Genomic DNA, 898,582 nt, shown 5'->3' on the forward strand with positions numbered 1-898,582 from the left:
AATCGATGGGCCGAATGGCCTAATTTCTGCTCCTATGTCTTATGGTCTTGTAGCAGTTGTGTGCAGAGGTAAAAAGAGATGTGGAGGGTGTGGAGGAGCTCATGATTATGGAAAATTTGGGGAAGGAATGAAGGTTAAGTGTTATAACTGTGAGGGTAAACACAGTGTTGCTTATCAAAACAAAAACAGAATTACCTGGAAAAACTCAGCAGGTCTGGCAGCATCGGCGGAGAAGAAAAGAGTTGATGTTTTGAGTCCTCATGACCCTTCAACAGAACTAGGTGAATCCCAGGAAGGGTTGAAATATAAGCTGGTTTAAGGTGGTGGGGAGGGGGGTTGGGGGGTGGGGGTTGTTGGGTTGGGGGGGTGGTGGGAGAGGTTGGGGGGCGTTGGGTGGGGGGAGAGAAGTGGAGGGGGGTGGTGTGGTTGTAGGCAAAAGCAGTGATAGAAGCAGATCATCAAAAGATGTCACAGACGGCAGAACAAAAGAACACATAGGTGTCGAAGTTGGTAATATTATCTAAACGAATGTGCTAATTAAGAATGGATGGTAGGGCACTCAAGGTATAGCTCTAGTGGGGGTGGGGGGAGCATAAAAGATTTTAAAATATTTAAAAATAATGGAAATAGGAGGGAAAAAGAAAAATCTATATAATTTATTGGAAAAAAACAAAAGGAAGGGGGAAGAAACAGAAGGGGGGTGGGGATGGAGGAGGGAGGTCACGACCTAAAGTTGTTGAATTCAGTATTCAGTCCGGAAGGCTGTAAAGTGCCTAGTCAGAAGATGAGGTGTTGTTCCTCCAGCTTGCGTTGGGCTTCACTGGAACAATGCAGCAAGCCAAGGACAGACATGTGGGCAAGAGAGCAGGGTGGGGTGTTGAAATGGCAAGCGACAGGGAGGTTTGGGTCATTCTTGCGGACAGACCGCAGGTGTTCTGCAAAGCGGTCGCCCAGCTTACGTTTGGTCTCTCCAATGTAGAGGAAACCGCATTGGGAGCAAAGAATGCAGTAGACTAGGTTGAGGGAAATGCAAGTGAAATGTTGCTTCACTTGAAAGGAGTGTTTGGGCCCTTGGACGGTGAGGAGAGAGGAAATGAAGGGACAGGTGTTAAATCTTTTGCGTGTTACACCTGTTACATCTTCCTCTCTCCTCACCGTCCAAGGGCCCAAACACTTCTTTCAAGTGAAGCAACATTTCACTTGCATTTCCCCCAACTTAGTCTACTGCATTCGTTGCTCCCAATGTGGTTTCCTCTACATTGGAGAGACCAAAGGTAAACTGGGTGACCGCTTTGCAGAACACCTGCGGTCTGTCCGCAAGAATGACCCAAACCTCCCTGTCGCTTGCCATTTCAACACTCCACCCTGCTCTCTTGCCCACATGTCTGTCCTTAGCTTGCTGCATTGTTCCAGTGAAGCCCAACGCAAACTGGAGGAACAGCACCTCATCTTCTGACTAGGCACTTTACAGCCTTCCGGACTGAATATTGAATTCAACAACTTTAGGTCTTGACCTCCCTCCTCCATCCCCACCCCCCTTCTGTTTCTTCCCCCTTCCTTTTGTTTTTTTCCAATAAATTATATAGATTTTTCTTTTTCCCTCCTATTTCCATTATTTTTAAATACTTTAAAATCTTTTATGCTCCCCCCACCCCCACTGGAGCTAAACTTTGAGTGCCCTACCATCCATTCTTAATTAGCACATTCGTTTAGATAATATCACCAACTTCGACACCTATGTGTTCTTTTGTTCTGCCATCTGTGACATCTTTTGATGATCTGCTTCTATCACTGCTTTTGTCTACAACCACACCAACCCCTCCACTTCTCTCCCCCCACCCAACCCCCCCCACACCCCCACCCCCACCCCCCACCCTCCCCCCACCATCTTAAACCAGCTTATACTTCAACCCTTCCTGGGATTCACCTAGTTCTGTCGAAGGGTCATGAGGACTCGAAACGTCAACTCTTTTCTTCTCTGCCAATGCTGCCAGACCTGCTGAGTTTTTCCAGGTAATTCTGTTTTTGTTTTGGATTTCCAGCATCCGCAGTTTTTTGTTTTTATCACAGTGTTGCTTATGGTGGGTGTGAGGAAAATATGCGCAGGTAGTACAGAAATTGAGTATGGAGAGTAAAATTACTTATGCAGCGGCAATGAGAACTATGAGGGGGGGGTGGTAGGAGAGACAGGTATTTCAAGAGATATGGGACTGAATGCGATGGATCCTTTGATTGTGACTCAGAATAAGGTTTCAAGATCATCTGATCTTTCGGTGGTCAGTAAAGTTAATATCTTGGCCTTTGTTACTGAATTGTACTGCATGAACTCAAAGCAGAACAGAGAAAATGAAGATTATTGTTAAGGCAGCTGAGAAGTACCTGGATGATCATGGTATGTCCCTTGAGAAAATAAGTTGAGCACTCCTGCTAGGTAATACAATGCGACCATCTCAATCTTCTCAGGCTAGTTGATTTTGTGATGGGTTTTTCAATATTACAATGGAGTTCCAGAAGTTTGATTGCAAATGCTCAAGAGTTTAAACATTTTTTAACTAATTTAATTGAAAAGCTAGATATCATATGTATTCAAGAAACTTAGTTAAAACTGTGCTTAGATTTTGTGATCCAGGGATATGTGACAGTTCAGAAGGATGGGACAATGGGTGATGGAAGGGGATGTGCTCTTTTTCTTAGAAATTCAATAAATTATAGAATTATTAATTTAGATACTCATTTAGAATGCAATGTTGTTGAAATTTGGTGTCATTCTGATCGTTTTCTTTTAATTAATTTTATAAACCTTGTAAAGATCTTATCATTGAAGTCTTAATATCAGGTATCAAAAACCTATTACGTGGTTCCGGGAATTTTATGCACATAGTCCGATGTGGGGTAGTGGTCATATAGATAGAAATGGGAGGGTGGTGGAAGACTTATTTGATCATTGTAAACTGGTGTGCTTGAATGATGAAAGGGGTACTAGAGTAAATGTTGGTAAAAAAATACTTTATCATGCCTGGATCTAATGCTGATTTACAATGCTTTGGCAGGAAGATGTGAATGGGATGTTTATGAAGATTCTACTGTTGGAAGTAATCATTTTCCTATATGGGTGTATTGACTCTCTGGAGCAGACTGGTTTCATCAAAAAACAGTTAAACTTTATTACAGAGATATTTTCAGTGCTTGCATGCTCGACCAGATCTCTCATCAGAAAAGCCCCATCAAACGGATTGCCCGCACTAAGAGCTCACTGGTTAGAGACCCCACAGTACATTACATGACACATGATTGGCAGGAGGGAATGCCTATATATCCAGTTACCACATTTCCTCCCCCTTTAGTTTTTTACAACTGCTCTTTACAGAAAAGCATTTAAACAATCCAACAAACATATTTACAATTTCAGGTGATAATAAATCGAAGTCTCTGAGGTGCTCTTCTTATACGGCTAGAATGGCATCGCTCTACCACTGGAGCTTCCTAAACCGAATCAACCGGATCTGGAGTTGACTATGAGACACGTCATCGAATGTGTCAGTTCAGGATTTGGCAACTCTTTTGAAACATCTGGAATGTCTATTCTAGGTCAATCACAGACCTCAGAAGTCAATGATCTGTTAATTGGAATGTCTCTCTGGCACAGATGTGATCTACATGCTTACAGACGATTCTATCTCCCACTTGTACTTGGAAAGATAATGGGCCAGTCTCTGAAACAATGGCTCCCGGAGCCCAGCAGGGTCCATTGCCGAAATCTTTGCACGTATACTGTGTCACCTACACTGTGTGAGCTTTACTGTGTATGTCATGGTTAAAATTCTGATTACTCTGGTTCTGCAAGACCTTCCCCTCTAAATTTGAAAACATCAAGTGTAAACATGTACGCAGTTGGCGTTCCATTAATAACTTTGACCGTGTTGAAAAGTAGTTGAATATGGCGTTGTACGATAACTGAAGAGAAACTGAGAAAGCCGAGGGACAGAATTTTCTGTTGCTGGGGGGGAGAGCAGGCGCGGGTGCATGTGAGGGTGCAGGCGGGTGCGGACCTGATCGGCACCCGTGATCAGGTCCACGCCGCCATTTTACATGGGCGGTGACAATTAAGGCCTGCCCAGCGTATTTGCCGACTCCCATGGATAGCGGGAGTGTGCGGACGGCAGCGGGCATGCACAGACTGCCGGGTCCAATGGCAACCCAGCAGTCTGTTTAAAAGAAGGCCTGGCAGCCTCCTGTAGGCTGGTGACAAAGGCTAATTCAAGGGCACACCACAGGGGGTCAGCTGAGCAGGCCAGGCTGGAGGGGAGGGCAGAGGAGCAAACCAGGCTACAGGGTCTGCCACAGGAGCAAGGCAGGCTGCAGGGTAGACCAGCAGGGGGACAATGCGCCCCTTGCTTTTCAGATGATTGCCTTGCTGCCCTCCTCGAGGAGGTGGCAGCACAGTTGGAGGTGCTGGTCCCCCAGGATGGGAGGAGGAGGCCCCACCACATGACTAAATGTGCATGGGAGGAGGTGGCAGAGGTGGTGAGCTCCAGTGACATGGTGGGCGCACCTGGATCCAGAGCCATAAACACTTCAACGATTTGTTGCGCTCTGGCAGGGTGAGTACCATGTTGACATTGGGCATTTAACCCAGCAAGTAACCTTAGCCTTTGAGGCACCCCCCCAAGTCTTACTGTTGTGACTGCATTGAATCATGTAGGGCATTTTTCCTACGCTGGATGGGCAAGCAGATAGTGCCCATGCTTAGGTCAGCCTGAGTGGTTCATGAGGAGCTGAGTTCTCCCCCGCGCCATGTGATGCTCTTAGTCGCACGTGACTAGTCTGGGGGCAACCCGCAGGAGATGCAGCTAGGCGCATACTCAGAACTCCAGCACATGTCCTATTCAGGTGTCGTGGTCTCAAGGTGTCGTGGCCAAGAACCATCTGCTGCCCTCGACGCTGCACGTAGCTGCACTTCCTTGCTATGGGAGCAAAGACCTTATGGTTCCTAAAGTGATGTACACAGCATGTGTCCAACGTGGCCGTTGGGGGGTTGGGAGCAGGCATACTATCTTTGTATGAATGATCAGCAGTAGTGGGGAGAGGAGGCACTGGAGGCCTGATATGGTCCACTGTGGTTGGGGTGCGGCATGCACGTGCAGAGTCGATGTGCAATTTGCCGTAATGAATGGTGTTCTCTCTTTCTCAGGAGAAGAATGCTCATAATGCCTCGGAGCGTGGAGGACTGCAGGCACAACTCCTCATGTTAAGCCGCTTCGAGCAGGAGGCGCTTGAGCTTGAGAGGCGCCACGCACCCAGATCAACTACTGGTGTTGGTGAGGCTGGGGTGGAACGGCCAGGTATTTGAGGCCAACAGTGAGATCCGCAATGTCCTCCCAACATCCATAGCACTGATGATTGATGATTGTTAAATTTATTAGTGTTGCAACATTGCTCGGTCATAGAGTGATTGAGTCAGAGGTGTGGAGCACAGAAAAAGGCCCGTCGGCCCTTCAAGGAGGCCCGGGTCAAACACGTACCTAAATCTTCAAATCCCATTCTCCAGCGCTATGCCCATAGCCTTGTGTGCAATGGCATTGCAAGTGCACATCCAAATATTTATTACATGTTAGGAGGGTTTCTGCATCTATCACCCTTTCAGGCAGTGCATTCCACATTCCCAACACTCTCGGTGTGCAAAAGTTGGTCATCACATCCCCTGTAAACCCCATGCCCCTTACTTTAAATCTATGCCACCTGGGTACTTATCCCTCTACCAAGGAGAAAAATTCCTTTCTGGCGACCCTATCTATGCCCTCATACGTTTATACACCTCAATCATGTCACCCCTCAATCTCCTCTGCTCCAGGGGAAATAACCCCAGTCTATACTATCTATCCTCATAAGTGAAACTCTCCAGGTCAGCCAACATCCTGGAAAACGTCCTCTGCATTCTCTCCACTGCAATCACATCCCTCCCATAAAGCGCATTTCAGAACTGCATGCAGAACTATAGCTGTGGCCTAAGCAGCGTTTTCTGCAGTTGGAACATTACCTCCCTGCTACTATATTCTATGCCTCAGCTAATAAAGGCAAGTATGGCATATGCCTTCTTAAACACCTTATGTACCTGTCCCGTTACCTTAAGGAACCAGTCAACATGCACACCAAGGTCCCTCTGATCCTTGTTACTTCCCACGGCCCTACCATTCATTGTGTATTCCCGTGCCTTGTTTGTCCTGCCCAAGTGCATCACCTCACACTTATCCACATTAAATTCCATTTGGCACTCATCAGCCCATCTGTATCATCCTGTAATATAAGGCTATAATCCTCCTCACTATTTACCACCCCACAAATGTTCATGTCCATTGGTTCTGGAATGTTGAGCACATAATGAGCCAGGGAGAAAGGGATGAAGTTTGTCACTGTGTGCACGCTAACTGATCCATTGTCCTTGTTGTTCATTTCAGCATCATCAGAGCATGGCCGGCAGGAGGAGCTGCAGATGCCCCCTCTCACACCTGAGGGCCCTCAAGTGTCACCTGCATCACAGCATTTCTGTGAGGCAGGCACCAGCGCAGATACTAGCATCTCGGTGGGTATTGGAACATCGGCTAGTGTCCAGGGGCACAGTGGAGAAGACACTTCACATTCACTGGAGGGACTGGCAGAGACAGAGAGTGCCAATGGTGCCAGCAGTCGGAGGACTGCAGGGGACCAGACACATGCTGAGTCGGGGGGCGATGATGTGCCTCTGGGGTCGTCCATGACGCAGCAACTGCAGGAAATATGGCCAGGTGTGCAGGAGCATCTGGGTGTAATACACGAGGCTATTCTTCACTTGGTGTCTGTGGTGGAGGAATCCACATGGAGCATCACTGATGCAAAAGGCCTCATGGCAGAGCGTCATGCTTCCTCCATGGAGAGAGTGGCAATTCATGTGGAGAGGTGCCTCCAGGAGAACAAGCAGGTCCTCCTGGGGTTACGCTCGGACCTGCGAGCCCTCACAGCGGCATTGGCCACAGCTGGTCAGTGCCAATGTGGGAGATGATGTGGGCTTCAAGCTGCCCAGCTCAATGCCCATCCATCCATGATGAACAGGGAGGTCCAAGGCGACCTCACTTCGGCACAGCAGCTGCCTGTCGTATCTGCAGGCTCCTCTCAGGACGCTCCGGATAAGGGCGCCAGCTGCTCCGTCCCTCTCCCAGTGACCATTTCATCAGGTGAGGCTGCGATGACTGGGGAGGTGCCAGCTGTGCAACTGGCAGCTCCCTCCCAGGCAGGCCCAGCACAGGCTCCATGGGCCACAGGACAACCGCCTAGGTCATCGAGGCCAACAGGACAGAAGAGTCAGCAGGCTGTCTCAGATGCCACTCCAAGCGATGGGGCAGCACCAAGACGTAGCACCCGCAAACGGAAACGTAAGGCACATTAGGCACATCACGGGTTTCTCACTGGGGCTTTTGTGTTGGCCCGAGATTAGGTCCTTATAATTTATTTTTGCTAGTTTACAGCATTGTTTTGCAATTGGGAGAACATCTGATGTTAAAATTAAAATTCAGATGTGTTACCATGGCTGAGGGTGGCTCATTTGTTCTGCATGTGTGTGTTTAAGAAAATATCATGAGTGTTTGTTTGGACATTCAAGTCCAAGGTCCTTGGTTCCTGCTGATGACCTGGCAGATTTTTCATTTAGGTGCCAAGAATGGATGGCTGATCCATTGTGTGTTGTGCTAGTTGAAGGTTTGTTGGATTAAAGCCTCCCAGGTGTCCCTGCCTCCTTGGTGTAGTCCCAGGTCAGTGTCTACCTAGTCAGCATGCCCCTGTGCATGCTCATCCTCAGAATCAGTGCTGGACTCATCGTGTGCAGTCGCAGAAACTGCGTCGACGTCTTCATCGTCCACTGCTTCCCCCCTTTCCAGCACAAGATTGTATAGAGCGCAGCATGCAACCACTATCACCGACACACGATCTGGGGGTACTGGAGTGCACCCCCTGAGCAGTCCAGGCATCGGAAGCGCATCTTGAGAAGACCGATGGCTCTCTCCACTACAGCCCTTGTGAAGGCGTGGCTCCTATTGTACCACTGCTCAGCTTCTGTTCTTGGATGGCGGAGAGGCGTCATGTGCCACCTTCTGAGGGGATAGCCCTTGTCATCCAGCAGCCATCCATCCAGCCGGGCTGGAGCACTGAAGAGCCCCGGCACCTGGGAGTGTCTGAGGATGTAGGTGTCATGAGAGCTGCCTGGGTATCTTGCACAGACTTGCAGAATCAGCATCCTGCGATCACACACTATCTGCACACTCATGGAGTGGAAGCCCTTCCTGTTGACGAAGGCACCGGGCTCACCTGCTGGCGCCTTGATGGCCACATGTGTGCAGTCTATTGCACCCTGGATGCGGGGGATGCCAGCAATGGCCACGAAGCCTCTGGCTCGCTGTGCCTGGCTTGCTTGGTCCCAGCAGAAGTGGATGAAGGTCAATGCATGCCTGAACAGAGTGCCTGTGACCTGCTTGACACAAGTGTGGACAGCTGATTGGGAGACACCACAAAGATCACCCACCGTGCCCTGGAAGGAGCCAGAGGTGTCAAAGTTGAGGGCAGCTGTGACCTTCAGAGCCACTGGCATGGGGTACATGTTCACACAGTTATGGAAGATCTCAGGGCCAATCATCTGACAGATGTAATTAACTGTCTCCTTTGTCAAACGGCGCCTCCTTCGTCACTGCCCCTCAGACATATTGAGGTAGCTGCTTTGCTGCCTGTAGGGTAGTGGCGTCTTCTGCAGCCCCTTCCACCTTGGACTACCTCTTGGCCCTGCTCCTCTTGTGCCTGTGCCTGTACTCCCAAAGGTGGCTCCCTTGGAGTCTGAATGTACACTCCTTCTCCTTCTAGCCCTCCCTTCCTCCTCAGGGGCGCTGTCTCCAGTGGACATGTCAGATTCCATACCCAGGCTAAGGGGAGGCTTCTGGAAAGCTGCAGGCCCGATAAAGATTCCTGATGCTGAGTGCTGACCTGAAGGTTCAAAGTACACTGAAAGCTGCTGGAATGCGTTCTGAACTGCTACAGATCGCACAGGCAAGTTTAATGCACTTTCTTCAATAAATACTCCACAAAGCAGATTGACAACCCAATTGAGCCCTCTTATCCCGCCGGGGATGAGGTTCATTGAAAAGTCTCCTACCTGCTTGACATAGTTTCTTGATAGTTGCTTTCCACATTGGTGATTTGACTTTGTTCACATCCATCCATTTTGAAGGTACAGCCAAGTGGTTATGGTACTGGGTTTGTAACCCCAAGATCAAGAGTTCAAATCTCACAATGGCAAACTATGAAACAATGTAACTTCATTTGAAACAGATGGAAACGTGTTTGTACTCAAAAGAGTTACAATTAGCAAGAATGTGGTACCTGAGAATGGGACCTACAAAATCGATATGTAGTTGAATCCAGGGTCGACCAGGCCACTCCCACGGATGCAGGGGAGCTGAAATAGGCAGTTCTGTTGTTGCAGACAGTGGAGATAGTGTTTGACTATGCTTTCAATGTCACTTTCAATGCTGGGCCACCATACATAGCTTTGTGCAAGCATTTTCATCTTTGATATGCCTGGATGTGCACTGTGGTGCTCTGTCAAGAGTGGCTCTCTACCTTGTGATGGTATGACAACTCTTGTACTCCACAACACAGTTCCGTCTTGACAGCTTAATTCCGTGTTTCTGACATGGAATGCTTTCAATTCTTCAGATATGGGTGAGTTCGACCTTGCAAAACAAAGTCTCTGACTTTCAACAATATTGGATCTCTGTTCATCTAATTTGTTTCGCACACACAGGCGAAGAATCTAAGAAATTCAACAAAAGCACTAATTCTTGTGGAACAGGAGTATTTAAAAACCCAACCTGGTAACAGGAGACAACTGAGTGCATCTGCATTTTCAATGTGTAGGCCAGGGCAGTACATAAAAGTTAACTCATATGTAGATAATGTCAGAGACCAGCATTGTATTCTTGCTGAAGCTCTTGGCGGTATGGCCTTATCCTCGCTGAATAATCCCGTTAATGGTTTATGGTCCGACACAATGGTAAAACGTCATTCATGTAGGTGCTGGTGAAACTTTTTTACACCGAATACTACTGATAATCCTTCTTTTTCTCACTTAGAATAGCATTTCTCGGCTTGGGAAAGGGTTCTTGAGACATAACCAATGGGCCTTTCTGATCCACTTTCCATGTTATGTGATAACATGGCTCCTACACCAGAAGGAAAGGCATCACATGATAATACCAGCGCTTTCGATGGGTCGTAGTGTACCAATAAACATGATGAATGCAGCAATTTCTTTGCTCTCACAAAGTCTACTTTCTGTTGTGAACCTCATGACCAACGGTGGTTCTTTTTTAGCAGCGAGTGTAATGATGCCAAAACAGTTGACAGGTTGGGTAAGAAGCGGCTATAGTAGCTGATCATACCCAGATTGGACTTGAATTCCGTTGCATTGGATGGTGATGGTGCATCTTTTATTGCCTGAATTTTAACTTCTACTGATGCAATCCCATGGCGTCCACCCTGTGACCTAGATCAATGACTTCTGGTGCTTGAAACGTGCATTTTGCCTTCTTTAACTGTATGCCGGCTTCCATGAACCATTTTAGCACCTCCTGCAGGTTGACACAGTGATGACAACATTGTCCAAATATACTACCACTTGCAAAAGACTCTCTATTGTTCTCTGGAAATTAGCACATGCTGACGACACTCCAAAGGGTAGACGAGTGTACTGATAAAGACCATTGTGTGTGTTAATAGTCACGTATTCTCTCGACGTGCTACCCAGTTCTAATTGTTGGTAGGCATGGCTCATATCCAATTTCGTTTAGGACTTGCCTCCAGCCAGCTTGATATACAAGTCAACTATCCTAAGAATAGGGTAATTATTTAGTTTTGCTGCCTTATTTATAGTTTCCACAGATGTGTATGGTGTGGTCAGGCTTAACCACTGGAACTATGAATGTGGCCCACTCAGAGAATTGGACAGGTTGGATGAAGATCAGCTTTTCTAACCTACACAGCTCCGTATCCACATTTTCTTTCAGTGTATAAGGCACAGGCCTGGCCTTAAAGAAAGATGGTGTCATCTGAGGATCAATATGTATCTTGCAGTGCATGCCTTTTAACTTCCCTAATTCATCGCAAAGGGCCATGTTGTATTTCTTTAGAAGGTCTTGCATTCCATCTGATTTTAGGTGAAATATCTCAGACCTGTCAAGTTTGATATTTTGTAGCCAATCCCAACCTAAAAGACTGGGTCCCTCTCCTTTCACTGTTATTACAGGCAGTTGGGCTATCTGTTGCTTGTAAGAGACTGGGACAGTAGTGATGTCTTTTACTTGAATAGGTTTTCCCGTGTAAGTTCGTAATTTAGCAGTTGTCTGCTCCAAGTTTATTGGCTGTCTTCCTTCATTAAGGTACCTGAAAGTGTGCTCTCTTACCACCGTAGTTGAGGCACAAGTATCCATTTCTATTGTTAGTGGCTTGTACTGTCACTGTAATAGGCTCAGTCTTCACAGCAGTCACATTGTATCAGGAGTAAATGTTGGGAGCAGCAGCTTCAGCCTTTGCTGTACCCATTATTTCTATCATGTCTGTTTGCTGTATTGCAGACTGCTTCAACTTTATCCAGCATTGCGTAACCACATGACCCTTCTTATGACAGTAATGGCATTCTGCCTCTTTGAACTTACAGGTATCTGTGCCATGGTCACCTCCACATCTATAGCAATTTTGTCTTGAAACCGATGATGAAGCATTTCTGTTCAGCTTCTTAATGTTTCTCACAGTGGCCATTGAATTGCAATTTAATTCTGCTGGTCTGGTTTTCAGGCCACTCTCTGTGGCAGGTTCCCGCCCAACATGAAGTACAGTGCCATTATCCATGTGTTGCAAAGCCTGCAAGTCTCTCGCAGCACTTTCTATGGAAAGGGAGATTTCTAGAGCGCGTTTAAAATCAATATTGACCTTAGCAAGCAATTTAGCACTGAATGGCGTCATCCTTGACTCCACATACCAATCGGTCCCTCAGCATATAATTTAAAACATCTCCGATGTCGCAGTATTCTATTAACTGCTTGAGGTTTGCTACATGCATTGCAATGGATTCTCCCAGGGCCTGAATTCTTGAATTGAATTTAAAGCACTGCATTATCACGTATGGCTTCGGCCGGAAGTGTATTTTCACTAGGTCCACTAATTTACTTTATGACTTGGAATTGGGCACGCTCGGGTCAGCCAGGTTATATCAGTTTAAATCAGGTTATATGTTTTACTGCCGTATACACTTAAGAGAAACACTTTCCAATTTTCTTCAACGGTTATTTCATTTGCGCTCAACACACTGGCTCCAATATTCAATATTAGCATCATGTGGGTCAATTTTTCCAAACAGCGGCATGACTGGTGAGTAGATTTTTAAAATTCTATGCACTTATAATAACAGGGTGAGGTGCAGAATCGAAGTTGATTTTACCTTCATTGCCAAATGTGATGACTCTATGGAGCAGACAGGTTTCGTCAAGAAACCGTTAAACTTTATTACAGAGATATTTTCAGTGTTTGCATGCTTGACCAGATTTCCCATCGGATAAGTTCCACCCCACAGATTGCCCATGCTAAGACCTCATTGGTCAGAACCCCCACAGTATATCACATGACCCGTGATTGGCAGGAGAGTGACTATACATCCAGTTACCACAATGGGGAAGAGCAGGGTTGTGTTTGAATGAAGAAATAACTAAGGTGAGTTCACACAGTAAAGCACAGTGGATGGTTTTTTGGAAGCTGTGTGTATGGATAGCATTAAAGGTCTGGGATTTACAGAAAATGTGGATAATTTAAATATTGACTTATGTGATATAGTATTGGGTGCTGCACAAGTGTCCAGTCCATTAAAGAAAGAAATATGGAAGAAAAGAATTGTACCTTGGTGGAATGCGGTTTGTGATTTGGCGATAAAGGAGAGGAACAAAGCTTATATGTTTGAAGCAATATTGGATTATAGGAAGAAAGCCATAACTAGTCAAGTTATTAGGTGTGAGAAAAAGAAGTATTGGAGGAGTTACTCTGATAGTATAGGGAGAGATACATTGATAGATGATGTTTGGGAGAAGATTAGGAGGATTAATGGAACTTGTAAGATCAAAACTATTCCAGTATTGGTAGATGGAGATGATGTTGCTGAAACCAATCTGGAAAAGGCAAATATGTTGTCAAAGGCTTTTGCTAAGGTACAAGGAGTGATAATTTAGATCCTGAATATTCTAGTATCTGCAAATCTTTTCTTGAAAAAAATCAGGATATTCTCAGGAGTAGTGAGAATAATGGCAACCCTGTAAATGATTGGTTTATTTTAGATGAGCTGAAACAGGCAATTAGCAATAGTAAAAATACAGCTCCTGGGAGGGATCTAATGTGCTATGAAATGTTTCACAACATGGGGGATCAGATTTTAGAAGTATTTCTTGAGATTTTTAATTTAGTTTGGGAGAAGGGCACTTTTCCTAAGAGTTGGAAGCACGCCATTATAGTGCCGATTGGAAAGCCAGGAAAAGATCTATCTCATCCATCGTATCAGCCCATAGCTTTGATGCCCATTATTTGTAAAATAATGGAGGTCATGATTACCAGTCACATTATTTAGAGAGCAAGTAGCTTCTTACGCCGTATCAAACTGGATTTAGGAAGTTTCGTTCCACACTGGATCAAGTGATGAGGTTAGATAGTGATATCAAGAAAGTTTTATATAATCAAGAAAGCCTTATAGCAGTCTTCATTGATGTTGTAAAAGCATATGATATGCTGTGGAAAGAAGGGCTTTTATTTAAGTTAAAAGGTTTTGGTATAGAAGGGAGCATGTGTAATTGGATGCAGGATTTCTCAGTAGATTGTATAATTTGGGTGAGAGTGGGCATGGTGTTGTCAGATACAGCGGTGGTAGAGAATGGTACCCCACAGGGAAGTGTGATTAGTGCATTCTTTTTAATATTATGCTTAATAATATATATGATAACGTGTTTAAGGATATGGACAGCCATATGCAGATGATGGTGAATTTTAAAAAGGAGGCAAAAAAGTTAAGTATGTACTGCATAAAGTTCAAGAAGCCTTAAGGACATTGGAGCACTGGTCCAAGCAATGGGGTTTAAAATTTCAAATTCAAAAACTCAGGCAGTTTTCTTTACAAAGAAAAATCTGGATGGCAATGTTTTATATCTATATTGTAAACCAATTGAGGTGGTAAAAGTGATGTAAAGTAAAAGTGGTAAAGGTAAAAGTTGAAGGGTCATGAGGACTTGAAACGTCAACTTTGCTCTTCTCCACCGATGCTGCCAGACCTGCTGAGTTTTTCCAGGTAATTCTGTTTTTGTTGAGGTGGTAAAAGTGTTTAAGTTTTTAGGGATTTGGTTTGGTTGCACTCTGAAATGGAAAATACATGTTGAAACAATAGACATTAAGTGTGAGAAAGTGATTGAATAATGAGATGTATTGCTGGATATGATTGGGGGGAGACTATATCAAGCAATGATACGATCAGTGATTGACTATGGATGCCAAGCGTATGGATCAGCGGCAAAAACCTTATTGTATTTATTGGATGTAATTCAGTCTCAAGCATTGAGATCATTTGTTCTGGTGCTTTTATTTTTTCTCCAAGAATAGCTCTCCAGGTGGAGAGTGGAGAAATGCCTCTTGAATTAAGGAGAAGATGGATGGATTTGAATTATTGGGTGAACTTGGTACAGCAGAAAGACAACCATTTAAACAAATGTGTCCTTCAAGATAGTTGGGAGAACGGATTGCAAATAAAGGGGAAATTTTAGGGGGGAAAGAGTAAGTGATTTTGTGGAAGAGTTGGGCCTGCAAGTTTTTAATATAAGCATACATGAATGCTTGTCAGTAATTCCACTCTGCTACTTTCAATATCCAGAGATTGATTTTACAATACTGGACAATCTTAAAGGAATTAGTATAGGTTTTAATTTGTCTAGTTCTGTAAAAGAATATACAGATAAGAATTGATTTGTGTTGTAATCTGATATGTAATATATCTTTAAGAGAAGTGTTGTAATGTAAGATCACATGATCTTAATACCCAATAGAAGAGTAGCACGGGCTACCTCTGTGGGAGAGTCTTGAGTTAGACACTGAAGAGTGAAGACAGAGTTTTGAGTTGTGAGCGCACAAGTGTAGCTGCTGAGTTTAGTTTGAAAATAAACAGCATGTGTTTGTTCTAACAATGATCTATTGATGTTCTCTGTCTCTGTGCCAACTCAGTCACTCTGAAACAAGCATGCAACTCAGATCATTTAGCGCCAACAAACCAAAGGGCACTGGATCCAACAAATTGGTGACGTGAGTAAAAGCACGAAAAGCCACAGAAAAAATGAGATAAAAAAGCAAGGAAGAACGAAGGAAATCAGAAGATCTGAAATTGGGACGTACCTTGCACAGTAGTTGTAAGTAAAAGAAAATTTCCTTCTTGATCATTGAAATAATCCCCTCAGAGCATGTCACAGTTTGGAAGAGTGAGCCTTTCGACCCAACCTCGGACAACTGGTCTCACTATGTTGAACCTGTTCTTCCAGGCAAACGACATTGACGGGGAGGAGAAGAGGCATGTGATCCTTCTGTCTACATGTGGGAATAAAACATACAAATTAATTAGAAATCTGTTGGCACCCATTGCCCCAGACTCAAAGTTTTAATGACTTGGTGAACCACGTAAAGAATCATTACCAGCCCAAGCCATTGGTGATGATGCAATGGTTTTAATTTAACTCAAGAATTAGAGCTGCGGGAGAGACAGTTGCTGGTTATGTGGCAAGCCTGAAGCAATTAACTGAATATTGCGAGTTTGGTACATCTATCAATGATGTGCTTAGAGATCGTTTGGTTTGCGTTATAAACCAAAATGCAATTCAAAAGAGATTATTGGCTGAAACAAATTTAGATTTTCAGAAGAAAATCACGCTGGCAATGAAAGTGGCAGTGCGAGACTCAGAAGCCATGAGGAGCACAAAATAGCACTGTTCTCCAAATTGGGCAAGGTGCCTTAACCAAAAAGACTGCGCAAGTGCAGAGCTTTACTCAGAAGTGGGTAGCAGCCACCACTAGCAGCCAAATTAAAAGGGCTAACTTAGCAGCAAAAACATGGTATAATAGTAACAGAGATAGAAGCAGACAACTCTATAATGAACCACAGTTTAAAAAGATTGAATGTTTCTTCTGCTATTGATATGGACACCTCATGGGGCATTGTAAAGATAGAATCAGGCAGACTTGCAGACAAAAGCAAAAACACAATGAGATAAACAGCATTGAAAAGCCTGGCTTAATAGATGCTGATATCTATTCGCTATATAATTTAAAGGTAGGAGAAACAGAGCCTATCTATGTAACCATGAGAACAAATGAGAAGCCTATCAGAATAGAGGCGGATACTGGAGCAGCCACTATGGTGATCGATGAGCATATTTTTAAATACCTGAATCATGGAGAATGTTAGCTGAATTTAGAAGAAACTGATAACAAACTAAAAACTTACACAGGAGAAGACTTACAAGTCAAGGGTGTATGTAAAGTTACAGTACATTACGGAGCTCAACCAGTGAGATTATCCTTGATGGTAGTAGCAAGCTACCAAGAAGTAGTCTCCTCAGATGGAACTGGCTGAAAGAAATTAAATTGGAATGGATTGAAATCTGCCAACTAAGAACTAATGGGCTTTCAGGCCTATAATAAAAATATGCCTCAGTTTTCAAGGAAGAACTTGGAAAAATTGAGGGGCTGCAAGCAAAAATTCATGTAGATCCAGAGGCGTCACCAAGATTCATGAAAGCAAGACTAGTACCGTATGCAATGCGGGATAAGGTAGATGCCGAACTGGACAGATTAGAAAAACTGGAAGTGATACAACCTGTACAATTTTCAGAGTGGGCAGCACCAATTGTACCTGTTCTCAAACCTGACCAAAGCATTAGAATGTGTGGGAACTATAAATTAACAGTTAACAAATTTGCAAAATTGGATAGACACCCCATCCCTAAAACTGAATATTTATATGCTAAATTGGCAGGTGGAACAGCTTACACAAAGTTAGATTTGAGTCATGCCTACCAACAATTAGAATTAGAGAAGGCATCCCAGAAGTTTGTCACCATAAATACAAACAAAGGCTTGTACCAATACACCTGTTTACCTTTTAGCGTATCTTCTGCTTGTGCCGTATTCCAAAGAACCATGGAAAATTTACTACAGGGATTGCCTCATGTTGTAGTTTATTTGGATAATATTCTCGTGACTGGACTCACTGAAAAGGAATATTTGATGAACTTTGAAGAAGTTCTGAAATGTTTTTCGCAGGTGGGAGTGAGATTGAAAAAGGAAAAGTGCACATTCCAAGCAAAAGAGGTAATTTACCAGGTCACAAGGTAGATTCACGAGGCCCACACACAGTTGAAGAAAATGTGATAGAAATTAAGGAAGCCCCAGAGCCAAAGTATACATCCGAACTGAAATCATTCTTAGGGATGATCAATTACTATGGATGCTTCTTGCCTAATTTGTCAACAGAACTGGCACCACTGTATTGCTTGCTCAAATAAAACCAGAGAAGATCACGGCAAATACCACAATAAGAAGCTTTCACAAAAGTGAAACAGTTGTTACAATCATCTACACTTCTAGTACATTCTGACCCAAAAATTGAATTGATATTAACATGTGATGCATCACCCTATGGAGTGGGAGCAGTGCTTTCCCATCAAATGAATGATGGATCAGAACGACCTATAGCATATGTGTCGAGAACACTCAGTACTGCAGAGTAAAAGTACTCTCAAATTGAAAAAGAAAGCCTGCCAATCATTTTCGGTGTTAAGAAGTTTCACCAATATGTACAGGGTCCGTCATTCTACGATCATAATGGACCACAAGCCATTATTGGACTATTGAGGGAAGACAAGTCTATACCTACATAGCATCAGCAAGAGTACAAAGATGGGCGTTGATCTTGGCAGCACACGAGTATACTTCTATTCATAGACCCGGAAGGCAAATTGCAAATGTAGACCTGCTCAGTCATTTACCCTTGCAAAAGATGGAATTCCTCAGGAATTTGTTTTGTTATTAAACTTCCTGGACTCACCACCAATATGTGCAAGACAAATTAAAGATTGGACAAACCGGGACCCAGTCTTAGCCAAAGCGAGAAATCAAGTTCTTCATGGTTGGTCACAAAAACAAGAATATGATTAAATTAAACCGTATATCCAGAGAAGGCATGAAATAACCAGCCAAGAAGGTATTTTATTGTGGGGACATTGAGTGGTTGTTCCTCCAAAAGGACGAAAGCCATTGTTATCCGAATTTCACAGTGTACAACTTGGAATTTCCAAAATGAAGGCAATAGCTATATGTGGTCACCAGAAATAGATGGAGAAATAGAAATTAATGGACTACGTGAAGTGCTAGTATCAGATAATAGAACAGTATTCACAAGTGCTGAATTTAACCGATTTACAAGCCTCAATGGTATTGTTCATGTGAAAACATCACCATAACACCCTTCTTCAAATGGACTTGCCGAGAGAGCAGTTCCGACATTCAAATCTGGTATGAAGAAATTGTCTGGAGATTTGACAGCGACTAAATTAGCACATTTTCTTTCCCATTATAGAACCACCCCTCATTCGACAACAAGTGTCACACCTGCCAAATTATTGATGAAGTGCCATCCCTGATCAAGGCTGAGCATAATTATGCCAAACTTGGGCAGGAAGGTAGAAAGAAGGCAACAAAATCAGAAAATTGGACATGATTGTCACAGTCAGGACAGAACATTTAATGTAGGAGAGAAAGTATTTGCGAGAAAATTTAGAGAAGGACCAGTGTGGTTGTTCAGTGAAATAAGTGCAGTAACCAGACCTCTTTCCTACCATGTGAAAGTTGAAGATCGAGTAATTAGGAGACACATGGATCACATAAGAAGAGGGGAAACCAAATACCCAGAAATTATTCCACTAGTGTTCGAGATTGAATCCACATCACCTATTGAAAGAACTCAAATGCGTTTGAAGGGCCAGCTGTACCTGAAAGGGTCGAAGAGCCAGATGCTCAGATGGCTCCAGTAAAGGAGATTCCAAATCAAACTTCAGAAGCTGTAGGGCTGAGATGTTCTACATGCATAAGGAAACCCCCAGAGAGACTGACTTGGTAAATAATTGATCCGCGTAAATAACTTGATTCATTGAAAAAATTGTAAAATGTATTTTTCAGTAATGGGAGGGGGATGTAGTAATCTGATATGTAATGTACCTTTAAGACAAGGGTTGTAATGTAAGATCACATGATCTTAATACCCAATAGCAGAGTAGAGTGGGCTACCTCTGTGAGAGAGTCTTGAGTTTGACACTGAAGAGTGAAGACAGAGTTTTGAGTTGTGAGCACACAAGTATAGCTGCCAAGTTTAGTTTGTAAATAAACAGCATGTGTTTATTCTAACAATAATCTGATGTTCTCTCTCTGTACCAACTTGGTCACTCTGAAACAGGTGTGCAACTCGGATTCTATAGCCCCGACAAACCAAAGGGCTCTGGATCCAACAAGTTGCTTATATTCAACTTTATACTGATGGTTCTAAGAATCATGGGATGGGAAGGATAGGTTCAGCAGTTTTTATTCCTGAAATTAATGTTAATAATGTGAAAAGGCTGTCTGATAGTTTATCGATATTTTCAGGTGAGTTGATGACAATTATGTTGGCTTCAGAGTGGTAGTGGAGATCAAGCCATTGAGAGTCATCATTTGTTCAGATTCATCGTCAGCATTGGCTCTATGCAGTCTTGTTTTTCTGAATCCAGACAGGATTTTACTTTTGAATTTTTCATTTATTGTGTAACATACAACAATTGGGTATTGTGGTGGGTTTTTTATGGATGCCAGCACATAAAGGTGTGGCAGGGAATGAGGCAGCAGATTTGTTGGCTAAAAGTTCTATAAATCACTTGATTCCAGGTATTGAGATTTCATTAGGGAAGACAGAAATCTATTATTAGGGGTAAACTATATGCATTATGGCGACAATAGTGAGATATGGATGAGAAAGGAGGACATTTATATCAGATTCAAAAGAATGTGAAGTTATCTAGTCAATTCACTGAGAAGTGTAGAAGGGAAGGGGTAGTTATGAAATAGGATTTGTTACTGTGGGTTAAATAAGTCTCTGTATTTAATAGGGAAACATGTTGATGGTTTGTGTCCAGAGCGTGGGGAAGGATTCCTGCAATTGCTGGAGCATGTTTTATTACATTGTACTAAGTTTACAGCTGAAAGGGGAACTATGCAGTCTAACCTACATCAGAAGGATTTACAGTGTGATATGATGGCTAGTATTTTAGCAGTTGGATTTGAGTATTGGGATATTTATGAAGTCGTGTTGTCTTTTTATATTTCACAGGATTAGCACATAGAATTTAGGTTTTCTTTTTGCATTGCACTTCTTCCTCCGATACAGAAGGTGGCAGTAATACACCAAAGAGGTGTGAATTTGCCAGAAATCAAAAGAAGAAAAAAAATCTGCACAGAGGGTCCTACAGGCATGAGATCACACCTGTATGAGACTGAGTGAGTAGTTGGGAATTTGGTTCAGGTGGTAATTTGCAGAGGGGCAAAGAGGTCTTCTACTATTTTACAGTCTCCAGCAGTTGGTGAGTTTCCTTCCTTGTCTCCAAGCTAGGAGAGTGCAACTTTCTATTATTTTATCTGTGTAAGTTATTAACTAATTGACTAATTAAATAAGTAAGGGTGGACAGATATGGCAGGGCTGGTGGTGTGCTGTGACTGCAGCATGTGGGAATCTGCAAAATGCACTGCAGTCCTGGACAACTACATCTACAGAAAGTGTCTGTAGCTAAGGCAAATCCGGCTCTTAAGTTGCTGAGCTGGAGTCTGAGTTGCAGACGTTAAGGGCATTAGGGAGGGGGGGGGAGTTATGTGAATATTTTGTCCCGGAAGGCAGTCCCTCTCCTTAGGTTAGTCAGAACTTTAGAGTTTGGTCAATGGTCAGGGATAAGAGGATGTGACTGAGAGTCAGGCAGGTCAGGAGAACCCACATGTAATAATGGAGGAGTCCCTGACATTGTCCAACAGGTATGAGTTGCTTGCGTGGATGAGGAGAAGGATTGCAAGGTGGATAAGCGGACTGATCATGGCACCGTGGTGAAGGATACCATTCAAGTGGGCGGGAGGGGGGAGGGTTAGTGTAGAGGAATGTGGTAGTGATAGGAGACAGTATGGTCAGGGGGATAGATACTGTTCTTTGCAGTTGAGAGAGTGAGTCCAGACGGCTATGTTGCCTGCCCGGTGCCAGGGTTAAGGACACCTGCTCTGGGCTGGAGAGGAACTTGCAGTGGAAGAGGGAGGATCCAGTGGTCATGATCCACATTGGTACCAATGACATAGGTAGCACTAAGAAAGGGGTTGGATTGGAGACTATGAGCAACTAGGGGCTAAATTAAAAAGTATTACATCAAAGGTAATCTTGGATTATTACCTGAGCCATGAGCAAACTGGCGTAGGTCAAATAAGATTAGATAAACATGTGGCTTAAAAATTGGTGTTGGAGAAATGGGTTTCGATTCCTGGGGCAATGGCATCAGTATTGGGGAAAGTGAGAGCTGTACTACAAGGTTTGGCATCACCTCAATCATGCTGGGACTAGTATCCTGACATGTTGTTTAATGAGGGCAGTAGAGAGGGCTTTAAACTAAATAGTAGGAGTGAGGGAAGTTATGTGACAAACTAAACAGAGAGGAGAAGGTAAGAGAGCAGGATGGCAATAAGGCAAATGGTTATCACTGTGTCAGGAAGGGACAAATTGGATAAACATAAGAGTGCACCAGCAGTTAAGGCTATAGATTGCGAAAATAATAAGTCAAAATTAAAGGTGCTCTTCCTGAATGTATGCAACAAGGTAGATCAATTGATGGCACAAATAGAAGTAAACAGAGATGTGGCTGCAGGGTGACCAAGGCCGGGAACTGAAAGTCTAAGGGTATTCAGCATTTAGGAAGGATAGGAAAAAAGAAAAAGGAGGTGGGGTCACACTGTTAATAAAGGATGGGATCAGTACATCTATGAGAGAGGATCTTAAATCAGAAGATCAAGGTGTAGAATCAGTTTGGGTGGAGCTAAGAAACAGTAAGAGGCAGCAAACTTCGGTCGCAGTTGTTTATAAGCTATCAAATAGCGGTAGTAATGTGGGACATGGTATAAATCAGGAAATTAGAGGTGCATGTGGCAATGGTAATATGTGGGGACTTTAATCTGAATATTGACTGGCTAAACCTAATTAGTATTAATACTGAGGAGGGTGTATTCTTGGAACATATATGCTCTGGTTTTCTCGAACAGCATGTTGAGGAACCAACTAGTGAATAGGCTATTTTAGATCTAGTATTGCGCAATGCGAGAAGGCTAATTAATAATCTGGTTGTAAATGATCCTTTAGGGAAGAGTAACCATAATATGACAGAATTTTACATGAAGTTTGAAAGTGATGTAGTTCGGTCCAAAACTAGGGTCTTTAATCTAAATGAAGGAAACTATGAAGGTATGACGGGCAAGTTGGCTGAGGTAGATTGAGGAACTGCATTTGCATTTTTTGAATAGAGCATGCAAGAAGTGGGGTGAAATCTGGCAGCTACCTAGCAGAGACCAAGCAATATGTTTATATTACTAATAAAATTGGTACTATAAAATGGGTTTCATTGGTAGAAGAGGTGGAGTTCAAAGAAGCTGGTGATACAATGACAATTTACATTCAATGAGATATGCTAGGTATATCAGAGGGCAGTTTTGTGTGTGCAGACAGAGGATCAGTGCAGACAGTGTAAGATCAAAGCAGCTGTAAGCCTCTAACTGTCTCCAGAGAAACCAAAGTAAAAAGAACCTCATTTTGAATTTGTAAGGTGAAAAATGCTTTGCTGGTGTCTGATTAAGTCTATGGGTGCTGTTGCCTTAATGGATATTTGTTTGAGAATTTGTTAAAGGTTATGATAGTAGTAACTTATAGTCATGTGGGTGTGTGTGTATATATAACTTGTATAATGTAATAAAATGTTTAGTTTAGTTTAATATAAAACTACTCGAACTAGTGGCCTGTTTCCTGAATTTAGAGTTGCAACTCAAACATACTACTTAAAAATATAGGTTATTAAATTTGTTTAAAGTTTCCCTCTGGGATTTTTAAAGAACTCAGCTTTTACCAACTGCTGGATCAAAATAACTGGGGGCTCTGACAGGATAAAAATATTTCTAATTCCTTTATTGGTTTGGAATTGGTGAATCTTAAAGTTACAAGTGGACTATATCAGTTTAAAGTCACTCTATTTGCTGTGAAGAATGTACCTGAGACATTTCAAAGACTGACAAACAAAGTAATTGCATGTCTAAGCAATTGTGCTTTTACTATTGATGATCTACTCATTTTCAGTCAGACATGGGAGGAGCATTTACAGCACCTGGAAGAATTATTTACTCGACTACAAGAAGCTAATTTGGTGATGAACTTGGCTAAAAGTGAATTTGCAAAAGCGCAAGTTACATATCTAGGCCATATCATTAGACGTGGTAAGGTGGATCCGAGAGATGTGAAAGTCAAGGCTATTGTGGGTTTCCCAAAGCCTATAACAAAATGAGAAGTTTTGAGATTTTTGGGCATTATTAGGTTTTACTGAAAATTTGTACCAAATTTTAGCCAAGTGGTTGCTCCACTGATTGAACTATTAAAAAGGAACAAAAAGTTTCAATGGACACTGGAGTGTTAGAAGTCATTTGATTGTTTGAAAACTGTACTAACTATGAGACCACTTTTTGGCAGTACCCAATTATGCCAAGCAATTTATGTTGGCCATTGTTGCAAGTGATATAAGCATTGGGGCTGTACTGTTACAATAAAATGACACTGAAATTGAAAACCCAATAGGGTATTTTTCACAGAAGCTGAATGTACAAAGATATTCAATGATCAAAAAAGAGACTTTGAGTTTGTTGTTAGTATTGCAGCATTCTGACATTTATGTTGCAAACAATTCATCAGAAACAATTGTTTATACAGACCATAATCCTTTGACGTTTTTGGACAAATTTCAAGACAAAAGTACAAGGCTTTTCAGATGGAGTCTATTATTACAGCCATTTAGTCTTCGGATTATAAATATTGCTGGAAGAGAAAATCTGTTCGCAGATGGATTATCAAGATTTTGAAGCTGAAAGGAAAATGGGACATTTTTTAAAAAAAAACCCAGACAGTGAACTGGAGTCATTTCTGTTGGTACCAAGGGCTTGTGTGTATATATAAGTACTATGTTAATACATGCGTCTGGTAATGTAATAGTGTGAGATGGGTTATTAAAATGAAGCTGTCTTTTAGAATTATGACAGTTCATTTTTCGATAGGGAGAGGGATGTCATGAAGTTTGGTTTGTGGCTGTGTCTTAATTAGATTAAAGCCAGCTAGTCTGGGTGCTTTGTTGTGTATTAGTTTTGAGATATAAGAGAGGTAGAGTATTGTTGCAGTTTTTTGAATAGAGCGTTCAAGAAGTGGGGTGAAATCTAGCATCTAGCTAGCAGAGACCAAGCAATATGTTTGTATTACTAATAAAATTGGTATTATGAAATGGGTTTTATTGTTAGAGGTGGAGTTCAAAGAGGCTGGTGATACAATGACAATTTACATTCAATGAGATATGCTAAGTATATCAGAGGGCAGTTTTGTGTGTGCAGGCAGAGGCAGTGTAAGATCAAAGCAGCTGTAAACCTCCAACTGCCTCCACAGGAACCAAAGTGAAAAGACCCTCATTTTGAATTTGTAAGGTGAAAAATGCTTTGCTGGTGTCTGATTAAGTCTGAGTGCTGTTGCCTTAATGGAGATTAGTTTGGGAATTTGTTAAAGGTTATGATAGTAATTTATTGTTTCAGTTAGTTTAATATAAAACCTCACGAGAACCGGTGGTCGGATTCCTGAATTTAGAGTTGCACCTCAACCAAACCACTTAAAAATATAGGTTGTTTAAAGTTTCCCTCTGGGATTTTTAAAGAACTCAGCTTTACCAACTGCTGGGTTATAACATACCCTAGCTATTCACAATCTATATCAATGATTTGGATGTGGGGGCCAAATGTAATATTTTCAAGTTTGCTGATGATGCAAAACTTGGTGGGAATGTGAGTTGTGAGGGGAATGCAAAGAGGCATCAAGGAAATTTAGACAGACTAAATGAATGGACAAAAACATGGCAGGTGAAATATAATGTGGAAAAATTTGATGTTTTCCACTTTGGTAGGAAAAACAGAAATGCAGAGTAGTTCTTAAATGGGGAGAGGTTGGGAAATGTTGATGTCCAAAGAGACCTGGGTGTTCTTGTTCATAAGTCACTAAAAGCGAACATGCAGGTGCAACAAGCAATAATGGAGGCAAATTGTATGTTAGCCTTTATTGCAAGGGGATTTGAGTACAGAATAAGGAAGTCTTGCTGCAGCTGTATGGAACCTTGGTGAGATCACACCTGGAATATTGTGTGCAGTTTTGGTCTCCTTATCCGATAGCCGGTGTATCCTTCATGGAGTGCAACTAAGGTTCACCAGACTAATCCCAGGGATGGTGGAATTGTCCTATGAGGAAAGGTTGAGGAGACTGGGCCTGTATTCTCTAGAGTTTAGAAAAATGAGAGGCAATCTCTTTGAACTGTACAAAATTCTTACAGGTCTCAATGGGGTAGATGCAGGAAGGAAGTTTGCACTAGTTGAGGTTCTAGAACCAGGGGACAGCCTCAGAATAAGAGGTAGGCCATTTATGACCGTGATGAGGAGGAATTTCTTCAGGCATAGGGTGGTAAATCTTGGAATTTCTACCCCAGAGGTCTGTGGAGGCTCAGTCATTGAGTATGTTCAAAGTAGAGGTTGATCAATTTCTAGATACTAATGGTATTAAGGGATTCAGGGATCGTGTGGGAAGATGGCGTTGAGGTAGAAGATCAACCATGATCTAGTAAAATGACGGATCAGGCTAGAGGGGCCAAATGGCCTACTCCTGCTCCTATGTTATAACCACAACTGGTGTTAATTGCTGTGCAACCCAAATCCCAGAGGAAAACTTGGCTGAAACAGAGAAGAAGACATACCAATCTCAGCAGTAAGAGGTCCAGCAACACTTTTGGGGTTTCACAAATTAAAAGTAAAAGTTTATTAACAAAAATAAAAGATAACTTAAGCAAACAAGATTATGATTACACAATTAAGGTTAGTCTTATCAAACCCACAAGTATACACCTTCCAGACAACACTTCCTTATAGGTGTTAACTATGAAATCCAGTAACATTACACAATGCAAATTGCTGTAGCTTCAATAAAGGTTCAATAAACATGACCTTTACCCTTTTCCACTCTGCGGTGGAATTCACTTCAGAATAAAACTGCTTGCTGCAGCCCAAGACCTTTCTAGCTTGACTGGATGGGTGATTCAATCTGCATCCTTCTCCAGCTCAGTGCTCTCGCCATCTCAACAGCTCAAACAGCTCCAGCTGTCTGCAGCCATCTCTAGCTCTCTCTCCAGCTCAACAGCTATCCACAGTACCTCTAATATACCCTTTTCCCCTTTCATCTTTGTTCCATTATTCTCAAACACCTCTTTGATACTCAAACCCTTGATTTTCATTTTTTCATCTTGTCTTTGCTTTTGGGTCAATAAAATATCATATCCCCACTACTTGTTTACCTATGAACTCCTGCAAGATGCAAACATTTTCATTATTACCTCTGACTCCCCTTTGATATTCAAACAAACTCTTAACTTATCTAAAAATGCAAATGTTAGATCTAACCTATTTACTTGTACCTCAACTGAACACCTCTATCCTTTTCATGTTTACAAACTCCCAGACAACCTGACTCCTATCAAACTCTTGCCCCGCCTAATTAAATGATACAGACACCCAGCCTTCTTTGCAGAATAACACAATATTCACCAAAATTAAAAAAAATCAACTCTCACACATATGTTCATAAGCCATTTGGCCCAACAGGTCTATGCAAGTGTGTTTGCTCCACATGAGCTTCTTGCCACCCTTCTTCATCTAACAAAGACAACTTACTTATACAACGACTTTAAAGTATTAAAACATCCCAAGTTGCTTCACAGGACATTATGAAACAAAGTATGACACTGAGCCACATAAGGAGATACTAAGACAGATGAGCAAAAGTTTGGCCAAAGGGGCAGGTTTTAAAAAATGCCTTGAAGGATGAAAGCAAAATAGAGGAGTGTAGAGAGGGTGTCCCAGAACCTAGGGCCTGGCAACTGAAGTCCCAGTCATCAATGGTGAAGCAATTAAAATCAGGATGCTCAAAAGGCCAGAATCATAATATTAATGAATTCTACGTTCAGTTTAAGGGAGAGAAAAGTGGGTCCAGGAATAGTATTTTGGACTTAAATAAGGACAACTATGAGCGCATGAAAGCTGAGCTAGCTAGAGTGAACTGACAAATGAGGTTAAGGGATAGGTCCTTGGAGATGCAGTAGCAAACTTTTGAAGGGCTATTTCAGAATACGCAGAATAGATAAATTCCAATGAGAAAAGAAAAATTTCAAGCGAGAACCCAACATCCTGCGGATAACTAAAAACGTTAAAGACATTATCAAACTTAAAGAAAAAGCATATAATTGCACAAAGATAGGTGGCTGGCCAGAAGATTGGACAGAATATAAAGAACAGCAAAGAATGAGAAAAAGATTAATAAAGAGGTAAATATTAGAGTATGAGAGAAAACTAGCTGGAATTATAAAGACGGATAGTAAGACTTTCTAAAGATATTTAAATAAGAAAAGTTTTAAAAAGTGAGCGTTGGTCCTATAGAAAGTGTGTCTGAGGAATTAATAATGGAAAGTAAGGAGATGGCAGATGAATTGAACAGGTATTTTGCATCAGTTTACACTATAGAGAATACGAGTAACATCCTAAAAAAAGCTGTAAATCAGGAAATGGAAGGGAGGGAGGAACCCAGAAAAATTACAGTTACCAATGAAGTGATATTGAGCAAATTGTTGGAGCTGTGGGCTGAAAAATCTCCAGATCCTGGTGGACTTCATTTTAGGGCCTTGAAAGGAGTGACTAATGAAATAGTTGATGCATTGGTTTTAATTTTCCAAAGTTACCTAGATTCAGGGAAGGTTCTATTAGATTGTAAAATGGTAAATGTAACTCTTTTATTCAAAAAGGGAAGGAGACAGAAAGCCGGAAAGTAGAGGCCAGTTAGCTTAACATCTGTCATAGAGAAAATGTTGGAAGCTATTATTAAAGATGTTATAGCAGGACACTTCGAAAGGTTGAGGCATTCAGACAGAGGCAACATGGTTTTGTGAAAGGAAAATCATGTTTAACCAATTTTTTGGAGTTTTTTGAAAGAGTCACATGTGCTGTGGATAAAGGGGAACCGATACTGTACTTAGGTTTCCAGAAGGCATTTGATAGGTGCCACATCAAAGGTTATTTGTAGAAGATAAAAGTTCATATTGTAAGAGGTAATATATTGGCATGGTTAGAAGATTGGCTAGCTAACAGGAAACAGAAGGTAGCCATAAATGGGTCATTTTCTGGTTGGTGGAATATAACGAGTGGTATGTCACAGGGATCAGTGCTGGGACCTCAGCATTTTACAATTTATATAAGTAACTTGAATGAAGGGACAGATGGTATGGTTGCTAAATTTGCTGATGACACAGGTAGAAAAGTAAGTTATGAGGAGGACGTAAGGAGGCTACAAAGTGACATAGGTTAAGTGAGTGGGTAAAGACCTGGCAAATGTGGGCAAATGTGAAATTGTCTATTTTGGCAAGAAGGATAAAAAAGAAGCATATTATCTAAATAGTGAGAGATGCAGAGCTCAGATTCAGAGGGATGTGGGTCTCCTAGTGTATGAATCACAAAAGGCTAGTATGTGGGTACAGCAATAATTAGGAAAGCTAATAAAATGTTATGATTCATTGTGATGGGATTTGAATACAAAAATAGGAAGGTTATGCTTCACTTGTACAGGGCACTGGTGAGGCCACATCTGGAGTACTGTGTACAGTATTGGTCTCCTTATTTAAAGAAAGATGTAAATGCATTAGAAGCAGTTCAGAAAAGGTTTATGAGGCTAACACCAGGAATGGGCAGGCTGCCTTATGAGGAAAGGTTTAACAGGTTAGGCTTGTATCCGCTGGAGTTTAGCAGAGTAAGAGGACTTGATCTTAAAAATCCTGAGGGGTCTTCACAGTATGGATGTGAAGAATTTGTTTCATCTTGTGGGAGAATCTAGAACTAGGAGTCACTATTTAAAAATAAGGGGTCACTTATTCAAGACAGATGATGAGAAATTTTTTCTGAGGGTCATGAGTCTTTGGAACTCTCTTCCTCAAACGGCAGTAGAAGCAAGGTCTTTGAATATTTTTAAGGCAGAGCAAGATAGATTCTTGATTAACAATCGAGTGAAAGGTTATTGGGGGTAGGTGGGAGGTTACTATCAGATCAGCCATGATCTTATTGAATGGTGGAACAGGCTTGAAGGGCTGAGTGTCCCACTCCTGTTCCTAGTTTGTATGTTCATAATTCGAAGAACTGAGGTATATTGGAGGGTTATGGACTTGGAGGAGATTACAAAGATAGGGAGCAGCAAGGCTATGGAGGGAATTGAAAATAAGGATGACTATTTTAAAATCAACACATTGTTTGACTTGGAACCTGTTGTTGTAAGACATGTATAGTTCGGTAGATCTTATGAAGAGGTTCTTAGTCTTGTGTAGTTTATTAATGTTTATTAACTACTTGTAATTATATACATATATGCAGTATAAGGTCTAAGGTAGGAGCTGTCTCCCTGCATGCCTCTACACACGTCTTTGTCTAGTGCAAGACTGTCCTCTAGACTCAGATCATGTGGTCCTTTACATCACACTGTGGGCAGTACTGTACCCAATCCCACATTAACTCTTTTCTATTCCAGACCCATATACTACATCATTGTAGATCAGTGAGCACGGGGTTGATAGAGGAACAGGACTTGGTACGAGTTAAGACATGGGTAGCAGGATTTTGGACAATCTTAGGGGATAGAAAGTAGGAGACTGGCCAGAGTGCATTAGAATAGTCAAGATTAGAGGTAACAAAGGCATGAATGAGGGTTCAATTTCTCTCTAACGTATAGTGGGAGGATCACTGTGAGAGATGAGGAGAAGGCCCCTCCTGACCATACCTTCCAGAGTACTGACAAGGTATGACCATGGCTTGTAATTGTCTTTTTGGACAATAGCACCCTCTTTCTCAAGGTCTTTAATCCAAACTCTGTCGTCCTTGTGTAAATGTGGCAGGAGTCTGATGCGGTTGTAGGCGAAAGCCCTCTGTCTGTAGGACTGCTTACTGCCCTGGATGTTTTGGTAATCTTTGTCTGCCAACCCTGGTATTAGTTTCTTTCGCAGGATTGGGAGCTATGTGCAGAGTTTTCTTCCCATCTGGAGTTCAGATGGGGCTAAACCGCATAGTTGTGGGGTGGACCTATAGATTAACAGTGCTGTAGGGAAGTAGTCATTCTTCCTCAGGAGAGCTTTTGTGGTGCGGACCCCTCTTTCTGCCTCCCCACTCAATTGTGGGTATCTTGGGGAGCAGTATGGTGTTGGGAGCCATAAGTGATGGCAAATTGGGGAAAGTAATCATTTGCAAATTTGGACCGTTATATGACTATCTGGTCCAGGATGCAATGGCTTGTGAACATCTCCTTCAACGCTCTCAGCACCACTTCCATGAGTTATCATGTACAATTGCTTCACCTCAATCCATTGGGAGAAGTAGTCCACCACAATGAGGAAGGATCTGCCATTGAAGATGAATAAATCAATGCCCGACTGCTCCCATGGCCTGGTTGGGAACTGTTTGGGAATAAGGGGCTTCCTCTAGTCCTGCTTGTGTAGTGCAGGTCACTACCGTGTCCTCAATTTCTCTTGAAATACCTGCCCACTACACTGTGGATTGGGCCTGTGCCCTGCATTTGATAAAGCCCAGGTGTACTTTTTGGAGGATCTCTGGCCAAAGGGAGGCTGGAATACCAACCCTCTTGTTGTTTACAAGCAGATCGTCAATGATAGTAAAGTGCTTCTCCTGTTCAAACCAAGTCTTCATGGTACGACAGCTCGGTCTCTGCTGTGGCCACCCTTGTTGACAGTAATGTTGCATTAAGGCACACTCCTCATCTTGCATTTGTTTCTGTCAGCTTTGCTAGAGTTTCCCTCTGATAGCCAGCAGGTATCTCCTTACCAATTCGAGCTCCTTGATCAGGTTGACATCATGTTTCATTGGAAGATACACTGTGGCCCTAGAAAGTATCTGCCATTATTTGGTTTTCCCCTGAACATATACCATCTTGTATGCGAACCTTGAGGCGTAGTTGGAATCTCTGGATTCTGGGGGATATCTTTGCCAGGTCCTCCTCATCTAGCAGTGAGACCAGTGGTATATGCTCTGTTTCAATGGCAATAATGTAGTCCAAAAACTTCTCACATGCCCATGTGACTACAAGAGCTTCTTTTTTGATTCTCTGGATGTGTAATACACTGGCTAGCAACATCCGTCCAGTTGTTCTTGAAATAAGGCTGCTCCAAGGCATGTGGACGAAGCATCTGTTGCTATGGTGGTGGACAGGGATGGGTCATAATGGGTCAGGTTGTCAGTTGAGAGCAGCATGGCTTTGATGCAACCCAATGTTTACTCTTGATGCATGTCCCAGCAGCTTGTCTGGTCTTTCTTGAAAAGGTGCCACAGGGGTTCTTTAACCTGTGCCAGATTGGGAAAAATTTTGACAACTGGTTCACCATACCCAGGAATCTCTGTGGGCCAGAATCAAGGATGGGGTTGGGAACTCACTGAAAGCCTTTGTTTTCTGTGCATCCACCGTGATACCTTTGTTGCTGATGATGTGTCCTAAGAACCAAATAGAGGTCTTGGCGAACTGACATTTCTTCAATGTCAACCCTGCTTCCTGTAAGCATTCCAGGATCGCAGTGAGCCTTTTGACACAGCGTGGCAGTGGAAGAAAACATCGTCCATATGGCAGATGACGCACTCTAGGCCTCACAAAATGGCCAACATCATGCACTGAAAGGCTTCCAGTGCGGAGGTGATCCTGAACGGTAAGCAGTTGAAGCAAAATCTGCCAAATCGGGTGATGAGTATGGTCAGCAATCTGGACATTTAATTTCATGGAAGTTTCCAAAAGCCACTGTTAGTGTCAAGATTTGAAAACACTGCTTTTAGAGAGTTTAGTCAGATGGTCATCCAGGTGGCCTTCTCTTACCACAGCTTTATTGAACTGTGTCAAGTCGATGCCGATACTGATGGGCGTGTTCAGCTTTGGGACAGGGACCATCCTGGAACACCATTCGGTTGGCTGAGTGACGGGGGAGATGACACCCATTTTTATCATCTTGTCCAGCAGTTGCTGCACTTGCTTCAGGGTTGGTTGGGTGTAGTAACTGTAGCTTTAAGGTATATAGTGACTGTAGCTTTAAGACTTATTGTACAGTCATGTGGCAGTGTGACCAAACCAGCCCTAAGTGCAGGGAACCTTAGGGGTGGAGTTTATGTCTAGTTGTGGTTCTTGATGGAAGCATGTAACTGCTGCTGAAACCCTGTAAATAAAGTTCACTGTTTCTCATGAGAAACCTGTCTGGAAAATTAAGTCCATAAAAACTGGTGGCAAGGATAAATTGATTCTGGCCCTGCTCCTTTCCCAGTCAATATGAGTATCTTGTTTTAAACAGAAGAAAAGAAAAATATACTGACCAGGTATGCCACTTTTTCGAAGGATCAACCCCTTCGACTCATCCACAGTGGATGAGTTTCTTTTTCCAAGCAAGCAAAATAACGTTGGAGGAAAAAAGGAAAGCAGTTGCCCTAAGCGTCTGTGGGAGTAAAACTCATAATTTAATCCAAAATTTGATGGTCCCGAATGCTCCCGATTCAAAGACTTCAGCAAATTGGTAGATCTCGTAAAGGGACATTTTCAACTGTTATGATCCCCAGCTGAGATTACCCCCGGTCAAGCCCCCTGATTCCAGAGTGGAACCTGGCGTGATAGATCCTAACTTTTATTTGTTTGTCAGATACTTGGAGAGATGCTACTGAACACAGTCACAGGAGTCAACTGATGAACTTTCAACAAAAGAATAAAACATTTATTCAACAAGAAAAGATGAACTATATTACAATACTCCACCCACAGCTATACCTTTTACAGATATATACAGATTTGTAAGGATAACACAAGTTACAAAAGCTATCTTATACTCTATTGTCCACAGTAAGTACACAGTCCGTGTACCAATAGGCACCCTGTTTTCAGACACACTACACTCTGAAACCAAGTGATAGATGCCACCTTAACCAGATGCTGTGGATCACTCCTCAACCCCTCCACCCCCACCCCGCCAATGCTTGTCACACCATGAGCCAACCAGTCTCACTGAACTCAGCCTTTCACATGAGGGTTTCCAATCTCCACTCTTCAAGAACTCACCTTGGAATCTTCTCCACAAACCGATGCTTTCTCTCAAACGCCTTCCACAAGGGTTTACCTCCAGGGTTTCAAACTCTCCTTCTGATGTTCCACTTACCTCAGTCACCACACGCTTTCAAGCTGTCTTCCACGTACTCTCTCTCTCATTGACTCAGCCGTCAACATTACCACTACTTCACATGTCCATAGTAAATAGATACAGACCTTAGGTTGTCTTTTTGGACCTTCTCCTCTTGCAAGCTGTCCTCACTTTAAATCTGTTTTCTGCAGCTTTTCTCTTTTTAAATCTAAAGCTTGGAGCCTTTCTCTCTGCCCCTCATTCTTAACTTCTTTAACAGGACCTTTTCCAGGCTCCTGTTCTTCCTTTGACTAGAAAGGTCTGCTTGGAACTTTCCCCTGTTTCTGTCTCACTCTTTTGGCCCTGGAACCTTTTGGGAAATCTGCGGCTCCCTCTCCCAGTGTCCAGCGTCTCTGGGGTCTTGGCTTCAAATTGAACTTAAAACTGCCGTTTCTTTAGTTTTTGTGTAAGTGTCTATGGGTGGGGCCTACCTCTCTGGACCCCCGTTGGTAGGCAACAGCCCGATTCTTCTTCTCTTGTTTGTTTAACCTAGCTGCAACAGTCATAAAAAAATTTGGTAGAAATGCAAGCACCTTTTTAAAGTGAAACTAAAATTCAATTTGACCTTTCTTAACACGCAGATACAGAAATACAAATCAAACTTAAACTTTTAAAGCTAAAACTCATTCCTAATACCTACAAATACCAATATAACTTACTTAAAATATCTCTATTTCCTAACACAACCCAAACCCTCCAATAATCATGCAGGGATTCAAATTTAATTCGAGAGTAAGAGCCCCGGTGAGACCACAGCAACATACGTAGCGAAGTTGAAACAGCTAACTAAATGATACGTTATGGGATTGTTTTGTCTGTGGTGCGCACAATGATGCCATTTAATAATATTAGCTGAAGTAAATATCGATTTTTAAAAGAGAATTGGAAATAGTGCTTTTGATGTTTTCCAGTTGGGGTGGGAACAGACCATTGGGCATGGTGCGAAAACCAAGGAGTCAACCATGAAGTGGGAGATAGTCCCTGCTACCTGAAAATTTTCAAAATATACAGGAAACAGCACCACAGCAAATCTGAAGATAAATTGTTACCGATATGGAAGTAACCATATTCGTGAAACATGCCGTTTTAAAGAGGTAGAGTGCCATTATTGTCATAAAAGAGGACACATACTGAAGCAATGTAATGCAAGATTGAGACAGATTCCAGGCAGCAAACTAAACTGATCAAAGTACATAATGTGGAAGAACCAAAAATCACTAATTCTAATGTTTATTCTCTGCTTAATGTGAAAGTGGGGAAAACAGAACCAATCACTGTTACTCTGCAGGTCAATGGAAATCCTTTGATTATGGAAGTGGATACTGGTGCATCAACCACTGTATTGGGGGAGCACACGTTCAGATATTTAAACAAGGGTACTCAACAATTGAATATGGAGCAGACTTCACTTAAACTGAAAATGTATACTGATGAAGCCATACAAGTGAATGGTATTATCACTGTACCTGTTTATTACAAACACCAGATAGCGCAGCTCCCTGTGATTGTCATGTAAGGTGAAGGACCGAACCTTCTAGGTCATGATTGGTTAAAAGAAATTAAACTAAATTGGTCTGAAATTTTCCAGCCAAGAGCTGGAGGACTGCCTGAGCTGGTAAAGAAATATGACAAGTTCTTTTGAGAGGAACTGGGGAAAATCAAAGGCCTTGACTCTGAAACAACTCCTCATTTTTTTTTTAAAGCCAGGCCTGTGCCTTATGCCCTGAAAGAGAAGGTTGACATCAAATTAAACCATTTAGAGAAGCTGGGTATTATTCAGTCGGTTCAACTTTTGGAATTTTCGGTTCATAGTCCCTGTCCTGAAACCGGATCAGGCCATCTGTATCTGTGAGGATTACAAGTTAACAGTAAACAAGGCTGCCAAGTTGGACAAGTACCCTATCCTCAGGATCGAGGATATCTATGCCAAATTAGCAAGAGAGAGAACTTACACTAAATTAGATATGAGTCACGCACATCAGCAGCTGGAACTGGATGATACATCAATGTGTAACCATAAACACTTACAAAAGATTGTATCAATACTGGCACCTGCCTTTCAGTGTTCCTTTAGCCTGTGCAGTTTTCCAGAGGATGATGGAGAGCTTGCTGCAAGGACTACCTCAAGTCATAGTCTACCTAGGCGATGTCCTAATAATTGGGTTAACAGAAGCAGAACACTTGGCTAACTTGGACGAAGTCTTAAAATGTTTCTTGGAAGCAGGGGTGCACTTAAAAAAGGAAAAGTATACCTTTCAGGCAAGTGAAGTCATTTACTTGGGCCACGGGTGGATGCCCAAGGGTTACACCAGGTAGAAGAAGTTGTTAAAGCTATTAAGGAGGCACCCACGCCTGCAAATGTCCCAGAGCTCAAGTCACTCTTGGGTATGGTAAATTATCATATTCAACTCCTACCCAACTCAGAAATGTACCTATCCCGTTCACACTCATTATTTAAAAAAAAACAACATTGGTCTTAGAAGTCACCTCAAGAAGAAGCCTTCACAAAAGTTAAACAGCTGTTGCACCCTTCGAACTTGTTAGTATACTATGACCTGGCCAAAAGAATTGTTGCTAACTTGCGATGTATCCCCCATGGCATGAGAGTGGTACTATCTCACAAGTTGGATGACAGTTCAGAAAGGCCAATAGGCTATATATCCAGAACCCTCTCTACAGTCAAGAAGGATTATTCACAAAACAAGAAAGAAGGATTATCGATTATTTCTGGAGTTAAATTCCATCAGTGTGTACATGGCTGACACTTTACTATAGTATCTGATCACAAACCGTTTTTGGGTCTGTTTAGTAAAGAGAAAGCTATCCCTCCTAAAGCTTCTGCAAGAATTCAAAGTAGGGCTTTGAATTTATCAGTATATGAGTATACTTTTATGCACAGATCAGGGGTGCATATAGCCAAAGCAAAAGCCCTAATTTGCCTTCCTTTGCAGGAGAGCATTGAACATGCTCCAACTCCCTAAGAGATCATATTAGCGATGAATTTCCTGGGTTGTTTGCCAGTCTGCACAAGACAAATAAGAAACTGGATAAATCATGATCCAGTCTTGTCTAGAGTACGAGAACAGGCATTGAAAGGATGGTCCCAGGAACCAGTCCCTGAAGAATTGAAGCCACTCTTCACTCAAAGTAGTCAGGATGGTATCCTGTTACGGGGCGCATGAGTTATCGTTCCTTCCCAAGGAAGGGAACCACTCTTAACTGTGTTGCATAGCGGACATCCTGGAATTTCCAAAATGAAAATGCTTGCAAGGAGCTACATCTGGTGGCCAGGTATAGACAGTGATGTAGAAAAAAATGGTTAAACACTGTCTCCAGTGCCAGCAACTACAGAGGTTGCCTGTTGCAGCCCCACTGCACCCGTGGGAATGGCCTGCTCGACCCTGGGTGAGAGTGCATGCAGATTATGTAGGTCCACTTCTAGGTGCCATGTTTCTGCCAATAATTGATGCACATTCCAAATGGTTAGACGTATATGAAGTTAGATCACCAACATCAGGTGTTACTATATAAAGGTTACAGCAAAGATTTCCTATACATGGATTGCCAGAAGTCATTGTCTCAGACAGTGGTACTGCATTTTTTTTTATTATTCATTCACTGGATGTGGGCTTCCTTGGCTGGGCCAGCATTTAATCCCCATCCCTAGTTCCCCACGGGAAGGTGGTGGTAAGCTGCCTTCTTGAACCGCTGCAGTCCATATGATGTAGGTACACCTACAGTGCTGTTAGGAAGTGAGTTCCAGAATTTTGACCCAGCAACAGTGAAGGAATGGTGATCCATTTCCAAGTCAGGATGGTGAGTAACTTGGAGGGGAATTTCCAGGTGCTGGTGTTCCCATCTATCTGCTGCCCTTGTCTTTCTAGATGGTTTTGGTCCTGGGTTTGGAAGGTGCTGTCCAAGGAACCTTGGTAAATTTCTGCAGTGCATCTTGTAGATGGTACACACTGCTGCTACTGTGCATCAATGGTGGAGGGAGTGAATGTTTGTGGATGTGGTGCCAATCAAGCAGGCTGTTTTGTCCTGGGCGGTGTCAAGCTTTTTGGATGTTGTGGGAGAGGCACTCATCCAGGCAAATGGGGAGTATTCCATCACGCTCCTGACTTGTGCCTTGTAGATGGTGGACATGTTTTGGGGAGTCAGGAGGTGAGTTACTCATCGCAGGATTCCTAGCCTCTACCCTGCTCTTGTGGCCACAGTATTTATATGGCTAGTCCAGTTCAGTTTCTGTTCAATAGTAACCCCCAGGGTGTTGATAGTGGGGGTATAGTGATGGTAAAGCCATTGAACATCAAGGGGCAATGGTTATATTCTCTCTTGTTGGAGATGGCCATTGCCTGGCACTTATATGGCATGAAGATTATTTGCCACTTTTCTGTCCAACATGGTCTTGCTGCATTTGGACATGGGCTGCATTTGGACATGGGCTGCTTCAGTTTCTGAGGAGTTGCAAATAGTGCTGAACATTGTGCAATCATCAGTGAACATCCCCGCTTCTGACCTTATGATGGAAGGAAGGTCATTGATTGAAGCAGCTGAAGATGGTTGGGCCGAGCACACTACCCCGAGGAACTCCTGCAGCGATGTCCTGGAGCTGAGATTACTGACCTCCAACAATTACTATCATCTTCCTTTGTGCTAGGTATGAGTTCAACCAGTGGAGAGTTTTCCTTCTGTTTCCCATTGACTGAAGTTTTGCTAGGGCTCCTTGATGCCACACTCGGTCAAACGTGGCCTGGATGTCAAGGGCAGTCACTCTCACCTCATCTCAGGAGTTCAGCTGTTTTGTCCATGTTTGAACCAAGGCTGTAATGAGATCGGGAGCTGAGTGGCCCTAGCGGAACCCAGACTGGGCATCAATGAGCAGTTATTGCTAAGCAAGTGCCGCTTGATAGCACTGTTGATGACCCCTTCCATTACTTTACTAATGATCAAGAGTAGACTGATGGAGTGGTAATTGGCTGGGTTGGATTTGTCCTGCTTTTTGTGTACAGGACATACCTAGGAAATTTTCTTCTTAGTCGGGTACATGCCAGTATTATAGCCATACTGAAACAGTTTGGCTAGGGGCGTGGCAAGTTCCGGAGCACAAATCTTCAGTACTATTGCTAGAATTTTATCAGGCCGCATTGCCTTTGCACTATCCTGTGCCTTCAGCTGTTTCTTGATATCACATAGAGTGAATCGAATTGGCTTAAGACTGGCATCTGTGATACTGGGGACCTCCGGAGGAGGCCGACATGGATCATCCACTCGGCATTTCTGGCTGATGATTTTTGCAAATGCTTCAGCCTTATCTTTTGCACTGATGTGCTGGGCTTCTCCATCATTGAGGAAGGGGATATTTGTGGAGCCACCTCCTCCAGTGAGTTGGTTAATTGTCCACCACCACTCACAACTGGATGTGGCAGGACTGCTGAGCTTAGATCTGATCCGTTGTTTGTGGGATCACTTAGCTCTCTCTCTATCACTTGCTGCTTATGCTGTTTGGCATGCAAATAGCCCTGTGTTATAGCTTCACAAGATTAACACCTCATTTTTGGGTATGCCTGGTGCTACTCCTGGCATGCCCTCCTGCACTCTTCATTGAACCAGGGTTGATCCCTTGGCTTGATTGTAATGGTAGAGTAGGGGATATGCCGGGCCATGAGGTTACAGATTGTGTTCGAGTACAACTCTGCTGTTGCTGATGGCCCACAGCACCTCATGGATGCTAGATCTATTTGAAATCTATCCCATTTAGCACGGTGGTAGTGCCACACAACACAGTGGAAGGTATCCTCATTGTGAAGGCGTGACTTCATCTCCACAATGACTGTGAGGTGGTCACTCCTACCGATACTATTATGGACAGATGCATCTGCGGCAGGCAGGTTGGTGAGGATGAGGTTAAATATGTTTTTCCTTCTTGTTGGTTGCTTCGCTACTTGCCGCAGACTCAGTCTAGCAGCTATGTCCTTTAGGACTCGGCCAGCTCAGTCAGTAGTGGTGCTACCAAGCCACTCTTGTTGATGGACATTGAAGTCCCCCACCCAGAGAACATTCTGTGCCCTTGCCACCCTCAGTGCTTCCTCCAAATTGTGTTCAGCATGGAAGAGCACTAATTCATCAGCTGTGGGAAAGCAGTACATGGTAGGAGGTTTCCTTGCCCAGTTTGACCTGATGCCATGAGACTTCATGGTGTTCAGAGTCGATGTTGAGGACTCCCAGGGCAACTCCCTCCTGGCTGTTGAGGACTCCCAGGGCAACTCCCTGCCAACTGTATATCACTGTGCTGACACCTCTGCTAGGTCTGTCTTGTTGGTGTGATAGGACATACCCAGGGATGCTGATGGTGGTGTCTGGGACATTATCTGTAAGATATGGTTCTGTGAGGATGACTATGTTAGGCTGTTGCTTGACTAGTCTGTGAGACAGCTCTCCCAATTTTGACATAAGTCCCCAGGTGTTAGTAATGAGGACTTTGTAGGGTCAACAGGGTTGAATTTGCCATTGTCATTTCTGGTGCCTAGGTAGATGCCAGGTGGTCTATCCGGTTTCATTCCTTGAGGTTTTGTAGCAGTTTGGTCGAACTGAATTGTTTGCTAGGCCATTTCAGAGGGCATTTAAAAGTCAACCACAGTGCTGTGGGTCTGGAGTCACATGTAGGCCAGATGAGGTAAGGACGGCTTATTTCCTTCCCTAAAGGGCTTTAGGAAACCAGATGGGTTTTTACAAGAATGGTTTCATGGTCATCATTAGACTAGTATTTGTACAAAAATTCAGTGGTGGATCGAGTTAGTTACCTGGTGTAATTGTTTCTGTAACCGGACTGTTGTCGTACCATGTAGAAGTGGAGGGCCAGATCACCCGAAAACACATGGATCATTTGAGAACAAGGGAGATACCCCGACAAACCGATGTTCCACCTGTAACAATTGTAGTCCCCATTGTGATTGATCAGCCAAGGATAGACATACCAGATGTCTCTTTCGGAGTGGATAACACTGAACTGCCTATGCCTAGGAAGGTACTTAATGTTGCTCTGCTTCGAGAAAATGAAGCTTCTGTAAGAGATTCTAAAGTCATGGAGCTATGATGTTCCATCCAGATCAGGAAACCCCCTGAGAGACTGAACTTACATTTTCATAACTCGTGTATATATTTGTAATGTTATGAATTTAATTGTTCTTGTGAATACAAATTATAAAGAGAAAATAAATTTAAAGGGGGAAGAATGTAGTCACTGTAGCTTTAAGACTTATTGTACTGTGTAGTATCACGTGACAGTGTGAATGAAGCAGCCCGAAACACGGGGAGCCTTCGGAGTTGAGTTTATGTCCAGTTGTGGTTCTTGATGGAAGCATGTAACTGCTGCTGGAACCCTGTAAATAAAGTTCACTGTTTCATATGACAAACCTGTCTGGAAGATCAAGTCCAAAACAGTGGGGTATTTTTTGTGGTGTGAACAGGCACACGGGCTTAGCATCCTCCCTCAGTATAATCCTGTATGCGGTCCTCAGTTGCCCAAACTGGTAAAGAGATTCGGTAACTCCTTTTTAAATTTGGAACCAAGTCCTTGCTGGTTGACCTCATCAATTTTTTGTTAGTGGTTGAGATTGACACAGGTTTTTTGGCTTAAAAGGGAACATTCTTGGTTGTGAACAACAAACAGTTGTCTTTGTACCTGAGTGTCGCCTGCAGAGTACTTTTCACCAGGAGTTTTATGCTGCTGTGTCGTGGGTGGCGTCAGCCATTGGGTCACCAGCCATGGTTCCTTGTCCGAGAGGACCGTAACACCTGTGTCCTATTTAAAGCTTTGGCTCCTGTGTCCAATTTAAAGTTTCAGAGATGACCATTGACCAAGTGTTTGCGTCCCAGAATGAAAATCCCTGATCTTTGACCTCACCTAAGAAGCATGGTTGTGTTTCCTCATGGTGATGTACCTCAACCTCATGAATTGTCTTGGAATCAGCCATGCCTCTAGTTGTTTCAGCATTGCACAGCTTTCTGAAATGTCCTATGCAGTTGTAATTAAAGCACTGTGCTAAGACTGCTGGACATAGATCACACCTGTGGGGCTGCTTGGCTCCATGGTGTTGGCATGGTCACCCACCCACTAGTGGTCTGTTAGGGTGTTGTTTTCCTTAGCTTGGCATGCCCCTGCTCCCCTGCTGTTTTACTAGCTGGACTGTGGGAGTTGCTCTGTACCATAGCTTGCTTTCACCTCTTAAGATGGATCTTTGCTGCAATTGGATTTCGAATTGCCTAACAATCTGAAAGGTCTTTTCCAGACTTAAATCTTCTTTAGCTTAAAACATGTCCGCCATTCCTACAACAATCCTGTCCTTGATTAGCTCTGATTTCAGGTCACCATAGTCCCAGCCTTCAGCCATTCTGTACAGCTCATTAATGAAAGAGTCAACTGGTTCTCCTGGCTATTGGACACATTTGTTAAACTTTATTCTTTCAAGTATCTTGTTACTGTTCAGATTAATGTGTCAAATGATTTTAAAACTTCATCAAATTTTGCTGAGGATTCATTGATGCCTTGTCCAGCTATTATATTCTCAGCTATTTGACCTATTGAATAAACCAGTATGCTAAACCTGTTCAGCTTCTCTCTTCTTGTCTAAACCTAAAGCAATCATGTATCTAAGGAAAAAAAAATCCCTCAACCATGTCCGGCCCAGCTCCTGCGCATCCGCTCTCCCACCTTCTTCTCCCTTGCAGAAACATGATAGGGTCCCCCTTGTCCTCATTTATCACCCCACCAGCCTCTACATTCAAAGGATCATCCTCTGCCATTTCTGCCAACTCCAGCATGATGCCACCACCAAACACATCTTCCCTTCTGCCCCCTGGCGGCATTCCACAGGGATCGTTCCCTCCGGGACACCCTGGTCCACTCCTCCATCACCCCCTACACCTCAACCCCCTCCCACGGCACCTTCCCATGCAACCGCAGAAGGTGCAACACCTGCCCCTTTACTTCCCCTCTCCTCACCGTCCAAGGGCCTAAACATTCCTTTCAAGTGAAGCAGCGTTTCACTTGCACTTCCCTCAATTTAGTCTACTGCATTCGTTACTCCCAATGCAGTTTCCTCTAAATTGGAGAGACCAAACGCAGACTGGGTGACCGCTTTGCAGAACACCTTCGGTCTGTCCGCAAGCATTACCCGGACTTCCCTGTCGCTTGTCATTTCAACACTCCACCCTGTACACATGCCCATATGTCCATCCTTGGCTTGCTGTATTGTTCCAGTGAAGCTCAACGCAAACTGGAGGAACAGCACCTCATCTTCCGACTAGGCACTTTACAGCCTTCCGGACTGAATATTGAGTTCAATAATTTTAGATCATGAACTCTCTCCTCCAGCCCCAGCCCCTTTCTGATTCTCCCCCTTTTTTTATTTTTTTTTGTTTTCCAATAATTTATATAGATTTTTCATTTCCCACCTACTTCCATTATTTTTAAATGTATTTCTATCCATTGTTTTATCTCTACCTTTTAGCCTTTTTTGATTCCTTCACCACCCCCCCCCCCACCCCCCCCACTAGGAGTATCTGTACCTTGCTTGTCCTGCTTTCTACCCTTAATTAGCACATTCCTTAGATAATATCACCACCTTCAACACCTCTTTGTCCTTTTGTCTGTGACATCTTTTGGTTATCTCCACCTATCACTGGCCCTCTATCCAGCTCTACTTATCCCACCTCCCTTAAACCAGCTTATATTTCACCTCTCTTCTATTTTTACTTAGTTCTGTTGAAAGGTCATTCGCACTCGAAACGTTAACTGTGTCCCTCTCCACAGATGCCGCCAGACCTGCTGAGTTTTTCCAGGTATTTTTGTTTTTGTCATGTATCTAAGGAGTCTCTTTCCCCAGTGTCCCCAATTTTGTGACTGGTCTGAGTTTTGGATGAGTCCCAACATGTCTGGCAAGGTAGATTTTTGATGCACGGTCATTTAAAATTAAAAGTGTATAGCTTTAAATGCTGTTGGGAAATCCAAGATAGCACTGCCGTACACTTCTTCTTAATGAGATTTCCCGCACTTGTCTGTTCGGTGGGCTCCCGCAGTAATGAGGGCCACAATTTCTGTGTTTTAAATTTTTAGCAGCAACTCCCTAGATCGACCTTCTGAGTCTTCCCCGCAGTATCTAAGTGCTTTTGTTGGGGTTTAAAATGCTGAATTTTTTTATTTAAATTTTTTTTCTCTCAGCCAGAGTGAACCAGGCCACCACATGTTCAGGCGCCAGCTCAGGACTAGGTCTGTTTGCACTGCATTTTAAAATAGCAATTCTGCAATAGCAATAGCAAAATAGCTGACTTAAAAGAATTTTAAAACTCGTTCTGGCCAAGAACTTAAGTTTTTTAGCTTACCCCTGCTAATCTGATTTTGCAGTCTCTGGGTATTGAAGCTGGACTTCCACAGAATTCAGTGGAGTCTTCTGCTGCAGCGTGGAGTTTTATTTCTGTCTTCTGCTCCCAATCCTGCTTCGGAGCTTCTCTCAGGTACTCTGCGTCTTCGCTTCTGATGCTTTCAGTCAGATCAGAATGCTGTCTTGTCAATCTTTTCAGGTTTTAAATTTCTTCTCCAGCATCTGAGGTTTTGGGTTGTTCTGATAGCTGCCACCATGTTGTAAGATGTGTGTAGTTCAGTAGGTCCCACGAAAAGGTTCTGAGTCTTGTATAGTTTAACAGTAAGTGTTATTAACTACTAGTAACTATATACATATATATAGTATAAGGTCTAAGCTAGAAGCTGTCTCCATGCTTGCCTCTACATACATCTCTGCCCAGCACAAGACTGCCCTTGAGACTCAGGTCATGTGTTCCTTTAATCATACTGTGGGCAGTACTGTACCGCATCTTATGTTAAGCTTTTCTATGCCAGACCCTTATACTACACCAATGTAGATCAGCAAGCACAGGGCTGTTAGGGGAACAGGACTTGTTATGAGATAAGACACAGGCAGCAAAGTTTTGGATGACCTCTGAGGGCATAATGTAGGAGACCGGCCAAGGTGCATTGGAATAGTCAAGATTAGAGATAACAAAGGCATGAATGAGGGTTTCAACAGCAGGTAAGCTGAGACGGGAAAAGTTGTGATGTTATGGAGATGGAAGTAGTGATGGTATGAACATTAGGTTGAAAGCTCATCATGGGGTCATTGGAACCTCCAATGTAAGCATTTCCCATGGGAATAACAATGTTAAAATTCAATACTTATGTGTGTATGTTGCCAGTAATACCATTGGGTGGCATTAACATGGCAATTCCATTGTAGCATTACAACGTAGTACTGTAGCACATAGAAAAACGTAAACTTGCTGGCAACAATTCATCTCAAATCCCAGTCTATGACAGGATTACAATCTCAATGAGATCTTATGTGAGTGTTGCCTCCTTAGGCTAGATCCAGTGTGTTATGGCTTTCTGCAGGGAGTTGCTACACAGCCTGCGTAGCTCAACCAGTACAAAATGCACTCTTAATCCCAAGGTCATCATTGCAAGTTCCATGTTGGGTAATTTTTCTTAAATATTTTAGTTAAAATTCTACTTTCTAGTTGATTTTACAAACTAAAAGTGCCCTTAAACTAAATATCACAATCAATTCTGCATATTGAAAGTTGAGAATCTCACTTATTGAAATTTCCTGATTATATATCTTCTTAATTTGCTGGATTGTCAGAAACATGATTTACAGGGGGAACAGTTGCTAAATAATATGTGGACTAAATACAAGAACTTGCAATTGATTAAAGACTGCACAGACCTGAAAATAAGTAACTTGAACTTTATTTTTAGTCTGTGTCAAGCCAATGTGTTTGTTTTGATGATGCCAGCGGACACGGAGACTGCAACTAAGCATGTGCAGGAACCATTCCCCCTAGTGTTGCCACATAAATAAACAGGGCCAATCTTTCTATTTGACTGGGGATAGCGTGGTGATGATGAGTAGTGCCAAATTTCACAATCATTCATAGTTTTTGCCATTGTGAGATTTGAACTCTTGATCTTGGGGTTACAAACCCAGTACCATAACCACTTGGCTATTTAGGCCAAGCTTTCACAATCATTCATTGTTTCATAGTTTGCCATTGTGAGATTTGAACTCTTGATAATCTTTTAAATGAAAACCAAATAAACAAAATTGGGATAAATCAGGCACAGCCCCTAATTCAGGTCAGCTGTAAAACCAAGGACAAAAATTTAAAGGAACCTTACAAACTTTAAATCAAAATTTGATTAAAGGGGTCAACAAAACACCCCAGTCCCCGTGGTGCCCACCAAGCACGGAAGGCCTCGAGAGTGCCAGCAGACACCGCGTGCTCCTTCTCCAGGGACATCCGGCAGCGAACGTAGCCACGGAAGAGGGACAAACAATCGGGCGGGACTCCCCCGTCGATCACCCGCTGCCTGGACCTGTTAATGGCCGACTTGGCCAGGCCCAGGAGCAGGTTCACGAGGAGGTCCTCCTCCTTCCCGACCCCCTTCCGCACCGGGTGCCCATAGATCAGGAGCGTGGGGCTGAAGTGCAAACAAAACATCAATAAAAGGTTTTTCAAATAACTAAAAAGGGAGTGCAGCCTACAACACCCTATGTATACATGGTCCACGGACTCCACAAGACCGCAAAAAGGGCACGTGTCCTGAGAGTCCGTGAACCTATGCATCCTCTTATTATAGGGGACTGCTGCATGCAACACCCTCCAATCCAGGTCCCCGATAGAAAGGGGGAGGACACCTCCGTAGAGGGCCTCCCATTGGGGGCCTCCGCCGCCGGACGGCAACAAGGCATGCCAGGGCGTGTCCGGTCGACGGACAAGGGCGAGAAAATGGAAGGTGTGCAGCAGCAGTCCGTACAAAAAGCCCCTCTTTGCCGTGCCAAAAGGCACGGAGGGCATGTCCCCGAGGCGGCTCATATTGCGGGGCACCAGCACCCGAGGGAGGGTTCGGGGCTTGGGGCCAATGTGGAATTCCGTCCGAACAGGGGAACGTTCAGATGGAAGACCACCGCGCACCTGGGCCACCTCAAGACCCAAAATAACGTCGGGTCCAAGCACGACCGTTCTCAGGTCTTGGATGGCATTGGCTGCGACCTGGACACTCACAGACGCGCGTCGCGCCAACTCCTGCGGGAGCACCCAGCCCAGTCCTCCGCCACCCAGCACGTCCCCGATCCTGGTCACCCCTGCGGCCACAGCCCTCCTCTCCGCCAACCACTGAAAAGGACCGAGGGGCGGATTCCTGAGCAGCGGCTCTCTGACGATAGCCACTACTCCTGACGGGGGAGAGCTGCGTCGCGAGGCAACCACTTTCCAGACTTTGATCAGGTCCTGGTAAAAGACGGGCAACGCCTGCAAGGAGCCACCGAGGCCCATCTGTTCTATAAACAGGAGCTGCACGTCATAATTCAGGCCGTGCACCTGACGGAAGAAATACGTCATCAGGGCACACCATCTAGGAGGAGGCTCGACGTAGAGGTATCGCTGCAGGGTCTGAAGGCGGAAAGTCGCCACCTGTGTGCGTATGCACACTAGCGCCTGACCACCCTCCCTAAGCGGGAGACTCAGTACCTCGGCAGCGACCCAGTGCAATCTTTTGTCCCAGAAGAAGTCGACTAACAATCTCTGGATTCTTGTGACAAAGTCCGGGGGAGGGGTCAAAGTGACCAGCCAATACTACAACATGGCGGCGATCAGCTGGTTTATGACCAGAACTCGACCTCGGTAAGATAGCACTCGGAGCAGTCCTGTCCAGCGCCTCAGGCGAGCGGTGACTTTCGTCTCCAGTTCCTGCCAGCCAGGAATAAGATTTGAACTCTTGATAATCTTTTAAATCTTTTAAATCAACCATCAGCGCTTGCTGCAAGGACAGTGATTCACTGTAACTCTTTCGAGTACAAACCCGTTTCCATCTGTTTCAGATGAAGTTACATTGTTTTATAGTTTGCCATTGTGAGATTTGTACTCTTGATCTTGGGGTTACAAACCCAGTACCGTAACCACTTGACTATTTAGGCCAAGTTTTCACAATCATTCATCTGTTTCAAATGAAGTTACATTGTTTCATAGTTTTGCCATTGTGAGATTTGAACTCTTGATCTTAGGGTTACAAACCCAGTACCATAACAACTTGGCTATTTAGGCCAAGTTCAGATGTAACTCTTTTGAGTACAAACCCGTTTCCATCTGTTTCAGATGAAGTTACATTGTTTCATAGTTTGCCATTGTGAGATTTGAATTCTTGATCTTGGGGTTACAAGCCCAGTACCATAACCACTTGGCTATTTAGGCCAAGCTCAAAGGTAAACTGTAACTCTTTCGAGTACAAACATGTTTCCATCTGTTCCTATTCAGATGAAGTTACATTGTTTGCCATTGTGAGATTTGAACTCTTGATAATCTTTTAAATGAAAACCAAATCAACAAAATTGGGACAAATCAGGCACAGCCCCTAATTCAGGTCAGCTGTAAAACCAAGAACAAAGTTTAAAGGAAACTTACAAACTTTAAATCAAAATGTGATTAAAGGGGTCAACAAAACACCCCAGTCCCCGCGGTGCCCACCGAGCACGGAAGGCCTCGAGAGTGCCAGCAGACACCGCGTGCTCCTTCTCCAGGGACATCCGGCAGCGAACGTAGCCACGCAAGAGGGACAAACAATCGGGCGGGACTCCCCCGTCGATCGCCCGCTGCCTGGACCTGTTAATTGCCAACTTGGCCAGGCCCAGGAGCAGGTTCACGAGGAGGTCCTCCTCCTTCCCGACCCCCTTCCGCACCGGGTGCCCATAGATCAGGAGCGTGGGGCTGAAGTGCAAACAAAACATCAATAAAAGGTTTTTCAAATAACTAAAAAGGGAGTGCAGCCTACAACACCCTATGTATACATGGTCCACGGACTCCACAAGACCGCAAAAAGGGCACGTGTCCTGAGAGTCCGTGAACCTATGCATCCTCTTAGTATAAGGGACTGCTGCATGCAACACCCTCCAACCCAGGTCCCCGATAGAAAGGGGGAGGACACCTCCATAGAGGGCCTCCCATCGGGGGCCTCCGCCGCCGGACAGCAACAAGGCACGCCAGGGCGTGTCCGGTCGACGGACAAGGGCGAGAAAATGGAAGGTGTGCAGCAGCAGTCCGTACAAAAAGCCCCTCTTTGCCGTGCCAAAAGGCACAGAGGGCATGTCCCCGAGGCGGCTCATATTGCGGGGCACCAGCACCCGAGGGAGGGTTCGGGGCTTGGGGCCAATGTGGAATTCCATCCGAACAGGGGAACGTTCAGACGGAAGACCACCGTGCACCTGGGCCACCTCAAGACCCAAAATAACATCGGGTCTGAGCACGACCGTTCTCAGGTCTTGGATGGCATTGGCTGCGACCTGGACACTGACAGACGCGTGTCGCGCTAACTCCTGCGGGAGTTATCCAGCCCAGTCCTCCGCCACCCAGCACGTTCCCGATCCTGGTCACCCCTGCGGCCACAGCCCTCCTCTCCGCCAACCACTGAAAAGGACGGAGGGGCGGATTCCTGAGCAGCGGCTCTCTGACGATAGCCGCTACTCCTGACGGGGGAGAGCTGCGTCGCGAGGCGACCACTTTCCAGACTTTGATCAGGTCCTGGTAAAAGACGGGCAACGCCTGCAAGGAGCCACCGAGGCCCAGCTGTTCTATAAACAGGAGCTGCACGTCATAATTCAGGCAGTGCACCTGACGGAAGAAATACGTCATCAGGGCACACCATCTAGGAGGAGGCTCAACGTAGAGGTATCGCTGCAGGGTCTGAAGGCGGAAAGTCGCCACCTGTGTGCGTAGGCACACTAGCGCCTGACCACCCTCCCTAAGCGGGAGACTCAGAACCTCGGCAGCGACCCAGTGCAATCTTTTGTCCCAGAAGAAGTCGACTAACAATCTCTGGATTCTTGTGACAAAGTCCGGGGGAGGGGTCAAAGTAACCAGCCGATACCACAACATGGCGGCGATCAGCTGGTTTATGACCAGAACTCGACCTCGGTAAGATAGCACTCGGAGCAGTCCTGTCCAGCGCCGCAGGCGAGCGGTGACTTTCGTCTCCAGTTCGCCGGCCAGGATTCCTCAGCGGGGCAGAGATGGACCCCCAGGTAGAGGAGGCCAAAGTAACTCTTTCGAGTACAAACCCGTTTCCATCTGTTTCAGATGAAATTACATTGTTTCATAGTTTGCCATTGTGAGATTTGAACTCTTGAGCTTAGGGTTACAAACCCAGTACCATAACCACTTGGCTATTTAGGCCAAGCAAAATTGGGATACTTCATAGTTTTGCCCTTGTGAGATTTGAACTCTTGATAACTCGCTTGAGTACAAACACATTTCCATCTGTTCCTATTCAGATGAAGTTACATTGTTTCATAGTTTGCCATGGTGAGATTTTTGAACTCTTGATCTTGGGGTTATAAGCCCAGTACCATAACCACTTGGCTATTTAGGCCAAGCCTAAAGTTACATTGTTTCATAGTTTGCTATTGTGAGATTTGAACTCTTGATACTCTTTTGAGTAAACCTGTTTCCATCTGTTTCAGATGAAGTTACATTGTTTCATAGTTTGCCATTGTGAGATTTGAACTCTTGATACTCTTTTGAGTAAACCTGTTTCCATCTGTTTCAGATGAAGTTACATTGTTTCATAGTTTGCCATTGTGAGATTTGATCTCTTGATGAAGTTACATTGTTGCATAGTTTACCATTGTGAGATTTGAACTCTTGATCTTAGGGTTACAAACCCAGTACCATAACCACTTGGCTATTTAGGCCAAGTTTTCACAATCATTCATAGTTTTGCCATTGTGAGATTTGAACTCTTGATCTTAGGGTTACAAACCCAGTACCATAACCACTTGGCTATTTAGGCCAGGTTTTCACAATCATTCATGAAGTGTCTGAATTCTTCACTTGTTAATTGAAGGCCATTGTCACTCATCACAATGTCAGGAGCGCCATGATGATTCTGTGCTTTCAGGTGTTCTACAATCTCACTGGTAGTCATTGATGTCAGCTGGGCTAACTTCCAGTAGTCTGAATAGTAATTGACTGTGATGAGATAATGAGTCCCAGTAAGAGTGAAGGTGTCAACTCCAAGCTTCATCCATGTTCTGTCAGGAATGTCGTGAGCAACTCTTCTGCTTGCTTAGCTTAATGTTTCTGAGAAAATGCTACATGTTGTTACTCCTGCTTGGGGATTCTGGGACAAAGGGGTGCAGTTGCAGGATAAGTGCCAATAATTTAGGACCAAGATGAGGTGAAATTTCTTCATTCAAAAGGTTGTATCATTAGAATTCTCTGCCCCAGAGGGTTGTGGATGCACCATCATTGAATATAGTTAAGACTGCGATAGGTAGATTTTTGCTCTCTCAGGGAATTGTGGCATATGGGGAGCAGGTGCATCTCAATATCTAACCTGTCAAGTCACTTCATAAGCTCAAATGTTTTAATTAGATTGCTCCTTATTCCACTGAGCCCCAGGGCATACAGAACCAATTCACTCCGTTTCACATCATAGGACAATCTTTGCATCCCACGGACCAATCTAGTGAATCTTCGCTGTACTGCCTCCAACACATGTACATTCTTCCTTAAATATGGAGACCAAAATTGCACACATTATTCCAGCTGTGGTCTCACCAAATCCCCCTATAATTGTAGCAAGACTTCTTTATTCTCGTGCTCCAATTCCCTTGCAATAAAAGCCAACATGCCATTCGCCTTCCTAATTGCCTGTTGTACCTACATTTTAATTTCTTGTGTTCCTTTTACAAGTACACCCAAGTGTCTTTGAACAGCAATTTACAAGTTACATGCCTATTCCTGAACTTAGAGCTGCAACTCAAAACATACCAATTGAAAATATAAGTTATGGCTGTTCTTTAGTTTCCACTGGGATTGTAAATAACAGCCTTTACCAACTGCTGTGTCATAACAATTGGGGCCTCTTGGTTGGATAGAAATTATAAGTCTTTGATTGGTTTGGAATTGGTGAATCTTAAGGTTACGAGTACGAGAAGCACTTTGAATTCAGGAGTTGGTGAGGTATTTTAGAAATGGTGAGACTGCAAGTTGTCTTTGGCAATCGTTAAGACTTGTCCAGGAGTAGAAGATATAAGTCTGATTGGGTTGGAAAAAATAACCAGAAGTTAAGTTGATGATGAGTGTTGATGAGGAATGTGTTCACAGTTTAAGCAAGAATTCTGAGGAGCGGGTTGCAGAAATGTTTAAAGATTTTGTATGTGAAGGGAAAGTTTTTCCATGTGTACAGGATGGAATAGGTAAAGATGTTAAAATTTTAAGAGACACAGGGGCTAGTCAATCCTTAATGTTGTGAGATAGTGATATTTATTGTTCAAAGGGAGTATTGCAGAAGAAGGTAATAATAAGTGAGGTTCATTGAGATGTTAAATCTATTCCATTGTGGAAGGTAAATTTAAAGAGCAAATGGAAGAATGGTGAAGCTATAGTTGGAGTGATGGAAAAACTGCCCATTGCAGGGGTTCAATTTATTCTGGGTAATAATAGAGCTGGACTGCAAATGTGGGTGATGCCTATGATGGTTGAGCAGCCTATAGAAGTGTTCTCAACAGAGGTGTTACAGAAGGAACACCCTGTATTGTTTCCTGTTTGTGTTGTAATGATATCAAAGGCTCATAGGGAAGAACAAGATAAACAAGAAAGGAAGGCAGTTCAAAGGTAAGAAGAAGGTATCGAAATCTAGTTATCTGGCACTGTGTTTAATAACACTTCAGGAGGAAAAATTACAGCCAATTCAGCTGAAGTGTTTAACTCCAAGAGGTTAGTGTTGTTACAGAAAAATGTTTTGCAATTAGAGCAGTTATATCAGAAAGCTTATTCAGAAACAGAAGCAAAATGCATTCCAGTATCTTATTACCCTTGGGTCAATATTTCAATGAGAAAGTAGAGGTCGGATCATGTCTCGGCAAATGAAATCCGGAGGGAGGTGCATCAGGATGCTATCCCATTATGGTATAGAAATTAGATTCTGAGGATGGCTCATGGAATTCCAATGGAGGGCATTTATAGAGTCATAGAGGTCTGCAGCACAGAAAAAGGCCCTTTGGCCCATCAAGTCTGCGCCAATGAAACACGTACCTAACTATTCTAATCCCATTTTCCAGCACTAGGCCCATAGCCTTGTATGCCATGGCATCACAAATACACGTTCAAATGCTTCTTAAATTTTATGAGGATTTCTGCCTCAACCACCCTTTCAGGCAGTGAGTTCCAGATTCCCACCACCCTCTGGGTGAAAAAATTCTTCCTCACATCCCCTTTAAACCTCCAGCCCCTTACCTTAAATCTATGCCCCCTGGTTATTGATCCCTCCACTAAGGGGAATAGTTCCTACCTGTCTACCCTTTCTTTGCCCCTAATAATTTTACACACCTTAACCATGTCCCCCCTCAATCTCCTCTGCTCCAGGGAAAACAACCCCAGTCTATCCAATCTCTCCTCATAACTAAAACTCTCCCGCCCAGGCAACATCCTGGTAAAGCTCCTCTGCACTCTCTCCAGTGCAATCACATCCTTCCTATAATGCGGATTCCAGAGCTGCACACAATACTCTAGCTGTAGCCTAACCAGCGTTTTATACAGTTCCAGCAAAACCTCCCTGTTCTTATATTCCATGCCTCGGCTAATAAAGGCAAGTATCCCATATGCCTTCTGAACCACCTTATCTACCTGTCCTGCTACCTTAAGGGATCGGTGGACATGCACACCAAGGTCCCTCTGATCCTCAGTACTTCCCAGGGTCCTATCATTCATCATTCATTCCTGTGCATTGTTTGTCCTGCCCAAGTGCATCACCTCACACTTATCCGGATTAAATTCCATTTGCCACTGATCAGCCCGTCTAAATCCTCCTGTAATCTAAGGCTATCCTCCTCACTAATTACCATATCACCAGTTTTCGTGTCATCTGCGAACTTACTAATCAACCCTCCTACATTCAAATCTAAATCATTTATATATACCACAAACAGCAAGGGACCCAACACCGATCCCTGTGGAACCCCATTGGACACAGGCATCCAGTCACAAAAACACCCCTTGACCATCACCCTCTGCTTCTTGCCACTCAGCCAATTGTGGATCCAATTAGCCAAACTGCCTTGGATCCCATGGGCTCTTACCTTCATTATCAGTCTCCCATGTGGGACCTTATCAAAAGCTTTGCTGAAGTGCAAGTAGACTACGTCAAATACATTGCCCTCATCTACACACCTGGTCACTTCTTCAAAAAATTCAAACAAATTGGTCAGACATGACCTCCCCTTAACAAAACCATGCTGACTTTCCTTGATTAATCCCTGCCTGTTCAAGTGTAGATTAATTCTCTCCCTCAGAATTGCTTCCAATAGTTTCCCCACCACTGAGGTTAGACTGACTGGCCTGTAGTTCCCTGGTTTATCCCTTTCTCCCTTCTTGAGTAACGGTACCATATTGACTGTCCTCCAGTCCCCTGGCACCTCCCCTGTGGCCAGAGAGGTATTGAAAATTATTGCCAGCGCCTCTACTATCTCCCCCCTTGCCTCACTCAACAGCCTGGAATACATTTCATCCGGGCCTGGAGATTTATCTACTTTTAAGCCTGCCAGACCACTTAGAACCTCCTCCCTTTCTATGCTAATTTCTTTAATTATATCACAGTCCTTCTGCCTGATTTCCATACCCACATTGTCCCTCTCATTTGTGAACACTGACACAAAGTATTCATTTAGAACCCTACCTATGTCTTCTGGCTCCACGCACAAATTACCACCAAGGCCCTTAATGGGCCCTACTCTTTCCCTAGTTATCCTCTTACTCTTAATGTACTTGTAAAATAACTTTGGATTTTCCTCTTATTTTACTTGCCAATGTTTTTCATGCCCCCTTTTTGCTCTCCTAATTTCCATTTTAAGTTTCCCCCCTACACATTCTATACTCTTCTCGGGCTTCCACTGTTTTGAGCCCTGGGTATCTGCCGTAAGCCTCCCTTCTCTTTATCCAATCCTGCATATCCCTCGACATCCAGGGTTCCCTGGATTTGTTGGTCCCACCCTTTATCTTTACTGGAATATGTTGGCCCTGTACTCTCCCTATTTCCTTCTTGAATGAATCCCACTGCTCTGATTCAGATTTCCCTAAAAGTAAAGGTTCCCAGTACATTCTGGCCACACCATATCTGATCTTATTAAAATCGGCCTTCCCCTAATCTTGAACTCTGATTTCTGGGCCATCCTTGTCTTTTTCCATAACAACCTTGAATCTAATGAAGTTATTATCACAACCTACAAAATGCTGCCCCACTGATACCTCTACCACTTGCCCAGCTTCATTCCCTAAAATTAAGTCCAAGACCACCCCCTCTCTTGTAGGACCTTCTTTGTACTGCCTTAGAAAGCTCTCCTGGGGTTGCATCTTCCGGCCGGCAAGAGGGGGGTGGGTCCCACTCGCCGACGCATAAAATGACACGGGGTGACGTTGGGTGGGCATCCTGATGTCACCCCGCGTCATATACATTTTCAGGTTGGCGTGCGCGGAGCCGAGTCGGCTGCATGCCTGCTGACCTGTCAATGGCCACTTAAGGCCATTAATAAAGTAATTGAGGTAATTAATGGACCTGCCCGTCCAACCTTAAGCTTGGCGGGCAGGCCGGGAGCCCAGGCAGGCTTCTGAAAATACATGAAACCTCATCCACAGGCAGGATGAGGTTTCATGAGGGATTTTAAATGTTTACAAAATGTTGAAACAAAAGTAATTGACAGCGTCACATGAGGGAACTTGTCAGCAGTTTTTTTTTCACACTTCTAAAATTTTTTGAAACTTCCAGCGATCTCCCTGAGGCGGCACTTTGCCTCAGGGAGATCTTGTGCGCTCTTTCGTGCACACTCGTAAAAGAGCACACTCCCAGCTCGGGGAATCCCCCCTGCCCGCACAGGGAGCGCTTCCAAGTGCACATCCCCAACTGGGGGCGCCGATCAGGAACCCGCCTGCCCACTCCTGCACATCACTCCCCCGACAGGGAAAATGTTGCCCCTAGATGCATTTCAAGAATTCTGCTCCCTCTAAACCTATCACACTATGACTAACCTAGTTAATGTTGGGGAAGTTGAAATCCCCCACTATGACTACCCTATTATTTTTACACTTCTCTGAAATTTGCCTACATATCTGCTCTTTCATTTCTGACTGTTTGGAGCCTATAGTACACTCCCAGCAATGTGATTGCTCCTTTTTTGTTTTTCAGTTCTACCCATATGTCTTCATTTGAGCAGCCTTCTAAAATGTCATCCCTCCTTACTGCTGGAATTGATTCCTTGATTGATATTGCGGTACCCCCTCCTCTTGTACCTCCTTTCCTGTCTTGCCTGAAGACCCTATATCCTGGAATATTGAGCTGCCTATCCTGCTCTTCTTTCAACCATGTCTCTGTGACAGCAACGTCATACTTCCATGAGTTAATTTGTGCCCTCAACTCATCTGCCTTATTTGTCAGACTCCTCGCATTAAAATAAATACCATCCAACCTTGCCAAACTCCCTTGTGCCTTAACACGCCTATAATTTCTATATCTTCCAGACTCACATGCTCTCTCTTTTAATTTTAGCTCTACATCTTCCCGTGCTGAACCTCCTCTCAGGATCCCATTCCCCCTGCCAAGTTAGTTTAAACCCTCCCCTACAGCACTGGCAAACCTCCCCACAAGAATGTTGGTCCCATTCTGGTTCAGGTGCAACCCGTCTGCCTTGTACAGGTCCCACCACCCCCAGAAACAGTCTCAATGTCCCAAAAATCTAAAGCCCTCCCTCCTGCACCTTCTCTCCAGCCATGCGTTAATCTGGATTAATCTCCTATTTCTATATTCACTAGCGTGTGACACTGGAAGTAATCCAGAGATTACCTTTTGAGGGCCTGTTTTTTCATCTGTTTCCTAGCTCTCTAAATTCTGCTTGCAATACCTCATCCCTCTTTCTACCTGTCATTGGTAACAATATGTACCACGATTTCTGCCTGTTTGCCCTCCCCCTTTAGAATGCCCTGTGGCATTCTTGACCCTGGCATCAGGGAGGCAACATACTATCCTGGAGTCACATCTACGGCTTCAGAAACACCTGTCTGTTCCCCTTACTATCGAGTCTCATACCACTATTGCTCTTCCCCTCTTTTCATCCCCCGCTGTGCAGCTGAGCCACTCACAGTGCCATGAGCATGGCTGCACTCCCCAGAGAAACTGTCACTCTCACCGTTTTGCAACGCAGAAAAATGGTTCTCAAGCGAGATACACCCTGGGGATTTCCTGATTACCTGACTGATGGAATTAGGAAAACACAGGAAAAAATACAGAGGTATTTTTTTGGCCTGGATTGCTTGGGGATGTAGTCAAATTCTGTAGAACGTGTTATACATGTTAAATAACAGGAAAATCACAAGCAGTGATTAAGCTGGCATCTTTAATCCCAAGACCAGCATTTGAAGAACCTCTTACGAGGGTCATGATCGATTATATAGGACCCTAAGACTAAAAGTGGAAATCAGTATTTACTGACAATAATGTGTCTTCATGATCTGTCTACCAGGTTTCCTGAAGTGATACCTTTAAGAAATATTACAACTAAGAAGATTGTGGAGGAGTTAATTAATTTTTTTTACAAGATATGGTTTACCTAAAGAAATACAACTGGATCAAGGGTCAAATTTCATGTCACAGCTGTTTGAGGAAGTAATAAACAGTTTGGGGATAAAATAGTTTAAGTCCACAGTTTATCATCTGGAGTCACAAGAAGTTTTGGAAAGATGGCATCAAACTTTAAAAACTATGAGGAGAGCATACTGTCAGGAATATCCCTTGGATTGGGATCCAGGCTTGGTGGCGCTCCCACAGACCGAGCTGGCCAAGACCTAAAGGACGTAACTGCTAGACTAGGTCTTTGGCAGTTGATGAGGGAATCAAGAGGGAAAAAAAACCTATTTGACTTCATTCTCACCAATTTACCTGTTGCAGATGTATCTGTCCATGACAGTATTGCTGGGAGTGACAATCGCACAGTCCTTGTCGAGAAAAAATCCCACCTTAGGAAAAGTTGTACCTCGTTATCTCTGAGAAGCCACTAACAACCACCTGTGGACTGTATAGCCCAACTTCAAAGGCCATCTGTAGTTAAGAACCCAGGCTGACCAGAAGTAGATGCTAAGATAAAGGCCCCACAACCTTCCTTTCAATTCCTAATGACTGAGACATTTAACAGTCTTTGGAATCCAGATGATGGATACACATGCTTTGTCAAAGACATGGTGGAGAAGGAGAAATCAAGTTACATGGTCCTCTGGCTTGTGGAACAAGTATTATTGCCTTGCAGAGCTGCATAGCTCAGATTGCTATTTACCATATAACTAGCAACCTCACAGACAAGGAGCTCTGCCCATAGGGAATTTTTGGCTCCCATCTACACTGCTTCTGTTGAAAATTCTGTACCATCACCTACAAGACTGTTTTATCTCTACATGCCTATCTCATCTTATGAAGTCCACACCACTGGAAAAGTGAATTCTACATTGGTTTTCAGCCCACTGACCTCTGTGAAGGAATACTTCATTGGACTTTGATTCTGGATTCTGGACCTGATGTGAACCAATATTTATTTTCTCTGTGGTCTCTGTAATGTAAAACCTTCTTTTCTCTGTCCCCCTCTACTGTCTGAGTTATTTAAGGTGACATTGCGACCCTCCTTTCACATTTTAAATTTGTGCAATAAACTAACTCTTTTTTTAGTTCATTGTATCTTGAGTTTGCTGTGGGGCTAATAGAAAATTGGATCACACCAAAACTGAAGGGTTGGGAAATACCTGTAAAGAAGGAAACAAATCAAAACATCTTTCTGTTTACAGACGGGTGGTGAGAGGAGAAATTAGTGCTGTTTCAATTAACCCCCCCCACCCCCCCACCACCCACCCTCCCCCCACCCCCCCCCCCCCCCCCCCCCCACCCCGCCCCCGTCCTGTCCTAATACTTTAATGTCAGCAAACCCAGAGACATTGCTCTTTGTCTCTTCATCTAAGTCATTAATATAGATTGTAAACAGTTGAAACCCAGCACTGATCCCTGTTTTCTCCCTCTCTCCTTTCTTGAATAGCAATGTTACATTTGCTAACTGCAAATCTGCTGGAAGTGTTCCAAAGTCTACAGAATTTTGGAAAATCATAGCTAGCATCCACTATTGCTGCAGCTACTTATTTTAGAATCCTTGGATGTAGAGCAATAGGTCCTAGGGATCTGTCAGATTTTAGTCCCTTGAGTTTGTCTAGTACTTTTTCTTTGCTGATATTAGTTGCCTTAATTTCCTCACTCTTATTAGCCCCTAGGTTACCCTCTATTTTTACTATGTGACTTGTCTTTTGCTGTGAAGGCAAAAACCAACGTGTTGGTTTAGTGTCTCTGTCATTTTCTCATTTCCCATGATAATTTCTCCTGTCTGTTTCAAGAGAACAATGTTTACTTTAGCTACTATCCTTCCTTTTATATACTAGTAAAAGCTCTTAGTTTCTGCTTTTATATTCCTGGTTAGTTCACTCATTCTACGTTTTTCCATTTTTATCAGCTTTTTAGTGGACCTTGCTGGTTTCTAAAAAATCTTCCAATCCTCAGTCTTCCTTTTGCTTTTTGCAACATCATAATTCACTTCTTTTAATCTAATACTATCCTTACCCTCTTTATTAAGCCATAAATGAATCTTTCTTACTGAGTTTTGTTCTTCAATGAAATGTATTTTTGCTGAACAGCTTGAATTGTGTCTTTAAATGTTTCCCACTGTTTATTTATGGCCATATGTTTTAGCCTATTACCCAAAGAACCTTAGCCAGCTCTCCCCTCATCCCTATGTAATTGGCTTTGTTTAACTTTAAGATTCTTGTTTGTGATTGGAGTATGTAGTTTTCAAACTTAATATGGAATTCAATTGTATTATGATCACTATTTCCCAGCAGATCTTTTATTATGATACTAATTAACTGCATCATTGCACAACACTACATCTAAAATAGCTTTATCTCTAGTTGGTCCCACAACATACTGGTCAGGAAGCAGTCACAAAAGCATTCTGCAAACTTATCTTCCAGAATACCTTTGCCAATTTGATTGAGCCAATCTATATGAAGATTAAAGTCACCCACAACAATTGCACTGCTTGTCATTAGTGTCTATAATGTTATTGGAAAGTATTTTTAAAATTAAGTTTAGTGGTTGCTGTGTCTATGTGTGTGTGTCTTAATTGAATTAAAGCCAGCAAGTTTGGGTGCTTTGATGTATAGAAAAAAGTAGGTTTGAAATGTTAATTAGATAAACATGGGGAAGTTTAGAAACTTAGGTGTCAAGGGGGCAATTTGCATTTTAAATAAAGCATTCAAAAGAATGGGTGATATCTTGCACCTAGCTAGGAGATGCCAAGCAATGTGTTTATTTCTTTCAGCTTACTAATAAAATTGGTGGAATCAAAGGATATTATTTTTAGAAGAGGTAAAATTAAAAACCTAGTAATACAATGGGAAATTTATATTCAAGGGAAAAGCTATGTAAAAACAGAAAGGAGTTTGTGTGTGTGTAGGCCGAGGCATTTAAGATCTAACCAGCCTGTACACTTGCAACTGTGCCTGCAAGGAGTCTCATTTTGAATTTGTAAGGTCAAATGTGCTTTGCCTGGGGTCTTTTAAATCTATGAGTTTTAGTGCTGCCTTAACGGGGGTGTAACTGAGAGTCAAATTAATTAGGGGATCTTTGTAGTTATTATAGTAATTTTGTAGACATATGTATGTGCTTGCAATTTTTCTTATATTAATATGTTTTATTTAGTTTTATAAAAAACTTCAAGACTCAGTGGTCTTATTACTACTGAATTCAAAGCCTGTATCTCAAAACATATAAATTGTACCCTTGACACCTTAAGGTTGGATGGGCAGGCCCATTAATCACTTTAATTACTTTTTAATGGCCTTAATAGGCCATTGACAGGTTGGTGGGCGCGCAGCCAACTCAGCTGCGCGCCCACCGAACTGAAAATCTAAATGAAGCGGGGTGACATTGGGATGCACGCCCAACGTCACCGTGTGTCATTTTACATGTCAGCAAGCAGGCCCCGCCCTTGCTCACCGATCGGAAAATGCTGCCCTTTGGACACCTTGGTCTTTTTAAAAAAAACTCACAGGCAGAGAGAAGGTATGTGGGGGTGCCTTAGAAGCAGGCTGCAAGAAAAGACTCTATGCCCTACCTTCGTGTTAAACTTTCCTCAGAAACGTCTCAAGTCTCATAGGAATAAATCATCTGTTTTTTTGAGAGTTTGCAAAGTTGTGATAAGTAAGGGTCATAAAGGACAGTTTTACCAAACAATCCATTGAAAGAGCTTCCAGATCTATTGTGACCAAAATTCTGTTAGATCAACAGTGTCAAGATGTCTTCAAAATTTATCCTTTTAAAGAAACGTTCCCACACTCCAGCCTCTGTTTTTCCTGCTTTGTGTTTGTGTGAGAGTGTGTGTGGATTTGAATATCGGTTTTAAAAAGGGGTAAAATCATTACACTTCTAAACTATAACTTGTATATTAACTAGCTTTATAACTGGTTTTAAAAAAAGTAGTTTGATTTATAATCAATATTTTTGCGTTTACTGAAAAAAGTCTGGTTAGAGTCTTTTTATGCTAGGAGTAACAGTATCAAAGGGTAACAATTGATCATTTTAGTGGACAAGTTAAACATTCAAACTATTGTTACAACCTGTGTAGAAGTGGGGCTAGAATTAACTGCGCACTCCTCCTATCTCGATATGTAACATTGACACTGGTACCCATGTGCACTACAACAACTGAATCCTCCTACCACTTCCAAGTTCTTCTTCAGCTCATCAGGCAGGCAATGCAGTCTTCGGGTCTCATACTCTTGCCTGCAGAGAAGAATATCTATTCCTCACTACAATACATTCCTTTTTACTCTCCCACTTGAATGGCTCCCTGTACCATGGTGTCAGTTTACTCATTCACCTGCTGAGGGACAAATTAATGTGATAAATAAAGGGCTAATATGATTTGAGTTATAAAGTGAGTTATACTTATGAAAACTGTTCTTTTCGCTGTATTTTTCTATTACTCTTAGCTTACATATGTAGCCTGTTTTTCTAGATGTGTTTCGCTAGAAATTCTGTAGCTTGAATCTTTTCCTTGCAAGCTAGAGATAAAGATTTCCTAACTTTAACCAACTTCGGACTTAGGAACGCGCAAGAGTTTCACGCTCCTGTTTTCCCTTACTGATGGTTCTTGACTTTAGGATTTTGTAAGGACAAACTCACAGACACAGGGCTAGGCTCAACCACAAACTTGTTTATTAAAAACACTCCTAATGCCCAGATACTAGAGCTCTGAACTATTGTAAATGACACTAGACAATACTTAATTGGTTAGCCTGATTTAAATCACTCCACAATTTAACCTCTGCCTCCCATAAACACATCAAAAAGAAACCCACAGCCTATTAAAAAGCCTCTACAGAAAACCCACAGGCAAAACCCCACGTTTTTGCCCAAAACCTTCCTCAATTCAACCCAACCCCTCAGGATTTGGTTGTTATCCTTAAACTACTTTTTAAAGCTCAGCCCCAATGCTCTTGGATTTGGCTGATAACTTACAGCTCCCCACACAGTTGGTCCATCCAGCAAAGGTTGTAGGTCTGCGAGTCAGGTTGACTGTTCCTGACCCTCCTTCTTGACTGCAGTGCTGGACCCTTCGATTTTGCCCTTTTATGGCGATCCTTGTCGAAAATGTCAAAATACATCTCCTCAAGGCACTCTGCTGAACTATGAGCATATTTCCTGAAGTCATCCTGCCGAATGGTCAGTGCTTAGCACCCTTTAATCTCTTTAGTCTGTTACAAGCCTTGGTCCAGACGGACTCATTCATTGCTGATGTTGCTTCCACAACTGAAACAATGGACCCCATTCAGGTGAGGTATCTCTGGCTCCCGGACTGATATGCATGTAACAGGTTCATTTCCTTCTTGGCTGTTGTTGATGTTTGTATGATAGCTGTTGATTGGGGCCATTTGTTACACTGGTCTTCCAAGCTTCTTAATCTAGTTATCTGATGGCAGCTATCTTATGTCACTGTTGCGATAATGCCCCGGTGTCCTCTCATAGTAAAAACAAAAACAGAATTATCTGGAAAAACTCAGCAGGTCTGGCAGCATCGGCGGAGAAGAAAAGAGTTGACGTTTCGAGTCCTCATGACCCTTCGACAGAACTTGAGTTCGAGTCCAAGAAAGAGTTGAAATATAAGCTGGTTTAAGGTGTGTGTGTGGGGGGCGGAGAGAGAGAGAGAGAGAGAGGTGGAGTGGGGGTGTGGTTGTAGGGACAAACAAGCAGTGATAGAAGCAGATCATCAAAAGATGTCAACAACAGTAATACAAAAGAACACATAGGTGTTAAAGTTGGTGATATTATCTAAACGAATGTGCTAATTAAGAATGGATGGTAGGGCACTCAAGGTATAGCTCTAATGGGGGTGGGGAGAGCATAAAAGATGTTAAAAATAAAATAAATAAATAAATAATTTTTTTTTTTCTTTTTCTCTTTTTATAATGGAAATAGGTGGGAAAAGGAAAATCTATATAATTTATTGGAAAAAAAAGAGAAAAGGAAGGGGGAAACAGAAAGGGGGTGGGGATGGGGGAGGGAGCTCACGACCTAAAGTTGTTGAATTCAATATTCAGTCCGGATGGCTGTAAAGTGCCTAGTCAGAAGATGAAGTGTTGTTTCTCCAGTTTGCGTTGGGCTTCACTGGAACAATGCAGCAAGCCAAGGACAGACATGTGGGCAAGAGAGCAGGGTGGAGTGTTAAAATGGCAAGCGACAGGGAGGTTTGGGTCATTCTTGCGGACAGACCGCAGGTGTTCTGCAAAGCAGTCGCCCAGTTTACGTTTGGTCTCTCCAATGTAGAGTAGACCACATTGGGAGCAACGAATGCAGTAGACTAAGTTGGGGGAAATGCAAGTGAAATACTGCTTCACTTGAAAGGAGTGTTTGGGTCCTTGGACGGTGAGGAGAGAGGAAGTGAAGGGGCAGGTGTTGCATCTTTTGCGTGGGCATGGGGTGGTGCCATAGGAGGGGGTTGAGGAGTAGGGGGTGATGGAGGAGTGGACCAGGGTGTCCCGGAGGGAGCGATCCCTACGGAATGCCGATAGGGGGGGTGAAGGGAAGATGTGTTTGGTGGTGGCATCATGCTGGAGTTGGCGGAAATGGCGGAGGATGATCCTTTGAATGCGGAGGCTGATAAGTGAGGACAAGGGGGACCCTATCATGTTTCTGGGAGGGAGGAGAAGGTGTGAGGGCGGATGCGCGGGAGATGGGCCGGACACGGTTGAGGGCCCTCTCATAGTATCTGTTTTGCTTTGATATTAGAATGTTTTAAAAAATAACCCCTGGCAATGTAGCCTGCCTGTGTTTTCATGTTGAGGTTTGGCCTGTTTTATTTGCAGCACTTGTGTACGTGGGTTTTGGGGTTTTTATATTTCATAAACTCCGGTTGGAAGGGATTCCGATCTTGCAAGTGGCATTTGTCCCACAACAACTTGGCGTCACGAACAGGATCCACTGACAGCTCCAATTACAGGAAAGTCCCCGCAGACAGCAGACACCAGGATGATTACTTTTTATTTTATACCATCTGTGGTTAGTTAGGTCTGACTGACCACTGAGGCCTCCTCGGAATGGTCACAAACATTTGAATGGAGACAGAGTGGCTGAAAATGAGAGGGAAAATACAAAGATTAAATAAAAGGGAGGAAACAACATTCTGTAGGGTATTGCAAATAGCGGGGGAAGGAGGATTAACACGTGCTCCTCTGAGATGAAGAGTTCCACAAATATATTAGACACCTTGACCCAGGGATGGGCTGGTGGGAATACTTAGCGGGTGTTCCCAAAGGGGAAGAGCCTTGTGCATAGGTTCAGAGACACAGAAGAGACCAGATTAGGCGAGAGCAGATCATGCTACCGAACATAACCTGAAAGTATGGCAGGGAAGGAGGTGAACAGTCAGGAGCTCATCACAGAACATCTGCTATGCAAAAATAATGAACAACATGATAAAGGATGGTTGGAACCCTAAGTGGATCTCAGCCTAAAAGCAAACAAAGAAAAAGACCAACAAAAGGAAAAACTTGCATTTAAGTTGCTATTTAGGTACTTGTGATTTTCTTGTGTCTGCATGTCATGTCAAGTGTCTACAAATCTCTGCACTAAAGGTTGCTTAACCTTGTGTGTGTGTTCTGGTCTAGCATATTGTTGTTTAAGTGGCTGTATTTTAAATTGGTGCAAGTGAAGGAGAATGGATGTTTCATTCGGCGTATGTTTTGAGAATGCAAAAGTTTGTGAAGATTTACTTTTCCTGTTTGTTTTAATTAGTCTTAGTGAAGAAAGAAGAATCACTGACGTAATTTATTTCCTTTGTTTTCTTTTAGATATTGGGTTGTTAAGACAGATGTCGCATGAATGGAGAATGGAAGATGTGTATTAAAGAATGTGTTGGATAACGTGTGTGTGTGTGTGTGTGTGTGTGTGTGAGAGAGCTTTAATGTGTTTTCTTTCCTAAACTGTAATTTTGCATAGGAGTAGCAGCACTGAGTTAAATTTAAATTCACAGAGGATTATGAGTTGGATTAAAGGGAAGTGTAATTGAACAAACCAATGTTTTAAGTTATAAGGTTCGAGTTGAGATTTCTGGCCAAAAATCACAACTCGAAAGTGTGTTGATAAACATGTGGGACTTTTAATCTGGATACAAATTCACATATGGCACAGGATTTTCAGGTCGTCAGGTGGGCATGGTGCTGGGCCTGGGAAACGGGCCGCTACCTGCGATCGGCCCTGACCACAATTTCATGCTGGCTAACCAATTAACGGCCAGCCAGTATGAAACACGCGCCGAGAAACTCAGTGCTGCCATGATGGGGGCAGGAGGAGGGGGATCATGCAGTGAAAGCTTCCTGAAAGCAGAGAGCTGCCTTGGGGTGCTGAACAATTTTAAAAACAAAAATAAAGATTATGAAATGCAGCAAAATATGTCCCCACATAGGCCTCACTCACCTAAACTCATAGATAAAAATTCTGTCAAAACATTTTTTTCTAAATTAATCCCAGAAACCTCATCCCACCTGTAGATGAGGTTTCCTCAAAAATCCAAAGGCCGCCTGGCCTATTTGCCCACCTGCAGCAAAAAATCGCCCTTAATTCATACATTAATAGCCTTAATAGGCCTCTTGATTGTCGGTGGGCACTCTGCCAACTCTTGTGCACCTGCCGACTGAAATATCGCGTGAGTGCACGATGACATTGGGACGCTTGCCCGATGTCATCATGTGCTACTTTACACCTGATCAGGTCAGGCACCCGCCCACCCACAGGGTGTAAAATTTTGCCCATGAGAACAGAGTAGTTGTAATGTTCGATAGTGTAAACTGGAATTTTAAAATAATTGATCCCAAGTTGGATTGACCTCAGGTTAGAAACTTCTTACAAAGTTTAAAGATTTGAGGTTTTGTTCCTGAAAGTTATCAAAAGAGAAAAGGGAATTTTTAAATGTTTGGAAACAATTTACATGAATTCAAAATTGCACTTTTCTGTGCTGAAAGTGTTTGAAATGTACTTGCACGGTCTGTTCCCAAAATATAAAGATCAGCCTGAAGTTGGCAGAAATCCAATTTGAACTTTTCAAAACAATTTAGCAGAAGGACTGCCAAAATTCAGATTAAAGACATGCTTTACTGACTACTTCTTTCAAGTTTGGTTAAATAGTGAATATCAGAGCTTGAAAATTATTTTAAAGGAAGAAAAGATTAATTTTTTTTAAAAAGCTTAAAATTTTTTTGATAGGAAGTTTTTTTTAAAATTTACATAAAGTGATGCAATTGCATGCCAAGTTTTCTCCACCTCCCACTACCACCACTACCGCGCCCCCCCCCCCCCCCCACCCCACCCTGCCAACAAGCAGCAGAGTTAACTCTTTCTACTAACAGCGGCTTGTTTTTTAAAAATTCATCACAACCTTCGGATTACTGGGCATTATTAGATTTTAATTTTCTAAAATTTACAGATATAGTTGGACATCTTAATCCATTGGGTTCTTGGCCAGAGCCACAATGGATTGTTTTCCATACTTTTCAAAAAAAACAAACAGGTAATGATGGTTTCCAGCTCAGAGTGAACCCAGCAGTTTGAGAATTAAAGCACAGAATAAAGGCTTTGCCTTTCAGAGACTTGACCAAAATCATTCAGGCCATTTGTTATCTTTCCAGACAAGGCGCAGGTTGATCAGTGACAGTTAACATGGTTTTGTTAGGGGAAGATCATGTCTTACTAACTTAATAGAAATTTTTGCGTAAGTAACAAGGACGATTGATGAGGATAGTACGGTGGATGTTGTCTACATTGATTTTAGTAAGGCATTTGACAAAGCACCACATGGTAGACTGGTCAGAAAAGTGATATCCTGTGGGATACAGGGGAAGGTGGCAAGTTGGATTCAAAATTGGCTCAGCAACAGGAAACAAAGGGTAATGGACAATGGATGTTTTTGCGAAAGGAAAACGGTTCCCAGTGATGTTCCACAAGGGCTCAAGTGTTGGTGCCCTTGCTGTTTGTTGTATATATTAATGATTTGGACATAAGTGTGGGAAGTATGATTGAGAAATTTGCAGATGACAAAAACTGGCTATGTAGTTGATAGTGAAGAGGACAGCTGTTGTCTCCAGGATGATGTCAATGGTTTGGTTGAGTGGGCAGAAAAGTGGCAAAATTTGAGTTGATGCATTTGGGGAGGGCAAACTAAGCAAGGGAATACTCAATAAATGGGAGGATATTGAGAGGGGTTGAGGAAGTGAGAGACCTTGGAGTGCATGTTCACAGGTCCCTGAAGGTGGCACAACAGGTGGATAAGGTGGTAAAGAAAGCATATGTAATGCTTTCCTTTATTGGATGAGGTATTGAATACAAAAGCAGGGATGTAATGATGGAATTGTATAAAACACTGGTTAGATCACAGCTGGAATTTACAAGAATGCTGCCAAAGCTTGAAAATTGTACCATGAGGAAAGATTTGGATAGGTTAGCGTTGTTTTCCTTAGGACAGAAGAGGCTGAGGGGTGACCTAATTGAGGTGTAAAAAATTATGAAGGACCTAGATAGTAAAGACTTGTTTCCCCTAGCTGAGGGGTCAATTACCAGGGGGCATTGATTTAAGATGATTGGTAGAAGGATTAGAGGGGACGAGGAAAAAATTTTTCCCCCAGAGAATGGTTGAGGCTGAAATGCTCAACTTATTTAAAATGTACTCGGATCTGCATCTGAAGTGCTGTAACCTGCAAGGAAAATGGGATTAAAATGAGAGGCTAGTTTCTTTTTCATCTTTTTCTGGCCGGCACAGACATGAGCTGAATAGCCTCTTTCTGCGCTGTAACTTTTCTGTGGTTCTATGGGTGGGGTTTTCTGGCTCCAGCCACCTCTGGGATCGTCCAGTCCCACTGAAAGTCAGTTAAGTTTTGGCTGGGCTGCCGAATCTCCCACAGCAGGTCCTGCCATGGTGGGGCTGGAAAATCCTGGCCAAAGTGTTTGAGTAGGGGAGATATGGAAGTCACCTCTAAGCTTATTGAAAATGTTTTTGTCTCTGATGCAAAACCACCAAGCCTAGGCATATTCTTTGTGAAATTGGAATTGATAAAATGACTTGACATGAGTTGCTATTTCAAGCAAAGGGAAATTTTCCTGATGTCTAAGGAGATAAATAAATTCTAATTTCCAAAAAAAAGGAAACGCTAATGGAAAAATAATCTGGGTGGTTTCTTGGTGCCAAAAGAAATAAATAAAGTTTGTTTTTGGAAGAAATAAATTGAACACTATCAAAAGCTGTCAGCCCAACAACACTGCTATTTAAACTTGGGATAATTTTGAAATGAAAAAAGTCAGGCTCAAGTGGAATGTGTAATTTCTGTTTTAAAGATATTATCAAAACATGTTATTGGACTGCCAAGTTTCTCCAGGGCTCATGAACAAGCTAAGATGGTTACTATTGCACGTGCAAAATGACGATATGATTAAGGGTAGGAGATAGAGTTAGGGGAAAAGGAGAACACCAAAGGGGAAATGGAATAACTCACTTTGGGTGTAGTTGAATTGAATGTATCAGTCCGGTATTGATGTACATTCTAGCAAAAGGAATGGTGTCATAAATATATTTCACTTTATAACTCAAAGCTTTCTTATTGATGCTTTACTTACCACATCAACCCTACAGTCTGTGGTCTTCACAGTTTCTTTACAGTGCAGAAGGGGGCCATTTGGCCCATCGAGTCTGCACTGGCTTTCTGCAAGAGCATTCCACCTAGTCTCACTCCCCTTCATTATCTCCATAAGCTTGCACATTCTTTTTTCAGGTAGCAATCCAATTCCCTTTTGAATACCTCGAATGAACCTGCTTCCACCACCCTTTTAGGAAGTTTGCTCTAGACTCCAACAACCGTCTGGATGAAAAAATATTTCCTCACATCACGTTTATTCCTTTTACCAATTATTTTGCGTCTATGTCCTAAAGTTATTGGCGCTCTCTTCAGTGGGAAGAGTTTCTCTTTATTTATCCTGTACATACTCCTCAGGATCTTGAATACCTCTATCAAGTCTCCTCTCAGCCTCTTTTCGTAAATCCCAGGCCTCTCCAATCTATCGTCATAGCTACAGATCTTCATCCTGGGAATCATTCTTGTGAATCTCCTCTGTACTCTCTCCAATGCCTTCACATCCTTCCTCAAGTATGGTGCCCAGAACTGGATGCAGTGCTCCAGATGATGCCTAATGAGTGTCTTATACAAGTTCAACATGACCTCCTTACTCTTGTACTCAATGCCCCTATTAATAAAGCCCAAGATACTATTTGCTTTATGAACTGCTCTCTCAACGTGCCCTGCCATTTTTAATGACCTGTGTACGTATACACCGAGGTCCCTCAGTTCCTGGACCTCCTTTAGAGATGCCTCCTTTATCTTATATTGTCTTGCCATATCTTTCCTGCCGAAACAAATCACCACACACTTCTCTGCATTGAGCTTCATCTGCCATTTGTCTGCCCAATCCACCAACAAGTCTATGTGCTTTTGAAGTTCAAGACTGTCCCCATCATAGTTGACAACATTTCCAATCTTTGTATCATCTGCAAATTTTGAAATCATGCCCTGCACACCACAGTAGAGGTCAATATATATCAGGAAGAGCAAGGGTCCCAACACAGACCCGAGGAACTCCACTGGAAACCTTCCTCAAATCTGAAAAACTACTATTTATTCAGGACTCTGCGAGTATTCGGGTTTGGGACACATTTTGTTGCCTGGATCCTACTTCTGTACCCTGCTGCAATGTCCAATTCAGGTTAACGGGTCCCTGACCCCTTCACTTTGGGAGAGGAGTGGGTCAGGGTTGTCCCCTGTCCGGTCAATTGTATTCTATCTGCGTGGATCTGAAGTGCAAATAAAACAAAAGTTGCAGGGCTGGGTCCTCAGGCTGACCAAGACGTGCCTCCAGGTTGAGCACCTTCTCCAATTCCTCAACCCTGGATTTCCGCCTCTTTGTCAACCTCCTCGTATACTCCTGATAGAAGATATGGACATGAGTCCTGCCTGTGTCCCACCATAGCCCCAAGGAGGGGAGACCTCCCCACTTCCTTCTCCAGCCGGCCCAGAAAGGACAGAATAAGTCCAGGAGCCACTCATCCCCCAGCAGCAGTTTATTAAAGTGCCAGGATGAGGACCCCATCCGAGCGTAGAATGGAAATTAGTTCCACCCAGACCAGACAGTGGTCTGTGCACGGCACCTGCTGCACCAAGGACGATGTAACACAGGGCACGTATGCCTTCGAAACGTAAAGGCGGGTGAGTTATGGACACTGTGACCCCAGGGGACACGAAAGTGAACATCCTGGAGTCAGGATGGAGATATCGCCAGACGTCCACTTGGTCGAAGGACACACAAGGTCCCTCAACCTACTCACACAGAGCATGTGAGGCTGGGTACTGAGTCGGTCCCTTACCCTGAGGGTACAGTTAAAATCCACCCACCTCACCCCCCAAAGAGGATAATGCACTCGCCTGCGTCGATGGAACTATGATGAGCAGACACTTCATCAAAGAATCTCACTTGCTGCTGTGCGCCCAGGGGAACGTACACATTCATAAAGTGAAGCGCCGCATCCCCACAGTAAGTTTCAGCAACCGGCCTGCAACCGGCTCCTTAACCCTCAAGATCTCCAGCTGAAAATGTGGGGCCAACAAGGTAGCCAACCCGCCAGAATTGGAGGCTAGGTGGCTCATGTAGACTCCTCCCCCCTCACCGTTCCAGGAGATGAAGCTTTCTGGTTCCTGGAGTGGATTGGATTCCCTGCAGGAAGCAGACTGCATTCTTCCCATCCAAAAACAGAATTGCCTGGAAAAACTCAGATCTGGCAGCATCGGCGGAGAAGAAAAGAGTTGACGAAAAATTCTTCTCCGCCGATGCTGCCAGACCTGCTGAGTTTTTCCAGATAATTCTGTTTTTGTTTTGGATTTCCAGCATCCGCAGTTTTTTTGTTTTTATGCATACTTCCCATCCCTGAGGGCCGAGAAGTTCTGGAACCTGCGCTGGGCGTCCCTGCTGCCGTTGATGTTGAGGCTAGCTATAGCTGTCTTCATTGTCAGAACTGCTGCAACCTGTCATGAATATCTCTTTAGTGCAGGGAGGAGAGGAGTAGTAAGCCTTCCTCTCCTTCAAGAGCCCAGTGAGAAGCATATTGTAGTAATTAGGGTTTTATTTAGTGAGTAAGAATACTGTTTGTTGGGCAAAATCACATGATCTGTTGTAACCAATAGAAAAGTAGTGCAGGCTACCTCAGCAGTGTCGAGATAGAGTTGGAGTTGAAAGCACGTGTAGTTGCTGCTGAGTGTATTGTAAATAAAAGTAACGTTTCCACCCAAGAAGTATCTGCAGATGAACTCGATCAGTTTGTTGTAGAGTGGCCGAGTTGTATTATTAATGATAGAGTTGATCAAATATACTTGTGATCTTGCCTAACAACTAATATTCTTAAAGGTATATCATACACTAAACAAAACTAAAATTAGTATATACTCATACGGACCCTCCGCTTAACATTCTGGTCCAACCCAGGGGCCTTTAGGGCCATGCAGGCAGACCAGAACACTAGCGGAAAAGAATGCCACTGTTCCAAGGCCAACTGGACCCTCAGTCTCAGCAACTGCAATTACTCACTAAAGAAATCCTGGCAATCCCATACAGGAATGAATCGATAGGTGGCATCAGGTGATCTCGCCTGACAATGATTTAAGTTGTTGCCTGCACTCTGACACCCCGTCCTCCTCAAGGTCGTCACTGCCAACTTCCCAGCCCTCTCTGGTATAGTATATGGGACCGATTTGGAGCTGCCAGTCGGCTCTGCCTGCACCTCAATTCTACCCCCAGGATTAAGGGCAGAGGGGACCTCTCTGGTCTTTAGTTGTGGTTCTGGGCCAGGGCCACAGGATGGCGGCACCTCAGAACCCCACTCTGTCCCAGGCGCAGGTCACCCAGCAAGTCCAGAAAGAGTTCTGGGCCTAAGACCATGGCGCCCGGTGCCAAAGGCTGCTACAGAGCGGGGAGGCCCTCCTTGCCACCGCCGCACAATGACCCAGCATCTGGGGCAGTTAAAGGGTGACCGCAGTCTGCTGGCAGGCCAGATGGCATCTCAGGGGTGCAAGGGCAATACCCTCACCAACTCCCAAGGGGGCCTGCTCAGGGGCCCGCAGCAAGGCATCAGGGTCTTGAGCCTTACCCAGAGGGCAGAGCAAGGACTTGTGCAGTGGAAATGACATTGTCCCCTCATCGGGGGAAGAATCACATTTGACCTCATGAGGGGTGGCGCATCTTCCAAGGTATGCTTGGGGCCGGGGAGACCTCCATCTGTGAGGCCTTCCATCCCTCCGGGCGTTCTGCCCTCTGGGGTTTTGGCTAGTCAATCCTTTCAGGACGACCACTGACTCGAGGTCACGCGCCTCATTGCTGCCAGATCTGGGACCTCGCAGAGCGATGATGCCAGACCCAGCACTTGGCGCTGAGGTACCACGGGCCCAGGATCACATGCTGCCATACTGCTGGGCCTGGATCTTTCTTCTACCACTGAACCAGTATTTTGGGGGGTAAAAGCATCAGGGTGGGGTTCAAATTGGATCTGGGGGGCCGTCTCCCGATGCTTAGTCTTCTTCCTCACCCTCTTCCAGCACAAGTTCTCTTCCCCCACCTCGCCGGCAGCCGAGATGATACTGGTCACCAGCGTCACTTCCCCTTGTGGGAAAGTAGATAGAGTGCTGGCAGAGGGAGGTTCAGCGGTACCAGCTGCAACCTCCCAAGTAGTGTTGGTGGCCATGGAGGTGGGGCAGTTCTTTCGCACTTGCCCCACCTCCTTACAAGCATGGCACTGCATGCCATCCTCCGACCACAAGATGTGGTAGGGCATCAAACTGGTCCTCAGTGCACTCCTCCCTGGCCAGGCGAACAAAAACCTAGCACCTGAAGGACTACACGTGGTGGAGACTGGGCTCCCCGAGGCCGAGTGAGACTGGCACTATCCTGGACCTGTCCTCCTTCAGTTGATGAAGGTGAGGAGGAAGGAGCTCACCGGGGATCAAGGGCAGAAGAATCCAATCCGCAGTCACCTCCAATGAGTCCACTACCAAGTACGTCCCACCCAAGGTGAGCCCCTTAGCCAGGGCCAGGTGCACCATCCACTCTAACCTCAAGAAGAACACTGCCTTCCCATACATACGTGAAGCTGCAAAAATGGCTGAGGGACCGACAACCCCAGCCAGAGACTTCACACATGCCTCAATCGTCATCTCAGGGTGGATGTAGCTCTATCCTCTGATGTTTTTTGTGAGGAGGTGAAATGGAGATGCGGCCGTAGGATCAGCAGGGACCACAGAAGCAGCTGCTCCCACATAGAGTTTTTTGGGGCGCCCTGCCTCCGGTGATGACGCTGCCTCCGCAGACCTTCGGGAAGGCCTAACCACTAGTGACAATGTGTCAGCCATTGGGTATGAGCTACACCCACCCCGTGCTTTTGTTGATTTCGTAAACAAGTATTCTCACTAGGGGGAGAGGCGACAAGAATGAGATAGCCTCTCCCTACTAATGGCAGTCTAAGGGAAAGAGGAAAGGGAGAAGGAAGGGGACAGGGAGGCACTGGAGTGAAAGAGATAGGATGTAGGGTGGGTGGATGTCACTGGATGGGGTGGGGTGGGTTTGCTTTTTTTCCAGTTGAGCGGGAGGAGGATGTCTTCACCAGGCAGCTGGCACACTATTTAACAAGTGAAGCATTGTTGATATAGTCTCTCTTCACCAGGCAGCACCAGCCACCTGGACTTCACACACGGAGGAAGACAGGAAGGTGTTGGTGGAGGGGTTCCATGATTTTGACCCAGTGACAGTGAAGGAATGGTGATATGTTTCCAAGTCAGGGTGGTGACTGGCTTGGAGGGGAACTTCCAGGTGGTGCTCCCAGATGTCTGCTGCCTTTGTCCTTCTGGATGGTAGTGTTTGTGGGTTTGGAAGATGCTGTCCAAGGAGCCTTGGTGAGTTCGTGCAGTGCATCTTGAAGATGGTACACACTGCTGCTTCTGTGCATCGGTGGTGAAGGGAGTGAATGTTTGTGGATCAGGTGCAAAACAAGCAGGCTGCTTTATCCTGGATGGTTTCGAGCTTCTTGTGTTGTTAGAGCTGCACTCATCCAGGCAAGTGGACAGTATTCCATCATGCTCCTGAATTGTGCCTTGTAAATGGTGGATAGACTTTGGGGAGTCAGGAGGTGAGTTACTTGCTGCAGGATTCCTAGCCTCTGACCTGCTCTTAAAGCAGCAGTATTTATATGGCTAGTCCAGTTCAGTTTCTGGTCAATAGTAATTCCCCCAGGATGTTGATAGCGGAGGATTCAGTGATGGTAATGCCACTGAATGTCAATGGGCAATGGTTAGATTCTGTTTTGTTGGAGATGGTCATTGTCTGGCACTTGTTTGACACGAATGTTATTTGCCAATTGTTAGTCCAAACCTGCATATTGTCCAGGTCTTGCTGCATTTGGACATGGGCTGCTTCATTATCTGAGGACACGCGAATGTTGCTGAACATTGTGCAATCATCAGCAAACATCCCCACTTCTGACCTTGTGATGGAAGGAAGGTCATTGATGAAGCAGCTGAAGATGGTTGGGCCAAGGACACTACCCTGAGGAACTCCTGCAGTGATGTCCTGGAACTGAGGTGACTGACCTCCAACAACTACAACCACAAACATCTTTCTTTGTGCTAGTTATGACTCCAAACAAGGGAGAGTTTCCCCCCTGATTGACTCCAGTTTTGGTGGAGCTTCTTGATGCCACACTCTGTCAAATGCTGCCTTGATGTCAAGGGCAGTCACTCTCACCTCACCTCTGGAGTTCAACTCTTTTGTCCCTCTTTGAACCAAGGCTGTAATGAGGTCAGAAGCTGAGTGGCCCTGGCGGAACCCAAACTGAGCATCAGTGAGCAGGTTATTGCTAAGCAAGTGCCACTTGGTAACCCAGTTGATGTCCCCTTCCAGCACTATACTGATGATGGAGAGTGGACTGATGGGGCAGTAATTAGCCGGGTTGGATTTGAGCTGCTTTTTGTGTACAGGACACATCTGGGCAATTTTCCACATTGCCAAGTAGATGGCAGGTTGTAGCTGTACTGGAATAGCTTGGCGAGGGTCGTGGCAAGTTCTGTAGCACACATCTTCGGTACTACTGCTGGAATGTTATTAGGCCCCATAGCCTTTGAGTATCCAGTGCCATTAGCCATTTCTTTATTTTATGTGGAGTGAATCGAATTAGCTTAAGACTGGCATCTGTGATACTGGGGTCCTCCGGAAGAGGCCGAGATGGATCATCCATCCGGCAACTCTGGCTGAAGACTGTTACAAGTGCTTCAGCCTTATCCTTTGCACTGATGTTGTGGGCTCCCCCATCATTGAGGATGGCATATTTGTGGAGCCGCCTCCTCCAGTGAGTTGTTTAATTATCCACCACCATTCACAACTGGATGTGGCTGCACTGTGTATCACTTGCTGCTTATGTTGTTTAGCATGCAGGTAGTCCTGTGTTATAGCTTCACCAGGTTAACACCTCATTTTAAGGTCTGCCTAGTGCTACTCCTGGCATGCCCTCCTGCACTCTTCATTGAACCAGGGTTGATTCCCTGGCTTGATAGTAATGGTAAAGTGGGGGATATACCAAGTCATGAGGTTACAGATTGTGGTTGAGTACAATTCTACTGCTGCTGATGGCCTACAGCGCCTCATGGATGTCCAGTCTTGTGTTGCTGGATCTGTTCAAAATCTATCTCAATTAGCATGGTATTACTGCCACAAAACACAATGGAGGGTATCCTCAATGTGAAGGTGGGACTTTGTCTCCACAAGAACTGTGCGGTCCTACCGATACTGTCATGGACAGATGCATCTGCGGCAGGCAGGTTGGTGAGGATGAGGTCAAATATATTTTTTCCTCTTGTTTGTTCCCTCACCACCTGCCACATGCCCAGTCTATATCCTTTAGGACTCGACCAGCTCGGTCAGTGGTGCAACCAACCAACTCTTGGTGATGGACATTAAATTCCTCACCCAGAGTACATTCTGCACGCCTGCCACCCTCAGTGCTTCCTCCAAGTGGTGTTCAACATGGAAGACACTGATTCATCAGCTGAGGGAGGGCGGTACATGGTAATCAGCAGGAGTTTTCCTTGCCCACGTTTGACTTGATGCCATGAGACTTCATGGAGTCCGGATTTGATGTTTTGGACTCCCAGGGCAATTCCCACCCGACTATATACCAGTGTGCTGCCATCTATGCTGGGTCTGTCATGCCAGTGGGACAGGACATATGCAGGGATGGTGATGGCTGGGACACTGTCTGTAAGGTACGATTTTGTGAGTATGACTATGTAAAGCTTTTGCTTGACTAGTCTGTGAGACAGCTCTCCCAATTTTGGCACTGGCCCCCAGGTGAAGGACTTTGCAGGGTCATCAGGGCTGAGTTTGCCATTGTCGTTTCCGGTACCTAGGTCGATGTGGGTTGGTTTGTCCAGTTCCATTCCTTTTAGACTTTTTAGTGGACTGATACAACTGAGTGGCTTGCTAGGTCATTTCAGAGGGTAGTTAAAAGTCAACCATGTTGCTGTGGATCTGGAGTCACATGTCAGCCAGGCCAGGTGAGGACGGCAGATTTCCTTCCCTAAAGGACATTAGTGAACCAGGTAGGTTTTTACAACAATCAACAATGGTTTCATGGTCATCATTAGACTTTTAATTCCATGTTTTATTGAATTCAAATGTCACCATCTGCTGTGGTGGGATGTGAACCCAGGTCCCTGGAGCATTATCATGGGTTTCTGGACTACTAGTTCAACCACTATACCACTATGCCACTGGCTGCCCCCGCAAACAACTATATTAAGTAGTTTAACTTATTAAGCTACACACTTAATACAACACTTATGTCTCCCCAGTACTGGTTTAGACCATGCCCCTGTTTACAGAGAGAAAATTTTAAAGCCCCTCAACCAATCGCCCACTTGCTCAGCTAATTAATGCCTTTGAATACTCACCAGCTACTGTAGACTGACTAAAGGTGTAAAAAGCAGCACATCCTTCCCCCCTCTATATCAAATTCCCAACTGCACCAAATTCCCAAGTAAACACTCATTCCCCATCACTTTTTAACTAGCTTGCTGTTTTAAAGTTCTAAGTCAGCGTCTGACTGTTAATCTAAGTTATAGCTTGAGAAAAACTTAGCATAGATAGCACACCTGCACCAAATTCTCAAGTTAACATTCGTTCCTCGTTGCACTCAGTCCTCATCATTTCCACTCTATGTCCCTACCCTATGCGGTTGCAAAACCTGTTTTTATAATGAGCTGGTGACTCAAATCAAGTTGCAACTGCAAATTCAGCTTCCTGCTTCAGTAATTAACCCCTGTTCAGACAACCATTCTCAACTGATTGACAGTTAATTGTACCCGCCAGACAGTTTCTGTTAAAGTAGGCTTTTTAACTAGCTTGCAGCTTTAAATTCTAAATCAGAGACTGATTGTTAAGCTGAATTATACCTTGAGAAATACTTACCAGAGATATCTCATCACCAAATTCCCAAGTTTGCACTCGTTCCTCGTTGCACTCAGTGCCCATCATCTCCACTCTGTGGTCACAAAACTGTTTTGATGGAGGGCTAGTGACTCACTCCCAAGTTGCAACTGCTAAGTCAGCTTCCTACTACAGTAATTAACACCTCTTCAGACAACCTCTTTCAATTGATTGACAGATAACTGCTGCTGCCAGGCAGTTTCTGTTAAACTAGGCTTTTTAGCTAGTTTAAAGTTTTAAAGCTCTAAATCAGAGTCTGACTCTTAATCTAAATTATAGCTTGAGAAAAACTTACCAGAGGTGTCCCACCCCATCAAATTCCCAAGTTAGCACTTGCTCCTTATCGTACTCAGTCCTTGTTGTCTCCACTCTGTGCTCTCATTTTCTTTTCCTGAAAGGAATGAAAGCAGAGCGTGATGAATATGAGAAATGGACTGTATGGGAAGGATGAAACGACAACATTGGTCGAGGAGGTCTGTGACAGTTTGATGTGAGATGGCAATAAGATGAGGGTGAGTGTCGTCTGCAGGATTTCAAAATTAGCTGTCCACAAAAGTATCTTGAAGATCACCAGTGCCATGTTGGCTGGGGCTGCCATTGCTGCCCACTTTGCTACTGATGAGGTCAGAACCAGAGGGCTCTTGCTTTTACTACATTTAGTTTGCATTTTACTACCTTTATCGGTCTTGAAAAAGCTTGAATGAATTCTGGGAGTTGTAGTTCAGAGGCCTTGAAGAGTCACACAGGTGTATTTAGGAGTTATACTCTGATACCTCACTCATTATTTCATTGGACATAGTTGGTCCAATATTGGCTGGAGGAATCCCCATGAACTCAAGTTTTAGGTGTTTGGCCTTCAGGAGAAATACTCAATAAAGAGTAGAATATTTAGAAGGGTTGAGGAAGTGAGTGCATGTCTCTGAAGGTGGCAGAACAGGTGGATAAGGTGGTAAAGAAAGCAAACGGAATTCTTTCCTTTATTAGGAGAGGTATTGAATACAAAAGCAGGGGTGTAATGCTGGAACTGTATAAAATGCTGGTTAGGCCACAGCTGGAATTTTGTTCTGGTTACCATATTACAGAAAGTACATAATTGCGCTGGAGAGAATACAGAGGAGATTTACAAGAATGTTGCCAGGGCTTGAAAATTGTAGCCATGAGGAAAGATTGGATAGGCTAGGGTTGTTTTCCTTAGAATTGAGGAGGCTGAGGGATGACCTAATTAGGTGTACAAAATTATGAGGGGCCTAGATAGGGTAGACAGGAAAGATCTGTTTCCCCAAGCTGAGGGTCAATTACCAGGGAGAATAGATTTAAAGTGTTTGATAAAAAGATTAGAAGGGACAAGAGGAAAAACTTCTTCACCCAGAAGGTAGTGGGCATCTAGAATTCATGGCCTAAATTGGTAGTTGAGGCTGAAATGCTCAATGCATTTAAAAGGTACCTGGATCTGTACCCAAAGTGTTATGGACCAAGTGCTAGAAAGTGGGATTAAAAATGAATGGCTGGTTTATTTTTTTTCTCTTTTTGGCCGGAGTAGACACAATGGGCTGAATGGCCTTTTTCTGTGCTATAACTTTTCTATGGTTCTAAATACTATCATACAGATTTAAATAGCCAAACATCAGCTGTATGGGAAAGTTTAATGATTTTGTTGTCTGCCTCAGGGAACCGAAGAATTTAAAACCATCCAATAAAGATTTTAAAATGCAGAAAAAAATCTCCACACATCGGACTCAATCACCTAAAGATATAGATTATAAAAATTCTGCTCAAACATTTTTTTAAATTAATATCGGAAACCTAATCCCGCCTTTGGATGAGTTTTCCTCAAAAGTCCAAAGGCCACCTGGCTGATTCGCCCAACCACCAACCCTAACACTGGACAGGCAGTGAAAAATCCAGGTTAATTAATACATTAATGGCCTTAATGAACCTCTTGATTGTCAGCAGGTGCGCTGCCAACTCTCGTGTGCGCCCGCCGACCAAAATATTGCGCGAGTGCGTGATGTCGTGAACCTTGCCCGTCGTCACCGCACGCTATTTTACACTCGGGCGTATCAGGTGGGCACCTACACGCCGAGCGAAAAATCTTGTCCCGTATAATTATTGGTTACTGAAATGTACTATCATTGGTGAATGTTGGTTTTCATACAAACTTTCAAAACTGTATCCTTGGGTAATTTCAGGCATTCAAAATATTGGAAACACTTGGAAAAACAATTAGTCGAGTCTTTCAATCACCATATTAACTTTTGTCCTATTTGACTTAATAAACTGTGATCTTTAATTCAGCTCTCTAGTTTGTTCTAAAATCTGAGTTTTAAGAAAAAAGTTAAAAAATACAGATATTAATGTTTTGTTCAACTAGTTAGTCTGTTGTTATTTAATTTTGCTACCACACAGCATTTCAAACTGAAAATATTCCTATATGAATAAAGCAGCAGGTTATGACTATTAACAATAGTCTACTACTGGCACTGCACAGTTTGCTCCCTCATCAATTACCCCATATGCATATTATTTATTGAAACTGTCTCTATTCCTACTGGAGATGGTAAAAATTGAACATTACTATTCCACCCAGATTTTAGCTCACAACATGAAAGCTTCTGATTTTGAAATTAGCACTTACCAGTGCTAGTTAGTATCTGCATTTGCTTGTAATAATAATGATGATGAATTGGGTCACTTTTAATACTGCCGTGTAATATTTACACCTGCAACTTGCACTCTAGTTTGTCTAACTTTGCTAACTGAATAGATATACTAAGGACAATGAATGTAGTTCACCGTAATACAGAAGCTACCTTCTTAAGCCATTATGAAATACTGAACAGAGGACATTACTGAATTCATAATCTAACAGTAAGTGCGTGTAATATTTACAGTGTGTTACTAATACAGAACATTATTAAGATGGTAAGCATGTATGACTTCAAAGGGACCTTAAGTGGACAAAATTCTGCTGGCTAAGCTGACAATTAATATTAAAGTCCACCTTGTATATGTGATGGAAAGGTAATCATTTGTTAAATATGGGTGGATATCATAGTCATGAAACCTAACATTAATAGTTCTATACAAAGGCAAAATACTGCAGATGTTGGAAATCTAGATAAAAACAGAGAATGCTGGAAATACTCAGACATTTGGTAACAGCTGTGGAGAGAGAAACAGAGTTAATAGAGCAGAATCTTCTCACCTTAGTCCCCACCAGAACGGCGGGACCATTTTCAGGTCGGGAACACCCGACTCTCTGATTTGCACGCCTGCTGTTGCTCTTTCCAGGAATAAACTAATTATCATCCCGCCTTCAGGTCCCCAGCCAATCTGGGTGGGTGGGTGACTGGGATGATGCATCCATTCTGTCAAGGATTTTTAACTAAAGGGTCCATGGTATGAGTTACAAGGCTCCCCAGCAATGTGGTCTTTTGAGGCTGCAGCAACAATTGGAATGGAAAAGAGACTTGGGAAGACTACTTAGGTCTCCTACTCTTACCTGGGTCAAAATCCTGGAATTCCCTTCCTAACAGCACTGTGAGTATATCTACACCACATGGACAGCAGCAGTTGAAGAAGCTGGCTTACTGCCACCTTCTTAAGGCCAATTGGGAGTGGGCAACAAATGCTGGCCTTGCCAGCGATGTCCATCTCCCATGAATGAATAAAGCTGTGGGCTGTGAAGGGCTGCAGTGAGCTAAGTGCTCCCAAGGATGGGAGGAAGAGATCACCTCTCCAACCAAGGAGGCGTGGATGGAAGTGGCCGAGGAAGTAAGCAGAAGGGGTGTGGTCACTCCAAACTGGAGACGGTGCACCAAAAGGATTCAGGACCTCAGGAGTGTGGTAAAGGTAAGTGGCATAACACTTCCAGGTGCCAAGGCCCACACTCTGACTTACCCAGCATTGTCCTGCACAGCACGCCTCAGCTGTAAACACCTATCAGCTCCAATCATTCCTCTCTCTGCAGGCATCTCACATCTCCATCTGAACAGCCAACACTCACCCTGAACTTGCTGGCCAATTGTGTATTAATAATGGCATGCTTCAGTAACAAATCATAATTTTCCCAGCAAGATATAGCCCATTAAACATGTATAGATCAGCTGGATCAAATGACCTGTTTCAGTGTTGTAGTTTCAGGGGGTTATTTTGGTGCCAGGATAAAAATGGGCACCAGATGCGTACTGTGCAAATAAGGCAGGCCTGTTTGAAAGTCTGGTTTTAGCTTGCGATTTTGGCCTTAGTTGCTGACTGCCATCATTTGACTGGGGGCACTGAGTACCTCACTGGCAGATTTAGCAATCAAGTATTGATTAAAAGCAATTTTTGTGGAACAGTATGGGTAGGATTTTCCCCTTGGTGATTTGGGGGCGGGGCCCACTCGCCAAGGGGAAAATGATCCAGGATGAGGTTGGGAGGAATTCCTGACATCATCCCGGTCCCTTTAAATTTTTAGGAAGGAGGGCGGACAGCAAAATTAGCTGTCTGCCTGCTGACCTGTCAGTGGCCAATTGAGGCTATTGGCAAGCTCATTAAGATAATTAAAGACCTGCCTGTCCAAGCTTAAGGCTGGCGGGCAGGCGAGGAGTCCCAGCGGGCTCCAGGTTATTCATGAAACTTCATCCACTGGCGGGATGAAGTTTCATGTCCGTTTTTTAAACATTTAATAAATTTTATGTGTTCATTATTAACATGTCCCATCTTGTGTGACATTGTCACATGAGGGGGATATGTTAATAATTTCAATATTTATCTATTTTTAGACTATACTTACCTGTCACGAATCTCCCTGAGACAGCACTTTGCCTCAGGGAGCAGTGCGCTCTTTCGCACGCATGCACGAAAGAGCGCATTTTGACAGATGGTGAACCCTCCCAACAGTTCTGTTGAAGAGTCATACGGACTCGAAACATTAACTGTGTTCCTCTCTGCAGGTGCTATCAGACCTGCTGAGTTTTTCCAGGTATTTTTATTACATTTTACTGTTCACTTGCTGCTGGAAGTTTGAAGAGGACTTTTGAATTACATCGGGAGACTTTCTGGGGCACATTATCAGTATCTCACCAACACTCTATCAATGTTTATTCCAGGAATTTGTGACATAGAGTAAGTGTTGTGCTACTCTACCTTATTGGACACCTTATAGGACTCACCAAGGGAAAGGGAGCACTTGGCTATGGGCATCTTGCTAGGGGTCCCCTTGTTCTGCAGAGGAATTGGCAGAAGGAAAGGAAGCCAGGTACACCAGCACCACCTGCTGCAGGAGAGAGGACAGGAAGATGAGAAGGGACATGATGTTGAGTTGGATTCCTTTACCTGCAGGTCATCCCTCCTCCTCTCTACACTCTACACCAGGTACAGCGGGTACATTTGTATATTGGTAATATTACTAGACTAGTAATCCTGAGATCTAGACTAATGATCCGGAGATAAGAATTCAAATCCCAATAAGGCAGCAGGTGAACTTAAATTCAGTTAATTAAATAAATCTGAAATAAAAAGCTAATATCAGGAATGGTGACTATGAAACTGCCAGATTGTTCTTTAAAACCCATCTTAATCACTTAGGAAAATAAATATGATGTTCTTACCTGTTCTGATGTATTAATGACCCCTGACACACAGCAATGTAGTTGACTCTTAATTGTCCTCTGAAATGTCATAGCAAATTGTCTCAAAGGCAATTAGGCATGGGCAATAGATGTTGGCTTTGCCATCATCCAATGGATAAAAGAAGACCTTCAGTGCCATATCCAAAACCTGTGCATCTTCTCACTCAGTCCCTGAGTCATCATGAAATGTGCCATGTATCATCCATGGAATGTTTTTCTGATCTTGACCACTCATGTGAGATCATTAAACTTCTTGCATCCGGTCCACAGGGCTCGACTGGTGGCATTGCTTTCCAGTGAGTGGTGGGTAGCCGGGGATGGCGAGGCATAATGTCGGGTGGGATTGTATCCATCACCTTCCTACTGTTGTTGACATTTATCACTGGCGGAGAAGGTGACGGACAGCCCACCCGTTCAGGTCAATTGAGGCTCTTTAGTGACCAATTAAGGGCCACTTAATAACTCATTCACGCTGGTATTTTACCAGTGACGGCAGATGTGAAATTTGCTACATGGCGAATCTGCTAGATATATCCTGGCAACTTCTCTGCAGGCTTGGGGGTGAAGAGTGAGGGTCCTCTAATCAGGCACGCTATGGCTACCCCCATTGAAAGACCTCCCCCCACCCTCAGGACCAGCCCCTTCCCCACCACCATCCACCACCAGGGCCTGGCTGATTGGCCTGGTGAGCCTGACCTGACTTACCTACTTTCTGCGGCCTCCCCCATGGTGGCTGGTCCGGGACCAGTTGTCACCACTCTCAGTGGCGCTGCTGGGACTGAAGAGCTGCTAGCCCTCTGGACAGCAGCTCTTAGGGGCAGAACATCCTATCTTAGAAGGGTGGAAGTCACCTCTGCAGGCAATTCCCTGCCTGATCACTGTAAAATTCAATCAAGCTTACATCATCGGTGGAGGCGGGGTTATCAACATCATCCCATAAAATCCCTGCCACTGTCTCAACTTTTATGCAGTGTCATAGATTCCTAATGTATGAGGAGCACAACACAGTTGGATCAGAAGGCAGGTGTTAGCTCAATGTACAAAGGGAGAGTAGGCAGTACCATCGTTATGATTGATTTATTTTGCACTTGTGGGTCAGGTTTAGTGGCTTTTTCAGAAGTGAGTACTTTTTATTCTTAGCACCCACAAGAGGGATCAACAGGGAAGTTTGCCATTAGAATTTGACCAGCGCATCGGGAAGTTTGCCATTAGAATTTGACCAGCCCACCTCAGAGCAACCCAATACAACACAATATTCAAAACAATAATGACTTGCATTTATAAAGCATCTTTAACATAGTAAATCATCTCAAAGCTCATCATAGGACGCTGAGCCACATAAGGAGATGCTAGGACAGGTAGTCAAAAGCTTGGTCAAAGAGCTAGATTTTAAGACGCATCTTAAAGGACAAGTAAGGAAGCAGGGCTTTAGGTGTGGCATTTCAGAGTTTGCAGCCTAGACAGTTGAATTTCAGGAGTGTAGTGCTATATTGGCATCCTTGTGCTTCCTTCCACATTTCACCAGTACCATTCTCCATGAAAACAATGGGATTCATCTGAACCAAGTAAGTTAATAAATTTATATTTGTTAAAGCTTCACATGGGTTGTCTGATCTGAGAATATCAGAATCCCTGTCCTGCCCCCAACAGGGCACATCCCATTAAAACCTAAGCATCAACAGATCTGAGCACACAGCACTGTCCACCATATCTGTTCCCACCAAGCCCAATTTTAAGAAGATGCCAATATAGCACTACACTCCTGAAATTCAACTGTCTAGGCTGCAAACTCTGGAATTCCACACCTAAACCTCTGCTTCCTTACCTTTCCTTTAAGATGCTTCTTAAAATCTACCTCTTTGACCAAGCTTTTGACTACCTGTCCTAGCATCTCCTTATGTCCTTATGTGGCTCGTGTCCTATGATGAGCTTTGACATGATTTACGATTTTTAAGAAGGTTTATAATCCTTCACAGTTACAATGGAAGTTTCTTATATCCCTGTATTTAATGCAGTGATGAGAGGCAAAAGAAAATGAAAAATGACAGTAGACAGACTTGGAATCAAAAACTTAGATATTTTAGCTAGTTCCCGTGAACTGGAATGTTTGTTCAAAAATATTGATGATATAAAATTGACTTGAAATATAACACACTATATGAGAAAACATATTCAGTTAGATACTGGACCAAAACTTACAAATGTACAGTTCCTAATAAGCAAAGACTTGAATAGAAGTGCCTAAATCACTTCCAATGCACTAAATAGTGACTATCTGATTCTTACAATTTGCTCTGAATCCACGTTAATCACAATAATTACCAACTCAGCTTTTGAATTGGCCACATAGCCATGGGAAGCTGATCAATTGATCCTAGAGTTTTCGATATGGGAGGTTCTAATTCTGCAGCGTAAAGTACAGTACCTACAAAATTTCATTATCCACTCTCATGGAACTCCATCTTTCACATTAGGGTTTCCAATCTCCACTCTCCAAGAACTCACTTTGGAATCTTCTCCCAAACCGACACTTTCTTTCAGACACCTTTACTCCCAGGGTTTCAAGCTCTCCTTCTGATGTTCCTCTCCCCTGGGTCACCAAATGCATTCAAGCTTTCTTCCACGCACCCGCTCATTAACTCAGCTGTCAACAGTACACTACTGCTTCACATGCCCATAGCAAAGAATTACAGACCTCCATCCATCTCTTTGGACCTTCTAGCCTCTCGCTTTAAATCTGTTTTCTGTCAGCTTGAAGTTTGAAGCCTTCCTTTCTGTTCTTTACTCTTAACTTCACTTAACAGTTCCTGTCCTTTTATCTAGAAGGTCTGCTTGGTTCATTCTTCTGTTCCACTCCCCTGAATTTTGGGACTTTTCTTTAGCTTGGGACTGGCTATCTTTCCCCTTTACTCCAGTCTTTCCTGGCAGCTACTTTCAAAACCAACTGAAATCATACAGCTTCCAAATCAAACTGCTGTTTCTAGATTCTTCAGGGTGTGTCTGTGGGAGGGATCTGCCTCTCTGGACCTCTGTTGCTAGACAACAGCCCAGTTTCTCTACTTGTGGTTGTTTAATTTAGCTGCAACGTCGTAAAACTCTCATTAGAAATGCAGGCACCTTTTAAAGTGAAACTAAAACTCAATTTGACCTTTTAACCTTCACAAATATAGAAATACAAATCAAACTTAAACATTAAAGCTAAAACTCATTCCTAGCACCCAGACATACAAATATAACTTACTTAAACTATCTCCTAAAACTGTTTCCTAATAAGACTATCAAAGATTTATTAATATTATTGCATGTAAAAACAAATGGTTAATTTGACCCAATGCTCTTTGTGCTGGAAATGTAATTCTATACAATAATAATTTAAGATTTTTATATCCAGAAAAAGACTGTTGTAAAAAATGTCAGCAAAAATATGAAGCCTGAAAATAATTGAATATTTGTGTTATATTGATTTAATCTATCTTAAGATGAGGGAATTATGTGAAGTAGATCTGAATGTCATATATTTCCATATTTTAGGATTTTTCTAACATGACATCCTTATTAAACCTCCCACTGAGACATTTATTATAATTGTCAGGCTGCTTCATTTATCATTACTAACACATACTTACTGACAACAACTTAGACTGAAGAGAGCGTTTTATGAAAGGGTGCAGATTAACTGATTATACTTATTCAGCAAATATTGCAGTATCAGTCTGCGCGTCTAAGGTCACACCTTTGGAACCAAGAATCATATACATCATTGTTAAAATTATAGCAAAACTTCAGCACAGGCTGGAAAAAATAGAACAAAGACAGTGCTTGCAGTCAGTTTTAAAATGAACCAGGTGTGATTCATCCATTTCATTGTTTCATTCAAAAAATATAAAAACAGTCATTAAGAAGTTCATAAGATGTAATTTTTTTCTGATAACGCATGGAATATGAGTATCAGTTTGTGTGCCTTAATTCAAACCATAGTAACTGAGAATCATAGGGAAGAGTCATCCCAGATTGCACTAAGTGCGGTAGCAGGCGGGAAAAAGAACGTTTTATCCATCGGCCGCAATGGCAGCTATTCATGCTGTATTGTCCCAATCCCGCCTCATTAATAATGCATTCCCAGGAAACACATCGTTTTGATGGCAGTCAGGCTCTCAGTTGTCACCTTGTTGCTTCCTCATGCCAGGTGCCATATCCAAAGTGCAGCCATGCACACACCTCTCAGTGCTTTCTGCCCAGGACAGCTGCATAGAAGATATGGCCCCGAAAGGCAAGAAGACTGCAGCCCCAATTCAGTCCCTGGTATGCCTTTTGGATGCCATGAAGGCCCATCATGATGTCCTCTACCCCAGCTCTGGGTGCAGAAGGGGCAGCAACATTACCAATTCAGCTTGGGAGGCAGTGGCAGTGGTGATCAGAGCCAACACCCTGCAGAAGAAGACAGTCACCCACTGCCGAAAGAGGATGAATGATCTCCTCCTCTCCGCCAAGGTAGGTGACTCTTCTCATCACTCTCAACTCACAAACCATCACATGCCCACAGGGATCTCAATTACTGCCACTTCAAAGGTTACTAAACTGCCAAGGATGTCTCCTTGCCTATGGTTTCCTGTTCTGATGAGCAGTGTTCATGTAGTTCAGATGTGAAACCTTGTTTCCTGCAGAAGAGAAAGGCAGGTATCTCAGTCAAGGGCTTCTTCCCTGTGCAGTGTTGTAACCTTCAGACCAAAGTGATGGCCCAGCTTCACACTCACTGGACACATTAGCGATACCTGCACCTCGATGGTGCTTGTCATTGCTGCCAGAATGTCACGTGCAGGCGTCACAGAGTTCCATCATTCTCGGTGTGCTCTCAGCACCTTTGAGGTGGGGACTGGCCCCCCCATCTCTTCAGCATCTGTGACCGACGATGCTGTGCTCCAGAAGGGGTCAGGTGCTGAAGGCTGACAAAGGATCAGGTGCATTTAAAGCTTCACAGCTGCATCTTCTTGATAAGACCCTGATCACAGAACACAAGTGAGCTGCCCTCAGCCAGACAGGAATCAGACAGTCACAAAAATGTGAAGAACTATGGAGTGTCCTCACTGCGTCATCATCCTCCTGGAATCTAGTGACTATTAGGGCCTAAGCTGCATCTCCATGACAGGGGCCTTATCATATGGGGTAAGAGTGCTGCCATCAGCCAGACTGGAATCAAACGTTCACAGGTGCAATATGAGGATCTATGGTGTCCCCTCACTGCCAGTCAACATCATCCAGCAGCTATGAGGGCCTCCCGAGTGCACTTGCCTCATCTGGACAGTGCGATGATCTCATTGCTGGTATCGTCGCCATAGAGGACCTCCTCACCTCATCCCTGTTGACATCCTCCTCATTGGAGGAGACGCACAGCTCCTCCATCTCCTCCTCAGCCAGCTCCGCTCCCTGTTGCAGTGCTAGGTTGGAAAGGGCACAGCAGACAACTTCGATGCATGACACCCTCTGTGGGCTGTATTGCAGTGCTCCACCAGAGCGGTCCAGGCACCGGAGCCTCATTTTCAACATTCTGATTGTTTGCTCCACCAAGATGCGAGTTGCACCGTGAGCATTGTTGTACCTTCTCTCTGCTGCATTCTGAGGCCGCCTCACAGGTATCATCAGCCACATCCTCTGTGGGTAGCCCTTGCCCCCCCCACCCTACATCCCCCCAACCCACCTTAACCGCAGGGCAGCCCTTGCCCCCACACCACACTGTCAGCCAGCTGGGTAAAAGAGTCCTGCCTGTGCCCTTGTCTGAATGCGTGGTGCCTCAATCTTGAGGTCCAACAGATGACCCTTGTGAAAGCTGCGCAATGTTACTATGCATTCACCTTCGAGTTCACCTCAAAGTGCAGCTTGATAGCTGCACACCTTATAAATGCTGTTGAGAAACATGCCAGCGCGCAATCACATCAACGAGCTCGGATGACCCAGCATGGGGGGAAGATTCCAGCGAGCTGGGCTTGTAATGAGATGTAGATATATTACAATGAATTTCCCAATGTTCGGTGGTGGGAAACATGGCCCGCCATTGACGGGAGGAGCAGATGGTTGCAAACATGTTTCACAATGGCATGAAACCAATTTTTGGCCTTCCCGCCATATTGTCTGCTTACTTCTGCCATGACGCCCAACGCCACCGGGCATGGAAAGTTTCCCCCACAGACATCATAGCTATGATTGTGAGCGCCTTTGCATAACTTTATATGTCCAGCTTTTTTTTTAAAAAAATTACCCAGTTCTTAATTTCACTTCTTCCTATTCTTAGACTTAGCTAAGTCATGTACCATTCCAGAACTAAGCAGGCAAGCAGCTCCTAAACTTTTAACTTGTCTAAGCTGCTCTTTATAGGAGGTATGGGAAATTGACCAAGTGATTCATCCTTCAGTTTCTCTTCCATCCCTGCTGTTCAGCACCTCTTGCCAACAACATTGCTGAGATTGGGAAGTAACTGTGTGGCCCTGTGGCATGAGCCTTTGCCCAACCCCCACAGCACTGTGCAGCTGGAGCACTGTGAAACCATTCTGCCAGGTTGTCTTGTTCTATCAAAAAACAACTTTGATATTGTCAAAAATAATTTTATCTAAAAAGTTACGAAAGTTTTCCACATAAAGAGGAGAAGGGGAAGGGTGAGTTAGATGGAGCTGCCCCTTCAATAATATCATGTTTTAGGGGTTATATTATCCATTAATTTTGTTCCTTCCCAAAATTTTAGAATCCAGTCTTGTATTATTTTATAGCAAACAAGGAAATCACAAGAATAGCATATAAAGGAATCACAAGAATCTCAGTGTCAATATGAAAAGAATTTGAAAAGCATTCTATTAAAGTTGATGGGAGTTTTACTGATGGAACACAATTTGTACCTGTGATTTCTTACATGCTAAGTGTCAAATCTCAAGCATATTGTTCTAGCAAGATGTTGAGCAGATATCAACTGCTTCTTCACAGGGAAGGAGAGCAATTAGACCGCGAGCTGTCCTGGCATGTTCTTGCAAAACTTCCAAGTGACTGGGTTAGGAACAATATTAGCAGTGGGTTTTCTGCCTGGCCTGTCATCCAGAGGATAGCATGTGGTCTTAGATGACAAAAGAGACAGACAACAATAGGCAATACAAAAAAGGGCCAAGTATTCACTGCAGCCAAGTCCATGACCTAGAAGTAGCTGTTTTCAATATTAGTAGATAAATGCTGAACAAAGTCATGTAACATTCTTTTGTCCATTATTTTTTGGGGTGTTAACCCATTTAAATACATATTAAAACAGAAAATGTTGGAAAAACTCAGGTTTTTTCAGTATTTTGTGTTTTTATTTTGGATTTCCAGCATCCACAGTATTTTGCGTTTAATAAAATACACATGGTGGCTTCTGTGTCAAGACAATAGACAAAGGAAGGTCCTATAAATGTACTAAACATCTTTTAACTTCGTAAGCGGTATTTTTTAGACTCAAAGTAGAAAATTATTGATTAAATATTGCATTATTTAGTTAGAATATGTCTTAATGTCCGAAACCAAATACTTAGGACATTACTTTTGATATTATTTCTATAGCCAAATGCAAAATGGTTTAGCTTGCATTGAAAAATCCAGTCAATATTTGTTTTTTAAAAAAACAGTGAATAATGCTAAACACTTTGAAATTGGATGTTGGTGGTTCAACAGGTAAAGACCAAAATAATAGGCTCAGTGTCAACCCTGGCTGCTGCCACAACATGTGGTAGACATAATAGAAAAAAAGTCCATTACAATTCAGCAAATCTCATTTAATGGCATGTCTATGCTTTTCCCAAAATCTTGTTGGTTTCCACAATTCTCATTGACACCGGCATTCATTTTATTGCTCTTCTTTTCTGATATTTTTCATCCATCTTACATTTATTTCACATTTCAAAAACAAATAATTTCTTTTATTTATTTATTTAATTCGTCCTCTTGCTTCATTGTATATTCCCAGTTAAATTTGTTTTTCTAAAGGAATAAATAGAGATAACAGTAGGTTACTACCTAAGGTCATATACTGTAATAAGCTTGTGAATAAAGTTACAATTGTCTAAAGAAAGTTTTTGAGGGTCATTTTATGCATACTGGACCGTGATAATGTTGAACTTGTTACCATTGATCTGTAGCCAGTCTAATCATGTGATCATTTGGAAAAAGACACACAATATAAAAAGCTGACCACCTGTAAGGAATCACTAAATAAAGACAACCCCTTCTGTGGAAATGACAAATGTGTAAAATACAAATGTCAGGAATTTCTGTGCTCATTCTCTGGTGTGACATGGCCAGAACCTCCAGAGAAACAGACAGCTAGAAACACAGTTATGTCATTTCTCATGGGGTTCTGCTGATCCCCTGCTGAAATTGCAACAGGAGGTTAAGAGAATCCTATGGAAATTCAGATCCAATACAAATAAATAATTTAAGGTTTGCAATCCATAATTTGAATACAAGAGTTTAATACTGTTATGCAGGGCTTAGGAGTATTTCATTTGATCACACAGCACTCTAATTCATTATGATACAATATAATCAAAATCTAAAATTTGATGCTTTCTAAATTCAAAACATTTTCATGTTTTTGGTTATATTTTAAAATTACTTCATTATTACTGTCCTTCACATGTGTCTGGACAATACTTATGCTGACAATAGGAAAGGCTTGTTCCTAACAGCACACTTACAGTCAAACTGCAAGCACAGTACAAACTTTGTACAAATTGTATCCATTGATAATATTAATGGAGTTTTTTTTTACAAGTTGTTGTAAGACATAACCTGCTGCCACTGAGAAGGTGATTTTCCTGGCCCTCCCACTGTCCTGCTCTGGATAGATTCAGGTTACTCAGTGTTTTTGTATATTCCCAAGTCATTAACATGTCCTTATTGCATCCCCTGATAGAGCATTGCATCAGGCAGTGGGGATGGAAAGAGGAGCATAGCTACAAGCCTGGCTGTCGGCCTCATGACCATCAGGTTACTGAAGAACAACAGCGGTCAGGTGGTTCAAAGTCCTGAAATTTTCTATAGCATACCAAAAATAAAAGGTTCCCACTTACCTTCTAGCTTTTTAGCATTTGCCAGTCAAAACTTTGTTTAGACAATTGTAACTTTATTCATAAGCTTATTACAGTATATGACCTTAGGTACTAATCTATCATATATCACTCACTCAAACTGAACAACAACAGTAATAAGTCAATGATTGTTACTCACAATTTAAAGCTCAAGATTCACTGATACTGGTCAATTCTTGTTTTGTCCTTTTGTTTTACATCATTTTCATTGTTTAGCTGTTTTGCTATTGTTGCTCCATTTATCACCTTTTATTTGTCACTGCTGTTACTTGGCCAGTCCCTTGCAATCTGAGAGTGATCCAATTACAAGGTCCTAAGTCCTTCTTGGGTACCCCAGTGACAGGTCCCTGAGGCAGGAGAATGAGAATGCTTCCTTCCACCTCATTTACACTGGTCTATTGCAGGCACAGGCACTGTTCTGACCCATGAGAGAAACCCCAGAAATGCTGGGGCAATGAAAAGGAGCAGATATTTAGTGCACTGAATCTCTATATCTCTTTTTTTCTTTGCACTTTTCAATCCCTGGAGCAATGATGATCAGCCCCTGAAGGACCTACATGTAAATGTATCTTCAAGCACTATCTTTACATTGTTATCTTTGTCCAATTTTTGGCATTTCAGAACTAATCCACAGTAGATTAATACTATTAGGTTCTAACTATTATGTAAGACCTGAAAATATAATCCAAAACCAAACAAAGATAAATAACAATATAAATTGCAAAAGAGAATATTACGAATATTCAAAACAGTTGGAAGAAGAACAAAATAAGCTATAACTGGGGCAGTGACAAAAATTATCAGGCTTCAGATGTACTGCACATCTGTTTTGAAACTGGTTTAAGCACAGCTAACAAGACCCAAGTTATACCGTTGGCTGTGACCCACACTTATCTTGCCAGGAAGATGATCTGCCCATCGGTACTCGCATGCAAGTTCTAGGGTTTTCATCACTGGTGGTTATTTTTGACATCAACAGTGAGCATCCACTTTAAAAAGACTAATGATAAAGCTTATGAAGTCCGTGAAAAACTTTGGAACCGAAGTTGACTATTCACTTCCATGGTCTGTTCCGCCAGCCCATTAGATCATGACAGATCTGTAACTCTCAGCTCTAATTAACCACCTTTCCTACAAATCCCAATATCCTTATCTATCAAAAATCTATCAATCTCAGTCTTGAAAATTTCAGTTATCGCAGCATCTAGAAGCCCAAACTGGCCATCCATGAAGTGCAGTGGGCCTTCAGCAGCAGCAGAATGATATTCCACCATAATCTGTAACCTCATGTCCCAGCATATCCCTCATTATACATTACCATCAAGCCAAGAGACCAACCCTGGTTCAATGAGGAGTGTAAGACAGCATGCCAGAACCAGCAGACATGTGTAAAAATAAGGTGAAACTACAACACAGAACCACAAATGTACTACACAGCAGAAACAGCATGCTATAAACAGAGCTAAGTGATCCCACGCCAACTGATCAGATCTAAGCTCTGCAGTCCTGCCACATCCAGTCATGAATGATGGTGGACAATTAAACAGCTAACTGGAGGATGATGCTCCAAAAATCTCCCCAACCTCAATGATGGGGGAGCACAGCACATCAGTGCAAAAATAAGGTTGAAGCATTTACAACTATTTTGAGTCATAAGTGCCAAGTAGATGATCTATCTCGGCATCCTCCTGAAGTTCACAGCATCATAAACGCCAGTCTTCAGCCAATTTGATTCATTCCACTGGATACAGAAAAGGCTATGGGCCCCAAAAGCATTTCTATTGCAATGCTGAAGACATATATTCCAGAACTAGCCATGTCCCTAGCCAAGCCATTCCAGAACAGTTTCAACATTGGCATCTACCCAACAATGTAAAAAGTTACCTAACTTTTTGTCCACAAAAAGCATAACAAATTCAATCTGACCAACTACTGTCCCATCAATCCACTCTCAATGATCAGCACAGCAATGGAAACTGCTGTTGACAGTGCTATAAAGTGGCACATATTCACCAATAACCCACCCACCAGCGCTCAGTTTGTGTTTTGCTAGGATCAGTGGGCTCCAGAACATTACAGCCTTGGTCCAAATGTGGACAAAAGAGCTGAAGACCAACGGAAAGGAAGACCCAGATGCAATCAGCATCAGATGGAAAAGCTGACTAAGACCCTTGAGTCCTTCGAGAAGAGTAAAACTCCCAGAAGCGACGGCTTACCGGCTGAGTTGCATTCGGCTCCGTGGGACTGGATCGGCCCAGATCTGCTAGAGGTGTACGAGGGTATGCTCCTGGCCGGCAGCATGTCAGAATTCATGAGGAAAGGCATCATCACCCTCATCTATACACAGAAGGGAGAAAGGGGGGAAATTAGAAATTGGCAACCCATTTCACTGTTGAATGCGGACTATAAAATTCTGTCCAGTGTCATCGCCAATCGCCAAGTCTGCTCTGGAGTTGGCGATCCACCCTGACCAGACTTGCTCTCCCGGCAGGAAGATCTCTGACAGCCCCGTACTACTCAGGGATACAATTGCCTATGTACAGGATAGGGGAGTGGACACCTGCCTCATCAGCCTGGACCAGGAGAAGGCCTTTGATAGAGTATTGCACACCTACATGGTAGATGTGCGCTCCAAAATGCAGTTGGGAGATGGAATCCGCAACTGGAACCAACTGCTCTATACAAACATCTGTAGCACAGTTTCAATCAATGGGTGGGAACCAGAAAGCTTTCCAATTAAATCTGGAGTCAGGGAGGGTTCCCCTATCTTTCCTGTCCTGTTCATGTGTTGCATAGAACCCTTTGCTGAGTCCATCAGGAAGGATCCGGGCATAAGAGGAGTGATAATCCCAGACAATGGAGACACTCAGTTCAAAGCCTCCCCATACATGGATGATGTCATGGTCTTCTATTTGGATCCGCTGTCGGTACGCAGACTGATTAACACCTGCGACCAGTTCGAATTGGCCTCGAGTGCCAAGGTAAATTGTGCAAAAGCGAAGCAATGTTCTTTGGGAACTAGGCTACCTGATCCTTTGTCCCTTTCACCATCAGGTCAGATTGCCTGAAGGTGTAGGTTCGTAGGGTCCACGGCACGCATTAGAAACTGGAAGGAGCAAGTGGATACTGCAAAGGCTATGGGCCCTGACAATATTGTGGCAATTTTACTGAAGACTTGTGCTCCAGAACTTGCCACGCTCCAAGCCAACCTGTTCCAGTACAGCTAAACACTGGCATCTAGCCGGCTATGTGCAAAATCGTGCAGGTATTTCCTATACACAAAAAGCTGGACAAATCCAACCCGGCCAATTACTGCCCCATCAATCTACTCTTGATCATCAGTAAAGTAATGGAAGGAATCATCAGCAGTGCTATTAAGCGGCATTTGCTTAGCAACAACCTGTTCACTGATGTTCAGTTTGGGTTCCGCCAGGGCCGCTCAGCTCCTGACCTCATTGCAGCCTTGGTTCAAAAATGAACAAACGAGCTGAATCCAGAGATGAGGTGAGAGTGACTGCCCTTGACTTCAAGGCTGCATTTGACCGAGTGTGGCATCAAGGAGTCATAGCAAAACTGGAGTCAATGGGAATCAGAGAGAAAGCTCTCCGTTGGTTCCATTCGTATCGAGCATAAAGGAAGACAGTTGTGGTTGTTGCAGATAAGTCATCTCAGCTCCAGGACATCGCTGCAGGAGTTCTTTATGTTAGTGTCCTAGGCTCAACCATCTTCAGCTGCTTTGTAAATGACCTTCCTTCCATTGTAAGGTCAGAAGTGTGGATATTCGCTGATGATTGCACAATGTTCACCATTCACAACTCCTGAGATACTGAAACAGTCCATATCCAAATGCAGCAAGACCTGGACATTATACAGGCCTGAGTTGCCAAGTGGCAAGTAACATTCGTGCCACACGAGTGTCAGGTAATGACCATCTCCAACAAAAGAGAATCCAACCATCGCCCCTTGATGTTCAATGGCATTATCATCACTGAATCCTCACTATCAACATCCTGGGGGTTACCATTGACCAGAAACTGAACTAGACTGGCCAAATAAATACTGTGGCTACAAGAGCAGGGCAGAGGCTGGGAATCCTGCAGTGAGTAACTCACCTCCTGACTCCCCAAAGCCTTCCACTATCTACAAGGCACAATTCAGGGGTGTGATGGAATACTCAGTCAGGAGATGGTCCAATCAAGTGGGCTGGATGAGTGCAGCTCCCACAACACTCAAGAAGCTTGATTGGCACCACCTTCACTCCCTCCACCTCTGACGCACAGTAGCAGCAGTGTGTGCCATCTACAAGATACACCATGAATTCACCAAGGCTCCTTAGACAGCACCTTCCAAACCTATGACCACTACCATCTAGAAGGACTAGGGCAGCAGATAGGTGGGAACCCCACCATCTGGAAGTTTCCCTCTAAGTCACTCACCATCCTTACTTGAAAATAAATCACAGTTCTTTCACTGTCGCTGGGTCAGAATCCTGGAACTCCCTTCCTAACAGCACTGTGGGTGTACCAACACCACATGGACTTCATTGGTTCAAAGAAGGCTGCTCACCACCACTTTCGCAAGGGAAACTAGGGATTGGCAATAACTGCTGGCCCAGCCAGTGAAGCCCACATTCTATGAATGAATAAAAAAAGGGTCTGGCCCATTCCTCACTCCTGCATTGTGGCGATCACCCGCTTTGTTGGGAGGTCGAAAATGAACCAAGTTCACAGCGGCATGATATACAAATCTCTAGATAAAGGGGGAAAAAACGTGCCCAACATCACCCTCATCCTGATGACCACCTTTGTGTGTCATTACACCAAGCTGTGCATAGACCCTCGGTACACAAATACCAAGTGTCACTACGTGCTGAGGTTCTACTGTCCTCGGTGTTGCGAAGGATGGGTGTTGCCACACTGCCGTGGAACGCTCCAAGTAGTTGGGCCGTATGGTACCACCTGTCCACCGTGGAACGATTTATGAAGAGATACGCCTTTGACCACAAGTCCATCACGCAGTGGTCAGCACGTAACATCCTAGAGGCCCTGCAGGAAAAGGACATGGCGGATCCTGTCAGATGGTTCTCTGGGCAGACAGTCAAAGTCATTTGGCAGAATGCCTTATCGCCAGAACTTTTCAACAAGCATCAACACATAGCTTATCTGGTGGTGAGAAAGGCCCTCCCCATCAGATCCTTCCCACACGCCCTATGCATGTTGTCCTTGAGGTGGCTGTGGTGGGGAAGAGGCCGTTGTCCACCTCCTTGTGGAATGTGCCTTTGCAAAGAAGGTCTAGAGAGAGATGCAGTGGTTTTTGTCGAGGTCCATCCGGAGCAGTTCCATGGCACAGGACTCTGTGCTCCATGGGCTGTTCCCAGGGGCACATACCGAGATAAACATCAACTGCAGTTGGAGGATCATCAACTTGGTGAAAAATGCTCTTTGGTCTGCCCGAATCTTGTTGGTCTTCCAGTGCAAAGAGTTGTCCCTGACCGACACATTCCAAGGTCCAGGACTATGTGCTGAGGGACACACTAAAACTTGGGGCAGCCACTGCAAAGGCACAATGGGGAAAAGTTATGGTGTAAGGCCTTTCAGCCATTGAGCACCAAGGGGCTGGGAATTCTATAGACCCCTTGGGCTGTATGACTCACACTGAATGTATGCAATGAATATTACGTGTAGCACAATTGTATTGAAGCACTTCAGAGCGCAACATGATTTATGCAGACAACTTAAATACCATTGCACTATCTGACTGTCTGTTATGGCCATTTTGAAATGTCTGTAATGTTCCTCGATTGTATTGACACACCTCAGGGTGCAACATGATCTATGTGGAAAACCTGAATATGATTGCACTTTATGTAATGGCCATTTTGAAATGTTTTGTAATGTTCTTTCAGATATTTTATGAATAAAGTGTATTTTTGCAAAAAATAAATCAGTTAGAGTAGCTGTCCAGTCTGTGTCCCCTAGTGCACCCGCCTTCTGACAGAAACCAAAGTGTGACATCACAGCAAAGCAGTTAAGTGATTGGTTGGTGGATATTTTGCTTGTTTATCTTTAAAACTCATCCTTTGACTCAACTTCAGGGAGCAGATAAAATCAGATCTGCTGGAGACTCCTCAATTGAGGGGGTAGATAAAAGGGTGAGGCACTTACTTCCGGTGAGCAGAGAGAACCAAACCTGCAAGAGACAACTCTACTTGGCAGCAGATAAAAGAGTGAGGCTTGGGGCCTTTGTTTACCTTGGGGAAGCAGAGAGAAACAGACCTGGCCTATTAAGGAGCTGGCTAAGTTTCAAAATAAAAATCAGAGTGACATTTCAGGAAAACTGTAAGTTTATTGATTGGTGAGAAATTGCTGTTAGGGAGCATCTTTGAGTAGCTGAAAATGAGAAAAAACATTATTTTCCAAGAAATAGTTACTTAGATTTAAGTAAGAAACACAAGCAAGAGGGAAGTACAGTTAAGTCAAGGCCAAGTAATATAAGTAAACCAAACTTAATTCAAGTGAAGTAAAGTTTAAGCATGGCAGGACAGCTTGGTCATGTGGAATGTGCATCATGTAATATATGGGAAGTCATGGACGCTACTGGTGACCTAGATGATCACATGTGCAGGAAGTGTCATCAGCTGCAGAAACTTGAGCTTTGGGTTTCAGAGATTGAGCGACAGCTGGAGTCACAGTGGCGCATTCGCGAGGCAGACAGGATAGCATGCTCAGAGAGGTAGTCATACTGCAGCTTAGGAGCATGAAGACAGAAAGGGCATGGGTCACCACTAGGCGTCCAGAAGAACCAAGCAGATAGTGCAGGAGACCCTGGGGTCCCATTCGCTAATCGGTTTTCTATTTTGGATACTGGTGAGTGCGTTGGTTCCTCAGAGGAGTGCAGTCAGATCCAAGTTCGTGGCACTGCAGGCGGCTCAGCTGTACAGGAGGGAAGAAAGAAGAAAGGAAGAGCTGTAGTGATAGGGGATCTGTTAGGGGAATAGACAAATGTTTCTGTGGCCATAGACATGATCCCAGGATGGTGTGTTGCCTCCATGGTGCCAGGTTCAAGGATGTCATGGAACGGCTGCAGGACATTCTTCTGGGGAGTGTGAACAGCCAGAGATCATGGACTACATTGGTACCTTGACTTAGGTAGGAAAGGGATGAGGTTCTGAAAGCAGATTTTAGGAAGGAGATTGAAAAGCAGGACCTCTAAAGCAGTAATCTCAGGGTTACTCCCAATCCCATGTGCCAGTAAGCAGAAATAGGAAAATAGTGATTGAACACATGACTGGAAAGTTGGTATAGGAGGGAAGGCATCAGATTTCTGATGCATTGGGACCAGATCTGGGGAAGGTGAGGTCTGTACAACCCAGACAGTCTACACCTGCACAGGATTGGGACGAATATCCTCACGGGGAGGTTTGTTAGTGCTGTTGGGGGGGTGGGAGGTTAAATTAGATTGGCAGGGGGATGGGAAACTGAGGGCAGATTCAGATAGGACAAATTTAGAACAGGAAACGGGAGGCAGAAAATTAGCGAGTGACTCTGAAAAACAGAAGAAGCAAAGATTTAAAAGTGTACAACACAGGAATTTGACCGTGTTATATATGTAAATATAAGGAATATAGCAAAAAGGTGTGATAAGCTAAGGGCACAGATAGACACATGGCAACGTGATATCATTGCTATAACGAAAACTTGGCTTAAAGAGGGGCAATGAAGCAGTCCATGTCCAAATGCAGCAAGACCTGAACAATATCCAGGCTTAGGCTGACAAGTGGCAAGTAACATTCGCACCACGCAGGTGCCAGGACAATGATCATCTCCAACAAGAGAGAATTTAAACATCGCCCCTTGACATACAGTGGCATTACCCTTGCTGAATTCCCCACTTTCAACATCCTGGGGTTTACCATTGACCAGAAACTGAACTGGTTTTGTCATATAAATACTGTGGCTACAAGAGCAAGCCAGAGTCTAGGAATCCTGCAGCGAGTAACTCACCTCCTGTGAGTGACTCCCCAAAGCCTGTCCGCCATCTACAAGGCACAGGTCAGGAGTGTGGTGGAGTACTCTCTGCTTGCCTGGATGAGCGCAGCTCCAACAGTACTTAAGAAGTTTGACATCATTCAAGATGAAGCAGCCCGCTTGATTGGCACCCCATCCACAAACATTCACTCCCTCCACTACCTATGCACAGTGGCAGCAGTGTGTACCATCTACAAGATGCACTGGAGGAACTCACCAAACTTCTTTAGTCTGCACCTTCCAAACCCACGACCAATACCATTTAGAAGGACAAGAGAAGTAGATAGATGGGAATACCACCAAATGGAAGTTCCTCTCCAAGCCACACACCATCCTGGGCTGGAAATATATTGCCATTCCTTCACTGTCATTGGGTCAGAATCCTGGAACTCCCTCCCAAATAGCACTGTGGGTGTACTTACATCACATGGACTGCAGCAGTTCAAGAATGCAGCTCACCACCACCTTCTCAAGAGAAATTAAGGATGGGCAATAAATGCTGGCCTAGCTAGTGACACCCACTGTCCATGAACAAATAAAAAAAATGGCAGCTCAACATCCCTGGATAGAGTTTTCAGGCAGGATAGAGAGGAGGATAAAAAAAGGTGGGGGTGTCCATTATTAGTTAAGGAATCAGTTACAGCTGTGAGGAGGAATGATATACTAAATTAATCATCAAATGAGGCCATATGTGTTGAGCTCAGAAATAAAAAAGGGGCAGCCACACGACTCGAAGAGTACTATAGACCCCCAAATAGTAAGAAGGAAATAGAAGACAAATATGTAGGCAAATTTCTGAGTGCAAGAACAATAGGGCAATAACAATTGGGGACTTCAACTACCCTAATATTAACTAGGATACGAACCCTGTGAAAGGCACAGAGGGCACAAAATTCTTGAACTGCATTCAAGAGAACTTTTTCAGGCAGCACGTAACAAGCTCAATAAGAGGGATTACAATTTTAGATTTAGTCTTAGGAAATGAAGCAGGGCAAGTAGATGAAGTGGCAGTGGGTGACCATTTTGGAGATAGTGACTATAAAACAGTTAGATTTAGCATTATTATGGAAAAGGACAAAGATAGAACAGGAGTAAATGTTATAAATTGGGGGAAGATAAATTTTACGAAGCTGGCAAAAGTAGACTGGATACAGCTACTTGAAGGAAAATCAGTGGGAAGCATTCAACAGCAAGATTCTACTGGCGCAGTGTAGACATGTCTGCAGAAAGAAGATTGGTGGCACTGCCAAATCTAGAGCCCCTTGGTTATCCAGAAGCATACAGAAAAAGAAAGCTTATGACAGTCACAAGAAACTTAATACTGTAGAAAGCCTAGAGGAGTATAGAAAATACAGGGGTGAAGTAAAAAAGGAAATTAGGAAAGCTAAGAGAGGATATGAAAAAATATTGGCAGGTAAAATAAAGGAAAAGCCAAAGATGTTTTCTCAGTACATTAAGAGCAAGAGGATAACTAAGGAAAGAGTACAGCCTATCAGAGATGCAGAAGGTGTGGGCAAGGTTCTTAATGAATACTTTGCAGCTGTCTTCACAAAGGAGAGGGATGATGCAGACATTCTAGCTAAAGAGGAGGATTGTGAAATATTAGATACAATAAACATAATGAGAAAGGAAGTATTGGAGGGACTGTCATCCTTGAAGATGGATACATCACCAGGGCCTCATGGATTGTATCCCAGGCTGTTAAAGGAAGCCAGGGAGGGAAAAGCAATGCTCCAAGGATTATTTTCTAATCTTTACTAGATACAGGTGAGGTACCAGAGGATTAGAGGTCTGAGAATGTTGTACCATTATTTAAAAAAGGTGCGAGAGCTAGACCAAATAATTGTAGGCTGGTCAGTCTGACTTCAGTGGTGGGCAAATTATTAGAATCAATTCTGAGAGACAGGATAAACTGTCACTTGGAAAGGAATGGATTAATCAAGGATAATCAGAATGGTTTTGTTAGGGGAAGGCCATGTCTTACTAATTTAATTGATTTTTTTGAGGAAGTAACAAAGAGGATTGATGAGGGTAGTGCAGTGGATGTTGTCTACACGGATTTTAGTAAGGCATTTGACAAGATACCATTGTCATGGCAGACTGATCAGAAAAGTAAAAGGCTCATAGAACACAGGCGAATGTGATGAGTTGGATCCAAAATTGACTCAGCAACAGAAAACAAAGGGTAATGGTCAATGGATGCTTTTGCAAATGGAAAGTGGTTTCCAGCGATGTTCCACAGGGCTCAGTGTTGGGTCCCTTGCTGTTTGTTGTATATATTAATGATTTGGACTTAAGGAGGCATGATTGGGAAATTTGCAGATGACACAAAAATTGGCCATGTAGTTGATTGTGAAGAGGATAGCTGTCGACTCCAGAATGATATCAATGGTTTTGTTGAGTGGGCAGAAAAGTGGCAAATGGAATTCAGTCCAGAGAAGTGTAAGGTAATGCATTTGGGGAGGGCAAACAAAGCTACGGAATACACAATGAACAGGAGGATATCGAGAGCGATAGGGGAAATGAGAGATCTTAGAGTACATGTCCTCAGGTCCCTAAAGGTGGCAGGACAGATGGGTAAGGTGGTAAAGAAAGCATATGGTATGCTTTCCTTTATTGGGTGTATAGGAAGGACGTAATTGCTTTGAAGAGAATACAGAGGAGATTTACAAGAATGTTAGCAGGACTTGAAAATTGTAGCTATGAGGAAAAAGGCAATAAGCTAGTGTTGTTTTCCTTAGAACAGAGGAGGCCGAGGGGTGACTTAACTGAGGTGTACAAGATTATGAAGGGCCCAGATAGAAAAAACAGGAAAGACCTGTTTCCCCTGGTGGAGAGGTCAATTATCAGGGGGCACAGATTTAAGGTAATTGGTAGAAGGATTAGAGGGGACATGGGGAAAAAACTTCTTCATCTAGAGGGAGGTAGGAATCCGCTACCTGGTTTGGTGGTGGAGGCAGAAACCCTCAACTTATTTAAAAGGTACCTGGATCTGTACCTGAAGTGCTGTAACCTGCAAGGCTACAGACCAGGTGCTGGAAGGTGGGATTAGAATGGGCAGCTAGTTTTTTTATTTTTTAATTTTTGGCTGGCGCAGGCGTAATGGACTGAATCTTCTCTTCCTGTGCCATAACTTTTCTGTGGTTCTCTGGTTGAGTTCCAGCGGTGAGATGAGAGTGACTATCCTTTAAAGGCAGTATTTGACCAAGTGTCACATCAAGGAGCCCCAATAAAATTTGTCAATAGGAATCTGGGGTGAAACTGTCCACTGGCTTGAGTCATACCTGGCACAAAGGAAGATGCCTGTGTTGTAGGAGGCTAATTATATTGCCCCAGGATATTGCTGCAGTAATTCCTCAGGCTGATGTCCTAGGTCCAACTAAGGTGTTTCATCAATGAACTTCCCTACATCACAAGTCAAAAGTTGGAATGTTCACTGATGATTGTATAATGTTCAGTTCTATTTGTAATTCCTTGGATAATGATGTAGTCCAGGCCAGCATCAAACCTGGGCAGCATCCTGGTTTGGGTTGATAAGTGGCAAGAGGCCAGGCGATGACCATCTCCAACAAGAGAAAATCTAACTACCTCCCCTTCAAATTTAACAGCATTATTATCACTGAATCCTCCACCATCAACATCCTGGAGGGTTACTACTGATCAGAAGCCTAACTGGAACAGCCATAGAAATACTGTGGTTGCAAAAGCAGGTTAGTAGCTGGGAATGCTGCAACACACCTGACTTCTAAAGCCTGTCCACAAGGCACAAGTCAGGAGTGTGATGGAGTACTCACCACATGCCTGAATGAGTGCAGCCCCAATGGCACTCAAGAAGCTTATCACCATCCAGGACAAAGCAGCCACCTAATTGACATGCTCCATAACGTTAAATATTCACTCTCTCCATCAACGGCGCACAGTTGCAGCACTGTGTACCATCTACAGGATGCACTGTGGCAACTTGCCAAGGCTCTTTTGACATCACCTTCCAAACCTGGTCCCTAAACCACCTAGAAGGACAAGGGCTGCAGTTGCATGGGAACACCATCACCTACAAAATCCCCTCCGAGTCACATACCATACTAACTTGGAAATATATCTCCATTCCTTTATTATCGCTGAGTCAAAATTCAGTAATTTCTTTCCCATCAGCACTATGGGTGTGCCTATACCACATGGACTACTGCGGTTCAAGAATATGATTCAGCACCATCTGCTCAAGAGCAATTAGGAATGGACAATAACTGCTGGCCTTGCCAGCAACACCCACATTCCATGAATGAATAATAAAAAATCCACAGCCTTTTGGGGGAGAGTGATTAAGATTTCCTCTGCCCTTTGTGTGAAAAATACTTCCCAACTGCCTAACTCTGATTTTAAGATTATGCCAGAGTACTTTTTAAAATCATCTTCATATCATTTTATGGCTATACTCCACTCAAAATGTTAATTCCTAGCAGTATGGGATGGACTTTGAATGAGATGGCAACATGCACGCACAATTGAAACCATTTATTATTAATATGACAATAGTAGTATAACTCCAAGTATAAAAAAAAATTCAAAAATTAAAGAGCATTATTTTTTGATAGGCATTGACTCATGTTCAATGTGTTCCTCAATAAACTGCTTTCCTGTTTCACATCTTGAATAGTCTCTATTCACTGCTGACATTTGTGACTGGTTTGTTCACTGGCCTTAATTAGCAAGCAGTAAGCAAACATTCACATACAAATAACTCTTTAGCCAATCACATTTCTATCCAAGTTTTGCTAAACCATATTGAATTAAATTGTTCCATTCAAATAAAAATTTTGGATTTAATATTTTTGATTACGCTGAAAAATATAAAAGTTTATTTGTGTTTATCAATGTAAGGAATGTTAGTTCCAGGAGACAACTTTCCATTTTTGGAATCCAATGTCAATATTAAATAGTTCTAGCTTATGTTTTTGCACAGCTAGCTGCAAAGTAAAGCCCTGCTACTCTGTCTCCCCAACCTCAGAAATGTAGATTGATTGCATAAGTGCAAATTTTTCTGGTCCCATATCCTTTGAGTGAGACTGGTTGTTACATTCTGTTCTGTAGGATTCCTTTAATTAAGCATTTTTATGTTATGCTTGTCATAATATTGCATGACATACTAACATTAGGGCCGGATGCTCACTTGGCTAGATGGTGAACCTGTGGTTTCCAGTCATGCCAACAGTGCAGATTTGATTCCTGTTCTGGCTAAGATAGACTTGGGGCCTGCCTTCTTGCCCTACCCCTGAGAGTGGAAGGCGAATGCAAATCATCACTGACAAAAGTTGCCAAGAATATGGCTCAGAATGAAACAGCCAATGAGTCATGGACCTGGCTTTGGGTAGAGCACATATGACGTGCTAACATGAGTGATAGATTTTCTAAGGAAATCCTGCAACTCATCATGTCTGATTTTAGAAAAAATGTGGTGAGGTCCAAACCATATTTGGTCTACAAAAGCTATTAGGAATTCCCCTTCCATGCGAGCTTCCAGATCATATCATTCCTTTGATGGCTCAGAGATAGTTCTTATGAAGGGAACTGAGGAGGTGAAGAAAGAATTTTTTTCTACATTGCAAAGTGACTCTGAACAAGACACAAACTTAAAAGACCAGATTAACTTCAGAGAATTGCTCTTCATTGGATATCACAAAGTGCTGCTCTTAAACTTATCTGCTACACTGATACAATGACTGAGGGTCAGGTATACCAATGTGCGCCTGTGGTGTGGCATCACAGGCCTTTTGGGTTGTCTCAAATCTTAATGCACAGAAGGACATTTGCAATCACATGAGTGGCTGGTCCTGTATCTTGATCCATTCATGAATAAGCATCCAAGGAGGTTTGCTAGAAAGGTCACATAAGCAGTCACCAAGAGAGAAGATGGCAGCATGAACCATACAGGTTCCCATAAGTGCCCAGTGAAGCCTTGATCTTAATTTGGGTGGAATTACATTCTGAGTGGCACAGGTAGGTGAGCAAGGGAGACCCAGCCAGATGGGAAGCTAATTCTAACCTGTGCATCTGTACATCTTGGGAGAAGATGGACTGTGCCCAGGATGTATGTTATTTCTGCATTGAATATTGTCGGTTGTGGCTGTTGAGGCCGATACATGAATGGCAACCCCTTCTGCAGCAGATGAATAATGTTGGCCCATGGTTAACTGATGTATTTTCCTTCCATCCAGCTCTCCTTTCCACGATATGGTTGTTTCCTTTGTCTTCTGATTTTTCCACACCTTTCCTGGCTGTTTGTCTCCAGGGACTCTGGTCAGCAGTAAGGACTTCCTATGCATTGACTCTGACCCCGGTCAAATTGAGGTCTCGCTTGTTGACATCCTTGTATTGCAGACGTCGGCAATCTGTTGGTCTCGTGCCTATAGCAAGCTCATCATAGAGTATGTCTTTGGGGATGTGGCCATTATCCATTTAGCTCACATGACCTAGCCAATGGAGTCACCACAGACAGATGAGGGCAAACATGCTGAGGATCCCTGCACTGTGTACTACCAGATTTGGCAATCTGTGCTGCCAGGAGATGCCCAATATTTGTCTGAGGCAGTGGAGGTGGAAGCTGTTCAGCCGCTTTTCTTGGCTTGCATAAGTTGTCCATGCTTCGCTACTGTAAAGGAGGATGCTGAGAACACAAACCTGGGTACACGCAGACCTTTGTATTTTCAGTTGTTTGCTGCTGGTCCACACTTGACTTCTCAACTTTGACATGACATCTGTGGCCTTGAAAAAATTTTGTGCTGATTTTGGCATCAAGGCACAGGTTGTTGGTGATTGTTGGTCCAAGGTATGTGAGCTTCATAATCCAGAGTGAGGTTGTTGATGTTGATGGAAGGTGGAGTCTCTACATCCTGGCCCATAACTTTGGTTTTCTTGATGTTGATTGTCAGTCCAAATTCTTTGCAGGCTGGGGATAACCGATCTACAAGTTGTTGCAATTCAACTCAGTATGGGATGCCAGTGCAGCATCATCAGCAAACAGTAACTCATGGACTAGGACATTACACACTTTGGTCTTGGCGTGCAGTCTGGCATGCAGGTGGACACCCTTATTTGAGTTACCGAAAGCAGACAATAGCAGTATGGAGAAAAATATGCCAGAGTTGGTGCCAACTCTTTACCCCACTGCTGATCTTGATGTTGCTCCATTGTTACTGACACATTCTCATGGAAGGAAGAAATTATGTTCAGGAGACGAGGAGGCGGCCTATTTTTTTGCAACAGTTTGAAGAGTCCGTCTCTGCTGATGAAGTTAAAGGCCTTGATGAGGTCTATGAAGGCACTGCTTGAACTGAGCTATTTGGGGCACTTCTCCTATAACTGCCGAAATGAGAAAATCATTTTGACTGTCAACCTACAAATTTTGAAGCCACACTGAGACTCAGGGTAGATGCATGATGCCATCTGGTCAGAGCAACGCGAGCAAAAATCTTCTCCACAATACCTAGCAAGAAGATGCCTCAGTAATTGTTGTAATCAATGCAAAGCCCTTTGTTTTTGTATAAGGTAATTATATTTGCATCACGCATGTATTATGGCACAAATCTTTCCTTCCAACAGAGTCACTAAAGTTCATGGAGATGCTACCTGAACTTCAGGTGCTGAAATCAGTGCAGCCTATGCAAAATATTCAGAAATTTAAGCAAAAATCAACCGATGTTTCTGCTGTCTTTTGTGTTAAAAGTCAGACCTATCTCAAACCTGGCTTCATCACTACCCTCCAGCCCCCACCAGGATGAATCAATCACCATTAGGAGGTTTCGCTAATTGCATTTGTTGCAGGCCTTTGAAGATATTCTAAAGATTAAGCTGGTTCTTTTGGGTGCAGGAGCACGATATGCACAATTTAAATATTTTTGAATGTATTTTTCTTTTTAATTTACTTGCTCAACCAAGCAAGAAAGGCAGTCCCGGCTATCAGAAAAAAACAGGGCTTGGTTAGGTGAGGGCTGGAAGCTTGCAATAACAAGGGAGGGCAAAATATTGGGGGTTGGAGGGATGGTCGGCTGATCGTGGGAACAGTCTGGAGATCAGTCTGTGTGGGTCGGCTCATCATGGCAGCAAGGATAGGAGGCCAAAGGCTTGCTTGAGAAGCTAGGAGAGCTCTTCTACTTTTATTCATTCTTGGGATATATGTATTGCGGGAAAGGCAAATATTTATTACCCATCCTTAATTTCTCCTGAAACTGAGTGGGCAACTGGCATTTCAGAGGGAAGTTAATAGTCAATGACATTGGTGTGGGCCTGGAGTCACATGAAGGCCAGAATGGATAAGGACAGATTTCCTTTCCTGAAGGATATTACCGAATAGAATGGATTTTTACAACAATCTGGTAGTTGCATTATAATTATTAATAAAACTAGCATTTTACTCCAGATTTATTAATTAATTGAATTTAAATTCCCCTAGCTGCCTTACTGGAATTTGAACTAATGTCCTTGAAGCATGAGTCCAGTCCTCTGGACCACTAGTCTAGTAACTTTACCATTACTTTACCATTGTCCTCGTGATACTCATTTGACTGAAAGGTAAATATTATTAACTTAAAAAGTGGCTTTTCTGTGAGATAATTAATATATTCACTGTTTGATTTTAAGCATAAAAAAGGATAGCTGCTGTCTCACTGTCTCTGAAGAATATTTAAGCAACTCAGTTCAGCAGTAAAATAGTTAAAACATAAAGAATTCCTGAAAAGAAAATAGTCATTTTGTTCTACAGTTGTGTTTCATGATCATTTGGAAGGAAAAAAGTTAAAAATCCTGTCACAGGACAATCCTGTCACAGGACAAACCTCAAGAGAGAATATCCTATTGTCACGTGCCCTTCCACATCTAATCTCTTAAAAATACAGGATTCCCCTGAAGGTAACAAACTGAGAATCTAAATTGCCAGGCCAGATCTTGAGAGAGGCTTTAGCCTTCACATAAAATCATTAATGCGACTATTTCAAACATATAAAGCCAACTTTATAAGTAAGTTTAATCATGTTATTGTGTTAGGAACTAGAGATAGTTTAAAATAAGTTATATGTGTTTTTTTTAATTCATGTGGATGTGGGCTTCGTTGGCTGGGCCAGCATTTATTGCCCATCCCTAGTTGCCCTTGAGAAGGTGGTGGTGAGCTGCTTTCCTGAGCCACTGCAGTCCATGTGGTGTAGGTACACCCACAGTGGCGTTAGGAATGGAGTTCCAGGATTTTGGCCCAGCAACAGTGAAGGAACAGCTATATATTTTTAAGTCAGGATGGTGAGTTAGGGGGGAACCTCCAGGTGGTGGTGTTCCCATCTATCTGCTGCCCTTGTCCTTCTAGGTGGTAGTAGTCGTGGGTTTGGAAGGTGCTAAGAGTCTTGGTGAATTTCTGCAGTGCATCTTGTAGGTGGTACACGCTGCTGCTACTGTGCATTGGTGGCGGAGGGAGTGAATGTTTGTGGATGTGGTGCCAATCAAGTGGGCTATCAGTGTGGTGGGAGCTGCATTCATCCAGGCAAGTAGGAGTATTCCATCACACTCCTGATTTGTGCTTTGTAGATGGTGGACAGGCTTTGGGGAGTCAGGAGATGAGTTACTCGTCGCACGATTCCTAGCCTCTGGCCTGCTCTTGTAGCCACAGTATTTATATGGCTAGTCTTCACTGGTGGCACCTTCTCTGAGAAGGGAGAGGGTGTCAGGTGTCCCTATGCAGCTTCCAGGGGAGCAACCTGTGGGAGGAGAGGCACAGGCACAAAGGGGGCAGGGCCAGCAGGTAGTGCAAGGCGGAAGGGGCCACAGAACACGCCACTATCCTGCTGCCAGAGTTTACAGGCGGCTATGCACTACCTCAACATGTCCGAGGTGCAATGTCAAAGGAGGCTTTGCCTCTCGAGGGAGACTTGTGATCTCCATTTGTCAGATGATTGGGCCTGAGATCACCTCCAACTGTGTGGATGAACAGCCCATGCCAGTGGCTTTGAAGGTCACAGTGGTACTCAACTTCTATGCCTCCTGCTCTTTCCATGGGTCAGTGGGTGATCTGTGTGGAGTGTCCCAATCAGCTGTCTACAGTTGCGTCAAGCTGGTGACAGAAGCTCTGTTCAGGTGTGTAATGACATTTATTCATTTCCATACAGACGAGGCCAGACAGGCTGAGCAAGCCAGAGGTGTGCAGCGATTGCTGGATTCCCCCGCATCCAGTGTACAATCAACTGCACACTTGTGACCATCAAGGCGCCAGTGGGTCAGTCAACAGGAATAGATTCCACTCCATGAACGTGCAGATAGTTTATGACCACAAAGATGCATATTCTGCAAGTCTGTGCAAGGTACCCTGGCAGCTCCCATGACGCTTACATCGTCAGATACTCCCAGGTGCCACAGCTCTTCAGTGCTCCAGCTTGGCTGGATGGATGGCTGCTGGGTAACAAGAACTATCTGTTGAAAAGGTGGCTTATGACACCTCTCCACCACTCAAGAACAGAGGCAAAGTAGCGTTATAATAGGAGTCGTGCCTCCACAAGGGCGGGGATAGAGGGGACCATAGGTCTTCTGAATATGCGCTTCCGATGCCTGGACCATTCAGGGGCAGCATGACGATACCCCCCCAGTAAGTTTCACTGATCTTGGTTGCAAAATCTGGCTGTGGCAAGGGGGGACCCACTGAAGGAAGAGGATCTTGAGGCAGCTGCACAGGCCACAGTGGATGAATCAAGTAGTGAGTCAGAAAAGGAGCACTGTGAGAAGGGCGTGGAGGCACACCTCTGTAACCCTCAAGGAGGCAGGGAGACCAGGCACACCTTGATCCAAAATAGAAACAAAAATTGCTGGAAAAACTCAGCAGGTCTGACAGCATCTGTGGAGAGAAAGACAAGAGTTGACGTTTTGGGTCCGTATGACTCTTCATATGGACTCTAAACATTTACTCTGTCTTTCTTTGCACAGATGCTGTCAGACCTGCTGAGTTTTTCCAGCAATTTTTGTTTTTGTTTCAGATTTCCAGCATCCGCAGTATTTTGTTTTTATCTTACACCTTGATCCAAAGCTCTTTCAGCTAGGCTGCCAAATATCCACTCCCACCTCATGCCAGGGCTGCTGCCTCCATCCAGGATGTCCGAAATGCCCCTATCATGTGAATCCAAAGTCCACTCATTGCCTGTGTAAAAAGTTTACAGCCACTCAGGTCCAGCATTACACACTGGCATACCTGTACCAAAAATAAAAGGTGAAGCATACTCAGGCCATCACAACAAAAGCAAATTTTATGTTATTGTCACATTCAACTCACATTGACATGACCATTACTGGTGTTGATGTCCATATCAGTAGACATATAAACCAAAGGAAACTGAACAGAAGATCACCCATGAACAGGCCCTCTTGTGCTCATGGTACCTTAAACTTACGTTTGTGAGTGCTGTATCTTGGTGCTCCCTTCCCCCTTGCTGGCAGCGGTATTGGAGACAGCCTGCTGACTCTCATGTCTTGTTGGCATGGATGGTTGTCCTCCGGCCAGTGGAGCCTGTGCAGGCCCCGCCTGGCAGGGAGTGGCCAGTGCCACGCCTGGCATCTCATCAGTCATCACAGCCTCATCAGATGTCAATGGCAGAGGGGCAGAGGAGCTGCTGCCATCATCAGGAGCGCCCTGCAAGGATCCCAGAGAGATGTTAGCGCTAACATGAGGTCGTTCTAGACCTCCGTGCTCACCATTGATGGACTGGCACCTGGGTGAGGGCTTGCAGGTCCGAGCGCAACTCTAGGAACCCCTGATTCTGTCCCTTGAGCTGCCTCTCCATAAGAGTCGCCACTCTCTCAATGGAGGAGGCAGTGCGCTCGGCCATAAGGGTCAGTGCAGCGCTTATGCTTCACATGGACTCCTCCACAACAGAGACCATGGCATGCATACCCTCATGGATTTCTGCCAGATCCTCCCACACATCCCGCTGGACGTCCAGCATCTACTGCCTAATGGATGACTCCAGGGGCTCATCATCTGCCTTCAACCCAGCATTGTCCTGGTCTCCAGCAGTCCCCTGACTGCCGGCGCCCTGGACATTCTCTGCCTCTGCCTGCACCTCAAGCGAGTGTGAAATGCCCTCACCAATGTGCACCGACAATGTAGCCAACGATCTAATGCCCACCAAGGTGCTGATATCTGCACTGGTGCCTGGGTCAGTGTGCAGGTGTGCCACAGGTGCAGATGAAGCCCAGCGGCCCTCTGGCATCAGGGGTGGCCCTTCTGGATCCTGAGAATGTGTGTGTGCTGGCAAATCTAAGAGAGAACAAGGACATGTCATTAAAGTCATCACTCTGTCACTGTGCATGCCAGGCACCCTGGTGAGACAATGGAGATCTGTATCATGGTGCCATCATCTTTCAATCATCAATGGGAACTCCAGGTTTGAGGCTCCCATCAGTTAAGATTCTACACTAGAATGGCTGCACAAGCCGAAACTCTCACCCTTGTGCACTGTGCTCTTATCTTCGTCTGACACCCATGCCTCTCCACAACCGATTGCACAGGGAGCATGCTGGCTCTTCAGCTCGAACCTGGTCAGCAGCAGCAGGTTGGGTGAGCCTCCACCTGTCCGTAACCTCTCCAATTGGTTCTGGCTTGCCTTCTCCTGAAAGATCAGAGGAGCATTGATTAGTCCACTCTCTACCTGCAGCGCCATTGCAGCCTAGCTGACCCCACCTGAGGAATACCTTGCGTGGCACATCCAAATCATGGCCCTCGAGCCGCAAGGCAATCAGTCCAAGCTGCCAAAGCTCACCCCCTGGGCCAGATCCAACGTCATTGACAGTTGACACTGAAACTCTAATACCCCTGAGCTTCACAGGAGTGTGGCCAGCCCTTAACACTTCTGCACACTGGTCCATGCCAATATGGTACTCACCCTTACTGAGCGCAGCATTGAACCTCTTGTGGCACTGCACCCATGTGCGTCGAGGCTGCTGACCTGCTCTGCCACCTCCTCCCAAGCTCTTTTTGTTAGGTGTGGTGGTCTCCTCATTCCGTCCCTTGGTACAAGGATGTCCCTCCTGGCAGCTACCCCTCCAGGAGGATCGCAAGGCATGTCTGAAAAGCAAGGGGGGGTTGCTGAGTGCCCACCTGACCTGCCCTCCCACCTGGCGTCTCCAACCGCTTCTGAGGCCATAGGGATCGACTCCGCAATGCAGACTGTAGCTTCTTCACTGACGGCCTTCAAGGGCCCGCCTGTGCAGTTTTTAAACTGGCTGCTGGGTTGCCAGTGGCTGACAGGCCCCCGTCTGGCCCTTCCTGACCAATGGGAAGCCGCATTTCATGCTGGGCAGGCCTTAATTTACCAGTCAGTGTGAAATTGTGGTCGTGGGCCTATCGCGTTGAGGGCCTGTTTCTCAGCCGCTCCTGGGCCTGCCAATCGCACCCGCCCGAACTGAAAATTCAGCCCTTGGTTTCACTTTAAAAGATGCCTCCAATTTAATGAGGTTTTCCAACTCTTGAAAGGGAGTGAAAACAAACACAAGGTAGAAAAACAGCTGTTGTCTAGCAACAGGAGGTCCACAGATACAGGGAGAATCAGAGCAGTTTTTTAGTTCAGTTGAAACCAGTAGCCGGGAGAAGCTGGACACAGGAGAGGGAACTGCAGGAAGCAGGTTCCAAAGAATGAAAGAGAATCCCCAAACCAGGGAGTGGAACAGTTGAAAGCTCCCAGGAATGCAGTGAAGTCAAGGGAGAAGAACAGGAATCTGAACCAAGATCCTGTTCAATGGAAGTGAAAGTAAGGAGCAGAGAGGAAGGCTCCAAGCTTAAAGGGAGAAAGCTGTAGGACACAGACCTAAAGCAAAATAGGCTTGCAAGAAGTCAGAAGATCCAAGGAGACAGCCAAAGGTTAGTAACTCCTTACTATGGGCATGTGAAGTAGTAGTATTCGGTTGGCACGGCTGAGTATCCACACGAGAGAGAGAGGGTGCATGGAAGGTAGCTTGAATGCACGTGGTGATGATCCAGGGGAGAGGGACATCAGAAAGAGGGATTGAAACTCTGGAGGTGCACCCTTGTGGAAGGCGTCCAATAGAAAGCATTGTATGGGAGGAGATTCCAAAGCGAGTTTTTCGAGAGTGGAGATTGGAACCCCTCGTGTGAAAGACTGAGTTCACTAAGATTAATTGGCTCATGGTGTCGGGGTGGTGGTGGTGGCGGGGTGGGGGGGTGGGAGTTGATGAGGGAATCAAAGCATATGTTTGGGGTGCAACTGTCACTTGGTTTCAGAGTGTGGTTTGCCTGACCACAGGTCACCTTTTGGTTTACATGGACTGTGTACTTTACTGTGAACATGAAAGTATAAGACAGCTTTTGTAACTTGTGTTATCCTTACGGATCTGTATATATTTGTAAAGGTATAGTTGTAGGTGAAGGAGTATTGCAAAATAGTTCTTTTCTTGTTTAATAAATGTTTTATTCTTTTGTTAAACCTTCATTAGCAGACTCCTGTGATTCTGTTCAGTAGCCACCCTCCACGTTTCCACACAAAAAATAAGTTAGGATCTATCAAGCCTGGTTCCACCCTGAGATCTGGCTTGTCCAGTGGTAACATCAGCTGGGATCATAACAATTGTTAAATATATAATTTACACTTAAAAATTTGTCATAAAATATAATAATTCTCATAATACTATTGAGATTTATTGTAAAAGTAGGTTAATAGTAGGGTTTGTATAGTTTCTGTGTGTATGTATGTGGAGGGGTGGTTTAATTGAATTGGACAGAGCTGGTGTGGAGGTTTTGGTTACTCAAAACAAGCTAGGTTTGAAGTGCTAAATATGTAAACATGACTGAAGTGTTAGAATAAGGTGCAGAGAATTTGCATTTTTAGATAAATCAGGGCAGTTTGAATTTCAAAGAGATGGTAGGATGTTTACACCTAGCCAGTGAAGCTGGGCTAAGCAGTGTATTTATTTTTCCTAAAGGTTACTGACAATATTAACACCATGGAAAGATTTATATTTTCAAAAAGGTAAAATTCCAAAGACATATGGGAACAATGGAATTTACATTAAAAGGGAGAAACATGTATAAAGGAGAATGAGGCTGTGTGTCAGGGAAGGCATTGTAAGATCTATCAGAGGTGTGAGAAGCCTCCTGTATTTGTGCATTAAGCCCACTGTCTACAGAAACCGAAGCTGGGAAAAACCACTTTATATTCTACTGTCCAGGGTATTGTGTTAACTTACTGGATCTGTTTGAAATCTTTTTTTTTAAATCGTTGCCTTAACGGGGGTGTAACTGGAAGCCAGACTAATTGGGGGTTTTAGGAGTTATTATAGTCGTAATTTTTAGACCTATGTACATGCTTTTGTTAATAAATATTTAATTTAGTTTTTAAAAAAATCTCTGAAGTCTTGGTGGACTAATTACCTCTGAAATCAGGGCACACATCTCAAAATAAATACAAATTGCAAAACCGTTGTGGTAGCGTGATCAAGCTTCCCTCGTGGATTTGATCTGCCTGGCACACATCATCTGCCATGTCATCACAAATTTTAGTTAATTAGAAAAATGGTGGAAAAAAGTATTTTGGAAGTTTGCTTTAACTGATATCATTTACTCGGCCAGTCTTCTACTCTTGCAAGTTGAAATACAATGAATCAATGCATAGATCATCTATCATTTATACCATATTAATGAATTTCAGTACATTTAACTGCTTAAGTGTAATACAGAAGTTTTATGCAAAAGTATTGCACAAAAACTCATAAGAAGTGTCAGAAGAAGGGTGTGATGGGGAAGTTATGCACAATAATTTGAACAATATTATGGATAGGTTAAACAATTTTCTGTTGTAATTTAAAAGTCAACAGGCCCAATTTTAACCCAAAAATCAAATAGTTTCAGGATGAAACAAACCCCAACCTTCCATCCACCCTACCCAAGCCTGGTCTTGGCAGCATGAGGCATGGTTGATTTTAATTCCTGTACCTTGTCTGCATTCTCCTAGACAATTGTTCATCTGAAATAGGCAAGGAGCAGCAGCAGGGTATCAGGAAGCAGCAGAATGTTGGGCAACAGGAGGTCACAAACTGGAATCAAAGGAACGGACCTCGTCATTGGAAAGGACATTCAGGAAGCTCTTGCAGTCAGGAAATTTTCATTTTACACATTATTGCCATAGATGACCTATTCTTAATTCAAGATAATTGTGTGTGATAGGTCTAAGATGAAATAAACACAAAATATTTCTGCTGCTAGGGGTCATTCCTCAGATAGTCTTAATGTTTTACCGGTACTTTTTATAGACCACATCAGGTTTCAAGATATTTACCCTAAAGTCCTTTGCGAAGCCCACACTTCATTAAGTTTATCCTTATGATTTGAGGCAGCCACATTAGAGATGGAAAAACCTGAAAAAGTTTGTTTGTCCAAAGATTCCAAAACCAACATTGAGGGTCCAGGAATATCTAGCTGCATAAAATACAGTCTTAGCGTAGGCCATTGCTGAAATGTTTCTTGAAAGAAATCATCTTTTGGGTGTGCCACCTAGAGTTATTTACAAAGCAATGCTACAGACTTCCCAGTACCAACAGAACTTTCATACTATCTTTTATATCGTGAATACTGAAGGGAACAATCCCAACTCTATTATGATAGATTCTGTAATGTGGCTTGAATAAAGTCAGAACCAATCAGTCCTACCAGCAAATGAATCACAGAATGTAGATAATTAACACTGACTGTTCAAAATGAACTTTTTGAGAACTCTCATTTCTGCAAGAATCAGCAACTGCCAATGGGCTTACATGACTCTCAGGTGTGGTGGCATATTTGATCTTGAATAACATTAATGGAACTAATCCTGGCAGGTAAGAGCAAAGAACTCAAGTATGTCTGACAGAAATTCATATTGTAATTGGTGGACAGGCACCAAAGGCAGCTGTCATGGGTGTCAGCCACAGTAAACAACCATGCATTCTTAGTGCAATGCTTACTCCTTAATGACATGCTGCAGCTCAATGCCACAAGCATGTAGTTTGATTATTTTAAAAACAAGAAAATGTAGTTCTTATAACATGTCTATGCATTGAAAAGTAGCAAATTACAAGCAAATTGGATTCTCAGTTACATGGCCCATAGGGGTTTCACTGCCCAGAACTGGGTAGGGTAGGCAAATGCATATCAGCCCAGGGAAGAAAGTGTAATACATGCATTATCTCAATGTCATAATGTCATACTATTTTAAAGTCAATTTTGCTTTTCCAAGTTGTTAACATGGACAACTCCAGTGGTGTGTGGTGGAATGAAACACAGTTATATTTGCTAAACAGTATATGGCACATAGAGAAAAAATTGTTCAGTTTTAGTGACTCTTACATAGCAAAACTCACTATGGAAGTAAATAATCATTGTGCAATATTAGAAGATCTTTATTAGTTATTCTTGAATTTTGTGATCATGAAATATAACATGAAAATTCATTGAAATTTAATTACAGACACAATTTGGCCCTACAAAAAGTTGTAATAGATCTATCTGAATATAAGCTAAAATTCTACCAAAGAATTGGTACAGTTCAAAATGTATTTATATTGTTGACAACCCAAGAGTTCCTCCATAGTGTACCGTGGTAATAAAATTGGAGCTCAGTGTTTCTTAGAAATACCACAGGAGATGGTGAAATTGCGTTGTCACTAAAATAGTAATAGTAATCCAGAGACCCAGGCTAATCCTTTGGGGGCATGGGTTCAAAATCCCACCACAGCAGCAAGTGGAATTTAAAATTGAATTAATTGATAAAAATCTGGAATTGAAAGTTAATTTCAGAAATAGTCAATTGTAAGAACACAACTGGTTCACCAATACCCTTTAGGGAAGAAAATCTGCTGCCCTTACTTGGTCTGGCCTACATGTGACTCCAGACCCACAGAAAGGTGGTTCATTCTTAAATGCCCTCTGAAATGGCCTAGGAAACCACTCAGTTATACCAAGCCGTAACAGAAAAGTCAGAAAGGAATAAAACCGGGCGGACCACCTGGCATCGACCTAGGCACTGGAAACAACAACAACAAGCCCAGTCCTGTTGATCCTGCAAAGTCTTGCTTACTAACATCGGCTGGCTTGTGCCAAAATTGGAGAGCTGTCCCACAGACTAGGCAGAACCTTGAGCCAGGCAATCAGGATCACCTAGGCAAGAGTGCAAGAGGAGGACCCCAGGACAGGCAGTCAGCAGCACCGAGAGGAGAATGCAAGAGGAGGACCCTGGGGGACACAGTCAACAAGCCTAGAGAAGAGTGTGAACAGCAATTAATGCATAATTAAAACGAATTAAGAACCAATGCAGATCTGGTGGTGCTCTCAAGCGTGTGTATTGGAAAGATTTTTTCGACTAAATGAGAAAATTGAATAAATTCAGATATTATTTAACTAATTAATTTATTTCTATTTTTCAGTGCAGGTTGCTGAGTGCATTTGATAGCTTTGAGCGCCTTTTGCTTTTGATCACATTTGATGTCAAAGATGACAAAACACTGCTGACTGCATGAAAAACTCATTCCAAATTAGAACATTTGATGTCAAATGATCACTAATCGTTGTTGAGCACATTTGAATGCAAAAATGATGTCAACATTTTCTGCTAGGAGGAGGTGTTTGTGGCTGTTGGAGTCCAATCATCTCAGTTCCAGGAAATTGCTGCAGAAGTTCCTCAGAGTGGTGTCCTAGGCCCAAACATCTTCAGTTGCTTCATCAATGACCTTCCTTCCATCATAAGGTCAGAAGTGGGAATGTTTGCTGATGAACGCACGATGCTCAGTACTTTTCACAACTCCTCAGATACTGAAGCACTCCATTTGCATCAAGCCTTCGACAACATTCAGCCTAAGTGGCAAGTAAAACTCATCCCACACAAGTGCTAATGACCATCTTCAACAAGAGAAAATCTAACCATCTCCCCTTGGCATTACCATCGCTGAATTACCCCACCAGCAACATTCTGGAGAGTTATCATGGACCAGAAACTGAACTGAACTAGCCATATAAATACTCTGGCTACTAGAGCAGTTCAGAGGCTGGAAATTATGCGGTAAGTAACTCACCTCCTGACTCCCCAACGCTTGTTCACCATCTACAAGGCGCAAGTCAGGAGTGTGATGGAATTCTCTCCACTTTCCTGGATGAATGCAGCTCCAACAACACTCAAGAAACTCAACACCATTCAGGACAAAGCAGCCCACTTGATAAGTACAGCATCCACCAATTTGAGCATTCACTCCCTTCCCCACCGGTGCGCAGTGGCAGCAGCATGTACCACATACAAGATGCACTGCAGCAACTCACCAAGCTTCCCTGAACAGCACCTTGCAAACCCACATCCCTGGCCACCTAGCACAGGGGTAGCAAAGGCATAGGAGCATCACCATATACAAGTTCCCCTCCGAGCTGCACACCATCCTGACTTGAAACTATATTGCTGTTCATTCACAGTTGCTGGATCAAAATCCTGGCACACTCTTCGTAATAGCACTGAGGGTGTACCTGTACCAAATGGACTGTAGCAGTTCAAGAAAACAGCTTACCACCACCTTTTCAATGATAATTAGGATTGGGAAACAAATGCTGGCATTGCCAGTGATGCCCACATCTTCTGAAGGAAAAAAAGTCAATATTTAATAAATAACTCACATATCTGATTGTGGCATGCGAATCATTCAAATAGTACACATATTTTAAGTTGGGCTTAGCAATTATAAAGATTTGTGTGTTATGCTATTAAGGTGATATTGTTTCTTAGAGATGAAACATTTTGAATGCGACTATTTTTTAAAGTAATTACCTAAAATGGGAAGTTTTGTCTTCAAGTCCTTTTTTTAAAAAAGTTGCAATGAAATAAGGTAAGTACCGTGTAATTTTATTCCTTCCATTTCTCTCTTTTTAATTAAATGCTTTAATTGTGACTGCCACTAGCATCATTGGGGTTGATGCTTGCCGTGAAAGGTATCACTGATGCTGAAGGCACAGTTATAAAGGGATCATTCAGGGTCATATAAGGTTTTTTAAAATCAATTTCTTTGTGTTGCTGAGACTCAGCAATTCTTTCAACCTAGTACTTTGTCTTATTAGTAATCATTACTTAGTCAAAACATTTTTTAAAATGCCAGTTAACATAAAAATACTTCTTATAATAAAAACACAATACTGGAAATACTCAGCAGGCTAGGCAACATCTGTGGAAAGAAGCAAACGGGGTTAACATTTTGAGTCTTAAAATCCTTCTCAGACCTCTCTTCCACCTCCTCCATCCTCACCTCCAACAATAAGTGCAAGGAGCTCATGAGCAACTTTGTCATTAAGATTGAGACCATCCGATGCCTATTTCATTTCCTTCCTTTACCCTAACTAATCAGATCAAACTTACTTTAAAATTCCCCACGGCCCTTGCACTGAAGTCACATATTTCTCTTTCTCTCTTCTCTTCCCTCATGCTCTCTCCAAGTTCATCTTGTCTGCTCTAACCGTCTACTCTCTCTATTGACTATCTAACTTTCCTGGCTCCAAAACAAAAACAGAATTACCTGGAAAAACTCAGCAGGTCTGGCAGCATTGGCGGAGAAGAAGAGTTGACGTTTCGAGTCCTCATGACCCTTCGACAGAACTAGGTGAATCCCAGGAAGGGTTGAAATATAAGCTGGTTTAAGGTGGTGGTGGTGGTGGGGGTGGGGGTTGGGTGGGGGGAGAGAAGTGGAGGGGGATGGTGTGGTTGTAGGCAAAAGCAGTGATAGAAGTAGATCATCAAAAGATGTCACACACGGCAGAACAAAAGAACACATAGGTGTCGAAGTTGGTGATATTATCTAAACAAATGTGCTAATTAAGAATGGATGGTAGGGCACTCAAGGTATAGCTCTAGTGGGGGTGGGGGGAGCATAAAAGATTTAAAAATAATGGAAATAGGAAGGAAAAAGAAAAATCTATATAATTCATTGGAAAAAAACAAAAGGGGGAAGAAACAGAGGGGGGGAGCGGGGCGGTGGGGTGGGGATGGAGGAGGGAGGTCAAGACCTAAAGTTGTTGAATTCAATATTCAGTCCGGAAGGCTGTAAAGTGCCTAGTCGGAAGATGAGGTGCTGTTCCTCTAGTTTGCGTTGGGCTTCACTGGAACAATGCAGCAGGCCAAGGACAGACATGTGGGCAAGAGAGCAGGGTGGAGTGTTGAAATGGCAAGCGACAGGAAGGTTTGGGTCATTCTTGCGGACAGACCGCAGGTGTTCTGCAAAGCGGTCACCCAGTTTACGTTTGGTCTCTCCAATGTGGAGGAGACCGCATTGGGAGCAACGAATGCAGTAGACTAAGTTGGGGGAAATGCAAGTGAAATGTTGCTTCACTTGAAAGGAGTGTTTGGGCCCTTGGATGGTGAGGAGAGAGGAAGTGAAGGGGCAGGTGTTACCTCTTTTGCGTGGGCATGGGGTGGTGCCATAGGTGGGGGTTGGGGAGTAGGGGGTGATGGAGGAGTGGACCAGGGTGTCCCGGAGGGAACAATCCCTACGGAATGCCGACAGTGGGGGTGAAGGGAAGATGTGTTTGGTAGTGGCATCATGCTGGAGTTGGCGGAAATGGCAGAGGATGATCCTTTGAATGCGGAGGCTGGTGGGGTGATAATTGAGGACAAGGGGGACCCTATCATGTTTCTGGCAGGGAGGAGAAGACGAGAGGGCGGATGCGCGGGAGATAGGCCGGACACGGTTGAGGGCCCTGTCAACGATCGTGGGTGGAAAACCTCGGTTAAGGAAGAAGGACATGGCAGAGGAACTGTTTTTGAAGGTAGCATCATCGGAACAGATGCGACGGAGGCGAAGGAACTGAGAGAATGGGATGGTGTCCTTACAGGAAGCGGGGTGTGAGGAGCTGTAGTCAAGGTAGCTGTGGGAGTCGGTAGGCTTGTAATGGATATTGGTGGACAGTCTATCACCAGGGATTGAGACAGCGAGGTCAAGGAAGGGAAGGGAAGTGTCAGAGATGGACCACGTGAAAATGATGGAGGGGTGGAGATTGGAAGCAAAATTAATAAATTTTTCCAAGTCCCGACGAGAGCACGAAGCAGAACCAAGTAATCATCGATGTACCGGAGAAAGAGTTGTGGAAGGGGGCCGGAATAGGATTGGAATAAGAAATGTTTCACATACCCCATAAAGAGACAGGCATAGCTGGGGCCCGTGCGGGTACCCATAGCCACACCTTTTAATTGGAGGAAGTGAGAGGAGTTGAAGGAGAAATTGTTCAGTGTGAGAACAAGTTCAGCCAGATGGAGGAGAGTAGTGGTGGATGGGGATTGTTCGGGCCACTGTTCAAGGAAGAAGCTAAGGGCCCTCAGACCATCCTGGTGGGGGATGGAGGTGTAGAGGGATTGGACGTCCATGGTGAAGAGGAAGCGGTTGGGGCCAGGGAACTGGAAATTGTTGATGTGACGTAAGGTGTCAGAGGAATCACGGATGTAGGTGGGAAGGGACTGGACAAGGGGAGAGAGAAGGGAGTCAAGATAACGAGAAATGAGTTCTGTGGGGCAGGAGCAAGCTGAGACAATCGGACTTCCAGCATCCGCAGTTTTTTGTTTTTATTTCCTGGCTCCATGTTAGCTAATAATGTTAATGGTTCTCCTTCCTCAGATACTGTTCCCATCTCCTTTAAAATCTGCCGTCATCACCAGTCTCTGTCCTTGTAAACAACCGTCCCATCTCCAAACTCCCCTTCCTCTTCAAAATCCTTGAAAAGTCCTAACACCCCCCCAAAATCCATGCCCTCTTTCTCAGAACCTGATGTTTGAATCCCTCCCTTGCCAGGATACCAAAAAAGCTATTATGAAAGTCACAAATAATATTTTATGAATGTGGCACAGGCAAACTATCTATTCCTACCCTTCTTGATTTGTCTGCAGCCTTCACCCAGTTGAACGCATCTTCCTCCGCCGCCCCTCCACCTTAGCTAACCAATTGTACCTTGTTCCCACATCATTACCTTTGAAGTCTCCAAAGGATCTATCCTTTGTGCCCTATTTCTGATCTTCAGGCTGATCCTTGGAGACATCAACCAAAAACATAGCATTTGTTTTCATATGTACGCTGATGGCACCAAACTCTACCTTCTAGCAATACAAGTTACCAATTCAAAACTATGCACTACACCTTAGTGATGCCCACATAAGACTGACAGTCTAATTTCCGTTATTAGGCGCGGGTTCACATAGCTCGGGTTTGGCGCGGAGATGGCTCAGTCACCCTGTGCCACCCCGCAGAACATTCTGGTAGGTTTCCGGCCCACGTAGCCGCTTTTTTTTCAATCAGGCACGGAGAAGTCCTGAAAAGGTTGAGGGCGAATGTTTAAATTTATGTGCTGATGTCGCGCTTGCGACAGGGATAGACGACTCTGTGCGCGCACATTATAGCCAATGCCGGTAACGGCAGGGACGGTTTGAGAAGCGGGCGGTGGGTATTTTTAAACGGAGCTTGATTGGCGCGGGCCCAGTAGACGTGCGGGACCTGCGCGCGCAGCTGTAGCCCTGCCCTGCGCAGCCCCGGCTCGGCCCGTCCCGCCCCGCCTCGCGCTCCCTGTGTTGGTACCGAGCGGAGAGGATGCACACGGCACTCGAGTGAGGTATTTAAACACCCATTTGTTTCCCTTCTCACAAACCCAGTCGTTGAGTGCTGCACGAGGGTGTGTTGCTAAGCGCATGTGGACAAGCGCTTAATCGCGGCGCTTCCGCTTAATATTAATTTTATATTTACTTCTAACGTATATGCAGGAGGAAAAGAGAGCGTTAAAAGGAAGGAAGGGAGGGAGGGGAAGGGAAGGAGAGACGGGTCTCGCTGAGCTCGAGCCGGGTTCGGCGTCACGTGTCGCGATTTTTCAGAGGTTGAGTATTTTTTAAAAAAGGAATAAAATATATTTCAAAGTAACAATGGCGGAATGACCATTTTTTTGGGGGGGGCCTAGAACGACGAAACGTTGGGAGGAATATTTGAGTCGGCTCGATAGCGAGCGTGGTGCGTGTGTGTGTCTTTGTTCGGTGTGTGTGAGGTGGAGGGTTTATTAGCGACTGATTTAATGTTGCGCTTGTGGAACCGCCAGTGCGGCAGGAGCTCAGCGCAAACCCCGTGTTAAATTTTTGCTGCGCTGCTGGAGAGGAAAGGCAGGCTCGCCCTTGTAACACCCGAGGAGCGGCCCGCTCTCCTATTAAACCGCTGGCTGTTTACGGGGTTTAAACATTGAGCTGCTTTTCACTTAAAATCGTGTTTCATGCCCTTCCGGAGATTTAAAAGAAAATGATGCAATTTTGGGTCCTCGGTTTGGCGCTTTTCTTAATACAACGTAAAAGAAATGCCCCCTCCGGACAAAGTGGATGTGAACGTATCCGATTTGAAAAATTAAAAAGAGAACTTTCACGTGTTTGCTTTGTGATCAGCAGAATTAAATAATGAACTAAATACAGAACAAGAAGTTTCGTACGGTTGAACCACAAATGCTGAAAATTAAGGGAGATTGGCTCGTAAATATGTTGCAATTTGAAAGGCCATCGTTAACGCATCGCTCCAAAGCGGACCAGGCAAACTGATGCTGATTGTGGTTAACACATTCTCTCTCTGAATGTTAAGGCTTTGTTGGAAAATTGTAGATTGGAGTTGCTAATGAAATGACGATTTCCTGCATCATTCCAATAACGGTTATTAAATCTTGTTAAAGTATGATTAAATTTGTAATGCCATCAAATTACTGTCCATGGTTTTTGTAGTTAAACATGGCGTTTTGTGTAACAGTGATATGTTTAAAAACCCGAAACATTGCTGTTACTCATTATCAACTGCAACTTGAATTTCAATGTTTCAACAAAGGTCTTTGTATTTTGCAGGCTGAATTGTATGCCCAGATTGCAGATGCTTTCACTGTTAATGAATGCACTTTCAAAGTTGAACTTGATGTAACCGGATCACAATACTATCTTAAAATACGGAATTGCTTATGCTATAGATGACATGTTAGAAATAATAAATACTTAACACACACAGTTTTCTAAACCTAAAGTAATTAAAATATTTTCCATGTGACTGGTCATCAGTGCAAAAGCAATTAGCTTTCCAGTGGATCCTCAGTATGTTGCTCAAATGTAATTGGAATATACAGTTACGAAACCAGGTCCAATTTTTAACGTTTTGGTCTCACCATGCTTATTTTCAGAGAGGAAGACTCAGTTGGGAATAATATACAGACAAAGCTAACTGTGTTGGGTTTAAAAGAACATAACTTCGGTCCTTTAGACAGTAGTGATAGCAATGATGAGTGTAATGGCTGCCTGACTTTGTAACATGGGCACTGTTTGCATAAACGATAGCCCCATCTGGTTAGTACTGACAAGTCCGAATCCCACTAATTTTGCAGATGGCCAAACCAATTATTTGCCCAGTTTTTTGCTGACAAAATCGAAGTAGAATGCAGTAGCCTATAAAACTTTGTATTGAGTTCTGATCTGACATACAAGTGCACATAGCTTGGAGGTACTATCTGCTGCTTGGATTTTATACTGGATCTACGAATCTTGTAAACTTTTTCAACTCGGCATGTGCACCCATACTTTACTAAATTCTGTGCAAGTGCCAACCAGCAGAATAACTATTCCCTGGCTTGGCTGTTAGTATGTACAGATATATAGAGTCTGTAGCACAACAATCCATTCAGCCCAACTGGTTTAGGCTAGTGTTTAAGCTCCATACAAGCGTCATCTTTCTCTGCTTCATCCAACCCTATCGGTATCTCCTATTCCTTTTTCATGCTTATCTAGCGTTTGCCTCAAATATGTCTGCTGTTTGTCTCAGCAACTACTTGTGGTAGAATGTTACACATTCTTGCCACACTTTGGGCAGAGACATTTCTCTTGAGTTCCTTATTGGATTTATTAGTGACTATCTTGTATTTATGACCTCTAGTTTTGCACATTCCCTAGTGGAAACCTTTATCTACTCTAGGAAATATTGGTATCTATGATGACAGCCTTGCTAAATGCTGATCTTTAGAATTTGTGGTTTATGAATGAATGGCTTACGATTGAAACTACGCATTTTATTGCAAAGTTTGTTACAATTTGTGAAATTTTAACTAGTAGCAAGGTTACTTATTGCCTCTTTTTGGAATAATAGAATATTTACAAAATCAATGAAAAATGTTCTGTATTTTGTTAAAAGCAGTTATAAATGTAGAAAATACACTTCCAACCCTTATATTGTATACATAAGTTCATTTTGGTATCATTTCTTGCACCTAGATCAAAGATTTGTCCTAGTATAGAAGATTATTTGGGTTGGTAAGATCACTGTTTTGAATATATTCCTCCTGGCCACACCTTTTGAGGAACCTATCTGTTGGGTATTGGAACTGTCTCAGTGGTTCACTTTATCATGATGGTATATTAACTAAATGTATTGAAGGAACTGAGTCACTTTTGTATTTACATTTGATCATAACTGGCGTAAAGGATTTTTGTTATGTACTTGCAACGTACGATTTGAGCTATTGGTGCCACTACAAACTGAGTAGCCTATCTCTGTTGGAAACTATTCTATTGCTGAAATGGTTTTCAAAGAATTTGTATGGTTGCCATAACACTAGCTTCCAAATTTGCATCCATTAGCACTAATTAGGTGCAGTGCTGAGATGCTGAATTGAGGATGTTGATTTATCATTGAAATAGCTTGTGTGAACCTGTCATTCTGTAATTACACCCCCTCACTTTAGGATTCTTGTTGAGAATAGTGGTATGTAATATAAAATAGCTAGGCAATAATGTAGTTCGTTGCAGCAATGAAAAGAATGACAATGACTGCAGTTGATTCATAAATGGGAATGCTGATGTCAATTTTCATTTTAAATGCAACAAATCATCTTGTAACTTACATAGTAAATAAAAACATGATTTTATAAATACTTTATTGCATATGGAGGTATACAGGCTGTTAATGAGGAAAGTCCAACGACTTATTAACTGTGACCACTTTTATTCCACCGATATGTCGGCTTAGATTAGAATATTTAATGAAGATGCAGTATCCTTTACATCGTCTATGCAGTTACATTTCTTAGAGTAGACAAGTGCATCTACTGAAGAGGAACTTTCCTAGTGTTAATATTTAAAGTATAGTCCTCACTAACTCAATTGTTACATTTTTATTGCAAAAAATAAAGTTAAATATAAATATGTCTGGAATAAAGGTAGTGAGAGAAACACCAATGCAGGAAAATTTGAGAGAGAGACTAAAGACTTGATCAACGATACAGATTTTTAAGAAACTTGAAGACTGAGAGAAATTGCAATGCAAAGTGATTTTTAAGGAGAATTCCAGTGCCTTGTGGTGGCATATAGGGAAGTAGGAAATCTACTGGGGTGCAATCAAGAATTTATCTATAAAAATTCTTTGAATGCATAGGACAAGATTGAAAATAAGAATTTTGGAAATTGACTGCAGAGGTGCAGATAGCTGGTGAGGTTGTTGAGGACCAATAAGTGTATAAGTGGTAGTGGAAGAAAAAATCCCAGTGTTTCTGCGCACAGCTTAAAAACATAATTGGGGTAAGTGATAGAAGTAAAGATATCTAAATATTTCAATGCTATGAGTTTACATTGAATATATGAATCTTATAAAATTTTTACATGCACCCAAAGACACTCACTGCTTTGTTACCAAACTCAGTGCATGATGCCATTTCCAGTGACACCAGCAGCTGAGGAATAACTCATCTTTAAGTACAGGTTCTAGATTATTCACTGAGCTCCACAAATACTCATCGTTTGGACCCCATTCTTGCTAATTCTCCCCGTTCCTGTCTTCAGAAATCTTCAAATTGTCTGTCTTATGCTTTCAATCGTGGATTAATTTACAACTCCGATATGTATTTTTCCTCAACCAAAGATTCACCCCCCCCTCTCCCCGGAGCCCTTGACCATGTCTGATCCATTTCCTGCACTTCTGCTTTCACCCCTTCCACTCCCCCCTACAACCACAATAGGGGTCTCCTTGCCACCCCACCAGCCTCCATGTTTAACAAATCATCCTCTGCCAAATCTCCAGTGTGATGCTACCAACAAACATATCTGCTTTCAGTATTCCAAAGAGACTGTCCCTCCGTGACACCGTGGTCCACTCTAGCATCCCCAGTGCCCCATTACATCTTTTCATGTAATTGCAGGAGATGTAACACCTCCCCTTTTACCTTCTCTCTCTCTCTCCTCACTGTCCAAGGCTCCAAATGCACCTTGCACGTGAAGTAGCGATTTACATGTATTTTCAATCTAGTACATACTGCGTTTGCTCACTATGTGGCCTCTACATTGGGGAGACCAAACGCAGATTCGGTGACTGCAGAGCACCTCTGGTCAGTCTGCAAGCATGACCCTGAGCTTCTGATGACTTGTCATTTTAACTTTCCACTTTGCTCTTGCTTGGATATCTCTGCCCTTGCCCTGCTGCAATGCTCCAGTGAAGCTCAGTGCAAGCTTGAGGAACGGTATTTCATCTTTCGATTAGGTACTTTGCAGCTTTCTGGATGCAACATTTAAGTTCAATTGCAGACCATCATCTCTGCCCCCCACCATTTTGACTCATTTCTCATTTTCTTTGCATGTTGGTCCTAACCTTGTTTTCTCAATTTTTTTGGATGTTCACTATTCTGCCATTTACCCCTCCACCTTTATCTTGTCCCATTACAATTCCCTTTTGACCTGTCCCACAAAGTCTCATCATTTTCTGCTTCCCATCTCTCCACCCTGCTGTATCAAAGACCCTTTTTTCCCACCCCCATTTTACCACTACAGAAGCTATTGCATTTTTAACTTTACCCAGTTCTCAAAGTCTAGACATGAAATGTTAACTCTGTTTCTCTCTCCACAGATGCTTTCAGACCTGTTTTTATTTGAGAATGCGTGGCTTTGAAACATGCAATTTTCTTCAGTGCAGTTTTGTTAAAAGAATGCATTCTCCAATTTATAGTTAAAGTACTTAACCTCCTTAGCCCAAGTAAAAGTATGAAAAAAAATCTTAAATCAGTTCGGATGAATTCTGATTATTTGAATGATGAAACTTTCCCATCAAGCACTTTGATTATTCACAGGTGTGAACGTGTTTGAAAGATTTTATACCTCATTTTTGTTAAATCGTATATTGATATAGCTGAAACATGTAGCAAATAATAACCTGTCTCATTTAACGTAATTTGATTTTTTTTTTTGTGGAAATTGCCTATGGGTCCAATTACTGCAAAGCAGTGCAGATTTACCAGATTGGAAATTTGACCAAGTTGGGCCTGAAAAGTATGTAATGCATTAAGGAACTCTCAGTTCCTGATGGTATTGCAAATTTATCCATGGAATAGTTTAATACAACCTGGGCCCTTCTTGGACTGTTCAATAACCAGATACTGAGCTAGCTGATCAGTAGGCTGTTACAAAAGGTCTTAATGTCTTAGGTTCGAGATGGGAAAATTAGCCAGGATTTATGCTTTCAGTTGCTGTTGAATGACCCTGTTTCCTAATCGTGTCCTTACTAGATGTGCAATCAGGCTCTGCTGTCATGTGCTCCATGGTCAACACTCATTGTTATGGTTCACAGTTAAAAGAGAACTCTATGCAACTGTCCCCAGTAGTGTGTTTGGTGGTGGGGAATGGGAGGTGGTGGTTGGTGATAGTTTTTCAAATAAAGGGAGGATCAACATGACTCTGAAACTGAAACAGTTATCTACAGCACTAATATGTAAATTTGCTTTGCAGTGAATTGGATTTAAAATTTATAATTTTGGGTTTAACATCGCCTTATAAAAAATTAAACTGTAATACTTTAGGTAATTTATACCCCTTGTAATTGAAAATATACACTTACCATTTACAACTCTGACTGTGGAATGAGTGAAGTTCAGTCTCCTGTAGCTGCTGATGTATGGCACAAAATGGATATGATTTTTTTACTGTTCTTGCCGCATCATAGAAAAGTTGCAGCATAGATGGAGGCTGTGCAGCTGGTCGAGTCCACGTCTGCTCTGAGAATTTGGCTATTTTCACTCCCCTGCCCTTTCCTTACATCCCTGCATTTTTTTTCCTCTTCAGATGCTGGTCTAATTCCAGACTCTAATCGCTTGCTTTATAAGAATCTTTTCCTCATGTTGCCATTGCTTCATTTTGCCAATCAGTTTAAATCTGCCCTTTGCTTCTCTGGGACATGGTGTAAAAATAAATTTAAGACCGATGAGAATTTTTTTTCTCTCCTGAGGGCCTGAGCCTCTGGAACACTCTTGCCCAGAGAGCAGTGGAGGCAGGGCCATTGAATATTTTTAAGGCAGAGGTAGATAGACTCTCGACTAATGGGGGATCATAGGGTAGGCAGGATAGTGATGAGACCGCAATCAGATCAGCCCTAACCTTATTGAATGTTGGAGCAGGCTCAAGGGGTCGAATGGCCTTCCAACTTGTATGCCAATGGGAACAATTCTTTTGTCTAGACCCCTAATGATTTTGAACATTTATCAAATCTCCTGATTTCTTGAGTGTTCTTCTGTAAAGCCATTGACTTGAAACATGAACTCTGTTTCTCACCACTGCCTTACCTGCTGAGTATTTCTAGAATTCTTTTGTTTTTATTTCAGGTTTTCAGCATCTGCAGTATTTTGCTTTTGAAATCTCATCTTTCTTTGAGGAGAACAGCCCCAATTTCTCCAAACTGCTGTGTAACTGAAGTCTCTCATCCCAGGAACCATTTTCATAATTCTTTTCTGAACCCTCTCTAAAGCCTTCACATCTTTTCTAAAATGCAGTGCCCAGAATTGAGCACAATTCTCCGGTTGAGGCCAAACCAGTGTTTTATAAAGCTTCTTCATAATATGCTTTTATATTCTACACCTCTATTTATAAAGCCGAGGATTTCATCTGCCTTTTTACCACTTTCTCAACCTATTCCTGCATCTTCAATGATTTGTGCACCTATATCAGTAGGTGTCTCTGTTCCTGTATCCTTTTTTTTTAGAACTGTAAAGTTCTAGTTCAGTTTATCTTGCCTGTCCTCATTCTTCACATTTTTCTGCATTAAATTTCAGCTGCCACATGTTCACTCATTGCACCAGCCTATGTCCTCTTGAAGTCTTCCCATTCTCCTTGCAGGTTTCATCACCTGCAATTTTTAATATTGTGCCTTATTTCAATATCGCCATGAATATTATGAAGAAAAACAATGGTCCTGGTACCAACCCCACGGTAGCATTACTATATGCCTTTGTCCAAGCCAGGAAAAAAACTATTCAAACTCTTCAATCTCTTGCCACTCAACCAACTTTATCCATGCTGCTACTATCTTTTTATTCCATGCACTTCAACTTTGCAAGCAAGCCTATTATGTAGGACTTTATCAAATGCATTTTGGAAGTCCATGTACACCATATCAACTGCACTCAAGTTTCAGACTATTACAGTTGCAGCAATGTCTATTTTAGTGAACTTATGGTTTCCATTTTAGAGTTGGCCTGTTATATTTCCTCTCCCTGGTTCTCCACAGCACCACCTTGTACAGAAAAATGAATTTTTTTATGATTTAGAATAAGCTCAAAACTGTACAGTTACCAACGACAGTCTTGAGTAAAGTGGGCAAGTGTTTTCCTGTTGTCTTTCTGTATCAATGATTTCCACTCCCAATGTTTTCCAACAAAGGTAATATTCTTCTCCCCACCACAGTTTTTACCAGAATAAAAATAACATACATTTCCAATTATTTTTGTTCAAAATGTAAACAAAAGTGATGGCTTGCATACATTCATACATTCAGAAGATAATTTCTGCATTTCTTTTCTCTGTTTTTGGCCCATTGCATGTAAAATTATATACTGCCCCCTGGAAAACTGTATTGTGCTGACATTCAATTCTCAAAGAACTCTTCGAATTGATCCACAGATTTTAAAGCACCTTCTGAGCTTAACTTGCTCATACAAATGACCTGGATTAAAGTATAGTCTATTTAAAAAGAAGTATTTTGCTTGTGCTGTGTTTGCATAGTATAGTAAGGTCATTTACATTCAGCAATGTTTTCCATCAGTGTAAAACTAAAGGCAGATTGTGATTATGGAGGTGATGAGATGCCCCTGAGTGCTATAGAGCCATTCAGTGCCACAGGAAAGGCAGGTAAAAGTTGTTTCGTATTTAACAACAACTTGCATTTATGTAGTACTGGGGTGGGCAAACCTTTGTGCTGGAGCGCCACATCTGGGTATGGCAATTGTATGCTATAAATGCTCAAGAAACAAATTATTACTAAAAGAAACATTTTGGTACAAATAAGCATACAATCTTTATAGTGTTAATCATCCCATTGTAATGATACATAGAATAATGAAACCAAACCTAGTCTCCTTTCACGCCTTCTGGTTTAAGAACCATGCAGTTGGTCACCCCTCCATATCTTTACAATGACATCAAAAGCCTGGTGTCACACTTTCTCTCCACAGATGCTGCTGGCTGAGTACTTGCAGCATTTTCTGTTTTTTCTGATTTCCAGTATCTGCAGTATTTTGCTTTTGTCTTGCCAATATAAATGTTGCTTTTACTGTGATTTACAATATGGTGTTGCATGAACCACCAAGGGAAAGCAGCAAAGAAAGAGAAAATGTGGAAAGATCTAAAAGCCACAATAGAGGCAGTCACCCCATCCTACGGTGAGTACAGTGATCTGTATCCTCTATTTACCTCTCATTCCTGGAGCTGGGATTTAATAATTTGGTGGCACATCTTGATGCTCCCAAGTAAATCTGTAATCTGTTCCACACCTGTTGAGAATTTTCCCTTTTCGCAAAACCCAAACCTAAAAGTGCACATTCTTCACTTTCTATTGTAATCATCACCCTTCTAAAAATCTAAAATTTAGCTGTGCTTCTTCAGGAACAGAACATATTAGAACTAGAGCTTGCAGTTTAAAAATATGGGGTCTCCTATTTAAAACAGAGATGAAAATAAATTTTTTGAGGGTTGTGAATCTTTGGAACTCTTTCCCTGGAGACTGGTGGAGGTGAGACCATTGAATAATTTTAAGGAAGAGATAGACTCCTAACCTTTGACTCCCTTGTTAGTCAGCAGGGGTAGGCAGAATGTGGAGTTAAGGCCACGTGATCTTACTGAATAGTAGAGCGGGGCCGAGAGGCTGAATGGCCTACTCCTAATTCAGAGATAAAAACAAAAAACTGCGGATACTGGAAATCCAAAACAAAAACAGAATTACCTGGAAAAACTCAGCAGGTCTGGCAGCATCGGCGGAGAAGAAAAGAGTTGACGTTCCGAGTCCTTATGACCCTTCAGCAGAACTGCAACAGTTCTGTTGAAGGGTCATGAGGACTCGAAACGTCAACTTTTTTTTTTCTCCGCCGATGCTGCCAGACCTGCTGAGATTTTCCAGGTAATTCTACTCCTAATTCATATGTTAATACGTACTTCTTCAACTCTGATTTTCGGAAGTACGTGAACAATTAATCTCTGATGTCCATCAAAGTGTTAAAACTGGATTGCTTGTGGAAACCTTCAGTCATGCATAATTTGGGACTTGTTACAGATTGGAGCATTTATGCTTTGATATCTCAATCCCTTGTGGATCAGCAGAATTTTAGATGGTCTCCAAATCTGCTACCCTTTGTTTCTTTTGCCAATTACCTTAAATTTGTGTTCTTTGGTTACCGAGCCTTCTGCCACCTGAGACAGTTTCTCATTAATTAATACCCCTTGTGATTCAGAATACCTCTATTAAATATGCCCTTAACTTTCTATGGTCTAAGGAAAACAGCCCTAGCTTTCCTCTTCTCCACACTTAACTGAAGTCCTACATCCTTGGTGCCATTATAAACCCCTGTAGCCTTATTTATAATGTAGTTGTTTGGTAGTACAGAACTTGAGTATTGCTGAAAAGACATTTTGTCAATAGTTTGTCTTGCACTCATCAGGACAATCACAAGAGTACCAATGTCAGGGGAAGCAAAAACTTTATATTGTATGAGAAGAGAGCGCTGGTAGAGACGTTGCCATGGAGAACGCACCAGTTAATGGTAATTAATGGTTAACTGCCAACCATTGTTTGAAATTTACATCAGTTTGAATCTGGTCAAGGCATTGCCCTGAGGAATGAACCAGGGAATGGCTATCACTTTTATTTTGTTTAGCTGAAACAGGTGCAATGTGTGTACATATTCTTTCTGTCTGCAAAGAACAGAGCCCTGTGTGTTAGCATATATGTAGCTTCCAGTATGTGCAAATGTGTCACACTGCGAGCCTGAATGACTATCTTAAATTTGTTGTCAGCTTAATTTTTAGCACATTGAGGATTCTTTAGCAAATGAGTACAGCCTGTACCTTGTCCATCAAAGGCTAGTGGACAGGTACAAAAAAAAGACCAATGGACGGTCGGCCTGTATGTCAAGAAGGTTGGAGTACAAAGGGGCACAAGTTATACTACGTATAACTGGTAAAAGCCCATCTAATATACTATATGCAGGTCTGGTCACTGTACCGCAGTAAGAATATATTGGCTTTGGCGGGCAGGGTACAGCTCATATTCACTTGAATATAGAAGATTAAGAAGGTCTAATAGAGGTGTTTAAAATGATTAAAAAATTTTATAGGGTAGGTAGTGTGAAACTATTTCTACTCGTGGAAGGGTCCAAAACAAGGGCCATAACCTGAAAATTAGAGTTAGGCCACTCAGGGTTTATATCAGGAAACACTTCTTCACACAAAGAGGAGTGGAAATCTGGAACTTCTCATCTAAAACGTGTTGAGATTAGCTCCACTGAAAATTTCTAAACTGCAAGATGTCACCAAACATCTTCCCGTCTCCGCTAAGCCTTCAGAAGTGACCATTCCCTGGCCTGCTCCTCGATTATCCGATACTCCCCGACACTTTCCCCTGCAACCTGCCCCGTTTGCCTCCATTCTCTGACCATCCGAGGCTCCGAAGCACTCCTTCCTGGTGATACAGTAATTTATTTGTACTTTTAACTTGGTATGTTGTATTCGTTGCTCACAACGTGGTTTCCTCTACACTGGGGACCAAACACAGCTTGGATGATGGCTTTGTGGAACACCTTCGTTCAGTGCACAAGCATGACCCTGAGCTTCCAGTACCTGTCATTTTAATTCTCCTCTCCCTTCCCACTCTGACCTTCCTGTGCCTGGCCTCCTACACTCTTCTAATGAAGTTCAGCGTAAGCTCAAAGAACGGCATTTCATCTTCCAATTGGGCACTTTCCAGCCTTCCCAAATCAAACTGAGTTCAGTGATTTCAGATCATAACCTCTGCCCCGTTGATTTTTGGATGGCAGCTGTTGGTGATGATTTTGCTTTCCAATTTACTAATCCTCCAAATATATTTTCTTTCTTTACTTGTCCCATTAGTAACTCATTTTGCCTTTCATTATCAACCTGCCCTCTCCATCACAAAGCTTCCCATTTGTTTTTACCTCCCCTCAACCCTTTTCCCTCCCTTGTTCCGGTACAGCTACAACACTGGCATCTACCAGAGCATGGAAATTGTTCCGATATGTTGGTCCACAAAAAGCAGGTTGAATCCAACCTGGCCAATTACTGCCCCGTCAGCTTCCTCGCGATCATCAGTAAAGTGATGAAAGTTGTCAATGATAATGCTGTCAAACGGCACTTATACAGCAATAGCCTCGCTGCTCATTTTGGGTTCCATCAGAGCCACTCGGCTCCTGGCCTCAATACAACCTTGGTCCAAACGTGAACAAAAGAGTTGAACTCAAGGTGCAGGTGACTGCCCTTGACATCAAGGCAGCATTTGACTGAGAGTAGCATCAAGGAGCTAGCAAAATCGAAGTTAGTGGGAATTAGGGGAATTGCTGGAATTGTACAGAGCACAAAGTAAGTTGGTTGTGGCTGTTGGCAGCCAATCATTTTATTTCTGAGACATTGCTGCAGTAGTTCCTTAGGTAGTGTCCTAGGCCCAACTATCTTCAGCTGGTTCCTCAATGATCTTCCCTTCAACATAAGGTCAGAAACGTGGATGTTTGCTGATGATTGCACAATGTTCACCGTTCATGGACTATCAGGTACTGAAGCAGTCCAAGTCCATATGAAGCAATACTTGGACATCCAGGCTTTGGCTGAAAAGTAGCAAGTAACATTAATGCCATGCGAGTGCCAGTCAATAACCATCTGCAAGAAGAGAAAATCTTACATTGCTGAACCCACAGCATCAACACCCTTGAGTTACCTTGACCAAAAATCGAACCAGCCCAGCCATATAAATGGCGGCTACAAGAGCAGGTCAGCGACTGGGAATTCTTGAGGCGAGTAATTCACCCCCGACTCCCTAATGTTATGACTTGGCAGGCGATGTGTGCTAGGTGGACAAAATCCACAAGGGAAAGTTGGCCACGCTATCACAACGGTTTTGCAATTTGTATTTATTACAAAATTTGTGCACTGAAATCAGACCTAATGAGTCTACTAACACCTTTAGAGATTTTAAAAACTAAAAACATTTATTAACAAAAGAGATTTCAAGCACATGCACCAGATTGCAGTTACTTCCTAATTAACCTAACTCCCAAAATACACACCCACTTTAAGGCAACAGTCCAAAATAGATTTTAAATTTAAATTGCAAGCCAGCAAGTTTACCACAACAACCACTCGACAGTGGAATTCCAAAGGTTTTCCTCCGCCTTTAGTTACTGGACACAGCAGACTTCCGTAAACGTGACTGGAGGCTTCCCCAAGGCTGTTTTACACGATCCTTTTAGATCTTACATGGCCCTCAAAACACAGCCTTCCATTCCTCTTTATATATGCTTCTCTTCAATCTGTAAATTCCATTGTTCCATGTGTCTTTGGAAATGTACTTTTCCCATAATGTGAAAATCTCCCATGTTGCCTTTATGGTCAGCACTTTGGGAAAAATAAACACACTGCTTGGTCTTGCTGTCTTGTTAGTTGTAAACATCCTATCATCCCTTTGAAACCCAAACAACCACTTCACTTATCTAAAAATGCAAATTTCCTTCACACCGTACATGCTAAGACTGCATGTTTACTCATTCGTATTTCAAATGCCTTTTACCCCCTTTTTTTTTGATAATTTCAAGCTTGTGGTCTATCTGACTCTTAATTCCATTCAATCAGCTACACAGACAACCATCCACACTTACACCCATAAACGTACTTTACAATAAATGGCAATCATGAAAAAAAAAATGTTAGTTTCATGACACTAAACCCTGTCCAGCATCTACAAGGTATAAGTCAGGAGTGAGATGGAGAATACTCCACTTTCCTGGATGAGTGTGACTCCAAGACTTAAGAGATTCAACACCAGCTAGGACAAAGCAGTCCAATTGATTGGCACTCCATCCACCATGATGCACATTGACAGCAGTGTGTACCATTTACAAAGTGCAGTGCAGCAACTCACCAATGCATAATTGAGTATTTGCATGCTACAAGTACCGTATATTATGTCATAAAATGACATGTATAAAATGATTTTCCTATACCCTTCAAAGTACTCTCTTACAAGGTGAGCGAACATTCTAAAGCTATTGTATGGTAAAATTCATACCTTCATGTCAGCTGCTGTCCCCTAATATATTTTCTCTCTTCTTTCTCATTTCAGTCACTGTCCAGACATATTGTGATATAGTCCTGACTGCTGCTCTTGACTTTAAATCTATTTCCTATCATGTAGTGCTGTCTCCAGTTTTAGATTAACAGTAAAATCTGAGACTGAGGTCAGAAGAAAAAGGAGCTATTTAAATATAAGTTTCTGAGCACAGCAACTACATTGGGTCCACCATCTTTGGTAAAGTTGCTATCCCAGGATGAAAATCTGAAGGAGGAGATGAGCCATGTGTATTACCAACCCTTTCCTGACACTCCTGCACTTTAGTTCTAAATGAGGATAAACATTTGTAGTATTTTACAGGATTATATACATTATTTGGCAATTTCATGGATTCCATAATAGTTTTAATGAAATTGGAATGATGCAATTGACAGTTGAGATCGGCATATTTATAATGCATGTTTATTTTGCACTTCCAACTTTTAACTGCATCATCATCACTATCTCTTGTAATATTATCTGCCACTAAAGCCCTCATTTGTGCCATCAAAGCTTCCCGGTTCAAACTCACCAAGGTAAGTCTACTGAGCTCTGCTCCACACATTCTGACTCATGTAGAACTCTTTAGCTCAAATCATATACTGTACTAATTCATGCATGCCTTTCACCAACCAACATTGGTTATTAATTCTGTTCTTTCCAAAATCCCTTCAGTATTTCCAAATCTTTATGCAATTCATCATCATTGCAACATCTTCAGAAGATTCTTCAAATTCCATCTCTTTGACTAACTTCAGATCAGTATATTAAAAATACTTCTAACCCCTCTCTGTATTTAATTCTTTCTTGAGAAATATGTGGGGACATTTTGCAATGTTTAATGCTATATAATTGCTAAAAGCAGAGTAGTTTTTCGTGGGACCACAAATTGGCTGCCTCATTTTCTACATTACAACGGTCACCATACTTCAGAAAGAACTTTATTTGCTGTTAAGCACTTTGGGATGCCTAAGGTCATAAAAGGCACTGAATAATTGCAAGCCATTTTTTAGTTATTGTCTCTGCCCCATTTTAGATTTGTGGCTGGCAAGAGGTTGTAATTCATGTCTGAAGCACTTGCATTAAGAATGGAAACAAAAAAAGGAAAGTCAGATTTCTGTAAATTTGTTACATCTAAATGTTAATCTGTCAAGTCCATTTCACATTATAAAGCCATGTGTGGGCTGAACAGACTGAAAATAAAATGTGAAAAACATGGTATTCCGCAAATACTAGTCACAAATAGGATTAGTGATGTTTCATTGTGTTGCTTGCAATGAAAATTGTCAGGGTTTAGTAATTGCACCTGAAACAGTTTCTCCCATGTTCCCATAACAAAACAAACAACAACAACTTGCATTTATATAAGTGCTTTTAATGTAGGTTCACATCCCAAGGTACGTCACAGGATCATTATGAAACACAATTTGACACTGAGTCACTAAAGGTGATATTGGGACATGTAATGAAAAATTTGATCAAAGTTTCATCAAAAGAAACATCTTAAAGGAGGAGAGAAAGAGAGACCGAGAGGTCCGGCGGGGGGTGAAAGTTCCAGAGTTTTCAGCTTGGGACAGATGAAGACATGGTTGTTGTGGAACAGTGACATCTTGGAGGGTTGGAGGAGGTTACATAGATAAGGAGGGGATATGTCATGGAGTGGTTTGAAAATTAGAAGTTTAAAATCAAGAAGCTAGTGGATCAGGAGCCAATATTAGTCAATGAGGAGAGGGGTGATGGGTGAAAAGGACTTGGTGCAAGTTAGGATATAAGCAGCAGAGTTTTGGATGAACTCAAGTTTACAGAAGGTGCAAAGTCAGAGGTCAGCTCGGAAGTTATTGGAATAGTCAAGTAAAAAGGTAACAAACACTGATATAGTCAGCAGACTGAAAGGGAAAAAAAAAGCCAAATTCAAGAATGAGATGAAAGTGATTGTCTTTGACATCAAGGCAGCATTTGATCTAGTGTGGCATCAAGGAGCCCTACCAAAATTGAAGTCAATGCAAATTAGGGGGAAAACTTAATAATGTTGGAGTTATGCCAGCACAAAGGAGATGGTTGTGGTTGTTGGAGGCCAATCATCTCATTCCAGTGACATTGCTGCAGGAGTTTCTCAAGGTAGGCCCAACCATCTTCAGCTGCTTCATTAATGACCTTGTTCCACCATAAGGTCAGAATTGGGGATGTTTGCTGATAATTGTACTATGTTCGGTACCATTTGTAACTCCTCAGATAATAAAGCAGTCCATGTCCATATGCAGTTATACCTGGACTGCATTCAGTCTTGGGTTCATGAGTGGCAAGTAACATTTGCACCACATAATTGCCAGGAAATGACCATCTCCATTAAGAGAGAATCTAATCACCTCTCCTTGACATTCAACAGCATTACCATCACTGAAACCCCCCACCATCAAAACTCTACCACCTAGAAGGACAGGGGCAGCAGATACATGGGAGCACCACCATCTGTAAGTTCCCACTCCAAGTCTTACCCTATCCTTAGAACTATATCGCTATTCCTTCACGGTCATGGGGTCAAATATCTGGAACTCCCTAATTGCACTAGGTGTACTTGCATGATGTGGACTGCAACAGTCAAGAAGAGGCCCATCACCATCTTCTAAGGGCAGTTAGGATGGGCACTAACTGCTGGCTTTGCCAGCTACATTGGCATTCCATGAAAGAATAGTTAAATAATTAGCTTTGGCAGGGGTAAATGTTAAGGAGATGAAAGTAGCCAATCTTGATGATGGAGAGGTATGTTTTGGAAGCATTGACCATCCCCTGCCCTCCCTCACTGAATCATATAGAGTTCAGTCCATGTTGCTGAGCTCTTGTATCTCTTTCACCTGTTTGATGTTAGGAAAGAGCCTGAACCATGGGGAATTTTGCATCGTCGTTCTCTCAGTTGCATCACGAATAAAGCACTGCAGATAGTGAAGTGTGTACTTGCAAATAATGACCAGGTTAGCAGTAGAGCCATCCTGGTGCTTCCATGGACCCTAGCTGCATACCTCATTCAAACTGTGGCAGCTCTGTTAGTAGCATGTCTAATCCGCATATTGCAACATTTTGTTTTTTGAAAAATAACAAAATTAACCTTCACCTGTCTTTTAAGGTTATTTTTGCTCTTTCTTATTTTCCCACTCTTCATTGAGCCTTTTGTGTTTGCTCCCTTTTCTCCTGTCTACTGTTTTCCGCATGTACTTTATATTTTTTTTCTGTTGCTGCATTTTGTTATGCTCCATTTGCATTTATGTTTCTGTTAGCGTTGCTAATTCTGAGTGAATCTATTGCAGGAGATTTTTTTCTCTGAACATGATGTCATTCATTGTGCATTGGTTGAACTGACAGGGTAATGAAGCCATCATTCTTTTATAATATGCGAATGAGGGGTATAAGGACTGTCCTTATTTTTCCATTCTCCAATGTCTATATTTTAATGTAAAATAAAAGGGGAAGCAGAAGCACACCTGATTTTATTCCATTCACGAGTTATTCTGCAAGTTATCAAACATACAGAGCTTCAGCCACAGAGCTCCCCCACTCTATAGCTGCGCTGCTCCTACTATTAATTTGCTTAGTGCATCACATACTTTATAGCGAAACAGTGTCTGGATACTTATCTCTTTTTCTCCCTGTTGGGCTTCAGCTGGAGAAGCTGGTTTAAGATTAAAAAGATGTGCATACTTCCAGTATAAAAATAGCAAGTTGCCTCTGTCATAAATTTGCCTCCACAAACTATTTTTACATCCTTAATTCCTTTGGCTTTATACAATTTCCCAAATCTGTAGAAAAGTCCCAATATCACTTTGTTTTACAGAAGGATTGGGTAGCCGAAGACTATTATATGCTCATTGTGTTCTGGCTGTCAGTGCAGGGAAATAGAACATTTTTTACTTTTGACCTCAACGCTAACTTCGCATTCTTAGGCTAGATATAACCTCGGCCAGATTCAATGTAAATCTTCAACTCTGCTGCAAGGGTGCACAATCCACCCCATTGCTGGTGATGTCCCAAGTGACTGCCTGCATCAAAAATGGTGCAGATCAACTCAGGAAAAGAATTACACCTTGAACTAGAAACTGCAAACAATGCTTCATTTTTTTTAATAAAAATGATAATATTTATGCACATTGTGTATAAGATAATTATTGCATGAAGTTGCAGCAGTTCCTAAGATAACCCTTTCAAGATGTGACTGGTAATGCTCCAAGCAAAGTTTTTCTAATCTGATGGGAGATTGGCAGGTATTTTGACAATTTAAATATACAGTGTGCTACTTTAGTCTGTATCTAACCCATGTTGTACAGTATCTTTCCATGTAGTACAGTATCTTTCCTGGGGAGTGTGAAATAGAACAATGTATAGGGCAGTTTTCCTCTGTGTCTAACCAATGCTGTAAGTGCAGGAGAGGGGCAGTGACCAGGAGAGAGCAGGAACTCAGGATAGGGGTGATAAGCAGGAGGCAGTGAGGGCTTGGGAGATGGGCTGCGACTGGGAGGGAGGGGCAGGAAGTGAGGGCTCAGGAGAGGGGCAGTTGGAGAGAGAGGGGGCTTGGGAGGGAGGCTGCGAGCAGGAGGCAGTGAGGGTTCAAAAGGGGCAGCACACGAGAGGCAATGTGCTCTCGAGAGAGGGGCAACGAGCAGGAGGCAGCAAGGACTTGAGCCAGCAGCAGACAGTGGCACGGGCATAGACCAATATTGTCACCAGCTGAGGGATGCACAACCATGATAATGATTATAGAAACCACACATGCGCTGGCTGATGCAGTGCACGTGTGCAGCTGTTCCTGTTTAGGGCTAGGAGTTTGTGTTTGTTGAATTGTGGAGCTGTCAGCAGATTAAGCCATCCTCTTATTGTAGTCATAGAAGACTATGTGATAGCATGAGTTTTTTTTTGCTTGGAAATACCTTCAAGTAGAAGTACTGGATACCAGTAGAAGGGTTGTGCGATTAAATTTTAACCACAGCTATCAAACCTTTTACTAAAAGTAGCATATAGTGTTTAACTCTTTTAACAAGTTTCATATCCCATACATGTGAAGTCTCTTAATATCAGATACCCAATAAACAAATTGTCCAAATACAAAAACAGTAACAATGGGCAGAATTTTACAGCCCTGTTGGGGCAGGGACAAGGCTGTAAAATAAAGTGAACCATTCAAAAGTCCCTTGACTTTGGCAGGACCGTAAAACCCCGCTGGCATAAAATTCCACCCAATGTTGTATTTGTAATTATTTATAGCTGAAATTGAAGGCCCAGATTTTTGTTACAACAGAGCCCCTCCATTGTGGTAAAAATGGCAGAATTGGCCGAAAATAGTAAGGCTCGCCCCTGAACACAACCACTAATTTCCGCTGAGGCAGGAATGGGAGAGGGGCTCATTTTGCGCATGCGCAGTTTACGGAGGCAGCTGGCTATTAAGTCATCATTTGCCTCCATTGAATTGGGATTTTGGTAGGCTGGGAGGGTGAAATGCAACATATGCAGATTGGACCAGTTGACAGCAGGTCTGAACTTTGTGGATTAGTTTGATAGTCAGGGTACCCCTTTGGGTCTGGTCCTGGGCCACCTTTTGGAGAGGTAAGGTGACCTTTGGAAGTGTTAAAAGTAAGCATAAGTGTGCATGAAAAGTACATAAACTCATTACTGTCAAGCACATTGGAACTGACAATAGACCTGTCAAAAACAATTGTCCAGAAACACCTGTCAAAGGGACCTGTCAAGGCATTTAAAGTCGAGCCCTTTAAATCTTTGGGGGGAAAAATTGTCTCCAGTGTTTTTTTTAAAAAAAATTGCTTGCTATTTCATTCTGTTGACACAAGCCTGAGGGTTTCCATTACTGGATTAGTGCTGCATGACTGATTTTAGAACCATCCATTATAACAGTGTGGGGGCCTACTGTTTCTACGTTTCTCAGTTTGACAGCTGCAAGTGGTTATAGATTCTTTGATGTGAAACTATGAATTCCAGTGCTTGTTGTTATAAAGAATTGTGTGCTTGAATTGAATGTTTGTTGTTATAAGGCTTTATTTAGTTAAGGGAATGTAAATGTAGTAAATGGGTTTTTGCAAATGAGTTTTTTTTTTCAATGAAGTCAGTGTGGGGGTGAGGACTGGAGGAATGTTTCATATTCTAATCTTTATCTTTAAATTCTCCTGGCCAACCTATCTCTGCATCCGAGGGTCACCCGCTCAGATTCTAATCCAGTCCACCCCTCTCCCGTCCCCGCAACCAAAAATCCAACGGCCAGGGAGCCATTTTTAAAGATCAAGTTCGCGGAGGTGGGAATTCTCCTATCTCTGCACACTTAACCCAGGAGCGAAAATCTGGGCCAAGTGTCATGGAAATTATCATGTTTTTCATTATATTGTGGGATACTTTAAAGCGGTTTTGTGTGAGTGGTTGATTTAATTGGGTTGGAGATGGGTAGACTGCAAGGTTTAAATGATCAAAGAAGTGAGGTGCAAAACAGGCATTTGAAATGAAGATGAGTAGAGCTAGGCTGAAGTCAGCAGATACAGTGTGAATGAAATTTGCATTTTGCATTTTTAGATGTGGTGTTTGATTTTCAAAGGGACAGGGAAAATGTTTACAACTGGCAAGATAAATAAGGCAAAGTTATTATATTGATTTTTTCCAAAAGTGCTGGTCATAATGATAACATGAAAGATTTTTACATTCTGGGAAAAGTGACTTCTAAAGACAAGTGGAAACAATGGGATTTGCAAATCATAAGGGATAAATATATTTAAAGAAGGCTGGAGGATGGCTGTGTAAGATGTGGCCATGTGAGATCTTGAAAGGTGACTGTGTGAAACTGACCTGAGGAAAAAGCCTTTAGCCACCCTGCAGAAGTTTGGTGTTCCAGTAACCAAAGTTGTGTTGAAAGCCTTTGGAAATCCATTGTCCAGTGGGTGTTTGTGGTAAAATTGCTGGATGACTTTATAAATTTGGACTGTTGCCTTAAAGTAGGTGTGCAGTTAGGAGTCTGGTTAAGTAGGAATTTTAGGAACTGTTATAACTGTGTAACTGTAATCTTGTGTGTTTAAGTTTTTTTTTCTTTTGTTAATAAGTGCTTTAATTTAACCTTTAAAGCATCTAAAGATAGTGGACTCATTAATTCACAGTGCACCACACTTTTCGTAATTAATACAAATTGCAAAATCATTGTGATAATACGGCCAAGTTTCCCTTGTGGATTTGGTCACCCTAGCAAATACCACCTGCCATATCATAACACAAAGGATTGGATTTTGAGCAACAGCTGCTACAGAAATTGCACTGCATAGAGGCATTTGTTCAATTTTGCTTTCTGTCTGCTTATCTCGATCAGTTGAAGAGTTAATGTATGTTTCAATAAGCTGTGATGTACAACTGAGATAGAAAAAACAGGCATCACATTCCGATGCCCCTTCCTATGTTGGCGTTGAAGCTTGTGCAAATGTTGAATTCCTTAGCTTTAATACAATCATAAATATTATCTGGGGCTTTTTTTGGTATGGTTATCCCAAATTAAATGGTTTGGAAGCCAGATTTATTGTATTCCTAATTTGATATAAATTGATTTTAGGTTATACAGTTGTAGTTCCATATTTCTGCAGAAAGGGTAGAATTATCAGCAGCTTGGTGAGCAACTATTCAGAGGTGTATTTTATATTGCTGCACATTTACCATTGTACAAATGGTGTAAAATGGAAGACTGCCTGATTGACTTATTTGTTGGTGCTTTGGTTTTGTTTTATTTGAATCAAAAACAGATACTTTCTTTGTGAATAGTTATTTTGTTTCACCTAGCTTTGGATTTTAAAAAGGCTTACATTTATAGAGCACTTTTCAAGACCACTGGATGTCTCAAAGCGCTTTACAACCGATAAAGTATTTTTGAAGTGTAGTCACTATTGTAATGCAAGAAATGCAGAAACCGATTTGCACACCGCAATCTCCCACAAACAGCTGCTAATAACTAGATTATCTGCTCTTTGTGATACTGATTGGGGGGATAAATATTGGCTAGGACACTGAGGATAACTCTGCTCTTCTTCAAAATAGTGCTTTGGAATCTTTTACATCCAATGAGCAGGCAGGTAATGCCCCAGTTAACATCTTGTCCAAAACACAGCACCTCTGACAGTGCAGTGGTCCCTCAGTACTGCACTGGACTGTCAGCCTTGATTTTTGTGCTGAAGCCCTGGAGTGGGACTTGAATGAATCTCAAATATCTGCCGATGTACCAATTGAGTCATAGTAACATAATTGCCACAGTAAAGCCATACTTATCCTGGGGTAAGTCTCTGCATCGTTGGATTTGGAGACTTGACTGGCACAGGAAGATTGTTGACAATCCCTCTGGCCCCTGGCTTTTGTCTGTACCTGCTGTTTGCTGGGATCTATTGCTTGGGTATCAGTGCCACCCAGTTCCTCTTTCCCAATGACAGAAACAACAGTGATATACCAATGGGAGCGGAAAACACTGCAAAACTGTCTGGAGAGAAATAGTCGATCCGCAGGCTCCGGCTCACAATGAGAATGAGTGAGAGCAGTTCCAGGTCTATGTACAGCTCATGAAACTGATCCCTTATTTGTATTGCAAAAGCAGAAGAAAATACTTTTCTAAGAATTGCATAGGAACCATCATAATACATCTGAATGTATAGACTGCCTGATGAATTTATATTATTGCGTAAAACAAAAAAGCAGTATGTTGCTTTCATAATTTAATAGTGTGAATCTCCTGAGTAGGTCCTGTACTTAATATCAGCTCGGAGAAAATAGGCATGAAAATCAAAGTAACTGGTGGGTAATCAGCCTAAATTCCTGAATTACAAGTCCCTGACACTTTACAAAGCAGCCCAGTGGGACAATCAGTGCGCACTACTCTGGAGCCCATTGAGATGCAATGCAACTTTTGAGATTTTAGCACAAATGCAATTGCTGGAAGTTGTGGTATTGGTGCAGCCCTCAATGGCAGCAAACATCTGTGGCCTGGATGGCGGCAAACTTCTCTGCACTCACTACTATTGGGAGAGGTAAATCTGGACCAATATGTTGGGATAAATATTTCCTCTGCAATGAAGAATCAGAGTGAGTTACGAACATACGAATTAGGAGCAGGATTAGTCCATTTGGCTCCTTGAGCCTGCTCTGCCATTCAATAAGATCTGATTGTGGCCTCAACTCCAACATTCCACCTACCCCCAATAACCTTTGACTCCCCTGTTAATCAAGAATCTATTTCTGCCTTAAAAATATTCAATAATCCACCTCTCTCTGGGGAAGAGAGTTCCCTCAGAGAAAAACAAATTCTCATCTGTCTTAAATGGGAGACCCCTTATTTTTAAACCATGTCCCTTTGTTCAGTTACAGAAGTATAATAATTTTCTTAATATTTTCCCAGTTTGTTGTATAATAGGTTTATGGGTGTGAATATATGGTTCTGTCTATGTGATTTAATTACATTTGGAGTCAGGTAGACTGCAAGCTTGAAATTACCAAAAAAAGCTAGGTATAGAAATGTACTTGAAATGCTAATGAGTAAACATGAATGCTGTCTTAGCATGTAAGATGTGAAAGGAATTTGTATTTTTAGATAAGTGAAGGGATTTTTTTGATTTCAGAGAGACGTTAGTCTTTTTACAACTAGCCAGATAAACAAGGCTAAGGAGTGTGTTTATTTTTCCCAAAGGTTCCTGACAAAATTGGCAACATAAAAATTTTTATATTATCGGAGAGATACAGTTCCAAAGGCATATGGAACACTGGAAGTTACATACTAAAGAGAGAGAAACATATATAAAGGCGAATGAAAGGCTATGCTGGGTGCCATGTAAGACCTAACAAGAGCATGTGAAACAGCCTTGCAGAAGCCTCCAGTCTTTTGTGCATAAGTCTGTTGTGTCCAGTAACTGAAATTGGAGAAAACCCATTTGGAAAATTCCGTTGTCAAGAGGGTACTGTTTTAACTTGCTGTTTTTTTTACATCTAAAATCTATTTTGGACTGTTGTATTAAAGGGTGTGTGACCGGGAGTCAAGTTAATTAGGAATTTTAGGAGTTATAGTATGAAGTAATTGTAGTCTTATGTATGTGCTTGAAATCTTTTATTTTAATAAATATTTTAATTTTTAAAAAATCTCTAAAGGTCTTAGTGGACTCATTACTTCTGAATTCACTGCACAAACCTTCTTGTAATAAATTCAAATTACAGAACAGTTGTGATTGTGTGACTGAGTTTCGCTTGTGGATTGGTCCACCTGGCGCACACCACCTGCGACGTCATTACAGTTCTAGTCTCCCCCACAAGGGGAAACGTCCTTTCAGCATCCACCCTGTCAAATCCCCATATGATCTTGTATGTATCAATAAAGTCACCTCTCATTCTTCTAAACTCCAATGGATATAGGCCCAGACTGTCCAACCTTTCCTCACAAGAGAGCCCCCATGGATCAGTCGAGTGAACCACCTCATAAATGTGTTAGAAGCAGTTCAATCCGTTCTTAAATAAGGAGACCAAAACTGTACACAGTACTCTAGAAGTGGTCTCACCACCATCCTGTTCAACTCCAGCAAAACATCCTTACTTTTATATTCCATTCCATTTGCCATCCTAACCACTTGCTGTACCTGCATATTATTAATTTTTTGTGATTCATGTAGCAGGATACCCAGATCCCTCGGTACCACAAAGCTCTGCAATTTGTCTCTATTTAAATAATATACTGATTTACTATTCTTCCTGCCAAAGTGGAAAAGTTCACTTTTTCCCACATTCTACTCCATCTGCCAAATTTTTACCCAGTCGCTTAAGGAGCCTGAGACTCCTTATGTCCTCTTCACAACTTACTTTCCTACCTATCTTTGTGTCATCAGCAAATTTAGCGACCATATATTCGGTCCTTTCATCTAAGTCAATAATATAAATTGTAAATAGTTAAGGCTCCAGCACTGATCCTTCTGGCACTCCACTTGTCACATCTTGCCGACCCGAACTACTCTCTTGCTTCCTGTTAGCTAATCAATCCTCTATACATACTAATATGTTACCCCCTACACCATGAGGTCTTACTTTGCACAGTAACCTTGGTGTGGCACCCTATCAAATGCAAGTACACCTTATCTACAGGTTCCCTTTTATCTGCCAGCTTGCATTGAGATTTTCAAAGTGCCCTGCTTTAACCTCCTTTATAATGGATCCCAGCAATTTCCCTATGATGTATGTTAAGCTAACTGACTTGTACTTTCCTGCTTTCTGTCTCTCCCTTTCTTGAGTAGAGGAGTCACATTCATTATTTCCCAATCTGATGGGATCTTTCTAGAATCGAGGGAATTTTGGAAAATTAATACCAATGCATCCTCTAACTCAGCCACTTCTTTTAAGACTCTAGGATGAAGTCCATCAGGACCTGGGGACTTGCCAGCCTTTAGTTCTAATAATTTTCTTAGTACCCTTTCCCTGGTGGTTGTAATTGTTTTAAGTTCCTCCCTCCGTTTCACCTCCTGATTTACAATTATTTCTGGGATGTTATTTATATCCTCTACGTTGAAGATAGACGAAAAATGTTTGTTCATTTCACCCAACATTTCCTTATTTTCCATTAATTTCTCAGACTCATTCTCTAGAGAACCAATGCTCACTTTACTTTCCTTTTTTAAATACTTATAGAAACTTATTCTGTTTTTATATTTCTAGCTATATTTCTCTTGTACTTTTTAATTTTTCCCTCATTAATCTTTTTGACGTTCTTTACTGCTCTTTATACTCTGTCTAATCTTCTGAACAGCCACACTTTGTGGAATTATACACTTTTTCTTTCAATTTGATACTATCTTTAACTTCCTTAGTTAGCCACAGATGGTGCATCCTTCCCTTAGAATCTTTCTTTCTCATTCTTTGCTAAGTATTCCGAAATATCTCCTTAACTGTCTGCCACTGCATCTCGACTGACCTATCGTTTAATCTAATTTCCCAGTTCACTTTAGACAGCTCTGTCTTCATGCCCTCATAATTGCCCTTATTTAAATTTAAAATGCAAGTCTTAAATCCACTTTTCTCTCCCTCAAACTGAATGTATAATTCAGTCATACGATCACTGCTACCTAGGGGCACCTTCACTATGATTCATTAATTAATCCTGTTTCATTACACATTACCAGATCTAGTATAGCCCGCTCTTTAGTTAGTGCAAGAACGTGCTGCTCTAAGAAACTGTCCTGAAAATACTCTATGAACTCCTCATCTAGGCTACCTTTGCCAATCTGATTTGTCCAATCTATGTGGATTAAATATACCCATGACTATCGCAATACCTTTCTCACAGCCCCCATTATTTCTTCCTGTATAACCCCTCCGACAGTGTGGTTATTGTTGGGAGGGGGTGGAACTATAAACCACATCCCCACAAAAGACTTCTTACCTTTACTAGTTCTCATCTCTAACCAAATTGGTTCTACGTCTTCATTGTTAGAACCAAGGTCATCTCTCTCTATTGCACTAATGTCATCCTTAATTAACAAAGCTACCCCTCCGCCTTTTCCTACATTCCTGTCCTTCCTAAGTGTCATATACCCTTGAATATTCAGGTCTCAATTTTTGTCATCCTGCAGCCATATCTCTGTAATGGCTATAAGTTCATACATATTTATTTCTTTTTGTGCTGTCAGTTCATCTGTTTTCTTACAAATGCTATGTGCATTCAGTTACAGAGCCTTTAGTTTCTATCCTTTTACTTTTTTTGAACCTCTAGCTTTATTTGCTGGTGCACTCTTAGGTTTGTACATTTCTGTCCCTTCCTGCCACACTGAGATCATCATTTTCCTTATTCCTACCTTGCTGTTTTGCCTTGTCTTCACTATTTAATTATCACAACTTACAAAATTTGACCCCTCGCGCCACCCCCCCCCCCCCCCCCCCCCCCCCTTTATAGCCACCTCTACTGCCCTAGGTATATGACTCGCCAGGACACTCATCTCAGCGCAGTTCAGTTGAAGACCGTTCTAACGGTTCAGCTCCCACTTTCCCCAGTACTGGTTACCAGTACCCCGCGAATTTAAACCCAGTTCTCCCACACCGATCTTTGAGCCATATATTTAACTCTATAATCTGATTTACCCTATGCCAAATAGCTTGTGGCTGAGGTGGTCATCCAGAGATTATTACCTTTTGAGTTTCTGACTTTTAATTTATCCCCTAGCTGCTTATAATTCCATCAGCAGAACCTCTTTCCTAGTTCTACCTATGTTGTTGGTACCAAGTGGACCACAACCACCGGATCCTGCCCCTCTCACTGCAAGTTCCTCTCCAGCCCTGAATAGATGCCCCAAGTCCTGGCACCAGGCATGCAACACAGCCATCTGGATTCCTGCTCTCGGCTGCAAATAATTTTGTATATCCCCCTGACTATACTGCCCCCTACTATCACTACATTCCTATTAACTTCTCCTGCTTGAATGGCTTCCTATAACATGTTGCCATGGTCAGTTTGCTCATCCTTCCCACTGCCACTGCTTTCATCCGTATAGGTTGTAAGAACCTGAACCTGATGGACAATTGCAAAGGCTAAGGCTCCTCCACTTCTGGTTCCCCATTCCTGCCTCACTTGTAGTCACACCCTCTTGTCCTGATCACTGACCAAATCACAAGACCCTATCGTAAGGGGTGTGATTGCCTCCTGGTACAAAGTATCTAAGTAATTATCCCCCTCCCTGAAGCATTGCAATGTCTGCAGTTCGGCCTCCAGCTCAATAATTCTGAGCCAAAACTCCTCAAGCTGCAGACACTTTACTGCAGATGTGTTTGCCGTGGATCACACAAGTGCCCAGGAGCATTCTGCAGTTGCAACACACGACCTGCTTGACCATCTTTATTATGTGTTAATTTATTTTTCTTAACTGTAAATTAATTAATAAACAAATACCACTACTCCCAATAACCTTTTACTTCTGTTAGTAAACCTTATTACAAATAATAAAACTTTACAATTAAGAATAAATTGCACAAATTTAAGATACTTGAGCAAAATATTCATCAACCGATCACTTATCTGTTTTCCTGTGATATCACACTTTGATTCCTCTCAAGATGCAGTCGCTCTGCTCTGGAGCCACAAACTGGACTGAATTGGATAGCTTTTCTAGGTGCTATTGTCTGCCTCCAGGTTCTCCTCTTGCCTGCTCTTCTAGGTGCTGCTGACTGTCTTCGGGTCTTCTCTTCACTCTCCAGTGTTGGGAGGTGATACCTAGAAGACGGGGTAGAGTTGCTTGGGTCCAAAATGGTAGTCGAAGTACACAGAGGATTTCAATAGCAGAAATTTGAATGATGATACGCAGAGATTGGGGAAGGTGACAAGACATGCATTCTTGGCAAATGGAGCCTCCAAGCCCTCAAGGTCATGGTGGTATTTAGAGTGCAGACCAAGATAATTGTTTCAAGAGGGGCAAGTCTGATGATAGTGGTGTTTCTGGGCCTGGTAAGCCGACAGTGATGAATGGTGGTCTCAATGCTGTTCAGTAGTTCAAGAAGTCAGTAGTTGGTCAACATTCCAGGATAATCCAACTGTGGTAACTTGGAGCAATAGTGATTGAACTACAGCTGTTTTCTCTCCCAGTCATTGGACCTTTTAGTTGTTTTTAAAGTTAACACTTGGAACATAGAAATAGATAGGGGTCCTGAAAATACTTGCCTTCAGGCAATAACAGATGGCAAAGCTGGCAAGAAACACTTCCCAAAATGAGAGATTTAAGAAAAAAATGCTCAGAACTTCCTCGACTGCTGGAGTGATACTCTGCAATCTTTAACGATCCATTTGTTGGGCTCCTAGGCTGACCATCATGTGTTGGGCATAAATCATTTTGTAACATTGCCATTATTTTTCAATTTAATAATCTGTGGTATAAATTATAGTATAAATCCAGCAAATTAGCGATCCTCATTCACTACAATCGTGGCCTGAGTACTGCGAACAGAATTTTATTGGCTTTGGCGACAAATGTACCAGCAAACTATGGTGCAACTTAAGTCATTGCATAACTCACTGCATTATTTCAGAGAACTTTTACATATTAACAGTGACACACCACAATTGGTATGGTGCAATATATGGTAATTCAAATCTGATGACTGCCTGGGGCATTATTATAAAGTAGTGTAAGGAGTGAAGGTCACATGGTTCCTGTGTGAAACCCCTTGATTAAAGCAATCCATTTTTATTTTTTTTTAAATAATATAGTTTTTTTTTTTTGCAAAGATATGCTTTATTCATAAATCTTCAAAAACATTTCAAAACTTTTTAAATCACCATTACAAAAATACAAAGGTTCAACTTTTACAAACTGAAAACACAAGGTGTATCAGAAAAATCAATGAATATTTCAATCATTGGCAGACATACATTTTAATCTGTACAGACTGAGGGGCTCTCTACAGTTCCCAGCCCCCCAGTGCACTGTGGCAGAAAGGTCTTAGGCAGCGACCCTTCCCCATTGCGCCTTTGCGGCGGCTGCCCCAAGCTTAACTGTGTCCCTCAGCACGTAGTCCTGGACCTTGGAAAGTGCTAGTCTGCTACACTCGGTCGGGGACAACTCTTTGCGCTGGAAAACCAACAAGTTTCGGACAGACCAAAGAGCGTCTTTCACCGAGTTGATGATCCTCCAGCTGCAGTTGATGTTTGTCTCGGTGTGTGTCCCTGGGAACAGCCCGTAGAGCACAGAGTTCTCTGTCACAGAACTGCTCGGGATGAACCTCGACAGCAACCACTGCATCCCTCTCCAGACCTTCTTTGCAAAGACACAATCTACAAGGAGGTGAACAACGGTCTCTTCCCCACCACAGCCACCTCGAGGGCAACGTGCAGAGGGGGTGAGACTCCTGGCGTGTAGGAAGGATCTTACAGGGAGGGCCTTTCTCACCACCAGCCAAGCTACATCTTGGTGTTTGTTGGAAAGTTCTGGTGATGAGGCATTCTGCCAAATTACTTTGTCAGTCTGCTCAGGGAACCATCCCACAGGATCCACCCTCTCCTTTTCCCTCAGGGCCTTTAAAATGTTACGTGCCGACCACTGCCTGACAGACTTGTGGTCGAAGGTGTTTCTCTGCATAAATTTTCCAACGAGGGACAGGTGGTACGGCACGGTCCAACTACTTGGAGCGTTCCGCGGCATCGTGGCAAGACCCATCCTTCGCAACACCGGGGACAGGTAAAACCTCAGCATGTAGTGACACTTGGTGTTTGCATACTGAGGGTCTACGCACCGCTTGATGCAGCCGCACACAACGGTGGCCATCAGTATGAGGGCGATGTTGGGCACGTTTTTTCCCCCTTTATCTAGAGGCTTGTACATCGTGTCCCTGCGGACACGATCCATTTTCGACCTCCAGGTAAAGCGGAAGATGGCTCGGGTGATCGCCACCACACAGGAGTGTGGAATGGGCCAGACCTGCGCCACGTACAACAACAGCGAGAGTGCCTCACACCTGATGACCAGGTTCTTACCCGCAATGGAGCGGGAGCGTTGCTCCCACATGCCCAGTTTCCTTTTTACCTTGGACACTCGCTCCTTCCAGTTTCTAACACATGCCCTGGTCCCTCCGAACCATATTCCCAGCACCTTCAGGCCATCAGCCCTGACAGTGAAGGGGACAAAGGATCGGTCAGCCCAGTTCCCAAAGAACATGGCCTCTCTCTTCCCACGATTTACCTTGGCTCCCGAGGCCAGTTCGAACTGGTCGCAGATGTGGATAAGTCTGTGCACCGACAGCGGATCAGAGCAGAAGATGGCGACATCGTCCATGTACAGGGAGACTTTGATCTGAGTGCCTCCACTACCTGGGATCGTCACTCCTCTTATGCCCGGATCCTTCCTGATGGACTCAGCAAAGGGTTCTATGCAACACACGAAAAGAACAGGCGAGAGAGGGCAGCCCTGCCTGACTCCAGATTTAATAGGAAAGCTATCTGATTCCCACCCATTGATTGAGACTGTGCTACCGATGTTAGTGTAGAGCAGTTGGATCCAATTGCGAATTCCCTCCCCAAACCCCATTTTGGAGAGCACATCCACCATGTAGGTGTGCGATATTCTGTCAAAGGCCTTCTCCTGATCCAGGCTGATGAGGCAGGTATCCACACCTCTGTCCTGTACATAGGCAATCGTACCCCTGAGCAGCACGAGGCTGTCAGAGATCTTCCTGCCCGGCACAGTGCAGGTCTGGTCAGGGTGGATCACCAATTCCAGAGCGGATTTGACCCGATTGGCAATGACCTTGGACATACATAGTTGCACAGAACATCTAGAGTACAGTCACATGGTTATTTTACTTCTGTGACAATTTCATACAACAGTGACGCAAAAATGATAACTTCAAGGTCAGGCCACAATCTGGGTGAAGTGCCGAGTAATGCAAAATCCTCTCATCTGAATTGATTCACAGTCCTTACGTTTGACACTATAGTGGATGTAGTGCGAATGAGGTGATGATGAAAAGAGACATATTGATGTGAATAGTGGACTGAAATAAACTTATGCATGTTTTGTCCGGGGTGGCTTTTCATCCTGAAGGAAGGCTGCCTGAAATATCTTCACCGTCCCTTGGAATTACCCAGTCAGCTGTGGTTCAGTCGGTAGCACGCTCTCCTCTGAGTTACAAGTTTCTGGATTCAAGTCCCACTCTGGGGCTTGAGCACAAAAATCAAGGCTTACACTTCCAGGACAGTACTGAGGGAGGGAGTAGCACACTGTCGAAGGTTCCATCTTTTGGATGAGGTGTTAAACCGTGGCCCCATCTGCTGGCTTGTAAAAGATCTAATGGCACTATTTCGAAGGAGAATAGGAAGTTATCCCCAGTGTCCTGGCCAATATTTATCCCTCAATGAACATCACAAACAGATATTCTTTATCAGGTAAATTCATTTTTCTCTGTGCAGTCAATGGCGAACACCACTGCTTCACAGCTGACTGCAAAATCCGGCCATTATTACTGGCTGGCTCTTCAACTGATCCTGATCTTGTTTTTAATATTATTTATATTTTTCTAACTCAAATGTTTGACTTTCTCAAAATTTTATTACAATCTTCCTCAATTTACTATGGAGAATTCAATATATCTTTCCCTTTGTTCTTCTAGTGATGATCCAGAGATTGTATCTTTTTATTAAGGATTTCCAAAACAATAGAAATAAGTCTTTTGCTCTTTCACCCTCTCAAAACGTTTTATAATTTTGACTATCTCTATCAGATTCCCCTTTATCCCAGCAAATAAAAACCCTAATTTTTGAGCCTTGCATTTACAATTCCTTCTTATAATGGGATAGCCATATTGGCAGACAGTACTGCAACAGTGCTTTAATCCATGCCTCATACAAATTCAAAATATGTTACCTTCTTGCCACTCCCATCTGCAACATGACCCTGTCAGCTTCTTGCTCACCTTGATACAATTTTTTGTACCTGCCCCAGGCCTATAACCCACTTGGACATGCCCACAGCTTGCTCTTATTTAGTGCTTGGGTGACTGTAGATAGTAATAAAGGGAAATGGATGATAACAAGAGGAAAAGGGGTGGGGTCAGCAGCTGGGAACAGTGTTTTGGGGAGAAGCTGAAAGTGGTGCTTTGGTGAGTTAACTAGAGTAGGTCCGGTGCCTTTATGAATTCTGTGCTATGGGAGGAAAGAACACCAGTAACTGAGTTAGAAGAGGAAGAGTATCAGGGTGAGTTCACAAGGGAGAGGCCTTAGTTGTTGAGAATGAGGAAGAAGATTGCCAGTATGAGGGTTAGAGGAGTTAAATGATGTTTCTCTGAAAGATTGTGAAGTTGGATGGGATGCAGTGTCTGCAAATTGGGTCTGGAAGTTTTGAAGTACTTCTTGTGAACCAGCGTGATAGGGGTTCGATGTAGGAATGTGAATTTTGAGCTGTTAATTGCTGATTTTACAGAGTTCCAAATCTCACTTTTTTGGATTAACATCTTGACTATAAAGCAAACGCTTAGGTTGAGTCAGAATGCATTCAGTTTTTCTCAGGAAAGTCTTGTCTACAGATTCCCTTAAAGTTGACTACCAATTTTGTGCCTTCAACATTTGTTCCCCACACCACTATCATCTCATCCCTGCCACCCACCCCCAGCCTTTTGCAAGCTTTCTTGTTTCACAAAAAGCCTGCATTTATATAGCACATTTTGGTTAAAATTTTCACAAAAGTCTTTATAGGGGCATGAAGAAAAGAATGGACACTGAGCCAAAAAAAGACATAAGGACAGGTGTCCTGAAGCTTTGTGAAAGGGCTATGTTTTTAAGAGGAGAGGTGTAGAGATTTAGGAAGGGATTTCCAAAGCATGAAGCGGAGGACTAGGCAACCTAAGACACACCCACCAATGATAGGGCAGTGGGAAGGAGTTGCACCCCTAACATCAGTCTGAGAACTGGAAAAATAGTGGATTGGGAGGGGAAAAGGGCGATGATGGTGGGAGAATTGTGATATTCAAGGAGCGTACAGAATTAGGGAGGAGAAAGGCCATATATTTAGGAACTTTCCTCCAATAAATGTAAAGAAATAAAAGTCTGATTAATAAACCGAAGCTTGTGGAATGGGAGATTGAGTGTCAGCTTGGATAAAAAAAAATTGGTTTAAGGATAGAAAATAGTGAATCATGGTAAATAGTTGCTTTTCAAACTGGAGGGTTGTAGACAGTGTTAGTGCTAGGATCACTTTATATATATATATATATATATATATAAATAAACATAAGTACCTGGATATTGGAAAATTTCAAAATTTGCAAACAGTGAAGATGATACCAATCGACTGCTATCGGACATAGGCCAGCAGAATGGGCAGAAAAGTAGCAGATAGAATTTAATACAGAGAACCGTGAGCTGACGCATTTTGGCAGAAGTGATAGGGAGAGAAAATATAGACTTAATGGAACAGCTCTGAATAGAGTACAGAGACACAAGGACCTGGGGTTTCATGTGCAAAGATCTGACAGGACATATTGAGAGTAATTAGCAAAGCATGTATGATCTTGAGCTTCATAAATAGAGGTATTAAGTACAAAAGCCAAAAAGTTACGCTGAACCTTTTATAAAGCTATGGTTAGGCTTGAACTATAGTATTGCATCCAGTTCTGGTCACCATATGTATGAGGGAAGTGAGGGTCCTTGAGAAGTGCAGAGATTTAACAGAATGGTTCCGGGGTGAGGGTTTTTAGCTACAGCATTAAATTAGAGAAGCAGGAGTTGATCTCCTTGGAACAAAGGAGGTTGAGGAGAGCTGATGAAGGTGTACAAAATCATGACAGGTTTAGATAAGGTTGACAAAGAAAAGCTGTTCCTATTAGTTAATGGTACAAGGATCAGAGGGGACAGATTTAAGACTTTAGGCAAGCATTGCAGGGAGTTGTGTGGAAGAACTTTTTTTAAATGCAGCAATTAGTAATGACCAGGAACTCGCTGCCTTCAGGGGTGGTGGAAGCAGAGACAATCAATGATTTCAAAACAAAATTGGATGGGCACTTGAGGGAAATAAATTAGCAGGGCCATGAGGCTGGAACAGGTATGTGGAACTGAATCGATTTGCTCCACAGAGTCGGTTTGGATGCTGGGCTGAATGGCCTCTTATGCCATAATGACTCCATGTCTAAAATTGACATTAGAAACCACAGTATCTTTTAAAACCAAACATGTTCATGCATGTCAATTTTTAATTAAAATTCTGTTTGGCAGAGAAGCCTCGTATGAAGTTCTGTGTTTTTACAATGACTGCTGTATTCCTTGACTAAGTGATTTAATTATGTTGAAACGTGAATGAGATTTTTTTCTTGTCATGAGCACCTTTAAAATTCGCCTTGGTAAGGCAATAACATTTTGTTACAAGATGAGAACAGTTGATTTAGCACACTTTCCTGAAACTATTTTCTTTTATTTCAGGTGCAGTATATCCGCCATGAAGGTACATCTACATACAAAATTTTGTTTCATTTGCTTGCTCACTTTTCTGTTTCACCATTGCAACCACTGTCATGATGACCATGACCATGAACATAATCATGATCATAACCATGCTCCTGAGGAGAACCATATACATAAGCACAATTATTACCAGATCTCTGAGGAGTCGTATCTTCAAAATAATCCCAGCAAGAGCTCTCTACATCATGCAGAAAATAAGCAAATGTACTACATTCAAAAACTGTTCAGTCGTTACGGTGAGAATGGGAAGTTGACCTTTCACGGTTTAGAGAAACTCTTATCAAATTTAGGTCTTGGAGAAGTTAAAGTTGTAGAGATCGAACATGAGCACGATGATCATGATCATGTTTCACACCTAGACTTTTTAGAGCTACTCAAACATAAGCATGTACACTCCCATTCACACACTAATCACACAGCACATGAGCAAACTGTACCAGTTCCAAAGGTGAAAGTCAGGCATTGCAAAAACGCTGACAGCCAGAATACACATACCACTTTGACCACACCCATTGCTTACCATCAACCTCGGCGGCATCACCACAACCATCATCGAGGTGCTGCCCATTCTGCAGGCTCACCAATTCATAAAGAGGGAGACCAACTCCCTGACCCATCAGATGTTAATACATTACAGCAGCAACCCAAAAAAAGCTCAAAAAAACGCAAAAAATACAGAGGTATAACAAAACAACCAGAAGTGACATTAACTACATCTCCTGAGGAATCCTTCAATATTATACCCAAGAATGAACATGATGGAGATGAGCATCTTCATGCTCCTGAGGACGAAGCAGCTTCTCAGCACAGAACAAGGAAAGATTTAAGTTCTTCAAAATTGAATCATGAAGATCGCCTAGAATCTGAGTTTGTGAATGATGAGGTGAGACTGGCTGAACCAAATTAATTAACGTTTAAATATGTTACATTTTATATATACTATAAATGACGACTAAGTGATTTCAGAATGATTCCCCACATTGATCAAAGCAGAACTGTTAAATATAAGCTTTCCCTTTTTAATTAATTGCTTAAGCTTAATTTGTAATCTGTTTTTCTGTGTAATAATATGAAATTCAGCTAATTTATCATTTTGGGGAAAAAAAAGTTTCAAACCTTTTTAATTATTTTGTTTCTCCTTCCCCTTCACCATCTTCCCCACCGCTACCACTTAGAACTCACAAGCCTTTGTACCTGTTACTGTTTATTTTTTCTGGCTCCAGGTCTCTTTACTTGACACCACAGGATTTAGAGAACCTTCAAGCTGCCATGTTAAGAGGAAGAATAAAGCCTGCAGAGTGATCTCAGGCTGTCCTATAGGTGATTGGTGCCCTCCTGCTGGCATCTGCAACTTCAGAGACAAATAACATCCTTTGCTTTAAAATTGACCTGCATGCAACTTTATCCTATAATTATTGCATAATCCCTGGATCTGTTTGAGTTGACACTTGGAGCCGTAAATAATTGAGTAAATGAGCTTAGACCAGTTAGTTATATACTATTTGCACTTGTTATTGAGGCAGATATTAAGGCAGAGCGAACCAAAATAGATCCAATTTAATACCGGAAAGCAAAAATTTCCCCAATATTTTCAGGTTTAAGATGGGAAAATTCATGCTCAAAAGTGCACTTCTGAACATTTGTTGACTGTGATGCCTCAATGGTAAAATAGCTTATGAAGAAGTACAGAAAAAGTGGTCAGGTGCCCAGAAGTCATACCAATGTGAGAGAAGAGGGGAGAAAATTCAATAAAAATAACAAATATTTATGCTGTAGCTAACTGATATAACATTTTTGGTATTCATCTTTAAGTGTTTTTTTTTATTCTTACATAGTTTCTTTCATGATTTCATGATGTCCCAGACTTTATCACTGCTAATGAATTTCATTTGAAGTGCAGTCACTGTTAGAATGTAGAGAAACCCACAGCTAATCTGTATGCAGCAAGTCCCACAAACAACAAAATGATAAGTAACCAAATCAGGTTATCTCTCATCCAAAAAAAAAATCTCCAGGATCATGGTGAGCTCACCTGCTTTGTTTTGAATTAGTGGCATGAGGTATTTTATATCCAACTGAGAGGACAGATTGGGCCTTGATCTCATTTGTAAAGTAGTAGCAAGGCCCATAACTTTTTCAAGATTAACGATTAACACTGTTGTCTGGTCTGATGAGTATTTTTTATTTCAGATTTCCAGCATCTGCAGTATTTTGCTTTTGCATTACTTTCTCATGTTCCATGTTCATTAAGTTCTTGGTTTAAATTTAAAGAACTTCAGTGAAGTTACATTGAATGAATTCTGAACTGATTTCTAGTTTACATGGAGCCTCTCTGGTGTAAGACGCCATTTGTAGCACTTCAGACTTGAGCAGGCACAATGGCTGGATTTTGTGGAGGAGACAGGAAGGTTGAGTCAGGAAACTTTCAACTCAGCAGATTTGTCTCCTTTAAAATGCCCCATGTGCTGCCTTTTTGCTCCGGGGAGGTGGGGGCAGGATGAAGTTAGACCCTCCAGAGGCGGGCCCGAGGTGGTAACAGGCAGGCGAGCGGTGATGCTGGCATGCTACAACACCTGCCTCTGTTTATTGGTACATCAGCCCAGTTGTAGTGATGAATATTAGGCCTTCAAGCTACACACACCCCTCCTGCCAACCAGGCCTGTGTATTCTCCATAGCCACTCATCCAGTATCCACCATAGGCAAATTTCAGAAGCCATCCTTTTGAAATGGACATTAAAAAAAAATTAACAATCTAATAGAGCTGTCATTCAAACACCTCATACTGAAAAAAAAACTCATTGGAAGAAAATGTCAATCCCTTCCAGTTGTCGATCTGCTACAAAAACATTTATTCACCAACCACATCAATGACACACAATCCGTTGATAACTTTTTAAAACTGTCAGTCAACCTTTCTACATAGCCCACTGCTGAGATAAGTGGTTCTGTAGGTTTTGAAACTCAACCAAGCAGTCCTAATGGGTTCAGCTATCATAGCAAACCATTACAGCTCCCAAACAATGAAGCCTATTGAAATTGCAAAACAGATGGTAATTGTTTTCTTTTAAGCTATACCAGATGGCCTGTCAATCAATGCGGTCCAGGAGCAGGTGTCTTTTTCTTTTTCCGAAGGATAGCTGCAGCACCGTTTTTTTAATTTTAAAAGGTTGTGAACATTTAAATAATTTATTATCACGATACTTAGATCCCAAGCACTGTTTTCTTAATTTTTTTAATGTATAATAGCACTTTTTCCATGGAAAAAAATACTCTAATCCATCTCTACATTTACACAATGCTGATCAACTTATCTTGTAGGATATAGCCCTTTAATTAATCACTGCAGTAACAATACATCTAACCTGCAATACAGCATCCAACTATTTAGACTGAAAGATCAGATTTTTTTGTCTTTCAAAGTGTGTCACTGAAAGAATTCCAGGAGTAGGTGACTCTTTTGGTTCTCCACTTGGGACTGGGGTTTCCACCATGGTTCATATCTCCTCCTGAGAAGCTGTGGACCACATATTCTTACATAAGGGTCACAGCTCCACAAAAATTGTGGGGGTTGAAGTGGGGAGTTTGGTTGGAGTGTCCATCCCTGCAATAAATCCAGTAAGGGCAGGAGTGCTGTATACAGGCAAGCTAACTTCACTCTTATCGTGCACTGATTTAAAAATTGCCAGAAACGGGAATGGTTCTACCTGCCATTTCTGGAGGTCTCCCGAGTTGCCCCAACTCAGCGAAATCCAGGCTAATGCATTTCACTTTATAGACTTGCAAAGAAAAATGAAAATTCTAGAAATCTGCATTATAAAATATGGAAATGCATAGCAGATCAATCATTATCTAAAAGGGAAAGATAGCTTAGTTTAAAATTTTGACTATGGACCATCATTACTACATATCCAACTTTTCACCAATATTTTTGAAAACCTTTTTGTAGTTTTTTTTCTAATTTTTCTGGAGCAAATTGCTAACACCAAATATTATGTCACTTTTATTCATATATTATATACTTAATGCCAATTATAAAAGTATATTCTGTCTTTTGCAAAGCAGATAAGGTTTTAACTGTATTTTCAGTGTAATATATTTGAAAATTGTGCAATAGAAACAATTAGTCATTTTCTAATGTTAAACTAACCTGAACAGTTAAAGAACTTGTTGTTTACAAGTTATGTTCGCTTACATGCTTGTTTAAATATTCCAAAATTCTCATCAAATATGTTCTTCCTAGTGCTTGAATGTGTCACAGCTGCTGCAGCACTACGGTCTTAGCACAAATTCTGGGATTTCTACAGTGGAGTTCACTTACCTATGCCCTGCCTTGCTGTACCAAATTGATAGCAGGGTTTGCATCCAGTATCATAAGTTGAGTATGGAGCCAGTGGACAACCAAGAATCTGTATTACCAGGTGAGGCATAAAAAATGTTCTAAAGTAAAACTGAAATTTGTTTTTATTGTTACCAAGTGGCTAAAAGCTTAAGTGAGCTTCCATGGATTTTCAGAATCTATATTTTTTTTAATATAGTGGGAGACTCATTCTGGACTTTAAAAGTTGCTTCAAGCTGTCGGCTGTTCAGTTTCAGTTTACTCTTATTTTTCTTAATTATCTGTCCTTAGGATTTGAAACCTGGCAAGGCCAGCATTTATTGCAAATCCTAATTGCCCTTGAGAAGGTGGGAGTGAACCACCTTTTTGAACTGCTGAAATCCGTGGGGTGTAGTTATACCCACAGTGCTGTTAGGGACCCAACGGCAAAGAAGGAACGACACTATAGTTCCAAGTCAGTATGGCGTTTGCCTTGGAGGGAAACTTACAGACGGTTTTGTCTTTGTACATCTACTTTCCTTATTCTTCTAGGTGGTATAACAGGTGCTGTTGAAGGAGCAATGCCCAGTTGCTGCATTGCATCTTGTGGATGGTACACATTGTTTCCATTGTGTGCCGGTGATTGTGGGAATTAATGTTTAAGGCGGTGGATGGGTGCTGATAAAGCATCCGCTTGGTCTTGGATGGTGTTGAGCTTGATTGTTGTTTGAGTTGCACTCATCAAGGCAATTGGAAAATATTCCATCACCCACCTCTCTTGGAGATTTTGTCCCAGCAGTAGGGAACGACCAGTGATATTGGCTGGAATTTTTCAAAAAGGTACCAGTAAGTAATTCCTGCTGTTGGAACCGAAAGCAGGATCTGATCTCACCTGGGCAGATGGTGGGACTCTAGGGGGGGAATTTTACTGGTGGTGGCCAATTAATAGACTGCTACCAGGACCGCATCCAATTGAGTATGGTGGCCCGCCTCCCAAAGCTGCAACCCGATTGAGATGGCCGCTGCTGTGGCTACAGAAGGAACAAGAGGGTGCCTCCTTGCTGAAGTGCCCTTGAATGCGAGGTACGTTTGTTTTTAAATAGAACTGGGGCCAGGCAGGCCGGCCCCAGGGGTGCACCCTGCAGTGGTGATGCAGGGGCTGCCATTGCCACCAAAGGACTCCTCTGTGGACCATGGAGCGACCATAAAGGCCCAAACCACACCTTACCTGCTCCCTGCTGATCAGTTTCTATGAGGCCACTAGGGTTTACCTGGCGATCTTCTCACATGCCTGTGACCCCTTCTAATGCTAGTAAAATGCAGGCAAGGGGACTGGTCATGGCAGGGGAGGGGGAAGATTTGGCTGTTGTTTGGCAGGTGGCGGTGGCACTGAGGTTCTTGATTTTGGCATCCCATGATGGTGAAATGACAACAGGCTCTCTTCCCAAAGCCTTCTGCTGCTATTTTCAGTCCGCACCTTCCATCCCTTCTCTAGAGGGCTGGTGAAAACCAGCTCATAGTTCGGAGTCAAATTGATGTGTGACTTGAAGGCAAACTTGCAGGTTGCATGTTCCCATGAGGCTGCTTTCTTCTCGGTGCAGCATTTGAAAGGTGCTGCTGAAGGAGATTTGGTGAGTTGCTGCAGTGTAGTGGTATACACTGCTGCAACTGTGCATCAGTGGTGGAGGGAGTGAATATTTAAGTTAATGACTGAGGTGACAATCAAGCGGACTGCTTTTTAGTGGATCATGTTGAGCTTCTTGAGTATTTTAAGAGCTACGCTCAGCCAGGCAAGGAGAGTATTTCATCACTCTCCTGACTAGTCTTGTAGATGCTGGAGAAGCTTTGGGGAATCTGGAGGGGAGTTACTTGCAACAGGATTCCTAGTCTCTAACTTGTATTTGTAGCCATACTATTTATATGGCCAGTCCATTTAAGCTTTTGGTTAATGCTTACCCCCAGGCTGATGATGGTGGGGTATTAACTGCTGAACGAGATCCACTTTTTTGAGATGATCATTGCCTGACACTTGTGTTACACAAATGTAACTTGCCACTTATCAGCTCAAGTTTGAATGTTGTCCCAGTCTTGCTGCATGCAGGCACAGACTGCTTCATTATCTGGGGAGTTACACTAAACACTGCAATCATCAGTGAACATCCTCTTTTCTGACCTTTATGATGGAGGAAGGTCATTCATAAAGCAGCTGAAAATGGTTGGGCCTGCAATACCAACCTGAGGAACTTCTGCAGTGATTTCCTAGGGCTGTGCTGATTGGGTTCCAATAATCAAAACCATCTCCCTTCATGCTAGGTATGACAATAGCAAGTAGGGAGTTTTTTCTGTGACTCCCATTGACTTCAGTTTTACTAGGGTCCCTTGATGTCACACTCAGCTAACCCCTGTCTTTGTGTCATGTCACTTGCACCTCACTCTGGAATTCTGCTCTTTTGTTCATGATCATGGATCAAGGCTATAATGAGACCTGGAGCTGATGGTCTGAGTGGAATCCAAACTGGATAGAGTAAATTCCACTTGAAAGCACTGTCGAAGACTCTTTCCCATCACTTGTTGATGATTGAGAATAGGCTGAAAGGGTGGTAATTACCAGATTGGATTTGTTCAGCCTTTTGTTGACAGAGCATATGTGTGTAATTTTCAATTTTGTCAAGTACATGCCAGTGTTGTAGTTTTACTGGCACAGCTTGACTAGAGGCCACTTTTTTGCAGTTAATCTCTACCGCATTAGACACTCCTGATAGGATTACACTAGCCAGACTATGTTAGGTAGATGACAGCACTTGTGTAAAAATAAAATCAAACAGTTGCTTGTACCGGCAGCTACAAACGTTTTTAATTACAGCTTAAGAACTTTACACACACAAAAACTTTTACCAATCTCTCACAGCACTGCATGGCACAACTGCAAGTGAAAGGGAATAGTTTGTTAGTGAGTTAAGGAAAGCTACAGAATAGAAACACTCAAATAGTATATATCTTTGTGCAATGAAGGCCTCTATGTTCAGAAGATGATGAATTTTCTACAGTGCATTTTTACTTTTTAAATCATAGGAACATCAGACTTAGCGAGTGTAGGCAATTCGGCCCTTTGAGTGACCATTCAATAAGAGCATGGCTGATCTGGTTGTGGCCTCAACTCCACTTTCATGTCTACCCCCTATAATCCTTGACTCCCCTGTACATCAAAAGTCTGTGTAACTCTGCCTTGAATAAATTCAATAACCCAACCTCCGCCGCTCTCTGGGGAAGAGGATTCTACATACTGACAGCCTTCTGAGAGAAAATATTTCTCCTGTCCCAAAAGGGAGACCTCTTACTCTTAAACTGTGTCCCTTAGTTTAGTCGCCCCCACAAGTGGAAACCTCTTCAGTATCAACCTGTCAAATCCGCTCAGGATCTTATGTTTCAATAAGATCATCTCTCATTCATCTAAGTTCAGTGTGTATAGGCCTAACCTTTTCAACCTTTCTTTATAAAATAAGCCCCTCATCCCAGGAATGAGTCAAGTGAACTTCTCTGTATTACTCCTTACACAATTATGCCTTTTTCAAGTAAGGAGACCAAAACTGTGCATAGCATTCCAGATGTGGTCTCACCAATGCATCTTTACAGCTGTAGTAAAACTTCCCTACTTTTATATTCCATTCCCCTTGCAATAAATGCCACCATTCCATCTGCCTTCCTAATCACTTGCTGTATGTGCATAATAACTTTTTGTGATTCATGTACCAGAACACCCATACCTCTGTACCACCGAGTTCTGCAATCTCTCTCCATTTAAGTAATATACTGCTTTTCCCTTCTTCCTACCAAAGTGGACAAGTTCATATTTTCCCACATTATACTCCATATGTCAATTTTTTGCCCACTCACTTAACTTGTCTTTATCCCTTTGCAGACTCTGTACTTCTACTTGACATCTTCCTTTTCTTCCTATCTTGGTGTTGTCAGCAAATTAGCTATCATACGTTCGGTCCCTTCATTCAAATCATTGAAGTAGATTGTAAATAGTTAGCCCCAGCACTGATCTCTGTGGCAGTCCATTAGCTACAACTTGCCAACATGAAAAGGACCCATTTTCCCTACTCTGCCTCCTATTTTTAACCAATCCTTTATCGGTGCTTATATGTTACCCCGCACACTCTTATCTTGTATAGTAATCTTTGATTTGGCACCTGATAAAATGCCTTTTGGAAAGCCAAGTACACCACATTTACAGGTTCACCTATATCCACCTTGCTTTGTTACTTCTTCAAAAAGCACGAATAAATTAGTTAAGCATGATTTTCCTTTCACAAAGCCATGTTGATTCTGCTTGATAACATTATGATTTTTTAAGCATCCTGCTGTAACCTCCTTAATAGTAGCAATTTCCCTGTGACAAATGTTTGGCTAACTAGCCTGTAATTTTCTGCTTTCTGTATCTCTCCTTTATGGAGTAAAAAAACTATTTTCTGATCCACTGGAACCCTTCCAGAATCTAGGGAATTTTGGAAGATTATAACCAATGTATCTACTATCTCTGCGGCCACTTCTTTTAAAACCCTCGGATACAAGCCATCTAGTCCTGGGGACTCTCAGCCTTTAGGTCTAATTTTTTTTCCCAGCACCTTTTTCCCTCATGATAGTGGTTTTTGTTAAATTCCTCCCTCCTATTCACTTTTTGATTTTCAAGTATCTTTTGGAAGTTTTCTAAGTCTTCTACAGTGAGGACAGACATAAAATTCCTGTTCAAAGCCTCTGCCATTTTCTTGTTTTCCATTATCAACTCCCCAGACTCTGTCTCTAGAGGACCAACACTATCTTTTAGTCACTTTTTTCCTATTTAAATACTTGTAGAAACTCTTATCTGTTTTTTCTCCTATTCCATTTTCTCCTTCTATCGTTTTTTAGTCATTCTTTGCTGGTTTTTAAAATTTGACCAATCTTCTGACCTAGCACTAATCTGTGGAATTGTAGTGTTTCTTTCAATTTTATATCCTTAACTTCTTCATTCAGCCACGGATGATGCATCTTTCATAAAGAGTATTTCTTTCTTATTGGGATAAATCCTTGCCAAAAGTTATTAAATATTTCCTTAAAAGTTTGCCACTGCATCGCTACTGTCCTACTCTGCAAACTAGTTTCCCAGTTCATTTTAGCTAACTCTGCTTTCCTTCCCTTTTAATTGCCTTTATTCAGGTATAAAACACTAGTCTTAGACCCACATTTCACCCCTTCAAACTGAACATGAAATTCTATCATGTTATGATTGTTATCACCCAAAGTCTCCTTTATCATAAAGTTATTGATTACTCCTGTCTCATTGTTCATTACCAGGTCTAGAATAACCTACTCCCTTGTTGGCTCTGGAACACACTGCTTTAAGAAATTGTCCCATATAGGCTCAATGAACTCACTTTCGAGGCTACCTTTGCCCAATCTGATACATTAAATTTACATGTAGGTTAAAGTTACATATGATTATTGCATGCCACATTTATTTTTTCTTGTATTCTTTGTCCCACAGCATAACAGCTGTTAGGGGGAGCTATAAACAACTCCCACAGGTCACTTATTTCTTATCTCCAGTACATCTTGCTTGTTTGAGCTAAGGTCATCCCTCACTACTGTACTAATGACATCCTTAATTAACAGAGCTACCCCACCACCATTTCCTACCTTCCTATCTTTTCAAAATGTCAAATATCCTTCAACATTCAGTTTTCAGCCAAGGTCACCCTGCAAGCAGGTCTCTGTAATAGTTATCAGATCACACATATTTATTTCTATCTGTCCTAACAATTCATCCATTTTATTACAAATACTGCACGCATTCAGATACAGGGTTTTTAAACCGTCTTTTTAAAATTTTCGCAATCTCTGGCCTTATCAACTAGTGCACTTGTACTCTCTGTCCCTTCCTGCCACACTCTGGGTTATCTTCACCCAAATTGCTACCCTGCTCTAGTACCTAATTTTTACCCATTGATTTACTACATCTCGTCTTGCACGGTCCCTTACCTCCACTATTTAGTTTAAACCCCTCATCACCACCCTATTTATATGACTTGCCAGAACACTGGTCCCAGTGCAGTTCAGGTGAAACCCATCCCATGCATACAAACATTTGAATTATGAGCAGGAGGCCACTCGGCCCCTCGAGCCTGCTCCATCATTCAATAACATCATGGCTGACAGTTGTTTGGTAGCACAGAACTTGAGTATTATTGAAAATTGAAAAAGGAGACGTTTTTGTCTTGCACTCATCAGGACAACTCACAAGAAAATACCAATGTCGGGAAGATTTATACTCTATGAGAAGAGAGTGCTGTTTGGTTGGCAGTTGGACTCTGGTAGAGGCATTGTCATGGAGAATGCACAAGATGATGACTGACAGTTAACTGCCAAACATTGTTTAAAATTTAAACCAGGCAGCTTGACTCTGGTCAAGGCATTGACCCGAAGAATGACCCAGCGAATCGCTGTCACTTATTTTGTTTAACTGAAACAGGTGCAATGTGTGTACATGTTCTTTCTATCTGCGAAGAACAGGGCCCTGTATATTAATATATGTAGTTTCCAGTACATGTAAATGCACCACACTGCATGCCCAATTGACAATCTTAAATTATCAGTCTAATTCTTAGCACACTGAGGATTATTTAGCAAATGCTGTCCAATTACAGAATCATATCTAATGTTGGACGCTGTGTTTTGAGTTTTGCAAGCATTGGCTGGTTGGGTACGGTCTGCACCATGCTCGTTGCAAACAACAGAAGGGATATGCTGTTTGATACAATCCACCAGTCTTTGGGAGTTATGGCCTCATACCTAGCATCACACTGGCACTGAAATTCATATACCACATTGCTCATTTGAGTAACTGGTGAAGCTAGCTGTTTCACGCTGCTACTATGTAGTAGCAGCACAAGTGGTATCCACCACTAATAGGATGCTGCTGTCAAGCTAATAAGACATTTTGCCTATCACAAGAGAGTAATGTGGTGTATGAATTTCAGTGCCAGTGTGATATGTCATGGAAGTATAATAATTTTCATAATATTTTTCTGATATATGGGGCTATGTATAGTTGGGTCTGTCTGTGTATGATTTAATTACATTTGTAGTCAAGCAGACTGCAAGCTTTAACTCATCTAAAGAAGCTAGGTGTTTGACATGCTAATGAGTAAACATGGATGCTGGCTTAGCATGTAAGTTGTGAAGGGAATTGCATTTTTAGATGACTGAAGGGATATTTAGATTTCAAAGGGATCTCAGTCTGTTCACAACTAGTCAGATAAGCAAGGCTAAGGAATGTGTTTATTTTTCCCAAAGGTTACTGGCAATTTTGGCACCATCAAAGTTTTTATATTATGAGGGAGATACAGTTTTAAAGACGTATGGAGCAATATAATTTACACTTTTAAAAAAAGAGAAACATATGTAAAGGAGAATGAAAGGCTGTGTGTCAGGAGAAGGCCATGTAAGATCTAACAGGAGTGTGTGAAAAGCCTTAATGAAGCCTCCAGCCTTTGTGCATAAGTCTGCTATCTAATGGAACTGAAGCTGGAGAAAAGCCATTTGGAATTCCACTCTCCAGGGTATTGTGTTAACTTGTCGAGTCTGTTTTAGATCTGAAAACTATTTCAGACTGTTGCCTTAAAAGGGAGTGTAACTGGGGATCGGGTTAATTAGGAATTTTAGGAGTTGCATTATACAAATAATTGTAGTCTTGTATATGTGCTCAACATCTTTTATTTTGTTAATAAATGTTTTAATTTAACTTTTAAAAAAATCTCTAAAGATCTTGGTGGACTTATTACCTCTGAACTCAGTGCACGCATCTCGTAATAAATATAAATTGCAAAACAGTTGTGATAGTGCGGCCAAGTTTTCCTCATGGATTTGGTCCACCTGGCATCTAATCTGCCATGTTATAACAGATACTAGGTATGTATTTGTAGGCCATAAGTCCCAAAGACTGGTGGATTGTATCAAACAACATGTCCCTCCCACTGTTGGGCAAGGTACAGACCCAGCCAGCCCATGCTTGCAAAACTCAAAACACAATGTCCAACATTAGATGTCTTCTGCGATTGGACAACATTTGCTAAATAATCTTCAGTGTGCTAACAATTGTACTGACAAGCAAGTTAAGACTGCCAGTCAGGCTCGCAGTGTGGCATGTTTACATGTGCTGAAAGCTACATATATTAATACACAGGGCCCTGTTCTTTGTAGACAGAAAGAGCATGTACATACATTGCACCTTTTTCAGGTGAACAAAATAAGTGAAAGCCATTCACTGGTTCACTCCCTAGGGCAATATCTTAATCAATCAGAGTCAAGCTGCCTGGTTTAAATTTCAAACAATGCTTGGCAGTTTTTCCAGGTAATTCTGTTTTTGTTTTTGTTTTGGATTTCCAGCATCCGCAGTTTTTTTTTTGTTTTTATTATTATTATTATTAATGCTTGGCAGTTAACTGTTAGTTGCCATCAATTGGTGTATTTTCCATGGCAACGCCTCTACCAGAGTCCACTTGTCAACCAAGCAGCACTAAATATGTTGTTTCCCCTGATATTGGTATTTTCTTGCAAATTGAGCTGATGAGTGTAAGATGAAAAGCTTTGGCAAAAAACTTTTTTTTTCTGTAATTATCATGGCTGATCCAATTATATAACCTTAACTCACATTCCCACCTACTCCCAATAACCCTTCACCACCACCAACCACCACCCCCCCCCCCCACCCCCGCCTTGCTTAGCAAGAATCTATCTAGATCTACCTTTAAAAATATTCAAAGACTTCGCTTCCTTTTGGGGAAGAGTTCCAAAGATTTGCCACCATCTGAGAGAAATAATTTCTCCTTATCTCTGTCTTAAATGGGCGATCCCTTATTTTTAAGCTGTGACACCTAGTTCTAGATTTTTCCACAAGAGGAAACATCCTTTCCATATCCACCCTTTAAAGACCCCTCAGGATTTTATATGTTTTGATCAAGTTACCTCATACTGTTCTAAGTTCCAGTGGATACAAGCCTAGCCTGTCCAACTGCCCCAACAGTACAGTTCCCACTTTCCTCTGTAATGGTGCCAGTGCACCATAAATCAAAACCCATTTCTCCCACAACAGTCTTTGAGCCACACATTCATCTCTTTAATCTTGTTTACCCTATGCCAAATTTCATCGTGACCCAGGTAATAATCTAGAGATTGTTACCTTTTGAGGTTCTGCTTTTAATTTAGCCCCTAGCTGCTCATAATTCCTAAGCAGAACCTCTTTCTATTCCATCTATGTCGTTGTTACCTATGTGGACCATGACAACTGGTTCCACTCCTCCCACAGCAGGTTCCTCCCCAGCCCCAAGCAGATATTCCGAATCCTGGCATCGTCAGGCAATACAGCCATGTGGACGATTGCTCTTGACTGCAAGGATCTGTGTCAATCCCCCTGACCATACTGTAGCCTACTACCTCTACATTCCTGTTAACTCACCTCACTTGAATGGATTCCTGTACCACAGTGCCATGGTCTGTTCACTCATTCACCCTGCAGCCCCAACTTTCATCCCCACAAGATGTAAGAACTTCAGACCTGTTGGACGATTACAAAAGCTGCAATTTCTCCACTTCCACCTTCTTGTTGTAGGAGACAGAAGGTGATAACAGAAGGATGCTTTAGTGACTGGAAGCCAGTGTCCACTGGTGTACCAGAGGGATCCGTTTCGGTCCCCTATTGTCATTTATATAAACGACATAGATGACTATGCAGGGAGTAGGATTGGTAAGTTTGCGGATGACACAAAGATTAGCTGGGTGGTTAACAGTGAGGTTGAGTGTCTTGTGCTACAGGAAGATGTAGATGGGATGGTCAAATGGACAGATGAGTGGTAGATGGAATTTAACCCTGAAAAGTGTGAGGTGCTACACTTTGGAAGGAGTAATTTGACAAGGAAGTATTCAATGAATGGCATGACACTAGGATGTTCTAAGAACAAAAAGGACCTTGGGGTGTGCGTCCATAGATCTCTGAAGACGGAAGGGCATGTCAGTGGGGTGGTGAAAAAGGCATATGGGACACTTGACTTTATCAATCGAGGCACAGATTTACAAAAGTAGGGAGATCATGTTGGAGTTGTATAGAACCTTAGTGAGGCCACAGCTGGAGTACGGTGTGCAGTTCTGGTCGCTACATTATAGGAAGGATGTGATTGCATTAGAGGGGGTGCAGAGGAGATTCACCAGGATGTTGCCTGGGATGAAACATTTAAGTTATGAAGAGACGTTGGATACACATGGGTTGTTTTCGTTGGAGCAGAAATAACTGAGGGGTGACCTGATCGAGGTGTACAAGATTATGAGGGCCATGGACTGGGTGGATAGGGAGCAGCTGTTCCCCTTAGTTCAAGAGTCAGTCACAAAGAGGCTTAAGTTCAACGTGAGGGGCAGGAGGTTTAGGGGGGGATTTGAGGAAAAACCTTTTTACCCAGAGGGGAGTGACGGTCTGGAATGCACTGCCTGGGAGGGTGGTGGAGGCGGGTTGCCTCACGTCCTTTAAGAAGTACCTGGATGAGCACTTGGCACGTCATAACATTCAAGGCTATGGGCCAAATGCTGGTAAATGGGATTAGGTCGATAGGTCAGGTGTTTCTCACATGTCGGCGCAGATTCAATGTGCCAAAGGGCCTCTTCTGCACTGTGAGATTCTGATTCTTGTGATTCTCAGCCTCCTTACCTGCCTCATTGTTGGTCACATCCTCCTGTCGTTGACCACTGGCCAAATGAGAAGACCCTAACATGAGAGGTGTGACAGCCTCCTGGAACAATGTCCAGGTAACTTTCCCCCTCCCTGATACAGTGCAGTGTCTGGAACTCAGCCTCCAGTTCAGTGACTCAGAGCCAAGGCTCCTCAAGCTGCTGACGCTACAGACCCATTTGCCCTGGATCACATAGGTGTCCAGGAATTCTCGCATTGATTAATTTATTATTATTTTCTTAATTAATGAACCCCACTACTCCCAGTGAGTTTTACTGCTGCTAGTAAACGTTGCTACTATGAATAAAACTTTTCAATTACTGCTGGTTTACCCAAGGCTTGGAAGATAAATGAGCAAAATACTCACCAAGTAGTCACTTACCTACTTCCCTCACTGCACTAAATTTCTGTTCCCATCTAGTTCCCAAGTTCACACTCTGACAAGCTACACTCTGATGAGCTGCTGTCTTCACGCTGGCTTACTTTGTGCACTTAGCAAGACCACCTATACTAGCTGATATTCTACAGAGATCAGCACTGCTGGCTAGAGAAACTAGAGAAACCTAATTAATTAACTGCAGCTGCACCTCCTGTAGGGAACTTGTTTATCCATGACTAAGGCTGGAAGAAACTTAACTTTAACAGGAAATTGTAACTAAATTCTAAATGCAAACTAGACTAGATTTAGAAAGAAACTAACCCTTAAATTTAACCTGAAAATTCCTTTACTCACCAAATTCCCAAGTTAACATTCACTGCTGCACTCGGTGATGAGCTCTGTCTTTGTGCTAGATTACTTGATGAACTTACTCGATTGCTTAATGAAGTTAAACATCAGGGGCAATCAGATATTTCTTTGATTTAGTCCAATTAGCTTTCCAGAATGGTGATTAATGGTGATATTGTTGTAAAAAATGAAAATTCTTTTGGTTATATGACCTTTGAGTTCCAAGTAACTTTGGTTTAACTGTCCTTGAAATACCTACAACATAGCTTTTTAAATTCCTCCTGAAATCCATAGGAGTGCACAGCTGCTATATTATTTTTTTAAGATCAACTCATCATTAAGAAAGGTAGACTCATTCTGACCATTACTCCCACACTGATTGTATTGCTGTAATAGCTCATTAACTCAGTAGAAAGACTATAATAAAGAAGCTAGTTATCAGCTCTTTGCAGCAGAAGATAGTGTAGTTTGTGGGCGGAGCTAAATTTCTGCCTTAAAACTGACCGCTGCTGTAATTATCAAGGGATTTTTTTAAGGCTGCTAAGTATTTCCTTCTAATTAAAATGCTTAAATAGCGCAGAAAACTGCTCTTGTGAACGCCTTGAGCCACAATAATTAGAAAAGTTGCATATTTTTTTAATCTAAAGAGCACTTTTTATGAATAACAGCTTAGGAAGTGGATAAGTGTACTAAAGACATCTGAAGATTGGAAAGGGTCCGATTTAAATGGCACAGATTGTTCTGGCAAGTCAGGAAATGCCAACATGTTGCTGAAGGAGATCCAGGTGATTTTAATGCCCAGTCTCCCAGCTTGGCTGATCAGGACAGAGCCCGTCATGAAAAGAAAACTGCTTACCTCTCGAGCAGTTATACCAGGATTGAACGGCTTACCAGGAAGTTTCGGCACTCTAGCTGAAAGCACAGGTTGTCCACATCCAATCTTGCAGGGGTCATGTGGCAGATAATTTAAAAATGAAAAACTGAATGTAATTAATGACTAGTTATTTAAAGATGGTAAATAAATTCATGCACGATATCTCAGATAATGTATCCATTGTTGCGTGAAATAGCAATGTAGGTCAATACTTGCTCACTTCACTTTCAGGTGTATTGATTTTGTTTTTGTCATTTAGAGGAGGGATGATGAGAGATCTTTGTTTCTCCTTCTTCATTTCTGTACACTTTCTTTGTTCTGCATTTAATATAATACCAAATTAACCCAGTGCATATGCTGACTGTGACAGTGTGCCATATAGTTTGAAAAAGCAGATTGTCTGGAAAAAAAATTGAAATTATGTACACAAAAATTTATAAGTTAAATATTAAGAGACACACCATCACATGATCATTAAACTCAAAGATTTGGTGGATATATCTTGACTTGAAATAATGCCAACGTAGGCTATCAGACTGCTTTTAGTCGGCACAGCCAAAAAAAGGTCATTTTTGTCTGATCAACAATTGTTTTTCATTTTAAAATAGACAGTGCCATCTACTAAACATTTACTAAATTTTAAGTCAAAGTATAAAGAATTGATACAAGCTCATTTTGAAACCATTGGAAACTGTTAGGATGCATGCAGAATACACCATAATTGGACCAAAGTTGGAAAAGCCTATTTTGGAAACTTTTTAAGAGCTGGTACTGGGAAACTCATGATTATATGTGATCCAAAATTAATGAATTAAATTCTGAGTGTTCTGAAAAAAATACAACAAGCTTAAACAAATACATTTGTTTAAATACATTTAAAAACATTTTTATATGGTAAACCTTTCTGCTGTTACTCTGAAGTGTATTGCGAAAACCTTAATTTTAATATCCATTGGGTTGCTGAAGGAATTAGAGCCTGAACCAGAGGCCACATTTCAAATCCAAGATTGGAAGCCAAGCATGTGAGACCAGAATGAATTATTGTGCACAATCTTTGCATTGTGATTGTCACAATAGTCTAGCTGATGAACCTGTATCCTCGGCAGCATTCTTATTTTGCAGAACTAAATACTTAAAACGTTATTAAAGTCACTAATAATTTTGAAAACAACACTAAAACATTTTCGGGTTATTATTGGATGTCCCAGACAAATGGAAAAGCATCTACTTCTTCACATTGTGGCGTGATCAAGTTACAGAAGGGAAGCTGATTAGTAATGTATTTTTTTGGGCTGCCACCTGAGTTTCAATGTCAATTTCAGTATTTCTTGGCCCTTTTAGCATTGAGCCAAAGCTGATACCTTAAAACTTGGATGCTGTTCGAATAGGGTACAGTCATTCGGGTGCTCCAATCTAAGGAAGCAATTAGAGGATGCATAATGAATTTGGAGATTATTTATTTCCTACAAGAAGGCCAATCTGATGAACATCAGTGGCATTGAAATCTCAAACAATCAGTAACAGAAGTAGAATACAGATCATATCCTAAGATATTTCATACATTGTTATAGCACATTTCAGATATTTTAAAATAAAATAATTTCTGATATGACTTGGTTGGAATGATGTGTAATGGAACAGAAAATCTTGATATTATCGAGGCTATTATTCTACTTGATGTGAATGGAAACTTGGAAAACTGAACAAGCAGTACAAAACTGAATATCTAAATTTGTTACTGCTTCCCCATGTGAATGAAACTGCAAGAATAGAATTATGACAATTTAATTATATAAAGATTCTTAAGCGTATCATTGTCAACTGTCTTAATCTTATTTTGATGGTTTTGTGGTAACCGAATATATTCTTCTGAATCAGTTGTTTCTTACACAGTTTGGATTTGGGGACTGCTCTCAATTACCATTATAAGCTTGTTGTCAGTTCTGGGTGTCGTCCTTGTACCTATCATCAATCAAGTGTGCTTCAAGTATCTTCTAACATTCCTAGTGGCTCTGGCAGTGGGGACACTCAGTGGTGATGCATTACTGCATCTTATGCCACATGTAAGTATAATTTGATTTAATGAGAATATAGTTTGTGCTGTGGGTCCTGTTGCTCTGGCATTGAGATTTTTTTTTGAATGATCATAGTATTCCATTCACCAAGTAGCTTTTGAGGATTGTTTTTAATGCAGTTTATCTTCACCGCAGTTTATTTTCACCTCACTTTATACATTCTTTGACTTTATTCAAAGCAGATTTTCCTTCTCCAATTGGAAGCACAGGTCATTTTTTTAGCATTCCTGCTGCTAAACAAACTGGATTGGATTTGGGGCTTTCTTGGTGTGTTTTACTGAATTGATTGGATAAACTTGCCTAACCCCTGGGAGCTGATCACTATATTAGTAACATCCAAGAAAGTCTCCTCTTTGAAGGCAAGCTGACAATGCCAAGTAGAAGTGCTTCATTCACTGGTGCTGAGGTCATAATTTCAACCCACTGGGATATCATGCTCCATCGTATTTACAAATGACACTGAATCAGAGATGCTTTGAAATCATGTCATTTCTTCTGCCTTTCATTCCCCTGTATAGGAACACCTGAAGTTTTCAAGTACATGAAGGATTCTAGAAAATGCAACACTTTAGTTTTGCGATTTGAATTTGGTTTTGACCAATTTGGTCTGACTCCTTTTGATTCTTGTAAAGCTCAAAAGAATTTTGTTGCTGTTCATTTTAGAGTAAAAAATTAATGAAATGCATCTATTGGTGGCAGTAATGCCTCATCTTTTTTAACACAGATGGAGCAGTCTTATTTCCTACATTCATTTTTTTTTTGCCAACCTCTACCTCAGTTTTGTTTCTCTGAGAAATTGCAGTGCTGTCGTTTTTTTCCCTTTGCTTTGTGTTTCTTATGCTGAAGCATGTAGATCATGAGCTTCTTATTTTGATTGGTCAGTAGGTAACCTTACATCCACAATTCCTTTATAAACATGACCAAAATTTGAAAGATTTTGTGATGTGATTTTAAAAATCATTCCAATACCAGTCATTGGAAAATTTGAGACATTGATCCATTTTATTATACTTTATTTTTGTACTAATATGTAACAAAAGCAGTTTGTGTTAGATTATGGTTAATGCTTATGTTCATGTGTTTGAATTGTTCCAGATCTATTGGAACTAAAGTCTGAAATGTGTGCTTTATTACTATTTATCTTTTTTTGCAAAAATAGTCACAAGGTAACCATGATCATAGTCATCATGACCATAACCACGATCATCACCATGATCATGACCATAATCATACTCATGGAAATCATGAAATCTCTGAAGATCTCCTTACAGTCTATAACGGATTGTGGAAAGGACTTACAGCTCTGGGTGGTATCTACCTTCTTTTCATCATTGAGCACTGTATTGGCATATTCCGAGACCACAGAGCCAGAACGGTGAGTTCAAAATATGTGCACCATTGCCAGCAATTCAATGTTTTCTTTCCAATCCTTAAATTCTAGAGTTGTCTTAAATTTCAGTAGGGCTGTATGAAACAGATCATGCTGGAGTATTACTTCCAGCTGATCTTGCAGCTAAAAGGAATTACCTTACCCGAAGTAACCAATTCAGAAACTAAACTGTGATTTGGTTATAACCATGTTAATGTAAATTGTAGTTGATACCTGTTATACAGTATGATATTCCATGTTAAGTTTGAAAGTGATATACTCTAATCACAAAAAAGAACCTTCAATTTAAACAAAGCCAATTACATAGGTATGAGGGGAGAACTGGCTAAGGTTGATTGGGTAAATAGACAAAAAGGTATGGTCATAAATAAACAGCGGGAAACATTTAAAGAAACAATTCAAAATGTTCAACAAAAATACATTCCATTGAAGAACAAAACCTCAGCAAGGACGATCCATCCCTGGCTTGCTCGGGAAATTAAGGATAGTATTAGATTAAAAGAAGGGCCTATAAGGTTGCAAAAAATAGTAGCAAGTCTGAGGATTGTGAATATTTTAGAAACCAGAAAAAGCCCACCAAAATGTTGATAAAAAGGGAAAAAGTAGAATGAGTGCAAACTAGCTAGGGATATAAAAGATTGTAAGAGCTCTTACAAGTATATAAAAAGGAAGAGAGTGGCTAAAGTAAATGTTGGCCCCTTAGAAGCAGAGACAGGTAAAATTATAATGGGGAATGAGGAAATAGCAGAGAAATTGAACAAATATTTTCTGTCTTTACAGTAAAAGATACAAGTTGTCTAACTGAAGTAGAGGGTAATCTAGGTGCTAAAAAGAACAAATAAATTAATATCAGCAGAGAAACAGTACTGGAGAAACTTGAGGGACTAATATCTGACAAATCTCCGGGACCTGAAAGGGATGCAACCAGGAGTCATAGTTCATGTTTGAAGCAATGATGGCAGATGGGACAGAATTGATGTCCTGCTAATGGAGTTTCTGAAATTAGGAGATCGAGAAGAGGACTTCAAAGTTGAGTAATGTTGGCAACTGAGAAAGACTGATGGATTCCTAAATCTTCACAATTAGATAAATTTTCCACTTATATATTTCCTGCATAGGGCTTCACACAACAGTAGCATATATTGAAAAATAATGCACAAACAGACCATGATTTTCCATCCAGTCATAATTCTTTATGCATGCATTATAACGTTGTAAATCTTTAGTGGTTGAATTTCTCATGTGGAAATTTAGCTGACTTGCACCCAAAGGTAAGAATGTAGTTAGTTGAAATGAAAATGTACGTGGAGCCATGTCTACCAATGCAATTAAAGGAAGCAAATAGAATGAACACTTACAGATTTCTTCAACATGTTAAAACTTTCTGCGTGTGTTAGATGACCTCCTGACATTTAAAACTGTGTTCACCTACACTATCACCAGATTTCTAGGTTTGTCCCTCTGACCCAAAAGTGGGAACATTTCTTTGTTGCACCTCCCTCACCATTACCTCTGTGACTCTCTCTGCAAAGAGAGTTACCATACTTGCTGCCTCTTTATCTCTTTATCTCTGCCACCTGTGCTACACACCAAATTCCAATTCTGTTGTGTATTTTGAAACAGTACAAAATACAGTTGTCACCTTTAAGGCATGACTGAAACTCTTTAAGTCTCCTGCTGTGCTTGATAAGTCTCGCAAGTCCCCATTTTCCCAGCACATGGTCTAATCTGCACTTGGAGTGATGAATAATTATCAACAGGAGATCGGTTGTGAAAGTCTTCCCCACATGCCAATAACATGAGATGTGTTCATGAACCATGAATGTACTGCTTCTGTACTGTTGTTTGTAGCAGTCTCTGTCCATATGCAACAAAACCCGGACAACATTCAGGCTTTGACTGAAAAGTGGTAAATATTCACACCATAAAATATAAACAACTTTCCCTTGACATTCAACAGCATTGCCATCACTGAATCCCCCACCATCTACATCCTAGGGGTTACCATTGACCAGAAACTTGACTGGATAGTCGTATAAATATTGTAGTTACAAAAGCAGGTCAGAAGCTGGGAGTTCTGCAGTGAGTAACTCACGTCCTGACTCACCAAAGCCTGTCCATTATCTACAAGGCACAAGTCAGGAGTATGATGGAATACTTTGGATTAGTGTGGTTCCAACATCATGTAAGGAGCTTGTCACAATCCAGGACAAAGCAGCCCACTTGATCGCATTACATCCACTACCATAAACATTCACTCCATCCACCACTTGGCAACAGTCTGTATGATATACAAGATGCACTTGAAGCAACTCACCAAAGTTTCTTTGATAGCACTTTCCAAACCTGCAACCTCCTCTATCTAGGAACACAAAGGCAGTGGACACATGGGAACATCACCACTTGCAAGTTTGTCTACCAGTGACATGCCATCTTAACTTTTTACTGTCATGGGGTTAAAATCCTGGAGCTCCCTTCGTGACAACACTGTAGGTGTACCTATACCAAATGGACTGATGCGGTTTAAGAAGGCGGCTCACCACCAGGGATGAGCACCAGCCGCTCATCACCAGGGATGAGCAACAAATGTTATTCTCACTAGTGACACTCGCATTCCATGAAAGAATAAAAATAATTATAGACAATCAGCTTTTAGGTTCCTCATGTAGTTACCAGGTGCTAGTTACTAATGAGAAGGCAGTTAATTACTAATGCTGATTTGTAATTACTTGCTGAAATATAAGCACTAACAACTAGAGCTAACTTGTCCTCCCAAGCCTTCGTTCTCCATTCCCTCCCTGCATCAATTCCAATATCCAAATACATTATGTTGGGCAGCTAACTAATTTCACTTGTCATTTTCATACTAACCAGAGTACTCTGGGGAGGATGGGGAAAATATACATCCAATATTTTATCTGCATTTTTCTTCAGTGCTATATTGGTGGAGCTAAAAAAAGGATGACACAAGGGAAAATATAACCATTATAGATGATGTTTGATTGTTGTGACATTTCAAAGAATCGATGATTGTGTAAAAAATTTATTTACTTACAAGGGATAGTTTAATAGGAAGAAAGTATGGAGTTAATTTTGAGGCGTCCTGCCTGTTAGAAATAGGTCATTATTGGCACCCTGAAAGTAGTAGGGAAAGACCGCCTTTTTGTCATCTGTACAGTCAGTGCCATTATCTAAGGGTCTTCACCTTCGACTGCCACCCACAGTGGGGCCACTAATGTTTGCAAATTGGGATCCTATAATTCTTATTGGACCTGAAAACGGCAGTTGAGAGCCTGGCTTAAAGGACCAAGTGCCTGTAGTACTTTTTCTGAAAATCCTAGTTGATTTATGTGGAACTTTCTGTAACTTCAGTATTGAATGTAATAGACTAGTTATCTGCAAATTATTGCCAGAATTTATTCTTTGCCTTCAGGAGGGTAAGTGCTCAGATGCATAGGAATAATTCTTGCAACCCAATCGTGGGCTGAGACAGAGGAAAAGGAGTAAGAAATACATAATCATTGAGGAGAACATGCTGGAGCTGAAACACACAATATCAGAAGAAGAGTTTATCCACAGACTCCACTTTGAGAATTTATTTATCCAGAAACAATTACAAGAATCTCACTGAGAGCAATGCGTTTTCTCCCGGCATTAGCAGACAATAGCAGACTGATGCATCATCCTGGAGGAGAACATTCAGGCTTCTCATCCAGTTTCTCATGTCAGTGACAGTCAAAGCTGCCCTTTTTTTTTACTTGAGAGTTTTTCAAGTTGCAACAGGGGACAAAACACGTGTTAGCCAGTGAGCTGCACGTAGCAATATGTTCCAAAATTCTTAAAAAGCTGGTTGAGACGCAGGATTACAAAGCTTAAATGGCACCAGCCCAAGCTTTGCTGAAAGTTGCCGGAGTTGGTGACAGAGATTCTTGTGCAGTGGTGCTGACCATCTTTATCTGAACTGCAGTACATTTACAAGCTGTAACTATACACTATTTAGCAAAGGGTTTAAAATACACTAAAGGTAATTGAATACTAATCAGGTACTTATGCTTTTTCTGACTGACTGCGACTTCAGTGGAATGCTGAAAGTTTGGTGAGTTGAGAGAATTAACCGAGGAGGGGAGGCAGGTGGCCCTTCACTTTTTCTAATCTTTTCACCCTGTAAGAATTGGTTCTTGCTCTATTTTGGGGAAGAAGCTAGCTGTTTGGTGAATATCTGGTGAGTGGGTAAGGTCTATTCTCTTGCCAAGGTTTAAAATGCTACAGAAATTTATGGTAAGGTTCAATTATTTATCTTATAAATGTATTCTATTAATGAAATAATTAAGTAGTTAATGAAAGCACAAGGATGGCAGGACAGGTGATGTGTCATGGTTGCAGTATGCGGGAGCTCCTGGATACCGGTGTGCTCCAGGGCAAACACTTCTGTAGTAAGTGTCTGCCGCTTGAGGAGCTTTGGCTCAGAGTCATTGAACTGGTGGCAGAGCTGCAGGCATTGCGACATATCCGGGAGGGGGAAAGTTACCTGGATGCTTTGTACCAGGAGGCAGTCACACCCCTTAGGATAGGATCTTCTGATTTGGAAGGCGGTAACAGACAGACAGGTGTGACTGCAGCTGAGGGAGGTGAGGGGACACAGAGGGCAGGAGTGTGAATTTCTGCAATTGTCCAATGGCTTTGAGGTTCTTTCAGATTGTTCGGATGGGGGGAGGTGGGGTGGTGCTGCAGGGTGGATGAGCTGACTGACCATCACGCTGTGGTGCAGGAAGCCATTCAAGTGGGGGGAGCAAAAAGAAATGTTGTGATAGTAGGTGCTCTAGCAAGCCACATAAATAGGGAAGTAAAGAGGGTTTAAAACTAAATAGTGGGAGCAAGGGATCAGATTTGGGAAGCTGTGGTAAACCAAAAGAGCGGAGAGAAAGGTACCAGTATGAGAAATGATAAACAGACTGCGATTTGAAGGGACAGAGAATACACATCTAAGAGTAAATCAGCAGATAAGGCTAGACAATACAATAATAAAAGGACAAAACTAAAGGCACATAGCATTTGAAACAAAACAGATGAACTAATAGTGCAAATGGAAATAAATAAGTATGATCTGATTATCATTACAGAGAAATGGCTATAGGATGACATAGATTGGGATCTGAATATTGATGGGTGACATTTAGGAAGGACAGGAAGCTAGGAAAAGGTGTTGGTGGCTCTGTTAATTAATGATGCTTTTAGCCCATTAAAGGGGGATCACCTAAGTTCAGGAAACCAGGATGTAGAAGCGCTTTGGGTTGAGATGAGAAATGATAAAAGCAAGAAGTCACTTGTGGGATTGGTGTACAGGCCTCAAAATGATAACTACACGGTAGGACAGTATAAAGGAAGAGATAATGGGTGCTTGTCAGAAAGGTACATCAATAATCATGGGGTATTTTAAACTACATTAAATCAGACAGGTAAAGGTAGTGTAGATGGGTTTAAAGAAGGTTTTAGGAATAATTTCTTAGAACAGCACATTCTGGAGGCAGCTAGAGAGCAGGTTATACTAGACTTGGTCCTGTGCAACGAGATACGATTAACTTATAACCTCATTGTGAAAGTACCCCTAGGTAACAGTGATCATAATATGATTGAATGTTACATTCAGTATGAGGGAGCGAAGAGTTCAAGACTAGTATTTTAAACTTAAATTAGGGCAATTATGAGTAGATGTACTGTACTTAGATTTCTGGAAGGCATTTGATAAGGTGCCACATCAAAGGTTATTGCAGAATATTACAGCTCATGATGTAGAGGTAACATATTGGCATGGATAGGAGATTGGCTAGCTAAAAGGAAACAGTAGGTCTAAATGTCTTTTTCTGGTTGGCAGGAAGTAACGAGTGGTGTGCCACAGGGATCAGTGTTGGGGCCTCAACTTTTTACAATTTATATAAATGACTTGGATGAAGGGACTGAAGGTATGGTTGCTTAATATGCTGATGACAGAAAGTTAGGTAAGAAAGTAAGTTGTGAAGAGGACCTTAGGAGGCTGCAAAGGGACATAGGTTAAGTGAGTGGACGAAAACCTGGTAATGGAGTGTAATGTGGGCAAATGTGAAATCATCCATCATGGTAGGAAGAATAAAAATAAGCATATTTACTAAAAGGTGAGAGATTGCAGAGCTCTGAGATAGAGGGATCTGGGTCTCTAGCAGATGAATCACAAAAGGCTAGTTTGCAGGTATGGCAAATAATTAGGAAAGCTACTAGAATGTTATTGTTTATTGCGAGGGGAATTGAATACAAAAGTAGGGAGGTTATCCTTCAGCTGTACAAGGCACTGATGAGACCACATCTGAAGTACTGGTTGTGCAGTATTGGCCTCCTTATTTAAGGAAGGATGTAAATGTGTTGGAAGCAGTTCAGAGAAGGCTTACTAGACTACTACCAGGATTGGGTTGGTTGCCTTATGAAGATAGGTTGGACAAGCTAGGTTTATATCCACAGGTGTTTAGAAGAGTAAGAGGTGACTTGATAGAAACATATAAGATCCTGAGGGGCCTTGACAGGGTGGATGTGGAGAGGATGGTTCCTCTTGTGAAAGAATCTAAAACTAGCGGTCACTGTTTAAAAATGTGTCGCTCATTTAAGACCGAGATGAGGAGAAACTTTTCTGAGGGGGGGTCTTTGAAACTCTTCTCAAAAGTTGGTGGAAGCAAAGTCTTTGAATATTTTTAAGGCAGAGCTAGACAGATTCTTGATAGGCTAAGGGGTGAAAGGTTATTGTGGGTATGCAGGAGGTTACAACCAGATCAGCCGTGAACTTATTGAATGGCAGAGCAGGCTCGAGGGGCAGAGTGGCTTACTGCTGCTCCTTATTCATATATACTCGTATGTTCTAGCATTCGGTGCAAAATAAATAAGCACAGCTAGTGAGCACTGCTGTCGCTATTACAAAACAGAGAACCTAAGACGTTCTAACAGGCAACTTTGAAATTGACTATGCCAATAAATAATGGTTGTCACATTTTTTGCTGCCGTAATCAACTACTGTTTCAAGTATGGAGGTTTCAAGTGGTGAAGACTGTACTCTCTTAAGTCTGTGTTTAGGTGCTATTCCTGTTCTCTGAGGTACCTTTTTAAGAACTTTATTAATTTAAGGAATAAATTATAAAACAAAACCCCTTTTCTAATACAACGATTGGTTAAAATTCAGAATGGAACAGTTCCACACTCGAGTGTTTGCATTTATATAGTGTTGTTAATGGAGTAAAATGCCCCAAGGAACTTCGCAGGAACATTATCAGAAAAAATTTAACACCAAGCTATAGAAGGAAATACTAGACCGTTTCTAGATTTTGCGAAGTGTCTTAAAGCAGGTTCACCTTTTATACTCGACGTATAAGTCAACCCCATTTTTGGAAGAATTTTTAAAGGTAGACTTTGATGTCAACATCTACAGTATATATACCCAGATCTCTGTTCCTGCACCGTCTTTGGAATCATGCCCTTTAATTTATATAGCCTCTCCTTGTTCTTCCTTCCAAAATATATCTTTCCACACTTCCCTGCATTCAGTTTTATCTGCTATGTGTCTATCTATTACACCAAACTGTCATTGTCCTTCTAAAGTCGATCACTATTCTCTTCACAATTCTTCAAAGTTTTGTGTCATCTGCAAATTTTGAAAGTGCACTCTGTACTTCCAAGCCTAGGTCATTAATATATATCAAGAGAAGCAGTAGTCCTAATACCAACCCCCGGGGAACCCACTCTAGTCTAAAATACAGCCATTTACAATGATTCCTGAGCTGAATTTTAAGGAGTGCCCTAGGCCCCAACCCATCCCTCTGTGGCTTAAAAGTCGAACAACTGCCCAGCAGCAATTTAATGCTGGGAGCAATGTTGATTGCCTTAAGGCAAGCCTTCCGCCCTTTTCTCAGGAGGAAGTACTGCCTTAGAGCTGCCAACCAATTGGATTCACCAGCAGTTCTGTAGTTCCAGAAGAGTCACGGGAGTGCTGGTCACATCTGGGACTGCAGGCAATCCCCAATGGTGAGGAGCACAGGTAAGTTGGGGGTCTCAGCGGCGGGGGGGATGTTGGTGGCTAGGTTCAGGAGACCAAGGGGAAAGGTTAAAGGGGGCACTGACCTTTGGTGGGGAGGGTGGGGTGCATCCAATGGACCTAGGGGGCCCTGAAATAAGGTAATTCCTGCCACACCACCTTGCTCAACACCAGCTCGAGCAGCCATAGCTGCTAGGCTTCTCTCATGGTATGAGCCTCTGTACCACTGCCTGTAAAATAGCAGCGATGGAATGAGGCCCTTTAATGACCACCTATGGGCCTCAATAGGTCCAACAGCAGGTGAGCCCCCAGCACCCCCATAAAATTGCAGACAGGTCAGGATGGGCGAGTTGATGGCAAGAAGGTCACCTGCTGGATCTTACGAACCTCCTCCTCTCCGTTGTCTACCCCTCCTCCCTGCCCCCCCCGGCCTTCAAACACATCTGCGGAGTAGCTTAAAATGCAGCCCAATTTGTTTCCTGTCATTTAGCCAACTTTCGTATCCATACTGGTACTATCCTGTTTTATTCCTTGGGCATTAACATGGCTGGCAATATTTGTCACCACTACAGACTATTAGTTGTGTTCAGTTGCCTAGACCCCAAACTGTCAAGTTCCCATCCTAAACTGCTCACTAACCACTTAAGATATTCCTTAAAACCATCCTCTTAGTTAAGCTATAGGTCAGCGTCTCCCTATGTCAAAGTTTGGCTATCACTTCATCAAATGCCTTTTGTAAGTCCATAGTCACCATAACCCACATTACCCTTAGCAAATAAACTCAGACAAGTTTAGTTAAATACAATTTGCCTTTAACCTATCCATGCTGGCTTTCCTATGACAACCTCACACCGTTCTGTGTTTCAATGCTAAGTGTCTCAGCAAGAAATTGTTCTAACAGTGCTTCTGGAGAATAGGACTTCAGACAGCTATTTCCTAGTTTCTGTGTTTAACTGTGCATTTGCAGATGGTACATGTTACAGCCCAAGTTGCACTTTAATAACAGTGAGCGCTGATAACCTTATTACTTCTATTGCCAAATTGGGCTATAATACTTTCCCTATACCATTTGTATTTATGATCAATGTTTTCACCAGTGCTATTAAGTTATCAATTTTCAAAAATGAAAATATTACAAAATATAAGGAACCTTAATTGTATTTGGCTTGTAAAGCTTCCACTTCTGTTTCATGCAATATTTACATAACATGGCGATCCTTAATTGATTTAATGTGTTATCAGAAGTTCTCATGAACAGCCAACTCCCTTTATTTCAGTCACTTAATTTGTCTTATTGGCTAGCTCAATTATTTGTCATGCAAAAATTATCAACGGTAAACTTTTAATTCTATTTAGCTGTTACTGAATAGAAGATGAGAGTTTAGTATTTTGAAAAACCTTTTGCAATGTGTTATATGTAAAATTGAATTACCAGGGCAAGAAGAAGTGGCTCAAGCAGAAAGTTCTGAGCGGAGAGGCAGCAGTGGGACGAAAATTATCAGACCACCAATTGAACCGTAGATCAGAGGGTGAATGGCTTGACCTTAAGACCATGTCTGGTAAGTATAGCTATATGCTCAGTACAATGATAGGTGAAGCTTTTGAGATGTATAATAACCTCACAATGTGTTTTCAGCTAATACACAAATACGTTTCTTAATGAAACGTAAGATGTAGAAGTGTGATACCTATTTGTAAAATGAAGATGTTAGTAATCCATTTTTGTTTGTTTTCCTTTGCTGCTTGAAAGCTGATGGTCAAGACGATGTATAACGATCTATAGTAGATGTCAAGCATGGAACACCTGATAAACGGATTTTTTGTGATAAAGATACAAGTTTATCACCGTGGGGGGGAGCTCCTGAACCCTGTACTTCAGACTCCTCAATTGTATCAGGCCCCCATCCCCCCACACAGGACAGAATTTTACAGACTCCCACCGGCGAGTTTGCTGGCGGGGGGGTGTCATAAAGTTCCCCAGGTGGATTTTCCGCTTGACCCTGACCTGTCCACAATCTTAAGGAGGTGCAGGCGAGGCCTAGAGTGGCTCACCCATTCACACCCCAATTGAGGTGCTGAAGTGGCAAATTATTGACTCTTAAGGGGCATTTTTCAGCCGGCAGAAGAAGTTCCGGGATGAGTAAGAAGCCTGGCAGATTACACTACTCTGGCCTTGGGTGGGAAAGGAGGGGGGTGGTGGCGTCTCCATTACTTGGTCCCCTTTAGAGATCAGAAGCCCCTCACCCCGGATGCTTCCTCTCCGCCTGGCCTCGCCAACACGATCCCCACCGACCTGGGCCTCCCCTCTCGTCCTTACTACGAGATCCATATACTTATTGGGCTCCAGGATTTAGAATCTGGAGACTGCTGTAGTCCCAGAAGTGGCCACTGCTTCTGATAGCATGCTGGGACCTTGGAGCTGCCGGCAGCTGTCTCTGAGGTGGAACTTTGCCCCATGAGGGGCAGAAATCCTGCCTCCAGCCAATTAACGTTTACCGGAGAGTTAAATGGCTACAGGGCAGCAGGCATTGGCTGGAATTTGTTCCCCACCAACTCATCAGGTGACGGGGTAGGAAATCCTACTATTCAGAAAATTCTGCCCACAGGTATTTACTAACACCTGGCTCAAGATTTGACACTGCTGTGACTTATACAGGTCTCCATTCTGCATCTTACCCCAACAGAGGCCTTTGATGCCTTATGGTGGTTAATTGTTGTCACAGTAAAGATGCACACTTTCATCCGTTTCTATTCATGTCACGATGGATTGTCAATCCAGGAAAGGTATCTAAAATTGTACTCAGTCATAACAAACACCCTGAACTCAGACAATCAATCACTTGTACAAGTGTACAAAAGTGACAGAAAGGAAAGGACCTGCTGATCCATCTAGCCTCTCCCATATAGTTGTGATGTCAAGTGTATCACAATAAAGAGAGTCAGTATTCAGTCAGAGCTATGTAATTTCCTGGGAGAGGTGAAGACCTAGGCCAACTCACTGACTGTTTTAGGCCATCAAAAACTAGTCTGAAAGATCACATGGATCATCATTTATATTTAAATTATGCACTGAGGTGATTTCCATCCCAGCCAGAAGCAGGTCCAACTCTCTCTTAACGGAATGCAATAAATCAGCAGTCACTGCAGAAGCTGGCAATCTGTTCCACAGCTCCAATGTTCTCTGGGAAAAGAACATCCAAAATAGTTCTGCCCTTTGTAACTTATAAGCATTTTCCCTGATCCTTCTTAACCTATTCCCTTGAATATCACAAGGCTGAAACGTGAAGATCGTATTCTAATTGGGGATTAACCAAGGTCTTCTACAAGGACAAAATGGAGTGCTTTATTTTAGTGAATTGCCTTATGAATATAACCTAGAATCCTGCTTGCTTTAGCTGTAGCTTTGGGGCATTGCTCATTGGAGAATCTTGCACCAAAATACCCAGATCTCTTTCTTTAACCATTTAACTTTTGTTCAGTTCGTGTAGGGTGTAAGTTTGTTTGGCATTCAATCTACCCACTTTATCTTGCCAAGTTAAGTATCATTTTCCTAACATGGACGCATTCTTCCACAACATCAATATCTGCTTACAGTAGTCAAGCATCTTCTCCAATCTCAGCACGCTCATACCTCTTGGTATCATTCCCAAACCCGTGGATCATTCCCCCAACAAGTTTGTCCAAATTATTAATACAAATGGTAAATAGCAAGAGTCTTAATACCAATCCCTGTGGGACAGTACTGGTAACAGGTATCCAAATTCATTGACTACAGCTTTCTCCCTGTGGGCACTGAATAGTGCAAAGACTATGGACCCTGACAATATTCCAGCAATAGTACTGAAGACTTGTGCTCCAGAACTTGCCGTGCCCCTAGTCGAGCTATTCCAGTACAGCTACAACACTGGCTTCTACCCAGTAATGTGAAAAATTGCCCAGGTACTCCCTGTGCATGAAAAGCAGGACAAATCAAATGCAGCCAATTACCGCCCCATCAGCCTATTCTCGATCATCAGTAAAGTAATGGAACAAGTTTTCAACAATGCTAACAAGCGGCACTTGCTTAGCAATAACCTGCTCACTGATGCCCAGTTTGGGTTCTGCCAGGGCCACTCAACTCCTGACCTCATTATACCCTCGGTTCAAACATGGACAAAAGAGCTGACCTCCCAAGGTGAGAGTGACTGTCCTTGACATCAAGGCCACGTTTGACCGAGTGTGGCATCAAGGAGCCCTAGCAAAACAGGAATCGATGGGAAACAGTGGGAAAACTCTCCACTGGTTAGAGTCATACTTAGCACAAAGGAAGATGGTTATGGTTGTTGGAGATCAGTCATCTCAGCTCCAGGACATCACTGCAGGAGTTCCTCAGGGTAGTGTCCTGGGCCCAACCATCTTCAGCTGTTTCATCAATGACCTTCCTTCATAAGGTCAGGATTGGGGATGTTTGCTGATGATTGCACAATGTTCAGCACCATTCGCGACTCCTCCGATACTAAAGCAGTCCATGTCCAAATGCAGCAAGACCTGGATATTATCCAGGTTTCGGCTGACGAGTAACATGTAACATGTAACATTTGCTCCACACAAGTGCCAGGCAACGACCATCACCAACAAGACAGAATCTAACTATCGCCTCTTGACGTTCAATGGCATTACCATCACTGAATCCTTCACTATCAACATCCTGGGGGTTACCATTGACCAGAAACTGAACTGGACTAGCCATATAAATACTGTGGCTACAAGAGCATGTCAGAGGCTAGGAATCCTGCGATGAGTAACTCACCTCCTGACTCCCCAAAACCTGTCTACCATCTACAAGGCACAAGTCAGGATTATGATGGAATACTCCCCTCTTGTCTAGATGGTGCAGCTCCCACAACACTCAAGAAGCTTGATACCATCCAGGACAAAGCAGCCCACTTGATTGGCACCACATCCACGAACATTCACTCCCTCCACCATTGACTCACGGTCGCAGCAGCATGTACCATTTACAAGATGCACTGCAGGAATTCACCAAGGCTCCTTAGATAGCACCTTCCACAACCACTGCCATCTAGAAAGGCAAGGGCAGCAGGTACACGGGAACATACCACCTGCAAGTTCTCCTCCAAGCCACTCACCAACCTGACATGGAAATATATTGTCGTTCCTTCACTGTCACTGGGTCAAAATCCTGGAGCTCCCTTCCTAACAGCACTGTGGATGCACCTACACCATATGGACTGCAGCAGTTCAAGAAGGCAGCTCACCACCACTTTCTCAAGAGCAACTAGGAATGGGCAATAAATGCTGGCCCAGCCAGCGAAGGTCACATCCCCTGAATTAATAAAACAAATTCGGCTGACCACTAATCCCGATAAATTCTATCTTGTCAAGGAACCTATTATGACGTAACTTTAATAAAGGCTTTCTGAAAGTCCAAGTAGACAAAAGTCTACATAGTTACTCTCCTCTACAACCTGCTAACCTCTTTAAAGAAATTATAATCAAATTCAAGCATACAAATCCAAAATGGTGAATGATCTGAAGTCCCAAAGAACTGCAAATGTAGTTGGTGCTATAAACATAGTGTTATGTGACCAGTTGATTACACTACTAAGGGCTCTTTGACTACCTATAACAGAACCAAAAAAATCAAACCTATAATCTTTAATAAAAACAGAAAATATTCAGATTGTCAGCATCTGTGCAAAGAACAACAGAGTTAATGTTTCAGGTACTGATTAAAAGTAACAGACCTATCATTCTCTTTGGTAAGCATTTCCATTCTCCAGTGAATAACATCCAAGCACCTACCCTTCCTCTCTCCACATTTGTCAATAAAAATCTCTGCTATAATTCCACACTCCATTCATGTGTAATGAATTGCCTTAGGAATGCACTTAACCACTTTTTTTTAATCCCTACTGAGAAGGATTTTGACCTGTAACATTGTAAACCCATTGCGGAACCCTATAATCCTTCCCACAACCCCCATGAGCAAAATCTCCATCTATCACCTGACTATATTTCCCATTCACAGGACTTACTCTCCCAAATTGGCTGTATTTCTCCTGCCACAATCAGTGATCAATCCCTCAATCCCATTTACTCTGCTAATTTGAATTTCTCTTAATTAGCTCTCTTATTCTCTTGCCCTCTCCCCTCTTCCATCACCTTACTTTATCTTGCTCTTTCACCATCTTATACCTCTCCACTCCTTTTCCCTTTTCTTGATTTTTCAAGCCCTAGGAGGTGTATCCCCTCAAACAATTTTGGTCCTTAGGGGAGGAAATATTTAGTTCATCACAACCTCCCTCTTTCCTCCACCCCTATTCCCAAAAAGCTGGGATATCCCTCCCTATTAAGGTAGTTTCCATGACTTTGCTTCTTGTACTCATCCTCTTTTATGTTCACCTCATACCTTCCTTCTCCCAGTTTTCTGGCTCTTACTTCCCCAAAGCAGGACCTATCCCCTCTTTCCCTTTCCCGCCAGTGTTTTTTTCTTAACTTTGATCCACATTTCTCCCAACTTCTAATCCCACTTGACCTGAATACTGAATTTGCTGTTGTCTTCATGTAAACAACACCACCATCGCAAGCTCTTACAATTTTTCATGCTCAATCCTTTTCCATTTGTGTGCTGAAGTCTTATTCTCCTCTGTACTCTGCTCTTTTTGCCTTGCTGTTGCAACCTCTCCCTAGTCAGCACCAGGATTATTGGAAGTTCTGTCTCCTGAGTTCTTGTAATAGGGAATCAGATGAGCATGATTTAAAACTGGCACTGAGCATCTCAGTCACTTCTTTAAAATTGTCAGCGGGCATTATTGTACAAAACAAATATATATCTAATGAAATCAAACAGGAAAATGCTGGAAATGTTCAGCAGGTCTTGCAGCATATGTGAAGAGAGGAACAAAGTTAATTTTCAGACGATGACCCCTCATTAGAAAATGTGGAAAATTTTATTGATGTAATAAGTTTTAAGCAAGTACATAGATGGGAGAAGAACAAAAGGGAAGGTTTGTTTTAAGGTTGAAAGCAGGAGAGATTAAATAACAAAAGGGGATGATGGTACAAGGCAAAAGGGAATGTTAGTAGGAACAGTAAAGATGCAGAAGGTGTGTCTGGAGGAGGTGTAAATGGTAAAAGCAGAAATCATCACCAACTACTGCTGTCCAAGGACAAAATAACAGCAAACGTGGAAAAGGGGGCAAAAGTTATGATCTGAAGCTTTTGAACTCGGTGCGACAAGAAGACCTCAAAGTGCCTAGTCAGAAGATGAAATGTTAAGAATAATTAGAATGGTGCAAGGAGTCAAAGACAGAAAGGTCAGAATGAGAGTGGAGTGGTGAATCAAAGTGACGGGTGACCAAAAGCTCAGGGTCAAACTTGCAGACAGGTCACCCAGTCTGCTTTTGGTCCCACCAGTTGAGGAGACCACATTGTGAGCGGCGATTACTATTTATGAAATGGAACAAAGTGTGAGTAAATCGCTGTTTCAAAGAAGTGTTTGGAACCTTGGACGATGAGTAGGGAGGGAGTAAGAGGGCATGTGTTGGATCTCCTGCACTTGCATGGGAAGTTACTGTGGGAAGAGGAGAGTGTGTTGGGATATTTGAGTGGACCAGGGTGCTGCAGAGGAAAACGGCCCATCCCTTTGGAAGGCTGAAAGTGGAGAGGAAGTGAAGATATGTTTGGCAATGGTATCAAGCTGGAGGTGGCGGAATGGTGGAGCATAATACATTGAATACAAAAGTTGATGGGTTGGAAAGTGAAGATAAGTGTAAATCCTCTTCAAGGGGTATTCTGAGAAAAATTTGCCCTTGGAATGCTATGTGGATAACCATTCTCTTTGGGGTAGAGTATCACTGAGAAAAAAGGTGAGTATTGACCTTGCTAGTATAAAGGAAGTGTTGGAAAGAAAAGAAATTCCTAAAATATAATGGGTTGGCACAAGTCACCAATTATCAGACCATTTTACAAAGAGAAATGCTTTCTCCAAGAAATTATTGGATTTCCTAAAAGAAAGGAGGCAGTGGCGTAGTAGTAATGTCACTGTACTGGTAATCCAGAGACCCAGAGTAATTCTATGAGAACCCAGGTTCTAATCCCATCATGGCAGATGGTGGAATTTGAATTCAATAAAAATCTGGAATTAAAAGTTGATTGATGACCATGAAACCATTGTCGATTGTCATAAAAACCCACCTGGTTCACTAATGTCCTTTAAGAAAGGAAATCTGCCATCCTTACCTGGTCTGGCCTACATATGATTGACTCGTAAATGCCCTCTGAAATGGCCTAGCAAGCTACTCGGTTGTATCAAACCACTACAAAGTCAATAAAAAGGAATGAAACCGGACGGATCAGCCGGCATCGACCTAGGCATCGGAAACGACAATAGCAAACCCAGCCCTGTCGACCTTGCAAAGTCCTCCTTACTAACACCTGGAGGCTTGTGACAAAATTGGGAGAGTTGTCTCATGCACTAGTCAAGCAACACAGAATCACACCTGACAAGATCATGTCTCAGACACCATCATTGCCATCCCTGGGTATATCCTGTCCCACCAGCAGGACAGACCCAGCAGTGTCACAGGGCACAGTGGTATACAGTCGGGAGGGAGTCGCTCTGAGAGTCCTCAACATCAACTCTAACCCCCATGAAGTCTCATGGCATCAGCTTAACATGGGTAAGGAACTCTCCTGCTGATTACCACATACCAACCCCCTCAGTACTCTATGCTGAACACAACGTGGAGGAAGCACTAAAGGTGACAAAGATGAGAATGTACTCTGGGCAGGGGACTTCAATGTCCATCACCAAGAGTGGCACGGTAGCACCACCACAGACCGAGCTAGCCAAGTCCTAAAGGACTGCTAGACTGGGTGGTGCAGCAGGTGGTGAGGGAACCAACAAGAGGGAAAAACATACTTGACCTCATCCTCACCAACCTGCCTACCGCTGATGCATCTGTCCATGTATCAGCGGGAGTGACCACCGCACTGTCCTTGTGGAGGCAAAGTTCTATCTTCACATTGTGGATACTCTCCATCATGTTGTGTGGCACTACCACCGTACTAAATGGGATAGATTTCAAACAGTTCTAGCAACTCAAGACTGGGCATCCATGAGGCATTGTGGGCCATCAGCAGCAGCAGCAGAATTGTACTTAACCACAACTGTAACCTCATAGCCTGGCATATCCCCCACTCTACTGTTACCACCAAGCTAGGGGATCAATCCTGGTTCAATGAAGAGTGCAGGAGGGAATGTCAGGAGCAGCACCAGGCACACCTAAAAATGAGCTGTCTACCTGGTGAAGCTACAACACAGGACTACTTGCTGCTTATGTTGTTTGGCATGCAAGTGATAGACAAAGCTAAGTGATTCCACAACCAACGGATCTGATCATAAATGATGGTGGACAATTAAACAACTCGCTGAAGGAGGAGGAAGCTCCACAGATATTCCCATCCTTGATGATGGAGGAGCCCAGCAAACCAGTGCAGACAATAAGGCTGCAGTATTTGCTATGATCTTCAGCCATAGGTGCCAGGTGGATCATCCATCTTGGCCTCACCCAGAGGTCCCCAGCATCACAGATGCCAGCCTTCAATCAATTAGGTTCACGCCACGTGATATCAAGAAACAGCTAAAGGCACTTAATACTGCAAAGGCTTTGGACCCTGACAATATTCCAGCAATACTATTGAAGACTTGTGCTCCAGAACTTGTCCCATCCCTAGCCAAGTGTTCTAATACAGCTGCAAAACTGGCATCTACCCAGCAATGTGTAAAATTGCCCAGCTTTGTACTGTACACAAAAAGCAGGACAAATCCAACCCGGCCAATTACGCCCCATCAGTCTACTCTCAATCATCAGTAATGATGGAAAAGGTCATCAACAGCACTATCAAACGGCACCTGCTAAGCAATAACCTGCTCACTGATGCTCAGTTTGGGTTCCGCCAGGGTCACTCAGCTTCTGATCTCATTACAGCCTTGGTTCAAACGTAGACAAAATCCAGAGGTGAGGTGAGAGTGACTGCCCTTGACATCAAGGCAGCAATTGACCGAGTTTGGCATCAAGGAGCCCGAGCAAAACTGGAGTCAATGGAAATCAGACAGAAAACTCTCTGCTGGTTGGAGTCATACCTAGCACAAAGGAAGATGGTTGTGGTTGAGGAGGTCATTCATCTCAGTTCTAGGATATCACCACTGCAGGAGTTCCTCAGGGTGGTGTCCCAAGCCCAACCATCTTCAGCTGCTTCATCAATGACCTTCCTTCCATCATAAGGTTAGAAGTGGGGATAAAAGCAAAATACTGTGGATGCTGGAAATCTGAAACAAAAACAAAAATTGCTGGAAAAACTCAGCAGGTCTGACAGCATCTGTGGAGAGAAAGACAGAGTTAATGTTTTGAGTCTGTATGACTGTCCTCCAGAACTAAGGAGAAGTCAAATGTGGTGAAATATATACTGTTTAAGGGGGGTGGGACAGGTGAAGCTTGGTAGAAGGCCAGCGATAGGTGGAGGCAAAGGAGAGATTGCGAAAGATGTCATAAACAAAAGGTCGAAGGGGTGTTGATACTGGCTAAAGGAGGTGCTAATGGTGACATTAAAAGTAGAAAGTAGGATAAGCAAGTGGGGGTGGGGTGGTGGGAGGGGATGGTGTGGTAGAAAAGATCAAAATAAGCTAAAAGGTGGGGATAAAACAATGAATGGAAATAAATTTTAAAAATAATAGAAATAGGTGGGAAAAAATATATATATAAATGGAAAAATATTTGAAAAAAGAGTGAGGATGGAGGAGAGAGTTCATGATCTGAAGGTGTTGAACTCGGTGTTAAGTCTGAAAGGCTGTAAAGTGCCTAATCAGAAGATGAGGTGTTATTCCTCCAGTTTGCGTTGAGCTTCACTAGAACATTGCAGCAGGGCAAGGATGGACATGTCATGAGAGAAGGGTGGTGTATTGAAATGGCAAGTGACAGGAAGGTCTGGGTCACGCTTGCGGACAGATGCTGGGAGGATGTTTCCCTAATGGGGAGACTAGAACCAGGGGGCACAGTTTAAAAATGAGGGGTCTCCCATTTAAGATTGAGATAAAGAGAAATTTTTTCTAAGGGTCGTTAGTCTGTGGAATTCTCATCCCCGGAGAGCAGTGAGATAGGGTAATTGAATATATTCAAGGCTAAGAAAGTTGGCCCTTTGATCAGCGAGAGAGTCAAGAGTTATTGAAGGTGGGGGGTTGGGGGGGTGGTGGTGTACAGACAGGAAAGGGGCATTGAGGCCACAATTAGGTCAGCCATGATCTTATTGAATGGCAAAACTGGCTTGAAGGGCCAAATGGCCTACTCCTTGCAATTCTTATGCTTTTGTGTTGAGTTGTATTGTGGTTGTGGGAGGAGTGGGGAGAAGAGGTGAGAGAGAAGTGCAGAAGATGGAACAGACAGCGTAAAGAGGCCTGTCAATCACTTGGTGTGGGGGGAAGCTTTGAGAAAAAAAGAAGGCATATTGGCAGAGCCAATATGGTAGGTGGCATTGTCAAAATAGATGCAATGGAGATGGAGAAACTTGAAGAATGGAATAGAGTCCATAATAAAGGTTATTTCGGAAAATAAAAGCTCATGGTGTAGGTGGTAAAATATATTGGCATGGATAGAAGATTGGCTAACTAACAAGAAACTAATGGTAGCCACAAATAGGTATTTTTCTGGTTGATGGGATGTAACTAATAGTGAGCCACAGGGATCAGTGCTGGGCCTCCCAACTTTTTGCAATTTATATAAATGACTTGGATGAAGGGATTGAAGCTATTCTTCTAAATTTGTTGATGATACAAAGATAGGTAGAGAAGTAAGTTGTGAAGAGGACATCGGTTAACTAAGTGGGCAAAGATCTGGCAAATGGAGTTATAATGTGGGCAAATTTGAAATTGTCCATTTTGGCAGGAAGAATAAAAAAGAAGTATATCTAAATGGTGAGAAATTGCAGAGCTGTGAGGTTCAGAGGGATCTGGGTGTCCTAGTGCATGAATCGCAAAAGACTAGGCTGCAGGTACAGCAAGTAATTAGGAAAGCTAATGGAATGTTATCATTTATTGTGAGGGGAATTGAATACAAAAGTAGGGAAGTTATGCTTCAGTTGTACAGGATACTGATGAGACCACACCTGGAATACTGTGTACAGTATTGGTCTTCTTATTTAAGGAAGGGTGTAAATGCAGTAGAAGCAGTTCAGAGAAGGTTTACTAAACTAATACCAGGAATGGGCAGGTTATTTTATGAGAAAGATTGAGCAGGTTAGGCTTGTATCCACTGAAGATTAGAAGAGTAAGAGGTGACTTGATTGAAACCTTTAAGATCCTGAGGGGTCTTGACAGGTTTGATGTGGAAAGGAAGTTTGCACTTGTGGGAGAATCTAGAACTAGGGGTCGGTGTTTAAAAATGTGTCGCCCATTTAAGACAGAGATGAGAAGAATTTTTCTCTGAGGGTAGTGAGCCTTTGGAACTTTGCTTCCACTGCCTTTTAGGAAGAGGGTCTTTGCTTTCAAGGCAGAGGTAGATATATTCTTGATGAGCAAGGGGGTGAAGGGTTTAATGGGGGCACGCAGAAGGTTACAATCAGATCAGCCATGATCTTATTGAATGGCGGATGAGGTTCGAAGGGCAGGGTGGCCTACTCCTGCTCCTAGTTCTTATAGGTAGCGAGGTCTCAGGAAGTGTAGTCAAGAAAGCTGTGGGAGTCAGTGGACTTATAGTGAATTGAAATGGAGAAGTTGAGGAAAGGAAGAGTTGGATCGCATAAAGGCAAGGGAAGTTCAGGTCTAGAACAGGAAATGGCATCAATACAATCATCAGTGTACCAGAAAAAGAGGTGAGGAAGGAGCCTGACTAGGACCGGAATGGAGAACATCCACATGTCCCATGAAAAGACAGACACACAGGTTCCCTTAGCAAAGCCATTTATTTGGAGTAAGTGATTTTAGTTAAAGGAAAATTATTCAATGTGTGAGAACAAATTAAGCCAGACAGAGAACTGTGGTGGACTGGTGGTGAATGGGAATTAGTCCTCTGTTTGAGGAAGATGCAGAGAGCCCTCAGACTGTCCTGGTGGGGGCTGAAAATGGTGGAGAGATTAGACATTCATGGTGCAAAGAAGATAATTAGGGCCAGGAAACCGATGGAAGGCATCGTCACATTCACAGATAATATTGAAAAACTTTGTGAAAGAAGCTTTGTATGGAACTATTTATGAATAAAATAATGATTTAATCATTTAGGTAGCAACAAGTTCAAATTCTCAATTGCACTGCAATAATAAATTATTTCTGGTTTCAGGAACAGACCAACAGGATGGTTTTGGTGAACAACATGACATAACCCAGGTTACTGACCTTGATGGCACCCTAGGATCCCCATCAAAGATATCTGTTGCCCCTGATTTAAAGTCTGTTTACATTCATGACTCACATAGTGAAATTGATTATTGTGCTGAAAACTATGAAGTTAAAACCATACCTAAAAAGCATCATTCAAACCATTCGCATCATTCTCATGGTCACTGCCATTCTAATAAAGAGATGCAAGATGCTGGAATAGCGAATATTGCTTGGATGGTTATCATGGGAGATGGCATGCATAACTTCAGTGATGGCCTGGCGATAGGTAAGAAAATAAAACCAGTTCCAATGTACAAAAACACGTGATTGCTTTAGCGGTGTCCTAGAAGTTGTGCACTTAACAAAACTTGCTCCTTTAATCATTAAATGTGAACATTAGATATTTGAATTACGATTGACTGAAACTTGCAATTCTTTATAGATTGTTTGTTTGTAGTGACGTTCTTAAATTCTAATCTGGATACTTGGGAAATGTTATTCTAAAAATATTAGGTTATTTGGTAACAAAATTTTGGATACTGAATTCCTTTGTTGGCTTTGCAGATATATGTTCTATTTCAAAACCTGTTTTTAATATAAAATTAAACCCCTTCTCTTTGAGAACCTGCTTACAAGCAAAATGGTGCAATATTCTGACCTGCGGATAACTGTTGCCACAACACTGTATTTGCATAGCAAGCTTATCTTTGGGAGACAGGACCAGATTTCTTACTGGGCTCAACTTCCAAACTGCTGAAACTCTCTAATGAGGGTAGGCAAATTTGAATATATAAACTAGGATAAATTTGACTTGAAAGCCAATTATATGTACCTGAAGTTACCAGAATATAAACATTTCCACTATATTTTGAATGACATATGTATTGCATAAAAGAGCCTGGGAGATGTGTGGAACTTTAAATCATTTCCCGCATATATTATCTGAGTTACCAAAGAAACTAATTTTAAAAACCCCTTGCTAAAGAACAACATAATCTTTCTGCTGCAGTATAGTAGGTTTATGGAAGTTTGATCAAAAGTGTTGCATTTTGTAAAATGGGGTGGTGTTATGAAGTATATATAAATGTATGTGTGGATGAGCAATATTATCTTTTGAACAATCCCTTTACATTGCACAAATTGCATGCCTTGCAGGTCAGAATTAATCTTAAAATCTCAAAATGACACTGATAATTGCAGCAATACTTCTTACTGTACTGTAAATTTCAAACTAAAATAGAAAAATTTGAATTTCATACAGCACTTTTCACAACCTCCAGAGGTCCTAAAGCACTTTACAGCCAATAAAGTTGCGAAAGCAAGTTGATTTTACACTTCAGAAATGTTAATATATTTTTGTATTGTATTTTGTATTGTAACTATAATTTCTCTAATTCTGGCTGGCATATGCAGATTGCTGTAACAAACTCTTTTTTTCCTTTTTAGGAGCTTCTTTCAGTGCTTCCCTCACAGGGGGGCTGAGCACTTCCATTGCTGTGTTTTGCCATGAACTTCCTCATGAGCTAGGTATGTTTTTTGTGATTTCCATTAGAATGAATTGTAAAAACTAGGATTAAGCACTTCAGTGACCTTTTCGGATGGAGAAACCATTTTAGCTGCCAAAATTTACATATCTAATATCAATAGAAGGACCAGAAGAAACAAAGTTTGAGATCGCTAGAAATGTAAGGCGGCAATTTTGAGTGTCCTGTTATGGGAAGGACATTAAAACTGTAGAGATCACACATTAGATTCACAAGAATGTTGCCATGGATAGGAAAATATAGTTAAGACTAGAAAATAGGATTATTCAAGAGGTTGTTTAATAGAGGTTTTTAAAATTACCAAGGGCTTTTATAGTGAATTGGTAAGTACTGTTTTCTTTGATGAGGAATCAGTGACAAGCAGGTCATTAATTTAAAATCATAAAATTTCCTTTTATGCAAATTGTAGTTGGAGCATGGAATCCTATGCCACAAGGATTGTGAAGCAGCAGCCATTGCAATGTATAAGAGAGAATTGAATAGATACTTGAAACAGATGCTGATGGGGCTAGTGTGGAGAAGTGTGATTTAGTTTTTGATGTCTCTGACAAAGAGCAAGCAAAGACACAATGAGATGAATAGCCTCCTTATGTTGTAAATATATAATTCATAGCAATTGTTGAATTTTCTTTTGAGATTTATGTTCATTATTGAATTTAGAAAGTTCTCCCACTTTCAAACCGGTGCCAATTTTAGTAGTAACTCATTCCCTTAATAAACTCATTTTAGACTACTCTCACCTTGGCTCGTAATAGGTGGCAGCTGCTTTTATTGCTACTTTTGGCTGAGGCACTTAGATGTGGCCGATCTCATTGTTTGGGGTTTTGTCATTCGTAACAGATTGGAAAAGTATCTTTTAGATACACTAAAGCCTACATGGGGATGAATTTTAGGCTTCCTCGCACTTAAGTTTTAAGGTGTGATTTATTTTTGGAGCTGTTGATTTTCTCCTGGATTTTTTTTTCCATGTGCCACATCTACCATTCATTTAGTTTGGAAGATCAACTTCATCTAAGATGTCATGTTAATTCCTTTCTTAGACTATGTGCAATTTGCTGTTTTATGGATTTTAGCAAAGTTAATTTACTTTCTTGAGGGAAGGCTTTCCTGATCGCTCCACCAACATAATCAAGTGAATCAACTCTCTGTGTTGAATCTTCATCCTGCAGCTTTCAATTCTTCACCAGCTGTGTTCCATGGTAGAAGATTTCTATGATTCCAAAATAATATGGAGCAAGAAATTGTCACAGCATTTTATCCATCCTCTCTCAACTTAGAACTTAATTTTGTTTCCAGTGTGTAGTCTGGAACCCAGCAAAGGAGAGTTTTGTTTATCTTGGCTCTTGATTCTAGGACTCTTAGATAAACTGGATGATTGTTCCATCCTACGCTGCTACCGCCCTTGCAGAGAGGGACTTTAATCTGTCACACAGCTGCCTCGTGAGCTTTTTGAAGTCCTAGGCAAAACTGCCACATGGAGCAATAGTCAACATTTGCCATAGATCACAATGTAGATTGAACTAGAGCACATAGCCAAACCCTTGGTAGATCAGTCCTGACATCAGATGTCATAACTCATGTGCAAATCTCTACCCTGGCTCCCAGAACTTGTACTAGTTTGTCAGGTTGTTATAGTGCACTGATAGATCATTAAGTAAAAAAAAAAGATAAATCATCTACCTTGGCTGGTGTTCCTTATTCCTTGATTGGCTACATAATAAGATAAAGCCCATGGTGTTGGGGGTAGTATATTAACATGGATAGAGGATTGGCTAACTAATAGATGATAGAGATTTGGGATAAGCAGGGTATTTCCTGGGTGGCAATCTGTAACTAGTGGAGTGCCACAGGGGTCAGTGCTGGGACCACAATTATTTACAATATATATTAATGACTTGGATGAGGGAAATGAATGTACTATCAGCAAGTTTGCGGATGACACAAAAATAGGTGGGAAGGCAAGTGCTGAGGATGACACAAAGAGTCTATAGACAGGTTGAGTGAGTGGGCAAAAATTTGGCAGATGGAATATAATGTGGGAAAATGTGAGATTGTATACTTTGGCAGGAAGAATAAAGGAGCTGAATATTTAAATGGAGAAAGACTGCAGAAAGCTGCAGCACAGAGGGATTTGGGGATCCTCATGCATGAATCACAAAAAGCTAGCATACAAGTTCAGCAGGTAATAGGGAAGGCAAATGGAATGTTGGCCTTTATTTCAAAGGGACTGAAGAATAAAAATAAGGAAGTCTTGCTAAAACTATACAAGACACTAGTTAGACCACACATAGAATACTGTGAAAAGTTTGGTCCCCTTATCTGGCATTGCAGGCAGTCCAGAGAAGGTTCACTAGGTTGATCCCGGGTATGGAGCGATTTTCATATGAGGAGGGGTTGAGTATGTTGGGCCTGTACTCATTGGAGTTTAGAAAAATGAAAGGTGACCTTATTGAAACATATAAGATTCTTAGGGGCTTGACAGGGTAGATGCTGAGAGGTTGTTTCCCCTTGTGGGAGAGTCTAGGACCAGAGGGCATAATCTCAGAGTAAGAGGGTGCCCATTTAATATGAAAATAAGGAAGAATTTCTTCTCTCAGAGGGTAGTGAATCTGTGGTGTTCTTTACCGCAGAGGGCTGTAGAGGCTGGGTCGTTAAATATATCAAGGCTGAGATAGACATTTTTAATTAGCAAGGAAATCAAGGGTAATGGAGAAAAGGCAGGAAAGTGGAGTTGAGGATAATCAAATCAGCCATGATCTCATTAGATGGTAGGGCAGACTCAATGGGCTGAATGGCCTACTTCTGCTCCGATGCCTTATGGTCTAAACAAAAGCTTAGCAGTTAATTGCTCCCTGGTGCATTCTCTATGGCAACAGCTCTACCAATCAACAGTCCACTTGCCAACCAATCAGCACCTCTTCTCAATTGTTGTTCCCTTTAGAATTGGTATTCTTGCAAATTGTCCTGATAAGTGCAAGACGAAAACCTTCAACAGCATGTCTGTCTTTTCAGCAATACTCAAGTTCTGTACTACCAAATGTCTATTTTCCCCTTTTGTTACAACTTTAGTTTAAACTTTGAACTCAATCTGCCAAAGTTTTGCCTACTTTATCTTTGCTCCTTTGTACGTTTCTGTTCCTTTCTATATTATTTACCTTACGGTGAAGGGTATAGTTGGTGCAAAAGGCAATTGCTGTTAATCTGTCTTAGTTCAGCTTTAGGTCAAACCAAGTCGATGGATATCATGGGGTTTAGTACAATGTAGCTTTAGTAGACCATGTAGGTTCCACAAATCACTAGTGGTATGGCAACAGTTTTATGTGTCTTCCAGCCAGTGTTAGTGTAGGTGTTGGTATGTCCTGTACATATAACCAAAAAAAAGACTGTTTTTGCCCTCCTTTGGTTAACCTTGTGTCACTTCTGTAGCTGAACTTATGTATTCATGTGTACCATTAGTGACCTTTTCAGTCCTGCATTTCTTTTGGGACCCAGTTTTCCTCCACTGCCATCTTGATTTAAACAATTTTAAATCATTTCCTCTTTTTTGCATTATTCCTGCTTTATACAGGTGTAACTATTTCTCCTGTAGTATCCCTTCTCTTCCTCTCCTGAGAGCATTTCTTATTTGTGGAAGTGACGTCATTTTTGAGATTAGCAGCTACTTGAGGGAGAACTTCTTTCTTTTGTGCACGTGACCAATTAATCTGCTTCTGATGGTGTTAGTTGAAGGATGACCAATGCCAGGGAGAGCATACTGCGCTACTTCAAGGGATTTTTAATCATGCCATGGTATTTTAAATATAGGCTTTGATTCAAACCAGCATCATAAGCTAATGGGCGGAATTTTCTGTGCCTGTTGTTATTGGGCGTGTTCAGTGTCCTGAGCGAGAAGGCCAAAAATCAGTTTGCGATCATCTGCTCAACCCGTCGATGGCAGAATGTATTTCCCGCCATCGGGCGTTGGGAACCTCGTTGGAATACATATACATACCATTATAAGGCCAGTCCGCCGGAATCATCCCCCACCCCCCCATGCTAGATCGTCCGTGGAAAACACGCCGGTGTGGAACATGTCTTGACAAGTGGGATGTGCAGAAGCCAGGTGTTAATGCCAGGATCTTGCTCGCATCAAGGAAGATGTATGGGGGGGGTGGGAGAGGAAGGTCTAAGATCAACTGGGAGAGGAGGAGGTATCGGGGGGGGGGGGTTAACGTTGGGAGGGAGTAGCAAAGGTTTCAGGGGTGGTGAGGTTGGGATGGGGTGGGGACAAAGGTGTGCAGGAGGGCTGAGGTTCAGAGGAGGGATCGCGATCAAAGGTATCGGTAGGGGTGAGGTTGGTTGGAGGAAGCAAAGTTATCAGGGGGGTGAGGTTTGGAGGAGGAGAGGGTAACGGGGAGAAGACAGCAACTGGGGAGGAAGGTGTAAGGGAAGAAAGTCGGAGAGGGGAAGGAGTACAAAGCGGGGAGGGAGTCCGGGGGGAGTGCTGTGGTTGGGGGGGAAGGAGTTTGGAGAGGGGAGGGAGTCCAGGGGGAGGAAGGAGTGCACGGGGTAGGAAAGATTGGGGGAGGAAGGGATTCCAAGGGGGGTAAGGAGTCCGGGAGGGAGGATGCAGGTGAACGTACAAGGGCTCTGATAAGTCCAAGGCTGCCTCCTGGGGAGCGAACTGAGGGTAAGCATGGAATGAGGGAATGGTGAGAATGACCAAGGGCAGAGTAAGGTGGTAGGGTGGGAGGGTGAGGGTTTGACGGTATCAATAGAAGGGATGGTGAGGGTGGTTGGTGGGAACTCGAAGGCAGACACGGATCCTGGGGGTGGGAAGGAAGAGGTCGGGGAGGTTAATGTGGATGGGGTTGGGATTTTCGGGAGGGAAGGAAATGTGCACATTCACCTGGACATCCCCGAAAGAAAAGGGTTGTGGCTGGTAGGTCACGGAGGGGAGGTGGAAGATGATGCCAGGGGGTTGACATTGATTGGGGTAAAGCAAATGAGTGATTGGGGGAGGGGAAAGGACAGGGGAATGAAAAAAAACTGTATTACTACCATGTGGCTAAATGAAAGTATAACGAGTGTTGTGGTGAGTGTGATCAGTGGTTGGGCAGAAATGCACGTCAGCTCAGATTGTCAACTGAAAGTGAACCCAGCAGGCAGCATTGAAAATGCTCAGGACGTTGAGATGAGTGTGATACAGGAACAATCTACGTGTGTGGAAGAGTACTTGCATGAGGTGCCAAGAGGCCCTACCACACACACTCACTTCTCCCTCCAAAATCACTCGTGGGCTGGCTGCATGCAGCTGAACTGCTAGTAGCTGAGAGGGTGCAGTGGGAGGACTTGTGAAGCTTGTCAGTGAAGCTGAAAGACATCATTACACATTATTCAGTGAAAGTGTATATATTTCCAGATTGTAAAGTGACAAAATGTGTTCACCCGTGCAAACAACTGATCAGAATTTCTTAACTTTTCAATGCCTTAGACTTCTAGTTGTTGCCCTGACATCCGCAGCAGGGGTGGAGACAGCCTGTGCAATGGTTGGCCCTGTTGCACCTGAAATGTGGGAACCCCGGCTTGCTTTGCCTGTCCTCCTGTGGGCCAGCTGCTCCCTCTTCAATGACAGAGGATGAGATTGAGGGGATCACAGGCAGAGGGGATTTGGAGGGAGAGGAGAGCCTCTCAGATTCCTGAGTGGACGACCAAGACGTGTTCAGCTGCCACTCCCCATTTCGGGTGCCTGGGCGTCCCGGCCTGACTCATGGAGGGGAAGGAGGACCTTGCGGGGACATCATGGTGTCCTGTTTCCCTTTTGCACCACCACTGCAAGAACTTACCCATGGCTCCCACGTTGGACAGCGGGTCTGCAGACATCTCAACGTTCTCTTGGACCAGTGTCTCCATGGCATCTGCAATCCTCCCCCTGGAGACCTCCATATACGCACATGTGGGCACCACTTCATCAGAGAGCAGGTGGACGCACCCCTCTTACTCGCTTGCCACACTGTTGAGAGCTTCCAACAGCTCTGCGTGATGTTCCCACAGCTTCTGCTGACTCTCCAGGATGAATCGGAAGGCCAAATCCAGAGGTTCGTCATCTGACTCGGACCTCACAGATGCCTCTTCCCCAGTTGTCCTCTGAGTGCCAGAGAGCTCGGCCGTACCTGCCTCCTCCTGCTGTGGACACATGCCCATACGATGACCAGATTGTGAACCTGAGCCTGCTCTAGATCTAGGTCCCATTGAGGTGTGTATCTTTCCGCTGTCGGAGGGTGTCGGTAAGCGCTGTGACGGGTCTTCCAGGCTGCTTATTTCCAGCTCTTCGATGGAGGAGGAGTCCTCTTGACTGGAGCTGAGGGACTGGCTGGATGATGGTATCAGTTGCTTGGCAGAGCTCCCTGTGAAACAAAGTAGAGATAATTAGTGCATGGCAGCAGAGTCAAAAGCAGGAGAGACGTCTCACATTTGCATTGAGGGGGATGATGTGCACAATCCTCATGAAGGTGTTCACCACCAACCTCACTGTCACTGCAGGTACGGTCCACATCCTCACTAGTCAGCGTGGTGGCAAGCTCCTCAAAGTGGATGAGGGGTCTAATGTGGGCCACTCCACCCCCGGTCTGGGGCCTCTCCCTGCTGTCGTGAGCAGGCTTCTGCATGAAGAAGAGTGTGAGCAAAACACGTGGCACTGCATGGAATGTTTGTGTGGTGAGCAGAGACATGGACGCGATGAGCATGTGAGCTCCAGAGGATATGAGCCTGAGGAAGATATGAGGGTGTGTGTGTGAGAGTTAGTAGTGTTGTCCCTTGAGGTGTGAGATCCCTGTGGATGTGTGATGGGTTTGTGTGTGCGTGAGTTGAGAATGATGAGAAGAGTGACTTACCCTGGCAGAACAGAGGAAATCATTCATCCTGTGGCGGCACTGGGTGATGTCCTCTTTTGCAGGCAGTGGCACTGACCGTCACTGCCACCACCTCCCAAGCCGAGTTGGTGATGTTGCTCTCCATTCTACGGCCAGAGCGGGGGGGTAGAGGACATCATGGCAGGCCTCCATTGCATCAAAAAGGTGTTCAAGAGGCACTTCATTAAACTTCTGGCCTGCAGTCTTTTTACCTTTTGGGACCATGTCGTGGGCTGGAAACAGTTGTGTGCACATGGCTGCACTTTAAATATAGTGCCCAGTGTGAGCAAGCAGCAAAGTGATGGCGTGGTGGGCGAATGAGAGCCTGCCTGTCATCAAAATGCCATGTTTCCCAGGAATGCATAATTCATTTGGTGGGATTGAGACAATATGGTGCGAGAAGCCACCATTGCATTGCGGTCAGCGGATAAAAAGTCGTTTTTTTCCCACCTGCTACCACACTTAGCACAAATCTGGGACAATTCTGCCCAATGACAGTGCTAAAAATAAACTTCAAAAAATTAAGAACATTAAAAAAGTTTAAAAAATGTTGGTGTGGTCTTTCTGGATGATTCAATACTTCCTTGCATTATAAATCTTGTGGCTGCAGTGTTTGCATCCCCTTTTTGAAGTTCAGAAATCACGTCAGCAAAGCGTATTTTTGTGTATTTTCAGTTTTCCTGCAATACCCGTGATGGGAATGTTTGGTAATGTTTCACATTGCTTTGCGAGTTTATGTCACTACTTGTTTTTGTTACATTTGGCCTACACACAGGAATTTTTTGGAGTTGTCAGTTTTTTGCGGGTTGTCAGGTATTTTAGGTGGACAAGTTGTTTCTGCAAAAATTTTGAACATTTTAAACCATTGACTAAATTCAGTGAGTTAGTAGAAAGTAATTGGAGAGAGAATTGTTATATGTATATGACTTGAAAATATCTGTTTCACTGCTACTTTTAAACAAAATATAAGGGATTTGTATGCACTTTCAAAAAAGTTAGTTGTTGAAAATTCTGCTTTGATCTCTGGAATTTGCTTATTTTGTTCTCTCTTAGCAGTATTGGTAGAATAATCAAGGAGAAAACTAGATTGCCCACCACATATTTTGAGCGAAGAACAGGCAGTTAAGGGCTTGATATGTGCTGGGGCCTTCCAGTGGCAGCCTGACTGCCATCATATTGGGCCACACTGCTTTCAAGCATCCTTAGATGCCTAGGATCAGTGTTGGATCATTTAAAAGAATGGTTCTGTGCCTATTGCAAGACCCTTCTGCCATATTGGGCAAAAACCTGTCAGTGCTTGAACTGCACTAGCTCCAACGAATTTTTGTTTCTACAACAGCCTAAATAGTGGTTATAAAGGGGACTGCTGAAGGTTATGGAAGGAAAAAAAGATTTTCACAATCCAAGTGAATGTGGGACAGGAGTGCTCCTTTTAGTTCCACATTAAATCTGGATCACTGCCATCTAGGGCTCACCTCCTCCTTCCTGCCAGGACTTAACTAGGTCCCTTGATTGGCAACACAAAAACAGAAATACCTGGAAAAACTCAGCAGGTCTGGCAGCATTGGCGGAGAAGAGCAAAGTTGACGTTTCGAGTCCTCATGACCCTTCAACAGAACTAAGTAAAAATAGGGAAGGGGGTGATATATAAGCTGGTTTAAGGGGGGAGTGGTGTTGTTGGGACAAGCAAGCAGTGATAGGAGGAGATAACCAAAAGCTGTCACAGACAAAAGAACAAAGAGGTGTTGAAGGTGGTGGTATTATCTAAAAGAATGTGCTAATTAAGAGTGGAGAGCAGGACAAGCAAGGTAGCTCTAGTGGGGTTAGGGTGAAATAAACGATGGGTGGAATACATTTAAAAATAATGGAAATAGGTGGGAAAAGAAAAATCTATATAAATTATTGGAAAAAACAAAAAAAGAGGGGGAAGAAACGGAAAGGGGTTGGGGATGGAGGAGGGAGTTCAAGATCTAAAGTTGTTGAACTCAATATTCAGTCCGGAAGGCTGTAAACTGCCTAGTCGGAAGATGAGGTGTTGTTATCCAGTTTGCGTTGAGCTTCACTGGAACAATGCAGCAAGCCAAGGACAGACATGTGGGCAAGAGAGCAGGGTGGATTGTTAAAATGGCAAGCGACGGAGGTCTAGGTAATGCTTGCGGACAGCCCGAAGGTGTTCTGCAAAGCAGTCACCCAGTCTGCATTTTTTGTTTTTGTTTTTTCCAATAATTTATATAGATTTTTCTTTTCCCACCTATTTCCATTATTTTTAAATGTATTCCACCCATCGTTTATTTCACCCTATCCCCACTAGAGCTATCTTGCTTGTCCTACTCTCCACTCTTAATTAGCACATTCTTTTAGATAATATCACCACCTTCAACACCTCTTTGTTCTTTTGTCTGTGACATCTTTTGGTTATCTCCTCTTATCACTGCTTGCTTGTCCCAACAACACTCTCCCCCCAACCCTCCCTTAAACCAGCTTATATTTCACCCCCTTCCCTATTTTTACTTAGTTCTGTTGAAGGGTCATGAGGACTTGAAACGTCAACTTTGGTCTTCTCCGCCGATGCTGCCAGACCTACTGAGTTTTTCCAGGTAATTCTGTTTTTGTATTGGATTTCCAGCATTCGCAGTTTTTTGTTTTTATCCCTTGATTGGCATCCCAGCCAGCTGATTTAGCTCTTTGCTATAGATGGTAAACTTCCTTTCAGTGCATGACTCGTGTTAGCAGTGTGCCAGTGGTTTCCTAATAATGCAAGAGGAGCCATCCGTTTCGGTGTGGAGGTCATTGCTATTGCTTGGTTTGCGCTCAGCAAGGGACATCAATAAATTTGCAGATCACACAGTTGTTATGCTTCAAATGCTCCCAGCTGAGGGCATGAATTGATACTAGAAGAGTGCTAATGTGATGCCATGCTAATCTTTATCAAAAGCTTTTATCCCTCCTATTACATTATGCTATTTTGGCTGATAGCACCTTGCTATTTGGCTTCCCAAAGTTTCTGGGATATTTCACTGCTTCCCCCTCGTTCACTTATGGAATGTTAATGTTAAAAATGCTGGTCTAGCATATCCTTCTCCTGTCATGGATAATGCTGAAATGTCTATGCAGTATGTTTGATGAATAAAACTGCAGTAGAGGCGATAGGATTTGTTTAAGAAAACGAGTTTCCTTTTCTTCTTCCGCTCTTAATGGGTGAGGGGGAATGAAATGATTTAGTGGTTCCATCATGGTAATATTCCAAATATGATGTGACTCTTTGTAGTTAGGCTAATAAACTGGATTTTGCATCAATAAAAAGGGCCATGTTCATTTGAAACGAAAGATCTGGCAATCAATTAAAATTCTCATAGGAATCTATGGAAAATTAGATGTAAGGATTTGTCGTCTTCAATTACAGGTGTTACAATGAGAGTTTGTAATGTAGAGGCTCTAATTGCTTAGCCAAGCCATTTTGCAGAGGAGACATTAATGATGGCTTTATTATACATAAAATATCTTTCTTATTGTCTTTGAGAAATTTGTAGTATGTATCCCAAAATAAATACTTTCATAGCTATATATTAACCCGAGCAATTTGAGGACTTCAAAGCTGCTGTTAAATATATTTGCTTTTTGTATGGTGAACTATTGTTTAGAAAATATGAATATTAATTTAGTTTGGTTCAAGTGCACTGAAATGAATGTATTAGTCCATCCAATCTTAAGGACAGTTTGAGAGCATGAAAACTTTAGATTTACATGACACAACTGGAAAGTCACACTGCACTATTGAAGTCTGTTAAGAGATTAGTGTCATATTTAAAATGTTTCTTTTTAAACAATGTCTTTGCATTTTTGTACTCAACAATGAAAGAAACAATAACGGTAGGATTAGTGTTTTTCATTTTCTCAGCCAGTTGCTATAGGCCGGATGTTTGCTGAGGAGATGGGTCTCAGGGGTCGGGTAGGTTCCTGACTCCACAAACCTCTGTTAAGGAGGCCCTGTTCACCATATTTTCATTCTGGAGAAGCAGGGTGGGGTGGAGCCCGGAGATGGGCCTGAGGAAGCAACAAAGAGGAGAGAAGGCAAGGCTAGCAATCTGAAAGGCCTGCCCCTGTTTACTGGGACATTGGCCCAGCTTTGTTCATTACTTCTAGGCCCTCAAGCCCTCAACACCTACCCACCATGCCCCTCCATATCACCCATGATCCCCCTCCCCATGCATCCCCCATATCCACTCTCCTACTATCCATTATGTAGAGAACCAGTGAGCCAGTGGCAAAGTCTGACCTCTGAAACTGACACAATATAAAAAGAAGCTATGAAAATATCCTCTCTTTAAAAAAACCTGCTTCTTACAACCTCTTAAAAGCTGTCAATCAGTCACAGCCATTCATAGTATCAATGACAGAAGCTTCTATCCACGTCGTGCCTTTTAATTTTGTGTAAATAAGCATTTAGTCATTGAAAAACCATGTCAAAGATCAGGATATTACAAGGTAATAAATATGTCAGTCAAACAAAGCGTAACACTTCCCTGCATGATATATCAAATTGTCTGTTGAGAGCTAAATGCCATTCTTGGAGATCAGACATGCGTTCATAATGAGGCCATCTAGAAGAATCTAACTGCTTCTGTTAATACAGTTGCCAACATGGGGGTTATGCAGTGACATGGAGAGGGTATGAGGTGGCATGGGGGTGTGGGTAGGATTTGAAGGCTCGAGAGCCTAACAGCCTTTTATAAAACTGGGCCATAGTCCAGAGAGCTGAGGCGGGCCTTTAAACCAGCTTGCCTCCTTGGATCCCTCCAAACTACCTCTGGATTCTAACATCTCCCTGGAGCAAAAATTGTGTGTGACTTACATATCAAGGGGTTCAAGATATGATTTAATAAGGCAGCTGTTTCGTGTATGTACAGCAATGAGGCATTAAAAGCATAGTGAGTTGAGTTGAGTGACTTTTTCCGAATTGGTTGAGTAGCTAACAAAACTAAATAAACATGTAAAACAATTAAAACCAGAGGGCATTTTGCAACTTTGTTCACTAGTAATTTTTTCCTCCCACCAGGCGATTTTGCTGTCCTGATTAATGCCGGAATGTCTGTGAAACAAGCCATTGTTTACAACCTCTTGTCAGCTCTGCTTGCATATGTTGGTGTAGTAATAGGTATAGCCGTGGGACAGTATACTTATAATTTAACCCAATGGATCTTTGCTATCACTGCGGGCATGTTCCTATATGTGGCATTGGTGGATATGGTGAGTAATATCTTGGAAATTATTCTTTGGATTTTAAAAATTTCTGATCTGAACTAATTAAATTGACCTTAGTTTTAAATTGGCTTGGAGGATTTTTTTTTTGCTGTGTCTCTTCAAAAAGTAAACCTTTTAATATATTGGTGTACTTAAACGCATCCATGGGAATGATTTAAACATTAGTTTGCTGATATTTATTTATTCTGGAACAAGTTAAAAACCTCAGTAGGAAGTTTCTATTGTGTTACCTAAATGTGAGTTAAGATATCAATTAAATGACTGTGTTATTAGCAATACATATATAAGTTTAAAAAAAAACAAATGTTCACAAAGAATAAAGTGTCCCATTGCAATTAGCTTCAAGATCTGGTTGTGTGTAATAATGAAGACAAAGAACGGGTTTGGTTCCTCATCTAAAACTCATCACTACTTCATCAGTGTGCTTCCTTTTTTGACTGCCTGAAATGATCAACTTTATTTTGTTTTTCAAAGTTCCTTTTCTTTAAATGTGAATTTACTATTTTGATTGGAAATGCATTGGAAATTTCAGAGGACGATTGAAGCCTTATGAATGCTTGTATTCAAATGAGATAACAATTCTTTCTCTATCACTAACCAATTATTCATAATGTGCAAATTGACTTACATTAAAAAAAACACTGCAGGGAGATAGCTTTAAACATCTATTTTCATCAGGCAAAACCATTGTACTAATTTTCAATGAAGTCAAACCTAAAATGAAAGTTCTTCAAAACAAAAGAATGCTCATGTTATGGATATGTTATTTTTCCTTAAGTATTACTTATGAATTTTCCTCTCAGTACTAGTAGAGTAGGCCACTGGCCACCCATTCGCCAACCTACCAGTTGTAAAAGATGGGATGCTGGGGAAGTGAGGAGTGGTGGTGGAAGGCAGATCCCAAGCAGTGCAGCTGATTACCCCTGGCTTCCACAGTCCACTCCTGGAACCTCCAGGGGGGGAAGAGTTCCGATAGTTTCTGGGGCAGTAGCAGAATATTTACTGCCCCTTTCGGAGAGCGATAACAGTAAGCAACTCTCCCCCTTATCAGGCTCCAAGCACTGACTTTTGTGAGACTAAGTAAGCAACATTGAAACTGCAGCCAGAGCTTGAAGGTGTTTCTCCCCTTTTAAATTTGGCCTCTACTTCCTCTTGTGCAATGGAGACAGTACCACCATCGCATTTTCCTTCCTGTTGTTGGTTGGGATACTGTATGAATAAACAACCGCAAACTAGGAAAGTAGGTTGTGGTTGGGATGCTAGATGGAAGACGCCCCTCCACAATCCTGGCTGCCTCCAAGAGGCAGAGGGAACTCTATCCCCACAAACCTATTGCTCAATGAGCTTGACCTTTTGTTGCAATAGAGGTCGCTTTTGGAAGGAGAATCTTGTAGGGCATCTTCATTGCTTTTTTTTCAAAAGCTTTGCTTTCCAAGGGAAGATATTGTCAAAACAAATAATATTTGAATAGGTAAATAACCCTGAAGTGCGCAGTTCATTAATAACAGCTAGATATAAGGTTTGAGGGCTATTATAGAATTCAGATAGCAAAATATATATTGACTACTGGACCAAAATAATATCTTCTGGAAAAAAAATTAAATTTACCAGTAAATTTTGATCTTTGTTTTCTTAACATACATTTCTAATTTCATGTACTGATTTGCAGTTTGATGAATTTCTATTGGAAAAATACATGTCTACTACTGTGCTTAGACTTCTCATTTTACTGTTCCAAGAGTTGCAATAAAACCAATAAATTCTGTACCCTCTTCAGTTTATTCAAACCACTAAAGGGTGAGATCATTGAGCCCATGACCAATGCATACCTGAACTTGGGATCAAAGGAATTGTTTCTAGAATCATCTTCCATTTAGCACGAACTACTGGTACTGATTACACTTCCAGAGGCAGTTTGCTCAAGCAAAGGGAGTAACCCCCACCACCCCGGTCTCTGGTAACTCCTTGTGAGCAAGATCATAGGACTCTGGAGAGGTGGGTGGCAGTTGCTATTCATATAGCGGAGCACAACACAAGAATTTTTTTTTAAGTAACAAAATAATTGTCACCTTGTCCATTGGCTGCTGCATGGATCCAAAGAATCCTGAAAAAGGTACTTGCCCTGCTTATTACCTTTAAGATATTTTTATTGAGTCCTTCGACAGGCAGTGGGCCCCTTAACAGCCTGTTCCAGGCATCTGCTCTGATTAACCACCCTAAAACAAAAGCCGCCACCCCCTTCCCCAAATTTAGCAATGTGACCGGCAGAGAACTGAGTCTGTTTTGCACCTGAAAAATTGCCACAGTGCATTGGAATTTAGACTCAAAGAACCAATATGTTTGTTATACTATTTGCAGTTTTCTCCTGTCCAGTGCACTTTGACATTTGCAGGGCATTTTTGAGTCAGCCAAAAGATTTCCCACCTTTTAAGAGTTTGGACTGCAACCAAGTTTCAGTTTACAGCACTGATGAGCTACATCTTTTGCAGAAATTTGTCAGCTTAATTTTCTCTGCAGAAGAAAAATTAAGGATGAAAAGCTAAGTTCTGTGATTTCAGTTATTGTGTATCAAGGTGGAATTAATTGAAGGACCAGGTGTGATAGTTTATCTATTAAATATAAATTCCACACACTCCTGGCATGCCTTACACAATCTCCCCTCTGTAAACTTTCAATCATCCAAAACTCTGCTGCCTGCATCATTACTTGTATCAAGTCCTGAACATCTATTCACTCCTGTACTTGCCCAATTAAGCAATGCCCCATTTTTAAATTCTCATCCATGTTTTCAAATCCCTCTACAACCTTGCCTTTCCCAATCTCTATTCTCTCCTCCAGCCCCACAACTCTGAGACATCTGTCTCCTCCATTTCTGGCTTCCTGAGTATCCCTGATTTTAATCATTCCACCACTTGTGACCCAGCCTTCAGCTGCCTGCACCTTAAGACCTGGAATTCCCTCTTTGTTTATCTTCCTCTCTGTTCTCCTTTAAGATGCTCCTTAAAACCCATCCTTTGACCTAGCTTGTGGTCATCTGTCCTCATATTTCCATCTGTAGTTCAGTATCAAATTTTGTTAAAGTTCCTGTGAAGTGCCTTGGAACGTTTCACTACTTTAAAGGCACAACTCAAGTTGATGTTTTAAAAATCTATACACCATGTATAAAATGTGAACTATCAGCATAACTAGTTTCCATTTTGAACCAAATTCTGTTCTGTTATGTACTGTATGTTTAGCTTGCCGTACTTTGCAAGCCAGTGCATTATGGAATCGCAGAATCCATTTTGTTTGTTAGTTCAGTTGCTGAAGTAAAATAAAATGGAAGCTGCAGTATTCAATCACCTCTGTACCTACGTGTGTATTGATTAATCTTTGAAAAGTTATCACCAGTACTTGTTTTAAAACATAACAAATTGGCGACAAGGACAATGGACCTGGTGGAGTGGCAGTAATGCCACTCAGTGAAAGTAAAGTGAAAGAGCTAGTAGAAGGAAATTACTAGTAAAAAAACTGAAGTGACAGTAAACAAAAAATAACTGACAAAGAGAAAATAAAAATGTGGAAAAATGACAACACTTACCTGAACTATGGGACATTTTGATGAGACTGTTGAACAGTGGAGCTCCTACACTGAATGCTTTTGAGTTTTTTGTCCTTGCAAATGAAATTGAAAATGATAGAAAGGTGGCAACTTTCTTAACTGTGATGGGGCTAAAACCTTTGGCTTATTAAGAAGCTTGGTTAAGCCTGACAAACTTGGCACCAAATCTTATGATGATATTGTAAAAATCCCAGAGATGCATTTTTACCCTAAGCCACATGTTATAGCAGAAAGATTTAGGTTTCACAAAAGAAACCAAGAGGTGGAAACGATTGCGCAGAATGTTGCAGTACTTAAAAAGCTCACTGAGCATTGAATTCATAAAGAAGTACTGAATGATACCCTCCGCGACAGGTCGGTCTGTGGCCTTCATGGTGAAGTAATCCAGAACATCACCTGACAGAGGCTAACCTCGCTTTGCAGAAAGCTATGCAGTCTCCATAGAGCTGGCTGCAAAAGAAGCACAGTGGCTGAGTGCATCAACTCGAGTGCACAACGTGACAGCTGAGTGAGCAGCCAAGAATGTTACCATTGTGGAAAGCTTGGTCACCATCCATCTGAATGTTGGTGCAAAGACCTTGAATGCCATCAGTATAACAAGAAGGGACACATTGAGTGTGCCTGTAAAAACAAAAAAGCATCAGTGAATTAGCAAAGGAAACCAGAGAAAAAGAAACATGCAGTCTGGTGTAACAGAAAGAAAAGTCTGCATGTCATACAGCAGGAATGGGAAGACCAGAGTGACACTGAGTCCAAAGAAGAAGTGCCCCTCCACAACAGTAATATTCTCGGCTGCTTGCTATCTTGTGTGCACACTCAGCTGGCACGTTATGCACTCAATGCACTCAGCTGCTGTGCTTCTTTTGCAGCCAGCTCTATGGAGATTGTAATTTCTATGGCCACATCTTGTCAGTGGCAGGTGTTCACAGGGCTACTGGGTAACCCCACTGCTGGAGGGCCAACCAATACGTATGGAACTGGATATAAGGGCTGCTGTTTCTCTGGTCCCAGATGCTGTGTATAAGGAGAAGCTTAAACATCTTCCCTTGACGTCTGCAAAAATCATTCTGAAAACATATACATGGGAATCTGTACATCTACGGAAGTTAAAGTGGAACTAAATGGACAGACTGCTAAGCTACTACTGTTTGTGGTGAAATGCAACTACTCAGCTTTAGTTGAAGGGTCATGGCTTTAGAAGATCTGGTTAAACTAGGCAGAAGTACACAGCATTGCAAAAGAAGGAACTGCTCTGACAGCTGTTTTTTAAAAAAAATAAGTGCTGTTGTTTTCAAAGGAGATTTGGGAAGCACGAAGGGAATTACTGTAAAATTGAATTACAAAGCTGACTCTCAACCAAAATTTCTGAAGGCCAGAACTGTGCCTTATGCCATATGACCAAGCTGACCTGGAGCATCTGGTCAAGTACCTATCTCCCATAGCAAATAGATAACACCCATTGTCTCAGTGCTCAAGAAAGATTGCTCCAAATGCATCTGTGAAGATTTCAAGGTTATTGTTAACCCCATGTTGTGTGCTGAACAATATCCACCTCACCATATTGAGGACCTTTTTGCTGGCCTGACTGGTGGACAGAAATTCAGCAAATTAGATCTATTCCAGGCCTACTTATAAATGCACATTCATGAGAAGTCACAAGAATATTTTACCATCACAACACACAAGGAACTGTACATATATTGCTGTTTGCCTTTTGGAATAACATCAACTCCAGCCTTGTTTCAGAGGGCTGTGGACCAGATCCTGAATGGCTTGTCTGGAGTTCAGTGCTACCTAGACGACATCTTGGTAATGGGCAGGACTAATGAGGATCATCTCAAGAACTAGGATGCCACCCTACAAAGGCTAGAGGAGTATGGCCTATGGGTTTGCAAAGACAAATATGAGTTTTTTCAGTCCTCCGTAGAATATTTGGGGCACATCATTGATGCTGCTGGGCTTCACGAAGCACCCTCCAAGGGCAAGGCTGTTTTTTTTTCATTCATTCATGGGATGTGGGCTTTGCTGGCTGGACCAGTATTTATTGTCCATTCCTAGTTGCCCTTGAGAAGATGGTGGTGAGCTGCCTTTTTGAACCGCTGCAGTCCTTGTGTAGGTACACCACAGTGCTGTTAGGAAGGGAGTTCAGGATTTTGACTCAGCGACAGTGAAGGAACAGCGATATATTTCCAAGTCAGGATGGTGAGTGACTTGGAGGGGAACTTCCAGGTGGTGGTGCTCACATCTAGCTGCTGCCCTTGTCCTTCTTGTGGATGCTCCAGCTCCTCAAAATATCAGTCAGCTTCACTTGTTCTTCAGGCTGCGGAATTATTACGGGAGATTTATTTCACAGCTGGCAACCCTGCTGAACCACCTGCGTGAGCTTCTGTGTCAGGACAAAGCCTGGAAATGGACAGAAGCCTGTGATGCTGTGTTCAAGAAGGCTAAAGCAAAGCTGAAAGGTTCTGAGGTACTGACGCACTTTGACCACTTCTTACCCCCTAAAACTTGGCTGTGATGCATCACCTTATGGACTTGGAACCGTTATTTCACACATAATGCCCTCAAGTATGGAGAGACCCGTAGCAATCGTTTCACAGACTTTAAGCAAAGCCCAGAGCCAATACTCTCAAATCGAATGCTGAGTACTGGGAATCATTTTTGGAATCTGGAAATTTCACAAGTACTTGCTGGGATGGAAATTCACGCTGCTGACTGATCATCGACCACTCACCTCAATATTCAGTCCACACGCAGGCATCCCTTCCTTAGCTGCAAGCAGGAGGCAGCATTGGGCATTGATGTTAGTGCTTACACATATGACATCAAATATCGAAAATCTACTTTGTATGGCAATGCAGATGGTCTTTCGAGGCTGCCCTTACCAATCAGCCATGTGGACACTACTCAGGCACTTTCTACTTTGCACACGTGGAGAACACACCCGTCACTTCAGTCTAAATCAAGAAGGCCACTCGCGTGGACCCAACATTGTCCAAAGTCATGGACCTTGTGATGTATGGCAACTCTTCCCCGAACTTCCAAGCCTCATCTGACCTTAACCTCATCCTCCTGGAAATGCAAGGGTGATCAGTCACTTCAGGATGTTTACTTTGGGGCATGAGGGTTATTATTCCACTAATATTGAGGAAACCCGTGTTGGACCCACTACATTCTGGACACTATGAAATGAAAGAGATTGCAAGAAGCTACTTTTGGTGCCCTGGCCTGGACCAATACATTGAAGTCAAGGCAAGATCTTGTTCCTTATGTCAGAGTGTGAAAAACATGTCTCAATTTGCACCCCTCCATCCATGGGATTGGCTGGAAAACCCTCGGCAGCACATCCACGATGATTTCGCTGGTCCATTTGAGGAAGCAGTGCTCATGGTGGCTGTGGATGCTCATTCCAAATGGCCAGAACTGAGAGTACAGTTCAATCGTTACGGGTTACTAGAACAACTTGTGACTGATATTGGACCTCAGTTTGTCTCGCAGGAGTTTGAGAATTTTTTGGAAGGAACGGAATTCACCACATCACCTCAGCACCATGCCACCCCTCCACCAGTGGATTAGAAGAGAGATTTATTCAAACCATGAAACGTGCTTAAGATTGGCATGAGGATATTCCTCCATTCAAAAGTATCTGGACACGTTTCCGCTGACATACTGCAATTGCACACTTGCTTTGATCTGCTTAAAGCAACAAAAACACGGCAAGTTGTGCAAGATTATCAACATGGCCAAGTGGAGAGAAGAGCACAAAGATCAAAGCCAAGAAATTTTCTGTCCTGGACAAGAAGTTCTAGCTTGTAATTATGCTACTGGAGCTAAATGGGTTCCTGCTACTGTGATTGCTCAGATAGGACCTGTTTTGTACACAGTCCAAACTGTGGTGGAGACATAAAAACAAAAAAACTGCGGATGCTGGAAATCCAAAACAAAAACAGAATTACCTGGAAAAACTCAGCAGGTCTGGCAGCATCGGCGGAGAAGAAAAGAGTTGACGTTTCGAGTCCTCATGACCCTTCGACAGAACTTGAGTTCGAGTCCAGGAAAGAGCTGAAATATAAGCTGGTTTAAGGTGTGTGTGTGGGGGGCGGAGAGATAGAGAGACAGAGAGGTGGAGGGGGTTGGTGTGGTTGTAGGGACAAACAAGCAGTGATAGAAGCAGATCATCAAAAGATGTCAACGACAATAGTACAATAGAACACATAGGTGTTAAAGTTAAAGTTGGTGATATTATCTAAACGAATGTGCTAATTAAGAATGGATGGTAGGGCACTCAAGGTATAGCTCTAGTGGGTTTTTTTTTAATAATGGAAATAGGTGGGAAAAGGAAAATCTTTATAATTTATTGGAAAAAAAAAAGAAGGGGGAAACAGAAAGGGGGTGGGGATGGGGGAGGGAGCTCACGACCTAAAGTTGTTGAATTCAATATTCAGTCCGGAAGGCTGTAAAGTCCCTAGTCGGAAGATGAGGTGTTGTTCCTCCAGTTTGCGTTGGGCTTCACTGGAACAATGCAGCAAGCCAAGGACAGACATGTGGGCAAGAGAGCAGGGTGGAGTGTTAAAATGGCAAGCGACAGGGAGGTTTGGGTCATTCTTGCGGACAGACCGCAGGTGTTCTGCAAAGCGGTCGCCCAGCTTACGATTGGTCTCTCCAATGTAGAGGAGACCACATTGGGAGCAACGAATGCAGTAGACTAAGTTGGGGGAAATGCAAGTGAAATGCTGCTTCACTTGAAAGGAGTGTTTGGGTCCTTGGACGGTGAGGAGAGAGGAAGTGAAGGGGCAGGTGTTGCATCTTTTGCGTGGGCATGGGGTTGTGCCATAGGAGGGGGTTGAGGAGTAGGGGGTGATGGAGGAGTGGACCAGGGTGTCCCGGAGGGAGCAGTCCCTACGGAATGCCGATAAGGGGGGTGAAGGGAAGATGTGTTTGGTGGTGGCATCATGCTGGAGTTGGCGGAAATGGCGGAGGATGATCCTTTGAATGCGGAGGCTGGTGGGGTGATAAGTGAGGACAAGGGGGACCCTATCATGTTTCTGGGAGGGAGGAGAAGGAGTGAGGGCGGATGCGCGGGAGATGGGCCGGACACGGTTGAGGGCCCTGTCAACGACCGTGGGTGGAAAACCTCGGTTAAGGAAGAAGGAGGACATGTCAGAGGAACTGTTTTTGAATGTAGCATCATCGGAACAGGTGCGACGGAGGCGAAGGAACTGAGAGAATGGGATGGAGTCGGCCCCCTTCCACAACTCTTTCTCCGGTACATCGATGATTATTTCGGTGCCGCTTCATGCTCTCGTCAGGACTTGGAAAAATTTATTAATTTTGCTTCCAATCTCCACCCCTCCATCATTTTCACGTGGTCCATCTCTGACACTTCCCTTCCCTTCCTTGACCTCTCTGTCTCAATCTCTGGTGATAGACTGTCCACCAATATCCATTACAAACCCACCGACTCCCACAGCTATCTCGACTACAGCTCCTCACACCCCACTTCCTGTAAGGACTCCATCCCATTCTCTCAGTTCCTTCGCCTCCGTCGCATCTGTTCCGATGATGCTACATTCAAAACCAGTTCCTCTGACATGTCCTCCTTCTTCCTTAACCGAGGTTTTCCACCCACGGTCGTTGACAGGGCCCTCAACCGTGTCCGGCCCATCTCCCGCGCATCCGCCCTCACTCCTTCTCCTCCCTCCCAGAAACATGATAGGGTCCCCCTTGTCCTCACTTATCACCCCACCAGCCTCCGCATTCAAAGGATCATCCTCCGCCATTTCCGCCAACTCCAGCATGATGCCACCACCAAACACATCTTCCCTTCACCCCCCTTATCGGCATTTCGTAGGGATCGCTCCCTCCGGGACACCCTGGTCCGCTCCTCCATCACCCCCTACTCCTCAACCCCCTCCTATGGCACAACCCCATGCCCACGCAAAAGATGCAACACCTGCCCCTTCACTTCCTCTCTCCTCACCGTCCAAGGACCCAAACACTCCTTTCAAGTGAAGCAGCATTTCACTTGCATTTCCCCCAACTTAGTCTACTGCATTTGTTGCTCCCAATGTGGTCTCCTCTACATTGGAGAGACCAAACGTAAGCTGGGCGACCGCTTTGCAGAACACCTGCGGTCTGTCCGCAAGAATGACCCAAACCTCCCTGTCGCTTGCCATTTTAACACTCCACCCTGCTCTCTTGCCCACATGTCTGTCCTTGGCTTGCTGCATTGTTCCAGTGAAGCCCAACGCAAACTGGAGGAACAACACCTCATCTTCCGACTAGGGACTTTACAGCCTTCCGGACTGAATATTGAATTCAACAACTTTAGGTCGTGAGCTCCCTCCCCCATCCCCACCCCCTTTCTGTTTCCCCCTTCTTTTTTTTTCCAATAAATTATAAAGATTTTCCTTTTCCCACCTATTTCCATTATTAAAAAAAAACCCACTACAGCTATACCTTGAGTGCCCTACCATCCATTCTTAATTAGCACATTCGTTTAGATAATATCACCAACTTTAACTTTAACACCTATGTGTTCTATTGTACTATTGTGGTGGAGACATGTTGACCAACTGGTGCCAAGTCAAGCGCCATCTAAGGATATACCTCTTATGGCAGAGCCTGATTTCACCACTTTGAGTCAGACATCTCCAAATCAAGGAATACTAACTCCAGTCTCACCTCAGTCTAGCTAAACTAAAGTTGAAGTCGTCTCACCTTCACCTGCATTAGGCACAACTCCAGATTCTAAATTGTCATCAATCCCCAAAGAACATTACTCTATAAAAGCACCAGAAGTCCACCGTAACCCACACCAGGAGAGAAGACCTCCTGAGTGTCTGAGTTACAGATAAGGTGAACCCATGTGTTTTTTTGGGGAGGTGCTAAATAGCCCCCAGGGTTTAAATGGGAATAGAGGCAGCCTACCCTCTTTCCCTAGTTCAGAAAATGTTTTGTTAAACTGGCATTTCCAATAAGGGGGGGGGGGGTGGGGAATATGCTATCTGCTGTATGCCTTGTTTAGCTTGCCATATTTTGCAAGCCAGTACATTATGGGATTGTAGAATCCATTTTGTTTGTTAGTTTGGTTGTTGAAGTAAAATAAAATAGAAGTTGCCAAGTTCATTCACTTCCACGCCTATGTGTGTATTGATTAACCTTTGAAAAGTTATCAGCAGTACCAGTATTAAAACGGAACATGTTCATCAGTCGCCATTTAATTTCCTCTGAATGGGCATGTCTTAAACACCCACCCATCTTCTTGGCAGCACGGCTCTAATGCCTGCTTGATCCCATGCACCTACTGATAAGGCAAGTTTAACCCTAAACATATGTTTCTGAGCTGAAAAATTAAGGTTGACTCCTAATGCGAGTATAGCTCTAAACATACACTTATTAGCTGAAAAATTGAGGAATCGACTTGTAATTTAAAAACAAGTCTTATATGCCAGGTTGACTTATCAGCAATCTACAGTAAGCTTTAAATTGATTTATGGTGGAAGGGCAGGTACCTGAAACTGTTGTTTGCAGATTAGGCCTTAATTAAGACTTTTTTTTCCCCTTGCAGTTACCAGAGATGCTACACCGTCCAACAGATAACCATGCTCAGGCTAGGTTTGGACACTTTGCGCTGCAGAATGCTGGGATGCTCTGTGGGTTTGCCATCATGCTGCTAATTGCCATTTTTGAGGATCAAATTGTAATCCATTTCTAACAGTTTTGATAGTGTATGGTTTTGTTGCCTTATATGTAACAATTCAGTGGCACATAGGCTTTGCAAGACAAATTGTGACATATTTGTTAGTACAGTAAATGACTTTTCACAGCAACTGCTGATTTGTTGGTTGGTTTGATGCACGGTTACTTCCGTGGTTCAGTAGGGAAACTTAAATAATCAACTTTTTAAAATGTCCATGGAGAAGGTAAAATCAATGTTTGAATAAATATTTAGCACAGTTAGATCAGGGTAAGTGATGTATTTGTAACAGCTGTTTAGAATACTTCCTTTCGCATGCATTGTGGTAGGTGTTTGTTTATGGATGGCAGTCACCAACTGTAATGCCACCAGGATTCATGGTGCTGATTTTATGAGCTCATATCTTCAGTGTCACAAATAGACAAATTAGCAGATTCCAATTTAGCTTTTAAAATGGTGTGTGTTATAACTTGATTGTAGACATTGTCCATTAAATTCATTTATTATTCACTTTTATCATTCCTCCTTCCATTGTAATACCTCAGAACCATGTTTGCTGTTCTAAGTGATCAGCTAGATTGCTTGCTTGTATGTATTAGTTTGGAGTTAATTTTTGTAAGCCCCTATTAGCCTGTCACTGTGTGACATTTCCCTTTCTGTCACTGTATAAATCAATGTAATAGATCATATGTGATCAAGTGCAACTGGCCAAAATATGATAAATGTAAGTTAGTGGAGCCGTGATTCTTGTGGGTGTTGATCAATGTGATAGTTCATTGTTAAAGCCAAAGATTATGGAACCTAACCAGTTAATTTTGAAATTTATATGAAAAGTTTCAGTGTTAAGGTACCATAGACTTTGAGTTTGTCACAAGTGAAATTAAAAAGCATTTTGTTTATCACTTAAAAACAAGTTTTGATTGTTACAAGCCTGTATTATACTAATGTATGAATGAAACTGGCTCTTTCAAGTTTTACTTAATAAAGTCCTGACAATGCAAAACCATGGTTTTATTGTATTGATGTTGCAATAATCTTTGTTTCATCGTATCTATAATGATAGGTGATATACAGGCACACAAAATTTTAATTTTTTAAAATTTCTGCAGGAATGGTACCAACAAAATTGATTAATCAGAAATGTGGGGTTGAAAAATAGAAGTGAGTAATTTCCTAAAATCCTAATTGTTTCACATTTGAGGCAAACATTTTAAGAAAATTTTCACCAGCAACACTTCTGCCAAATACAAAGTGAGGTTTGAGCACTGAACTCACAAGTAAACTTCAAGCTGTAGTGAAGTGCACCAAAATCATTATTTAAGAATTAAGCTGACAGAGTAGAGCAACACCACGGCCAATCCAGTGTTTAGAAGGCTGGTCAGTAGGGATACGCATAGCAATCACAAAGTTAGTGGAATGTCCAGTTGTGGATAATGTACCCCTTCTCTCGCTGGTCTTGTAAACTGGAGCAATGTAAGCAGGCTGTGGAGAAATTTCTGACTTTTTACAAGGCTTTAGCCACATCTGTCAAAGGGAAACAAAAAGAACATAAATTATAATATTTATTGAATGCTAGTGTTATTGTTGATTAAATCATTTTCAGTAACAAGATGTCTTATGGCCGCACCCATGTCGGCTCTATTAAATTTAACAAAACCTGGCTCATCGCTTATGATCAAGTTCAACATTGTGTTTGAAAAGGGGAATAATAGATCAAGATAAGGCTGATTTAAATGGGATGAAACAGAGACTGTCCATGTTAAACTATGCAATTTTGTTAATGGACAAATTGACAGATCAGTGGAGATGTTCAATAAATAACATAATGTGACCACACTATCAGTTTATACCCCTAACTTGCATCACATTGTTAACCCCAAAGAAATTACAGAATGTGGGGCTAAAGAGTTGGGTTATAATCAGCCATTGCCTCATTGAATGGCCAAATAAGCTTGAGGGGCTAAATCACTGCTTCCCAAACTTTTTCCCATGGTAACCCCCCACCCCCCCCAGTTGAGGCTTGAGAATTGCCATAACCCCAGAGTGAGAGTCAGGTAGGGGTTAGAGCAGTGTCAGCAGGGGCACGATTGGAGGTGGGGGGGGGAGGGCGGGTGGGGAGGAGAGGTGGGGAAGAACTGTGAGGACAAGGCTGGGGGGTGGGGCTGATGGTTAAACTGATGGATTTTTAAAACAAAATCACCTACATTTTCACTGGCTTTTTGGAGCAAGAATCAGCTCTCTCTATTGGAAACACACCCAGTATTGAAAAAAAGCAATGGCATATAAAGGGGCTTTGCAGCTGTTAGCACTGTGTCTCCACTCCACAGCAGCCATAGCTGCCTTGTTGCTTGCAACTCCAAAATCTCTACTCGGGGGTCTCAACCCACAGTTTGTGAAACCCTGGGCTAAATGGTCTATTCTTGTTCCTATGTGATTCAACAACCTTGTAACGCAGGGGTGGTTAATCTAACATAATTCATTTGTAACTTATTGAGATGTGGGGAATCAGTACTAAAGAACAAAATCCTGGTGGTCTTGAATTGCTTCTGTACGTAAATACAGGCTATGGCTCCCTTGATGCCAGCTTCTAGATTCCTACCTCTTCTAACCATGAAGTATCAGGTTAGTGTTGAATATAGTTGAACTCGGCAAGAGAACCAAGGTTGTACATGCTCCTGCTCTTTTGTCTCCGAGGTACTATTCAATCTAGAATACCCCCCACCCCATGTATTTCAAAATATGTTTGTGTGAAACAAACCATCGACACCTTGTGTAAAACTACTTAAGTCTTCCATTTTTTAAAAAAGTTTTGCATAATTTTGTTAACCTATTGATAATATTATTACACAAATGTAAAATGTGTTTCAATTCATTCTAACCTCTCGTGTGAAATGCATTTTGGAAGAAAAATGAGGATGCGTAATGTAAGTTAAATTATGAGGGGCATGGACAGGGTGGATAGGGAGGAGCTGTTCCCCTTATTTGAAGGGTCAGTCACAAGGGAGCATAAGTTCAAGGTGAGGGGCAGGAGGTTTAGGGGGGATATGAGGAAAAACTTTTTTACCCAGAGGGTGGTGACGATTTGGAATGCACTGCCTGGGAGGGTGGTGGAGGCGGGTTGTCTCACATCCTTTAAAAAGTACCTGAATGAGCACTTGGCACGTCATAACATTCAAGGCTATGGGCCAAGTGCTGGTAAATGGGATTAGGTAGGTAGGTCAGGTGTTTCTCACATGTCGATGGGCTGAAGGGCCTCTTCTACACTGTGTGATTCTGTGAAATGTTCAATTTTAGAGGGTGCAGGAATGGAGGGACATATCCTTGAAGGTGGTAGGACAAGTTGATAAAGCTGTTTTAAAATACACATATGGGATCCTTGGTTTTATAAAGAGGCATAAAGTACCATAGCAAAAAAATGGTAAACCTTATAAAACACTGGTCAGGCCTCAACTAGAGTATTGTGTTCATTTCTAGCCACCACACTTTAGGAAGAATGGCAAGGCAATGAAGAGGGTATAAAGGATATTTACCAGGATTGTACCAGGGATGAGAGACTTCAGTTATGAGGAGAAACTAGGATTATACTCCTTAGAGCAGAAACCAGGTAAGGAGAGATTTAATGTGTTCAAAAATTGAGAGGTTTTGACAGAGAAGATCAGGATAAACTTTTCATTGGCAGAATCAATAACCAGGGTACACAGGTTTAAGCTAACTGGCAAAAATCCAGGGTAAAGGAATTATTTTTTAAATGCAGTGAATTATTATGAATTATAAAACTACCTGAAAAGGTTTTGATATCAGATAGAATAGTAATGTTAAAAATGGAGTTGGATATAGACTTTGAGAAATTTGCAGGGCTGGAGGAAAAGGGAAAGGGAGTTGAACTAATTGAATAGCCCTTTCAAAGAACCTGAAACAGTCTGTTTTATGATTTTAACCCCTCTCATAAACTGACTCAATAAGGAAGCAAAAATAAATCTAAGGTGGTGTAAGCAAACAAAATATTTGAAATCTTACAAAGGACTGATTTACAATTAAAATATCAAAGGTGTAAGGACAATAGAAAGGCAAGATAATAAGAACCCAAAGAAATAGTTTACCTATATATGTAGAAAATAAGCAGGTATTATTTCTAAGGGCCTAAGTAGGGTAGAAGTGTAGAGAATCATAAAATGGCAATGGTTTTCAATATTCTTAACATTTTGTACAATGAAATCTCAAGTTTATTCATTACAATAAATATATACTTTTAATAAAACCAATGCTACTTACAACAGGCATTGTATCATAGAGGATTTTGGGATATGATTCCGCCAGTTTTTTAAGATTCCTATCCCACCGTGCTCCATCTATAAAGAGGCCTCGTACATAGACACCTATATATAAAATATTAATATTAGTTAATATGGAGTTAACAGTTTCCTCTCCTTAGTCCCTGTCCCTTTCCCCTTTTAATCTGTAGTCATGACCCCTCTCCTTAAAAAAAATCCTTGCAAACTCCAACCTCCTTTTCCTCTCCAAAGTTCTTGAATGGATTGTACCACCCAAATCCCATTTTCCCTGCAACTCCCTATTTGAATCCCTTCAATCAGATTTCTGCTGCTAGCCCAGTACTGAAAGGCCCTTATCTAGGTCACAAATGGCATCCTAGGCGAGTGTGACCATTACAAACTATCCTTCATCAATCTTTTATCTTTCATCTCTCAGAAGGTTGACTACACCATCTTCCTCCAGTGCCTCTCCCTCTGTTGTCCAACTGTACTCTTGTGGATCCATTCTTATTTTTCCAGTTATACCCGGAGAATCACCTGAAATGGTTTCTCTTCCCAATTCTTTACCATTGGGTGGAATTTTATGGAGCTCGCAAGAGCAAGAAATGTGGCTTCGTTAGGCAGGATTTGAAATCTCGATTTTGCAATGGCAGGTTGAGATGCAGAGATAAAGTTAGCACCATATTGATGGCTTGTCCAGCTTCGCGCTGTATTATACTTTCATGCCTTGAATACTCATCAGCATAAAACTTTTAAAAATTACGTCCCACCATCAAGGTAAACTCAGCGGTGCACAAACATCTTGTGACACCCGGTTCACATTGGTTTAAAGGTGATGTGCTTTGTGCAGTTGTATGTAAGATCAGTGGTTCTACTTGAACTCTATGGCACAAGGGAGAGGAGCAGGAGAATGGCAGCTTGCATAGAGGCTCAAGACCAGCAAGGGTGAATCAGTGGTCAGGGGAGGGGGCTTGGGCAGTATGGAGTGGGGTCAGGGGCATGTAGGAGATGAAGTAGCAAGGTGCTGGCATCCTAGGAACGGTGCTGGGAGGGGTGGTAGTGGTAGGAACAGTCAATCATAGTAAGAAAATGAGGGCCCCAAAGGGCAGTGTCAGTATTGTCCATATGTATAAAAACAAAAAAACTGCGGATGCTGGAAGCCAAAACAAAAACAGAATTACCTGGAAAAATTCAGCAGGTCTGGCAGCATCGGCGGAGAAGAAAAGAGTTGATGTTTCGAGTCCTCATGACCCTTCGACAGAACTTGAGTTCGAGTCCAAGAAAGAGTTGAAATATAAAATAAAAACAGAATTACCTGGAAAAACTCAGCAGGTCTGGCAAGTTTTTGTTTTGTCCATATGTATGTCCATCTCAGGGTGTGGCAGAGTCCTTACAGGGCTTTGAGTTCACATTTCAGTTATCCCTGCTGACTGTGATCTCGGATAATGTATTTTACAATGCATAGAAGGGAAAGCCAGCTAAGCCTACAAGTTCAGCCACATACCACATAGTGGCAAATACAATACTGGGCACTACCATGAGCATTCAATAAAGAGTGATCTCGAAAACACAACAATGTTTCTTCCACAATAAAGGAAATGTCCCTAACTCCCCTCTAAGCATTAATGTGTGCCAACCATGAGGCATGCCAGTACATTTAGCTCTCTGATTAAGCTAGTCTCAACAAATAACCATGGCCTGAATCCTCTGGTCGGCGTGCAGGGGTGGGCCCCGCTCACCGACACGTAAAATGATGCACGGTGACTTCGGGCAAGCGTCCTGACCTCACTGCGCATCATTCCGATCCTCAGTTCAGTGGGCATGCAGCAGAGTCGGCTGCGCACCCACCAAACTGTCAAAGGCCGATTAAGGCCATTAATAGCTAATTAAACGGCTTCTCAGGGCTGCCCATCCAACATTAAGGTTGGTGGGCAGGCGAAGAGCCCAGGCTGACTTCACATTTCTCATGGAACCTCATCCATGGGTGGGATGAGGTTTCATGAAGGCTTTATATCTTTAATTAAAAAATTTAATAAAATTCATAGACATGTCCCAGCTCATGTGACACTATCACATGAGGAGTTATGTCCGATTAATTTTTTCAAATCTTATCAGGTTTTCACAATGAAATAAATCTCCCTGAGGCAGCTCCATGCCTCAGGGAGATTTCTGCACAGGCCCTGACTCTCCCTCCCCACCCTGCCTGCACAGGAAGCACTCAGCGCTTCTGGGTGGGCATCACACTGGGTGCGCCTTAATTGGCCTGCCCACGTAAAATGCCAGGGGGCAGCCGATTATGGACAGTGATCAGCTGCGCACCTGCCCACACCCGCTCCCGCCCAGCCTGCCCATCGGGGAGAAAATTCTTCCCCATGATTCACAGATGAATAAAGTGAAATCAATGGAATTTAAATTTGAAAAAACACCCATGCTACTTTTGTGCTCTCTATAAGCCTTATGTTCATGGCAATGGAATTGGACAGGAAGGTTTTCGCCATCAAGTAGAGCCTCCCTGTTTGACCAGGAATCTCTTTTATAGCCCACCCATAACTGCAGTATTTTCAGCTAATGGAAGGGTTCACCACTGAAAAGACAAACTGCCACACTTAGCTCTCGTGCACACTGCCAGCGCTTTGAATTTTTATTATAATTGTGTGGATAAAAGGAAAATGCAAGAAAGCAGAAATGACGCCCACTTCCGGTTCTGCCAACAGGAGGAACACGCCGTTGACAAAATTTCCCCCTCCATTATCTCTGGAGTCTACTTATCTACTTGCTGCCTTTGGGCTACATCATCGAAAAACGTAATGCCAGGTCCCACATGAACACTGATGGCACCCAGCTCAACCACTGGTGTCCTGTAGGATCAGTGTTGGGACCATTAAGCTTTACTTTTTTTTTAATGACCTCGGAACCAGTGTTTGAGGCATGATCTACAAATTTGCAGATGGATACTAAGATCTGTACGAGAGTTAGGATTGTAAACAATGCTTGTTTGCTTCAGGCGGATCTTGATGTGTTGCAAATTGTCTCATGACTGGCAAGTGATGTTAAACTTGAATAAGTGTAATGTTATGCATATGTACAGAACAAACACTCAACATTCATGCACCTTTTAGGGAAAGGCATTAAAGGTAGAGGAAGAAAGAGATCCCTGCATCCTAATACATCAATTTCTAAAGGTACATCAGCAAATGCCGTGAACTGATATTGAAGCAACATGTTTGAGACTAAACCTGACCTAATCCAGCAAACTTGATGTCATATTTAAACCCGAGATCAACTATTGACTGCATAGCTGTGCCAATACCAAGACCACCGATTTCCACCTCCATAACATCACACAATTCCAACCCTGCCACAGATCATCTGCTGCTGAAACCTTAATTTATATCTTTGTTACCTCTAGACTTGACTATTCCAACGTAGCCCAGGCTGGCTGCCCACAGTCTACCCTCCAAAAACTTGAGGTCATCCAAAATTCGGATGCCTGTGTCCTTACTCACAACAAAGCCCATTCACCCATCACCTCTGTTGTGTTTTTATAATGATATAAAGGCACCTATCGCTCATAAGGGATTTTGTAAACACATTGTGGGTTCATTTATTGAGACTAGACACATGGTATCATTTATGTAGAAACATAAAGCTTGATGATATCACAGCTGCAGAGCTGTCTGTATGTGCTCTGCTGAAAGCAAAAGTGAAACCAAACTGGATCACATGACACACTTCCTTTCTAGTGATGTCATGTTCCTATCGCTAAAATGCATATTACAACATCTCCCTTTATTTTTAAAGATATTTTCCCTCCTTCCAAAGAAGTATAACTATTTATAACACATGTTCATGTTTAGTTACTATTAAGTAAGTGTATAGAACAGATGAATCTATAAGTCTCTAAAGAGTAAAGGTAAACTGCTGGCACATTCAGATCTTGTAATGGTAACCTTGTCTGGAGGTGTCTTTTCTCATAGTTATCAATGGGATTGTCACTCTTGGATGTTGTTCCTGGTTTCATTTGGGATTTTGTCCTCAATGTAATAGGACTTCATGGCTGGAATGGATCTGATTTGTCCTCAGTTAGGTCTCAGTGTTGTGCCTTTGTGTGTAATGATGCCTTGGACCTTGGTTCTGAACAAATCTTTGTCAGCTGGTTGTCATGTACTTTCTATGGGATCCTGGATGCAAACTTGTTGTCCCAACTCTAACCTTGCACGTCTTTAAAAATGACTCCCTGAGAGATGTCTAGCTCTTCCAGGTAAGGCCAAGATGGTTTCAAGTGTTCGTGGACATGCTGAGTCAAATCAGGCCATCCTACAATGATGGTTTTCCACAGCTTCTGTAGTGTGGAGTCTTTTGCCATTTCTTCTTGTAGCTGCCAGCCTTTGCATCGGCAAATTGTACCAAATATGAATCAGATTGCGTTCTCAAGCAAGTGGAGTATTGCAGCTCCCTTGAAACTGCCAATTTTGTCAAAACATTCCGGAAATTTTGATGAACTGAGGAGACAGGAGTACTTTCTGATGTTGATCTGCCATATGATGCATGACTAATTCCATGGATTATGACTAGTGCAAGATCACAGCATACCGGTAGACTTTCAATCACTGGGCCTTTAGTCTCTACAATGCAGAACATCTATGGCACCCAGGTGGATTGATTGTATTTGCACTCCAGGAATATGAATCCTGTGCATAGAATTAGTGGACAGTTGTGGTTGAAAGCTGTGCAATAGTAGGTTTCACGATGTCCTTCTATGTCTGTGTCCTTCTATGGCCGTTAACATGACTCCAGGATGGTGTGTTGCCTCCCTGGTGCCAGCGTTCGGGAAGCCACTGAACAGCTGCAGGGCATCCTGAAGGGGAAAGGTGATAAGGCAGAGGTCATGGTACATGTTGGTACCAATGACATAGGTAGAAAGAGGGATGAGGTCTTGCATCAAGATTTCAGGGAGTTAGGCAGTAGACTGAAAGGCAGGACCTCTCGGGTTATAATCTCTGGATTTCTCCCAGTGCCACGTGCTAGCGAGCACAAAATTAGGAAAATAGCGCAGATGGATACATGGCTCATCTGTTGGTGCAGGATGGAGGGTTTTAGATTCCTGGATCACTGGGACCGTTTCTGGGGAAGGTGGGACCTGTACAAGCGGGACGGTCTACATCTGAACCAGAGCGGAACTAACGTCCTTGTGGGCGGGTTTGCTAGTGCTGTTGGGAGGCGTTTAAACTAATTCGGCATGGGGAGGGTACACAGAATGTTAGCAGAATAGGGACACATTAAAAATTAAAAATTACAGTAAAACAATCAAGTCAGAGGGAGTACAGCTGCATCAAGTTTCAGGGGAGTAAGGCAAGACTGGATGGCCTCTACCTTAATGCCAGGAGTATTACAGGAAAAACGGATGAGCTAAGGGTGAGGATTAACATGTGGAATTGGGATATAGTAGACATCACAGAGACGTGGTTGAGGGAGGGACAGGATTGGCAGCTCACCATTCCGGGATATAAAATCTTCAAGTGAGGCAGGGGAGGGGGTAAAAGAGGAGGAGGCATTGCATTATGAGTTAAGGAGTCAGTTACTGCAATAAGGAGAGATGATATCTTGGAGGGAGCATTGAATGAAGCTTTGTGGGTAGAGCTTAGGAATAAAAAAGGGACAGCCACATTGTTAGGTGTTTATTATAGGCTCCCAAATAGTCAGCGGGAAATTGAGGAGCAAATATGTGCACAATTTGCAGAGCTGTGTAAAAACATAACAATAGGGTAATTATATTAGGTGATTTCAACTTTCCCAACACTAATTGAGATAGATATAGTGTTAAGGGCTTGGATGGAGTGGATTTCTTGAAATGTGTACAGGAGAACTTTTTAGGTTAATATGTAGAGGGTCCAACAAGGGACGGCACAGTACTGGACCTAATTCTGGGGAATGAAGCCTGAGATGGTGGAGGGGGAGCATTTTAGTGATAGCGACCACAACATGGTACAGTTTAAGTTTGTTATGGACAAAGAAATAGACAAGTTGCAAAAAAACTGTTTTGGATTGGGGGAGAGCGGATTTTAGTAAAATAAAGACCAATGTAGACTGGGAACAGCTACTTGTGGGGAAACCTACAGAAAAGCAGTGGGGGGTGTTCAAAAAGGAAATGGGGAGGGTACAGGCTCAACATGTTCCCTCTAGGGTGATAGGAAGGAGTAACAAGCCTAGAGAACCATGGATGACCAGAGATATTCAGGATCCGATGAGAAGGAAATGAGAGGCTTTTAGTATGTACAAGGGGAGCAAATCAGCGGAGGCATTAGTGGAGTACAGAAAGTGCAGGGTGGAGCTTAAGAAAGCAATCAGGAGAGCAAAGAAGGGATATGAGAAAGCTCTGGCTGGTAAAAGTAGGGAAAATCCCAAGATATTCTATAAGTATATCAATGGGAAGAGGAAAACCAGGGAAAGAGTGGGACCCATTAGGGACCAAGGTGGCAATCTATGGGTGGAGCCAGAGGACATCGGTAGAGCGTTGAACGAATACTTCACCCAAGAGAATGAGGATGAAGGTACGGAACCTCTGCGAGGTTCTTGAGAAAATTGATATAGGGAGTGACAAGGTATTGGAGGTTTTGGCAGGCTTAAAAGTGAACAAATCTCCAGGTCCAGATGATTTGTGACTCAGACTACTGAGGAAGGCAAGGAAGGAGATCGCAGGGGCTCTGACCCAAATTTTTAATCCTCCCTGGCCATGGGGGAGGTGTCAGAGGGCTGGAGAACAGCTAATGTGGTTCCGCTATATCAGAAGAGTTGTAGAGATAAGCCAGGGAACTACAGTCTCATGTCAGTGGTAGGGAAACTATTGGAGAAAATTCTGAAGGAGAGAATCTATCTCCACTTAGAGAGGCAAGGTTTGATCAGGGATAGTCAACATGGCTTTGTCAGAGGGAGGTCACGCCTAACAAATTTGATTGAATTTTTTGAGGAGGTGACCAGGTGTGTAGAAGAGGGTAGTGCCGTTGATGTAGTTTATATGGATTTCAGCAAAGCTTTTGATAAGGTCCCACATGGGAGACTTATAAAGAAGGCAAATGCACATGGGATACAGAGTAATTTTATAAGGTGGGTTCAAAATTGGCTTAGTTGTAGGAGACAGAGGGTGATGACAGAAGGCTACTTTAGTGACTGGAAGCCCATGTCCAGTGTCATACCACAGGGATCTGTGCTGGGTCCCCTATTATTCGTCATTTATATAATACTGTGTGCAGTTTTGGTCGCCACATTATAGTAAGGATGTGATTGCATCTGTGTTGGGTCCCCGATTATTCGTCATGTATATAATACTATGTGCGGTTCTGGTCGCCACATTATAGGAAGGATGTGATTGCACTAGAGGGGATGCAGAGGAGATTCACCAGGATGTTGCCTGGGATGAAACATTTAAGTTATGAAGAGAGGTTGAATAGACTTGCGTTGTTTTTGTTGGAGCAGAGAAGACTGAGGGGTGACCTGCTTGAGGTGTACAAGATTATGAGGGCCATGGACAGCGTGGATATAAGTTCCTCACTCTTATTGACCCCTCAGTTACCCTCTATTTCTGGTATGTAATTTTTGTCTTCTATTCTGAAGACAGACACAAAATATTTGTTCAAACTCTCTGCCACTTGTTCACTCCCCATGATGATCTCTACTGGCCAGGATTTTCCCCTTGGCGATGTGGGGGTGGGGCCCGCTCACTGACGGGAAAATGACGCAGGATAATATCGGGAGGAAGCCCCGACGTCATTCCGGTCCCTTTAAATATTCACGAAGGCGGGCGGACAACATAATCAGCTGTCCGCCCGCCGACCTGTCAATGGCCAATTAAGGCCATTGACAGGCTAATTAACATTATTAAACACCCTGCCCATTCAAGCTTAAGGCTGACGGGCAGGCCAGGAGCCCCTGCGGGCTGCACATTATTAATGAAACTTCATCCACTGGCATGATGAAGTTTCATGTACGTTTTTTAAAAATTTAATAAATTTTGTGTGTTTATTATTAACATGTCCCATCTCGTGTGACATTGTCACCTGAGGGGGACATGTTAATAATTTTAATATTTCTCTATTTTGAGAGTTTACTTACCTTTCACTAAACTCCCTGAGACAGGACTTTGCCTCTTCGCGTACATGTGTGAAAGAGTGCACTTTGACAGATGGGGATTCCCTCCCCCCACCCCGCACAGGAAACGCATAGCGCTTCCCGTCGGGGATGCCGCTGGGCGGGCCTTAATTGGCGCGCACATTCAAAATGGCTGCGGGCCCCATTTCGGCAGCGGGGTTCAGCTGCCCACCCACCACCAAGCCGGTGAGGCCCGCCCGCCAGCCAAGGGTTAAATTCTGCCCACTGTCTCTGCTTCTAAGGAACCAACATTTACTTTAACTAATCTCCTTTTTATATTGTTGCAAAAGCTCTTACAATCTGTTTTATATTGTTGGCTAGTTTACTCATGTATTTTTTTTAACCTTTATCAATTTTTTGGCCTCGCATTGCTGGTTTCTAAAACTCCCCCAACTCCCACATTTACTACTGCTCTTTGCAGCCTTGTAAGCGTCTTCCTTTCAACTATTATCCTTAACTTCGCTAGTAAGTCCTTGTTTATTAATGGAACGTATTATTATTGCAAATTTTGAATTATTTATTTAAATTTTTCCCATTATCTATTGACTGCCATACCTTTTAATTTATTATCCCAATCAACCTTAGCCATCTCTTCCCTCATACCTATGGGCTGCATCTTCCAGTTGGTGAGTGGGGTGCAGGGTCCACTCGCCGACGCGTAAAATTACGCGGGGTGACGTAGGTCGGGCGTCCCAACACCACCCTGCGTCATTTACATTTTCAGGTCGGGGGGCACAGAGCCAAGTCAGCTGTGCGCCCGCCAACCTGTCAACCACCACTTAAGGCCATTAATAAAGTAATTGAGGTAATCAATGGACCTGCCGGTCCAACCTTAAGGTTGGCAGGTAGGCCTGGAGCACAGGCAGGCTTCTGAAAATACATGAAACCTCACCTATGGGCGGGATGAGGTTTGATGAGGGTATTAAAATTTGTCTGAAATGTATCAATAAAAGAAACTGACATGTCCCAGTTCATGTGACAGTGGCACATGAGGGGACATTTCAGTAATTTTTTTTCTGATCTTCATTCAACCTTTCAAACCTGAGCCGTTCTCCCTGAGGCAGCACTTAGCCTTAGGGAGATCTGTGCGCTCTTTCGTGCGCATGCACGAAAGAGCGCACTTCAGGTTCAGGGGATCGCCCCGTCTGCACAGGGAGCATATAGCGCTTCCTGGTGGACGTCACGCTGGGCAAGCCTTTATTGACCTGCCCACGTAAAATGGCGGCACGCCCCAACCGGGGGTGCCAACCGGGAACCCACCCACTCGCGCCCGCTCCCGCACAACCCCCGCAACGGGGGGAAGATCCTGCCCTATGAAATCGGCTTTGTTTACATTTATGATTCTTGTTTTAGAGTCAAGTATGTCACTCTCAAGATTAATATGGGCCTGAATTTTCAGCTCGGTGGGCAGGCGCGATCTGGAAATGGACTACCAACCGCGATTGACCCCCGAGCCCGATTTCACGCTGGCTGGCTAATTAACAGCCAGCCAGCATGAAGCGCGCACTGATATGACTTGGGGTCGGGGGTGGGAGGGGAAGGTGGGCGCTGAAGTCAGCACAGGCACAGAGGAGCACTCACAGAAAGCTCTCTGAAGGCAAGAGCTGCCTCAGGGAGCTGAAGAATTTAAATGCAAAAATAAACATTTTAAAAACTGGGAAAAAATGCCCACGCATCAGAATCAGTCACCAGAACATGTACCATATGAAAATTCTGTGCAAACATTTTTTTTTTTAAATTAATATCGGAAACCTCATCCCACCCTTTGATGAGGTTTCCTGAAAAATGCAAAGGCCACTTGGCCAATTTGCCCACCCACCAACCACGTTGGACGGACAGCGAAAAATCCCAGTTAGTTGCGCCATTAATGGGCTTAATAGCTCTCTTAATTGTCGGCGGGTATGCTTCCGAGTTTAGCGGATGCCTGCCAACCAAAATATCATGCGAGTGCACGAGATGTCAGGACGCTCGCCCGACATCATCGTGTGCAATTTTACACTTGAACTTGTCGAGCGAGGGCCCGCACACCAGGTGAAAAATTCTGCCCATGAAATTCAATTATATTATGATCACTTTTTCCCTCAGAGGATCTTTTGTGAGATTACTAATTAAACCTGTCTCATTATATAATACTAGATCTAAAATAGCTTTATCCCTAGTTGAATCCGCAACACATTGTTCTCGGAAACTGTCATGAAAGCATTCTACAAACTCATCTTCTATACCCCCTTTGTCCAGTCTATATGAAGATTGAAGTCGCCCATGATTATTACATTGCCTTTTTTTAATTTATTCTTTTCATGGGATGTGGATGTTACTGGCAAGGCCAGCATTTGTTGCCCATCCCCAATTTCCTTTGAACTGAATGGCTGGTTAAGCCATTTTAGAAGGCAGTTAAGAGTCAAACACATTACTGTGGGCCCAGAGTCACATGTAGGCCAGACCAGGTAAGGAAGGCAGATTTCCTTCCCTGAAGGACATTAGTGAACCAGATGGGGTTCTACAACAATTGACGATAGTTCAATGGTCACCATTCCTGAGACAAGCTTTCAATTCTGTTTTATTTTATTAATTGACTTCAAATTCCACCACTGCCATGGTGGGATTTGAACCCATATCCCCAGAACATTAGCCTAGGCCTCTGGTCCAGTGACATTACCACTACCCCATCATTTTCCCCATGCCTTTGTCACAAGCTCCAATTATTTCTTGCTTAACAGTGAAACTACTTTGAAGGGGCCTATAATTACTCCCACTAATATTTTCTGTCCCTTGTTATTCCTAATCCCCATCCATGCTGAATCTACCTTCCTGAACTTCTGAGCCAAAATCCTTTCCTATTACTGTCCTTAGGTATTCCTTTATTATCAGAGCTATTCCTCTTTCTTTTTCATTCTGCCTATCAGGACAAAGGTACCACCTCCAAGAGCTACTAGCTTACCAGAGGCTGGCCATTCTTCAGATCCAGCAGTGGTGGCCATCACTGGTATTGCAGGAGGCTTGGGATGAAGAAAAGCAATGGAGACCCTCAGGCAGAGGTAAGTGAAGCAGCCAAGCTGGAGCCAGTCAGGCAGGCCCTGGCAAGGGGGCCTTTCCAAAAGGGGCAGATCTTGCCGCCAGTGGGACCTGCCATTGGCCACAGGATTACTGAACAGAAGTGACACCCACCAGCCCATAAGCAGGCTGCCAGGGCATACCTGGTGACCTCCCCACCACCCTCTCCCCTTAAGTGGCCACTTAATGACCTCACATGGACCAAGACAGGAAAGCTGACTTTCACATTCGCCACCCCTTACTTAATCAGGTAAGGTTGGAAAGGCAACGGACTCTCCACCACACACTTTTCTAACCAATTAAATGCCCCCACTGCTTCCCAGCCCACTCCAAGGAGGGTTGTGGGGGTATTAAATTCCACACATGAGGATTTATTTCCCAGTGACATACATTTGGCTGGCATTAATAATAATATACAAACGTTTGCATTTCTCATCCATTACATTCTGCTCAATTCAAGATCACACTTGTGCAGAAACAACAGATGTTGATTCAATTATAGTATAGGCTTATTCTGTCAAATATACTGTTCTACTGAAAACCCAGTCCAAAATGTTAATCTATCTTTATTCTTTCAGTTGCCAGTTGACTTGCCATACATTTCCACCATTTTCTATTTTTAAATCTGTCAACAGCATTGCTGTCAAGCTCAAAGGTTTCATCCTGACTTGAGCTTTAAAGCCCATGGGACTTTAGCAATACTTCTGTAAAAAAAATACAAGACCGGTTTATTCTTTTCTGTGAAAGGACTAATTCTCTTGAGTGCATTTTAAAGGGAAATTTGTTTAGTAGAAACAGCATTGGGTATATTTGAAAATAAAATAACCCTATATCTCGTTGGCTAAAATCAAGGGGGAAAAAACTATGCAGTATTAAGTTAATTGTTTACCTCTACAAATGGTAAAATTATATTTTCATTAAACATACAAACCTATGACTGTCTGCTAATATTAACAGATTATCATTTGGTGGACATACATGGTGATGGATTTAAAACAATAAAAGAATGAATGACATCAGGCTATGTATTTCACAGAAGTCAGCAGTCCGTCACCACCTGATAGGTCATAACCGAGGAGTATCTCATTGTCTATTCTGTTTATACTTTGCTTGGTTTCAGTTTTAGGTGACCATGCAGAAAAAAAATGCTAGTGCAATTCTTGCAAGTTTGCATGATGCCCATCAGTAACAGACAGAAATTATTACTGGAAAGAGATATAATGCCTAGAAATCTATTGTGCCCCAATTTTACAAGGATAAAGCAGCATCTAAGCATCCAATATGGTGGGGGGGGGGGGGCGCTGGTGGTGTTAAAACAATGGGTTTTAACAAGAGGCTTTGTTAGCTGAATAACTTGACCTGAAACCACCCTGTCACATGAATGAGACTTAAGCTGTTTGAATTGCTTTAATTATACATCTTTTGGATTCCATCTTCAGTCTGCTATTTAACATCTGATAGACAGGCCATACAGAAGCAAGCCCTGGCCAGGTTGGACAACTGGCCCTCATCTAATCTGACTCTGCTGGGAAGATTTTGTACTTTCGCTTACAGAACTGATTCAATCTTTGCATGACTACTTCATCTTGGGACATCAAAACCATCGGAAAAGCACCACCAGTCTTCAGCCAGCCAAACTCTGTGAAGGAATTCCTCATTGGACTTTGATTCTGGACCCTGGACTCACATGAAACTATAATTTTTATTTTTATCGTAGTCACTGCCCTGAGCCCCTTTCTTAGGGTGTGTGTGTGTATAAAATAAATCAACCCTCTTATTTTACCCTTTCTTGGCTTCACTGTGGGGTTATTAAAAATCAAAAACACCTTTCTATTTATGGATAGGTAGTGAGTGAAGAAATCAGAGCTGTTCTAAATTAAATCTCCACCTGTCCGTAACATATGGATGCAAGAGATTGATCTCAGAGACTGCAAACTAGTGTGATATTCTTCAGCCAACCTACTTTTTAAGTAAGCCATAGTACACTGAGGGGTTGGAAAATTTATAGAACCCTTCAAGCTGTATGCCTGATATGGAATGTATATTGTGAATATCAAGCGTATTGAAATTGTATTGAGGCACCCAAGAGTGAAACAATACTGTATGGAGACAAGTTGAATCTTTATGCATTTTCTGTAATTCTCAAGTTGAAATGTTTTGTAATGTACTTTTATAAATTTTATGAATAAATTATATTTTGGGAAAATAAACTACTTTACAAGTAAGTAAGTAGACCATGTTTTCTGGGTGTCAGTTTGGCTCAGTATTAGTGCTCTCTCCTCTCTGTCAGAGGGTTGTGAGTTCATAGTTCCACTCCAGAGACCAGGCTGACACTCCTGTGCAGTACCGATGATGTGCTGCACTGTCAAAGGCACTATCTTCTAGATAACATGTTAAACCAAGACATCAGCTGCTCTCTCAGGTGAACTTCAGTAAGACTTTTGACAAGGTCCTGCATGGGAGACTGGTCAAGAAGGTAAGAGCCCATGGGATCCAGGGCAATTTGGCAAATTGGATCCAAAATTGGCTCAGTGGCAGGAGGCAGAGGGTGATGGTTGAAGGTTGTTTTTGTGATTGGAAGCCTGGAACAAGTGGTGAACCACAAGGATCGGTGCTGGGACCCTTGCTGTTTGATTTAGACGTGGATATAGGAGGTATGATCAGTAAGTTCGCAGATGGCATGAAAATTGGTGGTGTCATAAATAGTGAGGAGGAAAGCCTTAGATTACAGAACAATATAGATGGGCAGAGCAATGGCAAATGGAATTTAATCCTGAGAAGTGTGAGGTGATGCATTTTGGAAGGATTAATACTGCAAGGGAATACACAATGAATGGTAGCACCCTAGGAAGTACAGAGGATCAGAGGGACCTTGATGTACATGCCCATAGATCCCCGAAGGCAGCAGCACAGGTAGATAAGGTGGTTAAAAGGGCATATGGGATACTTGCCTTTATTAGCCAAGGCATAGAATATAAGAGCAGGGAGGTTATGTTGGAGCTGTATAAAATGCTAGTTAGGCCACAGCTGGAGTACTGTGTGCAGTTCTGGTCGCCACACTATAGGAAGGATATGATTGCACTGGAGAGGGTGCAGATGAGGTTCACCAGGATGTTGTCTGGGCTGGAGCATTTCAGCTATGAAGGGAGACTGGATAGGCTAGGGTTGTTTTCCTTAGAGCAGGGAATGCTGAGGGGGGCTCTGATAGAGGTACACAAAATTATGAGGGGCATAGATACGGTAGATAAGAAGAAACTTTTTCCCTTAGTAGAGATGTTAATAACCAGCGGGCATAGGTTTAAGGTTTAGAGGGGATTTGAGGAAAAATTATTTTCACCCAGAGGGTGGTTAGAATCTGGAACATACTGCCTTGGGGGTGATAGAGGCAGGAACCCTCACAACTTTTGAGAAGTATTTAGGTGAGTACTTGAAATGCCATAACATACAGGGCTATAGGCCAAGTGCTGGAAAATAGGTGCTTGATGGCCAGCACAGACATGATGGGCTGAAGGGCCTGTTTCTGTGCTGTACAGCTCTATGACTATGGTGCTATAAAAGATTCCCTAGGTTGTTTTTGAGGACTTTCTGGCATAAACTGGCTGCCACCTACCCTACATTACAACATTGACTGCACTTCAAAATACCTCATTGGCTAAAGTGCTGTAGCATATCTTGAGGTCACGAAAGCCACTTTAAAAATGCAAGCCTTTCTTTTTCTTTTGGATCACATGACTCTAAAGTCACAGGCAACCTTATTAGCTTCTAATACTACTATTTCATGGTACACTTGGCACATCCTCACTAACATGATCTAGTTCTCTCCAGGTGAAAATATGTCTCCCTCCTCAATTGTATTTTAATTGAGGAGGTTTTGTAGGCTTAGTTCATTAGAGTTATGAGCTCTCTTTAATTTCATTCCTCTGTGTTACCCCCTGTCCTTTTTCTGGTTCCTTCAGTGAGATGCTCCCGCAGTAGGTGTTCTTGAAAAGTGACCAAAAACACTCATGAGACATTCAGAAAAGGAACCTGACAATGAACTGAGTGAACCAAACACTTTGTTAGTTACCTGCTGCTCTTCCAATCCGTTGCTTCAATATTCAGTTAGAACTGGCTCCTAAAAGATTGCCTTCTTATTTCCAACCAGCTCAACATAGTACTTCCATTTGACAAAATACTTGTGGTAATAAGGCCTTCGACACATACGCAAATGAGCTGATCCACAAAATCGCTCTTCCAATCACTGGTGGGTGCAACACGTGTCTCATTAGTCCAAATGTGGTATAACTCACTCAGTAGAATTTCAGAGTCAGCATTCTGAAATTCATCAAACAGCCTGTTTGGCCCATTGCACTGTGCCAACTCTCTGAAACAGCTGTCTGCTTATTCACATATATCCTTTTAAATTTCTCTTCTTCAAACACTCAGCCATTTCCCTTCTACTATACTGCTTCCACTGCTGTTTCTGGTGAGATATACCCCTGTACAACCTCTCCCTTCATTGTTTTGCTATGATCTATTTCAAAGCTATACCCTCAAGTTACTGACTCAGTAGCCAGGAAAATATCAAAATCCTTCATGATTTTTGAAGAAGTCTCTCAGAATCCCTATTAATTTTCTCTGTTCTAATGAGAAAGGTCTCAGTTTCCCATCATAACGAAAAGAAAATAAGGAAGACTTGCATTTATATGGCACTTTTCACAACTCCAGGACATCTCAAAACACCTTACAGCCAATGAAGTACTTTTGAAGTGTAGTCACTGTTGCAATGTAGGAAATGCAACATCAATTTACACAAGGTCCCACAAACAGCAATATGATAATGATGAGGTAATCTGTTTTTGGTAATGGCCAATATTGATCTTTCCACGAACAAGACATCAGGGAGGACTCCCCTGCTCTTCTTCAAAATAGTGCCATGGGATTTTTACATCCACCTTAGAGAGCATATAGGGCTAAGGTTTGACATCTCATCAGAAAGACATCGGGCGGAATCATTCCAAAGTTGCACTAAGTGCAGTAGCGGTAGGGAAAAAGAACGTTTTACCCGCCAGCCGCAATGTCGGCTTTTCACACCGTATCATTCCAATTCCACCTCATTAATCATGTATTCCCAACAAACATGCTGGATGGCTGGCAGGGCTTCCTCTTATTCACCTACCCCGCCATCACCTCAGGCCTTCAGTAAACCGGGTGCCATATTTAAAGGCCGCCCCTTCACAGAGCTAGCACTCTTCAAGGGATAGGAAGCTGCTGCAAAGTCATGGCTGCCAAAGTGAGGAAACATGCTGCCCTCAAATTTAGTGACACCTCCCTCAAGCACCTACTGGATGCAGTGGAAGCCTACCACGAAGTCCTCGACCACTGCTCTGGGCGAAGGCCAGCAAGCAAGATCAGCATGGGAGGCAGTGGCAGCAGTGGTCAGCGCCAACGCCCTGCAAAAGAGGGCAGCTACAAAGTGCTAAAAGAGAATGAATGGTCTCATCTGTTACACCAGTATAAGCACTCTTCTCATCACTCTCAACTCACACTTACAAACCCATCACACATCCACAGGGATTTCACACCACTAACTCTCTCACATACCCTCACATCTCCATCAGGCACATATTCTCTTGAGCTTGTGTCTTCATTCTGTCCATGGCTCTGCACCTCTTGCTCACACCCTCTCCTTCTATTTCATGCAGGATAAGCTGGCTGACAACACCAGGGAGAGGTCCCAGACTGGTGGGTGGAGAGACCCACATTAGGCCCCTCACTTACTTTGAGAAACATGCGAGGACCTGGACCATACCTGCAGCAATGGTGAGGTCAGTGGCGAACACCCACGTGAAGATCCTGCACCACATTATCCCTCTCTCATCGCAACCTGAGTGCTCTCTCTCCTGTTTTTGACTCTGCTGCCATGCACTAATTATCTCTGCTTTGGTTCACAGGGAGCTCCGCCAAGCGATCGACACCCTCAGCCATCCAGTCCCTCAACTCCATCTAGGTCCTCACCTCCAGGTGTCCTCCTCCATTGAAGTGCTGGAAATAAGCAGCCTAGAAGATCCATCACAGCGCTTACCTACACCCTCCACCAGCCCAGAAACACACCTTGGATTCACAATCTGGTGGTCACCGCATGGACACGTGTCCACAGCAGCAGGTGACAAGTTCAGCCGAGCCCCCAGGCATTCGGAGAACTGCTGGGGAAGAGGCATCAGAGAGGTCCAAGTCAAATGACGAGCCTTTGGAATCGGCCTTTCAACTCATCCTGGACAGTCAGCAGAAGGTGGGGAAACATCACACAGAGCTGTTGGAAGCTCTCAGCAGAGTAGCATGTGAGTCAGAGGAGTGCGTCTGCATGCACTCTGATGAAGTGGTGCCCACATGTGCGTGCACAGAGGTCCCCATGGGAAGGGTGGCGGACGCCATGGAAATCCTGGTCCAGCAGAATGCAGAGATGCCAGCACTGACAATGTGAGGGGGAAACAGGGCACTGCGACGCCCCTCCGGGTACTCCTTCCCCACAAGGAGTCAGGCTGGGGCCCTTGGAGCAGAAACTGGACACCCCTGGGTCATCCACTCAGGAATCTCAGAGGCTGTCCTCTCCCTGCAAGTTCCTTTTGCCTGTGACTCCCTAAACCTAGTCCTCTGTCACCGCAGAGGGAGCAGCTGGCTCATAGGAGGGCAGCCAAAGCGAGCTGGGGCTCTCAAAGCCTCAGCTTTGAGAGGACCCACACTGAAGTCATCAGAGGCAACAGGGCCAACTATTGCACAGGCTGTCTTCACCCCTGCTATGGATGCCAAGGCAGCACCTAGAAGTATTAGGCCTGGAAAAGTTAAGAAATTCTGATCACAAGTGGTTGCACAGGTGAAGTCATTTTTTCACTTTATAATCTGAAAACCTATTCACTTTCACTGAATAATGTGTAATGGTGTCTTTCAGCTTCATTGACAGGCTACGCGAGTTCTCCCCTGCATTCCACTACCGTTCCCCCCGTACTAACAGTGCAGCTGCACGTAGTCAGCCCACGAGTGATTCTGGAGGGAGATGTGTGTGTGTGTGTCTGTGTGCGTGTGGCAGGGCCTTTCGGAGCCTCGTGCAAGCACTCTACCATACACACAGATCCTTCCTCTATCACACTCATCTCACTGTCCTGAGCATTTTGAATGCTGCCTGCTGGGGGTTTCTTTCAGTTGTCCATCTGAGCTGAGCTGCATCTCCACTCACCCACTGATTACACTCCATCAACACCTGTTCCCGCCCAACACGAGTCTCCTTTCACTTCCAGGTTTAGAAGCACGTTGCTGGTAAAATTTGTCTTTAGCTTCTTTCCCCTCCCCCAGTCACCCATGTCCTTTCCCCCATCACTATTGACCCCACCCTGGCATCACCTTCCACCTCCCCACCATCACCTACCTGTCTTTGGGGATGTCCAAGTGAACTTGCATGTTCCCTACCTTCCTGAGAATCCCACCCCATTCACCCCAAGGGTCCCTAGCTGCCTCCAAGTTCCCCACCAACTACCCTCGCCATCCCTTCTACTAATGCCGTCACACCGTCACCATCCCCTTCTCTCATTCTCACCATTTTCTCATACTCATCCTTGGAGAGGCGATGGCATAGTGGTATTGTCGCTGAGCTAATAATCCAGAGACCCAGGGTAATGCTCTGGGGGCCTGCATTTGAATCCCGGGTGGTGGATGGTGGAATTTGAATTCAATAAAAAGCTGGAATTAGAAGTCTAATGATGACCATGAAACCGTGGTTGATTGTTCATTGGTTCACTAATACCCTTTAGGAAAGGGAATCTGCCGTTGTTACCTGGTCTGGCATACATGTAACTCCAGGCCCCACAGCAAAGTGGTTGACTCTTAAATGCAAGCCACTCACTCGGTTGTGTCAAACCACTACAAAGCCACAAAAAAGGAATGAAACCGGACAGACCACCTGGCATTGACCTAGGCACAGGAAACGACAATAGCAAACCCAATCCTACAAAGCCCTCCTTGCTAACAACTGGGGGCGTGTGCCAAAATTGGGAGAGCTGTCTCACAGCCTAGTCGAGCAACAGCCTGATCTAGTCATCCTCACGGAATCAGACCTTATAGATACTGTCCTGGACAGCACCATCACCATCCCTAGGTATGGTGATTCCATCCCTCCGCAGGACAGACCCAGTAGAGGTGGTGGCACAGTGGTATACAGTTGGGAGGGAGTTGCCCTGGGAGTCCTCAACATCGACTCAGAACCCTATGAAAGCATCAGGTCAAACATGGGCAAGCAAACCTCCCTTAGCTGAAGATTCAGTGCTCCTCCATGTTGAACAACACTTGCAAGGGTGCAGAATGTACTCTAGGTGGGGGAACTTCAATGTCCACCACCAAGAGTGGCTCGGTAGCATCAAAACTGACCGAGCTGGCTGAGTCCTAAATGACATAGCTGCAAGACTGGGTCTGCAGCAGATGGTGAGCCATATAAACACTGTGGCCACAAGAACAGGTCAGAGGCTAGGAATCGTACTATGAGTAACTCACCCCCTGACTCCCCAAAGCCTGTCCACCATCTACAAAGTACAAGTCAGGAGTGTGATGAAATACTCCTCACTTGCTTGGATGAGTGCAGTTCCCACAACACTCAAGAAGCTTGACACCATCCAGGAGAAAGCAGCCCGCTTGATTGGCACCAGATCCACAAACATTCACTCCCTCCATCACCAATACACAGTAGCAGCAGTGTGTACCATCTACAAGATTCACTGCAGGAATTCACCAAGACTCCTTCGACATCACCTTCCAAACTCATGACCACTACCATTTAGAAGGACAAGGGCAGCAGATAGGTGGGAACACCACCACCTGGAAGTTCCCCTCCAAGTCACTCACCATCCTGACTTGGAAATACATTGCCGTTCCTTCACTGTCGCTGGATCAAAATCCTGAATCTTTCTAACAGCGCTGTAGGCACACCACATGGACTGCAGCGGTTCAAGAAGGCAGCTCATCACCACCTTCTCAAAGGCAACTAGGGATAGGCAATAAATGCTGGCCCAGCCAGCAAAGCCCACATCCTGTGGACGAATAAAAAAAAACCACATCCATCCTCATTTCACGCCCTAGGAGCCAGTCATCGACTCCACAGACCCCTCCCATGCATGTTCACCTGGACATCCCCCCCATCTTACTGCTTCCTCCACCTTTACCCCTTCCCCCACTCACTCTTTCCTCCACCCTTACTTCTTCCTCCCTCCGGATTCCTTCCTCCCCCCGGGACTCCTTTCTACTCCCAGGACTCTTTCCTCCTCCCAGATATCCTTTCTCCCCTCAGGACTCCTTTCTACCCCTAGGACTCCTTTCTTCCCCCAGGACTCCTTTCCCCCCTCAGAACTCCTTTCTCCATGAGAAATCCTTCCCCCCACCCCCTGAACTCCTTCCTCCCTCCAAAGTCCTGCATCCTTCCGAACTCCTTCCTCCACCTGAAGTCCTGCCCTCTCCAAACTTCTTTCTCCACCCAAAGCCCTGCCCCCCTCCGAACTCCTTTCCCCACCCAAAATCCTTCCCCTTGCCAAACTCCTTCTTCCCAAACTCCTTCCCTTACACCTTCCTCGCCCCTTATACCTACATCTTCAGTTGCCGTATTCTCCCTCATTACACCCTCCCCCCTGTACTCCCTCCCCACTCCCAACCTCATCCCCACCCCCCGACAACATTGTTTCCCCCCTCCCAACTTCACCCCCCCACTGACACAACTTCCTCTCCCAGTCCAACCTACACCTTCCTCTCCACCTCCTCGACAATCAACTGTTACAGACCATGGCCAAGACAATGATGTCCCGATGCAGACCCTCAACTCTGAACTTCCATGAGATGCTTTGCGGTGGAGCCATGTCCATGAGAATCCACCCAGGATGCGATGCATGTTTCTCCAGGGTCCTGTTGCTGTAGGGCCCCAGCATTTAATAAGTTTAATAAGCTAACCGCCGCTTGCAAGTGGATAACCATTCCAGCCCTGAAATGGCCAACAGTAAAATGGTTTGGGTGCAGAATGGTGCCTGCAAACTGGCATGTGACCAGAGGCAAGAAATTAAATGTCAACCTATCTCCATCAAGGTGAAGATCCTGCTCTGTGTCAACTTAAATAGTAAGTCAAACCAGGGAAATACAGATAAAACAGATCAATGGAAGGAACCACTATGAAGGAAGTACATCTCTGTTTTGTTCTGATTTTGCAGCACTTTAAACTGCTGTTAGGTTTCTTGGCTGAATGTGAAGAGTGTATTTCAATACATTAATTTGTGGAATGTAGAAATCGAAACAAGATCATCAGCCATGATCTTATTGAATGGCGGAGCAGGCTTGAGAGGTCTACTTCTGTTCCTATCTCTTATATTCTTATGCATTTCAAAACATTAATTTGTGGTCATGTTTATGTATAGAAATGCAAAGGGAGCACATGTCCTGCAACCCATGCCTCCCTCTGCCACCACTCAACCTAAGATGCACACTTTTATTATGTGAGATGGGAGCACAGTGGTAATGTTACTGGCCTAGTAACCAGAGGATCAGAATAATGCTCTGGCAACATGGGGCAGGATTTTATAGGTCACATGGTCCCTGCCCCCCAGCTGAAAAGTCATGCAATTCCACCATGCCAAGGAGCCCAGTTATGTCTAGGGTCAGGTGTCTCAGCATGAGGGGTGAAGGGGGTGGGGTGGGGTGGGTTAATGAGGCCCGCCGGAGGGTTAAAGGGTAGGGGAATGATCTTCAGGGGAGGGAGGGTGCTTTTGATGGGCCCAGGGGGTCTGCAAAGGAAATCCTCCAGTTTAAACCCACACCAGTCCACCCAGCGAAAGCTGCCATACTTCCCATATGGCGTTGGCCTCCCCATGCCATGGATAAATTACTGACAAAATAGCCTGGCAAGACATTCAGTTGTAGGTGGCTCATCATCACTTGCTCAAGGGCAATTAAGGATGGGTAATAAATATTGTCTTTGCCAGCCATGCACAAATCCCAGGAACAAATAAAAGCTATAATATGAGAAATGGATATAAAATGGATCATGTGGTTAAAAATTTGAAAGGTAAATATTTTACAGAGTAATTCCATTGGGTTCCATAGATAGCAATGTCACTCAAAATTCAAACTCCTTTCCAGGAATTGAGCACATATTCCAGGGTGATATTAGCGTTGCACTGATGGCTGTGTTTCCTTTAGTTAAGATGCTGAATTAGGGTCCTATCAGGCTATTTAGGTGGATATTAAAGATTCCATGGCACTATTAGAAGGCAGTTCTCCTGGTGTCTCTTCATCACTATCACAAGTAAGTTTAACTGGTTGTTCAACCCATTGCCAATTGGGGGAACATGCAAAGTAGCTGCCATACCCACATAACTAGAATCAGTGCATTTAGAGCAATTATGTGTATGTGAAATGCTTCAAAATATTACAAGGCACTGCATTAATGCTTTTCTGTTCTTTCTGAAACATATTAAGGGTGCACTTATAAAGCATGTTTAGTCCATGTGCAAAGGGGAAATCTCTTCATATTGACACTGATCTTGCAGTGCACATCCGGAGTGCAAAACCACAGAGTGAAACAGATTCTTCAATAGGATAGTCTCATACAACTCAGTGTCACCCCAATAAGTGTAGATCATGTGCAGTGTCAAACCTGTTTTACAAAATGTACTGGGATTCCTGCATATTTTTTAAACCTACCTGACCTCAATTAACTCTGTAGAAAGAAGTGATTTTTCCATCCCAAATTTTTAGATTTCTATGGAAAAACTGCTTTACAATTCTGCCAAGCCAAGCATAAGTCGAACAGGACAAATAAAGTTCCAGCCAGAGAGACACCAAGGCGGGCTCTTCAGCTTGAGCCTGAACTGCAGCTAACAGTGTCAGACCAGTAATTATAGTGTGCATGCAATTTGGGTTATGGCATATAAAGAGGGATTGCCATGAGATAGTAGGTCTTAACATTTGATGCAACACATGGAGGACAGTCAGTCTCTGCTTTGCTTCAGCAGCTGTAGATCAAAAGTGCCTAGCCCAGGAGATAGGAGGTGGAGCTTTTGTGATCAAAGACCAATTTACAGTGATCACACACAGGAACTGGCTTTCAGCCAAGGGAATCCTGCCCAGGAAGGCAGTAACATGCTGGCTGAAATTAAACAATTTAAGGTAGAAACAGACAAGGACCAAGAAAGAGTGATAATTTTTGATCCCCTGCTGCCTTTTTTCCTGAATCCTTAACATGTTGTCCATGCTAAGCCACCAGGAGTTAATTTGCTCCCTAATAGCCAAATTAACTATTTGAAGGTGAGTATTGCTGAAAAAGAGATATTTTTATTGAAGCTTTTCATCTTGCACTCATCTGGACAATTCACAAGAATACCAAATATAAAGGGAATAACAATTTAGACTGTATGAGAAGAGAATGCTGATTGATTGGCAAGTGGCCTCTGATTGTCAGAGGCATTGCCATGGAGAATGCACCAGTTGATGGTGACTGGCAGTTAAGCCAAGCATTGTTTGAAATTTAAACCAGGCAGCTTGACTCTGACTGATCATGGCATTGCATGGAGGAATGAACCAGCGAATGGCTGTCACTTATTATGTTTAGCTAAAACAGGTGCAATTTGTGTCCATGTTCTTTCAGTCTGAAAAGAACAGGGCCCTGTGTATTAATATATGTAGCTTCCAGTACACACAAATGCACCACACTGTGAGCCTGACTGACAATCTTAAACTGGTTGTCAGTGTAATTCTAAGCACACTGCGGGTTATTTAGCAAATGTTGTCTAATCGCGGAATCACATCTAATGTTGGACAGTGTGTTTTGAGTTTTGCAAGCATGGGCTGGTTGGGTACGGTCTGTGCATTGCCCATTGTTAACAGCAGAAGCGACATGCTGTTTGATACGGTCCACCAGTCTTTGGGACGCTACATACCTGATACTGAACTTCATATGCCAATTACTCATGCATGAAATCATGGTCCAGCCCTGATCGTGGGCGGCAGTTGGCTTCCCAACCTCCCCCACCCGCCCCTGCTGAGCCTGCTCAACGAGAGCACAATTCTGCCCTACGTGCTTCAATAAGATCACCACATCATGGTATTCTCTAATGAATTTGAAAGGATAGGCAGAACATCTTTTTGGCTTGGTGGTGAATATTATTTGTGTTGCTACTGCATAGCTAGCTTCACTTGTTGCTCAAATTTTTGAGATACCTTGTCCTTCCATGGCAACACCTTTACCAATCAAAGTCCACTTGCCAACCAATCAGCAGTCTCTTTTCATACAGTATAAATTGCTGTTTCCTTCACATTTGGTATTTTTGCGCATTGTCTTGATGAGTGCAAGACGAAAAGCTTCAACAAAAAAATCTCTTTTTCAGCAGTACTCAAGTTCTGCACTACCGAATGACTAATTCAAAGGTGCGAAATCGAGCAAACCACATGCAGAAGTGTTGTAAATTGTTGAACCGCTACCACGTAAGGCATCTTCACTAAGGCTTTTGTAAATGGAACTTTCAAGCATGATCAAATTATGTGGCAGTGCACTGATCCACTATTTGACAAAAGCATAGAATAAAAGTATAAACAGACTTTTCGTGCTTTATAATTTATAATAGTATCATGTCATGCTGTAATAATATTATGCAAAGTGCAACCTGTCTTGCCTAACTCACATCATACGAACAAATGCACAAGCATACAAACTTATGAATTAGGAGCAGGAGTAGGCATTCAGCTCCTCAAACCTACTCTGCCATTTGATAAGATCATGGTTGATCTGATTATGGTCTCTGCTTATTGTCAACCCCCAATAGCCTTTGACTCCCTTGTCAGTCAAGAATCTACCTAACACTGCCTTAAAAATATTCAATGATCCTGCCTCCACCACTCTCTGGGGAAGAGAATTCCACAGACTAATGACCTTCTGTGAGAAAAAAAGACCTCCCCAGTTCTGTTTTAAATGGGGGACTCATTTTTAAACTGTTTCCCCTAGTTCTAGTCTCTCCCACAAGGAGAAACATCCTTTCAACAATCGCTCTGTTAAGCCCCCATAGGCCAGGATTTTTCACTGAGCGCACCCAACCCACTCAAGTGTAAGATGATGCATGATGACGTCGGGCAAGCATCCCGACATCATCATGCACTATTAAGGCCTTTTGATTGATTAATCCAATTGATCAAAATTTTTCGCTGTCCGTCCAACCTTATGGCTTCTAATTCTAACAAGTTCTTGTTATGTGACAGAAACACATGACAGGACATTTTTTTTAACACCTCAAAATTCTTTATTTTTTATTTTGATCTGTGCCTCAGGGAGCTTTTCCAGCACATGCCCACGCGCATGCGCGAAGTTCGCACTCGCCCTCCTCCTCCCTCTACATAGGTAGCGCTGAGCACTGCAGCACGTGATTCATGCTGGGCAGGCCTTAATTGGCCCGCCAATGTGATATCGCGGTCTGGCCCTGATCGCGGGCGGCAGCCAGCTTCCCAAACCCCCCCATCCACCCCGCCCGACGAGGGCACAATTCTGCCCCATGTGCTTCAATAAGATCACCACATCATGGTATTCTCTATTGAATTTGAAAGGATAACAGTGATGCAATTAAAAACAGGCATGCTTGGGTTTGTATAAAACACTAATTAGGTTGCTCTCAGATCAATTTCTTCTATTCCGAAATTTCTAGCGAGTGCGTTTTCCAAAATATAAACCTGTTTCATAATGGAAGGCATGAAGTTTTGAATCCAGGTGAAGTTGCACCACAGCTTTTACATTTATAAATAGGAGACAAATAAAGATGCCACACTAATAAGCCAATTCTGAATCAACGTACACACAATATTCACCAGTATCATAATTTATCTAGCCATTCAGTACTGGAACGTTATGGATGTGTGTATTTAAAATTTTTTATGGGCAGTTTTAATGTTTACACTATATGAAACATAGGAAATATATTGCCTCTCTTGACTGAGTTCTCTCTTATGTTGCCTCTCTTGATGGAGTTCTCCCCTATGCTGCCTCTCTTATCTGAGTTCTCTCCTTTATTGTCTCTCTTGACTGAGTTTTTTCCTATTCTTAGTAACTGTGGACCATATATGGACCATATATTTCTTCAGTTGAGATGGTCCTGCTTTCAGACTAACATAGGATTTAGGAGCAGGAGTAGGTCATTTGGCCCTTCGAGCATGAGAGCATGAGTTCATGAGATCATGGCTGATCTGGTTGTGGCCTCAGCTCCACTTTCCTGTCTGTCTCCCATAACCCTTGACTCCTTTGTCAAAAAATCTATCTAACTCAGCCTTTAATAAATTCAGTGACCCAGCCTCTACTGCTTTCTGGGGAAGCGAATACCTTAGACAAACGACCTTCTGAGAGAAAAAAATTCTCATCTCCGCATTAAAAGGGGTCTCTTATTCTTAACCTGTGCCCCCTAGTTCTAGTCTCCCCCACAAGAGGAAACACCCTCTCAGTATGCAACCTATCAAGTCCCCATAGGATCTTATATATTTCAATAAGATCATTTCTCACGCTTCTAACTTGTTGCCCACTATGAGAAGATTCACAAGAACTGTCTGGTGAAATGTCTGGTGATGATTTAAGTCTAATTTTCTCCCTGCTCCCCTTTGATGGGAGATACCTAGCTGCTGCTTGGAGCCAGTGCGCAGGATCATACCAATCTCACACTATTTTGACTAACTGCACTGTAAAGCATGTTGGGCCTTATAGAGAGGATAGCAAGTGGTCCAAAATGTTCAAATGTTACTCACTTCTGGGTTTAACTACAGAATATGACTCACTAAATAGGCTGCCTTCAGATTGGAGCTATGCACAAATGTTGCAAATGTTCAAAGGAGTAAGATTACAGTAAATTAAAAGGCATTAACAATTTAATAATTACACAATAGGATTGACTATGAGGAGGTGGTGGTATAGTCATAATGTCACTAGACTATTAGCCAGACACCCAATTTAATACCTTGGGGACACAGTTCAAATCCTACCATGGCAGCTGTTGGAATTTACATTCAATTAAACTGGATTTTTTAAAAAAAAACTAGTCTCAGTAATAGTGACAAGGAAACCATTGTTGATTGTTGTAAAAACCCATCTGGTTCACTAATATCTTTCAGGAGGGAGGTCTGCCATCTTAAATGCCCTCTGAAATGGCCCAGTAAGCCACTCAGTTGCATCAAACCGCCAAGATTCTGAAAAGGAATGAAACCGATAGACATAGGGACCAAAATAACAATGGAAAAAGCAGCCCTGTTAACTCTGCCAAGTCTTCCTTACTAATATCTGTGGGCTTGTGCCAAAATTGGGAAAGCTGAGCCACAGTCTAGTCAAGCCTGACATAGTCATACTCACCGAATCATTATCTTACAGCCAATGTCCCAGACAACACCATCACCATCTACATGTCCTGTCCCACTGGCAGGATGGACCCACTAGAGATGGTGGTACAATGGTATGCAGTTGGTGTCAGGGCTAGTTGCCCTAAGAGTGCTCAGCATTGACTTTGGGCCCCATGAAGTTACATGGCATTAAGTCAGAGATGGACCTGCCGCCTACTGCCACACACCTCCATTCCCCCCAGCAAAGCTGATGAATCAGTACTCCTCTATGTTGAACACCAATTAGAAGATGCATTGAGGGTAGCAAGGACACAGAGTGATTTCTGGGTGGGGCGCTTCAATGTTCATCACCAAGACTGACTCGGTAGCAACAGTACTAAGAACATAAGAAATAGGAGCAGGAGTATACCATTCAGTCTCTCAAGCCTGCCCCGTCATTCAATAAGATCATGGCTGATCTGCCCCAGGCCTCAACTCCACTTTCGTGCAGGCTCCTCATCGCCCTGAACTCCCCGATATTTCAAAAATCTATCCACCTCCTCTTTAAATATTTTGTGATCTAGCCTCCACAACTCCCTGGGGTAGAGAATTCCAGATGTTCAATACCCTCTGAGAGAAGAAATTCCTTTGCATCTCAGTTTTAAATGAGCGTCCCCTTATTCTGTAATTATGTCCCCTAGTTCGAGATTCCCCCACTAGTGCAAACATCTTCTCAGTCAAGCCCCCTCAGAATCTTGTACATTTCAATAAGAACACCCATCATTCTTCTAAACTCAAATGAATAAACACCTAAGGTGTTTAGCTGTTCTTGATAAGTTAACCCCTTCATCCCAGGGATCAGTCTAGTGAATCTCTTTTGAACTGCCTCCAATTCCAGTATATCCTTTCTGAAATACAGGGACCAAAACTGTACACAACATCCTGTAGAATTGTAACAAGATGTCCCTATTTTTAAAATTCAACCCCCCTAGCAATACAGGCCAAAATTCAATTTGCCTTCTTGTAACTTACTGCATCAGCATGCTAACATTTTGTGTTTTCAAGAACACCCAAATCCCTCTGTGATGCACTTTTTTGGAGTCTCTCTCTCCATTTAAGTAATAGCCCACCTTTTGATTCTTCCTAGCAAAGTGCATGACCTCACACTTTCCTACATTAAACTCCGTCTGCCAAGCTTTTGCCACTCACTCAACCTATCTATATCCCCTTGCAGATTCCTTATGTCCTCATCACAACATGCCCTCCCACCTATTTTTGTATCATCAGCAAATCTGGATACATTACACTCTACCCCCTCCCCCAAATCATTAATATAGATAGTGAATAATTGAGGCCCTAGGGCTGATCCTTCTGGCACTCCACTAGTTATGTCTTTCCAACTTGAAAAAGATCCATTAATTTTGACTCTCTGTCTGCTGTGTGTTAACCAATCCTCAATCCATGCTAATACATTACCACCCCCATTACCGTGAGCTCCAGTCTTGAACAATGACCTTTTATGTGGCACCTTATTGAATGCCTTCTGGAAATCCAAATACACTACGGGGAGAATTTTCTGGTTGGCAAGTGGAGTCGGGGCATAAAATGATGCTCAGTGACATCGGGCAGGCGTCCCAACGTCATTACACGTCGTTTAGATTTTCGACTCAGCAGGCGCGCAGCCGTGTTGGCTGCGCACTCGCTGAACTATCAAAGGCTTATTAAAGCCTGTTTAAAACTAATTAAATCAATTAAGTGACCTGCCCGTCCAACCTTAAGGTTGGTGGGCAGGCGAAAAGCCCAGGCAACATTCGCATTTTTCATGAAATCTCATCCACAAGCGGGATGAGGTTTCATAAAGTGTTTATAAATTAAATACATTTTTAAATTAATGTTTCTTGACATGTCCTAGCTCATTTTACACTGTAGCATGAGGGGACATGTCTTAAAATATTTTCAATTCTTTATTTAAATTTTTGAACCTTAAACAAATCTCCCTGAGGCACCTCTATGTCTTAGGGAGATTTCTGCATTCTTTCGCGCACGAAAGAGCACAGGCCCGGACTCAGGGAATCACACAGGGTTCTGGGCAAGCATCAGGCTGGGCAGGCCTTAATTGGCCTGCCCAAGTAGAATGGTAGCGCACACCTGAGCAGGGGCGCTGATTGGGTTCACGCTCGCTCCCACCTGCCTCCGCACAATCCCCCACCGACGGGGGGAAAATTCAGCCCTACATCTATCAGTCCCCCTTTATCAACTCTGCTTGTTATATCCTCAAAGAACTCTAGCAAATTTGTCAAACGTGATTTCCCTTTCACAAAACCATGTTGACGCTGATTGCATTAAGCTTTTCTAAATGTCCTGCTATTTCTTACTTAATGATGGACTCTAGCATTTTCCCAATGACAGATGTTAGGCTGAGTGGCCTATAGTTTCCTGCTTTTTGTCTCCCCCACTTCTTGAACAGGGGCGTCACATTTGTGGTTTTCCAATCCGCTGGGACCCTCCCGGAATCCAGAGAGTTCTGGAATATTTCAACCAATGCCTCCACCATCTCATCAGCTACTCCCTTTAAAACTCTTGGATGCAGGCCATCAGGTCCTGGCAGCTTGTCTGCTTTTAGTCCCTTTAGTTTGTCAAATAATTTGTCTCTCGTGATGGAGACTGTTACAAAATCTTTCCTCCCATTAGTTCCTTGCTTATCTGATATCTTTGCGATGTTTATAGTATCCTCCACCATGAAGACCGAGGCAAAATATTGGTTTAAATTATCTGCCATTTCCCTGTTCCCCATTATCAATTTACATCCTCCATCTTGCTCCTCCTCACTTTAGCTACTCTCTTCTTATATACCCGTAGAAGCTCTTGCTGTTTGTTTTTATCTTTCTTGCTAATTTACTTTCATAATCAATTTTCTCCTTCTTTATTGGCTTTTTAGTCATCCGCTGCTGGTTCCTAAAAAATTCCCAATCTTCTGGCCTGCCACTAGTTTTCACCGCTTTATATGCCTTCACTTTTGATTGGATATTCTCCCTGACCATCTTTGTTAACCGCAAGTGGTTCATCCTTCTCATCTTAGTCCTTCTTTTTGACAGGGATAATTTTTTGCAGAGCGTTATGAAATATCTGCTTAAATGTCTGCCACTGCTCAACAACTGATCTTAACCTATTTTCCCAGACCACGTTAGACAACTCTTTCTTCACGCCCCTGTAATTGCCCTCATTTAGGCTGAGGACATTGGTTTGAGACCAAAGTTGCTTGTCCTCAAACTCAGTTTGAAATTCTACCATGTTGTGATCGCTACCCCCTAGAGGATCCTTAATTATGATATCTCTTATTAATCCCACCTGGTTACACATTACTAGATCTAAAATGGCCTGTTCCCAGATTGGTTCTGCAACATATTGCTCTAAGAAACAATCTCTGATACACTCAATAAATTCATTTTCCATGTTACCCCTGCCAATCTGATTTGTCCAGTCAATATGCAGATTAAAATCACTCATGACAATTATAGCACTGTTCTTACATGCCTCCATTATTTCCTGATTTATACTTTGTCCCACAGCGAGGCAACTCTTTGGGGGCCTATAGATGACTCCCACCCGTGACTTTTTCTCCTTGTTATTCCTTATTTCCACCCAAACTGATTCCTCATCATGATCTATTGCACCTATATCACTACTCACCACCGCACTGATACCTTCCTTTATTAACAAAGCTACCCCACCACCTTTTCCTTTTTGCCTATTTTTCTGGAATGTCAAATACCCTTGAACGTTGAATTTCCAGTCTTGGTCACCCTGCAACCATGTATCTGTAATAGCTATCAAGTCATATTAATTTATTTCTATTTGTGTCGTCAACTCATCTCTCTTGTTACAAATGCATTCAGATAAAAAGCCTTAAGCTTTGACTTTTTACCATTATTACTCATTCTCTAATTTTTGCTGCACTCTTCTGCTCATATTTTCCACCCCTTCCTGTCACACTTTGATTATCGTTCGCCTCTTCACTACCCTGCACCACTGTCCTCTTGTTTCATTTTGATTTTTTGAACTTCCATTCAACTGAGCCCTCCACCCGACTAATTAGCTTAAGGTCCTAACTACAACCCTAGTTATACGATTCGCCAGTGCACTGGTCCCAGCATGGCTCAAATGAAACCCGTCCCAATGGGACAGCTCTCTCCTTCCCAGTACTGGTGCCAGTACCCCATGAATTGGAACACATTTCTCCCACACCAATCTTTGAGCCAAGCATCTACCTCTCTAATCTATTTAACCCTACACCAATTTCTACATGGCTCAGGTAGTGATCGGGAGGTTATTATCTTTGTGGATCTGCTTTTTAATTTAGCCCTGAGCTGCTCATAGTCCCTCAGCAAAACCTCCTTCCTAGTCCTACCTATGTCGTTGGTACCTACGTGGGCCACAACAACTGGATCCTTCACCTCCCACTCCAAGTTCGTTTCCAGCCCAGAAGAGATGTCCTTAACCTTGGTACCAGGTAGGCAACACAGCCTTCGGGACTCTCTGAGTCCTAAAGCACATAGCTGCTAGGCTGGGCCTGCGGTGGGTAGTGTGGGAACCAGCAACCTACTTGACTTTATCCTCACCAATCTACCTGCTGCAGATGCATCTGTCCATGACAGTATTGGTAGGAGTGACCGCTGCACAGTCATTGTGGAGATGAAGTCCCGTCTTCACATTGAGGATACCCTCCATCATATTGTGTAACACTACCCCCATGCTAAATGTGATAGATTTCAAACAGATCTAGAAATTCAAGACTGGGCATTCATGGGGCACTGTGGGCTATCAGCATCAGCAGAATTGAATTCCACCACAATCTCTAACCTCATGGTTCGGCATATCCCCCACTCTACTAATACTATCAAGCTGAGGGATGAACCCTGGTTCAATGAAGAGTGTAGGAAGGCATGCCAGGAGCAGTACCAGGCACACCTAAAAATAAGATGTCTACCTGGTGAAGCTACAACGCAGGACTATTTGCATGCCAAACAGCAGAAACCGCAAGCGATAGACAGGACTAGGAGTTCCTACAACAGATCAGATCTAAGCTCTGCAGTCCTGCCACACTCAGTTGTGAATGATGGTGGACGATTAAACAACTGACTGAATGAGGCAGTTCCATGAATATCCCCATCATCAATGGTGGAGGAGCCCAGCACATCAATGCATAAGAGAAGGCTGAAACACTTGCAACCATCTTCAACCAGAAGTGTCGCGTAGATGATCCTTCTCGGGCTCCCCCTGAGGTCCCCAGCATCACAGATGCCAGTCTTCAGTCAATTTGATTCACTCCATGATACCAAGAAATGGCTGAAGGCATTGGAAAGTGCAAAGGCTATGGGCTGTGACAACATTTCAGTAATAGCGCTGAAGACATGTGCTTCAGAGCCAGCTGTGTGCCTAGCCAAGCTGTTCCAGTAAAGCTGCAACACTGGCAGCTACCCGGCAATGTGGAAAATTGCCCAGATGTGTCCTGTCCACAAAAAGCAAGGCAAATCTAATTAGTGCCCCATCAATCTACTGTCAACCATCAGCAAAGTGACAGAAAGGGTCAACAGTACTTACAACAGCAATAACTTGCTCACTGATGCTCAGTTCGAGTTCCACCAGGGTCACTCAGCTCTTGACCTCATTATAGCCTTGGTACAAAATGACAAAAAAGCTGTACTCAGGAGGTGAGCTGAGAATGACTTCTCTTGACATCAAGGCAACATTTGATCAAGTTTGGCATTAAAGAGCCCTAGCAAAATTGAAGTCAGTGGGAATCAGAGGAAAAGTCTCCACCGGTTGGATTCATACCCAGCACAACGGAAGATAGTTGTGGTTGTTGGAGGTCAATCACCTCAATCCCAGGACATTGCTGCAGGAGCTCCTCAGAGTAGTGTCCTAGGCCCAATCATCTTCTACTGCTTCATCAATGACCTTCCCTCCATCATAACATCAGAAGTGGGGGTGTTCGCCGATGATTGCACAATGTTCAGCACCATTCGCGAACCCTCAGACACTGAAGAATCTATGTGTGCTTATGCATGCAGCAAGACCTGATAACATTCAGGCTTGGGCTGCTAAGGGACAAATAATATTTGTGCCAGACAAGTGCCAGGCAATGACCACCTCCAACAAGAGAACATCTCACCTTTATCCCTTGACATTCAATGGCATTACCATCGCTGAATCCCCCACTATCAACATCCTGGGAATTACCATCGACTAGAAACTGAACTGGACCAGCCATATAAATACTGTGTCTACAAGAGCAGATCAGAGGCTGGGAATTTTGCGGTGAATATCTTACCTTCTGACTCCCCAAAGCTTGTCCACCATCTACAAGGCATAAATCAGGAATGTGATGGAATACTCTCTGCTTGCCTGGGTGAGTGCAGCTCCAACAACACAAGAAGCTCAACATCAACCAGGGCAAAGCAGCCTGCTTGAATGGCACCCCATTCACCAACTTAAATATTCAATCCCTCCACCACCAACGTACATTGGCATCAGTGTTTACTATCTATAAGATGTATTGCAACAACTCACCAAGGCTCCTTTCACAGCACCTTCCAAACCCATGACCTCTTACACCTAGAAGGACAAGGGCAGCAAATACATGGAAACACCACTAACTGCAAAATCCCCTCCAAGCCTCACAATATCCTGATTTAGAACTATATCACTCATCCTTCACTGCTGCTGGGTCAAAATCCTGGAAATCCTTTCATAACAGCACTGCGGGTGTACTTACACTACATGGGCTATAGCAGTTCAAAACGGTGGTTCACCACCACCTTCTCAAGGGCAGTTAAGGATGGGCAATAAATGTTGGCCTAACTAGCAACACCTAAATCCCATAAACAAATAAATAAAAAAATAAATAAGCAAAATCCTTAATGGATGGAAAATTTTGGGGATTGCACCTGTGATTACTGAATGTGCACTTCCAGCAGGCAAGGCTTCCACTCTGAGGCCAGGATTTTCTGACCCCGTCACAGGTGGGACCCGCCGCAGGCGAGGAGGCGCCCCAGCCAGAAGTCCATTGACTTGCAGAGGGACCGGAAGATCCCAGTGGCAGGCGGGTGCGGAAAATCCTGCTGTGAGTGTGCATTCATAAAATTGTTCCCAATGACTTTGTTTGCAAAGCAATAGTTGCTATAGCAATTGCAACAAGATTGCTGTCTTCTCAGTAATAACTAAACTAACTATAGTGTATCAACAATAAACTGAATGTACTTCCGTATTATGTATTCTTACAGGTTTCAGGAAAGTTTACAATTATAAAATTTGGAGAAAAATTAATCTTAATACAAGTGTCTTGCTTTTGAATGGCGCTCAATGCAACACTGCTTGGTAGCACTCAAGACCAACCATTGCAAAATCACATGACTGTTATGTGTTCAAGTTGTGATCACTTACCGTCTTCTGGGGGAACGTTGTAATTCTTGTCCTCCAGTACTTCATAGTCAAATGTGAGCAGGTCAATGGGAATGGTGTATTTTCTGGCATAATTTTGCTGCCCCCCTGTCAGAAAAGCTTGAGTAAAGAAAAACCCAGACAACCAGAAGACAGGAGGAGCTCCATCTTCAAACCAGTCCTGGCATATTGAAAAGACATTACAATCACAGTGAGTTTATGCATCTCAACAAAGTCCATATTCATGTGCAAAAGAATCAATTTATGCTCTGATTACATAATTATCTATCTTTAGAATTCTATGACATAGGCCTGGAATTTTCAGTCAGCGACAAAGTGAAGGCACTTGCCATTGACCTCAAAGAAAACTGCCTGTAAAGGTCCAGCAAGCTGTGAGGCATGGAAGTCAATTTTCCCAATGTTAATTTCATTCTGGTGTCTGCTATAAGAAATCTATGGCGCCCAGTGACAACAATATCATCAAGCAGACTAAACAGCCAATCGTACTGTAGAGCTCTCAGAGACAGCAAGCCAGGAAAGAGCAAGCAGGTTTTATCATTCACTTTTTATAATTTTACAGAAAATAAAATTAATATTGGGATGCACATATGGGAAGTAAGTAAAAGGTGAAATATAATAAATTCTCAAAAATAATGGGCCGTAATTCCAAGCTCCCCAGTGTTGGATTGGGGGAGGTACACCAATGATGCACTGGGGAATCCCATGGAACTTCACAGGTAAGGGTTTGCCCTGCATTTTGAACCATTCGAAATAGTGGCTTAAATTACAAACTTTGGATGGTTCCAACTGTGTTACACAAATATTTACCCAGAAAAGGTTAAAAGAGTTAAAACCCCTTCTAACTTCTGGGTAACTATTGTAAAGACCCATAGCGATCCCCCTATGGGACTGTCCCACACTTCCGAGCCCCCTGGGGACACCCCACCTCCTGACTAACGAACCCCCATGGTATTCCTCACCTCCACAACCCCTCATGGCACTCCCAACACTAGCACGGGACTCCCTCCACCACCCCTAACACCCTCCCCCACCCGCCCCGACCCAATGCGACCCTCCCACCCACAGGCCCAACCCGACCCGATACCCCCATAGGCTCGACACTCCCCCACCCGACCTGACCCGACCCCACCCCTGCAGACCTAACACTCCCCCAAACCAACCCAATCCCCTCACCCCGAGGTCTGACACCCCCCAACCCACTGAGGTCCAACCCCACCCTCCAATCCACCCCTGACCTCCAGTTCTGCCCCGCCACCACCGCCCCCCGCCCCCCCCCCCCCACCCCATCCCAAAATCCTATCCACTTAACTTAGGTACTTAAACTTCTCCCAGGTCTGACAATTTTAATGGGACCTTTAACTTAGATGGTTTATGGCAGCTGGTGCCATAAAAAGGGGTGTGTGCCCTTCTTCAATCTGACTCTGTTGGACTGCGACACTGGGTTTTGAGGACTGCTGTGCTGACTGTATCTTGCCTGGCCTGAGTCAGAAGGTTGGGGAAGACAGGCATGGAAGAAGTTTAATGTAAGCAATTGGGCACGGAGTGGCATTCTGACACCGATTGCCACTGCGAGTAAGTTACAGCCCATTAAGTGTTTGCAACTCAGGGATGGGGAGGGGCTGTGGGTATCTGTCAGTGAGTGGGAAATTCAGAAATGCTAAGAAGGCTGTGGACCTGCAACATTTAATGGCAGGACCAATTAAACTGTTTTTATTGCCTTTCCCATCGAACCCGATTGAAGACAAGTACAGAAGAAAATTGCGAGGGACTAATGGGGACTGGCGCTTGTTTTTTTTTTTACCTTTAAAGGGCTCTGAGCATTTAAATCACCTCACACTAGGTCATTACATCCCTGAAGTGGAGCCAGCAAGGGAGTGAGTGCTGCATGCAGGCTGGCTACCTAAATTCTTATTTTGCGCCACTGAAAATAGCCAGAAACAGGAATGGGGTGGGTATCCCAGGACCGCATCCCACCCACCATTTTAAAGGGTTCCAGAGTCATCCCAACTCAGTGAAAACCTGGGCCAATATTTCCTCCAGCTGGCTGTTTTTTTGCCCCATATGCAAAGCTGATACATTGACCGCCTGCTATAGATTTGCTCATATCTGGGCTTCAGTATTTTGAGGAATCAAATTGAAAACTGATTTGCAAGTTACTCTGTGTGGAGAAAAACAGAGTTAACGGGCAGGATTTTCCTCGTCGTCATCAGGAGCTCGACATCAAGGTCAAATGGAGATCAGAAGCTCATCCCTTTGGAGGCCAATAGGCCTTTGTCATGAAGAGATATTAATGTGTATGATATGATTGGAAATTATTTTTAAATTGGAATTGTAGTGGGATCTGTATCTATGTGTGTGCCTGTGTGTGTCTTAATTGAAGTAAAGCCAGCTAGTCTGGGTGCTTTGATGTATAGATAAACGTAAGGAGTGGAAGGTAAAGGGCAATTTGCATTTTTAAATAGACCATTCAAAAGAATGGATGAAATCTTGCACCTTGCTGGGAGTCACCAAGCAACGTATTTACATTACTAATAAAATTGGTGGAATGAAAGCATTATTGTTAGGAGAGGTAAAATTAAAAGCCTAGGATACAATGGAAAATTTACATTCAAAGGGAAAGCCAAGTATAAACGGAAAGGAGTTTTGTGCGTGCTCGACAGAGGCATGTAAGATCTAACCAGCTTGTAGGCCTACAACTGTGCAAAGAAAGCAAATTGAAAGGAACATCATCGTTAGGTCAAAAGTGCTTTGCCTTGTGTCTGTTTAAAGTCTATGAGTTATTGTTGCCTTGGTGAAGATTACCTGGGTGTGATTAATTTAGGGATTTATTTAAAAGTTATTGTGGTAGTAATTTGTAGATGTGAATGTGTTTAATTTGTTGTTAAATTAATAAATGTTTAATTTTGTTTTATATAAAAACCTTTTGAGGTTTGGCGGTTTTATTCCTAAACTCAGAGCTGCATTTCAAACATACCAATTTAAAATATAGGTTATGACAGTCATTCAAGTTTCCCTCTAGGATTTAAACAACTCAGCCTTTACCAACTTCTGTGTCATAACAGTCTTAAAACAGGTTTAATTGGCTGCCCGGCATTTGTGGAAGGGTAATTCTGTTGCATCCTCATTCTCATGTCCGGGAAAATAACTCAGGAGTGGGATGGTGCTGGGGAGCTAGCATGCCATCAGTGCAATATTCCACATCCATCCAACCACCCCAATGGGGTCTAAAAATTCAGTTCAACTCTGAACCCTAATGAAAAGTCAACAAGCTGAAATGTTAACTCTAGCCAAAATTTACCAGCTCTTTGACGAGGGGCTGGGTGGCAGTAAGGTTGGAAAAATGGTGGAGGGAAGTGTGGTCGATGTCTTCCCGCCGCCATTCTTTTTGACAGCATAGGAAAGCTGGCAGGCATGTTGCCCACCTGGAATACAAATGAGCCACTTTAAGTGTCTAAGTAAGGGCCTCTTCTTAACCACACGGGCATTTTGCTTTGAAGGGCCTGCCGCCACAAGGGGAGATGGGCAGGTGAAACCTGGAGGCTCCAGCACTGAGGTGGGGGGAGGTTGGTGGCTTTCCATGACCCACATAAACAATAGGGCCCCTGGCCACAATGGTTCACCCATGGCAATGGCAGCACCTGCCCTCTGTGACATCAACCCCACCACCCAGATTGCCTGGTCCTGCCTGCCTGACTCCACATCCCCAGATCTCACTTACTACTCTTCAAGGGTGCATGGTCATGCAGGGCCATTGATGCACCCTCATCCTGCAGCTGCAGCCTCATCATTAGCCATCACTAGTAGTGGCACTTTTGAGGTTGCTGAGCCAGCGGCCCTCTAATTGGGGCAGCAATATGCAAGGGTGGGCTGCCATCCTTAATAAAGACAGCAACTCTGGCAGAAGCCACTTAATTAACTACTGCCAGGAACAAACATCCCTGTCTCCCACCGCCAGCTGAAGTGGGGTCACTTCCATGATATAATTCGGCCCTTAATTTCTGTCACCTGACGTGATTATTTCCAGCATTTCCTTTATTTATTTTAGATTTCCAGCAGCTGCAGTATTTTGCTTTCGCAAAATATACTCTTGTAGTCACATTATTCCATGCAACACAGAAGCTGCGAAATAAAATTACAAATTATTTTTGTATACTTTTATCTAGTTTTTACATCAAATATATCTGCAGGTTTATTCTTATATATCTGATGCTTTCCAAATTATCTCCGCAAAGGCACACAGGCAGCCGTAAACAAAAGGACACATGCTACATTTGAACAGGAAGCTGTCCATTAACAGTCAATAAATAACATAGCTATCCTTGGTGAGAGAAATAAAACAGCTATCATCCCTTTATCTCCATCTTTAATAAGGTGTAAAATGAAGAACACACTCAGCAAGTCGGGTAGCACTTTTGGAGAAAGGAAAACAGTTAGGCTAGCCTTTCAGATCTACAACCCTCCATTAAAATTCCAGCTTAAATTCCACCCAGCCTATTTTGGATCCACCTGCCTATGGTATTCAGCATTACTCCAATCACTACTCTCTCTGCTTCATGAGATCCACTCACTCTACCATGCACAGCCACATATTCTCAACATTTGTCTTCAGCAGCACTGACCCAGCCACTTTATTTCAAAATTGTCCTGATCTTCAATTTTATTTTGTTCTTTCAACCACATTTAATAGAACCTTTTTTCTTCTTTCCAAGTAGCAGTGAAAGCATTTGAAAGGGCTCTCCTCAAAGATCAAAGACTTGAATGTTATTCTAACCTTTCTCTATTTGTTACAGATACTGGTTTTCCTGCTAAGCGATTCCAGCATTAGATGCTTTGATTTTAAATATCTGGCATCTGCGGTATTTGCTTTTCTTTCCTGATAAAACATTCCCCCCTTAAGCAGTCAACATCATTTCCTAAAATATGATCTCCCTTTGACTCTGTCTTTAAGTGTTTAAGGAATTTTTCTCCTCCATATATTAGTCATTTAGCTTTATCCAAATCATAAAACACTCTCCTGAGAAAATAATTAACTAAAACTCACAGCTAAAAAAGGGCACTGTGATTTAATTTAAGAATATGATAAAGCAGCCTCTCACAACAAGCTATGATAATTATTTAATCATTTACTGAACAGTTAAGTCAATTTTAAAAGCTCTCATCAACTCCTTAAATTTATTCTCTTAACTTCAACTCAGCTCCACAGAACATTTAACTCATCACAGTAACCAACTAAATGCAATTCCGAATCTATTCAACTTTCCTGGGACGGTCAAGTATTTTTGGTTACTTTAGCGTGGTGTTTCTCAAAGTAGGATCCACTGACTGCTGGGTCCGTAAAGACTTTTTAGGGGGTCTGCAAAATAGCTGAGCAGCACGAAACTGAGCAGCAGCCAGAGATGGGAGTGGTGCAGCACATGGAGAGCGGACCTGCATGAGAAGGCAGCGATGGCAGGAGATAAGCCCCTTCAGGCTGTTTATACCTGCCAGAACAGAAGTGTGACGTCAAGGGCAAACAGGTAGGTGATTGTCTCTTTTGATTGGCCAAGTGGTTTAAATCAGGAGACGTTATTATAGCTGAAGAGTATAGTTAAGAAATTCATTTTTAGAAAATTTAACATTCAAATTCATCAATTAAATAGAATAGAGATGGCTGGGCAGGCGATGTGTTGCAGATGTAGTATGTAGGAGCTGGTGGACGCCGGTGCAATCCATGGTGAGTGGATGGCTGCTCGAGGAGATTCAGCTTGGAGGTCATGAGCTGGAGTCCAAGCTGTGGACACTGCGACACATCAGGGAGGGGGAGAGTTACCTGGACAGTGTGTTTCAGGAGACAGTCACGCCCGTTAGATTAATTACATTAAATTTGGACCATGGTCAGGGACAGGAGGGTGTGACTGCAAGTGAGACAGGTATGGGGATCCAGAATTTAGCTTTGGAGGAGCCTCAGCCAGTGCCCTTGTCCAAAGGTACGAGGTTCTTGCTCCCGGTATGGATGAGGGAAAAGATGTAGGGAGAATGAGCCAACTGACCATAGCACAGTGGTACATAGCGCCATTCAAGTGGGGGAGGAGTGGGGGGGGGTAGAGAAAACAGAAATGTAGTTGTAATAGGGTATGGCACAGTTGGGGGAATAGATCCTGTTCTCTGGCAACAAAGACAGAGCATCCCGAAGGCTGTGTTGCCTACCTGGTGCCAAAGTTAAGGACATCTCTTCAGGGCTGGAGAGGAACTTGGAGTGGGAGGGGAAGGATCCAGTTGCTGTGGTCCACAGAAGCACAAACAACATAGGTAGGACTAGGAAAGAGGTTCTGCTGAGGGACTATGAGCAACTCGGGGCTAAGTTCAAAAGCAGAAACTGTGAGAGCTGTTGCATTGGGATGGGCTTCATTTGAGCTATGCTGGGACTAGTGTCTTGATGTATCATATAACTGGGGTTGTAGATAGGACTTTAAACTAATTAGTGGGGCAGGGGGTTCAATTGAAGGGAAGTTTAAAATATCAAAAAGAAATGAGAGAGCAGAGGTGCAGCATAGTGAAGAGGCAAACGATAATCAAAGTGCGACAGAAAGGGGCAGAAAATATAAGCAGAAGAATGCAGCAGAAATTAGAACCAGAATGAGTAATTGTAAAAAGTCAAAGCTTAAGACTCTTTATCTAAATGCATGTAGCATCTGTAACAAGATAGATGAGTTAACAGCCCCATAGAAATAAATTAATATGACTTGACATGGTTGCAGGGTGACTAAGGCTGGGAAATCAATGTTCAACATTCTGGAAAAATAGACAAAAAGGAAAAGGAGGAAGGGTACCATTGTTAATAAAGTAAGGTATCAATGTGGTGGTGAGTAGTGACATAGGTGCAATAGGTCATGATGTGGAACCAGTTTGGGTGGGAATAAGGAATAGCATGGGAGGGAGTCATGGCTGGGAGTTGTCTATAGGCCGCCGATGAGTTGCCTCACTGTAGGACAAAGTATAAATTGGGAAATAACGGAGGCTTGTAAGAAGGGCGCTACAATTGTCATGGGTGACTTTAACCTATATTTAGATTATAATTATAATAATTATATTGACTGGACAAATCAGATTGGCAGGGGTAACATGGAAGATTAATTTGTAGAGTGCATCAGGGATTGTTTCTTAGAGTAATACATTGCAGAACCTCCCTGGGAACAGGCTATTTTAGATTTAGTAATGTCTAATGAGGTGGGATTAATAAGAGATATCATCATTGAGGATCCTCTAGGGAATAGCGATCACAACATGGTAGAATTTCAAATTCAGTTTGAGGGCAAGCAACTCGGGTCTCAAACCAACTTAAATCATGGCAATTACAGAGTTATGAAGAAAGAGTTGTCTAAAGTGGGCTGGGAAAATAGACCAAGGGTAAGGTCAGTGGTTGAGCAAAGGCAGACATTTAATCAGATATTTCATAATGCTCTGCAAAAATTTATCCCTGTCAAAAAAAGGACTTGGTGAGAAGGATGAACTACCCGTGATTAACAAAGATGGTCAAGGAGAATAACCAATCAAAAACTAGGGCGTACAAAGCAGCAAAAAGTAGTGGTAGGCTACAGAATTGGGAATTTTTTAGGAACCAGCAGCAGATGACTAAAAGCTAATAAAGAGAGAGAAAATTGATTATGAAATTAAATTGGCAAAAAATATAAAAACAAACTGCAAGAGCTTCTCCAGGTATATGAAAAAACATGAGTGACTAAAGTAAGCGTGGGACCCTTGGAGGATGTGACTGGAGAATTGATAACAGGGAACAGGGAAACAGCAAATAATTTAAACCAATATTTTGCATTGGTCTTTACGGTGGAGGACACTATAATCATCTCAAAGATATCAGATAAGCAAGGAGCTAATAGGAAGAAAGATCTTGTAATGGTTTCTATCACAAGGGACAAAGTATTTGACAAACTAATGGGACTAAAGGCAGAAAGGTTGCCAGGATCAGATGGCCTGCATCCAAAGGTTTTAAAGGAAGTGGCTGCAGAGATAGTGGAGGCATTGGTCGAAATATTCCAGAACTCACTGGATTCCAGGGGGTCTCAGTGATTGGAAAACTGCTAATGTGACGCCCCTGTTCAAGAAGGGAGGGAGACAAAAAGCAGGAAACTATAGGCCACTCAGCCTAACATCTGTCATTGGGAAAATGCTAGAGGCCATCGTTAAGGAAGAAATAGAAAATTTAGGAAAGCTTAACGCAATCAGAGTCAACATGGTTTTGTGAAAGGGAAATCATGTTTGACAAATTTGCTAGAGTTTTTTGAGAACATAACAAAGAGTTGATAAAGGGGAATTGGTAGATGTAGTGTATTTGGATTTCCAGAAGGCATTTGATAAGGTATCACATAAAAGGTTATTGCACAAGATAGGAACTCACGGTATTGGGGGTAATGTTTTAGCATGGACTGAGGATTGGTTAACACAGAAAAGAAAGAGAGTCAGGATTAATGGGTGTTTTTCAGGTTGGAAAGGCGTAACTAGTGGAGTGCCACAAGGGTCAGTCCTAGGGCCTCAATTATTTACTCTCTATATTAATGACTTGGAGGAGAGGGCAGAGTGCAATATGTCCAAATTTGCTGATGTTTCAGAAATAGGTGGGAAGGCATGCTGTGTTGAGGACATAAGGAATCTGCAAAGGGATATAGTTAGGTTGAGTGAGAGGGTGAAAACTTGGCAGATGTATTTTAATGTAAGGAAGTGTGAGGTCATGCACTTTAGTAGGAAGAATCAAAAGGCAGACTATTATTAAAATGGAGAGAGACTCCAAAAAAGTAAAACACAGAGGAACTTGGGTGTTCTTGTGCATGAAACACAAAAAGTTAGCATGGAGGCACAGCAAGTAATAAGAAAGCAAATGGAATTTTGGCCTGTATTGCTAGTGGGTTGGAGTTTAAAAATAGGGAAGTCTTGTTAAAACTGTACAGAGTGTTGGAGAGGCCACACCTAGAGTACTGTGTACAGTTTGGGTCCCCGTATTTAAGAAAGGACATACTGGCATTGGAGGAAGTTCAAAAGAGATTCACTAGACTGATTCCTGGGATGAAGGGGTTGACTTATCAAGAACAGCTAAACAAATTAGGCCTTTATTTATTAGAGTTTAGAAGAATGAGGAGTGATCTTGTTGAAACGTACAAGATTCCGAGGGGGCTTGACAGGGTTGATGTTGAGAGGATGTTTCCACTAGTGGGGGAATCTCAAATTAAGGGACATAGTTAGTGAATAAGGGGACACTCATTTAAAACTGAGAAGCGAAGAAATTTCTTCTCTCATAGGGTAGTGAATGTCTGGAATTCTCTACCCCAGAGAGTTGTGGAGGCTAGTTCACTGGAAGTATTTAGAGAAGAAGTAGATAGATTCTTGAAATATTGGGGAGTTGAGGGCTATGAAGTGCTGGCACGAAAGAGGGGCGGAGGCCTGGGGCAGTTCAACCATGATCTTATTAAATTGTTAGGGCAGGCTTGAGGGGCCGAATGGTCTAGTCCTGCTCCTATTTCTTATGCTCTTATGTTTTTATGGTGCGAGCTTGGAGGTGGGAGTGGAGTATGACCATCAATATATACAGGGCAGAGAGGGCTTACTATCTCACCTAGGAGGTGAATGGGCATGGAGGAGCATTCAAAATGACAGGAAGATCATCAGATAGACTTGCAGCTATCAACATTAATGGTGGACAACAGGTGAGTTCAAGAGAAGAGATTTTTAAATATTTAAGTGCTACAGAAAGGAAGTGTCCCAAAATATGAGTTTGCCCAGGTATTATGAGTATTATATATTATTGTAATTTAGGGTGCCCACGATTACTAATCCATTCTATGAGAGGACCTTCAACCAAAACATTTTGAGAACCACTGCTCTAATAGTTTAATTGGGTGGAATTTTCCATGGCCACTGGCAGCGGGTGTGTTAAGTGGCGTGCGCAGACAACATGGCGTGATCGGTTTCACGATGGCAGGAAAGCAGGTTGCGATCTTCCGCTCAGCCCGCTGTTCCCACCAACGGTCGACAGGGAGCTCACTGTAATACATCAGTATATAATTAAAAGGCCATCCCACCAGGCTCTTGGACCACCACCGGATTGTCCATGCACGTTGGCAGGAAAGCACATCAACGTGTTTCACAACGGCAACATGCACTTGGTAGCCTTTACTTTGGGGGAACTGAGGGTGAGTGAACATTATCGTTCTGCAGAGCTTGCCAGGGTTGCCTGTTGCTTTGAAGTTTCAAGGGCGCCGGGGGGCCTGGGTGAAATGCCGCCCTGCCTCAGAGGCGACTGTTTTCGTGGAGGGGTGATGCCTGGAGGCAACTGCTGCCCAACCCCAGAGGCAACTGTTGCTGTTGTCGGCGGAGGCGGGTGGGGGGGGTCCGACTGCTGCCCTGGTGTTGGATCCCTCGCACAGAAAAGCGAGGTGGGGGGCAGGGTAGACAAGGGAAATGGCTAAGCAGGAAGGACATCTGTATAAAGTGACCATTCCTCTGCAACTGAGAAAGTTCAGACGCAGCCACAGTGATAGGATTGGAGTTGGGCTCCTAATCTGCCTGCCCACGCAAGAAACGCAGAGACACCAAAGTGCCACCAAGCACTCCAGACCTTACCAGCCCAGCCCTCCTACTGCCCTGCCAGCACAGACTGATTTGTACTGGTTTTGATATGTACAAGAGATAGCGTGCATTTGCATTTTTGGAATAGAGCATTCAAGAAGTGAGATGAAAACTGACAGCTATCTAGCAGCTGTCAAGCAATATGTTTATATTACTAATAAAATTGATACTATGAAATGGATTTTACTGTTAGAGGGGTTTAGTTCAGAGGTTGCTGAGACAATGAGAACTAACATCCATGGGCAGTGGTAGGTACAATTTTAGCAGTTTTTGGGCGTGCAGAGCAGAAGCAATGCAAGACCAACAGCAGCAGCAAGCCTCCAACCATCTCCACAGTAACCAAAGTTGAAAGAACCTTATTTTGAATTCGTAAGGTGAAAATGCTTTGCCTGGTGTTTGGTTAGGTCTAAGGGTTGCCATTGCCTTAATGGAGATTAGTTTGGGAACTTGTTAAAAGTTATGATAGTAGTAATTTTAACCCATGTGTATATGTATTTTAACCTGTGTAAGTTAATAAAATGTTTCATTTAATTTAATGTAAAGCTCCGAGAACTGGTGCTCTGATTCCTGAATTTAGAGTCGCATCTCAAACATAACACTTAAAACTATAGGTTATTTAAAGTTTCCCTCTGGGATTTTTAAAATAACTCTGCTTTACCAACTGCATCGGTCATAACAGCCGGTTACTCCTAGGGTCACCTGGGTGAATGGGCCCGGAATGTGCACCTATTGATCCTCCTCCCTATGGGCCCCTGGCTGGCTGAGGGGAAGGGATAGCTGGAGTGAGACTGAGCTGCCCCGCACCCCTCTCATGTACACACTGTGGTAGGCCAACTATGGCATCAGCGATGGAGTTGAGCCTACACAGCAATGCAGAAGTGATGTCCTGGACCAAGGTCTGCATGGCAGCTGCCATCCTACCAGTGTTGACCTCAGTGCATTGGCATACCGGCACTATCACCTCAGCCTGAAGGCGGATGGACTCCTCCATCGTGCCTTGCAATCTGAGGAGTGCAGCGGATACCCCTTCTTGGTGTTCCCGAGCTTGCCGTTGCAGCTCCAGTAACAATGACATGACCAAGTCCAGAGGCTCGTCATCTGAATTGGACTCAGCAAATTTCTGGCCTCCAGCAGTCCTCCGAGTGCCAGAGTCTTGGGAAGTCCCTGCCGTTGCGTGCTGTGGATCAGATAATGCGATGTGCTCACCAGATTGTGATCCCATGTCTATTCTAAAGTTAGGTCCCACCGAGGTGTGTGTCTCTGTGCTGGTGGAAGGTGTGGGTGAGCACGGTGATGGAACTTCGAGGAGGATGCTTTCAGATTCCCCTTCGGTGGATTCTTCGGGGTTTGATTGGAGATCCTGGGTCATGGACTCTATCTGCTGTTTGGTAGACGTGCCTGTGAAAGCAAGGAGAGATAATTAGTGCATGGCAGTGGCCTGTGAAAGAAGACACATCACTCTTGGCATGGTTGTTTGTTGGATGTTGCACTGCTGGATCCTCACTTGGTAGAGCAGCGCCAACCTCACTGTCAGCACAGGGCCAGTCTAGATTCTTGCCGGCCAGCTGGATAGCTCTGTTTTCAAAGTCCATGAGGACTTTGATTTCGGGCATTCCACCACCGGTCTGTGACCTCTCTCTCTTGTTATGAGCCAGCTTGTCCTGCATGAATAGAGATGAAGGAAGTGTAAACAGGACGCCTGCCAGGCCAGATGATAAATGTGCTTGGCCTGTGCGGGTAGTGAGTGGTCCCATGAACGGGATGAGGGCAATGAAGTGTGTGTGAGAGAGTGAATGGTGATGTCCCTTGAACTGGCAGTAAGTGAGGGCCCTATGGATGTGTGCTGAGTTTGTGAGTGTGTGAGTAGAGACTGATAAAAAGAGTGGCTTACCCTGGTGGAATGGAGGAGATCATTAATCCTTTTGCGGCACTGGGTGGCTGTCTTCTTCTGAAGGGCATTGGTGCTGACCACCACTGTCACCGCCTCCCTAGCCGGATTGGTCACGTTGCTGCCCATCCTGTGGCCAAAGCTGGGGTACAGGACATTTTGGCAGGCCTCCACGGCATCCAGCAGTCACTCGAAGGACCTGTCCTTAAACTAGGGCGGGGGGGGGCTGTGCTCTTTTTTCCTTTGCTGGCCATGTCTCCCAGGCAGTGGTGGTGAGTTGGTAGCGTGCTGGCAGCTGCCTTTTAAACATGGCGGCCGGTGTGATGCAATAGCGGGGTGATGGTAGGAGGGCAAATGAGAGCCTGCCCACCATAGAAGTGGCATGTTTCCTGGGAATACATAAATAATGAGGCAGGTTTGGGACAATAGGGTGTGAAAATCCGCCATTGCAGTCAGCGGGTAAACATCGTTTTACCCGCCCGCTATCACACTTAGTGCAAATCTGGGAAAATTCCTCCCATTAAAACTGACTTTGATACACCAGCTGTGTATCCAGTTTAGGAATTCTCTGATTTAAAGTTCAGGAGTTATTAATCACAAAAACCTACTTCAGAGATATTAGCAGAGTAAATTTGAGTCAGCTTATCATGATGCATTTCTTCTAACAGGCTAGTTTTAGTATTACCATTCCACAAAGATAATTGGGTTCTGGTTCTCTTCTTCTTTCAGGAAATGAAAAATCTTTCATGTGTTGCAGTAATTTTGATCATTGTGTGTTTTGACTTTTCTTTTTATAAATCCTAAAACCAGGCTGAATTTGTTTTCAAGGTCAGTCAGGAGCTAAGCTCCAGTGTAAAAATATACAGTAATGCTCTACACGCTTTTTAGTACTGCCACAAACACCTCTCTTTTAAACTCTTCAAACTTCTCAAATTAAAATTAAAAACTTATGGGTCCTTACTATTACCCTCCAATTTTACAGGAGTATTTGGCTTTAATGTGTTTTTTGTCTTTCCCCACACTATCTAGCTAATCTCAAATATTTGACGGATTTTCCTTTCCTGGAATTGTGGAATAAATAATTTATCAAAGTAAAATACCAGTTCACAGCTATGTATGTTTCAGCCCAACTTGTGTTTTTATGATGCTGCTTAAAGTCCTGCAAAATATTTCCAAATTGTAACTGCACATGTTTAATTGCTCAGTGTCACAAGCTTGTGTTCATTTAGTATGGAATTTGTACATATGCTCTTGTACACCATTCTACCAAGGAAACGGTAGCAGACTGGCAGGAATGTGTAAGTTGTCCATGCTGATTGAGTAAATAGCACCAACTTGCTCTTTCGTTATTTTCTTTTAAGTGAATTGTTTAGAATTATTAACATTGAAATTTATTTTGTGAATATAATCAATATTTGAATGGCTGCACTATATGATGGATCTACTCCTTAAAAATCCACCTTAGCAGGATAGCTTGTTTAATAGTTTATCATTGCAGATATGTGGAATATAATGCGAAATAGGTACAGCCAAGTTTAATGGGTTGTGAACAACACCAGTCTTTCAATGCAGCCCACATATAACATTAACAGTGTAGAAAATGACGAGCATCAAAGGTTCTGAAGGACAGTTTAATTTCTTTAAACATTTATCCAGGATTTATTAGCAATACATTTTAAAAATAGACCTAACAGAATTCTTCAGAATGAGTACGAACTATGGCACAAAAAGAACCCGCATTTGATGAATTGCTAAGTGACCATTTTGTGGCTACTTACTGTACTGTAAGTCAGATCACTAATTATTTGAAAACGATAAAACAAGACAAAGGGTGGAATCTTCCCCTCCTTCCATAAGTTCCATGGCGAGATGAGCAAGTCGGAGTGATTCCCGCTGTGGGGCAGGGCAGCCTTTTACATGAGATTGTACGCTCCCTGCCTCGTTAGTCATGCATGCACGCATTCTGCATTGAATCTTATGGTGAGACGTACATAAAGACAGGTTGTCATGTCCGGGCATTATATTTAAAAAAACACCTGGGCAGGCCTTCACTATCGGGAAGAAGGATGAGCAAGGAAAGGCAGCAAGCTGCAGCTCCCTACTTCAGTGGTGCATCCCTCAAGCATCTCCTGGAGACAGTTCAAGAAAGGCTTCCTTTTCCCCAGGGATGCCTGCAGGAGGCAAACTGACCACTGCAGCTTGGGAGTAGGTAGCCAAGGCAGTCAGCGCCTGTGGGGTGCAGTGTAGCAAATGGGTCAACGATCTGTGCCACTAGGGTAAGTGAGCCTTCCATCCTTCCAACCCACCTCACCATTCAGTGAAGTCACAGCCATGGGGTGGAGTGCAGGGTAACTTGTAGGTGCTGCTACTTCCCCACGCATCTGCTGCCCTTGTCCTCCTCGCTGATAGAGCTTGCAGGGTTGAAGATTGCTGTTCAAGGAGCCTTGGTGACTTACTGCAATGCATCTTGTACATGGCACACACTGCTGCAACTCTGTTGGTGGTGAGGGACTGAATGCTGAGGTTGCTGGATGAAGTCTCAATTAAGCGGTCTGCTTTGTCCTGGATGTTGTCCATATTCCTGGGTGTTCTCGGAGCTGCACTATCCAGGCAACTAGATACTATTTCATCTCACGCCTCACTTGTGCCATGCACATGGTGGTCGGTTTTTGGGGAATCACGAGGTCAGTTACAGATTTAGCAGGCTGAGACCTGATCATCGATCATATGTGCTCACAATCCATCCCTCTGTCTTTATGCAGGAGAAGACTGTCCACAACAGGAGGGAGAGTGATAAAACGAGAGAGGGGGATACCTGAGTTCAGGCCCCTCATTGCATCCGGACAGCAACCGCAGAGCTGGCAGGGGAGGGCAGTGACCGTGCCTGTGCCGACAGCGAATGTCGGCCTCCCCCAGCATCTGGTGCATAACCCAGACAACCTTGGAAAATCAAGGTGATTGATGAGTGCCAAGTTTGTGCCAACCTAGGCAGCCACATAATCTGTCCTCTCTCCATTCTAGGTGCCAGCAGGAAGAGCCCAGCCCCCGCCCCTGAGCCCACAGACCACAGGAGACCTCGGAAAAGGATGAGGATGACTTCACACCACTACAGCCATCACAGCATTCAGCTACACTCTCCACCAGCCCAGACACACATTCCTCGATGGGTCATATATCAAGTTTAGGCTTGGGGTCACAATCTAGTAGTTGCCGTACAGACTTGTGCCCCCAGCAGGAGGCGGCACTGACAGCCAGGGTCTCTGGCAGCTGGAGGACTGCTGGAAAAGAGGCCTCTGCTAAGACTGAGTCAGATGATGAGCCTCTGGAAGTGGCCCTGGAGAAGATGCTGGAGTATCAGAAAGTCGAAGGGAAACATCAGACAGCGGTGTCAGAGGCCTGCAACAGAGTGGCATGCCAGGCAGAGGAGTGCATCCATGTGCTCTCTGATGTAGTTGTTCCAAAATGCAAGCACATCGAAGTCTCAACGGGGAGGATGGCGGATGCTATGGAGAACATGGTCCAGCAGAACACCCAGTTGCACGCCTTCTGCTGTAGCCATGGGTGAGCTTTTGCAGTGGCTATGCGAGATGGGGGCAGGGCACCTCGGCCTCCCTCCAGGTGCCCCTTCTCCTCAAGGAGTCAGGGCAGGGGCCTCAGGCACTCAAAGGGAGGAGGAGCATCAGGCAGACACCATGGGGGCATCCACCCTGGAATCTCCATGAGCATCCAAGTATTCCCAATCGCCTCTGCTTGTACCCCCATCAGCTTCAGCTGCTGAGGCCGAGAAGGGTGCACCTGTCCCTGAGCAGGAAACCCAAAATAATCCGGGGCCTTCCAGGCCTTGGACCTCCAGAGGATGATCACTGAAGTCATCACCGACAACAAGGCAGGGTAGTCAGCAGGCTGCCTCCACCTCAGCTGCGGATGTCAGTATGCACCTAGACATAGGATAAATTAAGGAAAATTAAGAAGTATTGAATTAGCACTGGTGGTACAGGTTTTTAATCATTGTATACAGTTTTTGCACTCCCAAATATATGTTATCTTGCACTGACTGGAGGTCTCCTGGATTCATTCTTGCTGCTATTAGTTTTAATGGCTATGTGCATTCCACCCTTTCCAGTGGGGACCAAGGATGAGTTTTCCTCCCTCTAATACATGGCTGTGCATGGAGACATCACTCTTTGGCAAGGGTGATAACTGTCATCTGTGAGAGTTCTTTCACTCCACTGCCCTCAAGACTCTATGGCTTGACCTGGTCACAGTGAAAAGACTAATCACATGAGCCCTTGTCAGGCAGGTTCATTCCCCCAAGAGGTTGGAAGTTTTGCAGTCACAACTTGGTTGCCATTCATCCGCATGCTCCTTGTAAGAACGCTGCTCCCTCCCTCCCCCAACCTTCTTCCCTAACTCTGCCTGGAGCCGATGGCAAATGGCTCAGAGTGAACAGCAACTTTGCACCTTGCTGGCATCTTGTTGTTGTGAGAAATCTCTGGGCCAGATCTGCTGCCATGTGGCCTTCATCAAATAGTGAAGATTAGCAAATCAAAAACTTGCCATGAACTTCGGGAAGAGAAGATCCCAACCTGGTTTCCTGACGTCCGGAAACCGATCTTTTGCTCCCCCCCCATGTCTTCCACACCCAACTGCCATGGATCCTGCTAATGGTGAGAGGGGAAAATTCCATCCCAAAGTTCTCACACAATTAGAAATTGTTAGCTCCTTAAATTATTAAACTATCATAACAATTGATTAATAACCATGACATCAAACCTGAGTTTTATCTTACCGTTAAAAAGTCATTTACTTACCTAACTTGGTAGCATAAGTATTCACCAGCTTCCAATTTATATATAGTGTGTATATATTGTTATTTAATACAAGTACCTTGTTTTATAGGCTGGTTAATTTAGATTTTATGGATAGTGTTTAGCCAGGGAGCAACTGTATTTTAATTAGCACATCTTTCAAACCTGAAACTGAAAACAACTGCACAGAATAGATCTTATGATACCTGTAAGTGTTCCCAGATATTAAGATACTTGTCAGCTGAAGAGGTGATGGCAGTTAATGTTAAAAGGCAAACATGCCAGTCTACACATAAGCTAAGTTTCTCATTTCATTTGATTCTTGTTCTAAGCTACACTGTACAATGAACTTTGGGATTGAAGTTGCAGAAAGGAAGACAAGACTGGAGCTATCCTGCCTGGTCAACATATTGCAAAGTTAGGGCTGCAAAGTGAGGTTTCAGTCAGGGAATATATCATCTGTTCGCCATCCCTGTAGCATAGACATGAACCCAATGAATTTTGGGTTGAAAATGCCCAAGGTAAATTACAATTCAAAAACTAATGCACACACGGTCTAATTGATAAGGGCTTCTTAAAACTGATTTACTGTTGTCCTTACATGGAGGTATAAATTGCCTCAAATGAAAATTCGAGCAGGTGTTTGGAATCCAAGGACTGTATGCTTTGTAAAAATTGGAAGAACGTTGAATTTTGGACATTCTCCTGAGTTTTATTTTTAAAGGCTACAAGTTCGCTTTGGCCTGTGAGCAAGTTGCTTTTTCCAAGAAATCACATGACTTCAACGAGATAACCAGCAAGACACCTGGTGTGATAAGAGTAATTTTGCTTACTTGACTTAATGCAAAAAACTGCTGTTGCCAGGTCCTAGGCTCCTGCTGATTGGCTGAAAACACCTCGCCTGGGAGAAGTTCTCTCTGAACGTTTTATTTAGAATTCAGTGTGTGCCAGGTGAGCAAACTGTAGACTGTCTCTCTCTCTCTCTGCCCTGTATTATCTGTAGTCCAGGCTGAAGTGTTCATGGTCAGCCACAAAAATCTCACCTCAGTATAACTCATATAGTGTTCCCTTAAGCCAACCTCTGCAGAGGCTTTATTTGTCTTGTCCTTTGTTTAGTAATTGTGTGTGTATGTGTATGTGTGTCAGGGTTTTATTAAAGGGGTAAATCATTACACTTCCGGATTACAAATTGTATGTTAACCAGTTTTGCAACTTGTTTTAAAAAAAGGAGTTTTGTTTCATTATAAATCAATTATTCTGAGTTTATTGAAAGAAGCCTGGGGCTGAACTTTCCCCGTTGGTGGGGGGTTGTGCGGGGGTGGGTGGGAGCGAGCAAAACCGAATCGGCACCCCCGATTGGGTGCACGCCGCCATTTTATGTGGGCGGGCCAATTAAGGCCCGCCCAGTGTGACACGCACCCGGAAGCGCTGTGCGTTCCCTGTGCAGGCGGGGGGATTCCCTGAGTCGGGGCCTGTGCTCTTCTGCACATGTGTGCGAAAGAACACAGAAAGCTCCCTGAGGCACCTCTGTGCTTCAGGGAGATTAGTTTGAGTTCTGGAAAATTTACTAAAGGTGAAAAAAAAATTTAAGGACATGTCCCCTCATATGAAACTGTCACATGAGCTGGGACATGTCCAGTAATTTTTTCAAAATTTTTAATTTAATTAATAAACTCTTCATGAAACCTCATTCTGTGTGTGGATGAGGTTTAATGAAAAATGCGAAGGCCGCTTGGGATCTTCACCTACCCGCCAATCTTAAGCTTGGATGGGCAGCATCCTTAACAATTTTAAATACTTTCTTAATGGCTTTAATAGGCTTTTGACAGTTTGGCGGGCACGCAGCCAACATGGCTGCGTGCCCGTCAAACTCACAATCTAAATGACATCTTACGCATCAGCGAGCAGGCCCTGCCCCCAGCTCGCCGACAGGAAAATTCTTCCCCTGGTTAAAGTTGCTTTCATTCTGTGTCTAGCAGTAGTGAAGGCAAACAATTGGCCATTTTGTTGAGTAAATTAAAAATTTACACTTATGCTGCGACCTGTAGAGCAGTAGGGATGGAGAAACTGCGCACACCTCCAATCCCGGTCATAACACAGGCTTTAAGTATAGGAGAGGAATTACAGAATAAAGTTTCCCTTTCTAATAGCACAGACAAAAATCAAAAGCAGTGAAACACCATTGGAAATTTACATTTCTGGCATCATCAAAATTCCAGGAATAATTTCCCATCTTAAATATTGGCAGGTTGTGACAATATTTCATTGTGTCCTCCCACAATTCATAAATTAAACATCTAGGGCTAAAAATTCATCTGCGCCATTTTTTGGGTAGACAAATTTTGTGTCATACTAGCCTTGATATGAATGGGAATCGAGTTCTCATGACCTGAAATGCTAACTCTGTTTCTCTCTCCACAGATGCTGCCAGGCCTGCTGAGTATTTCCAGCATTTTCCGTTTTGATTTCAATCTGAATGAGTATGGGGAAGCTGCAAATCGTGGCCCCGCATCCAAAAATCATGGTGATTTTATTTCATGTTCCAAATATTTCATTAACTTTAGAATTAAAAGTGTCAATTGCTGTTCAATACTGCACAGATAATGAAGATCTTCAATATCAAAATATATAAATTGCAGGTAAAGTAGGTATGGAAATATTTTCCTACATAGCAATGGTTCTTACTGAGACTGTACAGAGGGTCACAACTAAGCCTTCCGGAGTGCCCATTTTATTTTTTTTTTAGCAATTTCAGGATTTGGACCCATCTCTAGTTGTCCTTTAGATGGTATCATGATCCCTGTGGTGAAGGTGTTCCAAAAATGCTGTTATGTATGCAGTTCCATGATTTTGATCCAGCCACAATGAAGGAATGGCAATATTGATATCTGTCCATGTCAGGATGGCTTGTGATTTAAAAGTCAACTTGAAGGTGATGGTGGTCCTATACCTCAACTACTCTTGTAACACCAGGTGTGGGTGTCATAGGTTTGGCAGATGCTGACAAAAAAGTCTGAGCGAGTTGCTGCAACGCATCCAGTAGGTGGTACACACTGCTCCTTCTTACACTGGTGATGGAATAGTTGGATATTTAAGCTAGTACATGAGGTGCCAATCAAGTTATTGCTTTGTCCTGGATGTCGCCAAACTTCTTGGATGTTGTTGCAGCTATATCCAACCAAGCCAGTAGAGAGTACATCATCTCACCTATGACGTGTGCCTTTTAGGTGGTGGAGAGACTTTGGTGAAGTCAGGAAGTGAGTCTCAGAATACTCAGCCTCTGACCTGCTCTAGGAAATGTAGTATTTATATGTTTGGTCCAGTTTAGTTCTGGTCAATGGTCAAAACCCCCACCCTCTACCCACAGACAGCTGATGGCGGGTGTCTCAGTGATGGTAATGCCATTGAATGTCAAAGAGAGGTGATTAGGCACTCTCTTATTAAAGATGGTCATTACCTATCAATTAAGTTGCATGAATGCTACTCGTCACTTCTTAGCCCAAGCCTAGATGTTTTCCAGGACTTGCTGCTGACATGAACTGCTTCAATAGCTGAGGAATTATCAATGCAGCTGAACATGGTGCAATCATCAGTGAACAGTTCCACTTGTGATATTATGATGGAGGGAAGAGGGAAGGTCAATGATGAAGAAGCTGAACATAGCTGGGCCTAGAATGTCCAGGTCTTAACTTCTCTGGTCCTTTCATAGCCCACACATAGCTCTATAGGTTATCCCAAATTATCTTTAGGTTCCCTCAGACCAACTCAAGTTAGTTATAGGAACCTTCGTAAAACTGAAGGCAGTCTCCCTAGAACCTTTAAGAGATGCGGCAACAGGCAGGACAGGTTTCTGTTTTGCATATTGATAATAAACTAGTTTGGCAATAAACAATAGATATGCAATGTTGTAAATGCTCATTGGTATTTGGAGGAGTGCTTGAAATGAAGTCATAACTGAATTCTGATGTACTAAGGAGTAAAGATGTATTTTTTTGCCAATACCTTTAAAAAAGTTTGAATTTTTGTGCTTATTTGTAGATTTTCCAGCTATTGTCTTCATTTGCATATTTTGAATCCTTTTGATTGAGCTTTATTTTGAAGATTTTCATTTGGCCAATATGTCTTCCATCTTATAGATCTCAACAGGATGTGTGTTCATATTCATGATGCACCATCTGTCTAATGTAAATTAAACTGAAATGTGCCAAGTTGACACACATGGTTGTGTTGTGAGAGCTGCCTCAATTGTACATTGTGTGCATTACTGAGCAAATTACTATGCATAACAGATGCACAAATGAACTGATTATGCCCTTACATCTATTATCTAAAATTAAGCCAATAAAAGCTAATAATTTTTATTGTGATGTTAATTTTCAAATGATTAGTATCACAAGAGATTGGATGATGGATGGCAGGTTACTAAAACCATGTCATTAGAAAGCAAAAGCACTCACCTGTAAGAATTTCAGTCTGTGTAAGAAGTCATGCATGTAGCTGCCAAGTGGCTTGAGACTAGGGTACGATTTATTCATCCACATTCCTGGGATCTTTCCTGTCAGCATACTCTTCACCACCTCTTCCAGTTCAGCAGACATCACCACCAGTCCCTAAAAAATTGCCCATATATAAAATGTCAAATTAATAAGATTTTGCAGCAACATTTAACAGAAGGGAAGACAGCACTTAATCTCTGAGGTTTAGAAGAATGAGAGCTGATCTCATTGAAACAGACAAGATTTTGAAGCAGCTTGACACATTGAAAACTTGTTTCTCCTGGTTGGAGAATCTTGAACACTGACACCCAGCCTCAAGATAAAGGGTCAATCATTTAGGACTGAGATAAGGAAACATTTCTTCACTCAGAGGGCTGTGAGTCTTTGGAATTCTCTATCTCAGGGGATTTTAGATGCTCCATCATTAAATATATTCAGGGTAGAGAGAGATAGATAGATTTTGTGTCTCTCAGGGAATCAAGGGACATGGGGAGCAGGGGTAAAGGTGGAGTTGAGGCAGTAGTTCAGCCATGATCTTACTGAATGGCAGGTCTGGCTCAAAGGGCCATATGGTCTGCTCCTTATTTCTTATTTTGTAGATAGTCACATAAAGTTTCCATTCATTGTAAATAGTAAAGCAGGAACATAAGAACTTGGCCATTCAGCCACTCAAGCCTGTTTCACCATTTAATTAGATCATGGCTGATCTGAATCTTAACTCCATCAATCCACCTTGGTTCAGTTATCCTTAATAATCTTGCAACAAAAATCTACCAAATTCAATTTTGATTGATTTCAGACATCACCAAATGAAAAAAGATAATATCCAAAAGTAAAATACATCGGTATCAAACAGCTGGCAAGCAAACCAGTATCAAACGTAACACTCTGCATCCCTTTAGAACCAACTGGGGAGGTCAAGAGGGGGATCCTAAGCAGCCCAGGCTCTTCATAAATTTTGCTCTGATTTGAGCCCTGGAGAGGGTACTCCAGTTTGACTGAACACAGAGTTGGTCACCAAGTTGCAACCCATTGTTCATGAGATGGATCACTGCCAGAGATAAAGCTGAAATCACTGCAATGGAACAATCTCTGGCCGATGGTTTCATGTTTAGGACAAAGGAAAAATATTCCAAATATCACTTGCTATGATAGGTAGGAAACCATGTGCAACATTTGCTGGGATGTTGCTTAATAAACACAATTCCAACACATAGTACTACTTCTGCCACAACTAATATTTTAAGTAATAATGTGAGAAATAAGGGAGACATTCAAGCACTGGGGCAGTGCAGTGAAGAGCCATGAATTTGATTCAGAGATTTGGGTTATAAGGAGAAACTGGAGAGCTTTAGGTTCATCAATCTGAAAAGGATACATCTGAGAAGTGATCTCATAGTGTATAAGACAATAAATGGTATGGAAAAGGTTATTCTGGAATATTACCTCAAAACAAACAATGTGAGTAGGACAGTAAGATAAGCAGACAGAGGTTCAAACTACTGAAAGGTAACTTTGGGTCGATGTCAGGTTCTTCATGCAGAGAATAATCAATACTTAGGAAGTCTTCTTCTAGGCAGAGTGATATGATGAAAACTAGGAATAATTTAGAAAAAAACAGCTAGAAACAGCAATGCTCTTGTAGTCACAGTATTTATATGGCTGGTCCAGTTTAGTTTCTGGTCAGTGGTAACCCCCAGGACTTTGATAGTGAGGGATGCAGTGATGGTAATGACATTGAATGTCAAGGGGAGATAGTTACATTCTTTCTTGTTGAAGATGCTTATTGCTTGGCACTTGTATGGCATGAATGTTACTTGTCACTTATTAGCCCAAGCCTGATTGTTGTCCAGGTCTTGCTGCTTATGGACATGGACTACTTCAGTATCTGAGGAATCACGAACAGTGCAGAATATTATGCAATCATCAGCGAACATCCTCATTCCTGACTTTATGATGGAGGGAAGGTCAATGATGAAGCAGCTGGAGATTGTTGGGCATTGGACACTACCCTGAAGAACTCCTGCAGTGATGTCCTGTGACTGAGATGATTGACCTCCAACAACCACAGCGGCCTTCCTTTATGCTAGGTATGACTCCAACGAGTGGAGAATTTTCCCTGATTCCTATTGATTTCAGTTTTGCTAGGGCTCCTTGATGCCACGCTTGGTCAAATTATGCCTTAATGTCAAGGGCAGTCACTCTCACCTCACCCCTGGAGTTCAGCTCTTTCATCCATACTTAGACCAAGGGTATAATGAGATCAGGAGCTCAATGGCCCTGGTGAACCAAACTGAGCATCAGTGAGCAGATTATTGCTGAGTAAATAAGCACTGCTTGAGAGCACTGTCACCGATCCCGTCCATCACTTTGCTGATGTCCTCTATCACGGAGGTCTTAGACGACAGGACATGAGAGAGCCTGGACAAACCACTAACTCCTGACGAACTGACTAAGGCCCTTGAGTCCTTCAAGAAGTGTAAAACTCCCGGAAGCCACAGCTTACTGGCTGACTTGTATTCAGCTCTGCGGGACTGGATTGATCCAGACCTGCTAGAAATGTACGAGAGTATGCTCCTGGCTGGCAGCATGTCAGAAGGAAAGGCATCTTCACCCTCATCTACAAGCAGAAGGGGGAAAGGGAAGAAATTAGAAATTGGTGATCTATTTCACTGTTGAATGTGGACTATAAGATTCAGTCCAAGGTAATCGCCAATCAGGTCAAGTCTGCTCTGGAGTTGGCGATCCACCCTGACCAGACCTGCGCTGTACCTGGCAGGAAGATCTCTGACAGCCTTGCGCTACGCAGGGATATGATTCCCTATGTGCAGGACAGAGGTGTGGACACCTGCCTCATCAGCCTGGATCAGGAGAAGGCCTTTGACAGAATATCACACACCTACATGGTGGATGTGCTCTCCAAAATGGGGTTTGGGGAGGGAATCCACAACTGGATCCAACTGCTCTACACTAACATCAGGAGCGCAGTTTCAATCAATAGGTGGGAATCAGAAAGCTTTCCAATTAAATCTGGAGTCAGCAGGGCTGCCCTTTCTCCCCTATCCTATTTGTGCATTGCATAGAACCCTTTGCTGAGTCCATCAGGAAGGATTTGAGCATAAGAGGAGTGATGATCCCAGGCAGTGGAAGCACTCAGATCAAAGCCTCCCTATACATGGACGATGTTGCCGTCTTCTGCTCTGTTGGTGAGCAGACTGATCGCGTCCAGTTCAAACTGGCCTCGGGAACCAAGGTAAATCGTGGCAAGAGCGAGGCCATGTTCTTTGAGATCTGGGCTAACTGATCCTTTGTCCCCTTCACCATTAGGTCAGATGGCCTGAAGATGCTGGGGATATGGTTCGGAGGGACAGTGTGTGTTAGAAATTGGAAGGAGTGAGTGGCTATGGTGGGAAGGAAACTAGGCATGTGAGAGCGACGGTCCCTCTCCCTTGTAGGTAATAACCTAGTCATCAGGTGTGAGGCCTTCTTGCTGTTGCTGTATGTGGCGCAGGTCTGGACCATTCCTCACTGCTATGCGATGGCGATCACCCGAGCCATCTTTCACTTTATCTGGAGGTCAAAAGTGGATTGTGTTCACAGGGATGCGATCACAAGCCTCTAGATAAAAGGGGAAAAAATGGGCCCCAATATTGCCCTCATCCTGATGGCCATCTTTGTGTGCGGTTGCATCAAGCTGTGCATACCCTAGGTATGCAAACACCAAGTGTCACTACGTGCTGAGGTTCTACCTGTCCCCAGTGTTGCAAAGGATGGGTCTGGCCACACTGCCAGGGAACGCTCCAAGTAGTTGGACCTTGCCGCGCCACCTGTCCCTTGTGGAAAAATTTATGCAGAGAAACACCTTTGACCACAAGTCCATCAGGCAGTGGTTGGCACGTAATGTCCTAGAGGTCCTGCAGGAAAAGAAGATGGTGGACCCTGTCGGATGGATCCCTGAGCAGACTGTCAAAGGCATTTGGCAGAATGCCTCATCGCCAGAACTTTCCAACAAGCACCAAGATGTAGCTTGGCTTGTGGTGAGAAAGGCCCTCCCTATCAGAGCCTTCCTACATGCCAGGAGTCTCACCCCTTCTCCACGTTGCCCTCGAGGTGGCTGAGGTGGGGAAGAGACCGTTGGTCACTTCCTTGTGGAATGTGCCTTTGCAAAGAAGGTCTGGAGAGAGATGCAGTGGTTTTTGTCAAGGTTCATCCCGAACAGTTCTGTGACACAGGACCCTGTGCTCTATGGGTTGTTCCCGGGGACACCCACTGAGACAAACATCAACTGCAGCTCGAGGATCATCAACTCGGTGAAAGGCGCTCTTTGGTCTGCCCAAAAGTTGTTGGTCTTCCAGTGCAAAGAATTGTCCCCGACCGAGTATTGCAAACTGGCACATTCCAAGGTCCAGGATTACATGCTGAAGGGCACACTAAAGCTTGGGGCAATCACTGCAAAGGCGCAATGGGGAAGGGTCGCAGTCTGAGACATTTCTGCCATAGTGCACTGAGGGGCGAGGAATTATATAGACCCCTCGGGCTATACGACTCACAATGAATGTATGTAGTGAATACTAAATGTATTATTTTTGTACTGAAGCACCTCAGAGTGCAACATGATGTATGTCGATAACTCCAATAACATTGCACCGTCTGAATGTAATAACGTAATGAAATGACTGCAATATTCATTGATTGTATTGAAGCACCTTGTGATCCATGTGTAAAAGTTGAACATGATTGCACTTTTTGTGATGGCCATTTAGAAATGTTTTGCAATACTCTTTCAGATATTTTATGAATAAAATTTATTTTTCCAAAAAAAAATGATTAAGAGTTGATTGATGGGAATTGGTCAAGTTGAAATTGTCCTGTTTTTTTGTGAACTGGACATACCTGGGCAATTTTCCACATTGCTGGGTAGATGCCAGTGTTGCAGTTGTACTGGAACAGGTTGGCTAGGGATGGGGCTGGTTCTGGAACACAAGTCTTCCGTACTGTTACCAGAATATTGTCAGGGCCCATAGCCTTTGCAGTATCTAGTATTCAGCCTTTTCTAGATGTCACATGGAGTGAATCGAATTGGCTGAAGGCTGTGTTGCTGGGGACCTCTGGAGGAGGCCAAGATGGATCAGCCACTCATCATTTCTGGCTATAGATTGTTGCAAATGCTTTAGCCTTGTCTTTTGCACTGATGTGCTTGACTCCCCATCACTGAGAATGGGGATACTTGTGGATCCTCCTCTTCCAGTCAGTTGTTTAATTGTTCACTATCACTCACAACGTGATGTGGCAGAGCAGCAGAGCTTAGGTCTGATCCTTTGGCTTTGCTATCGTTTAACTCTGTCTTTCACATGCTGCTTCAATTGTTTGGCATGCAAGTAGTCCCGTGTTGTAGCTTCACAAGTTGACACCTTTTTAGGTATGTCCGGTGCTGCCCCTGTCATACCCTCCTGCACTCTTCATTGAACTAGGGTTGATCCTGGCTTGATGATAATGGTATAGTGGGGGATATACCGGGCCATGAGGTTACAGATTGTGGTTGAATAAGCTGCTGCTTATAATCCACAGTGCCTCACGGGTGTCCAGTTTTGAGTTGCTAGATCTCTTTGAAATCTATCCCATTTAACACGATGGTAGTGCCACACATGATGGAGAGTATCCTCAATATGAAGACAGGACTTCGTCTCCACAAGGACTGTGCTGTGTCACTCCTACCAATCCTGTCATGGACAGATGCATCTGCGACAGGTAGATTAGTGAGCATGAGGTCAAGTAGGCTTTTCCCCTCTCGTTGGTACCCTCTCAGCACTGTGTGCCCTCAGGCTTATCAGCTCATAATTGTGCTGATGGGTCCACAACTAGAGGTCTATCATCTGGGTATAACATTGCACTTCCCCTTGCCAGACCTCAGAATTTAATTGAAACACTTCTTGCACTGTACCCATGGCCTGCTGACCACATTCCGGATGCTTGCCTCCTGAGCCACTTTCATTCATGCCTGTTTTGTCTGGCTGATTGGCCTCTTTCTGCCACTGTACGGAAACAGGATGCTCCTCTGGGTCACCACTGCCTATAATAGCACCTCCAGGGAACTATAGGTAAATCATGGGGCCACGAATTCACGGGTGCATGCCATGCTGCTGCTCCACTGCGTTCCAGCCTTTGACATTGGCCAGCATGCTTGCATTCAGAATCATGGCAGCTGGGTGCTCGCCATGTCAACGTGCTAGCTCCTCAAAGTGTCCGTCACGCCTAACTGGATGTCGGTCGTGCCAGTCGGCAACTAATTGGTTGTATTCTTCAAAATAGCATTTTATGTCCAGCAGCAACGTGGAGCAAGGTCGAGACCCAGAAACGGGGTCAAGGTCCTAACCCTGGAATGAAAATTTAGCCCAATGATTCAAAGAAATACAGCAGGTCACACATTTCCAATCTTGTACTGATCCCAGTTTTAACTTACCCTCTAAGGTATGTGAATTGCCTATAACTGAGCTGTTGGCTGTGAGTGTCAGAGCATAAGATGGGGCCTTTTCATTGGTGCTGTGCTGTTTCTCTCATTCCTCCTACTGGGGCTCCTGTTGCTGGGGCATCTGCAGTTTCTGGGTGTCTGAAAGCAAGAACTCAGAAAAGGGAGGTTGGAGTGAAGAAAGGTAGGGGGCGGGGGTCAATAGAAAGCAAGAAGTCCACCATACCAAACAGCAGGAAGATGTTGTCCTCCTCAATGTTCTGAGCAATGCTGGATGCCATGCCACCTCTTCCATTAGGTTCAGGGGATGTGGGTGTCCTTGATCCACACCGGTTCTGCTCGCTCCCTTCTATTGAGTGCTAGCTTAAGCTGTAAGACAGAGCTGATGTGCATGCCACACTTGAATAGCTGGAGGCATGTGAAGCCAGCAAGAATTGGGTGTGAGGCTGGCAGCATTGATAAGAGGGTGAGGATGAGGTATCGTATCTGGATATTAGGTGTGAATCTGAATATGTGGGAGTTCTACTGGGTAAGTTATCAGGGTGTAGTGTATTGAGCAGTGTGAGGGCTTGGTGGTGCGGTGGATATAAGGCATCATGTGGAGATGCATTTGCTGACAAAAGAAAACTAGATGAGCACTTGAGAGAAATAAACTTGCAAGGCTACAGGGATACAGCAGAGGAATGGGAGTGATTGGATTGCTCTATAGTCAACAGGCATTGACTCAATAGGCCAAATGGCCTTCTTTTGTGCTGTAATGACTCAGTGGCCTTGACCATCCACATGAGGTCATTAAACTTCTGCGGCACTGTTGTCAAGTCCTTCGGTCCTGACTCTGAGCATTAATCCCTCCGAGTATCTGCTTCTGGGTATGGTCCCTGAGGGCCTCCTGGCATTTTGCAGTATCATAGTGTCTCTTCTTCTGTCCATTTCCACCAGTAATACCTTTAGCATCACATTCATCACTCTGGAATCCTCTGTCTGCCTTGGCGCTCACTTTGCAGCAATATTTTTGTGCAGCTTTCCTTTAAGGTACAGCCTGCCTCTACCACATGGTTGACAAACAACACAGCTGGGGCCCCCTGTTGGAAGCTTGGAGGAGCATACAGCAGCACAGGAGGACTCAAGTAAAAACAACAATCACGCAGATAAGGTGGACTCAGAAAAGTTGCCAGTTACGAATCATGATCGCAGTACCTAAAAACCAGGGCATTACAATTTTTAGCCTTGGAAACTCATTCTCAATAAGGCTGGAGAATCTGACTCAATCTAAACTTTCAAGACATGGGCCAGGATTTTACAGCTCTGTTGTGGCAGACTTGCCACAGGAGAATCAGCGGCTCAACCAAAAGTCCATTGACTATCGGCGGGACCAGATGATCCCAGCAGCAGGCAGGGGCAGAAAATCCCACCCTCAGATAGATAAGATTTTTGTTAGTTAACAGTATTAAGCAATGTAGAGCACTGCAGATAAACAGATAGATAGATTGATGGGTGGATGAAAAAAAATGTATGTATCTTCTATGATGTAAGGTTTAGAGAAATAATGAAATATATTTTTGAGTAATTTTATTCCATTATCTTATTGCCCGAATAATAAAAAATATGCAAGAAATTTGAAAATGCAAAACTATTTTTCAATCTAGCACATGCAAAGGTACACACAAGCAGAGATCCATAAATATACATTTTGCCAATGAATAGGTTTTGTCTATGAATAGGATTTACAAAGGACAAGCATCAGCATATTTCCAAAAATCAAAGAGTAAGTGAACCAGTTCTCCAGGCGACTAATCAGATTGGCAATTTTGCTGAATTATACCTATTGCTGTCAAAAGCATTAGTTCCATCATTTCAGAAATTGGTTAAAAATATTTTTGAGTTTGAAATTTCTCTACTACAAAATAAATTTGGGAAATATATTTTCTAGCATTGCAATTCATTAAAAATCTATTAAAAGACTTATGTCAAAGTGAATGACCAATGTAAAGCTTAGTTTGATTTTTTTTTTCACATTATCTACTGTTAAATGTTGAAATCTTTTGTTCCTGATCTTCTGTCTTCTAACCACTGTGGCTCTAGAAAGCTTAATTAAAACTTTTGGACTCATACCTTTGAAACCAAAAGTATGAAACCACTGTTTCAGGAGATCAATTGTGTACTCAAAGATCATTCTGGTGGCTCTAGTTGTACTTCAGCTCTGTGGACTTGCTGGAGTTACGGAGAGAGTCAGACACCATTTGTGGAGGGGATAGATCTTGAGCTCCTTAACATGACAGGTAGAATAGAGGGTGGATAGTTGGCTGGCACAGAATGAATGCATAATATCATTTACTGGAAATGTGGCAAAGTTCTGTTTTATTCTGTGGCACTGATTACTAATCAGTTGAGCACCAATTGTTCTCTGTTAAACCATTTTTTGCAAAGGATGAAAAGTTCAACATCAACTCAAGTTCAAAATTCATTTCAGGTGAAGACATGAGGTGAAGAAGCTGAGGTCTTTGATGAGGAAGGATCGAAGAAAAGTGAGATTGGAAGTTGGGATAGGGTCAGAAGTAAGTGAAGAGAAGAGAGATCATGAGAGGCATTAGATTCTAAGAGTCATTGAAACATGGGGCAGAATTTATGGGTGCGATGGAGATCTTGCTCACAAGTTGGAGAACTGGTGGGAACTTTGTGTCACTTCTCCCTGGGAGGTCTGACGCAATTACCCAGTAGCCAGGCACTTATCTTAGCTGGGCGCAGAGTACCTGTGAATAAGGGACCCTCCCCCACAGCCTGCAAGGCTACTGGCAAATCTCCTATCAATCACTGGCAGAATGAGAACCTTAAGTGGCTACTTAAGAGCCTCAACTGGCCCCCAAGTGGGAAGGCTGCCCTACACCCTTCCTGCCCGGAGCTTGATTGGAGGGAGTCAGGAAAGTGGTGGAGTCCTCATCCTACACATTCCTGCCCAATCAAATGCCGGCCCTTGCCTCTGAAGTCGCCTTGGTTGGGGGGCAGGGGCAGGCATTAAATTCTGCCCTTGCATTACTGCCATCTGAAAGGAAGTTTTCTGTTAAAGCAATTAATGAGACAATAATAAAATGGAACTGAAGACAAGGACATGTGCTGCTGACAAGAAAGGCTGAGAATATACATGTGGCTATGCATGGTGGAGACAATGGATCTCATGAAGTGAAAAGAGCAGTGATTAGAGTAATTCTGAATATCTCAATCATGGGTGGATGAGAAACAGACAGAATGTAATTCAAGCTGGAATCTAAATAAATTAGTCAGATCTGGGTCTATCTGAAAATGTTCACTGTGTCAGCTTCTCCACTCTTCTCATTAACACAAATCTAACTCCTCAAGGGTAGAGCCAGAATGAAAAGCTACTGTCTTTTAAAAAAAGATACCCATTTCAACTAGTGACATTGAATAAGTCCATCACATGGAAAGTACCAGACAGAAATCTTTTGGCCAGAGTTTATAACCCAGTCTTATGACCATGAACACCAACCTTAATAGCTTTTTGTATGTTGATGCAGGACTCCCTAATTGTTCTGAGCAGGATATTAAAACGACCCATCTCTTGCACCAGCACAGTGTTCATGCTCTGGTTGTATGTAGTTGGATACTTCCTCATAGCAGCCTCAATATCAAAGTCTGCTGGCACTCTACTGAGGATATCAGTTGACACCTCAAAAACAATTTCATCAGTTGATTTTCCAGCCCCACCAGTGGATCGAGACTATAAAAACAAACAAATTATGGGTCATCAAATATTGCTCATCTTGTGAATGATGATAGAAGGCATATAGTGGTAGATAATCCTGGAAAGCATCACAAAATTTTATTCAATCAAATAAATTAGATACCTTATAAAACTACCAAAGCAAAGCTTGAGCAGTTTAACTTTCTCTGAATTGCACGGTGCATCTTTTAACTGAATCCCCAATGATTTAAAAAGTTAACTTTGACATGCTTCCTGTAGGAGTAACTTCAGCAACATAAGTTTATACGGACAGTATCCATTATAACTTAATAACTGTGGAGAAAAGCATTCATTATGGAAATATAAAAAGGGCTTCACATATGACTTTGAAATGGGGCAGAAGTATATCAACCTGCACTGACCCAGTGATGCCGCGGCTCTCTAATCGTGATTCACCTGAACTCTGAACTTGTCCTTAACTCCCTATGTGCAACTACACACACACTTCCTGTCCACAAATCTTGTTTTCTGTTATGATTTTTGTTCATGCTTTTCAGTCACGTTTACCATCATAAATGACAATGCCAAAATTTCTCAAATTTGCCAGACTAACTCTCACAATGTAGCTACAGGCACTAGTTTTATAAGTAGAATGAGCCTCTGAAGTGTGAATCCCAACTCTGCTGCCAACACTTATCAAGAAAAAATTGATCAAATCTGACTGTGGACAATGCCATGAGAAATTTCCTAGCAGTTAAATATTTTACTATTATTAGAAACTTCAGTATCTTTCACATTTTCAGAAGCATTTTAGTTTCAGTGTAGGTTGTAACCATTTTCTAATGTCACCATGGCAGACTTTTAATAAATTATTACTTGATATACACCTGAACATTAAGTTACAGCATTAACTCCGTTACAATGCTCTGACCTTCCAAACTTTTGGTTCACTGTCAGCCACATGGTATAATGTAGAATATGCCCAGTTGCTGTCGAGCACAGTGTTATAATCAAAGTAGTCTTTGTATTCCATCAAACAATTTTGCTAATTTCAGAGTTAACACAAATGGCAAGATACCAAAATAGTCTGTATTTTTTTAACTACTGTGTAGTACAGGCTATTCATCCACACATTGTTTTGAAGCCAGAAGATAATTTTGGTTTTCATTGTAGGTGAACAATAATCAATAATTTGTTTGCTGACCATGCTGCCTTAAAAGCAAGAGATTCTATTATGATTTGCAAAAAATCTCGCAATTAATAAACAAACATGAATCTGTTTCAATCAATAGCTCCCCCTTTTACCTATTCTGCTTTATAGTATTTAATGTAGGATCGATGAGGACAACCTAATTTCTCTGGCTCTCCTGCCATGTGAAATGCCACAACAGAAAAGTTTCATGTTTCAAAGAACTATGATTGTTCAGCTTGCAGTCATTCAATGTTTATTGAGGGATAACTATTTTAACAGAAATTAACAGTCAGTGCCTATATTTGTTATTTTGTAACCAGCCAAAATTTCACAGAAAGTGTGATTAGACATTACAATACATTGTATCCACAGATGTAAAAACAGATAAAAGTACATATGTACACTATAATACAATGTACACATAGATGCACATATCTTACAAATACAATTGTATATGTGAGATGTACATTTCTCAAATAGGTGTCCAAGTTCATTGAAAGTAAATTACACATCAACACTTGTATGTGACAAATTAAAACATATATGCACATGGAAGTTTCCAGTGTTGGTATCCTTTCCAATGATTTTGCCTGCTACAACCATCTGAAATGATCCGAAATATTGTATTGTCAGTTCAAACATACGTCACTAGCAACAATAACAATGTTGATATATGCATAGTGCATATACACTATGTACAAATACATAGTGCAAATAGAGCTTTTTAGCTACTGCAGAAAGATTCTTGGAGAATTCAAAACACTTAGTAATAAAGGTACAAAAATTATTAGGCCATTCAATTACTATTCAGTTATAGCAATTGATACATTGTTTCATATACATGCAGAACTAACCATCACAAAGCACTTTTATTTTACTGTAAAATGGATAACAATTACAAACAGTGTTGCAATCTGATTCAGCCATCTGTTTCTCTTATACTTTTTAATGAAGAAATAATGAGACATTTGACCCATTTTGGAAAATAAGTCACAGTCAGAGGCCTGTTAATTCTCGTTCCTTTATTGCTAGATTATAAAATATAAACTTTCACTTGTGTTATACAATATTCTTTTTAGGTGCAGATTTGTGTACATGAACTCATTCTTTTAACCCAATAAGGAGAAAATTATTGTTCCTATTTTGTTGTAGAAGATACCCATTATAGTCGTAATGAGAAAAGCACTCTGACTTCCATCAAATTCATAGATTCTGGCTGACGTGCAGATAGTGTAGCCCGCACTATCACGATATTTCGGTGTGCAGGCGCGATCAGTTCGCCGGCCATTAATTGAAGGGCTCGTTAAGCCTCTTAACTTGCCAATTGTGTACGATTCTGAGGGGTCCGTGCGAACTTCGGGTTGGCGCACGGGCCCAACGGGAAGGCGGGTAGGAGATTATTGAAGAAAGCTTTTGCAATGTCGGGATATGTGGACTCAGAGGGGTTGTTCATGTTTTTTACGAAGTTATAATTTATGAAAGTGTTTAAAATATACCTGTGTGATTGTTAGTAGTTCTCATCGATGTCCAAGAGGTTTTTGTGTAAAGTGAAAGCATTCTGCAGACAGCATTCTTTTTCGGCCTTGCAGATTTCCAGAGGCCTCCATTTAGCCTGGGGCTATGGGTTCTGATCTCGCCAGTGGAGGCAACTCCCCTGAAGAGAAAGGGAGGGATAGAATCAGGAGGAGGCCAGAACCGGACAATCAGCCTCCAAGGGAGGCACCTTTGAGTGTCCAAGTGCAGGCACAAGGGGCACAGGGCCAAGAGGTTGTCCAAGGTGCAAGGGGCCGCAGACGGCGCCACTATCCTGCTGCCAGGGTATACAGGCGGCGAAGCAGGTACCTCAATATGTCTGAGGTGCAGGGCCAAAGGAGGCTCAGACTCCAAGGGAGACAGTCAACTATATCTGTTAGATGATTGGCCCTGAGATCTCCCCTAACTATGTGGGAGGACACCCCATGCCAGCGGCTCTGAAGCTCACGGTTGCCCTCCACTTCTATGCCTCTGGCTCCTTCCAGAGCTCGGTGGATGATCTTTGCGGTGTCTCCCAATCAGCTGTCCACACTTGTGTCAAGCAGGTTACAGACGCTCTGTTCAGACAGGTATTCACCTTTATCGACTTCCACTGCGACCACGCAAGTCAGGCACAGCGAACCAGAGGCTTCGCAGCCATTGCTGGCTTCCCCAGTGTTCAGGGTGCTATAGACTGCACACATGTTGCCATCAAGTCACCAGCAGGTGAGCCCAGTGCCTTCATCAACAGGAAGGGCTTCCACTCCATGAACGTGCAGATAGTGTGTGATCACAGGATGCTGATTCTACAAGTCTGTGCAAGATTCCCAGGGAGCTCCCATGACGCCTACATCCTCAGACACTCTCAGGTGCTGGGGCTCTTCAGTGCTCCGGCTCGGCTAGATGGTTGGCTGCTGGGTGACAAGGGCTATCCCCTGCAAAGGTGGCTCATGATGCCAGTACGCCGTCCAAGAACAGAAGCTGAGCAGCGCTACAGGAGGAGCCATGCCTCCACAAGGGCTGTGGTGGAGAGAGCCATTGGTCTTCTCAAGATGCGCTTCCGTTGCCTGCACCGCTCAGGGGGCACACTCCAGTAACCCCCCAGATCGTGTCTCTCTGATCATGGTAGTCTGCTGCGCCCTGCACAATCTTATGCTGGAAAGGGAGGATGCAATTGACGATGAAGACCTTGACGCCCTGGATGAGGCTGCACATGATGAATCCAGCAGTGCCTAAGAGGATGAGGAAGCACAGGGTGATGATGAGAGCCACAACAACGACCCACGTTTACACCAAGGAGGCAGGGACACCCGGGACAATTTAATCCAAAGAACCTTCAGCTAGCTCCACACACATGGATCAGCAGGAGCAGCTTTGCCTGGAACTTCCACACGTGACATTTAGGTGCTACCTCTTCCACCTGATCAGCTGCAAATAAGGCCTTAGTACAGAAACATCAATCTCCACTCTAACACTCATGATAATTATGTGAAAATGAAAAAAGCACCACAATGAAAAGATGCTCAGCCATGGTAACAAAGGTGGACTTTATTCTGTCCACAATTAAAGCCCACATGTTATTCGACAATGTTACAAAAAGGGGTCCCTATTCTAAGGCCAACACAAAATCACCAGTGACATACCTGGGGAGTGCCTAAGGTGCCTTATGTTTTGCTTTCTGGGTGCTACATCTAGGTGCCGCCCCATCGCTCGGAGTGGCATCTGAGACAGCCTGCTGACTCTGCTGTCCTATTGGCCTGGATGACCTTGGCGGGCGTCCTCTGGCCCATGGAGCCTGTGATGGCCCCTCCTGGGAAGGAGTGGCTAGCTCCTGAATTGGCACCTACCCGGTTGTCACAGCCACAATAGAAGCTACTTTGACTGGAAGAGGGGCAGAGGAGCTGCTGCCCTCATCCGGAGCACCATGAGAGGAGCTCGCAGCGAGGACAGGCAGCTGCTGCACCGAAGTGAGGTCCAAATCTACCTCCCTGCTCAGCGCAGATGCATGGGCACTGAGTGCCAGCGCTTGGTGTCCACAATCTCTCCCACAATGGAAAACACCACCTGCCAGAACCTCACGGCACTCAACTTAGATGATTGCAACCAAGTTACTCATCCCTGCTCTAAGGGATGCCTTCTGGCCACCCAGTCTATGCCCCTTCTTACAGAATGAAGGGCAATAATATGACTTCTCAATCTCCCAAGTTCGGCGGAAAATGATACAACTGTTTGATATGTTTCTTCAGCTATGCAACTATCCAGGCAACAATGCATCCACATCAGATACCTCTGCACTCTCCCCACTCCTCTGGTTCTTTACAAGCCATGTGCCAATCATGAGGCCATCTAACCAGCCTGTTTGCATGTGCGTTTAATGCTTGGGGCCCGTCTTGACTCACTTGGACCTCACCAATGTTCTTCTTTTAAGGGTCTTTAAGGGTGAGTTAAAATGAGGATGGGGGGGAAAGGGTGCGCCCACCACCAGTCCTCAGGTGCTCCCGGGCATTGTGGTTACTTTTTGCCTGCAAAACACATAAGAGGATTTATTGGGGCAGGTCGCTCATGTACTCTGCAGACACATGCCGCACCCCAACCACAGTGGGCCATCTGAGGCCTCCAGAGGCTCCTGTTCACACTACTAGTGATGAGTCCCCAGACAGCTGGTCCCAAACCCCACCCACAATGGTCCCCTTGGACACATTCGATGTCCATCACTTTGAATATCACATGGGTCCTAGCGCCCATGGAAAGGAGGATCAAATAGGTGTGGCGCCGATGCCAGCAGATGGGACTTGCCCAAAAGACCTTGAGGCACCCCTTGAACCATGTCATTACCAACAATATGACATGTGTTGGAGTTCTGAGTATGCGTCTACTGGCCTCCACTGCAGCTTACCCCCAAACTATTCAAATGCCACAGAAACCAACATATGCTGCGCAGAAAGCCCTTCTTCTCCTCAACCACTAAGGTTGATGTAAGCATTGTCAGTACCCATTTGCCCACCCAGCATGCGACAGATGCCCTATACAGTAACAACAGCCATACATGGTGGTGGGGGGGCAAAGGCTAAGGCTGCCTTCAGCCTCAAATAGCCCAGAGAGACATGGTACTTACCCATCCGGAGCGCAACAAATCATTGAATCTTTTCCTGCTCTGTGTGCCAGTGCGTCTGACGTAATCATGGGCACTTACAGCCTCGCCCACCTCCTCCCATGCCTGACTGGTAACATGGGGGGCCCTCCTCCTCCCATCCTCTGGATACAGAACATCACAACGCTGGCCCACTTCTTCCAGAAGGACAGCAAGGCATGCATCCGAGAATCTGGGTGCACAGTGGCCCCCCCACTGGCCTCTCCTGCACCCTGCCCCCCTCCTCCTCCACCTCCTCCTCCTCCTCTGTCCTCCTTGGAGCATTTCCACCTCTCTGAGTGGCCATGGTGCACTGCTTCAAGCAGGCTGCCTGGCCACTCTTTAAATAGGCTGCCAGTTCCCCATTGGAACGAGCAGTCAGAGGCCGCCCACTCCCGCCTGTGGAAAACGGCGGCGCGGCCCATTTCACTAGCGGCAATCGGCCGCCCAACTGGCAAACCGAAAATTCTGCCCATAATTTCATTCACAACCTTTTAAACGGTAATCAGTTGAAGAGGAGATTCTAGTTTCATAACAAAGTAACAACTTTTACAATGTTTATAGATAATACTCAGTGAAACTTGGGCATTTTGGAATAAAATAATTCACATGCAATGAAAATTAAACAACAACACAAAGTTAAAAAGACTTAACTAACCAACACAGCAATTGCCTCAAATTTCTAAACTGACCTGAAATTCTATAACTGTATTTATTAAGTTTCAGCCCTGGCTCAGTTGTAACACTCTTGCCTCTGAATCAGAGGTTGTAAATTCAAGTCCTACTCCGGAGACTAGAACACAAAATTAAGGCGAATGCTTCAGTGCAGCACTAAGTGCTACACCAACAGATATGCCATTTTTCAGATGAGATGTTAAACTGAGGTCTTATTTGACTTCTCAGGTAGCTGTGAAAGATTCAAGTAAATTACATAAAAATTGCTACATGGGCCTGAATTTTTCGGATGGTGGGATCTTGCTTCCCGCCATCCAAGAGTCAGTGAGAAGCACATCCCCGACATCTCCAAGTGCCCCACAACCATTTCACACTTGAAAGAATGTTAATTGGCTGCAGGCGGGACTTCCGCTGCTCACCCAGGAGGAAGTCCTGCCTTAGAGAGTTGATGGCAATCTGATTGGCCTGCAGCTCTCCAGTCCCTGCAGCAGTGCAGCAGTGGACAGAAGAAGAATTGCAGGAGGATGCTGGAAACTAAGTCCAGGCACCAGAGGCCCAGGTAGGTTCAAGACGTTCCAGGGCAGGGAGGGTAGGGAAGACCTGGGGGGACACAAAGGGGTCTTTTGGGGTCTCGGGGAAAGGTCAGGGTGGGGAGAGGGAGGTCCAGAGACCACTGAACTTTAATGAGGGGCACCCGACTTCAGAAAGGGGCTTCTGATGGAGGCGCCCCCACCCCACTTCCCACTCTGCTCTTTCTCGTGTTTCCCCCACAGCAGTTCAAAAGGGCCTCAATTGGCAAGGGCGAGCTTCCTGTCCAAGACCTTGCCCGCCCCAGTGTAAAAACGCTGTGTGGTTGTGGTAGGCGGGAACCTAGAGGGGATTCCATCCTTTCAATTTCACATTCCTCACCCACCTACCTAAAAACCCACCAGTGGGCGAACATAAAATTCTGGCCATTGAAACAGGCTGTTTGGCCCAACTAGTCTGTATTGGTATTGGTACTCATTTCATTTTTTGCCTCATTCAGCACTTAAAGAAAAAATTACATCTTCCTTTCAGATGTGAAGGACTGCAAGCTTAACCAATTCATATGTTCCAATGCACCTTCATCCCCTACCCTTCCCTTTGACTCATTCTCTTCAAATCTCATCCATTGCTCATTCACGATATCTTTTAGGCTTCCCCTTTCTGACACTAAATGATCTGTCCTCAGCTAAGGCCTCAGCTTCATTCCCGTTTGCTCCCACCAATGAACTTTGAGCTCTCAGGGATCCTGAGCTCTTCTCCCATCGCCTCCACTTCTTACACTCACTTCTTTGGCAAGGGGTCTTCCTCCTGCTTAGAGGATCCTTTTACCCATTTCTAATTGTCCCCCTCCACCTGGACAGGCCCTCTGGCTGCTTACCCTCTCTAGATCTTTACATTGAGAACTGCTGACATGCCATTGGCCATCTTGCTTTCTCTGACCTCCTCACTCACTCCAACCTATCTCCTTCTGAATTTGAAGCACTCCAAACTCTCAGGTCCAACCCTAACATCATCATCAAACTTGCTGACAAAGGTGGAGCCATTGTGTCTGGCCTATATCTAGCACAGGCCAAATATCAACTTACCAACACTACCTCCTACCTCCCATCTTTGACCATGACCCCACTACTGCCTATTCAGGACTGTCACTGAACTCAACTCCACTGGAGACCTTCTTTCCACAGCCTCCAGCCTCAGACTCCCAACCTCAAACAGCCCATTTCTACCTCCTTCCCAAAATCCATAAAGAGGGTTGCCTTGGTTGACCTATTGTTTTAGCCTGTTCATGGCCCACTGGATTGATTATTTTGACTATTCTTTTTTCCTCTTGTCCAGCTCTTCCTACAAACAGATGTGGCTCTTTCAATGCCCTACGTCATTTCATGGATGTCTGGCAGATGTCCAATCCCTCTGCACCTCTATCCCCCATAGGGGCAGTCTGAGATCTTTCCGCTTTTTCCTCGAACAGAGACCCAACCAGTCCCCATGCACCATCAGCCTCCTCAGCTTGGCTGTACTTGGTTTCACCTTGAATAACTTCGCCTTTAACTCCAATCCCTTCCCCCAAATAAAAGGTGCTGTTATGGGTACCACATGGATCCTAGCTATACCTGCCTTTTTGAGGGATATGTGGAAGATTCCTTATTCCAGTCCTACCTGGGTCCCCTCCCTCATCTGTTTTTCTTGTACGTTGATGACTATATCAATGTCACTTCCTGCTCTTGTCATGAACTGGAAAACATCAGGACTTCGCCTCCAATTTCAACCCTCCTCTCAACTTCACCTTTTCCATCTCTTCCCTTTCCTTCCCTTCCTTGACTTCTCTGACTCCACTTCTGGAGATAAGCTATCAACGCGTATTCACTACAGGCCCACAGACTCCCACAGCTAACTTGACTACACTTCCTCACATCCTGCTTCCTGTAAGAATGCCATTCCTTTCCCCCAGTTTCTCTGGCTCCATTGCATAAGTTCAAATGATGCAACCATGCATACCAACAATTCTGTCTTCCTATTTCCCCAACTGAGCGTTCCCTCCAGGAGGGTCCTCCACCATGTCTGACTTATTGCATGCACTTCTACTCTCAACCCTTACCCTCCCTCCCAGAACCATGATAGGGTTCCCTTGTTCTCACTTTCCACTCCACCAGCCTTGTATCCAACAGATCACCTCTACCATGATTTTCTTTTATTTATTTTCTTTTAACTACCTACTTAATCTATCCTTAAATGTTGGCATGATCTCTGCTCTAGTATTCCTCAGCCTCACAACACTCTATGTTAAGAATCATCTTCCCTTTACTGAAATCCCTTATGTTTAATGTGATGTCTACGTCCTCTTGTTCTAGACCCCTTAACTACTGGAAACAGTTCGTTTCTATCTATGCTGTGTCATTCCTTCATTATTTGAAACAATAATGTTTATTGCCTATCAAATCACCCCAAAATCTCCTCAGTATTTACAAAAACAGCCCAATTTTTCATGTCTTACCCCCTTTTGTAACAAATAATAACAATCAGAGCAATTTATTTTGTGGTCTAGATTTTTCAATAATCTATAAAACATATTCTCCTAGTTTCCTGAAAAGTTACATTGCAAGTGAAAGCTTTTCTTTTGAACAATAAAGCACATTGGGCAGGATTTATCCAAAGGTGGGGTTTCCCGCCTTGCCACTGAAAAAGTAGACATCCCCATGAAGTGTTAATTGGCCGGATAAGAGACTTCCACCCCTCACTCAGGAGGAAATCCTGACCAGCTAGCAACTCTGTAGTCCCATCAGGAGAAGGACTACTCTGGGTTTACAGTCAACCTTCAGATTCTAAGTGCCAGTAGGCCCGAGGGTCTTGCGGCATGGACAGGAGGGGACACTGGGGAGCTGGGGATGGAGGGAGGAGCAACTTCAGAGGGGTGCCCCAATTGGGAATTTGGGCCAGTGATCGAGGTCTCCCTTCCCTTCCCGCCCAAGTCTGAGCAGTCTTACTTGCTGGCCACTTAAGGGCCACAGCTGTGCTGAGGGAGTGGGCAGGTTGCACTAGGTCTCGCCCCTTTCTCTGTAAAATTTCTGATCAGTCATTGGCGGGCAGGTAGATGATGGGAAGGCTACCCAGATAATTTTACAGCAACTCCCATCTTTATAACTAAAGAATCATCAACATTTCCAATTATGTGACAAATTAAACTTATAGGTACTGTCAGCCAGGTTAATGTGTGATTATGAGTTTGTCTATGCTATTACATCCATCTATTTTCCAGACTGAAGAAGGCTGCAACTTCTCAGTTACATGTTTCGCAGATGAAAGTTTCCAGTTTCAAGTTGCAGAGAAATCTGAATACTTGTACTACTTAAGGTAATTATTTTTCCCTTTTCTGACTGAAACCTTGGGCAGGATTTTCACCCTTACATGGATACAAGAACAGAGACAGGCAGGTGCATAATTTTGCGGGGCCGACCACAGTATCAGTCTGCTGGCATGAGCCACCCACTAAGCCATTTTGCTCGAGATTGATGCAGGGGTAACAGCTACTGGAATGTTTCAGTTAACCTGCAACCATTTTGGCATCAGGAGCACAGCAGCTGCCTGGAGGTGCCAGGTCAGGGGCCAGTGATCCAGGATGCCTTTGAGGGTCCCTCCTGCCTCCTACATATGCGGGTCACCTTGTGGAGAGTTCATTTTAAATTTGTTAATGCTGAGAGGGCAACTCAAAATGGAGGCACTTTCTCTTTCTTTCTCGTTTACCTGCAAAGGCAGCCTGCAAATGCTGCAAATGCAAATTCAAATCCAATTTTTTTAAGAAATTCATATAATAATGCATACAAAATGAAACACATTACCTTTGTGCATTCCCTCAGTGCCTGTCTTCTGTGTGCCTATGCCCTTCCTAGTCCTCCTATGAGGTGTTCTCTGAGTGGCTACAGCAGGAGATGGAAACCTGCTGACCTTTAGCTGAAGAGATTAGAGATGGTCATGAAGGATTACCTCAAGCAGCTTTGGGCCTAAGCGGGCCATGTTTCAAACTGAATCATCTCAGCCTGGCCTGCAGCAATTTGTACTGGGGAAGAGGATTGGGTTTGAGGATACCATAACCTTCTATGCTTTCAGCCCTGTCACTGGCCACAGCTTCAGCAGTGGCCAGTCCTATGATGGAGAGCAGCATCTCCTTCATAACTGTGAGGACATGCAGCCATGCCTGTCCCATGCCGGTCAGGTGGTGTTGCCTTGAATTATGCACTAACTTGTCCTGCAAGAGAGAAGGAATTGTGTCAGTGAGTGTGGCAGAATCTGTCCCTTCAGTCTTCAGCAGAGGTGCACCAAATGAAGACTCCCATCTGAAAAGGACTGTTTTCTGCATATCCATCATCTTTTGTAGATGGATGTGGTGCATTGAGCAGTGTGTAATCTGGTGGTGTGGTTGGTGGGATTGGCAGCTGAAGATTCATTCACTGACCTTGATCACTAGTGTGATGTCATTGCATCTCTCCTTTAAGAGGTGCAGGCTGAGTTTAAGTAATGCAGAGTCAATTTAACATTTAGCTTTAGCTTGGGTTATCTTCTCATGATTCTGCACCCCCTGCTCAGGCTGCAGCTGGCCAACAGCATGTCTAGTGCTGGCTACACAGTGCAATTATTTAAATTAACAGGCAGCAAATTTTGTCTGTTACCTGCATTGGAATAACGCTCTGCCATTTTTCAGGCCCTGTCCAGTTTTGTTCCCCCAAAAATTCTAATATATCTAGTTCAATTGTGTAATTGGCTATTTAAAAATATATATCGTACATTGTGAAAAGATTTCCTCTGAGAAGAAAAGAGTTGACGTTTCGAGTCCTCATGACCCTTCAACAGAACTGTTCTGTTGAAGGGACATGAGGACTCGAAACGCCAACTCTTTTCTTCTCAGCCGATGCTGCCAGACCTGCTGAGTTTTTCCAGGTAATTCTGTTTTTGTTTTGGATTTCCAGCATCCGCAGTTTTTTGTTTTTAAAAGATTTCCTCTGATGAATAAGCTATAATTGGAAGTTGTGGGCATAGAAGATAAGCAGCTATGCCTGATAGTTGAGGGCTTCTCAACAAACTACTAATGAAATTGAAAGATTGCCATATCTCAAGTTAGATACTCATTCCCCTGCCAAGTGACAAATAGGTATTCTCAAGGCCTCGGTGGCACTCCAGCCAATGCTTATGATGTTCTGATGTCAATGTATTCATGAATTATCTATCCCAGGAGCAGAATTATTCTAGCTTGACACTTTGTCAACATACATGCCTAATATTTTGATCATGAAAATGTTGATATATAATGACATTCTGTAAATAGCTATCAAGCTATTTGCATTATATGGTAATTCATCAAAGTTGCCTCTATTTAAGTATATTAAGCAATTTAAGCAATGTTGATGGACCGTGGGTCAGGATGGATGGATAATTTAATTTAACTCAGACATAAAAGTATAGATCTTTGGATTTCTTGTGCTTTTCAATGCATGCACTGGAAAACCACATATAGTAAACTTGCATTTCTCTAATGTATAATTGCGATATATGTGGTCCCTTGCTGTGGATGAAAATTTACACTACATTGCAACATATTCTTCTAGATTGGAGATGAGTAAATTGAGGTTAGATGATGGTGAAGGGTCTTAAATGGAAATTCCTATGATTTTGCTGGTGCCAGTAATGAATTGTTCAAAGCAACATGGCAGTATCTAATCAATATATATCTCCTGAACTATGCCAGCTTATATTGCAATACTGACAAAGAATACAAAATGCTAAATGTATTGATATATAAATAAAAAAGGCAATTATGAAATATGAAATGTTTAGGAATGTTGAATGACCTGTAGCAGTCATGTGAGTGGCAGAATTATTGCTGTGTAGAATATCATTTTGAAAAACCATGAAAAGGGAAACTGTTCCAGGGTGAACAAAAAGCTAACAACAGTTTTTCAGTATTACATCATAACGGATTATTGAAACAAAAGTAAATTTCAGTTTAGCATTTGGAAATAGGGGGAAGAATTTTTCCCACCAACCAGCAAAATCCAGGCAGGAGGGATAGAAGGAGAAATTTTAGCTATCTATGTGGTTGCAAAGTGACCATGATTGGGAATTAAATATTCCAGGATACATAACTTTTAGAAGACATAGGTGAAGGGGTAGCCTGATAATAAAGGATGGGACAAAGACAGTGGAGAGAAAGGACCTTAGCTCATAAAATCAAGGAGTAGAATCAGTTTGGGTGCAACTAAGAAACAGCAAGTGGCAGAAGTTGGTTGCAGTTGTTTACAGGCTTCCAATCAGTAGTTGTAGCATAAGGCAGAACATAAGGCAAGAAATTAGAGGCACGTGCAATAAGGTATTACAGTAACCACGGAGGACTTTAATTTTCATGCAGACTAGGAAAACTAAATTTGTGCTAACAATATGGAAGATGAATTCATGGAATGTATATAAGATAGTTTTCTACATCAGTGGGTAGAGGAAACAGCTAGGATTAGGTTATTTTAGAGCTAGCATTGTGCAATGAGAAAGTGTTGATTAATAACCTTGTAGTAAAAGGACCTCTAGGGAAGAATATCCAATATGATAGAATGTTATGTTCAGTTTGAAAGTGATTTTGTTACATATGAAACTAGGGTGTTAAATCTGAACAAAGCAACTATGTAGATATGAAGTAAACTGGGCGACCGCTTTGCAGAACACCTGTGGTCTGTCTGCAAGAATGACCCAAACCTCCTTGTCGCTTGCCATTTTAACACTCCACCCTGCTCTCTTGCCCACATGTCTGTCCTTGGCTTGCTGCATTGTTCCAGTGAAGCCCAACGTAAACTGGAGGAACAGCACCTCATCTTCCGACTAGGCACTTTACAGCCTTCCGGACTGAATATTGAATTCAACAACTTTAGGTCTTGAGCTCCCTCCTCCATCCCCACCCCTTTTCTGTTTCTTCCCCCTTCCTTTTGTTTTTTTCCAATAATTTATATAGATTTTTCTTTTCCCACCTATTTTCATTATTTTTAAATCTTTTATGGCCCCCCACCCCCACTAGAGCTATACCTTGAGTGCCCTACCATCCATTCTTAATTAGCACATTCGTTTAGATAATATCACCAACTTCAACACCTGTGTTCTTTTGTTCTGCCGTGTGACATCTTTTGATGATCTGCTCCTATCACTGCTTGCTTATCCCTACAACAACAACCCCCCTTCCACTTCTCTCCACCCGCCCCCCCCCCAACCTTAAACCAGCTTATATTTCACCCCTCTCATTGTAAAGAAAAATCCGTTCTGTTGAAGGGTCATGAGGACTCAAAACGCCAACTCTTTTCTTCTCCGCTGATGCTGCCAGACCTGCTGAGTTTTTCCAGGTAATTCTGTTTTTGTTTTGGATTTCTAGCATCCGCAGTTTTTTGTTTTTATCTCTGTGTTTAATTGACTGCCACTGATCTTCAAGAAATGCCTACCTTGAAGAAGTTTTGTTCGTCCCTGCGACAAGATTTCGATATCTCTCTTTTGCCTTGTTCACCTTCATTGCTTTCCATTTCTCTCCTGGTGTTTGACAAAGTGTTTACTAAAACCCGCTTTCACAGCCATATCTCCTTTCTCAGTGACTGTCTCCGTCTCCGACTTACCCCACGTGGATTTCAACTGAAATTCCACCCCTCATGTTTCGAACCCACCCAGGATTACAGGTATCTCCGGGACATAAAACGTTTCTCGGACTACTGTTCCCGTCACATTCTGAGATCCACATTTAGTGCCAGGCGCCGCCATATGAACACATTCGACCTCTCCCTCCAGCAGCACCGCCATACCCTTTTTCAAAGCTGCGCGTGCCCCCAGTTTCATTTTATTCTTCGTCTCATCCGACGCCTCATCAAGAAACTTTTTCTCTTTTTCTCAAGTGCAAGCTCCAACAACTCATCGACACCAACACCCATCTAGGACCCTCCACCCCTGCCTGTCCCTCTGTCCCCAGCCCATCTTCCAATCCCAGCCTCAGCCGTGTATTCACTATACCCCCTGACCTTCCCCTCTCCAACGCTGAATGTTCAGTGCTTAGCAAAGGACTTAGTTTCATACCCTTACGCCCTCATCTCAATGAATTTCGGGCTCGGCATGATGCTGAACTCTTCTTCCGCCGTCTTCGTCTCCGCGCTCACTTCTTTGGGCAGGAGTCCTCTCCCCGTTCAACGGATCCTTTTACCAACCTCCAATATTCTCCCTCCTGGACCCCTCCCTCTGGATTCTTACCTTCTCTTGATCTTTTCATTGAGAACTGTCGGCGCGACATTAGTCATCTCAATTTCTCTGCACCTCTCACCCATTCTAATCTCTCTATCTCTGAACTTACTGCACTCCGTTCTCTCAGGTCCAACCCTGACATTGTTATCAAACCCACTAACAAGGTTGGTGCTGTTGTTGTCTGGTGCACTGACCTCTACCTCGCGGAGGCTGAGAGTCAACTCGCAGACACTTCCTCCTACCTCTCCCTGGACCATGACCCCACCACTGAACATCAAGCCATTGTTTCCAGGACTGTCATTGACCTCATATCCTCTGGGGATCTTCCTCCCACAGCTTCCAACCTGATATTCGCCCAACCTCAGACGGCCCGCTTCTACCTCCTACCCAAAATCCACAAACAGAACTGTCCCGGTAGACCAATCATGTCAGCTTGCTCCTGCCCCATGGAACTCATTTCTCGTTATCTTGACTCCCTTCTCTCTCCCCTTGTCCAGTCCCTTCCCACCTACATCCGTGATTCCTCTGACACCTTACGTCACATCAGCAATTTCCAGTTCCCTGGCCCCAACCACTTCCTCTTCACCATGGACGTCCAATCCCTCTACACCTCCATCCCCCACCAGGATGGTCTGAGGGCCCTTAGCTTCTTCCTCGAACAGAGGCCCGAACAATCCCCATCCACCACTACTCTCCTCCGTCTGGCTGAACTTGTTCTCACACTGAACAATTTCTCCTTCAACTCCTCTCACTTCCTCCAAGTAAAAGGTGTGGCTATGGGTACCCGCATGGGGCCCAGCTATGCCTGTCTCTTTATGGGGTATGTGGAACATTCCTTGTTCCAGTCCTACTCCGGCCCCCTTCCACAACTCTTTCTCCATTACATCAATGATTACTTCGGTGCTGCTTCATGCTCTCATCGGGACTTGGAAAAATTTATTAATTTTGCTTCCAATCTTCACCCCTCCATCATTTTCACATGGTCCATCTCTGACACTTCCCTTCCCTTTCTTGACCTCTCTGTCTCAATCTCTGGTCCACCAATATCCATTACAAGCCTACCGACTCCCATAGCTACCTCGACTACAGCTCCTCACACCCCGCTTCCTGTAAGGACTCCATCCCATTCTCTCAGTTCCTTCACCTCCGTCACATCTGTTCCGGTGATGCCAACTTCAAAAACAGTTCCTCTGACATGTCCTCCTTCTTCCTTAACCGAGGTTTTCCACCCACGGTCATTGAGAGGGCCCTCAACCGTGTCCGGCCCATCTCCCGCGCATCCGCCTTCACGCCTTCTCCTCCCTCCCAGAAACATGATAGGGTCCCCCTTGTCCTCACTTATCACCCCACCAGCCTCTGCATTCAAAGGATCATCCTTCGCCATTTCCACCAACTCCAGCATGATGCCACCACCAAACACATCATCCCTTCACCCCCCCGTCAGCATTCCATAGGGATCGTTCCCTCCGGGACACCCTGGTCCACTCCTCCATCACCCACTACTCCTTAACCCCCACCTATGGCACCTCCCCATGCCCACGCAAAAGATGTAACACCTGCCCCTTCACTTCTTCTCTCCTCACCATCTAAGGGCCCAAACACTCCTTTCAAGTGAAGCAGCATTTCACTTGCATTTCCCCCAACTTAGTCTACTGTATTCGTTGCTCCCAATGCAGTCTCCTCTACATTGGAGAGGCCAAACATAAACTGGGTGATTGCTTTGCAGAAAACCTGTGGTCTGTCCGCAAGAATGACCCAAACCTCCCTGTCACTTGCCATTTTAACACTCCACCCTGCTCTCTTGCCCACATGTCTGTCCTTGGCCTGCTGCATTGTTCCAGTGAAGCCCAACGTAAACTGGAGGAACAGCACCTCATCTTCCGACTAGGCACTTTACAGCCTTCCGGACTGAATATTGAATTCAACAACTTTAGGTCTTGAGCTCCCTCCTCCATCCCCACCCCTTTTCTGTTTCTTCCCCCTTCCTTTTGTGTTTTTTTTTCAATAATTTATATAGATTTTTCTTTTCCCACCTATTTTCATTATTTTTAAATCTTTTATGCCCCTCTATCCCCACTAGAGCTATAACTTGATTGCTCAACCATCCATTCTTAATTAGCACATTCGTTTAGATAACTTCAACACCTCTGTGTTCTTTTGTTCCTTTTTCTGTGACATCTTTTGATGATCTGCTCCTATCACTGCTTGCTTGTCCCTACAACAACACCACCCCCCTCCACTTCTCTTCCCCCCCACCACCTTAAACCAGCTTATATTTCACCCCTCTCATTGTAAAGAAAAATCAGTTCTGTTGAAGGGTCATGAGGACTCGAAACGTCAACTCTTTTCTTCTCCGCTGATGCTGCCAGACCTGCTGAGTTTTTCCAGGTAATTCTGTTTTTGTTTTGGATTTCCAGCATCTGCAGTTTTTTGTTTTTATCTATGTAGATATGAAGGTGTGTTGGTGAAGGTAAATTGGGAAACTGCATTAAAAGATCTCATGGTGGACAAACAATGACTAGCAGTTAAAGAATTAAGACATAATTTACAACAAATACACATTTCTTTAAGGCACAAAAACCCCACAGAAAAGTGATCCAAGCATGGCTAACAAGAGGAGTTAAAGATAGTATTAGATCAAAGGAAGAGGCTTATACTCTAACCAAAAGATGAGTTAGTCTGAAGATTGGGATGGTTTTAGAATTTTAGCAGATCAAAAAACTGATAAGGAAAGAGAAATGAGAATATGAGAGTAGACTAGCAAGCGACATAAAAACAGATTGTAAATGTTGCTCTAGGTCTGTAAATAGGAAGAGATTAATGAGAGTAGATGTGGACTTACTAGAAGCCGAAGGTGAATCAGGAAATAGCAGAGACATGAAACAAAAACGTTGTTTCTGTCTTCATGATGGACACAAAAAAAATCCAGAAATAATGGGGAACCAAGGGTCTAGCAAGAATGAGGAAATTAAAGAAATCAGTATGAGTAAAGAAATAGTACTGGAGAAATTAATGGAACTAATCAGTAACAAATCCCCTGGACCTGACAACCTGCATCCAAGGGTTTTAAAAGAGAGTTTCAGAAATAGAGGATGCTTTGGTTTTGATCTTCCAGAATTCCCTAGATTCTGGAACAGTTCCCAAGGATTGGAAGCTAGCAAACATTACCTTGGTATTCAAAAAAGAGAGAAAACATGGCACAATAGGCCAACTGGCCCATCAGTAGTAGGCAAAATGCTTGAATCTATTGTTAAGGATGTGGTGACAGGGCATTTATAAAATCATAATAATATTAAGCAAAGTCAACACAGATTTATGAAAGGGAAATTGTGTTTGACAAATCTGTTTGACTCTTTTTGGATAAAAACAGAAAATGTCAGAAATGTTCAGCAGGTCTGGCAGCATCTATTGAGGCAAACAGAGTTAATGTTTCAGGTCGATGAACTTTCGTCAGAGCTTCTTAAGGATGTAACTAGTAAGATGGATAAGGGGGAGCCAGAGGATGTAGTGAATTCGTATTAGTTTCTTTATCTAAGGAAGGATATATATGCCACTGAGGGAGTGCAAAGGACTAATGCGATCAGACTAACCCCTGGGATGATGGGATTGTTTTATAAGGAGAGATTGAGGAAACTGGGCCTGTATTCTCTAGAGTTTCAAAGAACGAGAAGGAATCTCACTGAAACACTTAAAATTCTTACAAGGCATGTCAGGGTAGATGTTTCTCCTGGCTGATGAGTCTGGAACAAGGAGACACAGTCTCAGAATAAGGGGCAGGCCATTTAAGACTGTGATGAGGAGGACGTTCTTCACTCAGAGAATAGTGAATCTTTGGAATTCTCTACCCCAGAGGGCTGTGGAAGCTAATGACAACAAGGGATATGGGGATAGTGGGGGAAAATGGCGCAGAGGTAGATGATCAGTGATGATCTGTTTGAATTGCAGAGCAGAATAGCAGGCTGAATGATCTGTTCCTGCTCCTATGTTCTTATGTGCTTGGAGCCTCCTTCGAGCTGCAGTTCTCTGTCCATTCCTTCTATCATGTGGAGCAGCATGTAGTGATGGAGAAGGCAGCTGCTGTTGGTTTTTTGCTGTTGCAGCTTTGGTTTTTCTTCTAGTGCTGCTGCTGATGTGGCTGTTCCTACTGCTCCAGAGGTCAGGGCTACTGCTGCATAAGTTGCTCCCATGCTGCACTGAGGCTGGCAGCAAGGAAGTTGAGATCAAGGCAGTTGAAAGTACCACCAAAAAAATTGAAATTGACCCTTAGAGTTGTGATTTCAGTACTACCACTGCAAACACAAGCCTTTCACTGTAGCTGGACACAAACTTTGCAATTTCACTCTTTACAGGCTTCCTGGCACATTAATTTCATTAAACAATCACTCCCTGTTGTGGCCTTGTCTCATCGACCCTGGTGAAATGCTGAGAGCTAAGGAAACCCATGTGCTGGCTGTTAAATCCAGAATAGAGGATTAAATTCAAGGTTAATTACCTGTTTGCATATCATAATGCCTTTCCTGACATCTGCACAGGCGTTCCCTGCTCATCTGAAAACCTGGAAATGGACAGGAGCCTGACCACTTTTCAGGGACATAACCGCGCACCAGCATCCAAGGCCTATTTCTCTTGGCAGTTATAACTCGGTCCGTTGTGTTGAAATTAGCAGGATCGCTTTTAAGTTCTGGTGGGCAACAGGTGGATTGCTTGGTGGCCTGCTCATTCTAAGGATAATCAGGCTGGATAAATTTTGACTCCTGTGCCTCGCTTAAATGGAATCAGCAAGCTGAGGGCGCCACATAGAAGTCCCAGTATTGATTGTGCGATTAGGTTTAACTCAATGGGCAGTTGCAAGCTAAATCTGGGGGAGTTTCACAATCATGAGGGGGAGGGAAGGAGAGCCTGGGCCAGCAATGTTAAAATTATTTTTGTAGGTCCCAGGGGAGTACTTATGCTCCTCCTGGCCTCACAATAAACAATTGAAAATTTACCTTCCCAGGGCTCCTTTGGCTCTATCACCAGCGAAACTGGCTCGAGAGTGCTTGGCACACCCTCCAACTAGTTAAAACCTAAAATTGGAAATCAGGCTCTTTATGTACCTCATGGGAGTCCTTTCTGGGGACAAAAAGGAGGAAGGCTGCGGGTAGACATTTTGGTTGCCCAGTAGTGGATCCTTCTAAAAGTGGCAGGTGTCTGGTTGTTTGTGTCAACGGGACAGTAAGTCTACCAAATGTATTCTGAGGAGATTGCACCCCATTATCAACAATTCAGACAAGTTAAAGTCAATCCCTGTTTTTCTGAAAACCCTAAATTTTCTTTTGCGTCTTGATATGTCTTCACACTAATGTGATATAAAACTTATTTTACATTATATAACAGCTAACGTTTGAAATGATGATTAGCTCTTGCGTGCTGATTTCATGCATGTCTAAAATTATATTTTTATTCATACTGAAGTTCATCTATATACTATAATGACTTAAAGATTGAGAAAGAAAAATTATTCCAATTTGTATCTTCTGATCAGCCCAACATAATTTTATAAATCAAACATTGAATCCAATTTTATTCAAACTTTAACAACCATTTGACATACCTGAGTAAGTAGGATGCTGTCAAACAGGTTCTGGGTCTCCGACTGATCCTTTGTGATATCTGCATTAGCATGCATCCCAAAGATTTCTGGAGTCGGGTTCAAAGGGAGGCTCTTAGTATAGTTTACGTAGCTGATGTACTGCAAGGGGATTAACAGGTTTATCAGATAATTACATGATACTTGTATTTTCACTGCAATTTATGTTGTTTCTACTGTCCTTAATCTTGAAAATTAACAATTCAAAACATGTCCAAAACCTGTCTAAGCAGCCAACAGATATGATTTTTTTTTTTGTCTAACCAATGTTTGAAGCATTATATCCGTCAAGAAGATCCAACAAAAATAAGATTTTTCTTACATCTCCTTCTGGTGGGGCATAATAAATGCCACTCAAGTCAAATGTGTAGGCTTCATTTGACGTAATTTCTTTATTATAGAATTTATTTAGAATTGACCGAAGTGTGCGCCGGTCCCAGTCATCCGTCACTCTACCACCATAGTTGCATTCACCAGTCATATATCGAATAGCATCAAGTGGCACCTCCTGAATAAATGGACATATATAGCCAATGTCAATGAAAGAAAACTGATTACAATGAGCCAATATTGGAGGATTTTTAACGTCCTCCCTTTTCAATTACGTATATTTTCCTTTCGTTCCTAAGCTGATATTCATTGTGAATAACCTCATAGATCGAAGGATTACCTATCATAGTAGCCCATGAAAAGCAATAAAATCCTTTTACACTACACATTTTGTAATGCCATGGTTCAGGTGAGTAGTTCAACTTCAGCCAAACTGGTGGCAGCTTGGCATTTTGCAGAAGGCTTGAAAGTCCTGCAAAAGGATTTTCAATAATTCAGTAGTTTTCACTAAAGGAGGAATAAGATAAAACAGAGTGTATCCTCTCAATGGGAGGGTAACCAGCATTGAACATAACAAAAATTGTGCATTGTTGCTTATTTTAACTTTATCCAATGAATCAAATCCTGGTCTTTACATAGAGAAGTGTTCAATTAAGCAATGTATGTACTTTGGAGGCATAGAAACATGAGGTAGCCTACAGCCTTTGGAATTTAATTCATTGGAAAAATAGGCAACAATCCCTCTTTTTCCCTTGATGGTACATGGTGTAGAAAATTTGAGAAGGAAATAGCAAAATGTATCATTGTGTTAGCAGTCTGTCACTTTATCAGGTTGCTGTGAGGAGGTTTTGAGTACAAAATGAATGAAAATTGGAGGTGAAAATTTCTCAAAAGTTTAGAAGTGTATATGATGCAAATCTGAGAGCAGATGGCTCTGCTGTTACCTTTGGTAAATGGTCAGGAATGGCTTACCTCAACAATGTAAAAGTAAAATACTGTGGAAGCTGGAGATCTGAAATAAAAACAGAAAGTGCTGGAAAAACTCAGCAGGTCTGGTAGCATCTGTGGCAAGAGAAACGGAGTGAACATTTCGAGTCCAATATGACTCTTCTTTGGAACTGTATGGCTTACCTCGTACTGGTTGAGGAACATGTGGAGCTGCTGTACACTTATCCGCAGATCTGTTTCATTAAACTCATAAGGGATATTCCATCCTAGTGGTCCAAATTTCCGTCTTTCCTGAACCAATGCATGAAAGAAGCATAGACCATATAGGAGTTTTTTAAATGCAGCCTGTTGAAAAAAAAATACAATATCCATCCCAGTCATTATGTACGTACCATCAAGGTAGCTCAGAACTTAATGTACCCCAACAGAAAACAAATGTTATACTTATTTTGACCTAATTTTAAAATATATTTTCAAGCAATATTACTGTGAACACTACAAATGTTTTCTCTCATTGCAACAGTGGACATTTCAAAAAGTACTTCATTTGTTGTAAAGTGCTTTGAGGTATCCAGTGGCCGGGGAAAGCACTATGTAAATGCCAGTCTTTCTTTCTTTCTTTCAATATATGCCAGCATTATTTTTAAATGGCAAAGCAATAAAGTTATTGAATGTCTCTATGTATCAATAATTTTGTTCTCATTAGGTTTGTTGATCAACAAACTTCACAAATAGTCAATTTTAAGATTTTCTTCACATTCGAAACAATCATTTTTTCTCAGCCCAGACCCAAATAAAATGCCAATTATACATTTAAGGCTAAATATTGGTTTGCCCTATTTTGCCTGAGGTGGTTCCAGAAGAGCTAGCAGCGTGCAAAGTTGGTACTGCCACCTCATTTAGCTTATAGTAGCGTAGGACCATAGATCTCTTCCCACAGATGCTACATGCTGCCGGATGTCTCTGTGCTCAGCACATAATGAAGGCAGCTTTATCTTCTTAAGGGCGTTCTATCCCACTTTAGGGGGAATATAATTGAATTAAAGGAGGCTGCTTCTAAATGCTATTGCTGGAATTCTTAACAAAGAAAACAGAACGCCAAAGCAGAAAGCGGGTTCCGGGGTAAGGGGTACAACACTAGAGGCAATAAAAGTTTCAGATCAGTTGGAATGAATGTGTGACATCACAATCTGCCGAGGTTGAGAGCTTCTTTCGCGCTCATGGCTGTGCGGGCTGTGCCAAGTTGCCAGAAAAGCAAGGTATGCTATTTTCAGAGTTCGGTGCTTCGATAGTGACGGCACCAATGGCATTATGGAGCCCTATTTTGTGGCCATGATCTATAAATTAAAATCATAGGGAGTGTAACACATCTATCCTCGCATCAAGTCCTGAAAACAATGGGCTGGAATTTACGGCTCTCTGCCGGGCATGCTTTTGCGGGGGCAGTGAGGGGGGGGGGGGGGGTTGCATAAAATACGAGGGGTGCCAAGCTCACCACATTCTCGCCTACACCCGAGCTGTTCCCCATAATACAGAAGGTAGGCGGGTGCTAAAATTGGCAAACCACTATTTTTAAGTAAATAATTAAGGGTCAATTGAGGTTGTTAACAAGCCAGCTGGCCCACACTGTCTTTGCCATACAACAGCTGGTTGCTTGGCCTAAATAGCCAAGTGGTTATGGTACTGGGTTTGTAACCCCAAGATCAAGAGTTCAAATCTCACAATGGCAAACTATGGAACAATGTGACTTCATCTGAAACAGATGGAAACAGGTTTGTACTCGAAAGAGTATCAAGAGTTCAAATCTCACAATGGCAAACTATGAAACAATGTAACTTCATCTGAATAGGAACAGATGGAAACGTGTTTGTACTTGAAAGAGTTACAACAGTTGGTGTGAGCAGACGGGTGGGAGTGGGTAGGCCTTTTGAAAAAAAAAATTGTAAAGGCAGAAAGCAAGTGGGCACAGCATTCAGGGGTGCCCTTTGTGCATTGGGGGCACCCCCACCAAGGTGTTACATCTCTGCTTTGGTCTCCCCACCTGGCTTCCAATGCACCCTCCTACCCCCTTTCCCTAGGCTGCCTGATCGCTCCATCAAAAACCGTTCACTTGCCTGGGCCCGGACACCATGGCCACCTTCTTGCGGCCCTCCTTGCAGTCCCAGCAGCACACAGTACTCAATTCTGGCACAATCAGATTGGCCGACAGCTCTTGAGGGTGGAACTTCCTCCCACTGAGGGGTGGAAGCCGCACTCTCAGTCTGTTTAGTCCATTGGCAACACGTTGTGGCTGCAGGGCGGGCTTCTTTTAGGTGCCAGCTGCCGGCCAACTCATGCGACAGGAGTACAAGCAATACACCTCCACCTCCGCACCACCACCAACAACCCCCCCAACCCCCCACCACCCGCAACCTGTGAAATCTAACCCAATTTGTTAATTCTAAATTATTTGAAATTGGACTGGTACTTACTTGCTTCTTGCAGCTACCAAAGAACTCTGGATCAGAAATGGGATCCATGAGGTAGGATCGGATAATATTAGATCGAAGACCCTTCGGTGCTTCATTTGTCATTTTCACGCCGTTCTGTAGGACAGAAACTGGGAAATTTGGAGATGGGTAGCTTGTGAGCCACAGTCTGAAGTCAGGGTGTGTAGTCTCTGGATTCAGTTCCTGCAATATAATGCCACAGATGAAACAATATTCACTCTAAGGGGGAAAAATAAGCTTTATTGTCTTAAATAAAACACCATGGTAAATTTTTATTTTTAATTAACTTGTAGTGACTCCAAGATAAATGAGACATAATTAACAACATTATAATGTACAAGGATAATACTAATGTTCTTAAGATTAATATTTGATACCTTTCTGATATCGTGATTCCTGGTAACAACAGTGAAGGCAATCTAAGTTCTTCAATCAAAATGTAATAATTGAAGCGTGTGTACTTTCTTGCACATTTTCCAATACTTCTGTATACAAATATTTTCCCTGCTTGTAATTTTTAAATTTGTTTCAATGGTGTGGTTATGGTACAGATGATGACATTTAAATCCACAAGTTAGCCAAGAACAATATTATCAATGCCAACAAAACCTGAGGCAATTGATAGTATTATATCAAAAGATGAAATGGCTTAATTGTAAAGTTTATACAAGTCTTGGGACCATTTCTTAACCCAAGCCCTGGAATTATCAATTACTGCATAGCGTTGCTGAATCAAAAGCAACTGCAACTGGGCCAGTTTTCCACAGTGAGTGAAAACAATGTCCTTTCACCCATAAGACAAATTCAACATAAATTGATGGGCCAAAACTCGTCTCTCTGATAGCTATAAGAATTGTAAATTAAATTAATTATATTGATAAAATCCTTACCACAAAACAGCCCAAGTTGTAATATTTCTCCAAATTGGTGGCTTCAATTAAAGGGACTAAAAGGATACAGGTGTGGAGAAGGGAAATGTTCACACTGATATAGTAGGGCTGGACTTCTGAGATTCTGGTCAAGGCACAATGTTGGACTCAGCAGAAAGAAAACAGCTAAGTATTAGAGTATGTTTTTCTATTCCAAACTTGCACGAACATTTTCACTAACATCAATGGGGATGAACGTCTGCTCCCGTTGGCGGTGGGCATCATGGCAAGCATGAGGGGACAATTTGGTGAGAAGGCCAAAAATTTGTCTTACGGCATCATGAACCCAGTTTTCGATCAATGGAAGGCCATGTTTCTACCATCAATCATGGGGAACTGAAGGCAGAATTTTTCCATTGGCATACAGGGGGTGGGACCCACACACCGATGCATAAGATGATTTGCGGTGATGTCGGGCGCACGTCCCAATATCACCGCACACAATTGCGATATTTCACTGGGTGGGCTTGCGACAACATTCATTGCACGCCGCTAATACTTACCAGGCCAATTAAGGTAGCTGAGGTTCCGATTGTCGTGGATTTTAAGGCGCCTGTGCAACATTCAGCTCATCGCATGGGCGCAACGGGCAGGCAGCTATCCGAAACATTAATGAAGCTCATCCTTGGGCGGGAAAGAGGGACCATTGTTTTTGCAAATCCAGACATTTAACAGTTAGTGCTCAGAAGTTATTGAAAGTTGTGAGTGTGAGGTGGAGAAGTGTCAAACACATAGCAGCTGCTTGGACTCCACTCAGCCTTCAGGTCAGCACTTTTCAGTGAGGATTTGTTTTGGGGCCTGTAGTTTTCAGCAAGCCTTCCTGAGCCTGGGAATGGGAGGTGATCTCTCCACTGGAAGTACTTCACCTGAGGAGGAAGGGAGGGCTAGAAGGGAGAGGAGACCAGGAGTGTACATTCAGCCTCCCAGGGAGCCACGTTTGGGAGGACAGGCGAGGGCACAAGGGGTGCAGGGCCACGAGGTAGTCCAAGTGCAAGGGGCCGCAGAAGACACCACTATCCTGGGTATACCAGGGTATACTGAGTGTGAAGCACCTACCTGAATATGTCTAAGGTGCAATGCCAAAAGAGGTTCTGTCTGTCAGGGGAGACAGTCAACACTCTCTGTCAGATGACTGGTCCAGAGATCTCAACTAACTGTGTAGGCGGACACCCCATGCCTGTGGCTCTAAAGGTCACAACTGTCCTCAACTTCTATGCCTCCAGCTCTTTCCAGGGCTCAGTGGGTGATCTCTGCATTGTGTCCCAATCGGCTGTCCACACTTGTGTCAAGCAGATCACAAACGTTCTGTTCAGGCGTGCACTGACCTTCATCCACTACTGCTGGGACAAGACCAGCCAGACAGAGCAAGCCAGAGGCTTCACGGCGATTTCTGGCTTTCCCCGCGTCCAGGGTGCAATAGACTGCACACATGTGGCCATCAAGGCGCCAGCAGGTGAGCCCGGTGCCTTCGTCAACAGGAAGGGCTTCCAATCCATGAACATGAAGATAATGTGTGATCACAGGATGCTGATTCTACAAGTCTGTGCAAGGTACCCAGGCAGCTCCCACGATGCCTACATCCTCAGACACTTCCAGGTGCTGGGGCTCTTCAGTGCTCCAGCCCGGCTGGCTGGATGGCTGCAGAGAGCCAAGGGCTATCCCCTCAGAAGGTGGCTCATGACGCCTCACCGCCATCCAAGAACAGAAGCTGAGCAGCGGTATAATAGAAATCACGCCCCCACAAGGGCTGTGGTGGAGGGAGCCATCGGTCTTCTCAAAATGCGCTTGATGCCTGGACAGTTCTGTGGTCGCACTCCAGTACCCCCCAGATCGAGTGTCGCTGATAGTGGTTGCATGCTGCACTCTGCACAATCTAGCTCTGCAAATGGGGGATGCTGTGGATGAAGAAGATGTAGATGGAGTGGCTGGGGCTGAACACAATGAGTCCAGCAGTGAGTCCGAGGATGAGCATGCACAGGGAAATGATGAGGGGGCAAGACTGATCTGGGCATGCTCCAGGGAGGCAGGGCCACCCGGGACGCTCTAATCCAAGGAACCTTTAGCTAGCACAGCACATATGGATCTGCAACACAAGCCTGGCATGTATCCTCCATCCTGGAGACCTCATCTGTCTGGATAGAAGAACTGGCAATAGACACCATCAATAAATGTAAAAGACACGCAAATCATTCATCAAATCTCAGGAATTCATGCACCTTCCCAAAATAAAGAGGCTCCCACAGCCATTTGAGACGACATAAATTTAATACTGTAAACAAAGTCTCTTCACATAACAGAAATAAAATGGGCACTTTGCAGTCCTCCAGACTTAATATTGAGTTCAACAATTTCAGATCATGAACTCTCTCCTCCATCCCCACCCACTTTCCAATCCCCCCTTTTTCCAATAATTTATGATCTTTTTACAACTATATTTTTTTCTTTTCTCTCCTATTTTTAAATTTATTTTGATCTATTGTTTCATCTCCATCTTTTAGCCCATTTTGATCCCTTCCCTCCACCCCACCCGCAATAGGGCCATCTGCCACTAGCTTGCTTCCCTTAATATCCCCATTAGCACATCCTTAGATAATATTAACACCCCTTTGTCCTTTTGTCTTGGCCTCCACCTGTCACTGGCCCCCTATCAAGCTCTCCTGTCCCACCCCCTTCTACCAGCTTATATTTCATCTCATTTCTATATGTCTTAGTTCTGACGAAGGGTCATACGGACTCGAAATGTCAACTGTATCCCTCTCCACACATGCTGTCAGATCTGCTGAGTTTTTCCAGGTATTTTTGTTTTTGTTCCAGAAATAAAATGGTGTTGCACTTCACACAAAGCTCGATTCAACCCATGGTGAGGGCCAACAGGAAAGCATCAGTGATGAACCCGGTGTGAGCATAAGGTGCCTTCATCTTTTGTTTGCGGTTGCTATGTCTTTGTGGTGCCTCGTCACTGGCGCTGGCATCTGAGACAGCCTGCTCTCTCTAATGTCCTATTGGCCTCGATGACCTTGGCGGACATCCTCTGGCCCATCGAGCCTGTGATGGACCCGCCTAGAGGGAGCTCCCAGTTCCACAGCTGGCATCTCCCCAGTGGTCGCAGCCTCATTGGGTGCCGTGGTCACTGGCAGAGGGGCGGAGGAGCTGCCCCCCTCATTCGGACCACCCTGAGAGGCACCAACAGAGACGACAGACAGCTGCTCCACCATCGTGAGGTCCGTTCAGTCCTATCTGCTCACCATAGATGGATAGGCACCAAGGTGGGATACCTGGTAGCCAAACCACCGCCAACACAGGCACTGACCAGGTGAGGTCAATGTCCCTGTGAGGGCATGCAGGTCCAAACGGAACCCCAGGAACCCCTGATCCTGTCCCTGGAGCTGCCTACCATGTGAGTCACCAATCTCTCCATGGAGGAAACTTGGTGCTCAGCCATGATGCTCAATGCATTGGCCATGGCCCATGTAGACTCCTCCACCACTGACACCAAGCCAAGCAGAGCCTCATGTATCTCCACCAAATGTTCCCAAACACCTGGCCATATGTCAGCACTTGGCTGCACTACCCATGACTCCAGAGGCTCATCATCTGCCATGGACTGAGCATGTGCCTGGGCCCCTTCAGTCCTCTGGTTGCTGGCACCATCGTCACTCTCTGTCTCCGCCAGCTACTCCAGTGACTGTGAAGTGCCCTCACCGCTGTGAACCGGGACACTAGTTGAAGAAATGATGCTTACCGAGGTGCCAGTACCTGCCTGGCAGAGATCGTGTGATGCTTCTAAAGGTGCATCTTCATGCCCCTCAGGTGTCAGAGGAGGCCCCTGCTGCTCTGACTCCTGGCCGTGCTCTGATGATGCTGAAAGGAGGAATAAGGAAATTCGATCAGTTAGCCTGCAGGCAATGTCAATGTCCATGCCTGTCTCCCAGCTCATGCGCTCATCATTCCACACGCAATGGGCAAGCCATGGTGGTAACGTCACTCACTGAATAGTCAGCAATGGCATGGATGTTGGGATGCTATTGGTGACGTGAGTGCTGGCCATACATATCTGCCAGTGGAACCCCAACCTCTCAGGCTCCAGTGGACCTGGGTGCATGCCACCTCTCCAGGTCGAGGGTCTCCTGCTCAAAGTGGCTCAGCATCAAAACCTGGCCTGGCCCACCATCAGTCCTCAGTTGCTTGGTGTTGCAATGAGAATTCTTCTCCAATAAATGAAAAAATTGCATTGATAAGTGATACTTGTACTGTCAATCTCCTCGCGGCCAGCCCACCCCAAGCCCAGTTGGCCAATGCAGGGCTGCAGTGCATCCTCCCCCGCTAGTGGCTGGCACTCACACAAATATGCCTGGTGTGTCCTTTCCACCCACCTCCCCCCCCTCCACCCACATGCTGCCTTTATCACAGTTCGGAGCACACAGTTGTACCTGCTGTTGCAAGGCAGCACAATGACGTGGAGCGCAGAGGGCAGCAGATCCATCTGTGCCACGCCGCTTTGAACATCCCGTCCCAAAGTGTCATCACCCTGACTTCGACATGTCATGGAATTCGCCCAGCACACCTGGGTGTAGCTCCTTCAGGTTGCCCCCACCACAGTCATGTGGGTGTCACTCCACCACATGCTGCGGCTGCAGAACCCATCTCTTCATAACCTTCTCATGCTGACGAATGCAGGCAATATCTGGTGGCCCACCCAGCTGAGGACACATGCTGTCACTCACTCATTGCACTCAGGCCACTCAGACATGGGTGATCCGCCAGTGGTGGAGAAGGTTTTATGATGGGTGCAGTGAATGATGCCAACATGCTACTCACCTTTCCCGTACACAGCCAGTCACTGAAGCGCTTGCGGCACTGGGTCCATGAGCACCGCACCACGTTGTGGGAACTCACAACATCCGCAACCTCCTCCCACGCACACTTCATCAAGTGGGATGGCCTCCTCCTTCCCTCCTCGGGGACTAGCACATCTCGCCGTGCTGCCATCTCCTCAAGGAGGGCAGCAAGGCACTCATCAGAAAACCTGGGCACACAGTGGCCACCCGCCCTACCCTCCTGCATGGCTGTATTAGATGTGCCTTGTCCCCAAATTCTGGCTATGTACAGCAGCCTTGGTGCGGCTGCAGCTTAGCCTTTAAACAGGCCGCCAGGTCGCCATTGGACCCAGCGGCAATTGCCGTTCCACCTGCACCCGCCCACTCCTGCCATTCCCAGGAGTCAGCAAACATGTTGGGTCCGCACAAAATGGCAGTGCAGTCCCGATCCCAACTGCCAGCGCCCACTCCTGCATGCCTCGCCCAATATGGGGAAATTTCTCTCCTTAATTTTAATACATTTGCATCTCATCATTGTGGCAGCACTGGAATCATCCCCCTATGTCAAATTTACCGTCTATGTCAATGTGACTTGAGAACAGCATGAGTTAGGACTGCCTTAAAAAGCCCTGTGGAGTGGGAGGGTATTCCATGCCAGTGACTTTAAAGGTGACCACCGTGCTCAATTTCTTTGTCTGCCAGTCATTCCAGGGATCCACAGGGGACCTGTGTGGCATCTCACAGTCCGCAACACGTACATGCATAAAGGAGGTCACAGGTACCCTCTACAGCAAGGCAATCACTATGTGAGCTTTACATTCGATGAAGATTGACAGGCTGCAAGATTCAATCGATTTGCAGCTGTCTCAGGCTTGCCAAGAGTGTAGGGTGCAATCAGCTGCACCCACGTGGCTTTAAGGGCTCCAATGGCAGCAGCCTCTAATGTTCATCAACCATAAAGACTTTCATTCCTTCAATGTTCAACTGGTGTATGATCATTGGAAGCACACAATGCTTCAATTTGTGTACTGTACCTTGGGAGTTGCCATAACTCATGCATCCTGTGTCACTCCCAGTGCCTCAGACTTTCAAAGGGCCTGGGCATCTACAGGGATGGCTGCTTGGTGATAAGGGGTACATTGCTGAAATGCTGGCTCATGCATTGGCCTCAGAATGTTTCGGAGGAGAGGTACAACTCAGCACAGAGTTCCACATGGTCCCTAATCGAGCAGACAATTGGCAGTCTGAAGATGCACTTCCGATGTTTGGACTGCTCAGATGGGGCACTGCAGCACACTCCAGATAGGGTATCCCACATCATCGCTATGTGTTGCATCTTTCACAACCTGAGGTTGCAAAGGGGTGATTCCTTCCCAGAGGGAGAAATGGAGGAGGATGAGAGCTCCTCAGCGGATGGAGAGCAGGGGGGGCCAGGAACCTGAAGAGGGTAATGAGGGTCAGCCTCCACGGGACAACGCCACTGAGGAAGCACCATGTGGAAGACGTGCCTGTGCCACTTTAATTGTTACCAGATTCCAGGAGGAGTAAAGTGAAGGCAATAGGAGGTGGCCACATTTCCCCTGTCCCTTAATGTCATTACATTGCATTGAAAGGGATGTCCAACCAGTCACATCGAGAGCAAGTTCAGCATTCAGACTTGCACCTTCCACCCTCATGATTCATCAGGTCATGATCTCTTAGAAGGTCAATGGCGCACTCACTCTGGGAAGTGAAAGTTGACAACAGCAAGAACACTGCGACAAGTTATTGGATGCAGTCGTTAATGAGAAATTACAGTGGCCAGTGAGATGAGGACATGGTTGGGGATATCATCCTCCTGTCCAGGTCTTGTCCTTTGGCACTACCACTGAGGAGACACAACTGCTGCTAATCCCTTCAGGCTGCTGAGCTGCTCTCACACAATGGTGTGTCGTAAGGAAAAAGAGTTACAAGCGCATTAAGCACACACTTCCAATAACTCTAGCACAGATGCATACAAGGCAACCCTCGAGTGGAGAAACACTGACTGACAGCATGGTCCAAAGTCCAAAGACTAAATGTCACACTGCAGACAAACTACTCTTCCATTAGCAAAACAGCTACTGGAGCCAGATGCAGTGATAGGCATGAGTGAAAAAGATCAAGGTGAAATGACAGAAAGCCAAATTTCATTTTAACAGGACTGCCAAACCATTTCCAGAGTTGCGCATTGGAGAGCCAGTCAGTGTACAAACCTTCAATGCTCTCAAAAGGAGACAGCCTATGGCACCTTGGGACATACGTAGAGCACTTGTCACCTCGACCTTACGCAGTGGAAGTGAACGACCAAATAACTGGCGCAACCACAGGCATATACAAACAACTACAGAAGCTGTTCCTTCACTGCAGATGGTCAATAGGAAGATGGGATCTCACCAGCTGCACAGAGTACAGAACAACCATCGCTCCCACAGGTCCATTGGTACACAACAATGGAAATGGAACAACAACAACAAGTTATCATGGCACCAACAAGTGCCATGGGAATGACACTCCCCAGAGAAGGAACATCATGCAGATGAACAGCCAATGACAACACGCACGCATACCATTAAGAGACCTTCATAATTTAATGACTATGTATGCAACGCATTTTCAGAAACTAATGAGAATAAAAAACAGTTTGTTAGTGCATAAGAACAGTTGTGGTGTGGTGGGTAACTTGGGTAACTCTCAGTCACACGTGATAATGCATGCAAAGTTGTCTCTTGTTCGTTATGGAAGAGGGGATGTTCGGCTTTTGACATGCAATCATTACTACATGTCCTACTTGGCTTGTCATAGTCATGTGACCTCTGCCATGAAGGAATATCTAGGACCAGCCATGATACGTTTGGTTCAATAAAGACACTAGACTAGACACACTGTAGCCTTTGAGCTCATAATAACATGTACAGCAGAAAAAGAACCAAAAAGAAATGTAATTACTTTTGTTTGGGGGAGAAGTAAGAGTACTGGGTAAGTTGGCCTCCAGGTTGTTTGAAATTGGCCAGATCTAGTGAACTCAACAGCAGCATGGTAATGAGGCTCAACTCTCAGATTAGACCAGGCCTCCAACTAGCAGTTTCAGGCAGCTGGGCAGCCAGCTAATAGTTAAAATCTCTTCCATCATTTCAGATCTTTACTTATACCCCAAAACCATTCTAGGAACTTCTATGGTAGGGAACATGTTTGAAGGCTTTTTAAAGAAGTTATCAATGATCAACGAAAAGGCATAAATATCATAAGTAGCAGTTAAATATAGACAATAGACCCGCTAAAATTTTTTGAAGAGGGAACTAGGCTTGTATTATTGGAAATCATTTTAGATCAATTAAACCTATGGGCTCAGAAATGGCAGTTAGATTTTATTACAGACAAACATAAAGTAATGCACATAGGAAGAATGTGCATTAGCATAGAAGGATGGTGAAAAGAATCATTGATCTTTCTGTAAAATTTTGCTGGCAATTTTGCACCTGTGTAAAATAATCTTGCCAAAAATGAGATATTGTTTAATATTACAACATGGTTAGGTTGGATATATATTTGAAAAAGTGAAATTTGAAGGATTTAGGAAACAGTGCAGAGGAGTAGGACATTGGATAGCTCTTTCAAAGGGCCAGCACAGACACACCTGGCCCAATGGCCTCCTTCGGTGGTGTATGATTCTATGTAACCAGTGTGAAGTACTTGTGAATAAGGAACATTGGGGGCCTTCTGAGGCATAAGATTACAATTAGAACAGGTGAGATTGAGTACATGTCATCAGTGAGGCCAATGCCAGACAGTGAGTGCTGATAATGCTCAAACAGTGGAAGAGCTCAAAAAAAGAACAAGGCTTATTTAAGGTCTTCGGGAACAAAGTTTTGAGTAAAGCTTCAAGCAATGATTTTTTTCTGGAGAAAATGATCTAAGAGACAAGACAGCCTAGAAATTGATGCTTCGTGCAATTTATAGGCATAAAACAGACACGAAAGCTCCAATATGGTGAGTGAAATGCACACACACATTTAGCACTGAAAATGCACCACACATCGTCTTAGTAAAGGCAGAAAACAAGATGCCTGGATCTGTGCCTAAACAGTCTCTTTGCATATGTCCCATTTAAATAAGCCCTGAGGATGTGCCTCAAGCCTACCCTGCTAATGTGAATCAATTTCTAGACCAAAATATCATTGTAATAATTAATGGAACAAACAAGGTAATGGTAAGGGGATTTTGTTTAGACAATGAGCTGTAGGACACAATTATACAATTCACAAAAGCTTCATACAGGGTTAGAGATCGAGAAAAACATATGTGATTCCTGTTTTCAAAAATGAAGTAAGGCACAAGTAGGAAGTGGGCCCTGTGCCTGTTGTTTCATGCAGTGTTAAAATTCAACCCTCTGATAATACTGCTGAATTGGCGAGCAACCACTGCCATCCAAAAGCTGGAGGGTAGATATTTTGGTTGGCAAGCAGAGAATAAATCAGCCCAAACCTGAAAAGGAAGAGTGGCAAGGATCATTGTTGATCCTAATTCGTTCCTATGTTTGCTGAAAAACCTCCGATCATTGGGCACCTGACTACCTGTGGTCTGGCTAGAACACGGGAACTTAGGACTTAGGAGCAAGGGTAGGCCATACGGCCCTTCAAGCCCACTCCGCCATTCGATGAGATCATGGCTGATCTGATTGTGGTCTTAACTCCACTTTGCTGACTGGCCCGGATAACCCTTGACTCCTTGTCTATCAAAAATCTATCCCAACTCAGCCTTGAATAAATTCAATGACCCAGCCTCCAATGCCTTCTTAGGAACAGAATGCACAAACTAACAACCCGCTGAGAGAAAAAAAGTATTCTCATCTCCACCTTAAAAGGGAAATCTCTTATTTTCAAACTGTGCCCCCTAGTTCTAGTCTCCCCATTAGTCCTCTCTTTTGTGTTCATGTTAGCTCACATATAGTTTTTATTAGAAATGGATTCACAATGTATTCCTGTATTAGTATGCAGGGGATGGAATCAATGAAATTAACTGAGGAAGAAGCTAACTTTTATGGCCGTCAACTGTTATACAGTTTCAGGATGATAAATCAAGATGATGAGCTGAAGGTGAACAAGTAAAACCATAAGATACAAATAAAAAGTTTCTTTTTAAATTCAGCTTTTGTAATTTCTAACACAATGAAGCTGGATTGTACATTTATATCCAATTCGCTAAATAAAAAATGACCTCTTACAATTTGAGTAACAGATTTGAATGTAAATTATGGGTGGGAGGCTTTCAGTTCAGATTTACATTGGCTGCTGGTGGTTGAGGCACTAGCTTCGCCTGCCTGATGTGGCCACTGGGAGGGAAGGACCAATCAATCTTCACAGATGTGCCACATAAATATTTAATGAGTGAGCTGCCAAGTGCTAGCTACACTTCACTGGGACAGTGCGCTGATTGGAGGGACAAAAAATCTGATGGATCTATAGAAACATCTTAACAGGAAACAGCAGAAAGATTAAGAATGAAAGGCAGCAGCACTTTATAGTGGGGAGCCAGAGGTGAAACACCTCAAGCAGCAAGAAGATCAGAGTAGCAAGGAGATCACATACTAGAAGCCTTTTAAAGATTAGCAAGTGCAATCAACTGTAATAAAAATGAGTGCTTACATCTTTTCCTAACTGTAGCTATGATTCTCTTTGCAGTGCTGGAAATGATTGCCCCTGACCTGTATCATCCATGGTTTGTGAGCAGTTTGAGGAACCTATGGTAACAATGCAGGTAGGGAACAAATGGTGCTGGAGTCTAAACTGCATCATCCAACCTTGATTTGTGCAGATTAATGAATCAGGCCCCTCGCCTATTTCCAGCAGGCTGCTGAAATCGAGGCCTGCACAAAAATCATTCGTAGGTATAAATGGAAAATAGTGATACAAAAATTGGTTGCCTGCTTTAAAAGTTCCTATTCTTTCTGAATATTTGATAATAAACTAGAACACAAATTCTTACCGCACAGACTCTTTCTAATGTCGGCATCCATGATGTTGCCAGATGGCAATTTTGCAATACCACCCATGAACCTTGCTTCACAGCCTTCTCAATCATGTTCATGGCTATTGGTCCTTGGCCCTGTCCAAGGGACAGTGAGCTTAGCTTAGATCCTCCAAATCCCTGTACAGAAAGGAGATGTTAGTTAACATTTTTAACTGCGATCTGTGCACGTATTGGCCAGAATTTTCTCAGCCCCATGGAGCTGGCTTGGATCAGGGCAGGATGAAAAATCAGACTGAGGTGAGTCGGGTTGGCTCCGCAACATGTTGCCGTCTTCAGGAGATTTTCCCGGAGGTGGGTTCCCAGTCGCTGTGGCTGCCCAGCTGGCTGCAGCGGGTAGCAAGTCAATGTATTTAAAAGGACAATTTACCCTTAATTGTGCACAGCAATAACATTTTATGGAAGGCACACAAGCCCATACTATGTCAGGACCACAGAACACTTCGGAGGCAACTTCACGGCAGGGTGTCAGAATCCCATTTTGCACATTCATGTATGAAAGGGAAGAGAAGTTAAAAAGGCGCTTCCACTGTCAGATGCATGTTCATCTGAAGATTTTTGCCCTGAAAACTGATAGATGCCACTGGCAGTTCTGATCTTTAGTGTTTGCAAGTCATCTGGATTATTAGGTATGGGCCTCCATCTTGCAGCACCCTCTCTCTCTGCCTGAGCAGTCCCCACCTTCCCCAGTGGGGTTGCTAGCTATCCCTCCCTTGGGGCCCTCTGATTGGATCTCCAGTGTGTGCCTGCTGCCCGCCATCTCTAATTGGAGGACAGTTGCAGAAGTGGCCTGTTAATTTGCTACATCAGTAAGATTATGCGATACATTGCACCTCTGACATAAGTGGGGTTGAAACTTTCTGATGGTCCCATCGGTTGAAAATTTTTGAAGTGCAGAAAATTTTGGCCATTATTTCCACTTTAAAACACAATTGAGGCTGTATAATGTTAACTGAAGGTTTATTTTTCTGTGCAATGAACTATTCAATGTAAAGAGAGCAAAGCTTTTTTAAAAGAAGCATTTAGATATAATCCTATGAGGATGTTTTTATATTGATTCTCTTATCTAACCCTGAGTGGTTCTAGTGAGGGTAATAACAAGTAATACTGGTACATTCGCAGAATGGGAAAATGCAAGCTGCGAAAATGCAAGTTTAAACCCCAATGTCCACACTTTAAGTGTCCAATTTCAGTTAGGTGCCATTTAGAATCTAATACTGCAATTATGTTACACCATAGCTTCCATCAGCGACACTGCAATCAGATGGTGTAGTAGGGCTGAATTTCCAATTGTACATCTTGGCACAAGCCTTTCCAATGGGAGAATATGGAGATTTCTGAAAGTGCATAGAGCAGTGGGAAGGCAAGGGAAAGCAAGCAGGGAGTTTCAAAAGCACAACCACAAATGAAAAATTGGGGGAGTGGTGGCGGAGTTGGGGCGGGGCAACAAGAATAAGAAACAGTCCAATGGTGAAACAGCAGGGGTACATTGAGATCCAGAATGCTTAAGGAAATTACTAATCAGGGTGGATCATGACCATGGAAGAATTGAAAGTGAGAACAGGGATTTTGAATGTAACTTCTTAGGGATATAGGATATGGGATATGAATCCTGGAGAGAATGGGAGTTTGTGATTTTGTGAAGGTCAACTCACAGAAGCAGCACAGAATAATAAAACATGGATCAAAGTTGCTTTCTCTAATCTGTTTAGTTCAGTTTATCACCTATCAGCTGAACTATCAGGGGAGCCGACATAGTTTAATCATTATTTTGCATCAGAAAAATAGGAAGCTAAAATCACTAAGCTGCCTTAATGTACAAAGATGGTTAACAATAACTCACATCAGTTAAATCACGCTTGAGAGTGTATCCAGAATGTGCTATGTTTTCATGATGTGGGTAGGATTGTTTACACATCAGTTTTGATCACTTTGCCCCATGAAGGGAAAGACTACATTTATGTATCTTGCTCAAATCATTCAAGGTAAATAAGTTGGATATTTGATCAGGACTCATTTGATGGAAGAACCTGCCAGTTTCAAGGACCAAACTTACTCTGGTTAATTGGGTAAATACTTGCTTAATAGCATATCTTTGTATACTGTTCCATAATAAAATGTTCCCATCAGTCCAAGCTCCACCATTTACTGGGGCAAAGTTTTGTAGCTGGGAAGGTGGAGGAGTTATGGAGTTGAATTTCCTTTAATAGCATAGGCAGATTTGACACTTGGAAGCAAGCCTGACTGACAGGCTGGGCTGCCTGTTCAAAGGGAAACATTTCAGAAGTAACTGCAGTCCAGGAGTAGTTAAGTTTAATTGTTGTTGGGGTAGAGGTAGTGGCGGAAGGGAGGGAGGAGTGGAATTGTGACAGTGGTTGGTAGGGTGTAGCTGGGACAGTCAGGGTGATCGCAAGGGAAGTGTCAAAGATCATGGGGACTCAGGGTGAGATTGGAGGGGTTCAGAGATCACTGAGATCAGGGACAGAAATGAGGTGGTGCTTGGGGAGAGTTGGAGATCAGAAGACTGGGGAGCAATCAGAACTGGGTGTATGACAGGGTGGCTGGTGATGGGGGAGTGCTGAGGTGTGATCATGGAGAGAGGGATTGTTTACAGGTTTGCTTTTTAGGCCTGGAGAAAACACTCCTGCTTTTCCGGGCCCACCAGCAATGCTGTAAAGACCCTTACCTGACAGATGCAGCCCTTCATGTTGTGATATCTTTACAGGACAAAAAAGAGACTTTATGCAGCATGTGGAGTTCAAAAGTACCTAACTGAAAACAAATTTATTCTGGTTTGACTATTTATACATACATACACAAATGGCCAGGAGAGGGAACTATTGCACTCCTTTCTCTTCAATCAAAAAGTTACGCAAAAGTTCAAATTTCATACAACTTATATACATTTCTTGTTTTTCATTTATTTACAAATCCAACTTAACCACTGGGTTCCTATCCCTAAAAGGATACTTCTTTCTTGACCCAAACTTCCAGAACCTGGTGAAGGATCTTGACCCCATTTGGCCTGAGTCTCCAACAAAGACTCACTTTGCCCTTGACCTTCAATTGAATTTTCCACTTCATCAGACATGCCTGTCTGACTCTGATTCATATCTGAACTGGTTTCAGGCACAACTTGTGTTGGTACTCAACTCTACAAGCTATCCGATTCATCAGGCTCATTCGATTCTTTCCAACTTCCTTCTTCTTCATGAACCTGTGCAGCATTCACTAGGCTCAAAAAAGATCTGGGGCAGAATTCTCCCTTTGGCGAGTAGGGGTGGGGCCCGCTCTCCGACGCGTAAAATGACGCATGGTGACGTCAGGCAGGTGTCCCGACGTCACCGCGCGTCATTTAGATTTTCAGTTTGGCGGGAGCGCAGCCGACAGAGTGCACTCCCAGCTCAGGGAATCCCCCCACCCTAACTGCACAGGGAGCGCATAGCGCCTTAATTGGCCCACCCACGTAAAATGGCGGCACACCCCAACCGGGGGCTCAATCCCCCGCGAAGGGGCAAAATGCTGCCCCTGAGCTCAGAGATATTATGAAGATATGGCACATTTCTTATTGCTTGAACCTTACTCTTGGTAGAATGTAACCTATCTTTGTCTAACCTGTGACCCAAATACTCTACAGAGTTTCAAAACATTTCACATCTGTGTGCCTTCGGGGAAGTAGGTGGCATAGTGGTATTGTCACTGGAGCAGTATTCCAGAGATCCAGGGTAATGCTCTGGGGACCTGGGTTTGAATCCCACCACGGCAAATGGTGGAATTTGAATTCAGTACAAATCTGGATTTAAAAGTTTGATGATGACCATGAAACCATTGCTAATTGAATCGATCTGGTTCACTAATGTCCTTTGGGGAAGGAAATCTGCCATTCTTACCTGGTCTGGCCTGCATGTGACTCCAGACCCACAGCAATGTGGTTGACTCTAAAATGCCCTCTGAACAAAGGCAATTAGGGATGGTCAATAAATGCTGGCCTAGCCAGCCATGCCCATGAATAAAAAAAAGAAAAAATAGACCAAGACTGAAAAGACTTGAGACTGAGGATATTATCTCTTCAGCAGAATAGCATGATTGGGTTACTCCCATAGTGGTGGTACCAAAGTCAGATGGTAGTGTGAGGATTATAAGGTATCTGTAAATCAGGTACTGGAATGTAATCCACCCGATACTTTGCCAAATGTGGAGGATCTGTTCATAATGTTGTCAGGAGACCAGGATTTTTTCAGTTAGATCTGACAAAAAAACCTATCTGCAACTTGGAGTTAGATGATGAGTCCAAGTCATATTTGACTATTAATGCGCACATGAGGCAGGATTTTACGTTCGTTGGCCAGCTAATTGGGCGTAAAATCACACGTGATGACTTTGGGCGAGCGTCCTGAAGTCATCGTGTGCACTCACAATTAAGAGGCCTATTAAGACCCTTAAGCAATTAATTAATTTATATTTTTCACTGCCCATTCAACCACTCAGTTGGTAGGCAGGCGAATAGGCCAGGCAGCCTTTGCATTTTTAATGAAACCTCATCCACATGTGGGATGAGGCTTCCAGCTGTAAATAAAAACCCATGAAATATTTTTCGCCATCATTTTAAACATGTCCCACTTCATGTGACGGAGTCACATATGGGGACATGTTTATATCATATTTAAAAATTTTATTTTTGTTTCTCCAATTCTTCAGCTCCCTGAGGAGCTCTGTGCCTTCAGGGAACTTTCAGCATGTGCTCCCCCACACATGCACAGACTTCCACACTCACCCTCCTCCTGCCCACACCCCGGCAGCGCTGAGCATTTCAGTGCACCTTTTACGCTGGCTGGCCAATTAATGGCCAGCCAGCATGAATTCGTGGTCGGGGACCAATCGTGGGCGGCAGATCTTTTCCTGGCCACTCCCAGGCCCGCTCACTGCGCACACCCGATAAATGGAAAGTCCTGCCCATGGGTCTTTTTCAGTTTCATAGTCTGCCATTTGGTGTTTCTTCAGCCCTCAGAATTTTCCAAGGGGTGATCCACCAAATTTTTGCAAGAAATTCAGGGAATAGTGCACTTTTTGGGGTGACAGGTTTATTTCAGCTCCAAACATGAAGGCTGGCTGAAAAAGGGCCCAACATTTGGAAAAGCATGGGAATGGTGGCGGTGGACGGGTGGGCAGGTGCCGAAATTGACAGCCCACCCACCGTATTTAAATGGATAATTAAGGGTCAATTGACCCTTATTGACACTGATAATACACTGCCCATGCCATAAAACATTTGATGTAGGCAGCAGGACAAGAGTGGGAAGCCCAGTTTTTTAAAGTTAAATGTTTCAAGGGCGGGAGGTTGCTTTTCAGGAGCTGCTCTTTGCTGATGGTAAGGCTGCCCCCCCCTTAGGTCCAACCCCTCCTTCTTTCCTACCCGCTTCCTCCCCTAAACCCTTCCTCTAACCCCACCTCACCCGTCTCCCTTACCTACCCAAATCCTCCAGGCCCAAACCTTGGACCGACCTGCTCCGGGATCATGGGCCTTGAACTTATTTTCCTTTTGCAGCCTTCCTGGTGCTGCCGGGACTGATGGAGCTGCCAGAGAATCTGATAAGCTGGCAGCTCCAGAGGGCATGACATCTGCCCCAATCAGAGATGGAATTCTCACTCGGCCCTCATTAGTCCACTCCGCAGCACTTTATGGCTGCAGGGCAGGTCGGAATGAAACGTGTTGGTTCCACATCAATTTTCTTTCTGGATAGAGAGGGGTGGTGACATTTGCACCCCCTCCCAACCCCAGCCCCGAACTCTCAACCCGTAATATTCAGCCCACAGTTTCAACAGAGGTCACTGAATAGCAATCAGAAGCGGGAACCCTGAAAATGTTTTTTTTATTTTCAACCTAATGCACTAAAGCTAAATAATACATCTCTACCATCATCCCAGATGATATGATCTAAATCAGCATAGAATAGGTAGTAATCCAGGACTTTCTGGTCCCTGTGGCTCACCTGCTCACTGACTTAACAAGCTGAGCCATCAAGAACAAAATACTCAAATACAATTAACACAGGTACCAAAAATATACTTTCCTTTAATACTTTCATCTTTTATTTAAATGGTTCTACGTTATTTTATTGTTTTGTTATTATTTTTAGCAAATAGCTTTGGACAATTTTATCATATTGAAAAACTTACAAATTTAAATCAGTAGTTCTAACTGATTCAGCAAAATAGTTAGTACATTTAGACATACCTGATCGTCAGCAAACTTGAGGAGGGCGGCCATTGGATCAGCACCAGGTGACAGGATAAATATAAGAGGTGCAATGCAGTGACTGTCAGAAAAAGCACTGCCCAGATCAAATGGAGGAGGCTCAATGAATTGTCGGCCAAGCTTAACAGTCACATATTCCTGAGTCATTGGAATAAACTGAAGAAGAAAAGTTGCCTTTTTAACATATGAACTGGCAGCTTCATAAAAAAATGTTACTACTGATCAATCATACCGTAAATCATGCTCAGACAGGAGTGTCAGCTTTAATAACTGATCCAGCGTTTCCTTACTGACAAATTTTAAATTGCAATATTTATATATTCACAAATATAGTATTTTTAAACATTGAACAAATCTGTACTCGGTTAAATTTTAACAGAAGCACTTTTGCCAAATGGGAGTCATAGCATCAGGCATCTCTGTTTGTAGGATCTTACGCCGAAAGCCAGGATATAAGAATTAGGAGATGGATGTTGGGAAGGGCAGTGGGGGAGCGGGTGGTTTGGTGCATTCCCAAAATGTTTCACATTAAATATATGATTTGGTGTTTTAAAGCATTGGGAGTACAACTTGGTCCCTTGGATTTCTGTTTTTGTGGGACTACTTGTGAATCATTTCATTCTAATCAATTGGAAAAGTGAATCTGCAGTTAGCATCCAATAACACAGAATGCCTTTATGTGCCAAAAGTAACGATAATTGTGTTGGCTGCAGTAATTCCTAAAGTACTCCCACAGGTCCCCATGGGCAACCTCACCATTTGGACAAAATCAACTTATGCCAAAGCTGCTTTCTCAAAAGCATCCCATAATCAGTAAACGTTTATCTATTGATACCATTTCATCAATAAAATGAGTTCAAAGATCCAGCTTTGAAAAAATGTGAAATGGCTTTTGCTTTTCCCTGAAAATATTTGCTGATATCTCTCGTCTATGTAAATTCAATTCTTCAGTGACTTTAATTCTCATTTTTTATCTTGTCTAGGTCATTTCACATCTAATGGTTTCTGTTGATAGATTGTAGATATTGTTTCAAAGGTCTGGGACAACTTTTTTTGATGAGCTATTAATCCATGTACTTAAGTGATACACATTGACTTTTAAACCTTGTCAGGCCTCAGGCAGCGAATTACAAGCATCCTCTGGAAACTTCTGAGCATTTCTCCCCACCGACCAGGAAATTCCTCACGATGTGGCTCCTGAAAAACAGCATGGAAATTTGAAAAGCCATTAAAAGATATACACATGCACACACACACGTGAAAAAAGGGTAGTGCTGTTAGTGCTTTGTATTGAGAACTGTAAAAGGTCAGATTTTCACCATAATATATTTGTAACCATTGATTTTAATAAAATAAATTGATTTTAATGCCCTTGAGTTAAACCCCTATTTTCTGCCATCTCAGCTGTTCCCCAGTATGGTTTTTCTCCTCAGACACTGCTTCTTCCCAATCAAACCTGCTGTTACATCATCAATTCTTCTGTCCTTGTAAATTACTGGCTCCACCTTCAATCTCCCTTTCCTCTTCAAAGTCCTTGAATATGCTGTTACTTTCCAAATTCACACCCATTGCTCCCACCATTTCTGTTTGGATTACGCCAAACAAATCATTGTCTCTGTGAATGTAATGCATTAAATTGCCTTGCTCTTGAGGTTTACAGTTGATTATATTATTCATCCCCAATGCCTCTCCTCCATATCCAGCTTAGTAAGATAGCCCTCATTTGTTTCACTCAGATCTTTTTGATCGTAGCAAAGTACTTCCAGCACTGGTTTCCTCCTCTTCTTCCTTCTCCTCCTGAAGTGACCTCTGGATCCCAGAGGTAGTGGCTGGGCTCTCATAACTGTGAGGTTATGGAGGACACAGCAGACAGCCACAAACATGGAGACCCTTGCATTCCATTGTACATTGGTGGAGTGGTAAAGCACGTTGAGTGACTATGGGCACAGGCACATAACTCATCTCCATACGCCACACCAGACGACTCATGTTCCAGGGAACATGCAGAAAGTAGCTAGCGGGGCCTGCTGTGCTGCATATCTGTAGGCAGGCCTGCGTAGCAGCACTTGAAAACAGAAGCAGCACCATATGAATGAATTTTGCTCTCTGCATACCTCAGTGAGGAATCTTCAATTGATTGATTGAAGAGATGAGTGTATATTCTCTCTTGAAGAGGTCTAGAGACTTGCATGGTTGAACAATAACTGTTCATTAATAACACATAACTACATACATATTTGCAGGATTCAGTTCTGACCAGGTGCTATCTTCATGCCGTCTTCTACCTGACTCACTACTATATTCTGCTACTCCCATGTGATTCTCTATATCATAATGTGGATGGTATTGCTCCCCCAGTTCCACATTAACTCTTACACTCATGAATACCCTGATACTATACCTCACCCAAATCTTTATCCAAATGTACTTACAATAATATTTACATGCTACCCAAGTCTCTGACTTTACAAATTTAGATGGTCTGGAGGCTTTATGGCTCTTCCAGATCTCGTTCTTTTCAAATTTGGAGGAATGGTGGTTTCAACTACTTTGGGCTGACTTTGTTGGACTAGAGATTAAGTTGTAGTACTTGGTGTTACAATGATTTGGGTTTCTACAGCTGGTTCACTCAAATATATGATAGGAGGATCATCATGAGGAATGAGGAGAAGACTTCTCCTGTTCCGTCTGATTGTGCTTTCTGGGGTATGTATCAAGTAAGACCGTCGTTGATCTTCATCCCTCGGGACAAAGATGCCTTCTCTGTCAAGGTTCCTGATCCAAACTTTGTCACTTCTGTTTAGCCTGTGCAGGTTTCTAATAAAGTACCTCCTATTGTAAGTGGAAGCTTATCACTGTCTATAGGACTGCTCTAGGTCCTGAACCTCCTGATAATCCCCGACTGCCAATCCTGGGATTAATTTCTCCGGTAGCATGGGAACTTGAATGCGGAGTTTTCTGCCCATCAGCAACGCTGAAGGGGCTAATCCACATTGCAGTGGAGTGGATCAATATGTCAAAAGCGCCGTTGGAACATCGTCATTTTTCTTAGAGGGTTTTAATAATGCAGATAACCCTTTCTTAGATTGTGGATATGTTAGGGAGCTAGTGAGGTGTTGAAATTCATAACTCCTGGTAAAATAAGTAAAGCATTCATTAGCAAATTGTGGGCCATTGCCAGGCACCATGTGTTCCTGAATGGCATGGATCTCAAAGATTTCTTTCAAACGACCTAATGACTGAATCTGTGATCATTTTGTGTAAATGCTTCACTTCAATCCAACAAGAGAAATAATCAATAATGAGGAAGAAGGACTTGGCATTGTATATGAATAGATCCACTCCCAAACATTTCCATGGTCTGGTAGGAAACTGGGGATAAGGAGCTCTCTCTGGACTGGTTTGTGCAGCACGGACACCTGGCAGTTTAAAATCATCTCTTCAATTGCTCTTGATATCCCCAGCCACCAAAACGCAGATCTGGCTCATGCTCTGCACTTTGTGATGCCTAAGTAGCCTTGGTGGACTTGTTGTAGAGTTTCCAGTCAGAGTGAGACAGGAATAGTCAACCTCTCATCATACACTAGCAGATCATCAATCACAATGGATGGTTTCTGTTGTTTGAAGTAAATTTTCAGAACATTGCCACCTGAATGCTGCAGTGACCAACCTTGTAGGCAGTGCTGACGGATGCAGACTTGTTCTTTATCTTGCATCTGCTCCTGGCGCACTTGTTGAAGCTTTTTGGAGTTTGCCGGCAGTTGTGTTGTCATGAACGGGGAATATGATTCAAACATATCGAGCAGGTTGACATTGTAAGTCGCAAGATGGTCAACTGTGGCCCTGGACAGCGTGTCCACAGTAAATTGATGCTTCCCCTGGATGTACAGTTTCTTGTATACAAAGCGCATGAAGGAACATCCCCTCTGAATTCTGGGGGCATACTGGTGAGTTCTTTATTGTCCAATAGAAAGACCAACGGTTTGTGATCTGACTCGATTATCACTTTCAGTCCAATAATATAGTCAGAGAACTTCTCACAAGCCCACGTTACTGCAAGGGCCTCTTTTCAATAACTGCATATCACATCTCTGTCTGACAGTCCCCTAGATGCTTAATATTCTCGCTGGCAGCATCCATCCAGCTGCTTTTAGACAGAGCTGTCCCTAGTTTTATGGATCTGCTGCAATTGTAGTTAGTAGGGATGGGTCATAGTGAGCCAGGATATCTGGTGAGAGCACTATGTCTTTGATCTGACAGAAGCTTATGGCAAATGACTCCTTTCAGGTCTTGTAGGATGGCCGACATTGTGCACTGAAAATTCTCGGGTGCAAACATAATGCCGAAAGGCAAATGTTTGAAATAGAATCTGCTAAGTGGGGTGATAAATGTTGTTAGCAACTTATATTTCTCATCTAACGGAACCTGCTAGAAGCTGCTGTTGGCATCAAGTTTCGAGAATACTGTGGTCTTGCAGAGTTTGGTCAAGCTGTCATCCACCAAGGACATTGAGTGGATTTCCCTCACCGCTGCCTTGTTGAGTTTCATCAGGTTGACACGAATGCAAATGGACCTGTTTGGCTTCAGAACCAGGACCATCCTGGAACACCATTCTGTTGGCTAAGTGACGGGGAAGATGACCCCCATCTTGGTCATCTCATCAAGTTGCTGTTGTACTTGCTTCATAAACTGGTGTTGTATTTTCTGTGGTGCAAACAAAGGAATGGGTTTGGCATTGTTTCTCAGTGTTATGTTGTATGCAATCCTCAGTCATCCCAATGCGGTGAAAAATTTTTGAAAATCCTTTTTAAAATTGTAACCAGATCCTTGTTGGTTAATATTGTTGATTTTTTGGATGAGGTTGAATATAATAGTATATTCACTTGTTCAGTCTCTTGTTTCTTATTAAAGCCTGATGCTATCAAATATCTTAAAAGTCTTTGTTTCTATAATGTCCAATTTTGTAACGGATCTGGCCCTTCCGTCTGCCTCAATTGTTCTGGCAGTGTTGATGTACCACCCGTGGCTGTTTTCAGCACAGGGGAGTGCAGCCCTTTTTTTTTTTTTAAATGGCGCCTCAGTAACTTATTTTTCTTCTCCCTGTGCTTTTCAAGATGTGGCATGTCCTGGTCACGTTTTAAACTTCAGGGTTTCTGCCGAACATCTTTTGAACAAATTGTTTTGGTCAGTTAGTTGCTTTCCTGAGCTTGTAGAGTCAAACTGTGCCACTGCTTATAAAGGGGGAAATCAAAATCAAAGCACCTTTCTGTTTATGGGTGGGTGGTGAGAGGAGAGGTGAGGGCTGTTTAAATTAAACTCCCCTCCTGTCTGTAACATTAGGGATAGCTTTACTGAAAATTTTGATTGAACAATATCAAACCAGGCTACTTTACACTTTCCAGAACCAAACTCAAACTTTGCAATTTAGTCAGCTACCATTCAGTGATGGGGCATCTGGGCAAACTGGGATTGTATTCCAGATTGAAAGGTATGTCTGAAATTTAGGTCAGATTCAGACAAATGTTGCCTAAACTGCTGAGAGCATTCAGCATTTTCTATTATTGAGATTCAGTTTCCTAGTTTTAACATTATAGTGTCCGTATCAAACTCAGGGTCCTTAGATTAAAAAACCACCCTTCCAGGAATATGGATAAGAAACTGTCAGCATAAGCTAAACACTAGAGATGCTGGAAATCTGAAATAAAACAGAAATCGCTGGAAACACTCAGCTAAGAAACTGTTGAATTGCCCTCAATAATTTCACCTATATGAAAGCTTGGCTATACATCTGATGGACAAAGCAGACATGCAGCAAGGCTGCAAACCCCTCTCCTACAAGATCAAGCCATAAGTTTATGGCTGGGATTTTCTGGCTCTGGCACAGTAGGGAAAATCCCGCCCTATGAAAAGTAGAAAGCAACATTTTAGATACAAAAAGAAAGACATCTACCAAGTTGCATCTATTTGAACCAGTTCAAGCACAATGTGACTTAGGTCCAACTGGATCAATACGGCAGGCACTCATCCCTAATACTAATAGACTACAAAAAGAACTATATCAGATTCCTTTAGTAATTATATGATTTATATGCTGTGGCAGTCAGTAATTATACACATAAAATATTACTTGTCAAGCTAAATATTAAACTTAATATTTTATAGCCTGAATGCTTTACAGTTTTTCACAAAACAACTGATAAAGAGCCTTGAAAGTGGACATATTACTACTGAAAAATTTCATATTTTTCCCGCCACCATTCCCAACCTACCAAACTGTCATACACAGTCTGCCAACCATCTAACATAATCGCAAACTCCCACCGGATACCCTTGAATGCAGGAATTTCATCAAGACGGCAGAATTCATTCCAAGACTTTGTAGGAAGCCAGCTACATGGCTTCTCGTAAGGGTTATCTAAGCCAATTCCACCGGTCAGCAAAAATGTCCACTCCTCATCATTAATCTGAAGATAAAACCAGTATTAATAGACAGAATGTATATGCAATCTAATTAATAAACCATAAAGAAGCACAACACAAGGGAAAACATTGCTTCAGTTTTGAACTTTTAGCAAAATTTCAACAATGTGACTAGAAGTAAGTCTGCATTTCTTTTACTTAGCAATGCTAGATATTCATTTGTGTTTGTAAACTAATAAACATTACTTGAGTAAAATGTTAACAATATAATGTTACAACAAAACAATTGTTCGCTGGAAGATGCAGCATTTTGTTTTCTTTTTGTACTGACCTTAGTTGAACTAAAATGTAAATCAGGGGTTGTTATCACACTCAGCACCCCAGGACCCATTTGGGCATAGTGTGCGCCTGAGGACTAAAAAGTTAAAAATGCGGAATCAGCTCAATGGTAGAATTTTCTGGTGGTTCATGATGAGCCTGGAATGGCAGGGTGCCATCAGTAAAGGACTACTGGCTGCCCATTGTGAACAGGATGATTTTCTTGTCAGGAGGTAGGGGAATGGGTGGGAGGGAAAAGCATCAAACACAGGGCAAAGGCATGCATTAGGGCACAGATTGTATTGTTGCCAAGAATCAGAAAATCAGTTTCCTCATCACTGCTTGGTTCAGGCACTCCAGGCACAATATAATGTGGTTGCCAAACTCATAACAATCAGAAGCTGAGTTGGCTGCGCGCGCGCGCCGGCCTGTCAACGGCCTATTAAGGCCATTAAAAAACTAATTGAAATCATTAATGAGCCTGCCCGTCCAACCTTAAGGTTGGCAGGCAGGCTGGGAGCCCTGGCAGGCTTCTAAAAAAGCATGAAACCTCATCCACCGGCGGGATGAGGTTTCATGAGTTATTTAAAAATCTCATAATATTTCAAAATAAAAGTTATGGACGTGTCCCAACTCACGCGGCGTCACATGACGGGACATGGCAGCGAAATTTTTTTCTCATCTGTTTTTGAAGTTTCAAATCTGAGCCAATCTTCCTGAGGCAGCACTTTGCCTCAGGAAGATGAGTGCTCTTACGCGCGCATGCACCCCTGCCCTCCCCACCCCCACCCACACAGGGAGCGCATAGCATTTCCTGGCGGATGTCATGCTGGGAAGTCCCGTCCACATAAAATGGCGATGGAAGCAGCCCACTCGCACCCACTCTCGAACATCCCCCCCAACGGGGGGAAAATATTGCCCTTAATAAGCCTGACATACTGTGTGCTCCTGCATAGTCTGGCATAAATTAGTTGAATACAAATTTCCTTGGAAAAATTGAGCCATAATTACACTGAAAAATATCAGGCTTTAGCTATCCTATATTAACGCTGTCCATTAAAGGAAGTGCATGGTTCCCCCTTCAAGCATATTTCATTTATTACCTTTCACTTCATGCCAAAAAGAGTCATATGTTGGGATTTGAATTGACCACTATGGAGCTTCAAGGTAAATGTTTTAGAGAAGTAATGACATATTACAGGCAGGAATGAAAGCTTCCTTAAGACTACTGAGAAATAAAAGTCCTTTTCTTAACAGCTGTGTATATAAAAAAAATTGTTATAATTGCCTTAAATTTTTCTTCAGAAAGTTCATTAATATAACTTTCACAAAGAATAGGTTATTATTAAAAAGCAAAGGACTGACCTGTCCATCGTGCCTTAAAAGGTTTACAGTCAAGCAAAATGAAAACAGCAGCTTGTCCTTTTCAAAGAGCGATCGGCACACATTCACATATAATGAGTATGTAAAATACTTTTCTAGAATCTTCAACCTAAAAGTGTTGTGAGACAAGTTAAATGTTAAAGCACGTACGTTTAAAAACGCAATTACAAACCACTTAGATTGCTGTTATTCTCACAGGTTTAATGGTCAATTGCACATGAAAAGTCAACAATTTCCATCAGTATGCATGTCAGTTCACATAAAATGCAGCAAAAGTTCCAAAGACATTCAAATTTTGCGGATTGATTTTATAATAGAGAAAATTCTGCTGCATTACATTTCCAGATAAAAAGAATCCTTACAAATGTATCAAACAATGTTCCGCTGCAATTTTTTCTAATTTGTTCCTAATATTCAAGAGTGGAGAGTTTTCATTTTCATTGTGGACAATGACCCATTTCATCAAAAGGCATCACATCTCTTGCAAAATTCAGATATCATTTTGATGAAAAAATATTTTCATTTAAAAATTTAGGTTGCCAAGTGATTATTATTTCACGGGATAAAGAGAGATTTTAAACTTGCTGCCTGTTTAGGTGTGACAAATTTAATGATTTTAAGTTACTGTATTGACAGTTAGAAGTGACAATTTCGTAAACTCAATTTGGACAAGTCAAAACCTGGGAACGGGCAGCCTAATAAAACACATTAGAGTAGATTTCTTTTTGTAATGTTACTGGACATTAGTTGATGATGGCATCTTACAGAAAGCAAATGTAAATAGGTCTCTCATTCCTACAACTGTCTCCCTAACTCTTACTTAATCTCAATATTTCTATACAAGCCTGTACCATTTGCTATTCACTCTTTCTGTATCATTGAATGACACTGAGATCCTATAGCGTGATTTGAGTGTCCATGGGCCGGAAAGCCCAGGGCAACCACACCTTGGCCACTTTGGAGAGTTCCGACTGAATTTTATGACCATCAGGTAGGTGAGCTGCCGTTGGGCTCCCATCCTTTTAAGGGACAAGATCTTGACTCTAACAGCACAATTGGAGGGCTGACAGCTCTTCTGTCTCAGCAGCACCACTGAGAGCTCTGGACACTAGTGGACAGTCCAGTGAAGTGGCATGGATACTGCATTTGGACCAAGATAAGTGGAGTTGAGGGTCACAGGGGCCAGTGAGACAGGCCCCGGCAAAGGGGGTGGGGATTGGTTGGTGAGGGTGGGGGGGGTGCAGGGTGCTAGCATGGTGTTGGCCATTGCTGATGGGGGCCCTCTGTGGGACACAAAGTGCCCAATTAGGAGGTTCCAACCCCCCCTAAGCCTGCAGGCAGACCATCAGGGTTCACTAGGCAGTTTCCCCAAGTGTTGGAGGACACCTCCCCTTCCCTGCAGCTGATAAAATGCCACTGGTAACAGGAGAGGCCTTAATTGACCACTCAAGTAGCACAATTGGCCTTGGGGCAAGAGGGCCATTTTCAAGCCACTGCTGGTAAAATGCCATGGTGGCTGGAAGGTGATGGGCATGCCAGTCCCTGCCCTCCCTGATAATTTTTTCACACCCTCCCCCCATCGCACACTGCCTATCAGCCCACTCCTTGAGGCTGCATAAAAACCCAACCCATGTGTGCACAGAGATCGCCAATGATGTGTGGTGTACTCTTTTTGAAAATGCATGGAAGACCAAAAACCACTATGGCAATGCTTACTTAAAGCACTGCAAGTCAAGGAGAAGACCTAAGCCTCTGAGAAGGCAAAAATTATTGGAGGGATTTGTAAATTGGAAAATGCAGCTTTAGTGATTTCCAAAATTATTTTGTTTTATTATATTTTTTGATTTTCACTTTATACATTGGGATTGGTGAGTGGTAAGCATGACTGAAAATATTCAAAGCTTTTGATTGATTGCTATTGGAATGATTCATCTGTTGTTTTTTAAATGAATGAGTAATTTTATAAAGAGATCGTTACAATTTTTTGGAGATAATTGAAGTAATGCTTTCTGTATTTTTACAGAGGGGGCCTTTTAAAAAGATAACATAGGACTAATTAGTATAAAGCACATTAAATACTTTTCCACATCCTAGGGAAACCGGTCACAAGCAAAAGGTGGAATTATATGAAGATGTGGGTTTTAAATAACCAAACATTAATATTTCAGAGAGGAACAACAGTCAGTTATTTGTGTGGTAATATCAGGTAATCGTTGTCCTTGTAGAGTTATCAAGGGAAGGTCATGCTAGAAGTGAGAGCAATGATCCAACTGGCAGAAACAGACTTTGAGCTTTTCAAAAAGGTAAAATAGAAACTATTTTCCAATTTTCTTTCTACTCCCCTGAATATGGTCACTTATTGATACTGCAAAACACGACTGCTTACAGACCTCTGGTAGCTTGGACAACTGGTTATCCTTCTCTTGACACTTAATGGTGACAGTCAGCAGGATGTTTGACAATGGACATAACCAACTTTGAGCCTGTGTTCCAAAATAATCATGTTGTAGCAGGGTTTGATGATCAGACAGCCCTGATACCTCCCCCATCCTGGGGATACTAACGATAATGTAGTTTCCCCAGTGCTGACCTGGCTCAGATCTGCACAAATTCAGCACAAACCATGAACATAGGAACATTGAACTTAGGAACAGGAGGAGGCCATTCGGTCCTTCGAACCTACTTTGATAAGATCATGGCAGATCCAGTTGTGGTCTCACTTCCACTTTCCTGTCTGCCCGTATATAACCCTTGACACCTTGTCTATCAAAAATTTATCTAACTCTGCCATGAATAAATTCAATGACCCAGCCTCCACTGCTCTCTGGGGAAGGGAATTCCACAGACTAACAACCCTCTGAGATAAATAAATTCTCCTCATCTTTGTCTTAAAAGGGATATCTCTTATTCTTAAAACTGTGTCCCCTAGTTCAGAAACATAATGAGATATGAAGATATGAATTAGGAGCATGAGTAGGCCACTTGGCCCCTCAAATCTGCTCTGCCATTCAATAAGATTATGAATGTTCTGATTTTAACCTCAACTCCACATTCCTGCCTTACCAGATAACCTTTCACCCCATTGCTTTTCAAAAATCTATCTACCTCTGCCTTAAAAGTATTCAAAGACTCTGCCTCCACTGCCTTTTGAGGAAGAGAATTCCAAAGACTCATAAACCTCTTAGGGAAAGTGTTTTCCCTTGTCGCTGTCTTAAATCGGTGACCACCCCCTTATTTTTGAACAGTGACCCTGGTTATATCCTCCTGGTATCTACCCTATCAAGTCCCCTCAGGGTCTTATATGTTTCAATAAAATCACAACTCATTCTTCCAAGCCCAAATTGGTATCGGCCCAACCTCTTCAGCCTTTCTTCATAAGATGAGACCTTCATCCCAGAAATAAGTTCAGTAAACCTTATCTGTACTGCTACTAATGCAATTATATATTTTTTTCAAATAAAGAGACCAAAACTGTACACAGTACTCCAAATCAATTAAAATTTCAGGCCCAGTTTCTGTTTGATTCGATTTATAATATGGCACATTTACACATTAAGTCATGAGGGCATCTGTTTTACTTTTCATAAGATGTTGCTTTAAGTAAGGCTTCTTTTATTAAGGCTCACTCTGAATGAGAAATGCCAGGCCAGAATTTTCCAGCCCTAATGACACCGGGTGTCACTGCGAGCGGGGGACACACAATATGAGGAGAAGGCTAAAATTCGGATTTACGCCATTGAGAAACCAGTTTGCGATGATCCGCTCCAACTGTCAATGACAGGCCTTGTTTGCCACTACCACACATCAGGAACGTCATTTCAATACATTTGCATCTAATTATAAGCCCTGTGTGCTGGCGTCATCCCCCCATATCAAATTTACCGCCCACAACTTCAGAACTGCATGCTTCACGACTGCTTTTAAAAGGCGTGCACCTGGCAACCTGAACTTCAACGGGAGCTCGGAGGTGAGGGTACACAGCCTTGTGCAGCGCTCACAAGCATCGCCCATAGGACATCAAGGAAGAGGTGTTACGCATTTGTGGGGGGAACAAGCAAGTCACTTTTTCCTTCCTGTTTTCAGTGTGGTGCCGGGACAAGGTCTTCAGTGCAGGTCAGGCCAGGGGGTTGTGGGAGGTGGGGCAGGGGGGAGGGTGGGGGGGGGTGGGTGGGTGTGGGGGGTTGGTTGAGGAGAAATGGGGGCAAGGCAAGCGCAGACAGAAGTACTCAAGCACATGCTGGAGGAGTGGGTGGAGGGCAGGGCAACACAGACTGAAGGAAATACTCAAACACATGCCGGAGCGGGGTGTAGTGGGGCGGTGGTGGTGGGGAGACTGTTCAGCTGTAGCCCCATTGGCATGCTTGGAATCAGGCCTCTGAAGATTTTCTGCCCACTCAAACAATGCAAAAGATGTTGAGCACAAAAGCAGGCAAGTTATGTTGAATCTTTATAATGGTCTGGTTAGAACATAACTGGAGTACTGAGTCCAGTTCTGATCACGACACTTTAGGAAGGATGTGTGTGGGTCCTTGAGAGGGTGCAAAGATGAGTTACCAGGATGGCTCCGAGGATGAGGAATTTTAGCTATAAAGTTAGGTTGTTGAAGTTGAGACTTGTTCTCCTTGGAGCAAATAAAATTGAGGGAAGATTTAATCAAGGTATAAAAGGTTAAGACAGGTTTAGTTAAGGTAGATAAAGTAAAGCTGTTCCCATTAGCTAACAGCTAAAGGACCAGGGGGCGCAGGAAGAGACGCGGGGCTGGGGGATGGGGGAAATGTGACGATGAACGTTTTCACGCAGGGAGTGATAATGACCTGGCAGTTGTTCCTTACGAGAATGCAAAAACATGAAAGTGCCACCAGATGCTTCACAGCTTTTCACCCCTGAGGCGCAGACAGCAAATTAATGTGCGTTGGGGGGCAGCAGAGCAATTCACCGAATAGGCAAGTTGTACAATCTGCTTGCGAAAGGTGGCCACGGTGCAGTCACTGGTGGAGGTGACTGCGCTCCAGCCCCTTTCAATGTCTATATTAAGGTTTGGACCAGTAACCATTATGGTTCAATGTAACAGCGCAGCCTTGCAGTGCAGGTTAGGAGAATGCCTGCAACTGAGAGCACAGCATGCAGTCCAATGGTCAAAGCTGCGGCCAATCGGTCAAGTGGAGTGGGGCAGAGGTGGGCGGGATTTCACACTGCCAATGAGTGCATGACACACTGGCCATCCAATTGCTGGCCAGCACTCTCCTGAATGCATGAAGAGCCTTAACCAAGAGAGGTTCTTAGGACATTTTTTTCTATTCATTCATGGGATGTTGGCTTTGCTGGCTGGGCCAGCATTTGTTGGAGGAGGTTGAGGTGCATCATCCATTCGGCCCTTCGGCAAAGGGAGGAGCACCTTCCTCAAGCTGAAGGAGCGGCAGGGTCTGCTGCACACGCAGCTGAAGCTCCACAGTGAGCCATTGCTTGTAGGTGACTCGCTAGACCCAGGGTCTATAGCCGGTGCCTGTCATTCCTGTAGATGACTGGAAACCAGTGTCGCTGAACACTGCACATGTCTATGGAACTGTTCGGTCACATATGCCACCTGCTGCAGAATTTGCTGCCATGGGGACATATGATCGTGAAAGTGACCGTGGCACTCATTTTTTACAACAATGGCTCCTTCCAGGGCTCCACAGGTGATCTGTGCAAGATCCCGCAAGCCTCCATGCACAAGTCTATCCAGGAGGTCACGGATGCCATCTTTGCGAAGGCACACAACTTTGTGTATTTCACCTGGGATCAGGAAAGCCATGAAGCAAAAGCATTGGGATTTGCACACATCTCTGGTTTTCCACAGGTGCAAGGTGCCATCGACAGCACTCATGTGGCGCTTAGATCTCCATGACAATAAGCAGTCAACTACATCAACAGCAAGGACTTCCACTCACAGAATGTTCAGCTGCTGTGGGACCACCACAAACACATCTACCAGCTCTGCGCACACGTCCATGACTCCTACATCCTTAGCAGGTCTCAAATCCCTGACATCTTCCTGAGTCCAGAGAGGCTGCAAGGTTGGATCCTCAGGGACAAGAACTACCCACAGAGGATATGAGCCTCAAACTGCAGCAGGGTGATGATAAAACAAGGCTCATGCCGTGACCCGTACTTTGGTGGAACAAACAATACGCATTTGAAAAGGAGGTTCCGGTGCCCCAACAGGCCAATGGAGCACTGCAACACAGTCCCCAGAGGGTCATCGTTGTTTGCTGCGTGCTGACAACCTGGCGCTGCAATGGCTGACAAGGAGATGGAGGAGCTGCACGTATCCTCCAAAGAGGAGGATGTCGAAGGGCATGACAATGTCTTCGAAGGCGAGGATGACGATGATGAGACAATCACACTGGCCAGATGAAGCAGGAGGTCCTCATACTGCAAGATTCATGGAGGACAATGACAAGATACAGTGAGGACAGTCCTGACAGCCTCACCTTGCATCTGTGAACATTTGATTCCTGTGTGGCTAATGGCAGTGCACGTACCCTCAGCGCTCAGGCTCATGTCATGGGGATGCAGCGGAGGCCCTAATAGTCGCTAGATTCCAGGAGGATGATGGTGACATGCAGTGAGGATGCTCCACGATCTTCGCATGGTTTCTGTGAATGTTTGATTCCTGTCTGGCTGAGAGCAGCTCACTTGTGCTCTGCGACCAGGGTCATATCATGGAGACGCAGCCGTGAAACTTTAAATGTACCTGATCCTTTGTCAGCTTTCAGCACCTGACCCCTTCAGGAGCACAGCATCATCAGTCACACATGCTGAAATAATGGGGGGCCAGCCCCACCTCAAAGGTGCTGAGAGCTCACAGAATGACGGAACTCTGCCCACAACATTCTGGCAGCAATGGCAAGCACCATCAAAGTGCAGGCATCAGTAATGTGTCCAGTGAGTGTGAAGCTGGACCATCACTTTGGTCTGAAGGTTAAACACTGCACGGGGAAGAGGCCCTGGACTGAGACACCTGCCTTTATCTTGTGCAGGAACCAAGGTTTCACATCTGAGTGACCCGAACACTGCTCAGCGGACAAGGAGCCATAGGCAAGGATACATTCTTGGGAGTTTATTTACACTAGTGAACATTAAGTACAAGTGATTAACACCCGTGCCCAAGCTCTGCAACTACGCCTAAATAGCCAAGTGGTTATGGTACTGGGTTTGTAACCCCAAGATCAAGAGTTCAAATCTCACAATGGCAAACTATGAAACAATGTAACTTCATCTGAAACAGATGGAAACAGGTTTACTCAAAAAGAGTATCAAGAGTTCAAATCTCACAATGGCAAACTATGAAACAATGTAACTTCATCTGAATAGGAACAGATGGAAATGGGTTTGGCCTAAATAGCCAAGTGGTTATGGTACTGGGCTTGTAAACCCAAGATCAAGAGTTCAAATCTCACAACGACAAACTATGAAACAATGTAACTTCATCTGAAATAGATGGAAACGGGTTTATACTCGAAAGAGTTAAGAATTTAAAAGATTATCAAGAGTTCAAATCTCACAATGGCAAACTATGAAACAATGTAACTTCCTCGCCTGCAGCGCTGGACAGGACTGCTCCGAGTGCTATCTTACTGGGGTCGAGTTCTGGTCATAAACCAGCTGATCGCCGCCATGTTGTGGTATCAACTGGTCACTTTGACCCCTCCCCCGGACTTTGTCACAAGAATCCAGAAATTGTTAGTTGACTTCTTCTGGGACAAAAGATTGCACTGGGTCGCTGCTGAAGTTCTGAGTCTCCCGCTTAGGGAGGGTGGTCAGGCGCTAGTGTGCCTACGCACACAGGTGGCGACTTTCCGCCTGCGGCGATACCTCTACGTCAAGCCTCCTCCTAGATGGTGTGCCCTGACGACGTATTTCTTCCGTCAGGTGCACGGCCTGAATTATGACGTGCAGCTCCTGTTTATAGCTGGGCCTCGGTGGCTCCTTGCAGGCATTGCCCGTATTTTACCAGGACCTGGTCAAAGTCTGGAAAGTGGTAGCCTCGCGACGCAGCTCTCCCCCGTCAGGAGTAGCGGCTATCGTCAGAGAGCCGCTGCTCAGGAATCCGCCCCTCCGTCCTTTTCAGTGGTTGGCAGAGAGGAGGGCTGTGGCTGCAGGGGTGACCAGGATCGGGGACGTGCTGGGTGGCGGAGGACTGGGCTGGATGCTCCCGCAGGAGTTGGCGTGATGCGCGTCTGAGTGTCCAGGTCGCAGCCGATGCCATCCAAGACCTGAGAACGGTCGTGCTCGGACATGACGTTATTTTGGGTCTTGAGGTGGCCCAGGTGCACGGTGGTCTTCCGTCTGGACGTTCCCCTGTTCGGATAGAATTCCACATTGGCCCCAAGCCCCGAACCCTCCCTCGGGTGCTGGTGCCCCACAATATGAGCCACCTCGGGGACATGCCCTCCGTGCCTTTTGGCACGGCAAAGAGGGGCTTTTTGTACGGACTGCTGCTGCACACCTTCCATTTTCTCGCCCTTGTCCGTCGCCCGGACACGCCCTGGCGTGCCTTGTTGCCGTCCGGCGGTGGAGGCCCCCGATGGGAGGCCCTCTACAGAAGTGTCCTCCCCCTTTCTATCGGGGACCTGGGTTGGAGGGTGTTGCATGCAGCAGTCCCCTATAATAAGAGGATGCATAGGTTCATGGACTCTCAGGACACGTGCCCTTTTTGCAGTCTTGTGGAGTCCGTGGACCATGTATACATAGGGTGTTGTAGGCTGCACTCCCTTTTTAGTTACTTGAAAAACCTTTTATTGATGTTTTGTTTGCACTTCAGCCCCATGCTCCTGATCTATGGGCACCTGGTGCGGAAGGGGGTCGGGAAGGAGGAGGACCTCCTCGTGAACCTGCTCCTGGGCCTGGCCAAGTTGGCCATTAACAGGTCCAGGCAGCGGGCGATCGACGGGGGAGTCCCGCCCGATTGTTTGTCCCTCTTCCACGGCTACGTTCGCTGCCGGATGTCCCTGGAGAGGGAGCACGCGGTGTCTGCTGACACTCTCAAGGCCTTCCATGCTCAGTGGGCACCGCGGGGACTGGGGTGTTTTGTTGACCCCTTTAATCACATTTTGATTTAAAGTTTGTAAGGTTCCTTTAAACTTTGTCCTTGGTTTTACAGCTGACCTGAATTAGGGGCTGTGCCTGATTTATCCCAATTCTGTTGATTTGGTTTTCATTTAAAAAAGATTTTCAAGAGTTCAAATCTCACAATGGCAAACTATGAAACAATGTAACTACGCCTAAATAGCCAAGTGGTTATGGTACTGGGTTTGTAACCCCAAGATCAAGAGTTCAAATCTCACAATGGCAAACTATGAAACAATGTAACTTCATCTGAAAAGGAACAGATGGAAACGGGTTTGTACTCAAAAGAGTTACATCTTCTTAACTTTCCTAACCCTGTCGCTACGTCTTGTTGCTCCCCAGACGTCCATAGCAGAGGTGTAGACAGCCTGCTGACTGCAACACCTTGTCTGTGATGACCTTGGTGGGCATTGTCTGCAGGGCCGAGACCTGGAGGGCTCCGGCCTGCTTTAAGGGCCCTGCTTTGTAGCAGTGGCACCCTCCTTGGCCTGTGGAGTTGGAGCTGTTGGGGTCATAGCTAGAGGGGATTTAGGTGGGCTGGACACTCCTGGAATCACCTGGTTTGATGGCCCAGGGGGTACACCTGTTGATTCTCCTCCCTATGGGTGCCCCAGTCTCCTGGCTGATTTCTTGAGGAGAAGAGTAAGCTTGAGAGAGATCGAGCTGATCCACATCCCTCTCACATTGACACTGTTGGAGGCAAACTATGGAATCAGCAATGGAGTTCAGCCCACACAGCAATGCAGGACTGATGTACTGGGCCAAGGTCTCCACGGTGACCTTCCTACCAGTGTTGACATTGGTGCGTTGACATGCTGGTGCTAACACCTCAGATTGAAGATGGACGGACTCCTCCATCATGCCTTGCAATCTGAGGAATGCTGTGGACATCCCTTCCTGATGTTCCCGAGCTTGCCTTTGCAGCTCCAGCAGCTGGGGTGTGGCTGATTCCTGAGGCTCCTCATCTGACTTAGACTCAGCAGATTTCTGGCCTCCAGCAGTCATCCGAGTGCCCAAAGCTGGGAAGTCCCTGCCGCTTTGTGCTGTGGATCAGACAATGAGATATGCTCACCAGATTGTGACCCCAAGGCTACTCTAGAACTGGGTCCCACTGAGGTGTGTGTTGCTGTGCTGGTGGAGGGTGTGGGTGAGCGCTGCAATAGGTCTTCAATTAGGGTGTCATCAGATTCCTCTTCTGAAGTGTCTTTGGGGTTTGAGGCAAGCTCCTGGCTTCAGGACGCCCTCGGCTGCTTCCCAGATGTCAAGGAGAGATAATTAGTGCATGGCAGGGGATTGTGGAACAGGGGAACTCACTCACACCAGGGTTGTCTGATGGATGTTGCACTGCTGGATCCTTGCTTGGTTGAGCACCACCAACTTTACCGTCAGCACAAGAACAGTCCAGATCATCACCGGCCAGCTGAATGACTCTATTTCCAAAGTCCGTGAAGGGCTTGATGTCAGGCATCTCTCCATCAGTCTGCAACCTCTCCCTTTTGTTGTGTACCAGCTTGTCCTGCATGAATACAGGTGGGGAGAGTTAAGCAGGACGCCTGCCAGGCCAGATGAGAAGGATGCCTGGCATGTGAGAGTGTTGAGTGCTACCATGGATGGGATGTGGACATGATCCCCAGGGCAGATAAGATATATGTGAGAGAGTGAATGGTAATGTCCCTTGAACTGGCAGTGAGTGAGGGCCCTGTGAATGTGTGATTGGTTTGTGAGTGTGTGAGTTGAGAGTAAAGAGAGGAATGAATTACTCTGGTGGAACAGAGATCATTCATCTTCTTGCAGCACTGCATAGCCTTCCTCTTTTGCAGGTCGTTAGCACTGACCACCACTGCCACTGCCTCCCATGTTGGATTAGTGACCTTGCTGGTCTTCGCCCAGAGCAGGGGTAGAAGGCTTCACGGCAGGCCTCTATTACATCCAGTAGGCATCCGAGGGAAGCGTTGCTAAATTTAGGGCAGCATGTTTCCTCCCTTTGGCAGTCTTGACTTTGCAGCACGTTCCAAACCCTTAGAGAGTGCTAGCTCTGCGCAGCGGTATCCTTTCAATATGACGCCTGGATGAGTGACGGCCTGAGGTGACATCGGGGGCAAGCAGATCATCCAGCAATCTAGCATGTTTTCCAGGAATGCATTATTAGTAAGGCGGGATACACTGGGAATGCAATGGAACAGCATGAAAACCCGCCATTACGACCGTCGGGTGAAATGTCCTTTTTCCCACCCACTACCGCACTTTGTGCAAATCTGGGACAAATCCGCCCCAGGTTAGGATCTGCTAATATAAAGCATTAACTGGCTTCAGCACATGATAACTATGCTGTGCAACAGACTAACCCTTATAGTAAAATTTATTTTTCTTTCTTCTTCAGTTCTCTGCCCAAAGTCAGGCCCAACTTACATAACCATGGGTAGGGCAAGGAGGCTTGTCCCAAATCCACCCCAGACAGAACAGGGATAAAAACCTGTGCTGTTGGCACCAATTCCAATCCACGCCAACCATCCAACCAACTGGGACCCCAAGGAGTCCAAGCTTCTGTACCAACATACATTTTTACATTCCTGTTGTTGCCTGGAGATACGGATAGTGATGGTAGATGCGCCACTTTCTTTCCATCACATGGCTGACCAGGAATCTCTCCCACTCTTATTGTCATTGGCATATGTTGGAAGAATCGATACTCATCTGTTTGACTGCGTTAAGAATGCACTTTTCTTGGCTATCAAGTCCTGGAGAGCAACTTGAACCCGGAGCTTCTGACTCAAAGGCAGGGACTCTACCCACTGCGCCACAAGACCTCTTAATGTAAAACTAAAAAAGGGAAAATGTGATAAACAAGGATAATGGGACAGCATCTGACAGGAGTAAAAGTAATATTAAATTGTCCACCTGGTGCTGGAGAAGTACATATCAAGAAAAGATTAGAAAGGACACTGAAGAGTTTTTTCCCTTGCCTGTTTGCATCAAGTGTCATGACGGGCATGAGCAAACAATATGCCGGGAAGGCCACAAATTGGTTTCACGCCGTTGTGAAACCAGTTTGCACTCATCCACTCTGTCCATTAATGGCGGACAGCCTTTCCTGCTGCCGAATGTCAGGAACTTCATTTTAAGACATCTGCATATCATTATAAGACCTGCTCACCAGAATCATTCCCCCACACTGGATCATCCGGGCCTATATAAAAGTGACGTGCACTTCAATCAGGACTTCGAGGTTTGTTTGCCTAACTTGCTTCTGGCAGCACTTGCAGTCATTAGCACCAGGCTTCACAGGCAGCACCACATCACTTTTAAGGGGGCTCACGGGCAGGTCTCTACTTATCAAACCAACCGTAACGTGGGGGTGGCTCTTCAATGGCTGCCGGGTTAGGGTTTGCTTGGAAAAGGTGGAGGAGTGGCTTCAGGCAAGGGAAGAGGCTGCAGGGTGAGGGATGTACTGGAGGAGGGATGTATCCCAGAGGACGTGTGGAGGCAGATGTTGATCTATGCAAGCGGCCTCAAGATTCTAAGGGCTGAGGAGACAGTCTCCAGAGGAGATGAAGCCAGATGGTGATGTGAGAGTTTGTGTGAGAGAGTGAGTGTGATGTCCCTTGTGCTGGCAGTGAGTGAGATGCCTGTGAATGTGTGATGGCCTTGTGAGTGTCTGAGTTTAGAGTGATAAGATTGTTGCCTTACCCTGGCAGCACAGGTGAGATCATTCATCTGCTTTCTGCACTGGATGACCGACCTCTTGTGTGCAGCATTGAATCTGACCACCTCTGGCACTGCCTCCCAAGCTGGAGTGGTGAGACTGATGGGCCTTCTGTGGCCAGAGCGAGGGTAGAAGATATTGCAGTGGGCCTCCACAGAATCCAGAAGGCTTCTCAGGGATGCAGGGGGGCTGCACTCTTCTTGGCTTTTGGGGCCATGTCGTTATTGGTGCCTTTCTGGGTTGCAAGCATTGAGAAGTGTGCATGCAGCTGCACTTTAAATATGGCACCCTGCGTGAGGAAGCGGTGAGATAATGGTGTGGCGGGCAAATCGGAGGCTGCTCACCAGTGAGACAGCGTGTTTCCTGTGGCTGCATAATTAATGAGGCAGTAATGGGATGATACGGCGCAAAAAGCTGCCATTATGGCCAGAGGGTAAAACACCCTTTTTTCTGACCGCTATCACACTTAGTGAAAATCTGGGATGATTCCACCTAAGTCTGGGCCTTCTAGTGGTAGTCCACAATGCAGTAAATAATTTGAGAGAAATAATAAAGGGACCTTAAAAGGCAGAAATAGTTGATGTAAAGTTGTGTTCTCTAGCATACTTCCAGCTTGGATCTTCATTTCACCCACCACCACCAAGCCCTGTCCCCAAACTATGTGGGTGGATTCTAGGGGACAAAGGTTACCCCTTAAAGAGATGGCTACTCACCCCAAGTAACCCCAAGACTGAACCACAAAGACGCTAAATCTGGAGACAACTGCACATAAGGACCACAATTGCGCAGGCCATCGGGCTTCTGAAGAAGTGGGAAAACTCAGCAGGTCTGGCAACATCTGTGCAGAGAGAAACAGAGTCCTCCCCCCAATCAACAGATCCTTTCACTTGCATCCAGTATTCTCCCTCTACCTGGACTGCTCCCTCTGATGTTTTACCTGCTCACGATCTTTTCACTGAGAACTGTTGGTGTGACTTCAGCCATCTTAATTTCTCTGCTCCTTTCACCCACTCCAACCCATCTCCTTCTGAACTTGCTGCCCTCCATTCCCTCAGATCAAACCCTGACTTTGTTATCAAACTTGCCGACAAGGGTGCTGCTGTTGTTGTCTGCCGTATAGACCTCTACCTTGCAGAGGCTGAGCACCAACTCTAAAACACTTCTTCCTACCTCCTTCTGGACCATGACTCCACCACTGAACATCAAGCCATTGTTTCCAGGATTGTCACTGACCTCATCTCTGGAGATCTTCCCTCCACAGCTTCCAACCTCTGCCTCCCAGCCCCATAAAGTCCACTTTCCCAAAATCCATAAACAGGACTGTCCCGGTAGACCCATCATGTCAGCCTGTTCCTGCCCCATGGAACTCATTTCTTCCTATCTTGACTCCATTCTCTCTCCTCTTGTCCAGTCTCTTCCCACCTACATTTGTGATTCCTCTGATGCCCTATGTCATATCAACAATTTCCAGTTTTCTAGCCCTAACCACCTCTTCTTTACCATGGACACCCAATCCCTCTACACCCCCATCCCCCACCAGGATGGCCTGAGGGCTCTCCACTTCTTCCTTGAACAGAGGACCTAACAATCCCTATCCACCACCGCCTGGTTGAACTTGTTCTCTCACTGAACAATTTCTCCTTTAACATGTGTCACTTGCCCCAAATAAAAGGTGCAGCTATGGGTAACCACATGGGCCCCAGTTATGCCTGTCTTTTTCTGGAATTTGTGGAACACTCCTTGTTCCAGTCCTACTCAGGCCCTCTCCCACAACTCTTCTTTCGGTACATCAATCACTATATCGGTGCTGCTTCATGCTCTCATCTGGACCTGGAAACATTTACTGATTTTGCTTCCAATTTTCACCCCTCTCTCACCTTCACACAGTACACGTCCGACACTTTCCTTCCCTTCCTTGACCTCTCTGTCTCCATTTCTGGTGATAGACTGTCACAGCTACTTCCAATACAGCTCCTCACACCCTACTTCCCATAGGATTCCATCCCATTCTCTCGGTTCTTCCACCTCCATCGCATCGGTTTCGATGATGCCATCTTCCAAAAGGGCGCTTCTGACATGACATCCTTTATCCTTAACTAAGTTTCTTCTCCCACTGTGGTTGACAGTGCCCTCAACCGTGTCTGACCCATCTCCCACACGTCTGCCCTCACCCCTTCCCCTCCCTCCCAGAGCCATGATAGGGTCCCCCTTGTCCTCACTTTTCATTCCACCAGCCTACGTGTTCAAAGGATCATCCTCCGCCATTTCTGCCAACTCCTGCATGATGCCACCACCAAATACACCTTCCCCTTATCCTCCCCCCACACCCCCTTCAGCATTCCATAGGGACTGTTCCCTCCAGGACACCCTGGTCTACTCTTCCATCACCCCCAACTCCTCACCCCTTCCCGTGGCACCTTGCCATGCAATCGCAGAAGGTGCAACACCTGCCCCTTTACCTCCTCCCTCCTCACTGTCCAAAGTTCCAAACAATCCCCTCAGGTGACACAGCACTTCACTTACACCTCCTCCAATTTGGTCTACTACATTCGCTGCTCCCAATGCGGTCTCCTCTATATTGGGGAGTCTAAATGCAGACTGGGTGACAACTTTGCAGAACACCTTTGGTCAGTCCGGAAACATGACCCAGACTTTCCTGTAGCTTGCCATTTCAACACACCATCTTTCTCTCATGCCCACATGTCTGTCCTTGGCCTGCTGCAATGTCCCAGTGAAGCTCAACGCAAACTGGAGGAACAGCACCTCATCTTCCAATTCAGCATTTCACAGCCTTCCAGACTTAACATTGAGTTCGACAACTTCAGATCATGAACTCTCTCCTCCATCTTGACCCTTTTTTAAATCCAATTGTTAATTTTTAAATTTGTTTATTTTTTATTTTATTTAATTTTTTATTTATTTGTTCAATTTTTTAATCCTTTATCCCCAACTTCCCACTCCCCCCAACATGACCATCTGTCACTTATTTCTATGTTGTGCTTTCACAGAGCACTGACCCTTGTTCTGTTATTAACACTTTCTGCTAGCTTACCATTGTGCCACCATCAGCACCTTCTTTACTCTTTGCCACCACCACTAACACTCCCTTTGTCTTGTGTCCAAGACATCTTTGTCAATCTCTCCTTAGCCGTCACCTATCCCTGACCCTCTATCTTGCTGCACCTGCTCCACCCCTCTTAAACAGTATAAAATTCATCACATTTCTACTTCTATTTAGCTCTGAAGAAGAATCATATGGACTTGACACATTAACTCTGTTTAACTCTGTTTCTCTCTCTCTCCACAGATGCTGCCAGACCGGCTGAGCTTTTCCAGCATTTTCTGTTTGTATTTCAGATTTCCAGCACCCGTAGTATTTTGCTTTTATTCTAAAATGTGGTTCTGGTATCTGGACTGGTTAGGTGACTCCCTGCAGGTACTGCCGCAAGGGTTTCATGCATGAGGCCCTGGAACAATACAACTCATTGAAGGAACAGGAGGAGCAGGACATGGAACAGGAAAAGGAGGAGGATGGTGTGGATACAGAGGTGCCCCAGCTACACAGGGAGCTGGCCAGGCCATTGCAGGACTTGAGGTTCTCGTGAGGATGCCATCAACATCAGGGATCATCTGATCCAGGCACTTATCAACTGAGCCCAGGACAGCATGGTCTGCAATTCTGTCTGTGTGAGTATTTCCATTAAAGACAATGTGTCGAATAGATCCACTCTTAACACCAATGAAGGATGTACATCTATCCAGAGGTTTCACTATGCCCATTCAAGGAACCTTGTTCCCTTTCATCACTTCATCCCTATTTTCCAGTCTCAGCAGTAATGAATGAAAGCTCACTTGTCTGGTGTCATGCTTCAATATTTATATAGGGTTGAAAAAGTGAAAAAGTGCAATTAGCAGTTGAGGCAAACTCAACAAACCACTCAGTATTTTGCCTGATGTGGTGGTCACTTCTAAGCGGTTCTCCCTTCATGACCTTGGATGAGACAGAGGCAGCCTGCTTGCTCGTCTCTGCTTACGGCTAAGATGGGCCAAGCAGTCGGCCTTATCACAGACCTCCAAAACTGCTGCACCAGTGCTACTGCAGGGGCCTGTGCCTCTGAAACTGGACCCTGCTGCAAAGATGGTCCCTCAGTCAGAGAGCGCAAGGTCAATGATGATGATGATGCCACAAGGTGTGGAACCCTCAGCCGCCTTGGTAACTGCCTCAGCCTTTAGCTGGCTCTCCAATGACTGGGAGCGGGCCACCAATTGGAGTGCAACTGACATCCATTCCAAACATCTCTGCTTCACTGACTGGTCCATGCTACAGAGTGTGAAATGAATTCTGTGAATGCTAGTACGCAGTTCCAGCATACATTCTGTATGCTCCTACATGGCTCCTTCAAGTTGGCTACTGTCTTAAAGGAGCACCTTATGTGTTCAATGCGCTGAACCAAGGTAGTGCATCGGAGGTGAATGGAATCCTCCATTCTCAGCCTTTGACCTGCACTGCCTCAGGAACTCTGATGTGTGGGAGCACATCTGCTGCTGCTGGTCTAAGCAGAATCACTTTTCTTGTGCTCCTGAGGCTCTGCATCTGTGCCCTGCTGCATGGCTGTGTTTGTCCTCCATCTTTCAAGGGGGATTGCCCACAACTGCCTCTTCCTCTCTCACCTCCTCCTGCTTACTTGTGACGTGCTCATAACCCATTGCCACCCTATCAAAATGCCCACAAGGACCCACCAAAATGAATGTATCTGAGCTGGTACAGGTGCACTTGTAAGATATGTGCTTTCTCCATTGACTCTGCTGGCACGCTTGCTTTGGTGCAGACACAGAAACTGTCCTTCCCCCATAATATCTGAACCTGTGAGAGACACAAGATAAGATCATGACAGCTACCCTTGATGAGTAGAGCAGCACTGAGGATTCTCAATGGAGCTGCTCTTGGCATGCTGCTGGATGGGGTGGAGTTCTTTTTATTCATTCATGGATGTGGGTGTGGTGAGGACTGTAAGTAAGTCAAGGTAAGAAAACGAGGGACTTTAAGGGCAGTTTCAGTATTGTCCGAATATGTGTCCATCTCAAGCTGTTAGCTAGCAGAGCCCTCAAAAGATCTAGAGTTCACCTACAACTTTCAATTAATCCCGTTGAGAGTGATCTCAGACATTAAGCGGAATCGTCCCAGATTTGCACTAAGTGCGGTGGCAGGCATAAAAAGCAATGTTTTACCTGCCAGCCGCAATGGCGAGTTTCGCGCCACATCACCACTTTCCAGCACGTCTACCTCATTAGTAATGCATTCGCAGCAAACACACTGGATCACTTGCAGGCAGGCTCAGATTTGCCCACCATGCTGTGACCTCAGCACTCCCTCGTTCCAGCAGCCATATTTAAAGTGCTGCAGAGTGCAGCCTACTTCATGTCAATAGACCAGGGCTGCATCTGGCAACAGGTGACCCCGAAAGCAAAGGTGATGGCAGCTCTCAAAGTTAGTGATGCCTCTCTGGGGCGCCGCAAACCCCTCTGCCCCTGCTGCGGTCACAGGAGGTCCACCATGTCACCAATCCAATGGCAGTGGTGGTCAGCGCCATCAGAGCACAGAGGAGGTCAGCCATCCAGTGCAGAAAGAGGATGAATGATCTCATCCGTTCCGCCAAGTCAACCGCCTCACCATTCTCAATACACTCCCAAACCCATCACTCATCCATAGTAATCTCACGCCTCAAGGGACAACACCATTAACTCTCACAAACACCCTCATCCCCATCAGGCTCATATTCGCTGGAGCTCGTGTCCTCACCCCGTCCATGACTCTGCTCACCACACAAACACTCCATGCATCCTTATCATATGCCATGGCATGAATCCTGTGCACACTCTCTCCATCTGTTTTCATGCAGGAGAAGCTGGCTCACAACAGGAGGGAGAGATCCCAGACAGGGGATGGAGTGGCCAACATGAGGCCCCTCACTCACTTTGAGGAGCGTGCCATCATGCTGACTGGTGAGGACTTGGGCCCTGCCTGTGGCAACGATGAGGTCAGCAGCCAACACCCACATGAGATCCTGCACCAGATCATCCCTCTCTCAACGCAATTATGAGTGCTCTTCCTCTTCTGCTTTTGACTCTGCTGCCATGGACTAGTTGTCTCTACTTAGGTTCACAGGGAGCTCTGCCAAGCAACCGATGCCCTCAACCAGCCAATCCCTCAGCTCCATCAAGGTCCTCACCTCCAGCAAAGAGGACACTTCCTCCATTGAAGAGCTGGAAATAAGCAACCTGGAAGACCTATCACAGTGCTTGCCCACACCCTCCACCAGTACAGAGACACACACCTCAGTGGGACCTAGAGCTCAGGTTCACAATCTGGTGGTCACTGCATGGACAAGTGTCCACAGCAGGAGGAGGCCAGTTCAACTGAGCTCCCCGGCACACAGAGGACTGCTGGGAAAGAGGCATCTGTGAGGTCAGAGTCAGATGACGAGCCTCTGGACTCGGCCTCCCAACTCTTCTTGGAGAGTCAGCAGAAAGCAGGGAAACATTGCAGAGCTCTTGAAAGCCCTCAGAGTGGCACACAAGTTGGAGGAGTGCAACCGCCTGCTCTCTGAAATGGTGCCCACATGTATGCACATGAAGGTCTCCATGGGAAAGATAGCGGATGCAATGGAGACCGTGGTTCAGCAGAACACAGATGCACGTAGATTTGCACTCCATCGTGGCGCCATGGGTGAGTTCCTGCAGTAGCAACACAAGGGGAAAAATGGGGCACCTCAACCTCCCTCCAGGTGCACCTTACCCTCAAGGAGTCAGGTCGGGGCCCTTGGGCACCCGAAGGGAGAAGGAGCGGCAACCGGACACCCTGGGTAATCTACTTAGGAGCCTCAGAGGCTGTCCACTCCCTCCGAGTCCCCTTTGCTTGTGACCCCCCTCAACCTTGTCCTCTGTCACCGCAGAGGGAACAGCTGGCCCACAGGAGGACAGCCAAAGTAAGTTAGCGCCCTCAAGGCTTTGGCTCTCCCAAGGATGCATGCCGAAGTCATCAGAGGCAATGGGGCCAACTATTGCACAGGTTGTCTCCAGCCCTGCTGTGGATGTCAGGACAGCACCTAGAAGAAGCGGTAGGCCTAGAAAAGTTAAGAAATTCTTATCATAATTGATGGCACAGATGAACACATTTTGGCACTTTATAATCTGAAAATATATTCACACACTGAATAATATGGAATGTTGTTTCTCAGCATCATTTACAGGCTTCATGAATGTTCCCCCTGCATCCCCCCACCCACCAGCTCGGCTGCATGCAGTCAGGCTACAAGTGATTCTGAAGGGAGGGGTGTGCATGTGGCAAGGCCTTTCGGAACCTTGTGCAAGCACTCTCCCACGCATGCAGAGCCTTCAACCATCACATACATCTCACTGCCCCAAGCATTTTTAATGCTGATTGCTGGGGCTCTCTTTCAGTTGTCCAACTGAGCTGACCTGCATCTCCTTCTACCCACTGATTCCACTCCCATGCATCACTGTACCCATCCAACACGAGGCTCTGTTCACTTTCAATGTTGAAAAGATGGTAGTGGTCAAATTGCTCATGAGCTCCCTCACCATTTTCCCTCCCCCAGTCACCCATGTCCTTTCCCCACATAACCTTAGAGACCCCAGCATAACCTTCGACCTTCCCATCGTTCCAGCCTGAACCCTTATCATTCCAGGGTGTCCAAGAGCATGTTCCCTACCTTCCTGAAAATCCCACTCCAACCACACTGATCTCCCCTAACTCCTCCTTCTCACCCTCTGTGTCCATGTTTACCTCCGTATCCCTATCAACAACCCTTGCTGCCCTTTCTACCGATTAGAGGTGTGCAAATTGGGTTCATGCCGGCCTCCAACAAGATTCGCGATCCACCATGGCAGACACCATCGGATGATCCAGCTGTGATTTCACACCGGCGTGAAACCGATTTTTGCCCCTCCCCCTGAATTCTCCCCTGCAACCACCATGAAACTGGCCACCAACGGGAGTGAAAAATTCCAGCCAATGTCTGTAATGCATAGAAAGGAGAGCCAGCTGAGCCTGCAAGTTCAGCCATGTCCCACAGAGTGGTAAGTAGAACACTGGGCACTAACATGAACATTCAATGAAGGGAGAACAAAAAAAAAACACAGCATTGTTTCTTCCACAACAACAGAAATGTCCCTAACTCCCCTATAACCATCAGTACATCCCAACCATGTGGTGCGCCAGTACATTTAGCTCTCTAAGTCGGTCTTAACAAATAACAAAGATGCACGCATAGACAAAGTGAAACCAATGTTCTTTGAATTATGTGCAAGTGAAATTTAAATTTGAAAACACACTTGTGCTACTTTTGTGCTCTCAATAAGTCTTATGTTAATGGCAATGGAATTAGACAGGAAAGTTTTGACATGATGCAGAGCCTCCCAGGGGGCTTTTCCGTAGTCCACATGTGGCTGCAGCATTGTCAGATCACTGTGTGTTTCACCACTGAAAAGGATCCCCCACCATAACCGCACTCATTTCCTGTGCTGCCGGCACTTTAAATTTTAATTGTACTCACATGGGAAACGGGAAAAGCAAGAGAGTGGAAGTGGTGCAAACTTCCAGTTCCACTGTCAGGAATGGCGCACCATTGACAAAATTCAATAATAGACAGGTTAAGTGAGTGGGCAAAAATTTTGCAGACTGAGTATTATGTGGTAAAATGTGAGGTTGTCCACTTTGGCAGGAAGAATAGAAAAGCAGGATATTATTTACATGGAGACAGACTGCAGAATGCATGAATCACAAAAGGTTAGCATGCAGGTACAGCAAGTAAATAGAAGGCAAATGGAATGTTAGCCCTTACTGCAAGAGGGATGGCATATAAAAGTCAGAAATTTTGCTATAACTGTACAGGGCATTGGTGAGACTGCACCTGGAGTACTGTGTACAGTTTTGGTCTCTTTAATTAAGGAGGGATATACTTTCATTGGAAGAAGTTCAGAGAAGGTTCACTAGGCTGATTCCTGGGATGAAAGGGCTATTTTATGAGGAAAGGTTGAGCAGGTTGGGCCTATACTCATTGAGTTTAGAAGAATGAGAGGTGATCTTATTGAAGCACATTAGATTCTCAGGGAGCTTGACAGGGTAAGTGCTGAGAAGGTATTTCCTCTCAGACGAATCTAGAACAAGAGAGCTCAGTTTAAAAATAAAGGGTCTCCCATTTAAGACAGAGATAAAGAAGAATTTATTCTCTTCGAGGGTCATTAGTGTTTGGAATTCCCTTCCCCAGCAAGCAGTAGAGGCATGGTCATTGAATATATGAAAGCCTGAGTGAGGCAGATTTTTGATTGACAAGGGAGACTGACAGGAAGGTGGAGTTAAGCACAAAATCAGATCAGCCATGATCTTATTGAATGGTGCAGCAGGCTCAATGAGCCGAATGGCCCATTCCAGCTCCTAATTCTTATGATCTTAGAGGTTCTGGATTTGGAAGGAGCCTTGGCAAGTTGCTCCAATGCATCTTGTAAATGATCAAGTGGACTGCTTTGTCCTGGATGGTGTCAAATTTATTTGTTGTTGGAGCTGCAGTCACCCAGGCAAGTGGATTGTATTCCATTATGCTCCTCAGTTGTGCCTTATAGATTGTGGACAGGCTTTGGGGAGCCACTCACAGCAGAATTCAAAGCCTCTGACTTGCTCTTGTAGTCACAATATTTACATGAATGGTCTTAAGTTTCTAGGCAATGGTAACCCAAGGATATTGATGTTGGCATAGAGTGTCAAGGGGAGATGGTTAGATTCTCTCTTACTGGAGATGTTCATTGCCCAGCACTTAAGTGGAGTGAATATAACTTGCCACTTCTCAGCCCAAGCCTAAACATTGTCCAGGTCTTGATGCATGTGGGCAAAGGCTGCTTCAGTATCTGAGGAGTTGTGAATGGTATTGAATACTCTGTAAACATCAGCTAACATCCCCATTTCTGACCTTATGTTGGAGGAAGTGCACTGCAACCCATTCCCCTAAGCATTGCAGTATCTATTCACCTTCCCAAACAGGAATGACCATTTTCTTTCCCGCCTTGCTCATTGTCAGCCACCCTGGCAATCTCCATTGCTCCCTGCTCAATTGCAGTCATGATGTGTAGATTGGGCAGTCTTCCTCTGGTCTGAACCCGTTCTCGGGCATTAGGTGCTCTCTTCTCCACCAAAAACGAAAAAGTGATAAGGCATAGCCAGTGTCTGTGGCCAACAATATTGACTCAAACATTTAAGAAGCTGCATGAGTCTGTGCTAACAGTGGTAAACAGCACTATGGCTCTGAGCCTTGCTGAAGGGGCCAGTGAGTATCCCGTACACACATTTCTCCCATGTTCAGGAGCAGCATGCATCTTCAGCTTCCTCAGCTGATGAATATGCTGGAGGTTGAAGGTATAGAACCCTGTCATAAGGGTCTGGCATTGGACTCGCCTTGCCAGTGGGAATAAGGTCATTGAACCTCTTCTGGAACTGGACACAGTTCCTCCTGACCGCTCTTCATCTGCTCATGTTTTCAGCCATCTCTCTCCATGCCTGCCTTGTTTGGGAGAGTGGCCTTTTCTGCCACCCTCTGGAAAAAGCACCTTCTTCCTCTCCTTCATTGCCTCAAGGGAGACCTCCCAGTCTGTGAGGGGTAGCCTGGCCCGAGGTTCCAACTCTCTGCCTTTCCTGTTTCATGTCTGCTACAGCAATGAGTAAAATGGCTGCCATGGTCTGTTTAAATCAGGCCCATACTCACTCAGTCCTGCCTCCAGACCTAGTTACTAATTGGTGCTGGACCCACCCACCACCCAATTAACAGCCTGACTCCTTAAAAACTGCAGCCTGTGATTGTTTCACCTGAGGTAAGGTCTGTACCTGGAAACGGTTCCTATATCAGCTTCCCAATCCCAGAAGGAAAATTTGACAAATGATGAAAGACAGGAGAAGCCTTCAGCCAGAAAAGTAGCATCAGAAACGTGGTCTTATATATAATATAGTAAATGCCATTTAAAAGATTAATCTGGAGTCTACTCTAAATTAAAACATGGGAGAATGTCATGAAATTACAAATGCAAACTAATAGAAGGTAACTTAAGAACTGACATCAGGAAGTTCTTCGTGCACAAAGTGATCAACACTTGGAATGGATTTTCAAGCAGTGATCCTGGAATCAATTAAGAAATTAGATGCAGCAAGCTGGGGAGCGTATAATCAGTCTGGATGGGTAAATTAGGTTGACTGAATGACCTTCCTCATCTATGAATGTCAAGTGATACTTTGATTCATATGATATTTGAGATAAGCACAAAAAAATGAAAAGCTTGAATTATGTTAAATATTAAAAAGAATTGGGATAAGTTTAAGCTTTGGCAGGAGCAGAAAATTGGTGGTATTAAATCAGCTGCTTGGTGAACAACTCGAATGATTTTCCATTCCTTCAATGTAAAGAAATGTTGGCATGGCATCCAACAGGCAGTTGATCAATTCCATCCATTTTCTGCCCTTACAAGAGTTAAAATTTCCCCAATATCTTGCTGAACTATTCAAAATTAAACCAAGTTTTATCATACCTCTCTGATAGATTGTCAGATTTTTCTGAATTTTCTATAGACATGACAAAAAGGTTGATAAACCAATTCAGGGAATACTGGTACATCGGCTCTATATTGCCAAGATCAGCAATTGAGAAAAATAGGATGGAAGAGTGTATTGCAATAGGTCGGTAGCCCAATCGAGTAGCATCAATCTTTTTTTCTGTCTCCTCAGCTACAGCTTGCTTTTGAGTTATTTCATTGGCAAGAACCTTTGACGAAGATAAAACCTTAATGGCAGTCTCGTCTTCCAAGATATTTCCTTCTGAGGCTGAGAGAATTTCCAGAATCCTATCCTCAATTTCTTTTAGAAGCCTGAAAAATCAAAAGCGTTCAAATTAATACAGGCGTATTTATTACACAATCATTTATTTCCTTCAAATAAAGAAGAATGTGACTGTAACCGATATTTAGCAACTTAGAAGACCATGGGCTGCACTTTATGTGCCCCCGCCAGGCATGTTTTTGAGATCGGGGGTGTACACGTAAAATAGGACAGGTGCCCACTCCACCACCTTCCTGCCCACTCCCAGGCTCACCCCATTAATAATGGGCAGCCACATTGTTAGGTGTTTATTTATGGACCCCCAGATAGTCAGCGGGAAATTGAGGAGCAATTAAGTGTACAATTTGCAGAGCTGTGTAAAAACAATAACAATAGGGTTATTATATTAAGTGATTTCAACTTTCCCAACATCAATTGAGATAGATGTAATATTAAAGGCTTGGATGGAGTGGATTTCTTGAAATATGTACAGGATAACTTTCTAAGTCAATATGTAGAGGGTCCAACAAGGGACGGCGCAGTGCTGGACCTAATTCTGGGGAATGAAGCCGGACAGGTGGCTGAGGTGGTGGTGGGGGAGCATTTTAGCGATAGCGATCATAACATGGTACAGTTTAAGTTTGTTACGGACAAACAAATAGACAAGTTACAATAAAATGCTTTGGATTGGGGGAAGAGTGGATTTTAGTAAAATAAGGCAGTATCTGGCCAAGGTAGGCTGGGAACAGCTACTTGTGGGGAAATCTACAGAGGAGCAGTCAGGGGTGTTCAAAAAGGAAATGGGGAGGGTACAGGCTCAACATGTTCCCTCTAGGGTGATAGGAAGGAATAACAAGCCCAGGGAACCATGGATGACTAGAGACATTCAGGTTACGATGAGAAGGAAAAGAGAGGCTTTTAGCAGGTACAAGGGAAGCAATTCAGCGGAGGCATTAGTGGAGTACAGAAAGTGCAAGGTGGAGTTTAAGAAAGCAATTAGGAGAGCAAAGAGGGGATATGAGAAAGCTCTGGCTGGTAAAAGTAGGGAAAATCCCAAAATATTCTGTAAGTATATCAATGGGAAGAGGATAACCAGGGAAAGAGTAGGGCCCACTAGGGACCAAGGGGGCACTCTATGAGTGGAGCCAGATGACATCGCTAGAGTGTTGAATGAATACTTCACATCCGTCTTCACCCAAGAGAATGAAGATGAAGGTATTGAACTCTGGGAGCGAGACTGCGAGGTTCTTAAGCAACTTGACATAGGGAGTGACAAGGTATTGGAGGTGTTGGCAGGCTTAAAAGTGGACAAATCTCCAGGTCTGGATGATATGTGTCCCAGACTGCTGAGGGAGACAAGGGAGGAGATCGCAGGGGCTCTGACCCAAATTTTTAATAGGGTCCCCTATTATTTGTCATTTATATAAACGACATAGATGACTATGTGGGAGGTAGGATTAGTAAGTTTGTGGATGACACAAAGATTGGCCAGGTGGTTAACAGTGAGGTTGAGTGTCATGGGCTACAGGAAGGTATTGATGGGATGGTCAAATGGGCAGATAAGTGGCAGATGGAATTTAACCCAGAAAAAAGTGTGAGGTGGTACACTTTGGAAGGAGTAATTTGACAAGGAAGTATGCAATGAATGGCATGACACTAGGATGTTCTGAGGAACAAAGGGACCTTGGGGTGTGTGTCCAGAGATCTCTGAAGGCAGAGGGGCATGTTAGTGGGGTGGTGAAAAAGACATATGGGACACTTGCCTTTGTCAATCGAGGCATAGATTACAAAAGTAGGGAGGTTATGTTGGAGTTGTATAGAACCTTGGTGAGGCCACAGCTGGAGTACTGAGTGCAGTTCTGGTCACCACATTATAGGAAGGATGTGATTGCGCTGGAGAGTGCAGAGGAGATTCACCATGATGTTGCCTGGGATGAAACATTTAAGTTATGAAGAAAGGTTGGATATGCTTGGGTTGTTTTTGTTGGAGCAGAGAAGGCTGAGGGGCGACCTGATCAAGGTGTATAAGATTGAGGGCCGTGGACAGTGTGGATAGGTAGCAGCTGTTCCCCTTCGTTGAAGGGTCAGTCACATGGGGACATAAGTTCAAGATGAGGGGCAGGAGGTTTGGGGGGATGTGAGAAAAAACCTTTTTACCCAAAGGATGGCGACAGTTTAGAATGCACTGTCTGGGAGGGTGGTGGAGGTGGGTTGCCTCACATCCTTTAAGAAGTACCTGGATGAGCACTTGGCACATCATAACAATCAAGGCTATAGGTCAAGTGCTGGTAAATGGGATTAGGTAGGTAGGTCATGAGTTTTTCATGTGTCGGTGCAGACTCGATGGGCCAAAGGGCCTTCTCTGCACTGTGGGATTCTGTGATTATTACAGGAGGTGGGCAGGTGCCAAAATCGGCAGCCTGCCCACATTATTTAAATAGATAATCAAGTATCAATTGGGCTTATTAACAAGTTAATTGACCCTAATAATACTGTCGATGCCATAAAATGTTTGGTATGGGCAGTCGGGCAGGAGTGGATAGCCCAATCTTTAAAAAAAAAATTTCAAAGGGTGGGAAGGACGAGGGGGGGGGGGGGCGGGGTTCTATATTTGGGGATTGCCTTTTCCATATTGGGGTGCACCCCCCAAGACAGAACCTCCCCTTTCTTCCCACCCACCTGTTGCATTAAACCCACCACTCCAACCACCTCCCCCACCCCCCCCAACCTGCCCAAAGCTTCCCTGCCCCAGACTTCGGACTTAGCTGTCCCCGGGATCCATTGGGCCTTCTTCTTCCTCATTGCAGTCCCAGCTGCACCCATTAATGTGCACTTGGCGCTGGTGGGACTGATGGATCTGCTAGCCAATCAGATTGGCCAGCAGCTCCTTAGGGTGGGACGTCCCTCCCATGAGGAGCAGAAGACCCACGCTGCCCTTACTGAGCCCACCCACAGTGCGTTATGGCTGTGGGGCAGGTTGGCGTGGAGCAGGTCGGCTCCACACCGACTATGCTTCAGGAGGGTGGGGATGAGCTCACCGTAATATTTTGCCCCATATTATATCATAAACTAACTTCATCCGAGTACCAATTAAAAGTTTGGTTCACAATCATGCAGCTAAATCTTCTAAGGACCAAGAGAAATAAAAGTCAGAATAAGTATAAAGTTTATCCATGCTATGATCATTTAGGAATGGTGTCTTATCAAGATTAGGGAACAATGGGTCCAAGCATTCAGTATCAATAATCTGTATTATTTTTAATAGCTGTGGAGCTATATAGGGCAGAATGAACTCAATAGCTTGTTTACACCTTCACTGATGACAACATTGACCTCAGGATTGCAGGTGCTATTTCATCTTGTCACAGCCTGTAAATTTTATTCCTACAGAGCTTAAAATATTTCAGTCAATATCAGCAGCATGTTATTCAGTTTAATTCAGTAATTCAGTAGATCATGACTTAATCCATATTAAATGTCGCTTGGTAGTACAGAACAAAGTCTTGCTGAAAAAAGAGACATGCTATCAAAGCTTTTCTTCTTGCACTCATCAGGCTAGCTCACAAGAAATTACCAACAGTTACAGGGGAATATCAATTTATACTGCATGAGGAGAGAGTGCTGATTCATTGGCAAGTGGACTCTGATTGGTAGAGACATTGCCATGGAGAATGCAGCATGGAACAGTTAACTGCCCAGATTTGTTCAAATTGGTGAGTATCTGGTTAGTGGTTAAGGTCTATTCTATTCTAAGGTTTAAAACAGTATGGGAACTGGTAAGGTTAATAAAATATATATAAAAAAGAAATTAATAATTGAATAAATTAAGTAGTTAATTAAAACACATTAAGGATGGCAGACAGGTAACGTGTCATGGCTGCAGCAGGTGGGAGCTCCTGGTTACCCGCATGAGCCAGGGCAAAGACTTCTGCAGCAAGTGTTTATGGCTCAAGGAGCTTCAGCTCAGAGACATTGAGCTGGAGGCTGAGCTGCAAACACTGTGACAAATCAGGGAGTGGGGGAAGTTACCTGGACAATTTTTACCAGGAGGCAGTCACAACCATTAGGGATAGAGCCTTCTGATTTGGAAGGTGGTCAAGGACATGAGGGTGGAACTTTGAATGAGGCAAGTAAGGGGACCCAGAGGGCAGGAGTGCAGGGGCCTCAGCTTTTGCAACTGTCAAACAGTTTTGAGGTTCTTTCAGCTTGTTTGGATGAGATGAGAGCTGTAGGGTGGATGAGCTGACTGACCATGGCACCGAGGTACAGGGAGTCATTCAAGTAGGGGGAGAAAAAAGGAATGTAGTGGTAGTAGGAGCCAGTATAATGAGGGGAATTGACAATGTTCTCTGCAGCAAAAAGCAAGAGTCCAGATGGCTGTGTTGCCTGCCCAGTGTCAGAGTTCTGGACATCAGCTCAGGGCCGGAGAGGAACTTGGAGTGGCAGGGGGAGGATCCAGTCGTCGTGGTCCATGTAGATACCAATGACAAAGGCAGGACAAGGAAAGAGGTTCTGCATGGTCATTATGAGGAGCTAGACATCAAATTAAGATGCAGAGCCTCAAAGGTAATAATCCTTGAATTATTACCTGAGCCATGTGCAAATTGGCATTGGGAAAATAAGATTAGAGAAATGAAAACATGGCCCAAAGACTGGTGTGGTAGAAGCGGGTTCAAGTGGGGCACGGGCACCAGTACTGGAGAAAGTTGGGCTGTACCGTTGGGATGGTCTACAACTGAACCATGTTGGGACCAGTGCTCTAGTAAACCACACAACTCGGGAAGTGGACAGGATTTTAAACTAAAATGGGGACAAGATATCAAATTTAGGAAGATATGGTAAATCAAAGAATGGGGACAAGGCAAGAGAGAAAGGTACTAAAATGGGAAATGATAAATGGACCATGACAGGAAGGGATAGAATACAGATCTAAGAGTAAATCAGCAGATAAGACTCGATGTTACTAAAATAATAAAAGGATAAAACTAAAGGCTCTGTGTTGAATGCACGTAGCATTAGAAACAAAATAGATGAACTGATAACGCAAATGGAAATAAGCAAGTACAATCTGATAGCCATTACAGAGACATGGCTGCAGGATGACATAGATTGGGACCTGAGAATTGAAGGGCACATGACATTTAGGAAGGACAGGAAGCTAGGAAAGGGTGGAAGGTTTGCTCTGTTAATTAATGACGGTATTATTACAATAGAGAGGGAGGGATGAACTAAGTTCAGGAACCAGGATGTAGATGCAGTTTGGGTGGACATGAGAAATGATAAAGGCAAGAGTAGTGTACAGGCCCCCTAACAGTAATCACATGGTAGGATGGAGTATAAAGGAAGAAATAATGGGAACTTGTCAGAAAGGTACAGCAATAATCATGGGGGTTTTAATCTACATATAGACTGGAGAAATCAGGTGGGCAAAAGTAGCCAAGATGTGGCGTTCATAGAATGTTTTTGGGATAGTTTCTTAGAACAACACATTCTGGAGTCAACCAGGGAATAGGCAGTGGCATACTGTCACTGGGCTGGTAATTCAGAGGCCTGAGATAATGCTCTGGGGATCTGGATTCAAATCCTACCATGGCAGATGGTAGAATTTGAATTCAATGAAATATCTGGAATTAAGCCTAATGATGACCATGAAACCTTTGCCAAATATTGTAAAAACCCATCTAGTTCACTAATATCCTTTAGGGAAGGAAATCTGCTGTCCTTACCTGGTCTGGCCTATGTATGACTCCAGATCTGCAATAATGTGGTTGACTCTTAAATGCCCTCTGAATAAGGGTAATTAGGGATGAGTAATATATGCTGGCCTAGCCAGTGATACCCACATCCCATGAACGAATTATAAATAACTAGACCTGGTATTGTGCAATGAGATAGGCTAATTAATGACCTCGTAGTGAAGATGCCCTTAGGTAGCAGTGATCATGATATGATTGAATTTGACATTCTGCTTGAGGGAGAGAAGAGTGGTTCTAGGACTAGTATCTTAAACTTAAATAAGGGCAATAATGAGGCTATGAAAGCAGAGCTAGCAACAATGAACTGGCAATTTAGGTTAAGGGAAAGGTCAATAGAGGTGCAGTGGCAGGCATTTAAAGGGATATTTCAGAATATACAGAATAGATATATTCCAATGAGAAAGAAAAATTCCAAGGGGAGGAGCCACCATCTGTAGTTATCTAAAAAAGTTAAAGATAGTATCAAACTTAAAAAAAAGCATATGATAGAGCAAGGGTGGTGGCAGGTCAGAGATTGGACAGAATATACAAAAAAGCAAAGAATCAAGGCATGGAGGGAAGAATTAGAGTCTGAGAGAAAGCTAGCTAGAAATATAAAAACAGACAGTAAGAGTTTCTCTAAATATTTAAAAAAGAGTTAACAAAGTGGGTATTGGTCCTATAAAAAGTGAGCCTGGGGAATTAATAATGGAAACAAGAAAATGGCAGGTGAATTGAACAGGTATTTTGTATCGGTCTTTAATACAGAAGATACAAGTAATATTCCAGAAATAGCTGTAAATCAGGAAATGGAAGGGAGGGAGGAACTCAAAAAAATTACAATCAGCAGGGAAGTGGTACTGAGCAAATTGCTGGAGCTGCAAGCTGGCAAGTCCCTGGGTCCTGATGGATTTCATCTTAGGGTCTTAAAAGAAGTAGCTAGTGGGATAGCTGATGCACTAGTTTTAATTTTCCAAAATTTCCTAGATTCGGGAACGTTCCATTAGATTGGAAAATAGTGAATGTGATCCTTTATTCAAAAAGGAAGAGAGATAGAAATCAGGAAACCACAGGGTAGTTAGCTTAATATCTGTCATAGAAAAATGTTAGAAGCTATTATTAAAGACGTTATAGCAGGGCCACTTAGAAAAATTCAAGGCAGAGTCAACATGGTTTTTGGAGAGGGAAAGCATGTTTAACCAATTTATTGGAGTTCTTTGAAGAGCTGTCATGTACTGTGGATAAAGGGGAACTGGTAGATGTACTGTATTTAGATTTCCAGAAGGCATTTGATGAGGTGCCACATCAAAAGTTATTGTGGAAAATAAAAGCTCACAGTGCAGTAGCTAACGTATTGGCATGGACAGAAGATTGCCTAGCTAACAGGAAACAGAGAGTAGACATAAATGGGTCATTTTCTGGCTAGCAAGATGTAATGAGTGGTGTGTCACAGGGATCAGTGCTGGGGACTAACTTTTTATAACTTATACAAATGACTTGGATGAAAAGACCTGAGATATGGTTGCTAAATTTGTCGATGATACAAAGATATTTAGGAAAGTAAGTTGAGAAAAGGATATAATTATGCTACAAAGGGATAAAGATAAGTTAAATGAATGGGCAAAAATCTGGCAAATGGAGTATAATGTGGGAAAAAGTGAAATTGTTCATTTTGGCAGGAAGAATAAAAATAAAAGCATATTTTCTAAATGGTGAGATATTGCAGAGCTCTGATATGCAGGGGGAACTGGGTGTTCTTGTGCATGAATTGCAAAAGTGAGGTATGCTGGTACTGCAAGTAATTAGGAAAGCTATTAAAATGCTATCATTTATTGCAAGGATAATAGAATACAAAAGTAAAGAGGTTAAGCTTCGGTTGTACAGTGAATTGGTGAGACCACATCTGGAATACTGTGTACAGTATTGGTCTCCTTATTTAAAGAAGGATGCAAATGCATTGGAAGCAGTTTGGAGAAGGTTTACTGGACTAATACCTAGAATGGGAGGGTTGTCTTATGAGAAAAGGTTGGACAAATTAGGCTTGTATCAGCTGGAGTTTAATAGAGTAAGAGGTGTCTTGATTGAAACAAGATCTTGAGGGGTCTTGACAGGGTGGATGTGGAAAGGGTGTTTTATCTGGTGGGAGAATCTAGAACTAGGGCACACAGTTTAAAAATAAAGGGTCACTCATTTAAGACAGATGAGGAGAAATTTTTTCTCTCAGAGGGTCTGAGTCTTTGGAACTCTTTCTCAAAGGTCAGTGGAAGCAGGGTCATTGGGCAGAACTTTATGTCTCATGAGCGGGCTGTGCCCGCCATGATCATGCGTAAAATATTGTGTGATAATGTCAGGCGAGCGCCTCGACATCATTACACACTCGCGCGATATTTCAGTCAGCGTGTGGCGCAAGAATCGGCAGCACACCTGCCAACAATTAAGAGGCCTAATAAGGCAATTAAACAATTAATTAAAAGCTATTTTTCGCCGGCCGGCCAACCTTACGGGGTCTGTGCATTTTTGAGGAAACCTCATTCACTGGCTTCCAAAACTAATTTTTAAAAAAGTATTTTGACAGAATTTTTACTATGGGTAGAATTTTTCGCTCGGTGGGCGGGTGCACGCCTGACCCATTCAAGCATGAAATAACATGCAATATCAGCTGAGCGTGCCGACATCAACGCGCAATCACCGGCAGCATGCCCGCTGACAATTAAAAGACCTGTTAAGGCCATTAAGTTATCAATTAAACTAAATTAAACTTTTCGCTGCCCGTCCAACCTAATAGTTGACGGGCAGGTGAAAAGGCCAAGCGGCCTTTGCACTTTTTGGAAACCTCATCCACGAGCGGGATGAGGTTTCCAAAAGTAAATAAAAATAAAAACTTTAAGTTTTCATTAATAACATATTCCTGCTCATGCAACACAGTCACATGAGGGAACATGTTTTATTACATTTTTATTCTTTTTATTAATTGTTTTATATATCTCTTCATCCCGAGGCAATTCTGTACCTCAGAGATTATGCAGCGTCCACTCACGCGCATGCGCGAAGTTTGCGCTCGGCCGGCTCGGACTCCCCTCCTTCCCGCATAGGCAGCACTCAGCACCGCCGCTCGCGTTTCATGTCAAGCGGGATTTAATTGGCCTGCCAGCATGAAATCACGGTACGATGCCTATTGCGGGCAGTGGTCAGCGGTCAGCTTCCCACCTGCCCCCGCCCCAGCCAAGGGCAAATTTCTGCCCTATATCTTTGTTCATATGAGTGAGTCCTATGTGGAGACATGTTTCTTACATTTTCAAAATCTTTATTCTTGATTTTAAATTTCTTCAACTCCCCGAGGCAGCTCCATGCCTTCAGGGAGTTTTCACTGCACAGTCCCCCATGCATGTGCAGACTTTTGCGATTGCACTCCTCCATTTCTACAGCACTGAGCTTCTCAGCGCGCCTTTCATGCTAGCTAGTCGTTAATTGGCCTGCCAGCGTGAAATCGCGGTTGGGGTCCGCGATGGACCGTTTCCCGGCCACTCCCTGGCCCGCCAGCCGCACCTGCCCGACAACCCAAAAATCCTGCCCATTGAATATTTCTAAGGCAAGATTCTTCATAAGCAAGGTGATGAAAGGCTATCGGGGGTAGGTTGGAATGTGGAGTTGAGGTTACAATCAGATCAGCCATGATCTTATTGAACAGTGGAGCAGGTTTGAGGAACTGAGCGGCTTAATGCTGCTCCTAAGTCATATGTATGTTCGTATGTATGTGTGTAAATTCAAACTGGGCAGGTAGACTCTCATTGGTCAAAGCATTGCCCTGGTGAATGAACTCGGGAATTACTGTTCCCTAAGCTTTTGTATAGTTGAAAAACCTAGTCCAGTGCCCAATATACCTCAGATTACCCTGGAAGAGTAAGGTTTCTCAAAAATTTGAACAACAGGTGAAGCTAGCCTTCACACGTTATTACTATGCAGTAGCAACATGAGTGGTACCTTTCCACTAACAGGATGCTGCTGTCAAGCCAAAAATATGTCCTGCCCATCACACAAGTGAGTATTGTGTACATGAATTTCAGGCTGGTGTGATGCCAGGTTTATAGGCCTTATGATCCCCCAATTATTGGGACGTATCAAACAGCAAATCCTTTCTGTTTTTCACAACAGGCAAAGTATTGACCTTACCCAACCAGTCCATGCTTGCAAAACTCAAAACACAATGTCCAATACTAGATGTGATTCTGTGATTGGACAACACCTGCTAAACAATCCTGATTGTGCTAAGAATTACACTGAAAGCCAATTTAAGATTGTTAGTTGGGCTTGCAGTGTGACTCACTTACGCATACTGGAAGCCACATATATTCACACACAAGGCCCTGTCCTTTGCAGACAGAAGGAACATGTTCATACTTTCATCTTTTTCAACTAAACAAAAGCTTAGGGAACAATCATTCCCTGGTTCATTCCCCACGGCAATGCCTTGACCAGAGTCAACCAGCCCAATTGAAATTTGAACAAGATGGGCAGTTAACTGTTCCATGCTGCATTCTCCCTGACAACACCTCCACCAATCGGAGTCTACTTGCCAACCAATTAGTACTCTCTTCTCATGCAGTATAAATAGTTGTTCCCCAATTATTGTTGGTAATTTCTTGTGAGCTACCCTGAGTACAAGACGAAAACCTTTGATAGCATGTCTCTTTTGTCAGCAATAATTCATATTCACAAAATTGTGGGCTGTTAATCTATACTCTAAAATAATCAGCCAAAACAGACTATTGATCCTTTTCATGTATTTTCAAAATGACCTGGGAAGATATGAATGAAGGGATATGAGGATAGTGTGGGAGGGTTAAGTTGAGGTAGAAACATAGAAATGTAGAAAGAGCAGCCATGATCTTATTAAATGGCGAAACAGGCTTAAAAGGGCCAAATGGCCTATTCCAGCTCCTATATCTAATATTCTTACGATCTTACAATGAATTCAATCTCCTTTTATTACTGAAATCATATATGTGAATCGTAAGTGTCTTCATTTGCATTTGACAGGCTTTATAAGTCACTTGCATTAACATTTTGATAATTTCATATTAATAGAGGATCATCTGTGCATAATGAAGCACCCTTAGTATTCCATCCGTTTAAACTAATGTTACAATGCTAGATTCAAAGGTTCCTTTAAATAGAGTTTATATTACAAGGTAGTAACCACACGTGATGTTTTTATGGGTCTTTGTATGGATCGAAGTAATAAAGGAAACAAAATACAAGAATTAGATGCTATCCTCCCTGTACTTGAGAAAAGCCCAAATTTTCTCTTTGCCTACTTCCTCCATGCTTTTATATACAAGAATGTTTCAAATAAATGCAGTCCAATTAATAAGTTTTGAAGCGCAATCATTGTTGTTCTGAAGGTCAAACAGAAGCCAATTTACACAAAGTAAGGTCCCACAAACAAAAATGAGAGAAATGACCAGATCATGGGTAAGCAATTGGGATGATTTGCGCCCAATTTTTGGATGCTACAGTGCCCTTGAAGTTTCAAAATACCAACCAGGGCAAGTATGCATACTTTTGGGGTAAATGACACTGGACATCATATTCACAATCACCTCTCTCGATTCCTCCACTGTTGCTCAATTATCAGATTGCTTATCCTACATCCACTATACTGTGAGCAGAAATGTGCTCCAATTAAATATTGGGAAGACTGAAGCCTGATTGTTATTCCCTTATTGCGAAGACTGAAGGAAGATTGTTTTTTGTTCCTGCTCCAAATTCCTTTCCATAGCAACTACATCCTTCTCCATGACAACAGTTTGAAACTAAACCAGTCTGTTTTCAGTCTTGGTGTCAGCTTCTGGCTTCATATTTGTGCCATCACTAAAGCCTATTTCCAGTTCCGTAACATTGCCCGACTTCAACCTTGTCTCAGCTCATCTGTTGTTGAAATCCTTTCATGTTTTTGTCACTTTGAGACTTGATTCTTCCAATGCGCTCCTGGCTAGTCTCCCACATTCTACCCTCCATAAAATTGAGGTCATTCAAAATTCTGCTGCCTGTGTTTTAACTCACAGGAAGTCCCATTCACCTCTGACCCTTTGCTCACTGACTTACATTAGCCCCCGATCAAGCAACATCTTGATTTTGAAATTATTATCCTTGTTTTTAAATCACCCGTTGGCCTCACCCCTCTCTTTCTTTGTAATCTCCTCCAGCCCCACAATGCTCCAAGATATCTGTGCTCATCTAATTCTGGCCTCCACCATTCATGGCTGAGCCTTCAGCTACCTAGGCCCTGAGCTCTGGAATTCCCTGCCAACACCTCTCTCCCTCTTTGCCTTGCTTTCCTCTTTCAAGGCACTCCTTAAAATCACCTGCTGCTGCTGGCAAGCTCTCCTATACTTCTCATTGAACCAGGGTTTGTAAGTGGTATTCAGCAGGTGGTGTCCTTGTCTATATTTGACCTGACGTTATGAGGCTTGAAGGGGCCCAGAATTAAAGATATGGATCCAGCAGAACTCCTTCCTGATTATATACCATTTGCCATCACCTCTGGTGGGTCTATCCTGCCAGTAGGACAAGACATGCCCAGGCATGGTGGTGGAGAAACCTGTGACATTTCCTGTAAAGCATGATTTAGTGAGTATGATTATGTCACACTGTTGCTTGTCTAGTCTGTAGGACAGCTCTCCCAATTTTAGCACAAGTCCCCAAATGTTAGTGAGGAAGGGTTGACTAGGCATTTGTAGTGTCCAGTGCCTAAGCCGATGCTGAGTTGGCCATCCAGTTTCATTCTTATTTGGTTTTTCTGTAGAATTTTGACACAACAAAGTGGCTTATTGGGCCATTTCAGGGGGCAGGTTAGAGTCAATCTCATTGCTGTGGGTCTGGAGTCACATGAAAGTTGGACTGGGTAAGGAGAACAGATTTCCTTTCTTAAAGGGCATTAATGAATGGGTTTTTACAACAATACAATAGTTTCATGGGGCTGAATTTAGTTCCTATGATGGGGCGAATTCCCAACAGTTGGAGAACCAGTAGGAGCCCTGTGTCACTTTTGTGCAGGAGATCTGGTGCAATTTAGTTGCACTTAGGCACTTAACCTCCCAGTGTCAGGCCTCCCACACAATCAAGGCCTCCAGAGTGTGAAAATCCCAGCCCTAAGAGCCACCGGCCAATCAGCATAAAGCCCATCTTTCTACCTCTTTTCAGTTCTGAAGAACTCAATTGGACTCAAAACTCAAAACTGTTTCTCCACAGATGCTGCCAGATATGCTGAGCTTTTCTACCACTTTGTTTTTATTTCTTAGGGGGCTAAATTTGGTAACCTTTGAAAATGGACATGGGGATCAAAATGTGTGATTAACCCATGCCAATTGATTGCAATGCAAGCAGCAAGGCAACTTTGCCTGTTGGCTTACCAGACACATCAGCAGCAGGTTAATATCATGAGTGGCTAGCACTGTGTAAGCTAGCCAGCACTGCTTGAGGCTAGCCTGCACCTCTTAAAGGGGAAACACATTTTGGCTGGAACAGGAGCTGGCAGTCATGCAGGAAATGACTCTGACCTGGAAAAGAGTGAAGAATGGCACAGCATGGGACAGCACGTGCTCCATTTTGCAATGGAGGTCTTGGTGGGAAAGATGGAAAGTAAAGAAATATCCTGTATCCGCAGGGGTGTCCAGAAGGCCCTCCAGGAACATGCTCAGAAGGCAATGGAAGCAAATGCAAGTGGAGGTCAAGGCAAAGAGTCAGTCCCTGAGGATCTGGATGCAGGGCCGCAAGAAGTTCAATGTTCCCACATGAATGGTCAAAATCAGTGAAATGCACCTTTAAATGATATATCCTACCAAACGCACCACTAACCTTACAAATTGCTCAGTGCATCAAAACCCCATTGTTCACATAGTAACAAACACCATCAATCAGAAATCATACATTCATATGCTCCACTGCACCTCATACGCTTAGCACTGTTACAAGCCTCACACAGATACTTCACAGCTGGCATACACTGCCAGTTATTCAACAATGACAAGTCTATCATCCAAACAGATTGCATGACAGTGACACACTTAATCTTGTGGAACAAGGTGGCACATAACTGGAGGCAGCAGGAGCTAACAAGAGGAACAAACATACCTGCATGATCAGCCCTGATGGAGGAGATGGTGCAGGCCATTGTTGGGATGCCTATTGTTGAGGGCATGGACAATGGTGGGGTTGAAACCACCGAAGATGACACTATCTTCATACTTAATCCTCCTTCTCACATTCCACTCATCCCACACTCTTATCTGACTTACAAGCTACAGATGCTGTAAATATGTATCTCACATCTTACCCCTCACCCTGTACTACAATTTTGGACTTGCAGATTCCTCCTTTTAGGTATCCAAGAAATACTGGTCAGGAACAGCAAGTAGACAGTGATGATGAAGATGCACCATCACTTGTTTTCACACTCACAGCCAAGAGTTTAGACACTGACCAGGGATGACAGTAGCCAAAGACCAAAAGGTCTGAAAATTACTGGCCAAAGACAGAAAGGCGTGGTTTTTTTTTGTGCGAAGGAATCATGTAATTAAAGCACTTTTTATGAACTGTGGCAAATGCAAATACTTCTAGGTCACTTCAAATTGGTGTAATTATTATACTTCAAGTGGTAGAAACATTAGTTTTCCCTTTGTTTACCTTCTATTACCATCAAGACTGTGGACCAATGCGCTTGTATCAAATCACCCAAGTGACCTCAGCATTTCAGCATTCAATGCAGTTATTGCACGTAACACAGGAGGAAGTTCAAACTAACAACAGAAAATGACCTTGATGGATTATGTACATGTGAAGTGAAGCAAAGGTCTACGGCAATGTGTCACAAACTATATGTCAATGTCACCTCATTTTAACTCATTACCATCTTCTCAAGGGCAATTAGGGATGGGCAACAAATGCTGGCCTTGCCGTTAATGCCCACATCCCATGAAATATATAAAAAACTCTTGAAAAGTAATATGACCCCCAACACCAGCAAAACCAAAAACAACAATAAAGCAGCATAGCAACATTCAGTACATAATTAAAGTTCGCATGTTATAAATCAACATCTAATTATACATCAAATAAATGTGAAAATCTGTGTTTTCTTAAAGTACTTTGTAAAAATATTATATTTTATGCTCAGTTTTCAGACATGTTCTCCATATTCCCTTGTATTGTTGTATGATGTGTGTGCCTGCATGCCATTGTGATGTAAAGATGCTCAGCTGAGCAAGGGTTAATGTGGGAATGGAGAATAGCATGATGCACAGAGTCACATGGCAATACACTGCGAGAACAGTCTAGAAAGAACACCCTAGAAGCAGCCTACCTGCATTGCAGCAGCACCATATCCCAATTACTGGGATCTGAATATCTGTATGTCTGCATATAGTTCAAGACTACCCATAAATGGTTCATGTTTAAACATACAAGTCTCCAAATCTCATTGAGACATCAAATAAATTCATAATACAACAGGTATCAGAAGACTCAGGGAAGCCCCCTCTCCCTTGTATTCCCCACACATATTGTAATCAGCCCCTTACCCTACGACACACACATGCCCCTCTTCCCTATCCACTTGCCCACACACTCATTCATTCACCAGCCATGTGCCTAACCCCTCTCCCTCACACACTCAGCAGCCCCTCTTCACAAACTTGCACCACACTTCACACTCCCTCACTCAGCAGCCCCTCCTCCCAAACCCTCTCTCCCCACTCATTCAGCAGCCCCTCTTCACAAATCTCCTCCCACCAAAGACTCACTCACTCAGCAGCTCCTTTTTCCAAACCCCTTCCCCCACTCATCCAAAAGCCTCTCTTCCCCAAAGATGTAATGGCACCTTGCACCCTTGAGACGCCTTGAATCCTGACAATACCTTGTGCTTGCTTCATCGTTTTCTCTCAGCCAAGAGAGAAATGGCAATTAGCTTTTATTGGAGTAAAGAGCCTCACTGACCTCCCTTAGGCAACATTGGATGGCAAACAACAAAATGTTGCCAAAACCTGCAGCTACAGTCTGGAAGGAGTCAGGTGCCAAAGGTTCATCGCCATGGTTACTTTCACAGCCACTAGTAATGTGACCTTTGTCCTGCTCTGAGGTTGTAACTGTGGCAGCTGGCATTTATCATTGAGGACATGCTTATTGAACTGCGACATTGCACACATTGTTCCTCGCTGAATACCCTGGTTGGATATGGTCTCCTATTAAGAACCCTTCACTTTCTTCTCCCTCTTAGAGCAACTTATCCTGGTCTGTGTGGCCTCCATTCATTCTCCAAGTCATTCTGTATTACAAGAGAAATACCTACTAGTGTACCCAAGTCTGGTAGTACCAGGTTTGTGCAGAAGCTTTGAAGTCAGCATAAACTTGAGGTCTTCATAAACTCTGTCTCAAATCGCATCAGGTGCCATTCATCCATCATCTCTGTGGTCACTGACCTACACTGGCTCCCGGTTAAACAATATCTTGATGTTAAAATCCTCATCCTTGTTTACAAGTCCCTCCATAGCCTACCCCCTGTTTATCTCTACAACCTCTTCCAACCCTCCAAGGTATCTGCCACCTTCAATTCCAGCCTCTTGAGCAGCCTAGTTATAATCTCTCCACCGTTGGTGCTTTCTCTAAACCTTGCCTCACTAACTCGATTTCCTCCTTTAGGGCACTCTTGAAAAAATTCCTCTCATACCCAGCTTTGGTCATCTGCCCTAAAATCTGCTTATGTACTGGGGTCATATTTTGTATTATAATGCCTTTGTGAAATGCTTTGGGGCATTTTATTATGTCAAAGGTGCCATATAAGTTGTTGTTGTTGTTAAAGAGCAGGTGAGTGGTACAAATTAGATAGCTCTATCAAAGTGCAGGCAGAGGCACAATGGGCTGAATGGCTGCCTCCTGTGCTGTACCATTCTATGATTTTAAGTCCTACACCTTCCTCTAGAGTTTTGCACCTTTAAAAAAGTATTTTAAAAAAAATCAAAAGGTTCATAGAATTGAAGCAGCAGCCTGAAGGGTTCAATCAGTAGCTAAACTGCAAGTAGTTGATGATCTGTTTAACTAGTCAATTGTGTATCTTTTTTATTCCTTCATGAGATGTAAGCATTGCCGGCTAGGCCAGCATTTATTGCTCATTGCTAAATGCGCTTGAGAAGATGGTGGTGGTGAGCTGCCTTCTTGACCGCTGCATTCCGTATGGTGTAGGTACACCTACAGTGCTGTTAGGGAGGGAGTTCCAGGATTTTGACCCAGCAATAGTGAAGGAACAGCAATATATTTCCAAGTCAGGATGGTGAGTGGCTTGGAAGGGAACTTCCAAGTGGTGGTGTTCCCATCTGTCTGCTGCTCTTCTAGCTGTACTCATCCAGGCAAGTGGAGAGTATTCCATCACACTCCTGAATTGTGAGTTGTAGATGGTGGACAGGTTTTGGGGAGTCAGGAAGTGAGTTACTCACCACAGGATTCCTAGTCTCTAACCTGCTCTTGTAGCCACAGTATTTATGTGGCTAATCCAGTTCAGTTTCTGGTCAATGGTCATTCCCAGGATATTGAAAGTGGGGGAATTCAACGATAGTAATGCCTTTAACTATCAAGGGCAATGGTTAGATTCTTTCTTGTTGGAGATGGTCATTGCCTGGCACTTGTGTGGCACAAAGGTTACTTGTCATTTGTCAGCCCAAGCCTGGATATTGTCCAGGTATTACATAAGTGTTTAATTATATTCAAATGATGGATAGCAACTGGGGCTTCACTTATGCTCCTTTATGGATAGGAGTAAACTGCAACTGTTTATTGGGTTTGGAGGTGCATATTAGTGTAACGTGAACCTCTGTAAATAAAAGTTTATAAAGTGTATAAATATAGGGCTCCAGTTCTGTCCTTCTGAAGTAGAACAGTAAGGGTTCCTTCCTGCTGAATGCATATTCAGCTATGAGAGTTCAAGAGAGAGCATTAACTGGAGTATTGAGCTTCACAAAGGCACCAAAAACAGCATTGCAGGTTGACTGATGTCATGAGCTGCCTGCTCTGCATACTTCTGGCAGCCATTCACTGCACGTGCCATCACAGTTGGCAATATATTGTCAGGCATCATCTGCCTATAAAGGTGTGTACATGTGCTGCAAATTCCATTTTGGACCTCCAAGGGCACTCGTACTGCCAAAAAGGCACAAATAATCACAATTTCTCACCCACTGGCACCAAATCTAAAGAGCACATCTCAAAAAGAGTAAATTCAAGGAAGAAAACACATTGGAGGTGTTGAGATAATTTCATGAGGAAATGTAGCAACTGGCAGATGTGACATAGCCATCGTTTGTGCTGCCATTGGGAAAACTCCTTCTTCATTGCAGGCAACATGGAACCTATGACACCTTTACTGGAATCTGCAGTAGTCCTCCACCTAAAAAATGACCAGGCACCACATGCTGTCTTCTCCTCCATTGAATAAAAGTAGGGGGAGTTATTATTCAGTATTCTTTGAACCAGCTTTCCAAAACTGATGACTGGGGAAGTGTCTTCCGTCTCGCAAGCTTTTAAGGAACTGATAGCATACGTAGACCTGCCAACTTCCTGATTAATGGGGACACAAATGTGTCCAGCACAATGGCAACAGCTGGAATAGACCTTTTCTCAAAGCTTTCCCCCAACTGGCCAAAAAACAGTTTGCACCTTTAACTGCTGTGCAAATAATTTTTTTTTTGAAATGGAAAAATATACATGTGCTTGCCTATTCTTTTTCCTCTATGTTTCCCGTCGGTGTCTGCAAATCTTAATCCTTTCAATTCTAATCTCCTGCTTCATCGGAGAAGGAGATTGTGAAGTGGTTTTCCTCCAAGATTCGTTAAGGATTGAAGTGGCTCTCTTCTTAGGTGAACTGAGGTTCAAGAAGGACCTACTTCAGGCTGTATTTCATCTGCTGTTGTCCTGATCCTGGCTACATTCTACCACATATGTGGAAATTTTATAGGACTGGTGGAAAGGAACACATGAGACAGAATTTTCTGCCTGTTAGATGGGCCGTGCGGGAGCGGGAGCAGGGGCCACGCGCGATCGGGTCTGCACCACCATTTTACGCGGGTGGGCCAATTAAGGCCCACTCAACGTGAAACGCAGTTCCCAAGTACAGGAAGAGTGGGCGGGCTGCGGCGGGACTGCTATGACCACCGGGTCCAATGGCGACCCAGTGGCCTGTTTAAAAGGAGCTCCTACAGCCTTGCAAAGGCTGTCAAACATGGCCAGAAGAAGGGCTCCCCAGAGCACTGCTGGTGAGCAGGCCAGGCAGGAGGGAAGGACAGGGGAGTACTGTGCCCCTCATTTCTCAGGCAACTGCCTTACTGCCCTCCTTGAGGAGGTGGCAGCACGGTAGGAGGTCCTTGTTTCAAGGGATGGGAGGAGAAGGCTCCCCCCGCATGATCAAAGTGCCTGGGAGGAGGTAGCAGAGATAATGAGCTCCCACAACATGGTGCGACGCACCCGGATCCAGTACCACAAGCATTTCAATGACCTCTTGCGCTTGGGAAGGGTGAGTACCACGTTGGCATTGGTCTCTTAACCCAGCAGGTAGGCATTCCACCCCCCACCCCAAACCCTGTGTAGTTACTTCATTGTATCGTTGATGGCATGTGCCCACTGCTGGGTGAGCCAGCAGATATTGCCCATGCCTAGGTCACCCTGAGACGGTGGTGATGAGATGGGTTCAGCACCCGCAGCATGTGGTACAGTGACACCCACATTACTAAACTGGGGGCAACCTGAAGGATCTGCACCTAGGCACCGTGTTGGAACTGCAAGACATGTCAAAGTCAGGATGCTGACATACCAGGAGGGGAGCTTCCAGGTGGCGGGCCATTGATCCATCTGCTGGCCTTTGGTGTTCCATGTGCTTGTGCCTCCTTACTTTGCAAGGTGAGACCATGTGGTACCAAATGTGATGTAGGCAGCATTTGGCCAAGGGGTGGGTGTGTGGTGGCAGTATAGGCCTGACATCTTTGTGTGGGTGAGCGGTAGCTGCAGGGTGAAGAGGCACTGGAGCCCTGCAATGGCCCACTCTGGTTGGGGTGGGACAGCAGTGAAGAGATTCCAGGTACAAGTTGCATTAATCAATGCTCTTCTCTCCTTTTCAGATTAAGATGCTGCCGAGCAGTTGAGGTCTGGCGGAGGGCCGGCCCAATTGGCGATCATTACCAGGTTTGAGCAGGACGCCCTCGATGTGGGGAGGCGGGGGTGCCACGGGCAGGTATGTTTGCCCAACACGGAGGTCACCATTAGTGTCCCAGCAGCCATGGCACTAATCAATGTTCAGTGATTGAAGTTTGCAACATGGGTTGGCCATTGCTTATGGAAGGATGAGCGCATAATGATCCAGGGAACAGAGTCGCACATTGACATTGTCTCCACATTAACTAATCAAATGTCCTTGTTCTTCCTTTCAGCATCAGCGGAGCAAGGCCGGGAGGAGGAGGCACAGAGTCCCCCTTTCACACCTGAGGGCCCTTAAGTCTCTGACCCACCAGCGTCATGCCATCTCTGCCAGGCAAGCACAGCACAGATACTTGCACCTCTATGGGAATTAGATCATCAGCTAGTGTCCCGGGGCACAGCGTTGAGGGCAGTTCAGTTGCTGGAGGAGCTGGTGGAGACAGAGTGCACCCATGTTGCCAGCAGTCAGAGGATCGCAGAGGACAAGGCATATGCTCAGTCAATGGCTGATGTGCCGCCTCTGGAGTTGTCCGTGAGGCAGCAAATGCTGGAAGTCCAGCAGGGTATGCAGGAGGATCTGGCGGAGATACACAAGGTTATGCTTGGCTTGATCACTGTGGTCGAGGAGCCCACACGGGTGCAATGAGCTCATGGCCGAGCGCTATGCTTCCTCCATGGAGACACTGGCGACTCTCGTGGAGAGGCTCCTCCAGGAGACCAGTCAGGGCTTCATTGGGATGCGCTTGGACCAGCAAGCCCTCACAATCGGCATTGATCTCAGCTGCTCAGTGCCAGTGTGGGAGATGGTCTGGCACCAAGTTCCCCAGCTCAGTGCCCACCCATCTAAGGTGAGCAGGGAGGTCTGAAGCAACCTCATGTCGGTGCGGCAGCTGCCTGTCATCTCTACGGGCTCCTCTCAGGGCATTCAGGATGAGAGCAGCAGCTCCTCAGCTCCTCTGCCAGTTACTGTTGCTTCCGATGAGGCTGCGGCGACTGGGGAGATGCCTGCTGTGGAACTGGCCGGTCCTTCCCAGGTGAGGCCAGCACAGGCTCCACGGACCAGAGGATGGCCACCAAGGTCATCGACGCCGACAGGACAGCACAGTGAGCAGGCTGTCTCAGATGTCAGTGCTAGCAAGGGGGGAGCACCAAGACGTAGCACATGAAAGCATAAAGTTGAGGCACCTTAGGCACACCACAGGTTTCTCACTGGTTCTTTTGTGTTGCCCTGCATTGAGGTCATGATTAGTTGGATCATTAAATTTAGATATGTGAGCATGGATGAGGGTGACTCTTTTCCTCTGCAGGTGGATGGTTATCCATGACATTATATGTGAGTTGTGTCACATTAAGGGCCTTGTCAATAAAACTCAATGTTTCTATCCAGGCAGGTTTTGCACTCAGGTATCAAGTGTGGAGCCTGTAGCACAGGCTTTTGTTGAAGGTCCATCTGAGGAACCTTCTAGCTGAAGGTTCGTTGGATTAAAGCCTCCCGGGTGTCCCTGACTTCCTGGATTATGTCCGGGTCAACATCTACCCCCTCAGCATTTCCCTGTGCATGCTCATCCTTGGACTCACTGCTGGACTCATCATGTGCAGCCACAACAACTGCATCTACATCTTCTTCATCCAAGCGTCACCCTTTTCCAGCGCAAGATTGTGGAGAGCACAGCATGCAACCACTATCAACAACAACACAGTCTGGGGGCTACTGGAGTGCGCACGCTGAACGGGCCAGGCATCGGAAGCGCATCTTGAGAAGACCGATGGTTCTCGCACCACGGCCCTTGTGGAGGCGTAGCTCCTATTGTACCACTGCTCAGCATCTGTTCTTGGATGGCGGAGAGGCATCATGAGCCACCTTCTGAGGGGATAGCCCTTATCACCCAGCAGCCATCCATCCAGCCAAGGTGGAGTATTGAAGAGCCCCAGCACCTGGGAGTGTCTGAGGATGTAGGTCCTGCCTGGTTACCTTGCACAGGCTTGCAAAATCTGCAGCTTGTGATCACACACTATCGGCACGTTCATGGAGTGGAAGGCCTTCCTGTTGACGATGGCACCAGGCTCACTGGTGCCTTGATGGCCACATGTGTGCAGTCTATTGCACCCTGGACGCAGGGGGAAGCCACCAATTGCCACAAAGCCTCCGGCTGGCTGTGTCTAGCTGGCCTGATCCCAGTGGTATTGAAAGACGTCAATGCATGCCTGAACAGAGCACCTGTCACCAGCTTGACACAAGTGTGGACAGCTGATTGGGAGGCACCGCAAAGATCACCCACCAACCCCTGGAAAGAGCCAGAGGCATAGCAGTTGAGAGCAGCTGGTGACCTTCAGAGCCACTGGCATGGGGTGTCTGCCCACACAGTTAGCAGAGATCTCAGGGTCTATCATCTGACAGAGAGTTGACTGTCTCCCTTGACAGTCAGAGCCTCCTTTGGCACTGCACCTCAGTCATATTGAGGTAGCTGCTTTGCTGCCTGTATACCCTGGCAGCAGGATAGCGGCGTCTTCTGTAATCCTTTCCACCTTGGACTTCCTGTTGGCCCTGCACATCTTGTGCCTGCACCTCCCTTCCCAAAGGTGGCTCCCCTGGAGGCTGGATGTGCATTCCTGGTCTCCTCCCCCTTCTGGCCCTCCCTTCCTCAGAGGTGGTGCCTCCAGTGGAGAACACAACCCCCATTCCTAGGCTAAGGAAAGGCTTCCTGAAACCTGCAGGCCCCAAAAAGGACCTTCACTGTAGAGTGCTGACCTGAAGGTTGTGAGTCTTATCCAAGCAGCTGGTATGAGTTTTGAAGTATTTCTACTCACACAGGCAAGTGTCAGTAACTTTCCAAATTAAATATCTGACTGAGCACATTCGCGACCCCATTGACCCCTCTTATCCCGCCCGTGGATAAGGTTTATACAAATGTGTCCTACCCACCTGCCCATTGTGCCCGTGCAACGACCTAAAGATCGCAAGGGCCCCAAAAAATTGCCATCAATTGGTGCCTCAAGGGCCTTAAGTAACCCATTAATTAATGGTGGGTGTGTATCGGGGATCATCACGCGCCTGCCCACCGAAATATTGCGATGGTGTGCCATGACGCTCTCCCGACATCACCGGGCGTCATTTTATGCGTCAGTGTGCGGGGCCCGTCCCCACACGCCAGCGGGAAAATTCTGCCCATGGTCATCATCCTGAGATTACACAACAATCATTAATACTGAGCTTAAGTGCCGGATGGCCATTGAGTCACTGGAAAACTGCCAAAATAGCATCAGATTTCTGAAGACCTGGGAACAAGTGGTCTTTTTTTAATTTCCAATCATTTGGAGGCTGTAAGAGACACTCATTCCCATTCTGTTATTCAAGGCATCTATTGCAGCAGTCACACTTCCTTCCCAGGTGTGACTATACTTCATTGAGAGGGGAGATCACTCAGCTGCTGATCATTCTGAAGCTACCACCCACCCTAGAATTGACTGGTACTGAACTCTCATCCATTCTGTTGCTGTAGATTCTATTGATATACTGCTCCAACTCAGCCAGTTTCTACATCACATTCTAGGGTATCATTCCCAATGCATACATATATATTTTATCCTTCACAATGCCAGAGAAACTCCCAAACCAAGTTGTGAAAAAGACGATGAAACCAGGATGCATTGGCGGAGACTGTTTATTGCTTGCCACAGAGATTACTTCTCCACTCTTAACACAATCCCCCTCTGGGGCTGGCTGATTCTTCTTTATATACGCTTTCTCTCTCTTCTCCCCCCTCACCCCCTTCTCTCTCTTCTCCTCTGAGTATAATTAACTAATCAATATCCAACATCTGTTCACCTTATACGAATTAGGAGCAGGAGTAGGCCTCTTGGCCCATCGAGCCTGCTCTGCCATTCAATAAGATCATGGCTGATCGGAATGTAATCTCAACCCCACATTCCTACCTACCCCGGTAACCTTTCACCCCCTTGTTAATCAAGAATCTATCTAGCTCTCCCTTAAAACTTACCTTGAACTACTAGGTACTTAACATCCATCAATAGAATCTATTAGATAGTAACAGATTTCCCTCATTTCTTTAAATTAAATTGATATGCAAACAAAAACTATTCATAGGAAAAGATACAAAATTATAATACATGTTTCTATATGTTATCTTTTCATGCAATCAATCTTTAAAATGCTCCATATTCTCTTTGTCTTGAAAAAACCATTTAAATAAGATTACAACATGAAAATTTCCATGTTATCCATTATAACACAAGATGTCCCTCTTTGGACAAACAGTTCTTTTTGTGAAACAATCTGACAGCTGGTGACTTGCGTCAATCCATTTTATTTTGGAAATCTCCCTCCTTTCTAGTATCTCTTTTATATTCGCGAGGTCATTCCTCAACCTCTTTTCTGTGACACTCTGTCAAATGAACATTGTCCCAAAGCAAACAGTAATCTAGATAGCATTCTATAAGCACAATTTTCCCCGTTGCCCCTTATATAGGAGTTCATTTAAAATACTTGATAAATACATAGCCATATCTGTCACTTCTACCAGTGCAAGAGTCTCTGCAACTAAGGTGCTTTTAACTATTCTCTTTATTTTTTGCGATTTCCAGGCTAATGGACATTTGTCGTTTCTTCCCACTAAAAATATAATGAATCCTACTGTACTCGAACAACCACCGGAAAGGTTAGCGTGTGAGGTGTCACTGAAAATGACACCTCTTCTGGGTCACCCATGTCAGGAAATCTGAGCAGACGCTATTTTAAACTTAATTTCTTCAATGTCTTATTTGTTTTTAGCACTTGCCCAACAGTAGCACATTTCAGCATGGTGCTCAATTCTAATATATCATAGCACGTATCTGGTCTAGTTTGTGCGCATAACCAGTTTAATTGCGCAATTAAGCTTCTTAATTGATCTGCTTCTTTCTTGGTTGTAGATTCTTCCTTTTATAAGGATCTGGCCCAATTTATTGGGATCCTATTAACGTTCCCTAGGTAAGACTGTTGATTCAGTGTTATTCCCAACTTAATCTGCCTAATGTCCAACCCTATAAACTTAAAAGCTCCAGAAGCCCAGCTTCCAATTTTGAATTCCTTTATAATTTTATCACAAATATCTCAAGTGCCATTGATCCACCCCACAGAAAATCATCGATGTTTATTAAGAACTTGCCTGCTAGTTTTCCTTCATAGTGAGTACTAAAACATTGCTGGATCAGCTTTTAGTAGGACGGAACCAACTGAAACATACCATACCCTGGATGCATTGCTTAGCCCATAACCACACCTGTTTAGCTTCCATAATTTCCCCTTTATATCTCCAGCTTCTTTTGGAGGCTTTAAGAATACCTCTTTGGAATTGTTCCCCTTGCAAAAATGCAACTTGGACATCAATGGATTTACATTCCCACGAGCATGTCGCTAAAAGTGCTAGGAAAATCCTTAAACTTACTTTTCCTGCTGGCACCCAGCTGTTCCTCAAATCCCCGAGCTACAAGTCTGGCCTTAGGTTTGTACGTGCTATCAGGAGTACTTTCTCCATACATATTCATCTATGGGACAATGCTGGCTGCCATTTGTCTGGCACCTCCATGTAAATGACAGACACTTTTTAAACTGTCAAATTCTTTTTTTTTTTGCCTCCTTTATCAATTTACTATTTAACATGTTAGTAGCCACAAGAGCTTGTCTATTGTAGGGGCTCCTACTTCCTGTGTCACTCCTCATCTGGTCTTTGGTCCTTGCCTTTGTTAAATTATGCCCCCTACTAGATCTCTGGACTACTACTACTTCTTGATCTGTCCCTTTTGTGAAGAGACTTCCTTTCACAAGTTCTTGATCTTTTCCTTGGGCTGTAATCACCATTAGGCCCAGTGTTGGAACTTACACTGTTTCCTGGCTTTCCATATTTTTACTTCCTTCTGTCAATCCATAGATGTAAAATTCTGCCCCTTGTCTTGCACATTCAGCCAGTTCTTGTACTTCTTTGGCCTTTCTTGCCCTTCCTACTATGGCGGCTTCCCTACACTCACCAGCCCCTTCTGGCATGTATGCCATCCTAGTTCCAACTTTCAGTAGTTGACCTTTGTGATAAATGGCCCTATCCTGGTCTTCACTATCACTTGGTCTGCGTTCAATTAACTCGCTATCTGCCACAATCTGCTGTTCATAAAGGTCCAGCATGTGTGCGCGAAGTGCATGGTGCATCTTCAGTTTCCATCCTCTGCTCAGGTTCATCAATGTGTAATCAGTACCAGTAAGCCATGTGGAATTTACTCTAACAGTTTGGTTACCATGTTGTAAGATAATCATTTTGTCATCAGTGCCTCTAGCTTTTCCAGGGCTTCTCCATTCTTTCTATCCTTCTCTTTTATAATACACCCTGTCCCCAAGCTTAAAATTAATTTCTGAATCAGAAATTAATTGAATGCCATCACAACCTATAATAAGTCTTCCATTGGAGAGGGACTTTAATGAAACTGTAGTGATGAACCTCAAAATATGGGATAAAAGAAAAAATATATATTTTTCTTCTACATTTTGTAGATGTAGCAACCAGACTTAGTCTGTCAATGATAATTTACTGAAAAGACAAAAAGTTAATTAATAAAATAATGGAAAGAAACAGGGCTGGGAGCACCAGCTAAATTCTTAATGGCAAATCCTCCTTCATTATCCAATGATGAATTCAGGGTTCAAAATCTCAAAGGTCTTCTGATTTTTTCCCCCGAAACATCCGCCTTAATAAATGCTCTCCTCCCTGCATGCATGGCATTCTAATGTTCTGAAAAAATTAAACTAATGGTAGTCCCCTACATAGTCAGGGGGTGGTCTATTATTGAAGCTATCTTCAGGTTTCTGCCGTAAACTAATTGATAGGGGTTGTAGTCCCCAACCATCTGAAGCATGGTTTTTGCATCTACTGCCCACGCTAAAGCAGTTGGCAATTTACAATTCAGTTGGTCAGCTAAAATTTTTCAGAGCATTTCGTCAATCACGGTGTGATTTCTCTCAGATATTCCACGGCTAAAAGTACTTAATGCTGCTGTATGCATTGCCACTATATTCAAATTTTCATACATACTCCTGAATTCATCATTGGCAAATTCTTCATTATCCATTAAGAATTTAGCTGGTGCTCCCAGCCCTGTTCCTATCCATCTTTCCATTATTTTGTTAATTACCTTTTTGTCTTTCCTGTAAATTATCATTGACAGACTAAGTCTAGTTGCTACATCTACAAAATGTAGAAGAAAAATATATTTTTTTTCTTTATCCCACATATTGAGGTCCATCACTACAGTTTCATTAAAGTTTCTCTACAATGGAAGACTTACTATAGGTCGCGATGGCATTTTCTTTTACAAATATCATGAATTTCACTAACAAATCTAGTTCATTCCTCATCCAGTACCTCTGCATCCTTTTACAGAATCTTCAACCTATGGCCAGAGGGATGTACAAATTGTCAATGTAGTTTTGTAATAATTTGCTTTATCTCCTTTAAATCCCTATCCCCAGCTGCCATTAATACCTCTTTAATATTCTGTCTAGAGATGATTGGCCTTTAAAGGCCTATAATGTCCCGACTGTGTAAGTTGCAAATCTACAGATCTCTCAAAAACAATCGCTTTATCATGCTCTATGTCCAACTTCATTTGTGCTTTTTTCAATTGAAGGCTTCCTTAGCAGTCAGGGTATTTCACACGATACCACATCAGTACTGATAGTGATTTACCCCTACTATTTTACACAGAATTACTATTCTTTTTAGTGTTTTCAATGTGTTACCATCACTGAATCTGAAACAAGTAGAACTGTCATATTCTTTGGCTTTACTTCGGTTTTCCTTATTTAAAGAATCTACGTAACACGTTAGCCAGTCCACTCCACATGCTGTGGGTGTACACCCACTATCTAGAACTGTGCAATTGAACAAATCTGCGACTAAGATACTCATTATTGGCTGAAGCTTCTGGTGACCAATACAATTCCTTTTGATTAATCAGTATCATCCTCCTGGCCTTCCATCCCTTTCACGTCATATGTTGGCTCAAAAACCCTGATTTCATTTTTGGGCAATTCGATGCACAATGATACTTAGAACTGAAGCACTTGATGACCTGGGGTTCATCCTTCTTCCATAATTGCTGAACTCCTGCCGCCTGTTATTGCTCCCAAAAGGGTCACTGTCCTCATACTTTTTGTTTGTAATTCTTTTTTCATACAGGCATTTGGGCCCAGTTTGAAAGGGCCTCGAAATACTGCTAGCATTGTATCCTCCATCTTTTGTGTCACTGCTGAAGAGACCACATGCACCATAAAAGCAGCCAGAAATAAATGCTTTCCCAGAAATTTTTTTAAGACTTTGGACATTTGATCCAAAAGCATTTCTTTCTCTTTGAATCTAATGCCAGTTAAGACGAAAAGTCTTTCTATGTTTGATAACCCAGCACAGTTCAATAATTTAAAGGCAAGTAATGATTTAGGAATTTCTATGTGGAATTGCTGCAATCTCCAATATAGTCAGTTAAGCTCCATGATGTATTCTAAGGAAGAATTGCCCTTTTTTTTCCCTAAATTGGTTCAAGTCTGATCACACCTTGTAGGCATTGAATAAGTCATCATTCTTATCAATTTTGACCATAAATGCTAAGAGAATATCCAAACTTCTTTGGTGTCCAAATGATGAGCCTCTAACTCTGAAAATACTTAGCACCTGATCCTGATGGGAAGTGAAAGTGCCAAAGCCATACCTTGGTTTTTCTTTGGTAAGAACATAATCTATGTCCATATATCCACTTGATTCTTCCATTGATCATAAAGCTCCGTTTCACAAAACAGTGGTGGAAAATCATAGCCTGCCACCTTATACCTGGTTTCAGTCATCTTTCTTCAGAGAGTCTCCAATTGCAGTCTTCTCTCAAAAAAAAACTCCAACACTAACCTTCTGCCTGGAAGTCAATCTCAGTCCCCAATCTTTACTTCCAAGCAATCATCCTCTGCTATTAATGCCAGAGAAACTCCCAAGCCAGGTGATGAAGAAGACGCAGACTAGGACACTATGGTGGAAACTGTTTATTACTTGCCAAAGAGTTTTTTTTTCTCTCTACTCTAATACAATCTGCTTGAGTGCTGGCTGACTCTTCTTTATATACACACCTGAGTATAATCTGGGTATAATCAATACCCAACACCTGTTCACCTTTTACCTTAAACTACTAGGTACTTAACATCCATCAACAGAACCTATTAGATACTAAAATACAAACATCCTTCTTTTAAACACAACACTTGAGATCTGCATCTCGAGGTCTTCAGCTGAGAGCAGATGTGGCCTGACTCTCTGGGAAGAAGAGCCTCTTTATCTTCCAATCCCAAATCCTCTGCACTAAACCTGCTCTGTGCATAATTGTGCACTTATTTCCATATCACAGACTACTTTAAGTGGGAATTTCTGGCCTGGTGCTTCGGAGTGAAAACGTGACTGGCAGAGTGTGTGAACAGGAAACTGCATAGTCAAGAAGCAGTGGGATTCGATCCATTTGGTTTCTGTGGCACATCTAGAAGGGATAAGGATAAGGAACAGATAAGGAAGTAAGATAGATAAATGAGCAGCATGTGAACACATATACATTCAGGGTATATTTTGAGAATAGGTTATACTTGTGCTGCAGGAACTGTACATAAGTGAAAGAACATGTAGCATAAGGAAGGGGATGTAAATGGTATTCTGGTACCTCTTGCAGATTGTTGGCAAGTTTTAAATGGTTTTCAAGGCATTATGGGCAAATTGCATGAAAAACATGTTTATTATAGAGCATTGTTGCATGCTAAATTCCTCCACTTATATTGATGTATTGGTGAGATCAATGAACTTCTTCCAGTTGCCATGGGGGTTAGAGGGTAGGCATTGGTGGATATGACACTGAATGACAAAGCACTTTCTTCCCTATGTCTGCACTTCTCCAATCACTGCAGTACACCAATTTTGTATGTTACCAAAAACGCCATGGTGGCACCACATGCACCCACATTCAAATTATTATGCTGTTTTACCACTTTTGATCACAGTACTTATGCAGCTTTTCCTTTAAAAGTCTTTCTCTATTGTTTAACAAAAACAGCATTTAGTTCAACATCATTGCTTTTATCACACAAAGTAAAAGAGAAAAATTGGATGTTATATGCATTGCTCTAGAAGGTTTTTTTAGATACCTTTTGTTTTCTGCACCTTGCAAAATTAAAGCCTGCTTCTCATCTTCTAAGTCTGGCCTTTCTCTGGCCACTACAATACCAAGAAGCTGGTCTTGCATCCCCTCAGTAGTAATCATGAAGTTTAGCAAGGTCACCTGTAGGTCGGGGAATAAATTCAAAAGTGAGAACGTTACTAGCAACTCTTTGTAATTATCATAGAACAATTATTTTGAATTCATTTCCTGTTATCAAATATGTAGCAATCATATCATGAAATTAACTAGGCTCTCTCAACACAATTTCCTTTTGCTCCAATAGTTAATAGTGGCCAATCAGGGGTGATGTAGAATTAGGCTAGAGTTATTATTAAGCATAACATTAAAGAAAACCCTTTAGTAATTCAACTCATTTGCCCACTAATTTAAGAATACTCAGAAGTGTTATTTTAGTGTTAACTTTACTAATGTGTTAGATATATTTCAGTAATTTGTACAAAGTGATTATGTGAAGCACCGAGTCTATACTTGTCATTTTCTTTTGCGGACGGTGGCTATAATAAAATGTATACAGTATCGCTGCAACTTAAAAAAAAAGTCAAGATCCTAATATGGAGGTATAATTACGTTATTTACATTTCCTTAAGATCAGGACTGTTTACTGCCAATGTTCTTAATGCAATTCAACTGATCTTTTGAGTACTATTTTTTTCTATTGACTGTATAATTGTAGAGTGTCGTGTTTGCTATATGATGTTAATTATGGTTAACCTACTTTTTAAGCAGCACTAGTTGATCATCCATGGTGTTTCACAGAGAGTCAAGTTCAGTGTAGTTCAAGTTCACTTCAGGTGAAGTGGAGTTAGAGGACAGGAGATAATTGGATCAGGGCATACAGATATAATTAAGTTCCCATTATGAAGTCATAAATCTTTCCCTTATTTTCATATAATATGTTGATTTATTGTTGCTATTTATAGTTAAATACAAGAGTAACAATTTCTCTGAAGTGTATGCTGAGGAGCTGGGACTTTGGTTTCATTTTTGGTCCCAAGTTGAGCATACAATCACATATCCACCCTATCACCTAGACCTCTGTAGCATCCTCTGACTTCACCCCTGCATCAACTCATCTGCCCTTGTTACTGCTAGAGTCCACTATTCCAAAGTCCTTTTGGTTTTCCAAATTACTCTTGGTTGGCCTCCCTCGTTCTACACTTCTAAACTTGAGGTCATCCAGAACACTGTCTTAACTCACTTACCAAGTATGATTCGCCCAACACCCATGTTCTCGCTGGCTGACATCAACTCCCAGTTAAGCAATATCTTAATTATAAAATTCTAATCCTTGTTTTCAAATTCTCCTTGGCCTCACCCCTTTCTATCTCTTTAATCTCCTCCAACTCCATAACCTCCTGAGATGTCTGCATTCATCAAATTCTGGCCTCTTCAGCAACCTTGATTTAATTGCTCCACGATTAGTGGCCATGACTTCAGCTTCCTGGATTCTAAGCTTTGTAAATCCTGCCATAAACCTCTCTGTCTTGCTATCTTACTTTCCTCCTTTCTGATGCTCCTTAAAACCTACCTCTTCGACCAAGGTTTTGGTCATCTGACCTAATATCTCCTTATGTGTCACATGTCATATTTTGTTTTATAATGATTCTGTGAGCTGCCTTGGGACCCTTTATTACATTAAAGGTGCTATGGAAATACAAGCGTTGTCATTATGAGTCATAAAACTGAGGTGCTACAGCATCACAAAAGATGGAGAGCTGTAACTGACATAATTAGAATCAGAAATGAGAAATGCTCGTAGGAAGTGCATACTGACAAGAGATTTATATTTATAGTTACAATTGTGAGGTTTATATGTTTTAAGGTTATACCTTTTGGTTTATAAGTTTACTTTGGCCAGAATTTTGCCCTTGGTGTGTGGGCTCGGTGGGGGTGGTTGGGAAGCCAACTGCCGCCTGCGATCAGACCAGGAAGGTATTTCACACTGGTGGGCCATTTAAGGCCCACCCAGGGTGAAACATGAGAGATAGCGCTTGTGCAACCTCTGCACTGCCTCAGGGAGATAAAGATTTATGAAAAAAAGTTTAAAAAATAAAAATGTAATGAAACATGTCCCCTCATGTGACTTTGTCACATGACCAAGGACATGTTATTAATGAAAAATTAAAGTTTTTATTTTATTTTTATTTGCTTTTGGAACACTCATCTCGCCCATGGATGAGGCTTCCAAAAAAGTGCAAAAGCTGGTTGGCCTTTTTCGTCTGCCCGCCAACCATAAGGTTGGATGGGCAGCAAAAAATTGATTTTAACTAACTTTTTAATGGCCTTAATAGGCCTTTTAATTGTCAACAGGTGCATGCCAGAATATCGTGAGAGTGCGCGATGATGTTGGGATGCTCACCCGACATCATTGTGCGTCATTTTACGTTCAGTTGGGTCGGGCGCGTGCCCACCAGCCAAGCGAAAAATTTTGCCCCATAGTTTGGAACTGTGGGCAGAATTTTCACATCGGCGTGCATGAGCAGGGCCTGCACATCCATGCGTAAAATGATGCGCAATGACGTCAGGCGAGCATCCCGACATCACTGCGCGCCACCATGATATTTTGTTGGCCGGGCACGCGATGATGTCTGCTGCGCACCCGCCATTAATTAACAGGCCATTTAAGGACCTTGACTCACTAATCGACGCTGATTTGTCAGCACCCATGCAATCTTCAGGTTGGCGCACGGGCGCAATGAAAAAATGGGTAGGACACATTTGTATAAACCTCATCCACAGGTGGGATAAGAGAACTCACTGGGGTCGCAAGTGCACTCTCTCAAGTATTGATTTTTCAAAGTTTTTGAAACTTGCCTGTGTGATCTGCAATACTTCAAAATGCATACCAGCTGCTTTGTCTGGACTCTTAACCCTCAAGTCAGCACTCTGCAGTAAGGAATCTGTTTTGGGCCTGCAGGTTTCTAGAAGCCTTCCCATAGCCTGGGAATGGGAGCCAAACTGTCCACTGGAGGCACCTCCTCTGAGGAGGAAGGGAGGGCTGGAAGGGGGAGGAGGCCAAGATTGCACATTCAGCCTCTAGGGGAGCCAACTTTGGAAGGACAAGTGAAGTCACAAGGGGCACAGGGTCATGAGGTAGACCAAAGTGGAAGGGGCCACAGAAGTCACGACTAACCTGCTGCCAGGGTATACAGGCACCAAAGCAGCTACCTCAATATGTCTGAGGTGCAGTGCCGAAGGAGGTTCCGTCTCTCATGGAGACAGTCAATTATATCTGTCAGATGATTGGGCCTGAGATCTCCGCAAACTGTGTGGATGGACACACCTTGCCAGTGGCTCTAAAGGTCACAGCTGCCCTTAACTTCTATGCCTCGGGCTCCTTCCAGGGGTCGGTGGATGATCTTTGAGGTGTCTCCCAATCAGCTGTCCACACTTGTGTCAAGCAGGTTACAGACACATTGTTCAGGTGTGCATTGACCTTCATCCACTTCCATTGGGACCAGGCAAGCCAGACACAGCAAGCCAGAGGCTTCTTGGCCATTGCTAGCTTCCCCCTCGTCCAGGGTGCAATAGACTGCACACATGTGGCTATCAAGGCGCCAGCAGGTGAGCGTGGTTCGTCAACAGGAAGGGCTTCCATTCCATGAACGTGTAGAGAGTATGTGATCACGAAATGCTGATTTTGCAAGCCCATGCAAGGTACCCAGGAGCTCCCACGACGCCTACATCCTCAGACATTCCCAGGTGCCGGGTCTCTGCAGTTCTGGATGGTTGCTGGGTCACAAGAGCTATCCCCTCAGAAGGTAGCTCATGACGCTTCTTCAGCATCCAAGAACAGAAACTGAGCAGCGGTACAATAGGAGCCACGCCTCCAGAAGGGCTGTGGTGGACAGAATCATCAATCTTCTCAAGATGCCCTTCCGATGCCTGGACTGCTTGGGGGGGGCGCATCCCAATAGCCCCCAGATTGTGTGTTGGTGATGGTCATTGCATGCTGCGCTTTCCACAATCTTGCGCTGTAAAGGGGGGATGCAGTGGATGATGAAAACATCAACGCAGTGCCTGAGGCTGCACACGATGAGTCCAACAGTGAGTCCGAGGATGAGCACGTACAGGGAAATGCTGAGGGGGTAGATGCTGACCCGGGCATACTACAGGAAGTCAGGGACACCTGGGAGGCTTTAATCCAATGAACTTTTAGCTAGCACACCACAGATGGACCTCCAGGACAAGCCTGGGCTGTAGGCTCCATACTCAATACCTAAGAGCCAAATCTTCCAGGTTAAGAACAGGAACTAAGGCCTTGTTAATAAAGATGAATGTCCCACAAAGCACTCCTAACATTTTGGAACCCATACACATGCAGAAGAAAAGAGGCACCCTCAGCCATGGTCACATGTCTGAATTTAATATCATAGACAAAGAAACATAATGAAACAAAATGACAAGGGCGTTCTAATTCAAAGCATATCATAAAGACCTCATCTTGGGCCAACACAAAAGCACCAGTGATAAACCCGTAATGTGCCTAAGGTGCCTTATGTTTACATTTCCGGGTGCTACATCTTGGTGCTGCCCCATCGCTGGGAGCAGCATCTGAGACAGCCTGCTGACTCCACTGTCCTGTTGGCCTCAATGAACTTGGCAGTCGTCCTTTGGCCCGTGGAGCCTGTGCTGGCCCCGCCTGAGAGGGGCCTGCCAGTTCCACAGCTGGCATCTCCCCAGTCGTCGCAGCCTCACTGGATGCCTCATCACTGGGAGAGGGCGGGGGAGCTGCTGCCCTCATCCGGAGTGCCCTAAGAGGTGCCCGCAGAGATGACAGGCAGCAGCTGCGCTGATGTGACAACGCTTCAGGGCTTCCTGCTCACTCTGGATGGATGGGCACCGAGCTGGGAAACATGGTGCCCACACCATCTTCCACACTGGCACTGAGCAGCTGAGGTCAATGCCGATGTGAGGCCCTAATGAGTCTCCTGGAGGAGCTTTACATGAGAGTCACCACTGTCTCCATGGAGGACACATGGTGGTCAGTCATGTGGCTCATTGCTTTGGCGATCATCTGTGTAGACTCCTCCACCATGGAGACCAAGCCAAGCATAGCCACATGTATCTCCGCCAGATGCTCCCGCACACCCAGCCACATTTCCTGCTCCTGTTGCATTGCGGATGACTCCCGAGGCACATCACCAGGCACCGACTGAACATGTGCCTGGTCCCCTGCAGTCCTTCAACATGGCTGGCACCATGGACACTCTCTGTCTCTGCCATCTCCTCCAGCGACTGTGAAGTGCCCTCACCACTGTGCCCCGGGACACTAGCCGATGTTCTAACTCCCACCAAGGCGCTAGTATCTGTGCTAGTGCCTGCCTGGCAAAGATGGTGTGATGCTGGTGAGACTTCAGGGCCCTCAGGTGTGAGAGGGGACCTCTGCTGCTCCTCCTCAAGGCCTTACTCCACTGATGCTGAAGGGAAGAACAAGGACATTGGATCTGTTAACGTGAAGGCAATGACAAAATGCATCCCTGTCCCCCTGGATCATTATGCACTCATCCTTCCATAAGCAATGGTCAAGCCATGTTGCTAAAATAAATCACTTAGCATTCAGCACTGCTTTGGCTGTTTGGAGAACAATGGTGCCCTCACTGCTGGGCAAACACACCTGACTGTGGCACCCCAGCCTCACCCACACCAGCGGACCTGGGCGCATGGCACCTCTCCAAAAGTAGGGCCTCCTGCTCAAACTGGCTGAGAATGGCTACCTGCACCTGGCCGCCACCAGTCCTCACACACTCTGCAGCATTATGAGCATTCTTCTCCTGAAAATGAGAGAAGAGCATTGATTTGTGCAAATTGTACATGGACTCTCTTCGCACACGGCCCAACCCAACCAGAGTGGGGCATAGCAGGGTTCCAGAGCCTCCTCACCCCGCTACTGCAGAACACTCACTCAAAGGTGCTAAGCCTGTTCCCCACCCCCCATCCCCCCTTGGCCACATGCTGCCTACATCACATTAAGCACCACAAGGTATATCCTTCCATAGCAAAGAGGCACAAGCACATGGAGCGCAGAGGGGCAGCAGATGGCTCATTGCCATACCACCTTGAAGCTCCCCTCCCAGTATGTCATCACCCTAACTTGGACATGTTCTGCAGTTTAAGCACAGCGCCTAGGAGCAGCTCCTCCAGGTTGCCCCCAAAACAGTTATGTGGGCCTCAGTGTAAAATATGCTGCGGGGCTCAAAACACATCACTTCATCACCCTCTCAGGCTGACCTCGGCATGGACAATATCTGCTGGCCCACTGGCCCACCCAGCAAAGCTCAATGATTCAATGCAGTCATTAAACTCAGACTTGAGGTGGGGGGGGTTGCAGCAGGAGGAAAGCCTACCTACTGGGTTAAGTGACCAATGCCCACATTGTCCTCACCCTGCCCAAGCGCAACAAGTCATTGAAGCACTTGTGATACTGTATCCTGGTTCATCGCACCATTGGGAGCTCACCACCTCCCAGGTACGTTTCATCATGTGGGGGGGGGGCCTCCTTCTCCTGTCCTAGGGAACCAGCACCTCCCATCGTGCTGCCACCTCCTCGAGGAGGGAAGCAAGACAGTCATCAGAAAAACGAGGGGCACACTGGCTCTACCCTCTGGACTGGCCTGCCCCGATGGCCTAACCACCATTGCCCCTCTGCAGAGCCCTTCTCCCAGCCATTACGAGCAGCCTTTCCAAGACTGCCAGGCCTTCTTTAATACAGGCCGCCGGGTCACCATTGGACCCCGCAGGCTGAGCGCGCCCGCCCCTGACCACCCACTCACGCTATGCACGGGAGTCGTGAAGTACACTGAGTGGGCCTTAATTGGCCCGCCCATGTAAAATGGCAGCGTGGATCGCCTCCGTGTCCACACCCGGTCTGACCCCCGCCATCCAGAAAATTCTGCCCTGTAACTTTAAATGTAAGGTAGATAAAAGGGGTCATGTGACAGGTGCTGAGTCTGCCTGACAGTATGCCTAAGCACTATGGGTGTACCTACACCTGATGGATTGTAGCAGTTCAAGAAGGCAGCTCACTACCACCTTCTCAAGAGCAATTAGGGATGGACAGCAATGCCCAAATCCCATCAATGAATCAAAAATGTTGGTTAATTGTTAGAGATCTGAGGAAGACTCAGATTGTCTTATGAGAGGGAGGTGCAAGACACATGGAACAATGACAGCAGTTTCTAAGTCCAAAATGAATAGACCCCAAGTCGCCCAAAGACTTAGAAAAGTTTTGTGGATATTAAGTTGTAAACAGTTGTTGTGCTGTAAATTATTCCTTTACTTCTAAGATGATACTTGGGATCAAGGATAACTAATTAGCATTTCTACTTTTGTACGAAGCTAATGTTTTTCCTGTTGCCATGGGGAAGAAGGTAGAAGAAGCCATCTTGAGATCAGGTTGCAGGCTTCCCTTTAAACCCAGGAATATCGTAGACAAACCGTAATCGTGGTTTTGTCGTGTTTGGTCTGTAGCTAACTAAGAAGCAGCCAGGCATGCACCTTAAGCAGAGAATTTGCTGACTCTGTCATTCACTGCATTGAACGTGAATGTGAGCTCACACTCAGATTGAAGACTGAGTTCATGAGGAGTTACAAGAGGCTGGAAGACTTGCCTAGCTTCAAGCTAGAGAAAGAAGTCTACAGCATAACCCTCAAAGTGGGAGGTGGTTCTGTGATTAGAGGTTACCAGCTGGCAAATTAAAAAGGAAGCAAGCCATTGGAAGTTGGGAACACCTGTGAACTGTTTCTGATAAGAACTGTTTATTTCTATAGTTTAAAGTACAAGTTGTCTACAAAAGAAAATAGTGTTTAGTCAATAGTGTTGTCTGTTATTTGATAAAGTGAAAGTTATAAAATGTGAAATGTGATGTGTTTTTCTTTCAGCTGTTAGCTGAAGTTTGAATTTCTCTGTAAAAGTTATTGGTCTCTACAGAGATCATAACATTATTTATTATACACATATATTGAAATGCTTAGCTGTTCATGTTGTAATTGTTGTGTGACATTCAGTACAACAGTTAAATTGTGACAGTGTCAAAATGGCCTGGAAATTTAACAATGACCTGGAATTAAACAGTACTCCAAAGCTAAAAATTTTTTGTCACATTTCAAACCTTAACAGATGTTTCTGGCAGGTAATGAGGATTTCTCAACTTTGTTGTGATGTAAAAGCGGAAATCTGGGGCATATTCAATTGTGGAATCCCCCAGTCGAATGCACAAGCTTCCACCCTGCTTGAATGTTTGTTTCAGCAGCAAAGGTTCTAGGATGGGATCTAGCTCCTCACCAATATTTTCCAGCAAAACTGAAAAATTAAATCATTAACATTGTCCTTAAGAAGATCCACATTTAGTTTTACAGTGAACTCTTAACAGATAATTCTTTGTAAAATAATTGCTCTTTGATATGTAACAACAGCCCATTTCACCTATTGTATCCATGTTTACCCCATGCGTACTGAAGGACTATTTCAAAATACCATTTCTTTTAGATAACATCATAAAATCAAATTGTTGTATATTCCCCGTTAGAAATATTATAAATTAAAATTGGAGAGACCATCAGAAGGAAAAAAGTGCATTAAACCATACTGCAATCAAGAATGATGTCTTTTCAGCATTGAACTCTAAACACAGCCAAAATAAACACAAAGACAGAGAATGAAACCCCTGCATTACATAGAAACAGTTACAAATAATTAGCAACATGAGACTACAAACTCCAATCTCCCTGTTAGAGTAATGCCGTGACAGATTAATCTTCCCTTTGTTGTACTAGATTCTCAGTGTGACATACTCTAACTTTACCGCAAATGTCAGAATTTTGTTTTATTGATAGCAACACAGGCCCTCAAATTCCTTGGGACATGATCTCAGTGATAAGAAGAGCAACGTGCCTCACTTCACTTGGTGTACCATTCTCTAATGATATGCTGGGTCTCAACTGAGCCGGAATGGCAGGAACATGAAGCATGTGGATTCCTTGCCCTTGGCTCCCTTGCCATCTTTTGTTTTGTAAAGGGTGGAAATAGGTTCTACACTTTATAAGCTAAGAAACACCCACATATTTGCCATTTTTTGAAGAATTCCACTAGTCTCACAGAGGATCTTCAAGCCTGGAGTAATATATTTCAAAAGTAGGCAAAGATCATTGGTGCATCTGGTCTTTCAATACAATTTTCTCAAATCTAAAATTCAGGAAGGATTAGACATTTAGACAGGAGGTTAACTATTTCCTTTTTGAAACCTCGTAAAAGTTTCCTGTACAACAGTTGCACTTCCACTTTATTCCACAGGCTTATTAGCCTTTTACTAAACATGTTTTGTCTAACTGCATATTTACTTCAAATTTTCTTATCTGGAACCAATACTTTCCAGTTCTGCATTGATCTTCTTCATGACTTCAAAACATTTATAAGCTCTCCCTCCTATACTTTTCAAGAAAGTAACATCCCAAGGTATGCACTTCTCAGTCATCTCCAACAGTATGGGCGGGATTTTCCAACCCCTCCTACTTCCAGGGTCGTCCGGTCCCGCCAAAAGTTGGTGATTTTTGGCTGGGCTGCCGAATCTCCCATAGCGGGTCCTGCCACAATGGGGCTGGAAAATCCCGTCCAATGACATAGATTTTCCAAGTTAAGGGAACGAACTTAACCACAACTCTAGATCAGGTCTCACTAAAGCTACACAACATTTTAAGGTCACTTTTTGACGCATAATTTGCTCGATAGCCATACATTTTGTTTATATAATTACCTAAAAATATTGGGCTACTAGTGTTAGTAAACTGTCCGCTAGCATTCAGAGACCTCTCCTGCTCTGATACGTCCAATATATTCTACAGCGTACTTATTTCACATTACCTTTTTTTAAACAAAATGTCATCACTTTTCATTTACCTGCGCTAAACGTAAAAATATCACTTTTCTATCTCCACCCAACTTCAGCAAATCCTTCTATATTTGTATACATATATTTGTGCTCATTATTTGCTGCTGTTCCTAATTTATAAAATCTGAATGTTTAAATACCTCTGATCTAACTCCAGCTACTACTTCACCCCACCATCAATTCTGGGAGACACAAAAACAACTGGCTTCCATTGGGCTCCTAAATATTTACTTTAATTATTCATTTTTTATCCAGATTAGTACATTATTATCTATCGCATGAGGCTCAGTCTTATACAGTAATCTTTTATACTCAAACAATGGTGAATATGAATTTAGGTTTTAGTGTTGCTCACTTATGTTATTCATTTATGGTCATCATTAATAGGTTGTATATACAGTGAATTATAAATACATCTTTGCAATTGTTCATTGCACACTTTACATTTAGACTGGGCGGATACTAACATTGTTAAACTTTTCACCTTAAATTTTGATGCTAAAATTCTACCGTGGTCTTACAGAAATTTAACTTCCGCAGGTATACATTTTGTACATTCATTAAGTTTACGTTCAGGGTCTGCCAGTACTAGGTTATCAAATCTGTATCATTTGAAAATTTTAGAAATAACACTACCTGTTAAAAACTATCAAACAAGAACTACACATTTTACTTAGGTAACAAACAGAAACATGGAGGAAAATTTTCTCCCTGTCGGGGGGGTGGGGGAGGGGAGAGTTGGGCAGGAGAGGGCACGGGTGGGTGCGCAGCTGATCGCCACCCGTGATCGGCTGTGCCCTGCCATTTTACACGGGCAGGCCAATTAAGGCCCGCCCAGCATGACGCGCACCCGGAAGCGCTGAGCGCTCCTTGTGCAGGCGGGGGGAGTAGGCTGAGTTGGGGCATGCGCTCTTTCGCACATGCACGCAAAAGAGTGCAGAAATCTCCCTGAGGCACGGAGCTGCCTCAGGGAGATTAGTTTGATTTTTTAAAATTTTAATTTAAAGAAAAAAAAATTTTTTTAAGACATATCCCCTCATGTGACAGTGTCACATGAGCTGGGACATGTCAATGAATGTTATTAAAACTTTTATTAAACTTTAAAAGCCTTCATGAAACCTCATCCTGCCCATGGATGAGATTTCATGATAAATGCGAAGGTTGCATGGGCAGCTCAGTTAATGATCTTAATTGGAATTTAAATGGCCTTAATCGGCCTTTGACAGTTCAGCGGGCGCGCAGCCGACTTTAATGCATGCCTACCGAACCGAGGATCTGAATGACGCACGGTGACGTCGGGACACACGCCCGACGTCACCACGCATCATTTTACGCGTCGGCAAGGGGGGACCTCACACGCCGACCCGAAGATTCCGGCCATGTATTTCTGGTTTGGCATTTGTACAATTGAAGGATTTGTACCAGCCCAAGAAAAATAAGCAGATTTTCCTTTCCAGCATGCCAGGCAAAGAGCCTAATGGACAGATTCACTCATCGCAAATTCAGGTACCCGCTACACCCCATGAAAGTTCGTTCACCAAGGTGAGGAAGAATATTACTAATAGCATGGGAAGCTATTGGCTATGCTACACAACAGGGCGGTTCTGAACAAGGGCAGTTTGATGCTCTTTATTGTAAATTGGAGCTACACAATACAGCAACTATCCATAATGTTAAAATCAGTATGCCTGGAATAATCAGTCAGTTTAAATTATCAATTGGATCTTTTCCTTGATGGATAGTGCAAACTGGAAATTTTGTCACATACTGCCCATGCTTTTCTGGCCATGTTTCTGCTAGATGATAACATTACCCTAAGTGGTGCCCAAGTTCTAAAACATGAAACAGTATTTCATTCAAAATGCTGATTCTTCTTGATTTTTATCTATTCTTTGTACAAATTGCAAAGGAGAATTGTGAATCATTTAGTATTATCAGTATGAACTATTGAATACCATACTATTATAGTGATTTTAAAAAGTAACAAATTAAATTTATTTTTGTCTTTCAAAATGCCTCACCACAGTACTTATATTGCCAACATATGCCGTTATTTTGAATACACTATTGTATATAAGTGCTGAAAGAATGCCAGTCCAGTTACTTTTCTATGTCAATTCAATTGTATGGTTTAGAGGTTAGTTTCCTTTATGGTAAATTGCACCTCCTTTAGGCAGTGTTTACAAACTGCATATCTGTAACTTACCAGGAGTGCCGAACTGAATGCAGTTTTCCAAAGTTCTTGCAAAGTCAGAGTCACTGAGCTTAATTACATGAAGACTGTTGGCTTTTTCCATGTTTTTTACCCATTTATTTGCCTGGCTTTGAGGATCTATCATTAGCGGCCATCTTCGAGCATTCCTACAAGAAGCCAAAAGATTTATGCAATATTAAAGTGTGATTTGCTATGATTTTCTATTACAAATGAATGTAATTGGAAGTAATATGAATAGAACTAACAGAAAACAGCATAATAGTATCAAAATAGGTTGATTTTATGACTATTTAACATACTTTAAAAAAAGTAGGCCTGAATCTAATCTTCATGATGTTTTGTGAGGACAATTATGCCTTAAGAGACATATTTAGCAAGTTAATGTTGAAAACAGAGCAATATAACAAAATGGAAAGATTAATATAAATGCCAGGATTTAAAAGCTAAAGGCAGACTGCACAATCACATTTAGGCATGGTGATCATTATTTGAAAGAGGATATAGTTCACGTAGACAGGTAAATTAAATGTTACTTTCTTAAACCCCTTTCCCTTGCCCCTTCCATTCACATATCCAATAAGTTTGAAAGGTCCATGGACTTACTTGTCTTAAGATTGAGACCATTTGATTAGTTGCCTCTACTACTCCCTTCCCTTCCCCAAGCCACCAAGCCAAAAAAGCCCCTAGGCTTTACTCTTACCCTAGCCTTGGAATCATATCTTTCTCTAATTTTTCTCCTGTCTCCCCTCATGTCTTCCTAAGTTCAGCTTGTCTATGTAACCCAACTCCTGCTTCACTGATCCTCTTCCACCAAACTGCTGATCACCTAACTGCCCTTCCTGGCCCTCATGTTAGCTGATATTGTTAATGGTTGTGATTCCTTAGGTAGCATCCCCCTTCTCTTCAAATATGCCATCATCACCTCTTCGTTCAAAAAACCTACCCTAACCCCTTCTTACCTGCAAACTATCTCTATCACCATTCCTTTCATCTCCTTCAGTATGTTGTCAATTCACAAATCTTTGTCCAACTTTCTTGCAATTCCATGTTTGAACTCCTTCAGTCAGGTTTTCACCCTTGCCACAGCATTGTAACAACCCTTATCAAAGTTACAAGTGACAGTCAATGTGTCAATAGTAAACTACACCTCTGGCTGGGATATAATGTGGAGGCATTAGCACCGCACAAAGCCCCTTTATGGTCTGGAAGGCAGGGGGCAAACCCGTCTCTGCCAGCCATGGAAGCCACGATGCTATTTTGCACAGCTCAGGCAAATAATTGTCTCAGGTCACGGCTTATGCCTTTCTGAGGCAGGATGTCCCATCTCCAATAACCAATCAGAGAACCAGCAGCTCTTCAGTCCCAGCAGTGCCACCAGGAGAGGTGACCACTGCTGGGACTGCAGCATTCCTCAGACCAAGTGATCAATGGAGACCAGAGAAGGTAAGTGGGGTGGGCTTGTCAGGGCCAGTCAGGCAGGCCCACCAAGGGGGTTGGGTGTGTGGCAACGGAGAGCCTAGAAGTAGCCTTTTTGTTGGGAGGGCTCTCCGTGGGGCACATTGTGCCAATCAGTAAGGGCACCCCTGAGCCAACAAGCAATGTGGCATAACAAAAATAGAAATACCTGGAAAAACTCAGCAGGTCTGGCAGCATCGGCGGAGAAGAGCAAAGTTGACGTTTCGAGTCCTCATGAATCCTTGAGTCATGAGGACTCGAAACGTCAACTTTGCTCTTCTTCGCCGATGCTACCAGACCTGCTGAGTTTTTCCAGGTATTTCTATTTTTGTTTTGGATTTCCAGCATCCGCAGTTTTTTGTTTTTAAGCAATGTGGCAGCCTCAGTGTGTAGCATGGGCAATACCCCTGTGATATATTTTTTCTATTCATTCGTGGGATGTGGGTGTCACTAGCTAGGCTAGCATTTATTGCCCATCCCTAGTTGCCCTTGAGAAGGTGGCGGTGAGCTGCCTTTTTAAACCATCGTAGTCCATGTGGTGTAGGTACACCCACAGTGCTGCCAGGGAGGGAGTTCCAGGGTTTTGTCCCAATGACAGTGAAGTAATGGCAATACATTTCCAAGTCGGGGCGGTGAGTGGCTTGGAGGGGAACTTCCAGGTCGTGGTGTTCTCATCAGTCTGCTGCCCTTATCCTTCTAAATGGTAGCGGCTGTGAGTTTGGAGGGCGCTATCTAGGGAGTCTTGGTGAGTTCCTGCATTGCTGACACTGTGCGTCGGTGGTAGAGGGAGTGAATGTTTGTAGATGGGGTGCCAATCAAGCAGGCTGTTTTGTCCTGGATGGTATCAAGCTCCTTTAGTGTTGTTGGAGCTGCACCCATCCAGGTAAGTGGGGAGTTTTCCTTCATACTCCAGATTCGTGCCTTGCAGATGGTGAAAAGGATTTGGGGCATCAGGATTCCAGCCTCTGATCTGCTCTTGTAGCCATTGTATTTATATGGTTAGTCCAGTTCAGTTTCTGGTCAATGGTAACTCCCAGGATGTTGATAATGGGGGAAATTCAGCAATTGTAATGCCATTGAATGTATAGGGGCAATGGTTAGAATGTCTCTTATTGGAGATAGAAAGAGGCTCTTAGGAAGTCTCCACTAGTAAAAAAGCAGCAAAAGCGGGTGGTGATGGCACACTGCCCCCACCATTCCACCCAATTTTACAGCCCCCCAACTGTCAGCCAGTGCAAATATGGAGGAAACATCAGGTTAATGTGTTTAAAGCAAGGTTAAATTATAATCCTCATACTGCTTGATTTGGTTGGAGAATTACTATTTTTAAATTCTGGAAGCAACCTTCAAGCAAAATGATTAATTGTAAGGCTTCATCAGTACTGTAAGAGACTAAGACCTCATACTTCTATGAAATATACATTTACTTATTGCTATTCCTTAATTTTAAAACTGGACCATGGCTGAACCTATGTCTGCTTGGGACCCTAAAACAAAAGAAGCCACTCTGCAGTTTCAGAAAAACTCACACCACGTTATCTCTGAGAAGCCACGAATGATCACCTGGGGACTGCACAGTTCAGCTTCAAAGAGAACTATACAAAGGCATCTGATAACCCAGGCTTGGTCTGTTAAGACAAAGGGCCCTAAGCATTCCTTTCAACTCATAATGGCTGGGACATTTAGCCCAGCCAAGTTTCAGACTATGGACATCCTTTTGTTGAAAATCTAGTGGAGAGGTGTGCGGGGGTGGTGGGGGGGGGGGGGTCATGTGACATAGGCCTCTGGCTTGTTGAACAAGTAATATTGCCTTGCTGAGCTGAAGAGCTCAGATTGCTCTTTAACATCTGACTAGCAGCCACACAGGAAGGAGCTCTGCCCAGGTTGAACACCTAGCCCCACATGCACTGTTTCTGTTTGAAGTTCTATGCTATCACCTACAAGACTGATTCATCTCTGTGCACCTATCTCATCTTGTGAAATCAACACCACCAGAAAAGTGAATTCTACAACATCGGTTTTCAGCCCACCAACCTCCATGAAGAAATACTTCACTGGACTTTGATTCTGGACTCTGGAACTTACATGAGCCAATATTTATTTTCTCAGTGGTCTCTGTACTGCAAAACCTTCTTTTCTCTATCCCATTCTTTACTGTCTGAGTGCGGAGGTGACTTTATGAACATTGTTCGCACGTCTTGAATGTATGCAATTAAACTAATCCTTTGAGTCCATCCTATCTCAAATTTGCTGTGGGGTTATTAAAAGAAACTTGGATCGCACAAAAACCAAGGGTTGGGGAAATACACCACCGCTTATAAAGAGGGAAAGAAATCAAAACACCTTTCTGTTTATGGACAGGTGGTGAGAGGAGAAATTAATGCTATTTATATTAACCCTCTTCCTGCCCATAACAGTACCACCTGTTTGGTATCATTCATTTGTATCAACCGTTTGCTACTTACGATATGATGATACCATTGTCAATGGAAAAATTGTCAGTAGGTAATCCAGCAATATTCCAAGATCGAATTTTTACAGGATCCCCCAAAGTAGTTGTCAGAGAGAAATCATCAGAACACGGGATGTGCATTGCCTTACACTGTTCCACCCATTTTTGCGTTTGGTGCTACAAAATATCAGATGTCATGATTAAGATGAGTACCAAAGACAAAGTATAGGAAAGCAGTAAGCATGAAGCATGATGGGTGTGCAATGGATAAAGAAAAAATCTGGATGATAAAAAAATCATTGCTTTGATTCAAGGAAATCTGGATGAATTAAAATGTCAAATTTCTTAAATATTTATTTAGGTGTTTATATTAATATTGATGGAGGGGGTGTGGATTGCAGTTCCATGTCCTCACTGTCATATTCCTGATCTCTAGCACAATGCTGTGATGAAACACTAAGTGGAGGCCAGTGACTTTAGAATTTACTTGACTATTTTTGATAAAATTACCACAAAAGAACCTGGAAAATACAAAGTTCAGAAGTCAATGATCATTACAGAGTTATAATAGATGCTAACAAAATATCTTTCACACACATTTACAGAGAAATTCTGACTACTTTGTCACTGTCAGAATAAGTTGGAAAATAAAAGATGTTTTGTTTTCACTTAATCTTTTTGCATTAATATGCCCCCATTTCTGTTATTGGTATCTATTTATCACGTTATTCTATTCAGACGTTTCATCCTCCTGGCCCAAAATAAACCTTTAAGAAATCAACTGATCTTTTCAACCTTCTCTTGAACCTGCCAACTGTTGGCTATGGGTTTCCCTGCCAAGGTAGTAACATCACTACCTACCGATAAAACGAATGTCTGCAACAGACCCTGACTTTTGAATTTCAATGAGGCCTTTGCCTGCCTTGGGCTCTGGTGAGCACCATGATATTATTTAAATTCCCACACAATGCCCCATCAGTCGTGGGGGTTTAAAATTGGGGCCTCAATTTTTACTTTAATTGCTCCAATTACCAGTAGAGATTGGGAGGGTGGGGTGGGTTGGGAGGGGTTCAAGCTGTGGTCCTTTGCATTCAGTTGGCCCTTCATTGGGCACAGGGTGCCCAAACAGGATGGGCCCTGCACCTTCCCCCCAAACCTCTCTACCAAAGCTCAGGCTAAGAGGTAAAGCCTCCCAGGTAAAATACCAGCAGCAGTAGGAGAAGCACTATAATTAGCCACTTGAGGGCTTCAATTGGCCCAAGGACTGGCAGCCCGCCCACCACCCACCCCACTGCTGGTTAAGCATCAGCAAAGGTGGGCAGGTGACAGGCATAGCAGCGCCTGCCATCCCAATCAATTTTACGCAGAACCCATGCCTGACCCCACATGAGTATAAAATTCTGGCCTGTGATTATAATTCAAGGGTGAATATTAATTTTTGCACTGCTAAACTTCAATGTTCCAGGTTATAGGAGGTGTCTCTCGGGAAGAAATCAGCTATTCTAATGACACTAGCATGTTCAGGTCTATAATTGAATGTGAAGAAGAGAGTGATCATAGAACAGAGTGCTTTGTAAACTAAGTGGGAATTTGGTGGAAGTTTGAAGTCAGTGCTAAGGGCAAGGGAGGTGCTGCTTTTTATTATTTTTGTTTTACCTCCAGGAGTTGGTAAATATTTTTTCTTTTATTTCTTAGCTAGAATTGTAACCTAATATTGCTTTACTTTAATAAGTAAGGCAGATGCTTTGCCATGATTACAACATGTGGGAGTTTGTGGAGGGCACTGTGATCTCGGAAATCATATCTGTGCTAAGTGTCTGCAGCTCAAACAACTTAGGATCAGAGGAGTTGAGCTGGAGTCCAAACCCGTGGCAACTGCAGACATCAGGGAGGTGGACAGTTACCTAGATATTTTACTCCAGGAGGCAGTAAAACCCCTTAGATTAAGTAGAGCCATAGAGTTGGTCAATGGTGAGGGACAGAAGAGTATAACTGCGAGTCAGGCAAATATGGGGATCCAGGATGTAGTGACAACCTTGATTCTTCACTTTTACCAACGGGTATAACATACCTGCTATTTATATACATGAGAACATGGACTACGGAGTGGATGGACAAATTGACCATAGCACCATATTGCAAGAAGCCATTTAAGAAAAGGGGTGAAAAAGAATGTGGTAGTGAAAGGACACAGTATAGTCAAGGGGATAGATGGTTCTCTGCAGCCATGATGGGAAGTTCTGAAAATTATGTTACCTGTCTGGTGCCAGGGTTAAAGACATCTCCTCATGGCTTGGACCAAAGTTGGAGCAGGACTTTCTCTCTGCGGGTGGCAAATAGAAGTCAAGACTATTTCTGGGTCTCGAACCCACTCATGGACAGGGGAGTAGTGGAAACAGTCACTCATTGAAATTTTCACTGGAACACCCAAGTAATTGACAAGGAGACAGTTTTTCCATCCAATTAAGGGTGGTGGGTGAAACCTTGAAGTTGGAGGGCCACTAAGAGGCCCTCCAGCTTGAGGGAAGCAGCAGGCTGTAATAGAAGGTAAATACAAGTTGGGCAGTTAAGCACAGAGGCACCATTTCTATAACATTTTAAAATGTTTAATTAGAGAAATGATTCTTGCAGCCAGGCGACCACTGTTGATGTTGGAGGGAACATGACACCTGAACAGGATCTTTATCTGAATGCTCATGGCATTCATTACAAGATGGATAAATTGATAATGCAAATAGAAATAAATGAGTATGATATCATAGCCATTACAGAATGTGGTTGCAAGGTGACTGGGAACTGACTATTCAAGGGATTTGACATTTTAGAAGGACAAGAGGAAAGGAAAAAGGAGTAGGGTAAGCTTTGTTAATGAAGGATGATATCAGATGTGGGGTCAGTTTGGGTGGCGATAAGAAATAGCAACAGAAAGAAGAAGCTGGTCAGAGTGGTTTACAGGCCTACTAATCGTGGCTACACAGTAGGGCAGAGTATATATCAAGAAATAATGGGGGCTTGTGAGAAAGCTCCTGCAATAATCATGGGAGACTTCAATATTCACATCGATTGGACAAATCAAATGAGTTCATAGAGTATATTCAGGCCAGTTTCTTAGAACAATACATTCTGGAACCAACGAGGGTGCAGACTATTTTGGACCCGGTCATGTGTAATGCAACAGGATTAATTAAAAACATCATAGCTTTGTAAGATTCACCAATCAACTTTCTTTAATTTAGGCTCTTCATGTTCGACCATAGCCTCCATGTATTTCAAATTTCTAATGTTTACAATTTTTATTCATTCATTACTAAAATCATGTTAGTGTGATTCAATATCTATGACAAGAAGTGAATGTACTCTTAAGAGTTTTTTTTAGACAAGTCTAAGAAACTAATTGGCTTGAAATTGAAAAATAAACCTTTGTTCCAACTCCCATCAAGACAGATAAGTTTATTTACATGACGGGAAAACAGAGTGTGAACCACAGTATTGGTCTCCCAAACCAACAAGGGCCACTGTTACATGGAGTGGTTTGATTCAGTTCCGATTTGGACTTGATTCAATTTGAAAGTAATCAAGAACAGGGATTACAATTTTTTTCGCAGGCCTACTGCTGTGCATGTTTTAGTGTCTGTAAATGGGTTTCTTGTTCAGAGAACCAGAGATTGGATACAAAGGGGACTCGGCAAGAAAATACAGTTGCATCTCCCTGCCCTCTCCCAAGCTGGCATGAAGTCAGGGCTCAGACTTTCCAGCTTTGTCCCACACATGCATCAGAAAAATATCAGCTGCGATACATACATATTTTCCAGCTTTTTCCAAAAAAAAGAGATACTTGTGCAGCATCTTTTCTTTCACAGTAATGATCCTCCTAGTCTAATTTATTCTACCCAAGATCTCAAAACTAGGGACTTCCTTCAGTCAGGTGACAGCTCAAGTCAGAAAGTCAAGGGTTCAAGTCCCACTGGAGATAACTGGACTGAAATCTAGGCCTACACTCAGTGCCGGCACCAAGGGATTGCTGCAACATTGGAGACTTTGACATGAGACTTTAAACTGAGGCCCCGCTACCCTCTCAGATGTGTGAAAAAGGATCCCGTGGCCACAACTTCAAAGGAGGGCAGGGGGAGTTCTCCCTGCAGAGTCCTGGTCAATATTTATCACTGAATCAACATTACAAAAATGGATTATTTGGTCATTAGCAATTTGCTAAATTGCCAATTTAGACACAGCAAGTTTATGTGTCACATTATATTTAAAGAAAAAAATAAAAGGTAAAATCTTCAGGCTATCTATTACCTAAATCTATATAATCACCAGTGCCATAAAATGCATTATGTACCAGAATTGTGCCATTATATTTGAAGTACACAAGAATGTTGTTAAGTATTTGTTCAGTAGGTCTCACTAAGATTTTTAGAGGCTTGTAAGGCTGAACAGCAGTGTTTATTAGTAATACATAACTATTTACATATATACACAAGGTATAGCCCAAATAAGAAGCTAACTTCATGCTTACTTCTACACAGGTCTCTGCATATTCTCTGACTGACCCTTGTCATGAGGCCCTTTACATCACACTGTGGGTAGTATTGTTCTCTAGTCCCACATTAACCTTTGCTATGCCAAACACCATTATACTACAAAGAGAACAATAATTAGGAGCAGGATAGGCCATTCAGCCCCTTGAGCATGCCCCACCATTCAATAAGATCAAGGCCTCAACTCCATTTTCCTGTATGTTCCCCATGACCCTTGACTCCCTTGTTGATCAAAAATCTAACTCAGCCTTGAATATATTCAACGATCCAGCCTCCACTGCTTTCTTGGGAACAGAATTCCATGGTTAACAACCCTCTGAAAGAGAAAAAAAACTCCTCATTACTGTCTTATTTGGGAGGCCCCTAATTGTTAAAATGTGTCCCTTAGTTCTAGATACTCCACATTGGGAAACATCCTCCCAGCACCCACCCTGTAAAGTCCCCTCAAAATCTTAATTTTTCAATAAAATCACTTCTCAGTCTTCTAAACTCCAATGGGTATAAGCCCAACCTGTTCAACCTTTCCTCATTATTATCCCACAAAAAATATACAAAAGGGTTTTCTCGATATAGCCCACCAAATATCACTCATTCATCACTTTCATCATTTAGAACGTTTCTTGTGGCAATATTGGCTTCCAATATTCAAATAGAGAGTTTCTCAATTATGCCATTAATAGCCAATCACAGGCTTGGATGCATCAGGGGTTGGTATATTTCTCCCTCGTCCCCTCCCTGTCTACCTGAAGGCAGGGAGATGCCAAATTTGGAAAACTTGAATCTATGAGCCAACGAGACTTTATGCAGCTGCCTAAAATTGTCCTGGTGGTATGTTTAGTATACATCAAGTTAGTACTAGATTATTTTTATTTGCAAAAGGAGGATTTTCAGCACATCATATTTGCTTGAGCCCAGGCCTTGCTAGGACTTGGGTCCCGGTATTTTGCATCTTGTGCAACTCCCTTGCCCTGCCCTGCTTAAATTTAAATGAAACCAATTACAAGGGTATGAAGGCCATGTTGTAATCTTCCAAAATTTCCTAGATACTAGAAAGATCCCAACAGACTGGAAAACCACCAATATAACACATCTGTTCAAGAAAGGAGGGAGACAGAAAGCAGGAAACTATAGGCCAGTTAGCATTATGTCTGCCATTGGAAAGATGCAAGAATCCATTATTAAAAAGGTAGTAGCAAGACATGTAGAAAATCATAATAAAATCAGGCAAAGTCAACATGATTTTGTGAAAGGGATATCGTGTTTGCCAAATGTATTAGAGTTCTTTGATGATGTAACAAGTAGTGTGGATAAAGAGAGACCGGTAGATGTGACGCATTTGGATTTACAAAAGACATTCGATAAGGTGCCACATAAAAGATTACTACACAAGATAAGAGATTATGGCATTGGGGGTGATATATTAGCATGGGTACAGGGTTGTCTAACTAACAGAAAACAGAGATGGGATAAATAGGTTATTTTCAGGATGGCAAATTGCAATTAGTGGAGTGCCACAGGGATGATTTTTGGGGCCTCAACTATTTACAATATATATTTACAATGAAGGATCTGACTATATAGCAGCAAAATTTGTTCACAATATGAAGATAAGTATAGGTAGGCAAGTTGTGCAAAAGATACAAAGGCTTGGATGTTCCAAATAAAGGCTGTGTCAAAACATCTGAGATAAAGCTTCCTAAGTAATTTGAAGCAGTAAAGAAACAGAAAATATCAGAGCAAAATATTTAGAAATCACTTTAAATGCTATTATGAATATTACTGTGAAGTATTTCAACTTCACTCTATGAACAGTACCCACCTGCAGTTAGGAATGCATATTTTATAGATAACTGAGTCCTGCGGTGGACTAAACACTGGGAAATTGCATGGTCATCTAAATTACATAATTTAAACCATCCAGCAAACATCGTTCATGGACTTCCCTAAATAGTGAATATTCTAAGCTAAGATGGATATTAAAATCAAAATTTGCATTAAGAATAAATATTGCCACTACTATATCAATTCTACCCAAAATAATGTTATATTAGAAAAAAGCTGATATTAAAAAGTACATAGAAAGATTGGTGAAAAATTCTACTTATCCAATCCACTTTCTTGGCTTCATTTTTAGGTTACCTGTCTATAGGTTGATGTGAAGGCCCCAAGATATGCCACAATTCCAGAAGAAATCAGGATGTCACCTGTCAGGTTAGTGCATTGTACTCCTAAATTTATTGCAGTATCATTCCAGCGAGTCTTCTCACCACCAAGCCCACCTATGAGCTGTTCTGCTCGATCCAGCTTTTTACTGCACAAGTCAACCTAGAAGATAAGGAACCTTCACTGTCACAATCCCATAAAATGTTGAGAACTTGGTTTATTTTCTGATCCATTAAAAAGGTCAGATGTGGGATTATGAATACAAATGTTTGTTTTTATAAAAGATTAAGTACTTAAGGGGATTTAAATGTGTTGACTGGGATTTTATCAATTAATGTTTTTTAATGTAGTGAAGTCTGTAATAGGTAGGTGGAACTTTGTTTTATTCCATTTCTGCATGGCTTCAGCACGGATACTGGGTGAGTTGGCATGGAGAATGTAAGGGCAAAGAGCAGTGGGTGATGGGTGACTGGTTGGCATAAGTTGGCACTAAGTTGGAAAAGGGAGTTTATGAGGCCATGGGATGAATGGGGAATCATAGATTGCTATGGAGGAGATGAGGCCATGGAAGGTGGGTGGAGGTGCATGAGTTGGCATGGAGAGTATGAGGAGCCATGGGAGTGGGTGGGGTCATGGGTTAGCACAAGTTGGCATGGATGGGGCATGGGGTGTGGGTGGGGGGGAGAGGTGAGTGTGGGGGTTGAGGGCTAGAGAGCCTATTTTTCAAACACACAACTGGGATGAAGTCCCAGAGCACTGAGGTGGGCCTTTTAACCAGCCCACTTCGGCACTTAGTTGTCTCTGTGGCTGCCCCCACCGCAACACACACATACACAAACACCCCACCCAGAATGAAGATCCCATTAATCGGGGCACTTTTTCCTGAAGTAGGTGCAGGGAAATGTCATGATTCTGTTCACCCACTTCAGAAGAAAATGCCCTTGCTGCAGTGTCCACCAAATCATAAACCTAGTGCACAGGTACTAAAAATGATTTAAAAGGCTAATGGAATGCTGGTCTTCATCTCAAGGCGGCTAAATATAACAGAGTGGAAGTTAGTGTATAATTGTATTAAGTACGGATTTGACCCCATCTAGTACTGTGTTCTGTTCTGGACACACCTCAGAAAGGTTGTATTGCCTTGGAAGGGCACGATGCAGATTTTGCCAAAAAGATACCTAGTTAAAAAGGGTTAAATTATGGGGACAAGTTGCATAGACTAGTCTTGTATTAATCAATAACAACTTATACAGGTATTTGTACAGCACAACTGAGAGAATAAAACATCCAAAGGTGCTTCACAGGAACATTATAAAACTAAATATAAGGTTAGGTCAGATGACATAAGAGTTTTATAAAGAAGTAGGTTTTAAGGATGTCTTAAAGCAGGAAAGTGAGGGGGAGAAGTGTATGGAGGGTATTCCAGAACTTGTGACCTAGGCAACTGAAGGCATGGCCACCAACGGTGGAGCAATTAAAATCAGGGATACTCAAGAGGATTAGATGAATGCAAATATCTCGCCCAGTTCTTAGGGTGAAGGAGATTACAGAGATATGTAGGGTTTTGAAAACCAGGATGAGAATGTTAAAAATCAAAATGTTGTTTGACTGGTTGCCACTGTAGTTCAGTGAACAGAGATGATAGGGGAACGGAACTTGCTGCCAGTAAGGACACAGGCAGGAGAGTTTTGGATGACCTCAAGATTATAAACAATAGAATGTGGGCGACCAATCAGGAGTGCTTGGGAATAGTCAACTCTAGAAGTAACAAAGTCATGAATGAGAGTTTCATCAACATACGAGCTTAGGCAGGGGCGTAGTTGCAAAAATGTAAAGAAGCGGTCTCAGTGATGGTGTGGATATGTGGCCGGAAGCTTACTCAAGGTCAACTATGACACCAAGATTGCGAGTATTCTGGTTTAGTCTCAGGGAGAGGGATGGAGCCGGTTGCTAAGAAATAGAGTTTGAAGCAGGAGCCAAAGACAATAGTTTCAGTTTTCCCAATATGCAATTAGAACAAATTTCCGCTATCCAGTCTGGATATTGGATAAGCAGTCTGGTAATTTAAAAACAGTGGAGATTATGAGAGAGGTGTGGGGATGTAGGGCTGGCAGTCATCAGTGAACATATGAAAACTAATGCTGTGCTTTTGAATGGTGTCTTTGAGGGGCAAAGGATAAATTATTGGGGTACACCAGAGGTAACAGTTCAGGAGCGGGAAGAGACACCATTGCAAATAACACACTAGCTATCACTGGATAGATAAGAACACAACTAGGTGAGAGCAATCCCACCAAGTTGGCTAATGGACTACTATCATTTATCATAAGAGGAATTGAACATAAAAGTAAGGATGTTATGCTTCTGTTATACAGGGCATTGGTGAGATCACATCTCGAATACTGTGTGCAGTTTTGGTCTCTTTATTTAAGAAAGTATGCAAATGAGTTGGAGGCAGTTCAGAGGAGTTTTACTAGACTGATATCTGAAAGGGGCAGATTGTCTTATGAGGAAAGGTTAGACAAACTTAGCTTGATTCCACTGGAGTTTAGAAGAGTGAATGGTGACTTGATTGAAGTATATAAGATTCTGAACAGTCTCAACAAGGTGAACATGGAAAGGATGTTTCCTCTTGTGGGTGAGTCCAGAACTAGGGGGCACTGTTTGAAAATTAGGGGCCCCCCTTTTAGGACAGAAGTGAGGTGTAATTTTTTCTCTTAGAGGGTTGTGCGACTGGAATCTACCTCAGAAGGCAGTGGAGGGCGGGGTCATTGAATATTTTTAAGGCAGAGGTAGACAGATTCTTGTCAGGCAAGGGAATCAAAGATTATTGGGGATAGATGGGAATGTGAAATTCGAAACACAAACAGGTCAGCCACGATCTTATTGAATGGCAGAGCAGGCTAGAGAAGCAGAACGGCCTACGTCTGCTCCTATTTTGTATGTTCACATGAATGACAGTGGACAGGCATTGGAGGAGGATGGTGTATCAGCTCTGTCAAACATTGCAGACGGGTCAAGAGGACAAGGGATGATAGTTTACCTTTGCCAAAGTCACAAAGGATGTCAACTGTGATTTTGAGAGGAGCCATTTTGCTACCATGGCATGGAGGGGAAATCTAATCAGAGGGATGCAAACATGGAGTTCCAGGAAAGATGAGCACAGATTTTGGAGGTGATAACCCATTCGAGGACTATAGAGAGGAAAGGGAAGTTGGAGGTGGAGTGTTAGTTTCCTTTCATTGCTACTTCTTCTGGCACTTGGAGGGTTGCATCGTATTGGGTACTTTGCTTGATTTGAGCACGGCGCTTGTCTGTCAGGTTCAATGTCTCTGCTGGGCTGATGACTTCCAGATCATGTCGAGCTGCTGCTTCATGTTGAATCTAAATGATTTCACATTCTATTGTAGCATCCTCAACTTTCCTCATGGGGATCACTGCTTTCAACAGCAGTTTCCCTTGCTTGTATGTCACGTCCACATGATATCTCTGTAAACAAAGTAACGTTCTTTGCAGGCACTTTGGAGCAAATTGTAGTGGTTTGAGGAAAAATGCTTTGAGGTGGCTTGAAGTGATTGGACTCTACTATTACTTTGTCTCTCCCAAGCAGGTATTGATGAAAATGCTCACAAGCAAAAACAATAGCCAAGCACTCTTTCTCAATCTGAACATAATGCCATTCCATTTGCATTAGTGTCCAGGATGCAAATGTGACTGGTTGTCCTTGCTGCATTAGGGTTGCTCCAAGACCTGTCGTGCTGGTCTCACACTGCAAGGTGACTTCCTCATTGACATCAGAGTACGTCAGCATTGGTGTTGTCACCACTAGTTGTTTGATTTTAGTGAACACTGCTTCTTGTTCTGTGCCTCAATACCGCTGCACCTCTTTGGCAATGAGCTTGCGTAATAGTTTATGCTTCAATGACAACTGGGCAAAAATTTTGCTAAATAGTTCACAAATCCAACAAATCATTGCACTGCTTCCACATCTGTTGGTCACTGCATCATTGCTGCAGCTCACCTTGTCAGGATCTGGGCGAAGACCTTTTGCTGTCAGTACATGACCTATGTACTTGACTTCAGGCATCTTCAGTTGTAATTTTTTCTTGTTCAGCTTCAGGTTCGTCTGGAGTGCTCTCTCTGGTAGTCACAGTAAATTCTGATCATGGTCAGCTATGGCTTCTTCCATTGTGTCTCCACATCCATGGACTAGTAGATCATCCACCATTGATCCCACTCCAGGAAGATCACTGATTATCTCATGCTGTCTGCGTTGATACTCTTGTCAAATGTCAAATGGCATGCACAACTATCTGTATTTCCTGAACGGTATCCAGAATGTAGTTAGAAAGCTGCTGTTTTCATCCAGCTTCACTTGCCAGTAACCATGCTTCGCATCTAGGGTGGTAAAGATCTTTGCCTTAGCAAGTTGCAGCAAAATTCCTTTGATGGTTGGCATGGAATAGTGAGACCTCTTCAGCACTTTATTTAGGTCCTTTGGCTCTAAGCACATTCACAGCTTTCCAAATTGTTTCACTGCTAACATGCTGCTAATCTAGTCTGCAGGAGTTGTCACTTTCTTGATTACTCCCCTCTTTTCCAGCTCTTCTTGCTTGACTTGAGGGCAGCTGGGACTCTTTTAGGCAGATGCTGAATTGGTCTTACACTCTCCACTACTACTGGATGATATTCTCCTGGTAGACATCCCAAACCTATAATCACATCTTTGTACTTCTTCAGGATCTGTTCTGCCATCAACGGTATTGTGTGCTGAAAGGCGTTATAAATCTCTACTGGCACATTTAGGATTACCAGCTCAAGCTTTAGACTTGCTCCAGCTGAGATGAGTAGCTGTTGCATCCCATCTATGATCTGGAACTCTAGATCTTCCTTCTTGCCATTGCATTGGGCTTACAGACTAATTTATCCTCTTGGTATGAGTATCATGCCATCTTATAGCCTCAACCTTACTTTCAAGGGCTTCATTTTTGGATTGCCATGTTCAGTAACTTCACACAGATATGTTGCATGACACACCAGTGTTTATCTGACACTTCTTGTTCGCTTGATACTCTCCTTCTGCGGTCATTATTGTAACAGTCACAAGCCATTTATCACTTATAGACTTGATGGAACCAACCTGTTGTATCATGTATAGTGCTTCATCAGGCACTTCTGCTCATATCTCTCCAATGGCCATCTGTATAGGCTTGTTTTGCTTCTTTCTAGCCAAACACTTGTGTGTGATATGATTCAGCTTCTTACTGTTAAAACACAGTTTAACCTAGGCTGGACAACACTTCTATTCCCTTTGTATGATGTCTTCCTTGTATTTGCATCCTGACCTTTGTCCGCGATTGTTCTGACTTTCGGCCTGGAATGTCTCTCAGTATAATGTACCTCCTGGTCTGTTGTGCCACAAATGTGCTCTAACTGACCTTTTACAACCTCGCATTTTTACACATGTCTATTGCTTTATTGAATGTAAGTTTCTCCTTTATCAGTAGACTTGCTCTCACTGATGGGTCTTGTATGTCTAAGACAATTCTATCTTTAAGTTGTCCAAATTCACATGATTCTGCAAGCTGTGTTACTGCAGTCACATACTGATCAATGGGTTCATTTTCACCTTGAGCTGTAGTGTTGAACATATAGCGTTCATAAGTTACATTCACTCGGGGTTCAAAGCCTGCATCCAAGGCTTTCAAAATCTCTGTCCTCTGCTTCCTTTGTTTGTTGAATAGATTTAGGGTGCAATACAATTTGCAGCAGTCCCTCTCCAGCAGTGTTAAGTGTGGCTACTCCTATTGGCTCTGGCTTGTTAATTAAATCTATTGCAAGCTCGTGGTTTTGCCATTGCAAGTGGAAAAACTACCAGTTCTGCTACATATCAGCTTTCATTTCTACCAGAGCAGGGAGGGGAAAGCTTACAGCCATGTTAACTCACCCAGTATTTTATTTGCAGCCTTCAGTTTGTGTTTCCTTGTCCCTTTTAAGCAGCCTTTAGCAGACTTAAACATTTTTGTGTGCCCTTCTGAGCTGTGGCTTCTCTGCAAAATTTCCAGGGTTTCAAAACTCTATTTTAGCTCCACTTCTGACACCATATTTTGTGCTTAATGACTGCAATGCTTTCTCAGTGTAAGTCTTTCTTGAACTGCTTGTAAAATAGCAGCTTACAGAGAGCATCCCCCATGGCAGGAGTCACATGACTAAAGCAAGCCAGATAGGACATGTAGTACTGTTGCATTTCAAAACCCAAACATCCCCCTTTTCTTAAAGAACAAAAGACTCAAACAGCCATCACTTCTGGCCTGGGATCCAGCTACAATCCTGGGCCTCGGGTGTATGTCCTCCCAGCAGCAGCCACCACCTCCCCAGTGGCACTGCTGTTCAATAGACCTGCAAGCCTTTGACTCACCAGCAACTCTCGGTAGGCAGCACTTCCACACCCAGGATTAATGATCCCAGGGGAAGGCCCACTGCTGGCCTACCAAGTGCCTGAATAGCACAAAATGGCGCAGGCCTTCCCTAAAGAAGGCAATGCAGGGCTCTCGCCAACTCTCCAGCCAGTGGCCAAGACACCCATTGCCTCCACAAGATTCTGTCCGCTCATGTTAACATTTAAGAAAAAGTTAGATAGTTGAAGGAAAGGAGAGGAATCTGACATAGGAACAGGGCTGGCATGTGGAATTAGGAATACTGCTTGTGTGAAGGTTAAACAACAACATGGCTCAGTTGGGCCAAACAACACAATTCCATGTTGTAATTTCAAAGTAATTCTAATGTAAGACTTTCACATTTGAGACTCCAGGGCCAACATTTTCCATTTGGCGGGTGGGCAGAGCTGGAACAGACGCAGGCAGGTGCGGGCCCGACCAGCACCCGCAATTGGGGCTGTGCCGCCAATTTTGCGTGGGCGGGCCAATTAGGCATGCTCAGCGCATTTCTGACTCCCGTGGATAGCGGAAGTGTGTGGGCTGCAGCAGGCGAGCACAGACCTCTGGGTCCAATGGCAACCTAGCAGTCTGTTTAAAAGAGGGCCTGGCATAGGCTGCTCACAATGACCACCTGGAGATCCAACCGCAGGGGGTCTGCTCAGCAGGGCACTCTGGAGGGAAGGGCAGAGGAGCAGGGCAGGCTGCAGGGTTTGCCACAGGAGCAGGGCAGGCTGCAGGGTCTGTCACAGGAGCAGGGCAGGCTGCAGGGTAGGCCAGTGGGGATCAATGTGCTCCTCATTTTTCTGATGGTTCCTTTGCTGCCCTCCTCGAGGAGGTGGCAGCACGGCAGGAGGTGGTTGTCCCCCAGGATGGGAGAAGGAAGACCCCCCACATGACCAAACATGCACGGGAGGAGGTGGCCGAGGTGGTGAGCTCCCACGACATGGTGTGGCGCACCTGGATCCAGTGCCATAAGCGCTTCAATGATTTGTTGTGCTCTAGGAGGGTGAGTACCAGATTAGCGTTGGGCATTTAACCTAACAGGTAGCCTTAACCTTTGAGGGCCCAACTCCCCAAGTCTCCCCAAGTCTTACTGTCGTGATTGCATTGAATCATGTTGGGCATTTCTCGTATGCTGGGTGGGCAAGCAGATAGTACCCATGCCTGAGTGGTTCATGAGGAGATGAGTTCTCCCCCGCACCATGCTTTGCTTAGTCATACATGACTAGTCTGGGGGATGATGGAGGACCTGCAGGAGATGCAGCTAGGCACATACTCAGAACTCCAACACATGTCTTATTCATAGTGATGAGATTGTGGAAGGAGAGTCTGAAGGTGTCGTGGCCAAGGGCCATCTGCTGCCCTCGACGTCACAATTAGTTGCGCCTCCTTGCTATGGGAGCTAAGACCGTGTGTTTCCTAAAGTGATGGACGCAAAATGTGTCCAAGGTAGCTGTTGCGGGGTCGGGCGGAGATGGGAGGGGGTGGGGTTGGCAGCAGGCTTACTACCTTTGTGTGGCTGATCAGCAGTAGCATGGGGAGGAGGCACTGGAGGCCTGATATGGGCCACTGTGGTTGGGGTGCGGCATGTGCATGCAGAGTCTATTTGCGATTAGTCGCAATGAATGGTCTTCTCTGTTTTTCAGGAGAAAAATGCTCCTCTCACAGCGCTCCGGATGAGGGCAACAGCTGCTCCACCCCTCTCCTAGTGACCGCTTCATCGGCTGAGGCTGCAACGACTGGGGAGATTCCAGCTGTGGAACTGGCAGATCCCTCCCAGGAGGGGCCAGCACAGGCTCCACGGGCCAGAGGACGACTACCAAGGTCGTCGAGGCCAACAGGATGGCAGAGTCAGCAGGCTGTCTCAGAAGCTACACTGAGTGATGGGGCGGCACCAAGACATAGCACCTGCAAATGTAAGCATAAGGCACCTTAGGCACACCACAGGTTTCTCACTGGTGCTTTTGTGTTGGCCCTAGATTAGGGAATTATTATTTGTTTATGGTTGAAAAATGTTTTGCTTTCATTCTGTGTGACCTTATGATGGAGAAAATTGAAACCAGATGTGTTACCATGGCTGAGGATGGCTCCTTTGTTCTGCATTTGTGTGTTTTACAGACATGTCATGAGTGTTTGTGTGGACATTGAGGTTTACAAAGCCCTTAGTTGCAGCTGATGAAGTGACAGATGTAGCACTTAAGTGCTGACGATGGAAGCGCTAGGCAAGGCAGGTCCTCCTGATCCATTTGTGTGGAACTAGCTGAAGATTCGTTGGATTAAAGTGTCCCAGGTGTCCCTGCCTCCTTGGTGTAGTCCTGGGTCAGCGTTTAGCCCCTCATCATTCCCCTGTGCTTCCTCATCCTCAGAATCAGTGCTGGACTCATCGTGTGCAGCCGCATCCACTGCGTCAACGTTTTCATCGTCCACTGCGACTCCCTTTTCCAGCGCAAGATTGTGGAGAGCGCAGCATGCAACCACTATCACCGAGACACAATCTGGGGGATACTGGAGCACGCCCCCTGAGTGGTCCAGGCATCGGAAGTGCATCTTGAGAAGACCAATGGCTCCCTCCACCACAGCCCTTCTGGAGGCATGGCTCCTATTGTAGCGCTGCTCAGCTTCTATTCTTGGATGGCAGAGAGGCATCATGAGCCACCTTCTGAGGGGATAGCCCTTGTCACCCAGCAGCCATCCATCCAGCCAGGCTGGAGCACTGAAGAGCCCTGGCACCTGGGAGTGTCTGAGGACGTAGGCATCGTGGTAGCTGCCTGAGTACCTTGCATAGACTTGTAGAATCAGCATCCTGTGATCACACACTATCTGCACGTTCATGGAGTGGAAGCCCTTCCTGTTGACAAAGGTACCGGGCTCACCTGCTGGCGCCTTGATGGCCACACGTGTGCAGCCTATTGCACCCTGGACACGGGGGAAGCCAGCAATGGCCGCGAAGCCTCTGGCTCACTGTGTCTGGCTAGCATGGTCCCAGCAGAAGTGGATGAAGGTCAATGCACACCTGAACAGTGTGTCTGTGACCTGTTTGACAAAAGCGTGCACAGCTGATTGGGAGACACTGCAAAGATCACCCACCGAGCCCTGGAAGGATCCAGAGGCATAGAAGTTGAGGGCAACTGTGACCTTCAGAGCTGCTGGCATGGGGTGTCTGCCCACACAGTTAGGAGAGATCTCAGGGCCAATCATTTGACAGATGTAGTAACCTGTCTCCCTTGATAGTTGGAGCCTCCTTCGGAACTGCACCTCAGTTATACTGAGGTACCTGCTTTGCCACCTATATACCCTGGCAGCAGAATAGTGGCGCCTTCTATGGCCCCTTCCACCTTGGACTACCTCTTGGCCCTGTGCCCCTTGTGCCTGCACCTGTACTCCCAAAGGTGGCTCCCCTGGAGGCTGATTGTGCACTCCTGGCCTCCTCCTTATTCTAGCCCTCTCTTCCTCCTCAGGGGAGCTGCCTTCAGTGAACATATCAGAACTCATACCCAGGTTAAAGAGAGGCCTTCGGAAAGCTGCATGCCCGATAAAGATTCCTGACTGAAGAGTGCTGAGTTGAAGGTTAAAAGTACACAGAAAGCTGCTGGAATTCATTCTGAACTGCTACAAATCACACAGGCAAGTTTAAAAACTTTCTGCAATAAATACTCACAGACCAGATTGACAACCTCACTGCGCCCTCTTATCCCGTCTGTGAATGAGTTTAATTAAGAAGCCTGCCCATTGAGCCCGTGCGCCAAGCCGAAGATCACACAGGTGCCTGAAAATCGGCATTGATTGCCAATTTAAGGGCCTTAAATATCCCATTAATTAATGGCGGGTGCGCGTCGAACTTCATCAGGCGCCACCCAGCGAAATATTGCGATGGCGTACGGTGACATCAGGATGCTCACCCGACATCACAGCGCATCATTTTACGCGCTGATGTGTGGAGCCCTTCTCCTGCACGTCAAGCAGAAAATTCTGCTCTGGTGAACAACTGGATTTATTTTACTTTCCTTAAGACTGTTTTACATCTATAACATAGTGTCGCACTTTATCTGGTGAATAATGTCAAATTGTGTTTGACATGTGCTGTGCCCAAAATAACAGATTGATAACATTTCATCCATTATACAAATTTCAAATATTAGTTCTAAAATAAATGGTGTTTAAATTACCTGATTTTCCAGGTCTGCTTTTTTTTGTTTATTGGTTTCCAATTGCTCCTGCAGCTTTTCCAGCTTATCTTGCACTTCCTTAAGTGCAGCTTGCTTCTTTCTTAGACCATCCATTGCTATCTTCAGTTCACCTTCAGCCAGTGCTAGTTTCTCTTTCTTGGGAGCTACAACTTTAGCTACTCTAATAAAAGGGTGGTGGTAGAAAAAAACTTATTCCATCTCATGCAATGTAAAATTGTGGCTGCTGAATTGAAAAATTAGATTTAAAATATTCTATGAGCCAAATACTTACTTGTCATAGGAGTCGATTGCAATGACCCATTTGCAGAGACCTTCAGCTGCTGTGGAAGCATTACGAATCTTTTCTGGAATAAATTCTGGGTTTGTTATGTATTTATTCCTAATGACATTTATGTATGCTGAAGGAATATTGTCCTTGTCATATTCGTGGAGAGACTGCAAAAGCTTCATGTCGCCCAATACTTTTTTGGCAGGGCCCCAGAAATCTTCAATCTTTTTACCTGATCCAGTCGGATCTGGAATTCTGTCTGGCTTTATCCCCTTCAAAATACAAATTGCCTCCATAACTAGCTTTACTCCAGCTGGGGGGCTCTTCATAGACTTCATCACAGTAATATCCTAAAAAAAAATGAGCAGTGTTATATCACAATAGCTTAGATACAATTGTTACAAAATTCAGCTCCACACAAGATATTCTCTCAACATCACTGGCCCTTTCATATAGGGGACACTACAATTTAGGGAGTGCAGAAACTGTTCAATAACTAGTCATATGATAGGATGACAGAGGCAGGGGGTGTGGGGTAGCAGGTTGTAACAACGCCCCCCGGCAAGAGGGTAGCCAGGGAAAGGATAGGCCCACTCAGGGACAGAGATGGGAATCTGTGTGTGGAGCCAGAAGAAAAGGGAGAGATACTAAATGAATACTTCTCATCAGTATTCACCAAAGAGAAGGACTTAGCGGTCGATTTGTCTAGGGAAGAGTATGTAGATAGCCTGGATCATGTTGAGATCAAAAAAGAGGTGTTAGGCGTCTTGAAGAATATTAAGGTGGATAAGTCCCCAGGGCCAGATGGGATCTACCCCAGAGTACTGAGGGAGGCAAAGGAGGAGATTGCTGGGGTCTTGCCAGAAATCTTTGTATCCTCACTGGCTACGGGTGAGGTCCCAGAGGACTGGAGAATGGCCAATGTTGTTCCATTGTTTACGAAGGATAGCAGGGATAATCCAGGAAATTACAGGCCGGTGAGCCTTACGTCAGTGGTAGAGAAATTATTGGAGAAGATTCTTCGTGACAGGATTTACTACCATTTGGAAGCAAATGGGCGTATTAGTGAGAGGCAGCATGGTTTTGTGAAGGGGAAGTCGTGTCTCACTAACTTGATCCAGTTTTTCGAGGAAGTGACAAAGATGATCAACGATGGAAGGGCAGTGGATGTTATATACATGGATTTCAGCAAGGCTTTTGACAAGGTCCCTCATGGCAGACTGGTACAGAAGGTAAAGTCGCACGGGATCAGAGGTGAGCTGGCAGGATGGATACAGAATTAGCTTGGTCATAGAAGACAGAGGGTAGCAGTGGAAGGGTGCTTTTCTGAATGGAGAGCTGTGACTAGTGGAGTTCCGCAGGGATCAGTGCTGGGACCTTTGCTGTTTGTGGTATACATAAATGATTTGGAGGAAAATGTAACTGGGCTAATTAGTAAGTTTGCAGATGACACCAAGGTTGGAGGAGTTGCAGATAGTGAAGAGGATTGTCAAAGGATACAATGGGATATAGATCGGTTGGAGACTTGGACAGTGAAATGGCAGATGGAGTTTAATCTGGACAAATGTGAGCTAATGCATTTTGGAAGGTCTAATACAGGCAGGAATTATACAGTAAATGGCAGAACACTTAAGTGCATCGACGGGCAGAGGGATCTGAGTGTACAGGTCCACAGGTCACTGAAAGTGGCAATGCAGGTGGATAAGGTAGTCAGGAAGGCATATGACATGCTTGCCTTCATGGCAGGGGTATTGAGTATAAAAGCTGAGAAGTCATGCTGCAGCTGTATAGAACTTTGGTTAGGCCACACGTGGAATATTGCATGCAATTCCGGTCACCACATTACCAGAAGGATGGTGGAAGAAGGTACGATAGTGGTGTTTAAGAGGCAGCTTGACAAATACTTGAATAGGATGGGAATAGAGGGATATGGACACAGGAAGTGCAAAATGTTTTAGTTGACGGGCAATATGATCGACGCAGGCTTGGAGGGCCGAAGGGCCTGTTCCTGTGCTGTACTTTTCTTTATTCTTTATTCTTTGTTCATCATTTGTCTTATTCTTCATCATTGTATGCATTGGATTCTGCGATCACGCACAAGCCCCATATGTGTTTTCCCTACTTTTATTAAGGTGAACTGAGAAGTACACTGGTGAGGCATGGCCAATTGTAAACCAACTTATTCTGTTTATATAATATAACGAAACCAAATGTAGTTTCCTGTGAAATTCAATTTATTTCCTATCTTGTTACATAAAATTTTACCAAATGCTGCCCTTGTTGTATATCAAATTCCAAATCACTGCAGATTATGTTTTCCAGTTGGACATGGATAGACTTCTGACTCCTCCCCACAACTTCTCCCCTACTCTTTGTTTTGAGGATTTGCACAAGTCAGCCAAACAATATTATCATCTTGATGGAGGAAGCTTACCATATTTCATGGCACTTACATTGACAGTTCAGCCATAGACCATGTGTGCACAAATAATTGAAAACATTCCAACAGATCTAGCAACTCAAGACTGGGCATCCATGAGGCCACCAACAGCAGCAGAATTGTACTCAACCACAATCTGTAAACTCATGGCCTGACATGCCGCCCACTCTACCATTACCAGCAAGCCAAGGATTAACCCTGGTTCAATGAAGAGTGCAGGAGAGCATACCAGGAGCAGCACCAGGCATACCTAAAAATGAGATGTCAACCCAGTGAGGCTACAACACAAGGCTAACTGCATGTCAAACAGCATACGTAGAAAGAGATAGACAGAGCCAGGCAATTCCACAACCAACGGAATAGATCTATACTCTGCAGTCCTGCCACATCCAGTCGTGAATAATGGTGGGCAATTTAACAATTCACTGGAGGAGGAGCCTCTAAAAATATCCCATCCTCAATAATGGGAGAACCCAGCACATCAGTGCAAAAGATAAGGCTAAAGCATTTGCAACAATCTTCAGCTTGAAGTGCCGAGTGGATGATCCATCTTTGCCTCTTCTGGAGGTCCCCAGCATCACAGATGCCAGTCTTCAGCCAATTTGATTCACTCCAGGTGATAGCAAGAAATGGCTGAATGCACTGGATACTGCAAACACTATAGGCCTTGACAATATTCCAGCAATTGTACTGAAGACTTGTGCTCAAGAATTTGCTGCACTCCTAGCCAAACTGTTCCAGTGCAGCTTTAACACTGGCATCTACCCGGCAATGTGGAAAATTGCCCAGTTATGTCCTCTACACAAAAAGGACAAATCCAGCCCAGCCAATTACTGCCTCAGTCTACTCTCAATCATCAGTACAATAATGGAAGGGGTCATCAACAGTGCTATCAAGCAGCACTTACTTAACAATAACCTGTTCACTGACGCTCAATTTGAGTTACACCAGGGCCACTCAGCTCCTGACCCTCATTACAGCCTTGGTTCAAACATGGACAAAAGAACTGAACTCCAGAGGTGAGGTGAAAGTGACTGCCCTTGGCATCAAGGTAGCATTTGACCGAGTGTGACATCAAGGAGCCCTAACCAAACTGGAGGCAATGGGAATCAGGGGAAAACTCTCCATTGGTTGGAGTCATACCTAGCGCAAAGGAAGACGGTTATGGTTGTTGGAGGACATCACTACAGGAGTTCCTAAGGGTAGCATCCTAGGCCCAACCATCTTCAGCTGCTTCATTGATGACCTTCTCTCCATTATAAGGTCAGAAGTGGAGATGTTCGCTGATGATTGCACAATGTTCAGCACCATTTGCACTCCTCAGATACTGAAGCAGTCCATGTCCAAATGCAGCAAGACCTGGACAATATCTAGGCTTGGGCTGACAAGTGGCAAGTAACATTTGTGCCACACAAGTGCCTGGCAATGACCACCTCCAACAAGAGAGAATCTAACCTTCGCCCCATGACATTCAATGGCATTGCCATTGCTGAATCCCCCACTATCAATAAACTGGGGGTTACCACTGACCAGAAACTGAGCTGGACCAGCTATATCAATACTGTGGCTACAAGAGCAGGTCAGAGGCTAGGAATCGTCGGCGAGTAACTCACCTCCTGACTCCCCAAAGCCTGTCCACCATTTACAAGACACACGTCAGGAGTGTGATGGAATATACTCCACTTGCCTGGATGAGTGCAGCTCCAACAATCAAGAAGCTTGACACCATCCAGGACAAAGCAACCCGTTTGTCTGGCACTCCCTCCACCACCAATGAACAGTGGCAGCAGTGTATACTATCTACAAGATGCACTGCAGGAACTCACCAAGGCTCATTTGACAGCACCAAGCCCACAACCACTACCATCTAGAAGACAAGGGTAGGAGACACATGGCACCACCACCACCTGGGAGCTCCCCTCCAAACCATTCACATATTGACTTGGAAATATAATCACTGTTGCTGGATCACAATCCTGGAACTCCCTTCCTACCAGCACTGTGGGTATTCCTATAAGATGTGGACTGCAATGGTTCAAGAAGGTAGCTCACCACCACCTTCTCAAGGGCAATTAGGGATGGGCAATAAATGCTGGCCTAGCCAGCGACTTCCACATCCCATGAGTGAAAAAAGAATTCCATTCCAATTCATCTCTGCAACGTATTAATCAACCCTATTGTCTCAAATTGACCTGGTATGTGAGAAACTCAATTCTATTAGCTACTTGAGTATTGCTTAAAAAAAAGAGACATGCTGTTGAAGGTTTTTACTCATCAGGACAGATGCAAGGATTGCAAATTTTAAAGGAAGCAACAATTTATACTTCATTCTTGCATCTGTCCTGATGAGAAAAGATGAAAAGCTTCGATAGCATGTCTCCTTTTTCAGCAACGCTCACTGTACTACCAAGCAATTATTTATTGGCTACATCATCTGGCTCCACATATTGGACACAGCCAGTATTCTCAGATATCTAAGGGGCAATTTACACTTGTGGGCCTGGTAGAAGCCAGGTGAACAGCCATCACCATGGACTGATAAGTCAGTCGTCAGCCCGCCCACCCGAAACCCAGCTGCCCTGCTGTGATATTACACTGGGAGCAGCCTTAATTGGTTCAGATTGGGAGTTCTGCACCCATTTGGGAGGAAGTTGCACCCTAGAGAGCTGGTTGGTCGGCTGCTCTGTAGTCCCAGCAGCACCAGAATCAAGCAGTGGCCACTGCTGGGACTAAAGGCAGTCTACAAGGAAGAAGGCTGATGAAGTGCAGATGAAAAGGTATGTCGGGAGAAAGAGTTACCAACGGTGATCAAATGTATTCCTGGAGGTTTCATCACATGACTCTCATGACCCCACACTCTAGCTGTTCGTTGGCCAACACATCCATTGTTGTGATGTGCTGCTTTCCAATGCCAATTGGAAAGCATAAAGATTCATTACCCAATTGGATGATGCTTGACTGTCAGCCAAATTGCCTTTCCCCCCAACCCATTTTTAGTATTTTTATATCTGGTAAAGAGAAATATTCAAAGAAAATTAAAAGAAAAACTCTTTTTTAATGTCCCTATGATTTTTCTCCAGGATTTCACACAGCAGTGTCCTGGAGATTCCAGGTCACTCCTAGAGGATCGGCAACACTATTGGCAGACTCCAACGAGGGGGGTGTGGGGCTGCATTTGAGAAGCTGGTTGTTGGGGGTGGTAGGGAAGATTAAAGGGAGGTACAATGTTGGGGGCTGCCTCTGATGGGCATGTGGAACCCACCCAAAGAATGTCCTCCCCTTCCTGCTCACAATAGCCTGCACAATGAAAGTTGCCAGCCAATCTGCCTTCCCCTCCTGCATGCAAAATAATGGCGGTGGCAGAATGAGGTACTTAAGTGGCCACGTAAGGGTTTCAATAAGCCTATGGGCGGTGGGTTGCCTGACACCTTCCTCGCCACCATAATATGGGAGACAGATCAGTGGTGGATGGGAAGTCAGTGGGAAGGCCACCTGCTTTATTTTCCTAGCTTCCCACCTTCAAACATGTCAGCAGCAGTGGGCAGGACCCACAAAATCCAACCCCATGGAACTTGGCTGCTGAATTCCCACAGTTCCTTCATAGGTTTTGATCTTAACTTGCTCTTCTCCAAATATGCAGATTTCACTCCAATTATGTCACCAGGGCCTATTATTTTCAATTGCGTTAGGTATGACTCCAACCAATGGAGTGTTTTCCCCTGATTCCCATTGCCTCCAGTTTAGTTAGGGCTCCTTGATGCCACACTCGGCCAAATGCTACCTTGACGCCAAGGGCAGTCACTTTTATCTCACCTCTGGAGTAGGGAAGCGGTTCTGGCTTCAATGCCAAGCCATCTTAGTAGAAAAAGGGGTGGGGGGAGAAGAGACCCCTGGAGGTAAGTAATTTTCGTTTTTTAAAACTCTTCTTGCAGAGCCAGGAGGAGCATAAAGCTTTCCCTGCCTTGGGCTTTCTGATCTCCAGATTGTGAGGTACACCAAAACCCATGTACCTGGGCTTGTTTCTTCGGAGAAAACTGTTTTCCAACTGCCTTACCTCCACACTCGCATGACTGCCATCCCGTGTAAAAATCAAAGTTCTAGTTGGGATTAATCCACTGGGGATAAGTTTAATTTATCATGCCATTTAATAACCAAAAATTATTCCTGGAACAAATAGTTGCAAAACTTTAAAATGTGTTGGTCTGTCTACAGTTATAAAACACATAATAAGCTATCAAGGTGAAAACTGATAACTGTATGCCTTTTACTCAGGGAGGTCAGTAAAGTAAACACTTTTTTCCTTACCTGTGTAGTAAGTGTGTCAAGGGCAGCAAGTGCAGATTCCAGGACAGGTAAGGCTTTTGCCAGATCAGCATCGCATTCATCCTTAATTGCTTTTGCAGCCATGGCTTGATCATTTGCTATTAGTTCATCAGCTTTCACAATCTCCTCTGTTCTTGAGACCTCAATAGACTCTTTTTCAATAATTACCATCATTTCATCCACGGCTGAACTAGCAACTATCAGTTCAGGTTGCAAGGCTTCCAGTTCAGCCTGCATGGAGGCTACCTGAGATGCAGCAGATTCTAGTTTTTCTAGACCGACTTCATATCTCCTTTTCATCCTCACTACTTCACTAGAGGCAAAATATACAAAACATTACCAACACCTTATATACAAATATATTTACTGGTTCATTATAAAGTTAAAACCGCAATGATCTTCACTGCCACTGGCTCAGGTGATGGGGTCCAATTCTTGCTGCCACACGTGGCATAGATGTGATCGTCTTCCCGTTGAAACGCATCCATTTTATCCACTGCTCCTCTGAGGTTCAGATATGATGTTTTCCTACTGAACGATGTAATGACTACTATGCCTTGCCCTCTTCAGTCTCTTCTTGCACCTCATTCATATCTTTGCTGCCTTCCTCTTGATTTGGGATCCTTAACTTTAAAACCCAGCAACATTTCCATGTTCAACATTTCAGAATGAAGACAGTTTGTGAAATTGTTTTCATCTCCAAAAACTCAATCATCAAAAGTACTAATGGAGAAACACTTACCAAACAGCCAGAAATCTGGCCCAAAAGGGCCTGCACAATGTCTATTTTTTCAATTCTTTCACGGGATATGGGCGTCGCTGGCTAGGCCAGCATTTATTGCCCATCCCTAATTGCCCTTGAGAAGATGGTGGTGAGCTGCCTTCTTGAGCCACTGCAGACTAATCAGAGACTTAACTTGACAGGGTTGAGGACCTCGTTAAATATTGCCTTTGAAAGCTTTTTCTCCAAATTTCCCACCATGATTTGCTAGACACTAAAGGATATGCATTTTCAGGTGGCCACACACACCAATTGAACAAAAGGACCCTGATTCAGGCAGAGGACCATTATCATCATATTTAAATGATATCTGCACTTGTCAAACCAGCCAAATCTTTCTGGAAAAATAAAGGCAATTCATGACACATGCTTTTTTTAATGCATAAAATGGTAAGCAAGTTCAAGGAAAGAAAAGCTATGCCATGAATTGAAAACCCCAAAACTTGCTGGTAGATTTAGGCCATTTGCTTTGCACAAATGGGATATTGCCTTTAGCTACCCCATTATTTTAAGAACATGCTGAACTTACACATTAAATGGAAATTAAACTTGCCAGAGGAAGTTAGTGCTGATAATCAACAGCGGGAACCATTTTAACAATGTGTTAATTGCCAATTCAATGCTAATCAGTATCTCTGTCCTACAAAAGGAACAATTGAAACCTTCCAGTCTTATTCCAGCATGCAGTAAATTGCAGGGAGATTTAGAAAATTTCACATTTTAATTTTTGAATTGTTTCTTACTTTTCCTTTTGTCTCTCTTTTCAGTCTCTCTCAGTCCAACATTTCCCTCTTTTTATTTTTCCTTCTGAACTTGGTTTGACTCCAATTCACCCTCCTTCTCCATTGCTCCTTTATTTCTTTCTCGTCCCTTAAATCTGCTTAAGATCCTGTTGAACTCGCCATTAAAGTTGCAGCTGCCCTGTTGCCCTTGTCATGCTGCTATCGGCTCACAAATTACAACATAATTTATATTCAAGCTGGAGGGTACAAGAAAAAGTCTAACTAACAAGGCACACCACAAATATACTGCTGCAGCAAGATTTGGCCATCATATTTAGTTGGGCTTATTGCAGGCAACTGCCATGGATAACTATTGAATGCCTGGACCGATAAGATTTTCGACTTCCTTTTGGATTGTGAAAATGAGCGAAATGTCACTTTTTGATGGTAGGTTCAAAGAGAGGTCAGAGTGCTATATGTTTTTCAACTTATTTTCTTACTCTCCTTATTCAAATAGATGGGGAAGTGAAAGGGAGAAAGCTGTTCTCAGACTCCATTGGTTTCACTCTTGAATTACATCCACAAATGTTTCACATCATGTACGGGAATCTATGGTATTTGATTTCCATCACAATAATTTGTTACTAGTTCATCTGTAAACCTGTGTCTCCGAATTTGAACAGTTAATAAATTACTTTTGAAATCTAGTCGTGGTTGTAATACAGTCACAATGAGAATGGGCTGAATTTTACAGGCTGCTGGCAGATGGGAAAGCAGGCAGTGAACCTGAACAATAGATTGCCATGCCATCTGTGATGTGCCCACTGCCTCATTCGATTTTATGAGCGGTGGGGAAAGTGTCTGTAGACTTGCTGTACTTGGATTTCCAGAAGGCACTTGATAAGGTTATTGTGGAAAATGTCATGGGTTAGGGGGTAACATAGTAGCCTGGATAGAAGATTGGCTAGCTGGCAGAAAACAGAGAGTATGCATGAATGGTTCTTTTTCTGATTGGTAGGATGTGACGAGTGGAGTCCCGCAGGGGTCTGTGCTGGAACCTCAACTTTTCACAATTTAAATCAATGACTTAGGCAAGGGGAGCAAAGGGATGGTAGCTAAATTTACAGATGATACAAAAATAGGTAGGAAAGTATGTTGTGAAGAGGACATAAGGAGGTTGCAGACGAATATAGATAGGTTGAGTGCATGTGCAAAAATCTGGCAGACGGAGTATAATGTGGGAAAATGTGAAGTTGTTCGCTTTGACAGGAAGAATAAAAAAAGCAGAGTATTACTTAAACGGAGAAGGGCTTGAGAATTCTGAGGTGCAGAGGGATCCAGGTGTTCTAGTGGATGAGTCACAAAAAGTTAGTATGCAGGTATAATTAAGAAGGCTAATGGAATGCTATATTTTATTACAAGAGGAATTGAATATAAAAGAAAGGATATTATGCTTAGTTATACAGTGCATTGATGAGAATACATCTTGAATATTGTGTACAGTTTTGGTCTCCTTATTTAAGGAAGGGTGTAAATACATTGGAGGCAGTTCAGAGGAGGTTTACAGGATTGATATTTAGTATGAGTGACTTGACTTATGAGGAAAGGTTAGACAGACTGGGCTTGTTTCCACTGGAGTTTAGAAGAATGAGGGGGTGACTTGATTGAAGTATATAAAATCCTGAATGGTATTTGACAAGCTGGACATGAAAAGGATGCTTCCAGAGCTAGGGGGCACTGTTTTAAAATTAGGGGTTGCCCTTTTAGGACAGAGGTGAGACATTTTTTTCTCTCACAGGGTTGTATGACTTTGGAACTCTCTGCCTCAGAAGGTGGTGGAGCTGGGGTCATTGAATATTTTTAAGGCAGAGGTAGATAGGTTCTTGTTACGCAAAGATTATCGGAGGTAGATGGGAATGTGGAATTCGAAACACAAACAGATCAGCCATGATCTTATTGAATGGCAGAGTAGGCTCGAGGGGCCGAATAGCATACTTCTGTTCCTATTTCATATGTGTTGGATGGCTCTCCTGCCCTGTGGCCCAATTGGGGCCCTTAAGTGTGCAATCAATGCCGTGTCTCCCCACCCCACTTGCCGGCCCCTGCCAGCCCAAGATCCTGTAAGTCCATGTCCATCGCTGAATGCCTCCTTCTTGGTCTAACTGCAGTGCCAGCAGTGGCTACCACTCCTCGTGACATTGCTGGTAATGCAGAACTGCCAGCCTCCGATTGGCCAGCAGCTCTATGTGGGTGACTTCCTCCGGGAAAGGAGTGAAAGTCTCACCTCATAACAATTAAAGGCCTGTCAGCTGAAAAATTAAAGTGGGGTGAACCATTCAAATGGGGGCAGGCTCGCTGTAACATTTACAATGGGACACAGGAAATTCGTCCTCAATGTTATCAAGCCCAATGTGTACTTGAATACCTCAATTGGTTACCATGTCTTCTGCCAGTGGGGGGAGCATATTGCTCAAAACTAGTTAAAGGTTCCTGCTGCTGAAATAAATTGCAAAGACCAACTGATTACTGCACATTACTTCCTGTGAGTGGAAAACAGGTTTATATTCACTAACCAGTGGCCTTTCTAAACTCACCACCCACTCAATTATTACAACTTTTAGTTTTCTTTGAACTATGCCATGTATGCTAGTTGGGGGAAATAAGGCATTCTGCAGTCCTTTATGGGTGCTAAGTTTGATTTTAAACAGGCACAAGGACTCAGACACTTCTACTTGAGAATATAGTCAACCCTCATTAATCTAGTGATGAGGAATCTGTAACAAAATGATACATTCTCAATTCACTTGGACAAACTAGGCCTGACTATTTGATCAAATGTCGGATATAGCAATTTTTGAAAACCTAAAACTACAAAATGCTCCGTTAATTTGTACTTACGTTCTTTTTGTTTCAAGTAATATTTGGAATGTGGAGATCAGTTCCAAGTAAGATGTAGGAGTCACATAGTTATGTCTCTGAAGTTCTGTATGGAATGTTGCAGACAATGCAATTGTTGAGGTATGAAAACTCTTGCACATATCAATGCAGCCCAGACGTATTTCCTGTGACATTTCAATGTCCCCCAAAGAGCGTGTTGCCACAGCTTGCAAAGCATCTTCAGGCCAAGACTAAATAAAGTGAAGTGATAACAAATAAGTAGCAAACTCAACTTAACATGAAAATTCCACTGAAAACAACGGAAAAAAAGACTTTTATTTATATTGTGCTTCATGACCACCAGATGTCACAAGCGCTTTTGAAGTGCAGTCACTGTTGTAATGTAGGAAATATAGCAGTCAACAGCAAACTCCCACAAACAGCAATATAATAATGATCTGTTTTTCTTGTTATGTTGTTTAAGGGATAAATATTGGCCAGGCACTAGTGATAACTCCCACGCTCTTCTTAAAAATAGTACTGTGGGATCTTTAACATCCACCTGGTTCTGAAAGGCAGCACTCTGTCAGAACTGTATTGGAATGTCAGGAACAACACCTCACCTTCCGACTAGGCACTTTACAGCCTCCTGGACTGAATATTGAATTCAACAACTTTAGGTCTTGAGCTCCCTCCTCCATCCCCACCCCCTTTCTGTTTCTTCCCCCTTCCTTTTGTTTTTTCCAATAAATTATATAGATTTTTCTTTTCCCACCTATTTCCATTATTTTTAAATCTTTTTAAATCTTTTATGCTCCCCCCACCCCCACTAGAGCTATACCTTGAGTGCCCTACCATCCAATCTTAATTAGCACATTCGTTTAGATAATATCACCAATTTCAACACCTATGTGTTCTTTTGTTCTGTTGTCTGTGACATCTTTTGATGATCTGCTTCTATCACTGCTTGTTTGTCCCTACAACCACACCACCCCCCTCCACTTCTCTCCCCCCATCCAAACCACCCCCCCCCCGCAACACACACACCTTAAACCAGCTTATATTTCACCCCTTCCTTGGATTCACCTAGTTCTGTTGAAGGGTCATGAGGACTCGAAATGTCAACTCTTTTCTTCGCCGCCGATGCTGAGTTTTTCAGGTAATTCTGTTTTTGTTTTGGATTTCCAGCATCCGCAATTTTTTTGTTTTTATCTTTGGAGTGTCAGCCTTGATTTCTGTGCTCAAGTCCCAGGGCTCCAGATATTCAGAGGGAAGAGTGCTACCAAATGAGCCACAGTGAACTTACTGCGAAGTGAGAGCTTTATTCCTTATCCAAATTGGTATTTGTTTTAAGATTTCTGTGATGTACATTGGAATCAATTGATTATTAAAATCTGTTGATGTAACATATTTGATGCTGTGAAATAGCTGGTGAAATTCACAAAACTGGTCTAGGAATTTATTGGCTGCATGCCCATTTTTCAGGATACAAAACAGGCGCCTACTTATCAAATATTGTGTGCTGCACTCATGTGTCTGGCCCATGCCAGAAATCCACCACCCTTTATACTGGTAAAAGCAAAATACTGTGGATGCTGGAAATCTAGAACAAAAACAAAAATACCTGGAAAAACTCAGCAGGTCTGACAGCATCTATGGAGAGGGACACAGTTGACGTTTCGAGTCCGTATGACCTTTCATCAGAACTAAGACATATAGAAATGAGGTGAAATATAAGCTGGTAGAAGGGGATGGGACAGGAGAGCTCAATAGGGGGCCATTGATAGGTGGGGGCCAAGAAGAGTTTGCCAAAGATGTCATAGACATAAGAACAAAGAGATTTTGACGGTGGTGATATTATCTAAAGGATGTGCTAATGAGGACATTAAGGGAGGCAAGCAGGACAAACTAGTGGCAGATGGCCCTAGTGGGGGTGGGGTGGAGTAAAGGGATCAAAATGGGCTAAAAGGTGGAGATGAAACAATAGATCGAAATAAATTTTAAAATAGCAGGGAAAAGACAAAAATATCGTTAAAAAATTATAAATTATTAGAAAAAAGGGGATCGGAAAGAGGGTGGGGATGGAGGAGAGAGTTCATGATCTGAAATTGTTGAACTCGATATTCAATCCGGAAGGCTGTAAAGTGCCTAGTCGGAAGATGAGGTGCTGTTCCTCCAGTTTGCATTGAACTTCACTGTAACATTCCAGCAGGCCAAGGACAGACATGTGGGCATGAGAGCAGGGTGGTGGGTTGAAATGGCAAGCAACAAGGAGGTCTGGGTCCTGCTTGCGGACAGACCGACCGTGTTATACCCTTCATATTGGATTGGGTTTCTCTTGTTCAGCAACTCATGATGCTAACAGAAGCAAAGACAGCTCAGTTGTCCAATACGTAGAGATGGTTTTTACCGGTGGGACAATAAGACTCCTCACTCCCAACCCGAAAGGAAAGTCGGCCAGCAGCTGGTGCACCTGGAAGAAGCCCACCCTGCAGCCAGAAAGCACTGCTGACAAGCTAAACTAGGTGATAATGGGACTTCTGATTGGCCAGCAGCTCAAGGAATAGCAGCAGCTCCAGAGCTCAGTAGTGTGTACTGCCAGCACTGCAAGGAGGAACAGCAAGAAGAACAATGGCTGCCGAAGACAGTTAAGTCCCAGGCTTTTAGGGTGGGGAGGGAGGGGACTGGTGGTCAGTGTTTTGGAGGACAGGCAGTGAGGAATGAGGGGAAGTGATATCTAGGAGAAGGGTTGCCCCAATGCACACAGGTACACTCCCTTCCTTCCCATCTTTCTTCAGCTTGGCCTCAAAAAATGGCCTGCCACTCCCACCCACCTGCCCATGCCAATCCTATTATGGCATGGGCAGTGTAAAATCCTGGCCAGTTGGCTTGGTAACGAGCTCAATCGACCTTTAATTCTTTTACTTAAATTTAGCAGGGGGGCTGGCGATTTTGGCACACACCCACCTAACATAGTATAAGGGACAGCTTGGGGGCAGGTGGGAAGACAGTGGGCCCTCCCGCCCCACCAAAAATACCACCAAAGAGGATGCCGGAAAATCCAACCAATAAGGTTGGTTGCTGGTTTGTCCTTTCAGTTGATGGTTAACTTTTGAGTGTGCTTTGGCCTTTATTCTCATTTCCATAACTGATTTCTGACCTGAAAATATGTTCTTGCTAGTGCTGCATTACTTTGACTACTTCATTGCAGTCTTGGTGGTCTGGTAGCACTACCTTTGAGGCTGGAGGAATATGCAAAGCCAAGTCAGGAGAGAACAGAAGCATCTGGAGCAAGAAGGTTGAGGAAGAAACTGCAAGCAGCTTTCATCAACCGAATAAGCTAACTTGGTTCCTTGCTACCCAGCTGCTGCCTCACCTCCTGAGTATTTCTAGCATTTTCTGCTTTCATTCAGATTTTCAGCATCCACAGTATTTTGATTTTGTTGTAGCTACTCAATTCTTTCCAAAGCATTCAACAATATTATCTATCACACCTGCCTTATTACCAGTGCTGGTTTTCCATGTCCAATGTAGAACATAAAGGAAAACCGTTTTTATGTAGAATTATCATGATGTCTCATAAACTTTGAAAGATGTTCAACCTCTATATACATACAGGAATTTCCATCATTCTACAGAGGAAAATCACCTTTGAATCCTGAAACATGATACGTTTTAACAGCTGCATTGCAAAGGTATCTACAGTAAATGACAAAACAATCCAAAGCCAAATCATTTGGAGAGAAATAGTAGGGTTAGACCTATGAGAACTTTATAGGTGGAGAGTTTTCACAGGGGACTGGATTTTACAACCCCACCGGGTGTATTTTCAGTGGGAGAGCACATCATTGGGAGTGTCATATGCTCAACAGGGTCACCCACCCCCCAAGGTGTCAAGCCCACTTCATTCCTCACCAACTGCCCTCCAAAACCCACACCCCTCTCCCTCCTCCCTGGGCTCTAAGATCCTTCCCCAATCTAAAAGCCTGGGACTTATCTGAGTCCGGTAGCCATTACGCTTCTTCCTGCTCCTCCTTGCAGTCCAGACAGCACCCATTACTGACCTCTGGTGCTGCTGGGCCTGCTGAAGCTGCTGGCTCAGATTAGTTGGCAGTTCTCGAAGGTGGGATATCCACCCATTCAGGGGCGGAAGTCCCAATCTCACTTCATTTAGTCTGCCAGCAGCACTTTATGGTTGTGGGGCAGGCTACTTTCAGGTGCGTAGGCTGTCAGCTGGCCTTCCTTCCTGTGGGGGGGGCGGGAGAGTGGGGGCGAGTGGTCCATCTTCCCATAAACTTAAGCCCAGAGTATTTAGTTAGCTCTATTTATGCTACTTCTGAGCAAAAGGGAGCAAATTCTGCACTCTGGATCCCACTATGTTGTGGGACATCCTGCCACATTGTGCCCAAAGATTTGAAGGTCAAGAATCAGTTTGTTCAGTCACAAAGGCCCATGGCAGAAACTCATGATCCTGAATAGGCGTCACCCTCAAATCAAGGGGCAGCCGACAATATAAGCTCCTCCTCAGCCTGTTGACCAGTGGCTAATTATAGCGGTAAAATTTCACTTGATAACTTAGAATTTTCCATTTAAGCATTACTGCTTCAATTGTGGCTAGGAGGAATTTCATCCCCTAAATATTTTCATAGTATTATTGTGCTGTGGGGTTGGGGAAATGTTCTAATTCAGTTTTTCTTGAGGCTTGTTAATTTTGTACTGTTATTCTTTAGTTCCACATTTACCAATTAAATAATTATTTGCAACTACAAATATTCCACTCAGCACTGTGACTCCTCTCAGCTTGACACCTTTCTCTGAACCCCCTCCAATGCTTCAACATCCCTTTTGTAGGTAGAGTGCTCAAAGTGCACTCAATATCCCAATTGTGCCCTCACCATCTTATCCACAGATAGAATAACTTGTTTCAGCTTGTAATTGAATGTCCTTCTAATGCATCCAAGTGGATGGTTAGTTTTGTTATTGTCACTGGCTAGATACTTTAGTGAACAGTCAGTAATCTTTTTTATTTTCCACCTCCACAAACTGACATTCTCAAATCATGAACTTGGGTTCCATGTTCTGGACTACACATGTTTACTTACATTAAGAATCATACGCCATTTGACCGAGTGTGGCATCAAGGAGCCCGAGCTAAACTGAAGGCAATGGGATCATGGGGAAAACTCTCAACTGGTTGGAGTCAAACTGAGCGCAAAGGAAAATGGTTGTGGCTGCTGGAGGTCAATCATCTCAGTCCCATGCTGGTTTAAGGGGGGGTGGGACAGGTAGAGATGGATAGAGGGCCAGTGATAGGTGGAGATAGCCAAAAGATGTCATAGACAAAAGGACAAAGAGCTGTTGACGGTGGTGATATTAGCTAAGATATGTGTTAATGGTGACATTAAGGGTAGAAAGCAGGACGAGCAAGGTACAGATAGCCTAGTGGAGGTGGGGTGGAGGGAAGGGATCGAAATGCTAAAAGATAGAGACAAAACAATGGATGGAAATACATTTAAAAATAATGGAAATAGGTGGGAAAAGAAAAATCTATATAAATTATTGGTAAAAGGGGGATCAGAAAGGGGGTGGGGATGGAGGAGAGAGTTCATGATCTAAAGTTGTTGAACTGAATATTCAGTCCGGAAGGCTGTAAAGTGCCTAGTCGGAAGATGAGGTGCTGTTCCTCCAGTTTGTGTTGAGCTTCACTGGAACATTGCAGCAGGCCAAGGATGGACATGTGGGCATGAGAGCAGGGTGGTGTGTTGAAATGGCAAGCAAGAGGGAGGTCTGGGTCATGCTTGCGGACAGACCGAAGGTGTTCTGCAAAGCGGTCACCCAGTCTGCCCCACTTCCTGTAAGGACTCCATCCCATTCTCTCAGCTCCTTCACCTCTGTCGCATCTGTTCTGATGATGCCACTTTCAAAAACAGATCCTCTGACATGTCTTCCTTCTCCCACGCATCCTCCCTCACACCACCCAGAACCATGATAGGGTCCCTCTGGTCCTTACAAAATGATACATTGCATGATACCTGCCCCTTTACTTCCCTTCTCCTCACCGTCCAAGGGCCCAAACACTCCTTTCAAGTGAAGCAGCATTTCACTTGCACTTCCTTCAATTTAGTCTACTGCATTCGCTGCTCCCAATACTGTCTCTTCTACATTGGAGAGACCATACGCAGACTGGGTGACCGCTTTGCAGAACACCTTCGGTCTGTCCGCAAGCATGACCCAGACCTCCCCGTCGCTTGCCATTTCAACACTCCACCTTGCTCTCATGCTCACATGTCCGTTCTTGTCCTGCTGCATTGTTCCAGTGAAGCTCAACGCAAACTGGAGGAACAGCACCTCATTTTCTGACTAGCCGCTTTACAGCCTTCCGGACTGAATATTGAGTTCAACAATTTTAGATCATGAACTCTCTCCTCTATCCCCACTCTCTTTCCGCTCCCCCCCTTTTTTTCCAATAATTTATATAGGTTTTTCGTTTCCCACCTATTTCCATTATTTTTAAATGTATTTCCATCCATTGTTTTATCCTCTACCTTTTAGCCTATTCCGATCCCTTTCCCCCACCCCACCTCCACTAGGGCTATTTGTACCTTGCTTGTCCTGCTTTTGACCCTTAATTAGCACATTCCTTAGATAATATCACCACCTTCAACACCTCTTTGTCCTTTTGTCTATGATATCTTTTGGCTAACTCCATCTATCACTGGCCCTCTATCTAGCTCTACCCGCACCCACCCCTTAAACCAGCTTATATTTCACCTCTTCTCTATTTTTACTTAGTTCTGTTGAAGAGTCATGCGGACTCGAAATGTTAACTGTGTTCTTCTCCGCAGATGCTGCCAGACCTGCTGAGTTTTTCCTGAATTGAATGTTTTTTCTCTCTCTGAAACAAAGAAGGTGATTGTCTTAACACCCTCAGGATGAATGTTTTCAAACAATAAACAAGATTGTGCCTAATCAACTCAAGGCGACCAACATATTTGGGAAAGAAACTGCAATTGGGGGGAGTTACATGGTAAGGCAGTCATGCTTGTCCCTTTGTCATCTTTAAATGCTGTCTGCAGAAAGACACAGCAGCAGAATGGGAAATTACATCTATGCCTTAAATGAACTTGACCTGTAACAGCATAAGGTCACCAAGCCTTATGCTGTTCCTTTTCAGGTCTGCCAATGCAGCAAACTGACCTCCAGGTAACGAGACTACAAGCAACTAAATTTGTGAGCTGTAGCAAGTCCATCTCTTCGAGAAAATCCTGAAAACAACTTCGGCTGTTGAATTCACCTAAACTACACTTCAGAAGTGAAGTTGTCTTTTCATCAGGCCTGCAATGCAATTTCTCCACGTGAATTGTGAACTATTCCTTTCGTTTATAACTCATAAAGGTGCACTAATCTTTTCAAGTCTACTTTCCTTGAGTGTGTTTGTGTGTGTGTGTGACGTTAGATTTCAGGGTGAGGGCATAAAGAAAAAATCCTCTTTCTTTATTTAAACCCACAAGAAGCTTGTTGCTGGGTTTCAACTTGTCTATGCACTCAAAGGATGTTTCCTCTTGTGGAGAATCTAAAACTGGGGTCACTGTTTAAAAATAAGGGTTCATTCTTTTAAGGCAGAAACTAGGAGAACCATCCTTCTCTTGGGCGTCGTGAGACTTCGAAACTTCCTTCCTCAAAAGACAGTGGAAGCAGAGGGTGGAATCTTCTGTGTCTGCTGGAGTCAGGCATATTTGGCAGCATGAGCAGACAGTATGGCGAGAAGGCCAAAGATTAGTTTCACAACATCGTGAAACCAGTTTACGATTGTCCCCTCAGCCCGTCAATAGCGGGCCGCGTTTCCTGCCTTCAGAACCTCATTGTAATATATCTGCATATCATTGTAAACCCAGCCAGCCGGAATCATCCACCCACACTGGATCATCTGAGCACGTTGGCGTGATTGCACACCAAGGTGTTTCACAACAGCATATATAAGGTGTGCACTTGGATGGGAACTTGTAGATGAGTGCACAGCAATGTTGCGCAGCACTCATGAGGATCGTCTGTTGGATTTCAAGGTTGAGGCACATTGGGGGGTGGGCAAGGGTTGCCCTGCAGTTGAGGTGACTAGGCCAGGCAGGGTTGGGCAAGGGCTGTCCTACAGTTGAGGTGGCTTGGGGAGGTTGGGTGCAAGGGCTGCCCTGTAGTAGAGGTGACTTGTGGGGCGTCGATGGGGATGAGGGTGAGGAGGTCCTTGCAGGCGATGATGATGGCAATGAGTCCCTCGGATTGGCCAGACAAGACAGGCATGATCGGGAAGCCCTCATAGCTGCTAAATTTGAAGAGGATAATGACAACATGCAATGAGGAGACACCATAGACCCTCACAGTGCGTCTGTAAATGTTTGACTCCAGTCTGGTTTATGGCTCAAACCTCTGTGATAAGGCTCCTCTCATGGAGACACAGCAGAGGCCCTAATATTCATTTAGTTTCAGGAGGATGATGATGACATGCAGTGAGGACACTCCTCAGATCTTCACACAGTCTCTGAGAATTTTTGACTCCTGTCTAGCTGAGGGCAGCTTGCTTGCTCTGTGTGATCAGGATCATATCATTGAGATGCAGCCATGAAACTTTAAAAGCATCTGATCCTTTGTCAGCCTTCAGCACCTGACCCCTTAAGGAGTCACCAGTGATAGATGCTGACAAGATGGGAGCCAGCCCCATCTTAAAGGTGTTGAGAACACACAGAGAGAATGACGGAACTCTGTGATGCCTGCCCATTCTGGCAGCAATGAAGAGCACCATCAAGGTGCAGGCATCATTAATGTCTCCAGGGAGTGTGAGGTTGGACCATCACTTTGGTCTGAAGGCTGCACAAAGCACAGAGAAGAGGCCCTGGACTGAGACACCTGCCTTTATCCTGTGCAGGGATCAAGGTTTCACATCTGAGTGATATGAACACTGCTCATCAGAACAAGGAGCCATAGACAGGGAGACATTTTTGAGAGTTTATTTACAATAGTGAACATTATGTACAAGTGATTAACACATGTGCCCAGGCTATGCAACTGCATCTTTTTAACCTTCCTAACCCTGCCGCTACATCTTGGTCTTCCCCAGACATCCACAGCGGAGGTGGAGGCAGCCTGCTGACTGCTATGATGATCTGCTTTGTGATGATTTTGGCATGTGTCTTCTGGAGGGCTGAGACCTGGAGGGCCCCGGCCTGCTTTCAGGGTCCTGCTGCGTGGCAGTGGCACCCTCCTTGACCTGTGGAGCTGGACCTGCTGGGGTCACAGGAAGAGGGAACTCGGATGGGCCGGACACTCCCGGAGTCACCTGGGTGGATGGCTCCGGGGTGTGCACCTACTGAACCTCCTCCCCATGGGTGCCTGGGGGCACCAGGCTGACTCCTTGAGGAGAAAGGGAAGCTGGAGTGAGATTGAGCTGCCCCACACCCTTCTCACGTCCACACTGTTGGAAGCCAATGGTGGCGTCAGCGATGGAGTTTAGCCCATACAGCAGTGCAGGAGCGACATCCTGGACCAGTCTCCATGTTGGCCGCCATCCTGCCAGTGTTGACGTTCGTGCGTTGGCATGCTGATGCCATCACCTCAGCCTGAAGGCAGACAGGCTCCTCCATCATACCTTGCAACCTGAGGAGTGCCACTGACATCCCTTCCTGATGTTCCCAAGCTTGTCTTTGCAGCTCCAACAACTGAGGTATGACTGAATCCAGAAGTTCTTCATCTGACTCAGACTCAGCAAATTTCTTGCCTCCAGCAGTCCTCTGAGTGTTGGAGATCTGGGAAGTCCCTGCTGTCACCTGCTGTGCATCCGAAAGTACAATGTGCTCACCAGATTGTGATCCCAAGGCTATTCTGAAGCTAGGTCCCACCGAGCTGGGTGTCTCTGCGCTGGTGGAGGGTGTTCGTGAGTGCTGTGATGGGTCTTCAATGTGGGTGCCTTCAGATTCCTCTTCAGAGGTTTCTTCGGGGCTTGATTGGAGGCCCTGGGTCATGGACTCTATCGGCTGTTTCCCAGGTTTGCCTGCGGAAGCAAGGGGAGATAATTAGAGCATGGAAGTGGTCTGTGAAACAGGACACATCTCTCACAGCATGGCTGTCTGATGGATGTCGCACTGCTGGATCCTCACTTGGTAGACGGCCGCCGACCTCACTGTCAGCACAGGAACGGTCCAGATCCTCGCCGGCCAACAGATGGCTCTGTTTTCAAAGTCCATGAGGTTTTCAGGTATTCCTTCACTGGCCTATGACCTCTCCCTCTTGTTGTGTGCCAGCTTGTCCTGCATAAATAGAGATGGAGAGAGTGTAAGCACGCACCTGCCCGGCCAGATGATAAGTATGCCTGGCCTGTGTGGGTGGTGAGTGGTCCCATGGATGGGATGAGGGCAATGAAGGCGTGTGTGAGTGAGTGAAATACTAATGTCCCTTGAACTGGCAGTGAGTGAGGGCCCTGTGGATGTGTAATGGGTTTGTGAGTGTGTGAGTTGAGAGTGATGAGAAGAGTGAATTACCCTGGTGGAAAGGAGGAGATCTTTCATCCTTGTTCGGCACTAAGTGGCTGTACTCTTTTGCAGGGCTTATGTGACATTGTCACATGAGAGGACATGTGTAAATGATTTTTTACCTTCTTTATTTAAAATTCTCATTAAGAAATTAATCTCCCTGAGGCAATTTCAGGGCTCCTTCGCGTACATGCATGTGAAAGAGCACTGGCCCCGACTCTCCCTCCTCACCCTGACCGCACAGGTAGCGCTGAGCGCTACAGGGCGTGCGTCAAGCTGGGCAGGCCTTAATTGGCCAGTCCATGTAAAATGGCGGCATGCAGCTGGTCACGGGCAATGATCAGCTCCGCGCCCGCTCCCCACTGGCCCACCCGATGGGGAGAAAATTCTCCCCCATATTGTGGGAACATCACCTCCAAGTTCCCCTCCAAGGCATACTTGTGAGTGAGTGCCATAGTGTTGGATTTCAGGGTGAGGGTGTAAATAAACAAACCACTTTTTTTATTTAAACCCACAAAAAGCTTGCTACTGGCTTTTCAAGTGGTCTACACACTCAAAGGATGTTTGCTCTTGTGGGTGAATCTAAAACTAGGGATCACTGTTTAAAAATAAGGGTTCACTTGGCTTTGACATATCTCACCATTTCTTTATCATTACTTGGTCAATATCCTAGAATTCCCCATCTAGCACCATTGAAAGAGTATTGTTACCACAGGCACTGCAGCACTTCAAGGAGAAGCCCCATAGCCACCTTCTTAAAGCAACTAGAGCTGGGCAATATAAGCAGTTTGCCAGCATTGCTCACATTTTAAGAACAATTTCTCTTTAAATCTACCAATATATTTACAATAGAATCTTAATTCTCCAACCACCTTAGGATTTCAAAGGTCAATACCAGTACTTGTACCAGCACTTGTACCAGCACAACATATAATTTTCCATATTCAGTTTTGATTTAAAACCATGTGCAACAAGACAACTTACAACTAAGTATAGTATTGTGAGAGCTACACGATCCAGGTACAAATTGCCAATTAATTATGTTGTGTGAAGATTAACAGCCAACATTCAATGCACTGAAATTAAATTCCTTGGTATACTAGTTTAACAGAGCAATATAACATGAATATGTTAAGCATTCCCCCACTAATCTGCCCACAGCATAATTTCAATTCTCCCTTGTTTATTAATGTAAAGAACTAAAAATTGGACTATTCTAGTTTTTGGATGCAGGGGCCAAATTCACAACCTGCCTGCACCGGTTCTATTGGAGGTGGCCAGCAGGTAAATTTCATGCCAAACTTCATTACCATGATTGTAACATAGAGCCGAGAGTCTGCCAAACTGCTGGCTGTCTAGTCACATAATGGGAGTCTAACAGCATGTGTTGCACCTCGCTTCCATCTCTAAAGGCGGAGCAAAGCGGCACTGCAAAGTGCTTTGTGATAATATCCAGGGCATCACCAAGCCAGCAATCCGCCTGGCTCGCCATGGCGGTGTCAAGCGGATCTCGGGTTTGATCTATGAGGAGACTCGCGGGGTGCTGAAGGTTTTCCTGGAGAATGTGATCAGGGATGCGGTCACCTACACTGAACACACCAAGCGCAAGACTGTCACTGCCATGGATGTGGTGTACGGTCTGAAACGCCAGGGCCACACTCACTATGGATTCGGCGGCTGAACAACTCGACCTCGCTTCCATCTCTAAAGGGAAACTGCACTGTTGAACTGAAGGCTGGCAGAAAGTGATGTTCAAACACTAAAGGTCAAGAAAAATGATGGATCAGGTAAGTGAGAGGGCTATAAAACTGCATTGGAGGCACCACTGATCCAGGTGGAGGCCACAAGGGAGGCCATGTTTCCATTGGGGGACCAGGAGGCCCTCAAACAGCATCCTCTGAGGGCAACAACAAGGCCGCAGGTCAGCAACATTCCCTTTAAGGCGTGCGAAAATCTTAAAAACACCATGGCCAGAATTTTCCAACACCCCTGTGGTGGGTTTCCCTGTGGTGTGGCTGGCAAGCCACTGAAGTTCCCATTCACATCTGCAGGATCAGGAGATTCCACCAGTGTGAGGGGCTGGACAATTCCATCCCATGCAATGTAACAAGGCTGCCACAAACAGAGATTAGAGGCAACTTTGCCCGTAACACAGGCAACAAGGGATTGTACAAGAGTGAATAGTTAATTTTTGTTTGTATAGTTGGATGTGCTGTTAGATAAAGGAATTGTAAAAAGGTTTTTGTTGGTGGCTTCTATTGTTGGTGGTCAAAGCAATGCTGTGGTGGAGTGCTTAAGGTGGATGTGAATATAAAGAATGGCAGGTCAATGTTAGTCTGGAGAAGTTGGTTCAGTGGAAGCAGAGCTTCATAATCCATTCTCTGATAGCTTTTTTGGCTTCAATTCAATTTTAACTTTACTTTATTGTCTGTGTAAAGGTATTTCAGGTACATTGCTCATTCATTAAAACATTACATAAAGAAGAGTATTAACAATAAAAAGAAAGAAAACCAGTGTATCATAGTGGATAGCTTTAATTAAAAAATATATTAAGAACTTTTCCAATGCATTAAAATAATCAGCCAGTGAGTCCCACCATAAGTGTATATCTTCATCCATATATCAAACTTCTGTTAAAGCTGCTTTTAGAGAAGAGCACAAACAAGTTTTGGAACCAATTTGTCCTGCAACTGAGGGATTGTATCCTTTTCCCTAAACACAGCCAGCAGTAATACTGAGACGGGGTGATTCTCATTGTTCATGACACTCTACTTTTGTCAAAATTCTTCGAGAGCAGGTTTTGTCAAGAAAGATCTACTCATCAAATACATTTCTGGCCTGGTTCAATAATTTCAATAAAGAATCTACTTTCCGAAAACAACAGTACAAGGAGAGACATGTAAAATGGATAGCACTCACAACTACAGCTGTATAGAAGATTTCATCATTATGGAATCTACTTGAAAGGATTTTAATTTTCCAAGATAGTATACTCATGTATGTCCCTTGGACACCACAACTGTGCACTGTACCCTTCAATTCAACTTATTATCCACTTTGATACCCAGATACTTGTAGTTAGTAACTATTTAAATGTCCACATCATCTATCTTTACAGGTTCTTCACGGGAATGATATCATTATCTGGCTTTTTCCTAAAGTCTAGAACTAGTTCTTTCAACTAGTTTTCATTCAGTTTAAGAGAATTGCCACTGAACCATTTTATGAACTTTTCCATCACGTTCCTATAGTTCCCCTCATTATTCCTTATGAGACCCACAAACACCATATCATCGGCATACTTCAGGATCATTATGTCATCATACTCTGATTGCCAATCCTTGATATAGAGGATAAAAAGCAAAGGTGAAAGTACACAGCCCTGAGGAGACCCAGTATTTGTTAACATGGACTCCGAGTATTTCACGGAAACTAATACTCGTTGGATCCTGTTGCAAAGGAAATCAATGATCCAAAATATGAGAGTAGGATTGACATCAAGGTTTTTAAATTTATTAATAAGCTTGAATACTTATATAAGCTGCAAGGGGCTCAAAATGCCTTTTCTTTGCCTCCTGGTGTTTCCCCTCTTTCGAGGTGGCTTCCAGATGCCAGGGGGTAATAGCTGTGTCCTGATAGTAGTGAGATTATAGATTATGGAGGATGTAGCAGGCCACAATAACTTGGAGATTCTCTTTGGACTGTACTGCACTGCTTACTCAGAGCCATCAAGGCAGTGAAACCATGTTTCAGGAGCCTTGGTCCCTGATGTTCCAAGTGGCTTAGCTAACCAGAGAGAGCCAGCATGGATTTGTAAAGAGTAGGTCTTGCCTGACAACCCTGATTGAATATTTTGTAAAGATGATTGAAGTAATGGGCAGGGGAATGTCTACAGATGTTATTTGTATGGGCACAAGAACAAGGAGCAGGAGTAGTCTAATCACGCCTGCTCCGCTGTTCAGTCTGGATAATCTTGGGCTTCAATTCCACTTTCCCACCTGCTTTCCACATTCCTTGATTTCCTGAGAGATCAAGAATCTGTCTATCCCAGCTTTAAATATATTCAACGATGGGGTAGAGAGTTCCAAAGATCCACAACCCTTTGAATGAAGTAATTCCTTCTCCTCTATCCTAAATGATTGTCCCCTTATCCTGAGACTGTGCCCATTCTTTAGACCACCCAGCAAGGGGAAACAACCTCTTAGTGTCTACTCTGTCACGCCCCATCAGAATCTTGTATGTTTCAATAAGATCTCTTCTCATTCTTCTAAACTCAAGAGAAGATAGGCCCAATTTACTCGGCCTTTCATCATAGGAAAACCCTCTCTTCCCAGGGATCAATCTGGTGAACCTTCACTGTACTGCCTCTAATGCAAGAATATCCTTCCTTAAACGTGGAGACCAAATTCCACACAGTATTCCAAGTGTGGTCTCACAAAAGCCCTGTACAATTGCAGCAAGAGTTCTTTATTCCTATACTCCAAACCCCTTGCATTAAGGACCAACGTGCAATTGGCCTACTCAATTGCTTGCTGCACATGTATGCTAACTTTATGGGTAGAATTTTCGGGTCATCGGGCACGGCAGACAGGCCCAGGGGCAGCCAAGAAACGGTCCACTACCCGCGATCGGCCCCCGGCCACGGTTTCACACTGAATGGCCAGCCAGTGTGAAAGGCGTGCTGAGAACCTCAACACTGCAGGGGTGGGGGTGGGAGGAGTGCAAGCGCAAAGGTCTGCGCATGCGGATAGGAGCGTGCACTGAAAGCTCCCTGAAGGCAGTGAGCTGCCTCAGGGAGCTGAACAATTTTCAAATCAAAAATAAAGGTTTTTAAAATCTGAAAAATCCAACATGGGACTCACTCACAATAACATCAACAGAATAAAAATCCTGCTCAATAATTTATATTTATTTTTTATTTAATTGTGGAAACCTCATCCCGCCCGTGGATGAGATTTGCTAAAAAATCAAAAGGCCATCTGGCCGACTCACCCGCCCTCCAACCATAAGGTTGGACGGGCAATGGAAAATAGGATTAAATTCATTGACTAAGGGCTTAATAGGCCTCTTAATTGTTAGCGGATGTGCTGCCGACTCTCGCGCATGCCCGCCGATCAAAATATTGCGCGGGTGCATGGTGATGTTGGGACGCCCGCCCAACATTGCACACTATTTTATGCCCAATCAGGTCATGTATGCACCGGCCCACGGGGCATAAAATCCTGCCCTATGTGTTCCATGAATGAGTACATTCAAATCTCTCTGAACTTACAATCTTCATACTTCTTAAAAAATATTCTGCTTCTCTATTCTTACAACCAAAGTGAATAACCTCACATTTCTCCACATTATACTCCACCTGGTATCTTGTTACCCACTCACTTAACCTGACTATATCTCTCTGCAGCCTCTCTGTGTCCCCCTCACAGTTAACATTTCCACCTAGCTTTGTATTGTCAGCAAACTTAGACACATTACTTTCTATCTCTCGTCTAAACCATGAATATAAATTGTAAATAGATGAGGCCCCCAACACTGATCCCCATCAGTCTGCCAACTTGAATCATGGTGTTCCACATGGATCTGTGTTCAGGCCTCAATATTCACTCTATTTATTAATTACTAAAATGATGGAATAGCAAGCTACATATTCAAGTTTGCTGATGACACAAAGATAGTCTGCATTGTAAGCAGTGTAGATAAAAGCATAAAATTACAAAGAGATATTAATAATCAAGGTGAAGGGACAAAAATATAGCAAATGGGTTTCAATAAAGGTAAGTGTGAGGTTATACACTTTGGGCCTAAAAAAATAGCTTTCTAAATGGTGGTAAGTTAGAAACAATGGAGGTCCAAAGAGACTTAAAGATCCATATACGTTACTAAAATGTCATGAACAAGTACAGAAAATATTATAAAGGCTAATGGAATGTTGGTTCTCCTATCTAGGGGGATAGAATATAAAGGGGTAGAAGTTATCTAAAATCATATAAAGCCCTAATTAGATCTAATCTGTTGTACTATGTTCAGTTCTAAGCACCACAGCTTAGGGAAGGTATATTAGCCTTGAAGGGAGTGTTGCATAGATTTACCAGAATGATATCTGCACTTTAAAGGTTACATTTGAGGAGAAAGTACACAAACTATGATTGTATTCCATGGAATTTAGAATGTTAAAGGGTGTTTTGATGAAAGTTTTCAAGATATATGGGGAACTGATTGAAAGACTGGGCTGATTGAAAGAAAAAAATTATGTTATTTGGGAATCTTTGAGTAGGGGGCATAGCCCAAAAAATAGCTAGGCCTATCAGGAGTGAAATTAGGAAAACTTCTACACACAAAGTAATAGAAATTTGGAACTCTCTTCTACACATGGTAGCTGATGCTGGGTCAATTGTTAATTTTAAACCTGAGATTGAAAAGATTTTTGTTAACCAAAGGTGTTAAAGGATCTATGAGGCAAAGGGGGATATATGGAGTTAGGTCACAGATTGCCATGATCGCATTGAATGGCAGACAGAATAGGCTTGAGGAGCGAATTGGCCTACTCCTTTTTCCAACTGATTCAAAAACTTATCACACAGAGGCAGTTAATCAAATATAATTCATTTTTCATTCAAATAAACACGTGAGTGATACACTTACCTGAAACCAGTTTATGGTGCAACAGTTGACAAGTGCTGGGAACTTCCTTAGCCTGTTACGGAAAGCATCTCCAATTGGACTCATTGCTAAAACGACATGTAACTGATTACGACAGCGCTCAATAAACATGTTGAAAAGTGCCAGTGGACTTCCATCAGTCTGCTTTGATTTATCTCTTTGACGGTCAATTAGACGCATACGTTCACAAACCTCCTGTTTCTCATCCACAGCAAAGAGATTTGGTACTTCTCCTGCATTCAATAAATTGTTGACGTCTTCTAGAAATGACTCTTGTTTAATCTGAGTGTCAGTAAATAAAAAAACACCTTGCATCTCGCCTTCAGTAGCTTTTCGGAATATTTGTTTTAAATCTTCTCGCCATTCACTAGAACCATAACTCTTGGAAATTTCCACTTGAAACAGAATGTAGTCAGCCATATGTGATGCAAGCCGGGTTAGTGACTGACGACCACTGCCCCCAACTCCCACCAAAAGTGCATGGCTATGGGGCTGTTTTAAGATACGGGAAATTCGACAGACATGCTCAATTGCAAATCTGAATACAACCAGGTTCATGGGCTTTTTACTGAGGTTATTAAACTCATCCAAATGAGTTTCAACCACTTTTCGTAACTTTCTGCTATCAAAGATTTCTCTGTAGCCTTTGTCATCACCTTTCGGGTCACTGAAATCACAGAACATAAGGCTACGTAGCTCATCTTCCATCACTTTGCCATCACCATCAGCATCAAGGTGTATGAAGAGTTCATTAAAGTCCTCTTCCAACTGACTCTCCGTCACTTCTCGGAGGCAGTCAACAAGCCACGCTCGATCTCCATCATCCACCAAACGATCATAATAGACACGTAAAACCTGCATTTCAGACACAAATAAACTATAATTAATTCTGAATGTTTGTGAGAACAATAAAAATAAAAATAAAAAGGCTTGCGTTTATATGGCTCTTCTACATCTTTGTGACAGTCCAAGGCACTTTAGAAGTAACAAATTACTTTTGAAGTGTTATCCCTGTTTGCTTTTTCAGGAAAATACAGAATTTTCTATTCCAGGAAGTCAGTTGGTAAAGGATAGAACTGCAGTGAACGTCTACACACTTCATATTTGTTTGCAGCATTAGACATTAAAAGCTACATCTTCTAACCCAATAACCACAATTTTAGTTTGTGCCTATGTATACCTCTTTTAATTCAACCAGGTAGCCAATAAAGAGATACTAAGTGGCCCTTTTGAGAGGAGCAGTACAAATATAACTGTAACAAAAAAAACCCAAAACTTTAAAGGAATTTTAGCCAATCAGATTAAAGTGATATTCCGAGGGTGATGATGCACTCCAGTGTCCCTAGTTTGCCTAGTTTGTGGAAGCCCTAAAGCATACCAGCAGACACTGCAGGTTCCCTCTCCAAAGATACCTGGGTATAGACAGTTTTTTAAATTCTTCCATGGGATGTGAACGTTGCTGGCTAGGCTAACATTTATCGCCCATCCCTAGCAGAAGAGAAGCAGCCAGTCAGAACGAACAACCCTAGCGACTGCCCAACTGCCCGACCATCTTGATCAGGCCTAGGAGCAGTCCCATGAGGAGATCGTCTGCTCTGCGCACTCCTCGCTGCACTGGGCAGCCAACGATCAGGAGCGTGGGATTGAAGTGAAACCAGAAATTGAGGAGCAGCCCCATCAGATAATGAAAGAGGGGCTGCAACTTCTCAGACTCTACACTGATGTGAAACACAGACTCTTCCAGATCACAGAAATTACAGGTGGCCCGGAGTCCATGAATCAACTTAACAATTTATTATATGGAACCACAGCATGCAACACCAGCCACACCAAATGTCCTATGGATAATGAGAGGACAACTGTGCAGCAAACCTCCAACCAGTGATCACTATCTCCTCCAGATGGCAGGATAGGACACCATGTTGTGTCTGGTAAGTCGACAAGCACAAGGAAATGGAGGATGTCGCAATGATCCTGGACCAGACTCCCAAGTTTTAGTACAATCTGGTTAGGGACTAGTAACTTTTTATTTAAAGTAGACACAGTTTGAGATCCAAGGTACTTACTAAGAGAATAAACTCACAAGATTCCACAGTTTCTAAATAATCAAAATAAACTTTGCTATACACAGTTAGAAGAGTAAAACAATTTACAATATGAATCTTATACTATGGCATTCAGAATCAATATGAAGTACATGTGAATTAACAGACAAACTGTGGTTGAACATCGAATGCTGCACAATAAATGGCAGATGCGACCAAGAAAGGTCCCAGATTTCTAAGCAGCCCACCCACACTTCAGTAAATACTGTGAGTCAACCAATCTCATTGAAACTGTCTTTCTTGCAAGAGAAATCAGTCTTCACCTTTGAAGATCTAACCTCTGAATCCCCCCCAAAATAGCTTTGACTTGGACTGCCTCAATGACCACTCACCTCCCAAGGGTTTCAATCTCGTTTCCAGACACTATATTCCTCTAGATTCTCGAGTCTGTACTCCAGCACCAACTCACAAGCACAACTTCTGCTCTTCAGCTACACTGAGTAGCATTACACTGCTCCATAGGGTTACCTTTTCCCCAGTGGCCCACAGCAGGGAATCACCAACCTTCTGCTGTCTTCTCAGTTCTCCAGATCTTCTCCCATGCCCTCATTACTTGGAGGCTACCAACCACAACACTTTTATTACTTGGAGTCTCTTTCTTTGCTCCTCCTCCTGGTAGCTCCTTCCCCAGTTCTCTCTTTCTCTCGGACCTCTCTCCTTGCCCCCTCAACCTGGGTTCCCTCTCTGGGTTCCACCTTTGGGTCCTCTCCCTGTGCCCTCTCCGTGACTCCCCTCTGTGCCCTAATAATAGGGGTTTTTGCGCCATTTTCTTTTTCACACAAGTACATTGGGACCTTGTCCTCTGCCTAAAGAACTCCAAACGTTGATCTGTGCATGCACAGCTCACTCCCAATCAGCATATGCGCAGAAACTCCCAAGGCACTCTGGGATTTGTAGTTCCCAGCCTTCACCTGGGAATCAGGTAAGTCAGGATTCCTAACAGTGTGCAAGAGCAGCCCATACAAGATACTCCTTCATATAGAGCATAATGGCACAGAGGGAATTTCTGAGAGATGCTCAGGTTGAGGCTCCTGAGGGGGTGTTTGGGGCCTGGCACCAATGAGAAATTCTGTCTGAGCAGTGATCAGTTGATATGGGAATGCTCCACACACCTGGGCCACCTCGACACCTTGTGTTCAGTAAGGGTTGAGCATCACTTTTTAAGATTCTTGATGGCTTTGGCTGCAAGCTAGACACTGCCCGAGGACACACATCATGCCAGTTCTTTCAGCAACATCCAACCCACTACTCCACTATCCAATATATCTCCAGTTCTGATCATGTTGCCAATTAGATCCCTCTTTTCTGCCAGCCATATAAACCCGCATTGATGGAGGTGTGGATTCCTAAACAGTGGCTCCCAGAGGATATCTCTGACTGGAGGTGACCATATTCCAAACCTTGTTCAGTTCCTGGCAAAAGACAGGCAACTCCTGCAAGGGGGCACGGAGACACCCCAGGTTTTATAAATAGAAATTGCGTGTCACAATTGAGGCTTTGCAGCTGGCAGGAGAAACATATCACCAGTGCACACCATCTAAGAGGAGGCTTGGCGTGCATATATCTCTACAGATACATCTTTACACCTGAAGGTGTAAAGTTACCACCTGGGTGTGAGGCCATCCAATGACTGACAGTTTTCCCTAAGTGGGAGACTCAACACTGCAATAGAGACCCAGTCCACCCTTTTGTTCCAGAAGAAGTCAACTAATTTCTTCTCTTTTTGGTTACAAACTTAGGGAGAGGGATCAAAGGTGACCAAATGGTACCACAACATAGTGGCCACCAGCTGGTTTATGACCAGTTCTCAGCCCCTGTAGGACAGCATTCAGAGTGGACCTGTCCAACGCCCTAGGCCAGTGGTGACTTTGGCCTCCAGCTCTTGGCAGCAGGGCTAGGATAGCTCCCAGGTGGAGGAGGTGGGTGGTGCTTCAGGCAGAAGGCCTGAGCTCCCCTGGGAGATTTTCATCAACCACTGACCCACCAGGAGCCTAGAACATTTTTCCCAATTGATCCTGATGGAGAAGGCCTGGAGTAGACCTGCTAACACCTGCAGGTCAACGGAATACATAACCATGAGCCATCCATGAGGATCAGCAGCAATGCCTCTCCTTGTGGTGGCCTAGGCAACTACAGGGAACCAATTTAGTGCTAAAAGGGTTAATGGGGAAGTTGAATTATATGCCTAAGCCTAAGAGAAAAATACTGCAGCCTTGAGAACAATACCATCTTGTCTGACCACAGTTGTAGAATGAGCCCTGAGACATTCCACTTTGTTCTTTCTCAGGCCGAATATAATCAGGATCGTGATAAGCATTTGCATAAGCACAACATCTGTTGTGCTGGGAATGAAAATTTACTGAAATATGGATGGTCAGTTAACTTATGCAAATAAGCAGATAGGTTTGTGCAAAATTTACTGACTGGCTGTAAAAATGCTTTTAACAAGTCTGCGTGTTTACTGCTACAAAACTGTACAGTAGCTCTTTTATGTGCTGTCTCCCTTGTGCACAAGAAATTAATGGGGTTTCTACGTACGAAATGATGTCTCGGAGTGATTAATCTCCGACAGTTTCTTGGAGGTTCCGCCAAGATGACTAACCCCGAGGGTTGGGTCACGGAGCGCCAGAGTTAGGACCTCACAGTTCAAGGACTCCTCAGTCCGCGGCAGCCCGATTTGGGTTTCTGGGGTTCATTGACCCACGATCTGCCTTCATCTGCCTGTGGTTGACTCTCAGGGTAAGTCATCTATTTAAGTGTTTAGGAGATTAGTTGTCATGGTCCAGGACCGCTCTGGCCAGAATATACTCGGGGTTGGAGCCCCTGGAGTTTAGGTTTAGAATGTACTCGGGGTTGGAGCCCCAGGAGTTGGTACTGAGTGTGTGTGTGATTGCAGCTCGGGGTCCAGGACCCCTTGAGCGTGTGAGTGGACTGATTGGTGAAAGTACCAGCAGTAGATTGGGGGTCAAGGACCCGCCAAGGATTGGCCTTTTTTAGTTATTAGATAGAAAATTAGTAATATGGCATCAAAGAAACCCTAGGTTCCCCCTCCAAAGGGAACCCCAAATGCTTATATGTATGCCCATTATGGACCCAAAAGGTCCGCTACTGAATTTTCTGTAACTTAAAAAAAATGAATTGATCTAAGTTACAAGAGCTGTTTGTGCTGAAGAGAGAGAGAGAGAGAGAGGCTACCCCTAGGGGGTTAATGAGCAATTGACGAGCAGCAGCAGAGAAAATGTGAGCTTTCATCAGTTTGGAGGTCCCTATAGGTGGAGCCTTCAAGATCCCTTTATTCCCCCCACTGCTACTTGAAGCTTCGTTTAGAGTTAAGTTCAATATTATAGGAATATAAACACATACCTTTATATGTGTGTTTGTTTGTGTGCAAGGAAGCATTTGTATGTGAGCCTTAATGTGTTTTCTTCCATGAATTATCTTTTGTGTGTGTAGTTGCGCACTTTAGCCCCATATTAGATTAAAGGAAAAGTTTATTCAAGCATTCCAAAGTTTTGAGTATAAGGTTTGAGTTGAGATTTCTGGCAAAAATCGTAATTTGAAGGTAGTGTGAAGATAAAACAGGGCTTGCCTTTGTTTGAGATGAACCAACCTTTGTACCACCCCCTTGTAGACTAATAAGGAATAACCCTCATCATCAGCTTCCAAGCTGATTGGGATTAATACAAGTGAGTTCGTATTCTAAAATTCTGAGAAAAAAAATTACTTGAAATTCAAAGGTTTCTAGAAAAACCAAAAGACATAGATACAAGGTCTAGGTGATTCCAACTGATAAAAAGGGGTTTCTTTTGAAGAGATGAATTAAATATTAAAGGAAATCTGCATCCCAACAGCACTGTAATTTGAATTTGGGACAATCTTGAGATGTAAAATGCAGTGTAATTTAACAGGTTACTTTGAATAACGAGGATGTTATCTAAGATAAAGAATGTGTCGATAAACATATGGAAATTATAACTTGGATGCAAATATTACACATGAAAAAGAGGTTGTTTTAATTTTGATAGTTTAAGTTACAGTCCTTACAAAGTTTAAAAATTTGAGGTTTGGTTCCTGATAATTTCTCAAAAGGGAATTTTCATTTTAAAAGGTTTGACAACAATTGGCACTAATTCAAATGCTGTAAGTTTTTGTATTTGTAAAATCTGTTCCCAAAATATGAAGCTAAGCTCAAGACCTTGACAAAGTTTGGTAGAAATCTAATTTTTCGCCGAGTTAATGAATCTGGGATAATTCTAAAAGGAAAGGGTCAGGCACAATTTAGTGGGTTACTTTTGAGACAATAAAATGTTTGAGAAGAAGATAAGGAAGCAAAACATGTCAATACCTGATTTCTGTTTTTAAAACTGTTATGAGAATATTTTATTTATTTTAAAGTCTCTCCAGGCAACCTGAACAAGATAAGATGGTAGCCGTTGCATGTGTAAAATGGTATGAGGCAAGTAGGAGAATGTGTTAGGGAAAGAGGACATAATGTACAAACTGTTTTAAGGGAAATGAATTTGATAATCTGGCCATCAGCTGAGGCATTGGAACTGCACAGGCGGAGATAAGCAAAGATCTAGAGGCAGAGATCCTCGTTGACAATAGAGAAACTGAACTCAAGAGAATCTTAGGATGATCATGGTCAGGGAAAAAAAAACTTAGAGGTAAAACTATGTGGAATCTGTAGTTCAGGAATTGAAATGTAAGGAGAAATAATACTTAACAACAATTTACCACAAGATGGATACAGTTAAAGAGAAAGCTAAAAAAAAGGCTAAATAGATGTATTACTGATTATATTAATGTGCCTGTGAGCTACAAAAATTAAGACCACAGGATTAACAGCTTGATGACAGGCAGAGTTAAGCAGTTCCCAGAGAGAACCATCACTGGAAGTGAAGATACTGAGCCATTGAAAGATAGGATAAGAAGGTGCATTGTAGAGTTGTTTAAGGAATTGAGGTCTGACATGAGACAGCAGCAGGAGACAGTAAACTGGAAGGAGGGGGGTGCCTACCCGGATGGATTCGGATCAGGGAACTCATTTCACAGGGAGAGTCATTAAAGAAGTGTGTAATCTTATAGAGATTAAACAGAAATTCCATATTCCTTACCAACCCCAGAGTCCAGGGATGGTGGAAAGGATGAACTGAACTTTAAACACATCTATAGCCTAAGCAATTCAAGAGACAGGCAACAGCTGGGCCACAATATTGCCCAGCATTCTGAGACGCCTTAGGGCAACACCAAATAGGACTACCAGGTTCACTGCATTGAACTGATAACAGGAAGGGCCATGCAATTCCCTGAAGACATTTTAGTGGGAGGAGGAAATGTAGGGTCACTGAAAGGAAAAATATGGACTATGTAAGGGAATTAAGTAAGCAATTGCATGAGTTAAGGAAGGAAGTCAGAGACCGACAGGTAATTAAGGATATGGAAAGAGGCAAATCCAAAGAGCAACAATGGACCAAGTGGGGAATAAGGTGATGGTCAAGGTGAGCTCGGAGTGAACAGGTATGAACCATACGAGGTAATTATGACAGGTGATACATGTGCACTTGTAAATATGAAAACGGGAAGTAAATGGAGGCATTACACACAGTTAAAGATACATGATAATTGACCAAGTGGTAACCCAGAGAACGGGAGTCGATGTTAATGTCTCCACAGATCTACGATCCTGGTCGTGGGCGTATCAGCACTGGCAACAAGGTCGGGGATCATCACTGCTCATCCCGCATCACAGGAGGAATTTTGGTACAGCACGGACAGTGCCGAATGTGACATGCAAAGGGGAATGCAAAATCTAAAAGTAGGAGAACAAGTGCTTTCAAATTGTAGTAAGGGTTTGCTTCAGGTCGGGCATGGGAGGTCCGCCACTACCCAGCCACTTTCTACTTCTACTTCCACAGTCCAAATAGAGATAATTGAAGCCCTCCAATCCACACTGACTGACCCATCTTGTCTGACTATACATCCAGGACCGACGAATGGTTTGGCACTGGTTAATCAGAAGTTTTGTATGATAAAGTACACCATGAGCTAGTACCCGTAGTCTTGAATGTATCCAGTGTCGTCCTGCCCCAATGGTGCTCAACCCATACCCAATCACTCTAAGTGGCTCTGACGAGCCAATTGGTGACTGGAGCAGTTCAGTTCAATGGCAAGATGCTATCAGGCTTGGGAGGGAACTGCATTAAACGCAGCCTGATAAATGATACTGCTACGATATTCAATATAGGGACATCAGTGGTTAATTCAGAACCTGGCAACTGTTGACTAGAAGGTCTGTACCCTGAGCTTTAAGCTCAAGGAGATTCTAGAGCGGGGACAGGGAATTCATAACACCCAAATAAATACAGACCAGGACATGACACAGTTAATCCAAAGCCTAGCTCCCGTGCTCGAAAGTCATCTGGGGACTATCAATAAATTAATTGAAATAAAGAAAGATATTTTAGACGAAGCGAGCAGAAATGATGTATGCAGCACCTATGGATCTTGGGCACTGGAACAAGCCCAAGAAAATTTAAGACAGATTAATGAAGGGGTAGTCCCTTTATGGGTAACTAATGAGCATTTATTGAATATCTCCCGACACAAGAATCATGACTTGACCGGTTGCCAGCTCAGAGGTTTGACACACATTTATAGAACGAATGTTGAATGTATAGTGAATAGTAATATGCTAATAGGCATTGTATTAGTAATAGCTGTCATACATATGTCAACACCCGGCAGTACATTATATGGAGTAGAAAATATTGGGGCAAAGGGGGGATGAACAGAATGGCACAGCAGATCTGGGTTGCGCCATGGCAGCTAAAATACTTCACAATGTCTGCTTTGTCAATGACATAACCCAGGCAAGACACCCACAGTCACTGCTGGTACCAGCCATGGGGCCCGTTTCCACACCTACAAATGGACTTTATACAAATGCCTAAATGAATGGGATATAATTATGTTTTAGTTATAGTATGTTTGTTCTCGTGATGGGTGGAGGCGTATCCCACCCGAGGAAATGATGCTGTTATTGTTGTAAAATTGTTGTTACGTGAATACATACCCAGGTTTGGGATACCAGAGATTTTATCAAGTGATAATGGGCCTCATTTTACCGCTAAAGTGATAAAGGAACTGCTAAAAGGCCTTACAATGCAACCATCACCTTTCCTGCCCATACCACCCCCAGTCTACTGGGGCGGTGGAAAGAAAAAAAACTCAGAAAAAGCCCACCATTGAAGACTGCCATCAATACCAGCCCGGGGACCAAGTCCTGGTAAAGATCTTTAGGAGAAAGAACTGTTTGGAACCTCGATGGGAGGGACCTTTCCAAGTCCTGCTCACCACCCATACGGCCGTGAAGGTTGAAGGACGACACTTGTGCATCGCATGTCAAGCGGACGCTTACCTCGGACAGAAGTGCTTGTGCAAGAACTTTAACTGAGCCGTCAGAATGTTGACTCTGATTTGGATCCTGTCCTGCGTGGTCCTTGCGGGGGCATGGACTACCAATTCTGAGGTTCAACAAATGCAGGCCGTAGCCTCGCAAGTTAATCAGACTAAATGTAGGATTTGTACTCACTTTCCTGTTAATTCCTCCTCCTCAGAGATGCATTTTTTGGCTTTCCCCTTAGATTCTACATGGTCCCTAGATAATACAGGGGCTCTCGTTCATCGAACACCCATTTGGAGACAGGAGCCCACCTTTGTGGTTGTTAAGGGGCCGGCCTGGCTATGTGTCAGGAGAAATTATACCAAGTGTAATACTTGGGTGGGCGAATTGCCATTGGGTTCCTGTGCATACCTAGCTGATTATAACTACCAGGAGGGCCGATTTTGGTTCCACAACTAGTCTGGCCCTATGACCACCTTTTGGGAGTGCAATGCCAATGAGACGGTGTGTCTTTCGCAGGTCCCAAGATCTGAGGTCTCACATATTTTAACGTGGGTGGGTGTGATTGCCAAGATCTTACAATCTCACCTCAAAATAATTCACCTCCGCTTGGACCTCTAATGGCTGCTACACTGAAGAATGTGGACCTTGCAATTACAAAAATCAGTCCGGTTGCCCCGACTTGCTGGCCCTGCGAGCGTTTCAGCTCAGTCAGACCTGCCGCATCCGCTCTGTCTGCCGACTGCAGAACCTCCAAAGTCCTGACGGCAAGCCAGTTATCTATTTCCTCCCTCTCCTCAGGAATTAGGACCCCACTGAGGATGAAGCCCGGTGACTAGGATACATAGAACTTGGCTAAGGGTGGTGGATTGTCCTTTTAGGACAAAAAGGGGGAAGTGTGGTGGCCTAGGCAACTACAAGGAACCCATTTAGTGCTAAAAGGGTTAATGGGGAAGTGCAAAATTTACTGATTGGCTGTAAAAATGCTTTTAACAAGTCTGCGTGTATTCTGCTGCAAGACTGTACAGTAGCTTTTTTGTGTGCTGTCTCCCTTATGCACAAGTAATAGATGGGGTTTCTACGTACAAAATGATGCCTCGGTGTGATTAATCTCCGACATCCTCACCATCCAGCAATGACTGTTCTCCAGAAAGCTAGTTGGTGAAAGATATACTGGAGTCACCTTTACACACTTTTATATTTATTTACAGATTTGCATATGTCATGAAGCTATTAATGTATATAATATTATTGGAAAATATTTTTCTTTTAAAATAGAGGTTTAGTCTGTGGGTGTGTCTTAGCTGGATTAAAGCCAGCTAATCTGGGTGCTTTGATGTGTACTAGTTTTGAGATGTAAACAGAGAGGTAGAGTGCATTTGCATTTTTTGAATAGAACATTCAAGAGGTGAGGTGAAAACTACCACCTAGCTAGCAGATACTAAGCAATATGTTTATATTACTAATAAAATTGGTATTATGAAAGGGGTTTTATTGTTAGAAAATGCTGGTGATACAATGAGAATTTACATTCAATGGCTGTACTAGGTAATAACAAGACAACCGTTTTGTGTGGACAGAGGAGAGACAATGTGAGATCAAAAGCAGCTGTAAGCCTCCAACTGTCTCCACAGGAACCAAAGTGAAAAGAACCTCATATTGAATTCATAAGATGAAAATGCTTTGCCTGGTGTCTGGTTATGTCTATGGACTGAATTTTCTGGTTGGCGGTGGCGGGGGGTGCGGAGCAGGAGCGGGCTTGGGTGGGCACAGACCCAATCGCGTCCGTGCCATCATTATACGCAGGCAGGCCAATTAAAGCCCGCCCAGCGTAATGTGCAACTCCCAAGGATAGTGAGAGTGGGCAGGTGGTGGCGGGAGTGCATTGTTCGCCGGGTCCAATGGCAACCTGGCGGCCTGTTTATATGAAGCGCTGGCAACCTTTGCAAAGCCGCTGACAATGGCAAGTGGAAGGGCTCACCAGAGGGCTTCTGGTGAACAGGCCAGTCCGGAGGGTAGGCCAGCGGAGCAGGCCAGGCTGGAGGGTAAGACGGGGGAACCAGTGTGCACCTTGTTTTTCAGATGACTGACTTTCTGCCCTCTCGAGGAGGTGGCAGCACAGCGGGATGTGCTGGTTCTCCAGGATGGGAGGAGGAGGCCCCCCCCCACCCCATATGACGAAACATGCCTGGGAGGAGGTGGCGGAGGTGCTGAGCTCTCGCGTTGTGGTGCAGCACACCTGGATCCAGTGTTGCAAGCGCTTCAACAACTTGTTGCACCCTGGCAGGGTGAGTACCATGTTGGCATTGGTCATGTAACCCAATAAGTTGGCTTACCCCGCTGCTGCCCCCAAACCCCAAGTCTGAGTGTAATGACTGCATTGAATCATTGACGGCATTTGTCCTTTGCCGGTTGGGCCAGGAGATATTGCCCAGACTGACCTCAGCCTGTGAGGGTGATGAAGAGATGTGTTTTGCCCTTGCAGCATGTGTTACATTGAGTCCCACATGACTGGTTTGGGGGCAACCTGGAGGAGCTGCACCTAGGTGCTGTGTTTGAACTCCAGGACCTGTCCAAGTCAGGGTGATGACATGCTGGGAGGGGAGCTTCAAGGTGGCGTGGCAACGAACCATCTGCTGCGCTCTGCGCTCTGTGTGCTTGTGCCTCCTTGCTATGGAACGTTATACCGTGTGATACCTAATGTGAAAAAGGCAGCATGCGTCCAAGGGGAGGGGTTGGGAGGTGGGGAGCAGGCCTAGCGTCTTTGTGTGAGTGTTCGACAGCAGCGGGGTAAGGAGGCACTGGAGCCCTGAAATGTCCCACTCTGGTTGGGATGGGCTGTGCACGAAGAGAGTTCATGTGCAATTTGCACTAATCAATGCTGGTCTTTCACTTTCAGGCGAAGAATGCTCATAACGCAGCTGAGTGTGCAAGTGGTGGCAGCAAGTTGCAGATCGCCATTCTTAGCCCACTTCGAACAGGAGGCCCTGGATCTGGAAAGGCGCCATGCGTCCAGGTCTGCTGGTGTCGGTGAGGCTGGGGTGCCGCGGCCAGGTGTTTATGCCCAACAGCGAGGTCATTATTGTTCTCCCAACAGCTATAGCACTGCTGAATGTTAATTGATTTAATTTTTCTGCATGGCTTGACCATTGGTTATGGAAGGATGAGTGCATAATGATCCAGGGCACAGGATTGCACTTTGTCATTGTCCCCACGTTAGCTGTCCTTGTTCTTCCTTTCAGCATCATTGGAGCAGGGTCGTGAGGAGGAGCAGCAGAGGCCCCCTCTCACACCTGAGGAGCCTGAAGGCTCACCAGCATCGCACCATTTCCCAGCTCGGTGCCCATCCATCCATGGTGAGCAGGGAGTTCTGAAGCAACCTTATATCAGTACAACAACTGCCTGGCGTCTCTGCGGGCACCTCTCAGGGCACTCCAGGTGAGGGCAACAGCTCCTCCACCCCTCTCCCAGTGACCATAGCATCCGGTGAGGCTGCGACGACTGGGGAGGTGCCAGCTGTGGAACTGGTCGCTCCCTCCCAGGCGGGGCCAGCACAGGCTCCACGGGCCGGAGGACGACCACCAAGGTCATCGAGGCCAATAGGACAGCAGAGTCAGCAGGCTGTCTCAGATGCCACTCTGAGCAATGGGGCAGCACCAAGACGTAGCACCCGGAAACGAAATGCTAAAGCACCTTATTAGGCCCACCACGGGTTTTTCAGTGGTGCTTTTGTGTTGGCCCAGTATTTATGCCCAATAGCCTGAGGTCCTTATGACTTGTTTTAATTTGTAACACTATTGTATATTTTTTGGAATAAGTTGGTTTGCTTGACATATTAAATTCAGATATGTCACCATGGCTGAATGTAGATGGTTTCCAAAACTGTAATGATTGCTTTGTGGGACATTCAGCTTTATTAACAACGCCCTTAGTAATTGTTCCTAATCTGGCAGATTTTGCACTTAGATGTCGAGTATCGAGCCTACAGCCCAGGCTTGTTCTGGCGGTCCACCTGTGCTGTGCTACCTGAAGGTTCGTTGGATTAAAGTCTCCCGGGTGTTCCGTCAGCATCTACCCCCTCAGCATTTCCCTGTGCATGCTCATCCTTGGACTCACTGCTGGGCTCATCGTGTGCAGCTGCTGCCATTGTGTTGATGGCTTCATTGTCCACTGCGGTCCCCTTTCCAGCACAAGATTGTGGAGAGCGCAGCATGCAACCACTATCACTGAGACACAACTTGGGGGGGTATTTGGGGGTGCACTCCCTGAGTGGTCCAGACATCAGAAGCGCATCTTGAGAAGATTAATCGTTCTCTTCACCACAGCCCTTGTGGAGCCGTGGCTCCTATTGTACCACTGGTCAGCTTCTGTTCTTGGATGGCAGAGAGGCGTCATAAACTACCTTCTGAGGGAAAGCCCTTGTCAACCAGCAGCCATCCATCCAGCCGGGCTGGAGCACTGAAGAGCCCTGGCACCTGGGAGTATCTGCGGATGTAAGTATTGTGGGATCTGCCTGGGTACCTTGCACAGACTTGTAAAATCAGCATCCTATCGCTTCAGACCTCCCTGCTCACCATGGATGGATGGGTGGTGAGCTGGGAAAGGGTGTGACGCTGGTGAGACTTCAGGCCCCTCAGGTGTGAGAGGGGCCCTCCGCTGCTCCTCCTCACGACCCTGCTCCGATGATGCTGAAAGGAAGAACAAGGACAGTGGATGCTATCATGTGATCACACCATCTGCATGTTCATGGAGTGGAAGCTCTTCCTGTTGATGAAGACACTGGGCTCACCTGCTGGCGCCTTGATGACCACCCGTGTGCAATCTATTGTACCCTGGACGCAGGGGAAGCCAGCAAAGGTCGTGAAGCCTCTGGTTCGCTGTGCCTGACTTGCCTGGTCCCAAAGGTAGAGAACGAAGGTGAAAATGCACCTGAACAGAACGTCTGTAACCTGCTTGACACAAATGTGGACAGCTGATTGGGAGACACCGCAAAAATCACCCACCAAGCCCTGGAAGGAGCCAGAGGCATAGAAGTTGAGGGCAGCTTTGACTTTCAGAGCCACAGGCATGGGGTGTCCACCCACACAGTTAGCGGAGATCTCAGGCCCAATCATCTGACAGATATAGTTGAGAGACGGAGCCTCCTTCGGCACTGCATCTCAGTCATATTGAGGTGGCTGCTTTGCCACCTGTAAACCCTGGCAGCAGGATTCCGGTGTCATCTGCGGCTCCTTCCGTCTTGGACTACCTCTTGGCCCTGCACCCCTTGTGCCTGCGCCTGTCCTCCCAAAGGTGACTCCCCTGGAGGCTGAACGTGCACTCCTGGCCTCTCTCCCCTTCTAGACCTCCCTTCCTCCTCAGAAGAACTGCCTCCAGTGGACAGTTCAGCTCCCATTCCCAGGCTAAGGGAAGGCTTCCTGAAACCTGCAGGCCCAGAAAAGATTGCTCATTGTAGATGCCGACCTGAAGGTTAAAAGTCCAGAAAAAGCAGCTGGTATGTGTTTTGAAGTACTGCAAATCACACAGGCAAGTTTCAAAAACTTTCGAAAACAAATACTTGACAGTGCACACTTGCGACCCCACTGAGCCCTCTTAACCTGCCTGTGGATGAGGTTAATACAAATGTGTCCTACCCACCTGCCCGTTGCGCCCATGTACCGACCCGAAAATTGCACGAGCGCCGAAAAATCGGTGTCGATTGGTGGGTCAAGGGCCTTAAGTGGCCCGTTAATTAATAGCTGGCACGCATCGGACATCATCACGCGTCCGCCCAGCGAAATAACACAATGGTGCACCGTGATGTCGGGACACTCGCCCGTCGTCACAGCGCATCATTTTACGTGCGGACATGCGGGGCCCTCCCTCGCATGCCAATGGGAAAATTCTGCCCTATGGGTTGCTGTTGCCTTAATGGCGATTAGTTTAGGAATTTGTTAAAAGTTGTGATTCATAGTAATTCGTAGCCACGTGTATATATTTAACTTGTGTAAATTAATAAAATGTTTAATCTAGCTTAATATAAAATCTCCCAAGAACTGGTGGTATGATTCTTGAATTTAGAGTTGCATATCAAACATAACACAAAATTATAGTTATGACAGTTGTTTAAAGTTTCCCTCTGGGATTTTCTTTTAAATAACTCAGCTTTACCAACTGCTCGGTCATAAGAGCACATTGCAAACATACATCCCTTAACCCAACAACCACAGTTTATGGCTATTTATACATCTTTTGAAGTAACCTTTAACAACTAAGTACCCCATTTGAAAGGGGCACCTCTAACCCATTGCAACAAAAACCCAAGGCTTTAAAGGAAACTTAAATCAAAATAAATAATATTCCTGGGGCAGATGATGCACTCCTGTCATTCCTCGTGTCCACTGATCACAGAAGGCCTTGAGCATACTGGTGGACACTGGGCACAAACATAACCACAGAAAAGAGTCAGGCTGTCAGACCTAATGACTCCCTCGAACGCCTGCTGCCTGGACCTGGTGAGGATCACCTTGGCCAGGCCCAGGAGGAGTCCTGCAAGGAGATCCCCTGATCTGCACATGCCCATCTGTAATGCGTGGCCAAAGATCCAGAGCCTGGGATTGAAATGATACCAGAAATTGAGGGGCAGCCCCTTCAGATAATGGAACAAGGGCTGCAACCTCTCACACTCTACACAGATGTGAAACATAGTCTTCTCCAGATTGCAGAAATTACTGACAGTCTGGGGGGTCTGTGAATCGACTTAACTATCAATTGCACAGGTCTGCTGGATGCAACACCCTCCAAGCCAAATCTCCCAGGACTCCTGTGTCTATTTATAGTGAATGCCCAGTTACTACCCACTATATACATGCACATTAACATGAGAAATATACAATTAATATAGTGGCCAATTGAGCAGTTATTGGCTATTCACAGCTATTGTGGGCATGAGCCTGTAGAGTTACATAGGTGCCATTAATGATGGCCTGGACTTTGAGCAATCCTACCATTTGAAAACGATAGCATTCTTTCTCTTATACTGTTGCTAGCTGTCCTGGGAAATGTGACAAAGATCTCTGCTCTAGTAAGGAAATCATCAATCATTTACTTTACATACCTATCCACTGCTTTTTAACTCATATTTCTGGTGTCACTAGTGGCATGCTGGAATGAGATTCAGGCATTAGAGTTGGTTGCTGTAGTGTGGTGGTCATGATAGCTATTGGTAGTGATGTGCCAATACTGAATTTTATACTGAATACAGTGCTTATCAGCTCCTCTCTGGTGAATTACATTCTACAAAGAGCTCCTTTGATAAATCAGATAAGTGCTCCTCTGCCGATATATTAAGGATAGGCTTATTGCAGCCTCAACTTCCTGGTATCCTCTCAAGGAGCAGTATACACAGCCTCCATGCACACAGTTCCACTGAAGGTGTAGAATATGTTGGCTAACACATGATGTTATGCTTCAGCATGGCTCAAGGACTGAGGGAGAGGGCACATAGGTTCTTGGGCACTTGGGGTGGAGGAGGTACAGATGAGGAGGTCCTGCAGCTACTGGGAGATGAATGCTACAGAGGCTGTATCTCAAGTGCCACAACAAACTTAATGACTTAAAACAAGTTGCCAAGGTAAGATCCCATCTCACAAACACACTTTTTAATAATTGCACCAACACCAGCATTATATCCTGATCACACTTCATCCCCCATCTAACTATAGATTAACATTCAATGCCCCACATTACTGCATCCTTTGAAAGCATTAGACACACCTCAGACACATCTCTAGCTCTTCAACCATGTAAGGCATCACACACAAATACATCCACTAATACTGTCATTCACAATCACCAATCATTCTCTACCAGGTTAAAATAGCCCATAGTATGCACCAGCAGGACCTGACTGGGGGAGGTGAAGTACAACTGCATGAAATCACTCCCTTTAAGGAGACAGTGCCAAAGGTGATCAGGAGAGGAAATGCAGATGCCATGACAGCGCAGGGGATAAGTTACATCAAGATATTTGGCCTCTCCAGCTTCCATGACTATTTCAGATTCCTAGTTCTTAAACCGATCCTTACTCACAAGCTCCACGTGATCTCATCAACACATCCTCCCACTGTGGCACACATGCTGTACTTTACCCTTTCGGCTTTCTCACTGCAGGATCCCAGGAGAAAGATCAACCTCACTCCTTCAACGCATCCCCGGAGGAACTTGAAGAGGAGGAAGAGCCAGCTTGTTCCCCACCCCTGGACAAAGAGGAGGAGAAGGAGAATGAGGAAGAATACACTGTGTCAAAACCACTGTTGTGCAGAGACTGGCACTATGTGTAACTTAGAGGCGAGGGTACAATATGGGTCCTCATGGTGACATGCTCCAGTGAAACAGCGGTGCATAATGTTACCGAACTAGTAATCAGGAGATGTGTTCAAATCCCACCGTGGCAGCTCATGGAATTTAAATTCAATTAATCTGGAATTGAAAGCCAGTCTCAATGATGGTGATCATGAAACTACCATCAATTGTTGCAAACACCTATCTGGTTCACTAATGTCCTTTAAGGAAAGAAATCTGCCGTCTGGTCTGGTCTGGCCTAAATGTGACTCCAGACCCATGGCGATGTAATTGACTCTTAACTGCCCTCCGAAATGGCCTAGCAAGCCAATTAGTTACAAGGTCAATTAGGGATGGAAAACAAATGCTGGCTTTGCCAGCCCATCTATGTTCCATGAAAGAATAAGAAAACCTAGTGACAGAAGTGATGTCAGGTAGAAGGAACAGCACAGGTGCCACTTTGCCAAAGGCAAGGACACCTACTAGTTCTGCTGTAGAAGAGTAAGATGAGGACCTTGTAGAGCCAAGCTTTAGAAGAAGACCATTAGATTTGACAGACCAAATGTTTGGTGCAATGAACAGTTGGCCTGAAAGCTTATGGGTCATGACTAGAAGGATGGAAGAAATTTTGCATGGTTTCACACAAAGTCTGAAACCTATCCTCTCTAACATGGGTAGGCAACCCAGACTACTGAATCCTGCGCTGAGATGGTGCAGTCTGAGCTAGGCCATCATGGCCAGTAGTCTCTCAAATCGAACACAGGAGGACATCTGAACTGCCACCTTGTGTGCTGATGTCACTTGGATTGCACTTTGCAGAAGCACCAGGGTAAGCAACAGCATTTATAGAGAGCCACTAAGAGTGAGTACCAGGGTGAATAGTTTAAAAAGTGTTCTTGGTTGTATCATGTTTTTATTCTTTGTTCTTGCTCTAGATAAAGTGCGATTATAGCAATTGTGTTGTGCTTGAATTGGTGGTCTTTTTGATTATGTTCTTCATGGGGAAGGAACTGAAAGGATTGAGTGGAGATGGTTAAACCTGATGGATCCTCAGTGGAAAGTAAGGAATGTCTCAACAGTGCATCAAAGCCTGATGGTAGAGCTTGTCTCAAAAGTGGTCTTCAATTAGATGGTGGTAAGAGGTGTGGGGTGTCCACCTGGAACTCTCTGATGCTCCCTTAGTCACCATTCTTTCCTTCCTCCTCCTTACTGTCTTCCTCCTCCTCCTCCTCTTGTGGCTCCTGAGCTTGACCCACTACCATAATTGCTCATTGTAAGGGCTCATGATCGCCAAACTGTGAAACATGCAACAAGTCATCACAAATCTGGAGCTTTGTCTGCCTTGCTGCCCCTCCTCTCCCTCTCTCTTCCAGCAATTGATCCTGCTCAGCCTGTTGTCATCTCCTCTTCCCATTCCTCCTTCAGACCAAGGAGGACACTTAGCAAGGGCCCCATGACCAATAACACCCTTTCTTTTGGTGATTCCTATAATGTCTCCAATAAGGTACTGTAGCACAGCGCTCAGTGTTATTAGGTGAATTCCTCGGAGAATTTCCAAAATAAATGTTGGCAGTGTCCATGAAGTCTCCCAAAATGTATCAAAATCCTCTTCAGACACAGTTTGATCAATTGATCTCTAGCAACAAGTGCATACTGAAACCCGAGCATGACTAAGTAGTGCTCAAAATCCTCACCAATGACTCCCTCGCTTCTGATCAGCTGGTCACTGTTGGGAGAGGTTGTTACTTACGAGGCTAGGCAGCAAAATTGTGAACAACCTCTTTAATGAACATTCAGAATCACTTCAATTAGTCATCGGAGCCTGAATCACCTTGGGTCAGTCTCTCCTAGTGGGCACTTCAAGTCCTTTACCATGCTGCCATCTAGTACTAAAGGCGGGGCAACCAGATATTTCAGTTCAACTTGGCCACCTTGGAGATTCTTTAGTACCCAATGTAACCCAGGAAAATCACCTGCTTAGCTTTGGCACAATAAGTAGTACAGGGAGGAGCAGAAAGATGCAAAGGGATACTGATAGGCTGAGTTACTGTGCAAGAGTGTGATAACTAGAGGTCAATGGGGAGATGAGTGAAGCCATCCACTTTAGATTGAAGAAAGATAAATCAGAGTATTTTTTAAATGTTGAGAAACATAGAACTGTGGAGGAGTGGAGAGATTTGAGGTCACGTATTAATCTGTAAAAACTAGTGGGCAGGCAGAAGAAATAATTAAAAAGACTAATAGAATGTTTGCCTTTATCTTAAATTGGTTGCAATACAAAGGGGTGGACAGTTGTATAAAGTTCTGGTTTGACCCGATCTACATTCAGTTCTGGGCACAGTATCTTAGGAAGCATATATTAGCTGTGAAGGATGCAGCACAAAATGATCCAATGCTAAAAGAGTTAAATGACGAGCATAGGTTGCATAAATTTCTAATCTTGAGTTAGAAGATTAAGGGGCAATCTAATTAATAATTCAATCAGGTAGTCAGAGAGAAACTATTTCTGCTGATGGGCTGTCCAAAACAAAGCAACATAATCTTAAAATTAGAAGGAATCCATTTAGGGATGATGTCAGGAAGCATTCTTCATACAAAGGGTAGTGAAAACCTGGAACTCTATCTATGTCCACCATCCCCCTCACCCCCAACACAGACATACACACACACACCCAAAGAAGCAGCTGTGGGCAGGTCAACTAAAAATATCACAACTGAATTGTACTTTTGTTAACGGATATGGAATTAATGTAATTGGAACTGAGTAACATATAAGCTGTTAGAATTATGTGTTTTGAAAGATTGTTGTGTTTTGGAACTGCATCTTTAAATTTAAGGTAAAATAAAGGGGGGCCATGCAACCTATTCTGCAGTCTTCTGGACTGTAAGCCTGGTTGTTTGTTAGAGATCAAAGGAAGTCCTGGGCTGTTTTATTGGGAAGAAGGTGCAAAGTATTTATGCTTAGAGAAAATTGCAAGTCTCCGAGTTTGCACTGAGTCTCCGAGTCTCCCAAAGTCACAGAAAGGTGTTGAAGGTATTGAGTTATACATACTTGTACTGTAAGCTGTCCATTTACTTCTAAGATGAAAGAGAGTTGGGATCAAGAATAGCTGATCAGTAATTATACCTAGATACAAAGTTAATGTGTTTTGTCATGCCATCCAGTAGGCAGCAGAGGGAGCCATTTTTTGAGATCAGGTTACAGGCTTCCTTACAAATCAACGAATATCACAGACAGGCAGCAATTCTGTGTGGTCAGCAGAGGGAAAAGGCTGCCTAGCTTTGTGAGCTACCACAGCCAAATGCGGGAACGAGACAGTTTCTTGTTGGAAAGACGCATCCTGCAGCCTTCTAAGGGTTTATGGAGATTTGTCCTAGCATGGCCAGGAGGAAGAAGAATCATCAGAACATACTTCATTGTTGGCGGTGAATTTAAGAAACTCTCTGAAAACTGAGGAAAGCGCCTAGAGATGGTCACTCAAAGTTACTACTCAACAAAATTGGTGCATGGACCCATTGGAAGCTGGGAGCAATAATGGGCTGTTGCTATAAAGACTGTAATTCTGTGGAAAGTGCAAAGTGTACTAAGTTTAAAAGGGGAATGGCTCTTTTTATTGTTTAAAGTATAAGTTGTTTACAAAAAGAAAATAATGTTTCGTTAATAGTGCTTTAGTCATCTGTTACAGTAAATGTTTTAAATGTGAAATCTTGTCATGAGATTTGTGCAACTATCAGCTGTAAATTTGAATATCTTGTTTAAAGTTATAGGTCTTAATGGAGATTGTATCACAGCTATGACCTAGTTAAACAGGTGGAACAGGCATAAGCAGCTGAATGGTCTACCCCTGTTTCTACATTGAGCGAAAAATGATTGTTGAATAAGGAAATAACATGATTACTAGTGGAGGATTTTGTGGAACCTAACATTTGTCACCATGTTTTCCTTCAATACCAGTAACTTACCAAAGTGCATTTGTCATATTCACTGAAAAATTGATCAGTAATAAATAGGCCCAGCCCCACTAAAGCATGTAAATACAGATTTCACCTCATGAACCCAGAGACGCTTGATCACAGCTGGAACTTCTGATATCTCCGGACTGGAAAGACACACCCCTTGAATAACACGGGAAAAATCTCGCAGGTTAAACAGATAGTGAGACTTAGCCGGTGTTGGGAGGAGATTCTTCATTGCTTCCTTGTAAACAATCAAAGTGGCATGAATGATCTGTGGAGTCAGAGTTCCAAATTCTGACGGGAACGTGAATCTAAATGAGAACACAATAAATGCAATCAAAGCTAAGCATTATTTTAATAGGAGATATATAGTTTTTCTTATTTGTAAAACAAATGCACATTTTTAATGGACAGAAGTGTCAGTAATCTCATATTTTGCAGATATTTTCAACTATATTATTAGACTATAAGCAAGTGATAGTACATAGGGCAGAATTTTTACCTTCAGACCCACTAGCAGCTGGGAAAAGCTCACAGCAAGTCAGGAACCTCAAGCAGGGGAATGGACTTTGATGTGGCTTTTTAACTCAGTCACTAGCATCTTCTTTCTGGGTTTCCTGACCAATCAGGGCAGGCAGGCAGATGACAACCCACACCTGACCGTTAAAGGCTCTCTATTTAGAGGGATCCCAGTAGGGGCAGAATGGAAGCATGCCATAACTATCAACACAAGATATATACAGCAACTTTAATGACGGAGTCTCAATATAGAAAGGTCAACCCAACACCAACACTCCACTTCCTGGTTCTCTGATGAAGCCCCAGATACCATGCTGAGGGTTATAAAGGCCGATAGAGAAAAGCTGTTCTGAGCAGACAAGAATAAGAGACCAGCTTTGGAAACAAAGCAGACAGCTCAAAGTGGCTAAAGGATGCCAGCACTAGGAGTATAACACCTCAAATTTGGACACAGTACTAAAACAGGTTCAATGGCCTCATCACAGCAAGGTGAGTGGCATCCTACATTAAAGCTTCAACTCCTACATTTTAAGTCCTCTGGCATTCTCCTGCACAGTCCTCCTGAGACCAAGAAACTTGCAGCTCTACCCAATTTTCTCTCGCTTGAGCACCTTCTAGGGAAGGGGCAATACTGGACCTGGTATTAGGGAATGAACCCGGCCAGGTGGTCAAAGTTTCAGTAGGGGAGCATTTCGGGAAAAGTGACCATAATTCAGTAAGTTTCAAGGTACTGGTGGATAAGGATAACAGGAGTCCTCGGGTTAAGGTACTTAATTGGGGAAAGGCTAATTATAACAATATTAGACAGGAACTGAGGAATCTAGACTGGAGGCGGATGTTTGACGGTAAATCAACAACTGACATGTGGGGGGGCTTTCAAACGTCAGTTGATAAGAATTCAGGACTGGCATGAAGGATAAGCATCGCAAGTTTCAGGAATCTTGGATAACGAAGGATATTGTGAGATTAGTCAAAAAGAAAAGGGAAGCAATCGTAAGGGCTAGAAGGCTGGGAACAGATGAAGCCCATGTAGAATATAAAGAAATTGGAAGAAACATAAGCAAGGAGTCAGGAGGGCTAAAAGGGATCATGAAAAGTCACTGGCAACCAGGATTAAGGAAAATTCCAAGGCTTTTTATACATATGTAAAAAGCAAGAGGGTACCCAGGGAAAGGGTAGGCCCACTCAGGGACAGAGGTGGGAATCTGTGGAGCCAGAAGAAATGGGAGAGATAACTAAATGAATACTTCTCATCAGTATTCACAAAAGAGAAGGAATTAGTGGTTGATTTGTTAAGGGAAGAGTGTGTAGATAGTCTGGATCATGTTGAGATCAAAAAAGGTTTTAGGCGTCTTGAAGAATATTAAGGTGGATAAGTCCCCAGGGCCAGATGGGATCTACCCCAGAGTACTGAGGGACGCAAGGGAGGAGATTGCTGGGGCCTTGCCAGAAATCTTTGTATCCTCACTGGCTACGGGTGAGGTCCCAGAGGACTGGAGAATGGCCAATGTTGTTCCATTGTTTAAGAAGGGATAATCCAGGAAATTACAGGCCAGTGAGCCTTACGTCAGTGGTAGGGAAATTATTGAAGAAGATTCTTCATGACAGGATTTACTACCATTTGGAAGCAAATGGGCATATTAGTGAGTGGCAGCATGGTTTTGTGAAGGGGAGGTCGTGTCTCACTAACTTGATCGAGTTTTTCGAAGATGTGACGAAGATGATCAACGATGGAAGGACAGTGGATGTTATATACATGGATTTCAGTAAGGCCTTTGACAAGGTCCCTCATGGCAGACTGGTACAGAAGGTAAATTTGCACGGGATCAGAGGTGAGCTGGCAAGATGAATACAGAATTGGCTTGGTCATTGAAGACAGAGGGTAGCAGTGGAAGGGTGCTTTACTGAATGGAGAGCTGTGACTAGTGGAGTTCCACAGGGATCAGTGCTGGGACCTTTGCTGTTTGAAGAATACGTAAATGATTTCAAGGAAAATGTAATTGGGCTAATTAGTAAGTTTGCAGATGACACTAAGGTTGGAGGATTGTCAAAGGATACAACGGGATATAGATCGGTTGAGATTTGGGCAGAGAAATAGCAGATGGAGTTTAATCCAGACAAATGCGAGCTAATGCATTTTGGAAGGTCTAATACAGGCAGGAATTATATAGTAAATGGCAGAATCCTTAAGTGTATCAACGGGCGGAGGGATCGGGGTGTACAGGTCCACGGATCACTGAAAGTGGCAATGTAGGGGGATAAGGTAGTTAGGAAGGCATATGGCATGCTTGCCTTCATTGGCAGGGGTATTGAATATAAAAGCTGGGTAGTCATGCTGCAGCTGTATAGAACCTTGGTTAGGCCACACTTGGAATATTGCGTGCAATTCTGGTCACCACATTACCAGAAGGATATGGAAGCGTTGGAGAGGGTGCAGAGGAGATTTACCAGGATGTTGCCTGGTCTAGAGGTTATTAGCTATGAGGAGAGGTTGGAGAAATTCGGATTGTTCTCACTAGAGCGACGGAGATTGAGGGGCGACTTGATAGAAGTTTACAAAATTATGAGTGGCATGGATAGAGTAGATAGTCAGAAGCTTTTTCCCAGGGTGGAAGAGTCAATTACTAGGGGACATAGATTTAAGGTGAGAGGAGAAAACTATAGAGGAGATGTGCGGGGCAAGTTTTTTACACAGAGGGTAGTGAGGGTCTGGAATTGGCTGCCAGAGGAAGTGCTGGAAGCAGGTACGATAGTGGTGTTTAAGAAGCAGCTTGACAAATACAGAATAGGACGGGAATAGAGGGATATGGACCCCGGAAGTGCAAAATGTTTTAGTTGACGGGCAATATGATCGGCACAGGCTTGGAGGGCCGAAGGGCCTGTTCCTGTGCTGTACTTTTCTTTGCTCTTTGTTCACCTACTCACATTCTATCTGAAGAGCTGACACTGGCACTCCTCTTCATCTTATTGTCACATCCATCCCTCACATTCACCATACACAAATGCGTTTCCATCCTCTCAAGTATTACATTTCTCATACATATAACTCTTCTTGCAGCTAGGTGAAGAGAGTGCAGATGGGGAAAGTGCAAAAGAAAGTGGAACTCTGTCCAATGCTCCCACTTTTCACTCTTTGCTTTGTCAGCCCCTTCAGTCAGAGCCTCACATGCTGCCTCCTGTCCCAAGGGCAAGGTCTTCCCCTGCACACGTCCAAGTGGGACAGCCTTTGGCAGGGCCCTCATGGGCCCCAAAACTCAAGCATTTCAGTTTAGCAAGGGAATGAGTAGCTTGCCTCAAGCTTTGCTGAAGCTACGGGAGTAGCAACAACAACTTACATTTATATAGTGCCCTTAATGTAATGAAACATCCCAAGGTGTTTCATAGGTGCAATATAAACAAACCATAACACCAAGCTACATAAAGAGATATTAAGTCAGATGGCCAAAAGCTTTGTCAATGAAGTCGGGTTTAAAAAGTGTCTTAAAGGAGGAAAGCAAGGTAGAGAGGCAGAGAGATGTAGGGAGGCAATTGCAGAGCTTGGGGCCTAGGCAACTGAAAGCACAGCCACCAATGGTGGAGCAATTAAGACTGGAAATGCATAAGAGGCTAGAATTAGAGAAGCACAGATAATTTGGAGGGCTGTGGTGTTGGAGGAGGTTACAGAGATAGGGAGGGGAAAGGCCATGGAGAGATTAGAAAACAGAGATGAGAATTTTAAAATCAAGACATTTCTTGACTGGGAGCCAATGTAGTTCAGCAAGCACAGGAATGATAGGGCAACCGGATTTTCTGGCACCACGTAGATGTAATATTAAAAAGAAGAGAGAATCAATGGATATTTATAAATATGCCACTATATTAATTTTCAAATAGTCATTTGGTAGTACAGAATTTGAAACTGCTGAAAAAACAGGTATGTCAAATCTTTTTGTCTTGCACTCATCAGGACACTTCTTAAGAATACCAATACAGGGGGGAAAATAATAATTTATTTTTTATCAATTTTATTATAAATGTTTCTGAACCATAAACTTTATTTCAAGTCTCCATTATCTATTTATCTCCATTATCACCTCCCATCTGACAAATGGCCATCAGCTTTGTGGAAAATGTCATGATTTGAGTACAAGATAAGCAAAGGATTCCAACAAGATTGAACGATGATTGACTATGGGAATGTTTTGTGTTGGGCAAGGGGGAGCAATGGACTCAGAGGTGGTGTGCCATATTACTTTACAGGCATAGGTGAGCTGAATTGTGCCATTATGTGTCGGTTGTGGGCATCCTCATAGCATATTATGCTCCTGTTGCTCTTCCACCTTTCAGCCTGTGAAGTGGTCATCACCTTCCTCCCCCTCATCTCAAATTCTCTCTGCAGTGCAATGTTGTGCAAGGCACAGCAAACCACAACCATTCTGGACACCCTGGCTGGTGCATACTGAAGGGCAACTCCAGATCTGTCCAAGCACCTGAATCACAACTTCAGCAACACAACAACTTCCTCAATCACTGTTCTTGTGCTCATATGGCTCAGTTGTGGCTTTCTTGTTCATCTTCTTACAGGTGCCATCAGCCACATCCTCAGAGAGCAACCCTTGTCTCCAAGGAGTGATTGCTGACTGTTTGAAGTGCAAAGGCCTGTGAGTGATGTGATTGGTGCAGAATAAAGACATAATGGCAGCTTCCAGGATATCTTGCACTGACATGCATGATAATCTTCTGATGGTTACAGACCAGCTGCACATTATTGAAATGGAATCACTTTTGATTGACAAATACTCCTAGGTAATCCAAGGGTACCTTAATTGCTATGTCTGCATTTTATGATTCCCTGTACCTGTGAGAATGCAGCCATTGCAGCAAATCCAACAGTCCTCTTAATCTGACTGGCCTCATTAGTTGCTAAGTGTAAGTAGGTGGTAGCCCTGGCAAGCATGGTATCGGTCTCCTTGGAGATCCACTTGTGGACAGCAGATTGTGAAATCCAGCAGGTATTGCCAGCAGGTCTCTGGAAGGAGCTGGTGGTGAAGGAATTCAAGGTTGTAGTGACCTTGAAAGTCACTGGCAATGCCTGCTCAGCTAGCCCAGTCGGAAGGAGCTCCTGTTCCAGGAGGTTGTAGGTGTCAGTAGCAGCCTGCTTTGTGAGATACTGTTGCTCAGCATTGTCCAGAAAGTTGATCCTCTGCCAGTACACTGTGTGTGGAGCTATTGCTTCTTTTGAGCTGGAGGGTGTTCATCCCCACTGTCCTGTGGAGAAGGATGTGGCTGAGGAGAAGGCAGCTGCTGCTCCTGGTGTTGTTCTTGCTGCTCCTCTTGTTCTTTATCAGATGTCCAAAGTATAGTTGCATAGGCTGCTCCCATGCTACCATGAAAGCTGACATAAGGGAATTGCAGATCAAACTCAAAAAGGTCCAAGATAGCAGAAATGACTTGAAAAATGTTAGATGTACAACAGTGAAAGTACACTCTCAAAATAAGTTCTGTGAGCAAAAGCCTTTCATTTAGACAAGGAAACAGATGTCCTGATTCAGTACTTAAAGTCTTTCCAGCCAGCCAATTTCACAGCCCTGTCAATCTTCTTGCCTTGTTGATCCTGGTGAATTTCAGGCAGCCTGAAAAAGCAGTGCACTGGCAGAACACAGGATTGATTCTGCTTTCAGTTGTCTTTTTACAAATTTAATTTTCAAATCTACCACTTCATGGAGGTTTCCCACTTAGTCAAATGTGCATCAGTTAAATTAGGAATGAGTGAGATCATGTTGGGTTTCCGACACTCCCAACATGCCAACGTGAACTGATACTCACCCACCAACCCTCCAACTCCTGTCTCCTCTTGCAGGTTAAAATTCTGCCATATAGCTATACTTAGATATGCATACTTAGGAAAATACAAAGGAATAACATACTGCATGAAAACTGAAAATCAGCCATCAGTGGTCTGGTAAATTATTTCCCTGCTTCTCTACAATTGATTTCTACAGGTCAAGAGAATGTCAAGCTTTGTTGCGGTCACAGTTGAGTGCTATGTGCTAATTTAATTTGCCTTATTAATGCTATGTGTCAAAAAACTTCTTAATGCAGTGCACTAAAAAAATCAAATTTATATATTCAATTTGTTAATAAAACATAAAAGAGGTTGAAACAAAAAATTCTACAAAACATTGCTATTTCTAAAGCATTTTGAATGCTACAACCCATAAAATATTACCTTTTGGATGTTCATAAACACATGAAACATCACAATTCCTAATCTTAAATCAAAAAATCTGCTACAATTTTATGAATCTTCCCTAAATGTCATTAAATAAGACCACTACAATGTTCACTTCTATCATGGATCAATAGCAATACTTAATTCCCCATTATTAACAATCACCAAACATTAAATGAGTCATTTGCAATTCCCCAAATTACTCAATGTTCAAAAATATATTAATAAGTTACTTTATAGATAAAGTAACTTCCAAGTCATAGCGCAGAATTAAATCCAGGTGACAGGGGCCTCGGCTGCTGGCTGGAGAGCAGGTGAAAGGCCTAGTGCCTTCATTTGGGAAGGCCTGTTATAGTAAGTGCCAATCAGACACTTAAATGGCCAATGGCAGGTTTTCCCCAGGATGCAGGACCCCAAGTGCAGAAATCCCACACCCCTGCACCCTCAGCAGCTGCTGGCCAATCAAAGGCCAGCAGCTCCCCATTACAGACAGCACCACAGTGAGCATTGGTAGCTACCAGTAGTGCACCTGCCAGAGGCCCAGGATCAGCAAGGGACCCAGGATCAGCAAGGGATGGCAGGCCACAGGTGAGTGAGGATGGACTGAGGGTCACAGGAAGGGGCAGAGGGATCAAAAGAAAGGGCAGGGGGTAGTTCTCAGTGGGCTTCCCTTGATCCTGAAACAAGTGACCCCTTTTGGCAACCTGCTAGCAAACCCGACAGGGTCTGCATTTTGGACTCCCCATGTGATGACTTCCCACCAGCTGGTAAAATGCATTAATTGCCCACTTCAGGGCCTCAATTGGCATCAGGGCAGGAAGACCGTCCACCAGCCTTCCGATCCTGGACTTTATCAAGACAGAGGTGGAAAAGCAGCAGAGTCCCCGCACTCTCTAGTCAAATTAAATGCACCCCCAGCCTCCAAACATATTTTGTGGAAGGGCATTAAATTCTGTGCATTATGTTTTTTATTCCAGCTCTAACGTTCAGAGCAATAAAGAAATAACAGGAGAGTAGGGCTACTTAAATAATTTATTCAAAGAGCTGGCACGGACACAGTGGGTCAAATGGACATCTTTTTTGCTGCGAAATGCATTTCTAGCTGGTTTCCATGCTTCAAAAACAAATTTGGGGCATAGGTTTTAGTACAATGTCTCCAAGGTGTAGAATAATTTAAACAGAAAATGATTCATAGTAAGTACATTTATGCAAAATTTTAAATTGAAGTTCCCCTCCAAGACACACATCATCCTGACTTGGAACTATATCATCATTCCTTCACTGTCACTGGATCAGAATCTAGGAACTCCCTTCCTAATAGCACTGTGGGATTACCTACACCCACATTGACTGCACCGGTTCAAGAAGGCGGCTCACCACCACCTTCTCAAAGGAAATTAGGGCAACAAATACTGGCCTCCTCAGTGATGACAACATCCCATAAAATAATTTTTTTAAAATTAGTGAGAGTGGCCAGAGAAGGACTGCCTATCCTCATACCATTGCAGCTGAGATCTAAAAGGCAAAAGACCTGTGAAGTGAACTTGCCAATACTCCACATTACTGTGTCATGAAAATACTTAAGATGCAAGTTAAATAGCTGTATTTAGATTTTAAAGCTTACATAACATTACCAGGAGGGATTAAGTCACTGTCTGAGCTTACTAGTATCTTAGTTAATTATAGAGATGAAGAGAATGAACTTACTTGGCAAATCCAGCAGTAATAAAATGGTTTGGACAACTTTATTTGTGAGGAATGTGTGGTGGAAGCCAATCCTGCCCAACTTTCACTTTAAATAGCTTTCCCCAAGAAAGCACTTGTTTTAAGCATTTTTTGCTATTGTTTCCACTGACATCTGACTGTTTCTCACAAGATTGGATAGTGACATATTCAGACCTAGAATAACATACCCTCACCTGCTACTCACCCTATGGTATTCACAGGAGGAGGTATGGCATTCCCTCTGGGCACTTGTCGTGACGACCTTTGACTCAGAAGCAGTACGTAAGGAATATTTGTAATTTCTATGAAGTGTCTGTGGAATATGTAATTGTTTTTAAGAATGTTTGAAAAGGACCTTAATGAGTTTGCATCAATTGTTAAGGGGATCAATTTTAATTATCTTGAATGATAAGAAATACTGGTCTATGAGACCAGACACCCTTTGAACTGGAAGCAGTACCAACTGGAACAAAGTTAAGATACAGAAGCCATGTGGGCAGAGACAAAGAAGAGCAGCATCAAGAGAAGAACACAAAAGGCACATTTACATGAAGCTGTGTGTGTAATACAGTTAAAAAGGACAGAAAGCTGAAGACAAGGTTACAGCAGAGATTATGAATTGTACAATTCTATGGCTATGCTTCTGTTTTGCCAGAACCAACCAGTCCTTTTAACAAGGTTTATTAAAGGAGTGAGATAAATGAGTCACTGGGGAATCTGTACCTTTAAGGCTCGTAAACCTAACTAAGGATGTTCTGTAAGTTTGGGCGACGACTGTCTCTGGGGAACTCAGATGGAGTGGAGCTACCATTATAGATGACTTCAACCTGAATATTGTAGTGTACATGACATTTAAGAAGGACAGAAAGCTAGGAAAAGGTGGATGGGTGGATCTATTAATTAATGATGATATTAGCACTTTAGAGAGGAATGACTTAAGTTCAGGAAACCAGGATGTAGAAACGGTTTGGGTAGAGATGAGAAATGATAAAGGCAAGAAGTCGCTTGTGGGAGTGGTGTACAGGCCCTCTAATTGTAACTACACAGCAGGACAGAGTATAAAGGAAGAGATAATGGGAGCTTGCCAGAAAGGTATGGCAATGTTCATTGGGGATTTTAATCGACATATAGACTGAAAATCAGATGGGTAAAGGTAGTCTAGATGAGGAGTTCATGGAATGTTGTCAGTAAAGTTTCTTCGAACAGCACATTCTGCAGCCAACCAGAGGGCAAGCAATACCAGACCTGGTATTGTGCAAGGAGATAGAATTAATCTCATAGTGAAGACATCCCTAGGTAGCAATGATCATAATATGACTGAATATTACATTCATTTTGAGGGAGAGAAGAGTGAGTCCAAGACTAGTATTATGAACTTAAATAAGGGCTATTATGAGGGCATGAAAGCAGGGTGAGCTAAAGTGAACTGGCAAATGAGGTTAAGGGATAGGTCAACAGAGATGAAGTGGGAGACATATAAGGAGATATTTCAGAACACATAGAATAGCTACATTCCAATGAGAAAAAAAAATCCAAGGGGAGCACCCACCATCCGTGGTTAACCAAAAGAAGTTAAAGATGGTATCAAACTTAAAGAGAAAGCATATCATTGTGCAAAAATGGGTGGCAGGTCAGAAGACTGGACAGGATATAATGAACAGCAAAAAATGACAAAAAGATTAATAAGAAGGGAAAAATTAAAGTATGAGAGAAAGCTAGCTAGAACTATGAAAGGGGATAGTAAAAGGTTCTATAGATATTTGAAAAACAAGGGTTAATAAAGTGAGTGTGGTCCTATAGAAAGTGAGACTGTGAAATTAATAGTGGAAAATAAGGAGATGGCAGATGAGCTGAACAGATATTTTGCATCGGTCTTCACTACAGAGGATACAAATAACATCCCAGAAATAGCAGTAAATCATGAATTGGAAGAGAGGGAGGAACTCAAGAAAATTACAACCATCAGGGAAATGGTACTTAGCAAATCACTGGAATTGTGAGCTGAGAAATCCCCGGGTCCCAATGGACTTCATCCTAGGGTCTTAAAAGAAATGGTTGGTGCGATAGTTGATGCGCTGGTTTTAATTTTCAAAAATTCCCTAGATTCGAGGAAGGTTCCATCAGATTGGAAAATAGCAAATGTAACTCTTTTATTCAAAAAGGGAGGGAGACAGAAAGCAGGAAACGATAGGCCAGTTAGCTGAACATCTGACATATGGAAAATGTTAGAAGCTATTGTTAAAGATGTGACACCAGGGCACTTAGAAAAATTCAAGGCAACCAGGCAGAGTCAACATGATTTTGTTAAAGGGAAATGATGTTTAATCAATTTATTGGAATTCTTTGAAGGAGTCACATTTGCTGTGGATCAAAGGAAACAATTGGATATACTGTACTTGGATTTCCAGAAGGCATTTCATAAGGTGCCACATCAAATGTTATTGCGGAAAACAAAGGCTCACAGTGTACGGGGTAACATATTGGCATGGATAGTTGATTGGCTAGCTAACAGGAAACAGAGGGTTGGTATAAATGGGTCTTTTTCTGGCTGGCAGGATGTAATGAATACTGTGCCATAGGAATCAGTGCTGGGGCCTCAACCTTTTACAATTGATATAAATGACCTGGATGAAGGGAGAAAGGTATAGTTGCTAAATTTGCTGATGACACAAAGATAGGAGGAAAGTAAGTTACGAAGAGGACATAAAAAGGCTACAAAGGGACATAGATAGGTTAGGTGAGTGGGCAAAGATCTGACAAATGGCATATAATGTGGGATAATGTGAAATTGTCCATTTGGCCGGAAGAAAAATAAAGAAGCATATTATCTAAATGGTGAGAGATTGCAGAGTTCTAAGATTCAGAGGGATCTGGGTGTCCCAGTGCATGAATCACAAAAGGTACAGCAAATAATTAGGAAAGCTAATATAATGTTATTGTTTACTGCAAGGGGAATTGAAAATAAAAGTAGGGAGATTATGCTTCAGCTGTACAGAACATTGGTGAGACCACAGCCGGAATTTTCCGTCCCCATTGGTGTTGGGTGCCATGGCAGGTGTGAGCAGACAATATGGTGAGAAGGCCAAAACTCGATTTCACGATGTCGTGAAACCAGATTGCGATCGTCTGCCCCACCTGTCAACGGCGCACCGCATTTCCCGCCACCGCACTTGGGGACATCATTTTAATACATCTCCAAATAATTATAAACCCAGCTCACTGGAATCATCCCCCACACTGGATCATTTGAGCAATCACACTGACGTGTTTCACAACAGCAGTATAAAGCACCTGCTGAGCTGAGCAAAGGGAACTCGGAGGTGAGTGCACACTAACGCTTTGCAGTGCTTGTGAGGGTTGCCCATTCGACTTCAAGGAAGAGGTTCAGAGCATTCTGGCGAGGGCACAGGCTTTTTCCCGACTGGCTGACAGTGTGATGCCAGGGCAAGGGCAGCACTGCAGCTGGGGTGGCAGGGACATGACTGTAGTTGGGGGGGGTCAAGGCAGCATGGTCTGAGGCGAGGTGGGGTGAGCAAGGCAGCACAGTCTCAGGCGAACTTGGCGGGGGGTGCAAGGCAGCACAGTCTGATGCGAGTGGGTGGGCAAGGCAACATGGTCTGATGTGAGTAGGGGGACAAGGCAGCACGGTCTTAGGCGAACTTGGCGGGGGGGCTGCAAGGCAGCATGGTCTGATGGTAGTGCACAAGCATATACGGGGTTGTCGGGGGGGCGGGGAAGTGGCCACACAATAGGGAAACCTATAAAATGACCATTCCTCCGCAGCTGAGATAGTTCAGGCACAGCCACATTGACATGTGTGGAGTCGGGCCTCTGAAGCATTTCTGCCCGCTCAAGCAATGCAAAAACATGAATGTGCCACCAAATGCTCCAGAACTTGTCACCCCTTGGGTGCAGGCAGCAAATTAGTGTGCATTTTAGGGGGCTGCAGAAAAATTGAACAACTGGGCAAGTTGTAGAATCCCATTGTGAAAGATGCCATGGCGCAGTCATGGTTAGAGACGCTCACAACCCCTTGGAATGTCTTTATTAAGATTTGGACTAGTATCCCTCACAGTTCAAGCTAACAGTGCAGGCTTGCACTGCAGGTTAGGGGAATGCCTGTGCCTGAGCTGAGAGCGCAGCATGCAGTCCATTGCCGAAGCTGCCGCCAATCAGTCAGGTGGAGTGGGGAGGAGGTGGGTGGGGTTTCAGACAGCCATGAAGTGCACTACTTGGTCATCCAAGTGGTGGCCAGCACTCTCCTGAATGTGTAAAGGGGCCTTGAGACTTAACCAAGAGTGGTGGTTAGGACACATATGCAAACCCACGTGTCTCTCTCTCCTTGATCCTGCAAGAGGAGATCATCAGGATTATGGAGCCTGGTGATCTAGCTGTATGTCTCATGGTTTACAGGGAGTGGAAAAGCAGGAAAAGAGTGTGGTGGAGACACCTTGCTCATCAATAGGAGGAACACCACCCTCAAGATGAAGGCAGGGCCTCCTGCACATGCAGCTGAAGATCCACAGTGAGCTGTCACTTATAGGTGTGTCGCTAGACCCAGGGTCTTTAGATGGCACTTATCATTCCTGCAGGTGACTGAGTGTCGCCAAAGACTGTGCATGTCTAGGGAACTGGTCGGTCACATCTGCCACCTGCTGCAGGATTTGACACCAAGGGTCATGGAGGGCATCCAATGCCAGCTGTGAAAGTGACCGTGGCGATCAATTTTTATACCAGTGCCTTCTTTCAGTATTCCACAGGTGACCTCTGTGGGATATCACAAGCCTCCAGCCAAAAATGCATCCATGAGGTCACGGATGCCATCCTCACGAGGGCACACAACTTTGTGCATTTCACCCGGGACCAGGAAAACCAGGTTGCAAGAGTGATTAGAGCACAGGTGCAGGGAGCCATCGACTGCATTCACGTGGCGCTCAGATCTCCATGGCAACAAGCAGTTAACTATGTCAACCGCTAGTGCTTCCACTCGCTGAATGTTCAGCTGGTGTGCAGCCACCACAAACGCATCCTACAGATCTGTGCAAGGTTCCGAGGGTAGTATCCACGACGCCTACATTTTCGGTAGCTCTCAGATCCCTGATATCTTCTAGAGTCCACAGGGGCTGCCGGGTTGATTCTTTGGCGACAAGGGCTATGCACAGAGGTCATGGCTGATGACACCCACGTGGCAGCCTCAGAGTGCAGCAGAGAGAAGGAATAATGAGGCTTATGCTGCAATTTGCACTTTGGCGGAGCAAACCATCAGGATGTTGAAAATGAGGTCCGACACATGGACCGGTCTGGTGCAGCCCTGCAATACAGTCTGCAGAGGGTGTCATGCATCGTCATTGCCTGCTGTGCCCTTCACAGCCTGGTGCAACAGGGAGAGCAGCTGGCTAAGGAGGAGATGGAGGACCTGCATGTTTCCTCTGATGAGGAGGACGTTGATGGGGATGAGGATGAGCAGGTCCTTGATGGCTTCATCACCGTCATCCTCACCTTCGCACCAGCCAAACGAGGCAGGCGCACTTGGGAGCCCCTCAGAGGTGCTAGATTCGTGGAGGATGATGATGACATGCAGTGAGGAGACACCACAGATCCTCATGTTGCATCTGTGAACATTTGACTCCTGTCTAACTGATGGCAGCACACAAACCCTCTATGAAACGGATCCTGTCATGGAGATAAAGCAGATGCCCATAGTCCCTACATTCCAGCAGGATGATGATGACATGCAGCGTGGACACTCCATAGATGCTCACATAACTTAAGTGAATGTCTGACACCTGTCAGGCTGATGGCAGCTCGCTGGCAGGGTCATATCATGGAAAAATGTAGCTGGGAAACTTTAACTTCTCCTGATCCTTTGGAATTGTTTGTGAGCTGTACCTTTCAGGACCACACCGTCACTGGCACAAATGCTGATAACATATGGGGCCAGCCGCACCTCAAAGGTGCTGAGAGCACACAGAGAGAATGACGGAACTCTGTGCCACCGGTCAATGACATTCTGGCAGCAATGATAAGCCCCAGTCGAGGTGCAAGCATGATTGATCTGTCCAGTGACTGTGAAGGCACACCCATCGGTGTGCTGGGAAGGTTGCATAAAGCACAGGAAAGAGGTTCTTCTGTAGGGATCAAGCTTTCACATCTGAGTGATATGAACACTGCTCATCAGAACAAGGAGCCACAGGCAAGGAGACATTCCTGGGAGCTTATTTGCAATTAGCAACACCCGTGCCCATGCTGTGCGACTACATCTTCTAAACCTTCCTGCCGCTATGTCTTGGTGCTCCCCCGACATCCACAGCGGAGGTGGAGGCAGACTGCTGACTGCTTCGCCCTGTTTGTGATGACGTTGCCGGCATCTCCTGGAGGTCTGAGACCTGAAGGGTCCAAGCCTGCTTTTGGGGTCCTGCTGTGTGGCAGTTGCCCCCTCCTCGGCATGTGCAACTGGAGCTGCTGGGGTCACAGGAAGAGGGAATTCAGATGGGCTGGACACTCCCAGAGTCACCTGGTGATCCTCCTCCCTATGGGTGCCTGAGGGCCCCGGCTGACTCCTTGAGGAGAAGGGTAGCTGGAGTGAGATTGAACTGCCCTGCACCCATCTCATGTTGACACTCAGAAGCCAATGATGGCTTCAGCGATGGAGTTCAGCCCAGGCAGCAGTGCAGGACCAATGCCCTGGACCAGGGTCTCCGTGGCAGCCGCCATCTTACCAGTGTTGATCTCAGTGCATTAACATGCCGGCACTACTACCTCAGGCTGAATGTGGACGGACTCCTCCATCGTGCTTTGCAATTTGAGGATTGCAGCAGACATCCCTTCCTGTTGTTCCCAAGCTTGCCTTTGCAGCTCCAGCAACTAAGTTATGACTGAGTCCAGGGGCTCCTCATCTGACTTGGACTCAGCAAATTCCTCCGATGCCGGACACCTGGGAAGTCCCTGCCGCCACCTGCTGTGGATCAGATAGTGCAATGTGCTCACCAGATTGTGACCCCGAGGCTACTCGAAAGCTAGGTCCCACCTGGGGGAGGGTGTGGATGAGCGCTGTGATGGGTCTTCAATTAGACTGTCATCAGATTCTTCTTCTGAGGTTTCTTCGGGGCTTGAGTTGAGGACCTGGGTCGGACCCCCTCAGCTGCTTCCCAGATGTGCCTGAGAAAGCAAGGAGAGATAATTAGTGCACAGCAGGGGACTGCGGAACAGGGGAATAGACTCACAGCATGGTTGTCTGATGGATGTTGCACTACTGGATCCTCACTTGGTTGAGCACTACCAACCTCACTGTCAGCACAAGAACAGTCCAGATCCTCATCAGCCAGCTGGATGGGTCTATTTTCAAAGCTGTGAGGACACTGATTCCTCCACCAGTCTGCGACCTCTCTCTTTTGTAGTGTGCCAGCTTGTCCTGCGTGAATACAGATGGGGAGAGTGTAAGCAAGATGCCTGCCAGGCCAGATACAAAGATGCCAGGCATATGTTTGGGTGGTGAATGGTGCCACGGTCGGGATGAGAACACGATCCACAGGGCAAATGAAGCTGTGTGTGAGAGTGAATGGTGATGTCCCTTGAACTGGCAGTAAATGAGATCCCTGTGGATGTGTGATGAGTTTGTGAGTGTGTGAGTTGAGAGTGATGAGAAGAGTGACTTACCCTGGCAAAATGGAGGAGATCATTCATCGTCTTTTGGCACTGGACGGCTGTCCTCTTTTGCAGGGCGTTGGTACTGACCACTGACCCCCTGCCAGATTGGTGACCTTGCTTGCTAGTCTTCGTCCAGAGCTGGAGCAGAGGACATTGCAGCGGGCCTCCACAGTGTCCAGTAGGCGCTCAAAGGAGGCGTTGCTAAATCTGGGGGCAGCATGTTTCCTCCCTTTGGCAGCCATAAGTTCCCAGTAGCTTCCTATCGCTTAAAGAATGCTAGCTCTGAGCATGGACAGCCTTTAAATATGGCGCCTGGTTACTGAAGGCCTGAAGTGATGGCGGGATGGGCGAATCAGAGGCTGCTCTGCCAGTGACCCAGCATGTTTCCTGACATAATTAATGATGTTGGAATGAGATAAAATGGTGTGAAAACTTGCCATTGCAGTCAGCGGGTAAAACGTGCTTTTTCTCGGCCACTACCGCACAATGCAAATCTGGGATGACTCCATCTCACATCTGGAATACTGTGTATGGTGTGGGTCTCCTTATTTAAATATGGATGTAAATACATTAGAAGCATTTCTAAAGGTTTACTAAACTGAGGGTTATCTTATGAGGAAAGTTTGGATAGGCTAGGCTTGTATCCACTGGAGTTTAGAAGAGTAAAAGTTAACTTCATCGAAAGCTTTAAGATTCTGAGGGGTCCTGGTAGGGTGGATGTGGAGAGGGAGTTTCCTGTTGTGGAACAATCTAGAACTAGGGGTCACTTTAAAAATAAGGCATCGCGCATTTAAGACAGAGATGAGGAGAATTTTTTTCCCTCAGAGGGTCATGAGTCTTTGGGAGCTCTCTTCCTGAAAAGCCGGAAGCAGAGTCTTTCAATATTTTTATGGCAGAGCTAGATAGATTCTTGATAAACAAGGGGGTGAAAGGTTGCCAGGGTTAGGTGGGAGATTAGAATCAGATCAGCCATGATCATACTGAATGGTGGAGCAGACTCGAGGGGCCAAGTGGCCTACTCCTGCTCATAATTCGTATATTCATATGTTTGTATGACTTGAGGACCAAGTCCACTGAGTGCAAAAAGTGAGATCTCTCACATTCCAGAGGCCAAGTTTGAAAGACTGTGAGATTGCACATGGTGCCACATTTGTGCGCGAAGTGATGTGAATGCTTGTGATCTCATGAGATAGTTTTTGTTGTATCTGCTATTCCAGGTGTAATTTATTGTTCATACCAACCGTAATTTGTCTGTTAATTCATGTTTAATTTCCGTGGGTTCTGAGTTAAAGCAAAAGCTACAAAAAGCGGAATATTGTTGATAATTTCTTCATTTGGGGGTCAGTCAGCAAATTTGGTTATTTTGTTTAATGGTTCTCCAATGGGTTTCTTGCGCATCTTCTGGGTGCCACCTGAACATTAGGATCAGTGAAGGTAATTGGCAGCTCATGTTGTACAGAAAGGGCATGGCACTGATGTGACCTTCATCTTAAGGCAACTGGCTCCTTGCACAGAGTCACTATTGGCTGCATCTCTATAGGGGTCTCCTGAGCTGCCTGATCTCACATCCTCCAACTGAAATACAGCAATGCGTGGGGTGGATGGAAGCTTTCTGCTGTTCCAAGAGACAGTAGTATCAAGTAGCTGAGACTCCTGAGTAGCTGAATCTTCATTATCCTCTTCATCATTATGATCTATCTCTTCCTGTGATGCCTGTTTCTGTAGTCAAACTGAAGGAAAGGAGGGTAGAAGCCAAAAATAGGTGAGCATCGCCCTCTGGGGATTAAGGAGACAGGGAAGGAAATGGAGGCAGCTATGGTTGGAGAAACCCCCTCAAGTGTCCTGCAAGTGTTGGGTATTGCAAGATGATAGAATAAAAAGGGTAGGTCTGGCAAATTTTGGAATGCACCCATTGCATTGGAGAGATGAAGTAAGAAGCACGGAGATATGAGGCTGTTAAAGTGAAGAAAGGGATTTTAGTTGTGTGTGGCAGTAATTACTGAGAGGAGCTGTGCAGCCATAATGCAAGATACCAATTTGGAGCACTCTCTTAACCAAAATGCATTATGAAGGATTAGTTTTTGAAGTGTTGTTTTAAAAGGGTAAAGCTTGTGCTGTTGCCCAGAATGTGCCAAGCAAGAAATATGGGAAAAAGTACAGTTTTTACTTTGCCTACCCTTTTGAGTGTAGAATTTCTTGTCACACTGTTCTTCAGTCCTCAGGGTGTTAGTGAGTTGGCAGTCTGTGCCACATCCCTCCAAGTGACACAAGAGATAACAATTATGGGAGATTTGGTGACAGCCATACTTAGAAAGCTCTACATTCTGCTTTCAATACCCTCAAGATCACTCAGAATGCTGAATGAGGGAAGTTGTGCATTCATCTCTTCCAGCTTGGTGCTACGCCCTGCTGACCTCAAGACACAGAAGACACTTGCATACTCATAACTCTGTCCAGCAATATAAAAATATTGGTGAAACAATTTCAGAGATAAATGAAAGAACTAAGCACGCAATTGTACATGTTTGTCCTCAAATGATGAAGAGGATAATGAAGACCTAGCTATTCAGGAGTCTCAGCTACAGGATACTACTGTCTCGTGGGGCAGCAGCAAGCTTCCATCCACCCCATGCATTGCTGTATTTCAGTTGGAGGATGTGAGACCAGGCAGCTCAGGAGACCCCTACAGAGATGCAGCTAATAGTGACTCTGTGCAAGGAGCCAATTGCCTTGAGATGAAGGTCACATCAGTGCCATGCCCTTTCTGTACAGCATGAGCTGCCAATCACCTTCACTGAACCTCAAGTATACACACTGCTGCACAGAAGTTTCCTCCTGGTTAGCTAATATATTGTTTTTATACCACTTTTCATGAGTACTTACACCAATGGGTATGCAGAAGGCAAATTCAGGAAGCTTGTGTGTGGCCCTCAAGAAACTTTGAGTGGATACTACTTTTTTCTTAAGGTGCAACAACAGTTCATCATTTTAAGAGTGGCCAAAGATTGAAAGCAATAAAGTAAAAGCAAACAAGTGAGACCATAATTTATAACAGCACTTTCACAGATCATTCTAAGCTGACATTTTTAAAGAACTAAGTTAGATAAGGTTGGAAGTAATTTAAAAGTGACTAAAACTTCTGCCAGTTCATTCCAACATTTAAATCTTTAAGTAGGGCAATATACCTTATGTTAAACTGCCAGTCAAGAATCCGAGAGAAAATGATGTACATGGTTTGATCATCAAATTCATTAATAGTCACAGTATTAAAGTGCCTCATGAATCGAGGTGTAACTGGATTTCGACCACCACCTAAGAACAAAATAACTTCGTTATTAACATAGCAAAACTCATAATAAAACAGCAAAGGAAACAGTGATACATCACGAATTATTGTTCTGGGAGCTGGGTACAAAGTCCTAAGTGAGACACCTTGAGACAATCGCTAGCCAATGTCTGTTGCTTAAACTGGTATTAGTTTGGCAATGCCATTTAGCAAAGCCAGAAAGATTATTAGTGAGCAAAATGGAAGCAAAGTCACCACAAAATGTAAGTTTATAAATAAGGAGGCAATTATTTTTTGGTATTAACTTCAAACAGAATTACAGAGGTAGAAATTCAATCTTACTGCATCTATTTTTCAGGCATAAACCAGGCTTAAGGCTGAATTTGGGGGGATCAATGTCCTAAGAATGTCTGAGAAATGTACAAACAACATTGAGTCTGGCCGTTTTAGGCATCCCTGGCAGTGATGTCAAAAGGTATAAATTCCCTCACATATGTAAATTATGTGCCTAATGCCTGTTTTAGGCTCCTGTGGCATAACCCATCAGTGGCCCCCAACACAAGGTAAGTTCTTTTAAAAAGAATTAAAACATATCTTTCTGTGGGATCAGGAAAAACAAGGGTGATTTTCCAGGCTCCATAGTCCTCTGGAGGGTTACCATTGGTCTATGATTGGACCATCTCCCATTTTCCTTTCATGCTGTTCCCAGGATTTACCTGAGGGCATGTCAGCGAACAAGTCAAGGTGTCCAAAATTTGATTCTCCAGCCAAGTGAACTACCTGGGGAGGAACAAGAAGTGCCAGCATTGTTGGTTGCTGGTTTGGTTGCATTGCAAGCATAATACTTCCTCCACTCCCGAAACCAGGCACTGAAAAATTTCTATTCATAGGATTCTTACTTTAACACTGACAGAATACTGCAGCCTAGATTTTTCACTACTGGGGAGGGCAGGGAGAATGATCAATTTAAGCCAGAAATTTGTGCCAAATTGGCATAGAGGTTGCAAAACCCGTTTGATGTCTACTCTGAGGAGGCCCAAACTATTTTTGATTCAGGTCTCATTTGAACATAACCTATGAGTTCTGAGTGCCAAATAGGCTGTAGCCCATCATTTGCAGTAGATTGATAATCTGCTTATTTCTGCCTGAAAATTACAATCAGGAAACTCAAGGACCCCAATTTGCATGTGCATCTCCATGTGAAAGAAGCAGGAATGCTTCTTGCCCATTTGCAGGTCAGCCTGAAAGTTGCACCAGAAGAAGACTTATAAGCATAAACTAGGAAACTCTAGGGGCGGAATTTTACAAACCCATCACAGTGGGGGTGGGGCTGTAAAATACAGTGAGCTGTTCAAAACTGCATTGCCTTCGGTGGGAATGGAAAAGCCCACCGGTGGGAGGGGCTGTAAAATTCCACCCTAGGTGGACTGTGGAGCCCGCCAGTGAGTTTGCATGTAATGATTCAGAACATGGGGTCTTGCTCCACTTTACATCAGGGCTTCGTGCAGAGCACAGAGAGCATATCTATCTAATGTTGACTGAATGGCCAAATCCATGAATATGACAGTTGTGACAGGAGCTCTGCTGAGAAGTCTGAGCTCCAACACCCTGCCATATTGGGTATGGAGCCCATTGTTGACAGGGGCTTTCAGAACATTGCATTCTCCCACACTCTATTCTCACTCAGAACAATAAGACTGTTGAGGCATATCTGAAAAGTCTTCAATACAAGTTCTGAAGGCTGTAAGCATTGAGGAAACACTTTGTAGGAGCATTTGAATAGGTAAAAGGACATAAACAGGAACTGAGGATTTCCTCATCAGTGATTCTTAATTATTTCTATTAACTAATAGACACAGGTAGGATTGAGTTGTTGGATAAATTTGTTTTTCTCTTCTGGACTTGGCTTGGTGTTTACATTTGCACATAGGTGAGGACAAGGACAAAACATTCCCACAAGGAGAGAGGAAGGGCAAACAAATCTGGTGCTCCCTGGATGATGAAAGAGATAGAGAGTAAGATGAAGCTGAAAAGGACTGCATATAGCAGATGTCAGGTGGGTAATACAATTGAGAGTCAGGCTCAATCAGCTTCAAATGGAAATTGAAAAAAAAATGAGAAGCAAAGAGAGACTACAGGAAGAAACTGGTAGAGAACATAAATGAGGATCCCAAAGTCTATTACAAGCATATAAATACAATGGGTGTGGTAAAAGATGGGGCCAAATAGGGATCATGAAGGGGATTTACGTATGGAGACAAGTGAGGTACTAAATGAATACTTTGCATCTGTCTTTACCAAGGAAGAGGATGCTGTCCAAATCATGGTGCAAGTGGAGGTAGTTCAGATAATTGGAGGGTTAAAAATTGTTAAAGATGAGCCACTAATTAAGCTAGCTGTACTTAAAATTGATAAGTCACCAGAACCGGATGAGATGCATCCAAGGATGTAGAGCTACAGGTCATAATTTTCCAATCTTTCTTAGACAGACGTAGCTCCAGAAGACTGTAGAATTGCAAAAAAGGGTGTAAAGATAAGTCCAGCAACAGCAAGCCAGTCAGTTTAACCTTTATGTGGGGAAGCTTTTGGAAACTTTAATTTGGGTCAAATGAACAGTCACTGGACAAATGTGGGTTAATTAAGGAAAGCTGACACAAATTTGTTAAGGGTAAATCATGTTTAACTATCTTGCTTGAGTGCTTTGATGAGGTAACAAATAATATGGTTGATGTGGTGTATTTGATAAAGTACCGCACAATTCAATTGTAATCAGAGTTAGAGTTCGTGGAATAAAAGAGACAGTTGAAACATGGATACAAAATTGGCTGAGTGACAGGAAACAAATAGTAGTGATAAACAGTTATTTTTCAGACTGGAGGTAGGTTTATAGTGCATTTCCCCAGGGGTCAGTGTTAGGATCCCTGCTCTTCCTGACATATATGAATTAATCTAGACTTTGGTCTACATGGCACAATTTCAAAATTTGCAGCTTACACAAAACCTGGAAGTATTCTGAACTGAGAGGAGAATATTCTTAAACTTCAAAAGAATGTAGACAGGTTATTGGAATGAGCGGACAATGGCAGATGAAACTTAATGCAATGAAGTCTGAAATGATTCTTTTTGGTTGGAAGAATGGGGAGAGAGAGTATAAAAGGCACAATTCTAAAGGTCATGCTAGAGCAGAGATGCCTGGGGTTTATGTGCACAAATCATTGAAGATTGAGAGAGTGGTTAATAAAGCACAGGGAATTCTGGGCTTTATAAATAGGGGCATGGAGTACAAAAGAAAGGAAGTTATAACAAAGCATTGGCTTGGCCTCAACAGGAGCATTGTGTCCATGTCTGGGCACCACACTTTAGGAAGGATGTGAATGCATTAGCAAAGTTGTGGAAAGATTGATGAGAATGGTTCCAGGGGTGAGGATGGAGAAGCCGGGTCTGTTCTCCTTAGAGAAATGAGGGCTGAGAGGAGATTTGATAGAGATATATGAAATCATGAGAGGGTCTAAACATCGTAGATAGAGAGAAACTATTGCGCTTGAGGAAGGGTTGCGAACCAGGGGAAACTGATTTAAGGTGACTGGCAAAAGAAGCAACAAAGACATGAGGAAAAGCTTTTTTTAATCATCGAGTGGCTAGGATCTGGAACATACTGCCTGAGAGTGTGGTGGAGGTAGATTCAATTGTGACTTTCAGATAATTATCTGAAGAGGAAAAAATTGCAGGGCTACAGGGAAAAGGTGGCACTAGACGAATTGTTCTTGCTGAGAGCTGGTACAGGCACAATGGACCAAATGGCCTCTTTCTGTGCTGTAACCATTCTATGAAAATCTATAAAATTGGACTGAAGGCAACAAGTGGTGGCAGCAAGGACAGTGGGACAGTTGATTTATTGAGGATGGGAGAGTTGGTTCTTATGATAGGTTTTTGGATGAGTTGCTGTTAGAGCTCTGGTGGCTCCTCCTGCTACTGCTGCTGCACTTCTTGCTGCCAAAGTGACAGTCCCTCATGTTGGCAAGGTCATGCAGTATGCAGTGCATGACCACAAATCTGCATACAGGTTCAGGTATCTGGATATTGCAAAGCACCTATGGAATGATCCAGGTAGAGAAATGTTGCTTGAGCATGCAAGATGCCTGCTTGACGATATTTCTGGTGGCAGCATTGCTCTCATTGCAGGCCAGTGGTGGAACTGTGCCCATTATCTAAGTCTAAAAGCAATAGCCCTTGTTGCCCAGTAGCCAGCTTATAAGATGACAGCTTGCTTAAAGTAAAGGTGACTCAGAGGACTCTTGCATCATGACTGGTGCCAGGAAAGAGGGCACAGTCCTACATGATTTGCCTGTAGTTGCAAATGTGCTGCAAGTTGAGGGAGTGGATGCCTTTCCTTTCACCCATGCAAGTTGGCAATGGGGAGCATGCAAAGTGACTATGACACCTTGCACCCTGTGGAAAGCTGCAATACAGGCAAAGTCAGGCACTCTCTCATCCTGCTTCTCTCTGTCCATGGGGACAATTTTTTATTTAATTTGCTCATTGGATGTGTCACTGGTAAGGCCAGAATTCCGTTCATCCTTAATTGCCCAGGAGAAGGTAGTGGTACACTATCTTCATGAACCACTTCAGTCAGCATGGTGTACGTACACCCACAGTTCTGATAGGGAGATAATTCTAGAATGTTGATAAAGTGCTAGCGAAGGAATGGGGATAAATTTCCAAGTCAGGATGGTGTGTGACTTGGAGTGGAATTTGCAGGTGGTAATGTTCCCATTTGTCTGCTGCCTTGTTCTTCAAGGTGATAGAGGTCACAGGTTTGGAAAGTGCTGTCAAAGAAGCCTTGGCGAGTTGCAGCAGTGCATCTTCTGGATGTTACACATTGCAGCCACTGTGCCATGGTTCTGAAGGAAGTGAATGTTTAAGATGATGGATGGGGTACCGATCAAGTGGACTGCTTTGTCATGGATGCTGTCAAGTCTTGTGTGCATTATTGGGGCTGCATTCATTTACGCAAGTGGAGAGAATTCAATGACATTCCCTGTGCCATATGGATGATAGACAGACTCTGAGAAATCAGAAAATGAGTTACTTATTGCAGAATTCCTAGCCCCTGACCTGCTCTTATAGCCACAGAATTTATGGCTGGTCCAATTAAATTTTGATCAATGGTAACCCTCAGGTTGTTGATGGTGGGGGATTCAGTGATTGTAATGCCACTGTACGTCAAGGGAAGGAGGTTAGATTTGCTCTTGCTGGAGATGGTCTTTGCCTGGTACTTGTGTGGTGCGAATGTTACTTGCCATTTATCAGCCCAAACATGAATGTTGTCCGGATCTTCCTGCATGTAGACATAATTGCTTCAGTATCAGAGGAGTTGCAAATGGTACTGAACACTGTGCAATGATCAGCAAGGATCCCCACCATTGGGCCTAGGCCACTACCCTGAGGAACTCTTGCAGTGATGTGCTGAGGCTGAAATGATTGGCCTCTATCTTCCTTTGTGCCAGGTATAACACCAACCAATATACAGTTTTCTCCCAATTCTGATAGATGACAATCTTGCTAGGGTTCCTAGGTACCACATTCAGTCAACTGTTGCCTTAATGCTCAAGGTCTAAATATGGACGGAAGAGCTGAATTCCAGAAGTGGCGTCAATGAATATCACAGGGATAAATTGCCACTGGTTGGATTCATACACAAAGAAAGATGGTGCTGGTGGCTGAAGCCCAATTATCTCAATTACAGGACATCATTTCAAGATTTCCTGAGGTTAGTATCCAAGGCACAAACATCTTCTGCTGCTTCATGAATGTCACCCTCATCTTTTTTTTATTCTTTCATGGAATTCAATGTTGCTGGCAAGGCCAGCATTTGTTGTCCATCCCTAATTGCGATTGACAAGGTAAAGTTATAGTGAGGCACCTTATTGAACCACTACAGTCCATCTGGTGTAGGTACACCCACAATGCTGTTGGGAAGGGAGTTCCAGGATAAAGACCCTGGAATAGGCAATTGAGTTCCAAATCAGGATGGTGCATGGCTTGGAGAGAACTCACAGCTGGGGGTGTTCCCATCTGTCTGGTGCCCTTGTCCTTCTAGCTGCTGGAGGCCAGGGTTTGGAAGGTGCTGTTGAAGGGAATGTGTCAAGTTGCTGCACCTTGTACACAGTGTTGCCACTGTCCATCGATGGTGGAGGTAGTGAATGTTTATGGTGATGATCAAGTGGGCTGCTTTGTCCTGGATGGTATCGAGCTTCTTGAGTGTTGTTGGAGCTGCATCTTACAAGGCAAGTGCAGAATATTCCATCACAATCCTCACTTGTACCTTGTAGATGGTGGAGAGGCTTTGGAGAGTCATGAGTTGGGGGGTTAAGCAATGGCAATGCTGTTGAATGTAAAGGGAAGATAGTTCAATTCCCTCATGTTGGACATAGGCATTGGCTGGCACTAATGTGGCGCAAATGTTACCTGCCAGAGATGGAGGGATCGTCATTGATGAAGCAGCTGAAGATGGTTGGGCCCAGGATACTTATCTGAGGAACTCCTGCAATGATGTCCTGGGATTGAGATGTTTGACCTCCAACAACCACCTTTGTGCTAAGTTTAAATCCAACCAATGATGAAGTATCCTTTGACTCTCATTGACCTCACTTCTGGAACTCAGTTATTTTATCCATATTTGGATCTAAGCTGTAATGAGGTCTGAAGCTGACAGGCACTGCGACTGAGCATCGATGAGCAGGTTCGTTGCTGTGTAAATGCTGTTGATAGCACTATTAGAGCACCTTTCATCACTTTTCTGGCGACTGAGAATAAAATGATGGGGCAGTAATGGGTCTAATTGTATTTGTCCCTCTTTTTGTGGAGAGGATATATCTGGGGAATTTGTAAAATGTTGGGTTAATGCCAGTGTTATGGCTGTACTGAAACAACTTGTCTAGTGGTGTAGCTAGTTATTAAGTACAGGATTTTAGCATTACATCCAGGATGTTGTCGTGGACAATAGCTTTTATTATATCCAGTGACTTCAGCACTTTCTTGATGTCACATGCAATGAATCAAATTGGCTGAAGATTAGCATCCATGACGCTGGTGACCTCTGGAAGGCAAAATGGGTCATCCACTTAGGACTTCTGACTGAAGATGGTTGCAAATACTTCAGCCTTGCTTCCTTCATTGACATGCAGGGCTCTGCCATCATTGAAAATGGGCACGTTTATGGAGCCTTCACCTTTAGTTAATTGCCTAAATGTCCACCACCATTCATGATTGGATGCAGCAGGATTGCAGAGTTGTGATTGTAAGAATCATTAGAAATAGGAGCAATAGTAGGCCATTCGGCCTCTCGAGCCTGGTCTGCCATTCAATAGGATCATGATTGATTTGATTGTGGTCTTAACTCCACTTTCCTGCTGACACCCAAATAACCCTAGACTCCCTTGTAGATCAAAAATCTGTCCAATTCAGTCTTGAATATGTTCAATGACTCAGCCTCCAGTGCTTTCCGGGGAAGAGCATTCCAAAGATTAACGACATTCAGAGAAGAAATTCCTCCTCACCTCTGTTTTAAATGGGAGACCCCTTATTTTTAAACTGTGCCCCTTAATTATAGATTTCCCCATGAGGGAAACATCCTTAGTATCTACCCTCTAAAGCCCCCTCAGAATTTTATACTTTTCAATAACATCACCACTCATTCTTCTAAACTTCTTTGAGTATAGGTCCAACCTGCTCAACCTTTCCTCATATAACAAAGCCTTCATCCCAAAAATCAGCTGAGTAAACCTTCTCTGAATTGCTTGCAATGCAAGTATATCCCTCAAGTTAGGAGACTAAAACTGTTCACAATAGTCTAGATGCGATCGCACCAATGCCCTGTAAAGTTAGACAATAAAACTTCCCTGCTTTTATGCCCCATTTCCCTTGAAATACAGATCATCATTCCAATTGCCTTCCAAATTACTTGCTGTACCTGCATGTTAAGCTTTTGTGATTCATGTACAAGGACACCCAGGTCCCTCCATCCCACAGTAATCTGAAGTCTTTCCATTTAAATAACATACTGCTTTTCTATTTTTCCCATTTTTCCACATTACCCTCCAACTGCCAGATTTTTGCCCACTCACTTGACCTATCTATATCATCTTGCAGACTTTTTGGCCCGGATTTTCCAGTCTCACCGAAAGTCAAGGGACTTTTGAATGGCCCACCACATTCCCCGCAGTGGGTCCCGTCACGGCAGGGCTGGAAAATCTTGGCCTTTGTATCCTCCTCATAACTTGCTTTCCTACCTATCTTTGTATTGTCAGCAACTTTGGCTAAAATGCACTCAGTCCTTTCATCTAAGTCATTAATATAGATGATAAATAGTTGGGGCTCAAGCACTGATCACTGTGGCACTCTACTAGCTACTGTTTGCCAACCTAAAAATGACTCATTTATCCCAACTCTCTGCTTCCTGTTAGTCAGTCAATGCTCTATTCATGCTAATATATTTCCCTTAACACCATCAGTTCTTATCTTCTGTAGTAACCTTTTATGTGACATCTTATTGAATACTGACTGGATATCCAAATACTGCTTCCAAATCCAAACACATCTATTGGTTCCCCTTTATCCATCCTGTCTGGTACATCTTCAAAAAAACTCTAATAAATTTCTCAAACACAATTTCCCTTTCATAAGATCATTCTAGGCTCTGCCTGATTATATTATGATTTTCTGATGGCAGGATTTTTAGGTTGGCATGCGGGCGCAATCAGCGGGCCCAGGAGCAGCCGAGGAACAGACCGCTGGCCACAATCGGCCCCCAATTGTGACTTCACGCTGGCTGGCCAATTAACAGCCAGCCAGCATGAAGACCGTACTGAAATGCTCGGCGCTGCCGGTGTGGGGGTGGGAGGGGGGCAGGCACTGATGTAAGTGCGGGTGCGGGCTAGCGCTGAATGAAAGCTCCCTGAAGGCAGATAGCTGCCACAGGGAGCTGAAGACTTCAAAACAATTAAATAAAGATTTTAAAATCCAGAAAAAAAATGTCCACCCATCAGAATCAGTCACTTGAACATATACATGTTGAAAATCCTGTCCATACTTTTTCCTATTTAATAACAGAAAACTCATCCTGCTCTTGGATGAGGTTTCATCAAAAATGCAAAGTCCGCCTGGCAGCTTCACCCATCCACTAACGTAAGATTGCGGACAGACCACGAAAGAGCGGGGACTACTGCACTTTAACAACTTTAATTGTCTTCTTAATTGTCGGCGGGCGTACTTCCGACACTCATGCACATCCGCTAACTGAAATATCGCACGAACACGGAATGACGTCGGGACACTCACCCGACGTCATTCCGTGCGATTTCACAAACATTCAGGTCGGGGGTACGCCCGCATGCCGACCTAAGAATTCCGCCCCAAATGTCTGCCACTACTTCTTTAATCATGGATTTCAGCATTTTCCTAATGAGTGGTGTTAGGCTAACTGGCCCACAGTTTCTTGCTTTGTTTCTCTCCTTTCTTGAACAGATATGCTACATTTCGAGTTTTCCAATCCACTGGTACCTTTTCAGAATCTGGGAAATTTTGGTAGATTACAACCAATGCATCCACTATCTCTGCAGCCACTTAATTTAAGGATACAGGCCATCAGGTTCAGTCTACTTGTCAGCTTTAAGTCCCATTAGTATTTCCTTTACTTTTTCTCCAGTGATGGTAATTCCTTTAAATTCCTACCCCCCACCCCACACCACCTTTTACCACTTGATTTTCAACTATTCTTGGGATGCTTTTTGTGTCTTCTACTGCGAGGGCAGGTACAAAATACTTGTTCAAGGCTCTGCCATTTCCTTGCTTCCCATTGTTAATTCCCCAGTCCCATCCTCTGAGGGACCATCACTTATTTGAGCTACTCTTTTCCTTTTTAGCTATTTGTCAAAGTTTGTGGCATCTGTTTTATATTTCTTGCTAGTTTACTCTCATACCCTGATTTCTCCCTCCTTTTTTTCCGTCACCCTTTGCTGGTTGCCAAATTTTTCCCAATCTTCTGGTGTACAACTAATCTTCACAGCATTGTATGTCAGCTCCTTCAATTTGCTACCATACTTAACTTATTTAGCCATAGATATTGCACCCTTCTCATAGAGTCCTTCTTCCTCAATGGTATGTATCTTTATTGAGAGTTATGAAACTTAAGTTTCTTGCCCATCTTATCTTTTAACTTTTTCTCCGCAGTCCACTTTAGCCAACTCTGTCATCATACTTTTGTTATTGTCTTTATTTAAGGTTAAGACACTAATTTCAGGCCCAAATTTCTCACCCTCAAACTGGGAGCAAAATTCAATCATGTCCTCTCTTGCCTGGAGGATCCTTCACTATGAGGTCATTAATTAATGAATTAATTACACATTACCAGGTCTAAAATACCCTACTCCCTCATTGGTTCTAAGAAGCTGTCCCGAATATATTCTATGAATTAATCCTCCAGGTCACCTTTGTTAATTTGATTCATCCAATCTATATCGTTAAAATTGCCCACAATTATTGCAGTAAATTTCTTACAAGCTCCCAAACAAGAATCTTAAACTTAAACAAAGCCAATTACATAGGAATGAGGGGAGAGCTGACTAAGTTTGGCTCCTTATAGCCCCATGCCAACTTAATGCCAATTTATGCCAACTCATGCCTCTACCCATCACCCTTTGCCCTTACACCCCTGTCATGAAAGTATAATAATTTTCATAATATTTTTCTAGTTTATTGCAAAGTAACTTTACAAGGGGTCGTGTTTTTATGTCTGTGTGTGATTTAATTACATTTTGTAGCCAAGCAGACTGCAAGTTGAAGTTATCAAAAGAGGTAAGGTGTAGAGTGCCTTTGAAATGCTAAGTAGGTAAACATAGTTGGGGTCTTAACATGTAAGGTGTGACAGGAATTTGCATTTTTAGATAGATGAAGGGAGATTTGAATTTCAAAGAGGTTAATGAGAATATTGGCAACATGAAAAGATTTATATCATGAGAAAGTTCCAAAGACATACGGAAACAATTAAATTTACATATTAAGAAGGGAGAAACATACATAGAGGAGAATGAGGCTGTGAGTCAAGGGAAGGCATTTTAAGGTCCAACAGAAGTGTGTGAAATAGCCTTGATGAAGCCTCCAGTATTTGTGCATAAGCCTGCTGTCTACCGAAACTGAAACTGGAGGAGAAGGCCATTTTGAATTCCACTGTCAAGGGTAATGGATTAATTTGCTGGGATCTGTTTAAAATCCAAAACTCCATTTTTGGACTGTTGCCTTAAAGGAGGTATAACTGATAGTCAGGTTAATTAGGGATTTTAGGAGTTATTATAATAGTAATTTGTAGTTCTACATATGTGCTTGAAATCTTCTCTTGTGAATAAATATCTTAATTTAGTTTTTTTAACAATCTCTAAAAGTCTTGGTGGTTTTATTATTTCTGGGGGAGAATTTTCCCCATATCGGGTGGGGAGAGTGGGAGCGGGTGCTGGCGGTCATTTCCATTTTGCACTGGTGTGCCAGTTAAGGCTCGCCCAGTGTGTTTGGTGACTCCTGGGGACAGCGGTTGTGGGCAGGCGCAGGTGGAACTCTGCTGGCGCCTCTCAGTGTGCTCCAGATGAGGGCGGCAGCTCCTCCGTCCCCTCTGCCAGTGACCGTGGCATCCAATGAGGCTGCGACAACTGGGGAGATGCCAGCTGCAGATCTGGCAGCTCCCTCCAGGCGGGTCCATCACAGGCTCAACAGGCCAGAGGATGTCTGCCAAGGTCATCAAGGCCAACAGGACATCAGAGAGAGCAGGCTGTCTCAGATGCCAGTGCCAGCGACGGGGTACCACAAAGACATAGCACCAGTAAACAAAAGATGAAGGCACCTTAGGCACACCCCGGGTTCATCACTGGTGCTTTTCTGTTGGCCCCCGCTCCCCCATGCGTTGTATCAAGCTTTGTATGAAATGCAACACCATTTTATTTCTGTTATGTGAAGAGACTTTGGTTACAGTATTAAATTTATGTTGTCGCAAATGGCTGTGGGTGTCTTTTTTTTGGGAAGGTGCATGGATTTCTGAGATTTGATGAGTGATTTGTGTGTATTTTAGATTTATTGATGGCGCCTATCGCCAATCCTCCTATCCAGACAGATGAGGTCTCCAGGATGGAGGATACATGCCAGGCTTGTGTTGCAGATCCATATGTGCTGTGCTAGCTAAAGGTTCCTTGGATTAGAGCATCCTAGGTGGCCCTGCCTCCCTGGAGCATGCCCGGGTCAGCCATGCCCCCTCATCATTTCCCTGTGCATGCTCATCCTTGGACTCACTGCTGGATTCATTGTGTTCAGCCCCAGCCACTCCATCTACATCTTCTTCATCCATAGTGCCCCCGTTTTGCAGAGCTAGATTGTGCAGAGCACAGCATGCAACCGCTATCAGCGACACTCAAGTTGGGGGATACTGGAGTGTGCCCCCGGAATAGTCCAAACATCTGAAGCACATTTTGAGAAGACCTTGTGGAGGCGTGACTTCTATTATACCGCTGCTCAGCTTCTGTTCTTGGATGGAGGAGAGGCATCATGAGCCACCTTCTGAGACGATAGCCCTTGTCTCCCAGCAGCCATCCAGCCAGCCGGGCTGGAGCACTGAAGAGCCCCGGCACCTGGGAGTGTCATAGGATGTAGGCATCGTGGGAGCTGCCTGGGTACCTTGTGCAGACTTGCAGGATCTGCATCCTGTGATCACACACTATCTGCATGTTCATGGAGTGGAAGCCCTTCTTGTTGACGAAGGCATTGGGCTCACCTTGATGGCCACACGTGTACAGACTATTGCACCCTGGACACGGGGGAAGCCAGCAATGGCTGTGAAGCCTCTGGCTCACTGTGTCTGGCTGGCCCTGTCCCAGCGGTAGCAGATGAAGGTCAGTGCACACCTGAACAGAGCATTTGTCACCTGCTTGACACAAGTGTGGACAGCCGATTGGGAGACACTGCAGAGATCACCCACTGATCCCTGGAAAGAGCCGGAGGCATAGAAGTTGAGGGCAGCTGTGACCTTTAGAGCCACTGGCATAGGGTGTCCACCCACGCAATTAGTTGAGATCTCTGGATCAATCATCTGACAGGTAGTGCTGACTGTCTCCCTTGAAAGATGGCGCCTCCTTCGGCATTGCACCTCAGACATATTGAGGTAGGTGCTTCATGCTCTGTATAACCTGGCAGCAGGATAGTGGCATCTTCTGCGACCCCTTGTGCCTTGGACTACCTCTTGGCCTTGCACCCCTTGTACCTGCGCCTGTCCTCCCAAAGGTGGCTCCTCTGGAGGCTGAACGTGCACTCCTGGCCTCCTCCTCCTTCTAGCCCTCCCTTCCTCCTCAGATGAGGTACCTCCAGTGGAGAGATCACCTCCAATTCCCAGGTTCAGGGAGGTTTGCTGAAACCCACAGGCCCCAAACAAATCCTCACTGAAGAGTGCTGACCTGAAGGTTATGAGTGGAATCCAAGCAGCTGATATGTGTTTGACACTTCTCCACCTCACACATGCAACTTTCAATAACTTCTGAGCACTAACTATTAAATGTCTGGATTTGCAAAAATAATGATCCCTCTTTCCCGCCCGTGGATGAGCTTCATTAAAGTTTTGGATAGCCGCCTGCCCGTTGCGCCTATGCGATGAGCCAAATATCGCACAGGTGCCTTAAAATCCACAGCAATTGGAGCCTCAGCTACCTTAATTGGCCTGGTAATTACTGGCGGGTGCGCAGCAGACATCATCGCGCACCCACCCAGCGCAGTGATGGCGCACGGTGACATTGGGATGTGCGCCCAATATCACCTTGCGTCATTTTACATGTCGGCATGCAGGTTCCGCCCCCCCACAAGCCGACAGAAAAATTCTGCCCCTGAATTCAGTGCACGCATCTCAAAATAAATACAAATTGCAAAACCGTTGTGATAACATGATCAAGTTTCCCTGATTTATTTGATCCACCTGGCACACATTATCTGCAACTCACCCAGTATTCACCATGGAGCCTTCACTATATTAAAAAATACACTCCCATTCATAAAAGCCCACTCAAAACTTTTAAATCCCCTCAAATACCTAACTCCTTATAAAACAAACAGATTTGTACTCATAAATCCATATCAAAGACAGCTAATCTTTTAATAACCTCTTTGAGCTGTCAATCAAAATGTGAACTTTGGCACCCCTGCTGAGACAGTTGTAGACTGTGAATAGCAGCCAAGAATTAATAATAACATAATGATAGCACTTAGAAAAATGTCAACAAACAGCTATTGTGGATCAGATTTTTTTCAACTCTCTATGACACAGGCAGCCTATTTTTTTAATTTTTAAAGGGCTGGGGATTTAAATAGCTTCACAGCTTAAGGTTTTATACCCCTCTCTGACACAGACAGGCTGTTTTTTAAAAACATTTTACAGGGATGAAAGATGTAAATGACTTCACAGCTTGATGGTACTACAGATATTATCTGTCCTTTACAAGCATTTACTTCTACTCTAAAAATTCATGACTGCCACACTGTGAGATAAGACCCTAGCCACAGCGAAAATGGGGTTTGTTTGAACTGAGCAGTGAGCTCAAGTGACACTACTGAGCTCGAATTTCCCTCATGTGTGAATTATGCCCCATCGCTTTTCCCTACTGGTGAAAATTGGATCTGTCAGAAGCGGAGGCAGGGCCTCCAAATCTGGGTCAGCCTGCCATTTTTAAAGATTTGCTGCATCCCCATGACTTTGTGAAAATCCTACACAATAAATGAGTGAGCATTAAGGTGGCAGATGGAGTATAATGCGGGGAAGGATGAGGTTATTTACTTTGGTTGTAGGAATAGAAAAGCTGTGTGAAAAAGTGTGAAAGTTGTAAATATCAATGTTCAGAGAGATTTGGGTATACTCATACAAGGAACACAAAATGTTAGCATGCAGGTACAGCAAGCAATTAGGAAAGCAAATATTATCCAATCCCCTTGTCTTTATTGCAAGCAGATTGGATACAAGAATACAGGGCTTTCTACAATACAGGGCTTTGGTGAAACCATTCCTGGAATAGTGTGTGTGATTTTGGTCTCAATATTTAAGGAAGGATATACTTGCATTAGAGTTGGTACAGCAAATGCTCACTATCTTAGATCCTGGGATGAGAGGGTTGTCCTATGATAAAGGCTGAGTAAATTGGGTTTACTTCAGTCAAAGGGTTGTGAATCTTTGGGGTTTTCCACTGTAGAGGGTTGTGGATGCTTCATCGTTGAATATATTTAAGGCTGAGATAGACAGATTTTGATCTCAGGGAATCACGGGATATAGGGAGTGGGTGAGAAAGTGGAGTTGAAGCCCCCAAGATCAGCGATGAACATACTGAATGCTGGAGCAGGCTTGACAGGCCTTATGGTCTACTTCTGCTCCTATTTCTTATGTTCTTAATATTTCTTGATTTATACTCTGTCCTGCAGTGTAGCCAATGTCTTTCAGTACAGTGAGTAGCGTCCCTGCCTCTGAGCCAAAAGCTTTAAGCCCCAGCCCAGGACTTGATGCCGAAGCAAGGCTCTTTCATAATGCGGCCTAATAGGTTGAGTGTCGATCTGCAAATGGCAGGCAATAAGAGTGGGTGAGATTCCAGGTCAACCTTGTGACGGAATAAAAGTTTGAGCCTCTATCATCACTATCCACAGCTCAGAAGTACAAAATGCAGGTAAAAGTGCATGTTGCCACAGCAACTCAGACTTCGAGTAAATTGTGACATCACCACTACAGTATAGCTTCTTTTAGGGAGCCTATAAACTACTTCCACCTGTAACTTCTTTCCTATTTATTATTTCCACCCAAACTGTTCCACATCTTGATCTTCTAAGCCAAGACTATTTCTCACTACTGTACTGATTTCATCCTTTATTAACAGAGCTACCATAAAACCATAAGACATAGGAGCAGAAATTAGGCCATTCGGCCCATCGAGTCTGCTCCGCCATTCAATCATGGCTAATAAGTTTCTCAACCCCATTCTCCCGCCTTCTCCCTGTAACCTTCGATCCCCTTACCAATCAAGAACCTATCTATCTCGGTCTTAAATCCATTCACTGACCTGGCCTCCACAGCCTTCTGTGACAATGAATTCCATAGATTCACCACTCTCTGGCTAAAGAAGTTTCTCCTCATCTGTGTTCTAAAAGGTCTTCCCTTTACTCTGAGGCTGTGCCCTCGAGTCCTAGTCTCTCCTACTAATGGAAACATCTTCCCCACATTCAGTCTATTCAGGCATTTCAGTATTCTGTAAGTTTCAATCAGATCCCCCTTCATCCTTCTAAATCTTACCACAGCTCCTCTTTTCTTCCTATCCTATCAAAGTATCAAAAACCATTGAATATTCAGTTCCCAGCCTTGGTCACCCTGCAACCACATCTTTGTAATGGCTATCATATCATACTCATTTACTTTTATTTGTGCTATCAATTCATTCATATTGTAACAAATGTTCCATGCATTAGGAGGAAGAGCCTTTTTGTCTTTTTACCATTTTTCCCCTACTCTGACCTTATTTGCTGGTGCACTCTTATGTTTTTACACCTTGTCCCTTCCTGTCACAATTTGGTATCATTTGCTACCCTGTACTATTGTCTTGCCCTTTCTCTTTAGCTTTCCAAATCTCCCCTCACATGAACCCTCCTCTTCCCCACTATTTAATTAAAAGCTCCCACTACAGACCTAGTTATACAATTCGCCAGGATACTGGTCCCAGCATGGTTCAGGTGAAGACTATCCCTATGGTATAGCACCCTCTTTCCTGGGTACTGGTGCCAGTGTCCCATGAATCAAAGTACATTTCTCCTATAGCAATCTTTGAGCCACACATTCTGCTCTCTGATCTTATTTATCCTATGCCAATTTTCTCATGGCTCAGGTAGTAATCTAGAGATTGTTGCCTTTCCTGATCTGCGTTTTAATTTAGCACCTAGCTACTCATACTTCCTCAGGAGAGCATCTTTCGTAGTCCTACCTATGTCATTGGTACCTAGGTGAACCATGGCAACTGGGTCCTTCCCCTGCCATTCAAGTTCCTCTCCAGCTCCAAGGAGATGTCCTTAATCCTGGCACTGGAAAAACAACACAACCATCGGGACGCACGCTCTTGGCTACAGAGAACAATTTATATCCACCTAACTATAATCTTCCCTATTACAGCTACGTTCCTTTTTTACTTCCCTGAATTGATTGTTCCCTGCACCATGGTGTTGTGGTCAGTTTGCTCATCCTTCCTGCAGTCTCTGCTCGCGTCCACACAAGCTGCATGAACCTTGAACCAGTTGGACATGTGCAAAGGCTGAGGCTCTTCCATTGTTACATTATTGATCACCTTATCTGACTCATCTGTAGTCACACCCCCCTGTTCCTAGCCTAAGAACAAAGGAACAAATTGTCTAGATAAGCTTCCCCCCCCAATAGATAACACTGTCTGCAGCTCGGACACCAGTTCGTCAAAACCGAGTTGATGTTCTTCGATCATTTGCTAACACTACCCCCCATCCCTCAAATCTTTGCTAATCTTTTGCAAATGCTATATACACTGCTGGTCAAGCAATAGAACATGAATGAACCAGACAGATTTTTACAATAATCTGATCATCATTTCTGATGCAAGTTTTTTATTCTAGACAAATTTAATTATTTAGATTTAAATTTTCCCAGCTGCCATGGTGGGATTTGAACTCATACCTCCGGAGCATTCACCTTTGCTGCTAGATTATTAGTCCAATAGCATTACAACAATGTTACCGTCCCTTCTGGTGTAGAGATCCTCAGTGACTTCTCTGATATAACAGTGAGCTGCAATTTTGAAGGTACAGCCAATGTCACCTGCTACAGCCTGGAAGGAGCCAGTTGCTTAAATGTTAAGGGCCACAGTTACCTTGGCAGCTACAGGCATTGCAATGCATGCCCTGGTTCAAGGTTCCACTTAGGACTGTGGTAGGTAATTGTGCAGGTGCCTGAAACATAGGGCTTATTTTTAACAGTGAGATCCGGCTGCAGCGAGGGAAGCCAGCAGCAGGTCAAGAGCCTGAAATATCTAGGAGTGGGTTTTGCTGAGTTTTTCTAACTCAGTCATGGCATTAGCATCCCAATTCCGGGTTTCCCAATCAATTGGAACACTGGGGGTGAGGCTAGGGAGGTGTGATGACAACTTGACCTGTCTGTCAAAGGATTTATATTTAAATGGCCCCTTTAACTCATCCATTCACCCATTTAGGAAAAACAGTGGGTAGTGGCAATGTCACTGGACTAGTAATCCAGAGGCCCAGGCTCTGGGAACAAGAGTTCAAATCCCACCATGGCAGCTGGTGGAATTTAAATTCAACTAATAATCTGGAATTGAAAGGCTATTCTCAATAACAGTGACCATGAAACCATTGTCAATTGTCGTAAAAACCCAAAGTTCACTAATGTCCTTAAAGGAAGGAAATCTGTTGTCCTTACCTTGTCTGGCCTACATATATCTCCAGATCCACAGTGGATGACTCTATACAGCCCTTTGAAATGGTGTGGCAAGCTACTTGGTTCAAGGGCAATTAGGGGTGGACAACAAATGCTGGCTTTGCCAGCGATGCCTACATCCCATGAAAGAATAAATAAAAAAATAAATTCTCCAAGTGTCTGCATTTAGGCAGAAATATTTGTATTGTAGTGCCAATGTGGGAGGGCTCACCACCACCCCTCAACCCGAGCCACCCCCCTAGTTCTCAATTACTTCCCTGAATGTAAGGCTGCAGGCAATAAGGGCTCGCAGAGATGTGTCATCCCAGATAGAAAGGGGAAGAGTTCAGCATCTGTGAGCAAACAGGTGTGGCTTGACTTGGCAGAGGAGGTGAGCAGCAGGAGTATGGTCCCACAATCCTGGATACAATGCCCAAAAAGGTTCAATGGCCTCATCTGAGCAAGAAAGGTGTGTGACATGTGATTTTCAAGTGCAAAGCCTCAATCATCCATCCACAGTCTTCACCTTAATTGCATTTCTCTCCAACAGACCTGCAGCTCCGTCTATCATTTTCTTAGGGCACCTCCACACATCCCCATCTGAACAGCTACCACTGACACAAAGGATAAAGTCTTACTGCCTTTAAAGATTTTCCAATGTTTGGACAAAAAGTGGATCCTGATCCCACTAGTGATGCCTATCTGCCCATCCCATTTGAACAAACTTACCAAAGGCAACCAAATGCAAGGCCTCCTCTGGGAGCGCCGTCCATTTAAGGATGGCAGGCAGGATGTCTACCCATTGGGCCAATGGGAAGACCTGCAGAGTTGTGCTGTCAGCAGTCCCACGAGGCAAGTTGGGCTCTGCTGCAGCAGGCAGGAGACCACAAGGGTGCCTCAAAATTGAGGCACCCTATGAAGACGCAGCAAAATTTAAAAATAATTTATTGCCATAGCTGCAGGTCATATACTGTAAAGGGGTCTGTGGCTGAAGCTGTGGCCATGTGGCAAAAGCAGCTCCAAGATTAGGAGGTGGGGAGGGGGGTGGCTGCATAAATAAGGGAAGCTTTGCTGGCCTTTTGACCTGCTGCCAGGAGGCCACTCTAGGGATCAGCTGGGGCTTCACCCGCAGTATGGGTCCATCTACCACCAGTGCCCCAAATCTAGCTCCAAATGGCCAGCTAATTGGTACTAATTAGCTACCCGCCAATATCAGGAGGGGGGGCCACTTCTGTTGCTCATTCACCTCCGGCAAGATCATCTAGAGGCAGGAACACATCGGATAGCCAACTTGATGCACTATTTTCAAAATTTCCCCTCGCCTTCCCAGCAAAACAGCCTCCATGCGCTCGTAAGTTTGCACTCCAAACACATCTTATCAATATCTCGCACCCATCCGTCACAGTCACCCTCCACAAATATTGTCACTCTATCGTCTCAAAACATTCCATTTTTCACACTCATAACTCTCTGCTTTCCCTCCTTGCAGGAAAAGAAAGTGTAGGGCACCAGCAAGAGACAGCAACTTGGGAGTAGCCCTCTTGCCATAGTCACCCTCACAGCTGCAAAGGAGGACGCATTTAAATTCACCTGAGTTGTGAAGTCCCTATCCATTGGAGAGGGAAAAAGGTGGTCTCCCAGATACTTGGTGATAATTAGATTTACAGCCACATTGCACATAACAATCACTCATGTTGATGTGCTGTCACCTGTAACTGAAATGTTATCATCGGGACAATGATGACTTTGAAGTCCAGCAGTTCTAATTAATGTTGTTCATCTTCCATTGTCCTCCAAGTGTGACGCAGGAGCTGATCTGGAGGAGGCCAGGGATTGCTCAGAGGAGGTTGTGCTCTCCAAGGATGCACGCTCTTATGATTCGTGCACACTTTCCACCAGTTCAGATACACACACCTCGGTGGTGCCTCCAAGGTAGGTAGCTACATGATCACATGGTGAGTCATGCATCACAAGTGAACAAGTGCAGGTGTTGGAGAAAACGACAGCAGTAGGGACACCCCTCGGAAGGCGCAGGACAATCTAAATTCTTGCTCAATTGAATGCATTTGCTGAGCTTCGGGGTCATCTATGAAGAAGACTATTCTGCAACAGGGGGCACCCCCATGGGCCATAGAGCAGCGAGAAAAGGAGGCCACACTGCCCACACTTGCTTAAAATGGTTTAAGTTTCTAACTTTTTCCAATTTTGATGAAAGGTCATCAATTGAAACCTTGGGCTGGATATTACCAGCTCTCTGGACCCAGGCTGGGAGGAAGGAGGGCTCATAAAATGGCGGTGCAAGGTGTCAGGAGGGAAGACTGACGTCTTCACACTACCACGGATCATTCCAGAAGCAGGAATTACAGCAGTGTGGCTGCCCACTGACTAAAGGCAGGCAGCTAATTCAATTAAATGGCCAATTAGTGGTCATTTTAGCATGACACTGGGATTTTACCGATGTCAGCACAGCCATCTCACACCCCACCCCAACCCCCACCCCTGCCACAAGGGAGACTGCCGGATAAACTGTGTCAGCCTCCCAGTGAGTTCCTGAGGGGCCTCCTTTTTTCGCTGCTCCATGGCCCATGGAGGTGCCCCTTTGGTGGCACTGACAACTGTGGCTCCAAAGCCGCCATTGGAGCTTTCACTTCTCACTGGGGTCTGCCTCTTTCTTCTTAGCAGCCAAATCTAATGGTGGCACTGCCAAGGCTGCCCAGCTGCTAGCCCTCTTATTGGGCTCTGAGAGGCAAGTCACCTTTGTTAATTGGATGGTGGTCCGATGGCAACTTCTTAACTGGCAGCCACAGGTAAAATTGCCCCCAGAGCCCCAACATCTTCTTTCAGTCCAGGCGGCTGGACTACCTTGACTCTCATAAAATTCAGGCTGTTAACTCTGTTTCTCTCTCCAATATACATCCTAGTCTGTTGAATACTTCCAGGATTTTCCATTTTTATTTCAGATTTCTAGCATTGGCAGTATTTTGTTTTTGTATCTGTAGGCAAAATTCTGGTAGTCTACCCATTTTCCATAGCCAGCTAACCAACTGACAGCATTGAAAAGCCTAAACTTATGCATTATCTAATTGTAGCCAGAGCATCACTTGCAATGGCTTCTCTTCCTGCTCCCACAGCATTACCCAAGGAGCTATCCCTGGTCTCTTTCTATTTCTCATCTACATGCTGCCCATCGACGATATCATCCAAGGACAAAGTGATAGTTTTCACATATACATTGATGACACCAGCTCTACCTCACCATTACTTATCTCGGCTCCTCCACTGCTGCCAAATAATTCGACGTCCATTCGACTGGACGAGCAGAAATTTTCTCCGATTAAACCTTGGAAAAGTCTGAAGCCATTGTTTTCAGTCCCTACTCCAAACCCCTTTCCCTAGCTATTGACTCCAACCCTCTCCCTGGCAACATCTGAGATTAAACCAGTCTGTTTGCAACCTTGGTTTTACATCTGATCCTGAGATGAGCTTCCAAAGTCATATTCGCATCATCACAAAGGCTGCCTGTTTACACCTCCATAAGATTGTCCTACGTCATCCTGTCTCAGCTCATCTGCTGCTGAAACCTTCATTCATGGCTTCATTTACTCTAGACTCAGCTATTCCAAAGCATTCCTGGTCGGTCTCCTACATTCCATCATCCATAAACCAGAGGTCATCCAAAGCTCTTGCCTGTTTCTCAAGCCACCTCAAGTCTGGTCTCTTATCACCCTGTACTCACTAACTGACATTGGCTCCTGGCGAAGCAAGATCTTGAGTTTAAAATTCTCATTCTTGTTTTCAAATGCCCCCATGGCCTTACAAACAAAGATGTGAATTATGAACAAGAGTAGGCCCATTTGGCCTCTTGAACCTGCTCTGTCATTTGATAAGGTCGTGGTTGATCTGATTGCGGCCTGATCTTTTGTTGTACCTGCATACTAACTTTTTGTGATTCATATACCAGGACACGCAGATCCCTCTGTACCACAGAATTCTATAATCACTCTCCATTTAAATAATATGCTGGTCTTCTATTCTTCCTAGCAAAGTAAACAAATTCACATTTTACCACATTATACTCCATCTGGCAATGTTTTTCCCATTCACTTAATCTGTCTATATCCCTCTGTAGACTTCTTATGCCCTCTACGCAACTTACTCTCCTACCTATCTTCGTGTCATCAGCAAACTTAGCAACCATATATTCAATTCTTTCATCCAACTCATTGATTTAAATTGTAAATAGTTGAGGCTCCAGCACTGATCCTTGTGGCATTCCCTTGGTAACGTCTTGCCAACCCAAAAATGACCCATTTATCTTTACTCTCTGCTTCCTGTTAGCTAGCCAATCCTCTGTCCATGCTAATATGTTACCCCCTGCACCTTGAGCTCTTATTTAGTGTAGTAACCTTTTATGTGGCATCTTGTCAAATCCCTTTGGAAATCCAAGTACACCACATCTACAGGTTCTCCTCTATCCATGTTGCTTGTTACTTCCTCAAAGAACTCTAATAAATTAGTCAAACACAACTTCCCTTTCACAAAACCATGTTAGTTCTGCTTGATTTCCTTAGGATTTTTTAAGTGCCCTGATATAACCTCCTTAACAATAGATTCTAGCATTTTCCCTATGGTCTTGCCCTGCCCTATCTCTGACATCTCTTCCAGCCCACAACCCTCCAAGATATCTGTACTTCTCTAATTCTGGCCTCCTGTGCATTCCCAATTATAATTGCTCCATCAATGGTGGCTGTGCCTTCATTTCCTAGGCCCCAAACTCTAGAATTCCCTCTCTATACCTTTCCGCCACTCTGCCTCACTTTCCTCCTTTAGGGCACTCCAAAAAAACCTACCTCTTCAACCAAGCATTAGGTCATCTGACCTAATATCTCCTTACGTGGTTCAGTGTCATAGCTTGTTTTATAATGTTTCTGTGAAGCTTGGGGCATTTCATTATGTTAAAGGCATTATATACATATACACGGTTGTTGTTATTCTTTGAATGAAGCAAAATATATCTTTGGCACCATAGCTGTATCAATACATTTAAGACTATTTTGTTACTGTCACCATTGTTTCCACTCTTCATAAATATTTATAATTTGTTTTATAAATACAGCTCTGGAACACATGTCACTGATTACTCACCTGGTGGTCCCATTGCACACATAATTTGTATGTCCACAAGTTTAATTGTGGTGCAGTCCTTTAGATCATACCAGTTCCAATGGTCTAACCACTGACGTAGAAGCTCAACAGGTGGCTGAGCACCATAGACTTCTCGTTGTGGCATGTTCACATCATCCACAAATACAACCTGGAAAAATATAATAGCATTGAGTAACATGAAAGGTGCCACATTTCAGGTTAATTTCCAAAGAACTAAGTTTTCCATAATTATCTCTAATCATGTTTGACATAGTGTCAGACATTATTTGATTAATCACTTAAATGATGTAAAGTGGCTACAAGAGGATTTGGACAGACTTAGTGAGTAGGCAAGAACATGGCAGATGGCATATACTATGGAAAAATGTGAGGTTATCTATTTTGGTAGAAGGAACAGATGTGCAGAGTATTTCCTAAATGGTAAGAGACTAGAAACTATAGGTGTACAAAGACACTTGGGTGTCCTTGTCCATAAGTCACTGAAAGCTAACATGCAGGTGCAGCAATTAGGAAGGCTAATGGAATGTTAGCTTTTATCACAAGAGGATTTGAATACAGGAGTAGTAAAGTCTTGCTTCAATTGTATAGAAGCTTAGTTAGACTGCACCTGGAGTATTGTGTGCAGTTTTGGTCCCCTTACTTCAGAAAGGATATTATTGCCATAGAGGGAGTGCAATGAAGGTTCACCAGACTTGTTGCAGGGATGGCAGGAGTGTCTTATGAAGAGAGATTGGGCAAACTGAGCCTGTCTTCTATAGAGTTTTGAAGAATGAGAGGTGATCTCATTGAAACCTACAAAATACTTAAAGGAATAGACAGGGTAGATGCAGGTAAGATGTTTCCCCTGGTTGCGGAGTCTAGAACCAGGGGACACAATTTCAAAATAAGGGGGAAGCCACTTAGGACTGAGATGAGGAGAAATTTCCTTACTCTGAGGGTTATGAAACTTTGGAATTCTCTACCCAAGAGAGCGTTGGAAGTTCAGTCATTGACTATGTTCAAGGCAGAGGTTGATAGATTTCTGATTAACAATAACGTAAAGGGTTATGGGGATAGTGTGGGTAAAAGGCATTGAAGTGTTCGATTAGCCCTGATCATATTGAAAGGTGGAGCAGGCCCGTTGGGCTGAATGGCCTTCTCCTGTTCCAATGTTCCTATGCTCCTAACATAATTTGTAATTGTCGCTGATATCTTATGGTGTTGCGCACTGGCAAATTAACAAAGAAAAAGGCCAGGGACAAATTTTCTGACTGGGTACCCTGGGTACAACCTCAACTGCAGGAATAAGCATCAGGAAAATGGCTTTTAATTTTCCATCTATTAATTTTAATAGAGAGAAAATCATTGGCTGCACACCTAACAATTTCCCAATATCTGCTCCTAACAGATGAGGTTCTGCACTGAGACCGTGCAATTGTAAAATTTATTATAGCTACTGTATTACAAGGTTAACTTTCTATCTTTGCACTTGCAATCAGCAGGGCTCTCTGCAGCCAAGGCAAAGTCAGAAAATTACCCTTGATATATATTTTATTAATATAAAGTAGATGAATTCCATCATATTGCTCAATGTAATTGTGAACACGGAATGCCATTCCAAATGTTTATCACAGTTCTGCAGTAACCTAGATGCAACAGTAGCTTCTCTATTGCTGCAACACAACAAATTTACTAAAGCAATAAATCATGCGCCTGACACACAGTAAACAAATTATACATATTACTGAAACTCAAAACTGGAGGTCTCGCAAATAAAAGGTGTTGCTATTTACTTACCATTTTACAAAATTTGGTTAAGACGTGAGTAACTTTGTTCTTCGCTCGCAATCTTTCTATTCGGTTTTATATGCTTACCTCTTCCCGTGGTGTATTTGAAATAATTGCTTAAAATACAAGTACTGTAATGAATTAATTTAATCTGTCTTCTACCTACTCCAAAATGAAAGATATACTTTTCTTCCCCTTCCTTCCCATAGTATTTAACGAGTTTATGCGAAAGCTGACATTGGTTTAATCCTTTTCCAAGAGATATTGCACACTGTTGAGATGTAAATGAATGGAACTTTGAACAGTTGTTCATTCACAGTGGTTAGGCCTGACTGACTGTCTGATTCTAGCTGTAATATCTGACCTCAACATTAAAGTAAAACATTCCTTCTGATGCAGAAATACATGCATCCATCCCAGCAATACAAATAAAAACTCTCATCTCAACCATTTAATGGCTTGATCAGCATGAAACACTAGAAAAATCAAACAATTAATTCTGCATTCCCAGTGGGGAGCAATGCTCAGAAAGAGTGCACACAGTGGGAAATCACAGGTACATAGCTGTGAGTTCTAAACCATTAAAACGAATGCATAGAAAACCAGTCCTTGGTAGTACAGAACTTGACTATTGCTGAAAAGAGAGACACTTAGACCATAAGATCATAAGACATAGGAGCAGAAATTAGGTCATTCGACCCATCGAGTCTGCTCCGCCATTCAATCATGGCTGATAAGGTTCTGAACCCCATTCTCCCGCCTTCTCCCCGTAACCTTTGATCCCCTTACCAATCAAGAACCTATCTATCTCCATCTTAAATACACTCAATGACCTGGCCTCCACAGCCTTCTGTGGCAATGAATTCCATAGATTCACCACTCTCTGGCTAAAGAATTTCTCCTCATCTCTGTTCTAAAAGGTCTTCCCTTTACTCTGAGGCTGTGCCCTCAGGTCCTAATCTCTCCTACTAATGGAAACATCTTCCTCACGTTCACTCCATCCAGGCCTTTCAGTATTCTGTAAGTTTCAATCAGATCCCCCCTCATCCTTCTAAACTCCTTCGAGTATAGACCCAGAGTCCTCAAACGTTCCTCATATGTTAAGCCTTTCATTCCTGGGATCGTTCTCGTGAACCTCTTTCCCAAGCTTTTTGTCTTACACTCATCAGGACAAATGCAGGAATTCCAAATTTCAAACGATAACAACAATGTTTACTACAGGAGAAAAGGAGAGCTGTTTGGTTGGAAAGTCAATTCTGATTGGTCAAGGAGTTGCTATGGAGAAAGCAACAGGGAACTATGGGTTCACCATGCTTCTGGGTAATTCAAAAAAGGTGCAAGGCTTAAACATATTCCTTTTGTTTCAAAGAATGGGTCCCAGCATATGAGATGTATGTCACTTTTAACAAGTGTAAATGAGCCACATTATAAGCTTGACTGATTACCTTAAATTCATCGTTAGTGTAGCTAGTAGCACAGTCCGGATTGTTCAGCAAGTGCTGCTCAATCACTGAATCATATCTAACAATAAATGTTTTGTTGGGTTTGTAAGCTCAGGCTGTTTCAGTATAGTCGGTACTCTGCCTGCTACAAACTGCTAAAGGAACATGTTGCTTGATTCAATTGGCCAATCATTGGGACTTAAGGTCTAGGTACCAGATATTGCACCATCACTGAAATTCATATACAACATTTCTCAATTATGTGTTAGGCTGTTCATAATAGGCAGATCACAGACCATACTCAACCAGCCTGCACTTGCAAAACCCAAAACAAAACATCTACTATTAGATGTGATTCCAGGATTGGGCAGCACTTGCTGAACAACCCTGAGTGCACTAATAGTTACATTAACAACCAATTTTAGATAATCAATTGAGCTTGTAACATGGTTCATTTACGATTGCTAGAAGCAGCATTCATTTATACGCTGGTACCTGTTCTCTGCAAACAAAAGGAATGTGTTCACCTTTTTTGAATTACCCGGATGCATGGGGAGCCTATTGTTCCCCGTCGCTTTCTCCCTGACAAGGTCTCGGCCAATCATAGTCAACTTGCCAACCAATGAGCACCCATTTTCTCCTATAGTGTAAATTATTGTGACTGTTTGAAATTTGGTATTCTTGCATTTGTCCTGAGAAGTGCAAAATAAAAAGCTTTAGCAATATATACAGAAAACCTTAGCCAGTGAACTCCCACTTCCTAACTCTGATTGGAAGGGTTGCCATGTGGTAAGGATTGTCTCAGTGCATTCAGAGCATTGTATTTTTTTAACCTTTTCCTATGGAAGTACTATACTAACTTGTATGGCATAGCACACTCTCATGCAAAGTTTATCAACAGGGCAAGGACCTCCTTGGTCTGTTTGAAAGTTGTTTTCTGCCAAGTTTCTATATGACATGGGTTCCGCAGTACACCCTGGGTATTACTGCACCACAGCAGAGGCATCAAAATTACAATTGCCATAATATATCACTCACACACCCATCATTTGTCAGCAGGTGTTATAGCTCACAACCCCATTTCAAGAATCAAGGAAGAGAGAAGCACTCAATTCCAAACAGAGCAGCAGGCCATCAAGAAACATTTTGCATGTATTTTTAACAATCAATTGCTAACTTTGAGGGTAAGATTGCTATTTTTTTTTTCCTGCCTAATTTTCTCCATTTATTGGCCATGTCACTTGTAAAATGGTGACATAAAATTTAAATGATCCTAAGGAATACTTCATTTTCAGTAACTTTCCAATGTTGCTAGATTATTTGTTGATTATTGCAAAAGTATTAATTTTATACCATTTTTTTGCCTAGAGGTGGGCCAAAAACTCCCTTCCTTCTTTTGTCCAGCTTAGACATGATGATGTTCTGAGTTTGAGCAGCAGTAGTTTGGGCTGAGAAGTTAATCAGCAATGGTTTGTATATGTCTTTGTTCAGATGATTCAATAGGAAATCCTGAAAGAAAATATTACAAAGTTGATAATTGTACAGCACATATATTTCAATTTCAAATACACAGCTAAAAGTGTTATATCACAACATAATTATTTTTCATTATATCACTAAAAACATGAACTTTCACAATCCACCAAATTTAATGTTTTCAGCATAATGCTATAGCAACATACACATATGATTGATAGCAGAGTTCCATATGCATCCTGTTCTTTTCATGCCAGGAGCAGTGTTCAATGTGATTAGTTGATGATATAATATTTATGGTAATTCACTGGAGATTTGTAAATCATGCTAGCCATCTTTATGAATTTGACTCCTATAGAACAACAAACAGGTCCTTCATTTCCCAGAAGGAAAAAACAGTTTGGACCAGTACTCTTATTTCAAAGTTTTACTGGCATTCCATTTTAAGGTATATAAGACCAGTATTCTAATTTGCCCCAGTTTTTACTGTTTTTTCCATCTGGGTTGTCAGTGTGTCTGTTTCATTGGGCAGGAAATACTACTGACGAGGAAATGGTGAAAAGGCAGTATATTCCACTGTGGGCCTTTTATAAATAATTCTTGTAACATAGTCTGCGCTGGTTATCAGCACAGCCTCCAAACACAGCTTTTTCTTTGCTGGGAAATACAGCATTCAATGGATTTAGTGTGATCGCCTGTATACCAGACCACCTCATGGTTGGTGAGGCACAGTTCCATCATCAAAACATTGTAAAATCGTGACAAGCATTTGTGTTCAAATGCAGAGGGCAGTAAGAAATCCAAATACCAGCATGTGAAGCAATTTTCACAATTCAGACTTGACAGTACTCAGAATCTCCATTTTGTAAAAAAAAAAGTGGTCCAATCACACAGGTTCTCAAAAAGAGAAACATTTTTTTTTAATCTGCAAATTCATCACTGCCTTAGCATTGTGCATACTTTGGCAAGAGTTACAAGATTCTTGACTCTTTGGAGTCACTTTAAGGTATAATTGTCTGTTTATATGGGGCCGAATATTGCTGTCGGTGTGCGAGAGCGGGCCCCACACATCGACGGGTAAAATGATGCGCCATGACGTCGGGCATGCATCCTGATGTCATTGCGTGTCATTTCGATATTTCATTCGGTGGGCGTGCACCAGAGGTGGCTGTGCGCCCACCAAACTGTCAACGGCCTGTTAAGGCCTTTAAAAAAACAATAAAGTTGTTAACCACACTGCCCGTCCAACCTTAAGGTTGGCGGGCAGTCAAGGAGCCCAAGCGACCTTCGTGTTTTTCAGGAAACCTCATCCACGGGTGGGATGAAGTTTCCTGATGCTTGCATAAAATAATTAATTAAGTTCTGCAAAATTCACAAACATGTCCCAGCTCATGTGACACTGTCACATGATGGGTCAAGTTTAAATAATTTTTGCTTCTTTTGTTAAAAAGTTTTATAATCAAATTAATCTTCCTGAGGCAGCTCTGTGCCTCAGGGAGATTGCTGCGCTCTTTCGCGCACATGCACAAAAGAGCGCAGGCCCCGAATCTCCCTCCTCCACCTGCCCACATAGGTAGCGCTGAGCACTATGGAACGTATATTACACTGGGCGGGCCTTAATTGGCCCGCCCATATAAAAGAACAGTGCGCAGCCAATCGCAAGCGGCAAGCGACAATCGGCTCCACGCCAGCCCCTGCCCGCTCCCACCCAGCCTGCACGACACAGGTAAGATTGAGCCCATGATGTTCTTTTGTCCACAAATACAGTGAGCTCAAATGCTCCAACTTGGCTTGGGAGCTGGTGATTTGGAGGGAGGTTTCTAAGGAAGACAGGTACGTATGGATGAACTGCCAACTTTAAAATTACAATTTATCGTCATTCACAAGATAAGATTGGATCACAAAACAATTATGGATAATTTATTCATCTAGATAGATCCCAAGGTCCCCTCAATTCAGCAATCCAAAATTTGTATCTGCCCATTTATGAGTGGGTGCAAGCAAACAAAATTAATGCCCAGGGATAATACCTTTTGTTATATTTTTACTGTTTCACCCCCATAAGATAATCAGGCCTCTTCTTAGGTGAATTCTTGTCCATAGACCTGAGTTAGCACTGTCAGAAAGTGCAGACCCCCAGCAGCACCGTTTCCAGAAGTGAAAACGGTGTCAATTCAATAGCTGCTTTCTTCCTCCAGCTGTGAGAAGTATCTGAGATACTGGACCAAATATCTCCTTCCAGTTATTCCACAACACTCTGGTGGAGGCGGTGAAGTTCACATTCTGCATTTAAATTTCTCCAAGCCCAGAAATTCAGATGAGGTCATGGAGTTGGGGGGGGGGGGGGGGGCGGGCAGTGGTTGGAATGGGTGGGGGCATCTGTGGGGCAAGCAGAAATTCTGCCATGCTGGAGACACAGCCCTTTCAGGAAATACAAGCCTTTATATTCTTTTGCAACTGCAGCACTAAAGCTTCATGACATATCAATTAAAGTTTGTAATTAGCACAGTTAATGTGCAATCCATTACCATGCTCATACTGTATTCCTGTGGGCACTACTTCTTTGCAGCTATTTTTATTTTAAGTAGGCTAATACATAATGTTAAAATTGGGGCACATAGGAATGTAGTGCAAGCACATTAAACATTCATGACTGAGCTTACTTAAGAATATAAGGACCTAAAAAATAGCAGCTGAAGCTGTCTGTTTGTTCACCTTCTCTGCCAATCAAGAAGATCATGGTTGCTCGTCTACCTTAACACTACTTTCCCCATACTATTTCCATATCACTTAATTCCTTTAGTAACCAAAAATCTATTGACCTCTATCTTGAATATAATCAAAAACAGGGCAACCACAGCTCTCCGAGAATTCCAAAGACTGACAACATTTATAATCGTTTAGTAGTACAGAACTTGAGTATTGCTGAAAAAAGAGACATGTTAGCAAAGCTTTTTGTCTTGCACTCATCAACGGTAAAGGGGGAACAATATTTTACGCTGCATGAGAAAACACTGCTGATTGTTTGGCAAGTGGACTCTGATTGGTAAAGGACTTGTCATGGAGAATGCAGCATGGAACAGTTAATTGCCCAGCTTTGTTTAAATTCAAACCAAGCTGGTCGACTCTGAGCAATCAAGGCATTACCTTGGGGAATGAACAAGGGAATGACTATTCTCCAAGCTTTTGTTTAGTTGAAAAAAGAGCAATGTGTGGATATTCCTTCTGTCGGCAAAGGACAGGACCCTGTGTGTGAATATGTGTGGCTTCTAGCATAAGTGACCCAAACTGTGAGACACAAACTCGATACTTTATCAAGTGACACAATTAATTAATTTTATTTGATGAAACTGCTTGATTCACCAACATCAAAATACTTACAATAATGTAGACACTTTTCCCCGTTCCAGTTGGACCCACAAATATAGAAGGTTTTTGATTTGTTGTCATAAGTTTCATTAAGTTCATATAACGAACTGTATCTTTAGTTGGAACAATAATATGATTGAACTCCACATCTTTTGGAATGGGTGGTACAGAATTCAATGTTTCCACCCAGAGTTCCCATCTCCCTGATCCCTAAGAATGAAAGATGAAAAAAGCTAAAGGTAAATTAGGTGCAGTAAACTCATATTGATCAATAAAAAGGCACTATTATGGAGGCAAATGTAAAGCAACATTTTTCTCACATTTCCAGGTAACTCAGTTTTATGGTTATTAAAATTGGGGCCAAAATTCAAGTCCTGCATTGCTGGCAGAGTAATTCTCTCACCTGCCCTTGGATACAAAATCATGGGAACAGGCACATTTAGCAACTCAAGACTGGTGTTCCATCCATGTAAGGGTGCAGCAGATGTGCCAGTCACAACAGTACTCAGGAAAATTGGAGCTTACTATGCTAAGGGTGGAGCTAAAATCCAGGAAGGGCAGAAGGGGAAGATCGTCTAAGTTATAAAAATGCTCCTAAGAAAGCATATTGTTATTTTAAAGGTAATTTACCTACTGTGGCTTCTGCCTAGTGTAGTTCTGGGGCTTTTGGTCAGTTCTGAATGGATTCTTACCATCCGTCAGTTGGCATTTCCTTTGTGTCTATTGGGGGGTTAAATAGATGAATTCCCCGGGAAGGCCACTAGGTCCTCCAGATATATCCCCTTTATGTGAGGATGAGGCTGGAAGATTTCCATATGCTTGACTGAAACTTAATGCAGAAGGTAAACAGCAGGGAAATCAGGGGAGAAACAGCCTGCACCCAAAATATTGACATGATCTCTGCTTCAATCACCAATTTCTATTCATTGCCTGTTAATAAAAGGAAAACGACAAACAATTCAGCCAGGATTTTCCAACAAACTGTCTGCTGCACTCAAGGCCCCCACAGGTGATGCAGGGCTTTGGAAAAGTCCACCCTTATACTTGCTAGCATATTGACTATGTATTGTAAGTGATATGTCTTTTGCTTCCCCTAGCCCTTTTCTAAATCTCTCTTTGCATAATTTCTCTTTGCATACCTCTAGCAAGGAGCGCTGACCATCAAGAAAGCATTTTGGTTAATTGTGGGCAACTGTGATGTCTACCACAAGCCCACCTTTACTGGCCAATATATATACGTTGGGATTGCTACAGTTCCACACCCAAAAGATTGGCCTTATCGGCAACCTCCTAAACGGTCCGAGCCTTTTGTTCACAGTGCAAGCTTGGTGCTGAAATAGGGTATATCAAAACTATCCTGTAGGATAACGGTTACCCCGGTCACATCATAGCTCGCTGTATATCAGACAAACTCATCAATGGGCTAAAGGGGGCCACTTTGGTTCCTGAAAAGTGCCTGGTCTACCTCAGGTTACCCTGGAAGGATAAGGTGCCTCAAAAATTTGAGCAACAGGTGAAGCTAGCCATTTCATGCTGTGACTATGCAGTAGCAATGCAAGTGATATTCTCCACTGATAGGATGCTGCAGTCAAGCCAAAAAGATATTCTGCCTAACACACAAATGAGTAACGTGGTATATGAATTTTGGTGCCAGCAAGATGCCAGGTATGTAGGCCGTACATTCCAATGACTGGTGGATCATATTGAACAGCAAATCCCTTTGGCAAAACGGGCAAAAGGTGTGTAGGCAGATGCCTAGGAGCTGGTTAGTTGCCCACTTGCTTAACTACAAAGGTATTGTGGCACAGTAAGTAAACAAATACAAGATGGGAAAAATGAGAATTCACATAACTTCTACCATAGGCTAAGAATCCGTTTTAGTCAAAGTGCTTTTCAATTAGCAGTTTAATACATACGTCTTTAATGAACACATAATCATAAATAAGACCCTCCTCGGGAATTGGAACAGTGGGGAATTTCGCTGGAGGATCAACTTGGAGATATAAATTAAACAGTGTTCTTGTCTCCTCAGTGAGAGACCCGTTGGTTATCTCTCGCACAAGCTTATCAAACTTCAGTCGATCATCTTCTACGAAGGAAGCACCAATAGACCAGAATAAGGAAAATAGAAAAATTCCCTGTGAAGAAGAAAGCAATAGTGAGCAGAAGCAATCATGCAAAAATCCATTTAATAAAGAACACTAAAAACTTAATTTTGCATTAAACCTAGCACACTCAGATGGAGACATACTATTATAACTTGCAACTAAAGATAAAGATGTTAGGCCAGATTTGGCTGGAGTAGCCCCATTAGTTAGACTTATTCATGCATGGCTTGTTTTAAAAATGCCCTTAAAGTTGTTGGAAGATTGAGTTAACAAGGGCGCAGTGAAGGTAACAGGGCATTTGGGACCTCAATGAATAGCAGAGCTAACTCCTTAACCAGTGGGATTTAAGGTTTGATAACTAAACAGAGGAAGGAATGAGAAAGGGGAGGTATTAGAGGTGGTCAAATTAGGTTGAAAAAGAGAAACAGTGAGAGGGAAAGGTTGAATTAAGACAGCAAGAAAAACAACAGAAAATGAAAGCAAGAATAAAGCTTAACTCTAAAATTTTACATTTTTAAAATCTCATGAATTCATAACTTGAAGGAATAAGTGTCCACACTTATAATTGTTCACTTTCTGGGTAAGGTAAGTTAAATGGCAGCCATTAACAATGATCACATCATCAATAGAGTCCTTACGCTGTGATGTCTTAACTTCCTGTGGCAAGTTTAATGGGCAATTAAAGTGCAAATGCAGCAACTTCATGAAAATCACATGGTGTTTAAGTGTAGATGCCATTTTGGCAAAGCTAATGGTCAAGCATCACAAATCAGTCTGCAGCTTGTGGCAGTCCATAATTTACTAGTATAAGTTGGTGGCTGATTTGCACATTAATAATAATGTGCATTATTCAGACACTATTATTTTTTCAGCAAAATCCCCCCCGTTAGGTATAGTTTTTCTCGTTTTTTGAGTTAAATTCAATCACATGCCTAGGATTCCCCATTACCCACAAAGGAAAATCAGCAGCAGACAATATTTTACTATGAACTTTACACCCTGTAGCACAAACTGATCTTGTCCCACTTTGAGGTATATTTTATACTTATAAGAAAATGAGTCTTCTGTTCAACATCTCTCATTGGATGACAGGAGGTTGCTTTGAGACCCTAATTTCCAAGAAAGCACTGAAGCATAAATGATAAATCACCCTGTCAGGGAAAGAAATGAGGAGTAGGTTGGAAGGCACAGCAGAATGAGGATGAGCTATCTTATGTTCTTTCTCACTTGTGCAGCTTCACAGGCAAATAAAAGTACGCAAGTGGAGCAAATAAGATTGTTGAGAACCCAAAAATTTTCTGCAGGCCTCTTTAGAGAACATCAGTGTCAAAGCTCAGTAACTCTTTTCTTCTCCGCCGATGCTGCCAGACCTGCTGAGTTTTTCCAGGTAATTCTGTTTTTGTAATGTATAGGGGTGTTCGTTACAAATAACTTGAAAACAATGTAAGAAGCACATTCTTTGACTTTGTGGGCAAAACCTATGTATGTTTTTTTTACCCAATGAGGGTAACAGGGCATCTGGGACCTCGATGAATAGCCGGGCTAATTCCTTAACCAACAGGATTTAAGGTTTGACAACTAAACAGAGGAAGGAATGAGAAGGAGTATGTATTAGAGGTGGTCTAATCAGGTTGAAAAAGAGAAACAAGAGAAGGTAAGGTTGAATTAAGAGAGAACGGAAAAATAAACAGAAAAGAAAAGCAAGAATAAAGCTTACATTTAAAATTTGACATTTTAAAATCTCATGAATTCACTTGAAGGAATGAGTCTCCACACTTACAATTGTTCACTTTCTGGGTAGGGTAGGTTAAATGGCAGTCATTAACAATGATCACATTGCTGTCCTGTGCTGTGCTGGTAGTAAACATAACCTGCTATTTGAGAAAGTAAGAGAAAACAAGGAAGTATAGGCCAGTTAGCCTAACATCAGTAGTAGGCAGAATGCTTGAATCGATTATTAGGGTTAGTAACAGGGAACTTAGAAAATACAAGTAAGGAGAGTAAACAAAGATCTATGAGAGGGAAAGTTTGTTTGACAAATCTGCAAGAGTGTTTTGAGGATATAACTAATGAAATGGACAAGGGGGAGCCGGTGGATCCAGTGTATTTGAATCTTTAAAAAGCATTTCATTAGGTGCCTGACAAGAGATAATTACATAACTAATCATCACCATCCCTGGGTATGTCCCGTTCCATCGGCAAGACAGATCCAGCAGAGGTGGGGGCACAGTGGTATACAGTCAGGAGGGAGTTGCCCTGGGAGTCCTCAACATCGACTCTGAACCCCATGAATTCTCATAGCATCAGGTCAAACATGGGCAATGAAACCTCCTGCTGACTACCACATACCGCCCTCCCTCAGCTGATGAATCAGTGCTCCTCCATGTTGAGCACCACTTGAAGGAAGCACTGAGGGTGGGAAGGACGCAGAATGTACTCTGGGTGGGGGACCTTAATGTCCATCACCAAGAGTGAACATATTTAAGAAGGAAATAGATAGATTTCTAGACTCTAAAGGTGTCAAGAGGTATGGGGAGAGAGCAGGAATATGGTGCTGAGATAGAGGATCAGCCATGATCATATGAATGATGAAGCAGGCTCGAAGGGCCGAAAGACCTACTCCTGCTCCTAATTTCTATGTTTCTAATTACTCATGGGATTGGGGGTAATATATTAACATGAATTGAGTACTGAATAAATGGGACATTATCGGTTTGGCAGGCCATAACCAGCAGGGTACCACAAGGTCGATACTTAAGCCTTAACTATTTACAATCCATGGGCTGGATGTTGGCAGAAAAGTTGAGATTTGGGAGGGGAGGTTTGTATTTGGGTCGCAAACCCACCTCTGAAGGGAACCAGGGACTCTGTTGTTTTTGCGGAGATGAGTGTTTAATTGGACAGGGGTCTGCCTGCCAATTAGGGACAGAAACGGAGGTGGGCCAGATTTAAACACACATCAGCAATGGAAGATCTGCAAGGAGCTGCTCCCCAATCACAGGCCATTTCGCCCCTGCATTTGTTGCTGACAGGCTTGCCAGTGATCATATCAGCAGTAAATTCGGGAGAGAATCAGTCTCTGATGGGGGAGCAGCGAGCACTGTGAAGGTGAGTAGCCTCTCCTTTGTTTTCACAGCATACATCTCTCTCTCCCCTTCCTGCACAGGTGCCGGCCCCCTAAAGGAGCACAGGGCCAAGGTGATGGAGCAGGTTGGGGAGGCCATGAGGATCATCAGAGCCATAGCCATAGTGTACGTGCAGCCCCCCCGCCCCTTGCCATGGAAGCTCGAGGGTCCGAAAGGGCAGAGTGAGGAAGCGCAATTTGGCATCATCACAGCCATTGCACTTTATTTCAGGTGTAGTTGTTTAAGTCTGGTTCATTCTGGCAATCTATCAACACAGAGCTGCTAGTCCACAACCTTACCTGAATATGCCCTTTTGGCTGTGTCATTCTCTTCGTTGTTTGCTTACTTGATCACAGATATAAATTTTTTAAAAACTGAAATAAAATATTAAAATCTGCAGATGCACACAGAGCTGGCTAAGAACATGAGATAAAATCATACAGCGTCCGATAGTGCTGATTGCTCTGTGGGCCATCTCAAGCAAGTGAAGCAAGGAAAGACTTGGGAGAGGGGCAACAAGAAGGGTGGCAAGCAGGAAGCAACAAGTGTTCAGCATTCGGTTGGAGGTCAGGAAGGCTGTAAAACCTTTCTTGCCCCGCTGACATGCACCCAATTTGATCCATGCCTAGTGGATCAACTAGTCTGAGGCAGACAGCTTCTGATTGTCAGCCGGCTGCTTCCACGATAACTTGAAACAAGTAAGAAGTCGGGCTTTTAACAAGCCCCTTAAAGACATCATATTGGCCTTAACACGTGTGCGGGCGAGTTCCCAGGCTTACCTTCCCCCCACCAAACTTCATGAAAATTCCCTATGTTGTGATCTGCAAGTTGTCCTGCATGACATTGGGGCCATTTGTTTTGGTCACCCACCTCTGTTCAGATTTGCTCCTGGCAGCGAATATCCAGTCCATTATTAATGACCTCAATGAAGGGACTGAGTGTAACCTATTCAAGTTTGCTGACGATACAAAGTTAGGTGGGAAGGTAAGCAGTGAGGAAGACACAAAGAGGCTGCACAGGAATATAGAAAAGTTGGTTCAGTGGGCAGGTGAAATACAATATGGCCAAGTGTGTAGTTCTCCACTCTGGAAGGAAAAGTAAAAAAAGCAGAATGTGTTTTGGATACCGAGAAACTGGGAAATATTTGCATTCAGAGGGACCTGGGTGTCCTTGTACAAGGACCATAGAAAGTTAACATGCAAGTACAACAAGCAATTAAGGCAGATGGTTTGTTAGCATTTGTTACTAAGGGAATGGAGTATAAAAGTAATGTTATCACAATTATGTGGGTCTTTGGTTAGGCTTGGAGTACAATGTGTAGTTCAAGGAAGGACAAACATGCCCCAGAGGGCGAGTGCAACAAAGATTCACTAAAGTGCTAACTACGGGGAGGGAATTGTCCTCTGCAAAGAGATTAGTAGACTAGGCCTATATTTCCTAGAGTTTAGAAGAATGAAAAGTGATCTAACTGAAATACATAAAATTATAAAGGGGCTTTACAGGATACATAATAAGAAAACGTTTCACCTAGTTGGGGAATCTAGAATAGAGGTCACAGTCTTAGAATGAGGACTCAACCATTTGGGAATGAGATGAGTAGAAATTTCTTCACTCAAATGGTTGTGAATCTCAGGAATTCATCACCCCAGAAACAGTATATTCAGGACAGAGATCAATAGACTTTTGGATACGAAGGGAATTAAGAGATCTGGGAATAGTGGGGGAAGGTGGAATTGTGATAGATGATCTGCCAAGATCTTGTTGAATTGCAGAGTAGACCCAAAAGGTCAAATGCCCTTCGCCAGCTCTTATATCTTATATTCTTATATTTATATCATTCCTGTTTAGTAAAAGCACACAAACCAATACTGGTAGCTGACTTTAAAACACTCTCTATAGGTCAGGCTGAAGAAATAGCCCCTGCATAAAAAGGATCTAACTTTTCCTGATGTGTCCTCCCCTGCCTTTGGGATACTTGATAATTTACTAAACACTGCCTTATTGTTCATAAAGTCAACAAGCAACTGCTTAGACTGATTTTTAAAAAAACTGATTTTTCTGCAAAGGATAGCACTGTTAAGACAGCACCTAAGTAATAAATCTTTTCAAATTAAGAAATATAAATGACAAATAAAGGGCTGAATTTTCTGCTCCCACTAGTGGCTGGAATTGTGGTGGGCTGGGGCACAAAATTTGGCATGATGGCAAAAATCAGTTTCCCACCGGTGGGAAGTTTGGAATTTTGTTCTCATGACTTTGATAAAGGGTTAAAGGTGAGTCATGTTTCCCATTGATCTATGTCGGGAACCACATTTGCATTCATTTGCATCTCATGAATGTTCATTAAAAGGCCAACTTGCCAGAAATACGTTCCCCCTCCAGACTAAGTGCCCCACCAGTGGATAATTAGAATAGTCTGCTTTCTGACTGTATATAAGCGGCGTGCACCTGACAAGCTTCACTTCACCAATGACTTCGAGGTATGAAGAGGCTTATTTTGCCTACCTTTGACAGCGCTGCTGTGAGATCTCGCTGCTTCTATCACAAGCTGCACCAAGGTCGGGCAAGGGAAGCAATACCAGCAAGGAGGGAGAAGACAGAGGCAGGACTGGGTGGGGAGGTGGGGTGTTGGTGAGGTGGTGGAATATGGGGGGGGGGGAAGGGGCAAGACAGAGGCAAGATGTGGAGAGAGGCAAGGAACAGAGTGGAGTAGTGAAAGAGTAGGGCAAGAGTTATAAGAGTTAGAAGATTGTCCAACCGGGAGTCAGAGACTGTCCTGGGGCTAAGGTCACACTATCGGGGGCATACTGAAGAGACCGTCCTGGGGCTGAGGCATGCCTTGGGAGCATATTGAGGACATTAGTGCTGCTGAATCCATGCTTCGGGGCATTTTAAAGAGACTGTCCTGGGCTGAGACCATGCTACTGGGAGCATATTAAACAGACTGTCCTGGGGCTGTGCAGGCCACATTGGAGGCAAGGTGCACATGTCTTGGTCCCGGTCTTGGGCAGGGGAAAACCTCTCTGAGCAGTGACGGTCTTACACAGCATTGTGTGCAGGAAGTGGTCAGTCATCTAAAGAATTTGGTCCTGGGGGTTAGAGGCATAGTACTGTGAGGCAAATGGCACAATCATGGTCAGGGTAGGCATCTGCATCCTGTAAGTCGGGAGCTGAAAAAGCATGGTGGGGGGGGGCGGGGTGGTGCGGTATTGGATGGTCTCACGAGGGACCCTGGAAATTCAAAGCGCAGTAGCCTCAAAAAGGGGAGGGGTCAGGTCGATGAAGGACATGAGAACATCAACATTAAAGATTTTGGGGGAGGACAGGAATATCCACATGGACAATGATAGGTTCAGGAGTAACAGCAGGAAGCTGGATAGTGATAGGAGAGAGGAGAATTAAGATGCAGTGACTTTGTAGGAGGATGGGAAGAACTTAGTGGTTGACCGGGGGGAGGTTGGCCCACTCATGAATCTAATGAGCACCAGGTTCACCCTCAGTGATAATAACGCAGTTGGAGAAACAAGTTTGCAAAAATCAATATGGGAGGGGTCTCAAGTGGAAGGAGTTGTGAATAATTACTTCGGGCTGGTTGAAGGGGCACCCTATAAGCGTCTTGCTCAAATCATGAGGAGCAGGGCTCAACTGACTGCTGGGCTCAAGGGACACATGCACAATGAATGAGCTCGGCTTGTTTTCTAATAGTAGGCTTTCAGACGGCAATCAATTAAGTTTATGTGCTGCAGTGCACATGGTCTTAACTGGCATCTGATCCTCATAGAGGCATATCAGAATGAACGCAGGCTCCAAGAATCAGCATGAGTCCTACAAGTCTCCATCTTCCCAATGCACTAGTCATTGCATTCAAGGCACCAAGCTTGTAGTCAGGTCAGAAGTGCAAGGACTGGATATCCATAGTTGTTGTAAAGGCCACTGGAGGAAAACCAACACAAGGCTGGTTGCGGTTCCTAGGACTTGAGGCAGGATTTTATGTCCCGCAAGCGCACTCCCAACCCAATCAGGCATAATATAGTGTGCGATGACATCAGGTGAGCGTCCCAACGTCACTGCGCAATATTTCGGTCGGTGGGCACACACGAGAGTCGGCAGCATGCCCAGTGACAATTAAGAGGCCTATTAAGGCCCTTAATCCATTAATTTAAACATATTTTGCACTGCCTGTCCAATCTTACTGTTGACTGGTGGGCGAATCAGCCTGGCAGCCTTTTTACTCTTTAGCAAACCTCATCCATGGGTGGGATGAGATTTCCACAATTAAATAAAAAGTGAGTATAAATTTTTGGGCAGAATTTTTATTCTGTTCATGTTATTGTGAGTAAGTCTCATGTCAGGATATTTTTTCAGATTTTAAAAGTCTTTATTTTTGATTTTAAAATTGTTCAGCTTTCAGTGTGCACTTCCCCGCACATTCTCAGACTTGTGCGGTTGCTCTCCTCCCGCCCCATCCCAGCTGCACTGAGCTTCTCAGCGTGCCTTTCACACTGGCTGGCTGTTAATTGGCCAGCCAGCCTGAAATCGCGGAAGCCGATCGTGGGCAGCTGACCGTTTCCCAGCCGCTCCCGGGCCCACCCGCCATCCCAAAAATCCTGCCCCTGGGTTTTTGGACCCTATGAACACCCTCGTAACTGCGCATTCAGGCCTAAGGGACAGACCAGCACCTATCATCCTTCAAGATGATATTATCCTGCAAAGGGGTTGCCTTGGTATGCAATGGCAGACTAAGGAAAAGTCAAGGGCTGGAGAATGCAAAGCTGCTTTCTATATGGAGAAACACAAGTCAACGAGAACTAACATGGATTGCTTAATTGTATCAGTTCATAGAAACAAGGGGTAGGATTTTCGGGTCATTGGGCAGACACAGCAGGCGGGTCTGGGAGTGGCCGGGAAACGGTCTGCTGCCCATGATCGGCCCCTGACTGCGATTTCACACTGGCTGGCCAATTAACAGCCAGCCAGCGTGAAAGTTGTGCTGAGAATCTCAGTACTGTTGGGGTGGGGGGCAGGAGGAGTGCAAGCACAAAGGTCTGCACATGCGCAGGGGAGCATGCATTGAAAGCTCCCTGAAGGCAGGGAGTTGCCTCAGGGAGCTGAACAAGTTTCTAATCAAAAATAAAGACTTCTAAAATCTGAAAAAATGTCCCAACGTGGGGCTAACTCACAATAACATGAACAGAATAAAATTTCTGCCCAAAAATTAATATCTATTTTTTATTTAGCTATGGAAACCTCATCCCGCCCGTGGATGAGCTTAGCTAAAAAATCAAAAAGCCAACTGCCGATTTGCCTGCCCGCCAACCGTAAGGTGTGACTGTGAGATGCACAGTGGTGTCCTTGTGACTATGGAGGCAATCACTGGGACCAGACCAACCCTACAGCCCCAGCAGTGTGACTTTCCACTGGCATCGCAATGAGACCAACACAGCGCTGTGACAGGTAGGTTATGTATGTTATACTCGCCTTGAAGTCAGAGCAAAGTGAGGTCTGACCTGTGCACACCACTCTTTTTCAAACAAGATTCAGACAGACGTGATTTCCCACTGGCATGATGCAAGATGTGAAGGCGGCACATGATACTGGCGAGGAGCTGATTTAATGAACATTCACGAGATGGTGTGAACACCACTAGGCAACGGGATGCCTGATCCTCCATTAACTCGCCATCGAGAGAATTGCAAACTATTTTTATGCCAGCGGGTTTCTCATTTTTTGGCTCCTGCTGGATTCTCCGCTACCGCCTGCCACAAAAACCGCCATGGGTAAGGTTGGATGGGCAGCAAAAAATATATTTAAATTAATTGATTTGTGGCCTTAATAGGCCTCTTAATTGTCAGTGGGTGCGCTGCTGACTCTTGCACATGCCCGTCGACCAAAATATTGCGCGAGTAAGCGATAACGTCGGGATGCTTGCCCAATGTGATTGCACACTATTTTACAACCAATCGGGTCGGGTGTGCATCCGTCCTCGGGTTGTAAAATTCTGCCCAAGGGCAAGTTGTGAATACATGCTACAGGCAAAGCTGCCTTCTTGATAGTTTTGATGCAAATGGGAAGAAGGGCCCATTGGCACAGCTCGGAAGACCGTTGTCCTGAGGATCAAGAGCCAGCGAGGCCCCAGGAAGACCTAGGGCAGAATTTCCCCATCCTGCCCTAGGCGGGTTTCATGGCAGGTGATAGCGGAGAATCTAGCTGGAGCCAAAAAATGAGAAACCTGCCGGCATAAAAATAGTTTGCAATTCTCTCGATGGCGGGTTAATGGAGGGTCAGGCATCCCATTGCCTAGTGGCGTTCACACCATCTCGTGAATGTTCATTAAATCAGCTCCTCGCCAGTATCATGTGCCACTTTCACATCTTGCATCACGCCAGTGAGAAATCACGTCGGTCTGAATCTTGTTTGAAAAAGAGTGGCGTGCACAGGTCAGACCTCACTTTGCTCATGACTTCGAGGTGAGTACAACATACATAACCTAACTGCCACAGCGCTGCGTTGGTCTCATTGCGATGCCAGTGGAAAGTCACACTGCTGGGGCTATAGGGTTGGTCTGCTCCCAATGGTTGCCTTCATAGTCACAAGGACACCACTGTGCAATGGTAGATATTCAGGCAGGGCTCAACTTTCAGACGCAGACCAGTACTGCGACCGGGAGCGGGTGGGGCGGGGGGGGGAGGGGGGGGGGGGGGCGGGGGGGTGGGGGTGTTGTAGGGCCGTTCTGCTCCAGGTGGGTGCCATTGTTTACCAGAAGGACACCGCTGTGCAGCAGTATTCAGACAGGGCTGAGCATTCAGAAACCAGCATTTTGACTGGGGTAGGTTTGTGGGGAGGAAGGCAGAACACACAGGGGGGAAAGTGAAAGGAAGGCCTAGCAAGCGGTTGGCCAGGGAAGGTGGGTGATGGAAGACAGAGTAACAGGAAGGCTTTGCATGGAGATGGAGGAGGAGGGGGAACGATGGCAGGCACAGGTGAGACCAAGGGGTGGGAAGCTGGAGTCCAACAAAGGAAATTGAACACTCACAAACATACAGGTGAAAGGGATACCACATGTATGAATGGGAGGGGATGCATGCAAACTCTGGAAAAGGAAAAGAGAGGTTTTGAGTGTGGTACAAGAGGGATGGATCGAATGAAACTCATGGTTGGGAAGGGGGACAGTATAGTCTTCAGTCATCAGGCATATGGGGAACTCATTGAAGAGAAAATCCTTGATCCGTGGCTTGCAGTCAGGTGTCAGAAAGTAGAAAAATTCCTGGGGCTCTGTGGAAAGGAGTCAGAGAGTAGGTACAGTCCTAGGGCTCACAGTCAAGTGTCAGAGGGTGGAGACAGTCATGGGGTGCCGCTGTCATACTACAGGAGGAGCAAGGGCTGTGTGCTCAATAGGAATAATGCACAGCATAGTGTGCAGGGCTGACTCACAGTTGCTGTCCATGCCTTTGTCTGTCTCTGTACTGGACTGCAGGTGGTGCAGTGATGGTTATTGGAGGCATCTGCAGCCTGTATTTGGGGAACACATAATAAAGGTGGGGGCTAGGTGGGGTGGGAATATGTGAAATGTTCCTGGGGAGGGTTCGCCTCAGTAGGTGATCGTGCATACAGCCTCTACATGGGAAGGGTAGAGGTCCACATGGGGCATGGGCACGTCACTAGGGAGGAGGGTAGGAATGTCGACCACAATGGGATCCAGCATTATTGGCGGAGGCTGGAGAATAACAGGAAGGAGTTCTACCTTCATAACATGAGGTTCTAGCTAGATTTCTGGGACATGGACAGTGACAGAGGGAGTGTTGAATCTTGTTTCGAAATAGTAGCGCATAACCACCTCTATTGGAATTATGGTGCAGTTATAAATCGAAAGTATAAGCAATTCTGGAGGTGAAAGGGAGGAGTCTGAGGCTGTGTGGGAGGGGTGAACTACTGGACTAAGGGGCATTTTCTGGGGGTTCCCTCTAACTTGTTGGAGTGCAAGAGTGAACTGGAAACTGATTAGAGAGAAAGGAGGAAGACCTCCTTGAGAAGAAAGCCATTGGAAGCCCACGCCTTTATAAGCACTGTAACAGAAGTCAATTGCTTAACAGCACAGTCACTGCATCTTAACTTTAACACGTAGGGATGTAAAATTTGGGAATGCAGGCAACCATTAAGGAGGCACAGGTGCAACATATTTGGCATTCCATCAATGGAGGCTTGTCATGTTCTCTCCAGAATTGGCATTTATAATGGGCCAAAGGGCATCCAGTCATTAATGATGAGCAACTTATTGTTAATTAGTATACCAGATCAGAGACTGCAGCACTGAGCTAGGGGAGACAGGGGTGTTTTGTTGACCCCTTTAATCACATTTTGATTTAAAGTTTGTAAAGTTCCTTTAAATTTTGTCCTTGGTTTTACAGCTGACCTGAATTAGGGGCTGTGCCTGATTTATCCCATTTTGTTGATTCGGTTTAATTGGTTTCACTTAAAAGATTACTGAGCTAGGGGAGGTAGCGCATGTCATTCAAGCCTTCTCATACCACTAAGAGATTCAGATGTTAAGTATCTGGGATGGCAGCTTGGTCTCCTCAAAGTGTGTGTTAGCGCCTTAGATACAAGGCTGCATCAGCAACAATGCAAGTAGGGCAGAAACCACTATAGACCATTACAGTTGCTGTAGATAACAAACTGTGAGTTTCACTAACTTGACCCACTAATCATTACCAGGTTCAATCTTTCAATTCAAAGAGAAGGTTAAATAAAAACTGGATCCAGGGCTCAATGCTACCTTCTTGAGGGCCCTAATGCAATAGAGCAGGTGAAAGAGAGGCAATGCAGAATGCTGCTCCACAAGGAGGCCCCACCTGATGTCCAGGTTCAATGGGAACCAGAGCAAGGAGGAGAGACCCAGACAATGGGGCGACTCGCCAGACCTAGGGTGTACCAAAGAAGTCTCTCCTATTTACAAATGATTGAGAGACAATGCCGCACACATCTGTGCTTGTCCCGAGCTCTGGTAGATCACATCTACCATCTTCTTCGTGAAGACCTGTGCCCCGTGGAGTTGGAGGCTATCCCCTGCCACTGGCTTTAAAGGTGACCGCCATATTCAAGTTCTTTGCCTGCAGGTCATTTCAGGGATCGACAGAGGACCTTTACGGCAACTCGCAGTCTGCAACACAATGATGCATAAAGGAGGTCACAGATGCCCTCTACAGCAATGCACATCACTATGTGAGGTTTGCTTTAGATGAAGATAGCCAGGCAGTGAGATTAAGCAGGTTTGCAGCTATCTCAGGCTTCTCAAGAGTGTAGGTGCAATCGGCTGCACCAATGTAGCTTTAAGGGCTCCATGGCAGCAGCCCCAAATGTTTATCAACCGTAAAGGCTATCATTCCATGAATGTTCAACTGGTGTACGATCATTGGAAGCACATAATGCACATTTGTGCCAAGTGCCTTCAGATTTGCCATGAATCGTATATCCCGAGTCACTCCCAGGTGCCTCAGAGTTTCGAAGGGCCTGAACGCCTGGAGGGATGGCTGTTTGGAGATAAGGACTACCCACTGAAATGCTGGCTCATGACATTGATTGTGTCTGCCTCAGACACGTTTAGAGGAGGGGTACAACGGTACAACGTAGCTCACAGTTCTACACAGTCCCTAATTGAGCAAATTACTGGCATTCTGAAGGTGCACTTCAGACGTTTGGACCACTCAGGTGGCACACTACAGTACACTTCCAATATGGTTTGTCGCTATGTTGCACCCTTCACAACCTGGCATTGCAAACAGGTATTCCCTTGTCAGAGGGTGAAATGGAGGTGGATGAGCGCTCTTCAGAGGATGAAAATCAGGAGGCCTAGGAACCTCAAGAGATATGCCCATGACACTTGAATCGCTGCCAGATTCCAGGAGGAATAAAGTGAAGGCAAGGGGAGATGGCCACACTTCTCCTGGCCCTCAGTGCCATTCTACTTCATTGAAAGGGATGTCCAACCAGCCACATGAAAAGCTAGTTGAGCATTCACACTTGCACCTTCTAACCTGATGATTCACCAGGCCATGATCTCTAAGAAGATCAGCGGTGCCCTCTGTAAGTGCTTGCTCTGGGGAATAAGAGTCCACTCAACAACAAGAACGCAGCAAAAACCTACTTGAAGCAGTCGTCACCACATAAATGAAAAACTAAAGCAGGCAGTGAGATGACGACATGGTTATAGATCGCCTCCTCCCATCCATATCTTGTCTTTGGCACTACCACTGAGGAGATACAACTGCCGCTAATCCCTCAAGGCTGCTGAGCTGCCCTCACACAATGGTGTCGCATGAGAAAGAAGGGTTGTTAGGACATAAATCATACACTTCCAATAACGATTTGAACATAGCTCCCTGACATCACACAAGAGTGCGGAAGCTATCTTCAGTGACGTTCATATCACATAAATGTGAATCACACAGAGGGAGACTATCACTGAGTCTGAGGATGACTAAACCTTGAAATAAGAGGATTCACTTGATCAAGCCGTTCACATAAACATCAAATTTATTTACAGAAGTGGAAGCACACCCGTGACCCATAATTGAATACAATAACCAGAATTTTTCGCTCGTCGGGCAGGCGCGCGCCTGACCCGAACGAACATAAAATGACGCACAATGACATTGGGCGAGCGTCCTGATGTCATCACACATTCACGTGATATTTCGGTCAACAGATGCGTGCGGGAGTCGGCAGAGTGCCCACCAACAATTAAAAGGGCTATTAAGGCCATTAATGTAATTGAAAATTTTCACTGGCCGTCCAACCTTAGGATTAGCAAGCAGGCGAGAAGGCCAAGCGATCTTTGCATTTTTTGCGAAAGCTTATCCATGGATGGGATGAGGTTTTGATCCATCATTAAAAAAAAATTAAAAATTTTCAAACTAATTTTGAACATGTCCATGCTCATGTGACAGAGTCACATGAGGGGATATGTTTTTAACACCTTAAAATTCTTTATTTTTATTTATACCTTCATCTCCCTGAGGCAGGGCTGAGCTCTGCAGCACGTGTTTCACACTGCACGGGTGTTAATTGGCCCGCCAGCATGAAATCATGGTCTGGCGCCAATCGTGGGTGGCAGTCGGCTTCCCTACTGCTACTGCCCACCCCTGCCGAACCCGCCCGACAAGGACAAAATTCTGCCCAATATTTCTCAACTTTCCTGACCCTACCTCAATGCCTGGGTGCAGCCCCAACATCCACTGCAGAGAAGGAGGCAGCCTGCTGACTGCTACATCCTGATGTCTGCGATGACCTTAGCAGAGGTCCTATGGTGGTCCAAGGCCTGATGCGTTCCATCCTGATATAGGTCTCCTGCTCAAGGGCAAATGCACCCTCCTTGGCCTGAGCAGCTGGAATGGATGGGGTCATAGGCTGAGGGGACTCTAGGTGGCTGGACGCTCTTGGAGTATCCTGGAGTGTCCGGCTGATGCTCATTCTCCCTGGGGTTCCCGTGGGTCCCGCCCTGACTCCTTGAGGAAATGGTGCACCTGGAGGGAGATCAAGTTGCCTCGACCCCCAACCCTGTCACCTGTTGCCCACCAGTGTGTGTGGCCATGGAGCCCTAGGTGCAATCTGTACTAGGTTACTGAGACAACCTGATCTCCCCTCTTCCCACAGGAACGGTCCCTGTCCTCCCCAGCGATCTAGGCTGCAGCCTCCTCGAATTCGCTGAGGCCAATTATGTCACTGTGCCTTTCCTGGTCTGCGCTCTTTCCCACCTGTTGTGGGCAAGCCTTCCGTGGGTGAAGACAAAAGGTAGGTGATGAGAAGGGATGGAGCAGAGCTAAGGAAAGATGCATGCCCCCTGTGTCTGGTGAACCCTCTCCAGAAGGGACTGATGGAGTGTGATAGATGAGATGGTAGTGATGTGAAAGTTTACATTCAATTGTGGTATGTGTCCCCCGCTAATGGTTGTGTGAGATCCCTGAAGAGAGAAGCCTTTTGAGTACATGATGCCATGATGAGAGCTTGGTATAGGGGGGAGTTGAAGGATGACTTACCCTGGCAGAGTGGATGAGATCATCCATCCGCTTCCTGCACTGGATTGCGTTTCGGGTGTGATGGCCAACCACGCTAACGTCCCCTGCAATGGCCTCCCAGGCTGGAGAGGTAAGCCTGGTATGTTTTCTGGAACCACCCCTGGGGTATAGGACATCCCTACGTGCCCACACTCCTCTGATCTAGGCTTGGAGGTCCCTGTGGCTGGAGTAGGGTGTTGCCTTCTTCTTTAGACTTGCAGCATTTTCTTTTGGCTGGAAGACATCTTTGTGCTTGTCCTGGAGACAGGTGGCCTGGAGAGAGTGAGAGGTGTGTGTTCAGGTGGCATTTAAATATGGCATCCGGACCTTCAATTCCACCAGGTAACAGCAGTTCCTGACTCATCAGTTCCTGACCCACCAGGTAATCCGGTGTAATACTCGTCTGTGCATAATTAATAAGCTTCCAAATGCTGAATTGGGAGAGATTTCCCACCATTCCGAGCAGTAGGATATGCACCGTGAAACCCGCCCACCACTACCCTTGATTTCAAAAATGGAAAATTCCACTCCCAGATGCTGACTAGGAGGGACCAAATCCCCAAAGATGTTTAGTGCGATGAAGGGCCTACAGAACGTGCTGCTCATACATGGAGATGAGCTATAGACCGTGCTGCAGATGCCTTCTCTGGTCTAGGGATATGGTGGCTCATATTTGCCACATTCTCCGTGAGGAATTCACACTGCATGGATTGGGCGGGCATCCAATGCTGGTTGCACTTAAGGTTAACACCACATTCAACATTTTTGCCTGCGGATCCATCCAGGGTTCCACTGGGGACCCCTGCAGAATCTCACAATCGGCAACATATAAATGCATAATGGTGGTGACCGTTGTCCTTTTCAATAAAGCTCACTATTACATGCAGCTCTGCATGAATGAAGCAAGCCAGGCTGCCAGGGCTGTGGGATTCGCAGCATCTAAGGCTTCCTGCGAAGAGTAATATTCAACCTTAAAAGCAGAGATGAAATAACACTGCAGGGAGGCACAAAAGGCTACAGTGCTGGATGATGATTACTACTTTTACCAAAACCTTGCAGTCATAAAATAAAGGCCATTGCAAAATACACATGGGTGAAAAGACTCCAACATGGGTTGCAATTAATACTTGTAACATCCACAAAGAACACACATCAGGATAATCAGTGACCTTCCATGAACAATTCTCATGAGGTCTCATAATATGAGCCTCAGATGCAAGGATTACACGTGCATTGTCCAGCCATCAGTTCCATCTAGGAACTACCTTTGTGTTCATGTCACTTATGTGGAACTAAAGGCAATTGACTGTGATGAGATTGAATGAGACCTCATGGAACTGAGGGACAAGATGGGAGATAACTGGGTGGGGAGGGGGTGGGTTTTTGATACCCTTGAATGAACCTGGAACATTGCATCACATCCATGAGCCATTCAAATCCTGAGACTTGGAGAGGGATAAAAGCAAAATATATTTACGAATTAAAAGTATATACAGTGATTGAACATCCTTGCCACCATTGTGCATTCACAATTCATAACTTTCCTTACCCTAATGCTAAATCTAGGTGCAGACCCGACATCCACAGCTGAGGTGGAGCCAGCCTATTAACTGCTATAGCCTATTGTCTGATATAAGTTTGACAGGCATCCTCTTGAGGGCCCTGGCCTGTTAAGGATCTCCTGCTCCGGGGCAGGTGCACCCTTGTTGGCCTGACCTGCTGGAATTGATGGCGTCACAGGAAGAGGGGATTTGGAGCGGCAGGACATCCTTGGAGACTCCTGGGTGGATGGGCTGTCTCACTATCATCCTCCCTTTGGGTGCCTGAGGGCCCCTCCTTGACTCCTTAATGAGAAGGGGAACCTGAACAGAGGTCGAGGTGCCCCATTCCCCTCTCACAGTTCCAAGCGCATATCCAACAGCAACTGTACATTCTGCTGGACTGAGATTTCCAAGGTGGCCACCATCCTTCCCATGGAGACTTCAGTGTACTTGCATGCCAGAGCCACAACATCAGACAGAGAATTGACAGACTCCTCCATCCTTCATTTCAGTCTGTTGACGGCTTCTGACAACCCTGCCTAATGTTCCCCTGCCTGTCTTTCCATCTCCAATATTTCTCTTGTGCTGATTGCAGAGGTTCATCATCAGACTCGGATTCTGTAGGGGCCTGGTCTCCAGCAGTCTTCTGATTGTCAGAGACTGTGACTGTCAATGCCCCCACCATCTGTGGACTCATGTCTGTGAGGTAATCACCAGATTGTGAGCTTGAGCCTACTCTAAAACTAGGTCCCACTGAGGTGTACGTATCTGTGCTGGTGGAGGGTGCAGATGAATGCAGTGACGGTTCTTCATCAGATTGAAGGTCTGCCTCCTCAGCTGAGGTGGCCTGGGGGCTGGGGCTAAGTCATCTGGAGGAGGGCCTCTGCCTTTTCTTGCTGATGGCTGGAATAGAGAAAAAAGATAATTAGTGATTGACTAGGCAGGCTGCTACAGAATAGGTCACTTACAGTCATTGGCCCCATGTTGTCGATGTATACTGGCTGGACCCTCACTGGCTTGTTGTGGTACATCGATCTCGTCTTACACGCAGCAATAATCCTATTCTCTCCAGTGAGCTCTGCCATGTGCTCCTCGTACTGGGAGAGCGACCACAACTCTGGTCTCTGGTCATCCATTTCTCCCTATTGTTGTGGGAAATATTGCCCTGCATAACGACAGATCAATTGAGCACTACAGATGGAAGAGCAGTTCAGATCCATGCATGCTTGCTGTGTGTGCTGAACCAACCCAGTAACTGAAAAAGACAACATTTGTGAAGAATCTTACATGAGATAGTGATCTTAAAGTGGCTGGTAGACATTCAGTGCTGATGTTCCATCAGCTGGTAGTGTGTGATATCCCTGTGGACTCTAACCCTTAGATTGTCTGATGCCCCTATGAGAATGAGTTTGAAGTGAGGAGAAGGTTCACTTAACCTGGCAGGGCAGATCAGGTCATTCATCCTTTTCTTGCACTGCAAAGCAGTCCTTTTTTGTGACCCATGGGCACTGACCTCCCTGGCAACCTCCTCTCAGGTGGGCATGGTCAGGTTGGTGGACCTCCTGCTGCCATCCCTCGGACCTCCCGCCTTTCCTGCATGATCAGTAAGAGAATCTCCACAGAGGCATCATTGAGCCATGGAGTGGAGGGTTTATTTCTTTTAGCTGCCATGTTAGTTAACACCTTCAGCCCACACCTGTCCTGCAGTGAGTGAATGTGTGTCTGGGTGCTGTTTACACATGGTGCCCGGGCCTTCGGCCCCATGAGTTAACAGCTGGGCGGATGAATCCCTGGCCACCCGACCACGAGATTTGACAAGTTCCTTGATATGCATGATTAATGAGCTGAAAACTGGAAGATCTGGTGTGAAAATCCGCCCCGCTGCCCAGCAGGAATCACGACAACCTTATCGCCTGCCACCACACTTAGTCTCCAGAATGGAAAATTCCACCTAAAACTTCAGTCCTATTGTTTTTTTTAAGACAATCAAAATTTAGACCTGCTGCCTAGCAAAAAAAGATGTAAGGAACTTCCTGAACAATTCCTGGAAACATATGGACTGCCCTATGTCGCAAACATGATTTGTGCCTAGGATGTATTATGTTATAGCATTCGTTCTGCCTGACATGGTAAGCAGGGTTTAAAAACCAGGTCACCGCACAGAAAATGGCCAGGCCTCTTTAATGCATAATAACTTTCATAGAGATATTCCATTTACCCACCATAACAGTAGTGGAAAAGCCGCAAAAACTTTAGAAAAATAGTGTAAATTCCATTTATTTCCACAGTAGTCTAGTGGAGCTCAACAGCGCACTACAATGCAAGGTTAAATCAGTGACTTCGAATCAGGTCAAGTTCTCACTGGGTTAACTACAAATTACTCTAATTAATTGATAGATAAATGCACACACTGTACTTAAGAAGAAAGGGTTCATCTACAAGAAATGTCTGAGATACTGAAACAGATAAAAGTACCTTGAATAATACCCCTGAAATGTATCATTATATCATACTGGTGAATTCACCAGCATATCTCAGGAGAGTGACTTGAAATTATAGTCTTAAGATCCCTAATATAACTTATTTTAAGAAAGGCACATACTCCAGAAACTCAAATCTATGGCTGAACTGTTTTCTTTTTAAATGCCTATTTATACATAAATAAGAAAAAACAGTGAAATGAAAGTAAAATCACTCTGAAGATAAGTATATGGGATAAATACTTAAGTAAAATGATTATTCTGCGTTTGGAGTATACACATTCTTCATGACTGGCTTGTTTTGAAATTTGGGGAAACTTGTATTACATACATGAAATAATTACTAATATTATTCTAGGAAAATTACTCAAATATCAGGAATAAGATGACTTTTATAATATTAACAATAAATGTCTCAACTAAACACCTGCACCATAACCATAAAAATGATACAAAGCAAATAATTCACCTTTGTTCATTCATCATTACTGTTTTCTTTTCATTATCTTTTTGTATTAACATTTATATTACTATTTTCTACATGTCAATAACCATTCTAACCTTTCCAGCTTTGTATTTTATTGCTTTATTCTCCTTCTCTACTTCCAATACCCATTTTGGAGTTGAGAACAACTTCTTTAAAAAAAGATTTTCATTGGCAACAAGCAATCTTAATTGGCAAGGGTTTATCATAGATGTGATCAGATCTATTTTTTCAGCAACATTGTACTCAAACATGGAAGTGCTTACCACATATAGGGAACATAGGAACATTGGACTTAGAAGCAACAGTAAGTTATTCAGCCTTTCAAGCCTGCTCCACTATTTAATAAGATCATGGTTGATCTGGTTGTGGTCTGAACTCTACTTTCCTGTCCACCTCCTATATCCCTTGACTCCCTTGTCTATCAAAAAACTAACTCTCCCTTGAATAAATTCAATGACCCAGCCTCCACTATGTTGTGAGGAAGAGAATTCCACATATTAACTATCCCTTAGAGAAAAAAATTCTCCTAATCTCAGTCTTATTCTTAAACTGTATTCCCTAGTTCTAGTCTCACCCATAAGTAGAAACATCCTCCCAGCGTCCACCCTGTCAAGTCCTCTGAGGATCGTACATATTTCAATAAGATCACCTCTCATTCCTCTAAACTCCAATGGGTATAGGCGCAACCTGTTCAACCTTTCTTCAAGCAATATGCCCTTGGTCCCAGGAATTAGTTGAGTGAACCTTCTCTGTACTGCTTCTATTGCAATGATTTTTTTTCAAATAAGGAGACCAAAACTGTACACAGTATTCCACATACGTCTCACCAATGCCATGTAAAGCTGCAGTACAACTTCCCTACTTTTATATTCCATTCTCCTTGCAATAAATGCCAACATTCCATTTGCCTTCCTAATCATTTGCTGTGCCTGCATAATTACTTTTTGTGATTCAATTACCAGGCCACCCATACGCACTCTGTACCACCAAATACTACAATCTCTCTCCATTTAAATAGTATACTGCTTTTATATTCTTCCTGCCAAATTGGACAAGTTCACATTTTCCCATATTACACTCCATCCACCAAAGTTTTGACCACTCACTTAATCTTTCTATATCCCTTTGCAGCTTTCCTACCTATCTTGATGTCATCAGCAAATTTAGCTACCATAAATTCAGTCCCTTCCTTAAAGTCATTGATGTAGATTCTAAGTAGTTGAGGACTCAGCACTGATCTCTGTGGCACTTACCACTTACAGCTTTCCACCAAAAAAAGACCTATTTATCCCTACTCTCTGCTTCTGGTTAGCTAACCAATCCTCTATCCACGCTAATATGTTACCCCCCTCCATCATGAGCTCTTATTTTGTGTAGTGAGCTTTGATATGGCATCTTATTAAATGCCTTTTGGAAATCCAAGTGCACCACATCTACAGGTTCCCCTTTATCCACCTTGCTTGTTATTTCCTCATAAAATTCTAATAAATTAGTTAAACCCAATTTACAATTCACAAAGCTATGTTAACTCTGCCTGAACACATAATGATTTTCTAAGTATCCTGCTATAAACTCTTTAATAATGGATTCTAGCAATTCTCCTATGACAGATGTTGGGCTAACTGGCTTGTAGGTCCCTGCTTTCCATCTCCCTCCTTTCTTGAATAAAGCTGTTACATTAGCTATTTCCCAACCCACTGGGATCTTTCCAGAATCATAGGAATTTTGGAAGATTATAAACAATGCATCTACTATCTCTGCAGCCACTTCTTTTAAAACCCTAGGATGCAGGCCATCTTGTCCTGGGAACTTGTCAGGCTTTAGATCTATTAGTTTTCCCCAGCAACTTTTCCCAAGTCTTGGTGATTGATTTAAGTTCCTCCCTCCAGTTCACCTTTTGATTTTCAAGTATCTTTGAATAATCGTTCAAGTAGATGAACAGCACTTAGACAATTGAAGCAGCCTAAATTTAACCTGGTATGAGAAAAAACAATTTTTATTTTTCATAAATTCCTATGTGTCCTATGTACATTATTCCAATATACATGGAGCAAAGCATTCATGACAATATGATTTATGAAGCAGAAATTATCAAGATTCTTCAATTATTATGAACGTTATAAACTCTAGAAACTTTTAGGCCAGAATGTTGAGGTCAGCGGGCAGACATGGTCGGCAGGCCTAGGAGCGGCTGGGAAATGGCCCGCTGCTTGCAAACGGCCCCTGACTGCGATTTCACGCTGGCCAATTAAGGCCAGCCGAGCGTGAACGGCGGCTCCCCAATGGTCAGGAAGGGGCGGGCAGGGAGGGTGCCTGTCGGCCACTGGGTCCGATGGCAGCCCGGCAGCCGGTTTAAAATGGGCACAATCAGGCCCTGGAAGGCTGCTGGTGACAAAGACGTCTTTGGTGTTGTCAGCAGGACAGTAAACATTATGGATACAAATGCAGCTGCAGATGCCAGTCGGAAGGGCAGTTCGGGTTGGCACTCAGCCCCCGTTTTTCTGATGAGTGCCTCGCAGTCTTCCTAGAGGAGGTGGCTATCAGGAGTGGCACCCTTGTTCCCAGGGATAGAAGGAGGAGGCCACTGCATCTAACAAAAAGAGGTTGGAAGGAGGTGGCAGTGCTGGTCAGCAGCCATGATGTGGTGTGGCGCACCTGGGCCCAGTGCCACAAGAGGTTTAATGACCTGCTATGCTCAGAAAGGGTGAGTCCCGTGTTAGCATGGATCAGTGTGTTGAAGTGTTAAGGGCTGGCCATCCCCCTGTGGAGCTGAGGGGTGTTAAGAGTCTGATTGCCAATGATGGCAGAGCTGGCCAAGGGGATGAGCCCTGGCTGCTTGACCTGAGTGCCTTGCGGCTCGAGGGCCATGACTCAGATGTTCCCTGCAAGGTGCTCTTCCAGTGGGGTTAGCCGGACTGCAATAGTGCTGCAGGTGGAGATTGGACTAACCAATGCTCCTCTGTCCTTTCAGGAGAAGACAGCCCATAACAGCATTGAAAAGTCACAGACAGGCAGAGGCCCCCCCAAACCTCCTAATCCTAACCAGATTTGAGCAGGAGGCCCTTGAACTGGTGAGCCGGCACATATCTCGGTCAACCAACCGTGGAGAGGCTGGGGTGTCAAACTAAGGTAAGAGTGCAGTTCACAGAGGTGAGAGTTTCAGATGGTGCAAACATTCTTGTGTAGTCTCTTCATTGATGTGAGCCTCAAAACTGGATTCCCCATTGATCACTGAAAGACGATGGCATCATGATGCAGATCTCTATGGTCTCACCAGGGTGCCTGGCATGCACAGTGACAGTGTGATGACTTAAACTAATGATATGTCTTTGTTCTCCCTTAGGTTTGCCACCACACACTCAATCTCAGGGCCCCGAAGACACAACCCTGATGCCAGAGGATAGCCAGGCTCCAGATGCACCTGCATCAAACCCACTCTCTGAACTAGGCACCAGCGCAGATACTAACACCTCAGTGGATGTTAGATCTTCGGCTAGGATGCCGGTGCACAGCGATGAGGGAACTTCACACTTGCTTGAGATGCAGGAGGAGGCAGAGAGTGCCCAGGGCGCCAGCAGTCAGAGGACAGCTGGAGGTCAGGACGAAGATCAGCCGAAGGCAGGTGATGAACCTCTGGAGTCATCCATTAGGCAGCAGATGCTGAGTGTCCAGCAAGATGTGCGGGAGGATCTAGCGGAGATCCATGAGGGTATTTGTGCCATGGTCTCTGTTATGGAGGAGTCCATGAGGAGCGTGAGCACTGCGTTGACCCTCATGGCTGAGCGCACTGCCTCCTCCATTGAGAGAATGGCGACTCTCATGGAGAGGCAGCTCCAGGAACAGAATCAGGTTTTCCTGGGGTTGGGCTCAGACCTGCAAGCCCTCACACAGGCAATGACCTCAGGTGTTCAGTGTCCATGAGGGAGTTGGATGAGGTACCCAGTATCCCAGCTTGGTGCCCATCCATCAATGGTGAGCAAGGAGGCCCAGTGACACTCAGGGTGCTCTGGATGAAGGCAGCAGCTCCTCTGCCCCTCTTCTAGTGATCGTGTCATCTGATGAGGCTGCAGCTGGGGGGATGCCAACCGTGGAGCTGGCCGCTGCCCCCCAGGTGGGGCCAGCACAGGGTCCACTGGCCAGAGGATGACCACCAAGGTCAACAGGACAGCAGAGTCAGCAAGCTGTCTCCAATACCTGTGCCAGCGTGGGGGAGCACCAAGATGTAGCACTCGCAAACGTAAGTTTAAAGCACCATGAGCACAAGAAGGACTGGTCGCGCGTGATCTTCTGTTGCATAATGTTTTGTTTAATTTAACTGGTCTGGGATTGAAGACCAGAGAAGGTTCTGTTAATTTGTTTTGACTGTCAAGATGAGATAAATTATCTTTTGTCGTAATTGTCTTGAGTATGCTTCATCTTTTTTATTTAATGTGGTGCAGGGTACGCCAGTATGTAATGCTGTACGTGGGTATCTTGAAACTTTACTGCACAGGCACTGAGTGGACTTTGGGGTCAAAAGAAAGGGCTGTTTAGACATCCAGATGGAAGTGGCAGCCCTGGCATGAGGTGGTAGTGCTTATTTGGCAGCCTAGCTGAAGGACTGTTGGATCAAAGCATCTCTGGTGTGCCTGCCTCCCTGGAAGTTACAGAGGTCTGCCTCCATGCTTTCAGCGTTCTCCTCACCATGCTCCTCTTCGGACTCACTACTGGATTCATCATCTGTGGCCTATGCAGCTGCGTCAATATCCTCTCCCTGCAGTGGGTCCCCCCTTGCAAGTGGCAGATTTTGGAGAGGGCAGCATGTGACCACTATCAGTGACATCCACACTGGGGAGTGGGAGTGCTCCCGCTTAACAGTCCTGGCATCAGAAGCGAGCCTTCAGAAGACCTATGGACCTCTCTATCACCACCCTTGTGGAGGCATGGCTCCTGTTATAGCGCTGCTCTGCCTCTATTCTTGGGTGGCAGAGAAGTATAATAAGCCACCTTTTCAAGGGATAGCCCTTGTCACCCAGCAGCCATCTATCCAGTTGGGCTGGAGCGCTGAAGAGCCTCGGCACCTGGAAGTGTCTCAAGATGTATGTGTCATGGAAGCTGCCAGGGTACCTTGCACAGAATTATAGAATATGCATCCTATGGTCACACATTATCTACGCATTCATGGAGTGAAATCCCTTCCTGTTACCAAAGGCATCCTGGCTGACAGGTTGGTGTCTTGATGGCCACATGTGTGCAGTCAATTGCACCCTGTACGCTGGGAAAGCCAACAATCGCTGCGAATTCTCTGGCCCACTCAGCCTGGCTGGCCTCATCAGTAATGAATGAAAAATCAATACCTACCTGAACAGAGCTTTTGTCACTAGCTTGACACACCTATGGACAGCTGATTGGGAGACTCCACACAGATCCCCCACTGACCCCTGGAAAGAGTCAGAGGCATAAAAGTTGAGGGCCACTGTGACCTTCAGAGCCACTGGCATGGGGTGTCCACCCACACAGTCGCAGCTGATCTCAGGCCCAATCATCTGATAGATGGAGGTCACTGTCTCCCTTGAGGGGCGGAGCCTCCTTCAGCATTGCATCTCAGACATATTGAGGTAGCTGCATCACCGCCTGTAAACCCTGGCAGCAGGATAGTGGCGTTTTCTGTGGCCCCTTCCGCCTTGGACTACTGCTGGCCCTGCGCCCCCTGTGCCTGCGCCTTTCCTCCCACAGGTTATTCCCCTGGAAGCTGCATTGGGGCACCTAGCCTCTTCTCCCTTCTGCCCCTCTCTTTCTCCTCAGAGGAGGTGCCACCAGCAGAGACCACAATCCCCATTATCAGGGTAACAGTAGGCTGTCTGATACCTGGAAGGATACACACGGTCTAAATTCTCTGTGGTCCTTGAAGATACCAAGGACTTCTGAAATGAAGCTTGGGAATGCTAGCAATGAAGCCCTGAACAGAGATGAAGCTGTCAATAAGTCACCAGCAGTTAACTATCTACCAAATTCCTCACTACTCACACTGACAATGCTTGCTGACCCTTTTTATCCTGCCGTGGATGAGGTTTTTGAAATCGTTGGCTGGCCGCCTGAATGTTTTGACCGTGCGACAAGCACGAAATTGCACAGGCAACGAAAAATCAGCGTCAATTGACTTTTTAATGGCCTTAACTGGCCTCTTAACTATTGGTAGGTGCACTCACCCGACGTCAACATGTGCTATTTTACGCTCAAGCGTGTAGAGCACACATCCACACGCAGAGCAAAAAATCCTACCCTGAAGATCCTGAGGGGTGTTGAAAGGGTGCATGTGGAAAGGATGCTTCCTCTTGTGGAAGAATCTAGAATTAGGGGTCACTGTTTAAAAATAAGGGGTTGCTCATTTAAGATAGAGATGAGAATTTTTTTCTCTCAGAGGATTGAGTGTCTTTGGAACTCTTTTCCTCAAAAGGCGGTGGAAGCAGAGTCTTTGAATATTTTTAAGGCAGAGCGTGATAGATTCTTGATTAACAAGGGGTGAAAAGTTATCGGGATTAGGCAGGAATATGGGTTTGAGGTTACATTCAGATCAGCCATGATCTTATCGAATAGCAGAGCATGCTCAAGGGACCGTGAGACCTACTCCTGCTCCTAATTCTTATGTTTGTATGTAAGTGATCGTCCTACAGCATTGAACATAGGGTCCAATAGGCATGGAGAGGCACTGTAGAAAAGGCATCCTTTGGGAGAGCGAGAAGGAGGAGCAGGTCAGAGATCAGTGATTCATAATTCTGGCTAGTGCCCTGTCCCTCAGCTCTGAGCATCTTTTTAATTAAGACCAGGAATGAGGTGTGATAATGAGTGAAATGGGTGAGAGTGCAGCAGGGAGCCTCAAAGGGTGTCTCAAATTAGGGAAGAGAGCCAAACCAAGAAATTAGCTCAGAAGCTGAGGAGGTCAAAAGTCAGTGAGCAAACAGATAGAATTTGGGAGACCACAAAGCATGACCAGTGGTGGTAGGCTTGCATTTAAACTATGACAGAATAAGAATTTACATTTGAAATTTCCATTATAATGATTACACTGGAAGTTATTACTGTATATGTTTACATAAAATATCTCCAAATATATATTTTTTAAAATCATAAATAGCTTTTATTATGCCTCAGAAAGATAAAAACTTTAAAAGTTAGCTGCATGAAAAGTAATACCTACCTCAAGCCAAGAACAAATATCACGTTCATTTATTTGTTTGATTTTGGCAACATCTGTAAACTCTTCCATTAGACAGTCCATAAGGTTCATGAGTGACTGAACCAAGCTTGTGTCAGTTGTAGGAGCTAGCTCCTGCAGATTGAAAGAACAATTTGAGAACCTTGTTATTTATAGTCAGCATTTATCGGGAGCATTAGACTGGCTTTATTAAAAAGCAAGGAAAGAATTGCAGAAAGCCCATAAAAATGATGCAAAGATGCTAAGGTTATAACTGAGGAGCGGGAGAACCACCATAGAAATTCACCCAGAAGTATTTTACATTATTTTGTCAAATTACTGTTTCTAATATTTGGTTATTTATCTCAGATTTGTAATTATGTAGCTACAGAATAATTTAACAGTGCAACATATATAACACACAGACACAAACCACCAATGCATCACAATTAATTATGTGGGATAAAGAAAGACAAAGTATTTGATAGCCCCACCTTTTGGGTGTGGGTGGGTCGAGATTCATGGCCTGCCACAGACATTTCAGACAAAGTGGGCAGTACCTAAAATTGGTGCACCCACCTGGTTTCCATGATTATAGCATGGCCCTGCGCTAAACTTCTCTCTGTAGCGCCGCCAGTGGGTGATGCATACTGCTCAGCACCAGATAGCGTTCTGAAGAAGCCACATGTTTCACGCAGATTTCCCTTCTTAAAAATATTGTCTTATAAAAAGCTGCTGGACAATCACTTTGGAACATTCAGGAGAAGGAGTATATGGCACTCCTCTGGGAGAAGGGCTCTCTGCTTCAACGACGCTGCCCTGGAGGAACAGGTCAAATAAGTGGACACCAGGGCAGATGCCATGTTTCATTCGGAGGACAGTAAGCCTACCAGATGGAGAGAAAAATGGGAGCAGCTAGCAAGGGAGGTTAATGCCCAGGAGTATTGCACCCAGGGTATGGAAGCAGTGGCAAAAGAAGTGTAATGGCCTCATTCATTGGTCAAGGTAAATGAAGGCATCTGCACATCAAATTTAAATTCACCCCATGGGAACAGACTGCACGGCAGGGGTGCACATATAATCAGATGGGAAGGGGTGGTTTAGAGACCTTATTGCCTTCCAGACTCAGGAGTGTGGAAGATCAAGGCCGACCTTCCTGCCTCTAGGCCGACTGAGGCCCTTAAGTGGCCAATTAATGGCCACTTAAGAGCATCAACCCACCACACCAGCAGGGAGGCAGGGTGGCGTATACCACATGGGGAGACGGCCAGGGAAGCCTCTGGGGTTCCACTTGTGCCACAGAGAGGGCCCTGCCAGCGTCAAGGGCCTCCCCCACTAAACAAACCCCCTGCCATTCATACTGACAGCCCATTGCCCCCTTCGCCAGGGCCTGCTTTACTAGCCCAGTGAACCTACCCCACCCACTTCTTTTCTGGGGCCTCCTTCAGCACTTCTGCTCCAAGCCTCTTACAGTCCCAGCAGTGGCCACTGCTCCAGGTGGCACAGCGGGGACTGAAGAGCTTTTGGTCATTTGATTGTCCAGAAGCTTTTCCGAGGGGGATCTTGGCTTTTAAAGACATGGGAACAATGGTGGCAGGCAGTAGATAGCCTGATAAGCATTTAGTTCTGTTGGGGCTCCCAGAGATGGCTGCAGCAGTGTTACCCTAGCTTTCGGGCTAGGGACAGGGCCACCACCATCACCATTAAATACAAACCCACATCTCAGACCTACCACAGCATCCAAATTCACAATGAGCAATGCATCGCACACCATCACTCACATCCCTAACAGTCTTACGCTGCACAAAAACAGAATTACCCGGAAAAACTCAGCAGGTCTGGCAGCATCAGCGGAGAAGAAAAGAGTTGACGTTTCGAGTCCTCATGACCCTTCAACAGAACTGAGTGACTATTAGGAGAGGGGTGCAATATAAGCTGGTTTAAGGTGGGGGAGGGGGGAGGGGGGGTGGGGGTGAGAAGTGGTGGGGGGGGTGTGGTTGTAGGGACAAGCAAGCAGTGATAGGAGCAGATAATCTAAAGATGTCACAGTCAGAAGAATAAAGAGGTGTTGAAGGTGATGATATTGTCTAAATGAATGTGCTAATTAAGAATGGATGGCAGGACACTCAAGGTACAGCTCTAGTGGGGGTGGGGTGGAAAGGCTAACAGGGCATAAAAGATATAGATTTAAAAATAATGGAAATAGGTGGGAAAAGAAAACTCTATATCAATTATTGGAAAAAACAAAAGGAAGGGGGAAGAAACGGAAAGGGGGTGGGGAAGGAGGAGGGAGTTCAAGATCTAAAGTTGTTGAATTCAATATTCAGACCGGAAAGCTGTAAAGTGCCTAGTCGGAAGATGAGGTGCTGTTCCTCCAGTTTGCGTTGGGCTTCACTGGAACAATGCAGCAAGCCAAGGACAGACATGTAGGAAAGAGAACAGGGTGGAGTGTTAAAATAGCAAGTGACAGGGAGGTTTGGGTCTTTCTTGCGGACAGACCGCAGGCGTTCTGCAAAGCGGTCGCCCAGTTTACGTTTGTTTTCTCCAATGTAGAGGAGACTGCATTGGGAGCAATGAATGCAGTAGACTAAGTTAGGGGAAATGCAAGTGAAATGTTGCTTCACTTGAAAGGAGTGTTTGGGCCCTTGGACGGTGAGGAGAGAGGAAGTGAAGGGGCAGGTGTTGCATCTTTTGCGTGGGCATGGGGAGGTGCCATAGGTGGGAGTTGAGGAGTAGGGGATGATGGAGGAGTGGACCAGGGTGTCCCAGAAGGAATGATCCCCACGGAATGCCGGCAGGGGGGCTGAAGGGAAGACGTGTTTGGTGGTGGCATCATGCTGGAGTTGGCGGAAATGGCGGAGGATGATCCTTTGAATGCAGAGGCTGGTGGGGTGATAAATGAGGACAAGGGGGACCCTATCATGTTTCTGGGAGGGAGGAGAAGGCGTGAGGCCGGATGCGTGGGAGATGGGCCGGACACCGTTGAGGGCCCTCTCAACAACAGTGGGTGGAAAACCTTGGTTAAGGAAGAAGGAGGACATGTCAGAGGAACTGTTTTTGAATGTAGCATCATCAGAACAGATGCGACGGAGGCGAAGGAACTGAGAGAATGGGATGGAGTCCTTACAGGAAGCGGGGTGTGAGGAGCTGTAGTCGAGGTAGCTGTGGGAGTCGGTAGGCTTGTAATGAATATTGGTGGACAGTCTATCACCAGAGATTGAAACAGAAAGGTCAAGGAAGGGAAGGGAAGTGTCAGAGATGGACCATGTGAAAATGATGGAGGGGTGGAGATTGGAAGCAAAATTAATAAATTTTTCCAGGTCCTGACGAGAACATGAAGCAGCACCGAAGTAATCATCGATGTACTGGAAAAAGAGTTGTGGGAGGGGGCCAGAGTAGGACTGGAACAAGGAATGTTCCACATACCCCATAAAGAGATAGGCATAGCTGGGCCCCATGCAGGTACCCATAGCCACACCTTTTATTTTCATGGAAGTGAGAGGAGTTAAAGCAGAAATTGTTCAGTGTGAGAACAAGTTCAGCCAGATGGAGGAGAGTAGTGGTGGATGGGGATTGTTCAGGCCTCTGTTCGAGGAAGAAGCTAAGGGCCCTCAGACCATCCTGGTGGGTGATGGAGGTGTCGAGGGATTGGACATCTGTGGTAAAGAGGAAGTGGTTGGGGCCAAGGAACTGGAAATTGTTGATCTGACGTAAGGTGTCAGGGGAATCACGGATGTAGGTGGGAAGGGACTGGACAAGGGGAGAGAGAAGGGAGTCAAGATAATGAGAAATGAGTTCCATGGGGCAGGAACAGGCTGACATGATCGGTCTGCCGGGACAGTTCTGTGCTCACTTCTTTGGGCAGGAATCCTCTCCCCGTTCAACGGATCCTTTTACCCACCTCCAATATTCTCCCTCCACCTGGACCCCTCCCTCTGGATTCTTACCTTCTCTTGATCTTTTCATTGAGAACTGTCGGTGTGACATTAGTCGTCTCAATTTCTCTGCTCCTCTCACCCATTCTAATCTGTCTCTCTCTGAACTTACTGCACTCAGTTCTCTCAGGTCCAACCCCAACATTGTCATCAAACCCGCTGACAAGGGTGGTGCTGTTGTTGTCTGGCACACTGACCTCTACCTCGCGGAGGCTGAGCGTCAACTCGCAGACACTTCCTCCTACCTCTCCCTGGACCATGACCCCACCACTGAACATCAAGCCATTGTTTCCAGGACTGTCACTGACCTCATCTCCTCTGGAGATCTTCCTCCCACAGTTTCCAACCTGATAGTCGCCCAACCTCGGACAGCCCGCTTCTACCTCCTACCCAAAATCCACAAACAGAACTGTCCCGGCAGACCAATCGTGTCAGCCTGTTCCTGCCCCACAGAACTCATTTCTCGTTATCTTGACTCCATTCTCTCTCCCCTTGTCCAGTCCCTTCCCACCTACATCTGTGATTCCTCTGATAGCTTAAGTCACATCAACAATTTCCAATTCCCTGGCCCTAACCGCTTCCTCTTCACCATGGACGTCCAATCTCTCTACACCTCCATCCCCCACCAGGATGGTCTGAGGGCCCTTAGCTTCTTCCTCGAACAGAGGCCCGAACAATCCCCATCCACCACTACTCTCCTCCGTCTGGCTGAACTTGTTCTCACACTGAACAATTTCTCCTTTTACTCCTCTCACTTCCTCCAAATAAAAGGTGAGGCTATGGGTACCTGCATGGGGCCCAGCTATGCCTATCTCTTTATGGGGTATGTGGAACATTCCTTGTTCCAGTCCTACTCCGGCACCCTCCCACAACTCTTTCTCCGGTACATCGATGATTACTTCGGTGCTGCTTCATGCTCTCATCGGGACTTGGAAAAATTTATTAATTTTGCTTCCAATCTCCACCCCTCCATCATTTTCACATGGTCTATCTCTGACACTTCCCTTCCTTTCCTTGACCTCTCTGTCTGAATTTCTAGACTGTCCACCAATATTCATTACAAGCCTACCGACTCCCACAGCTACCTCGACTACAGCTCCTCACACCCCGCTTCCTGTAAGGACTCCATACCATTCTCTCAGTTCCTTCACCTCCATCGCATCTGTTCTGATGATGCTACCTTCAAAAACAGTTCCTCTGACAGGTCCTCCTTCTTCCTTAACCGAGGTTTTCCACTCACGGTCATTGAGAGGGCCCTCAACCGTGTCTGGCCCATCTCCCGCGCATCTGCCCTCACGCCTTTTCCTCCCTCCCAGAAACATGATAGGGTCCCCCTTGACCTCACTTATCACCCCACCAGCCTCCGCATTCAAAGGATCATCCTCCGCCATTTCCGCCAACTCCAGCATGAAGCCACCACCAAACACATCTTCCTTTCACCCCCCCCAGCGGCATTCCTTGGGGATCCTTCCTTCTGGGACACCCTGGTCCACTCCTCCATCATCCCCTACTCCTCAACCCCCACCTATGGCACCTCCCCATGCCCACGCAAAAGATGCAATACCTGCCCCTTCACTTGCTCTCTCCTCACAGTCCAAGGGCCCAAACACTCCTTTCAAGTGAAGCAGCATTTCACTTGCATTTCCCCTAACTTAGTCTACTGCAATCGTTGCTGCCAATGCAGTCTCCTCTACATTGGAGAAAACAAACGTAAACTGGGCGACCGCTTTGCAGAACGCCTGCGGTCTGTCCGCAAGAAAGACCCAAACCTCCCTGTCACTTGCTATTTTAACACTCCACCCTGTTCTCTTTCCTACATGTCTGTCCTTGGCTTGCTGCATTGTTCCAGTGAAGCCCAACGCAAACTGGAGGAACAGCACCTCATCTTCCGACTAGGCACTTTACAGCTTTCCGGTCTGAATATTGAATTCAACAACTTTAGATCTTGAACTCCCTCCTCCTTCCCCACCCCCTTTCCGTTTCTTCCCCCTTCCTTTTGTTTTTTCCAATAATTTATATAGAGTTTTCTTTTCCCACCTATTTCCATTATTTTTAAATCTATATCTTTTATGCCCTGTTAGCCCTTCCACCCCACCCCCACTAGAGCTGTACCTTGAGTGTCCTGCCATCCATTCTTAATTAGTACATTCAATTAGATAAAATCACCACCTTCAACACCTCTTTGTTCCTCTATTTGTGACATCTTTTGATTATCTGTTCCTATCCCTGCTTGCTTGTCCCTACAACCACACCCTCCCCACTTCTCTCCCCACACCCTGCACCCGCCCCCCCCCCCCCCCCCCCCACCTTAAACCAGCTTATATTTCACCCCTCTCCTAATATTCACTCAGTTCTGTTGAAGGGTCATGAGGACTCGAAACGTCAACTCTTTTCTTCTCCGCCGATGCTGCCAGACCTGCTGAATTTTTCCAGGTAATTCTGTTTTTGTTTTGGATTTCCAGCATCCGCAGTTTTTTGTTTTTAATTCTTATGCTACACCTTGTTACACTCTTCTATTTGGCCTAAAGATACCAATCATATGACAAGGATTGGTAAAACAATAATGTGGTTTCTTTATTAAGAAATAAGACAATATGCATACAGTGTTAACTGGGAAGCTATGTATACATAGCTACATCTACTGCTACTACTGACTACTACATCACACCCTGTCTCAGTGGTCATGATTGACAGAAGTTTATGATATGGTCCTTTAAAGTATATGTACATAATATCAGAAAACATCTCACCCAAATGTACCTCTTCCAATGTCAGCTGCAGGTATGAAATAGGACCATGAGAAAAGCTGGTGGGGTGGGGGGAGGGATGACGGTGGTGCAGCAGGGAGTCTCAGAACAGAGCAGGAGAGTCAAGCCAAGGAACAAGGTCTCCTCTCCAAATGCATATCACCCACATACATTTATACACAGTCATTAGCATTCTATCCTCTCTCTTGCAGTAGGTGGCATAAAACAGGCAAGAAAGCATCCCCTGAGAAGATGGTCCATAGAATTATCAGGACCAGTGGCACAGAGCCAGAGGACCTGGCACTGCCAAGGCCATTGAGTACAATGGCAAGCTGTTGTCTTATGCATTTTCTCCACTCACATCTCACCCACTTCCTGAAGAAAGATGCCATGAAGATGGTATGACTGGAAATCTTGCTTCCCTCTCCAAGCATCTTCCCCTTATCCTTACCCTTGTCTTATCAATTTGCACTTTCAGAGATTCAAGATCTGATTCCTGTTTAGCCTCTGAAGAGCCTCCAGGAAAAGGAAGATCAACTCTATGAGAGTGACGAGGTGGCACCATCTCAAGTTTACAATCTCAGGTACCAACTCAAATACAGCCACTATGCAAACATTAGAGGCATTGGGTTGAGTTACCAGTGATGGGAAGGCAGCAGCGAGGTCGGGGGATAGAGTAATTCATGTGCAACTCCTTGGAGGGCAAGGTCGCGAGTGAGTTCTGCTGCAGAAAACTCAAATTAGGAACTCATTAGGATGGACTCAATGAACTTGGTGCATTAGCAGGCCTGCCAGACTGGCTAGAAGCATGGAAGAGTCAGCTCCAACAAGGCATAATGAATTCTGTGGAAGTCGTGGGCCATTCTATGGTAGCATTGGCAGTATCGGTTGGCCCCTGTCTCAGCAGCACAAGCAGAGGCTTCCCAATATTTCCAGGCTGCAGTGAAAACTCAGACAGAGGTCGTGAGATCCCTGGTTGTTGCCATCCAGGCAGACAATGCTGCCATCATGCACACGAAAATCAACGTTGAAAGGGGCATGAAGGCACTCATTCACAGCAGTCCAGCAACCTTTGCTCCAACAGACTACGAGAATTGTTGAGATGCTAACCCGCGAGAGTGGCAACAGCACCATGGAGCACAAACCTGCTTTCCTCTCTCATGTTGGCAGCATTGGTGTATCCACCACAGCCACTCCATCAGATCCTTTCTTTTGCTTCCCAGCCAGCCATCCCAGATTGCTACCACCATGCCTAGGTGGTGCAGTTCAAAGCCAGGCCTCCAAGGCCTGAGATGCTCGAGAATATCCTGCAGGATCATCTTTGTCTCCCCCAGTGAAAGTTAGGTGCCTTCCACCAACCATGTGCAGTCACTGAGGTAGCACTGCACAGGAGCACTAAATCAGATGACAGGCACTAAGGGTGTGCACAAGTATGATTAGTTTGTTTTTTTTTGTATTGTTGAAGAATTGCTGCATTTCGCTGTTGGTCTTTACCTAATGATGTTGGCCATGGGGATTTTCTGATAGGAAGCCTGAAATGGATGTGTTGTTAGGGAATGGTGAGTCAATGCTAGGATGGGGAACTTCATTTTGACTGAAGCGAAGCCTCACAATGTAATTCCTCTCATTCTATCCAATTGCACATAATGGATGTGATCTGCTCCTTGCCTCTGCTTCCTCTTCCAGATACTCCGTCTCCTGAGGCAGCCTCTAGGTCCCAGGATAGAGTTGCTGGGCTTTCAGAATTGTAAGAATGTGGAAGACAAAGCACATCATCACAAATACCCTCACCTTGCTGATCTAAGCAACAAAACTGCTGCCTGAGGAGCCAATAGCTGGTCCAGTTTTGTAGGTTATTTCATGGCTTTCATTGAAGACCTTCTGACTTCACGTAGTGGGATGGTTAAAGAGGGTTATGAGACATGTGTGGAGTGGGTAGCCCTTATCACAGAGCATCAATCCTTTTTAAGAAGTCCGAAGGTAGTCAGTATTGAAGACCAGTGCAGGATTAAGCGAGGGTGCTGCCAGGATAGTGGCTATTCATGAGGTGAACGAGGTAGTGTCAGACAATGATGTAAAATTCAGACAGATGCCTATCATTCCCTTGCCATGTGCCACCAACAAGATTGCCACTTGTCTATCCTTTCTCACCCAACAAGTATCAATGGTGATGTGGGGTGGGGGCAGGGTTTGACACACATGGGTCGCCAGCAGATTTTGCCCCCATCTGCAATACTACTCAGCATTCTGGGTTTATAATGGGGACACTAGCAGTTGGCCTCAGCAAACATCAGTAATAACCCTACAGTTCACCCTTGAAGGGAGAGGCTAGTGCAGCTATTTCCTCTCCTTTGTAGGCCTCAGTCTCTGCTGTTAAGCGATGTTTGTTAAGAGATAAATTTTGGCTTAAATAATGGCAGAACTCAAATAGTGCCATGCCATCTTTTCCATCTACCCAAGAGGACTGTTAGTTAGTTAGTTAGTTCATTAGTTAGTCTTATCTAAATAACAGCACGTTCAACAATGCAGCACATGCTCAGCACTAAATTATCAACCTGAATGATGTACTCAAGTCTCTGTAGCAGGGCTTGAACCCACAACAGGCAGTATCATGCTTGACCAGGTGTTACAATGTACAGCTCCCTGGGGTCTAATGTACTGCTCCTGAATGAACACATTTTTCAAATGTTTAGTGCTACGAGCTTCAGAGAATTCTTCACCCATTGTGCTCCCAATGCAGAAACATTTTTAAAAATCAGTTAACTAAAAATTCTTGTCGCTCAAATGTTTCACCAGGAAAAATGACTATTCTGTACTATCCAACCACATGTGCAGGCAGGTACATCCATCAATAAAACATCGCACTCACTCTGGTCTAGGTTAGTCTGTTCAAAAAGCTCGCCCAAAAGGGCACATTCTGATGGGTCGCAACCTGATTGATCAGGATTAATGGGGAAACGCTCCATAATTGGGTAGATGTACAATAAATAGGACACTGATCAGTGAATTGTAACAGAGTGTTATTGGCGTTATCCTGGTAAACACATGCAGCCTGACACTTCAATCAGTAAAAACACACACTCACTCTGGACCTGGTTCTGAGGCTATGCTGGTGAGCACGGACGTCGTGTGCAGGCAGCCAGATAAATCATCGAAGGAACAAACTTACTCTGGCCCTTATTTTGAGGTTGCTTTGGAAATGACCGAAAAGAGGAGAAAAATCGAGAATTTTAAGATGAATGGATTGATTCATCCACATTCATCCCAAATTCTGCAAGCCTCCCTGTGTGTCCCATTTATAATGAGAAATTCATCAACAAGAAGAAATTAAATCTTGAGAGGCAATTCACTAAAAGCTCACTGCCTTAGCCAAAAGTTTCCTGCTGGAAAAACCCAAAAGAAAGTGATGAAACAAGCTGAAGAACATGGCAGAGAAATATAGGAATGTGCTCGCTAAGTGTGTGAAATCATCAGGTAGCTCAACTGCTGTTAGTTTCTGGCATTCAAGAGACTGTGAAAGGAGGATAGCCATTCACAGATAGTGAATATATAACAGAATGTTTTATCAAAGTCTCAGTAAGTTAAAAGCCAAAATGAAATTGTTCAAAAATTAAAGACATGCCTTTATTTGTGAAGACTGTGAAGGACAGACAGTGAAAAAGGCAACAGACATCACCAGCTACAGGATTGAGGGTATAAATTCAGCTCCAGTGTGTGCAAGTGTTTTCAAGTAAGAATTCATTTAAAAGCAAGTTGAAAAACAAACTGAAGGATGAAAGTTTACAGTCCTGCTTGAAAATGAAAATGACAGTGGCCTAGATATTGAATGACTCTCCGAAGAATTCCAACAGCAGAAATCCCTTTAAAGAATGACAGGCTTACTTTAACCTTGAGGGCGGACATTGGGAACTTCGAAATCTGACAAATCTCGGAGTTCTCGCACATGAACAGGAAAACATTGTAGACAAGTGTCCCAGGCAGGGGACAGGGAGAGGTCCCAAAGGGAGAGGGGACAGGGACAGGTCCCAATGGGAGAGGGGGACAGGGAAATGTCCCAGAAGGAAGATTCCCAGACAGAGGACTGGGAGAGGTCCCAAAGAGAGAGGGGACAGAAAGGGGTCCCAGTTAAGTTAAAAAGAGAGAAGTAGAGAAAGAGGCTGCAAGTTGGAAAAGGGCTACGGTTAGCAGACTTCAAATGAAAAGGGCTCAGGAAAAGCCCTGGCAATTGAAGAGGGCTCAGGAGCAGCCATGAAGATCCATGAAGGCAGTGGAAGATTAGTGACTGCGGGCCAGTGGGCGAAGGTACCCCTTTCGACTAGTAGTGTTCTGTTCAGTATGACCGAAAAGCAGAAGCTGTGCTTGTGAGCTGGTGTTTGAGTGCAGACTCAGGAATCCAGGGATCAGAATCCTGAGAAACAAGATTTCAAATCCTGCGAGATGGGCCATCCTTGACACCATCTGAGTTGAAGCATCCTTTGTGTAGAATTCCAAGGCAAGATCTTCAAAGGTAAAGACTGGAATCCCTCATGAGGGAGGCAAAGGATTGGATTGCATTGGAATTTTCCACTCTGGGACTAAGTCCCGTAGTGAAAGCAGGAAGTTGGAGTGATTTCTGCTGTTGAACGGGGCTTGTTCTTAAACTCAATCGTGTGCTCCCTGCCTCATTATTTATGCATGCGCGAGGCCCCAATGTGACCTTCTTTCTTCCCGTGGTCACCCTTAAAACTCCCCCATCACCCTGAACCCTATAACTGTTAACCTGGACCTGTCTTCCCTCCCCGCTAAGCCCACACCAGTCACAGTGCCCATGCCCACCCTGATTCTGCCCACTTGTGTTAGCCATGCCACCATTCTTGTCCCCATCAAAGACCCTCCCACCCTACCGCATTCCACTTCCCCCTCTCAAAGTGACTATCCCTTCCTACCACCAGCACCCTCAGCTGTCCCCCCAGGACTCCAGCATTGATTTGACTGACCACACCCTATGAAACATTCCCCGCTCACTCCCCTCTTCCCCTTCATGCCTTCCTTCCCCATTCACTCCACCACTGACTCCTCTCTTCATCACTTCCAACTACCCTTTCCCTCGTGTATTCCACCAACCCCCACTTTGTCTCTTCCAACACCCCTTCGACTCATGTATTCCACAGAACCCCCCACCCTTCGTCTCTTCCAGTAGCCCTTCCCCTCATGTTTTCTACCAACACCCCGCCCCCAACTTTGTCGCTTCCAGTTAGCCCTTCTCTTCGTGTCTTTCAACACTGCCCCCAATCATCTCTTTCATAAGCATCATCTCCTGCTGGCAAGTATGGTAGGTAATGAAAGTTTCCCCTGAAGGGAGCACACCACTTTTGTAAAGTCGGGAAATAGGATGGTGTAAATTCTCGTTGGCAGGGCAGTAGATTGGACAGGGCTAGAAGATTCTGGCCTATTGGGATTTTAATGAGCGTTCATAAGTTGAAAAATGAGTTCCCAATGTTGACTAGCAAACAACGCAGCCTGCCATTAAACCGCCATGAAAGTTGGGTGAGGAAGATTGTAAACTGATTTCCTAATGTTGGGAAACTGCTTTTTGGCCTACCTCTACATCTCCCGCCCACCACGATTCCTGCTGCTGGCAGGGAAGGGGGGAAGATTCCGCCCAGAGTTTCAATGAGATTGGCCGACTCACAGTATTTAGTGACATCTAGGTGAGTTGTTGAGAAATCCGTGGACTCTGTCTTCGTGTGCAGTGTGGTGTGTTCGAGCACAGTTTGCTTGTTAATTCATATGTGCCTCATATATACTCTGAATGTTAGAGCATAAGATAGATAATACAAATTGTTTCATCTTTCTACCCTGGTATAGTAAAGTTTATTTTTGTTTCTTCAAAACCCAAGGAATCTTGTGGCTTTATTCTATTAGCAAGTCTTAAGAAAGACAAGCCTGGGAAGTGTGTCCTGCAGTCAGGTCTTTGTGACATCCCAAGGCAGCGCAAGAGAGTGGCGGAGAGATCAGAACCAGCGCGAGTGTGGGGAAGCTTCAAAAAGTGATGTCAGCACAAAAGTGAGAGCTGACTAGTGAGTAGTGGGTAAGTGTTTTTCTCCAGTTTAAAATAGATTAAGCTAAGGAAAGGTAAGAGTTCCAGTTTGTATTTAAAGTACATAAATAATTTAATGTTTTACTTAAAATAAGGGGTTTTTTTTCAACTAGAGGCCTGGCAGGGCAGCTCAATCCTGTGTTATGTACCGTCTGTAACATGTGGGAAGTCCAAGACACTCTTTGCGCTCTGACCAACCAGGTGTGCAGAAAGTGCCACCAGCTGCAGCTACTTGAGCTCCAAGTTTCAGAGCTTGAGCAGCAGCTGGAGGCACTGAGGTGCATCCGCGAAGCTGAAAGTTTCATGGATAGCATGTTTTTAGACATGGTCAGCCCACAGCTTATTGAAGTGCAGACAGGGAGGGAATGGGTGACCATCAGTCAGAAGAAAGGCGTCAGGCAGGTTGTCAGGAAATCCCCAGGATGCATCTCACTCGAGAACTGTTTTTCTGTGTTTAAAAATGGTGAGAGTGATGGTTCTTCTGGAGAGTGCAGCCACGCTCATGGCACTGTGAGTGGCTCAGCACAGTGGGGGAGGAAAAAGAGTGCAATAGTGGTAGGAGACTCGATAGTAAGGGGAACAGACAGGCATTTCTGCAGCCGTAGACATGACTCCAGGATGGTAGGTTGCCTCCCTGGTGCCAGGGTCAAGGTTGTCACTAAACAGCTGCAGGGCATTCTAAAGGGGGAGGGCAAACCAATGGCATTGCTAGAAAGAGGGATGAGGTCCTGCAAGCAGGATTTAGGGAGCTAGGAAACAGATTAAAAAACAGGACCTCAAAGGTAGTAATCTCTGGATTACTTCCAGTGCCACGCGCTAGTGGGTATAGAAATAAGAGGTTAGTCCAGATGAATGCGTGGCTGGAGAGATGGTGCAGGAGGGAGGGCTTTAGATTTCTGGGGTCGGCGGGACCTGTACAAGGCAGACGGGTTGCACCTGAACTGGAATGGGACCAACATCCTTGTGGGGAGGTTTGCTAGTGCTTTTGGGGAGGGTTTAAACTAACTTAGCAGGGGGATGGGATCCTGAGAGGAGGCTCAGCAGTGGGAGATGAACAGCCAAAATTAGAAGAGAGAGCAAGTGAGTCTGGAAGGCATAGAAATTATAGGCCAGTTAAGGCAAAAGAGAGTTTGGCAAGGTTGGATGGTATTTATTTTAATGCAAGGAGTCTGACAAATAAGGCAAATGAGTTGAGGGCACAAATTAACACATGGAATTATGATGACATTGCTGTCACAGAGACATGGTTGAGAGAGGGGCAGGGTTGGCAGCTCAATGTTCCAGGATAAAGGGTCTTCAGCGAGACAGGGAAGGAGGTAAAAGAGATGGGGGTATCGCAATATTGATCAAGAAATCAATTACAGCAGTAAGGAGGGGTGACATCTTAGAAGGCTCCTCAAATGAAGCCATATGGATGGAACTTAAAAACAAAAAAGGAGCAATCACATTGTTGGGAGTGCACTAAAGGCCCCCAAACAGTCAGAGAGAAATGGAAAAGCAGATATGTAGGCAAATTTCAGATTAGTGTAAAAATAATAGGGTAGTAATAGTGGGCGATTTCAACGTCCCCAACATTAACTGGGCTAATCATAGTGTGATAGGTTTAGAGGGAGCGGAATTCTTAAAATGCATCCAGGAGAGCTTTTTAAGCCAGTACGTAGAAGGTCCTACAAGAGAGGGGGCGGTCCTGGACTTAATTTCAAGCCAGGCAAGTGGTAGAGGTATCAGTGGGGGAGCATTTTGCAGATAGAGATCATAACTCCGTTAGATTCAAAGTTGTCATGGAAAAGGACAAGGATGGGCCAGAAATCAGAGTTCTAAACTGGGGAAGGCCGATTTGAATAAGATCAGATATGATTTGGCTAGAGTGGACTGGGAGCTGCTACTTTTAGGTAAATCTGTGTCAGAGCAGTGGGACTTATTCAAGAAGGAAATAGGGAGAGTACAGGGCCAACATATTCCAGTAAAGACAAAGGGTGGACCAACAACTCCAAGGAACCCTTGATGTCAAGGTATATACAGGATTGGATAAACAGAAAAAGGGAGGCTTATGGAAGATACTGGGGGCTTAAAACAATGGAAGCCCTAGAGGAGTATAGAATGTGAAGGGGGAATTTAAAAAGGAAATTAGGAGAGCAAAAGGGGGCATGAAAAAGCAGTGGCAGGTAAAATAAAGGAAAATCCAAAATTATTTTACAAGTACATTAAGAGGATAACTAGGGAAAGAGTAGAGTCCATTAAGGACCTTAGTGGTAATTTGTGTGTGGAGCCAGAAGATGTAGGTAGGGTTCTAAATGAACACTTCGTGTCGGTGTTCACAAGTGAGAGGGACAATGTGGTAATGGAAATCAGGCAGAAGGACTGTGATATATTAAAGAAATTAGCATAAAAAGAGAGGACGTTCTAAGTGGTCTGGCAGGCTTAAAAGTAGATAAATCTCCAGGCCCGGATGAAATGTATTCCAGGCTGTTGAGTGAGGCAAGGGGGGAGATAGTAGAGGCGCTGGCAATAATTTTCAATACCCCTCTGGCCACAGGAGAGGTGCCAGAGGACTGGAGGACAGCCAATGTGGTACCGTTATTCAAGTAGGGAGGAAGGGATAAACCAAGGAGCTACAGGCCAGTCAGTCTAACCTCAGTGGTGGAGAAACTATTGGAAGCAATTCTGAGGGACAGAGTTAATCTACACTTGAAGAGGCAGGGATTAATCAAAGACAGGCAGCATGGTTTTGTTAAGGGGAGGTCATGTCTGACCAATTTGATTGAATTTTTTGAAGAGGTGACCAGGTCTGTAGATGAGGGCAATGTATTTGAAGTAATCTACTTGGACTTCAGCAAGGCTTTTGAGCCCATGGGATCCAAGGCAATTTGGCAAATTGGATCCAGGATTGGCTGAGTGGCAGGAAGCAGAGGGTGATGGTCGAGAGGTGTTTTTGTGACTGGATGCATGTGTCCAGTGGGGTTCCACTGGGATTGGTGTTGAGTCCCTTGCTATTTATGGTATATATAAACAATTTAGATTTGAATGTAGGAGGGTTAATCAGTAAATTTGCGGAAATTGTTGAGGTGGTTAAATAGTGAGAAGGAGAGCCTTAGGTACAGGAGGATATGGACAGGCTGGTCAGATGGGCTGATTAGTGACAAATGGAATTTAATCTGGATAAGTGTGAAGTGATGCACTTGGGCAGGACAAATAAGGCACGGGAATACACGATGAATGGTAGGACCCTGGGAAGTACAGAGGATCAGAGGGACCTTGGTGTGCATGTCCACCAGTACCTTAAGGTAGTGGGACAGGTAGATAAGGTGGTTAAGAAGGCATATGGGATACTTGCCTTTATTAGTCAAGGCATAGAACATAAGAGCAGGAAGGTTATGCTGGAACTGTATAAAAAACGCTGGTTAGGCCACAGCTAGAGTATTGCATGCAGTTCTGGAATCTGCATTATAGGAAGGATGTGATTGCACCAGAGAGACTGCAGAGGAGATTTACCAGGATGCTGCCTGGGCTGGAAAGTTTTAGTTATGAGGAGAGACTGGATAGACTGGCGTTATTTTCCCTGCAGCAGAGGAGATTGAGGGGGACATGATTGAGGTGTATAAAATTATGAGGGGCATAGATAGGGTAGACAGGAAGGAACGTTTCCCCTTGGTGGAGGGATCAATAACCAGGGGCATAGATTTAAGGTAAGGGGCAGGAGGTTTAGAGCGATGTGAGGGAGAATATTTTCACCCAGAGAGTGGTGGGAATCTGGAACTCACTGCCTGAAAGGATGGTAGAGGCAGAAACCCTCATAACATTTAAGAAGTATTTGGATGTGCACTTGCGATGCTATGGCATACAAGGCTATGGGCCTAGTGCTGGAAAATGGGACTAAAATAGTTAGGTACTTGTTTGACCAGCGCAGACTCGATGGGCCGAAGGACCTTTTTCTGTGCTGTATACCTCTATGGCTCTATGAATCTCAAACTTTGGGCAGAATCGTACATGCCCGCTGGCATCGGCGAGCTCGGCAGTGTGAGCAGACAATATGGCAAGAAGGCCAAAAATAGGTTTCACAACATCATGAAACCAGTCTGTGATTGCACACTCAGCACAGCAATGGCGGGCCACATTGCCCATCGGATGTCAGGAACCTCATTGTAATACACCTTCATATCATTTTAAAGCTAGCCCACCGGGCTCATCCCCCCACGCTGAATGACCCCCCACATCAGCGTGATTGCATGGCATATCTCTACCTACCAGACCAGTCATAAGGCAGGGGTGGTTTTGCACTGCTGCAGGGCTAGGACTTGCTTGGGGAAGGGGGAGAAGTGACCTGAGGCAAGAGAAGAGGCTGCAGAGTGAGGACTGTACTGAGGAAGGGGATTATCCCAGGGTTTGTGTGGGGGCACAAGTTGATCTGTGCAAGTGGCCTTAAGATGGTGAGGGCTGAGGAGACAGTCTCCAGAATAGATGAGGCCAGATGGAGATGTGAGGGTGTGTGTGAAAGAGTGAGTGATGATGTCCTTTGAGCTGGCAGTGAGTGAGATGCCAATGAATGTGTGATGGGCTTGAGTGTGTGAATTAGAGTGATGAGATGGTTGCCATATCCTGGCAGCACAGGTGAGATCATTCATCCTCTATCTGCATTGGATGGCCAACCTCTTCTGTGCAGCATTGGAACTGACCACCTCTACCATTGCCTACCAAGCTGTAGTAGTAATGTAGTTGCTCCTCCTGCGGCCAGAGCAGGGGTAGAGGACATCATGGCAAGCCTCTACAGCGTCCAAAAGGCACTTGAAGGATGCGTCACTAAATCTGGGGGCTGCAGTTTTCTTGCCTTTCGGGGCCATGTCTTATTTGCAGCAGTTCTGGGCTGGAAGCACTGAGAGGTGTGCATGCGGCTGTACTTTAAACGTGGTACCCGGCATGATGAAGCGGTGAGGTGATGGCGTGGCAGGCGAATCAGAGCCCACCCTAATCGAAATGACGTGTTTCCCAGGAATGCATAATTAATGCGGTGGGTTGGGATGATGCAGAGTGAAAAGTCACCATTGGGGCCGGTGGGTAAAAAACCGACTTTACTCGCCCGCTACCACACTTAGTGCAAATCTGGGAAGGTTCCGTCCTTTGTCTCCTTTAAAATAAACGTTATTGGTCCCTAACCGAATCTTACCAAAAACTTGGAGGTCAGGTCAAGGATCATAAAAAGTAAGAGTATTTTTTTCATTTAAGGAAGGAGTTGCAGATAATTAAATGTCTTGTTCTGTTGTTTTAAACTTTTATTAAAATTGTACTTGTGAGAAACATAATTCAATCAGCAACTTCTTGTCAAAATCTTTAAAATGTTGATAATCAAATGTCCTCTTTCATTAATATTAATACATATTAGTTTACAATCGTCAGTAAAATGGCATTGCATAAAAATCCATAAATGAGTCTCTATTTTGCTTTTCATTATTATCTGGCACTTGAACGACAGCATTTTGACACTTATTTGCTTTAGACTAAAGTTTAAATAATATCTCTCCTTGTCATTAAGGTTTTGGCTGCCTGTGCTAGACCATCGAGTTTTATAATGGTAGCACCACTCAGTTCTGTTTAGTTTTCCATAGATTCCTGTGGAAAAAGTGTTGGGTTATGATGGATCGATAGAGTGAACGTAAAGTAGATGTATATGAAAATTATATTGAGCCATAACTTTCGTGGAGCGGTAATCACAGTTGATTTGCCATTCCACCCCTATTTGCCCACACTAAAATGCAGCTGCACCTTTCTCGCCCAACCTTCCGGCTTGCACCGGGTAAGAAAAATGCAGCGCAGCAGGTTCCTGAGGTCTTCTGTCAAGTGCAGGGGAGTTGGGGGAAATAAAGATACACCCTCTTTTTACAGCACTAGCTGGCATAAATCAGTAAGCTAGGGAGAAGATAAGTGTCTAAGGTAAGTGGTTGGGATGATATGCGGGGGGGGGTGGGAGCAGTGGGGGCAGTGCAGCAGGACAAGGAGCAACAGGATATAGGGGTAGTGTGGGTCAGGGAAGTCGGGTGGTCACAGGGTGGGGGGGTGGTGATGATCAGTGGATGGGCTCGGGTGGTTGGGTGGTCAGTGGCGGGGGTATGGTTGGTCTGTGGGGAGGTGGTCAGTTGGAGGGTCAGATGGTTAGTGTGGGGGCCTGGTCATTGGGAGGTTTGGGTGATCAGTGGGGAGGGTGGTAAGTAGGGAGTTGGATGGTCAGTGTGGGGGCGATCAGTGTGGGGGATGATCATTGTGGGGGTGGTCAGTGAGGTTAGTCACTGGGAGGGTAGTCAGCGGGTGGGGAGGTATTTGGGGCTGTGGGAGGGTAGTAGGGAGGTGGGTGGGGTAGTCAGCAGTTCCTGTGCTGGGTCAGGGGGCTAGTCAGGGGGGTGGGGGGATAGTTGGGAGAGCTGGGAGGGTAGTCGGTGGATGGGTGTATAGTTGGGGGAGTTCTGTGGAGGTTGGATGGGTAATTGGGGGTGGGAGCATAGTGAGTGTTCCTTGGGGGTTCGAGAGGGTAGATGGGGTGTGGGGATCTAGCCAGAGGGTCCCGTGAGGTATTGGAAGCTAATCGGGGGGATCAGGAGGGTAGTCGATGAGGGGGATAGTTAGGGTGGGTGGGGAGTAGTCGTGGGAGAGCGCAGGGGATGATCAGGAGGTCCAGTGGGTGGGGCTGGGGGTGGGGGGTCAGTGCTATTGTTACCAGGAGTTAGAAGTGGTTTTAATTAAAAGTGGGTAACTATTCCTGTAGGACAGATGGAACCATCCAAAGTTTGTGATTTAAATTGGGGTTTCGGATGGTTCTCAGTGCAGGGTAGTTGCCCAACAGGTGGATGTGGAGGGGTCCCTCAGCATATCTTTTGGGTACACCCTGGGGTACAATGCCCTGGTGATCAGAAGTTATGGGCCAATATGTTTACAGTGATCACATCCCATTTGCAGGAATCACATTCCATTTAGATACAAGACACTTAAAACTAGCTTGTTACCTTAGCTGCTTTTCGAACAAGTTGAAGGCACACTGGCACCATTCTGTCAAACAATCCTTCAATTAATTCCTTGTGCATGGGACGTACACCAGGTGGCATCTTATTCAGCCAAGATACCATTACCGGCTTCCATCCCATCATAAGAGGTTCCATGTAGACCATTCCACACCTTGAAACCTAAAATATGATGAACAGATATTCTCACTAAAAATGTAGTATGCAGTCTGGCACTAAGTCCCATTTCAAAAAACATGCTTTCCAGGAATTTCCGTGAAGCTGCTCTCGCTCCTGGTAATAACTTTGTCAGAATGTAAACAAAATGGGTTTCAATCATACATCCAGCAAAATTATTGCAGTAACGTGGGACAGCTCAGAGGAAATTCCTGCTATTAATTTAAAAGTTGGAAATTTATGCAAAATACAAAATGTCTTCATATCTCCCTATGTTTCCTTTCCATTCAAAGTATCATGTTGAAAATAATAATTTTTACAAAATACATTTCACTAAGGGCTGGTTACATGATTGGCTGCTCCTAGCAAGATGAAGCACTTGCAGGGCCAAACATTGGGAAATCATTTCCCACAACTGATGATTTTCCATCAAATCAAATTAATAAATAGAGTCATGGACTGTAGTCTGAGCTGCACCCCCTATGAATGCCATTCCTCGCTTGAAGCATTGTCATAAAATCAGTCTTATATTTCCATCAAAATTCATACATGATTACTTACAGTAGCAGGGGAAGCAACCTCCAAATCCATTGGCTCAAAAATAAGACTCATTTGGGGAGACATCTGAATGATCTCTCCACTCATCAGACACAATTTCTTGTTGTCATCTAGCACAGTGTTCATGTTCTCAATCCAGACTGCATCAACTGGTCCATCAAAGACTAACCACTTCCTGTCAGGGGTCTATTTCGAAATAAAAAAGCCTTCATTACATTTTGAATAGACCAAATCAGTAATTACAACTGTTCTAAGGAATTGGACATTCAGAAGCAATTAAAAGGAAGTTGAAAATCTTTTCCTGCTACCATGGGACAGCTAAAATATTTGATCCAATTTGAAAGCCAATCTAGAGCCACAAAAAAACTGCAAAGCTACACACTAGACTTGGAAACTGTGCATACCACGTTCGCTATTTTATTTCAAAAAGTGGATAACCATCTGGTTAAGAACAAGTGTAAAGGCTATAAGCAGATAAGCGAAGACTTGGATGATCCATAAGCCTTTTTATATCCAAAAGCTTCAGCAACACCTTATTTTTCTGGGTCTTTTGAGCCACTGTTGGATTCATTGGTTCTTTTTCTGGCCGATACCAGATAAGAATGGCAATGAGTTGAAATGAAAATAGGAAAAAAAACATATGTGCTGGAAGGTTAGTTTACTGCTATTCTTCTGAAACTAGAATTGCAAACCAACAGTGCTTTATGGAAAACTGCAGCCAGAATCCTGGTAACATCAGTTGTATGTACAACTGGTCAGAGTTGAAGAAAGCAAATGGAATTTAAATAAAGATTTTAAGCTTATAATCTGATTATTTTTGGGAGTTGGGGAGAAATTTCATATTTTTATTGAAAATATTACTTATGTTGTTCACTTCCTCAAGAAATGAAGTTGGTGAGTTCACAATGGTGAAGTTACAAATAGGTTTAATTGGCTGAATAGATGTTTCTTTTTCCCTGCTTTCTGGAGAACAAGAGAAAGTCCACCACTCAAGACAGATATCTTCATAATAAGGGAAGGTCATTCTACTTCAGTGTTAAAATATTAACAATGTTATGAAGGGGATATCTATATATTTATCTATGTTTCTCAATTGCTCTAACTTAAGCTAATGTACACTTTAGGGAAGATGAATTGAGGTATTCTGGGGCAGACATTTTACAAATACCCCTTTGTGACTCCAGTGGTATCATAAAACAGGAGAGTGGATGCTGCGCCACAAGCAAATTGGCATAGGGTCTGTAAGATTACAGAGTTGAATGCATGGCTGAAAGATCGGTGTGGAATAAATGGGTTTCAAACCATGGGGCATTGGAACCAGTGCTGCGGAAAGAGGCAGCTGTTCCATTGGGATAGGCTTCATTTGAACAATACTGGGACCACTAGCCAATTGGGTGAGAATAATGAAAAATGGTAAAAAGACTAAATTAAAGGCTCTTTATCTGAATGCATACAGCATTCATTAAAAAGATTGATGAACTGATAGCAGAAAGAAAAATAAAAGGGTATGATCTGAGAGCCACTGTCGAGACGGGGTTGCAAAATGACTTAGACTGGGAACTGAATATTCAGAGGTATTTGACATTTCAGCAGGATAGGCAGAAAAGAAAAGGAGATGGGGTAGTTCTGTTGATAAAATATGGAATCAGTACAGTGTGAGAAATTATCTTGCCTTGGATGATTAAGCTGTATAATCAGTTTGGGTGGTGATAATAAATAGCAAAGGAAAGAAGACGCTGGTGGGAGTAATGTATAGGTCTCCTTAACGTTAGCTACACTGTAGGACAGAGTATACAAGAAGAAATAATTGAGGCTTATATGAAATATCCTGCAATAATCATGGGTGATTTTAGTCTTCACATAGATTGGATGAATAAAATTGGCAAAGGTGGGCTGGAGGATGAATTCATAGAGTGTATTCAGGACAATTTCTTAGAGCAGTACATTCTAGTGCCAGGGAGCAGGCTATTTTAGATCTCATAATGTGCAATACAACAAGATTAATTAATGTCCTCAAAGTAAAAGAGTCTCTGCAACAATTATCATAACATGACAGAATTTCACAATCAGTTTGAGGGTGAGAGGTGTGGGTCTAAGACTAGTGCTTTGAACTTGAATAAAGTTGATTCCAAGGGTATGAAGACAAAGTTGGCTAAAGAGGACAGGGAAAATAGATTAAAAGATGAGATGGTAGACAATTGGTAGCAGGCATTTAAGGTGATGTTTCATAATTCTCAACAAAGATATATTTCATTGAGAAAGAAAGACACCATGGGTGGAATTTAATCAAGTCAGCTGAAGCAGGCCAGTTGGCAGGCCTGGAGAATTGTACAGGAGGCTGAGTGCCCAACCACTAATGATGGGAATATTGTCCCACCTCTAGTGAAGGGCAGGAAGGGCCCAAAGCAAGAAACCCACCTGCTGGTAGCAGGAAGTAATTAGGCTCGTTAACAAATCATTTGAAATCAATTATCCCTGAGCTCACCATGATTTAATGGTGGTTCAGGGATTTAACAGGACTTTCACAGGTCTCCCATGCCTCCAGAGCGACACTCAGCAAACCTGAGGGATCAAGGGTCCTGGCATCGGAAATGAGGAGGCCGCTAAAATCCAGTTCCCTGCCCTTGAATCCAACCTTTCCTTCCCCCCTTCGCCAGCGACCTCCTCCGCATGATCCTATCCCATCCCACTTTCCTCTCGCCACAGATCAAGTGACAATCTCTAATGAAGGCCTCAGTGTATTACTGCCATTGGCCACCACTTTGGTTGATGCTATCATTAATGGAAAGCAGATGGCCTCTGATTAATTGGCCAATCAAGGGGGCAGGATTTCTGCCCTACTGGGACCTTAATTCAGTGGGAAGCCCAAGGCTGTCCAAGTAAGTGCCTGCTTATCTTGAAATTGCATTGGTCCTCCCACAGAATGGTGACACAAGGCCCCCACCAATGCTCCAACCACTGGGCAGAAAACCCTTTGCCTCAACTAAATTCCACCCTATGAGAAAGCTGAGCCATCCATGGATAACTAAGAAAGTTAAGGACAGTATCAAATTGAAAGAAAAGACATACAATGTTGCAAAGGTTCATGGTAGGCCAGAAGATTGGGAACACTTTAGAAACCGCTAAAGAATGACTCAAATAAAAAGAGGAAGGAAAGGATTCTGAGTAAATTAACAAGAAATATCAAAACATACAGTAAGTATATGAAAAGGAAGAGTAGTTAAAGTAAATGTTGATCCCTTAGAGGATGAGACTAGGGAATTAATGAGGGCAAACAAGAAATGGCAAAAACTTTGAACAAATATATTGTATCTATCTTCGCTACAGAAAAAGGTACTAGACAAATTAATGAGACTAAAAGCTCACAAGTTCCCTGGACCTCCTTCCTACAGTCTTAAAAGAAGTGACTGATGAGATAGTGGATACATTGGATGAAATCTTCAAAAGTTCCCTAGATTCTGGAAAGGTCCCAGCAGATTGGAAAACTGCAAATGTAATGCTCCTTTTCATGAAAAGAAGACAGAAAGTTGGAAACCAGAGGCCAGTTAGCCTGACATTTGTTATTGTGAAAATGCTTGAATCCATTATTAAGGAAGTAGCAGCAGGACATTTAGAAAATCATAATACAAGCAGGCAGAGTAAACAGGTTTGTGAAAGGGAAAATATGTTCGACAAATTTATTAAAGTTACTTGAGGATGTAACAAGCAGGATGGGTAAAGGGGAGCAAATAGATGTAGTGCATTGGATTTCCAAAAGGCATCCGATAAGGTGCCACATAAAAGTTTATTGCACAGGAAAAAAGCTCATAGTATAAGTGGTAATATATTAGCATGGATAGAAGACTGGCTAACCAACAAAAAACTCAATCAGGATAAATGGATGATTTTCAGGTTGGGGAAACTGTAGTTATTGAGGTGCCACTGGGATCAATGCTAGGCTCCCAAATATTTACACTCCATGAATGGAATTGTCCCAGGTTTGCGCTAAGTGTGGCAGAGGACGGAAAAAAGACATATTATCTGCTGGCCGCAATGGTGGCTTTTCACGCCACAACATCCCAATCCCGCTTCATTAATTATGCATTCCCGGGTTTCGATGGTGGGTGGGCTCTCGTTTGCCCATTATGCCATCACCTCATCACTTTATCATGCTAGGCACCACATTTAAAGTGCAACCGTGCTCACACCTCTCAGTGCTTCCAGCCCTCAACTGCTACAAAGAAGACATGGCCCCCAAAAGGCAAAAAGACTGCACCACCACCACCACTCCCCCCGCCACCGCAGTTAAATGACACGTTCCTCAAGCACATTTTGGATGCAGTGAAAGCCTGCCCTGATGTCCTTTACCTCCATTCTGGGCGGTCACCAATCCAGTATGGGAAGTGGCGGCAGCCTTCCAAAAGAGGACAGCCACTCAAGGCCGCCACAGGATGAATGGTCTCATCCATTCCGCCAGGGCAAACCTTCTCATCACTCTCAACTCTCACACTCACAAACCCATCACACATCCACAGGGATCTCACACCTCAAGGGACAACACCACTAACTCTCACATACACCCTCACATCTCCATCAGGCTCATATCCTCATTCAGTCCATGCCTCCGTTCACTACACAAACATTTCATGCAGTGCTATGTGTCCTGCTCACACTCTCTCCAGAGCAGGGAGAGGTCCTAGACTGGGGGGTGGAGTGAACCACATTAGGCCCCTCACTCACTTTGAGGAGCATGCCATCTGCTGAGGATGTGGACCGTGCTGGCAATGATAGTGAGGTCAGCGGCGAACACCGTCATGAGGAATCTGCACCGCATCATCCCTTCTTCAATGTAACTGTGAATGCTCTCTCTCCCGCTTTTGACTCTGCTGACATGCGCTAATTATCTCTGCTTTGGTTCACAGGGAGCTCTACCAAGTGACCTACACCCTCAGCCAGCTAGTCCCTCAACTCCATCCACATCCTCACCGCCAGCCAAGAGGACTCCTCCTCCATTGAAGAGCTGGAAATTAGCAGCATGGAAGACGCGTCACAGCACTTAACCATACCCTCCACCAGTGCAGAGACACATCTCAATGGGATCTAGATCTAGAACAGGTTCAGGTTTATGATTTAGTGGTCACCGCACGGACATGTGTCCATAGCGGGAGGAGGCAGGTTCAGCCGAGCTCCCTGGCACTCGGAAGGCTGCTGGGAAAGAGGCATCTTTGAGGTCCGAGCCAGATGACGAGCCTCTGGATTTGGCCTTCCAACTAATCCTGCAAAATCAGCAGAAGGCGAGGGAACATCATGCAGAGCTGTTGGAAGCCCTCAACAGAGTGGCACGTGAGTCGGAGGAGTGTGTCCAACTGCTCTCTGATGAAGTGATGCCCACATAGTACGTGTATGGTGGTCTCCATGGGGAGGATGGCAGATGCCATGGTGACCTGGTCAAGAAGAATGCAAAGATGCGCTCAGACCTGCACTCCATCACAAGAGGGAAATGGGGCACCTCAACATCCCTGTAGGTGCTCCTTCCCCTCAAGGAGTCAGGCCCTGGCCCTCGGGTATACGAAATGAGCAGCAGCTGCAGTTGGACACCCCGGGGTCATCCAATCAGGAATTTCAGAGGCTGTCCTCTCCCTCCAAGTCCCCTTTGCCTGTGACCCCCCCTCAACCTAGTTCTCTGTCACCGCAGAGGGAGCAGCTGGCGCACAGGAGGATAGCCAAAGCAAGCCAGTGCCCCAAGGCCTCAGCTCTTCAGAGGACCCATACCAAAGTCATCAGAGGCAACAGGGCCAATGATTGCACAGACTGTCTCCACCCCTGCTGCAGATATCAGGGCAGCACCTAGAAGCATAAGGCATTCAAAAATTGAGACATTTTGATCACAGTTGGCTGCACATTTTGTCACTTTTACAATCAAAAAATATATTCACTTTCACTGAATAATATGTAATGGTGTCCTTCAGCTTCATTGACAGGCTTCACAAGTCCTCCCACTGCAACCACGCATCAATGCCCCCCTACCCCCGCTGCCAAATTAGCAGTTCAGCTGCATGCAGCCAGCCCACGAGTGAGTCTCTAGGGAGAAGTGTGTGTGTGGCAGGGCCTTTTGGAGCATCAAGCAAGCCCTCTCCCATGCACGTGGATTCTTCCCGCATCACAGTCATCTCAATGTCCTGAGCATTTTTAATGCTGCCTGTTGCAGTTCGCTTTTAGTTGACAATTTAAGCTGACCTGCATCTCCGCCCACCCACTGGTGCATGGTGCACCTGTTCTCACCCACTACGACTCTCGTTTCACTTTCGATTTAGCCAGCATAGTGGTGCTACACATTTTCTTGTGCTCCCCCATCCTTTCCCCTCCCCCAGCCACAGAATCACACAGTGCAGAAGAGGCCCTTCGGGCCATCGAATCTGCGTCAACACGTGAGAAACACCAGACCTACCTACCTAATCCCATTTACCAGCACTTGGCCCATAGCCTTGAATGTTATGATGTGCCAAGTGCTCATCCAGGTACTTTTTAAAAGATGTGAGGCAACCCGCCTCCACCACCCTCCCAGGAAGTGCATTCCATACTGTCACCACCCTCTGGGTAAAAAACACATTCCTTCCTAAACCTCCTGCCCCTCACCTTGAACTTGTGTCCCCTCGTGACTGACTCTTCAATTAAGGGGAACAGCTGCTCCCTATTCACCCTGTCCATGCTCTTCATAATCTTGTACATCTCGATCAGGTCGCCCCTCAGTCTTCTCTGCTCCATTGAAAACAACCCAAGTTGATCCAACCTCTCTTCATAACTTAAATGTTTCATCCCAGGCAACATCCTGATGAATCTCCTCTGCACCCCCTCCAACGCAATCGCATCCTTCCTATAAAGTGGCGACCAGAACTGCACACAGTACTCCAGCTGTGGTCTCACCAAGGTTCTATACAACTCCAACATGACCTCCCTTGCTTTTGTAATCTATGCTCGATTGTGGATAGGCTGTAAATTCACAGAGTAGAACAGAATTGTACGATAGTGGGTTGGTGCCAGAGAAGCCAGAATGGTAAGGTTATACTAGCTATAGAGTTGAATGTTTTTGTAAATGTAGTGATTTCTTTATAGCCACACTCCTAACATCAGTTGATTGAACTGTGATGAATTATCCTTAAAGACTCAGCATTAGGCCTCCAATTTCAACATTGCTACAGTCACTCTGCCTACTCTATGCAAGTGTAATGAAGAAAAGACAAAAGCTAAATTTATATAGCACCTTTCACAATGGCCCAAATTGCTTTACAGCCACTTAAGTACTTTCGAGTTGTAGTCACTGGTATGACATAGGCAATGTTATCAACTGGCAGAGCAGGCTTAAGGGGCCGAATGGCCTACTCATGCTTGTAATACATATGGTTGTATGTAATTCTGGATGGATGAGATAAGCTGGGCTAGATGGCCTTTGTCATCCATAATTATCTTGGGAGCAGAGGGTGGAATTATGGCTGGAGTCTGTCTATTTTATTGCTAATGAAAGTTTACTGTGAGCAGGCTCTGTGGCATGAAATTGCCAGGACAGGAGTGCATAATGGGCTCATAGTGAATCAGTAACCTGTTTTACACTACAAATGATTCTCAAGAGTCTTTTCCATTGACTTCAATTTTGTCTTTTTGTCTACTTACCTATTATCACACTCTATCTTAGTGTTTTTTAATGAGCTTTTTGAGGTATTGAAAAATACATGATAAAGTTGGTTTACATAGATATTGAAAATATATTGCAGAAAGAAGCAGCAATCAGCAGAGTCTTCAGACTTGCTAATCAAGAAAGCACATAGATAATTGTAAACCATTTAGTCTGGCCTCTTATAAGTTGTATTGCACAGAGATGCCCAAGGGCTCCAATGCTTCTCACTGACAGTGAAGATCAATGTTGTTGAATCATTCCACTTTGTTGCTCAGGAGTCATTTGATCTTTCTACCCTGTGAGATTACTGATAAATAGAATCCAATTATGCTCCCTCCCCCACATGAAAGAAGTATATTGAATAATATCATGCACCCAGGCAGAAGGAAATCTTCTTCTACTTCCACAGAATGGAAAAGATCTTGAGTGGTTTATCTGACTGGCAAATATTGAATCTTTCCCCAAATATGAACTTACTGTCACCATTTCCAAATGATGCAATGTGCAGAACATATTAGTGAGGGCTGAGACAGTCACTAAAATCAGTGTTATCATCTGCACAGTGTTAAAAATAACTAATGGGATATTTTCCTGTCAAATTAACAGCATTGCATGATGCTGTTGAAATAAAATTTGTACTCTTTGGTTTGTTTAATAGTTATGGTGGGATCACCTATCGGGTGCACAAAACTAACACTGCATTATATCATTGTTGCTTATAATATTAATGACCCAGGCTGCACACACATCAGATAGCATTTGAAACCAGGTGCTAACAATGGGTGTTATCATTTTATTAGAACCTTTCTGTGATTGGTGAATTGATTGGTGAATCTTGAAAGAGCAAAAAATATCATACGTGACTGAGGGTGAGGGTTAAAGTGTGGAGGGGGAATAAGGGTCCCAGAAACAGAAGAAGCATCAGGGCCTATGATTTCTCTCCCTGCCCGGGTCTTGAGTACTATTGCCATAATGTTGTCAGGGCCCATAGCCTTTGCAGTATCCAGTAACTTAGGCCATTCCTTGATATCACATGGAGTGAATCGAGTTGGCTGAAGACTGGCATTTGTGATGCCGTGGACCTCAGGAGGAGACAGGGATAGATGATCCACTCGACACTTCTGACTGAAAATGGTTGCAAATGCTTCAGCCTCATCTTTTGCACTGATATGCTGGGCTTCCCCATCAGTGAGCATGTCAATATATGTGCAGCCTTCTCCGTCTCCAGTTAGTTGTTTAATTGCCCTCCAACATTCATGGCTGAGTATGGCAAGACTGCAGAGCTTAGTTCGAATCCTTTGGTTGTGGGATCACTTAGCTCTGTCTACCGAATGCTGCTTACGCTGTTTGACATGCAAGTAGCCCTGTGTTGTAGCTTCAACAAGTTGACACTTCACTTTTAGGTATGCCTGGCTTGCCCTTCTGCATTTTTCACTGAACCAGGGTTAATACCTCTGTTTGATGGTAAAGCTAGAGTGGGGGGATATGCTGGGCCATGAAGTTACTGATTGTAATTAAATGCAATTCTGTTCATGCTGATAGCCTACAGTGCTTAATGGATGCCCAGTTTTGAGTTGCTAGATCTGTTTGAAATCAGTTCTATTTGGCACAGTGGTAGTGCCACACAACATAAAGAAAGGCATCCTCCTGAGGGTGGACTTCGCTGTCACCATTCTTTTGCACATGCTTCTGTCATGGACAGAGGCATGTGCAAAAGATAGAATGGTAAAGACGAGGTCAATAGGTTTTTCTCTCTTGTTGGTTCCCTCACCATGTGCCACAGACCCAGTCCAGCAAATTTGTCCTTTGGGACTTGGCCAGTTCACTCTGTGGCAGTGCACTGAGCCATTCTTGGTGATGGACATTGAAGTCCCGCCCAGGCCTTTGCTACCCTTAGTGCTTCTTCCAAGTGGTGTCCAACATGGAAGAGTGCTAATTCATCAGCTGAGGGGGGCAGTAGGTGATAATCAGCAGGAGGCTTCCTTGTCCATGTCTGACCTGATACCCTGAGACCTGATGGAGTCCAGAGTCAATGTTGAGGACTCCCAGAGAAACTCCCTCCCGACTGTATACCACTGTGCCACTACCTCTAGTGGTTTGTCCTGCCAGAGGGACAGGACATACCCATGGATAGTGATGGTGGTGTCTGGGACATTGCATGTAAGGTATGATTTCATGAATATGACTATGTAAGGCTGTTGCTGGACTAGTCTGTGGGACAGCTCTCCCAATTTTGGCTCAAGCCCCCATATGTTAGTAAGAAGAACTTTGCAGGTTAGTAAGGGCTGTGTGTTATCGTTTCCAGTGCCTAGGTCGATGGTGGGTGATCTGTCCGGTTTTGTTCCTTATTGACTTTTCTGTCATGCTTTGATACAACTGAGTGACTTGTTAGGCCATTTCAGAGAGCATTTTCAGTCAACCACATTGTCATTGGGTCTGGAATCACATGTAGGCTAGACCGGGTGAGGACAACACATTTCCTTCCCTGAAGGACTTCAGCAAACCAGTTAAGTTTTCATGACAATCTACATTCGTTTCATGGTCACCATTACTGACACCAGCTTCTTTTTAAACTCTGGATTTATTAATTGAATTTAAAGTCCACCAACTGCCATGAAGGGATTTGAACCCATGTCTCCAGAGCATTGGCCTGGGGCTCTGAATTGCTAGTCCAGTGAGATCTGGGGAGCTGGGGTCAGGCAGCCAAGCCCTAGAGATCAGGCAGAGTGGGTTCGCTGAGGGCAGGTAGTGCTGTGGACCGTAGAGGTGCCCAAAAAGGAGGGCTCCCCTTCCTGGAGCCTTTTGGGAGGCTGCCAGGTTTCACTGGATGGTTTCCCCAAGCAGTGGCAGACCTTACCTACCCAGTCAAAATGCCTGCGGAGGCAGGAAGAAAGCCTTAATTGGCCACTTAAGTGACTCAATTGGGCTCCTGACAGGCAGCACATCTGCCTGCTTTCCCAATGCCAGCAAAATGGCATAGTAGCAAGAAGATGTCAGGCACAGCAGTCCTCCCCAAGACATTCCTGCACCATTTTGCCAGCCACATGGCCTCCAAGCGCACTGTCAGGGGCAGGTAAAATTCAGGCCTATGTTCAATTTAGCTGTTCCAGGAGAAAGGAGCCTGGATATAAGGAAGAATTGTAGGATTAAAAGTCTGGAGCTCCAATAGTGCTATAACATATGATTACCTCTTTCAAAGGATCTAAAGAATATTTGAAATCTAAATATGCATACAGGTACATGCATCATTATGAGGTAGGATAGTCAGCAGCAGAGGAGAACCATCCTTTAAAATTATTTCCATCCTTAATACTGGGGAGAGGAGAGTGGATGAAATGCAATCAAGTGAAATTGTGCACTATAAAGGAGGTTGCTGCTTAGGATTGAAATGAATCATTTGCTGTGGCTCTTTAATTAAGCCACAATATTAGCACCCTGTTTCTATGTTCCACGGACAATCGGAGAAGGTGGGCAGGATCACATGCCAGATCTGTCTAATTGAAGGATTTCTAATTAAAAGGACCCTGGCCTGGGTCAGAAAAAGTCAACCGTATGTGTATTTTTGAGGCTGAAGCACCAGCAAGAATGCAGAGGAGAATTGGAAAGGCTGCTCTGCAGGGCTCACTCTTTCCTGGAGGTCCTGCTGTGGAATTTAAGGGAGTGAAGTGAGGTGATGTTTGCTTAGGACAAGTTACGATCAGGTGAGGAAGATGAACTGGCTCACCTCTATTTAGCCTCCTCGGTTGGTCACAACCAAAAAAATATTTTAAATCTCTTTTCCAAATCTAAATGTATTTTTTTCCAACTATGCAGTGAACAATAAGGAGCCAATCAAATGAGATATTCTTGAGTCAAAGAAAGAGCAAGTTTATTAGCCACTAAACCCAAGAGGAAATAATAAAAGATGCAGTATCTGACACACAGGTATCAGAATAAAGGAAGTTACAGTCCAAATAAAAGAAGAATATAAGTTAGAAGTCCTTTGCTTGTCTTTGAGGTGTAGATTGTTAAAAGTTGTGGCTGATTTAAGTTATCTGGTTTCTTAGAGCAGGTAGGTGCAGAAGATGGTTGCAATTATTACAAGATCCCAGTTCATTGGTAGATTTTGGGTTCACTGATTTCTTGAACCGGATGCTGCACTTATTCCCAGGAAGAGAGAGATCTCTTGAGCCTGCTTCACTTCACAAAATCTCTCAGATGGTGTATCCTGAGGTTCTTTGCAATGAACATTCATTATCTCTTGTGCTGGATTTTTAGACTGCAAAGATAGGTCTTAAGAGGGAGAGAGAGGTTCTTTACTGCTGCATTAACAGCTTCTCCAGATTCCTTTGCTTCTGCTTGGCAAGCCCAGTTTTTAAAGTTCTGCTGTAGATGTATATTCCAAAGGAATTTGGTTACTGTGTCTGCTGTAGTGATTGATGTAGGATAAGGAATCATATTTTGATGTTTCATCTCAAACTTTTGACACATTTCAAGGTAGTAGAAACTAACAGAAGATGGGGATCTTTCATTCTCCACAATGCCTGGTGGTTGCACTCCTGGCTGGCTAGCAGTTCCCCACTGTTCTAATAGGATTACAGTTGATTAAAGTCCAGCGCTTTGCATTATTAATATCTTCCTTAGTGTTGGGTTTCGATGTTTGTAGATTACCAGAATTCTCTCTCACTTCACACTTCCTTGGTGGCGTCTTGTTTGCTTTTCTCACTTTCATCTTGGAAGGTGGCCTTGCATTTTGTTCTGTCTCATTTTAAACTCCAGAATTTCAGTTGAAGATTTTTTTAAAGATATTTTTCAAAAAAGACCTGTAATTTCAGACAAACATGAGGAAGAGGACAGCTTGTCCAATCAAGCAAGCTTGGATTGAAGTGGCCGAGGAAGTCAGCAGCAGAAGCATGTCTCCTCCGACCTGGAGACACTGAGCCAAGAAGATCCAGGACCTCAAGAGGGCATGACAGGTGAAAGGCATAATACTTTAAGGGACCAAGCCCCAAATTCTGACTTTCTCAGCATTCTCCTTCACAGCACTCCTCAGAACACGCCTTGCAGCTCCACTCATTCCTCTCTCTCTAGGCACTTCCTCACATTTCCAACTGAACACTCAGACTCATCCTCATCCTAATGTCTTCTCACACCAATGCCTCACAGTCACCCTCCTTAAATGTTGTCCTTCCCTTCTATCAATACAAACCATTTTTAATGCACACATCTCTCTGCTATATCTCCTTTCAGGAGAAGCACAAACTTTAGGGCGCAGCAACGATCCAAAGTGCGGGAGTGGGGGGAGCGGCAGGAAGGGGGATGGAGGGGAGAGGTAGTACTCCAGTGACGGCACAGGCAATGCATGCCTACGTGGTCCACTGGGAAGGAAGCCTTGTTCAAGGAGGCTGTGGATGTCGTCAACAGCTTGCCATGAAAGCCTGAGCCTTCTGAGACACTGATGCTCAGACATGCCAAGAGAACTAATCCTCTGCCCATAAGCCCTGAATTTGGGTTCTCACCTCCTTAGGGCTGGATCTCTGTGTCCTTTGCTTCTGCCCTGTGGAACAGAGCCCACTCACCAGCCTGAATTGGATAGCAGGCTGCCCTCCAACATCCTTAGGTTATGAAAGCTGCTATATAAATGCAAATCTTATTATTTTTTACCTACATTTGGAAATATTAGTCTACTGTGAAAGTGCATATCCTAAATACTTAGAATTATGTTTGAGGGTTTCATTACATCCTGTATAGCATAGGCTTTAATATTTGGTTATTATAGCTGTATATTAACTTAATTCACAAGTACTTACGGAAGAAACAGCAAATGCTCTGTAGCTAACAGCCAGAATGCCATCGGACCATTCATGTGACACCTTATCAAACTGCCCATATAGTTGCCCCATTGTGATGGCCTTGGGATTAATAACTGTGATTTGAACTTTGTTCTCCTCCATAAGCCCCTAGACAAAAGATAAGTGCAGCATTTACAGAATTATTTGATTGATATCATTGATGTAAAGAGTAGCATGCTAAAACCTAATTACTAACTTTAAGTGATCGTTTTAAAAAAAAACTTCAAATGGCAAAACTGGTCAATTTAAGGCCATGGTATTAGATGGATACTGATATGTGGCACACCATTATGACACAGTAATAGATAACTCTCAATCTCAGTGTGATATTACTATTTCCATTATTCGATAAACATATTTTCTTATTGTTAGGACAGTGACATCTGATGCATAATAAATTCCTTAATGTGGTAATGGTGGGGGAGAGCACGGAGCAGAAACTGGTCAGTCCCTGTGGGCCCCTCTGTGCAGGGAGCAGTGTCATTGGCAGGCTGAGGGGCAGAACCAGATGTGATGAGCTAAGTGAGAGAGTAGCAATGAGCAGAAGTCCAGGACTTGGGAGTTGTAGCAAGGTAAGAACCAAGGCCACAAGTAGGGCAACTCAAAGCCTCTAATGGTGACTGGCAAACCAGGAAGTGAAAGTGGAGCAGGCATAGAGCTGCTGGAAGCCTAGTCAGATTGCCTGGGCAGCATCCTTGAGTCCAAGAAGCCTCAAGGAGGTTCCCCTCGTGTCTGGGAAACAATGTAATCTGGTTCAGGTGGTTATGGGAAATCAGCAATCCGAGCTCCACCAACTCAACTCTGCTCAGCAGGTCTGATGGCATCTGTGGAGAGGAAGACAGATAACATTTCAAGTCCGTATGACTCTTCATCATGAGTTTTTCCAGCTATTTTTGTTTTTGTTTCAGATTTTCAGCATCCACAATATTTTGCTCTTAACTAAACTCTGCTACCCAGCTGATTAGAGATCAGGAGTTAAGCTCTCAAAGGTCTCCTGGTAGATCTGGAATGTCAGTTGCAAATATCCACTGTAAATGTCCTCTACATTAAGCTTTTCCATTATGTTTATAAAGATTTAATGCCAGTGAAATAAAGGGTCCCTGTTTTATAACCTTCATGCAGTCCATGTGCTTGAATCTTCTGTTACATTAATATACATATTTAGCAATTAGAATAGTTAACATTCTCATTGAGGCAGCAGATGCACGGGAACACCATCACCTGCAAGTTCCCCTCCAAGTCACTTACTATCCTGGTATGGAAATATGTTGCCATTCCTTCAGGGTCACTGGGTCAATATCCTGGAATTCTCTCCCTAACAGCACTGGTGATGTACCTACACTACACGGGTTGCTGTGGTTCAAGAAGGTGGCCCACCACTCAAGGGCAATTGGAGATGCACAACAAATGTCAGCCTTTCCAATGACCCCCATATTCCAAGAACAAGTAAAACAAGCTAAGGTATGGTTTTGGCCATATCCTTCAGTTTGCACTGCATTGTATTATATTGTAAACATATATTGTTGGATAAATGATAGATATAACATTCTTTGTGATTAATGTCATTGTTCCAATTTACATTTTATTAATATATTTATGTAACTGAAAAGTTCATTTTAACTTACAAAGTGCTCCAAAAATACATTCATTATAAAATACAACTGACTGATGACAATAAAATAAATGAAATTGCACCAGACAAAAATTCAATATTAATTTCTACCTTTTCACAAATATCGTGTAAAGCACCAGCCAGAACTCTATAAGCTGATGTTTTTCCACCAAATGGTTCTCCAACAATCATAAAACCATGACGCACAATCATCATTTCATAGATTTGTAAGATCTTCTGTGAGAAGAAGTCAGTCATTTGCAAATTCATGTGTTCACAATTCTCTCTGATTGCTTCCAGCAAGACACGGTAGTCAGGTTTTGGTAGTTTTATTCCAGGAAACAAATCTGATGTGATTCCCTAGCAATATTTTTTTTAAAAAAAATGATTTACTACAGTGTAATGCATGTTAAACTGCTGCCTGATTACTAGCTTTTCAACAAATCTATGACGTTCCAGTACGCAAAGAACCAGCAAAGCATCAATATATGTGCTATAGTGAGACTCTACTAATTTTCTTTAAGAGTGACTGTACTTTGTCAGGCAGATTATTTATCTCTACAAAGATAATTTTAATTGAATTTTTGACTTACTAAGTGTGATTTAGTCCAAATAGTTGATTTAAACAATGCCGGCAGGGGATCACAAGACAATGATGTAAATTGCTTTCTGAAATTCTGTACCCAGAAAGCATTATATTGGTAATCTTATTCAAAAGGAACCACACAGTAACATGTAAGTTCATTCATAGAAGAGTCTCAATGCATGCAAATATACAGGCTCACAATAGTGCAGCAGTAACTAATATTTATATAGTGCCCTCCATGTAACACGTCAGCTCTTAAAAGGAATAGATGTGGACATTGAGGAGCAAATGCAGAAATTTAGCTGGATGGACTGAAGGAAAACAAGATAACTTCACGAGAGCATTTTAAAGGTAGTGAGAAATGTAATGTGGTAGAATGGTTTATGATAGGGAAACCATGAAAGGCTCAGACTTCAATGATGGAACAGAAAATGTCAGCAAAAAAGTTATCAGGTATTAGAGGAATCCATGGTATGTGCTTGGGACAAATAGCTGGAGAAGGTAACTCAAAGAGCAGGATGTGGCTTTCGATGGATCTGAATGTAGAAGATGATGACTCTAAAATCAATTCACTGTGACAGATAGAACCTGTTTAACTTAGTAAGAGCGTGGGGCCAAGAGCAGAAGATTCAGAGCCCAAAGTTTATGGATCACCTAGTTTGTGAAGGATGGACATGGAGAGCCTGGTGAGGAAAGGATTGATAAACTGTTCCTTGAGGTGGGGTGGGTTGCCAATTGTTCAGGTTTAGTTCTAAATACATTTTTAGACTTTTCCAATACAGCTCCCACTGCTAATCACTGCCAACGCAAGTTCAATGCTTATGAATAACAGTGGGAGTGTCAAGGGGTAATTTTCTGTGTAAGTTTAAGGCATCAAGCCCAAGTCTCCGAAACGAAGGCTAGCATCAAAGACATTCTCAGAGTGACCAAAATTGTACACAGTTCTTCAGCTTCAGCCAAACCAGTACCCAAAAACCCACTAATACCCCAGCACTTATGTTTTTTTAATCTTCTTTACTGCTGTCATACATTGAAAGAATTAAAAATGATCTGTTTCTACATCAACACTTAGGGCAAAATTTTATTCACACAGCATCACTTCTTGTGTGAACATTGATAATATTGAAGAACACTGTGTGGACAGTGTGTATTACACAAACAAAATTTCCCCCTTAATGTATAGAATGTTGTTTGAAACAAAGTCATCTGATTACTTGCATTGCATTCTTTAACATTTTTAACAAATTGACTATAGTCACATTGTTCAACTGTTAATATTGCAATTAAGCTATTGTACAGTTTTCAAAATATTAATAAAGGAAAACAAAGCTAAAAACATAAATGAGAGGAAAGATGGTTTTACCTCAAACAGTGGCAAGTCATGAGACAAGAATTTGGGCAGATTTACATCAATAATCGATCTCAGCAGTAAAACCTCTTCATTTTCCGTTGGATATTTCAGCTAAGTACAAAAGAAAAGCTGAATGTACAACGTAATTTATTTATCATAAAGATTTTATTATATATGTGGCATAATAAGCTTTTCTCACAAAATCTGCTGCATTAGGATAACTATGCATCATATATTACCTTTATATTTCCTGCAGCAGTTAAGACAGATTTCACTGCACGCATCCCGTAGTCATAATGGGGCTGTGAAGATAGTTGTTCTGAACAAAGTCGATAGGTAGCTACAATCTTAACTGACAGAGGTCGAGCGCTGACAAAGCCACAGGAATAAAGTACAATCTCTGCAATCATTGCATAGTCTGGTACCATCATAGCTACTGTTCTGAAGAGTGCCTACAATATATTCATGATGAAATAACTGATATGTTAAAATATGGTAATACATTCCTGACAAAAATCATACTAGAGTATTCAAATTTACAGGTGGAATTTTAACTGCCAGTAGTGTTTCTAGAGGGAAACCTTAGATGTCAGTTAGATTCCTAGCTTCCCCTGGTAAAATGGGGCTACAACAACTTTAATATTCACATGCAACCAACCGCCCAAGCAAAACTAGTGGGAATTGAGCAGAAATCGGCTTCTGTGTGAGAGCTGTGATGAAAATATATCAATTTTTGTAATATTTTTCTGGTTTATTGTGAAGTAGGTTAATATGGGCAAGTTTGGTTGGGTCTGTCTGTGTGATTTGGTTACATTTTGAAGAGCAAGCTTCAAATCATCAAAAGAAGCTAGGTGCTTGACATGCTAATGAGTAAAATGGATGTTGGCTTAGCGTGTAAATTGTGAAGGGAATTAGCATTTTTAGATATATGAAGGGATTATTTGGATTTCAAAGGGATCTTAGTCTGTTTACAACTAGCCATAAAAACAAGGCTAAGGAGTGTGTTTATTTTTCTCAAAGGTTACTGACAATATTGGCAACATGAAAGTTTTAAATTATGAGGCAGATACAGTTGCAAAGACATGTGGAATAATAGAATTTATATATTAAGAGAGAAACATATATATATAAGGCTATATGTAATGAAGCCCCCAGTCATGTGTGCATGAGTCTGCTATGTAACTGAAGTTGGTGAAAAGCCATTTGGAATTCCACTATCAAGTGGGTATTGTGTTAACTTGCTGGTTCCGTTTTAAATCTAAAATCTATTTTGCACTGTTGCCTTAAAGGGATGTAACTAGGGGTCAGGTTAATTAGGAATTATAAGAGTTATTGTAGTAGTAAATAATTGTAGCCATATGTATTTGCTTGAAATCATTTATATTTTATTAATAAACTTTTTAAATTTTTTTATAATCTTTAAAGGTTTTGATGGGCTTATTACTTCTGAATTCAATGCACTCATCTTCTCAATAAATACACATTGTAAAACCGTTGTGATAGCGCCCAAGTTTCCCTTGTGGAGTTGATCTGCCTGGCACACATCCTCTGCCACATCATAACAGAGCTGAGGGACTGTGGAATCTTGCACAATAGAAAGCTAGGCAGAGTAGGAGTGAGTTCTGAGGCTGAGGAGGCCTAAACTTTCCTTGAGGCCTGGAGAAACAGTCTTGCTCTGCCACAAAGGAAAGTTTTTTAAAAATTATAAGTAATGTCCCCTTCTCAAATGACTTTATCTGGCAGAACGGCCACAGAGGCTTCCCTGCTCAAATTAGTGTTAAATTCATAGGTTTGTTAGCATTATCAGATACCCCAATTGCATTTTTAAACAAGAGGCCCACTTCATCAAATGACAGCATTTGCCACCTATTCAAAATAGGTTAAAATTGAAGACAGCACATCAATGGGTAAGTCACCACATCAGTTCAGCAGGTGGATAAGTTAAAATCAAGTCCAGAGAGTAAAAAAAAAACTCTTGCTTAAAATTTATCAAAAAATGTTGTCAAAATTGTCATACCTGTCCAAAAATAAAAAATGTTGAAAATTCCAATGCAGTTAGGGAGCATTATCAAACTATTATACAGTTTGAAATTTTATGGCAGCTGTATCAACACTTATACATCTGATTTATATCTACAGTATTTTTAGGTATTATGGATGACCATAGAAGGGTTGGCTATTAATCATATAATAAACAATGATATTCAACTCATTGTTAGCTGACCCAAACCATGTCAAGGAATATGCAGAAATACCTTAAGGTTGTCTGGCAATTCTGAACGACCAGCATAACCCGGATTCATAGTAATGAAAACAGCACATGTTGGGTTCAGTTTCAGTTCAGTTCCTTCAAACATCAATGTAGCTGACTCAGCTCCAATACCTGCAGCACAGAAAGAGAATAGAAAACGCCAATATTTAACTGAACATGTAAAGAAGACATCACTGGTGAGTATAAGGCTGCGTATAAGAATAATATTTATCATAAAAATCAATTCACACTAAATTATTGCACAAGCAACAAATATGATAACCAGAGTGTGACAGCATACAAACTTAAGAATGCACCAGCAGATAAGGCCAGAGTATGCAAAAGTGGTAAAAAGACAGAATCAAAAGTGTGGTGTTTGAATGCATATAGCATGCGTAACAAAATAGATGAATTATTAGCACAAATAGAAATAATTATGTATGACCCAATAGCCATTACAGAAATGTGATTGCAAGGTGACCATGGCTGGGACTGGAATACTCAAGGATATCTGACATTTCAGAAGATAGGAAGCTAGGGAAAGGTGGTCAGGTAGCTCTGTTAATTGAGGGTGGCATTAGTCCAGTAGTAAGAGATCAACTTGATCTTTTGAACTAAGGTTTAGAATCAATTTGGGTAGAGATAAGATATAGCAAAGGTAAAAAGAGTAATTTATAGGCCCCCTAACAGTAGTTACACCATAGGACAGAGTATAAAGAAAGAAAGAAATAATGGGCAACACCGATCATAACATAATAGAATTTCACATTCAGTGTGAGGGTGAGGAGTGTGGGTCTATGACTAGTGTTTTAAACTTAAATAAAGGCAGTTACAAGGATATGAAGACAGAGGTGGCTGAAGTGAACTGGGAAATCAGGTTAAAAGATCGGAGAGTAGAAAAGCAGTGGCAGACGTTTAAGGAGACATTTTGTAACATATCAGCAAAGATACATTCCAGCGAGAAAGAAATATTCTGAGGGCTGAAATTTCCCCCCCGTTGGGGGTGAAGTTGAAGGGCGGGCATGTACAGGCGCACTTCTAATCGGCGCCCCCAATTGGGGGCCATTTTACGTAGGCAGGCCAAATAAGGCCCGTCCAGCGTGACGTCCGCACAGAAGCGCAATGCGCTTCTTGTGCAGCCGGGGGGAGGGGGCAATCCCAAAATCAAGAGTGCGCTCTTTCACACACGCACACGAAAGAGAGCACACATCTCCCTGAGGCTGAGTGCAGCCTCAGGGAGATCGGTTCAAAATGTAAAATTCTAAAAAATCGAAAAGTAAAATTTCCCTAACATGTCTCTTCATGTGACAATGTCATATGAGTTGGGACATGTCCATAATTTTCACAAAAACTTTATTAAAATTTTTTAAATAAAACGTGGATGAGGTTTCATGCTTTTTCTAATTCGCACCGGAGCTCCTAGCCTGCCCATCCAACCTTAAGGTTGGACGGGCAGGTCCTTTAATTACTTAATTGACTCTGTCAGTGGCCTCAATTAGTCACTGACAGGTCGGCGGACGCGCAGCTGATTTCGCAGCGCCCCCGCCTACCTGAAAATTTATATGGGGTATGGTGATGTTGGGAGTTCCCCCCGACATCACCGCATGTCATTTTACGCATCGGCGAGCGGGCCCCATCCCCTCTCACCAACGCGTAAAATCCTACCCTAGGAGAAAGATGCACCATCTGTGGCTAACTAAAGAAATTAAAGATATGGAACAAATTGAAAGAAAAGGTGTACAATTCAGCAAGATGGGAGGTAGGTCAGGAGATTGGACAGAATTTAAAAATCAACAAAGAATGTCTAAAAGAATAATAATAATAAGGGAGAAATTAACATACAAGAGAAAGCTAGCTAGAAATATAGAAACAGATAGTAAGATTTTCTACAAGTATTTAAAAAGGAAAAGGGTAACCAAATTGAGTGCTGGTCCTCTAGAGAGTGAGGGTGGGGAATTAAGAATGGAAAACAAGGAAATGGTAGGAGTATTAAACGGGTATTTTGTTTTGGTCTTCACCACGCAAGACACACAAACCATCCCAAAAATACTTGAAAAACAATAGGTAAATGGGAGGGAGGAATTTAAAATAATCACAATCATCAGGGAAAAGGTACTGGAAAACTATTAGAGCTAAAGGCTACCAAACCCCCAAGGCCTGGTGACTTGCATTCTGGGGCCTTAAAAGAAATGGCTGAAGAGATAGTAGATGCATTGGTTGTGGTCTTCCAAAATTCCCGATTCTGGAAAGCTCCCAGCGGATTGGAAAATAGCTAATGTGATACTTAATTTCAAGAAAGGAGGGAAACAGAAAGCAGCAAACTATAGGCCAGTTAGCCTAACATCTGTCATAAGGAAAATGCTAGAATCCATTATTAAGGAGGTGGTAAGAGGACATTTAGAAAGTCATAATGTGATCAAGCAAAGTCAATATAGTTTTGTGAAAGGGAAATCCTGTTTAACTAATTTATTAAATGTGAAATTGTCCGTTTTGGCAGGAAAAATAAAAGAGAACCATATTATCCAAATGGTGAGAGATTGCAGAGCTCTGAGGCACAAAGGGATCTGGGTGTCCTAGCGCATGAATCACAAAAGGCTAGTATGCAAGTATAGCAAGTAATTAGAAAAGCTAATAGAATGTTATCATTTGTTGCAAGGTGAATTGAATACAAAAGTAGGGAGGTTATGCTTTAGTTGTACAGAGCACTAGTGAGGCCACATTTGAAGTACTGTGTACAGTATTGGTCAACTTAGTTAAGGAAGGATGTAAATGCATTAAGCAGTTCGAAGAAGGTTTACCAAACTAATACACGGAATTAGTGGATTGCCTTGTGAGGAAAGGTTGGTCAGACTAGGCTTGTATCTGTTGGAGTTTAGAAGAGCAAGAGACAACTTGATTGAAACATATAAGATCCTGAGAGATCTTGACAGGGTGGACGTGGAGACGGTGTTTCCTCTTGTGGAAGAATCTAGAACTAGGAATCACTGTTTAAAAATAAGGGGTTGCCCATTTAAAACGGAGATGAAGTGAATTCTTTTCACTCAGAGTGTCGTGAGTCTCTGGAACTCTCTTCCTGAAAAGATGGTGGCAGCAGTATCTTTGAATATTTTTAAGGCAGAGTTGGATAGATTCTTGGTAAGAACGGGGGTGATAGGTTATCAGCGGTAGGTAGAATGCAGATTTCAGGTTACTATCAGATCAGCAATGATCTTATTAAATGGCGGAGGAGGCTCGGGGGGCTGAATGGCCTATTCCTGCTCCTTGTTTCTATGTTCGTATGTTCGTAGAATTTTTTGGGGAAGGAACAAGTAACGTAGATAAAGGAGAACCTGTATTTAAGGTGTACTTGTATTTCCAAAAGGCTTTTGATAAGGTGCCATATCAAAGATTACTACAAAAAATAAGAGTTCATGGTGTTGGGGGAACATACTAGCTTGGATAGAGGATTGGTTATCTAACAGGAAGCAGGGAGTAGGGATAAATGGCTCATTTTCAGGATGTGACTAATAGAGTGCCACAGGAATCAGTGCTGGGCCTCAACTATTTACAATCTCCATCAATGACTTGGATGAAGGGACTAAATGAATGGTAGCTACATTTGCAGATGACACAAAGATAAGTAGGAAAGTAATTTGTTGTGAGGACATAAAGAGCCTACAAAAGGATTCAGATAGGTTAAGTGAATGGGCAAAATATTGGCAGATGGAATATAATGCAGGAAAACGTGAACCTATCCACTTTGGCAGGAAGAATAGAAAAGCAGAATATTGCTTAAATGGGGAGACTGCAGAACTCTACGGTACAGAAGGATCTAGGTGTCCTGCATGGTACATGAATCACACAAAATTAGTATGGAGGTACTGCAAGTGATTAGGAAGGCAAATGGAATGTTGCTGTTAATTGCAAGGGGAATGGAATGGAAAGATATGGAAATTCTGCTACAGCTGTACAGGGTCTTAGTGAGACTACATCTAGAGTACAAAGTACAATTTTGGTCGCCTTACTTAAGGAAAGATAAAACTGCATCAAAAGCAGTTCAGAGAACTCAACTGATTATCTGGTATGAAGGGGTTTATCTTATTAGGAAAGGTTGAACAAGTTAGGCCTGTACCCATTGGAGATTAGAAGAATGAGAGGTGATCTTATTGAAACACATAAGATCCTCAGGGGACTTGACAGGGTGGATGCTGGGACGAAGTTTCCACTTATGGGTGGGACTAGAACTAGGGGACATAGTTTAAAAATAAGAGTACAAACATAAGAAATCTTTTCTCTCAGAGGCTCCCTTGCTTTTGGAATCTTCTTCCCCATAGAGCAATGGAGGATGGTCATCGAATATATTCAAGACTGAATTACATAGATTCTAGATTGACAAGGCAGTCAAGTGTTATGAGGTAAAGAGAAAAGTGGAGTTAAGACCATATTCAGATCAGCCATGATCTTATCAAATGGTGGAGCAGGCTCAAGGGGCTGAGTGGTCTATTCCTGCTCCTAATTTGTTTGTATGTGTGTATGTACATATGTACCTACATTACTCTCAAGATAATGGTGAGGCTAATAGCATTGACTGTTATTTACATGCAAATGTCACAGCAACTTCAGGTGAAGTTAGTTAGGCAGTTAAGCAGGGGAAGCTAAAGGTTGCTGTCAGAGATGCACTGCTCTGCTGTTCAAGCTGAGAACAGAACTTAACTACAGCAGAGTCAGTTTAAGTTTCCATTTTGGTAACTGGAAAATAAATTATTGTAAAAGATACTTGCAAACTGAAGATCAGAGGTTTATGGATCATGATCATACCTTTCTTATTTAATACAAAGTTAGATTGGATGCAACAAAATATTGTTTAAAATACTGAAGTGACAAAACAACTGTCCATTGACAAACACTGACAGCAGCTTAATTTATTCTCCATCATTTTTACTGCGTAAGAAAAGGGAATGGATTTAATTCAATGATGATCTATGCATTAAAAATCACAAATTAACAAACCTCTTTGGATAGTTAGAATTTGCTGGGCAACAACAGAAAGCACTTCCAGATCAATTCTGTTGAATTCATCAAAGCATGCCCACGCACCACAGGAAAGCAATCCCTGAAATCAGAATCAAGTTTGCAATTAAAATTTCATCAATATTTCATACAGATTCTTAATAAATTAATTTGAATGTATTTTGATATAATACATACCTTAAAAAATTTTCCCAAGGCAATGTAGTCCAGTCCATCAGAGCAGTTAAATACAACGCATTGTTTGGCTACAGCCTTGGCCAAGTCTTTAGTCGTCTCAGTCTTACCAGTGCCAGCAGGTCCTTCCGGTGCTCCTCCAAGGTGGAGATTTAAAGCACCAAACAAAGTTCTGGACATTTATTTAAGACCGAAAATATATACATCAGAGCTCACAAATACATGTATGTGGAAATATTAATAATTTCAATTTAGCTTTATTCAAAAGCTTCTGTGTTTTCGTACACTGTTGTAACTTTAAACTTTTCTGAGACAAATACAAGTTTGTAACATAAAAGTAACAGAATGCAGAAAAATGTTGAGAGGGTAACATATTATTAACAAGTTGACTCAGATACAGATTTAGTTTCTCTCTGCCTCATTATTCAGGTTCAAGCTAATACAGTGCTTCTCTAATTCTACCTCTAAAACATGCAACCCAGGGTACTTATTATATAGTCAATCCACAGGTATACGACTACTTAAAAGGCTCTGTTGCAACCTTCATTCCAGTCCCACATCATCCACTATTTTGGCAGATACCAATGTCAAACCACTTATTGAAACAAAAGCTAATATAAATAATTATAGGCTATTTAGCTTAAAGTTTGTAGGATGGAAAAATTTAGGGTCTTAACTAAGGACAAAATTACCATTTTCTTTGTTCATTCATGGAATGGGGGCTTCAATGGCTGGGCCAGAATTTATTGCCCATCCTGAGTTGCCCTTGAGATGAACTTCCATGTGGTGGTGTTCTCATCTATCTGCTGCCCTTGTCCTTCTAGGTAGTATTGGTCATAGGTTTGGAAGGTGCTGTCTAAGGAGCCTTGGTGAATTCCTGCAGTAGATGATACAAATTGCTGCTACTGTGCATGTGATGGAGGGAGTGAATGTTTGTGGATGTGGTGCAAATCAACTGGACTGCTTTGTCCTGGACAGTGTCCAGCTTCTTGAGTGTTGTGGGAGCTGCACTCATCCAGGTAAGTGGGGAGTATTCCACCACACTCCTGACTCGTGCCTTGCTTGTAGATGTTGGACAGGCTTTGGGGAGTCAGGAGGTGAGTTACTCATCGCACAATTCCCAGCCTCTGACCTGCTCGTGTAGCCACAGTATTTATATGGCTAGTCCAATTCAGTTTCTGGTCAATGCTAACCCCAAGGATGTTGATTGTGGGGGATTCAGCGATGGTCATGCCATTGAACATCAAGGTTGGATTCTCTCTTGTTGGAGATGGTCATTGCCTGACCCTCAAATATCCCCACTTCTGACCTTATGATGGAAGGAAGGTCATTGATGAAGCAGTTGCAGATGGTTGTACCTTGGACATTACTCTGAGGAACTCCTGCAGTGATATCCTGGAGCTGAGATGACTGACCTCCAACAACCACAACCATTTTAGTTTGTGCTAGGTATAACTCCAACCAATGGAGAGTTTTCCCTCTGATTCATATTGATTCCAGTTTTGCTCCAGCTCCTGGATGCCACACTCGGTCAAATGCTGCCTTGATGTCAGGGGCAGTCACTCTCACCTCACCGCGGGAGTTCAGCTCTTTTGTCCATGTTTGAACCAAGGTTGTAATGAAGTCAGGAGCTGAGTGGCCCAGGCGGAACCCAAACTGGGCATCAGTGAGCAGGTTATTGCTAAGCAAGTGCCACTTGATAGCACTGTTGATGACCCCTTCCATTACTTTACTGCTGATTGAGAGTAGACTGATGGGGCAGTAATTGGCGAGGTTGGATTTGTCCTGCTTTTTGTGTACAGGACATACCTGGGCAATTTTCCACATAGCCAGGTAGATGCCAGTGTTGTAGCTGTACTGGAACAGCTTGGTTAGGAGCACGGCAAGCTCTGGAGCACAAGTCTTCAGCACTCTTGCCGGAATATAGTCAGAACCCATAGCCTTTGCAGTATCCAGTGCCTTCAACCGTTTCTTGACATCACGTGGAGTGAATCGAATTGGCTGAAGACTGGCATACTGTGATCCTGGGCACCTCCGGAGGAGGCCGAGATGGATCATCCACTTGGCACTTCTGGTCGAAGATTCTTGAGAATGCTTCAGCCTTATCTTTTGCACTGCTGTGCTGGGCTCCTCCATCATTTAGGATGGGGACGTTTGTGGAGCCTCCTCCTCCAGTGAGTTGTTTAATTGTCCACCACCATTGGAGTGGTAGGACTGCAGAGCTTAGAACTGATCCGTTGGTTGTGGGATCGCTTAGCTCTGACTATCACTTGTTGCTCATGCTGTTTGGCACACAGGTAGTCCTGTGTTATAGCTTCAACAGGTTGACACCTCATTTTTAGGTATGCCTGGTGCTGCTCCTGGCATGCCCTCCTGCACTTTTCAGATACACTCTTGAGATATACAAGAGCACAAAAAATAAGAGGAGTAGATCATATCGCCCGTTGAACCTGCTCTTCCAATTAGTACAATCCTGACTGATCTTGGGCTTCAACTCCACTTTCCTGCCCATCCCCCATATCCCTTGATTCCCTGAGAAACCAAAAGTCTGTCAACCCTCTGGTTCAGAGAATTCCAAAGGTTCACACCCTTTGGGTGAAGTAATTTCCCCTCATCTCAGTATGAAATGATTGGCCCCTTATCCTGAGACTGTGCCCCGGATTTTAGATTCCCCTTCTAGTGGAAACAATCTCTTAGCATCTACCCTATCAAGCCCCTTCAGAACCTTATACGTAAAGAATATAAAGAGGAAATGAGAATTTCAACAGCGATAATTGTGCTTGATAAATCGCATTGCATTTTTTAAGGAGGCTATAGACATGAGATGGGAAGTGTAGTGACTAGTGTTCATGAACTTTAGGAAAATTGTTGGAAAAATACCACATAGGAGATCTTATTAGAGACCATGAGGTCATTTGAAATTAAGATAAGGATAGAAAACTGGATTAAAATTGGTTAAAGGAATGAAAACAGAGAGGAGTTAAGGGCAGTTTTTCAGGATGGTAATAGTGGCCCCCAGATTTGTTCTGGAGCACTTCTGTTCGTTGAGTATTGGATAGAGGCCTGAAGGGATAGTTGTTGAAATTTATAGAGGATACCAAAATAGGACCAAATATATGTAGTCATTCTAAAAGTTAAAAGGAATTACAAAAGGATATTGATTATTGTGTTTTTATAGTGATAAGAAGGCACCGATCATTCATAAGAGATTGTGCAAACGTGTTGTGGGTTCATTTACTGAGACTAGGCACATGGGAACATTGATACAAAGGCATAAAGCTTAAAGACACATCAGCAGCAAAGCTGTCTGTGCTGTGCTCTGTTCGAAAGCAAAAATGAAACTGAAACTGGGTTGCACGACACACTTCCATCTAGTGATGCCTGGCTGAAATCTCTTAACGGCATAATAGAACACTAATTAGATAGGCAAATGGGACAAAGAATAACAGATGAAATTCGATATCAGTTTGTAGAAGCAAAGCATTTTTCTAAAAAACAACAGTAGTAATTATACTCTGTATGAAAGTAGGCATGATGCAGTGAAAGAGCAGAAGGAGTTGGGGGTATAGGTTCACAGAACATTAAAGGTAACAGCTCAAGTTGATAAAGTCTTTAAAAAGCTGATGGAATCGTTGGTTTTAGCACAACATACGGAATATAAAAAACAAGGGGTAAAGATAAGTTTATATAAAATCTTAAGACTGCAGATGGAGTTATCTGTGTAGAATTGGGGTCCACACAATAGGAAGAATATTAAGGTTATAGAAGATACAATGCAGATTCGCTAGAGTACAGCGAGCTAAGAATAAATTAGACTTCAGAAAATAGTCTTGTTTTGTTATTACAACATAAATCACAGGGCGATATAATACAAGTGTCTAAAATTCTGAAAGGATGGGATAATGTCGATTGAAACAGACTGCTTCCATTAGTTGAGGGGTATAGAATGAGGGGCAATAGATCACAGATTAAATCTAAGAAACTTAGAACAGAGAGCAAGAAAATCTTCTTTAGGCATAGAGTTGTAAGGCTGTGGCATTAATTTCCAATGGCAGTGGCTGAGGCAGAAACCATTCAAGAGTAAATTGGTGAGTCAATGGAAGAGAAGGGGTTAAAGGCATATGGGAAGATTATGGGAAGAATATACTTTCTATTATTCAGGACTACTTTCTTTCATGGAGAATAAATACTTATGGACTGATTGAGCCCAATGACCTGCTTCTACGTTGTAATTTCTAGGTATAATTACACCTCCAATCCAAATCCAAAAATGACCACCATCATTTCAAAGAGAGTAGCTTGGAATGTGAATGGTTGAAAATTCAACAGATTTCTGCAAAACAATAGATGACATCGGTGACTCAGAAATAGAATGGCTTCTCCAAATCATCTGTTATGAGGTGGCAGATGATGTGTGCCAGGCAGATCAAATCCACGAGGGAAACTTGTGGATCACATGGTCACAACTGTTTTGCAGTTTGTATTTTATTTCGAGATGCATGCCTTGAATTCAGAAGTAATAAGACTAATAAAACTTTAGAGTTTTTCACAAAACTAAATTAAACATTTATTAACAAAATAAAAGATTTCAAGCACATGCATAGGTCTACAGATTACTACTATAATAACTCCTAAAACCCCTAATTAATCTGACTCCCAGTTACACCCCCATTAAGGCAACAGTAAAAACAAATAAATTTAAACAGACCCAGACAAAATCACAAATACCCTGAATAGTCGGATTCAAAATGTTTTCTCAGCCTCGGTTCCTATAGACAGCAACTTGATGCACAGAGACTGGAGGCTTTTCACACTTGCGTTAAATCTTAGAATTCCTTCTCCCATTACACGTAGCCTCACCTCCTTTATACATGTTTCTCCCTTTTAATGCAAATTCCATGCTCTTGCAACTTAACTTTACTCATAATATAAAGCTTCCACAGTACTAATTTTATCAGTAACTTTGGGAAAAATAAACGCACTGTTTGGCTTAGCTTCTTCTGGCTAGATGTAACATCTTACCATCTCTTTGAAATTCAAACTACTCTGGCTTATCTAAAAATGCAAATTTTCCTTACACCTCACATTCTAAAACTTCAGCCATGTTTACGTACTTAGCATTTCAAACCTAGCTTCTTTTTTGATGACTCAAAGCCTCCAGGCCAGCTGTCTCCAATTCAATCAAATCCCAGTATTAATCCAATTTTCAATAAATCACAATAATATTATGAGAATTATTATATTTTCATGACACATCTGTCACTCACATCATTGATCAATAAAAATGCCTCTAACATTTTCTGTAGTTTTTGAAAACACACATAGGGAACAGTACATACAACAAAAAAATGCTGGAAATATACAGCAGTCAGTATCTGTGGAGAGAAACAGAGTTAACGTTTCAGGTTGATAACTTTTCATCGGAACTGAAGAAAGGAAGAAAGGTAAGAATTTTTTAAGCCAGTAAAATGGGGGAGGGGCAAGAAGAACAAATAGGAAAGTGTAGTAATTGTAGCTTTAGGAATGTAATGACTGTAGCTTGAAGACTCATTGTGTTGTATAGTATCACATGACTGTGTGAACGAATCAGCTGTAAGTGCGGGGAACCTTAAAATGGAAGTTCTTCTTCTAGTTGTGGAGCTTGATGGAAGCATGTAACAGCTGCTACAGCCTGTAATTGAAGTTTGATGTTTCTAATGAGAAACATGTCTGGAAAATCAAGTCCACAACAAATTGGCAATGAGAATAAATCAGGTCTGGCATTGTCCCTCATCCAGTGACTGTGAGTATCTTGTTTAAACAGAAGAAAAGGAAAATGACCAGATATGCCATATTTTGGCACGACTGACCCCTTCGAACCCTCCACAGAGGATTAATATCAATATGTGGAACATCTCAGGTTCCCAGGCAAACAAAATAACAGGAGAGGAAAAGAGGAGAGCAATTCTCCTAAGTATTTGTGGGAGCAAAATCTATAATTTAATCCGAAGTGACAGTCCCAAACGCTCCTGACTTGAAGACCTTTGATGAATTGGTAGACCTCATTAAGGGGCAATTTTAACCCAACCCCTCAGTCACCATGCAGAAGTTCAGGTTTAATTTGAGGGCTAGAGCCCTGGAGACCATTGCTACGTACATGGCGAAATTGAAACAACTGACTGAACACTGTGATTTCAGGGAGACCCTAAGTGATATTCTCAGGATGTTTGGTCTGGGTTGTGCAAGATGATGCCATTTAATGACAATTATTAGCTGAAGCAAACCTTGATTTGAAAAATGCTGAGAATTTCCAGCACTTTTGCTTGTATTTGAAATTTTTAGCATTTTCAGTATTTTACTTGTGCATTAATACAGAAATAATTGCCATTAGCATAGTGGAATATACCAAGGCACTAAAAAGGAGCATAATGAGACAAAAGTAACACCTAGTCACTTTAAGACAATATTAGGACAAGTGGCAAAAAGCTTGGTTGAAGAGTTAGGTTTTAAGATGTGTCTTAAAGAAGAAGATGTGGAAAGGTTTAAGGAGGTAATTCCAGAAATTAAGGCATAGGCAGCTGAAGGCACAGCCACGGATGGTGGAGGGATCAAAATTAGAGATGTTCAAGAGACTAGAATTGGGGGTACACAAAGATCTCAGATGTTACATGGATATGGAAGGGCAATTCTCATCCTTGAAAACAGGAATTAGAATTAAGAATAGATTTGCTGCTGGACCGGGAGATCGATGTAGGTCAGAAAGAACAAAGGCCATGGCTAACTGGGCTTGGTGTGCATTAGGATACATGCTGCAGAGTTTTGGATGAGCACAAATTTATGAAGGATGGCCAGGAGAGCATTGGAATAGTCACATGTAGTGGTAAAAAAATGCATGGATTAAGGTTTTAGCAGAAGATGAGCTGAGGCACAGGCAGAGATGGACAATGTTATGAAGGTGGAAGTAGATGGTCTTTGTGATGGAGAGGATTTGAGTCCGATGCTCAGTTCAATGTCATGCCAAGGTTGAAAACAACCTAGTTCAGCCCTCAGACAGTGGCCAGGAAGACAAATGGAGTCGGTTGCCAGGAAATGATGTTTGTTCCTAATATTTAATAGAGCTGAGAAGAAGCTGAGTGTGCTGTTCACACTCTAAATGCATGGGTCAAAGTAATAGGAGGATTGCAGAAAGAATGTTTTATAGGATAAAACAAAAGGAAAAATTTTCATTTATTAAATATATGATGCATAAGCAATACTTTTCTTGGAATTTGGGCTTAATGTAGCAGTTTTCTTCTGTATTTTGCTCCCTCTTGTCTCCCAGTAAAACACATCTCCACACAAGTGAAATAAATGGAGAAATTACTTTAAAGAGCAAAATCTCCACATAAATTCCACCAGCAATGGTTCCATGGGTTTGTTTTCATGGCATTATGTCATCCTTTCAGTGCCAAACTGTTAGGCAATGTTCTAGTCCTGGGGTCTAGTTTGTTCTATTGGGACTAATGACTGAAAAGGATGGAAGATTATTTTTTATTCATTCGAGATGTGGTCATCGCTGGCTAGGCCATCATCCCTAATTTCCCTTGAGAAGGTGATGGTGAACTTCCTTCTTGAACCGCTGCAGTTCTTAGGGTGTAGGATGGCATGGAAAGTTATGAAAACCATCATGCCATTGTTGAAGGACAATTCCCTGGAGGCAGTTCTTGAATCTGTCCATAATCTAATTGAGTGGAGAAGGTGCATAATAGAAGTTCTAAGCAAGTTTCTAAGTTTTTGGAAACAAATGTTGACGATCTAGTCAGGAAAATAATTAAGCACATTCCATTAAATGCATTCAGTACTATTTGTGTTCATGATTTGATGCTTTTGGATATATGTTGATATCTCCTTTTTCAAAACCTATTTTATTTTTTAAAATCATACATGCAGAACTGACACATAATTTAGGACCCTGTACATTAACCAAAGGTCACTGAGTAACCCCAATTTACAGGGAAAGGTTCCTTGTTATTATAGAGTTTTGCTTTATTGTTAAAACGTGAAACCAGGGATTATGTGGGGAAGGGAAAAGTTACTTTCGATTCTACTTTAATATAGGAATTACTAGATTCAGGTACTGTGCTTTCTACATCTTTGATTTTGTTTCTAGGCTAACAGATTAATATAATTTATCCTAATGTATATCATATTCTTACTCTTATTAATAGCTGAGCAATATTTCATTGCACTTTATACTATTTTGTTTACTCAAGAACCAAATGCAAAAAAGCTCACCTGTAGCATCTGTCTGTAAGTGGAGTGATAACAAGGCGGTCAGTGTTTCCAAGATATTCATAACCATAGGGTAAACCTGCATTGATCATTTTTGTCTGAAGTTCATTGTCCTATAAAGTGAAGAATATAAGTAGCTACAAAAAGTGACATTCACATCACACAAGTGCCAGGCAATGACCTTCTCCAACAAGATGGAATCTAACCATCCCCCTACAATTCAATGGCATTTTCATCACTGAATTCCCCCACCGCCAACATCCTGGGGATTACCGTTGACCAGAAACTTAAATGGACCAGCCACATAAATACTGGACTACAATGGCAAATAGGGGGTTGGAAATTCTGAGACAAGTAACTCCCTCTCCTGAACCTCAAAGTCTATCCACTATTGATGAGTTGCAAGTCCAATGTGTGATGAAATCCTGTCCATGTACCTATACATTTGCTCCCCTCCACCACCAATGCACAGCCGTAGCAGGGTATACCATATACAAGATGCACAGCAGCAACTCACCAAGGCTACTTCAACGGTCCCGTCCAAACCTACAACCTCTACCATCTAGAAGGACAAGAGCAGGAGATGCATAGGAACACATGACCTGCAAGCTCCTCCCCAAGCCATACACCATTCTGACTTGGAACTATTTCACCATTCCTTCACTGTCATTGGCTCAAATCCTGGAACTCCCTCCCTAACAGCATTGTGTGCCTAAACCACATGGACTGCAGTGATTCTAGAAGGCAGCTCACCACTGCCTTCTCAAGGGCAGTTAGGGATGGGCAACAAATGCTGGCCGTGCCAGCGATGCCCACATCCCATGAACAAATGAAACAAAGTTATCAAATTTGCCAAGGAACTAACAGGAGAATTTGGTTGGTATTTCTTAATTACCTACCATTTTTACCATACAATTAAAATGTTGTAATTTTATTCCAAATCATAGGCATTGTTCCCTAATCTTTTGAACAAAGAAATATCTGCAGAATATCATCTCTTTCCACTATGAACCTATAGATGCTGAGACTAGAAATTCAACAGTATTGTTACACTGCCAGAAGCACGCCAGGGCAGGATTTCTGTCTATCGTTTTGCTCTGACATTGCACCTACCAGAAAACCGAGCTCATCTCATTTGAACAGTGAAGTAGATAGGATGTGTAAGGTCAGATTGCAACCTCATAGTTAGACCTGGGGGTTTTAGATACACATGTAGAGGCTGGAGTAAAACCTGAGATGGACTTTGACTGTAGCCATGCTGGAAAGGAAGAGCAAGGGGTTTGAGGGTGAACTGTCACTGAGGAGCAGGAACTTGGTGTTGCAGGTGGATATATAATCAGTCCATTGGTAGTGTAGAACTTGAATACTGCTGAAAAGAGAGACATGTTGCTGAATCTTTTCGTCTTGCACATCAGGGCAAATACAAGAATGCCAAATTTCAAACAAATACAACAGCTTATACTACAGGAGAAAAGGGGTGTCGACTTTGATTGGCCGAGGCATTGCCATGGAGAAATTAATGGGGAAATATAAGCTCTCCATGCTTCCAGGTAATTCAAAAAAGGTGCAAGACATGAATATGTTCCCTTTGTTTGCGAAGAACAGGTCCACATGTATGTCTCTTCTATCAAGTAAGCTTCAAATGCTACGATGCACCAGGGAGGGGGAAAGTTACCTGGGCATTTTGTTCCAGAAGGCAATTACAACCCTCAGGCTAGGGTCCTCTGATTTGGTCCGTGGCCAAGGACAGGAGAGTGTGACTGCAAGTTTGGCTGGTATGAGGATCTAGATGGTAGAAGTGGACGAGCCTCAGCCCTTGCAATTGTCCAACAGGTTTGAGGTGCTTGTAGCTTGTATAGATGAGAGTGGAGGCTGGAGGGTGGATGAGCAAAATGACCATGGCACCATGGAGCAGGCAGCCATTCAAGTGGGTGGAGTAAATAGGAATAAAAACAAAAAACTGCGGATGCTGGAAATCCTCCGTCATCCCCTACTCCTCAACCCGCACCTATGGCACCTCCCCATGCCCACGCAAAAGATACAACACCTGCCCCTTCACTTCCTCTCTCCTCACAGTCCAAGGGCCCAAACACTCCTTCCAAGTGAAGCAGCATTTCACTTGCATTTCCCCCAACTTAGTCTACTGCATTCGTTGCTCCCAATGCAGTTTCCTCTACATTGGAGAGACCAAATGTAAACTGGGCAACCGCTTTGCAGAACACCTGCAGTCTGTCCGCAAGAATGACCCAAATCTCCCTGCCGCTTGCCATTTTAACAGTCCACCCTGTTCTCTTGCCCACATGTCTGTCCTTGGCTTGCTGCATTGTTCCAGTGAAGCCCAACGCAAACTGGAGGAACAGCACCTCACCTTCCGACTAGGCACTTTACAGCCTTCCGGACTGAATATTGAATTCAACAACTTTAGATCTTGACCTCCCTCCTCCACCCCCACCCCCTTTCTGTTTCTTCTCCCTTCCTTTTGTTTTTTTCCAATAAATTATATAGATTTTTCTTTTCCCACCTATTTTCATTATTTTTAAATCTTTTATGCCCCCCCACCCCCACTAGAGCTATACCTTGAGCGCCCTACCATCCATTCTTAATTAGCACATTCGTTTAGATAATATCACCAAGTTCAACACCTCTGTGTTCTTTTGTTCTTTTGTCTGTGACATCTTTTGATTATCTGCTCCTATCACTGCTTGCTTGTCCCTACAACTACACCACCCCCCTCCACTTCTCTCCCCCTACCCAACTCCCACCTTAAACCAGCTTGTATTTCACCCCTCTCCTTGGATTCACTCAGTTCTGCTGAAGGGTCATGAGGACTCGAAACGTCAATTCTTTTCTTCTCCGCCGATGCTGCCAGACCTGCTGAGTTTTTCCAGGTAATTCTGTTTTTGTTTTGGATTAAATAGGAATGCAGTTGTAGTAAGAGAAAGTATAGTCAGGGGATAGACACAGTTCTCTGCAGCCAACAGCATGAGTCCAAAAGGCTGTTCAGGGTTCAGGACAACTACCCAGGGTTGGAGAGGTACTTGCAGTGGGAGGGGGAGGATCCAGTTGTTGTGATCCATGTGGGTACCAACAACATAGATTGGACTAGGAAAGAGGTTCTGCTAAGTGAGTATGAGCAGCTAGAATCTGAATTAAAAAGCAGAAGCACAAAGGTAATAACCTCTGGATTGCTAACTGAGCCACAAGCAAATTGACATAGGGCAAATAAGATCAGAGAGTTGAATACATGGCTCAAAGATTGGTATGGGAGAAATGGGTTTCATTTCATGGGGCACTAGCACTAGTATTGGGGAAAGAGGGAGTTATACCATGGGGATGGTCTTCACCTGAATAGTGCAGGGATCAGTGTTTTGGTAGGTCACATAACTAGGGTGGTAGAGAGGACTTTAAGCTAGATAGTTGGGGAAGATGTAGTAAATTAATGAGAAAGGACAAGGCAATACAGCAGGGTAGTCATATAGGTAATGATAACCAGAGGCCAGAGATGAGAGTGATGGAGGAAGGTTCAGCGTGTGTGGGAAAATGCTTGCACAAGGCTCTGAAAGTCCAGCCACACACGCACGCACACACTTCTCCCTCCAGAATCACTCGTGGTCCGACTGTGCACAACTGAATTGCTAGCGGGGGCAGATGCAGGGGGAGGACTTGCTTAGGCTGTCAATGAAGCTGAACAACACCATTACATATTACTCAGTGAAAGTGAATATATTTTCAGATTGTAAAGTGACAAAATGTGTTCATCCATGCAACCACTTGTGATCAGAAATTCTTAAATTTTGTAGGCCTACCACTTCTTCTAGTTCTGCTCTGACATCCGCAGGAGGGGTTTGACAGCCTGTGCAATGGTTAGCCCAGTTGCCTCTGATGGCTTCGATGTGGGTCCTCTAGAGAGCCGAAGCCTTGAGGGACCTAACTTGCTTTGATTGTACTGCTGTGGGCCAGCTCTCCCTCTGTGGTGACAGAGGACGTGGTTGAGCGTGTCACAGGCAAAGGAGACTCAGAGGGAAAGGACAACCCCTGAGGTTCCTGAGTGGATGACCCAGGGATGTCCAGCTGTCACTCTTCCTCCTCTCAGGTGCCCAATGTCCCCAGCCTGATTCCTTGAGGGGAGCACCTGGAGGAACATCGAGGTGCCCCATTTCACTCTCGTGTTGCCTCTGCAACAACTCACCCATGGCTACCACAACGGAGTGCAGGTCCGCATACATCTCCAAGTTATGCTGGATCAGGGTCTCCATGTTGTCCGCCATCCTCCCCATGGAGACCTCCATACGTGTGGGCACCACTTCATCAGAGAGCAGGTGGAGGCACTCCTCCAACTCGCATGCCACTCTGTTGAGGGCTTCCAACAGCTTTGTGTGATTTTCCCCCACCTTCTACTGACTCTCTGGGATGAGTTGGAAGGCCCAATCCAGAGGCCTGTCATCTGACTAGGACCTCACAGATGCCTCTTTCCCAGCAGTCCTCTGAGTGCCAGAGAGCTCAGCTGAAACTGGCTCCTCCTGCTGCGGATACGTGTCTATGAGATGACCACCAGATTGTGAACCCGAGCATGCTCTAGATCTAGGTTCCACTGCGGTGTGTGTCTCTGTGCTGGTAGAGGGTGTGGGTAAGCATTGTAAGGACATAGATGAAGCTGAGGGACTGGCTGGCTGAGGTTGTCAGTCGCTTGACACAGCTCCCTGTGAACCAAAGCAGAGATATTTAGTGCATGTTAGCAGAGTCAAAAGCAGGAGAGAGAGCACTCACAGCTGTGTTGAGAGAGGGATGATGTGGTGCAGGATCCTCACATGGGTTTTCGCCGTTGACCTCACTGTCGCTGCAGGCATAGTCCACGTCCTCAGCAATAAGTGCGATGGCACGCTCCTCAAAGTGAGTGGGGGTTCAATATGGGCCACTCCACTCCCAGCCTGGTACCTCTCCCTGCTCTTGTGAGACAGCTTCCCCTGCATGAAAACAGATAGAGTGTGAGCAAGATGCACGGCACTGCGTGGAATGTTGTCTGGTGAGCGGAGCCATGGACAGGATGAGGGCACGAACTCCAGAGGATATGTGCCTGATGGAGATTTGAGGGTGTGTGTGAGTTAGTGGTGTTGTCCCTTGAGATGTGAGATCCCTGTGGATATGTGATGGGTTGGAGTGTGTGAGTTGAGAGTGATGAGGTGATTGACTTACCCTGGTGGAAGAGGCCTTTTATCCTCTTCCTGCAATGAATGGCTGTCCTCTTTTGCAGGACATTGGCACTGACCAGCGCTGTCACCATCTCCCATGCTGGATTGGTGACCTTTCTTGCTGGTCTTCACCCAGAGTGGGGTGGTAGAGGACTTTGCAGCAGGCCTCTACTGTGTCCTGTAGGCGCTCAGGGGAGACGTCGTTAAATTTAGGGGCAGCCATCAATCCCAGCAGCTTCCAATCTCTTGAAGAATGCTAGCTCTGTACAGGGATGCCCAGATTACTGAAGGCCTGAGGTGGCAGCAGAGTGGGCGAATCAGAGGCCACCCACCAGCAACCCAACATGTTTCCTAGATTCCTAATTTATTAATGACGTGGCTCGCACCGGGAATGGGGCGATATCACAAAAAAACTCCATTGCGGCTGGCGGATAAAATGTCCTTTTTCCTGCATTTAGTGCAAACCTAGGGCAATTCCGACCAGAATGTGACAGGAAGGTACTGAGTGTACAAATCTACAAATGCACTAGCAAATAAGGTCAGAGTTTGCATGAATGGTAAAAAGACAGAATTAAAGGCTTTGTATTTGAACGTGTACAGCATTCGTAACAAAAGGATGAGTTGATATCTCAAATCGAATTAAATAAGTATGACCTGATCATCATTTCAGAGATGCGGTTACAAGGTGACTAAGGCTGAGACCTAAATATCCAAGGGTATTTGACATTTCAGAAGGACAGAAAGCAAGAAAAGGGTGGTGAGGAAGCTCTGTTATTTATGAATGTCATTAGTGCAGTAGTGAAAGATGACCATAGCTTTTTTTTTATTCTTTCATGGGATGTGGGCGTCAGTGGCTAGGCCAGAATTATTGCCCCTCCCTAACTGCCCTTGAAAAGGTGGTGGTGAGCTGCCTTCTTGAGCCACTGCAGTCCATGTAGTGTAGATACACCCACAATGCTTTTAAGGAGATCAGGAGATCAAGATGAAGAATCAGTTTGGGTAGAGATAAGAAATAGCAAAGGTAAGAAGGATCATTTATAGGCCCCCTAACAGTAGCTACACTGTAGGACAGAGTATAGAGAAAGAAATAATGGGGGCTGGTAAGAAAGGTACTGCAATAATCATAGGTGATTTTAATCTATATATAGATCGGATGAATCAAATTTGCAAAGGTAGTCTGGAGGATGAGTTCATAGAGTGTATTTGTGACAATTTCTTAAAGCAGTACATTCCTGCGCAAACTAGGGGGCAGGCTATTCTAGACCTGGTAATATAAAATGAGACAGGGTTAATTAATGACCTCAAAGTAAAAGAGCCTCTAGGAAACAGTGATCATAGCATAATAGAATTTCACATTCAGTTTGAGGGTGAGAAGTGTGGGTCTAAGACTAGTGCTTTGGATGTGAATGAAGGCAAATACAAGGATATGGAGACAGAGTTGGACAAAATGCATTGGGAAAATAGGTTAAAAGAGAGGATAGTAGAGGAGCAGTGGCAGATATTTAAGGAGAAATATGATAACTCTCAGCCAAAAAAATCCATGAAGATAGGCTCTAAGAGGAGAATGCACCATCCATCACTAAGGAAGTTAAAGATAGTAAAAAAAAAATTGAAAGAAAAGGCATTCAATACTGCGAAGATTAGCGGTAAATCAATAGATTGGACAGATTTTAGAAACTAGCAAAGGATGACTAAAAGAATAATGAGAAGTGAGAGCTTAGAGTATGAGAGAAAGCTAGCTAGAAATACAAAAAACATATGTAAGAATTTCTACAAGTATTTAATGAGGAAAAGGTAGCTAAAGTGAGCATTGGTCCCTTAGATTGTGAGACTAGGGAATTAATAATGGGAAACAAGAAAATGGCAGAAGCATTGACCAGGTATTTTGTGCCTGTGTTCACTGTAGAAGGCACATAAACATCCCAAGAATACTTCAAAATAGAGAGGTAAAAGGGAGTGAAGAACTTAAAACAATAGCAACCACCAGGAAAAGGATGCTGGAAAACTATTAAAGCTGACGGATGACAAGCTCCCAGGACCTGGTGGCCTGCATCCAAGGTCTTAAAAAAATGGCTGCCGAGAAAGTGGATGCATTGGTTGTGATCTTCCAAAATTCCCTAGATTCTAGAAAGGTCCCAGAGGATTGTAAAATCACAACATAACACTTCTAGTCAAGTAAGGAGGGAGGAAACTATTGGTCAGTTAGCTTCACATCTATCATAGGAAAAATGTTAGAACCATTATTAAGATGGTAATAACGAGACATCTAGAAAATAATTGTATAATCAGGCAAAAATCAACATGGTCTGGTGAAAGGGAAATTGTGCTGGACTAATTTATTCAAGTTCTTTTATTAAAATTTGGCAGATGAAGTCAAATGTGAGAAAATGTGTTCATGTCCACTTTGCCAGGAAGAATGGAAAAGCAGAATAATATTTAAATGGAGAGAGACTGCAGAACTCGATTGCACAGAGGGATCTAGGTACATGAATCACAAAAAGTTAGCAGGTAGGTACAGCAAGTGATTAGGAAGGCAAATGGAATGTTGACATTTATTGCGATTGGAACCCTGTATAAAAATAGGCAAGTATTGCTACAGTTGTACAGGGCCTTAGAGAGATCACATCTGGAGTACTGTGTACACTTTTGGTCTCCTCACTTAAAGTATATAACTGCATTAGAAGCAGTTCAGAGAAGATTCATTTCACTGATTCCTGAGATAAAGGGGTTAGTTTATGAGGAAAGGTTGAGCAGACTGGGCCTATACCCATTGGAGTTTAGGAGAACGAGAGGTGTTTTTATTGAAACATATAAGGTCCTAAGGTGGATGCTGAGAGGATGCTTCCCATGTGGGGGAATCTGGAACTAGGGGACACAGTTTAAAAATTAGGGGTTTCCCATTTAAGACTGAGATGAAGAGAATTGTTTTCTCTCAGAGGATTATTAGTCTGTCGAATTCTCTTCCCCAGAGAACATTGGAGACTGGATCCCTGAATATATTCAAGACTGACTTAAGATAGATTTTTGTTCGACAAGGCAGTAAAGGATAATGGAGGGAAGACAGGAAAATGGAGTTGGGACCACAATCAGATCAACAATAATGTTATCAAATGGAGGAGCAGGTTCAAGGGGCCGAATGGTCTACTCCTGTTCCTAATTTTTGTGTTGTATGTTCTTGTGTAAATACACATTATCTCAACTGATTATCTTAAAATAGTTGTTAATTTAGCTAATAGCATGCTCAGGATTATTCAGCATGTGCTGTCTAATTACAGAATCACATCTAAGAATTGATGTTTTGTTTTGGGTTTTGCAAACGCAGGTTGGTTGACTATGGCCTGTACTCTACATGTTACAAACAGCCAGAGGAACATGTTATTTGATTCAATCAGCCAATTATTAGGGTGTAAAGCCTACACACCTGACATTGCATTGGCACTGAAATTCATGCATAATTTTGCTCAATTATATGGTAGAACGTCTTTTTGGATTGATGGTAGCACTTTATCAGTGGAAAATACCATTTGTGTCACCACTTCATAGTAGCAATATGAAATGGCTTGCTTAACCTGTTGCTCACATTTTTGAGGTGCTTTGCCTTCCCAGGGTAATTTGAGGTACACCAGGCACTTTCAGCTACAAAAGTAGCAGCCATTGGCCCATTTGCAAGTTTGTGCAATACACAGCAAAAAATGATATAATCTGGATAGCCACTGTCCTGCAGGATAGCTTTGATGTGCTCTGTTTCTACATCAAGCTTGCAAGGAATTTAATGACACCCTCTGTAATCTCCTTCCACATGGCACTGCCTGCTTGCCTCACAGGGCTGCCTTCAATCTTAATCCCTTGGATTGGATTTCAGCTAAGAGAACAGTGTGATTAGGCTCCTTGAAATTGAAGGTTGTTCTATTTAATTTTTCTCTAATTGGGGCTGTTCAGTTCTGTTTCTTCTTCCCGTGTTACTATAGACTCTTTAAGCAGCAAAAGGTTATATATAATGCCGAAAAGAGAGGCACTTTGCCAAAGCTTTTCGTCTTGCACTCAACAGGATAAACACAATAATGCAAAATTTCAAAGCATCAGGATAATTCATACTACATGAGAAAAGGGGTGCTGATTGGTTAACAAGTCGACTCTGATTGACCAAGGCATTACCAAGGAGAAAGCAATAGGGAACTATAGGCTCCACATGCTTCCGGGTGACTCAAAAAAGGTACAAGACTTGAACAGATTCTTTTTATTAACAGAGAACGGGTCCCTGCATATGAAGGTATGCTGCTTCTAGCAAGCGTAAATGAGCTATGTTATGAGGGTAATTTGAGGTGGACCAGGCATGTTTCAAGTCCAAAAGTGGCAACTTTTGGCCTATTTGCAAATTTGTGCAATACACGGCAAACAATGATGTAATCAGGATAGCCATGGTCCTGCAGGATAGCTTTAAGGTGTTCTATTTCTGCACCAAGTGGAAATGTTTCAGCAGCACAATTAATGACGTCCTCAAATATGTAGTGAATTTGTCCAATCACTTACTCTCTGAAAGCGAAGGATTTGTCATGATGCGTAGCTTCAAATTTGGTGTTCTTACATCCCACATCAAATGAGGAGAGATATTTGCTGAGCTTAACTCCTCTATTCACAACTATCCCACCACAAAGCAGCATCCAATAAAGACATCGAGTCCTTGAAAGCATGCCTAACACATGTAGTGCGCACACATTGTGAAGTAACTCATGACTTGTCTGATTTTCACAGGCCGTGCATATGTCTGGTTGCATTGCAAGGCCTCAGGACCAACCCAGACATACATATTTACAAGCCTGACAAAGGCTCAAATGTGATTATGTTGACAAAATGCACGGTGTTCTTAATGACATTTCCAAATCCATATCTATTGGCTCTGCCCCCAAAAATGATTGCACAGCCTTGCTTGTAAGCAAGCTACAAATACTTTTGTTGTCTTGTGTAAGTTTAACGAGCTGCCTTGTCTCATATATGATAGGATTCGTTCTCATGGCTCAATACATCCATACATGAATGGGCTGCCTAAGACACACAAAAGTGATGTCCCATTTGTTGTAATATGCTTTTAAGGGATAGGAAAATGGCATCACTAGAAAGGAAGTGTGTTGAGCTATCCAGTTTAATTTCACTTTTGCTTTTTCAACAGAACACAGCACACAGCTCTGGTGTCTTCAAGCTTTCTGTCCATGTATAAATGTTCCCATGTGCCTGGTCTCAATAAAAGAGCCCAAAATATGTTTGCACAATCCCATATGAGCGATTGGTGCCTTTATATCATTATAAAAACATAACATGGTGTACAGCAACGGTTCCTTCTAAACAACATGGTGCTCAGCCTGGAGCAAGATTAAGTACAGGTACGACATGGAGAACAGTTTTAGATCATGCTACCCTTGACATTTTGGTGAGACCACAATGAAGTCAAAGCATCAGAGAGTGTTGCAGGAAAAGCTTTAAAGAAACACTGCTCAAATAAAGAGCTGGTGAGCAGATGGATCCCTTGTGGTGAGATTGCAACACATAGCCTGTAAGTTCAGTGAGCAGGACAGCATGTCAAGAGGATTTGCACCAGGTTAGCTCAGTTGGGAAATGCGAGTGACCAGAGTGTGGGCCAGATCAATAGCAAGCAAGGGAAAGTCAAACAACCAAAAAAGTAAACACTAAGTTATCAAAATTGGGCCAGAGAAGTTTGCGATTATAATGGACTGAGCATCAGAAAAGTGCATGAAAGTGGCTACAGCGAAATTCATCCATGATACTGCAGGAGAAAGAAGGTCAAAGGGATATTGTCAAAATGTCCATAAATTTCTCCAGCTTATATTGGGATGTAGCTAACCGAATATCCAAACTCAAAATATTTAAGCACCATGGTTGCTTGATTCAGGTATGTCTGACCCAGGCAAGCAAGCCATAAAAATTCACCTACCAATTGGGAATGAAGTTCTACACAGACTGAGCACATCAGGATTAACAGCAGAAGAACTAAAGGATCCCCAAAAAGTATGGACCACATTGGAAGACCGGTTCAGAATCAGGTTATTCATCAATTAGCGTTCGTGTCATTTCAACAACAGTCTACAGAATCCAAAAACCACTTTGTCCGATGCAGAGAAAAGGATATGTTTGCGAACTTTCAAGTGCAGAGTTAGCAGACAGAATTGTTGAGTTGGTGATCGCATCCATTCGCATGGAAAAATTCTAGAAAGATCTACTAGAAAAGCCAAAAACGTATATCATCAAAGAGCTACTCAATGATGGACATAAGTACAAAGTGATCCTTGCAGGTCAGCAAAGCTTACAGGTCCCAAGTACAACCCCAATTGTTGACGTGCTTACTAAAACACCTAAGCCTAGTATAGAAGGTGTGGCTTTCCGCATGTACCAAGGAAATGCCCAGCTGTCCACCAATTCTGCAAAGCATGTGGCAGGAAGAGCTATTAGGAGCAGCAGTGCACTACAGCAAAGGCTGATGCAACTACAAAGAGCCACCAGCTGATCGCCGCCATGTTGTGGTATGGGCTGGTCACTTTGACCCCTCCCCCGGACTTTGTCACAAAAATCCAGAAATTGTTAGTCGACTTCCTCTGGGACAAAAGATTGCACTGGGTCGCTGCTGAGGTTCTGAGTCTCCCGCTTAGGGAGGGTGGTCTGGCGCTAGTGTGCCTACGCACACAGGTGGCGACTTTCCGCCTTCAGACCCTGCAGCGATACCTTTACGTCGAGCCTCCTCCAAGATGGTATGCCCTGACGACGTATTTCTTCCGTCAGGTGCACGGCCTGAACTATGACGTGCAGCTCCTGTTTATAGAACAGATGGGCCTCGGTGGCTCCTTGCAGGCGTTGCCCGTCTTTTACCAGGACCTGATCAAAGTCTGGAATATGGTTGCCTCGCGACGCAGCTCTCCCCTGTCAGGAGTAGCGGCTATCGTCAGAGAGCCGCTGCTCAGGAATCCACCCCTCCGTCCTTTTCAGTGGTTGGCAGAGAGGAGGCCTGTGGCCGCAGGGGTGACCAGGATCGGGGATGTGCTGGGTGGCGGAAGACTGGGCTGGATGCTCCCGCAGGAGTTGGCGCGTCACACGTCTGTGCTTGTCCAAGTCGCAGCCGATGCCATCCAGGACCTGAGAACAGTCGTGCTCGGACCCGATGTTATTTTGGGTCTTGAGGTGGCCCAGGTGCGTGGTGGTCTTCCGTCTGAATGTTCCCCTGTTCGGACAGAATTCCACATTGGCCCCAAGCCCCGAACCCTCCCTTGGGTGCTGGTGCCCCGCAATATGAGCCGCCTCGGGGACATGCCCTCTGTGCCATTTCGCACGGCAAAGAGGAGAGTTTTGTATGGACTGCTGCTGCACACCTTCCATTTTCTCACCCTTGTCCACCACCTGGACACGCCCTGGCATGCCTTGTTGCCGTCCGGCGGCGGAGGCCCCCGTTGGGAGGCCCTCTACGGAGGTGTCCTCCCCCTTTCTATCGGGGACTTGGGTTGGAGGATGTTGCATGCAGCAGTCCCCTATAATAGGAGAATGCATAGGTTCACGGACTCCCAGGACACATGCCCTTTTTGCGGTCTTGTGGAGTCCGTGGACCATGCGTATATAGGGTGTGGTAGGTTGCACTCCCTTTTTAGTTACCTGAAAAACCTGTTATTAATGCTTTGTTTGCACTTCAGCCCCACGCTCCTGATCTATGGACACCCGGTGCGGAAGGGGGTCGGGAAGGAGGAGGACCTCCTCGTGAACCTGCTCTTGGGCCTGGCCAAGTTGGCCATTAACAGGTCCAGGCAGCGGGCGATCGACGGTGGTGTCCCGCCCGATTGTTTGTCCCTCTTCCGCGGCTATGTTCGCGGCCGGATGTCCCTGGAGAGGGAGCACGTGATGTCTGCCGGCACACTCGAGGCCTTCCGTGCTCGGTGGGCAGCGCGGGGACTGGGGTGTTTTATTGACCCCTTTAATCACATTTTGGTTTAAAGTTTGTAAGTTTCCTTTAAACTTTGTTCTTGGTTTTACAGCTGACCTGAATTAGGGGCTGTGCCTGATTTATCCCAATTTTGTTAATTTGGTTTTATTGGTTTTAACTCGAAAGAGTTACAAAGAGCCATGCACTCAAGTACACCATACAAAACGAGTATCTTCAAGCAATAAGAATGACCATCTGTTATTCCATCAGAAACATACAGGTGATGTGATTAACAAACCAAAGCATGCCAATAATGTGCATGACGAGATGAAGAGCAGGAAACAGGTGATTCACACCATCAATCTCATGGAAAACACAGATGCCATCACTAACACACACGGGCATAGATCAGACAAGAAGATTCACAAAAGAGATAGTTTATTGGCCAGGTATGAACAATGACATTGAAGTCGTCATCGGGAAGTGGGAGGCATGTCAAAAGTATATGCCAAGTCAGCACAAAGAACCACTCATTCCACATGAAGTTAATACACATCCTTGGCCCGAAATCATATTTGGTCTCTTTCAAGTCCATGGCACTGATTTCATCGGTCATCATCGACTACTTTACCAAGTATTCCATTATTCAACAGTTGCACAATATGTCAAACACAACTGTCAGGCACATTCTATGTGCAATTTATTTGGTAAGCCTAGAGAGATCATGACAGATAATGGTCCGCAATTTACTGGTAATCCATCTCAGGATATGTGAGAGAAGTGGAATATCAATCACACTACTTCTTCTCCTCATTACCCTTGATCTAATGAATGATTCTCATGGTGAAATCCATAATTCTCAAATATAGACAGACCAAGCAAGATCTACCAATGTGGCAGCCAATGTGGTACCATTATTCAAGAAGGGAGGAAGGGATAAATCAGGGAACTACAGGCCAGTCAGTCTAACCTCAGTGGTGGAGAAACTATTGGAAGCAATTCTGAGGGACAGAATTAATCTACACTTGGAGAGGCAGGGATTAATCAAAGACAGGCAGCATGGTTTTGTTAAGGGGAAGTCATGTCTGACCAACTTAATTGAATTTTTCGAAGAGGTGACCAGGTCTGTAGATGAGGGCAATGCACTGGACTTCAGGAGGGCTTTTGATGAGATCTCGCATGGGAGACTGATAACGAAGGTAAGAGCACATGGGATCCAAGGCAATTTGGCAAATTTGATCCATAATTGGTTAAGTGGCAGGAAACAGAGGGAGATGGTCGAGGGGTGTTTTTATGACTGGATGCCTATCTCCAGTGGGGTTCCACAGGGATCAGTCTTGGGTCCCTTGCTGTTTGTGGTATATAAACGATTTAGACTTGAATGTAGAAGGGCTGATCAGTAAGTTCGCAGATGACACGAAAATTGGTGAGGGGGTAAATAGTGAGGAGAATAGTCTTAGATTACATGACAATATAGACGGGCTGATCAGTGGTAAATGGAATTTAATCCGGATAAGTGAGAGGTGATGCACTTGGGCAGGACAAACAAGGCACAGGAATACACAATGAATGGTAAGACCCTGGGAAGTACCGAGGATCAGAGTGACTTGGTGTGCATGTCCACCGATCCCTTAAGGTAGCGGGACAGGTAGATAAGGTGGTTAAGAAGGCCTATGTGATACTTGCCTTTATTAGCCAAGACACAGAATATAAGAGCAGGGGTGTTATGCTGGAACTGTATATAATGCTGGTTAGGCCACAGCTAATGCAGTTCTGGAATCCATATTATAGGAAGGATATGATTGCACTAGAGAGAGTGCAGAGATCTACCAGGATGTTACCTGGGCTGGAAAGTTTTAGTTATGAAGAGAGATTGGGGAGGCTGGGGCTATTTTCCCTAGAGCAGAGGAGATTGAGGGGGTACATGAATGAGGTGTATAAAATTATGAGGGTCATAGATAGGGTAGACAGGAAGGAATTTTTCCCCTTGGTGGAGGGATCAATAACAAGGGGGCATAGATTTAAGGTAAGGGTTAGGAGGATTAGAGAGGATGTGAGGAAGAATTTTTTCACCCAGAGGGTGGTGGGAACCTGGAACTCACTGCCTGAAAGGGTGGTAGAGGCAGATACCCTCAAAACATTTAAGAAGTGTTTGGATGTGCACTTGCGATGCCATGGCATACAAGGCTATGGGCCTGGTGCCGGAAAATGGGATTAGAATAGTTAGGTGCTTGTTTGATCGGTGCAGACTTGATGGGCCAAAGGGCCTTTTTCTGTGCTGTAGGCCTCTTTAACTCTATGATTCTACACATTGCAATGTTACAGCTGAGGGCAACACCTTTAAGTGCAACTATTCCATCACCAGCAAAGCTCATGTTTGGCAGACCAGTGAATACCAATTTACCTACTCTTCCCTATTCTACTCTCTCAGAAACTAGAGGGCAACTTGTAAAACTGTAGGAGAAAATGACCAACATGCATGCTAAAAACGCAGGACAGAACTTCCAAGTTTAGAGTTAGGACAACAAGTTTGAATCCAGGATCCCACAGAAGGTATGTGGCAACCAGCCAAGGTGACAAGGGTTGGTTCAGAACCAAGATCCTATGAAGTCATTACCCACAACAGTGAGGCATAACTGAGGGCAAATCAGATCCAGTGCAGCTCCTCAACCACCTTACAGTCCTATTGCATCTAGGACAAGATCCAAAATGCAAGCAGGAACAACATCCAAGAATGACAATCTCACAGATCACTGTGAGCAAATAAAGACACTTCCAGACAAGGTTACCATGACAAGATCTGGGCGACCCAGCAGATTACCTCTACACTTTAGAAACTCAACTGTTCCACGTACTTATGTAATGGTAACTAAACATGAACATGTATTGTAAGTAGTTATACTTCTTTGGAAGGGGGGAAAAGTATCTTTAAAAGAAATATACTTTTAAGAGATAAGAGCATGACATCACTGGAAAGGAAGTATCTTGCGATCCAGGTTAGTTTTACTTATGCTATTTCAGCAGAACACAGCAGGCACAACCCTGCTGTTGATGTCTTCAAGTTTTCTGTCCGTGTATAAATATTCCCATGTGTCTCGTCTCAATAAATGAATCCACAATGTGTTTGCACAATCCTTATGAATGATTGGTGCCTTTATATCATTATAAAAACATAACACCATTGAGCCCTATTTTATCAATGACGTGTTTTGTGCAGCATGAACTGGCCAAATGGTTGAGTGAATTACTATAGATAGTACTTAGTGACTTTTCCACATACACAGTGAAGGATTGCTTCACTTTCACCACTAAAACTATACATGGCCTACATATTGATGGCAACACTCAGTCAAGTTCAGTTTTAATGACACAATGTACACCCAAATAGATGATGTAGCCATGAGATTCCTTCTAGTCCAGCATTCACTAACATTTTTGTCGGTTTCCATGAGAAATGTGTTCTGATGGAATGAGCTCTAATCTCCTACCCCATGCATATTTCTGATAGGCACCAAATTAAGAAGCAGGAACTCAAAGGTTATAATTTCTGGATAATTACCTGAGCCACATGCAAATTGATGTAGACAAATAAAATTAGAGCAATGAATGTGTGGCTCAAAGCCTGGCATGGAAGGAGTGGGTTCCAGTTCTTGGGGTACTGGTGCCAGTATTTTGGAAAGTGGGATCTGTATCATTGGGATGGTCTACACCTGAATCGTGCTGGTGCAGGTGTCCTTGCAAGCCACATAACTAGGAAAGCAGAGAGGGTTGTAAACTGAATAGTACGGACAAGGGATCAAATTTGGGAAGATGTGGAAAACCAAAGAGTAGAGACAAAGTAAGACAGAAATGTGCTAATATGGTAAATGATAAACAGGTCATGACAGGAAGGCACAGAGAGTACAAATCAAAGAGTAAATCAGCAGATAAGGCTAGACGCTATAAAAAAATATTAAAAGGACAAAACTAAAGGGTCTGTATCTAAATGTACATAACATTCAAAACTAAGCAGATGAACTGATAGTGCAAATAGAAATGAATAAGTACGATCTGATAGCCATTACAGAGATATGGGCCGGGATTTGCCGTGCCTGCCGGCGGTGGGAGTGTTGGGTGGCGCGAGCAGGCAATATAACATGATTGATTTCACAACAGCGTGAAACCAGTTCGTGATCATCCACTCAGCCTGCCGATGGTCGGCCACGTTTCCTGCCATCGGACATCGGGAACCTCAATGTAATATATCAGCATATCATTATAATGCTAGCCCACTGGACTCATTCCCCACCCCCCTGCCCACTGCCCCTCTGGATCATGTGCCCATGTTGGCAGGAAAACACGCCAATGTGTTTCACAACAGCACATAAATGTTGTGTACCTGGCAGGCTGCACTTCGCTCGGGATCTCAGGATATGCTTGCCCACCTTGCTTCAGTTAGCACTCTCAGTCATCAGCGCCAGGCTTCACAGATAGCAACATCACTTTTAGGGGGGGCTAACAGGTAGGTCTCTACCTACCAGATCAACCACATGTGGGTAGCTTTTCAATGGCTGCAGGGCTAGAGTTTGCTTGGGGAAGAGGGGGAAGCGGCCTCAGGTAAGGTATGAGGCTGCAGGACAAGAGCTGTACTAGGGAAGGAGGGTATCCCAGGATATGTGTGGGGGCACATGTTGATCTGTGCAAGTGGCCTCAAGGTGGTGAGGGCTGAGGAGGCAGTCTCCAGAGGAGATGAGGCCAGATGGACATGTGAGGGTATGTTTGTGAGAATGGGTGGTGATGTCCCTTGAGCTGGCAGTGAGTGAGATGCAAGTGAATGTGTGATGGGCTTGAGTTTGTGAGTTTAGGATGAGATCGTTGGCATACCCCGGCTGCACGAATTAGATCATTCGTTCTCTATCTGCATTGGATGGCCAACCTCTTCTGTGCAGCACTGGCACTGACCACCACTGCCATCGCCTGCCATGCTGGATTGATGATGCTGCTGTCCGTCCTGCAGCCAGGGCAGAGGTAGAGGGCATCACTGCGGGCCTCCATGGCATCCAAATGGCATTCCACTGATGTGTCTGAGATATGTGTGCACAGCCGGACTTTAAATATGGCGCCCTGCATGAAAAAGCAGCGAGGTAATGTCATGGCGGGTGAATGAGAGCCCGCCCGCCATGGAAATGGCGTGTTTCCCGGGAATGCATAAGTAACGCGGCGGGCTTGGGACGATACGGCGTGAAAACCCACCATCATGGCCAGCAGGTAAAACATCATTTTACCCGCCCACTACCACACATAGTGCAAATCTGGGATGAATCCACACATGGCTACAGGATGATATAGATTGGGACCTGAATATTGAAGGGTACATGACATTTAGGGATGGGACAGAAAGTTAGGAAAAGATGGAGGGGTGGCTCTGTTAATTAATTATGGTATTAGCACATTAGAGAAGAATGACCTAAGTTCTGGAAACCAGGATGTAGAAGCGGTTTGGGTTGAGATGAGAAATGATAAAGGCAAGAAGACACCTGTGGGAGTGGGGTACAGGCCTCCTAATTGTAACTACACTGTAGGACAGAGAATAAAAGAAGAGATAATGGGAGCTCGTCAGAAAGGCACAGCATGAGAGCATTTTAATTTGCATATAGACTGGAAAAATCAGATGGGCAAAGGTAGCGTCGATGAGGAGTTCATAGAATGTTTCTGGAATAGTTTCTTAGAACAGCACATTCTAGAGCCAACCAGAGAGCAGGCTATACTAGTCCTGATATTGAGCAACGAGATAGGATTGATTGATAACCTCCTAGTGAAGGCACCTCTAGGTAGCTGCGATCATAATATGATTAAAGTTTACATTCATTTTCAGGGAGAAATGCATGCATCCAAGACTAGCATTTTAAACTTAAATAAGGGCAATTATGAGGGCATGAAAGCAGAGTGAACTGGCAAATGAGGTTAAGGGATAGGTGAGTACAGGTTCAGTGGCAGACATTTAGAGGGATATTTCAGAATACACCATAAGACCATAAGACGTAGGGGCAGAAATAGGCCATTCAACCCATCAAGTCTGCTCTGCCATTCAATGAGCTCATACACAAAATAAATACAGTTCAAAGAGAAGAAAAATTCCAAGGGGAGGGCCTACCACCTCTGGTTAACTAAAAAAGTTAAAGATAGTATCAAACTTACAGAAAAAATATATAATTGCACAAAGATGGGTGGCAGGTCAGGAGATTGGAAAGAATATAAAGAACAGCAAAGAATGACAAAAAGGTTAATAAAGAGAGAAAAATTAAAGTACAAGAGAAAGCTAGCTACTAATATAAAGACGGAAAGTACTTAAATAAGAAAAGAGTTAAAGTGAGCATTGGTCCTATAGAAAGTGAGTCTGGGGTACTGATAATGGAAAGTAGGGAGATAACAGAGGAATTAAACAGGTGTTTTGCTTTGGTCTTCATTATAGAGGACACAGGTAACATCCCAAAAATAGCTGTAAATCAGGAAATAGGAGGGAGAGAGGACCTTGGGAAAATTACAATTATCAGGGAAATGGTTCTGACCAAATTGTTGGGGCTGCAGGCTGACAAAATCCCAGGTCCAGATGGACTTCACCCTAAGGTTTTGAAAGAAGTGCCTAGTGAGATAGTTGATGCTTTGGTTTTAGTTTCCTAAATTCCCTATTCCATTAGATTGGAAAATAGCAAATGTAACTCATTTATTCAAAAAGGGAGGAAACAGAAAGCAGGAAACTACAGGCCAGTTAGCCTAATATCTGTCATAGGGAAAATGTTAGAAGCTATTACTAAACATGTTATAGCAGGGCACTTAGAAAAATTCTTGGCAAACAGGCAGGGTCAACATGGTTTCATGAAAGGGAAATTATGTTTAACTAATTTATTGGCGTGCTTTGAAGGAGTCACATGTGCTGTGGATAAAGGGGAACCAGTGGATGTACTATACTTAGATTTCTAGAAGGCATTTGATAAGGTGCCACATCAAAGGTTATTGCAAAAAATAAAAGCTCATGGTGGAGGAGGCAACATATTGGCATGGATAGAAGATTGGTTAGCTAACAGGAAGCAGAGAGTTGGCATAAATGGGTCTTTTTCTGATTGTCAGGATGTGACAAGTAGTGTGCCACAGGTATCAGCGGTGGGGCCTCAACATTTTATAATTTATATAAATGACTTGGATGAAGGGACTGAAGGAACGGTTGCTAAATTTGCTGACGACACAAAGATATGTAGGAAAGTAAATTGTGAATAGGACATAAGGACGCTACAAAGGGACATAGGTAGTTAAGTGAGTGGGCAAAGATCTGGCAAATGGAGTAAATGTGGGCAAACGTGAAATTGTCCATTTTGGAAGGAAGGATAAGAAGGAAATATATTATTTAAATGGTGAGAGATTGTAGAGTTCTGAGATTCAAAGGGATCTGGGTGTCCTAGTGAATGAATCATAACAGGCTCGTATGCAGGTACAGCAAGTAATTAGGAAAGCCAATAGAATGTTATTGTTTATTGTGAGGGGAATTGATTACAAAAGTAAGGAGGTTATGCTTCAATTGTACAGGGCACTGGTGAGACCACGTCTGGAGTACTGTGTACAGTACTGGTCTCCTTATTTAAGGAAAGATGCAAATGTGTTAGAAGCAGTTCAGAGAAAGTTTACTAGACTAACACCAGGAATGAGCGGGTTGTCTTATGAGGAAAGTTGAATAGGTTAGGCTTATATCCACTGGAGTTTAGAAGAGTAAGAGGCGACTTAATCGAAACCTTTAAGGTCCTGAGGAATCTTGACAGGGTGGATGTGGAGAGGATGTTTCCTCTAGTGGGGGAATCTAGAACTAAGGGTCACTGATTAAAAATAAGGGGTTGCTCATTTACGACAGAGATGAGGAGAATTTTTTTCTCTCAGAGGGTCGTGAGTCTTTGGAACTCCCTTCCTTAAAAGACGGTTGAAACAGATTCTTTGAATATTTTTAAGGCAGAGCCAGATAGATTCTTGATTAACAAGGGGGTGGAAGGTTATCAGGGATTGGCAGGAATGTGGGGTTGAGGTTACAGTCAGATCAGCCATGATCTTATTTAATCGCAGAGCAGGTTCGAAGGGCCTAGTGGCCTACGCCTGCCCCTAATTCGTATGTTCATATCATCTATTAGAACATGTTACAGGAAGAGCTTTTATAACAACTTTCTCTAATTTCACAGTTAAAAGCAGGCTCTCTTCTCTATTGTAGTCCATCACAGGTGTGGTGGGCCATAACAAACTCACAGACTACTGCTCCTTCCTTAGCTCAATTCAAGACTGCTTTTTCACAGCTAAGTCAGTCAACATTGAGAAAATGGAGGGTCAGTGGTAGCTGCTGATTTGTTGAGGCCATTGGGAACTTACAACAAGCAAAACTGTGCACTTTAAAGCAACCTGATTGATTTCTTTCAAGTGCAATTCAGAAAATATCCAATAGCCTGGCAAGTATTCTAATACCTTCCATTTCATTTCACAACAAAATACCACTGAGGAGAAAACCAAAAGTGGGCAAGAATATCATGCCTAAACTTTACCTTTCATTCATACCTACATGTTCTTTGCTTTTTCTGTCTCACTGACCAGCCCAGATAAATCAACCCAACGGAATAGGCAGTTCTGATGAGGATTTTCACTTGGTGATATGCATAGCATGTGGCAAAAGTGGAGTATGACAGTGGGCAGCAGAGATCGACAGAAGTCTTCACCTTCCTATAGAGCTGGGGACTTAGATTCAATGGTGCTGTTCTAAGCTGAATGCTGGATGAATATCATGCCTACATAGAAGCACTGAGGGCAATCTTAGAGGACCTATGTAAGATGGTAGTGGGTCACAGCAGAGTCCAACAAATACTTAATGTCAATATCCAAGAGATTTTGATAAAACGTAGTGCTACCTGATAAAAATGACAAAACCAGAACCCATATAGGTGGATATGTTGAGGTTAAGAGAGTGAGTTAATAAGAATCCAAGGGAGTCTCTTAATGCAAAAATAGGATACAAGAGGATAAGGGGATATAAGTATAATGGAAAATAGGGAATGATCAGGGGTAGTCACGTCAGTAACTAAAACTTCAAAAACATAGAAGCCCCACAAGATAACAAAATCACGGAAATGGCCAAGGCTATGGATGAAGGAAGTAACATGAAGGATGAGGTTGATGGAGGACAGAGGAGCAATGAAGATGAAGGAAAAGAGACTAGGAAAATTAAGGAGTCAACTGAAAATCACTTGGTGCAGAAGCTGAAGGAAAAGAAATGAAGACTAGTCAGGAATGTATAGATGCTAGATTTGGGATGGTAGTAAATGAGGGGTAAGAAATTAATTTCTGTAGTGCCACTTCCAGCCACACTGCATAGCCAACATTAAATCCCTGGGGGCAGACAGCTCCAGATGACTCTATCACGTTGATGTGATGCCAAGATTCCAAATTTGGATAACAGAAGTCCTGGCAACACCTGTGTTACCCAATCCTGAAAGAAGAAACATGAAGCAGCAAGGTATCTTGTGCCCAGTAGTAATATTATTTAAAGGGTCAGACACTCTGGTTACTGATAAGTAAGATTTATAGAACTTTTTTTCTTTTGGAAAGTATCTGAACGTGCACAGAGGAGTAGGTGATCTCTCCACACAAAAGTTTTAACAGGTATGATGACAGCTGTGTTGGTGCCTCTGCACCTATAGCATGATGGGAATGGAGCAGAGACTGCAAGAGGGCAGGTACTTCACCATGCTCTCTGCCAACTTGCAGTCAGACTCCTCCATGCTCTTGGAAAGTGACAAGAGGCTGTAAGGCAGGTCGGCCAATGTATGCCTAGTGACTTACCATGTGCTGATCCAAACTCTATAATATCCTCCAAGGTAAGTGTAGTGTGAGTATCTGAGCTGGTGGCTGCAATTGTCAGATCAAATGTTGGGGTCTGTTCATCCATCCTGTGCTATTGTTCTCTCTCTCTTCCTCCTTGAACTGCTGTTTCTGGGCTGGCAGCAGTTCTTGGGTGAATGAAAGCACTGACTCAGAAGGGGAAGAACATTGAGGGAAGAGAGGTGGGGTGGTCACGGCATCAGCAGCTTGTTTATCATGCCAGATTGCAGGATGAGGGGGAGCTGGGGTTGAGAACGGCATAAGGCCATTTCCTCAATGATGCTGGAAGCTGCGGTCCCCATTGCGGTCAGTCCCATGATGCAGAGAACCATCTTCTCTTTAGGATTCTGAAGGTGCAAGTGGCCTTGACCCCCACCAGCTCTGCTCTGCTCCCTTCTATTTATGTTAAATTGACCTTCAAAATAGAGGGAAGAATGTCAGTGGTTGTGCAGAACTGTGTTTGGGTGATATGCCTGCTAAAGCTGAATAGCGGGGGGTATTTAGAGGCAGAGAGAGATGGGTGTTGGTTTGGCAATATTGGTGGTGTCTGAGGATGAGTTGGAGAATCTGCATGTTAGGCACGAGTCCCGAGTTCAAGGGAGTGCTTCTGGGTAACTGATGTCATATTGGTGCATTGAACAAGGTGAGAGGTTGATGTTGTGGTGGGTAGGAAAAGTGATGTCAAGATTGACGTTGACCACCCATATGAGGTCATTAGACCTCTTGTACAACAGCTGCCAGGTCACTGGGTCCACATTCTGTGAGTTGATCTTCAAAGCCACCTGCTCCCACTCGTTTCCGAGAGTGGCCCCCTGTAGAATGATGGCGTCTCTCCACCTGCTGACAAATGCTTCCAGAACTGCATCTGTCAATCTGAATCCCTCTGTGCGTCCTGTTGTTCAGTTGGCAAGAATTGCCATTGCAACAATCTTTTTTTCAGGGGCAAGCTGTCAAAGTAAAAGCAAGTTACCAATACCACATGGCATGTAGCAATGCTGCCAGCACTTCCTGCTGTGTGCAGGAGAGAAGAAAAACAATGCTAGAGGTGCAGGAGTTTGCACAGAAATCATTCAGATGAGTTGAGGGGACAAGTTTTTTGTCTTATCCACATCACGCTGCAGTTCACAGCCAACACACCCAAAAGTCAAGGTGAATCAATTTTGCACCCAATAACTTTAGAAGAGATGTTTGAGGGATAGAAAAGGATTTGCTACTCATTGAGGAAAATATGCCAGAGGAGTATGGCCAGATATCACTTGACAATGGCTGCAAACCACTGCCACAGAGATCAACTTATGGCAAATGGTGGAAGGCAGGCAGAAGGGTTATTAGGTGGAATGTGTTCTCCCAATTCCCTTTCAGCCATATCTCATTCAGTGCAATGACATCGATGGAATGAATTGAGCCCCTCTCCTCACCCTTCACCCCCAACAACAAGCACAAGGAGCTCATGGGACTTCTCTGTCACTAAGATTGAGACCTACCCCATCAGTAGCCTCTGCTATTTCTCTCCCTTTGCCTAGCTCACCAGGCCAAACTTCCTCTACAGTTTTCTCTGGCTTAGCCCTGAACTCACATCTTTCTCTAGTTTCTCTCTGATTTCCCCTCATGCCCTCTCCAAGCTTATTTTATCCAGGAAACCCAGCATTTCCTCCTCCCTCCATCCCATTCCTAATAAACTGCTGACCACCCAGCTTCCCAGGTTAACTGATATTGTTAATAGTCCCTGGTTCTTCATTTTTTTTCTTTCATGGGGTTGGGCGTTGCTGGCAAGGCTAGAATTTGTTGCCCATCCCCAATTGCTTTTGCAACTGAATGGCTTGCTGGGCTATTTCAAAAGGCAATTAAGAGTCAACCATATTGCTGTGGAGTCACATGTAGGCCAGGCCAGACCATGTAAGGATAGCACATTTCCTTCCTGAAATGACATTAGTGAACCAGATTTGTTTTTACAACAATCAATTATAGTTTCATGGTCACCATTAATGAGACTAGATTTCAATTCTAGATTTTATTAATTGAATTTAAATTCCATCAGCTGCTGTGGTAGGATTTGAACCCCTGTCCCCATAGCATTATCCCAGGCCTCTGGATTACTAGTCCAGTGACAGTACCACTAAGCCACCATTCCCCTCCTACAAATATACCCCTTGGCCCCTGAAATATCATGCCCATCCTCAAAAACCAACCCCTGGCCCCATCGCCCTCGCCAACAACTTTCCCCTCTCCAACCTTCCTTCCCACCCCACAGCTCTTGAACATGTATTGCTTTCCCAGAACTCCATGTTTGACTCCCTCCAAACAGGTTTCTGCCCCTGCCACAGTACCAAAATGCCTCTTATCAAAGTCACAAATGACATCCTAAGTGACTATGCCAAAAATAAACTATCCCTCCTTGTCCCCTCAACCAGTCTGCAACCTTTGACATGCTTGACTACAGCATCCGCCTTCAATGCCTCTCCATCATCATTCAGCTGGATGGGCTTCACTTGCCTGGTTCTATTCTTATTTGTCTAATTGTATCTTACAGTATCAGTTGCAATAGCTTCTCTTCTTGGACTGCAACTTCTATTATCCTCCAAGGATTTATCCTTGACTCCCTGCTATTTCTCATCTACATGATACCCTCGGAAACATCCAAAAACACAGTATCTGTTTCCAAGGATACGCTGTCCTTTGTCTCTTTTTCTTTCTGGGTTATCCAAGGCTTGGGAATAAAGCTAAAAGGAGGCAAAGACTGCTGCAAGAAGACATAAATACCTTTTCAGGACTGCTAGTGAGGGCTGCTCCCCCCTGTCTACTTTGGAACTGTTTTCTCAATACCCCGATCACTGCCAGATCAGCGACTCCTCCCTCAACATCGTGGAGCCTGACCCTAGGATCACAGACTTCACCAAGCTAAGAGAACACCCCTCCCAAGAAAAGACCTCCCTCTCCCCCGCAACAGGTCAGTCATCCCCAAGATTCAGACTAACACTAAGGATTCAGATAGTTTCCCCCCACCTCCCCCCAACCCAATCCCTGCCACACTACCACTATCCAAAGTAGAAAACTGAATGCTCCTGGCTTGTGACCCCCCCTCTGAAGCATTCCATGTCTGACAGGCAGTCAGTCAGGCTGGCTTCTGGATAGGGAACTTGCTGGAAAAAAGAGAGAAAATCAGGGCGCTCCTGGTTCCCAAACACGGCTCCTCGAACTCTGCTCAGAGATCGATCCCCAATAAAGATCAAGACCATAATGTCTAACGTGAACAATTTTAGCCTGTTTAATCAAAATTTGACAATTGTGTTAAGGTGGTGTGGCAAATTGCATGATGAACAAGGCAGATTCCTTTCTGCTTACATTAGCATTCAAACGGCAGTTGTTCTTCAGTCCTTTATTGCATCAAGTCTTGCTATTTTTGAAACCATGGATAGAATTCTACACAGAAGCAGTGGCCCCGCCCCACGGCTTAAAAGTCAGAGGTGAGGCTGCCTTTGCATTGCCAAGAAACCAACAGCCATCCATCAACTCACTCAAAGTGAGACATTCACCCCATCTTGATAAGCAAGGGAGTGAAAGGTTATGGGGGGCAGGCAGGAATGTGGAGTTGAGGTTAAAATCAGATCAGCCATTATCTTATTGAATGGCAGAGCAGGTTTGAAGAGCAAGGTGGCTTAGTCCTGCTCCTAATTCGTATATTCGTATCCGGAAGGAAGAGTTGCCAGCCAATAAAACGGCCAGCAGCTCACTAGTCCCAGCTGCACCACCAAAAGCTGTGGCCTCTATTGTAACTGCAGGCAGTTTCCTATGACAATCGTGGCTGGAGCCGGATCAGAAGGTGAGTGGAGGATTCCAGTGGGGCCAGGCTTACAAGCTCTGCTAAGGGGGTGGGGAGGTAGCGGGGTCAGGGGGCAGGGACTGAGATTGGGAGGGGGTGGAGTGCAGAAAGGGGCAGGGAATACCATTTGTGGGAAGGTGCATCCATTGAGCATAGAGTGCCCAAACAGGGGAGAATCATCCCAGCCCACAACAAGGGTGCCAGGCTTCCTCGCCACATGATATGCCAACCCCCCAAGCTGGTAAAATATCAGCGGCAGTGGGAGAAGATCCTTAAGCTGCAATGCCACACAATTTTATGCCTCGAATGCCTCCCAGCCTACTCCTTGGATGGGGGGATGGGTGGAAGGGTTAAGGTTAGGGGTAAGGTTATTCCACCCCATGTATTGAATTCTTTGAAATCATTTGCAATGCATGACTTCATTGTGAAAGTAAAGTGTTGGGTTTCAGGGTTTCTAAGCATTATCACTCCTGAAAGAGCAAAGCACTTTCCTAGAATCTTCCACACGTTCATTTTATTTGTATAACAAAGCAATTTTTCACATAAATAAAAGTGAGGCTAATAACTAGTTCTGGTTTTATGTGTTATTTGAGCTGAAAACCAAAAATCTATCTTCTGGCTCTTTTTCCTACATTAATTTCAATTCTTAAGCAATAGAATGGCTAAGATTACAAATTAATCTAATTCAAACTATTCTTAGAGGCAGTTTACCGAACTCGGCATTATAAGTATTCACTTACCTCCCAGTAGTATCTCAGCTGGCTCAACCATTCAAAGTCATTTTCATCAGTGACCTTTTTCTTTATAAGGACTGTCAATACATCTCTGGCATGAACATCTAGCACAACCAATGCCCCAAGAGTAACACGATTCTGCTTGGATAGTTTTCCACGCACTAAGGTAACAATATCATCAATCTGCTTATTATTCAAATCCAGAAACTGCTCAAGGACCTAAGAAATAAATTGAGTAGGCAATTTTACTGAATGTAATCAGGATCAAACTCAGTTTACCATATATGCAGCAAACAATGTTTCCACCATTATCAATGAATCCGAAAAAAAAACTAGTCCATTGTTAGCACAAAGTTCTGTGGATACTGGAATTTTGAAAGATAAATGGAAAGTGCTGGAAATACTCAGTGGGTCTGGCAGCAGCAGTGAAGAGGGAAACAGAGTTAACGCTTCAGGTCAGTGACCCTTTGTCAGAAGTGGGAGTGCTTAGAGATGTCACAGTGTTTAAGCAAGACAGGGAAAGGGAAAAGGGAGGAAAGAGCAAACGGGAAGGTCTGTGATGGGGTGGAAGGCAGAAGAGATCAAGTGACAAAAGTCAAATAGTGCAAGGCAAAAAAGTGACTGTAATGGGGCAAATAAAAGATGTGTCTAGAGGAGGCATAAATTGGAAAAGCAGTATCATTACCAATGCCTACTATCCAAAAATAGGGGCAAGGGTTATGATCTGAAATTGTTGATCTCATCACTGAGTCCAGAAGGCTATAAAAGTGCTGGTACTGTTCCTCGAGCTTATGTTAATTCATTATAATTTTGTATTACAATCCCAGCTGGTGTTACCACTGGACAAGCCTGATCCCAGGGTGGAACCCAGCTTGATAGATCCTAACTTTAAATTTGTTTGCTTAGAAACTTGAAGAGTGGCTACTGAACATAGTCACTGGAGTCAAGCTAATAAACCTTTAACAAAATAATAAAATATTTATTTAACAAGGAAAGATGAACTATATTATAATATTTCTTCAACCACAACTATACCTTTACAGATATTTACAGATTTGTAAGGATAACACAAGTTACAAAAGCTATCTTATACTCTAATGTCCACAGTAAGTACACAGTCCATGTAAATCAATAGACAACCTGTGGACAGGCACACCATACTTTGAAACTAAGTGACAGGTGCCACCCCAGACAGATGCTATGGATCTTTCCTCAACTCCCCCCAGATGCTTGTCACACCATGAACCAAATGGTCTCACTGAACTGTGTCTTTTATATGAGGGCTTCCAATCTCCACTTTCCAAGAACTTGCTTTGGAATCTTCTCCCAAACTCACACTTTCTCTCAGGTGCCTTCTGCAAGGGGTTCACCTCCAGAGTTTCAAACTCTCCTTCCGGTGTTCCTCCCCCCTGGGTCACCATATATGCATTTAAGCTTTTGTCCACGCACTCTCTCTCACTGGTTCAGCTGCCATAGTATACCACAGCTTCACATGCCCATAGCAAAGAGTTACAGACTTCCAGTTACCTTTTTGGACCTTCTGACTTCTCACAAGCCTTTATAAGACTTTGACTCTGCTTCCTGTAGCTTGGAACTTTAAGCTTGAAGCTTGGAACGTTCCTCTGTTCCTCACTCTTATCTTCACTTAATAGGACCTTTTCCAGGTTCCTGTCCTTCCTTTGACTAGAAGGTCTTGAGACTTTCTCCTGTTCCACTCCTCTGGATTCTTTAGCTTGGGAACTGGCTATCTAAGCCCCTTTGAGTCTCTGTCTGGCAGCAACTTTCAACTAATTTTAGCTTGGAACTGAGCCTTCTAGGCTGCATCTACCTGGCAGCTGTCTTCAAAACTGAACTCAAAAACTGCTGTTTCTAGTTTTTTGTGTGTGTACATAGGAGGGACCTGCCTCTCTGGACCCCTGTCGCTAGGAATCAATCCAATTTTTCTACTCTTGTGTTTGCTCAACTTCTCTTACAGTTGTAAACTCTCATTAGGAATGCAGGCACTTCTTAAAGTGAAACTAGAACTCAACTTGATCTTTTCTTGATCGTTTTTGTTTTGATCTTTTCTTAACACAGAGATACAGAAGTATAAATCAAATTTAAACATTAAAGCTAAAACCCTTTCCTAACACCTATTAATACAAATATAACTTATTTAGACCATCTCTATTTCCTAACATTTGTTTTACTCTACCAATTTTAAAGAAAGCTTCAACTTGACCATTTAAATCATTGATGATAACTGTCAATTTAAACCACCTGCATATAATGCATTAAAAGGATGCCAAAATTGTAACAGTAGAAATTTCATTGCATTCGTCATCATAATTGCAATATTTTTTAAAAATTGCATTAAATTAATTGAACAGAATAGATCAAAGGCAATGTTTTGCAGCCTTACTCTATTTTCAATGATAAAGTTTAAACAGATGAAATTTAAAAATCAAAGCTTTAAAATTTCTATTTATTTTAACTATAGTAAATGTAGAGTTTATAAACATATGTATTTACATAAAACCACTTTAATTTTAAAAGTAGATTATTTTCCACCCATTACTTTTGCTTACCTGTAGACCTGCTTTAATAGAATTTTGAACCTTTTGAGTCCAAAACATCTGAGACACACATAACACTGTCTGACCAGGCCAGTTTCTCACCCAATCTATACGTGGAGTCTTTGGATAAGCTTCAATCGCTTGGCCAATAACCTTTGCATTTAATACAAAACAAAATCTGTAAAACCAGCTTTTGTGCAGTTAATATTCATTTTAAGTGCTTTCATTGTTATGATTTTTAATGCAATTTTTGGTTTTCTGCTGTTCTAGGTATAGAGAAAGGCGTTAATCAATACACCAGTTAATATAATGCATAAATCATAGAAGTAGTAATCATAGCACTTATATTAATTGTATAACAATCCATCGTAATCATCTTGTGTCACACTGGCTGGATGAACTACTTCAAAAAGGGGAAGGGAATAAGTTATGAAAGTTAGTTTTGCTTTCACTGTAGTAAAACACTTAGGGATACAAATTGGACCTTAATGCCTCATTTTCAGGTGCAAAATGAGTTCATAGAGGGCCAAATTTGTGGCCAACAACCTGTGCATCAAAGATATCCAACATGATAATAGGTTAAGTCATTTTCAGGTATCCCCGGTGTTAAGCCGCTTACCTATGTAAATGAGGGGTATTGTGTTGGCTTTAGGCCCACTCTGCTAAACTGGACTCCAATAAGGGGAGTATTGCAAGCCTTGCCTTGGGCAAGCAGTCTGAAGTTAATTGATTTAAAATGGGCAAGTTGCCTGTGGAGTGGCGACAAGTGCTAGTAGTTCATTAAATAATGGAAATGGAGCCTGAGGCCAAACTTTTGTCTAACTTTGGGCCTGTTAGTTAGATCATACGCTGTCTGAAAACCACTAGTTAACAGCCACATTCCCGCCACAACCAACCTTTAGATCTTAAACTTCAGCCCAATCTTCTGGTTTCTGGATCGTTGGAGACTGGACGTATCCACCAAGATAAGCGTTGGGATGCCTTGGAAGTCCCAACACATTGATTCCGTGGGAATTGACTAGGAAGTTTGCCGATGGGCAATTCCCTTGTTCCCTGGGACTCTCCAAAAAAGTCTTCAACTCTGAGTAAGAGTTGGAACCTTTGGACGGTTCCAACTTAGCTACCTGAATAGTTACTCAGGCAATGTTAGACAGAAAAATCCTAGTCTAACTCCTGGGTAGCTATACAACTGACACCCCAATCACTCCCACTGACCCCTCACCGATACCCGCCTCGACCTCCTGACTACTTCCTCAACCACCAACCCCTGACCCAACCTGACCCAACCTCACTACCTGACTCCCCGGCCCCCTAACTCCCGTCCTGACCCCTGATTGCCCCGACCCAACCTCACTACCCTACCCACCTGCTACCTGTACCACCCTACCCAGCAGCCACCGAACCACCTGCCACCCTACCACCCTATCCACCTGCCACCTTACCCACCTACCACTCTACCCACCTACCACCTCAACAATCTGCCATGCTACCCCCTAACCACTTACCTCACCCACCCTACCCTCCTTAGGCACCTACACATTCACCCATTCACTCACACATTCACTCAATCATACCTTAACATGCTGCAAAGTTGCTTAAATGTGCCAGCTTTTCAGCGTGTTAGTGAACACTTCGCAGGATATGGCAGCCAGTGCTGTAAAAAGGGGGGCGTGACTTGTCTTTCCCCAACAATCCAGTGCAGGAGGAAGCAGTTGGATTGAAGGCGCGCTCTGTGTTTCTGAAGAAGCCAGGATTGAAGTCCCGGCCAGAAATGTGCAGCTCCAGCATGACGCGAGAAAGTAGGAGCAGAGTGACAATCCTACGTTGATTGCTGCTCTTCAAAAGATTCGGACGTTTATAATAAGGGATGAAATGAGTCAACATTTGGAAAGGAATAGAGTAACTATAATCAGCATTGAATTGTAAAATGCAGGTAGTTGTTTGATTACTTTAATCAAAAAACATTTAGAATAAAGCAACAGTCAATGCTTTTTATATGGATCTTCAAAAGGCTTTTGATAAAGTGCCAAATAAGACATTTCTGAAGATTTCAGCACATGGTACTAAAAAGAATCTAACTGCAAAGATAGGAAAATGACTGGGAAATTGAAAGATGGAATATTTATAAGAACCTTTCACAACTGTCAGATATCCCAATGTTTCACAACTAAGGAATTTTATTTTTGAATTGCAGTTATTATTTATTTGTAGGTAAATTTGGCTGTTAACTTGCATAAAGCAAAGTACAACAAACAGTAAAAATGACGATTCTTTTCTTTGGTGATATTGATTGAAGGATGGGTATTGGCGAGGACATTAGGAAAACTCTTTATTCTTCTTCAAATACCGTCACTGGATCATTTAACATCCATCAGAACAAACAGACAAGACTTCAACTTAACATTCTTGCCAATGAACAGCATTGTTAACAAAGCAGCATCTTTCAGTAGTGCAGTGAAATGTCAGCCTGGTTTATGTACTCACTCTGGATTGGGATATGGACCCACAAACTTCTGAGTCAAAAGTGAGCCAAACTGACACATAGTGAAGAGGTTTGGATGCTTAAGTTGTTATAGCTCATACATTCCTTCATTATCTCAACTTGACAATTCCAACACACTCCTGGCTGGCGCCAAAACTCTGCTACCAGTGTCTTAACTCACAGCCCTGGTCCCTTACCATGCTGGCTCCCAGTCAAGCAATGCCTTGATTTTAAAATTCTCATCCTTGTTTTCAAATTGCTCCATGGCCTTGCTCCTCCACTCCCAGAACCCTCCAAGGTATCTGTGTTCCTCTTATTCTAATCCCTTGTGCATTCTTCTTGTGAAACTTAAGCAAGGAGTCAGGAGGGCTAAAAGGGGTCATGAAAAATCACTGGCAACCAGGATTAAGGAAAATCCCAAGGCCTTTTCTACATAAGTTAAAAGCAAGAGGGTAGCCAGGGAAAGGGTAGGCCCGCTCAGGGACAGAGGTGGGAATCTGTGTGTGGAGCCAGAAGAAATGGGAGAGATACTAAATGAATACTTCTCATCAGTATTCACCAAAGAGAAGGACTTAGCGGTCGATTTATCTAGGGAAGAGTGTGTAGATAGCCTGGATCATGTTGAGATCAAAAAAGGTGTTAGGCATCTTGAAGAATATTAAGGTGGATAAGTCCCCAGGGCCAGATGGGATCTACCCCAGAGTACTGAGGGAGGCAAGGGGAGATTGCTGGGGCCTTGACAGAAATCTTTGTATCGCCACTGGCTATGGTGAGGTCCCAAGAGGACTGGAGAATGGCCAATGTTGTTCCATTGTTTACGAAGGGTAGCAGGGATAATCCAGGAAATTACAGGCCAGTGAGCCTTACATCAGTGGTAGGGAAATTATTGGAGAGATTCTTCGTGACAGGATTTACTACCATTTGGAAGCAAATGGGCATATTAGTGATAGGCAGCATGGTTTTGTGAAGGGGAGGTCGTGTCTCACTAACTTGATCCAGTTTTTCGAGGAAGTGACAAAGCTGATCGACGATGGAAGGGCAGTGGATGTTATACACATGGATTTCAGTAAGGCCTTTGACAAGGTCCCTCATGGCAGACTGGTACAGAAGGTAAAGTTGCATGGGATCGGAGGTAAGCTGGCAGGATGGATACAGAATTGGCTTGGTCATAGAAGACAGAGGGTGGCAAAGGAAGGGTGCTTTTCTGAATAGAGAGCTGTGACTAGTGGAGTTCTGCAGGGATCAGTGCTGGGACCTTTGCTGTTTGTGGTATACATAAATGTAACTGGGCTAATTAGTAAGTTTGCAGATGACACTAAGATTGGAGGAGTTGCAGATAGTGAAGCGGGCTGTCATAGGATACAACGGGCTATAGATTGGTTGGAGACTTGGGCAGAGAAATGGCAGATGGAGTTTAATCTGGATAAATGCGAGCTAATGCATTTTGGAAGGTCTAATACAGGCAGGAATTATACAGTAAATGGCAGAACCCTTAAGTGCATCGACGGGCAGAGGGATCTGGGTGTACAGGTCCACAGGTCACTGAAAGTGGCAACGCAGGTGGATAAGGTAGTCAGGAAGGCATATGGCATGCTTGCCTTCATGGCAGGGGTATTGAGTATAAAAGCTGGGAAGTCATGCTGCAGCTATATAGAACCTTGGTTAGGCCACACTTGGAATATTGCGTGCAATTCTGGTCACCACATTACCAGAAGGATATGGAAGCATTGGAGAGGGTGCAGAGGAGGTTTACCAGGATGCTGCCTGGTCTGGAGGTTATTAGCTATGAGGAGAGGTTAGAGAAACTTGGATTGTTCTCACTAGAGTGACTGAGATTGAGGGGGGACTTGATAGAAGTTTACAAAATTATGAGTAAATAGTCAGAAGCTTTTTCCCAGGGTGGAAGAATCAATTACTAGGGGACATAGATTTAAGGTGAGAGGAGAAAACTATAAAGGTGATGTGCGGGGCAAGTTTTTTACGCAGAGGTAGTGAATGTCTGGAATTGGCTGCCAGAGGAGGTGGTGGAAGCAAGTATGATAGTGGTGTTTAAGAGGAAGCTTGACAAATACATGAATAAGGTGGGAATAGAGGGATACGGACCCCGGAAGTGCAAAATATTTTAGTTGACAGGCAATATGATCGGCGCAGGCTTGGAGGGCCGAAGTGCCTGTTCCTGTGCTGTACTTTTCTTTGTTCTTTGTTCTTTTTTCTATTCCCAATTATAATTGTTCCACCATTGGTGGTCGTACTTTCAGATGCCTAGGCCCCAAGCTATGGAATTCCCTCTCTACACCTTGTCAGATTTATCCTTTGCCCTTTTTGAACAAGGGTGTAGCATTTGCAATCGTCCAGTCCTCTGGCACCATCCCTACAGCTAAAGAGGATTGGAAATATTGTGGCAGCATCTCTGCAGTACTTGCTATTCCTCAGCAAACTAGAATGTATCTCCTCAAGGTTGGGTGATTTATGCCAGCCATTCTAGTGCCTCCTTTTTAGTTATTTTTATTTCTCCAGTATCCCAGCAACCTCTTGTTTACTATGGCTTTGGCAAAGTCTTCTTCCTTGGCAAATACTGACACAAAGTGCACATTTAGTACCTTGGCCTTCTGCTGTTCTGCCAAAGTTCTCCACTTTGGTCCTCTGACATTGCTTTTACTGATAATATACCTATAGACGACATTTGGATTCCCCTTTAGGTTATCTGCAAATCTATTCTAAAACTGTCTCTTTGCCCCTTTTATTTCCTTTTTCACTTCTCCTCAAAACTTCTATATTAAGCCTGATTCTTCCTTGAATTATCAAACAGGCATCAATCATATGCCCCCTGTTCTCTGTCTCATTCAGCTCTTTGAACCCTTCACATTTTTAGAGTTTTGCCATTTACTGGCCTTTATTTTCCCTTGTAGGAATGTACCAAGACTGTACCCAAACCATCTCCCCTTTAAGACCGCCCATTGCTCCATTACATTTTAGCCTGCCAACTTTTGACTCCAATTACGCAAGCCACATCTCTTCTCAATTCTCTGAAATTCACCTTCCACCAGTAAAGCATTTTTATACTGGATTCCTCCTTGTTTCTCTAAACCCTAATGTATTATTCATGTGATTTCTGACAGTGACCTCAGAATATGGGCACACATAGCCATAGGGAGAACTTTAACTAAGAGCAAGATTCAGGCAGGTAAGACAAGTAGCAAAAATATGCATGTCAACAATATGAGGACTGGACAATTTTAACTCCAGATTCATTTTAAAATGATTGGCAAAGTGCCCACTTAATATATTAAGTAATAGGTAGCCCACCCATTTTCACATGAGCGTAATTTCCAGTGGACCACTAGAGATCTACTTAAAGCAGGAATGCACCTCTGAAAGGGTGTTGCTTTCCCTGATGCCAAATTTGCATGTAACATGAATATAGTGATGAAAGTGAGGAATGTTGGATGCTCCTGGAACCTGAAGTTGGAACGACAACTGCAAGATGCTGAGCTGCCATTGCTAGAAGAAGGATTATTAGAAGAACTACCTCCAGATTTTCTAATGTCCGGATGTCCAAGAGGAGATTATTGAGGGGCAAGGCCTGAACGATTCTTTCCCAGCAGTCAAAGGAAGATAGCCAGGACCAATATTAAAGGGTAATCGAAAAAGGTGACCATCAACGGTCAATACCAGGCATGTCACCTTCAAGACTTGGATTCAATACAGGAATTGATCCAATTACTTCAGAAGAGCAACAGCAAAGGTGAGTGCTGCTTTTCATTTCTCCACTTCTCTCACTAACACCTGACAACAGCATTTTACCAGTTCCCTCTGCACTCTTTTCCTATTTGCCCACACTTTTCGCTAACAGTTCCCTACTCTCCACCATGTCTTTTACAACCAATCACAAGGGGCACTACACCGTCACACTTTTATTTCAAACCAATTTCTTTCTTTGCTGCCTTCACACACAAGATGCTAACACTTCTCATATAGCACCAATTGTAGAATCAGCAACTCTCTTTAAGATTCCTCCTCACTTCACATTCCAGACGTTTCACATTCTATACATCATTGCCCCATTCTAATTCCTTCTTGTTCATTTTTCAACTGTCAGCAGATGCACAATATTCAAAAGCCCTACACAAATGTACTTCCATTTTCATTAGACACACATTAACTTTCACTCTCTCTTTCTACAGGACAAAACAATGAGAGGGGAGAACAACTGACATCATGGCTTTCACCTAAACAAACAACCCCAGAACATTGTTTCAGGGGTTCCTCAGGATAATGTCCTAGAACCAACCATCTTCAGCTGCTTCATCAATGACCTTTCCTCCAATTAGGGATAATCATAGATGATTGCACAGTATTCAGTACCATTCACACCTCTTCAGATACTAAAGCAGTCTGTCTCCATTTGCATCAAGACCTAGGCAATATTCATGCTTAGATTGATAAATGGCAAGTGACATTCACACCACGCAAGTGCTAGGAAATGGTCATCTTCAACAAGAGAGAATCTAACCATCTCCCCATGACATTTAAAAGCATTACCATCACTCAATCCCCCTATCATCGACCTCATGGGGGTTACCATTGAACAGAAACTTAACTGGACTAGCTTATATAAATACTGTGACAAGAGCAGGTCAGAGGCTGGGAATTCTGTGGCAATTCAATAAAACTCTGAAATTAAAAGACTAATGGTGACCATGAAACCATTGCTAATTGTGGTAAAAACCCATCTGGTTCACTAATGTCCTTTAGGGAAGAAAATCTGCCATCCTTACCTGGTCTGGCCTACATGTTACTCCAGGCCCCCAGCAATGTGTTTGACTCTTAAAAATGCCCTCTCAACAAGGGCAATTAGGGATGAGAAATAAATGCTGGCCTAGCCAGCGATGCCATGTCCCATGAACGAACAAAAAAAATTAACTCACTTCCTGACTCACCAAAATCTGTCTACCATTTAAAAGGCAAAAGTCAGCAGTGTCCACTCTCCTGGATGTAATCAGCTTAAACAACATGCAAAAAGCTTGACACCATCCAGGACAAAGCAGCTTATTTGGCATCCCATCAATCACTCAAACATCCATTCCCTTCACCACTGGTGCACAGTGACAGGATTGTGCATTACCTACAAGCAACTTCCCAAGACTCCTTTGACAGCACATTTCAAACTCACGATCTCTACCACCTGGAAAGACAAGGGCAGCAAATGCATTGGAACACCACCACCTGCATGTTCGCCTCCAACAACACCATCCTGACTTGGAATTCTATCACCCTTCTTCACTGGCGTTAGGTAAAAATCCTGGAATTCCCTCGCTACCCACACCACATTCTGCAGTCATTCAAGAAGGTGGCACATCACTTCTCAAGGCAATTATGGATGGGCACTAAACGCTGCCCTTGCCAGCAACGCCCACATGCCAAGAACAGACAACACAAAATCACTAAAACTGTCAATGCAGCTCCCTCTGGAGGAGAAGGTTGTGCAGGATGCAGCCTATAATGTAAGAGGCTCTTTGGGCCATTTTTTTTTTGAGCCTCTAGACACAGGAACCTTTTTTTGGAATGCCTTATTATTGGTCTTGGTGGTCACATAGCACTGTGTTATTCAAGAGTGTTGGGGTTGTGGACAGGTACCAAGAGCCCTGTATATTAGAGGCATATCTTGTCCCTCAATTATCATCCTGTCATGTCCCTGGGTGGATTGAATATTAGGGGGAAAGGTGACTGTCATAAGATGAACAACTGCCTATAAACACTGGATAAACTTATATGGTTCAATTTCTGTAACGGGTGACGAGTTGTTGGATTTGAATTGAGGAGTAGCCCTTCCTATCTGTGAAAGCTGCTGGCTGATCTTCAGGCACTGTGATGACAACCAATGTGCCAGGCACAAGCATAAGGGAAGCCTGCAACCTCTGCACATTCCTGCATCCTCTCATGTTAATTGGTGGCGTCAATGGAGAAAATGATAGACTGTTGACCCTGGCCAGCAGGACGTTAGTGACCTACTTGATGCAGCTGTTACACTTCAGCTTTGGATATGTGGGAGATATTCTTGTAGCAACCAGTAGAATGAGCCCATGGAAAAGAAGTTAAGGGCTCTAGTGACAGACAGACAATGGCAAAGCATAGTCACTGAGTCCAGCAGGTGGCAGGTCTTTTTGCAGGAGTCTGCAGAGGTACACAACAGCCTGCCTGGAGAAGACCAGCCTCCTGATGCACTGATCTACAGATTCATCCAGGAAAGTGTCTTGACCTGTAGACTTTGTGGTCTGAGTAGGGCCTCCTACAAGCAAGCACCCCCACCTGTTGTATTCTTGTATGCCCACCTGCTACTCATGCTGGTTGCTGAGGCTATTGCTCCTCCTTTACCTCCATCCAAACCAAAGTGGATATAATGGCCTCTGTGCTAAGCTGTGAGCTTAATCAAGAGAAGTAAAACAAAAAATCTCAGAAAGAAACTAGTTGGAAGATTGGACATCTGCTATTAAGAGCTGCAGATGTGTGCAGCTTTAAGTAGTGCTTCATGTTGTCCTAAGAGTTTAATTCAATTTGGTTTAATGAGCAGCTTGAGTGTTGTTCAGGACTAGTGCAATTTCACATTAAAATTGCATATGTCCAAATAACCTTATAGGAGCTCCAGTTGCATGCTTTCATGAGGGCCCCACCAGTTTCTGGCATTTGCCTAAAGACTGCATGGTTAAAATGGTGGCCTGTAGAAACAAGGCTGTACATACTCCAAGGCAATTTTAACAGCATGCCCTGGGTTGGGTAGGTTAAAACTGCCCCCTATTTAGCAGATATTACTGACTTGGTGAAATTGTGTATAATATCAATCAAATATCACATGAATTATATTTGCTTAGCAAAGCATAAAATAAAAACAATCCTAACCATAGAGAGGAAATTGCTAATTTTACCTTAAAATTGATAAATAAAAAGGCACACGCTACCTTATGAATGGATTTCACCATGGCTGACTCGAGTTCTAGCAGCCACTTTTCCACTTGGCCTCTAGCTTTTGCAGTGGAAATTATATCAATAAGCTCCACTATTTCATTTTCACTGCTTTTCATATGGGTTATTTCCAAGATGTCAGTAAATTCAACTTTTGCAATGCCCTCAAAGCATTTCTTCAAGTGAGGCTGTACTCTGTAGCAAGAGTCAAAAACTTCAGAGTTTAAAATGCATAGCTTAACAACTTCCATGATCTCCATTACTTTTCAATTTCTGCCTATTTCCTTCATTAAGCAGGTTTTTTCTGAAAATCTACGGAACAGTTGATTCAATAATATGTATAGATTATCAATGGATAGGTTCTCTGCTACCAGTGTCATTCTAAAAAGTACTTTCTGTGTGGTCCACAAAAGAGACCACACAGCGCTTGTTTCTCTGAGGATTACTTGTCCTACTAGGCCACTGGCAGATCGGATGTGTGTCAATTTCATGGACAGAGCTGCCTACCATATTGGTATAGTTAAAAAAAGGTGTCCTTTGCTCACACCTGAAGCAAGAATTAGGCTCTTTGAATATGCAAATAAGGAAACTCACAGCTGCTTGAAGTCAGCTCACTAAAATTGGTTTGCCCAAGGCAGTTGGCATCTAGGGAATCACCCGCCAAACAAGAAGGCAAGTAACATCTGAATCTGGAACCAGGAGGAGCAGGAATGATCCTCCCAATCCCGCATTAAACTAATCACTGCTGCCGATTTCAACCACTACCCCTACCTGATCTTCTCCATTATTGATCTCCATCAAACCCCCTCTCCATATCCTGGCCTGGACCCACAATCTCTGCTGCTCCAAATCCCCAATCCTCACCCCGCCCACATGCCTCCACCCCCAACCTCAGTCTCTTCTCTCAATCCCATGGTGCCAGCTCTGACCTAAAGTCTGACTCAATCCAGCCCCCCATCACCAGCCTAATCTAGGACGCAACACCCAATTTAATCCGCACCTAACCTCAGGCCCAAACCCTGGGCCCACTTGCTTGAGGACCTCTGTGACACCAATGATAACTTAATATTGCTCAACACTTGGATGGCAAACTCCACGAAAATAAGGCCCAAGGCCCAATATCTGGACCCTAGGTATTTAAATTAGATACAATTTTTTAGGAAGCATCACACAATTTGTTTATGTTAGCTGATCCACAACCACTACACAACTCTCCCAATCTCAAAAATATTCACCCCGTAAACAGATTCCCGTTAAAAGGTCTTTTCGGTAGCATGCAAGCTTTTGAGAGTTTATACAGGAATAACTATCTTAAACTTCATAGCAGCAACACAAAAGTTTTAAGTTTAATATGCATCGAAAATATCACACCTGGTAGGATCTTTGGTCTCTGAAAGGATCTCCAGCAGCTCATCATTAGACAGGAAGAAAAATCGTGGGAAGAACAGACGCTTCTTTTCCAAATAATTATTAAGTCCTTTTAGGATCAAATCCAGCAGAGCGTTTGACTTCTTCAGTTTATCGATCATTTTTTCTATTGATACCACTGCTAGAACATGCGTGTCCTGGGAGAGATAACATTTTACTTAATATAGCTGGTTCCATTTAGAAAATCAGTCATTGAAGTCAAAACACACATGGAATTAACTAATATGTGGAAATGTCTTCTGCTTTTAGAAACTGAATTGGAAATCTTGCCATTTCTTATTTTAATGGTAACAAATAGGAGTGTTCATTGCTTCAATTTTCTCCTGGGTCTATTTGTTGTACAGCAGTTCATTCACCTTACTGGCAGAAACCTGGGCAATCAAAACCAACTAACATTAATGCACATTTTGTGCCTCTCATGTGGCATCAATGGCAACTTAAATTGTAAAGTAATAGTCAAAAATAGTAATATATGATGGGCAATAGGAAATTAGTTAGGATATGAAGCAAAGCATTCACTGATGTTCTTTCCTTTCAAAGATTTGAGTTATGGATCTACATCAGTCAAAACAAAGGGCTAAATTTTATTCAAAATTCAGAAGTCCCCTCAGCAATACTGAAAGCAGGGGTTGATCCCGCGTTGGCAGGAAGCAGGACCAAGTGCAGCATTTTGCCAACAGTGGCCAATCAACAGGCCACTGTCTGGATCACTGTCCAAACATGGTGCTTTCTGAATTCCTTCCCAAAACAAGCAGCTGCTAGGCTGTTAAAATCACTACTCAGGCTGCAGGACGAGAAAGAGGGCATCCTCAAAGACTTTCTTTCAGCAAGCTGGAGCCAGGCCCTGCAGATTGGTGGGGAGATATATTACAGTGGTAGGAGGCCACCTCCAAATTCTCAAGTGAATGGTCCTGGAGGGAGATAGGAATGCCAGGTTAGGAACCCCATTGGAGGAGAAGGGAAGCCTTGAGCAGAAAAAGTGAAGCCCAACGCAAACTGGAGGAACAACACCTCATCTTCCAACTCGGCACTTTACAGCCTTCCGGACTGAATATTGAATTCAACAACTTTATGTCCTGAACTCACTCCTCCATCCCCACCCCCTTTCTGTTTCTTCCCCCTTCCTTTTGTTTTTTTCCAATAAATTATATAGATTTTTCTTTTTCCCACCTATTTCCATTATTTTTAAATATTTTTAAATCTTTTATGCTCCCCCCACCCCCACTAGAGCTATACCTTGAGTGCCCTACCATCCATTCTTAATTAGCACATTCGTTTAGATAATATCACCAATTTCGACACCTATGTGTTCTTTTGTTCTGTTGTCTGTGACATCTTTTGATGATCTGCTTCTATCACTGCTTCCTTGTCCCTACAACCACACCCCCCCTCCACTTCTCTCCCCCCACCCAACCCACACCCCCTCCCCCCTCACACACACACACACACACACACACACCTTAAACCAGCTTATATTTCACCCCTTTCCTATTTCTACTTAGTTCTGTCGAAGGGTCATGAGGACTCGAAACGTCAACTCTTTTCTTCTCCGCCGATGCTACCAGACCTGCTGAGTTTTTCCAGGTAATTCTGTTTTTGTTTTGGATTTCCAGCATCCGCAGTTTTTTGTTTTTATTTTTGTTTTTATCCCTATAATTTCCTTGCCGGATGGGAATGATCTGGGTACATGCCGTTCCATCCTACACCATTTGAAATGAGATCAAAACACATTCTAAGTAGAGAACTCAAATCTATAGAATACTGCAGAAACTGGAACTCTGAAATAAAGACAGAAAATGCTCGAAATTCACAGCAAGTCAGACTACGTTCGTGGAGAGACAAACAGAGTTTATCAAGGGTAATTTTAATCTGCCAAAACAGGTGGGTTGACATCACGAGATGCAAAAATTTAAAACATCTCAAATCCAACCCCAAACTACCTCCAAACCACTCAGGACTACATGCATGCTTAACAGCTGAAGAAGCAAACTATAGACACAACTAAGCGTTCCACAATCAATGAATCAGATCAAAGCTCTATAGTCCTGCCACATGGAGTCGTGAATGGTGGTGCACCATTAAACAACTAACTGGAGAAGGAGGCTACAAAGACCCCCATCCCCATCCTCAATGACAAAAAAGCCCAGCACATGAGTGCAAAAGACCACACTGAAGCATTTGCAACCGTCTTCAGCCAGAAGTGCCTAATGGATCATTCACCTCAACCTCCTCCTGAGGTCCCCACTATCATAGATGCCAATTTTCAGTCAATTTGATTCAGTCCATGTGATACCAAGAAATGGCTGAAGGAACAGGATGCATAAAACACTAGGGGTCTGTCAACATCCCAGCTGTAGTATTCGCTGTGCCCTTAGCCAAAGTGTTCCAGTACAACTACAGGCATCTACCTGACAAAATGGAAAATTGCTCAGGTATATCCTGTCCAATAAAAGCAGGACAAATCCAATCTGGCCAATTACTGCCCCATCAGTCTACTCTCAATCATCAACAAAGATGATGGAAGGTGTCATCAACAGTGCTATCAAACGGCCCTTGCTCAGCAATAACTTGCTCACAAATTCTCAGCCTTGGTTCAACATGGACAAAAGAGCTAAATTGCAAAGGTGAGGTGAGAGTGACTGCCTTTGACATCAAGACAGCATTTGATCGATGGTGGTATGAAGGAGCCCTTGCAAAATTGAAGTCAATGGGCATCAGGTGGAAAACTCTCCACTGGCTCGAATAATACTGAGCACAAAGAAAGATTGTTGGAAGCCAATTATCCCAGCCCCAGGACATCACTGCAGAAGTTCCTCAGGGTAGTGTCATAGGCCCACCTATCTTCAGTTGCTTCATCAATGGCCTTCCCTCCATGATAAGGTCAGAAGGGGGGATATTCACTGATTGCACAGTGTTCAATACCTTTTGCAACTGCTCAGGTGCTGAAGCAGTTCATGCCAGCATACAGCAAGACCTGAATATCATTCAGGCTTGGGCTGAAAAGTGGCAAGTAACAATCATGCTACTCAAGTGGTAGGCAATGCTTATTGTTACTAAACAAAGTAAGCTCTATTAACTTAATACTATAGTTTATAATTATTTATGCTATGAACTCAGTTCTACTTTTTGCTGTTCCCCAAGAATTCCTTTATATGTCACAACAATCTTAAATGTTCATTCACTTCTTTAAGGACCAATCCAAAAGGTATGCCACATCCCTCCAGAATTCACTTTAATGCTCCCCAGTGCTCCAGCTATTCTCCAAGGTAATATTTTATGGGGATCCTTCCATTAGCTTTCTGGTTAAGTGACCCTCCAACTGTTTTTTTTTACAGACCTCACGACTGTGGATGCTACAGCTCCTTGTTCAGGTTGCCAGCAGATACCCTCAGCCTTCTCATAGCTTTCCAAGCTAACTCAGCTGACTGTTTTCTGCTACAAAACTCTGTGAAGACCCTTGTAGATTTCTTCCACTAGCTATAAACTACAGCAAATCTTCCACCTGCTTTTCCTTCATGAAATCCAAACTGAGATAGGACCCCACAGCATTCCACAAGTTGAACATGAAGTTAGTATTTTCTCTGCTTGAACTACAAAGCTAACTGGCTATCATCTTCTGTTGGCTCCCTCAATCCGATGAGATGCAGTCTACACCAAAGTCAAGCTGCAACAGTCTCTGTTTGTTCCCAAACTGAACAGCATGCTTCTGTCAGCAAACACATTGAGATAAATTAAACAAAAAGAACCTTCTAACCAAGGCTCCATCCTGAATTCCTATCTCTGTGGCAATGTGGCATGCTTTGGGATGGGTTACACAGAAATGCAACTTAATTATTTTACCTTCAATGCTACTCTTTGATTCTTTAACCCATACAAATGATTCATATTACTAATGGAGTTTTATGACTCTCTTTCCCAGAATTGCTAGCTTTTAGCTTATTTTGTTGAGATAATGATACACACCCTGGCTCCACCCAAACAATGGGTCATCCATTGTTTAAGTTGTTTTTCACTATCAACTCCAACCTTGCAATATGAACACAGTGGGGCAGGCAGTGGCATACTGGTATTATCAGTGGACTAATATTCCTCTGAGAGCCCAGGTTCAAATCCCACTATGGCAAATGGTGAAATTTGAATCCAACAAAAATCTGGAGCCAGAAGTCTGATTAATAACCATGAAACTGTTGACAATTGTTGTAAAAATCCACTTGGTTCACTAACATCATTTAGGGAACTGGTCTGGCCTACATGTGACTCCAGACTCACAGCAATGTGGTTGATTCTTAATAATGCCCTCTGAACAAGGGCAATCAGGGATGGCCAATGAATGCTGGCCTAACCAGTGATGTCCACATTCCCATGAACAAATTTTAAAAAAGGTTACCTTTAAATGTAATAAACACAGGCTTACTTGAATTGAATTTACTTCAGGGTTATTACCAGATTCTCAATCAAATGTCCACTTATCTTACATTTAACACTTTACAGCAATCAAACCTAAAAGTTATATTCCTGAAATTAAAAGGTATATTCTAAAACCTATGAATTATGCGCCAGATTTTTGCAACACCATTTCCAATAAGAGCAAATCTAACCATCTTCCCTTGATATTAAATGGCATTAGCATCACTGAATCATCCATTATCAACATCCTGGAGAGTAGACTTACCTGCTACAGTCAAATATACTGAGACTACAAGAACAGGTCAGTGACTGGGAATGATGTGGTGAGCAACTCACCTCCTGATCCCCGCAAAGCATATCCACCATCTACAAGGTTCAAGTCAGAAGTGCGATGGAATACGCTCCACTTACCTGAATGAGTGCAGCTCCAACAACACTTAAGAAGCTCAACACCATCCAGGACAAAGCAATCCGCTTGATGGGCACTCCAATCACCACCTTAAACACAGGCTCCTTTGACAGCACATTCTAAACATGCAACCTGTATCATCTAGGAGGACAATGGCAGTAGATGCATGGGGATACCTGCATGCTTCCCTACAAGTCAGTCACCATCCTGACTTGGAACAATATCACCATTCCTCCACTGTTCCTGGCCAAAATCCTGGAACTCCCTCTCTAAAACAATGTGAGTGTACCTACACCACTTGGACTGCAGCAGTTCAAGAAGGCACCACCACCTTCTCAAGGGCAATTAGGGATGGGCAATAATGTTAGCCTTGCCAACAATGCTCACTTCCAAGAATGAATAAAAGAAAGCTTACTTGCATACATAATGGAGGCAGGACAGGTGGCAAACACCCAACCCAGTCCCAGGAGGTGGACTGACCATTTAAATATTGTGATGAGGCTGGGAGCCTGACATTTAACCTGCATTTCAAGTTTAACCTGGCTGGCCAGGTTCCCAGGCACAGAAGAATCCAGAAGCTCAAGGATGGTGAGGACAGCTTTGGGGAGAAGTTAAGTGTCATTCCAGCCCCACTTGTTTGCCAAGAGAAGCAGGAATGTTTCAACCCAGCCCAACATGCCAGCGGAACCCTCCTGCCCCTTGCAATAGGGCCATAATCCTTGACAAACCCACTCCAAAAATTCACCATCATTGGAGATCAAGCACCCTTTGGGATCAGACTTCTTCTGGCCAGGATCAGGAAGTGGATCCCTCCGGGATCACCCCTCCAAATCCCAGGCTCATGGATTTTCCCCCAATACCACTCACATTCCCACCAGCAGCTCCAGCGTCCCTATCTGCACTTGCAGCCTATTCTGGAGTGCTCCTGCCTGTCAATCAAGTGGGATCATGTTGAAAATAAATTGCAGTGGAGTTAAGCCCTCCATTGCTCAAAAATCCCAGCCTTATCAATATTAGCGCCAATGTTTCACCAACTTAATCATTAATGGTGTTTCTCTTTCCACAGATGCTGCGATCTATTGAGGACTTCAACATTTTTGATTTTATTTCAGAACTCAATTCTACTTTTAGCCCAAATTGTACCTGAAAAGGGAACAAATAATATTGATGCTGGATATCAAATATAAAAAGTTATTCCATTCCTCAGCAATGGCATCATTTACCTTGACAAGAAAGGTAAAAGGTAAAGATAACTAGGCTTTACAGTCAATGATGGTCATAATTCCATGAGTGTTTGAAAATATCATATTAAATACATGATGGGATACCTTTAGAAATCTGATTCCAAAATGCTGGTCCTCACAATAGCTAACAGCTGAATTTCTTTCCAATTTTCCTCAATTTCACTTGAAGTAGTTGACTAGTGCTAAGATAAAGATCCACAGGCTACAGTGGCCTTCCAATACCCTGCCTAACTGGCTATTCATCATGTACAAGACCAGACAATGGGCGGAATTCTCCAGTCCCGCCAGTGGTGGGAACCATGGCGGTCAGGACCGGAAAATATGGAGTGAGGCCAAAAGTCAAAAATCCGCTGGTGGGAAAACAAGTTGCAATCTTCCCCTCAGCACTTTCATGGCGGGTCGCCTTTCCCGCTCGTGAACATCGGGATCGTAATTTGCACATCATGAATGCTCATTAACAGGGCTACAGACTGGAATCTTGTGCCCCTGTGAAATCTTCCACACCACCAGCAGAAAATCAGGACTTCTGTTTTCCAATTAGCAAACATGGCACGGACCTGGCGTGGGAGATCTTTCACTTACTTGCCACTAAACGCTGCCTTCGCCATTTGCACTTATTTTCTTCTGGGCGCTGGCAGTATATATTTCGCAGCAGATGGCATGCACAGAAAAAGGGGGTTGGAACTCATGAAGGAAGTGGGGAGAGGTTGGAACGTACGCAGGAAGTGGGTGAGGTTGGAACATAAGAAGGAAGGGGACATTGGCACACACGAAGGAAGAGGAGAGGTTGGAACATCAGAAGGAAGGGGGGCTTTGGAACACACGAAGGAAGGGGAGAGGTTGGAACATAAGAAGGAAGGGGGGCGTTGGAACACACGAAGGAAGGGGGAAGGTTGGAAGAAACGAAGGAAGGGGAAAGGTTGGAACATATGAAGGGCGGGGGGGTCAGGAGGTGAGGTCCAAATGGGGGGGATCTGGGGAAGGGCAACTCTGCAACAGGGTGGTGATCAAGGGGGGATATAGTGGATTATAGGGTGGGTTGGATTGAATTGACATCAGTGTCCTGGGGGCAAACTGATGGTGCCGCGATTGAGAGGGGACGCTCAGAATTACACTGAGAAGTGGGACATGGTAGGGTGGGAGGGTGAAGTTTCCAGTTTCTAGGATGAAATGTTGGTATGGAGGGTCATGGAGGGGATCAAGAAATGTGGCATGGATAAGGGGAGTGGGCAAGGTCAGGATGGGCATGGGAACACTGATGGGTGTGGGCTCCACGGGGAGGGAAGGCATTGTAGTGTTATTGTTATAGAGTCCAGGGTGATGGGGGGAAGTTCAAGGAAGGGAGGTTGTATGTAATGTTGGGGGGAAGGGGGGGGTCAATGGTAATGGCAGGGGAAGTTGGTGGGTGATATGGGGAAGGTAAAAGGCAGTAGATTGGGTGCGAAAACTGGTGTGTACCAACCTGGCCAAGACAGCTCAGTAGAAAAGTGACACCCTCAATGTTCAAATGTAAAGAAGTCATTTGGGAGGAGGATCCTCTCAGGTAGGTGGAACTCAAAGTCTGCACAGTTGGACAATTAAAGGAGTACCCTAACAATAATGGAAACAATGATTGCTGTGATCATTTCAAACCCTAACAGTATGGTGAAGCCCACAAGACAGCAGGTCCCGCCCAAACGGTTCTCAAAGCTACGAGATTCCAGCAAAGTGTTCTGCTGTCATTCATTCTGAGCCATAAGCCCTTGGCTGCTGTCAAATTGAGGGATGAAGGGGCAGTGGGAGGTGGCTGACCACAAGGGCCATGTTGCGGAATGGCTGCCAGCTCACAATTGCAAACCTCCATCCTCCAAAGTTCATGGTCATGCCTGACAAGGTTTCATGTGAATAATCTTTAGATTATGACAAGGCAAAGGTCCGCCTGTAGACTCTCCAGTGTTGTGCAGTTAAGTGGACTAGCGTGAGAGGGTGGCTTCTCAAACAAGGCTCTTATCAGCTTTGCCAAAGAGACATGGGTCTATGCACCAGCTTGTATAAAGGTGAGGGAGATCCAGCCTTGATCCCCAGGATGTCCTTCACCTGGAAGGGATGGAGTGCACGCATACCTTAAAGCAACAAGCAGCAACAAAAAAAATCCAGGAAACTTCCAAACAAGCAAGTGGATATAACGCTCCTCAGACGGGCATGCACCCAACCCAACCAAGCGTAAAATGATGCATGATGATGTCGGGCAAGCGTCCCAATGTCATCGCATACTTGCGCAATATTTCAGTCAGCGCCTGCGGACAATTAAAAGGCCTATTAAGGCCATTAAAAAGGTAATTGAATGAAATTTTTCACTGCCCATCCAACCTTGCGGTTGGCCAGCAGGTGAAAAGGCCAAGCGGCCTTTTCACTTTTTAAGAAACCACATCCGCGGGTGGGATGAGGTTTCCAACAGCAATTAAATATTAAATAAAAATTAAAGCATTTAATTAATAATATGTCCCTACTCACATGACAGAGTCACATGAGGGGGCATGTTTTAAAATATTTTCAAAATCTTTATTTTTAATGTTCTAAACTGTTCATCTCACTGAGGCAGCTCTGTGCTTCAGGGAGCTTTTCCAGCATGCACTCCTGTGCATGCGCAAACTTGTGTCTTCGCCCTTCTCCACACCCCAACCACCGCCCCCCCCCTCCACCGCCCCCCCACACAGCCAGCGCTGCTGCGCGCATTTCATGCTGGGCGGGCCAGCATGAAATCAGGTTCAGCCCCGATCACAAGTGGCACCTGCCCACCTCCTCCAAGCCTGCCCAAAGAGGGAAAAATCCTCCCCATTGAAAACAGAAGTAGGAGTAGCTCATTCGGCCCTTTGAGCCTGCTCCGCCATTCAATATGATCATGGCTGATCTTCTATCTCAACGCCATACTCCTGCACTCTCTCCATACCTCTTGACACCTTTCAAGTCCACATATATTTACAAGTGCCATAACTATATGTAATGACTGTACACCAGTGTGCATTCAGAATCTCTTAACACTTCTAACCCTTTCACTTTGTCTCGATGCATTCCCGACATCTGCAGCAGAGGTGGAGGCAGCCTGCTGACTACCATATAGATAAAAACAAAAAAACTGCGGATGCTGGAAATCCAAAACAAAAACAAAAACAGAATTACCTGGAAAAACTCAGCAGGTCTGGCAGCATCGGCGGAGAAGAAAAGAGTTGACGTTTCGAGTCCTCATGACCCTTCGACAGGGTCTGTCGAAGGGTCATGAGGACTCGAAACGTCAACTCTTTTCTTCTCCGCCGATGCTGCCAGACCTGCTGAGTTTTTCCAGGTAATTCTGTTTTTGTTTTTGTGCTGACTACCATGCCCTCTTGCCTGTGATGACTTTGGCAGGCATCCTCTGGATGGCTGGTGACTGGTGGGCCCCGGCCTTCTTTGGGTCTTCTGCTCAAGGGCATGTGCACCCTCCTCAGCCTGACCAGTTGGAGTTGATAGGGGTCACAGACAGACTGGATTTGGACTCCCTTGGAGTGTCCTGGGCGGATGCCCCAGTGCATCCAACTGACATTCCTCCTCCCTTTCGGTGCCAGAGGGCCCTTCCCTGACTCCTCGAGGAGAAGGGGTACCCAGAGGGAGGTCGTGGTGCCCCAACCCCTCTTGCCTAAGCAACACTGGAATGCAGTCAGGGCCACAGAAATGGTGTGCAGGTCCGAGCACTCAACTCCCAGAAACTGGGTGTTCTTTTGGTTGATGGTCTCCATGGCATCTGCCATCCTTCCCATGGAGACTTCGATGCGCACACATACTAGAGACATGACTTCAGTGAGCACGTGAACGGACTCCTCAATCCCTCATGCCACTCTGCTGAGGGATCCTGCTGCCACTGAGTGATGTTCCCCTGCTTCTCTTTGAATTTCCAGCAATTTGACTATGGCTGACTCCAGAGGCTTATCATCTGACTTCGCATTAGCAGGTGCCTCTTCTCCAGAAGTCCTCCAAGTTCCAGAGGCCTTAGCTTTCACTGCCTCGGCCTGCTGTGAACACATGAGAGAGATGTCTACCAGATTGTGAGGCCTTGCCTACACTAGAGCTATGATCCACCGAGATGTGTCTCTCTCCGCTGGTGGAGGGTGCAGGTGAATGCTGTGATGGCTCGAGTGAGAATTGTTCCTCCTCCTCAACTTCCTCTGAGATGGGCTGGGGAATGGGGCTTTCTTCTGAGGAGGACGTTGGCCTCCCCTCTTCCTGTTGGCACCTGGAATGGAGAAGAGAGAGAATGAGTGACTGTCTGTCTCAAACATTACACCTATCAATCATCTTCTGAAGTTTTCGCTCATGCTTCCTCAATGGATTGCTGGGAGAGGCCAACCTTGCCCTCAGCACAGGCATGGTCTCTTTCCTCGCGAGTTCTGCCGCCTGCTGCTTAAATTGAGTTGGGGATCACAGCTCCGGCATCCCACTTCCCATCTTCCTTTTCTCCCTTCTGTTGTAGGCTGTCTTCTCCTGCATAAAGACAGATGGATGGATTGTGAGCAGGTTTGATGAAAGAGCAGGTTGTAGGCTCCTAATACTGTGGCTACTAACTGTCCTCCTGACTCCCCAAAGCCTGACTGCCATGTACAAGCACAAGACAGGTGTGTGACAGTTGTCTCCAGTTCCCTGCATGAGAGCAACAAGCTTGACAGCATCCAGGACAAAGCAGCGTGTTTGATTGGCATCCTATCCACCACCTTCGACATTCAGTCTCCCTAGCACCAATGCAGAGTGGAAGCAGTGTGTACCACGAACAAGATGCATTGCAGCAACTTACCAAGGCTCCTTTGATATCACCTTCCAAACCCATGAGCTCTACCAGCTAAATGGGCAAAGGTTGCTGATGCATGGGAAAGCAGCACTTGCAAGTTGCAACCTACTCCACACTCCATGGCTGTCCTTTTGACTGTGGCTGGATGAGAATCCTGAACTTTCCTTCCCGACAGTACAGCACAGACTGCAGTAGTTCAAGCAGGCATCACCCTACCAACTCCTCAAGGCATTGAGGGATAGGCAACAAAAAATGCTGGCCTAGACAGTAACACTCACATCCCATGACAGAATCATAAAATGAATGGTGATATGAGTTTAGAGTATTACACCTTGCTAAATAAGGAAAAGCAAAGTTGGAAATGTTCCTTTTCTTCAACGTTAGCAGTGAGTCAGACTAGCATGTATCCATGACCCAATGTCAGAAGGGGAAAATAGAAGTGCAGAGGAGAAGTGACGGAGTATACAGTGCTATATTCTCATCACATTCCTAGCAGCTGAAAGATACAGAAGGGAAATAGGCTAATGTAAATTTAAGCCCAAGTAGGAGAAGGTTTATTTACCCTAGTGGAGCAGATGAGATCATGACCCTTTTCCTGCACTGCAGCGCAGTCCTCCTCTGGACCCATGGGCGCTGACCACTCTAGCAATCTCCTCTCAGGCCAGAGTGGTCAAATGAGGTGGCCTCCTGCAGCCATCCCTGGGGTACAGGATGTCCCACCTTTCCTGCACAGCCTCAAGGAGATGCTCCAGGAGGCATCGCTAAGGCAGGGAGTTGGAGGTTGCTGCCTTCTCCTGCTCATCCTTTTTCCAGGGTCCTAGCATTGTTAATGAAGGCCTGCCCAGGTACCTTTCAAATATGGCACCCAGACATGACAGTGGGCAGCCGACTTCCTGGCCAATTTACCAAGAGGTTCAGCATGAACCTCATGCTGCATAATTCATGAGCTGAACATTGTGCAGGTTTATCCACTATGCTCTGCAGCTATTTTCCCATGCAGGCACCACAACTGAGCCCAGTCTTGTTCTTCCCTCGATGTTCATGTATGCACACTTTCCAATGGGAATTACAAACCGGTGATCATTTGCAAGAAACACTGACCCAGATCTTTCAGTCACCAATGAGGTCGAGACGCACACTGTTGACCACAACAAAATCTTCACACTTAACTTTTTGCGCTGGAGTTTAAGGGACTTCCTGCCCAGCTGCAGGGTGCAGTCATCAGTGAAGGCAGCCATGAATGGTAGTGGTGAGACGCAGAAGCGCTGAGGCCACACCCCCTTTCATGTCAGCAGCACAAGAAATGCAATTTAAATCTTGCAGCCTACAGCGTCAAGGTGAGTTTTAGTACTTAAGCATTTTTTAAAACTATTTTTAATCCTTCAAAGACCTTTAATTACTTCAATAAATTTGTATAAACTTTAATATAATGCACATAAAAATGGATAAATCTTAAAATGAATTTAAAATGTACTTAAAAATGAAATAAATAGTCATCATCAGATGTCCCACAATTTGAGGATGACATCTACTCAAGGTTGCAGGTTTCTGCCATGTGTCCTCATGTGAATGAACAGGCCGTTTCTCAACCCACATATCTTTGAGTCCCTGGGGCAGGATGTCCCATGAGGTAATTAGATCTTAGTCCAGGATTTGCCTCCTTTTCATTCCTTCTCTGCTGCCGCTATGCCTCATTATTAAGATGTCGTGATTCAAAACATGGTGCAGCTTGGTGGACAAGCGGTTGCCATTTTGAACAACTGGTCGTAAACTCCTCACAATCATCAATGTCAATGCTGCCAGGCTTCAAGGAGAGCTTCAGAGTGTCTTTGAAGTGTTTTCTTTGTCCTCCTTTGGAATGGTGGCAATTTTAGACTTGAAGAAACAATACCTGGCGGGGGAGATGCTTTTCAAACATCTGGACACAGTGTCCAATCCATTGAAGTTGATTTTGCAGGAGTTTTGCCTGAATACTTATGGGGTACTAGCATTTAATCGATGGTCCTCCCATTGAATCCATTGGATACGACAGTGTAATTGCTGATGGGCTTTCTCTAGCACTCTTATGTGTCACTGATAAGACAATCCAGGTCTCAATGTAGTACAGGAGTGGGGTGACAACAATTGCTCTATACGCTCAGGACTTTTGTTGACTTGCTGAGGTCTTTGTTGTCAAAAACTCGCTGCCGTAGTTTGTAGGCTGATCTGGCACAGCTGATCCAGTGTTGGAACACCTTGTCAATGGTGGTCATTTGAGAGAGGTGGCTGCCAAGGTATGGGAGTGCTCAATATATTCCATACTCTCCTTCAACATATACGGGAGGTGGAATATTTGGCTGATGACACATCAGTTGATATATGATTTTGTTTTAGCAATATTCAAGGACAAGTCAATTTCTTGTATGCAAAATTGAAGAAATAAAGAGTAGACTTGCAAATCTGGTACAGAATGGGCACTACAGTCATCCACAAACAAAGATCATGTACGTCTACGACGGTCAGTTTAGTTTTGGCATGTGGACGATTGAAAGAGTTAAAGAATTTTCCATCTAGGCAGTTTTTAATATTTCACACCACAGGGCAGTTGATCTTTGATGAAGTGAATAACTACTGTCAGGTAGACTGCTAATAGTATGGCAGCTATCGTAGAGTCTTATTTGACACCAGTCCAGATTTTGAAGGCATCTGTTTCAGATCTTCCACTCAAGACTGTAGCAGTCATATCATTATGAAGTAGTTGCAGGATGGTGATGAAGGTTCTTTGATTTCCAAATCTTTGGAGCACAGAGCCTCGCAATTTACTGAGTCAAATGTGGTGGTCAGGTCAATGAATGCAATGAAGAGTTCCTGGTGTTGCTCTTGACATTTTTCTTGGATTTGCATGGCAATAAAAACTAAGCCACACTGTGTCTCTAGGAGACCCTCCCCTCCTATCCCACCCCAATAAATGGTGAAATACATTTTATAGTATTGTAAGTGCAGCACAGTAAGATATATAACAGTTCCAATTTTTTTTAACACTTTCAGTTCAGACAGCTGCTGAGATTAGCAGTTCTGAGGTCAAATTGTTTATTTGGGGATTTTGGGACTCTATGATGCATTCCAGTTTTTAAGTGTATTTGGAGATACTGATTTGAGTTTATACAGCTGCTGCAAGAGTCCAATTGTTTATTCTTGGAATTTTTAAGTTCTTGGGTGAATTCCAGTTTTTACAATATGACTTGAGAGCTCAAATGTTTATTAAGTGGTGGGGGAAGGTGAGGTGGAGCTTGGGAGTGGGTGGGGGCGGGGTAGAGGGTGAATAGGAAGTGGGAGTAGGTGAGGAGGGGTTGATGAGGTGGGGTAGGGTGTATTAATTGTTTAGCAAGTTTACTTTTAAATCCATTTTGAGACTTTCCCAATAGAGTCTCTGCTGTTAATCATTTTCAACCCAGGTTGCATGCCTGTGATTAACAGGCGAGAGTATCATGGAATAAATTTCTGGGTAATTTCAGGGCATCTAGTCCAAGTCTGCAACTGCACGGTCAGTGTCAGTGGCATCCAAACACAGTTCCATTCAAGGGCTGGAGGCGGCCAGGCTCACCTAATGATGTTAAGCCGCTTCGAACAGTGAGCCCTGGAGCTTGAGAGGCGCCATGTGCCCAGGTCAATGGCTGTTGGGGAGGCTGGGGTGGAACGGCCAGGTATTTGAGTCCAACAGTGAGATCCGCTATGTCCTCCCAACATCCACAGCACTGATGATTGTTTGATTTGTTATTGTTGCAACATTGCTCGGTCACAGAGTGATAGAGTCAGAGTGTGGATCATAGCAAAAGGTCCTTCGGCCCTTCGAAGATGTACGTGTCGAACACCTTCCTAAGTCTCCTCATCCCATTTCCCAGCACAATGCCAATGACCTTGTAAACCATGACATCGCAACTGCACATCCAAATACTTATTACATGTTAGGAGGGTTTCTGCCTCCACCACCCTTTCAGACAGTGCGTTCCACATTCCGAACACACTCTGTGTGCAAAGGTTGCTCATCACATCACCTGTCAACCTCATGCCCCTTACTCATCCTTCCGCCAAGGGGAAAAGTTCCTTTCTGTCGACCCTATCTATGCCCCTCATAATTTTATGAACCTCAATAATGTCATCCCTTGATTTCTTCTGCTTCAGGGGAAATAATCCCAGTCTATGCTATGTCTCCTCATAAGTAAAACTCTCCAGCCCAGCCAGCATCCTGGTCAATGACCTCTGCACTCTTTCCACTCCAATCACATCCCTCCCGTGAAGCGCATTTAACAACTGCACGCAGAACTATAGCTGTGGCCCAGACAGCATTTTCTGCACTTGGAACATTACCTCCCTGTTCCTATATTCTATTCCTTGGCTAATAAAGGCAAGTATGGCATTTGCCTTCTTAATCACCTTATGTACCTGTCCCGCTACCTCAAGGGGCCTGTCAACATGCCCAGCAAGGTCCCTCTGATCCTCCTTACTTTCCACGGTCCTACCATTCATCGTTTATTCCTGTGCCTTGTTTGCCCTGCCCAAGTGCATTACCTCACACTTATCCACATAACATTCCATTTGGCGTTCATTAGGGGATCCTACCAACCCATCTATATCTGCCTGTAATGTAAGGGTATCCTCCTTACTATTTGCCACCCCACCAATATGCGTGTTCATAGGTTTTAGAAGGTTGAGTGCATAACGAGCCAGGGGGAAAGGGATGAAGTGTGTCACTATGTGCAGACCAACTGATCCACTGTCTTTGTTGTTAATTTCAGTATCATCAGAGAATGGCCACCAGGAGGAATTGCAGATGCCCCCTCTCACATCGGAGGGCCCTCAAGTGTCACCTGCGTCACACCATTTCTGCGAAGCAGGCACCAGCGCAGATACTAGCACATTGGTGGGCATTGCAACATCGGCTAGTGTCCCAGGACACAATCGCTGGAAGAGCTGGCAGAGACAGAGTGCCAATGGTGCCAGCAGTCGGAGGACTGCAGCGGACTAGGCACATGCTCAGTCGGTGCGTGATGATGCGCCTCTGGAGTCATCGCAGCAGCTGCAAGAAATGCAGCCGGTTGTGCGGGAGCATCTGGGAGTGATACATGAGGCTATGCTTCGCTTGGCGTCCGTGGTGGAGGAGTCCACGCGGAGCCTCACTGATGCAATGAGCCTCATGTCAGAGCGTCATGCTTCCTCTATGGAGAGAGTGGCGACTCTCATGGAGAGATGCCTCCAGGAGAAAAATCAGATTCTCCTGGGGTTACACTCGGACCTGCAAGCCTTCACAGAGCCAGTGGCCACAGCTGGTCAGTGCCAATGTGGGAGATGGTGTGGGCTTCAAGCTTCCCAGCTTGTTGCCCATCCATCGACGGTGAGCAGGGAGGTCTGGGGCGGCCTCACGTCATCTGCTTGTCATCTCTGCAGGCTCCTCTCAGGGTGCTCTGGATGAGGGCACCAACTGCTCCGCCCCTCTCCCAGTGACAGCTTCATCGGGTGAGGCTGCGACGACTGGGGAGATGCCAGCTGTTGAACTGGCAAATCCATCCCAGGCGGACCCAGCACAGGATCCATGGGCCAGAGGACGATCATTAAGGTCATCGAGGCCAACAGGACAGCAGAGTCAGCAGGCTGTCTCAGATTCCACTCCAAGCGATGGGGCAGCACCAAAACGTAGCAATCATAAACGAAAGCATAAGGCACCTTAGGCACACCACAGGTTTCTCACTGGTGCTTTTGTGTTGGCCTGAGATTAGGTCCTTATAATTTTTTTCTGTTTGATTAACATTTTGTTTTGGATTTGTGAGAACTTCTGATGGTTAAAATAAAAACCAGAGGTGTTACCATGGCTGAGGGTGGCTCCTTTGTTCTGCATTTGTATGTTTAAGATAAACGTCATGAGCGTTCATTTCGCCTCTGAAGTTTATGTCCAAAGTCCTTAGTTGCAGCTGATGACCTGGCAGATTTAGCACTTAGGTGCTGAGTATGGAAGCACCAAGCAAGGATGGTCTTGCTGATCCATTTGTGTTTAGCTAGTTGAAGCTTCATTGGATTAAAGTGCCCCAGGTGTCTCTGCTTCCTTGGTGTAGTCCTGGGTCAGCATTTAGCCCCTCAGCATTCCCCTGTGCTTCCTCATCCTCAGAATCAGAGCTGGACTCATCATGTGCAGCCGCATCCAATGCATCGACATCTTCATCATCCAGTGCATCCCCCCTTTCCAGTGCAAGATTGTGGAGAGTACAGCATGCAACCACTATCACCAACACACAATCTGGGGGGGTACCGGAGTGCGCCCCCTGAGCGGTCCAGGCATCGGAAGCGCATCTTGAGAAGACCAATAGCTCTCTCCACCAAAGCCCTTGTGGAGGCATGGCTCCTATTATACCACTGCTCAGCTTCTGATATTGGATGGTGGAGAGGCATCATAAGCTACCTTCTGAGGGGATAGCCCTTGTCACCCAGCAGCCATCCATCAAGCCAAGCCGGAGCACTGAAGAGCCCCTGGCAACTGGGAGTGTCTGAGGATGTAGTCATCGTGGGAGCTGCCTGGGTACCTTGCACACACACTTGTAGAATCAGTATCCTGTGATCACACACTATCTGCACATTCATGGAATGGAAGCCCTTCCTGTTGACAAAGGCACCAGGCTCACCTGCCGGCACCTTGATGGCTACATATGTGCAGTCTATAGCACCCTGGACACGGGGGAAGCCGGCAATGGCTGCAAAGCCTCTGACTCACTGTGCCTGGTTTACCTGGTCCCAGTGGAAGTGGATGAGGGTCAATGCCCGTATGAACAGAGCATCCGTAACTTGCTTGACACAAATGTGGACAGCTGATTGGGAAACACCGCAAAGATCACCCACCAAGCCCTGGAAGGAACCAGAGGCATAGAAGTTGAGGGCAACTGTGACCTTCAGAGCCACTGGCATGGGGTGTCCGCCCACACAGTTAGGAGAGATCTCAGGGCCAATCATCTGACAGATGTAGTTGACCATCTCCCTTGACAGTCGGAGCCTCCTTTGGCACTGCACCTCAGTCATATTGAGGTAGCTGCTCCGCCACCTGTATACCCTGACAGCAGGTTAGTGGCGTCTTCTGCGGCCCCTTCCACCTTGGACTACCTCTTGACCCTGCGCCCCTTGTGCATGTGCCTGTACTCCCAAGGTGGCTCCCCTGGATGCTGAATGTGCACTCCTGGCCTCCTCCTCATTCTAGCCCTCCCTTCCTCCTCAGAGGAGCTGCCTCCAGTGGACATGTCAGATCCCATACCCAGGTTAAAGAGAGGCCTCCGGAAAGCTGCGGCCCGATAAAGAGTACTGACTGCAGAGTGCTGACCTAAAGGTTCAAAGTTCACATAAAGCTGCTGGGATTCGTTCTGAACTGCTACAGATCACACAGGCAAGTTTAAAAAACTTTTTGCAATAAATGCTTCACAGGCCAGATTGGCGACCCCACTAAACCCTCTTATCGCGCCCATGGATGAGTTTCATTAAAAAGCCTCTTACCCACCTGTCCGTTGTGCCTGTGCGCCGACCTGAAGATTGCACGGGCACCTGAAAATCGCCATCGATTGACGAATTAAGGGCCTTATCTAGCCCGTTAATTAATGGTGTGTGTGCGGCGAACTTCATTACGTGCCCACCCAGCAAAATATCGCGATGGCGAGCGGTAACGTCGGAATGTTCGCCCATCATTTAACGCGCTGATGTGCAGGGCCCGCCCCCCCTCATGTCAAGCAAAAAATTCTGCCCCGGAATCATCTGAAGTAGAAAAATTCAGTGCCAAATATTCAGATTTATATTGAACATATTTTTTATTGTGCTTTCCTTTAACAAGACATGCCACAATTGCCAATAAACAAATACTCAACTGAAAAAATAGTTGCTTTAAAAAAATGACTTGATCTACAATTCTGACAAATCTTTTTTGGAAATAAATTAGTAGCATCCTTCTGCACATATGTTACTGTTTTATCTGTCGTTGTCAGGTAATTTTCAGAGCCAACACTTTTAAATTCACTGTTAGTAGAAATGGCCGTGTTAGACACAGGTCAAGAAGAAAGGTATTAACAGAAGCAGTCTTGCCATCTTCCAACACTGCGACTTCAGCAACTACCAGTAGACAGTTCAATAATGCTGTTACTGACATGAAGATAATTTAATTCTCAAAAAGAGCCAATTAAAATATAAGTACATTTCTTTATTACAAATTGTTGCCTTGGTAAATCGCAAAATTCATATCCCATCATTAGGAAATAAGGTTTTCAAATTTGTTAACAAACTGTTTTGCATATATTAATTCCGAATGTAGAAACAACTCTAAATTCAGACAATGGAGCTGTTAGCTAAAGTTGTAGCTCTCCTTCGCCTCCTTGAATACCTCCTCCTGCTGCTCTCACACTAAAGGAGCAGTTTCATGTCCACTTTTGCCAAATCACATCTCAGCTTTGTTACAGACAGGGGAGAAATAGTAGGATGGTTCCTCCCCACGCAACTTTTCCAACTCACAAATGACTGCAGATAAATGTGTTTTAAAGAGAAAAATTGTTTACCCCTTTGAGTATTGTGCTGTCAAGAAAAGACAAAAGACAGATTTTCTTGTAAGTTTAAAAGAGAGGATAGATGTTTATTTCTCAACACCTGCATGTATTCACAGGAACGAACACACACACGCACACACACACGCGCGCACACACAGAAGATCCAGTTTGGTTCTTCAAACAGGTAGGTAAAAGGCTAACCCTAATTTTCTGCCTGCTGGTAGATTTCAGGCAGGGTCCTTCCTTTACTGGGCTGGATCTGTTCCCTCTGAGTCTCCCAGGACTGAGGCTGATCTCCAAAATATGTGTTCATAAATATTCCTTATCACAACCTGGTTTCTGTCAGGTGACCATAGTATCAGTTTTTCATTGTCCACACAAATGGTTTCTGATGACTTAAGCAATAACACACAGTATTGTATGAATTTCACCCATTTGTATCTCTCGTAATAGAATTGGTTCATTCACTTACACAATTCTGTGGAATTTCATTCGTAGCCAACAAGTCTGAAATCCCTAGTGTGAACTAGCTCTCAATGAAATGTTCTAAAAGGTCATTTGCATTTTAATGTCCTGTCCAAATAAGCAGGCTAACCTCCAGGCTTGTGTAGCTCCATGTATATTGATAGACAAGAAAAGAGGCCACCTTACCTCTCAACTCCATTCTGTTTCAAAGTCAGTATGACCCTTCTTTAACTCTGAAGAAGGTACATAAGGAGTCAAAACATAAACTCTGTTTTTCTCTCCATAGATTGTTCAGGGATTTGATCATATCTGGCAAGACCAATATTTGTTACCACTACCTTCTCGAACCACTGTCCCCTTTTGATGTAGGTACACCCACAGTGCTGTTAGCAAAGGATTTCCAAGTTTTTGACCCACCTATAGTGAAGAAAATTATATACTTCCAAGTCAGGAAAGTGTGTAGCTTGAAGGGGAAGTTCCTGTTAGTGCTGCAATCCATTCACTTACACCAAACATCCTACTCAGGAACTCAATATCTTCACCACAGACTGAAAATGACTTGAAAAATAAACTTAAATTAATTTTCCTTTAAATAACACAAGAGACTGTCGAGTAACTCTGAGTGCCTCAGTATTAAAATATATAATGTTCCTTCTAATAATTTAGTCAGTAATCGAGCTTTGTTATCCCTATATTTATCTCGTCACATAAATCACCCCTACTCACATTAAAGACGAGGTTGATATTTGGCACAAAAGCTAAAACAGACGTTAATATAACCAACTGACAGCTAGAAATGACAATTGTAAAGTTGGCATGAAAATACTTAGCAACACCATTGATAATGGTATCAATTAAATATGCAATTAAAACCAATATTAACTGAGATTAAAATTTTGAATTTTTAATCTAAAAAGTTAATAATTTTATTAAAATTGATTGACAGCCTGACTAAAAATCTAGCTTTTCAAACTATGTCCCAACCAGTAGCAAGGATGGTATGCAAATTTATTTGTCAAGCTTTTATGTGCTTTATGGCTATGTAATCAAACAAAGCATTTTAAATAATATTTTAAGATATATGAAAATTACTTAGAAAGACCTGCAGATTTCTGAAACATGTCAGATTCATCCTGGTTCTATCAAATTTCAACCCAGTTAGTGAGAACAATTATGACACTCATATCCCATGTGACCTACAGAACCACAACACCGTAGGGTGAGGTCACAGATGAGTTCTTCTATACAGGGCTCTGATGAGGGCTTCAATGAGTCGACCTACAGGGCAATGCCGATGAAAATGCACATCGAGATGCTTGGTGCATCAGCAAGCCTGCCAGGCAGCCTCTTGTGACTGTCAAGAAGCATGGAGGAATCCAGCTTCAACGTGGCCAGGGCATTGTGCAGAGCCTGGCGACCAGTTTTTCCAGCGTGAAAGTGGTAGCCAACTCCATAAATGCATTTGTGAACACAGCATGATGCAGCATCTGGTGGCTGGTCTCATCTTCCACTGCAGCACAGGCAGAAGTGCCCAATGTCTCAGTGCTACAGTGGAAGCTCAGGCAGAGGTTATAAGATCCATGCTCGCTGCCATGAGATTACCAGGATTGCTGAGTCACTTGCCCAGAGGAGTGTTGATGATACAGTTGAACACAAGCATGCTGTCCTCATTCAGGAAGATAACATTACTGATCTCACCACAGCCACTCCACCAGTGTCCTTGCTGTTGCTTCTCTGCCAGTTGGCTCAGACTGCTGTTGTCCATGCCAAGTGAGGCAGTGTCAAGCCTCAAGGCACAGAATTGCTCAAGGGTGCCCTTGCAAGCCATTGGCAGTCTTCCCATTGAAAGTCAGCAGCTTTCCATCATGTTCCAGTCACTGGGTTAGCATTGCTTAGGAGCACTTTGTAATGAGGCCTTGCAAATGGATAGGAAGGTGAAGAATATTGGAACCACGGTGGTGAAGGGATGCTTTCCTAAGGAAATCAGAGTCTGAGTAGGTACTCTTGGGCAGCTGATCCAGAGAAGAGGTTCTGAATGTCTCCTCCATGTCTTCTCCTCTTCCTCCTCTTGAAGTGCCATACATATCACTAGTAGCAATGGTGGTGTCCTCATGATAGCAATGTTGTGGAGGACATAGCAGATCACCACAAACTTTGATACACCTTCCAGAAAGCAAAGCAGGGCTCCCCAGAATGGTCCAGGAAGTGGAACTTTTGCTTAAGGACATGAAATGCTTGCTCCACTATATTTCTGGTAGAGGCTTGGTTTTCATTGCAAGCCCGTTTTTCTCGAATGGTCAGGTGGTAGAGGTGGGTAATGAGTCATGTGTACAGGGGGTATCGAGCGCTGTCTCCAAACAGCCACTCTCTGGTTCTTCTTTCTGGCACAAAGACAGTGGGATCAGCAGACAGCCTCAGGGTGTGACCATTGTGACAGCAACCAGGATATTAGGCTTTCACTGGTGATAAAATATTTCACGCAATAAAGACAATAAAAATATAATTTCTTCAACATCTCAGCAAGTTTATACAGTAAATGCATGATACCCGATCTGTGTTGTGTTAGCTAATCTCAGTCAGGGCAATTGTAGTAAAAAAAAACCCACTAGAGCTATACCTTGAGTGCCCTACCATCCATTCTTAATTAGCACATTCGTTTAGATAATATCACCAACTTTATCTTTAACACCTATGTGTTCTATTGTACTATTGTTGTTGACATCTTTTGATGATCTGCTTCTATCACTGCTTGTTTGTCGCTACAACCACACCAACCCCCTCCACCTCTCTGTCTCTCTATCTCTCCGCCCCCCACACACACACCTTAAACCAGCTTATATTTCAGCTCTTTCCTGGACTCGAACTCAAGTTCTGTCGAAGGGTCATGAGGACTCGAAACGTCAACTCTTTTCTTCTCCGCCGATGCTGCCAGACCTGCTGAGTTTTTCCAGGTAATTCTGTTTTTGTTTTGGATTTCCAGCATCCGCAGTTTTTTTGTTTTTATCTCTGTGTTTAATTGACTGCCACTGCTCTTCAAGAAATGCCTACCTCCTTGAAGAAGTTCTGTTCCTCTCTGCGACAAGATTTCCGGATTTCTCTGTTGCCTTGTTCACCTTCATTGCTTTCCATTTCTCTCCTAGTGTTTGACAAGGTGTTTACTAAAACCCGTTTTCACAGCCATATCTCCTTTCTCAGTGACTGTCTCCGTCTCCGACTTACCCCACATGGATTTCAACTGAAATTCCACCCCTCATGTTTCGAACCCACCCAGGATTATAGGTATCTCCGGGACATAAAACGTTTCTCGGACTGCTGTTCCCGTCACATTCTGAAATCCACTCTCAGTGCCATGCGCCGCCATATGAACACACTCGACCTCTCCCTCCAGCAGCACCGCCGTACCCTTTTTCAAAGCTGCGCGTGCCCCCAGTTTCATTTTATCCTTCGGCTCATCCGACGCCTCAACAAGAAACTTTTTCTCTTTCTCTCAAGTGCTAAGGAACGCAAGCTCCAACAACTCATCGACACCAACACCCATCTAGGACCCTCCACCCCTGCCTGTCCCTCCGTCCCCACCCCATCTTCCAATCCCAACCCCAGCCGTGTATTCACTATACCCCCTGACCTTCCCCTCTCCGATGCTGAACGTTCAGTGCTCAGCAAAGGACTTAGTTTCATACCCTTACGCCCTCACCTCAATGAATTTCGGGCTCGGCATGATACTGAACTCTTCTTCCGCCGTCTTCGTCTCCGGGCTCACTTCTTTGGGCAGGAGTCCTCTCCCAGTTCAACGGATCCTTTTACCCATCTTCAATATTCTCCCTCCACCTGGACCCCTCCCTCTGGATTCTTACCTTCTCTCGATCTTTTCATTGAGAACTGTCGGCGCGACATTAGTCGTCTCAATTTCTCTGCTCCTCTCACCCATTCTAACCTGTCTCTCTCTGAACTTACTGCACTCCATTCTCTCAGGTCCAACCCTGACATTGTCATCAAACCCGCTGACAAGGGTGGTGCTGTTGTTGTCTGGCGCACTGACCTCTACCACGCGGAGGCTGAGCGTCAACTCGCAGACACTTCCTCCTACCTCTCCCTGGACCATGACCCCACCACTGAACATCAAGCCATTGTTTCCAGGACTGTCACTGACCTCATCTCCTCTGGGGATCTCCCTCCCACAGCTTCCAACCTGATAGTTGCCCAACCTCGGACGGCCCGCTTCTATCTCCTACCCAAAATCCACAAACAGAACTGCCCCGGTAGACCGATCGTCTCAGCTTGCTCCTGCCCCACAGAACTCATTTCTCGTTATCTTGACTCCCTTCTCTCTCCCCTTGTCCAGTCCCTTCCCACCTACATCCGTGATTCCTCTGACACCTTACGTCACATCAACAATTTCCAGTTCCCTGGCCCCTACCGCTGCCTCTTCACCATGGACGTCCAATCCCTCTACACCTCCATCCCCCACCAGGATGGTCTGAGGGCCCTTAGCTTCTTCCTCGAACAGAGGCCCGAACAATCCCCATCCACCACTACTCTCCTCCGTCTGGCTGAACTTGTTCTCACGCTGAACAATTTCTCCTTCAACTCCTCTCACTTCCTCCAAATCTCCGGTACATCGATGATTATTTCGGTGCTGCTTCATGCTCTCGTCAGGACTTGGAAAAATTTATTAATTTTGCTTCCAATCTCCACCCCTCCATCATTTTCACGTGGTCCATCTCTGACACTTCCCTTCCCTTCCTTGACCTCTCTGTCTCAATCTCTGGTGATAGACTGTCCACCAATATCCATTACAAACCCACCGACACCCACAGCTATCTCGACTACAGCTCCTCACACCCCACTTCCTGTAAGGACTCCATCCCATTCTCTCAGTTCCTTCGCCTCCGTCGCATCTGTTCCGATGATGCTACATTCAAAAACAGTTCCTCTGACATGTCCTCCTTCTTCCTTAACCGAGGTTTTCCACCCACGGTCGTTGACAGGGCCCTCAACCGTGTCCGGCCCATCTCCCGCGCATCCGCCCTCACTCCTTCTCCTCCCTCCCAGAAACATGATAGGGTCCCCCTTGTCCTCACTTATCACCCCACCAGCCTCCGCATTCAAAGGATCATCCTCCGCCATTTCCGCCAACTCCAGCATGATGCCACTACCAAACACATCTTCCCTTCACCCCCCTTATCGGCATTCCGTAGGGATCGCTCCCTCCGGGACACCCTGGTCCACTCCTCCATCACCCCCTACTCCTCAACCCCCTCCTATGGCACAACCCCTTGCCCACGCAAAAGATGCAACACCTGCCCCTTCACTTCCTCTCTCCTCACCGTCCAAGGACCCAAACACTCCTTTCAAGTGAAGCAGCATTTCACTTGCATTTCCCCCAACTTAGTCTACTGCATTCGTTGCTCCCAATGTGGTCTCCTCTACATTGGAGAGACCAAACGTAAACTGGGCGACCGCTTTGCAGAACACCTGCGGTCTGTCCGCAAGAATGACCCAAACCTCCCTGTCGCTTGCCATTTTAACACTCCACCCTGCTCTCTTGCCCACATGTCTGTCCTTGGCTTGCTGCATTGTTCCAGTGAAGCCCAACGCAAACTGGAGGAACAACACCTCATCTTCCGACTAGGGACTTTACAGCCTTCCGGACTGAATATTGAATTCAACAACTTTAGGTCGTGAGTCCCCTCCCCCATCCCCACCCCCTTTCTGTTTCCCCCTTCTCTTTTTTTTTTTCTTCCCAATAAATTATAAAGATTTTCCTTTTCCCACCTATTTCCATTATATAAAATAAAAAAAAAAAAACCCACTAGAGCTATACCTTGAGTGCCCTACCATCCATTCTTAATTAGCACATTCGTTTAGATAATATCACCAACTTTATCTTTAACACCTATGTGTTCTATTGTACTATTGTTGTTGACATCTTTTGATGATCTGCTTCTATCACTGCTTGTTTGTCGCTACAACCACACCAACCCCCTCCACCTCTCTGTCTCTCTATCTCTCCGCCCCCCACACACACACCTTAAACCAGCTTATATTTCAGCTCTTTCCTGGACTCGAACTCAAGTTCTGTCGAAGGGTCATGAGGACTCGAAACGTCAACTCTTTTCTTCTCCGCCGATGCTGCCAGACCTGCTGAGTTTTTCCAGGTAATTCTGTTTTTGTTTTGGATTTCCAGCATCCGCAGTTTTTTTGTTTTTATCTCTGTGTTTAATTGACTGCCACTGCTCTTCAAGAAATGCCTACCTCCTTGAAGAAGTTCTGTTCCTCTCTGCGACAAGATTTCCGGATTTCTCTGTTGCCTTGTTCACCTTCATTGCTTTCCATTTCTCTCCTAGTGTTTGACAAGGTGTTTACTAAAACCCGTTTTCACAGCCATATCTCCTTTCTCAGTGACTGTCTCCGTCTCCGACTTACCCCACATGGATTTCAACTGAAATTCCACCCCTCATGTTTCGAACCCACCCAGGATTATAGGTATCTCCGGGACATAAAACGTTTCTCGGACTGCTGTTCCCGTCACATTCTGAAATCCACTCTCAGTGCCATGCGCCGCCATATGAACACACTCGACCTCTCCCTCCAGCAGCACCGCCGTACCCTTTTTCAAAGCTGCGCGTGCCCCCAGTTTCATTTTATCCTTCGGCTCATCCGACGCCTCAACAAGAAACTTTTTCTCTTTCTCTCAAGTGCTAAGGAACGCAAGCTCCAACAACTCATCGACACCAACACCCATCTAGGACCCTCCACCCCTGCCTGTCCCTCCGTCCCCACCCCATCTTCCAATCCCAACCCCAGCCGTGTATTCACTATACCCCCTGACCTTCCCCTCTCCGATGCTGAACGTTCAGTGCTCAGCAAAGGACTTAGTTTCATACCCTTACGCCCTCACCTCAATGAATTTCGGGCTCGGCATGATACTGAACTCTTCTTCCGCCGTCTTCGTCTCCGGGCTCACTTCTTTGGGCAGGAGTCCTCTCCCAGTTCAACGGATCCTTTTACCCATCTTCAATATTCTCCCTCCACCTGGACCCCTCCCTCTGGATTCTTACCTTCTCTCGATCTTTTCATTGAGAACTGTCGGCGCGACATTAGTCGTCTCAATTTCTCTGCTCCTCTCACCCATTCTAACCTGTCTCTCTCTGAACTTACTGCACTCCATTCTCTCAGGTCCAACCCTGACATTGTCATCAAACCCGCTGACAAGGGTGGTGCTGTTGTTGTCTGGCGCACTGACCTCTACCACGCGGAGGCTGAGCGTCAACTCGCAGACACTTCCTCCTACCTCTCCCTGGACCATGACCCCACCACTGAACATCAAGCCATTGTTTCCAGGACTGTCACTGACCTCATCTCCTCTGGGGATCTCCCTCCCACAGCTTCCAACCTGATAGTTGCCCAACCTCGGACGGCCCGCTTCTATCTCCTACCCAAAATCCACAAACAGAACTGCCCCGGTAGACCGATCGTCTCAGCTTGCTCCTGCCCCACAGAACTCATTTCTCGTTATCTTGACTCCCTTCTCTCTCCCCTTGTCCAGTCCCTTCCCACCTACATCCGTGATTCCTCTGACACCTTACGTCACATCAACAATTTCCAGTTCCCTGGCCCCTACCGCTTCCTCTTCACCATGGACGTCCAATCCCTCTACACCTCCATCCCCCACCAGGATGGTCTGAGGGCCCTTAGCTTCTTCCTCGAACAGAGGCCCGAACAATCCCCATCCACCACTACTCTCCTCCGTCTGGCTGAACTTGTTCTCACGCTGAACAATTTCTCCTTCAACTCCTCTCACTTCCTCCAAATCTCCGGTACATCGATGATTATTTCGGTGCTGCTTCATGCTCTCGTCAGGACTTGGAAAAATTTATTAATTTTGCTTCCAATCTCCACCCCTCCATCATTTTCACGTGGTCCATCTCTGACACTTCCCTTCCCTTCCTTGACCTCTCTGTCTCAATCTCTGGTGATAGACTGTCCACCAATATCCATTACAAACCCACCGACACCCACAGCTATCTCGACTACAGCTCCTCACACCCCACTTCCTGTAAGGACTCCATCCCATTCTCTCAGTTCCTTCGCCTCCGTCGCATCTGTTCCGATGATGCTACATTCAAAAACAGTTCCTCTGACATGTCCTCCTTCTTCCTTAACCGAGGTTTTCCACCCACGGTCGTTGACAGGGCCCTCAACCGTGTCCGGCCCATCTCCCGCGCATCCGCCCTCACTCCTTCTCCTCCCTCCCAGAAACATGATAGGGTCCCCCTTGTCCTCACTTATCACCCCACCAGCCTCCGCATTCAAAGGATCATCCTCCGCCATTTCCGCCAACTCCAGCATGATGCCACTACCAAACACATCTTCCCTTCACCCCCCTTATCGGCATTCCGTAGGGATCGCTCCCTCCGGGACACCCTGGTCCACTCCTCCATCACCCCCTACTCCTCAACCCCCTCCTATGGCACAACCCCTTGCCCACGCAAAAGATGCAACACCTGCCCCTTCACTTCCTCTCTCCTCACCGTCCAAGGACCCAAACACTCCTTTCAAGTGAAGCAGCATTTCACTTGCATTTCCCCCAACTTAGTCTACTGCATTCGTTGCTCCCAATGTGGTCTCCTCTACATTGGAGAGACCAAACGTAAACTGGGCGACCGCTTTGCAGAACACCTGCGGTCTGTCCGCAAGAATGACCCAAACCTCCCTGTCGCTTGCCATTTTAACACTCCACCCTGCTCTCTTGCCCACATGTCTGTCCTTGGCTTGCTGCATTGTTCCAGTGAAGCCCAACGCAAACTGGAGGAACAACACCTCATCTTCCGACTAGGGACTTTACAGCCTTCCGGACTGAATATTGAATTCAACAACTTTAGGTCGTGAGTCCCCTCCCCCATCCCCACCCCCTTTCTGTTTCCCCCTTCTCTTTTTTTTTTTTCTTCCCAATAAATTATAAAGATTTTCCTTTTCCCACCTATTTCCATTATATAAAATAAAAAAAAAAAAACCCACTAGAGCTATACCTTGAGTGCCCTACCATCCATTCTTAATTAGCACATTCGTTTAGATAATATCACCAACTTTATCTTTAACACCTATGTGTTCTATTGTACTATTGTTGTTGACATCTTTTGATGATCTGCTTCTATCACTGCTTGTTTGTCGCTACAACCACACCAACCCCCTCCACCTCTCTGTCTCTCTATCTCTCCGCCCCCCACACACACACCTTAAACCAGCTTATATTTCAGCTCTTTCCTGGACTCGAACTCAAGTTCTGTCGAAGGGTCATGAGGACTCGAAACGTCAACTCTTTTCTTCTCCGCCGATGCTGCCAGACCTGCTGAGTTTTTCCAGGTAATTCTGTTTTTGTTTTGGATTTCCAGCATCCGCAGTTTTTTTGTTTTTATCTCTGTGTTTAATTGACTGCCACTGCTCTTCAAGAAATGCCTACCTCCTTGAAGAAGTTCTGTTCCTCTCTGCGACAAGATTTCCGGATTTCTCTGTTGCCTTGTTCACCTTCATTGCTTTCCATTTCTCTCCTAGTGTTTGACAAGGTGTTTACTAAAACCCGTTTTCACAGCCATATCTCCTTTCTCAGTGACTGTCTCCGTCTCCGACTTACCCCACATGGATTTCAACTGAAATTCCACCCCTCATGTTTCGAACCCACCCAGGATTATAGGTATCTCCGGGACATAAAACGTTTCTCGGACTGCTGTTCCCGTCACATTCTGAAATCCACTCTCAGTGCCATGCGCCGCCATATGAACACACTCGACCTCTCCCTCCAGCAGCACCGCCGTACCCTTTTTCAAAGCTGCGCGTGCCCCCAGTTTCATTTTATCCTTCGGCTCATCCGACGCCTCAACAAGAAACTTTTTCTCTTTCTCTCAAGTGCTAAGGAACGCAAGCTCCAACAACTCATCGACACCAACACCCATCTAGGACCCTCCACCCCTGCCTGTCCCTCCGTCCCCACCCCATCTTCCAATCCCAACCCCAGCCGTGTATTCACTATACCCCCTGACCTTCCCCTCTCCGATGCTGAACGTTCAGTGCTCAGCAAAGGACTTAGTTTCATACCCTTACGCCCTCACCTCAATGAATTTCGGGCTCGGCATGATACTGAACTCTTCTTCCGCCGTCTTCGTCTCCGGGCTCACTTCTTTGGGCAGGAGTCCTCTCCCAGTTCAACGGATCCTTTTACCCATCTTCAATATTCTCCCTCCACCTGGACCCCTCCCTCTGGATTCTTACCTTCTCTCGATCTTTTCATTGAGAACTGTCGGCGCGACATTAGTCGTCTCAATTTCTCTGCTCCTCTCACCCATTCTAACCTGTCTCTCTCTGAACTTACTGCACTCCATTCTCTCAGGTCCAACCCTGACATTGTCATCAAACCCGCTGACAAGGGTGGTGCTGTTGTTGTCTGGCGCACTGACCTCTACCACGCGGAGGCTGAGCGTCAACTCGCAGACACTTCCTCCTACCTCTCCCTGGACCATGACCCCACCACTGAACATCAAGCCATTGTTTCCAGGACTGTCACTGACCTCATCTCCTCTGGGGATCTCCCTCCCACAGCTTCCAACCTGATAGTTGCCCAACCTCGGACGGCCCGCTTCTATCTCCTACCCAAAATCCACAAACAGAACTGCCCCGGTAGACCGATCGTCTCAGCTTGCTCCTGCCCCACAGAACTCATTTCTCGTTATCTTGACTCCCTTCTCTCTCCCCTTGTCCAGTCCCTTCCCACCTACATCCGTGATTCCTCTGACACCTTACGTCACATCAACAATTTCCAGTTCCCTGGCCCCTACCGCTTCCTCTTCACCATGGACGTCCAATCCCTCTACACCTCCATCCCCCACCAGGATGGTCTGAGGGCCCTTAGCTTCTTCCTCGAACAGAGGCCCGAACAATCCCCATCCACCACTACTCTCCTCCGTCTGGCTGAACTTGTTCTCACGCTGAACAATTTCTCCTTCAACTCCTCTCACTTCCTCCAAATCTCCGGTACATCGATGATTATTTCGGTGCTGCTTCATGCTCTCGTCAGGACTTGGAAAAATTTATTAATTTTGCTTCCAATCTCCACCCCTCCATCATTTTCACGTGGTCCATCTCTGACACTTCCCTTCCCTTCCTTGACCTCTCTGTCTCAATCTCTGGTGATAGACTGTCCACCAATATCCATTACAAACCCACCGACACCCACAGCTATCTCGACTACAGCTCCTCACACCCCACTTCCTGTAAGGACTCCATCCCATTCTCTCAGTTCCTTCGCCTCCGTCGCATCTGTTCCGATGATGCTACATTCAAAAACAGTTCCTCTGACATGTCCTCCTTCTTCCTTAACCGAGGTTTTCCACCCACGGTCGTTGACAGGGCCCTCAACCGTGTCCGGCCCATCTCCCGCGCATCCGCCCTCACTCCTTCTCCTCCCTCCCAGAAACATGATAGGGTCCCCCTTGTCCTCACTTATCACCCCACCAGCCTCCGCATTCAAAGGATCATCCTCCGCCATTTCCGCCAACTCCAGCATGATGCCACTACCAAACACATCTTCCCTTCACCCCCCTTATCGGCATTCCGTAGGGATCGCTCCCTCCGGGACACCCTGGTCCACTCCTCCATCACCCCCTACTCCTCAACCCCCTCCTATGGCACAACCCCTTGCCCACGCAAAAGATGCAACACCTGCCCCTTCACTTCCTCTCTCCTCACCGTCCAAGGACCCAAACACTCCTTTCAAGTGAAGCAGCATTTCACTTGCATTTCCCCCAACTTAGTCTACTGCATTCGTTGCTCCCAATGTGGTCTCCTCTACATTGGAGAGACCAAACGTAAACTGGGCGACCGCTTTGCAGAACACCTGCGGTCTGTCCGCAAGAATGACCCAAACCTCCCTGTCGCTTGCCATTTTAACACTCCACCCTGCTCTCTTGCCCACATGTCTGTCCTTGGCTTGCTGCATTGTTCCAGTGAAGCCCAACGCAAACTGGAGGAACAACACCTCATCTTCCGACTAGGGACTTTACAGCCTTCCGGACTGAATATTGAATTCAACAACTTTAGGTCGTGAGTCCCCTCCCCCATCCCCACCCCCTTTCTGTTTCCCCCTTCTCTTTTTTTTTTTTCTTCCCAATAAATTATAAAGATTTTCCTTTTCCCACCTATTTCCATTATATAAAATAAAAAAAAAAAAACCCACTAGAGCTATACCTTGAGTGCCCTACCATCCATTCTTAATTAGCACATTCGTTTAGATAATATCACCAACTTTATCTTTAACACCTATGTGTTCTATTGTACTATTGTTGTTGACATCTTTTGATGATCTGCTTCTATCACTGCTTGTTTGTCGCTACAACCACACCAACCCCCTCCACCTCTCTGTCTCTCTATCTCTCCGCCCCCCACACACACACCTTAAACCAGCTTATATTTCAGCTCTTTCCTGGACTCGAACTCAAGTTCTGTCGAAGGGTCATGAGGACTCGAAACGTCAACTCTTTTCTTCTCCGCCGATGCTGCCAGACCTGCTGAGTTTTTCCAGGTAATTCTGTTTTTGTTTTGGATTTCCAGCATCCGCAGTTTTTTTGTTTTTATCTCTGTGTTTAATTGACTGCCACTGCTCTTCAAGAAATGCCTACCTCCTTGAAGAAGTTCTGTTCCTCTCTGCGACAAGATTTCCGGATTTCTCTGTTGCCTTGTTCACCTTCATTGCTTTCCATTTCTCTCCTAGTGTTTGACAAGGTGTTTACTAAAACCCGTTTTCACAGCCATATCTCCTTTCTCAGTGACTGTCTCCGTCTCCGACTTACCCCACATGGATTTCAACTGAAATTCCACCCCTCATGTTTCGAACCCACCCAGGATTATAGGTATCTCCGGGACATAAAACGTTTCTCGGACTGCTGTTCCCGTCACATTCTGAAATCCACTCTCAGTGCCATGCGCCGCCATATGAACACACTCGACCTCTCCCTCCAGCAGCACCGCCGTACCCTTTTTCAAAGCTGCGCGTGCCCCCAGTTTCATTTTATCCTTCGGCTCATCCGACGCCTCAACAAGAAACTTTTTCTCTTTCTCTCAAGTGCTAAGGAACGCAAGCTCCAACAACTCATCGACACCAACACCCATCTAGGACCCTCCACCCCTGCCTGTCCCTCCGTCCCCACCCCATCTTCCAATCCCAACCCCAGCCGTGTATTCACTATACCCCCTGACCTTCCCCTCTCCGATGCTGAACGTTCAGTGCTCAGCAAAGGACTTAGTTTCATACCCTTACGCCCTCACCTCAATGAATTTCGGGCTCGGCATGATACTGAACTCTTCTTCCGCCGTCTTCGTCTCCGGGCTCACTTCTTTGGGCAGGAGTCCTCTCCCAGTTCAACGGATCCTTTTACCCATCTTCAATATTCTCCCTCCACCTGGACCCCTCCCTCTGGATTCTTACCTTCTCTCGATCTTTTCATTGAGAACTGTCGGCGCGACATTAGTCGTCTCAATTTCTCTGCTCCTCTCACCCATTCTAACCTGTCTCTCTCTGAACTTACTGCACTCCATTCTCTCAGGTCCAACCCTGACATTGTCATCAAACCCGCTGACAAGGGTGGTGCTGTTGTTGTCTGGCGCACTGACCTCTACCACGCGGAGGCTGAGCGTCAACTCGCAGACACTTCCTCCTACCTCTCCCTGGACCATGACCCCACCACTGAACATCAAGCCATTGTTTCCAGGACTGTCACTGACCTCATCTCCTCTGGGGATCTCCCTCCCACAGCTTCCAACCTGATAGATGCCCAACCTCGGACGGCCCGCTTCTATCTCCTACCCAAAATCCACAAACAGAACTGCCCCGGTAGACCGATCGTCTCAGCTTGCTCCTGCCCCACAGAACTCATTTCTCGTTATCTTGACTCCCTTCTCTCTCCCCTTGTCCAGTCCCTTCCCACCTACATCCGTGATTCCTCTGACACCTTACGTCACATCAACAATTTCCAGTTCCCTGGCCCCTACCGCTGCCTCTTCACCATGGACGTCCAATCCCTCTACACCTCCATCCCCCACCAGGATGGTCTGAGGGCCCTTAGCTTCTTCCTCGAACAGAGGCCCGAACAATCCCCATCCACCACTACTCTCCTCCGTCTGGCTGAACTTGTTCTCACGCTGAACAATTTCTCCTTCAACTCCTCTCACTTCCTCCAAATCTCCGGTACATCGATGATTATTTCGGTGCTGCTTCATGCTCTCGTCAGGACTTGGAAAAATTTATTAATTTTGCTTCCAATCTCCACCCCTCCATCATTTTCACGTGGTCCATCTCTGACACTTCCCTTCCCTTCCTTGACCTCTCTGTCTCAATCTCTGGTGATAGACTGTCCACCAATATCCATTACAAACCCACCGACACCCACAGCTATCTCGACTACAGCTCCTCACACCCCACTTCCTGTAAGGACTCCATCCCATTCTCTCAGTTCCTTCGCCTCCGTCGCATCTGTTCCGATGATGCTACATTCAAAAACAGTTCCTCTGACATGTCCTCCTTCTTCCTTAACCGAGGTTTTCCACCCACGGTCGTTGACAGGGCCCTCAACCGTGTCCGGCCCATCTCCCGCGCATCCGCCCTCACTCCTTCTCCTCCCTCCCAGAAACATGATAGGGTCCCCCTTGTCCTCACTTATCACCCCACCAGCCTCCGCATTCAAAGGATCATCCTCCGCCATTTCCGCCAACTCCAGCATGATGCCACTACCAAACACATCTTCCCTTCACCCCCCTTATCGGCATTCCGTAGGGATCGCTCCCTCCGGGACACCCTGGTCCACTCCTCCATCACCCCCTACTCCTCAACCCCCTCCTATGGCACAACCCCTTGCCCACGCAAAAGATGCAACACCTGCCCCTTCACTTCCTCTCTCCTCACCGTCCAAGGACCCAAACACTCCTTTCAAGTGAAGCAGCATTTCACTTGCATTTCCCCCAACTTAGTCTACTGCATTCGTTGCTCCCAATGTGGTCTCCTCTACATTGGAGAGACCAAACGTAAACTGGGCGACCGCTTTGCAGAACACCTGCGGTCTGTCCGCAAGAATGACCCAAACCTCCCTGTCGCTTGCCATTTTAACACTCCACCCTGCTCTCTTGCCCACATGTCTGTCCTTGGCTTGCTGCATTGTTCCAGTGAAGCCCAACGCAAACTGGAGGAACAACACCTCATCTTCCGACTAGGGACTTTACAGCCTTCCGGACTGAATATTGAATTCAACAACTTTAGGTCGTGAGTCCCCCCCCCCATCCCCACCCCCTTTTTGTTTCCCCCTTCTCTTTTTTTTTTTCTTCCCAATAAATTATAAAGATTTTCCTTTTCCCACCTATTTCCATTATATAAAATAAAAAAAAAAAAAAAAACCCACTAGAGCTATACCTTGAGTGCCCTACCATCCATTCTTAATTAGCACATTCGTTTAGATAATATCACCAACTTTATCTTTAACACCTATGTGTTCTATTGTACTATTGTTGTTGACATCTTTTGATGATCTGCTTCTATCACTGCTTGTTTGTCGCTACAACCACACCAACCCCCTCCACCTCTCTGTCTCTCTATCTCTCCGCCCCCCACACACACACCTTAAACCAGCTTATATTTCAGCTCTTTCCTGGACTCGAACTCAAGTTCTGTCGAAGGGTCATGAGGACTCGAAACGTCAACTCTTTTCTTCTCCGCCGATGCTGCCAGACCTGCTGAGTTTTTCCAGGTAATTCTGTTTTTGTTTTGGATTTCCAGCATCCGCAGTTTTTTTGTTTTTATCTCTGTGTTTAATTGACTGCCACTGCTCTTCAAGAAATGCCTACCTCCTTGAAGAAGTTCTGTTCCTCTCTGCGACAAGATTTCCGGATTTCTCTGTTGCCTTGTTCACCTTCATTGCTTTCCATTTCTCTCCTAGTGTTTGACAAGGTGTTTACTAAAACCCGTTTTCACAGCCATATCTCCTTTCTCAGTGACTGTCTCCGTCTCCGACTTACCCCACATGGATTTCAACTGAAATTCCACCCCTCATGTTTCGAACCCACCCAGGATTATAGGTATCTCCGGGACATAAAACGTTTCTCGGACTGCTGTTCCCGTCACATTCTGAAATCCACTCTCAGTGCCATGCGCCGCCATATGAACACACTCGACCTCTCCCTCCAGCAGCACCGCCGTACCCTTTTTCAAAGCTGCGCGTGCCCCCAGTTTCATTTTATCCTTCGGCTCATCCGACGCCTCAACAAGAAACTTTTTCTCTTTCTCTCAAGTGCTAAGGAACGCAAGCTCCAACAACTCATCGACACCAACACCCATCTAGGACCCTCCACCCCTGCCTGTCCCTCCGTCCCCACCCCATCTTCCAATCCCAACCCCAGCCGTGTATTCACTATACCCCCTGACCTTCCCCTCTCCGATGCTGAACGTTCAGTGCTCAGCAAAGGACTTAGTTTCATACCCTTACGCCCTCACCTCAATGAATTTCGGGCTCGGCATGATACTGAACTCTTCTTCCGCCGTCTTCGTCTCCGGGCTCACTTCTTTGGGCAGGAGTCCTCTCCCAGTTCAACGGATCCTTTTACCCATCTTCAATATTCTCCCTCCACCTGGACCCCTCCCTCTGGATTCTTACCTTCTCTCGATCTTTTCATTGAGAACTGTCGGCGCGACATTAGTCGTCTCAATTTCTCTGCTCCTCTCACCCATTCTAACCTGTCTCTCTCTGAACTTACTGCACTCCATTCTCTCAGGTCCAACCCTGACATTGTCATCAAACCCGCTGACAAGGGTGGTGCTGTTGTTGTCTGGCGCACTGACCTCTACCACGCGGAGGCTGAGCGTCAACTCGCAGACACTTCCTCCTACCTCTCCCTGGACCATGACCCCACCACTGAACATCAAGCCATTGTTTCCAGGACTGTCACTGACCTCATCTCCTCTGGGGATCTCCCTCCCACAGCTTCCAACCTGATAGTTGCCCAACCTCGGACGGCCCGCTTCTATCACCTACCCAAAATCCACAAACAGAACTGCCCCGGTAGACCGATCGTCTCAGCTTGCTCCTGCCCCACAGAACTCATTTCTCGTTATCTTGACTCCCTTCTCTCTCCCCTTGTCCAGTCCCTTCCCACCTACATCCGTGATTCCTCTGACACCTTACGTCACATCAACAATTTCCAGTTCCCTGGCCCCTACCGCTTCCTCTTCACCATGGACGTCCAATCCCTCTACACCTCCATCCCCCACCAGGATGGTCTGAGGGCCCTTAGCTTCTTCCTCGAACAGAGGCCCGAACAATCCCCATCCACCACTACTCTCCTCCGTCTGGCTGAACTTGTTCTCACGCTGAACAATTTCTCCTTCAACTCCTCTCACTTCCTCCAAATCTCCGGTACATCGATGATTATTTCGGTGCTGCTTCATGCTCTCGTCAGGACTTGGAAAAATTTATTAATTTTGCTTCCAATCTCCACCCCTCCATCATTTTCACGTGGTCCATCTCTGACACTTCCCTTCCCTTCCTTGACCTCTCTGTCTCAATCTCTGGTGATAGACTGTCCACCAATATCCATTACAAACCCACCGACACCCACAGCTATCTCGACTACAGCTCCTCACACCCCACTTCCTGTAAGGACTCCATCCCATTCTCTCAGTTCCTTCGCCTCCGTCGCATCTGTTCCGATGATGCTACATTCAAAAACAGTTCCTCTGACATGTCCTCCTTCTTCCTTAACCGAGGTTTTCCACCCACGGTCGTTGACAGGGCCCTCAACCGTGTCCGGCCCATCTCCCGCGCATCCGCCCTCACTCCTTCTCCTCCCTCCCAGAAACATGATAGGGTCCCCCTTGTCCTCACTTATCACCCCACCAGCCTCCGCATTCAAAGGATCATCCTCCGCCATTTCCGCCACCTCCAGCATGATGCCACTACCAAACACATCTTCCCTTCACCCCCCTTCTCGGCATTCCGTAGGGATCGCTCCCTCCGGGACACCCTGGTCCACTCCTCCATCACCCCCTACTCCTCAACCCCCTCCTATGGCACAACCCCTTGCCCACGCAAAAGATGCAACACCTGCCCCTTCACTTCCTCTCTCCTCACCGTCCAAGGACCCAAACACTCCTTTCAAGTGAAGCAGCATTTCACTTGCATTTCCCCCAACTTAGTCTACTGCATTCGTTGCTCCCAATGTGGTCTCCTCTACATTGGAGAGACCAAACGTAAACTGGGCGACCGCTTTGCAGAACACCTGCGGTCTGTCCGCAAGAATGACCCAAACCTCCCTGTCGCTTGCCATTTTAACACTCCACCCTGCTCTCTTGCCCACATGTCTGTCCTTGGCTTGCTGCATTGTTCCAGTGAAGCCCAACGCAAACTGGAGGAACAACACCTCATCTTCCGACTAGGGACTTTACAGCCTTCCGGACTGAATATTGAATTCAACAACTTTAGGTCGTGAGTCCCCTCCCCCATCCCCACCCCCTTTCTGTTTCCCCCTTCTCTTTTTTTTTTTTTTCTTCCCAATAAATTATAAAGATTTTCCTTTTCCCACCTATTTCCATTATATAAAATAAAAAAAAAAAAAAAAACCCACTAGAGCTATACCTTGAGTGCCCTACCATCCATTCTTAATTAGCACATTCGTTTAGATAATATCACCAACTTTATCTTTAACACCTATGTGTTCTATTGTACTATTGTTGTTGACATCTTTTGATGATCTGCTTCTATCACTGCTTGTTTGTCGCTACAACCACACCAACCCCCTCCACCTCTCTGTCTCTCTATCTCTCCGCCCCCCACACACACACCTTAAACCAGCTTATATTTCAGCTCTTTCCTGGACTCGAACTCAAGTTCTGTCGAAGGGTCATGAGGACTCGAAACGTCAACTCTTTTCTTCTCCGCCGATGCTGCCAGACCTGCTGAGTTTTTCCAGGTAATTCTGTTTTTGTTTTGGATTTCCAGCATCCGCAGTTTTTTTGTTTTTATCAATTGTAGTAGTGCTGTAACTAGCTACAGCAGTTTTGGATTAAGATAAGGAAAATAAGCAGCATCTCCACTCTTGATCACCATCCATCAACCCACTAGTAGTACACGCATGTGGATATCAGATGAGAATACATTCAAGGTTAATTCTGATAATCCTCAGTTTCAACAGCAATCATTATGAGGCTTAAAAATTAAAATGTGTCATTTAAAGAAGACCAATAAATGCAGGCTCTGCATTGCAATTAGTTATCAATTATCTGGGTGATATTATAACCACCATTCAGCAATTATTTAACTTACCATTATAACTAGTTTCATAAGTTCTTTCCAAGTCTTATCTACAGCAGTGAACCGTCTTCCCTCTTCAGGCATCTGGGCCATGATATCAGGGGAGCTGAAAATAGGTTCCAGGTATAGCCAGGTTGCCTGCACTTTTAAACATTCATCCATGATCTCCTGCAGCAGCAACAATTTATTTTCCCACACCCTGTGTTATACAAAACAGAGATTTGAACTTACATTAATTTTTGAGTGTATTATTTTCTAACTGCAGCCCTATTTTTCTTGATTTCTGATTTTTGCATAGCAATACCAACATAAAACAAAACAGTAAAATATTCTACAAGCACATAAGTAAAAATGGAAAAGGACCATAAAAGATGGACAGGATAAATTAACATACAGCAGTGGTGAAATGGAAGAAATGCGAATAATTACTTTGCTTCAGTATTTATCAGGGAGGCAAATTAGGTGGACATGACACCAGGAGATTAGAAATAATATAAACACGTTTAAAATAAAAAGCGGAGAAACATAAAATAAACCAAACAAATTCAAAAAAGATAAACCCTTGGTCTAGATGGACTAAGTCCATGTGTTTGAAAAGCATTTAGGAAAAAAATAGTAGAGGCAGTATTAAGCATATTTAATAATTGGATCGGAGTGCCAGAGCACTGGCAGATAGCTAAGGTTATAACTATATTTAAGAAGGGCAATAGAGCATGTCCAGGAACTATGGACCAGCCAGTTTAACATCAGTGGTAGGAAAAATAATCAAATCATTACGAATGAAGAAAATAAAACATTTAGAAACCAAAAATATAATAATGAATAATCAGCACGGATTTCAAAAGGGAAAGTATTGCTTGACTAACCTTATTCAATTATTTGATGATATAACAGAGAAAATGGCCTGGATTTTCATCCTCGAGGTGGGTAAGGGGAATCAGGAAAATCACCCACCTCAGGAGAAAGTGCCTGCCAAGGCAGGATTTTCATTGCTCAGGGCTGGGTGCAAGCTAGGGTCAGGATTAGAGCAGAAATCCTGAGGCTATAGTAAGAGCACTCTGCCAAGTTTTGGTAATCATCATTTACAAAAGATGCAGGGCGCGTGAAAAGACTGCACAGAAAAACAATAATAATGATATCCAGCCTTAAAATTATGAGTATTGTTGAGGAGAAGGAAGCAAAAAATTATCCATTCCAGAAAAAGCTAAATAGAGGTATATTAACTCCTGTAGGCAGCAACATATTAATGCATTGATTAAAAATATCTTCTGATTCATTTTACTGGAATTGTAAATATGTTCTAAAATTATTTGTTTCCACCATTTTACTCAAAATATTAAGCAGAAGAAAATGTTATGAACACGTTTATGATGTTGTTAGACAAAAAAAAGTCTTGCATGATCTTGGGAACACTTCACAGCCAATGAAGTATTTTTGAGGTGGAGGCATTATTGTAAGGTACAAAACATAGCAGCCAATTTGTGCACAACAGCAAAGTGACTGGATAATGTGCTTTATTGGTGTTTATTGAAGGATAAATATTGGCCAAAATGTCGATAGGAATTTCCCCTGCTCCTCTTCGAATAATGTCATGGGATCTTTTATGTTAACCTGAGGAGGCTGATGAAGCCTCGATTTAATATTTCATCTAAAAGCTGGCATCTCCAACAATGCCACACTCCCTCAAAACTTCTGTTCAAATGTCAACTTGATATTTTTGTCATAGCAACCAGAGTAGTTCTTACTTCAAAAAAAACAAGAGGTTTTTTTTTAATCATAAAGATAACTTTGGGGGCTAATATAGAAAAATTATTTTTGAATGAACTAAGATCAGAGAATTAAGTTTACAAACTTAAGGAAACCTTGTGCTTAATGCAATTTCAGTGCAGGTTTAACTCACACTTAAGAGTTATTAATATAGAGAAGACCGCTACCTGGTGGTACTGAATGTGATTTCTCCTGAAGCATTCATAAAGGAAATTGACAGATTTTGGTTCAATGGAAAGTAGAAAGATATAAACTTAAACCTTGGTAGGAAAAATGAGATGAAATATGGTCTGAGCTGTAGTTGCACATCAATCCAATTCTAACCTGGTGATGCAACAGCAGAAAAAAAAAGCTAGAGATGGCCAAGTCAGGCAGAACTCTTATGTACTGTGTGCAAGTAAGAGCCTTGCACTGTACGCGCCTAAAAATCTCAGAGATTTACAGCCCTGTGATTTCACAGTTGTATGGCTTGCTTTAAATTAAATACAAATAGAAACCAGTAAATTTAAGAAACTTTAACTTATCTTTCCTAACCAGCATTATTAAATTCATTGTTTTATGTAAAAGTAAAACTGAAAATCTGAAATTAAAAAAAAAATGTTGGAAATACTCAGCAGTTCTGGCAGCATCTGAGGAGAGAGGAACAAAGTTAACAATTCAAACTGACGAAAGATCATCAACCTGAAATTTTAAATCTATTTCTCTCTTTACAGATGCTGCTAGGCCTGCTGAGTATTTCCTGCATTTTTGTTTTTATATTATTGTTATTGCTGTATGTGCTTGCTCAAAATTGTTAAACATTTTGCAAAAACCCACTTATACAATTCTTGAACTTATAAAATTCCATAAAGACAATGAAAGTGAACTACCTGATTTCTTTCTCAAATGGCTGTATAAAAGGAGATCCACGCATTGTCTGGGTCTTTACAATGTGGTCATCAAGTAACATCTGGATATCATCAACAGCTGCAAGTATATAAGTCCCTGTTTCTCGATATGGATGGAGAATGAATTCCATACCTTCCCACTCCTTCACCATTTTTTCCAGGGCTTTCTCCAGTGAATATTCTTTGCTAGCTGCCTCACTAATACCCTCAAACTGATCCAAGTAAGGTTCAAGATTCATAGTGAGAAACTTGGAAACAGTTGTGTCTTCAGAAGGCTTGAGTGAGAATCCCACAATATCAGATAAGGCATCCCAGTGTCGATCACGTAAACCAGGATTGCACACGACATGAATAAGGGGAATATGCTCTTTGAATTCCTCAACTTTTTTCCTAACAGTATTGGCAATCTTGAATGCATTTGGCGAGTCTGATAAAGTCCGTTCCAACTTGTATAGACCACGCCAATAGTTTCCTGCATCTGCCTCTACCTGATCTGGGTTGGCCTCAGTAAATGGTCCCTCCATCCAAGCTTTATACTTGGCATTGAACTCTACTGTCATGTCATACAGCCTTAGGTATGGTTGAAGAATATCACTGGTCTGTTTACGCTGAGGATACTGAGACTCAGTCCATCCAAATGCTTGTTCTTCTACATTAATCTGATCAATCTAGTACAATGAAAAAGTGATTATTATTTAAATTCATTTCAAAAGAATTATTATTGACAAAACATAGCATTAATAAGACTATGTTGGTTAAATGTTACACCATCAAATTTTCAACTTCAAGTATTACTTGTGAAGACATTTGCCTTGCAAAATACTGTATAATTTTAGACTAATTATTCTACCTTGATACACTACAGACATGGATTCACAGCTAAAGGTTTATTCACAATGGATTATTTATGCACCCAACAATTTCTCTGCTCTGAAATAAAATGATACATATGTATTGCACATGTTAGGATGCAATCACAGCAATTATCCTCTACTCAGTCAAAGTAATAAATTATGTCATTCACAAGGTTCCTGTTTCCTGAAAAAGACATAGCAACCAATCAAATCTATTTAATTACTAGTGCTCTATAGAGCTAATTCAAAATAAAAATATTTTTTTCACAGTATGTGATGAACTGAAACTTCTCAATCATCTGTTACCTCTGTTTTTAATATTGAGATTCAATATGCACCAAGAGACTTCAAAAAGTGAATTGATTACACACCGGGAATAAAGAACACATTTATTGACAAAGGATAATATAAAACATCAGTTTCCAAAGATATAAGATTTTTTAAAAAGTGAAGATAAAGAGATGAAGTTTTCCAAATGTAATTGCTTCAGGTCAAATTTTTCTGTTTGCACAGAAAACAGAAGAATTCTTTTGATTGCAATTTATGACACCTGCAAGAATGTGCAATTTTCAAACAAGCATGATCAGAGGATACAATTCAATTAGTGGGAACAAAAACAAAGCAGTCAATTATATCACAACTTTGATACTTCCCAAACAACTAAACAGCTAATTAAATCAGGCTTGACCAACTTACGGCCTACAGGCCAGATACAGCTCGTGAAGTCCCTCTATGTGTCTCCCGGAGCCAGTTTTCAAAATCCCAGTCAAACAGCTAAGCTTGACAGGGAGATTCTGCATGGAGCTGCTCCTCCAATTGCAGGCCAGTTCTCTCCCGTATTTGCTGATGTAGGAGAGAAGCAATTTGTGATTGGAGGAACAACGAACACCAGCCACAGTGCACTTGGGGCCAGTGGAGCTCAGGGGCGGGGAGCTGAGGGCCGGGGAACTCACAAGCATGTATAGGAGGGAGCGTAGCAAGGGTGGGAGAGAGAGACAGTGAGACGGGGAGGGGAGGGAGAAGGCAAGGGGGAGAGAAGGGATGTTGGGGAGGAGAGAGAGGGAGAGATGGTGTGAGGGAGAAGAGAGGATGTGAGGGGGAGTGAGGGGAGATGGGGAGAGAGGGGAGATAGTTTGTGAGGGGGGAGAGATGGTTTGAGGGAGAGGGTGTGTGGGGGATAGAGGGAGAGGGTGTGAAGAGGGAGAAGGTGTGGAAGGGAAGAGGAAGAGGCTGTGAGGGGGCAGAAGGAGAGCTGTAAGGGTGCAGAGAGAGGAGAGAAAATGTGTAGGGGGCCAGAGTGTGTCCACAAGTCTGGCTCCCTCCCAGTCTCAGGGTTTTCATTCACCCTAACCCACACAAACCATCAGGCACTCTCATCCACTCTCACAAGAGGTGAGGGTGAGTGAGGGAATACTCTGACATTGGGGGTGAGCTGAACACACACACTCTCATCCTATTATACCCTTATACTCGTCTTGTACTCATCTTTATTTATTACTCATTGTTTTGTTTTTTGCTCAGCAAGTTGTTTGATTTCATGTATAAATCATGTGTAATATTGCCCCGATCTTTATCTTTCCGAAATTTACTCACTGGTCCCTTGAGTGAGAAAAATTTTAAAATGTGGCCCCCCCAGGCGAACAGGTTGGACAATCCTGAATTAAATAGTATAAATGATGATAGAGTATTATGGAAATACAGAATTACCACACACAGTTGTGGAGCAAGCAATTGTGTGGGCATGCATTTCAATGAACTAAGTTCAGAAAATTTGTTTTAACAAAGATCCAGAATGTGTGGCAGGCCAGTCTAACGAAAAAGTATGAGAAAGTGTTTGGTGAGAACATAAGAACATGAGAGACAAGTGCAGGAATAAGCTAAATGGTCCCTCTAGCCTGCTTCGCCATTCAGTAAGATTATGACTAATCTTTGACCCCAACCCCACCTTCCCCCTTTTTCTTGATTCTTTAAGAGTCCAAAAATCTATTGATCTAAGCCTTAAACATACTTAATCACTGAGTATCCTCAGCCCTCTGGGGTAGAGCATACCAAAGATTCCTTGGAGTGAAAAAACCTCCCCTCATCTCAGTCTAAAATGGTTGACCCCTTAATTTAGAGGAGATACTACCGTGAGCACAGGATCTACAGGCAAAGGCAAAGCTACCCAAATATGACTCAGAACCAGTGCTGAAGTACACTAAAACTCTCTAGGCAGATGGTCAGAGATACCTGTGCCCTTGTCAGTGAGGAGCTCACTGAAACTCACCACTGATGGCCATGCCCTGCCAGGGGCAGTCAAAGTAACTGTGGCCTTGAATTCCTCCCCTGCTGGATCCTTTCAAGGCTTAGCTGCAGTCCTCTGTCGTATCTCAAGGCAGGATTTTCCCCTCATTGGGCTGGCACAGCGGGCGGGCCCAGGAGTGGCCGCAAAACCAACCACCGCCTGCAATCGGGCCCTGACCGCGATTTCACGCAGGCTGGCCAAGTAACGGCCAATCAGCATGAAACGTGCGCTGAGACCCTCAGTGCTGCCAGGGTGGGGGCAGAAAGAACGCAAGTGCTGAAGTTTGCGTATGCGCGGTTATGCACTCAGTGAAAGCTCCCTGAAGGCACAGTGCTGCCTCAGGGAGCTGAAGATTTTTAAAATGAAAAATAAAGATTCAAAAATAAGGAAAACATGTCCACACATGTGACTGTGAAAAATGAGTTTAAAAGTTTTTTTTTAGTCACTGTTGGAAATCTCATCCCACCTGTGAATGAGGTTTCGCAAAACATACAAAGGCCACCTGACCTATTTGTCCGCCCGCCAACCGTAAGGTTGGACAGGCAGTGAAATATTTAATTTAATTAATTGATTAATGGGCTTAATAGCCCTCTTAATTGTCAGCAGGTGCTGACTCTCATGCGTGCCCGCTGACCAAAATATCGCACAATGACATCAGGATGCTCGCCCAACGTCATCACACGTTATTTCACGCACGTGCGTGTCAGGAGCGTGCCTGCACGCCGAACTGTAAATAAACCTATGAGTTTGTTGCACACCTCTGTATCACCCTGCTGACAGATGCCCTCTTCACCAAAGCTGGACAACACATCATATTCACAGATGGGTTATCACAGGCTCAGAAGGCACTGGGTTTGCTGCCATGCCAGGATTCTCCCAAGCGCAGGGCATTGTTCAATTCATCCTTGTTGCCATTAAAGCATCCAATGACTGACCAGAAAGGTTTATTAACAGGAAGGCTTACCAATTCCTGAATCTCCAGCTGGTCTGCCATCACAAGAAGGGCTTCCTTCATATGTGTGTATGCTTCCCTGGTAGTTGCCGTGATGCATTTATTCTCCGCCATCAAGCCTTCTACTGCTATTCCATCTGATCCCCCAAGTCCGTGGATGGATTCAAGGGGACAGGGGCTATCCTTTGAGGAGATGGCTTCTCACCGAAACGGTGGCACAGAGTTGTTACAGTTGGCACAGGGTTGTTACAGTGAGAGCGATCTGCTCAACACAACTCCACTGAGCAATCCATTAGACTGCTAAAGACGTGCTTTTGCCGTCTGAATCGGTCAGGTAGTATTCTGCTTTACCCACCTGCAAGTGTCTCCTGAATGGTCATGGAGTATTGCATTCTTTGCAATATAGCCCATTAAAGAGGTGTGAACCTTGATGCTGCAAGTACAGTGGCAGGACTGATTTCAATGGGCGAAGAGGAGAAGCAGGACATGGGAGAGGATGGGGATGCAGAGGGAGAACCTTTTGCTGCGTGAGGTAGTCCAGCCAAACCACCAGGTGCCCACACCGGGTGTCAGAACGATGTCTTGACAGCAAGCTACAAATGTGAGGGAATATCAGCAAAGGTTCAGCTAATGTATTCCAAGGGCTGAGGGACTTTTCATATGGATGTGAACGGTTCAAGCCTGCACTGACACAAGGAATGGTAACTGTGTGTGAAGATTCTGGAATCGTACCATCACAGAGAGCTGGCCTACTGCCTGGAGTCTTCAATGTCACTGCTGAAGAGCTCCTGTATTGTTCACACGCTGTTATGACTGCTTTGCACAAAGTTAACATAGGCTGGAATTTTCTGGCCCCATTGGCATTGGGTGTCATTATGGATGGGGGCGGGCGGGAAAATATGGAAAGAAGATCAAAAATCAGTTTCACACCAGTGTGAAAGCACAGCAGGGTCATCCGATAGTGTCTGCCATGGCGGAACACTAATCTTGCTGGAGGCCAGTGTGATTCCTCAGGAAAACACGCTGGCCCAGAATACGCCTGGACATGCAGAAGTTGGGACTTACCATTTGGGCCTTGTTCAGGTCACAGGCATTGGAGGAGTAGAAGATGGAGCCCTACAACTACCAGACCCTGGAGGAACACATGCATCACATGCTGGGTGAATTCTCATGGACATGGCTCTGCCACAAACAGCTCATGGAAGGTAGGAGGTCTCCATTGATGTCTCAAGTCTGCTTCGGAACATCACAGTCTTGGCCATAAGATGCTACAGGTGATCAGCGAGGAGGGCTGGGTGGGCGAGACAAGAAAGACTAAATGTGAGAGTGGGTGATGAAGATATTAAGGGTGGAGTGAGGTTGCGGGGGGGGTGGGGGGGTGGGTGAAGGTGTCAGGGGGAGGGGTGAAGTTGGGAGAGGGGGGCGAGGGAGTATAGGGAGGAGGGTGCAACGGGGGAGAACGCGCAAGTGGGGAGGTAGGTGTAAGGGGAGGAAGGTATCTGGGGAAAGGAGGGAATTCGGAGTGGGGAAGGTGTCCAGAGGCAGGAGGGAGTAAGGATGGAGGAGGTCCAGGTAAGCGTGCAAGGGAGGGCTCTGTGGAGCCAATGACTGGGGAGCAAACTGTGGGTGAGCGTGGTAGGAGGGAATGGTGAGAATGGGAGGAGGCACAGTGAGCTGGAAGGGTGTGAAGCTGAGGGTGCGTCAGTAGCAGTAGAAGGGCCGGTGAGGGTGGTTGCTGGAGACTAGGAGGTGGTTAGGAAGGTCAATGTGGATGGGGTGGGATTCTCAAGAAGTTGGGAACGTGCACATTCACCTGGACATACTGGGAAGAAATGGGTCCGGGATGGTAGATGATAGTGGGGAGATAGAAAGTGATGCCGGGGGGGTCAACAGTGATGGGGGAAAGGACATTGGTGACTGGGGGAAGAGAAAGAAAGGGGGAGCTGATCAAAAGCTTGATCACAACTATCACTGTCGAAATCGAAAGTGAGTGGAGCCTCATGTTGGATGGACCCAAGTGTTGATGGGAGTGTGATCAGTGGGTGGGCGGAGATGCAGGTCATCTCAGATGGACAACTGAATGGGAGAGCCCCAGCAGGCAGCATTGAAAATGCTCAAGACAGTAAGATGAGTGTGATGGATGAAGGCTCCGCGTGTGTGGGACAGTGTTTGCACGAGGGTCCAAAAGGACCTGCCACACACACACATTTCTCTCCAGAATCAGACGTGGTCCAGCTGCGTGCAGCTGAACTGCCAGTGGGGGGAATGCTGTGAGAGGACTCATGAAGCCTGTCAATGAAGCTGAAAAACAAGTGTACATTATTCAGTGAAAGTGAATATATTTTCAGATCATAAACTGACAAAATGTGTTCACCCGTGCAATCACTTATGATCAGAATTTCTTAACTTATCTAGGCCTATCACTTCTTCTAGGTGCTGACCTGAAATCTGCAGCAGGGGTGGAAACAGCCTTTGCTACGGTTGGCCCTAATGCCTCTGGTGATGTCAGCATGCGTCCTCTGGAGAGCCGAGGCCTTGAGGGCCCTGGGTTACTTTGACTGTCCTCCTGTGAGCCAGCTGCTCCCTCTGCGGTGACAGAGGACAAAGTTGAAGGGGTCTGATACAAATGGGACTCGGAGAGAGCGGACAGCTTCTGAGATTCATGAGTGGATGATCCAGGGTGTCCAGTTGCCCCTTCTCCTCCCTTCAAGTGCCCAAGAGCCCCGGCCTGACTCTTTGAGGGGAAGGAGCACCTCGAGGGACATCAAGGTGCCCCGTTTCCCTCTTGCGTTGCCAATGCAGGAACTCACCCATGGCTACCACGATGGAGTGCAGGTCTCCGCGCATCTCCACGTTCTGATGGACGAGGGTCTCCATGGTGTCTGCCATCCTTCCCACGGAGACCTCCGTACACACACATGTGGGTACCACTTCAGAAAGCAGGAGGACGCACTCCTTCAATTCACATACCACACTGTTGAGGGCTTCCAACAGCTCTGCATGATGTTCCCCTGCCTTCTGCTGGCTCTCCATGATGAGTTGGAAAGCCAAATCCAGAGGCTCTTCATCTGACTAAGATCTCGCAAATGCCCCTTCTGAGTCTTCCAAGTGCTGGGGCGCTTGGCTGAACCTGCGACTTCCTGCTGTGGACAAGTGTCCGTGCGGTGACCATCAGATTGTGAACTCGAGCCTGCTCGAGATCTTGGTCCCAACGAGGTATGTGTCTCTGCGCTGGTGGAGGATGTGGGTAAATGCTCCGATGGGTCTTCCAGGCTGCTTATTTCCAGATCTTCAGTGGAGAAGGTGTCCATTTAGCTGGAGGTGAGGATTTAAATGGATCTGAGGGACTGGCAGGCTGAGGATGTCGGTCACGTGGCAGAACACCCTGTGAGCCAAAGTAGAGATAATTAGTGCATGGCAACAGAGACACAAGCAAAAGAAAGAGCACTGACATTTGTGTTGAAAGAGGGATGATGTGGTGCAGGATCCTCATGTGGGTGTATGCCGCTGACCTCACCGTCACAGCAGGCACGGTCCACATCCTCACCAGTCAGCGCAATGGCACACTCCTCCGAGTGAGTGAGGGGCTTAATGTAGGCCACTCCACCCCTGGTCTGGGTCCTCTCCCTGCTGTTGTGAGCCAGCATCTCCTGCACAAAAACAGATGGAAAGTGTAAGCAGGATGCATGGCACTATGTGGAATTTTTGTGTGCTGAGCAGAGCCATGGATGGGATGAGGACACCAGCTCGAGAGGATATGAGCATGATGGAGATGCGAGGGAGTCTGTTACAGCTAATGCTGTTGTCCCTTTGAGGTGTGATGGGTTTGGGGGTGTGTGAGTTGAGTGTAATGAGGTGGTTGATTTACCCTGGCAGAATGGATGGGAGCATTCATCCTCTTCCTGCCCTGGATGACTGACCTCCTCTGTGCTCCAGTGGCTCTGACTGCCACTGCCTCCGCCTCCCAGGCCGGATTGGTGACTCTGGTGGACCTCCTGCAGCCAGAGCCGGGGTAGAGGACATCGCAGCCACCTTCCACTATGTCATTCAGACACCCCAGAGAGGCATCACTGAATTTGGGGGCTGCTGTCTTCTTTGCTTTTGGGGCCATCTGTCGCCTGGAGCAGTCCTGGTCTGGAGACATGAAGGAAGCATGCGCTCTGGTGCACTTTAAATATGGTGCCCAGAGCAAGGAAGCGCTGCGGTCGCGGCAGGGTGGGCAAATCCAAACCTGCTCAACAGCAATCTGGAACGTTTCCTGTGAATGTATTATTAATGAGGTGAGACCCACCAGGAATGGGATGATACGGTGTGAAAACCCACATTGCGGCCAGCAGGTAAAACAATTTTGTTCCCGCTTGCTACAGCACTTCGTGCAAATCTGGGACGATTCCACCCATAGTCTTGCATTTCTGATTAACAATAAGTTCATTTATTCACACTAATAAAAAGCAAAAGACTGCAGATGCTGCAAATCTGAAATAAAACAGAAAATGCTGGAAAAACTCAGCAGGTCATATGGACTTGAAACTTTAACTGTATTTCTCTCCACAGATGCTGTCACACCTGCAGAGTTTTTCCAGCCTTTTTTGTTTTCATTTCATTTATTTACATATTGCCGTTTTGAACAAAAAAATCAACAGTGCACATCAACATATCCACCAGGGTGACCCACTCAGTGATCTGCCTAATGCAGTGCCCTATGCACTCAGATACTTCCATCAAGTGGTGGCTTGTTATCTCAGAGGAGGCGAAGAGAGCCTGCCCACTTCTCTGGCCTAGCAGCTGAGATGATGGTGCAATGATCTTCGTCATGGATAGACCCCTAGACGCCTCTTGAGACTGCTCTGTTGCATCATTGCAACGGCAGCCCTCATCACTGTGTCCTGCTGCACTGATGCTTCCTTTGTCAGAGGAGCCAAGCAAGCTTAGGATGATGACGGGACCACGTGAAATGTGACATCTTCATCCTCTTTGGCAATTCCTCAGCCCTTGTTGGACACTGCTGATGGTTTCAGGGAGGCTGCCATTAGATGCAACTGGTCACCAAAGCGATTGGCCTGTCCAGCCTGCATAGCACTTCTTTTTTCCATGGACATGGTTACTCAGGGTCTGTGCATGACAGGATACTGCTCCTGCAGGCGCTCCAAGTCCTGTCACATATAGTTCTCCAAGAGGTTGGCAACCCTCTTATTGGAAGGGCTCATGCTCCCAAAGCCAAGAGGGATGATGGAGTTCATCTGTCCCACAGATTCCCCCATTTGCAGCCCACTATCATGTACAGCCTCAGGGAGCTCTAACAGGTGAGAGAACATCAGCTGCTGCTGCTTCAAGAAACACCCTCCATGTTGTGACTGAAGAGGCCCTGAATCGCTGCCCAGCTGAGCATTACTGTGACTGTCCTCCCTCCTCCGAGTCTCAGCCTCTGACACTTGGTGCTGTACTACTCATCCAGTGCCACTGTATCTAACTGCGTGGTAGGATTCACTGAGATGAAAGTGTCAGCACTGGTGAATGGTGTGCTAGTCAGATGTGATGCTGCATACTTGAACATCTCTGCATCCTGCCTGTGTCCAAGGGATGTCTCTGGAGAAGGGGTTCATGCATTGCCACTGAAACCTGTGGGAAACACAGGAAGAGTTCATCAGAATTAGCCTTGGAGACCTGAATGCTCTGCAGTGATGATGCCTTCCACATCACCTATGCTCGGCATACTTTCTAATGAGGTGTGGCACAAATTCTCCCTTCCAAAACACATGTATAGGCCTCTTCAACAACCATGTGCACCTGGGAATGACAGTCTCACCACCACCAACTATTTCCATAGCGGTCTCCTCAGTGGCCCTTAGTGAATTATGAAGGCTTCCCATCCACCCATCTTGGCCCTCTCTCAACAGTTATGTGCCTGCTTCACCAGCAAAGATAAAAGAGAGAGAGAAAGTGAGATAACACACTGCAATCTTTCATGGTCAAGATCAGCTCTTTGAAAATGTTAGAAACAGCATTTGTCTATGGTGGCATGTCCTCAGAAGCAGTATGGTTGAAAGATTCTCCGATGGGTGAGTGAGTGTCCTGTGTACACCTCCTTCAAAGTTGAGGAGCAGCATATGTTCTGTGTCTCCTCAGCTGTTGTGAGTGATGTAGGGCTTATACTCAAAGATCTGTGCCATTTGTTGGAGGTTACACTCACCTTGCCAGATTATAATAGGTCACTGAGCTGTTTCCTGCACTGGATCCATGTCCACCAGAACTCTCCCCGGTACTAATGATGTTTACTATTTCAAGCCATGCCCTCTTGCCTTGGGCAGATGGCATCCTCTTTGAATCTGGGTCGATGATGTCCTTCCTCTCTCTCTCATGGCCTCAACCAAGGCCTCCAGGACAGCATCAGAGAATCTTGGTGCTGCCCTGCCCCGGCTTCCTTGTTTCCCGTTCTGCTGAGACATTGTGGCAATTGTGGCATTGGAGCTGAAGACTTACAAAAGTCAAATGTGTTTTTGGCTTAGTCAGAGAATAGCATCAGCAAGGAGTGTCCTGACTGTTCTGTCCTCTTCTCTTCGAACAGGAAACCAGCACTCACCAGCATCCTACTTGGTGCGAACACAAAAAGAATTTTACCCTGTTCTTCACAGCAGTAGTTGCTTTCATCTCTCTCTCTTTCTCTCGCCCCCTGTGTGTCCATCTCAGAAAAGCAGCAAGGTTGAAAACTGCCAGCTATTCTTCAATAAATTTCAGTTTGAGTGTCTTTCCCCATGACAACCAGATTCCGTAGACCTGTCCCCATGCAACGGTATGACCCCTATCCCCTTAACCAAAACATTCTGTTTCACCTTACGCTAAAGGAGACATTTATAACATAACTGTTGCAAAGTTCAATGCTGATAACACTTTGCTTTCACTACTTTTCTTTCAATTGTAACATTTTCCCACCTACATCTGTACACAAATCCAAGAACAAGGACAAAGGTTAGCATTCCATATTTCATCCAAAATATTTTGAGAAACATTTATGCGTAGCTCTGAACAAGTAGGGTGAAGGTAGGGAACAAGGGACTTGCAGAAGTTTTTCTTACTTTCCCATTAAGAAAGGGGACTCTCCTAAATGGTTTCACTTCATAATAGAAAAATGAGAGGCAGCTCACAGTATTTCAAACTTTCTTTTCTACCATTTGTCAACACTTCTTCCTCACTTTCAAACAGCAGCCATAACAATGGTTGCTCATGCTCCTTTAAATTTTGCCCGGTCCCGAGGTAGCCTGACTCCGTTCACATCCCCCTGGTCACCAGTTGGCCATCAGGCCTGTCGTCTGACCAATTAGGACCCCGCCTAGGTCAAAATTATGTTCGCTTCCTGGTTCCTGTCAGGGGTGGGTTTGCAACCCAGAAATGGACCTGCCTCCCATTTCCCTCCTCCTCCAGAAAAATCTGGCTGAAAGCACACCCTATTTGGGATCTCCTCAGTACCTCTGAGAACCGTCTTCCCAACATATACAATCATGCCAGCAGGCCGCCTAATTTATTTAGAGGCCTGCAATTGCTTCCATCCTACTTACTGCCCATGGGCCCAAAAAGATCCCCAATCTAAATATTTCCTCAGTATGCATTTTGCACTTGGAATAGTAACCAACTTCTCATAAGTCAAATATTTCACACAATAGTTAGTATCTTTTACCAAGATTTTTTTTTCATACAGCACTCGCCATTTAGATGCAGTGAATTTAGTAATTCAATTATTTTTAATTTTCTCCCCTTCTGCCCTGTGGGATGGTTCCTTGAGCAGGGTGGCATGTCATTCCATAGGCATGAGGAGCCTTGACAGCAAGTGACATTAAGCTATTTGACTGTGAGACTATCACAGCCATGTACAAGTCAGACTGCACCTGATAACAATGTCACATCCATAAATTATCTACAGCCTATATACTGCTATGACATCATATATATTATATATATATGTAGTATAATTTTGTAACAAAATATAGCTATTTTTTCATAAAATAAAAAACATTAACTGGCTTTATAAAATATGAAACACCACTTATTCTTTTTTGACACCCATGGATAAGTTTATAGTCATTTATTTTCATTACTACTTTGAAGAAGCTGTAACCCAATACCTTCTCCATTGCTTGATTCAGTTTCGCATTTAACGTTTGAGCCTTTCGTAGATACCGACTGACTTCTGTCAGTTCTCCAAAAGTGTAGAACTCTTCCACTTGCTTAGCATAGCTTTCCAACTCCTCTACAAATCTTTCAGTACGAAGCTAAAAAAATTAAATAAACCATGAAAGAAGCACCATATTAAATTTAAATAGTATACATTTTTTTGAATAATAGGTTGACTCTCATTTTTCACTAATAGTCATGAAAATGTTGAGCTCAAAATTCCAATTAAGCCCAGGGCTGAGGAGAGCCAGATCTACCACGTACAGCTGGATGCTGGGGCAGGACCTGGTTCTGCTGAGATCCTTTATTGTTTTCTTCACTGCAGGCATTGAGGGGGGCTACGCCAGATCTCCAGTCCACTCTCCCCTATATTCAGGGGCATGTTAGTGGGGTGGTGAAAAAGGCATAGGGGACACTTGCCTTTATCAATCGAGGCATAGATTATAAAAGTAGGGAGGTCATGTTGAAGTTGTATAGAACCTTGGTGAGGCCACAGCTGGACTACTGTGTGCAGTTCTGGTCACCACATTATAGGAAGGATGTGATTGCACTGGAGGGAGTGCAGAGGAGACTCACCAGGATGTTGCCAAGGATGAAACATTTAAGTTATGAAGAGAGGTTGGATAGTCTTGGATTGTTTTAATTGGAGCAGAGAAGACTGAGGGGCGACCTGATTGAGGTGTACAAGATTATGAGGGGCAGGGTGGATAGTATTCCCCTTAATTGAAGGGTCAGACATGAGGGGATATAAGTTCAAGGTGAGGGGCAGGACGTTTAGGGGGGATGTGAGGAAAAACTTTTTTACCCAGAGGGTGGTGACAGTCTGGAATGGACTGCCTGGGAGGGTGGTGGAGGTGGGTTGCCTCACATCCTTTAAAAAGTACCTGGATGAGCACTTGACATGTCACAACATTCAAGGCAATGGGCCAAGTGCTGGTAAATGGGATTAGGTAAGTAGGTCAGGTGTTTCTCACACGTTGGTGCAGACCCGATGGGCCAAAGAGCCTTATCTGCACTGTGTGATTCTATGACAAGTCTAAGAAATTTCTGAGCCACCTGTTTGCCAATAAAATGCCTCAGTGGACTCTTACCAGCTGACAACTCGCATGTGCCAAATGAGATCTTCTAAAAGGCCCCAAATCTTCACTAAGAAAAGGTGGTTGATTCTTTAAACATGTAACTACCTTTTTTTAAGCTTAGGATTCTCTTAAGAAGTGAAATATTGTATATATTTTTAATTCTCAAAACCACCGGAGGGCCCTTGGCAACTGTAGCAGAGTAGCTTTTGGTCGTTTCCACTAGTGTTGCCAGCCTTCCAGGGTTGTCCTGGAGTTTCCAGAATTAAAGGTTAACCTCCTGGACATTGCTAAGAGCAAGCAGGAAGGAAGATCATACAGGCCTTCAAGACATTTTTAATTATTCTTGCAAACTTCTCTTTATTAGTTATAAAAATATTGGAGATGGGAAAAATGGTTTGACTGGACAGGGTCGATGGAGGCAGGAGGTCATTTGATGAAACCTCCGGGAAAATGTCTAATCAGAGTTGGCAATCCTACTCTATTGTGTACTGGCATATCAATGTAGGTGCGACTCATACATCTTTGAAAGCACCAATGTGCCCACATTGTTTATGCAGATGACAGGTTGCCATATCTCAAGACTGGGTTTTGGGCTTTGGCAATTCTGCTGCTAGGATGGACTGAGTGCAACATCAGCCCCAATGTTTTTAATGTGCTCCATAAAAGTATTTTATATCATCTTTGAAACATACTTTGAAACATATGAAATATACCGATCACACGTTTTCTAATGATTGACTGCAGACTTACAGTAATATCAGAATTGTTAAGCCTCCCAAATGAACACTACCATAGATTAATGACATGGGACTAAGTTAACATTAACAAGACAACCAGCACAAGCAAAAAAAATAGAAACCACAAGCGAGTAGAAATCCTCCAAATTAAATTAAAACAATGGCATGGAATTTGAGTTAAAATAGTAGTGAGGCCATCATCAGTTAATGTTATTATGGAGTAAATCTAATAGTAACTTCTGGATTCTGCACATGCAATTAAATATGGAAATCCAGAACTTGCTGTCTGAGTTAACTTGCTCCTTCACAAGCGGCGCAATAGCAATACATTGCTAATAGTCTGAGCATTAAAATCTATGTAGTACAACAACAACTTATATGTATATAGTGCTTTAACATAATGAAAAATCCGAAGGCACTTCACAAGAGCATTATAGAACAAAGTATAACGCTGAGTCATATAACATGATATTTGGCCAGATGACCAAAAGCTTGGCGCAGGATTTTGCTCTTGGCAGCAGTGCTCAGCAGTGGCGGTCAGAAAGCCAATGAAGGCCTGTGAAAGAGCACTTCAATCTCCCTGAGGCAGCTCTGTGCCTCAGGGAGATGAAGCATTGTTTAAAAAAATAAATAAAGGGAATAAAAATGTTTCCTAAAAAATGTAAAGGCCGCTTGGCCTTTTCGCCTGTCTGCCAACTGTTAGGTTGAGCGAGCAGCGTAAATTTGAATTTAATTAGCTTCTTAATGGCCTTTATTAAGGCCTTTCATTTGTCAGCAGGCACGCAGCCGACTCCTGCACACATCCGCCAACCAAAATATCGCAACACTGCGCAAAGATGTCAGGGTGCTCACCCGATGTCATCTCGCATCATTTTACACTTGGAAGTGTCGGGCGCACGCCCGCATGCCGAGCAGAATATTCTGCCCTTGGTCAAACAGATAGGTTTTAGGGACTGTCTCAAAGGAGGAAAAAAAAGATCATAAGACAGAGATTTAGGTAGGGTATTCCAAAGCTTTGAGTCTAGGCAACTGAAGACATGGCCATCAATTGTGGAACAATTAAAATTGGAGATGCACAAGAGGCCAAAATTAGAAGAACGTGGATATCTTGGAGGGTGGTGGGGCTGGTGGAGATTATAGAGATAGGAAGGGGTGACCCCATGGAAAGAATTGAAAACAAGGATGAGAATTTTAAAATCAAGACCTTGTTTAATCAGAAACTAATCTAGATCAGCGAGCACAGGGGTGATAGGGAATGGGACTTAGTGTGAGTTAAGGCACAGGCAGCAGAATTTTGGATTTCCTCAAGTTTACGGTGTAAAAAGTGGGAGATGAATCAGAAGTGCATTAGAATAGTTAAGTCTAGAGGTAATGAAGGTGTGAATGAGGGTTGCAGCAGCAGATGAACTGAGACAAGGGCGTAGTCAAAGATCAGAATAGGCTGTCCTAGCACGAATCTGAGATCAGAAGCTCACCTTGGGATCAAATGTGACACCATGGTTGTTAACAGGCTGGCTTAATCTCAGACTGGTGTCGTGAATGGGGATGAGGTCAGTAGCTAGGGAACTGAGTTTGTAGTGGGGTCTTTTATATTTAATTGGAGGAAATTTCTGCTCATCCAGTACTGAACATTGGATAAGCCATCTGATAATGCAGCACCAGTAAAGAAGTTGAAAGAGGTGGCTGTGAGGTAGAGCCAATTGTTGTCAGCGTTCATGTGAAAACTAACACTGTGCTTTTGTATGATCTTGCCAAGGCACAGCACATAGATGAGAAATAGGAGGGAGCCAAGGATAGATCCTTGGTGGACATCAGAGATAACAGTGTGGGAGCAGGAAGAGATGCCATTGCAAATGATTCTCTGGCTACAAATAGATAGATGAGAATGGAATCAGTTAAGAGCAGTCCCACCCAGCTTGACGACAGTGGAGAGGCATTGGAATGCATGGCGTTGTCAGCTGTGTCAAATGCTACAGACAGATAACCAAGGATGTGGAGGGAAAGTTTACCTTTGTCACAGTCACATTGGATGTCATTTGGGACTTTGATAAGAGCTGTTTTGTTAATGTGGCAGGAATTCAAACACGAAGCCCCAGGATAGATGGGAATGGATTTGGAGAAGAAAAGGAGGTTGAAAATGGGATGTTAGTTTGCAAGGATGATGTGATCAAAGATTGGTGTTTTGAGGAGAGGAGTGATGCTGGCAGATATAAGGGCATAAAGTTGCAGCAGTTACCTTCAGGATTTAATTTGTGGTGGATTTCTTTTTTAAGTTTAATTTTTTTAACATTTTCTTTCCTGTCTCCTTTACCTTTCTCTCTGAATCCCATATTTCTTTAGTTCTCTTTATTTCGCTTTCTGTACATAATTTTAATCTAATTACACTCCGTGGTTTTGACTCTGAATGTCTTATTGAAAATTCTTCTATCTGATTAGGCCCCATCTAGAGTATTGCATCGAGTTCTGATCACCATGCTTTAGGAAGAATGCAAGGATCCTTAAGAGGTTGCAGAAGAAATTTACCAGAATGGTTCCAGGGATGGAAGTTCTTAGTTACAAGGTTAGGTTGAAAAAGCTGGGGTTATTCTCTTTGGAGCAACAGAGATTGAGGGGAGATTTGATAGAAGAATATAAGATATACAGGTTTGGATATCATAGACAAGGAAAAGCTGTTCCCATCAGTGCAACAGTCAAAAACCAGAGGACGCCGATTTAAGGTGATTGGCAATACAGCCAACAGCAAAATGAAGAATAACTTTTTTACACAGCATGTGGTTAGGATCTGCAATGCACTGCCCGAATGTGTGTGTTGGAGGCAGATTCAATTGCAGCTAATGAGAAAAAAATTGCTGAGCTACAGGGAAAGGGCAGGGGAGTGGGAGTATCTGGGTTGTTCTTGCAGAGAGCTGGCATGGACACAGAAGGCCAAATAGTCTCCAACAGCACTGAAACTATTCTCTCATTCTATGATTTTATGCTGTGGTTATAACACACCATCTGTCCAGCCATGTCTATGTAACCTCATTAATTTATTTGATTAGTTAAGCATCAGCTGTGGTTCAGTTGGTAGCATGTAAACCTGTGAGTCAGAAAGTTGTGGGTTCAAGTCCTAACCCAGGACTTGAGCACAAAGATCTAGACTAACACTCCTGTGCACTGCCAGAGGTGCCTGCTTTTGGATGGGATGTTTAACTGAGGCCCAGCTGTCCTCTCAGATTGGACATGAAAGATCCCATGGCACTATTTTATAGAAGAGCAGGGGAGGTAACCCCATGTTCTAGCCAATATTTATTTCTCAATAAACATTACAAAAACAGATTATCCAGTCATTATCACATTGCTGTTTATGGGAGCTTGCTATGCACAAATTGGTTGCTGCATTTCCTACATTACACCAATGATTAAGTTTCAAAAACTCTTCATTGGCTGTCAAGCCTTTGGGATGTTCGGTGGTCGGAAAAGGCGCTATATAAATTCAAGTCTTACGATATTAATTAGTTACTACCGCTACTGGCTGTAAAACAAAAGAGAAAAAGAAGTAGCACCTCCTTCCTGTTCTGCACTGAATTCCCACTTGCACCAAATTCCTGACTTTAACAAACATTTACTCCGTGCTCCACACCTCAAAATCTGGCCACTATGTCTATTTCAAGAAAGGCAGGGAGGAGAGAGTTATTTGAATGCATTCACATTACACGTCTAATGTTAGTACAAAGCTTTCCTGTGATGTCAGGTTAGGACCTGCATGTACACCACAACCGTGTCAGTGCAAAGCAAATTGAAACAAAACCTTATCAATACTGAAACGCTTGAGTCTCTCACCCTGAGTCCTTGTTGGTACTGTTCTTCCTTCTCCGCAACCATCCTCTTGTGTTCCTCAAAAATCTCTGCCATTCGTCCATTCCAGTGAAATGTATTATTGTTCAGTCGCATGTCACTAGGGGAAAGTGTAACATAATCCACAAGAAAAGTCAAGCGGTTTTTGGCTTCAACCAGCTTCAGCTCAAGTTCAGCCATGTCCTTTACTTCAACCTGTTTCACGTAGGCCTGCCGAAAAAAACATTGATTTAAAAATAACTGCCACTTGGATCTCCAAAGTGTACAATAACTTTTCTACATTTGAATTAGAACTCACAAATTGCCTAAAATATGAATTTTTTTCTTAAATACTGTGCAGTACAATTAGTTTTCAGCAGTGATTTCAATATCTCCAAACCTGTGGTTATTCTCCTTAAGCAGCATTTCAACAATAGGATGGTCTATAGCAAGTCTATCACTTCTGCATCAGAGATCACAATATATATTACAAGTAAAGTATCTCAAATCCAACTATCCGAAACTGGCAACGTCTGAAAATTGGACATCTTTTGAAGCTGCAATGCAAGAATTTTTATTGTTATTAGATGAGTGTGGTAACTTACCGGCTTGTTGAGCTAGGTGATGTATTGGCACAATGATGCGCCGACTAGTTATTGGCTTTGCACACCCGAGTGATACAAGCCACCTTGACGCAACCCAACCGGCCAGAGCTGCCCAACCCGAACCACCCGGCCCGAAAAACCAGCAAGATCCAAAACCCGGCACGGACACAGTCCTGATGTTGCCAGTTTTGAGACACTCTACATGTACCTATTTTCTTTTTAAACACACAATCAATTTTGTGGATTATAATCAAAACAATCATAAAGCAGCCTTGAATTCTTCCATATTGGCCATTATATGATAGACAATAGGATCAATTTAATATGGCACCGTTTTACGAAAAACATCAGTTTTCAGAATCATTGTTATCCTACACAAACGCATTTATATTACTCCTGTTTATCAACTCATGATGCCATGTTTTATGTAGTCAACTGGATTACCAAATATAAAGTTATCAGTAATAAAATCAGAAAATACTGGAAAAACTCAGCAGGTCTGGCAGCACCTGTGGAGAGAGAAAAAGAGTTAACATTTCGAGTCCGAATGACACTTCTTCAGAGCTAAAGATAAGTAACAATATGATGGGTTTTATACTGTTTAAGAGGTGGTGAAGCAGGTGGAGCAAGACAGAGGGTCAGGGATAGGTGGCAGCTAAAGAAGGGTTGGCAAAGATGTCATGGACACAAGACAAAGGGAGTGTTAATGGTAGCGGTAAAGGGAGCTGGATAATCCCACCCTTTGAAATGGACATGAGAAAGTAAACCTCAAAAATTAAATACACAGCCATTCATACTGAAAAAAAAAACAGAACCTTTGTCCGGAATTTTCTGGCCCTGCTGGCGTCAGATGTCATGGTGGGCGGGAGGAAATATGGTGAGAAGGCCAAACGTTTTACGCCGTTGCGAAGTCAGTTTGCGATCATCCGTTCCACCCATCAATGGCAGGCCACATTTCCCACCGCCACACATTAGGAATGTAATTTTAATATCTTTGCATCTAATTATAAGTCCTGCTTGCCAGAATCATCCCCGCACGTCAAATTTACCGCCCACTTCGACGTGACTTCAGAATGCATGTTTCACAACTGCCTTTAAAAGGTGTGCAGCTGGTGACCTGAACTTCGAGGGGAACGCGGAGGTGAGTGCACACAACCTTGCACAGCACTTGTGAGCATCGCCCATAGAACATTAAGGAAAAGGTGCCACACATTTGTGGGGAGCACAGGCAAGTCGCTTTTTCCTGGCTGACTCCAGTGTGGGTCAGGCTTGGCAGAGGTGGAGGGTGTGAGGTAAGGCAGCACAGACTGAAGGAAATACTTAAGCACATGATGGAAGTTTGGGGGGGCATGCAGCACAGTCTGCAGGAAATACTCAAGTACATGGCAAGGGGTGGGGAGTGTGAGGGAAGCGGCCACACAAAGCTTGGAAAAGCTTGTCGAAAGTAAGCATTCTTCTGCAGCTTGGTTGACATGCTTGGAGTTGGACCTCTGGAGCTTTTTTTGCACCCTCAACACAAAGCATGAAAGTGCCACCAAATGCTCCAAAGCTTTTCACCCCTCAGGTGCAGGCTGCAAATTAATGTGCATTTTAGGGGACAGCAGTGCATTTGGCCGACTGGGCAAATTGTAGAATTCTCTTGTGAAAGATGGCCATGGCGCAGTCACTGGTGGAGACACTCGCAGCCCGTTGCATTTATTATTAAGGTTTGGACCAGTACCCACTATGGTTCAAGCTAACAGTGCAGCCTTGCAGTGTGTGTTAGGAGAATACCTGTGCCTAACCTGAGAGCACAGCATGTAGTCCAATGGTCAAAGTTGTCGCTAATCGGTCACTTGGAGTGGGTTGGAGTGGGTGGAGTTGCAGACAGCCAATGAGCGCACTACACACTGGTCATCAAATTGGTGGCCAGCACTCTCCTGCATGCGTGAGGGGGCCTTCAGACTTAACCTTAACCAACGTGCTCTTAGTACACATATGTTAACCCACACATCTCTCTCTTTGATCCTGCAGGAGGAGAACATCAGGATCATGGAACCTGGTGATTTAGCGGTATACCCCATGGCTTACAGGGAGCAGAGAAGAAGAGAGCAGCAGAGGCACCTGGCTCGGCAAAGGGAGGTGCACCTCCCTCAGGATGAAGGGGCGGCAGGGCCTGCTACGCACACAGCTGAAGATCCACAGTGAGGCGTCACTCGTAGTGCTTTGCTAGACCCATGGTCTACAGATGGTGCTTGTCATTCCTGCAGATGACCGAAAACGAGTGTCGCCGAAGATTGCGCGTGTCCAGGGAACTGGTAAGTCACATATGCCACCTGCTGCAGGATTTGGCATCACAGGGACCAGTGCTAGTGGCTGTGAAAGTGACCATGGCATGCAATTTTTATGCCAGTGGTTCCTTCCAGGGCTCCACAGGTGACCTGTGCAGGTTCTCACAAGACTCCACGCACAAGTGTATCCAGGAGGTCACGGATGCCATCTTTAGGAAGACAAAGAACTTTGTGTATTTCGCTCGGGATCAGGAAAGCCAGGAAGCAAGGGCACTGGGATTTGCGCAGATCTCTGGTTTACCAGAGGTGCAGGGTGCCATCGACTGCACTCACATGGAGCTTAGATCTTTGTGCCAAGAAGCAGTCAACTATGTCAACTTGCTGAATTTTCAGCTGGCGTACGACCACCACAAACACATCCTGCAGGTCTGCGTACAATTCCTAAAGCATGTCCATGACTCCTACATCCTTAGCAGGTCTCAGATTCCTGACATTTTCCAGGGTGCAGAGAGGCTGCACAGTTGGCTTCTCTGAGACAAGGGGTACCCACAGAGGACATGGCTGATGACGACCGGGCAGTGGCCTCAGACTGCAGCAAAGCAATAATATAACAAGGCTCATGCCTCAACCCAGACTTTGGTGGAGCAAATGATAGGTATTTTGAAAATGAGGTTCTGGTGCCTCGACAGGTCCAGTCTACAGTCCCCAGTGGGTGCTCCACAGCCTGGTGCTGCAACAGGGGGAGGACCTGGCTGAGGAGGAGATGGAGGAGCTGCACGTATCCTCTGATGAGGAGGACGTCAAAGGGGGTGATGATGATGAGGTCCTCAAGGGCGAGGATGCCGATAGTGAGGCCATCACATTGGCCAGGTGAGGCAGGTGTGCTTGGGAGGCCCTCATAGCCGCAAGATTCGTGGAGGATGATGATGAGATGCATTGAGGATAGTCCTGACATCCTTACCTAGCAACTGTGAACATTTGACTCCTGTGTGGTTGATGGCAGCACACATGCCCTCAGTGCTCAGACTCATGTCATGGAGACGCAGTGGAGGCACCAATAGTTGCTAGATTCCAGAGAGGACAATAACGGCATGCAGTGAGGACACTCCATAGATCTTCACATAGCCTCTGTGAATGTCTGACTCCTGTCTGGCTGAGGACAGCTCACTTGAGCTCTGTGATCAGAGGCATATCATGAAGACGCAGACATGAAACTTTAAATGCACCTGATCCTTTGTCAGCCTTCAGCACCTGACCCTTTCAGGACCACAGCATCACTAGTCACAGATGCTGAAGAGATTGGTGGCCACCCAACCTCAAAGGTGCTGAGAGCAAACAGAGAGAATGACAGAACTCCTTGATGCATGCCCACGACATTCTGACAGCAATAACAAGCACCATCGAGGTTCAGGCATTACTAATGTGTCCAGTGAGTGTGAAGCTATCCATCACTTTGGTCTGAAGGTTACACATTGCACAAGGAAGAGGCTCTGGGCTGAGACATCTGCCTTTATCTTGTGCAGGAACCAAGGTTTCACATCTGAGTGTCACAAAGACTGCTCATCATAACAAGGAGCCATAGGGCAAGGAGACATTCTTGGGAGTTAATTTACAATAGTGAGCCTTATGCAAAAGTGATAAAGACTTACCCAGGCTGTGCAACTAGGAGCTGCCTTTTAATTTGTCCCTTGATTTGTTAGTTTAGTTTATTTGTTTTGATTCAAAGGAGTTACATCTTCATAACGTTCCTAACCCTGCCACGACATCTTGGTGCTCCCCCAACATCCACAGTGGAGGTGGAGGCAGCCTACTGACTGCTACGCTCTATCTGTGATGACCTTGGCAGGCATCCTCTAGAGGGCTGAGACCTGGAGGGTCCTGGCCTGCTTTCAGGGTCCTGCTCTGTGGCAGTGGCATTCTCCTCAGCCAGTGGAGCTGGAGCTGCTGGGGTCACAGGAAGAGGGGATTCAGATGGGCCGGACACTCCCAGATTCACCAGGATGGATGATCCCAGGGCGTGCATCTGATGATTCTCCCTATGGATGCCCAAGGGGCCCTGGCTGACTCCTTGAGGACAAGGGGAAGCTGGAGTGAGATTGAGCTGCCCAGCACCCCCGTTGTGTTGACACTGTTGAAGGCAAACTATGGCATCAATAATGAAGTTGAGCCCGCACAGCAGTGCAGGACCAACGTCCTGACCAAGGTCGCCATGAAGGCCACCATCCTACCAGTGTTGACCTTGGTGCTTTGGCATGCCAACACTATCACCTCAGACTGAAGGTGGATGGACTCCTCCATTGTGCCTTGCAATCTGAGGACTCCAGCGGAATTCCCTTTCTGATGTTCCCCAGCTTTCCTTTGCAGCTCCAGCAATTGAGGTATGACCGAGTCCAGAGGCTCCTCATCTGAATCAGACTCAGTAGATTTCTGGCCTCCAGCTATCCTCCAAGTGCCAGGGACCTGGAAAGTCCCTGCTGCTGCCTGCTGTGGATCAGACAGTGAGATGTGCTCACCAGATTGTAGTCCCGAGGCTACTCTCGAGCTAGGTCCTACCGGGGTATGTGTCTCTGCGCTGGTGGAGAGTGTGGATGAGTGCTGTGATTGGTCTTCAATGAGGGTGCCATCAGATTCTTCTTCCAAGATGTCCTCGGAGCTTATGTCGAGGACCTAGTTCGTGGATGCCCTCAGCTGCTTCCCAGATGTGCCTGTGAAAGCAAGGAAAAATAACTGGTGCATAGCAGGAGACTGCAGAACAAGGGAACTGACTCATAGCATGATTGTCTGATGGATGTTGCACTGCTGGATCATCATATGGTTGAGCACTGCCGACCTCACCATCAGCACAGGAACAATCCAGATCGTCACTGGCCAGCTAGACAGCTCTGTTTTCAAAGTCTGTGAGGACTTTGATTTCAGGCATTTTTCTACCAGTCTGCGACCTCTCCCTTTTGTTGTGTGCCAGCTGTCTTGCATGAAGACAGATGGAGAGAATGTACGCAGGACGCCTGCCAGGATGCTAGGCATGTGTGGGTGTTGAGTGATGCCAAAGACAGGATGAAGGCATGATCCACAGGGCAGATGAAGTTGTGCGCAAGAGTGAATGGTGATGTCTCTTAAACTGGGAGTGAGTGAGATCCCTGTGGATGTGTGATGGGTTTGTGAGTGTGCGAGTGGAGAGTGATGAGAAGAATAACTTACCCTGGTGGAACAGAGGAGATCATTCATCCTCTTTCAGCACTGGACGGCTGCCCTCTTTTGCAGGGCTTTGGCACTGACCACTGCTGCCACCGCCTCCCATGCTGGATTGGTGACCTTGCTGATCTTGGAATGGGATGATACAGTGCCGAAAGCCACCATTGCGGCGGTGGGTAAAAAGTCCTTTTTCCTGTCCACTACCACATTTTGTGCAAATCTGGGATGATTCTACCCTTTGAAATAAACATCAAATCTCCTCAAGTGGTCAATCAGTTGTAAAAACAAACACACATCTATTCAGCAACCACATTCAGCAACCACATCAAAGACAGATAGTCCTTTAATAACCACTTTATTCATCAGACAGGGTACACAACCTCCTGTTGAGCTAAGTGGTTCAATAACTCAGCCAAGCATTCATTATGGGCTCAGAACACACCATTGCAGCTCCAAACAATGAAGCCTATTGAAACTGAAATAAAAGATAGCTCAGATTTTTTTCTAAGCTACACCAGATGGCCTGTGAATCAAAACAATCCAGGAATAAGTGGCTGCTTTGTTTTCCCTAAGTTAAGTCTACAGACCCATTTTCCCCAAACTTTAAAGTACAATGGACATTTAAATCACTTCAGATAATGAAACTAAAACTCCTAAGCACTGTTTTCCTCAATTTTGAATGCAGAGTAGCACTTTTCCCAATTGAAAAAGTGCTCTAATGTATCTCAACACTTACACAATACTGGTGAATGTCATGGTCAACTTACCTTTTCAGCAAAGAGCCCTGTGAGCAATAACTGCATAAAAATGCATCTAATTATAAGACAACATTGAATAATGACATTTGAAGTTGTCAGAAGATTTAACACTTACCTGTCAGAATGTTCCTGGCTCCTCCACAGACTTTCCCAAGGTTCATGAACTATCTTGCCTGGTGGATTTTCAAAAGATTTCCAAAGCCCACCTGATCCAATTAAAATACTGTGGGACATGAGAAACAAATTTCCCCTAGACCTGTAAATGGTGACCCCGACATCACCAGGCTTGCGAATGGGGTTGCAACCCAAACCTAATCCAAACCTCTTCCTACCTATGGGAAGTTTGTGTGGGCAAGGTTTAATCAGAGAAATAAAAAAGATTCCAGTATTGAATCCTAACTTTTGAGAGTCCCCCATCTATTCCCAACTTTTGTGGGACACAAAAATCTGGCCTCATATCTCCATTCCTACACTGTTGCACCTACAGCAGGTGGGCTGCAGAGATTTAAGAAGGTGGCTCGCCACTACCTTTTCGAAACAATTAGGAATAGCTAACAAATGCTGGCCTTGCTGGTGATATCCAATCCTATGAAAGAATTTTAAAAAACTCAGCTGCAGGTAGGGACAAGTGAGCAGTCTCCCTCCACCTCCTCGGAGGCCACAAGGAGAGCACTATGCAGAAGAGGCCAAGTGCGGAGGCAACCGTGTTGGGCAGAGAGATAAGTCATTCACTGGGCTATGCCTGTCTCTGGCTCTCATAAAGGGATGAGTAGCCATCTCTTCAAGGGATATCTCTTGTTTCCTAGAATATATCCACAAAGTTTGGGGGATGGAGTGAATGGTTGCAGCAGTGTGGACTGCCAGAGGATGAAGGAGCCTTGGCAACTGCCAGGAAAGCAAGAACACACATTGAGGAAGTTCAGTTGTGGTTGCAGATCTTTGAGGGAGTGGTTGCCCTTCCTGTTGATGAATCTGATTAGCTTGATGGCCACATGGATACCTGCGGTGTGTGACTGCTTGTGAGATGCCACCAAGGTTCCCAGCTGGTTTTTGGAAGGAGTCAGAAGTGAAGGCGTTCAAAGCCGTAGTGTCTTTGACGGTTATTGGCAGGGCATGGTGAGCAGTGCTGTGAGGAGTGACCTCTTTGGTGATGAGGGCTCAAATGTCTGTGTCCATCTCCCTGGAAAGTCACAGTCTCCTTCGGAACTGGTTCTCAGTCATCTCAAGGTAGCTCCTTCTTCGACAACAGATCCTGTACTGAGGGTATGGATTTCGTTTCATTCCTGCCTCTCATAGCCTCTTCTACCCTCCTGATGCCAGGGCAATGCCATTCGTGTGGAGCATGTTTCTTCTCATCACTACTGGAACCAAAAATCTGAAAGTCATGCACCCACTGGCAGCTGCTGCCTTCCTAATGTCCAAGTGATCCCCAATTGCCTTTGGCAGCCTTGCCCCATCCTCTGATACATACCCGCAATGCCAGGAGGGTGACGACCACTTGCATTGCCCAAGCATTTACTGCCGCTCTTCCTGGAACCTAGATCCAAAGGCACCTGTGTTCCAATGGCCAAGTCCCCGTCTGCATTGTTCACCATATCATACAGCCTACCTGATTCACCAGGGCCGCCATGACTGGCTCCCTATTATGATCCACCTCCATTCACCTGGCCTTCTCCAGACAATGCATGCAACCCGTGCACCCCATCAAAATCACAATATGCCATTTAACGAGATCTCAATGAGCTCTTTAATAATGTTAATTAGTGGTGTTAATGGATTGGGCAGAAAACTCACTGGGGCCGGGAATGGCGGCAGGAAACCATCACATTTGTGGGAGCCAGTATTTTCTTTTCCTGTCTGCCTCAGTTTCCACCCCCGGCAGGACCTGAAAATTCAGTCCATAAAGTGTGGACATTGTGGACATAAGGCGACATTGATTAGAGGATGTATCTTATCTGTGTTTCCCGCTACTGTGGATATCATAACAGGTCCAATAATCTTATAAAAGTGGTCCACTGTCAGTTTTTTTGCGTCATTTCCTAAAAGTGGTTATTTTCATTGACACTTAATTCTTACATCGCCTTACAAGTAAAACAAAAAATTACCTTCAAATCCATTAATGCTTGCGTATTTGCAGGCGTCATCAGGGCTTTCTCTGCTATCTTCTCAAATTCAAGACATAACCTGCCATTAATAAAACAGAACTAATTAATGATCAATTAAAGCACAGGTGCAGAGAAAGATGATGGAGAAAACGTTCCAAATTGGAGGAAGATAAGCTATAAGATGTGTATGCAGCAGTAAGGGGTAGTTGGAGAAGACATGTGGATTAGTAATGTAAAGGGGATCATGAGGTTTTGGAAAAGGTATCAAGGGGTATGAGGTAATTTGTGGGGTGTGCCATTAAAAAGCTGTTTGACAACCACAACGAGGGTTGAAGAATGTGGGATCACTAAGAAAAGGTCATGTTCATAAAAATCCAAGTCACTCAGGTAGGTGAGGCAATCAGGTCAGGATCACGTTTGGGGTAGGTGGGGATGTGAGCTGGTCAGGAAAGGCAGGCAATCAGGCTGGAATGAGTGACTGATCAACCTGAGAGATAACAGTGGCTGGTAGAGTGCTCCCAATCTCAAGGGAAGGCAATCAATCAGTGGTAAAAGGGGAGAGAGCTTTGGCTTTTAATGCGCTTTATCTAAACTCGGCTCATTGTTCATTATTAAATATAATTATGGCATGTCTCCTTGTTGGTTCTTGGACATGTTGCTACAGAAAACTATCCTGAGCTTACAAAGAAATTTGCTGCCTTTCTGAAATGAGCTAGACAGCTCATTCCATCTATATGAATGTGAAAATCTTCCATAAAGCCAAGTTGTCTTCACTACATAGTGGTCTAATATCTGCTTTTATGCTCTGCCATTTCATAGCTACTACCAGAGGCCTATACCTAACTCCCATTATAGTTTTGAGTCTTTTTCTATTCTTAATTCTACCCACCATAAAGTTTTCACTGCCTGCTTACTTGACATTATATTCTCTCTTATCACTGAAGCAAAAGTTCCTCCTTCTCACCCACCCACAAAAGACTACTCTTCCCCCTCTACCTGTATACCTAAACCGTATATTCAGTTCAGGTTCCAAAGTGCACCTCCTCATCCTCACTGCAGAACCTAGGCAATGAGTAAGAAAGGGTCAATCAAAACAGGGTGAAGTATGGTGGGACCATATGTGCTGAGCCACTTTGGTTACCAATGAAGGCCAATTTAAGAACCCTAGAAATACTCAGCAGATGGGGCTCTGGCAAACAGGTCCTCAATGACAGAACAGGCGGTGGAAGATGTGCCATCTGGAATATCTCAACAACTGTTCTCATGGACAAAGGTTGCGGCAGAATGAAACTTCCAACTGTCTTGGTTTACTTGCCATTGGATCAAGGTTTCGTTCTGTCAAGACATGTGTAGAAGCTGGAGTGCAATGGTTTCCCCATGCTAAAAGATGCCAGCGCAGGCATCTTTCTTTATGAGTGCATCTCTCAAGCCCTTCATCAACCAGCAAATGGCAATAGGAGCAGGATTGTACTGTCTGGAAGCTTCTAGTCATGATCTAGCTCAGAGGTGGCAGTTACAAGATGGTCATCTATCACTCGAACAAGGCAAGGGTGCCTTTCGGCAGCTGTAATTGTGACTGAGCAGCCCTCTTTAGGACCCACTCTGCTCACCCCTTACTGGAGAGAGGGCTAGAAAAGGTGCCCTAAACACAGACTGCCTCACTTCTCCCAACTGGACAACCACATCTGGAGGGATCACTTTCTATTGCAGAAACACATAAAAGACAAAGTAGTAAAGCTTGAGGCCTGGAACATCAGGACATTCATGGACACACTCATGAATGAATGCCCAGAGCGTCGCACTGCATTTGTCGCCCAAGAACTCCAGTGATATGATAGCAACATCACTATTCTGAGCGAGATCTGACGAGCTGCAGTTGGACAATTCAAGGAACACAGTGTTGGATTTGGCATTAAGAATGAACTTGTGAACTGGCTTCATGAGTTCCCTCTTGAAAGAAATAAGTGCCTCACGGTTCTTCGATTCAAACTGGCAAGGACCAATTCGCCAACATGACCAATGCATGTGCCCCAACTCTGGACACCAATGATGAAACCAAGGAAGATTTCGATACCAAACTTAACCAAGTTCTCTGTGAGGTTCCGAAGGAGGACATGCTTATTCTACTCAGAGACTTTGACGCCAATGTTGGAACGGATTCCAGTCTCTGGAATGAAAATATTAGCAAGGAAGGAATTGGGAATGTGAACTTTAAAAGCATTCCTCTCCCTACCAAATATGTAGAGCATGGGCTTACCATCACCAATACCCTGTTCCGTCAGAAAAACAAGTACAAAGCATCATGGCAACACCACTGTCCAATCACTGGCTCCTGATCCATTGTGACATTATCCATGCCCAAAATTGCAAAGGTGTCCACACCTCCAGAGCAATGACAGAGGCTGATAACTGCTAGAACAATCACCAACTGGTATCATTCAATTATGTCCATTAAACTGGCTTAAAAAAGACGGGTGCAACAGAAGAGATATCCATGGAAGATCAAAGTCAAAGCCCTGAAGGATCAAATCAAAAGAGACCAGTTCCAAAACTCCTTAGGGAAAAACTTCCAAACTTTGATCAAGAACAGAAGAAGAGCTTCCACATTGCTTTATTTTTATTCCTTTGCTGCCATGCTCCAGCTGACTAGAGACAAGCTCCCTGCTGGATTTCAGCTTATTTATCGAATGAACTGTAAACTATTAAATCACAGGCGGCTTCAATCAAAAACTAAAATCACCCTGACCTGAATCATTGAGCTCCAATATGTTGATGGTGCTGCAGTAAGTGCTGTGTGGGTAATGGATCTCCACAGAATTATTGACATACTTATTGAGGCATTCAAGAAGATAGGACTTACACTCAACATTCAGAAGACCAAAGTCCTCCTTCAGCAAGCTCCAAGTGCATATGTCCAGCCCCTTTGATTAAGATTTATGATGAATATCTGGAAAAACATCAGTGTCCTCTCACAAGCAGGCACCACAAGCATCAAAGCTCTGATCATCTGCTATCCGCTTCGTTGTGTTGGTCATATAGTTCAGATGTCAGATACCAGGCTCCCAAAGCATGCCTTCTTCTTCCAGGTCGGTCAGGATAGGTGCACCAGAAGAGGGCGGAAGAAGCACTTCAAGGATGTGCTGAAAGCCAACATGAAGGATTGCAACGTTGACCTCAGCTCCAAAGGGACCATTGCCTTGGATCAAACCAGATAGTGGCAGTGTTTGAGGAAGGATCCCAGGGCTTTGAAACCTAACGATGACAAAATGAAGAGGAAAAGCAAGAGCAGCAAAAAGAATACACCATGATGCAAACTGATAACATGATCATACATCCCACATAACAACAAATGCCCTACATGCCATAAAGTCTGCAGATCCTGAATCAGTACCAAATCAAATAATAATATTCAGTTCCCAATCCTGATTTTCTTGCATCCATGTCTCAGTAATGGCTACTACGTCATACCCTCCAACTTGAATTTGCCCTTGGAATTGATTCAATTTGTTCTTTATACCTTCTGAGTTTGTATAAAAAATGCTTATTTAGGCCACAAACACTAACCTGTCCTCCTGCACTAATGTTGATTAAATCTCCTGAGTTAAATGTTTTACATATTTTAGCTTTTCCTTTATCTGTAATGTCTAAAGCACAATTTCTGACCATTACTCTATTCTCTTCCTTTTCATTTGTTTTAGAATTATTTATACTACTTTTTCTGCTTTAGCCCTCCACCACACATATTTATTAATTTAAAGTACTTGTGATTATTTTATTCATCCTTTCCAACAGGAGCTTGACTCAACTGGTTGAGGTGGAGCTTGTCCCCAGTTCAGCTTGTTCCTATATAGTGCTAGTGCCCCATGAAATGGAACCCCTCTGTCGCACATCATTCCTTCAGTAACATGTTCACCTTCCTAATCTGCCTGTCACTGTATCAGTTTGCACGTGACTTGGTTAATAATCTAAAGATTATTACCCTCAATGTTCTTTTTTTTAAATTTAGCTCCTAGCTCCTGGTACAATCTGAACAGGATCTCTTGCCTACTCTTTCCTATATCATGAGTTCCACTATGGACTACAATGACTGAATCCTCCCCCTTACACTGCAGTATCCTTTTAAGCCAGTTTGAGATGACCCTCATCCATGCACCAGGTAGACAGCATACCATCTACTAGGTTGGAATTAAGCATCTAGTGTTTAGCAGAAATAGGATAAAGTGTTGTGGGGTTTAGCAGCAGAAAGAAGGTTTGGAAGAACTAATTAACAAGCACTAAGCAGCCCCAATTATCATTGGGCTTAAAATGTTTTGGAATTATATGAGAATTTGTACAGGACATACTATTTTTCAGAAACAGTTTTGGAATAGTACTAACGCTTTATTTGCATCCTGATGATATTTGTTTATCTTGTTCAGAAGTTTCTCATACAGTATTTCTGCCCGTTTCACAAGAGCCCTTATGAGTTCATCACAGTGAACCTCAAACATCCCCAGGCGAACAACCTGAGCAAATATTAAGGCAGTTACACAAAATAAAGAGCACATTAGTATGGCTGCATGAAAAACACAATTTTGCGAGCAAAGAAGTTGTTTGATTATATGATCTGCTAACTTATTAATACAGTAATGTTAATATTACCATCTAGTATACAGTTATCAATGTAGATTAAGATGTTTCATAAATGAAATAATGAATAAATTTAGTTGTAACAATTAAGAAAATATACTTATATTAACTCATTCTTATGTAAATGCATAATTTACATAATTTATCATTTAAACCTGAGTTAGTAGGTACCTTTTGAGACTCATACTTAATTTCCTCTTTCAGTTTCAGATACTTAAGAATTTCCTGTGCCGTCTCTTCAAATGTATGTTCTTCATTCAGGAATTGCTCTACATCCAAGTCAGCTTGCCTATTGATGAGCATGGTATACTTATCATACAGTTTGGTATGCTCTTGGGGTCCCAGACTTTCTTTGGCAATAATGTCTATAACTTTTCTTTTGTTTTCCTCCAGGATTTCTTCCAAGATTACTGGTTTCAGAGTGGTCTTAACACCAGACTATAACAAAGAAAAATTGAAAATATATTTCTTATAGATGCACAAGGGACAACCATAAAAGTAGTAATAAACTAGTAAATTGTGTGAGATAAATGCTCTTAGGTTGAAATCTTACTCAATTGAACAGCAGGTTTCACAAACAAGGTTCAGAAATCACCATACCAGGTTGCAGTATTCTAGTTAATAATTTTAATGATCAATAAACTAGGAGAGTCTCAAAGCCAGTGAGCTGACATCCTCATCCAATGATTCAATTGAGCTTAACTTTTCTCCTGGTTTACTGTTCAAATTCAGATGAATAGGAGGGAAATCTTGGCAAGTACACAGGATCTCTACTGACATTGGCATCCAATATATTTTTGGGCATCAGTTCAGCAAGATACTGGATGCACCCACTCAAATAGCGGTGGACGTATTTAAAAGAAGTAGAAAATTAATTGAAAGTTCCTTGAAGCTAGTCTCACTCTGTCACTATGGGGAGAATTTTTCCCATATTGGGCAGGGAGTGCGGGTGCGGGCACTGGTGACCGCGCTGCCATTTTGCGCGAGCGGACCAATTAAGGCCGGCCCAGCAACTCCCAGGGCCGGCGGGAGTGGGCAGGCTCAGGCGGAATGGCAATTGCCCTCGGGTCCAATGGCAAACCAGCGGCCTGTTTAAAGGCCAAGCTGCACCCGCACCAAGGCTGCTTTACATTGCCAGAGGTTGGGGGTAAGGCAAATCTGAAAGAGCCATGCAGGAGTGTAGGGCGGGCAGCCAGTGTGCGCCCACGTTCTCCGATGAGTGCCTTGCTGCCCTCCTCGATGGGGTAGCAGCACAGCGGGATGTGCTTGTCCCCGAGGACGGAAGGAGGAGGCCACCCCACTTGACCAAGCATGCGTGGGAGGAGGTTGAGGATGTCGTGAGCTCCCACGACGTGGTGCAGTGCTCATGGACCCTGTGCCACAAGCACTTCAATGGCCTGCTGCGCACAGGAAGGGTGAGTAGCATGTTGGCATTATTCACTGCACCCATCATGTAACCTTCTCCACCGCTGGCGGACCACCCATGTCTGGATGGCCTGAATGCTATGAGTTAGTGAAGGCATGTGTCCTTAGCTGGGCAGCCCAACAGAGATTGCCTATGCGCATGTCAGCATGAGACGGTTGAGGTGAAATGGGTTCTGCACCCGTAGCATGTGGTGCAGTGAAACCCACATGACTGTGGTGGGTTCAACCTGGAGGAGCTACACCCAGGCATGTTGGTCGAACTCCATGACATGTGGAAGTCAGGGTGATGACATGGTGTGAGAGGGTCTTCAAGGTCCTGCAGCACATATGGATGTGCTGCCCTCAGCCCTCCACATCATTGTGTCTCCTTGCAATGGCTGGTACAACTGTGTGTTCCCAACTGTGATGAAGGCAGCATGTGGGGCGGGGGAAAGGACACACCAGGCATATTAGTGTGAGTGTCAGCGCCAGCAGGGGAAGGATGCACTGCAAACATGCAGTGGCCAACTGGGCTTGGGGTGGGCTGGCCGCGAGGAGATTGACGGTACAAGTATCACTTATCAATGCAATTTTTTTCATTTGCAGGAGAAGAATTCTCATAACAGCACCGAATGGCTGAGTACTGGCGGTGGGCCAGCCCAGATATTGATGCTTAGCCGCAATGAGCAGGAAGCATTGGACCTGGAGAGGCAGCACGTGCCCAGGGCCACTAGAGCCGGAGAGACTGAGGTTCCACGGGCAGGCATGTATGGCCAACACTCACATCACCAGTAGTCTCCCAACATCCATGCCATTGCTGATTGTTCAGTGAGTAATGTTACCAACATCGCTTGCCCAGTGCGTGTGGAATGATAAGCGCTTGATGAGCTGGGGACAGGCATGTACATTGACATTGCCCGCAGGCTAACTGATCAAATTTCCTTACTCTTCCTTTCAGCCTCATCAATGCACGGCCGGGAGCAGGAGCAGCAGGGGCTCCCTCTGACACCTGAGGGGCATGAAGTTGCACCATTAGAACCGTCACACCATCTCTGCCAGGCAGACATCAGCGCAGATACTGGCACCTCATTGGGCATCATATCTTCGGCTAGTGTTCCAGTTCACAGCAGTGAGGGCACTTCACAGTCGCTGAAGCAGCTAGTGGAGACAGAGAGTGCTGATGGCACCTGCAGTTGGAGCACTGAAGGGGCCCAGGCACATGCTCAGTCTATGGCAGATGATGAGCCTCTAGAGTTGTGGGTGAAGCAGCCAAGTGCTGACATGCAGCTGGGTGTTCGGGAACATCTGGTAGAGATACATGAGGCTCTGCTTGGTGTCAGTGGCAGAGGAGTCTATGCAAGGCCGTGGCCGATGCATTGAGCATCATGGCTGAGCGCCAAGCTTCCTCCATGGAGAGACTGGCGACTCTCATGGAGAGGCAGATCCAGGGACAGGATCAGTGGTTCCTGGGGCTGCGCTCAGACCTGCATGCTCTCACAGGGCATCGACCTGATCTGGTCAGTGCCCATGTGGGCAGTGGTTTGGCCACCAGGTATCCAACCTCGGTGCCCATCCATCTACGGTGAGCAGGGAGGGCCAAGTGGATCTCACGTCGGCAGAGCAGCTGCCTGTCATCTCTGCTGGCACCACTCAGGGTGCTGTGGATGAGGGCCGCAGCTCCTCCACCCCTCTGCTAGTGACTGAAGCACCCAATGAGGGTGTGACGACTGGGCAGATGCCAGCTGCTGAGCTGGCAGCTCCATCCCAGGCCGGTCCATCACAGGCTCGATGGGCCAGAGGACATCCACCAAGGTCATCAAGGCCAATAGGACATCAGAGAGAGCAGGCTGTCTCAGATCCCACTGCCAGCAACGGGGCACCACAAAGACATAGCACCCGCAAACAAAAGATGAAGGCACCTTAGGCAAACCCCGGGTTCATCACTGATGGTTTTCTGTTGCCCCCCCTCAAGAGTTGATTAGAACTTTGTGTGAAGTCCAGCACATTTTTATTTCTGTAATTTGACGAGACTTTGGTAACAATATTAAATCAAATGGCTGTAGGTTCCTCTTTATTTGGAATGGTGCATGGATTCCTGAGATTTGTGTGTCTTTAAGATTTATTGACGGCGCCCATCACCAATCCTCCTATCCAGAGAGATGAGGTCTCCAGGATAGAGGATACATGCCAGGCTTGTGTTGCATATCCCTATGTGCTGTGCTAGCTAAAGGTTCCTTGGATTAGAGCATCCCGGGTATCCCTGCCTCCCTGGAGCATGCCCGGATCAGCCTGTGCCCCTTTATCATTTCCTTATGCATGCTCATCCTCGGACTCACTGCTGGACTCATCGTGTTCAGCCCCAGCCACTCCATCTACATCTTCTTCATCCACAGCATCCCCCATTTGCAGAGCTAGATTGTGCAGAGTGCAGCATGCAACCACTATAAGCAAAACTCAATCTGGAGAGTACTGGAGCACAGCCCCGGAATGGTCCAGGCATCCAAAGTGCATTTTGAGAAGGCCAATGGCTCTCTCCACCACAGCCCTTGCGGAGGCGTGACTTCTGTTCTTGGATGGCGGAGAGGCATCATGAGCCATCTTCTGAGGGGATAGCCCATGTCTCCCAGCAGCCATCCATCCAGCAGGGCTGGAGCACCGAAGAGCCCTGGCATCTGGAAGTGTCTGAGGACGTATGCATGGTGGGAGCTACCTGGGTGCTTGTACAGACTTGTAGAATCAGCATCCTATGATCACACACTGTCTGCATGTTCATGGAGTGGAAGCCCTTCCTGTTGACGAAGGCACCGGGCTCACCTGCTGCTGCCTTGATGGCCACATGTGTGCAGCCTATTGCACCCTGGACAGGGGGGAAGCCAGCAGTCACCGCAAAGCCTCCAACTCGCTCTGTCTGACTGGCCTCGTCCTAGCGGTAGTGGATGAAGATCAGTGCACGCCTGAACAGAGCATTTGTCACCTGCTTGACACAAGTGTGGACAATCGATTGCGAGACACCGCAGAGATCACCCACTGAGCCCTGGAAAGAGCCGGAAGCATAGAAGTTGAGGGCAGCTGTGACCTTTAGAGAGACAGGCATGGGGTTAGCTGATATCCCTGGACCAATCATCTGACAGATAGTGTTTACTGTCTCCCTTGACAGATGGAGCCTCCTTCGGCACTGTACCTCAGGCATATCGAGGTAGTTGGTTCACGCTCTGTATACCCTGGCAGCAGGATAGTGGCGTCTTCTGCGGCCCCTTGCGCCTTGGACTACCTCTTGGCCCTGCACCCCTTATGCCTGCGCCTGTACTCCCAAAGGTGGCTCCCCCAGAGGGTGAATGTGCACTCCTGGCCTCCTCCCCCTTTTAACCTCCCTTCCTCCTCAGATGAGGTGTCTCCAGTGGACAGATCACCTCCCATTCCCAGGCTCAGGGTGGCTTGCTGAAACCTACAGGCCCCAAAACAAATCCTCACTGAAATGTGCTGACCTGAGGCTATAAGTGGAGTCCAAGCAGCTGTTATGCATTTCAGACTTCTCCACCTCACACTCGCAACTTTCAAAAACTTCTGAGCACTAACTGTTAAATGTCTGGATTTGCAAAAATAATGATCCCTCTTTCCAGCCAGTGGAAAGTTTCCCTCTCAAACAGATTTTCTGTTTTGGATACTGCTGGGGAGATAGTTTCTCAGGGGAATGCAGCAAGAGCCAAATCCATGGCACCACGAGTGGCACAGATGCATGGGGGGTGGGGCCGGTGGGAGGTAGAAACAAGAGTGGGAGGGCAATAGAGATAGGGGATCCTATAGTAAGAGGAACAGATAAACGTTTCTGCGACCGTAGACGTGACACCAGGACAGTATGTTGCCTCCGAGGTGCGAGGATAAAAGATATCACTGAGCAGCTGCAGGACATTCTGAAGGGGGTGGGTGAACAGCCCGAGGTCATGGTTCGTATCGGTATAAACAACATAGGTAAAAAGGGGGAAAGGGTCCTGCAAGCAGAACATAGGGAGGTAGAAAATAAATTCAAAAGCAGGACCTCAACGGCAGTAATCTCAGGATTACTCCCCGTGCCACTCGCAAATACTGTGGGGGAGGGTTTAAACTAGAGTGGCAGGGGGATGGGAACCTGAGAAGGAGACACATGAGAGGGAAACAAAGACAGAAATGGAAAAGTAGAAAGCAAAGTGGAAGGCAGAGGAAACAAGGGCAAAGAAAATTGGGCCATAGTACAAAAAATGTATAAAAATGTTAAAAAGACACATCAAAAGGCAGTGTATCTAAATACATGGAGCATTCGCAATAAGGTAGACAAATTAACAGCACAAATAGATGTAAATGGGTATGATATGATTGTGGTTACGGAGCCATGGCTGCAGGATGACCAAGACTGGGAACTGAATTTCCAAGGGTGTTCAATATTTAGGAAGGTCAGGCAAAACGGAAAAGGAGGTGGGATGGTGTTATTAGTTGAGGATGAAATCAGTGCAATAGTGAGAAAGGAGATTGGCTGAGGAAATCTAGATGAAGGATCAGTCTGGATGGAGCTAAGAAGCAAAAGGGGCAGAAAACATTAGTGGGAATTGTCTATAGGCCTCCAAACAATAGTGGTAAAGTAGGGAATGACATTAAACAGGAAATTAGAGATGCATGTAACAAGGATGCTACAGTAATCATGGGTGAATTTAATCTGCATATTGATTGGGCAAACCAAATTAACAATAATACTGTAGCAGCTGAATTCCTGGAGTGTGTACGAGATGGTTTTTAGACCTGTACATAGAGGAACCAATGAGGGAACAGGCTATCCTAGATTTGGTATTGTGCAATGAGAGGAGAGGAATTAATAATCTTAATGTGTGGAGTCCTTTGGGAAAGAGTGACCATAACATGATAGAATTCTTCATTAGGATGGAAAGTGAAGTAGTCCAATCCAAAACTAGGGTTCTAAATCTAAACAAAGGAAACTACAAAGGTATGAGGGGTGAGTTGGCTAGGGTAGATTGGGAAACATTATTAAAAGACATGGCGGTGGATAGACAATGGCTAATAGTTAAGGAACAAATGAATGCATTGCAACAGTTATACATTCCTCTCTGGTGCAACTATGGCCAACCAAAGAAATTAAGGATAGTATTAGGTCCAAAGAGGAGTCATATAAAGTTGCTAGAAAAAATAGCAAGCTTGAGGATTGGGAGCAGTTTAAAATTCAGCAAAGGAGGACCAAAAGATTGGTTAAGGGGGAAAAAATAGAGTATGAGAATAAACTTGCAAGGAACATAAAAGCGGACTGTAAAAGCTTTCATAAACGAGAAAGATTAGTGCAGACAAATGTAGGTCCTTTACAGTCTGAAATGGTAGAATTTATAATGGAAATGTCAGAGCAATTAAACAACTACTTTAGTTCTGTCTTCACGGAAGAAGATACAAGTAACTTCCAAGAAATGCTAGGGAACCAAAGGTCTAGCGAGAAAGAAACTAGTATTACTAAAAAAATATTGCTGGAGAAATTAATAGGGCTGAAAGCTGATAAATCCCCAGGGCCTGATAATCTACATCCCAGGGTACGAAAGGAGGTGGCCATGGAAATAATGGATGTATTGGTTCTCATCTTCTAAAATTCTGTAGATTCTCAAACAGTCCCGGCAGATTACAGGGTGGGAAATGTAACCCCAGTATTTAAAAAAGGAGGGAGGGAGAAAAAAGGGAATTACGGACCAGTTAGCCTAACATCAGTAATAGGAAAATGCAAGAGTCTATTATAAAGGACATGATAATAGGACACTTAGAAAATATCAACGGGATTTGACAAAGTCAACATGGACTTATGAAAGAGGAATCATGTTTGACAAACCTGCTGGAGTTTTTTGAGGACGTAATTAATAGAATAGATAAGGGAGAACCAGTGGATGTTGATGCTGATGCCACAGAACAAGGTGGGAATGTGAGTGCTGAGGAGGGTGTAAAGAGGCTTCAAGATGGTTTAGACAAGTTGAGTGAGTGGGCAAATACATGGCAGATGCAGTATAATGTGGATAAGTATGAAGTTATCCACTTCAGTAGGGAAAACAGAATGGCACAGCATTATTTAAATGGTGATAGATTGGGAAATGCTGATGTACAAAGGGGTCTGGGTGTCCTTGTACACCAATCACTGACAACACGCATGCAGGTACAGTTAGGAAGACAAACGGTATGTTGGCCTTCATTGCAAGAGGATTTGAGTACAGGAGCAAGGATGTCTTACTGCAGCTGTGCAGGACCTTGGTGAGACTACATCTGGAGTAGTGTGTGCAGTTTTGGTCTCCTTACCCAAGAGAGGATATGCTTGCCATAGAGGAAGTGCACCGAAGCTTTACCAGACTGATTCCTGTGATGGCAGGGCTGTCGTATGAGGAGAGATTGGGTGTACTAGGCCTGTATTCACTGGAGTTTAGAAAAATGAGAGGGGCTCTCATTGAAATATATAAAGATCTGACAGGGCTGGACATACTGGATGCAGGGATGATGATTCCTCTTGCTTGGGGGGGGTCTAGAATAAGGGGTCTGAGGATGCGGGCCATTCAGGACTGAGATAAGGAGAAATTTCTTCACACAGACAGTGGTGAACCTGTGGACTTCTCTAAGGCTGTGCAGGCCAAGTTAATGAATATATTTAAGAAGGAAGTAGATAGATTTCTAGACACTAAAGGCATTAAGGGGTAAGGGGAAAGAGTGGGTGTTGAGATAGAGGATCAGCCATGATCATATTGAATGGTGGAGCCGAATGGAGGACCGAACGGCCTACTCCTGCTCCTATTTTCTCTGCTTCTATGTCAAATCAAGCAGAGATATCAGAGGCACTCAACAGGGTAGCACGCGAGATGGAGAGTCCATCTGCTGCTGGCTGAAGTGGTGCCAGTGCATGCATGAAGGTCTCCACGGGGAGGGTGATGGACTCCATGGAGAACCTTGTCCAGCAGATTCTGCCAGAGATGTGCGCAGACCTGCACTCCATCCCTGCAGCCATGGATGAACTTCTGCAGTGGATATGCAAGACGGTTACAGGTCACCTCGACCTCCCTCCAGGTGTCCCTTGCCCTCGAGGTGACAGGCAGGGGTCTTTAGCCACCCAAAAGGAGGAAGAATGGCAGTTGGACACCCCCAGGACCTCCAATCAGGATTCCCTAATGGTGCTTGGCTCTACTGAATCCCCTTGCCTGTGACCCTTTCAGCCTCGCCCTCTGTCAACACAGAGGGAGCAACTGCCCCACAATAGGACAGCCAAAGTAAGCCAGTGTCCTCCAGGCCTCAGGTCACCAGAGGACAGTCTCTAAGGGAATCCAAGACAACAGGGCCAACAGGTCAGCAGGCAGTCTCCACCCCTGCTGCGGATATCGGGGGTGCACTTAGAAGAAGTGATAGGGAAAAAACGTTAAGAAGTCCTGAATTCACACGTGATTGCATGAGTGCACTACACGTGTTATACATATCACATTTTTGTAAATATAGTTCACTTGCACTTAAATCATGTCTGATGTCTTTTTTCTGCAATGGTCCTTAAGCCTTTGCGCGCCCACCACATGTCCCCCAGAATCAGGCATCTGCAGGGAGTCAAATTTCTTTTCCAGAGCTTTTGTGAGCCATTGTAAGAAGTCTCCCGTGCACATTGAGCCTTTGCCCTTTACATTCTCATCTGTCCCAAGGCCATAGCATTGTGAAAACTACATGCTGGGATTCCCCTTCAATTGTCCAGTTCAGCTGACCTACACTTCCCCCACCACCGATGACCCAACTCCCATAAGCATCTCAAGATCTCTACAATGTGGCTCTGCATAGTTATGACCAGCCATGGTGTTAGTAACATTTGAGGTTCACACTAATATTATTTCCCCTCCCCCTGTCACCCACAACAATCCCCCATAACCGCTGACCCCCACCAGGAATCACTTTCAACCTCCCCACCGTCACCCTTCAGCCGCCACCCCCCATCATCTTCCATTCCGTCCAGGTAAATGTAGAAGTCCCTTACCTTCCCGAAAATCCCACCCCATAATGATAGACATATGCCCACCCTCATCCTTCTGACCCCCGAATCCACGCCACTTTCTGTATCCTTTCCAACAACCTTCAGCGCCCCTTCATCCAACATCGTCGCACCCTTACCCTCTCACCCTACCAACTCTCACTGCCCCCTTTAATTATCCTACCACCTGTACCCTCGGTATGACCCCCAGGAATCCACCATTGACTCTACTGACCCCTCCCTCTGAACCCCTTTCCCCTCAGTAGCACCCCCAGTGCCCCTCCACACATTTTCATAAGCCCCCATGCCCCTTTACACCTGCATAAGCACACCCCCATCAACCCAACATGGCCCTTCTCACCCTCCCGCTCCATGCCAGCTCATCCATTGCAAAGTCCTCCGCTGAATCTCTCTTTCCCCTATCACCTCCAACTTCCCCACCCCCCTCTAGGCTTACACACCCATCTCAACTCTTCATTTCTCTCCTCCCTGTTTTCCCCCCACCCCCCAGCACAGACGCTCACCAGCCAGCAATACTTCCTGAAGCCTTCCACCTGCAGCCTGAGGACCCGAATCCTGGAAGAAGTTGCTGGTTGAAGACCCGAACCCTGGAAGAGGTTGCTGGTTGAAGACCTGATCCCAGGAAGAGGTTGCTGGTTGAAGGCCCAAACCCTTGAAGAAGCTACTGTGCTGAGAACAACCACCTCCTGGATGTTGCTGCGCAGAGAAGATCCACATGGTTGATGCTCCACCCACCATTGCTGCACGTGGTGTTCCAGGGTCCGGTCGCTGGAGGCCTTCATCTTCTCCACAAGCTGCCCCAGGCCTTCTTAAGGTAAGTGCTGACTTTTACATGCCATGTTGGTCCAGAATTGTTCGGGAATGGCATGATTTCCCACTGGCGGCATGGACGATGAGGCGGGGAAGGCAATTCCAGTCAGGCCTCCATTAGTGGGATGCAAATCAATTTCATGCTAGCCTCTGGCAGGAATTGCGATCCGCCATGCCAGCCATGGCAGGCAGGAACGGAAGAACCCCATGTCATTTTACACCGACAGGAAACTGATTTTTCAGCTCCCGCCTCATTGTTCCCCCCAACGCGTCCGCCATTAAATGCGCCAAATGGGGGACTGGAAAACTCCACCCATAGTCTCAATGTGGCATAACTCATATCTGTGTGATACAAGCATCCAGCATTACTACAGTGAATGAAGTAAGCTTAAAGGGATATAGGGCAAAAATAGATATGTTAAAAAGTGCTGTAAAGACTTGATCAACAGTTTTCCCAATTTTCTTTTAGTTGCTTTCCCACATGATCCACTGCTGTACGTCTTCTAGTTTTGCACTTTTTCTCCATTCTAAAGGGGTTACTATTAATTTACCATTGATAGGGCTTTGTATTTTGGAAACAGAGGGGCAGAAATGGGTCAGAGGCCAAGCTGGAAAGGCATATGGTGCCCACCTGCTGGTATCCTAACTACAGAATATATAAACCATTGCATTCCTAGGTCCTACTCACTCAACAGGAGTGCTGACTGAAGTTGTGCATTACAAAGATAGCTGTCAGTGAGCTCTGCCACTCCTGCAATCTAACCTGTAACTGATCTCTATTGTAGGCTCTACATTGCCAATAGATCCAAGGTCACCAGTGAATATGTATGCTACATAGTCATTCCAAGATTCTTAAATTACATCAGTAGCATTAATCAGTCAACTGTTCACAGTTGTACCAAACAAATTACAGAAGTATTCTTTGCTTTGGAACCGTTTCATCAATTTCTTCACCAAGTAGCAGGATTTTGCAAAGTTCAAAGCACCATTAGTTATCTCTGCCATTGAAGGTGGGCGGATATAATGTTTTTGCCCCTTGTTTGTTAGTCCGTTTATAAATGAGATATCTCAAAAGCTAATAGATGTATTTCAATGAAACCTGGTTGACAGATAATAGGGTATGGCCCAAGGAAGGACTGATTAGCTTTTGGCAAAAATCTGGATCCATGTCCTGGAATTTTTTAAAGGATTCATTAACATTGGGTGATAAAGAAAATTGACTTTTTTTAAGAATGCTGTGGGTTGCTTTATTTAGAATTGTGTTGATTGTTTTAGAATGTTGTGAATTGTCTCAGCTGCCATGATGGTATTTGTCACAACTGTCAAAATGTGTACAGAATTTTCAGAGCAAGTTGTTGGATGTCGATTGGCCTGACGCCTCCTCAGTGAGATGGAATCTCTTAATAAAAATAATTTATTTTAGCTTTGTAGTCACAGCGCATCAACCAGGCAGGGAAAAACCTTTTATACAGTGTCAGGTATTACCATTTTCATCAGGTTTCTTCTGTCTGTCATGCTTTGCTGTTAAGATTAAACTTACCCAATTGCCAGTCGATTACCTATGGCATTGCACTTTGTAACTCGAAGAACAAGGTCACTCATTTACCTGTCTCTGACGTTTTCAAGCTAATAGTGAGGAAAAGATCAACTAGACCATCAAGCCTCTCCCAAACAATGATGGCTAGAGCACCATGATTGAACACCTCTTCTCAACCCACCCCAACACATCTCCCACCCCTGCAGCCACGTTCTCCGACCCCTTCAAGCGATTAAAAACCATACCGGGAGACCATCTGGACCAAGTATTATGTAGAAAACCACTTACCTTCTGTAGGATGAATGCATTGTCTATCCCAGTCAAAAACCGACCCAGCTCCCTCTTGGAGAAATGCAGAAAGTCAGAAGCCACCATTCCAACTGGTAATAGGTTTCAGAGGCATACAATTCTTTTGGAAAAGAAGGACCACCTAATATCCAGTCTATGCCTACTCTTACCTAGTTTTTAATCCCTGTCCCTTGGTCACTCAAATTCTTAAAATTGACTAATTTATCAATAGGACACTATCAAGTCCTTTAATTATTTTATAGACTGTTAGGTCACTAAGCCTGTATTGCTCTAAAGTAATTATTTATTTATTTATTTATTCATTCATGAGATGTGGCGTCACTGGCTAGGCCAGCATTTATTACCCGTTCCTGATTGCCCTTGAGAAGGTAGTGGTGAGTAGTCCATGAACCGCTGCAGTCCATGTGGTGTAGGTAGACCCACAGTGCTGTTAGGGAGGGAGTTCCAGGATTTTGACCAGGAGACAGTGAAGGAACAGCGATATATTTCCAAGTCAGGATGGTCGCTTGGAGGGGAATGTCCAAGTCATGGTGCTCCCATGTGTCTGCTGCACTTGTTCTTTTAGATAGTAGTGGTCATAGGTTTGGAAGGTGGTGTCTAAGGATGCTTCATGAGTTCCTGAAATACATCATGTAGATGGTATACACTGCTGCCACTGTGCATTAGTGGTAAAGGGAATAAATGTTTGTGGATAGGGTGCCAATCAAGCGGCTGCTTTGTCCTGGATGGTGTCAAGCTTCTTGAGTGTTGTTGGAGCTGTACACATCCAGGCAAGTGGAGAGTATTCCATCACACTCCTGACTTGTGCCTTGTAGATGGTGGACAGGCTTCGGGGAGTCAGGAGGTGAGTTACTCACTGCAAAATTCCTAGCCTCTGACCTGTTCTTGTAGCCACAGTATTCATACGGCTAGTCCAGTTCAGTTTCTGGTCAATGGTAACCCCACAATGTTGATAGTGGGGGATTCAGCGATGGTAATGCCATTGAATGTCATGGGGTGATGGTTAGATTCTCTCTTGTTGGAGACTCATTGCCTGGCACTTGTGTGGTGTGAATGTTACTTGCCACTTGTCAACCCAAGCCTGGATATTATCCAGGTCTTGCTGCATTTGGACATGGAATGCTTTAGTATCTGAGGAGTCACAAACGGTGCTGAACATTGTGTAATCATCAGCGAACATTCCCACTTCTGACCTTATGATGGAAGGAAGGTCATTGATGCAGCAGCTGAAGATGGTTGGGCCTGGAACTGAGATAATTCACCTCCAATAACCATCTTCCTTTGTGCTTGGTATGGCTCCAAACAGTGGAGAGTTTTCCCCATGATTCCCATTGACTCCAGTTTTGTTAGGACACCTTGATGCCACACTCAGTTAAATGCTTTCTTGATGTCAATGCAGTCACTCTCACCTCATGTCTGGAGTTCAGCTCTTTTGTCCATGTTTGAACTAAGGCTGTAATGAGGTCAAGAGCTGAGTGGCTCTGGTAGAATTCAAACTGAGCATCAGTGAGTAGGTAATTACTAAGTAGTTAATTATCAACTCTGACATTGTAATCAAACCCGCTGACAAGGGTGGTGCTGTTGTTGTCTGGCGCACTGACCTCTACCTCGCGGAGGCTGAGCGTCAACTCACAGACACTTCCTCCTACCTCTCCCTGGACCACGACCCCATCACTGAATATCAAGCCATTGTTTCCAGGACTGTCATTGACCTCATCTCCTCTGGGGATCTTCCTCCCACAGCTTCCAACCTGATAGTCGCCCAACCTCGGACAGGCCGCTTCTACCTCCTACCCAAAATCCACAAACAGAACTGTCCGGGTAGACCGATCGTGTCAGTTTGCTCCTGCCCCACGTTACTCATTTCTCGTTATCTTGACTCCCTTCTCTCTCCCCTTGTCCAGTCCCTTCCCACCTACATCCGTGATTCCTCTGACACCTTACGTCACATCAACAATTTCCAGTTCCCTGACCCCAACCGCTTCCTCTTCACCATGGACGTCCAATCCCTCTACACCTCCATCCCCCACCAGGATGGTCTGAGGGCCCTTAGCTTCTTCCTCGAACAGAGGCCTGAACAATCCCCATCCACCACTACTCTCCTCTGTCTGGCTGAACTTATTCTCACACTGAACAATTTCTCCTTCAACTCCTCTCATTTCCTCCAAATAAAAGGTGTGGCTATGGGTACCCGCATGGGCCCCAGCTATGCCTGTCTCTTTATGAGGTATGTGGAACATTCCTTGTTCCAGTCCTACTCCGGCCCCCTTCCACAACTCTTTCTCCGGTACATCGATGACTACTTTGGTGCTGCTTCATGCTCTCGTCGGGACTTAGAAAAATTTATTAATTTTGCTTCCAATCTCCACCCCTCCATCATTTTCATGTGGTCCAACTCCGACACTTCCCTTCCCTTCCATTACCACTCTGTCTCAATCTCTGGTGGTAGACTGACCACCAATATCCATTACAAGCCTACCGACTCCCACAGCTACCTTGACTACAGCTCCTCACACCCCGCTTCCTGTAAGGACTCCATCCCATTCTCTCAGTTCCTTCGCCTCCGTCGCATCTGTTCCGATGATGCTACCTTCAAAAACAGTTCCTCTGACATGTCCTCCTTCTTCCTTAACCAAGGTTTTCCACCCACGGTCGTTGACAGGGCCCTCAACCATGTCCGGCCCATCTCCCACGCATCCGCCTTCACGCCTTCTCCTCCCTCCCAGAAACATGATAGAGTCCCCCTTGTTCTCACTTATCACCCCACCAGTCTCCGCATTCAAAGGATCTACCTCCGCCATTTCCGCCAACTTCAGCATGATGCCACCACCAAACACATCTTCCCTTCACCCCCCGTCGGCATTCCGTAGGGATCGTTCCCTCCGGGACACCCTGGTCCACTCTTCCATCACCCCCTACTCCTCAAACCCCACCTAAGGCACCTCCCCATGCCCACGCAAAAGATGTAACACCTGCCCCTTCACTTCCTCTCTCCTCACAGTCCAAGGGCCCAAACACTCCTTTCAAGTGAAGCAGCATTTCACTTGCATTTCCCCCAACTTAGTCTACTGTATTCGTTGCTCCCAATGCGGTCTCCTCTACATTGGAGAGACCAAACGTAAACTGGGCGACCGCTTTGCAGAACACCTGCGGTCTGTCCGCAAGAATGACCCAAACTCCCTGTCGCTTGCCATTTCAACACTCCACCCTGCTCTCTTGCCCACATGTCTGTCCTTGGCTTGCTGCATTGTTCCAGTGAAGCCCAACGCAAACTGGAGCAACAGCACCTCATCTTCCGACTAGGCACTTTACAGCCTTCCGGACTGAATATTGAATTCAACAACTTTAGGTCTTGAGCTCCCTCCTTCATCCCCACCCATTTCTGTTTCTTTCCCCTTCCTTTTGTTTTTTTTTTCCAATAATTTATATAGATTTTTCTTTTCCCACCTATTTCCATTATTTTTACATCTTTTTGCCCCCCCCACCCCCACTAGAGCTATACCTTGAGTGCCCTACCATCCATTCTTAATTAGCACATTTGTTTAGATAATATCACCAACTTCAACACCTCTGTGTTCTTTTGTTCCTTTGTCTGTGACATCTTTTGATGATCTGCTCCTATCACTGCTTGCTTGTCCCTACAACAACACTCCCCCCTCCACTTCTCTCCCCACCCCCCCACTCCCCAACCTTCAACCAGCTTATATTTCAATCCTCTCCTTGTAAAGAAAAATCAGTTCTGTTGAAGGGTCATGAGGACTCGAAACGTCAACTCTTTTCTTCTCCTTTGAAAGAGCTGTCCAATTTAATCCCACACCCAGGTTTTTCCCCATAACCATGAAAATTAGTTCCTATGGAATTTGAAAGTTCCTATGGAATTGGATTGCACTGCCCTTTTGCGTCGTGCATTCCAAATCATAACAACTGTGTGAAATCATTCCTCTCTAGTTCTTATGCCAATTATTTTAAATATTTTACCTTTGATTATAACTCACTTGCCAGAGGAAACAGATTCTCCATTCTTGCTCTGTCAAAATCTTTAATCATTTTTAATACTTAAGTCTTCCCTTAACCATCTCTGCTCTAAGGAGAAAATCCTAGTTTCTCGAATCTCTCCACATAACTGTACTCCTTCATCCCTGGTATCCTCCTGGTAAACATCGTCTATATCCTCTCCAGTGTTTCGACATCCTTCCTAAAATGTGCTCAGAATTGATCACAATATCACTGCTGATATCAAACCAAAGATTTGTTAATGTTTTGCATGGCTTTCTTGTTTTTGTATTTAATGCTTCCATTTAATAAATGAATATACTTTCATATAGTTTCTCAACTGCCTTGTCAACTTGCCTCGCCAACCCTTTAAGGATTTGTGAATATGCACCTTCAGGATCCTTTGCTTTTAGATTGCCATTTAGATTATACTTCTTCTCTATATTGGTTTTTCCAAAGTGCATAATTTCACACTTTATCACACTTAATTGCATTTGTCATGTGGCCCATTTTACCAGTCTTTCTATTGCCACCTCAAGTATGTGACTATCCCAATCACTATTTACTATGTTACCAAGCTTTGTATCATCTGTAAACTTCAAAATTATACTCCCTACACCCAAGTCCGGGTCATTTAGATATATGACAAGAAAGGTAATGGTCCTAACTTTGATCCCTGGGTGACCCCACTGCAGTTTCTCTCTCGTCAGGAAAATATCCATCCACTGGTCATGAGCCTTCAGTGATCTTAGCACAATAATACCAAGATCTTTTCCTCTCTCAACATCTTTCAGTACAACATCTTTCAGTTCCTTATAAATGATACATATGTTATGCCTTTGGTTCTACCAACATGCATAATACTCCAATCATCAAAATTAAGCACCATTTGCCAATGTGTGGTCCAGTCCCCCAGCACATCTAAATCCTTTTAGATTTAATTGCACTCCTTCATCATCTTAACCTTGCCATAGATTTTGGTGAAATCTGCAAACCTACTTAGGATAATCGCAACATCACTGCCAAGGTCATTAATAAAGACACCAAAGAGCTGGGGACCTAGGACCCACCCCTGGAGGACCCCAGGGGCGTGCAGGCAGGAGTGGTTGCGGAGCTGACCACTGCCCACGATCAGCTCCACGCCGCCATTTTACATGGGCAGGCCAAAGGTCCGACGTTATCGCGCGCCATTTTACCCACTGGCATATCAGGCCCACCCCCGCATGCCGCCTGAAAAATTCAGGCCCAGGATATCGGGAATTTCAATGTCTTTTGAGTACAGAGGCGTCTTTTGCATTATATGTCAACCTTTAGAGAAGCAGAGGGAGTAAGTATCACACTTTACTGGGAGGCCCAGAGTCCAACTGCCCCCTAGCAGAGAGGGCAACAAACTCTCCCTCATGTTGGCAGCTAATATGTAATCCCAATGGCGTGAGCGCCCATCATTTCTAAGTTAATTTCAAGATATCCCTGGGATCCCACAAATTCTGACAGGCTCAATTGCAGAGGTCCCAAACATGTACATCTCAGACCCTTGGCCCCTCTGTTTTCTTCTGTTTTCCTTTTCAGGTAGAAGGAGGTGGGCGGTATAATATGGTATGGTAAGTAAAGCAGCCACTAATAGCTGAAAGCTGCATTTGGACAGAGGTTGGAGGGAAAATGTCCTCTCAGTCATTTTTGCTTTTCCCCTGCACAATCCCCTAAAATGACCCCTACACCCTCACTCTCATTTGTGTCCTGCCCCTTTGCCTTCCCTTAACCCGTTTTCTTTCCTATACTATCCCTTCACCACCCTTACCCCAGCCTGTTTGAACTATCCATTCAATCCCTCTACTCTCTCTCCTCTTCCCTGCTCCACTATCAGTCACCTCATTCCTAACCTTTATCAGTTTCCCTTGCCCCGAACCCACTGCAAAAGAGTGGGTGACAAAAAGACCTCCCACTGTCACCAGTTTTCCTCCTCATCTCCTTTCACATCTAATTTCATCCAAGAATCATTTGCTTTCAAATTTCAAATTTGTTTAAAATAATCAAATTAGATGATGGGAAGCAACTGTCTTTCTCCCCATGTAATTTTTCTCCCTTGCTGTCTCATGTGCATTAGAAATCTGAACCTCAGAATCACTGGTGTCAACAATTAGCATTGTCATTTTCTAACCATCAATAAAACACTGATAAAATCAGTTGGCTTTTGAAATCAATAATGGGCTGAATTTTCCCCCCGTTGGGGGAGACGTTGAAGGGCGGGTGTGTACAGGCGCGCTTCCGATCAGCGCCCCTGATCGGAGGTGTGCCGCCATTTTAGGTCGGTGGGCCAATTAAGGCCCGCCCAGCGTAACGTCCGCACAGAAGCGCTATGCGCTCCCTGTGTGGGTGGAGGGTGGATCCCAAAATCAATGGCAGGATTTTACGCGACGGCGAGCAGGGGCGGGTCTCGCTCGCCAACGCATAAAATGACGCGCGGTGATGTTGGGGGTAACTCCGGACGTTACCACGCCCCATTTAAATTTTCAGGAAGGCAGGAGCGCAGCAAAATCAGCTGCGCGCCTGCCGACCTGTCAATGGCCAATTGAGGCCATTGACAGGGTCAATTAAATAATTAAAGGACCTGCCTGTTCAACCTTAAGGTTGGCAGGCAGGCCAGGAGCCCCGGCGGGAACTGGAAAAAACATGAAACCTCATCCACGGGCCGGATGAGGTTTCATGTAGGCTTTTAAAAATTTTAATAAAGGTTTTGTAAAAATTATGGACATGTCCCAACTCATGTGACATGGTCACATGAGGGGACATGTTAGGAAAATTTTATTTTTATCTTTGTATCTTTTTTACATTTACAGCCAATCGCCCTGAGGTTGCACTTAGCCACTGTGCGCGTGCGCGAAAGAGCGTACTCTCAATTTTGGGATTCCCCCCCGCCCGCACAAGGATGTCACGCTGGGCGGGCCAACATAAAATGGCGGCGCACCTCCGATTGGGGACGCCAATCGGGTGCATGCCTGTACATGCCCGCTCTTCAACTTCCACCCCAACGGGTGGAAAATTCAACCCCGAGAGTGCACACTTGCGTGCATGCGCACGAAAGAGTGCACTCATCTCCCTGAGGTTAAGTGCAGCCTCAGGGAGATCAGCTATAAATGTAAAAAAGATAAAAATAGAAAAATAAAATTTCCCTAGCATGTCCCTTCATGTGACAATGTCACATAGAACCATAGAACCATAGAAAAGTTACAGCACAGAAGGAGGCCATTCAGCCTATCTTATCCATGCCAGCCCAAGGACACCCAGGTGCCCTTTCTAATCCCACCTTCCTGCACCTGGTCCATAGCCCTGCAACTTACAGCACTTTAGGTGCAGATCCAGGTACTTTTTAAAAGAGTTTAAAGTTTCTGCCTCGACCACCAACTTGGGTAGCGAATTCCAGACACCTGCTACCCTCTGCGTAAAAAAGTTCTTCCTCATGTCCCCCCTACACCTTCTGCCACTTATCTTGAACCTATGTCCCCTGGTTCTAGAATTCTCCATCAAGGGAAACAATTTTATCCTGTCCACTCTATCTACTCCCCTCATAATTTTGTACACCTCAATCAGCCTTCTTTGTCCTAAGGAAAATAACCCCAACCTATCCAATCTCTCCTCATAGCTACACTTTTCTAACCCTGGCAACATTCTGGTAAACCTCCTCTGCACTCCCTCCAGAGCTATTACATGAGTTGGGACATGTCCATAATTTTTACAAAACCTTTATTAAAATTTTTTAAAGCCTACATGAAACCTCATCCCGCCTGTGGATGAGGTTTCATGTTTTTTCTAGTTTCCAACCTTAAGGTTGGATGGGCAGGCCCTTTAATTACTTAATTGACCCTGTCAATGGCCTCAATTGGCCATTGACAGGTCGGCGGGTGTGCAGCTGATTTTGCTACACTCCCGCCTTCCTGAAAATTTAAATGGGGCGCAGCGACGTCAGGAGATCCCCCCCGACGTCACCGCACGTCATTTTCCACATCGGCGAGCGGGCTCTGCCCCTGCTCGCCAACACGTAAAATCCTGCCCACTGAGTATAAGTGCTAAAAGTTGAAGAAAAATATTTATGTATTGTAGTTATATCTTGAAAGTGACCTTCAATTGTGCAGCGTGAGCACAAATATAGGCCCTGATTTTAACTCACCATGAGTGGCAGGCATGAGACCAGGAGAAGTGTCAAGCTTGCCCTAGTTACTGACATGAGAGCACTTTAACTCTCAGGCCTCATTTAAAAAGATGAAGCTTAATTCATGCTTAAACCCAATGTTAGGGGCAGCAGACCCTTGGCCATGAGTTAGAAGAAGAAGGTAGGAGACCACTCCTGAATTATTATTTTCAATAAGGCCCTCGACTACCTGTTATGAGGGAACCTTCAAGTAAAAATAATTAATGAAGACATAATTAATGAAGAACATAATTCAGTGAACCATATTATTGTGAAATATGTAACTTCAGTCATTTTAAATTTTGTTTTGGCTTGAGAAATTTCAGTTACAGTTGAAAAAAATTTCAAAAGCATTTTGAGCAACTTGTGGGAACTTGGTATCTGGATTTCACACAGAATGATGGATTCTTACTCTAAAATAAGTTATTCTGTGTCACACAATAGGACACATTTAGCATTGAAAAATTGTATCAAAACATCTGCTATATGAATAACAAGTAGTGCAGGAGTTTTCAATGAAGCATGTGCTTTATATAAAAATATATATTTTGCATAGCCATGAATGCATCTGACAAGCTTGATCTCCAAGGTAGAAAGCACTACTGATTGCTTAGCTCTGAAACCCCCAGCAGTAATTCCACCATAGGCTATGGAACTGCAGTACACAGTGCCAGTTATGTTAAAGATTTTAAAATTGGGACTGTAGCAACATCCCTTCTTCTGCTGTCATTTCAGCTGCCACTGCCCCTATCCTGTCCTGTCACTGCAGTTTAATTCCCTGCTCACTGTAGCTGCCATCCACTTGCTTTAAACAGAATAAGAAACAAAATTACCTAAACAGATATATGAATTTTTAACAGTGATCAGGCTACTAATCTGCAGTTTCCACGTAAATGTGCCCATAATCTAAGATATTAAACACTAACTATATCACTAACACTTCCACAATGCAATCTGCCTTATTCAGTCATTGTAAATCACTGGTCCTGATAAAGCATCAGACATTACATAGCACAAAATTGCATATTTTTAGCCTCAATATGAGCAACACTACAGGAGAGCTGGTCACATATATTTACAATGATGTAAAGGTAAAGAGCTACTGGTCCAACTATCCAAACCCTGTCCTGCATATTTCTGATGCCAAATGCATCATTATATATACTCTGCCCACTCACCCAGAGCCACCTAATCTTCTGGGAAGCACAGCAACAGTTTCCATAAGTAGGCAGAATAACCCAGCTCCACCTCACCATTACCATATTCCATTCCCTCCACTGTCTACTTGTCTGAACTAGAATACTGGACAAGCAGAAATATACTAAATATTAGGAAGGCTAAATCCATCACATTTGGCCCCCACCAGAAGCTCCATTCCGTAGCCACCAACTCCACTTTTCTCCCTGACAAGTGTCTAAGGCTAGACCAGACTGTTCATAAGGTCATTAGCATATATGAAACAGGAACAAGAGTAGACCATATGCCCCTCGAGCCTGCTCCACCATTGAATATAATCATGGCTAATCTTCTAATTCAATTTCACTTTCCTGTCTATTCCTCATATCCACATACTGAGCTCTGAAGAAGTCATACGGACTTGAAATGTTAACTCTGTTTTTCTCTCCATAGATACTGCCAGACCTGCTGAATTTTTCCAGAATTTTCTGCTTATGCCCCATATCCACTGATTCCCTGAGAGATCAAAAATCTATCAATCTCAGTCTTGAATATACTCAACGACGAAGTATTCACAACCCTGTCAGGTAGACAATCCCAAAGATTTGAAACCCTCTGAAGAAATTTCTCATCTCTATCCTAAATAATTGATCCCTTATCCTGAAATTATGCCCCTGTGTTCTAGATTCCCCATTCAGTTGGAAAAAAACCCTTGGTGTCTACTATGTCAAGCCCCTTCAGAATTTTGTATATTTCAATTATATTGCTTTTAATTCTTCTAAACCCTAGAGCGTATAGGCCCAATTTATGCACCCTCTTATCATAGGATAACTCTCTTATCCCAGGAACCAATCTAATGAACCTTCACTATACCATCTCCAAGGCAAATATATCCTTCCTTAGATATGGAGACCAAAACTGTGCACAGTACTGCAGGTGTGGTGTCACCAAAGCCCTATATAATTGTAGCAGATTCAATCGCCTTGCAATGAAGGCCAAAATGTCATTTGCCTTTCTAATTGCTTGCTGCACCTGCATTTAAACTTTCTCAGTTCCTAGGATGTGTACCATCCAAATCTTTCTGAACACCAACATTTGAAAGTTTCATGCCTTTTTAAAAATGTTTCGTTTTTCTATTCTTACTACCAAAGTGAGTACATACACACTTTGCATTATACTCCAACTGCCACTTTGTTGCCCACTCACTTATCCTGTCTTTACCTCTTCTTTGTCCTCCTCACAGCTTGCATTTCCACCTAATTTTGTATCATTAATATACTTAGATACATTTCTCTGTCTTTTTGTTTAAGTAATTAATATAGATTGTGAATAACTGAGACCACAGCACTGAACCTTGCAGCACTCCACTAGTTACATACATCCTGCCAACTCAAAAATGCCTCATTTATCCCCAATCTCTGCTTCCTGCCTGGTAACGAATTCTCAGTGAATGCTGATATATTATCCCAAACCCACGTGCACTTTTCTTGCATATTAACCTCTTGTTTGGCACCTTATTGAATACCGTTAAGAAATCCAAATATAGTACATTTACTGTTCCCCTTTATGTACACTGCTAGTTACCATCCTCAAAAAACCCAAATAAATTTGGCAAACACAATCGTTTGCAATCTTGGTGCTGTATTTGACCCTGAGAAGAGCTTCCAACTGGATATCTGCACCATAACTAAGACTGCCTATTTCCACCTCCATAACATTGCCCGTCTCCACCCTTGGCTCAACTCATTGATATTGAAATCCTCATCCATGCCTTTGAAACCTCTACACTTGCTCTGTAAATAAGAGGCTATTCAAAACTCTGTTGTCTATTTCCTAACTCATACCAAGTACCATTTACCAATCACCACTGTGCCCATTGAACTGCACTGATCTTTAAATTCTTGGGATGAATTTTACGGTAGCAGGCCAGAGAGGGAGGTGAGTCTGTGTCAACGCTCAGTGGGACCCAGAGCCACAACTTGTCATGGCAGCCAATTAAGTGGCTGTCAGCAGAACTGCTTTCCCTATTAAGGATGGCTGCCTACCCCCAAGAGCTACATGTCAATCAGAGGACCAGCAATTCCACAGTTTCAACATAAAAAATATTAGTGGTAACCACTGCGGGGGCTATAAATGGAGAAAGAAGGTGCATCAATGGGCATACACCCTCAAATTGAAGTAAGTGGGGTCTAGGGCCTCGAGGCCTGAGAGGAAGGCCCCAGCAAAGGAGGTGGAGATTTCTGAGAGCATGCGGTGCTATTGCCATGGTAAGTGCCCAAAATGGAAGCACCCCACCCCCACCTCCCTTTCACAGAGCCCACCAGGAGTCCTAGCAGTCTCCATGTGTGATAAAGGCTCCCACCCATTCCCCTCAACCCCTGCTACTGGTAAAATGACAGTGGAGGCAGGGAGAGACCTTTAATTGGCAAATGACTTATTTAGGCTTCGAAGGGTGTGCCATCTGTGATCTTTCCCACCACTGGCAAACTGGCATGGCAGTTACTTCAGGAAGATGATGGAGATGCCATCTGCCGTCTTCTCACGTCATCTTGCCAGCCTTCCTGCCACCCAGGCCAAACAGCCCCTGGTAAAATCCAGCCCCTCATATTTGCTTTCACGTCCCTCCATGGCTTCACCCTTACCTATCTCTGTAATAACCTCCAGCCCTACAACCCTCCAGGATATCTGCACTCTTCTAATGCCAGCCTCTTCAGCATCCTCATTTTAATTATACCTTCAGTGAACTGTTAACAGCCAACAAGCAATAGAGCAGTGCAGCAATTTGGGTAAAGACAGGCAGAATGGGATAGAAAGGGATTGAAAGTTTAATGGCAATATTGTATCATCAAATAAGGTCCACAGAAAAAAGAATAAAATTAAAAGCTTGTTTTCGGAATGTGTGACCCATTCACAATCAGATGGTTGAACTTGTGACACAAATAGAAATAAATGGTTTTGCTCTAAGTGCCATTAAAGAGACATGGGGCAGGATTTTTCTTTACTCTATCATAGGATGGTGGCATTGCAAGGTCAGAATTTGTTGCCCATCCCTTGAGAAGGTGATGGTGAGCTGCCTTCTTGAACCACAAGACTCCATCCGGTGTAGGTGCACCTAATTTTATATTTATTCATTCACGGGATGTGGCCAGCATTTATTGCACTTTCCTAATTACCCTTGAGAAGGTGGTGGTGAGTTGCCATCTTGAACTGATGCAGTCAATTGGTGTAGGCTCACCCACAATGTTATTAGAGAGTTCCATGATTTTGACCCACAGTGCTGTTAGGGGGTTCCGGGATTTTGAGCAGCAATATAGTTCCAAGTCAGGGTGGTGTGTTACTTGAAGGGGAACTTGCAGGCGGGTGGTGTTCCCATGCATCTGCTGCCCTTGTCCTTCTACGTGGTAAAGGTCATGGGTTTGAAAAATGCTGTCAAGGGAGGCTTGGCAAGTTACTGCAGTGCATCTTGTAGATGGTGTACACAGCTGCCATTGTGCATCGATGATGGAGGGAGTGAATATTTAACGCCTGCTGATGAGCAGGTTACATGTCTACTTGCCATGTTTGCCAGTCTCCTGTTGCCTGGGCCCCTGGTGCCACCTTCATTGAGTGGCATTTCTTGAGGTGCCTCATGATCATCTTCCTCCTCTGTAGACATGGCTCACTTAATATCTTCCTCTGGCTCCAGCACTATAAGGTTTAGTAGTCTTTTTATGATCTTTTTATGATGTTCTCATGATGTTAGTTGTCTTTTTATGCCAAGGCCAAAGTACAAAGCGTGACAGCTAATCTTATTTGGAAAATGTCAAGATTTGATTGTTAAATAATGTGGTTAGGCAAGCTGTGATAAGAACAAAAGTAGTTAAGTATTTGACAAACTTAAACATGGTCTGTCTGACACCTTATGCTGAAATTGCAATCACGTAGTATTGTGGTTTATAATGTGTTGAAGTTTGAGGAACAAATCATGGGTCTGAATTTTCACCTCGGCGTGCAGACGCACACCCGATATGCATGAGCTTGAAATAGCGTGCAATATTTCGACTGGCACACGTGCACAGGAGTCAGCAGCCCACCTTGCGGGCATTTAAGAGGGCTGTTAAGCCCATTACTCAATTAATTAAACAGAATATTTCCCTTATGGTTGGCAGGCGGGTGAATAGGCCAAGTGGCCTTTTGATTTTTGAGGAAACCTCAAGCACAGGCGGATGAGGTTTCCGATGTTAATTAAAAATAGGATAAAAATTTTCAGAGCTCATTTGCAACTTGCCCCTGCTCATGTGACAGAATCACATGAGGGGACTTGTTTTCCTTATTTTTTAAAACTTTACTTTTAATGAAGAAAATTTTCAGCTCCCTGAGGCAGCTCCATACCTTCAGGGAGTTTTCTATGAGAGCACCCCCTGCGCATGCGCTAACTTCCACGCTCGCCCTCCTCCTCCCCACAACCCAGGCAGTGCTAAGCGTTTCAGCACGTGATTCATGCTGGCTGGCCATTAATTGGCTAGCCAGTGTGAAATCGTGCTCGGGGTCCCATCATGGACGGCAGACGTTGCGCAGCCGCTCCCGAGCCCGCCCAACAAGGGGAAGGTCACCCCCATGATGTTGAGAAGAGAATTAATGTTCTAACTATATGTGTTAATGCCTTGAAAAAGCAAATGTGGTCACATATCTCGTAAAATGTTTAGAATTTGTTGTATTTGGAAATGATTTGAAATGCCATGCAGAGTTATGACCTTGTGTTGCTTAATAAATCTGTTGTCATTCATAACCATGGTCTATACCTTGTGTGGCCCTTGATCAGTAACATACAAGTCTCAAATCTATGAATTTAACAGCGCTGTTCCACACTTCACTGCAAGGTTGTGCAATTCACAGCAAATGACATTGATGCAGGATGCCATGGAGGGTGCATCATGTAGGGCTTCCCTCGGTCTATCAGGGTGTCAAAACCTCATCTTCAAGAGGCCAATGGCCTGCTCAATGGTGGCCCTTTAGTTTATGTGGCTGCTGTTATATTTGTCTTCTGCCTGTGTGTTGGGGTTGCATACAGGGGTCAGAAGCAATGACTTGCTTTGTCCCCCAGGATCCAGCCACAAAGCACTCAGGCAGCTTGAAAAGCTGAGGCAATTGGGACTGTCTCAGGAGTTGTGAGTTGTGGCAGCTACCAGAAAACCTCGCAGGCACTCGCATGAAGTTCTTACGGTGGTCACACGCACTTTGAACACTGAGCAAGTGAAAGCCCTTCCTGTTCATAAAGGAGCCTGGCTGTTGCAATGGAGCCTTTATGGCCACATGTGTCATACATCTCATACCTCAAAGAGTAGCAGGAACACTGAAAAGAATCAAAATAAATTCCTGGGAGCTGTGGCACACCATGGTTTGGTCCCAGGAGAAGTCAAAGAACTCTGAAGGTCCTGTATAGGGGAACCCTGGGTGAAATTAGCAGTTGAATGAAGAATATTCAGTTGGGATTTTGGGGCTCAAAAAAAAAGCTTTTAAGAAATATGTGTTGTTCGCAGTTCTTGCTCTGTTTAATTCTTGTATTGTAAAAAGATTTTTGCCCTAAAACGTGAAACCTTCTGGTGTAATTCGTTCAGTTAATAACTGGGGCCAGGATTTCACAGCCCTGATGCAGCTTGTCTCCCCCCGGCAGATGCAGCGAGCCATTTAAGTCTCCATTCAATTCGGTGGGACCGTAATATCCCACCAGGTGGGAGGGAGCCTAATATTTTGGCCTGGGAATCTGAATTTCTTTTTAAAAAGGTACTGGTCATCCTTGAGTTCATTACAACCTCAATGGGTTTCTATTTGACTTTCCCTCCCCATGGCAGCCTGAGATCACATAGGCACTTCTTAGAACTGAGGCGTTTATCCAGAATTCACCATACCCTTTTTCAGAACCATGTTTTACTTTTAAGTTAAAGGGACATTTTGAAACATAATTGTCTTGTAAAGTTCAGCATTCATAACAATTTGATGTATTGGCCAGCCTGATTGTACATGGCATCTATGACCTCCTTTATCAGTGATGGGCTGCTGCGAGAGGCCACACCACTTCTCCAGAGGATCTTTGCAATGACCCAATCGCATAAAAATTGAATGCCAATGTCACATTTAAGATGACAGGCAGCCACCACATTCCAGTGGCCCCAACTCCTGTTCCATCATTCCATGTAGCTCTGTAACCACTTCCCTGGAAAGGTGCAGTCATCATAGGCATAGATGCTTGGAGATGTTGATGAATCTTTGCCTCTGCCTGGTGCCTTCTGTGATCAGACTGCACAGGCTGCCCCATGCGCCCTCCTCGTTCACGTTCAAGGCTTTCCTCTGGCCACTGGAACTCTTCTTGCCTCTGCAAGGGCACAACACCTGGCTGCATATCCCTCTCTGGATCACTCGCCTTCTCACTGAAGAATGAGCCAGAATACATTAACATTTCACCCATCAACTGATAATAAAGCCTCCACTGCTTTGATACTCATTGTGACATTGGTCCTTTCTTCAGTGGGTTCTTAGGACCTGCCAACACTTTCCCAGAAGCAGAAACCATCTTAGCCCCTCCCTCTCCAGAGCCACCAAACCTGATAGCTTGGCGTGAGAACACACACTGCAGCCAGGTTCACAGACTTACCTATTATACTGCTGACACAGCTGGCTGGTTTCACACCTGATTTCGCCCTCTGTGATTCCCATTTGCCCCTAATAAGATCACAATTCTCTGGTAAAACCGTGGCCTTTTGCCTCATAGGCCTGAATGCTCAGCTCGGCGGGCGAGCACGATTGGCGGGCCTGGGATCAGCTGGGAAACGGACTGCTGACCCTGATCCACCCCCTGTCCGCAATTTCACACTGGCTGACCAATTAACGGTCAGCCAGCATGAAGCGTGCACTGAAAAGCTCAGCGCTGCTAGGGTGGGGGTGGGAGGAGGGCAGGCGATGACATCAACGTGGACGCGGGCGAGCACTGAGAGAAGGCTTCCTGATGGCAGAGAGCTGCCTCAGGGAGCTGCAGACCTGAAAACCATGAAATAAAGTTTTAGAAATCAGAAAATAAATGTCCGAGCATCACAATCAGGCACCTGAACATATAGCTGATAAAAATACTGCCCACAGATTTTTATTTTTATTTGATCTAATAACGGAAACCTCATCCCGCCCTTGGATGAGGTTTGATGAAAAAGTAAAAGCAGCCTGGCCGCTTCGCCCATCCGCCAACTGTAAGGTTAGACAGGCCATGAAAAATCGGAGACAATTGTGCCATTAATGGATTTAATTCTATCATAAATGTCAACAGGCATGCTTCCAACTTTCATGCCTGCCCACCAAGTGAAATATCGTGGGAGAGTGGGATGACGTTGGGACACTCACCTGATTTCTTCTCGGGCGATTTTACGCCTGATTGGGTTGGGACGTAAAATTCTGCCCTATTTATGCAAAGCTTTGCCTTCTTTCTGTCTTAGATCCACCACGCCAGCTGCCTTGGAAAAATCGGTCGATGGCAGGAATCCGTCTGGGATTCCTGCAGAATTTCACTGGCCTCCCCACTTTGATCCCATCTTGCGTGGGCCAGTAAAATTCAGGTCATGGTTACAATTGCCCAAGATTGAAAAATAAATATTCCAGGATACAAACATTTCAAAAAGACGGACCAAACGGAAAAGGAGGTGGACCAGCCCTGATAGTAAAGGATGACATAAAGGCAGTAGTGAGAAAGGATCCTGGCTCAGAAGATTGTAAAGGACAACAGAAGGACAGCAGTGCAGTGCAAATGGATTTTGGCTCAGAAGATCATGAAGTGGAATCAGTATGGATGGAAACTGGAATAATGAGGATCAAAAAACACTGGTTGGAGTAGTTCATAGGTTTATAGGCCCCTGAACACTGGTTACACCATCGTACAGCGTGTTAAGCAAGAAATTATTGTGTGGAGCCTTTAACATTTATATAGATTGGACAAATCAATTTGACAAAGGTAGTTTGAAAGAGTTTGTAAAATGCTTTGTGACAGTCTCCTGGAACTACTTGTTGTGGAATCAAGACATAAAGCTATTTTGGATTTAATATTGTGCAATGATGGTGGTTTAATTAATAATTTAATTGTAAAAGATCTTCAGGGAAAAAGTGAGGATCATATAATTGAATTCCATATAAGAATTAAAAGCGACATACTCAATTCCCAAACAAGGATCTTCAACTTAAACAAAGCCAGTTACATAGGAATAAAGGAACAGTTAAAGTTGATTGGGTAAATAAACTAAAAGGTCTGCAGTAAATAAACAGTGGGAAACATTTAAAGAAACAATTCAAAATGGTGAACAAGACAACATTCAAATAAAAAGCAAAAACTCAGCAAGAAAACTCCATCCGTGACATACATCAAATTAAGTGATACTTAAGATGGCATAGTGGTATTGTCACTCGACAGGACTGTCACTGTTCCTGTCACTGATATTGTCACTGGACTGGTAATCCAGAGACCCTGGGGACCCAGGTTTGAATCCCACCACGGCAGATGGTGAAATTTGAATTCAGCAAAAATCGGGAAATAAAAGTCTAATGATGACCATTGTCGATTGTCGTAAAAACCCATTTGGTTCACCTTTAGGGAAGGAAATCTGCCATCCTTGCCCGGTCTGGCCTATGTGTGGCTCCAGACTCCAGAGGCTGTTGGCCTCTGAAATATATAAAACTGCTAAAAAGGAACACGCAGACCACCCAGCATTGACCTTACAACCCTGCCAACCCTGCAAGTCCTCCTTACTAACATCTGGGGGCTTGTGCCAAAATTGGGAGAGCTACCTCACAGACTAGTCAAACAACAGCCTAACATAGTCATACTCATGGAATCATACCTTACAGATCATGTCCCAGACACCACCATCCCACCATCACCGTCACTAGGTATGTCCCACCAGCAGGACAGATGCAGCAGAGGTGGCAGCACAGTGGAAAACAATCAGGGCAAAGAGGGAGTTGCCCTGGGAGTCCTCAACATCAACTCCGGTCCCATAAAGTCTCATGGCATTAGGTTAAACATGGGCAAGGAAACCTCCTGCTGATTACCACATACCGCACACCCCTCCATGTTGAACACCATGTGAAGGAAGCACTGAGGGCGGCAAGGACTGAAAATGTACTCTGGGCAGGGACCTCAATGTCCACCACCAAGAGTGACTTGGTTGCACCACCACAGGCCGAGCTGGCCGGGTCCTAAAGGACATAGCTGCTAGACTGGGTCTGCAGCAAGTGACGACGGAAACAAGAGGGAAAACATACTTGACCTCATCCTCACCAACCAGCTGGCCACAGATGCATCTGCCCATGACAGTGTCGGTAGGAGTGACTGCCACACAGTCTTTGCTGAGACAAAATCCCATCTGCACATTGAGGATACTCTCCATTGTGTTGTGTGTGGCAATACCACCATGCTAAATGAGATAGATTTCAAAAAGATCTAGCAACTCAAGGCTGGGCATCCATGAGGTGCTGTGGGCCATCAGCAGCTGCAGAATTGTGCTCAACCACAATCTCTAACCTCATGGCCCGGCATGTCCCCAACTCTATCATTATCACCAAGCCAGGGGATCAACCCTGGTTCAATGAAGAGTGCAGGAGGGCATAACAGGAGCAGCATTAGGTAAACCTAAAAATGAAGTGTCAACCAGCTGAATGTAAACAGAGGACTACTTGCATGCCAAACTGCATAAGCAGCAAGTGACAACCAGAGCCAAGCAATTCCAGAACCAAGGTATCAGATCTAAACTCTGCAATCCTACCACATCCAGTCATGAATGGTGGTGGACAATTAAACAACTCACTGAAGCAGGAGGCTCCACAAATTTCCCCATCCTCAATGATGGAGGAGCCTAGTGCATCAGTGCAAAAGATAAGGCTGAAGCATTCGCAACAATGTTCAGCCAGAAGTGCCGAGTGAATGATCCACCTCAGTCTCCTTTAGAGGTCCCCAGCATCACAGATGCCAGTATTTAGCCAATTTGATTCACTCCATGTGATATCAAGAAACAGCTGAAGGCACTGGATAGTGCAAAGGCTATGACCTTGAAAATAATCCGGCAATAGTACTGAAGGCTTGGGCTCCAGAACTTGCTATGCTCCCTCGTCAAGCTACAACACTGGCATCTACCTGACTGTGTGGAAAATTGCCCGGGTATGTCCGGTACACAAAAAACAGGACAAATCCAACCCAGCCAATTACCGCCCCATCAGGCTACTCTCCATCATCAGATGGAAGGGGTCATCAACAGTGCTTTCAAGCAGCACTTGATTTGCGATACAAAAACAGAGTTACCTGGAAAAACTCAGCAGGTCTGGCAGCATCGGCGGAGAAGAAAAGAGTTGACGTTTCGAGTCCTCATGACCCTTCGACAGAACTTGAGTGAATCCAAGAAAGGGGTGAAATATAAGCTAGTTTAAGGTGTGGGGGGGGACGGTTTTGGGTAGGGGGAGAGAAGTGGAGGGGGTTGGTGTGGTTGTAGGGACAAATAAGATTTGCGATAACCTGCTCACTGACACCCAGTTTGGGTTCCACCAGAGTCACTCAGCTCCTGACCTTAAAGCCTTGGTTCAAACATGGACAAAAGAGCTGAACTCCACAGGTGAGGTGAGAGTGACTGCCCTTGACATCTGAAGCAATCCATGTCAAAATGCAGTAAGACCTGGACAATATCCAGGCTTGGGCTGACAAGTGGCAAGTAACATTTGCGCCACACAAGTGCCAGGCAATGACCATCTCCAACAAGAGAGAATCTAACCACCACCCCTTGACATTCAATGGCATTACCATCACTGAATCAGCCTACTATCAACTTCCGGGTGGGGGTGGGGGTTACCATTGACCAGAAATTGAACTGAACTAGCCATATAAATACTGTGGCTATAAGAGCTGGTCAGAGGCTAGGAATCCTGCAACGAGTAACCCAGCTCCTGACTCCCCAAAGCCTGTCCACCATCTACAAGGCACAAGTTAGGAGTGTGATGCAATTATCATCACTCGCCTGAATAAGTGCAGCTCCCACAACACTCAAGAAGCTTGACACCATCCAGGACAAAGCAGCCCGCTTGAATGGCACACCATTCACAAGCATTCACTCCCTCCACCACCGATGCATAATAGTAGCAGTGTGTACCATCTAAAAGATGCACTGCAGGAATTCACAAAGGGTCCTTAGACAGCATCTTCCAAACCCACGACCACTACCATCTAGAAGGACAAGGGCTGCAGATAGATGGGAACGCCACCACCCGGAAGTTCACCTCCAAGTCACTCACCGTCCTGACTTGGGAATATATCAACGTTCCTTCACTGTCGCTGGGTCAAAAACCTGGTACCCCTAAAAGCACTGTGGGTGTACTTACACCACATGGACTGCAGTGGTTCAAGAAGGCAGCTCACCACCATCTTCTCAGGGGCAATTAGCGATGGGCAATAAATACTGGGTCAGTCAGCGACGTCCACATCCCGTAAATGAATTTTTTAAAACTGTTAGATAAAAAGAAGAGGCTTAATGCTGAGAAGGCTAGTAGTAAGCCAGAGGATTGGGAATGTTTTAGAAACTTGCAAAGGACACCAAAAATCGATAATAAGGGAGCAAAAAAGAACATGAGTATAAACTAGCCACAAATATAAAAGCAGATTGCAGGACAATGGGGAATGAGAAAATGGCAGTGACATTGGACGAATATTTTGTATCTGCATTCACTATGGACACAAATTACATACCAGAAATAGTTAGTAACCAAGGGGCTATTAAGAGTGAGAGACATAAGTTAATTAACACCAGCAGAGAAAAAGTATTGGAGAAACTTAAGGAACTAAAAGCTGACAGATCCCCAGAAACTAAAGGCTTAGATCCTAGGGTTCTTAAAATCTGCAAAGATAGTTGTTAATTCATTCTGAAGCCAGATGGTGAAGTAGGAAACCAGGCGCCAACATTTTACTTAACACTAGATATATTTATGGAATGCAATGTTACATATGTCTGCCTCCTCTCAAACCAACACTAAGTGTCCCAGACAACTCTCTTTATAATCTTCTGAGTGCCAATAAAAATAAATAACAAATAAACTAATGAACAAATTAGCAGCCCCTTAAAGGGCATTGTAACAAAAAAAACTTTAAAGGAAACCTCTCAAATGAAGAAAAATAATGCTCCTGGGGCTGATGATGCACTCCAGCCCCTGCAGTGCCTATCAATCACAAAACGTCTCTCCTTATATATGCTCAAGATACTTAATCAATCAATACCCTTCATTAGTGTATCTTTAATCTAAATATTACAATTAACATACCATTAGCAAAGTGGATACACTGATTATGATTTTCCAAAAATCTCTCAATTGTAGAACAGTCCCAGCAGGATGTAGAACATGGGAGCGCAGCCACAGGATAAGGAATCAAGCATTTAGAATGGAGATGAAGAGAAATTCTGTCACTCAGAGGGTTGTGAATCTTTGAAAATATCTACACCAGCGAGTTCTGAATGCACATCATTGAGTATTTTTAATGCTGATATCAATATATTTTTGATCTTTCAGGGAATTAAGGGATCTGGGGAACAAGCTGGAAAGTGGATTAAAGTAGAAGATCAACCATGATCGTACTGAATGGCCTCAAGGGGCCAAATGGTCCATTCCTGCTCCTATTTCTTTTGTTCTTGTGTGCCATTGGCAGCCACACTTTCCATTGTCACGGTCCTAAGCTCTGGAATTTCCTCCATGAATCTCTCTGCTTTTCTTTTCTTTCCTCCTTAACCTATAGCTCTTTGAACAAGCTCATCTGCCATTAAATCTTCTTTTATGGCTTGGCATCCAATTTTGTTTAATAATACTCCAGTGAGGTGCCTTTTTATGCTTCCAGGGGGTAAGGACATCGCAGGCTAGGTCAACATTTGTTGTCCATCCCTAATTACCTTGGGACATTTGATTACATTGAAGACACAAATAAATACAAGTACTTGTTGTTGGTGGTGGCAAAAAGCCAGATTAAAAGTCAATGATGTGGCCGGGAATTAGAAAATCATCTTTGGCTCCCTTACACAATAGAAATTAATCCATGAGATCAAGTTGGTGGCCCTAATTTACCTTCCAGGATAATAGCTTTATATGGGTGATCTCCACCTCTGCCATTAAAAACCCCAGCTCTCAAATGATGGAATGCAGTGAAACAGTGTTCAATGAATGCATGAACCAAAAATTTATTTCACAGGTCCAATATTCTCCAGGAAAAGAATCATCAAACATTCAAACTAGTTTTTCAATTGCATAACTTGTAAGTGTTTCCCTGGTCCTCACTAACCTACTCAGTTGAAATAAATGTGATCTAATCTCACCATTATCTTGTATAGCTTAACTATATCACTCCCAAATCTAAGCTTTTCTAAAGTTTAGAGACCCAGCTCAGGGTAACTAAGATGTCTTAAACTTGGAATCAACCTTGTGGCCAAAATTAGTATGAACGAAGATAAATATACAAAAGTGATTTTGTGGCTTTGAACACTGAACTAACACTCTTTGTTCTGGCAAACATGTTTTTAAAATAATCACAGCTTTTCAATGTACAGATTTTTTTCCAACTCTTGGCGCTAGATTCACAATTTGCAACACAACATCATAAATGTCCAATGGGATTATTTGTAAATTCTCATTTATTTAGATGGACAGGTCATGAAGAAATGAGGATAATTTCTACAATGCTGAAAAAAACTGATTTCCTGTCATCCAAAATAATTGTAAAAATGTGTGTATTACCACTAATATGAATGTAACAAAATAAAAATAATGTATAATTTTGAGTCTCTATTAATTTTGGACATATATCAGAACGTAAACATCACTTACCCATTCAGTATACAACTTTGTCTCAACTCTTGGCACTTTATTCGCTGTTTTCAGCATGACATCATAAACACTCAAGAATATCAGTTCAAAATCCTTGAATTCTGGTTCAAATTGAACACTGTTGTTTTTTAAGATCAGACGCAAAATGAAACCTGGGTGTTCATAAACGCGTATGGAATCCTAGATATAAAATTCCAGACAAATACAATTGAAATGAAAACCTATCTCAATGGGTTGCACTCTTACTTCTTCAGTATTTACATGTGGCTATTAAATCTGAATGGAATGCAAGCATAAAGTGCCGATTTTCTTTAAGCACATAATAATTAAATCTAAATATAAGGATTTGAAAATGAGAAACTTAATGAATACTAGCAGTCTATTACATAAAATAACATATGGCAGCATATTATGCTTAGGAATTAATCAGGCAACATGCAGGATTTTAAGTTGTGTAACATAAAAGTTGTTTCGCATAAAATCTAGTGTATAGCATACATCCATGCAAGTCTTGATGGCCTATAAGTGCCATCTTCTTATTAAAACAACTGTGCAGGCATCCCTCAGCATTTCATAGTATTTCTCATTTCTATCAATGAGCCAATGGATTCTATCAAAAGCGACACTGTTCTCCTTATTGATGATAACTACGATATATAGAGTGTTAAAAACAAAAATAAAAACAAAAAACTGCAGATGCTGGAAATCCAAAACAAAAACAGAATTACCTGGAAAAACTTAGCAGGTCTGGCAGCATCGGCGGAGAAGAACAAAGTTCGAAACGTCAACTTTGTTCTTCTCCGCCAATGCTGCCAGACCTGCTGAGTTTTTCCAGGTAATTCTGTTTCTGTTTTGGATTTCCAGCATCTGCAGTTTTTTGTTTTTATTTTTGTTTTGGATATACAGAGTGTTATCGCTCCAGTGACAACATTTTTTTTATTTTTCAAATTATGAGGAGCAATATAAAATACCCTGAAATTCAACAAAAGCTAGGTTTTATTTGTTTAAATAGTGCAGGTAACATCTAATTAGTTGGACCTAGAAAGGAGAAAGTGCATGGTGACACGAAAGTTGCATCCTTGGTGAATTTTACAAGGTACGGTAGGTGTGGTTCTAGATGCTAGTACCTGCTAGTTGTGGCACCAATCAATCTCCCTCCATAAACGTTTCTGGCCTCTGTAATCTATTCAAAACAGGGTTGGGGGCTTTATATTACAAGGTTCGATGTAATCATTCCCAGGCTATGGACATTGGCACACTCATGCATCAAGCACATGCACACAATATTTCCAATATTGCAAAATTGGAGCTAACATCCTTTCAAACATTACATGTTAGAAAAGAATGAAACAATTTCTGAAATTGTTGCATACGAACTGTGGCCACTTTTGATTGTTTAAACTGTAACAGCAACCAAAACGTTAGGCAAGTGAGTCATATACACTAGGGGCTGAATTTTCCCCATCGGGGGGGAGTTGTGCAAGGGCAGGCAGGAGCAAGTGCAAACCCAGTCAACGCCCCAGCTCAGGTGCGCACCGCAATTTTACATGGGTGGGCCAATTAAGGCCCGCCCAGCATGACACTCACCAGGAAGCTTTGAGCACTCCCTGTGCGGGCAGGGTGGGGGGGTTGGTGGGGGGGGATTCCCTGAGTCCAGGCCTGCGCTCTTTCGTGCATGTGTGCGAAAGAGCACAGAAATCTCCCTGAGGCACCTCTGTGCCTCAGGGAGATTTGTTTAAGGTTCAAACATTGAAATAAAGAATTGAAAATATTTTAAGACATGTCCCCTCATGTGACAGTGTCTCAAAAGCTGGAACATGTCAAGGAACATTAATTTAAAAATGTATTTAATTTATACATTTAAAACACTTTATACACATTAAAACACTTCATGAAACCTCATCCCGCCTTTGGATGGGGTTCCATGAAAAATGCGAAGGCCGCCTGGGCTCTTCACCTGCCTGCCAACCTTAAAGTTGGACAGTCAGCTCATTTAATTGATTTAATTAGCTTTTAACAGGCCTTAATAGGCCTTTGACAGTTCTGCGGGCGCGCAGCTGACTCAGCTGTGTGCCTGCCGAACTGAAAAGCTAAATGACGCGCGGTGACGTCAGGCACCTGCCCAACTTCACCGTGCGTCATTTTACACGTCGGCAAGTGGGCCCCGCCCCAGCTCACCGACCGGAAAATTCTCCCCTAGATTTTCATGGTAATAGCTTCAAAAGCCTAAACTCAAATCTTCCCCTGCAAAATCATCAACAGAGCAACAACTTAAATATATTATCCACGACACTCTATAAACTTGAGTATTGTTGAAAAAAGAGACATGCTATCAAAGCTTTTCATCTTGCACATCAGGATAGTTTGCAAGAAATTGGCAAGACCAATCAGCACTCTCTTCTCATGCAGTATAATTTGTTGTTTTTGATAGCATGTTTCTTTTTTCAGCAATGCTTAGGTATTGTACTACCAAACAACTAACTATAAACTATGAAAAACATGAAATAAAACTTCCATCACTATTTGTCAGGATGTTTCTATAGTCTGCATGATGATGACTAAGAAATATATTTTGCAGCACATTGCACATACCGGTCGTTGTACAATCAGATCAGTATAGTCTTGAATGGACTTTAGGGTTAAGCTTTGCAGTTGTGAAGTCATCAGAGTAGCAGCACAATTAAAGAAAGACAGTAGTTTGGCATGATTGGTATTGCTGGGAACCTGCTTCCGTTTATTTCCCAGGTAATAAATATTTTGGACTTCAGGAAACCATCTAAAACACATTCGTAAAACCACCAGTTAAAACCTGGATATGAAAACTTATTTTTCACTTGCAATAAAGGTTACAGTACTTTGAATGTCATATTTATGTGTTGGTGACACATCTTACAAATAACCTTTGTTTGCCAGATAAATATGTACGATAAAGAAATGATCAAAGATCAATCCAAGCTGAAAGAAAAGAGCATATAACTATTCCTATTTGACATTTCTTTAGATTGGTCATACTTTTTAAGGAGTTGATCTTTTGCAGATTCAATTTGCCTCATAGACAAGACCTGGAATGCAGTTAGCTCCATTGAATCCTTACGATTACGAAATTCATCAACATCAATAAACCGTAACTGCCTGCAAAAGAAAAATAATTATCTTTCATACACCATTTCATTCCATTTCAAAAGACAAGAGACGGTGGCATAATGGTAATATCACTGAACCAGTAATTCAGAGGTTGAGGCTAAGGCTCCGGAGCCATGGGTTCAAATCCCACCACGGCTGCTTGTGGAATTTAAATACACAAAGTTAGTCCTGGTAATAGTGACCATGAAACAATGGTTTTTAAATACTAACCAATCTGGTTCACTAATGCCCTTACATGGCCTACATGTGACTCCAGATCCACATCAATGTGGTTGCCTCTTAAGTGCCCTCTGAAATAGTATAGCAAGCCACTCAGTTGTATCAAAGCGCTACAAAGCCTACAAAAAGGAATGCAACTAGACAGATAACCTGGCATCAGCCTAAGCACTAGAAATAACAACAGCAAACTCAGCCCTGCCAACCCTGCTGGGCATTTGTGCCAAAATTGGGGCAGCAGTCCCACAGACTAGTCAAGCAACAGCCTGACATAGTTATACCCATGGAATCATACCAAGTCGTTCAATACCATCCAGGACAAAGCAGTCTGTTTGACTGGCACATCTTCAACATCCACTCCCTCCACCACCAATGCACTGCTTTTTCGACATTGCCTGCCAAACCCATGACCTCTACCATCTAGAAGGTCAAGAGCAGCAGATGCATAGAACACCACCACCTGGAAGTTCCCTTCCAAGCAACATACACCATCCTGACTTGGAACTATATTGCCATTCCTTCATTGTCGCTGGGTCAAAATCCTGGAACGACCTAACAACACCGTGAGTGTACCTACATCATATGGACAGCAGCGGTTCAAGAAGGCAGCTCACAACCATCTTCTCAAGGGCAGTTAGGGATGGGCAATATAAATGCTGGCCTAGCCAGTGATGCCCACATCCCTTGAAAGAATAAAAAATGTCCCAGACACTACCATCACCATCCCTGGGCATGTCATGTCCCACTGACCAGACAGAGCCACCAGGGGTGGCTGCACACGGTATGCAGTTGGGAGAGAGTTGCCCTGGGAGTTCTCAACATCGATTCTGGACCCAGGAAGCTTCATGGCATCAGGTCAAACATGGGCAAGGAACCCATCTGCTGATTACCACCCACCACACCCCCTCAGCTGATGAAGCAGTATTCCTCCATGTTGAACACCAGTTGGAAGAAGCACTGAGGGAGACTAGAGCACAGAATTTACTCTAGATGGGGGACTTCAGTGTCCATCACCAAGAGTAACTCAGTAGCACCACTACTGACTGAGCTGGCCAAGTGCTAATGAACATAGCTACTAGAATGGGTCTGCAATAGGTGGTGAGGGAGCCAACAAAAGGGAAAAATCAACTTGACCTCGTCCTTACCAATATATCTGTTGCAGATGCATCTATTCATGACAGTAATGGTTGGAGTGACCACCGCACAGTTCCTTTGGAGACGAAGTCCAGTGTTCACATTGACGATACCCGCCATTGTGTTGTGCGGCACTAACACCATGCTAAATGAGATAGATTTTGAACAGATCTAACAACTCAAGATTGGGCATCCATGAGGCACTGTGGGCCATCAGTGGGAGTAGACAACCCATCTGTAATGTCATGGCCCAGCATAACCCCCACTCTACCATTACCATCAAGCCGGGGAATCAACCCTGCTTTATTGAAGGGTGGAGGAGAGCTTGCTAGGAGCAGCACCTGGCATACTTAAAAATGAGGTGTCAATTTGGATAAGCTATAACACAGGATGATATGCATGCCAAACAGCAAAAGCAGCATACAATAGGCAGAGCTAAGCAATCCCATAGCCAATGGATCAGATCTAAACTCTGCAGCACCAATGCACAGTGACAGCAGTGTGCATCATCTACAAAATGCACTGCAACAACTCACCATGGTTCCTTAGACAGCACCTACCAAACCGGCAACTTCTGCCACCTAGAGAAGGACAAGGGCAGCAGATGCATGGGAACACCACAACCTCCAAGTTCTCCTCCAAGCATACACCATCCTGACTTGGAACTATATTGCCATTCCTTCACTTTTGCTGGGTTAAAATCCTGGAACTCCCTTCCTAACAGCATTATGGGTGTACCTACGCCACATGGACTGCAGCGGTTCAAGAAGGCAGCTCACTACCACATTCTCAAGGGAAATTAGAGATGGGCAATAAATATGCTGATCTAGCCAGCGATGCCCACGTCCCATTAAAGAATAAAAAAGTAAAACAAAACATCCTAAAAATTCAAAACAGATTTATAATTTCTTACTATTAAATAAATTAAATTGAACTCCATGGTCCTGTCACAGCAGGCAGCGGAAAAGTCATTTTGTTGCATACATAAATGTATCTTTGTTCACAAATGAATTTGGGTTTTGAAAGGTTTTTCGTAAAGGGCGGAACGCATGGAATGTAGAGGGCAAGGAAAATTCCCCAACCCAGGTAGGTAACAAACCTAGCAACACCAAGGTACTATGTAATGCCGTGTATCAGGTGGGGAGCAAATTACACAGTGACAGGTAGAATTCACAGACATCTCCAGAAAGATGTAAAGAGTTGTGTTGGAATCTATCCTTTTATTTCTAAGATGAAAGATAGTTGTGAGCAAAGATAACTGATTAGCGCTTCTAATTAGATATAAAGCTAATGGGAAGAATTTTGCCCTCATCTGACGGGCTCAGCGGGGTGGGTCGGTAAGCCAACCTCCAACTGTGATCAGGGCTGAATGGCGATTTCACACCGGTGGGCCAATTAAGGCCCATCCAGCGTGAATCGCATGCTGCTGCACTCAGTGTTCCTGTGAGGGGGGGCGGAGGGAGGAAGGCAAACGCAAACTTCGCTTATGCACATGGGCGCATGCTGGAAAAGCTCGCTGAGGCACAGAGCTGCCTCAAGGAGATGAGCAGTTTTAAAAATAAAGAATGAAGAATTTTAAGGTGTTAAAAAACATGTCCCCTCACATGACTCTGTCATAGGAGCAGGGACATATTAGAAATTAAGGTGAATTTTTTTTTTAATGATGGATCGAAACCTCGTCTCGCTCGTGGATGAGGTTTCACAAAAAATGCAAAGGCCACCTGGCCTTTTCGCCTGCCCCCAACCATAAGGTTTGATGGGCAGTGAAAATTTTAAACCAATTGGATTGTTAGTGGCCTTAACAGGCCTTTTAATTGTCGGTGGGCGTGCTGCCAAATCCCCCGCGCACCGCTGACCGAAATATCGCGCAAGTGCACAATGACGTTGGAACGCTCACCCAACATCATCACGTATCATTTTACACTCGAGCGAGTCAAGCGCATGCCTTCCCACTCAGCGAAAAATTCTGCTTAATGTGTTCCCTGTTGCCATGGAAAAGAGGATAGAGAAAGCCATTTTGAGATCAGGTCACAAAGGGTTCTGTTTAACCCTAGAAATATCACAGAGAGAAAGAATTATTTCTTGTGGTACTCTGCAGCCAACTAAAAGGTAGAGAGCAAGGAAAAGATATAATTAGCCAGACCAGCATCATTAAGCAGAGAAAATGCTGACTCTATCATTCACTCCATTCATGCTCAGTTTGAGGACCGAGTTTGTGAAGAGTCAAAAGAGGCTGGAAGATTTGTCTAGCCCAAGGCTGGAGGAAGAATCTACAGTGTAACCCTCCCAATTATAAGTTACCTGGCGAAAAAAGTAGGAAGGAAGCAACCCGCTGAAAGCTGGGGGCAACTGTGAACTCTTTGCTATGCTTTGTAACTTGGGGCAAATAAGTCAACAAGAAACTGTATATTTCTGTTATGACACTGCAGATGGTAAATGCTGAGCTGCTCAAATCCCAGAGGGAAGCTTGAAACAGCTGCCACAACTGTTTTGCAATTTGTATTTTTATTTCCAGATGCGTGCCTTGAATTCAGTAGGATGAGCCCAGCAAGGTCTAGAGGTTTTTTACAAAACTAAATTAAATATTTATTAATAGAAGAAAAGATTTTAAGCTCATACTAGGCCTACAAACACTACTATAATAACTCCCAGGTCTCCTAATTAATCTAGCTCCATTAAGGCAACAGGAAAACAAAATAGATTTCAACAGTCCCAGGCAAAGCACACAATACCCTGGACAGTGACATTCAGTGAGTTTTCTTAGCTTTGGTTCCTGTAGACAGCAGCTGGATGCATAGAGGCTGGAAGCTTTTCACACTTGTGTTAGATCTTAGAATGCCTTTCTCCTTACACATAACCTCAGCTCCTTTATACATGTTTCTCTCCTTTTAATGTAAATTCCATTGCTTCAATATGTCTTTGCAACTTTACTTTTTCCATAATATAAATCTTCCATAGTTTTCCATATTATCAGTAACCTTTGGGAAAAGTAAACACACTGTTTGACCTAGCTTTGTATGGCTAGGTGTAACACCTCATCATCTCTTTGAAATTCAAACTACTCTGGTTTATTTAAAAATGCAAGTGTTCCTCACAAATCACATTTTAAAACCTCAGCCATGTTTACTTATTTAACATTTCAAACCCCATTTTCCCTTCTAATCACTCAAAAGCTCCAGACTAGTTGTCTCTAATTCAATTAAATCCTCCCCCAACACATACACACAGAGAAACTAATCCAACCCCCACTATTAACCTACCTTTATAATAAATCACGATAATATTATGAAAATTATTATATTTTCATGAGAATTTATATATTTAAAAGTATAAGTTGCCTACACAAGAAAATGGTATTTAGTTAGGAGTGTTTTTAAGTCACTTGATACAGTAAAAGTTTTTTAAAAAGTAAAATCTTGAAGTGCCAACCTTTCAGCCAATAACTGGAAGTTTGAAATGCTCTTTAAAAATTATCAGTCTCTACAGAGGACATACCAATCTAAACAGCCAACACTGACATTCACCCACATCTTACTGTAATCTCACACCCATCCCTCACAATCACTTTCCACAAATGGCGTAATTCCATCCAGTTCATATAATTCATTTCTCATACTCAAAACTCTCTCCGCTGCTCGGAGAAAAAACAAAGTACAAAATCCCAGAGAAAGGCAGAGAACCAGGGTGGCTGTCCAGTGTTAGCCATCCTGACTGCTGCGGAGGAGGTGATAATGGAGATCAGCAGAACGGTGGAGTGCATAAGCATTAGCAATTGAGATATAGGATCTCACAAATATCTAGTGACAGAATTACAGATCAACTGTCACATGGCACACAACACTCATGTTGAATTACTGTCACCTCTAACTGAAATGCAAAAATCTGAAAAATGATGACTTTGAACCCTTTCCCCTTGTCACTTCTAATTCACGTCTTCCATTTCTCACAGGTTCTTCAGGTGTGACACGGAGCTAGAGAGGTAGGAAATGAAAGAATCCAAAGAGGAGGTCCCATGCCTGACTACACATTACTCATGTGCACCCTCTACCAGCTCAGGTATATACATGTTGGTGTGACGCCGAAGGGGGATAGCTACATTGTCACATGGTGAGGAATACATCGCAGGTGAGCAGAAGCAGCTGTTAAAGGCAGAGACAGTAGTGAGTACCCTTCGGAAGGGTGCAGGACACTCCCAAGCTCTGCTCAGATAGGCACAGATGCTAAACCTCGGGTGTTATTCATGAAGAGGGCAATTCTGAAATAAAAACAAATAATGTACTGTCAGCATTTCCAGAGGTACTACCCCCCATTGAAGAGAGATTGGAGGAATCCGTCCCTAGCACGAGTGTCATGATGTCTCAGGCCTTTATGCTGATGTCCACTGCCCTGGAAACAGTAGCCACCTGCATAACATATCTGACATAGCAGGCAAATGACAGCATGTGACCCTCACCATCCATACATTAAGTCTGCAACTTTAAATAGGATGGAGGAAATCCTTGCCGAAACTGTTCAGTGTCTCATTGAAGTGCAGCAAAGTGCTCTCCAGCTCTTGGCTAGCAGGAAAGTGCAAATGGTTCATGAGAGGTAATATCAAGGAAAGGGCACAAAGAAATAGGAACTTTGTTCAAGGCACTTCTAGTTCTCATATCATAACCATTTCCCTCCCCACACCAATTAGAGCCCTGTATGCTGCCTCTTGCCCCAGTCTTCGAGTTTAGTCCTACACAGATGTAAGTTGGGCTCTTTTGGCTGGGCACGCATGGGCCCCAAAGCCCAGATGGCAGACACCCTCAAAGTAGGGGGCGGTCAACACGAATGGTAGCATACTGATAGGGCAGAATTTTGCCTTCGGATACCGTACAGGCCCCACCGGTTGGGCAGCGGGAGGACAGCCAACCCCAGCCATTGAGTGGGCGGGCCAATTAAGGCCCACCTAGCAGCATCCCCGACAGGAAGCGCTATGAGCTTCCTGTGCGTGGGGATGGAGGGAATCCCTATCTGTCAAAGTGCGCTCTTTAGCGCTTACGCACGAAAGGGCGCACTGCTCCCTGAGGCAATGTTCTGTCTCAGGGAGATTCATAAGAGGTAAGGTCTAAAAATAAAAAAATATTAAAATTATTAACATGACTCCCTCATGTGACAATGTCACATGAGATGGGACATGTTAATAACAAACACTTAAAATTTATTACATTTTTAAAAAACGGACATGAAACTTCATCCCGCCAGTGGTTGAAGTTTCATGAATAATCTGGAGCCTGCTGGGGCTCCTGGCCTGCCCACCAGCCTTAAGCTTGGACAGGCAGGTCTTTAATTATCTTAACTAGCCTGTTAATGGCCTTAATTGGCCATTGACAGATCAGTGGGTGGATAGCTGATTTCTCTGTCCGCCCGCCTTCCTAAAAATTTAAATAGCCCGGGATGACATCGGGGATTCATCCCGCGTCATTTTCCTCTCGGAGAGCGGGCCCCGCCCCCAAATCGCCGAGTGGGAAAATCCTGGCCATAGTGTTACTGGACTAGTAATCCAGAGTCTTAGACTAATGCTGTAGAGATACGAGTTCAAATTCCACTATAGCAGCTGAAGGAATTTAAATTTAATTAATAAACCTGGAATAAAAAGCGAGTATCATTAATGGTCACGAAACCTCCAGGTTATTGTAAAAACCCATCTGGTTCACAAATGTCCTTCAGGGGAGGAAATCTGCTGCCCTTACCGGTCTGACCTACATGTGATTGCAGACCCATAACAATGTGATTGACCCTTAACTGCCGTCTGAAATGGTGTAGCAAGCCATCCAGTTTTAGGCAGCTCACCACCACCTGCTCAAGGGCAATTAAGGATAGGTGACAATATTGGCCTTGTCAGTGATGTTCACATTCCAAGAATGAATCAAAAAAATCAAGGAACCTGCCTCGAACTCTGCCAAAACCACAGGTTTAGTAGCAGATGGAGTTAATTGTTTAAAAAAGTACTTTTTAATTGCACAAAGGGATACACTTGAATGGTTTATAACTATGTCACTGTCTTAATCTATTTGAAAGTGTAACTGAATCATGCACTTCATTTCAAGAGTCATTGTCCAGCCATCTCAATTATTGCTTCCCACCTTCCAAATCGATATTAGCCTTAAGGAAATGATATCACAGAATCACAGTGCAGAAGAGGCACTTCGGCCCATCGAGTCTGCACCAATACGTGAGAAACACCTGACCTACCTATCTAATTCCATTTACCAGCACTTGGCCCATTGTCTTGAATGTTATGATGTGCCAAGTGCTCATCCAGGTACTTTTTAAAGGATGTGAGGCAACCCGCCTCCACCACCCTCCCAGGCAGTGCATTCCAGACCGTCACCACCCTCTGGGTAAAAAGGTTTTTCCTCACATCCCCCCTAAACCTCCTGCCCTTCACCTTGAACTTATGCCCCCTTGTGACTGACCTTTCAACTAAGGGGAACAGCTGCTCCCTATCCATCCTGTCCATGGCCCTCATAATCTTGTACACCTCAATCAGGTCACCCCTCAGTCTTCTCTGCTCCAACAAAAACAACCCAAGTCTATCCAACTTCTCTTCATAACTTAAATGTTTCATCTAAGTCAAAATCTTGGTGAATCTCCTCTGCACCCCCTCCAGTGCAATCACATCCTCCTATAATGTGGCGACCAGAACTGCACACAGTACTCCAGCTGTGGCCTCACTAAGTTTCTAAACAACTCCAACATGACCTCTCTACTTTTGTAATCTATGCCTCGATTGACAAAGGCAAGTGTCCCCTATGCCTTTTTCACCACCCCACTAACATGCCCCTCTGCCTTCAGAGATCTACGGATACACATGCCAAGGTCCCTTTGTTCCTCAGAACTTCCTAGTGTCATGCTGTTCATTGAATACTTCCTTGTCAAATTACTCCTTCCAAAGTGTATCACCTCACACTTTTCAAGGTTAAATTCCATCTGCCACTTATCAGACCATTTGACCATCCCGTCTATGTCTTCCTGTAGCCCAAGACACTCAATCTCACTGTTAACCATCCGGCCAATCTTTGTGTCATCCGCAAACTTACTAATCCTACCTCCCACATAGTCACCTATGTTATTTATATAAATGACAAATAATAGGGGACCCAGCACAGATCCCTGTGGTACACCATTGGATACTGGCTTCCAGTCACTAAAGCATCCTTCTGTCATCACCCTCTGTCTCCTACAAGCAAGCCAATTTTGCATCCACCTTATAAAATTACCCTGTATCCCTTGTGCATTTGCCTTCTTTATAAGTCTCCCATGTGGGACCTTGTCAAAGGCTTTGCTGAAATCCATATAAACTAGATCAACTGCACTACCCTCATCTACACACCTGGTCACCTCCTCAAAAAATTCAATCAAATTTGTTAGGCATGACCTCTCTCTGACAAAGCCATACTGGCTATCCCTGATCAAACCTTGCCTCTCAAAGTGGAGATAGATACTCTCCTTCAGAACTTTCTCCAATAGTTTCCCTACCACTGACGTGAGACTCACTGGTCTGTAGTTCCCTGGCTTATGTCTACAATCCTTCTTAAATAGCAGAACCACATTAGCTGTTCTCCAGTCCTCTGGCACCTCCCCCCGAGGCCAAAGAGGAATTAAAAATTTGGGTCAGAGCCCCTGCGATCTCCTCCCTTGCCTCCCTTAGCAGTCTGGGACACAAATCATCTAGACCTGAAGATTTGTCCACTTTTAAGCCTGCCATCACCTCCAATACCTTGTCACTCCCTATATCAATTTGTTATGACCAGTGTAGAAGACAACTAAAGGGTGTGGAGGGATTTTTGACTGTGAGATTGATTTGTGCATATCGGATAGGGATGGGGGAGTGCTGAACAATGCCTGGATAAGTCCATCACAGGCTTTTCTGGCAGCTAAGATAAATGATTGTAGGAACCCTGACCGCCAGGCTCCCTCTCATCTAGCTCCCTCCTCCTCTGAGGATGCAGTGTGATCCTAACCTTCCTCCTCCTGCGGCTCCAGTTCCCCCTGCAGCAAGGTGCAGCAGACTACTACCGTTCTGAACATCCTTGCTGGTACATACTGAAGGGAGCCCCAGATCTGTCCAGGCACCTGAATCACATCTTCAAAAACCCTCAATGGCAGCTCTTGTGTTCATGGAGCTGTGGTTATATCTTTCCTCTATATCAGTGATAGGGCTCTCCACAGGTGCCATCACTCAGGTTCTTAGAGGGGAGCTCTTGTATCCAAGGAACCACCTGCTCTCTTTGTTTGGAGGTGCAAATACTCAAAGGAGAAATGACATTCTGTTTGTCACACACCAGCTGAACACTGAGGGAGTAGAATCCCTTCCGAGTGACAAAAACTGCTGGTTTATCTGAGGGTGCCATGATTGTCAAATGTGTACAGTGAGTAACTCCCTGAACCTCTGAGGATCCAACAACTTCAGCAAATGCCAGAACCCTCTGGTTCCGACAGGCTTCATCAGTAGCAATGCGGCCCTGGCAAACAGCATCGATCATCTAGGAGATGCACTTGTGGGCATAAGGTTCTAAAATCAGCAGATCCCTGGAAGGAGCCAGAGGCAAAAAAATTCAGGGCTGCGGTGACCACCTGATGCACTGAGCAAGAGGTCCTTTTTCAAGAGCCTGCAAATGTCAGCAACAACCTGCAGTGAAAATCTAAGCCTCCTGAGACACTCGTTCTCAATCACATTGAGAAAGCTGACCTACTGTCTTGTACCAAAGGTATTGCTCCCTTACAACTAAAGTTCTGTGTCCAGTTCCCCTTGTCATGTGAAGCATCAGATGACGAAGGAGAAGGCATCAGCAGTTGCTGTTAGTGTTGTTCCTGCTGCTGATGGAATTGCAGGTACTGCTCCTCCTCTTCCTCATCAGAGATCCAAAGTAGCATAAGCTGCTCCCATGCCATAATGAAGGCCAAGAATAGTGAAGTGCAGATTAAGGTGAGTAAAGTCGAAGATTGCAGAAATGACTTCCAAAATGTTAGAAAGCACCTGTAAACTGGTGAAAGCACACTCTCAGAGCAAGTCATGTGAGCAAAAGCCTTTCACATGGGTGAAGAGGCAGCTATGCTGTTTCAATCTTTAAAGGCTTTCCAGCCTGTCGATTTTACAGCCCTGCCAATCCCTGCTGTGCTTTCACCTCATTCACCATAGCAAGTTTCATACAGCTCGGGAATCCCATGTCATGGCTGTTTACACCAGAATGCTGGGTTAAATTTACAATTGAATGATTTCTAATATATTAAAATTATACATTCAACATCCCCAGGGGGTTTTCCTGCATATCTGCAATTACTCACCCATTAAAGGCAGAAGTTAGCAGGGTCATGTCAGGTTTTCAACACACCAGCAATTTTTGTCAATTTAACCCCCACCCCCAACAGAACTGCACCTCACCCTTGCATGTTAAAATTCTTCCCAAAACATAAAGGTAGGATTCTGATAAATGTAAATTGAAGGATAAAGCCTCCATTGTAACATCCAGTACCTGTATTGAATTAATGTGATTAATTTCTTTGTTTACCTCGTGACAGGAATTAAACAGCTGTTAAAAAAAACTGTATTATGCTCCTATCCTTATCAAATGGCATATCATCCAGCTTATTATAGGAGGTCAATCAATATTTTAAAAGGCAGAAAAATAGCCTGTACTTAAAAAGCTAACTGACAATTTAATAATGAATTATATATTTTTTAATTGCATGGCATTATCACATTAATGCTAAGTAAAAGTATTAATACTTCTTAAATATGAGATAGGTCACAATGACTTTAATTTCACTGCAGAATCACATATCACTATTTCACTGAGGCTCATTATGTCTCATAGTTCTGCTATGAATGCCCTGAATCTTATCCCCCCACTATAACATAATACAAAGTCAGGTCATATTTGCAGATTCTTTTACATATCCAGCTGATATCTTTTTTCTCACTATATTGTCTCAATATTGTAATTTTTATTATTTTCTACTGCTAAGAATGGAATCAAATTAGAACTGAACAACAGTAAATCAACATCTGTTATTTAATTATCTAAGGTTGGAAATTACTCTGAGCAATGTTATCCGATGACCAATTCCCTGCTTTGTTATTGTAATGGAAGTGAAAATTTGTTCAGTTTATATTAGTTAACACGCTGTTAAAATTGTGGTAAACATTCATACAATAGAAGAAAGAGTGGATGAATGCAGGGATTTTTTTCCCCAACACCCGAATTTGCTAATTAGGATACAGCAAGATTCAGCAAACGTAGGCAGGGAATTTCCATGCAGTGCAGCCACCAATTAGATGTACTAGCAGGTAATTCAGCCACTTCCTTTTCATAATTAAAGTCTTACTGAATTGTTTCTCCCACCCACCAAAGAAAAAGCAATCCAGAAGCAAGAAAGTTTTCTGACTTCATCCAATGAATACATTTTAGTATAAGAACTCACTTAAAAGAACATTGCCAGAGATCCAGGACAGCCAACATAGTGGGATTCACCGAATTAAGGTTCACCTTTATTAAGTTGTGTGCTATCAAAAATGACTTGTTCCATGGCTTTGGTACCACTTCCAACCTTAAAAATATGAAGAAATATAGGTTACACAAAAGTTTGTCCAGTATTAGGTCTTTAAGGTAAAATTTCTAAGATGCAGACATGAAAAAAGTTGAGAAGTTTGTGTAAAGTTAAATTTCATGAGTAAGTTTTCCTGGCATCAAAGCATTCATAAACATCATTATTTCATCAACCTAGGATTCCACTGAGATTTTCAAGTAGGTACTGACCGTTCTAAAATTGATTATCATTTAAAACTATAATAAAAATTCTAAATCAACTTGTTCCACCAATGTTCTGTTGTAAAGTTGCCTGTTTACCTGTTGTATCAGTAAAACAACACGTATGGAATGGAATTTCACAGGAACTTATATTTATAGGGCACCAAACATTCCACAATGCTTCAAACCAACAGAAACAGGCGCGAAGCAGCAACAGAAAAATAATTCAGCAATGGTCAAAAGAATAGTAGACAGGTAGGTTTTCAAGAACTTTATGAAAAGCAAGACAGAAAGAATTAAGGAAAAAGTTGCACCTGGATGCGAGGCCAAAATATCTGGAAGCTGATTATCTATACAACAGATTACTGCATATAGAGGAATAAAAAGGGTTTACCTATCATGTGTAGTTTCTTCATTCTTTGAATAATATGGTGCTCTTACATATAGTAAGAATAAGCCTATGTTGACTGCTTCTGGATAAACCATGGGTCCTGACACTGGAGTGCTAATTCATGTATTTTACAAACACTTGACAACTTGTCACAGTAGTACAGGTCATTCAATGCCAGAAGTGATCTTCTATTCTGCCAGTGTATGAAATTTTAGGACCTGCAGCAACCCATTTTGACCAGAAGCTAAAGTGGAACTGGCTACCCTCTAATGGCCCGCTCCAATAAAACGACACCAAATCAGGACCTGCAGAATTGGATGGGTATAACTGTAGTACAGAAAGAATGCATATTCTATGAGTGAAGACACTGCAAGGGAAATGGTCTATCTCTTCTTTATTATGCATCAACCACACATGAAACATAATAAAACAGCATCATTCAGGAAAGAGAAGGCAACTGCGGAGAACCCATAACACTAGCTGTCTACTAAAGGTGCTGCATTCTACAATTAAATCTAGAAGGCAATGTATGCTATATGTATGCAGACATTCCAGCTTGCACACTTATGCTATGAATTGAAACCAGGCTTACAGCTTCCCAGGAAGTGGCCTTTAACCTCCTCTGTGGGTTGTAATCCTATAAAGTAGCAGAAAATGCAATCAACCAACTTCTTAACTCCCCATTGCTTGGTTTGTCTTGAGTCTTTGCATCACAGGAAAAAGATCCATGTTGAAACATCTGAAATTGTTCCATACAGAAAGCATAACTTCTGTGGTGAGTTTAATGGGTAATAAATGTGGAAATCCAGCAAGTTCTTAAAAATTGCAGAGGCTAAGGCCAAAATGCCACTTGTGCAAAGCAAATAGTGGAACAATGCAATTCAACCAGCAAACTGCAGATTTGTAACTCACAATGAATCTCTTAATCTCATGAACAAACTGGCTGATTTGTACATTAATAACAGCATGCATTATTAACACAAATTTATTTTTCCAGCAAGATCCAGCCCTGTACTTTAGGTTTCATTACAAAATGTCCATACTAACTTTTGCAGTGTATAAAATGATGGGACAACTTCTTCACCTAAAAGAAACTGAAAAACGATCCAAGATAAAGGGGGAAAAATTCAACGGCTCCCATTTTGTCAGGCGTGGCTCACTTGGCCGCACTCTCACCTCTGAGTCACAAGGTTCCAGGTTCAGGTCCCTCTCCAGGACTTGAGCACAAAAAACTAGGCTAACACACCAGTGCAGTACGGTGGGAGTGCTGCACTATCTGAGATGCCATCTTTCAGATGAAATCTTAAACCAAGGCCCCATCTGACCTGTTGGGTAGACATAAAAGATAACATGGAACTATTTTGAAGAAAGGCAGGGGAGTTATTCCCAGTCTTCAGGCCAATGTTTATCTTCAATCAACATCACAAAAACAGATTATCTGGTCATTATCACATATCTGTTGTTGGGGGTTTGCTGTGTGCAAGTTGGCCGCTATGTTTCCTATATTACAACAACGCCTAGGTTTCAATAGTATTTAATTAGTTTTAAAGCATTTCCTGGTCAAGGAAGACACCATATAAGTGCAAGTCTTTCTTCTCTCTTTCTTTCTTTTTGGGAGTGGCAGTCACAATTTGCGACCATTCTTATTGAGACAGGCAACGCAAAAACCTCTCACAACCTTCTCATTTAAAGGATGTCTGCATGGAGCCTATCACTGCTGGCTGGCTGCATGCTTCTAGCAGGGCCTAAAAACATGCAAAGTTAGCACATGTTACAGCTAGCCTGCAGCATTGGAAGGCAATCTGTTCTTAATAAGAAGCTGCCTGAATCACAGTAGACTGGAGCTGAATGTTCTGTAATGCAAACAAGGGAAATGGAACACAAGGGGCAGAGGGTTCTGAGTTTCACAGATGGAGCACTGTGCACAGCCTTAGTGATGGAGGTCATCAGGAGGAGAGAGCCAGTGTCTCCACAAGGGACCAGGAGGCCATCTAGGAATTCCCTCCAATGGGAATGGGAGCAGGTGGCCACAGAGGTCAATTCCTGGAATCTGGTCCGAGAACCTGGTAGCAACGCCAGAAGAATTTTAATGACCTTATGCGGAAGGTCAAGGTCAGTGAATGCATCTGTACATGACATCTCCTACCCACTGAACCAATAACATCTCATGATGCTCAGTACACACCCCCATACCGCCATCACCACCCACCAAGAATCCCTATCATCCAGGGCTCAGGCCTAACATTCACATACTCCACTTCATACAACTTCCATTGATCCCAGCCTCACATTCACCTCTTGCTACCTCCACATATTGCCAGTTATTTGGCTCTGCAAGGCACATCAACCAAAGGTAGCACAACACAATTACTCACATTTTCCTTGCAGGACAAGGTGGCACACAACAGAAGGGAGCAGAAGACAACTGATAGGGGTCAGGCACGCTTTCACTTTCTAAGACCAAGAAGGAGACGGTGCATCATGAGGACAGAGCTCATAGCATCAGGCATCATTGAGACCACTCATGATGACAGTACATTACTGCCTTATGGCCCTTCACAACTCTCAATGTACCCTGATTTAGCAATATGGCATCTTGTGCAAGATGCAGATGGTGTGACTTTGGACAAGTTACACCCCACCACCCACCTCAACTCTACCCCCCTCCTTCTGATTTTATGCTTTTGGATACACAAGAACTGCCATGTGTCCACCCACAGCACACCCAGGCAGAAGAGAGACAGCAATCCCTTATTAGTGATGTGGAGGTACTGACGATTGAAGCTACCAGTTCAGATACCAGCACTGTGCAGGCATAAGAGATTAGCATAGATTCAGGTTCAGTGCAGTCCTGACAGCCTTGTGTCACTGTCAAGAAGCGAGAAGGAGCCCAGCACCAACATGGCAGAGGGCATCATGAAGAGTACGGAGACCATCCTTTCCACCATGGAAACAGTGGCCAACTCCATGACACCACAAGCGGACCCAACCATGATGCAGAGTCTGGTGGTTGCTGTTTCAGCTACCAATGCAACACAAACAGAAGCCAGCCAATGTCTCATTGCCACTGCCTAAGTTTCCACATCAGCAATGAGATCCACATTTGCTGCCACGTAGGCTCAAACTGCTGCCATCAAGGCTCAGGTCTCAATGTTCAAAGAGGCATGCAGGCACTCATAGCAATAATACAATCTATGCTCCAACAGATTACAAGGATTGCTGAGGTGCTGCCCCATATGAGGGGCAGTGGCATTGTGGAGCTCAAGCTTGCTCTCCTTTCCTAGGATGATAATGTTTGTGCTTCCATAAGACCATAAGACATAGCAGCAGAAATTAGGTCATTCGGCTCATCGAGTCTGCTCCGCCATTCAATCATGGCTGATAAATTTCTCAACCCCATTCTCCCACCTTCTCCCCGTAACCTTTGATCCCCTTACCAATCAAGAACCTATCTATCTCGGTCTTAAATACACTCAATGACCTGGCTTCCACAGCTTTCTGTGGCAATGAATTCCATAGATTCACCACTCTCTGGCTAAAGAAGTTTCTCCTCATCTCTGTTCTAAAAGGTCTTCTCTTTACTCTGAAGCTGTGCCCTCAGGTCCTAGTGTTTCCTACTAATGGAAACATCTTCCCCACATCCGCTCTATCCAGGCCTTTCAGTATTCTGTAAGTTTCAATCAGAACCCCCCTCATCCTTCTAAACTCCATCAAGTATAGACCCTCAAACGTTCCTCATATGTTAAGCCTTTCATTCCTGGGATTGTTCTCGTGAACCTCCTCTGGACCCTCTCCAGGGCCAGCACATCCTTCCTGAGATACAGGGCCTAAAATTGCTCACAATATTCTAAATGTGGTCTGATCACTGTCACTCTGTGAATGCCCACGTTGCTGCCTCTCAGAGCACCAGCCCCAGACTGCGGAGGTAGTGCAATACGAAGATGGACTCTCCAAGCTCAAAGAAGCTAAAGGGAATCCTGAAGTCCATTTATAGTCTTCCCCCAGCAAACATCAGCAGCCTTCCACCAGGCATGCTGCAGCCTCTGGGGTGCCACTGCATAGGAACATTAGCACAGGTATCCACAATAAAATAATGGCCAGGGATGAATAATTCAGTTTTGTTTGTATTATTGGATTTGTTGTTGAATAAAGATATTCATGAAAAGGTTTCTTCAGGAGGTTTTTATTGTAGGATGGTGGGCCAATGGAGACTCTGATGAATATCTAGTTCATGGTTCATGTCAATATTTTAGAGGTAAGGTTTAGGCCTGGGAAGATTAAAGTTTAACTGTAGAAAATGGTATAAATGCAACTAAAGCAACTTGGAGTCTTTTGCACTTAAAAGGTTGGGGCCATGTTGATGTAAGGGGTTAACAGCTAGAAAGGTAAGAGCCATAAAACAGCAAGTGGGAATACTTAGCTGGAGATGAGATGTCTACACTGCTTGCAAAGAAGCAGTCCAAAGAGATATTTTGTTTTGGGAGGTAGAGCTAAATTAGTTTAAAACCATTCTGTGAACCCCAAAAGGCTATGTTATCATGGACATGAGTGCAACTTAAGAAAGTTCTCTGATTTCAATTTCTGCGCATTTTGCTGGGAGAGGTTGAATTCAATTTAGACCTAGTGTGGTTTGCAGCTTACAGAGAAGCCTTGGGGAATTGTTAGCAGGCTCCCCACAGTTAGGACTCAGCAAAGTCCTGAGGAGCTGAGAAGGTGTCACTGGTGACATGCTGAGAGGGTTAGGGCTCAGAAGCCCTGGGATCCATTTATAGCTCGGTGCAGCCTGGAAATTGAAGGGTTGGAGAAACCCAAGGGTGTTGCTAGCTTAGTGAAGCTAATGGTCTGAGAAAGAGTAGGAAGTGTGCCAGTATTTAGAGGCAGGAGCGCAGCTTTGTGAATCCTGTGGAACACAGTCTCAGGAAAAGAGATTGAACTTTCAGGCAGTGAGCTGCCAGCGAGGCAGTCTGAGTCAGGGCTGGTTTTGGGGGAATTCAGAGGCTAGATCTTCGAAAGTAAAGAGTTAAAATCTCTCATGAGGGAGACAGAATTTTAACAAGTTTGTGATTCACAGCAGCCATTGACATCTGGGTGGGTTGCTGAGAAATCTATGGGACCTGGCTTGGTCGCTTCTGCAATTTAATGTGCAGTATGGTGTGCCGAACCATAGTTTGCCTGGTAATTCATATTTACCGTATGTTAATTCTAAATGTTATGGTGTAAGATAGATATTGTGAATTGTTTTAATTTTCTGAGTTTGTATAGTAAATTTTATTTGCTTGTTTAAAACCATGAAATCTTGTGGCTTTATTCCCCTAAAGTCTACTTTAAACAAAAAGTTACTGGTCCCTAACCTGATCGTAATGGGATATTCTGATAGGTGGGTAGGTGGGGGGTGTGTCTTTGATAGATGTAATAGCAGGAATTATGGATCCATAGTTGTAAAGGGCTATAGCTTTTTAGAAATCAGAGTCTCAGCAGGTACTCTCAGACAGCCAATCCAAAGCGAAGGAGTGAAGGATGCATTGCCATTCCTCCTCCTCCTCCTCTTCCTCCCAAGGTGGCCTCCAAATTCCTGGTGGTAATGGCTGTGCCCTCACAATGGCAATATCATAGAGGGTGCAGCAGACCATCACAAACTTGGCTCTCATGTCTATTAGAGGGTTCCCTTGAGCTGTCCAGGCATTGAAAGCATTGCTTTAGCATGCCAATTTTCTGTTCCACGATGTTCCTGGTGATTCCATTGCTCATTATAAGCAAATTGTCCTTGCATGGTCAGGTGACTGGAGAGTGTCATTAGCCACGTATACAAGCGATAGCCTTTGTCCCTGAGAAGTCACCCTCTGGTTCTCCATGGATACCAAATGTTGGCAGGAAAAGCTCACTGCCTCAGAATGAAGGGATTGTCGCTTTGAGTGCCAGGATGGCAGGCATTCACCAACATGATGTCTTGTGCATGGTGGCACAGAAACCGCACATTTATAAAATGTTAGACTTTGTGATTCTTATTCCTTTCCCTTTTGACATGGGGTGTCCACAAAGCCATGTTCGTACAGTCTATGGTACCCTACATCAACGTGAATCCAGCTATTCTGACAAAGTGATGTTCCCTCTCATCCTCTTCTTCCTGCTGAGGCATTTGGCTCTCCTAACATAACATGGCCTCTCTTACCTCCAAGATACATCAATGGATGGTGCACCAGGAAATGTTGGAATATCACCATTGGCCACCTGGAAAGATCAGGACACTCGAAACTTCAATACCACTGTGACCTTAATGGCACTGGTGGCGTGATCCTCACCCAGGTGTCGGGCTCCAGCTCAGTTTGAAGATGTTGGCACACTTCCGTGACCATCTCATTCTTGAACTAGAGTCGGACCAGGAATTGCTTTTGGATGAGGTTGAAATAGGAGAAGTGCGCTTGAAAACCCCACAGTGAGTGCGGACTTCTTTGCAGAATCTTTCTCCTCCTCCCTCTTAGCAGAGTTGCCCGTCTTTTCAGTTCTCACTCTATTTGCTGGTCATGTTGCAGATCCAGAGGCACTGCAACCTCAGACCCCATACCTAATGAATCAGTGCAGCAGCTCACGCAAAACCAGCAAAAGTAAGTCAGAGGAGTTCCACTAACTTTTCCAGAAGTAAGTCAAAGCACCTCACCAGTAAGTTGGATACTTGGCCCTTGCCAACCTCTCCCCCTCCACCCCACCTCACTGGGACCTGCCAGGCTGGCCCTGGTGTCTCGAGACCCCACTTGGTTGGGAGGGTGGTGTCCTCCCATGGTTTCCTTTTTTTCCAGGTGCAATCGCAGCAGTGGCCATCACTCCTGGTAGCACTGCTGAAACTGCTGAGCTGTCAGCCCTCTGATTGGCTGGCAGGTCCTAGAGGCTAGCAGCCATCCTTTAAAGAGACAGCATCCCCAATGCAACCAATTAATATCTGACCCCTTAAAATGCGGACGTGTGTCCTGTGGATGGCCGAGGTGGGGTCGCCCCCAGCTTTCAGGCTCGTTGTCTGGATCCCTGCCAAGATGATAACATTCCGCCCATAGTGTGAGACAACCCTAGAGAGATAGAGAGAGAAAGTGTGGAAAATAAGCTGAAAGACACAGGCTGAACTAAAGAATAGGAGAAATACACAAGAAAAGGTGCATAATTTTTATATTTATATATATTCATAAGAAATGCATAGGCTATCAAATAATAACCTTTGCATATATGTTATCTTGTACCACAGATATGTAAGTTGAGCTGCCATAACGAGTCCTTAAAAATGTAAGCAATACACATTCTTGTCACAAAGTTCTACTTATCCTTCCTATTGTCATATGTAAATAAACTTGTAATAATTCCACTTCATACAATCTTTCTTACTCAGCACGATGAATGGGGAGCTCTTTCTTGACTTCCTCTTTCTCTCTGGGATCTCTTAAAACAAAGTCCACTGAAAATGTGAGAAATATATTTGTAAATGATTTGTAAATATTAAAATTGCCATTTCCATATCAATATTTGAAAATGTGTAGCCAACAGCTGCATAATATACAATTAAATATTTTTGTGCTATTCCTAACTAATCTTAAATAACATTTCCAGAAGTCAGAAATCACTCAAAGCAACACAATGTATTTGGAATGTACCTCATTTTCAAGAAAGTTTAGAAAGAGAAAGGGTCCAATTCTTCAACACGTAACATACAATATGAAATTAAATATTTTGGACATAGATCCTTCATCAGAACCAGCTCTCTCTTTTCAGTATTTTCTGTTTTAATTTCAGATTTGTAGCATCTGCTGGTGTAAGAAATCTATTGTCTGAAACTCTCCATTTGTTTCATCTCTTAAGTGGGGGTGGTGAAAAGACATAGATAAAGATTCAAAGAACAGAATTTTACCTAATTCCTAAAGGTAATGGACCAACAATTTCAGGATATTCATTTAACATTGCATTCTACATTATTCAACCCAACAGAGTTCATTCCACTGGTGACATTCCAAGGGTCCAGCTGGACGCGAGAAACAATATTTCCCATAGATTATGGGCAGAAATCATATATACTTGACATGGGTATCAATAGTTATCATAATAAACCTCATTTTCCTAACTAGATATTTATCCACCTACTTTTTAAAAGGAATTAATCAATAGAAACCACAGGTTGACTTTTTCCATAAGATGTCCTGCCACTGAAACCGAAAGTGGGACCTGACATTGTGCTGGCAGGCAGTGGGACCTGGATAGCATTTTACCAGTGGCAGTAAATTAAGAGGCTACTGCCTCAGCCAATGTCCAATTGAGGGCTGGTGTCCACCTCCCAGAGTTGCCAGCCCAATTAGCAGTGTCTTCGCAGCAGGGCAGCCATGGATCCTGGAGCAACCACAAAGGAGGGCCCCCTCCCACCTCGAGAACCCACATGGTGATGGCCCATCCCGATACCAGTAACATACTGGCAGGGGCAGGAGATTGTCCTTAGTTGGCACAATGGGCCACCTGGTGGGCAGCTATGCCACTGTGGTTCTTACTGCTGGTAATTCGCCATGGCAGCAGGATGATATTGGGCTCCACTACTGATTTTACCAATCCTCGTGTCTGCCAGCCTTCTCCAAAATTCCAGTCCCATATTTTGCAAGAGTCCATTCCGTATGGTTGGTAGGTATGTTGGTAGGGAAGATATATATTTGAATCACCAGAGTTGCTTAAGGCTTGCTAGTTTTGCACTGAGGTGATCACAGTTCAAGCCAGTTAACTTAAATTATGGTTATCTTCACATTATCAGTGTCCGCTTTTTTTAAACACATAAATAATATTACCCTTCAGAATTTTCTCCAATGGGAGCAAATTTAGTTCTACTAGCTTAATCTTATATTTGGTCCCTCTCTAAAATCTCTCGCCAAAGCATCCAATGACATTACATTACATAATTACATACAATATACAGCACAGAAACAGGCTATTCACCTAACTGGTCTATGCCAGTGTTTATGCAACACATTAGCCTTCTCCCAAACCGCTTCATCTAACCCAATTAGCATATCTTTATATTCCTTTCTTCCTCTTGTGTTTATCTAGCTACTCCTTAAATGCATCTATGCTATTTGCCTCTATTACTGCTTGTGATTGTACGTTCCAAATTCTTACTACACTTTGAGTAAAGAATTTTCTCCTGCATTCCCGATTATTTCTGAAGAAAAAGGGCTTGCATTTATATAGTTCCTATCAGGGATAGGTGGGATGCAGATTTCAGGTTACCATCAGATCAGCCATGATCTTATTAAATGGCAGAGCAGGCTTGAGGGGCTGAATGACTTACTCTTGCTCCTTGTTCGTATGTTCCCAACACTATCTTATATTTATGACCTGCTGGACTTCCCTACAATGGAAACATTTTATCTACATCTACCCTATCAAATTCTATTAACATCTTAAAGATCTCTGTCAGGTCACTTCTCAACCTTCTATTTTCTAGATTGAAGAGCCACAACCTGTTCAGCTTTTTCTGATACCTATATACTCTCAGTTCTGACATAATTGTTGCAAATCCGTTTTGAACCTTTTTCAATGCTTCAATTTTTTTCTTATAAAGTTCAGACCAGATCAGTGCATGGTACTGCCATGTCAAATAACAAAGCTTCTATTAAAGCCTAACACAACATCTCTGCTTTTCAATTCAATTGCACTGGTGCTTGGTTTGCTTTTTTATGGCTTCATTAGCTTGCATTGCTATTTTAGTGATTTGTGTTATCTATACCCCTAGGTCTCTTTGTTCCTCTACTCATTTAGTTTCTTATTATCCAAGCAGCAGGTGACCTGCTTCTTCTTCATACCTCTTTCTTCCTTTGTTAAAACAAATTTAAAAATTAAGCATACTAGTCATGTGCAAATATAGTGAAACCTCATTTAAACTAAATTCTGATAATAAATGCCACAAACTTACCTCCTAACCCCATCCCATTAGAAATCCATTCTATTCGGCAATGGAACTAAAATCTTGTTTAAAGCAAACTTTACTGATTATCTCAAGTTTCTTATGAAGTTTCAGTATTTCTTATAATAGTTAAAATAATTCTGTACCTATGGCTTTCTTCACACTAAGAAGATAATCTTCTTTCATTTCATCTGAAAGTGACTCAATAGTACCAGTGTGTGTTTTGAGATGGAATGGCACCAAGGATAATACATCTTCCAACCAGCTGTCTTCCATAGGAGCCACGTGTTCTGTGTCTATTCCATGGTTAATGTAATAGTAATACCGCTGCAAAATTAGAAGCCAAAAACATGGAATTAATAACTGAATACACTTTACAATAAAATATCATTGGCTACAAGGTAAGTGTGTTAATGCTATGAAACCATGGGCACCATCATACTTCTTTAACAGTGAAATATTAGTAGATAATTCCAGGACAACCTAAAACTATCTTTCAAGTATTTCAAAGCTTCTGATCTGTGATCTAATCTATAAACTAAAGAAAAGGTAACAGCTGGATTAATGCACCAATGTCTAGTGGTACACTTCTAAATACCTTACGCTTTAAAATTTAGAATATTATTATAAAGTTCAACAGTGGGCGTGAGCCATCCCAAGAAACTTTTGAGATAGCACATAGGGTAGAGACATACCACCTAAGTGTCCTACGTTATGTAGTACACTCCCCTTTCATTGATTAGAAGCAAAGAAACATATAGGACAAGTGGTCAAGTAGATCTATGAGGTGGGGTTTGTTTAATATTGATCCAATAAAGAAACAACATAGGACTGAATTTTCTGGCTGGCGGTGGGGCAGAGTGAGAGCAGAAGCAGGTGGGCGCAGACCCAATCGCCGCCCGCAATCGGGTTCATGCTGCCATTTTTCGCAGGTGGGCCAATTAAAGCCTGCCCAGCGTTATTCACGACTCCCGTGCAGAGTGGGAGTAGGCGGGTGGCGGCAGGCGCGCTCAGCCCGCCGGGTCCAATGGCGACCTGGCAGCCTGTATAAAGGAAGACCTGCCAGCCTTGGAAGGGCTGCTCGCAATGGCTGGGCAAAGGGCTCTGCAGAGGGGCAACGGAGGTGACACAAGTCCGGAGGGTAGGCCATCAGGGCAGGCCAGACTGGAGGGTAGGCCATGGGGGAAGGCCAGGCCAGAGGGTAGGCCATGGGGGAAGGCCAAGCCGGAGGGTAGGCCATTGGGGGAGGCCAGACCAGGGGGCAGGCCAGGCCAGGGGGCAGGCCATCAGGGCAGGCCAGGCCAGAGGGTAAGGTGGGGGGCCAGTGTTGCCCTAATTTCTTGGATGACTGCCTTGCTGCCCTCCTCGAGGTTCCCCAGGACGGGAGGAGGAAGTCCCCCGACATGACAAAATGTGCCTGGGAGGAGGTGGCGGAGGTGGTGAGCTCCCGTAACATGGTGCAGTGCACCTGGATCCAGCGTCGCAAGCGCTTCAACGACTTGTTGCACTTTGGAAGGGTGAGGACAATGTTGGCATTGGTCATTTAACCAGCAAGTCAGCTTTCCCCCCGCTGCACTCCTCCCACCCAAGTATGAGTTTAGTGACTGCATTGAATCATTGACGGCATGTGTCCTTTGCTGGGTGGGCCAGCAGATGCTGCCCATGCCAAGGCCAGCCTGAGAGGGTGGTGAAGAGATGGGTTCTGCGGCCACAGCATGTGGTACACTGAAGCCGGCATGAATGTTTTGGGGGCAATCTGGAGGAGCTGCACCCAGGCGCTGTGCTTGAAGTGCAGGACATGTCCAAGTCAGGGTGACCACATGCTGGAAGGGGAGCTTCAAGGTGGCATGATGCTCTCTGCGCTCCACATGCTTGCGCCTCCTTGCTATAGAAGGGTATACCGTGTGGTGTCTAATGTGATATCAGCAGCATGTAGCCAAGGGGGACGATGGGAGGGGTGGGGAACAGGCTTAGCATCTTTGTGTGCGTTTTCGGCAGCAGTGGGATGAGGAGCCATGACATGTCCCACTCTGGTTGGGGTGGGTTGTGCGCGAAGACAATCTATGTACAATTTGCACAAAACAATGCTCTTCTCTCATTTTCAGGAGAAGAATGCTCAAAATGCTGCAGAACATGTGAGGACTGGCAGTGGCCAGGCATAGTTAGCCATTCTTAGCCGGTTTGAGCAGAAGGCCCTGGATTTGGAGAGGTCCCCTGGTGTCAGTGGCTGTGATGCCATGACCAGGTATGTATGCCCAGCAGTGAGGTCACCATTGTTCTCCCAACAGCCATAGCAGTGCTGAATGTTAAGTGGTTTAATTTTGCAATATGGCTTGACCAATGCTTATGGAAGGATGACCGCATAATGATTTGGGGGACAGGGATGTACTTTGTCATTGTCTCCACGTTAACTGATCCACTGTCCTTGTTCTTCCTTTCAGCATCAGCTGAGCAGGGCCAGGAGGGGGAGCAACAGAGGCCCCCTCTCACACCTGAGGGCCCTGAAGTCTCACCAGTGTCACACCATCTCTGCCAGGCAGGCATCAGTGCAGAGACTGGCACCTTGTTGGGAGTTAGAACATCAGCTAGTGTCCCGGGGCACACCGGTGAGGGCAATTCACAGTCGCTGGAGGAGCTGGCAGAGACACAGAATGCCCATGGCACCAGCAGTCAGAGGACTGCAGGGGACCAGGCATACGCTCAGTCAGTGCCTGATGATGTGCCCCTGGAGTCATCCGCGACGCAGCAGGGGCAGGAAATGCAGCATCCGGAGGACGTACATGAGGCTATGCTTGACATGGTCTCCATGGTGGAGGAGTCTACGCAGACAATCGCTGAAGCAATGAGCGACATGACCGAGCGCCATGCATCCTCCATGGCAAGAGTGGTGACTCTCATGGAGAGGCTCCTCCAGGAGACTTATCAGGGCTTCCTGGGGATGTGCTCTGACCAACAAGCCCTCACATGGGCATTAGCCTCAGCTGGTCAGTGACAGCATGGGAAATCATCTGGGCACCAGGTTTCCCAGCTTGGTGCCCATCCATCCATGGTGAGCAGGGAGGTCCGAAGCGACCTCATGTCGGCACAGCAGCTGCCTGTCGTCCCTGTGGGCACCTCTCAGGGAGCTCTGGGTGAGGGCGGTAGCTTCTCCGCCCCTCTCCCAGTGACCATAGCATCTGGTGAGGCTGCGACGACTGGGGAGATGCCGGCTGTGGAACTGGCAGGTCCCTACGAAGCAGGGCCAGCATAGACTTCATGCACCAGAGGTTGACCGCCAAGGTCATCGAGGCCAACAGGGCAGCAAGTCAGCAAGCTGTCTCAGATGCCACTCCCAGCGATGGGGCAGCACTAAGACGTAGCACCCGGAAACATAAACATAAGGCACCTTAGGTGCGCAACAGGTTTACAACTAGTACTTTTGTGTTGGCCCGAGGTGAAGTCTTTATTATTTGCTTTGAACTGGAACACCATTGTCATTTTTTTGGCTTAAGTTTCTTTGCTTGACATATTAAATTCAGACATGTGACCATGGCTGAGGGTGTCTCTTCTACATGTGCATGGTTTCCAAAAATGTTACGAGTGCTTTGTGGGAAATTCAGTTTTATTAACAAGGCCCTTAGTTACTGTTCCTAACCTGGCAGATTTGGCACTTATGTATTGAGCATGGAGCCTACTGCCCAGGCTTGTCCTGGAGGTCCATCTGTGGTGTGCTAGCTGAAGGGTCGTTGGATTAAAGTGCCCCAGGTGTCCCTGCCTCCCTACAGTATGCCCAGGTCAGTGCCTACCCCCTCCGTATTTCCCTGCGCATGCTCATCCTCGGACTCACTGCTGGACTCATCATGTGCAGACACAGCCACTGCGCCAATGTCTTCAGTGTCCACTGCGTCCCCCCTTTCCAGCGCAAGATTGTGGAGAGCGCAGAATGCAACCACTATCTGTGACACACGATCTGGGGGCTACTGGAGTGTGTCCCCCCTGAGCGGTCCAGGCATCGGAAGCGCATCTTGAGAAGACCGATGGTTCTCTGCACCACAGCCCTTGTGGAGGCGTGGCTCCTATTGTACCACTGCTCAGCTTCTGTTCTTGGATGGCGGAGAGGCGTCATGAGCCACCTTCTGAGGGGATAGCCATTGTCACCAAGCAGCCATCCATCAAGTCGAGGCGAAGCACTGAAGAGCCCCGGGCACCTGGGAGTGTCTGAGGATGTAGGCGTCGTGGGAGCTGCCTGGGTACCTTGCATAGACTTGTAGAATCAGCATCCTGTGATCACACACTATCTGCATGTTCATGGAATGGAAGCCCTTCCTGTTGACGAAGTCGCCGGGCTCACCTGCTAGCGCCTTTAGGGCCACATGTGTGCAGTCTATTGTACCCTGGACGCGGGGGAAGCCAGCAATGGCCGCGAAGCCTCTGGCTCGCTGTATTTGGCTTGCCAGGTCCCAATGGAAGAGGATGAAGGTCAATGCCCGTCCGAACAGAGCATCTGTAACCTGCTTGACACAAGTGTGGACAGCTGATTGGGAGACACCGCAAAGATCACCCACCGACCCTTGGAAGGAGCCAGAGGCATAGAAGTTGAGGGCAGCTGTGATCTTTAGAGCCACTGGTGTGGGGTGTCCACCCACACAGTTAGCGGAGGTCTCATGGCCAATCATCTGACAGATATAGTTGACTGTCTCCCTTGAGAGACGGAGCCTCCTTAGGCACAGCACCTCAAACATATTGAAGTAGCTGCTTCGCCACATGTATACCCTGGCAGCAGGATAGTGGCATCTTCTGTGGCCCCTTCCACCTTGGTCTACCTCTTGACCCTGCGCCCCTTGTGCCTGCACCTGTCCTCCCAAAGGTGGCTTCCCTGGAGGCTGATTGTACACTCCTGGCCTCCTCCCCCTTCTAGCCCTCTCTTCCTCCTCAGAAGAGGTGCCTCCAGTGGACAGTTCAGCTCACATTCCCAGGCTAAGGGAAGGTTTCCTTAAATCTGCAGGCCCCAAAAAGAAATTCCTCACTGCAGTGTGCTGACCTGATGGTTAAGATTCCAGACAATGCAGCTGGTATGCATTTTGAAGTATTGCAGATCACACAGGCAAGTTTCAATAACTTTGAAAAACCAATACTTGAGAGAGCACACTCGCCACCCCAGTGAGCCCTCTTATCCCGCCCGTGGATGAGGTTTATACAAATGTGTCCTACCCGCCTGCCCGCTGCGCCCATGCACCGACCCAAAGATTGCATGGGCGCTGGAAAATCATCATTGATTGGTGAGTCAAGTGCCTTATGTGGCCTGTTAATTAATGGTGGGTGCGCAGCGGATATCATCGTACGACCGCCCAACGAAATATCGCGATGGCGTGCAGTGACATCGGGACACTCGCCAGACATCACCACGAGTCATTTTACGTGTGGACGTGTGGGGCCCACCCCTGCACACCAACAGGAAAATTCTGCCCATAGACATAAACAACAGTCTTCTGTACTGCAAATTTCAATTTTCTAAAAACAATCATTCGCTTGCATGGCACCTTTGCAATGATCACAAGGTTAACAGCTTATATTAAACAGTAATAAGAAACTGTCATGTCTTCCATGTTTATCTATCAAAATGTCACTATTATGGAGTAGATAATGTTAAATAATTCAAGATTAATTTCTGAACTGCTGTTAAGTCATTGACATGTTTTAGGGGAGAATATGCACATAAACAAAGCAAGACACTCAAAAAAGGATCATGCTGGCAAGAATTGCAATCTCAGGACTAAAATAATTACATTGAATAAAATAATTCAACACTTCAGTTTTATATAACATTATACTCCAGAAAGAACCACTGAGGTTCTTTGTTTCAATTAATCATCTCTTTATTATTGTTCAGTGAACAATGATAGGTTACTCGTAAGTAAAATCTTTGAAGACCATGCAAGGTAGGTAACCTATATTTCTTCTTCATTTCCCACACTTTAGGAGTACAATGTCCACTATTTATACTGCCCACGCTTTTAGCAGCCATCTATACTGCGAAATTACAATGACAATTTTCTATCACCATAGAAATCAATTACAATGTATTAAACATGCTGGCTATATTGGGCCATTAAGTAAGCTCTTCATACCTCAATAAAACGCGATTACCTGAATTATTTACTCTCCTTTCACCTGCCAGTTATGGTTATGATTGTTAAAGTTATAGGTTGAAGGGAATAAATAAACTGTAAAGAAAGGTGTCCTTATCATATGAAATTTACTCAAAAGAGGTTCAAGTGCCAGTGCTGCAAGGAAAAATTCAGCTGGTCAACTTCAGAGTTCTTGAACTGCTGCTGCTATTGAATCATGGAATTTGAACCATTAAGGTGATGGGATAAATACATTAAAATTGACACTTTTCTGCACTATTTTGTTTGGCATATTTGATTCATCCTCCACCGTCTGCCATGTGCTAATATAAAAGCAAAATACCACAGATTCTGGAACTTTGGACTCAACGTTGAGTTCAACAATTTCAGACTGTGATCTCACATGCACTCCCCATGCAACCACCCACCCCTCCCCTCACCTGTCTTTTTTGTCTAATTTTATTCTCAGGTTTTGGTCTTGACCTTACCTTTCTCGTTTTTGCTTTAAGACAGCAGCTGTTCATTATCCTGCCATTTTTGTATCTTTACTTGTCCTATTACCTATCACCACAACTATTTCATCATTTAATGTCTCCCGTCTTCTGCCCTATCACAGACCTTCCTTTTGTTTACTTCCACCCTCCCCGATTTCAACTCCTTAAAAACTATTACATTTCTATCTTTTCCCAGTTCTGATGAAGCTTAACAACCTGAAACTTTAACTCTGCTTCTCCCTCCATAGATACTGCCAGGACTGCTGAGTATTTCCAGCATTTTGTTTTTATTTCTGTCGTATGCTGCCACCTTTAACACAATTAGACTGAAGTACTGCCGAAAAAAAGACATGTTGTGAAAGCTTTTCATCTTGCACTCATCAGGACAATTTGCAAGAATACCAAATGTTAAAAGGATAACAATTAATACTTCATGAGAACAAAGTGCTGATTGATTGGTAAGTGGACTCTGCTTGTTACAGCCATTGCTATGGAGAATGCACCAGTTAACTGATGACTGACAGTTAACTGCTAAGCTTTGTTTAAATTCAAAACAGGCAGGTTGGCTCTGATTGATCAAGGCATTGCCCTGGTGAATGAACCAGAGAATAGCTGTCACCTTTTTTGTTTAGTTCAAAAAAGCGCCTGTTATTCATTAGTATATTATTTATTCTTGCAAATTGTCCTGATGAGTGCAAGGCGAAAAGCTTCAACAACATGTCTTTTTTCAGCAATACTCAAGCTCTGTACCATCAAACAACTATTTGCATGCTTAGATTTACTTTGGAAATTTTAATGACACATAGCAAATCCTCTCGAGAGAGTCTGGAGCTTTCATGGTTTTATAAACGACCACTTATAGCAAGTGCTTGGTGTTAACACGATCCTGCAGCTATAAGTGATGCAGACTGTATAACAAAGTAAACAAATTTAGAGGGGGGGGTGGGGTTAGAAGGGATACACACCAGTCCCAGTCTGAAAAAAGATATTGTTGTAGGCTGCTGTGATATCTGGACTATATATTTAATAATGTGACAATTCCTTGATTTAGCAGCCTTAAGAATTAATTGAAACCTGAATGATCAAAACCCTGGAGGCAGACATGAAACAGCTAATGGTAACCTTCGACTCAACCTATTCAATTTATTTGAAAGATGATAGCAGTGAAGAACATATTGATTATTCAATTTAACTATCCACTGCTTGGTTACTGGTTTTCCTGTGTCCTTGCATCATAGAAATGAAAACAGTTGGGACTCTCTAATTATTCTATGTGAGTTCAAAATGCCAGCTCTAGGTTGTATGCTGGGTGATAAATTGGAACAACTTTGTGACCCAAATGAAACTGGAATTACTTTTAAGGGTAAAACTCCAGATGGATTATAAAAACAGTTCTCAAAATGCCAAACCAAACAATGCTAATGCAAATAAAGGTTAACTCTGCACCACAAAACTAATGTTGATAACAATGTAGTAATTCACAAAAGAAATTTGAACTTCCATGTTCAAAGAGATTTGAATGGTGGGCACACAAACTTAAGAACTGAATTATTCTCCCAAATGACAATGAGTCAGGGCTTAGAGTACAATTTCCAAACAACTTCGGCAGAATTTCACCATTATCGGGCGGGGTCAGAGGGGGCAGGCAGGGGTGGTCAGGAAGCCGACTGCTGCCCGCGATCGAGGCTGGAAGGCAATTTCACACAGGCGGACCAATTAAGGCCCACCCAGCATGAAACGGGAGCGGCAGCACTCAGCAATGCTGTGTGGTGGGGGGTGGAGGAGGAGGGCAAACACGACCTTTGTGCATACACATGAATATGCACTTCATAATCTCCCTGAGGCACAAACCTGCCTCAGGGGGATAAAGCATTTCAAAAATAAATAAAGAAATAAATAATGGAATAAAAAATGTCCCCTCATGTGACTCTGTCACATAAGCAGGAACATGTTATTAATTAAATTTTAAATTTTTTATTTTATTTTTATTTGCTTAAAGAAACTGTATCTGCCTGTGGATGAGGTTTCCTAAAAATTGCCCTTTTCGTCTGCCCGCCAACCATAAGGTTGGACGGGCAGCAAAAAATTCTATTCAATTGATCCTTTAATGGCTTTAACAGGCCTTTTAAATGTAGGCAGGTGCACAGCCGACTCCAGCACATTGATGTCGGGACTCTCGGCCGATGTCAACATGTGCCATTTTACGCTCGAGCGGGTGGGACATGCTCCTGCCCACCAAGCTAAAAATGTTGCCCCTTGTGAAACAGGACATGAATAGGTTATCTCTGAGCGATGCAAACATCCAAGGCACCATGAGCCCAAATAGAACTAAATTTAAATCAACCATTCAACAAAAGCTTGAGATACTTTCAAAAATGCAGAAATTTCTGTCTTTATTTTAAAAGATCCTAGATAAATAATTTTGAATTAAAAGTAGTTTCAATTAATGGCTCATCCAAGGTACCTTTTCTTTGGCTAAGTTCATACATAAACAATACCTTGCATTTATACAGCAACTTTATAGTCAAAATTCAGCCATAAACAACATGCTATGTGAGTGAAACAAAAACAAAAATTGCTGGAAAAACTCAGCAGGTCTGACGTTAACGTTTCGAGTCTGTATGACTCTTCTTCAGAACTAAACAGAAGTAGAAATGTGGTAAAATAGATACTGTTTTAGAGGGTGGGACAGATGAAGATGAAGATGAAGAGTCAACGGACTCGAAACATTAACTCTGTCTTTCTCTCCACAGATGCTGTCAGGCCTGCTGAGTTTTACCAGCAACTTTTGTTTTTGTTTCAGATTTCCAGCATCCGCAATATTTTGCTTTTCTCCTATGTGTGTTATAGAGTTGATTTTCCAGGCAACTTTTTTTGGTGGAAACATTGTACTGTATTTATAAGGCAACAGCAGGTAAATGTGTACACCTAGCCCTATAACTAAAGAACTCCCTCTGAAGTTTCCCCATGCCACAAACTGATTGGTTTACACAGATCATGTGATTTTATAACAGAATTATTCTTAAAGCTATATTTATCAAAACTATAATTGCTACATTCCTCTCCCTTTAACTTTTCTGTACATTTTGTGTTTAAAAGGAAATTTATCTCATGACATTACAATGTTCACACAGGTCATGAAATTATAAGTTCAGTATTTCAGATGGTTTCCTGATCCATGTGGAATGTCATAACTCCACGACTTATGAAACTTTTGCAGGAACCAGTCTCTGGAACCGCATTAACTTCAGGGACCTCATTAGGCACAGGCAGTTCAATATCATCCATCCTGACAGAGACATCTGGCATATCTATCCTTGGGTCAACAACTTTAACAGAAATCACAGGTTCAACAATGGTTACAGGTGGAACATCATTTTCTTGGGGAATCTCCCTGCTTGGTGATATTAGCTAAAGGATGTGCAAATTGTTTTATCCATTGTTTTATCTCCATCTTTTAGCCTATTTCAATTCCCCTTCTCCCACCCCACCCCCGCTAGGGCCATCTGTCACTTGCTCATCCTGCTTTCTACCCTTAATGTCACCATTAGCACGTCCTTTAGCTAATATCGCCACCATCAACACCCCTTTGTCCTTTTGTCTATGACATCTTTGGCAATCTTTCCTTTGCCTCCACCTATCAGTGGCCCTCTAACCAGCTCTAGCTGTCCCACCCCCCTTAAACAACCTATATTTCGCCTCATTCCTATTTCTCTTCAGTTCTGATGAAGAGTCATACGGACTTGAAACGTTAACTTTGACTTCCTCTCCACAGATGCTGTCAGACCTGCTGAGTTTTTCCAGCTAATTTTGTTTTTGTTTCAGATGTCCAGCATCCGCAGTATTTTGCTTTTGCCTTGAAATTCTTCTTGTTTCTTTCTATAATTTTCTAGAGGTACAAACTTTGACCTGAGGGACTCTTGTAGTGTGTGAAGGTCTTTCAACAGGTTTTCTTTTTCTTTGCGAAGTTCACTTGCTTCATCTTGAATTCTGTAATTCAGCAGAGTTTCCTTGAGTTTCTTCTGCTGTTCTTCCATGCTGCTGTTTGGGGCAGTCTTCATTTCTTCAGGTTCTGAATGGTGACACACTTCCCTTTCATCCTGTTGCGGTCCTTGGAGTCTCCAGGCTCTTTCCAAAGTACCTTGCCTTGTTTCCTTTCCAACTCAGGAAATCTTCCTGCTTCCTTCTGAAATCTCACTGGCCATTCCAGGTTAATTTCCCTCAACCAATTACAACCTAGAAGGATTGATCCTTCGCCTTCTAATACCATTACTGGAAGTTGTGCTGTTTGTGTTTATAATAGACAGGTACAGTGGTAATACCCTGCACTTGGATTGCTTCGCCCGTGTAAGTTTTAAATATGGCAGAAGTTTGTTCCAAATTTAATTGTTGAGCACCTTTATTTACATATCTGAAGGGTGTGCTCTCCTACTACAGTGATAGAAACACCAGTGTCTACTTCAATTTTAAGGGCTTCCCATTCACCTGCCAAGTCACAGCGATTGGCTCCTACTTTTACACTAAATAAGGAATAAATATCAGAATTGGTTGTTTCTGGTTTTTCCACATTACAAACTTCATTTGACTTTGTTTGTTGCCTGGCAGCCTATCTTAATCTTGCTTTGCAACTTTTCAATATGTGCCCTCTTTTATGGCAAAAATAGCACTCCGCCTGTTTAAATCAGCAATCTTTAGGAGTATGAGTGTTCCCTCGTTGATGACAATTAGTTTTTGAATTTACTGCTGAGCTATTTCCTCTAAATTTTTGGCTAGCGGGGAATGTTTCCCGTTTCGCGGCAGACCCCTGGCTTTTCACACCACTCTTGGCTGACCATTCCCCCCCCCCATACCCATTTAGATATTGACGCCATTTTGTGCACCTTGAATAGCCTGTGAATCCCTTAGAGTGCTTTCCATCCTAAGCACTATTTCTAACACTTTCATAAAATTAAGATCCACTTCAGCCAATAATCTTCACTGAATAGCATCATCTTACACACCACAGACCAAACGATCCCTGAGCATATCCTTTAGGGTTTCACTGAAATCGAAATATTCCGTTAGTTGCTTTAATTTTGCCATGTAAATAGCAATGGTCTCCCCCGGGGCTCTAATCCACAAATTGAGCTTGAACCTCTGCATTGTGAATGAGGGTTTGGGTTGAAAATGTCCTTTAACGAGGGCTACCAATGCACTGAAGATCTTTGAATCAGGGGCACTGGAGGCCGTCAGCTATGAATTAGATTGTAGGGCTCACTCCCACAAATACTTAGGAGAATTGCTCTCCTCTTTTCCTTCCCCATGATTTTGTTGGCTTGAAAGTAGAATCTAAGGCATTCTACATCGACACCAATCCTCTGTGGATGGCTCAAAGGGATCAATTATGCCAAAGTGTGGCAGATGAGTATATACTCGGATGAGTATATCTTCCTTTTTAAAAATTATCTTAGATACTCACAATCACTGGGCGAAGGACAGCACCGGATCTGATTTATCCTCGTCGCCAGTTTGTTATAGAGTTGATTTTGCAGGCAAATTTTCTTGGTGGAAACATTGAACTTTATTTATAAGGCAACAGCAGCAGCAGCTACATGTGTACATCTAGCTCTATAACTAAAGGAGAATTCCCTCTTAGAGTTTCCCCACGCTACAAACTGATTGGTTTACCGAGATCAAGAGATCTTACAACACAGGACTACAGTCCCATGTTTATCAAAACTATAATTACTACACTGTGACAAAGGTAAACTATCCCCCTCCTTGCCCTTCTTGACCTGGCTCCAGCCTTTGACAAGGCTGACCACAACATCCTCCTCCAATGCCTCTGCACTGTCATCCAGCTCGTTCACCTGGTTCCATTTTCATCTAATCGTAGCCAGAGTATCACTTGCAATGGCTTATTTTCCTGCTCTTGGAAACATACCTCTCATGACCCCTCACCCTCCCAAGCATTTATCTTTTCCCTCTCCTATTTCTCATCTACATGCTGACTTTCAGGGACATCACATGTACACTAATGATACTTAGCTCTACCTCCATGCCTCTCCCTGATAAGAGTATTAGACTAAATCAGTCTGTTTTCAACTTTGGTGTCACATTTGACACCATCAGTAAGCCCGTCTCTTTCTAGCTCCATAACATCTCCCAACTCAGCTACTGTCTCAGCTTATCTGCTACTGGAAATGTTATGTTAAAGGTGCTATATCTAGTGGATCCAGATTGTGAAGTGCCCAATGGTCTGCTCGGTGGTCAATCAGGTGGGCACGTAGCAGGCATTGTACTTTCCCCTGCAGTAGAGTAATGGTTCCTCACAGGCATAAGCAGCCATGTCTTTAAGAAACCAAAAATCCATCCTTGAAGGCAAGCAGAGAGCTGGAAAAGTTGTGGCACCTGGAATGCCCAAGTATAGGTTCATCGTGGCTATTTCCTAGGAACTGTGAAGACTTGCAAGATGCGCTTTAAATGGTCGCAGACTAGTTGAACATTAATGGAATGGAAGCCCATTCTGTTGATGAAGGTCACTGGCTGTTTTGTGGGAACCTTTATGCCAACATGCCTGCAGTCTAGGCACCTTGCACCTGTGGAAATCCAGCAATGGCTCTGAAGCCGATGGTCCTCTCCACCTGACCTTTAGGGTCCTTTTGGTAGCACATGTGGTGGTCAGCCCTCCTGAACAAGGCTTCTGAAACCTCCTTGATGTAGCAGTGGGCTGCTGCCTGGGAGACTCTCCCACACATATCCCAATGGATCCCTGAAAAGATTTAGGTGTGTAAAGGTTGAATGCAAAAGTGGTGATCAGAGCCACAGGTTTTAAGTGCCTATCAAAGCCCTGAGTCTCAGCTCAAACTGAAGTGCAGCAAATAATTCAATGATGGCCCCAGAGTACCACAGTGGTTGCTGGCACTGCTTCCCAGACATTTGAAGGTAGTTTAGGCGAGTCTGGTAGACACTTCGCCAAAAATATGCCCTTCTTGCCACCGACGGCTGCTATTGCATTCCTAGTGCAGGGCCGTGGTCTTACCCAGACTGCCTCTGGCCTTTCTTTCCTCTGAGCCTCTGCTCTGTAGCATGTGGGGCTACACAAAGACTGGGTCCTAGGTCTCTCTCCTTCCCATGTGATGACCCCTGAAGTAGGATTCTGCCTTTGTTATCCTCACCTTGCCACTCAGATCCTCTGAGAACATGCTGATAGCACCTCTGCACTCGGCCTTGCTGTGTATGCAGCACCCCTTCTGCATTCAGCCTTGCCATGTATGCAGCATCCCTTCTGCACACAGCCTTGTGAATGTAGCAGCTCCTCTCCACCCACTCTTGCGTGTATGCAGCGCCCCCCTTGAAGTAACCAGCAGGCCGGCAATAGAGCACCTCTGTCGAACAATGTCTGCCAGGCCCACTGCTCCCTTCTGCTTTCACCCAATGATTTCCTTGGCTGCCTTGCTATAGTAACACAGAGATCTTACCTCAGTACCACCACCTTTAACCAGGTGGCACTGGATCCATACACGCCACTGATAAAATTCGAAACTCCCATTAAATTGCAGTGAGCAACATGCAAATTCATGGGAAATGCCTGCTCAGCAATTCTAATTGTAGTCCCGTCGCGTCTTGGCAGGAAAACCACCTTGGTGCTTGGAAGATACTGTATTTGGATAATTAAAAGTACTTTATAATTTTTTATCATTGTTCTATGTTTCAGGTAAACATTTATATCTATGGTGTTTTCCAGTTCACAGAAACATAGGGCAGACTTTTCTGGGTGACGTGCACGGGGCGGGTCCCGCACATCAGCGCATAAAATGACGCACAGTAACGTCGGGCGGGCAATGAAGTGCAACGCACGCCCGCCATTAATTCACAGGGTAGTTAAGGCCCTTAAAGCAGCAATCGACACCGATTTTCAGGCACCTGTGCGATCTTCAGTTCAGCGCATGGGCGCAATGAGCAGACAGGTAAGCGACTTTTTAATAAAACTCATCCACAGGCAGGATAAGAGGGCTCAATGGGGTTGTCAATCTAGTCTGTGAAGTATTTATTACGGAAAGTTTTTTAAGACTTGCCTGTGTGATCTGTAGCAGTTCAGAACAAATTCCAGGAGCTTTCTGTGTACTTTGAACCTTCAGCTCAGCACTCTTCAGTTAGGCATCTTTATTGGGCCTGCAGCTTTCCGAAGGCTTCCCTTTAGCCTGGGTATGGGTTCTGACATGTCCACTTGAGGCATCTCCTCTGAGGAGGAAGGAAGGGCTAGAATAAGGAAGAAGCCAGGTGTGCACAATCAGCCTCCAGGGGAGCCACTTTGGGAGACAGGCGCAGGGCCAAGAGGTAGTCCAAGGTGGAAGGGGCCACAGAAGAAGCCACTATCCTGCTGCCAGGGTATACAGGCGGCAAAGCAGCTGCCTCAATTTGACTGAGGTGCAGTGCTGAAGGAGGCTCCGACTGTCAAGGGAGACAGTCAACTATATCTGTCAGATGATTTGCCCTGAGATCTCTCCTAACTTGTGGGCGGACACCCCATGCCAGCGACTCTGAAGGTTACAGTTGCCCTCAACTTCTATGCCTCTGGCTCCTACCAGGGCTCGTCAGGTGATCTTTGTGGTGTCTCCCAATCAGCTGTCCACACTTGTGTCAAGCAGGTCACAGACGCTTGACCTTCATCCACTTCCGCTGCGATCAGGCAAGCCAGACACAACGAGCCAGAGGCTTCGCAGCTATTGCTGGCTTCCCCCACGTCCAGGGTGCAACAGACTGCATACATGTGGCCATCAAGGCACCAGCAGGTGAGCCCGGTGCTTTCATCAGCAGGAAAGGCTTCCACGCCTTGAACATGCAGATAGTGTTTGATCACATGCTGATTCTACAAGTCTGTGCAAGGTATCCAGGCAGCTCCCACAACGCCTACATCCTCAGACACTCCCAGGTGCCAGGGCTCTTCAGTGCTCCGGATTGGCTTGATGGATGGCTGCTGGGTGACAAGGGCTATCCCCTCAGAAGATGGCTCATGACGCCTCTCCGCCATTCAAGAACAGAAGCTGAGCACCGCTACAAAAGGAGTCACATCTCCACAAGGGCTGTGGCAGAGAGAGCCATCGGTCTTCTCAAGATGTGCTTCCAATGCCTGGACCGCTCACGGGGCACACTCCAGTACCCTCCAGATCATGTCTCGGTGATAGTGGTAACATGCTGCACTCTCACAATCTTGCACTGGAAAGTGGGGATGCAGTGGACGATGAAGACATTGATTCAGTGGATGCAGCTACACACAATGAGTCCATCAGTGATTCAGAGGATGAGGAAGCACAGGGCAATGATGAAGGGCTGAACACTGACCCGCCACTAGACCAAGGAGGCAGGGACACCCAGGAGACTTTAATCCAATGAACCTTCAGCTAGCTCCACACAAATGGATCAGGAGGACCAACCTTGCCTGGCACTTCCATACACGGCACTTAAGTGCTACATCTGCTACTTCATCAGCTGCAACTAAGGGCTTTGGACATAAACCTCAATGTCCACTCAAACACTCATGACATGTCTGTAAAACATACAAATGCAGCACAAAGGAGCCACCCTCAGCCAAGATAACACGTGTATTTTATTTTGATCCATCATATAGTCTAACAACTGCAATAAATAATAATTCCCTTATCTAGGGCCAACATAAAAGCGCCAGTGAGAAACCCGTGGTGTGCCTAAGATGCCTTATGCTTACGTTTACGGGTGTTACGTCTTGGTGCAGCCCCATCGCTCAGAATGACTTCTGAGACAGCCTGCTGACTCTGCTGTCCTGTTGGCCTTGATGACCTTGGCGGATGTCCTCTGGCCTGTGGAGCCAGTGCTGGCCCCACCTGGGAGGGAGTGGCCAGTTCCCAGTCATTGCAGCCTCCACAGATGCAACGGTCACTGGCAGAGGGGCGGAGGAGCTACTGCCATCATCCGGAGCGCCCTGAGAGGAGCCTGCAGAGATGACAGGCAGCAGCTGTACCGACGTGAGGTCGCTTTGGACCTCCCTGCTCACTATAAATGGATGGGCACCAAGCTGGGAAACTTGGTGCCCAGACCATCTCCCACATTGCCAATGACCAGCAATGGCCACTGGCGCTGTGAGGGCTTGCAGGTCCGAGCATATTCCCAGGAGAAGCTGGTTGTTCTCCTGGAAGCCCCTCTCCAGGAGAGTCACCACTGTCTCCATGGAGGAAGCATGATGCTCTGAAATGAGGCTCATGGTATCACTCATGCTCCACGTGGACTCCTCCACCATGGACACCAAGCAAAAAATTGTCTCATGCAACACTCCCAGATGCTCCCGCACACCCGGCCGCATTTCCTGCAGCTGCTGCGTCGCAGATGACTCCAGAGGCACATCATCACGTACCGACTCAGCATGTGCCTGGTCCCCTGCAGTCCTCCGGCTGCTGGCGCCATCAGCACTCTCTGTCTCTACCATCTCCTCCAGCAATTGTGAAGTGCCCTCTCCACTGTGCCCCGGGACACTAGCTGATGTTACAATTCCCACTGATGTGCTAGTATCTGCGCTGGTGCCTGCCTCGCAGAAATGGTGTGACGCAGGTGACTGTTCAGGTCCCTCAGGTGTGAGAGGGGGCACCTGTAATGGAGCCTGGTCGCCAGCCTCTGAGGATGCTGAAAATAACAACAAGTAAATTGGATCAGTTAGCATCCAAACAGTGACACATTTCATCCCTTTCCCCCAGGCTCATAATACACTCAACCTTCCAGAACCTAAGGAGATAAACATTGGTGGGGTGGCAAATAGTCAGGAGGAGGCCCAAATATTACAAGCGGATACAGACAGGCTGGTCAGATGGCCTAAGGAATGCCAAATGGAATGTTGTGTGAGGTGATGCACTTGGGCATGACAAACAAGGTACGGGAACACACAAGGAATGGTAGGACTGTGGAAAGTAAGGACGATTAGAGGAACCTTGCTGGGCATGTCGACAGGCCCGTTAAGGTAGCGGGTCAGGTACATAAGGCGTTTAAGAAGGTAAATACCATACTTGCCTTTATTAGCCAAGGAATAGAATGTAGGAACAGAGAGGTCATGTTGCAAGTGCAGAAAATGCTGCCGAGGCCAGAGCAATACTTCTGCATTGAGTTGTGATCGGCACTTCATGGGAGGGATGTGATTGTAGTGGAGAGAGTGCAGAGGTCGCTGACCAGTATGCATGCTGGGCTGGAGGATTGGAGTTATGAGGACACGTAGCATATACTGGTGATATTTGCCGTGGAGCACAGGAGATTGAGGGGTGACATTATTGAGCTTCATAACATTATGAGGGGCATAGATAGGGTGGACAGAAAGCAACCTTTCCCCTTGGCGGAGGGATGACTAACCTGGTGGCATTTATTTAAGGTGAGGGGCATGAGGTTGACAAATAAGGTGATGAGGAACTTTTGCACACAGTAATGTGGGACGCATTGGCTGAAAGGGTGGTGGAGACAGAAACATTCCTGACATGTAATAAGTATTTGGATGTCATAGCATACAAGGCCATGGGGATAGTGGTCAGAAATGGGATAAGGTGACTTTGGAAGGTGCTGGACACGCGCAACTTCGAAGGGCCGAGGGACCTTTGTCTATGACCCACATGCCTGACTCTATCAGTCTGTGAATGAGCAGTGTTGCTACATTAACGATTCCAACAATGATCAGTGCTTTGGATAGTGGAGAGACAGAGCGGATGTGACAGTGGACCTCAAAAACCTGGCCGCTCCACCCCAGCCTCACCAACACCTGTGGACCTGGGCACATGGCGCCTTTCAAGCTCCAGGGCCTCCTGCTCAAAACGGCTCAATATCACTGACTGGGTCTGGCCGCCTCCAGCGCGCAAACACTCACAGACATTGTGCTCATTTTTCTCCTGCAAAACAGAGAAGACCATTCATTAGGGCTAATCGCACATGTACTCTACACACGCATGCCACACCCCAACCACAGTGGCCCACCTCAGACTTCCAGTGCCTCCTCTCCATGCTACTGCTGATTGGTCACAAAAATATAGTACAGCTGTTCCTAAACCCCCCCAACCCCCAAACGGTCACCTTGGATACATTCTGCGTCCATCACTTTCAGAAAAACACGGTCTTAGTTCCCATGGCAAGGAGGCGCAGCTAAGTGCAGCACCAAGGGCACCAGACGGCTCTTGGCCACTAGACCTTGAGGTTCCCCTTCTACAATCTCATCACTGTGAATAGGAAATGTGTTGGAGTTCTGAGTATGCGCCTAGCTGCATCTCCTGCAGGTTGCATCCAGGCTAGTCATGTGCGACTAAGAGCAACACATGGTGCGGGGAGAACCCATCTTCTCATGGACCACTGAGGCTGATGTAAGCATGGTCACTATCTGCTTGCCCACCCAGCGTGTGACAAATGCTCAACACGAATCAATGCAGTCATGACAGTAATACTTGGGGGTGGAGCCCTCAAAGGCTAAGGCTACCTGCTGGGTTAAATGCCCAACACCAACATGGTACTCACCTTTCCAGAGCGTAACAAATCGTTGAAGCGCTGACAGCGCTGGATCCAGGTGCACCCACCACGTCGCAGGAGCTCATCACCTCCACCACCTCCTCCCCTTGGTCATGTGGTGGGGTGCCTCCTCCTCCCATCCTGGGGGACCAGCGCCTCCCGCCGTGCTGCCACCTCCTCGAGTAGGGCAGCAAGGCAATCATCAGAAAAGCGAGGGGCACATTGGCCCCCCCCGCTGGCCTACCCTGCTCCTGGGCCAGATCCTGCAGCCTGCCCTCCTCCTCTGGCCTTCCTTCAACATTGATCTGTTATGCAGACCCCACTGTGGTACGACCTGCAGCTGGCCATAGCGACCAACCTAAGGAGGCTGCCAGACCTTTTTTTAAACAGACTGCCAGGTCACCATTAGACCCAGCAGTCTGTACACACCCACCGCAAACTTCAGACTCCCGCTCTCCATGGGAGTCGTAAATGCACTAGGCAGGCCTTAATTGGCCCGCCTGCACAAAATGGCGGCGATCGGGTCTGCGGCCGCCCACTTCAGCACTTGCTCCGCCCGCCAAACAGAAAATTTTGGCAATAGAAACTAGGAGCAGGAGTAGGCCATTCGGCCCTTCGAGTCTGCTCCACCATTCAACACCACGTTCCTGCTTTGTCTCCCAGATACCCTTGATGCCTCTAATATCCAAAAATATATCAATTTCTTTCTTGAACATACTCAGTGGCCCAGCCTCCAAAGCGTCTGTGGTAGAGAATTTCACAGGTTGACCACCCTCTGAGTGAAGAAAGTTTTCCTTATTTCAGTCCTAAATGGCCTGCCCCATTTCCTGAGACTGTGACCCCTGGTTCAAGACCCCCCCACCCCCCCAGCCAGGGGAAACATCTTCCCTGCATCCAGTCTGTCTAGCCCTGTTAGAATTTTATATGTTTCAGTCAGATCCCTTCTCATTCTTCTAAACTCTAGTGAATACAGACCCAGTCGAACCAATCTCTCCTCATACAACAATCCTGCCATCCCCGGTATCAGCCTGTGAACCTTCGCTGCTCTCCCTCTACGGCAAATATATCCTTTCAAAGGTAGGGAGACCAAAACTGCACTTAATACTCAAGGTGTGGTCTCACCAAGTCCCTGTATAACTGCAGTAAGATATCCTTACTTCTGAACTCAAATCCCTAATAGCTTGCTGTACCTGCCTAATTGCTTTCATTGACTGGTGTATAAGGACACCCAGATCCCTTTGTACATACACATTTCCCAATATATCACCATTTAAATAATGCTCTGCCTTTCTGTTCTCACACCAATGCGTATAACTTCACATTTATCCACGTTATGCTGCATCTACCATGTGTTTGCCCACACACACAACTTGTCTAAATCGCCCTGAAGCCTCCTTACATCCTCCTCACAATTCACAACTCTGCCCAGTTTTGTATCGTCAGCAAACTTGGAAATATTGCATTTGGTTCCCTCATCCAAGTCATTTATATATATCGTGAGTAGCTGGGGCCCAAGCACTGATCCCTGCGACATACCACAGGCCACCGCCTACCACTGGAAAAAGACCCATTTATTCCCACTCTCTGTTTCCGGTCTGTCAACCAGTTCTCAGTCCATGCCAGTATATTACCCCCAATCTCATGTGCTTTAATTTTGACCACTAGCCTCTTATGTGGAACCTTATCAAAAGTCTTCTTGAAATCCAAATACATCACATCCACTGGTTCTCCCTTATCTATTCTACTAGTTACATCCGCAAAAAACTCCAGGAGATTAGTTAAGCATGATTTCCCTTTCATAAACCCCTGCTGACTTTGTCTAATCCCATTAATGCTTTCCAAGTGTTCTGTTACCACTTCTTTTATAATAGACTCTAGCATTTCTCCCACTACTGATGTTAGGCTAACTGGTCTGTTTTTTCTCTCCCTCCTTTTTTTAAATAGCGGAGTTACATTTACCATCCTCCAATCTATAGGAACTGCTCCAGAGTCTATCAAATTTTGGAAGATGACCACCAATGCATCCAATATTTCCAGGGCCACTTCCTTTAGTACTCTGGAATGTAGATTATCAGGCCCTGGGGATTTTTCAGCCTTTAACCCCATTAATTTCTCTAGCACCTTGTTTTTTTACTAATACTGATTTTCTTCAATTCTTCCCTCTCACTAACCCTTGGTTCCCTAACATTTCTGGAAAATTATTTGTGTGCTCTTTTGTGAAGACAGAACCAAAGTATGTGTTCAATTCTTCTGCCATTTCTTTGTTCCCCATTATAATTTCCCCTGTTTCTGGCTGTAAGGGAGCTAAGACAAAAACAGAAAATACTGGAAAAACTCAGCAGGTCTAACAGCAGCTGTGGAGAGAAAAACAGAGTTAATGTTTCGAGTCCTTATGGCTCTTCTTCAGAACTCTGAAGAAGGGCTCTGAAGAAGAGTCATCGGGACTCGAAACGTTAACTCGGTTTTTCACTCCACAGATGCTGTTAGAACTGCTGAGTTTTTTTTAGCATTTTCTGTTTTGGTTTCAGATTTCCAACATCCACAGTATTTTGCTTTTATGCAAGGGACCTATATTTGTCTTTGCTGATCTTTTTCTCTTCACATACTTATGGAAGCTTTTACAGGCAGTTTTTATGTTCCTTGCAAGATTACTCTCATTCTCTATTTTCCCTTCCTTGTTCAATGGTTTTGTCCACTTTTACTGAATTCTAATCCTCAGGTTTGCTGCTTTTTCTGGTAATTTTATATGTCTCCTCTTTGGATCCAATACTATCCCTAGTTCCTTTTGCAAGCCATAGTTGAGCCACCTTTCCTGTTTTATTTTTGCGCCAGACAGGAATGAATAATTGTTGTAATTCATGCGTATGTTCCTTAAATATTAGCCATTGACTATCCACTGTCAACCCTTTTAGTAAGGTTCCCCAATCCATCATTGCCAACTCACGCCTCACACCCTTATGGTTCACACACTTGTGGTTAGGCATTCTTAACGCCATTCTATAAGCCAGAAAATTCTGAAACCCAGAAATGACTTGGTCCCATGCATTCCAGATTGGAAAGGTTACAATGTATTATCTCGTGCTGCTATTCTTTTGGCCACCTTTCCACTCCCTACTGGCGTGCAACTCCTGTGACCTGGAAACTGACAATGCCAGGCATCCAGCCAGGGACACTTTACTTTGTTATACAAGTTGTTGCATACATTTATTTGAAAGATAAAGTTTAACTTGATTCCAATTTGTGGTGAATCTGCTTTGTTCAAACTTTTTCTCATTTCACAATTCATTTTAACAGTGCTCCCTCTTATATATTAGCTCCCTTTTCTTAACAAAACATTTTGCCTACTGTCTGTTTCACAGAAAGGATTGCTTATAGATTTTTTTGCAGTTTTTTAAAACAAGACATCTAAAAACTTATAATTTAACAAAGAAAACTGATTTTCAAATATAAAAGTACATAAGGCATTATATAATAATCCAATCATTATAAGACAACTTATCTTCTAATTCACTATGCCTAATGTCTTGGGAAAAAGGCTAGTGTATAAATTAGCAAATGGAGAAAAATACATACTTTTATTTTTTGCAATGTGCTTCTGTTGTTTTGAAAGACATTGATGACAATTATCATCATTAATCTTTCTTACACTATTAATTACAACGAGAAGCCACAACTGGTGTCTCCTATGTGTCATTATTGGGACACAGCAAATACTAGCATTTCAATTATCGTCTAAATTACTTTCGGCTGGATAAAGAGAAATTGCCACACAAGAAATTTTATATTATTTAACCAGAATCAATTTTGAATGTGCATTGATGGAAAGCTACTTTCCTAAACTTGGTGTTACAGACAGGAGTGAGAAATTGAACTTCTTTATCCTCTCCCTGTATGTCCCTGAACAGAGGTGTTTATGAACTATTTTTAAAGTTGGCATGTCTCCCCAAACCCTCAGTTTGTGTGATCCAATTTAAAAATAACTTGCAGCAAACTCATGTCATGGTTAACTAAGAAGGTTAGTTAATTCACATTCAAACCTGGGGATTGGGGGAGAGCTCGCAACCTCTCACACACACACATATACAATTGGGGGTGTAGAAAAGAGGAAGATTTTCAACTATGGGTAACAACAGTAAAAGAACGACAGAAATTAATATTAGTTCATTTGATTTCCAGAGTCTGGGAAGTCAAAGTGCAGAAGTTGTTTTCTTCATGGCAGAGTTCAGTCCAGGTGAGTTTCTGGTTGGAAACAACAACACAACAGGTGCAATGTCAGGTCCCTGCTGCATTTCTATGGTTTAAACTCGGGCTAGGGCATCAGCAATTACATTGTCCTTTCTTCCGAAGTGGACAACGTTTAGGTGACCTGGTTACATTCAAAACCTGCCTTTATTCAGGTATTAGAGTTCTAGAATTTTTTTTTCCCTCTTGGGGGTCAGGCATAGGCGAAGATTTTGGTTTCAGAACACAGTGGCTGCTCCCTCCTTCAAATCCTGATTACAAATTGTCTTAAGGATTTTGGGTTTTTACATGGCGGTTAGCACCCAATTGGTAACAACAGTCAAGCTGGTCTTGGTTATCTGTAGAGGTATTCTGTGCTTTTCACTATGTAAATGCGAGTTCTTTTGACTGTAGGGCTGATCTGGTCTTGTCAATTTCAACTCTTCCCTGTCCACCTTTGTAACCTGTGAATTTATCTGCTCGAACCCAGGCACTTTTACCAATCTGATTGCCAGCAGATTGGGGGGCTGTAATTTGATTTTTGCCTCCTGTAGGGATTCTGGTTTAGTATCAGGCTTGGGCGCAAGCTGGGAAGCTTCAGTTACAGCTGCAAGGCTTTATTAGTTGGAGCTGCAACAAATTGGTAATCTCTTCCTGAACCTGGGCCAGCTTTTCTGGACCCAGGTGATAGTGATGTTGCCTTGTGGGTGGGGTCACTCTCACTGCACATCATGTAGAGCTACAGTGGTGCAGCCTTGTTCATCTCTACAGAGGCTTTTAAATGCAATGAGCAGTCCTGTCTGGTCTCCTTGCGGTCCTGCATTTAGGTGGATGTATATGGAGTCCAATTTTGCTAGAATTTCTGTGTTTGTTAGCTGGATAATCTGGGGTTCAATGAGGGCCTCACCCACATCTCCCTGCAATTCATCCTCACTGTTCTTCTCGTCCTCTTTTGTTTTGGGAATGGGTTTTCCCAAAACTGCCCTATGCCCTCTGGAACACTACTGCCTCAGGTAGATGTTCAGCTCCTGCTGTACTCCCCTGTTGCTCTTCAACTAAGTGGCTCAACACCCTCACTCTTTCTTCATCTATTTGGGAGCTTCTCTGGTCCCCATTTAAACCCGCCATGAAGCTATCTGTTAAATAGATCATTGGCTTATTAGCTCGCACCTTTGGCTTGAGAATGGGCATTCCCCTAACTTGTTCCAGGACCCTGGAACATTTCTGCCCCCAAGTGGATATTCAGCCCCAGCTGTACTCCCTTGTGGCTCTGCAACTGGGTGAGGTGTCTCACTCACTATCTACTTGTCTGTTTGGGAACTCCATTTGTCCATGTTTAAATCTAGAAAGAAGGTCTCTACAAGCCTTTATCTTCCCTGTTTTAACAATTTGCTTTCCCTCAGGCATCTCCCTCACTGTCCCTTTTCCTGCTCTGGGACTTCTCTCGCCCCCGTTTAATTCTGGGAAAATTGTATGTGCCAACCTAATATCTGGGTTACCTGGAAAAACTCAGCAGGTCTGGCAGCATCGGCGGAGAAGAAGAGTTGACGTTTCGAGTCCTCATGGTGTAGACCCAGTTATATCCATGTGGCCCTTCTTATTATTCAAATGGTTTTAGGGGTGATTTGGAAAGGGCCTGCCTGAGTTGCTAGGCCTATGGGTGGGGTCATAGTTGTCTGCTGTGATGGCTGCATCCCTGGCTGTGAGGAGACACTGCTCCTCCAAGTGCATTCTTAGGCTCGGGGTAAGCAGTTTTAAAATTTTTCCAGCAATATCAAGTCATGAGGACTGGAAACGTCAACTCTTTTCTTCTCCGTCGATGCTGCCAGACCTGCTGAGTTTTTCCAGGTAATTCTGTTTTTGTTTTGGATTTCCAGCATCCGCAGTTTTTTTGTTTTTATCTCTAATATCTGGGTTGTTCTTTGAGTCTGTGTTAAATTCAGCCGGCCCTTCCTGGACCTCTTTTAACTCTACTGGCATAACTTCAACTTTGTTAAATTCAAGCATCACTTGCCTAGCTATTTCAACTGTTACAGGTTCTATTCCACTCTTCAGGACCTCTGAACATTCTATAGCTCCTGCACTCCTGCAAAATTCAGCTGGTTGTTTTTGGCCTCTTTAAATGCAAGTGGCTTTTTCTTAGCCATTCCAACTGCAATGGGCTCTATCACCCCTCGAAGGACTTCAGAACCTCTCGTGGTTCCCTGCACTTCGACAGATTCCTGCTGGCTTTCACCAGCCTTCTCAGCCTCTTTTATTTTGCTAGCTAATACTTCACTGCCAGCCAAATCGTTTCCGAGGACGAAATCTATCCCTGCTACCAGCAGTTCAGGGACAATCCCTATTGTCACTGGCCCTGAGACTAGGTACACTGCAGGTGGACCCGATCGAGGGGGACAGACATATTCTCCTCCCAATCCACTAATCAATGCCTTAGCTTTCAGGGAGGATTCAGAGAGTAGGCTTATGTTTCCCTCCAACCTTAAGGACCAAATGGCCGCTGTATCCCAGAGCAGTGCAACAGACTTGCTCACATTCTGGGATGGGTACAGGGACACTGTTGCTGGAAGGACAAAACCCCAAAAGCTCTCTGGGAATTTGTCTGGCTCAGCCATACGTAGGGCCATACCCTCAGGAGTCCTGGTTTCTGCAGCGGGGGTCCCTGCCTGCTCTGCTGAACTAACTATTGGGGCATACTTCTGGAGACTACTCTAATGGAGCCTATAAGACCCATGGGATTCCCTTTTAACCTCCAGCATTCAGGTCTGAAGTGATCTATTTTGTTACAATGGAGGACACACCAGTCTCCGGATGTTCTCCTTTCAAGCTTGAGTAGGGTTTCTCACCCACTCACCTTTTTTAATTCATTCATGGCGCATGGGCATCGCTGGCTACGCCAGCATTTATTGCCCATTCTAATTGGCCTTGAGGAGGTGGAGGCGAGCTAACTTCTTGAATTGCTGCAATCCATGGGTGTAGACCCAGTTATATCCATGTGGCCCTTCTTATTATTCCAATGGTTTAAGGGGTGATTTGGAAAGGGCCTGCCTGAGTTGCTAGGCCTATGGGTGGGGTCATAGTTGTCTGCTGTGATGGCTGCATCCCTGGCTGTGAGGAGACACTGCTCCTCCAAGTGCATTCTTAGGCTCGGGGTAAGCAGTTTTAAAATTTTTCCAGTAATATCAAGTCATGCAATCCCATGTAAGTGCGCTGCATTTTTAAAGAGCGGAATCACCGATCGAACACAATTTGCTTCAGCCATTCGAACTCAATGTAGGCCTGCATGGGTTTCTTATGAGTGTTCCAAATTGCTGATGACATGCCTCCAGGGCTAACTCATAGGTACTGAGGATGACAGCCTTGGTCTGTTCATAATTGGTGGACACGTCAAGAGTCAGAATGGTCCCTTCCCAGTAGCTGTCCTTGAATTAAAAAGGGCCAGATATCTGATGGCCATTTGAGAAAGTAGCAGGACAGCCAAAAAGTGCCCAAAAAAATTCCACATCACTCTCTTCAAACTTGGGAACAACCTAACTTACTTAATTGCCTCAGAAATTGGTTCTGGGGTAGGGAGGTTTGGACTGTTACCTGATAGAGGTTTTCCTTAGCAGCTTCCATCTGTCTAATCACTCTCTGCCTTTGAGTTGCTAGCTTCATTTCCAATTTTCGGAGCTGGAGTTCTTCTCTCTCTCAAGCTTCTCTTTCTTTCCTTATCCCTCTCCTGAAACTCTAGCTGCATTCTCAGCTTCTCCAGCTCAAATTTGGCTAAGGGAAGGGGTTGAGAGCCAGGATTGAACTCCTCTTCTGCTGTTCTGGTTGATAGGCGGGATCCAAACGCTCTACCAACAGCTGCAGCAAATCACTTTTAAACTTACCAGGTAGTTTTATTTGCATTTTCCTACCTACAGCTTTCAATTGTTCTGTGGTTAGGGATGCTAGTGTCTCACAATTTAAGTCTCCTTGTTTTAGCAACATCTATGCAATGAAATTTGCCATTTTGTCATGTTGGGGAAGGAAATTTGCTGAGGTGATTTTTCAGCGTTTTAAAGATGATTTCAGCCACTGAGTTTTCCCTGCTCTGTTTTCCAAGGTCTGAAGAAGAGTCATTCAGACTCGAAACATTAACTGTGTCTTTCTCTCCACGGACGCTGTCAGGCCTGCTGAGTTTTTCTAGCATTTTTTGTTTTTGTTTCAGATTTCCAGCATCCACAGTATTTTGCCTCCATTTAACTGAGTTTCCCCCCTTGGCTTCCAATTGGCTCCTTTCGTATCAGATTCAGCTTGTTTCTTAAATTTGGACTTTGGTCAAATTTTTGGTCAGATTTTTCTTGTTTGGTCAACTTTTGGTTTGCTTCTAATGGGTTTTTCCCAGACCTCCCAATTTCCGTTATGGACAGGAAAAAGAGAAAAACTGAACTTCTTTACCCTCTCCCCATATGTCCAGAAGCAGAGGTGTTTTTGAATCATTTTTAAAGTAGGCTGTGGCATATTTCCCCAAACCTTTGTTTGTGTGATCCATAAAAATAACTCGCAGTAAACTCGCATTATAATTAAATCAGAAGGTTGGTTTATTCACATTCAAACCTGGGGGAGGGGGAAGTGGGGGAAGAGTGCTCGCAACTGCACACATGCGCACATGCACACACACAGTAAGAGGAGATAGAAAAGAGAAAGATGTTCAACTATGGGCAACAACAGTAAAAAAGCCACATAAATGAATAACAGTTCACGTGATTTCCACAGTCTGGGAAGTCAAAGTCTGGAGGGTGTTTCCTTCTTGGCGGAGTGCAGTCCAGATGAGTTCCTGGTTGGAGATAACAACATAAAAATTCTCGAAATGAATGACAATGCAGCATGATGGGGGTTTCCGTGCTTAGGCCATTTGGTAGGTGATGATTAGAGACTTAAAATCAACAGGCTACGAGGAGTTGAGAGATGTTGGCCGGCTGAGTGTTCAGCCGGGAGCTGCTGGAATTCTTTCCAGTTAGTGTTTAAGCAGCTGTCTGAGCCGGGAGGCTAGAAATATAATATTGAAACGATCCAAGAGGCTAGAAGCATTGGGTTATGTGATGTGGCCCATTAATGAGTTACTGGTGTCTCACAAGCAGTTTCTGTGCTTCTGGCCAAAATCTATTGTTTCCCTTAGGAGGAAAATGATGGCTGTTAACACTTCTTCAGGTATAATGAGTTTCAATGTGTTTGTCTTTGTTATTGCCATGGCTGGGAGGATCAGTTCATCTGTTAGTTGACTAGTTTTGTGATTATAATGTGGCCTTACAAGGGGGTGTGATATTCCACTAAGCTGAGAGGAACTCTTTATTCTTGTAATTTCTATTGGTAGCTCCCAGAACAGACGACCAATCTTGTGAGTCATCTGATCTGTAGTAACCATTTTGTGGTTCAGCAAAAAAAAAGCAAACAAAAAGAATAATGTTTTGATTAATACAGTTTTGACTTCTTTTCACGTCTTATTAACATTGAAGTTTGTTTTGGGGAGACGTTTCCACTCAAATTCATTTGAGTAACGCCAATTAGAATATCTGCCATGAACCAGCGCTTTGGGCGATGTTTTACAATACAATTTTCTTTAAAAATTCCTTGATCAACTTAACAGTGGTAACTTGGGGCCTTTTGATCAATACAGCCGAAATGGGTTTAATTACATAAAGTAAGCGCTTTAACTCAGGACTCTAGTCCACCACCTGAGTACCCATAGGAACATAGGACTTAGGAGTAGGAGCGGGCCATTCGGCACATTGTGCCGACTCTACCATTCAATAAGATCGTGGATGATCTCAAGACCACTTTCCTATTTTCCCCCCATAACCTTTGACTCCCTAGATTCAATGACCCAGCCCTCCACAGCATTCTGGAGAAGAGAATTTCATAGAAAAACCACCCTCTGAGAGAAAAACTTTCCCCTCATCTCTGTCTTAAAAGGGAGACCTCTTATTTTTAAACTGTTTTAAACTTGTTCTGGTCTCCCCAACAAGAGGAAACTTCCTCCTGTATCCACCCTATCAAACCCCCTCAGGAGCTTGTATGTTTCAATAAGATGACCTATCATTCTTCTAAACTCCAATAGGCATGGGCCCAACCTGTTCAACATTTCTTTATAAGTCCTTCATCCCAGGAATGAACAAATGAACCTTTAAGAACTGCTTCTAGTGCATTTCTATCCTTTTTCAAATAAGGAGACCAAAACAATACACAGTGCTAACTTGTGGTCTCACCAAGGCCCTGTACAGCTACGGTTAAACTTCCCTACTTTATATTCCATTCCCTTTGTAATAAAAGCCACCATTCCATTTGTCTTCCTAATCACATGCCGTACCTGCATACTAAATTTTTGTAATTCATGTATCAAGGAACCAAGGTCCTACTGGACCACTGAGTTCGGCAATCTCTCTCCATTTAAGTAACATATTGCTTTTCTATTCTTCCTGCCAAAGTGGACAAGTTCACATTTTCCCACATTATACTCCACTGGCCAGATTTTGCCCACTCACCTTGCCTAGCTATATCCTTTTGTGGACCCTTTTCCTCCTCTTGACAACTTACTTTCCTATCCATCTCGGTGTCATCGGTAAATTTAGCTACAATATATTCAGATCCCTCCTCCAAGTCATTGATATAGATTGTAAATAGTTGAGGCCCCAACACTGATCCCTGTGGCACCCCACTTGCCCCATAGCTTGCCAACTTGAAAATGAACCATTTTACCCTACTCTCTGCTTCCTGTTAGCTAGCCAGTCCTCTATCCATGCTAATATTTTATCCCCTGCGCCATGAACCCTTATTTTGTGTAGCAATCTTTGATGCAGCACCTTGTCAAATGCCTTTTGGAAATCCAAAAACACCACATCTACAGATTTCTCTTTGTCCACGTTGCTTGTTACTTCCTCAAATAACTCTAATAAAGTAGTTAAACATGATTTCACAAAATCTTGTTGACTCTGCCTGATTGCATTATGACTTTCTATGGATCCTGCTATAGCCTCCAAAATAATGGGTGCTAGTTATTTCCCTATTACAGATGTTAGGCCAATAGGCCCAAAAATTCCTGCTTTCTCTCTCCCTCCTTTCTGTTACATTTACTATTTTCTAATCCATTGGAACTCTTCCAGAATGTAAGGAATTTTTGGAAGGTTATACTGTATTTTTATTACGACTGGGCTCCGGGTGCCTTGGATAGATGAGAGTTGGAAACTATGCTGCTACAAATTGGTGAACATTTCATAACTATTTACAGAGATAGACTTTAGCAGGTCTCCATTCTTCCCTCAGGTTCTAGTTACATGTGATCTGACATCACTGATGAAGCACACTAGCTACAAGCATAATAGCCATTAGCCCTTTATATTACTCCACCCAAGTCTTTCAATCTACTCATTATCAACTATTTACACCTCCTACTTACCCCCACATTCCCCAAGTCTCTTGCACCAGTGATGTCGATCTCCAACTGTGTTCTCAGCTGTCTTTGAGGTTATGTAGGATGTATATTTGCCACAAATCTTCTCCTTAGAAGGCAGCGAGCTCTGTAGATGGAGATTTCTGCTTCTGGTCCACAGTTGAAAGACAATGAACAGAGATTTTCATTTTCTTCTCCTTTCTTTTTCCCTTCACCTAGATATTTTTTAGGAAATGTTGGACTGTTGGCTGCTCTTGCTTGAAAGAATGAAGCTCATTCAGTTCCTGCGAAGGCTTGTACAGCTGTAGAGGGTCTACAAACTTCTGGTGCTACAACAAACGAAGTATTATGTAATGCCTCATTCATAAACAAATCAGATGGATAAAGAATATTCTGAAGAAAAAATGATGATTGTCCTGCTAACACTGCAGGAATTCCTTCTTAGGTAGTTCTTAGGTGGTTCAACTTGCACACTCCTTTTGATGTGAATCTGCTCCTCAGCAGGCCTGAACATCTCTGGAACTTCATCACAATGTATGCTGTTACCAGCAACAGCAGTGAACAAAACATGCAGAGGTAGAAAAATTACACTTTCTTGTACACCTATGGTGTTAGTAAGATCTATAGTAAGCACCTCTGTACCTTTTTGATCTCCAGATTTAACTTCAGATTCACCAACAGCAGAGATTTGTTCTACAATGGTTGCATTGGCAATAGTAAGAACTTCTGGTCTCAGTTCTTCCTTGTACAAAACAGTTGCTGCATCAGGTTCTTGTTGTATGTCATTGGTGTCTTCAGCAGAATGAACAGACAGATTTGCCTCTTTATCAATTTCTTCAATAATATGCTGATCTCCCTCAGCAGAGGGCTATCATCATCATCATCATCTAAGCTGTCATCAAAAAGTAAAGCAAGGTTCAGGATCTCCTCCTGCATCAAACCATCAATATCAGTAGCATCTTGGTTATCATCCTCTTCCACTCTTTCTCTAAAGAGCAAATTAAGGACTAGAATGTCTTCATACAGCTGATCACCTTCAACCTTGGGGCACCTGTCTCACACTTTATCTAGCCTCTTCTCAAAGAGAAATGAAAGATCTACGATGTCCTCCTGTAGTCATAGGGATGGGGTTTTGTGTGTGAAGACTGATTCAGTGTTGTGAGTCAACTTGAGTTTCTTCTGCAACTGATGAATAAAGAAGATGCAAAGTTCTGCAAGCTTATCTGCTCAACATGGAACAATGTTGATTAGGAATTATATAGAGTGTAGCAGTGAGCTCTATACCATCAAAATGAAATGTAACAGTCATCTCTCCTCACACTTTGAGTGGAATACCTCCTGCACTGTGAAGTTGAATGGTACATGTCTGCAGAAATTCAGACTTCAGCCTGGTATCAGAAAGAATGGACACTCCTGCTCCCGTGTCCAGTTTAAAATTTGTCTGGTCGATATAAACTGGTCTATAAACGCATTGGGATTCTTATAGTTCTACATGCTATAAGATTGGTCTTGTGGGCAACCTTGTAAATAGGGGCCAAGCTATTTGCTCACCATGCAAATTTGATGCTGAAATAGGGCACATGAAAGGCATCCTGCAGGATAATGGCTACCCTGATCAGGTCATTTTGTGTTATATATCACGCAAACTCATGAACAGGCCTAAAGCCATCACTTTTGGCCCTGAAAAGTGTCCAGTCTACCTCCGATTACCCTGGAAGGGCAAGGCATCTCAAAACTTTGAGCAACAAGTGAAGCTAGTCGTTTCACTATGCAGTAGCAACACAAGTGGTATTCGCCAATAATCTAGATCTGCCATCTAGCCTAAAAGACGTTCTGCCTATCACACAAATGAGTAATGTGACATATAAATTTCAGTGCTAATGTGGTCCTAGGTATGTAGGTCGTATGCCCCAAAGACTGGCAGATTATATGAAACAGCATGTCCCAGCTACAGTTCACATTTTATTTCGCAACTACTGTACATGAAGGCACAGTACCACAACAGACCAATGTACAAGATCTTCTCATGACCAGCATCTGAAGTGCCTCTAAATTGTTGGTCTTAAAAAGATGTATAAACAGAAGCGCAGAGTCCATTTGCCATGTAAGATTCAACAAAGACTGATCAGTACTGCATCTTCAGCAGTTGTTCACCTTGACCACTGCCTCATCTTTCGTCTTTTACGCTTCAGCCTGCGCATACGCTTCTTCCGCCACTTAGCTCTCATGTCAACAAGGTACTCAAAATCCCAGAACCGAAAGCTAGCTACAGTTCACAGTGGACAGGGTACAGGCTGTACCCAATCAGCCCGTGCTTGCAAAACTCAAACCACAGGTGTCCATGATTCTGCAATTGGACGACATTTGCTAAATAATCCTCAATGTGCTAAGAATTACACTGGCAACCAATTTAAGATTGTCAGGTGGGCTCACAACATTTGCGTGTACTGGAAGTTACAAGTATTAATACACAGGGCATGTTCTTTGCAGACAGCGAGAACAAGTAAATACTTTGTGCCTGTTTCAGCTAAACAAAATAACTGACAGCCATTTGATTACTCATTCCTCAAGGCAACATCTTGACCAATCTGGGTCAAGCTGCCTGGTTTAAATTTCGGATAATGCTTGGCAGTTAACTGTCGATCACCATCAGTGGCGCATTCTCCATGGCACGCCTCTTGCCAACCAATCAGCACTCTCTTCACATACAGTATAAATAGTTGTTTTCTCCCTTATATTGATATTCTCATGAGTGTCCTGATGAGTGCAAGCCAAAAAACTTAAGCATGTCTCTTTTTTCAGCAATACTCAAGTCTGTACTACCAAACAACTATCTCTTCTTTAGTTTGATTTTATTAGTTGCCTGTTAATTAATGTTTGATCTATATTGATTTTAGTTTGTTTGTTGCAGTAAAAGTTTTAAAACACAAAATTCTGTCCTTCAGTTCTTTCCATTAGTCATTGGAAAATCCATCTCTTTGTTAAAGTTATTGGTCTCTACAGGAATCGCAACAATATTGTGTGCTTACTTGCATCATCCTCTTGGAGTGGTCACTTACCAGCTGCACATCAAGGGAGTGGAAGCCCTTCCAATTGACAAAATTGCCTGTTCAGATGCCGCCTTCATTGCTACGTGGTGCAGTCTACAGTACCCTGGGGCTGTGGTAATCCAGTGAGTGAAGCAGAGCCAACAGCCCTCTAAGTTTGACTGACCTCATCTGTCTCAAAGTTGATATAATTGCAAGTCCTCACAAATAAAGCTTAAGTGACCAGGCTGATGTAATTGTGGGCTGCCGATTGGGAGATTTCATATATGAGCAGCTGAGTCCTGGAAAGATCCAAATGTGAAGAAACTGAGGGCTGTGGTTTTACAACTAGAGGCTAAGAGTGGTCACCTACTTCTCTTGGGGGGTCTTCTTCCAAAACATTGCACAGGTGTGCATGCACCTGCAGCAAGAGGCTGAGCCATCAGTATAGTGCTGTTCAGAGAAGTTGAGAAGGCTCATCCATGCTGAGGGTGTTGTCTTTTGAGATGCAACCCTGTGTCCATCCCCTCTGTTTTGTCCAGCTTCATATGGCTGCAGAGAAGGTAACTGCTGCTGCTGGAGATGCTGCTCCTGCTGTTCTGACTGCTGATCTGAAGTAAGCTGCACCCCATCCTCAAGTCCAACCAGCTTTAGAAAATTTAGACTCCATGTCAAAGGGTAGTACCACAGACAATAAGATAAGATTACCTTAAAAGACATCGAAGGCACTTATATATTAGTTGCTCAAAGTTGCTGACCAACAATATCAGATGCTCCTGTCAGAGCAAGCCTTTCACTTTGACTTACCTGATTCAACCCTTATATTGCTCATTATCAGGTCAGTTTCACCCTAGAATGACTTCCCACTGTGCACTTGCCTTCCCCAACCTGGTGAATTACAGATACATCATGTGACCAGTGCACTGTTGGAAAAGAGGGTTCCATGCTTAAAATGGATCTTAACTGCCTTTTAAACTACCTCAAGTAGTTCCCTGCCAGACCTACAGGGATTCATAAGCCACCTTGAGGAAAGCAAAAGTGGGTAGCATCATGTCAGGATTCCAACCCAACATCCTTTTCCAGGATTTTCCCATCCTGCTCACTCCCAAACCTGCCTCCACTGGCTGGAAAAATTCTGTCCAAGATAATTTTTTAAAAACATAACAGTAAGATGCAGTTTCAAACCAGCAACTCTTCTCTGTTGCTTTGAATTAATAAAGTTAAAAATTGTGCTTACTTTTCAGAAATTTTGTTGAACAAAGAAGTACAAAAATATCAAATAAATAAGAAAATTAATAAGTATTTTAAGTAGCAAGTATGTTTTTCTCACAAGAATGTCCTTTTCCACTGTTGAAGGAGATCCAGATGTTGAAGGTTCAATTTCATCCAAAGCAGGAGGCTGTCTAGCTGTACAATCATGTTGCCTGTTATTAAAATGGCCAAAAGTAAATAAAATAAATGGGAGACCTTTACATCTTTTAATATGACAGGAGCAATATTATGAAAACTAAAACTATATACATTTAAATATTTAGCAAAAAGGTATGCATTAAAAAAAGCACAACTTACAAGTCCTGAAATCACATACAAGGCTGCCTCACAAGCAGAATTAAAATAGGGATCGAGCTATTTGCATAATTTTGCAGCACTCTAGTTACCTCTCACCTGATATGCTGGGACACCAGGATTGCAATGTTAGGCATCAGTAGCCTGTGAAGGACTGCAAATTCTCCCTGCATGGGAGTAGGATGCCTGATTTGTGAGAAAAATTTAATTATGGTCTCTGTTAATTCAAAATGGGATCTGTGCAGCTGCAGTTCTTCTCAGGAGCTCCTGGCACATTATGGGATATCAGCTAATTTGCAGTGAACCAGGTGTCCCAGGCCCCTTTGCAACGACACCATCACTGAGGAACACTGGGCACCTTAGGCATTTTGTAGGCCTCAGGCATCCACTCCATGTTGTGCTTAATTAACACTTTTATTGAAGTTTTTGATCTATCTTATATTCTTGCAGGCAGGGCATTGCAAATGGTAGCTTCTGTAAGTGATCCAACCTTGTCACACTCAGGAATATGCCCATGTTGCACATTGTCTAATTATACAAGAGCAACTATGAATACTATTTTGATACAGATTATTCGTATGGCACTGGAAGTAGCTCTTCTTTGCACTGGGACAGAATTCTTGGGATCCACTTAACAGTGAAATTAATCTAAAACTGTACAAGCTGGTTGTTGAAGCATTGAAGTATCTCCTAACTTCAATGTTTATTTGTGCCTGGAATCAATAAATGGCCATTATATGCAACTACTTGGTTGATCAAGTGCTTGGCCTAAATAGCCAAGTGGTTATGGTACTGGGTTTGTAACCCCAAGATCAAACGTTCAAATCTCACGATGGCAAATTATCAAAAGTTCAAATCTCACAATGGCAAACTATGAAACAATGTGACTTCATCTGAATAGGAATAGATGGAAAACATGTTTGTACTCAAAAGAGTTACAAACAAGAGGGTGGTGATTTGAGGGACAAACATCAAGAGTTCAAATCTCACAATGGCAAACTATGAAAAACAATGTAACTTCATCTGAATAGGAACAGATGGAAACGTGTTTGTACTCGAAAGAGTTACTTCGTTGATCAAATTTTGCATGTCGTTATCAAGCTGGATGTTGTTGCAAGGCCACAGCTGTGCTGAGAGTTTATGCTAATTATTCAAATGAACTGACCATACAAAATTGCTGCAGCCATCACAGTGCAATATAGGCTAATTTGACCCACTTCGCTAACCAATCCCAGTACTAATTTTGCAGATCTTACAAATTTGAGCTTTTGAGTAACTTACTTCAAATCTCAGGCATGCTCAAACATCAGCCATCATGTCACCGTCTTTGAAAACGCATTTTAGAGCAAGGTTAAACACGTTATGTGCAGAATATGTACCTACATTATGATATTAACCAGAGCACTTCTAAACTGCTCACGTTCCTTCTTTGGATGAGAAAATCCATCAAAGCTTGACCGAGTTCCTCCAACTGAGCTGACACCAGAAATTCCAGGCTCCCAAGCTTTGCTTCGTTTACGTTTTTGGGGAGGTGAACCCCCTATGATCAAGAAATTGTACAGGATGTTGTTTTCATTTTTAAGCACAGCAAAACAATTTGCAATGGTTCATTTCCATTATTCACAGATTAAAGCTCACAGTGAAGCTATTACATCAATTTGTCTCATATCATAAACGGCTACTAAAAATCCTATAGCAGCCCAACTGTTGATCATGTGTTGGAAATGTTATAAGTATGAGGCACTGGGAATTTACTGCCTTCCCCGGAGGCAGGTTTGGAGGAGGGGGGGGGTGGCAGTGGGCCATGTGATCTAGAGGGAAGGAGTGGGTGGAGATGCCGCTGACTTCCCACCTCCCTCCAATTTAGTCCAGCACAGGAAAACTCAAGGACAGCCTTCCTGCCCAGAGGCAGGCAGGGGTGACACCACACCATGCAGGAAATCCCTGGCAGATAGGTCTGGGCTCAGGTGTGGGATTACACCTAATGGAAGAGCATGCTGGCCTTGAAATCAAACACCCCTCCCCTGAACCTCCCTGTCTGGCACTGACAAACCCACCCACTCACTGTTCTCCTGAGGTTTCATTGACAATTCATGGTTTAGGCTACACTGCAGTATTGGCAGTGGCCACCACTATTAGTGACTCTGCTTGTACTAGACAGCTCCCAGCCTCTGGTTGGCTGGCTGCTCTCAGAAGCAAGACATCCACCCTGCAGCAGGATTGCCAGGGGAATATTCCCCTCACAGGAATCAGGAAGCCCAACACTAACCAGATAAGTGCCTGTTTGGGATTAAATCTCATCGGGTCTCCCAGAAATGGCCATGGCAGAGTTACCACTGGCTTATCAGTCAGTAGATGGGCCCCCATTTGGCAACCGTTAAAATCTGTCCACTAATAAAAAATATTCTTGTGAGGGGGGGATCAAGCAAAATTGACCAGCTTCAGATTTTCCAAGAAAAAAAAATGCCCAACCATCTTCAGCTGCTTCATCAATGATCTTCCCTTCAGCTTAAGGTCAGAAGTGGGGATGTTTACTGATGATTGCAGAGTCTTCAGTCTCACTGGCAACTCCTCAGATAATGAAGTAATCTATGCTGCATGCAGCAAAACCAGGACAATATTCAGCTTGGGCTTATTCATGGCAAGTAACATTCATGCCACACAAGTGCCAGGCAATGACTACCTCCAACAAAAGAAAATCTAACCATCTCCCCTTGACATTCAATGGAATTACCATCAACAAACCCCTGTAACATCCTTGGGCTTACCATTGACCAGAAGCTTAGCTGAACCTGTTACATAAATATTGTGGCTACAAGAGCAGATCTTGGGACTTCTGCAACAAGTAAGTCACCTCCTGATTCACCAAAGCTTGCCCACCATTTACAAGGCACAAGTCAGTGGAATACTCCCACTTGCCTGGATGAATGTAGCTTCAGCAACATTCAAGAGGCTTGACACCATCCAGGCCAAGGCAACCCATCCAACTCCTTAAATATTCACTACCTCCACCAGCCATGCATTGCATCAGTAGTGTATACCATCTACAAGATGCACTGCTGGAACTCGCTATAGTTCTTTTGACAGCACCTCAGAACTCAAGATCTTTACCACCTAGAAGAACACAGGCAGCAGGCACATAGGAACCCCACAAACTGCAAGATCCCCTCCAAGCCACACACCATCCTGACTTGGCAATATATCACCTTTCCTTTGATTATGCTGGGTCCAAATCCAAAAGCAGTGTCAGCATACATACATCAAAAGAACTGCAGAATTTCAAAAAGGCAGCTCACCACCACCTTCACAAGGGCAATTAGGGATGGACAATAAATGCTGGCCTTGCCAGCAATGCACACATCCAAAGAATGAACTTAAAAAAGGTCTGTGTCATCTTTTTCAGTCAAAATTGCAACAAAACCAACTAAAGATTTAGAATTTTCATACAGAACAAGAATGAACACTTGGTATGATGTATGATGATGATGATGCAGCTTTTTAGTATGATGGCTTTTCTTGATTGCTGAAATAAATATTGTTTAAAATAATATTTAATTTAATTGATATTTTATGTTAACACTTATTATCAACTGTCTCTCCTGATTAATGTACCATAAGATCAATAACCCTCAAACCCTGCCCTCAATTTAGAATACCATTTTAATTTGCACTGGTTCCACTGCATTTGGCTCACTCTCATTTTTTGTCAATGCCTCTGAATACTACTATAAAGCTATACAAAAACAGAATTACCTGGAAAAAACTCTCTCGGCCAACTATAAAGCTATATACTGTTTAACTGCCAAAATTCCATTACGAGAATTTACCAGCCTTTCAGTGGTTAACCTGAATATTCCTAAAAAGTATCCCCTTGAATCAATATAAATTTCACTTCTGTTTCTCCTCAGTTTCAAACTATAATTACTTTAATTCTGCATATTCCTATCTATAAATACATATTCACCATGTCTTCTGCTTCCCACCACCACCAATCAGTTATTTAAATGATAAGTTACTAAATTTTAACCAATACTGAATCATTTGTGCTTAATTTCCAATAGGAATTTTAAACTTTTCTTAATACAATTTTTATGAGAAACAGTGCCTCTTTGTTAATTGTACAAAATGGGCATCAGATTTTATATGAATTTAGACAAATGTAATGTCTTTTCAATATAATAAATGAGCAAAGCTCAAATATTCAGAATTTGTCCAAACTTGTTTCAGCCCTAGGCCTGAGTCCAGAATGAAGTTGAAAAGAATTGAACAGACTCCACCCACAAACAATTTAATAAAACAACTGTTACTCCTTTCCTCCTGGAACCAGCTCACCCTCCCATGCCCACTTGATAAGCCTCCCTGATAAATATTGAAGCAAATTTTTTTTTAATATTTCTGCCATTTTGCTAGTGCTGTATGTGATTTTATCCCACCAAACCATTAGTGGCTCTATTCCCATCCCAGCTTACCTTTTTTATTTATGTGACTGTAGAATATTTTAGTGTTTTATGTTCCTTGATAAATTAATTTCATAGTTCCTTTTGCCTTCCTAATTGGTTTTTTTGATTTCTCTCCTAATCCCATCATATTCTACCTGGTCATGCTCTCCCTGCTTTTCATGTACTCAGTGTTGCTTTATTTACTCTCAAATTTTCCTGAATGTCCTTTTTTATCCATTGTTTCTCATTAGATGTTCTTGTTTTCTTTAAGCAGAATTTTTTTTCTGGGCTCTGGTTGACTCTGTTCTCCAATCTATTACCTTTGTCTTTATGATGCTTATTTCCTTCTCAATTATTATCTTAAAGTACATTATATTATTCTCACTATTGCCCAGATGTTCCCCTACTTTTATTTCCTATAAAGAAACAAAAGAAAGATTTGCATTTATAATAGCACCTTTCACAGCCTCAGGATGTCAAAATAAAACTCTGCACAGCCAATAAAGTACTTTTGAAGTTTAATCACTACTGAATTGTAGGAAACGAGACAGTCAATTTGCACACCACAAGACCCCGCAAACAGCAAAGTGATCATGACCAGATCACCTATTTTTAAGATGCTGACGTAGGGAGAAGTATTAGTCAGGACAGTGGGAATAGTTACCCTAGTCTTCTTTGAAATAACAGCTGTTTAATGTCTCACCCAAAAAGTGACATCTCCGAAAGTGCAGTACTCCTTCAGCACAGCATTAGAGTATGAGTCTGGCTCAGTTTGTTTTATGCTCTCTATTACTGTTTTGTTTATATTCAAATGTGTCTCATTTCTTGTACTTTGCTCCTATCCTTCATCAATTTAAAGCTGATGCCAACTCCCTGTTCCACAAGACCACAGGACTCATTGCAGTTTGGGTGGAGTCCACCCCAATGGTAGAGTTCCTTCATGACCCAGTACTGGTGCCAGTGCCTCTTGGGGTGAAGGTGTCAAAACTTTATTTTCAATGAAGTGAAAACGTTCCAAATTATCTAATGTAATTGTCATTGAGAAAAAGATTGATGGCAAAACAATGATGAAATCTATACTTGAGAATACCTTATGAATATGATTCTCTCTCTATTCATTATAATTGAATACAATTGCTATATATCTGTGATTTCAAACTCACTTGTTAAATCACTTTGCTCATCCTCAGCTTGAAGGAAGAAAGAAGGTGAGGTTGATTGCCACAGTGGCTTGGACCGGCTCTGAAAAGTTGTACAAACATAACTAAAAACAGTGGTCGCTTTCTTTAAGAGACTACTTTTCATTATAGGTGCAATTATGTGTTGTGCTTTGGGAGGTTGTTTTTAAATATTTACTGAGCACAATTATATTGCTGCTAAAGTTCCTTGAAGCAATTACTTCTACAGTAGTTATCATTGCTTTATTGATATTTTAAACAATGGCTATCTTACATTTAACAAATATACAATGTTTCAAAGCAATAAAATTTAAAGGTAGCATTATCTTAAGTTTCTGCAGTTAGCAACTAATATTCATATCTATGTTGGATCTATGATGGGTTGAAATAGCTGGATAAGAATAATCACGTCTCCTACTATTCACTGAAATAAAAATAGATTTTGAAGCCTATACAGAGAGAAAAAAAGTAACAAAACAGTACTGAAAATATTTTGACATCATTAGTGCTGAGTGGGAGGTCTTGTGGTGCAGTGGTAGTGTCCCTGCCTCTAAGCCAGAGGCTCCAGGTTCAAGTCCCACGCCAGCACTCAATGGCCAAGGAAGGTGTGATCAAAACGTGACCAAACAGGTTGAGTATAAATTTGTAAATCCTTTCAATATATGCCAATGGCAGGCGGTAAGAGTGGGAGATTCCTGATCAGCCATGTGATGGAAAGAAATTGGAGCCTCTACTATCCCTATCCATAGCTCCGAGCTACAACATGCATGTAAAAGTGTATGTTACCACGGCCCCTCCTCAGGGGGCTGCTTGGCAGTCCTGATCTGGTGTGGATCAGATTGGTGCGAACAGCATGGGGTTTGATCCTCAGGTGTGGTAAATTCGGGGCCTGCCTCCTTGCCCTACCCATGGTGGAGATCATGATGCTATGAGTTGGACCTGCCTTCGGGCAGAGTACTCAAGAAGAAGGGCTGAGTAACCATTATAGGTTTCAAAATATGTCTTATAATTTCTGCAAAAAATGTCTTACTAGGACACCACTGACTCTCTACCTATGATGTAGTGATAGAAAATGTATAACCAGTTTTAAAAGGTTTGTTTTGCTTTACAGGAAAAGCAAGAAAGACAGCATAGTTGCAGCTGATATAATGGGAGACAATTAGAATGGGCACAACAATAACCTTAGGCAGATACAAAGAGAGTACAATGTAGTCCAAGGGGACAACATGGCCAAGCATCAGTGTCAGATTAACAATGCAAGCAAAGAAAAAAGGAGTAGTGGTAAAAGATGATTGATCCATCTTGCAGGAAAAATAACAGCACGTTAACTACATTGATAACGCAGATCAGCCAGCGAGTTCAGGGGATGAAGAGATAGGTGGTCTTACACTGTCCCACCATTTGCTTTGCACAAACAGCATCTCACCCCTAGCCACTCACTATTTTTAAGAACTTTCTGAAGTTACACATTAATTACCCAGAAAACCCAACACAGAAAATTAGGGCTTATAATTAAGAGCACAGGTACCCTCTTAACAACATAATTGCCGATGAAATGTCAATCAAACTCTTTGTTCCAATTTATCTGTTCAGTTTGATTCATAGTATATAACTAATCCTTAGAAATTGTTAAAATTTCAGATTTTACTTTTTTTTACTTTTCTTTTTCCTCTCTCAATCCAACTTTTTTCTCCCTCTCTTTATTTCTCTTTCAGTACCTGATTTGACTCTAAATTTATCCAACCTAATTTGTCCTCCTTCTCTGTCATTCTTCTATTTCTTTCACTATCCTTTAATCATATTGGTTAAGGTGATAAACTGTTGGTTCTATCACTAAGGTCCTAGAAGACCTGTTGCACTCCCATTTCCAGCAAGTGACGGTATAAATTCTTCAAGCTGAATGGTGCAGGAAAAAATTTAATTGCATAAGCCACGAGATGCTGAGCTTCAGAAAAATCTGGCCCACCAATGTAAAAAGGCACTTTAACAAGGTATCTTAATCACTCCAGTGTATTCCTTTTAAGCGTTGGACTTATTTTACTTTTTCCTGTCCATTTCTTTCTGGAGTTTAGAAAAAGGATGGGTGAGGATTTTTTCTCTGCAGAGAGTTCCTAGGAACATCATTGTGTTAATAGGAACAGGAGAAGGCCATTCAGCCTGTCAAGCCTGTTCCGTCATTCAATATGATCATGGCTGACCAAACACTTCAATGCCTTTTACACACACTACCCCCATAACCCTTTACGTTATTGTTAATCAGAAACCTCCACCTTAAACATTCAATAACTGAGCTTCCAAAGCCCTCTGGGGTTGAGAGTTCCAAAGATTCACAACCCTCTGTGTAAAGAAATTTCTTCTCAGCTTGGTCCTAAGTGGCTTCCCCCTTATTTTGAAATTGTGTCCCCTGGTTCTAGACGCTCCAACCAAGGGAAACATCTTACCTGCATCTACCTGTCTATTCCTTTAAGTACTTTGTAGGTTTCAATGAGATCACCTCTCATTCTTCAAAACTCTAGAGAATACAGGCTGTTTGCCCAATCTCTCTTCATAAGATAGTCCTACCGTCCCCGGAACAAGCCTGGTGAACCTTTGTTGCATTCCCAGCAATAACATCCTTTATAAGATGAGGGGACCAAAACTGCACACAGTGCTCCAGGTACGTTCTAACCAAGCTTCTACACAATTGAAGTAAGACTTCACTACTCCTGCACTCAAATCCTCTTGCGATAAAGCCTAACATTCCATTAGCCTTCCTAATTGCCTGCTGCACCTACATGTTAGCTTTCAGTGACTTATAGACAAGTACCCCAGGTCCCTTTGTACATCTACACTTTCTAATCTCTTACCATTTAGGAAATACTCTGCACATATATTCCTTCTACCAAAGTGGATAACCTCACATTTTCCCACATTATATTCCATCTGCAATGCTCTTGCCCACTCACTAAGTCTGTCCAAATCCTCTTGTAACTGCTTTACATCTTCCTCACAACACACATTCCCACCTAGCTTTGTATCATCTGTGAACATGGAAAAATTACATTTGGTCTCCACATCCAAATCATTGATATATATTGTGAAAAGCCCAAGTACTGATCCTTGCGGTATCCCACTAGTCACAGCCTGCCAATGCAAGAATGACCCGTTTCTTCCTACTCTCTGTTTTCTACCTGTTAGCGAATCCTTAATCCATGCCAGTATTTTGCCTCCTATCCCATGTGCTTTTATTTTGCTGTGGGGGACTTTATCAAAAGCCTTCTGAAAATTCAAGTATACTATGTCCATCGACTCTCCTTTATCAATTTTGTTAGTAACATCCTCAAAAAGCTCCAACAAGTTTGTCAAACATGATTTCCTATTTGAAAATCCACGCTGACTTTGCCCAATCAGATCATGATTTTATCACATCCTTTGTAATAGATTCTAGCATTTTCCCGACTACTGATGTAAGGCTAACAGGTCTGTAGTTCCCTGTTTTCTCTCTCCCTCCCTTCTTAAATAGTGGGTTGACATTTGCTACCTTCCAATTTATATCTATAGAGTTTTGGAAAATGATCACCAATGCATCCATTATCACCACTCTGGGATGCAGAATGTCAGGTCCTGGGGACTTATCAAGTTTCAGTCCCATTAATTTCTCCGATAAACCTTCTTACTTATACTAATTTCCTTCAACTCCTCATTCTCCCTAGTCCCTTGCATCTCCAAATCTAGATTTCCTTTATCTTGCTCAGTGAAAACAGACACAAAGTAACCATTTTGTTTCTCTGCCATTTCTCTATTCCTCATCATGAATTCTCCTGTCTCTGCCTGTAATGGACCCAAATTTGTCTTAGCCAAACACTTCCTTTTTACACACCTAAAGAAGCTTTTACAATCTGTTTTTATGTTTTTTGCTAGATTGCATTCATATTCTATTCTCCCTTTCTTTACCAGTTTCTTGGTCTTCTTTTGACGTATTCTAAAAAACCTCCCAATCCTCAGGTTTACTACTATTTCTGGCAACTTTATAAGCCTTTTCTTTTAGTCTTATACAATCCTTAACTTCCTTTGTCAGCCATTGTTGACTGACTTTATGGGGGGTTTTGCACCTTGAAGGAATGTATAGGTGCTGTAAGCTATGTAATAGTTCTATGAAGATGATCCATTGCCTATGTACAGTCATATTTTTTAATGTATTTTGCCAATCCACTTCAGCCAAATTGTCCCTCATGCCTTGATAATTTCCTTTATTCAACTTTAACACCCTTATTTTGAGTGAACTCTCTCACTTTCAAACATAATGTAAAATTCTATCATATTGTGGTTGCTCATCCCTAAAGGTCAAAGACACTTCATTCAAAGAGCTACAAAAGCAAAATGCTGCAGGTGTTGGAAATCTGATATACAAACAGAAAATGCTGGAAATACTCAGTAGGTCAGACAGTATCTACAGAGCGAGAAACGGTTAACCTTTCAGCTCTGTGACCTTTCATCCAAAGAGTTACTGAACTATAAATCCTAGATATCAATTATTTTTATGGTGGCTTTTGAACTGTAATCATTGCAAATAGAATTTGCCGCCGCAAGCCATGACCTTTATCTCACTTTATGTATTTGGGTGACATTATAACATTAATTTATCCAATCATTTGATAACATGATAAACAACTGCAAGAAGATTGGAATGGTCATCACAACCTCAAGTTTAAATTGCTTCCTTGAAATCACTCCATGTATAATATGTGGGTAATAATTTTATTCCATTTTGTTACACTTTTTGCTGCCAATAGCCAACTATATGGTTATACTGTTTGAGTGTTCCTGGGCATTGATGCACAACAATCAAACTGAAAGATTAGAAATGTAATCGTGTGTTTCAAATTTATTCAAATAATTTGCCATAATGAGCTTCCTCCAGAATGTAGTATATTGTCTTAAACTTTTATCTAAAGGTACATTACCGCAGGTAACTGGGGTAAAAATGAGACCGCATTCCTAGGCAGCTTTCCTTTATTCTGTGCCTGTAAAATGCAAGAAAAATATTCAAATTATCAATGAAATAGATGAATTTTATGTACTACACAAATACAAAATCAGCTAATTCATTTTTGCAAACATTAAATGTAAAAGAAATTTAGAAGCATCAAAATTAAATGAAAGAGATAAGACACTGCAGTAGAAATGTTACCAGAGAATAACATTAACATCTGGAAACCTGAGAATTGATTCTAATCAGCAGTGACTTTTACTGCCAGATCATGTTCAGTTTCAATGGGCTAACCCTGTTTATGAAAGCTCAACACCAATGAAAGGAAGAACAAAGAAATGAATGAAAGAGGGAACAAACTTGCATTTATCTAGGATCTTCCACATGCTTGGAACATTCATAGCCAATTAATTATTTGCAAGCACGTCACTGTTATGGGGAAATGGAGAAGCTATTTGCACACAGTAAGTCCTCAAAAAGATCAATGAGGCAAACAACCAGTTTATTTGTTTTTGATGGCTTTCATTGAGGGGCATATGTTGGCCAGGTCACCCAGGAACACTCTTCTTTGAATAGTGCCATTGGATTTGTCACATCCAATAATCAGGCAAATAAGGCCTCAATTTAACTCTCCCTCGGGCCTCCTGAACCTAGCTCCCCAACCCCCAACCCTGTAGTTCCAGCAGTTGCTTTCACTGGCACTGCTCAGAATACAGAGCTGTCAGCCATCCGATTGGCTAGCAGCTCACTAAGGTGGGTCTTCCTACTGAGATAGGGGCGGAGGTCTCGCCTTAAAGCCATTAATGCAGCTCCCAGCTTTAAATTTCTGTGTGGCAGCCAACAGGGTCATAGACAGGTTCCCCCACCCAGGGACCACAAAATCCAGTCCAAAAACCTAGAAAATTGAGTGGCACTTTGTCCATTTTTTAAGTGCTAAATGGGTACTTAAATCTCTTATAACAGACGGGAGGCGCACACTTATTATGAACTGGAAATGCATCACCTGCCACATTGGTACAGATGAAGAAACAGGCATCTGGGGGCCTGCAACTCTTTGGATATGCAGCTAAGTGGCCCAATGCAGTTTGAAGACCCCTCTGCAATATTGGTTTTCCCAAGGCAGCTGGCTGCATCCAGGGGCTACAACAATTAGGAAGGCAAATGGAATGTAAATTGGATGGATTATAAAAGTAGGGAAGTCTTGCTACAATTTTACAGAGCATTGGTGTGACCGCACCTGGAGTACTGTGTACATTTTTAGTCTCCTTATTTAAGGAAGGGTATATTTGCATTGGAAGCAGTTCAGAGAAGGTTCACTAGGCTGACTCCTGGGATGAAAGAGTTGTCTTATGAGGAAAGGTTGAGAAGGCTGGGCTTACAACCATTGGAGTTTAGAAGAATGAGAGGTGCTCTTATTGAAATATATAAGATAACAAGAAGGCTTGACAGGGAAGATGTTGAGAGGATCTTTCCTCTCATGGGGGGATCTAGAATTGGGGAGCACAGTTTAAAAATAAGGGGTGTCCAATTTAAGACAGACATTAGGAGGAATTTCTTCTCTCAGAGGGTCATTCATGTTTGGAATTGTCTTCCCTAGTGAGCAGTGGAGGTGGATCATTTAATCTATTCAAGGCTGATTTCAGCAGGTTTTTGATTGACTTGGGAGTCATGGGTTATGGGGGGCAAGGAAGAAAGTAGAGTTAAGGCCACAATCAGATCAGCCATGATCTTATGTTGAATGGTGAAGTAGGCTTGAGGGGGCCAAATAGCCTTCTTATGCTCCTGTTTCTTATGTAATGTAAGCTAATACTTTTCAAAAACTTTAAAGTGCTCTCCACTGACCTCTTTGTGAGCTGGCAACTAAATCATCAGTCATTACGCTTAAATTGAATTAATACTTTGACATAGATTTTAATTTGTTGATGTATTAACTTCAGAAGTTTATGATTTTTTGGACTTACATCATTATTTACAATACTACTTTGGGAGTACAATAAATATCACATTTCATAAAACGACATTGAATATTCTATTTAAAAAAGCATGCACAAGAATGGAAGGAAAATGCTGCACACAAATGAAAACTTGACAAAGCTCTGTACACACCTGGCTGTCATTTCATGCAAAGAACGTGTAACATTATCTTAGCAAAACTTATTACAAAAGCAGTAATGTTTGTTGTTACACATTTAGTATCAAATGCAATTCTGTATCAACCTTGAACTCCAAGAAGAAAGCGAATGTGATATCCAAACTGTGCCATGAATGATAATAAAACATGTTTTTCCCATTGATTTTATTTTAATGGGCATGTTTATATTTCATGTGAAATACATTATAAAATGTTTAAACCAGTGATGCTGTCAATTGAACTTCATTACTCCCTCGAACAATATCTGTGACTTAAAGTCACTTCCAGTTCCTCGTGTGAATCTTACTAAAATATCACGGGACTTTCTGTGCAGTAACTTTACCTGTTTTTCTGCCTCTGGATCTGCTCCCTCTTTGAGGCACTGGCAGAGCGCGGATTCCTCCATCGAGAAACTTTTCAATGTTATTGGGGACAGGCCGTTGCTTAGCAACAACACTCCCACTCAGTCTTTGGCACTGGCAATTGCTGGGCCGCAACTAACTAAACTGTTTGATTTGCGCTTAAATCAGGCATGAACTTAATCAGGGTTTCCCCGCCGTGGCAAACGCTTAGCCAAAATCTTCCAAACCCGCTGCATGTCCAGTCCTGTTTGAAAATGGCAGCGCCGTTTCCAAGGTAACGGTTGTCGAGAAAGTTCTGCAGAATCAAGAGGCGACCAGCTGGAGCCATCCGGCAGCAGGGGTTGTTCGCCCGGCTTTCGCTACTCATCACCGCCCCAAGTGGCACTGCGTGGAGTTTGATCGTTCTCTGAAGATAAGAGAATTCCAATTTCCCTAAAGCATTTTATCGCCCTTTTAATGGCATATTTTGAAATATTGATTGAATCACAAAATTGTGACGTGTAGAAGGAGGACATTCAGCCCATCGTATCCGCAGCGGCTCTCTGAACATTTTAACTTTGTGCCAATCTCCTGCCTTTTCCTTGTAACCCTGCACATTGTTTCTATCTAAATAATCATCCAATGCCCTCTTGAATTCCTCAATTGAACCTGCCTCCACCACACTTCCAGGCAGTGCATTCCAAACCCTAACTATTGGCTGTGTAAAAAAGTTTTTTCTCACCTGGCATTTGCTTCTTTTGCAAAACGCTTTAAAACTGCTCTCTGGTTCACGATCTGTTTATGAGCAGGAACAGTTTCTCCCTATCTACTCTGTCCAGACCCCTCATGATTTTGAAAATTTTTATCAAGTCTCCTGTGAGTCTTCTCCTTTCCAAGGAAAACAGTCCCAGCTTCTCCAATCTTTCCTCATCACTGACGTGTCTCATCCCTGAAACCATTTTTGTAAACCTCTTCTGCACTCTCTCCAATGTGTTCACATCCTTTCACATTCATACCATCACTAAGACCACTATTTCTACCTCAGTAACATTGCCTGACTTCACTCCTCCCTCAATTCATCTGCTGCTGAAACCCTCATCCATATATTTGCTATCTTTAGACCACTATTCGAATGTACTCTGTTGGTTGATTTCCACATATTGTTCATCCATCACCCCAGTGCTCCCTGACCTAAAATGGCTCCCAGTCGAACATGCCTCAATTTTAAAATTTTCATCCTTGCTTTCAAATCCCTCCATGGCTTTGCCACTCTTTATCTCTGTAATTTTCTCAAAACACTCCAAAATATCTGTGCCCATCTAATTCTAGCTACTGAGTACCCTCAATTTTAATTGCTCCACCATTATGTACCTGCATCTCCATCTGCCTTGGCTCCCTATGCTCTGGGATTTCCCTCTAAACCCTATATAACTCTCTTCCCTTCTGTAAGATACTCCTTAAAACCTACCTCTTTGATCAAGCTTCCGGCCATCTAACCTAATAACGTCTTATGTGGCTTGGTGTCCAACTTCATAACCCTTGGGACATTTTATTATAATAAATGTTCTGTATAAATACAGGTTGTTGTTGATGATGTTAGGTATTAAGTTCAGAACTGCACACTGTCTTCACACCCTAACTCTTATCCTCCAGTCAGTTGTACACTAAGGTGGACCTTCTGGGGAACAGTTTCCCTGTAAAGTTTAGAATCCTTACATTGAAGATACGCATTCTGGTCCATTTACAAAATATTGTGTTAACTTCACAATTGGTAGATTTTTTTCCACAAAAAATATAGTTGAGGTAAGTGCTATATTGTTTATCCTAGCTTACCATACCAGCAATAATATCATTTTCACAGAAATATCTCTATAGCTATTCTGTCCTTCAATAGACACAGTTAGCTCTCAGGCACATTCTTCTTTAAAAATATATATATATACTTGCCATGCTGTTCTCAGAGATACACTTTCCACAAACTTCTCCCACCAGAGTTTGGAGGCTTCCACCCACAATCCTTACTTAAAAACATTCCCTCTGTAACCTAGGGTGGCCATATTTTCTAAACCGACTCCAAGGACATGGCCCAAAAACCATCCACACTATCCAAGGCCATAGAGCATGTTGTGATCTGGTTCCTGGGACACCCATATGTCCTAGCTCCAGCTGTTGCTTATTAGTCCGGTTACCAACTACCCATGTTACTCAGACATCTTGTCGTAGCATGGAAAGCCTGACTAACTGGACAGCATTGTTGAAAGTGAAGTCTTCCTTGGACAAGATCAGAGGGTGAATCGTCTGCAACACTCACCATGTTTCTGTTTTGGATGAGTTCTGATTTCAGATCTCCACATTCATATTATCCTTTTGCCATGTGGTAGAGGACATTCATAAAAGAATCAATAGGCTCCCCAGGCTGCTGGACTCTCCCGTTAAATTTGGTGTGTTCCAAGATCTCGTTGGATCTCAGGTAGACAGAGGTCAAAAGATTTTAAAACAACATCAAACTTAGCAGTGATTCCATCTATGGCTTGCCTGGCAATGATAAATGATATCGTCTGGCATTGGTCCAATTGAATAAAGTAATGTGCTAACTTGTTCTGTCTCCAACTTTTTACTTAACCCTGCAGCTGCGCCATATCAGAGGAACATTTTTCTCCAATAACTCCAATTGTGAGATTGGTCCAGGCCACACATAAGGCACATTGGGGGTGGCAATAATGAATTGAGATCCATGGTTGAGAAATTTAAAACTGTGGGTGCCCCTTTAAGAGATCGAAAGATTTCAAAATGGCACCGCTGATATTGCCGAAGAGATTTTTGTGCTCTTCGGACTTTTGCCACAACTTTTAAAACGGCAGTTGTTGTAGGGTGGCCAAGTTGTGCTATTAGTGATAAAGTTGATCTGCAGATGCTTCTTGGTTGGAAACATTAAGTATATTTATAATATACTCAGCAGCAACTACACATGTGCTTTCAACTCCAACTCTCTCTCTACACTGACTGCTGAGATAGCCCTTGCCACTCTCCTATTGGTTAGTATAGGTCTCGTAATCTTACCTAACATGTATTATTCTTAAAGGTACATTACACACTAAATAAAACCATAGTTACAACATTCCTCCCCCTTTAACTCAGTTATACATATTATATTCAGCAGGTCTGACAGCATCTGTGGAGAGGAAGACAGAGTTAACATTTCGAGTCCATATGACTCTTCATCAGAACTACTGAGCTTTTCCAGCTATTTTTGTTTCTGTTTCAGATTTCCAGCATCCGCAGTATTTTGCTGTTATACATGTTATATTTACAAGTACACGTTTTTCAAGACAATATAAGCCAGGATTTCCGGGTCGGCGAGCAGGGAGGCAGGGCCCACTCAAAATGACGCGCGGTGACGTCAGGCAGAACTCACAATGTCATTTCAATTTTCAGGTAGGCAGGGGCTCAGCAGAATCAGCTGTGCGCCCGCTGACCTGTCAATGGCTAATTGAGGCCATTGACAGAGTCATTAAAGTAATTAACGGGCCTGCCCATCCAACCTTAAGGTTGGCGGGCAGGCCAGGAGCCCTGGTGGGCATTAGAAAAAGCATGAAACCTCATCCACGGGCGGAATGAGGTTTCATGTAGGTTTTTAAAAATGTAATTAAAGTGTATTTAAAAGTGATGGACATATCCCAGCTCATGTGACAGTGTCACATGAGGGGACATGTCAGGGAATTTTTTTTATATTTTTAAAATATTTTACTGTGGAGCTGATCTCCCTGAGGCAGCATTTAGCCTCAGGGAGATGAGTGTGCTCTTTCATGCGCATGTGCAAAAGAACGCATTCTCGACTCAGGGAATCCACCCCCACCTGCATAGGGAGAGCATAGCGCTTCCGTGCAGACGTCATGCTGGGCAGCCCTTAACTGGCCTGCCCATGTAAAATGGCGGTGCACCCCTGATCAGGGGAACACATGCCTGCTCTTCAACATCCACCCGCCCCCCCCCACCCACCCCGACGAGGGGAAAATTCTGCCCATAATATTTACACCAGGTAAGGAATTTACAAGTTCAGTCTTTCAGGTGGTTTCCTGGTACGTGTGGAATGTTACAGCTCCACAACTTCAGATTCTTTGTCAGGAACTTCCTTTTCCAGGGTTGCCTGAACATCAGGTGCTTCAGTGGGCACTTGCAGTTCTGTATCCTCAACTCTTACAGGAACATCAGATACGTCAGTCCTGCATTGGGTATCCTCAACAGGAAATGCAGACCCCGTCAATCACTGGTGGAACCATGTCTTGGTGATTTGTCTCTCTCTTCCTTAAATGGGCTACATATTTATGAATGATCAGGCCTTCCACCTTCACGTGGTAAGATAGAGGTCCAGCCACCGCACTTAATTCACCTAGTAACCACTTTGGTCATTCCCTGAAATTTTTTACATATACCGACTCTCCCAAGGTTATTCCTCTCATGTCTATGCCAGTCGTGTATAGTTTTCTGGCTTCTCTGACTCCTTTCCACCTTCCCCTCTAAATTTGGCACTTTTAAGCTCAGTCTCATCCTGAGACAGCGTTTCAACAATAACTCCACAGGTGTGACGCCAGTGGTTGTGTGAGGGGTAGTCCTATAATGAAAAAGAAAGCATGCTAGCTTGGTTGACAAGAAATCACCAGTTAGCATTTTCATGCCTGCCTTGAACATTTGAACCGCCCTTTTGACCAGTCCACTTAAGGAAGGCTGGTATGGTACAGGTTTCATACGAGTGATACCTTTGAGGCTGATAAATCGTTGAAACTCAGCACTCACAAATGCCGTGCCATTATCAGAAATGACTACTTCTGGTAGTCCATGAATGGTAAAACTCTGACGTAGTTTCCCAATTGTAGCAGCCGACGTTGGTGGTTTCACCTCATATACGTCCAACTATTTTGAATGGGTATTGACAATGAGCAGAAACATTGTTTTCAGGAAAGGTCCAACATAGTCAATGTGAAACCGCACTCAGGGCCTACTCGGCCACTCCTATGGGCGTAACGGAGCTGTCAATGGCAACTTTTGCAGTTACTGACATTGCACACAGTGCTTTGCTAAACTCTATTTCACCATCCACTCCAGGCCACCATAATTAGCTGCGTATTATGGTCTTCATTCGGGAAATTCCTGGATGGGCACTGCGTAGCTCGAGTAAAAGTGGTTCCCTTCCATTTACAGGAACGATTACTTGTGCTCCCACAATAAGATGCCATCCTGACTGGTTATTTCATGTCACCTGTGGAAGTACGGTTGCATTTCGTCAGGTACCGGCACTTGTTCTTGTACCTGAGATAGGACTGGGTCCCGACTTGACCAGTCTCTGATCTGTTGAGCGCATACTGGCAAGGAATCTAAGAAATTTAACAATAAAACAAGTTCCTGTGGAACTGGGACATGCTCCTCATTTTCTTGTAAAGGCAAACAACTAAGGGCATCGATGTTTGTAATTTGATTGCCAGGTCTATGTACAAAAGTGTATTTGTATGCTGCCAGAATTAAGGCCCACTGTTATATTCTTGCTGAGGTTATGGATGGTATACCTTGTCCTCACTAAACAATCCTAGCAATGGTTTGTGGTCTGAAACAATTGTAAAATGATGGCCGTGTACATACTGGTGAAATTCCTTGACACCAAAGATGACTGACAGGCCTTCTTTTTCTATCTGCTAGTATCCCTTTTCTGCTGTGGTGAGCGCTCTTGATCCATAACCTTTGGCCATTCTGTGCCATTGTTCATCCTATGAGAGAGCCCTACTCCCACTCTGTAGGGAGGTGTGTCACATGTCAGCACCAATTCTTTTGTCTGGTCATAATGCATTAATAGATTGGATGAGTGCAACAATTGCTTCACCTTTATGAAAGCTTCTTTCTGGGGCACCTCACAAGACCAACGTTGCTTCTTTTTGAATAGAGAATGCAGGGGGGCCAGCACTGTGGACAAATTGGGTAAGAACCGCCCATAATAGTTGATCATTCCTAGGTATGACCTGAGCTCTGAGGAGTTCTTTGGCGCAGGTGCCTCTCTTATGGCTCTCACTTTCTTCTCAACTGGGTGGAGGCCCTGTGAATCTACCCGGTGACCCAAATAGATTACTTCCCTCACTTGGAAAGTGCCCTTTCTTTCTTTACAAACACTTCAATTTGCAAGAAATGTTTTAAGACTTCTTATAAGTTTGCCAAATGCTCTTTTTCAGTGAATCCTGTCACCAATACATTGTCTAAATAGACTACAATCTGGGGCAGTCCCTGCAGTAAGCTTTCCATTGCTCGCTGAAAGTTGGCACAAGTGGAGGAGACACCAAAAGGCAATCATGTAAATTGTACAACTTTTTGTGGGTATTAATTGTGACAAATTCCCAGGAGGCATGATCCAATTCTAATTGTTGATAAGCATGACTCATGTCAGACTTTGTGTACATTGTCCGTCCTGCCAGCTTAGCATACAGGTCTTCAATTTTTGGAATGGGATGCCTGTCTAGCTTAGCTACTTTATTAACCGTGAGTTTGTAGTCTTCACAAATTTGGATGCTTTGGTCAGGTTTAAGGACGTGGACTATGGATGCTGCCCATTCTGACAACTGAACAGGTTGTATAACGCCCAGTTTCTCGAGTCTGTTCAGTTCAATGTTGACTTTTTCTCACAGGGCATATGGCAGTGATCTCGCCTTCATGAAGTGAGGGGTTGTTTCCAGATCCACATGAATCTTGGCCTGCAGTCCCTGGATTTTCCCCAGTTCATCCTTAAAGACGGTGGTGTACATTTTAAGCAGCTCTGGTAGCCCACTTGCTCTCAACTGGAAAATTTCAGCCGATTCTAACTTAATCTCCTTTAACCAACTTTGCCCCAGGAGGCTTAGCCCTTCACCTGCTACCACCTTCAAGGTAGCTTTGCTGATTGGCTTCCATAATGGACTGTTACTCTGCTTATGCCTTTTACTTGAATGCCTTCACTCATATATGTTTTTAGTTTGGCAGTTGTTTCTTCTAAACTTAATTGATGTTCACCATTATTCAAATATCTGAAGGTTTATTTCCTCAATTACTGTAGTGGAAGCTCTAGTGTCCACTTGCATTCTAACAGGTTTGCCATTTACTTTCAATGTGACAAATACTGGTTCTGCTTTTCCAACTTCCAGAGTAAACAACAAGTAAATGTCAGAACAAAAACAGAATTACCTGGAAAAACTCAGCAGGTCTGGCAGCATCAGCGGAGAAGAAAAGAGTTGACGTTTCGAGTCCTCATGACCCTTCGACAGAACTTGAGTTCGAGTCCAAGAAAGAGTTGAAATATAAGCTGGTTTAAGGTGTGTGGGGGGGGCGGAGAGAGAGAGAGAGAGAGAAGTGGAGGGGGCGTGTGGTTGTAGGGACAAACAAGCAGTGATAGAAGCAGATCATCAAAAGATGTCAACAACAATAGAACAAAAGAACACATAGGTGTTAAAGTTGGTGATATTATCTAAACGAATGTGCTAATTAAGAATGGATGGTAGGGCACTCAAGGTATAGCTCTAGTGGGGGTGGAGGGAGCATAAAAGATTTTAAAATATTTAAAAATATTGGAAATAGGTGGGAAAAGAAAAATCTATATAATTTATTGGAAAAAAAAGGAAGGGGGAAACAGAAAGGGGGTGGGGATGGAGGAGGGAGCTCAAGACCTAAAGTTGTTGAATTCAATATTCAGTCCGGAAGGTTGTAAAGTGCCTAGTCGGAAGGTGAGGTGTTGTTCCTCCAGTTTGCGTTGGGCTTCCTGGAACAATGCAGCAAGCCAAGGACAGACATGTGGGCAAGAGAGCAGTGTGGAGTGTTAAAATGGCAAGCGACAGGGAGGTTTGGGTCATTCTTGCGGACAGACCGCAGGTGTTCTGCAAAGCGGTCGCCCAGTTTACGTTTGGTCTCTCCAATGTAGGGGAGACCACATTGGGAGCAACGAATGCAGTAGACTAAGTTGGGGGAAATGCAAGTGAAATGCTGCTTCACTTGAAAGGAGTGTTTGGGCCCTTGGACGGTGAGGAGAGAGCAAGTGAAGGGGCACTGGTGGGGTGATAAGTGAGGACAAGGGGGACCCTATCATGTTTCTGGGAGGGAGGAGAAGGCGTGAGGGCGGATGCGCGGGAGATGGGCCAGACACGGTTGAGGGCCCTGTCAACGACCGTGGGTGGAAAACTTCGGTTAAGGAAGAAGGAGGACATGTCAGAGGAACTGTTTTTGAAGGTAGCATCATCGGAACAGATGCGATGGGGGCGAAGGAACTGAGAGAATGGGATGGAGTCCTTACAGGAAACGGGGTGTGAGGAGCTGTAGTCGAGGTAGCTGTGGGAGTCGGTGGGTTTGTAATGGATATTGGTGGACAGTCTATCACCAGAGATTGAGACAGAGAGGTCAAGGAAGGGAAGGGAAGTGTCAGAGATGGACCACGTGAAAATGATGGAGGGGTGCAGATTGGAAGCAAAATTAATAAATTTTTCTAAGTCCCAACGAGAGCATGAAGCAGCACCAAAGTAATCATCGATGTACCGGAGAAAGAGTTGTGGGAGGGGGCTGGAGTAGGACTGAAACAAGGAATGTTCCACATACCCCATAAAGAGACAGGCATAGCTAATGTCAGAATTTGTTGTTTCAGGCTCTTGTACATTGTAGATTTCATTGGGCTTCCTCTTTTGTTTACAAGCCTGCTTGAATCTTTCCTTGCATTGCCTCATCATATGTCCATTTCTATGACAATAGTAGCATTTGATTTTTTTAAACTGCCAATCGCTAAAAGACTGATTGTTTTCACCTCTATTAAAATGATTCTTCGATTTCGCTGCTAAGTTAGCGGGGGCTATTTCCTGCTTCTCGGCAGAGTCTCACCTTTCTCGTGCCACTTTTGTTTGAGGTTTCCAGTCCAATGTGGAGAACGGCACCATTTTGAGCATCCTGTATTGCTTTTGAATCTCTTAGCGTGCTTTCCATGACCAGCGCTATCTCTAGCGCCTTCTTGAAATCCAGATTCACTTTGGACAATAATCTTTTCTGAATAGAGTCCTCTTTCACACCACACACTAAACGATCTCTGAGCATATTGTTCAGAGTGTACCGAACTCACTATGTTCCGTTAACTGCTTCAAATTTGCAACGTAGCATGAATTGTCTCACCAGGGGCTCTATTTCATGAATTAAACCTGAACATCTGCATCGTGATTGAGGGCTTGGGTTGAAAGTGACTCTTCACGAGGTCCACCAATTCATCAAATTTCTTCGAATCTGGGGCACTAGGTGCTATCAAACTTCAAATCAGACTGTAGGCTTTGCTCCTTCAAGTATTCAAGTGGATCGCTCATCTATTCCCTTGCCCCCATAATCTCACTCTCTTGAAAAAAGAACGTGAGGCGTACTATGTATTGTCTATGACTGGCTCAAAAAGATCAATTCTCCCAAATTGCGGCATTTTGAGAGAGGATAACTTCTTCAATTCTAATGGAGCTTGCTACTTACAATCACTGGATGAGGTACAGTGCTGATTTCTTTTTAACTTGATTTCTTCTGTTCAATCGTGTTTTATCCTCATCACCAGTTTGTTGTAGGATGGCCACGTTGTGCTATTAATGATGGAGTTGGTCTGCAGACACTTCTTGGATGGAAATATTAAGTTTGTTTACAATATCCTCAACAGCAACTACACATGTGCTTTCAAATCCAACTCTATCTCTACACTGACTGCAGAGGTAGCCCACGCTACTGTCCTATTGATTACTACAGATCGTGTGATCTTGCCTAACAGGTATTATTCTTAAAGATACATTGCACACTATTTAAAACCATAATTACTACAGCAGTGATGGGCTGGGAGGAGGAAAAAGCTGCAAAATGGCCACGGGTCAGGTCTGGTTTGGGAGAGTAGAAGTCTCGTTGGCTTCAAGATCCAATATTTTGCGAGGCACTCGGATTTTTGTTTAGATGTGAGTTTCTGCGTGTTCAATGGCTTTTTTTCTTTTTTCCTTTTGTTGCACTCCTGAGGTCGAGCTAGCAAATAACATGCAACTGAATTTTCTGCCTGTCTGGTTTTTAAAATAAATAATTCACAGGACTGGCTTCCCTGGAATGTTAAGAAGGTTGTATGTCACCCTGCAAGCTGCTGGCTGCTAGCTCTGCTTTGTTGAAGCTGCTTCCACAGGGATCCAGAGGAGACTTTAGCTTGAGCTTAACTTCTAACTTTTTTTTACACTGCCAGGATTTTCTGTCTCAGAAGCTTTTCAGGTAAGTTTTCTCAGCTTCTTGTTTCTTGAGTGAGGTTTTTTTCAGAGCAGAAATTTGGTGCTGTTGTCATTTTCCAGATTCCTTCAGTCTTTTTATAGAGGACGTGGCTTTTGATCCAGCTGCCACCATGTTTTGTCGGGTTGTCACTACCCATGGTGTGTACTGCTAAGATGCCTTAAGCAGTCTTGCAGAAGCTACCAAGAAGTCCTTATTAACATTACTGAACTATGTATATACTTACAGTAGAGGGTATAGGTATGAAGAGGACTCCATAGCACATCCTTAGCTCTACACTGCTGACCTAAGTTCCAGGTCAGGTGCCTTCTTACGTTACCAGTGGGCAGTACTGTACTCAGTCCCAGTTAACCCTTAATGTATTGGATCCTTCTACTACATGGGACATCTACATGCCCCAGCTCCAGCTGTTGCTTATTAGTTTGGTTGCCAGCTGCCCCTGTTACTCAGGCATCTTGACTCCAGGGCTATTTTCTCTTAAACCAAGCTTTACAGGAACACTCCTCCTTGATCTAGGGACTATCCAGGGAATCGGTGAGGCATGAAACATGTGCGCTACTGCCACAGAGAACAATCTCGACATAAATTAAAGTTTTTTTATTTATCCATTCATGGAACGTGGGCATCATTGGCTAAGCCAGCATTTATTGCCCACCCTAATTGCCCTTGAGAAGTTGGTGGTGAGCTGCCTTCTTGAACCCCTGTAATCCATGTGGTGTAGGTACACCCACAGTGCTGTTAGGGAGGGGGTCCCAGGATTTTGACTCAGCATCAGTGAAGGAACGGCAATATATTTCCAAGTCAGGATGGTGTGTCACTTGGATGGGAACTTCCAGGTGGTGGTGATCCTCAGAATGTTTCTATTGTACCTCATTTGGGAAGTCACCCTATTGTAACCCTCTCCCAACAACCCCTTCCTGACAAATTTAAAGACACCTTTCCTCCAACGTTCCCAGTTCAGATAGTTATTTGCTACATCCAACTCCCCTCCTACTTAGCAGCACTCTCTATCTTTGCTCCTTTTCCTTTTGATCCTGGTTATAGCTCATACCTAACTTTGTGATTTGTTACAGGGTCATACTCTGTGCTGCAGATGAGAATTCCAGACTAATCACAAGTGCAAGAATTCCCAGTTGCACCAGAAAGTCCTATTCCAGAATGAAGCAACATCATCAGATATAAACCATAATTGGGATCGGGTAGGAGAAGAACACCAGTGAATGTAGCTGAAGTGTTATTATGTGCAGTTTTGTTCTCCTTATCTGAGGAAGGATGTTCTTGCTATAGAAGGAGTACAGCGAAGGTTTACCAGACTGATTCCTGGGATGGCAGGACTGAAATCTGAGGAGAGATTGAGTCGGTTAGGATTATATTCGCTGGAGTTCAGAAGAATGAGGGGGGATCTCATAGAAACCTATAAAATTCTAACAGGACTAGACTGTGTAGATTCAGGAAGGATGTTCCCAAGGGTGAGGAGTCCAGAACCAGGGGCTCACAGTCTGAGGATACAGGGTAGACCATTTAGGACTGAGATGAGGAGAAATTTCTTCACCCAGAGAGTGGTGAGCCTGTGGAATTCACTAATACAGAAAGTATTTGAAGTCAAAACATTGTATGTTTTCAAGAAGGAGTTAGATGTAGCTCTTGGGGTGAAAGGGATCAAAGAATATGGGGAGAAAGCGGGAGCAGGCTATTGAGTTGAATGATCATCCATGATCATAATGAATGGTGGAGCAGGCTCAAAGGGCCGAATGGCCTACTCCTGCTCCTAGTTTCTATGTTTCTATGTGTCTCCTGGCCACCTCACTTGGGACAGTATTTCAACAGCTGATTTTATGTCTGGCTATGCCACTGGATGTGCAGTTTTGTATAATCAATTTGTTTTTTTCTGCTGCAACTAAAAAAAGTGCAACATGCAGTACTTCTAAAATTATTCATAAAACATGGAAACAATGGGCAAAGTTTAATGTTGGTCAAGGGAGCCTGGAAAGAGGCAGGTATGGCAGTTGTATAGCAAGGAAAGCGCAGTGCAAAGTCCACAACATTGGGATGGAAGCGCCAAATTAATCTGGTGGTGGAGAGGAAGTGGGACCCCCAATGCCAACAGCATGAGGCGGGAAGCTAATTATAATGGTTTTGCATGAATATTCATTAAACCATAAACCTCAGTGATTAAACGCTACCCATGTTGGCATTGCGTGGGATTCACGGCCCTTCACTTTCACAACCAGTTAAAGCCAGTGGTGAGCAGGCAAGTCAATCCTCAAGTTGGAAGGTGAGCGAGTTGAGCTTCCTACCACCACTTGGAGATTTTTTTGGAAGAAGGGAAAGAAATCTGAGAAACATCAAAAGGAAGGTCAGGTGCAATTGAGGGCATATCGAGTGTGGCTCTAAGACTAAACTTCTCAAAGACCAGGGTGAGTGCTATTCAGCCACAGGCACAAGATGTTTGGTGAAGGCCAGGTTTCCATTGGAGGACATACCCTCATCAAGGCTCTGCCTATGTTGAACTTCTGCGGGCAAAATGGGTTTCAGCCATCTAGTATTCCTGGAGCTTGGGCAGAGGAGAATGACATAGGGTGTGGTCAACGTGTAGCCAGGAGGACAACAAGGTGTACAACATGCAGCATGGCCAGATGCTGAGGATGATCAGGAGGAAGGCAGCCAAGAGCTGTACAAAACAGAACAATGGCACGTCCCAGAGCCTATCGCTCCCACATCAACAACCCACAGCCGTTGGAAAGGCAATGCCATTGGCAGCTGAGGATGTCGAGGGAGACAGTCACAGACCTGTGTGATCTGCTGCAGGAAGACCTTCAGCATTAAACTTGTACACCAGCAGCTCCTTCAGGGCTCTGCAGGGAACATGTAGACGGCCACACATCACTGCATAAATATTTTCTTCAAGAGGGCAGGAGAGTTGTGTGCTGCAGAACAGATCCAGAGAGACAGGCTGATTGATCTGAGGGCTTTGAGACCATTGTAAGCTTCCCACAATTGCAGGGGGTTATCGACTACAGCCTGCAAACTTTATCAACAGAAAAGGATTCCACTCCATTAAAATGCAAAAGGCCTGTGACCACAGGAGATGTATTCTCCATATGTATGTTTGGTTCCAAAGGAGCTCCAATGATGAATATATTCTTCGCCACTCCCAGATGTCACAACTATTTGAGGCCATTGCATGCCTACATGGATGAATTCTGGGTGGCAGAGTCTATCCCCTCATGACCTGGCTGATGACACCAGTCAGAAAGCTTAACAGTCCAGCTGAGGGGTACTACAATAAATCCCATGGTTCCACAAGGATGCATCAGATTGTTAAAAATTTCAGTTTTGCTGCCTGGATCATTCTAATGGAGGGTTCCAGTATGCACCTCAAAGGGTCTTGAGGATTATAGTTGGGTACAGCACTCTGCATAACCTCATGCAGCAGAGGGGGGAGGCTTGGGAACAGTGGACATGGAGGAGCCTCAACTGATGAGGAGGATGGTGGAATCAGATCAGAGCAGGCAGGCCTGCATGCTGGTGTTCCAGCACCAGGTGCCAAGGCAATGTACTGGAGGCCCTCATTCTCAATAGGTTCCAACAGGCATGATGCCTTTGGAAACCAAGGGCTCCATGGCTTACACCCATGAGACTTTTGCATCTTCACCCGACAGCACTTCACCAATCTAGCCCGACATGCCACTCCATCCTTGCCCCCCAAATCACAGAGGTTTCAAAACTCTCCCTTCACTCATATACAGTTGCAAGTTACTCTGTAAATGATTGCATGGCTTACCAGGTCCCAACAGATAAACCATCCACCACATATGAATAAAATGAACAGACTATTTAATCACACATTAACATAGACTGCAGTATAATGTTTGAACACCTGTGCAAGCATTGTGACCTTACATGCTCTTTATTTATGCTTTTGGTCACTACCAGGTGGTGCAACCCCAACATCTGCTGCTGATGTGGAAGCAAGCTGCCGAATGTGATACCCATTGCCTGACATGACCTTGGCAGCCGTCCTATGGTTTCCCAGGCCACCGTGGCATGCTGAAGGGCTCCTGCACAGGTGCAGTTGCACTTTGGCCTTGGTTACTGGAGGCAGAGAGGCTGAAGATTGAATAGTCACCTCACAACACTTTGAGAGGAGAAGAGGCAGCCTGGCCATCCTCTGCTCTTTTGGTGTGCAAAGGCATCTCCCTAACTATCTGAGGAGGACAGCACCTGGAGAGAAGTCCAGGTGCCTCGAGCCCCTTTGACCTGGCAACCACTGTATACAGCCCGTTGCCAGAGCAATGGTATGCAAGTCCAAGCTCATGTCCGGCATCCACTGACTGGTCTGCTGAAAACTAACTATCCAAGATGGTGGCCAACCTCTCCATGGAGGAAGCCAACCACTTGCCCACCTGAGACATGGCAGAACTTATGGCTGGATGGATTCCTCAATCATCTGCAGGTGTCTACACAATGCCTCTGGCAGCTCCACCAGATGTTCCTTTGCTGTCACTGCATCTCCAGTAGGTCTCGTGTGGCCAAGACCAGACACCTGTCATTGGCCTGGAGCTCTGACTGTCAGGGCCATCGGTGTTCACAGCCTCCATCAGCTGCTCCAGCGTGTCTGTGATGTGCTCACCAGATTGTAAACCCAACTCTAACTGTGATCGCATTGCCACTGAGGTGACTATATTTATGCTGGTGGAGATTGCAGGGAAAGATGTGACAATAGGCCCTCTGATGCTTTGACACTCTCCTCCTCAGAGGTGGACCATAAGGTCATGCTCAATATAGCAGACTGTTCCTGCGGAATGAGAGAAACTCCATGAGAGGACGGAAAGAATTAGTCTCATGTTATTCACAATCCCTTTTCCCATTCCTCTGTGATGCACATCTCCTGTCTGCCAAGTGGACAACACCAAACTCTAGGCCTCCTCATATTCTTCTCTCTGCACTCCTGCTTTACCATCCATGATCGCCCAGTCACCCAGCTCTCCGGCCAATTCCACTGCCTCTTCCTCTGCAGGTATCAGCGATCTAATGTCAGGCACTCCTTCACCCTTCTTTGCAAGTTCTTTGACATTATGTATAATTTTCTCCTGCGGCCAGAAGGGGAGAATGTGTTTCAGCATGATTAGCATCTAACACCCCTATCAGCATGTCTTCCTTTGACAGATAATTCATCTCCCACTCACATGCCACTTGAACCACAATGCAAGTATGAGTGTGAAAGTTTGGGCCCAGATCTATCCAGGTCTTATGATGCATTGGCTGTGGTGCCTTACACTTCATTCATCTGCCTGCACACACCTACCCCTTACTAAGACCCATTGCTTGATGCCCTCAATGAGATCCAGATTGATCTAACAGTAACATTGTGCTTACCCCAGTGGTATGGAAGTCATTCCTGTATTGGACCCAGGAATGCCTGTGGACTCCACGGCTGCTAGCATCCACTGCAATCTCTGTCCAGGCTTCACTGGTCAGGTGGGAGGGTTTCCTGATGCCATCAGTGGGGAAGAGAGCCTTCTACCATTCCTGGGCAGCCTGAGGAATAACCTGCAGGAAGGCATTGCTGAACTGTGGGGTCAAACTTTGTCTCCTCTGAGCCATGCTCTGGTTGAGTCTGTATGTGAAGGTGCTGATCCTGGGATCCTGTGTCAGAGATGAAGGCTGAGTCCAGAGGTGAAGGTATTGATCCTGTTGCCTTGCATGTACTGGATGCATGTCCAGGCACCACTTAAAAATGCCATCCTAACCTCCGGCTTCATCAGTAATGGTGTGTTCAGTGACTTCATGCCCTACCTGGCTGCATAACTGCTGAGCCCCACTCCTCCACCATGTGTATTAGTCAGTCACTATATAATCATGGTAGTCCAGCCATTCCTGCCATGAGTTCTGCCCACTTCTGGGTCCACCATCAAAACCCGTCCTGGGTGATTAAATTCTGCCCAATGATTTTTGTCCATTATAGAATCAAATCTATAGTAACATATCTTTCCAAATCTGCATCATTCCTTAGACCATAAATCTTAATCTCAACATTTCCCCAATGGGAAATCTTTAATAGCTAATATTTTAATAACACAATAAATTATAGAGATAACAGGATGATTTGCCTGCCTCATAATCTCACTGAAGTGTGTTTTCGAAACTAGGTAACTCTAATCCTTTTACAATTAGTACAGCACAATTACACCCCATTTTAAAATGATTTTGTTGAGCAGTTTCTTGAAAGGAATATCATAATGCCATATAATAATCACCTTATCCTGGAACTTACTGCTTGTAATAACAATCCTGAAGCAAAGAAACAGGATACTTTGAAAAATGAACAAATAGAATTATCTTCTTTCCAGCTAAGCTCCTCACTGGTGTCACTATTCTTCTGTTTCAGAGAGACTGAAGTGTTTGATTTTTCATATCTGAGCTTCTTTTCACAAGCACCAGGACTTTTCCTCCAGCTGGGACAATATTCTAAATTTGTATTGAACATTAACTACTGTTAGAAAAATAATTCAGTGGCTGTCCAAGATGATGTTTTCTTTATATTTTAAATTCATGGTAAACATTCAAAAAAATTAAGTCATATTCAGCCATTACACCTTAAGTATACATATGAAAAGATTGCACCAAATGTTTTACATAGAATTTATAACACAGAAACAGGCCATTTGCCCAAGTTGTCAATGCTGGTGCTTATGTCCCACGCAAGCTTCCTCTCACCTTACTTCAGCTCTCCCTAATAGCGTAAACTTCTTTTTTCCCCCCATGTATTTATCTAACTTGCCTTGAATGCATCTAAGCTATTCTCCTCAGTCACTCACTGTGGCACATTCTAACCACTTGCAGGATAAAGAAATTTCTCCTGAATTCCTTATTGGATTTATAAGTGATTATCTTATATTGATAGCCTCTAGTATAGAGCTCCCCATAAGCTCTATATCTTCCCCTTCAAAATTTTAAAGATCTCTCAGCCTTCTCTTCTTCAGAGAGGAAAGAACCCCATCAAGCCTTTTCAATTTCTATAAATATTGAGCTACAAACTGATGAGTCTGACTGCGATGCTCTCTGGGTGTCATAGGCTTGAATTTTTGTACTCACATCGAGTGTGCAGCGTCACAAGAGTTCCCAGCTCCACAAACCCAATGTCCATAAAAGTGGTCCGAACTTCTAATTTTCAGTTCAGGGGGTTGGCCATAATAGGAGTCGCGGTGATGACCCCGAAGTAGTGTAGAGTTGGAGGGGGTCCCAAATTGGGTTGGGCAACTTGGGTAGTTATGAAAAGCAGGCTTTCTGAAAGGTCCCTTTCTGGGGTAGGAAGCCCATGGTACAGTCCCTATGCTTCGGAGGACACGTCACTAATCTGTCAGGTGAGTGGGAACTCTGTAAATGTTGTCCAACTGGTTGTTGACCCTGGACTGGATGGCCCATCATGGACCTTCCCTAAAATTGTCATTATTGCTGCCTATTCACAGTGCACTGTACTGAAGCATTTAAATCATGGAGTGGCTTCACAAGACACAGCCATGGAGATGGTATCATCTTGCACTACTGCCTGGTAGGGATATTCTGTAGTAATGTAGTTAACTATTATGCCTCAGTGCCACGGTCCTTAGACCATCCACTTGCCCTTTTGCCACCCATCTATTAGGATGCACCCACACAGTTGGTCCTTCACCAGGTCGCTCAGATCATCACACTATCATGGCATAACAGTGTGACTCTAAGAGGAAGTAAGCCAGTAGGGGCAGTTAGTGGTCAGGAGCACAGCTTTCTATCTGGGAGTGACAGCCATAACATCCATTTGAGTGGGGCCAATCCCTCCACAACATTTCAACTGTGTTTATTGATGATATGGTGAAAATGTAAGCACACTGATGTGGATGAGAGTATTGTAAGATACATGGCTTACAACCCTTTTCATTTCACATTTGTATTGATAGAATGTCACACAGAGGAGACAATAGGGAAGGAAGGAGTGGGTCCATCTGCTTCAAGGTTCAGCAAGCAGGACCTGCAAATATTAGTGGATGGGGCGCAGAAGAGGAGACAAGTCCTATACCTTGCTGGCTGGCGCAACCCTCCAGCCACCACAAATAAGGCCTGGCTGGAAATGTCTGCTGCGGAAGAGAGCACCAAAGGTCCTAGAACAAGTGCCGGAAAAGGTTCCATGATCTGCTGCATTCCAACAAGGCTAGTAGCTGGGCTCATCTGCACTGAAGTCCAAATGAAGGGTCACATCTGCATGCTGCACCTAAGGTGCAAGTTCTGACTCATACCTCTGCACTGAGATTTGAATGTTTAAGCTGCTCATATAGGCTTGCACAGAACAGATATGAATGAACACTGTGATGCACAAAAACATTAAAGAGAATTCTCCCTGCAAACACTATATATCAGACTAACATAAATTTCCGACTAGGGACTTTACAGCCTTCCGGACTGAATATTGAATTCAACAACTTTAGGTCGTGAGCTCCCTCCCCCATCCCCACCCCCTTTCTGTTTCCCCCTTCCTTTTTTTTCCAATAAATTATAAGGATTTTCCTTTTCCCACCTATTTCCATTATAAAAAAAAACCCCACTAGAGCTATACCTTGAGTGCCCTACCATCCATTCTTAAATAGCACATTCCTTTAGGTAATATCACCAACTTTAACTTTAACACCTATGTGTTCTATTGTACTATTGTCGTTGACATCTTTTGATGATCTGCTTCTATCACTGCTTGTTTGTCCCTACAACCACACCCCCACCCCCTCCACCTCTCTGTCTCTCTATCTCTCCGCCCCCCACACACACACCTTAAACCAGCTTATATTTCAGCTCTTTCCTGGACTCGAACTCAAGTTCTGTCGAAGGGTCATGACAACTCGAAACGTCAACTCTTTTCTTCTCCGCCAATGCTGCCAGACCTGCTGAGTTTTTCCAGGTAATTCTGTTTTTGTTTTGGATTTCCAGCATCCGCAGTTTTTTTGTTTTTATCTTTTAACATAAATTTATGTTCTCTTTGTCGTTGATGTGACCACAGAAATGAAGAGTGCAGGAGGGCATGCCGGGAGCAGCACCAGGCACACCTAAAAATGAGATGTCAATCTACGAAACAGGACTACTTGCGTGTCAAAAAGCATAAGCAGCAAGTGATAGACAGAGCTAAGTGATCCCACAACCAATGGATCAGATCTAAGTTCTGCAGTCCTGCCACATCCAGTCGTGAATGGTGGTGGACAATTAAGCAACTCACTGGAGGAGGAGGCTCCACAAATATCCCCATCCTCAATGCTGGAGGAGCCCAGCAGGGTCAGTGCAAAAGATAAAGTTGAAGCATTTGCTGCAATCTTCAGCCAGAAGTGTCAAGTGGATGATCCATCTCAGCCTCCTCCTGAGGTCCCCAGAATCACAGAGGCCAGTCTTCAGCCAATTCGATTCATTCCACATGATATGAAGAAAAGGCTGAAAGCACTGGATACTGCAAAGGCTATGGGCCCTGACAATATTCCGGCAATAGTACTGAAGACCTGTGCTCCAGAGCTTGCCGTGCCCCTACCCAAGCTGTTCCAGTGCAGTTACAACACTGGCTTCTCCCCGGCTGTGTGGAAAATTGCCCAGCTATGTCCTGTACACAAAAAGCAGGACAAATCCAACCCAGCCAATTACCGCCATATCAGTCTACTCTCGATCATCAGTAAAGTAATGGAAGGGGTCATCAACAGTGCTAACAAATGGCACTTGCTTAGTAATAACCTGCTCACTGAAGGTGGTGGACTTTATTGAATCATTAAGACCTTGTAGTAATGGTACTTCCATAATGGTGTCATGGATATCTATAGACATAATAGCCTTGTGGTGAGACGATGGTGAAGGTAGGATATGACGATGAACAGACTATTAACCTAGGAAAACTAACCATGCAGAAATCAAAATATTTTGAACTTTGAAACATTAAAGTAATGGAATTCTCTTATGGTGACTAAGCTTGTGAACTGTGCCCTGGTCTGTGTCTTTTGATAATGTGCCAAGGGATGCTGCTGGAAACTATTGAAAATAAAGTTTCCCTATACAAAATATTTTTGGGTTCAGATTGGGTTACGCCAGGGCCACTCTGCTCCTGACCTCATTACAACCTTGGTTCAAACATTGACAAAAGAGCTGAACTCCCAAGGTGAGGTGAGAGTGACATCAAGGCTGCATTTGACCGAGTGTGGCATCAAGGAGCCCTAGCAAAACTGGAGTCAATGGGAATCAGGGGGAAAACTCACCTCTGGTTGGAGTCATACCTAGCACAAAGAAAGATGGTTGTGGTTGTTGGAGGTCGGTAATCTCAGCTCCAGGATATCACTGCAAAAGTTCCTCAGGGTGGAGTCCTCAGCCCAACCATCTTCAGCTGCTTCATCAATAACCTCCCTCCCATCATAAGGTCAGAAGTGGGGACGTTCGCTGATGATTGCATGATGTTCAACACTACTCGTGACTCCCCAGATACTGAAGCAGTCCATGTCCAAATGCAGCAAGACCTGGACAATATCCAGGCTTGGGCTAACAAGTGGCAAGTAACATTTGTGCCACACAAGTGTGAGGCAATGATCATCTCCAACAAGGGAGAATCCAACCATCGTACCTTGATGTTCAATGACATTACTGTCACTGAATCCCCCACTATCAACATCCTGGGAGTTATCATTGACCAGAAAATGAACTGGGCTAGCCATATAAATACTGTGGCTATAAGGGCAGGTCAGAGGCTAGGAATCGTGTGATGAGTAACCCAACTCCTGACCCCCCAAAGCCAGTCAACCATCTACAAGGCACAAGTCAGGAGTGTGATGGAATACTCCCCACTTGCCTGGATGAATGCAGCTCCCACAACACTCAAGAAGCTTGACATCATCCAAGACAAAGCAGCCCGCTTAATTGGCACCACAGCCACAAACATTCACTCCCTCCACCACTGACGTACAGTGGCAGCAGTGTGTACCATCTACAAGATGCACTGCAGGAATTCACCAAGGCTCCTTAGACAGCATCTTCCAAACCCACAATTACAACCATCTAGAAGGACAAGGGCAGCAGATAGATGGGAACACCACCACCTGGAAGTTCCCCTCCAAGTCACTCACCATCCTGATTTGGAAATATATCACCGTTCCTTCACTGTCACTGGGTCAAAATCCTGGAATTCCCTCCCTAAAAGCACTGTGGGTGTACCTACACCACAAGGACTGCAGTGGTTCAAGAAGGCAGCTCACCACCACCTTCTCAAGGGCAAATAGGGATGGGCAATAAATGCAGGCCCAGCCAGCAAAGCCCACATCCTGTGAATTAATTTTAAAAACTATAGAATGAGAGAAACCATAATGGATAGCAACTTGATACATTTCTCTTCTGTTTTTGTAGACCTAAGTGAAGAATGCCATCACAACTGTTTTACCTGAAGAATTCAACACCTTCCAGAACTTAGTCTTACTCTCACCCGCTCTAGCAAGCGCCAGCTTAGAGAATGTGGGTAGTGAGCTGGAGGAGGTATCACTAACTGAATCACAAAGTACAACTGAGGCGGAGCTTGTGTTAGTGGAATTTGAGGAGTGATCACCTGCTGCCTGGTTCCCAGCATGATTCCTTCCTCAGTTGTGTTTGAAGATTCAGACCTCATCGGGTCTGCTTATCAAAGGATCTTACTGTCTGAGCATGATTGTATAAATTAGTCCCTTTAGTTCACACAAAATACCTTACAAGGTCTGGCTATGAGTAAGGAAGAGTCTTATGGCTGCACCTATGTAGTCATGGATAAATATTTTTGTCCGAATTTTATCTTGCTGCTGATGGTAATTCTAGTTTCTTTTGGAACAGAGTTTTCACTAACGCAATCTTTAAGCTCAAAGGAAGTATCTCATGGATTTTGAGAAGATTTCTAGCGCAGCTTCGACATTCTGCAAAAGTGGATTGAGAAAATTTTTTGAACAAATGTTTTATTTGTTACCTCAAAGAGCTAAATAGAGGCAGAGAGTATGAAAACTTGGATGTGATGGAAAACACTGGTCCAGCCTCAACTGAAGTATTGTGTCCAAATCTGGGCATCACACTTTAGGAAGGAGTGAAGGCATTAGAAAGGTGCAAAAAAGATTTACGAGAGTGGTTCCAGGGATGCGAAACTTCAGCTATGCAGATAGATTGCCAAAGCTGGGACTGTGCTTCTTACAGAAGAGAAGGTCGAGGTGGAGATTTGATGCAGGTGTTCAAAATCATGAGGAGTCTAGACAGAGTAGATAGGGAGAAATTGTTCCCATTAGCAGAAGGGTTAAGAACCATAGGACATTGATTTAAAATGAATGGCAAGAGAGTCAATGACAACATAAGGACAAGATTTTTTTATGCAGTGAGTGGATAGGATCTGGAATACACCAGCTGAGAGCATTGTGGCTGCCTTATGATGTTGCAACCTGAATTTTCACAATGATGGAGAACCCCTTGGAGAATTGTTGCGAAAATGGCAAAGGAGGCTGAAATCTGGAAGTCCTGCCACAAAAATGGTTCCTATCATTTTCGCAGGAAGGGAATGGGAGTGGATCACTTTTCATGCATGCACGGTTTGAAGAGGCAGCTGCCCAAATAAAATGTAGCTGCATCCAGTCATGTCTGATTTTTATTTCTGATTACCCAGGAGTGGGAAACACAATATGTACACGTTGGTTTGCCTCTATGGTGAACTTATGTGAGGGTGCCATGCCTATTCCTTGGCACAAACCACAATGTGTCCTTTCCTCACACACTGCCCTTTGTGCACCTGGTTGCCTGGGAGGAGCAGGTCTAAACTTTGGTAAGTTGTTTGGATAGCTACGGTACTCTTTTGAATAGGTGCAAGGACCCCTTTGGAAATTGCTCAAAAATTGCATTAACTGCCACAGAAGTGGCAAAAATGCATTAGCAAGTGTCTGGCTTTAACCCAAGGGAGGAGAAGGGAAGGGCTGCTGGACTTTGCAGGGCAATATGTTTTGCCCCTGCTGACTTCCAGCCAAGTGCAAGGGAAGGGCGCATGGCATTTTGTACCAAGGAAGTGCCAAAACGGGCATGGCACCCTCACACAAATTTGCCATAGAGGCATGTCAAGAAGCTAGCAACGACACAATGAAAACATTTGTGTTGTAAACCTCTATGATTTAAGCTCCTGAGAAAGCTAAGCGTGAGTCAACACAAAGTTAATTGCAGGTAGGGAAAATACTCTTTTTGGTAATGGATACGTGGGGCACACAACAGGCATAGAAAGTACAGCAGCCTTACTTTGGCAGCTTCCTTCAACTCAATGTCTTCCTGACCTTTCCAGCTTACTTAGTTAAAGCATAAAAAATTGACACCATCGATATCTACTCCCATTGTTGTTAAATCAAATCTGCTTTGAGGAGGGTGTCCATCTGCTCCATTCATGAATGAGAAGCGCTTCATCATCAAATATATTTAAGTGCTCCTCTGCAGCGTAATCACACCTGATACTTCAAAGGGCATCCAGTTGTGTAGGCAGGAAATCAAATAATTTTGCATATGCATTTACAAAAAATGAATATTGTGGGTTAACATGTCAGGTTTCACATATACACCGACAACTCCCAGCTCTAACTCACTACCACCACTCTTGATCACTTCACTGTCTCTGGTTTGTCACACTGTTTAGCCAACATCCAGTACTGCATAAGTACAAATTTCCTCAAATTGAATACTGGGAAAACTAAACTGCAAATGCTATGAGCTTTGACAACATTCCAGCAATACTGAAGGCTTGTGCTTCAGAACTAGATGTGCCCTTAGCCAAGCTGTTCTAGTAGAGTTACAATGCTGGCATCTACCAAGCAATGTCATAAAATTGCCCAGGTATGTCCTGTCCACTGAAAGCAGGACAAATCCAACCCAGCCAATTACCACCCCTTCAGTCTACTCTTGATTTTCAACGAAATGATGGAAGGTATCAACGACAGTGCTATCAGGCAGCAATTTATACAGCAACAGCCTGCTCACGGACACTCAGTTTTGGTTCTGCCAGGGCCACTCAGCTCATGACCTCATTACAGCCTTGGTCAAACATGGACAAAAGAGTTGAACTCAAGAAATGAGGTGAAAGTGACTGCTCTTGACACCAAGGCCACTTTTGACCTAGTGTGGCCTCAAGGTGCCCTAGCAAAACTGAAGCCATTGGGAATCGAGGGGAAACACTCTACTGCTTGGAGTCATACCCAGTACAAAGGAAGATAGTTGTGGTTGTGCTGCAGGAGTTCCTCAGGGTAGTGTCCTAGGCCCAACCATCTTCATCTGCTTCATCAATGACATTCTTAAGGTCAGAAGTGAGGATGTTCACTGATGATTGCACAATGTTCAGTGTTATTTGCAATTCATCAAATACTGAAGCAGTCCGTGTCCATATGCAGCAAGACCTGGACAACGTTCAAGCTTAAGCTGATAAGTGGCAAGTAACATCCACACCACACAAGTGCCAGAGAATGACCATCTTCAACAAGAGAGAATCTAACATCTGCCTTGATATTCAATGACATTACCATTGCTGAATCTACCACTATCAACATCGTAGGGATTACCATGGACCAGAACTGAACTGGACTAGCCGTATAAAGAGCAGGTCAGAGGCTGGGAATTTTGCAGCGAGTAATTCACCTCCTGACTCCTCAAAGCCTGTCCTCCATCTACAAGGCTCAAGTCAGGAATGTGATGGAATACTCTCCACTTGCTGGGATGAGTGCAGCTCCAACAACACTCAAGAAGCTCACACCATCCAAGTCAAAGCAGCCTGCTTGATTGGCACCCCATCCACCACCTCAACATTCACTCCCTTCACCACCGACACACAGTGGCAGCAGTGTACCACCTACAAGATGCCTTACAGCAGCTCACTAAGGTTCCTTCGCCAGCTCCTTCCAAACCCATGACCTCTGCCACCTAGAAGGGCAACAAACATGGGAACAGCACCACCCTTTAAGTTCCCTTCTAAGCCACACACCATTCTGACTTGGAACTAGATTGCTGTTTCTTCACTGTCACTGGGTCAAAATCCTGGAACACCCTCCTTAATAGCACTGAAGGTGGACCTACAGTGGACGGACATGGACTGCAGTGGCTCAGAAAAGTGGCTTACCACCTTCTCAAGGGCAATTAGTGATGGGCAATAAATGCTAGCCTTGCCAGCAATGCCCACATCCCGTAAATGAATAAATAAAACATTTCCAGTAGTATCCACAGTATTTTGCTTTTGTACATCTCTTCAAGGCACATCTTTTGTTTCTATATTTGTCTCATTATCATCTCATTTTGTCTTGACCATCATCACTTCTAACATTTACCACCTTGCCCTCTACCCTATCACAGATGTGTAAGTGATAGCTATTCTCTCTCTGACCCAATTTTTCTGGCTGTGTACATTAATAACAGCAGCAGTACTAGAACCAGCAATTCCTCTTGTCCCAATATTGTTTTTCTTGCCAACAAGACAATCCTTGAAGTATTAATCTGCTCAACTAGAACATCTGGCTGTAAAAAAAACCACTTTAAATCTCAGTCAACAATAAAGCAAACACCTCAACAGGCCATTTATTTGTTAGGAAGATCAAGCACAATACTTCGCTGTGAGAAAATACAAACTGCTCTGTAACTAGGTCAGATCTGGTTCAGCATGAAATGCCTTGTGTATATTAAATGTTTGTGTTTCTTTATTTGCAAGATAAAACATACCTCTGGTCAAATTCTTTCAAGGTTTTGCAAATCACGAATTCTGGGTACAGTTGAACTTGGTAACATACTAGCAAGGTGCCTTTATGCTTTGTATTAAGAATAGAGGTCACTTCTGTTTTACCAAAGGCAGAGTTGTAAAAGCCATGCCCTGGTTATAGCAATCTTTCTCTCTCTCTCCCTCACCCTTAAACAGTCGTCTTTTTGCTTTCACTCTCTCATCTACTCACAAAACCTGTCCAGTGTCTGTTCTGGAATGGTCTGTCCTGGAACAAAATGCAATGAACCCCTTATTCACAGGAATTACACATATTCACCTTGTTACAAAGATTGCAAAGCCACTGGCCGGGATTTTCCGTGCCAACTCTGGTGTAGGGCGTGTTTGATGGCATGAGCAGACAATATGGCAAGAAGGCTAAAAATTGGTTTCATGACACTGTGAAAACAGTTTGCAATCATCCACTCAGCCTGTCAACGGTGGGCCACAACCCTGCCATCGGATGTCAGGAACCTCATTGTAATACATCTGTATATCATTATAAGGTCAGCCCGCCGGATTCATCCACCCCTGCTGGATCGTCCACCCACATTGGTGGGTAAACACACAAACGTGTTTCACAACAGGATATATAAGGCGTGCTCTTGGAGGGTTGCACGTCATTTGGGACTTCAAGGTTTGTTTGCCTACCTTGCATAGGTCAGCACTCGCAGTCATCAGCGCCAGGCTTCACAGGCAGCACCACATCACTTTTAGGGGGGCTCACAGGCAGGTCTCTACCTACCAGATCAGCCATATCTGGGTGGCTTTTCATTGGCTGCAGGGCTAGGGCTTGCTTGGGGAAGGGGGAGAAGTGGCCTCAGGCAAGGGAAGAGGCTGCAGGATGAGGGATGTACTGGGTAAGGAGGGTATTCCAGGGTGTGTGTGGGGGCACATGTTGATCTGAGCATGTGGCCTCAAGATGGTCAGGGCTGAGGAGGCCATCTCCAGAGGAGATGAGGCCACTTGGACATGTGAGGGTATATGTGTGAGAATGGGTGGTGATTTCCCTTGAGTGTGTGAGTTTAGAGTGATGAGATGGTTGCCACAGAGATAAAAACAAAAAAAAAATTGCGGATGCTGGAAATCCAAAACAAAAACAGAATTACCTGGAAAAACTCAGCAGGTCTGGCAGCATCGGCGGAGAAGAAAAGAGTTGACGTTTCGAGTCCTCATGACCCCTCGACAGGTCATGAGGACTCGAAACGTCAACTCTTTTCTTCTCCGCCGATGCTGCCAGACCTGCTGAGTTTTTTCAGGTAATTCTGTTTTTGTTGTAGATGGTTGCCACACCCTGGCTGCACAGATGAAATCATTCATCTTTTATCTGGATTGGATGGCCAATCTCGGGCAACATTGGCAGTGATTACCACTGCCATTGCCTACCAAGCCATGTTGCTGCCTCTCCTGCTGCGAGAGCAGGGGTAGAGGACATCATAGTAGGCCTCCACAGATCCAAAAGTGCATCTTCCCTTGTTGGGCTTTCTACAAATTGGATTAGAAAGGAGTTGTACGCATTATAGGAACTCCCTTATCCCCTTACCCACCTCTTCTGCCCAATTAATATCAAGGTATTTGGAATCCCCATAATTAATATTGTTTTTATATGCAATTCCCTAATTTGTCTGCATATTTCTACCTCCATGTCCCTTTCACTATTAGGTGGGCTGTAGACTACACCTATTAGTATGATTGATCTTTTATATATCTATATGGATTCTATTTTTGTCTTGCTGATAGCTGTGCTCCTTTTTTCTACTTCCATTATATTAGCCTAAATAAATACAGCCACTCCACCTCCCTGTTTTCCCTCTCTTTTCTAAATGTGTTATACCCTGAAATGTTGAATTCCCAGTCCTGGTTTTTCTGTAGCCCAGTAATTCCTTCTAGGCCTGGTTCCTCCCAAAGCATGATTACCGCCATATCTCCTTTTTTTATTATGGGCACTATATATTGAGATACAGACATTTTAAGCTCATTTTTAATAGGATTTCCTCTCACTTGATGTTTAACCACATTTTTAGACTTCTGATCTACAACTATTTATTCCCTCGCCAACAATGTCCTCTCTTACCTTTTCTTTCCTATTCTTTTCCATCTTATTTTGTTTATATTTAGGCTGGTTGCATTTCTTGTAGATCTCTCCCCCACTCCCCTTTAATAGCCTTTGCCAACTCCATATTTCCTCTTTTCAATAAGCCACAGGCTCCAACCTGATTTGGGTGGAGTCCTTCCCACTGCTACAGTCCCTTTCTGTCCAGAAGTGGTGCCAGTGCCCCATGAAAAGAAACCCTATTTTCCCAAACCAGTCCTTTAGCCATGTGTTAATTCTCTTGACCTCTCTGTTTCAATGCCAATTTGCACCAGGTTCAGGCATTAATCCAAAGTCTCTTATCCTCAAGGTCCTGTTTTTATCTTAAGAGTTTAACTCGTGATATTCTTTCATCAGAACCTCCTCCCTGTTCCCTCCTGTGTCATTTGTTCCAACATGGAATACAACAGCTGAACTTATCCTCTCCCTTTTCAAGTTCCTCTTTAATTGCCAATTCCTTATCCTTATCCTCGTGCTTACTAGGCAACACACCCTTCAAGATAAAACAGCGAGAGTTCAAGAGATAAAACACAGAGTTCTGGGGGTGAAACAGTGAGCATTCAGGAGACAAAACAGTGAGAGTTCAGGGGTTAAAACAGCTGAGTGGAGAGACAGTTGGGAATTGAAAACAGCACAAGTACAGAAACGTAAATTTCTAAACAAGCACACAGAAAATAAGAATTTATAGGCACTGGAGAGGGAGCTGATTTGTGAGTAAGGGCGAAGAATTTCTACTTTCTACTAATCTCCAGTTTACAGTTAATAGTACAAGAGTAAGGTTAAAGTAAGTAAAAGTAACTAAAGTTTAAGCAAAAAAGTGATTTAAAAGTTTAAGGTTAAGTCATGGCAGAACAGCTCAGCCAAGTGGTATGCCCGTCCTGTGACACATGGGGAGTCGTGCACACTTCTCGTGACCCAGACGAGCCCATGTGCAGGAAGTGCCACCGGCTGCACAAGCTTGAGCTCCGTGTTTCAGAGTTTGACCAGCAGCTGGAGTCACTGAGGTGCATCTGTGAGGCAGAGAATTATGTGGATAACACATTCAGAGAGGTGGTCACACCGTAAGTTAGGGGCAAGCAGGCAGATAGGGAATGGGTGACTGCCAGGCAATCCAAGAGAAACAGGCAGGTGATGCAGGAGTCCCCAGAGGTCCCACTCACTAACCAGTTTTCCCTTCTGGATATCGGTGAGAACGATGGATCCTTGGAGGAGTGCAGCAAGAGCCAACCCCATGGCACCACGGGTGGCCCAGCTGTACAGGAGGGGAGGAAGAAGAGAGGAAGAATAGTACTGATAAGGGATTCTTTAGATAGGGGAGCAGACAGGCGTTTCTATGGTCATCAACTTGACTCCAGGGTGGTTTGTTGCCTCCCTGATGCTAAGGTCAAGGATGTCACAGAACGGCTGCAGGACATTCTTGTGGGAGAGGGCAAACAGCCAGAGGTCTTGGTCCATATTGATACTAACGACATAAGTAGGAAGGGGGATGTGGTCCTGCAATCAAAATTTAGGGAGCTAGGTAGAAAATTAGCAAGCAGGATCTCCAAAGCAGTAATCTCTGGATTACTCCCAGTGTCACGTGCAAGTGAGTACAGAGATAGGAAGATAAGACCGATGAATGTGTGGCTGGAAAGATGGTGCTGGAGGGAGGGCTTTTGATTCCTGGGACACTGGGACTGGCTCTGGGGGAGATGGCACCTGTACAAGCCAGATGGGTTGCATCTGAACAGAGCCATGATTGAGTACCTTGTGGGTCATTTTGCTAGTGCTGTTGGAGAGGGTTTAAACTAACTCAGCAGGGGTGTGGAAACCAGGAGAGAATATTAGAAAGTAATACCAGCATGCACGGAATGTTGGGAGAGGCAGATAGCACTAAAATGGAGAATACTAAGTTAATAGGTGGAATCAGAGTAAGGGAGCAAGTAATGAAGTCTAAATCAGGATTACACTGCATGTATGTGAATGTCCGGAGTATAGTTTATAAAATTGGGGAGTTACAGGCACAGATTGCCTTGTGGGATTATGATGTTGTGGCGATAATGAAAACCTGCCTTAAGAGAGGGCAGATCTGGGTGTTAAATGCTCCTGGTTACAAAGTGTTCAGAAAAGATAGAAAAGGGTAAAAAAGGAGGGGTGGCATTTTTGGTTAAGGAGAGTATTGCAGTACTGGAGAAAGAGGATGTGTCAGAGGATTCAAGGATAGAATCGATTTGGCTAGAGCTAAGGAATATAAAGGGTGCAATTACATTGCTCAGTGTAATATATTGACCACCAGCTACTGAGAAAGATATAGAGGAACAAATCTGCAAGGAAATTACAGAGAGATGTAAACATCGTAGAGTACCTCTAATGGTGGGCTTTGATTACCAGTACATTGACTGGGATAATGGTAGTGTAAGGGGCAATGAGGGACAAGCATTCCTAGATTGTGTTCAGGAGAATTTCCTTCAGCAATATGTGTCCAGTCCAGTTCTTGGGAATGAGGTGGGCCAAGTAGATCAAGTGACAGTGGAGGAATATTTAGGGGACAGTGATCATTGTATCATAAGTTTTAGAATGACGGTGGAAAATGATATTGGTCAATCTAGAGTAAGAATAATCAACTGGCAGAGAGCGGACTTCAATAGGGCAAGAACAGAGCAGGGCCGGATAGACTGGAACCAAAGGTTAGCTGGAAAAACAGTAGCTGAACAATGGGCTACTTTCAAAGAGGAGATGGTTTGGGTGCAGTAAGGTATGTTCCCTCAAAAGGATAGGACAAACAAATCCAGAGCTCTCTGGATGACAAAGGAGATAGAAATTAAGCTAAAGAAAAAAAAGTGTGCTTATGACAGGTGTCAGGTGGCAAATACAATTGAGAACCAAGCAGAATACCAAAGGTTCAGAGGGGGTGTGAAAAAGCAAAACGAGAAGCAAAAAGAGATTATGACAAAAGACCTTTTTTGCAGCTAACAGAAAAAGAAATCCCAAAGTATTCTATGAGCACATCAATAGTAAAAAGGTGGTAAAAGGAGGAGTAGGGCCAATAAGGGACCAAAAAGGGGGATTTACACAAAGAGGCAAGAGGCATGGCTGAAGTGTTAAATGAATACTTTGCATCTGTCTTTACCAATGAGATAGATGCTGCCCAGGCTATGGTGACAGAGGAGGAAACTCAGTCACTAGAAGCATTTAAAATTGATAAGGAGGAGGTATCGGATAAAGTTGATAAGGCACAGGGACCAGATGAGATGCATCCAAGAATATTGAAGGAAGTGAGAGTGGAAATTGCAGAGGCACTGGCAATATTCTTTCAAAGTTCCCTGGATTCAGGGAGGTGCCGGAGGACTGGAGAATTGCAAACATTACGGCCTTGTTCAAAATAAGATTGTATGGATCTGCAATGCAACTACAGACCAGTCAGTTTAACTTCGGTGGTGGGGAAACTCCTAGAAACAATTACTCGGGATAGAATTAATAGTCACATAGAAAAATGTGGATTGATTCGGAAGAGTTAGCATGGGTTTGTTAAAGGGAAATCGTGTCTAACTAACTTGCTGATGTTTTTTGAAGAGATAACAGAGATGCTTGATGAGGGCAAGGCCGTTAATGTGGTGTATATGGACTTCCAAAACACTTTCAATACAGTGCCGCACAACAGACCTGTGAGGAAAGTTATAGGTCGTGGAATAAAAGGGACAGTAGCAACGTGGATACAAAATTGTTTGAGGGATGGGAAACAGAGAGTAATGGTTAATGGGTATTTTTCAGGCTGGAAGAAGGTTTGTAGTGGAGCTCCCCAACGGTCTGCATTGGGACCCTTGCTTTTCCTGATATGTATAAATTATCTAGATCTTGGTGTGCAGGGGACAATTTAAAAGTTTGTGGATGACACAAAACTTGGGAGAATTGTAAACTGTGAGGAGGACAGTGCAGAACTTCAAAAGGACATTGGCACATTGCTGGAGTGGGCAGATAGGTGGCAGATGAAGTTCAATACGGAGGAGTGAGGTGATACACATTGGTACAAAAAACATGGATAGTATAAAATAAAGGGTACTATTCTAAAGGGTGTGCAGGAACAGAGAGAACTGGGTGTATATGTACATAAGTCATTAAAATTGGCAGGACAGGTAGAGAGAGTTGTTTCTAAAGCATACAATATTCTAGGCTTCATTAATAAGGGTATAGAGTACAAGAGCAAGGAGGTTTTGATGAACTTACACAAGACACTGATTAGACCTCAGCTGGAGTATTGTGTACAGTTCTGGATGCCACAGTATAGGAAGGATGTGAACACATTGGAGAGAGTACAGAAGAGGTTTACAAGAATGGTTCCAGGAATGAGACACTTCCGTTATGAGGAAAGATTGGGGAAGTTGGGACTGTTTTCCTTGGAGAGGAGAAGGCTAAGAGGAGACTCGCTAGAAGTTTTAAAAATCATGAGGGTTCTGGACAGAGTAGTGAGGGAGAAATTGTTCCCGCTTGTAAATGGATCAAGAGCCAGAGGGCACAGTTTTAAAGTGTTTTGCAAAAGAAGCAAATGCGAGGTGAGAAAAAACTTTTTCACACAGCGAGTAGTGAGGGGTTGGAATGCACTGCCAGGTAATGTGATGGAGGCAGGTTCAATTGAGGCATTCAAGAGGGCATTGGATGATTATTTAAATAGAAACAATGTGCAGGGTTATGGGGAAAAGGCAGGAGTTTGGCACTAAGTTAAAATACTCAGAAAGTCAGTGCAGACACAATGGGCCGAATGGCCTCCTTCTGCACCATAACAATTCTGTGATTCTTGGCTCCACAGGATACTATCTTTATCCCTAATGATAGAGCCCCCCATTTCCTACAGCATTTATCTTCTGCTTTTCTCTCCACTGCCATACTGAGTCTTGGTGCCTTGATCTGCATTGTGCTCCCTGCAATTTTTCAACTTGTTCTCACAGGTAGTGAGTGCATCATACCTGTTGGACAGGACTAGTGTGTGCAGGACCTCCTTCTCAATCTCTCCTAAATCCCCACTAACTAGCTCCCTGTCAGTTATACCCTCCTTTTCCTGAACCTATGCTTTCCTCTGGATTGTGACTATATTCTGGATAAAACTGTCCAGAAGTTCTTCCTTTTCCTTATGTGACAGATTCTTTCCAACTTGAACTCCCACTAAATGGGCGAAATTTCATCCAGGAGACAGGGGCCCCACCAGCAGAGCTGGAAATCAACAGGATTTCTGAGTGGGCAGGAAGGGGCCGGCCAAGTGGGGTCACGCAGTGACCAGCCAATTAGGGAAAGTGGCACATGAGGATCAGGAGGAGATATTAATGTAAATAATGTTATTGGTTATTATTTTTTTAAAATAGAGGTTTAGTCTGTGTGTGTGTCAATTGGATTAAAGCCAGCTAGTCTGGGTGCATTGATGTATAGTAGTTTTGAGATGTAAACAGTAAGGTAAAGGGTGCATTTGTTGAATAAACCATTCAAAGACTGGGGGTGAAATCTTGCACCTAGCTAGGAGACACCAAACAATGTTTATTTTACTAATAAAATTGGTATTGTGAAAGGGGTTCAAAGGTGATACAATTAAATTTTACATTCAAAGGAGAAGGCTGGGTATAACAGAAAGGAGTTTTGAGTGTGCAGGTAGAGGCATGTAAGATCTAAGCCTATAAGGCTACAACTGTCTGCAAAGGAATCAAATTGAAAGGAAACTCATTTTGAATTCGTAAGGTGAAAAATGCTTTGCCTGGTGTCTGTTTAAGTTTACTGGTTATTGTTGCCTTAGTGGAGGTTAATTTTGGAATTTGTTAAAAAGTTATGATAATAGTAATTTGCAGCCACGTGTTTGTGTTTAATTTGTTGTAAATTAATAATTGTTTCATTTAGTTTGATAAAAAATCTCTGGAGGTTCAGTGGGTTTATTTTTGAATTTGGAGTTGCATCTCAAACATACCAATTGAAAACATAGCTTATAACAGTTGTTTAAAGTTTCCCTCTGGGGTTTTAAACAACTCAGCCTTTAACAACTGTTGTGTTATAGAATGAGCCCATCCAATTACATGGCAGACAGGCTTTTGCTGCATTCACTTATAATGGTGCATCAAGTATCTGCTGACACCTCCCTTAGCACTGCTCCACTCATGTGACCAACACTCTGACCTCTATTAAAAAATGATAAAGGCCTAATTATAATGTTTGCAGAAAGAACAGCATTAATCTTGTTCCATGGGAAGGTGCTGTAAGATTACTCCTAAGAAAAAATTACATGAGTATTTTTATAATGCAAAATTGTGCTGCTTTTGGATCATTTTTGTAGCATCATATATTTCTCACAGCCCAGACTCCTTTGTCAAAGAAGTTGTGCTGTACTGAGGTTAAGTTGACAAAGAAAGGTTCTGGCTATTGTCCCTAGTTTTGATGTTACATTCTGTGCCCCTCAGACTGTTCCACTGGGCCCATCCTTTCTGATCTGTGCCCCTCTGACTGCAACTTTGTGAACTCCTTCATCCTCCTATGGAAGGCAGCAGGGAAATGGCTGGCCTTCCAACTCACCGTTTCAACACCACCAACTTTCACTAGTAGGGGATCTGATGATGCGTGATCACTGCTCTCCACTTGCTTGGTCCCAAAAAGTATGCGTAATACCATTTAGCAGCATGCAAATTAATGTTAACAGCCGCCTTAACTATCCAGATTGGTTCCCAGCTGCATTGATGTGGATTCAGTGTCTTAAGAGAATTTTAAACAAAACAGTTTCAATTAAATCAGTGATCCCTCAGGTGGTCAATCCGAGATGACCATAGATCTCTTAGGAGTGATCTTTGACCGAGATCTTTTGTTTGGTTCACCAGGACTTTTCCTGTCAATATGTAGTTTCTGTCTTAATTCATACCTTCTGTCTTCCTCCTTGAGTGCTCCTCTGCAGGACTTTTTCAGGAGTTTACATACAGAATGCAGTTTGTGAAAGAGCTCATGCACAACCCTCTTCTGGATGCGGGTTGGTTACTTGGGTGCATGATCGGCTGTTGGTTGGTTGGCCTGTTCCCAAGTTGAATTACTTCTTCCTGTCTTGCTGTGAAAACCTTTACAGTTTCAATCAGCCTGCACTGATTTCAACCAGTTTGCTGCACAGTACTATTCAATTCAAATTGTTCTATTCAATTGCAGGTTACAATAAATTCTTCCAAATGACTCTGAGCCAGTGTTTGGAGATAGGGGCATCTCCTGCAGACATGTTTGCTCAGGACAGTCTTGCTGTCCACAAACTCCCAATTTCTGCAGTCTAGACATAGCCTGCTCTGCCATATCTTAGACTAGCATTATTTTTTTTTTCTTTATTTAATTAAAGTCCTTATTCAATGACTATTTGTAGGTATATTTAATAGTTTTAACAGGTTAAGCCATAAATTTAATACAGCATTTATACTTTCATGGTCCTGGTTTAAAGTACTGCCCTAGTTGAGCGAAAAAAAGAACACTTGAAACTTATCAACCAAATACCCACCTGCGTATCTATTTAATGTCTCTTGACATCAGCTCTCAGGTCTCACTGTCTCACTGTCTCCTACTCCCTCTCCCTCTCTTGGGCCACGCCTTGTTTTATAAAAGTTCAGAACAGAGACTATTCCCTCACTGCGCCTAATTTCCTCACTCACCAAATTCCACAAATTAAATAATTATGCCAACGAGCTTTGCCTTGATCTGGGCTTGGCAGTTAAGACCTGTGACCAACAATCAACTAAAGACTGTGTCCTGCTCTGTTGTAATTGATTGAATTCAGGTTAATTACCTCTTCCACTGAAGATGGGTAGAGGTAATGTTTTGGTCGCTTTGTTAGTTGCTTGTCTGGAAACAAAATATCTCAAAAGCTAATGGGTGGATTTTAACAAAAAGGTACCCAAGGTATGGGCCAAGAAAAACTGATTAGTTTTTGGCAAAGATGCATATCCAGATCCTGAAATTTTTTAAAGGATCTGTTAACACTGGGAGATGGGGGAATTGAGTTTCTAAGAATGTTGTAGGTTGTTTTACTAGAATATCATTGATTCATTTAAAATGTTGTGGATTGTCTCAGCTGCTGTGGTAGAATTTATCACAGCTGTCAAAATGTAAGCAGGGTTTTCAGAGAAGGCTGTTAGAAGTGGATTAACCTGAAGCCTCTTCAGTGAGATGGAAGCTCTTAAATAAAAAGATTTCGTCTTTCAGCTTTACAATTACAGAGCATCAAACAGACAGGGAAAAGCCTCAAGGAAATGCTGCATAATTGTGTAATAATGTTGGGTTAACACAGCATGGCAAAGGTATGTGCTCTACCTTTGTTTAAACTAAATTTAAAGTAATTGTAGGAACAGCAGAAGAAACAAATTTGGGTTAGGCTTCAATTAACTGTTGGCCAGTGCATGTACAGGTGACTAATGTTTGATTCATGTGACCATGGTGCCTGTGTGCCAAAGAACCTGAGCATAATTAGCAGAAACGTACAAATTGGGAGCAGGAGTAGGCCATTTGGCCCCTCTGCCATTCGATAAGATCATGGCTGATCTGATTATGGCCCTTCTGGCCTCAATTCCGCTTTCCTGCCTACGTTCATTACCCTTTGACTTCCTCGTTAGTCAAGAACCTATATCTCTGCCTTAAAAATATTCAATGACCCTGCCTCCGTTGCTTTCTGGGGAAGAGACTCATGACCCTCACAGAAAAAAGTTCTCCTCATCCCTGCCTTAAATGGGAGACTTCTTATTTTTAAAACTTGCCATTCTGACCCAGGGGCATGGCCAGTTGTATGGGCAGGAGCAGTTAAATCAGTATAAGAGATTGTGTTTACTCCAGCATAAACTTGTTAAGGGTGCAGCTCTTTTGTTTTATTTGCTCATATGATGTGAGCGTCACTGACAAGGACAGGCTTTATTGCCTGTCCCTAATTACCTTTGAAGTGGTGGTGAGCCACCTCTTTTTGAACTACTGCAGGCCATACGTTGTAGGTACTTATGTTTAATATTCAGAGACCTTTAGCACTCTCATTTTATTCCACCCAGATTATGTTGATATCTGGATGGGAGTCAGACGGAAACTCCACGCCTGTTCCTTTAGCAACTGCTTTGTAGATATTATGGTGCAAAGATTTTTGATAACATAGTTCAAATTTTTTGTTTCACTTACCTACATTAATGCTGTTTCTATTTAAATGTTTAAAATTTAATCTACTTATTAAATAGTAGACAATTGGAGTTTACTGATGACACAATTCTGATTTGCTTAACCAAGTGACAAAGGAAGTTAATTTCTGTAGGGTTGACCTGCTCATCCAGTGTCATTTCTGCAGAACTGCAAAAAACTCTGGAAAATGGGGTAAACTTTATTTTTCCTGGATCTCTGCTATTCCTGTACTGAAGTTACAATGGATAAGAAGGAGCACCTCAATGGAAATTTATCTCCATAGCATTAACTGCTATTGGGTTGTTACACTGTTGAAACACTGTTTCTTGCACTTACAGGTAGACAGCTGTTTCGACATGCAGATAGAGCTGCCCCAGGGCCAAAACCTATTTCCTTCTCTGCCATTGTGAACCAGATAGCATACCCAGGCTGAACAGTTAATGTGTAATGGTAACTAATGGAATGTCTACCACATTCTCCTGTCAGAAAATAGCAGCCTGCTAGATGTAAATATATAGAGTAAAATTACCTGGTAAACACAAATAATGGGCAAAATTTAGTGGTCGCAGTGGTGGGCCATCTCCAGGAACCCCAATGGGATTAAATCCCAATCAGGTTGTCTGCTAACTGCCTCAGGGTTCCCAGCTCCTACAGTGGTTATTTCTCCCCTCTGAGTGCTGCAATCCTATCAGTGACTGGTAGCTGTCCAGTATCAGCAGCACCATCAGAAGCAGTGGCCATTGTTGGTACTGCAGTAGGGGCCAAGCGAAGGATTGCTTCTAGATCCCGACCGGAAAGTGGGGCCAGTCAGGTAAGTCCTGGTGAGGGAGGGAGGGGAGTTGGTGTAAAGGGCAGGGGGTATCTTCCTATGGGTCCCACCTTTGCCATCAGCAGGTCCTTCCATTGGACACAGGATGTCCGAAGAAGAGGGATCTCCCACCAGGCCACAGGCTTCCCCATCCAGGATTACCTGGTGGTTTGCCCACTTAGCATTGCCCCTGCCTGCCATGAATGCCATCTGTGGTGGGATAAGGTCCTTAACCGGCCCTTAAATGAGCACAGGCCTCCAAGCAGGAAGGCTGTTCTTCAGACTTCCCACCCTAGACTTAATTGCAGGGGAAATTGGAAAGGCAATGGGCTCTCCAGCTCGAGCCTTTCTGCCCTATTATGTGGCCCTCCAGCCTACTCCTTGGGGGGAGCATTTAATTCCACCCAATATATGGAAGCAAGAACAGCACTCATGAGGAAACAAATTCTTGGTAATTACACAATCAAATCCCGTAACCATCTAAAATCCATCGATTATATCAGCTCCCACACAATAAACATCAGCATACAATCCATGTTTATGGAGGCTGTCATCTTGGAAGCAGCACTGAAGTAGGCAAGAATATGGAAACTCCATTGGGAACCAAGGCTCAATTTCTCACCCCCATTGTTACCCATGCCACCACCCACCACCCCAGCATTCATTACTGCCATAATCCCAATCAATTTAAATAGGAGTATGTCAGAAAATTTCCCCAGTGCCTTTCCTCATTGTAATTGCATTCATTTTTCGAACATTTGTTGATCTTTGAAGCAAACAACCACTAATTATCCATGGCTATCAACTGTCGTATTGACAGAAACATTTCAATTACCTCACTTGATTATTACCCTAATTACATTGACATTTTGAGAACCTTTAGTTATCTTGACCAAAAATAGTGTTGCAGATAGTATATCTATCAATTGTTAGTCAGAAAGGAAGAGGAGAAGACACTTTCAGTTTCTAAACTAGACCCAGACTAATTGTATACAGGAACGAAGTGCCTAAAGAATAATTGTCCTGCTGCATAAATGAAATTGAATATTTTGGGTGCATGCATGTGTGTTTTTAAAAAGCTGTAAAATAGTAATAAATGCTATTGCAAAACAGCGCACTCAATTATAACTCCTCCCTGTTTATAAATATTAACCTAGTTTTGAATAACTTCACAATTTAATAATAACAATTAATGTTTAGCACCTTTAATGTAGAAAAATATCCTTCATAAAAATGCAATGAAAATGATGGGCTCCATTTTAAAAAGGAGATAAAGGATGGATGGATGACCAAAAAAGGTGGGTATTAAGGAGAGTCTCAAGGGAGAAGGGGGAGGTGGAGAGATAGAGAGGTTTGGGGAATGAATTTAGAATATACCCTTTAGACGTTTGAAAGCACAGCTGCCAACTGTGAGCCAAAGACAGGAATGTGACAAGGTCAGAATTCAGAGGAATGAAGAATTCAGGCTGAAGGGTTGTAACACACAAGGTTAGAGAAATAGGGAGGTTGTAATGCTGTGAAAGGACTTAAACACATGGGTAAGAATATTAAGTTTTAGGTATTAGAGATCAATAGCAATGTAGGTCAGCATGGATAGGGGTGACGCATATGCTGGATTCAATTTAGGACTATTCCAGGAAAACATTGGAAGACTTAAGTGACAAAGATATGAACGAGGGTTTCAGCCACTGATGGTTTAATATAGGGACAGAGGCTATGCCTTTGAAAGAAGGAGTGGGCAGTCTGTGAGATGAAGAGGGTATGAGGTCATAAACTCAGCTTGAGCTCAGATACCAAGACTGTGAATAATCTCGCTGAATAATTGGCGAGGGTGGAGGAGGATGGAGTTAGTAACAAGGATGCAGAAATCATGAGAGAAGCCCTCATGATCATGAAGTTTTGGTGGTTGCTAATAAACTTGAGGATCCCCGAATAAGAAAGGCAAAAACATTAAATTGGGAGAAATGCTTAACTTCCCATCTTTTAGGTGCCTCAAAGGACATGAAACTAGACAATTTACCAATGCTTCACGTGTTAATCTTATTGATGCGTATTCTAGTGCAGCTGGTTTCATAATATCTCTTATGCATGAAAATGGGAAATGCTGTCCTTTAGCTAGGGAAGCTAACACAAAAAACAGGAAGGTTGTTCAAAGTACTTTGGCTGCTGTTTTTGTGGAGACAGCGGGTATGGGATTTTACGTATTAAGCATTTTGAGTTGGACTTTCATGTATGGACAAGAAAACATGGGTTGAGCCCTTTTGCAGTTTCTCACACATAAGACCGCCTCCAAACCCCATTCCAGCCATATTTTTGTCTCAGGAATGTGGGCAGGCAAGGGTTGGATTTTGTGAGCAATGTGGCTCACAATATGTAATGCGGGAAGATTGTGAGTGTGGAGGGGGGTTGGCTAGAAAGCCTGCCTCAGTCCTCAAAAACAGCATCCCAGTCCCAACATCATTCTTATGGCCCCTAAACCTCACGCTGCATCTACCAACCTCCTTATCCCCCCTGCCATTCACCCTCCATAGCCACTGATCCAATATTAAATATGGGCAGACCTCAGGGTGTCTTTGAAATGGACATTTAAAAAATGAATTTCTAACAATCTAATGGAGCTGTTACTCAAACACACTACATACTGAAAAAACTCATTCATAAAAGCATTTTTAAAAAATTTAAATCCCCTCAAGTAGTATATCTGTTGCAAAAACAAACATTTATTCAGTAACCACATCAAAGACAGAAAATCCTTTATCCTCTTAAAACCATCAATCAAGATGTGAACACAGCCCCATGTGAGATAAGTGGTTTTACAGATTTTAAACTCAGAAAAGCTTTCATAATAGGTTTTTTGTGAAATCAAACCCCTAAATCTAAACAATGAAGTCAATTGAAAAAAAAATGTATTTTTTCCCTAAGCTACACCACATGCCCTGTCATACAAAGCAGTCAAGGAGAAAGTGTTTTTTTTCTCACTAAGTGAAAGCTACTGAAGGATATTTTCAATTTAAAAGGACTCCGGGCAAATATTTCACTTCAGATTATTATACTAGTGATCCAAGCAGTATTTTCTTCAGCTTTGAATGCATAAGAGCACTTTCCAAATGGGAAAAGTGCTCCAATGCATCACAACACTTAAACAATTCTGGTCAATATAATGATGAACTTAACTTTTCAAGACAGAGCCCTATGATAAACCATTGCAGTTAAAACACATCTATATCAAAATTTAGCATCTAATAGTAACGTTTGAAGTTTCAAAACATGTAACACCTGTCAGGATGTTCCCAACTCCTCAGCAGGCTTTCTCCAGTGGTCACAAGCTCTCCAATGAGGTGGGGTGTTTTTCTTAGGGCTTCCAAAACATGCATCAGCACACAAAAATAGCAGTGTAGGGTGGGGGGAGGGGGCGGAGTGTGGTGGAGAGTCGGAGGAAATTCAAATTTCCTACAGGGCTCACAATGGCGATTCGGGCCTCAGATGTGGGTGCGCGCAGGTTTGTGACTGAAATGCAAAACCACATGAAAATAGCGCGGGATCAGGGAGAGGAAATTCATTTTTGCTGTCAAAAACTTCAAGATTTCAGTTTTCCCGGCCCCATTCCCACCTTCATTGGGAGATGAAAATTGGGCTCTTTAAGTGAAATTCTGTACATTGGGTGTATTGAAGATAATATACCCTTTGAATGTTATGTGGATGATCATTCAGTGTGGGATAGTGTACATTCAATGAAAAGCGAGTGAGAAAAGGTTCTGGATGAGTTGAAGCTAACCTATCTCATTATCATACACTAATTCTGTTTTGTTTCAATGGTGTTCTTAGAACTATGCCATTAACGTGTCTGTTTCGATGGTGATCAAGGAGGCTTCTGTTGATGGGCTTTTCACTTCATGGTTTAATGCAAAGGCATTGTGATTTTAATAGGGGATTTTAACTTTTGGGATTAGCAGGTTAGCACACATCAGAATGGTGGTGAATTTCCTGAGTGTGTCTAGGTTAGCTTTCAGCAGCAACCTATTTCCTAGAAGCAACAAGGGGGCATGCTATATTAGGCTTGGTAATGGGCAATGAGCTAGATATAATTAACACTATAATGGTGCATTGAATATTTATTTAACAGCATTCATAATATCAGCGAGTTTAACCTAGTGTTTCAAAGGGACAAACAGGAAACCACTGCTCAGATTCTAGGGACAGAATATTACGCTTGTTGGGAAGACGCGCGCCTGACCTGAATGAGCATAAAATGAAGCGCGAAGACATCAGGTGAGTGACCCGACATCATCATGCACTCGAGCAATATTTTGGTCGGCGGGCGAGCACAGGAGTCAGCAGCATGCCCGTCGGCAATGAACAGGCCTGTTAAGGCCATTAAAGATCCAATTTAATTAAATTTTTCACTGCCTGTCCAACCTTACATTTGGCGGGCAAGTGAAAAAGCCAAGCGGCCTTTGGAATTGTTAGGAAATTTCATCCACGGGCGAGATAAGGTTCGGAACAGCTATTAAAAATTAAATAAAAATTTCAACATTTCATTAATAATACGTCCCTGCTCATGTGACAGAGTCACAGGAGGGGACATGTTTTTAGCATTTTAAAATTCTTTATTTTTAATTTTCAAAAATCTTCATCTCACCGAGACAGCTCCGTTCCTCAGGTAGCTTTTCCTGTGCACATATGCTAAATTTCCAGCTCACCCTCCTACACCCCCCAACACAGGCAGCACTGAACGCTGCAGTGCGCATTTCACACTGGGTGGGCTTTAATTGGCCCACCAGCATGAAATCGTGGTTGGGCTCGATCGTGGGCGGTGTTCGGCTACCCAACTGCTCCCGCTTGCCCCCGCCGAGCCCAACCGATGAAAGAAAAATCCTGGCCTAGATTTGAATAAGGCTGACAATGGAATGAGATAGAGAATGTCCAGAATAAACTGGACAAACAGTAGAAGATCAGTAGGAGGTGTTCAGAAAATAGTTTATTATATAGAAACATTTATATCCTTAAGAGGATATTTGACATAAATGATAGCTATGAAGAATTGAAGAGGTAAGTCACAACATGAAACTGATAGGAAAAACATATAAAGTGCAAAAAAGATAAACAGATCATGGTGAAAAGGAAAAACCACAAAGAACACCAAAGGGTGACAAAACAAATAGTAAAAGCTACAAAAAGGGAGCATGTATAGAAACCTGCAAGGGATATCAGAAGCACACAAGATTCTTATAATTATAATAGGATAAAGAGGGTGGTGAAGTGCAATGTACACCCCTTGAAAATGGATTAAGGTGATATTGTCAATGAAAATAATGAAATGGAAGACATGCTGAATAATTACTTTGTGTTGGTATTGACAGCGGAAGAAGCCAGCATGCCAGATGTTTCAAGAAAACTAATGCTGAATCAGGAACAGGAATTCAGCAAAATTCAAGAAAGCTAAGTAATAGTAATGAAAAAAAACAATTACACTAAATAATGATAAATCCCTAGCATCAGAAAGGCTTCATCCCAGGTGACAGGGCTTTAAAGGAAAACATTGTACATGCCTTAATTATATTCTTCCAAAGTTCTCTCAATTTGGGAACTATTCATTCAGATTGGAAAATTGCATGTCACTCCATTTTTTTTGAAAGGTGACAGAGGGAATCCAGGGAATTATAGGCCAGTTAGCCTTACATCTGTGGTTAAGGCATTGCTAAAGTCTATAATGATGGAAGGGGGCCAATTAGCTCAATTGGCTAGAGTGTGGTTCAGAATGATGCCATAAGTGTGGATTTGATTCCCGTTCTGGCTGAGGTAAACCTGGCACCTGCCTCCTTGCCCTACGCTTGATGGTGGAAGGCATTAGCAAACCACTACTGACAAAAGCTGCCAAGAAAAACAGTTCAGGATGAAGCATCAGCAGACAACGAGCATATGACCTGCCTTTGGGCAGAGCACACATAACCTGACGTGATAATGCGGAAAAGGGTGACTGAATATCTTGAAAATTTTCAACTGATCAGAGAGCCAGCAAGGATTTTAAAAGAGGTGGCAAAAGTTATGGACAGGTGAATGTCTATGGATGTTACTTATATAGATTTCCAGAAGGCATTTGATGAAGTCTCTCATAATAGACTGTTAGCTAAAATTGTAGCTCATGTAATTGAAGCTAAATTATTGACCTAGTTAGGGAATTGAATGAGTAGCAGGAAACAAAATAAGGAAAATGGGCAGGTACTCTAACTGGCAGAATGTAACTAATGCTGCCCCACAAGGATTCAACTATTCACCATATTTATTAATGGCATGGTTGATGGAAAAGAAAGTCACGTACCCAAATTTGCTGATGACATAAAGGCATATGATATTGTAAATTGTATAGACGGAAGAACAAAATTACAAAGAGCTTTTGATAGATTAAGAGGATGAAAAAAAAATGTGGTAAATGGATTTCAATGTAGGCAAACGTGAGGTCATCCTTTTTAGATCTAAAAATGATAGAACAGAGTACTTTCTAAATAGGAAAAAGTAGAGGTCCAAAAACACTTGGGGATTCAGGTACATAGATTATTAAAATGTCATAAAAGGTACAGAAAATAATCAAAAAGCTAATGGAATACTGGCGTTTCCAACTGGAGGACTAGAGTACCAGGAAGTAGAAATCTTGCTTCAGCTATACAAAGCCCTGGTTAGGTCACACAAAGTATCTATCTATGAATATTTCTGAGCACCACATCTTAAAGGATATATTGGCCTTGGAGAGAATGCAGTGTAGACTTATTAGAGTGACACCAAGACTCCAAGGGAATTATGAGGAGAGATTACACAAACTAGTGTTGTATTCACTGGAATTTAGAAGGTTATGGGGTGATTTGATTGACGTTTTAAGGGAAAGAGAAAGGGTAGATATAGAAAACCTATTTCCCTTGGCTTGGCAGTCCATGACTATTGAGCAAAGTCCAAAAATTAGAGCCAAAACAATCAGGAGTGAAATCAGGAAGCACTGCGACACACAGAGGTAGAAGTAACTTGGAACTTTCTTTGACAAATGAAATTAATGCTAGATCAAAATCTAAAATTGATGTATTTTTGATAACCAAAGGTATTAAAGCAATATAGAGCAAAGTGGGGTGTATGGAATTAGGTCTCAGATCAACTATGATCTTATTGAATGGCAGAAAGAGACTAATTGACCTACTCCTGTTTCCATGTTCCTAGCTTAGTGGTAAAATGTTACTGGACTAGCAACCCAGAGATCCGGAGTGATGCTCTGGTGGCCCAAGTTCAAATCCTATCACGGTAACTGGTGGAATTTGAATTCAACAATTCAATAAATCAGGAATAGAACGCTAGTTTTAATTAACATTTGATCTAGCATTAATTCCACTTGTCAAAGAAAGCTAGTCTCAGTAATTGTCACCACCAAACTAACTTGTCCTTCAGAGAAGGAAAACTGCTGCCTTTACCTGGTCCGGCCTATTTGTGACTGCCAGCACGTAGCAATGTGGTTAACGCTTAACTGCCTTCTGAACTGGCCTGGCAAGCCACTCAACTGTAACAAACCACTACAGAAAAGTCAAAAAGGCTGCAGTGGTTCAAGAAGGTGGCTCCACCAGCTTCTTAAGGGCAACTAGGAATGGGCAACAAATGTGGGCCTTGCTAGGAACAGTCACATTCCACGAACAAATAAATAAAATATTCCTGTACACTCATTGTCTGTTGATATTGCTTAGCATTGATCCAGACTAAGCATTCTGTACAAGTCCTTTGAAATCTATGAGCTCAGTGTCATTTACTTATATTAATAATAAAAGGTCATAACATTGAACAACTGAAACTTTGTACCTGTTACTGCAGGTAACATTGTATCAGGAATATTGTATCATAAAGCAAATATGAGTCATGCTATTGCTTGAGGAAATTTTTTTTTTGTAACTTTCACTGTCTAGGACAAGTCCAAGAACTGCAGTAGAACACTCCAGAGACAGTAAGTTCCTGAATTTCTTCAAGAGCTACACTGGACTTCAGCCATATTGCTGGCAGAATGCATTGGAAAAGGCAGGGATCTGGTTACGTCAGATCCCTGCCAGTTCATAATCAGATTTGCAATGCATGCCTTACAAAGCTAGTAATGTCAAGGAGATCGAACCAAGGTGACTTTGTGCTTGGAATTCTCAGTTCCCCAGCTTCATAGAGCATAACAGAAAAACACTAAGATAAAAGCAAAATACTGGGGATGCTGGCCCAGAAAAGCACAGTGGACTCAACTGGCAAGGGAGGTGGGGCAAGGTTTGACCTAAACCAAATGAAAGAAAAAGTAAATTTTTTCCTTTCAAAATAATTTGGATTGGCCATTCTATCCATGGGCTGGCACTATGGTGTTTGGGGAAGGGATAGGAAGGGGAGTACTTGAGCACTCCTCCAGATATATGCCTATAATGCATGCCCATTAATCCCAGCATAATAGAAATATAGAATGGCCTCCTTCGGTGATGTAACCATTCAATCTGTTGTGTCCATGCTGGTTCTCTGCAAGAGCAACACACCTAGTCCTATGCCACTGCCTTTTCCCTCTAGCCTTGCAAATTTTCTCTCTTCTGATAAGTATCCAATTAGCTTTTGGAGGTCTTGATTGAACCTGCCTCCACCAGACTCTCAGGTAGTGCATTCCAGATTCTAACCACCCACTACGTAAAAAAGTTGCTTTCCCACATGTCCCGTCTTTTGCTAATCACCTTAAAATTGGTTTTCCCCGCTATTCGATCCTTCCACCAATGGGAACAGTCTCTCCTTATCTACTCTGTCTAGACCCCTCATGATTTTGAGCACATCTATCAAACCTTCTCTTCTCCAAGGAGAACAGTCCATCTTCTCCAAAACATCCACGAAACCATTCTCGTTAATCTTTTCTGCATCCTCTCCAATGCCCTCACATCCTTCCAAAAGTGTGTTGCCCAAAACACAACAAAATCCTCCAGTTCAGGCCAAACCAGTGTTTTATACAGGTTTATCATAACTTACATGCTTTTGCACTCTATGCCCCTACTTCTAAAGCCCAGGGTCCAACATGCTTTATTAGCCACTTTCTCAACCTGCGCTGCTATCTTTAATGATGTACGCAATGGGTGCACAAATATCAGGATTGTGGCTCTCAGATTTTCAGAGCCTTTAGGGGCTTCCTGCAAAGAAACTGCAAACCAAAAAAAAGGTAAGGTGTCTGGTGAGTTATTCTTTGCAGATCATCTGATAGAAAATGCACTTTGCCACTATTGCATTACACTATCAGATGGAACATTGTAATTATAGCAATAGAATCAGCATATTGCCCTGACATACAGCACAGCTCTATTGCACATGCTCATAATTTTTATATAATAAATGGCATGACTCAAATAAAACTGAGGCCAATTGAATTTAGGGGTGGTTTAGGGCAGAAATTTCCACGTGATAGGTGGCGTGCGCGGAAAATATGACTGGGCCTGCTTCACGACGGCGTGAAGGCAGGTCGCAATTGTCCGTTTAGCCCGCCGATAGAGGGCCACGTTTCCTGCCATTGGTCGGTGGGGAGTTAATTGTAATATATTAGCATATAATTAAAAGGCCATCCCGCCAGGCTCTTGGAACCCCGCCGTATCGTCCGTCCATGTCAGCAGGAAAGCATGCCGATGTGTTTCACAACAGCACGCAGGCAACGTGAACTTGGCGGCCTTCACTTTGGAATGAGCAGCAGCGTTCTCCACAGCTCGCTTGTTGTTACAGGCCTCAGGGGCATGGTGGGGTGAGGGAGGCAACTGATCTCTGACCCAGGAGGCGACTGATGAAGGGGGTTGTCCAGAGGCAAGTACTGGCCAGCCTCAAATGCAACTGCTGGGCTTGGGGGGGGTGGGGGTGGGGGCGGTTTGTGTGTGTGTGTGTGTGTGTGTGTGTGTGTGCCTGGGGACAAGTGACAAGTGCTGGCCAGCCTCGGAGGCGACTGCTGAGTGAGAAGGGGTCAAGTGCTGCCCTGGCACTGCATCCCAGCCAGGCAATCGAGGTGGGGTCAGGGTAAGTGAGGGGAGTGGCCACACATTAAGGACACCTATCTAAACTGACTATGCCTCTGCAAATAAGACAGATCAGGCGCAGTGATGTGATTGAGATCAGGCTCCTAGCCTGCCTGCCCATGCCAGCAACGCGGAGGCACCAAAGGGCCACCAAGTGCTCCATACCTGCCCCCCCTCACCCACCCCCGGCACAGACTTCGAGTCCACCACCACTTTATTGGACCCTGGAGCAGTTGGACTGTACACATTGTACAATCTCCTCACCAACACTGGCCATGTAGCAGTTACTGCTAGAGGCGCTCATAGCCCCTTGCAATCTCAGCATCCTGGTTTGGATCAGTGTCCCCCATGTCGCAGGTTGACAAGGCAGCCATGCACACTCATCTCTGGCCATCCAAGGTGTGACCAGCACTCTCCAGGAAGCATTAATAGGTGGTCACACAGGACCAGGAAAGGTGCTAAGTACAGCCATGATAACCATGTCTCTCTCTCTTTCATGCTGCAGGAGGACATGTCAAGATCATGGATCCTGGTGACCTAGCTGTATGCCTGAAAATTAAATAGAACTCTTGAATTTAAAGGCATCCCTTTCTTCTTTCAAGCCTAGTCCATGCCTCCACTTGCTGTGGATCAGACAGTGCGATGTGCTCACCAGATTATGGTCCCAAGGCTACTCTAAAGCTTAGTCCTACTGAGGTGTGTGTCTCTGCGCTGGTGGAGGGTGTGGGTGAGTGCTGTGATGGGACTTCAGGGAGGGTGCCTTCAGATTCCTCTGGAGGTTTCTTTGGAGCTTGATTGGAGGCCCTGGGTCATGGACTCTGTCGGTCGGATGTTTGGTAGATGTGCCTGCAAAAGCAAGGAGAGATAATTAGTGCATGGCAGTGGCCTGCTCTACCAAGTGAGGATCCAGCAGTGCAACATCCATCAGACAACCATGCCGCGAGTAATGGATGTTGCACTGCTGGATCCTCACTTGGTAGAGCAGCGCTGGCCTCACCATCAGCACAGGACCAGTCCTGATCATTGCCGGCCAGCTGGACGGCTCAGTTTTCAAATTCAGTCAGAACTTTGATTTCCGGCATCCCTCCACCTGTCTGCGACCTTTTCTTTCTGTTGTGAGCCAGTTTGTCTTGCATGGATAGAAATGGGGAAAATGTATCAGAATGCCTACTGGGCCAGATGATAAGTATATCTGGCCTGCGTGGGTAGTGAATGGTCTCATAGACAGGATGAGGACAATGACGGTGTGTGTGAAAGAGTGAATGGTGATGTGAGTGAGGGCCCTGCGGATGTATGATGGGTTTGTGAGTGTGAGAATTGGGAGTGATTAAAAGAGTGACTTACCCTGGCAGAAGGGAGGAAATCATTCATACTTTTGCAGCACTGGGTGACAGTCCTCTGCAGGGCTTTCATGCTGACCACCGCTGCCACCGCCTCCCAAGCCGGGTTGGTGACTTTGCTGCGCATCCTGCAGCCAGAGCGGAGGTAGAACACATCCAGTCGGGCCTCCACAGCATCCAACAGTCGCTCGAGGGACTCATCATTGAAACGGGGGTGCTGCAGTCTTTTTGCCTTTGTTGGCCATGTCTCCCGGACAGCAGTGGTGAGCTAGTGGTGATGAGCACTTTGCTGGCAACTGCCTTTTAAAGCTGGCGGCCAGAGTGACACAACAGTGGGGTGATGGCGAGCAGGCAAATGAGAGCCTGTCCGCTATGGAAACGGCATGTTTCCTGGGGATGCATAAACAATGAGGTGGGCTTGGGAAGCTATGGCATGAAAACCCACCATTTTCATCAGCGGGTAGGACTCCATCTTACCCGCCTGCTACTACACTTAGTGCAATTCTGGGAAAATTCCACCCAAGGTCTTCAATTCTACTTGCCTGTAGGAACCTGGGGGCCAACTGGAAAAGTTCCTATGGTGTTCCTTTGAGGATGTTTCCTTGAGGGTGGGATGGAGCCAGGGATCCAGCCTGCAGACCAGCACTGCAAAATTCTGTGCCCACTTGCCTTTCCCGACAAGGTTATTCAAAAAGCTTAAACTATGCAACTTGCAATTGTTCAGCTTTTGTATGAATTACTGAATTAGTGAATTAAAAATACAATGGCAATATATTGAACAGACTAGGCTCGAAAGAAGAAAGGGATGCCTTTAAATTCAAGAGCTCTATTTAATTTTCACAGAAACAAAATTTGTTGGCACAGAAAGTGCGCTGGTGCTATGATGTTATATTGCACAGACTGGGGCACAGAGGTCATTGTGAGATTCTACATGCGGTGAGTTTGTAATCTTAGTAGTGTATGAAATCACAGAGCAGAGAAGAAATGTGTGTGTTTGGTTGGTGGCAGAAGGGGCAGGGGTGGTGGTGGTGGTGGGGGGGGGGGGGGGGGGGGGGGGTGGGGTGGCGCATGTGGAAGAGTAAGCCAGTGAACAGCTGTCTTGCATCTCCTAGCAGCCAGTTTAGCTATGCCATTGATGTAGAAGAGTGTGTTATCTATCTCGATGTCAGGGGGAGCAGGAATTCCAGGGGTTGCGTCCAGTGCATCCTTTTTTGATCTTGTTAGTCAGTGTTACTGAAAACATTTTAAGAACCAAGGGATGTCCTCAAAGCCTTGCTGAAAAAATGCAAAAGTCCCGTGTTTTGAAGGGTTTTTATGGAATTAGTCATCTCTTGCAACATTACAGTAATTGTTAATGAGTCACCCAGGACTGAAATGAGGAAATTTGTCAGGAGATTAATGTATGGGAACAGGAATTTGTGGATTACATTAGTAATAGTAATCCTTTACTCATTAAGCGTACAGAACACCACCCAAGGATCTAAATGAGCTGTGGTGTGTATAGACCCGAGACTGTCATTTCCCACTATTTTATCATAGACTTGAAAAGGACACCAACAGCTGCCAAATCTGCAGGATTTTCATGAATCATTTGGCATACGTAGGTCCATTAATACATGTTCCACAGGCAATGAAAAATTCCAGATCCGCTAAATTCTGCAGTTTTGTCTGAATTTTTATAACAATTCTGTAAATACCTGAGCCCCTGGGACAACTGAAAGATCATGCATTTGATGTCATCAAATGAGATCACTTAAGCAAACATGGTCAACAAGGTCCACACAGCAAGATTCTCCTTAGGCAGTCTCTCGGGACTGAGAATGGCTTTCTTCCGTTCTGGGGTTGTGGGTCTGGAGGTAACTAAAAAGCCCAATGCTGGATCCCCACATACTGCCACACGTGGAGCAGGTAATGTTTGATGAGGGGGGTGGGTTGGATGCTCAGATTTTGGTACACTCCTTCAGGCGTACCTTAATAATTTATTAGTCGTCTCCACTTGAGCCAGAGACATTCAAAATGGCTGGCACCTTCGTGGATGCTTCTCCAATTTGGGCAGTCCCGAGCAAGAGATCCTGACATATTGGTGGGGACTTCTGCATTTTTTCAGCAAGGCTTTGAGGACATCCCTGAAAGCTTTCCTCTGCCCTCCTGGTAACCGCTTGCCATGATGGTGCTTGGAGTAGAGAATTTGTTTGGAGTTTTGTGTCAGGCATGCAGATGATGTGGCCCACCCAACATAGCTGAATAACCATAATCAGTGCCTCGATACTGGAGATGTTGGCTTGAGAGAAGACACTGATATTGGAGTGCCTATCCTGCCATTGAATTTGCAGGATGTTGTGGAGGCATCACTGATGATATTTCTCCAGCAGTTTAAAGGTGCCTGCTATACATTGTCCATGTCTGTGGCGCATACAGGAGAGCAAGCAGCACTGCAGCCCTGTAGATCACGAGTTTGGTACTGGGTTTCATGTCTTTGTCATCAAACACTCTTTTCCTCAGTTGGCCAAAGGCGATGTTGAGATTCATCATCGATGTCTGCCTTCACTGAGGGGAGGCTCCCGAGGCATGAGAAATGATCCACGTTTTCCAATGGCTCGCAGTAGAAGAACGACCTAATCGACCACCTCAGCAAGCCCCCTTGTAGGGTAAACGAATGTCGCATGACCCTTTGTCTCACCCTAGCCTGGAAACAGTACACCATAGCTGTCCGCACATACACCCCAACCCTAGATGTAGCAGATGATGCCAAAGAGGAATTCTACTCTAGCTATGATCACTTGTCCCATATCCCAAAAGGAGGCAATCTGATCCTCCTCAGTGATTTCAATGCCAGAATTTAGAGGGATACAAGCCTCTGGAAAGGTTTGATTGGCAAAGAAGGTGTAAGGAAAGCTAACACCGACGGAGTCCTTTTTCTGATGAAATGCCTAGATCATAACAAACACCCTATTTTGTCAGGGAGACAAATACAAGACCTCACGATAACACCCTCATCCAAACATTGGCACCTGCTGGTCTACATCATTGCCTAAGCAAGGGACTGCAAGAATGTTCACATCACCCATGCCATGACAGGAGCTGATGACTCTGGATTGACCATCGCCTAATCTGGGCTACGAGCTCCATTCCACAAGCAGTAATTAAACAAATCACCAGTTAATCAGTTTGGGAAGTACTGGTTAAGGTAGGAATGTTGGCCAGAACAAATGGTACCTATGGAATCTTTCGCATCCATCTAAGCAGGTATACAGGATGATGGCTCAAATCAACACCTGAGCCAAAAATCAGTGCTCCCTCAGTGCTACACTAGAATGTCAGCCTAGATGAAGTGGACTAATGGGATTTGAACCCCCAGGCACTGAATAAAGGCAGCCTGCAGACATCATACAAGTTCAATTCTTGCTTACTGGCCTCAATTGGAGTAGTAGTAGGGGTAGTGTAATTGGCCTGTACCACTACTGTATTAGACAGGGGAAACCAGTCAGGAGCTCCTCTGATAATAAATCGGATTGGAAAGTTGTGACAAGCCACTGAGTCCATTAATTGGCAAGCTGGTGAGTATTTTTTTCTTTCAGATCAAAATTGAACGGAAGTTCCCTCCTGGGCTTTTCCAGTCCAGTACTTTAATAAATTCTCTTGAAGCAATACAAGATGCACAGTGTTACTTTTCCCTTGTTTCATTATGTTGTCCTGAATTCTTGCTGTAGCTGATGATACAAGTCTTAACTGGGAATATAAGTGGTAGGCTATACCATTCTTGGATGAAAGTTATTTAACTGCAATCTTTACAAGATACTTCAAAGGATCAACTGGTTTTAAAACTTGATTTGCTGAATGTTCATTAGCATAATTGCTAAATAATGGAAAGCTGCTTTGTAAAGTTACCTTCTTCAGGATCATACCTACATCAAGAGCTTATTTTTTGCTGGCAGGAATATAACTGCTATTGGTGTGAAGCCTACTTGTTACTCACTTTATTTTCATAGCCTTTACAAAGCTGTGGCATTACAACTGCTTTCTTGTGCAACCTGAAAATATAGAAACTGAATGCAGCCAGAAAAAACCAATTTGCACAATGTGCACGTGCTTGCAAGTCCATCAGCCCCTACTCCACAGTCATAGTGAATAATCAAGACAATATAACAAATTCCTGACTCATATCACTTTACAACTGCTATTGGTACTAAAGTAGCAGGTGTTGCTTAATAGCAATAGAACATGGTTGGTGTCATATGTATCAGACAGTATGAGATCATGCTTTCAAAACAGAGCTTAGTGTTCAGTTTCTAGATCCCTTTACAGTGGAGCCAAAACTTCAATCATTAATCGAATGAGAAAGTTAGCTTACAGTAACTCCCACTTACATCACACAATAAATATAGTGCAGAAGTGAATTAAACCTATTTAAATAAAGAAGTTCTATTAAAATTTTGTCTTCTTAACTGGAAAAAACATTACTTGAACAAGAAATAATTAAAACATCTAAAATCTGTTCACACTTCTGGTCAGAAGTGCACTGTCTACCATTCTGGTAGAATGTTTTTCCGTATGTGAGCTAATCATAGAAGTACGAGCTACGATACTACACATCCTTCATTAGCCAAGAGTAAAGCAACCATGTGATTTGTTATCCTTTGCAGTTTTCAATTATTTGAAAAAAAATTGCAAAAACCAGTCTTAATTCTTGTTTGATCTTTCCAAGTTATTATGTCTCCATTCTTGTTTCAGGGCACCACACGTCAGAAAAACCTCCTGGCAAAGACAACAAACTGATGAGCTACATTAAGGGTTCTTAATGGGATGGTGAGTGTTGCTCGCAAGGTCAGCATTTATTACTCACACATAATTGTCCTTGAAAATGTGGTGGTGAGCCGCCTTCTGGAACCGTTGTAGCCCACGTGGCGTAGGTACGCCTTAGTGCTGTCAGGGAGGAGGTTCCAGGATTTTGACCCAGCAAGTTCCAAGTGAGGATGGTGTGTGGCTTGAAGGGAAACTGGCAGGTGATATTCCCATACATCTGCTGACCTCGCTCTTCTAGATGGTAGAGGTCACAGGTTTGGAAGGTGCTGTCAAAGGAGGCTTGGTAAATTGCTGTAGTGCATTTTGTAGATGGCACACACTGCTGCCACTGTGCACCAGTGATGGAGGAAATGAATGTTTGAGGTGGTGAATGGATTGCCAGTCTAGCAGGCTTTTTCTTGATTGGCGTCAAACTTCTTCAGTGGTATTGGAGATGCACTCATCCATCCAAGCATTCTAGCACACTCCGGACTTGTGCTTTGTAGGTGGCGGACAGACTTTGCCGAATCAGGAGGTAAAACATTGGCCGCAGAAAACCGAGTCTCTGATCCGCTCATGTAGCCACAGCATTTATATGGCTGGCCCAGACAGGTTTCTGGTCAATGTTGACCACTCCATCAACAACTCCCCCTCCCCCCCACACGATATTGTCACAACCAGTCCCTGGGCAAGGTTCCCCCGACTTGTTATGCTCCCGGGTCAGGAGGAATTAACTGGTTCCCTTTCTTTATTCAACCCTCTCAGTTGGTCACAACAAGGTTAAATTTAAAAAGGATTTCTTCCCTCGTGGATACCTTTCCCCAGTCCAAATGTTTTAAGTTTTAAAAGGAGCCAATTTAACCAGGCTTTCTTGAGTTAAAGAAAGAGGGAGTTTACTAGTTACTAAACGGGAGAAAAAATAAAAAAAACAA

The 898,582-nt window shown here is 43.8% G+C and overlaps 2 protein-coding genes and 1 long non-coding RNA gene across 8 annotated transcripts; 1 reads left to right on the top strand and 2 right to left on the bottom strand.

Annotated features, from left to right (window-relative positions):
• Positions 1 to 44,325: 44,325 nt before the first annotated feature.
• Positions 44,326 to 84,503, bottom strand: LOC121285267. The gene is made up of 3 exons (XR_005944623.1): positions 84,372 to 84,503; positions 78,347 to 78,442; positions 44,326 to 44,448 (listed from the first exon to the last, which is right to left on the bottom strand). It is a non-coding gene; the product is annotated as an uncharacterized LOC121285267 (long non-coding RNA).
• Positions 84,504 to 124,359: 39,856 nt separating this feature from the next.
• Positions 124,360 to 243,593, top strand: slc39a10 (solute carrier family 39 member 10). Of its 6 annotated transcripts, none has more exons than XM_041200174.1 (10): positions 124,360 to 124,414; positions 159,359 to 160,283; positions 163,642 to 163,819; positions 177,955 to 178,139; positions 179,311 to 179,526; positions 189,024 to 189,147; positions 200,923 to 201,249; positions 202,410 to 202,490; positions 241,282 to 241,413; positions 242,869 to 243,593. In XM_041200174.1, exons 2-10 carry the CDS (start codon positions 159,375 to 159,377, stop codon positions 243,003 to 243,005), a joined length of 2,289 nt encoding a protein of 762 aa, XP_041056108.1. In that variant the 5' UTR covers positions 124,360 to 124,414; positions 159,359 to 159,374; the 3' UTR covers positions 243,006 to 243,593. The 6 variants fall into 6 exon arrangements, with proteins under 6 accessions (XP_041056108.1, XP_041056109.1, XP_041056105.1 ...); XM_041200175.1 differs by having other exon boundaries at positions 242,891 to 243,593; XM_041200171.1 differs by lacking the exons at positions 241,282 to 241,413; positions 242,869 to 243,593 and adding exons at positions 214,454 to 214,644; positions 225,831 to 226,962.
• dnah7 (dynein, axonemal, heavy chain 7) lies at positions 227,277 to 843,683 on the bottom strand. The gene is made up of 65 exons (XM_041200170.1): positions 843,448 to 843,683; positions 840,948 to 841,007; positions 835,990 to 836,068; positions 831,771 to 831,927; positions 830,152 to 830,245; positions 795,223 to 795,403; positions 792,526 to 792,595; positions 784,441 to 784,566; positions 772,504 to 772,623; positions 772,084 to 772,267; positions 769,492 to 769,671; positions 759,925 to 759,942; positions 734,368 to 734,622; positions 733,945 to 734,072; positions 729,568 to 729,646; positions 720,644 to 720,868; positions 714,957 to 715,103; positions 702,732 to 703,417; positions 700,108 to 700,294; positions 660,839 to 661,032; positions 659,464 to 659,662; positions 650,038 to 650,178; positions 647,477 to 647,689; positions 619,934 to 620,043; positions 611,684 to 611,852; positions 611,486 to 611,588; positions 606,501 to 606,628; positions 604,485 to 604,697; positions 604,258 to 604,356; positions 602,420 to 602,668; positions 600,655 to 600,804; positions 587,218 to 587,400; positions 586,486 to 586,662; positions 566,739 to 566,870; positions 539,687 to 539,908; positions 537,783 to 537,980; positions 534,279 to 534,434; positions 529,696 to 529,864; positions 505,948 to 506,074; positions 486,752 to 486,971; positions 464,854 to 465,726; positions 447,713 to 447,942; positions 443,294 to 443,624; positions 436,552 to 436,898; positions 436,260 to 436,440; positions 425,633 to 425,818; positions 418,966 to 419,129; positions 415,037 to 415,191; positions 411,055 to 411,245; positions 402,909 to 403,042; positions 372,446 to 372,781; positions 348,025 to 348,151; positions 346,191 to 346,385; positions 341,026 to 341,118; positions 339,901 to 340,077; positions 333,624 to 333,785; positions 321,857 to 322,057; positions 319,569 to 319,730; positions 318,430 to 318,615; positions 318,072 to 318,209; positions 297,003 to 297,233; positions 286,996 to 287,148; positions 265,211 to 265,388; positions 230,232 to 230,335; positions 227,277 to 227,483 (listed from the first exon to the last, which is right to left on the bottom strand). Exons 1-65 carry the CDS (start codon positions 843,508 to 843,510, stop codon positions 227,277 to 227,279), a joined length of 12,033 nt encoding a protein of 4,010 aa, XP_041056104.1. The 5' UTR covers positions 843,511 to 843,683.
• Between the last annotated feature and the right edge of the window lie 54,899 nt (positions 843,684 to 898,582).

This window comes from Carcharodon carcharias, chromosome 12 (genome assembly GCF_017639515.1).
Source record: "Carcharodon carcharias isolate sCarCar2 chromosome 12, sCarCar2.pri, whole genome shotgun sequence".
Taxonomy (NCBI): Eukaryota; Metazoa; Chordata; class Chondrichthyes; order Lamniformes; family Lamnidae; genus Carcharodon; species Carcharodon carcharias.

Excerpts from the sequence above, each read along its gene's own strand:
- slc39a10 (XM_041200171.1), top strand. The coding sequence starts at position 159,375 with ATGAAGGTACATCTACATACAAAATTTTGTTTCATTTGCTTGCTCACT. Across the intron at positions 160,284-163,641 it reads CTGAGTTTGTGAATGATGAG|TGCTTGAATGTGTCACAGCT; the intron begins GTGAGACTGGCT and ends TGTTCTTCCTAG. Across the intron at positions 189,148-200,922 it reads TGACCTTAAGACCATGTCTG|GAACAGACCAACAGGATGGT; the intron begins GTAAGTATAGCT and ends TTCTGGTTTCAG.
- dnah7 (XM_041200170.1), bottom strand. The coding sequence starts at position 843,510 with ATGGAGGAATCCGCGCTCTGCCAGTGCCTCAAAGAGGGAGCAGATCCA. Across the intron at positions 841,008-843,447 it reads ATCCAGAGGCAGAAAAACAG|GCACAGAATAAAGGAAAGCT; the intron begins GTAAAGTTACTG and ends TGCATTTTACAG. Across the intron at positions 586,663-587,217 it reads AGGTTGCTTCCCCTGCTACT|GTTTCAAGGTGTGGAATGGT; the intron begins GTAAGTAATCAT and ends ATCATATTTTAG.